Source organism: Rutilus rutilus (assembly GCF_951802725.1).
Source record: "Rutilus rutilus genome assembly, chromosome: 7".
Taxonomy (NCBI): domain Eukaryota; kingdom Metazoa; phylum Chordata; class Actinopteri; order Cypriniformes; family Leuciscidae; genus Rutilus; species Rutilus rutilus.
Genome location: NC_140221.1, coordinates 2940135 through 3864176, shown reverse-complemented (window position 1 = coordinate 3864176; position 924042 = coordinate 2940135). Strand labels below are relative to the sequence as shown.

Below are 924042 nucleotides of genomic sequence, written 5' to 3'. Positions count from 1 at the left end.
AAAAACTGTGTTGTCGATTTCTACCAATTATGTCTGAGAAAGGACACGTAACTGAAGCAAAGTTCCTTGATATTGATCTGAACTGAACATCCCCTTATATAAAAGAGCTTCATAACCACCACGTGACGTCATCAGTTCTGCACTTTTGTACCTTGAAGGAATAGTTCATCTAAAAACTCAAAAAATTACAAATTTCCTATTTTTTTATTTCTATTTCAAATAAATGCTGTTCTTTTGAACCTTCTGTTCATCTGAAAATCCTCTTTCATGGTTTTCTCAACATTGATAATGATCAGATATGTTTCTTGAGCAGCAAATCATCATTAGAATGATTTCTGAAGGATCATGTGACACTGAAGACTGGAGTAATGATGCTGAAAATTCAGCTTTGATCACAGGAATAAATTACATTTTACAATATATTCACATAGAAAATAGTCATTTTAAATTGTAATAATATTTCACTGTTTTTTACTGTAAACTGTATTTTACTGTAAATCCAGCTTTGGTGAGCACAAGAGTCGTCAGTAACACTTAAAGGGTTAGTTCACCAAAAAATGAAAATTCTGTCAGTAATCACTCACCCTCATGTTGTTCCAACCCTGTAAGACCTTCGTTCATCTTCGGAACACAAATTAAGATATTTTTGATTAAATCTGAGAGCTGGATCACTCCTCCATAGGCTTCTAAGACATTATAACTTGCTGGCCCAGAAAATGTATTAAAGACATCGTTAATATAGTCCAAGTGACTACAGTGGCTTAATCTTAAGTTTATAAAGTGACGTACAACACAGAAACGCTGCACAGTTACACTACGTGAAAAAACTCGAGGCCCAGAGAGAAGGAAATGAATAGTGGAATAAAGTCGTTCTGGGCCAGCAAGTTATAATGTCTTAGAAGCCCATGGAGGAGTGATCCAGCTCTCAGATTTAATAAAAAATATCTTAATTTGTGATCCGAAGATGAACAAAGGTCTTACGGGGTTGGAACAACATGAGGGTGAGTAATTACTGACAGAATTTTCATTTTTGGGTGAACTAACAATTTAATTTCGATGGCCCACTTTAGACATTCTACTAACTACAAGTAACTTTGCAAAATTTTATACTAAATGTACAAAAAATGGGAAAAAAATATATATTTTGCGTTTTTCGCGTACAGACGACAATGTTGTCCACGAAAACGATTAAAAATGCTGCATTCTGCTGGCCGGCCAGTAGATGGCGATGACACTTTGTAAAGAAACACTAGACTCCTATTAGACTAAACATGTAACAAACATGCTCATTTCACTAATTCACGTTTTTGTAGTTTACACGGAGACGATAACGGTATCGTTTTCAAAAGTTTGCGTTTTCAGCCCCCAAAACGCTGTTGTCGTGTAAATGAACGGCCAAAACGCTAAAAAGTTTCCAGTTTTAGTTGAAAATTGTGTCATGTAAACGGCCCCTAAGTAGACTGTCTGCTTAATATCTGCATGTATGTAATATAACTCTTTATTTTGATGCTCCCTAACAGACATTCTACTGACTATAAGTAGGCTAACTTTAATTACAACTACATGTCAACTTATTCTACTCACCCAAACAGCTACTACCTAATAGTCTACTAATACTCTAATGAGAGTTAGGTGACATGTAGTTGCAAAGTTACTCATAGAATGACTAAAGTCTTCGTTTAAAAACCTTTTTTTTTAAAATCTAAATGTTGAACGGTTGAACTAACAGTAAGTTTGGCTATCGCTCTTAAAGGAAGGTCATGACACCCCGGGTGCGTTCCAAAGTGCAATGTCATTAATTGTTATATAATCCAAACAATATATTACTGTTTAGTGGGTCAAAATACAAGTTATTAGCCTGACATAATCACCTTAGAGATTAAACATGGAAGCAATTAAAGCCTGCAGAATTTCATTCAAAACTACAATGATGAACTTCACTACATAACTTTGCACTTTAAATGTATTATTATTATTATAGTAGTAGTATTTATCATTGCGGAAATGAGAAAGAGCATTCCAGTAGGCTTTATATTTTTTATGTGAAACATAATTTTTTGATCTTGAAATATCTTGTAATTCACCCTGTGATTTGCGAATAGATGTCCTCATTCTAGACTGATTGTCAAATATTGCCTTTTTACTAGGACAGCATGACAATTCTCTCTGTATCATCTATCATTCATACATTCTCCCTCCGCAATCCACCAATTCTTATCATGTTATTCCGTTTCTGCATGTAAAGACACGAAACGGATGTTTCATCTTGCAAACTGTTGTGTCATATTAGAGCAGCAATTCTGATTCAGTTGCAATCTTAATAAATCGACAGTGACTCAGGTGTTTTATTATGACGCATAAAAAGAAAGATTTCCAAGCCAGGCTACACGTGTGTCCTTGACGCGGTCAGGATGAGACAGCAGTTTTTAGGCTCAAATCTCTGGCACAATGGCACAGCTAAACACCGCTCCTCTCAATCCAGACAAGTATTGCATCAGAAATGGGCAATGCTGGCATGCAAACGCTGTACTGTATATACAAACACTTCCGTGATTACCGTTCTCATGATCAGGCTGTTTTTCTTATCAATCTCCCTGTGAAATATCATTATATAACACCAGGGGAAGTTTTCTTTAGTTATGTTATATGAGGTAAACCCTGTTGTTCAACTCTGATGATTGACACTTTGAATTCACTCAAAGACAAGTCCTGCCTTGTGTCTTTGATAATGCGGTTTCATTCACAACCTGTTTGTACCATCTTTACTATTGTTATGCATCAGACAGTTGCAGTCCTAAACAAATAACATTATGGAAGAAAAAAAACGTATTGCATAACGTGTAATTCAGGCCACATTAAAACGTATTATTGCAGCAGTAATCTGTGTGATATGCATGTTATCCCTCTGGTGCTGTTCGTCATTTTTGATCAAATGGTTTTTTTTTTTTACTTTATCTGAATATACGAAACTTGGTAAAGGTTTTGGCACTTGCTGTGTGAACACACACACACACACACACACACACACACACACACACAAATCATGGACATGATTTGAAAAGGTTAAATGGTCCTGAAAAGAAGTCACACTTGTATAGGACCATAGACAGTAAAAGAAATGAACACAGCGACCCCATTGGATTCAACGGAGAAAAGTGAAGTCAATTAGAAGCACTCACTTCCTGATGGCTGAGCGTACTGCGCAGACTCAAACTGAGCTTGACGACGTAGATGTGACGTGAGCAACCCGTCTGTCTTCTAGTAGCTGTGCCGAGAGAAATCTGAATCATTCCCTTCCGAAACTTGCAGAGACGGAGAGTGTGAGTAGGAGGTGTCCATGAGCTAGGAGCAACTTTTGCTAAGTATTCTGATTAATTACTTTGTCATTTTGTCTCCACGTCCCCCCGATTGCTCGTGAGCTTCTCCTCCTGTCCATACGGTAATTTCTCTACTGTGCGACAGAGAGTCGCGTGGTTATGATGCAATCGTTAGCCTATTTTTACAAAAACTGCTTCTACGGGGCCATAACGTAAGATACAAGGTAATGGAGCCTTTTATACATTTTCGTGTTTCTTTAGAAATAAATAATGGACAAATGGAGTCTTTAAACGCCTCAGATGTAAAGTTATTCGCTGTCAAAGTGACGCCAAAATGAATGGGAGTCAATGGATTGCTAACAGCAGGTGAGGGTCCGCTAATCAATGGCAGCCCCCGGGGAAACTTCAGTTTTTTCTGAAACATTATCCCATTGGAAATGAATGGGAGACGCATTTTATCTAGTGGAAACGTTTGGTACTGCGCCCAAACAAATTCTTACTGAAAGCTAATTTATTGAAATATCAACCTCAAATTTGTAACACAACTTGTTTAGATTTATGGCTTTGATTTTCTCACAGTTTTAGAGTAAAACGTGTTTTGAAAAACATATATATATATTTCATATAAAACTTGAAAATTGTATTTTTGTGTATTTTTCATGAATAAATGTTTAAAAAGTTCACTTTTTACAACTTTTTTCACTTCAGAAATAATCTTCCAGGTTTCGTCTTTAACAAGAGACCAAACTTCAGTCTGTGCTCCAAAAAATTCAAGATTTAAGACAGTTTTAAGGTGGTAATTTCATTTTCAGGTCCATGCTCAAAAAGTGAATACATTAAGTATTACTACTTCATAAATGCATAAAATACCCTAAAAATACAAAATATGAAATAAAAAATATTATCGAACAAAAATATAGTGATTTTTTTTTTTTTTTTACTGACACGCTAACAGTACCAGAGGGTTAAAGAGTGGGAAATGTATAAAACTATGCACGATTGTTTGTCATTTGGCAATATATATCAAATTTATATATTCACAGTAGAGGCGAAAAGTGATGTCCGGTGGGGATATTTGTTATCATTCACCCTACAAGTTTGAATAAACCATCAAAATCTTTAACAAAGTATTTTTATACTATTTCAATAAAAGGTGAAGATGTAAAATTTCCAGAGCCGGACATCACTTTTGGCCACGACTGTATATATACATGTATGTAAAAAAAAAAAAAACATTGTGCAAACAACTAATTTATAGTAATATGGTATTTAAATGTTAATCATTCAGATATTTGACCATGACATGATACATCTTACTCCACTCTTTAAAAAAAAAAAAAAAAAAATCATATTTATATATCATGAAGGCCTATATGATTTCTTCTTTGGCCAGTTGCATAAACTGCCCAGACTAGTCTTAAAAGTTAGTCGTCTAAATATTTTCGTCATAACTTTTAAGTCAGTTACATAAGAACTAGTTTGACAAACTAGAAGTTAACAAAGGGGCAATCAGTCTCACTTTTCCAATTCAGATTATACCGATCTACCTATTTTTAAGACGAATGTAGTTCTTAACATGGTGTCTAACAAGTTCATGCAACTGTCCCCTGATTTCAGAGCCAGAGCATGATCATGCTGACACCCAAACAGCTCAATCTGAGGATTAAATGGTTTTGTCACATGTGTTGCAGAGGTGCGTGACTGAAAGGTCACAGGTTTGAATTCCTGAAGAAAGCCTCTTATCCTTAGGCTGAAGAAGGGAGACTGTACTTGCTGAACTCTTTGGGTAAAAGCTTCTTCTACGTTCCTGAATTCAGTGAACTCCAGAAGTGACTCACTGTTGGCCTGTCTGAGAAGAAAACCAGATCTTTGGTAACACCTCTATATAGTTATGCAAGCTTCTTTCTACTTGAATGTGGAACGACTAGAATTTCAAGTCAATCAAATCAGAATACATCTCTGATCTAGTTTGAGTAATTGCTAAACATATTTGAAGTTCATTGAAAACATCTCCCACTAGATAACACTCAGGAGGTTTGGAACAACATGAGGTTGTCTAAATACTTCAGCTTTTAACATTTAATAATGATCAACCTTTTGGGTGAACTTCACCACTTCAAGGCTGATGCAACACGTACGCATTTGGAATAACAATTAAAAATGCATTTTGCTTTATGAAAACGATATTTCTGAATGTTCTCTGACCTTTTCAAAACCTAAAAATGTTTTTTTTTTGGTCATGCAAACATTAAGGGAATGTTCCATTTGATCATTTTGCTAAATCTGAATGTTCTCTGAACGTTCTGAAACAGGTATTTAGTAACATTTTAAAAATGTAAAACAAACGTTCAACTAGAACATGTCAGAAAAAAACGTTCCATGAACAATGTATGAATATTATATTTGTGCTAACATTTTGAGGAGGTTATTAAAGACCAGGGCCTCATTTATAAAACGTGCGTACGCACAGCTTTGAACTGATTTGAATCCACGCCAACGTTCATATTTATAAAAACAGTCTTTGCTGTAAAAAAAGTGCTTCACGCCAGAGTCTAAGCAGACATACACACTTTTACTTGTGGCAGAGAGTCAAAGTACAGCAGGCATTTGGAAATCTAAGCCATTCTTGACACCCACAAGTAGCCTAAAGCATTTGGACATGACTGGTGCTCTTTTATGTGCTAATGACACTAATTAGGAGGCGTTGCTGAAACCATTCAGCTGAGCATAATTTCAAGATCATTTGCAATCATTTATAAATTTCACGTCTAGGAGAGAGGCGTAACTTTTGAAGCTTAGTGTTAGTTACAGATTTCCTGAATGAAATAGAAAGTAATAAAATATTCCACTTTCAAAAGGATTTATTTTCATTTTGACAGCAATGTTTGACAGTGGTCTAAGGCAAGACACCATTACACAACAACAACCAAGAACAACGGTTCACAAGCCTATAAGTCGATACATTCTGCTCAATACAAGTCCAAAAAAAGTGTTTATTTATAATCAATGTGAATATAAAGCAAACAGCAATGAGTATGTGCTTCAATGAACAATAGAGATGCAGAACTGTAAAACAAAGTTCTAAATGCATATTCTCAATATGATCATAAATCACCGTCTTTATAATGATTTAAACAAGCTGACCAGCAGAATCTGCCATGGATAAGAAAATAAATATAATCTTAAATAAAGTTTCTTCTCTGTTTTGGCACTGATTGTCATCTGTTCTACATACTGTATATATACCCATTACCCACATCTCATCTAATAATCATAATCACTGAGCTCATTTCATCCAATAACATTTCCGACATATGCTTATATGACATCTTGCAAGCTAAAAAACAAAAAAAACAAGGAAATTCTCATAAGGAACTAGAAATGAAAACACTTCATCTAAGTATCAAACACTGGCACTTGCAAAACATTGATTTGGCTTTGAAAGGAAAATGATTTTTTCCAAATACTGCATCTAGCTTTCAAAAATTGTAGGGCTAATGGAGTATAAAAATATGAGTATTGACAAACCAAATTATTTTTTTGAAGAAAATGTGATTAAGATCTGTTACCCTCGATAGGGCTTGCTATGTGAAATTCAGTAAGTCTGATCATTTAAAAAAAAAAAGTAATAGCATATCTCTGCTCAACCGTGATTGGAGGAATCATTTGGACGAGTTCTGCACAAAAGTCTAACAATTAAGTTAAAGGACTTGTTCAAAACCTTAACCCTAAATATGAGCGATTAATTAATAGTCATCATTGCCTTAGCAAGCACCACCAATAAACATGACATGAAACACACTCTGTGCTTTACATGACTTCATGACCCACCATGATAAAACACACACACAGGATCATCAGACGTGTGTGTGTTTGTGTACTAGGTCCTACAGATTTAAACACATTACAAATCTCAAGAATTTGCAGTTTTGACAAAATGCCAGGTCTTGTTAGAAACTATTAACTTATGGTATTTCTAGTAAAAAGTGTCTTGTTCCAGAATGCCTGATTGTTTTTCGATTTCCAAAGATATCCCAAACTACAAAGATTTATTTAAAAAGGTGTATAATGTAAAAGAACGGCCATTTTCGTCGTCAACCCATTTTCTATTCCATCTACAAGTGGCTCTTCCTCTGCGATATTAAAAGGTGGTGGACCGCACGACACTGTGAATATCCATGCAGAAACACATACACTGACACGCTTATACTCTCACTCAGCTAACCATGTAAACAGTGAGACAGCACGCCACGTGTCCTAAGGCTAAGTAGTCATGGTACAAAATTTCACGATCTACTAATAGATTACGATATCGGAGCACGTAGTAGAGCCCTGTAGACGACGTCAAAACCTGGAGGTCTCGATGGAGACAAGAAGACGAGATGATGAGGAAAGGGAAATACAGAGAAAGGCAAGGAGATGAGAGATTTCACCATGTCGGATAAATCCTAGAAAGCCCTAGACGACAAATATGCTAGGATTCCTACCACAAGTACAGTCATGATACAATACTTGACACGAATCAGACTAAAGATCAGATAGAAACCACGCAATTATCGTTTAAAGTCAACATGAAATCAAAAACTGATGCTTTCTTAATGCGCGCTTCTGGTCTGCACAGGCGTTCACACTGACAATCTATCATCTAATAGCACAGCAATTTCATCAAAGTTGGCATGAACGCACCTTAAAGTCACCATGAAATCAAAATGATTGCAGTATTTATTAAAAAAATATTTTTCCGTGCATATTTTTTTCAAATTCATGTATCCTCGAGAAATTAATGTACCCTTCTCTGATGACGAGGGCCTGTCACTCACATGAGATCCACCAATAGCAAACCACAACCATCCAATCAATTCCCCACGGACAAAATCAAGCCCCGCCCTCCTTTTTTTTTTTTTTTTTTTTTTTGAGAAGCCGTTTTACTCGGATATGTATAAGGGAGAATATAACGTTCACACAAAATGCATTTTTGCATTCCACTGGTTTCTTTTCCATTGTTTTTCTATGAACATGCACTAGCAAAGGGTTACACTTTATTTTAAGGTGTCCGTGTAACAGTGTAATTATACCTTTTAAGTACCGAGTAATAATAATTAGCTACATGTACTTACTTTAGGGTTAGGGTTTGGTTTAGGGTTAGTTGCATGTAATAATGCACAGTTCATGCAGGGTTTTTTTTCCATTCCTCTGCCCTGCGTCTTACGCAAAAACGCAGCCCATATAGTGGTAAGCATCATAATTTAATCTTAAATAAATTACTCTTTCTTTTTGCCACTTCCACTTGGTTCGAAAACACCCACACAATCCAATCACTTCCTGACTGATTAAATCAGGTCCTGCCCTGCGTTTCTTTCATTGACTATCCTGTTGAAAACCATTATGCAAATTTGGTTTGTGAACGGCATTTCATGTTGACTTTAAACTGGCAGGTCAAAGAGCTGGACATCACTTTTAAATTATTTTCAAGAACATTAACCACAGGAACATGACGGCACAGCAGTCACAACTGCAATAGATTTCATCATTGTCCTATAATATCGTAAAATGCTAACAGTTGGTTAAAACGGTAATCGACATGGATAATATACTGTACTTTACCAAGTGCTGTCAACCCTTTATATGCATCTGCCTTTCAAGGACCTGAGGAGAGTGTGGTAAATACATGCGATTGCAGAGCATGTGTATTGTTATTAAACACAATTTACCTATCCCTGTTAAAATAAGGTGATGACAACAGCATTTCACCTTTAGCGGGTCATTCCCAATGTCCTCTATGGCAGAAAGTCAAAGTCATGATTTCTGCTCCAAAACCTATTGAGCTGCCTCGCTCTCTACTATCTACATAGGCAGCAACCTTACAAGGCAGCATCCTATCCGAAATGCAGCTTTATTAGTAACTCTGTTAATGCACTATTTGCTATGAGAAACTTGATTAAAGGGCCGTTCATACCAATAACGATAACTATATCTGCGTCCACACCAACGAACGATAACGGTCTGTTTATTCGCTCGCGCGCTGCGGTTTCAAAGTGTGTACAACCTCATTGAACATGTTTTTGCTGTTCTTGTTGCATTTACGCGGCTTTAACCAGCAGATGTCCTCAGCATGCTATGTTTCGAGTGAAGCTAGTGTAATCGATCTCATAATCTAATTTAGCTGACGTAGTCAAAATAGTGGAATAAAGACAACACCTAGTCTTTTTCACCACAATTTCAACGGACGCAAGACAATGTTGTCGAAACGAGCGCTGGATACCTGAGGTAATACTTCTCACCGTTTATTCAGAGGGTATGAACGATTGTTTTCCATAACCCTTTTTTTTAAAGGGCCTTGACTTGTCAAACAGTGAAGGATTTTTTTCTGGACCTCAGCGATTAACTTTTCCGCAATGTCGTCTGCCATTTTAAATGCGCGAGCCCTTAAATTAGAATGGATTCTGATTGGCTGTCAGTGTTTTATCGTTCAACAGCTGGAAAAAAAATCGTTAAAAAAGTGATTCCAATAATATAATTTCTCTATATCATTATCGCTATAGCTGTGGTGTGAACTCTACTATTCTTTAATACTGAGAACGATTTTTAGAACTTTATCGTTATCTTTATCGTTATCGTCCTTGGTGTGAACAGGCCTTAATGCTTAGCCTACAACTGATTCCAAGAGTTATTCCAAGTTATACCTAATTGAAAATGTGCCGAAGTAGCACACACAAATGTTGTCTTAAATAGTCCATGAGATTGAGCTATTTATCTCCGCTGATTTCAGAATGTAATAAAATATTTTAGTTTATCAGTTTTTCTCACAGTGCATTCTGGGAATACCCTATCCTTTGCCAAAACAAGGGCTGCATTTAAGTCCACTTTTTATGTCCTTCCCTCGCCAACTTATCTTCATCTCGTTCCCTCGGGTGTACGTGATTGCTTGCAGTGCACAGTGCTCACTACTGGCGAAACCCTTGCAATGGGTTTAAATGAAACGCCCTAAGCCCTTGGAATCTGCTATGGAGCCCGCCATGCGAGTTGCTATTGTGACGTCACAGTTGTGTTGCATTCTGGTCTATGGATCTGCCTGAAGTGTATGAGTAGACTCGGTCAAAATCAAGGGGTCGAGGGCCTGTCCAAATAAGCTTCCCTCGAACACTTGACGAAGTTGAAAGCACTTTAAAATGGCGGCCCTTACGGAAGTTTGCGAGTGTATGTCTAAAGTGGAGTTAAACACAGCCAAGTTATTTCAAGAAAGCATAACATCTGGGAGTCTAAAGGGTGTCTATGATGCCTAGATAGGCAGCTCACTAGAGTTTGAAACAGAGCACTGGAAGCCATACAGAGGATCTGCTCTAATAAATCCAAGAAGAACCAGAATTTTTTTCCCCGTTGTGCATTAAACCCTGGTTAATTCTGGAAAAATCCTCCATATGGATCAATTAAAAGCATTAATATTGTGCAAGTATATCTACACTCTGAAAAATAAAGGTTCTTTAGTGGCATTGAGGGTTCCATGAAGAACCTTTAACATCCATGGATCCTTTCAAGTACACCAAAGGTTCTTTAAAGTGGAATAAAAAAAAGTTATTTTAAGAACTGTTCACAGAAAGTTTTTCTGGGGAACCCAAAACCCGGCATTGCTGCGGAAACCCCATTTAGGAACCTTTATTTGCAAGAGTGTTTGATTATTTCTTAGAGTTTCAGGTTTTTGTCTTGTGCAGTTGGAGAGACAGAAAGAGGAGGAGAAGAATATTAATAGTATGACTGCACAGAACAAGAAGACGACAAAACAGTTTAGTCTGCCCTCTTGTATTTGCTGGAGGGAGCCACACACTAAACGCTCACTGCTGCCCTGCAACATATTACACAACATCTCCAAACAAGTAAATCTACAACGACATTACAGCAGAAACCTGCAACCCCAGCCTTGAGCTGATATAATCCTCCAGAGAAGGTGGTGTGCTTAGCTAAGGTTCCTCTGGCTTGGTTGCATCTTTTCCTGAGTTAGCGCTATCATCCGCAGCGACAGGGTCACCCGAGGACTCGACTGGACCACCGGCCTGCCCGCTCGAGCTGGTGTCTTTGGAGTGCGTTTGCTTCGGGTTCACCGTTTGCTCTTCGGGGAGTCTGGAGCTCCTGCTGCTGTGCTGTTGCTCTTCAGTCTCGGGATCGGAGTCACAGGAGTCGCCCTTCTTTACCTCGTCATCAGACGTGAAGTCGGAGCTGTCAGACGGGCTTAGACCAGCGGAGGCGGAGGCTGGCAGTTGAATCTATTAAAGGAGGAGAAACATACTGACTGGAAAGCAGTCTTAACTTCTTAAAGACCCCCTGTGGTGAAAATCCAATTGTTGTTTATATGCCTATGTGGTGTTTTTAATATGCTTTAAGACAAACCGTGTGCAAATTCATAAGTCGACGCCATTGCTGAGTATTTTCTCCTTAAAACTTGCTTGAACCAAAGACAGTCTCAAAAACACGCTTTGAAATCGCTGGTGTTTCTGACGTCACAAACTACGTTGTAACCAATCAGATCAACGTACCGGCGGGCTTTAGCATATCATTAACAGCGAACTAGCAGGGGAGTCTTGAGAGAAGCCAGGTTATCACAGTATTTTTTTTGTTGATATGAAAAATCAAGTAGATTTAGCAATATAGCGGATGTATGATATTACGATGTTATGATGAACTACATGCCTTTCTCCACTGACATTCTGAGTTGTTCAAAGTGTTTCTGATGATTGTTAGAAGCCGGACTGAGATGGCGAACGGGAACATGGTTGTGTAACATTAGCAACACATTATTAGCTGTATGATAACATAGTCAAGCAAAAGGCTAATCATATTAATTACACAGCACGAATATACTTTCCCGCTGTTTGCACATACTAACCATTATCCTAAATTGCTTATTTTCTTTGTTTTAGGGTGTGTTCACACTTGACATGTTTGGTTGGATTAAAATGAACCCTGGTGCGATTGCTCTGTTAGTGTGAATGCTGCCGTCTGAACCCTGGTGCACCAAACAAGTGGACCGAGACGCTGAAAAGATGAGTCTCTGTCCGCTTCCAAACGAACTCTGGTGAAGTTCTAATGAAATATGAACACAACACGGACTAAAGACATGTAAACGAACCAAAAACAGGACGTGATGTCACAAGATGAGACACTAAAAAAGACAGAGCGCTCAAACATAACTGTTTTTTCTCATCATAGAGAATGTTTCCCATCACAGTTCAGGAATCAGAACCGTGTCTCCTAACAGCAGATCTGTGTGTGTGTGTGTGTGTGTGTGTGTGTGTGGCGGAGGGATCACTGCCGCTGTTTTGACTTCTTTACACATTTTATAAGCTCTTCACAAGTTCTCAACTGGTCTAAATACCATCATATGTAGCTACGCACACACAACGAGCGCATTTAGCCCAGCACACAGCATTGTTTGGATGTTCGGTGAGTTTCGACGTGAAATATTTGTAATAAAAGCCGACCAATCAGGTTGTGAACATATCCCTATGCCTTTAGGTTCGGTATCTTTAGGTTTGGTGTTAAAAATGCCAATGTGAACGCTAAGTGGACCAGGACTAAATGTGTTTTTTTTTGGTCCAGACCAAAAGGAACCAAGTGAACCGAACTACAAGTGTGAACACACCCTTAAAGAGTAGACTTAATATTTATCTATTTCAGATCCGAATTTAGGAAACGACGAACACATGAAGCTTTGTGCCGTGCTGCTTATATTTATCAAGCTGTAAAAACGGCCCTTCCTGCGCCCTAAACTTGGACGAGAGTCCAAAACAAGACCTGGTGGGATGTTGTCCCGCTCCACTTCACAGATGATGAGTGGAAGGAGAATTTTAGAATGACACGACAGTCATTTATGACAATTCATTCATAACAAAAACAGCTTGTTCCACACGTCATCATTACGCCATTTCTACGTCATTGAACATGCGCAGTCCTTTCGGTTTTGTTTTTCAATCCAATCAAGTGTTTACATGTCCTCCTGATCGGATTAGAAAAGGAATAAACCACCCCTTAAATTTTAATCGGATTCATTCTGATTGACGCGGTTACATGTGACTTTTTTTACTCTGGATATCGGATTATTAGGGTCCATGTGAACGCAGATACTGATTCAAGTATCTGAGAACTGTTTTATGGCGCATAGGAAGTACATGCTGGAATTAAAGTAAGAGATGATCTACCTGGAATGGCTCGGTGACGCCCACAATGGAGCTCATATTGTTGCTATAGTAACCCAGTATGAAGTCGCCAGAATCCTTTGGCAATTCTTCCTCTGTAAAAGTCACCTGGAGATTGCAAATAAAAACCTCCTAATTAAAATTCACAAGCTTCAGTGTGTAGCTTTATGAGCACAAGTGAATGCTTTTTCATGCAACTAAATGCATGTGTGATTTGTCCTTACCTGGTGCTCCTGTCTCAGGAAGTCAGACTCCTCCTGCTTGGCCCAAGTGTAAGCCACATAGTCTTTATGGTGCTTAAACCCAACCTGTGAAATTACATATTTGTAAAGTATGTTCAATCAATTGTATAGCTGCATATGAACTTAACTCAAGTGATAAAAAATATATGATTTTAACCATCGTACTCCTACATCAATAGATGCTCAGAACTGATGAAATGATTGAAATAACCTTGTAAAGCCCGATCCAGTCCCAGGAGCTTCGAGCAAAGTTGGGCACCACCTTGAATGTGGCCACTGCATCTGATATCTCTCTCCATTCATCCTCTACAATGAGTTCTACTAGAGGCATGTCCACCTTATATGGGAACTGAAAGGACATCACATGTTAAACATATTGTACAAACAAACAATGGACGCTGCACTGATGTAGACATATGTTCAAATGTTTGAATGTTTGCTTGAATGATCAAAAAACACATTCTTTTTTTTTACATTTTTGATATTGTTGCAGCCCCCCTCTTCCCAGTCTGTCAGTAACGCTCTGTTTAGTTCCTGTCTCTATGAAGCCCCTCCTTCTGAAAAGCACACTGTGCTCTGATTGGTCGGCTGGAGCAGTGTGTTGTGATTGGTCGAGGGCTTCGAGTGTGTTTGGGAAATGTCCCGCCCCTTTCCATAACCATTAGTTTCAACACACTACTAATTAACTCAACCAGGCCCCGCCCCTTTATTCTGCACATGAATTATTTAAATGAGGAATATTGTGACGTGATCGTTCCCGGAAAGAAACTCAAGACTACAATGGAGGCGTTTCAGGGAGTTTAGAAACACTGACACTGATAAAGAGATTATCTCCTGCTGGAGGGACTTTGTGACTTTGCAGAGCTTTTTCATGATCAAACAGCAACATCAACACTAAAGAAAGATGAACATGTACCTTGGCTTTAAAGCTAATTAATGCTGCTGTATGGGTGTTATTAATACAACAGCTGAGGGAGTGACGGCAAATTTGATCTTTCTCTCTTTTCCGATCACCAAAATCAATGTCTTATTTTTTTGGAAAGCATTGAAACATGATTTTTTTTGTGATTGAAACAAAAATGATTGCAGTTGTTTCCCATTCACCGCTATAGAAATTTACCCATCTATGATGACTTCTGCTTCTGAGAACCCAGGAAATGTGAAAAGGGTCCATTGACAAAAGCACCGCTTGGTCTTTTTTGCTCAAGAACATTCTCATTAGCTGAACTAACATGAAAGAATAAGTTTTAAAGGGGTGGTTGATGCTGTTTGAGCATAAACAACATCTGCAAAGTTACAACGCTCAAAGTTCAAAGCAAAGGGAGATATTAAAGAAATCATTTTTTAAGGACTACAACAAACGGCTGGTAGAGACTACACAACATTCCTCCCAGGTTAGTGACATCACCAACCCTAAAATTTACATGAACCCCGCCCCCGGGAATATAGATTATCATGACAGAATATGCTAATCAATGACTAGCAGATAACTACACATAAGCTACAGAAATTCACCAACTAACCGTTCAGAAATGTCCTGTTGCTTCTACATGTTGTCACTTCTTCTTGAGTCTAAAGAAGGCTAAAAGTTTTAGAAATTTTCAGTGCATGTCTGTGTGAGGTAAAAGGACACGAGCTCTTGAAGCTCCGCCCCCTGTGCTGGGAGCAGCAGCTCATTTGCATTTAAAGGGACAGACACAAAAACTGTGTGTTTTTGCTCACCCTCAAAAAGTGACAATTTTAACATGCTGTATAAAATTATCTGTGGGGTATTTTGAGATAAAACTTCACACACACACTCTGGGGACATCAGAGACTTATTTTACATCTTGTGAAAAGGGCATTACACCACCCCTTTAAGCCTGATGCTAAAGAACATTAGGAAGTGTTTGTGCACTGACCTGCAGAGTGAAAATGGAGGAGACAGGCTTGTGGTCGCTGACGGTGTACTCCATGTGACTGCGGTAGAAATGCTGCGACACACGGGTCCCGCTGGTCAGTCCCGTCATGGAGCTGCGCTTCGACACGCTGTTGCTGACCGGAGCCATCGGCCTCAAACGCCACAGAATACGGTCAGTCCATGCAGGCTTACGCTTCTTCCCACTGAGAAAGATCAAGATTCACTTAAACAACTGTGCAATAATAAAGAGATTCGCCAATCATAGAAGAGGTGCAAAAAATGTGAAAATGGCAGTGAAAAATTTAAATTACATGAGATTGTTGTGGTGCAAGAAATCTTGAATCAGACCAAAATAAAAAGGATATGAAAAACATTATATAACTAGTCAAGTTAATTTATTTTTCTATTTATTTCTATTCATTTATTTATTTAATCAGGGACAATACACATTAATAATACTATATAATAGTACAGAACAAAAAAATTAATAATATGTCAAATGCAACATGCTAATTTTCATCCGTAGTCCCTTTGTTTAGTACAATTTGTTAAGTAAAATTGATTCACAATACACATTGTTTAAAAGCAGCTTTACAGAATGATATTAATGTTTATAATATCTTAAGGTAACACTTTATTTTACAGTGTCCTTGTTACATATGTTACATGTACTTACTATAGTAATAGCAGTAAATTATGCAAAATTACATGCAACTAACCCTCAACCAAACCCTAATCCTACCCTAACCCTATAGTAAGTACATGTAGTTACTTAATATTACTATATACTAGAAATCAGGCAGTTGAGATTTGCTATAGAGTATATAACGTTTTACATGAGTGTACTGTATGTATTACTTATGTGTGTGTGTGTGTGTGTGTGTGTGTGTGTGTGTGTGTGTCTTATATATACTTATACATCCAACCTTAAATAATGAGCTTCATGATAACATAAGTTACATTTTGCAACGATACAGGCAATCAACATTTGATTTGCTATGTAATATATATATATATATATGTGAGTATACTGTATATATGTGGAAAAAAAGACACCTTATTACAAAAGAAGTATTTATGGACCTGAATGTATTAAATCTTCTCCATTTTACCTGGTATCATACGTGTCTGTTCCCACATCAAACTTGTACGTCGGAGGGAATTTGATTGGCCCCTCGTGGAAGCCCTCGAGCACAGACTCGCTGCCTTTAGCCATGTTCAGCTGCAAGAAGACACAGATACACAGAGTCAGTAACAATAACACGCACAGGGAAGAACGCAGCAAAGCATAGATTACACATAATTATGAAATTATGTGTTTTTTCAATGCTTTGTACAAAACAGTTGCTCCTTCTTCAATGGCATTTAATATTTTCATAATATTTACATCAAGTCATGTGTAAAAAAACGTGATTTTTGACTTTTAGAGGGAGGTTCTTCATGGCATGCACGGCTCACCTGGTCTTTTTCCCACAGTATGGACAGTTTGTTATTGTCAATAGCTGCCTTTACAACTTGCATCTCAAGGTCCTCGATTCGGAAGTTCAGGTCTCCAAACCAGAAAACCAAACTGCAAACATTTGTCCAGGAGTCATATCATACAGCTTTCAATATCAATGTCAAGGTCACACTGTCGTCATAAATTTCACCATTGATGGTGTCACTTAATGTAGCGAGTTATATAATCATAACAAATACTTTTAACCCGATCTCATGAGAAAACACTTTATTTTTATGGTCCACTTTAGACTATAAGTCACTTTGCAACTACATGTGAACTTCTACTAACCCGAACCCTAATAGTCTACTAAAACTCTAATGAGAGTTAGTCGACATGTAGTTGCAAATGAATGAGAGTTACACTGTAAAAACTAAGTGACTAAGTGACAACTTGGATATTTGAGTTGACTAAACTTAAAATTTGAAGGCGGCACAAACACTTTTTTGAGTTGAAACAAAAAGAAAATACATTGCAGTTTACATGTAGTAGCAAAGTTACTTATTGTTAGTGGAATGTCTTAAAGTGGACTATTGAAAAAAAGTGTAACCAAACACATAACACATATTGTAAATTGTTGATTTCATATAAATTTGCACAATTTTATTTATATAAAAAGAAGAATTTGTATTAAAAAAGGTCATTCGAACCCTCAGAAGAGCGTGAGCAGACAATAACATACAAATTAGAAGGTACAAATTCATATGAATTGGCAACAGTTACAAATTGTCATGAGTTGAATTCTTTTGAATTCTTTTGTCATTGATGTTGAATTCAAACTCTATGGTATTTAGTAGTAAATTCAGTAGAAACTAGACAAATTATGCATATGCCATCATGGACAGGTTGCATGACATGAAAAGCATGAGCAGAATTAGTCAAACAAATGTTTTTAAATGTTATTGTTTTTGTAAGATTAAAAGATTAATATCTGAGACTTGAAGACTGAAAAACACTTCCCTTGGGGAAACTAAAGTACAACAGCACCATCTGTTGGTGAGATACATAATTATAAATGATACTACATGTACATAGAATAATGTCTCAGTTCACGTACACATTCTTTGTATGGCCCTTATGGGAATGAAAAATGCTTGCACTCACAATAATAACATCAATATGTGTTTATACTTTGTTAATTAGTGCATGTGTGTGTGTGTGTGTGTGTGTGTGTGTGTGTGTGTGTGTGTGTGTGTGTGTGTGTGTGTGTGTGTGTGTGTGTGTGTGTGTGTGTGTGTGTGTGTGTGTGTGTGTGTGTGTGTGTGTGTGTGTGTGTGTGTGTGTGTGTGTGTGTGTGTGTGTGTGTGTGTGTGTGTGTGTGTGTGCGTGTGTGTGTGTGTGCGTGCGTGCGTGTATGTGTGTGTGAGAGTCTTACTCGTGATCCAGGACGCCCATGGCAGCTTGTCCCTCGAACTGTTGCTGCTGGAGGATGCTCTCGAAGTCCTCCATGCGCTGGTCTGTGTTCTCCATGTGTGCGGGCAGGTGACAGTTCAGGAAACAGATCGAGTGACCAAACACAGTCATACGAGCGCTGACGCCGCCTTTATTCCCCTGAGAGTGAGACAGTGAACGATACGTGCAGTTTTAGTCTTTTCTGATCACCTTAGAAACTCTTAACAGTTCTATAGCGTTTCATAAGAGCTTTTTTGTTGCTGAACCCAAGATGCTGCAAAGTCCACTGAAGAATCTTTAAGAGCACCTTTTCTACACTGATTTGTGGAGAAATACATGCAAAATCTGTAAAATAAAATATAGTAACTTATGTTAACTATTGCATGTTCTACACACTTTTTGATAACTGAAGGTCAAATCAGCCAAACTCTGGTAAACACAAGCACTGGTGGATGTGCACAATTCTATAATGTGCAAATATATAAACCTGTTCCACTCAAATCTGAGGCAGTCGACAGTTTATCATCTGTTTCATATCTCATCATATATATTTATCATTATATATATTATATACATCATATTATCAACTGATTCAAGTCAGTTGTCTTATAGCAGCTAGGAAATAAGCCACAAACACACTCCCAGTTTCCTTATTAATACAGAGCACTTATTAAACTCTAATTACAATTATTCATCAATGATTTAAAAGGAAAATATTCCTTTCCAATTAGAGACTACCAAATAAATCTGCTTACAGAAGTTTATATGCTCAATGAATTCAGATGAATGTGACTTTGAATGTGAATTCACTTTATGACTTATTAATACCCAGGGGGAAAAACTGGCTTCATGCACTTTGTTCTCCGGTTCAACACTGTTATTCTTGCTGTGAGAGGTGAGTTTATCATTATGATGGCATCATTTTATATTCATTAGGTGTTCAGCACATTATTAATATTTCAGCAGCACACTGCATGTGATATTTGACAGAACCCTGTTAACAGTCTCCCGTAACCTTTCATATCTGCAAATGAGGATTATTAAACTGTTCCACTCCTCATTGGAGAGATATTCTGCAGAACCGTGACTCTAGAACGGGAAAGCGTGAGATTGTAGATGACGTACCCAGATTCCCCCGAGCCCGGTGCGAGTGGTCTGGGTCTGGATGCCTCTCAGGAAAGGAAGGTGAAAGTACTTGGAAAAGACCAGCAGAAGCATTCCCTGCATCCTCTGAGACGTGACCTACACACACACACACACACACACACACACACACACACACACACACATTCAACACAGCTTCTGCAGCATTGGCTTTAAACAGAGAAAACTAATGTTTGGGTCAAATGTGACCCTGGACCACAAAACCAGTCACATGGGTCAATTTTTATAAATTGATATTTATTCATCATATGAAAGCTGAATAAATAAGCTTCCCATTGATGTATGGTTTGTTATGAAAGGACAATATTTGGCCGAGATACAACTATGTACTCTGAGGGTGCAAAAAAATTGAAACATTGAGAAAATCGCCTTTAAAGTTGTTCATTTATGTTGGCGATTGTGCTGCATTCACTCACACAAATAAATGTTTTATATATTTACGGTAGGAAATTTACTAAATATCTTCATGGAACATGATCTTTACTTAATATCCTCATGATTTTTGCCATAAAAGAAAAATCAATCATTTTGACCCATACAATGTATTGTTGGCTATTGCCACAAATATACCCGTGTGACATGTGACTGGTTTTGTGGTCCAGGATCACAAATATGGACTTACTCAACCGTTGATTTAAATGGTTTAATTACATTACAAAGACCAACGGTTGGGCTTGTCCATATTTGACCCAAATATGGGTTGAAACAACTCAGCATTTTTTCAGAATGTTGAAATAAAACTGAAATGAAATATACTAGATGAAAAACTTTAACTTAAAAAAAATGAAAATTTAAAATGTTGCCTAGGCAACTAACTGAATAAAAAAAATTTTTTTATAATAATAAAAAAATTATTAAAGTTAAAAAGAAATATAAAAAAAAAACGTTTAATAAAATGGCAAAAGTATGGAAGCTTATTTCCACCACAGAGTAAAAAATAAAAAGGTAATTGCGACTTTTTATCTCATAATTCTGACTTTTTTGCGAGTTAATTTCACAATTCTGAGAAAAGAAGTCAGAATCGTGAGATAAAAAGTCGCAACTACCTATTAAATTGTTTTATTCCATGGCATAAACAAGCTTCTATACAAAAGCACATAACAAAATTACTAAAACTAAAAGGGAAAAAGAAACTGTAAAGATAGAAAAAGATAGAAACAAATATATTAATAAATATGCCATATTGTCTCATACTGTATCAGGGATATTATTGCTAACTATAACTATAAAAACATTTAGATACTATAAATGTTAACTGAAATAAAATAAATATAAAAAAAAAACTTACATTTATTTTATTTTCGCTAATTGCCAAGGAAGGAACATTTTTGTTTAGTTTAACTTGAAGTTCTAAAATAACTAAGACTAAACAAACTAAAACTAAAACAAATTCAGAAAAATTATGCAGACATATTTAAAAGCTAAAAAATACAAAAACACACAACAAAATTACTAAAACTTTTAATTAAAGTAAAAAAAAAAAGAAAATATATAAATAAAATGCCTCCAATGCAATGAGCTCCACTGGCCCGTCCGTTAGCAGTGTGATTAATTAAGCAGAAGTGGCATTTTTAAGATCGCTCAGAGAGATATGCAGAATATAACACTAGCCTTCTGCTTACCCTGCAGTACTGTACATCTCAATTAGTGCAGAAACACTATCCACTGTATTCAACGATAAAGATGTTTAGTATGCCACATTGTTTTTATGTGAGATTATTTTTCCACATTGAAAATAATGGCACATAAAATGAGGGTGGAGTCTAACTGATTGAAAATAGAAACATGAGCCACATGACAGAGACAAAGACCAGCAAAGAGATTTTCAACCTCAGCCACTCACTCAGAGTTACGTAATGTGACCCCTGAGGCTCTAATGACAACTGTGTGTGTGTGTGTGTGTGTGTGTGTGTGTGTGTGTGTGTGTGTGTGTGTGTGTGTGTGTGTGTGTGTGTGTGTGCTGTTAAGAAGGAACATTACTGACCAGTACATATCCAAAGGGGCTGAGAGCGTCCATGCAGACCTCGCTCCACTGGTCAGTGAAAAGAACATCTTTCAGTCGTTTGTTAATCATTGAGTTCACTTCCTGTAAGCTGAGAGAAGAAGCGTGGAAAAAAACACAGGAGAGAAGTAAATGGCAGTCAGTAAAGCTTAAAGGGATACTTCACCGATTAGCATCAAGTAGAAACCCGGTAGTATTGTTGAATGACCGTGCTTCCCTCCCTCATGTCCCCCTGAGACGAGAGATTTCTGTATTGTGTGTCTGGAAAAAAACCTCCGATGACGCAAAAATCGTCATTTAGTGTCATCAGAGGCTTTTCTGTCCAGAGGCGAGAGACTCCAGCCAGTAGGAGGAGCTCATCCCGCATGTGTTCAACCCGCCCATAGGGGGAGCTCACGATAAAACGCCGTCTTTTCAGTTTCGAGTCGACTAGTAGCCTAGCTGTATCATTTCTCCCGATACTGCCCTCTGTAACCGGTGGGCGTGGCTTGGGAGTGGCCTAGTAGGGCAGCGAAGCAAGTGCATTCTGGGAGTTGTTGTCTTTCATCCACATGAGCCAAAAATACATTTTCTGGCTTTTCTCAGTCTAGAAGGCACCAACTTCTTAAATAATTTCACATTTCTTCTACATAAATGACCCAATTTAAATACACATTCATCTTTCCAGCGGTGAAATATCTCTTTAAATCAAAGACTGAAAAATACCGGAAGGGAGAGGTAGAAGAAGAGACCTTATGGCAGGCGGTAGATTATATCTGTACTGTCATGTACAAGATTATGATAGTCATGTTATAGCATTATATCACAATTATTTGATCAATTCTGATGAACACTTGTTTAATTATTTTCATATCTTCACCTATGCTCCAGTGTACGGGTCAGAGATCCTACTGATCTGATTAAAGGGATAATACACACAAAAATGAAAAAGTTGTTCCAAACCTGTACGAGTTTCTTTCGAAAACATTTTTTTAATGAAATTAATACTTTTATTCAGCAAGGATGCATTGAATTGATCAAAAGTGACATTAAAGACATGTATAATGTTACATAAGATTTCAAATAAATGCTGTTCTTTTGTCTTTCCATTCATCAAAGAAACATATAAATATGTAAAAAAATATAATATATACAACAACAATAATATAACTATTTGCACTATTTGTTTTTACTGTATTTTCAATCAAATAAATGGAGTACTGGCAAGACTTCTTTCAATCAGTGATTGTTGTTTTAAATAAAATATTAAAATGTGAAATTGTTAATTAAGGCCATTATTAGCCATTTGAGCCATTTGAGTTGAATGGTTACAAAAGGACACGAGTTGAAGAGGAAATGTTATGGGTTATTTATTTATTGAAATTATAATGTCTATCATTTACAATTTGGGTTATTTGCTGACTACTAATATGTAGGGCAGCCGTAAGAAAATATAATTTCTTGAAAGTTCGACAGTAGCCGTTGTAAATAAAATAAAATAGAATAAAAAATCTGGCCATTTTCTGAACACGTAACAGATTAACTGTGATTACTTTTCATATCGAGCAGCTTTCATATCGAAAAGCAGTGTGAATCTCACCCTATAATGTACATGTCTGTGTTCCCATCGCCAACATGCAAGCCCAGTAGAGCGGTGATGTCTTCAGGAGGCATGGCTGAGCCCACGTTCCAGGTGATAATGTGCACCCTGATGGCAGAAAGACACATTAGAGACCGGCAGGAGAACGGCGTGTTCACAGTCGACAGTCCCTCTGTTATAGGCAGAGTATCAGCGTGCAACTGCATTGCGAGTTGAATCATGTGAGCGTCACTGAATAGTCCTTCACGTCTATTGCAATCTCAAAATTCCGGCCAGTTGATAATACCTAGAATATCAAAATCTACTGCTGGCGGAAGATCCTTTTCCTATTTAGCACCAAAACTTTGGAACAGTCTTCCTAACATTGTCCGGGGAAGCAGACACACTCTGTCAGTTCAAAGCTAGACTAAAAACACATCTCTCTGACCTAGCATACACGTAACACATTATAGACTTCTATAATTCAATGTTAGGCTGCATAGATTAGGTCAGCCGGAACCAGGAACACTTCCCATAAATCCTGATGTACTCGTTACATCATAAGAAGAATGGCGTCTACACTAATATTAGTCTCTGTTTATCCCGAGGTTTACCGCAGTCCGCCGGATCCAGGCCGTATCCAGATCTGATGAAGGACCTGCGCCTGGACATGACGACAACGCAGTCCTGAAGTGTCACTAGTCTCTCCCCTGTGAAGGCCTCCTTCCCTTCCCTTTGCCTCAGTACAGATAAAATGTTGTCGGGATAATTCCGGTTCGCGTGGCTACGCAGACGCGACAAACATTTCTGTATTATACATTTTTAAGGCCAGACAAGTATTTTATTGAGGGTTGATTAGTAAAGAAGGACTACACGCCTGCGCACATATATATTCAAACGCGCACACCTTTGGACTGAACACGTAATGCACATGTGCGCGACGTTCTGTGTTTTCTCGGGTTTGCGTTTCTGAGGTTTGCGCAGAGATAACAGATAATCGTTCGCACCTTCTAACCTATTTCAGGGAGTGCGTTCTCGAGACACCAGGCACTGTTTTGTGCGGATGGGCGGCCGGAGCGCGCTGAGGGTTTTCCTGTTAGAAAGGTGTCATGTAACCGGCCCCTACGTTAATAACTAATGATCTTCGCAATGGAAGTGAATCAATCAGTCAAAACTAACTTTAGCTGGACAACAACTTTATCCTAGAGCTGCTGTAAAGCCTAAACAATCCGTTACGGTAATTTCCTATTATCACAGTAAAGCTGCTTAGAAACAATCCATATTGTTAAAAGCGCTATATAAATGAAGGTGACTTGACTTGACTCTGTTTGCATGTGCACCCCTTCACTCCCGTTTACATGCAGTTTACATCATTCTGATTATTTGCTAAGAATTGTGGATATTTTTACCGCCATTCTTCAAATACCCCAGTGCACATCACAGATGCTGAACTCTATATAGTAGGTGTGTTACTGGTCAAGCTCTTCCAGCGCACATGGATTTGTTTGCTCTTTGGTATCTGTCGTTTTTTCAGGGACGTGCCAAAAACGTCCCCATTTCATGTTTTCAACCATCAATATACCGCATTATATTCATGTTGTCAACATGAACACAGTTTATTTGCCACCTCAAAAACGTGATGCCTTATTAACCGCTGTTTATGAATCTGTGCATGACAACGTCATCAATGTGCACTTTGGTCGGAGTGGAATAGATGCGATTAAAGTGTTTAAATGCCTGTTTATTGTGATTAAAATCGGCATACACCATATGTTTTACTAAATATTTCAATAGTAGTCTTTTAAAAAGGCATCTGAAATAATAAACTAATTGAAATGTAGTGGTGTCAAAAATTTCGGTGTGGGGTTGCACATATTGCTCATAATTTTACTCATTCCTGCAGATTTTGTGCTCTAACTCACGCACATAAAGCCGCCTCTCAGCACTAAATTTAGTAATTTTTCTCAGCTTATTGCGCTTAAACAGTCTAATACACACAAAATAATGTCAAAATGTCAGTCTTGGCGAGTATGTTTTAAGTGAACATGAACAGTTGAGAAAGAAAACGCATGTGTAACAGTATAATGGATCCGTGCGTGAGGTCTTAAAGTGACAGCAGCCTAATATTCCTACTGCCAAATTATGAGAAAATATAAAAAATATCTATATTTTCCCCATGGTATCAATGTCTAAATTGTGGCCAATGAAAATGCTGAGTGGCTTGTAACTTTGGAAAACTGCTAACCACAGTGACTGGTGAGCAAAAAAGTGAATGTCAAGCCCTGTATATATTATGTACAAAATTCAACCCCCCCAAAGTGGCTGTTAGTATAGTGACTGTGTTACACGCCACTGCTGAAACACACCCGCATTTGGTGGATTGGCGGGTGTTAATGTCATCCTGGTTACAACAATCATGAGCTTAATCACATCAATTTGATCAAAGTATAGTGTTTACATGAGGGACAGTTTAATTGCGTTATTGCCTAAATCTCATTATAATTGTATTATCAGTGTGCATGTAAACGAGTGAGTGTTTCCGTATCTTTAGTTGGGACATTGACATAATGAAGCCGTGATGGTTTGACACTGACAGGTTTCGGGTTTGGCTTATAATTCATCAAAACAGACCTTGAAGACATGTTTGTGTCATTTTAATAAATATACAAGTGAAAGAAATGAAAAGGGAGTAAGAGCATCATCATGATAATCACACACGCTTGCGATGTAGACGACGTAGCTTTGTTGATTATGACGGGAGCAACCTAGTTTTGTCGTGTCACATCACATCACTCCATTGCAGTTAAACATGCTAATAAATCATCTCATTTAAGATCCAAACAATGAATATATAAATATTTTATATATATTTTTCCTCAATAAATCCACCAGCATCCCTTCCAGCTTTATAAGAGAATCCTCTTATTTTCTTATCTAAGTTTAATATCACGTTGAAGATTTACGTCCATAACGTCCTTTAATCTGTTTATATGCTTGAATATCTCACAAGGTTTATAAGTGTGTGTGTGTATGTGTTTGTGTGTGTGTGTGTGTGTGTGTGTGTGTGTGTGTGTGTGTGTGTGTGTGTGTGTGTGTGTGTGTGTGTGTGTGTGTGAGAGTGAGAGTGAGAGTGTGTGCGCGCGTGCGTCTGTGTGTGTGAGTGAGTGAGTGAGTCAGTGAGTGTATATGTTCTTAAAATCTTTCTCTGATCTTTGACCTCACTAAGCTCAGAGAAAATGATGTGCACTGTTACTGAATGAGCTCATTATAACTACTGGCGCTGAGCTCGCGACATACTTCCACTTTCAGATAATCCGACTCGCTAGTTTCCAATCATGCATGTTTTCCATGTGCTGCAGTCTCCTTGTTCCCTAAACGCCTTTTTCAGGAGACGGGAGAACATTAGTTCTCTGACGGGAGAACAGAGAACATTACTGTGTACAGAATAATAATTCAACCCAAGCAGATCTGATAAAGCAGGAGCTGGTAAACACAAGGTTAGATCAACACAGATCGGGCCAGCAGCTCCAATCACAGAAGGGTGAGGGAGGCTATGAGGAGTGTCCGTGCTTTAAACCACATCCATGAACAGTAATAAGATCAGAACAAACTCACATATTATATACATACTAAGTACTATTTAGCATCATTTTTCATTGAGAGTTATTTTGTTGTATGTAAATGACTTTCAGAACGATTTTACCCAGCTGAGGAACAATAAAAACATTGACAGCCAGAATCCGTTCTGTTTTAAAGAGCTCGGGATGAGCTCAGAATAAACGATATCGTCCGCTAGTGTGAACGCTAATATAGCTATCATTGTATAGTTGTTGTCTTTAGTTATCTTTCTTGGTGTGCTCAGGCCTTAAGAGCACCAACACACACACATACTCTCTCTCACACACACACACACACACATACAGTACACGAGCAAATCATGTTTATAAGTCCACTCTGTAATTCAGGTTAGTGGGGAAATGCACTGTTCAAATGTTTGGTGTCAAAAATATTTTATTTATTTATTTTTTAGAAAATTAACACTTTTATTCTGCAAGGACATAGTAAAAGTAACAGTTAAGAATTTTGTATTACTAAAAAAAAGAAGAAATCAAATCAATGCTGTTATTTTGAACTTTCTGTTTATCAAAGAATCCTGAAAGGACTGTATCATGGTTTCTAATATTTAACCATTTTCAACATTAATAATAATCAGAAATGTTATTTGAGCAGCAAATCAGCATATTAGAATGATTTCTCATGGATCATGATATAATGGCTGCGGAAATAAATTCAGCTTTGCATCACAGAAATAAAGTAAATTTTTTATTATTTTATTATTTCAGATGCCTTTTTAAAAGACTACAATTGAAAACTGTATATATAACAATTTCAATTAAATTATAAAATTCAACCCGCCAAAAGTGGCTAGTAGGAGTGACTGTGTTACTGTCACGTTTTGATTTTGTTTTTGTTTTTGTTTTTCTGTTTATGTCTTAGGGGTTGTTTACACAACACCGTTTTCAACTAAAAACTAAAAACTTTTATGCGTTTTGGCCGTTCGTTTACACGACTATGGCGTTTTGGGTCCCTTGAAAACACAAACTTTTGAAAATGGGTTTCAAAGTGCAAGGTTTTGAAAACAGTCTCCATGTAAACAACAAAAACGTGAATCTCTGAAGACGATGACGTCATGCACATGCGTATTACGTGTTCAGTCTATAGTGGTTCATCGCCATCTACTGGCCTGGCAGCAGAATACAGCGTTTTTAGTCGTTTTCGCTGATCCGTGTGAATGGGGATCGTTTGGACCATGGTGTCGTCTGTATGTGGAAAACTCAAAGGGAAAACATCTCAGTTGTAAGCATATCGTTGTTGTGTAAACGCAGCCTGAGTTTCAAGATTAGTTTTTGGCCGGTTGCATAAACCACTTAGACTAGTCTTACAAGTTAGTCATCACATTTTTTTTCTTTAAGACTGTTCACAACTTGAAAGTCAGTTACATAAAAACAAACATCGACCAAATTTGATACAGAAAAGTAATACTAACCATCCCTTGACAAACTGCTAGTGGGTAATACTAGATCTTAAGACACCGTCTTAACATAATGTTTATGCAACTGGATCCAGGTGTGTCTAGTTAATTAGCTCATTTGTTTGCTCAGTGTCTTTAAGCCCTGTGTTTGGTTCTGTATAGCTGTCTGTTACTGTTGCCTTTAAGAGGTTGTTAAAACGTTCTTTGTTAAAATAAACTAAAAACTGCTTGTGTTTAGATCCTGCATTCAACCTGATTTGCAACCTATCGAGACGGTTACTCGCCACTGCTAAAATCCACACGCATTTAACGGTGTTAATGTCACGCCATGATTACAACACATTTTAAATGTTTATTTCAACAATGAATTGGAGTAGAAACAATTATTTAATTTAAAAGTTGATATAAAAACTGCCTTTTGTGCAATTTAATTGTTTATATACAACTCAGTTTTTATTTAAGTGTTGATTATTAAATTAATTGATTTTTAAATAAAATTTATTTTCAGTTTTGGATTAAAAAAAAGAAAGAAATGTTGGTGCATCACAAAAAAAAAAAAAACACTTTCAGGGTGAGCTATATTGTTGAAATCAGGGTTTGAAATGACCTTTTTCACTCAGTTACCAGCCAATTTGGCTACTACATTTTTAAGTTGCCGGCCATTCAGTACTTCTTAGCCAAAAAAATTTTTATAAAAAAATAAACCAGATATTAACTATGTCACAGGTTTATATATATATATATTCTGTTAACCAAATGCTTTTTAATCTTCGCTATTGCTTCAATGCAAATGAACAAGCATGCCGTTATTTGTTGTGTAGTGACGTGTGTGTTCAAGTAAGCCAGATATGCGCAAACATGCTGTATTTAATATATCATGATGACTCACGAGTTGAGTACATTTTTTACATTTACATTTATGCATTTGGCAGACGCTTTTTATCCAAAGCGACTTACATTGCATTCAAGGTACACATTTTTTTTTTTTTACATTTTTGTCAGTTCTTGCTTTCCCTGGGAATCGAACCCATGATCTTGGCTGCTAGCGCCAATGCTCTACTGTTTGAGCTACAGGAAAGTATTTTTTTTATTTCCCGAGTATTTGCGCTAAATCTGCTCAGATTTGGTTTACACGAACTTCCCCAGCAAAGTGAGTAAACATAATAAGTAACACGCCAAATTGGCTAGTGATTTGACAGCAATACCCGCCACGGTTGATTTTTTCCCGCATTTGGCGGGTTGGCGGGTGTTAATTTCAAACCCTGGTTGAAGTGGTACCTGAAATCCTCCACGACCTGCGACTGAGTGTCTGCGGTGCCCGCGACAGAGAGGGCCCTCTGAGTGTGGAAGACAGGACCTGTGGCTGGAGGTTTGAATGATGGGGTCTGAGGAAGAGAGGCGGCCCTCATTGCAATGTGGCTCCGAGCCGTCGCAGCGTGTCCTGAAATCTTCTGTCCAGACAAACTTGGAGGACCATGACTGACATTAGCAACGTTGAGTTGAGATTGAGCTTCTGACGGGTTACCGGAGTTGTCGGGGCCAGTCGGTTCAGCGTGGCTGGTCGTCGGCTGTGGTTTAGGAGATTCTGGAGGTTTGTGCTCTGATACGTCGATCGATCCCTCCACTCGCGGGGTCCTCTGGGGCCGTCTGGGCCGGGCTGGAGCCGCTGCTGGTGTAGAAGTGGCAGGAGAAGATGTGGAGGACGTTTCTTCCGGTCCTTTTGCTTGTGCAGATGATGCCAGATCATTAGTTTTGCTTTGAATTTGCTGCTCTGGTTCCATTGTTATCTAGCAAAGAAAAGCACAACGGTGAATCAATCAGCATGTGCATTATTTCAGCAACTACCTACATTTTGCCTAGTCTCGGACTGAAATGCATGTTTGAGCTGTTTTAACCGAAAGAAACTTGCACTGATATATCTTAAAATATGTCAGTGCCATTATTTTATCTCAAGATTCACACCAGTAATGTTTTTTTCTATGGCATGTTCATAAAAGCGACTTAAATGCCCTAATTGAACTAATAAATCCTAATCCTGGATTAATCTAAGCCCTGTCTGTGAAACAAGGCCTAAAAGCATTAAACACAAAAGTGGCATGTCAAAATAAAGGCTGCTCATATTATACGAGTGCATTTGTTTTCGGTTTGGACATATTACACTATTCCCATTCATTTCCAAATGCAAAATGTGTCTGAATGGTTTAAATAAAAACTTAAGGAAAAGTACATACATTTAAAAAGAGCATTTATACTATGCTTTAAAAGAATACATTTAATTGCAAACTGAATGTAATGTTTATAGACACTTAATTGCAATTAAAATGTATTAATTTGCTGAATTTAGTATTTTTGACACACTTAATCTTTACAGTGAATATAAAATGTTCAAGATTTCTTCTGTTGTCTTTGAAATATGGTTAAAATGTACTGACAAGCATTTATGATCAATCAAAATGTACTTTAATGTCATTTCTGTTGAAAGATGTGTTTTCACATACACATTTGATGAAGTTGCAATTAAGTACTGTATATTTAAAATATATTAACTTTAAATGTAACATCGAATAACACACTACAGTTAGCTCAGGTAAAGGACTGGATGTTACAATCCCGGAATCCACGTATCCCAAGATGGTTATACTATAAGCTGAAAATAGGAGAGACATTGAGACAAGTGGCATTGAGAGAGACTTTTAAAAAATGTACTTAAGTGTGTTAACAAGCATAGTCATGAAAGTGTACTCTCTTTAAGTGCACTTAAGTGTCTTTTATTTCATTAATATTATAATGTCTGCAAATAAAGGTTTTGTATGAATATACAGTACTTTTAAGATTTGATGTGCACTACAAGTGCACATTTAAGGGCACTTCTTTTTCACAAAGGATTGCCTGGGCAACACAAATGTGCAAATGAGATACACACATACTGGGATGACTAAGCCATTAAGGGTCAAAGGTCAAGGATAAGGCCACTGATCCCTTTCGTTTGGCCAGGAAAGTTACTGGATACCTAGCATAGCGACTTGCATTGCCTAGCTGTATTTTAATGGGCTAAATCCCTGTAATCCTTTTGGTTAATGTTTTTCAGTTAAAAACAGAAACTCATCAAAATCACATGAGCACGGTTGGGTTGTAATAACACTGGGTTGCATAATCTTACATCTCAAAAGATTTTTAAAAGCGTCTTTAACAGAAACTCAACCATTCAGAGGTTTGGGGTTGGCAAGATTTTGTACATGTTTTTGAAAGAAGTCTCTTATTCTCACCAGCGATTTACTGTAACTGTGTCTATTCAGATATACTTTAAAATGTAATTTATTCCTGGGATCAAAGCTGAATTTTCAGCATCATTATTCCAGTCTTCAGTGTCACATGATCCTTCACAAATCATTCTTTTGCAACATTTGCATCTTTTGATCAATTTATGCATCCCTCCAGAATAAAAGTTTAATTTCTTTCAACAAAACAAAATGATTGACCCCAACACCCCAAACTTGTAAGGACAATTTTAGAATGCTATTTTTTTCCAGCATTACTTTTACAGAACAATATTGAGTATATTACACTGAAAACAGTTACCGGTAATATTTAATTGGATGACATGACAGCTTTAGGGTAAAATAAACTACAGAAGCTCTTCCAAGGTGATGGGTTTCATCTCTAGCTCAGAGGGATTCTATTCTAGTGTGAGCTCTCTAAAATGACAGCTGACGGACTGGACAAAAAACTAGACTAGACAACAGACACAGCTGTGAACGTTCCCTGCCCACAGGAAAACACTGCTTATAGTTGGGTCATTTATTTCAAAAACTCTCCTTGCTTTGTTGCAAATACCAAAAATGATGAATAGCTGTTTTCTACAGTAGACTCTAGTTATTAATAAGGAATGTGACTGCTGTGTACTAGAAGTGAAAAATACCGATTACACTGTCGATTACAATTTCAGTATGGAGTACCACAAGGCTCAGTACTAGGACCGTTGTTTTTCACCCAGTACATGCTACCCTTGGGAGATATAATTAAGAAGCATGGTGTTAGTTTTCACTGTTTGCTGATGATACTCAGCTCTATTTTTCTCTATTTGTAAAATAGCAACATGATCAAAACTTGTACCGAAAAACTTTAAAATGTGATACACCAGGCTTTTGAGCGAACGTGTATTTGTTCATCTCTCAGTCATTATTGTTATTGTATTGCATTATATGTTTTGCCCTTGTTTGATAATAAAACCAACTAAGCATTTATATATTACCTTACTAGGACAAATTATTGGGAGATGATAGTTATATGTATTTTATTTAAGTAGGCTACTATACTGTTATAAAGATATTACTGATTTACATTACAAGCTATCAGAATTTTATCTTACTTTTTGGCCATAGAAATATCAGCAACGGCACCAAATTGCATATCAGTTTGGTCCTCTGCATAAAACTGAGCTGTTTTTCCTCCTCGAGTATGAGCTCCATATTCTCATTAAATCAGACTATATGAGCCATAAAAGCCTAATATTATACAAAACCTAAAACACATTTGAAAACCTATTTTAAAAGCCTAAATTAAATTGAATCTGTTCATCATATAAAGCGATTGAATCTCTTCAGAACATTTGGACTAAACCGCTCAATTCATATGGATTAGTTTTACGATCTCTTTATGAACTCTTTGAAGCGTCAAAGTGGTAGTTGCGTAGCTGTCAATGGAGGGACAGAAAGCTCTCAGATTTCATCAAAAAGATCTTCATTTGTGTTCTGAAGATGAATGAAAGTGTTAACCCCAACGACATGATGAGGGTGAGTAATTAATGAAAGAATTTACATTTTTGGGTGAACTAACCCTTAAAGCCAGAATCAATGCAAAAATATTGATGCAAATATCCAACAACCGGATTTCAAATATTTAGACACAGTCCTGTGTCTTTGTATTTGCACAGTAGTCATGGTCTTCACCTCGCTGTGCTCTGTGTTCGCCTGCCTGACAGGCTTTCCTTGTATTGACAAGATTGTTACAGTCAAGCTAGACGTATTTGCCTATCGGTGTGGAATAACGCAAAGCATGTGACCAGCAGAAAAGGAAAAGAGACAAAAATATAGACTCCACCTAGCAATGATGACCCCAAATGCAGTGAGTCATTGTGTATGTATTTGATTATGCATATACACACACACACCCACATGAAATTCTTGCAGTGAATCATTGTGTATGCATTTGAATATGTGTGTATATAGATAGATAGATAGATAGATAGATAGATAGATAGATAGATAGATAGATAGATAGATAGATAGATAGATAGATAGATAGATAGATAGATAGATAGATAGATAGATAGATAGATAGATAGATAGATAGATAGATAGGTTTGCTGAGTGTGGAGAACTGCATAATTAGAAAAGCTTGAAAAATGAGATGTTCATGGGGGTGGATGAGATTCAATACTTCATTAAAATTGAGTGAACCATTATAAAATCTAATTAAAATAATTCCAAATTAGCTAACTACATAAGGTGCACTGTTTTTATATCAGTGATTTAATAGATAGTCTAATATATAATGTAAGGTTCTAAATATTACTGTTGAGCCATGGTTATACACATAAGGTCAGAAACTGAGAAAATGCTGAAGGTCACCTTAATGTGCATTATGACCTACTTGTGTGTTTTTCCTTAGAGGATGTACGAAGAAGCTTTTGAACCATTCAGTATCTGATAGCACTAATTACAGTGCAAGGCAGTTTGTGATCTTTCAACCTCTGAATAATGCCACAGATGCACATGCATTTCTCTCTTTCAAACACACACACACACACACACACACACACACACACACACACACACACACACACATTGATTAATATGCCACATTTATGCATTTATTTAAAAATTATAGTTTAAATTATAGTAAACACAAAATAAAACCCCGACAAAAACAACATGCAAACAATCCAGTATTAGTTAAACACAACTGAAGTAATGAGCAAGAAACAGCATCGGTTTATTCTAAGTGTATATAGATTTAATGGTAATAACATATGTTATAGCTTATTACATTACAAGTTTTTCATTACATCATATTTATGCAATCACTATGCATGTTTGCGCCTGTGACATCCCATATTACAGTTTTACGCAATTATAGTGTTGGCAATAGACTTTCTTACCCAATTTCCTCGATCAAGGCAGGCTGAAGAGAACTGATGGTATGTTGACAGGAGATCTGATGTGCACCGCTGGAAACCAGACTTACTGATAAATATATTCAAATGGCTTCGCGGACATCAAAATAGCTCATCATCATGCGACAATATCGGTTGAGCTGATGGAAGTGAAAGCACGTTCAGATCCAATGTGTCACATCAGTGCCCGTTCTTCCTGATACACTAACAGCGAAAGACCTTGAGGTTTACTGGAAGGAGAAAATGGGTCGCTAAAGGCGAGTGCATTTCATCTGCAGATGTCGCGGTGTTCTTCGACCTGAGCTCGTTTCGCGTTCAAAGAAACCCGTTCTGTCAATGACAAGACGTGAATGTTCAGTGTTGTCCTTCAGAGCTGCTGCTCGTGCTTCATGCACTTATTGCACCAGAGCTTCTGGCGTTGCTTTCGTCAGAGATTTAATCATCATCACCGCGGACGAGGCGCTCTTGTCACATGGTATTCCGCTGAAGCTCCGCTATAGATATAGATTATATTTGCATTTCCTCTTCCAAGGCAGCAAAAGTGTTAAAGGTGTAGGTTTAGTTTTGGAATAGCCTTTGTTTCGGTGTAAATAATGAAATGCCGCATGAGAACGCTTTGTTGTTGTCATGACAATAAACGCGCATGTTTTTTGTTTTTGTTTTTTTAAATCAATTAACAATGCAAATTAATGCAAGAATGAAAACCATTAGCAATTCGGTATGATAATTGTAAGTTTTAAATGGCAAATGAATATGTACAGACTTTAACGTTACATTATTAATGTAATGTTTTAATGTTGCATTGGCATGGCATGGTTCAAATATTATCTGACCCTTATTAATTTGTTGCAGTAAATGAAGAGGTGTCATATCGGTTCAGTAAGGAGTACTGCAAGGCTCAGTCAGTACTAGGACCATTGCTTTTCACCCCGTACATGCTACACCAGTTGGGAGATATTATTAAGAAGCATGGTGTTAGTTTTCACTTTTACACTGATAATACTCAGCTCTATATTTCTTCGCGCCCTGAGGAAACATACCAATTCACAAAATTAACAGAATGCATAGTTGATATAAAACAATTGCATGACTAGTAATTTCTTACAACTTAATTCTGAAAAGAAAACCAGAGGTTTTAATTATTGGACCAAAAACCTCCGCACCACCATGCTATTCTGTAGGCAGAGTGTTTTTTTCAGCATATGCTTCATTCTTCTTCCCTCGAAACATACCGCTGATCCATAGGGCAGAAAAGTTTTTTTTCCTATCACTCCATAGAACAGAATCCCAAAACTTTGGCTAACTTATATGATTTTGAGCAAATTGGAAGTGATATTTCTTGTGCTTTTGAGTCAGTAGTGGTGAATGTCTTGGAGTTCTGGCATTGAAAGTATGCGCCGTACTGTGCAAGCTGAAACCTCAGTGGCTGTTGCCAAGTCTTCCTGCAGGTCTTTTGCAGTCACTCCAGTGTTTTTCTGAACCTGTCACAGTTCATGGATTCATTGACTCATTCTCTCTCCCTGTGTGGGTGTGTCTGCTGATTGTGCTGATCATTAGCTCCAGCTGCGGCTCGTCAGTTAGCTATTTAATGTCTGTGTATTCTGTCCTGTGTTGTCAGATTGTTTGGTTCTCTTGTGGTTGTGTCCTGGTCCTGTTCGTGTTCTCTGGTTTCTCGTCTTCATTTCCTGTTTGGAGTTCTATCCCTGGATGCCTGGTCGTTCCTGTGGTGATCCACGGAGGATCGGTTTTGCCCATTGCGTCACTTCGCTGCCTTGTGCCTCTGTTACCTGCCATTTCCTCGGATTCTTACCCATTCATTCACCACTGTTGTTATTGTTCAATAAATAGTCTTTTCACTTCGCTACTGAATCCGCTTCTACTTCCTGACAGAACGATCTGACCACTGTCATGGATTCAGCGAGGGAAGACGGTCTGCAGGAATTCCCATCCCGCAGTAATTCACGCATGGATCGACAGGAGGAGCAGATGGTGGCTACGGGTCACACGGTACAGGCCTTGGTAGCGCAGGTGTTCAAGCTCACCAACCAACCCGACAACTGAGAGCTCCCACTGCGCCAGCCCCACCGTGAGTTCCCCCTGCTCCTACAAACACCGGCCGTCAGCATGAGCCGCGCCTACTCACACCCGAAGTCTACACGGGTGAGCCCAACTATTGCAAAGCATTTTTTAACTAAATGTTCTTTATTCTTTTCTCTCCAGCCACTGACATTTTCCACTGAACAGTCTAAGGTGGCTTTGGTCATGACGTTACTGTCGGGGCACGTGTCTCAATGGGGAACGGCGGTGTGGGAGAACCAGCATCCGTGCTGCTCCTCGTTCCAAGCACTCTCTGAGGAGATGAGGCGAGTCTTTGATCGCGTGGTGGCAGGTCGTGAGGCGGCCCGCGTGCTCGCCGACCTTCGTCAGGACAACAGACCCGTCTCCAACTATTCCATCAAGTTCTGGACATTGGCGGCCGAGTGCAAATGGAACGAGGAGGCGCAGTGGGACATGTTCTTGCATGGGTTGGCTGACCGCATTCAGAAGGAGATCTTCACATTGGAACTTCCAACAAGTCTCGACGGACTGATCGATTTGGCTTTGTGCGTGGACACGCGTCTACAACGTCACAACATCAGACTCAATGTCCCCAACCCTTCGAGTATTGTACTGCCAGTATCAGCAATGCGGTTAGCCCCACGCTCGATCACGAACCCATGCAGGTGGGTAGAGCTCGGCTTTCCAGGGAGGAGAGAGAATGGCGGAGGGTGAAAGGACTTTGCCTTTACTTTGGCGGAACTGGACACTTTCTGGGGAACTGCCCAGTAAAAGACCAAGCCCGGCAGTAGGACTGAGGTTACTATCGGGCGGACTAGCCGTGGAAGAATCCTCATCGATTACTCTCCTCCCGGTAAGACTGCAATGGGCAAATGTAGTTCATCATTGTCAGGCTCTTCTGGATTCAGGAGCAGAAGGTAATTTTATGGACTACACCCTGGCACAACACCTCCAGATTCCTATAATTCCACTCACCCACCCGATCTCGGTCAATGCTCTTAACGGACAAGAACCTCCTGCCATTACTTTCACCACCGGTCTGATCACTCTCATCACGTCTGGGAATCACATGGAGGAGTTGTCATTCCTGCTCACTGAATCTCCATCAGCCTCCATAGTTCTGGGCCAGTAAATTTAAGTCATTGGCTAGAGGGTTCGGGGGTACCTTTTATCGTCTGGACTGACCATAAGAATCTTGAATATATCAGATCAGCTAAACGACTCAACTCCAGACAGGCTCGTTGGGCACTTTTTTTCAGTCGGTTAGAGTTTTCCCCTTCTTATCGTCCGGGTTCTAAAAACATCAAACCCGATGCCTTATCTCGTATTTTTGACCATTCCGAACGCCTGTCCACTCCCGAGTGCATTATACCTGAGAGGCTCATTGTCCCAGTCCACACTCACATGCGAGATCGAGTCGAAGGTCCACACGGCCTTAGAAGGGGTATCGCCTCCGCCCGAGTGTCATTGCTCCAATGTGGCGTGTCACCCAGGAGTAAACCGTACCAGCTTTTTGGTCAAGCAACGATTCTGGTGGCCCTCCATGGCTCGCGACATTCAGAGTTTTGTTTTGGCATGTTCTATCTGTGCTCGTGCTAAGACTTCCAATCGACCCGTGGATGGGTTACTCCAACCGCTGTCTGTCCCTTCGAGACCCTGGCCCCACATCACGCTCGATTTTGTTACTGGAGCCAGCAACTCTCATGGGTTGAGTACACACATAACTCGTTACCAGTGTCATCCACGGGCCTCTCTCCATTTGAGTGTAGTTTAGGGTACCAGCCACCTATTTTTCCCAGTCTGGAATCCGAAGTCGCAGTCCCCTCTGCCCACACTTTCGTCCAGAGGTGCCGCCACACTTGGAGAAAAGCCTGTGAGACTCTCGTCCAGGTGGGAGCGCGCACTAAGGCTCAGGCCGATCGCCACCGGTCGAAGCGTCCCGTCTACGTTGTGGGTCAAAAAGTATGGCTTCCTTCCAAGAACATTCCTCTCCGCTCCGTCTGTAACAAATTAGCTCCCAAATTCATCAGCCCATTCATTGTCACGAAGATTCTTAGTCCGGTGACAGTCCGCCTTGAACTTCCTCCTGCGTACAGGAGAATTCATCCCGTCTTTCATGTCTCAAAATTGAAGCTAGTTTTTCATTCTAATATTAATCCGCTTGCCCCGGTTCCCGGGGGAAGTTCTGCTTCTACTTCCTGACAGAACCTGCCTTCTCAGAAATCTGGTTGCAGCCGTTGAGAGCCATATTTGACCATGACCATATTTATTTATTATTTATTTGACTTATCCATATTTATTTCTAACATTCAGACAAACATGACGCTCAATAAACCTATAGCCAGGTATTTCATGTGTTCTAGCTCAAGCACACCTGGTGCAACTAATGAAGCCCTTGATTGGTTGCAACAGGTGTGCTTGAGACAAAAACTGTTTTATTATCAGAATAACAGAGTTGCTCAATAAATGTAAAATCCAGTATCTTAGGATAAGTTTTTGCTTTGACTCTTAAACAATCTCGTAATTGCAGATAACTAAAGAATTATTTATTAATCAAATTGTATTTTTTTTTTAACTATTCAAACGACATTAAAACATCACCATAAAAACAATGCTCCAACAATGTAATTCCTTTAACTGGCCATATCTTAAAAATATTGTTTTGATGACACATTGGTAGCAATCTGTTCCCCCATGAAGGTGTTTTAGGGGAAAGAAAATTACCCTGTCCCAGCAGAGGCCGCAGTTTATACCAAGTCTGAACTGAATGAATAACAATGGGATTATTAGTTCTTGTTTTGATCAGTTTGTCATCCCATGTATATAAAATATTGGCAGGACATTCTTTTATCTCAGATTTCTCTATATTCAGCCAAGAGGGAAATGGGGGTTTTGGACACCAAAAACATCTGAGATGAGGGATTCTGTTCAGGGGGTTGAATAATTTTGAGACTGCAGAGGTCATCAGAAGTTACATTTTCAGTTGAATTTGGGGAAACCACTTGAAACATTTGTTGTGTTGAGCTATTTCAATTACTTTTGTTTGATTTGTTCATTGCAAACAGCTGAAAGTCTGTAAATTTTGCTGATAAGCCTGATTTGCAATGGGGGGTTGAATAGTTTTTGATTACAACGGTTTATGACATATTACTGTAGTGTACTTGGTACTATATAGCTGTGGAAAGTGAGCAATTTTAATGCTAATGTGAGATGTTTGTGCATTTGTAAGAGCGGTTATGTAAGCTGAAACCGCCACTGGTTAGATACAGTGTCTTCTACAGGCAGCATTTCACACTCTGGTGCACCGTAGACTTAAGCCAGCTTTTACACTAACAGAGACACTGCTGTTCACTACAGAATATGAATGTATTAAACCCAGTAAGTTTCTCAACATTTCAAAATAAGGTTCTTTATTTATTTTAACATTTAACTATGTATAGAAAAGGATGTAACACTCACTTTTACCAATCCAATGAACAACTGATGGATTTCACTCAGAGAATTTTACTCACAGTCACAATGTGATAGTAAAGTCAGTCACAACTGCATTTCATGCAGACTTTATGATCACCTGGACAATTTGTAATGTTGAGACATTCTTTGTACAATGATTGAAATGGATTAAATGAAATAAATGAACACAAGACATTAGCAACTACAGCTGTTGAATGTAATTACAGTCGATAGGATAAGAGGCTCTATATGATGCAAGGAAAGGGAAGGCTGTTTCGAAGCATCCTTGTATTTGAGAGATGTTCAGGCCTCGTGAACCCAGAATACTCCTTTAATGACACAGGCATGGGGTCTGTTCGCCTGACACTGAACTGCTATTTAAAACACCACTACAGATGTTAGTCTAAAGAAGCATCTAGTCAAAAACAAGACTTCTCCTACAGCGTTGCACGGTTACTGTGAAACGGTTTTGTTTCACATTATATGACTTTACATCTTTTTATGATTTTTTTTTAATGATGATTTGCATAATCAACTATAAATTCAGATCAGGCAGCAGAGGAATTGCAGTTTTTGCTTATTCATCAACACAATAATTTGATTTTCCATCTGAAATCACCAACTCACAGAAATGCTACTGAAACCTTAACGGCATGAAACTTAAATTGCGATAGTATTTTCTTCCCTGTTTGTGATGTATATCCAAGTGAAATGGCTTCTCGAACAAGAAAAATGTACGTCATCAGAGATGCCGCTACAGGAGGGAGAGGAAGAAATTTCGAATAAAGACTAAAAATGTAAGAAAGAAGAGCACACAAATAAAATAAAATAAATGAACATTTTATTTCACGTGTAAAATACTCCAACACACTTTAATATTTTAAATGTAGCCTATATATTTAGTGTATTATATATTTTCTAAATACGTGAAGTGTATGCATGTATGAGTATTTCTTCTGTAACTTTTCTGTATGATGATTTTAAAGAAAACCCATACAAACCAAGATGACAACCAACAATGAACCAAGAGAGGCTCTCAGCACTGCCACTAATTTCCATTGAACAGAACATACAAAGGTCTTTGGATATGGAGGACATAGTGACAGCATTTGCTGTAGATAAGGCTCATAAGCAGCGTTTTTAAGGTGACAATCCATTATAAATATGAAGATGTATGTACTCTATCTTGAGAATTATATTGTATCTTGATGAAGATTGACATTTTGTTAATTAAAACATAAGCACTTTAATGTTGTAAACAATTAACAGTTTATGTTCTGTTGTGTTTTGACTACTTTGTCTAGGTAACAAAGATATATTAACAAAAAACTCTTTTAGAAGGGCCTCATTGATTCATTTTGCCTGTTCCACTTAATGTTGGTTCGCCTCTGCAAACCAGAACAAATGATGTACTGTCACACAAACCAAAGCCAAACACTGAATTTTTATCATTTTACCACCAAATCCGTAGTCCCATTTCACCCTTATGGGGAATTTCTCTCTCTGCCTCTAGATAGCGATAGATGTTCCCTTCAAAAACAGCAGGAAAAAAGAGAAAGAGAGAAATATGAGCTCCGTGACGTGGCAGAGTCAGTGTGGAGAGTCTATGAGAGACAGACAGATCAGCTCGAGCATCATCTTCATCTTCAGCATGTGGACGGTAATCTTCACTGCCCTGCTTCCATCCTTCATCTTATCATATGAAGTGGACACCAAAAAACTCAATGGTCTTGCGAAGGCCAGAGTGGAGGTGAGCAAAGCATTTCATTCAGCTTTAATCTCTGGACGGGTGATGAATGCGTTCAGAATTCGGCTTGTAAACAGAACAACAAATGAGAATTAACCTGAAGACACTTTTTATCCTGCTTGTGTACCTAGTCATTTGTTTTAATTAACAAAGCTCCGACGTTTCAACGCAATGTTTTTCACGAACGTGTACTCCCTAGAGTAAGGGAGACATTCAGGACATATAATTTGGAAATGTCATGTCCTACTTGTGAACAATAAGAGATTCATAATGACTCATTTTATCTCAGTTTTTTACTCTTTAATAATTATGTATAAGCTGACGTGTTCGTTTCTGGGTCAGTGCACACTGTTTTACTGAACGATACTAAAATTAAATCTACAGTGTTTTGCTGCCGCATTCATTAGTTCAAATTGAATGTCAAAATATAGGTCTGTATAATATTCACGTGTCAAAATAAAAGTCAGGTTTTCACCTGAGGAAGACTTAATCGAATCCCCTTCTACAAATACCACAAATGCTTAGAAAAACTATATACAAAAATCCTGGTCTTTGAATTTGATTGGCTGAGTGCTGACATACAACATCATTGAGACTTTTCACTGTTTTGATTTTGTGTTGCAGACAGATTTTCAGTCTGTATTAGTGGTAGGGAGTTTTCAGTGACTCTTACCGCAGATTACACATTACACCAGTAGGTGGCGACAAATGATCGTCTATATGAGTCAGTGAATTATTCACTCAACTATTTGTTCAAAATCTCGGAAATCATTCGAGAATGAAACACTGTGTTATTCAGAGATGCATGATGCCTAATTCGGCTTTGACTTTCTTGATAATATTGTGTCTAAAATGTAAGTTACTCGCTATTATCTTCTTGTTTATTAAAGATTTGTACAACAGCAATATTACACTTAATTGTGCTGTTGTAATTTTTTTATTTCTTTGTAAGCCAATTAGCCTTAAAGGAGAAGTTCACTTTTAAAATGAAAATTCTGTCATCATATACTCACCCTCATGTTGTTTCAAACCTGTATGAATTTCTTTCTTCTGATGAACAGAAAGGAAGATATTTAGAAGATTATCAGTAACCAGACAGTTTTTGGGTCCCATTGACTTCCATAGTATTTTTTTTCCTACTATGGAAGTCATTGGGACCCAAAAACTGTCTGGTTACTGATAATCTTCTAAATATCTTCCTTTCTGTTCATCAGAAGAAAGAAATTCATACAGGTTTGAAACAACATGAGGGTGAGTATATGATGACAGAATTTTCATTTTAAAAGTGAACTTCTCCTTTAAGCATCAAGTTTGCATGTGTGTGAGTGGAAATCATGTTAAAATTTGCTAAAATCATTTCTTCATATCTTTTTATTTTTTTACTTTCCTCTTCAGACGTGTGGTGGATGACAGCTGAATAGGCTGAGGGAGGTAAGTACTGCGATATTGACTTAAATATTTTCTGTAGACAAAATAATAATAATGAAGAAGTATTACTAAAAACTTAACATCAACTCACCTGGTTATGCGGAATTATATTCTTCTCTCTCCTCTCAATTCATTACAGGTCAAGGCCTTTGTGACCCAGGACATTCCTCTTTAGTATCCTTCATAATCACCATATGACCACACAACAACAACTAAAAACGCTGTATTCTGCTGCCAGGCCAGTAGATGGCGATGTCACTTTAATGATGTCACTGTTTTCACTAATTCGTGTTTTTGTAGTTTTACATTGAGACCATAACGATATTGTTTAAAAAATTAGCATTTTCAGGCCCCAAAACACCGCTGTCGTGTAGGAAATGAACGGCCACAATGTTTTTTAGTAGAAAACGGTGTCGTGTAAACAGACCCTAAATCACATTACAATTTGACCATTTAAATGAACATATTTAAAAATGTTGTTTTATATATAGCCTAACAATAAAATAATGATATTTTTAGTGAACGTTTCTTCTAATTCGGGGACATTGATTTGTTGCTTCCACATATTTTAAACAGAATTGGCAAAGTAATTAATAAATGCTTTTTTATTGCAATAAAAGTTGCTTTTAAAATTATTTATGTTCTGTTTTATGATACATTTAACTACATATTAAAACATTACATAATTTAATCTATTTATGTGTCAATTTGTAAAGTGATTAAAAATATATATAATTCTTTCATACTGTATTGTGAATTGTTGTTTCTAGAAATTTACTGTAACACAAAAATAATAAAAGTGCCTCTTTTATTAAAATAAAATTTACTAAAATGTATTTTTAATCCATTTATTCATGTTTTATTTATACATTCATATACAGTATTCATAATATTGAGTCTCCACAATGTTGTACATGTAACTTATGTTTTACCTAGAAAATATATAACCTAGAAAACAACATCTTTCATACTAAAATGTAGCAATCTTTTTCCAGTCTTTTGTCTGGCACCGTTTCCACTCCCTCCTCCTCATCTTTCATTTCCCTGTGTTTACGGCAGCTCTTACCTCAGTTCTCAAGCTACAACATGCATCTCTCCAGGCCACAGAGGATCAGCTTACCATCTATTCTGCAAATCTTTTACAGAGTTACAGATTTAAAACCATTAACTTTCAGTTGTTCAGGTCATTGTCACCTGATACCCAGTGGCTGATACCCATCCCTCGCCTTTCGATCTTTTCCTTCTTCATCTGGAATGCAAAAACATGTTTTGTTTTTCTTCTGTTTGCGGAATCTAATGCTGTGACAGAGACAGGTGTAATTCACAGCACTTATTTCTGATATCTGTGAGGTAGTAGACAGCTTTAAGTGTTTAGTACATCCTTAATGTTCACCCGTTCAGCCACAACCTGGTAATGAAGCACATTCCTGGGGCCGACCCTGAACTCGTCCTTCTCAACCACTACTATGAAGAACTAGATGTAAGTAAAACTTGTCTATGCGTAATTGCGTATCAATTTGAAATGATCATTTTAAAACAGGGATTAGCTATTTCAAACATCTAGTTCTATTCCAGTGTAGAGAAACCACATGCACTTGCTTTGTTCTCTGGAGTTTGAGTGTAACCCACAAAAACGTGTCGGAAGCCTGTTCTGGGACCTGCCACTTGCATGATATGTCTGCTGCACAGTTAGAGGTTTCTTACACCTTTAGTATGATGAGGAGTAGTCATCACCTATTAGTTTTCCTAGCGTTAGAAAGCACAATTACATATTTCGACTTGTCTAGATACACAATCCACCTTATTTTTCACGCAAGAGTTTGCACAGCCCTTTCTAAACCGGAGTGTCTATTTACACTAAGTACAAATAGCCCACCTTGATGGCAGAGGCTATTTACACTAACTCCGCCCACTCAGGTCTGGCCCAAAATAACGGAAGACGCTGGATCTCTAACAGTGGTATTAGTGTAGGGTCACTGGGTCCTTGCATAGAGTCCGAAATTTTCTCATGCGTTTTTTAGTATTCGTGATTCGGTGGCTCTGAAATGTCAAAAGACCATTAAAAATGCGTGTTACTGATGCGAAAAACACAGAAAATCGAACCTGATCCGAATTTTTTTATGACAGACGAAAGTTTCGGAGGCAGTGTGTGCAAGCGTGACTGACATAAAGTGAGGTCGTATTTATTTTTTAACGTGCGAAAATTTCGGATGGGGATGTGTGCAAGGGCCTTTACGGATGCGAAAAACGCAGAAAATCGAACCCGATCCGAAATTTATTTTTATTTTTATTTTTATCACGGATGAAAGTTTAGGAGGCAGTGTGTAAACGTGATTGACAAAACGTGAGGTCATATTTTTTTTTTAACGTGCACAAATTTCGAACTCAGTGTGCAAGGATCCGAAATTTTCGTATGCGTTTTTTTTCCGTAGCCTATTCGTTGGATCTGAATTGTCTAAACACCTCTCAAAATGCTTGCTATGGATGCGGAAAAATATATATTTTTTATGATGGAGGAAAGTTTTGGAGGCAGTGTGTAAACGTGACTGAGACAACGTTTGATCTTATTTACTTTTTAACGTGCGAAAATTTCGGACGAGAATTTGACGCATAGCAGAGAATTTTGACGTTCAAATCCGTCTTTTGCTGAACTCGCGCTACCCTCTTCCATCACACATCAGATAGGAAAGGCATTTATTTTCAATAAAAAGAATAAAGGAAATAAATTGTCTTTAGAAAGTGTTTTTAATAATAAAGTGTTTATAGGGTAGGGTTAGATGTAGAGAGGGCTTTATTGTCCGAATAAGGCGGCATCCATTTAATAACTTGAATGGATATAATCATTTACACTCTGCTATTATTGCATAGGCATAGCGTTTAATGTACAATAACAAATAGCTTCTCTGCCACTATGTATAAGTGTGAATAGCATCTAACTAGGCCTACTAGAAGAAGAGACTTCTTTCTAGTTTACACGTTGCAAAGAAAATAGGCTGCTATTTTTACATAGTGTAAATAGAATATGTTGCTACTTACACTTAAATAAATATATTCTTAAATAAATGCTAAGTAGCATCTATTGAAAAATGTAAAATTTACTGTGTCGAGCCAGTCGAGGTCATTCACCCGTGCTTGTCACATCGAGCGAGAAAAACGTATCATAAATCATTAAAATCGGCAAACCAACCGTAATCACCAGTTGTGAAACAAAAGATGTCCATACCAGCAGTGTGTCGAACCATGTATCCACGCAGAGGAGATGCACATAAAACCCTCAAGACTCATGCAGTTTTATTCTTTAACCTCTAGAGGGGGCAAAAGATGCATAGATTCATCCTTCACAAATTTGACGTCTTTTAACATTTATTGTTATGAAGCACCTGTCTTCATAACCCATGCATTTCACTGATAAATGATGCTGTGTATTTCTCTTCCAGAGAATCCCATTATCTGAAATGACTCGCACTGAGATACACAAACTCTTGGCAGAACTGGGCTTTTATAAAAAAGAGAATCCCGAAGATCAAGTGCCCGAGGAGTTTCGCTTCTCTCCAGCCAAAGACAGTCCGTTTGAGGGCCAGCGGTCCACCAGTCCGCCCACTGAGACTGACACAAACCAGTCAGATGTGGATTCCCAGCACACAGATCTGTAACCCCTTACATAAGAGCCGTGGTGTGGGATGTCAACATTGTGAGACCTGGCTGATTTACAATTACCATGAGAACTAAAACCGAGCCAAAGTCTCTCTCCTTGTTAAATGTGGCCACATTATTGCTTAAAAATAGTTCACCACACATTCAGCAACTCGATTTAAGTGGCATTATTCAGTTCAGACACTGATTTAGTGATTAAATCTGCATTTAGAAGTTCAGAGTAAGTGTGAGCTTGTGTGCGAGTAGTAGTTGATGTTTGTGGCAGTGGTCCGCTCTCACTGTACTGTACATGAGCTGATCTCTGCCCAGAGGGACGATAATGATGTCCACAGCTGTAAAAGCCTGAGACTGGCTGAGGACTGATGATCTGAGTTCTCATGGGCAGAGACCAGGCCTTCACACAGACTGTGGGAGCAGAAACACACCACTGAGAAAATAAAGGCTTTAAATATCATAGAGAATGAGTGGTTTTTGATTATTATACAATAGAAATACACACACACACATATACATATATATACATAATATATATGTGTGTGTGTGTGTGTGTATATATATATATATATATATATATATACATACACATACACACATACATATATACAGACACATACATGCATATATATACATACATATACACATATATATATATTATATATATTTATATTTACACACATATACATACATACACACATATATATATATATACACACACACACACACACATACATACATATATATATATATATATATATATACACACACACACACACACACACACATATATATATATATATATATATGCATGCATATACACAGTACTGTTTAAAAGTTTGGAAACATTACCATTTTTAATGTTTTTGAAAGAAGTCTTATGTTCAAAAAGGCTGCATTTATTTGATCAAAAATACCAAAAAAAAAAAAAAAGTAATATTTTAAAATATTATTACAATTTAAAATAATGGTTTTCTTAATAATAGTTATATTCAGCAAGAATGTGTTAAATTGATTAAAAAAAAGTGATAGTAAAGATTTATATTGCTAGAAAAGGTTTCTATTTTGAATGTTGTTCTTTTAACTTTTTATTCATGAAATTTATTCATGAAATCATGAAAAAGTATCACAGGTTTCAAAAAAAATAATAAGCAGCACAACATAAATCATATTAGAAAATGATTTCTGAAGGGTCATGTGACACTGAAAACTGGAGTAATGATGCTGAACATTATATATATATATATATATATATATATATATATATAAAAATAGAAAACCATTCTTTTAAACTATAATATTATTTCACAATATTACTGTTTTTTTTCCTTGTATTTTTGATCCAATTAAATGCAGGCTTGATGAGCAGAAGAGGCTTCTTTCAAAAACATTTAAAAAAAAATAGTAGTGTTTCCAGACCGGTAAACATTGTTCTTTTGTCAATATGAAATCACATTGCGCTCATGATTATGAATATTTTAGATTTCCTATTTCCGCAAGTGCAATAAATGACAAACTCATTTTTGGGTATCATTAATGGTTTTAATGATTACTATAATAAACCATAGTGTCAGGAAATACTGAGTGAACAGTAGCTTTTGAATAAGTGTACAAACAATTACGTTCACCACTGATTGTGAATTAATGCTAATTTGATCTACTCGTGCAGCCTTCAAGTACCGAGCGCAGTCACTCTTCTGGTGCGGATGCTGCAGTAGTTCTGTCTCGGACATTACATTATGTGCAGTCATTAAAACTATTCAACTAAATCCATCTTTAGAACCAAATATATAAACATCATTGACCTTTTCAGATAAATTTACTACTAATACATTATTATTATTCTCAAATTGACTCGTGTCTCCTAGGGCTACTCATACATACACCGTTTAAATTACACTTCTTTATTGGCCGAAAGCCGTAAAGATTTACAACAACAGACCCTTAATCAGCGAGACGGCTTTATGTTTTAGAGACGGACATCTCTGCTTTCAGATGAAGTTCGGGAATATGAACAAAATATACTCATCCATAAATACACACCATCCATAAGTGCGTCTATACATGCATGCAGCTGTTTGTGTTTCATGTCACACACACATTTTATATCCGGGTCTGTGTTCAGTGTGAAACCAAACGTTCAATTAGAAAAATATCAATAATTAGCTGAGTGAAAAACACGTTTCATGAGCTGCATCTCGCACTAAAATGGCTGAAGCCATAACAAGCGGTGAGATTAATGTTCTTGCAACGGTTTTAAATAAACACAATATCGTGTACAGATGAAAATATAACCTTTTTTTTTTTAAAACCAAACTAAAACTTCAAGTAAACTTGTGAAAAAGCATGCAGGTCTGAGCTCCATTAACAGCAACAGTACCGTGGACCAGCTTTAAAAGCTTTTAAAACCACAGATATGGGCAAATCAACATACAATAATGTTTCGTTTTTAAACACGTAGTAGACATCAACACCGTACTTCATTTTTTTTACCATCAATAAAACATTTTGGTACATTTTTGGATCATTCTAGTTCGTTTAAAAGCTCTGTACAAAAAAAACCCTCTTTCATTCATAAAAAATACCCAACATCTTGTTACAGGGGGAATTGTTTGGAAAGTAAAGTAAATCATTTTAACTGTTGAAATGTAACAGGACAAGCTAAAAAACAAAAAAACCAATGTTAGCGTGCGCTGGTAAAGCTTCAGTGTTGAGTGCTCTGCTGAGCTCGGGCCAACATCATCTCATACCTGCGGAGATGGTTCACCAGCGACTGCACGTACGTGAACACACACTTGGAGTCTGGTTTCTTACCCATGATCATCATGTCCTCGACCTCCACCAGGGGCATGCAGTTAGCATAGGCCCTAATGTAGAGACACAACGACAGGAGGAAATTACACACTCGAAATGATTTCTGCTGTGCTGTATATGCAGCCTCTGCAAATGATCAGCCTGACCAACAGAGAAATGACTTTCTTATTACAGTTTAGCTATATCACAATCATGCACTCGATTACCACAGAAAATCATTCTGTGAAAGAAAAAAATAAATTAAAAAAAATCTAAATTTTGTTTACAGAAGGTTTTTTTTTATTTTTTTTATAGAAACCAAATATGCATTTTATGGAAGCTTGTTTCCGCCACTGAATAAAACATTTTAAAAGATAATTGCGACTTTTTATCTCACAATTGCGAGTTTACATCTCGCAATTCTGACTTTATTTCTCAGAATTGCGTGATATAAAGTCAGAATTCGGACTTTTTTTCTCGCAATTGCGACTTTATATCACGCAATTCTGACTTTATATCTCAGAATTCTGACTTTATATCTCAGAATTCTGACTTTATTTCATGCAATTCTGACTTTATATCACGCAATTCTGACTTTATATCTCAGAATTCTGACTTTATATCTCGCAATTGCGAGTTTATATCTCGCAATTCTGACATCTTTTCTCAGAATTGTGAGATATAAAGTCCAATTCTAAGGGGAAAAAAAAGACGGACTTTTTTTTTTTTACCTTAGAATAGTTTATATCTCACAATTCTGACTTTATAACACGCAATTGCGACTTTATATCATGCAATTCTGACTTTATATCTCCCAATTGCGTGATATAAAGTCAGAATTCTGAGAAATAAAGTCAGAATTGCGAGATGTAAACTCGCAATTGTGAGATAAAAAGTCGCAATTATCTTTTATTTTTTTTTTATTTTGTGGCGGAAACAAGCTTCCATAGCATTTAGTTTTGTGAAAAAAAAAAGGAAAAAAAAAAAAGGCTTATTTTTCCTTGTATAGTATAAATGTTATGTTAGGAACCTTCCCTAAATAAAAAATAAATATTTTCATATTTGTTTTGTATAAATGCATAAATTTGCAGTTTTTAAACCCTTCAAAATTCATAAAAAGTATTTACACATTTTGACAAAAAAAAAGGGAAAAAAGAGAGAAACCAAGTTCTCTCAATAATATCACACTTGTTTTTCCCTCCATAGTATGAACAGGTCTACATGAAAATAATGGCTAAATGTTTAATATGGATATATTTTATACAGTACGTGAATGTGCAATTTTGTATAAATGCATATTTCTGTTTTTAAACCTTTCAGAATGCACACCGCTCCATAAACTTCCATCATAAATGCATTTCTGTAAGCAGATTAGCAACATTAGCAGGATTGTCTGTGTAACCGGCAGATATTAGAGGTTCAGTTGTACTGAATTCTGCAAAATGTGCATCTTTTTAAAATTCAAGGTTCTTGTAAAAGCAAAAGAGAACTCTTGTGATAGCAAACATTTAACATGTGCAAAGAGCACGGTTTGCTTCTGTTTCGTGTCTGACGTGCTCTTTAAAGCGGTGTGTTTGATCACATGTCTCGGAGCACGACCATGTTTGGGCAGTTTTTGGTCTTCAGTGCAGTTTGTCGTTCCCCTCCCACAAACCGGGGAGCTGGCAGACGCACAATATTTAGTTATGCTAATCGTCAGAGACTGACAAACAGCACGCCGAGGAAGACCTCGTCCCGGTGCGTGTGTGAGACCGAGAGGCCTTACCTTTTAAGCCGAACGTCTAGGTGTGGTAAAGCTGAATGTTAACTTACAGTTCCCTAGGAAGTATTTTGGCACACTTGAAAATATCAAACTAAGTGAAACATGCCAACAAACGATGCTAGACCTTCTCAGGAATAATTACTGCACTGACGACGGTTTTAATCTCAATGTTTTCTCCCATAATGCATTCTGCTCCATGTGAAATAAAACAGCTTTTATTAAGCTTCCTGTCATGTGAGTGTCTATGATTTAACACATTAAGTACAATTCAAAAAATAAATGAATGGGCTGCACAATATAACGAAGTGGAATCAATATTGCGATATGGCTTCATGTGATGCATAATTAATTAGATAATTATATGTGCTGATTGAGATATTCGTTTTATATTAATATTTTTAATCTGTTTGTTTTCCTAGTGAACCTTTTTTTTTTTAAATACATTTATTTAATATAAAGTATACCACAAATCCATTGGCATATTTACTAACATATCGCTTGAGACTTACTGATATAAATATTATAATTAAACTTTATTTTGAGTACTTCTTTATTGCACAATGCACATTTGTTAAAATTAAGCCTAAAATGTGTTTTAATATCACTAATACTAAGGAAAGTCTTTAAACGCAAGAAATTTTAAGTGTAGCAAGTATATCTTTAGTTGGACCGGATAACTAAAGTGCATTAAGTACAAAATTAGTTGTTCCAATTTAACAGACTTTAAATATACAAATGTAATATACCAACTGCAGGGTATTTATATTAAGTAAAAATATGTAAATGTATTTAGCATAAAATAAATGCATTTCAAATACAATTTGGTATATTTATTTTTCACTAGGGTTTTAATTTTATATTTTTCATTTTCATGTCAGTAAGTTTTTGAAAAAAGGAAAAAAAAAATTCTGTTTTTGTTTTAGTTATTTTAGTGCATCAAGTGAAACTAAATGACAATGAGAAATGTTGCATATAAGCGTGTAAGTATTTGATCACGTGATAAAATGGTTTTAGTTTCAGTTACCTATAATAACCCTGTTCTCAGACCAAATAAAAGTGAAATATTTCAGGAAAAAAACGTTATATTTGATTATTTTGAATCCTTTTACTTTGCAAACCCAGTTTCATCCATTTTCACTAAAGATAAAAGAACGTGTTTAAAGTTTTGTTGGCTCAAATCCCGTCGGAGCTGCGTTTCTCCTCATCGTCTGAGCTGGCTCTCACCGTTTTGCTCTGAGTTTTGACCCTAGGAGGAGTTTTTGGTTTTGACCAAGCCCTTCAGCACCAATCCCCTGTAGAACTCCTGGAGGTACGTGTACACGCACTTCCAGTCCGGCTCCCGCATCCGCACCATATCCTCCACATCCAAAAGCTGCGGACAGTCGGCCAGCTTCCTACTCTCACGGAGACGAGGCCACAGAGGAAGAAAAGAGGATCGAGACAGGTCGAAGGAACAACAGGTGGAGTGGGAAACACGAGGGCCAGTGAGGGGAGAGAGATGAGACACACAAGACAAAAATCAAAAAGCCCACATTAAACTCTGACAGTGTTTTCATGCTTTACAATCACAACTAATACATGTGCAGAGACAAACAACATCTAATAGAGCAACAACAATGCATCCATTTGGGTGATCTCATTGTGCAAAATAAATGTGCCTGTGAACAAGAACATACAGTATGGGGACAATAACAGCAATGCATAGAGTGACTACTCAACATGTGACCCGGTTTGTCTGCGTGTAAAACAGCGTGTTGAGTGCCTGGAGAAGCTCAGTGACGGGCTCATGCTGGAGGAGTGCAGACTGAGGCACACATCTGTAACCGCTTGTAAAAAAATCACCACCATCCCAGATATTAGACAGACTTAAAGGTGCAGTGGGCGATTTCTGAGAAACACTGTTGATAACTGACCCTTCGCGGGGAGTTTGATTGACAGGCGATCTGACCAATCATAATCCGCCATCCGCCGAATCCGCCATTTTTGTCCGACGAAGCAGTCAGGAGAGTTAGTAGATTAACGTTGGAGGATTTGAACTTGAAAAGCGGAGTGTACTGATGTCTTTCCGCGGTTAAAACAACATTCCTTCTGATGTTCATTCCTGTTTATTTGATGCTATAAATTAACTAGAAGGAAGAGATGATCGCTTCACACATTAAAGAGCCACAAAACGGTATTTACTGTTTAAATTTTGTAAAAAAATGACCAAATTTGAAAGTTGAGACTGTTTCATATCAAAAGTAAGCTGGTCTGTCCTGTCAGTGTCTGAACTCGACACCCAAACAAACACACCTTTCGTTGCTCCGCCCACAAAAATAAGTAAGGGATAATGTACATCCAGCCGGTGGTTCTCTCGAAATAACCCCCGACAGGGTGACGAGGTTCGCGCCGGGGTCTTGATCAGCCTGAAGGGGGTTATTTCAAATCCAATCAAATCCACTTCCTTTTTGTGTCTTTTTTTCATAGCCAGTACTATGTACAAACACAATTATTTTTCCCAGCACACACACACACACAACAGATATCTAGGAAATATTCAGAAGTTTGTTTGTTTGGGTGTTGATTTGAATTTTCAACAGAGTTTCTCAGAAATCACTCACTGCACTTCTAAGGCGTTGTCAGACCTGTAGATCGTTTGCTTCGTCTTAAAACAGGGACTTAAATTGTTACTAAATCGCATTTTCACTTTGGTTCGGTTTGCTTTCACAAAGCAACACTTTAAAGTGCAACAAAAAATGCTTATGCAAGTCATATGAGAGTAAAACTATGGCTGCACGATTTGGGGGGGGGGATCGAATTGAGATTTTGACATTTTTTGCTGTTTCTTTGTAGGGCTGCTGTGATTATACATAAATATGGATATTAAATAATAATAATAATAATAATAATAACAACTATTACTACAACTATTTATATTGAAAATGACTAAATAAAAAATAAGAAATTAAAAAAGTTAAATAAAAGATATTATAATTAATGTATTTTAAATAACTGTAAAATTACAATACTAACAATCATGCATTTTCAATAAAAGTCTGTGAGGCGACACGTTGAGCTGCGTAAACAAGGCAACTACCAATGAGAATGAAGACAGCACTAATAATTTACAATAAGGTCTCAATTATTATTATTTTTTTTACATTATTTATTAACGTTAATTAATAAACATCCAACTGTTCATTATAAGTTCATGTTAGCTCAGGTCCATTGCATACTATTAACAGGCACAACTATTGATGTGAATAATGTATTAGCAAATGCTGCAATTAACATTAACTAAGAATAATAAATGCTTTATTTAATATTTTCATTGTTAGTTCATGTTAACAATCTGACTCGTGTGATTTGAGACTAAACGCTGCAGTCGTGTACAACGGCTGAATCCCCTTCAGGCCGAATAGCACTAATGACTCGCAAACTGAAGCAATTACAGATGGTGCCTTTAACGATGACGACAGCCAGGGCTAGTGAGATAAACCAGTGCTCACACTCAGGTGAAAGGTGATGACATGAGAAAGTGTCCAATGGAATTACCTGGACACAGACCAGCCAGGTCAAAGGTCAAGAAAGGGGAAGCAGGTTAAGGCCTACTCTCAGGTAACCAAACAACACTGACTTTGAGTAACGCTCCTCCGTGAGCAGACACTATCTGGACGTTTCTCGTTTAGAAAGGAGCTTAAATGCATGAATGTTATGTTACTGGGAAAAGGAAAAGGAAAGGAGCAGAGGAGAAAGGTAAAATAATCATTTAAAATGCTAGTAATTAGGGTTTAGTTATTTAAGTGGACCCGACTAAAGGAAATGACAGCTATTAAAAGATGATTAATCTCAGAGGACTGGAGATGCAGATCGGATGAACTTGTTAATAGGTTTGGTTGTATTAAAACAGGCTCAGAAACAAAACAAAACAAAACAAAAATATAGTTATATTGTTACAACACCATTCGAAAGTTTGAGGTCAGTACGATTTTTTAAATACTTTCATTCAGCAAGGATGCATTAAATTGATCAAAAGTTACAGTAAAGACATTTATAATGTTATAATCAGCATATTAGAATGATTTCTGAAGGATCATGTGACACTGAAGACTGGAGTAATGATGCTGAAAACTCAGCTTTGATCACAGCAATAAATTACTATATATTACAACAGAAATCAGCAACTTTAAAGTGCAATAATATTTCACAATAATACTGTTTTACTGTATTTTTGATCAAATAAATGCAGCCTTTTTGAGACTTCTTTCAAAAAAATAAAAAAATCTTACCAGTCTGTTTTGCCTAAGTGTGTTTTTTGGAGTTTGACAATAATAGAAACATGGGGCAATTCACTAAGAATCAATTGCACACGCTGTCTGCATAAGTTTCAAAATCTGATCCACTAAAGAAATTATGCAAATCAGGCATTGCCACAAACACGCCTACAAATTGATTGCATGGCACAATAGAGAGCATTAGCGGCCGTCTGCTTTTTCAGTGGCATTGGTTCCAGAAGTATTTTTTACATTAATTTCTCTCCAAAATCTGACAAAAATACAAAGTTTACGAGCTCTAGTGAGGGAAAGAACTACAAACAGCATAATCAAATAAAAAAACAATGGAGAAATATAAAACTACTCATTTAAAACTGTTGATTATAATCTATAGAAACAATATATTTAAAGTTTATTGCTAAATATGCATATAAATACAAATTCTGCTGTTAAACAAATTTAAAAATAAGTTGAAATAATGCAGCTGATGCCTTCAACAGAAGCAAATCCCATCGATTAACAGCCTCGTAGCTCACAGTAGGGCGGACTTTATGTTAAATTCAATTTCCCTATGGAGAACATGTATATGGTTCAGAGGGTGCAGAAGAACTTAACTGAGACTAAGACTTTACTGTGACTGCACAGCATCACTCCACCGCTGTGACATCCAGACACTTCAGCTCAAGATGCAGAATATATTGGCCTGGTTATAATGTCATTCAAACTATGTACACAAGCACTCCTTGGCCAAAATAATCTGCTCACTACCAGCTTTCCATCTGTGGTAACAGCAACACATTAATTGCATCAGGCCAGTGTTTCTGAAATGCCTTATTTGCATTGAAGGGACTGAGTGTTTTCTATTTTATGTAACTTAAATGAACAGTGCCATACGAGCACATTTAGCAAGAACACACACCTGCTAAAGTTGGACTGCGAGTGCGAATAATGTCAGAAGCTGCAATTGTTTAGTGAATTCGCCCCATTGTGCAAACATTCAGATCCCAATTTGAACTGTATTCCTGCCTGGCGTGTTACGGTTCTTAATCCTGCATGTGTTGGCTGGTGTGATATGAGCGTGTGGACTCACTCTGCTGTGCTGAAGGCGATCTCGAAGTTCTGCCTGCGGTTGCTGGGACTGAGGCTGGAGTAGTCGAAGGCCTCGGGGAAGAAGTTATGCACCAGAGCACAGAACGCCATCCCGTCACTCCAGCTGGAGGAGAAGTTCTGGATGTCCACATTCTTCATGACGTGGAGGAGAGAGAGAGAAAACATGAAGACAGAGAGCTAGTAAGAATTTACTCTACTATTGAAAAGTTTGGGGTTGGTAAGATTTTTTAATATGTTTAAGGAAGTCTCAACAAGGCTGCATTTATTTGATCAAAAATACAGTTAAAACAGTAATATTGTGAATTTCGGATAACTGTTTACTATTGAATATATTGTAAAATGTAATTTATTCCAGTGATCAAAGCTGAATTTCCAGCATCATTGATCATGATTTGATACTCAAAAAAACATTTCTGTTAATTATCATATTTTTGGAGAAACTGTGATGCATATTTTCCAGGATTCTTCAGGATTCCAGAAAATTTTTTTTTTATTTGAAACAGAAATCTTTTGTAACTTTATAAATGTCTTTACTGTCATCTTTGATCAATTGAATGCATTCTTGATGAATAAATGTATTAATTTCTTTAAAGAAAAAAAAAAAATCTTAATACAAATGCAGCACATCTTAAAGAAATAGTGTGAATGAGAAATCATAAATGAGTAAATAATGACTGTCTGTTCCTCACACAAAGCTATTGTTTTACTTCAGAAGGCTTTATATATCACACTAATGCACTATATTCCAAGTATTCCCAGTCCACATGTTTTTAGGGCAGTTTTGTGCTGCTAGGTCATCTTTGGCGCTTGATACCCCCAGACCTCATTCACTTTTTTAATGGTAAGCACACGCTAAATAATTGTGTGAAATGAAAAAGCTAATTCAAAGTGCTTTGGAACGAGTCGAGGGTGAGCAAATGATGACTGAGGTTTTCTCTTTCTCCTGTTACCTCATAGGAACGGGTCTTGGACCTGCACCAGTCCAGCAGCATCTGTTTGATGGAGTTTGCGTTGGGGACACCGAAGCTCGTGGAGCGCTGCACCTTGTTCACTTGAGTCACTGCTGAGTTGCTACAGGCAGAAAGGAGAAATGTTGCTGAATATGTGAGCTAAATGAGCCTGAGAGTGTCTGAAACCCATGCGCTCACCCTCCTGAGCCTCCAGTGTTCTCAAGCTTCTCTATCATGGCCTTTCGTGCCTGTGCGGCCGAGGTCTTGGGTAACGTCTGAGCCCTCATCAGCTCTGATCTCTCGGTCTGTCTGCGCTCAACAGCTGATGATCTACTGGAGCTACGAGACGTGTTGTCCTCGCGGTCAAAAACACTGAAGGAGGGAGAGAGAGAGAGAGAGGGAGGGAAAGAGAGAGGGAGGGAAGGAGGGAGGGAGGGAGAGAGAGAGAGAGAGAGGGAGAGAGAGAGAGAGAGAGAGAGAGAGAGAGAGAGAGAGAGAGAGAGAGAGAGAGAGAGAGAGAGAGAGAGAGAGAGAGAGAGAGAGAGAGAGAGAGAGAGAGAGAGAGAGAGAATGGATTATTTTCTTTCAGATGAGACACTTCAGATGTTCACCATGATGGTTTTGAATTGCTTGAAATATGATTGGAATTATTTCAAAAAAGGAAAAGAGCAACAGTTCAGTGCAACAAGTCTGTCATACTTGTCATATAGGCGTCATAAAATTATAATTATAATTGTGTGCTTGGGACACAGCTTTTAATGGCGAGACCTTTGTTTTTGTAATCAGGCTCACAAAAATTTTATACAATTTTGGATTTAGATTTATCGGCTTTCAAATATAAAGAATTATCGGCATCAGCCAAAATTTTCATATTGTTGCATCCCTAATTAATTTCTTTTTTAAAAACAACTCTTACTGGCCTCAAACATTTAAACGGTAGTGTACGTCGATGCAATGTGATCTTACATGAAATTACGTTAACTTCATTACTCTGTTATCTAATACCTGAATACTTATTTGATAATTAGGTAACACTTTATTTTACAGTGACCTTACATATGTTACATGTACCATAGTAATAACAGTAAATTATGCATAATTACATGCAACTAACCCTCAACCAAATCCTAATCCTAACCCTATAGTAAGTACATGTAGTTAATTTATATCACACTGTAACAGTGACACCTTAAAATAAAGTGTAACCGATAATTATTTTAAAAATGAACTAACTGCATAATCGTGCACAATAAAACCAGGCCCAAAAAAGAAAAGTAAACAAGGTAATTATTGAATTCGTGTCGACTTTAAAACACTCACCTTCCGACCTTCCTCGTGGACGTTGTGCTGGAGTAACTGTAGGATTTAGTTTGCACTGAGCCCTCTGAGAGGAGAGAGAAGAGGGTTTGATACGGGTGCTGATGGAAATTAAGACTAAATACAGAATACAAAAAGAGTTCAATAAACTCACTGTCTGTCTTCTGAACATAGCTGGACTCCATGATAGTGCTGCGGGACGTCCTGCCGGTATCATCTGCACACACAGCCAATGACAGAGGGGTTTAAAAGATCATTAGTATTCAGTAATATTAGCAATGTAACTGCACTGACACTAAAACAAAAAATTTGAACTGAATTGAGCTGGATAATGACATTAACCTTTCAACAGAGGCACAGCTATTGAAGCGGACTGAATCAACATTGAACTGAACTGAGCTGAATAATGACACTATTGTCTTCTTTACAGCTGAAATTCGATTTATTTCATAATTTACTAAATTAACAGTGTTATTTTCCTGTTTATTAACGTGAAGCTGCTTTGAAGCAATATGTTCTGTATAAAGCACTATATAAAGAAATGTGACTTGACAGTGTCACAATAAAATTAGATCCAGAACAAGAGGCTGTTATTAAAGGATCGGGCAGCATAAAAAAATTGGACCCCAAACCTGCAAGTGTTGTTACTCAATAAAATTAGATAAAGAACAAGTAAAATCTAATTTTACATGAACTCCAAAAATAAAACATGATCCAAGAATTTTTTTCCCAAACGGTCCAAATATAGTTGATTTGTTATTTCCATATCATCGTTTGTCTGTTTACAGTGTTTGTGAGTGCATAAGTGTGTGAGAGAAGAGATATGAGATAGAGACTAGCCTAAATATATTTAACAACATTATTTTGGAGACAAATCTAACCAATAGATAAAAAAGTTGCCATAACATTATGTAAAGCCTGAGTTGATACCTGGGTAAATTGACCTGGAACACAATAGATGTTACAATGTACTCTTTTAGTAAATGGTCATATCTTATAAAAAATTATGTGAAAACTTTAGGGAATAAATTGTGTATTTTGATAGTCTAAACCCATTTCCAAAGTTGTATTCCTGTGCCATACATTCCTGTGTATTTTTGTACCTATTCCGTGTCAAAACTGACCCAAATACCATTTTAAAAGGTATATATATATATATATATATACATATATATATATATATATATTATTTTTTTTATTTTTTTTTGAAAATGACAAATCGTTTCGCTAGAGAAGACTCTTATTTCTCGACTGGGATTGTGTCGAGACTTTGAAGCTGCGCTGAGACGGACATTTGAACCTTCTTTGAACATTGGTATAGTTGGTTGCCATTGAAGTCCATTCTGTGTAGAAAAATCCTGGAATGTTTTCCTCAAAAACCTTAATTTCTTTTCGACTGAAGAAAGAAAGACATGGATATCTTGGATGACATCGGGGTGAGTAAATTATCAGCAAAAATTTGTTTGAAAGTTAACTAATCCTTTAAGTGTGAAAATGAAATGAAATCGATCTGCTGGTTTTCATTTCACAACTCAGTGTTTATTAACTAATAGCTTTCTCCAGGTATTATATAGACGTATTATATGGACCTTGTTTGATTCCTAGGGTCATGCAATATTAAATTATGACTGCTTTTGGAGCAAGAATCCAAGACTTGAACCCTGAACTTTACAAGTACACTGAAGAGGAAAAATTAAATGATCAAGAGGCTGTGGTACCTGAGTGGGAAACCCGATTGGTGATCTGGCTGGTAGTGGAGCCGTCTGTGGACCGTTCAATCTTCTTCATCACCACTTCACTGGTGTCTGCACCCCCCCGACCTTTCTGAGATCTGTCCATCCGCTGCTGTCTGAGCTCCTGCAGACGCACATCTCTCTCCTTCTCTCTCTGGTCTGAGGACACGGGCAAAACCAACAGCGTCAGGATGATGTTTGAAAGGAGGAAAAATGAAGGTGAAGGCCACATCAGTACTTTCCCACTGTCAGTGCGCGAGACTATCTGACTAGGGAGTGTGTTCAGGAAACCTGCTTGAAAACATTATTTTTGCAACTTTGGTGACAGAAATCACACACTTCAGACACTATCACTATCGCTCTCATAGCACTCGTGTGAAAGTGCTAACATCTTAGATTAACACCATAGTAGGGTTGTGTGATATTTATTGTCTACTACGATATCGCAATTGTACTTTTAACATTGTGTGAGCTGACATGTTTTTCCCCAATGTCAGCACGATTGAAAATCATGATATTGATGTGATACCAAATGTGATGTTGATTTTATACAACAGTTTAATAAACTAATTTAAAGCTGCAGTCCGGAGTTTTTCCACTTTGTCGCCCTCTCTGTTAGAAATCTGCAATTGCAGTTATTCGCGGAATAATCAACTTTACGTGGGTTGTGCCTCGGCACGGCACAGCGCGGACGAATCCAATGTTTTGAGGAGAACGTGTGGCTGTCAGTCGCCGCCGGTGTGGATCCTGGCATTCGCAATCACAGATTATACTTTTTGGAAGTATGACCAACATAAGAATTTTCACCGGAAAATGTAATCTGAACAAGTAACATCCACTTTTGTTCTGACCAACTAAGGGGAAAAAAGCATTGCAGTAAATCGCGCTGATTAAATCTAACGATCGCTTATCATATCACGTCAAACCGTGCAAATTATACTTTGTTCTCAAATTGTTAATGTTAACAACATCAGCATTGCGTGACATTTAATGCCCTTCCGATATTAATCCTTGTTTTCGCACGGCCGCGTCTCTTTTTTTCTGTAGCCACTCCGAAGTCTTTTGCGTTTTACAGCGGGTGAATCTCCAGGTGTCACTGGTGATTGTCGTTTGAACCTTTCTGGATCCGCCATCAAATTGATAAGTTTAATTATATCAAGTGCTGTGAGAAAAGGCTATAAATCTCCACCTCCAGCATCCTCAGGCTCATAGCCGACTAGCTGAGACTCTTCTTTATGTGGGCAGATGTGACGTAATGACGCAAAGACATGCTCGAATTTCCCACAGAAATCCACCAGTACCACTGGAGTTAAAAACATTATTACAAGCTTACCGTTTTGAATCGAGCTAAGGCAAGCGGAGAGTTTTGAACACTGGCTGGTTATGTATTTGCTCAAAAAAAATTTTTTAACCCAACAAAGTTACGGACTGCAGCTTTAATATTGCAGAGTTACATTTTAAAAACAATAATATAAATATTTTGTTTTGCTCCATTTCATCAAAGAGTTCCAAACAAAGCCAAAGCACAACGGTTGTGCACGTCCGAGAAATAGACAGCAGGGTTTAGTTTCTGAATAAAACAGTGTTTGAACAAATCAGGTGAGCGAATTATTCAATTAACCAGTCGCTTCGTTTCCGATTAAATCAACCATTTGAATGAATGGGTTGAAAGAATGACTCCCTCACACACTCATTAAGACAGTAACTTGCTGCCATTGTTAAACATTAATCTCAAATACAATCATTTATTCAGTTGTAAACGCAGTGTAAATGCATTAATATTACCTCTGAGCTGCATTAAACACTGTGTACACACATAATGCAGCTTCTGTGAAACCAGTCACCTCACAAAATATAAAAAGCTTTGGGACTCAGATGTCCATGACAGGCCTAAACCAGTCAATGTACCAGCACAAAAACCCACAGTACTCAGCAAAGTATTGGAAAATTCCAGAAAATATAGAAGATATATATTTTTGTCAATATCACACACCCCTACAGCACAGATGAACATAGCACCATGTGTGTAAATTTGATCAAGCAAACACAAAAGCAAGCAGTACCATATGATTACGAACTACATTCACTTTCATGCAGGGTCAAACAACATTAATACACTGACAAAAATCACACGTGACACTTCAGTGAATAAAAACGACATACCGTATCTGCAACTACAAACCAAATCTATAGCCAATGAAGCTCTAAATGACCCTTCACTAAGGCCCTGGGCATTAGCAAGGGGTCACAAGGGCAAAAACACACACAATCCAGAAACCCTACCCATTTCCTCCTGTGTGCATCCCAGCTTAGCCTCTGAGAGCAAAGAGAGAGAAACAGGGCTGAACCATAGGGAAGTAAAGACGACAGAGTGTCTCTGTCTACATGTTGAAATACACCCATCAGTATATAGAGAGAAAAAAGAAAGAGGAGAACAAGAGATGAGTGCTGTGCAATTAAACAAATGTAGAGATAGTCACCTCGCTTTTTCTTTCGCAGTTCTCTCATTGCAGTTCTGATCATTTTCCTTTCTTCAAAATCTTTGCAATCATCAAGCTGTAAAATTAAACGGAGGAGAAAAAAAAAGCGACCCAAACAAATTAACAAAATATAATTATAAAGAATACTTCCATCATGATATGTGACCCTGGATCACAAAACCAGTCACATGTCGCACGGGTATATTTGTGGCAATAGCCAACAATACATTGTATGGGTCAAAATTATCGATTTTTCTTTTATGCCAAAAATCATTAGGATATTAAGTAAAGATCATGTTCCATGAAGATATTTTGTACATTTCCTACCGTAAATATATAAAACATTTATTTTTGTGAGTGAATGCAGCACAATTGTGAACATAAATGGACAACTTTAAAGGAGATTATCTCAATGTTTCGATTTTGTTGCACTCTCAGATTCCAGATTTTCAATAGTTGCATCTCGACCAAATATTGTCCTATCCTAAACCATACATCAATTGAAAGCTTATTTATTCAGCCTTCAGATGATCAATAAATCTAAATTTACGAATCAATGAATGTGAACTAATGAATCATGCACCACCAGGAAATTAAAACTTGTGTGAAAGTGTGCACTAACTTGGATGGGTTAAATAAAGGGTACAAATTCTGAGTATGGGTTGCCATGCTTGGCCTTCACATGTCATGTCACTTAAGAGATTTAAGTATTGGTCGGTTTTATTCAAAGCAATTCTCAAAATATATTAATGAAGATAAGAACGGATGTCGTGGGTGAAAAAAATCTTGATTTTTGGGCACACGTCTGGAGAAAATATTTAAGGGATTTAGATAATTAAGAGATTGTATGTACGCAAGATTGTATATCACTGGTATATAAGTGTTCAAAAGGTTAGTGGGAGAAATTAAGTACCATTTTGTCCAGGATCTCCTCGTCCTCGATGTCCTGAAGCTTCTCTGAGGTCAGCTTCTCACTTTGTTCCTCTCTTTTGATGGAGGTCATGGATGAGCCATTAGGAAGCACCGGGACTTCATGAGCCATCTCACTCACAGATTCACCCACAAGAGAAATGGGCTCCGTCTCCATCTGTGTGTGTGTGTGGAGGGATAGAAAGACGGCAACATGACACCTGTATACATTATAAGGGTACACTGTCAAAAATTCCCATAATATAAAACAAAACTGTACAAATGCTATGGTAAAAACCTGTTAATTGGTTAATGGCAAGTTCCCCTATTCTACAGTGAAAACTGAACTGGTCTAATGGGAGATTTAATGCAATGTTTACTGTAAAAAACTTTTTTAGAAGTGAAAAATCTTATAATTTACAGTGAAAAACCATTTTGTGGAAAGGGTTTCCCGATGAACTTGCAACCACAGTTGCTGTTTTTTTACCGTTAAAGTTTTCAGACTTTTTTTTTTTTTTACATTGAGAGTCAAGCTACATATTTAAACTAGTTAAACCAGAGTCAAGCTATACTTTTGACAAAGTACTGTAGTTAGTAAACAGAAGAAATGCATGAGAATTATGGTGACAACATTAAACAGCATTTGAACACCATGAAAACTACATTTACTGATAATTTACCACTGATATTACATTATATAATATGTGTATCATTATTCTAAAAGATGTTGAGGAACAAGCTAGCATAAATGGTGTAACAAGGTTATACATATAGCACAAATAACATCATTGAATATTCAAAAAGGACCCTCGAGAATACTGATATTTTTCCATGGACCTGAATGTAAAAATATAAAGTAGAAATTCACTGACTTTTGCCTCAGCACACATGGTGTTTAGCTTAAGAAAGAAGGAAGTGTTCCCTCTGTTGTTTTTATGTTGTGATAACAGCAGTTACACTATTAACATTTTAATTAGAATTTCGATTTTTTTTTTTTTTTATTAGTTCAATTTCTCCAATTCTATGTTTCAAATAAATGGCTTCCCTACTTATTTTGAAACAATTTTTACCTTTAAATTTACACAAAATAAAAAATGTATTTAAAAAAACATGTATAACACTCAAAAGTTGTCACTGCAATTGCAGAAAGATGCATGATCATCACAAAATGTATGTTGTAATGTGTTAAAATGCATTATACTGAAAAGTGTATGGAAAGAATAACTTTATAAAAGGTCAGAAAATTCTCGTCCGAAATTTTCACATGTTAAAAAATAATGTTTTGTCAATCACTGCCTCCGAAACTTTCGTCTGTCATAAATGCGTTTTTCGCATCCATAGCAAGCATTTTGAATGGTGTTTTGACAATTCAGAGCCGCCCGCATGACGAATACGAAAAAACGCAGCGTGCAAGGACCTTAATGCTGACGGACAGACAGATGCCGATTAACATCTGATACTATGACACTAAAAACACAGTGATGACATTTATAAATCTGAACAGCTAATCCCTAAAGCAGGTTATAATCGACAGCAACACAATTGACATCAGGATTTAAGAGCAGGGACAATAAATATACCCGTCCAAAAATAAACCTGGCAAAGAGAGCAGAGTGATGGAGAGATGGGCAAGAGGGAGCAGAGAGCGAGTGAAACCGTTACGGCAGAAAGAGGAGATGGAAAAAGGGGCTGGTGGAAGGGAGGGAATGCTGATCTGTGTCTACAGCTGTGTTTACACAAAAGCCGTGGAAGCTTGCTGACATTTAGACAGGAATGAGAGCTTGATGATTTCTGTGAATGTCCCTGAGAGCCTTAGCCTGCCGCTCTCATCCGTGTCACACTCGGTTCTTCACTGATCTCTCCTTCAACAGACGGCCTGGAAGCGCGGGTCGGGTCGGGCGGTTCGTAACGGAGAGGGTTTAGAGCATTGGCACTTTCAGAGAACGGTGATTTGCTGGGATCAAGTGTGGCTGTTACCCCAGAAGTTTCATATTAGAAATAAGGTTAAAGAAACATCTTTTAAACCTATGCAATCCAGCTATTTACAAAAATTAAAAAATTATATACATTTAAACTGTACTTTCTGTTATAATTATCACGAAACCACCTCGCATTTATCTTGGCATTGTACTTTGTTATACTGGTATAACGTAAGGTACAAAAATGTATTAATGAAAATATTCAGTCTTATGGGAAAATGTACTCTTTGGTTTCACGGATTATCCTGAAAAAGATTTTATTTATTTATTTATACTTTTGACCAAATCTTATATTCATAAATGTAAGTTTATTAATCAGAAACCCAATTTTATGAGTTTGTTGACTGTATATACAAGGCTGTATATAATGCTGTATATACACAGTATTAGAGACTCTCTGAATAAGAAAGTGGTAAGAACTTAAAAAGATCTGTGAGCTTTACAAAATATTTATTTGATATCTTTATACCTGAATGCACCTTTATTCTGATATTTATGCTATTATCACCTGGCACCTTTTCTTTTTCTTTTCTTTTTTTATATAGTTGCTTTTTTTGTATTGTATGCATAATTTTTAATACTTGTATTTGTACAAAATGTATGTTGCTTAAAATAAATAAATAAATAAATAAAAAGATTCACTAAAAATGATAAAAACAGAGATTTTTTCCTAATTAAAAAACGTGCAATGAAAAAAAAAAAATAAATAAATAAGAGAATGGAAAATGAGATACCCAAGGTATGGGATGCTTGAGACAACAACTTTATGATCTGCATAAAGTTACGTCAAATCAGATTAATGCATTAAGGGTGTTCAGTTTATTTAACGGCATTAGACTTATTTAATTAATCTCATAAGGTAATGTGCTAAACTTCAGCAGCCCTTTAAGAAAAAAATCATTGCGTCCACTCACAGTGATGCACATCATCCCACACCAAACACATACAAAGACCTGCACCAGACACACAGAAATAGACTCGGAGACTCACTGCAAATCTTGTGCCACGACGAGTTACCATCTTTTTACCTCTTACTAATCCCTGATTAGCAAGGCTTTGCTTCACACTAGCAAATTCAGATGTTTTCAGCCCACTTTTGACCAGCTAAAGCATATTGCAAGCCACAAACAAACCTTACCGTTTTCAAATCTAATGTTCACTTTAGCACATGCATGCAAAATTAAATTACTACCGACTCTTTCCTACCCACTGAACTAATTGTACTATACCTAAAGCGCAACTTGCCCTAAATCAAAAGATCCCTGGAAAATCTGCTCTGACTGAATCAAATCTCTTCCTGGAAGCAAACTCAAACACTAAGACTTTCAATTAATCAGACAGCAATGGGCCACATGATTCATTAGTTTTCAAATGAACTGTGCTAAGCCATAAAATCTATTTGAAGCATAACTTAATGCACACAAAATCAATTATTCATACTAGATGGGACTTTGGATGGGAAGTTTACACTCGTCTCCAATGAAGCCTCGTCTATTTTTGAATGGCACAGTGGCTTCGATGAAAGAAAATCTTAAGTATCTTAAAGTTTTAACTTGAACCCCTACATTTAGATTGTTTACTTGGCAGATTTTCCAGTCCACATTATTCACCATAAGTGCATATGGCTAATAACACACAGTGGAAAAACGATTCTTTCAAAACGAAAACCATCCAAATGATGACAGCAGAGTCATAAAGGAAGAACGATTTCCCATCATTCATAAGCATAAATATGCAAAATACTACCTTATCCAATTGTGCAAAAGTTTAAAATATGCATCTTTTGCATCTTCCTCACAGTTCACCCACAGTGCTCTTGGTGGTTGCCAGTGCATTGCTATTAGATCCCAAATCAAAAGAGCCCATCCCAAGTGCTCTCTAGATATGGCTTAGTCTGTTTTTCGCTGTTATCGCAAACCGTATGAGCAGTAGTGATTCTTTGCCTTAGCAATGTCTGGAAAATACACAAACACACTTAAGCCCTATTCGGACGGGACTAGTTTACCATTGAGAGGTGGGATAAAGTAATTATTACCAGAGCTTCTCAGTGATTTTATTCCCATCCGAATGTGCATCTCAGTAATCATCACGGACAATGTCAGTAAAGATTACGGCGACTTTTAGCTTCTGTAAAAATATCCAGAAAAATGACCTCAGGTGATACTAATCCCGTGCGAATACACCCGCTGTAAATATGTAAGTAAATATTTTGTCATTTCGTGTTTAAAAGTAGTTTCCCGCGGTTTTTCAAGTATGGAGACGCTTGAAGAAGCATCAGTTGCGTTCTAGACGCTGGGACGAGTCTGTGGCAAAACTCAAGTGTTTCACACACCATTCAGATCAGAAAGAAGATCGAAAGCACTTGTTTAGAGGCACGAAACATCTTTTAGCGTTAGATAAGTGCCTTTTACCAACACAATCCAATCTGAAGTTAATTAATACATCGTTCGACCGGACATAATTGGTTTATATATATATAAATACAGGTTATATGTGTTTGCGCACGTGATCTCAGGAAGCAACGTAATACATACATGACGACATGAGGGTGACGGCGATGCGCAAATCGAGTTACCCCTCCCACTTCTGCTGGTTTTACTGAGATCTCTTATCCCGTGCGAATTGGCCATTAATATTACAGACGTCCTGTGGTAAAATTACATTACTCCATCTACCCTTGTAAAGGTAATCCCATCCGAATAGGGCTTAATACTACCATGCTATTGCTCCGCGAGACTCTGCCGGTTGGAGACGACACAGGCGACGTGTGGCAAACAGCAGCAAAGGAAGGAGGGTGTATCTCTTGGTTTACTTCAACTTCAGATGAATTGCTATTCGCTGGATCGACGTCTTGCTCTTCGGTCAGTTTGGGTTCAGGCAGTCCAAGGGCATCACAAAGCGCCAGTACTTGCCTTGCAAGCTTCTCTTGCAAGATCCTTAAACTTGCATTCTCCTGTTGTAAGGTGGCAATGGCCTCGACTTGAGGCGTTGTTGCTTCCTCCAGACGTGCCTCGATACTTCTGCCGAAAACCTTCAAATCGCAATGTATCTCTTGCACGGCTCGTTGAAGATTGAGTTCAAGCTCATAAAAACGCTCATCACTGGCTTTCCCGTCTTCATCTTTATCTGCAACCGTCTGTAATAAAAGGTCTCCGATCACGGCCTCTAGGCCCGACTCGGCACAATCCTGAGGGAGACTGACTTCATCGCCTAGATTTGGCGTGGGGTCCAAGCTGACGCCAGGCATGGTATGGTTAGCAGCTTCTCTATGTGCCAAATAATCTATAAAACTACAACAATTAGAGTCTATAAGAACAATCAGACCGAATCGCCTTGCAATAGTTACAGACTACACAAAATACACCTCACTTAGACCCACAGTTGAGACAAATCCCAGCCCTTTATACCTCACGCCAAACCCCTATCAGCTGTCCAACACGTCAGCCAATGGCGAGCCTTGGAATTCTGTTGTCATGGCAGCTGGAGGCCCCGGAGCCCCTGCTAACTCAGGTGCCACAGTCATCTATTTATCAACAGTGGCCATTATTCCAGTAGGCAATCACCCATAAGCCCCTGGCTCTCTTTATTTAGAGCTCTTGTCCTTCACACCTTTCACTAGCTGAGAACAAAGTGCAGGGCAACGGTGAACTATGTGACCGCATGCACGTTTGCAGCAAGTCCAGGGCACAAACGGTTTATTAGTTTTTTTGTTAAGATGTCTGAAAAACCTTAAATCTTAGTAATAGATGTACAACATCATCAGGATAGGGTTGCACCAGCCGTTTGTAAGTTCTCACTTAAATTGAAATGTACAGTCCACACTAGAGGCTTACCAACTACTTATCCTCGATCCTAACTTCTACAGTAGAAATTTACATTAAAATACGAAACTACTTAATGATAAGTATTTTAATATGCTAATAAGATTCAAACTGTATTTGAAATTAATATGGATTAATATATAAAATACAGATACAAAAAAACAAGCCTTTATTTGGCATGCACAACATGGAGCGATATACACACGTAATTTATTTACATAATGTTCTCTATGATAAAACGTAAAGGACTGTGTAAATATCAACATTATCATATATAAGTACAGAATTGAGGGTCTGTCAGGTGAAACGAGTTCATTGATGCAATTCAATCAATCTGCCGTTTTATTTCAACTGTTACTCCTAGTTAGAGGCTTCCATAAATATTTATTTTATCCACATTTGTAGAGAAATACAATAGAGATCATGATTCTCCCTCGATTCTGAACAGACAACTAAACAAAATAACACGTAATTTACTAAAGGTTCTGACGAAATGTTATTTGCTGCAGTCAATTTAAAAAAAAAAAATAATAATAATAATAATAATAATTTGAATAAAAGATTTTAATGAATGATTCTATGACTCACTAATAAAGACTTCACTTGTTACATGACTGGATCCAAATGCGTTTTTGAACAATTCTCTTGAGTGAATGATTCAATGACAAATACATTTTTAACAGTCACTTGTCGCCACCTACTGGTGTAACGATGTAGTCGATATACAATCGTTATTTGAAGCACCAAGTTACTTTCTAAAGGTGATTTGCTCTATTTTGTTGTTCCTTATTGAAGACATCAGTGTTTATATCCAAAGTATGAACTTTTATTCCAGTACTTCTGTGTTAAATTGAATATTTGTAACATAGAAATAATGATAATGTGTGGTTGAAAAGACAGTTTGTGACAGATTGCGTGGGTGTCTGAATCGAGATTGCGATCTTTTAAAGATTATTCGTGCAGCTCTAATGCGATAGCCTAAATTCTCCAAAACTATTGAGAAACTCATACAATGGAGGTTTACTTACTGTTATTCTTGCTGTGTATGCAGACCCTTTCACGCAAAGTGACTCACCGGTACAATCATTTCAAACTTTACTTTTATCAGTACACACATTCTTTGGCAATCGAACCCATGACCTTGGTATTGTTAGTGTTAAGTTTCAAGTTTAATTTATTTATAAAGCACATTTAAAACAACCTCGGTTGACCAGAGTGCTGCACGAGAAATATCTGGGTCCATCCCCAAAATTAAAATAAACATTCACAAGACATTAAAAGCACAAGAGTACAAATAGGTTTTCAAAAGACTTCTAAACTCGGACACTGTGGACGCTGCTTTGATAGATGACGGCAATGTTATTCTTTACCAGTTTAGCTGCAGGTTTTAAAGTTACAATGAAACAAAAGTAGCAACAGATCTTTTTTTGTATTGTCAGTGTGACATACATCTGTGAGCAATATATATAAATAAAAAAAGTAAGGCTGTCATCGGTTGTTGGCTGGATGAAGGCAGATCTGAATGACTATTTCCAGTCGATTGTAAAAAAATAAAAAAATAAAAAATAAGGTGCATTTTCTTTTCATGCCATCTTTAAGGTTGCTTTATCATAGGACTGAAACATTATGCAACATTTATGTGTACAGTGTAGACAGACTAATTTCTTTTTGCTGGACACTTTGTCCCAACCAGGCTACAAAAACTTACAATAACATTGGGTTTTCTAAAATGACCATTATGATGAGATAATACTTACTTCCAATAATAATTGGAAGTAAGCCAGACTAAATCACTATTTAGAAACAATGCATCTGTATGATAATTTAAAGAACAGACTTAATGCTGACGTGGTAAATTTGTCACAACTGAACATTAAAGAAAAACCCATTATACAAGCAATTAGTTGAAAGCACTACTGTCCTGTTTCACGTTTCAGATTTCAGATTTCTGGCCTTGCTTTTATGTAGCGCAGCAGTTGTATAACTAAAACGTGCTTTAGCTGTCATTGGGAACCTTTGAGAGGCCAAAACCACCTCTGAACTAGTTGACCCAGATGAGAGATCGTTCAATAGCATGACTGCGTCAGCATATATTTGAGGCTCAGACAGCTATTCCAATCAGTTCAGTCTCATTCGAGCGACAATGCCTGACCCCTCAGGCGCTCTGCTGCGACTTACTGACAGCCATGCAACTAAAAATATCATGCATAGTTTAAAACAGAGCATCTAAATATACCACTGCAAGCTGTAAAACAGTGCCAACAAAACAAACCTTGTGAAGAATGTAGGCATGCACAGCCGGAAGAAATGGCCATGCACTATTTCCTGGGGAAAGTTTTTCCTTATAGACACCAACGTATGAAATTAAAAAGTTACTTCTTCCTTCTAGGAAAGGCCAGTGAAAAGTACAGGTTGGCATTGTGTGGTGGACATCCAGAAATAGTCAGTGGGGACTGTGGTTGGCAGTAAGCTGAATAGCACGAATTACACGAACAGAAAGATTTAAATATGTATGTTCACTAGCACTGAACATGGCATTGTGGTAGATTTTTCCTTTTTCGCACCTGAACTAAGTCTACCTCGACGTCCCCGAACATCTACAGTCGACGTTAGTTTCCTATAATATTTATACTCTAGCGCGTCTACACATCGACGTCGGCTGAGTGCTCTAATCCTATACTCTAACTTGTTCCCCTAACTAACTTACTGCGCAGCAATAATAAACCGACAGACTTCAGCAAATGTCCTTTAAATGCTTTAAATCACGGCCGGGAGAGTTCTTGAGCAGTTCTCAGAGAATCTCCCCCAAGAAGAAGCTTTAATCACGGCCGGAGGATCTCAGACAAATTTCAGAGAGAATCCCACCAGCAAACAGGAGTACAACAGTTTTTATAGAATCGGAGCATGGCGAAAATGACATGATACATTACATAATTTCCCTACAATTTGATTGGTTCTTCATAGACAAATCCTTCTGTTACTAGGCAGAAGCAAAATTATCACAAATCTTCAAAAAAACATAGGAAAGGGTTAAGAGTTAAGTTGATTACTCAATATTGTCATGAGACAATGAAGACAGTATATTTTTGATATTGTCATGATCAGCACTTCAGAATTTTCCATGGACACAATAGGCAAAGAACAGAACGTTTTAGTACATTTTGTTTCAAAGTGTTAGAGTGTTCAGCCTAAAATGGGAAGTACGTTTTAGATGTTAGAAACATGGTTAGTTTAAAAGATAGTTTACTATCTTATCTATTAAAAATCCATCACAGCATCAATGACATTATTTCATTCTACAAATACTAGGGTGATATATATGAATTTTATTTTGCTCTTGACTAAAAGTTACCTAATACAATGGACGACGTGTTGCATGATTCATTTAAATACTCTCCTAAAAATGCATATACCTTAAAAATAACTGTGTCCACAACTATCACTGGTGTCTTGACTAGTATATAAAAGTACATAAACTATAAAAAGTAGCTGAATAACACAAAGACTGGCTAGTCAAGCTAAATTAATGTTGAAAGGCCTAATAAAACTCATACAATTTAAAGAATAAAAATGTAAAAAATGTTGGTGTTCGCTTGATTTCTATTTCAGTCACGTCTAGCTGGATAACCCCACACACACACCATCATTGGCCCAAAATCTCCTCCACATATTGATCGGCTGTGACATTTTTGCTTTCACACTGAAAACTTCAGTCGGTTGGGACAGTTTTAGATGATTTTCCATATACCACTCCTTTTTGGTTTCACATCAAGTCTCTCCAAACCTTGCATCAGTGTTAAAAGGTTTACGTCTAGTACCACCTGTACCTCAAATCACCGTCAAGGAAATTACTTTAAAAGGAACAGAGAAGCAAACGGGAAACAATATCCATTTTACGACCACCCAAATGCATCCGTTACGATCAGTTGTTAACTTCAACAGTGCTAGACATTTGTCTGTCACCACAATCACATTCTACTCCTCAAATCAAACTCATATTTACCTCAGCACTAGATTGTCGTATAGAAGTTTGCCGTCAAATCATGATCCCTGCTGTCTGTGTTTTCCCTCAAGGCTTTCTCTTTCTTCCCTGTCGCGTTCACACAGAGACATTAATCCCTCATTTGTGTGGAAAAGCCTCGCCAACCTGCTAATGAACCGTTAGTGCTTATCCTTTAACGAGATTACCACACTGCCCCAAATGCGTTAGAGACGCGAAGGGAATTACCATCTAATTATTTACTAGTTCTTATGTACTACAAATATGTTACCTTCAGTTAAGCGCATAGGAACATCTTTTCCTCCCTTGTTAAAGTGTGCTTAATTATATTGAATGTGGACTTGTGTACTTCAAATCTTAAAAGTATATTTTAAAAAACTGTACTTGGAGATAATACAACTAATGAAATAAAAGGCCAGGTAACACTATTTCAATAGTCCACTTTAGACATTCTACTAACTATAAGTAACTTTATAATAACTTTATAATAACTATAAGTAACTAACTATAATAACTACTGTACAAATCAACTAACTCTAATTAGAGAATTAGTAAGGAGTCTGATGATGGGCCGTTGCATTATTTTTCTAATAAGTCAATTACTTAGTTTATATGAACGATGTGTTGAAGTGTGGTAACCAGTGTTTTATTTAAAGACAATTGTGAGGTTTTATGTCCTTAAAATGCTTGTATGTAGGAGTAATTTCTTACTTATCTCATCCCAAGCCTCTATTGCTTATTCCAAAACGTCATTTTAGAGCTAGTGACGGAGGCTTGAGCCACTGATATGCCGACTAATCAAGTTATTAGAGAGATTGCTTGTGTGTGTGTGTGTGTGTGTGTGTGTGTGAGAATGACCTGAGTCTGTGCGATTCTCAACTGTGTTCGGCAGCAGCGCCTCGACTAAGAGCGAAACTGTACGTTTAAAACCTCGCTACTGAGAAATGTCATGCAGCTTTTCAGTCGTGAAACTACTTTACTGCTGTAGATCTTTTAAATAACTTAAATAATTTGGCAAAGTAATAAGGAACTAATGTGAATATTCATCAACCAATCAGAATGAAGCATTAAACGGTCCTGTAGTATAATTGATTATAACTTTCACTAGTATGTTATTCAATTTTACATTTAAAGTTAATATATTTATTATATTTTTTATTATAAAGTTAATATATTTTAAATATATTAAATTGCAACTTCATCATTTACAAATGTGTAAACAAGTACATTTAAAATGCATTGCATTAAAAGTTTCAATAAAAATTATTGTTAAGTATATTTTAGTTCACCATAAATGCGTGACAGTAAATTCAGTAGTAAACTTTAACCATATTTCATAAGACAATAAGTACTATAGTAATTATGAAATTATATATAACAATGTACTTAAGTGTGTCAAAAACTCTCTTAAATTCATCTAACTGCATTTAATATCAAAATTAAACAATGATAAATTTTTACATGCAATTAAGTGTCTGAACACACAAGGGCTTTTAGCCTTAATCAGTCACAAATTTGCAGATGTCAGCCCTTTAAGTGTTTATTACACTCTGGCCTCTTAACCGGTTCTGTATTAGCTATTACTGTAACTCACAAAGGCCACACACACACACTTACTGGCACACACACATACACTCTTACTGACACACACACACACACACACACTTACTGACTGACACACATACTCACTTTACTGACACACACATACACTCTTACTGACACACACATACACACTTACTGACTGACACACAGACATACTCACTTTACTGACACACACATACACTCTTACTGACACACACATACACACTTACTGACTGACACACAGACATACACACTTACTGACACACACATACACACTTACTGACACACAAATACACTCTTACTGACACACACACACACTAAGTGACTGACACACATACACACTTACTGACACACACACTCACTTACTGACACACACATACACACTAACTAACTAGAGGTCGACCGATTCATCGGTCGGCCGATTGATCGGCCGATTTTTTGCATTTTTAACATAATCGGCATCGGCCAATATCCAAGTGTATCAAGCCGATTATTAGGCAGGCGCATCTGTGGGCAGCCTAGTGTTGTTGTTGTGGAACACGCGTTCGACGCATGCTGCGCCTGCCTAGAGTCATTCTCCAGCAGAGTGAGCAGACCTCATCCAGTGCTTAAGGAAGGAGCTAAGTTCCTTGGAGAAAACTCCTTTATATTTAATTAAAAACTTTTGATATGTTACTGCCAACTTAGAGAAAAAACATGAATAGGCGACATGACGTTCGGCTACTTTGAAATTGATAGCGTAGTTGAGGTTGCATTAGCACAGCAGAAGGGTTGCGATCATGTCACAATAAGTAAGCAAGAATTTACAGACAGTGAATCTGAGACTTTTATTTGTTCTGTTTGTGTGTCTTATATTTGAGAGGGTTGTCACTCAATGCAGAGAAATAAGTAATAAAAAAAAGTAGAGATGCACCGATTGATCGGCTGGTGACCGGAATTGGCCGATTTTCACGTGATCGGCCATGACCGGCGACCGGCCGGTCAGTCTGACAAATGCCGATTTTATGCCGGTCAAATGCACTCGGGCGCCGCATGATTAACCTTTTGAGCGGTACGGTCTCATATATGGGATTTGTATGTCTGTGCCCATGAGAGTACGGTGCGGTGCCACATTTAGATGTTCAGTGACGTCGCATAACTGCCAGATTCAAACTGTGCTTTCGCGCGTTGGCTGCCTGGCGCTGAGCCAGAGACGGACGCGTTCAGCGCTGTTATGGCACAACTAAGCAGTGTTTTCAACCTCAAAATGTTTATTTTAGGTTTCAGATATTTAAATACACATAAGCACGATTAAAACAATACATTTGGAGTTTGTAAAATACACACTGATGTCTGTGGAAGCAGCAATAACAATCTATTCAAATATAATTTGCCGACATGTGTGTTATTCATATCAGACAAACATAGGGGAAGTAACTATAAAGTTTACTCTATTCTTCTCAGTTCACCGGCCACTTTCTTGCATTTATTTCGGAGAAACTGATGAATTCACGTGCTGTAAATCCGACTGACAGGACAACATTGCGGCGCCCATCTCATTATAGATCAAGATTAAAGGTTTTTAAACGACCACTCACTTACACGTATTTGAGAATCGGAATATCAGATAGGCTAGTTGATGACATGGTAAGCAAGTTTGTGAATATTTTGAATAAAAAAGGAAAAGTGAAATAAAAGCGACACATCTGTCATACAGTTTAATTGTGGCTGCGGTGTATCGCGTGACGCGTCGCCATGGAAACATTAAAGGGAACGTTCGCGAAAAAACTCACTCGGGGGGTGGGGGTGTCAGTTAGAATATTTTAAACTTACGCGTGAAAGGGTTAAAGAAAAGATGGAAAATAAATATTTGTGTGTGCTGTAAAGTGGTTAGAAAAAAATTAAATCGGAATCGGCTAAAATCGGTATCGGCAGGTCAAACTCAGTGAAAAATCGGAAATCGGAATCGGCCTAGAAAATTGTAATCGGTGCATCTCTAAAAAAAAGAGACCAACTATATGCTAGTGAAGGACTGGCTTTGCTTTGCTAGGGTTGGGTAGCTACAGACAGACCCAGTGCTAATACGGCACTGGTGCCTTAACGACCGTTATTTACCGGACAACGCGCATTTCTGTGCTTCATATCAGTGCTACTGTTATGTCTGTGCTTCTCTTGGATGCTCTGAAAACGGACGTTAGAATAACAGAAACATCGCTTCGCTGCACTTGACACTAGTCAGCAGTTAACTTTAGCATTCCGTTAGCTAGTAGCTGGAATCTGGATTAAACACGGTTAAAATGCTGGCCAAACAGTAGTGTAATGTGTGACTGTATTTCACTGTAGACTAGGGGTGGAACGGTACATGTTTTCGTATTGAACCGAAACGGAACAGGCGTCACGGTTCGGTGTATAAATTTCCACGGAGAATACACGCTATAAAAATAAATAAAACTCGCGTGCAAAGTAATGCGGAACTACTGTTAGATACGCGGGTTCTTTAGGGACACCTAATCTGTAGCTCCGCTTTAGCTCCGGCTGCGATGTAAAGATTGCAATGCGTTGTGTGTGTGTGTGTGTGAGAGAGAGAGAGAGAGGCGCGGGCGCGATCGAAAAGTCGCGTGTGTTTAAAGTCGCAAAGTGTTTACTTATATTTGTGTGCAAACGCGCGCGCGCGTGTGTGTGTATGAGGCGCGGGCGCGATCGAACAGTGGAAACATAAAAACATACTCCGTCATTTTGTTTATCAGGACATCATTCAAACTGCAAAGTGTTTAAGTTACTATTAATTCAAATGTTAAAGAAAACAAATATATTAATCTGAAATGTAGCAAATTAATTTTCAATTCATTCAGGTACAATTACCAAACATATCTCAAGTTCTTTTTGTCTTTTGTACAAGTGCAGATTGGTAAAGTGTTCAATAAATGTTTTTGTTGAGAAATCTTGTCTATCTTAAGTAATTATTTGTGTTACATTTTATCTTTCAAATAGAGGTTAAAAACAAGCACATAATCGGCCAAATATCGGCCAAAATAAATCGGCAGCATTTATCGGCCATCGGCCGACCCGGATTTCAAAAGATCGGCATCGGCATCGGCCTGAAAAAAACCATATCGGTCGACCTCTATAACTAACACACATACACTCTTACTGACACACACATGCACACTTACTGACACACACATACACTCTTACTGGCAAACACATACTCTCTTACTGACACACACACACACACACACACACACACTCACTTTCTGACACACACACCAACATTTTGAGAGTTCTAAATGTGTGAATCATAGTCACTCCCAAAATTGCTATGATGTCAAATATAAAATCAAACGTTTTGGCATCTAGCAGCTGTGAACTACAAACACTAATGCTAATGGTTCCGCTTGTTTGGTGTCTGTGCTTTTTGACCAAAGTTATTTCAGTGATTTGAGACGTACTGTGTCAGACAATTTAAAGTAAACCACTGTTGACAGAGGTGCTGTGTTTTGTTCATGCTTTTTACAAGCGGCTTTTACAGAGCATGCTCTCTTTCAGTGTTGCCTTGTCTGCTTTTTATAAGCATAGTTTTTTATAAAGACGCTTACTTATAAGCAGATGTGTTGTTTTATGCTTTTTTTTTAAAGAATACAGTCCCGTATAAGGTCTTATTCTGGTGAGGCAAGTCTCTTGTTTTGGCCTTATTTTTCTAGGGAGATCTGGCAACACTACTTAACGCAATTAACAGAGCATATGGGTTTTTTCTGTCATCCTTTGGCTGTGCTACAGTATAAGATCATGCTATCATTCATTCAAGACTTAAATGAATTAAAAAGTGTTAAATGAACAAAGAGTTGTGAGAAAATGGGATGGGTGCATCTGATCTTAAAGTGACAGCAGCCTAATAAACCTGCTGTCTGTCATTAATGTTAATCAAAGAACAAAAGACAGAGAAAATCACTCACTGCTCTTGACTGAATAACTTTTGTAGCTTTAATAAGGATTAATCTATATTCAATTCATAATTAATGCAGAGAATGCTGTGCAGTGTAAAGCACTGTTTACAAGGTTACATGGGTCAAAAACTATGAAAACAATAACTTGCATTTTGGCAAGCAGAAAAAAACCGCAGTGTTAAACCCTGTTATATTAAAGGCACAGCTAAATGTGACATTTATTACAATGGGTGTATGTCAATATATTGTTTTAAGTTAACAAATTAAACTTTTTTTTTTTTTTTTTTTTTTAAGCCTATTAAAATGTTAAAATTGATAGCTTTCAATGATACTATAATGCTGAATGGCTATCATGGTTCAGTTTGAGGGGGAAAATCCATTTAATAGAGACATCAGTGTCAGTACTGGTCTCAGTGATACAGGCCTTCATTCACAGTGCTTAGTAAAAAGATGCCATTAAAGGAGTCATAACCTGCAATTTTCACTTTTCCACGAGAATCAATGTATGTTATGATCGACTAACGATTATACACTGGCCGGGAAGCCGATATTTAAAAGTGAAGCGTTTGTTTACCTCAGGGTAAATAAACCAGCGCGCGTGCACGCGCACTCAAATACGAGATTTTGATTTCAGCTCCCTCTTGACGTCATGAGGTAGTAGGATATACCATATATGGACACCGCAGCAGGAAGCCTTCCCCTCTCCCCCTCATATTCAGTTCAGTCGAGAAAGATGGAGAAACCGAGTGCACACCGGACTTGCTCTGTGGTTGATTGCCATAAAAAACATGTAAATGTGTTTTATCTCCCAAAATCGGACGAAACTATCAGGGACCAGTGGATGAAATTCATTTTTAATGACGCTGTCCCAACAACCCTTTCAACTGGCGTGCAGAGCCATATAGAGCGTCCACGACAGCCAAAACATCGCATTGATCTCGCGAGACAATAATGCCTTCAGAAATAAGGGTAAAAGTAGGTCTGTGTTTATTTTTTTTTCCACTTTTCTTTTTTAGAAGGGCCTGAAAGACTATAATACAGCAGTAGGTATCCAATGTAATACTAGGTTATGACTCCTTTAAACAAATATTTAGAATATATTTATGTTTTTCTATATTTTTATAATATTTCAGAGAATCAATGTGAAAGTATTACAATATAAAATATATATGAAAAACTATACAAAAATGTTTTTCAATTATTGACATTTTTTTTGATTGACATGCACGCATTTATATATATATATATATACACATACATATATTACGTGTGTGTGTGTGTGTGTGTGTATGTGTGTGTGTATGTATATATATACACATGCATATGTATGTTTGTATATATATATATATATATATATATATATATACAGTATATATACATATTACACTATATATATTGTCGATTTGAATTTATGGCAACTTAATTATGTGAAAGTTACATTCACAGTTCATTGCAGGGTTTCTTTCCCAGAGGAAACAACATCTTTGGTCCTGGAGGCACTTCCTTTCTGAAGCTTTTGTGAATTGTTTACGCTTGTCAACTGTTTCATTAGTGAGTGATGAGACGATTAAAAGTGTCAAATTTACACTGAGACAGTGTAATTCAGAGGTGAGTGTCTATCAGGGAACAAATCAGATCCTATCCACCTTATTCCTGACGAGCTCACTGTGTGTTGAATTATGGGTGGCACTTCCGGTTTGGGGAACGGCTGAAACGAATCATTTCAAATCATAAGGTTGCCCTACAAATAAAGCTGATCGTCAATTTTCCTTCAAGATTTATTTCCAGACATCATGAGAATAACGTTACACTTGTTATTTTAACGTGACATGTTATAACAAGAATATCTATGGCAAGAGGTCTTTTCAGTCGCTGCTTTCTTTTCCTCGTGATTATTTTCTTTTTTCCCTTTGCAATCCGCTGTAAAAGTAGGAAAAAGGACAACATATGCTGCACATTTGTGGTCTGTTCTCCAGAATTTAATTTACGATATATTCCATTATTCACTGGAATGCACGAAGAATCTCTCGTTATTCTCCTCAAATCCTCACGTCTCTTTCCAGGTTTGTTTTCACAGGTAAATGCAATTTATAATCAGTCAAAATGACGGAAATCACTTTGAAATAGTAACACGAATGCTGAAGTTAATGAACATTTTTGATTAAGGCAACATAAGTTACATAATACAGATATACAGTATTTTAAGTGATATTTAACCCGTCCGTTATTGCTGTGGAAAGACTCGCGCTTTTGGGGTTATTTGGTCTGTTGAAAGTACTTTTTCTGTTAGATGTCCTTTTAATGTTCGATGGTTGAAGGGTGAGTAGATTAATGTCATCTCATTGTGACACTTTTTTAACGTATTGCGTTCACAGAGCGAGCTTTTCACTGATTGTTTACAGATTAACGGAAGTTACACCCATAATTCGCGCAAAGCATCATGGGACGTAGGAATAAGGTGGATAGAAACACTACACTGAAAAATTATTTCTATGTGAGCACAGCAAAGCGCTGTTACTCATTTAATGTGCAAAGACGACGTTTACGTAAAGGCCATAAGGGCACATCAGCAAAAAAAGAGAAGATGGATAATTCATATTAAAATACTGACTAATATTAAAAGTGGACCTCAGGGCAAATGGCGAGTAGAGGTTTTCAATGTCTCATCTGCATGCAAATACAGTTTTGTTTCATGTCAAATACCTTAACAGAGGATCCAGATGAGAGACTTGAGCTGGTAACTTTGAACGGTGTCGCTCTTAAACCAAGAGTCAGCTCTGAGAGAACAAGGGAAAACAGCAAAATGAGAACAGTTACAAGATTTAGATGAGACTGAGCTTCTTAAGAACGTCTAAAGATGGTGTACGCTTTAAAAACATCATGCCACCCCAAGAAATATTTACACAGCACTGTTTGGATGTTAAATAGAGCTTCGGTCAGAGTGGAATGGAGCCTTTAGTCTGTTATGTAAGCTGCCACAATGGCACCACATAGGGCTCGTAAATTAGCATTGCCACATTACTGCTAATGTAAACACTACTCAGCGCCCTCTGCGTTCTCTATGTTCGGCATGGGATATAAGGACACTGCATTACTGCCTAACAGCTTTGTTACCTGAAATAAAACAAAAATCCTGACACTTATTTTATTTCAGCTAGTTTCAAAGGAAAAAAATATCTCTCAAAATTACAAAGACTTCAACAAAAATTCTAATGAAAACAAAAAATATAAAAACAAAAGCTAAATTCAACTATTGACCAAAATAATGGTAATGTCCAAATCATCATCTTAGAAAAGGAAATGTCTGAATTTGTATCCAATTTTGTGTGATATGGTCTTGCCAGTCAGATCCCAAGAAAGGGATGTTAAAACAATTGTGGTTGATATCACTTGAAATCGCATTGCTTTGTGGGATCCAGTCTCACTCCATGAGCTCTGGTTGCACACTGCACATTTTGACAAACATAGTAGGTCAACCTGGGTATTTCATGCATACTAAATTCCAGAGTTCCTGTCTGCCTTTTTGACCAATTTTAAATGCTTTAAAAAGCATTTTCATTTGTTTGTCTCAAACTATTGCATGGAATTAAAATCAGCATATTAGAATGTGTTTTGAAGGATCATGTGACACTGAAGACTGGAATAAAGACGCTTTGCATCAAAGCTTTGGTGAGAACAAGAGACTAGAAAAACATTTTTTAAACAATGGTATCAAACCCAAACTTCTGAATGTGTGTTTGTACAATACGCATGTTCAAAAGTCTCCAAATGTCTTGATTTTTCCACCCCAATCTAATAAAGTAAACGCTGTTGTTTTTTCATCAGAACTTGATACTGTTCATTGAAACCATCATGTTTTATCCCAAGAGATCTGGTTTTCCTCAATAAATTCCCAATAAAAACCTTTTTGGCCAAGAACACACTGCTGATGAAATCAAAGAGTGGACACTGTTCTTAAATAAAGCCGTCTGCTCGGTTTACGGTGTCGTCCATCAGTTAGCGAGAGATTACACAGCATGTCAGTTCCCTTGTGTGGTTCAGTGAGATGGTAAACACTCTTTTACTGCAGGTCTATAGCGTTATATATCCTGAGGCTTTCAAGTACATTTTCACTGCCTGCGAGACCTTTCAGAGGCAAGGATGAGCAAAGCACTTCCAAAAAAGGAAGACCTGACAGAGCTGTGGCACTATGACAAATAAGGTCTGTTGATGATACTGAGAAGAGACAGACAGAGAGAGACAGAGAGAGATATGATAAAACGAGAAGAAAAGTGATCGTGTTTATGCATCAGGCAGGCGAAAGGGGGTGAACTGCAATGTGAATTATGATTATATGACAGGGGTCCTTAGGCACACATGCCAGTAAACTAACATATAACGGTTATTTTATATCATTGTGATGGTATATATGGCATAGCTATGTATGGTATATATACACACACACGTATCAGTACATAAGATATAGCTGGATATAACTAAAAATGGTTGAAAATCCATGTGGTAATGTCCACTTTTGGATAATCCAGTGAATTAGATGCTTTACAAATGAATGAATGTACTTAATCTCTTTAGATTATTTTGCCTTTTTATTTTTTTATGCAAATTAGTTAAATAATAATTTGTTAGAAATATCATTTGTATCATATTTTGTTAAGTCTGAAAACATGACCCACTTTCAGTGCATAAAGAGATCCGCTTCAATCCATGTGAAAATAAAGACAAATGTGCAATTCATGGAAACACTTTACAATAAGGCATAATTTGTTAGCATTATTTAACTACATTAGTTAATATGAACACTGAATAAACCTTCGACAGCATTCATTAATCTTAGTTCATGTTAATCTCAACATTTAATAATACATTAATACGGTCAAACGGTGTACTGTTGTTAACATTTATACATTTTTATTAACTAACATAAGCAATGGTTAACCAATGCTGTAAAAATGTATTGCTAATTAGCTGTGTTTCCATCCAAAGCTGCAACTTTGACGACAGACTTTGGCTCAGGCATTTCAGACGCTGTGCACCAAGATCGGTCAAGCTGGTTAGTCCAGTCGCGCAAAGTCACATGACTTTTTTTGACGTTTCCATCATAGTTTATGCTCATGTATTCTTATCGGACAAAGTTACTCTATGGCTTTATAGTCGCTAGTCACCATTCACTTTCATTCATAAAGTAATAAATAGCAACCAATAAAGTGTGACCAAATGCTACGTTCCTCGGAAAAAGAAAAACAATGGTTTCAGATGATATGAGGGTGCATACTGGGTATACGATGGATTTTTTGGGGAACTATCCCTTTAACTACATTCATAAGTACACTAAAGTGACATCCGAGTGAAATCCACTCCCACTTAAAAGAACCACAAGTTTCCACAAAATAGATTCTCTTAAAGTTTATATGCAAAGCCACTAAATAGGTTTACTCATACATCACTTGAATCATGGAGGAGGAATGTATGACACTCTTTCATTTTAGGGTGAAATTTCCAACATGGCTGCCAAACTGAGAATATGCACAGCTTGCACTCCAGATCGCTCCATCAGCCCACTCGCCATTCCTCATAAAAACATCTGTGAAATGCATAGCACTGCTGCTTTCCAAATAACCTGGATCGTCTTTTAGCCATTGCTAGCTTTCCATTTTCCAGCTGTCTAGGCCTGTGATCTAGGCAAAAATCCATAATTCATAAGGAAGTCTTTTAGAATCATCATTTGAAACCAATCCTAATGTACCATAATATACATTTCCATACAGAATTCCAACACAAAACTTAAAAAGCTAGATATTTCGCAGCAAATTCAGCAGTTCACAACAGGACCATTATGATTAGCACTAAGACTAAATGTCCCATAGGAATTTAAAGGAGGAAAAAATGATTTCCTTTAACTCTCTATTAGCAATATGCTAATCAACACATTACAATAGATTATACATTAACCAATAGGGTTCAAAAACACCTATTTTGAAAAAATAGGACCTTAATTTCTTAGGACTGGCTCTGTTTTGAATATTTTACACATTCTTTTGTATGTCTGGACTAAGGAGATCAACCAATCTGTGTTAATAGGCCCAGCAGTTGGAAAACACTGATCTGAAGATGTCAAGGTATAGTGTTCGCGAGAGTGCCGAACTCGCTGGGCTTCCGCTTTAGAGATCGACAGTCTTAATGATTATAAAGCTTTCTGTATATTACCCATTCACAATCTGAATGCAAGTTTAGTTGTTCATGCTGCTCAGTACACTGCAAAGTTTCTGGATTGAACACTGTATTTAAATGCACGATTGAATTGGAAACTGTGATGATTGACAGTGGACGAGACAAAAATGGGACTTATTTTTTTAAAGTACTTCATTCAAAAGTTTTTCGCTCTGGTACCAAAACTGGTACAGAGAACCACAAAATGTTACTGGTATTGGTAGCGACTACTAAAATGTTGGTGAACCCTATAAGATTCATTATGAGAAATAAACTTCACTATTGTGTATTGCAACATTTGGCACAGCTGATTTCAGAGCCTCACTCGTATCAAATCAAAAGATAATAACTACTAAAGGAACATTTAGTCACTGCTACAAGAAAAGTAAGTGTTAAAGGGAAAGTTCACCCAAAAATGAAAATTAGCCCATGATTTACTCATCCTTAAGCCATCCTAAGTGTATATGGCATTCTTCTTTCAGACGAATACAATCGGAGAAATATAAAAAAAATGTCCTGGCTCTTCCAAGCTTTTATGATTTCTAATTTTCTAACATTACAGTAATGTAATTTATTACTGAATTTTCAGCATCATTCCTCCAGTCTTCAGTGTCACATGATCCTTCAGAAATCAGTCTAACATGATGATTTGCTGCTCAAGAAACATTTCGGATTATTATCATGTTAAAAACAGTTGTGCTGCCTCATATTTTGGAGGAAACCGTGTTACTTTTTTTATTTTTTTATTCTTTGATTAATACAAAGTAAATTCTTCAAATATCTCTTTAAAAAAAAAATCGTAGTGACTCCAAACTTTTAAACGGTAGTGTATATTTTTTAATTATATGTACATTAATTTATTTACCCATAGGGTTGGGAATCGAAAAATGTATTCCAATTCTGGAATCGGATACTCGTTATAAAGTTAAGATTTCAGTTCTGCTTATCGATTCCTGTGTGCACATTTTAATGTGCTTTTCAACCATTCAAGCACAAGATGACGTGAACTAGAACTCAATTCAGAACTCGCGCACTGTTGTCTGTTCTGGGCACATCCAGCGCGCGCACAGAAAGCAGCTTCTCATACGGTCCGAAAATACTGAACTGAGTTTTCTTTCGAGTCTTCTTGCGCTTCAACAGACAAATACACAAAAAAATTATGTCAAAATATCTTGCAAAAGAAAACGTGTGTAAAAAGAAAACTATACAGTGTTAATTTACATTTGATTTACATTTCTGAAAAAGTATTTATTTGTGCTATCGATGCTAATTTGCTTATATGTTCTTATTGTACGACTGACTGTATGCTTGTCTTTAATAATGTTTGAAATATATATTAGGTAGTCTCGTTTATAAGTTAGTTATTCTTTAGCCTGCTGATTTGTGTTCATGGTATTCAGCTGCAACAGAATGTTTTGCAAAAAGACACAGAATAAACAAGTTTGATATCTAAATGTTTGACTTTACTATATTGGAATCAAAACTGAAAATCGATAAGATTCAGAATCGATAAGCAGAATCTGAATTGCTAAATTTCAAACGATACCCAACCATATTTACACATTTGGCAAGAGTTTTTTTTTTTTTGCTAATGTACACATTTTTTGTTTGTTTATTCAAACCCATCAATTCACCCACTATTGTTTTGGACCCAAACCTCAGAATTGTGTACATCCGTGTTTGTTTTGCTTACCTGTTCTCTTTGGAGCGGCAGATGTGCTGATTCGAGGAGTCATGTTTCCAGCTGAAGAGGACGATGACAATGAAGAATGTGAAGCTGGGTTTCGTCCATCTCTGATCTCAATGCTGAGGAAGGTCTTCATGTTGGACTCGGGTTCACCCCAGGTATCGTGGGTCCCTGAAGACGCTTCTCCCTCAGGAGTCTGCACTTCTTCTGAACCGCTACACGCACGCCTGACATTTTCAGTGCGACCCTGTGAGTCGCCCACTGTGGCGTGTGATTGGTTGGAGGAAAGCTTGGGCTGGGCTAGCATATTCTCAGTGGCATTCCTCCCTTTCTCCGGGATGGAGGAAGAGCAGGACAGCGTGTCCCGGGATCTCTCTGCAGACACTGTGTTTGTAGAATGAGAAGAACTGTGGCCACTTCTAGGTATATTCGTAACAGGTTCTGCGAACTTGCGCATCCGGTCACGAACAGAGTTTGCACGAATGAAGGGACCGGAGTATGAGGCTTTGTTTTTAAAATCTGGAAAGAAATAAAAAACAATTTGGTCCCATGTTATATTAAGATCCTTTAACAACTATGATACTCTGATACAATGCACTTATTGTGTGTACATACATGTTTTTACATTGTACTTTTGTATTTAGAAAATACCTGCATGTAGTTCATTTCTGTTGACCGTTCCCTGACACCTTAACCAACCCATACCACCATATCCCTAACCGTACCCGTATCCCACCTCAACAGCAGTGCAAGTGTTTTGCAATACAACATCAACATAATCAGTACACTGAAACTAAGAATTCACTGTTTGGTCACACCTTAGATTAGGGTCCAATTCTCACTAAGGTAGCTGTTAAGTTTAGGTATTGAGTAGGTTTAAGGGATGTAAAATATGGTCATGCAGAATCACATTTCTAAATTAAAGATTTTTAAAGTTAAAAAATTTTTTTTTTTTGATTTTCAGTTTTGACAGCAAGAGCTACAACATTTAAGTGGATAACAGATCTCAGATCATTTGGATTTGATGAGAAATGTTAATTATTAAATCGTTGACATTTGATTGTAGACTTTGGCATCTTGGGAAATATGATCTGACCTCCGTGAGAACTCTTTTGAAACTCTAGAGGAGTCACATGTTACAATACGTTTTTTTGCCCTGATAGAAGCAAGGAAGTGACAGAATAAAAGGGCTAGTTCAACCAAAAATTTTAATTCTGTCATCAATTACTCACCGTCCAGCATTGCAAAGCATAAGCCTTTCATATTTCTTTGAAACACAAATTAAGTTTTTTTTAATGTAACCAGCAAGATTTCTGTCCCTCCACTCAAAGTCCATGCAATTAAAACTTGACGTTTCAAAAAGAATGTATATGTATATACAAATAAAGAAATGTATGTGTATATATATATATATATATATATATATATATATATATATATATATATATATATATGAGCGGTTTAATTGAAGTCTTCAGAAGAGACATAATCGCTTAACATGATGAACAGATTTAATTTAGGCTTTTTGTCATATAAACACTGATTAACGCACTCAAATATGCCTAACTATCCTTGATGAAATTTTCATTTTAGGTTAAACATCCCTTTAATCAGAAGTCTTCACTTGCCATCCATTTAATTTCATTGTGCCAAGAAAAAACAACTGTGATTCTAAGGTTATTAATTCCATCTCTTTTGGGGTTTTTCATCCCTTCGGGTCATGCAGGATGTTTTGGTTTCTTCAGAAGGGGGGAGGAGACAGGAAAGTCTGATTAAAGCACTACACCGGACCGGGCCCCTAAGACTGTGAATGTGGTAATGGCCCTATTAGGTCATAAGGAAGAGTAAAGATCTTGGGATACGGCCCACTGACTGTGAGAGGATGACATCTCAATACTTTAAACAAAAGCAGAAGGACATCAACTTGCTGCTGGGCAACTATACTCCCAGGTATGCAATATATGCAAGTTGGATTTGAATAGAGAAAGTGTAAATATTAACTTATTTTAGGACACAGGCTAAATCTATTACTAGGCAACCTTCAGCTGTAGTGTATGTTCATGAGGGCATGCAGAACTGCTCACCTGTATCCTTGCCGTTAGAAAGAGAAGTCAAGAGATCGTCTCTACCTGACGTAACCTGAGGAAAATTCATTCAAAATTAACTTTTCGTAGCATTACATGAAACATGGCACAACATATATATATATAAAAAATTATTAAGCAGTAGAAACCAGTGGCAGCGTTTCACAAAAACCTAGAGTATGGCATTCCCTCTGGGCATAGGCCGATATATAGAACAACGACATTACCGAACGATATACCTCACACTATACCAAAAAAAAATGCACGATGCACTATTAACTCTATTACACTATAAATTAAAACTCACAGTGAACAGCATTAAATACAAAAACACATGCCTTACCTTTTTGTTGCAGTGCAGTTTTTATTGCATAAGTGTAACGTTCTGCTGACAGCACTACAGTCCTATTTATTTTATTTATTTTTTTGCTGCTTCCATTCTCCTGATTGCTATTATTTAATTTCTTCGTTAAAAATACATCCAGGGAAGACTGAATAGGCCTGTTTCTTTTCATTTTTACTCAGTATCTGACAGCTAATCAAAAAGACGCGCGATTAAGTGATGCAATAAACTGCGGCTGCGCGCACTCACTCCACACAATTATTTTTATAAAAATACTTTTGCAATAATGTATTCATGTATGTGTTCATTTAAAATCTGCCATTGTGTTTTCGACATTGTTAAAATAATAATAAAAACACGTTTTTTTTCCTGAAGTGGGATCCAATCAGAGAAGTCGGCGTTAAGATCATAAGAGCAGCGCTCATCTTATCTTCACTTATCGCGTGTTTTTTACTTCAAATTTTATTGCACTGAAGTATGAAGTGGGTAGGAAAAGTCACAAAGTCTCATGCCGTTTGGATGAAAGGAATTTCATAAATAAATAAGCCCAGATTTTACAGTGGGAAACCGTGTTGAATTGCTACAGCATCATATTATGTAAACTGCATTTATGACAAACAAAGAACAACACAGATGCATATATATCATAACGATCTATCAATAAATGCACACACGTTGTCCTCTGCTTTTGTTCTGACGCTGACGAATTAGTGTACAGTTAAGACTTCTTTCAAAAAAAATGATAAAAAATGTTACTGACCCAAATTTTTTAACAGTAGTGTATTTATACTATATTATAAGATTTGTAACGGTATGTTGTAGCACATTGCTACAGTATATGGCTGCTAAAGTGGTTATGAGCATATTACTCTGTAGAATCTATAATCTGGCCACTAGATATGGCTCATATCAATGTAAGTATAAGAGATTTGTTTGCTTGTTTTATTATCAGCCAGGCCAGAATTGTAATAGCAACACACTCTTTAAAAAGCAACAGAATATGAGGTATTGTGTCTGTTGCACATGAACCCTAAGTGAGGAATAGTAATAGTGATGGTTAGTGATTCTCTCTCAATCACATCTGAATGTGATGAAACTGTTATGAGGAAGGTCTGCGCAATTGGTGGATGGATTACACTAATTAAAAAAATGATTCTTCAAACTTAAGGTATAAATTAAACCGATTACTGGCGTTTGTTTTATAGGAAAACACTATTTCAGTTTTTCTACTTCAAAATTTCATGTTTAATCCAATGGGTTACTTGCCATTTATTTGTACTTTTTGTAAAAACGCAAAACGGTTAAACCAATTTTCGGTTACACTTTATTTTAATGTGTCTGCGTTACAGTGTAATAATGAATCATTTAAAGTGCCCCTGTGGTGAAAATCAAGCTTTTAAATGTTGTTTATATGTCTATGTAATGTTTTTAATATGCTTTAAGACAAACCATGTGTAAATTCATAAGTCGACGCCATTGCTGAGTATTTCCTCCTTAAAACTGCAGTGAACCAAAGACAGTCTCAAAAACACGCTTTGAAATCGCTGGTGTTTCTGACGTCACAAACTGCCTTGTAACCAATCAGATCAACGTGTAATCGTCAACGAGCGATCTCTGAGCTGAGTGAGTGAGTGGAGGCGGGGCTCATTTGCATATTCATAGAACCGCGTATACTAAATGAGGCAAGAGTGTCGAGTTACATTCAAGATATTTTAAGGCATGAAGAATTTATTTTTATTTTCAAGGAAAAAACATTTAAATATGTCATTTTGGTGATCAAAGATGAGTATTAAGGGATAAAATTATTGATAATTACTATTTTAATTTATTGATAGTTACTATAGTAACAACATATAACATGTGTAACAAGGACACTAAAATAAAATAAAGTGTTACCCAGAAGATAAAACAGAACAATCTCAAACAGAGACAAATAGTACCTCCTGGTGGAACAAACAGGGCAAGCGTTCCCATCAGACACCTTTCCCTTCTACTCACCTTCTGTGCAGCGAGGTCTTCAGGTCTTTTACTGCTCATGTTCAGAGTGAATTCTTGTGAACTTGTTCTGCTCCGAAAGTGAGTCGTCTCCACGCCATTGTCAAGTTTCTTCAGCTCTTGATCCATCTGAGGATCCTCTGAATTCAGGCCAGGCAAAGGTGCACTCGCTCTCACTTCTTCCCCATCGGGTCCTGAGCGTGATCTTTGGTTCCTGGGATGATCCTCAGCAGGAGACAGGGATTCGTGACTGCGATCCGAAGCGCTGGAATTCAGTCTCATTCTCTGATGAGAGCTGTGGCTGTCACTCGACTCTCCGGAGTCGCAGCGCTCCCGGTATGAAGGAATGACTTCTGATGAGGGCGAGCCATGTTCACATTGAATCCGTTGGGTCAGAGGGCAAGAGACTTTCTCTCTGACCAAAGGATCTAGAACTAAAACCATGTCGGGGTTCGAGCCTACAGCAGAAGAGACAGATGCACAACTTTAAGTACACTATTACAGGATCTTTCAGGTTAGAATAAGGTGTTTTCACAATTGAGTCTTCTTTAAAATACCAACCTCAGAGCAGTTTAAGTGGACTAAAAAGAGAAAGTCATGTGCGCTTTGTAAACCATGGGTCAGTATTTCTGCCTATGTCACGCGTGACCTTTCAACGTGATGCGTGAAGTCGTGGAGGCACATCACAGAGCTAGTGCAAGACGAGTATTTGTGGTTAAAGGGGTGGTATAATGCCCTTTTCACAAGATGTAAAATAAGTCTCTGATGTCTCCAAAGTGTGTGTGTGACGTTTTAGCTCAAAATACCCCACAGATATTTTTATACAGCATGTTAAAATTGTCACTTTTTGAGGGTTAGCAAAAACACTGTTGTGTGTGTCCCTTTAAATGCAAATGAGCTGCTGCTCCTGGCACAGGAGGCGGAGCTTCAACAGCTTGCACTCACAGTCATGCACTGAAAATCTCAAAAACGTTTAGCCTTTTATGTTCAAACCGGAGTCAGACAATGATGGAGAGACTCAAGGAGTCACGACATGTAGACAATATTTCTGAATGGTTAGTTGATGAATTTAATGTAGCTTATGTGTAGTTATCTTCTAGTCATTGATTAACACATTCTGTCATGATAATCTATAAATCAAGTTCCCGGGGGCAGGGTTTATGTAAATTTTAGTGATGTCACTAACCCAGAAGCAATGTCTTGTAGTCCCTACCAGCCGTTTTTTGTAGTCCTTAAAAAGTTATTCTGTGTGTTAGTTTGTCTGAATGAGACTAGCAGTGAGCTAGATCAACATTAGAATAACATACTGATCATATTCTAACATTTCATCATGTTGAGCTATATAACATTGATTAGTTTTATGTACATTTGCTCACCTGTCCAATAAAGTACACACAAGAGCGGCGTCTCTGTCAAGTCGAAGTTAGTCGCGGACGCTAGCTCTCGGCATCTCGAAAACGCCACGCTGATATTGATCCTCGTTTTATTTCTCCTTTTGTCCCAAAGTCTGCTTGCCATGATCCATAATGTTTGAACGAAACAACAACAGCGTGAGCGTGCCGCTAGACGTAACGCAGTTGACGACGTCTGTCGCCATGGTTACTATAGCAGTACGAGCGGAAACCAGGGATAACGCGGATATTACGTCATTGACAGGCGACAAGTGGGACAGGGCGACACGGACGAGCCATTATTTAAAATTGGAATTTCTCTGAAATTAAAAATCTTTGGGAACTTTTGGGATATTGTAAGGAAATATATCACACTGTGCAAGTGATTTTTGGATATTTTATTACTAAATTCTTACATATTGTAGCTTTAAACGCATCTTGTTAGTTTTTAAAAATATACAGGAATGGAATCAGGAACGCAACGATCCGATTGTATTGTAGTCAAGGCATGGCTCAACCTTCACTGAAGACTCATGGGCATTACATGCATACTGAATGTATGAATACTGCACACTGAATTTCTTTCAGGAGACTTTCAGGTTTACATTAGCATGTATGGTGAAATACTAGTTCACTCCCTCTATATTCTCCACATATAAAAGCAAATATATGCAGCCAGGCACAGACAAAACGAACAGAACGAAGCCAAAGGAATGTCAGATGGTTATTGTAATGAGCTGTGCATGCTGGGTGGAGATAGGACATTTCCGTTCACATTTCCTGAGTATATGCACACTCAGGGCAAAGGCTGTTTGGGGGAACAAGGACACAGAAATCCAGACAGAGAATACATGGTGTGCACAGGAAGTGACATTAGCGTCAAACCTTCAGTCGAGAGCCCAGTATCAGCTAAATATTTGTAAAATGTGCACGTAGCAGCTCAAATTTGAAGATATAACTAAAATGGGCTACTTTATACAATCATAATGGCCTTAAATTATCCTATATTAAGTGATACAAGGTATTCCTCCTGGTTCTGGAAGCACTGGAAACTTAAATAAAAGTATGTAAATCTATGTTTGTATGATATTCTTTTCTTTCAGTTTCTTTTCCTTTGTGATATTGACCAAAGGGTCTGGAATTAAGTATTAATAATAATAATATTATTATTATAACACCTGATTTTTTTCTTTCATTAAACATGTGCAGCTGTTATCGAAAGTTTCCAAGTTTAACCCTAAAACTGGCAATGTGATCTGGGTGTAACATAGTTTTTGTCGTCTTTTTTGGGGCGTAAGAATGATTTTTTCATCAAATCCTTTCATCATTTATCACAGCCTGGTCTGTCTTGAGTATGCTAGTCACATGATTTGTTTAAAAAATGTTGTGATTAATTAGTCAGCCTGACCTAAATCCAACATGGCTGCCAGTGGTGCAGGACATTCAGATTTTGAGATAAGTAAATATATATTAAACTTACTTTTCTTTTGAAAAAATAATACTAACACTGCTAACATTAATTATGAACATTGTCTTAAGGTGCTGAAAAAGAAAATTTATAAAAATGTTGTTCATGTTGTTATTTAGCACGTTTTGAAATATATGTTACACCTGAGTCACATTGCCACTTTTGGGTATAAAAAAGGGATTAACTTTGAATTCATTTTTGTAACAATCTTTGTATTCTGAGGAATTTTTTTTTTTTTTACAAATTATAAAATGTACAGGTTAAACTGATAGAGCCTGTCTGTCTTGAGTATGCTGGTCACATGATTTGCTTCAAGTTATCTGTGATCAATTAGTCAGCCTGACCTAAATCCAAAAACATTTACCATTTTACCAAATTTATTTTACCATTTTTATGGTAACGCAATGTCCGATTTCAAAACGGTTTTCACAGGCTGAATCTTGAGTTTGTAAGCTTTCCAATGATATATAATATGTCAACATTATATGAGTTGAAGTATAGGATATAATTGGTTTAAACATGCAATGTCAGTTACATGTATAGATTTGGTCCTTCTTTTATACCCTAAACAGTAAACAGGCAATGTGATCTGGGAGTCACAACTCATAACATCCAAAATACATAACATTTTTCAAAAGTTCTTTTGGATATGATTTACTTAAGTCCAGATGATATAAAAAATGACATGAAATTATTTGTTGCTTATTTTCTACTCTTGCCTGTTTAAGGGTTAAACCAGAGACACGAGACATTTTTATAGTGCGGTAAAAGCGACATGTCAAAATGCCGATCTGACTGATAGTACTTGAGAGATTCACATTCACCCGTCGGTCACACACTCCAGCTGTAATGAGAGAGAGCTAATGCTCTTTTAAGGTAACAGCGTTTCTGAGCAGATCCCTGTAATTTGTAGGAAAGCGGTCCTGCCGACATCCTGATACTTTTCACATCTGGTCAGGAAGTATCGCTCTGTTTCCACCATTCTCAGATCTCAGAAGGAGCAGAGCAACGTCTGTTGCTTTTAAGCTGCTTAGTCTACAGTACGTCTTGTGTTATTTTCATCGCTTACAGAGTCAGGATATACTCCTTAAAAGGCCTTTTCAAAGAATGTTTTCTTATTTTAAAGATTTATGATCGTCATGAATGTTAAATGGTACATTTGCTATTCAAAAACAAATGAAATACGAAGTGCAAAAGTGATAGCTTGCAACTTCAACTATATATAGCATAAGAACAATCAGAAACTCCCTTAAATGACCCTCTCCACTAAATTAAGAGTAAGTGAATATAAATGACACATCTTAGACGTTTAACTGTGAGGTCTTTAGAATCTGGTCCAGTCAAGTGCTTAATTTGATCACCATCTTGTCTGCTTTGTTTACCACAAGTGATGTGGCAGGCAATGAAGTTAAGAGATCCAAACCCCAGACGCATTCTTCAGCTTCAGCACACAGAACGGCTCTCCACACTCTCAGACAAATGCTAGGCTATAAAATAGCGCATGTCAAACCCAACAAAGTCCCTCAATCATCTCTTTGGATAAACCGATGTGTTTCAGCTGGTATGGAAAACAGGTATTACATACGCACTGCATCTTTTGTTGAAAGAACAGCTCACCTAAAAATTAAACGAACTCCAAAAATGACAACAACAAAAAAGTACTAGTTCATCCGACACTATATTTGTAGAAGTATTAGATTAACTATATGTATATTAAGTCTTTCATCACGTTTTCATGTAAATTGTGTATACTCAACACCAAATAGGATTTGTATGGTAGCCCATTTCTGCCACACAAGATTTTTATGAAAGAAAATTATGAAATATTAAGTCGACATTTTTTATCTAAGTGTGATTAACAGTAGTATCAAATTTTTTATCTCAATTATGACGTGATTGTCATAATTTTGACTGACTTTACACTTTTGTTTTATCTCATAATTATGGCTAAATGTGTCACAATTTTGACTTTTTCATCTTTGTCATAATTATTACTCAATTTCAACTTCTCAATTATGATTAGTGTCTTAATTTTGACCTTTTTTCTCATAATTATGACTATCTCATTGACATTTTATCTCATTTTCAACTTTTCATAATTATGATTTAGTTTATCACAATTTTGACTTTTTTCTTATAATGACTTAGTACGTCATAATTTAGACTTTTTATTACATAATTTTGATTTTTTTTATAATTATGATTATCTCATAAACATCTCCTTTACCCAGGAATAAATAATTGCCTGAAAGAAATATGTGACTTATTCCTTTAACATTTAATATTAAGAAGATTATCCCAATTTAACTTACTTTTAGTTAAAAGCCTGAAATACCACAGTATTACCATCTGACACCATCACTATCCCACCGCACGGTACGATCTTCTAAGGGAAATGGCCAGACAAGAAATAATTTTTGGATAAAGCAGCAAAAACATTCAAACAAAGACAGTCTCCCTTTATCTGATCTCTAAATGTCTTCAACTCAAAATGTGTCCTCTGACCCAAATCTTCAAAACACTTGCAAGACAAAAGCCCGTCTCCTCCCCCAGTCTCTTCCCTGTCCTGTCCAAACCCCAAACTTCCTTTGTCTCCATCTGAACAACAAACAGTGGCTTCCCAAAATGTCTAATTCCTGCACTCATTAAGGCCGTCTTTGCCTGGCCCTGCTCTCACCCTGGCCAAAATTACTGGGTTGAGCAGCTGAGTAAGGACCACTAACACCACAAATGTCAGGGTCACAGGAAAGGAGTTTTACTTCAACAGACTGTGTGTCTAAATATAGGGTTGACCTGGTGGGGGGGGGGGGGGGGGGGGGGGGGGGTGAAAGTATGTTTGGCAGACATAAATGAGCTTTACATCTCTACGGGCGCTGAACAGCCGTAGTCCACCTTGGTGTGGAGCGTCTCTATTCTTTTTTGCAAGATTAAACTCTTTTGTCAGATTGTATTAAAGTGAATGTTTTGTGTGATTTAACTTGCCTTCTCTGTGGTTCTCAATTCTCTCTGATTGGCTGATGAGCTCTTCTGCCTTGATGTTATCCTGCCCGCCCTGCAAAATATAAACAAACAGATTCATTTTCTTCTGAAGCCCTATTCAATGACCAAATCATACAGACTCAGAGAGCAAGATAAATGTGGCCAACACACAAAATTGCAGTTCAATAGAAATTCAACCATCAGAACCGATTTGGGATTGATTTGGGCTCTACCAAGCAAGACAGAACAACTAATTGGTTAGAGCTGCACAATTCTGGATATAGATATAGATATATATTGGTTTGTTTATTTATATTGGTTTTATCAGCTATACAAAACAGTATATTAAAAAATATATGTAATTAATTTAAATTAATTGATTTTTAAAAACTGAATGAATGATTCACACTCCGAAAAAAAGGTACAAAAGCTGTCACTGGGATGGCAACCCCTTTAAAAAAGTTCTCATATGTACCATTTATGTACTAATTTGTACACTTTTGGTACCAATATGTACCTTTAAGGTACTGATATGCACTCTTTGAGTATAAAGGTGTAGCTTTTGAAAGGGTTCTGGACTAGTGACAGCTTTTGTACCTTTTTTTCCTGAAAGTGTTCAATGACTCGCTCATAAAGACTTCACTTGATTCATTACTGGATGACTCAGCGTTTTTGAACGAATCTCTTGAATGAATGATTCAATGACTCGCTCTCAGTCTCCACTTTGCTTAAGTACAATAATATTGCGGTTACAAGCTGTGTACAGTTTAAACTACCTAAATTACTCCACTAACAGGGGCTACTCTCTTCTGAACTCGTCCCTCACTTCATTAAAGCTCCAGAAAGGGTTGCCAGATATCATTAAAAAAAGCTAAACTCGCCTCAATATAATAAACAGACTTGGCAAAACTGTACCAGGGGAACATAATAAACTAGTATTACTAATATCCTAAAACATTTAAATGGCAGGATGTGTCATTTATTATTAATACAATAGTTCAATATGAAATATTTAGATTTAGCCTATTATAAATTGATTTAAGTAATACAATAACATGACACTGAACAAAAGAATTTATTATACAAAACTTTATTTAGAGTTTAATTACTAATATCAATCAATTGGGGGCACAGGTTTTTCCTCGTATATGAGGAGGACAATACATTAATTTAAATTAAAATCAAAATTAAGGATCAAATCTAAAATCAAATCTATGCATACATCAAACCGAAATCTGATTCAAAATTCAAAATTGAGAATTGATTTTTTTAACCGAATCGTGAGATTCCAAAAGCAGATAATTTCAATTTTAAGCAGCTGATGCTCGTTCAAGTGCAATATATATATATAAGAATATAAACAAATACAAATAACTCCCTCAAACACGTGAACCAGACTGAACCTTTAAGTCTTTGAGTTTGTCTGCAAGTTGTAAAGAAGGCTGAAGGGACTAAGATGTTTATTGTTAGCTTAACGCTGTGGACTTTAAGTCTTTCTGGCTTAACGGTGATTGTAACAGGATTAACAGTTATATGGTACAATAAAGAGCAAACCGCAGTTAATCAGCAGCCCAACACAAACAGAAATAATCAGGCCTTACATGAGGTCATGTGTCTGAGTGCGTCTTTGTTTTAGCCCAGCTGAAGTCTTGAGGGAACCATTTAAACCTAACATATGCAAATTACCATTTTGTCCCGCAGTAAAGCTGCGAGATTTTACTTGCAAACAAACAGCAAAGCATAATTTTTCTGTCGGTAGAAAACAGATATAAGACACTGCTTAGCCAGCAGTCGCATCCATCTTTCCACACTATAATTACAAGATGCTTGCCATGAAAACACATGAGAAATGGCTTTTTCTGAAGTACAGATAAAGGTTGCCGTTAAAGAGACATTTCACCCCAAAATAAAGATTCTGTGACTGAAGCGGTCTTAACTTTTAGCCTGTTCCTTACACACTCACACTTTGGTTATAGTGCCCGAGTTGCATGAGCAACCTTTATTGTACTTTTTTGTCCTGTAGGAGCTTGAAAGCCCCAGTGATAAGCTTTTTCCATGATAAAAGTAAATGGGGACTGGGGCTTTCAAGCTCCTAAAGGACAAAAAAGCACAATAAAAGTTGCTCATGCAACTCTCCCTCCACAGACGAAAGTCAGTCATGTTGTATGTTGTAAGTCACACAAGGGTGAGAAAACTTACGAGTGATTTTTATTTTTGAGTGAACACTGATTTCAAGCCTCTATGCATGTGTATGTGGTCGCTCCTTCGTGACAGGTTTAATTTTTCCTCTCACGATAAGTCATTCCAAAAATCGAGACGTATGTGTGTTATCCAATCATTAATGGTGAGGAACGACCCTTATTATACTTGTGAGAGGCACATATGAGGTGTTTCTGGGTGTTTCTCCCTCATATCTGCTTCGAGGTCTTGATTGTGGCAGTTCTTTGAGGTTTAGAATCCAGTATTCCTGTAATTCTTCTGTCTTTTATGAATTTAATAAAGAACTCTGTCTCGTATTCTGTCCAAACACACCGCGTCATCTACGTCAGGTGACCTGTAAATGCGCAAAAACTGTTTCCATTGCAGTTTTGCGAAATATTTCTTTTTCGAATTGCCTGAAAAACCTCCTCAAGCGAGCGTAAAAACGCTTTTGCGATAAATAGGAGTTTTTGCGAAATTGACGTGTTTCCATTGGGCGTATATTCAATTCGCAATTTCAATTTGCAGGGAAATGGAGACGCGGCTTGAGACTCTCACAAGATCTCTGCTTCTCTCTTCTTGCATGAAAAACATTTCTCCTCAAATGCCACATAAAGCTTTACATCTTCTAAATTGCCCAATTTTGAGGTAGCTGAGCGCACAAAGCTCATAAGATCTAGTGTGTGTGAAGCATTTTCCATGAGCGTCTGGATAAGTCTGGTGAACCACACACACCCTTAACTCATGATGAGTGAAATACAGTAGCAGGGCCCGTCATTTTGGCTCCAAAACACACACACACACATGAGATGAAGAGATCATACACCACATTCACTGAATATCCAACAAAGACTGGGAGCTTGACTGCCCATCTACAGGTCCGTTTCCCTTTGTCTCGCTCAAACAATTCGAGGGAAATTTCATTGTGCATTTTTAGATTTATTTAAATATTTTAGCTTCCTATGTTTATAATACATATACATATAATAGACACTACAGTTCGAATGTTTGAGGTCAATCTTTTTTTTCTTTTTTTTTGCAAGGATGAATTAAGTTGATCAAAAGTGACAGTAAATTATTTCTTTTTTAAATTAATGCTGTTCTTTTAAACTTTCTATTCATCCAAGAATACTGAAAAAAAAAATGATCATGGTTTCCACAAACATATTAAGCCGCACATCTATTTTCAACATTGATTATAATCATAAATGTTTCTTGAGCATCAAATCATCATATTAGACTGATTTCTGAAGGATCATGTGACACTGAAGACTGGAGTAATGATGCTGAAAATGCAGCTTTGATCACAGGAATAAATTACATTTTACAATATATTCCCATAAAAAACTGCTATTTTCAACTGTAAAAATATTTTACTATTTTACTGTGTTTTTGATCAAATAAATGATCCCTTGATTAGCAGAAATCTTACCAACCCCACGTGTGTGTGTGACACATTATATGTGTGTGACATACACACACACACACATTTAAAAGAATATATATATTATATAAATATATACATACTTAAAATGTAGTTCATAATTAAAATGTTATGAATGCTGTGAATTCATTAAAATGTATGCCATTTAATCCATATTAATAAAACAATGAAGTGGAAACTTATGGCAACAGCACAATATTTACAGTAACACATGATAAAACCCTTCATGAAAGAGCCATTTACCTTCTTCTGGAGTTCCTGTATGAAGCTCTCAGTCCACACGTGTGTACGGCACATAAAACGCAGCACTCAGTCACTGAGCTCCGGCTACCGTACACACACACACACACACACACACACATAATCACACTGGCCACTCCCCCTTCTTCCTGACCACTCCCACTATCTTCCTCTCCACATCCCACCCATCCTGGTTAACTCACGTCTCTTGCCTCTCATTATATTGCAGGTCAAAAGATAAACCACAGCCATGGACCCTCAGATTCAAACTTTGCACCTTCATGTGTCATAAAAATAAATCTAGAACTGTCAAAATAATTATTTGTATTTCAGGGAATCTATTTTTTATTACAACAACTTCATATTCAGAGCTTTATAAACAGTCTCTAGATCTAATAATAATTTAAAAGTTCATATACTGTATGTATGTGCTCATATATGTTCATATACATATACTTCATATGCTATAATATGAAATCTCCAGAGTCAAAATCAGCGTCACACTGGAGTCCCGTGATTCCCAAAGCCAATGTTTGTACACAGGAAAAGATGTCAAACTGAGATATAACAAAACGAAGCAAACAAAACATGAAAGCACAAACGCACAGACCTCATGTCACAGAAGGAAAACATGAGGGAATCACTCAGACAACACACAGGAAAAACATTCATACTCGGGAACAAAAGGAAAACATTGTATACAAAGCAGATGTAAATGTCAAGACTGAACAAGAGGCCATTCTTCTATTCAGGACGGTTTTTGAACACATTTTATCTGTCATTTGTGGCACTGTATTGCCACTGTTAAATATGAAAGATAAGGCCAATAAAAGTAATTAAATCAGTTTTTTACTGTTATCTTTATTCTCTTTCAAGTATGAAAATACAAAAAATATTAAATCAAAGCTAGCTTTATTATATTATGTTATGTTAAAACACTATTTCCTCACTTAAAGCTATTGTTTATCTACAGAAGAACTAAGAATTCACGTCGCATCTTTTGTGTTCTCAAGTTTGTTATTTTAAATGTAGACGGTCTTGCTTTGTGACGCGCTCGTTTAAAAAAAATCTCAACTTCGCAAGTGCACAGCAGGTCATGTGACAATAACCAACCAATCGGCTTCACCCTTTCCACAACAACATTAAAAGCTCAGCGTAGATGGAGGAACGGCTGAACAGGGTGATATTTGTTTCTCTTCTCTCCATAAATAAATCTAGATCTAAATCTTCCTCGTAATGAACACACGTCATGTGATCGGCCCTCTCTAGGATACAGTGCATGGACTGCTTTCTATGATGATTCTGATTGCTTTATTTCCCCCACTTTCATTATAATAAAAAGGAGCAGCGTGAACACAAGGAGAGTCAAACAGGTTTTAGGGCTGCACGATTAATTGAATAAATAATCAAGACTGTGATTGCTGCTGTGATTCATGTGATGATTACAGTAATGACAACCGGTCCCAATTAGCTCGTTTGACTCATTGTGATGCACAGACGAGTGTTTTATGTTTCACTTCAGTTTATAGTGACACGCAGAGAAACATCTGACAATATCTGCATGTACACTAACATTTTTATTTTATTTTTGCCTCATTCATTCATAAAGCTGGATATCTCCATCCAGTCTGAAAAGTGTTTTCGCCTGTAAAGTATATTCCGGCTCAGTATATTTTGTAACGTCCTAAAACAAATGGTAATGCCATGTTGGTAGATTAGCACCTGTAGAATTTCCTTTTGTTGAAAGCCCAGATAAAAGTAAAAAGCTACTAATTTGTGCAGATCCATGTCCGAGGCAGTTCGAATTCACGAACGCATTTCTTTACACAGACAGACACACACACACACACACACACACACACACACACACGAGTAATGAATTGGAAACACTCGCTCTGCGCCAGTGGATGCGCACCGTTATGAATGCCTGTGCGGCAATGTGAAACAACGGCAAGCACACACGCAACTTCTATGGAAGACTTTATTCTCGAAATGTGTCGACTTTGATCTCGAAATGTGTCGACTTTGATCTCGAAATGTGTCGACTTTGATCTCGAAATGTGTCGACTTTGATCTCGAAATGTGTTGACTTTGATCTCGAAATATGTCGACTTTGATCTTGAAATGTGTCGACTTTGATCTCGAAATGTGTCGACTTTGATCTTGAAATGTGTCGACTTTGATCTCGAAATGTGTCGACTTTGATCTCGAAATGTGTCGACTTTGATCTCGAAATGTGTCGACTTTGATCTCGAAATGTGTCGACTTTGATCTCGAAATGTGTCGACTTTGATTTCGAAATGTGTCGACTTTGATTTCGAAATGTGTCGACTTTGATCTCTAAATATGTCGACTTTGATCTTGAAATGTTTCAACTTTGATCTCGAAATGTGTCGACTTTGATCTCGAAATGTGTCGACTTTGATCTCGAAATGTGTTGACTTTGATCTCGAAATGTGTTGACTTTGATCTCGAAATGTGTCGACTTTGATCTTGAAATGTTTCAACTTTGATCTCGAAATGTGTCGACTTTGATCTCGAAATGTTTCAACTTTGATCTCGAAATGTGTCGACTTTGATCTCGTAATTTTAGCTATATATTTTTTTACGGATGTTTTATAAAAATAAAAATAAATCGCTGTGGTTCAGGGCTTCCGTAGGTTTTAGGGCTGCACAATTAATTGAATAAGTAATCAAGACTGTGATTGCTACTGCTGTGATTCATGTGATGATTACAGCTTAAGTAATGACAACCGGTCCCACTTAGCTAGTTTGACTCATTGTGATGCACAGATGCGCATTTTATTTTTCACTTCAGTTTATAGTGACACGCAGAGAAACATCTGACAATATCTGCATCTACACTAACATTTTTATTTTTAAGTGTCTTCTGTTTTCATGTAAAAACTGTAAGAACTGAGAGAACAACAGATGCAAAAATAACAGGGCCTTATACAAGAACACTGGATTAAAGGGTAATTTTGATCTGAGTAAAAAGAATCTTGTGAACGGCATATTATTTGCCATTGAACTGAGCATCAGCTGAAAGAAGATGGGTGGGAAGTTTTGCATTAAATTTCAAATGTTGATGGCAAACTCATTGTTACATATCCTGTGACATGACAATAACCTGTGCCATATTACCATAGCAGGCTTTTTTCCTCATTGAAAAGCTGCTTATGAAGATATGATACCCTATAAGTGAAGATATGATCACACTGGATCTCCTTATACAGATGTGTCTTTCTTTCCCATTGCTAAAACACGTCACATTTGGTTACTTGTTATTTTCAGTCAGCGTACAAGGCATTCAGTTGGATATGGGTAATATTACAGACAAGTATGAACTGATACACAGGTAAGCGTGCTGATGTTTACTCAAAAGTCTCGCTGAGATAATGCCTGAGAAAGAGCAATGGAAAGAGGAGTAACTTGAGGATAGAGAAATGAAATAAATATGAGGAGTGGAGAGGGACAAGGGCAGATTAAGGTGAAGGAAGCAGCACATTTTTAACATTCTCCACATTTCAGTCGGTGGAGAGATCTGTGTTGTTAACACATTAAAGTCATTGAAGGACAAAGGTATGTGTGTGTGTGTGTGTGTGTGTGTGTGTGTCATAGGAAGTTGGAATGAAAAGAAAGTGAAAGCAAAAAAAAGAAAGACAGGATAGAAGGTTGTTTACATATTCAGTACACCTATTTGCATATTAAAAAAAAAAAGATGTTTTGTAATAATGTAATTATCGTTTTTTTGAATGTTGATTATTTTCCCCATATTCTCCATTGTTGCAGCTCCTCTCTTCCCAGTCTGTCAGTAACGCTCTGTTTAGTTCCTGTCTCTATGAAGCCCCTCCTTCTGAAAAGCACACTGTGCTCTGATTGGTCGGCTGGAGCAGTGTGTTGTGATTGGTCGAGGGCTTCGAGTGTGTTTGGGAAATGTCCAGCCCTTTACCATAACCGCCAGTTTCAACACACTACTAACTAACTCAACCAGGCCCCGCCCCTTTATTCTGCATATTAATTATTTAAATGAGGAATATTGTGACGTGTTCGTTCCCGGAAGAAACTCAAGACTACAATGAATGTTTCAGGGATTTCAGAAACAGCAACACTACACACTAAAGAAAGTTAAACATGGAAAAAAGCATAACAAGTCCTCTTTAAACAAACTTATAATAAAGGTGCATTTATCTGAGCTTGAGATGTCAATAAAGAAGTGCACAGTGATATGCAATTACATTCATTAAAAACATTTCAATATATGTACTTGGATTTTTGTGATTACATGTGTAAATTATTAAATAAATAATAATAATAATAATAAATAAAAATATATATTTTTATTATAATATATATATATATATTTTTTTTTTTTTTTTTTTTATTATTATTATTATTATTATATAATAATAAATATATATATATATATATATATACACAAAAAAATCCTAACCCAATTTAGGTTCCTATTAAATCCTATTTCCCACTATAATTGAATTCATGAACTTTTGAAACGGCCAAAACAATCCCCAGTTGAGCGTCTACAGATTGATCTCTCCTCATTCCACATTAAGCCACAAACTTCAGCCTAGTTATCCCTGAGATTTACTGCTCCTGATATTCACCACGCCACATTTACTCACCTGCAGGTCAAAGCTGCTTTGAGGATTTTGTCGTCGCTCTGTTCTTTGGCCAGCGGTCTGAACCTTCTCTAATGCTCCTATGAGAATGAGAACGGGGGAATGTAAACACACACACAGACACACACATAGACACACACACACAGACAGACGTATAGAGATATTTTTCCAGCCCTTTAAGATGCAATCTCACCTCGTATCTCCTCATCTCTCAGCCGGCGAATGGCTGCCCGGATGAGTTTTCTCTCTTCATATACACTGGTGCTTTGTAACTTGAAAGAAAGAAAGAAAGAAAGAAAAATAGAGGGCAAGACACAAAAACGGTAGTTAGGTTGACGTGACTGATATTTAGACCCACACAGAATGTGCACCCACAGAATTCCACAGAAAGAAAATCTTGGTATATTTCCACAGAATTCAAACAATTCAATGCAACTGGTCTCATACAGATTGGATGAACTGATGAAGTGTAGTACTCTCAGCTGTTTAACACATTTACCAAATTTAAATAATTTCTGCATTTTTGTTACCGCAAAGAACAGGGCAGAAAAACGTACAAGAAATACTGGCATTAATGTTGTAATAAGAAAATAAACTACTGCAGATTTAATAAGGGCTGCCCCCTAATAGTCGACTAGAAGAGGTTTGGTCGATCAACATTTTATTAAAGCAACACCAAAGCACTTTTCCTCTTCAGTCCTCCTACAGGTTGGAAGTGGAATTGTCCATTACCGCTGTCGTAAATAATTTAGCCTACCGCGGCCTACTGTCGCACGCACGCTATTTGTTTATCCAGCTCCGGCTTTGGAAATAACAATGTCCACAGACAAGGTAGAGTATGTTGCATGATTTTATGAAAGTATGATGTATTGCGACATCAGAAACAAAGAAAAACTAAATAATGACATTATAACGCTTGCCGTAAATTAAGTCGTTACATGTGTAGTTTCTTATGTCTCATTCGAACTACAGATCCGCTACCCGATCTGGCAAACTTGCATAGTGCGGTTATAGCCGATAGAGGGCCGCAAAGCGAATGCAGAAGTGCCGTTCACCCTGTTACGACTTGATGAACCACTGAAACGATTTTGGAAACATTATTTTAAGGTACAAAATAATCGTTGGTGTTGCTTTAATTGCAGAAAAAAATCTCCACATGAAGTGGCGAAGTCACACAGTCCGTGACGGACAGATCTTTAACGGAAGAAAATCCAAACATTCATCGACCTCAACTATGGCTTATCACCTGAAACATGTAAGTAGTAGCAACTTTACAAGTCCGCTCGATCTAATGTTAACCTCGATAAATGTGCGCTATTATTAGGCATATATTCAAGTGTTTGTGTGGAGAGCGGGCGCTTACTGCATGACATACAGGCACCGCTGCGATCACTTGCATTTAAAATACCCCGTGATTTTTCTGTAATTTTCGGTCCCTGTAAAGGGTCTACTTTTATTTCTGTAAACTCACAATAGCAACAAAACATTGTGCTTTTGTAAAATAATGAAAACAGTCAGGATGCGCTTTCTGCCGTCTTGGTCTCAGTCACGTCACAACCGAACCGAAACTCAGTGTATACTTGCCTCACAGACATGAGAAATATACCTATAGAAAGCTTGAAATGTCTACTTTTATAAATAAACCAATTCAATTGGAAAATAAATATTCTCAGATTATGTAATCCGTATGATGACGAGATGACGAGTCAGCATTGTGACTTAATCTCTGCAGCCAAGAACACAGAAAACATTATCAACAAATTATTAAAATGTTTAGACCGTCTCCTCCTGTTTTTTCACGACACACTCATAATCATTAGGTTTGCCGGTGCACTGTGCCAAACTTTATGCATGCATTTGAGCGCTGATTAGGCCTATATGCTCATTATTATGATTTATGTCTTATTAATAAAAACGTGCGATTAGTCGACTAATCGCTTAAATGAACGACTACTAGTCGACTAGAAAAATCTTTAGTCGAGGGCAGCCCAAGTTTTAATACACAGGCGAATCGTTGTTATTTATGAATGAGATCAAGTGGGTGTTTGAATAGAAAGATCACAATCTTTTAACGATTAATCGTGCAGCTCTAATAGAGACCGGACCTCTAGGAACTTTAATCGAACACCCCAGGTATATACCATCTTACAGGCCAGCATCTAATTGGGGCATTACTGAAAGTAAGAGTACATTTACATTTCACTGAAAACACCCCATCATACAGAGAACTGTATGCAATTTGCATGTGTTATTTGACAGCGTTCACAGATTCACAGAATTTATACTTTAGTCAATTTCCATTAATTGCTTTAATCAGGAACAATATACCTTTTATACATAGAACAATAAAAGTTTAACCTAAACCAATGGGACTTCATTTGGATTGGGCTCATTGCAGCCTTTTGTTTTACACCAACAAAGAACTTAAAAGTTTTAAACTTAAACTTAAAACAACATTCCATCCAGGGCAAATACACTTATCAACCATCTCCAGAAACGCCCCTAATGTTGACAGGAACAACACAAGAGAATCATCAACAAACACTTTATCTCTTTACACATGTCCTTACCAGTCTGGTAAGTTCTTCAATGTCATGTATAGCCTGAATCTTCCCCGATAGCATGTCTAAAGAAGCTGTCAAATCAGGACTGCAAATACAAGCAAACAAGTTCAGATTCAAAATGTAATTCGCAAAACTTTTCATTGGATTTTATACAACATATTTTTGCATTTCAGATTATATTAATAAAATCTCTTCATACCAGCACTGGTTTTCTTTGTCCTCATGTCTGTGCTGATGGGCACGTCTGAAGCGCTTACTGGTTAGCGCTGCCTCCATTTCTTCAATCTCACAGCGCCGCAGCTCCCGAATCGCTGTCCGGATCAGACGCCGCTCGTCTATATCGATAGTTTTATCGAGCTGGGGAAACAGAGAGCAAGCAAGCTTAAAGTATGTAAAATATTATTTTGGGGTCAGTGGGGTAAAGCTGTGCCACTTTTTACTTACATTATCCTCTAAACACAGGGATCCGAGATAAAAACAATTATATTTAAAGATATGCATGCTACAATTTGAATGTTCAAATATATATTGAATACAATTTGAACACTCCTTGAAATAGATTTCATTAATTTGAAGACATTTGGAGTAATAATATTAACATAAATGAGCTACGTGTACAAAAAAAAAAAAAAATTTTAATGCATTCTTCTATTTTGGTCTTATTTTTGCAGCACATTACTGACATTTTCTTATATCCATTCATATTCAAGCCTGAAAAGGATTAAATAAGAAGAATATTTCAAAAAATAAAATAATTGTAATTATAAAATTGTATTATTCTTTTAATAAATAAATAAATCAATAAAAAATTATATATATATATTATTTTTAAAATTAATTACTAAATAGTTTTATGGTAATTAGCGAACATGCATGATGTATATTTTTAGATAAATTTGTTTTGACAATTTATTTCACTTGCCTTGTATAAATACTTTGCAAAAATGATTAAAAGTATCACACATTTGTAGTTTTGTCCTCTCTAAATACCTAGAATACCAAAATCGACAGCTGGCGGTAGATCACTTTCCTATTTAGCACCAAAACTTTGTCCGGGAAGCAGACACATGAATCTGTCAGTTCAAATCTAGACTAAAAACACATCTCTTTGACCTAGCATACACGTAACACATTATAGACCTCTATAATTCAATGTTAGGCTGCATAGATTAGGTCAGCCGGAACCGGGAACACTTCCACGGGAACAAATCAATCAAACAAAACTAACTTTAGCTGGACAACAACTTTATCCTAGAGCTGCTGTAAAGCCAAAACAATCTCTGCTACTGTAATTTCCTATTATCACAGTAAAGCTGCTTTGAAACAATCTATATTGTTAAAAGCGCTATATAAATGAAGGTGACTTGACTAATTGAGAACATGACCTGGAATGTCCAGATAAAGACCCAAAAGCAGGTCATCTGTACAGCAGGTGAATAATAAGGGCTCTGTATTCACTCTTGAGCAGCACCATCCAATCAGTATAATCTGTGAATGCTCTACAACAGAGGCATATTTGCAGAAAATCTGCTGTTCTCAAATTATTCCAGTGCCAGTTGGTAGTTTTCTTCAGTATGTTTAGATTCGGCACATGTAAAATAGCTTGTCATGTGCTAGATAATCTTTACCCATATTAAAGGGATACTCCACTTTTTTGGAAATAGGCTCATTTTACAACTTTTTTACAACCTGAAAATAGGCTAACTTCCGTCAACATAACCAACGTGACAACCTGCTTGCCGGCTGAAACTACACAAACTTAGTCCCGGTCACGTTGGAAGTGACCGAGCTGGGGACTATTTTCAGGCGCTGCGTCATATCATTACGCCTGCTGGACCCATGGTACGGCAGCAAAGTTTCTTGATTATTACGCAGGAATGAGAGTATAGTTCCTAGCCATATCAGCCTAGAAAATCACAATTTTACATTTTCCGTCGGTCTTAGTACACGATGTAACCACAGAAGAGTCAAGTTTTAAATAGGAAAAATATCGAAACTCTTTGGTCATTTTTTTGAGAGAGATGCTAATGGTCCTGTCCGATTCAATGATCTATGCTAAGCTATGCTAAAAGTGGTACCGCCAGACCCGGAGATCAGCTGAATGGATTCGAAAACGGTAAAGCTCAACTGTTTAACTCTGGGGGGGTTGTAAAATGAGCCTATTTCCAAAAAAAGTGGAGTATCCCTTTAAGGATGTCACAGGGAGGACATTTTCACACTGGTATTACCGCTAACATTGAGTTGGGCATCTTTTCACTTCGCTTTTAAGTTCGGTTCGGTAAGGATGCATGTACCATTGCAGCCACTTTGAAGTATTAACAATTTTAAGATTATAAGATTGATTGATCGTTAATTTGAATGAAAATCGATTATTAATATTCCTGTAAATTGACATCCCTTACTGTCTGCGTGTGGTTAGGATGTATATCCGGTTTTAAAAAAAGTCACCAGTAGAGAGCTCATGGAGTGTAAATGGCAATGGTTTATCATCAGTAGGAAACAAGTGTGTTGGGTGGATATGACTTCCTATGTCTTATCAATACGTCCATATTAAACGCCTTTTGTGAAGAATGACAATGCTTTTGAGTGACAAAAACACTTAACAATTAAATAATCTACTATTAAACTTATGTGGTCATATTAAACATTAAACTACTTTAATTTTAAGTGGTCATAGTCATTAGTTTAGACTGAGATGTGAGCTAGAATTTAATAACCTAAAAGTAATCTTAAGTATGAGTAAAAACTTAAAAGCGTAATTCCATCAATTTTTCAGTTAATGAAAATGCAAGTTGTTTTCTCTCATTGTGTTCCCTTAGTTTGAAATGACATGAGGGTGTGTATACATTCTGTCATTACGCTATTACATCCATCACAGTTAACTATGTCACAGAGTCTGAAAAATAATCTTGTTTGCATTGATGCCCAAAGTATTGTGACCATAGCACAGAAAGTCCCTGTATTAATCATCTCTGAGCTACAGTGAATCAAGTCTGAGTTTCTCTATTGGAAAATAGGCTGGTGTAGGAAGGTATACCATCGTTCTAGTCTCTCTTTTTGATTTCTTAGTTTCAATATTTTACCAAGCTGGAAGGAAAGGTGATGATGACGGCATGGAGAAACAGATGCAAAAGCAGCTGTTTGGCAGTTCAGCAGCAGCGCACAAACATTCATGACACTTGCTTTTGGTATTGCTAAAGCATACGCTGCAATACCGAGTGTTCCCTGATTATGAGAACAGATGGAAACGCAGAATATCATCCAAGGATGAGCGCATTCACATCTGGTATTAACAGTCCTCTCAGGTGGTCCCATTACAAGAGAACAGTGGCAGCTACAGGTGTAATCGCGATCCAACATGTCTTGGAGATGACCAGCATGATCCAGTCACTCAAAGAAAGGTAAACATTTGGCCAAAATGTTCATAAAAGAGAGTTGGAAAAAAGATCCAGGTCCAGGCACTCAGTAGGATGCAGAAGTTAAGAAGCCCTTATTGTTTTAGAGGGCTAAAGCATTAAAACACCAGCGCGTATCGGCCCACTGGCCTTCATCTTAGAATAGTTGAATTGTTGGTGTTTATTTGGCCAAAATGCTTGGATATCACTTATGCCGGGTTCACACTGCACGATATCAGCCTCGATTTTGGCACGATCTGTTTGACGTGGGGTGTCGTGGACGCAAGAATCAATCACAGTTTCACGCAGTTTCATCTCGTATAGCGGACGACAACCGACGCGATGTCTCCACAGAAAGACTAGCATGTTTGATGTTGTTTCGGTCCTCCACAACGAGTTCAGTGACGAGATCGGTGACGTTGACCAATAGGAGCACAGAAGCTCTTCCGTACACAGCTTTCAAACATGGCGAAACGAGAGAGAGACAATGGTATTGGTGCTGCTAGGTGGACTTATGCAATAGAGGAAAGGATCGTGGAGCTATGCCAACAATACTCCTGCCTAGGGGTATTTATCAGCTGTACACCCAGAAGAACTGCGGGAACGTCTCCAAGATGCTTGAAGAAACCTTCCTGCAAAGCTACAATAATGTGAAGAGTACTGGCACTTGTGTTCAAATGCTGTAAAGTGAGAATGCTTTCAAAAATAAAATCACAAATTGAATTTATGATTTAACTTCTGTTAACTAATTCAAATAACGACCCTTTGCGTTTAAAGCGGCTTTTGTCCAGGTACACTTGCGCATAGTTTTTCAGGTAGCTTTGCAGGAAGGTTTCTTCAAGCATCTTGGAGACGTTCCCGCAGTTCTTCTGGATTTAGTCTGTCTCAGTGTTTTCAGTTTCTTCATGTAATCACAGACGGACTCGATGATGGTGAGATCAGATCATACCGGCTGTTGTCAGACTCCTTGTGCATACACAAATCTCACTGGATTATTACAATTAATGGCAAAAAGAGGGGGGGACTTTTGCACAGTACTGTAGCTCTCAATATTTTCATTCAAATGCATCGCTGGCTCGACCACCACAACGTTGCCCAACATCAAATGACAAGCGTAATGAAAGCGGAACGAAACTGCGTTATGATTTTGTGCTTCACGGACCGTTTATCAGTTTGGACCATCAATGTCAGTGCAGCGCGAGCCGATCTTGATCAAGCGACACTGTTACTACACAGCGCTAAGAGATCCAGTAAAGAAAGCATTTGAATTCGCCACAGAAGTAATAACATCGCCGCGAGATCTAGTGAGAAACATTCACACTTCTCCGTTATTAACGGATCAAACAGCGCTGACGTGGAAACCAGGAGAAACGTTGTGCCATAGTTATAGGCTTTAAGTCCACAGATCAGCAACATTCATTCATTGGAAAGGCTATGGATTTACTGTAGTCACACTCACTGTAACCGTGGAAGTTTGGCAGGAATAGTAAAATGCTTTCAAGTACGTCACACATCTTTTTCCAGCACTTCAAAACTCAAATATTATCATATTTAAATGTTATTTTTAATGTGATGACCAAAACATTATTTGTTCATCCTTCAAATATATTACCCCCATTTATAAAACTAAACGTTTCAAGATGTAGGGAAAACTCTTTTTTTTTTTTTACTTATTTTAAAATAATTTATCTTTTAATAATCATTTTTTTTTTAAATCAAGGAAATTTCTTTGGCATTTCTTTCTTTTTGCTGTATCAAAAAATTTACCTAACCGTGACACCACAATTTTGTGAACCGTTACACCCCTACTTATTACAGATGTTGATCTACCTCAAAGTTTGCCTTGATTCTTCTACGTTTACACTTTTACATTGCACACATTGCACACAAGTTCAAGAGTTTCTTTAACGCTTACTTTTTTATCTTAATATAAGACATAAAGAAGATATGTTTGTTTACATTTTATTTTTGACTGCTAAAACTAAAATAATTTGTTGTCTGCCTTAATAATGTTGATAAATAAAACAAAAAACAGTGGTTTAAATTCTAACTTTTCTACTCGTCTTTAAAAAAAAAAAAGGTTATAAAAAAATGATATTGAACGATATGAAACATTATATCATGATCATTTTTTAGCTATATCGCACAGCCCTACTCCTGCCGTTATGATGTTTCCTTGAGGGACTACCATGACAGAGTGACAAAAGAAAAATGCTACAAAATTTATTTTGACACCACCATGTGGAAAAGAGTCCATCAATATTAACTGCTTAAGTATTTCTAAACAGTACAGTTATGAGTCAAACCTATTAATAATAATTGATAATCCAATAATTCCACAGTTTCACTTCTTTTGGAAAAACTTTGTCCCTGGGAAATGAAGGTAAGACTGATGGAAACTTTCAATTTTCCATCGATCTTGGTGATGGAAATAGATGCAAAAAGCAGTGAGAGTGAGAGTGACAGAGAGAGAGAGAGAGAGAGAGAGAGAGAGAGAGAGAGAGAGAGAGAGAGAGAGAGAGAGAGAGAGAGAGAGAGAGAGAGAGAGAGAGAGAGAGAGAGATGTGAATCAGCAGTTCATTCCAGGCTCAGAGAGAGAGATGTGAATCAGCAGTTCATTCCAGGCTCAGAGTGAGTATGCCCATATAAGGACACAGGCCTCGTAACTCCGCCTCTGGACTGTGATGCCGGCAAAATGAGAGCGGTGAAGGGCAAAGAAGGAGAGCTAGATAATGAGAGTATTAGTGACACACATTCAGGAAGATGAGCAATGACCTGAAACACTAACTATCTCAATGAGACCCTACATAAACATTTCCATTTCCTAGACGTTACTTCCTTAAAACATTCCAGAGGAAATTCAAGTTCATGTAGGTTATTCAAACAGTCCCTGATAGAGTGTTTTAGGTATTCAGGTAGTCATCAAATGTGGGATTATCTTTTCCAATGCAAAATTCTGAAAATATACTTAATGCCCCCTTTTACAATAATAGTTCAGCACTATATGAATGACCACACACGCAAGTTTCGTTGACATTTGTGGTACATTTGAGGTAAAAGAAGCTTTTCGAAGCACATTTTGGGAACAGAAGGGCTGTTTCATTAGCCCCTTTCACACAGAGATTCCGGAAAATACACGGATAAAGTGACCCGGGATTTGACCCGGGTTCATTTGATTTTGGTTCATTCACACTGCCAGTGATTTTCCGGAATCAGAGAGCGCGTTCACACACAACCCGTGTATGTCCCGGAAAGACACGTGACATCGATGTGACTTGTAATGTCTCAGCAGCGTCTTCAGTTTGCTTATGAGCTGCGATTTCTCTCTAAGTCCTCTTGAAACTTTATTTATAAACAGTTTGGATCACTTGACCTAAAATAGGGTTGAACAAAACAACTCTTTTTTTTTTTTTTTTACTGACCAGTAGTTTAAAATGTTGATGATTAGTCGACTATGTAGGTGACTAATCATAAGTATCTATTTAAAACTGATCTGATTGGTGGATGTAGGGTCAATTTCAGGGTCAGAGATCAAAGAACACAAAATCACATTTACAAAGTACTAGCTAGGCTGCAGCAATGAGAAACGCCAAGGAAAAAATGTATTGCTGGCCATCAATTTTATGCCATAATAAATACTGGTTCAAATAAACAAAGATTTGCTACTGAAAAACAACAACTACAAGAAGGGTTAGATAATATATGGTGAATGGATACATTGTTATATCTATGGATACATTGTCTATAGATTATTACAAAAATAATAAAATGATTACCTAAGCAATTCCAACGACAAAAACGATGTTTCTGTGGAGTTTTATTTTCTTTGTAGCTAAAATTGCAGAGTTCACTAGCACTGATGTTAAAGACTCAAAAATAACCGAAGTTTGGGGTGGGACTACCTGTTTGCCTGAACAATGGAAGACGGGGCACAGTGCGCTACGAAGGTTTGGGAAACTACCCGCTAAACCAAACCATTGGTCCCCATGAGCAGACTGCTCAGAAATGTGTTCATCGAACGTATCATAGAAATCACATCCTGACTTTCCTGGCCGATACTTCCCATTCTGTTCCCGCAATCTTATTCCAACTTCCTGCATGATCTCATCCAGCACCTGAGCAGTCACAGGCAGCAGATGTCAAGTCACATGACAGCATCAATCATATAAACACATGCTAAACCCGATGCTCTGCTATCCACCACAGTCAGGATGTGAAAAAGAGAGATCCTCACTGATCAGAGTGTTCTTTCCAGAGGTCTGTTCAGCCAAAGACATTTGATTTTAATAAGTGACAGTGACTGATGGCGAAGTGACGTGGGTTTTTCCCTACGGCAAAGTTTAAAAGGCTAGTTCACTCAAAAATGAAAACTCTGTCATCAATTACTCATCCTTATGTGGTTCTTCATTTAAAACCTATAAGACTTTTGTTCAACTTTAAAATAGATCTTTTGAATAAAACCTGAGATTTATCAGGGGTGCAAACACATGTATGGTCAAAAAAGAGAGAGGTAATCGAAGCCCTCGTCCCGCGGCAAATATCCAGATACTACATTGCCACCATCCCCAACCCACCCCTATAGGCACAGAGTCAAATGAAATTTAGAAAAACTATCTTGCACTTCTTCTTGCTTTACTGCTACTTCCTGAAAACAATTTCACCTGATGATTTGAATAGTTCTTTTTGTAAAGAATTTATAATTCTAGGATGATTGGGGTAATTGTGTAGGGTAGGCCTAGTGCATCTGCATAGAAACTAATAAACAAAATACAAATATAAATACAATAAAACACAAATACACGAGAAATAAAGCAGTGCTTTATGTTTTTCAGGTAAATTAACTGTATTAAGTATTAATACAGTTTATCTTTTGACAAAACGTGATTTTTCTCTTTCTCTTTTGTTGTTTGATTAACTTTGGTGACACAAACAGCTGCAGGTATATTGGGTGCTGCCTCTTTAAGACGAATGCACGTATCTAATACCGGTAATGACACGCATCCGTTTTATTTTGACTGCGTTTACGGGGAAACTCGTTGAGACGGAAACTGGCTTATTTTTTCGTGCACATGTCTGTTAAAACACAAATAGATAAGAAAGAACAGGGAATTCGGTGTTCACGAACTTCACGTGCTGTCTGCGACTGCGTGGCTCTGTGCGCCGACAGACCATCTACATTTGGATGTTAAACATAATATATATAGCCTGATACAGCAAAGACAACGTCGGCAGTATTGACGGCAAAATAGGCTACAGAATATTTCGTTCGAAAATCGATAATTAGGCCTTATTTTTAAATTACAATTATATATGCATTTGTCAAAACCGAGAGACTTTCAAGCATCAAAATGTAATTTATTAATATGTATTTGCGCCTTCTATTTTGTCTGAAAACTTCCAACACTCGTGCGTGTCGCGTGAAAAATAGGCGTCGGTTGCGGTTCTATTTCTAGCACGCGGTTTCGGCGCGGCTCGAGAAGTGTGTGTGTCACGCAGGCATTGTGCTCTAACACAGCAGCTCTAACCAGTTAACATGAGAGCCGACATAAAAACGGACACTCCACGCCACGCAGAGAGAAATGTGATGCAGTGGCAGATCCAGAGTGAGACAGAAACACTAGTGGTTCACGCTTGCGCACATACTGCTGGTTTGGCGCGCAGTGTTCTGATTCGCTTATTTCCTATTTACTTGTTGGTGGACGCAATCCAGAATTACTGTTGGTTAAATTATAATCAGACCCTCTCAAACCACCCCCCCCCCTTAAAAAAAACTCTTCGGATCTGCACGATTCACACAAGTCACCCAAACTGACGTGAAAAAAGCGGGAGGCGCCGAAAAGCGCGCTGTTTGCACCCCTGGATTTATGTCCCTATTGAAAGTATACCAAACCAAAACTTTGGCACTTCAAAAGGCTCATAAAGAGACAATAAATCTCATTCATGAGTATTGAGTGGTTTCATCCAATTCTTCTGAAGAGACATGATCGCTTTATATGATGAACAGATAAACATTGTTCAACACACAATCCACAGAGCACATAAAATATGTTAAAGTCCCCTTGTGGTGAAAATCCAGCTTTTAAATGTTGTTTATATGTCTATGTGGTGTTTTTAATATGCTTTAAGACAAACCATGTGTAAATTCATAAGTCGACAGCATTGCTGAGTATTTTCTCCTTAAAACTGCAGTGAACCAAAGACAGTCTCAAAAACACGCTTTGAAATCACTGGTGTTTCTGACGTCACAAACTACCTTGTAACCAATCAGATCAACGTGTGATCGTCAACAAGTGGATCTCTGAGCTGAGTGAGTGAGTGGAGGCGAGGCTCATTTGCATATTCATAGAACCGCGTATACTAAATGAGGCAAGGGTGTCAAGTTACATTCAGGCTATTTTAAGGCATAAAGACAACATTTACAAGAAAAAGAAAGAAAAAAAAACGTTTAAATGTGTCATTTCGGTGATCAAAGATGAGTTTTAAAGTCGGCATGAAACAGAAGTTAAGATTGTCATTTTTTCCTTGTTGTGATGTATATCCGAGTGAAACGGCTTCTGAAATTAGAAAAAAATGTAGGGCGGGGCTTGATTTCATCCTTCGGGAATTGATTGGATCGTTGGAGGTTGGGCGTTGCAAACAAAATGGAGGCAGATTTGAATGCCAGTTTACATTCAGTTGTGGAGGATTTCTCTCCACCGGACTCCCCACCATTACCCTCGCATGAAGGATTTTTTATTGAGAAGCCCGGCGACGAGAACGAGGACGAGCAGCTACATTTTCAGGCAGGAATCAACCCATATTTATATGCGAACCAAGATGAGTCAAGTCAAGTTATCAGTCAAGTTCAGTCGTTTCGAGGGGGGAGGGAAGGGTAATGTATTTGATTAAAGATTATAAGGGTACATGAATTAAAAAATAATAATAATAAAGTGCACAGATAAATCATTTATAATACAATACACTACAATATTACATATAAAAAGAAGATTTGTCAAATTTGATTTCATGCCGACTTTAAGGGATAAAATGATTGACAACAGGGGGACTTTAAACATCAGCTCAGCCAAACTTTTTGAAGCATCAGAGTTTTGGTTGTGTGTGACACAAGGGTGAGTAAATTAATAGAATAAAAAAAAAAATTGTGTGAACAAACCCTTTTAATTTACACAAATGGTCTACACCAATTCATAGCCAAAGGAAATGTGTGCCAACTGTGACATCAGGGCATCCACTACTACGGCTAACAAATATTCTTGGCGACCTCCAGCGATGAGATCGTTGTCAGTCTGCACAGGGCATGACTTACACATAACAATGACAGAAATATAGCCTAGGCCTATTTTTAGACTTTACTAATCTGATGGACTCCTACATTTTTGCATTATGGAGATTGATGTTAATTTGACTGCTTTGGTAAAAAAAAATAGCAAATGTAAAGGTCACTGAAAAAAAAGAAAGAACAAAGATTGACACTACAGTTTATCAGACTTGAATGACAATTTCGTTCGACCTCCAAGATTATCTACATAAACAGAAACCGTTTATATAATCCTCTGGGATGTTATCAGGAAATGCCTTCATCCAAGTTTAAGAGAACAACTATCAAGGCAAATAAACACATCTAATGAAAAACTAATTGAAACTTCACAATCTTGAACAAAATGCTCCTTTTATTTTCGTGTTTATTCTATACACAAATTGTGCACGTGTTTCTCTAACAACTAAAAATAAAATCCCTATAGTCAACAAGTTAGTTGGAGAAACCTCAACATTTTCCACTACCCTTGAGGGTCTGTGACACTTCTGACCTCTGAGGAATCGTGTCTCGATGACATCCAAACATTCAGAAGAGAGGAGAGTGGAAAATATTTGAAGGGGGAGATTTGGGGGTAGTGTTGAGTTATTTGAAGGACAATAGAGGCAATCTACTTTCTATAGCCCTATTCGGACAGGACTAGTTTAACATGGAGAGGTAGAATAGAATAGAATAGAATAGAATAGAATAGAATAGAATAGGGCATTTATATAGCGCTTTCATATGTACTACTGTACACCCAAAGCGCTTTACAATCATGTCAGGGAATCTCTCCTCAACCACCACCAGAGGTGGGGTACCAGAGCTGATTTTAGTCCTGTCCGAATGTGCATCTCAGTAATCATTGAGGACAATGTCAGTAAAAATTAGGGCTGGGTATTGACACAAATTATACAAAATAATATGGTGCATAATATTTAGCAAAATGCTCCTCTCTAGAGTTCATTTTTCTAGCTGACTAACGAGTTTATGGTCACTGGATATGGTTTTTCTGAGGTAAATGTGACTTACATGACATTGTTTACAAGCTGTCATCCTTATGCATCGCTTTCTGCCAGAACTTTTACGTGCTTTTCCCAAATCACTGAAGTGACGTCGACGTCCGGGTTAGCGGTAGCATGAGCCATCAGGCAAGTGTTATTTAAATAAACTCCTGATGTACTTACAAACTTTCCAATGCCTCGTTTATGAGTACAGAACCTATTTGTACTGCTGTAGAAGTTTGGTACCATTCTGGGCATTACTAGTGGGGTAATTTACGAGGTACATCATTGGATCCATTAGCGCCTGCACTAAGCCATCCGGCTGATTTCTCTAAATAAGCTCTAACTTTAATAATGTTCAACGAAGGGAAAAACGGCTTCTGGGGGGTGTTTGGCTCGAGGTCATGGTGCAAAGGACCCTAGGTTGATTTTACTCCGAACCATCCCTTTAAGAGGAGCGGTGAGTGGTTTAACATCCAACATACACGTCCTATTTACATATCCACCAACTTAAATGGATAGTCCACCCAAAAATGGAAATTCTGTCATGTGAACACCCTCAAATTGTTCCAAGCCTGTATAAGTTTCTTTCTTCCAAACATGGGTAACCAAACAGTTGAGGGTCCCCACTGACTTCCATGGTATGGAAAATTAAATTAAATGGAAGTCAATGGGGACCATCAACTGTTTGGTTACCCATGTTTGGAAGAAAGAAACTTATACAGGTTTGGAACAATTTGAGGGTGATCAGATGACAGAATTTCCATTTTTGGGTGGACTATCCATTTAAAACAGACTGACTGTTTACATTAATAACACAGTTAAGTGCACTTGGTCAAAATGCCCATTTTACTATCCACGTGTTATTAGAGCAAGAGATATTTCATATAGAATTTGTTCCCATACACTTACACGTCCTGTCAATCAGACAGCCCTAGAGCTCTACTGAATTAAATTATTGACTTGATACCAAACTACTTGCATTGACATCCCTATTGTACAAAGTTCCTATCAGGTCGAGGCTGGTCATTTTTGGATGATATTTGGCATATATGCACTAAAAGCTGGTGGTTAACCTTGTAGACCATTTTGTTACAGCTGGCAGCCCACCAAGATGGACAAGCATAAGTTAACTAGCCTAACCGCCTCATGCTGGCCTGGCATGACCTAATTTTTCAAACATAAACACCCATAGAGAAATAAGGGTGGGAAAAAACGGATAGTATTATTTTTCCCTATTGCTCTGAATGCAGGTTTTGTGCTTTGTGTTACTGTTATGAGTCCAAAACACTCAATGCATTGACGGTTTAACCCATGCCTTACAATTTAGCTTTATGAAGCTCGTGACTCGAATCACAGAAATGATTATTCAGTTCTTTAGGAATTCGTGATCTTCGGGAATTTTTTATTAGGAATAGTCCTGAAAAGTTGTCACATTGTCACACTGCAAGTAATTTAACGATTTTTGTTGTTGTTGTAGTTGTAATAGACACACATCCAAGGCAATTTGGTCTGTGAAACACCTGAAGCACTTTTCAAAGTGCTAATGAACAAACCTCTCATATAGATTTTAATCTCAGTTCAGATTTAAACTGCTTGAATGTGCAGTGGCATGTTTAGTTAACCTCTTTCTTATATTCTTGAGTCCCTTTTTGATCTACAATACCAATTTGTAGACTTGTACAAAATTTGGACAGATTGCATCATGTAAATGTCTCTCTAGTGTCGGATATTGGCGGTTGTCTAACGCTGCTCCCACATTCCCATTCCCATCTTTTCACACAACTGCTCTCCGTTCGACCCACTACTTTCATTGGAAATGATTTGTTCCCTTCCAAGAACCTCATATCTCGCCTAGGGCACCATGTTAGGCAGGACCGCCACTGAACTGACTCAACAGAAACCAGTCAGATCATGTCATTTTTTTCAAGACTCAAGTAAAACTGAACTTCGTCGGTGTTGCTGTTCACTTGGAACAGATTCAACAGATTTCATTATTTGCTTAGGGGTAAAAAGAATTTGAAATACGCAAGCTGTGGTATACTATTAGCAAACATCTCGAGTCGACGACACCCACACAACTGTGAGTGACGTTTCGATGAACATGGATTCATTCAGTTTCCTCTAAATAACAAAATAAACAACAAAAATGACATCACTGAAAACAGCAGTTAAGAAAGCATCTGTTCATAGTGACATGGATATTGTTTGCACAAGCTCTGCAAGTCAGCTCTCTAGTCGCATCACATTTATTTATATGCCACTTTATACAATAGATTTATTTTAAAGCAAGCAGCTATACAGATTTAAGCATGAAGAAACAGTGTTAGTGTCTCTTTCAATTAGAATTTCAACTTCATTTTCTAATATAAAGCCGCTATTTTTCCAGTATTTTCACGTTTTCACTCGCGTCCGAACTCGACGAACTGAACAGAAGAAATTAACCGCAGAAGATTTCCATGTCAAAGAAGGCGGAGCCTCAGAGCCACGCCCACCTATTACATCATCACCACAGACCACTGGTAGTACGAAGGGGTTTACCAGCCTGAACAAACCTTTCCAGAGCAAGCGGTCTCACACTACAGAAACAATCTCCAAACAAACTTCGTTTTGGTCTGATTTTGTTCAAAATACTACTACTAGTTCATACTGGCCCTCATTTATCAAAAGTGCGTACACCAAATTTCCAGCGTACACCTGGCGTACACCCAAAACCACGGTGACTTTGAGATTTATCAATATGGACGTTGGCGTACGGCACGCTCAAATCCTACGCCAGCTCAGGAGGTGGTGTACGCACGTTTTGAGTGCGGGAATGCGCAGAAAAACAATTCCTAACACCACAAAACGCACTGACAAACTAAAAGATATGATATATTATGACCCACTGTAAAAAAAACAACAACATAGTAATTATAAACTTCAGTGTTTATTTTTGTGCAACATGGACTTCAATGTTTAATTTGTGTGATTTTACCAAAGCATTTGATTTGTAGGCATATGTATTCCTTAAGTTGCGAGCCTGTGCGCTTTACCTGACGTTTCAAGCCTTGTTTATACTTTCGCCTGGCTCCGCAGCGCGAGTCTCCGCAGACTGCGCGCGCACCTCCCCAAACGGACGAGGCGTTTACTCGACGCGCTCGCCGTTGTACTATTCTTTGAAACGATGGTTAGGCCCGGCAGGTGTGCACGGACTGGGTTTAGTAATGAAAGGCTTTCAATGACCAAAAAAATAATTCAGACTGACAAAATAATAAAAATTACATTCTTCTTCTTTTAAATAATAATAATACAAATAATAATAATAATAATAATAACGACATTCTTCTTCTAAATAACAATAAGCGTCATTAATAATAAAAATCTAGAAATCAATTTTGTTTCTTTCCACTTCCCTGGTTTCGCTATTCGCTTTCTCTTTCTCAAAGAAGTTTCTCTTCTTTGCCGTCTTCCGTGTGTCCATGGCGTAAAATGAGGGCGTGGGGGGAGCGGAGACTTGAATATATAGGGGTGTGTTATTCTAATGACGCTCGTTTTCAGCCGCGGCATTTATCAAGGGCAGGTATTGCGTACACCTGGATTTCAAAGGTACGCACAGCTTCATAAATCAGGCGATGAGAGGAGTGTAAGCATAATCTTACGCCAATACATACGCCCATTTCTACGCAAGAATGATAAATGAGGGCCAATGTGAGCACGCTTGAAGTATATAAGGGTCTTAACGTAAATAGTGCAATTTTGTATGCGTTTAGCTGACTCTAATTCATCCCAAACAGTTAGGACTTTATCCTGACATCTATCCACCTGATTGACGTTTGTTTACTATCTCCTGCTGCTTCACACCTCATATGTTTGTTTAGTTCTTTTTCATCAGTCTCATATTGCACACACTGACTCAAGCTGTGTTATGTGCGACTACTTGTTGGACATTTCATTTTTCCACTCATACTCTGTTTAGACTGTCTGGTGGATCGCACATGTGCTGATTGTGCCATCACTCTAGACTGCGCTGCTGACTCATGCTCTGTTGTTATGTTCTGTCTGTTGTATATAAATTGTGTACGTTCAGTACAGGGTTAGCCTAGTTCACCAAAAACTTTAAATTCTGTCATCAATTACTCATCCTCATGTCATTGCAAACCCGTAAGACTCGTTCATCTTCTGAACACAAATGAAGATCTTTTTTCATTTCTGTCCCTCCATTGACAGCTACGCAACTACCACTTTGACGCTTCAAAATGATCGTAAAACTATATGAATCAAGCGGTTTAGTCCAAATTTTCTGAAGAGACACGATCACTTTATATGATGAACAGATTGAATATAGGCTTTTATTCACACATAAACATTCATCAACTAGAGGTTTGTTCTCGCGCGGCAAGCAAGTTCGGTTGAGCTTCTGTTAATGTTCGCTGATCTATTAGTGGATAAAAGCCTAAATTCAATCGGTTCATCATATAAATCGAGAAAACTTAACCGCTTAATTCATATGGATTCGTTTTACGATCTCTTTATGAAAGTTTTAAAGCGTCAAAGTGGTAGTTGCGTAGCTGTCAATGGAGGGACAGAAAGCTCTCAGATTTCATCAAAAAGATCTTCATTTGTGTTCCGAAGATGAACGAAAGTCTTACGGGTGAGTAAATGATGACAGTTTTCATTTTTGAGTGAACTAACCACAATCATCTCTATGACATGAATGGTCATAAAGTGGCCATTTACTAAAACAGCTTTTTTCTCTACACTAATGTCTCACATCTCATGTGAGTGAGCATTTTAATCATATTTCTCAAATGTGCTGTTAACATCTTTATTTCAGAATGTACCTTTTCTTTATTTATCTGTTAGAATCATGTCATGTCTGCCAACTAGAAATGCTTTTACATAAAACCTGACTGATACCGAAATCATTTGTTTTTTCTAGATTTTATAAATCTACTTTTTTGCAAGTCTGTTTTTCACTATAAATCAGCCAAGTAAATTCAAAATCTCGTGAATTCAAGTTTTTAATAATAATAAATAAATAAATAAAAACATAGAGAAGAGGGACAAAATGTATGCAATTTTAGATTTTGGAATTGAAAATAAATAAATTATTATTGGCAACAGTCAACATGCATAATCATCATCATCATGTTATTGTTAAGGTTTAACTATAAGAAACTTTTCAAATGGACCTCGTTAATTTTTAACCACTTTACAACACGGCACGTGCTAGAGTTCGAATATTGTTTACACGAGCAGTTTTATCATACGGATGTGAACACTAGATAAAGCAAATGCCATTGTTTTTAGCATTATTATTAAAGAATCCGGTCCAAAACCAAAGTGACGCTAAAGCTAATCTGTTATACCTAAAGAAAAGTGACATTTGTGGAGCTGAACTCACCAGATTGCGGAGCGAGGACTCATCCATGCTGGAGTATCTCTTCTCTGACATCTTCTCCGACGTTTTATTATCGCTTTGAATGGCTAGTTCATTCGGTACGAGTGTAAAATAATGGTTAAATAAACCGTCATATACACATAATAGAAAGGCTCGCTATGAATACATAAAAATAAAAAAAGAGTATGTCTCGGTTCGGATGCTTTGTGAGAGGCTCTCTAAAACAACCCGAACTATTGGTCTGTGCTACAGCCTAAAGAAAAAAGCCTAAAATTTATAAAATATCCTCGCTATTTAACGGCAGCCGTTTGTTTCCATACAAACTCCAACCGTTTCACGGTTCACAGACAGACAGTCAGTCAGACTACATGCCTTCGGAGTCACAAGCGGTGAGTGATTTGAGTTGAAGCCCCGCCCCTCACACACCGCCAGCCAATAACAGGCCGGCAAATTCAAAACCTCACACGCTCAAATGAGAATGTTACTCTGTGATTGGTGTAACAAATTATTACATTGTTTGTTTGTTTGTTGTTTCTCTTTCAGTAGGTGTATACTGTGTCACTCACTGCGATCTGGCAACTATGAAGACTATGTCATTCTTTCTTTTTCTCATTTCACTTAATTTCCTCCACGCCCTGTCTGCTGACTAAACGACTTGTGCAATAAAGCCAGAAGCCACTCACATGGCCTGCAGCAACATAGACAGGTAACTACAAGAAACAATTAGAAACATTATCAAAATAGTATGAAGAATATAGGTAAACGTATCATTAGTTCATTAAAGCCCAGTGGCCAGTTGCATAATCTGTCTACTCTAGACTGGTCTTACAAGTTAGTTGTCTGAAGACATTTCATCATTTTCCAAGTCACATAAAAGGTGGATTGGTCTCATTTGAATCTGAAAAGACCGACTGGTGCGGACTAGTTCTTAAAGTGATAGCTCACCCAAAAAAAATAAAAAATGTGTTACAGGAGAACAGGTCAAAAAATTGTGGTTTTCACCTGGTGGCTATTTTTGATAGTGCCTAAACAAATGGTGCGTTCAAGTCATCTCGTAAAGATCGTATTTACGACTTGAACGCACATGAACGCCACCACAATGTTGTAAATACGAGTGGGGAGCTCGGGATTATCTTTAAGTCCCGATCTTTGGGTGCGTTTCAGTGAGAAACATGGCGGAATACCACTATTTTAGCAGTGATATTGTCCGGCTTTTCTATTTACAGCGCATTAAGCTAATTGCCTGCAAAGAATTTGATGGCATTATAATATAACAATGTAATATGTAATGATAAAGCTTCATACATTAATTAAAAACATAAAAAAGCAAAGCACACCTGTGCACATTTCTTTGTCCTTAATTTTTTTACAACTAGAGTTTAAGAACCTTGCAGTATTTTTGTATAATTAATTAATAATTACATAATTAAATAATTAAAAGTACACCGCCATCTTGATCCTATGAAAGTGAATTGAACACACCTGCTGTCGTAAACACGACTTTAGTTCCCACCTCGTAAGTACGAACTTCCCAGGAGGACTTGAACGCACCAAAAATCTCATAAGAACTTCAATTATTGTGATATAAACTTCAAATTTGAAACACAACTTGGTTAGATATATGGCTTTGATTTTCTAGCAATTTTAGAGTCCAAATTATTTTGTAAAATATGTTTTGTATGAAAATGTTTTGTACAGTACATTTGCTTTACGGTAAAATTAAACTTCTATAACTTTTTTTTACCCTTCCCTTTTCACTGTCAATAATCTGCTGAGGATCTTCTTTAAAAAGAGACCAGCCTTAGGTCTGTATTCCAAAGAAAACATTTATTAATTACAACAATTTAAATTCAGATTGCATTTTCACATCAGTTCTTCTTCAATTAGTTATTACAAACAGAAATTACGAAACTTTGATTCTACATAAATATACATTTAAAATAAAACCGTTTTGTATTAATATTTTTGGGACAAATACTGCTTGACTGCATGAAAAGTATTGTATATTGTTTTATGTGTATTATAAATCCAACATTTAAAGGGTCAGTTCACCCAAAAATGAAAATTAGCCCATAATTTACTCACCCTCAAAACATCCTAGATGTACATACATGGCTTTCTTCTTTCAACCGAACACAATCAGAGTTATATAAAAAAAATATCCTGGCTCTTCCAAGCTTTATAATGACAGTGAATGGTACCTTAGATTTTGAAGCCCAAAAAAGCACATTCATCCATGATAAAAGTCATCCATACGGCTCCAGGGGGGTTAATAAAGGCCTTCTGAAGCACAGCGATGCATTTTTGTTTGAATAATATCCATATTTATAACTTTATAAAAAATAATCACTGGCTTCCAGTAACGACTGTATACCCGACGCATGACGAGTGACCTCTGATCCGACACATGACGTATCGATGAACGTGGAAGCGCAGAGGATAGAGCAAAACAAAACACTGGTCCCGCATTAGAAGTCTAAAACGAGATTTTTGAAAGAGAATGTGGGAGGAGCTTGAGTTTGTTGCCGAGGTCAGAGGTCAGTCTTCCGCCAGAACTAGACTCGCGTACAGCCGTTACCGGAAGCTAGTGATGATTATAGTTTATAAAGTTATAAATATGGATATTTTTCTTATACAAACACATTTGTGTTTGTTAACCCCTTTATTAACCCCTGGAGCCGTATGGATTTCTTTAATGATGGATGGATGCACTTTTGGGCTTCAACATCTCAGTTACTATTCACTCCCATTATAAAGCTTGGAAGATCCAGGGTATTTTTTTATATAACGGATTGTGTGTTCGGCTGAAAGAAGAAACTCATTTACACCTAGGGTGGCTTGATGGGGAGTAAATTATGGGATAATTTTTGGGTGAATTGTCCCTTTAAATCAGCTTTTTGAGTCATATGGAGTACTAAAGAATTCAGTATGGTCAATTTCAGTATCCCTGGTGAAAAATCACCAGCATAAGGAAAGTTTTGCATGCTGGGACCATCATGGGATGCTGGTTTACTGGTGGACCAGATACACCAGCTCAGTTTTGCTTGAGAACAACATGACTGTGCTTTTCCACCAGCTAAACCTGCATAAACCAGCCTGGACCAACGTGAAATTCATGATGGATTTTTCAGCAGGGATCTTTGCATTTTTAAGCAAATTTTCCATGTGATCATTTTACAGCATGATAATGGATTATAGACTAATGAGGTCCTGGACTGCGTCTTGATTAAGAGAAACCAACAATTTCAGATCGTCTGTGCACTGCTGAAATAACACCTGATTTTCACAGGTCAATGGTGGATACTCTTCAGCACAGAATGACTCGGATGTCTTCGGTGAGTCTGTGGACTGCACTGAATGTGTCTTCAGCAGATCTTTTGCCAGTTTCACAGCACACTGCACAATCACAGAAGGCATATACTTGTTGAATGTGTAGTCAGCCAGACTCAGTTCACACACTTTGCAAGCCAACCATTTCCAGTTGATCTCAACAGCTCTGCGCTCCTGCCATGCTTCTGTATCCGGTGTACCGACCATCTCGTCGATGGCTCCACCACTCTGGTATCCAGTAAGGCGACTGGTGAAATAGTCCAGAAAGAAAGCCAGAGTTGGTGCAGCCAGTCTAAAATTGAGTCTGAGAAGGACCAGGCATTCGAGATTGCACAGCTGTTCCCTGGAAAAAGAGTTGCAGCAAAGCGACAGAAGTTGTGTGATGCGAGGCGAATACACTTCAACCTGGAAAACACAAAGATCAGAATTTACTCTCTCAGATTTACACACTGTGTCCATATTTGTGCCTGAATAGTGTGTGAAGAAGAACACTTTAAGCATGCTTTTAAATAGAGTACACTTGACTACATGTTAATGCAATTAAATGAAAATGTGTTATAGTTTAAGTTCGTATTAAATGCAATTAGTTGAACTTTAGAGTGTTTTGACTCACTTCAGTAGGACTTAAAGGGATAGTTCACCCAAAAATGAAATTTCCCCCATGATTTTCTCACCCTTAAGCCATCCTAGGTGTATATGACTTTCTTCTTTCAGACGAATATAATCTGAGTTATATTAAAGAATGTCCTGGCTCTTTCATGCTCCGGCCATGTCGACAGCCATATTTGGAGTTGTTAGTCAAGATTATAATCTAAGCAGATCCCAGTCTGATGTTATTGCTTTCTGTTCACTTCTTGAGAAGTGATAAGGGGGGGTGCTTATCTGTTCTGTTTTATTCTTGGTTCTTAAATGATGTATAATGTATATTTTTCTTATTCTTTTAGTAAAAATAAACCATTGAAGAAGAAAAAAGTGTCCTGGCTCTTCCAAGCTTTATAATGACAGTGAATGGAGGATGAGATTTTGAAGCCCAAAAAAGTGCATCCATCCATGATAAAAGTAAATCCACACGGCTCCAGGGGGTTAATAAAGGCCTTCTGAAGCGCAGCGATGCATTTGTGTAGAGATAAATAGAAAAATATCCATATTTAAAACTTTATCAACTAAAATAAATCTGGCAGACGGCCGTACGCATCGCTTTACGGCGAAAGAGTGACCTCTGACCCAACGCATGACGTAATGACGAACGCTGAAGCTCAGAGGATAGAGCAAAAAAATACCAGTCACGAATTAGACGTCTCAAACGACAGTTTTAAATGTGGAATGAGAAATGTGGGAGGATTTCTATATGAGTGGAAAGGTGCTTCAGTTTGTTTGAACCGCGGTGAGGCGTCAAAGCTTACGCTACTACTACATCCTACGTCATACATCATCAAGTGTTACTCTAGTGTAAGTCGACTTTCATAGGCCGACTGCTGGAAGCTAGTTATTTTAGTTGATAAAGTTATAAATATGAATATTTTTCTTACACAAACGCATCGCTTCGCATTTACTTTTATCATGGATGGATGTGCTTTTTTGGGCTTCAAAATCTCATCCTCCATTCACTGCCATTATAAAGCGTTGAAGAGTCTGGATATTTTTTTAAATAACTCCGATTGTATTCGTCTGAAAGAAGAAAGTCATACACAACTAGGATCACTTAAGGGTGAGTAAATCATAGGATAATTTTCATGTTTGGGTGAACTATCCCTTAAAGTACATATGTCTAGGGTGACCAAACGGCCTGTTTTCCCAGGACATGTCCTGTTTTCACGTACTGTCCTGGCCGTCCTGGCTGTTTTTTATAAAGTGATGAAAATGTCCTGGTTTTCATTATTTGAAATAATGTTTCAAACTTTACGTTCACAGAATTTTAGCAGCGTGACTCGACGCTTCAGTTTACGGTCAAGTGCGAGATAAGATGTAAGTAGCTAACAGCGTAAAAAAAAAAAAAAGCCCAAATGTAAATTCACAGATGAATTACAGAGAAAATTCCCGTGTTTTTGTTTCGGTCGGGATCCGTGTAAAGCAGAATGCATGAACTGCAAAGCTGGCACGTACGTGTCAGTGTCAAATAAAGCTGCTAGCGACCTAGAAGCACACATAAAGAAAGTATAGGCTACAAGAGAACATCAGGAGGATTGAAATTGTTTTTTTAATGAAATAGTGTACTGTAGTAGATTTTTTATTTTAGTAGTAGATTTTTAACCTATGGCCATGAAAAGAAATAGTGTCATGTAGAAGGTGTTAAAAGGTGTTTTTTTTATAGTATTCTATTGTTGCGGGCCAAACTTTGAATGGAAAGGATGTATTACTTTATGTATGAAAGTACAATAACATAGTTGCAAGGTTGTGAATGCATTTGTCAAGTATTTTTTGATGCATTCACCCCCAACCACGCCCCCACCCCTTAACCACGCCTCCCCAAACCACGCCCCCGCCCCTTAACCACGCCTCCCCAAACCACGCCCCCGCCCATAAACCACGCCTCCCCAAACCACGCCCCCGTCCTCTTTTCTGAAAACTAAAATATGGTCACCCTACATATGTCATAATTCTATTGTGCTTTTGTTGGGCTTCAAAATCTAATCCTCCATTCACTCCCATTATAAAGCCTGGCAGAGTCTGGATATTTTTAATATTACTCTGATTGTATTCGGCTTAAAGAAGAAAGTCATATACAGCTATGATGGATTGAGGGTAAATAAATGATGGAACAATTTTCAATTTTGGGTGAACTACCCCTTTAATAACAATAACCAGAAACTCTGTGCTATAAGCACAATGAAACTGCTGAGGAAAAGAGAGCGCTCTACTCCACCTGTTTAGTGGCGATCAGTAAAGATGTCACTCCCAGTAACTGGAAGCAGTCTGCAGCGACTGAGGTCGTGATCAAGAAGCGGTCCATGATATTAACAGCCAAACAGCAGGACTCAAAAGACAGTTTGAGCTGTCTGTGCACAGCTATGAGCCAGCTGACCAGTTTGCTGCGAGCCTCTGCCGTAATCTAGCAGGATATAAAGAAATCAGGTAAAAATAACCAGGCAAAGCAGTAATATCATTGATAACAGTAAGAACAACAACAGTAATAGAGGAGACTGGCTAGTCGTCAGAAGTTGCCAATATTGCATTTCCCATACTAAAACAGTATGTGACCAAAAAAAAGTGTCAGTACACTCGTATATGAAGTGTATATGATGGACACTTTACTATCCCATGAGGCCACGGGAGAGGATTTGTGAATGGCAGTGAAGCGATGCAACTGACGCAGGTCACATGGTAATGACAACATGGTGAATGTAGTGCATCCGGATTACATTCATACCAGATTAAACATACTTTTTAGATGTTGTGAAGTAATTACTTTCTCAAAATAAGTAAGTAAGAGAGTATGTGATTTCGGACGCAGCCTAGGTCACAAGTACAAATGCTTGTTTTCCCTACAGTAGTGTTGATGTATGTTTCTTTAAATCTACGGCTGCACGATTAATCGCAATCTCCACGTAGTCGCACTTAAATCGAGATGGCTTATAGCGATTTTGAAATCGCAAAGGCTGCGATTATTTGTTATGCGCAGCTTGTCATTGATGTACGGCTCTGTAAACGTAGTGCAGCAGATTAATGGCATATTTCAAGAGAATCGTTCAAATTGGTATACAAGCAAGGAAATTTGGCACAGATACTCTCTAAGGGTCACTTTTTGGGGAAAATGCGTTGGCCACCCAAAAATTCAACATGGCGGCCATTTTTTCAAGATGGACGATATTTGTGTCAAATGCTCATTATGTCAATCGTTCAAACAGTGATGTAGGCATAACATTTTGTGAAAATACTCTCTTCAGAATGTTTTTTTGGAAAACGGTGCTTATCCCTCAAAAATTCAAGATGGCAACCATTTTTCAAGATGGACGCCATTTCTCTTGAATCCTTACATCTTTTTTATCTTTTTTTATCTGTAACGCTGCTCCATCTGAAAGCACTGTGAGTTTGAATCACTTATAATGTGCATTTGAAAAAGCAACACGCGTCAAACAGCTTTGCAAACACAAGAAGCATTTAATAACCTCTTGTCCAACAAAAGACATTTAATAACATGCTTTTACTCCAAACTCACTTCATAAGGACAGTTGAGCTCACCCTTCTGTTAGATGATGTGGCTTCTTACACAGAATAAGGCAGTTGTGTGTTTATTGGTCATGTTTAATCAAAGCATTTCAATCTCCTGTTTATTCAGATACAGCGATAGGGATTTCCTGGGCTGCATTCCAATCAACTTTAAGACACGCACTTGCGAACTCCCCTAAGCACTTCCCCTCGGGGGAATCCCTGCCGCCATTTTGAAGTGCGTTCCACTTTGTGAAGTGGACGAGGGAAGTTTATACGGACAGACCCTCGCTCCCTCGATTGTGACCAAGGGAGCGAGTCTACTTCATATGTACACTTCAGGCAGCTCCATATACCACAATGCAACACGATTGTGACGTCAACGCTTATTGCATTTAATTTACCCCACCACAAACAACTCTATGATATATTAATTATAAAAATTAAATAAAAAATTAAACAACTCAAACACACCTATATACATATAAAATGCTGCATTAAACAATTTCGTAAGGGAAAAAAATTAATAATAAATAAACCCGTGATCAAGGGCCTAGCACGCAAAGGTTCCGCCAGTAGTGCGCACTCATGCAACGTGAGCAATGACGCACATCCGAATGAAAGAGACGGAGGGAAGTTAGCGAGTGAAGGGCATGACAATTTTGGACCTGAAGGCAGCCCTCTTAATTTAAGATGATTTTGCTCATTTTTATCCCCCAAACTAAAATTCCAATATCGTCATATTTAGCTGTTGATTAAACAAGTGAATAGCCTACAGTAAAATATCTCTCGTGTTCACCACGTCTGCATTTATTTAAAAAAAAAAAAAAAAAAACAGAAATACTGTGAAATAGTTTTCTATGTGAACATATATTAAAATGTAATTTATTCCTGTGATCAAAGCTGAATTTTCAGGATCATAACTCCGGTCTTCTTGGTTATGACGTATGGGTTCTGCGGTTCTGCAGTTGGTTATTATTGGATTCTTCAGTGTCAGTTGTGCTGCTTTTAAAGGGATAGTTCACCCAAAAATGAAAATTCTGTCAAAAGCCTAAATTCAATATGTTCATAATATAAAAAAATAACTAAACTGCTCGATTCATATGGATTAGTTTTACGATCTCTTTATGAACTGTTTGAAGCGTCAAAGTGGTAGTTGCGTAGCTGTCAATGGAGGGACAGAAATCGGTCAGATTTCATCAAAAATATGAACGGAAGTCGTACGGGTTTGGAGCGAGATGAGGGTGAGTAAATGATGACAGGATTTTCATTGTTGGGTGAACTATCCCCTTTTAAACAGAACTCTTTTGTAATACTTTTTTTTTTTTTTTTTTTTTTTGTGATCAATTTAATGCTTCATTTCGGAATAAATGTGTTTCTTTGAATAATAACACAGAACGAACGCTATTTAAGTGTGTATGAGGTGTGGTCGTGTGACTCACCTGAGGTTGATGTGCCAGGCAGTTTTGCGCGAGGAACTGCAGCTCGTTGTGTCTCTGGATGATGAAGCAACTCTCCTCATAATCACACTCATGCCATGCCTTTACTGGGGAAATCTGAAGCTCTTCCTCAAAGCCAGAGTCACTTAATCTAGACATCTCTGATCAAACACACCGAAGGATTCTCTACTGCTGGGATGGATGCTGTACTGAAAGATTTCCCCACATGATCGGCATCCTACTGTAACATACGGTGTCTCGGTGGAAATGCAGTGTTTTCAGGTGGAAGTGTGCTTGTAAACGGGGTCTTTCCCGGGTGTTTTAGCGCGCACTATTGGGCGCTATAGTGCCCGCGCATACGCGTGACCATGACAACAGTCCCACGGGAGCGGCAGGTGTCGCCCATCACGCGCACAACTCAAGCGTCACTCGACTATAATAATAATAATAATAATAATAATAATGAAAAATATAACTATTCTTTGTTTAACATATGATATATGAATGGGTGAGGCATTTATATAGCGCTTTCATATGTACAAATGTACTCCCAAAGCGCTTTACAATCATATCAGTGCATCTCTCCTCAACCACCAATAGGTTCTTTAAAAGCTTTTCAGCAATCGTTAAAGAGTTAAACAACAATAAAACATAAAATACTGCATGAGAACAGCCAAAAAAAATTGGCTAATTTAGGACATTTTTGATTGAATTTGGTATTTGATACCAACATAGATTAAAACAACAACAACAATAAAGGTTCCAAAATGGGGTTTTCACAGCAATGCCATTTTTGTTCCCCAAAGAGACTTTCATACCTTAAAAGAACCTTTTTTTCTAGAGCGAAGAACATTTAAAAAATCTAATTGACACTATAAAGAACTTTTGAGCGATGAAAAGGTTCCATGGAAGATGAGGGTTCTTCATGGAACAATCGCCCCTAAAGAATCTTTTTTCAGACTTGTGTTGTGTTGCACTTAACTACATAAAATTTTTTGAAGGGATTCCAACCATATTTCAAGCAATTTAAAATGTTGAACAATGGGCATCTGAAGTGTCTCAGGCTCAGCTGATGGAAATAATCCATTATTTATCAGCTTTAATACATCTGCCAAATTTTTTTATTGGGCTGATAACCATACCATTGAAAAATGAACTTAGCCTATATCAGCCGATACCAATATGGTGGCCTATATATTGTGTATCCCTATCTAAAACCTCACTGAGATACATAAATTGTGGCATCTTCTCTATATTTGACAACTAGCCCCAGTCTTCCCTATATATGAACATATAATTTAATATATTGTTAAGATATAGTGTATCATATTCATATTGGTTGTGATTTTATTGTTGTAATCACTAATTCAAACAGCACTAAAGAGGATGGCCATCCTCAGCCACAGCTCCATGTTGTTTGTTTTCTAAAGTTTTATTAATGCGTATGTATTGAAGGAGACCCATTCTCATGGTCAAACACAGTTTGAAATGAGTCAACCATCTAGTTTGCTTATTTACAAATTAAGTAAATCATTCATCGAAGGGTGAAATTAAACTTGACAGATCCCCATCAAATAATGTGTCATTCGACATTTAAAGTCCCCCTGTAGTCAATCATTTTATCCCTTAAAACTCATCTTTGATCACCAAAATGAAAAATGGCTTAAAGGCACAATATGTATTTTTTTTGCTTTAAAAATATAAAAAAATCACTATATCTATGTTATATATATATTTTAAAGTTGTGTATTTACATTATCCCGACAGTTCCAATTAACTTCTAAATCCAGAGAAATTAATATTTTAATTCGAAGACACGGACCGTGTCTTTATTTCCGTTTTGTCGCCGTCAATGCCGTCATATCCGTGTTGTCTCTGGTTTCCGCTCGTGCTGCCATGGCAACCAGAGCTATGACCCAGAGCCCTCTGATAGTAACCAAACAGACACAGACAACTGTGTAGTTCGCAATGTCTATCTGCACGCTGTTGTTGTTTCGTTCAAACATTATGGACCATGGCAAGCAGACTTTGGATAAAAAAGGAGAACTAAAACGAGAATCAATATCAGCGCGGTGTTTTCGAGATGCCGAGAGCTCCCATAGACAGTATATAAACGAGAGCTCCACGTCCGAGACTTCGACAACTCCTAAACAGGTGAGCACATTTACATAAAACTAATCAATATTATATAGTTCAACAATGATAAAATGTTAGAATATGATCTGTATGTTATTCTAATGTTGATCTAGCTTACTGCTAGTCTCATACAGACAAACTAACGTTAACACATACATTTCAACACATTCAAATGCAGTTTAGTGTGATAGTGTAATGTTAGACCAAGTGAAACAGCGCTGCGTTACCGCACAAGTTTAATTTGTCTAATAAACTGACCTGTGAGTAGTAATTCTGCACGTGTAGTTCAGTAAAATGAAATGTCCATATTCCTTTTATATCCGTGGGACTCGCATCGCGTTTGGAGCTGATAGCTGTCTCTTAGCAATCCCGAACTGCTTCATATCACAGTCATGATAAAAGCATCGATGTATTCACTCATCCATAAACATTATTAGATAGGCCGGCTTGACGTTGACGACAACATCCATAATTCTTAGCATGTGTTGCGTCATCAAACTACGCCTTTGTTATTGTAAAGAGGTTAGCGACCCCTAGTGGCGAAAAATTCCATACTGTATACGTTTAAGTTAAAATATCTTGAATGTAACTCCACACCCTTGGCTCATTTAGTATACGCGGTTGGCGGTTCTATGAATATGTAAATGAGCCCCGCCTCCACTCACTCACTCAGCTCAGAGATCCACTCGCTGATGATCACACATTGATCTGATTGTTTACAAGTTAGTTTGTGACGTCAGAAACACCAGCGATTTCAAAGCGTCCTTTGGTTCACTGCAGTTTTAAGGAGGAAATACTCAGCAATGGTGTCGACTTATGAATTTACACATGGTTTGTCTTAAAGCATATTAAAAACACCACATAGACATATAAACAACATTAAAAGCTGGATTTTCACCACAGGGGGACTTTAAGAGTTTTAATGACTCTTTTACTGAGATGCTGCTTCAAATAGCCTAATGAGGACCAGTCCACAATTATTCAGATCTGTGATGATGAAGAACTTAATAACAACAAAACTCATAAGACTGAAGAAAGGGGAACATCCAGTGGAGGATGATATCTGTGTGACCCGGAAGAAAGATGACGAAGAGAGAAAAATGGAGATACAGCTGTGAAAGATACAAAAAGAGGAAACTCTATGTCTAAAAAGAAAATGAGTCACAGCTTTTCCCTTCCTTTCAGTCTGGGCCATATTCAGACATAATAGTAAGTGTCCAGCAACAACAAATAAATCTTTCATATCAGCTCCATTCACACATCATAGCATAGGCTATTCGTGGGAGTCAATAGAGAAGCAGTTTCTTTTGGCTGCTGGCCTTGTAAGTTAAAGTTGCAATTCATTCGCTGCAGTTAAGATGAAATATATAGTACAGACATCTGTGAGCCTTATCAGTAATACACCAGTCCGTTCAGTTGTTTTATGTGTCTGGTAAGGCCCGTTCATATTATTGAAGCTTAATGTCCGCCACAGAATAAAACATTTAAAAAGAGAATTGTGACTTTTAACAGTTAACATCTCGCAGTTCTGACATTATACACATTTGCGATTCTCTATCATGCAATTCTGAAATTCGCAATTGTGAGGGAAAAAAATCAGAATTGTGAGATAAGAATTTTTTTTATTTACACCAAGTACGATAACGATAAATATTGCTGTCGTAATTACCTTTCTATCCCTCCACTGACAGCTACGCAACTACCACTTTGACTCTTCAAAAAGTTCATAAAGAGATCGTAAAACTAATCCATTTGAATAGGCCTATATTTTCTGAACTGACACGATTGCTTTATATGATGAACAGATTGAATTTATAGGCTTTTATTCACATAAACACTGATCAGCGAACACATCAGTTTTGGTAAACAGGGGCCTGTTTCAATAAGGAGGTTCAACCAACTCTGTGTTAAAACTTGAACTCTGAGTTGACTTACCCTGAGATGGGAAACTCTGAGTTTTTGGTTTCAGAACAGCTGAAATGAGTTAGTTCAATCAACTCTGAGTTGACCTACTCTGAGTTAAGCGTGTGCACCACAACTATAAAAAGCCATTATCAATGGAGCGCAGATATTATGAGTCACCATGGCAACAAGGCCAGACAACAAGAGGTCTTCATAATTCTCACCAGCAGAACTGGATGTGTTTCTGCAAGCATATGGAGAGTACGAACATTATTTCGTTTATAAGTTATAAGTTTACATTTTAATTACTGTTATACAGTGATGGGTGTAATTAATTACCAAGTAATCTAAATACTGTAATTTTATTAAAGGGATTACTCTTAATTCTTCTGTAATTTAAAGTTAAATCTGATGTAATTGTATTAGACTATAGAACAATTCTGTATATGCTATTTAACATACATTTTTAAAAGATATATTTTTAATGTAATCTTCTCCCTCATACACACTTGGGTCAATTTAAGAATAATTCATGCAATTGTATATTGTTTATTTGAAAGCATTAAAAGTACTGTTTCTTGTCTCTCCTTGTGTGTTTAAGGTTGACATGGGATTTAGTAATTAGTAATAAGTAGACCAATAATTTCTAAAGATAAGTCATTATTACATTAATCTAATTACACTGTTGAAGATGTCATTTGTAGTTAGTAATACAAGTAACTTACCCAACTGTTATAATATCAGAGGTGAAACTGGAAGAACAGTATGTTATTCAACCTAATTTTAATTTTCATGTAGGTGCAATCCTGCAGGTATTAAAAGAACATGGCAGCAGCTGAAAATTAAATATAAAAACATAATTCAGTCAAGTAAGGCTTGATCATATCATGGGTGTAGGCTACCTGACTTTACAAACATTTGACATATTAAATAACTAAATAGCATTCAGTGTCTAGCAGTGCAGCAGCATTTTCAGCTGAGGGAATTCCTGGAGGGACTTCAGAGCCAGTCACTCCTGAAGATCCAAGAGCCTTCATAAAATGTAAGAGGTTTACATATGTGTTATTTTTTATATAGGCTATTTTTTATATTTCCATATATTTTACTTTGGGTTAGGATTTTTGTTGATCTCAATAGATTCTGGTGGTAATATCTGTCTTTTGGAGCCTCATGTCCCAACAGGACCCCAGGCAGTTGTAAGTCGCCTACTTAATACACCAGAAATTATGACAAATAGTGCTATAAAGTGTACTCAACCAAATGCTCATCTTCACATGACAATGAGGATAAAGAGTTTCTGCTGCCACAGAGAGGCCTACATAGGTAATGTTAATATTATGTCTGTCTACACATCAAACAATCTACACACTCACATTTTTTTCACATTTTTATGTGGAGTAGCCTATAGAATCTAAGTATAAATGGGTATTCTTATCTAAAAAAACAAAACAAAAAAACAGTAAAAATAGCAGTCTTTTATTTATAAAATATTAATTTTAGTAATGAAAAGGTACTGAAAGAATGAATGAGGTGTTTAAACACTGCTTCCTCTTTAAAAAATGGGAGGAGACCGAAAGAAACTCTGGGTTTACCGAAGAAAACCTGCTCCTGACCAGGTTTGGTTCACAGAGTAAGTTACCATGGTAACTGACTCTGAGTATAAGTTACCTCTCTTTCAGAAACGGGCTTGACTTACTCTGCTTTCTCAGGTTTAACATACCTCCCATTCTGAAACAGAAAACTCAGAGTTTCCCTCATTTCAGGGTTAACATACTCAGAGTTTTCACTTAACCACCTTTCTGAAACAGGCCCCAGGTTGCTTGAGCTTCTGTTTATGTTCGCTGGTCAATGTTTATGTGAATAAAAGCCTAAATATGTCACGTGGTCGTAGCTCTCAGAAAATTACGAGTCTAAAGTTTTACAATCACGTGAATGCTTTTTACAAGTGAGAATAGTAAAAATCGTTCTAAATATTAAACACCACAACTATAACCATTAACGATATCGTAGGAATAATCGTTATGGTTATCATTCTTGATGTATGAGTTGTGGTTATCAAAACTCTGACGTAATGTGTTGTTGCCTCATCCGCGAGTTCATCTGGATCGTTTTGCCTCGCTTAACATTCATTTGTGATCAATAATTTGGAAATCAATACAAATAAAACTATACATAGGCTAAATAAGATAACATTTAAATATTTTCTTTTAACCTAATAATACAGGTTTAACAGAGAAAACAAAAATTTATAATAAACGAAATATTTTGACATTTATCATCTGAATATTCCCAATATACAGTAAATGAACACTTATCTCAAATATCTGCATATAATCAGTGCAGTGATTTTTATTTTATTTTTTAAGGGAGGGAATTGAGAATTATTAATTATTATTTCTTTAATAACAGCGCCACGTTCAGGACACTAAAGGCATTTCACTCAAGAAACAGCACAGAAGTAAAACGTAAGGTTTATTTGTGCGTTAAAAGACAGTCGAATGGATTTACATGGTTATGTACATATTACACTAATAACACTTCAACAGAAAACAAGTTCAAGTCAATCAATTGCATTTTAAAACTTGTGTAAATGGCATCAGTTCCTGTGCTGCACATTATGGGCTGAAAGTGAAAAGCTTTATTATATAAATGAACATCCACCAGGCAGATGAATCTTTTATTATTATGTAGATTGTTACAGTTTTGAACTGCTGGTCCACAATCCACAAAACAGCCATGAGGAAGCGACTGCAGGTGTCGTGTGTTGTAGATGTAGGCCGGAGCTGTGAGGTCACGTGACGACGTTCAGCAGGTTCAGCTCATCAGGATAAGCCTCAGCACAACACAATAACTGGATTATTAAATATGAACATGTCAGTGCGACTAAACGGTACACAGCTTTCTGAGAAGAAAACAAAGCAATGGAGTGCAGTTTTAACTCTCTGAGCTGCATGACATACAGGCACATGTAAAATAAATATCAAGATGCTCAATAAACCAAGTGAAATGAGTTAATGATCCTCTAAGTGTTTTCTGAAATATGAAATACATGGGCTTGTGTTGAGGTGAATGTTGGCAGCACAGGAACTGATGGCCAAACAAGCCACTAAGCATCAGTCTCTTTCTCCAGCTCTTTACCCACAAATCTAGGATTGATCGGATGGGATGTCCTGGAAGGGTCAAGGGTCATATGTTGAAGCTTTCTCCACAGCCACACGTCCCTTTGATGTTGGGGTTGTTGAATACAAACTCGCTGGAAAGTTTCGTTTCGACGAAATCCATCTCTGTGCCGAGCAGCGTCAGCTGGGCCTTCTTCTCAATGAACACTCTCGCGCCTGGAGAAATACACCACAAATATGATTATTCATAACATACGAAACACACTTCTGTGCAAAAGTTCAGGGTCAGTCATTTATTATTTTCTTTATTAAAGAAATTAATACTTTTATTCAACAAGGATGCAATAAATTGATGAAAAGTTGTTATAAAAGTTTTCGATTACAAATAAATGCTGTTCTTTTGAACTTTCTTATAATAATAAACTGTTTCAGCATTGATAATAATCAGGAATGTTTCTTGAGCAGCAAATCAGCATATGATTATATCTGAAGGGTCATGTGACTCTGGAGTAATGATGCTGAAAATTCAGCTTTACATCACAGGAATAAATTACATTTTACAATATATTCACATAGAAAACAGCCGTTTTAAATTGTAATAATATTTCACTTTTTTTACTGATTTTTGATCAAATAAATGCAGCCTTGGTGAGCAGAAGCGAAAAACATTTAAAAAGTGTACAGAAAACATAATATTGTAATAATTTGTAGTGATCGACCGATATATCGGGCCGATATTTGCGGGTTTTACGTGTGTCGGCATCGGCCGTTAAAACGTTGTTCTATATGTGCGTGCAACTATAGCTAAGCAAGTTTGTGGGTCCAAATGGAAAACACGAATGCCGAATGCCTCTATAAAACTGCTTGTTATTGTATTTAGGGAGCTGCAAATAGCTAAGTTTGAGGCTATCCATATGCATACGGCAGCTGTTACGAACACTGGTCATAGGATTAAATAATGCCGACGTTGTTCCGTGATTCCGTGATATTTATGGGAGTTTTATTCAGCGACCACCTGGCTGAGGTTTGGACGTGTGCTCATATAAGAAGCGACGCGGTGGCGACACGCATGCGATGCAGCGCGCTCGTTTGTCCAGGCGCTCCTATGCCGTGGTGAGATGAAAACATCTAAACTTTTCAGAATGCCGCAAGCGCACGCAGGTCATGTGACAAAACACAACTGACCTTTCCATGACAACATCGAAAGCTCGGCCGAACAGCTGATCATAGCTGGACAGGGAGGGTTTTTATTTCTCATCTCCATAAATATATGTAGTCGTAAAGGGCTAGAAATAAATGAATCCTTACTTCCTCGTCATCATGGAGAGCGCAGTTCATGGTTGCATAGCAACGACAGACACCACGGGAGCGCTTGTAGAAAGGAGAAAGCGGCGCGGCCGTGCTTTTCCACACGTTTTAGACGCGATATGTGAACAGTCCCTAATTCATAATAAACTGAGAATCTATTTGGTTTAAAATCGTTTTTGTTTTGTTTAAAATGGAGGAAAAGCCATTTTCTTAGGAAAGCCATTTGCTCTACAAGAGATTAAGTTAAGTGCACTCAAATTTAGGCCTAAGCATTAAATAACTAGGTTGTAAATAGTTGGTTACTTTTAAAATTAAGTATAGTACAGTTTGCACTTTATTATGCTGCTTGCTTGTTGCTACTGTGTGCAATAGTGTAATTATTTTATTTATGTTTAAATATTTATTTTCAGAATTTATTTTCAGAATTTGAATTATGCTTAAATATTTATTTTTAGTATTTTCAGAACTGAACTTTGTTTTTTTTTTACTTGTTCTACCTCACATGTTTTTAATATTTGTCAAATATAGTTTTTTTTAAGTTCAATAAATGTTCCTTTTTTTTTAATTGAGACTTGTAACATTTGTTATCATCAATGTGTCATTTTTATGATGTAAATTGAGTGAGCAAAAGCAGTATCGGCTCCAAATATCGGCCCAAGAAAATCGGCAGCCCGTATCGGTCATCGGCTAAGGCTGATGAAAAAAAAAAAAAAATCGGTATCGGCACTAAAAAATCCATATCGGTCGATCCCTAATAATTTGTCAACTCACCATCTTGCAGCACCTCCTCGTCTGATTTGTCTTTCTCTTTAGTGTAGTCAAGAGTGTAAGTGAGGCCATTGCAACCTCTGGTTCGAACACCGACCTTCAGGCCGATCTGTTTGAAGACGGATGAAGAACTCGAAGAATGAGACGGGGGAAATGCATCAAATGCTCGTGACGACTAATAAGAGAACAAATACTCACGTATTCTGGTTTATTCTGTAAGAGCTGTTTGACTTTATTCACAGCTGAAGGCGTCTGGAAATGAAGAAAAGACAAGAGACGTCAAATCAACATCCTTTAGTTAACTATTTGCAAATAAATACACTCTTTTAGTTGCTTTTCCCCTAAAGTTTGCTATAAAGACTTTTTTTTTTTACAATATATATATATATATATATATATATATATATATATATATATATATACACACTCACCTAAAGGATTATTAGGAACACCTGTTCAATTTCTCATTAATGCAATTATCTAATCAACCAATCACATGCAGTTGCTTCAATGCATTTAGGGGTGTGGTCCTGGTCAAGACAATCTCCTGAACTCCAAACTGAATGTCAGAATGGGAAAGAAAGGTGATTTAAGCAATTTTGAGCGTGGCATGGTTGTTGGTGCCAGACGGGCCGATCTGAGTATTTCCAAAGTCCTTTTAGGCAAGTCGTGCCACTCGGCCGCCATCTTGGCAACGCCTCCGGGCAGCTATTTCGGACTAACAAGACCAGGCTCCTATCTAAATGAATGGGCAGAGAGTCAGAACTGCACTTTCACTGGTCACCGGGACATAAAAACTGCATGTATAGAAACAGCAGTAAAATATGATAAAAATCGCTGAAAAAGTTTGATGACTTTGCCCCAAAATAAGGTTTAAAATGCCTTTTCCCCCACAGGTTATACTTTACTACGCATGCGCAAGAGTTTACGACACCAACTTCATTTACGTCTCTATCCAGAATGCCGGTGTTGTGCAATAATCAATGTCAATATTGTTCTCCATTATTTAAATATAAGCAGGTTTGCACTTTATCAGTAATAACAATGTATTGTATAGATAAATTGTTTTAACTATTCATTTACATGAATCGGTTCAAAAGAGTCATTAGTTCGCGAATTGGACGTGTCATACGGTTGTGTGATTATCCCAGCAGTTAGGACATGGACATCCCACAAGGTTAGTGTCAACACAGAAAACATTACATCACTGGATAGGTTTTTTCGTTTATTTAGAGAGTAATTTTATGTCAGCTGAATGTTGAATGCATTTCAGAGAAGATAAGGCAACGTATTTAAGCACAAATCACACCCAGCAGTAATTCAGGGGAAAAAAATCTCAGAATGCTTCACATGAAACTTTGGTCTTCCGACCTTTTACCATAATGTCGTTTTATTTTGATTAATATGCGTGCGGGAGAGAGAGCAAGACAGCGCTTAATTTGGAGACGGTGAAGTCTTGTTTACACTTTTGCCTGGCTCTGAGGAGAGAGAGAGAGAGAGAGAGAGAGAGAGAGAGAGAGAGAGAGAGAGAGAGAGAGAGAGAGAGAGAGAGAGAGAGAGAGAGAGAGAGAGAGAGAGAGAGAGAGAGAGAGAGCGCGCGCGCGCGCAACCGGGGCGCTCTCTCTCTCTCCGCTGTCGCAAAACCTCAACTGTGCGCATGCGCCAGTGGAACCAGACGATAGGCTTAAATGTTTCCTGGCTTGACTTTTAAAAGCAGATGATTGGCTTACCAGCGGGAGGGGCGGGACATGTGCATACAACCGCCATCTTTGCCGTTACGGGTTTTCCTTATATAGTTGTATTGAGGATTGAGGAAGTGGCATGTCTCATAATAAATAGTCTCTGGTATTTCACAATCTGCTCAGTTACTGGGATTTTCACGCACAACCATTTCTAGGGTTTACAAAGAATGGTGTGAAAAGGGAAAAACATCCAGTATGCGGCAGTCCTGTGGGCGAAAATGCCTTGTTGATGCTAGAGGTCAGAGGAGAATGGGCCGACTGATTCAAGCTGATAGAAGAGCAACTTTGACTGAAATAACCACTTGTTACAACCGAGGTATGCAGCAAAGCATTTGTGAAGCCACAACACGCACAACCTTGAGGCGGATGGGCTACAACAGCAGAAGACCCCACCGGGTACCACTCATCTCCACTACAAATAGGAAAAAGAGGCTACAATTTGCACGAGCTCACCAAAATTGGACAGTTGAAGACTGGAAAAATGTTGCCTGGTCTGATGAGTCTCGATTTCTGTTGAGACATTCAGATATTCAGATGGTAGAGTCAGAATTTGGCGTAAACAGAATGAGAACATGGATCCATCATGCCTGGTTACCACTGTGCAGGCTGGTGGTGGTGGTGTAATGGTGTTGGGGATGTTTTCTTGGCACACTTTAGGCCCCTTAGTGCCAATTGGGCATCGTTTAAATGCCACGGCCTACCTGAGCATTGTTTCTGACCATGTCCATCCCTTTATGACCACCATGTACCCATCCTCTGATGGCTACTTCCAGCAGGATAATGCACCATGTCACAAAGCTTGAATCATTTCAAATTGGTTTCTTGAACATGACAATGAGTTCACTGTACTAAAATGGCACCCACAGTCACCAGATCTCAACCCAATAGAGCATCTTTGGGATGTGGTGGAACGGGAGCTTCGTGCCCTGGATGTGCATCCCACAAATCTCCATCAACTGCAAGATGCTATTCTATCAAAATGGGCCAATATTTCTAAAGAATGCTTTCAGCACCTTGTTGAATCAATGCCACGTAGAATTAAGGCAGTTCTGAAGGCGAAAGGGGGTCAAACACAGTATTAGTATGGTGTTCCTAATAATCCTTTAGGTGAGTGTATATAACCAGAAGAAAGAAAATATAGTTTATCTGACAACTTTCCCATTATCTGTTATTTTCCTTTTCTACTAAAGTTCAAATTTCACCACAACTTTTCAATAATTCCACTTCAGTTGCAAACAACTTCTCAAGGAATGTGGAGGTGTTGATGTCTGGTGAATTACAGGAGACTGGACAGTGGACACAATCTAATACATTAAACCATCCAGATTAAAGCACTTTGTGTGACGTCTGGACACTCACATGTGACTCCATGGTCTTGAAGATGCTATCTATCTATCTATCTATCTATAAATATCTATATATTCATATAGCAAACGTAAATACTAGGGTTTGTCAGAGTTTTCATTGACAATGGAAACCCACATGTATGGGAGTCAGAGCATGTGAGCGGAGTGGAGCGGTGAGAATCTCCGCTCATCGCTCACTGAACTGTTCACCCCTCCGCTCCCCCGCTCAAAGCTACATCAGGCCGCTCCGCTCATTTTCGCTCAGCGCTCAACCCAGTTTGCTTCGCGCTCCACTCAAATCACCCCCCGCTCGCTCCAAAAAAGGAAAAAAAATCTACATGTAGGCTATATTACTTGTAGCGGTCCCCAACCTTTTTTGCGCCACGGACCGGTTTAAAATCAGACAATATCAGACACGGACCGGCCTTCAAGGTGTGTGACGGATAAATACAACAAAAATGATTAAAATGATACGACTGGCATAAAAACTGGGGTATTTTTTTAAATATCCTATAATAATAAACGTGAATCCAATGTGTAGGCCTACTCGCAATTTTATTAACAGCGTCCTCTAACATCGCGCAGGCAAATGAGAAAGTCTGAAAACAAACAAAATGCCCCCAAAAGAAAAAAAAATCTCTATGTTTTCAGTGCTGATGCGTTCACGTAACATGTAAGGGCACCTAAAAGCTGTCACAACGAACCGGCAAAATGATTATGAATATGTAAAATATAGCAGAAGACATTTTAATTTTTTTTATGTCTGTCGGCTGGAAAGATGCTGACTCGTGATCTTCGCAGTAGTGAACGCGCCTGAGAGAAATGCACATTTCATACGGGAGAGCAGTCTGTTTTCTTTCGTTTTGAATTGTTCTGTTTAAAAGTAGACATTTCAAGCTTTATATATATGTCTCAGGTGTGTGAGGCAAGTTGGCTATACGCTGAGTTTCGGTTCATTCATGAGACAAACTCCAGGTTCACGCCGGCGCCTTCGTATCGTGGTTATCTATTTTCTAATATATTTCTAATATTTAATAATATTAAATCCAGACAATGGTTGATGAAACCTTGATTAAAATTAAGATACAATTAATACAAAACGAAATTAATTTTAAAGACAGGCTTTGTGCTTTCTGTTTGAGGTCTGAGTGAAAGTTTTAAAGCAGTCTTAGTGCCGCCTTCAGAGCGCTCACGTCCGTAACGGAGAACTGTCCCGTCCATAACATTTTTTTTTTTTTTTTTGTATAAATTTCTAAATAAATGTGACTTATAGTCCAGTGCGAGGCTAGGCCTATGTTTTTTCTTCTTCATGGCGCATTTTTTGACTGATGCGCCTTATAGGCTACTCCGGAGCGACTTATATTGATAGGCTACACCTGTATGAATTCTCATTTTACTTTTTGAACTCCATTATTGAGCCGAGTTTTGCCTGAAAATAGTCTACTGTTGATGACTGTGCAAGACAAATGGATTCAGGGTCAGGCTTGACTGAGCATGCTTCAGACTCGTGGTGTGAGCGGAGCGGAGCGAAATTGGAGCGGGAAATGCGACGCTCCGTCCTTTTGAAATTGCCGCTCTGCGCTCTGTCCAAGATCCGCCCGCTCGCGCTCCCCGCTCGCTCCCGCTCCACTCCGCTCACATGCTCTGATGGGAGTCAGTAAATATCAAGGCTGATACTAGTGATGAAGGAAGTTTGATGGTTTAAGACCTTTAAGGCAAAACTAGTGTTTATATTTTTATTTTTTTTGCCACGCATAAATCAAAAGAATACAAGCGTCAGCAAAACTTAAAATGACTCAGCGATTTACTGCAGAGCAAGTAGGCTACAGTACACAAGTCTACTGGAAATCGTTTTAGATAAAAAGCATATGCTAAATGTCTGGATCCTGATTGCAAACATTGTATCACACATAATAAAGAATGTTAAAACTGCTTTGACAGCAACTACATATGTAAATAGCGTCAAACAGTGGCGCATGCGCAGTAACATGTTGATTAAAATCACTGATTGTATAAACATTAAACAACTTTAGCACGTAAGTTACTCGATAAACATTTGTGTTACAGCAGTGGAATGCTGAAATTCGTGAGATTATCAACAAACCTAAATTATACGCGTGTTATCTGATCACAGCAACATGGATAAGATCCCGCTGTCCTAACTTTACCCAGAACAACTGCTCCTATTCACCCGGACAGGACACACAAGTAGAGTGAATGACAACAACTTTAAACAGGCACAAACGTAGGAAGGGCACGACGAGGCAGATCTAGAAGGTTCTGATGCAGGAACGTAGTAACTTAACGTTACATAAACATCATTAAGCGCTTGATACGATCTCCAAACATCTGCTAACGGCTAACCTGCCCAAACACTGACCTTCACGTCAAATTTAACTTAAATAACTCAACCACATTGCAATAACCTGCTCTTACGTTTGAATATCCATCTGACTGTCTCAGAATGGACGACGTTGTCTATTATTATACCGTTATTGATCAGATATCCGAGCTCTGGCTACGGCTAAACGCATCTGTCATGTATGCTATGTCAAGTATTTGAGAACTAAATGTTTGTTCGGTCTCGTCATGGTGTTGAAAACGGAGTCAACACTCACCAGGGTTAAAGCGGCTCTTGTTGACAGTATTTTCCGTCTGCTAACCGCCCTTACAGTCGCCCGTGCTATGGAGGCTGACATGTTGAAGTTACTTAAGCACTTCGTGTTTGGACGTAAACACCAGAGGTAATGCAAGGAACGCCCTCCCCACAGAACGCACAGGATTGGTTGGTTATTTGATTGACAGCTTATACAGCCTATGAGTAACAGTTATTCAAGACTTTAAAATCAACATGCGACGGATGAAATTACGCAACTCATTTTTACGTAAAGATAAAGAGGACGTACTGATTATATCCTCCTGGGACCCAGGAATATACTTATGTCCACTGTAGTGGACATTATGTTTTAGTGAATTTCTCTGACACCATACATGTCACATGTCACATTCTGGGTGTCCTGTAAAGAGCACATTCAGGACTTTTCAGAGATAACAAATGTTTAGAGGTTTCACCATGAAAACAACTTCTCTTTGGTCTTTAAAAATGCCTGACATTCATTTAGTGATCAAATGTAGCACTCTTATGGAAATATGATAATATATTGTAATTATAATTTAAACCGGACTACTTTTCAAATTGTATTTCATAAACCAACATCTCAGGAAACCGTTATGGGGTTTCAAATCAGAAAATGACTTTCTGCTACAGAACAGGGCATTGACTTCATAATGTCCACTGTAGAGACATCAGGACTTACATCATTTTGGGAGACACAACAAGTGAATATGGAAATAAATTATACATCAATATTCCTATGAAATATTAGATATTATTATTAAAATGTTGCTAATTATTACTCCAATTATTACACTTCTTTTTTCAATAAATGTTGCTCCAAGAACACATTAATGTGCACATTAGATGCAGTGTATAGATACACTGCATTGAATGGTAATATTAATGTATGGCCATTTTACCCACATATTGCATAAAGTAAAATGGTGTATCAGTTCATTCCGTTATATCTTTCATATCATAGTTGAGAATCATCTTTATACAAATTTTGGTTTAAAAAAATCCCGAAACCCCAAAATTTATTGGAAATCCCATTGTTTTTGCCTATACATAAAATTTCATGTCATTTTATTTTTTAAACAACTGAGTCCTGGTGTCCACTACAGAGGATATGTATTTTATTCAACATATGAATAAAATATCATTTTTCAAAAAAGAATGTAAACAATAAACCAATGTTTTCTGGGTCTCAGGAGGATATGATTATAAAGTGCTGAATGATTATAGAAAATTATTTAAAAGTTGCGTAAACGTGAGAAAAATACTTTATTGTAATAGTTGCATTTGATTCTAATAACCAGGGTCATATCGTTAAATGAAACTTAAAACCAATTCTGTTGATTGAAATAAAGCCGAAATAAAATAAAATATAAATATTAGTTGAAGAAATTTAACTAAAAGGACCTTAGAAATGTTGCCTCGGCAATAAACTGAAATAAGTTGAAGCACTAAAATGATCACACGGAAATAAATAACTAAAACTAGCAAAAGTAAACTAAGCCTAAATAACAATATTTAAACAACATAAAATAAAATGACTAAAAAAAGGAAACTAAAATTGACATGAAAACATTATAATAAAAGGAAATTCACAATATTAATAAAACTGCTAATAAACATAGACATTCTCGATGTGTTTACAGTATGTACCACATGGACTCAGAAAGGCCAGTTAAATATCCACTAAAATAATCGTTTAAATCTATAAATTCTTAGGATTCGTACCTGATATACAAGTGGAAATTCACCCCATCAATCAATATATATATATTGATTTTCAAATAACGGTCTTTTAAAGGATGGTTGCTTTGCATTTACATCAACTTGTCTGTAGATCCCTTGATCCCATCTTGCAATATGCTCTTCTTGAGTGGGATTTGGTGGGACGACCCAGCCTGAACAGATTGCCAGTAGGGTGGACTAACTTTTCCACACAAGAAGTGACCATTTTTGTTTATTCAAGCTGTACAAATCACAATACATATCATAATGCAGGTGATCTGGTAACATTGAAAATAGACCAAATCTAATACCTGTGTGTTAAACACTTTTTATGGGGTGCACTAACTTTTCTCATGAATGTTTAACAAACATTGTGGCGATACCAAATGTCTGCCATTAAAACACTGCAGAAGTAAAACACACGGGCAAATATGAAAAATGTAAAAGTCATTACAAAAACACAAAGTGCAGAGACCTCATTATGACAAAATCCATTTATTGTCAAAAAAAAAAGAAAAGAAAAAAAAAAGACAAGAGTTGAATTACTATTATGGAGGGAATTCATTTTGTTTATTGACATTGCAGCGAATGCAAGGTAGGCAATGTAGCCTTCTTCGAGAAACATATGCAATTCAGTCAGCAAAAACAAAATACTGCTATAAATTATACAATAAAGCATAACAACTAAAACCAAGCCCAGTCGAACTGAAAAGCTCAACAATTATCCTGCACTGACATTAGCATAACTGTAAATACACAGACCCCAGCCGACGTTTCTTTATGTACATTTTTATACAAAATAAAATGCTTCTTGGAACACACACACACACACACAAGACGCACGATCGTGCAAAGTTTTGTGACTAAAACTATTCAAGCAAATTCAAAAACACACAATGACGCTACAATCTAAATGACAAAGGTAATCAACTGGACTCTCAATTTAAAAAATAAAATAAAAACAGATAAAATGAGAAACATCAAGTTCATTCCACAATTAGAACGAACAGAACTAAAAATTAGACACCTGTAAAAGGCACATTGATCAAGGTGTTCTAACTGGGGTTCAGGGTAATACTGGACTCGGGCTGTCGGAGATCAGACACCCGGCGATGGCTCGTTTCACAGCTTTACTTGAAGGGGCTCCACTTCTCCACAGACGCAGTTACAGACGCGTGTCTGTTGGCAAGACTACCTACAGTATGATGGAGAAACACAGCATGGATTATGTGATAAAAGGACATTATCAATTTTACATTCACCGGCCACTTTATTAGGTACACCTGATCAACACAAATATCTAATCAGCAAATCACATGCAGCAACTCGGTGTATTTAGAGATGATCAAGACGATCTGCTGGAGTTCAGATTGAGGATCAGAATGAGGAAGAAAGTGATTTAAGTGACTGAGTGCGACATGGTTATTGGTGTCAGACGGGCTGGTCTGAGTATTTCATCTGATCTGGGATTTTCACACACAACCATCTCTAGGGTTTACAGAGAATGATCCGAACAAGAGAAAATATCCAGTGAGCGTCAGTTCTGTGGGAGAAATGCAGTGTTGAGGTCAGAGGTCAGAGGAGAATCAATGACCAGACTGGTTCAGCCGATAGAAAGGCAAGAGTAACTCAAATAAGCACTCGATACAACCGAGATCTGCAGAAGAACGTCTCTGAACACACACCAATCTCTGAACGCTCAACACGTCAAACCTTGAAGCAGAAGAGCGTCTCTGAACACACACCAATCTCTGAACGCTCAACACATCAAACCTTGAAGCAGAAGAGCGTCTCTGAACACACACCAATCTCTGAACGCTCAACACGTCCAACCTTGAAGCAGAAGAGCGTCTCTGAACACACACCAATCTCTGAACGCTCAACACGTCCAACCTTGAAGCAGAAGAGCGTCTCTGAACACACACCAATCTCTGAACGCTCAACACATCAAACCTTGAAGCAGAAGAGCGTCTCTGAACACACACCAATCTCTGAACGCTCAACACATCAAACCTTGAAGCAGAAGAGCATCTCTGAACACACACCAATCTCTGAACGCTCAACACATCAAACCTTGAAGCAGAAGAGCGTCTCTGAACACACACCAATCTCTGAACGCTCAACACATCAAACCTTGAAGCAGAAGAGCGTCTCTGAACACACACCAATCTCTGAACGCTCAACACATCAAACCTTGAAGCAGAAGAGCGTCTCTGAACACACACCAATCTCTGAACGCTCAACACATCAAACCTTGAAGCAGAAGAGCGTCTCTGAACACACACCAATCTCTGAACGCTCAACACATCAAACCTTGAAGCAGAAGAGCGTCTCTGAACACACACCAATCACTGAACGCTCGACACGTCAAACCTTGAAGCAGAAGAGCATCTCTGAACACACACCAATCTCTGAACGCTCAACACATCAAACCTTGAAGCAGAAGAGCGTCTCTGAACACACACCAATCTCTGAACGCTCAACACATCAAACCTTGAAGCAGAAGAGCGTCTCTGAACACACACCAATCTCTGAACGCTCAACACATCAAACCTTGAAGCAGAAGAGCGTCTCTGAACACACACCAATCTCTGAACGCTCAACACATCAAACCTTGAAGCAGAAGAGCGTCTCTGAACACACACCAATCTCTGAACGCTCAACACATCAAACCTTGAAGCAGAAGAGCGTCTCTGAACACACACCAATCTCTGAACGCTCAACACGTCAAACCTTGAAGCAGAAGAGCGTCTCTGAACACACACCAATCTCTGAACGCTCAACACGTCAAACCTTGAAGCAGAAGAGCGTCTCTGAACACACACCAATCTCTGAACGCTCAACACGTCAAACCTTGAAGCAGAAGAGCGTCTCTGAACACACACCAATCTCTGAACGCTCAACACATCAAACCTTGAAGCAGAAGAGCATCTCTGAACACACACCAATCTCTGAACGCTCATCACGTCCAACCTTGAAGCAGAAGAGCATCTCTGAACACACACCAATCTCTGAACACTCAACACATCAAACCTTGAAGCAGAAGAGCATCTCTGAACACACACCAATCTCTGAACACTCAACACATCAAACCTTGAAGCAGAAGAGCGTCTCTGAACACACACCAATCTCTGAACGCTCAACACATCAAACCTTGAAGCAGAAGAGCATCTCTGAACACACACCAATCTCTGAACGCTCAACACGTCAAACCTTGAAGCAGAAGAGCATCTCTGAACACACACCAATCTCTGAACGCTCATCACGTCCAACCTTGAAGCAGAAGAGCATCTCTGAACACACACCAATCTCTGAACGCTCAACACGTCAAACCTTGAAGCAGAAGAGCATCTCTGAACACACACCAATCTCTGAACGCTCAACACGTCAAACCTTGAAGCAGAAGAGCGTCTCTGAACACACACCAATCTCTGAACGCTCAACACATCAAACCTTGAAGCAGAAGAGCGTCTCTGAACACACACCAATCTCTGAACGCTCAACACATCAAACCTTGAAGCAGAAGAGCATCTCTGAACACACACCAATCTCTGAACGCTCAACACATCAAACCTTGAAGCAGAAGAGCGTCTCTGAACACACACCAATCTCTGAACGCTCAACACGTCAAACCTTGAAGCAGAAGAGCATCTCTGAACACACACCAATCTCTGAACACTCAACACGTCAAACCTTGAAGCAGAAGAGCGTCTCTGAACACACACCAATCTCTGAACACTCAACACGTCAAACCTTGAAGCAGAAGAGCTCCAGCAGCAGAAGACACACACCGGTGTCGCTCCGGTCAGATGAGAACAGCAAACTGAGGCTACAATTCACACGAGCTCACCAAAACTGGCCAACAGAAGATTGGAGAAACATCGACTGCTCCGAGTCTGGATTTCTGCAGTGACTTCTTCCAGCAGGATAACACCTGGCCACAAATCATCTCAAACTGGTTTCTTGAACATGACAGTGAGTTCACTAAACTCAAACAGCCTCCAGTCACCAGATCTGCTCCAGTAGAGTAGTTTTGGGAAGTGGAGGAAAAAGAGATTCACATCATGTCTGAAAATCTGCCGCAAATGTGTGATTCTATCGTCAATATGGAGCAAAATCTCAGAGGAATGTTTCCAGAACATTGTTGAATCTCTGCCATGAAGAACTAAGGCAGTTCTGAAGACAAAAGGGGGTCAAACTCAGTACTAGCAAGGTGTACCTAATAAAGTGGCCAGTGAGTGTACATTAAGCAATGACCTGAGCAGCTTCATGTCTGATGTGTCAGAAAAACAGCAATGGAGTGACCAATGCTCAGGATTGTGGATCAGCAGTGACTTCAGAAAAAGGGACCAAAAGCTTGTATTTCATAGTTTGGTCAGTTTTCTTTATGGAAAACAAACAACAACAAAAATCCCTTAAAAATGTGTCTGTCTTTAGACGAATGCAGTGTCATTTTATTATCATTAATATACAGACGACAATATTGTCAAACAATCTCAATTCACATGGATCCACGAAGACGCTTAAAAACGCTGTTTTCTGCAGCCAGGCCAGTAGATGGCGATGTCACTTTGTAAAGAAACACTACGCGTCTATAGACTGAACGCGTAATACACACGCACATGACGTCACCGTTTCCACAGATTCACAGTTTTGTAGAATACACAGAGACTGTATCGTTTTCAAACTTGCACTTTGAAACCCATTTTCAAAAGTTTGCATTTTCATGCTCCCAAAAAACGCTGTTGTTGTGTAAATAAACGGCCAAAACGCATCATTCTTCAGTTTTTAGTCGAAAGTGGTGTCGTGTAAACAGCCCCTTTGTTAACGATTAAAACCCTGGACGGATGTTCATGTCTGGTGTGAATAGATCCCAGTGGCGATGTCTAGAAATCAATTTCAATAGTAACGTTACATTGGGTTTAATTTGTCTTTTAATGAGATCTACTTATATAATATATTGTTAGCGGCGAGATTTTTCATGTGAATAAATGCATAGATCCGCAGATTTGACTTGTGTACCGTAAAATGGTCTGGTGGTTAGAACTTTTGCCAATTGTGTCAGAGGTTACGGGTTCTAATCCGCACTCGCGTAGTTTTTTTTTTTTCAGCAAAAACGAATATGTTCATCAGTGGTTACAGTATAATCAAGCAGGGACATGTTTGTGTGCATTTTGTTTTGTGATTTCACTGGAATGAATAGAGCCTCCGCAACGGCGTTAACTGATAGATTGAAGCACGCGTCCGTGTGAACAGAGACGGTGTGCTGTATCCGCACCACTGATCGCAGCGGCACCGAGCATGATTTATAAAACAACACATTTTAGCGCTACGTCGTCTCTTATTTAATAATGAACTAAATTAATGCTCTGCTAGTTAACTGGAAATGTTTTATTTATCTGTATTAGGTACATACGTGCTTCGTATTGTTTCAAAAAGTGGTGGGGACAATATCGACCCAGAGAAAAAGTGGTGGGGACACGTCCCACCCGCAAATTACGCCTTTGATAGATCCATAGGAATCAACTGTTTGCAAAGCTTCTGCACTGCATAGATCACCATGCACTCATGTAGTGTTACTCACCTGTTTCAGGACCCAAAATCATCCTCTTTGCTTTGCGCTTCTTTCTCCTGTCCTGTTGAGGACTGTCCTGCAGACACAACAAGAGATCCACTGAGTTCTTTAACTCCTAGGCAAAACTACAGTGTTCGTGCATAATGATAACTGTGATTGACATACTTTGTCCCTGTCTGATGCAGGACTTCTTTGGTATGTGGTTGGGGAGGATTCTGCAAAGAGAAATACATGAATGACTGCATAATTCTTGACCAAATCGCATCACTTGGTTAATCCCAGCAGAACTAAATACACTTTAAACAATGCGATGAGCGCATCTACCTAAAGACTTGGACAGCAGGCAGTCCTTCTTGATGTGAGCGTTGGAGCCGCACAGATAACAGCACTTCTCCTCCCTCTGGCGCCACCGTCCATCCCTGTAAGGGCTGTCGTCCATCATGCCTTTGGTGGCTCTGTTTACATCACGTCCAGTGAAGAATCCATCAGCATTGTCACGTCTTTGTCTTAGTATACCATTGAAACAAAAAAATAATTAATAAACAAATGAACCAAATCAAACTAAAAGCATCAAATGTCTGATTTAAAGGTGCAGTATGTGATTTCTGAGAAACGCTGTTGAAAGTGGATCGGACCAAGCAGCACAACACACTTGTAGCCAATCAGCAGTAGGGGGCGTGTCCACTCATGATTGGAGAGAGAGTGAGCCAATCAGCAGTAGGGGGCGTGTCCACTCATGATTGGGGAGGAGAGAGAGTGAGCTGATCAGCAGTAGGGGGCGTGTCCACTCATGATTGGGGAGGAGAGAGAGAGCTGATCAGCAGTAGGGGGCGTGTCCACTCATGATTGGGGAGGAGAGTGAGCCGATCAGCAGTAGGGGGCGTGTCCACTCATGATTGGAGAGAGAGTGAGCCAATCAGCAGTAGGGGGCATGTCCACTCATGATGGGGGAGGAGAGACAGTGAGCCGTTTAGCAGTAGGGGGCGTGTCCACTCATGATTGGGGAGGAGAGAGAGTGAGCTGATCAGCAGTAGGGGGCGTGTCCACTCATGATGGGGGAGGAGAGACAGTGAGCCGATCAGCAGTAGGGGGCGTGTCCACTCATGATGGGGGAGGAGAGACAGTGAGCCGATCAGCAGTAGGGGGCGTGTCCACTCATGATTGGGGAGGAGAGAGAGTGAGCTGATCAGCAGTAGGGGGGAGAAAGAATGTAGAAAGAGAAGGCTGAGAGACAGTACAAAAGCGGAAAGGTCAGAGGAATATCACTGGAAAAAGAAGGGTTATGATCAGGCAAGAGCTTTAGAACTCAGCTTTTCAGTGCTGGAAAGACCTAGGAAGGGAAGGACTGAAAACAGACACAGAGGTTGTGTTGTTTCTGCTTCATACTTGAGTAACATTGGTTTTGCTGTTTCCCAGAACCAAGATATGCAGCTGTTGCAATGTTAGCTCTGGTAAGATGAGTTTTGAGAGTCATTGTTTGTCTGCTGTTGGCGACTAACAACCAACTCTTGCTTGGATATACACTTGTGTACTGTATGTTCATTTGTCATCTTCACTTTATTTTACATGAAGCATTATTTTGCTTCCCTTCTGCTATGATAAAAAAAGACATCCACTCTTGAATTGAGTGTTCAAGCATTTTGGGGGCAGAGCAATAAAAGGAGGGGTGTGTTTGTCTGGGTTGATTTAATATCAACAGTGTTTCTCAGAAATCGCTTACTGCACCTTTAATAAGTATTTTATTCTGTTCTAATGTCCAAAGGCACATTACTGTTCAAAACATGTAAAATGTCTTTACTGTCACTTTTCATCAATTTTATACATCCTTGCAGAACAAAAGTATTAAAATTCTTTAAAAAAAAAAAATCTTACAGGCCCTAAACTTCTAAACAGTAGTTAAGATTATCTAAAGATCATTGTAGCATGAAATACAGAAAAGTTAAACATTAAGTAGTGTTCAGTATGAACAATAATTGAAGTTAGTTATTCTACAATAGTTCTTGTGTTGAATTACCTCTTCCGCATCGGACAGTCTTTCATAAAATGTCCAATCTTTCCACAAATGCGGCAGCAGCGGTCATTGGGTGCGAGCTTGCCCTCGGTCAGCACCTCTGGGTCGAAAAAGTACTCCTGCAAACAGTGAATTTGAGCACAATAACTTGACTTATAAATGTCTTACAGAATTTACATGCTCAAGGTAAAGGACACAAACCATTTTATTTGAATACTCTGGTGGAAAGACTCGGACAGGGGTGCCGAAAACTCTGCGGGCGTTGATGAAGGCCTTCATGATGAAGCTTGCCACTGTAAACATAAAACACAACCAGACACAGGGAAAAACACACATTCATTGCATTAGAAGGCAAGATATCAAACATTTATCTTTATCTTTAAAAATGTTTGAAGTAAAGGCCCGTTCAAGGACAATAACTATAAAGATATAGTTCTAAAAATCTTTCAAAGTGGCAGAGTCCACATCACAACTACAACGGCACAGAAACGATATCGTTGGAATCACTTTCAGAACCATTTTTTTTTCCAGCTGATGAACGATAAAAACATTGAGAGCCAATCAGAATCCATCCTGCTATAAAGAATTTGAGCATTTAAGCGGCAGACGACAAAACTGTAGCATGTGCCTATAATAAACAGACCGATATTGTGCGTTGTGTGGACGCTGTGTGAACGGGCCTTTAGAATGGTTGACTACCATAAACTTAGAAATATTATCCATTTACTATATTTAAGGCGGTTGGAACACAAAAAGTTGCTGATGGAGATATAAATCTGAAATAGTTTAAATAAACAAAAGCTAAATGCAGGTGTTTAAGTACAGGGTTTATACATTTAAAACTGAACTTCAATAAAGCTAGGTCATGTAATACAACAATGAAACATTTACATGCACCCTCATAATACGATTACAACAAGATTTAGGCAATATCGCGATTAAACTTTACCTCATGTAAACTCAATACTTTTATTAAACTTATGCAATTAAGCTCATAATCATAGAAACCATAATCACAGTAAAATGTGACGTATGCCGATTTTAATAGCATTAAACAGGAATGTAAATCGCATCTATTCCACGCTGACCAAAGTGTGCACGAACATGAGCGGTGCTGAAGTTTAAATTCATAAAGTTGCGTGACATGAATACACACAGTATATTGATGGTCAAAAACATTGAAATGGAGACATTTTTAGGCTGGATACCAAAGAACTGCCAAATAAATCCATACGAGTTAGAAAAGCTTGACCAATAACACACCGACTCCATGCGAGTTCATCATCTGTGCTGGGCATTGGGGTATGTGAAGAATATCAGTAAAATAACCACAATTCTTAGCGAATAATCAGAATGATGAAAACTGCATGTAAATGTGAGTGAAGGGGTTTGCTGCTCGTATCATGTAAACGTCTTGCTGTGATTAAGTCCTTACTCTGTTTACATTTGCACCAAATAATGTGATATTTCCAATTATCAGAGTCAATGAAAGGTCGGGTTTGTATGAAGGATAATACATGCAAGAGAAAAAAGAGAAAAAACATGACATACTTCTCCGTGAGAGACCAGCTCCAAGATTATGACTCAAATCAAAGGGATCTAAAAGAGGAAAGAGAAAGAAATGATCAGCTACAGTCTTGCACCACATACAGCGTTGAGGAATGTCAAAGTAAAAAATCATCATTTTCAAAATGTAAATTACGCAACTTGCAACATGTTACCACTAGGGTTGGGAATCGAAAATTCGGATACTTAAGTTATCGGACACATGTTATTAAATAAACATTTCGATTCCTCTTATTGATTCCCTTGGGTGCATTTTAATATGATTTAAACCATTCAAGCCCAAGAAGACTTGAGCACGGTTGAGCTGCACGCACATCTGAAACGAGCGCACAGAAAGCCGCCTCTCATACTGTGTACTGCGCGATACTGAAGCGAGTTCTCTTCCGCGTCTTTTTGCACTTGAACGGACAAATACACACAAAAATGTCAAAATCCTCAAAAACAGTCGGGTTTCTTAAGTGAACATAAACAGTTGACAAAGAAAACGCATGTGTATCAGTATATTGGATTTGTTCAGCTCTTAAAGTGACAGCAGCCTAATATTCCCGCGGTCGTCTCTATAACGTTAATCAAACAACAAAAGACAACGAGAAAATTGTTCTTTGTTCTTGACGCAATAACTTTTGTAACTATATTTGTAATGTATATTTTATTTATAAAGTGCAGTGTTTTTTAAATCTGATCAGTTTCTGTACCTGAATACCTTAACACTGTTTATTTCAATCGTATCTTTGTTCAGTTGTATTTATTTGTGCGATTGCTAATTTGTTTAATTGTTCTTTTTTAATTACTGAGTGTTTACTTGTCTTTAATAATGCTTGAAATTTATATTAGTTGTTCTTGCTATGGTATTTTTAAACCGTAGGCAAAAGTTCCTCAGTGTTCTTTAGCCTGTTAATTTTTGTTCATGGTATTCAGCTACAATGAAATGTTTTGCAATAAGACTTAGAATAAATGTGAATGATAGTTGTTGTTTTTTTTAAACCCGAAATAATCGAAATTAGGAACCGATTCAAACGATACCCAACACTAGTTACCGCTGCATATTCATCGGTTCTTGGCCTGATTTTTGCCACTCATCAGGAGTTTATTTCTTGGTCTTACCCTCGATGGCCAGATGTTTGGAGGTCCATTGCTTCTTGAAGGTGGTGAGAGGTTCTTTTCTGCGGATGCAGATGACAGACTCCTTGAAGTCAAACGTCTCGGTGTAAAACTGCAGCAGGCCGAGCCACAGCTGCCCGACTGACTCCCTGTTCTTCCTGTACTCCGGCCAGTGTTTATGCTGAGGAATGAACAACAGTCCCAGGCTTAACAACTATTACAAAATAAGTCTGAGACGTGCGTTTTGTGCTACACGTAAAAAAAAAAAACAATTCTGATCTAAAAATCAATCTATAACTTTTTACAATTAACAGTAAAATAAAATAAAAATAATACAACTTGCAATGTTTTTGTTTTGTTTTTTTGGAGCTCACTCACCAAGTTCTTCAAATCCTTAAAGAAATGAACATCCCAGCCATCGACAAGGACTACTGGCTTCTTCTCGCCATCATATATCTACAAAAGACAAATACAAAATTAATTCAGAGTGAATGTATGTTTTCCATCAATCTCATCCCATAATACAGTAGATTAGGATGTCCTTAATGATGACTTTTAGCAATATAGAAGAATACACACAAAAAGGGAGAGAAATAAGTCCCATTTTAACCTATATTCACATATTGTTTACGGTGAAATATCAGAATTATATTTATTGGGTTATGCACTAGGGAACATGCACTTCTAAATTACATGAAAGTAGGAATCAAATGTTTTTAATTAATTAAGAATAAACGTTTGGTGTGCACATGGTTGAAGAAATACATTTAAAAATATGAGTATAAGTGCTGTAACAGTTCATTTACACAAAATCATTTATCATAAGCAACTGTGTCATTGAAAAGGTTATAGTTGTCAAGAACGACACCTCTTGGAGAACTGGGATAACAGCCGGGCTTCTTTGTTGAAGGAAGTAAAGGACCATTAGAGTGTACGCATACGAAGAAAGACTACCACGAGATGCATCGCCAATGTCACACACCTGAAAAGACAAACATGATCAAGATCATCAATATGTTAAAGTGCCCCTATTATGCTCTTTCAGATTTTATCTTTCATGCAGTGTGTAATATAGTTGCTTGTGAAAGTAAAATGTCTGCAAAGTTGCAAAGAAGTGATTCTGAACTGAAACGAGTCGTCAGTAATTCGAGTCTTGATTCCTGAAATATGTAGGTTTGTAACACATTTGCATAATGCCAGTCTATGCTCGTCATTGGCTGCCCGTGAACAACGTCAACTTTGACCCTCAAACACTGTAGTTAGCTAAGACTGGAAGAGTTTGGTTTGAGTTGTTCATGTTGAGAAGACACTGTTTTTTTGTGCTATGAAAGCAAATCCACTTTGATGCACTTCTGAAGGATGAGACTCAGGCTGGACTTGTTACAGTAAAACTGATGCCTGTTACTGTTCGTATCACTGTGTATCAAGTGTGAAGAAGATCCGGAGCTGAAATTCAGATATGCTAATGTATGTTTCGTCCTTCATCTTGTCACCAAAAGCAACTTTCTGGATTCTTTCTCATTCAAGCTTGACCACTAATGGCTACGATCTCTATGACTGAAGCATCATCAGTTCATGAATGTGTCGAACTTACTTTGGAGAACACTTTCATGACGTAGCAGAGGATCTTCACCCGAGCGTCAATTGCAGCATAAGACGCCAGTAACTGTGTGTTGTGCAAAGCCTGAGGAAACAAGACGGAAAAATCTTGGTTGCACTTTGTGTGTGGACTTACAGTGTATTTACACGATGAAGAATTGAGGGTATCACTTTATTTTAAGGTGTTCGTGGTACAGTGTAACTTTACATTTAAATACTGAGTAATAATAATAAACTACATGTACTTACTATAGGGTTAGGGTGTGTTTTAAGGTTAGTTGCATGTAATTATGCACAATATATGGTAATTGTCTTTGTTACATGGTACATATAATTACTATTGTACTGTAAAATAAAGTGTTACTGTACTGAGTAATATAAGTGAATTACTTAGACGTAATATGGGTTTAAAAGTACAGGGTTAGTTAAATTTATATTTATATTTATATATATATATATATATATATATATATATATATATACAGTGAGGAAAATAAGTATTTGAACACCCTGCTATTTTGCAAGTTCTCCCACTTGGAAATCATGGAGGGGTCTGAAATTGTCATCGTAGGTGCATGTCCACTGTGAGAGACATAATCTAAAAAAAAAAAATCCAGAAATCAAAATATATGATTTTTTAACTATTTATTTGTATGATACAGCTGCAAATAAGTATTTGAACACCTGTCTATCAGCTATAATTCTGACCCTCAAAGACCTGTTAGTCTGCCTTTAAAATGTCCACCTCCACTCCATTTATTATCCTAAATTAGATGCACCTGTTTGAGGTCGTTAGCTGCATAAAGACACCTGTCCACCCCATACAATCAGTAAGAATCCAACTACTAACATGGCCAAGACCAAAGAGCTGTCCAAAGACACTAGAGACAAAATTGTACACCTCCACAAGGCTGGAAAGGGCTACGGGGAAATTGCCAAGCAGCTTGGTGAAAAAAGGTCCACTGTTGGAGCAATCATTAGAAAATGGAAGAAGCTAAACATGACTGTCAATCTCCCTCGGACTGGGGCTCCATGCAAGATCTCACCTCGTGGCGTCTCAATGATCCTAAGAAAGGTGAGAAATCAGCCCAGAACTACACGGGAGGAGCTGGTCAATGACCTGAAAAGAGCTGGGACCAACGTTTCCAAGGTTACTGTTGGTAATACACTAAGACGTCATGGTTTGAAATCATGCATGGCACGGAAGGTTCCCCTGCTTAAACCAGCACATGTCAAGGCCCGTCTTAAGTTTGCCAATGACCATTTGGATGATCCAGAGGAGTCATGGGAGAAAGTCATGTGGTCAGATGAGACCAAAATAGAACTTTTTGGTCATAATTCCACTAAACGTGTTTGGAGGAAGAAGAATGATGAGTATCATCCCAAGAACACCATCCCTACTGTGAAGCATGGGGGTGGTAGCATCATGCTTTGGGGGTGTTTTTCTGCACATGGGACAGGGCGACTGCACTGTATTAAGGAGAGGATGACCGGGGCCATGTATTGCGAGATTTTGGGGAACAACCTCCTTCCCTCAGTTAGAGCATTGAAGATGGGTCGAGGCTGGGTCTTCCAACATGACAATGACCTGAAGCACACAGCCAAGATAACCAAGGAGTGGCTCTGTAAGAAGCATATCAAGGTTCTGGCGTGGCCTAGCCAGTCTCCAGACCTAAACCCAATAGAGAATCTTTGGAGGGAGCTCAAACTCCGTGTTTCTCAGCGACAGCCCAGAAACCTGACTGATCTAGAGAAGATCTGTGTGGAGGAGTGGGCCAAAATCCCTCCTGCAGTGTGTGCAAACCTGGTGAAAAACTACAGGAAACGTTTGACCTCTGTAATTGCAAACAAAGGCTACTGTACCAAATATTAACATTGATTTTCTCAGGTGTTCAAATACTTATTTGCAGCTGTATCATACAAATAAATAGTTAAAAAAAATCATACACTGAGATTTCTGGATTTTTTTTTTTAGATTATGTCTCTCACAGTGGACATGCACCTACGATGACAATTTCAGACCCCTCCATGATTTCTAAGTGGGAGAACTTGCAAAATAGCAGGGTGTTCAAATACTTATTTTCCTCACTATATATATATATATTTTTTTTTTTATATATATATATAAAAGATGCATACATTAAGATAGGATTTTCCCCCCCAAACCTTTTACACAAAAATGTGTAAACAACAAAGACACTGACAGTATTTTAAATATGTGACATTTAATTATTCGTTTTATAACTTTTGTCATGAATATAAATCTATTTGAATCTTTTTATTGTATTCAGAAAGTGATTCACTCAGTGTATTTGACGGCTGTCTGTGTTTCTGGAGCTTTACTGCATTGCTTTTGACGATTGCGATTAGTTCAGAGTAGAGATGCACCGATTACAATTTTCTAGGCCGATTCCGATTTTTCATCGAGTTTGACCTGCCGATACCGATTTTAGCCGATTCCGATTAAATTTTTTTCTAACCATTTTACAGCACACACAAATATTTATTTTCTATCTTTTCTTTAACCCTTTCACGCATAAGTTTAAAATATTCTAACTGACTTGAGTTTTTTTCAAGGCGAACGTTCCCTTTAATGTTTCCATGGGGACGCGTCACGCGATACACCGCAGCCACAATAATACTGTATGACAGATGTGTCGCTTTTATTTCGCTTTTCCTTTTTTATTCAAAATATGCACAAACTTGCTTACCATGTCATCAACTAGCCTATCTGATATTCCGATGCTCAAATACGTGTAAGTGAGTGTGTTTGGTCGTTTAAAAACCTTTATAAATAATCTTGATCTATAACATGAGATGGGCGCCGCAATGTTGTCCTGTCAGTCGGATTTACAGCACGTGAATTCATCAGTTTCTCCCGAAATAAATGCAATAAGTGGCCGGTGAACTGAGAAGAATAGAGTAAACTTTAGTTACTTCCACTATGTTTGTCTGATATGAAGAATAACACACGTCGGCAAATTATATTTGAATAGATTGTTATTGCTGCTTCCACAGACATCAGTGTGTATTTTACAAACTCCAAATGTATTGTTTTACTCGTGCTTATGTGTATTTAAATATCTGAAACCTAAAATAAACATTATGAGGTTGAAAACACTGCTTAGTTGTGATATATGACAGCGCTGAACGCGTCCGACTCTGGCTCAGCGCCAGCCAACGCGCGAAAGCACAGTTTGAATCTGGCAGTTATGCGACGTCACTGAACAGCACCGTACTAGGGGCACAGAAATAAAAATCCCATATATGAGACCGTACCGCTCAAAAGGTTAATCATGCGGCGCCCGAGTGCATTTGACCGGCATAAAATCGGCATATGTCAGACTGACCGGCCGGTCGCCGGTCATGGCCGATCACGTGAAAATCGGCCAATTCCGGTCACCAGCCGATCAATCGGTGCATCTCTAGTTCAGAGTATCTGACATTTTGCATTGAGAAGATTCTGAATTGTGATTCACTATGTTTGTTTTGAGTTTTAAAGGGGTGGTTGATTATGATTTCACTTTTGTAACTTTAGTTAGTGTGTAATGTTGCTGTTTGAGCATAAACAACATCTGCAAAGTTACAACGTTCAAAGTTCAAAGCAAAGGAAGATATTTGCTTTTAAAGAAATCGCTTTTTAAGGACTACATCAAATGGAGGTAAAAGGACACAAGCTGTTGAAGCTCCGCCCCCTGTGCCGGGAGCAGCAGCTCATTTGCATTTAAAGGAACAGACACAAAATACCACCCCTTTAAAAAGTATTACAATGACATTTCACCTAGTGATGTGTTCACATTAAGTCTGCTATAATTGAATGGTCATAAGATGATTGATCTTAATGCCAACAGATTGTATCTGACCACAATTGTGTCTGAATCTGAGTGTTGCCCATGTATGTGTGCCTGACGAAGATTATTTTTATCAAAACATTGCTGTTATATTTTGCAAATGAAGGGAATAGTTAAACAGGGCAAGCATAGTGCTTGTCTTTTTCCAAAATATTTAAGTTTAAACATCAGCGATAAGGAATGAGCTACAATCCATAATGCCATAACCTTTGCAAATATGTAAAGAGGGCTTTCTTCTTATAAAATTCTTACACTATTAACAATCGCAATGGTTTGAACTTCCATTAAAAAACGTTCTGTTTAATTTCCAGATATATTTGGCAAGGGAAAAAACCCAGGATTAAATTCAAAACATTACAGCTCTCAACAGAGGAAGGAGGTATGGCATTACCCCATTTTAGGAATTATTTTTATTCTGCCCAAAGTAAGCCTTTAATTAACATATGCAATCCAAAATATCATGCTAGGTGGAAAGATATTGAAATATCAATAATAACTGACCCTCCAATTCAGGCAGTATTAACATATAAAAACTTGGGAAAATTTATAGATACAGTGCAAAATCCATTCATTAAAGCCCAGTTAAAAATTTGGAATACGATAAGAGAAGAATATAAATTGAATCACAAATTACAAATAATTCAATGGTGTGCCTATGATCCTGAATTCAAACCTAATCGAATGGATAATAGATTCAAGTCTTGGGTTTCAAAAGGGATAACAACATTTTACTCCCTTACAGAAAAAGGACACTTTAAAGATTTTGAAAGCTTAAAGAAAGAATATTGCCTTGAGAAATCAGACTTTTATAGATACCTTCAAATACGTAATCACTTTGAACATAACATTAAAAATAAAACAGACTTAGATGATCCAATATTGAGGATATTTGTGGCTACCTACCAAAACGAATTAAAAAAGGGAGTCATATCTAGATTCTATAAAGGACTCAGAATAAAAAAATATAACTCCACGGAGTATATTAAAGAAAAATGGGAAAAAGAAGGAAATTTTTCAATATCAAAGGAGGAATGGCTTGGAATGTGTAAATTCCCCTGGAAATGTACTAATTCGCATATGTGGCGGGAGTTCGGGTGGAAATGTCTTGTCCGATTTTTTATTACTCCGAAACAAAAAGCGCATATTGAAAAGGGACACTCCAAATGTTGGAGACAATGTGGGTTTCAGGAAGCCAATCACTGGCACATATTCTGGGAGTGTCCAGTGATAAAACCTTTCTGGACAGAACTCCATAAAGCATTGGAAAACATACTTAACATTACCCTTCCCTTGCATTTTTCCACAATGTTTTTAGGAAATGTGGATTTACAGGCAAGACGGCAGGATGAATATCTATTTGGCATATTAACATCTGCTGGTAAAAAAGCACTCACAAGGCGTTGGTTGCTTCCTGAACCCCCCACAATACAAGAATGGATGGACATAGTAAATGATATATTTGTTATGGAAAGAATTACTTTTTCCCTCCGTCTTCAGAAAAATGTGTTCATTAAATTTTGGTCTAAGTGGGTAGAATATGTAAGGCCGTTAAGGCCAGACTTTGTAGTGGTATAGAGCAAAAGACTCTTTCCTAGGGAATGAAGAATGTCATTGTAATCTTCCCTACAACTCTCCCCTTTTACATATTGGAAACTATATCATGCTTTCTCCTATAATCCCTTACATGTACCGAGATTTCACAATAATCACCCTCAACACATAGTCGGAACATTTGGTAAACCTTGCCTCACTCAAGTTGTAAAATATTTGTTATTATTTTATATTATTTTTTGTATGTGTAATTGTGTATCCTTTATTTTATTGTTGTATTAGCTTAAAAGAGAAAATTGAACAGCAGAAAAATGCAACTATTACGGTTCTGTAATAAATTGTGATGTACATGCTGCTATACCAAAATAAATAAATAAATAAATAAATAAAACGAAGTTTGGACGTGTAAAAATAATGCAACAGAATTATTCTCTCACCAGTGTATTGTACAAGCTTATATCTCCCTCTAGTCCAGTTTTGGCATGGTAAAACTTCACAATTGGAACTTTTGCAGTAGTAATAGGTAGGATGTTTCTCAGGCCTAAAATGAATGGATGGATAAATAGACATGGGTGTAAAACAAAAGCACTGATTTATTTGAAAAACAAGCATTTAAAGTAAACGGAGGTTGCCTGAGGCGTACAGAGATGCTCTTTGTCATTTCATTTACCAGTCAGAAGATTAGAGCTTCTGAGAGAGGACAATGTATAAATATAGTCATTCCCTTCCTAAAAATGTCAAAACTATTTAATAGTGAACAATACAAAACATGATTACTGAATGAAATGAGTGCCTAGCACAAACAACAGGCAATTTCACAATCACACCCAAAAAACAAACAAAAAAAACCTTACCATGGTGTTTCCGTAGAGCTTTGGCCAGGCTCTCAATAACAGCCATGTAGTCCAAGCCCTATCAGAGGAAGCAGATTAGGAAACTTAATGAACACAAAATACAGGGTATAAATAGTTTATGCAGTCTGTTCATCTGGCTCTGGCTTCACGTTTTTGAAAGAAGTCTCTTCTGTTCAACAAGGCTGCATTTATTTGATCAAAAATACAGCACAAACAGAAATATTATTACAGTTCAAAACAACTGTTTTCTGTGCGAATATATTTTGAAATGTAATTTGATCAAAGTTGAATTTTCTGCATCATTACTCCAGTCTTCAGTGTCACATGATCCTTCAGAAATCAATTTAATGTGATGTTTTGCTGCTCAAGAAACATTTCTGATTATCATCAATGTTGAAAACAAAGATGTCCTGCTTCATATTTTAGCATTTCTTCAGTATTCAGGATCAGAAAGTTTAAAACAAGCTTTTTAAAAAAAATTGAAATCTTATTTAACATTATGAATATCCTTAACATCACTTTTGATCAATTTAATGCATGTCTGCGACCTTGTGTAGAAAGAGTCTTGGGACATTACCGCTGCTGTGTCCTGGCCTTCTAGAGTCATACAGATGTCCAAGTCACTCTGTTTAAAGCCAAACCCATTCTTGGATGAACCAAACAAAGCCAACTTGGCTCCTGATAAATAAATAAAAATACACATCAACAAATAAGCATCTGTATGGTCCTCTCATTAAATACATATCAAACAGTCGGTTACACTTTATTTTAAGGTGTCATCGTTACAGTGTAATTATATATTTAAGTACTGAGTAATATTAAGCAACTACACGTACTTACTATTGAGTTAGGGTTTGGTTTAGGGTTAGTTGCATGTAATTATGCATATTTTACTGTTATTACTATGGTAAGTACATGTAACATATGTAACAAGGACACTGTAAAATAAAGTGTTACCAAACAATCTTTGAAAAAATAGAGTAAAAGGCTGAATTTAGCAAAAATTGAGATATCCATCTTAAAAACAAGTGGAATCTCACTGCTCTAATGAGGTGTATATTAAGCTAATTGTTCTGATTCGCCATTTTGTTTATTTGTGGACAAAGTGTCATGCAGCAATACAGAAGAAGAAATCTCTCAGCGCATTTAAATGGAAAAACACCAAACTTTACATACTTAGATTCTATACAGTTTCACCAAGTGGCATTACCTGGCACTTGATCTCTCAGGTAAGTCTCAAAGTCTTGTAAAATGTGTTCTCTGACTTTCACCTCCACATCATCTGGTGCAAAGTCACCTAAATAAATGCAACCATTTTTAATGAATCAGTGAAACTACATGCAAAAATGTAAGCACAAGTTTATGGAAGCTTGTTTGCGCCACTGAATAAATAAATAAATAAATAAATAAATTAATTAATAAAAGCGACTTTTTAGCTCACAATTCTGACTTTTTTTCTCACAATTGCGATATATTGCGATATAATTGATTCATGTCAAAATATATCCACCGCGTACTTACGGTAGCATTGCTCACAGACTTCATTGAGGATCTTCAGGAAGTCTAGAGTCATGGGTGGAAGGCGCTTTAACTCCACTCGCTTGAAGTCCTCAGGACAGTCCTGTTTTGAATGTCCGTCACTCTTGCAAAGGCCACATATCACAATGGGGGACTAACAGGAAAAAAAACGGATAATTTGTCACCATGAACCACATTCAATGGTGAATAAAGACTGGTGCTGGAATCGCAGATGCATGAATTCACAATAAAGTCAAAAGACATCATTAAAATGTCAAAAGAGTGCCCCTATTATGCTTTTTCGGATATTATCTTTCATGTCGTGTGTAATATAGTTGTTTGTGAAAGTAAAAAATGTCTACAAAGTTTCAAAGATCAAAGTGCAGATAAATGGAGTTATAGTCTCCAATCACAACAGACTGGGCCGCCTGACCAATCAGATCAGAGCAGGTTCTCAGAAAGGCGGGGTTTAGAGCTGATGCTGTAATGTATATTATGAGAAAATGAAAGTGTTTTTTGACCCTGTAAGCCTACTGTAGGAGCCTTTAAAATAGCATAATAGAGGCACTTTAATATTACATTCTCAACAATTGACCTATGGCTAAGCCACGCCCCCTCCACTCACTCGTACAAACAGTCAACATTCGGTAACAGGCGCTATGGCAGCTGTCACAGTAGGAGACATTTTTGGAGACAGAAAGATTATATATCATCTCGAAGTTACCAAAAGGGCCTAAACTATGCATTGGAGGGTTATATTAATAATTTTAGTGTTGAGAAGGTCGATGAAAAGCTTCAGCTCCAGACAAAGATTTACAGGTCACAGTGTAACCGTTATAGTTTGGTGCTATTTCGCTTTATACGCGCGTCCTATTCACTTTGGACGCGCTAATGGATTCAAAATGTTCAAGCGTCGAACTAGACGCGATACGCCCGAATTTGACGCTCTCTTCGCGTTTGGTGTGAACGCAGCATAATGAACAGGCTGCGATGTCAAGATTGCAATGCTGAAGTGTGTGTGTGTGTGTGTGTGTCAGAGAGAGAGAGGCGCGGGCGCGATCGAACAGTGGAAGCATAAAAACATAGGCCTACTCCATCATTATGTTCAGCTAGAAGCTAGGCTAACGTTACGTTAAAGATAACGTTCAAATACGTTGTTGACTTACCTTAGAACAGATGTCGACATCCTTGTTTAATTTATCCACGTTTAGTTGGTGTTGTGGTCTAAGTTACCGCATAACTTAATCCAGAGCAGACACTTATCTTGGTTGAGATGTGGCTTGGGAAAGGGTAAAAAATACACACCGTAGCCCAGCCTCTCAGGATACCTAGTGTCGGAGTTGCATGTACCCCATGCACACCGTTTGACCATTTTAAACTTAAAATGACAAGAAAAAACATATAAAAACGAATGAAAACTGACTAACTGCAATGGATTTCAATGGACGTGGAAGCAGAGAATGTCCGAGTATATTGGGTTAGCTATGCGCACTGTGATTGGCTCATCGCGTTTGGGGGCGTGGCTTAGCCATAGGTCAATTGCTTGACAAGAGCAGCTGCATATCTGGCAACAATAACAAACATTAGTACATTTTACATTTAATAACAAGTTTGGATGGTCTCACATAGACATGCAAACCATGAATATGAGAATGCATATTTACCTTGCCATCGCTGAAAACCCTCTTGGTGAAGACATAATGAACACCTTCAAGGTCCGACTGCGTTCCTGCAGGCGATTCAGATTCAGATTTGGAGCGCTCTGCTTTTGGCTTGATTTGGACAGATGCTGCTTCCTCGGGATCGCCTACGTCGGATCCCACATCGTCACTCGTCTCCCGGTCGAAGGGGAACATCTCGTCGCCAGAAGGCTCACCTCCAGATTCATCGAGCTCGATGTCATCGTCGTCGTCATCTTCCTCATCTTCTTCTTCACCCTACAAATGTGCACACTCAATTTAATTCCAACTCAGAACTAATTCTTCAGTATTTCACATTTAGCTGAAATTATACAGTAAATGTATTAATAATGATCTTTTTCTTATTTTAACTGGAAAAAATATAGATGTCCTTAACCCTCTGGCATTCTTCTGTCATTTATGACCGAAAAATTTTAAGTTAATTTCTTACTTCATTGGAATGGTACAAAACTTGGTAAAGGTTTTGGCACTTGCTATGTGAACACACACCAAAAAAAAAAAAAAAAAAATCATGGACATGATTCAAAAAAGGTTAAATGGTCTTGGAAATTAATGGGAGACTAATTTTATCTAGTGAAAACTTTTGGTACTGCACCCAAACAAAATCTTACTGAAAGCTCAAAACATATCAAGCTTAAAATTGGAACACAACTTGTTTAGATTTATGGCTTATATTTTATTGCAGCTTTAGAGTAAACGTGATTTTGAAAATATATATTTAATATAAAAATGTAAATAATATTTTTGTTAATTTTTCACAATACACATAAAATGTAGTAACTTTTTTAATTTGCACTTCAACAATAATCTGCCAAGTGTTGTCTTTGAAAGATCAAACTTAAGTCTGTGCTCTAAAGCATTCAAGATTTACGTTTTGAAATTTAATTTTCAGGTCTATGCTCAAAAAGTGAATAAAATGGATTTTATACAACATAAATATAATTTAGTATAAAAATAAAAAAAATCACCTAAAAATACAAAATATTAAATAAAAAACATTATCAACCAAAAATATAGTACATTCATTTCATTGACAAAATCTTTTTTGACCGACACATGAAGAGCACTAGAGGATAAGAAGAAAAATGTCCCTGAGAAACTCTAATGCATAAAAATTCAAGGGTATCATATGAGTATCTAATTTTCCTTGATTTCAGAGCTGCTCCTAAACTGAACTGCATGATGAAAAGAAGACTATTTCGTCTCAATCTACAGTAGTCAACATTTGAAGTGGATAAAAAAATTCATCAAAGTTATACATGAATTTTGAACTGTCTTAGGACAACTTGGATGAACTTTTTTGATCCACTTCAAACGTTGACTACTGTATTTACGCGCTTGCGCACCTCAGTCTCGGCGTCAGAGTCGGCCTCTTCCTCATCGTCCTGCTCCAGCTCGATCATATAGTCAGAGTCTTCCAGATCTTCGGTACTATGAGGACTGGATCTCGCACGGGATCTGTTCAAATCCTCAGCTGGTGCTTTCTTGCTTTTCTTCACCGCGTCGACGTGATTCACACCACTCGCGGATTTATCAGTTTGACTGTTTGAACGGACTTTCCCAGCTTTGCTTTTTGGAGAAGAAGCAAAGTACTTATAGGTTGTTTTGAGACAATGACACATATAGTCAAACATCATCTGACTACTCAACGTCCGAGCCACATTCCTCTGGACGGCGAATGGATCTGAGGAAGAAGACAGAGATAAGTATTGATATGTCTCATATCTAGGCAGACGTACACTACCAGTCAAGAGTTTTGGATCGGGAAGATGTTTTTAAAATCAGTCTCTTCTGCTCACTAAGGCTGCATTTATTTGATTAAAAATGCAAAAAAAAAAAAAACAGTAATATTGTTAAATATTATGATAATGTTTTCTATTTTAATATATTTTTCAAATGTAATTTATTTCTGTGATCAAAGCTGAATTTTCAGCATTTTCAACATTGATAAAAATCATAAATGTTTCTTGAGCATCAAATCATCATATTAGAATGATTTCTGAAGAATCATGTGACACTGAAGACTGGAGTAATGATGCTGAAAATGCAGCTTTGATCACAGGAATAAATTACACTTGTCGTTACTTTACTATATATTCACATTGAACAGCAGCTGTTTTAAATTGTAATATTTCACAATATTACTGTTTTTTTTTTTTTTTTTAATTAAATAAATGCAGCCTTGGTGAGCAGAAGAGACTTTTAAAAACATAAAAGAATCTTACAGATCCAAAACTGTTGTCTGGTAGTGTACAGGTGAAACTCGAAAAATTTGAATACCGTGCAAAAGTTATAATTTTGATGATTATGGCTTACAGCTTATGAAAACCCCAAATTCAAAATCTCAGAAAATTTGAATATTACATGAAATCAGTAAAAAAAAAGATTTTAAATACAGAAATGTCGGCCCTCTGAAAAGTATAATCATGCATATGTACATACTAAATATAGTAGTTTCACCTTTTAATTAGAATTACTAAAATACATAAACTTTTCCACAATATTCTAATTTTTCGAGTTTCACCTGTATATTAAAAAAAGAACTAGGTCACATGATGCCATGCATACCTTCTATTGCAATCCTCTTTTTGGGCCAGTCTTTCAGATCCCGCCACAAGTCACCGTTTGTGCGCACGCTTATGACTTTCTCGGGTATTTGAAATTCCAGTGAATAATATCGCAGTAACTCGACCCAAAGCTTCCCCAGCTGTACAGGAGGACTTCGGTCTTTGAAAACCAGTGGAGACTATTCAGGAAAAAACAAAACAAAATCAAAACAATGAACCAATAGGTAAAAAAAAAATGCTATGGAAGCTTGTTTCCGCCATGGAATACAAAATAAAAGTTAATTGTGACTTTTTCCATCTCGCAATAATTTTTTTCTTCAGAAATGTGAGTTTATAATCGCACAATTCTAGGATAAAAAAAAAAAAATTGTATTATATAGATATAAACTTGGTGAGTTAAAAAGTCTGAATTGCGAGATAAGCCCTGTTCGGATGGGACTGGTTTTCTAAACGATATTTGAGTCACAATTCTTATCACCTGATGTCTGTGATTTCGTGTCCTGATTTGGACGGGACTATGCTAGTGTGTTTATTAGAGGTGGGAGTGTGTGAGTGTGTGTTTTCTAGACGTGGGCATTACAGAAGGTCATCTGTGGGCTAGTGTTCAACATGCAAGATTGTTTTCGATTTCGCACGGGATTCGATTTCTCAGAGGACCATTGAATTCGATGAAAAAATGTGGGTAATTTTCCCTGGAATTTATACTGAGGTTGTGTGTGAAAAACATCAACTTGTCAGATTCGGACAGGATTAAAATCACAAAGTACACCTGTGAAACACCCGAATTTCTCTATGAAAAATAGTCTCATCCGAATAGGGCTATTTAATCACTATTCTGAGGAATAAAGTCAGAATTGCGAGATATAAACTTGCAATTCTGATCTATTTTCTCACAATTGCGAATTTTTAACCTCATATTTCTGACATTATAAATCGCAATTGTGAGATAAAATTATGCAATTACATTTTTTATTTTGTGGCAAAAACAAGCTTCCATGAAACACAGTAGTGGTTTTGTTGACTTTCTTTTGGCTTGACCTAAAAACTGTCTTCAAATGAAACCTTTTGATGCACAATACATGAATAAGTGGGAACACACTGACCTTCCCCTTCTTGATGAGTTTGTCTTTATCTTGTGAATCGTTTGAGGTTGGATCGTACACCCAAAGCACGTGTCCTTTCTCAACCCCGGTGATGGAGAAACTCTTCAGTTTACTCACAGGCAAACCCTAAAACACAACACAACATCAGTCTCTGCATCGGAAATAACACAAATTAAACTACTTCACAATGAAAACCATTTCTCACAGGAACTTCCAGAACAAACATGAACAATTTTTTTTAAATTGTCTAGTTTAAGTTTTCTTATGGCTGGGGTTTTCAGTAGTAATGCTATTCTGTTGTTCATTATAGAGGTGTGCGAAATGTCTCGTCTATGATCATTTAATTATGTGTTTTAATGATATGTGAGCTGACATTATCAAGTATGTCAAAAACTTAAAAATAAAAAAAATAAAAAAAACAGGCCTTGAGAGTGACATCACTTTCACTGCATGATGTAGTTCGAGAGTTTGTCTCAAATTTCTATGAAATATTTAAGCAATATCACGCCATTTTTTCAGAGTAAAACTTTTAAATATATATATATATATATATATACACACTTTTTGCCAAGATCACACACATCTAGTTCATTACAGGGCTCTCTGAAATACTTGATTGTGATTGGTCAGTTGCAGCATTCCCTGGTAAAATACTTGTATGTTGATCATTAAACTGTAAAACTGTGTGTGTCCAATATACAGGTAAAATACTAAAATAATTGGTAACACTAATTAAATCCTTCATTTATAATGCATTATAAAAGTATTATTATTATTATTATTATCATCATGCATGCACCTAATTATGCATTATATGATCTCATGAATAATTGTAACCTCAGTTATGGATTATACATAAATGCTTTAAGAAAAGTGTTATCAAATAATTTCAGGTTGGATTTCAAACTTTAATTTCCCATATTTATCCATGAGATGAGTATCTGTGTAATAAGCGGGATAATTATTGCATTAGGGTCTGCGTCTTGATTACAGTGTCGGTGTTTAATTATTTTTTTTGCAATAATGACCGGCTGACTGCAGATTATCTCAGGTTACCTCTCCAAACGGATCCAGATGCAATAATCAGGCATTGGTCCTATAAACTTGAATAAATGATGCATTAATGTTGAATCACACACCACGTGTTCGAGGTATGAAGGTAAGACGGGTTCCTTGCGTCGTTGCAAGAAGCTGATGACCATGAGGGTAAAGCAGTAGGATGGAAGTCCACCTTCTTCCATCTGGTCTACACAACAGATCTAATTCACACAAGCAAAATAACATCACATATTATGAGGATATATATAAATAAGCATGCAGAGTTTTACAATTCTTTATGCTGTTTCTCTGTACATTAAAAATGCTACCTTATTAAATCCATGCAGGATTATATTTAACATACCATATGTGACCCTGGACCACAAAACCAGTCACATGGGTATATTTGTGGCAATAGCTAACAATACATTGTATGGGTCAAAATTATCGATTTTTCTTTTATGCAAAAAATCATGAGGATATTAAGTAAAGATCATGTTCCATGAAGATATTTTTTAAACTTCCTACCATAAATATATAAAACATTTATTTCTGTGAGTGAATGCAGCGCAATCGTGAACATAAATGGACAACTTTAAAGACGATTTTCTCAACCTTTCGATTTTTTTGCACCCTCAGATTACAGATTTTCTAATAGTTGTATCTCGACCAAATATTGTCCTATTAAACAAACCATACATCAATGCTTTCAGGTGATGTATAAAGCTCAATTTTCAAAAAATTGACCCATATGACATGGTTTTGTGGTCCAGGGTCACATATGATTTGATGTTTCAGACAACACTGAGAACCATAGTAAACAAAACATGCAATTTTGCATTTTAAACTTGGCTGTAAAAACCTCCAGACTGTCTATTAAAACAGATAACACTGAGCACATCAGTCTCACCTTAGCCCAGAATCTGAAGCATATGATCAGCGGGATGAGCTGCGCTTCCAGACTCGCCATCTCGGTCAAATATGCTGTTGTTATGCATGCACTTTCATTGCCTGCACTGACTTTGCAGATCAGACCACTTCAAAAGATCAAAAAGAGATTAAAATCAAACAAACATATAACATAAGTTTAAAGCAGTTTTTAAAAAGACAACTATTCTTCTGTCAATGAATGTAACATGAACTACGATTACAATATGTTGGTGTCGGTACGATTTTTTTAATGTTTTTGAAAGAACTCACAAAGGCTGAATTTATTTGATCAAAAATACAGTAAAAATAGTGACACATTACTACAATTTAAAAAAGATGTTTTCTATGTGAATATATTGCAAAAAGTTATTTATTCCTGTAATCAAAGCTGAATTTTCTTCAGTGTCACATGATCTTTCAGAAATCATTATAATATGCTGATTTGATGCTCAAGAAACATTTCTGATTATTATCAATGTTGAAAACAGTTGTGCTGCTTCATATTTTTCCAGGATCCTTTGATTAATAAAGTTCAGATTGAATAAACATTTTATTTGAAATAGATTTTTCTTGTAACATTGAAGATGTCTACTGTCACTTTTGATCAATTTAATGCATGAATAATGCTGAATAAACATTAATTTGTTTTGTTTTTAAATCTTACTGACTCGAAAAACCGTACAAAAAAAATACAATAAAAAATATTTGAACAAAATTAATAAAACTATATATACACATTTAAATGCAGTTATTAGCTTCATATTTAAACGTTGTAAAAGAATAATAAGCAAGGAAACAGACCTTGATTTCTCTCTGCACACGACTACAGGCATCCTCCTATGGAAGTCTCCCTCCACATTGACAAAAAGATCTGCAAATATGAACATAAACAGTGAGAAAAATTAAAACATACCATTGTTATTCTATATTGGTGGGTGCTTTTTTGTGAATACGTTTTTGCATACATCACGCTTTTTTTTTTTTTATCTATAATGCTTTTATATTTTCAGTCATAACAAACCATAACTATTTTTTGGCCAAATTTTCATGCATCAGTGTATCTCGAAACTCAATACCCTGCTGTGTTTCTTTTAACCACGACCAAATATAACACACAATTTTGATTTGCTGTCACTGCTTTTCAACTTACCACTTTTAGAGAGATGCTCTTGAGCCACGAGCAGAATATCAGGATGCTGGAACTGATGAGAGATTTATTTTTCTTAATTACAATACAATTATTGACCAAACTTCATCAGCAAAAGTCAAAGATTATTATTGTAAAAATTCATTTTTGTAAAACGTCACCCAAATCCACGGCTAGCTGTGCATTAAAGGATTTGAATGCACTCGGGAAGTTCTTGGCCTCCATGTCATGCATTAAAATCATTAAATTACTTTTAAACTGCATATGCCATGGTTTATGTGTTAGCTATCATAGTGTGCACACACTCACACAGCAAACTTTAACACTGTGTCTAAATATCTGCGATAATTAGCTTGTATCAGGGCTTTGAGCCAATAATAGCTCCAAGTCTGATAAGAGCCTTAATAAATGATACTGCTTTGTGATGCCTGTATTAACAACTGAAGAGAGTAAAGTTCACTTCATGCTAGCTTTAATCAAGTTGTTGTGCACACAGTCTAGCAAGAATTTCTTAATACAGACACAAATGTAACTTCAAAAAAGGAAACAAGGATCAAATAAAAAATTACAATAAATATAAAGTAATTTACTTTGATCGACCGTAGAAGACAAAGCCACAAGATGTGAAAGGTCAATTGTGAGAATATTTCTAACAAGCACTTCATACTCACATGGGATGGAAACTTCACATCAATGTTCACATCAGAATCTTTGAAGCCGAACTTGGTGGAGGAAGATCCATATAACCTGAACTGGCATTCTGAAGAGGAAAAGAGAGCAAAATGCATGGAGGAGCTGCACAATTAATCGTTAAAGATCGCAATCTCATTGACAGTGATTCAGCTCTGTCTATCATAGCTTTGACGAGTAAGAAGATTCACCCAGAGAGAGCAGTTGAATCAGGTATGAATCAGCTTCACAAACACACAGTATCATTATTTCTGTCTTACGATACTTCAAATTATTACAGAAGTACTGGGATAAAAGTTTATAGTTCCGATATAAACACTGCAAACAAATAAATCACCTTCTGAAAGTAACTTGACGCTGCAAATAAATATTGTATTGATTACACTGTTACACCAGTAGGTGGCGACAAGTGACTTAAAAAATGTATTTGTCATTTAATCATCAAAAACACTGATTCATCCAGTAATGATATGTGAAGTCTTAGGGCCCTTTCACACCTACCTTGTTTGGTCCGGACTTTCTGACTTTACAGTTTGGTCCGAATCAAAGTTACGGGTGTGAAACCTCCCCTGGAACACGGTCCGGACCAAACAGACAAAATTTGGTCCGACGAAAAGAGGTAGTCTCGGTCCGGATCAAACTGAACAAAGGTTTGGTTCGTTTCTAGTGTGAAAGCACTTTCTGTATGGTTCGGACTTTCAGACTTTATGTGCAGTCCTGCCCACAGCGTTTCTTCCATCTGATTCGTTCAGATGATTTGTCCTGCCGGCGATGATAAAATGTTTGCACAACGAGGACGTTCATTTGGCGAATTTGAACTAGCCTCGAGTATAGCTGGTGCTGCAGGGAGTAATGCCATAATAATAACAGTATAGTGCCAACGATATGCGTCTGTTCATTCATTCTTGTCAAAGTTACCCGCCGAACTGGCAACACGCTGACGTCAGACGCACGTCCGTTTACAAACCTATCAATGTCAAGATGCAGCCCATATAGATGATGACGACAGGACGCAAGTACGTCATGTAAAGTTCTTTAGTGCGCTCGCATAATTGCAATGTGAAACCAAACCAAAACTAACCGAATGTATACAATGTATCAAAACATGAACTTTGGTGCGGACTTTCAGGTGTGAAAGGGCCCTAAATGAATGTCTTCTTTTTTTTTTATTATTCAAATTAAACTTTTTTTTTTTTTTAATAAGACTTGCTGCATTTTGTCACAACCTCTAGCAAATTACATGTTATTTTGTTTAATTGTTTATTCAGAATCATGTTCATCATCTCTATTTTAAACAATAAAATTGTGATTCTCAATTTCTCCAGAATCGTGCAGCTCTAAAAAGCATCAAATGAAGGATTCAATGAGCTTTACACCGTTAAATACCTGGAAGGAAAGGCTGAAGGACTTTCTGAACGAGAGCGAGAATATTTTGGCGTTGTTCTAAATCCTGATCGTTCAGTCCAAACTCATTGACCACACTTTCCAGCGCAGAGCTGATCAAATGACACTGGGCTTTTCCAGGAGGCGGTATGTTCAACAGCAGCGCCAGCTTCTGCAGTTCCTGTAGAGAGGAGACACATGGCAGACATAAATGACCAGCACAGCAGTGTGAGCCTGACAGCCTGATCATCATTTTGTAATCTGACTCCTCACCTTGGCTTTCTTCCTGTGGGATCTTTCTCTGATGTGAGCGAGCGCTGGAGAGACGTCTTCACAGAACACCTTACATTTATCACATCTGAACTTCAGGCTGATGCTTGGCTAAAAAGAAATGAAATCAGATTACATCGACAAATATGATCAATGCACAAAGTTTGTTTGTTTTGTGGAAGAAATTAACACTTTTATTCATCAAGGACGCATTACATTGATCAAAAGTGACAGTAAAGACTGGGCTGTGAAACAATTAATCGCATCCAAAATGCATGCATGTCTATATTAAGAAATATGCGTTATTTATATATATATATATATATATATATATATATATATATATATATATATATATATATACAGTGCTATGCATAAGTTTAGGCAACCATGCTAAAGTTGACTAAAAAGAGGAATAAAAAATCATATTTTGCAAATTTAACTTAATGCCTTATTTTAAAAAATTAGGAAAAATCCAACCTTTAAGGACACCAATTTTCTTTGTGAATGAATAATGTATCGTAAATAAATAAATGTTCTTCCTTAAAAAACAGGGTGCATAAGTTTGGGCACCACTATGTTAAATTCCCATAGAGGCAGGCAGATTTTTATTTTTAAGTATTTTTTTTTTTTTTTTTTTTAGGATACTATGCATCCTGATAAAGTTCCCTTGGCCTTTGGAATTAAAATAGCCCCACATCATCACATAGCCTTCACTATACCTAGAGATTGGCATGATTTTATTTCAGTTAGCCTAATAGCTAGTTTGATTTGCATTGAGAGATGATCTTATGGAAAGTACTCCATGCCAATCTCTAGGTATGGTGAAGGCTATGTGATGATGTGGGGCTATTTTAATTCCAAAGGCCAAGGGAACTTTATCAGGATGCATAGTATCCTAAAAAAAAAAAAAAAAAAATACTTAAAAATAAAAATCTGCCTGCCTCTATGGGAATTTAACATAGTGGTGCCCAAACTTATGCACCCTGTTTTTTAAGGAAGAACATTTATTTATTTACGATACATTATTCATTCACAAAGAAAATTGGTGTCCTTAAAGGTTGGATTTTTCCTAATTTTTTAAAATAAGGCATTAAGTTAAATTTGCAAAATATGATTTTTTATTCCTCTTTTTAGTCAACTTTAGCATGGTTGCCTAAACTTATGCATAGCACTGTATATATATATATATATATATATATATATATATATATATATATATATATATACACATACATACACACAGTATATACATGCAAATATTTCTAAAATATACATGCATGTGTGTTTATTTATATATACAAAATAGTTACACACATTACACACACACGCATATATTATGTTAACGCAAACTTTTATTTTGGATGTGATTAATCGTTTCACAGGCCTAATTTCAACTAAATAAATGTATATTCATCAAGGAATCCTGAAGAATAAAATGTTTCACAGGTTCCTCAAAAATCTGAAGCAGCAAAAACTGTTTTCAACACTGATAATAATAATCAGAAATGTTTCTTGAGCTGCAAATCATCATATTAGAATAATTTCTGAAGGATCATGTGACACTGAAGACTGGAGTAATGATGCTGAAAATTCAGCTTTACATCACAGGATTAAATTACATTTTACAGTTATTTAAAATTATAAAAAATTATTTCACAATTTTACTGCGAGTGAATTACAGTAAATGTGATTTTATAAACAGAGCCTGACCATAAACTTTTAAATGGAAGCATATTAAGCCACTGAATTTGGCTTAATATATGCTTTAATAGTAAAAGCACAGCTCTTATAATTGTAAACATGTAACATTGTAATACCAAGATACTACATGTAAAGATTATGGTACATAAATACGGTATTCCTGAACCACAGAATAGTTTTTTTTAAGAATATCTCTTCTCTAAATCATGACATTTTGCCCAGAACACTATTTAAATTGCCTAACCGGTGAGTCTATAACTTTCCAAACCTCTTTCTGGTCACAATCACTGCCTTCGGCTTCCAAGCACAGCTGTAAGACGTCCCGTCTGGTGAGGCAGCTTTCAATCGACACCATCCTCTTCTGCAGGCTGTCTGAGAGACAAACGAGACGTAGACAGATATCAGCTACATCTCAATCTAATTCCTTAATTACACGATAGCTTCTTATTAGGGATGCACGATATATATATCGGCCACCATATCGGTATCGGCCGATATATGTTCATTGAAAACAGAAACAGAAAGCGATGCATAAGGATGTAGTGTAACGACGCCCAGTTCCAGGAATGCACTAATATTTTGTTGGTAGTACCAGTTTGCAACAATTATTAGTTAACACTAAGTTGTCAACAATAATAATTCGTCGTTACACTACATCCTTATGCATCGCTTTCTGCCAGGACTTTTACCACTGAAGAGACGTCGACGTCCGGGTTAGCGGTAGCATGAGCCGTCAAGGCAAGTGTTATTTAAATAAACCCCTGATGTACTTACAAACTTTCCAATGCCTCGTTTTATGAGTTCAGAACCTATTTGTACCACTGTAGAAGTTTGGTACCATTCTGGGCATTATTAGTGGGGTAATTTACGAGATACAGCCTTGGATCCATTAGCGCCTGCACTAAGCCATCGGCTGATATCTCTAAATAAGCTCTAACTTTAATAATGTTCGGCCAAGGGGAAAAAGGCTTCTGGGGGGTGTTTGGCTCGAGGTCATGGTGCAAAGGACCCTAGGTTGATTTTACTCCGAACCGTCCCTTTAAGTGCAACATGCACAGCACAAGTCTGTCGTATCGGCTACATAAAATTATAATGAGAACATTATAATTGTGTGCTTGGGCCATGGCTTTTAATGGTGAGATTTTTTGTAATCAGGCTCTCAAAAATTATATAAAAATTTGGATTTAGATTTATCGGCCAATATATCGGTTATCGGCTTTCCCTATGATCGGGCATCCCTATTTCTTATACATGTTTTACCATGTCTGTCTCGTCGTTCTCTCCAGTTCCTCCGCTCCGCAGGAGAACCTCTCTGGACTCGTTCCTGGTGAGAAGGACTCTGTCCAAACACTCTTCCCTCAGACAGCGAGGCTTTGCCTCTTCTATTCCCGTCACTTTCACCGGCTCGACCGTGACCCCACTTCGCTTTCGGGCTGTAACTGCGCTCATGGCTCACGTGATCGCGTCCCAACGGGCTCCTCCAGCTCTCAGCTTCATCGGCTTCCTTCTGTCTCCTGTATCGTGGAGAGAACTTACGGTTTCCCCTATCAGCCATCGTGGATCTGGATTTATGGGTGGGAAACCAAAACAATCTGTTAATTTAATTTCCTATTATCACTGTAAAGCTGCTTTGAAACAGTCTATATTGTTAAAAGTGCTATATAAATGAAGGTGACTTGAAACAAACAAGATTAAAATGCTACCTTCACAGCTATTTTAATTATGAGGTTTCATACAACCCATAAAGTGATGATTAATAATAATCCTTAGTTTTAATTCACAAGTATTTATTAACAATCATTTAATGAATGTTGACGTGGATTCAATGTTTAGTGAGTCTATTGGAATTCAAAGAATTACGATATTTCAATTGGACTCATTTTTGACTGTGACAGTGTGGATTATTTACATAGATCAAAGATCACATAGCGTAATATTTCTGCATATATGGTGTGAAAGTATGAAATGGTGAATTAAAACACACGTAGAGTTCCTGTGTAACGTCTGCTTCTGCTGGAGGACAAAGAGCAGCTCGTGAAAACTGCCGTGTCATACATGAGTCAAACTGACAGGAAAAACACAACAGCCCGTTTAATGTGATCATGCCAAACTCACCCAATCTAACAACAGTCTTGCTTTATAAACACGAGCGCGACATCTTTGATTCCCGTGAGTTTTCTGGACACTGTAACATGCAGGTGTTCGTCTGATTCTGAACCTATGTCACTTCCGTCGACTTTTCTGTCAAATCATCAGACGTTCAACAGTTAATAAGAGCATGACCTTTTGCCATTTAACTCTTATTCAAACGTAAATAAATTATGATTTTAATAACTTGGTTTTAAGTAACAAACTTGTCTTTTGATATAGAAATTGTTAATTTCCTATACGATGTTTGCACTTTCAACTTCCGGGTTCTGTGATTCCAAAATAAAAGCTTCTTTTTCAAAATAAAAGCTTTTTCTACTCGCTATGCTGTGCTGTAATGTAGATGTCTTATTTATTTAATCAATGTTTATTTTAAATGTTTAATCTTATTTATACACTTTTTACACTCCATGGACCCCCTAGCACTCCTTTGCGGCCCCCCAGTTTGAAAACCGTTAAATTGAATCATTTGACCGGATTGCAATTCTCTAAAACATGCAGCAAACCAACAGCATCGAGTCTCCCTTGAACTAATTTGTGTTTTTAGCGGTAGAAGAACTAGTGTTGGTAGATCAGCGTATCAAAGCCAATCAAAACCAGCAGAATTACCAATTAAACTAACCTAAAAAGCGAAATTCAAATTATGCCACTCCCTTACCTATAATACATATTATCTATATTCAACACAATTCAATTTCATAAATTAGGACCAGTGTCCCTTCCACACAAAAATATCCTTATGCTTGAGTAGATAATAACAATTCTGTCAAATATAATTTATGCAGTATGTAAAAAAAAAAAAAAAAAAAAAATCAACCTGGGGCAACAATTGAAAAGTAGCCCAAATCCACAGGAAAACAGCAGACCTGGCAATCCAAGTCACAATGGACATGCAAATGGAGGTAAAACTTCAGTTCACTGGCTCTTGTTTGGATTCAACAATCCTTGAACAAACATTCAAGTTGCTACAAGAGAAAATGGTAATACAATACTCCAAAGCTGAATAAATACTCCCATGCACAAATACTTATTAATATAGCAAAAGCACAGCACTAATAATTGCAAACATGTAGGATTGTAGTGCCAAGATACTCTTCAAAGCAGCATGCAAAGTTTATGGTACATAAATACGGTATTCCTTCAGTACCATGGTACCACCACAGTACTGTTTTTTTAAAGAATATTTATTTTCTAAATCATACAGTAATATCCATAATGCAAGTTAATTTAACTTTAAAATCTCTTCTTGGTAATAAACACGGCAGTGTAGAGCATTTTAGTAGTGTTTTATTTTCTTTTAGCTTGTATCACAGTATTTAGTCACTGATAACATACATTTACATTAGTGAAACATGGAATGTTTTGGAACACAATTCAATTACAATTTTACAAGCATTAAGGCACAGTAGAATTTGAATAAAAGGGTCAGTTAAAAAAAGAACATTATGTAACAATGACAACAAAGAGAATTAGAGTGACTGTTATATTCCATTAATCTGCTACAACTTGTTGCAATAAACCCTGTTAGTATCACTTCAGTCTCAATGCGCTATAATCAAGAAACCCTTTTGAATCCAAGTTGTATAAAAAGGCCTTGAAGCTACTGGTGATTCTTGAGGAATTCTTCCATGTGGGCTGCAAGAGCCTTCACATCTTCAACAGTCACCGCATTGTACAAGGAAGCTCGGATGCCACCAACAGACCTGAGAACAGTGAAAGAGTCGTGAGACACATGAGAAACACACGCTGCCTCCTAATTCGCTTACTTATACTACGCCCTAAAAGTACTGTTTTTATGAAGGAAAAGTACGTATATTTGAGTGTGTAACAGAAGAATGTGCTGATGTAAACTGATGCCTAGTTCAATTTATAATATACTCCCAAGCACTCGGGATACTTCTCATAGGAAGGACAAATGGATTTGCAACGGTTGCTTTGTAGGGGTTGAATAGACTAGTTGACTTTAATGCTCTTGCCATGACGCTTTAAAGGCCCACTGAAGTGCATTGGAACGCGCAGCTTTGTATGATGCATTGATGTAATTTCCACTGAAACAGAAAAATGTAAAAAATAAAAATAAATAAAAAGGCTCCTCCCCCTTTTTGAATAGCCAATAGCGTTTAGTTTACCTCACAGATTGCGAGTCGTACTTGACAGCACCATGTAAGCGAATCCGAGCGCTGATGATACATTGGATTCAACAGTAGAGGTGTGAATAAATTCTAGCCATTTTATTCTAAATCAACGTACAGCTGGAAAACTAAATAAAACTCGAGCGTTTGAGCAACCGAACACACGTCTCCACCACATATTGCTCCATGACACGTCAACGGTCGCTTTTGCCAGGTGGCATTTATAGCATAGGGGGCGGAGCTTTAGATTCTAGAGAACATTTGATTGGACAGAAGATGTGATGAGAAGCTGAATCTGCGATGTCATAAAAATCCCTGATCCATTTTAGCGGAAGTGAGAAACTAAGTTTTGAACGCTTATATCTCCTAAATGCCAATTTTGTCATTGTTTTGGAACACACCAGCTTATTCATAACCTTAAGGTTAAACATAACCAAAATGTTTGTTGATAAACTAGTGTGCAATTACAATAAGATTGCATGAATTAGAAAAACAAAACGTCATATTTTCCAAATTTTCATACAACACCTGTGTCCTTTAAGAGAGATCATGCCAAGTTTAGAGGCACCGTCCAGGAACGACTTCTCGAGACTTTCATCTCCTTCCTTCTTTCCGATGCGGAAGGGAACGTTCATGCGGCTTCGACACGCCGTGTCCACAGGGCATCTGAGAGGTGGGAGAAGGGCAAGAAGTCGTTTTGACAAAAACAAATGTCTGAACAGAGATCAGTTGTCTTCCTTAGAATGTGTGTGTCTTGTTTTCCAGCACAAATATTTAAATATTCTTAAATCAAGATACATTTACTTGGGAAGCAAAGTCTTATTTTCTGACAAATGTGTCAAAATAAAGTGAGTTTGTTTAAAATAAGAAAAAATATCTGCCAAAAGGGTTAGGGGTTGTTTTAAGCAAAAATTCACTTAAAAAAAAAGAAAATGTATATATATTTTATTTATTTATTTATTTTTAAAGGTTTTATTTATTTATTTTTAAGATATATATATATATAGTCTTGTTTACTGAAAAGTTCAGTCAATTCAAGTCATTTTGCTTCTCAAGTAAATGTATCTTGATGTAAGAATGTTTAAATATTTGCACTGGAAAATAAGACAACAACACAAACCTGAGGAACAAAGTCATTTTTTTGCAGAGCATTAGTTAAATATTTTTTTATTATATCAATAACTGATTTTGATTATACTAAAATAACATTTTCCTCATTTTTATTACATTAACTTAAAGATTAACTTCACATAATGGATTAAATATTTAAAAGTTGACCGTTTCGATATTATGCATTAAGAATAACCTTCTGTACAAGAAGATTACATTTTTATCTGCAAAGTTGTGATCTAAAATGTTAGGATGTGATTGAGTCAAAATCTCTGATCACTGACGAGTAGAATCCATTGGAGTGGTTGATGATGTCATAGACGATGTCAGATTTCTGCTTGTTGAGCCGTTCCATTGCATCTGCTCCTCCGCTGCTCCTGATCCACTCCAGAACCAAACCCATGATGTAAATACTGCACACACACATTATCATCATTACTTTGATGGAACGTTGAGGAGTCTATTAGGCACACACTAAATGATGAAGGGACTCCTGCTGAACTTTAGAAAAGGAGAGAATTGTATTGTCTTGTAACATCTGATCAACTAGGATTCTTCCTGGAACAGATGATCTGTGTGGAGGCTCTGCAAACATATCTTGAAATGAGCCACGAGACTGTGGTTTGATGCAAACAAAGCCATAAATCCTTATTAAAATTGGTAAAACCACTGTAAATGTGTCTGACTGGATGGAATTTCAGCTATTGTACAAAATGTTGGATATTCACTCAGTTCTATTAACTACATTATAAATTAATGCACCAAGTTGCTATATTTCTTGACAATCATAAATAGCCTAAAGTTAGACTTATGAACTTGGAATAATTGTTCATTATAGTTATTATTGCATAATAATATATATAATGTGATTTATTCCTGTGATCAAAGCTGAATTTTCAGCATCATTACTCCAGTCTTCAGTGTCACATGATCCTTCAGAAATCATTCTGATATGATGATTTGATGCTCAAGAGACATTTATGACTATTATCAGTGTTGAAAACAGGCATTGCTGCTTAAATTTTGTTTGTGTGTGTGTGGAAATCATGAACCTAAGGAAGGTTCACATAATAAAACAATTTAAAAGATAATTGCTACTTTTTATCTCACAATTCCTACTTCATAACACGCAATTGTGAGGGGAAAAAAAAAGTCAGAATTGTGGGATAAATTACCTTTTTTACTTTTTATTCTGTGGCAGAAACAAGCTTCAATTTCATACACTACCATTCAAAGGTTTGGAGTAAGTAATATAAATTAAAAATATATATATAATACTTTTATTCAGGAGGGAAAGACATTTATAATGTTACAAAAGATTTATATTTCACATAAACGCTGTCCTTTTAAACTTTCTATTTATTAAAGAATCCAGAAAATAAATGTACCACAAAAATATTAAGCAGCAAAAATGGTTTTTCAACATTGAACCATTATAAATAATTGAGTACCAATAATAATTGATAATGACGGAGCATCAAATCAGCATATTATAATGATTTCTGAAGGATCTTTGATCATAGGATTAAATTACATTTTAAAATATATTCACATATAAAAGAGTTATTTTAAATGATAATAGCATTTCACAATATTTATGTTTTTACTGTATTTTTGATCACATAAATGCTGTCTAGGGTGAGAATAAGAAGCTTAAAAATCATACTGATCCTGAAAATCTCTACATAGTGAAAACGATCCACCAAAAGAAGTCAGTCATAAATCCACTGCTGCTCGTTTGGCAAGTTTTCACTTGACATTTGCATTAGTGATTCATGAAGACTACAGAAACACAACATGATGAACAAAGAAAAGACACACCTGAAGCATGAAGGAGTGTTGTAGACGGAGTTATTGCCGGCCTGCACCTGATAGTCCAGGATAATCGGGCACTCGTTCAAAGCCTTGCCCATCAAATCCTCTCTGACAATGACAACAGTCACACCCGCACACCCGACATTCTTCTGCGCGCCAGCAAATATCAGACCGAACTGTGGAAATGAACAGACACGCACGGCCTTAACTATCAGAGTAGAACTACAGATAATACTGCCACTTTTATGATAAAGATGGTGAACGTAGGATACCAAACGTTAGCTGAAGAATCATCACCAGTGATTCCAATGATGACCAATGATTGCTTGTCACCTGTTTTTAAAGGTGCAGTCTGTAAGAATGACTAGTGGTCGAAATAGGTACTGCAGTCCAATTCAAAATAAAGGAGATATGCAATATATGCAAACATAATATGGTATTTTTATGCTTTAGTAGAGTGAAAAAGTTACATACAGCACCTTGAAAGAAGCCATGAAAGAATAAAAGCTTTTTATATTTTTCTAAAAACAATTTACTCGAGTGCCTTGGATTGTTTTTTTCTGAGAATGATCACCGACCTTTGACACATCTACCGGCCTGGAGAGGAAGTTGGATGACATGTCACTGACGAGAACCACTCCTTTGGTGTCGGGGATGAAGTTGAACTCCACGCCGTGCACCGTCTCGTTGCAGCAATAATAGACGTACGAAGCCGAAGGATTCAGTGACCAGGTGCTGCTGTCTGGGATTTCTGAGCAAACAAACATTGATGCATCACTAGAGGTCATGTGAGGAGGGTCAAAAGTCTGCAGCCCCTCGGGAAAAAGAAGAGTGCCTAAATGTATTGCATGTGCACTTGTGGTGTACATATTTCTTTTTAAAACTTTTCCTGCAGATAATATAATATTAAAAAGGCCACTTAAGCAGATTTCTATATCTGTTCCAGTGTATCCCGATATTTTTAACCAAATCGTTTTTCATATTGATAGACAAGCTGGTATCAGCTTTTATATGGAATGGGAAAAATGCACGCATCCGTAAAAGTGTTCTGTGGCGACATCGAGAGCATGGAGGACTATCATGACCCAATTTTCAGTACTATTATTGGGCAGCCAATGCTCGTTCTATGTTATATTGGTTTAATTTGCGTGCTGGTGGTCCTAAGTGGCTGACCCTTGAAAACTTGTCATGCCATCCTGCTTCTTTACATGCATTACTCTGCTCAACATTGCCATCACCTCATCCAATATATAAATACTCTCTGAATCCAGTGGTTAAGCACTCCTTCAAAAGTTGGGGACAGTTTAGAAGACATTTTTCACTTAATGATGTATCAGTCGATGCTCCCATAGTAAGAAATCACATGTTTGCTCCTATTATAGATGACTCTTTTGGTGTCTGGTCTGTAAATGGCCTTAAGGTACTAAAGGATATGTATATTGAAGGTACTTTTGCAACCTTTCAGCAAGTGAAAACAAAATTCCAAATTCCCAACACTCACTTCTTTAAATATCTTCAACTTCGCAGTTTTGTAGCATCATCTGTTAGTCACTTCCCCTCATTACCACCTGAGACACTTCTTGAGACTGTTCTAAAAGTGAATCCATACTCTAAGGGGGCCATTGGTAAAATCTATAGTGCAATGAATACTCATAATATGGGACCTCTAGCTCACGTGAAAAGATTGTGGGAAGAGGAACTGGCTATAGGAATCTCTGAGGATGTATGGGAATTTGTATTGAAAAACATTCACTCATCTTCAATATGTCAAAGACATCGAGTGATCCAATTTAAAGTTGTTCATAGATTGCATTGGTCTAAAGTAAAACTGGCAAAATTTTAATTAGATCCTCACTGTGATAGATGTGAAGCCGAACCAGGCACTCTGTCTCACATCACATGGTTTGGCTCTGTCCAAAACTTGAAGATTTTTGGAAGTCTATATTTAAATTTATTTCTGACACATTGGGGACAGTCGTAGAACCTGATGCCATGATCTCTGTATTCGGCATTGTACCGCAGCACTTTCACTTAAATCAAAACAACAAAAGCCTCATAGCATTTACCACTCTTTTAGCTCGACGGCAGATACTGTTTAAATGGAAAGATAAGTCTCCTCCAACTTTTAAAACGTGGCTCATTGATCTTTTATACAATCTGACCATGGAAAAAATAAGGTATGCTACAGCAGGCTGTGCCAATAAATGTTTTGATATCTGGCAACCGGTTCTTGACCAAATTAGGAAGGTGGATCCCTCTCTAATCTCAATTTCAGAGGAGTAATATACTAATATAATACGAGTAATATAATATGTACTTGTGCTTTCTTCTCTAAAACATGTTAATGATTGTTTTTGTTTTGTTTTCAAATTAATATGTGTATTGGTGCAACAGGTGGGGATTGTTCTTGGGTGGGTTGGTTAACATAAAAAGAAAATGTATTGTAAAGTCTATCTTATGTTTGATAAGATGTCCAATAAAAACACTCTGAGAAAAAAAAAAAAAGGCCACTTAAGCGTACCTAAAGCACAACAAAAAATGATTAGTAAAACCTTCATTTTAATTTTACATTAGTACAAAGTGCACTTTTTAAAAGTTTTACATGTACTCTCTTTAACATCCTTCCCTTGGGTCATTTTGACCCGAAACGTTTTCTTTATTTTTCCTTTTTTTTAGAAATTGAGTGTTCATCAGAGGGGAGACCCCAGGACTTTTTTGTCACACTTGAACCACGAATACACCAAAAAGAATTGAATGGAATCGAAGGAGTTTTGTGACCCTCGCGGGTCAATTTGACCCCCATAGGAATGAATGGAATGCTTCAGTACACATAGAAAAACCTAAACATGATCAAAATTCAACCAAAAAAAAATGTGTATTACATGTGTATCTGAATGCATACTGAAGACAAACTGACTTTAGGACCCAGAGGAACCGCTCATTTGCTCCATATAGAGCTATAAGGCCATCTAGTGCCAAGAGTCATGAAATATCACGTTATATTATTATTTTTTCCAGAAGAGGCCAGCAAAGATTATTACAAATGTAAGATATTTTGAGCTGAATTAAAAGGGTTATGCATGAAATTGTGAGTTATTTTGAATTTAAGTTGAAAGAATGTGAGGAATGTGCTTATTTATAATTTATTGATAAAATCTGGTAATTTAAAAGGTGAATAAATAAATAAATAAATAAATATTTAAAAAAAATCCCCCCAAAAAAAATGCATTAAAAAAAGCAAAAAATATAAAAATGAAATGAAATAAGAATTAATGAAATAAATTATTTAAATGAAATATAAATAATATATATATATATTAGTTTACATAATTGCTTGTCGGGACATTCAGCAGACCATATTTCAGAGACAACAGAAGAAATTATGAAATTATATAATAAGATGCATTTAAAGTCTACTGAAGTGGGTCAAAAAACCCAGCTAAATGCATTTGATATAAATTTAAACTATAATACATTTTCATTTAATTTCAATTAACATGCAGTCAAGTGTCTTGAATATACTTGAATATAATGTTTTAATGTACGTTAAATACATTTTTTAAACTATTGCTAGAGTGTGTTAACAAACCATGTGTAAATTCATAAGTCGACACCATTGCTGAGTATTTTCTCCTTAAAACTGCAGTGAACCAAAGACAGTCTCAAAAACACGCTTTGAAATCGCTGGTGTTTCTGACGTCACAAACTGCCTTGTAACCAATCAGATCAACATGTGATCGTCAACCAGTGGATCTCTGAGCTGAGTGAGTGAGTGGAGGCGGGGCTCATAAAAACACGCTTTGAAATCGCTGGTGTTTCTGACGTCACAAACTGCCTTGTAACCAATCAGATCAACGTGTGATCGTCAGTGAGTGGATCTCTGAGCTGAGTGAGTGAGTGGAGGCGGGGCTCATTTGCATATTCATAGAGCCATGTATACTAAATGAGGCAAGGGTGTCGAGTTACATTCAAGATATTTTAAGGCATGAAGAATTTTTTTCCAATAAAAAAAACACTTAAATATATGAGTTTTAAGGGATAAAATTATTGACTACAGGGCGGGGGACTTTAAGTATAATGGTTTAACGTACCTTAAGTACTCTTTTTTATTAGTTTTTTAGTTTTTTTTTAACTATGCTAAAGTGTGCTTCTTTTTCACAAAGGGCAGAGCGATGCTTTTGAAAGAGTGTAAAATATGCAGGATAGCTTGAACAGATTTCACAAGACTGACACAAAAAGCACCTTTCAGCAATTAAAAACCGTTTGCTAATACTCTGATTACTCACTGGTGTAACTATCCAGTTTTGGATGGATCACGTTCACTTTCCCGTACTTCTCTGCCTCTTTGGCCGCCTTCGCAGACCACGTCCCCGTGACCAGGTAATCTGCACACCTGTCCTCTTTCAGACCAATCAGATTCAGAGGAACGCCACTGAACTGTCCCGAGCCTCCGCCTTGCAGGAACAGTATCTTATAGTTTTCAGGTACGTTCCTATTCAGTGTGCAAAAATGTACATTTGTTATGAAATATGAATGAACAAAGACATTAATCTCCAACTGAGGGATAGTTTGATGAAAGGTAAACACTCACAGAAGCTCACGGAGAAGGTTTTCAGTATTATTTAAGATCTTGGTGAAATCGGACGACCTGTGGCTCATTTCTGGAGAAGATATAAAGAGACATAAACACCTGCATTGCACATGTAAGCGTATATATTTATAACGCAGATCATTACCAAGAATGCTTATCCCGGTGCCACTGTAATCCAACAGCTCCTTCTGTGCTTGGATTAAAACCTAGGAATGAAATAAAGAATAACTTTTTATATTAAAACAGTAAAACTACAATAAATAGAGGGTATTCAGAATTGAATTTTGAATGAAAGTCTTTCTGTTTGTGACCAAAAAGCCAGATAAAAGGATGGACATGTTGGACACCACTTATAAAACCAATGTGAAACAAAATAAAGAAGTGTGAAGTCCGCACACTGAAAATTACTGCTCCAAAAGAGTTTATTTTAGCAACGTTTCGACCCTCAGGTCTTCATCAGGTTCAATGTAAAAGTAGTAATGAAGACAACTTTAATAGACACAGGTGATCACCTTAATCAGGCACACCCAAGAAATCATGTGACAAATACAAGTCATGTGGCAAATACAAGTCATGTATGTCATGTGACAAATACAGCTCATGTGACAAATCAAAGTTAAAAAAAAGGTGATCACCTGTGTCTATTTAAAGTTGTCTTCATTACTACATTTACATTGAGCCTGATGAAGACCTGAGGGTCGAAACGTTGCTAAAATAAACTCTTTTGGAGGAGTAATTTTCAGTGTGCGGACTTCACACTTCTTTATTTTGTTTATATTATTTAGTTGTCCTGCACCTGCGCCCAATCTGGGTGTTTGGGATGTGCACACCATTTTTGTATTTTTTGATTCACCAATGTGAAACAACCCATGCAATCAGTAAAAGCTATAATGATACTTATCAGATTGTGCTATCAACACTATATTTGCATAATTTTAAGGGTAGGTTTAGGATTAATTGTTTAGGGTAGGTAAGTTAGTAAAATCAAGCCTCAAACTACATCACACCACATGAATATATTGCTGGTACCGCACAATCTGCTCGATTTCAGGGATTTTCAGAGTTAACTCTGATTTACGAGTCCCAGAATCGACTCAATTTGCTCCATTTACTTCAAGTCGAAACTGGGTCGGCAATAAAAATACAAGATTGCTGTCATTATTACACACTGAATGTAGGCTGTTCTTTTTTTTTCCCCCGACACAAAGCCTAAAACTATCTTTATTAAAACAACACACTTTTAGCGTGACTGGCCAAATTATCCAATGATGACAGATTTTTCATTTTTGGGTGAATTATCACTTTAAGAGTCGAAGAATCGAGTCTTTTGGAGTCGACTCCCCATCACTAGGTTGCATTTCTCATTGTCGAGAGGGTGGGGGTGCAGTTAGGATTAGGCAATAAGTTAGCAGCCTCAAAAATGCAAAACTTGGCACACCGACACTGGAGAGGCAATTAAACCTGAATTTCTGGAGTACACAACCACTTCATTCACAGTTAGAGAGTTAGGTTAGTTATCTAATGAGAAAAGGCAAGCTACTGATTAGAAGCAAAGGATTGATTCAGTCTACAAACATATTCAGAGACATGCAGAATAACCTGTTTTACATTTTTCATAACAAATCAAGACATGTTCACTTTTTACCAAGTCCTTACAATACTTTCTTTGGCATGTATATGATCTCTGAATCGAGAGTTTGAATGTATAACTGTAATTGTTAGCATATACTGAGTTGGACAAGACTTGGCACTCTTCAGTCCACAGGCGACTCTGAATGCCAAGTTGTGGCTGATGCAACATTGCACATGCATGCATCTCTAGACCAGCAGAACTGCCAACAGCATTATTTAATGCTTACAGTGCATCCAAAGCCTGCATCCCAAATGATGCACAACGATTTTGCACACTACAGTATCATAAAACAGTTTTGCATGCGCACTACAGTATTATAAAAGTGTGCATGCACACTAGTGGTTTGTTACTGATAAAGATGATGTAATCGTATTGATATAATGTCACGCAGCACTGCTTTTACTCTACAAACGTGATGACGCGTAAACCAAACTTTAACCAAAAATATATACATAAAAAAAAAAAAAAAAACTTCCTAAATTACTGATGCACTTACCGACTGTGGAAGTTTAGCCGGTCCCGCTCCAAAATTGATGGTCTGTTTCTTCTCCATGTTTTAAATAAAGCTGCGTAGATGATCGTGGTGGGATGTATTAAATCTTTCTGAAACACCGCAACTTGACCTACTTCTCTGTTAGTGATTTCAACAGGCACTATTATTCTGTTTACACATGATTACCCCTAATGTGCAAGTTTCCTGCTTGTTTTCATTGGCTCGCGGTTTCCGGAATGTCTGCTTGCGGCTGTTTGATTGGATGCTGCGGTTGTGACGTTGCTGTGATTGACTCGTACATTTGAGCGTATTAAATATTCATGAGCTTCAGTAAGTTATCTCTTTGCAAGACTAGGAAACATTCATGACGGTTCTTTGCAAATCTGATGATGCCTTTAAATATAACTAAATCAAATACAGCAAGATCTCTCAGATCATGATCCAACGGTAACTTTGTGCCAAAAACATGGCTAAAAAGTCGTAAGTCAGCCTTTATCTTAAAGGGATCGTTCACCCAAAAATTTAAATTCTGTCATTAATTACTCGCCCTCATAGCCTTTCCTTCATCTTCAGAGCACAAATGAAGAACTTTTAAATGAAATATGAGCGATTTCTGTCCCTCCATTGACAGCTACGCAACCACTTTCAAGCCCCAGAAAGGTACTAAAGATCTTGTTAAAGAAAGACAGTGGATATTTGCATTGTATAGGCAACTAGATTCTATTCCCAGCTAACAATTTTTGGTTCCCAGAACGTAATTTTTTAGTTTCCAGAATGTTATTTTTTATGGTTTGTTTTTGGTTAACCAGTAAAGTTTTCTTAACGTTCCCATAACGTTATTTCTAACGTTCAAATAACCTCAATTCATCTTTTTTTTACTTTAATAAAATACAACGGTAAATCTATATAAATAATCAGCATACAGTCCATGTTTTTGTCGATTCATTGTTCAATTGTTGATAAAAAAAAAACAAAAAAAAAACACAATCATTGGGTATGCATCACATTCAAAACATGCGCAAAAGGTGCAAGAACATTATAAACAAACTAACTACTTAAAAGCTACTTTGAAATTTTCATTTCATTTACCACTACTTTTTAACACTAACTATTAGTTGTAGATTTTGCACATTAAAAACATTCCGTACATTCACACAAAAAGTGTAAGAATAGATAATTACTAATAGATTTACACTAAATGAGAATACCGATAGATTCTATTTACACTACGTAAAAATATAATTTTCTTTCCAATACGTGTAGTAGTTAGATGCTATTTATTCTTATAAATAGTGGCAGATAGGCCTACTATTTGCGCTTCAGCAATAATAACATAGTGTAAATGATTATATTTATTAAATTATTAAATGGATGCCACCTTATTAAATAGCCTACAATAAAGCCCTCTCTACACCTACACCTCTCAACCCTAACCGATAAACACTTTATTATTAAACACACGTTAGACATTTTATTTCCATTTTACAAATATTTTCTTCATTTGAAAATAAACGCCTTTCTGGTCTGATCTGTAATGGGAAAGGCATTTATTTTTATTATTTATAATAAAATAAAAAAATCATTACCTCGAATCTGCAACGTGCGTTCAGGAGAGCACCGCGACGCATGCGCGATGTGTTGACACGAGAGTAGACGCATGAAGGCGTGTCAGAGATTAATATTTTGTAAATAAAGTGGTAAATTATGGTATTTTTTGCGCAAACAAAGCACTTGAATCGCTTCATAAAAGTAAGGTTAATCCACTGGACGACTCACATGTATTACTTTAATGACGTCTTTACTACTTTTATGAGGCTTGAAAGTGGTAGTTGTGTAGCTGTCAATGGAGGGACAGAAAGCTCTCAGATTTCATCAAAAAGATCTTCATTTGTGTTCTGAAGATGAACGAAAGTCTTACGGGTTTGGAACGACATGAGGGCGAGTAAATTATGACATAATTAACATTTTTGGGTGAAAAACTCTTTAAGATATACTGAGGCCTTGTATAGTGCCTTCCCTTGGTTGACAACTTCTACTGGCATATATATTCCCCTCTCTTAATGGGGTTAAATATAGTTTTAGCCTCCATTGCCTATAAATGTATGGACAAACATTATTCTACAAAAGAATGTGATTTAGCCATTACATTCCAAAACTCACCACATCTCGAAACACATTTGTTCACTGTGGCCTTTCCTTGGGGATTTTATTTATTTATTTAATTATTTATTTTCCTTCCATTAGGTCTATGTATGTTTTTTTCTGTAGAGATTATTTTTAACAGGTGATAAATAAAAAACGTTGCCTAGAGAGCCGTGAAGTATAATGCAGTAGATTCAGCAGGTGGCAGCATTTTGCAGAGTTATAAATCCAGAGTTATAGAGTTATCATCAACTTATAATCGAGACAAAACTCTGTAGAAGCTGAAATCAACCATCCCAAAATATCAGCACCTAATTACATTTTATTGAAATTTTCATTCATTTTCAACAACACTTAATAGCTATGTACAAACATATTTACAATACAAAAGCACTCAGAAAATGAAACACTTAAATTGAAACTTAAGTCATTCTGTCATGGGAAAACAATTCTCCTAAGCCAATCTAAAACGGGAACAGAGGTGCAGCATGTATTTGTATGTTGTGTATTTACACAACAGGATCCCCACACATTTAAACAGTGAATTTTACATGACTTTTCCAGCTGTTTGTAATTACTGAACAAGGACTTCAAATTTGGTAGCACCTTATTTTACAATCCTGTTTCGCATGAACATACTATGTAGTTATTGTAGTAATTCATAACCCTGAACCTAACCTTAACCCCTGTAGTTACTGTACCTTACATTACTCAGTACTTTTGTGGGTAAGTACACTGTAAGTACATTAAAAGTGCATGTACTGACCTGAAATTTTATAAGACCCGTTTCTAGTCTATGAAATATTTTAGAACAGAGCATAACTGGAAAATGTTACCAACTACAGAAATTCCCATGACTTTACAGTAATTCACCCACAATCCATAAGACTTTCTTTAAATCTTCAAAACAAAAATCAACATATTTTTAATGAAACCTGAGAGATTACTGAAAGTTTGCACAACAAAAAAACGCTGACGCTAAAAAAAGTCCATGAAGAGATTGTCATAGTTATTCATAAGGTTTGTTCTTGCGTGTTTGAACTTCTGATGACCATATTTGATGTGCTCTATGTATGCGTGTTTATCAAAGTTTATATGTGAATAAAAACCTACATCAAATCTGCTTTTTTGATGTAAAGTGATCGTTTCTCTCTAGAAGACTTTGATTAAACCACATTTAACCCATTTATCAAAGGTTTGGTTGCATGGACTTTCAATGGAGGGACAGAAATCTCTCAGGTTTTATTAAAAATATCTTCATTTATGTTAAACAAAAGTCTTACTGGTTTGGAACGAAGAGTTTATTTACTTTCCCAAGCCTGGAAATCACAATTTGGAGATATTTCCCGTATATTTTCAAGGTTTCCCATTTCCATCTCAAGCAAAAAGCTTATTCCCATGGTTCAGTGCAACTATCTTGACAAGTACATGCAAAATATTTCTCATCAGCTGTGCGTATTCTTCAATAATAGCCATTGAGAAGCACTGCTCACAGCTTTTATTTTGTACATTGTTCATCAAGAGGAAATTATGTGTGTGTGTAACTGACCCCAGCATCACTAGCCAGTGTGTAGGTGGATTCAGCGCATTGTGTTTTGGATGGAAAGAAGTAGCTTTGTCCTCTCAGATCCTGTTTCAGAGCTATTTCCCATGGCTGTAATCTCCCTTCGGTCTTTCCCTTTTTTACATGTCGCTAGTCCGCCGTGATCTGAAACCTTTCAGCACGTAATATTGCAAACACTGGATGATGAAACAGTTGATTTCTCAGATGAGCTTCAGTGGCAGGTGCAGCTTCTGAAATCTCATGATCAAAAACCAAGGTAGAAAAAAAAAACAAAGTTTAGCTAGCGTTTCAGTATGTGAGTGAGTGAGCATCCATCTCTGCCATCTGGTGTCGGTAATATAACATCGAGACAAACTGCTTCAGCTGCGACATCAAAACCAAACACGTCTGTTGAACTTCACGCATGAAGGACCACACTGATGCTTAGCTGGTTTCAGTCTTCATGAGGAGAGTTTTTCTGACACAGTAGTGTGTGTGTGTGTGTGTTTGTTGTATTGACTCCAGTCTCTCATGGGTTCGACTCCACTGGTCAAATCTTGAATGCACTGCAAGTCGCTTTGATTTAAAGCATCTGCCCAGTGCATAGAAGTGTGTGTGTGTGTGTGTCAGACCAGATTAGTGAGTGACGCAGCAGAACCCAGAGAGGCGTAGTTTGGCTTCTGTGAGCGTAACAGAGGAGTCTGTGTGTTTGCGTCGCGTACGGTGCTGCTGCTCAGAGAGCGGAAGTGTTGTTGAGTCCAGCCGTAAACCAGGCAGTTCAGCAGACCTTGAGATGCAGAGGTTAAGGCCTGAGGAGAACAAGATAACTACTGGTTTACACTTGCATGTGAGGGGGTAAAGCTATTACTGCTGCGGGAGCTTTTATGTATTTTGGCGAACCTGTAGGATGTAGAGAACGACTCCCATCTTTCCCTCAATTATGTCCGGTTTCGCCATCGTCAGAATGGCCAGTAATATTGCTGAAATAAACAAGAGATCATAAAAAAACTGTGTTTAGCTGTGGATTTATTTCACTACTTGAACTCAAATGTAAGATTTTGTACTCGAATTGCACATAAAACTTCCATGCATTTGGATTATTATTATTATTATTATTTATATTTATATTATTATTACTTTGATTCAGAATAAATCTATAAATTCAATTAAAAAGTATAAACATGGTTAAAATATGGCACAATAAGTAACAGCGCAGCACTTCTGGGCTGTACGTCAGAATGCAGGCTCACTATTGGCTAACGCTGGTCATGTGTGTGATGCTGGCCAATAGTGAGCCTGCGTTCTGTTGTACAACCAGAAGCGCTGCGCTGATACACTACGTGAACTCACTCAGAGAAACACAGAAGAACATGAATAGTTGAATAAAGCCGTTATTTTTGTTTTGTTTGCGCACAAAAAGTATTCTCGTCACTTGATAAACTTGTGGTTGAGCCACTGTAGTCACTTGGACTATTTTAACGATGTCTTTACTAACTTTCAGGGCCGGCAAGTTTCAGTTACAGAGAAGCCTATGGAGGAGTGAGACAGCTCTCAGATTTAATCAAAAATATCTTAATTTGTGTTTTGAAGATGAACGGGGTTGGAACAACATGAGGGAGAGTGATTACTGACAGAATTTTCATTTTTGGGAGAACCAACCCTTTAAATCTGTCAAAATCTAAAGCTGTTAGTAAATCTGTGTTTTGTGGTATCGTGTGCTCACCCGGACCCCAGCAGAAGAAGAAAGCGGAGGGATAAAGCAGCATCCGTCGCTCCAGGAGCCGCAGAGTTGCCCAGTGATGGTCACTGAAAAACCCCTGAGACGTGACGACACGCTTGTACAGCGAGCGCGCTTTACACATCAGAATCTGAAACACACAGGTGCAATACAATGAGTCACATGCGTTTCTGAGAGCAGTAACACCGTACATGCAATAATATTGTGAAATATTATATCTATCAGAAAAATATGAAGCAGCACAACTGTTTTCAACACTGATAATAATCAGAAATGTTTCTTGAGCATCAAATCATCATATTAGAATGATTTCTGAAGGATCATGTGACACTGAAGACTGGAGTATTTCAGCTTTGATCACAGGAATAAATCACATTTTAACATATATTCACAGTTATTTAATAATATTTCACAATATTACTGTTAAATGAAATGCTTGAACAGCAGTGTACATTTGAATCATAAATTGCTCAGCTATTCAGAAATGAGATGCTGAAGCTCACCATGATGCCGATGAAGGTTAAAAGGAAGGTGAAGAGGAAAATGGCCATGCAATAGTTCTGAATGACAACACATGCTGTGACTTCTGCGGTTACATATGAGGTGAGATAAACAGCCCCTGTGTGCATCAGCAAACATCTGGAAGACAATCAGCATCATATTAAACAACTGTCTGGAACACTGGATTCTGATTGGTCAGGCACATCGTTCTGGCTACTCAACTGCACAACTGACCATTGTTCTTCTGTGGTGCTTTAATACAATTACAACTCAAATCCATATATTTTATTGTGTTTTTATTTTTTTTATTCGCTATAATGACCAGCTGATTGTTATGGAAGCTGGTTTCCGCCACAGAATAAAACATTTTAAAAGATAATTACGATTTTTATCTCACAATTGCAAGTTTACATTTCACAATTCTGACTTTATTTCTCAGAATTGCAAGATATAAAGTCGCAATTACGTGTTATAAAGTCAGAATTGCAAGATATAGACTCAAAATGTGACTTTTTCTAACAATTCTGGCTTTAAAACATGCAATTGCGACTTTATATCATGCAATTCTGACTTTATAACTCCCAATTGCATGTTATAAAGTCAGAATTGCGAGATTATTTCTCACAATTGAGTCTTTATATCTCACAATTCTGACTTTATAACACAATTGCAACATTATAAAATGCAATTCTAAGATAAAAAGTCAGAATTGCGTGATGTAAACTCGCAATTGTGAGAAAAAAAGTCAGAATTGTGAGATAAAAAGTCGCAATTACCTTTTTCATTTTTTATTCTGTGGCAAAAACAAGCTTCCAAAGATTGTTCATTAGACCCACACAAACTAGTTAGATATAACAACTGAATTGTATGTAATAAGTGTTTAATAACAATAAGCTCATTCAAATAAGACTCTGTGAAGTTATGATGATAAAGTAATGAGAAACAACCGTTTATTAATCAGATGTGAGAATATGGTGAGACTGACCTGTAGGGCTCGGTGAAGTTTGTGTAACAACGAAACACATTTCCTGCCACGAAGACGGGCGCCGTGAGTATTAAAGGCAAAAGACTGTGTGGAGAGATCAGGACAGACATTATATTCCTAAAATCTGCTAATATCACATTTTCAGTTTTATCGTGCATTTTATCGTGCATGGTTTTTGCCCTATATTTTATGCAGGATTATAAAAAAGTGTATTGTAAATATTGCTTGAATGTGTACTGTGCATACTGGCAACTAGCAGAAATTAAAAAAGTTATAAATTTTCTTATACTTTATTTCAGTTAAAAAAAATGTTTGCGGTTTTAGACGCTATGCTAGAAAGAAAAACATGTCAGCAACATGCTAATTCCTGTTAACAATATGTTAAAACATGCTAACAATGTGCTAATTCATGCTAGAAACATGTTAAATTATGTTAGCAACATGTTAGCAATGTACCAATCGTGCTAGCAACATGCTAAAACATTAGCAATGTGCTAATTCATGCTTGCAAAGTGTTAAAATGTGGAATGTGCTAATTAGCAACATGCTAAAACATTAGCAAAGTGCTAATTCATGCTAACAAAGTGTTAAAATGTGGAATGTGCTAATTGAAAGTTGAAACATTCTAGCAATACGTTATTACATGTTAGAAATGAGTTAATTCAATGTGTTAAAACATGCTAACGACATAACCCCCTAGCGATCAATCTATCCATCTATCAAAACTTCTTCAAACTTCATGGTCAGGCTTTCTCAAGACAAATTTTTTGTATTATAGTCTTAGGTCTTTTACTACTCGCACCCATAAATGATTTGGGAGTTGAGCGCACCTGTTCTCAATAATAGTCTTAGGTAAGTACTCATAAGTGCACGTACTGTAAAATAAAGTGCATTACATATTCATTCATATAAATTTCATTACATAAATTATGTTGCTCCATCTATATTTAATATCAGTTTCAGTGATATTTTTATTCCGATGATGTTCAGTGTACTCACCACGACAGTACTGGGGCCAGACATCTGCAATTTCTTGCTCTTGCTGGATTCTGAAATAAACAGGCGAATCAGTATTGCCAGCATTTACAGTAAAATAAAAGACTACATTCTTCTGCTTTATTTCCTTCATTAACATGTTGATAATGATGAACTGAATACCTCGGCTGGGAGCCCGTTCAGTCTCCTGTAATACTTTCTGCTCAGCCCGGCGTAAAGCACCCAAACATAGTGCAGCGTGTAAAAGAAGGAGGCCATATAAAGAGTCTGCGGGATGAAAGTCAAAGGCAGAAGTTAATGAAGTTTAATTAATTACACATTCTAATCTCAGAAAAGGTTGAACCATGTTGTCGCAATACTGTAACCCATGTCTCTCTTTATTTAACGACACAACAAAATAACAAAGACGCAGGAGGACTGTAAATACACAGACTCAGTGAAGGGAGAAAACAAGGAACAGGTGCGGTTAATCAATTAACAAATGAGTAACCATGGAAACAAATGGGACGACTAATGAACAGAGACAAATGAAACAAGAACTAACACAGGTAAAACAGAAACCTCAGGTGACAACATATACTTTTAAAAAGAATATTTATTATGGAAATAATATGCTTATTTGCAAATTGAATGCAATGTGTTCGGACACTTGACTGCATGTTAATTGCAATTAAATGAAAATATATTACAGATTAAATATATATATTAAATGCAGCTAGCTGAACAGCTAGCTGTGTTTTAAGTACATCATTATATGCAATTTTATAATTACATCTGTTGCATATTAAAATATACTTTAATGTAATTTCTATTAAAACGTGTGTGTTTTGTATTGAAATATATTTATAATTACACATTTATAATTATGAAGTTGCAACTTAGTGCATTTAAAGTATATTAACTTTAAAAGTAATATCAAACAACAAACTACATTTAAAATTATAATCCAGAACTTTACATGTGCTTTATAGTCCAGGCGTTTTAAGCTAAAATGGGGGTCAACTGTGAACAAATTGCAACAGAAGCAAACTCAACTGATTTTGTATCCTCAATATGTCCTGAGTAAGGAAAAAAAAGCCCCGAAGAATCCCATTAGGGGAAAGTTTCGAAAAAGACCCAAATATATCCTATTCATACGCCTATTCATTATTTTTCTCACATGAATAGGGTAAAAAATATAACCTTTAGATATCACCATGAAAATTGCTGAGTTGATTACTTATATCAAGACAAACAAAAAATGTATTACAAGTTTTTTAAAATTGTTTGTTAACATGGACAAACGGTGCATAATCTAATTACAGATGTGCTAATTTGCATAAATACCACAACAGATCTAAACACTGGGTCTAGCCAGGTGAAAATGTCTTGTTGAATCTTGTTGACACATAACAGTAAAAGACTAAATGTTAAGGTCTTAATGGAACCCATTTAGGCTACCCATGAGCATTAATACATAGAGGCAGGAAGAAGTACTTTAAACCAGCCTTTATTAATGTTTAAGAGATGGGGTTTGGGGCTGGGACCGTGGGACTGTTTCTGGGGGACGAGTCTGAGGCAAGAACAGGAGACAATTAGCCGCTTTCCGACCGGAGGAACCTTTTCACAGTTCCTAGAACTATTGGCTAAAGCCTGTTTTATACTTCTGCGTCGAACTGCCGCCGTAGCTACGTCGTAGGCTGTATGTAGCGCGCGTACCCTTCGGCGTACCCTGACGTGCACCTCTCCAAAAATGTAACAACGCGTCAATTCTACGCGGACACAAGCGCTGTGATTGGTCTGCCAGAACCCCTCCCTCGGGGTTTCATGCTCCCCAGGTGCGCGTCAACGCGGACAACGACACAGAAGTATAAATTAAAACCAACACGTTGCCTACGGCGTATAGGCTCCGGCGTATGTCCGACGCAGAAGTATAATGAGGCCTTAAAGTACCCGGATGTCGGCGTGTTCGCACCGCAGGAACTAGGAACGATTTTAGTTCTAGGAACTCCATTTGGAGGAACTAATTTAGGTCCTACTTCAGAGTAGGGTCTAAACCATAGAATGTAAACACACAGATTATAGCCTATATATTTACTCCAGAAACTAACTATACAAACATGGAAAACAGTGATAGATGGGTCTCTAAACCTTTATGCTGAAGAGAAAATCCAACGCAACTTTGAGGGGACCAAGCCAAACATGATTATGTTTATCTGCCCAGCTAGCAACACTGGACATCAACCACACGGCATAGGCTAATAACCTTTTTTTCATATACTGTCTACTTTCTATAACAGTTCTATCTAATAACATATTAAACAGTACTGTTAGACAGATCGCTAACTAACACAGAGAATGCGAGCATTGTTTGCTCTGGCGTTCTCAGCGCCGCCAAAATAAAGGTCCGTCGCGCCGTCAAAATAAAAGTCACCGTGCTTGCGTCACTCCCTTACCCCTCCTACCAGTTCCTATGGCCACTTGGCCAGTGCGAACGCAAACAGCAAAACCGAGTTTAGGGGAGAGTAGTTCATAGAACTGTTTAGAAGTGGACAGTTCCTAGAACTAAGTTCCTGTAACTACTTGGTCGGAAAGCGGCTAATGGTGAGTAGAATGCAGAAGACAAAAAGGTAGGTAAAATAAAAAGTGAATCCCCAGAAATAGTCCCATGGTCCCAGCCCCAAACCCCATCTCTGCAATAATAATTAATAAAGGCTGGTTTAAAGTACTTCTTCCTGCCTCTATGTATTAATGCTCATGGGTAGCCTAAATGGGTTCCATTCAGACCTTAACATTAAGTGTTTTACTGTTATGTGTCAACAAGATTCAACAAGACATTTTCACCTGGCTAGACCCAGTGTTTAGATCTGTTGTGATATTTATGCAAATTAGCACATCTGTAATTAGATTATGCACCGTTTGTCCATGTTAACAAACAATTTTAAAAAACTTGTAATACATTTTTTGTTTGTCTTGATATAAGTAATCAACTCAGAAATTTTCATGGTGATATCTGAAGGTTACATTTTTTACCCTATTCATGTGAGAAAAATAATGAATAGGCGTATGAATGTTCATCCCCTAATGGGATTCTTCGGGGCTTTTCCCCCCTTACTCAGGACATATTGAGGATACAAAATCAGTTGAGTTTGCTTCTGTTGCAATTTGTTCACCCTTTTTTCTTAAAACGCCTGGACTATTAGTTTGTTAATCAACACATCAAAATAAATACTTTACAGCACGACAAAACATTATTAAAACATAATGGCATAAAATGTACTGTAATGTTAAACTTTTAACTTGACATGATAACAAAGTGCACTTAAGTGTGTGAAGAAATAGTTTGCTCTCTTTAAGTACACTTAAGTGGCCTTATTAATATTATATTATCTGCAAGTAAAGCTTTTTTCTAAATATACTTCTAAGGTTTGAATTACACTATACGTGCACATTGTTTTCACACAAGGGACTCGAGGACCATTTGTCTTAAGGCACATTTGTTGACATTCATGTCATTCCAGGATTGAGCAACTTCTTTATGTTGTTAAAGATAGAATATCCTTCATCTAGAAATGCCTAACTAGTCAACATGGTTTTCCTTTCTGTTTTGCTTGGAGCACAGTTGACTTTAAGAGGATTATAGTTGTTAGTTATATTTGATCAAGGTGTGTTTTGTCTGATTTTAACAGTCACAAAACTATGTACACTATTGCACTATTACAAAATGCGTCAGCGGGCTATAGTAGAGCACTGTGTCATTTTCAGTGCAGTGTTGTATGCTCAATGACACCGAGTGAAACACTTAAAGCTCATGCAAAGGTGAATGCGAAGGGATTTTTAAGTCAGTTTAATATGATTTAAGTTAAAATGACTTGTTCAACCAACTTGATTATACTTAAAAAATTAAGAAAGCGACTAAACTTACGTTTTTTAATTAAAATATGTGGATTTTTTTTTTTTACATCGAATGCTACGATTCTAGTGGTTCCCTCAAGAAGAAGAAAACATGAACTGATTAAAGTCCAGATCATTTTAATTAGTCACTATGAGCTCTTAAAAATGTAAAATGATTCTAGTAAACTTGTCTGGTTAGATGTGACTCATCAGTGAGTGGCACATGACCTCGGGCAGGGTTTTCCAAAACTCAGGGCGTTTTCCCTGCATGGAGGATTGGCAAATAGTGTCAAATGTGGAGAGAAAAAAAACAGCATTTTCCACAAATATCAGGGTTTTTTTCTGATTAATTCTGCTTATAATTATGTGAGTAACAATGTTGAATTGTTAAGCTTGACAAATGCATCCAACACTACAATATATATATCTAAAAACTGAGAAAATGGAATTAGATTATTTACTTATGGTGTAAAATTATGGAGCCCCTAAAAAGACATGGTGATGGAAAAAATGATGGGAAGAAAAAATATATTTTAATGCTTTTGCTTTCTCTCACAAAACCTTTGCTTTCCCCAGAGAAACTGTTTGCAAAGAACTCAAAAGTGCGCACAAAACATTTGCGAGAGAACGCAAAAGCACTGACGGTTACTTTTTCCTCCCATCTCATATTTCTTCCCTTCAACATGTCCGTATTAAATGATGCTACTTTGTGTCACAATTTTATGCAATGTTACTTTTCAAGCTAGGTTAGTTTATAATAGCATAACCAATAACAAATTTGATTTACAAAAAAAGGATTTGTTCCTATAATGCCTTAAAAGTAGAGCTGCACGATACTGGATAAACCGAGAATCACAATTTTTTGGTTAAAAATAGAGATCACGATTCTCCCACGATTCTGAATAGACAGCTAAACAAAATAACATGTAATTTAGAACAGATTCTCACAAAATGTTAATTGCTGTAGTCTATTTAAAATGTTTTTTTTTTTTTTTTTTTTTTTTTTAAAGGTTGAGTGAATGATTCAATGACTCACTCATAAAGACTTCACTTGTTTCATTACTGGATGAATCAGCGTTTTTGAACAAATCTCTTTTTGACTCATTTTTTAACAGTCACCTGTCGCCACCTGATGTAATCGATTTATTTCATTAAAATAAATCGATTTAATAAAATAAAATGATTTGTGGTCATTATTTGAAGCGTCAAGTAACATTCAAAAGGTGATTTACTCTATTCTGATCACTACCACAGACATCAGTGTTTATAGCCCATCTATAAACTTTTATCCCAGTTCTTCTGTGATAATTTGAATTATTGTATAATGATACTGCGTGTTTGAAAAGACTGTTTGTGAAGCTGTTTCATACATGTACATGACATCTGCTCTCTCTGGGTCAGAACGCAGATCTGAATGTTCACTGTACTCGTTCTTGTCAAAGGTTTAATAGACAGAGCCGAATCGCTGTCATTTAGGAATAAGATCACATGGGTGTTTGAATCCCGATCGTGATATTTTAATGATTAATCGTGCAGCTCTACTTATAAGTCTAGGGAAACCAAACCACTTCCAAACAACAGACTGAACTTTGCCTCCACGCATTACTGAGCAGTGACGTCCACTCACACCCATGACAATCCACTGCTATAAACAAGTGTGAGTGTGGAGTTTAAAAGTGGGGCAGAACTCATTATATCTGGCCAAAGAATATGGACCAAATTTGCTGCTCCACTTCCTTTTCACATTCGTCCCAGTTCCCTGTTTGTTTTGTGCTTTAGAACAAACTGGTTTTAATGTCTGAGAGAAGAACAACTCATTTTTTAAGTGAAACTGTCTAGCACACATGCTTGTCTTCTCTGCGATATTTTAGCAAAATGGAAAACACACAGGCTTCAATAATGAGAGACACATGTTTGGGCCTGTAAAGCATTGGCAGAGTAGAGAAAAACTCCCTCACTGGTATTTTAAAAACTTCTTCTTTTTTTTTTTTGCATTTACACAACAATTTATTGGCTAAAGACCTCCCATTTTCGGAAAAGGGATTGTGTCAACTTGAAGTACCATACTAAATGATTACAATATGCATATATCAGGTTATTTTATGGTAGTCTAGAAATCTACAAAAGATATCATGGTCCTTCTATGGTACACGTCCAATAAACCTTGGTATTTTTGGTAACATGCTTTTGTTTCTTCTTGATGTTAAAAAAAAAACAGTCAGTTAAAAACATTCCTTGAATTAAAAGTGACAGGAGAAAACAATGAAAGAATTGTTAAAGTGCCTCTATTATGTTTTCTCTTTCATGCAGTGTGTAATAAAGCTGTTTGTGAATGAACAAGGTCTGCAAAGTTTTAAAGTGCACGACAAAATAAAGTTATTGTCTCCTAAAAGAAAGAAGCGATTCTGAACAGCCTGAAACGAGTCGTCAGTAATTCCAGTCTTAAATCTGCATAATGCCAGTCTATGCTCTTCATGAACAACGTCAACTTTGACCCTCAAACACTGTAGTTAGCTAAGACTGGAAGAGTTTGGTTTGAGTTGTTCATGTTGAGAAGACACTGTTTTTTTTTGTGCTATGAAAGCAAATCCACTTCAACTGATGCACTTCTGAAGGATGAGACTCACGCTGGAATTGTTACAGTAAAACTGATGCCTGTTACTGTTCGTATAACTCTGTGTATCAAGTGTGAGGAAGATCCGGAGCTGAAATTCAGATATGCTAATATGTGTTTGGTTTCAGATACGTGCTGTAAGCGGTCGACTAATCACAACAGACTGTGCCATCTGACCGATCAGAGCAAAGTAGACCAATCACAACAGACTGGCTCCCCATCTGACCAATCAGAGCAGAGCAGGCTTTAGGAAAGGCGGGGTTTAGAGAGAATGAATCCTTGATCGAACCCTTTCAGACACTGTGAGAAAAGAGCTAATGCTGCAATGTATATTATGAGAAAATTAAAGTGTGTTTGACCGTGGATGCATGTACACTTATTGTAAGAGACCTGCAAAACTTAAATTAGGGCTCGAAACCTTTAAAATAGCATAACAGGAGCACTTTAAACGTTTGAAAAGGATGCTCATCTTAGTAATATGATTGTTTTTTGATTCCAGATGCAGTCAATTAAATATGACTGCTCCAATGTGGCTTTATTTGTGGAAGTGGAAGTATGATGCAAAAACATTGCATGTAAAAAAAGGCATATAGAGGAAGTACTGTTCTTTCGCATATGACAAGCATTATTTTGGCATGATATTGTGTCAGTTTTGTACCTGTTCCACAATATGGAGGTTGTAGCAGATGTTGTAAGCTTTACAGTTCTGGGTGAAGAGAAGACCACCAACCAGCCAACTCAAAGCTAACAGCAGGTCTGTTAAACTTAACAAGAATAACGGCAGCACCTGGAACACAGGTTTGTTTCTGTGGTCAAAATTACATTTGCATGCATGAACATATTGTTAATAATTCAATAGCTATGGAGGCTTACCTCTGGTTTTTTTACTAGTCTGGTATAAATGGCATATCCAATTATGGAGCCTGCACCTACAATGCTGTGATGCAAATTATTAACACATATAAATAAGTATACAAGACATAATACACGTATCTATTTATTAAATGACTGCAAAACTACGATAAAATAAATAGATAGCCTACCTTAGGATGGCCATTGTCATTTGAATACATCGCACTATAGAGTATACCTTTAAAAAGATAAGAAAAACAAAAGAAGAATAGTGTATTTAATCGGTGTGTGTTTATTTTAAGCATGTAACGTTAGAGCATCAAATGCAAGATAAGTATTTTGATGAGTTTATGACAATGCATGACCTAGATATGAAGTGTTTGGAAATATACACGTAACGTGTATAAGTCAGTGATTAATTTACTTGCTAAATAAGAATCAGCTATAGTGTTTGAAATGATTATTACGTTTAAAATTCCTTTTACTATTAGTCATTTAAAAAAGATAATTTAAAGAAAAAAGCTATAGTGAAAAGGGCACGAGAACCATGCGCGCCCGAAGCATAGCCGATAGTTTAACTATGTTGTAAAATTTTGTGAAACTACTTACAAATGTCCAGTTGTCAGTCGGTGTGGTGGTGTTAATCGGTGACTCATTTTGGTCCAAAAAGTCCATATTGCAATATTAAATAGCCTATTTAGTGATCAATTAATTCCACCTTAGAGCCCTATATTCCACTCGAAATTATGTAACAGCAAAAAGCAGCTCTAACAAATGTATATTTGCTACCAGAACATGCCAGAATAATAATAATTTAACCAGACACAGAAGTTAGAAAGTAACTAAATGTGCTTTCTCAAACTCGAGTCCTGTAAATAAAAACAGCGCGCCCCGCCCACTGTATCACAAAGCGATTTCGATTGGCTAGGATCTGATTGCGTCACACATTCGTCATATTTTAATGTACATAAAGCGTAGCGTGCTGATCACCACTAGGCATGGCGAGAGACTGGCGCATTGTCTGTTTTGGCTCGCACAATCGTCTCTGTTTAAAAGGACATCCTGTTTTTTGGCCAAAATTGTTTGCCTGTTGTTCCATACGTGCAAACTGACATCGTGATGACAATCAGCGGATCTTTTAGGCATGAACAGATCAGGCAACAAAACTGAAAGTCTCAGTATCAGTAACTAACGCGTTATTTTATATTATAAGTCTATTAGTTGACTTGCTACCCTTTTTTTATTAGGCTGTACCTTGAAACTAATTTGTTTGCAATTTATTCTCAAAGGCACAGCAGTTTAAGAATAATATTTTATTAACACAGACTTGTGAAATATATACAAGATCTACATAGATCAGTGTCTAAACTGAATCCAGGTTGCTTGTGCATCTATTTTCTGTGACATGCACATTTACATTCACATAATTGCTCAGTATTTTACCTGCCCAACCGTCAAACATGTTCACTTTGTGTTTTGTCCGGTTGTTAGGGATAGTTAGATCTGTGAGTGACGGTCAAAGTTCACAGATTTCATGTCATTCTCTCGCCTGTCGGTTTGCATGAGCATCAGAGGTCTACATCCCTCACCCATGTCTGGCTTCATTAATGACAGTATGCGTGAGAACAATGGCCACAAGCACTGCCTATGAAGGCTGTCTAAGAGAATTTCTGTAATTTCTTCAAATCAGCCACTGTGAGGTATCATATCCGTAATGTTTCACAGATCCAGTGCAGATTGAGCATCACATTTCTCCCACTTTCGTCCTATCCATTAAAACACACAAACAAACCTGCTCATTTCATTTGAGCACTTTTAGCTTTGATCGTTCATGCAAACAAATGTATGGAAATATAAACCGTAAACTGCAACTCTTATGGTTATAGTTGTATGACAAGATGCACATGGTTCACTGCTCTGCACACAATAGATGGCTTTCAGTCTTTGATTTTCAATTTCATGTGCGTGCATACTGTTCAGAAGTCTGGGGTCAGCACATTGTATTTACTTTTATTCAGCAAGGATGCATTAAATTGAATAGAAGTGACATTTATACTGTTACAAAAGATTTCTATTTCAGATATATATGCTGTTCTTCTGAACTTTCTATTCGTCAAAGAATCTTGAAAAAAAAAGAAGCATTTCCACAAAAATATGAAGCAGCAGCACAACTGTTTTCAACATTGATAATAATCAGAAATGTTTCTTAAGCAGCAAATCATCATATTAGAATGATGCTGAAAATTCAGCTTTGATCACAGGAATAAATTACACAACTGCAATTCCAAAAAAGTAGAGATGTAGAGATTGTAAAATGCAATAAAATCAAGAATCTCTTGAACAGACAGAATTTTTTTTAAAATGTTTTTACTGGCCAAAATAATTGTATTTTGTAAATATAAAAAAAATTATATATTTTTTATTATTTGAATAGCTGCAACACAAATGCAAAATAAAAGTAAAAAGATTTTAGAGTATCCAAATGAAAGTGTTTTGAAACAGTCCACAATGAGCCGGTGAACTGGTAATAGGTGAGAGTATCATGAGTGTAAAAGGAGATTCTCAGTCTTTGCAAGGAAAGGTCATCACGGCTCACTACTGTGTGCCAAATATCATGAAAGAATTGTCAAACAAATCTAAAATCACATTTCTCAATGCAAGATTACAAAGTATTTAGGTCTTTCACCATCTACAATACATAACATTTTGAAAAGATTCAGGGAATCCAGAGAAATCTGAGGCTGTGTTGGGCAAGGCGTGTGCGTGACCTTTGACCCCTCAGACGGCATTGCATGAGAAACCATCATGCTACTGTATTATATACAGACACATGTGCTCAGGAGAACTTTGGAAAACACTGAACACAGTCTGCCTCTCGAATCTCTGTTACTCAAGGAGAAACTATACATCAGTTCAATGCAGAGATGCTGGAGAGTTCTCTGAGAAACACTGTGGAAATGTGTGCTGTGGTCTGATGAGTCCATGTTTCAGACAGTTTTGGGGGAAATGGACATCGAGGTCTCAGTCCCAAAGACGAAAGGGATCATCCAGACTTCATCAGCGACAGGGAAGCAAACATCTGTCATGAGTGGAGGAGCATCAGTGGAAACGGCACGAGCGACTCGCATGTGTGTGAAGGTAACATTGATGTGGAGGAGTATATCGGGATTGAACAGAGACATATCATCAAGATGACATCTTTCCTGGAAGCAAGACAAAGCCAGGCCTCATTCTTTATGTGCTGCAACAGAGTGGATAGATGCTCTAGACCTGCAGTCCAGATCACTGAAAATATAGACCCATCATGAAAACTATTACTTTTTATGCCATCATTTCAACTCATAATTCCCAGTTTTATGTAATACTTATGACTTAGCAGCTCAATGGTGTTTTTAGCCCCCAATGGCTCCTTAGAGGCAGCTAACCCTAACCTCAACCTTAAACCTACCCATCCCCTCGCTGCCTGGAAGCCGCCATTGGGGGCTAAAAACACCAAACACCTAACACTTAGCATGCCATAATTTCAGTTTCAATTTTCTATTTCTTTTTATGTCATAATTATGAGTCACCATGACTTTTTTCTTTTGAGTCATAAATGGGTTTGCAATAGTCTTTTTTTTTCTTTTTTTTTACATTAAAAAATCTCACGAGCCCAAACGGTTGAACAGTATATGTATGCAGACTCTGCTCATTCAGACCACTGACTGACTCTTTTCTTTGAGTAATGTCTTCTTTTGTGCTTGATATGGTTGATTAACTGCTACACGTCCCGGGCTCTTCCAAAGTGATCTCTGGAGTCAGTCGAGCTATAGTGTCAGAGGGATTTAATGATATTCCCCTCCAGTTTACTGAACCAAATGTATGATCAACAGGGTTCATACAGAAAACATGTTAGTGTTTGGAATATCAGACATTTGCATGTCTTCTTTGAAAATAAATAAATAATAAGGTTAAAGAGGTCACAGACATCTGCTTTATTTGGCCTCGAGCAGTGGGGCATTATTGTGAAGTTTCGAATCCAAAACAGATCTGACATTTGTATGAAATGGCAATATAAAACCCCCTTTTCTCTCTTCCCTTTTCAGTTTCCACTAAAGTGAATGTGCTGAACTCACGACACTGCTTACAAAGCAGTATATTAAACACAAAATGAAGCTTATTGGATGTTCTGAAAAACAATTGTGCTCACTATTTAAGGTAAGACTAAGATTTGCAATGAAACATATTAAATGCAAAGACCTTCTATTTTTATTTTGAGGTAAATGCACATTAGAGAAAAAAAAAAATCATATTTGGGTCAATCGTAGATAAAAAAAATCATTATGAGATAAAAGTCTTTTATGTCATCATTTAGATTTTGTAATCTCATAATTTATCTCTCTTTTTTTTTCTTTCTTGTGTGTCAGAAATGGACCTCCATATAAACATAAAATTTGATAATAAGTTATTATCTGCTAGCACTCCAAAACAATGCCAACCAGTTTCATAACTTTCACAGAATAACTTTCAGTTCTGTGTGTTTTTTTTGGTCCAGGAAACCAGACAATAGAAAAGTACTGTGAAGACTGGAGATTCATAATTCAGGAAGACGGAAAGCCCCGTACAGCCTCATGGGCCGGACCAGGAATATTTGTACAATGCCCAGGTCACATGACCATAAAACCCTTAAAAAAAAAAAAAAAAAATCAAACAAGGAAGTAATCTTCATTCCGCGTCACACCATTGCCACATATCAAATATTCACGAGTCAAGTCAAGTCATCTTCATTTATATAGCGCTTTTAACAATGTAGATTGCTTCAAAGCAGCTTTACAGAGATAAGCGTATAATTTAAGGTAACAGAGATTGTTTTGGCTTTATAGCAGAGTTAAGTTATTTCCATCTAAAGTTAGTTTTGATTGATTTGCTTCCGTCGCAACAATCATTTGTTATTAAATTAGGGGCCGCTAAGACGACACCATTCCCTCTACACAGACTTTAAACGCGAACCTGTGAGAAACGCTGATGGCGTTCACATGCGCATTTAGAATGGGTTCTATAGTTATGTGCGTTTGAATATACGCAGGTTTGGAATTCCCTCCAAGCCAAGCCTAAACAAAGTACTTGTCTTTCCTTATAAATTTTGATAAAGAATTTTATTTTATTTTGTTGCTTTGGGGTAGGAACGCGAAACGGATTTTCCCGACAACGCCTTATCTGTATAGTGGTAGTGGGATCCTCCATAGGGAGAGACTAGTTGGCACTTCAGCACTGCGTTGTCATCGGTCCAGGCGAAGGTCCTTCGTCAGATCTGGATACGGCCTGGATCCGGCAGGCTGCAGGAAAACCTCGGGATAAACACAGACACTAAAATTAGCGTAGATGCCATTCTTCTCATGATGTAACGAGTACATCAGGAGTTATGGGAAGTGTTCCCGGTTCCGGCTGACCTAATCTATGCAGCCTAACATTAAATTATAGAAGTCTATAATGTATCATGTGAAAGCTAGGTCAAAGAGATGTGTCTTTAATCTGGCTTTGAACTGACAGAGTGTGTCTGCTTCCCAGACAATGGTAGGAAGACTGTTCCAGAGTTTTGGTGCTAAATAGGAAAAAGATCTACCGCCAGCAGTCGATTTAGATATTCTAGGTATTAGTAACTGGCCGGAATTTTGAGATCGCAATAGACGTGACGGACTATAATGCGTTAAGAGCTCACTCAAGTACTGCGGAGCTAAACCATTTAGTGCTTTGTAAGTGATCAGCAATATTTTAAAATTTATGCGATGTTTAATAGGCAGCCAATGCAGTTTTGACAGAACCGGGCTAATATGGTCATACTTCCTGGTTCTGGTAAGAACTCGAGCTGCTGCGTTTTGGACCAGCTGTAGTTTGTTTATTAAGCGTGCAGGGCAACCACCCAGTAGAGCATTACAATAATCTAGCCTTGAGGTCATGAACGCATGAACTAATTGTTCCGCATTTGTCAATGAGAGCATATGGCGTAATTTAGATATATTTTTAAGATGGAAAAATGCAGTTTTACAGATACTAGACACGTGACTTTCAAATGAAAGATTGGTATCAAAGAGCACACCCAGGTTCCTAACCAACGACGAAGACTTAACAGAGCAGCCATCAAGTGTTAGACAGTATTCTAGATTATTACGTGAGGACGTTTTTTGTCCAATAATTAGAATCTCTGTTTTTTCAGAATTTAGAAGTAGGAAATTACGAGTCATCCAATTTTTTATATCCGCTATGCATTCCGTTAATTTTGTGAATTGATAAGTTTCGTTAGGTTTTGAAGAAATATACAGCTGAGTATCGTCAGCATAACAGTGAAAGCTAATTCCATGTTTCCTAATGATATCTCCTAATGGTAGCATGTACAGAGTGAACAGCAGCGGTCCTAGTACTGAGCCTTGTGGTACGCCATACTGAACTTGTGATCGATGAGACATCATTTACTGCTACGAACTGATAACGGTCAGATAAGTATGATTTAAACCATGCTAGTGCATTTCCCGTAATGCCAACATAATGTTCAAATCTATTTAAAAGAACGTTGTGGTCAATGGTGTCAAATGCAGCACTAAGATCGAGTAACACTAATAGCGAGACACAACCACGATCGGATGATAAGAGCAAATCATTTGTGACTCTAACGAGAGCTGTCTCAGTACTATGGTACGGTCTAAATCCGGACTGGAAATCCTCGCAGATATCATTTCTTTCAAGAAAGGAACACAGTTGTGAGGATACTGCCTTTTCTAGTATCTTTGACAGAAAAGGTAGATTCGAGATCGGCCTGTAATTGACTAATTCTGTAGGATCAAGTTGCGTTTTTTTAACAAGCGGTTTAATCATAGCCAGCTTAAAGTTTTTTGGTACGTATCCTAGAGACAAAGATGAATTAATGATATTAAGAAGAGGATCTAGGACCTCTGGAAGCATCTCTTTCAGTAGCTTAGTCGGTATAGGGTCTAACATACATGTTGTAGATTTAGATGATTTAACGAGTTTAGTAAATTCTTCCTCTCCTATAGCAACGAATGAATCAAATTTTTCCTCAGGGAGACTACAATGCACTGCCTGCGATACTGTAGTAGACGGTTGCATAGTTATAATTTTGTCCCTGATATTATTAATCTTAATAAGTGAAGAAATTCATAAAATCATTACTGCTGTGTTGCTTGGAAACTTCGGTGCTTGAAGCTTTCAAGCAACTTACCATCAGGGTGTGTGTGAAGAGTGCGGTCAGTATTATAAGATGAAGCGCTTGTGGCCCGAGTTCAACCAGACAAGACCAGAACATTGAAGACATGTCAGAGACTTGTAAAAGTAAATGTCTCGGTATAACAAAAATCAAATCAAACATAAAATCAAATGTATAACGTTATTAATTTTTTACAAACAATATGTATTTGTCTTGTCTGACTAAAACCAATTGTTTGATGTATAATATCGTTCAAATAAAAGTTTTGTTTAGTGTTTTTATGCTTGTTGAAAGATGAAACAGCCAACTGCATTGGATCTGACAGCATCGCATGTCATTTTATGACAGGCCTTAAAGGAGCCGCCCCTTAAAAAAAAAAGGGGGGGGGGGGGGTTATCATTTTTCCACATATATATTTGTTTTGTGTGTGCAAAAAACTTTATTAACATTACAAGTGAACCTCAAGGAAAATGATATGTATATGTATACAGAGGCAGGCTAAATACACATTAATTGCGCAGATATTAACATAAATAAATACATAATCTCTGTATTACATACATAATACATTACATACATACCGTCTCCAATGCCATCTCTCTCATGTTCGTCCATCCTCCTCGGGATGCTGCTGTTCTTCTTCCCCCCCCCCCCCCCCAACTACCAACTGAATATTACTTTCTAGCCCCTCCCATTCCGAGGGCGTTTTAACTCCTACGGTGGCCGTATTAATTCAAATCTGCCGGCAGTCGGGAGTAATCTCCCCCTCGCATTCGTCACGGTGCCACTGAGTGTAAAAACACGAAAGGCGAAGCTTGAATTTCCAGGTATGTCCCTCTTCGGCTAATGTATTTTCAAGATGGAGGCGCAACATGGCTGCCGCCATTCGAGCGACTTGCTCGTATGTATTCTAAATGGCAGATTCTACGCTTACGAGAATACTTGATTAGTTCGTTACACATTACACATTAATGAGCACATATCATTTTGAAAGAACAAAGTGTTTTTTGCTAAGAATCAATAAAAAAAATTACACAGTGTAGCTTTAAGTAACCGGGGTTAAGTAATCTTAACCAATGAAATTAGCTGCAGGGTGGGATTTCTGCTTAACTGGTTTGCGCCCAGTGGGATTTTTTTACTTTTTTTATAGAAAGATAAAAAATACAGGAGAAATACAGGAAAATATTTAAACGGGATGATAGTGGGATAGGTAAAGCAAGGTAAAATACGGGAGAATCCCAGGAAAACAGGGAGGGTTGACAGGTATGGGCCAGATTATTATTTTTTTATTTTTTCATGGGAGGAATTTGCCTTTCAGGCCTTCCAATAGAACTTTATTGTGGACGGATATTGTTAGTACAAAATATTCTTGGTAAACCACAACAATCTTACACTTAATCCACATTGCCATGTCTGAATGCCATTGCACTGACCAACACATAAACTGAACCAGATGGCATCTGCAAGCAAGTGATGCTGGAGCTTTCTCTGAACTTCATTTTGTCTGAGCCAATTTTGCATTGATTTTAATAATCTAGTCCCAAGATGATTTTTAGTGGATGTATGAAGTCAGTGCACACAGACTTCAGGTCTGTTTGTGTAACTTACAGGTCTGTTTGGCTTGAGAAGTGAGCTATTTCTCTTTAAAGTCGTCATGAAACAGAAGTTGTACTAGTCTTTTCTTCCCTTTTGTGACCTATGATTGTGACGTATATCGAGTGAAACGGCTTCTCGAACAAGGAAATGATTTTGCCTGTGGGGAATTGATTGGATGGTTGTGGTTTGCTATTGGTGGATCTCATGTGAGTGACAGCCCCGCCCTCGTCATCAGAGAAGAGATGATGTCACTGCAAGAGGGAGGGGAAGTTATTCTGATTCAAGATTATGAGGTGCATGAATAAAAAATAAATGGTGAAAATCAAGCTTTTAATGTTGTTTATGTCTATTTGGTGTTTTTAATATGCTTTAAGACAAACCATGTGCAAATTCATGAGTCGACACCATTGCTGAGTATTTTCTCCTTAAAACTGCAGTGAACCAAAGACAGTCTCAAAAACACGCTTTGAAATCGCTGGTGTTTCTGACGTCACAAACTACCTTGTAACCAATCAGATCAACATGTGATCGTCGACCAGTGGATCTCTGAGCTGAGTGAGTGAGTAGAGGCGGGGCTCATTTGCATATTTATAGAGCCGCGCATACTAAATGAGGCAAGGGTGTCGAGTTACATTCAAGATATTTTAAGGCATGAAGAATTTTTTTTAAATATGTCATTTTGGTGATCAAAGATGAGTTTTAAGGGATTAAAATGACTTTAAAATTAATGCTACAAGGTTTGTGTTTTGTTCTCTAACACAATGACTCATTTTTAAGTGTGGTTTAAGCATACAAATATTTTGTTGGGTCACTGTACCTGAATCAACATGCCAAACTAAGAATTCTTCTGCCATCTTCTGGTTGTTTATTGCATAACATCACAAACACTTAATTATAAAAAACACAAATAACAAGACACACAAACATTTCCTCTCCTAAAGTGGAATCAATCCCCTTGTTTCTCTCTCATATAAATCTGGAATGTCTCCAACAGGAGAGCTGATCATCCTGACTGTATTTTCTCCATGTATTTTGTGCTCGTACTCGATGAGCTGCCTCCAGAAGCCGGTGTTCGGTCTGATGATGGGTCTCTGAGCTTTGAGTCGTGTGTGAGCCTCTGCTAGTGTGTGATGACAGTGTTTCATGAGGAACGCCAGACACAGAGTTGCGGAGCGACTGACGCCTGCGTTACAGTGAACCAGGACTCGTCCATGTTCTTCACAAACCTGCTGTATCTTATCAGCAACTGCGTCAAAGTGCTCAGTGAGTCTGGATTCGGGATCATCGGAGACGGACACGTGCATATAATCGATAGTGGGAATGTTTGAGTTTCTGATGTCCTGAGTTGCATTAATAACACATGTGATGTTGAGAGAGCTTATGACTGAAGAGTCGTTGGCCGTTTTTCCGTTGCCGATGTACAAACCGTCCGTGACCTGAGCAAACCCTCCGAGTCCTCCTGCTCTCCCTGACATGGTCTGAACACTAGGAACAAACGTGCAAGATTAAAAGTGCAAACATCACAACTAATCAAGGATACTTTGTTATGATAAACTTTTATGTGTTGGCTTGCCTGAAAGCTTGACTGACACAGACAGACACATAGATATATAGATTGACAGACAGACAGACAGACAGACAGACAGACAGACAGATAGATAGATAGATAGATAGATAGATAGATAGATAGATAGATAGATAGATAGATAGATAGACAGACAAATAGATATTGTAGATAGACAGACAAACAGACAGACAGACAGATATATATTGTAGACAGACAGACAGACAGATAGATAGATAGTCGACAGACAGACAAATAGATAGATAGACAGACAGATAGATATTGTAGACAGACAGACAGACAGACAAATAGATAGATAGACAGACAGACAGACAGATAGACATACAGATAGATATTGTAGACAGACGGACAGACAGATAGATAGATAGATATTGTAGACAGACAGACAGACAGATAGATATTGTAGACAGACAGACAGACAGACAGACAGACAGATAGATATTGTAGACAGACAGACAGACAGACAGACAGACAGATAGATATTGTAGACAGACAGACAGACAGATAGATATTGTAGACAGACAGACAGATAGATAGATAGATAGATAGATATTGTAGACAGACAGACAGACAGATAGATATTGTAGACAGACAGACAGATAGATAGATAGATAGATAGATATTGTAGACAGACAGACAGACAGATAGATATTGTAGACAGACAGACAGATAGATATTGTAGACAGACAGACAGACAGATAGATATTGTAGACAGACAGACAGACAGATAGATATTGTAGACAGACAGACAGACAGACAGACAGACAGACAGATAGATATTGTAGACAGACAGACAGATAGATAGATATTGTAGACAGACAGACAGATAGATAGATAGATAGATAGATAGATAGATAGATATTGTAGACAGACAGACAGACAGACAGATAGATATTGTAGACAGACAGACAGACAGACAGACAGACAGACAGACAGACGGACAGACAGATAGATAGACAGATAGATATTGTAGACAGACAGACAAATAGATAGATAGACAGACAGATAGATAGACAGACAGATAGATATTGTAAACAGACAGACAGACAGATAGATAGATATTGTAGACAGACAGACAGACAGACAGACAGACAGATAGATATTGTAGACAGACAGACCAGACATACATACAGATAGATAGACAGATAGTAATTTATCTTTCTAACTCTAAAACACTTTTGCAATAAAACAAACAGGCTCATTCACGTTTGCACAATTTTTGTCAAGCCAGAATAATAAAGCTGTCTATACTGCACACAGTGCTTTATGTGACTGAAATCTATTCGACACTGGACACACTCAGAGGATTTTTTATATGCTCTTATTATATATGAATGCTTTCATACACAGTAGATAGCGGTGATGTGGAGTTTTTATCATCTAAAATCTACGACCTGTCAGTGTAGTTATCGCTGGTTTACGCTGAATTATAAAAGAGTTCTGTTTGATTGTCTGTAGCGCGTTTATAAGTGGGCTATAATAACTTTAAAAAGGGTAGTAAAATATAAGTGAGTTTATGATTCCTACTCACAACTACTGTCGTCTGAAGAGCTCTTCTTCTCCTCACTGCGGCTCGGGCACATTACACGCGCACAGCGCCACCTACCGTCGGCTTGAGACTCAACAGCAAAACAATAAACAATAAGTAATAAATGATAATTGAATCTGTCTATTTGTCTGTCTATATTGACCTTAACAAGCAGCTCGAATACACTAGCAATGATTTGTAAGCAGGAAGAAAACCAAACAAAATACCACTGTAACCATTTATTTCTATTAATGGCAGAGGTGGACAGTAGGCTACCAAAGTACATAGGCTACTGTACTTAAGTAGCCTACACTTTCTGAGTATCTGTACTTTACTTGAGTATTATTTTTTCTGGAAACTTTTTACTTTAACTTCACTACATTTTAAAGACAAATATCATATCTTTTTACTCCACTACATTTCTATCAAAGTCCTTGAGTAGAAAGTAGTAACGTTAGTCAGGATGATTTTGTTTGGAAATGAAAGTCAGATTGACGCCAGAATTAAAAAGACGTTGGATTTTGGTTGGAAATGAAAGTCGGGTTGACGCCAGAAACCGATTGATGTTGGTTTCTGACGTCAACCCGATTTTCATTTTCAACCACAATACGTCTGTCCAACCTTGGAGATTAATGTCAATCTGGTGTTGGATTCTGACATCAACCCGATTTTCATTTTCAACGTTGGGTTTGGTCTTCTAAATGCGAATTTTGTCATTGTTTTGGAGCACACTAGCTAGATAACAGTAAGGCTAACATACTAAAAGCCCAAAACCTTTAAATATGGCACTATTTGAAGGAACAGCCATTTGGGTGTCCATTGTGGACGTTATTGAGTGACTTATTCAATCTCACATTCAATCCCACTGCTGGAAATGTGTTCTAGAAATAAATTTGATATTGATATGAGGGTAGGTAGGCAGGCATAGATTCAGAGGCATAAGCTACTATAAGTATTACATAAAACAGTGTAACAATAATAAAACAATGCATTGACATTTTCTTTTCTTACTTTTGATACTTAAGTAGGCCTACTTTTAAAAACAAGTACTTCTGTACTTTTACTCAAGTAAAAATCGGTCTTTACAACATTGACTTGTAACGGAGTAATATTTGACCAGTAGTATATGTACTTTCACTCAAGTAAGGAAGTTGTGTACTTTGTCCATCTCTGATTAATGGTGATTAGCGTTAAAAACATCAATAGGCCTAGTTGATAAACATGCTCTTAAGGTTCTAGAATGAATAAATGAATGAATGTATGAAACTTTTTGTTGATGCTTTCAGATCAATCCATGATGAAACGCACTCGGTTGCTGTCAAATCAAAATAGTCAAAATGGTATTTTAACGTTTTATATCTGATTTCTATTCATTGGGATCAGTTTGTGTTATTAGTTTTTTTTTTACCATTCTCTTTCCTTGAAGACTACATGGTTATAAAAATTGTTTTCGGATTGTTTTCTATGAATATGCAAATGAGCCCCGCCTCCACTCACTCGCTCAGCTCAGAGATCCACTGGTTGACGATCACACGTTGATCTGATTGGTTACAAGGTAGTTTGTGACGTCAGAAACACCAGCGATTTCAAAGCGTGTGTTTGAGACTGTCTTTGGTTCACTGCAGTTTTAAGGAGAAAATACTCAGCAATGGCGTCGACTTATGAATTTACACATGAGTTTGTATTAAAGCATATTAAAAACACCACATAGACATATAAACAACATTAAAAGCTGGATTTTCACCACAGGAGGACTTTAACTAATACATTTTCATTTAATTGCAAGTTACACACATTGTAAAGCATTACATTCAGTTCAAACCCAAGTATATTCTTTTAAAGTGTATTATTTCTGGAATAAGTATAGCCTACTATTTCTTTTCCAAGTGTATACATTCAGTCCCATAGCGTCATAGTGTATTCAGAAATAATTGTTTTAATTTGAATTGTTTGTTCCAGTTGAATCAAAAATTATGTGCTTCTAATCACATAATTTTGGTTCTTTACCTTTTACCTTTCAGTCCCATAAAATTATGCATAACCTGTCCAAAGCATCCTTTGAGGCCGAGATGAAAGAAAGTTCATCTCCCTGTTATAGGTTATCGGCTCGGTTGTCCGTGCGCTCCTTTTGAAGATCAGAGGAAACACGCTTCTGAAGGCCTTTCTAAAGTTGGCTCCCATGAAGGCGTAGATCACGGGGTTTATGGAGGAATTGGAATAGGACATGCAGTGAGCCCAGATCTTGAGTTTGTAGAGCGTATAACTGTGGCTGACATCCTCAGAACAGAACGCTTGTAAGAGGATCAGGATCTGAATTGGACCCCAGCACACTATAAACAGCAGCACCATTACCACCACCATTCTGGAGACTCTCGTCCGCACGGCTTCCACTCGTTCTGCTGGAGTCTGCAGCTGGAAAACAAACACCAGCAGACAAATTACGGTTCATTAGGGGTTTATATACAGTCAAACCAACATTTATTCAGACACCTTCAACATTTCTCACATTATCACAGTTTATTTGCTATAGTTCATAAAATATGAGTTATCAAATCAGTTATATATTTCACTGGTTTTGTCCGTCCTTCTGTTAGACTCTCACAAATGAATCAGGTTGAATGGCTGTCAGTTGTTAAATTTAACTACACAATTAGATAATACCAATTTAGGTCAACAAATTACCAAGCAATGCTTCATTTTGTTCAGTCTGTGGTGTGAAAAGGTCGCATTAGCAAGTAAAGAAGAAACACTTCAGCAAAACATGGTCAGGTCAAAGTGTCTGGATGATTTTTGGTCCCAAATTTGTATACATTTTACTGGTAGTCACTGTATGAAGAATGTTTGGGTATACTATGTCACAGTTTACTTTATTTTGCTATCCTCACTTACGTAAATTAACTATATAGTGTCCTGCACTCACTAGTAAAAAAATGATATATATATATATATATATCTGGTGTCTGAATCAATTTTGGTTTGACTGTATATCATTTTCTTCTATACTGAAAACCCTAATAAGTTGACTGCACTCAATTGATGGAGTAATTGGGTCTCTCAAAACTTGTATATTTAAGTTCACTTAACTTGATGTTCATGTAGACTACATAAATTGCTATGTTCACTTAACTAGGTGTTCATCTAGTGTACTTAGTGTTCACCTAGTGTAGAATTAAGTTCACTTAACTTGGTGCGTCATATTGACTGAAATTGCTAAGTTTACTCTGTGTTCATAGTGTACTAAAATTGTTGAGTTCACTTAACTTGGTGTTCAGATAGCATACTTACAGAATTAATTTCACTTAACTTGTTGTTCATATAGTGTACTTACAGAATTAAGTTCATTTAGTGTTAATGTAAACTGAACTTAAATTGCTGAGTTCACTTAACTTGGTGTTCATATAGCGTACTTACAGAACTAAGTTCACTTGGTGTTCATTTAGTGTACTTCACTTAACTTGGTGTTCATGAAGACTACTTAAATTGCTAAGTTTACTCGGTGTTCATAGTGTACTAAAATTGCATAATTTTTGTATAAAATTTGTATTCATTTAGCATACTTACAGAATTAATTTCACTTAACTTGGTCTTCATTTAGCGTACTTACAGAATTAAGTTCACTTAACTTGGTGTTCATTTAGCATATTTACAGAATTAGGCTCACTTAACTTGGTGTTCATTTAGCATACTTACAGAATTAAGTTCACTTAACTTGGTGTTCATTTAGCGTACTTACAGAATTAGGTTCACTTAACTTGGTGTTCATTTAGCATACTTACAGAATTAAGTTCACTTAACTTGGTGTTCATTTAGCGTACTTACAGAATTAGGTTCACTTAACTTGGTGTTCATTTAGCATACTTACAGAATTAGGTTCACTTAACTTGGTGTTCATTTAGCATACTTACAGAATTAAGTTCACTTAACTTGGTGTTCATTTAGCGTACTTACAGAATTAGGTTCACTTAACTTGGTGTTCATTTAGCATATTTACAGAATTAGGTTCACTTAACTTGGTGTTCATTTAGCATACTTACAGAATTAAGTTCACTTAACTTGGTGTTCATTTAGCGTACTTACAGAATTAGGTTCACTTAACTTGGTGTTCATTTAGCATACTTACAGAATTAGGTTCACTTAACTTGGTGTTCATTTAGCATACTTACAGAATTAGGTTCACTTAACTTGGTGTTCATTTAGCATACTTACAGAATTAAGTTCACTTAACTTGGTGTTCATTTAGCGTACTTACAGAATTAGGTTCACTTAACTTGGTGTTCATTTAGCATATTTACAGAATTAGGTTCACTTAACTTGGTGTTCATTTAGCATACTTACAGAATTAAGTTCACTTAACTTGGTGTTCATTTAGCGTACTTACAGAATTAGGTTCACTTAACTTGGTGTTCATTTAGCATACTTACAGAATTAGGTTCACTTAACTTGGTGTTCATTTAGCATACTTACAGAATTAGGTTCACTTAACTTGGTGTTCATTTAGCGTACTTACAGAATTAGGTTCACTTAACTTGGTGTTCATTTAGCGTACTTACAGAATTAAGTTAATTTAGTGTTAATGTAAACTGAACTTAAATTGCTAAGTTCACTTAACTTTGTGATCATGTAGTTGACTTAATATGCAGAAATGTACCAGCACCAGTACCTGGTTACAGCCATGAACAGGTTCCACCGTGGCTTGACCCATGCGTTTGAGCATGAATGTGTAACACATGCAGATGGTGATCAGAGGCAGCAAGTAAACAGCCAAGAAGGAGTAAAGAATATAAGCTCTCTTATGAACGAGAGAAGGAAAGGCCTCGGTGCAGTACGTCTGCGGGCCGAACCAGAACGAAGACTCTGTGTGCTGATACAGCGCGATCGGCACCGAAAGCAGCAGAGAAACTGTGTGAAAACATATGAATATAATCATTTATTTGACCACAGCCAATAAAAACTATGAAAATAAAAGCCATTCATTCAAACCAAAATAACCCAAATGGGTGTAGCACAAAGGTTATCATGAACTCCAAGAAATTACAATACAGTACTATTCCAGCTAGTCACCTTTAGCATAGAGTCTAAGAAAATAAAGCTTCTTTATTGGAATAGAAAAAAAAAAATGGTTCATTCAAGAAATGATCACTGGGGAACCAATAATGGTTCTTTATTGTGAAAACCTCCTTTATTGGTAACACTTTACAATAAGGTTCATTAGTTAACATTAGTTAACAGTTAGCATGAACAATTTAATCAAGTGCACTTATACAGCATTTATTAATCTTTGTTAATGTTAACATTTCTTAATACTTTACTAAAACTAGTTAACATTAGTTAATGCACTGTGAACTAACACTAACAGCTGTATTTTTATTAACTAACATTAACAAAGATGAATAAATACTGTAACAAATGTAGTGCTCATGGTTAGTTAATACATTAACTAATGTTAACTAATGCACCTTATTGTAAACTGTTACCTCTTTATTTTTATAAATGTGTAACTACAATAAGATGTAAAAAAATAAATAATCAAAAGTGATTAATATGGGATTGTACTTAAACTGATTGGAATGATTTTCATACATATCCATATAGTGGTGCATACAGTCAGAGCCATCTGTGGTGTTCGGTGATGGAGAGACTGGAGCGGGTAGACGGTCACATAAAATCGATCCACACTCATTGCTGATAAAGTGATGCAGGTTGCCTGTGCCGTTACCTGAGTTCAGTCAGACACACAAAACTACATTACGCATTCAGCATTTACTGTAGGGTTTAGCCTAGAACAGTTTAGATACATGTGTAGCCATTTATCATAATCAGTTATAAATGCATTTTGCCCAGATTTCTGATCTTTATGTACAATATGGCATTTCATGCATGACATGTTTCCTCTCTCCTACATAGAAAAATGATACAGAGTAAAAATGCTCTCACCTGTTGCAGATAATTGACCAGCCGACACATGAAGTCCCCAAATATCCAGCTAGGAAGAGTGTATAAAGTGGCAGTGAAAGGAACACAACAAACCAGGAAAAGTATATCCGTGGTTGCGAGATTAACTGAAGAGAAAAAGAGTGTTTATTAAAACCACGTGATAATCCCTGTACATGATATTCTGAGAAACAAACCTTTTATACCTATGTAGAGGTTCGTAACCGTTTTCATCTGCTGGTTTTTGACCACGACATAGATGACCAAGAAGTTTCCCACCAAGCCCACACACATAATAAGGGTGAAAAACACTGGGACCAGCCAGGCGTCCATCAGCGGCACTGGGCTTTCAGATCTCATGGGATCTGACTGGTTACAATCATGAATCTTTGCTTGATTACTGCACAAGATGAGTTCTGGAGCCTCGCTGGTCCTGTTACTTTCTGCCATTAGATTTAGATGCATCACCATGCTAGTAATAACCTGAAACACAAAAACATATTCAGGTTCATTTTCTGAGTAAAAGTGTTCATGTTCATTATGCTATTTGCTCATAACGTGTTACAGGTTATCTCACAGGGTTTTGTGCTATTTACATGATGAACATGGTTTTTAGTTCAATTGCATTGAATGGCATGCATTGAAATAACATGTAGACTCTACTTAAGTTCACTTAACTTAGTGCTCATCTAGACTAAGTTCACTTAGCTTGGTGCTCATGTAGACTCTACTTAAACTGCCATGTTCACTTAACTTGGTGTCCATTTAGTGTACTTAAAGACATACAGCAAGTTCACTTAACTTGGTGTCCATTTAGTGTATATAAAGAATTAAGTTCACTTAACACGGTGTTCATATAATGTATTTAAACTGCCAAGTTCACTAAACTTCTTGTTCATATAGTGTACTTAGACATACAGCAAGTTCACTTAACTGGGTGTCCATATAGTGTACTTAAAGAATTAAGTTCACTAAACTTCTTGTTCACAGTGTACACATGTACATTTCAATAGCATGCATTAAGTCTTCCAATATCAATGTTCAGAGCAAACGTGCACAGTGAGATCATATCGTGTACAGTCTTCCATATCATCATGATAACTGAGTATAATCAAAAAGATGATATACTATCATTTACCAGATAAACAAAGATAATACAGAGCAAAAATCATATTATTAATTTATCTTTGTTTTTTTTCACTTGTTTTTAACTGGTTTATACTTACGAGTGAAACAAAAATCTGCCAGTGCAGTACGAAAAAAACCCCATTCGTATTAAAGTTACATTATATGAAAACAGGTGAAATATCTTCATATTTCAAGTAAATTCATTGTTTCAAGGATTTTTAGATATATTTATTAGATAACAATTTAAAGACTGATTAAACCTTTTTAAGTCGTCATTTTGGTAGCACTTTATTTTATTTGTGACAGTTACATGTTAATAGTATTCAAATGATGCATAATTACCAACAGCTAACCCCTAAATCAGTTTCTATGTTAAGGTGTCCTTATGACAGTGTAGTAGCTATAGTTAATTTACTGATTAATATTAGTTAACAACATGTACTTACTATAGGATTAGGGTTTGTTGATTGTAATTATGCATGATTCACTGTTATCACTAGAGTTATTACATGCAATGTAAACAAGGATACTTTAAAATAAAGTGTCACCCCAAAATGATACCCTAACCCCATAGTTAGTTGTGTTATTACACTGTAACAACGGCAACTTAAAATTTGTGCACATTAAACAGAGTCAAATGGCCAAATAGACCTAAATGCATCATACAGAAGAGTCTACAATTTCATAAACACATTGCTCCTTTCACGGTATTTCCCAAAATTTGAAGAAAAAAAATATATAAATAATATCATGCAATATTAGCTTACCTCTTTTAAAAACCTTTGCTCTTATTAGAAAGAAAAGATTCTTCGTAAAACATCCTTCAGTCCAATGTGAAGCTAAATCTGAGTCAGTGAAGATCTCCTCATGCAGTGACTCGAGCACGCGCAGGGAGGAGCAAAACACACAACACTGCAAACGCGGCTTTTCACATTCATTTCACGATTTTTTTATACAAGGGTTCAACTTTATTGTCATGCCACCAATCGTGATTTGATATTGGCACTTTTAGCTAGAGTTCAGAGACTAGTGAATATAATATTGACCTTATTAATTCATTTTTATTACTCGAATTAAATAGCTTGTAAACGTTCTTTATCACTAGAAATAAAAACTTAAATAACCTGTTAAACTTGAAAGTATTATGCAATCATTTAAGACATTTATCATAGGCTAAATTTTTTAGTATGAAGTGTTCTTGAAAATTGTGTAAGAAACCCCTCAGGTTGTGTATAGCTCTGCACATTTTTTCATCTTTAACAGACCTGATTCAGATCATTAGGAAAGAGCTCCATGATCGATGATTAAAGTCCCCTCGTGGTAAATAATTGTATCCCTTTAAACTCATCTTTTGATCACCAAAATTACATATTTAAAAAAAATGTTCCTTGAAAAAAATTCTCCATGTCTTAAAATATCTTGAATGTAACTCGACACCCTTGCCTCATTTAGTATACATGGTTCTCTGAATATGCAAATGAGCCCCGCCTCCACTCACTCAGCTCAGAGATCCACTCGCTGACGATCACACGTTGATCTGATTGGTTACAAGGTAGTTTGTGACGTCAGAAACACCAGCGATTTCAAAGCGTGTTTTTGAGACTGTCTTTGGTTCACTGCAGTTTTAAGGAGAAAATACTCAGCAATGGTGTCGACTTATGAATTTACACATGGTTTGTCTTAAAGCATTTAAAAAAAACCACAGACACATTAAAAGCTTGATTTTTCACCACAGGGGAAATTGAAGGCCTAATGAACCCTTTTTTCCTAAAGCTGTATACTTTGATAGAAGGAATAATTTAGTCTTGCTTTTATACAGCCTTAACTCAGCTGTGTAAAGATGCCTTCATTCACAAAGATCATGCTGTGGTTTCTTGCGAAGAGGTTTACCTTACCTTTATGTCGTTCCAAACCTGTAGCCTATAACTTTCTTCTGCACAACACAAATTATGAGAAATTTGAGAATTTGTTTTTGCTCATGAAATGAAAGTCAGTTGGATCTAAAACTGGACCCCACTGGCTTCCATTGTATGGACAAAAACCACTGAGACATCATGTGTGTTTGATAACCGATCGGTGAGATTTGCTGCTTGTAGTCGAGGAGGGGTTGAAAACTTTGACACTTGCTGCTTCCCGTAGTTTGCGTACTTTATCACAGATCAAAAATGTGTCAAATACACAGATGTTTTCATGAAGAAACAAACCTTTTTCATTGAATACTTCATGTATTGCTTGATCATTTCCCAGTACTTTGTGTTCAAAGCAGTTAAAACCGAATCCTGCTCGATAAATGGAAGATGTCACTGCTAACTTACTACAAGATTTGAGGAATTTGTACGGCTGTGTCCGAAATCGCCCCCTATACCCTCAAATACGACATTATTTGAGGCGACAGACATTTGTAGAGGTGTCAGAAACCATAGTGGACGTTATCGAGCGAACTCATTCAATCCCATAATGCACCACAACAACGATCGAGTGTACAACCGATGCACACTCAACGGCTAGAGAATACCCATAATGCACTGTGAGGGTTGTGCTGAATGAATTCCCGTGACTGATCAGAAGATTTGAGGCAAAGAGGTTAGAAAGTTGTGTTACTTTTGTACAAAAATATTTATCAGAGGATGCTTACAATAAAATACATTTGTCAGATCAATGATGCGATGAATACTGTAGAAGGTCAAAAAACGTTCAAAATGGCATGACAGAATTATTATCATTGTATTCAGTATGAGCCACATTTAGTCAAACATCATCAGAATTACATTTTCAATCGATTTTTTGCCATTTAATTTGGCCCCATTACGGCTCTATCTATCTATCTATCTATCTATCTATCTATCTATCTATCTATCTATCTATCTATCTATCTATCTATCTATCATTATTATATATATACGTTAAAGGTTTTTGTGATTGACACAAAAAAGTGTTTTCAGATTTACAATATACAAAATATATTTAATAACCTTATGTAACTGTTTCCCAAACTGTGCAATACATCAATTTAGCTTGTTACATTTTTAAAAATCATACTATTTTAAATCATACTATAAAATCATATTATCTTATTTGCATACTTATTAGATGACTGACAAAATGTCATCTAACATAGACAACATTATGTGCGATTCCTTCCATTTCTATATTTCCCCAGAAATGAAAACGCTGCAATGTTTTAAAACACATTTCTTTACTGCAGTCTGTAGTGAAAACAAATCATACCAACAACAACTTGGTTTCAGCTAGAGATAAACAACAGACTACAGCACGACCATGGAAAAAGGTCTGCAATTTAATACAAAAAGATGTTTTGCAATCATATGCCTAATAACAATTATAATGAACAGTACAAAAGTGAGTAAAATGTCAGCACTTGCTATTGGGAGTCTTGTAAATTTGTCTTTTCTTCAATGGCCTGTTTGACAATTTCAGCCAGCTTTAAGCGATCTACTTTGTCTGAAAAAGATCTACCTGTGAAGAAAGAAGAACAGACGACAGATTGGACCTGTGCTTGATTGATCGGTCAATTCATCCAGAAATTATGGCCTTTGAGATGAATTATGAAATTAATTGGCCAAGGATGGAAATAAAATGAAGTAAAATCATTTTACTTGACACAAATAAGCATCATAAACACTTAAAGAATGTATAAAGAAAAAATACAATTAAGATTGTGAAAGAACAGAGATCAGCTCTGATGCTGCATTGCATTGAACCAAATCCTACAACCTAAGCTTTATTTAGTAATTAAAAATAAAATGAGTAATTCAGATGAAAGCTGTTGATATGAGCACTTACCTCAAATTCACACAATTTCAGTTTACTGTAAAAAGTACTGATCTGACCAACCACAGAGTACTTCTAGTGAACACCTACCATCCCAACTTAACCCTTGCAATCCATCTCGGAGAAGCTTGCAATCCCGATTGAAGCGCCACGCTTCATGCATAACTTCATTTAGCTTCTCATCCTCATTGTCACCTGGAAAAACAACAAAAAGATATTGTAAGTACTACAATATACTTCATTGTCGGTCGTTTTTTCTTATTAAGGCAGCTTATAGAGTCACATATACACACATATATATTACACACAGGGCCTAAAACTAACTTTTTGCCACACCTGCCAATGGCCGTTGACTTAAGAAAATGTACTGGCCATAAATATTTTTTTTACCGGCCATGAAACAGTAATGACACCAACATTTTAGATACCAGTGAAAATTCACAATTCTCCATTCCAGTTTCAATACCACAGCTAAAACTACTTAGCCTGGTCCTACCAGACTCTCGTACATTTCATTTGTACAGAGAGTCTGTCCACTCTCCATTGACAAGCGTTAACTTCCTAGAAGACGGGTACTCTGTTGAACTTTTGGGTCTGCCATAACCAATCGCTAACGTTTGGTCGTGACGTAACCCTACAACTCAAACTAGCGCACGACCTCATCGTCATCGTTCTCAGCCACTCCCTCTGTTTCGCTGATTGGACCGGTAAAAATTTGGCCGGAGAAAACCCACGAATATACCGCAAACCCAGACGGAGTACTGAAGGAAAATGAAAATTGAGCGGAAGTACGTAGGAGGGCGGAGCCAGGCTAAAAACTACTAGCCTAACTAATATAAATTTCAAACATTATTAAAGACAAGTAAACAACAGTCAGTAATAAAATAAGAACAAATAATCAAATTACAAGCAAAAGCACAAATGAATACAATATAAAGATACAAATGAATTTTTTTCTTATGGTAATTTTCTTATGAAATTTTAGGTCTGATGATAGTTAGGTACAGAAAAATAATATAGTAAGCAAATGTAAAAACACTGGATAGTCTTCACCATATAAACTAAACATCCTTATTAATCCTTAAAGTTACAAAAGTTATTCAGTCATGAACGAGAGCTCTGTTTATGATTCGGTAGTGTGCGCACGCTAAACTTTCCACACAGTGTGCGAGTAATGAGTGATTGAGTGTGTGTGCTCTTTTAGGGGTCGCTCACGTCGCATCTTTTGCACGCTCAAGTTCATTATTTCATATATAAGTTCATATATAAGTAGACATGTGACAAGCGTGCTCACAATGCAGAGTGCCGTGATGAAGCGAATTTGTGTGAATGAAGCATTTATATAGTGTTTGTTAGCGTTTGTCTGCGCGGTGTGACCTGGCCTTAAGGACTGCTGAGGCAAATATCTTTTGTTATGACCAGTATTCAAGCATGTTATCTTAAAGTTCCCCTGTGGTGAAAATCAAATTTTTTATGTTGTTAAATTAAACAATTGTTGTTATTTCGGTTCAATACGAATACATGTACCGTTCCACCCCAATAGGTATCGGATCATATTTTTTTCTCCCCTCCGATCTTGCGTTCTGGGCCAGTATCGGCACGATACCGATGACGTGGATCGGATCGGGACATCCCTAGTTTTAAGGGATAAAATTATTGACTACAGGGGGACTTTAAATTTCCAGTAGCACTATTTATAAGCCGGTATGGCTTCTGGGTAGTCCTTTTTGCAGGAACTTGTTGTTCTGTGAATAAACAATAAACTTGAGTTTTTACTTGGGCAGAAATGAAAACATCCACTTGTGTATATTGCTTGTTTTCCTATTTGCAGTTTCTTTAGATCTTTATAGCTTAATCTTTGAACAATTATCTTCTGTCTCAGTCTTCTGGAAAGAATAACCTGAGGATTGTAAACACCACATACCAACAATGTCCAGCAGCAGGAGTGTGTGTATGTGTGTGTGTGTGTGTGTTCATACGTACCAGCCTGTGGTAAGATGCACTGTGCGATTACATCCCTTAGTTTTTCCAGAGCCACGTTGGTGTCCTCTGCCTCGTTCTCTGGATCATTGATGAAAAGTTCATCACAAGGTTTGGTGCTGCATGAGGCAGAAATTAAGCATGTATCTATAAGTGAATCCTGTTAAAGGGTTAATTCACCCAAAATGTTTTATTCTGTCATCATTTACTCACCCTCATGTCGTTCCAAACCCATAAGACTTTTGTTAGCCTTCGTAACACAAAGATATTTTTCATGAAATCTGAGAGATTTCTGTCCCTCCATTCGCTTTTTGAAAGTCTATTTTAATTTTAATTAATCTGATCAGCAAACAAGAACAGAAGCTCAACCATACTTCCTTAACGCAAAAGATCAAACCTCACTGGTTCTCATGCTTCAGCGTCCATGATCAAATCTGAATGCTGTAAATATTGTTCGCTGATGTGAATAAAAGGCTAAATTAAATCTGCTCATTAGATAAAGTGATGGTGTCTCTTCAGAAGACTTGAATTAAACCGATCGATTCATATGGACTTATTTTACGATCTCTTCATGAACGCTTTGAAGTGCCAGGGTTTTGGTTGCACACAAGTCTTATAGGTTTGGAACGACATGAAGGCGAGTAAATAATAACAGAATTTGCATTTTTTGGGTGAACCATCCCTTTAAGGATTCCCTTATCCAGCTGGTAAAAGAAAACCACTGTCACGACTCACGACTAGTAATTATTTTCAATTATCTGAGCAGTGAGACAGCAAAAAGAAGAAACTCACCCAAGTAGCTTTCTCTTTCTCAAAATGGGGTTGTTCACAGAGTTGAGTGGCTTTAGACTGAGATTGAGGTCTTGTATCCTCATGTTGGCCAGTTGCTCAGCATGTGCCTGTTGGATTCCAGCCACAACTGCCTGAATGAACAATAAATAACTAATATATTTATTATGCACATACAGGAAGAGCATGCATACAAGCAGTGCAGCAGTGGATTCTGATGCATTGCACTGCTTTGTTCAACAGCTCTGAATAAGTTCAGATTTTAACCTCTTCTGCATGACGAGGCACATTTTGTTGTTAAAAAATCAAGGGCAAAATAACCTTGAGAAGAGCCATTCTGGGTGCTCACCTTTGTAACACTGGAAGTTATTAAACTAAGTTGATCTAAATTGAGCTGAATAATAAGTCTTGTCAACTGTAGAGCTGCTTTATTTCTGAATTGAATTAGTTTCAGTTGATAACCCAATGCTCAAGTCAGTTAAGTGTTGATTCAGTTCAGTTCAATAACAGTGTTGCACTGTAGAGCTGAAAATACATTCGCTCCATAACTGATGAATTTTCCTGTTTATTTCTGTGAAGCTGCTTTGAAAGAATCTGTGTTGTATAAAGCGCTATATAAATAAATGTGAAATCTGAAACCCTGGCATAAAGTCAAATAGTGTGGGAATACCAGTAACGTGCGTAAACACCAGTATAGAGCAACGGTTGGGTTCCACAAGTAAAAACTCCATTCTTTTCAACTTGACGTTAACAATAACTTATAAACCTTTAAAGTCCGCCCTACTGTGAGCTACGAGGCTGTTAAACGATGGTATTTGCTGCTGTTGAAGCCGTCAGCCTGCATTATTTCAGCTTATTTATTAAAATAATCTGGTCTAACAGCAGAATTTGAGGTGAAAAACTACATTACCCATCAGCTCAGTCTATCATCATTGGGTTTTTCTGATTTTCAAATGCCTTTTTGCTTCCAATCAAAGTTTGTAATGTTATGATTCACCTCGTAGCTGGCTGGATTGGTTCATGGCTTATATAACGCTTTAACAAAGACTCTTTTGAAACTCCTATGGGAGAAATGAATGGAAAAAATACTTCCGGAACCAACGCCACTGAAAAAGTGGGTGTAATGCACTCTATTCCACTCAGAGCTGGAGTTAAAAAAATAATAAGAAGAAAGAAAAACCCCTTCAGGTCTGATTCCTGCACACAGAAAAAAAAATTTGTTGAGCAAATATCAAAGCTTCCACAAAAATCAGAAAGCGCAAATTACCAGGACAATCATATGCTTTATTGTAATGCTTTTCATCCATTACTATTCAGCACTATTTCAGTGAGACAACACTTAGAATCACTAAAGGTGGAAAGGATGGCAATGACATGGACGTCCAGTGCAACAGAATCATATGTACAAGTGCACACTGTTTTCATAGAAGTGCAAATGTTGCTGAGCTACTGCAATGTAGCCAAACAATGGCAAATCACAACCCAAGATTTAGTGTGGGTGACTGACAATGCATCTAATGCACAATACGCATGATGTACACTTCAGTCAAGTCTAGATGTAAAGTCTGAGGACAGTCAAACTTTTAACACACTGATTCGTCTGTGCATGTGCCTGAAATTGTTTGCAGTAACCGGCACATCCACTTGGTGGCAAAATCATGGACTGGTCAGACTTATATTTAGGTGTCTTTAACAGCTATGCACTTACAAAAAAAAAAACATCTTGGTTATAGTGTACTTATTGTGTTCAGAACACTTGTGCTGCTACTGAGGTGTGAGATGGGTACGGTTAGGCACAGGTTTGGTGGGAATTATAAAGATGTAATGACATGCAGGTATTTTTTTAAATATAAGTACAATATAAAAACATTTACGCACACAATAAGTGCATCGTTAAATGTACATACATGGTAGTTAAAGACACTTAATATAAAGTGGGAGCAATGGGTCATTGCTTTCACAAAGTAGTCAAAGATGTAAGAATTGCAATTGAAATATAAAGACACTTTCTTTAAGCTAATTTTCCAACCGTCATTACAACACAAGTGGCGGCAGCAGCACGTCTTTACAAGAAAATCAATGTTGTTGTTTTTTTTGTTTACCCAGAATATTGTCTTTCAGAGCGGCAGATACTTGCCAAACCTTACATAGCATAGCTTCTAAAGTTAAGGTGCTAGTTAAGTTCAACTGATTCATTCCCCCTAAAATGTTGCTATGTCTGCAATAAGTGTATTAAACAATGGCAGATAGTACTCAACTAAGAAGAAACTACATTTCTGGCTTTTAGGTTGTGTGTTCACACTTGTAGTTTGGTTCTCTCTGGACCAAAAAAAAAGAAAATGACACATTTAGTATTGGTTCACTTACCATTCTCACTGTCATTTTTCATTTGGCTTTTATGGTGTATATTTTGCGACGGACTTGCATCCAAAACAGTGCTGTGTGCTGGGCTAAATGCACTTGTTGTACAGTTGTGGTCAGAATTACTGGCACCCATGGTAAATATGATCAAAGATGGCAGTTAAAATAAATAATTGGCACCCCTAGAATTTTTTTATGAGTAAAATATCTCTGAAGTATATTCCCATTAGTATTTACATTTTTTTTAGCACACCAGGGTGACTAGGAACATGAAATTGTCTAGCTATGACTTCTTGTTTCACAGGAGTTTAAATGTGAGTTAAACCAAAGAATGTAGTTCTGGGCCCGTATTCACAAAGAATTTTAAGGCTAAAAGTAGCTCCTAACTGGCGAATTTAGGAGCAACTCCTAAAAATAATGGGCGTGTCTCTTGTAACTTTAGGACTCCTAATTTTTTTGACTAAGAGTAATTCACAAAGCATTTTAGCCCTAAAAGTAGCACCTAAGCCTGGGACAGCTTAAAAGAAGTCGAGAGGACTCCTAACTCACTAAGACCTATTCACAAACCGCTTTTTGTGGCATTTCACGTTGCGATGTTTTGAAATGCGTACGCGGCGGCTACAGGAGCTTCCAATCGCGAGGGAACAATTTTCCATTGTAGGCATAACTAGGGATGCAATAACGGCACCAACAACAACCAAAACTAGGCTACTCATTCATTGCATGTAAACTAATTGTAACGTTTGATTGTGAATCAAATTAAAATGTTCTTCTTTTTGCAAACGTAGGCAGAGGCATATAGTGACAGATTAATTCAATAATGTTGCAAAGATATTGCATCAATCCATATGTTTCATTAGGCTACTAGGCTATTTGTTTTTCCTTACTCTTTATTCATTTAGGCTATTTATTCAGTTATTCATCATCTTCCGTCCTTCGCACTACTTGTGTAGCGCACGCATTCTCAGACCTGTCACCTGTCAATCATCATCGTAGGGGAGGGGTTTGGAATCATTCCCGCGTTACAATCATCAGCCAATCAAGGTGGTCACTTCAGTCAAGCTCGTGCGTGAGTAATGACGTCATCCATAGCAACAAAGACTCACTCTTAGTTTAGGAGTTGTCATTTTTCTTTATTAAGAGTAGATCTGAAAGGCATTGTGAATAACTTTTAAGAGAAAACTCCTAGCTAAAATCTTTTATTGCGATTTAGGAGTACTCCTAGTGGTAAGATAAAATGCTTTGTGAATACGGCCCCAGATTTGCAGCAAAAGATTGTTGAGTTTCACAAAATCGAAAGTGGCTGTAGGGAAAATAACTAAAGCACTGAAAATTCCCATTTCCACCATCAGTGCAATAATTAAGAAGATCCAATCAACTAAAGATGTTACGAATCTGCCTGGGAGAGGACATGCGTTTATATCATCCTAATGCGCGGCGTGGAGGAAAGTTTGAGTGGCCAAAGAGTCTCCAAGGATCACAGATGGAGAATTGCAGAGGTTAGTTGAGTCTTGGGGTCAGAAAGCCTTTAAAAAAAAAACAAAAAAAAACCTTCAAACAACCCCTACATCACCACATGTTGTTTGGGAGGGTTTCAATCCAATAAAAATCCTCCTTGCTCATCCAAAAACAATCTCCAGCATATTCAGTTGTCAGACACGACTGGAACTTCAAACGGGACCAGATTCTGTGGTCAGATGAAACCAAAAAAAAAAAAAAAACTTTTTGCCAGCAAACACACCAGATGCGTTTGGTGCAAAACAGGGATAAAAAGTACCCCATGCCCACGATATACTGCTGGATCTTTAATATTTTTTTTGCTGGAGGTCCTGGACATCTTGTTCAGATACATGGTATCATGAGCCGCTTTCCGACCGGAGGAACCTTTTCACAGTTCCTAGAACTATTGGCTAAAGTACCCGTATGTTCCTGCGGTGCGAACACGCCGACTAGGAACGACTTTAGTTCTAGGAACTCCATTTGGAGAAACTAATTTAGCTCGTACTTCAGAGTAGGGTCTAAACCAGCACTATAGGAACTACCCGTGACGTTAGTGTACGCTGATGACCGAACGCACGCGAAACACCAGCACCCGCCATTTTTAAAACAGCTATATGTAAACACACAGAATATAGCCTATATATTTACTCCAGAAACTAGATACAAACATGGAAAACAGTGATAGATGGGTCTCTAAACCTTTATGCTGAAGAGAAAATCCAACGCAACTTTGAGGGGACCAAGCCAAACATGCTTATGTATTTCTGCTCAGCTAGCAACACTGGACATCAACCACACGGCATAGGCTAATAACCTTTTTTTCATATACTGTGTACTTTCTATAACAATTCTATCTAATAACATGTTAAACAGTACTGTTAGACAGATCGCTAACTAACGAACACGAGTATTATTTGCTCTGGCGTTCTCAGCGCCGTCAAAATAAAAGTCACCGTGCTTGCGTCACTCCCTTACCCCTCCTACCAGTTCCTATGGCCACTTGGCCAGTGCGAACGCAAACAGCAAAACTGAGTTTGGGGGAGAGTAGTTCTTAGAACTGTTTAGAAGTGGACAGTTCCTATAACTAAGTTCCTGTAACTACTTGGTCAGAAAGCGGCTATGGATTCTATCAAATAAAAAAAATCTATGGTTAGATCTTCCATCAGGACAACGATCCAAAACAAACATCGAAAGCACATAAAGCAGCTTCTCTCTTTTACTTCAATGAAATGTTAGATTTTTGCAAATGTTTTGAATGAAAGATCATAAGGATAAACAATGCAGGTTTATTTTTTACAGCCATCTTTGATCATATTTAGCAGGGGTGCCAATAATTCTGACCACAACTGTATGTGTGTGTGTGCATATGATGGTATTTCTACCAGCTGAGAACTCACAAAGAGCTTATAAAATGTGTAAAGGAGTAAAAACAGCATCAGGAATCCCTCCGTCACACACAAATGAAGATCTGCTGCGAGGAGACGCGGTTCTTGAGCATTCTGTCCTTTATAGGGTCGCATCTTGTCCGTGTTGCGTTCATATTTCAGTCAAACTTCATAACTTCAGAGATCGGACCGAGACACCGACCCGCTTGTTTGATGCTCACCAGGGTTCAGGTGGCAGTGTCACACTTATTCAAATGAACCGCACAAACAGAACAATCGCACCAGAGTTTGTTTTAATCAAACTAAACCTGCCAAGTGTGAACACACCCTAAATCTCGTCTTTCTTTGGAGCTCACCTTGTCCATCATCATTTGAGCAGAGGGAAGCACATTGTCCAGTGCCTCAGTGCAGTTGAGCCAGGGATGGGCTAATACTCCCTCTATGGTTAGTCTCTCCTCCGGCTTTACTTTAAGTAGCCTTAATGCAACACAATATGTTAGATCTTCTTGTTTCTACAAAATGTGAGAAACAAAGCATTGGCTTACACCACTAAAACTGAGTAACAATATCTCTCATTTTACACAGTTACTTTATTGCACTCTGGATCTCTTATTCCTTTTCATTCGGTCGAGGCCAGATTATTTCTCCCTCAAAACCATGACTTTAACGATCTCGACTGAGAATTAAGATGCAAGCAGCAGCATCACAATCACTTACAACTTTTAACCAATAAGTGGTGCAGTCAACTAAATTGATAAGGGTATTCTGCCAATGACAAAGTCATGACGCGTACTGTATGAAGGATTTTGTCAGTAGACTTGAACTCGATCACTGAACTCGGCGTGACAAGGAATCAAAGGGAAAAATCTATTGTTTTTACACCCTTCAATTAAAAAGTTATTTCCTACAATGTGTGTGAAAATCTGAACTGTTAGTGGCACTAGAGGATTTGAGAAACTGACATTAAAATTGGCAAAAAAAGATTTTTAAATCCACCCTGATAATAATTGTGCCAAATTTCAGATTTTTTTTTTTATTTGCTGCCATTGACTCCCAAGACAGAAAAGTAAAAGATTCAATACACGTTTTGGCACTTGAATACGGAAGTAAATACGTTTCAATAAAATAGACCGTAAATGAAAAGACACTCACTTGCGGACGATGTCCTTGGCCATTTCAGATATTTGACTCCACTCCTCCTCTGGGAAGTCAAAGCTGCCCGTCATGATTTTTTTGCGCATGTCTTTTGGGATGGTGCGGCTGTGGTGTTTGGAGTAAAACGGAGGATATCCGCAGAGCATTACGTAGACGATCACCCCCAAGGACCACAGGTCACAGCTCTACGAGAGAAAATGAAAATGAAGTAAGGAGCTAGCAAGCTAAACACCTTCAGCCAATAAAGTCTTGTGAACAAAGACTGCATGAGTAGACCATCGCAGTCCAAAAGTGTGACATTTTTAAGCATGATATTATGAGATACACATGAAACTGTGGCGACAAACAGATGTCGTAGATATTTTTCCCTAAACCTAACTACCTGGGGCGTCTGCACTCGACACCCTACTGATCTTAATATCTCTGGCGTCTTCACTCGACACCAATACCTTAAACTCTCTCTGGCGTCTGCTCTCGACACCAATACCTTAACTCTCTGGCTCTTGCGTCTTCAGTCGACAACTGGCCGAGTTTCTAACTAACTTGCTTCCCTAAACTAGCTTCCTAAACTAGCTTCCTGCGCAGGAATAAATCGACAAACAGATCTGCAATTGTCCTTTAAATGCTTTAATCACGGCCGGGAGATCTTCCCGAGCAGTTCTCAGGGAATCTCTCCCAAGAAGCAAGGCCGGAGGATCTCAGACAAATTCCATTGAGAATCCCACCGAAAAACACATATACAACAGTTTTTATAGTATCGAGGTATGACATAAATGTCAGGCTGCATTACATAATTTCCCCACTATTTGATTGGTTCTTCATATGCAAACCCCTATGTTACTAGGTAAAGCAAACTCTGATCTTGCGACGCCTTCATCTGTAATCACAAGATTCTAACAGACTGTCTAGTTTCATTTCCCAAAACTGTGTTATTTTTACATACATACGCACACGGTCAAAGACACAAGTTTTCCATTGGTTTCATACAGTACATCCTGTTCCAATGTTAGATGTTAAATAAGGTTAGATGTTAGAAACATGGTTAGTTTAATACACAGTTAAAAATTTCCACGACACAGACTTTGCATATTAATGAGAGAATATCCTTGTTTACACGTTGACTGGGGGTTGTTGAAAAATGATTATCTAAAAGATTCAAAAGGACCAAAAAAAAAAACATTTTTATTTATGAATTCAAAGGCCATTGACTGAAAACTTTATCTATATAAATTCTCTGCCTCAATAATTGTTGTAGTAGTCAAAATGTTTGTTCATAATTGTGAGTTGCTGTAGGTGATAATGACCACCACACAATAATTTAGGAGTAAGAAACACTGAAATCCAGATATTTTCAAAGGGTTAAAAAAAAAAACCTGTACAGTAAGAATAAGATATTGGGCAAGAATTTGAAGATTTGCACTGTCATTAAAAATGACCAGTGGCCATCAAGTCAGTTGTCGAATTATAAATAGTGAAATATAATAAAAAGGTAATTAAAAAGGATGAATTTTAGTACTATAGTACTTTTCGTTTTTTTGTGTGTGTGTGTATTTTTAGGGGAAGTTTATTATGAAAAATGAACTAAAATACTTTTTAATTTCTATGAAATCTATATTTTCCAAAACATTTTACTCTAAAACTGCGAAAAAATTTGTTTTCCAAATTTGAGTTTGACATCTCAAAAAATGAGCTTTCAGTAAGATTTTGTTTGGACGCAGTACCAAAAGTTTCCAGCTTTTCCAAGTTTCGTACCTTTACAGAATTCCAGAAAGCCGAAGCATTACATTTTCCATTCAAAAGCAACCGATGAGCCCCTGAGGGTTAAAGAACAAGCCACAACACCGAGAAGCATAAGGTATACCTTGTTGTACGTGTAAGGGGTGGGTGAGGTAGGTATAATTCCAGACTTTTCTTTCTGGTGCCGTCTTTGTGCCTCCAGCACCTATTAAAGAAGGTTAGATCACATTCGTCACATAATAAATATGTTTTGTGCTGTTTATTTCAAGTCTTCTGAAGAGACACACGATTAAATCTGATAATCGCTTTATATGACGATCAGATTTAAATCACATGTAAACAGTGCATGTAAAAAAGCACAAACATGGTAAAGTGAAGCAAACTTGATTGACAGGTATCGATTGCTGGGAAAATGACCACAGACGACATAAGTATTAATATTACTATAATATTCTTGTTGCTAGGACTGTTTCATATGTTTCAATAGCAGACCAATTATTCTTTAGAAGAGGCCTTAAAATAATAAATCAATATTTTATTTCTACATAACTATTAGGTAAATAGCTGACTAATAAGTAGGATAATTAATACAGCTAGTCAGTCATTAATAAACATGCACTTCTTTATAGTGATCACATTATTTTGCAATAATGACCAGCTGATTCTCTTATTTATTACTCCATCATGAATAGACACTGTTGATGTGTAAACGTGAGGAGACACATGTTGATGTTCATTCCTGTTTTTCCAGCCTATGTAGTTCAATTAAATTGGACCAGGTAGGAAGTTTTGAATTCAACTATTAAGGAAATGTGAATTGATGATACAGTATGATCCCTTTAGAAGTAAAGGGTTAAGAACGGTTTACATCTATAAGAGGTCAGTGAGGTCTTACCTGCGGTGCTACGTAGTATGGAGTGAACTGTGGGGTCATTAAATCACCTTGGTCGATTTTGGCAAAACCAAAATCACACAGTTTAACAGGGGCGTCCTGATGGGGCACAAGAAACATGACTCAAAATATAATACCGGAAAATATCCTTACCGATTATTGGAATAACTTGCTTAATTCAGAACAATCTTAAAGTTAGAAATATGATTTTTTTATTAATAATTTTATATAGGTTAGCATTGTAACAACACGTGCATTCTGGAAATGAAAAATGGATTGTGATATAACGTTATATAATTAGTCATCTATCAATATCTCTCAATTCTGACTAACAAAATAACAGTGGTAAGATGAATTATTAATGTAGATAGCAATATTAATGTAGATAGCAATATTAATGAGCAAGAAACACTCCATATTAAATCATATGCATTTAAAACATATCAATAGTTTTTTTTTTTTATAAGCAGCATTTCTATTCTGGTGTCAGGAGTGACCAAGACCATCCCTGGTGTAACAATTCAGTCACACTTTAATGAATGGATTAAAACATTATTTTGGTTTCAGGTCTTACCAGGGAATTATCCTTGAAGAGCAGGTTCTCCGGTTTCAGGTCTCGATGTGCAATGTTTAATGAATGACAGTGTTGCAATGCAAGGCTTATCTGTAAAAACGACAGAAGTTTCGTCAAACTATTTAATACAAATATGAGTCATTCGATTTAGTGCATTTTAAGTCTCCCGTGCAAGTTATGACGTTAATAATGTTCCATTTCAATAAGTAGTCAACATTTGAAGGGGATCAAAACCTTTCATCGTAGTTATACATGAATTTTGAACAATACCCGTTCTTGTCTTAAGACAACTTTGATGAACTTTTTTGTTTGTCCACTTCAAATGTTGACTACTGTATATAAGCGTCTACACCAACGCATGATACCGTTCTGTTCATTATAAGCGCATACTGCAAGTTTGTCATTAAATGCTCAAGCTCTTTAAAGCAGGATGGATTCTGATTGGCTGTCAATGTTTTTATCGTTCATCAGCTAAAAAAAAAAAAAATCAATCTGAAAGGGATTCCAACGATATTGTTTCTCTGTGTCGTTATCGTGATAGCTGTGGTGTGAACTCTGCTATTCTTTTACATTTAGAATGATGTTCAAAACTATTAGGGATGCACAATATATATCGACCACATATCGATATCGGCCGATAAATGGTAATTTCTAATGTTAACGTTATCGTTCCGATAAGAAACTTTGTCCGATATATTAAAGCCGATAGATAATGGATTATTTACTTCAGCTCCTCAGGCTCTCAAAGTATCTAAAAATTTGAATTTAGATTTATCGGCCAATATATCGGTTATCGGCTTTCAAATGTAAAGAATTATCGGTATCGGCCAAAATGTTCATATCGGTGCATCCCTAAAAACTATTCATTTACCTTTATCGTTATAGTTATCGTCCTCGTGTAAACCTGTACTGCTCTGTGTGTGCACATTTTTCTTTTAAATAATAATAAAATATAATATCTCAGAATTGAGCACTAAGGCTTGCAGTGTGAACGTAGCCTATAGGGACTTTCATTGCTGTACCTGTTTCGTGACCTGGCTGGCCATCTTCTCTGTAAAGTGCTTGTGCTGGCTGATTCTGTGGAACAACTCACCGCCTTCCATCATTTCCATGACAATCAATAACCTTGCCCTTTCAAAAAGAGGTAAAGAAAACAGATTATTTATATTTGTAGGTAGTTAGATCATTCGAAACACTGTCTTAAAACTGTACATGTTGGACTCCACTACCTTGGACTGGATTCATGAGGAAACTGTACACTGTTGGCATACACCTCAATTATTTTAACAATGTTGGTGTGAGAGGCACACATCATATGAAGCCGAACCTGCAAATAAAGATAAATACAAAAAACACAGCAGAGAATTTAAAGATGTTCTGTAAAGTCTGAAATTACTGCTAGAGACAGATGAATGCTGTTATTAAAGGGATAGTTCACTTTAAAATGAAAATTAAGTAATTTACTAGGAAAAATAAAATCATTCACTCACCCTAGTGTTCGTATGCCCTTCTCTCTTTAATGGACCACAAAAAAAAAAAAAGTCCCGTTCGCACTCCTGTGATCAAAAGGATCATTCTGATACTTTTGCCTCTTTTTTTTAAAGCTTGTTGCTGGTCAGTATTCACTGTCATATGGACTGTCATAAAAAAATCCTTTAGAGGCCCATAAAATAAACAAGGGTGTTCGACATTAGAACAACACCAGGGTGAGTAAATGATGACTTGATTTTCATTTTAGGGTGAACTATCCCTTTAACTTCTAACATGAAAAGAAAGACAAGTTCTTCAAATGAAAGACATCAAATCATGCACACAGTGCTCACTACCTCATTGCGCGCTTTGGGTCTGTCAATCAAGATCTTTAGGGCAAACCGTTCTTGTGTCGACTTCTTCACACATACCCTGAAAAAACAAACAGCAATTCATCAGTTAATGTATTAACCCTGTAAAGCCTGACATATGAAATAAATAATAGTACAAATATTTTTTTATTTTTTTATTAACACTTTGACAACAAAAGTTTGCATTTGTGTTTTTTCTTGAGTATCACATTTTATAAAATTGAGGCTCATTTAAGGTCCGATATAGTGAGAATATGAAGCTGAAACTCAAGGAGGAAAAAAAATAACTCAATATTATTAAGAGGCCCAAACTGAGCAAAAATATGCGATTTGGTGCAGCTGCTGATATTTATATGGCAAAAAGGTCAAATAAAATGTTGTACTGTAAATCACACATGACAAAATAGCAGCAACTTGCATAAAATCCGTATAAATATCAGTCGTCACTATCTGACAATAATATGTCTTAGTAAGATGATATTTAAATGCTCAGTTTTATGATCAAAGCTCTGTAGTTTTAAAACATAATGCAAAGCAATACAATGATGATTGAGAAATGAACAAATAAATCCTCAAAAGCCTGATGATCATGTCTGACACTCATGATGTTTCTAAAAACTGATAAAGACTGGCTTCAGTCAAGTTAGAGTTCATCTTGAAATATTGCTAACATACTTAGATAGATTAGGGTCCAATTCTCACTATTAACTGTGACTTTTGCCTTAATAAACTCCTTATTACTGCTTATTAATAGTAAGGTGATTATTAAGTTCAGGTATTGGGTAGGATTAAGAGATGTAGAATATGGTCATGCAGAATAAGGCATTAATATGTGCTTTATAAGTACTAATAAACAGCTAATATCATAGTAATATGCATGTTAAAGGAATATGCCGACTTTTGGGGATTTTAGCTTATTCACCGTATGAATAAGTTCTTTGCCTTCTGAGAATATAGTTCCCAGTATGTATACGGTTAGAAGATGGCTGTGTCTCATGTGACCTTGTTATTTGCACACGCTGTGACTATACAAATCACAACATGTAAATAGGAAAATGTTGGCGTTATTTTGTCACTTATTGGGCGCAGTATGCTAGCTGGAGCCATTTACCTCCAGTCTTTGTGCTAAGCTAGGCTAGCGGTGGGTGCGTCAGACAGAGTTACGGCACACACGGAGATGAGAAGGGTATGTATGGACTTGTCTAACTCTGGGGGATACAGTGAATAAGCTAAAGTCCAAAAAGTCGGCGTGTTCCTTTAATAAGCAACTAGTTAAGAGTGAGAATTGGACCCTAAACTAAAGTGTTACCAAAAGTTCTTACGTTATAAAAATTAGTAAAGATTTCACAGCAAAAACAAATGTAAACCACGAGCTGAAGGTGGACATTTTTATATTTAGCAAAACTTCTTTCTTTCTTCTCAGAGTGGTGCTAATTATGATTTCAGTCCTCCAAAACTATTTTGGCTTAACTTTGAAAACACACCCCTACATCCACAGTGGGAACGAGGCTAATAACTACATCTGCTAGTGGAGGTGTTTACAGGAAAACACATACAACTCTTTGCCTGTGTTATTTTACACAAATATGACCTTACAATATACCCTTCAAACTGGGCATAACCGCATACCTCACAGGACCACTGATCCCAGCTCCCAGCTTCTGTGTCCAGTTGATGTTATACTCTTCCAGGATGGATGTTTCCTATAACAAGAACACACAGAGCATTCAGGAACAGTTCACAATAGTACAAATAATTATTATATATTATGCATTACATATAATTGATTGTTTTCCTTAAGTAGTAATTGTTTCGTAATGGATGGTTTCTGCATTGGGAATCATGACGTAGCATCTGGACCAATCAGACACACACAATTATTCATTATATTTAATGAATAATCCAACAGACGCCTCAAGACCGCAACAAGCAAAGGTCCAAGCAGGCGCCGAGATGTCTGCTCTTCCACTGATCATTATCAGCTTTATTCCCCCTGGCTGACACCAGTCCATCAACTCGTGGACCTCAGAGACTCCAGGTGGGGGAAGGTGGCCACAAGCAAAAGCACAGGCCATAGAAAAGACACACAAGGCCCATAAAAAAAAAAAGACTGCTTTCCATTAATTCATACGCAAACCTTCAATGAATGAACATGCACATCTCCAGGACATTGTGTTTAAGATTATCACTGTCTTTTGTATTGTATACCGGTTTGTGCATGCTTTATGATAGAACCACTTGTTAATGTAGGCTCATCTATACCAAGCTTCCTATCAAAATAATCCTCATTTAATGCCCTACACATCGGTGTACATCAGTGGTTCTCAACTGGTTTGACCATATGACCCACATTTTCCCATGGGCATTAGGCTGCGACCCGTTTTTTTTTTACTAAATATATATACACAGTACTGTGCAAAAGTCTTAGGCATGTTAATATCCCCCCCCTCCCCCCCAAAAAATGGTTTTAAGTCAGTTATTTATATCTTTTGCTGTAGTGTGTCAGTAGGAAATATCAGTTTACATTTCCAAACATTATTTTTGCCATTAATTGTAATAATCCAGTGTGATTTGTGTATGCACAAGGAGTCTGACAGCAGCCGGTATGATCTGATCTCCCCATCATCGAGTCCGTCTGTGATTACATGAAGAAACAGAAAACACTGAGACAAACTAAATCCAGAAGAACTGCGGGAACGTCTCCGAGATGCTTGAAGAAACCTTCCTGCAAAGCTACAGGACTGTGAATAAGCACTTGTGTTAAAATGCTGTAAAGTGAGAATGCTTTCAAAGATAAAATCACAAATGGAATTTATTTATGATTTACCTTCTATTAACTAATTCAAATCAATATATGATGTAACGACCCTTTGCGTTTAAAACGGCTTTTGTCCAGGTTGCGCAAAGTTTTTCAGGTAGCTTTGCAGGAAGGTTTCTTCAAGCGTCTCGGAGACGTTCCCGCAGTTCTCCTGGATTTAGTCTGTCTCAGTGTCTTCAGTTTCTTCATGTGATCAGACGGACTCGATGATGGTGAGATCAGATCATACCGGCTGCTGTCAGACTCCTTGTGCATACACAAATCACACTGGATTATTACAACTACAATTAATGGCAAAAATAATGTTTGGAAATGTAAACTGATATTTCCTACTGACACACTACAGAAAAAGATATAAATAACTGACTTAAAACCATTTTTTTTGGGGGGGGGGATATTAACATGCCTAAGACTTTTGCACAGTACTGTGTATATAAATATATATATATAAAACAAGTACCGTCCCACTTAACTAAACATACTCATTAACTGTAAGCAATTAAACAGCAGTCGCAAAGTAGCTTTTTTGTTAATACAATACAGGTAAGTTTGTATGAGCCACAATAGTCATTTAAAAACATACGCAAAAAAATAAATAAAGTGGTATTTTGTCATGGTAAATACACGATACTAGCATGAACTGTTAATAAAACATACGGACACTGATCCTGATAAATAGAATGAACATCAAACCTGCTTGCAAATCCTTCACAGCTAACACGTACCAGTTGCGTAATTTATTGGTACTTTCTAATTGACAACTGCGACGTTGTACAAGTTACGAAAATTAAGTTATAATAGAATACACTGACATGCAGCCAGACAACATCTCTGAATCAGGCACTCAGGCTTTACTGCGTCTGACAGAAGAGTCAAAATACGCACATCTTTCAAAATAAAAGTCTTGATTAAAAAAACAAAACAAAACATGTTTCTTTGACCGAACCACCAGTTGAGAAACACTGGTGTACTTCACCTCCTCATAGCAAGCGTTGTATTCTTGTTATGTTAATTCGAAATTAATTTAAAGTAAATTAATTCGTCAAGTATGAAAGGACACAAATTGCCAGCCCACTCTAATATGCAAAACACCATGCTCAAAGACAAAGGGTCATAAACTTTTCCTTCGAAAGTTTAAGTTAACATTGGCTCACTGACCCCCTGGAGGAGAGACCTCCACAGAAGTTAAAGGTCACCTTCTCCTCTTCCTCCTCCTCCCGGTTGCTGTTCGTGTGAAAAGAGTGGAGACATCCAGTCCGACTGCGGGACCTTTCCCCCGGAGCGCAGCCGGAGGGGCCTCAAGTTACAACCATTGTATCTTCCTCGACCATTACAGAGTCAAACTCACACTGCAAGTTCATCATCATTGATATTAACTTCAACACCATCGACTTGCTGAGCCATCGAGACTTTCTCCTGAGATTGCATCCGGACGCCCGTTCAACGGCTAAGGCGTTGCAAGTATCGTACGATGCGATCACAGCCACATGCTAAGAAAGAGTTATTTTTCTGTGGCCACAGAATTGATAGATGATCAATACTGAGTGGTCGCTGAACAAACAGATTCATTGATTGTAGTATTAATTAAGAGACATCAAGATAATTCGATAACTGATCCAAATATTTATAATTAATTATAACAAGAAGTTGATTATTCATTCATATTTCCCCTTTTGAACTTATTTGCTGCAATGAGATCATGCTCAAAAGAACCAGTAATCTAAAAGTAGGCTAATGAAAGTTACCTAAAGGTTTGTTACTAATTACAATTTTTGTCATGCAATTTGGAATCAGTAAAACTACAATTTGTAAGAAATCTACCCAGCATTGGTCTTTTCAACCACACAGTATCATTATTCCTGTTACAAAACAAAAAACAAAAAAACAAGTAGCCTACTGGGATAAAAGTCTATAGTCTGGATATAAACACTGATGTCTACGGTAGCGATTAAAATAGAGTAAATCACCTTTTGAAAGTAACTTGACGCTTAAAATAAAGATTACATTGTTACACCAGTAGGTGGCGACAGGTGACTGTTAAAAAAATTTAGCCTATTTGTCATTGAATCATTCACTCGTTCAAAAACACTGATTCATCCAGTAATGAAACAAGTATTTATAAGTGAGCCACTGAATCATTCATTCAAACAACCGATAAAAATTGTTTTATTCAAATTAATTATGTTTTAAATAGACTGCATATAGACTTGACTACGTAGACTATTAACAAAAGGAATTAACATTTTGTCAGAACAAGTAGTAAATTACAGTACATATCATTTTGCTCAGTTGTGTATTCAGAATCGTGGGAGAATCGTGATCACTATCTATCTATCTATCTATCTATCTATCTATCTATCTATCTATCTATCTATCTATCTATCTATCTAAAAATATATAAATAAAAGTGATTCTCAATTTACCCAGAAGCTGCTCTACTCCATACTTAAAGGGGTGATATAATGCCCTTTTCACAAGATGTAAAATAAGTCTCTGATGTCCCCAGAGTGTGTATGTGAAGTTTTAGCTCAAAGTACCCCACAGATATTTTTATACAGCATGTTAAAGTTGTCATTTTTTGAGGGTGAGCAAAAACGCATCGTTTTAGTGTCTGTCCCTTTAAATGCAAATGAGCTGCTGCTCCCGGCACAGGGGGGCGGAGCTTCAACAGCTTGTGTCGTTTTACCTCACACACACATGCACTGAACATTTCAAAACTTTTAGCCTTTTATGTTCAAACCGGAGTCAGATAATGATGGAGAGACTCGAGAAGAAGTGAAAACATGTAGAAGCAACAGAATGATTAATTGATGAATTTTTGTAGCTTATGTGTCTAGTCTATTATCTTCTAGTCATTGATTAGCATATTCTGTCTTCATAATCTATACATCGTGTTCCGGGAGAGGGGTTTATGTAAATATTAGGGATTGTGATGTCACTAACCCGGGAGGAATGTCGTGTAGTCCCAACCACTCGTTTGTTGTAGTCCTTAAAAAGCAATTTCTTTAGAAGAAAATATCTCCCTTTGCTTTGAACTTTGAGTGTTGTAACTTTGCAGATGTTGTTTATGCTCAAACAGTAACATTACACACTAACTAAAGTTAAAAAAGTGAAATCATAATCAACCACCCCTTTAAAGGTAGGGTTGGCAATTTTAGAGCAGCTGACTTTGAAATCATGAGATCCCACCCTCCTCCCTTCAGAGCGTCTACAAAGCCACGTCTCCTTCAAACACATGAACGCACACATCAGAGTCTGCGGACCGAATGCAACGATTGGATGAACAGTTTTTCGGTCCTGAGACTTCCACAGATATATGTCCAAGTTTTAATATTTAGACCACTTCTATTATTGATTGCTATCAGGATGTGAAGAGCGCTTCAACTAGTAAAACAAAACAAAAAAGTATTAAACAAATTGCCTACCCAACCTTTAATTGTATGATCACACTATGAAAAGGACGCTTGTACTAATATAGCAAATTCAGGTATACATGTACTAATTCACTAACTTTAATATATGTCACTAATGACAAACCTACTCCCGGTATAATTAAAGGCGAGTGGCGCCACCGTGCGTCTCAGTGATGCACTGCAGTGAACATGACCTCAGATGACATCAACATACTGTAATATTCTGACTGCAATAGTACAACAGTGTTGGTCTTGTTACTGGGATTGTTTTGTTCATTACATTTTTTTTTTTCTTAGTGGAAAAATACACACTAATACACACAAACAATTTTAACTCAAATTGATGTCATGTCACTGTTCTGATTTATTTATTTAGGTTAGTAGCCGTGTGACATGCAAGACAATGTACAGACAGCAGTTCATTAGTGGAACTCGCCATTTAATGGAAATACTGTTATTAGAAGTTACAGAAATGGAAAGACTGAACTGTTTACTTTTTGTACATTGATTAGCCAGCTTACCTTAATGAACCTGTCCACGATGGTGTCCTCGGACATGATGTTGATCGGGATCTTCTCTTTCTGGCTTCAACAGGCTCGCACAGGAGCGATCTTTAACCAAAATCGTGATGTTGAACGAAGTCTACTAAGCGCTAAGATGCCGTCTCATGTATTATTCCCATGCTGTCCGATGAACTTTGGAACACCAGAGCTTTTCTTTGTCAGAACTGGCATTAAATGTCAAACTCCACAAGACAGTAGGAAAGGCTATGCGTGTCCAGCTATCATCTTATAACGTTACACTCACAGGCAAAAGTACCGCAGACTAGCCAACGTTGAAGCTACTGTCCCTCCAACCAGTATTAACTACACTGTTGTTGACAACTGAGCAACTAAGCCGATGAAGGACAAAAAAGAGGTAAAGGTAATGCTTATTAGAAGCAGCTAGCTATGTAGCTTGAGTTCACAGCAGATGCTAATTCTCGCACTCATCACGTCAAATGCGCGTGCTATCTCTGATAACGTCGCTGGCCCGTCCAGGGTTCAGCGCTTTACAGTGTTTTGAAAAGCACCATAGAGACCAAACACTATCTTGGGGTTGTTTGCTAATGTGCTAGTGCTACCTTTGATCCAAAGCTGAGGAAGATTGTTCTTCTTTATTACACGCCACATTCTGCAAGCAGCGATACATGCCCCCTAGCGGAGAGGAGCGCGGGCTTTCACAGACTGTGGTCCATGACGCGTTTTAACGGTCATCAGCATCGTAAATCCTGTTTTGTACATTTAAATTTGTTTTTTTTTGTTTTTAAATGTATGTACATTTATAACACTATACTTTATATTATATTACCTTTGAATCCAAAAAACAAAAAACAAACAAAAACAAAACTAGTTAAAGTCCCCATGAAATCAAAATTGAAGTTTAGCCCCGCCCCTTTTCAGCGCTGCGCTCTTTGTCTTTTGACTTCCGGTCTGTATTTTCACAGCGATCTTGCATATTTTTGAATTAACGGCTCGTTTTAAAATCTTCCCGGTCTACTGACATTTGTTAAGACATCTGCTTTAAACATTAAAATCATGATAACTTTCGTTAACTTTACATTAGGTAAATCGACTTCAAAAGCTAATTACTCCTGGTCAGCAATACCATAGAAATATACAGAGCGACCGCAAAAACGGAAGTTCAAAGACAATATTCTAAAGATGGAGGCGCCCTCGTTTCTCTGGCGCATAAGGTCTAGGCTATAGTAGTTTTGATATGTTGGTCTTACTGACTGTTATCTATAAGCTAGTGTGCTCTAAAACATTGACAAAATTCGCATTTAGAAGATATAAGCATTCAAAACTTACAGTCTCTCACTTCCGCCTATACGGATCAGTGATTTTGATGACATCACTCTGTACTTCCGCTTCTCATCAGATTTTCTGTCCAATCAAATGCGCTCTAGAATCTGAAGCTCCGCCCCCTGCATGGCTAAAATTAGTCACTTGTTCACACATCTTCTATTTTCTATATGGTTAATGGCACATAGTGCACTATATAGGGGATTTAAACCATAAAAAGCATTTTTAAACAAATAAAAAAATATCAATACAAACTATAATAGTCTCTCAGTGATACTAAAAATAACACCTTTTTATACAGCGGTCAATGTTTTGTTCAATTCAATCATTACAATGTGAGTGGTACTGTGTTTTTACCACAGTAATATACGGGGTTAGAATAGCTTCATATTTCCAGATAAATAGATTCCCATCCGGAAAAGTAGATTCACAAAAAAACAACTACGAAAAACAAAACAAATAAATAGAATGAGATTCACAAAATATATGTTAGGAATTTCACAAAAATGAATTAAATGAACAAATACAACAAACATAGGATTTGCCTGTAGTAATATCATGCCATTTAATGATTAGCATATCCATCTATTAACACAAAAACCAAGGCACTTCTAAGAATACACTAGTTTTACCATATTTACCAGAGTATGGTGTTAGTGATGAAAGAGAGAGAATACAAATGGTTAGCGTTTCTAAAATGACCAAATATAAAGTATAAATAAATAAAAGTTTAATCTGTGAATCCAAACAAAATGAGTCATTTTTTTATTTATTTTTGTTTCTTTTTCAGGTCATCAGATCATATCTAACAATAAATGCTGCAAAATCACAGAGACTGTTACTGTTTGATATTCGTTTATTTTCTTCTGCATGTTATTACAAAAAAATATAATCAGAAAAGTTAGATCAGCAAATTAAGAATAAATGAATGAAGAAAAATGAAAAAAATTAATAAAAAAAGAATTGGACCATTTATTACACAAATCAGCTTATTCATGCAAATAATTGGTGTGATTATGTTGTCTATATGATGCTTGAATTAAACAGAATAAAATCAGAACCTTTGTTTTTAGGTGGATAATCATAATAAGTTCTGTAACATCACTCTTAGAACTTAATTTTTTTATGTACTAATCATATATAGCCTATATATATATATATATATATATTTTTTTTTTTCAGTACACTTAAGACATTATTTGATTTAATGAAATAGATTTAAAGAGTAATGTTCATTTCAATAGTCTGGCCCAACTCTAATCATTAGATGACGGCTTCTCTAAATGAATTTCTCCATTTATGAATTTTTCTGAGGAACCTTAATTGTAACCTGTGGAGGAAAAGAGTTAGTAAATAAAATGAGTGCATAGTTAATGATAGCTGCAATTTACAGATCGTTGCCCAAAATACACATCTAAAACACTGCATGTACAAATAAACACATTTTTAAATATATCTTTAACCTACATGACATCTTTTAAATTGAATTTTGATCACTTTGGAATTATTTTAGATTATAATCCAGATATTTAAAGTTTACAATGAGTGAATTATGAATAATGAGAGCACTTTCGTTTTCCGGATGGTAAAACCTTACCGTTTTGACCTCGGTGTAGTTGTCCAGTCCGTACTGTCCTAACTCACGACCGATTCCCGAGGCCTTGTAGCCTCCGAAGGGAGCCTGCGCTCCGAACACGTCATAACAATTAATCCTGATCAGATCAAATCACAAGTACAAGCCAGATGTGAACACGTTTCAGCATGCAGCGAGAGGTCTGATATTCCAATATCCAAGATATCCATTTTCTTTAAGATAATAAAGCACCTCACACACTCACCACACAGTGCCAGCACGCAGGCCATTGGATATGTAATGGGCCTTTTCAATGTTTTGGGTAAAAACAGCAGCTGCAAGGCCATATTTGCTGTCGTTGGCTCTCTCAACCACTTCTTCTAGAGATTTAAACTTCAGAATCTGCATTACAGGGCCAAAGATCTAACAGCAAAGAAAGGGAAGAGCATTTTATATTTATATATATACATATATACTCATATTATAGAATCTAAATAAATAATATATTATATATATATATATATATATATATATATATATATATATATATAATATAATATTATATATATATATATATATATATATATAATATAATATTATATATATATATATATATATATATATATAACATTGTTGGTTCATGTTAGCTCTGGTCCATTAAATAATATGAACAGATAAAAAAATTTTTTTATTAATAAATGTTGCAATTAACATATATATATATTTTTTTTGCACAAACAGACATGTATTTAGTTAATACTAATTATTTCAATCGTGACAACTCTCAGAATAGTTTTAGCATGTTATTAAATATTGCAATGTTAATGTATTTGGTCTTTGTGGACTAGATCTGCTACACTGCTGCTGCTGCAGCTAATAGATACACAGACACACTATATATTTTACACTATAATAAATAGCGTAAAATATGCTGCTGATGCACAAATAGAAATACATAAATCCTGTAGCAGATCTAGGCAGGTGGAGCTGGGGAGTGGAGGGTTCAGAGGAACTCTGATATAACAAGCTTACAGCCAACCCTGAACCAGACTATTTAAACGTTGAGCAAGCAATCTCATTGGCTGCTGGATCAGCCAATTAGCTTGTGCCATGTGGTAATGATGTGATTGCTTGCAGATTGCATGCAAAGGACTGATCAGCCTGCGCCCCCTAGAGTTTCATGACTGAACTCGATATTTATGTTAATATTTATTCATTGTCGTTATTACCAATTATTTAGTTAGGACTGATTATTAAGCAGGAAATATTAAACAAGCACATCTGGAAAAAAGATGAATGGAACCCCAATAGAAATCTAAAGTAAGCTTAATGAGAGCTGGGAAGTTGATCTGGAAATGCCCTTTCCCTAGTAATGCGTTAAAAGGTTAAACACACACACCTCCTCCCGAGCAATTGTCATGTCATCCTTAACATCCCCGAAGATCGTGGGCTGGATGAAGTAACCGCGATCAGCTGCCGCCCCCCCGCCACACATGAGCTTGGCTCCCTCACGCTTCCCACTGCTGATGTAGCCAAGAATCTTCTGGAACTGCTCCTCGTCGACCTTCAGTAAAGAGAAGAAATACTAATGGATGCAATATCAGAGAACTATGATCTTGATTGAGTGATTCAGAAATTTGTTACATTTATGTTCTTTTAAAGATGCTTTCACACCAAAGGAACCCACAATACAGTGCATGATTAAATGTTAATTGTAATTAATTACCAGGACGGGGAACTGAAAGTTACTTAATGGTAAGAAGAAACCCACAACAACTGCAAATGCAATGAAATCATACCAGACAGAATGCTGCATAACATTTGCCAAATACTAATTAAATTACCAAATTATTAGCACAGTGGTCGGGAACCTACGGCACACGAGCCACATGTGGAGCCACTCGACAGGTGTCTCACCCTTCACCAAAATATGATCATTGAAAATTCAGACACATGACTAAGAGTTACAAATCCTTTGTTCTACAGCCTACCGAAGTTAAAGGAGTCATAATGTAGAAATTTCACTTTTCCACGAGAATCAATGTATGTTATGATTGCATAATGATTGTACACTGGCCGGGAAGCCGATATTTAAAAGTGAAGCGTTTGTTTACCTCAGGGTTTGTAAAATAGGCCACGTGCACGCGCACGAAAAAACGAGATTTTGATTTCTTCCCCCTCTTGACGTCAAGACGGGGGAGGATATACCAAATATGGACACCGCAAACCTATGCCGCGGGAAGCCCGCCCCTCTCCCCCTCTCCCCCTCAGATTCAGTTTAGTCGACTCGCGAAAGATGGAGAAATCGAGTGCACACCTGAGATGCTCTGTGGGTGACTGCCACAAACAACATGCAAATGTGTTTTATCTACCAAAAACAGACGAAACTATCAGGGAACAGTGGAGGAAATTCATTTTTAATGACGCTGTCCCAACAACTCTTTCAAGTGGCGTATCGTTAGGTGTGTGTGCTAAACATTTTACACCGGAATCATTTACAAATTTGGGGCAATATCAGGCGAACTTGGCCTCGAAGCTCCGTTTGGGAAAAGGTGCCATCCCAACCATCAGGGACTTGCCAGAAATTGAAAAGGTAAAACTGTTTTTATTGCTCTACTGTGGTTAACAAATAGCAGCTAACTGCTAATGCGGCTATTGTATGTAACGTTACCTTCGAGGTAAACACGGGGAATGGACTCTACGAATGCTAGCCACATCTTTCGACTTTGTTTTACACTAGCAGCTACAGTAGTGACGGTACAGGAGTCCATGCTCAGTGGCTAAAACTGTTTAAATGCAAGTATGAAAACAATATACCACTAAACATTATTAGCCAAACTCATGCAAAACATGCAGTTTGAAAATAGCTTTCAGTTAGTGGGGCTTCTGTAAGAATGTATCTGGAAATGGTGTATTTTTTCTACGACCAATCAACGCGCCCCTCATTTGCATTATTATAATGACCGTCCACGACAGCCAAAACATCGCATCAGATCTCGCAAGACAATAATGCCTTTAGAAATAAGGGTCTGAGGAGCTCTGTGTTTATTTTTTTTCCACTTTTCTTTTTTAGAAGTGCCTGAAAGACTATAATAGAGCATTGGGTATCCAAGGTAACACAACATTATGACTCCTTTAATGAAATGTCAATTTATGAAAAGTTGTCCCAACCAATTTGCATATGCAGTGCTCAAAATATGTACTCACTCACTCACTCACTCACTCACTCACTCACTCACTCACTCACTCACTCACTCACTCACTCACTCACTCACTCACTCACTCACTCACTCACTCACTCACTCACTCACTCACTCACTCACTCACTCACTCCACTGTACCTGTGGTCCCTGCTCAGTCTTCAAGTCGAACGGGTCTCCCACGACCCTCTTCTTAGCTCTCTCCACACTTCGCTCAACAAACTCATTGTAGATGCTCTCCTGTACGTATGTGCGAGAGCCTGCACAACAGCACTGGCCTTGGTTGAAGAAGAGGGCGAAATGGGACTGCTCCACTGCCTCTTCCACTGCAAATGCAAATATACATGAATTAGAAAAATGTAAAAAAAATGTGAGGAATCAAATTTTGCTTTCTATTTTTTTTTAATCGAAGACTATATGACTGTGGAACACAAAAAGTAGGTATTTTGAAAAATGTCTAGGTGTCGCTGGTGTCCAGTGTTGGTCCAAACTCGCTTTCATTTTATGGCCAAAAACAGTTGAAACCTCTTATTGAAATCTTCTCTGTACAAAACAGAAAGTCATACAGGTTTAGGACAACATGAAGGTGAATAAATGATGATATAATTAAAAGTGTGGAGAGGGTGTAAAGGTCATGTACTACTAAATAATGACTGTACTAACATTATAGGTGGACCTCAGGAAAAATAATACAATGATAGTAATAAAATGTATTATTGACCCTTTTGAGTAGCGATAGAAATATAAACCACAAGATGAAACCACGAATTTAGTGACAATGTCACAACTTTTGTCAAAAAGTGACTAGCAACAAATCTAGCAACTTTTATGGACTGCTGGTTAACATGTAGTCAGTCACTATTGTTCTGTTGTCTGATAGAAAATATGTAAATGAGAACAGCTTTATATTATATATTATATTATATTAAAATACAGTGTATGAGCAAGAAAAAGTAAGTAAAGAGCAGACTGTTTAGAGACTTTGAGCAGGCTTCAGCTACTTTCTATTGAAAATAGCTGGGAAAACTGCTGCAGGATAAACGGATGAACTCACTATTAGCATCTGATAAAATGATGTTTGGACTCTTTCCGCCCAGCTCCAGTGTGACCTTCTTCAGATTACTGGTACTCGAGGCTCTCTGGATGAGGTGACCTACCTATTCAACCATAATAAGACAAAACCAATATTATATTTGCAATTTAAATTAAAGTCTTGGGTTCCCACTATACCAAAATTCTGTCATTAATTACTCACCCTCATGTCCAAACACAAGACTTTTGTTCATTTTCAAAACACAACCGAAGATATTTTTTGAGATTTCTGTCCCTCCATTGCTAGTCTAAGACTTTAGGTAATCAAAATGTAATGCTTTTTGGGTTTAGAACAACATGAAAATGAGTAAATTATGACAGAATTGAATTTTTGGGTAAATAAATAACTCACCAAGATTGGCATTCTTACCAAAAAGTGCATACATTAAGTCTTAGACACAAAAACTGTGAACAAATTTGCTCTTTGACAATCATTTATATATATTGCTATGGTGTGTCAATTTTAAATGTCCAAACATTAAGTATTAAATATTGTAATGAGATTTATGTATGAACAAGAAATCCTACAACATATTATATGGCGCACACACTGAGAGAAAGTGTCATTTTGAACAAGGTTGTACAGTATTGTACTTCATATCCAAGAAATATCCATTATTGAAGAAAATCCTCTTACCTCGGTGGAGCCAGTGAATGCTATTTTGTCTACGTCCATGTGAGAAGCAATGGCTGCTCCGGCTGTGGGACCCATTCCTGGGATAATGTTGACAACACCAGCTGGGAAACCCACCTACCACAAACCATGGAAACACTCAAGATGGTGATTAGGTGATTAAGCAAAATAACAATGATCATGCACTTGATGGTGGGTTCAATCGTGCACTGAGTTTGGCTTCACTATTATAGCCTTCTTAACATGTTCATTATTAGGGCTGTCACAATTCCTCTATTAAATTAGAGTACTCAAGTTTTAGAAGTCCCTGGAATACCGGAAAGTGGCTGCACAATGTATTAAAACCATAGCATAGTGCTATTGTAAATTCACAAAGGTTGCGATTCAATTCAATAAATATATGCCCTGCATGTCTAATATATATGCACTTTAACTGTTTACATGCATGTAGGTTACGTGCATCTCAGAGCAGCTTTGTTCACAGTAACTGCTGCTCCTCCACATGAACTGTTATCATTTACATGCGTAAAGCGCGTCTCAAACTCTGCATGTGCTCTGAGCTTGGGTTCACCTTGGAACGCAATGTGCACCATTTCATCAGATTTGTAACGTAAATCATTTATAAACCTACTCCAACACAGGAGAATACATCAATATTTTTCTAAATATGTGAACGGTTCTTCACGATTTAAAAATAAACATCTAAACTTTGCATGTTTTGATGCCCACATGTTCTTGTCCAAGAAATTACAGTGTCTGTAACATTTATATCATAAAGAAATGGCCAAATATTAAAGATTAAGTGGACATTTGATTTAAATGTCATTTGGCCAATATTAAACAAGGATTTGATCTGCTGTAAAGTCTAACAACACCAGGCCGTTGGCGCCCTCTGTAGGCATTTGTAATAATACATAATGTACATAAGATGATTGTTTATATTATGTATATAATATAATATACATTTTAACAGTGTTGTTCTATAAAACTATATGACAACTTGCTTTTGATACTTTATTTGAATCAAATGATATTGCCTCGTTGTTATTATACATGTATTTAAGTCATTTTAAAGGGTATTATTTGCTTAGGTCTATTTTTATAAAAAAATAAATAAAATAAAAACGGATTAATCATCAAAATAATCGACCAATTGGCTTCTCTTCTGGCTCTCAACGAAGGCGGTCACATTTTCTCTCCCTCTCCTCCCCCTTACCTCCCCTGCTTTGCTCCTCTCGTCTCGTCTAGTCTACTGTCTTGTACTTTGAGAGACTCTCTCCGCACTGCTCTCCAAACCAAGAAATCATGGATTTGATCAACTGGTCTCTCAACGCAACTGACACCATCTTCTCGACGAGAAGCTTGGGTTCGGGGGAACCTGACTGCCCTGCCGGAACGTTCGCAGCTGGCTACACGATGGACGCGTGGCAGAGGTGGTGGGTCCTATTCGGAACCATGATAACAGGTCTTCTGCTGATTGGATTAGGCATTGCCCTGGTTTTTCGAGGAATTAAGAAGATGGTGACAGCTGTCCAAAGCCCCACAATGCTGCCCGTCATGATTGAAGCAGTGGGCAGAGCTGTCAGCACTCAGACTGTGACTATGAACCACTATATGGATAACATCTTGGAGAAGCTTACAGCTTTGCAAAGGCAAATGGATCGTTTCGGAGACCCGAATGGACCAGGAGCTGTGTAAATTGGAATGCAGCTACTCGCCCCAAGACCAAACAATCCCAATCTTATCTGCTTTCGGCCCCGCTCAACCAGCACTGGCCTTGGCCAAGGCCGCTGTTGGAACAACAACTCTCCCGGAAGAGCACTGCAGTGAGACGCTCTTGCGTTCCTTCCCCCACTCCCCACTGACACCTGCTGATTGTGGACTCTGTCTGGGACCTGATCAAGGTTGACTCCATGGCAACTTGCTGTGTATCGCTATGACAATCCTGCGGACTGAGGCACCTAGATTATGATGCCAGGTGTAGCGACTCTCCAGGCCTACACATACACGAACTCTCACATATATATACAGATATGCAATCACCCCCCACCCGCAATCCCTCGCCTTCGCCGCTTTGTACCCCCAGTCTGACAGGCGGGTCTGTGACCAGTGCCGAAATGGCTGCAGGACCGGATGGCTGCTTGCTTGTGCTGGGTTACCTCCACCCCCCTCCCCTGTTGCAAGTCTTGTGTGTTCATGTTGTAGAGTGTACTGATTATGTGCTAATGTTGCTGAGGTTTTTTTTTTTCCTGTTCCCACACTGTACTCCTCATAGGAGCATAGTCTGGGGGTTGCCTTTTTTCCTCCTCACCTCTCCTCATGTCATGCTGTATTTTCTCAATCCCCTGTCTACCTGTCCTGTCTACCCCCTTGTCATATTGTATGTATGTTTGTATATGTATGGACAGGTTGATGGCAAATTTCACTGGTACTTGTGACTAAGTGACAATAAAGAGCTACTACTACTACAATTACCAAAATAATCACAAGTGACAGCCCTATTAATTATACACTGTCAATAGATGCCGATGGATGACGTACTTCTGTAGGTCAAAACCTGGAAACGAGTTGCATCTTAGTACTTACGGTTCCATCGTCCTGAAGTCACTGGGTTTTTTAAATGTGTTTTTGGTTCAATTTGGTTTATTCTACAGCATAAAATACATCAGTAATACCCCTTGTAATTTTAAAAGCTTTAACAGGTTTTGAAAAAGGCTAACGAGTGTTTAAATGGCACAACAGGGGTAGTCTGGGACATTAAACAGATAAACTCATCTTCTCGCAATAGTCACTTTCACAGTTTATAATCGAACTATTCCAACCCAAACTTTCAGGGAAAGTTTGAAACTTTCGTTGAAGTGATGTGACCATGGTGTAGCTCCTTTATAGCCTACGTTTAGCTTTTTACTTCTGCCGATTGTATTTAGTCTTCAAAATAAAAACTGTGCTAATACGTGAAGATTATCACGATGAATACAACGTTTAAGCATCATAAACTTTCGTTGGTCACAGAGCTTATTTTCTGCAATAATCCAAAAGCCATTGAAAAAATAATTCTACAGGGTTTTTGTCAAGGGAACCAGGGTGATGCTAACCTCCTACAGAAACACTTAATCCCTGCAGCTCTCTATACAGGACATAAGAGTGAAATGAGTTATTTTAAGTGCAAATATACAGAGCCTGTCAGTGATATTGAACATCATCACACTGAACAGATAAACTCATCTACTCACTAATCGATTTCACAGCTTCATTGTGTCTAATTACTCTTACAAACTATTCTAACTCAAACTTTTAGGGAAAATGTTTTTTTATACAAACACAATGATGAAGTGATGATGTTGAAGTCATGTGACCGTGGTGTATTTCCTTTATAGCCCATGTTTAACTTTTTACTTCTGGTGATTGTATTTATGCTTCAAAATTCATTAAAGTTGTGTCATGATGAACAAAACATCATAAACTTGGTCACAGAGCTTATTTTCTAAAATAATCCAAATGCCAATGGAAAAATAGGGTTTTTCTCGAGGGAACTAGGGTGATGCGACTTTCAGGTTGGCCTAGAAAAATGTAATCCCTGCTGCACTACGCATAACAAACAAAAAGAGATTTAAACATTATTTTTGACCTAGGATTTTCCTCAGTGTGCAAATATACAGTAGGCATGCCAGTCACCTCCTTGATCAGGCTGGCGATGTAAAGGGCCGTGAGTGGCGTTTGCTCTGCCACCTTCATCACCACCGTGTTTCCCGTAGCCAGAGCCGGGCCGAGCTTCCAGGCCTGCATCAACAGAGGGAAGTTCCACTGGGAGAAACATAATCCAGAGAAGACGACATGTGAAAGACAGAAGTACAGTCAAACTATGGCTGGACAATAATTCAATATCAATATATATCGCGATATAATTATTATTAAAGGCAAGGGGTGGTATAATGCCCTGTTCACAAGATGTAAAATAACTCTCTGATGTCCCCAGAGTGTGTGTGTGAAGTTTTAGCTCAAAATACCCCACAGATATCTATATATAGCATGTCACCTTTTGAGGGTGAGCAAAAACACACTGTTTTTGTGTGTGTCCCTTTAAATGCAAATGAGCTGCTGCTCCCGGCACAGGGGGCGGAGCTTCAACAGCTCGTGTCCTTTTACCTCACACAGACATGCACTGAAAATGTCAAAAACTTTTAGCCTTTTATGTTCAAACCGGAGTCAGACAATGATGGAGAGACTCAAGAAGAAGTGACAACATGTAGACATTTCTGAATGGTTATTTGATGAATTTATGTAGCTTATGTGTAGTTATCTTTTAGTCATTGATTAGCATATTCTGTCTTGATAATCTATAAATCGTGTTCCCGGGGTTTATGTACATTTTAGGGTTGGTGATGTCGTGACTATCAGTATCGTGACTCGCTCTCTCCTGGTTCATACAAACGCTGCTGCTGCCATTTTGTGACTGTGGTTTTGTACACTGTTGAATTATAAGATACAAACAGGTACGATTTAAAAAAAAAAAAAAAAAAATTTTCGGAAATCAATCTCTTATCTCCATAATTATTTATGTGGTGAAATGCTGTGTATGACTGTATAACGTATCTCTTAAATGTCCGTCTAGTTTGAACTTGCCACGCTAGTAACGGCTCTCTCCGCGGAAGCTTTGAGTTGAAATATTGTATTAGGTCTTTAAACGCAGATCAATATTTTTCGTGTCTAATTATTTACTTATGTAAATAAGTAATACGTAGCTTCGCGTCGGGGTCTTCATCACCCTGTCGGGGGTTTATTTTGAGAGAACAACCGGCTGGATGTACATTATCCCTTACTCTCCTCCCTTATAGTTTAGAAAACTAGTGCAAAATCAGGTTTTGTGTGTTTTCAGTAATCATTGGTTTGGTGTGTTTGAGTGCTCATTGTTACAATTACACAGCAAAAATTCAGTGACATTTTTATTTGTGCATGGTAGAAAAAGCAAACACTGATACATAATGACATACAATACATATGGAACATTGAACTACACGATTGAGGGAGCAAGGCTACACAGTGAACTCCGAGAAAACAATATGCTTGAGCAAACAGTTTGTGAATAGGCTACTAATGATGGCGGTGAAAGAGACTGTGAACGCATTGAATAGGACATGTTTGGTGAATAGGACTAATGGTTCGAGTTCGAGAGAAAGACGTTCCAGTAATTTATAGATAGACAGAAGATGGTAATAAAACATGACAAGAACTCAGAATTATCAAATCAGTTATATATTTCACTGGTTTTGTCCATCCTTCTGTTAGACTCTCACAGATGAATTAGGTTGAATGGCTGTCAGATGTTAAATTTAACTACACAATTAGATAATGCCAATTTAGGTCAACAAATTAACAAGCAATGCTTCATTTTGTTCAGTCTGTGGTGTGAAAAGGTCGCATTAGCAATTAAAGAAGAAACACTTCAGCAAAACATGGTCAGGTCAAAGTGTCTGGATGATTTTTGGTCCCAAATTTTTATAAATCATGAAGAATGTTTGGGTATAATATTTCACCGTTTACTTTATTCAGCTATCCTCACTTACATAAATTAACTATAGTGTCCTGCACTCACTAGTAAAAAATATCAAAAATGATATCTGAGGTCTGAATAATTTTTGGTTTGACTGTATATTGTATTACTCGGCAAATACACATTGCATTCTGAAATCCCCAAAGCATCTACTTACAGGGATAATTTGGCCACACACTCCAACGGGCTCATGCCTTGTGTAGCAAAAGTAATCACCATCAATTGGAATGGTCTTCCCTTCCCATTTGTCTGCCCAGCCAGCATAATACCTAAAAACCAAACAACACACACACACACACACACACACACACACACACACACACACACACACACACACACACACACACACACACACACACACACACACACACACACACACACACACACACACACACACACACACACACACACACACACACACACACACACACGAGTTCTGAGCTTCTGATTGAATTCACCCCCTTTATCAGATTTACATGCACGCTAGTCACTATAAACAACCTTTGGAACCACTGAGATCGGATTACAGATTATAAAGCTTGATAACGCACGATATGATGCAGACCACAACATACAGTAGTATATGCCATTTCTGTTGTCTAAATATTTTTTGTTCTATTTTGAAAAGAATGAAAATAGTTCAAAAACAGAATCACCATTTAAGAGATCACATAAGTAATGCAACAAATAAATATATAACTCACACAAGAAAAAAAAAAATAGGCCTACACTGTAGGTTTCCACCGGACAAAATTGCGATTAACAACTCATGATTTCTGTTGCGCACCAATCTTGCACTTCTATCTACTCCTCAACCAGACCACCTAGAGACTTCGGGTTTTCGGCATTATGTTAAGGAAGGTCTAATCTCGGGAATGCACAAAAAAAATCCAGGAAAAGATTTTGGATTTCCTGGAAATTCCAGAAAAAAATCAGTTTTTTGCTAATTTCTCGGCAACCATAATAGCTATCGACTTGAAACAAATTGCAGTCGATAGCTTCTAAAATTTACAATAATATTAGAAAAAAAGAATTGATCAAAAATCTTTCCTTTATGCTTCAAAAATTAATTAAAACTTTATATGAAGGGAAATAAGAAAAATATTGCCTTTTCACCTATAAAACTATTGTTCCACAGAAACACGTAAGGAAGGTATTCACAAGAGTCATGAGCACAATTAATTCCACTGAATTACGGCAAGAAATCAATGAAGGTATCGATCAAGATTTGGAGGAGCAAGAATATATGAGAAAACGACAAGAGGTTGTTGCAAAATAAATGGAAGAACGTTCAGCAAAGCGACAAAAGATGGCGACATCCACACCAACGGCTTCCTCATCAGGCGTATCTGATTTCTACGATGACTCGTGGCTTTCAGAGGATGTTTTGGCAAATATCTCGAAAGCAGAAGAAGAGTTTACAAAGTCACAAGCCAATAGTCAAGCAGAAAAGAAGGAATAATCTGAAGAGGACAAAGCAGAAAAGGAAGCTGATACAGAGAAAATCGAGGATATTGAGTGAACACAAGATGTAAAAAATAATGAGCTAATAAAAAAAATGATGTTCAACTAGTCAAGTGATTGTGCCTTTTTTATTATCCATTGCTGATTTGATTTCAGAAAGTTCATTTGAATTTCAAGAGAAAGTTATATTCTCGAGCAACTTATTTTCTCTTTCATTTACTATCTCTTAGTGTTGTGATCCCATGACGTGAGAAAATTGCGCTAAACCCCTCACTGAGTTTTTATTACTTGTTTACATTACTCATTAAAACAAGTTAAGCAATTTTTCACTTTTTTTGTACGTTATACAAGATTCAACTATTTTTTTAAAGTCAGTTTAATGTAATTTAAGTTGATATGACTTAAATAGCCAAGTTGATTGTACTTAAAAAATTTAAGGCACTACATTTTGATTTATGTATTTGAATTGCATATTTAAACAAATCTGTACATTACACATACTACACATAATTAAACAAACTTAATGGGAATGGGATGCATATTTTCTGTAAAGCTGCTTTGAAACAATATGTAATGTGAAAAGCGCTATAAGAAATAATCTTAAATTGGATATTCATACATAAATTAAACTAAAAAAAATTGCATAGTTCATCAACTATTTGAAAATATTAGATTTTATTTAAATAATCATATTTAAAAAATGCACTTATTCAAATTGCTTAAAATCAGCACGAATCAGTTCGTGAAAACAATTACATTTATTCAGTTAAAACGTATGAACATGGTTAAAATATGGCTAGTTGTGGGAAACGCAATATTCAGTTGAGATTTAACCTGGATTTATTGATGACAAATTTATAAACCTGGTTTAAATATTAAAACACATCCAGTTTATTAGTTTACAAGTTTCTGATTAGTAACTTGTAAGAGACAAGACTTCAAATAATCAAGTGATAAAGGAGTTATATTAGAATAAAATCCAATGTGACGCTAATGTAATGCAATCATTATTATGTAATGCAAATATAAAACACTGTGGACAAATCACCATGAGGACAGAAAGTTCACCTCAAGCATTTGACGACCATGGGCACGTCCACGCTGTAGGACACCGCATACGGTTTCCCATTGTCAAGAGTCTCTAGTTCCTATTGAAACAAAATACAAATAATGTTAACATATGGTGGTATTATTGTAGATCAAGAGTCATTTTTTACAGATATGGATAACTGATATGTTTCAAACTGCATTTAACAATGAAAAATACGTTTTTTAAATGAGGATGACAGGACCCATGAACTAGCAGTGTGGAAATTATAGCAAGGAACCAAAAGTAATTCTGGGTTACACTTTATTTTAAGGTGTCCTTGATATTTGATCAACAACATATACTTACTATAGGATTAGGGTTTGGTTTAGGATTAGTTGCATGTAATTATGCATGATTTATAGTCATTACTATAGCAAGTTATTTAACAATTACACAACACTTTGAAGCTTAATATTGAACTAGTAAAACTTGTACTTAGTACAAAGTGTTTAGACTCTTATTGATTGTCTTTGTCTGCAACTGAATGCATCACCTTGTTTGCTTTCTCATTTATAATTTTTTCCAGTGCTCTTTAATTGTTTCCTTGTTCAAATATGTTTTAAGGATTTTGTACCTTTTCTTAGAGTTTTGAAGGTCTTCTACAATAGGTTTACATGCATCGAAGGTAAATAAAAAAACACTTTAATATTTTCATAATATACATTTTACTTTTCTCCCAGTGTCTGAAACTGTTCGATCAAGGATTCGGTCTCTCTAAACCCCGCCTTTCCGAGAGCCTGCTCTGCTCTGATTGGCCAGAAGCATACAAAAAAAAAATGCTTTCATGCATACAATAAATCAGCTCAAAGTCTATACGGCAGCACACAGGTCAAAGGTTGTCTGAGAGACTCACAGCTAGATAGGCAGAATCTCTCTCTATGCAGTCGGCCAATCGGCTCAAGAGCAGCCCGCGATCCGATGCGTCCATACGTCTCCAGGGAGAGCCGAGCTTGAAGGCATCTTTGGCAGCCTTGACCGCTTTTTCCACGTCCGCCTGGAAGCAAAACGACAAACATGGGAGAGAAACAGACTAAGATGAGCAAGAAGGTGTCTGGCCACACACTGAATTCAGTACAGACTACAGAAGTCTTCAAAACATTAGGGCTGCACGATATTGAAGAAAAATGCGATAACGCGATACGATAATGCTTAAAGTGTGTAAAATAAACTTAAATTATCTTTCAAATATATTTAAAATTATATAACCAACATGTGTTTCACATTCTTTTTGTGACGAGAAAACATCCCTAAACTTCTGACAGTGAACATCAGTGTTTTACTGTAGTATAAGAAGTGTTATTTTAACATCAGTGTAAACCACAGGGTTCAGGTTATCCTACATTAGGATTATTTAACAACAGAAACTGAATAATCAAATGTAAAAATAAAACACTGCTGTTTTCACTGTATGAATTAAATATATCCTGATTCTTATTAAAGCTACAAAAGTTATTCAGCCGAGAGCAGAGAGTGATTTTCTCTTTGTCTTTAGTTCATGACCCCAGTTATTGCAAGCCTTTGCGATATTCATATTGCGATATATACATTTGCGATATTTCTATATATTGTACAGCCCTACAAAACTTTTTTATTTTTTTATTGCATAGTGCAAAAAGTGCAAAGTGAATTAAAAACAAATGAACAAGAGCAAACGTTTCAGCACGTAGCTATCTTCTGTGCTCTGCAACAAACATTTACCCTTTTGTTGGTAAATTAGCAATTAGGGGTCATCAACTCTATCACAGGTGGAGCTCCAAGAGTCTGATGACTGGCATGCATGACAAAATATTACAAGTATTCAATTATAGCAACAACAAAAAAAACCAAAAAAAAAGTAGTATAAAAACAATGCATATAAGACAATAACCACACAGAAAAAAGAATATCTTTACAAAAAGCAGGAACGTTCTAGTTCTTCATTCATGCCATCAGGGAATAAAGAAACATAGACTGAAATTTTCATGTTTAATCATGCCAGTGCCTGCGTCTTTATGAAGTTATGCTTATTACATTATGTCTGAGAGGTGATGTCTGTTTAGTATAAGCAGGGTATCTGATATGTGTTAAATAAACATGCATAGCTATTTTTAATCCCAGCTCCTGGTTTACATCTGGTGTAGGAAAGTCCAGCAGACGCAGCGAGAGCGAGAGCGGAGGGTGTTTGTTCAAAGCATGTTCCTGTCTATTCCCATTTACAGAGAACTAGATAAGAATATAAATAAATAAAACAAAGTATGATTTTAGATTTGAATTTTTAAAAAGAGCTCTACATGTTGACTTCTTCAACTTTATCTGGTGAATACTACTGTTGTGTACAAAATCATTTGTACTTATCCCTCGTTTCCTTTTTTTTAAAACATGCAAAAACCGGATTAGAAAGTCGTTTGTATAAAATATTCCTTGACATTGACACTTTTGCCCTATATACACACACACACACACACACACACACACACACACACACACACACACACACACACACACACACACACACACACAATATATAATGTATGTTTATATATGAAGAGTTCAGATGCAAAAGTGCCATCTGAATTTTTCTTCTAGAATGATTATTTTCATCAAGCTCGTTTATTTAAATTCAGTAATTTCACGTAAATGGCAATGAAAATGACCTATTAATTGTCATTTAAGTGAAATTGAACTTAAATATACAAGCTTGATAAAAATAATCATTCTAGAAGAAAATTTCAGATGGCACTTCATATATATACACACACACATGTATATTTACACTTACCTACCTAATTATTCTGCTTTATCAACATTTTTCACATCTTATTCTGTTTGTTTAAATAATAAAATAATTAAAGATGGATTGTACTGTAACACAAGGGTCCCCAAACTTAAAAAAAAAAGAGGGTTACATTACATAAACATAAAGAATATTAAGCTAGCTTAAATGATTGACACCAACGTAGAGTCTTACAAGCAGCAGAGTTTTTAGAATTCCTCAAGGAGTTCAAATATATATCAAAATCTTTCTTAAAAATGAAAAAGGAAGGAGTTTTCTTTGAAAACTTACACTTGTGAATATAAAATTTGGCAAGAAAAAGTAATAAGTTGAGAATAAATTTAAAATGATAAGGGTCTACTTTCATAGAGTCACCAAAAAACACAATTTTTTGGCTTATACAAAAGTTTACAGACATATATCTTTTAACAAAATTTGAAAAGTCAACCCAAAATATTTTGCAATACATACATTCCCAAAATAAATGAGTAATTGTCTCATCAACCTGATGACAAAAGGTGCACAAAGGGGAGATACTATTATTAAATTTAGCAAAATTATAATTAACTGGATAGCAATTATGAATAATTTTAAAAGATACTTCAACAACTTTATTAGATAAAAATAACCTTTTTTGAAGGAGCCAGAAATCTTCCCATACTATATTATTATCAAATTTGTTGTTCCAAAAGCTTACACAAGCAGGTAAAGAAATCTGATCCTTGTTAAGAATTGAGCGAATTTTCTTGTTTGACAATCTGCTGAAAGGAGTTTGATCAACAAATAAATTAGTGTTGTCAAATATAGGTGGAGAGCATAAAGGACCTTTAGGGCCAGGATTGACTAAAGGTTTTATACAATCAGGAATTGCCCCAAAAACAATGGCATATTCTCTTGGGGGGACTGGAAAAGAGAATTCTTGCATAAAGTGTTCATAAGAGAGCAAGACACCCCTTTCATCTAAAAGTTGACTCACTAAAAGTATATTTTTATCAAACCAATTGTTTAAAAAAAGAGATTTAATTTTTTATTTCATATTTTGGTTGTTCCAAATAAAATAATTCTCAGTCCTGTTCATTGAATTGTATAGAGAGAGAAAGATCTGGATGTTCAGCCGGTTTAACCAGACACGAAGTGCTTGGGAGTTTTCCAGCCAAGACCAGTTGGTTTAAGACATTTATTATTCTTCCCATATAAAATGAATAGTTCAAACATCTACCTTATCCCCCTCTGCGACTTGGCAGATAACTTCACCAGTGGCAGGATTGACGGTCGGAAAGGTTTTCTTGTTTTCTGCGTCGTGCCACTCATTGTTAATGAAAATCTGCAGAGGAAAAAAGAGGCACATTGACACACTCCGGTGTTTAAAAATGTTAAAGTCAACTTTTACTGTTATTATTGTCACATTGCAAAATTAATCAATGAATAAAAACATAATAGAGCAAATATTTACATGATTGCACTGGCAGTAAATTATGACAGATAAAACTAAAGATGATGCATGACATTGAGGAAAAACTATATAACTATGCGATAACTATGATAATTCTATGATAAGTGTGTCAAAACTATTTCAATTAGTTGCAAGTATATTCCAGTGAAAAAGCAACATTACAATAAGTACTTTTTTTTTTTTTACTGTAGCCTTAAAACGTAAAAACACAAAATGTGAAATCTTCAAAATAAATGTGAACAAAAACATCAAAAATTATTTATGATATAATCACCAACCAGCGTAGCATCTTTGCTCAACTAGTTAAATTATTCTGTTATATTATACAGCTATATTATTCTGGAAATCAACACACTCAGTCTAATCTCTGCATCAGCATCACATTCATCTTAAAATGTGAGGTTGTAACAATACAAATGTAATATTACTCACTTCACTTTATTAATGTTTCACTTTTTACTCTGCAATGTGTGCGGTTTTGGAGAGATATATGGTATTCTTTTAGATTTATATAAATATTTTTTTAAATAGATTTTTGATGTAGAATTCACTTAAAAAAAAGATAGACAATTCTAACTTTAATTCACGAAAACAGAGCTGCACTTCTTAACCACCTGCCCTAATTATAATGAAATTTTGAAATTATTAGTCCCAACTTCAAAAAGTTGATGAATGATGTACGAGCTCAATATTTACTTGGTGAAAAAAGAGACTGCATTTCACTAGCAGCAAAGTACATCAGTTCCTGCCACAAAAATAGGGAAGAGTCGACCAAACAGTGAAGCGCGCACACACACAAACACACACACACACACACACACACACACACACACACACACACACACACACACACAACTGAAAGTACATATACTGTATTTTACTTAATTATTTTCCACACTTGTTCAATTTGTTCATGCTCTCTCTCTCTCTCTCTCTCTATATATACATATATATACGTGTGTGTGTGCGCGTATGTATGTATGTATGTATGTATGTATGTATGTATATATATATATATATATATAGAGAGAGAGAGAGAGAGAGAGAGAGAGAGAGTTTTTTAGATTTTATAACACTTTATTAAATAATTTAAAAACAATTAACAAACATAGACTTTACTCAAGACATTTAGCAAAAATTTATTCACCATCTCTAACAAAGCACAACATTTCTTTGTAAGTCCATACATTTTCAAATTCCTCTTTATTCTTCATAGTTTTATCAAATAAAAATTCTAATTTAATTCTTACTTTTATTAAAAACTTGTACTACATCCTGACCAACTTCATCATCTATTATAGATAGATAGATAGATAGATAGATAGATAGAGAGAGAGAGAGATAAGAAGATAAGATAAACAGGGAATGGCACTTTCGTGATGGAGGCGGAGTTTAAAAATCTGCCAAGTTTGTTAACCTGTTAAACTAATGTCTTCTTCTACACACACATTCATTTAAACGCAACGATTCGACGACAGAGACATTTGAGAGACATGAAAATGTTACGCGGCTATAATGATACGATTGGAAACGTTTAATAAGACGCGAGTTATGTCACTTACTAAACCTAACGTTACCTATGCGTGTGAATAAACATGCATGTGCATTCCCAGCATTTTGGCCATTACCTTGTTGTAGTGAACGTCTGGGTGAATGTTCGGTGCAGGAATCGTTGAATGCTGACATGCTGAGATACGAAAAATTCCAAAAACTTGTGGAAAAGTTCGGGAGCAAACCGTGCGCAGCATTATGAACTCGCTTGCCTTGAACTAATGAACTCGAACTTCACAAACGCGTTCGCTTCTGCCAGAGACGTTGCCAGATCTTTGACATGAGGAAACAAATGTTTAAATACCAGTCCACTGTCACGCGTTTACAGAACACTACAGTTATTCACGATCTTTGTATAATCCCTTTTTTCAGATCTATATCAGGACATCATTTTTTTTTTTTACAACAAATAACTCGGAATTACATGCAAAACAAATGTCGAAAACTAGTGGACTTGGCAACAACAAGTGTTGACGTGCGTGTAAAAGTCCTCTTGACTAATCCAATAACAATAACATAATCCAATTTTTTGAGAAAACAAACGAATCCTATAATAAAATACAGATATTTAAAAAATAATTAAATTGTATAAAATGATACTGGGGACTGGAGTAATAATATTTATATCTGCTGGCTTTTATTTTGAAAGACGAATCACGTGACATCATGAGGCCGTGAAAGTCATATGATTGTGATTTAACGAATATGGCGTCGCATTTGTTTTGTGGCAGAGTAAACCTAAATATTTTGAGAGAGGCTGCACGAAAAGACCTGCGTGAATTTTTAGATAAATGTTCGGGAAGCAAGGTAAAGCTTTTTGCTTTAATAAACATGCAGAGTAGTCATTCTTCTGCTGTCACTCTATCATTTATTCAAATCTACTTCCCTTGTAAGAATGTGAACTGCACTTTGTGTTATTGTTGTAATGAACAAGTATTATTACTGCAAATACTGTTCAGCGAAACTGTCAATGGACATGTAACGTGTGGTCATCCTTTAGTTCATGTGTTGTTGTTGTTCTTTATAAGGCCATTGTTTGGGACGAGTATCTTACTGGACCTTTCGGGTTAATTGCTCAATATTCCCTTTTGAAGGTGAGAAACTGTACACAAATTGTGCCAAAAAATACACACATACTGTGAGTACACACAGTACACACACACACACACACACACACACACACACACACACACACACACACACACACACACACACACACACACACACACACACACACACACACACACACACACATATATTTATTAATGTCTCTTATGTTCGTCAAGCCTGCATTTATTTCATCAAAAATACAGAAAAAAACTGTAATATTGTGAAATATTATTACAATTTAAAATAATGGTTTTCAGTTTTAATATACTTTAAAATATAATTTATTTCTGTGATACAAAGCTGAATTTTCAGCATCATTACTTTAGTGTCACATGATCCTTCAGAAATCATTCTAGTATGCTGATTTGATACTTAGTTATTATTAATGTTGGAGACAGTTTTGCTCCTTAATAGTTTTTGGGAACTTGTGATTTTTTTTTTTTTCTTTTCTTCAGGATTCTTAGACGAACAAAACGTTAAAAAGAACAGCATTTATTCCAAATAGAAACCTTTTCTAACAATATAAATATTTACTATCACTTTATCGATTTAATACATCATTGTTAAATAAAACTAATACTTTCTTTCTGAAAAGGAAAGAAAAAAATCACTGACCCCAAACTTTTGAATATATATATATATATGTTGAAATGTTGTGTTAATGTTGGTATACAACAGAATATGATAGCAATATAAGTTATAATACCAACTTTAATGATACAATGTTCAATAACTCCAAAAATATGCAGTTTTTTTTAATTTCCTGAAAAATAATGGTTTTGGAGATACGGGGATTACGCCTGACAGCGACTATATATATATATATATTGTATATTGTTTCAAAATATTTCTATTTTAAATAAATGCTGTTCTTTTTTTTAAACTCTTTATTCATCAAATAATCCTGAAAAAGCATCACAGGTTATTAAAAAAAAAAATCACATTGATAATAAATCATCATATTAGAATTATTTCTGAAGGATCATGTGACACCGAAGACTGGAGTAATGATGCATCACATAAATAAATTATATTTTAAAGTATATTAAAATAGAAAACCATTATTTTTTCTGTACAAATAAATTCAGGCTTGACGAGCACAAGAGACTTCTTTCAAAAACATTAAAAATAGTAATATTTCCAAACTTCTGACCGGTTCTGTGTGTGTGTGTATATATACTGTATCTATATGTATATAATTTCAAAAACACTGGTGACGTTTGCCCTTTACATTTTACTTACCAAACATGGTTTAAATATTATTCTATTCCTTGTCAAGAAGTTTGATTGTCTTAATTTAATTTATTAAAAAGGAACATGAGGTCGAGAAAATGTTCACGCTCAAAGGGGGTCGTATACCATCCGCTGCCGTCAAGAATATTGTCTTTTTTGTCCGACCGAGGTTGGAATTGATGGACATCATTGCAGAAAATGTTGCCAGGTAAGTCTCATTTCTATAGAGAACAAATGCAGTTTAATGCAGCATTAAACTGAACAAATGGCCTAGGACGATTCTGGATAAAAGCTCTAATAATAAAATCTAAACAAATGCAAAAAGATTCCATCACACTCTTAAAAATAAAAGCTCTTTATTGACTTTAATTGTTCAACGAAGAACCTTCAACATCCATGGAATCTTTCCTTTCCACAAAACGTTCTTTAGATTATTATAATGTTCTTTACACTACGATTTTTTTTTATTTTTTTAAAGAGCTGGTCACTGAAAGCTTGTGCAAAAAAAAAAAAACTTTATTTTAAAGAGTATTATGCACTTTTCATAAAATGTGCTGATTTTCAATTTGAGACAATAGGTGTTCCCACAATAACTTTCATAACAGATGTTTTTATTAGTTCTAGTGTTTGCTGGCAGTCATAGTGATTGTAATGCTGCCTTGCTGATGATACTGATGGTGATTATTTGCATTGCAGTGAGGATAAATTACAGCCCCGAGATTTCCATATTCTGTTCGTGCCTCGCCGGAGTCTCCTGTGTGAGCAGCGGCTGAAGGAGAAAGGGGTTCTTAACTCTTTCACGAACATCGACGAGTACATTCTGGACCTTATACCTTATGATGGAGACCTTCTTTCCATGGAGTCTGAGAGTTCATTTAGGGTAAGACAATGTTGAAAGGGGAAAGGGGTGGTATAATGCCCTTTTCACAAGATGTAAAATAAGTCTCTGATGTCCCCAGAGTGTGTATGTGAAGTTTTAGCTCAAAATACCCCACAGATATTTTTATACAGCATGTTAAAATTGTCACTTTTTGAGGGTGAGCAAAAACACACCGTTTAGTGTCTGTCCCTTTAAATGCAAATGAGCTGCTGCTCCCGGCACAGAGGGCGGAGCTTCAAGAGCTTGTGTTCTTTTACACATGCACTGAAAATTTCAAAAACTTTTAGCCTTTTATGTTCAAACCGGAGTCAGACAATGATGGAGAGACTCAAGAAGAAGTGACAACATGTAGAAGCAACAGGACATTTCTGAATGGTTAGTTGATGAATTTATGTAGCTGATGTGTAGTTGTCTTCTAGTCATTGATTAGCATATTCTGTCATGATAATCTATAAATCGTGTTCCCGGGGGTGGGGTTTATGTAAATTTTAGGGTTGGTGATGTCACTAACCCGGGAGGAATGTGGTGTAGTCTCTACCAGCCGTTTGTTGTAGTCCTTAAAAAGTGATTTCTTTAAAAGAAAATATCTCCCTTTGCTTTGAACTTTGAGTGTTGTAACTTTGCAGATGTTGTTTATGCTCAAACAGCAACATTACACACTAACTACAGTTAGAAAAGTGAAATCATAATCAACCACCCCTTTAATGCCACATATACTCTGGGTTTGTGTTCATATCCTGAAGGTTTTCTGATTTCTGATTCAGGGTTAGTCAGATTTTGGCTATAAACATCCATGGATGCAAATTACTGTCTCTGATGGGCATATTCAGCCATATGGGATTATATTATGAACAATTGAGTTCTTGTTGTGGATATTCTGATATGGACAATTGAATCGTCTTTTATTTATTTGTTTTTTTAAGCAGAGTTGGACTTTCTGTTATTTAGATTTTTAGACACCATATTCAAAAACATGATTTAGTAAAGCTAAGCTACCAAAATGTCTCATTCTGAAATGTGTGACTTTACAACAGCAAAGGTTTGTCATACTTTGTTCTGTTCTTTAATCATAATCATTAGAAATAAATTACGCATCAAAAAATGTTCTTGGGAGATCCAATGTAAATCTATCCCAGATGTTCTGTACTCAGGAAAAAAATTTAATTGTATGATATGATCCTGTTTTATATGCAATATAAAGTGGACATATCCATGACCGTTTATGTAACTTGTTTTTTTCTTTTGTGAAGGAGTGTTATTTAGAGAATGATCAGACAAGCCTGTATCACGCTGCCAAGGGCCTCATGACTTTGCAAGCGCTTTACGGGACGATACCGCAGATCTTTGGCAAAGGAGAGTGTGCAAGGGTGAGTAGAAAAGCATCCGTGTCAACTTCGCCATCTTGGCTGCTCTTTTCCAACATTTGATGGCATGAATCTCGCAAACGTCATTTCTAGCATCTCGTTCTTCCTCAGTGATGCATACTTATGTAAGTTTGTTTCCACAGAATAAAATAATAATGTATTTTTGACTTTATCCCACAATTCTGACTTTTTTCTCAATTGTGAGACATAAACTCACAATTCTGACTTTTTTTCTTGCAATTGTGAGTTTATATCCCACAATTCTGACTTTTTTTCTTGCAATTGTGAGTTTATATCCCACAATTCTGACTTTTTTCTTGCAATTGTGAGTTTATATCCCACAATTCTGACTTTTTTCTTGCAATTGTGAGTTTATATCCCACAATTCTGACTTTTTTTCTTGCAATTGTGAGTTTATATCCCACAATTCTGACTTTTTTCTTGCAATTGTGAGTTTATATCCCACAATTCTGACTTTTTTCTTGCAATTGTGAGTTTATATCCCACAATTCTGACTTTTTTCTTGCAATTGTGAGTTTATATCCCACAATTCTGACTTTTTTTCTTGCAATTGTGAGTTTATATCCTTCAATTCTGACTTTTTTCTCAATTGCGAGATATAAACTCAAAATGTTTTCATTATTCTGCCATTTTCTCAATTCGCAACTGCGACTTTATATCTCTCATCCTGATTTCAAAACTTGTGCATTTATATCTCACAAAAGGAAAAAAAAATCTGAATCTCGAGATGTAGACTCGTAATTCTGAGATTTCTCGCAATTACCTTTTAGTTTTTATTCTGTGGCGGAAACAAGCCTCCATACTAATTTGTAGTAGCTTGGTAAACACAATTTGGTTTTCCATTTCACTGATGTATAAAAAGATGTTATTTTATTTATTTGTTTCACTTTGATGATGCGTTCTGGCGTTGTGCTGTGTCTCTCTCAGCATGTGGCCAACATGATGCTGCGGATGAAGAGAGAGTTTGCTGGTCATGCTCAAATCCTGCCTGTTTTCGACACCCTTCTCCTGTTGGATCGTAACGTGGACTTGCTGACACCATTAGCCACTCAACTTACTTACGAGGGTCTTATCGATGAGATCTATGGCATCACCAATGGTAAATGAGTTTAAGAATGTGTGCAGACACGAAATAAAGACTTCAGAAGTACATGATTTACAGACTGTGTAAGCTCTCGTTTGCTCATACCTTGGTGGCTTTGACAGGTTATGTGAAGCTTCCCCCTGAGAAGTTTGCGCAGAAGAAACAGGGAGAAGGTGGGAAAGATCTTCCCACTGAGCCCAAAAAACTGCAGCTCAACTCAGCCGAGGAGCTTTATGCCGAAATACGCGACAAGAACTTCAATGCTGTCGGCGCGGCTCTCAGCAAGAAAGCCAAGGTCATATCAGCCGCGTTCGAGGTTTGTGCTGCTTTTGTGTAATAAATGCACTGTTGCTCAAAAGATTGTTTTAGAAAGAAGTCTATTTGATGAAGGATACTGTAAGATTGTGTTACAATTTATAATAATTGTTTTCTGTGTGAATATATGTTCAAATGTGATTTATTCCTGTGATCAAAGCTGAAATACTCCAGTCTTCAGTGTCACATGATCCTTCAGAAATCATTCTAATATGATGATTTGATGCTCAGGAAACATTTATGATTATTATCAGTGTTGAAAACAGTTGAGCTGCTTCATATTTCTGTGGAAACCGTGATGCACTACCACTTAAACATTTGGAGTAACTACAATCTTTTTTTTTTAAAAACAGAAATAAATACTTGAATTAAACAAGGAAGCATTAAATTGACATTAAAAACATTTATAATGTGCAATTTCTATTTCATATACATGCTGTTCTTTTGATCTTTATATTCATCAAAGAATCCTGCATTTTTTTTAAAACAGTTTTCACAAAAACCCTAAGCAGCAAAATCTGTTTTCAACATTGATAATAATAAGAACAGTTATTAATAATTGAGCACCGATGATAATTGAGCATCAAATCATCATATTAGACTGATTTCTGAAGGATCATGTGACACTGAAGACTGGAGTAATGATGCTGAAAATGCAGCTTTGATCACAGGAATAAATTACATTTTAAAATATCTTGATTCTATTTATATATATATATTATTTATTATAGTTATTTTACACCATAATAATGTTTCACAATATTACTGTTTTTACTGTATTTTTGAGCAAGTAAATGCACCCTTGTCATTAACTGTTGTCATTAATAAGCTGGTTTTCTTGTTTCTCTGATAGGAACGACACAATGCAAAAACTGTTGGGGAGATTAAACAGTTTGTTTCCCAGTTGCCTCACATGCAGGCGGCTCGGAGCTCACTGGCGAATCACACCTCCATCGCTGAACTCGTCAAGGACATAACGAGTGAGTCTGAGACCAGTCATTCATACGTTCAGAAATGAAAGCAATATTTTGAGGTCTGTGTCAGTTAGCATAGACAACAACTGCAACTCGTCCCTCATACGCATTTTAGCAAGAAAGCAGGCTGGAAAGATTGAACAAATCTCATTTCTGATGAATACTTTTCATCGTTAGTCTACAAATAGTCTGCAAATATTTATTTTAATGCAGGTGCAGGTCAGCTAACAGTGGGTTTACCAAACATCACCTGTGCAGGGAAAAAACTCACAAATAAGAATAATTTAGATTCTTGCCCATTATAGCAAACCATTTTAACATTTAATCATTTGCAGGATATCAATTATTATGAATAGGTTGTTGTAACAATTCCTGATATCAACAATGGAATTATTACATAAGAAAATACAGATCAGTTTTTACATGTTTTGTGGAAGATTTTTCTATTAATTAAAACGTATTGAAATGACAGACTGCAAAATTGTACAGTTCTCTCTGATCATCTCACAAATGCAGTTACAGATGTCGAATTAATAACTCCTTTCTAAAAATAAAAAATCAGTCAATAACTACGTTGTGACTAGTGCAAATGTCCTTTTCTGATATCAATAATTATAACTTAAAAAAAAAATTTATATCTGTAATTTGTTTTTCATTGGTGGTCATTTTAATTTGAGATATGTCATGTGTAATAAAGCTTATTTATTTATTTATTTTTAATTAAATGTTTTAGAAACACTAAAGTACTTTTCACTGTAATGATATCTTGAATCCATTTTTAGATGTCTGAAGTACTGAATCCAACATGTTAAAATTAATTTGCAGATCTTAAAAGCAGTTCTTCTAATACATTGACATTGTATGTTTATTTTAATACTAATTACTATTTATATCAGTAAAGAGGGGCTCTGACTAATAATGTAGAATTACCAGCTAATAACAATCAATGGCCTTACATTAAATATAGCTGTTATTACTTGTGAAAACAGAATTGCTGATTGATCTTAAATTTAATTTTAACTAGACATATTTAAAAACATGGCCTTTTTTATACATTCCTTTAGTGCAATGAACTTTAAACTGTAAACTTACAGGATTAACGCCGATTGGGTTAATCAGTCAAGTGGAATTTCTAATGCAACGAATGAATTTTATTCTTTTAGAATTTCTACTGCAAGTAATCAATCTTTTGCTGATATCAAGAATTAGCATTTAGAGAAAATGTTTCATATTCTAGGATTACATTAAATGATAATATGGTTTGCAGTGGCCAATAAATATAAAATTGATAATTAAATGTTTAGAATTCAGCTAAATTTGACCCAATATTAAATAATATGGTGAGTTGCACATTTTGAACATTCATGGTGTTGTTTTAGTCTTGCATTGAAAGTGTTTTTCCTGTAAAGGTGTTTAACAAACTGCCGGAGGAGTTGAAATCGTGGTCTGTGGTGAAGGATAATATTATGGGACCTGTTGTGAGTTCACATTATTACCAGTTCAAGACCTCAATGAACTCTTTCCTGTGTTTCAGTCTCAGAAGCCTTCTTTGAGAGTCTGACGGTTGAACAAGAGTTTATGACTGGAGTGGACACAGACAAGGTGCCTTGTTTTCTTTATGATTCCAATATAAAGGCAATGTCACTTAAAGCTGGCATAAAACGCAAGTTGTAAAGTCACCTTTATTTATACAGCGCTTTATACAATACAGATTGTTTCAAAGCAGCTTTACATTGATAACAGGAAAACCATGATTCAGTGATGCAAACAGAGTTCAATTCTGCGATTAAAGCAGCTCTAAAAAAACAATAGTAAACAATCGATATTCAGTTGAAATGCGAGTGAGACGCTTCTGGAACAAGAACAAATGTGGGCGGGGCTTGAGTTTGTCTGTGGGGAATTGATTGGATGGTTGTGGTTTGCTATTGGTGGATCTCATGTGAGTGACAGGTTGCCCCGCCCTCATCATCAGAGAAGAGATGAAGTTATTCTGATTCAAGATTTAAAACACTAATGATATGCATCAATACATTTATAATAAATACTTCAATATTCCTTAAAGAATTGTCCATTTTGATTTCATGGTGACTTGCATGAGGGAACATGCACTTTTTTTTTTTTTTTTTATAAATGAAAGCATTATTAGTATAAATATGGTAAACATCTCTGCACTTATTATTGTTCGAACAGAAAAGAATGAAGTTGAACACACAAGCCTAAATATTTTGAACTTCGAAATATGATTTACATTACATTTACATTTATGCATTTGGCAGACGCTTTTATCCAAAGCGACTTACATTGCATTTTAAGGTACACACATTTACATTCTTATCAGTTCTTATGATTCATTACAGTTTATCATTCTTATGATAAAATCATACATTTTTAACATTGTACTTTTTTTTTAAATTCTCTGGGAACAGAAGATATTTAAGGTTTGTTTCAAGTGTTTCTCGTCACTGATGTGATCATGTGTGATTTTACTCTCAGGTCAGCACGTACATAGAAGACTGTATTGCTCAGAAAGACCCACTGATTAAGATCCTGCGGCTGGTGTGCATGCAGTCCGTCTGCAACAACGGCCTCAAACAGAAAGTCCTCGACTACTATAAGAAGGAGATCCTTCAGGTACGACTCGCTTTTATTTGTGAATGCATAACGGTCAACTTGGATCACATGTGCCTTGATAACCAATCACATTAAAGGGTTAGTTCACCCTCATGTTGTTCCAACCCCGTAAAACTTTCGTTCATCTTCGGATCACAAATTAAGATATTTTTGATGAAATCTGAGAGCTGTCTCACTCCTCCATAGGCTTTCTCTGGGATTGAGATCCCAGAAAAGTTAGTAAATACATCGTTAAAATATAACCATAAGTTTATCAAGTGACGAGAATACTTTTTGTGTGCGAAAAACTTTTTATTCAACTCTTAATTTTCTTCTGTGTTCCTCTGAGTGAGTTCACGTAGTGTAACAGCGCAGCGCTTCTGGGTTGTATGTCAGAACGGAGGCTCACTATTGGCCAGCATCACACACATCACACACATGACCAGCGTCGGCCAATAGTGAGCCTACAACCCAGAAGCGCTGCGCTGTTACACTACGTGAACTCACTCAGAGGCCCACACAGAAGAACATGAAGAGTTTGTTTTTTGCGCACAAAAAGTATTCTCGTCGCTTGATAAACTTAAGATTGAGCCACTGGAGTCACTTGGACTATTTTAAACATTGTCTTTACTAACTTTTCTGGACTGGCAAGTTTTAATCCCATAGAAGCCTATGAAGGAGTGAGACAGCTGTCAGATTTAATAAAAAATATCTTAATTTGTGTTCTGAAGATGAACGAAAGTCTTTCGGCGTTGGAACAACATGAGGGTGAGTAATTACTGACAGAACTTTCATTTTTGGGTGAACTAACCCTTTAAGGCCCTTAAGACAATTTACCCCCGGTTTCACAGACAAGGCTTAAGTCTAGTCCTAGACTAAAATGTAAATCTGAGCTATTTCAACTGAAAGAAACTTGCACTGACTGATCTTAAAACATGTCAGTGCATTTGTTTTGTCTTAAGATGCACACCAGTAATGCCTTTTTCTAAGGCATGTTTATAAAAATTACTTAAACGCCTAATTGAACTATGACCTAATCCTGGCTTAATCTAAGCCCTGTCTGTGAAACCAGGCCATAATGTTTTAAAAAAACACGTTTGTGCTTTGTTGGTTTAGACGTATGGATACGAGCACATTCTGACCCTCAAGAACTTGGAAAAGGTTGGGTTACTCAAACCTCAAAGCACCATGAGAAACAACTACCCCACGATCAGGAAAACACTCAAACTGTGGATGGAGGACGCCAATGAACAGGTTTGTCCTGCTACTCATTTTCAATATGGTTCAGTGCTTTTATATAACTGAAAATAGGCCAGACCCAAACTGAATACTGAACCTAACCCTAACCTTAACTCAGAAAAGTTGAGCTAATGTTGCTATTTTCAGGCGCAAACAAACAGATGTCATTTAAACAAATGTATGAGTGTATATACGCACGCACGCACGCACACACACACACACACACACAGTGAGTTGACGGTGGCTCTTCCAAGGCCGTCTGTGTTGCTCATGCTTTTGGGAGTGTTTAATGTGAGTTCACTGTCCCTCAGAACCCGAACGACATCTCGTACGTGTACAGCGGCTACGCCCCGCTCAGTGTGCGCCTGACTCAGGTTCTGGCCCGGCCCGGCTGGAGGAGCATCGAGGAGGTGCTGAAGATCCTGCCCGGACCACACTTTGAGGAACGACAGCAGGTTCCCACGGGCCTTCACAAGAAGCGTAAGTGATCAGCATCACATTATTAAAGGTGCAGTCTGTAAGAATGACAACTAGTGGTCGAAATAGGTACTGCAGTCCAATTCAAAATACCAGAGAACGTCGTTTCTCCCGCCTCCTCAGACTCGACGCTCACTCGGGTTGCCAGTTTAAGCACACGCAACGCGAACGAGTGCAATGGACAATGAAGACTGGCAAATTGGCAACGTGCAATATCACAGACCAAAATAATAACACACATTCCAGCCTGGAAACACACATTTCAAAGTAAAATAACTGACTATAGAAGTGTCTTTCAGAGAAACGAGTATGTGAACTTAGCATGTTTCCTCAATAATTAACATTTCTCTGTAAAGCCACTTTGAAACAATGTGTATTGTGAAAGCGCTATGGAAATAAACACTTCCAAGTCTTCATGCATATGGTTGTAATATTTCTCTAGGTAATTGATGATTGGCTTCTCTTTGATTTGTAGGTCAGCCAGGAGAAAACAGAACCACCCTGGTCTTCTTCCTCGGCGGTGTGACGTATGCTGAAATCGCTGCTCTGCGCTTCTTGTCTAACATGGAGGACTCTGGGACTGAGTACATCATTGCAACCACCAAACTGATCAACGGCACCAGCTGGATAAAGTCTCTCATGGACCATCCTGAGGAAAACTTGCCTTAAAGAAGCCACTGCCATTCAGATGAACGTCCTCTCGTCTCTCCCACAAGACGCTAATGCTAATGTATACATGTAGTTCAAGTTACATAAAACTGTGTTTTTCGGATCATTTTTTAATGATTACGCGGATGGTTTAAACGTCTGTTGCCCATTACGATACTAATTTATGTACGTTTTTGAACATTTTGATCCAAACTGCAAGATTTGTCAACAGATACAGTAAGTGTATAAACATACTAATGTGGTTTATAACCTCATTTGTCAGACAGCATGTTTTCCCAGAAGCCACCATACATTATTTTAGCATCTATTGGCAATTTCTTTTTTGAAATGCATTCCAAGTCACTGTGTAAAAAAACTATTGGCTTTAGCACTTGTTGTTTATTGAAATGACTAAATTCAATGACGTAAACTAACCTGCTTATAATCATCTCTGCATATTAATAATACACGCATATAGCAAGTATTTTAACATCAAACGATCGTGCACGTCACCTTATAAATTAGGGAAGCCCCGATATGAACATTTTGGCTGATACCAATAATTCTTTACATTTGAAAGCCGATAACCGATATATCGGGCAATAAATCAAAATTTTTATATAATTTTTGAGAGCCTGATTACAAAAACAAAAGTCTCACCTGTAAAAGCCATGACCCAAGCACACAATTATAATGATGTTCTTATTATCATTTTATGTCTCTTATATGACAGACTTGTTGCACTATTTTCCTTTTTTGAAGTGATTTCAATCATATTTCAAGCAATGTAAAACCATCATGTTGAACAGTGCGCATCTGAAGTGTCTCAGCTGAAGGAAATAATAATACATTATTTATTGGCTTTAGTATATCAGCCAGATTTTCTTATCGGGCCGATGACGATACGGTGGCCGATATATTGAGCGTCCCTATTATACCATTCATATCTCTGAGAAACCTGATATTTAATATCATACAGATCCTATTTTATCCTCATTACCTCAGCATGACAGAACAAGTTTGTAATGATGTGTAAATGCATGAAGTCGTTTAAAATAAATGTAACCGTTTTATAAATACAGCATGTGAGTTTTCTAAATGAAGGGCACATGAGAATCATTTCAACCAGATAATTTAATCTTAAATCCAGGATCTTTCAGTTTTCGGTGCATCTGAAATCTTTACACTTGAGCGATGATCGAAGTGCTCTCTGAAGAGTGCTGATCACAGGTACAGTTTGATGAGCTCATCGCTGACGGCGGAGGGCGTCAGCACCCCGAGGTCAGTGAAGAGGAGCGTGATGAGGGACGGGGGGGTGTAGTCGATCAGCGGGTGCTCCTGGCTGAGATCCACTGTTTTCAGGATATCTGCTTTATACTGAAACATGCACAGAAAGAGATATTATGGACCTATTTATGTATAATAAGTGGAACTCTGTGTTTAAACTAAAATTAGCCCATGATTTACTCACCCTCAAGCCATCCTAGATGTATATGACATTCTTCTTTCAGACAAATATAATCTGAGTTATATTAAAAAATATCCAGGCTCTTCCAAGCTTTATAATGGCAGTGGATCGCAACCAACAGAGTGAAGCTCAAAAACGTGGATCTATCCGTCATAAACAAACTCCACACGGCTCCTGGGGTTAATAAAGGCCTTCTGAAGCAAAGCCATGCATTTGTGTAAGAAAAAAAATTCATATTTAACTTCATAAAACTCATATGTAAAATTCTAGCTTCCGGACAAATGGCCAAACGCGAGTCTACTTGCGTATAAAGCGCAACTTATGACGTTTGAAGTAGCGTAGTGTGACATGGCGTAGTGTAAATATCAGCGGTACGTCGCATTACATCAGTATCAGTAGAAACCCGGTAGTATTTTTGAATGACCGTGCTTCCCTCCCTCATGTCCCCCTGAGACGAGAGATTTCTGTATTGTGTGTCTGGAAAAAAAATCGTCATTTAGTGTCATCAGAGGCTTTTTAGTCCAGAGGCGAGAGACTCCAGCCAGTAGGAGGAGCTCGTCCCGCATGTGTTCAACCCGCCCATAGGGGGATCTCACGATAAAACGCCGTCTTTTCAGTTTCGAGTCGACTAGTAGCCTAGCTGTATCATTTCTCCCGATACTGCCCTCTGTAACCGGTGGGCGTGGCTTGGGAGTGGCCTCGTAGGGCAGCGAAGCAAGTGCATTCTGGGAGTTGTTGTCTTTCATCCACATGAGCCAAAAATACATTTTCTGGCTTTTCTCAGTCTAGAAGACACCAACTTCTAAAATAATTTCACATTTCTACTACATAAAATGACCCAATTTAAATAAGTTTTACTTCTCCCCACTCCATTTCAAGCATAAATGTACAAGTTATTATTATTATTATTATTATTATTATTATTGTGTATCTTTTCTGTTGTCACACTATTTGCTTGAAATAAATAAATAATAAAAAATAATAAAATACACATTCATCTTTCCAGCGGTGAAATATCCCTTTAAGTCGAATCCGTATGTTCGTTTGGCCGGAAGCTAGTTATTTTACTTTATAAAGTTTTAACTATGAATATTTTTCTTACACAAACACATGGCTTTGCTTCAGAAGGCCTTTATTAAACATTAAAAAATGTTTATGACTGATAGATGCACGTTTTTGAGCTTCAATCTGTTGGTTGTAAAGCTCGGAAGAGCCAGGACATTTTTTTATATAACTGTATTAACTCCATATTTTTTATATAAATTGTATTCGTCTGAAAGAAGAAAGTCATATACACCTAGTATGGCTTGAGCTTGAGTAAATCATGAGCTAATTTTCACTTGAAAATGAACTACTCCTTTAAGGTGTGTCGTAATTACGAGATTCCAACTTGTAAAAAGCGTTCATGTCCTCGTAGAACTCGGAATCACAGCTTGTAAACTGGGAGTTTTCTGAGAGCTCATACTTGTACCATGTGACCACTGCAGATTCATTTTAGGTGCTGATAACATAGAAAGGAATAATTCTCAGTCCGAGGACGTGAACAGCTTCAACGTCACATATTGTCATCTCGTAATTACGACATGGCGTGAACGCAGCATTACCTTGAATCTATCGGGTACGTCCTGCTGGTTAAGAGGGTAGAGTCGCACAAACTTAAAACTTTCTGCCACCACATAAAATGGTTTGTTGTGCGCCTTCGAACACACAGCCATCTGATAGGTGCCAATCTAGGACATGAATGAATGAATAATTTGATCAATCTAAGGAATGAATGGTAAGAAATAAATGCATTTTGTTTTAAGGCGGGACACTATAGGCAAAACCGTTGTTTTATTAGGCACTGGTCAATTGTAAGATTTTTTTCCTTTTGTAGCACGTCTTGTTTCAGACTAGTGAAAAGAAAACATTTATTAGACTATCTATTTGCATCTGTAGATTACATTTAAAATGCATATCCTTAAAGGCTGATTTCTCGAAATTAATGTTAACTATTAAAAATTAATAGTCAAATCTCCACTTTAGCAGTTCTTAAACACAGCAAACATTACAGCTTTATTCCTGTTGAAGGTTTTTACACAGGGGTATTGACAGTTTATGATATGTTATTGCTAAACAATGATTTGTTATTGTCTGTTGACAGTATTTTCTGATTTATGGAGTTTTGGATACGAGTCGACAAAATCAAGCGAGTAGAATTGTGAACTTGTTTTTATCCAATGTTCAGGTTTTGTGTTCTGGAAGTGTATGCAAATGAGTGCAGATTTAATTAGATGATGGCTCATTTGCATATTTACACAACTTTTCAGAAAACCATTGTCTTAGGGTACATTTACACGACAATGATGTAGTAAAAACGCGTTTGTAAATTGAACGTGTCGAGGCTTCCGGTCTAATCCTCTTCCAGTTATCTTCAGCTGTACAAAACGGCTCCATACGCTGCTAGATACATCAAACTGGTGCTTCTTACCATGTTATTTGAATGTATTGTTGTAATTATAAACTTGTAGTGCAAACAGTTTTGTTATTCTTCTAGTTGTTTTCCTGTTAGCGATTATGAAGTCTCGCACATTCACAGAAACGTCTCACTTCTGCGTTGCATAAGATGGATTTCCCAGTAGTGTCTCGCCTTAAGTACAACTGCAAACATCAAGACAACAAGTGTGTGTGTATTTCTGACCTTGTTTATAACTCCGCCACTCTCCACAACGCCCTCAGCGCCCACGATTACCAGGTCTACCTTCTCCATGATGTACCTACAATCACACACACACACAAGTAGCAGAGTCGTACAAGAATGAAATCAGTTAAGAGGTTCTATGACAGCTTTGATGTAAAGACAAAACTAAGACACTTACCCGACTGCAGCATCAAGCACGATTGTGACGGGTATATTGAGTTTGCGTAGTTTTTGAGCCATAAGTTCACTAAGACAATAGGAAAAAACATTCATAAATGATTGCATCATAAAAAACTATATAAACAATGTACAAATAATAAATTATTTTATATGGGATCTTAGTAAATCGGGGTCGTTAGGTGCGTCCCAATTCGCATACTTGTGCACTACTCTATGCCGTTTTGTAGTATAACTAGTGCGTTCACACTGAAAATTCCTAACAGAAAAAGTGCATTTTAAACCCCCGGATGATGTAATTAATGAAGACACTTCATGCACTCGACTGTCACAGCTTTAGTTACTGTACGTAGCGGAGGGGGAGGAGCATCAGAGATGGTGATTGACATTCTTACACCGTGTCCTAACCAGACGCGATGCGATAAGATTCCAGCGACAAATAATTTGTCTGTCCACACTAGACGCGACTGTGAGATGCGTCAAAATCAATCAAAACCCACAGCCAATCATAACAGCGTGTGGGCGGAGTCTCGTGGTGAGTGCACAGCACAAGTGTAATCTTGACGGCTTTATCACTTAATCACTTACATTATTAAAAATACATAGGCCACTGAGTTACTAAAACAATCTTTGTCAAAGAATACACTTGTTTGTTCACAGTTTGAACGTTCTTGTTTCCATTTGTTTAATTTCAAGATCTGAGGAGAATTATCCACTGTTGCTTTTACAGCTACAAAGCTGGAGCACTAAATGATATTCAAAGTCACATTACACGCTTTTAACATTAAATAAAGCACATAAACAGCACCTGAGATTATCATTGCCACACTTTGTGCTTGTGCCAGCACGACGTCACAGAAAAATAGAAACCGTTTCTAAAATAGAATCGTCACGTGTCGCCGTCGCGGCCGGTTAGGACAAAAACTCTGATTAACATGGAAAATAACCTTTTATCGCACGTCGCGTGTAGTTAGGACACGGTGTTACATTACACAGTTGAGAACATAGTGCATAATTACACAGTGTATAAGTGTGTAGTATGTCATTTGAGACACAACTTTTGCGTCCATATACTGTATATCACCGAGTAACAAATCTGATGGACGTGTGATATACATGACCCTTAACTAGACTAATTATTCAATACAGGGCTTCCTTAACACTCAAACAACCCACTCACTAGCCATTCTAAAATTACGTAGATTTATGCCAGCTACAGACTTCAGCAATCCTATAAGATCATTACAAATGTACGACATGGATCTATTAAACTTGGGTACGACATGTATGTAGACTGTATGATGATGACACATATTGAATCATAGGCTACGATAAGTTAGTATAGAAGTATAAAACGTCATCATGTGCTAGTAGTGAACAAATAAAGCGAGATAAATCACACTCTGGCAATTGTGGTTTTTATGTGCGCTGAAAAAAAGAGGAGAATAAGGACACAGTCATGGCTAGGGAAAAGAGGCCAATTTTGCAAATGGCACTTGAGGGAAGTAGTTTAAAATTTTAGCACCATGACACGTTGATCAATACGCCATTGAAACCTTTTCTGTTAATTTCAGTGTTTCTGCATGTTGTAGTGATGGGTCGGTCATGAACGATTCGTTCATTTTGAACGAATCTTTAATATGACTCGGGACTACCGAGTTGTCTCAGAGAGTGATTCGTTCATTTTGCGCTAACCGCACGTGCACAACATCCTGTGGGTTCTGTACTGGAAACAGAAATGATAAGTTCATCTCTCTAGTCTTTAGGTCTGATTCTTCTGAGTCTTTCGTTCTTTTGTCACGTGATGAACGAATGACAAGAACCCGAAGACTCAAAAGATGAACTAATCAATTCTGTATCCGGTACCGACTGCATAGCTCAGCCTATATGAGGCTGTCACGTGATGAACGAATAACTCGAACCCTAAGTCGATAGACTCAAAACGTGAACTAATCAGTTCTGTATCCGGTACTACAGACTGCATAGCTCAGTTTATGAGGATGTCACGGGATGAACGAACGGCTTAGATCGGGAGGTGAGGTAAACTAACAGCCTGAAGACCAAGATAAATTAATTAATCGTTTCTGCTTCTCATAATTTGGCCTTTTCCTTGCATTGCAATTTTTTCTAATTTCTATTCTAAATGCGATCAGCATTTGATGTGTTTGGGGAATTTGGCTAACATGAAACATTTTAAATACATTCTGCTGAAATGAACGAAATGACTCAAAAAAGATTCGTTCATTTTGATGAACGAGGTTCAAAGATCCGAGTCAGTGAAATGATCCGAACTTCCCACTGCTAGCATGTTGTGTCAGCCAGAGATGAAGACTCACCCTGCTGAATCCGGCTGTGATTCAGTGACGTATACTGTAAAACGTTTGTTATCAGCTGCCGCATTTTCCAGAACCTTTAACACCACTCGGGATGACGAGTGTGTGAGGATTTTCTGCAAATGGAAGGCAGATATGAGAGGGTGTCCAAAATAATGACAAATGTGACCCTGGACCACAAAACCAATTTTGAGATTTATACATCATCTGAAAGCTGAATAAATAAGCTTGTGTGGTTTGTTAGGATATGACAACATTTGGCCGAGATACAACTATTGAACATCTGGAATCTGAGGGAGCAAAAATGTTGGCGATTGTGCTGCATTCACTCACAGAAATAAATGTTCTATATATTTACGGTAGGAAATTTACTAAATATCTTCATGGAACATGATCTTTACTTAATATCCTAATGATTTTTGGCATAAAAGAAAAATGGGATAATTTTGACCCATACAATGTATTGTTGGCTATTACCACAGATATACCCGTGTGACATGTGACTGGTTTTGTGATCCAGGGTCACACATGATGTCTTTTAGGAACGACTGTACTTACGGCTCCATCTTTGATGAAGGTGTGGCACAGTTTACCCACTTTGCCTCTAGAGAGGGATATTTTCTTCAGGAAAAGTTCACCTCTCTCTATCATCACATTCTTACACTGTGAGAGATCCTGTGACACAAAGCGAACATCACAAGGTCAATCACACTGTGACAGAACAAAAAACTGAGCAAATAATAACAGCGTTTTAAGAGCATTAATAAAACAACTTTTTGACAAGCACATAATAAGCAGCATATACTGTTTAGTCGTCACTTTCAAAACGTTGAACCGTGGAGTGAAGGATAATCCCTATAGAGCCTGCTATATCATATTCAATACGCACATTTCTGAAGTCGTCTGATTGATAGTTTAGGCTTTTTCAGCAAGTTAAAGGCCTTTTAGTATATATAAACGTCCACCTTCAGCTCGTGCTTCACGTGTTTTTAAAGTGAAATCTGATTATTATAAAGTAAACATAAGAATAACCTTTATATTGTTAGTAATATTTAAACTGGACTGAAGCAGCTTCATTTCATTTATCATTTTTTTTAGAAAAAAACATGTTCAAATGTGAGTCTCAAATATAATCATCAGGCTTTTGAGGAAGTTGTTAATCTCTCAATCCTCATTGTATTGCATTGCATGTTTTAAAAATACAGAGCTTTGATCATAAAGCTCAGCATTTAAATATCATCTTACTAAGACATATTATTGTCAGATGAAGTGACGACTGATATTTATATGCATTTTACATCTGCTACAGTGTTATAAATATTTCACTGATTTACTTTACAAGCATCATAGAATTTCATCTTTCAGCCACATATTTATCAGCGGCTGAAGAAAAGTGTATATTTTTGAATAAAATTAAGGTGTTTTTTTCTCGAGTTTGAGCTTCGTATCCTCACTTTATCAGAGCCATGAAAGCCTGATGTTTCAAAGCATAAAACACACATGCAAACCTTTCTGTTTAAAGGTTCAATAAACTGTTTCATTTCATAAAAAAAATTCTTATTTCTAGTGCTGTCAAATGAATTAATCGTGATTAATAGCATCTAACATAAAAGTTTGTATATATATATATATGTGTGTGCGTGTATGTATATATATATATATATATATACAGTGCAATGCATAAGTGAATACACCCATGCTAAAGTTGACTAAAAAGAGGAATAAAAAAATCTTATTTTGGAAATTGAACTTAACGCCTTAATTTAAAAAATTAGGAAAAATCCAACCTTTAAGGACACCAATTTTCTTTGTGAATGAATAATGTATCGTAAATAAATAAATGTTCTCCCTTAAAATACATGGTGCATAAGTGAGTACACCCCTATGTTAAATTCCCATAGAGGCAGGCAGATTTTTATTTTTAAGTTTTTTTTTTTTTTTTTTTTTTAGGATACTATGCATCCTGATAAAGTTCCCTTGGCCTTTGGAATTAAAATAGCCCCACATCATCACATAGCCTTCACCATACCTAGAGATTGGCATGGAGTACTTTCCATAAGATCATCTCTCAATGCAAATCAAACTAGCTATTAGGCTAACTGAAATAAAACCATGCCAATCTCTAGGTTATGTGTGATGCTATGTGATGATGTGGGGCTATTTTAATTCCAAAGGCCAAGGGAACTTTATCAGGATGCATAGTATCCTAAAAAAAAAAAAAAAAAAAAAACTTAAAAATATAAATCTGCCTGCCTCTATGGGAATTTAACATAGGGGTGTACTCACTTATGCACCATGTATTTTAAGGGAGAACATTTATTTATTTACGATACATTATTCATTCACAAAGAAAATTGGTGTCCTTAAAGGTTGGATTTTTCCTAATTTTTTAAATTAAGGCATTAAGTTCAATTTCCAAAATATGATTTTTTATTCCTCTTTTTAGTCAACTTTAGCATGGGTGTATTCACTTATGCATTGCACTGTGTATATATATATATATATATATATATATATATATGTGTGTGTGTAGTATACATACACACATATATATTATACATTTACAAACTTTTATGTTAGATGCGATTAATCGATTTGACAGCACTGATTATTTAATGTCAGGCTTTACAGGGTTAGTTCTGCACTACTGATCCGAGCAGCTCCAGTACATGGTCTCTCTCGTCTCTGCTGAACTGACCGGATGCTCCAGTGAGGTCAGACTGATGAAGCGCAGGAACAGCTCTCCTCCCGACGACACGGCCACCGATGAGTCCGTCTCCTGGAGCTGATGGATGGCCTGCGTCATGTTCTCTCTCAGGCCCAGGATAGTCTCGCCTACAGGAGGAGGAGGACAAGCATCGGTTCATGTCCACAACTCACTCTCACACATACACACACGCAGAGCACACTCACTCTGGTCTCTCTTCAGGAACTCCAGCAGGGATCGTATCGCAGCCACCGCTGAAGCCACGTCTGGGTCTTCTCGGATCTGCGCTCGGAAATACTCCACCAGTTCTGCGAGGAAACACGTTTGTTGATTCATCTCAGTTTTGGGCTTGCAAGTAAACAACATTAAACTCCCATTCTGAAGGCATATTGAAATATAAGTAACATTCTGGGGGTTTTTCTGTCAAATTTTTACACTTTACAGTAAGGTTTTACTTTGTTAACAGTATGAACTAACAAAGACCAATTGTATTTTTGTTAATTAACATTATATTGCTCATTTTTAGTTCATAATGGCTAATGCACGAGACCTTATTGTAAAGTGTTACAACTTTTTGTGTAATTTAATGTTATTTATATTCAGAATCTAGAGCCAAATTAATTATTTAAACTATTAAATATAATTATTTAAACTATTAAAGCTATTAATAATTACAATTATTAATATTTATTAATATATCCTTTAAAAAATTGCAATAACAACTACAGTCATGTATTAAAGGTGAGTGAATAAAACAAAGGGATATCCAAACATAAATAAAGGACCTAATAAAAATGTAGCTTTCATAACACACAATCGTAGCATCAGTCCAATCATCATCATCAATAAATGTGTGATACTTGTCCTGAAATAAATAAATACAGTAATAATAATATCCGGCTGAACGAAGGGCAAATCTTCTTATTCCCATGAACGCTTTCTCTAGATGTTTTCTATATGTGTAAAATCTGTCTAAAGCCTTTTACAACATCACAGAATGAAGAGAATAACATTATACAGCTCATAACTGGAAGATGATTAGAACACAGCTGCTAACAAGATAGCATGTAGCATCATTGCATTGGTTTTCATAACTACGCTCTCAAAACTCACCTCTTTCTTCCATATTCAAGAAAAAGTGCTCAGAAATGTGTTTCAGGAGCGATTCACAGTTTAATTCTCTCTTTCTTACGACGCTTCGCTGATGCAATGTTCCCTCATGACACTCTGACACTGACCCGATGGAATATTCTGACCTAGTCAACAGAATAATGTTTATTTTACTTTTTTTAGATTAGCGACTTTGCCAACAGATTAATGTTTATTTTATATTTACTGTATTTCCTTCAAATCAGCAACGTTACAGTGAACAAGTGTGCACTTTCTTCTCCTTCTTCTTCTCTTCTTCTTCTTCTTTGTTTTTAACGGCAGTTGGCAACCAGCTTTTGGTGCATTACCGCCCCCTTCTGCTCCGGAGTGTGAATCAGACAATAGGCTTACAATCTAGTTTCCACATAAAAAAAAAAAAAAAAAAAAAAAAAACACTTTCATTCATTACCCAACACACTTACCCATATCCCTATTTTATCTTCATAACCTATTGAACAAACCAGTTTCCCTTAAGAAAGTTAACAATATCCTAACCTGTGCTCTATCACCTACGCTCAACACTCCTTTTAATGTTAAATCCTGCACCCCTATTTCCCTCAAATTATTCCTCATTGTTACTCTCTGTTCCTCATACCTCCTGCATCTTATAATTATGTGCTCCACTGACTCCTCTTCCTGACACCACTCACACAAGCCTGTCTCGTGTTTTCCTATCATTTTCAGTGATCTGTTTAAAGCACCGTGCCCCAGCCTTAACCTTGTCACTACAGTTTCCTCTCTCCTGTGCCCACCACCTAACCTATTTATTTTTACACTCTTTTGAATTTGATATAAATGCCTTCCTTTCTCCTCTCTGTCCCACCTTTCTTGCCAAATTTGGTTAGTTTTTTCCCAGATGATACTTTTGACCTCTGCTTTACTTATTTTAATTTGCATTTCTATATTTCCCTTCTTTAAAGCCCTCTTTGCCAATTCATCCACCTGCTCATTCCCTTTCACCCCTACATGTGCTGGAACCCACATAAATTGTACCTGTCCTCCTTGATTTGTTATTCTTGTTACTGACTGAAGGACTTCATATAATACATCTTGACGGCTAGAGTGAAAAGACCTTAAACTCTCAAGGACTGAGGATGAATCGGTGCATATCAGAACCTTTTTCTCCTTCTTCTTCTTCTTCCTTGGGTTTTTAAGGCAGTTGGTATCCAATATGTTACATTACTGCCATCTGCTGTCCATTATCATGTCACTTTTTTATTATATTCTTCTTTCCAGTCCAGTCCTCTTTAAAAAATAAAACAAATATTTCTTTCCTTGCTCACTCTTTCCACATCCTAATATACTTTTTAAATTGTACTGTCCTATACCAATTTCTTGTAAGCTATATTTCAACTCTTGTCTTTCTTTTATAAATTTCCTGCATGACATAAAAATGTGACTAACTGTTTCTTCCTCTTGACATTCATCGCATTGGCCTGTGGGATGTTTTCCTAACATATGAAGAGTTCCACTTAACTTACAATGCCCAATCCTAAGTCTTGTTAGTACCACTTGTTCTGTCCTTCTATTTGACATCTCTCTTATACTGCCTACTTTATTTTGAATCATGTATAGTTGTCTTCCTTTACTTTCATGATCCCATTGATGTTGCCATATTTCCATTATCTTTTTCCACACTAGACTCTTCCCTTCTGATTTTGACAATTTAATTTCAATGTCAACATGCTCTTTTTTTGTTGCCTTTTTTGCCAATTTATCAACTTTCTCATTTCCCTGTATGCCCACATGTGCTGGTATCCACATATATGTTATATTTTTCCCTTGTCTACATACCCTTGAATTTAAAAACAAGATTTCATATAATATTTCTTGATGACTACTAGCTTTTCCAGTCTTCATACTCATAAGAGCTGATACTGAGTCACTGCATACTAGAATGTTAATATCCCTGCATTGTTCAATCCATTCTAATGCAACAAGTATAGCACATAATTCAACTGCATAAACATTTATGCTGTCAGATGTTCTTTTGCTAATTCCTATCTCATATTTAGGGATGTATACCGCAGACCCTGTCGCATCTGTTTGTAGGTCCTTTGACCCATCTGTATAAATCTCCGTATTGTCCTTATACTTGTTCTTATATTTAAAATATTCATTGATTATATCTATATTTCTGTTACAACCTTTAATTACTAAAAGCTCTAGATCAACCTTCGGAATTTCCAATGTCCAAATTGGCTTAACAGGCCATAACACAGTATTAGCAAATCTTTTATTATACACTTCCATTTCTTTTGCAATTAAATCAGCTGTCCAGCCAAAACTTTCTTTCTTTCTTCTCTCCTTTTCCCAACACTTTTGTAATACCTTTTTTGTTGGATGACTATCCTCATGCCCTCGAAGATTTATCCAATAGTTTGCAGTCAGTTGTTTCCGTCGAAGCCACAATGGCATTTCACCTCCCTCCACCTGAAGTGCACATACTGGAGAAGTTTTAATTGCCCCTAAACATATTCTTAAGGCACACGCTTGCACAATATCCAATTCAGCTAATGTTGTCTTTGCTGCTGACCCATACGCAATACTCCCATAGTCTAATTTAGATCTTATTAAAGCAATGTATATATATTTTAAAGCTGAAACACTTGCACCCCACTCCAACCCAGCAAGACATCTCATCACATTTAGCACTTTCTTACATTTATTAACTGTATACTTTATATGTTCTCTCCATGTTAGTTTTGTGTCAAAGTATATTCCCAAGAAACGAAAACATTCTACTTTCTCTAACATACTTCCATACATTTTCAGCTTAATTTCCTTATTCTTCTTTTTATTTGTAAAAACCATTACTTTTGATTTTTCCACTGAAAACTTAAATCCCCATTTTAATCCCCAATTTTCAACTTGATCAATTCCTTCCTGCATCTTCTTTAAAATATACTCAATATTTCTACCTTTCTTCCATATAGCACCATCATCTGCGAATAAAGACCTCCCTATATCCCCTGGAAGATTTAAATAAATATCATTAATCATAATGGAGAATAAAGTTGGACTAACCACACTTCCCTGTGGTGTTCCATTTTCTACAACATATTGCTTTGATAAATCTACCCCAATTTTCACCTGTATATTCCTTCTATTTAAGAAATCCATAATCCAATTAAACATTTTCCCTCCAACTCCCATTAAATGTAATTTGATTAAAAGACCCTCTTTCCACAGCATATCGTATGCTTTCTCCACATCAAAGAATACTGCTACTACAGTTTCTTTATTCGTGCACTTTCTTCTTCTTCTTTTCCCTTATTTTAAGACGGATAGAGCACCACCATTGATGTGCCCCCTACAGGACTGGAGCAAAACAGCATGCATTTATTTATACGCTACTAATGCGATGTAAAACTGAATGAATGAATGAATGAATGAATGAATGAATGAATGAATGAATGAATGAATGAATGAATGAATGGAAGATAATTAGAATTAATAGATAAATAAAACAAAACAAAAAAATAATAATAATAAATAAATAATAAAACGCATGGAATATTTCCCGCTCCCGCACAGGAGTGGCGCTGTGCACCTGCTAATTTAGTTCGCATCCTAACACTGAATACACAGAAGAAGACGTCCGAACGGCACAAATGTTAACATATCGGATCAAAATATCAATGAAATACCGTTTATAGTGATGTAGAGATATAGGAATCGCAGCAATGGCATCAGGTTTGTAAATCATAAAAAAAAAAAAAACATGTTTTTGAAATGTTAACAAGAAAACAACTTTTCATAAAAATAAGTGGAAGAATCTTAATTTTGAAAACGCATGAGCTGTGATGCTCTTAATAGACATGCAAAACATGATGACTCGAGTGATATATGAAAATGATAATGTTTGCAGAAGACGAAATTAATATTCTGGTTCTGGTGCTGGATGTCAACCCAGTTTGGTGGGGTCAGCAAGCTCAACGAGAGCCGAAGGTAATGTGTGGTTTTACTTCATTGAATGCGAGTATGACCCTGATTCATAACGTTTTCAAGATTATCCTTATTGCCCATTAAAATGAACTTTTTCCTCCTTTCTTTCAGTTCACTCTTTCAACATGTTTGGACGCTTTAATGGTCCTGGCAAATGCACATTTAGTAATGTCAAGATCCAACAAACTAGCCATCATTGCAAACCTGTATCATGAAAGGTAGACAATTAACTGATCATTTATAGTTAACCTGCTCATCTCAACTATACATTATACACACACACACTAAAATATCCTAAAATATGTCAGTGCCATTGTCTCAAGATTCACATCATTAATGTTTATTAACGCTACTTAACTGCTCTAATTAAACTAAGTTCTAATCCTGGCTTAATCTAAGCCCTGTCTGTGAAACCAGGCCATAGTTTACAAACATAATCTAAAACTAAACTCTTTTTTTTGGTCATCAAGCCACTTCCTATATCCCAGTAAACAGTGGAAACCAGGGGATGAAATATCCGGAAGTACTGACGGCAAATATGAGCTTCTGTCCGCTACCAATGATCTCTTTGCAGAAGAGATTAAGAAACTCATGGACAGAAGTAAGTTACTTAAAGATTTTATTGTTATTATACAGATTGACGGAACTCAATTACTTGATTTGATTAATGTTTTTCTTGTGCTGATTGGTTTGATGCATTTAGCCTAATATGTAATGCCATGTTTGATTTGCAGTGCATTCTGGGTGATACTACTAGAGTATAACTGTGTTTATTTTCCTTCTTAACAGCAGAAGTGAGTGGGAATCAGACAGACTCGCTGCTGGCCGTCTCTCTCTCCAGAGCTCTCTGCTGTATCCTCTACTGACGATCCTTTATATTTCACTTTAGACCTAAAGAGAGTTTTGTGAATAAGATATGATGTGCACACTACACACTCCCAATTTTCATTAATTTTCAACTCTCAGACATTCATCGAATCTCGAAGGAAGTGCAAGGTAAACACACTGTCATCATCTCTTCCACAGTGCAATGAAAACCAAGCACATATGATTCATATATTAGAGCGATTAAGATTTCCTAAAGCTTTAATTAAATAGATCATTATTTTTATTGAGTGCAATTAATACTTGGACTGAATTCTCGTGTGTTTTACTTCTAGCTGGACAGGACATGAAATCAAGGATTCTGGTGAGCTCTTCTTTAGCTTTACCAGCCGCACATGCAGCGTTCAGCTTTATAACTGCAGCGTTCAGCTGTATAACGGCAGCGTTCAGCTGTATAACTGCAGCGTTCAGCTGTATAACGGCAGCGTTCAGCTGTATAACTGCAGCGTTCAGCTGTATAACGGCAGCGTTCAGCTGTATAACGGCAGCGTTCAGCTCTATAACTGCAGCGTTCAGCTGTATAACTGCATTAACGTGCTCTGACTGTGATCTCAGGTCATAAAAGCGGCCGAGGATTCTACATTACAGTACATGAACTTCATGAATGTGATCTTTGCAGCGCAGAAGAAGGTGAGAGTAACAACTGAACTAGCATCTTTACATTTGAATTATGTATTCTTCTGATACTGATATGCATATGCTTCCATTATTCCCTGTTCATAAAGAATATCCTGATTGATGCCTGTGTGTTGGACACCGACTCAGGACTATTGCAGCAGGTATTTTGTTTGATTGCAGTGTTTAAGTAGCCTGGAAATCCAGACCTAAATCTGAAAGATTAATGGTCTGGCTTCGACTAATGAAAATCGGCCAGCTCAAGGGGCGGCACCAAGCATGCATTTGAAAATCTCACTGCACGCAATTGGATAACACTACGACCAATCACAACAAGCCCCTTACGCTCAGCTACCAGCGGAGATAACTGGTAGATTAGACTCTTGCCGTATCCGGTCGGCAAAACAGCAAAAACATCCTTCTTGCAACGGAACGATTCGAGCGGCGTCTTCTGTTCCTCTTTTAGATAAAAAGCGAAGTCTAACTCGTTCATTGTAGCCGTTTCAAACAACTGGTGTTCATCCATAGCCATCTTGCAATGTTTACTAATGACTTCGACGTCACAGCACTGTCGTCATCTCGCCTCTGGCCCGCCTATATCAGATAACCCCATGTGATTGGTGCAGCTCAGATCGAGGGGCATATTTAATGAGCATCATTACTTGACGCCAGAGTAAACTCGCTGAGCAAATTCAACTTGTGCTCTCGCGAGAACTCTGGATTACCAGGTAGTGTTTAAGGCTACTTGCTTGCTTTTATTGATGTCATTTTTAAATTACACAGTAAATATCATTTATTTTATTAATAAAGTTACAGATGATGATGATGATATCAGACAATACATCAGTGTGAAGCAAAGTGATGAAGATTCGAATAATGCTGCAAATGATCGTTCAGACAGCATGAAGAAATAAACAAAATATGTATCTACACTTAAGGGATATTCCTCCCAAAAATGCAAATTCTCTCATCATTTACTCACACTCATGTATAAATATATTTATATTTTTTTATTTATATTTATATATTTATGCTCATCCCCGATGTATAAACACAAAGGAAGATTTTCTGAGTCTGTGAGTCCATATATAATGTGTTTGGATATTGGTTTGACGCTTGAAAATCTAAACACAGAAATCAAAATCATTTTTTTAAACTATATATCATTATGGTATATCATAGTAGTTAAAAATACACACCTACATAAAAATTAGGGCTGCACGATATTGAAGAAAAATACGATATGCGATAACTCATTAAAAAATGCGATATTTGATATTCGATACGATAATGCTTAAAGTGTGTGAAATAAACTTAAATTATCTTTCAAATATATTTAAAATTATATAACCAACATGTGTTTCACATTCTTTTTGTGACGAGAAAACATCACTAAACTTCTGACAGTGAACATCAGTGTTTTACTGTAGTATAAGAAGTGTTATTTTAACATCAGTGTAAACCACAGGGTTCAGGTTATCCTACATTAGGATTATTTAACAACAGAAACTGAATAATCAAATGTAAAAATAAACTCTGCTTAGTTTTCACTGTATGAATTAAATATATCCTGATTCTTATTAAAGCTACAAAAGTTATTCAGCCGAGAGCTGTGAGTGATTTTCTCTTCGTCTTTTGTCCATGACCCCAGTTATTGCAAGCCTTTGCGATATTCATATTGCGATATTTACATTTGCGATATTTCGATATATTGTGCTGCCCTATTAAAAATCTTTGTTTGTGTTTATCTGAAGAAATAGTCCTAAACCTTGGAGATGTCATGAGATCGAGTAAACAATGAGAGAATAAAATTTTTGGGGTGAAATATCCCTTTAATGGTCCAAATTTCCATCTTTCTACAAGTAATAAGCACTGACTATTTCAAGGACATGAAGCGGAAGCAATTTTGTTACCACTGTTTATTATATTGGTACTTGTTTGAACAAAATTCCTGAGTCTTGCACAGATTTGCATATGCATTAATGATTGCTCATTGAGTTTCCTGATGAAAAGCAAGCATTGCACACGCTGAAGTGCAGTCAAGCTGATTGTTTCTGAGTGTTTTCAACAGTGCGGAGTTATTTGATTTGATTGAGTGTGTTTTTCAACAGGCTTGTGACATTACCGGAGGCTTGTACCTCCGAATCCCCCAAAAGATTGCTCTGGCACAGTATTTGCTGGTGAGATATTCGCACGTTCATCATATGGTAGCAGGTTATTCAGTGTTGATGTGAACGTTCTCATGTTGTCTGGTGTGTCAGTGGGTGTTTCTGCCAGACGCAGAGCAGCGGTCTCAGCTGTTATTGCCTCCTCCGGTGCACGTGGACTACAGGGCCGCTTGCTTCTGCCACCGCAACCTTATTGAGATCGGCTACGTCTGCTCAGTGTGCCTGTCAAGTACGTTTTCATCCACACTTTATTACTTATTATCAGTTTGGAGAAACACATGTTTGAAGTCATTGGTGGGTTTAGGCTTGTTTCAGACTAGAGATGTACCGATATGAACACATTGATCACAGGAATACATTTCAAATAAAACATTGATGATAATCAGAATGATTTCTGAAGGATCATATGAATAAAGACTGGAGTAATGATGCTGAAAATTCAGGTTTGATCACAGGAATACATTTCATTTTAAATAGGAAACATTTCTTTTAAATTGTAATACTTGCTCAACACATGCACAGACACTAGAGTCTGAAATAGAGATGCACGATATATCGCCCACCATGTCAGACGATATATGTGACCCTGGACCACAAAACCAGTCACATGGGTCACAATTTTGAAATTGAGATTTATACATCACCCATAAGCTGAATACATAAGCTTTCCATTGATGTATGGTTTGTTAGGACAGGACAATATTTGGCTGAGATACAACTATTTGAACATCTGGAATCTGTTTTTTTGAGAAAATCTCCTTCAAAGTTGTTCATTTATGTTGGCGATTGTGCTGCATTCACTCACAGAAATAAATGTTTTATATATTTACTGTAGGAAATTTACAAAATATCTTCATGGAACATGATCTTTACTTAATATCCTAATGATTTTTGACAAAAGAAAAATCAATCATTTTTACCCATACAATGTATTGTTGGCTATTGCCACAAATATACCCGTGCGACATGTGACTGGTTTTGTGATCCAGGGTCACATATATGAAACATATTATGGTATTTTTATGCTTTAGTAGAGTGAAAAAGTTACATACAGCACCTTTAACTGTGCAAAGATGGTCTTTTTAGATCAGTAACCCCATCAATGTCTTGACCAAGCTATATATGGTGAATCTCGGCTGCGTGAAAAAAGTAAACTGCATTATCTCCCATCTTTATGGGACGTGAAGTCCTTTAACTTATGGAACTTTATTTAGTTCTTTATTTATGTGTTACTTATGACTGGTTTTGTGATCCAGGGTCACATATTTGAAATCCGATAACCAATATATTGGCTGATAAATCTAAATCCAAATTTTTATATCATGTTTGAGAGCCTGATTATAAAAACAAAAGTCTCATCATTAAAAGCCACGTCCCAAGCACACAATTATAATGTTCTCATTATAATATTATGTAGCCGATATGACAGACTTGCGCTGCACATGTTGCACTGAACTGTATTTTGGTGATTTCAATCATATTTCAAGCAATTCAAAACCATCATGTTGAACAGTGCGCATCTGAAGTGTCTCAGCTGAAGGAAATAATACATTATTTATCGACTTTAATGTATTGGCCAAATTTCCTTATTGAGCCGATAACATTAAAAATGAACATAATCATCTGATACCGACATGGTGGCCGATATATCGTGCATCTCTATTCCAGACTCTAGTGTCTGTGCATGTGTTGAGCAAGTATTACAATTTAAAAGAAATGTATTCCTGTGATCAAAGCTGAATTTTCAGCATCATTACTCCAGTCTTTATTCATATGATCCTTCAGAAATCATTCTGATTATCATCAATGTTTTATTTTTGTAGAAACCGTGCACTGAAATGGAAATCTTTAATTGAAGGAGATCACATTAACATTCACAGCTCATGTTTACAGTCTGAATACTGTAATCTGTTAATATGGTCTCTGATATCAAGACGTGTCACTTTATGCTGCGGACACAAGAAATAGACCTTTGGAAAATGTTTTTATTAACTTGAACTTAAAGATCCTTCATAGCAGGGTTATCTTTTAACATGCTTTGCATCTTTTCCTCCCTTTTGTTCACCAGTATTCTGTAACTTCAGTCCAATCTGCACGACATGCGAGTGAGTCTTTTCAACATCGCTCTGAAACGTGTCTAATAGAGAACATGTGGTTTCGGGCAACCTTTAACAAACGGTCTGGTGTTCTTCTGTTTGTAGGACTGCTTTTAAAATGCCACTGCCTCAGGTGGCTAAAACCAAGAAGAAGAAAGTGAAAACTGCAAACTGATCACATCCAGGTTACCTCATCAACAAATGTGTTGTATTGTGATGAATAGCATACTTTTTTAACTGTGTAATTTGAGCTTTAGGGGAAATTGTTTAAAAAAAAGAAAGATTTTGATATGTTTATTTGAACATGTTTTGGTATTGCAGCGCACACAATAAATGTTTTTTTTACACAAAAAAAAATATATAAAAGTGTCTACTTTTCACATTCATATCTTTCACGTCAGAAATGAAGTGAAATCCACTCGATTCAAACACATTTTAGGTATGTAACTTTACTGAAATAAGTTAAGAATTAAAAACAACAAACAGTATTACAAGAAATATCCTACTTATATCAGTATGGTCTTAAACTGGTTATAAAACATAACATATATAATGTCTCAGTACAGTTTTCATGACGTATTACTGCAATGACGGTAAGCCATTATTGGTCATGTGTTATTTCTGTGCCCTACCTCCGACATCAACCAACTTACTCTGTGTAAACATTGAGAAAACCACTTTAGAGACGAAGGTCTTCTGCAGCCAAGAACGTTTAGTTTCCGAGATCTTCAGTTGGACGTTTTCTGTCCTAAAGAGAAATGGTCCATGCGAAACAATCCTTGGGCTTCGGGTCCCACAAGGCCGTTTATAAAACACTGAAAAAATGTCTGATCTAGATCAGGAGAAAATATAAACTTAATACGTTGCTTCTGTGATGCGTGTCATATTGAAGCTCGTTTCCGCCACGGAATAAAACAATGTAAAAAGGTGTGTCTTTTTTTCTCTCTCAATTCCAGCTTTTTTGTTACAATAATGGAATAAAAAAGGGAATCAAGACTTTTGATACAGATATTTACAGACTTTTTTTTCCCTCACAATTGCAAGTTTATAAAGTTTATATCTCACAAGTCATTGGTTTTTCCTCTTACTTTCTTTTTTTTTTGTGAGGAAATTTGCACAATTGAATTTTGGATTTATTCTGTGGCAGAAACAAGTTTCCATAGTGTCAACATATACAGAAATCAAAAGAATATATATATATATATATATATATATATATTTAAATAAAACACATTTAAGTACATTTATATTTATTCAATAAGCAGACACTTTTATTCAAAGCAACTTAAAAATGAGGAAAATGCACTAAAAATCTAATCATGCTAAAAATCTTGTCTTTGTCCTGAGGAAGGCTTACCTTTGTTAAGAGATCGTCCTGCACTTTCAGGTCCTTCTCAAACTCCACTTCCGCATCTAGAACCAACACGGGCACGTTCGCCAGGTGCTGGAAATGAACCCTATGTGCAGAAAGAAGAGCACTAATACAATACTGTTGTCTTTTAGAGCTGATTTACAGCAGAATTGAACTCTGTTTGCATCATTGATCATTATTTTCCTGTTGTAAAGCTGCTTTGAACATCTGTATCGTATAAACCGCTATAGAAATGAACAAAGGTGGCTGTTCGGTGTACAACATATTATTTAGAATCAGCAACATTCATAAATCAGAAAAAATTCAATACACACACTAACATTCAAGTTTGGGGTTTGTAAGATTTAAAAAAAATGTAAATGGGTATTTATTTGTTTAAAAATACAGTAAAAACAGAGAAATTATTAACATTTTAAATAACCATTTTCCATTTGAATACATAGCATTTATTTAATTTATTCCTGTGATCAAAGTTGAATTTTCAGCATCATTACTCCAGTCTTCAGTGTCACATGATCCTTCAGAAATCACTCTAATATGATGATTTGCTGCTCAAGAAACATTTATGATTATTATCAGTGTTAAAAACAGTTGAGTTGCTTAAGATTTCAGTTGTTTTCAGTATTTGTTTATGATTAAAAAGTTTAAAAGAGCAGCATCTTTTTTTTAAACAGAATCTGGTAAAATTATAAATGTCTTTACTGTCACTTCTGGTCAATTTAATGCGTCCTTGCTGAATAAAATGATTAATTTCAAAACAAATCTTACTATCCCCAAGCTTTTGAACAATAGGGTCTACTGTCATACACTACACATCAGAGAAGGTACACATCACTAACATAGGTTATTCATCCAATTCAATGCATATTGTATGCATTACATTTCTTGTCAAATAAACAAAATCACTGGTAAAAAAAAAAAAACACTGTAGGATCGATTTTTGTTTGTTTTGAGTATCGATACTCGACGTCAGCATCGATATATATCAATACTTCATATCGATACGCCCCTCCCTACTCACTTTGTGGTCTTGTCGATGAGCCAGTCTTCATGTCGTGTGTGGAGTTTCTCGAGGTAGTCGAGCTGAATTCCCTGTTCCTCCACTCGACCTCTTCTGCCTAACCTCTCCATGCACATCTGCAGAACACAACCTTCACATTCAGCAACTTATAATTCATTCTAACAAGTCCATTACCTTCACATTTATTCATTCTGAAGTCACGTATATCTGAAGCAACTTACAGACCACTCAAGACATATTTATGTAATAATAAAAATAGATGTTTCTGACATGTAAACTAAGCTTAGTTTCTGGCCAACAGGCGTTTTGAATCACTGTTGAGCTGAAAAAGTATGCCTTCGCAGATTGGAAGGAAACAAGTCACATGTTTAGGATCTACATTCCTTCATCTGAATGCTTAAAAAAAAAAGGAAATGTATCCTTTGCTGACTATGATATCCCCAGGCAGGGAAGAATAAATATGGTGTCAGATAATTTATGACCCTGGATCACAAAACCAGTCACATGTCGCACGGGTATATTTGTGGCAATAGCCAACAATACATTGTATGGGTCAAAATTATAGATTTTTCTTTTATGCCAAAAATCATTAGGATATTAAGTAAAGATCATGTTCCATGAAGATATTTAGTAAATTTTCTACCGTAAATATATAAAAATATTATTTTTGTGAGTGAATGCTGCAATATCGCGAACATAAATGGACAACTTTAAAGGAGATTTTGTCAATGTTTCAATTTTTTTGCATCCTCAGATTCCAGATGTTTAAACTGTCCTATCCTAATAAACCGTACATCAATGGAAAGCTTTTTTATTCAGCTTTCATATGATGTATAAATCTCAATTTAAAAAAAAATTATTCATGTGACTGGTTTTGTGGTCCAGGGTCACATATGGTTTTAATAGAGTTAATTCTAATAACCCTGAACTCTGTGAATGTGAACTCGCGGACTGATCAGGTTTCAGACACAGCCTATATTGTACACTTTAGCACGACCTGAACATTGCATGGACCAATCAGCATCCATGACTGGAACAATCGTAAACAGCATGTTTGACCACCATCATCATCATCATCATCATCATCTGATGAAAGCAGTGCAGACCTGTGGAGATGCTCGGAGATATATGATGCCTTCCAGCTGAACTCGATGCCCAAACTGCTCCACCAGAAACGAGTGCCAGTCTTGATACACAGCCCACTCTGTTGAGTTTATACAGCCGAGCTTAAACATGTTTAAAGCAAAGATGTACCTGAGAGAGGAGGACATACACACTGAACATGGTGACATTGAACATATTTAATCATAATATACCTTTGTTCTTAACACACTTAAGTGCACTTTGCAATCATGTCAAGTTAAAAGTTTCACTTTAAAGTACAACTTAAATCATTGTTTTAACGTTTTGTCGTGCTTTAAAGTACACTTATTTTGATGTCAACTAACATACTAAAGCACATGTAAAGTATTTATTTACACATTTAAAGTTCATATATTTTAAATAGACTAAATTGCAAATATACAAATGTGTAATTAGTATTACAAATATTTTAAATAGATTGGTGTCAAAATGGTCCTTTTTAGCATTTCATAACAGGACCATATTTTATCTTATTTAAAAAGATCTGACCATAAAAGGAAGTAATGTACTTTCTGAAAAGTATCAATAAAAAAAAAAATTAATTATCAATATTGCCAGAAAATATTAATTTTTAACTGACACTAAGTTACAGTTGGCTTTCAAAATAATTTTGAAGTTAGGACACCATTGGGATTGCCCTAAAGTTAAGACAGTTTTTAGGATTTTTTTGTGGAGTTTAGGATACTTCTGTAATAAAATTAATTTTTAACTGACACTGTAGTTTCCTCACCTGTCACTGTAGACCGAGCGCTCGTACACACGCACCGGCGAGCCCGAGGACTTCCGGGATCCGGCAGAAAGCGGCTGAAGATGCGAGCGCATGCGACTCATGCAGGAGAAGGTCTGGAAAGTGTAGGACCAGCGTTTTGGATCATGATACATCATCTGTAACAGGTTACTGGTTGACGGCTGAGGGCCGTGTTCGGTCTGCTACACAGAAAACAAGACAAAGCACACGTTAAACAGTCGAACCAAAGGGTATCTGGATGATAAAGGCCTCACTTCATTAGAGAGAAGAATATCAAACCAAGCACTTATTTTAAAGACAGCACAAACACACTTTAAGGTCACCATTAAATCAAAATTGACATTTCCTTTTTATTTGATGGAATATTGCAGTATTTATTATAGATGATTTATCTGTGCACATCATTCTTTGTTTTATTCATGTGCCTCCTAATCTTGTATCAAAATATATTCCCCCCCCTCTTGCAGCGACATCTCTTCTCTTATGACATAAACAGAAGCTCAACCGAAACTGCCTGATACGTGAGAATGAACCTCATTGGTTCTTGCTGAAGCTCAAACCTGCTGCGTAACACAATAATGAACCTCATTGGTTCTCGCACGTCAAGCAAACATGCTTGAGCTTCTGTTGACCACAACTGTGTGAGTTGATGAGTGTTTATATGTGAAAAAAAGCCTAAATTAAATCTGTTCATCATATAAAGTGATCGTGTCTCTTCCGAAAATTTGGACTAAACCACTTAATTCATATGGATTAGTTTTACAATCTCTTTATGTATTATTTGAAGCATCATAGTGGTAGTTGCGTAGCTGTCAATGGAGGGACAGAAATCTCTCAGATTTTATCAAAAAGATCTTCATTTGTGGTCTGAAAATCAACGAAAGTCTTACGGGTTTGGAACGACATGTGGGAGAGTAATTAATGACAGAATTTTCATTTTTGGGGTGAACTATCACTTTAAAGGTATAGCGGAGGATTTTCTTTTTCCGGGTGGATCATCAAGACTATTGGTCCTCCTAAGTGTCAATCATTCTGGTGATATGTTTACGTAAGGCGGTCATATGTGCTCGTGCACACGATTCACACGATGGCGTGCGCTCAAAACACAGGTTGGGCTTCCCACTGATGCCTCAGTCGCGAAGTTTCTACTTGACAGGTAAAGTTTGGCATGCTATTTGGAGAAATCCATTTAAAATCACTGCTAGTAAAAGTTAATGTAAGCTATGATTAGCTCGTGCATGCTCTCTCGTGCACACGTTTAATAGGCGTTCCCTCTCGTGAGCAGGTAGAGTGTTGCGCATGTGCATTTTTTCAAAAAGTGGAGAGGGCGGTTCTTTTCTAAAATTCGGGAAAATCCTCCGCTATACCTTTAAGTTTACGTCTATGACTAGTCTATTACACTGACCTGGTTGGTTTGGTCCACATTTTGCCATTTGCTGACGGGCTCTGCGATCACTTCCCAGTCCTGTTCTGTGTTTTGTAACAGTCTGGCAAATGTTGACTTCCCGACCGCTTGAGATTCAGAAGAGACACACAAGAGGCTTTATTAGCAGAGTAAAAAAGGCTTTCCGTTACCAAAACATGATTGGTAACATTAAATTCCAGACAAATTTACACACAACTCAAGCACACTCATCAACTATTTTTTTTCTCTAAATTGCATTACCACAAGTATAGGCATTAATAATGTATAAATATAACTTATATAAACAAACAAAACGTACCAATGTTTCCTTCGATCGAGACTCTCTTTATTTGATTGCTTGTACCGTTACTCATTTGTTTGCGCGCCAAACGGTAAAGAGAAGAGCTCGAGAAAAGACGTTTTGTCTTTCTCACACTCATCATCCCTAACATATTACAGAAAAATAACATTTACATCACTCATATGCAAGACCGTTATGACCATTTTATTTGCGCCCAGCAACTTCGCAAAAGCGTACTTCCGGTTAAGGAATGTTGTAAGTTTCAAAATAAAAGTTCTTCCTTTTTAAGGAACGTTAAATGTCAAAATAAAAGTAATTTTTTATTGGCAAATCGCAAAAATAAAAAAAGTTTGAAACTTACTAAACTTACAACAACGATAAAAGAACAAAAAAATCCTTTAATACAATACTTGTTACAGTGCACTTTTTGTAAGATGTCTTAAAATACCAACAACGCAAAATTCAAAAAGATAAAAAGTTCAGCAAGTATTAATGAATAACCATTTCATAATTTAAAAAGCATTTGGGAATCTTTACCAACTTCATTGGCTAAATTCTAAATATTAACAGGTTAAAATGCTCTTCAAGAAAATCTGATCATGAACATGGTAGAAAATCATTATTGTGACAATAAAAAATAAAATAAAAATCACAAAGGAAAAATAAAATGTAGCATGAAATACTGCTGGATATAAATCCAACTCTTGTAAAAGGTATTGTAATAATCTTCACTGTTGAATATGCAAACACATAAGAAATGAAAACATAAAAAAAAAAAAAAAAACATGTCTTCAAACTTGTACAAAACAATAAAAATAAAAATAAACCTCTCTCTTTTTTCCACCGAAACATTATAAAAAGCAGGTTTTAGTTGTACTCCCATAAAAACTAAACTCTGATATGGTTTCATATCCCAGTCCATCACCAATACATGTCAAAGATAAGGGCTACAGTGTAATACTGACAACAGAAAAAACAGAGTTTTCAAGAAAGACTTAGGGAAGCACAGCTGATATTGCAAAGACTTTCACTGTGCGCTAACAGCAATTTCAGATTCCAAAAAGTGAACAGGAAAAAAGAAAGGCTCTCTGGAAAATGCATTAAGGCTGCCGAATATGGTATTAACACCAGTTTCTATCTATCCTTGCTGCCTAGTTTCTCAATAAGGTCCTGAAGGGGTGCCAGCTCTCTGCGATCGATGAGATTGAACTCCTAAAAAGAACAATCAAAAACAGAAATCAGTTAAAGAAGAGTCTTGCCCAAACTATTAAGAAATCGTCACAGGTACATATTGTGACCTCTCCCTCTGTGTATCTGTTTTACTCCACCCGTTTCTTTTTGTTTTGTTTTTAATTAGGTACATAAGGTTCTCTTGAGTATGTGTTATGTTTGATACATTTCAGGGGTTTGTTCTTCAATATCCTGCCTTTTCAAACTCTAAATAAAACTAACTATCCACCTTATTCCTGCGCCCCATGACGCCTTGCGTGAATTATGGGTGTAACTTCTGTTAATCTATAAACAATCAGTGAAAACGCTCGCTCTATGAACGCAATACGAAAAAAAAAAAGTGTCACAATGAGACGACATTACTACTCACCCTTCAACCATCGAACATTAAAAGGACATTTAAAAGTGTAAAAGCATCAAGGTACTTTCAACAGACCAAATAACCCCAAAAGTGTGAGTCTTTTGGTTAAATATCACTGTAGTAATATATATACACACTACCGTTCAAAAGTTTGGGGTCAGTAAGATTTTTAATGTTTTTAAAGAAGTATCTTCTGCTCACCAAGGCTGCATTTATTTGATTAAAAATACAAACAAAAACAGTAATATTGTGAAATATTATTCCAATTTAAAACATCTGTTTTCTGTGTGAATATACAGTAAAGTGTAATTTATTCCTGTGATCAAAGCTGAATTTTCAGCATCATTACTCCAGTCTTCAGTGTCACATGATCCTTCAGAAATCATTCTAATATGAGGATTTGATGCTCAAGAAACATTTATGATTATTATCAATGTTGAAAACTGTTTTTTACATTTTTATTTCCTGATGCTATGATGAATAGAAAGTTCAAAAGAACAGCATTTATCTGAAATCTAAAGCTTTTGTAACATTAAACACTACCGTTCAAAAGTTTGGGGTCAGTAAGAATTTAAATTTTATTTTTGGGGGAAATAAATAAAATAAATCAATACTTTTATTCATCAAGGATGAGTTAAACTGATCAAAAGTTACCGTAAAGACATTTATAATGTTAGAAAATATTCTATTTTAAATAAATGCTGTTCTTTTGAACTTTCTATTCATCAAAGAATTTGGGGGGAAAAAAATGAAACTGTTTTCAACATTGAAAATAATAATAAATGTTTCTTGAGCATCAAATCATCATATTAGAATGATTTCTGAAGGATCATGTGACACTGAAGACTGGAGTAATGATGCTGAAAATTCAGCTTTGATCACAGGAATAAATTACAGTTTAAAATATATTAAAATAGAAAACAGTCATTTTAAATTGTCATAATATTTCACAATATTACTGTTTTTTTTATTGTTTTTTTTATCAAATAAATGCAGCCTTGGTGAGCAGAAGATACTTTTAAAAACATTAAAAAATCTTACTGACCCCAAACTTTTGAACGGTACTGTGTATATATATCTGTATTATGAAACTTATGTTGCTTTAATCAAAAATGTTCATTAACTTCAGCATTACGTGATACTATTTCAAAGTGATTTCCGTCATTTTGGAAAAGAGGAAAAGAAAGCAGCGACTGAAAAGAGCTCTTATAGATATTCTTGTTACAACGTTATTCTCATGATGTCTGAAAATAAATCATGAAGGAAAATTGACGATCAGCTTTATTTGTAGGGCAACCTTATGATTTGAAATGATTCGTTTCAGCCTTTTTGAATGGAAGTTCCCCAAACCGGAAGTGCCACCCATAATTCAACACTCGTCAGGAATAAGGTGGATAGGATCTACTGGATGTGTGTTAATGCACTGACCTGTACAAAGAAGATGAAATGCTTGAAGGAGGTGTTGAGGTGAGCTTCCTCCTGAAGCTGCATGACCGAGTCGAAGTGCTGGTGGTAAATATGAGCATAAACCCTGAACAGACGCTTCAGAATAGTCTTCGCCACGGACATGAAGTTCTTGGGAAACGGAACGCCTGGAAGGAGTAAAGTTCATTTGAGTAGTTATTTGTTTGGCCGAGTCTGCGTGAAAAAGGGTTGCACTGCGAATTCATAACAAGTGGAATGGATGAAACGAACCGATCTTGGACGGGAAGAGGGTTTCGTCATCCAGCTGATCCTGAACCCAGGTCATCAAGTAGTCGATGTACTTGGGCGCAGAACACTTGATGGGTTTTTTGATGTTGGTCCCGTCAGCCCAGTGATATTCATACCTATTGATTTATCAGGCAAGACAGAGATTTTTTAATACACAATTTTTTTTGTATACCATTTATACTCTTCATTTATTTATTTAATTATTTATATATATATATATATATATATGAAAAACGTATCAAACATTAATTTATCGAACATTTGATATATATATATATATATATATATATATATATATATATATATATATATTTACATACATATAAAGTGCTGTCAAATCGATTGTGATTAATCAGATCTAACATAAAGGTTTGTGTGTGTGTGTGTGTGTGTGTATGTATGTATATATATTATATATATATATATATATATATATATATAATAAATAAAGATTAAATAAAAGATTCTAACATAAAAGTTTGTTTATATAATATATGTGTGTGTACATATGTATGTATATATACATATAGATAGATATACACATATGTACACACACATATTATATAAACACAAACTTTTATGTTAGATGTGATTAATTTTCCCTATTAGTTGACTTGACAGTGTATATATATATATATAAACAGTATTTGTGCCAAGCAACTTAAAGGTGTGCCTCTAATCAAAGATAATTTCCCTTTTTCGCCTTTTGAAACTTACCAACCTCATAACGTTAAAAAAAGTATTTTACTACAAAAATTGGTTAAAAAAAACTAACTTACTTTAAAAATATATATATAAATGTTTGTTTTAATGAACAAGGCAGCATAATTCATGAATGCTACCAGTTTTTCAGCCTACTATTAATTTGTTATTTTGTTGAAGGGAAAATACTAAAGCACTGAAGAGACGCTGTATTATCTTACCTGGGTCCTGCAGACATCACAGAGCAACTGATTTCTGTGCAGAATTCAGTGATCGTGCCATAGAGCATGTTGATCTGGTTGAAAAAGTCCACAGCTGAAATAAATGGGTACGGATTAAATGTTATAATCATGATTAAATCAATTATTTTCTCAACAATACTTCCATACACACTCACTATTGACAGCAATCCATTCATTCAGGTCTTCTCCCTCCGGTAGCATCACAGCGGCTCGAAGATTACCGCTTCCTAAGGTGGCCTCTGCATGTTTCAGAAGCTCATACTGGTGAGAGCCTTCTGGGATATTTTTCTTGGGCTTGAATGTCTTTGATGAACGGTTTCCACTACGATAATAACAAAATAAGTCACATGTTGCATCAAGTGAGAAAAATGCAGAGATGTGGTTAAAATGTATTACACAATATATATCAACGGAACTCTAGAACTGAAAAGAAGAAGATTTGCAATTCAAAAAACGCTGAGTCGAAACTTTCATGCTTTTTATAGAGAAAATATAAAATATTTGTACATGTATTAGGGGAAAATAATTTATGCCAGAAGTAAAAAACAAAACAAGAAGTTAAAGTGGCTTTTTAATATGATCTAAAGCAGTGCCATATTTGTTCATTTCTTTTATATAATGTTCACAGTTATGCTTAGCCCATTTCGTCACATGAATGTGATATTTTCCAAGTAAAATAAAAAGTTGTATGAGAAAAAAACAAACAAAAAACTTTTGGAATCAATGTTATAAAAAAAGAATATGACGTCACACAGATCAATTTGTATTAATGTTACAGCCTAGAAATGAAGTTAGAGACATATCCAACCCCAATAATCTCGAATATACACATTCAAAGAAAAGATGGATCGTAGATTGTTAAGCAAAAATACACACGAGTCTTCCATATCCAAGTTAAAGGAACTTTTCATGCTTGTGTATTGAACAGAGCATATGTTTACGCCATATTCCGAACACAGGAACAGATGTCGACCGGAAATGTTGTTAGTTTCAAAAGTTTAATGTTATCGGAAATATTATTTGGTTTATTTTTTTTGCTGGGTGCACTTCCACATTACATATTATCTGCAATATGCGATTATGAAAAAGAAAGTATGAACAGTCGCATCGGCTAAATACTTACAATAAGAAACTCATATCCGCTTCTTTTCTTCCCTCTTAAAACTTTTATAAGGCGATACGAATTTCTACTGCGATAAAGTTAATCCTCAAAGGCCTTTAAACACTATTTATAAGTAGGCCTACTCTTCGAAGTTCGATGTTTCACAGACGAAAGATATAAGTAGGCGTAGAAGACAGATTCAGGAAATGTCTACGATTGGTTCCCTTTAGTGATATGAAACCATAGACATAAACCGCCTAAGTTACGTTCTGACTAAGGGGAAAACCTCCTCATCTATACGAATCGGATATTGTTACGGTTTTGTTCGGTACTTTTAACTACAATTATTAGTACAACTGTAAGTCAAAATCCCCCCGTCTGCCAAAACCTTATAATTAAACTGCGCATGCGCGTTCTGAGAATCAAGGGGCGGTAGTTAGTTTCCCTTCGGGGATCATGTAGTGACGCTATAGCCACGCACAGGGGCATCGGGGTTAAAATCGTACTCTAGATGTTAGTCTGAACACATTTCTGCCGTATTTCCACCTGGTCTGTTTTGGGTCACAAAGCTGTTTTCAATATTTGACTCTTATTTGTTCATATTAAGCACCATGGCTACACTCCGGGCGTTGCGGAAACTATGCCGGCATTTTCATCATCAGGCATGTAGTTTTCATTTGTCATCTTCAAGGTAAGTGTCCAAGAGCTGTCCTCTCTCATTCGTTTATAGAATAATTTATAGAATAAGAATAAGGGATACGGGTGTCACTGTGTTGATCCGCGCTCGATAAACTTGTCATATAAACAGCGAAACTGTACATCTTTATTAGTTATACCTCTGTTGTAATTGTAATACATATGACATGTAAAAGCATGTCACATGAGACTCGTTCTCGATGGTTTGGTTATGTTACGTAACAAAAGCCGGTTTAATTGTTCACTTCATCTGCGCGCGCGCGCCCCCTGATCAGCGCGCGCGGCTGATGTAATGTCACAAACTGCTTGCATGCAGCCGGCGTCAAGTTTCTAATTTCTGTGCTCATGTGTGGATGATTTGTAGTGGTCGTTACGCATGATGGCTCAAATTGAGCACATACCCGTTTTAATTTATGCTCCGCGTCGTCAGTGATTTAGTGGAATTAATTTAGCTGTGCTGACAACATTATACACACGTGATACATTCGTAAGTTGAAGTCACTATGAAATCAAAATCGACCATTAGCACTATTTATCCGTGCACATTTCTTTTTAAGTCATGTGCCCTCGTAATCTTTAAAAAAAAAAAAAAAAAAAATCCCCTCTTGGAAGGACTTCTCATCTCTGATGACGTGTTTACTGGCGCGTGGGCGAAACCACAGTGATCCAAGTCCCGCCTACATTGTTTCTTGATCGTGAAGCCGTTTTACTCGTGAATAAACATAACATTAGGGAAGAAAAAACTATCATGCCAACTTTCAAAATGTTTTCTGTGTCAAATAAAGTAGTTTTAAAAAAGAAGAAGCAGTATTTATATTGCACTTAAAGGGTTAGTTCACCCAAAAATGAAAATTCTGTCAGTAATTACTCTCCCTCATGTTGTTCTAACCCCCGTAAGACCTTTGTTCATCTTCGGAACACAAATTAAGATATTTTTTATGAAATCTGAGAGCTGGCTCACTCCTCCATAGACTTCTAGGTGACCGAAACTTGCTGGCCCAGAAAAGTTATTAAAGAGATCGTTAATATAGTCCAAGTGACTACAGTGGCTCAATCTTAAGTATATCAAGCGACGAGAATACTTTTTGCACAAAAAAATCTAATGCTAAATCAAAGCATCATGTAAAACCGCAGAGCAGAGAATAGTAAGATATGTTCACACTTCACACATTTGCATTGACTGCTATATTATGCCTTATGTATACTAATTATTAAAAATATATATCTTTTTGTTGCTATTGGATCAAGGCTCCTTTATTTATAAATTTAACAATTTAGAAGTCTCTCTTTATAAATGATGCAAGAATGCTCTGACGATCTTCAATGTGGCCTGTTATCTTCAGTTATTGTCCATGTGTCTTTATTTAGACAGGAGTCTATAATCACACCAGCACAGAGCTTATCTTTAGACCACAGCTGGGACTCCCAGCGTCAGTCGCTGGTGCCATGGAGTGTTTGAGGATATTGTATGAACAGATAAATTGGTAACACTTTACAATAAGGTTCGTTAGTTAACATTAGTTAACATTAACTAACATATACAGCATTCATTAATCTTTGTTAATGTTAATTTCAACATTTACTAATACTTTATTCAAATCTTGTTAACATTAGTTAATGCACTGTGAACTAACATGAAAAAACAATGAACAGCTGTATTTTTATTAACTAACATTAACAAAGATGAACAGATGTATGGTTTGTTCATGTTAGTTAATTCATTAACTAATGAACCTTATTGTAAAGTGTTACTGATAAATTAAAAAAAAAAAAAAAAAGTGTTCAGATCAGAAGCAAAATTGTAGTTCTTTGCAGTGAAATTTTGCCCTCCAATCTTTGACCTTTTGTTTTCCAGACAAGATGCTGTGATCATCTCGGGCAGAAAACTGGCCCATCAGATCCGCAATGAGGCGCGTGCCGATGTGGAGGAGTGGGTCTCCGCTGGGAACCGAAGACCTCACCTGAGCGTAGTGTTAGTGGGAGACAATCCCGCCAGTCACTCGTACGTTCTCAATAAGACCCGTGCCGCAGCGGAAGTGGGTAAGTTACGGGTTATCTGCTCCCGTCAAACTTTAATAAACTGTAACGTTTCGAAACAAACAAGGTTGTCGTCAGGTATAATCAAATGTCAAGGGATTTTAAGGGCCGTTTTGGCCGTTCATTTAAATGACAACAGTGTTTTTGGGGCCTGAAAACACAAAAAAGTGTTTCAAAGTGCAAGTTTTTGAATTCGATACCGTTATCGTGTCCGTGTAAACTACAAAAACCCCAATTTGTGGAAACCGTGACGTCATGAGCATGCGTGTTCAGTCTATAGGTGCGTAGTGTTTCTTTACAAAGTGACATCGACATCTACTGGACTGGCAGCAGAATACAGCGGGTTTTTTTTATCTTTTTCGTAAAAATTAAAGTCCCCCTGTAGTCAATAATTGTATCCCTTAAAACTCATCTTTGATCACCAAAATGACATATTTAAATGTTTTTCCTTTGAAAAAAACAAATTGTCATGCCTTAAAATAGCTTGAATGTAACTCGACACCCTTGCCTCATTTAGTATACGCGGTTCTATGAATATGCAAATGAGCCCCGCCTCCACTCACTCACTCAGCTCAGAGATCCACTGGTTGACGATCACACGTTGATCTGATTGGTCACAAGGTAGTTTGTGACGTCAGAAACACCAGCGATTTCAAAGCGTGTTTTTGAGACTGTCTTTGGTTCACTGCAGTTTTAAGGAGGAAATACTCGAATTTAGTCGACTTATGAATTTACACATGGTTTGTATTAAAACATTTTAAAAACACCACATAGACATATAAACAACATTAAAAGCTTGATTTTCACCACAGGGGGACTTTAAATGAGGCATATACACCACCAGTTAAAAGTCTGGACACACTTTTCTTACGATTTTTCTTAACCGTTTGATATAAAGGCTAAAAGGGTTCGTTCACCCAAAAACCGCCGATCCAATCTTTGAAAGACAAATAAAGATATTTTTAATGAAACCTGAGAGTCTTCCGTCCCTCCATTGAAAGTCCACACAAACCAAAATATCATAGAAGTGGTTTTGAATCCATGGATATGAATCCAAATCTTCCAAAGAGACATAGAGCACATCAAATATGGTTTCCAAGCACATTTGAGATTCCAGTAACAATATTTGAGTGCTCTGTCCATTTGCTGATCAATATTTATATGTGAATAAAAACTTGAATTCAATCTGTTCATCATATAAAATGATCGAGTCTCTTCAGAAGACTTGAATTAAAATATATATGGATAAATATGGATTAGTTTTACGATGTCTTCGTGACACTTTTAAAGTGTCAACGCTTTGGTTGCATGGATTTTAAATCAAGGGACTAAGATCTCTCAGATTTCTTTAAAAATGTGTGGAAGATGAACGAAAGTCTCATGGGTTTGGAACGACATGAGTGCGAGTAATTAATGACTGACTTTTCATTTTCGGGTGAACTATCCCTGTAATGCTTTTTATTAATCAGAGCGGATAGTCTCTGAACAGCAGCTGTGGGTCTTGCTGAACCCGGTATTGCTGTAAATGTCTGTGTAAGCGATGAGTGTCACTTTCTGCTGTTGGTTGAATACAGTGAGCGAATCTATTTTGAGTGTACATATGACTCCTCACAGGTCCTGACGCTGGCGAGGGGCCTTTTATAATGGTTTTAATTTCCCTTGCTTTTATTTTGTGCTTATTTTCTACGCAAAGCACTTTGAATGGCCATAGTGTGATATTTTAATTCCTTTCTATGTAAAGCATTTTTAATAAGTTTTAATTTTCCTTGCTTTTATTTTGTGATTATTTTTATTCCTCTCTATGTAAAGCACTTTGAATTGCCATAGTGTATGAAATGTGCTATATAAATAAACTTGCCTTGCCTTGCCTTATATTGGTCCCGGTTGGCATTAGTACATTCACATTTTCTCATAAATGCACGTTTTCTTCAGTGCTTTTTAGTGTTATGGCTGGAATAACTTTTAAACTCTTTACAGATTTTAAAACACTAGGCATCATACACTTGCAACTTTGTGCATCATGAACTAAAGACACGCTACTTTTAAGTCATGCAGAACACAACAAGCTCATGCAGAAACATGATGCTAGGAGAAGTGCAGCAAATGAAAACAATATTGAAAAAGTATGCAATTTCGGACGTGAAATTGAACGTGTCTAAAATCAGCAACTGGATGCAATTATAGTCTAAAGCTAAAACAATCTGTGTCTGTCTTTCACTACACGTGAAATGTGCCAACTGGGACTGTCCAAAATCTGCAGGCCTTGTCTGAGTTTTGGCAACTAGAGCCGACTCGTCGAGGCATAAATGTGTAATCCAGCCTTTTGTCTTGATCTTTGCATTACATTATGTTGATTCCCTGTTCTGTTTTATTCTCTGTAGGCATTAGTAGCGAGACCATCTTGAAGCCTTCTTCTATCAGTGAGGAGGAGCTACTTGACCTTATCAAGAAACTCAACTCTGATCACAGAGTCGATGGTCTGTTGGTACAGCTTCCACTTCCTGGTAGGTTAACAGAAGATAATTGCCCATAACCAGCGTTCATTTGAGTTTTATTAATATTTTGTTTTAGCTTTTATTTTTAGGTTTTTAGTTTTCATGTCAATTTTAGTTACATTTTTTGTGCTTTAAAATAAATAAATAAAAATATTGCTATTTAGGCTTGATTTCAGTTTTAGTTTAGTTTCAATTTGATCTATTTCCAACTTAAACTTATTTCAGTTTATTGCCAAGGCAACATTTCTAATTTTCATTTAGTGTACTTTTTATTTTATTTTATTTTATTTTATTTCAGCTTTATTTCAATTTACAGAAATGTGTTTAATACTTATAGTTGTAGCTGCACGATTATGGATACATTGAGATTTAAGCTTTTTTTTTTGGTTTCAACCAAAATTCTTCCACAATTCTGAGTAGACAACTAAACAAAATAACACGTGATTTACTACAGATTCTGACCGAATATTAATTGCTGCAGTCAATTTAAAACATTAAAAATCAGGTTGAATGAATGATTCGGTCATAAAGACTTCACTTGTTTCATTACTGGATGAATCAGCGTTTTTGAACAAATCTCTTGAGTGAATGATTCAATGACTCATTTTTTAACTGTCATTTGTCGCCACCTACTGGTGTAACTATGTAATCGATACAATCATTATTTTAAGTGTCAAGTTTTGTGATTTACTCTATTATGATCACTACTGTAAACATTAGTTTAGATCCAATCTATAAACTTTTATCCCAGTACTTTTATCCCAGTACTAACCATAAACAAGAGTTGATGTGCCTCTTTAGTTGTTGGTTATTGGACCGTTTACATTATCAGGGTCTTGTAAATAATTATTATATTATTTATTTATTTTATTTTTATTTTTTAGTCCAGGTTGTGCTAGAGTTTCTAAAAAGGACATTAACGCTTTATACAGACACATTTTTAAAATTGTTCCCTCTCTTACACAGATCACATTGACGAGCGACTGGTGTGTAATGCCGTCTGCCCAGGAAAAGATGTTGATGGTTTCCATGTGGTCAATGTTGGTCGCATGTGCCTGGATCAGACAACTATGTTGCCTGCCACTCCCTGGGGAGTTTGGGAGATTATAAAACGGACAGGTGAGAAACACATTATTGATCGCACAGCATAATTTAAACCCCAGCAGCTTTTAGACATTGTAGAAAAGAAATAGCATTTTACCCCAAGTAATAACATAAAGGGGCATGATGGGAGGAAAAATAATCCTCCAAAAAAAGCACACAACTTTTGCAAGTAAACTCAAAAACATTGACAAATATTTAGACATAGTGACTCTCGTGCTAACATTTTCAGAAAAGTGTTAGTTTACACGAACCCGTGTATATATGCCGTCAAGAGCATGCCAAAGCTGTAGGTGGCAGTGTAACGAGAAGCTCAAGCCCACGTTAGCCAATCAGAATCCTGAAAATAGCAACAACAGCAACGAATCACTTCCTCTTTCTGGTCGCATTTTTAACGCAGGTGCAAGTTCTGCCGCATACTGTGACGTCGGCTGCCTAAAACTCAGTTTACATGCAAACGTGCAAACAAAGTTTTCCAAAATCCCCACTCTGGCGGAGTTTTTAGAAAGAATCGTTTTCAGAGGCGAATTCTCCGTTTGCGTGTAAACGAAGGGCCCAAATGAAGGGAAATGTCTCCGTTTTTCAAAATAACCATGTACGTGTAAACGGGGCCTAACAAGCCTGATGCAAAACACAGGCCCCTCCCCCTCATGAGTGGACACGCCCCCTTGCTGCTGATTGGCTACAAGTGAGTTTTGCTGCTCGGTCCGATCCACTTACAACAGTGTTTCTCAGAAATCGCTTACTGCACCTTTAATATTATAGAACGTGATGAAACTGACCGCAACTCCCTGTGCATTAAACAGTTTGAACGGAAATCAGAATAAAATATTCAGGCAGAACAAACATGCTATAAAATGTCAGTTGTTATTGGATGCAAATTGATCCTGGCTGTGAGTTCTTATGTTCACTGGATCTTTTTTCTCGTAGGCATACAGACGCTGGGTAAGAATGTGTTGGTGGCCGGTCGCTCCAAGAACGTTGGAATGCCCATCGCAATGCTGTTGCACACAGACGGAAAACACGAGCGCCCGGGAGGTGAGAAAATAAAGCAAAAGCACGTGCAGTCGTGCACTTCTGATGAGGTTTGGTTAGGCATTAATGTAACTGCCTGTTTTGTTTCAGGTGATGCGACAGTGACCATCTCCCACCGTTACACTCCCAGAGAACAGCTCCGTCAGCACACAAAAATCGCGGACATCATTGTTGCTGCTGCAGGTACGAATTTCAATTTGCAGATGAAATTGATCTTAATGCATGTTTGCCGCCATGTGTTTCTGTGTGGTGCTCACTGACGAACACCATTATCCCTCCAGGTATTCCTAACCTCATCACTGCTGATATGATCAAGGAGGGCGCAGCTGTTATAGATGTTGGTATCAACAGAATATTGGACCCGTTGACTGGGAAAAACAGACTTGTTGGTGACGTGGACTTTGAAGGTAAGAAGGAAACGCAACTAGTTTTTTTTTTTTTACCTTCATCTTTCTTTAGTGTGTAATGTTGCTGTTTGAGAATTAAAAAGCTCTGCAAAATTCCAGTTCTTCTCTATATCAGTGTCAGTGTTTCTGAACTCCCTGAAAAGCCTCCATTGTAGTTTTGAGTTTCTTCCGGGAACGAACACCTCACAATATTCCTCATTTAAATAATTAATATGCAGAATAAAGGGGCGGGGCCTGGTTGAGTTAGTTAGTAGTGTGTTGAAACTGTCAGTTATGAAAAGGGGCGGGACATTTCCCAAACACACTCGAAGCGCTCGACCAATCACAACACACTGCTCCAGCCGACCAATCAGAGCACAGTCTGCTTTTCAGAAGGAGGGGCTTCATAGAGACAGGAACTAAACAGAGCGTTACTGACAGACTGGAAAGAGAGGAGCTGCAACAATGGAGAATATGAGGAAGATAATCAACATTCAAGCATGAAACCTGGGGCTGGTTTAGGTGGCTAGCCAGATATGTTTCAGTTTAGTTTGCACCAACCCTGGGTTTTAGGCACCATGAAAGTGGTATGGCTTTTAGCAGTGTTCATCGCCAGAGTAACTCGCGCTCCACAGCTAACCTGGTGCGGGGCAGGTTATGTTCCGGGTTAGAGGTTGCAAACCAAACGTACCAATCAGTAGTGAGCAAAGTGACACATGTTGGATGCGATAAAGTCACACCACCTGTTTCTACTCCAAATTAAAGGACACTACATAGAAAGTGATTTTTAAAGACAAAATAGTTTCGTATTTAGTAATGCTTATTAAGAAGAATAATTTTGTATGATTTAGATATTATGTTATTATTAATCGATCACACGTGTATAATTTTAGCTTATCAATTATTATTATTACGCACAGTTTAAAGAAATAAATATATAAAAGGTAATATAAATATGCTTTAGAGTCAATAGATAAAGTTATAAAATGACTACATGTGAGCTTAAATGTTCAATTCTCTCTATACCTTTATCAGCTGTATAAACTAACTTCACAACTTTTTACTTGCACTGATATAGCACTGACATAGACAGCTATTTTCTTCTTGCTGTGTAAATTTGTTTAAATTCTTAATATTTTTCAATCTCGTAATATTCTGCAGAAGAGATAAGTGAATTACAGTTTCACTCTTTCCCAGCCTGTGATTGGCTGTTCGCTACTGATGTCACACCTAAGCTCCTTAACTCAGGATCAAAACCTGAATTGACAGAGAAAGTTGATGATCAACATCATGGTACCAACAAAGCCTGGTTGGACTGGTTTGGTTTTGTCAACTCAAAACTAATCCTGTAACCCTGAGTTTGTACAACTACCATCATGGTACAGGCCCCTGCTCTAGTAGAGACTAAAAACAACATCAAGACTTTGTAAAAGGGGATAATAGATCCTCTTTAAGGAATTGTTTGAAAATATCTTATTTACTTGCATTGATTGGAATTATGTCATTTAAATACTTGCATTCTGTATTATGCAACGTTAAATATATCGATATAGCAAATATAACCACCTTTTACTAGGCAAAACCCATGTTTTTTGGTGTGTTGATTCTTGTGAACAGGTAAAAATAAACATGACACAGAGTTTAATCATGACAATATTCTGCAGCAGAAGCTGAACTAAGACTTTTTCTGCCTTGCAATTTTTTTTATTGAATTGTTAGCATTCATCGTTTAAAAAATGTTGCAAGTTTAGTATATCCGTTCTTCTTCTAAATGTATTTTAATCAAGGCATAAGTTAAAGGGACGACATGAAGAGGGGTGTTTGTTCTCCTGATGTCTGACTGGACTGTAAATCTGCATGTCTCCACAGGTGTTCGGAAGAAGGCCAGCTTCATCACTCCAGTTCCAGGCGGTGTTGGACCAATGACTGTAGCCATGCTGATGAAAAATACCATCAAGGCAGCAAAAAATGTGATTTTAACCCCCCCTCAGCGAGTGCGGATGGTGGCGTCCTCATAACACCCTCAGTCTCGGCTCGCTTCACATTCCACACTCCCACTTTATTTTGAGGATCTCCAGGTGGAAAGGCAATCTTTAAATGCTATTTTTGTTATATATATATATATATATATATATATATATATATATATATATATATATATATATATATACAGGGGTTAAATTGGGATTTATTATGTGGGGGGGCTCTCCCTAGGGGGGTCCGGGGGTATGCCCCCCCGTGATTTTTTTTTGAAAAATAAACTATTAAATGGTATTTTCTGGAGAGTTTTGTGCAAAGAAATGGAGAAATTGAGTCTTACATGATATGTGAAAAACTGCAAGGTTAAGAGCATATTTGCATTGTTGTAGTATCAACAGGTATTAGGACATTTAGCATTTACATTACTGTTAATCAGCAGTGGTGGAATGTAACGAAGTACAAATACTTCGTTTCTGTAGGCTTTACTTAAGTAGAATCAATAGTGCATACGTTTGACTTTTACTTCGTTACATTTTGCAGCAATTATTATACTTTCTACTCCACTACATTTCTACAACGTTTCGTTACATTTTCTGATCAGTTTTCCCCCTGGCAAAACAGGGATTGAAAAAAATGTCCTGTTTTCGGTGCTGATGCGGTGGTGACGCGTTCATGTAGCCTAAGGGTGGCGCTGCCAATAAAGCACCTAAAAGCTGTCACAAAGAACCATCAAAAGTAATGATTATGAATATGTAAAATATAGCAAGGAGACATTTTAATTGTTTATTAATAAACAAGTGTTTTCTGTGTCAGTGCCCTGCATAGATGAAGTTGACGATGCAATCTTCGCAGTAGTAAACTCGCCAGAGAGAAATGCACATTTCATACGGATTAGGCTACACAAGCAGCGGTCTGTTTTCTTTCGTTTTGAAAAGAAGACCTTCCAAGCTTTCTATAGATATATTTATCAGGTCTGTCAGGCAAGTAGGCTCCCTTATACGCTGAGTTTCGGTTCATTTATGAGACGAGAGTCCAGTTCACTCGCCGGCGCGTCCGTGTCGTGATTAGGCTATCTATTGTCATACTATATTTACTTCTTATTTTTGAAATGAAACATTGATTAAAATTAAGATACAATTAATACAAAACGAAATTAATTTTAAAGAAAGGCTTTGTGCTTTCTGTTTGAGGTCTCAGTGAAAGTTTCAAACAGTCTTTTAGTGCCACATTCAGAGCGGTCCCGTCCGTGACATGGTTTTTTCCTCATAAATGCGAACATGAAAAATAAAATAAAATGAATATGTTATGTTCTGTGGAGAGCCAACCCTTCTTCATCCGGTGGGTAGTACTTTGGTTTGCAGTGTAATTCACAGAATTACAAAAAAATATTTTGCCACCTAAAAGTTAAAGATTTTTTGTGTCACGTCCACGGCATGTGTAGCCTATTTCCCTCATATTAAATATAAAACGCTTGATTACACATTGTATTACCTTGTTATGATATAGTGACCCATACAATGTGCCAAACATTTTTTCCTTACCTTGTTATTCAAGGCCAGGGCACTTTTTGTACAACCAACGTTGTGCTGAACTTGACAAAACTGATCTGTTGCTGCAGCGGCGGTCAGTAGCTCGGTTTTTTTTTTTTTTTTTTTTTAAGGCAGTAGAAGGTTCTGGAACTTTTGCGCGCTTCCACATCCCGCGCAACTACGGATCTCCCAGGAACATTCATTATTGCTGCGTACATTTATCCATGTCGGAGTTCTGAGTAGTAGCCTACCTAGATGCGCATGGCATGCGCGAGCGGTGCGCGATCATGGTCGACTGACAACGAGATTAAGCAGCTGAACAAGAGTACGGCCGTGTTCCGATTGTTCTCATCTCAGCTCCGCCGAGACAAAATAGACATGCCATTTCAAAATCTTTCATTTATAATCAGAAATATGTTTTCAAAAGCATCACTTTTATCAAATTTTATGTGACATAATTTCCTATAGGCAACTGACTGCAAACGAGCAGGCTTATGTGCCGGGGCTGAGCCCCGGAGAGCCCCGGCCCAATTTAACCACTGTATATATATATATATATATATATATATTCAAGGGTTTGAGAAAACGAATGTGCTTTTTCATTCAGATATTTTAAGCAAAATATATATTATTTAGCGTATATTCTTTTCAGTTACATCGCCAAGCTTTAGATACGTTTCAACTTTTTTTTATGCACTGTTACAGTTTTGCATTTTTTCAGCATTTTGTATGTTTAAGTATTAAAATAGGTTATTGCCAGATGTTTTGAAGCATATTTATTAATGAGAAACACATAAGAAATGTTCTAGTACAACTCCAGTCAGTGGTAAGACAGTGTTGTTGCGTTTACCTTTAGGTTCCTGCTGCACAGATGTGAATGTGTTGAAAGAGTCACATGGCCAATACTTGTCAATAGTTGTGAGTCAGCGTGAAAGATAACTGACCAAAAGACCTTTGCAATGATGGTTTACTCCTCTAGGGAATATTTGTGATTTGAATTGACTGACGCATCACGTCTTTATTTTATCCCCTATCGAGTTTGAAAGAAAAGTTTGATGAAAAATCTTGGCAAGTTGGTGCTTTTTTTTTTAGCTGTATTTTCCGATGTCTTACTGAAATCAAAACTGTTTTGCAGACTAACATGTAATGCCTTCCAGACATGAAATTAAAAGCATCATATGCAAGCTTATGTTTTATTTGAATCATATTAGCCTGTTTGTATTTGAATCCCTTAAGTGTTTTGTTCAAACGTAGGAACTATTATGATTATGGAGTTTATTTATAATATTCATGTAGTTCATGGTGCCAGCAGCACAAAGGCTGTAGGATTAATTCCTAGGACATGCATGAACTGATAAAATGTACCTTGAATGCAATATGAGTCACTATGGATAAATCCATCAGCCAAATGCATTTACAAAAGTAAATTTAAAGAATATTTTTGAATATATAATATAGTTTGTTGTGTGTCTGTGTGTATATACAAGTTTTAAAAAATGCCACAAGTTAAAAAAAATAAAAAATTAATAAAAGATTTTGTGAATCATAATTATGACAGAATTGAAATTATGACAGAAAAGTCAATCTCTTTCCCCCATAATTTCGACTTTTTAATCTCATAATATTTATTACTGACGTAATTATGACAGTATTATTTGTAGCCTACACTTCAATTAATAGTAAAATTCCATCAAATTGAATTGAATAATCCTATATATATATGTATAAAATGCGAGTATATATAAATATTAAACTTAAATGTATATTATTATTAAGAATATTTTGTAAATATATAGAAAAAATTTAAATAGTTTTTACGCCTGGAACTTTCATTTTGAAAAATCACGAAACCGGATATCCGGCATTCTGTTGTTGTTACTGCAGAGTGCACAATTACGGCTCTCTACAGGCTTCAGGTTTTAAAGATCTTATTAGAAAGCAGAAAGTAAAGGAATTCTGGACTGGTGGATGAGTAAGTATTAATGGGCGTTATTTACTGGGTCACTATAATTAAGATGAAGCATGTGCTGGCGTAATTTGATGTTAGATTAGTAGACGCCATGCAGTTCCGGGCCTGTTGCAATACACACTTTCTGCGGTTATACAGCCTTATTTATCCTCTAGACTTAAACACTAGAGGAGTTTATAACGATGTATTCTCAGTTTTGTATTGTTCCTCATAACGACAGGTGGCAGTGCAGAGGAGCTCTCGGCTAAACCGGCTTTAAGTCACATTTATGCGCTTTATACAATACAGTTTGTCTCAATGCTTGCACGCACACTTTACTGTTGTTCACACGTTTCTTGTAAGTAACCATCCTAAGTAATTCATTTGAGTACGTTAGCTCCTTAGGACATTTATCGTACTTTGCTTACACACATACTCATGGAAGCCAATTTCTGCCACAAGTTTAAAAATAATAATAATATTAAAATATTTTGTGAATCATAATTATGAGATGAAAACTCGAAATTATGACATAGAAAGTCATAATTTATTTTTCCTCATAATTGCGATAATATGTATGACTGTCGTAATTATGACAGTATTATTTGTAGCCTAAACTCAAAAAAATTAAGCCTTTTAAAAAAAAAGATTTACGCAATTTAATTAATAGTAAAATTCCATCAAATTGAATTGAATAATCCTTACATAATTTAATTGAATAATTTGAACAATCATTAATTCAATTTGATGGAATTTTACTATTAATTAAATTACGTACATTTTTGAGTGTATGAAAATGAATGTATTAGATAATGTTAACGAACTGAACCTTATTGATAAGTGTTATCAAAATTCTATACTTGATATATATTGCACTTCTTTTTTTTTTTACCTGCAGATTTATAGCAATTGCATTTATTACAAGATCATACTGCTTTAAAACAGTAACGAATCAGGACCTCTACTTTCCCGACAGCTTGCCAAGTCGATTATTACTGATGGGAGGGAGTGACACTGAAAGTAGATCTAAGAGCAGACACGAGGAAGAGAGCAAATCCCAGAGCTTGTCATCGTCAAGCGCCAGGAGACCCAGTCCAAGCCTCCAGAAGAAGCATGAACGCTCCTCTGGTGAGAGAAACTGATGCTCTCAGTAATGCATCTTAAAGGGGTGGTTGAATATGATTTCACTTTTCTAACTTTAGTTAGTATGTAATGTTGCTGTTTGAGCATAAACAACATCTGCAAAGTTACAACACTCAAAGTTAAAAGCAAAGGGAGATTTTTTTCTTTTAAATAAATTGCTTTTTAATGACTACAAAACGGCTGGTAGGGGCTATTTACATAAACCCCGCCCCCTGAACACGATTTATATATTATCAAGACAGAATATGCTAATCAATGACTAGAAGATAACTACACATCAGAAATGTCCTGTTGCTTCTACATGTTGTCACTTCTTCTAGAGTCTCCATCTTTCTTTCTCCATCCATCTTTATGTTTTGAACATAAAAGGCTAAAAGTTTTAGAGGTAATCAAAGCTGCTAACACACACGCACAAGCAAGCTGTTGAAGCTCCGCCCCCTGTGCCGGGAGCAGCAGCTCATTTGCATTTAAAGGGACACGCATATTAAAAACTGTGTGTTTTTGCTCACCCTCAAAAAGTGACAACTTTAACATGCTATATAAAAATATCTGTGGGGTATTTTGAGCTAAAACTTCACATACACACTCTGGGGACATCAGAGACTTATTTTACATCTCGTGAAAAGGGCATTATACCACCCCTTTAAACAAATGGGCTCTTATTATACCTATATAGAAAAGAAAATTCTGTCATTTGTGTGACCCTGCGAAGGCTGACATATGAAGTAATAGTCCGAAAAATCTATTTTCATCTTTAAATGGAGGAGTTTATTGAACCTTTAGACAAAATAAAAAAATATTCAAATAGTGAGAGGAAATATGGAGGGAAAAAAACACCTCAAATTTATTATAAACTGAGCACAAATATACAATTTGGTGCAGTTGCTCATATTTGTATATGAACAAAAAAGTAAGATGAAATTCTGATCGCTTGTAAGTTAATGAGATCTTTATTACAGTGTAGCAGAGTACCTATTAAAAAAGCATATAAATCATAAGTCGTCATTCTGTATCTACCTATAATATGTCTTAGTAAAATGACATTTAAAGAGTTTTATGATTTAAAGCTCTGTATTTTCAAAGCATATAATGCAATGCAATACAATGAGGATTGAGATGAACAAATAGTAATGTGTACATAAAGTATAACATGTGCCTCAAATTCTGGTCTGAAATTAGAGAAGAAGAAGATGAAGAGAAGCCGCTCCAACTCTTCATCGTCTTCAAGCTCCACTTCCTCATCCAGAGAAAAAAAGGCCAAGAAGAAAAAGAAACGGCGAGAAGAAAAGAAACTGAAGCGTGAAAAGAAGAGGGAGAAGAAGGAAAAGAAGCGGCAAAAGAAGTTAGCGCTGAAAGCTGAAAGAGAAGCAGTGCCGGCGTCTGTACCAACTCCTGTGTCTGAAGAACAACTGCAACCGTTCCTGCAGACCTGGCTGAATGAAGAAGCCAAAGAACCCGGCCCCGGTACGTGCTCACGAAATACACACCAATGCCTAAAGGAAAAAAAGATCAGAAGTTATGATAACACTTTACAACAAGGTCCCATTACTTAATGCCAGTCAATGCATTAACTAACAACGAGCAAAACATTTGTTACGGTATTAATCTTTGTTAACTAGAAGTGTTGTGCGCGCACACCTCTGAAGCACGTTTCTAGAAATCCGCTTCTCAGACGGCGCGCAAATCGTGTTTATAGGCGTTTATACTGGGGTAACCGCTATATTTCTGATGTTTCATAAGCACCACCTACTGTCAGAGACAGAAATTGTATTTTCATTCAGCGCGACCAATGCAAAAATCAACTAGAATTTTGATACAGTATAAATTAATATTTATACTTTTGAATCATCCCTTTTCTTAAAGTCCCACTGTAGTAATAATTTAACCCCTTAAAACTCATCTTTTATTTACATATTTAAGCATTTTTTCCTGAAAAATAAATCGTCATGCCTTAAAATAGCTTGAATGTAACTCGACACCCATGCCTCATTTAGTATACATGGTTCTATGAATATGCAAATGAGCCCCGCCTCCACTCACTCACTCAGCTCAGAGATCCACTGGTTGACGATCACGCGTTGATCTGATTGGTTACAAGGTAGTTTGTGTCAGAAACACCAGCAATTTCAAAGCGTGTTTTTGAGAGTTTCAAAGCGTGTTTATTTGTGTTTTATTGGTTCACTGCAGTTTTAAGGAGAAAATACTCAGCAATGGTGTCGACTTATGAACTTACACATGGTTTGACTTAAAGCATATTAAAAACACCACATAGACATATAAACAACATTTAAAAGCTTGATTTTCACCAAAGGGGGACTTTTAAAAAAATGCTGACGTGAGGTTTATAATTTTATAGAGATTGTATTTGTCAAAACTGAACTGTAAAGTTGTTTAAAAATCATAGTTAACAATGTAATGTTTCCATAGACATTGAACTACCCTGATGATATGGTATTCATTTTATTTGTGCAGGTCTTGAAAAAGGTCTTTAAAAGCCTTAAATCCAACTTTAAAAACCTTGCAGAAACCATGTTAGTTCATGTTATCTCTGGTCCATTACGTGATATTAACAGACACAACTTTTTTTCAAAGCTGAGATTAACATTAACTAAGATTATTAAATGCTTTACAAGTACTTTTCATTAGGGTTGGGTACTGAGACACATTTCACAATTCGATTTCGATTCACAAGCTTGCAATTCGTTTCGGTTTCGACTCTGATTCGATTCAATATTGATTATTTTGGATATCAGGGACAATACATTGCAAATTTTCTCAAGGAAAACAAATCTCTTCACTAATGCTGTAAACTATGGGAGTCAGTTGTAGCCTATAGGCTTCATTAGCCTACTATAATATTGAAGGTAAAAATGAACTGATTTGTATACAAACACTTAAATTATCCTTTTATTTATATTTATAATAATAAAGTTATATGAAATATAAACATTTAAATGGTGGCTGTCATAAAAACTTTCCAGATTTATTCAAAAATGCATTACATTTTGAAGAACATTAAAAATTATAATGAATATGTAATATGGTGCATATATTTAACAAAATGCTCCTCTCTAGAGTAAATTTTTCTAGCTGACTAATGAGTTTATGGTCACTGGATATGGTTGTTCTGGGGTAAATGTGACCTTACATGACATTGTTTACAAGCTGATTTACTGTCGTCTCTCCACGGTGAACACTGATTGATTCCACGTGACATGATACGGATTTCGATAAGTTGTACTCTATCATTTAACACACTTTCAGATGCTCATTCATGTTTATTTCGCGCTGTAACTGGTGTTATTAATGCGGAAGAGAAGATCATGTGCTTCTCTAGAGCTGAGCCAGAGCGATCTCACGCCACAGCGCCACAACGATATTTATGGTTTTGAATTTCGTAAGAAAATGGACGTAATTTGAAATCTAAGACTTTGTTTCATATCAGTACTAACAAAGCACAAAGATTATTGCGATTTATTGGATGGGATGCGCTACAATGTTCCATTCATTCATCAACTGAAAACAGGATGACTAATCGATTCTTGGGATTTAAGAATCGATTAAAATCGAGAAATCTATATTTTTTTTACCCAGGCCTACTTTTCAACATGAATTCATGCCAAATAATGAAGTTTTGTGCTGAACATTTTCTGGAGATAAAATTGCGTTTCTCTCGTCCTGTAGTCATGACTGACGAACAGAAGGCCAGTTTTTGCACCAAGAGACCGATGACGAAGGAAGAATACGATGCGAGGCAAAGCATCATCCGCCGTGTCCTCGACCCCGAGACCGGGCGCACCAGGTTACACTCTTAAATCCCTCTTTAGTATAAGTTTCTATCAACCTGCTACATCCACAACACAATGAAACGTTAACATGATGAATGTTTACACAGGCTCATAAGAGGCGATGGGGAAGTTTTGGAAGAAATTGTCACCAAGGAGCGACACAAAGACATCAACAAGGTGCGTGTCTTTCTGAACCATTATGTTTGTTTTTTGCAACTTTGTGAGACATGTCATTGTTGTCTTGATGTTTTTCACACAGCAAGCCACTAAGGGCGATGGTGATGCCTTCCAGAAGAGACTGGGGATCAACAGGTAGCGAAAGTGGCGAATTTAAAGGATTAGTTCACTTCAGAATTAAAACTTCCTGATCATTTACTCATCATCCAAGATGTTCATGTCTTTCATTCTTCAGTCCAAAAGAAATTAATGTTTTTGAGGAAAACATTCCAGGATGTTTCTCCATATAGTGACTTCAATGGGGTCCAGTGGTTTGAAGGTCCAAATGTGAGTTTCAGTGCAGCTTCAAAGTCTCGACACGATCCAGCCGAGGAATAAGAGTCTTATCTAGACAAACCTTCGCTCATTTTATAACAAAAACATTTATATACTTTTTAACCACAAATGCTCGTCTTGCACGTCCATGACTTCACGCATTACGTAATCAGGTTGAAAGGGAAATGTAGGGGCGGAAAACTCCATCTCATTTTCTACTCCAACTTCAAAATCATCCGACATCGTTGTTTTACCTTTTTTTTTGTAAATTATGTTTGATTTAGTCTTTGCACGTTCGCTTTGTAAACACTAGGTCGTCTCTTACGCCTATGTCACGCTTGACCTTTCAACGTCTTTTCATAATGTGTGTCGCATCACAGCTTGTGCAAGACGAGCATTTGTGTTTAAAAAGTTAATAAATGTTTATTTTTGTTATAAAATGAGCAATGGTTTGTCTAGATAAGACTCTTATTCCTCGGCTGGATCGTGTCGAGACTTTGAAGCTGCACTGAAACTCACATTTGGACCTTCCAACCGTTGGACCCCATTGAAGTCACTATATGGAGAAAAATCCTGGAATGTTTTCCTCAAAAACATTAATTTCTTTTCGACTGAAGAAAGAAAGACATGAACATCTTGGATGACGTGAGGGTGAGTAAATGATCAGGAAATTTTAATTCTGAAGTGAACTGATCCTTTATGACAAGTCCTGGCCAATCCAAAGACTTCTGCATTTCTACAAGAATTCAACAATTCCTTAGTCCTTTTGTATTTCTGTCCCTTGACTAAATGTGGTGTGCGAATGATATTTTGCTCTCAGACGTTCATTTTTCAGGTTAAATACAGACTAAGTAGGAGTTGAAAAATACTTAGTCTTGACGGGAAACTAACTAGTTAGTCTTAACTAACTAAGACGCTTTGCATATTTGATGTTCTTTCAAATCAGGAAGAGACTGTATCTCATTTATCTGTAAATTGCAAAAGACTTTTTTAATGGCTTATTTATTTGTAAATAATGTCATTTTCTGTCTGATTGTATTCTTTGCCATTAAAGCTCAGCATCAGTTTATGGTATTACCTTTAATGAGACCAGAGGACTGCTGCGACATCAATAAAATATCTTTATGCATGTTGGTTTTCTTTCTTTAAAATAGGCATCAAAACTGAATTCACTACATTTCAAACTGAATTTACAGTATGTTTAGGAATAAGTGCATTATCTTAACCTGTTTAAGTCGCACATGCAGGATTACTTTTGAGAGTTTGTCTGTAAATGAATTGTTACTGCAGACGTCTATCATGTTTATGGTCAGAAATCGTTCAGATGAGTGTTCCTACTGATGACCTAACAAAATATAGTTTGTATGTATGAAATTATGGGTAACACTTTATTTTACAGTGTCCTTGTTACATATGTAACATGTGCTTACCATAGTAATAACAGTAAATTATGCATAATTACATGCAACTAACCCTCAACCAAATCCTAATCCTACCCTATAGTAAGTACATGTAGTTCATTAATAATGAATTTATTATATACTATGCATCATCTTGATTGGAGTGACAGTATAAATGCTGGGAAATAATGTTTCATGTCCATGTGCATGAATTTATTTGTTATTTTCTGATGTTTTCTTGACCAACATCCACTTCAGCAGTTCAGACTAAACAATAATAGTTCAAGGGCTTTAGGGAAAGTGCAAATTGCTTTTGTAAAATAATGAATTGTTACTTTTATATATTGTTACATTAAATGTTAATTGAAATTAATGAAGTTATTATCTATTTGATTTGATTATAAACAGGTTAGTGCACTAATAGAGGCAGTATTATGTAGCAACATAATTACATAACCACAGTGAGTAACTATTATTATATTATAAACATTATTGTGACCCTGGATCACAAAACCAGTCACATGTCGCACGGGGACATTTGTGGAAGCCATTGTATGGGTCAAAATTATTGATTTTTCTTTTATGCCAAAAATCATTAGGCTTTTAAGTAAAGATCATGTTCCATGAAGATATTTAGGAAATATCCTACCGTAAATATATAAAACATTTATTTCTGTGAGTGAATGCACAATCGCCAACATAAATGGACAACTTTAAAGGCGATTTTGTCAATGTTTCGATTTTTTTGCACCCTCAGATTCCAGATGTTCAAATAGTTGTATCTCAGCCAAATATTGTCATATCCTAACAAACCACACATAAATGGAAAGCTTATTTATTCAGCTTTCATGTGGTGTATAAAAAAGAAAGAAAAAAAGTGACCCATGTGACTGGTTTTGTGGTCTCTGATTGTATAACAGGCCAGTAGATGGCAGTGTGCACATAAGTTAGTCTGTGAATCATCATATAATAAAAGAAGAAGTAATGTGTATAGTAGTTGTATATTTCTGTAGTTTCGTTTCAGGTTTGTTACTTGAATACTTTTAATTGCGTTTTATATGTCGAGCGAGACCTTATGTGTTTCTACAAGGGGAAACTTTGAAGGATGACTTTAGTCAGTCACCGGCTCTTCTCCATCTGGAAGTTGAAGTTGGGAATGATAAACATTGGACACATAACGTTACTTTCTCCACCGCGACACTGGAGATTAATAAGATGGCCGTTTGTTTTCGCTGCTGGTAAGAAATACCAGATTGACCTGCCAGTTTTACACGAGGAAGACCTTGAGGAACAGTTTGTTCGGGGATCTGGCCCTGGAGGACAAGCCACCAACAAAACCAGCAACTGCGTCGTGCTTAAACACGTCCCCACTGGAATCGTCGTGAAGGTGAGTTCGTTTAAGATCTTAAAGGGATAACGTTAGTTCACCTAATAAAATAAAAATGTGTCATTAATTACTCACCATCATGTCGTTTCAAACCTGTAAGATTTTCGTTCATCTTCGGAACACAAATGAAGATCTTTTTGATGAAATCTGAGAGCTTTCTGTCCCTCCATTGACAGCTACGCAACTACCACTTTGACGCTTCAAAACGTTCACAAAGAAATCGTAAAACGAATCCATATGAATTGAGCTGTTTAGTCTACATTTTCTGAAGAGACTCGATCGCTTTATATGACGAATAGATTTAATTTAGGCTTTTATTCACATATAAACATTCATCAACTTGTACAATGTGTGATCCTGACAAATGGGCTATCAATATAAAAAATGATACAATCAATGAAGAGAAGAAAGAAATAACTTTTTAGTGACTCCAGTTTTTCAAAAAGATATTTAATCAATAAAAGTGTATCTAATTGTAATTAATTTCTTGACTATCCCAAATCCCTCCGTGAACGGTGTGTAGCCTAATCTCACCAAAATATTATTATAATAAAATGATCTCATATTCTCTTGCAGTGTCACCAGACCAGATCTGTGGATTTGAACAGAAAACGAGCACGAGAGATTTTACGTGAGAAACTGGACGTCGCATACAAGGGTGAGGAAAGTGAACTGCTGAAAATAAAAAAGGAATCCATGCAAAGGAAACAGGACAAAAGGAAGAAAGTAAATGAAAACATGGAGAGAAAAAGACGATTCAAGGAGATGCTCTGCTCAGACCAAGAAGATGAGAAATGCTGAGATTTATTCAAGAAGATGAGAAATGCTGAGGTGCACATGATTTCATCCCTTTTTTATTATTAAAGGAGTCATAATGTTGTGTTACCTTGGATACCCAAATGCTCTATTATAGTATTTTAGGCACTTCTAAAAAAGAAAAGTGGAAAAAAAATCAACACAGAGCCCCTCAGACCCTTATTTCTAAAGGCATTATTGTCTCGCGAGATCTGATGCGATGTTTTGGCTGTCGTGGACGGTCATTATAATAATGCAAATGAGGGGCGCGTTGATTGGTTGCAGGAATGTATTTTACTACTTCCAAGCGGTACAAAAACATAGACAAAATACTGCAATAGCTCAATAAATGTGACGGTACTTATTGTTAGTGAAATTGTAATCACAACCAAAGAAAAAAGAAAAAATACACCATTGCCAGATACATTCTTACAGAAGCCCCACTAACTGAAAGCTATTTTCAAACTGCATGTTTTGCATGAGTTTGGCTAATAATGTTTAGTGGTATATTGTTTTCATACTTGCATTTAAACAGTTTTAGCCACTGAGCATGGACTCCAGTACCGTCACTACTGTAGCTGCTAGTGTAAAACAAAGTCGAAAGATGTGGCTAGCATTCGTAGAGTCCATTCCCCGTGTTTACCTCGAAGGTAACGTTACATACAATAGCCGCATTAGCAGTTAGCTGCTATTTGTTAACCACAGTAGAGCAATAAAAACACAGTCTTACCTTTTCAATTTCTGGCAAGTCCCTGATGGTTGGGATGGCACCTTTTCCCAAACGGAGCTTCGAGGCCAAGTTCGCCTGATACTGCCCCAAATTTGTAAAAGATTCCGGTGTAAAATGTTTAGCACACACACCTAACGATACGCCACTTGAAAGAGTTGTTGGGACAGCGTCATTAAAAATGAATTTCATCCACTGTTCCCTGATAGTTTCGTCCGTTTTTGGTAGATAAAACACATTTGCATGTTGTTTGTGGCAGTCACCCACAGAGCATCTCAGGTGTGCACTCGATTTCTCCATCTTTCTCGAGTCGACTAAACTGAATCTGAGGGGGAGAGGGGCGGGCTTCCCGCGGCATAGGTTTGCGGTGTCCATATTTGGTATATCCTCCCCCGTCTTGACGTCAAGAAGGGGAAAAAATCAAAATCTCGTTTTTTCGTGCACGTGGACTATTTTACAAACCCCGAGGTAAACAAACGCTTCACTTTTAAATATCGGCTTCCCGGCCAGTGTATAATCATTATGCAATCATAACATACATTGATTCTCGTGGAAAAGTGAAATTTCTACATTATGACTCCTTTAATTAAACACAATGGACAGAACCACTTTAACAGTGTAATCTGTAAATTAAGAAACGGGGGCTTTATTATGATTCGGAGACCTGGATACAGTGGTTGACTGTTATATCAACTAAACTGTAACTGTGTTCAGTGGAAACTTTTAAGCTTGTGAGCAAATGTATATTTTGTCCCTGTTTTGTTGAAATGAAAACTTTGAGTCAACAAAGTTTGAAGTATTAAACTGGTTAATAAACAAGAATCAAACAGCACCTAAAGGCTGATTTATACATCTGCTTTATACATCCAACATTATCCTCACAATAGGGGTGAGAAATAACTGTATTTGATGTGCTTTTTTTTATACTCAGAATGTTAAGATCAACATACATTATACAGTAATTTATTGTATTAGGAAAATACCATATACATAAAAAGAAGTGGGCTCAAAACAAACTTTTTTGAAAAAGCAATCTTTTCAAAACATGTAATGCTTTGAGAGGACTGGAAATTATGTATATATATATTATAATTTCCTGGCAGCTAATGTTAATGTGATAATGCGAGTATACCTCTTGTTCTTCTGGCACTGAATAAAAATGAATGAATGAATGAATAAATAAATAAAATAAATAAAAAATCATACCGGAAGTACGTCAGGAGGCACGGCGCGTGTAGTTTACTGCTTCCGCGTTTTTTAAACCAATCACACGCCTACTCTACAAGAGTTCGACCAATGAACGCTACGATTGATATTTAAAAACCCAGGCAGCCGGACGTCAAGTTATTTATCTCAGCATGCTGTGCTGTTTATAACCATATCTGTTTGTTGCTGGAAATCGAATCCAAGATGGGAAAAGGTAAAATAATAAGATAAAAAAAAAAAAAAATCAGCATGTGACTCACAGACGTGCTTCCGTTTAGCGAACCTGTTTGTTAGTGAAAAACGATGATTATTAGAATCGATCTGATATTTAGTGACGCTTTGACGTTGCTAATCTTGTGTCGTTATATTCGCGTTAATTTCTGCGATCAATTTTTGCAGCTCGAATCCTGACGTTAGTCGCAGTATGCATACGAATAATTTATGCTTTATTTATGTACTCATTAGGCAAAAAGTCGAGCAAACGAAGACCTGGGGACGAGAAAGCTGAACAGGCTAAAGAAAACAAACACGGAAAGCCAACGGTAGGAGAGATGCGTCTGAAATCATGAATGTATTTTACTTGTACTGATCGATCTGTGATCACCTTAAAGGGATGGATCACCCAACAATGAAAATTGTCATTATTTACTCACCCTTATGTTGTTCATCAGACAGTTGATGGCACCCATTGATTTCCATACTGTATTTTTTTTTTTCCTACTTTTTGTTAATCAATCTCCGACCATCTTTAAAATGTCGTCTTTTGTGTTCAACAACAACAACAAAAAAGAAACAAACTCATACAGGTTTGGAACAACATGATGAAGGGGAGTGATGACAATTAAATTTTTTGGTGAACTATCCCTTTAAAGAAGTTAAAAATAAATTGATTTGATCAAATGCCTATTTGTGTCTCAGACATGCCAAGTTCAGCTCACAATCCATGGTTGTCTGACTCAAAACAAGCTGCTTCGTAATAACCCACTCATCCCAATATTAGAAGACAATTCTGCAGCGGACTCGAGCAAACAAACTGAAGGTATTTGTTTATATCGTATTAAAGATGCACATTTATCATGGTCAAAGTTGTTTTACTTACTACTTTTTCTTTTTCTTTCTTTGGCTAGTCAAAGATGCTGATGAGCTCAATGCACCGAAACAAGAAAACACTGGCAAGATCCTTAATTGTGCACATAATGATCAGATTGATGCGCCTCAGAAAGATTCTGGGACGAGGAAGCAAACCAAATCTGGGCAGAGAATGAATGGTGAAAAGTCAACAGACCGGAAGTAAGTCTATTAAATTGTTTGTCTGTCGAGTTTTCTGTTACACGTCCCTTTTTTTGTTAGCAGGATCCTCTTACCATGTGTATTTGTCTTATTTTCTTCAGATTGAAAGGCAAAGAGTCTGAACTCAATCGAAAGGTCACAGATTATTACCCTATTAGGCGAAGTTGCAGGAAAAGCAAAGCTGAGTTGAAGGTTGGTAAACTCTTAGTTAAAGGGATAGTTCACTTTGAAATTAATTTTTGATATGTTTTAGCTTACCTCAAGGACATCCAAGATGTAGGTGTCTTTGTTTCCGCAGTAGTTTCAATTTTGATATTTTTAGGTCAAACCGTTCTTGTCTGTCAGTCATATAATGCAGGTCTATGGTCACTGTCTCAAAACACAAGCACAGAGTCCAAATTAAAACAATTCCCCATCATAAGTACACATTGATGGCCTAAGACACGAAACGAGCGGTTTGTGTGAGAAAACGCAAGATGTAGGTAGAAAGACACCTACATCTTGGATGCCCTTGAGGTAAGCTAAAACATATGAAAAATTAATTTCAAAGTGAACTATCCCTTTAAGTGTTTTAAAATGTAAAAAAAAACAACGCTTATTGTGAACAATTCATCCATCTATACTTTTTTTATTTATTTTTATTTATTTCTGACCTGGTATTTTTCAATCAGAATGTCATAACTCTCTCTCTCTATATATATATATATATATTATTTTTTTTTTTATTTTTTTTTTTATGCTAAATATGGGCATGTTGTTTTAAAACAGTGTGAAAAGCAGCAGCACATTGATGATCTCATCAGAAACAATGTGGAAGAGGGGCTCAAGGTAAGCCTTTAACAATGTTGTAACGTGAAACCTTTCATTCCTTGGCTTAAGCATCTGCTATTTTTAATCAGGTGAAATGTATTGAAGGAAAAGGAAGAGGGATTTTTGCAGACAGAGCGTTTAAGAAAGACCAGTTTGTAGTGGAGTACCATGGGGATCTGTTAGAGATCGCGGATGCTAAAGCAAGAGAATCTCAGTACGCTCAAGATCCCTCTACGGGCTGCTACATGTACTACTTCCGCTACCACGACAAAACCTACTGGTGAGTATTTGGATGTTTTATTTTTTATGGCCCTGTTTACAGGTATTAAAATATGTTTTGGTCGATCGGATCACAAGTAGACGAGGGAGACGCATCTCTGTTTACACCTGGTGTTTAAATCCAGGGTTCCTTGAAAGTTTGTGAATCTGAAAAAAATAATTCAAGGCCCTGGAAAGTGTTTGAAAATTAACATAATAGAGACAGGTACTTGAAAGTGCTTGAATTTATTTAGTTTTCTGGAAAAAAATTCCATATTATTCCCTCCGGTCCGCTAATGTGTTTATTTCGCCAACACTTCGTGGCCTATGCACACTAGCTTGCTTGATTTACATTAGCTACGCGCATTTACACGTTACGTTAAGTGTTTCCTGTGTGAGGTTCTTTGTGTTGTATGTTGCCGCGATGTTCACGCACGCATAAAACAACTACGATTGAACCTCAACGTCTGTTGTTCGACACTACAAATGTGTTCACATATTAAGTCCTTGAATTTGAGGGTATTGGACCTGGGAAGTCCTATAAAGGTCCTTGAATTTGAAGTTAACCAAGGTGTTGGAACCCTGTAAGTCCATCTCTTGTCTTTGAAAGTGGACTTCTCTCCTGATTTATTTGAGGGGTGGGTAGTGTTTCTTTTTTTAATTATTATAATTTTTTTAGATCTAATGGACAAAAATAAGCTGCCACGCACTGAGATGACGATGATGTGAGTGTGTGTGTGTTAGAAATCAGGAATGGTGAGAAAATGGGTACGTTTTTTTCTCTTCAAACCAAACTTGGGTTTCCAGCCAAAGTTTAAATCCCGTCTGGCTAGCGCACTTCCAATAATGTTTATGCTTTAAGCCAGTAGACGGAGAGTAGGCGTCTTTTGAGGCTGCTTGAACGCATGAGCGTTTACACTACGAAAGAAATCCAATCAAATCCCTCTGAAAGTGGACAAGCTCAAATCGTTTTAGACCCCGTTTACACCTGTATTTAATGTTGTCCATTTGTGATCATCTTATCGACCAAAACGCATCTTAATAACCAGGTGTAAACAGGGTCCTATAATTCAAACATCAGATTCTGGTGTAAAGAATCTCTGAATGGCCATTCATATGCTTTAACGCAGATTTGACGTGAACATTGCGATCCGTGGCCTTGTTTACATCTAAACATTATGGGAAGAGCTCTAGCCAGACGGGATTTAAACTTTGTCGACTGGAGACCCAAGTTTGGTTTTAAGATGAAAAACGTATCAAGCACAACGTTCTCTCAGTGTTCCTGATTTCTAACACACACTCACAGCGTTCGGCTGATCTTGCGGCTGTCAGAGCAGAAACCAAAGCTGTGTCTGTGTGTGTTCATATGTGACCCTGGACCACAAAACCAGTCAAATAGGTCAATTTTCTGATATTGAGATTTATACAAAATCTGAAAGCTAAATAAGCTTTCCATTGATGTATGGTTTGTTAGGATAGGACAATATTTGGCTGAGATACAACTATTGTAAATCTGGAATCTGAGGGTGCAAAAAAATCGAAACATTGAGAAAATCTCCTTTAAAGTTGTGCATTTATGTTGGCGATTGTGCTGCATTCACTCACACAAATAAATGTTTTATATATTTACGGTAGGAAATTTACAAAATATCTTCATGGAACATGATCTTTACTTAATATCCTCATGATTTTTGGCATAAAAGAAAAATCTATCATTTTGACCCATACAATGTATTGTTGGCTATTGCCACAAATATACCCGTGCGACATGTGACTGGTTTTGTGATCCAGGGTCACATATTGTGCAAGTTTTTGTCTGTTAGATCGAGAGATCTGAAAAAGCCCATAGACCCTCCCCTCGAAGAAATCAGGACAGAAGTGGATAAAAGAGACTGATTAAAACACCAGGTGTAAATTGGGTTGTTAGGCTTTCAGTTGCACATAATTTCTCTATATTCTAAGTATAATTGCTTGTGCACTTTTCTAGTGTTGATGCTACCAGAGAAACCAACCGTCTGGGCCGACTGATCAACCACAGTAAAAATGGCAACCTTCAGACCAAACTACATGCTATAAACGGCACACCTCACCTCATCTTCCTGGCTTCCAGAGACCTGGAGGAGGACGAGGAGCTGCTGTATGATTACGGGGACCGCAGTAAAGAAGCCCTCGCTGCTCATCCTTGGCTCAAGCTGTAGTTCACTCTTACTTGAGTTGCTGATCGTGTCTAATGGAGTAGTGTATTGTGGACATGACATGTCGGAGTTTCCAAAATAGTTGACTGTGATAGATCGTACCATAATATGAATTTGTCTTATGAAAGTTTAACTTTTAAACGAATACACCTTGGGTTAAGGCTGAATGATGTGAACCGTTTTAGCTAATCGTCTAACCGGGAAAGTTCACTCAAATTTAATTTACTCACACTTATGATGTTCCTAACTTTTAGGACTTGGTTTTCTTCAGAAGAAAACATGAAATAGTTTGAAGAATGTTTTAGCTGTTTTTGTCCAGTCAGTGGAGTCAAATTTTCAAGCTTCAAAGAATATCATAATTCATGTTTTGCACAGGAGGGGAACGGTGTAGATGTTTGGATTGACACGAGTGTGAGTAAAGGACAAAAGCTTCTTGTTTTGGGTGAGCTATTCATTTTAATGTGTAATGTTTAAGAATATCTGTCTATGACTTTAAGGATAAGAGAATATTCAAATGAGTAGTTACTGTACATTTGTATAGGCAAAATTGTTTAATTGTGAAGCAATTATACCACTTTTTTTTTAATTGTGAGTGTTGAGTCCTTTGTCTTTAACCTTAGTTGAGTTTAAGGATTTGCAGCATTACATAAGCACACGTGTGTTTATTTAAAAATGAATGGTGTTAAATGTTCAGTTGCAAATGCACTTTGTATAATGATTGTTGTTTTAGGCAGTTCAATTTAATCATGAAACTATTTAGTTTATTCTTGAAATAAAGCCCTTTGCAATCCAAATAAAAACCTATTAATAAAACCCATGTTAGGCGCTAACGTAAAGGAGCGTAACGCTGGAAATCAGCCCTGTAAACACTTATATAGGAAATAAATATTACTGGTTATTAAATAATTCAGTCATTATCCTTTTTTTTTTTTTTTTTTGTGACCAAAGATTTTTATTGCATTTCAAACATGAAAAAACATTTTTATATATGAAACATCCAATAAGCAAGCAACTGACTTCAATATCTTCATATGCCTAACAAGTACTTTCTGGACCTTAAAACAAAACCTTAAAATAAAAACAAAAGCTGCCTGAAAGCTGGATATTAAATGTGTTTGTACGTAAATGCGTAATACTTGATTTTCATTTTGCCATTTCAACAGGTTGAACATATCAGATCAAACAAGGAAAAATAATTTTACATTATTAGATTTCTTATGCAAGAGAGCTAGATACATATACTTCTCTTTTTTGTTTACATTTAATAAATTAAATCAAATCATTTTAAGCTTATGAATAATATATTAAGCGTTAAATCCAGGTTAACCCAGTAATCCATGAACAAACAACAGGGTCCAGATATTAAGAACAGCATTGTTTTTTATATCATTGCAGAAAAATAACCCTCTTTCATAATTGTCCAGAGGTCTAGTACCTTTTACATTCATATGGCCCACAATTTACGACTTCATATACCTTATTAAACATTACCTGGTAGGTGCTTTACCTAAAAATAAAAAAGTATTTTAGTTGAAGTACCTCTTAAATTTAACTCCACAATCTCTAGTTTATTGAAATTAGGAATTGAAAGTGATATGCAAAAGTCATATGGATAGTTTCAGTCCAAAAGCTTGTCAACCGTTGCAACAGATTCAGTCTGAAGGTGTTTTCTAATTCAGTAAGATCTAAGAGAGCAAATCAATGCATTTAAGATTATATGCTTACTACTGTCACCAAAATCAGCTCTAAACTGTGTCTTTGTGCTAATTATAACATGACTGATTAAAACTGATTATTGTAATATCATACAGTAATACATACTGGGGTATTGGAAGAATGGTGATGAAAATGGATGTAGTAAAAATGCAAATGTATGTTAGTTACATTCGTGTTTTTGACATCTACTCATTCATGATTGGCTTCACACTCAATTATGAACTAAGTGAGAACAGGTACGAACACCAAGATAAAAACGTACTCATTTAAAAACTAGGAGTAGAAGTTAGGCAAAGGATTTCCAGCCAGAAATGGGTCAGTATTGTAAAAAAAAAAAAAAGTCACTTCATCGCATCTCTCCTCGCTCTGTAGGAAAGGGCCTGGCTTGTTTCAGATGTGTTTGGTTTGTTGTACTAAATCCTGGTTAGGTTTTGCAGATGACTATTTTTGTCGAAATGAGAACCTGAAAAAGAGAGAGAAATGGTTTATCAGCAAGACAAACATTGAGCCAAAAATACATACTTTACACCACCAAATAAGTTAATGTTAGGTGTTAGAATTTTGTGATTATTTTGAATGCAATACCAAGAGGACAAACTCAAAATACATTTTCCCATGGTCTGTTTTGCTCGTATTTATCAAGGCTGCCAAACACATCAACTGGCCGAGATGCACAAGGACTGAATTCATACTTGCTCTATTCATTGACTATGTGACTTCTATTACTTACAGAGCTAAATATTATTGTAATTTGGACATCATTTGTTCCCACAGGATGGGGTTCTCTCAGTTTCTCTCTTCATCTTGAGGAGCTTTGTCACAGTTGTCTTTGGTTAGCTCACTTGGCACTCAAAGACATTAGAGCATATTCCTTGTGAGGCTATACTGACAAAATACAGTCTCTCTGTAAAGCTGTTTTGAAACACTATGCATCATAATGATTCAAATGAACATGACTAACTCGAGATAGATGGGCAAACTCCAGTGGGCAAGACTCCAAACCTCCCACTCACATGAGTCTTCAATAAATGTAAAAAGGTCAAGAAATTCTACAAGATTTTACAGGTACATACACACACACACACCCCCCCCCCCCCCCCCTGCTCTGCAATACTGGTATGTATATGTATGTATTTAATTCCATTTACATAGCGGTCTAAAGTTCAGAATTAAGATTTTTTAAATTTTTTAAGGAAAAAAATCTGCATATTAGAATGATTTCTGAAGGATCATGTGACACTGAAGACTAAGATTAAAACTGTCTATCATATCAACTATTTTTGGTAACACTATTTGGATAGTTAAAACGTTCTACTAACTATAAGTAAATTTGCACCGACATGTCAAATGACTCTCATTGGAGTGTTAGACTGTCTGTTATCTGCTAACACTTTATTTTGATGCTCCCCAAAAGCCGGTTCACACTGTGCGATTCTGGCCACGATTTGGCCGTCTGCGACAAATTTTGCAAATCCTAAAAGAATCCTCTGATCCTAGGCTAAAATCTGAAGTCTTTGATCGCTAGTTTGACATGTTCACCGACAGCCGATTAATGACTGTTCCAATCACATTTTTAAGGATGTAATCTCCCAGTCGATTAGTCGATTATTTGGTCGATACGTTCTGGCTCGACCAAAATTCTGATTGGTCGATTTTTTGCCGCGTTCATTTCATTAGTTTTGCCGCGTTCATTTCATCAGGTGGAAAGCACTAGTTGCTAATGGGGGTGTTTTCAGAGCACCGCTGTTTCACAGGTAACAGTCTGTCTTCAGAACACCCCCCTTGTTTTCACTTCTTTTGGATTAGCCCAACCCACTGGAGAAGAGAGACAGATTGAAGAAAGGCTACTAGAAGGTTTGCTGGATATTATTACTTGATCTGGTTTGTTTAATAAATACAATTTTTTTTATTAAAGTGGACGTGCCTTTTGTGTTTAAGAGTAAAAGCTTTAAGTTAATAGTCTATTCGTGTCTCAGCCGCGAAGCTGCTTCTATGTTCGCGATCTGCACAGAGCGGCTGAAATTATAGTGTCTGTCAGTTATTATAATACACATGACAAAAACAATTGTCTAAATTATGTTACATATTCCTCAAAAGTTCTTGTCATGATATCACTAGTTGACAACATAGTACTATTTTCGGAAATCATAGGCTCTGATATTGCGCAGGTGCACGTGACGCAACGCTGTCAGAGCCGACAGACTCGTGTGTCAGACTCATTTCAGTGCAAAATAATTACGTAAAAAATGATTTAATATACTGCAAATAGCCTACTAGATTTTTATGTTTATTTATAATTCATTTAGGCGGACAACAAGGCGCACAGTGCGCAGCTAATTAATTTAAAGTGTTTTTTTTTTTTTTACGTCATTTTTAGTCGATTTTTAGTAGAAAATTTCAGGACTTTAGTCGACCAAGAATTTCTTTGGTTGATTACAGCCCTACACATTTTACCTCCGACGAATTTCTGGCAGTTTCAGAAGATTTGACTCATGGTCCTGCAGTGTGACTTCATTTTTCAAGACATGACCAAAATTAACGCTAGAGATTTCTTTGTATCCATCAGTTCAATCGCGCGTGTAACGCAGCTCACATCACCGAACGTGTCTGATAGATGATGTAGAACTCCAGACAACTTTTCTTGCGCGCGTCCATTTTTAATGCATCTTGACAGCCGTACAGTCTGACATTAAAGGTGAACTAAGTAACTTTTTTACCTTAACCGAACAGATTCAGAGTCATTGGAATAGTTCTATGACTTTTTTCGGGTTGAATGGTGGTTGTCTCGAGGGTGGTGAGCTGAAAAACCATCCTTGCAACTTTGGGCCGGCGAGCCGCCGGCCGCAGTGTCAGGAAGTATCGCTTGATATCAGGTCTCGCGACGTAACGAATTGCTTTACGGCAAAAACATCTGCTAAAATTCTATCATTATTGCGCTCCCTCACACTGTTCGAACCCGAATGAAGAAGACGTTTTAAAGAATGTCCCATCTGCTTTGATGTCGTTGATCTACTAGCCTCTGGTATATGAGAGTCGCCAACGAGTTTTTCGACAGTGTTGTCAAATATCTATTCCGAAGCTGTAGGGGGAGCTCTAGAGGGAAACCTGCGAGCAAAAAGCGAGAATACAGCGAAGAAATCCCCGAAACTGCATAGCTCTGCTTTAATGACAACTGAGATCTTATAGTGTGACATGGCTTACAGCGAGGATCATGTTCGTACAGTCAGACAAGCAACAATCGTAAAGGACTATAATAAATCGCACAGTGTGCACCCGGCTTAAGTAAGTTTGCAACTACAACTTATTCTACTAACCCAAACCTTAACCTAACAGTCTACTAATACTGTAATGAGAGTTGGTTGACATGTAGGCTAGTTACTTGTAGTGAGTAGAATATCGAAAGTGGTCTATCAAAATAAAGCGTAACCCTATTTTTAATACCTACTTTTGGTTGAATAAACTTGATAAGTTTAATTATTTGATTATCAAAATAAGATAGACCTGGAAATGCACAGAGGTCAAGACATGGCATTGTGCAGAAATTGGCAAACACTCACAGTTTCTGAATAGTGCTCTTCTCTTTGTTCTCCTCTATAATACTGGAGGGTTTGGGTTCTGGTTCTGATTGCGGAAGCGTGTCCAGGTTTATTTCCACCATGCTTTGCTCTGACCCGAGGACCCCACTGCAAGCACATCAGATGGTACATTTACCTCAAATTTGACCTAATGTAAATCCAAATCTATATTGCATGTCTTCTGAAAAATAATTTGTATTTTGAAGAACATTGGACCTTACTGACTTCCATTTTCATATCTTTTTTCTCAGCCAACCTGACAATCAACGCCTTACCTCTTGTAGAGCTGTAGTTCCTCTTGGGCCACCATAAGCTGGGCTTTGAGTTTGTTTCTCTCCTGCAGAACCTCCTTTAACTCCTGCATGGTGAATCGTGGTCTGTTTGGGTCTTTTAAGTCCACAACTAGTTTGTTTGGCCCAACACTTTCCTATAAAAGAATAATAATAATAATAAAATAAATCATACATTGCTTTATATACAAGTAGCCTAAGTGTTTGCACAAACTGGAAATAGACCCTTTTTTAAAAAAGTCTCGTTTGTTACAAGATTAAAAGGTTGAAAAAAGAAATAGCCTATATGCATGCATGTTCACAATAAGACTAGTAACGTATATGATGTATACATATATGAGCATATGATGACAACTTTTCGAGTGCACTATCCCTTTGAGTTATATAATGAGAAACTGGAAGAAAAAAAACCTAGAGGTATTTCGCATTGCGTGGAAGGATAGTGATACTGCATACAGAACAGAGAGGCATTCAAATTGCTAGGTATGCTTACTTTGCAAACACAACCCTAGGTATTTATTTGATACAGTGGCTAAATGAAAGAGAAATAAAGCTTCAACTTGAGACATTTCTAAACAGCACAGCAGTAATTACTTTCTATACTTGCAAGATTGATATTATTAGAGAGAAAATTATAACCATGGGTTAGGGTTAGAGTCCAATAAACCGTCTACTACAGTATCATCAGACTTCGTGCTATAGACACCCTGAGGAACAAGTCCATTCATTCTTTGATATTGGAGAGCATGCATGTTAGACCCAAACTGACTAAGCTACTAAAAGAGATTCTTCTAGAAGTCATAGCTCCTCTTCTTAAAATTATTAATTCATCATTGTCATCAGGGTACGTACCAATTTATTGGCTGTTATTAAACCTCTTATTAGAAAAACTTAATTCTAGAGAACTAGTTAAAAACTGACCGATCTTGAATCTCCCTTTTTGGTAAAAAATACTAGAAAAGGCAGTATCCTCACAACTGTTCTTTTTTTAGAAAGAAATGATATCTGCGAGGATTTCAGTCAGGATTTAGACCGTACCACCGAGACACCTCTAATTAGAGTTACAAATGGTTTATTTCTATTAGTGTTACTGGATCTTAGTTCTGCATTTGATACTATCGACCACAACATTCTTTTAAATCGACTCGAAAATTACTTTGGCATTAGTGGAATTGCATTGGCATGGTTTAAATCATACTTATCTGACCGTTATCAGTTTGTAGCAGTAAACAAAGAGATGTCTTATCAATCACACGTTCAGTATGGTGTACCACAAGGCTCAGTACTAGGACCGTTGCTTTTCACTCTGTACATGCTACCCTTGGAAGATATCATTAGGAAGCATGGCATTAGTTTTCACTGTTAAGCTGATGTTACTCAGCTCTATATTTCTTTGCGCCCTAACAAAACATACCAATTCACAAAATTAACGGAATGCATAGCTGATGTAAAAAAAATTTGGATAACTAGTCATTTCCTACTAATAAATTCTGAGAAAGAAAAAACAAACATTATTAAACCAAAAACCTGGGTGTGTTAATTGATAGCAATCTTTTGTTTGAAAGTGACATTTCTAACATCTGTAAAACAGCATTTTTCCATCTTAAATTACGACACTCTCACTGATATGTATATGTTATTATATTTATATATTATGTCTGTGTGTATATAGTATACACACACATACATATATATATATATATATATATATATATATATGTAAACAAACTTTTATTTATGATGCTATTAATTAATCGCGATTAAACGATTTGACAGCACTAATATATAGTATATAATATATTTATATGTGTGTATACTAGACTTGTAGTCAAGACCGCCTAAACCGAGACCAAGACACTACCAAGACCAAAGGGTATCGAGATCAAGACAGACCAAGTCGAGACCAAGACCGAGACCAAGTCGAGACCGGAGGGAAAAAAAATAGACTAGTGTTGAAGCTAAGCAATATGAATTCAAGAACAGCAGCATACTAGGGTTCAGCCGCAGTTTACATTCAATACATATTAGATGGTATTACTTCAACTACACAGGCAGAACAATACAGAGACAGACCATGTCATGTGTGTGACTGTGAGCTCACTGTAAATGTTTTTGCAGGGTGAGATCAACTATGTGTAGCAATTGCATGACGGCTGTTACTGCACTATTAGACTCCCTTAACTTTTGTGTACTGTTGAGGACTGACATGACTGGTACTGACTGGTTCATCTGACAAAACATCAAACACCTCCAACACCATCTTGCTCCTCCAACAACTGTCTAAAGAATGAGAAATATGTAACCAATTGAAATTATACTTAATGTGTAGATGAAATCGTAACATCAAATTAAAGATACGCAATTATAAACTTGGATTAGGCCTAATGTTTAGTCAACACAACGGAGATATGCAGATGATATTTAAAAGACCATTTATTTACGTTAGTCTAACACCATCTTAAATACAATACTGTAGTCTGTAATCAAACAACACACACACACACACACACATGCACACACACGCACACACACACACACACAGAGATATCAAAGACACAAATTCATCTAAGCAAATGCCTGCCTATCTCTGCCGATTTCGGAGTCTCCAAATTAATCCATTCTGCAGCTTTTAAATACATAATAAAATGTTTAAAAACGAAATGATAGGCTTAAGTGCAGGATCCTAAAGTTGGTCGTTTTGTCGCTATGGTTACACACACACACACCGTTGGCGGTGCGCTCAAAGTCATCTGTCAGTAACTTGTGCAGTTACCCAAAATCTCCTGAATGAAGTAAAAACCCATCATGTCACTGATATGTGTTTTTTAAATCAAGTGCTCGTTGCCGCTGCGATCAGTGGCGCGGATAAAGTGTTTTCTCGTATATTGGGCGCACACGCCGCACTGTCTTCACTCGGACACGCGCTTCAATCCGTTCCGTTGCGGATAATAATGTTGCATTATCGAACGTTGTGTCGTCGTGGATATTGTAGTAGCCTATTGTATTGCTAAATTCCCGACCACTATGTCGGTCTGAGACAGCGAGACCAAGACAAGACCGAGAGGTCCGAGACCAAGACCGTCAAGGCCGTGACAAGACCGTGGTCTCGAGACCAAGACCGGTCTCGAGACATACATCACTAGTGTATACTGTATATTAACAGACATATTCATATTCAAATATATATATATATATAATATATTATAGTGTAAACACAAACTTTTGTTAGATGTGATTAATCGATTTGACAGCACTAATATATATATATATATATATATATATATATATATATATATATAGGCTACACACCTTATGAATTTTGCTCTGAACTTCAACATTACATGAACCCACTCACATTGTTAGTATTACCACTCGAACCTTCTGCTACAACTCTGTCCATCTCTCGCTTCATATTATCCATCTCCATCCTCAGCTCCTCCATCGACAGATTGTACTTGTTCACCATTGTCTCAAACATTTCCAGCACACGGACGATTTTGAACTGTAAATCCGAGAATTCCCGGCCACCTGTGTTGACTTTTAATAAATCTCTGCCGATCACGTAGGAAATGTCATAAACATCTTCAACAGTCATTTCCAACACGTCCTTGTCGAAAGCCTCCATGGGTGAACTGTCCAGTCGCCCTTCCATTCTGTCTCAAAACACAGTAACTTTCCCAAAGATATGGCGAGTCCAGCTGGTCTCACTGTCCCACTGTATTCACAAATTACCCGACAACTTCCTCTTCCAAACTGGCTCATCTACTTTACTGGAACTTCGAGCGTTTGATTGACGTGTTAACCAGCCAATGGCAGAGTCGCTCCATGAACAACACGGTTAATGAAGCATGAGTGACTGTTATTCCCGCTAACATCTCCATAACAATCCCGTGAAACAATTCTGTGAGAAATTTAATTTGAAAACGCTTACATTTTGTTAATGTCATACAATTTATAAGCTGTTCAACGGAACCAGCTGGCAATTGGCAACAAATACACACAATATAAATGCATTATTATACACAGAAGATGTTCGCTTAAAGGGACAGCTCACCCTCAAGTTGTTCCAAACCTGTATGAATTTATTTATATATTCTGCTGAACACAAAAGAAGATAAGAATGTTGGTAACCAAACTTGTTGATCGGAATACTATGGAAGTCAATATCTTGTTTTGTGTTCAGCAGAAGAGAGAAATCCATACATGTTTGGAACAACTTGAGGCTGAGTAAATGATGACAGAATTTGTATTTTCAGTACTATCCCTTTAAGAACAGTATGCGTTTGTTTACTGCTAAATTATAACATATTTCATGTACAGATGATGTGGAAACATTTGCTAATTTAGTTTTTATACAAAAATGAAAGTCGTGAAAATGTGCACAACTTTATGTGCTTTTGAATAATATATAAAATACACACTTTTATTCATATTTCTGAAAAGGTTAACTGAATTTACAAAATGACATGGTTCAGAAGTTTCCTCTTGATATGTCATGTGTGTGTTAGTCCACTTGTAACGGTGGTCGCCGCCCTAACTTAAATAATTATTTTAAAGAAAAAAACTTCGGGCGCCAGACAGGATTAAACCTGTCAAAAGTTAACTTAACCCAGGATAGCACGAAATGTAACCACCTGTTACACAACAAATAATAATAATCCAAGAAAAAAGGTCATTTCCCAAGGGATATTTATTCTTCCACATATGCTCAAAATCACAATCACTCAGAAAAAACGAAAAGGACAAAAAAAAACCAAATAAAAACAAAATGAAGTTCACACTAGCGGTCTCTGGTCTTCGAGATCCGAACCCCGTGCCGGAAACCGACCGCGTCACGCTAATCCACGTTCGCAGGTATAGAAGGCACCAATGAGTATCGCGGGTCAACAGACACCAGATAGGTGGATAAGCGTTTTTTGCCTTGTCTTCAGGACAGCTCACGACAGTTGGTCTGGAAATGCAATGCTTCAGTCACGCACCAGACATAAGTTACACGTGAAACAGCTGATTGACACGCAGCCGTCTTTCCACCGTAAACCATCACTCATACGGGCAACCCTCATGTGCAAACAAACGGATGACGCTTCTGATTCAGGTATGACACACTCCCTTTAAATACAACTTCCTTCCGTCGTTAATTGACACACTCCACCCAGAATCACGCTAAAATGAAAGTGAAAGTAAACAATGTTGTGGGACATATTTTCTTGTTTGCCACACTCTCCCCCCCTAGAAGAAAACAACCTATGGTTGTTTAGAAGAGAGAAAATGCAGATTACAATCCTAGAAAATCTTCGTCATCAGAGGATTCTTGAAATATATCCAGGAGTTTTTTCTTTTCTTGTATCTCCAATTCCTCAGCCGTTGGATAACACATTTTTATGTTACAAACGTGAGCTGTACGTACGTCTTCTCCAGTGTCTTCAAGGGCTATTTGATAGTTCAACGGACCCAGCTGCTTGATAATGCGGTAAGGACCTTTCCATTTTTGGGCTAGTTTTGCACTAAATTTACGCTGTGCATTAGACTGTGGAAAGTTACGCAACCATACTCGATCCTTGCTTTTGAATGTTACATCTCTCCTATTTTTGTTATAGTTCCTCAGTTGTCTCATTTTGGCTCTCTTGCTGTTTTCTTTGGCTTGAGTTTGCAGAAGATGAAGATGATGAACTACATCATACGAGGCAGTGTCTGGGGTTAGATTAGGCCCAGAGAGTATTTTGTCCATTGGACTTTGGAGTTTCCTACCCAGCTGGAGTTCTGCTGGGGTTAATCCAGTGGTCTCTTGAACGGCTGAATTAAGAGCGAATCTGAATTCTGGTAAGAACTGGTCCCACCTCTGATGGTTGTCGTCCACATAGGCCGCCATCATGCTCTTGAGATTTCGATTAACTCTTTCTGTCATGTTGGTTTGGGGGTGATAGGCTGTAGTTAATTTGGGAGTAACACCCCAGTTCTCACATAACTCTCTGAAAACAGATGAAACAAACTGAGCGCCTCTGTCTGAGAGAACGAAGTCTGGTACGCCCCACCGTGTCAGGATGTCTTTTCTGAAGATGGAGGCAACATTCTTTGCTGTGGCACTCCGAATGGGGAACAACTCAACCCATCGAGAATAATAATCAACAAAGACCAGCAGGTATTCATTTTGATTTGGGCTACGTGGCAACGGACCCATGAGGTCGACTCCCAGCATTTGGTTTGGGCGGCTTGTTGTGATTTGCTGTAGTTTTCCAGCAGGCTTCCGGTTATCACTTTTCAGAGTTTGACATTTTACACAGGTCCTCACATGCTGTTTCACCGCTGACCACATTCCTGGCCAAAATGCTACTTCCTGAAGTCGCTTATAGGTCTTGTAGATTCCTCCATGGCCACAGATGGGAGTGGAGTGATAGTACTGGAGAAGGGTGGATCTGAGACTGCTGGGGATGTAGATTCTGTAATGTAGTTGGTTATTTGTCAGGTATGTTTTGTGATACAATTTGTCCTCAATTATTTCGTACTGGTCAATCAGACTCGCACAATTATCTGCAACTGCTTGCAATAATTTTGTAACTTCGGGGTCTTTGTGCTGTTCGTCCCACAGGACAACATCTGATACAGGCAGTGCTGGGTCTTTTCCGCTGGTGTACAAGTTACATCCTGGGGTAACCGAAGACCTGGATAGAGCATCCGGAGCTACATTTAGCTTCCCTTTTCGGTACTCAATAACAAAATCGAATTTCTGCAATCGCAGAACCCAACGAATGAGGCGGCTGGTGGTTTTCGTGGAGTTCATGACCCATTGCAGCGCAGCATGATCGGTAACAACTGTAAAAAGCTTGTGCTCCAAGTAATGTTGCCACTTTTCCAGGGCCCAGATGACTGCAAGACATTCCTTCTCCGTTGCAGTATAATTGAGCTCGGCCCCAGTTAAGGTTCGGCTTGCATAGGCTATAACCTCCTCTCTGCCTACGTCCCTACGTTGTGCTAATATGGCACCCAGGCCGATGTCACTGGCATCGGTGTAAACAATGAATGGCCGCTGAAGATCGGGATGGCCCAGAATGGGAGGTGAGGTGAGGTGAGACTTAAGCTGGTCAAAAGCTTGCTGACACGGAATTGACCATTGAAAACTATGTCCCTTCTTTTTCAGTGCATTGAGGGGTTCAGTAATCTTGGAAAAATTCGGAACGAAACGGTGATACCACCCTGCTAACCCGAGGAACCGCTGAACTTCCTTCAAGTTCGTAGGCACAGGGTAGGCATGAATGGCTTCAGTCTTACATGGGTCTGCTGAAATGCCCTTGACACTTACAACATGTCCTAGGAAAGTGAGCTCTTGAAGACAAAATTGACTTTTCTTCAAGTTTATGGTGAGACCAGCAGTTTCTAGTCTATGGAGGACAGTCTGGAGGTCGTGGAAATGCTGGGTTATTGAAGGCGAGTACACAATGATGTCATCGATGTACACAAAGCATATTTTTCTCCTTAGTTCTCCCAGAACTGTCTCCATGAGCCTCTGAAAAGTTGCGGGAGCATTTTTGAGCCCAAACGGCATAACATTAAATTGATAGAGACCTGCAGGAGTGATGAAGGCTGTCTTGGTTTTGCTGTTGGGGTCCATGGTCACCTGCCAATATCCACTGTTTAGATCAATCGTTGAGAAGATGGCGGCCCCAGAGAGGGATTCCAGAATTTCTGTTATATTGGGAAGAGGGTAAGCGTCACTTTCTGTTACAGAATTAACTTTTCTATAATCCACACAAAATCTAAATTTGCCGTCTTTTTTGGGTACTAAGACCACCGGTGATGCCCAACCAGAGTGGGATGGTTCAACTATTCCTTGCCTCAACATCTCATCAAGTTGCTCCTCCAGGGCAAGTTGCTTGAGGGGAGACAAACGGTATGGCCGTTGTTTAATGGGGACTTGGCTGGTGGCATAGATGCTGTGTTGGAGAACCTCAGTACGTCCAGTACGGAGAGTACACACCTGAGGGCTTTCGTTCAGGATTTGGAGTAACTGTAGCTTATCATCAAAGGGTAAATGAGCAGCGTCTACAGCATTTTTTATCAATGTCTGTTCGTCAATACCATCCGGGTGTTGAATTTGCAATGGTGATGATGGAGGGGGCACAGAAGTTAATAAGGAAAGGTTTTGTGTGGCTTCATTAAGTTGACATCTCTCTTTTTGGGGACTTACATTTGGCACACTTGGATTTCCTGGTTGAAAGGGGTACTCTTTTGAAGGATCCAGCTTGAAGGAGTATTTTTGATCAATGACATTGAGTTGCAGCCCACTGAAGAAAATAAAGTCCAACCCCAAGACTACAGCATAGGCTAGAGCTTGGGATGAAAGTACAGCAGTAGGTAAGGTAAAGGCTTGGTCATGTAAATTAATTGTGGTATTCAGCCATCCTAATGGAGTCTCTGCTTTTCCATTTGCCAGATAAAGAGGACCACGGCACCACGGTTGCAGCTGGTCCGGGGATGTAAGCTGCCTCATGAGATTCTCATTGATGAGTGTGTAGCTTGCACCAGTGTCCACAATGGCTTTACCTGACCAGGCATCGATACAAAGGGGAACAACTAGTTGTTGAGGTATCGCTACACGTTCATTAGAGCTTGTAGATGAGGAGGAGGTTTTCTTGGTTGCTGATTGTGACTTATGACTTCTTGTTGCTGCAACAGAGTTGTTGGACAGATGACCACCTGACTTGGGGTGATAAGGTTGTTTGCCGCTGGTGGAATACTGTGGACCAGATGTCTGAGGTGACTGGGGAGAGGTATAGTGTGGACATTTTCCTGGTGGATGCTGTCCTCTACATCTCCAACACTGAACTGGGATTTTCTCAGTAGGTTGGTTTGAGGAGGGTCTTTGTGATGTGGCTTGATGCTTAGGGCCCATTCGACCACAATCATAACGAAGCTGTTGCTCATAATCTTTTTCCAGTTGATGTCCTAATTTTACCAGCTCTTCCACAGTATTCACTCGGCTACGCAATTGGCTGGCAAGGTACGGCTTGATATTCTTAAGTATCATCTTCACAATCTCACCCTCTGTAAAATCTGCCTTCCATCTTTTACAGAGAGCTCTGTAAGAAAACGCAAAGTCTCTAATAGATTCTGTGTCTCTTTGAATCCTAGTACGGACACGTTCAGCCAGTTCGTCCTCATAATCCTCAGAAAGGAAAGCAGATAGAAATGCAGTCTCAAACTCATTCCAAGTGGTTATGGTGGACCGTCTGACTTCCCACCAGTCACGTGCTGTTCCGTACAAGACAGTTCGGAAGGTAGCCAGGATGTCTGCATCTGTCAGGGGATGTATAGCCAAAAAATCCTGACATTTGGTTAAGTACAATAGGGGGTCTGCATCGTCTGAAGGCCTTCCAAAAGTGGGGAAAGTTAATTTAATATGGTCACTTTTAACCACAGATGTTAAAGGAGGGGTTGAAGAAGTTGAAGGAGTCACTGGAGCAGCAGGAGATGGCTGGGATAAAGTACTGGTTGTGCTGGGATCTGGTGGTGTCAATACACTTAACTTTTGTTGATCTGCATTTTTTTTGACACTTTGAAATCCTTTCTCCACTTCACTTTTCAACTCTTTGAAACCGGTGAGACATTGATCAGTTTGAGTAACACATTGTTGGAGTTGTGAAGTTATCTTATTATGGCTTGTTTGGAAAGTGTTTTGAACAGCTTTGATGTCCTGCTGAACCTCTGCTTGGAGTTGATCAACCATGAATCGTAGTTCGGACACCAAGGTAGATTCCACCTTCTGGAGTTCTTCCGTGATCATTAACTTCATCGCTTTAGTCAGGTTATCTGCTTCAGTTTCCTCTTGTTGCTTAGTGGTAGTAAACAGGGTTAAAACTTGTTTTTTGTTATCCTCCACTTTTGCAGCAAGATCAGCAATCTGGCTCTGGTGATGAGAAGAGGTATCTCTCACTTCCTGGGTAAGTTCATTCACTCTTCTTTCTTGTCTTGCCATTAAGTCAAACAAGGTATCCCAGTTCCCTTGTACCCGGGCAGTGACTTCTTGTATTTCCCTTCCAGGAGTTGGTAGAATGTTAGGCAGGTCATGTTGTGCTACTGAAGAAGGAGTTCCACCTTCAGATGAGGTGCAAAGTTGCATGTTATCCACTTGTGGTGCCCAGGTGAGAGTTTGCACTGGAGTGCTCCCAGCCAGAACAGGAGTGGACATGTGCACACGGGCTCCAGGATGAACAGGACTGAGTGGAGTGGGGGTGTGGTAGAACACAGGAGCACATGGAGGTGGTACCAGAGGCATCCACGGTCGCAGTGCAGGCGGCCATACTGGAGTTGAGATGTCTGGTGGAGGCTCAATTTCCACAAAAGTAGTTTGGGAAGGAGGGGTATGCGCCATGAGTGCTGTGATTGAGTGTAAGAATGTTGAGTGTGAAAAACAATAAATATCAGTAAATGAGATGTGTGTCAGTTTGTTTGTCCCTGAAATATTTCTACTAAACAACAAAATACAATTTTTCACAACTGTTCAATCAGTATTATCTCAAAAACACTAAGTAAATCAAAAACAATAAGTATTCAAAGTAATTCACCTTCACTTATTTCAATTCTTCAAACAATTATCAATTACTGTGACACCTTAGCGATAACAACTCTAATTGTTCAATTAGCGTTCACAGTTTATACACAAAATAATAATTCAAGCATAAACAATTTACAAGATAAATTCAGACAATTTCATTGTTTCACTAATTTTCCATCAAAAAAAAATAAAGTTTACGAATCACAATGTTTCAGAGTTTTTTTTTTTCCTCTCAAGTGTTCAATAGTTCAAGCAGGTTTCAAGTCAGGTCCCTGTTCGGGCGCCACTCTGTAACGGTGGTCGCCGCCCTAACTTAAATAATTATTTTAAAGAAAAAAACTTCGGGCGCCAGACAGGATTAAACCTGTCAAAAGTTAACTTAACCCAGGATAGCACGAAATGTAACCACCTGTTACACAACAAATAATAATAATCCAAGAAAAAAGGTCATTTCCCAAGGGATATTTATTCTTCCACATATGCTCAAAATCACAATCACTCAGAAAAAACGAAAAGGACAAAAAAAAAAAAAAAAAAAAAAAAATGAAGTTCACACTAGCGGTCTCTGGTCTTCGAGATCCGAACCCCGTGCCGGAAACCGACCGCGTCACGCTAATCCACGTTCGCAGGTATAGAAGGCACCAATGAGTATCGCGGGTCAACAGACACCAGATAGGTGGATAAGCGTTTTTTGCCTTGTCTTCAGGACAGCTCACGACAGTTGGTCTGGAAATGCAATGCTTCAGTCACGCACCAGACATAAGTTACACGTGAAACAGCTGATTGACACGCAGCCGTCTTTCCACCGTAAACCATCACTCATACGGGCAACCCTCATGTGCAAACAAACGGATGACGCTTCTGATTCAGGTATGACACACTCCCTTTAAATACAACTTCCTTCCGTCGTTAATTGACACACTCCACCCAGAATCACGCTAAAATGAAAGTGAAAGTAAACAATGTTGTGGGACATATTTTCTTGTTTGCCACACACTGTGTGGCAGTAGCTGTTCATTTTCTCTCTTGTCTCAGGTAAAGTAGTGTCAGGTGAAAGCTCTCATTGCTCTGCTCTTGGTCTTAGAGGAGAGAAAGGGAGTATAAATACTCACTGATCTTTACTGAGGCGTGTATTAGTTTTTTCCTCTGCTGGTGTGTCTGACTGCTGCCTTTTTCCATTGTGGTACAGTGTTGTTGTGAATTGATTCATGTTGCTTAAGTAGATTAGGGTCCAATTCTCACTATTAACTTACTGTTAACTACGACTTTTGCCTCAATAAACTTCTTATTACTGCTTATTAATAATTAGTAAGGTATTAAGTTTAGGTAGGATTAAGGGACGTAGAATATGGTCATGCAGAATAAGGCATTAAAGGGGTCATATGATGTTTCTAAAAAAGAACATTATTTCGTGTATTTAGTTTAATGCAATGTGTTTACGCGGTTTTAGGTTAAAAAAAAAGTCATTATTTTACACATACTGTACATCATTGTTGCTCCTCTATGCTTCACCTTTCTGAAACGAGTCGATTTTTACAAAGCTCATCAAGAATTTCTGAATAGCACGGTGTGCCCTGATTGGCCAGCGATCCAGTGCATTGTGATTGGCCCAAAAACCTTAAAGGGCTAGTTCACCCAGAAATTTAAATTCTGTCAGTAATTACTCTCCCTCATGTTGTTCCAACCCGTAAGACTTTTGTTCATCTTTGGAACACAAATTAAGATATTGTTGATTAAATCTGAGAGCTATCTCACTCCTCCATATTGGCTTCTCTGTAATTGAAACTTGCCGGCCCAGAAAGTTAGTAAAGACAATGTTTAAAATAGTCCAAGTGACTACAGTGGCTCAACCACAAGTTTATCAAGCGACGAGAATACTTTTTGCAGGGATCCCACAGGTCCTTGAAATCCTTGAAAGTTTGTGAATCTGAAAAATAAATAAATCAAGGCCCTGGAAAGTTTTGGAAAATAAACATGCAGAGATACAGGTCCTTGAAGGTGCTTGAATTTATTTTGTGCAAGAAGTTTTCTAGAAAAAAATCCATATTATTCCCTCCGGACACAGTGTTATTTTGCCAACATTTCGTGGCCTGTGCACACTAGCTTGCTTGATTTACGTTAGTTATGGGCATTTACACATCACAGTAAGTGTTTCCCATGTGAGGTACTTTGTGTTTTACATTGCCATGACGTTCACGCGCGCACAAAATACTACGATGGAATCTCAACGTTTGTTGTTTAACACAACAAATGTGTTCCCACATTAAAGGTGCAAGTCTCTGAGTTTTTGCAGAACTATGCCCCCTTCTGGCGACACGCGAAACTGCAACCAGAGTTGTGCACTCGGTTACGAGGAGTTTGCGTTGGGGTTTGGGATGAACTAGAAGCCGGTCTCTTTGAATCCATCTTCTACTTTTGCAAAAGTCGCTTGAGTTGTCTTCGCTGATGCGGATAATGGCGGCGAATACACAAACCTGCCAGACATAGCCAGGTGAGCGTGAACGCGCATGACGTCACGCCCAGTCGATTCCGACCCGAATCCCTCTTATTTATTTTACTGTACAGGATTATAGAGGCAATCGCAGTGATCATAGAAGGGCTCATTCAGCCCATCAGGCAATTGTTTAAGCATGTATGGGTTAGAAAAACAGGTATTTTTAACATGAAATGTTGCGCAATGCACCTTTAAGTCCTTGAATTTGACGGTATTTGGATCTGGAAAGTCCCTGAATTTGAAGTTAGGTGTATGCAGAGATGGACATAAATACATGGAAATGTATTTAAAATACAAATACAAAATACTGTGTGAATTTTTTTTATTTAAATACAAATACAGTATTTTGTATTTTGAAAATACAGAAAATACATGTGAAATTGGCCATCCAGTGCATGTATAGGTCACAGTGAATGAAGAAACTACATATAGGGCTACTGACTTTACATTCCTAACCTCATCTTTGCCCTCTCTGTCTTTCTTTCTTTCTTTCTTTCTTTCTGGCAATTACAAATAAACTTATGCAAAATAGCAGCCATTTATATACTTATTTCTGGTTACAATGTAGTCTATTACTTGTGGTGAACACTATTAAAAAAATCATACTGTATGTAAAACTGTGGGAACCTTTTCTGCTATCTAGCAAAGAATATGGATGGGCGATATCACCAAAATATCAATTTTACTTCACAGTAACAATATCATGGTTTCACAATTCTCAATATCATATTGAGGTTTTTTTTTTAAATGCTTTTTAAGTAATTTTATGTTTATTTTATGTAAAGTTTATTTGTTTCTATAAGTTTATTAAAATTAGAAAGTCTATCTAAAATTTAAAAGTAGAATTAGAATTAATTTACATTCCTTTGACACTATTTACCTCTTTTCGATTATTATTTTTTAATATACAATAAAACTAAAAGCTGAAGATTTCTGTGGTGTATCATTCATCAGTGCTTCTTTTTCCACTCCAAATAGTATTTTGTATTTCAAATATGTATTTTAAATACATGTATCTGAAATACTGCCCATCCCTGGGTGTATGTAGGTGTAACCAAGGTGTGGGAACCCTTACAGACAAATTTGCAAAAAGATCTGACAAGTTTATAATGATTCATATTTAAAAATTATTCTTCACCTGAGAAATATCAGACGCTTTAATATTGCTTTCTGTAGCAGGGAATCTTGAGTGCTGGAATGCCTCCCGATGGCCAAGAGCAACGACTGTCACACGCGCCTCAGAGTACATCTCTAGTTGGGTGATGAAAAGGTGGAATATTTGAGGGAGGTTGAATGCTCTCTCTCTCTCTCTCTCACACACACACACACACACACACACACACACTCTCTCTCTCTCTCTCTCTCTCTCTCTCTCTCTCTCTCTCTCTCTCACACACACACACACACACACACACACACTCACTCTCTCTCTCTCTCTCTCTCTCTCTCACACACACACACTCACTCACTCACTCTCTCTCTCTCTCTCTCTCTCTCTCTCTCACACACACACACACACACACACTCACTCTCTCTCTCTCTCACACACACACACACACACACACACACACACACACACACACACACACACACACACACACACACACACACACACACACACACACACACACACTCTCTCTCTCTCTCTCTCTCTCTCTCTCTCTCTCTCTCTCTCAATTCAAATGAGCTTTATTAGCATGACTGTGTAACACAATGTTGCCAAAGCATGAACATATTATATATAAATAATAAAACAAACAAAAAAAACATATACAAACTAACAAAACATATATGTATAGATCATGTCATATGTAGCATAGTCAATATAAATAAATAGATAAATAAACACAATCTATCCTAATAAATGAATAAATACAGTGGGTCTCTCTAGAGAATTAGCTGACTCTGGCGTTGTGAATAGCTAACACATATTTAGCCGCTAGTGCAGCTGTAATATCATCTTCTCCCAGTAAGAAGAACATTTTCTCAGCGTCACTCAGTTCAGAGAACGATGGAATCAAGATTTCAAATCTGGGCAGAAAGGTTTCTCTTATACTGGAGTATCTGGAGCAGAAGAGCAGAAAGTGTTCCTCATCCTCGATGTGCTGTAGGTCACAGTGTCTACAGATCCTCTGCTCTCTCTCTGTCCATGTTTGTCTATGTCTTCCTCTCTCTATCTCTAGATCATGGTCACTTAATCTGTATTTGGAGAGGATTTGTCTTTCTTTAAAATGTTTAATAAATAGATAACTGGCCAATTTAGTGGTTCTATTGAGGGTCGAGTAACATTGGAGTTTATTCTGGAGGGCAAAATGTGCTTTTAGTGCTTCATCATGAGTGTCTTTTAGATGTTTGTGGATTTGGTTAATGATAGGTTTGGGGTTGATGGGGAGTATAGTCTGATGGACGAGTTGGAGAGCGAGTGTGTTCAGAGGATGAGGTTCTGCTGAGGTTTCATTGGCGAGGAGGGCTTTATATTGCACTGACTCTGGATCAGACTGATGGAGATGATGCCAGAACTGAACACATCTCTTCTGGATCTCGATGTTCAGCGGGTACAGGCCTAGCTCAGCCCTACAGGCGGCAGTGGACGTGTTTCTGTGAACCCCGAGAATATTTTTGGCAATTTCCAATTGTAATTTTTCTACTAATGTTTTATCCCAATTTTTAAAATTTAGTACTGGTCCCCAAATTTCACACCCATATAAAAGAATTGGTTTTATTATTGAATTATATAATTTTATCCAGGTTTTAATGGGTAATTTTAAGTGTCCACATCGTGACTTTATAGCATAGAAAGCCCTCCGAGCCTTTTCACCGAGTGTTTTCACAGCCAGACCGAAGCGTCCCGAAGCGCTGATGTCGATGCCCAGATAGCTGTAGCTAGAGCTGTGCTGCAGAACATGGCCTTTATACAGGAACTGGTGTTTGTGTCCCTGAGATCGGGCTTTCTTCTGGAACACCATGACTCTGGTTTTGTCCAGATTGACGGTCAGGGCCCAGTCGTGACAGTATTGTTCCAGCAGGGACAGGCTCTGCTGAAGGCCCTCAGGTGTGCGGGACAGCAGGACCAGGTCATCCGCGTACAGCAGACATCTGACCTCTGACCCCTGTAGAGTGAGGCCGGGCGCAGTAGAGCTCTCCAGCGCTGATGCCAGATCATTGATGTAGATGTTGAATAGAGTCGGGCTCAGACTGCAGCCCTGCCTCACTCCACGGCCCTGCTGGAAGAAGGCGGTTCTGTGGTTACCGATCTTCACCGCACTTCTGCTGTTGGTGTACAGAGATTTTATAATGTCAAACGTTTTTCCGCCGATGCCAATTTGTAGGATTTTGTACAGTAGACCATCATGCCAAATTGAATCAAATGCTTTTTTAAAGTCTACAAAACATGCGAATATTTTCCTTTGTTTGTCACTGATGTTCTTGTTGATGAGAGTGTGGAGGGAATAGATGTGGTCGGATGTGCGATGTTTCGGTAAAAAGCCAATCTGAGCTTTATTTAAGATGTCGTGTGCTGAGATGTGTGAGACGATGCGTCTGTTGATGATACTGCAGAACAGTTTTCCCAACACACTGCCCACACTGATGCCGCGGTAGTTATTGGGGTCGAGTCGATCACCGCTCTTAAATATGGGGGTGATGAGTCCTTCAGACCAGATCTCAGGGAAGTGTCCGGACCAGAACACCAGATTAAATAATTTGGCTAGAGTTTGAATCATGCTGGGACTGCTGAGTTTAAGCATCTCGTTATTAATGTGATCTTGTCCACATGCTTTCTTTAATTTAAGATTTTTAATATGTTCTAATATTTCAGATATCGTTATTGATTTATCTAATGGATTTTGATATTTCTTAATAGTTTTTTCCATGTCTTCTAAAGTTTTCTTTACTTTACTCTGAGGCTGGTTGAGGTCGGCCGGCTCAGTTTTTTGATACAGATTTTCAAAGTAAGATTTCCAGATTGTGCCATTCTGGAGTGATATCTCTAATTTGGGTTTTTCGAGTTTTTTATATAGGTTCCAGAAAGTGTTTTGATCCACTGAATCGTCAATTTCTTCAATTTTAGTGTGAAAATATTTGTCTCTTTTGTTCCACAGAAGTGTTTTGTACTTTTGCAGACAGTCTGAGTAGGAAAGCCGTAATGTCTGGCTGGACGGATCTTTGTGCTTTTTGTTGGAAAGTCTCCTGAGTTCTTTTCTGAGACCGGCACATTCATCATCAAACCAGACATCCTTTCTCTTTCTCTGTTGATTGGTTCTATGTTTGGTTTGCTGTTTAATATTAGATAGAGTTATCAATGTTATGAATATGTAATTTAAGTTTTTTGTTGCTAAATTTATTCCATTAATATCTAAGGTGAATTCAGTGGACATAAATTCATCTAGCATTTTTAATATGGTAGGATTGTTCATATTTTCTTTGAATTGTTCCGAGTTGGATTGATTCCACTTGAGTTTCTGTTTCAGAGGAATCAGTTTTTCAGATTCAGGTGGAGCAGGTTTGGTTATTTGACATGGGGCTTTCAGATAAAGCACAGTTTGGCAGTGATCGGACATCGGGAGCTGAGGTCTGACTGTGAAGGCGTTAATAAAGTTTTGATCAATATCTGTTATTGAATAATCAACCACACTGGTTCCTAATCTGGAGCAGTAAGTGAATCTACCTAATGTGTCTCCACGAGTTCTGCCGTTAATAATGTGTAATCCTAAACCTTTACAGAGTTTCAACATTTGTTTTCCACTAATGTTCACTGAGGTATCATAGCTGTTTCTTGGTGTGATATTCGATGAGGGATGAAACGTGGTGTCATTGGGGATGTGCTCATTATCTACAATATTTACATAATCAATTTCTCGCCCTGTTCTGGCGTTTAAGTCTCCGCAGATGAGGATGTTTCCTCTGGACTGAAAGTGTAAGATGTCAGTCTGTAATGTTGGGAAGCTTTGCTCTTCGTAATAGGGAGAGTCATGAGGGGGAATATAGACTGCACAGAGGTAAAGATTAGACTGATATATGACGGATTTCACTTCAAGCCAAATGGATGATTTTCCAGTTTTAGCAACTTTAATTGAATTTTTTAGATCGTCTTTGTGCCATATGAGTATTCCACCTGAGTCTCGGCCACATTTAATTTTAGAATTTTTTGATGAAGGAACCATAATTTCCTTGTATCCTATTGGACAATGTAAGGTCTCATTACTACGACACCACGTCTCCTGAAAAATACAGATGTCCATGTCTGTTACACTGCTGAGTAAGTCTTGGTCTGCAGTCTTATTACCAAAAGTAGAAGAGTGCAGACCTTGTATATTCCAACAACTGATTTTAAATGATTTCATGAATAGGTGTGTGTGTGTGTGTGTGTGATGCAGCTTATGTCCTCAGCCTGGAGCAGATGATGTTCAGCAGATGTCGTATCTGGTTGAGTTCAGCGGCTGCAGGGTTCTGTGGTTGTTGAGCGGCCGCTGCGTAGCTCTTGTGTTGGGATGGAGGTCCGGCTGGTCTGGGCTCTGCTGGAGGACGGGGACTTCTCTGTGTTGTGTAGCTCTTGTGTTGGGATGGAGGTCTGGTGGTCCGTCTGGGCTCTGCTGGAGGACGAGGGCTTCTCCTGTTTTCGAAGTTTCTGTTGTTTCTTGCTGTGTTTCCAAGGGCTGTGCTTTTCAACACTCTGGCGAAGACTTTCACTCCTTGCTTATTGAGATGTATGTGGTCATACATATGATGAGGCTGTATGTCTTTGTGATGGGCGAGATGAACATTGGGAATGAGTGCGCAGCTTCTGGACAGTTCCACATTATTCCCGTGGATCACGTGGAATGGCACATCGGTGCGTGGTAGCAGTGTGGACAGGGTTACTCTAGCCTCTGGGAAGCGTTGTGTGGCTCTGATCGCCACCTCTCTCATCATAGGAGCCACACGGCCCTTCATGGCCCTTAAATCATTCGTCCCTGTGTGGATTACGATGTGCTGGTAGTTTTCATGCTTACTCTCAGACAGGATCTGAAAAGCACTTCTTGTGTTTGGGCACCAGATTTTCTTGGCTTTCATGTTTGGTAGTAGAAGTCTCTCATTGACATATTTCCCATTAGAGTCAGTCAGGATAAGAGCATGTGTTTCTCCCGGGTCCTGTGCAGAGGAGCTGTGGATCTGGGGTGCTGGATCAGTCGAGCAGTGAGGCTCTTCTTCCACTGGCAGCTGTTCAGGTTGAGGGTTTTCCATGGGCATCTCTGGACGAGTCAAGGGTTTGGCAGAAGACTCTTTAGGTGCTGAAACAGAATCGAGTCTTTCTTTCAGATCTGTGATGAGTTCATCTTTGGTGTGGAGTACTGACTTCAAGGCCAATAACTCCTCCTGCATTTCTATTCTAACTTCCGTTAGTTGTCTTCCTAAAGTTGATTTAACTTCCCTTAGTTCATCTTTAGTTTTCTGAAGTTCTTCTGTCATTTCTTCTCTGTGTCTCTGCAGAGATTCAACTTCTTGTTTTAAGTTATTTATGTCAATTGTCACTTGTTCCATGTTGTTGTCTTTCAGGTGGGATAGTATTAATTCTTTTATCTCCACGACCTCTACTTCCAGAAGTGAAAAGTTGTCTTTCATTCTTGACATTGGAGATGGAATGGTAGTTGCTGAAGTCACTGTCGTCTTTAGAACTGATTTTTCAGGAGAGGGAACAATGTTCATATTCTTGTCCACTTCATCAGACAGTGCCAGCTTTTTTATTAATTCAAAATCTTCAATGAAGACCTTGAGAGCAGACTCTGATCCCTGGACCATGACAGTGCCATTTTGATACAAGTTCAGGGTCAAAAATCGTGTTTCATCATTTTTTTCAGCATCTTCAAATGCTAAGATCTGTCTGCCTTTACAGATGCCTCTTTTCTTGGTAAAGGTGAGATGTTGACAGAAGGCAGTGTGCCATAAAGGGCTGTGTTCGGTGTAAAAGAGCAGGTTGTTCATGGCACTGTGGTCCTGTAGATCTGCAAACAGTGTGTCAGGCCTCTCCTTCATCTGCTTGTGTCTGAGCATCAGCCTGGAGGTCTCAGAGCTCTTCTGAGGGTAGATGAAGGGGCGGGGCCAAGATGATGCGTTGGCCATCATTGATTTGAAATGTAAACAATCAACTGAAATAACTGCCACTGTTCTGAATTGTTTTTGTTTATAATCTCCCAGTGGAGATATAAAACTGGTAAAAATGAGTAAATAAGCCAAAAATGGGGAAAATATGACTTTCACTGATTTCTATAAAATTCCAGTTGTGTCCAAAATGTCCAAGAATGTTTTTCTGTGCTGTTCTTTCACACAGGGATCAAGCAAAAGTCCAAAGAGAGATAAATAGCACTGTCCATTCAAAATGTTTTTACCTTTCTTTTCCTCCAAGTTTTCTTATAGTGGCTGTTGTTGTTGTTTTGCTTGATGTTATCCTTTCCAACATGAGTATCCTCTTCTGCAGAGGTTATCCTGTGATCAGCTTCTCTTGAACTTTTCCTCAAATTCAGGTGTGACAGTGTAAAAAAAAAAAAAAAAAAAAAAAAAAAAAAAAACCTGTCCAGATTCAACAAAATCTTTGTTTAGATGTTGTCTAGATGTTGTTGTATGTTGAATCCTCTCTTTTCATTAGCTTGTTAGCAAATTAATCTTATTTTCTTGCAATTTATCTGGAGCTCAACTCAAGTGTGACTTGTCTCCTCAGAATCACACTCTCTCTCTCTCTCTCTCTCTCTCTCTCTCTCTCTCTCTCTCTCTCTCTCTCTCTCTCTCTCTCTCTCTCTCTCTCTCTCTCTCTCTCTCTCTCTCTCTCTCTCTCTCTCTCTCTCTCTCTCTCTCTCTCTCTCTCTCTCTCACACACACACACACACACACACACACACACACACACACACACACACACACACACACACACACACACACACACTCTCTCTCTCTCTCTCTCTCACACACACACACACACACACACACACACACTCACTCTCTCTCTCTCTCTCACACACACACACTCTCACACACATTCTCACACAGACACTCTCTCTCACACACTCACTCACACACTCACTCACTCACTCACTCACTCACTCACTCACTCACTCACTCACTCACTCACTCACTCTCTCTCTCTCTCTCTCTCTCTCTCACACACACACACACACACACACACACTCACTCACTCTCACACACAGACACACACTCACTCACACTCTCTCTCTCTCTCTCTCTCTCTCTCTCTCTCTCTCTCTCTCTCTCTCTCTCTCTCTCTCTCTCTCACACACACTCGATGAATATAGTATCAAAATGATTATAAATGAATATATAGTATCATAATGCCATTAACGTGAAACGTCACGCGTCGCGTTCATATAGGCTCTTGTCTGTAGGCTATAGCCTATAGCTTTCATCCCATAGAGCATATTATAAAGAAAAAGCTTAATGTCAATGCAGTAAGGCGTGATATTTAATCTCAGTAGCCAATACACCTTATTGAACTGTGACGGGGCGCTTAGCTACCGTCACGGCAGCGATGCGCTACCTATTACAGTTCACAAAGACTGAGTGCATATGTTGCTTGTATTTGTTTGTCAAGCGTGTTAATGTGTTTTGTTAATCCTTATATTGTTTCAAATCAGCGGTAACCTAGCCTTTTATCAAAACTCCCACAGTAATCCCGTAGTTTCGTGTGCACACTTATAATATCTATGACTACGGTGATTTATATGCTATAGCTACTATCATCAATACATATCTTGCTGTTTAAAACCTTGTTATTTATTTCACAATCATGATCAGTTTCAATAACCACGTAACATATGTTTTCATTAATTATGTATCTGTTTATTTAGTTTAAAAGGAACATAGCTTTGACATACCATCTTTGTGTCTTACTGGCGTCTCCGGTTTGTTTGTGTAAAGGAAATTTTGCCGCAATTGGGGGGGGTTTAAATAACGCTATGACTTCCGGGTCAATTGCAAGTGAACCGGAGTTTGAGTTATTAATTGTTTGACTGTTAGTATGACTTGTGGCTTTGCCAAATGTTAGCGGGAATCATAGAAATTATATTTTGTAATTTTCTAGTGTTATAGATGTAGCATTTCGGCTGTTTTTAAGCATTTATGGACTATTCACCTGAGCCACCCCTGCATTGTAATATTGTGTTGGTATGTGCCAATTTCAGGGGTACCTTTAGTCCTATAAAGATGAGTAGCTTTATTCTCTTGGGGGGGCATGAGATGAGAAGACTTAAGTCTGTGTGATGCTCTATGTATAGTGGCTTGTGCAAAGGCTGCAAAATTGTGATTGTTTTTTTTTTTTTTTTTTTTTTTTTGACTCTTATGTCAATTTATTTTCTTTACTAAACAGTTTTTTTTTCTTTTTTTTTTTTCTTTCTTGTAAATTTGTAATGCCTTTCTTTGGCCTTAATTGGGGTAAATAAAAATATCCCATCTGTTCAAACTCATCCAACTTCTCCTGAGTGTTTACATCTGCTCACGACGACTCAGCCACATTTACCCTCAACATGAACATGCAACTCGCTATTGCACGTTTAGCGTTTTAAAATGGTTTTCTATGGGTGTTGTTCATATTCTGATGCAATAGCAGGTTTTCTCAGACAACTGTGTATGGATTGTGCAAGGCTAAACCGGCGAAATGAAAGTCTCAAAATCCAAATGAATCAAATAGGATTGACTCAGAAACGAGTCAATGAATGCACGCGTGTCACCTGATCCACAAATACACATCTTACTTGTTGCATGAACAAATTCTGGCCTACATTAATACAAAATCGAGGTTTTGTATCAACAACTATGTCTCTATTTGTACAAAATGCTGCACATTCATGTGATTTTGGATTTTGCACACACAAGTTGTATTAGTTTTTGTAGTGACGCACATTTGTGAATTTGTCAAATAGATGGGTAGTTGTGCACACATTAATAATTAGCACCAGGCCTATTAATTTGTAGTTGTTTGTGTGTGGGTTGTGAAATGCTTAAAAACTGCGAAAAGAAAGTCTCAAAATCCAAATGAATCAAATGAGATTGACTCAGAAAAGACGTCAATGAATGCACGCGTGTCACCTGATCCACAAACGCACATCTTCTTTGTTGCATGCGCAAATTATGATACACTAATACAAAGGAAAACATTTGTATTCACAAAAATGTCTCTATTTGTACAAATTGCTTCACATTCATTCAATTTTGAATTTTGCACACGCAAGTTGAAAGGCATTGATAAAACATTTCTGCAACATGCATCAAGTTCATTGATAAGTGTGTTTGCACGTGTTAATAATTTTGATACTATATTCATCCCATATTAAACTACATTTCGTGACACAATAACAGTAGTAGCCTATTTTTAAATTACGCTTGCTGGTAAATGCATTCAGGGATCCTAGCTGTCTCAAGTCCACTCCGCACCTCACCTCTCGATGCATCCGCGGTAAAAGGGGCGGATCACGAACACATCCGGGAAAATGAACTTGACTTGGCTAGTGAACTTTGAACAGTAGGCCTACTTGGGCCGCGACAGATGACGTTTCTCAAGAACAAAGTAGGCCTACAGATAAAATTGCATATTGAGAAACGGCCTACGTCTCTCTCTCTCTCTCGTCACACAGCCATTTTAAGCAAAAACAGAGCATCAAAGTGTTTATCAACCATTATAAAGGAATTTACGTGTAGTTTTATGATTTTAAAGCTGGAGGATTTGAGAACCTGTATCTTGTAAAAGTTTGATCAAGGTGAGTGTTCATGTGTGACTTTCTCATATTAATATGAATCTCTGGAGGACATTTTACGTGATTGTTTTATTTATGAAACCTTTAATAAAGGGTTTCTTTCTCTTCAGTGTTTCCTTTGTGTTTCGTGATGTTTGTTTCTTCAGAAGTTTATCTTATGTGTAAACATACATAGGCCAATTCACACAAACGCCAACAAACAGTTTTCTTTTCTTTTTTTTATCGGATCAGTGTCTGTCGATGTGGGTCGGGGTTTGATTTCTTTTTCACCTGAACTTGTTCAATCAGTGTTTCTCGGTGTCAGTTATTTTTCATAAAATTCTAAGTCCAACGGTCTTGAGTTAATGCAGTCACATGTCATGATCCTTTTCTCCCACACTCCAGATATGTTCAGCTAAATAATGAAGATTGTTTAATTTAATTTAGTGTCTGAATGTTTTTCATTAAGAGTCAGTGGAGGAGATCAAACTCATCAGATTCTCCAGCAGCTTCATCATGGCTGATTCGCAAGGATCCAGAGATGGAGATTTTTCTCCAGGATGCAGGTACTTTCAACAAACTGTTGTGTTCACGTAATACATACAGTATACATATATACAGTTCTAGTTCTGCTATTCAGGATGCTTGTTTTACGTTGCACATTCTGACACTGTGAGGCCACCGTAGGTGTGTGTTTTTGTTTTATGTTCCGGGAAATAAACGAGTGAGTTGATGCATTGAAAGTGAAAATAGTCGTTATTTTTTAGCAACATAACATTGGTGACGAGGATGGCTGATGCCCCGTTTTTTTCTCTGCCACCTCCGGACTATTTTTTGCCCCTCCCTGGCGAACCTGTCGTTCCTTTGAATCAGTGGAGAACGTCTTTTGGACTGTACCTTTTAGCTATTGGATTGGATAATGCCACTAGCGCGAGGAAGCGCGCTATCCTACTGCACTTGCTAGGAGCGGAGGGGAACAGGATTTTCAACACGCTCGATGGTACTCTGGACACTTACAATGCTGTAATTACGGCATTAATCCACCCGTCATGCCACAAGGGCTCAGGACTGCCCTGCTAGGGGCCAAACATACAGACGCTGTCAGAAACCTAACCACTTCGCTAAATGGTGCCGGTCTGCTCCAGCTGACTACTCTGAACAGTCACATGACCCGGTGGTGCCAGTGCGCACCATAGGCCCCCACCCAAGGACCTTCTCCAGGTGCCCCGTATACCTGGATGGCCGCTGTGTCCCTCTTCTCCTCGACACTGGGGCCAAGGTGTCACTGCTGAATGTTGACACCTGTAACCTACTCTTCCCAAACAGACAGCTGCAGCCCCCATCCACTGCTCAAAATCAACGTTGTTGGCCTTAGTGTTGTCACGATACCAAAATGATTGTTTCGATACCGATACCAAGTCAAGAATTGCGATTTCGATACTTTTCCTGAAAAGGGAGAAACACTCTCAAATATCATTGCTGTGCTTTATTTTAAAACCGGGACAACATTCTAATCATATAACACACTAATAAATGAACATATGAACAGCAGATATATTAAACATTTGAACAAAATATGAAATATAAAAATATAAAAAATAAATTAGAGCAATGACATTCAAGATAAAAAAAAATAATAAATTTAGCAGCATTATCTCAGTTATCATAAGAAACATAAGAGTTACCGGTAATAACTTTATCTTTATTCTGAACTTTGAATAAAAATATGAACAGCGATTATATTAAACAATGTTTAATATTGGTAACATATGATAAGCCTCATTGGTGATATATTTGACATATGGGGAGAGAGTTGTGGAAGGCCTATACTTCATGTTAAACATAAATATATAGCTGCAAAGACAACGTCGGCAGTGTTGACGGCAAAATAGGCTACAGAATATTTCGTTCTGTATTGACAGGTGCAGTATTTGAAAATCGATAATATTTTTTTAAATTACATTTATATCTGCATTTATGTCAAAACCTAGAGACTTTCAAACATCAAAATGTCATTTATTAATATGTATTCGTGTCAAAGTGACATAGAACCATCTTTTCCTATTCTATTTTGCCTGGAAACGCTTTCAACACGCTTGCGTGAAAAATAGGCGTTGGTTTTATTTCTAGCATGCGCGCGTGTCACGCAGGCAGTGTGCTAGCTCTAACCTGTTAACAAGGGAGCCGAAATAAAAACGGACACGCCACGCATCCAGTGTGTTGCCGGGCTTACAAATCTTGAACGCGGTCATTCTTAGAAGTATCGATACTAATAAATTTAAGAATCGTGACATTTTTAATTACCGAGAATCGCGATACTTTTGAAGTATCGGTGCACCGTGCAACACTAGTTGGCCTACTTTACCTCCCAGTTCGCTACACCTCTACAACTGTGGACCGCTTCCCATTCCACATTCTACGCCACGGTGAGAACATCATGGGCCTTGACCTCTTTCTCAGCCTTGGTTTTACCCTACAGGACAACAACGGAACACGAATACTACAAGTGGGTTCCCCTTGGCAACAAAGGCGGCCTGAACTGTTCAATGGCCTTGGGTGTCTCACCTCATTCACACACAAACCACTCCTGGACCACAGCGTGCTCCCGTGGTCCAGCCCCTTCGGCGTGTTCCCCTGGCTCTGCGGGACGGCGTTACACAGGAGCTCCAACGCCTCCAGGCTGATGGCATCATAGAACCCATTGATGCCTCTCCGTGGGTGTCCAACCTCATCATTGCCAGGAAGAAGTCAGGTGGACTGAGAGTCTGCGTCGACCTTCGCCAGGTCAACAAGGCAGTCGTGCCTGACAAGTACCCTCTTCCGATGACAGAAGAACTCGCAACCCACTTCTACGGCTCCCGGGTCTTTTCTAAGTTGGACTTACGTCAGGGCTACTTACAAATCCCTCTGCAGCCGGAGAGTCGGAACCTGACGGCTTTTATCACCCATACTGGCCTGTACCGCTATACGAGGATGCCTTTTGGGCTCAGTTCAGCGCCAAGCTGTTTCCAGAAGATCATGTCCACAATCCTCGCCAGCTGCCCCGGGTACCGTGGCCTATTTGGACGATATTGTGGTACACGGGCCTGATGTTAAAACACACAACGCCCGCCTGGAACAGGTCTTTGACTCCCTCAGCCGCCACCATGTCACCTTGAACACTGAGAAGTGTACGTTCTCGACACCGGCCATTGATTTTGTCGGGTTCCGTGTGTCGGCAGATGGTATCTCCCCTCTCCAGTTGAATGTGGCAGCCATCAGCGCAGTCCCCAACCCCACGACAGCCTCGCAGCTGGCTTCATTCTTGGGGTTGACAGCCTACTACATGCGTTTCCAGGCAGGATGCTCCCTGGACCTGGACTTCTGAATGCCAAGTAGGGTTTGACGAACTGAAGCGTCTCCTCACCACGTCTCCGATCCTGGCACACTTCCAGCTGGACTGCCCCACATTCGTGACCTGTGATGTGTCTGCTGTGGCTCTGGGCGCCGTTCTGTCACAGCTCCATGACGGCGTGGAGAGGCCCGTGAGGAGAGGAGCCTTCGCCTCCCGAGCGCTCAGCCCCACCGAGCAGAAATACTCAGTGGGTGAGAGGGAGGCCCTCGCCTGCATTTGGGCGTGTGAGAGGTGGCATTTGTACCTGTATGGGCGGTCTTTTACCCTACGGACGGACCACCAGGCCCTGACAGCCCTGATGTCCACTTCGGGCAGAGGACACAGGCCCCTTCGCCTCTACAGATGGTCAGACCGCCTGCAGCAGTATGACTTTCAGTTACAATTCACGCCTGGCAAGACTAATGTTGTAGCAGATTTTCTATCCCGCCCTGCCGCCACCCAGTGCTCTGCTGTCTCTCCAGAAGATGAGGAGGAGGTAGTACATCTTGTCCACTCACCACTGAAGGACACAGTCTCCCTCCGTGACCTGGAGTCCGCCTCAGCAGCCGAGCCAGTCTTCAGCATGCTTCGTGACTATATCAGACATGGTTGCCCACGGCCATGCCCAGCAGCAGTAAAGGCTCACGTCAAGAGACAACAGAGTTCCATGAAGCAGAGGTTCGATGAGAAGCACAAGGCTAAGTGGCCTGCTATCAGAGTGTCAGACTGGGTCAGAGCCCGCCGGCCCCACAGAGCTAACAAGCTGTCATCATTCTGGTCGGCTCCGTACAAGGTCAGTCGGCAGCTCGGCCCAGCTTCATTTCAGCTGACTGATGGTTCCCGTTGGCAAGCTAGCTGCCTGTGCAGAGTGTCCTCCCCTTTTCACCACCCTCACCTGGCATGGGTGGAGCAGAGCAACCCAGCAACTGAGCCGGCCCCTCATGTGCCGGATCCCATTGCGGCACCTCTCGCCCCAGCTGTTCCGGCCGCTCAGGGCACCGCTCCTGCTTCAGCCCCGCTGCCGGGCCCCCTTGTTCCTGAGCCCCACCCTGTCAGGGTTTGTACGCGCCCTGGGCACTTCGAAGACTTTGTTGCTACCTTTCACGTTTGAACATTCGGAGGGGGGGGGAAATGTTGTGTTCACGTAATACATACAGTATACATATATACAGTTCTAGTTCTGCTATTCAGGATGCTTGTTTTACGTTGCACATTCTGACACTGTGAGGCCACCGTAGGTGTGCGTTTTTGTTTTGTGTTCCGGGAAGTAAACGAGTGAGTTGATGCGTTGAAAGTGAAACTAGTCATTATTTTTCTTTTTGATGCTAGATGGATGTAATCACAGTAATCTAAAGGATTAAACTGAATCTGTTCTCTGTTCCAGTTCAGTCCAGCAGAAGAGCTCAAACCCAGAGTTCAGCTGTGTGTCTATGAAGAGTAACCGCTCTATGGATCCGCCACTAAACTTTAAGAGTGGAGACAAACGGCCAGATCTCAGGTATATCATTTCAATAAAAGATGTGCTTATAGTATGACACTTTTGAATTAGAGTCATAATTTTTGTCAGTCAGTCTAATACTAGCAATGACATCAAGTAAGTGTAAGCTGAGATTTTTTCCACCTTTATATAATGGAGTAGTTGGGCGTTACAAGAGTAAGAGTAGATAAGGTGGTTTATCTTTAAAGATCAGCAAAACATTGGTCTCTTTAGTCGGTTGAGCCTGCGTCCTCCATTGTGCCTTTGAAAAGAGTCATGTGATCGTGGTTGATGTTCACCTGAGTTGAATCATTCTATAATTCTATAGTTGATTTCAATTGGATTGTTTTGAATTCCAAATTCCTAATATTACCGGTTTTCTCAGTCGCTTTGGTATAATTGTTGATTCATGCTTAATATTTGCAAACCAGTGAGTTAATTGATCAAAATAATTGTAATCAAAGTTTGAAACACAGTGCAAAACAGTTACAGACATTAAAGCAAAAGTCTTTTATAGGTCTGTATTCTTTATATTTTACTTAGTTTTGAAACCAGTTCAGTCCAGCAGAAGAGCTCAAAACCAGAGTCCAGCTGTGTGTCTATGAAGAGTAACCGCTCTATGGATCCGCCACTAAACTTTAAGAGTGGAGACAAACAGTCTGATCTCAGGTATATCATTTCTATAAAAGATGTGCTTCTTGTATTTGATTTTTATGAAATTGTTATTAATATACAGCAGTTTAATGAGTTACAATCTTGCTAGTTTCAGTCACTATTAATGATTATCATTGTGCTCTTGTGTAAAGCTCTATGTATTGTATTGTTAATACATTCACTCACTGTAAAAGCTTTTGTTACTCAGTTAATGACACAATTACATCAGTATCAGTGTGTCTGATTTTTGACCCTCTTCATTCTGATTTAAGGTCAAACCTTCTATCCAGACCAGTTAAAAACAAAACTGTGTACAAGCCTGTGATTCAGCCACAAGACTTTAATGAAAGCATGTATCCTGGTTTCAGGTAAAATGCAGGACTTTTTTGTTGTCGTTTAATTTTAGGTGCTGCAATTCACATCACAAATCACTCAAACACATGATTAATGATTAACACGTTTCAGAAACCTAATGATGTTCTGTGTCCCATAAATAGTTTTGTAAATTATGGCTATTTACTTCTCTAACTTATGTGATAATGTGGTATTTTAATCTTACAGCAATGACTCTAAACCTGCTGAAGTCCTCAACACATTGAGATCAAATCTGAGACAGAAGTTTGAGTGTTTGTATGAGGGAATATCAAAGCAGGGAAACCCAACACTCCTGAATGAGATCTACACAGAGCTCTACATCACAGAGAGTGAAAGTGGAGAGATCAGTAATGAGCATGAGGTGAGACAGATTGAGACACAGTCCAGGAGAGCAGAAACTGAGGACACACCGATCAAATGCAGTGACATCTTTAGACCTTTACCTGGACAAGACAAACCCATCAGAACTGTGCTGACAAAGGGAGTCGCTGGCATTGGAAAAACAGTCTCTGTGCAGAAGTTCATCCTGGACTGGGCTGAAGGGAAAGAGAATCAGGACGTCCAGTTCATATTTCCACTCGCTTTCAGAGAGCTCAACTTGATGAAGGACAAAACACTCAGTCTTTCAGATCTTCTTCATGTCTTTTTTCCTGAAACAAAAGAAATGGAAATATCCAGTGATGAATATAAAGTGTTGTTCATCTTTGATGGTCTGGATGAGTGTCGTCTGTCTCTGAACTTTAAGAGCGAAGTGAAACTGTGTAATATATCTGAATCAGCCTCAGTGGACGAGCTGCTGACGAACCTCATTGTGGGGAATCTGCTTCCCTCTGCTCTCATCTGGATCACCTCCAGACCAGCAGCAGCGGATCTCGTCCCCTCTGAGTGTGTCCATCGAGTGACAGAGGTACGAGGCTTCAGTGACTCACAGAAGGAGGAATACTTCAGGAAGAGAATCAGTGATCAGAGTCTGGCTGACAGGATCATCTCACACCTGAAGTCATCAAGGAGCCTCTTTATTATGTGCCACATCCCAGTGTTCTGCTGGATCTCAGCCACTGTTCTAGAGAAGATGTTGAGTGAAGCAGAGAGAGGAGAGATTCCCAAGACTCTCACTCAAATGTACACACACTTCCTGCTCATTCAGACCAACATCAAACATGAGAAGAACTATGAGAAGAAAGTGAAAGATGAAGAAATGATTGTCAAACTGGGGAAACTGGCTTATCAGCAGCTTGTGAAAGGCCACCTGATCTTCTATGAGGAAGACCTGAGCGAGTGTGGCATTGATGTGGCAGAAGCATCAGTTTACTCAGGATTGTGCACTCAGATCTTCAGAGAGGAGTTGGGCTTGTATCAGGAGAAAGTCTTCTGCTTTGTTCATCTGAGCATTCAGGAACATCTAGCAGCTCTATATGTGCATCTCTCCTTTATCAACAATAACATCAATGTGTTTGACCAGATTACCAAACCAACTAATGGAGTTTCACTATCTGATCTCCATCAGAGAGCTGTGGATGAGGCTTTAGACAGTAAAAATGGGCATCTGGACCTTTTCCTTCGTTTCCTTTTGGGTCTCTCAGTGAAGTCTAATCAGAGTCTCTTACAAGGACTAAAGACACAGACAGCAAACAGCTCTCACAACAATGAGAGAACAGTTGACTATATTAAAGAAAAAATCAGAGAGAATCCCTCTCCAGATAAATACATCAATCTGTTTCACTGTCTGAATGAACTGGGTGATCTTTCTCTAGTGAACGAAGCTCAACCTCATATGAGGTCTGGAGGATTACGTGATGTGAAACTCTCCTCGTCTCAGTGGTCAGCTTTAGTGTTTATGTTGTTGTCCTCAGAGAAGACACTGCAGATGTTTGAACTGAAGAGATTAATTGGAGACAGAAATGATCAGTAAGTAACACTGAGTACAATCATTATAGTCTAACTCTAAAACATGAACAAAGAGAAACTAAGAGATCAGAGGTGTTTAAATCACAGGACAATGTCACTCGACCTGCCACCGCTATATGCGCCTGTCACTCGACCTGCCACCGCTATATGCGCCTGTCACTCGACCTGCCACCGCTATATGCGCCTGTCACTCGACCTGTCATCGCTATGTGCGCCTGTCACTCGACCTGCCACCGCTATATGCACCTGTCACTCGACTTGCCACCGCTATGTGCGCCTGTCACTCGACCTGTCATCGCTATATGCGCCTGTCACTCGACCTGCCACTGCTATACGCGCCTGTCCCGCGACCTGCCACCGCTATATGCGCCTGTCACTCGACCTGCTACCGCTATATGCGCCTGTCACTCGACCTGCCACCGCTATTTGCGCCTGTTACTCGAACTGCCACCGCTATACGCGCCTGTCCCACGACCTGCCACCGCTATATGCGCCTGTCCCTCGACCTGCCACCGCTATATGCACCTGTCACTCGACCTGCCAACGCTATATGCGCCTGTCACTCGACCTGTCACCGCTATATGCGTCTATCACTCGACCTGCCACCGCTATATGCGCCTGTCACTCGACCTGTCACTGCTATATGCGCCTCGACTTCGACCTGTCACTCGACCTGTCACCGCTATATGCGCCTGTCACTCGACCTGTCACCGCTATATGCGCCGGTCACTTGACCTGCCACCGCTATATGCGCCTGTCACTCGACCTGTCACCGCTATATGCGCCTGTCACTCGACCTGTCACCGCTATATGCGCCTGTCACTCGACCTGCCACCGCTATATGTGACTGTCCCGCGACCCGTCACGGATATGCGGCTGTCCCGCGTCCTGTCACGGGTATTTGCGGCTGTCCCGCGACCTGTCACGGCTCGACCCATCACGGCCAGCGGCGGCGCCAGAGAATTATTAACGCATGTGCTGAGGTCAAATGAGCAAAACTTGCCCACTAAATATTTAATATTCAATTATTTTAATGACCACAATTAAAGTTTTAATTTTATTAAATTGAAAAAGCGCAACATTCAGCATTCAATCAAATAGAAAAGATGTATTATGAATAAAAATGTTACTGTATTTCAACATAATATCTCGTTATTCCGACATAATATGTGTGCGTGCAACAAGCAAGATGTGTATTTGTAAATCCGGTGACGCGTGCATTGATTTTTATTAATAAACTAGTGTTTTCTGACAGTGTCGGCTGCAAATATGAAGTTGACGATTGCCATATTCGTAGTGAACGCGCCAATAGAGAGAAATGCACATAATGGATTACATAATTAGAGAGTAGCCTTTTTCTTTTCGTTTTGAATTATTTCATTTAAAGACATTTCAAGCTTTGTGTATTTGATGTATTTCTCATGTCTATGTGAGGTTAAGTTAGGATGAGATGCGCTCCAGTTAACGTGCAATGCAAGTGACGGCTCGGGCGCCTCCATGATTATATTGTCTGTTATATTTGCTTCTTATTTATTAAATCCAGGCAATCGGTTGATGAAAAATTTATCAAAATTAAGATACAATTTATACAAAACGAAATTCACTTTAAAGAAAGGCTTTCTACAAAACAAAACTTAATGAAGTGGTCAAAATCATGTCTGACCCACTCCATGTCTCTCGATATATTGCACATCCTCTTACTTGTGCTGTTCACTTTTCATAAATCAACATAAATGGAAAAAAATAATACTATAGTATTTTAACAAATATGAAACTAAATGCGCTTATTTAATGGCTACAACAGTATAGTAGGCCTACAGACTCTCTATTTGTACAAATTGCTGCACATTAATTTAATTCTGAATTTTGCACACACAAGTTGAAAGGCATTTGTTCAAATCAAGTTCATGTATAATTGTGTGTGCATTTATGAATTATTATGATACTAAAATCATAACAAAGTAGGCTATGCTATGTACAAAAAATCAGATGAGCCCAGAATATGAACGGAACGTTTAATTACACGTTAAGCATTTTCCTCCCATAGAAAACCATTATAAGAACACTTAATGTGGCTTAATGCAGATTAGAATGTCCCTTTATTATGTCGAAATAACGAGATATTATGTTGAAATAACGACTTAATATCTCGAAATAACAAGATAAGTTTTCTTTTTTTTCCTCAAAATGCGGTTCAGGGCTTCCATAGAATACAGCCTGAATATAATTGCTTCCAGAAATTATTTTTGGGGGTGCTATCGGGGTGCTTTGGTCTTTCTTGGGGGTTCTGAAGCACCTGCTAGCCCCTCCCTAGCGCCACCCATGGTCACGGGTATATGTGGCTGTCCCGCGACCCGTCACGGCTATACTCGCCTGTCACTCGACCTGTCACAACTATACTCACCTGTCACGGCTATATGCGCCTGTTACTCATGGTTAAATAAAGATGTCATGGGCTAGTTGTAATTCTACATGTAGCCTAGCCTACACAATATAGTAGTAGACTAGGCTTAGCCTAATAATAATAATGATAATAATACCAATAATAATATTGATAATGATGATAATAATAATAATAATAAATATAGTAATAATAATCATTATAGGCTATATCAAGCCAACCTTACTGCATGCTATCTTAAGGTAAACTTGCACTAGCTACTGTTGGACTACTGAGACGTTAGTCACGGCCAAGCTATTTCACTGTAGCCTATTTTGTAATTCAAAGGATATTCAAAATATTTCAAGACAGTGCCACCTTCTGGTCAAAAGTTATCAATTTTTTCAAAATTTTTTGATAACTTTTGAATAAATCTGCCTATTGTAATGCCACTGGTAAGGTTTGTCATTGTCACCTCACTCTGACCACATCACATAGATTTCGTAACTGCGCCACCTATTGGTCGAAAGTGATATACCATTTAACCATCTTGTAAGTTAGGCTACTGTATGATTTTTCAGCCATTTGCCCCAAATCCTCTAAGTGTTTAATTGCTGGTTGCAGTTGGTCTGACACTCCCAGCCATGTTGGCATGTCTTGTCGTCTGCTTTTCAAATCTAGCCTAAACAGTGTTAGATTTTAATGACAAAAACAAACAAAAAACAACACCATTCAGAATCGGGATGCGTTTTCCAGGTCATCTTTGTTTTTTTAACAGTAACTTCGGGTCACGAGACTGGCACAAACAGTGGTTCGACTTAAGCCTTGTTTATACTTTCGCCCGGCTCCGCAGCGCGAGTCTCCGCCGACTGCGCGCGCACCTCCCCAAACGGACGAGGCGTTTATACTCGACGCGCTCGCCGTTGTACTATTCTTTGAAACGATAGGGGGCGACTCCAGTAATTATCCTCTAACCATCAGGAATCAGCGATGAGAAGAAGAAAGCTATACACACGTGACAATGTTTATTTTAGTACACGGCCACCAATACCACACTACAAAAAGAATCCTGTAAAACCCAGTAAACCCTGAGATTATTGCTTGTGACAATAAAACAAAATATATGGATATGAGAATGTGTATACAACATAACTAAATTAACGATCTCTTACATATTTTCTAATTTCACTAAACATTTCATTAAGTTTCGTGAACATTTTTATTAAACATGGACCTTTATGTTCTTTAAAAATACTTTTTATGCTATTGTATGCTCATTTTTAAAATGTAAGCAACTCATTTAGACGTGCAAACTGGGTGCCTGTGTGGTGAGAAGTTCGAGCTCGGCCAGATTCGGTTCGAAGTCGTTCATCTTCGGATGCGGCGCCGCGCGCGTTGTTACAAAATCTGCCGTGCACACCGCCAGGCGAAATGGGCCCTTGCGCACCCAACGCGCGCGACCGTCCACTCCGCGATGACGTCATTTTTGCCGCGCGCACCTTCGCGCTCGTGCGGACGCGTCGAGTATAAACCAGGCTTTAAGGCCTATTTATACTTCTGCGTCGAACTGCCGCCGTAGCTACGTCGTAGGCTGTGTGTAGCGCGCGTACCCTGACGTGCACCTCTCCAAAAATGTAACAACGCGTCAATTCTACGCGGACACAAGCGCTGTGATTGGTCTGCCAGAACCCCTCCCTCAGGGTTTCACATGCTCCCTAGGTGCGCGTCAACGCGGACAACGACACAGAAGTATAAATTAAAACCACGTGCCTACGGCGTATAGGCTCCGGCGTAGGTCCGACGCAGAAGTAGCCTATAATGAGGTAGAGTGAGAGGCGCATTTAACGCTCATGGGACGCAAGGCAGATGCATACAGCTGTGACGGATCGAGTGGTAAGCGCATATAGCCGTGACGGGACACGGGACAGCCGCGTATAGCCGTGACGGGTCACTCACGGGACAGCCGCATAGCCGTGACGGGTCGAGTGACAGGCGCATTTAGCGGTGGCAGGTCGAGTGACAGGCGCCGGTGGCAGCTGCCCCTGCCACGGAAAGATTTTACTCCCTCTCATTGCATTAATAAAAAAGCCAGTTAAAGATATTTAATAGGAAGTGTTTTTCATAGATTAATTTTTAATAGTATTTTTGTGCCATGACCGTGGAGCGGGAACATGTGTGATGTAGCCATGCACACTTACTAGAGCGTCTCATTCTAGTGTTTAATACTAAGGACTCGAGTCTACAAGCCTCAGAAGGACCCGTGTAACTTCATTTTCCAGTTGAGTGTGTGAGCCTTTCAAAGTAAACTCACTTGACTGTTGTCTGCGCGATCACAAAAATTGGGCTGCAAGCGGATCCTCCTGATGATGAAAATTACGTCACGCGGACGGCCAAAGTAAACTTGATAAAACAGTTAATTGCCTTGATGCCGTTCCTGGTGGCCGTTCAGTGGCGTAGCGGACGGGCATGCAGGGCATATTAAATTATTGTTGTTATTATTATTATTATTATTATTAGGCTACTTTTATCATTAATATTACAGTTCATTTGCCCTGCAATAATTTTATAGCGCATCACCGCATAACTGATGCGCTGTGAGGATAAAAGATTAGATTAGCTTACTTCTCATTTCAAAGACAACTTGTTGAACACAAAACACTAATTGATTCATGAAAATATGCAGTTTTTCACTAGGGGCCACAAGAGAAGTATTAAGAAAATAAATTAGATTAATAATGTCTCATCATCATTTTTCTTTATCACCAGTTGCGGGCAAAATGATGGACAATGATTCACATTTTGTGTGCATCATTTCCTGTGACAATAAAACTAAGTAAATTATTAAATAAACAAGTAGGTAAATAAACAAGTAACAAGCAAACAAACTCGTGCTTATTTTTTTATGAATAATTTGCTGATGCAGGTACAAAAAGACTTTTTCTTTAAAAAAAAGTTAAATGTCGCCATGGTGATAACCACAGCAACAGACAGGACAAAAAAATCTGATATGTGAAAATAGTGTTGTGCTGTAAATGCAGACTAATAGACCTGCCACAGCAACACTGACAAGAAAAAGAAAAAAACGAATCTGTGACGGCTGAATACGAGGCTTCTACAGTTATAGATACTAATACAACTTTTTCACATGTCCTTTATAAAGCAGTGTTTAATTAAAAAAATATTTGATGGTATTTAGGAAGGTATAATGTATTATTTACTTATGATATGAATTATTATTATTATTATTGTTAGCATAAATAATTAACTTATTTATTTTTTATTTTCAATTAGTGTCACACAGAACACTGGAGATGAAGTTCTTCAGAAGCTGATGCCTGTGGTTACAGCAACTAGATCAGCTCGGTAAGTCACACTGAGAACAAGCATCACTGTTAAAACATAACAGTTCTTACTTAAACATTATAAATTAATGGTTTAACAAAAAATATGAGTCACACTTCAGCTTTTAAACCCTCCAGCTATCTGACCTGATTTGTAATCTACTTAACCATTTTTATGATATATGTGTGAGAAATTTATTTTAAAATATATGCATTTATAATGTATGTATATAAACATTTATATGTAGACTTTTTTTATATTAATTTAAATTTAATTTATATGTTAATACATTTATATTTAGTGAAAAAACAGATGTTTTCAATGTATTTAATTTGATCAGTTTTATATAATATTTCTCCCTCACATAGAGACATAATCTCTTAGAATAACAGTTAAACTTACTGATATATTGAATTCATTGTTTAAAAAATAGATAATGCACAAATTATAAACAAAGATTTCTGTTTTGATCTGAGAGTGAAGAGTGTGTCATTGTTCATGTGTTTGATCTGTAAATGATGAACGCATGAGCTGCTCCTCATTAAGGTGATTCTGCAGTGCTGATAGTCACACTGAAAAACACACTTTGCAGAGATGGCAAAAGTACTCACTTCCCGTACTCAAGTAGAAGTACAGATTCTTGTGTTAAAAAAATACTCTGGTAAAAGTAGAAGTACTGATTTAATTTCTTTACTCTAGTAACAAAGTACAGGCTTGTAAATTTACTTAAAGTATAAAAGTAAAAGTAGCCTTGACAACCATTTTTTATGCAAAGCTACCTGGACCACAAAAATTGTTACTAGAGTGCAATCTGAGAAACTTAAGTGGATATGGAAAAAAGGTTCTTTATATGCCATTGCCTTCATTTTAAACAGATGTCTGCATCTAAAACATTACTTCATTGTTTATTGTTTATTATTATATACATTATTGATTATTGTGACAGAGACTGGGACTCCAGGTTAATAAGATTCTGACTGAGTAGCAAGATATTAATTCAATTGTGACAAGATGAATTAGATCACAAGAATTCACAAATCCAGTCTCTCTTTTTTAATCTTCCCCTTAACATTTAAAGGAATCTACATGTATGTGTGTGCTCAAATATGGCTTCTGGAATGGACAAAATATGATTGACTAAACCGACATTAACTGAGATGTTTTGACATGCCCTGACATTTGTGCTTTTTTTCAGTTGTTTATAATTAAACATATTAATGACAAAGGTGTCATTACACTCACATAATATGTGAGCTACATGTATGTACATGTTTGTATTTTCGAGAGAATAATGTTTATGCATGGTTATTGAAAAAACAAAAAAATCTGTGGGCGTGAATAATCATGAATAATGATGTGGTTCACACATGAGAAGACAATGACCCGCATGATAAGCTGCATAATGAGCTGCATAATGAGCCTTTCATTCAGGTGTGTCACTGAGAGAGTACCACAAGTAAAGAATGTGTTTCTTTAACTTGATGTGTTTTATCCAGCTGATGTGCGCGTTGACACGTTTGCATGGATTGCCTCAGATCATTTGCGTTTGAATAGCGCTTGCTCTCCATGGGCGTGTTCACATTAGCAGATAATGAGCTATAATGAGAACGACTGACATCTCTCTTTTCATACAGATTACATAAACTGTTTTTTATATAAATTACTTCATTTAAAATAAGAGAATTCAAGCTTTATGCTTGTGTGCCTGTATGCCTGTGTGACTTGAGTATTCGCTGAGTTACAGTTCATTTTCAGACACGTTTCAGAATGGACTTCACTGACAGAGAGAAAGCAGAACTCGCATCATGTTTATTTTTCTTTATTTTGGCAAAAAGCACAACATTTTGTTTTTATTGTGAGTATACACAAAAAAAAAAGACACTTAACAGGATCGAATGATGTATAACACTTATATGTAAGATCCAAATCAACAGAGTATTATACACTGATAAGAAAAAAAGCGAGCTGGTCATGAAGCGATCGCCGAACCCAGGGCCAGGACCAATTAAGGCCATGTCCACACTAATACATTTTCGTTTGAAAACGTATATTTTTCTCTCCGTTTTGGCCTTCCGTCCACACTGAGACGGCGTTTTTATTCATGAAAACGAAGCTTTTTTGAAAACGCACTCTAAAGTGGATACATTTGAATTTTGAAAACGCCCTCTTCACATTGTAGTGTGGACTGTGAAACCGGTGGAATTTAAAAACGATGACGTAAATTTACGCATGTGACACATATTGTACCAATAGATATTCATGTTTATACCAGTATTGTGCCTGTTATGTGCTATTCACTTTTGCACTGTTGCTAAAAATATTCTACATTGCACACTCTTCATATCACAGTCCTGAAAAGATGACAGAATTTACTCACATTTGCTGTCCTGCGGCAATACATGAGAGCAGTTGCGTTTAAGACCAAACATATGGTGACTGCGTGCGACCTGGACCGCATCAGTGAGTGGTGAGATATTTCACTAAATAAAATTATCCTGTCAGAAGAATTGCGCGATAACTTAATTTATTTTTCCATCTGAATCATGTCAGTGATCTTTTGTGGGGTTTTACGCATGCGCAGTAAAGGTGAATTGAGCATTTTTCAAAAGTTTCTCATCCACACTGAAACGTCCAAAAACGCTAGTGTGGATGGAGAGCGTTTGTAAATGAAAACGCCATTTTCAGATTAATGTAGACGTAGCCTAAGAAGTTCCCCATACTTTTAGAGTTACAACTAACAACCACTAGATGGCAGTATCGTATAAGAAATGAACTGGCAGCTCAAATAAAAGTTCAATGTGCATTGTATTAAAATAATCTTTATTGATATGCAAATAGACAATAGACATCCAGCAAAAGAAAAATGGCAAGTGATGTATGCCCTCAAATCTGTAGATGTGCATGGATTTGTCCTGGATCCATTCAAGAACTTGGGAGCAACTAGGGTATACAGACCTTCTGTAATGCGTAACGTGTCATAACGTAAATGTGTGTAGTATAGTGAGTGAGTAAAAAAACGTGTGTGTGTGTGTCTGGGATGGACAGGGAGAGAGAGACCATAAGTGATCAAATGTATACCTCAAAGGATGATTGGGAATGTCTTGCTGCTTGTCTGCCGAATCTCTGGGATCTCCGTTTTCTTCATTTTCAATAATGTCGCCGTCCATACTACTATGTGCTAACATTACCGCCATCAAGCCGCAATGATTTGCCGCGAATGAATGCCGCCGAATCTGTCGAGTTGTCTTGTAGTGGAAAGTACCGATATTCGTGTTAAAAATAAAAAGTAAAAGTATTTGTACTTCGTTACTTCCTATCTCTGACACTTTGACATTGTGATATACATTTAACACCCTTTACTTTAAACACACTCAATCTCAGCACAGTCAGGATTAACACAGTCCATTCATTTTAATTTTGGGGGGAAACTGGAAACTGTAGAGATTTTTCTCCAGGTTTAAAGTCTACCTCATGTCAATGTCACAGATTATGACATGGAGAAACACTATAGTACATCGATGACACGTCAATATCTGTATTATTAATGAGACTGCGTGTTCTTATCCTATGAGAAGACATTTCTGTTTTTCATGACAGCACATGGTGTTTTTCTATGACAGACACTTCAAACTGCAAAATCAGGCAGTAGTTCAGAGAGGCGTTCATGGGTCGCAAGTGTGTGTGTCCATGGTGCAAGAGTTGAGGGTGTTGCAGGCTTCCCCCATGATGCTCTCAGGCCGAGACTCGCTGCGGGCGTTTGGTTGGCCAGACACAATCAAACTGTGTGTGTGTGTGTGTGTGTGTGTGTGTAACAAGCGTTTTTCTGTGGAGAGCTACGAGAATATCTATCTTCTCTGTCACTATCTGTCCTGAAGGTATGTAGATTTGTGATCTACGCAACCGGTTTTTATGACATTTGTATGAGAAAATTATTATTATTATATAGATGCATTTATAGTGAATGTATATAAACATCTATACTGTTAAAGAGAAATTACAGATTGTGTTCAATGATTTGGTAGGAATTTAACTGTCCGCTGTAAAATCCTCCAGTTTCTCCCTGATATGTAGTGAGAGCCGACATCGGCCGCTGACAGATGACTGTTGCTCGTCCCTCTCTCTCTCCTGTCTTGCTCTGCCCCACACACTCCCTCTCTTCTTCTCACAGCCACACACACACATTTATGTCATCTCGTTACACACATCTTGTTATTACGAGAAAAGATGTTAAAATGACAACATCTCGTTATTAAGACACAGAGGTGTAAAAAGTACTCAAAAATGTTACTCAAGTGAAAGTACAAGTACTGAGGGAAAATTTTACTCAATTAAAAGTAAAAGTATCTGGCCAGAATCGTACTCGAGTAAAAGTAAAAAAGTACCACATTAAAATTGTACTTGAGTATTAAAGAAGTAAAAGTAACAGCAATAATGTAAACTAGAGATTCTTGTTTAAGCTTTTAATCTCTAAAATCATGAAGTGAATGAACCACATACAAGGTTTTATCCTGCTTTAGAACTGTTTGTATTTAATTGTATTTATTTATCAAACTATAAGACTACTATCTAATGCCAGTATGCAACATTTTTTAAACAATCCACTAAACATGCTTTTACCACTAAAAGAAAAGAATTCGCTAAGGTACGGCCACGGGTGCTCTTGATCCTGTGGCTGATTTTGGACTGTGTTCGCAGCTGAATCACGTTCTTCCTCCATTTTCTTCCACTGATTGACCATAGACAGTATAAGAAATGGACACAGCGACCCCATAGATTTCAACAGAGAAAAGTGAAGCAAATTAGAAGCACTCACTTCCTGATGGCTGAGCGTACTGCGCAGACTCAAACTGAGCTTGATGGCGTAGATGTGACGTGAGCAACCCGTCTGTCTTCTAGTAGCTGTGCCGAGAGAAATCTGAATCACTCCCTTCCGAAACTCGCAGAGACGGAGAGTGTGAGTAGGAGCTGTCCATGAGCTAGGAGCAGGAGAAACTTTTGCTAAGTATTCTGATTAATTATTTTGTCATTTTGCCTCCACGTCCCCCCGATTGCGCGTGAGCTTCTCCTCCTGTCCATACGGTAATCTCTCTACTGTGCGACAGAGAGTCGCGTGGTTATGACGCAATCGTTAGCCTATTTTTACAAAAACTGCTTCTACGGGGCCATAACATAAGATACAAGGTAATGGAGCCTTTTATACATTTTCTTGTTTCTTTAGAAATAAATAGTGGACAAATGGAGTCTTTAAACGCCTCAGATGTAAAGTTATTCGCTGTCAAAGTGACGCCAAAATGAATGGGAGTCAATGGGATGCTAACAGCAGGTGATGGTCTGCTAATCAATGGTGGCGTCCGGGGAGGCTTCAATAAAATATGAAACAGTGCCCCCCTGGATTGACCCCCTGTGATTGACTGTTATAATTTCTCTCATTTCCAGGTCAAGGTGCTGTGCGTTGTGGTAATAGATGCGACATGATGTCACTTCCAAATGACCAATGAACATGTCTGACCAATTTGGTGAAATGTGAAACCGAATCTCATTGGCAGAATAAATGACATTTAAATTAAACAGCATCAGCACAATTCAATTGGTTTGGTAATAGCAAGGGAAAATAGAATGAAGTGATCTCCAAAAAATAAGTACTTTTTGACTATAAATAGAATTGTAAGGAGTAAAAAGTACTTTTTTTTCTTAAAAAATGTAATTAAGTAAAAGTAAAAGTAAAAGTACTGATTTTTAATTGTACTCAAGTAAAGTAAAAATCCCCAAAAATAATACTTAAGTACAGTAATCAAGTAAAATTACTCAAGTATTTTACACCTCTGTTAAGACATAATTGAGTGGAAAAAATATGTATATGGCAGCAATGCACCACCGTACAAACTGCCTTGAGATCAGGCTGAACTATTAGGCCGAGACTTCTGAAAATATAATAGAGATACGCGGATGGGCTATTATTTCATCCGCAACCGCATCACAAAACTCATCATCCGTCCGCCATCCATCCGCACTAACGTTTTTGACCAATTTTCAAAACCGCACCCGCCCGCCATCCACTGATTGGGCATGCAAGGCGCTGCTGATGACAGCCGTGAGACTAGAAAGCTCTTACCTCAGAATATCAGCAGTGAACTCCATCTCCGATCGGCGCACAGGGACAAAAATAAATAAATAGCCTAAATTAAACGCACTTCGGCAAACCTGACCTTATGTGATAGACTACTGTACAATATTTTCATTGTAGCCTAATAGAAAACGCATTTTGGCACATCATTTCAACATGCTGCTATTTAGCCCACTACTAATGAATGCCTATTTCACTTTATTTTTTGGCATCCTAATATATAATACAAATAGATAAATAGGCATAATAACGTACTCGGATACCTAATGTAACCTCGGTTCTCTCTAGAAGAGGGAACGAGTGTTGCTTACGCTACGGGAAAGTCATCTTTTCTCGAGATATGAAGCCAGAAAATTGTCCTTAATTTTTGTATTTATTGTCAACGCAGTGCAGCAGCTAACAGACCTAGAGCGGCTGTCTAGCGCGCTCATTGGCTGCCGCGCGGCAACTGCAGCAGCCAACCACTGAATCCCGCGTGACGTTACGCCCAATTGAGGGCGCGCGCGCCCTTACACATCAGAGCGCGCCAGAATGGGCGTGGCTTTAGTGTATATAAGGACGGGCTCGGGTGCTGCTTCCCTGGTTTTCATTCGACTGAGCGAAATCAGCTCGAGGCGCGAGCACGGCAGGTTACGCAATACTTGTTCCCTCTTCTAGAGAGAACCGAGGTTACATTAGGTAACCGAGTACATTATGCACCCTCGCTACCGGATGCTGGCAGAGCCGATAGGGAGATAACCTGCGCTCTGAAGGGAGTGCCAATCACCTTGGGGACATAGCCATGTCTTGGTCTGAGGAGGACTTTAGAGTCATTCGGTCCAAACTCGAGACATGCGGCGCTGACAGACAGCGCGTGTAAATCCCCCACGCGTTTTACTGATGACAGAGCTATCAGAAACACGGTTTTGAGCGACAGATATTTCAGATCCACGGAGTCTAATGGTTCAAAGGGATGCGTCTTCAGGGCCTCTAGGACCAAAGAAAGATCCCAAATAGGAACCGATGGGGCACGGGGGATTCATCCTCCTGGCTCCTCTGAGGAAGCAGATGATGAGCTCGTTCCTTCCTATTGACTGGCCGCGCGTTGGCATAGCGAACGCTGCAATAGCCGCCACATACACTTTGAGCGTGGAGGGGGACCTGCCCTTGTCCAACAGCTCCTGAAGGAAGCAGAGCCCCCACGAAACCCCACACATACGTGGGTCTAGATTCTTGTCGGTGCACCATAAGGAGAACACAGACCATTTAGACGCATATAGCCTTCTCGTAGAAGGAGCTCTAGACTGCGTGATGGTGTTCATGACCCCTTCTGGCAAAACAACGGGTATTCGTTGATTATCCATGCATGCAGAGACAGCGCTCTGGGTGGGGATGCCAGATTGAGCCGCCGGCCTGAGAGAGCAGATCTCTTCTCGCCGGGATCGGCCATGGGGCTGCCTGTGAAAGCCGCATCAGCTCTGGGAACCAAGTCTGATTCTCCCATCGTGGGGTTATGAGGAGTACAGAGTGGCGCGCTTCCCTGATTCTCTTGATTACCTGTGGTAACAGCGAGATCGGAGGGAAAGCATACAGTGGGAGGCTGGGCCAGGTTTGGGCCAGCGCGTCCTCGTTCTTTGAAAAGAACTTTGGGCAGTGAGTGTTGTCTTTTGACGCAAAAAGGTCGCCCTCTGCCCTGCCGAATAGGCGCCATAGTAGCTGGACTGTCTGAGGATGCAGGGACCATTCTCCCGGGGGAATGTTGTCCCTGGACAGTCTGTCTGGGCCATCGTTCAGGTGGCCCGGCACATGCGCGGCTCTCAGGGAGCATAGCGAGTGCTGAGCCCACACGAGGAGGCGTTTTGTTAGATCGCAGAGATTCCTGGATCTGACACCGCCCTGGCGGTTCACGTAGGACACCACAGACATGTTGTCCGATCGGACTAGAACGTGGTGGCCCCGTATGTATGGGAGGAAGCGCTTCAGCGCATTCTCCACCGCTATCATCTCCAGACAGTTTATATGAAGGCGTTTCTCTCGGTCTGACCACAGGCCAAAGTCCGGTCTGCCCTCGAAGAGAGCGCCCCAACCTAAGTTGGAGGCGTCCGTCGAGATGACCTTTCGGTACGAGACAGCTCCCATCACCACTCCTCGTTGGTACCAGTCGGCCGCTAACCAGGGCTCTAGTGCTGAAACGCAGCTCTGAGTCACTCTGATTCGTCTGCCGCCGGAAGCCCAAGCTCGGTGAGGCACTCGAGCATTCAGCCAGTGTTGCAGCGGGCGCATATGCAATAAGCCCAGCTGAAGCGCTGCTGCCGCTGACGCCATACAGCCCAGCATTCTCTGAAATTTCTTCAGAGGAGCGGTGCTGCCCTTCTGGAAAGACGCGGCCAGGCGTTGAACACGGCGCGTGCGCTGTGTTGACAAACGGGCCGTCATTGCCACAGAGTCCAGTTCTCTTCCCAGAAAAGAAACTGACTGACTGGGCAGTAATCCAGTTGACCGTGTCCAGTCCAGTTGATCCAGTCCAGTTGACCGTGAGGCACAGGCTTTCCAGATGGCTGAGAAGCACTGTCCTGTGAGATATAAGTTCCATCTCTGACTGTGCCAAAATCAGCCAATCGTCCAGATAGTTCAGAATTCGCAAACCCCGATTTCTCAGGGGAGCGAGAGCCGCGTCCATGCACTTCGTGAATGTACGGGGTGCTAAAGACAGGCCGAACGGAAGGATGGTGTATTGATAACTTTGACCCTCAAAGGCGAATCTCAAGAATGGCCTGTGACGGGGTGTTATCTGTATCTGAAAGTACGCGTCTTTCAGATCGAGAGAAATAAACCAGTCCCTCGGGCGAATTTGCGCGAGTATCTAACGGTCTTCTCATAAGAGCTTTGTTCAAATATCTCAGGTCTAAGATAGGTCTTAGAGCTCCGTCCTTCTTGGGTACGAGGAAGTAACGGCTGTAAAAGCCTGCCTCGCTCAGAGAAGGAGGTACAGGTTCTATGGCCCCTTTGCACAGTAGCTTCATTATTTCTGCACGAAGTAGGTGTGCTACTTCCGAATTCACTGTCGTCTCGGTCCGTGCTTGAAAGCGCGGGGGACGGCGAGCAAACTGCTGCGAATAGCCCTGTTTTACTCTGCTCAGCACCCATGCTGACACACCTGGAATAGCTTCCCATGCTTCTGCATGTACAGCCAAGGGCAGAATGACCTCCGGGTTTCGATTGCCGCACTTCGTGGGCTCGATAACCTGACTCAGAGGTATGAGCGCGGCGCGCGCGCTCTCGGTGCTTGGATACGGCGGCTCGCTGACAGCGATGGCTGGTTGTTTTACACACGATGTCCCGGTTTTCTTAAACTGGGACGCGCGAGCAGCGCCGGGGGGTAAAGTGTTTGTCAGTAAGTGTGAGCGCTCGTGAGCGGGCACAGGACTTACATTTATAACATGACCGGTAAGAGGTAATTTTGGCCGTGTGACAGAGCGGGCAGTGAGTAGGTGTGGCCACGGGCTCGTAGACACATCTTCTACTTTTAGTACTCGAGCGGCATTTGCCAGCTTTATGAGAGTGGGCTCTGTGAGAGACACGGGGGTTATCGTGCTTGTGTGTAGTGGTGAACACTGAGATGTGGGCACATTTTCTACACTTAAAATGCCAGCGGCTTGAGCCGGATAACCAGATATTACACTCTTTTTGAGATTTTTCTGGGTGGCCGTGAAAACGCCATTTGTGTGCAGGTGAGCGGGTAATTTTACCGGCTCGTTGGCTGCCAAATACACTTCAGTAGCCTTGCTTAAGGGGACTGACAAAGCGGGGTGTTTTGACGGTGGTCCGGCAGCAGCGGGACTTAACCGCCTCTTCCTCCCTGCAGCAGCTAGGAGGACTTCGTGGCGCTCGGGCTTCAGCGCGATCTTGGGCCGGGGTCCCCGCGGGGGAGGCGGTCTGTGACGGCTGGCTGAGTGCGATCTAGGGCGGCCGCCCTGTCTACGCTGCGAAGACGGAGGCTGTACTGGATGCTGGTTAGAGCTTTGCGCAGGAGGCTGATCTCGAGAACGGCCTGCAGCAGAGCTAGAGCGTCGAGGCAGAAAAAGGTTCATTGCCTGCGTGGTCTTTTGCACCTCAACGATCCCGTTTACCGCTGGGCCGAAGAGGCCGGTGGGGGAGAGCGGCGCGTTGAGAAATGTGGCGCGCTGCTCAGATTCCCTCATGTCGGCGAGCGTCAACCAGAGGTGCCTCTCTGTGACGGTGAGCGACGACATGCACCTTCCAATCGCCTGGGCCGCAGACTTAGTAGCGCGGAGGGAGAGATCCGTCGCGTTTCTCAAATCTGTGATGGCAGTCGGGTCCAGGCCCTTTTTGTCTATCTCGCGGAGAAGATCGGCCTGGAGGATCTGCAGGACTGCCATTGAGTGTAGTGCGGACGCAGGCTGTCCGACGGCAGAGAAAGCGCGGCCGACAAGAGCTGACGTCGTTCTACATGCCTTAGGCGGGAGGGCAGCCTTTGAACGCCATCCCGCAGAGGGCGAACAAAGGTGCGCTGCTACCGCCTCCTCCACTGGGGGGATAGTGTTGTACCCCGTCTCGGCGGCGCCGTCAACCTGTGAGAGCGCCGAGGAAACGTGAGAGTGGAGTCTCGCGGAGAATGGTGCATTCCACGATTTAGAGAGCTCCGCGTGGAGCTCCGGCAGGAAGGGTGCAGATCTGGATGCGGGCGCTTGGCGGCGGCGGTGAAGAAAACAGTCGTCGAGTCTGTTAGGCGCGGGCTCCTTAGGCGGTGACCACTCGAGACCGAGCTGTTCCACGGCCTTGGAAAGGAGGCGCATAAGTTCCGCATCCACGCCGGAGCGCGTCCGGCTGGATTCCTGGACAAAGGAGGCAGAATGGTGCGAACCGGACCATTCCTCGCTGTCTGAGGCCAGGATAGAGCGGCGATTGACAGCTTCGGTGTCAAACACTTCAAGTCGAGCCCGCAGGGTCGACATTGAAAGTTCTTCACAGTGGACGCAGCCTCCCGAAGAGAGAGCGAGAGCTGCGTGATCTCGACCCAGGCAGAGAGCGCAGATCACATGGCGGTCTCCAGCGCTGAGCGGGGCTCGGCACGAGCCACAGGAACTGCAAGGCATTTTTACAAAAACGCTCGCGCTCTTTTAGACAAAGGAGTGTGTGTCGCGGCGGCGAACACACACAGCAGTGAAAGGATATTGTCGCCGGATAGCGTGGCAGGCACGGATGGCTGAAGGCAGCGAAGACGACCGGCTTCTTAAGACGCTTTCCTCTGCTTGCTAGTCGCTTGTTTCCATGGTGGTAACTTCTTCTCAGGATTCAGGATGTGTAGAGCTTCGCTGAAAGAGAATGAAAATCAGGGAAGCAGCACCCAAGCCCGTCCTTATATACACTAAAGCCACGCCCATTCTGGCGGGCTCTGACGTGTAAGGCGTGACGTCACGCGGGGCTCAGTGGTTGGCTGCTGCAGTTGCCGTGCGGCAGCCAATGAGCGCGCTAGACAGCTGCTCTAGGTCTGCTAGCTGCTGCACTGCGTTGACAATAAATACAAAAATTAAGGATAATTTTCTGGCTTCATATCTCGAGAAAAGATGACTTTCCCGTAGCGTAAGAAACTTACGCAATACCAGAGAACCTCTCGTAAGAGAACATAAAGTTATTCCAGTTGTGGTTAAGAATCAGGGTGGACACACTGGAATGTAGAAGCTAAAAACTGCAGTGTAATGCCACAAAAGACACACTGCAGTGTAAATGTATGACCACTTTCAAAAAATAAAAGCTTTGACATGACCATTTTGTCGTATTTTTGTGTAATTGAATTAGACTAAAACCTTTTTATTTCTATTTATTTTGATGTTTTGTTGGGAAAAATAAATATTAGACAGATTCTTCTAAAAAAGGCTGAAATAAATTTCACTTAAATATTACAGATTAAAAAACGAAAGAAAACATGCTGAGTTTCAGCGATTTTATTCACGCTGCTAGGCAGCCTGGACACCATGGACCAGATTTTCCCCTCAAAAAGGGAACCAATCACAGAACGGGGAGGGAGCAGCAAGATGATGACGACGTCTATGCGACACACCGAAGCAGTTTGTTTATATCTATGGATCCAACATGGCATAAGACACGAAGTTACCTTTCGATGCAGCCTTAGATAGTGTTCTAAGTAGTTTAGACGGCAAAATTCGCTGAACGCCATCGTGTACACATAAATCTTTGACCCATCGTCTTCTTCCTCATCGAATTTCTGTCGCTCTACATACGTCATCCGGTATAATTGAAATGATTGGCTATGAGCTACGTACAAGCACATTTGATAGACATTCGTAGCGCCCAATAAACGGCTCTGGGCATTCGTAAACCACGCCTCAAATACGAGAAAATTAACATGTGGTTCCCAGACCACGTCTCAATGAGACGAGGTCTGACGTTAGCCAGGCTAGTTCATTGTGGCGCGCTCCCAAAATCTATAAAGAAAACAGAGACATTCCGTTTGTTTTCGTTATTTTACAAAATCTGAATATCTTTTGTAAATTTATAAATTATGTCTTGCTTTTATCTGTATGACCATAAATTACGGAGTAACAGTTTACTCTCTTGGAAGGAAAAAACCAGTGGTCGCGCCGCCGCCTCACACACACACACAAAAATCTTGATATCACAGCCTTTTCATTATTAAAATAAAATAGTCAACCAAACATATAAAATGTGACCACCGCCTCACTGTGCTGTTATATGGGAAAGATGATATTTTACTTATCACTTCTCCACTCTATATAAACTGACTCTGAACTCTTACTCATTGCGAAGTCTTGTTCTGCCCCGGCTAACATTTCTGAGCATTTATTCTACATTGTTTGATTCCCTGTTTATTGATTCTCGTGTATTTGTCTGCCGCCTGCCCCGACCTCTGCCTGGTATTGTTTATGATTCTGGATTGCCTCTGACATTCTTGACGCTGTTACTGTTTATTGCCTGTCTGACTATTCTCTATTAAAATACTGCAAATGGATCCGAACGTCTCTGACTCTGCATCACAGTAGTATTATAGCCTAAATATTATAATTATTTTATTATAAACTAGGCTACAAAAAAGTAAAACAAAATAACGTTATTAATCTGTATTTTTAGGAACAGAATCGTTAAAATAGGCGACTGATTCTGCTCGGAGTGAACCGGTGGATTATTATTATTCTTTTTAATCCCTGGAAAAAATCTAATACAGATTGTACTTTTAAGTGGCCAATGAACGAACAATATTATTCAAATATCAGAATTATTTGGCGGAGGATTCTGCTACTTAAACTGTATAAAATAAATTAGTGAGTGATTTAGAATAAAAAGCATAACAGGTCATGTCTGTGGCAAAGAAAGACATTAAAATGCAATATAATTTTATGTTAGACTTACATAAGTCACATTTTCATCATTGTGTCCTTGCAAAAGATCTTTTATAGGTTATTTAAATGTCAAATAAATGCGTTAAATTCACAGTGTGAATAATTCCACAGTGTGGGAATTAGGGTTGCTAAAATGGGATGGGATATTTGCACTTATAAGTTCACTAAAAAGTTATTGTAACACTCTTTTATGCCACAAACTCCTATGGCAATATTTTATTTCTGTTTGAGCTGTTCATAAACATTATAGTCTACTTAAAAATTTGGTGGCAGTGGTTCAGTGTTTCATGTAGGTTGTCTACATACCGGAAGGTTGGTGGTTCAATCCCTGGTTCCACCTGACAAAGTGTCGAGGTGTCCATGAGCAAGACACCTAACCCCAGCTGCTCCCGACGAGCTGGATGGCGCCTTGGCTGACACCGCCGTCGGTGTTTGAACGAGTGAGTGAATGTGAGGCTATATATATAAAGCGCTTTGGTGGCAATAGGTCTTTGAAAGCGCTATATAAATGCAGTCCATTTACCATTACACGTTTATGAGCTCGGTCGCTTGCTGTCAGTACGCACCAGAGAGAGGTTAACATCCCGGGATCCATTAGCCTGTGGATGATATCCGGAGGTTAAACTGACGCCGGTTTCACACTGCATGCATTAGCAGAGCGTAAGCAGCGCAGGAGCAGTGCATATGTTGAGCAGGAGCAGGACACGCGCGTTTTGCTTTCACACTGGCAGTGTTTGTCACGCGTGCCTGAACTGCGGGTTTTGTACAGACAGAGTAGGCAGCTATAATGGATAAGTTGGCATTGCTTTATTTCGTTTTCAAATACATTTAAGAGAAAATACTTGTCAAGAAGCTTATTTTATTAATAATTTCATTTATATAACTTTTGGTTCATCTTTGTTTTTATTGTTCGGGCAACAAGTTTGTTTTTGGACATTTGTTTTATTTTTAAATAGTTTTTGGTCATTTGATTGACTGTTTAAAACACAATAGATATCATCAATGCGCTTTTTGGGTAAAACTGCGGTGTATTTTGGCCATGATCAATGCATTGTCACTTTAATTCAGCGTAAGCGGCGCGTTAAAAATAGACTGGACGCCGAAACTATCGCGGCACTGCTGTTCCTGCTCTGCTCCTGCTACGCGTTGCCGCGCCGCTTCTGCGTGCGGTGTGAATGCACTCATTGAATAACATGGACGCCGAAAAAAATACGCTCTGCTCACGTGCCGCTGACGCTTGCGGTGTAAAACCGGCGTGACATTGATGTTGAGTTGCTCACATAACGCCTGCCAAATCCGGGAGGTGAATTGAGGTCCCCTATCCGAGACTATATCCTCAGGGAGCCCATACAGTCGAAAGACCTGCTGAATCAGAGCCTCAGCTGTTTGAAAAGCTGTGGGTAGTTTGGCCAAGGGAATGAATCTGCAGGCCTTAGAGAATCGATCAACCACTGTAAAAATGGTCGTGTAGTTCTGGGAGCGAGGTAGATCAGTGACGAAGTCAACATCCCGTTGCATATTATTGGCTTCTGTACACACTAAACTGAGAAAGAAACAGGACTGCCCCCTACTGGTCATGTGAACTTCACTATGGGCCGAATCCCTTTCCCTGTGATGCACATTCTTAATGGCCACATCTGTACAACTTTTGATTTAAAAAATGCATTAAGATTAATAAATGTTATAGAAGAATCTTTCATGGTTCGTTCATGTTAACTAATGTAGTTAACTAGTGTGTAACAAATGAAACCTTATTGTAGTGTTAGCACATAATCCAGCTCTGTGAGTCCATGTAATGCAAGTGGATTCAAAAACCACACAAAGTGAACACGACAGTAATCCATAAACCCCAGCTGATGAATCAATGTTTCTGAAGTGAAACAATAGGTGTAAGAAATACAAATATTTAAAACTTTTTACAATATAAACCTTTGCTTTCGGCCAACATACACACATTCTTGAGTTCACGTTTATGGCAGGCGATCGGGGTCAAAAGTCTTTAAACGAAACGCGTGATTTTTTGACCGCGTCAACACGCACCGTTTGTCCTTGTTAACGCGACAACACATACAGCAGCCAATGAAATTGTTGTATTTGAGACTACATTTGCATGTGACGTGATGGTACTTTGGTATATATATGTATACAATCATCAGACGTCATGTTTATTCATGAAGGATGTCATAATGGTATTCTGGTATGCACGTATGCAAACATCAGACGTTATTTTTTTCATGAGGGATAATGCATTGGTACGTTGTGAGTGATGTCAGTCTTTTGTCATGATTTGTCATGCCCGTATAAGTTGTTTGTTTAACGTTCTTTCTCAAGGTAGAAAAGTCAACAGCTTAAAGCATGGCTCTTAAAATGGCTCTTTTATTTTAGCAAACTGCCAAAAAACCTTTTCAGACTGTGTGCAGCTGAACCACGAAAGGCATAAGATTGCATGGAGCTGATAAGCATGAATGGCAGAAGAAAAAGACTGCAATTAAAAAACAAAACAATAGAAAATTTTAATGCAAGCAATAAAAAACTGCACACATCAGCTGTGGAATAAAAGAAAAGAAATGCACGATTAACTAGATTAAGGCATACTCCTGTCTTAATGTAAACCCTGTCCACCACCCCCAAAGGTTTCACAAAGTTATTCTTGCCACTGTAACTTATGGCTTCCTAAAGACAGGTTTATGGATAAATAAATGAATAATGAATAATAATAATAAAAATATACTAGGGCTCAACATTAAGCCCTTTTCATTTGATTGGTCGGTCATTCACTTGTCCGAGTAAAAACATTTGTTTGTCCAGGAATTTTTTTTTTTTCTGTGTGTGTGTTGTAAATATAATTTACTCAGAATCAGTATTCTCATCACTGTTCAGTCAGCTTTAACATAAATAAATCGTCATATTTATGATATTTTAACCTTTATAAAGGGTATTTATCCCTAATCATTTTAAATATATGCTTCATCTTTCATTTAAAATTCTTAAATTTGATCAATAAATTAAAATAGAATAATAAGATGCTAAAGGGCTGTTACCAATCAAATTAAACTGCATTAAATAATGTAATGAGATTATTTTAAATATGTTTTGAATATACAATTAAGAAATATTATTTGTATATAGAAATAATATTTATAAACTGTCAGTAGGAGGCGGCAGGCGACTGTCCTAATGAGTGAGTCATTGAGTCATTTATTCAAACGATTCATTCAAACGGCTGATTCATTCAGGGATAAGGCGGTTGTAAATGAATAGGAATTCATTGAATCTTTGACTCAACTGATTCGTTCAAAACACTGAATCATTCGGTAATGAAACAAGGTTGAGTTTTCCTTTGAGATGTGCTGTGGAACTATTTTCGCTGCTGAAATAGAACAAAAAATGCCAATATTGTGTCTAAAATTCTAAAATGACTTAATATTAATTACTTGTTTGTTGACCTGTAATATGAAATCAGTGTCACATTTTCAATCGTGATGGTATTCAACGCTCTTATTTTACGCGCTTTTGAGTATGTGATGTTGCTTAACTTTATCATCTGTTATAAATATAAAAACTCCACATTTTGAATGTTTCATTTGTTTCCAAAGTAGGCGCGCACAACCTTGTTATCGTCAGTAGCCTACATTATATTAGGCTATTGTAAACACACTTTACTATATATTCACAAAGAAAAGAGCTGTTTTACATTGGAATAATATTTCACAATATCAATGTTATATTTTATTTTTAATCAAATAAATTGCAGCAGAAGAGACTTCTTTTAAAACCTTAAAGATATTACCGATCCAAAACATTTGACTGGTAGTGTATATGCATGTATTGCTTTGGAATCATCATTCGTCTCCACAACTGCATAATTACACCAGCAGTTGTCTGTAATATGATGGTGCAGATAAAAACAACTCAGACTTAATACATGAATCCATGAAGTACAGCAGATACCAATCTAACTGGCCATAAGAAATACTTAACATCTTAATATGCAAGATTGTAAGCACTTACCATTGTCATGTGACTCGATTACATAATTTTGGAACTGTTGTGTAAAGTCATTCAAAAAATGAGCACGCGCACAAGAAGCAAGATGGGTGTTTTTTTACGTAATTTTGTGTGTATTTGTCCATTAAAATGCCACGAAGCAGAACACACTGTCAGGCGGCACAAGAAGCCATTGTGTGAGTGCCGATTTGAGTTCTCGTGTTTTTAAATCATCAGGCACGTCCCTTCCTTATTGTTCATTTATCCATGCTTCTTAATCACTCTAAAGTTTCAATAACTTTAAGCAATTCGCTCAAATTTTTTACAAATACATTAAGCTCACACATGTACAGACAAAAATTGCTAAATGTTGAATTTGTTGACATTACCAGTCTGTTAAACTCATTTGACAAGTATAAGAAATAAATACACAAAGGATTGTGCATTTTCCCCTTACTTCTATGTTTTATTATGAATTATAAATAATTATTATAAATAATTTTATTATTTATTATGTTTTATATGAATTGGAACCGGACCCGGAAAATTCCCAACCCTACTTTTATCCCAGTACTATTTAAGCTGTTTCATGATGACTCTCTCTGGGTCAGTGGCAGCGGCAACACAGATTTAAAATGTTGCGATATGATTTTGTGAAAGGTTTAAAAGACAGACGAAATGGAAGAAGATTGTGTGGGTGTTTGAATGGAGATCACAGTATTTTAAAGATGAATCGTGCAGCTCTACTGTCTTATCTCTCTCTCAGCATATGAGCAGCGCGAGGGCTTTTCAGTGCTTTCAGTCTCATGTCTCTTCCACACGTCCACTTGAAACGGTGGTAACAAATCCTCTGTTGTAACAAAAGTGGCTAACTTTTGTCAAACTCACTACAACAACACTAATGCCTCGTTTCCACTGAGCAGTACGGTACGGTACGGTACGGAACGGTACGCATTTATTTGCGTTTCTACTATCAAAAGTTGTGAATGGTACCAAAATGCCGAACCGTACCGTACCACTTTTTAGGTACCCTTCCATTGGGGTACCTAGCACAGTGGAACGGTACTAAAAGGTGGAGCTAGACTCACTGCAGGACGTTGATTGGTTGACAGAGAATCGTCACTTGCGCGTGCTACAAGGGGAATGACAACATAAGAAGCGCCATTTTTTAATATACAGTTTAATATAATACTACTGTTACTGTATCACGAAATGTAATTTTAAGAGTTTTTCAGGCGAGAATGTAGTTGTTTAAAGCTCAAATCTGTGGTTTATTTATAAAGATGATTTTTTTCCCCGGTTGTGAGATCCATGCGGTCAGCGGGCGCTCGGCGCTCATGTTTTCCCGGCTGGATGAGCCTTTCCTCGGCGTTCGTCGCGGACTCCGACGGTAGTGGTTAAACATAAGATATAATTCGTCTTGTGTAGACCTAACGGGCGATCTTTGGTCTCGTGAATATATAATGAGTTCCCTGTCAATCTTTTTGTCTGAGGGCTGTTTAGTTTCATATTAACGTTATTTGTGGGTAACGCTTTAGATTACAGCCCGGAAAGTACTGCGTAATTAAAATGAAAGTACAGTGTAACTTTCGGTAATTACAGTGTACCTATAAAGTACGTACGTGTAAGTATAGGGGAATAATATGTAAAGTTTTGGGAATAAAGGGGTAACAACCAGGAAAATAACAAATTATTTAGGCAAATTATTTAGACTGTAAGTATTCCCTGTAGTTACAGGGTAAGCATGACATTGCGGGCTGTAAATTAAAGTGGTGCTTCTTACCCTCTCGTTTCATGTAGTAACAGGGTAAGTACAATAAAAACACATGTATTATTTAGGCAAATTATTTAGACTGTAAGTATTCCCTGTAGTTACAGGGTAAGTATGACATTACGGGCTGTAAATTAAAGTGGTGCTTCTTACCCTCTTGTTTCATGTAGTTACAGGGTAAGTACAATAAAAACACATGTATTATTTAGGCAAATTATTTAGACTGTAAGTATTCCATGTACTGTAGTTACAGGGTAAGTATGACATTGCGGGCTGTAAATTAAAGTGGTGCTTCTTACCCTCTCGTTTCATGTAGTTACAGGGTAAGTACAATAAAAACACATGTATTATTTAGGCAAATTATTTAGACTGTAAGTATTCCATGTAGTTACAGGGTAAGTATGACATTGCGGGCTGTAAATTAAAGTGGTGCTTCTTACCATCTTGTTTCATGTAGTTACAGGGTAAGTACAATAAAAACACGTACACACACAATCTGACATCACTTGGAAAACCTTTATTTGAAAAACAACTTTTCAAAACAGATTGACAACATATTACACATATTATTTTATTTATTTATTTTTAAATCAACTTTTCATTTCAAATACTAAAGTCCTGACAGAAAGTAGCATGTTTTGTCCTTTTTTGTTTCTCTTGCATGGCTTGCATTCTCTTGGTCCTCCTCTTCTTTTTCTATCGTTCCACTGATTAGCCTAATCTTAAGAATGAGTCTTTTTCTATTCTGTGTTATGTATTAAAATAAAATACAGTACACCCAGAAATGTTCTCATAATTTACTCATCTTTTCGCTACCGACCAACTATCACCAGCGAGTGCATGAGAGTCGGCTTCATAGGGTCGGATTGAATGGCTTCGAGTTTGATGAAGCTTTAAGCGTTCATTGCATTGCAGGGTAAAAGATGAGTAAATGGTGAGGACATTTCTGTACTGTATTTTCTTTTAACACAAAATACAGAATAGCAAGAGACATGTCATGGGATTCCTTCTTAAGATTCATCAGTGGAAAGAAAGAAAAAGAAGAAGAAGAAGAGGAACAAGAGGAGGAGGAAACCAAGCAAGAGAAACAAAGTGCTGTAAATCCGTTTTGAAATAAGTTGTTTTTCAAATAAAGTTTTCCGAGTGATATCAGATTGTGTGTGTGTACATGTGTTTTTATTGTACTTACCCTGTAACTACATTAAAACAAGAAGGTAAGAAGCACCACTTTAATTTACAGCCCGCAATGTCATACTTACCCTGTAACTACATGGAACAAGAGTATATTTTCCCAGCATTTAAAAAAAAAAAAAAGTTGCAATAGTTTTACTTGCCTTGAAACTTAATCAGTGCACCTTTGCAATAATAACAAATTAGCCTACTTTATAAATGCACTGATATGTACCCCATAATTTAAAAAAAGCCTTTATGTATTTTTATACATTATTATTACAAAAAGGTGCAGTGTATGTACTCACTAAATTGCTCCCAAAAGTAAGATTCTAAAATACTTAGCCTAAATAATTTTCCTAAATAATTTGTTATTTTCCTGGTTGTTACCCCTTTATTCCCAAAACTTTACATATTATTCCCCTATACTTACACGTACGTACTTTATAGGTACACTGTAATTACCGAAAGTTACACTGTTATTTTGTTTTAATTACACAGTATTTTCCTGGTTGTTACACCTTTATTCCCAAGACTTTACATATTGTTCCCCTATACTTACACGTCAGTACTTTATAGGTAAACTGTAATTACCGAAAGTTATACTGTACTTTCATTTTAATTACGCAGTACTTTCCGGGCTGTAATCTAAAGCGTTACCTATTTGGGTTTAACTTTACTTGTAAGAGCGCTGCATTTGGATATTTGACTAAATTGTTTGCTTTATTTCTTATTGTATAGCTTAAGCTACCCTTTACTTAAACTTTTATATAGGCTATTATTGATAAAAGTAAAACTGAAATTTTACAAAAAGAAATACGGTTTCTTGTCATTTTTTATTACAAGATTATCACTGATGTTTATTGCAACATTTGTACAAATGCATATATTACTTGGAATATGTTTGTTTTTTTTTAACGAAAAGAGGTAACGTTAGGGTTGTGTTTTAAATTTCGTTTTGTTATAAATAGAATAGTAACGTGCAGTGAATAATCAATATGCGTTGCGCATGAACCACATTTGTGTCCCTATGTTTAATTTATTTAAATGAAAACGAAAAGAGGCAGAGTGGGCCGGATGTTTTCTAACATATTTCGTTTATATTGTTGCTTAAAATGTACATACAGAGTAAGTTAACAGAGATAACCGGAGTAGCAGAGCAAGCTGAGTGACGCTAACGCGCTGTACCATTTGCATGTAGGAGTCGCACATGGCAAGTACAAACTTTGCGTACTTGATATTGAGAAAAGCCTAATGTCGGCGCTTGTCTTCTTGTGACAAACATGTCGAGGAGCAAGAACAAGATGCTGTATGTCATCCATTGTAGTTTACTATGTTCTTCTTCGCGTGAAAATGACGTCGATCGAAACACCACGCCTATCAAGTAAGGGTACTGTTGGCAGTGGAAACGCTAGCCAGATCATGGTTAACAGACCCGAACCGTACCGTACTGTCCCGTACCGTACCGTACTGCTCAGTGGAAACGAGGCATAAAGCAATATTGATTTTAGAATATAAATTAAAAAAACCCTTTTAAAATTGTTAAATATTTCAAAAATTGCAATAGTTTGGTGAGTCGATTTTTTTTCTCCCTGTCCTAACACACACAAGTTCCATAAAATGTTTACAAATACATTAATTACACACACACACACACACACACACACACACACACAAGTTCCATAAAATGTTTACAAATACATTAATTACACACACACACACACACACACACACACACAATAACACACACACGTTGGGTTTTCATGTTTTATGGGGATTTTCCATAGAAATAATGATTTTTATACTGTACAAACTGTATATTGAATCCCCTAATCCTAACTGATGTAATTTAACAACTTGTTTCTAATGAATATTTGTATTTCATATTGACAGCATTATATATATTTTTTTTTAAGTGTCATGTTTATCTCTGGATATAGGCTTAATGTGTGTCATTGTTCTCTACAGGTTGATGGAGTGTGGTGTCACAGATGAAGGTTGTCCTGCTCTGGCTTCAGCTCTGAGATCAAACCCCTCACACCTGAGAGAACTGAGTCTGTCTGGGAATAAAATAGGAGACTCAGGAGTGAAGCTGCTCTCTGCTGTACTGGCGAATCCTCACTGTAAACTGGAGAAACTGTGGTAAGATCATCTCTACCATAAAGACTTGGAGTGAATAAGGATTAATATGTACAGTAGATAGTTTATACAGTATATCTTTGGTGTAAGCCCCATCCGGTGGTTCAGCGACAGATTCCAGCTTGAGCCGTCAGATCCTGCCGGCGGTCGAAGGCAGCGGTGAGGAGTCTCCCTGAAGAGGAACATTTACATCTTACTATATTATTAAAACTAACAGTTAAATAAACCGGACGAACTACAAACCAGACAACAGATGCAGGATACAGTGAAGAGGGTTTTTTAAATTACAAATGTTTGCTGTAAATCAACTTGTCTTGTAATGCTTGTACAAACAGACCCTTGTAAAAGCTTGAGCATTGCCTCAAAATGTGTGTGTGCAGCTGTAAAGAGGGAAGTGGTGTGTGTTTCACCTGAACCAGGGCTGTCACCATATCAGATTTATCAGTACATGATTATCATGGCCAAAATAACACACAATAACAATATATCACCATATCTATGGAAATCTTGAAAATAATAATAATAATGCTATCAGTCAAATTCATCTTTACTTTGTTTATTTTGTGTTATTTTTGAAAAAGAAGAATCACTCCATCACATACAAAAGGAACAATTACACTTAATGCGACCGGTTTGAAATAATGGCAACACTTTATCACAAGTATACAGTAACACAGCGCTTATAAATCATTTTAAACTATTAGTTTATAGTTAACCCTCTGGGGACCAAAAACGCGCCCGCGCGTTTTGCTAGTTTTTTTTTTTTAGCAATGAAAATAAACACTAAATGCTCTGTTAATTTTGATCTTTCATTTTCGTGTAATACATCAATCGATCCTGTTCAGTTTCTATTTTTTTTCTGTATACAATAAAAATAAAGTGTTTTGCTTTTTGACAAATAAAGAAAAAATAAGATGATGCGATTTCTGCCTTCTCTCTGTCAGTAAACTCCCGTTTGAAACGCGTTCGAAAATGATCTATAACTCCGCGAAAATTCAGTCAAACAGGCAAACAGACCCACGGGCATAAAGCTTGAGATCGCAGCTTTTAATTGAAGTCATTTATATAAAAAACTAATATTCTTAGTTTCTGTAATCTGTATACAAAGAGAGCGACTCCAGTCGACCTCATTACGAGATGATTCACAGTAATTTGACCACTCCCCGGAGAGCGCGCGCTATTCAAATGCAAATTCTGAGAACCATTTCAGTCTGTGAAACGCCCACATCAGCTGTAAACAAAGCGCGGCGCGAGCATGGTCACGAGTGAGACATTATAGCCTTTATGGAGAAAAGTTTCCACAGTGCTGATGAGGCGAAATATCTCCTGATATGAGCAGCAGATCGCGCTGAGGAGTGAGGTAGGCTGTTTTCTTTTCTCAAGTGTGGAATAACGTTATGGAATAACGTTAGTGTAGGCCTGTAAACCGCAAAAAGATGAATCGCATTTCTATAATATGACTCGCGTTTCTGTGAGATGAATGAAGGGTACATATTTGTAAAGAGTGTTTAGCCTAAATATGAATCGCGTGTCTGTGTGTGAAAGAATAAACTGCTTTGCCATAGCCTACTGAGATGAGTAAAAATCGACTGGAATATGTTGAAATAAAATGTATTTGTATAAGCAACGTAAATTAACATTTATATGCCCTGATATTTCAATAAAACAACGTTAGTCAGGCGTTAGTCACACTATTTTTGTCAAAAATAAAGTCATAGACTAAGATGTTAGATGTTCCAATGTTGGCTATATTCAAACTAATGAATACATATGATAAAATGTAGGCCTATAATCTTTTTTTTCTTTCTTTTTTTTTTTACAAAGAAAGAGTACACTTGAAATATTGTTGAAATTGTAATTATTGTTGTAATTGTAACATTTTTAATAAAATAGCTAAACATATTTACAAGATAGATGTAAGCGAAATCTTAAATGGTCAATATAAGTATTCTTCTATATAGGCATTGTCCTTGCATTGTGGCTCAGTCAGTGTCACACCTGAATGAATGGCTAATTATGCAGAGTCATTATGCAGAGTGGGTGGGACAACCCAGGTGTAAACTACTCCTTCACGCCCCCCTCGCATATTGGCTTTCCAAGCAAAACCTGTTTTACACCATTTAAATCAATGTATTTTTTTTTGTGAACGATAAAGCAAGACTATTTTCACATAATTTTGAAGCCAGTACTCAAAGGTACAACATCAATTAGACAAAAGTCTTGTGGACACATATTTAATATGTGTTTTGTGGTCTTAATTCAGCCACTTTCATTTTTATTTTTTCCAATAACCACGCATAAACATTATTCTCTTAAAAATACAAACATCTACATACACGTTGCCCGCATATTTTGGTAGCCCTGTTTGTGCTATATAGAGTGATTTTACACCTTTGCCATTAACATGTTTATAAATAACTGAAAAAAGCACAAATTTCAAGGCATGTCAGAACATCTCAAGGGCTCCAAAAACACCTTGGTCCCCAGAGGGTTAATGAATAATATATAATAGTAAGCTGTAGTTAATATATTAAGAGACTATATACAAATAGCAAATTCTTGGTTCACTGTCACTGTAATTAACCAAGTTTTATTGTTTAATTAGCTCTTATGTAAAGAGTTAGATAATGCTTTAACCACGTATTAACCATAAATAATTCTCACTCTAGATTAGGTCACGGAGAATCAGAAAATGTCATTAAGTGCTTTAATACAGCCTTTATTGGACATTAATTACATTAATATTAAGAGTTCCTTAAAATGTTTACAAATACATTAAGCACACACATGTACAGACACACACACACACACACACACACACACTAGGGCTGGGATGATGCACCTATCTCCTGATTCAATATTATCACGATACTTGGGTGCCGATACAATATGTATTGTGATTTTTTAAGAATTGCGATTTGCGATTGTTTCTATCAAAGGCTGATTTACTCTATTTTGATCGCTATCGTAGACATCAGTGTTTATATGTGTACTTTAAACTTTTATCCCAGTACTTCTATGATAATTTGAACTATTGTATCACAGAAATAATGATGCTATTATGAGGTTTTAAAGATCTTTTGTGAAGCTTTTTCATGACAACTCTCTCTGGGTCAGCGGCAGCGCCAACACAGATTTGAATGTTGCGATATGATTTTGTCAAAGGTTTAATAGACAGATGAAATGGATGAAGATCGTGTGGGTGTTTGAATGGAGATCACAGTATTTTAAAGATGAATCGTGCAGCTCTACTGTCTTATCTCTCTCTCAGCATATGAGTAGCGCGAGGGCTTTTCAGTGCTTTCAGTCTCACGTCACATCCACGCGTCCACTTGAAATGGTGGAAACAAATCCTCTGTTGGAACAAAAGTGGCTAACTTCTGTCAACCTCGTCAATAAGCAAGGACAACACTAAAGCAATTTAATTTGAATCAATATTGATTCTGGAATAATAAATCGTGAACCAAAAATTTGCGATAATTTGGGGAGTCGATTTTTTCCTCCCAGTCCTAACACACACAAGTTCCTTAAAATGTTTACAAATACATTAATTACACACACACACACACACACACACACACACACACTCACTCAACCACACACACACACGTTGGGTTTCCATGTTTTATGGGGATTTTCCATAGAAATTATGATTTTATAATGTACAAACTGTATATTGAATCCCCTAATCCTAACTGATGTAATTGAACAACTTGTTTCTAATGAATATTTGTATATATTTCATATTGACAGCATTATGTTATTTATTTTTTAAGTGTCATGTTTATCTCTGGATATAGGCTTAATGTGTGTCACTGTTCTCTACAGGTTGAGGAAGTGTGGTGTCACAGATGAAGGTTGTGCTGCTCTGGCTTCAGCTCTGAGATCAAACCCCTCACACCTGAGAGAACTGAGTCTGTCTAAGAATAAACTAGGAGACTCAGGAGTGAAGCTGTTCTCTGCTGTACTGGCGAATCCTCACTGTAAACTGGAGATACTGTGGTAAGATCATCTCTGCCATAAAGACTCTGAGTGAATAAGGGTTAATATGTACAGTAGATAGTGTATACAATATATCTTTGGTGTAAGCCCCATCCGGTGGTTCAGCGACAGTTTCCAGCTTGAGCCGTCAGATCCTGCCGGCGGTCGAAGGCAGCGGTGAGGAGTCTCCCTGAAGAGGAACATTTACATCTTACTATATTATTAAAACTAACAGTTAAATAAACCAGACAAACTACAAACCAGACAACAGATGCAGGATACAGTGAAGAGGTTTTTTTAAATTACAAATGTTTGCTGTAAATCAACTTGTCTTGTAATGCTTGTACAAACAGACCCTTGTAAAAGCTTGAGCATTGCCTCAAAATGTGTGTGTGCAGCTGAAAAGAGGGAAGTGGTGTGTGTTTCACCTGAACCAGGGCTGTCACCATATCAGATTTATCACTACATGATTATCATGGCCAAAATAACACACAATAACAATATATCACCATATCTATGGAAATCTTGAAATAATAATAATAATGCTATCAGTCAAATTCATCTTTACTTTGTTTATTTTGTGTTATTTTTGAAAAAGAAGAATCACTTCATCACATACAAAAGGAACAATTACACTTAATGCGACCGGTTTGAAATAATGGCAAAACTTTATCACAAGTGTACAGTAACACAGCGCTTATAAATCATTTTCAAACTATTAGTTTATAGTTAATGAATAGTATATAATAGTATATAAGCTGTAGTTAATATATTAAGAGACTATATACAAATAGCAAATTCTTGGTTCACTGTCACTGTAATTAATCAAGTATTATTGTTTAATTAGCTCTTATGTAAAGAGTTAGATAATGCTTTGATAACAACGTATTAACCATAAATAGTTCTCACTCTAGATTAGGTCACGGAGAATCAGAAAATGTCATTAAGTGCTTTATTGGACTTTAATTACATTAATATTAAGAGTTCCTTAAAATGTTTATAAATACATTAAGCACACACTCACACACAAACACACACAAACACACACACACACACACACACACACACACACACACACACACACACACACACACACACACACACACACATTCTCTCTCACACTAAGACACACACACAAGGACTGGATATGATATGATACGATATGTACTGCAATTTTTAAGAATTGCGTTTCTACAATATTGCGATTCGATATTGCGATGTATTTCTTTTTTTCTTTTTACACTAGACTAAGGGTAAAAGTTAAATCATACACTTATACAGACTGTACATGATGTATAAGATGAGTCATATTTACAAATTCAATTAATCACATCTTTCTAAGTTTTATTTCAGAAGCATCATACAGTACTACATTCTCTTGATTAAATAATTCAATTACAAATACATTTTTTAACAGTCAGTTGTCGCCACCTAGTGGCGGAATAATGTAATCGATAAATGCGTTATTTTAAGTGCCAAGTTTCTATCAAAGGTTGATTTACTCTATTTTGATCGCTATCGTAGACATCAGTGTTTATATTTGAACTTTAAACTTTGAACTATTGTATCACAGAAATGATGATACTATTATGAGGTTTTAAAGACCCTTTGTGAAGCTGTTTCATGACAACTCTCTCTGGGTCAGCGGCAGCGCCAACACAGATTTAAAATGTTGCGATATGATTTTGTCAAAGGTTTAATAGACAAATTGAAAGATTGTGTGGGTGTTTGAATAGAGATCACAGTATTTTAAAGATGAATCGTGCAGCTCTACTGTCTTATCTCTCTCTCAGCATATGAGTAGCGCGAAGGCTTTTCAGTGCTTTCAGTCTCACGTCTCTTCCACGCGTCCACTTGAAAGGGATATTACGTCACTCAACACTCATATGGTGCTTCATGTCATCACGTAAAGATTGTATTTACGAGTTGAACGCACATGAACGCCTCCACAATAATCGCTTTTCCTCCGTCGGGCCGAACGGTTCTTATAATGGTAATGAATCCTCAGCCGAACCGTGCTGGTAAAATCCGTGAAGTAAAGTTGCCAGGATTGGTCACTTGTCTGTTGCCTGGCTGCCAGTTTCTCTGTAGCTGGTTAAGCGCTCTTTGAGTGAAGTAAACAAAGCAATAATAAAATTAAAAGCAATAGCTGATCATTCTCCATAACACGATCGCTATTTACATCTCATCATCATAGGGCTGCACAATACTGGGAAAATATGCGATATTGTTGTTGAGTATCGCGATAACGATATTTCTTGCGATATAATAGTTCCCTAGAGAAATGCTATTTTTATTAAGTTTTTCAAATAATTTATATATGTAATGATCATACTAAAATAAACATGTAAGCTAATAGATTTTCTTCTGATCTTCAGAAGAATATCTCAGTTTTTTCATAAGGAGTTAAAAGTTACACATGCAACACTTTGATTAATGGTTGTCTGTGAGACTCTGTTATTGTCTTCATACAGCTCCCTGAGGTTGCGTTCCAGATGACTGTGGAGATTAGTTTCCTCTCGACGTGGCCAAAATTTTTCAGCACGACTTAGTGACACCGTCACTTATGTTCACATTTCGCGTTTTTTGCGCGTGCAAATTCGTTATTTCAAATGCAGGCGCGCTCAAAATGGAAGCACATTTTTCCAGGCTTGCCTATGCCACGACGAGATGAGAACGTCTAAACTTTTCAGAATTCCACAAGCTCGCGTAGGTCATGGTCATTAGACGTGATATGTGAACGGCCCTTTACACAGTACCTGCATTTATGACACGTCTCCTCTATTGAAGCCAAAATATTGGCATATTTCTGACGTACAGTTCTCTTTAAAGGGATAGTTCACTTTGAAATTAAATTTTGGTATGTTTTAGCTTACCTCAAGGGCATCCAAGATGTAGGTGTCTTTTTTTCCGCAGTAGTTTCAATTTTGATATTTTTAGGTCAAACCGTTCTTGTCTGTCAGTCATATAATGCAGGTCTATGGTCACTATCTCAAAGAGCATGCACAGAGAAGTCCAAATTAAGGCGAGACACGGCAGGCAAAAACATAGTTTTTTTTACTGGTCAATTTTGAGATTTTTGGATATTTGTCTTCAATAACATGTCTTCTTTCAGACTTGTGTTGAAAAAAAGTCCGAAATACACATTTAGATCTTTATTTTACTACACTTTGTCTGTTTGCGTCTGTAGATTTCTCATAAATTCAACAAAAGTTCGCGTTCTAAATCAACATGCTGCTCCGCGATCGCTGTCTGCACCCTGTCATCACATGCACCATTAGGAAGCTCTCTCTCTTGTGTACAATCCTGTCGGATCCAAATATGGTCATTTCCTTTTTATCAGCAACCAATCGTGAAAGTAAAAGGGCTGAATGCGCAATCTCATTGGCTGATGAAAAATCTTTAAAGCCCGTTTTCTCAACATGACTTTTCTCTCATACTCCAAGTCCGAAATCTCCACTTCAGAAGCACCTATATACACCAAACTGTCCAGTCTTGTACCTAGTTATATTATGAAGACATTTACAGAGGGATTTGTAAATATATTATTCCTAGCCTGATTTATATAACATTTTATTCCCAAAAACATGGCGAAAATAATTTTTTTAAGGCTATTGACAGTATTTTCTGATTTACAGGATAACAAAAGTAGATATCTGGGAAAGTTTCATGGTGATATCTGCTAGTTAAAAAATTTACCCTATTCACCTGTAGTGTCTCGCCTTAAACAATTCCCCATCGTAAGTACACATTGATGGCCAAAGACACGAAACGAGCGGTTTGTGTGAGAAAACGAACAGTATTTATATCGTTTTTACCTCTACACAACCACGTCCAAGTGATCTGAGGGCGCTTCCTGATGTGTGACGTGTGCGCGCGTTCTGGCTTAGTCTGCGCAAGCGCCGGAAAGCGCCGGACGTGATCTCGGATGTGTACAAGAGGTAAAAACGATATAAATACTGTTCGTTTTCTCACACAAACCGCTCGTTTCGTGTCTTAGGCCATCAATGTGTACTTACGATGGGGAATTGTTTAATTTGGACTTCTCTGTGCATGCTCTTTGAGATAGTGACCATAGACCTGCATTATGTGACTGACAGACAAGAACGGTTTGACCTAAAAATATCAAAATTGAAACTACTGCGGAAAAAAAAGACACCTACATCTTGGATGCCCTTGAGGTAAGCTAAAACATACCAAAATTTAATTTCAAAGTGAACTATCCCTTTAAGCACAGGTTCTTCGCTGTTGTCATTTTCCTCGCTTGTCTCTACTCCCGCCATTAGTTTTTATTTTCCACTCTCTGCTCTGAGCCACTAGGTTCCCCTTTGGGCCCGATCTAGCCAATAGCATAATAGCACCTACTGGGGAGGCGGGTATAAAGATAGTAAGGCCCCATTTGATTGGTCGAATTTGGATAAACAACCTATGCATGCATGCCTCACACAAATGCTTGGCACATAAAATAAATGCAATTTATCGCACCTCTCTGCGATACGGATATCGCATATACTATTATTATAACGATAATTTTTCGATATATTGTGCAGCCCTAATTATCAGTAAACCGCCGCGTTACCAAGGCAACGACTGATCGTTTGTGTTACATTCCAAAGAGCAGCTGCTGTCAAACCCACAGTGGAAAATGAAACCGTAACCGTACCAGTTGACCCGGATTGGCACAGAATGGAACGGTAACGCAATGAGAACGCCGTTCGGCCCGACGATGCAAAAGCGGCTAATGTCGTAAATATGAATGGGAAGCTCTGGATTTTCAAGCTAATGTTTTTGTTTCATCTGACCATAGAACATTTGAAAAGTAACTGACACTACTGGAACTTCAAACGGAATGAGTTCTATGGTCAGATGAAACAAAAACATTAGCTTTTTTGGCAGCAAACACTTAAGATGGGTTTGGTGCACACAGGGATAAAAAAGTACATGTGTAAAATAAAATACTCTATCTTTAATGCTGTGGGCCTAATTTTCTGCCAGAGGTCCTGGACATCTTGTTCAGATACATGGCATCACGGATTCGATCAAATACCAACAGATAAAAAATCTAAACCTGACAGCCTGTGCTAGATATCTTATAACGGAGAACAGGATGGAGAGATTCTGTATGGAGGAATGGTCTCTGATCTCTTGTCAGGTGTTCTCCAAACCAGTGTTGTGCCTGAACGCGTTCATTGAACGATAGTTCATGAACTCGTTCATATTTTGGGCGAACGTGAACTGAACGTACCGCATTACTGCCTGATGAACGTTACTGTGAACTCGTTCATTCTGGTGTCTGTGAACGCCACGCTCTCTCAGTTTAACTTCGTTCAGTAGGATGCCAGATTTCTATAAAGCCTTCCAGGCGAAAACCCACCTAAAACCCACCGTCAACCGCCCTTAATATGTAGCGGAAAAAACACCCAATCTGGCAACACCAGCCACCCGTGTTCGACCTTGTTCGATCTCGTTCATCAAAATGAACAAATCTTTTTTCGAGTCATTTCGTTCATTTAAGGGGCTTTAAATGTTACTATTAACTGGCAAATTCCCCGAACACATCCACCTACACAATCTTGATCATATTCTGAATTAAGAAATCATTATAATGCAGTCAAAAATCGTTTACAGGGAACATAAATAATTACTTCACCTCGAGTCTTTCATGAACGACTCTTCACTTACGTTACAAATCAAAACAAAAAGCAGCAAGGAGGCGTCGTATGATCATTTAAACGAGTTTTATGATAAGGTCGGTGAAGATGGGAAAAAATCTGACGCATCAGTGTTAAAACTGATAAAATAATTGTCTGTGGGGGCTGTGGTAATCATTTTGAAAAATAATATCTCGCAACAACATGGAAAAAAAGAACTATGAACTAGTTCATTTTTGGAACTGTGAACTTAGTTCAAAATTTTGAGTATATGAACTATGAACTGAACTAGTTCATTTTAAAATTTGTGAACTGAACTTTGAACTAGTTCATGTAGAAAGTGAACTTTCCCAACACTGCTCCAAACTCATCAGGCATTATAGGAGAAAACTCAGAGCTGTTATCTTGGAAAAAAGAGGTTGCAAAAAGTATTTATAAAAGGGGGCAAACAATTGTTCCCAACGTGTTTTGGAGAAAAACATTTATTTCATAATGTGATTTTCCCCTCACTTTCAATTATTTTACTTCAATGAAAGGTTAGATTTTTTTATATATTTTTTTTATATATATTTTATTGGATACAGCGTTCAAACAATATTTGCAACATTGTGTTTTCAGAATGAACAACTCTTCAAAACAAATGTCTTTTTGTAGTTTCATCCCATATCCATCCCCCCAACCCCGGTAGACAGTTAGACACACACACAAATTAATTCAATTACCAGACAAATATATATATGCATATATACATACATACGCATATGTACACATGCACATACATACATACATACATAAGGCTCTCAGAGAGCGAAATCAGGAAACAAAACAACAAATAACAAATAAAACAAATGAGTAAGTTAGGAGGACTGAGTGAACTGTAGAGAAAAGTTAATAGTTGCCGACATTCAAGGTGCGGTGCCAGGCTGCTAGGATTCATAGATCAGCAGGAATCATGAGGGCTATGGCTCAATTACCCCTATAAAGAGGCTTATGGTGTGGCGGGTAGGCAGTGAGGTATAGCGAGGTAGGAACCTATGCAGACAAATACTAAATATGCCACTACAGTGACATTTCCCTAACAGAAAGCTGACTCACATAATTAATCAGTGGTTTCCAATGAGAATAAAATTTATCAGTAGAACCTCTGAGAGTAAACTTTATCTTCTCAAGTTTTAAGAAAAACATTGTGTCACATTGCCAGGCTTTAAACGACGGTGGTATGGGTGACTTCCATAGAGTCCGAATTTTCCGACGAGCAATTAGAGAGGTAAAAGCAATAACATTAACTTGAGTTGTTGTGAATTTGAGTCCGTCCGGAGGTCTACCAAAGATCGCTATATGGGGGAGTAGGGATGGGTATCGTTAAGGTTTTAACGGTATTACTACTCTTACCGATACTCCTTATCGATCCGGTACTTTAACGGTATTCTTATCGGTTATTTTTGTTATATAAAAAAAAAGGGATTTTTTTTAATTTAGAATATAATTAATATTGCTTTATATTTTGAAATGTAAAATAAATATCTATAGCAAAAGAAAAAGCAATGCTTTAACAAAACAAATTAAACATGTATGTTATGCAGAAGGGTGCAGGCTTTTGTGTTTATACAGAAGACATAGGACACCAAAAACTAAGTACAAACACATGGTCAAACAAAAAAAGTATACAATAAAACAAATATACAAATTATATACCCAGTGCTTTAATTTCAGTAATGTCTACTGACATTACTGTTCAGGAGTAGCCTAATATGGGCTAAAAAGACATCCAATAAAGTCAGATGTAAAATAACACTGCATAGTTTATCATAGATAGATTAAAGCTTATAAAAGCCAAAATTATTCATTCAAGAGCTGTGACTGATTTTCTCTTTGCCTTTTGTTGTTTGATTCACATGAACCCTCTGGGGTCTAAGGTGTTTTTGGGGCCCTTGGGATGTTCTGACATTTGTGCTTTTTTCAGTTCCCTTTCAAGGGAACTCGAGCTGCGTCGAGACGCGGTGGAAACGCCCTGCGTGATTGCGTCGTGAAGCACGTGTATAATCAGTCCAATGGAAAGACGAGATGTCATAGGCGGGTGACGTGATCGACCAGGAAGCTATAAAGCACGCCTGAGACAGACCGCAACAGCTTCTGTGCCTTCAGCAAGCGATCTGTGTATTCTGTCCTTGTCATATTTATTGTTGTCTGTCAAGTTGCAATATATATATATTATGGCAAAAGAGAGCAAGCAAGCGTTGTGTTATTCCCTGCCCACGTTATATCACGGGTGGGGACACACACTTCAGCTTTGTGTTGCTTGTTTGGGAGTGGAGCATGCCAACAGTCAGTTCTCGAGGGGGCTGACTGTGAGCATTGCGAGAAGCTGTTCGTGAGCCGCCGGCCGTTCTTCGAGGAGGACGGTTCGGTGCGCGAGCCCCGAGGCGCGGGTCCCGCTGCTGCCGAGGCACGGCGTCGACGCGCATCTTGGGGATCGCAAATGGTTCTAACAAACACCTGTTAGATCCAGTGCCTTATCTCGGGGAGAAGCACGCTCTGCGGTTTCTCCTCCCCGGGATGAGGCACTCATGCTGCGATTTCCAGTTCCGAGGAATTGGTATCGTTAGTGTTTGTTTAAAAAATAAATAAATAAAAGAAAAAATATCAAAATAAGGCAGATGTTTATGAGTTTTCAATAAATAAATAAATAAATAAATAAGTCAGCTCATAACTCTGTTGAATAAAGAGGATCTTATAAAAGGAGGTTTTATCTAGTGCTGTTGCTAAGTTAAATATTACTGGCCAGCCGAACATATATGAGAGTGAAAGGGTGTTGAGATCGTGGAATAAACCGGTTTCTGTTTATGTGTTTTATCCCTAAACTTCTACTATAGTAATGTTATGGGTATTAAGTATCATGGTATGACAGTGCCTCGGGTTAAAGAGACGCTTGCGAGCTATCTCTCTCCCGTGTTGGCGTCATCATAACCCCGATGTTACCCACCAGCCATCATAAATAATAGATACATATTATTAGGCAGCACTGGTGGGTAAAGTATATAAGGACATGGATGAATGTGAGGATGTAACAGCACTGACGCTATTCGAGTGACGGAGTGATATATATATATATATATATATGTATATATATATATATATATATATATATATATATATATATATAGTTTTTCTGATGTAAAGAAAAATTAAGATAAAATATGTATGTTCTTCTGGACGATCCGCTTTCAAAAAAACAAAGAAATAAATTCTTCAGCGGCGTTCCAGAGGTTTCTTCCTTACCGATCTAATGTTCCTGAGACTGCTGGGCGGGAGCAGTCTCAGCATACTTAAGCTCCTCGCAGCATAGAGTGCGGCAAAACAGAGATTCGCCATTCGGGCTCATCCACAATCGAGGGGGACCTGGGTGGCGGTCGCAGTCTAGCCAGTTAGAGATATGCAAGATCTGAGGACTGTTTTATCTCTAAAATAGCTTTCCGAGGCTGCAGGCTTCTGAGGGTGGTCCCCTCCGGGGCAGGGACGGTTTTGAGAAATCGTTTCTCCTCGGCGCCCTCTGGGGTGCGACTCTCTGAGGAGGGTCGCAACGCTGCCAGTTCGGTTTTCCTGCCGGTTCGCCGTTTCAGGACACCAAGGTGTCAGTGTCCCCAAACGATCCTCCGAGGAGGGACGTAGAGCAGTCAGTTCGGTTTCCCTGCCGGTTCGCCGTTTCAGGGCGCTGAGGTGCCTGCTTTTTCCAACGATCCTCCGAGGAGGGTCGTAGGAACAAAGCTAGTTAGAGGTAGGCAAGATCTGAGGACTGTCGTTATCTCTAATAAAACTTAGACAAGAAGTCCTGACGCTGAGGCTATCAGGCTTCTGAAGGTTCCTCCGGGGCAGGGACGGTTTTGAGAAATCATTTCTCCTCTCGACAGCTTCTGAAAGCCGAAGCAAGTCGATCACAGGCATGCAGGGAGTATGGCAAGGCGACGCAACGTCTCGTTCCCTCTCAGGGAACCAGGGTTACATACGTAACCTGAGACGTTATTTATAAACATGTTAATGGCAAAGGTGTAAATTCACTCTATATAGCACAAACAGGGCTACCATAATATGTGAGCAACATGTATGTACATGTTTGTATTTTTAAGAGAATAATGTTTATGCGTGGTTATTGAAAAAAATAAAAATGAAAGTTGTGAAATAAGACCACAAAACACATACTAAATATGTGTCCACAAGACTTTTGACTAATGGATGTTGTCGCTTCGAGTTCTGGCTTCAAAATTATGTGAAAATAGTCTTGCTTTATCGTTCACATAAAACAATAAATTGATTTAAATTGTGTAAGACAGGTTTTGCTTGGAAAGCCAATATGTGAGGGGGCCGTAAAGGGGGTAGTAGTTTACACCTGAGAATACAATGTCCCACCCATTATGCGTAATGACTTGCATGAGCCATTCATTCAGGTGTGACACTGACTGAGCCACAAGAATAAATGCAAGGACAAAAGATATATTTAGAAGAAGACTTATATTGACCATTTAAGATTTTGCTTACATCTACCTTGTAAATATGTTTTGCTATTTTATTAAAAAGGTTACAATTACAACAATAATGACAATTTCAACAATATTTCAAGTGTACTCTTTCTTTGTAAAAAAATTATTATAGGCCTACATTTTATCATATGTATTTATTAGTTTGAATATAGCTATATATATATTTATATATATATATAGAACATATGAGCAGAAATTGCTAAACAAAAGCTTATTTGATGTGGCAGTATATTCTACAGTAAAAACTGTACCCAAATCTAGTCAACAAAATGTTGTCTTTCATATTTCGCCTGACTGTAACGTTGTTTTTATGAAATATTAGGGCATATAAATGTTAATGTGCAGTTTAATACGTTGCTTATACAAAGACATTTTATTTCAACATATTTCAGTCGGTTTTTACTCATCTCATTATAGCAAAGCATTTTAGTTGATTAAAGCGGTTTATTCTTTCACACACAGACACGTGATTCATATTTAGGCTAAACAGTCTTTACAAATATGTACCCTTCATTCATCTCTTTCATATTATACCCACCATTCATATTATAGAAACACGATTCATCTTTTTGCGGTTTACATAGGCCTACACTAACGTTATTCCATAACGTTATTCCACATTAACACTTGAGAAAGGATAACTTAGCCTACCTCACTCCTCAGCGGGATCTATTGCTCCTCATATCAGCACTGTTCTGAGGAAACTTTTCTCCAGGATTATTAGGTAGGCTATATTATGCCTCACTCGCGGCGCGCTGTGTTTACAGCTGATGTGGGCGTTTCACAGACTGAAATGGTTTTCAGAATTTGCGTTTGAATAGCGCGCGCTCTCCGGGGCGTGGTCACATTACATTTGAATGAGCTCTAATGAGCTCGACTGGAATCGCTCTCTTTTAATACAGATTTCACAAGCTGAGAATATTTGTTTTTTATATAAATTACTTCATTTAAAAGAAGATAATTCAAGCTTCATGCCTGTGTGTCTGTATGCCTGTTTGACTGAGTATTCGCTGAGTTATGGTTCATTTTCGGACGCGTTTCAGAATGGACTTAACTGACAGAGAGAAGGCAGAACTCGCATTACGTTTATTTTTCTTTATTTGGCAAAAAGCACAACACTTTGTTTTTATTGTGAGTATACACAAAAATAATACACACTTAACAGGATCGATTGATGTATGAAACTTGTTTGTAATATCAAAGTCAACAGAGCAAAATGAATTTCTTTTGAACTGATAAGAAAAAAAGCGAGCTGGTATCGCCGGCGATACCGCCGACCCCAGGGGGTTAAGGGTTGTTTTAAGGACATGTTTGTGCATGGCCATAGACTCCCATTCTAAAGCGGCCATGGGCCATTCTAAAATAGTCAAAAAGTCGAGACAGGAACCATTGTAAAAATGTCTTTGTCCACCACTCTTGTTCATCCAAAACAAACTACAAAATAGACTCAAAGTGTTAAATACCGGAATTGTCCTTTTACAACATAAAGTGTCCGAGTGCACTACAGACTCAGTTTACTGTGTCTCTGGTCCAGCATCTTCAATGTTTCGGCCCTCAAAAGTTATGAAGTGTCATCCACTGGGCCACAGACCTTTAGCCTGTAAATTAGCTGCCATTTAGCTCAAAAACTAGCTGGGGGCTCACCTGCTGTACATTGTCTCAGTTCAGTCCGGACTCAGGGTCCATAACCCGCAGTAAAGCAAAGTAGATCTGCTCCAGGGAAAGGCTAGTCAACACAGCTAGTGCAGCCAGCCGTCAGCCCAGCTGAAGTCAGTTTATCAGTCAGCCTCCATGTCTGGTCTCTGCTGGTAGTTATCCGCAAAGGTCGCGGCCTCCTCGGGCGGAGCTAGCTTCTTCTTAGCTCTGCTGCGGCTTTCGAAATCTGATGTCTTCACCCTTAGCCTAGCGTTACTCTCGGCTAATGCTGCACACCTGTCCTCCAGAGCCTGAATCTGCTGGTCCTGCAGCTCAACTCCGGACTCCAAAGAGTCAATCCGTTGACCGTGCTCCGTCACCACAGTCTGTGTGCAGTCTAATTTCGCTTCTAAAGCCGCGAAAGTGGTTTTGAAATCGGTGGAGATGCTAGCTCTGTGGTCTTCCAGTAAGCTAGCGATGCTAGCTACGCAGGTATTATTGCATGCGGCTGAGGCTTCTCCTTCGGTGCTCTTTTGAACATTTTTCCCGGATTTCGACCTCTTGCTAGCTTATATTAAGTTAATGAAGTACACTATGTTGTTTCAGACTATTGGGGTTAATGAAAAAGTAAACTTTCTAAATAAAGTTGTGGGAACGCGAGACCACCCTGCCGTTCACATGTTCACCTAACCGGAAGTCAAGGTTAGATTTTTTAAAATAAAATATCAAAAGGATTAAAAATGCAGATTTATTTCTTACAGCCTGATTTGATCATATTTACCAAGGGGGCAAACACTTTTTCACACCACTGTACATTTATAACTATACAAATAATGACATACTGCATTCAGTACAACACCATTCTTTGATCAGATCTTTGAAAATAAGCTGTCGTGCTAAATCGTGTTTAATAGACAGCATGACCAGACCATTTAGTCTTTCCTGAGACAGTGTTCACTAAAACATTGACAGGATCATTGAATCAGTGATTTGAACTCGGTGAACCAAATCAGTTCTATTCATGAATGAATCATCTAGACTGGTTTATTAACGGGTTTCTCCTATTCACTGCAATGAACCGACTCAAATGATTCATTAACGAATCGGACATCATTACTAATGTATACGTATGACTAGAATGAAATCGTAAATTTTGATCGATTCCTCACAGAAATTGGCTTCAGAAATTGGCTTCAGAAAGGCTAAATATATACATCTATACATCTATACATCTATATACATATACAGAAAGGCTAAATATATACATCACTGGACTAGTTTTAGTGTCGCTTGGTGATTTTCCGTTTCCGCACTGTGTCGTTTCTGAATAACCCGCGAACGAACACACACACTTGGCACACACTATAATGAATACCCGGTCTTTATAGCGTGCTTCCTAAAAGATTATTTTATGAAGTAAATACCAAAATCATCCAGGAAATCATGGAGTTCTGCTGGACCCTTAGAATCGTCCCAATCCTACCCTGCTAACACACACACACACACACACACACACACACACACACACACACACACACACACACACACACACACACACACGCACACACGCTCCTTAAAATATTTACAAATGTCATGTTTATCTCAGGATATAGGCTTAATGTGTGTCATTGTTCTCTACAGGTTGATGGATTGTGGTGTCACAGATGAAGGTTGTGCTGCTCTGGCTTCAGCTCTGATATCAAACCCCTCACACCTGAGAGAACTGGGTCTGTCTGAGAATAAACTAGGAGGCTCAGGAGTGAAGCTGTTGAAGGATCTGGAGGATGATCCACATTATAAACTGGAGACACTATGGTAAGAATAGTTTTTAACGATTTTCATCATCATATTTTCATTTAAAGTTCAAATGGCTGATTTACTCACTAGAAATAAGTAAATTGTACCAGGTTCAGTAACACCACGTGTGTGTGTGTGTGTGTGTGTGTGTGTGTGTGTGTGTGTGTGTGTGTGTGTGTGTGTGTGTGAATATTTTGTCTGAGATCATCAGAATCTTAAAGGTATAGTGGAGGATTTTATTTTTCCGGGTGGATCATCAAGACTATTGGTCCTCCTAGTTGTCAATCATTCTGGTGATATGTTTACGTAAGGCCATCGTACGTGCTCGTCCCTAGGTAGTTTTTAGTTTTCTGCGCATGCGCACTTTCAGGTGTATATGTGTGGTGAGCTACGGTTTCAGCCATTCATTGAAGCTCCCCGTTCTCACCGGGTTTTTTCAAAATGTCTGAGGGTTGCAACTGAAAAAGTGTCTACGAATTGTATGACATAGGAACTAGGCTCGTGCATGCTCTCTCGTGCACACGTTTAATAGGCGTTCCCTCTCGGGAGCAGGTAGAGTGTTGCGCATGTGCATTTTTTCAAAAAGTGGATATTCGGGGAAAATCCTCCACTATACCTTTAAATTCAGCTTAATAATAAGAATACGAATAAGAATAATAAACTTTATTTTATATGGCGCCTTTAAAAGTTGCATCTCAAAGCGCTTTACAAAGATGTGCAGAAAAGATACATCAAGATAAAAAGAAAAGATAAAAAATACTGCATTTTAATCAACGACAACGCATATATTCACGGCGAAGTATAGCTTGCAGTCTTTAAATACAATTTATATGAAAGCATTAAGATATAGGGGTGTATAATCATTGTAAAACAAATCTTACCTTGAAGTTGTCTTGCCGAGATACACCGGTCTCTCCAGGTTGGGTTGTAGACTCATGGCTTCAGAATGACGCCGGTTCAACGAATAACGTGATTGGCCAAATCAATTCAACAAGGTAACAACACAAGCTTTGATTGGATCTCACTCCGGCCAACGTTTGTGATCAGCTAGCGAAATTAAATCTATTTTTATACTTTAATGTGCAACAATTGCCGTTGGAAACAGTCTGTAATCTTTTTGTGAATTATTCATACAGCCAAATTTAAAAAATGAGCCAGACAGCTGCTGGGTAACTATCAACTACGACTACGAGATAGACGGATTCGGCCCACCATCTACTAGTATCAGAGATGACTGATATTGTTTTGGTTCGGTGTAAATGAACGTGACCTTGTGCCGCTCCAAACTACGTCGTTGTCATGACAACCAAACGCAACCTACAACTTCATTTTCTAATGTGACTAATGCAGCCTCGCGTGCACTGTTTAGTTTTTCATTTCATTTGTCTGCAATATATTTCACTCATGGCTGGCGCGAATCTAAATGACCCCATTGCTTAGAATGTACAGAATGTGTAAAGAAAATGCTGCTGTACACCGGTTACTGATATATGTGTGTTTTATTCTTGAATAATAAACTATTGCGTGAACTATTTAGGCTTTTTAGACATGTAGTGATGAATCAAAATGTTGTATTTTAATAGATGATAAAGCTAAAGGGAAGGGTGGCCGGTATAATACTGATGTATTCAAAATACATTTTGATGATAGCAAAAATAAGTACACCAAGTTGCTTAATTGAAACATATTGTACACCCCTGAGGTCTGAGTGCATCAGCTACTCTGGGAACTGTGTTACCTGGAGCATTTCCTCCTGGTAGGGGCTCCCTAGTCAAATGCTTTCTTTATCAGGTTTGAGCAACATGTCATTGTGATTCTGCAGAGTGGTGATTAGAGAAGACATTTGCTTTTATGATTGTGCCTGATGAGGTTGTGAACATTGAAAAGAGTAGGGGACCCAGTACTGAACCTTGATGCACGTCAAAGATTAGCTGATGAAACTCAGACACTGTGGGTTTGTGGTGTAGGGTGCTGACTGCTGATGGTCACCACTTTTATCAGTGGAAAAGGTGACAGTCATCTGGTTTAAGCCACAGAAGAGGGGACACCCTTATGCCACCCATCTGGATGTATAAAAACACATTTTTAAGTGCTGATGCCTCAAAAATATGTTCACGATGTGCTATTTTAAATAGTTGTTTTTTCCCACTGTTAATCCATTTTACAATCAAACAAGAGAACAAAGGATCCGCGCCACTGATCGCAGCGGCAACGAGCACTTTGATCACTTGATTTCAAAAACATCACATTTCAGCGCTAGATCGCCTCTTATTTAACAAACAAACTAAATGAATGCTCTGCTAGTTAACTGGAGATGTTTTATTTATTTGTATTGGTACATTCGTGCCGCGAGATGTTTCAAAAGTGGTGGGGACAATATCGACCTTAGCAAAAAGTGGTGGGGACATGTCCTACCTGTCCCACCTGGCGCAAATTACGCCTATGCTAATGGTAACAAAATACACTGATGAAATAGCGCTGCTTTTAAATAAACATTTCTTTAAACAAAATTGATTTTACAGAATTTCATTTTCTTAATGGCATAAACAGGCTTTACTCTTAAAACTTTACCTTGAAACTTAAACTGGAATCTCACAATTTCTGGCACTGTGACTTCCCGAACTATGGGGTGAGATTTCGGTCAGAATTCTGCGCGCGCAAGATCACATTTTGAGCGTGCAAAAGGGCATTTCGCACGCGCGTGAACTGAGTTTTGCGGAGAAATGTTCGTCTCGCAGATAAGAAAATATTGCGAGCGAACGAAAATCAATTTTGCATTTAAAAAAAGTATTTGGATGTGCGCGGACGTTCTCTTTCGCGTGTGCAAGTTTCACTTTCTTGCTCCTTTCATACCAGCCGTGAGCGCTCTCTAAGCGCAGACGGCTCGCTTGCTCGACACAACCCAGCGTTACAATATGCCATAATTCCAGCCAATCAGAGATGAGACTGCTAAATTCTGATTGGCTGGCTTGAAAACCAATCACAAGACTCCCTGCATCTCGACTGCGGAAGAGAACCAGTGTAGTTGAATGAAGTTGGCAGTAAATTCACAGATTCTAACTTCCCGGGTCAATAACTCGTGAGCTAAACGTTGTTACTGCACAAATAACACCTCTTTTTAATCGTAGTAATGTAGACAAGCAGCTACAACCTAATTTTCCTCCAAACGAGCTTTCCCTCGCAGTGGACAAAATACATTGATCTATATGCGCAGGCGGCAGCGAGACAGATCCGAAGGGACCGTTTGAAAAGTGCAAAACCCGAAAAGCGTTACTACGAAAACAGTCAATAACTTCACTGTCACACACTATAGTGTCATCAAATTCAGGTCACACATCACTGCTGTCCTGATGGTTATACAACAACGCTTATTTTGGGAAAAATATCGATTTTAAATTGTATATACTATTGTAAATGTAGAAGTTTTATGATTTTTATGAAAAATATTCAATAACTTTACTGTAATTCACTGTATTGTTGCCAAATTCAGTTCACACATCACTGATGTCCTGATGGTTATACTACAACACTTATTTTGGAAAATTATTATTTAATTTTTTTAAGTTGTATATACAATTGTAAATTTATGATTTTTTTTTTAATGATTTTTATGAAAATATTCAATAACTTCACTGTAATTCACTGTATTGTTGCCTAATTTAGTTCACATATCACTGCTGTCCTGAAGGTTATACTACAACACTTATTTTGGGAAAATATATATTTTAAATTTTATACAATTGTAAATGTATAAATTTGATGATTTTATTCCCTTGAGGAGCGTCTGGAAGCGAGGGGTTCTGTCATGATTCTGCCATCTAGTCCTTGTCATTCTTTAATTCTTGAGGCAGGATCATGACAGACCCATGTTTTGTGTACAAGCACATGGCCATTTGTTTGGGCCATGTGCTTGTGTTGTCTCGTTCTCTTGCCCCGCCCCCTTGTTATCCTCGTGTCACCTGTTATCATTAGTCTCCCTATTTAATCCCCTTGTGTTTGCTGTCTTGTGCCGGTTCATTGTTACTTGTTACATGCTATCATTCATTGTGAGACTTTGTTCATCTCTGTGAGTACCCTGTCAAGAGTGTTGTCAAGAGAAAGATCTGTTTCTGTATTAGCTTTTTGTTTGTAGTCAAGTTATGTCAAGTCATAGTCCAGTTTAGTCTCTTGTTGTCCTGTCTTGTTTTGCCCCCTTGTGGGCTTTGTTTTCCCTATTATTTGCATATAATAAACCGTGTGCTGTGACTACTGTCTGCGATTGGGTTCATTCCCTTCATTATCCTTCCTACACCATAACACTCTTCTGACTCCATTGTGACTGGTCACGCAAACCGCGCATTTTTTTTCGTTTTCATATTGGGGCTTCTGGGAAATGCATGGAGTTGCTTTAATTTATTTAGAGAGTGAATAAATTTGTGACACAGAGAAGTATCGTCATGTAATCCATTGATTTCAACGATGTAACTGTATTCTAAATACCAACTATTTAAATTGTAACTGTAACAGAATGCAGTTACTCATAATCTGTATTCTGAATACGTAACGCCGGTACATGTATTCCGTTACTCCCCAACACTAAGTATAAGTCTTGTTGCTGTTGTGAATGTTGTTTAAGTTTTCTATTTAGTCATTTAATTGTTGTGCTGCTGTGACATGTACATTTCCCCCTGGGGATTAATAAAGTTTATCAAAGGAACTGGTCAGGGACCCAGAGTCTCATGCAGGGGGAGATGTTGTATGAGAGATATTGTCTATGATGAAGTCAGCTTAGCTAACATCTCCTCGATGGTGTCCAGAGGACAATCCAGGATAGAGCTGGCCCTCTTTACCAGTTTATTAAGTCTCTTTCTCTCCCTCTCAGTGCTTCCGGCTCCCCAACAAAAGAGCATAAAAGAGCGCAGAAGCCACCACAGTGTCATGGAAAGACTTCAGCAATGATCTGCACACACCAAAGGACCTCAGTCTCCTCAACAAGTGAAGGCGACTTTGGCCCTTCTTGTACAGAACCTCTGTATTGTTAGACCTGTGCAGTTTATTGTTGAGGTGAACACCCAGGAATTTGTATGTTGTCACCATCTCAATGTCCAAACCCTGGATTTTCACCAAAGTAATCTGGGGTGCCTTCCTACGAAAGTCTATCACCATCTCCTCTGTCTTGCTGGCATTAATACAAAGGTGGTTTAACGCACAGCAGTTGACAAAGTTAGCAACGACCTTCCAGTATTCCTGATCATTCCCTTCCGATACATGTGCAATGATGGCAGCATCATCAGAGAACTTCTGAAGGTGACCGCTGTTTGTATTGTATCTGAAGTACGATGTGTACAGGGTGAAAAGAAAAGGAGTGTAGCAGTGTTGTCTCTGCGTTGTGTTGTGTTTAACTCATGATGGACACCAATTCATGCTTTTTGATGGATTTTTATTCTGTTGAGAACATAGAACAGTGGTGATCAGATTCAGGAATCACCCTCGTGCATATTCTATAATGGAAGTGAACAATACAATGATATTACAATACATATAACAGTGGCACAAACCCAAATCATATAACATACTTCTAAACACAAGTATAACTCAGTATTAACCCATAAAATGGTTATGCTATTCCTATAACCTATAGCCTTGTCGTCAGGTCGGAAACGATGAACAAAGCCTGTTGCCTTTCCACAGTCCAACTTGTGTCTGGAAAAGAAAGAATGATACTGAGAGATAAGCTGCACCAGTTTTGCTTTGCAATCTGCAGACACATCACAAGACTCCACATCCAAGTCAGCTAAGCCCAAGTGGTGTAAGACTGCCGTGTCATCAGCAGAACAAGAGTTGTTGGGTCCAGATTTGACTGGTAAACTCAAAACATCTGTTACACCCATCTCATCCTGTCAGTTAAAACATCAGCTGTTCTCTGAACTTTTTGCTCTAAATCAAATGAGGAACCATCAGAAAAAGGCCATGCAAGGAAAAGCCTCAGGAAGTGTAGAATTCCTTTTCTAAGTCACTACTTTCTCTGAAGGGTTTATCACTTTAAGCGGAACCCATCCATCTTCACGTATCAAAGCTACTGTTTTTCCAACCAGCACTGTCCTTGGCCTTGATTTTACTCTACTGGGCTCCAAAATGACAGCGCTGCCAGCTGAGATGTATTGAGTGCTTTGCAGTTTGCCCCAAACTAAGTTTTCAGTCATGGGCTCGAGTGACACTGCCTTTTTGATCTTTACTGTTCCCTAAGTCAGGGACAGTACCATTTTTCCACTTCTCCACATTGGCTAGTAGATCAAGTACCTTGTTTTGCTCATTGATTTCACACTCACATTCAGACGCAGCTATTAGTAACTCTGAAGAACTTCTCAGCTGAAGAATCAAATGTTTAAAGAGGATCCTGCCAGGAATTAGATCATCACCCTGGCCTTTGCCTTTGACTTCCAAAGTTGGGACAGTGACATGACGGCCGTACACATTCATATCTAGCTCGCACACTCCTAATGGGTTCATTCTGGTGCCTCCACATCCAACCAGAACAACATCTGTTGGGGCAAGTGAAAGGTTTGACAACACACCAGTACTCAGCAATTGAGGTAAGATCTTGGAGCTTGACCCAGTGTCAAGCATTGCTTTTGCCTCTACTTTTCCACCAATAATCACTGAAGTGTAGAAGAGATCATCATATGGCTGAAGTTTCTGAGTATTTTGCAAGACAACTGTACATTGAGAACTAAATTCTTCACATACACTTTTATATACAGATTCCAGATCGTAATCCAACAATGATGGGGGGATCATCATTTGACCTTGCACTCAGATGCAGGCCTAGTCATTTACCAAATGTGGAACAGCATCTGTCTCAGGCATCACATTAGCAGTGCAGGCTTTGGCTCTAGGCAGAGTGGTAGAGAAAACAGAGTGGCGACACTCCCATAGGACTCCGTTGTAAAGCTTTTTGCCACCTACTTCCAGGGTATACAGCCTCGTAAAGTTCCCGGAAGTTCGAAACAATGAATTCAACGCGTGGACATTTCTATTGCTGGCCGTGGAGTAGCCTAACTTCTGAGGTAAGTTTATTAAATAGCTAACAATTTAGAATGGTTTACTGTCTCTGTCTATTTTTTATCAGAGGCCCTTTATGATGCATATACTTATCTTTATTTGTATATGCAAAGCTTAATTCTATATATTTTTTATCTTACTAGACGACTGATTGTCTGCTAGTTTGTTAGCTTGACTTTGCCAGCTGTGATGCTATCTCCATTTTTTACGCAAGTTTCTGAGACGTCTATCCTATCAACATGATCAATACTTTACCTAAAATCCTGTTGTATATTACCTGATACATGTATTCTGTCATCTAGTGTATTATCATTCTACTGCAGTGCAGGCGGTAGAAAAGCTTTTTTTGGCCTTTAATATGGTTTAATTCATTCTCTATATTACAGTTTAATCAAGCAAAAAAATGTGTGTATCAAATTTGATACTGCAGGTTTATGGGTGCTTTATCCCTGAACTTTCATGTAACATTTCTGTAATGAAATCTACATATTTCCCACCACAATACAACCACACACTATTTTGATGATTTAATTAATGCCTGAAATGCCATCTTAAAATACATTTTGGGTATTTTTTCAATAACAATTCGCCTGAAATCAGTCCAACACCACCCCATAAAAGGCCAAGCTGCAGTGTGATTTTTGATGTAAGATGGGGTGGCATTGATCATTTTCCAACATGGGAGACCTGACAGATGCAAGCACTGCACCCACAATTACTTCTCACATGTCTACTGTGAAAAGTGTAAGGTGCATCTTTGCCTGAACAAAGCCAGAAACTTTTCACAAAGTGAAATAAAAAGGCTGTAAAATATTTTATTTAAAAAAAAAAAGAGAAACTGCCTGAAATCTTCTATAGGATCATTAAGGTTGAATAAAATGTTTATTAAACAGTGTGACTAATTTCTTCTATGAAATGAGAGGAGACTGGAGGCTGTGGACGGTGTGCCGGAAATGGAGAGGCCAAATACATCCATGGCAACCAGTAAGGTGTTTTGCAGAGGCCTAGATGTTATGACCTTTGCTGAGGAAATCTGCTGTGTTGAAATGGCCTTCTTAGTCTGACTCTTGCTGCCAAGGTACCCCTTATTACGGTTGTTTACCTTCCTCTCAGCCCTGATGCACTTTGATTGAATCCTTAACCTCAGCCTGATATATGTCGACAGGATTTTTTTCTTCAGCTCATGGCATGAGGGAAGGTTGCTGTCCAGACTCATGGCCTCTCTTTCCAGCTGTGCCACTACATTGGAGGATTCCATGAGGGAATCAGTCGTCTGCAAATGGAACAGCTGCTCCACGTTCCGCAGGAGAGTGAACACTTCATCGGATGGCCGGTATAATGCACCCCTTTTAACCCTCTGGGGTCTAAGGTGTTTTTGGGACCCTTGGGATGTTCTGACATGCCCTGACATTTGTGCTTTTTTCAGTTGCTTATAAATATGTTAATGGCAAAGGTGTAAATTCACTCTATATAGCACAAACAGGGCTACCATAATATGTAAGCATCATGTATGTAGATGTTTGTATTTTTAAGAGAATAATGTTTATGCGTGGTTATTGAAAAAAATAAAAATGAAAGTTGCTGAAATAAGACCACAAAACTCATACTAAATATGTGTCCACAAGACTTTTGACTAATGGATGTTGTCGCTTCGAGTTCTGGCTTCAAAATTATGTGAAAATAGTCTTGCTTTATCGTTCACATAAAACAATACATTGATTTAAATTGGCTAAGACAGGTTTTGCTTGGAAAGCCAATATGCAAGGGGGGCGTGAACGAGGAGTGGTTTACACCTGAGAATACAATGTCCCACCCATTATGCGTAATTGCTTGCATAATGAGCCATTCATTCAGGTGTGACACTGACTGAGCCAGTGCAAGGACAAAAGATATATTTAGAAGAAGACTTATATTGACCATTTAAGATTTTGCTTACATCTATCTTATAAATATGTTTTGCTATTTTATTAAAAAGGTTACAATTACAACAATAATTACAAATTCAACAATATTTCAAGTGTACTCTTTCTTTGTAAAAAAATTATTATAGGCCTACATTTTATCATATGTATTCATTAGTTTGAATATAGCCAACATTGGAACATCTAACATCTTAGTTGATGACTTTATTTTTGGAAAAAATAGTATTTATATATATATATATATATATATATATATATATATATATATATATATATATATATATATAAATACATTTTATCATACGTATTTCAAAGTTAAGGATTCATTAGTTTGATTATCGCCTACATTGGAACAAACATCTTAGTTGATTATTTTTGACTAAACATATATATATATATATATATTTAACACGAGCAGAAATTGGCAACATTATAAGCTTATTTGATGTGGCAGTATTTTACAGTAAAAACTTCATAATCTATCCGATTTTTGTAGTCGATTTTTACTCATCTTAGTAGGCTATAGCAATAGAGTTTGCTAAAAGCTGTTCATTCATTCACACACAGAAACGCGATTCATTTTGAAACAGTATTTGTGCCAGCTGTAGTAGCTACACAACAGCGTGCATCTGTGCATTCATTCATTCACGCACAGAAACGCGAATCATATTTAAACAGTCTTTTTGTGTGTACAGACACTTGCGATTAGAACAAAGCATATAACTGACCTATTCCCAGCTGGATCTTTTGCTCCTCGAAATGAAACTTCCAGAACTTCTGAGGTAAGTTTTCCAGGATTATTATCAAGATAATTTTATTTCTCACAGCGTCGTAAAGTACATGAGACTGAAAGTGAACTCGCGGTGTGTGTTATCCAGCTGATGTGGGTGTTTCACAGGTTTGCGTCCTCAGATTATTTGCGTTTGAACAGTGCGTGCTCTCCGTGGGCGGAGTCACATTAAAAATAATTAGCTGAGATGAGAACGACTGACATCTCTCTCTTTACATACATATTACATAAACTGAGAATATTTGTTTTTTTTATAACAATTACTTCATTTAAAAGAAGAGAATTCAAGCTTCATGCCTGTGTGCCTGTGTGACTGATTGCCTGAGTATTCGCTGAGTTATGGTTCATTTTCGGGCGCATTTCAGAATGGACTACACTGACAGAGAGAAAGCAGAACTCGCTTCGTGTTTATTTTTCTTCATTTGGCAAAAAGCACAACACTTTGTTTTTATTGTGAGTATACACAAAAATAATACACACTTAACAGGATCGAATGATGTATGAAACTCCTATGGAAAATCTAAATCAACAGAGTATTTATGAGTCTCTTTTACACTGATAAAAAAAAAATGAGCTGGTATCGCCGGCGATACCGCCGACCCCAGGGGGTTAAATTCATTTAACTCCAGTAAAAGAGCTCTCTCACTTGTGGTGTTGGTAACTTTTTCAACAAGTGCACACTGGCATTCCCCACAGAGTGAGAAACCGATGACCCTCTCCGCTATGTATCCTGCCAGGTGGTAGAGGACACAGGACTCGGTCTTTGTCATGTCAGGTGGTGATGGGTCTAACAGCTGCTCCACTCTCACAACCTCAGAAGCACTGCAGCTGCTGTTCTGGATGTCCAGGAAGTCTGCCAAGTTGTCTGAGGCATCATCCAGGTAACTGCCAGTATGTGTTGTCGAGAGGAACTGCCCCACAGTGACAGCCCTTAGTGCATAGTGGAACTCCACAGGGGTCGGGACAGAGTTCCTCTGACGTATGCAAGAAAAAGTATTTTCTAGGCAGTCCTGAGTGAACCAGCTTGTAAGAACAAATTTGTGCCCTTCTCTCAACAGATCTTGCTGGACCTCCAGTATTGTTGTTGTGGCCATCACCAGTCCTGTCTGGACAGGTTTCCAGCTGCCCTGGGTACCGATTTTCAGGCTCTGAAAAAGATGGATCGAGTCGCGGAGGAAGCTGATGGCCTTTTAATACTCTTCCATCTTGAAATGACTGAGGGCAGTAACAACATTGCGGGACGACATGAGGTCAAACCAGTGGTCCATCTTCTCTAAAAACCATGATGTTGTAAGGTAGGACTCTGGTCTGCGCTCCTCCTCCACCATGTACCTCAGGGCGCCACTTGTTGATTTGCTGAATACGTGCATTGCTGAACTCACCTTCATCTTCTCGAAATGGCTAGGCTCCAGGACACCTCTGGACAGATTGGGTGCCAGCTTAAGTGCCATGCCCTCTTGAAAGGACACCAGATCCTTTAAGGGGGCAACAGAGACCTCATTGGAGGCCAGCTGCTCCTTTTCCACCACATCCTGTGGTATGGTGATGATGTGACCACGGATAATGGCACTCTTCAAGTTCTTGATGAGGTGAGGAACGTCAGGCATGAAATGGAGGTGTTGGTTTGGCTCAACAGGATGCTGGATCCATGGCTTGTCACAGGTCACCCCAAAGGACTTCCACATTGCTCTATTGGGGCTCCCCATGTCTGTGGTGATGTTGAGCACATGAAGCCCTACAGACGTTGCTGCTTCAACAATGCTGACTATGATGGGCCGGTAAACTGCGCCTTTGGTGGAATTGCCGCTATAGTGGTAAGCCACAACTTGTTTCCACCGTGTTGTAACTCCAGCCAGCATAAACACCAGTGCATGCGTTGCTTGTCCTTCGTGGTCAGGCAGCGTGATATTGCCAAATAGTTTCCCAGTTCCCATATGGAGCTCCACGCCTGGAGTAATGGACATCTCATCTAAGGAGAGCACACACTCTCTCTCTCCATTTCACTCATGCCACCTGCCTTCAGCCTCAGCATCTCAAACACTTCCCCCAAAATTCCTGGCTCCAGTTTTACATGCTGCATCCTCTTTTGCAGCGTGCAGATGTTAGGCAGTGGAATCTGCATTTGCTGGAGGGTTTTATAACCAGTGGAGCCAGCGGTGAATTTTATTTGTATTGCCTTTTTAATTGTCTCCTTTCCCCACCGTATTCCTTTCTTCTTTTCCTGTCCAAGGGCTTTAATTTGGTCTCTGTTAAACATTTGTGTGAACTTCTGGTTAACTAATTTGTTCATCTTTCTTAGCGCCAAATTAATAATTTTTTGTTGTGCAAGAGCCCTCTCTGCTCTCCTTCTCATTAATTTCTCCAATTTAAGTTGCCTTATTAGGTCCTCCACAGTGAACCACATGACCACCCCGCTAGTGAGTTCAACGAGTGTCGCAACTCTTCTCTCTCTATGGCTCTTGTTCTAGGGTACTCTACACATGCATGACCTGCTTTGTAACAAAGAAAACACTTTCTTTGATGATTTGCTCTGCAGTGAAAATGGGTGATGTGGCCAACATCTCCACACACCTCACAAGGCAGGGTAGGCCTCACTCTGTTTCTCTGTGACTTGTAAAATTAGCTAATGGCAAGCTAGAAAAAGCTGTGTCACTGAAATGTTTTTTCAACAAATCAAAAATAGCACTCGGGCCTTTGCACAAATCAATAGAAAGGTTACTATGCAAGCATATCCTCACCACTTCACGAGCCCACCTCAAAAGCCTACTAATGACTTCATCAGCTTGTTCTTCCCTATTTTGCGCAAAAATTATAGCACTATGGCTTCCCACTCATGTATAGTGTACGGCTCAGCCCGATCACCCCTAAAACAAACAGGTTCCTTGATTTCAGATTTTAGAACTCTGCTCAAAACGGATGAGTCTGCACTACTTGAACTGCACATTTTAGAGTCTAAACAGGAAGCAATGCTCTCCCCATTCGTGTCCCATTCGTTCTACCACCCCCACTATTGATTCCATCGACTCATCCCCTCTTAATCTAGGTTGTTTCAGTCCACTTTCACTGAACTGGGGTGGTGGAGGACTTGAATAGTCATTTACATCTTGTACAGCCTCTAAGGCAGACATTGGAGTAGATGTGACAGGAGAATGATCAAGTCTGCCTCTCCCATCTGATGGCATAGGAGAAAACATGAATAGACCTCTACCTCTTCCAAAACTGTTTCATATCCTATATTGACAGTAGCAACGATGAACAGAAAAAAAGATATATTACTAAAAAAAAAATTCAAGCACTTTTTTTATGTAATTTTGTTGCTTCAAAACTTCAGAAAAGCACTTTCAGAAAAAGAGAGAAAAGTCAAAATGATTTTTTATTAAAGTTCACAAAAAAAATCCTTCAAAAAAAAAAGTCCAATCTTCAACGGCTATTATTGTAAAATAAGCCAATGTTGCTTTCAAATGGTTACCACAATTTCACACAAAAAAATATGTATTTCACTCCTCTCAGCAGTGAAACGTGTTCCTTTACTCCTCCTTGTGGACAAAAAGGGTATTGCACCAAACAAGATGACTTGACTTGACTTGACTTAACTTGACTTGACTTGACAAACAGCTCAGGCACGAAAACTCTCGTCACCCACGGCACGAACTCCTCCGGAAATCTCCAATCAGTCGATTCACCACGTTGCTTCCAGAGTCACGGTCAAGGCCATAGATATACATAATAAAGGCTAAATGTCTTACGGCGGAGTCTCTAACGTCATCACCGGCGGCGGCCATCTTGTCACAGGCAAGCTTTCTGCCGGGCTCTGTGGTACCTGATGTAAGGTGAGTGATCAGCACGAACACAAATACTCTTATCTCGCTGAAATCTTGATGGACTTACAAACGGTTTGGTTTCTATGGGATGAATAGTTTCAAAATGATTAACACATGCAAGCAGTATGAACTTGATAAAGGTTGCATATATGTTTTACTACATATCTACAACCAAATGCCTTTCAACTTGCGTGTGCAAAATTCAAAATTGAATGAATGTGTAGCAATTTGTGTTCTGTTCTCTAGACAGACAGACGAACACGAGCCCCTGCTCCATCACATAACTTTTATTTAACTGACTTCAGTAACAAAACATACACACGTGACTCTGGATGTCATTATATCAGATGACCACTAGATGTCCTCATAACCTCATATATGTATAACATATATAATATGTTACATCCCCCCTTCTTAAGTATATTCCTTTATACTAATACATAGAACTTCTGCACAAACTTTTACACACAACATTTGAGTTTCATTTACCAAACTTTCAGCATAACTACAAAATTATTCAACACATTTTCACAAATGCATTTATACTCATAAACTATTGCATTTCAACTTATTACACATCCAACAATGCACATCCATTGTATTAACTCTCAGTATTTGTATTTTTCAGGTATTTTTACAATTCTTCCAGACCTTGTACGGTAAGCTTGCTCTTTTTCTACGCTTTCATTACCATTTCTTTCATTTGAAATGTCCTTACTGTCAAGTGCATTGCTCTGTGATGCATCAACCGACTGCTGACTATCAGTATCCATGTCAACGCTTTTCTCAAATGTTGAAGAGTCTGTTTCTCTTGTTTTTCTTAAATGTCTGCGATTTCGTCTGAACAGCTTTCCATCAGGAGTCTTTACTATAAAAGAACGTGGCTGTTCATGCTTTTCCAGAACAACAGCTGGCTTCCATGAATCTTCCTTGTGCATCCTTATTCCTTCTCCAGGTTGCAGATCAGGTAAGTATTTAGCCATCCTGTCGTAGTACTACTTCTGTTTCTCCTGTCTCAGCTTAAGTTGTGCAGGTGATAATCCTGTCCCTTCCATTGGCGTGTTACGGTACTCCAGTAGTGCTATGTACGGATCACATTGACTACTCTGCGCTTTCTTTAAGAGATTTTTCACTGTCTGCACTGCTCTCTCGGCTTGTCCATCAGACTGTGCATAACCAGGACTTGAAGTCACATGCTTGAATCCCCCTTCCTCTGCAAAACTTGAAAATTCAGCACTTGCATAATGCATACTGAGGTCCATTGTCAGATACTACTATATCTGCAATTCCATGTCTTGCAAAGATGGACTTCATTTCCCTGATGACTCCACAGCTTGTCGTGTCCCTGAGTAGTTTTACCTCAATGTACTTTGAAAAGTAGTCCAAACATAACAGAAATGCTGACCCACTGTGGTAAAAAATGTTTGTACCTATTTTTTCCCAAGGTCGCCCTGACACAATGAAGCCTGATGTTGGAACAATGGCTCTTTTTGATTGTTGTTCCTGTTTTCATTGCAGGTAGCACATCTGGATACTGCATCCTCAATTTGTGTCGACATACCTGGCCAGTACAAAATGTCTCTGCCTCTTGCCTTACATTTGACAATTCCCAGGTGTGACTCGTGTATTTTGTTGATCATTTCCTGTCTTAGCTGATTTGGAACAATGAGCTTATTTGCTTTAAATAACAGACCATCTTCATAACAGATTTCCTCTCGAAATGTCCAGTATTGCTGTATTGATCTTGGCATCATAGATCGTTCTTTCGCCCATCCATTCAGCACTGCCTTTTTTAACATTTGCATCTCTGCATCCTCTGCTGTTGCTTTTTTGAAAGCATCCAGTTTCTGTTCTGAAATAGGAAGTTGTGACGTAATCCAGTTCACTGCTAGATCCTCTTCCAGCAGATTTTCTTTCTGTTCGTGTAGATATGCACGACTTAGAGCATCTGCTATGTATAGTTCCTTACCAGGTTTGTACATCACCTTCAGACTGTATCTCTGTAGTCGTAGAAGCATTCTTTGTAATCTCATAGGATCCTGATGCAGCGGCTTCTTAAATATACTCTCTAATGGCTTGTGATCACTTTCAACCGTGCTTTGCTTTCCGTACACATACTGGTGAAATTTCTCACATCCATAAACTATGGCTAACAACTCCTTTTCAATTTGTGCGTATCTACGCTGACAGTCGTTCAGAGCTCTCAAACCATAAGCCACTGGCCTTCCTTCTTGCAGAATCACAGCTCCTATTCCTTCTGAACTGGAATCTACCGACAATGTGACCGGTTTGCTCACATCAAAGAATTTCAAAGTAGGACTTTGAGTAACCAAATATTTCAGTTTTTCAAAACTTTGCTGTTGAGCATCCTCCCAGTGCCACTCTGTCTCTCTCTCCAGCAATTTCCTCAAAGGTGCACTTATGTCAGACATATTGGGAATGAACTTTGCCAGATATTGCACTACTCCAAGAAATCTTTGCAGTTCTTGCTTGCTTTGTGGTGGTGGACTTTCAGTCACTGCCCTTTCCTTTTCTTCATCTGGCTTAACTCCTTGAGCACTCAGTATGTGTCCTATGTATTTGATCTCAGTCATTCTTATTTTGCACTTGTTCTTGTTGAGCTTTAAATTGTTTTTTTCTTGCACATTCCAGCAGCTTTATTAGCCTTTCATCATGCTCTTGAATGGAGTCTCCCCACACCAGCAAGTCATCGATGATATTTACCACTCCTTCCAGTCCTTCTATCATCTGTGCAATGGATCTCTGAAAGACTTCTGACGCTGAGGATATACCGAAAGGTAACCTAAGAAAACGGTATCGCCCAATTGGCGTGTTCATTTTTTCAAAGCTTTGAACTTTCATGATCCAGCTTTATCTGCCAAAACCCTTGATTCGCATCTAGCACAGAAAAGTACTTTGCATTCGGCATTCTTGAGACCACATCTTCTACTGTCAGCATTGGATAATGCTCTCTTTTTATTGCCAGATTGAGATCTTTAGGATCCATACAAATGCGCATTTTCTTCGATGTAACTACAGTTACCATGCTGTTGACCCATTCAGTTGGCTCAGTTTGCATGTAGATCGTCCTAGAATGACAGGTGCATCACGCTTCATTATTTAGACACATACCTTTGGTGTGAGAGACCCGGGTTCGAATCCACTGTGAGACACCAATGTGTCCCTGAGCAAGACACTTAACCCCAAGTTGCTCCAGAGGCGTGCGACCTCTGACATATATAGTAATTGTAAGTCGCTTTGGATAAAAGCGTCAGCTAAATGAATAAATGTAAAAATGTAAATATACTTGAGTTGATGGACATTACATTTCTTTCTTTTTCCACTGTTACTGTACCAATAAACATGTTACCATCTTGTTCAATCACGTGCATTCTTTTACTCTGACTCTGCAGGTCTTTGGTATTACACATCTTTGCAAAATGATTTTTCTTCTGACAAGACTTACATGTTTTCCCGTAGGCTGGGCATTTTCTGTACTCGTGCTTGTTGCCGCATCTGCTGCATTCCTTTCTCATCATTGACGTCTGCTCTGATTTGGTGTCTCTTTTTTTTGGCTTTATGGCTTCAACTTTGTGTACATTTACTTCATCATTGAGTGCTTTCATCTGACTCGACGTGATCTCGCTGGCCCTGCAAATGTCTATGGCCTTTTCCAATGTGAGATCCGTTTCTCTTAGAAGTCTGCCTTTTAGTTGATCCTCTCTTATGCCACATACAATCCTATCACAAATGAATGAATCGTGCAGATCACCAAACTCACAGTCTTTTGCTTTGCTTTTCAGATCAGTGACGTACGTGTCAATTGTTTCTGCAGGCCCTTGCGATCTCGTGAAAAACACATGTCTGATGTACGGTAGGTTTTTTCGAGGCTCACAGTAATTTTTAAACTTGTCTTTTAGTGCTTGTATTTTATTTCTCTCCTCTTCTGAGAACTCAAATGTATTACATACTTTTATGGCCTCTTCCCCCGCCACGTGCAGGAATGTAGCACACTGCACCGTCTCAGACGTCTCTGCTACTCCGCTAGTTAGCGAGAAAAGTTCGAACCTCTGTATCCAGTTCTTCCAATTTTCCGAGAGATTTCCTTGCAGAATCAATGGCGGTGGTGGCTGTAACTGTGCCATCCTCTTTTCCTGCATTTATATCAGTTTTATTCTGACACCATGTTCTGTTCTCTAGACAGACAGACGAACACGAGCTCCTGCTCCATCACATAACTTTTATTTAACTGACTTCAGTAACAAAACATACACACGTGACTCTCTGGATGTCATTATATCAGATGACCACTAGATGTCCTCATAACCTCATATATGTAGAACATATAATATGTTACAATTTGTACAAATAGAGACATTTTTGTGAATACAAATGTTTTCTTTTGTATTAGTGTAGCATAATTTGCGCATGCAACAAAGAAGATGTGCGTTTGTGGATCAGGTGACACGCGTGCATTCATTGACGTCATTGACTGATCACAGTCAATCTCATTTGACAACCCACACACAAACAACTACAAATTAATAGGCCTGGTGCTAATTATTAATGTGTGCACATCTACCCATTTATTTGACAAATTCACAAATGTGCGTCACTACATTTAAACTAATACAATACAACTTGTATGTGCAAATTCCAGAAATCCATGAATGTGCAGCATTTTGTACAAATAGAGACATAGTTGTTGATACAAAACCTCGATTTTGTATTAATGTAGGTCAGAATATGTACATGCAACAAGTAAGATGTGCATTTGTGGATCAGCTGACACGCGTGTATTCATTGATTCGTTTCTGAGTCAATCCTATTTGATTAACCCATCACAGAAAACTTTCTGCATTTTTACATTTCCTCATTCTGTATGATTTATAAGCTTATGTACCCATGTGGACCTCAATTTAGGTCCCCACTGTGACACGGGTCCCCATGAGTCTGTGTGCATTCAGGCTGAAGTCCCCACCAGGATAGAAAAACAGGTACTCTCTCTCACACACACACACACACACTGTTGTGAATTTGGCCCTTTTCTTTAATTTTATTTCTTTCTTTATTTTTTCTTTATATACTGTGTACTACATATCCCACAATCCCAAGTAAATTACACTACTAAATTGAGTACACTACATTACCCATACACCCCCTGGTTAAGGTCTATAAGTAGGCCTCACTTCCTTCCTTTGTTCTTTTGCATTGGTGAGGTGTGGGTGTTTGAATGGAGACCCAACCATGTCCTTTGAGTCCTTTCCTTAACCCCCAATTTCCACCAGATGCGTAACGGCTGCGGAACGGCTCCGCTGCGTGACAGCTCCGTGTTCCGTCGTCCGTCAATACCCACCAGGTCCGTATTTGTTGCGGAACGGCTGCGTCCATGACTGACAGCTGAAGTCACAAGGACCCACGAGATCTCGCTAATTCACGTATGATCGCGCGATATATAGTTTCTATAAACAGAACGTTATGAGGAATGGCATATTATGACGTTTTCAAGGTGTAGTGTAGGGAAATATGATCCGCCATGATCACGGTGTATTTTATTTAGAAAATTAACCGGATCTTTTATTTTGTTTTGGTTTGTTCTGTTTTTTTGCTCGACTTCCTGTCCTGCGCATTCTGCCCTGTAGTGCTGCGTAGCTCTCCGGCATCCGGCAAAAATAGAAGCTCTGCGTATCTGCTCCGGAGGGCTGCGGATCGCCGGAGTCGGAACGCAGCTGTACCGCATTCAGTGGAAATACACTCATTGACTTTAATGGAAACCTATTGACTCCGCTGCCGTGCCGGAGCCGTAACGCAGCCGTAACGCAGCCGGTGGAAATTGGGGGTAAGATGCGTTAAGTAAGTTTGTTTTTGCCAATTGTATTGTTTGAATTTATTTATTTCAATTGTTTGGTTTGATTATATATATGTTATGTTTGATGAATTATATGAGTTTGATTTCCTTTATTAATAATAATAATAATAATAATAATAATACATTTTATTTCAAAGCGCCTTATCAGGACACCCAAGGACACTGTACAAAGCAGATAAAAACATTAAAAAAGTCAAATAAGTTTAAACCGCGGCAAGACAACAATGAGCTGATATGGGTCAGGTGGAATATGACTGTCTGAACAGAAGAGTTTTGAGTTTGGATTTGAAGAGGTAAATGAGTCCATAGTACGGAGGTCAGGAGGGAGGGAATTCCAGAGATGGGGAGCAGAGCGACTAAACGCCCTGCTCCCCATTGTGACAAGACGGGCAGGGGGAACGGAAAGCTGGCAGGTATGGGAGGATCGGAGTGAACGGGTCGGGATGTTTAAATGGAGGAGATCTGAGATGTATGGAGGAGCCATGTTATGAACTGCTTTGAAAGTGATGAGAATTATTTTAAAAATGATCCTCTGTTTGATGGGAAGCCAGTGAAGTTGTTGCAGGATGGGAGTGATGTGATGAGAGACGGGGGTCAGAGTAATCAGGCGTGCAGCAGAGTTCTGGAGGAGCTGCAGCTTCTGGAGCGACTTATTGGGGAGACCAAACAGGAGTGAGTTGCAGTAATCTATCCGAGATGTGACGAGACTGTGAACCAGAATGGCGGTGGTTTGGGGAGTGAGAGAGGGACGGAGACGAGAGATGTTGCGTAGGTGGAAGTAGGCAGACCGGGTGATGCTATTAATGTGAGACTGGAAAGATAGTGTGCTATCGAGGACGACACCCAGACTCTTAACCTGAGGGGAGGGAAGGACAATTGAGTTATCAATGCCAATGGAAACTTTATTAGTTTTGGAGAGGGTATGAGGTGTGCCTACCAGGAGGACTTCGGTTTTGGAACTGTTCAGTTTGAGAAAGTTGGATGAGAACCAAGAGTGAATTTCTTGGAGACAGAGGGTGAGGGAGGTTGGTGGGAGTGAGGAGGAAGGTTTAGTAGAGAGGTAGAGCTGGGTGTCGTCCGCGTAGCAATGGAATTTAATGTTGTGTTTACGGAGCATGTGACCAAGAGGGAGGATGTAGATGATAAAAAGGAGAGGCCCCAATACAGAGCCTTGGGGCACTCCAGCAGAGACGGGGAAGGTAACGGATTTCTGGGATTTGAATTGTATGAACTGTGTGCGATCAGAAATGTATGAAGTAAACCAGGCTAAGGGAATGTGGGTGATACCAATGGATGATAGTCGACTGAGGAGGGTAGGATGAGAAATGGTATCAAAAGCTGCTGTGAGGTCCAGAAGAATGAGAATTGAAAGTAGTCCAGAATCAGAAGCCATGAGAAGGTCATCAGTAATTTTGAGAAGTGCGGTTTCGGTGCTATGAAGTGGACGGAAACCAGATTGGAACTGCTCGTAGATACTGTTGGACATGAGGTGATTATGGAGTTGAAAAGCGACAGATTTTTCCAAAATTTTGGATATGAAGGGTAAGTTGGATATGGGACGAAGATTATTGAAATTGGTGGGGTCCAGGCCAGGTTTTTTCAGAATGGGTGTGACCGAGGCAGTTTTGAGTGAAGGGGGAACTGAACCGGATAATCTCAGTGATGAGAGGGGCAAGTGAAGAGCAGCATGATTTAACCAGGGTGGAGGGAAGTGGGTCGAGCTGACATGTGGAGGGTTTAGATTTATGAATAATATCTGAAATGGCTTGAACGGAGGGAAGGTCGAAACTGGAAAAAGTAGTTATTGAAGATGGATAAGGGGTGTTGAGGTTGCCTCCAGAAACTGCAACTCCAGATGAAGTCAGGTGTTTATGAATATCTGTGATTTTAGAGACAAAGAAGGACATAAGTTTATTGCAGAAGTCCTGGGATTGCATATGGTAGGGAAGAGAGTCAGGAGGTTTTGAAATGGAGGTGAGAAGGGAAAAGAGGGTTTTAGAATTGTGATGATTAGAGTGGATTAAATGGGAGTAATAGGCAGATTTAGCTGAGGAGAGGGAGTCCTTATACAGATTAACATGGTCCTTGTACATATTGTTGTGAATGGTGAGTCCAGTTCTATTGGCAAGGCGTTCCAGCTGACGGCCCTGAGATTTCAGAAGGCGTAGGGCGGGAGTGAACCAGGGTGCTGAACGGGTGAAGGAAACTGATCTGGATCTCATAGGAGCATGGGTGTCCAAGAGAGTGTGAAGATTTTTGTTGTAGTAAGAAACTACTTCATCAGGTGAACAACAGGCAGATATACTGGGAAAATGATTGATATCAGATGCAAAGGTGGCAATGTTAATGTCCTTGATATTCCGGAAGTAGATGGTGCGAGGGAGGGTCATTTTAGATAGCGGGAGGGTGATGTTAAAAGTAATGAGCATGTGGTCGGAAAAAGCAACGGAGTGAGTTTTACAGCCAGAGGGGGTGACGCCAGAACAACAGACTAAATCCAGTATGTGCCCTTTACAATGAGTTGAAGAGTCAATATATTGATGCAGACCAAAGCTTTCCAGGCAAGATGAAAAATCTCTGGAGAGCAAAGAACTGATATTGTCCATATGAATGTTGAAGTCACCCAGGATGATTAAGTTATGGGAGAGGGTTGAAAGATGGGTGAGAAGCTGAGAGAAATCATTCAGAAAATCCTTGTTATATTTTGGGGGACGGTAAACAGTGACCACAACTGTGGGAGAGGGTCCAGGCAACAATGAAGCAGAATACTCAAAGGATGAAAATAGAGGAGAAGCAGGAATCGGCACTACTTTCCAGGTCTCGCGATGAAACAGTGCAAGACCTCCGCCACGTCCGGAAGCACGGGGCTGGCAATTGTAAACAAACCCCGGCGGGGCAGACTCGTTAAGAGGAATAAAATCGTTAGTCAGCTGCCAGGTCTCTGTCAGACATAAAAAATCAAGATTATAAAGTGAAAATGTTAGAACGCAGTCGGGATCACAGAAGAGCGATACTCCAACAGTTACTGGTCATAAGCAGCAACCAATGTTGTACAGACGATGTAATGATTCAATTTAGTCAGATTGAAACACTGTCTGTCTGAAAATTCGATGGTATTGTCAAAGTTTATGCCAAAGTTCTACCGGTGAGTAGCGGCGACAGTCACGCTCAGCATTCACTCACTCGATCCCTTATTGTCTTATTGTATCGTTTGTAGTGACTTAAAACCATCTTGTACATCCAATCCATCCTGTCCATCTGTCGGCATCTGTCTATTTACAACGTGTGAATCTGCAATCCATGATCTTTATGCCATGTGAATTACCCAAGACTTAATCATCTTGAACTGAAAATAAAAGAGAGCAAAGGACTGGTATATGTCCCGTGTTTTAATCAGACACGCCATCAAGTTTCTACAACTCTGATGAACTTTGGATATTTAACATCTGATATCCAACAAATGGTCCTTCGAGCCGGAGGTAGACATTTGGTGGAATGGATTACCATGCAAGACCTGCAATCCGGCGCAGCCTAAGAAGGAGAAGACCTCCTGCCCGTTTTGCTGACTGTATGGTGAGAGAACGTGCTCCTTCTCCCCCTCCCTCACCAACACTATTTGTAAGTGATCATCACCAAACCCAGTATGGAAATCCATCTTCTCTAAGATCTGCACCATGCTCATCTGCTCATCGTGAACAGTCTCAACATGATTTACTCGATATGGATATTAAACAAGAAATACTTGGACTTAAGGGTATGCTTGGTGAGATGATGTCTAGAATGTCACAGTTAGTTGTTTCTTCTAAACATTCTGAATTTTCTGAGTCTTTTGATGATGCTTCTGATGATGATGAAAATGCCTTTGCTAATGCATCTATTGTTCAAGAATTGTGTGCATGTATTAAGAAAGCTGAACAGAAATCAACCTGTGAGAAATGTAATTCCTCAACTGTTCCTTCATCGCTTCCATTGAGTAGGCCTAGTTCTTTGCCTCTTCCTCCTTCTTCACTGTTACGTAGTCCACCCCAACATATGCACACACATGATATAACATCGCAACCACAATCAAGTAGTACGTTACAACCTTCTTTTATTCCATTGGTTCCTGAGCCTTCTAATAGTCATTCCCCTCAAGTGCAAACACCACCAGTGTTGGTACAACCACCTGGTACACCACAGCCTGGATTACCATGTAGTCCTTTTCCCCCTTACATGGCTCATAGTCAGTTATCCTCACAAGTAACATCAGCACAATTACCACCAGCACAATTACCACCTCAGCCTCAGTATGCTGTTTCCCAGTATTCATGGCCATTAGGACCAGCTTCTAGCTTGGCGATTCCTTATGTATCCTCAGCTAATGTAGGTCCTCATATTCAATCACAGTCTGTAGGTCAGATAGGGAATCCTGTTGTACAACATCCTGCCCCGTACATTCAACCAATTGTTCCCACTACTCAAACATCCGCAATTCCATTTCCTCATCCTTATCCATATCCCCAGCCATATTATGCTTCATATTCTGTTCCTTCCTATCCTACTTCTCGTGTTCAGGGACCTTCCTTTCCTTTCTTGGTGAATGACGACCCCCAAGAATTTGCAATGTTGCAGTTAGCCTTGACAAATTTGTTGTCACCCCATGAGCCAGAACATTACAAATTCCATATCTTGCTGGATCATTTAAAATTTTCTCCAGCTTGTGATCTAGCTCTAGCTTATGCTAATGATCCTAGGCCTTACAGTATGGCTCTTTTGCTACAGCAGAAATATGGGCAACCTCATCAACTAGTTTTGAGAGAAATTAAAGCCATTCTAGCTCTCCCCAGGGTGAGACCAGGTGACAGCAGAGCATTTAGTAGCTTCGCACTAAAGGTTCGAGCTTTGGTTGGCATGCTTCAATCTTTGGACCAAGACCAAGTTAAATCCGAATTATCCTGCGCTTCTCATGTACAGCAACTACTCAGTAAACTGCCCACAGAGCATGTGACCAACTTTGCCCGTTATGTCCGTACGATCCTAAAGGGTCAAAGCTACAACCTGATTAACTTTTCTGCCTGGCTCCAAGAAGAGGCTGAGTGCCAAGCAATGGCTGACCAGGTTAGTGACTTTCCAAAACCACTCTTGAGTAAACCTCAATCAAAGTCCTACGTTAACACTCGAACAGTCTTGTACGGAGTCAACGGTAATTCTGATGTGCCAAGACCCGCAAATAAGAAACCCCAGAATTTGAGAGATGGAGAATTGAGTTCCAAGTATTCATGCGCATATTGTTCCAGTAGAGATCATTTCATTGGCCTGTGCCCCTCTTTTAGATCTCTAGAAGATGCCAGGAAGGATGTATGGATTAGAGAGAACAAAAGATACTGGAGATGTGGGCTTAACCATCTAGCTGTCAACTGTGACTTGAAAAAACCCTGTCCACAGTGCAAAGGCAGACATGTTGGTATCCTTCATGGAGTTAATTGTCGTGATCAGGATAACGGTACATTCTATCTTAGTCGCCTTGGAGGTTCTGGCAAGGTACTGCTTAAAGTTGTTGAAGTACTTCTCCATTATAAAGGCAGATCCTTGCAAACCTATGCCATCCTGGATGATGGATCAGAACGTACCATGTTGCTACCTCAAGCATCTGATTATTTGGGCCTCAACGGAGTAACTGAGTCCCTAATTGTTAGAACTGTACGTCAAGATACTCTTGCACTTGAAGGCTTTTCTGTAACCTTTGAAATATCCTCCATGGCCAATCCAGAAAAGAAGTATTCCATTTCCAATGCCTTTTCTGCTGCCAGATTGGGACTGGCAGAACAGACTTATCCTGTTGAGATCTTGCAGAGACGTTTCAGACATCTTCGAGACTTACCCCTTCCAGCCTTTGCTAATGTCCAACCACTTATTCTTATTGGTGCAGACTACCCACACCTGATAAATCCAATTGATCAGGTGTATTTCGGGCCTCCTAAATCCCCAGCTGCAATTCAGACCAGGTTAGGCTCGGTACTTCAAGGCCCAATACCGATTCCTAACACTGATGAGATGCAGTGTCTTTTTACCATCGCTAATCCACTAGAAGAACTTCGCCATGATGTAGAGAAATTATGGAAAGTAGACATCCTTCCTTTCAGAAATGAGAAAGTCATTACCAGGTCCAAGCAGGACCAAGAAGCTATGGACTTGTTGGCCTCCAAGTCTAAAAGAGTTGATGTGGATGGTGTGCAAAGATATGCCACTCCATTATTGCGTGCTGCCTCCGCCATGAGGTTACGAGCCTCACCAAATGCAGTTATGTCTTCCCTCAGATGTATCGAGCGACGCCTCCAAAGAGATCCTAAAACTGCTGCTGTGTATGACCAAGAAATTGCTAAGTTGGAGGAGTCCGGTTATGTTTCCAAAGTGGAACTTTCTCATGACTCATCCAATGAATCATGGTATATTCCTCATCATATTGTGGAGCATAATGGAAAAAAAATAATAGTCTTCAATTGCTCCTATCAATATAAAGGTGTGTCACTTAACAGTCAACTTCTTCCTGGTCCACAACTGGGCCCTTCCTTACTTGGTGTCTTACTCCGGTTTCGTCAGTGCCCAGTGGCAATTAGTGGGGACATAAAATCCATGTTCCATCAAGTAAGGTTACTCCCAGAAGACCGTTCTCTTGTACGCTTCCTGTGGCGCAATATGCAGAGGTCAAATCCACCTGACATCTACGAATGGCAAGTTTTGCCCTTTGGCACAGTATGTAGTCCATGTTGCGCAATATATGCTCTACAAAGGCATGTCCATGATCACCAAGAAGGATATGAAGATATCGTGAATTCTGTACTTCAGTCATTCTATGTTGACAACTGTTTAGAGAGTTTTCCAAATGTGCAAACTGCTAAGAACTTCCTAGACAGAATGCGTTCTTTATTGATGAGTGGAGGATTTGAAATCAGACAGTGGGCAAGTAACCAGCCTGATGTTGTCAGACATCTTCCTCCTGAAGCCAGGTCTGAGAGTGCTGAACTGTGGATCAATCAAGATCGTTTGGATCCTAAAGAAGGAGCTCTTGGTCTGAGTTGGCACTGTCCCTCTGATTCATTAGGGTATCGATCCCGAACTGTGGAGTATAAAACCACAACCCTGCGCAATATATATAAAGTCCTCGCCAGTCAGTATGATCCCTTAGGTTACATAACCCCCTTTACAACTCGAGCTAAAGTCATCATACAACAATGCTGGATGAAGTCCCGGGGCTGGGATGATCCCCTTATGCCAGATCCTATTCAACAGGCCTGGAAGGCTTGGGAAACTGAGCTCCCTGACCTGTCATTGATACAGCTTCCTCGTTGTTATTTAATTTTACCTTCCAACCAAATTACATCCAGAGAGTTGCATATTTTTTGCGACGCTTCAGAGAGCGCATACGGGTCAGTAGCCTATTTGCGAATGGAAACTGACAAGGGTGTGGTACATACTTCCTTCATCATGGCAAGATCTCGAGTTGCACCTAAAAGGCAAATATCCATCCCTCGTCTTGAACTTTGCGCTGCTCTAACAGGTGCACAGCTTTGTAAACTCCTGCAGAATGAATTGACTCATCCTTTGACAAATATTGTCCTATGGTCCGATTCGACAACTGTCTTGTCTTGGCTGCACTCCCTCTCCTGTCGTTACAAAGTTTTTGTAGCTAACAGAGTCACCGAAATCCTGGAACTCACTGATCCCTCTTCTTGGAGGTATATTCCTTCTGCACAGAATCCAGCAGATGACATTACAAGAGGTAAAACTGTTGTTGAGCTAGCCAAACCTGATCATAGATGGCGACAAGGTCCAATGTTTCTGAAATTTCCTCAAAATGAATGGCCCAAAAATCTAGTATCCAGATCTGCTAGTCCTGATCCTGAGCTCCGCAAACCACTCTTTTGTGGCTTAACACAATTGGATGATTTTGTACTCCCAGATCCTTCCTGTTTCAAATCATGGTCAGAGCTACAGTTTGCAACAAATGAGTTACTGCGACGACATAGGGAGGACCCCTGTGATGCCTCTTCAGTTCAAAACCTTCTTTTGAGACAAGCCCAGCAACAAAGCTTTCCCTCTGAGTACCAGTGTTTGAAGGAAGGAAAGCCCATTGAACCTCAGAGTTGTCTCCTTACACTTTCTCCTGAATTCAATGAAGAAACAGGACTTATTGTAGTGGGTGGTAAGCTCAGACGTGTAGAGGATATGGAACCTGGAATGGTTCACCCAATCGTCCTCGACCCCAAACATCCATTATCCCATTTAATTATCAAGGACTGCGACGAGAAACTTTTCCACCCTGGTCCAGAGAGAGTTTTCTCAGAACTTCGGCGCAATTACTGGATAATTAGAGGGAGACAAGCCGTAAGAAAACATCAGTGGTCTTGTTTACAATGTAGGAAGTGGAGAGCTAAACCATCTATTCCTCAAATGTCTGATCTTCCACTCTCCAAGCTCCGGTTGTTTAAACCTCCCTTTTGGTCCACAGGAATGGACTGTTTTGGTCCCCTCCATGTCAATATTGGCCGTAGAACGGAGAAGAGATGGGGCATTCTGTTTAAGTGCCAGACCACTCGATGTCTGCATCTTGATTTGTTGAGCAGTTTAGATGTGGACAGCTTTCTAATGGCCCTACGCCGCTTTATATCCAGGAGAGGTAAGCCATATGAGATTCTTTGTGATCAAGGAAGTAATTTCCGTGGAGCTGCAAGAGAATTAAAAGAAGCTTTCCAGAACCTTACCACTGAGTTACAAGTCAAGTTGGAAAATCAGCAGATTAAATTCAAGTTTAATCCACCACAAGCCCCTCATTTTGGGGGGTCATGGGAAAGAGAGGTCCGTTCAGTTAAAACAGCTTTGCGGGTGGTACTTGGCAGTCAAACCGTATCAGAGGAAGTCCTACGGACCGTTTTGACAGAAGTTGAAGGAGTGTTAAACTCGAAGCCACTTGGTTACGCCTCTTCAAACATTTTAGACCTTGACCCCATCACTCCAAATCTCCTCCTCATGAGGCGGCGAGATTCTTCTCTACCTCAGGTGATTTATGCCAACACTAAGCTCCTTGGCCGCAGATCTTGGCGCTACAGCCAGGTCCTCGTTGACCAGTTTTGGACCTCCTTTATCCGAAATTATTTACCAAGTCAGCAGCTCCGTCAAAAATGGAATCGAGAACAGCCTAATCTAACTGACTCTGCTGTCGTGTTAGTAGTTGATTCTCAACTTCCAAGAGCATCATGGCCCATTGGCAGGGTAGTACGTCTCCTACCTAGTCAGGATGGGCGTAGCAGAGTAGCTGAGATTGTTATTAATGGAAAAACGTATGTACGTCCAGTTGCTAAGTTGATTCCATTACCTGAAATAGATGAGTAATAGCAAATACATCACTGTATTTGGGGGCGGCTGTTGTGAATTTGGCCCTTTTCTTTAATTTTATTTCTTTCTTTATTTTTCCTTTATATACTGTGTACTACATATCCCACAATCCCAAGTAAATTACACTACTAAATTGAGTACACTACATTACCCATACACCCCCTGGTTAAGGTCTATAAGTAGACCTCACTTCCTTCCTTTGTTCTTTTGCATTGGTGAGGTGTGGGTGTTTGAATGGAGACCCAACCATGTCCTTTGAGTCCTTTCCTTAAGATGCGTTAAGTAAGTTTGTTTTTGCCAATTGTATTGTTTGAATTTATTTATTTCAATTGTTTGGTTTGATTATATATATGTTATGTTTGATGAATTATGAGTTTGATTTCCTTTATTGTATCGTTTGTAGTGACTTAAAACCATCTTGTACATCCAATCCATCCTGTCCATCTGTCGGCATCTGTCTATTTACAACGTGTGAATCTGCAATCCATGATCTTTATGCCATGTGAATTACCCAAGACTTAATCATCTTGAACTGAAAATAAAAGAGAGCAAAGGACTGGTATATGTCCCGTGTTTTAATCAGACACGCCATCAAGTTTCTACAACTCTGATGAACTTTGGATATTTAACATCTGATATCCAACACACACACACAGTGGCAGTATGTGCTAAAACTGACAACGGCACCGTAATCGTTCTTTTCTCATATAATACGCTTAATGTGGCTTAAAGGACAAGTTCGGTATTTTACACTTAAAGCCCTGTTTACAGATCGTTTCTGATGAAATAGAACGGTTAAGATTAAAATTTGGACACATGCTGCTGTCCCGAGAATTTTAGGTTTCTTTCCCCAAAGATGGAGAATTGCAGAGATTAGTTGAGTCTTGGGGTCAGAAAGCCTATAAAAAAAAAAATCAAACAACCCCTACATCCCCACATGTTGTTTGGGAGGGTTTCAAGAAAAATCCTCCTCGCTCCTCCAAAAACAAACTCCAGCATATTCAGTGGTCAGACACGACTGGAACTTCAAACAACACAGGCTTCTGTGGTCAGATGAAACTAAAAAAAGAGCTTTTTGGCAGCAAACACACTAGATGGGTTTGGTGCACACAAGGATAAAAAGTACCCCATGTGTACAATATTTTCACCACTGGATCTTTAATGTTGTGGGCATATTTTTCTGCTGGAGGTCCTGGACTTCTTATTCAGATACATGGCATCGTGGATTCTATCAAATATCAACGGATAAAAAAATCCAAACCGGGCGGCCTCTGCTAGAAATCTTATAATGGGCCGTGGTTGGATCTTCCATCAGGACAACGATCCAAAACAAACATCAAAATCAACACAAAAATGTGTTAGGGAGCACAAAATGAAGCTTCTGCCATGAGCGTCCCAGTTCCCTGACCTGATGAGTGGAGTGAACTGAAGAGAAGAAGCACCAACATGGATCTGGGAATCTGAAGGATCTGGAGAGATTCTGTATGAAGGAATGATCGCTGATCTCTTGTCAGATGTTCTCCAAACTCATCAGGCATTATAGAAGAAGACTCAGAGCTGTTATCTTGGCAAAAGGAGATTGCAAAAAGGTATTTACTAAAAGGGTATGAATAATTGTGGCCAACGTGTTTTGGAGAAAAACATTTATTTCATAATGTGATTTTTCCCCCCAATTTGAATTCTTTTACTGCAATTAAAGGTAAGAATTTTGCCAATTTTTTGAAAGAAAGATCAAATTTTTTGAATGAAAGATTGATTTTTTACAGCCATTTTTGATCATATTTACCGGGGGTATGAATACTTTCCGTACCCACTGTGTATATATATATATATATATATATATATACAAATTTAACATATATATTGTATATTACAAATATCTATTATGTGTATCAGGCAGCTGAAACTATTTAAATACTCTCAGGTGCCTGATTTTTTATTTCATTGCAAAATGTTATAACATTTTTGCCCAGCTCTTTATATAAGGTTGGATATTTAAGCATGTCCAACTTTATTCGCATTCATACAGTATCAGCATAATGTATATAGCAGATCTCAACTGCTTGATTGCTTGTATTGTTGCAAAATGTAAACTATATTATCGCCCAGCTCTAATCTGATAAATGTGACTATCAGAGGCATGCAGAAATTCATTATAAACATTAACGTGATTTTCTGTAAAGCTGCTTTGAAACAATGTGTATTTGAAAAGCACTAAATTTGACTTGACTAGCACTGCAATGTGGACCAGACTTTATGCCGAACCTCTACACGAGACTACTTCTCAACTGAATCACACAACAGTAAGTTTCTCATACATCACCTCCAAAGTGATCTCCATCACACAGCTCCATTTTGAAAGCCTCGTTCTTCACCAGCACCCGTCCACAGTCAATGAAGAACATACTGTCAGGTTGAGCATTCTGATGAATGATGATGTCACTAGCATTGAAGAACTCCTTGTCCAACTTCATCAAGATGGCTTCGGTGAATTCTTTGTTAAGCGACAAAACCATGCCTTTGTTCAACAGGCTGGAGCATATTTCTGCCACGATATCCTTTGAAACAGAAAACATAGCACTATTAAAAATTATTTATATAAAAAGATACTGTTTGAGCCAAATGATTGTTTGAACAGCAGAAAAAAGTTTATATTTATAAATCAATTAGAAACCATTCTGAGCTGTTTTGACACGATGTCAAGGATGTTCTTCTTATCCCGGTGCCACTTGTACTGGGCAGTGGTACGTTGGTGCAACTCTGGGCAGCTTTTGAAACATTGTGGAGGATTGTAGCTGGTTTATCAGAAATATTAATATATCATGGCATAATATCATCAGAGCCGCATTGTTTTTATTTGTTGAATAAACAAACTTAACAAATACAAACAATAAACAAACACCTTTACCTTGTATGCATTGCCAGTTGCAGACTTGCTCCCAAATGCTGTGATCACCCAAGAAATAAATGCAGTCGAGCCACGAACGCCGTGCTAAGTTAGATTTCACAAACGTAATTCCTATCGACCAGCTCACTTAGCACGGCGTTTGTGACTCGATTAGTCAAGACTGTTTTCCAAGATGACGAATGCCTCTAAACGCGTAATGTACTGTCTTTATAAAGTATCTTCTTATTAAACTGTCTGTACACTTACAAAGTTCTCAATGCTTCGGTTTGCATGTAGGGACCCTCATTATGCTACCGTGTTAGTGTGAGGCTATTTTGAGCCTTGTTAGTGGTATTAACTAGCGATTTACTTTTACTTACTCTGTGCCACATATACTAGCGTTATAAGCTAATCTGTTTTTAGAGATAAAACTCTTTACATTCATGAAAACGCATCCCAGGGAACGATCGACTTGGTAACCATGTGTTAATTACCCCAGGTTCATTTTTCACCGGAATTGTCCTTTAATGCTGCGGCTAAACAAAGTCAGCAACGCACAAAGCTAACTTTTATGCACAGGCTATGTTTGATACTTTTTCTCTATGTCTAAATGTTCAATCCTCGCGTGCCTAACTTACGTTTTACAACGCAGGGACTGGAACTACAGATATGCTAGTTTTAAATACAGTAATTATTACTTTATTTAGGCAGAATAAGTTCGTTGTGATTTCCAAGCTCATTGATGTTAGCAGTCTTCCTTGTAGAGTGCCCTCTGGTGGACAAACTATGCAGCGCCAACACTCATAACATGGTTGCAGGGTGTTTCGGACGCTTTTTTTTTTTTATATTAATTTATCGGCCATTATAAATGCCGATACGATAGTTTGGAAAATGCCGATATATCGGTCGGGCTCTACAGTATGGGTATACAAAATACAATCAAAAATGTCCTGTTGCTTGCTGGTTTATCGTGTTATGACAGAGGAGGAAAAATGTGAGAAAATACTACAAAAATGAAATAAAAAATCCTTTCATCTTATTTTTACTTTTTTTTAAATGTTATTATTAAATACTATTTAGGCTGTTTGGGGTTCTTGAGTTGCTTGGAAGGTTCTTGGAACTTCCGTTTAAAGTTTCATAACAAATTGTGCCTTATTAATTTCCCCCCGTGAGCAAGCCAAAGGTGACTGTGGCAAGGAAAGTTCTCTTCTGGCTGTACAGTGTGAACATATTGAAAATTTCTTGCATAAACATGACGGTGAGTTGTGCTGAAACGTACACTTTCCAATTCAAACCAGGATCTCAGAAGCTTTGGCACACGGAGTAAACGGATCATACTGAGAATCCTCACAAACATAAGTATCTGCACCAACTCCGAAGTCATCAGTGAAGTAGTGTCAGTGTGATCAAAATGCTCCTGTGATGAACTGGTTGTACTGTAAGAAGTATCTCTACAATTTGATCAGTGTGAGTGATATTAACTGATGAATACAATTACCACATTAATAATGATATTGTCGAGCAGAAATGCAGCCATCACATCAGGAACAAACCAAGACCTGAAATCCTTTCTTCTTAATTTCGGATCAAGGATGACCTAGACAGAAACAGGAATGCATTGTACCCATTTTTTAACCGTAATTTAGAAAGGTAAAGCCATAATAAATAATTAATATTACAGTATAGACAGACAAGACAATGAAGGCATGTTCATACCTGACCGTCTTCACTGAAAATGCCTATTCGAAAATTAAGGACAACATCAACACAAAACAGGAGGTCTGAGAATACATTGAAAGTCACCCAGTATTTGTGGGCACTACCATGCATATCATCAGAAAATGCGAAGTCCAGAGGAATTGTTAAAAGGTTCACAAATGTTAAGACCACCATATAGGCTACACAAGATAGTAGTGCCTAAAAGACAGAAAAAGGCTAATTTTAACATTTCTTTTTAGATCACTGTGATGGCATTAATGGCACATTGACAGACACAAGACATTACATCCTCATGACAACATAATGTATTTATTTAAATAAATAAATAGTGATAATGCCAAAGAAGACTTTATACCTTGAATTACCATGCAATAACATTGTACATATCACATAGTATCATTAGTAGCACACGTTCTGTATTAGTTTCAATTGCAAGTGTAACATTTTTAATTTTATCGTTACATTTTATATTACTTATATTTATTTAAATTTAATCGCGTGTATTAAAAATGTGAATGTGAAATATGTGTTTAAATTGTGTTTGATTTTATTAAGATATTTCAAAAAATATTTGTTCAGTGTAATCAGTTCTCGTCTGTCATTCATGTTCACTCTTAATAACCGTCCCAGAGATAAAATAAGACGTCATAATATAGCCTAAATAAATATATATTTTTACGTTACAACGATCACACTTATAATTAAGTTACCATATGCTGAATAATTAGAAACTGAATTACGTTAGCTTGGTTAATATGAAATATGGTGAGCGTTAGTTTCCAGGCTAGTGAGTCTGTGTTAACGTTAGCCAACCTGAAGTGACTCCGTGGGTTCAAGACCCAGCGGTGGGTTTCACCTTCAGCTTCTTTTTTCTCTTCATTTTCGTTCCCTTCAACAACACTGATCGTCTTCCTTTTACGAGATCTTTAAGTTCCGACCAGCTTGTTTTTCCCTGACCACTTGAGCTATTTTCATTAATCATCGCGACTGAGAAACTGCCTGGTAAAAAACAGAAGTAACGGTTTTGGTTATTTGTTTCTGTTTGAATTTTAGAACGACGCGATTGCGAACCGGCGCGTGACAGTCTAGCTGTGAGACCGTGTGCGTCTGCGGCTGATTATGGATTGCTCGTCAACTGAGTCTTCCTCGGTCAGAAGGAATAGGCAAATCCAATGGTGCAGTTTTGAGAATTTATTAAGGAGGAGTCAGGTACATGGAGATAATGATGGTTTACAGGTAACAAATAGGTGTGTTTGTGTGTGTGTGTGTGTGTGTGTGTGTGTGTGTGTGTGGTTATCTGAAACAGAAAATACAATAAAATGTATATTAATAAACATGTATGCTATGGTTACATACAGATTCATAAAGAAATCACCCGCAGTACAACCAAAAATCCACTAGTGGGAGCTCTAACACTATAAATAAACTTGCATAAATGCCATACATCTCCAAATAGTGAAAAAGTGCCAAAAACAGGCGAACTATAAATTAAATATAATATTTGTAGTTATTTACAAGGCAATAACTAAAGTATATACAGTAGATGGCTACTTTAGAAGCGCATGTAGAGCACTGTAGCGGGCCGCAGCAGTATAACAGTACTAGGGAATAACACGAGTATAACAACTTCGCCACCTGAGCTAATAACTCTGCAATAAACGCGTCAATTATGCAAAAAAACATACTTACATCTTAAGGACGCACACAGCACTCGTACACACAAGATTAGCGCAGGATTAACAAAGGATGGCAATTTTCTGCACTGTTAATGATGCTCTCATGTCACTGGATCACACCAAAGTGAAAGCGCCTAGCGCAACCGCGATCGATCAAAACTACAAACGAACACATGCATCATGGGTAACGTAGTCCATGTCAGGGCACGGATTTTTAACACTAGCAGTGATGGCCAATTACACTTTTTTAAAACTTTGTTTGTAAAGGACCATTAAATCTCCCTATCTCTGAAGTGGGCCGTCTCCTTTATCTCCAGCCATAGAGGGCGGTGTGGTCATGGAATACCTTACTAAAAGGGACTCTTACTAAACCTGAGCCAAATGTTAAACCTGAGCTAAAAAAAAACAAAACAAAAAAAAATCTTTATTTGTTTGTTTTGGTTTATTAATGTTTTTCGCTGAATGCTTATTGTGACATTGTATTTTTATTGTTGTCTTACAAGAGCGTCAGTTACTTACCTCACATGCTCTTATTTTGAAGTCCGTGAAAGGAAGTTCAGCGGGCGCGCGCGCTGTGTGTATGTTGGCGCACTTTCTATGTGACGCGTCATTCTGATTAAAGCTACCAGGGAAGTGAGATGAGAGTTCTCCAATCACCGAAAAGATAGCTTCAAAAAGGTTCCCTTTCAAGGCGGTCACTTCGACATTACGTCACTGACGTATATGGGAACTCCTTCCTTCTCCATTTTCACTGAAATCTTATAGGCTAACGCCAGCTGGAGACAGCTGGCCAATTGACGCGAACATGCAAATGCTGACCGGTCCGCGGGCAGTATAAATAGCATGGGCGCGACAATACGTCAGAATCTCTTTCTTCACGCTAGAAGTCTTATCTGAAGTCATCGTGGAAGTTGCAATAGAGGTTACTCACCATGTTTCCTCCCCGCATCCGATGGCTGCTAACCTATATGCCAGATATGTGCGGGTCCTATTGACTCGCTCTACCCTAACAAGGATCAACCGAGGCCGCACTCACGGACGACAAAGGCTGTGCCGGACAGTGTGCGTCCTCAGGGGAATAAACTCGGGCATCAGCGGGGATGAGGCCCACTGCCGCCAGCAGGCCGCTGGTGGGCCCTCTCCCGCCCTAGTTGACGCTGCCCGTCGCCACTCCGATCCTCTTCGCGGGCTCGCTAGAAGGACTCGACGCGATAGGCTCTGTTGATAATACTTCAAGAAAGACTCCGTCTTCCACGACGTCCTTGGTAAACTCAGTCGTGCGCAAGACGCGCGTCTAGATAGACGAGGCAAAGGCCATGGCTCCGTGTCTAAATGAGAAAGTGCGGATGCTATGAGTCTCTAGACGCCCCGCTCTGACAATGGAAAAGTGCACAGCCGCAATCCGGTGAGTGTTTACCCCCCTTCTAGTCAGTTTTGACTACGGGGTTGCGCAGTCGTTACCGCTTATGCTGTTGACGCTGGGCCTACATAACATTACATATTGATGTGCTTACAGCTTATGTTGTCAGGCTGCCCTGTATCCTTCAGTGCAACTGGCCATGCTGATTTAACTAACGTTACGTATTCACAGTTGTTGTCGCTACGCCACTGACGCTGTGTTTATGTACACACTGCACACTATTATGTGCTATGATTTGTGCCGTTATATATTGCCCTGTATCCTTCAGTGCAACTGGCCATTCTGATTAACTTCGTATTCACAGTTGTTGTCGCTACGCCACTGACGCTGTGTTTATGTACACACTGCACACTATTATGTGCTATGATTTGTGCCGTTATATATTGCCCTGTATCCTTCAGTGCAACTGGCCATTCTGATTAACTTCGTATTCACAGTTGTTGTCGCTACGCCACTGACGCTGTGTTTATGTACACACTGCACACTATTATGTGCTATGATTTGTGCCGTTATATATTGCCCTGTATCCTTCAGTGCAACTGGCCATTCTGATTAACTTCGTATTCACAGTTGTTGTCGCTACGCCACTGACGCTGTGTTTATGTACACACTGCACACTATTATGTGCTATGATTTGTGCCGTTATATATTGCCCTGTATCCTTCAGTGCAACCGGCCATTCTGATTTAACCACAGTTGTTGTGCAGCGCAAATGACGCTGTGTTTACGTACACACTGCACTCTGTTATGTGTTCGTGATTTATGCCGCTATAAATTGCCCTGTATCCTTCAGTGCAACTGGCTATTCTGATTCAACTATGTATTTACAGTTGCTGTGCGATGCCACTGACGCTGTGTTTATGTACACTGATATGTGTGTGTTATGCTTATGCCACGATATTGCCCTGTATCCTTCAGTGCGACTGGCTATTCTGATTACTACGTAGTCACAGTTGTTGTGTGATGCAACTACGCTGTGTTACGTACACACTACACACTTATGTGTTAGGATTTATGCCACTATATATTGCCCTGTATTTTTCAGTGCAAATGGCTATTCTGATTACTGCGCAGTACGTATTCACAGTTGTTGCGAACTGACACTGTGTTACGTACACAATACACACTGATGTGTTATGAATTTTGCCATTGCCCTGTATCCTTCAGTGCAAATGGCTATTCTGACTACTACGTATTCACAGTTGTTGCGCGATGCAAGTGATGCTGTTACGTACACAATACACACTGATATGTGTTATGAATTTTGCCGTTGTATATTGCCCTGTATCCTTCAGTGCAAATGGCTATTCTGACTACTACGTATTCACAGTTGTTGCGCGATGCAACTGACGCTGTTACGTACACAATACACACTGATATGTGTTATGAATTTTGCCGTTGTATATTGCCCTGTATCCTTCAGTGCAAATGGCTATTCTGACTACTACGTATTCACAGTTGTTGCGCGATGCAACTGACGCTGTTACGTACACAATACACACTGATATGTGTTATGAATTTTGCCGTTGTATATTGCCCTGTATCCTTCAGTGCAATGGCTATTCTGATTACTACGCAGTGCGTATTCACAGTTGTTACGTGGTGCAACTGACGCTTTGTTTACGTACACACTGCACACTGATATGTGTTATGAATTTTGCCGTTGTATATTGCCCTGTATCCTTCAGTGCAAATGGCTATTCTGACTACTACGTATTCTACGCAGTGCGTATTCACAGTTGTCGTGCGATGCAACTGACGCTGTTTATGTACACACTACACACTGATATGTGTTATGATTTTTGCCGTTATATATTGCCCTGTATCCTTCAGTGCAAATGGCTATTCTGGATTACTATGTATTCACAGTTGTTGTGCGATGCAACTGACGCTGTGTACACACTACGCACTGATATGTGTTACGATTACGCCGCTATATATTGCCCTGTTTCCTCAGTGCAACTGGCTACTCTGATTACTGTGTATTCACAGTTGTTGTGCGATGCCACTGACGCTGTGTTATGTACATTGATATGTGTCTATGATTTATGCCGTTATATATTGCCCTGTATCCTCAGTGCAACCGGCTATTCTGATTAACTACGTATTCACAGTCGATGTCACTATGCCTCTGACGCTGTGTTTTGTACACATTAATGTAACTATGCTATCACATTGCCCTGTTTCCTTCAGTGCAACTAGCTATCCTATCTAACTGTGCATAGTCACAGTTGTCGCTATGGCGACTTGCGCTGCATCTGTGTACACACTAAAGCGTTATGCTGTTATGTTGCCCTTCAACAACTGACTATTATGTTTGAACTGCGCATATTCATGCAGTTTCGGTCGCTTCGACGACTTGCGCTGCATTATACACACATGTTTTAAATGTGCGCACTGATGTGTTATGCTGTTATGTTGCCCTCTATCCTTCAGTGCAACAACCAGCTGTCCTATCTAACTGTGCATATTCACAGTTCTGTCGCTACGGCGACTACACTGCACTTATGTACGTACAAGGACGTGTTTTTGCTATTTTGTTGCCCTGTTTCCTTCAGTGCAAAACTAGCTATCCTAATCTAACCGTGCATATTCACAGTTTCTGGATGTATGTACGTACACGGATGTGTTATGCTGTAATGCTGCCCCGTTTCCTTCAGTGCAGCTAGCCATCCTGATCTAACTGTGCATCTCAGTTTCTGTCTCTACACAGTTTCTGTCGCTATGGCGACTTACGCTGCATTTTATGTACATACATGGATGCGCTATTCTTACGCACTTGTGTTATGCTGTCATGTTGCCCTGTATATTAGTGCAACTAGCTATCCCAGTCGAACTGTGCATATTCACAGTGTCCGTCGATACGGCAACCTGCGCTGCTTTTATTTGCACATGGATGTGTTCATGCTGCGGTGTTGCCCCGTATCCTTCAGTGCCTATACTGAGCTACTGCGTATATTAAGTTGGCGCTACAGCGACCGATGCTGTTACGTACATGTGCTACGCTGTTATGTTGCCCCGTTTCCTTCAGTGCAACTGGCTATTCTGTACTAACTCGTATACTCATAGTTCTAGCTACGGCTACGACTGTGTTTGTGTACTTACTGAGGTGCTATGCTGTTATGGGGCTATTATCTAACTGCGTATATTCACAGTTGTTGTCGCTACGGCCACTAGCACTGTGTTTATGTACATTCAGTTATGTGTTAATTTGCACTTCTGTACGTCGGCTACAGAACATCGGCTATGTTCTACAAGGGAGTGTCAGTTTCCTCGTGACCCCCTTACTGGCCTATCATCCCCGGTTCATGGACCTGAGAGAGTTATGGGGCCCCCCATGACAATCCCCCTCAGGAAGGTCCTGCTTCTACAGGCGATCGGCACGATTGGCACCCCAGCCCCAAGCTGTGGAACCTTCTTGTGTGTCCGCTGCTGGGTCCATAGTTGAGCAAGACACTTCACACTAATAAGTGCTGAGAGCTCTCCTTGAGATGGCCTTTCCACCTGCTCTAGCCCCAGCGAAGCACTTTGGAGACCTACGCTCATTCTAAGTGAAAGATTTTGCATTGTCTCGGACCTGGTGACTGCAGTGTCACTCTCAGTCCGATACCAAGCTGCGTTCCGAAGTCGCTTACACCGTTCAGAGCACAGATTGATCCCTGCCCGCCTTCTGCTGAGCTGTCAGCCTCACGTGATGCTGATGCTCAGAGTGCTGTTGGCCCTGTAAGGGCTTTGCAGATGTGCGTGGATCACAAGGCAGCAGTCTGACTAGCTGTTTGTGTGCTTGGTGGATGGTACTAGGGACGTGCTGTTTTATACTGAGACTTTCTCACTGAATTCGACGCTTGCAATGCTGGCTTAATGCCTACGGGATTTAGGTATGCTGGCTGTCTTCTCAGAACACGTTCGCCAGGGTTTCAAGTTTGATGCACTGCCTATAGCGTCGTGGGTTCGGTGAGTTTTATTCATGTACTCATGAACTGTTAACCACCAGCTGTGCAGTAGTCTGCATTATGCAGAGTTACCATTACTGCTAACTCTGTGTTATGACTGTTACATAGCTGTTCCGCATTACGCAGTAGTTTTCTATGTCTGTTAACTCTGTGTATGGCTATAAGGTTATGCAGCTGTCACCGCTATTGCCGTCGACACTGTGTTAACTCGTGCTTGAGTGCTTATGGTATTGTGCTGCCCTGTCCAGTGCAGCCTTCGCTTCATTGCATTGGATATGCAACTTGGTAAGGTCGGAACAGACGTTTCTTGGTCTAGTTTTGCCTATCAGTTCGAGTGCTCCTAGCGGCGCTGCTGGCTTAGAACTGTTGTCTCGTGGGAGTGTAGCTTGACCCCGTTCAGGGCTTATCTTCACTGCGCTCACGGCGGGATTCTATACAGTTCCCATATACGTCAGTGACGTAATGTCGAAGTGACCGCCTTGAAAGGGAACGTCTCCGGTTACTATCGTAACCTCGGTTCCCTGAGAGGCGGGAACGAGACATTACGTCAGCCGCCGTGCTCGCCGTTTGATCAGCTGTGCTAGCGTTCAGTCTTGATTCTGACGTATTGTCGCGCCCATGCTATTTATACTGCCCGCGGACCGGTCAGCATTTGCATGTTCGCGTCAATTGGCCAGCTGTCTCCAGCTGGCGTTAGCCTATAAGATTTCAGTGAAAATGGAGAAGGAAGGAGTTCCCATATACGTCAGTGACGTAATGTCTCGTTCCCGCCTCTCAGGGAACCGAGGTTACGATAGTAACCGGAGACGGTTTCTTTCTACTTCGTTCTTAGCTCCTGGCTGATGAAGGGCACAAGGTATTGTTTTAATTTTATGTTGTTTGCTAAATTTTGAGAGACTAAAGTGTTTGTTTCGTTTTCGTTGAAGATGTCAGTGGGTCATTAGCATGTGTAAATCAGTGATATGATATGTAGAGTGTGTGTGTTTGATTGTTACTGTCACAAGCAGATCACAGTGTAATATTGCTTCGTTTCTCTTGATTTGAACGTCTGATAGATTGTTTACAGGAAATTAGGCCTTTATTTGGTCATTTCATATATTTTAGGTTTTCACACTATTTAGGCTACCAAAGCCTATTAGATTGTAAATGTGTATTCTCATGTGTTTATGGACATGTATCATTTGCAGTGAGATGTCTAATGTCTGTTTGTTTGTTTACTTTCATTTAGCTCTTACGGTGTTTTGGAAGGTGTTTTTTTTGGGAATAAAATTCTTCTTTAACATCAGTTCTTGAGAGTGAATTGCATCTGTTCAGCCGGGAATGCTACATTGTTCGTTCACTGGATTGTTTTCATTGGACTGATTGATTTGTTGCAATATATTAAGATGAAATTGAAATTGTAAGACATTTTCGTGGACAAATTTAAGTACACTCCAATAACAGCCATTAAACCACACGCGCGGGCACACACATTATGGGTGTTGTTCATAATCTGTTTGCCTTTAAAAAGTATGCTTTATTAATAAGGTAGGCCTATATTGTGTACTAAATTTGGTGCTTCAATATCACTTTCTTAAGCCACATTTAGCGTATTAAATGAGAAAAGAACCCTTGATTACGGTGCTGTTGTCTGTTTTAGCACATACTGCCATCTAGTGGTAGCAGGTTTTCTCAGACAGCTGTGTGTGGATTGTGCAAGGCTAAACCGGCGAAATGAAAGTCTCAAAATCCAAATGAATCAAATAGGATTGACTCTGAAATGAGTCAATGAATACACGCGTGTCACCTGATCCACAAATGCACATCTTACTTGTTGCATGCAAATATTCTGACCTACATTAATACAAAATCGAGGTTTTGTATTAACAATTATGTCTCTATTTGTACAAAATGCTGCACATTCATGCATTTCTGGATTTTGCACACACAAGTTGAATTGTATTAGTTTAAATGTAGTGACGCACATTTGTGAATTTGTCAAATAAATGGGTAGTTGTGCACACATTAATAATTAGCACCAGGCCTATAAATTTGTAGTTGTTTGTGTGTGGGTTGTGAAATGCTTAAAAACGCGAAAAGAAAGTCTCAAAATCCAAATTAATCAAATGAGATTGACTCAGAAAAGACGTCAATGAATGCACGCGTGTCACCTGATCCACAAACGCACATCTTCTTTGTTGCATGCGCAAATTATGATTATGATATAATTATTACACTAATACAAAAGACATTTGTATTCACAAAAATGTCTCTATTTGTACAAATTGCTATACATTCATTCAATTTTGAATTTTGCACATGCAAGTTGAAAGGCATTTGGTTGTAGATAGTAAAACATATATGCAACCTTTATCAAGTTCATGGACTATAGAGCTTGCACGTGTTAATCATTTTGATACTATATCCCATACATGGATTTCTCTGCGACGTCATCACTGCTTGCGCACGCAACCAGGAGGCAAAAGACCCGCGGTCTTCGTACCGGAGTAAAGGGTTTAGGCTAGTAGCATAGTGGTGGTGTTGTCGCTAAGTCAAAATGCCAAGGAGTTGTTGCGTGGTCAATTGTACCAACCGAGCCAGTGCTGGGTGCCTGATGTTCAACATTCCTAGGGGGAAGCATGGTTTTGCCAAAAAAAATGCCTTAAAATCATAAGGCTTGGCTTTAATGCATTGCCTTTGACTAGGGAGCACATCCTCAACACGCAAAAATCCGGTGCAGCATCAAAGTATTTGGCGAGCTGCACATGACCACATAGCACGTAGTTGAATGCATCAAGGGATTTGTACGCTCTAATCATTTCTCTTGTATACACACTTGGTGTCTGAATAAGATAATTATATATATCAGGCCATACAATTGCTGGCCACTTCTTGTCATCCACAATCCAAAGATCGTCATGTATTGCATAGGGATCCGGCAAGATCTCACCATTGCTGAGAGTAAGTTTTTTTATATAATCGCCACGGTCGGAGGTACTAAGGCTTCCCACATAATCCATCGTCAAATCTTTGATTTACAGTAAAGTAACATTATATGTGTGCAGTCATGAAATGTTGCAGGTCGTAACGTAATGTAAACAAGGTTAACTTATATAAAAGCAAATTCGGGCTCTATAGATGCTGCACTGCTAACATTGGCTATTACATTACTACATTACTATAGTCTAACATGATAATTCTGGTGCTCTTTTCCGGATTTTGATTCATAAACAGTTGGACGTTTTACATAATGTTATATTAATATGAAACACAAACAAACAGATCCAACTCTGAAATTGCAGTTTATTATTGAGTCAACAAGAAATTACAAACAATGCGAAATCTACGTTAATTACAATGTTCTTTTACAGAACTCGCCATAATAGATAGCGTTTTTTTGCCTCCTGGATGTGCGCTCATCAGGTATTGTTTGTATACAAGAAACCCGTGTATAGGTTTCTTACAAACGTTATTAACATGGAATTCTGGATGCTTGAACATGTTGAAATTGCAGCTTTTCTTTTCGAAAAACGGCTCCAAAAACTTCTAGCTGCAGTGTAGCCTATATCCCTTAGCAATAAGTAGATGCAGCATATTGGGTCTTGAAATATTCACAGGAATCTATAGAAATTAAATATTCATGTTGTTTTATCCAATATTAGTTGTGCAGATGTATAGTCCATCTTATACACACCCATTGAACCAACAAAGAAAATGCAAAAATAGAGACTTTTCCATATTTTGTGTAGTCATTCTATATCAGAACCCCTGACATACAATCCAAATAGTCTACAAGGAACTTCAGAGTGTTACCTTTCATTTGAGACCAGGATTATGCTTCTACAGCAAGATGTTGCCACACAGTAAGCCTTTTATTGTCAGTATGCATTTTGGGTAACCAAAAGTCCTATGTGGAGTTTCCTAGGGCATTTTACAAAACGCATGAGCATACCGTGGCAAATAATGGTCTAAAGTACTCATATTTCATTCTATATTGATCTGCTTTTGCATACAGCTTCACAAGACCTGGTGCTAGGGCTCAGTTGTGTTTGTAAAGTGATATCAAGTGAGAGGGCTGAAATGTGGTCAGTTCAGAAATGCTTGTTGTCCGGCAGAAAGAAAAAACAATATTCTAGCCTCTATAACTCTGTGCCAGTACTTCACACAATTATTCTGATTGTTTCCTAAGAAACTACAGGGTCTCAGCTTTCTAAAGAGGTCAGGCATTTGATGGTAGGCCAAAATAGGTGGGAACAGTGATCTCTGAAGTAGGCACAGTGCAATGCTGGGGGAAAAGCTTAGAAATGGCCCGACCAAATTTTAACTGAAAAAGTTAAAATAAACATGTGATAATTCAAATTATTTTATTGTAATAGTAATATTCATATTATAAAAGTGTATATATATATATATATATATATATATATATATATATATATTTATCATGTTGCTGTTCTGTACACTGAGTTTTAGTAGCCTATATATTGATTTAACATAAATAACATAAATACCTTGTGCGTGTGTATATTCATTGCACCTATCTGTTCTGTTCAATGTTATTTTCATATGGAAGTCCATGGTTATAATTATTCATAAGTATGCAGTGTCATAACTACATCTCTGACGTTTATAACAAACCAAACCGTTTGAAAATCGGTAGAAAATTGAGCCATTTTTGTTTATTTAAAAAGTAGCCTACATGCACCATTAAAACACAAAGTTACGAGTGAGCGAGCTGACTGTGGCAAGATGGCCGCCAGGTGTGGACGTCGACCTCCATTGGCCAGCAGTGCAGACGAGACATCTGGCCTTTATTATTTATATCTATGGTCACGGGGCCATACATGAAAATAAATGTAGCAAGTGGAAGCAGATATTTGACCCGTTACACGATCACTGAGCCCTGTGGGACCCCAGTGCTGCAAACCAACACATCACATACACAGGTCTATAGCCTCACACACTGTGGTCTGTCAGTGAGAGAGTTGATGGTCATGCAGCAGATGGCAGTCGACTCCGACTCCGGCTCCTAATAACTGAGCACTAAGCAGTGACGGCTGTATTGAAAAAAAAAAAAAATCTGTATTATGAATTTTTAAGGCCAAACAATCTCTGCTACTGTAATTTCCTGTAATCTCTGTAAAGCTGCTTTGAAACAATCTATGTTGATAAAAGCGCTATATAAATGTGAAAGTGTTGAAAGTGCTGGAGAAATCACTGCTTCACTGCGTGATTCTATAAGGCTTCAGTAATCAGAGGAAACAGGAGTTTTCCCATTGCTTCTAGTGACGCAGTACGAGTGAACCGTATCGATAGGGAACAGAAGAGATCACTTTACAACATCAGGAGTTATTCATTATTTAATATTTCTATTTCTTAATGACTTTTGACCATTTCAGTTATTAAATTAAAAGTGGTCCAAAGTGCAATAAAGTTATCAGTGCAGGAACAATAAATTAAACCAACCATTAAACTGTTAAAAAGTTTACAATACAGTATTTTTTACAGTATGGTTTTAATTTATCTGCTTCTTTCAGGTTTATGTCACATTGCATTGTTCCACATTTGCAGATCGCTTTGAAAAAATCATCTGCTAAATTACTAAATGTAATTATAAACATGATTGGATGATGACAAACTTATTTCAGATGTGATCAAACAAAGTCCTCTTTATGATTTATTATCAGGAACTGCAGAAAGATAAATGAAAGACAAAACTGAACAAATGAAGGCAAGGATGAACAAATAAAAATAATGACAGACAAGAGTGAAAGACAACAAAATAATAAACAAAACAAATAATAAAGAAAAACTGATGAACAAACAAAAACTAGTTAAAGAAAGTATAAATTAACAAACTAAATAGAAGAGAGAGAGAAAAATCAATTGAATATAAAAAATAATAATAAAGTAACACAGATAAAAACAAACTGAAAAGATGCGGGTGCTTTGTTTGCGAAAGAAAAAAAACATAATTTACAACTTAAATATTAATCTCCAACGCGCGTTCAACAACGTCTGCTCTCACGCGCGTGTGTCGTGGTGCTCTCGTGAACGCGCGGTCTCTATTTACGTCTCTCTCTCTCTCTCTCTTTCTCTCTCTCGTCACACACAGAAAGTGAATGCAGAGCCCGTCTACGGTGAAAGTAAGTTTTCTTGGCGCCATTTTTTTAAGCAGGACAAAATGCGAAATACTACGCTGAAAAAACAGAGCAACAATGTGTTTATCAACCATTATAAAGGAATTTACGTGTAGTTTTATGATTTTAAAGCTGGAGGATTTGAGAACCTGTATCTTGTAAAAGTTTGATCAAGGTGAGTGTTCATGTGTGACTTTCTCATATTAATATGAATCTCTGGAGGACATTTTACTTGATTGTTTGATTTATGAAACCTTTAATAAAGGGTTTCTTTCACTTCAATGTTTCCTTTGTGTTTCGTGATTCTTCAGAAGTTTAGCTTATGTGTAAACATACATAGGCCAATTCACACAAACGCCAACAAACAGTTTTTTTTTATCGGATCAGTGTCTGTCGATGTGGGTCGGGGTTTGATTTCTTTTTCACCTGAACTTGTTCAATCAGTGTTTCTCGGTGTCAGTTATTTTTCATAAAATTCTAAATCCAATGGTCGACTTGTTTGTGTGTGTAAAGACCCAATGAGCTTGAGTTAACGCAGTCACATGTCATGATCCTTTTTCTCCCACACTCCAGATATGTTCAGCTAAATTATATGAAGGTTGTTTAATTTAATCATTTAATTTAGTGTCTGAATGTTTTTCATTCAGAGTCAGTGGAGGAGATCAAACTCATCAGATTCTCCTGCAGCTTCATTATGGGTAATTCACAAGGATCCAGAGATGGAGATTGTTCTCCAGGATGCAGGTACTTTCACCAAACATTACATTACTACCCACGCTCAGTAGTTCTAAACAGTGTATATTAAAACTTTTTAAGAAATGTACAATAAAGACAGAGGTGAGACCAGTGTTTTTATTTTATTAAAGAAGACTTATGTACATTCATTACGTATTAAATGTTAAAACAACAGTGAAATAAGTTAAAATTGCATTTTCTCTAAAAAGAGTTATTAAAAAATGAGTTAGAGTTATTTTAAGATGTTAAAACATTAAAAATACAATGTTCAGTCATATACAGAAAAGTAAAACCAACTTAAGAGAGTTTTTTCATTTACAAAAAAAAGATCTAACTTTCAGACAGTATTTGTAAAACTTTTACATAAAACACAAACTAGTTTAAAAAGCCTTACATTTTTACATACCCTATTGTTAAAGACTCGGAGTTTAAAAGATATATAGCCTAAGTGTTTCCTTGTGCTGGAGCAGTGTAAAAGAATGTCCACTCACTCCAGAGATTTGTCAGGATTGACACTCTGTGAGGCCTGCACAGAGACCCATGCAAACCCCGCCCCTACCCCCTCCCTACCCCCTCCCACAACAGGTGTTCTGTGGGAAAACCCCACACCCCCTTTGAGCTCAGCTTCAGCTCCCAAATAGAAAAAGCGACCGGTCACTTCGCTGTCCGAACTTAAATGACCACTGAAACAGTGTGTAATGGGTCAAAGAGACCACACCCCCTAACACACCCCTCTCAAAGCTGAGAGGTTAATTTCGATTTAAGGGTGTCCCTAAAAATGACATCACTCACGGGGGAATCCCCCTCCCTACCTTCCTACCTCCCACAGTGACAGCTAGTGTTTAAAAAGGAGCACAAACTTAGGGTGAAAAACTACTTGTGATTTTTTTTTGTAAATCAGATTATCTGCGATGGCTATGTCAGAACCCAAAACACCTGAAAGAAACATTGATGAAGCTATGGAGGATTTGACTTTAGCTCAACAAAAAAAAGGAGAAACGCATGGGCCATGCTTAACGCGATTTCTTCACGAGCCGTCAGATTCTGTGAAATATACTTTCCACTTGTCTGGAGGACGTGCGTGTACGTATGTTTATGACAAAATCAACAGGGAAGTCAGATTGATTAACGTCGATAATAATGAGAGATTCACCACGAATTCAACGGACGACCCCGACTTGATATTCGTGGAAAGAGATTGTATTTTATTTTATTTGAACATCTGGCCAGATTTGAAAGACGGTATGGACATGCCACTTTTTATTGCAGAGTGGTCTGCGATAACTATGGGGACAAGATACCGAATCCTCGCGGATCAGATAAATAAACACCCCGAAGATTACGTCTATATCCTGCAGGGTTTCCCATACATTCATTAATTTGTGGCGGCCCACCACAATCAACGCTGACCGCCACGGATTGATTCAGATTTTGTAACTATTTAATATGGGTAAAATTGTATTTTATTGTAGAGCTGCGCGCTGCTTGCTCCCTCTCTCTCTCACAAACTGACAACGGAGGCACGACTAGCCCCTCCTCTTCGAGCGCGATCTGAATCAAAACATGAGCATGCGTTAGTTAGAGGACGGATTGTTGCTGGTGCTTAATGCTAATTCCCCCAGCGAAGATTCCAGAATCAATCCGGAGTTGAATGGTTAGTAATGAACACTGTTGCTCAACATAACTCTGAGAAGTTAGTCTATGTTAAGCGCTGTCGCGTTTCCATTACAGATTCGCGCAAAACGTTTGCGTTTTTTTTTGCTTCTAAATATCGATAAACAACTATTGCGAAATGACGGCGTTTCCATTAACCGATGTTATGCGACTAAAACGTAATTTTTTTTCCTCTCGCGATCAGTCATTCCAAAAATCATGGCAACAGACGTTGATAGGTTTATATATATCACAGCCACCAGACTAGACATTATATTATTATTATCTCCAGGTTCAGGTTGGTGTGTGTTGGTTTTTGTCCACCTCAATCTCCAGGTTTGTTTGTGTGTGTGTGTGTGTGTGTGTGTGTGTGTGTGTCTGAGTCTTAGGGCTGGGCGATATGGACAAAAAGTCATATCCCGATATATTTAGGCTGAATATCGATATATAATATATATCGCAATATTTTTTCCGCAAAGTGAGAGCAAATGTTCAGTCAAAGTCAAAGCCAAATATGACGTCACAAGTAGTTTTATTACTTACAGCCATTGCAGTGAACAGTTGCAAAATCAAATGAATAAATAATAAACAGGTTTCTTCACCTGGTTCATAATTAAATGCTCAGCTGTACAAATAACAATAAAATGTAAACAAAAATACTGTATAACAACAGGACAGGAGTACCTTTTTTGAAATCAAAGCTCCATAAGGTGGACATTTAAATAAAAAAAAATATCTTAAATAAAAATAGCCTATAAAATAAAATAGGCCAATCTTTTTCTAAAATAAATATATTTATGAGAAAATTACAATATCAAAAAATTGTAGTTTGACAACTATAAATGGCTTATTAAAATCAAATAACAGATTTTCTTCTCCTTTCTAACAAATCAAATAACAATATAACAATAATATGCAAATAACAAACATTACAAAAGAATATGACAAACCTGAGTAAAGGCAGCATTTACATATAAAGAACAAAATAAAGTGCTCAGTTTAAGAACTTTTTTTTTTAAACATCAGCTTGAGATTACCTTTTCCTTTTTGTTAACTCAATTTCTTATCTGAACAGTCTCAACAAGTTGCACAAGAAACAGATTATCAACTCAATAAACATTTTCCCCCTCTTTTTTTTACTTTGATAAATAGTAATGCTGTCTTGAGGTAGACATTACAAGACAGACAAGCGTATCCTCCTTCGTTTAAAGATTTTGTGCGAGAAACACCAGCCTGTCAACGGCATCCGGCTTCAGAGATGCTCTGTGGCAGGTCACGATATTGCCACTGCAGCTGAAAACCCTTTCGGGGGGTGAACTGGTAGCTGGTACCAAGAGGTACTTTTTTGCCAGGTGGCTCAGAGATGGAAAGAAAACTTCATGATCCTTCCACCACTTGAGGGGATCAGTGTCACTCTCCACAATTGCGGACTGCAAGTAACTTGACAGTTCATTTTCAATAGCCCCCCTCTTGGTTGGTGCACTGGTGGTGGCGGTGCGCTTCTTGAAGAAGCTTGCCAGTCTCTTAGCTTTTGGTGCTACTGCTGCTTCTCCATCTGCAGGCTCAGGCTCAGGCACAGTGGGCACACATAGGTAAGGCGGTTGACAGCTGCTCTGATCAGCCAGTAGCGTCTCCACCTCCAAGACAGCTCTGTGCTTCAATGCGTCGACTTTTTCAATTGGGATGTAGGTGGCCCTGAACCGAGGATCCACAAATGAAGCCATCTCCAAAAGGTCAGTAGTGGCTGGGTCAGAATACTTGCTGTTGAGGTACTCAACAATGCTGGTCTTGATCGATTTACAAAGCTCGCTATCACCCTCTTCACATGCCAGGAGACTTTCGTTAAAAAGGTGCAGCACTGGTTTCACATATGATAGAGTGACGTACTCCTCACCTGATAAAGCATCAGTAAAGTCCTGGAGAGGTTTCAGGACCTTTTGGACTGCTTCTAGGACCTCTATGTCCTGCCAGGTAAGGACAAGGTGCCTGGTCTTTTTGTCATTAGACAGGACTTTGGTCAGTGCTCCTTCCTGCTCCAGGACTCTCTCTATCATCTGCTGCCTGGATCCCCAGCGTGTGGCAGACTCGGTTATGAGTTGGTGACTTGGCAGACCCAGCTGAATCTGGACCTCAGCAAGATGTCTCCTTTTCTTCCAGCTGTACGAAAAACAGCTTACAATTCTTTTGCACAAAGAAATGGCCCGGGTGACACGCTTGTCATTCATGCCGTGTCCTGTCAGAATCATAAAAAACTATTAAACAAATCGTGCTTATGCGAGAAATTTGACTCTGGTTTCACTTTAACACATTCATACAACTAATCCAAAATCAAGCTTTAGAAATATTCTACATTAATATTATTTTCTCGTTTCATAGTTTATTTTTTTAATCAACACAAGTACTAATCATAAATATCAAATATTATATTAATTTTTTTCCCTGAATTTTAATCATGTAAGCGATTTTTATGTATTATTATTTTTGTATAATTTATAAATTGACTATACTGTATGTACATTTACTTGTGTTCCGTTCTTGTTGTTCTTAGTATTTAATATTTATGCTATTTTTTTAATGCTACTTCATATTTCTACTCCACAATTTAAAAAACTATAGTCTATCATAATAGCTAAAAATATGTTACCTTGATGATGTCAACAGGCTAACCAGCATTTTAAAGTCATAATTACCTCACCTTTACCAGCTGTAACATTAAAGTGGTAAATACATCAATGCATCACTAATTCTTATCCAATAATGGAAACCTAATAAATATGGTTCTGAAATCTACCATTCTGTATTGTAAGTGATTTTACATTTAGCACTTTAAGTTTTGTGTTTTATTAATCTATTTAACCTATATTTAACAATACATATTTCAACGGACACTTGGCCAAAACAGCAGCATAAAACACAAAGTTGCAGACAGACACACAAAGGAAAATAAGGAAAAACTAACATTTTAATATGTTTTTGTTTAAAGTAAAATAACAGAATATTCCTTAAAACACTGCACTCACCAATAGCCAAGTGCAGTCTGTGACCGAAGCACTGCATCCTCAGCCACTCGTTCAGCTCAACCGCTTTGACGATGTTGCTCCCGTTGTCGGTTGTTATAGCAACCAGATACTTTTCTTGGAGTTTCCAGCTTGCAATTGTGTCCTGCAGGGCCTCAGCTATGTGCTCACCGGTGTGATCCTGGGGAAAATATTTTGTTTGCAGACACGCTGTTTTCATTTCCCAGTCTTGAATGAAGTGAACTGTTACGCTCATGTAAGGCTCACACGTCCTGCTCGACCACATATCGCTGGTCAACGCAAAATGGGTCACGTTAGCGAGCCAGTCAGCAAGGCTCTGTCTGACTTCAGTGTACATTTGTGGCAGTGCTTCTCGTGCAAAGTAATTGCGACTGGGAAGCTCATATCTCGGGTCCATAGTTTTCAGTAGCTTTTTGAATCCGACTTGTTCCACAATTGCAACGGGGACCATATCTTTAGCAATGTGATAGGACACCGCTTTAGTTATAGTACACCACTTGTCACTTTTCTTTATAAAAGGCACATTGCGGGAAAATGAAGTTTGCAGTGAGCTTTGTTTCAGGGCTGGAGCTTTTTCGGGTTGTCTATGGCTTGCGGCTGGGGCTTCTGCAGCGCGCAGTTTCAAAGACTCTTCGTACTGCAGTTTGTGCCACTGTTTTAGGTGGTGAAAAAGATTTGTAGTGCTTCCACCCCTGGCTGTAACTTGTTTATTGCACTCCCTACAAATAACATGATGTTGTTCCTCATCTGATACTTTGAATCCGAACCATCTCCAAATTACTGAGCTGCTTTTTCTTTTACTAACCAATTCCTCCGCGCGCTCCGCAGACGTAGTTGCTTCCACCATGTTTTTTGAAGAGTGGCTCTGTGCCTGCCCCTCCCCCCTCGAAGAGGAGGGGCGGTGGCGCGGGGCGCGGGGAGCAGCGCAAATTTGAACTATATCGATATATTTTTTATATCGATATATCGCCCAGCCCTACTGAGTCTGTGTGTGTCCACCTCCAGGTCCAGTTTGGTGTGTGTGTGAGTCTGTGTGTGTCTGAGTCTGTGTTTCAGTGTGTGTGTCTGAGTGTGACTCTGTGTTTGAATCTGTGTGTGTGAGTCTTTTTGAATGTGTGAGTGTGTGTGAGCCTGTGTTTGAGTGTGTGAGCCTGTGTTTGAGTGTGTCAGTAAGTTTGTGAGTTTGAGTGTGTGTGTGTGTCCATCTCCAGGTCCAGGTTGGTGTGAGTGTGTCCATCGCCAGGTTTGTGTGTGTGTGTGTGTGAGCAAAATTTGCAACAAGAAGTCTGTGGAGCAGTCATAGCATAGAAAGTGTAGCAATGGCATAGCAATGTAGCAATAGCAATGTCTTTAAGTTATCTGACACTAAGTGTTGGCAATGGAAATGTGTACTTGTCACTAAAAATATATGATATATTTTATATATATATATATATTAGGGCTGTTGGAACGAATTCCGAAATTCGAATATAATTCGAATATTAAAAAAATCAATACTATTCGAATGCTTAAGTTCCTATTCGAATATTGCTTTTTTAATGTATATTTAATTTTTTTTTTTTTTGCAATCTTGCCTTTCTCGCCGCCTTGGTTTACACGCATGTGAAAATTAAATGCTTTTGTTTCTTTTGATGAATAAAGTTTTTGAATCGTAACACAATTGTGCACGTTATCCACGCTGTATCATCATAACATTACTGTAAAAAATCGCGGAGAGCAATGTCTCCACCACAGAAACGGAGATCACCACTCCTGACAATTTGATTCACAGTCGGACAGTCCACACTACAACGCGAAAACGGCGTTTTCAAATGTATCCACTTTGGAGTGCGTTTTCATTAATTAAAACGCCAAACCGGAGAGAAAAATATACGTTATTTTTTATGACAACGCTACACCCTGACTGACAAGCTAGACGATCTCTCCGAGGAACCGCCGCTAAAACAGGCAAGAATTACTTATTTTCTGCCTCTCTCCTCGTCACGGGGCTTACCAGCTGTTCGCCAAAAGGCAATAACAGACAAACTGACACGATGAAGATATGAGACCGATCAACATCACGCATTGGCATTGGCGATCCATAAGACTGTAATGTCGTAAATATTAATAATAGGGTGAATTTGAGCATTTAATATTCGAATATTATTCGAATATTAAATAAAATAAGGAATGGAATTCGAATAGTATTATAGAGGAAGATTGACAGCCCTAATATATATATATATATATATATATATATATATATATATATATTTAACTTAACCCCCCCCCCCTGCCGCAGTCGCCGGGACCCCAGACACAACCAACGATGAGACCGACGGATGCCTCGGGGATACAGGTCACCGGATTATCAAAACTATTTTGACTGTCATTTTGATCGACAAACAGATGAAAAATTAATGCGATGGGTGCAGTGTGGATCATCCTTCACAAACAAGACACAGCTGTTTGTTTGAACCTTCAGCATATTATTTCTACGGATGTTTTGAAGTTTTGAAACATCCAGACAGATGTTTTGAAGTCTGAAACTCCTCACACCCGAGTTGAAAAACATATTAGCTCAGGCCTTGAGTCAGTACGGAGGCATCCCGCATCTACAGAGGATCCAGGGAGCTGTTGAGGCAATTTTATTTGACCTCAGAGATGAGATGTACATAGTCGAACAATTATCTTTAATCCGTGAAAAATTGATCGACGAATCATGCGAGGAAATAATTTACACGGCTGTGGATAAATGGAAACTCGCCGTGGCTGAAGATCCAGAGATCACTCGCGTTTGAAAATGGGAAACTTCTGCTCTACCTCTTGGATTACAAAATATTTCTTTAAATCACGTGTTAAATGTGGAATATCTAACCTGCTCCACAAGATTATCCGGAATAATTGGACTAGAAATACCAACATAACTCCGGATGAAAAACGACTAATGGAATTAATGAACGGTGATAAACATGTCTGTGAGAGCAGACCCTCTGCGGTTATCAAAAACATACTCGATCTAATGTCTGACGACCAGAACTCTCTTAGAATAGGAAATATATTGTGTATTTGTACGTAATGTATAGGGCTGCAACTAACGATTATTTTGATAATCGATTAATCGGACGATTATTTTTTCGATTAATCGATTAATCGGATAAAAGTTTTTTTTTTTTAAATCAATTTGATTTTTTTGTTTATTATAACTAAAAACCCTAAATCAGGGTATTTATGTGTAAAAGTGTACTACTAAAAAATGCAAAAGCCACACATTGAGTTTTACTAATATAATCTTTAATTTTTACATTTTAAACCTTAAAACACAAAAGTTTGTCCAGTTTTTAAACAGTAAAACCTCTTTAAATATCCAAAATATAAATAAACAAAACAAAATATTGAGTTGTGCTGCTCAAATAAACTTCCCATTATGAAATTAGGACACAAACATGTTTGTAATAAGATATTAAGCAGCAGATTTTGAATTCTAATGTAGAGTGTGTTGTTTCTTGATAACAGACCGCTGCTAAGTATAACACACCGTTGCCATGAAAAACAGAGCGTTGCTATGGACGCAGGATTCTAACCGTAGAGACGGAACGGACTATTTTCTTTAGCGGAAGCAATACAATCATTTTTTAAATCAATAAACTCCTTTTTAAATCAATATTTTGTCAAATTATTGATTTATTTGGTGGGTAGCCATATTAAAAGCGGGATTATCCCTTACATAGTAGACAAATGCTATAAAAAGAAAGCGGAATGGAGGTACGCAGCTAAAAGGCTTGATTAAAAGTACAGGAAAAATGATGCATTAGTGCACAAGCATTCGTTGAAAACCACTGACTACAGTGACTAAAAAACAATCGTTTATTGCTGTTATTAACTGCCATTATATGTAGTGCTTCACTTTGTAAACAGTAAACACCATTTAATTTAACTTATTTCTGCTGTAACGTTAGCGCTATTTTAAGCCATCATTTATGTTGCGAGCGAACTGATTGCGCAACCTGATGCTCGATACAAAATAGATCTAGTGTGACTGTCCCGAAGTTATAAACAAAGCTGTTTACACAGTAGCATTGAATTAAACTAGACTATACAATTTTCACATCTTCATATGATGAGGATATACAGTTTTTTCTTGCCGTGCTGATGTTTCAACTTCATCCGTGACACCAACGTGTTTCCTCTTCGTGCATCACTGTGGTACTTCCATGCCACACAAGCTCAGCTTTGCATAACTTGCAGATTACAGTCTTATTTGCTGCATTTAATGTAAAATACTCCCATGCCTTAGATAATTTGGGGCGCACACTTTATTTCTGCCGCCGATTGATCTGTCATTTCTCTCCGATTACTCTGCCATTTCGCGTGTGGGACTACACAGCGATGTCATGAAAGTGACGTCATCAGTAACGCTCCCCGTGACGTGAGCAGACCAACTAATCGACAATGACATTCGTTGACAACGATTTTCATAATCGATTATTATCGATTTTATCGATTAGTTGTTGCAGCCCTAGTAATGTAACTGATGTCTGCAGTTTGTTAAGTAACGAAAACCCGGATGTATGTAATATTATTGATTTTTTTTTTTAGTCGAATACATTTTGGAGAAGAATTTTGAAATGTCTGAAATGTTATTTTTTTGTTTGTGTGATATAATTCACATTATACATGTTTCTAACTTTCTACTTCTTACATTCTAATACAAGAAAAATAATTTTTTGTTGTTTGGAAATGTTTTTGTAACTTTTATATTGTAAAATAAAAATGTTTTGTAACTTTTATGTTGTGAAAAAAATAAATAAAATGCTTGTGATTTTATATTGTGAAATAAAAAATAAATACTGAAAAATTTGCAACTCGATTCATTATGACTGAAATTTCATAGTGTTGACATGGCAGAACTAATGAAAAAAATCTATTATGACCCAGCGAATTCTGGTGCTTTGGGGGGTAAAGACAGATTAAAACAAGCTGTATTAGAACAGCACGGTGTAAGATTATCTGATAATGAAGTGTCCAAATGGCTCGCTAGCCAGGACACATACACTCTCCATCGAACTGCACCAATAAATTATAAGCGGAACCGTGTAGTGGTGTATGGGAAAGACCAGCAATTTCAGCCTGATTTAGTCGATATGTCCGCCTACGCACAAGAGAACGACAATATTAAATATATTTTAACTATTATTGATATTTTCTCAAAATACGCTTGGACAAGGGTGCTGCAAAATAAATCCGCTACCGAAGTAACTAAAGCTTTTTTGTCAGTTTTGAGAGGACGTGTACCCGTGAAGCTACAGACAGATAAGGGTACAGAGTTTTTTAATAAGCCTTTCCAACAGATGATGAAAAAATATAATATAACACATTTTTCAACAGCTTCTGAATTAAAAGCGAGTGTAGTCGAAAGGTTTAATAAAACTTTAAAAGGACGAATGTGGAGGTATTTAACAGCGATAAATTCCAGACGGTACTGTGATATCTTGCAAGATTTGACAGAGGGTTATAACTCCAGTTATCACAAGTCCATAAAAATGCGTCCGTTAGACGTAAATAAAGAAAATGAATCCGTGGTGTTCAACAATTTATACGGGAAAATGCGTAAAGAGACACCCGTCTTTAAATTCTCAGTGGGTGACGTGGTCAGAGTATCTAAAGTCCGGAATATATTTGCCAAAGGCTATGAGCAGAACTATACCGAAGAATACTTTACTATAGCTTATTGTATACACAGGGAAGTACCGATGTACACATTGCAGGACTATGATGGAGAGATAATACAGGGGTTTTTTTTACGAAAAAGAACTCAAAATTATTGTGAGTGATGATAAATCAGTTAAGGTCGAAAAAATTTGCGATAAAAAGCGACGCCGAAAAGCCATGTACGTTTTGGTGAAATGGTTTGGGTGCAGGGACGTGCACAGACATTTTGAGGGGCAGGGGCTCAAGTAAAATAAAGGGCATTTCTCATAATTACGTTTCTTTTTTTCTTTTTTTAAACAAAAAAGTATATATATTAACGCAACACTGACTTCCTTTTTAAAAAATTAATTAAAAAAGTTAATTAATTTTATCTTCCTCAAACTCACGCAATTGTTTCATTTTCAAAAGATTTCTACAAAATAATCAGTTCACACAGAAACCATGGTCTCCTTAGTATTCACTAGGTTTATAGAGCAGCAAAGGAAACCATTCCACAATGTTTTGAAAACATTTTCTATGCTACTACTTTCAAGTATATATTTATTAATTGTTTAAATACTTTTTGTTTCACAAGCAAAATAACTTTTTAGCTTCACACAACCAAGCATCAGAGTATGATACTGCATACTGAATTGCCTTAATGTTTTAATCAAATACATTAATATTATTATTGCTATGCATGTACACACACACACACACACACACACACACACACACACACACACACACACACACACACACACACAATAACTGATGGTGACTGACATGGACTTAGTTTCACATTTGAGGGAGGACTGTATCATCATCATCAAATAAAACCTTCAAAATCCACATTTAGATGGAGTTTGTTTTAAACCTACTACACTCTTAAAAATATTCTGTGGCTTAGTAAATATTACAGAAATATTTAACTTTATTAACTTAATAAAATCTCTGAAAATCTTACTTGATTGTTTGAATTAAACTTACCAAAATAATTGAGTAAAAATTCAATAAAAGCCAATGTCATGTATGTATTTGTGGTTGTATGGAATACTATTTTATAAAGGTTTAGAGGAGATAAAAAAAAAGTTAAATTACTCATAAATAAAAAGTTAATTTATAAATATTGTTATTTATTTTATTTATTTTTAAACTCTTTATTTATACAATTTTCAAAAAATAACAAACGTGACAAAACAAAACAACAGAACAGCAGGGTGATATGTTACAAAGATTCCCTTTCACACTTGGAACTTATAGATTGTCCATTTCTTCCATCTCAGCTCAAATTTAGCTGATTTCAGCCTTATAAAGTGAGTGATTTTTTCCATCGTGTAGAGTTCTTCCATTATCTCTTTCCATTGTGACAATGTTAAAGTGAGACTTTTCATCCAGTTCCTTGTAATAGTTTTTTTGCTGGCCATCAACATAACTTTGTAGAGATACATATCCTCAGTTCGTATAACTGAATTGGAAAGTAAACCAAGGTACATAGATTGAAAGTCTGTGGGAAACGCGTAGCCCAAGACAACCCTTATTACAGTCGCAATGATTTCCCAGAAGGGTCTGACTTTGGGACAAGTCCAAAATACATGAGAATGACTGGCATTCATACTGCCACAGAGTCTCCAGCAATGCTGGGGGGTCTTGAGTTGCTTACTTTTGATACGAGGTGTAATAAAAAATCTAATAATGTTCTTCCAACCAAATTCCCTCCATTGTCTTGAACTGGGGGAAGTGTGTTGAAATAGACAAATAGAATGCCAATCATCCTCTGACACCTTGATTTGTAGTTCAGATTCCCACTTTTGTTTGTATATACAGTGAATCAGTACCATTACAGTTTTGCAGACATTTATACAGTCTAGATACAATTTTTGAGGGTAATTTCTGGTATGCTCCCGACACCAAATCTACCAGTTCACAGCCCTCCTGTGAGAGGTAAGGCCTTATCTCTATATCATAAAAGTGCCGTAACTGGAGGTACCTAAACAGGTCGGAGTTGTTCAGGCCAAATTCCCTCTTTACTTCCTCAAATGATTTAAACACCGAACCTTTGGTTAGCAAACACAATGCAGTGATACCCTTATCAATCCACTTTCTAAATGTACTGTCAAATTGACCACTTCTAAAATTGGGAGAGAAAGAAGGCCATATCAAGGATTTTACAATCACCTTCGAATTTGAATTTTTTTACAGTGTCCCACCAAAGCTTAATGGTTGTTTCGACTATGGGACTCCCCTCTTTTAACTGTGTACTAGTTTTATCACCCAGTCTTGATTGAGGTAGGGACGAAGGGATATAGTTAACTTCAATTTGTTTCCATTTGGAATAATACTTTTCAGCACCAATGAGCACCAATAGACAATATACCTCAATTGGGCAGCTAAGAAATATTCTTTAAAGTTTGGAAGGGCGAACCCCCCTTTCAATTTCGCCAACTTAAGCGTTTTAAATCTAATCCTTGGTTTTGCCCCTTTCCATACAAATCTACTCACTTGCTTATCCCATTTAGCAAACTGAGAGTCCGGTATTACAACTGGTAGAGATATAAATAAGTACAACAATCGGGGTAGCAGGTTCATCTGTATCACCCTCTATCCTGGAATTAAAATCTAAAACTAGGTTTGTCCATTTTGTCAGATCCCTCTGTATTACCTCATTTATTTTACTATAATTGGCCTCGTATAATGTACTGAGTTCTCGCGTCAAATAAATCCCTAAATATTTAATGTGTTCTGAGTCCCATTTAAGTTTGTATTTTCCCCTAAATTGATCAGCTGGACTGTAATTAATACAGAGGACTTGAGTCTTGGTGATATTTAATTTGTAGCCTGATTTTTCTCCAAAATCTTTTAAGATGTTTAAAAGTTTGTGGAATGTTTAATCAGGATTTTGTAGATATACTATTATGTCATCTGCAAAGAGACTTATTCTTTGTTCTTCATTGGACACCATTACTCCTTTGAGCTCTGATGTTTGTCGCATACATTGGGCCAGAGGCTCAATAAACAGGGCAAAGAGGGAGGGGCTTAAACAGCAGCCCTGCCTGCTTCCTCTGAAGAGCTCAATGTTGTCAGGCAAATCGCCGTTTAATTTAATTCTTGCCAACGGCTTATGATATAAGGCTTGTGTACACTTAATATTAGAATCATTGAATCCCAGTCTTTTTAAAACAGCAAAAAGATAGTTCCAACTTACTCTATCAAAGGCCTTTTCGGCATCAAGGCTTACTAAGACTGTTGGAATATTTTGTTTTTTAACTTCATTAATTATGTGTAAGGAACGTCGTATGTTGTCTTGGGCTTGGCGCCCCTTAATGAATCCCGTCTGATCCTCGTCTATTAAATCGGGAAGAAAAGACTCTAATCTTTTGGCTATAATGGAGGTAAATATTTTATAATCAACATTTAGGATGGAAATTGGTTGATATGATTCACAATATTCACAATTTTTCCCCTCTTTTAATATGACTGAGATAATAGCTTCCCTCCATGAAGGGGGACACTTTGCATATTTTAGAGTATAATTAAATGAGTCCAACAGTAAAGGAGTCAAGTCGTCATTAAATACCTTATACCATTCATTGGGAAAACCATCACTCCCTGGACTTTTATTGCTTTTCAATCTACTTATTGCCTTATCAAGTTCTACTTTAGTAATAGGTCTAGATAACATCTCGTTCTGGGAAGTTCCTATGGAGGGTAGATCTAAATTTGACAAAAAAATCTTCCATTTCGTTTTCGTCTATTTGGTCCGATTGGTCATACAAGATTTTATAATAGGATTGAAAGGTATCTTTAATTTTTCCTGGGTCATAATTTAACTCTCCAGTTGAATGATCTCTAATTTTATTAATTGAATTTCTCATTTGTTGTGATCTTAGATGTCTTGCCAATATTTTTGTCGCCTTCGGGCCTGATTCATAAAAGGTTTGTTTTATAAATCTCATTTTCTTTTCAATCTCTTCTTTTGCTAGTTCTGACAATTGATTTCTCAAATCTTTTATACTTTCAGCCAGCAGTACACTTTTATCTGAATGCTTCTTTATTTCTTGTTCTCTCAATTGTTCTTCTAATTTGGCCTGAGTTGGTCTTTTCATTTTATGCATATGTGCCGTTCTTGATATCAATTTGCCTCGCATAACAGCTTTTACAGTATCCCATAAAATTATTGATTCTATTTGATCATCCTTGTTATCAGAAATACAGTCTTGAATTTCTTTTCTCATTTCTTTCACCACCTTTTCATTATTGATGATGCTGACATTCATTCTCCATGTTGTTTTTCTAATTAGATTACTTAAATGAATGGTTAAATGGATAGCATTGTGATCTGAAATATCTGCTATTCCTACACTACAGTCTCTGACACAATGTCGATCAATAGTATTCATCAGGAAAAAATCAATCCGAGAGTGGACCTTATGAGCTGCTGAATAGTGTGTAACACTTCCCTTTTCACTTAGGCTGTGTTAACTAAAACGCACAAAAGGGGTTCTTTAGAAAGACTTGACCAGATTAGCAATAACAAACTATAACATTAACAAACAGTATTCGGTCTACCAGCATCAAAGGAAAACACACACCAAACAATAAACCCAGTATTTGCTCACAGTGCAGCGCTTTATATTTTCACACACCAAATGACCCACACAACCCCAAATCTCGTCAATGTCCTTTTCTTTCTTTTTAGTCCCGGAAACACCCTAAAAGTCCAAACTAAACGAATCCTGTCCTTTATCAGGACGCCTGCGAAAGTTCGTATAATAATCCAAGGCCGATGCCAGTAAATTGTCCCATGACGTAGCAAACAAATAGTCCGCCCATAAAAGAAAAGAATGCGATCATCAGTTTGCTGTTATATCACGCACACAGGAGAAGGAACAAAACCAATCGATCTCACCAACTCCGTTGAATAAGTCCAGCCAGCCGTCTGCGAAGACTGTTGACGCATCCTCAGTTGGGTAACGCGCTCGCTTCCCCCACACTACATGCGGCGTTTTCTTATGCCTCACCAACTCCGTTTGAATAAGTCCAGCCAGCCGTCTGTGAAGACTATGTTGACGCGTCCTCAGTTGGGTAACGCGCTCGCTTTCCACATACTACATGCGGCGTTTAACTTATACAGTCCGTTTTTTTAGCAGTGATGCTTTCTTTTTCTTTACCACCCCAGAGAAACAGTTTACAAAAAAACTAGTAGCTGCAGCAACTGAGTACTAGCGCCCTTCCTGCCCTCACACACCTGTTTCCTATATCCGTTTAGGTGCACTGTGATAGGCGGACCACAGCGTATCAGCCAGCATTGTCCTTATAAAAAACACCCATATCTATACCATCACACACACAGGGAAGTAAACATGATAAATACATATAAATGAGTACATACACATATCACTCAGATATTATATGAAACCTACAAACATATATGCAATCATCTTCTACTTAAACCCCTTTGATGATCCTTTTTAAGGAATGATACCTAAACTAATGTGGCAGTGTCACAGTCCCCCCCCCCCCAGCCAGAGGTACCAGATTCTGAACTCCCAAAAAAGGGCTTAACGTTAACCACATTAACGGTATCAATCTTTCTATTTTGATCATTCCACTGTATTTGGTAGTTGACAGGGCCTAATTTTCTCACCACTGACGCTGGACCCGACCATTTAGGCGCAAGCTTGGATGAGAAATTCTCGGATGCTTTTGAGAGTGGGTGAGTACGGACCCAGACCAATTCTCCCGGTAGGAGTTGTGCACCTCTCCTTCGGGCATTATAATACTTGGCTTGTCTGGCCTGACATCCCCCAACTCTCCTCTTGACTTCCTCAAACATTAATTTTTGTCTTTCCAGGATCATGTACGGAGGTTGATGAGGATAAGGTGCTGTCCCAATCAATCTCTCTAGTGGTCCTTTCAAAGATCTTCCGAGTGCCAACTCTGCCGGTGTTCGGCCTGTGGTCTCGTGATAGGCGGCATTAATGGCAAAGCGGAACTCCCTGACCCACTGATCCCAATTCTTGTGTTGGTTCCCTACATATGAGGCGATCATAGTTTTGATGGTCCGGTTGGAACGTTCAGTGAGGTTGGCTTGGGGGTGATAGCTGGTGGTAAACTTCTGTGTCACTCCCCAGATTTTACAGAGGTTAGCCATCTCATGACCAGTGAACTGTGGCCCCCTATCTGAGACCAATTCATGCGGAACCCCAAACCGAGTGAATATCTCTTCTTTTAAGATGGTCACAATGCGGTGGGCCTTACTGTCTTTTAAGGGGAACATCTCAACCCACTTTGTAAAGTAATCCACGATCACAAGAAGAAAGGTATTACCCTTTTTGCTGCGGGGAAATGGCCCCATAAGATCCATTCCCAACTTTTCCCAGGCATCTTCGACGGGGGTTGGCTGCATGAATCCTGCAGGCTGACGATTTTCAGGTTTGTAGGCCTGGCAGATGTTGCAAATCTTAACATGATTCCATACATCCTTTCGGACAGATGGCCACCAGGCCACCTCAAGGACCTTCAGGAGGGTTTTTAATCTGCCCAAGTGCCCACTCAAAGGATGGTCATGAAAGTAAGCAAGGAAAACAGGCACAAGTCTCTTGGGTACCACCAGTTGGAACTTGTCTCCCCCCTCTCTCATTGGTGAGTGACGGTACAAGAGACCTTGCACCATTGTAAACCCTACCCTATCCGGCCTACTATTGGTGGTAGACTCTTTGGCCAGGTCACTGACCTCTGTATCCTGTTCCTGAGCCTCCCTTATTGCAGACAACGAAGTAGGCAGATCTGTGGAACCAGGAGAAGTATTCACGGAAACACAAGCTGCTGCTGAAGGTGGAGGAGTCACGGCTCTAGACAGCGCATCTGGAACGATGTTATGCAGGCCTTTTCTGTACTGGACTTTAAACTGGAATTGTTGCAGCCGCAGGATCCAGCGTGTGAGCCGAGATGAAGTCTTTGGACAATTGAAGGCCCAAGTCAAGGCAGCATGGTCTGTATACACGATGAACTCAGGACCTTCAAGGAAGTGCCTCCATTTTTCAATTGCCCACACCACCGCAAGACACTCTTTCTCGGATGTAGAGTAGTTGCACTCTGCTCCACGCAACCCCCTGGAAGCATAGGCTATCACCTTCTCCCCCTCACCAGTCCTCTGGACCAACACTGCTCCCAACCCTACATCGCTTGCATCCGTGTGAACCTCAAACGACAGAGCGTGATCAGGCTGTATCAGGATGGGAGCATTCACCAATGCCTTTTTCAGCTGGTCGAAGCTCTGCTGACAGTCCTCTGACCAGATCCACTGCACATCTTTTCTTTTCAGTTGATTAAGTGGGGCTGCCAGGTCTGCAAAGTGATCTATGAATTTGTGGTACCACCCCACTAGGCCTAGGAAACGCTGCAAAGATTTAATATTGGTGGGAATCGGATAAGAAGTCACCGCCAAGGTCTTTTCTGGATCAACCTGAACACCCTTCTCGGATACCACATGACCCAAAAATTTCAACTCACGTCGGAAAAAGAGACATTTTTTTAGGTTGAGGGTCAACTTGGCCTCATGGAGCTTTTTAAGGACAGCTTCCACATCCTTGAGATGTTGTTCGGGGTTGGCCGAAAACACGATTACATCATCAATGTAAACACAGCATATTTTCCCCCTCAGCTCTCCCAGGACCTTCTCCATCAACCTTTGAAACGTGGCTCCAGCATTTTTTAGTCCGAAAGGCATACACTTGAATTGATAGAGACCCACTGGAGTTATGACGGCCGTCTTGGCTTTACTTTCCTCTGACACTGCAACCTGCCAATAGCCTGATTTCAAATCTAAAGTGCTGAAGAAAGCTGCCCCATGCATAGACTCAAGAAGGTCATGTATGAGAGGCATGGGGTAGGCGTCTGGATGGGTCTTAGCATTAAGGCGTCGAAAATCAACACAAAACCTTATCGACCCATCAGGCTTGGTAACCAAAACCACTGGAGCCCCCCAGGCAGACTGAGAAGGCTCAATAATGCCATCCTTGAGCATCTGTTCTATCTGGTCTACAATGATCTGATGCTTAAAAGGGGATACACGATAAGCTTTGCAACGGACAGGAATCTCATCTACTGCAAAGATCTTGTGTTCTTCCACTGCGGTCTTCCCCAGTTTCCCTGAGCACACCTCAGGCCAGGCCTGCAGCAGTTGTTGAATCTCTGGAGGTTGGTCAGGAAAAGACAGAGCTACCACTCCAGGAGAAGAAAAAGGAATCAAAGCACTTCCTGAAGGAATAGCTACATAAAGACTGGCATTAGAATGAGCGTCATTGCCTTGACCCCCTGTACTCTCATGAAGCGGTGCCAGGAATGAATGAAACGCATAACCCCTGGGCCCCTTCACCCCATACGTTTGGTCCCCCATATGGATGATGGTAGAGGTCTTGCAGAGAAAATCCAACCCAAGAATAATGGGAAATGCCAGATTGTCATCAGCCAAGATGTACGTCTCCAGAGCCCACATCATTTCATGCCAGCAATAGAGAAGATGTGCCTTTCCTATGGCACCGTACGTCTTCCCATTAGCAAGGGCAAAGCTTTGGTTCCCACATGCCTTCAGTTGTTCACCCTGTCGAGCCACCTCCATCCACATACTTTGACGCATGAGAGAAAAAGTGCATCCCGTGTCCAATACAGCAGGACAATTCTTTCCCCTCACTGCAATTGGAACATGTAGAAGAGCCAATGGAGATTTTTTCCCATACTGAACTACCGTCACCATATCTGCAGGTTTTTTATAGCTACCCTTCTCCTGGATCTTTTTTGAGGTCTTTTCTTTCGCCTTTTGTTGGTCCACTTTGCCCCAATACTCCTTTGAAGAGGTGCAGTCTTTTTCTACCAGGGTGCCCACTTGAACGAGCTGGTCAACAGTAGTAATGGTGCCTCTAAGACAGCCAGCGATTCTGGGATTACAGTTGTTTAATATTTTCCTTACCAGGTCTGCCTCAGTAATCTCAGGCTTCCACCGGATACAAAGGGCACGATAATCATAGGCGAAATCCCTCAAACACTGTTCGGGCAGCTGCACCATGTCTCGCAGTTTTTCTTCTACCTCAGAGAGGTAATCAGGAGGCAGGAAAGCAGCCTGGAAAGCCTCCTTGAACTCTGGCCAGTTGCGAACTTTGTTTTTTGCCACAGACCACCAGCTATGTGCGGGTCCTTTAAGAACACCTGAAAGAGCACCTAAAAGTTCTGTAACTGTTAAAGGCCGAACAGCAAGATAGGTTTCACATTGCTCCACAAAGTTAAGAATGTCAGACACTTCTCTGGATCCACTAAAAGAAGGGAAATCCATGTGAACGGCAGGCTTAGAATAAACCACAGGCACAGTGGCTGTGACCTGGCTATCAAGGCCAGTCAAAGGAGTAGGTAGGCTTGTGCTGGTGATGAACTGCGGTGTTTGTTGCTGAAAACTAGACCCCGCGAATGATGTCTTGAACTGGGCCATAGCAGTGATAGGAGCTGGTTGACCTTGATGGTGCTGTCCAGTAAGAGAAACAGAGGGCTGAGCCTCATTAGCAGAATGAGCATCATTCGCAGAAGCAGACAGCATATTAGAGGAGGTAATGGAAGTAAAATGAGATGGAAAGGTGCTTTCTGTAGGCCCCCCAACATGGGTACCTACAGTAAGAGGAAAATGACTTTGAGAGACGTCACCAGTGGAGGCTTGAGCTCTAGACAGACCATGAGAAGCTTGAACTGCAGTGGAGCGACTATATGGAAGATGACTAGTAGTTCCAGAGGTTCTTACAGGCTTGGAGACAGACAAAAGACTGGCACGCTTCAGCTGTTGAATTTCTGCCTTCCATTTTTCATCCCTCCGATGTAAACAGTCCACTAACGTTTCTTCAAACTTCTTAAGTGTCGATATCATACTTTGTTCAAGAGCCTCAAGACTTCTGTCAACATAGCCTCTAATGTTCTCTTCTCTGTTAAAAGTACTAGCGACAGAATCTCTGAAATTTGTTTCAAGATTATCTAATCTCTCCGTGACTGAACCTAAGTCAGTAGTAATGGACGTGAGAGCAGGCAGTGTGAGGTAAGATGTATTATCCTCATCTCCAGTGCTATGTTTATTCTCTTCTGCCTGGGATATATAAAGAGAACTAATCAGTAATGTAATTTCCCCCACAGGATTTCTTGTAGTGACCCATGCATCTCCTTTAAGTTTATTGAGCTGCTCACTAACCTCATGAACAGAGGTAGGAGTAGAGGCCATGGTACTAAGCTCATTTCTATCTACATCTTCCTCTAGGGATTCATCCAGATCTATAAGTGGGGTCACCCTCATTTCATCCATGCCTATTCAGTAATATTTTCAAAGTGAATAAAACTTCATTGAAAAACAATGCTAGGTGTATAAAGGATAACTGGCTAGACACAGTAATGAACTGAAATCAGAATACAACGAATTACAAATGCTGCCAATATTAACACCAATCTTATTAGCAAAAAAACAAAACAAAAAACAAACAAAAAAATCCAATAGCCAAAATTATCTTTCACTCCCCGTACGGGCCACCATCTGTAACACTTCCCTTTTCACTTAGGCTGTGTTAACTAAAACGCACAAAAGGGGTTCTTTAGAAAGACTTGACCAGATTAGCAATAACAAACTATAACATTAACAAACAGTATTCGGTCTACCAGCATCAAAGGAAAACACACACCAAACAATAAACCCAGTATTTGCTCACAGTGCAGCGCTTTATATTTTCACACACCAAATGACCCACACAACCCCAAATCTCGTCAATGTCCTTTTCTTTCTTTTTAGTCCCGGAAACACCCTAAAAGTCCAAACTAAACGAATCCTGTCCTTTATCAGGACGCCTGCGAAAGTTCGTATAATAATCCAAGGCCGATGCCAGTAAATTGTCCCATGACGTAGCAAACAAATAGTCCGCCCATAAAAGAAAAGAATGCGATCATCAGTTTGCTGTTATATCACGCACACAGGAGAAGGAACAAAACCAATCGATCTCACCAACTCCGTTGAATAAGTCCAGCCAGCCGTCTGCGAAGACTGTTGACGCATCCTCAGTTGGGTAACGCGCTCGCTTCCCCCACACTACATGCGGCGTTTTCTTATGCCTCACCAACTCCGTTTGAATAAGTCCAGCCAGCCGTCTGTGAAGACTATGTTGACGCGTCCTCAGTTGGGTAACGCGCTCGCTTTCCACATACTACATGCGGCGTTTAACTTATACAGTCCGTTTTTTTAGCAGTGATGCTTTCTTTTTCTTTACCACCCCAGAGAAACAGTTTACAAAAAAACTAGTAGCTGCAGCAACTGAGTACTAGCGCCCTTCCTGCCCTCACACACCTGTTTCCTATATCCGTTTAGGTGCAAGGTGATAGGCGGACCACAGCGTATCAGCCAGCATTGTCCTTATAAAAAACACCCATATCTATACCATCACACACACAGGGAAGTAAACATGATAAATACATATAAATGAGTACATACACATATCACTCAGATATTATATGAAACCTACAAACATATATGCAATCATCTTCTACTTAAACCCCTTTGATGATCCTTTTTAAGGAATGATACCTAAACTAATGTGGCAGTGTCACAAGTGAGTATAGTCTCTTTCTAGTGGGTGGAAAGCTCTCCACACATCGAACAGATCCCCCTCCTTTATTAGTTTTTTGAGATCTTTTGATTTATTACTAATATATCTTTTTTTGCTGGTTGAATCCTTAGTCTGGTTTAAAACAGAGTTCCAATCCCCTCCACAAATCAAAACTCCCTCACTGATGGAAGAAATCTTATCAAATAATAATTGAAAAAACTTCCGGTCACCTTCTGGAGGTGCGTATACATTCACTAGAAAAACGATTGAATTGTCAATCCTGCCTTTAACAATCACAAATCTACCGTCCTTATCACAGTCTTCCTCAATCAAATCAAAGTTAACAGAATTAGATACAAGGGTGATAACTCCTCTCCTTCTGCTATTTTTATAAGCACTAGAGAAAGAATTTCTGTAGCCAAACTTTTGAAATTTATCATGTTCTTCTTTTGGCAAGTGAGTTTCTTGGAGGAAAATCACCTGTGCTTTATACCTTTTTAGTTTAGTTAGTAACCTGCTTCTTTTAATTGGATTGCCAAGGCCATTTACAGTTATTGAGACAATTTTAAGTTCACCCAAGCCACTCATGTTTAATGAACATAATGAAAGTAAACCCCGCAAACAAACATGAACTAAGAACAGTAACTTCAAAAACAATACAAACTGAACGATACCTGTGACTTCCATTCAGTGGGTAAATTGTCTGACCCACCATGACGGGTTGAATCGTTGGAAGGTCTAGGGCTAGATCTTCAAAAAAGGGAGGACCCTATGCAAGGGTTGAGAGGCGTAGGAATCACCTCCATCCTTAATGTCCAACGTTATAACGCCATCTACAGGTGCCACTCTACCTAGACAGTGAATGAGCGAAGTCTGAGAAGTTGAATTGTGATTATGAAAATGTCCATATCCTAGAAATCAGATTCCGCCTCTTTGAAACTCCTTCAGCCTCACTTTTGCCCTTTGCGCTGTTGTAGATACATACTCCTTGGATGATTGGCCCACCTGCTGCCATCCGTCTAACTTTTGGAGCCAGATTTCCGCTTCTTCTTCCGTTGCAGCCGGCAACTCCACCTTGAGTCCTCATCTCTGTAGCTCTAGCCCAGCTTCGCGTGCGGTGCAGTATACTTTAGCGCCGTCCTCCCAGTGAATACACATATTTGTGTACGCCGTTTGAAAGCGAATGCCTTTCTCCTTCAGCACCTTTTTAATCTTTTGATTCTCCTTCCTCTTTTGGACAACTTCTGATGCATAGTCGTGGTCAAAAAAGATGTTCCTGCCATTTAATTGAATTGCTCCCTTTTTCCACGCTTCCTTTAGTATCATCTCTTTAACTGCGAATTCCTGGAAATTGACTATGATAGGTCTAGGAGAGGCACTGGGCTGCCTGGAAAGGGCTCTGTGGGCTCGCTGTATTTTAAGATCCAAATCAGCTGGTAATGCTAGCTGACGCTGGAGTAGATCTGCAACAAATTTCGCCATAGACGTCGGCTTTTCTCCTTCGTCAACTCCAAAGATCCTGATGTTATTTCTGCGGGATCTTGATTCCAGATTGGTCAATTTGTCTCGAAGGCCCTTTTGTCGCTTCATACTCTCTGCCAGCGCTACGGCCAAATCCAGAGTAACGTCCTCAACACGCCCCACCTGGGACTCCGCCTCTTCCACTCGGTCTGTTAAACCTCTCAAGTCCTCCGCCATCGTATCAAGTTTGCCGCTTAGTTCCTGCTGTAATAAAGTGATATCCTGTCTCACTCTGGTGTTGTCTTGTTTCAGATCGGTTTTAAGTGACTCGATAGCTTGTAGCAAGACGGTCGCTGTTGCACCATCTGCAGCTGGGTTAGCCCGAGTTTTCGACATTTTCGTTGAATTACCATCTTCTTCCTTTCTCGATCCACCTAATACATGATTAATCACCAAAATGAAAGTTCCAGTCTCGAGTTTATGGTGGAAAAGACTATCGAAATTGGTGAGCGATCACCAAGCACGTCTTGTCTCTACGCCATTACACCGGAAGCCCCAAAATATTGTTATTTTTAATGTTTAATGTTAACTTATTTCTACTCAGTTTTATTTATTAAAGGGACACTAGGTAACTTTTTAACTTTAACTGAACAGCTTCGGAGTCAGTGGAATGGTTATATTACTTATTTCGGGTTGAATGGTGGTGGTTTGGTGCCCGAGAGTGGAAAAAACTCACTTGCAACTTTGGGCCGGCGGGTCGGCGTCAGGAAGTATCGCGTGATATCAGGTCTCGCGATGTAACGAATTGCTTGACGGCACTGCACACGTACACGCCCCCATTCCAGCACCGGGTCGGCTAGCTATAAGCAAAGGGCAACGATAGATTGAGTTATGGCTGAGCCTGTAAAAAAGAAGCAGAAAGCTAGGAAATCTTTGTCGGAGGACCGATGGAAGAGGAAACGGGAGACTGACTGAGCAAGAAGTCAGACTCGAGTCAATATTGGACCGGCTTTTTCAGAATGGGGAGAACTGAGAGAAACAGAAGCCTGCAAAACGAATGCTGATCCTGCTGTTGAACTTGTAAGTGTCTTTGGAATAAACTGTTTAATATTTAAATTTCAAGTAATTGTGACCTCAGGATGTTTGCTATTGTCTGTAAAGGTTTTTATTATGATCGCTGTCTGTTACGGGCTTACTAGTACGCTAGATACTATAACTTTGATGTTAGCATTGTCATTAGCAAACACGTTTGATTTCTGTAGTTGTTTGGCCGTTCCTCTGTCGGTTTTATTTGTGTAACTTACACTTTTATTTTATGTCACTAAGTCAACGCGTCTGATATTAGGCAATAAACATGTTGCACATATCATGATCGAGCTAGAAAAAACGTTCTGATGTTTTCTTAGACAAGCAATGGTAAACCATCATTCTACCAGATGAACTTATAGACCTTGCTAATATAACTTTAGACAAATATTAGCCTCCGATATATATATTTTTTTATGCTCATGCCCATTCTCCCAAAAACAAACAAACATGAAAGCAGTAGTTCGCCTCGTTCATATCGTTCGTTTCCGGTAAAAATACTAGTATGCATGACAACACAATAAATAAAAAATCGCCATCAGTTGGAAAGAAAATATTGCTTTACTTGCCTCGGTAGACCTAAATGGTTTTGAAATAGCCGGTTCCTCTGCTCAGCTGGGTTGACAGCTGATCAGCTGGGTTGCTCATGGCAAGGGGGGAGGGACAACAGTTTGTTTTTACGACAGAGTGTTTGAAAGCATTTATTACCAGACACTAGGGGGAGCTTCGTAGAGAAAAAACACTCAGACTTGCCTGGTGTCCCTTTAATGTACCAGATGCAGTTACTTAGATTTACTACATTTTTTAGAGTGTATCCTCCATCTGTTTGCATCTGTAGATTTCTTCTAAATTCACCAATTTAGATTTCTAAATTTCAGGGGGAAAGACTCTTGATGTAAGTCATTAACTGGGGACGTTCTGCATGCAAATTAGGCGTCAACTAGTTAAAATGCGCACATTTGCATCTAATTGACAGGGCAATGCAGGTAAATAGGATAAACAAAATAACTAAAGCATTTCACCTGGTGGTGATATATGCTTATTTTATTACTAACTTATTTTATTACATGGCTTGGTTGAATTCCAATGTAGAATGCGGTCTGTTATTTCTTGATAACAGACCGCTGTGCGGAGTATAACAGACCGCAGACCGCTGTGCAGAGTATACAGACCGCTGTGCAGAGTATAACAGACCGCTGTGCGGAGTATAACAGACCGCAGACCGCTGTGCAGAGTATAACAGACCGCTGTGCGGAGTATAACAGACCGCAGACCGCTGTGCGGAGTATAACAGACCGCAGACCGCTGTGCAGAGTATAACAGACCGCTGTGCGGAGTATAACAGACCGCAGACCGCTGTGCAGAGTATAACAGACCGCAGACCGCTGTGCAGAGTATAACAGACCGCAGACCGCTGTGCAGAGTATAACAGACCGCAGACCGCTGTGCAGAGTATAACAGACCGCAGACCGCTGTGCAGAGTATAACAGACCGCTGTGCAGAGTATAACAGACCGCTGTGCGGAGTATAACAGACCGCAGACCACTGTGCGGAGTATAACAGACCGCAGACCGCTGTGCAGAGTATAACAGACCGCTGTGCAGAGTATAACAGACCGCTGTGCGGAGTATAACAGACCGCAGACCACTGTGCGGAGTATAACAGACCGCAGACCGCTGTGCGGAGTATAACAGACCGCAGACCGCTGTGCGGAGTATAACAGACCGCAGACCGCTGTGCAGAGTATAACAGACCGCTGTGCAGAGTATAACAGACCGCTGTGCGGAGTATAACAGACCGCAGACCACTGTGCGGAGTATAACAGACCGCAGACCGCTGTGCAGAGTATAACAGACCGCTGTGCGGAGTAAAACAGACCGCAGACCGCTGTGCAGAGTATAACAGACCGCAGACCGCTGTGCAGAGTATAACAGACCGCAGACCGCTGTGCAGAGTATAACAGACCGCAGAACGCTGTGCAGAGTATAACAGACCGCAGACCGCTGTGCAGAGTATAACAGACCGCTGTGCAGAGTATAACAGACCGCAGACCGCTGTGCAGAGTATAACAGACCGCTGTGCGGAGTATAACAGACCGCAGACCGCTGTGCGGAGTATAACAGGCTGCAGACCGCTGTGCAGAGTATAACAGACCGCTGTGCAGAGTATAACAGACCGCAGACCGCTGTGCAGAGTATAACAGACTGCTGTGCGGAGTATAACAGACCGCAGACCGCTGTGCAGAGTATAACAGACCGCTGTGCGGAGTATAACAGACCGCAGACCGCTGTGCGGAGTATAACAGACCGCAGACCGCTGTGCAGAGTATAACAGACCGCTGTGCGGAGTAAAACAGACCGCAGACCGCTGTGCAGAGTATAACAGACCGCAGACCGCTGTGCAGAGTATAACAGACCGCTGTGCGGAGTATAACAGACCGCAGACCGCTGTGCAGAGTATAACAGACCGCTGTGCGGAGTATAACAGACCGCAGACCGCTGTGCGGAGTATAACAGACCGCAGACCGCTGTGCAGAGTATAACAGACCGCTGTGCGGAGTATAACAGACCGCAGACCGCTGTGCAGAGTATAACAGACCGCTGTGCGGAGTATAACAGACCGCAGACCGCTGTGCAGAGTATAACAAACCGCTGTGCGGAGTATAACAGACCGCAGACCGCTGTGCGGAGTATAACAGACCGCAGACCGCTGTGCAGAGTATAACAGACCGCTGTGCGGAGTATAACAGACCGCAGACCGCTGTGCAGAGTATAACAGACCGCTGTGCGGAGTATAACAGACCGCAGACCGCTGTGCAGAGTATAACAGACCGCTGTGCGGAGTATAACAGACCGCAGACCGCTGTGCGGAGTATAACAGACCGCAGACCGCTGTGCAGAGTATAACAGACCGCTGTGCGGAGTATAACAGACCGCAGACCGCTGTGCAGAGTATAACAGACCGCTGTGCGGAGTATAACAGACCGCAGACCGCTGTGCAGAGTATAACAAACCGCTGTGCGGAGTATAACAGACCGCAGACCGCTGTGCGGAGTATAACAGACCGCAGACCGCTGTGCAGAGTATAACAGACCGCTGTGCGGAGTATAACAGACCGCAGACCGCTGTGCAGAGTATAACAGACCGCTGTGCGGAGTATAACAGACCGCAGACCGCTGTGCAGAGTATAACAGACCGCAGACCGCTGTGCAGAGTATAACAGACCGCAGACCGCTGTGCAGAGTATAACAGACCGCAGACCGCTGTGCAGAGTATAACAGACCGCAGACCGCTGTGCAGAGTATAACAGACCGCAGACCGCTGTGCAGAGTATAACAGACCGCAGACCGCTGTGCAGAGTATAACAGACCGCAGACCGCTGTGCAGAGTATAACAGACCGCAGACCGCTGTGCAGAGTATAACAGACCGCAGACCGCTGTGCGGAGTATAACAGACCGCAGACCGCTGTGCGGAGTATAACAGACCGCAGACCGCTGTGCAGAGTATAACAGACCGCTGTGCAGAGTATAACAGACCGCTGTGCGGAGTATAACAGACCGCAGACCGCTGTGCGGAGTATAACAGACCGCAGACCGCTGTGCAGAGTATAACAGACCGCTGTGCGGAGTAAAACAGACCGCAGACCGCTGTGCAGAGTATAACAGACCGCAGACCGCTGTGCAGAGTATAACAGACCGCAGACTAGGGCTGGGACGGTATGGATTTTTTCTTACCGCGGTTGAAAAGCAAGAAATTCCCGCGGTATTGCGGTAAACCGCTTTAAACCTCAACCCCCCTCCCCACCCTCCCCCAGTTTTTTTTCTGTGACGTCTCGGCTGGAACAACAAACAAAGTGTGGCGATGATGATCTCAGGTACTGTTTATGTGCTTTATTTAATGTTAAAAGCATGCAATGTGACTTTGAATATCGTTTAGTGCTCCAGCTTTGTAGCTGTAAAAGCAACAATGGATAATTCACCTCAGATCTTGAAATTAAACAAATGGAAACAAGAACGTTCAAACTGTGAACATACAAGTGTATTCTTTGGCAAATATTGTTTTAGTAACTCAGTAGCCTATGTATTTTTAATAATGTTTAAATGGTGTAATATTTGTGAATTTAATTATGTAGCCTACTTGATTCCTCTCTGGTGCTGTGAGTGTGCACTTGCCGCGACTCCGCGAGGGTTAACAAATGCGGTCTTCACGTGAGAGAACTGTGTTAAATAAGCACGTGCAATTAAAAGTTGAGGTCCTGCTTTTACTTTATTTTTTATTTACGGTGCGGCTTGGACGTGACGTCCGTCGAAAATAGACTAGGCGCCTATCTTTAGCGAAGCGGCGCGGAGAGAGCTTCTGAAACGCGCCGCGTCGTGGCTGTTGTAAACACAAGCATTGACTAGTGGGCGCGATCAGCTCCGGGAGCCGCATCGCAGCCGGAATGCGCCACAGGGGTTAGTCAATAGCCTACAAATGGAATGTTATTATGTGTCATGGAACAACTTGCGAACGGTCAGATTTGCTCCATCTTTTGATGATGTTTTGTTTAGAAAACCTTGAATCCATGTAAGACACAATGTTATTAGACACAATCCATGTCATTAGAATCAATGAATCTATGTCATTAGACACAACGTGAACACGTGAAGGCCAGTGTTTTTTTTGCGGTGATGGCGGTGATGACGGTGACAAGCTCAGACCCGCGGTAGGCGTCACGTGGCCGCGGTATTGCGGTAATGCGGTAACCGTCCCAGCCCTACCGCAGAACGCTGTGCAGAGTATAACAGACCGCAGACCGCTGTGCAGAGTATAACAGACCGCAGACCGCTGTGCAGAGTATAACAGACCGCTGTGCGGAGTATAACAGACCGCAGACCGCTGTGCAGAGTATAACAGACCGCTGTGCAGAGTATAACAGACCGCTGTGCGGAGTATAACAGACCGCAGACCGCTGTGCAGAGTATAACAGACCGCTGTGCAGAGTATAACAGACCGCTGTGCGGAGTATAACAGACCGCAGACCGCTGTGCGGAGTATAACAGACCGCTGTGCAGAGTATAACAGACCGCTGTGCAGAGTATAACAGACCGCAGACCGCTGTGCAGAGTATAACAGACCGCTGTGCGGAGTATAACAGACCGCAGAGCGCTGTGCAGAGTATAAGTCAAGTCAAGTCAAGTCATCTTCATTTATATAGCGCTTTTAACAATGTAGATTGTCTCAAAGCAGCTTTACAGAGATAAGCGTATAATTTAAGGCAACAGAGATTGTTTCGGCTTTACAGCAGAGTTAAGTTATTTCCATCTAAAGTTAGTTTTAATTGATTTGCTTCCGTCGCAATGATCATTTGTTATTAAATTAGGGGCCGCTAAGACGACACCATTCTCTCTACACAGACTTTAAACGCGAACCTGTGAGAAACACTTATGGCGTTCACATGCGCATTTAGAATTGGTTCTATAGTTATGTGCGTTTGAATATACGCAGGTTTGGAATTCCCTACAAGCCAAGCCTAAACAAAATACTTGTCTTTCCTTATAAATTTTGATAAGGAATTTTATTTTATTTGTTGCTTTGGGGTAGGACCGCGAGACGAATTTTCCCGACAACGCCTTATCTGTAGAGTGGTAGTGGGATCCTCCATAGGGAGAGACTAGTTGGCACTTCAGCACTGCGTTGTCATCGGTCCAGGCGAAGGTCCTTCGTCAGATCTGGATACGGCCTGGATCCGGCAGGCTGCAGGAAAACCTCGGGATAAACACAGACACTAAAATTAGCGTAGATGCCATTCTTCTCATGATGTAACGAGTACATCAGGATTTTTGGGAAGTGTTCCCGGTTCCGGCTGACCTACTATATGCAGCCTAACATTAAATTATAGAAGTCTATAATGTATTATGTGAAAGCTAGGTCAAAGAGATGTGTCTTTAATCTGGCTTTGAACTGACAGAGTGTGTCTGCTTCCCGGACAATGGTAGGAAGACTGTTCCAGAGTTTTGGTGCTAAATAGGAAAAGGATCTACCGCCAGCAGTCGATTTTGATATTCTAGGTATTATCAACTGGCCGGAATTTTGAGATCGTAATAGACGTGACGGACTATAATGCGTTAAGAGCTCGCTCAAGTACTGCAGAGCTAAACCATTCAGTGCTTTGTAAGTAATCAGCAATATTTTAAAATTGATGCGATGTTTAATAGGGAGCCAATGCAGTTTTGACAGAACTGGGCTAATATGGTCATACTTCCTGGTTCTGGTAAGAACTCGAGCTGCTGCGTTTTGAACCAGCTGTAGTTTGTTTATTAAGCGTGCAGGGCAACCACCCAGTAGAGCATTACAATAATCTAGCCTTGAGGTCATGAACGCATGAACCAATTGTTCCGCATTTGTCAATGAGAGCATATGGCGTAATTTAGATATATTTTTAAGATGGAAAAATGCAGTTTTACAGATACTAGACACGTGACTTTCAAATGAAAGATTGGTATCAAAGAGCACACCCAGGTTCCTAACCGACGACGAAGACTTAACAGAGCAGCCATCAAGTGTTAGACAGTATTCTAGATTATTACGTGAGGAAGTTTTTTGTCCAATAATTAGAAACTCTGTTTTTTCAGAATTCAGAAGTAGGAAATTACAAGTCATCCAATTTTTTATATCAGCTATGCATTCCGTTAATTTTGTGAATTGATAAGTTTCGTTAGGTTTTGAAGAAATATAGAGCTGAGTATCATCGGCATAACAGTGAAAGCTAATGCCATGTTTCCTAATGATATCTCCTAAGGGTAGCATGTACAGAGTGAACAGCAGCGGTCCTAGTACTGAGCCTTGTGGTACGCCATACTGAACTTGTGATCGATGAGACATCTCATCATTTACTGCTACAAATTGATAACGGTCAGATAAGTATGACTTAAACCATGCTAGTGCATTTCCCGTAATGCCAACATAATGTTCTAATCTATTTAAAAGAACGTTGTGGTCGATGGTGTCAAATGCAGCACTAAGATCGAGTAACACTAATAGCGAGATACAACCACGATCGGATGATAAGAGCAAATCATTTGTGACTCTAACGAGAGCTGTTTCGGTACTATGGTACGGTCTAAATCCTGACTGGAAATCCTCGCAGATATCATTTCTTTCAAGAAAGGAACACAGTTGTGAGGATACTGCCTTTTCTAATATCTTTGACAGAAAAGGTAGATTCGAGATCGGCCTGTAATTGACTAATTCTGAATTATCAAGTTGCGTTTTTTTAACAAGCGGTTTAATCATAGCCAGCTTAAAGTTTTTTGGTACGTATCCTAAAGACAAAGACGAATTAATGATATTAAGAAGAGGATCTATGACCTCTGGAAGTATTTCTTTCAGTAGCTTAGTCGGTATAGGGTCTAACATACATGTTGTAGATTTAGATGATTTAATGAGTTTAGTAAATTCTTCCTCTCCTATAGCAACGAATGAATCAAATTTTTCCTCAGGGAGACTACAATGCACTGCCTGATGTGATACTGTAGTAGACGGTTGCATAGTTATAATTTTGTCCCTGATATTATCAATCTTATAAGTGAAGAAGTTCATAAAGTCATTACTGCTGTGTTGCTTGGAAACTTCAGTGCTTGAAGCTTTATTTTTCGTTAGTTTAGCCACCGTTTCAAATAAATACCTAGGATTATGTTTATTTTCTTCTAATAGGGTTGAAAAATAAGCAGATCTAGCAGCTTTTAAAGCCTCTCTGTAAGCAATCGAGCTCTCTTTCCATGAAATGCGAAATACCTCTAGTTTTGTTTTCTTCCAGTTGCGCTCCATTTTTCTGGCTGCTCTCTTAAGGGCCCGAGTGTGCTCGTTGTACCACGGCGTTGGACTATTTTCTTTAATCTTCTTTAAGCGCAACGGAGCAACTGTGTCTAAAGTGCTGGAAAAGAGAGAGTTAAACGTTTCTGTTGTAATATCTAGTTCTTCTAAGCTATCTGAGATGCTGAGATGCTGAAACTGATTAGGAAGATTATTAATAAAGCAATCTTTAGTAGCAGAAGTGATAGGTCTCACATATTTGTAACACGGAGTCGGCTTTGCAGCCTTGGCTAAATGGAAATTACACGAGACTAGGTAATGATCTGAGATGTCATCGCTCTGCTGCAGAATTTCAACGGCATCCACATTTATTCCGTGTGATAATATTAGATCTAGAGTATGATTACGACGATGAGTAGGTCCTGACACGTGTTGTCTAACTCCAATTGAATTTACAATGTCTTTAAATGCCAATCCCAATGCATCTTTTTCATTATCGATGTGTATATTAAAATCACCAACAATTAGTACTTTATCTGCAGTCAATATTAATTCTGATAGAAAGTCCGCAAATTCTTTGATAAAGTCTGTATGGTGCCCTGGTGGCCTGTATACAGTAGCCAACACAAATCTCAAACATGATTTATCGTTTACACTATATATTTTTACATTAAGCACCAATGCTTCAAAAGAATTATATTTAAAACTTGATTTCTTAGTGGTTTTGAAACTATTACTATAAATTACAGCAACACCACCCCCTTTGCGTTTCAGACGAGGCTCATGTTTATAACAGTAATCTTGCGGGGTTGATTCATTTAAAGTAATGTAATCGTTTGGTTTTAGCCAGGTTTCTGTCAAACACAGCACATCTAGGTTATTATCTGAAATCATATCGTTAACAACGAGTGCTTTTGAAGTAAGCGATCGAATATTCAGCAACCCAAGCTTTAGCATTTGCTCATCTGTATTATAGCTGTTTTTTATTTGTTGAACATCAATAAAATTTTTAACCTTAGTTGGGTTTAAACGTTTTTTGGATTTCCAAATTCGGGGAACAGACACAGTCTCTATATGATGATAGCTAGGTGAAAGAGGCTCTATGTGATAGGATTTATCTGACCTTGGTGACGCGAGGCCGCTAGCAGACAGTCGGTTAAGCCAGTCTGTCTGCTTCCTGACCTGAGCCCCAGATTGTCATGTTTGAGCTCTAAGACAATGTGCCATATTACTAGAGAGAAGAGCAGCACCATCCCAGGAGGGATGAATACCATCTCTTTTCAACAGGTCAGGTTTGCCCCAAAAACTTTTCCAATTGTCTATGAATTCTATATTATTAAGCGGACACCACCGAGACAGCCAACCGTTAAGCGAACACAATCTACTGACTATAGTATAACAGACCGCTGTGCGGAGTATAACAGACCGCAGACCGCTGTGCGGAGTATAACAGACCGCAGACCGCTGTGCAGAGTATAACAGACCGCTGTGCGGAGTAAAACAGACCGCAGACCGCTGTGCAGAGTATAACAGACCGCAGACCGCTGTGCAGAGTATAACAGACCGCTGTGCGGAGTATAACAGACCGCAGACCGCCGTGCAGAGTATAACAGACCGCTGTGCGGAGTATAACAGACCGCAGACCGCTGTGCGGAGTATAACAGACCGCAGACCGCTGTGCAGAGTATAACAGACCGCTGTGCGGAGTATAACAGACCGCAGACCGCTGTGCAGAGTATAACAGACTGCTGTGCGGAGTATAACAGACCGCAGACCGCTGTGCAGAGTATAACAGCAGACCGCTGTGCGGAGTATAACAGCAGACCGCTGTGCGGAGTATAACAGACCGCAGACCGCTGTGCAGAGTATAACAGACCGCTGTGCGGAGTATAACAGACCGCAGACCGCTGTGCAGAGTATAACAGACTGCTGTGCAGAGTATAACAGACCGCAGACCGCTGTGCAGAGTATAACAGCAGACCGCTGTGCGGAGTATAACAGCAGACCGCTGTGCGGAGTATAACAGACCGTTGCCATGAAAAACAGAGCGTTGCTATGGACTCACAGGATTCTAACCGTAGAGACGGAGCGTACTATTTTCTTTAGCTGAAGCAATACAATCGGGTTTAAATCAATAAACTCCTTTTTAAATCAATATTTTGTGTCAAATTAATTATTTTATTTGGTAGGTAGCCATGTAATAAGCGGGATAATGTATAGCGATTATCCCTTACACATTAGCTAGTCTAGTAGCTCATGAGGCATGCATGTTAGCAAAACACAGGTTAACTATATTTGTCTTTGGCTAATCAGCAGTAAATTCGAGCCTCGACCAGTGTTTCTAGTGAATTTCAAGGCACTCAACTCAGCACAAGCCAAGAAAAACACTGCTGGGACTCGGGGCTGCTGCTGCCTGCAGGTGTGTGTGTGTGTGTATGATGTGTGCCGATGTGCGCAGAGACGCAGGGGGGGAGAGAGAAAGAGTGCGCTTCAGAACTCCTGACCTGATATTTAGATATACTATTCTTCAATAAATATATTTGTTTGACAGGGAAGCTGTGCGCAAACAGGAATATATATTATTTTTCAAAAATAAAATAAAAAGCACCCCAGAAAAAAGGGCACTTTTTCACCAGGAATAAAAAGGGCAGGTGCTCAAGCCCCCATTTGATGTCTATGTGTGCACGTGCCTGTTTGGGTGGCCATCAAAATTCAATAGTTGGATTCGTGAAAAGCAGGTGATTGACCTACACTCCCCTTTAAAACCCTAGGAGAGTCGCTCACGTTCTCATTTATACAAAAAACATGTCTGAGGAGGACGGGTTCTACGTCACACTCCCGTGCAATGCATCTGCCCATGTTTATCCCGAGAATCGGATATCTAATTACAGAACTAGACTGGCAAGAGCAATACATTTTAAAGGATTATGGGAAGTGGCGCTGGTCGAGTTTCACTATCCAAAAACTTGGCATACTTTCAATGAGGAAGACGCTGCTTTTATTATTGAATGCGAACAATGTTTGAATGACGATGAACGTAGCAAAGTGCGAGGGGATCTTAATATTCAAACTTTCCTGAAAGCCCTAAAAATATCTACGAATCATAATAATATAAAATACGGCTATTTTGAGGATATTTCATAATTACTCAAAGAAATAAACGCAACTCTTCCACCGCGGGTGCAGCTCAGGTACGATAATATAAAGAATAAGATATTTCTGAAAACAAATCAGAGAGCATCGCTAACGTTTTACGGAAAGCTAGCCATTATTCTAGGATTAAAACCCGGTGTTCCTATAGAAAATGTCAACAGTTCGGATGAACATGAAGACGTGCGCACATACGCACCACACCAGGCTGATATTACTGGAGGATTTTACACTCTATTTGTATACATACTTACATAGATATAATAGAATATCAAGCAGTAGGTGACGCATATGTTCCCTTATTAGAGACTGTGCACATTGAAAGCAGTCAGTGTCAGGTACAACAAGTCTCATTACGTCCGTCTTAATCAAAACATCATATCAGACATTGGAATCGAAATTAAAGATGATCAGAATAAAGACGTACGATTCACCTACGGCAAAGTTGTGACGAAGCTGCACTTTAGAAAGTGAAAACATTTGTTTTAAAAATGGCTTATCTCAACCCGTACCAGGATGATCCCCACCATTATATATCATATTATCAGGCTCAAACAGGACACGGAATGCCGGGGTATGCCGGAACCGGAGTTATAGTGCAGGGCCATTTGTAGCAAAATAAAGTGTTTGGAACATTTCATATAGATTTTTGCAAATTATGTTTTTTGACTTCTTCAGACCCTATAGATACAGCAAAACTACCTGTTTCCGATTTTTTCCCGGGCTGCACAGGCCCAAAATCCAAGATGGCGGATATATCACCAAAAATTGCAAATAATCACCTTTTTAAACATTTCAAAAGGATATATGTTAGGTATATCATTATATACATACATTTTCTAATTAACTGATTGACTTGGGTAATAAATATGACCATGGGTAACATGAATTATCATGATTATCAACCAATGATGGGTGTAACCACCATTATGCTATTTATTGGCATACCCGGAAAAACGCATTGACTGATTAAAAGTTTCCTTCATATAACCTAATAATCATTTTAATTAAAATAATGTTCTGCGCTCACCACAATAATTCTGTTAACAATCAGATGACATGGAAAATTATTGGGGAGAATGGATTACATGAAGCCAATGGGAAAGATGGGAAAGATAGCCAGCCTTTGCTACTAGGAAACGATAAACAGAATGAAACTTTTGAGCTTTTGCAGGAAGAGGGAAATTATTTTTCCAGCCTGGGCAACTGGTGTTTTTTTACTTGCTAGGACCCCACTGAATACAAAACAACCTGTTTCCAATTTTTTTCTTCATTTTTAGTGCCAAAATTTAAGATGGCAGACAATATGCAGACAAATCACATAAAATAAAATATATAATCTTTTCACTTCTATAAAGGCTTAAAAATAGTAAACATTTTGATGAATGTATTCCTAATTAGGCAGACAAGTGAGACAGACTATTTTCAAAATATTTATTGGATTATTTGCCAAAAAATTGGGTAAAAAAAAAAAACATTTTGTTTCATTATTGAAGAGTTCAACAAAACAGTCAGCCATTGTCACTCAAGTATTTATCCTCATCACTCTCACTGTCACTGTCACTGTCTGACTTTTCAATATTGGTGCATGTCTCCTCAGAGCCCTCACACCTGCAAAGTTGCGTGCATGGTAAGTTGTTGCTCTTGCAAGAACACCTTCTACTGCATTGGCTGGCAAGACAAGAGCACTTCACAAGCTCCACAACAGCCTCTGGTTCTGGTGGAAGTCCATTGCCCATCATTAATTTGCCTCCATCCCAGTGATAGTTCGTCAAGAATCTTTGGAGCAGGCACTGTATCTTGTGCCCAAACATTTGCTTGCCAGTGTGCTCTCAGAATGTGCTCTGTAACTGCTCCTGAAGTGGGACATATAGTTTTCCCACTCCCTGGTTGGGTTTTAGAGTTTTAAACATGTTCCACCGAAGGGCTTTAGCTGTTTCATAACCAGGTTTGAAGAGCTGATATGGCGGATATGGCCTGTGGTATCGCAACCTGTGAGTGCATGGAACCCTGGTAATGCTGCTGCACGCTCTGGGCCAAGAGCCACGTAAATAGGTTGGAGTTGTATCTTTCGTCTACGATCTCCAGTGCCCATGATAATGAGACTGTCTTTGTTGAGGTCTGGTACCCTGCGTAGGGCAAGCACCAAGACATCTGTGTCACATGTGTAGATATGTGGGGTTTTGCCAAAATGACTTACTGCTACTGCATACATGATCAGTAGAGTGTCCGCCTCTTCTTGTGAGCTCCTCATGCAGAAAAAAGCATGGCAGAAAAAAGCCAACCTCGTTCTCTACCTTGCTCATAAAGCTGTTGAACTATGTAAACTGTCAATTACAGTTCACACACACAAAGGTGTTATGGCCTCAAAAGTTAACATGGTGAGCATGAGGAGCTCACAAGAAGAGGCGGACACTCTACTGATCATGTACGCAGCAGCATTACCAGGGTCCCATGCACTCACAGGTTGCGATACCACAGGCCATATCCGTGGGAAAGGAAAGGTTTCTTGTTTCAAGTCATTCATGGAGAAAGATGATGATGTCATTAATGCACTTTGTAGGCTTGGTGTAGGTCCTCATCCATCTCCAGACGTGTTAGCTGGATGTGAGAAATTCATGTGTCAGCTCTTCAAACCTGGTTATGAAACAGCTTGTGAAGTGCTCTTGTCTTGCCAGTCAATGCAGTAGAAGTTGTTCTTGCTAGAGCAACAACTTACCATGCACGCAACTGAGGTATGGCAAGCCGTTTGAACTTTTATTCATTTCCAGGATATGAATCCTTGATATCCAGGGCTGGACTGGTAATCTGGCATACCGGGCAAATGCCCGGTGGGCCGACGTGCTTTTTTGGCCGATACATCTCATACTTTTTTTCTTTTCTTTTTTTTTTACAGCCCATAAAACTCGTACATCGGCGGCCCATTCGTTTTGTTTTGTTTAATTGACGGCGCTGGGTTAGTGCCGGTGTAAAGCATTGGTCAAAAAAAAGTAAGCGTTAGTTTTTTTTCCCACTGACAGACCGGCCCATGAAACCCGTAGATCAGCGACCCATTGGTTGTTTTCTTGATTGACACTGGGCTGGCCCAATCACATCTTTAAACACCTCCCCCCTCTGGGCTCTGAGCGAGCGTGCAGTGTCAAGTGTGTATCTGTCAAAATAGTCTGAGAGATGGCGAAGAAACGCAATGTGCAGAGAAATAGCGTGAAAAATAGATACAGGCCCTTCAAGCAGACGCTGTAAAATGTGTCAAGATATATATGTTTTCTGCAGCAGCAGGACTAGGGCTGGGTATCGTTCAAAAAATTTCGATACCAATACCGATACCGATACCTTGATTTCGATATCGGTTCCTGATCGATACTTTTTTCGATACCAATTTTATGAAATCCATTTTAACAAGATTACATAACACATTACCTCAGAAAAACTTTGGTTTTATTTTTTCAGTTTGACTCATGCTCCTTAGTCAGTGCACAAAGGAACAAAAAAAGCACAAAGGAACAAAATATTCCTTATACATATACATAAGGTACAAAATATATTTTTTATAAAGAGCTCATGCTCACCAAAGCCGAATTTATTTCATCAAAAATACAGTAAAACTTGTAATATTGTGGAATAGTATTACAATTTAAAATCTTATTTGAATATATTTCAAAATGTAATTTATTCCTGTGTTGTCAAAGCTGAAATATGAAAACAGTTTTTGGAAGGTCATTTTTGATCACTTTAATGCATGCTTACTGGAAAAAAAATTCTGACCAACACGTTTTTGAACGGCAGTGTACATTCAGTAGGTCATTATTGCAATATAAACACAGTCAGAGTGATCAACAAGGTATCTCTTCATTTACCAGTCGAAGACGCAGCAACTTTCTGCTCTTATGTTTACTCCGTGCACTGTCAAGGGCTTCATCATATCTGTCGCGGTACCGTCTTTGCAGCCATTATTTTACCACAAATACTGCATCGCGCGCTGTTGGCATCGAGCCTAGAGAAATGTAGCCACACTTTTGATCGACTTTTCCACATCTTTAGGGTATTGTGAGTGTGTGTGCTTGCGTGTCATTGAGTATGTGCGCGAGTTTGTGTGTGTGTGCTCGCGTCCATAGGCTCGCGTCTCATGAGAATGTGCGTGGACAGTTTGTGTGCGCGCGCGCGCGTCTCATAACCCCTCATTTACACCGCACACGTCTGCGGCGCATTACGGCTGCGACACGGCTACCGGAGCTGATCGCGCCCATTCTAGTCAATGCTTGTGTTTACACCGGCCGCGACGCGGCGCGTTTCAGAAGCTTCCCAGAAGCGGCTCTCCGCGCCGCTTCGCTAAATATAGGCGCCTAGTCTATTTTTGACGGACGCGTGTCCAAGTCGCACCGGAAATACAAAATAAAAGTAAAAAAAACATAGTCAAATTCAAAATAAACACCCTGTGCAAACTCCCAAACGTATTACACACCAATATCCTTGGTAGAAACCATAGACTGTATGGTAGAAACCCAAAAATCAAGAAAAACCACGTCGGACAGGCAAATCACGTGGTTTCGCGCATCCAGTCGCTCCGCTTCTGAAATGCTCCTGGTGTGAGTTGGCACCGCATGGAGGACGGAATAAAACCTTGTCGCAGAGGTAATGCACCGCACATGTGTGCAGTGTAAATGAGGGGTAACGGCCCATTCACACCGGACGCCGAAGCGACGCCGAAGCGGCGCGGAACGGAGGCCGCTTCCTTTCGGCGGCCATGTTAACCTATGGTGTCGTTCACACCAGACACGGAGCGCCGCGGCCGGCCCGCGCCGTGAAGCGCCAGTTTCGGCGTCTGGTCTATTTTTTGCGCGAGCCGCGAGTGATTCGCGTCCATTCCGGCAGGAAGTCACACCAAGAAACACGAGACATCCGGTCAATTGTCAAAATATAAGCAATTTTCAAATTAAAATACCGCGAGTATTAACAAAAAGTATTAATACAAGAAGTGTACAAACTTCTTGGTTACAGAAACATGGTGTATTCATTTTATGAGGTTATTTACTTACCCATGATGTAAAAAAATAGCTCTGAATAAACAACAACTGAGCAGAAGCGCTTGTCGACCGCTGCGGAGAATACGCCTCTAGTGTGAACAGGCAGGCGCCGGACCGCGCGTGATTTTCCGTTCCGCGACGCTTCCGCATCCGGTGTGAACCAGGCGTAAGAGTATGTGCGGAGAGTTCCGCGCGTCTCGTGTGTGTAGAGTTTGCGTGTATGTGCGTGAGCGAATTTAGGCGTGTCGTTGTGCATTTCATATGTATTTGTTTGAGCACTGACGTTGACGAGTTAACCCCTTAGGTATCGAAATCTGGTACCGAAAAACAAGTCATTTTTCGATACTCGATAGTATCGAGGCAATTCGGTCGGTACCTAAAAAGTATCGAACTCGGTACCCAGCCCTAAGCAGGACCTTCATCAGCTCCAGTGGCTGATGATGAGGATAGTGAGGAGGATCAGGAGAGAGATGAGTGAGTGTAGAGTCCGCGGTAAGCAGAACTACTTTCAAAACACTTTGGCTATGAGTGTAGGAACCCATAACCCAGTTACAGATTATTTCCACATCTGCATTGTTGACGATTACAGAAATTTACTAGAAGTTTAATGAGACGCGTTTTTATCCATGTTTTCCGCCAAAATAAAAGCTTGATGCAGTTTCCGTCAAAATAAAAGATCATGTGCTTATCTCTTTCAAGTATAGAAATTAGTACAAAACTAATTATGAAAGTTTTCTTTATTTTTCAGTGCATCTGTTTGGCAATATATGGCTATTAGGCTACTGTCATGAGATTAATATTATAACTATTATTATGTAGTAGTGTAATATAGACAGACACTGTTACTAAAAGCGGTTTGATTTTTTCTTTGTTATATTTGCACACTGAATATGGGTTGGAGCTTTTAATTTTGAACTCTCAAACTGCACCAGATTGATGAATTTAACATTAAAATGCACAAAATTTTCTTAGGGGGACCATGCCCCCAAACCCCCCTAGAGGGACTGAGGTCCACCCACCACAGGTTTACCAAGCTCCTGTGGGAAACACTGGTATTGCTATGCCAATGCAGCTTATAGCTTGTTTTTTGGATGCATCACTGTGTAGTATAGTTCAGTTGTATTAATAAATTACAATTTTGTACTTATTTCATCTGTTAACTCTCACTCGTTCCTACTCACTCATTACATGGCATTAGTGGTTTTAATGAATAGGAGTTGAACAAAAACATATTCAAGGGCGTGCAAAGATTGGTGGTGTTTATGGTCATATGTAGTGGGCCAGTCTTGGCCAAAATGCCAGGGCCGATTTTCTGTCCCAGTCCAGCCCTGTTGAAATCAACAATTAAATTTTCACTAGTTAAAATGATCATTTTTGATATCAGGAATTACATTTCAACTAGTAAAAATGTTCATTCTTCAATTCAACAATTGAATTTCAACTAGTAAAAACTATCATTCTTGATATTAACAATTGAATTTTAACTAGTAAAAACTATCATTCTTGATATTAACAATTGAATTTTATCTAGTAAAAACTATAATTCTTGATATTAACAATTGAATTTCAACTAGTAAAAACTATAATTCTTGATATTAACAATTTTTATCCTGGGAATGGCAATAGGCAAGCCATTTTGACTTTTAATCATTCGCAGGATATGAATTCTTGATATCAACAACTAAATTTTCACTAGTTAAAATGATAGTTATTGATATCAGGAATTAGATTTCTACTAGTAACAATGGCAATTTTTGATATCAGGAATTACATTTTCACTAGTTAACCCTCTGGGGACCAAAAACGCGCCCGCTGTTTTGCTTTTTGACAAATAAAGAAACTTTAACATGATGCGATTTCTGCCTTCTCTCTGTCAGTAAACTCCCGTTTGAAACGCGTTCGAAAATGATCTATAACTCCGCGAAAATTCAGTCAAACAGGCAAACAGACCCACGGGCATAAAGCTTGAGATCGCAGCTTTTAAATGAAGTAATTTATATAAAAAACAAATATTATCAGCTTCTGTAATCTGTATAAAAAGAGAGCGATTCCAGTCGAGCTCATTACGAGCTTATTGACTTTAATTCGTTCACGCCTACTCACGGAGCGCGCTATTCATAAGATAATGTGTTAAGCCGTCTATGCAAAACAGGTAAACGCCCCCAAGCAAATGCATTAAAAGCTTCAAGTTTCATCATTCAGTCACCTGCGCGTTGGGAAGATGACACGGTACACCGGTGCGGAAGCCTTTCAGTTCGTCCTGGATACTAGCGACGAAGAGTCCAGATTTTCATCAGAAGAGGAGCGCGACTACTCTGATGACGACCGTTTTTATTTTGAAGAGCAATTGATCCAGCCGTGGATAGAATTTCGGATGAGTAAGTATTTATTCTTACTTGCATTAGTTGACAAGCTATTCAAAACATGAGCTTACATATTATACTGGGTGGACTTCCAGAGTATTGACATTTGATATCTACCTATATTCAACACGATCTAATGAAAGTGCATATCTATACCATGAATTTAATATCTCGTACCATTTCAACGTCAAAAATGTTTTTTTTTTTTTTTTTTTTGTACATATGCTACACCCCTTGGTTAGGAAATTTGTATTTGTATGTGTAGCCTAAAGCCTGGTTTATACTCGACGCGTCCGCACGAGCGCGAAGGTGCGCGCGGCAAAAATGACGTCATTGCGGTGTGGGCGGTCGTGCGCGTTGGGTTCGCAAGACCCAATTTCGGCTGGCGGTGTGCGCGACATTTTTTGTAACAACGCGCGCGGCGCCGCATCCGAAGATGAACGACTTCGAGCCGAATCTGGCCGAGCTCGAACTTCTCACCACACCAGCACCCAGTTTGCAGTATAAATGAGTTGCTTACATTTAAAAAATGAGTATACAATAGCATTAAAAGTATTTTTAATGAACATAAAGGTCCATGTTTAATAAAAATGTTCACGAAACTTAATGAAATGTTTAGTGAAATTAGAAAATATGAAGGAGATCGTTGATTTAGTTATGTTTTTTACACATTCTAATATCCATATATTTTGTTTTATTGTCACGAGTAATAATATCAGGGTTTACTGGGTTTTACACGATTCTTTTTGTAGTGTGGTATTGGTGGTGGTGTACTAAAATAAACACTGTCACGTGTGTATAGCTTTCTTCTTCTCACTGCTGATTCCTGGTGGTTTAGAGGACAATTACTCGAGTCGCCCCCTATCGTTTCAAAGAATAGTACAACGGCGAGCGCGTCAAGTATAAACGCCTCGTCCGTTTCGGGAGGTGTGCGCGCAGTCTGCGGAGACTCGCGCTGCGGAGCCAGGCGAAAGTATAAACAAGGCTTAAATGATATGTTTAGATCATTATGTATGAAAGATAGAATTTAGAAAGTAGGCCTAGTAGGTGTTTAGATTATATTTTGACTATATAAATGCTGCCTCATTATCATTAACGATGCATGCTCGCAAATATCAGTTGTAAATGTGTGTAAATGTGCTGAAATGTGTAAATATACCCAGTTAATGAAGTGCACAAATGTGTTAGGCTAATGTTTGCGGTGTGCCTCTCCGGTAATGGCCCATTGACACGCATATAGGCTTATTGCACGCGTCTAAAATTATTTACATCAGTTATTCATTATAGACTAATTCTACTATAGTTATATTTATGTAATAATATTCTTCAACTTTTTTAAAAGGAATGTAGCGTCATCACTACGTCCGCCTGCAACTCGGAGTGCGCTTAGCAACACAGTCAGAAATCAGAAAGAGTAAGTACATATTTACCCACTATTTTACAGATGTTAGTTACATTTTGTTTATACTTAGTGTTAATAATATGAGCCTGTATGACTTTATTATTTATTTTTGGAGATTGGTTGATGTTACATATGTTTTATGTTATCAGCATTGCTAAATGTCCATCAGTTATGCATGTGCTGGAATGGTACTCTGTAAAATATATGATAATAACAGTTTTTAACTTTTTTTAAAAGGAATGTAGCTTGTTCACTCTCGCCTTCCACTGCAACTCGCAGGACACGCAGCAACGGAAATCAAAAAGAGTAAGTACATATTTATCTACTATTTTACAGATGTTAGTTACATTTTTGTTTATATACTTAGTGATGATACAAATGTAGCCTATATGTGCCTGTGTGGCTTTGCAAAAAATGTGGTGTTATGCATGCACAATATAACAATTATTGATTGGTAATGTTAATATAAAAGAGCTTATATTGTGTTGCTTTATCAGCATTGCTAAATGTCCATCAGTTATGCATGTGCTGGAATGGTACTCTGTAAAATATATGATAATAACAGTTTTTAACTTTTTTTAAAAGGAATGTAGCTTGTTCACTCTCGCCTTCCACTGCAACTCGCAGGACACGCAGCAACAGAAATCAAAAAGAGTAAGTACATATTTATCTACTATTTTTTTACCTACTACTGTGGCTTTGCAAAAAATGTGTTATGCATGCACAATATTACAATTATTGATTGGTAATGTTAATATAAATGAGCTTATATATTTTTTGTTTTATCAACATGCTGATTGCCCTGCCCTGACATGCTGATAGTACTTTGATCTCAGACTTTGATCTCAGTACTTTGAGCTGACAGTACTCAGACGAGCAACAAGGAGTCCACTCTGTCATGGAAAACAGAGACTGACATTGATATGGTTCCACAGACTCTGAGATTCCTGCCTGCCCGGGAACTTGGACCACAGCTGAGTTCTGCTGACACACACACTCCCCAGACTCTCTTCAAAATGCATCAATGGAGCATAAGCATTTACTGTGAGATACCTTTTGTTTTTACAAAATTACAATAAAACAGATTGAAAAACAAAACATTTGAATCTCCTCATTCTTTAAGGCTGCCTCACTTGATGGCCCATTAGCACTTGGGGGAGCGTCTATGTCACACCCCTGGTCTGAATCTCATTAATATTGATGACCCATTACCACTCCCACGCATAAACCTCTTCTGACAAAAAAACTGTTTTACAATGTTTAAATCAATGTTGTGTTTTATGTGAAAGATTAGGCAGGATGATTTTCAGATCATTTTGAAGCTAGAACTCAAAGGGACAACATCAATTAATCAAAAGTCTTGTGGACAGATATTTAATATGTGTTTTGTGGTCTTCCAAAAACCACGCATAAACATTATTCTCTTAAAAATACAAACATCTACATACACGTTGCTCGCATATTATGGTAGGCCTGTTTGTGCTATATAGAGTGAATTTACACCTTTGCCATTAACATGTTTATAAATAACTGAAAAAAGCACAAATGTCAGAGCATGTCAGAACATCTCAACGACCCCAAAAACAGCTTGGTCCCCAGAGGGTTAAAATGATAATTCTTGATATCAACTATTGAATTTCAACTAGTAAAAACTATAATTCTTGATATCTGTAATTGTATTTTCACTAGTGAAATGTCACCATAGGCTGCCATTCAAAATCCATTGTTGATATCAAGAATAGACATTTCAACTAGTGACAATTGAATTATTGATATCAGTAATTGCCATTTTTACTAGTAACAATGCAATTATTGATATCAAAAATTATATTTCTACTAGTAAGAAATCTATTTGAATGGCAGCCTATGGTGACATTTCACTAGTGAAAATATAATTACAGATAAACAATTACATTTTTGATATCAAGAATTCATATCCTACATGTGTTTTAAATGTTAAAAGAGCGACAAAACTATTACAGATATCAAAAATTGATTTCTTACTAGTTAAAATTCTGAATATACATATCAGCTTTGTATTTCTTACTAGTAGAAATATAATTTTTGATATCATTAATTACATTGTTATTAGTAAAAATGCAAATTCCTGATATCAAGAATTACGTGGTTACTAGTAAAAATGTCTATTCTTGATATCAACAATTAAATTGCTACTAGTAAAATTTTTCATTTTTGATATCTGAAAATGTATTTCTTACTAGTAACAATCACATTCATGATATCAGAAATTAACATTGTCACTAGTGAAAATGGAATTCTGATGAACATTGTTACTAGTAGCAATTCAAATGTTGATTTCATATCCTGGAAATGAATAAAAGTTAAAACGGCTTGCCATACCGAGGAGACATGCACCAATATTGAAAAGTCAGACAGTGACAGTGAGAGTGATGAGGATAAATACTTGAGTGACAATGACTGACTGTTTTGTTGAACTCTTCAATAATGAAACAAAATGCAAAATGCAAAAAAAAAAATCTGATTTTTTTTTTTTGCCCAATTTTTTGGCAAATGATCCAATAAATATTTTTAAAATAGTCTGTGTCTTACTTGTCTTCCTTATTAGGAATACATTCATCAAAAAGTTTACCATTTTAAAGCCTTCATAGAAGTGAAAAGATTATATATTTTATTTTCTGTGATTTTTCTGCATATATTGTCTGCCATCTTGAATTTTGGCACTAAAAATGAAGAAAAAAATTGGAAACAGGTTGTTTTGTATTCAGTGGGGTCCTAGCAAGTAAAAAAACACCAGTTGCAAAAATCTATATGAACCATTCCTAAAATAACACAATTCCCCACACTATTATGTACGGTTCCGGTTTTGCATCAGGGATCGGAGGTCTATTTCGTGGATTATATCGTATGGCAATCCCGTTTCTAAGAAGGAGTTTCAGTATAGCAAAGCCACACATAAAAGCTGCGGCAAAAAATATAGTAAGTGATGTAGTTACCAGTGCCTTGTCAAAGTCATTTAATAATAATGATAACACCGAGGGACAGAGCGGGCACGGTCTTATGGTCATGCGTAGAGGGTTAAAGCCACCTGGGACCCGTATGAGGAGGGGGCGTGGTCACGGTATAAAGAAGACTTGACGCGTCACTAAGAAACGCCCAGTTGCAAAAAGCAGACGAAGAAGTCACACGAAACGTCTCAAAAGATCTACAAGTTTGAAAAGACGAAGCAACACTATCTTCTAAAACCATGTCGTTGATTCATGCAATGTCAGACGAATGTATCAAATCCGAACTGGGTATTTTTACCCTTCCTTTAACTCAAACAGCTATTGAGAAAAACACTTATGTGGAAATACCTCCCGTGTCAGCGATTAATGATGCTTCCCCGATTGAATTCTTCATCGCAGGGACTGGTGAAGATTACACAGATCTGAATAACACATTGTTATATACATGGGTTAAAATAACTCTGCCAGACGGAAGTGACGCGCCGCAAGGAGCTCCGGTGTCTTTGATTAACTATCCTGGAGCCTGCATTTTCTCGCAAGTCGATGTTTCCCTAGGAGATCGGCTAGTGTCACACTCATCCAGCACGTATCCTTACAGGTGTATTTTAGAGATGCTCATTAATTATGGAAAAGATACCCTAGAGAATAACTTTTCAGCCGGACTGTTTTACAAAGATACAGCCGGACGTATGGATGCTACAGACCCGGCTGGTGCAAATACAGGTTTAACAAAAAGAGCTGCGTTTACAGATGGCAGCAATGTTGTCGAGCTACTGGCTCCAATACACAGCGATATATTTTTTTCAGCCGAAATTACTTTTGAACGGCGTAGATATTCGTATTCGTTTAACTAGAGCAAAAGACGCATTCTGTCTTATGCGCGGGAACGCGATCGATTATAAACTAAAAATAATCTCCGCGTCTCTCTTTATCAAAAGGGTGTCTGTTTCCCCCTCCCTCCGCTTGGGGCACGCTCAGGCTCTACTGTCGGCCACGGCCAAGTATCCTTTTGACAGGGTATGCGTGAAAAACCTTTCTATACCGGCAGGGGCGCGCATCTCAAACCATGAAAATCTCTTCCTCGGGACTTTACCAAAATCCATCATTATAGCAATGACGGATAATGATGCTTTTACCGGCACTTACGATAAAAACCCGTTCGCGTTTAAACATTTTAATCTAGAATATTTAAATCTCACCTCTGACGGGGCACACATCCCAACGCGTCCGTTTCAGCCGCAATTTAATTTAGGAAATGCAGTAAGAGAGTTTTATCAACTGGTTACCGCCACTGGGAGACATCTGAAGAACCAGTCTCTCACTATAGACAGGGAGGATTTTCTCAACGGTTACACACTGTTTGCCTATAACCTTACTCCGGATGAAGAGTGCTCGCAGCATGTGTCGCTGATTAAATCAGGGAATATTAGGTTAGAAGCACGGTTTAGAGAGCCTCTAAAAAACACAGTAAACATTTTAATTTACTCTACTTACGATTGTCTTCTTGAGATATCAAATCGGAGGCAGGTGTTGGCAGAACACTACTGAAGGGATTGAAATGAACACTGTGTAATGTAAATTTTTTAGGAGTACTCGCTAGCGATCATCTTCCCAAAGAACCGTTGATAGATCTTCCGGCTCTATTAATTTGTAATACGGATCGATCAGACGAACCGGGACGTTTTTTTTTCGTTTTTTTGACAGCTACAGGAATCCTCTGGATTCAGATTTTTTTCCTCCATCCATTCTCGAGTTTCTAAAAAACAATTCTACACAAGTTCATCATTCTACCAGACAAGTCCAAGATTTTACATCAGTCACGTGTGGACAGCATTGTGCCTTTTTTCTGTGTCATATTTCACAGGGTGTTGAGTATGAAGATATAATGAAATTTTACCATAACGATAATCTATTAACCCTCTGGGGACCAAAAACGCGCCCGCGCGTTTTGCTCGGTTTTTTTTTTAGCAATGAAAAATAAACACAAAATGCTCTGTTAATTTTGATCTTTCATTTTCGTGTAATACATCAATCGATCCTGTTCAGTTTCTATTTTTTTTCTGTATACTCACAATAAAAATAAAGTGTTTTGCTTTTTGACAAATAAAGAAAAACTAACATGATGCTATTTCTGCCTTCTCTCTGTCAGTAAACTCCCATTTGAAACGCGTTCGAAAATGATCTATAACTCCGCGAAAATTCAGTCAAACAGGGAAACAGACCCACGGGCATAAAGCGTGAGATCGCAGCTTTTAAATGAAGTAATTTATATAAAAAACAAATATTATCAGCTTCTGTAATCTGTATAAAAAGAGAGCGACTCCAGTCGAGCTCATTACGAGATGATTCACAGTAATTTGACCACGCCCCGGAGAGCGCGTGCTATTCAAACGCAAATTCTGAGAACCATTTCAGTCTGTGAAACGCCCACATCAACTGTAAACAAAGAGGCATAATATAGCCTACCTTATGGAGAAAATTTTCCGTGCTGATATGAGGAGCAGATCCCGCTGAGGAGTGAGGTAGGCTAAGTTATCCTTTCTCAAGTGTTAATGTGGAATAACGTTATGGAATAACGTTAGTGTAGGCCTATGTAAACAAAAAGATGAATCGCGTTTCTATAATATGAATCGCGTTTCTGTGAGATGAATGAAGGGTACATATTTGTAAAGACTGTTTAGCCTAAATATGAATCGCGTTTCTGTGAGATGAATGAAGGGTACATATTTGTAAAACTGTTTACCCTAAATATGAATCGCGTTTCTGTGAGATGAATGAAGGGTACATATTTGTAAAGACTGTTTACCCTAAATATGAATCGCGTTTCTGCGAGATCAATGAAGGGTACATATTTGTAAAGACTGTTTAGCCTAAATATGAATCGCGTTTCTGTGAGATGAATGAAGGGTACATATTTGTAAAGACTGTTTAGCCTAAATATGAATCGCGTTTCTGTGAGATGAATGAAGGGTACATATTTGTAAAGACTGTTTAGCCTAAATATGAATCGCGCGTCTGTGTGTGAATAAACTGCTTTGCTAGAGCCTACTGAGATGAGTAAAAATCGACTGAAATATGTTGAAATAAAATGTATTTGTATAAGCAACGTATTAAACTGCAAATTAACATTTATAGGCTATGCCCTAATATTTCATAAAAACAACGTTACAGTCAGGCGAAGTATGAAAGACAATATTTTGTTGACTAGATTTGGGTACAGTTTTTACTGTAGAATATACTGTCACATCAAATAAGCTTTTCTGCTCATATATATAAAATACTATTTTGTCAAAAATAAAGTCATAGACTAAGATGTTCCAATGTTGGCTATATTCAAACTAATGAATACATATGATAAAATGTAGGCCTATAATCTTTTTTTTTTTTTTACAAAGAAAGAGTACTTTTTTTGCAGAAATATTGCTGAAATTGTAATTATTGTTGTAATTGTAACCTTTTTAAGTCAAGTCAAGTCAAGTATATTTGTATAGCGCTTTTCACAATACAGATTGTATCAAAGCAGCTTCACAGTATTAAATTAAAATAATACAACAAGGTTTGTTTCTAGTGGAATTTATTGATAAAATCAAATTAGATATCCCCAGAATATCCCCAACTGAGCAAGCCAAAGGCAACAGTGGCAAGGAACCGAAAAACTCCATCAAGTGACCTAATAGTGTCCTAAAACTCCATCAGGTGACCCAATGGAGAAAAAAAAACCTTGGGAGAACCCAGGCTCAGTCGGGGGCCAGTTCTCCTCTGGCGTTTATTAACTAGAGGCCGGATTGTAATTTGAACTGTAAGATTAAAAATATTATATGAATGCCTGGCTGAAGAGATGCGACTTTAATCTAGTTTTAAACTGGGAGAGCGAGTCTGAGCAACGAACAGTATCAGGAAGGCTATTCCAGAGTTTTGGAGCTAAATGTGAAAATGCTCTCCCTCCTTTGGTGGTTCTGGATATCCTAGGTATGACCAAAAGCCTTGAATTTAGTGATCTTAAAGAGCGCGATGGATTATAGGGCGATAGAAGATCCGTTAAATATACTGGAGCTAAGCCGTTTAGGGCTTTATAAGTCAGTAGCAATACCTTGTAATTAATACGGAACTTTATAGGTAACCAATGCAGTGATGATAAAATCGGTGTTATATGATCATATTTTCTTGATCTAGTAAGAACTCTAGCGGCGGCATTTTGGACTAACTGTAGCTTGTTAATTGAGGATGCAGGACAACCGGCTAATAAAGCATTACAGTAATCTAGTCTCGAGGTCATGAATGCATGAACTAACTTTTCTGCATCAGAAACTGATAGCATATTACGTAGCTTAGCAATGTTTCTAAGGTGGAAAAAGGCGGTTTTTGTAACATATGAAATATGATTTTTGAAAGACAGGTTGCAATCGAGTATAACACCCAGGTCTTTTACTGTAGAGGATAAAGTAACAGGACATCCTACTATATTAAAGTTGTATTGCGAGAGGTTTTGTGGGCGGTTTTTTGAACCGATAAGTAGTACCTCTGTTTTGTCTGGATTTAATAAAAGAAAATTACGCATCATCCAATCTTTTATATCTTTAACACACTCTGTCAATTTGGATAATTTAGCGTTTTCATCTGGCCGTGATGAAATATATATTTGAGTGTCATCAGCATAACAATGGAAACTAATTCCATGTTTCCTTATAATATTTCCAAGTGGCATCATATATACTGAGAATAATAGAGGGCCTAACACAGATCCCTGCGGCACTCCATAGTTTACTGGAGTTATGATCGATTTTTCCCCATTTAAATAGACAAAATGGTAGCGGTCAGATAAGTATGATCTAAACCAGCTTAATGCTTGTCCTTGAACACCAGTATAATTTTGTAGTCGATCTAAGAGTATTGTGTGATCTATAGTATCGAACGCAGCACTAAGATCAAGTAAAACTAGTATTGAGATACAGCCTTGGTCAGAAGCTAAAAGTAAATCATTTGTGATTTTAACGAGCGCAGTTTCAGTGCTATGGTGCGGCCTGAAACCAGACTGAAACTTCTCATAGATATCATTTTCTTGCAAGAAAGAACACAATTGAGCGGACACCACTTTTTCTAATATTTTAGACATAAATGGAAGATTTGAAATGGGTCTATAATTTGCTAGGTTATTATGATCTAATTGTGGTTTCTTAATGAGAGGTTTTATAACTGCCAGTTTAAATGTTCTTGGAACATGACCTAAAGATAAAGACGAGTTAATAATATTAAGGAGAGGCTCTTCCACTACAGGTAACACTTCTTTCAGTAGTTTAGTTGGTATCGGATCTAATAAACATGTTGTTGTTTTAGAGGAAGTGATAAGTTTATTTAACTCTATTTGTTCTATAGTTGTAAAGCACTGTAATTGTTCTTGCGGGGTGATAATTAAGGCTGAATTATAAGGCGCAACTGAAGATTGAACGTTTACAATTGTGGTTCTGATGCTTTCTATTTTCTCAGTGAAGAACTTCATAAAATCATTACTACTAAACTGTAACGGGATATTTTGTTCGGGTGATGTCTGTTTATTTGTTAGTCTAGCCACGGTGTTAAATAAAAACCTTGGATTATTTTGGTTATTTTTTATTAGTTTGCGGAGGTGCTCAGCCCTGGCTGCTTTTAGGGCCTTTTTATAACGTGACATACTGTCTTTCCACGCGATTCTAAAGACCTCTAAATTAGTTTGTTTCCATTTACGCTCTAAAATACGGGTTTCTCTCTTTAGAACATGCGTAGTATTGTTGTACCACGGTGCTTTAATTTTCTCTCTGACCTTTTTTAATCTAATAGGTGCAACAACATCCAATGTTCTAGAGAGAATAGTGCTCATAGTGCTAGTTAGTTCTTCTAGTTCATCTGTTTGTTTGGGTTCAGGCAGCAGCTGAGACAGATCAGATAAGCAATTTGAGAAATTATCTATGGTGGATGGAAGGATTGTTCTGCCTGGTTGATAACGCGGCGCCGCATGACATATTACAGCAGTACGTAATATGCAAGTTACCATGTAATGGTCAGTGACTTCATCACTTTGCGGTATAATATCTATATCGGTTGGATCGGTTCCATGTGATATAATTAAATCGAGTGTATGATTAAGACGATGAGTTGGTCCGGTGACGTTTTGCTTGACCCCAAATGAATTTAATAAATCTGTAAACGCAGCCCCTAACGCATCATTTGGATTATCTACGTGTATGTTAAAATCTCCAACAGATTTTAATAAAATAGCAAAACATATTTACAAGATAGATGTAAGCAAAATCTTAAATGGTCAATATAAGTCTTCTTCTAAATATATAGGCTATTTTGTCCTTGCATTGTGGCTCAGTCAGTGTCACACCTGAATGAATGGCTAATTATGCAGAGTCATTATGCAGAGTGGGTGGGACTGGGTAATCTAAGGTGTAAACTACTCCTCCCCCTCGCATATTGGCTTTCCAAGCAAAACCTGTTTTACACCATTTAAATCAATGTATTTTTTTTTGTGAACGATAAAGCAAGACTATTTTCACATAATTTTGAAGCTAGAACTCGAAGAGAAAACATCCTTTAGTCAAAAGTCTTGTGGGCACATATTTTGTATGAGTTTTGTGGTCTTATTTCAGCAACTTTCATTTTTATTTTTTAAAATAACCACGCATAAACATTATTCTCTTAAAAATACAAACATCTACATACATGTTGCTCGCATATTATGGTAGGCCTGTTTGTGCTATATAGAGTGAATTTACACCTTTGCCATTAACATGTTTATAAATAACTGAAAAAAGCACAAATGTCAGAGCATGTCAGAACATCTCAAGGGCCCCAAAAACAGCTTGGTCCCCAGAGGGTTAAGAAATTATGCTATGGTGTCTCTTTTTGTGAAAAAATGGAAACCCATGGTCTGTGTTAGTAAAAGATTTAAATGTATCCAGTGTGTACAGTCTGGTAAAATGTTCCAGTCTTATTAATTCCTGTGTAACGAATAAATAAAGAATATGTAATGAATAAACGACTCGTAAACAGGTGAATAATTTCGTTTTCTTTCTTTTATTTGACATCAAAAACAATAACACAATATGTTGTACAATAACATACATAGTTTAAAAAAAATAAAACACAAATACAAAACCCCCCACATGATAATATTTTGTAAAAAAACAAACAAAAACACATAGCTATGCCATTACATATAATTGTTAAAAATCCATCCATTGTTTTGCATCTACACTGGGTGAGTTAAATACGTTTTCATCAGAGTCGTGTGCGTGTGTGTGTGTGTGGCGTTTTTTCAAAGACTTAGTAGGTACAGTACCAAAGTCATCCGCGTGTGTTTTTCTTTTAAACGATTCAATCATCTGTCTTACAATATGATTGGTTACAGTCGAATAAGGAATCTTTAATCCCGCAAATGCATCCAGAAACTCATACCAGCCTACAGGACGTCCGTTGTCTTGCATCATCTGCGGTGAAGTTACACTCTTTACCAGATCAAATATATGGGACCCTGGAATGATTCTCCCTTTATAAACAAATTCTCCATCAACTGTCCATGAAGACACGTGTTTGGCTTTGGACATTTTATCCATAATATATTTAAAAAATTGTAAGCTTCTCTGAGGAATATTGTTTAAAACTTCTGAGACGATTGGGTCATCACTGACGTCATCATTCCTAACATCGGGGGTGTGGGAGGGGGGAGGTGTCTCGTGTTCCGGTAATGTAAGAGTTAGAGTGTTACTTTCCATATCACCGTGTTTTACCACGCTTAAGAATCGTTGTAAAACATTAGTGTAGAGCTTGGATTTTTCGTAAGTTTTCAAATCATGCCTCTGCAGTATATCTCTAATAGATGAATCCAAGTTTTCCTCCACGGACGTATGGATATTTTCACGAGGCGGTGCAGTTCTTAGTCTATCCATCTGGTGTTTTGGCACAAGATATAATTTCATATATATAATATAATATAATAAGTGTTGCATTTTTTCTCTTCAGATTCAGTTTCTAGTTATTAGACTGGATATGAAAGGAAGTGCTACGATGAGTAGGGGAAGCAGAAAACCCCCTTTTTGATTGATCATACGTCTCTTCCTGCTGATATTGATTTTTTTATCTGCAACGTACTTTAACTCTTTTTTCCTTCTTTTTAAAGTCCCGTGCTGTTTCGCAGTTAGAGGGATTTTGCCGTGGATAATATTGAGAGCCACTTCACATAGAGCTAATATTAACTCATCGGGGGCTGAATGCAGAATAACACGTCGCTGCTTGGGTGAGCTCTTGTATAATAACTTTAAGAGGTAGAGATTCTGAGCCGGAATCTATCGGGGGTCTGTGGTTTATAATCTATTAACAAGTAGCTGTAAGGGCGTTCGGTTGCATCCTGGTACGCTTCGATAAAAAACTTTGTATTACCTGGAAACATTTGATGACCCAAAATGCCTATCTGTTGCTTATCGCGAGGGTTTTTAAATATCATTAAATAATTTGTATTAAGGTCGATTGTTCTGGTAGATTTACCCTGGAAAAACAGATTCTGTATTAATAGCAAACAACTAATCTTATTGTGATGTATGTATTGTGTAAAAATCTTCTCGACTTCAGAATTGGACGAAGCTTGAATCATAACGTCGTCCAAGATAAGGAGCGATCGTTTACCAGGAGGGAATAATGAATCGTCATCCAATTTCTTTGGTATGCCTTTAATGAATTTAATATCAAAAGCATGTAACATTTGATCATACATTGGTTGCTAGGATGTATACACATAGACAAAAATTTTCACACTTTACAGAACACATTTTCTCTGAATTATACATTAGAGTCTTCACAAAAAAAGTCTTCCCACTATTACTTGGACCGGCGACGACAGCCGAGAATGGGTGGTGCATTCTGCAGTCAAAAACATCTGTTTCACACATTTTTTTAAATATTGCTAGAATCCGTAAGGCAGAGTTGTATAATCTGGTTGGAGTATCCTCTTGTCATACACAAGTCTGAAACTTTTCACGATTGATCTATTGTGCAATGTGAATCCCCTCTTGTTTCGTGTGATGATGTCTGTTTTTGCTGACCGGTGTAATTTGACACCTGTTTCGACATAGCCTCGCACAAGACCGATCAGGCTCTGCAATGTGACTATTTGTGCATTCTCTGCATTGAGTGTAATACCCTTCGCTTTGAGACACGTATAGCCATTAGATGTTTTAAATGCATAAGATTTAGGTCCTGAGGAACAGAACTCCAATATGCTGTCATTAGGATCTAGCTCGCTCGTCAGCTGTCCGAGATAAGATCCTGTCTCAGGAATTCAATCACCTTTTTTTGATACAAAAATTGCACTATCCGTGTCTGAATAAATCGCACGCCTGTCTAACTTGTCCAAAAGATTATATAGCTCGAGTCGAGCGTAACAGGTTGTGAAGGCACCCACGAAAATATTCACGTTGTGCGTGGGAGCAGGATCTTGCGTTGAGCTAGAGCATTGAATCATGGCCACCGTGTCAGATACAAAAGAGAAATGACGTATTACGTGGGCGTGGCTAAAGAGACGCTGTGTGAACTCTTCAGGATCTGTTAGGAGCTCTGTGGTTGGCAGATGCGTGCACAGAGAGAAGAGACCCCACAATGTATTCAGAATCAATTTGCTTATGGATCTTTTTGCTGGATTTTTTATTATTTTAGAGACGTCTAGCTGAACGCCCTCTTTCTCGAGATATTCATCCACGTAAGATTGTTTGTCTGCCTCTGTCACAACATGAGAAGGGAATCCTGAGGGTTCCTGTTTGAATTTTAGAAATGTCTTGACATAACCGGTGAATCAGGTGTCAGATGTGTGTGGAAAATGCCAGACCTCTTGTATTTTTATTATACGGTAGCCGTGTTGAACAGCCTTCTGGAGCTCCACGCTTACCCATGTGCCTGTAATACATCTCTCAGCCTCTGTGTGACAGCATTGTGTGTCCTGAATCTGATTTTCGGCTCACGTTCTACAGAGAGGAAACATTAATTTGCCCGCACATCTGTAAGGTAGAACAGGGTGATACAGTCCACGTGGCGGTAGAACTATGGCTTTTATGAGTCCAAAATAATTCTCCACCGGTTCAAAATCCTTAAAAATGATTTTAGGATGACCGATAGGATACGTTTTACTCGATTGTACATACGGATACAATGATGTAAAGTCGAAGTAGTCGATTCTCTCATCATCAGCTGTAAATAGCATCACGAGGCCTTAGTCTCTCTGGCGCGTCGTAAGACTCCATAAACTGTATGATGTCAGGATCTGTTTGTTTTAACCCCTACCACTCACAATCCCAAATAGAAATGACACGCATGCCATACACTTTACGGAGTGATTCTAGTTTTGCATCCGTTTGCCTCCTAAGTGTACCAAAAGACACTTTTGATAAAGGATTAATTTCATCCGGTTTAAAACAGCAGTCATGCCCGTGGAAAAAGCAACCCAAGTATTCATATCCAGTTTTTACCCCGCAATTAGATTCATGAAATCCATCGAGGTGGAACGGTCCAATGGCACGCTCTCCGTGATTTAAGGCAGTGGTTCTCAACTCCAGTCCTCAGGACCCGCTGCTCTGCACATTTTGTATGTCTCTCTTATCTGACACACTCAGTTAAGTTCATGGAGTCTCTCCTAATGAGCTGATGATCTGATTCAGGTGTGTTAAATAAGGGAGACATACAAAATGTGCAGAGCAGTGGGTCCCGAGGCCTGGAGTTGAGAACACCTGATTTAAGGCATGTTCTATATTAATGCTTTGACTCGTTTTAATATACTCCAACCACTGTATGGACACGTTTGAGAAAGTTTCATACAGATTTATGTAGGCGTGGCTGTGTATTAGAGCCAGCGTGTCGCGAGGAAGAAAATTGGTTTTGAACGTTTTCATGCATGTTCCTGCCAGCGTTATTGATTTAAAAGTTTTCAATTAATTATGCGTGTGCAATTAAAGAGTGCACGCTACGAGCACAGTATAACGATGACAGGACATGAGATTTCGTTTTTCTGAGGTGAGAGACTTTATTTCGTTACAAGTTATGAAAATAATGATAGAATAATGACACGGACATATAGCCTGAGAACATAATCTGACCGCAAATACTGAATCTGTACAACACGTTTTTTTTAGAGATGCACCGATTACAATTTTCTAGGCCGATTCCGATTTCCGATTTTTCATTGAGTGTGACCTGCCGATACCGATTTTAGCCGATTCCGATTTAATTTTTTTCTAACCATTTTACAGCACACACAAATATTTATTTTCGATCTTTTCTTTAACCATTTCACGCGTAAGTTTAAAATATTCTAACTGACTTGAGTTTTTTCAAGGCGAACGTTCCCTTTAATGTTTCCATGGCAACGCGTCACGCGATACACCGCAGCCACAATAATACTGTATGACAGATGTGTCGCTTTTATTTCGCTTTTCTTTTTTTATTCAAAATATTCACAAACTTGCTTACCATGTCATCAACTAGCCTATCTGATATTCCGATTCTCAAATACGTGTAAGTGAGTGTGTTTGGTCGTTTAAAAACCTTTATAAATAATCTTGATCTATAACATGAGATGGGCGCCGCAATGTTGTCCTGTCACTCGGATTTACAGCACGTGAATTCATCAGTTTCTCCCGAAATAAATGCAAAAAAGTGGCCGGTGAACTGAGAAGAATAGAGTAAACTTTATAGTTACTTCCACTATGTTTGTCTGATATGAATAACACACGTCGGCAAATTATATTTGAATAGATTGTTATTGCTGCTTCCACAGACATCAGTGTGTATTTTACAAACTCCAAATGTATTGTTTTACTCGTGCTTATGTGTATTTAAATATCTGAAACCTAAAATAAACATTATAAGGTTGAAAACACTGCTTAGTTGTGATATATGACAGCGCTGAACGCGTCCGACTCTGGCTCAGCGCCAGCCAACGCGCGAAAGCACAGTTTGAATCTGGCAGTTATGCGACGTCACTGAACATCATAAATGTGGCATCGTAACGTTACTCTCAGGGGCACAGAGATAAAAATCCCATATATGAGACCGTACCGCTCAAAAGGTTAATCATGCGGCGCCCGAGTGCATTTGACCGGCATAAAATCGGCATATGTCAGACTGACCGGCCGGTCGCCGGTCATGGCCGATCACGTGAAAATCGGCCAATTCCGGTCACCAGCCGATCAATCGGTGCATCTCTAGTTTTTTTCTAATTTAAAGCGTAATGACGTTGCATGCTTGTAGTTTATTTTGTGCTTTATATATAGGCTAGTGAAACGATATAAGCCTGCAGCGCGCACCGCTGCATTTGTGCTTGCAATTGAAGAGTGCGCGCTACTGCAGTATAGCGGCTGAGAGGACAGGAAAGTCAGTTTTTCTGAGGTGAGAGACTTTGCGCTGCTTGTTGTCTTCGCGCTGCTGCTGGCGCGTCACGCATGGCGATCATGTCACAGATAGGCAGACTGAATCGAGTAACGTTTAACGCCTTTATCATTAAAAGTGCTAAGAAAAAAACATCCTTATAAAGTCTGATGTGCTTAAATCCAATGCGTTTTTTCATAGTATCGATACAATCGATTCATTACCTTTTAAAACGATGTTAGATCGATATATGTCTAGATTGATATAACTTGCCGAGCACAGATCGATGTAGTTGGATCATTAAGAATATAAATCGATACATCGATGTAGTTGATGAATCGTTACACCCCTAAATTGTGTGTTCTCCTATCTCTATATCCTTTAAAACAGTATGGACAGACGTAAGGAGCTCCAAGAAAACCCTTCAAATTTTTTATTTGATGGAAATGTCCTTCGTGATTAAATAGATGTACGGTCTTTGGGTGAATTTCGTCTGTGTTTTTGTACACCTGCAGTTTCCCTGAACAGTCTCTGTGAAAAACTACAATTTTTACTCCTAATTCTCTTTCGAAAATGTTTAGATCATGAAATCCTATTTTATCATAAGTTGTAAAGCCACATTGTGTGTGGATCTGCGTCGCTGGCATTTGTAGCTCCTGATCGGTGAATTTTGGATTGAGAAAATGTGCCAGACAGTAGCTCAAACACATTTCATTACCGATGTTTACTGGACTAAATAGGTGCATTTTATTCCGACTAATACTCTCACTGATTGCTATGTCTGTGATTTTCCTACGCGCTCCGGCTGTTTTATCTCTCACAATTGAGATTTGTAATGTCAAAGTCGAATCAGTCGATACGTCACGGTAGGCTTGGGCGGTATTCGAATTTTGAAACCGTCAAACCGCCTCCCTATTTTACCGGGGTATACGGTATTACCGTGACTAATTAAAAATTATGACATAATGGGCTCAGACGGCGTCACCAAACTGTTGGCTTGTGCCTACACCGTTCAGAAACTGAATGCCAGATCGGGCAAAAAAACAACAACAAAAAAATCAAGCCCAACCCCTGCACGTTGTGTCTGAGTCAGGCCAACGGCATTAACTGTTATTATGAGCCGGAGCCCACCATTATTCAACGTAATATCTGTGTGCGTGCAACAAGCAAGAAGTGCCTTTGTAATCCGGTGACGCGTGTCCATTGATTTTTATTAATAAAACTTTTCTGGAAAGATGGAAGTTGACGATCGCCATCTCTGTAGTGAACGCGCCTATTGAGAGAAATGCACATCATTACCCAATCAGAGAGTGGCCTTTTTCTTTTCGTTTTGAATTGTTTCGTTTAAAGAAATTTACGATCGGCATCTCCGTAGTGAACGCTATAGAGAGAAATGCACATCATGGATTACAGAGTATAGGCTAGTCTATTTATTTTCGTTTTGAATGGTTTCGTTTACTGAAATTGACGATCGCATCTCCGTATGAACGCGCCTAGAGAGAAATGCACATCGTGGATTACTTAGCCTAATCAGTGAGTAGCCTATTTCTTTCGTTTTGAATTGTTGCATTTAAAGAAATTGACGATCGCCATCTCCGTATGAACGCGCCTCGAGAGAAATGCACACCATTGATTAATCAGACTATATTTCTTTTCGTTTTGAATGGTTTCGTTTACTGAAATTGACGATCGCATCTCTGTATGAACGCGCCTAGAGAGAAATGCACATCGTGGATTACTTAGCCTAATCAGTGAGTAGCCTATTTCTTTCGTTTTGAATTGTTTCGTTTAAAGAAATTGACGATCGCCATCTCAATAGTGAACGCTATAGAGAGAAATGCACACCATTGATTAATCAGACTATATTTCTTTTCGTTTTGAATTGTTTCGTTTAATGAAATTGACGATCGCATCTCTGTATGAACGAGAGAAATGCACATCATGGATTACTTAGCCTAATCAGTGAGTTGCCTATTTCTTTCGTTTTTAATTGTTTCGTTTAAAGAAATTTCAAGCTTCATTTATTTGTCATGTCAGTGAGGCATAGCCTTTTTTATGAGATTTCAATGCAAGTGACAGCGGCATATGCCCATCATGTCATGATTATATTAAATCCATGCAATATTGGTTGATGAAAATTTTATAAAAATTTAGATACAATTTATACAAAACGAAATTCGTTTTAAAGAGGCCTTTTACAAAACTAAATTTATTGAAGTGGTCAAATCGTCTGACTCCCGATGCATCCCATCTTATTTGTGCTGTTCACTTTTCATAATCAACAAAGATGGAAAAAATAACATTATAATATTTTAACAAATACGAAACTTAATGCGCTTTTGTATCCTGGCAGCAGTGAGTGGGCGGTTTTTTCCGAGATGCGACGTTAGAGGTGTTTACATCTCTCGCGGTCACCTTTTTATTGCACAATTTACAAATTGCCTCGTCAGTATTTACCGCCTCTCCCTTCTCATTCGGTTGGAACCAGAAATATTGCCAAACTGCAACCACACATAAGCATTTTTTAGGCAATAAATAAATTATATATAGGCTATTATAGGCTATATAAGTGCCGGTAATGACGGTATTGAAACTGATACCGGTGCTATTTTAAGATCCCGCGGTATCCGATATTACCGTAATACCGCCCAACCCTACGTCACGGTTACTTTGTTCTATCTGGCTTATGAAAACTGAAGGATCCATGATTATTATCCGGTGTTAAAACAGCATTTACAGAAGTTGCTAGCGAATCTCCAGCTAAAGATACGTTCATATATCCTGTTCGCCCTGCCAACTGTTGAGAAAAATCCACAACCTCATTCAAGATATTATGCAAACACATATTGTACTCTGCAAAATCACTAGGGCTGTAATCATTTGGTCGATACGTTCTGGCTCGACCAAAATTCTGATTGGTCGATTTTTTGCCGCGTTCATTTCATTAGTTTTGCCGCGTTCATTTCATCAGTTTTGCCGCGTTCATTTCATCAGGTGGAAAGCACTAGTTGCTATTGGGGGTGTTTTCAGAGCACCCCTGTTTCACAGGTAACAGTCTGTCTTCAGAACACCCCCCTTGTTTTCACTTCTTTTGGATTAGCCCAACCCACTGGAGAAGAGAGACAGATTGAAGAAAGTAGGCTACTAGAAGGTTTGCTGAATATTATTACTTAATCTGGTTTGTTTAATAAATAGAATTTTTTTATTAAAGTGGACGTGCCTTTTGTGTTTAAGAGTAAAAGCTTTAAGTTAATAGTCTATTCGTGTCTGAGCCGCAAAGCTGCTTCTATGTTCGCGAGCTGCACAGAGCGGCTGAAATTATAGTGTCTGTCAGTTATAATAATACATATGACAAAAACAATTGTCTAAATTATGTTACATATTCCTCAGAAGTTCTTGTCATGATATCACTAGTTGACAACATAGTACTATTTTCGGAAATCATAGGCTCTGATATTGCGCAGGTGCACGTGATGCAACACTGTCAGAGCCGACAGACTCGCGTGTCAGACTCATTCAGTGAAAAATAATTACGTCAAAAACGATTTAATACTGCAAATAGCCTACTAGATTTTTATGTTTATTTATAATTCATTTAGGCGGACAACAAGACGCACAGTGCGCAGCTAATAAAATTTTTTTTTTTTTTTTTTTTCTAACGTCATTTTTAGTCGAAAATTTCAGGACTTTAGTCGACCAAGAATTTCTTTGGTTGATTACAGCCCTAAAAATCACAAGCCTCTATTCCACGGAGATCTAACGGTCTGTGTAACTGCACACCACTGAAACGGGGTCGCAGTGTTATTGTAAAATCAGCCACGCGTCGTCCTTCGGTCATTAATCTGTCTATTTCCTCCTGTCTTAGTTCCGTATACGTCCCATATTCGTTTGAGCTGATCCATCACCACCTGTCTGTATGGTCTCATCTCCATCATCCATGAACGGATCTAACCAGGCTCGCTGTTCAACTAAGATATTATTTAATCTCTCTCTATCGGAGAGGTCTGTAGTATTTAGCGCATGTAGTTGTTCGCGTATTAAAAAGTTGAGTCTGTCGTTCTTTTCAGTAGTCGTACGTCTTGCTCTTGTGTGAGTTACATTTTCATTTTCAGAATCGGGATGTGCTCTTTTTGAAAGCATTTTGATGTTTTTTTATTTAAAAAATTGTGTGAAACAGAAGCGTACCATCAAATATAGAACACGATGTTGCTAATATGTATACATTATAAAAGTAGGCTACCAGTAAAACAAAATCACACGCACGTAGCCTATAAAAGTATCACTCAAATGAATTAAATGAATAAAAAATAACAATAACAGTCCCAAATGAAAAAAAAAAAAAAAAACGACAGAGAAAATCATTTAAAACTAAACACAGATACATATAATGAAATATAAAATCTCACACATGATAATATTTGTAAAAACTATCTTCTTGAATTTTGTGAATTGATCCAATTTCTTTGAATAATGTTCAATCTTTCAGAAATCAATGATAGTACAGTTGTACGTAATGAATCATCATTCCTCACCTCCGCAAGCTCTTGTTGGAGTGATAACAACTTGTTGCGTAATTGTCTGATTTCGTCCGATGTTTGATCGTGACATCTCCCAAAAAACTCCACAGCGTTTCTTAATTCATTCGTATGGTGAGTTTGCTGATCTGAGATTCTGTGGAGTAGCGCTATAACTTCTCTTTGTGACTCGGAAATGATCTGCTCCGTTTGATGATATGACAGAGGCGATGTAGCTATTTCCAAGACACGTTGGAAGTTTCTGTTGGCTAAAGTGGCATAACTCAGACCTCGAAGGTCTCCCGCGTTGAATACTGGTGTGAAGGCTCGTTCATCACCTTCATCATCACTGTTATCTGACGTTTCCCGTTCAGAATTGATGGTGTTCAGAACGGCATCTTGAGATTCAAAAAACACCTGCGCCCCTCTTTCGTCTGAGATTTCTTCTAGAGCAAAAAAACAACACAAAAAAAACCCATAAAAATATATTATATGACTTATTTAAAATAGATCAAATATAATGAAACAAGAAATATATCTTACCGTCTTCCGAAGAAATCGGACTCTCATGAGAATATTTCTCAAATCGTTTTTTGCCTCCAGTTGTTGATGAAACAGATTCAGTGTTTTCTTCTAAAAAACAACATTATATTATTTTAAAAAATCAACGAATAAAAATATTATGATTAGACAAAAAATAGTTTTTCCCTTACCGTTGTCCGGATATATTAATTCTTCTCCATAAACATCCCTAAGACGTTTTACCCCTCGTGAACCACCAATGATGTTAGCAGCTCCTCTGTTGATCAAACGGGTAGGAGAATTCTCTTCGGCTGCTGGTGAAACTTGGCGTTCGATGCTCTCTGCCTCTCCGGAGGCTTGAGGTCGAGGTGTAGAGTGCGGAGTGACGTCTTCGTACATCTGATTGGACGGACTTGAAACAACAACCAATGGGCGTGTTGGTGGCTCCACCGGATGGGCGGTGCTATGAGTCGGCACGTCCCCTGTGATTTCTGTTGAAATAATGAGTTGTTTTTTTCTTTAAAAAATATAATAATTAGAAAATATTAAAAAGACATAACAAAATATATTCCGTACCTTGTAAAAAATCATCTGGCGATACCCCTTCTGGAAATGATGCATCATCTGCGAATAAAAGCATTTATTGAAATATCTTTTCAATTTTGTGGGCTATAATGTATAATTTATGATGAAAATAAAACCTTACATATCTCGTTCAAAATTTTCGCTAATTTAGTATCAAAATATTGGTCAGGTAAAGCTGCTTCTTCTGTTCCATGATGATTTGCAGACATAATGTAGACTAGGATTCGCGATTCGACGTTCTGACTCCTTCAATGGTTTGGTGCGCGAATGAATGAATTAGTTTGCTTCCTTTTAAAGATTGTAGGAGAGATTTAAAAAACACATCTTTCCCGCTTTTAAAAAAAAAAAGAAAAACACAATATCACGACGTGTGTGTTTTGTTGACATAGGCGGGTAATCTTTCCAAGATACAACCTGTAATAAAACAACATGATGTCCGCACAACTGCAGACCTGATGGAGCCAACCGTTTGTGTGTGCTGTATAACCTTAAAAACTCTATGGCCTAAACTTTAAAATATAGGATAACTTTGTGACATTTAGACATTGGAAAAAGCATGACTTTTTAACATTTCATATGGATGTTCAAAGTGCTTTACAAAAAGATGTAAAAAAAAAAAATCACAAGTAGTATTTCACCCTAAGTTTGTGCTCCTTTTCAAACACTAGCACTGTGGGAGGTAGGAAGGTAGGGAGGGGGATTCCCCCCGTGAGTGATGTCATTCTTAGGGACACCCTTAACCCTCTGGGGACCAAGCTGTTTTTGGGGTCCTTGAGATGTTCTGACATGCCTTGACATTTGTGCTTTTTTCAGTTATTTATAAACATGTTAATGGCAAAGGTGTAAATTCACTCTATATAGCACAAACAGGGCTACCATAATATGCGAGCAACGTGTATGTAGATGTTTGTATTTTTAAGAGAATAATGTTTATGCGTGGTTATTGGAAAAATTTTTAATGAAAGTTGCTGAATTAAGACCACAAAACACATATTAAATATGTGTCCACAAGACTTTTGACTAATGGATGTTGTCCCTTTGAGTTCTAGCTTCAAAATGATGTGAAAATAGTCTTGCTTTATCATTCACAAAAAAAAAAATACATTGATTTAAATGGTGTAAAACAGGTTTTGCTTGGAAAGCCAATATGCGAGGAGGAGGAGTAGTTTACACCTTAGATTACAATGTCCCACCCACTCTGCATAATGACTCTGCATAATTAGCCATTCATTCAGGTGTGACACTGACTGAGCCACAATGCAAGGACAAAAGATGTATTTAGAAGAAGACTTATATTGACCATTTAAGATTTCGCTTACATCTCTCTTGTAAATATGTTTTGTTATTTTATTAAAAATGTTACAATTACAACAATAATGACAATTTCAACAATATTTCAAGTGTACTCTTTCTTTGTAAAAAAGAAAAAAGATTATAGGCCTACATTTTATCACATGTATTCATTAGTTTGAATATAGCCAACATTGTAACATCTAACATCTTACTCTGACTTTATTTTTGACAAAAATAGTATTTTATATATATATATATAGCCTAAAAACTGTACCCAAATCTAGTCAACAAGTGACTGACTGTAACGTTGTTTTTATGAAATATTAGGGCATATAAATGCTAATTTGCAGTTTAATACGTTGCTTATACAAATACATTTTATTTCAACATATTCCAGTCGATTTTTACTCATCTCAGTAGGCTATAGCAAAGCAGTTTATTATTTCACACACAGATGCGCGATTCATATTTAGGCTAAACAGTCTTTACAAATATGTACCCTTCATTCATCTCACAGAAACGCGAGTCATATTATAGAAATGCGATTCATCTTTTTGCGGTTTGCATAGGCCTACACTAACGTTATTCCATAACATTATTCCACACTTGAGAAAAGAAAACAGCCTACCTCACTCCTCAGCGGGATCTGCTCCTCATATCAGGAGATATTGCTCCTCATATCAGCACTGTTCCGAGGAATCTTTTCTCCATAAGGTAGGCTATATTATGCCTCACTCGATCGCGGCGCACTTTGTTTACAGCTGATGTGGGCGTTCTCAGATCTGAAATAGTTCTCAGAATTTGCATTTGAATAGCACGCGCTCCCCGGGGAGTGGTCACATTACTTGTGAATTAGCTCGTAATGAGCTCGACTGGAGTCGCTCTCTTTTTATACAGATTACAGAAGCTGAGAATATTTGTTTTTTATATAAATTACTTCATTTAAAAGATGCGATCTCAAGCTTAATGCCCGTGGGTCTGTTTGCCTGTTTGACTGAATTTTCGCGGAGTTATAGATCAATTTCGAACGCGTTTCAAATGGGAATTTACTGACAGAGAGAAGGCAGAAATCGCATCATGTTAATTTTTCTTTATTTGTCAAAAAGCAAAACACTTTATTTTTATTGTGAGTATACAGAAAAAAAATAGGAACTGAACAGGATCGATTGATGTATTACACGAAAATGAAAGATCAAAATTAACAGAGCATTTAGTGTTTATTTTCATTGCTAAAAAAAAAAAAACGAGCAAAACGCGCGGGCGCGTTTTTGGTCCCCAGAGGGTTAAATCGGGTGTGTTAGGGGTGTGGTCTCTTTGACCCATTACACACTGTTTCAGTGGTCATTTAAGTTCGGACAGCGAAGTGACCGGTCGCTTTTTCTATTTGGGAGCTGAAGCTGAGCTCGAAGGGGGTGTGGGGTTTTCCCACGGAACACCTGTTGTGGGAGGGGCTAGGGGCGGGGTTTGCGTGGGTCTCTGTGCAGGCCTCACAGAGTGTCAATCCTGACAAATCTCTGGAGTGAGTGGACATTCTTTTACACTGCTCCAGCACAAGGAAACACTTATATATCTTTTAAACTCCGAGTCTAACAATTGGGTATGTAAAAATGTAAGGCTTTTTAAACTAGTTTGGGTTTTATGTAAAAGTTTTACAAATACTGTCTGAAAGTTAGATCTTTTTTTGTAAATGAAAAAACTCTCTTAAGTTGGTTTTACTTTTCTGTATATGACTGAACATTGTATTTTTAATGTTTTAACATCTTAAAATAACTCTAACTCATTTTTTAATAACTCTTTTTAGAGAAAATGCAATTTTAACTTATTTCACCTGTTGTTTTAACGTTTAATATGTAATGAATGTACATATGTCTTCTTTAATAAATAAAAACACTGGTCTCACCTCTGTCTTTATTGTACATTTCTTAAAAAGTTTTAATATATTTAATGTGTTTAATTTTAGGTGCTGCAATTCACATCACAAATCACTCAAACACACGATTAATGATTAACACATTTCAGAAACCTAATGATGTTCTGTGTCCCATAAATAGTTTTGTAAATTATGGCTATTTACTTCTCTAACTTGTGTAATAATGTGGTATTTTAATCTTACAGCAATGACTCTAAACCTGCTGAAGTCCTCAACACATTGAGATCAAATCTGAGACAGAAGTTTGAGTGTTTGTATGAGGGAATATCAAAGCAGGGAAACCCAACACTCCTGAATGAGATCTACACAGAGCTCTACATCACAGAGAGTGAAAGTGGAGAGATCAATAAAGAGCATGAGGTGAGACAGATTGAGACACAGTCCAGGAGAGAAGAAACAGAGGACACACCGATCAAATGCAATGACATCTTTAGACCTTTACCTGGACAAGACAAACCCATCAGAACTGTGCTGACAAAGGGAGTCGCTGGCATTGGGAAAACAGTCTCTGTGCAGAAGTTCATCCTGGACTGGGCTGAAGGGAAAGAGAATCAGGACGTCCAGTTCATTTTTCCACTCTCTTTCAGAGAGCTAAACTTGTTGAAGGACAAAACACTCAGTCTTTCTGATCTTCTTCATGTCTTTTTCCCTGAAACAAAAGAAATGGAAATATCCAGTGATAAATATAAAGTGTTGTTCATCTTTGATGGTCTGGATGAGTGTCGTCTGACTCTGAACTTTAAGAGCGAAGTGAAACTGTGTAATAAATCTGAATCAGCCTCAGTGGACGAGCTGCTGACGAACCTCATTGTGGGGAATCTGCTTCCCTCTGCTCTCATCTGGATCACCTCCAGACCAGCAGCAGCGGATCTCGTCCCCTCTGAGTGTGTCCATCAAGTGACAGAGGTACGAGGCTTCAGTGACACACAGAAGGAGGAATACTTCAGCAAGAGAATCAGTGATCAGAGTCTGGCTGACAGGATCATCTCACACCTGAAGTCATCAAGGAGCCTCTTTATTATGTGCCACATCCCAGTGTTCTGCTGGATCTCAGCCACTGTTCTAGAGAAGATGTTGAGTGAAGCAGAGAGAGGAGAGATTCCCAAGACTCTCACTCAGATGTACACACGCTTCCTGCTCATTCAGACCAACATCAAACATGAGAAGGACTATGAGAAGAAAGTGAAAGATGAAGACATGATTTTCAAACTGGGGAAACTGGCTTTCCAGCAGCTTGTGAAAGGCCACCTGATCTTCTATGAGGAAGACCTGAGAGAGTGTGGCATTGATGTGACAGAAGCATCAGTTTACTCAGGATTGTGCACTCAGATCTTCAGAGAGGAGTTGGGCTTGTGTCAGGGGAAAGTCTTCTGCTTTGTTCATCTGAGCATTCAGGAACATCTAGCAGCTCTATATGTGCATCTCTCCTTTATCAACCATAACATCAATGTGTTTGACCAGATTACCAAACCAACTAATGGAGACAAAGTTTCCCTATCTGATCTCCATCAGAGAGCTGTGGATGAGGCTTTAGACAGTAAAAATGGGCATCTGGACCTTTTCCTTCGTTTCCTTCTGGGTCTGTCAGTGAAGTCTAATCAGAGTCTCTTACAAGGACTAAAGACACAGACAGCAAACAGCTCTCACAACAATGAGAGAACAGTTGACTATATTAAAGAAAAGATCAGTGAGAATCCCTCTCCAGATAAATACATCAATCTGTTTCACTGTCTGAATGAACTGGGTGATCTTTCTCTAGTGAAGGAAGCTGAGCCTCATACGTGTGGAGGATTACGTGATGTGAAACTCTCCTCGTCTCAGTGGTCAGCTTTAGTGTTTGTGTTGTTGTCCTCAGAGGGGACACTGCAGATGTTTGACCTGAGGAGATTAATTGGAGGCAGAAATGATCAGTAAGTAACACTGAGTACAATCATTACAGTCTAAAACATTATGAACTAAGAGAAACTAAGAGATCAGAGGTGTTTAAATCACGGGACACAGATTGATTTCTGGGATATTGTACATAATTTGCGGGTGTTTCTCAAACCATGGCTGTGTCCTAGTAAGTCTGCATATCTCGACTGCCACGCCATCAAGCGCCTCTGAAGGCCGTCTCAGTTTGAAGGATGTTTTGAAGATAGACTTCATTTTGTGTCTTTAATTCAGCTCATTTTGAAGGATGCATCAAGTATATCCTTTGTGTTCTTCAATCTCCCACAATCCTTTGCACACATTCTAATTCATGTAAAAGAACTGATGGAAAATGAGTCGGCACTGAGTTTATCTGAGTTCATTATGAAATTTAAGACACAGATAATGTATTCGGAGATGAAGGCATACATGTTATCTTTTGTTTCTGTGTAAATTAATCACTGAACACTAAACTGACAATAATGTAAGACACTGGGAGACACAGATGGCGGTCATTCACTGTATTGCATTAATAATAAAGCCAGTTAATATAAAGATATTTAATAGGAAGTATTTTTTCCTAAATTAAGTTTTAATAGTATTTTTGTGCCGTGACCGTGGGGCAGAGTCCTGCACCCGCCCGTACCCGCAGTGCTTATAACCGCATCCGACCCGTTTTCCGACAGCAGCACTAATTAAAATCCGCACCCGACCCGACCCGCTTAAAATAGAACCGACCCGCACCCGAAATAAAATCAGTTTAGACTATCACATTATAGACACACTTACAAAAATGTTTATTGCCAGGTCATACAGAAGTTATTACACGACAACTTCAGCCGAAGCTGTCAAAAGGTCGGTACATGAAGAACATGGCTAACGTTACCACAAAACTGAGTATCCTTATAACATTTTACCAATCGAACAGACGCGGCTACAACACTATATCTGCCACCCAATTTCGGCTAGCCTACATCTGACAATTTTGGGTTCAAACACGCCCTGTACACCACACATACTAAACAGTGTTAAATTTGAAGAATACTGTTCGACAGAACTGCTTGGTTTGTTACCACAGTTATCTGCGTGCTTCCTCAGCGATGAAGTTCCACATTTGCTGCTATCCAACACGAAAATGCAGCAAAGCCTTTCACAATATTTTCTTCAGATAACTCCAAATTTCTCCCTCACACTGGACTTGATTTTTGATGACGTATTGTCGACAACTTTACCATCTCCACTAGCTATTCTTTTCTTCAACTCCTCAGCATCTCGACGACTGCAAGCAGATCGCGCGCACACGGTTATGATGAATTTTTAAAAGTGAAAGTAGCCTAGGTAACGTTATAGATCCTGGGAGGGCGTGGCGCGTGGGCACAAATAAACTGATGTGGATTTTAAATTATTTTATCAACTTGAAATACAGGCATATTTTTGTAGATGTGTTCCTAAAAATATATATTTTTACGTTTGCATGTGATTGTTTTACATCCGTGTTTAGACCTGTGTTTCCCCCGTGTCCGACCCGACCCGACCCGCACCCGTATCCGACACAGTTGGATATTTTTCACCCGTTTGAGCAAAATTTGCAGGTCACCCGTCAACCCGTGCAGGACTCTGCCGTGGGGCGGGAACATGTGTGACGTTGCCATGCACACTTACTAGAGCGTCTCATTCTAGTGTTTAATGCTGAGGACTCGAGTCTACAAGCCTCAGAAGGACCCGTGTAACTTCATGTTCCAGTTGAGTGCACAAGCCTTTCAAAGTAAACTCATTTGAGCGTTGTGTGCGCACCGTCTGCACGATCACAGAAATTGGGCTGCAAGCGGATCCTCCTGATGATGAAAATTAGGTCACGCGGATGCCAAAGTAAACTTGATAAAACAGTTAATCGCCTTGATGCCGTTCCTGGTGGCGTTTCACAGTGGCGTAGCGGACGGGCACGCAGGGCATATTACATTACTGTTATTATTATTATTAGGCTACTTTTATATCATTACAGTTTTTCTCGATTGTTTACACACATTTTCTGAAAGCATGCCTCATATTCTCAGAACTCTACACACAAATCCAAAAAAACACACACAATGGGCAAAACCCCTCAATTCTCCTGCAAAATGAAACTTTACATTCAAAACAATGTTATTTCTTCTCAAAATGGTATTTTGTTTTCAAATGACACACACAAACCATCATATGAATAGACATTTATAAGAACCAGTTGAACACAGATGTGCTCAATGTAAAACACTATGATGAATGGAAAACACTTCTTCTCCATTCATCATAATGACTTAGGCCTTTTTTTGTTCAGTGTTACACTTACTACAGACAGTACATACATAAGTGTGTTGTAAAATATTTGAGAATATTGTTTTTATACTCAGAACACACAAATACATGGTAACAAATATATTTTATTTTTCCCACAAAAACAATGTACACAGTGTACATCCCAACCAACACAAAGTTGTACATACAGTGGTCTACATACAAAACAACAGAAGAATTTACTGTATACAGTTACAGTAAAAAAAAAATCCAATGTTGGCATCCATTGCTCCATTGAAGAGCTCACCTGTGGCCCTTTTATGCTAAAGCTCTGATTGCTAATTGTAAAACTGTGTGACGGGTGTTTGCCCATGTGATGAGTCAGTGTGCATATTTGAATGGCAGTGTGTTCCTTGTGAAAACAAGAGATTTTCTGCATGAAAATTGTGTGTTTTAGAAGTACAATTTGAGTGTAAAGCAGGAATTGTGCTTGTAGTTTAGCAGAATTGGTTCAGGGGGTTGGTGAATGAGTTACATGTTGTGGTCATTGTGTCTCAAGTACCAGAAAATGTGTGTAAACAATTGAGAAAAACTGTAATATTACAGTTCATTTGCCCCGCAATAATTTCATAGCGCATCACCGCATAACTGACGCGCTGTGAGGATAAGATTAGATTAGCTTACTTCTCATTTCAAAGACAACTTGTTGAACACAAAATACTTCTTGATTCATGCAAATATGCAGTTTTTCACTAGGGGCCACAAGAGAAGTATTAAGAAAATAAATTAGATTAATGTCTCAAAATCATTTTTCTTTATCACCAGTTGCTTGCAAAATGATGGACAATGATTCACATTTTGTGCGCATCATTTCCTGTGACAATAAAACTAAGTAAATTATTAAATAAACAAGTAACAAGCAAACAAACTCGTGCTTAATTTTTTAGGAATAATTTGCTGATGCAGGTACAAAAAGACTTTTTCTTTAAAAAAAGTTAAATGTCTCCATGGTGATAACCACAGCAATGGACAGGACAAAAAAATCTGATATGTGAAAATAGTTTTGTGGTGTAAATGCAGACTAATAGACCTGCCACAGCAACACTGACAAGAAAAAGAAAAAAACGAATCTGTGACGGCTGAATACGAGGCTTCTTGAGTTATAGATACTAAAACAACTTTTTCACATGTCCTTTATAAAGCAGTGTTCAATTAAAAAACATATTTGAGGGTATTTAGGAAGGTATAATGTATTATTTACTTATGATATGAATTATTATGATTATTATTATTATTGTTGGCATGAATAATTAACTTGTTTATTTTTTATTTTCGATTAGTGTCACACAAAACACAGCAGATGAAGTTCTTCAGAAGCTGCTGCCTGTGGTTACAGCAACTAGATCAGTTGTGTAAGTCACACTGAGAACAAGCATCACTGTTAAAACATAACAGTTCTTACTTAAACATTATAAATTAATGGTTTAACAAAAAATATGAGTCACACTTCAGCTTTTAAACCCTCCAGCTGTCTGACCTGATTTGATCTACTTAACCATTTTTTATGATATATGTGTGAGAAATTTATTTTAAAATATATGCATTTATAATGTATGTATATAAACATTTATATGTAGACTTTTTATATTAATATAAATGTAATTTAAATGTTAATACGTTTATATTTAGTGAAAAAACTGATGTTTTCAATGTATTTCATTTTATCAGTTTTATATAATCTTTCTCCCTCACATAGAGACATAATCTCTTAGAATAACAGTTAAACTTACTGATATATTGAATTCATTGTTTAAAAAAATAGATATTGCACAAATTATAAACACAATTAAGAAAAACAAAGATTTCTGTTTTGATCTGAGAGTGAAGAGTGTGTCATTGTTCTCTACAGGTTGTGGGATTGTGGTGTCACAGATGAAGGTTGTGCTGCTCTGGCTTCAGCTCTGAGATCAAACCCCTCACACCTGAGAAAACTGGCTCTGTATAAGAATAAACTAGGAGACTCAGGAGTGAAGCTGTTCTCTGCTGTACTGGCGAATCCTCACTGTAAACTGGAGAGACTGTGGTAAGATCATACGTGACTCTCACATGAAACTGTCACTGTGAATTCATAAAGTATAATCAAAATGGAATAAAATGCAGGGAAATAACTATTATTTCATTAAAAGTGCCCTAGAATGTGAAATTGAATTTATCTTGGCATAGTTAAATAACAAGAGTTCAGTACATGGACATGACATACAGTGAGTCTCAAACACCATAGTTTTCTCCTTATTTAAATCTCGTTTTTGAAAAACACCCCTGAAAAACAGGCGAATCTCCACATAACACCGACTGTGACGCAACAGTCTGGATCATTAATATGTACGCCTCTAAAAATGTGCATATGCCAGCCCATGCTCAGTGCCAGGCGAAACTGCACAGCCGAATCATCAGAAGTTCTGCAGGTGAAGAAACAAGCAGGAGGAGGATCATAGGGAAAATGGCAGATCTATCTATAATCTATAATCGGATACCGCTACAGTTTAATTCGAAGTTGTTAGTTTGCTCTGCCCATTTCACCACGGACTGTTTTTCTAACCTGGAACAATATCAAGCAGCCAGGCTTCTCTCGGCGTCTCAAACGGACGAAGGGGGCAATTTCAACTAACGTTATATTCCCGCAAGCGGTAAGTAGTGATTTTATTAACGATAATTTACACTGTGTTATCTAGATCCAGCGCGATATTGTTTTTTCGTCGAGAGACATCGTGGCTTGCAAACAAGCGAGCGAAGCATGGCAGTCGCTCAGTGTTTGGATGTACAAATGAACACAAAAATATTTTTTTAGCTCCTTCATCCGAGCCTCTGGAGAACCAGTGGGTTATGTGAATTTCTGATGTGTAATTGTTCAAGTTCAGACAGATAATCTTTCTCTCAAAGTCGTTCAACACTGTTTATGCATCAGTAAATCGCGTTGCAGTGATAAGATCTTCATTCACGCGATCAGCGATCGACAGGCTGTCATCTGCTCAATGCTCATCACTGCAACCTTTTATGTGATGGGAATAGATCTAAATACTTAAACTTCTCATGATTCGTTAATCCCGATAGCTGTAATAGTAAAAACGTATAAAAGCTGTAATAGTAAAAGTTTTCCAGATAGCTCTACATGTAATGCCAGATATTTCATATGCAAGCATGTCAGCCAATCACAGCAGAGGTCGTTTACACTGAAGTCTCTCAGCAGACACGCCCCTTCAAACAGAGCGTTCAAATCAGGGGATGAAATCAGGCTAGGAAATATGCCTTTTATTTCTAAATTATAACAAATTTTGATCTAAAAAACATACTAACATTATAAGGGCACCCCAGGAAACATTATAAAATAATTAAATAATCCATTCTACGGCACCTTTAATTACAAGCAAAGCTATTAAAACAACATGATCAAATTCATCAAATTATTTTTACATCTGTTCATATGATGTAAGAGAATGAATATTTTTAAAGCGTTTGCACTATTTCTCCTTCTGCTGTGAGTTCATGTGTTTGATCTGTAAATGATGAACACATGAGCTGCTCCTCATTAAGGTGATTCTGCAGTGCTGATAGTCACTAGCCTGGCTAACGTCAGACCTCTTTCTCTTTGAGACGTGGTCTGGGAACCACATGTGCATTTTCTCGTATTTGAGGCGTGGTTTACGAATGCCCAGAGCCGTTTATTGGGCGCTACAAATGCGCCTGTACGTAGCTCATAGCCAATCGTTTCAATTATACCAGATGACGTATACAAAGTGACAGATATTCAACGAAGAAGACGACGATGGGTCAGAGATTTATGTGTACACCAGAGTAAATCCGCACCCGCCCGTACCCGACCCGTTTTCCGACAGCAGCACTAATTAAAATCTGCACCCGACCCGCTTAAAATAGAACCGACACCGACACCCGACCCGCACCCGAAATAAAATCAGTTTAGACTATCACATTATAGACACACTTACAAAAATGTTTATTGCCAGGTCATACAGAAGATATTACACGACAATTAACACAAGGACAACTTCAGCCGAAGCTGTCAAAAGGCCGGTACATGAAGAACATGGCTAACGTTACCACAAAACTGAGTATCCTTATAACATTTTACCAATCGAACAGACGCGGCTACAACACTATATCTGCCACCCAATTTCGGCTAGCCTACATCTGACAATTTTGGGTTCAAACACGCCCTGTACACCACACATACTAAACAGTGTTAAATTTGAAGAATACTGTTCGACAGAACTGCTTGGTTTGTTACCACAGTTATCTGCGTGCTTCCTCAGCGATGAAGTTCCACATTTGCTGCTATCCAACACGAAAATGCAGCAAAGCCTTTCACAATATTTTCTTCAGATAACTCCAAATTTCTCCCTCACACTGGACTTGATTTTTGATGACGTATTGTCGACAACTTTACCATCTCCACTAACTATTCTTTTCTTCAACTCCTCAGCATCTCGACGACTGCAAGCAGATCGCGCGCACGCGGTTATGAAGAATTTTTAAAAATTAAAGTAGCCTAGGTAAAGTTATAGATCCTGGGAGGGCGTGGCGCGTGGGCACAAATAAACTGACGTGGATTTTAAATTATTTTATCAACTTGAAAAACAAATACTTGATCCATAGATATAAACAAACTGCTTCGGTGTGTCGCATAGATGTCGTCATCGTCTTGCTGCTCCCTCCTCGTTCTGTGATTGGTTCCCTAGCTGAGGCGAAAATCTTGTCCATGGTATCCAGGCTGCCTAGCAGGGTGAATAAAATCGCGTTGCGCTCAAGGCAGCATGGGGAAACCCAGGCTAGATAGTCACACTGAAAAACACACTTTGCAGAGATGGCAAAAGTACTCACTTCCCGTACTCAAGTAGAAGTACTAGGGATGCTCATTTCGATTAATTTTCCCGACCGACAACCGGCACTCGTTAATCGATTATTAACCGTTAACTGATAAGATTACAAATAAAATTGACGCGTATCTGTGACCCTTTAAAAAACCCTGTGAACCTTTTTTTTTTTTTCAAAGGGTATATTTTAACGTGCAAAGTGCAAACAGCAGCATACAGACCAGATCAACAACAGAACCTGGATTCAGTTTAAATTTTCACGCAGCTGCAGCATTTCTGACAGTGAGAGAAAAACAGAATAAAATAATACAAATAAAAAAACTAAATAGGCCTACACTAAATATATTTTTTAAACTTAAATAATTAACAAATTAAGATGACAAAAAGAAAACACTGAATCCGTTTGAACAAAGCTTTCAAAAACCGGAATATTTTTTCCTTTAGAAAAAATAAGATTTTTCGTTAAATAAAAATAGCAGCCCTACCTCAACACCTTGTCTAATTTTTATTTTAAAAAAGCAACATATCAACCACGTGATGTGGGGTCAGTCTGGAGCGCAGCCATGTTGACAGTCAAACGCGAAGTGTATATTCGCATCGCGTTATTTACTCGCTCTAGATTACTCGCGGGATGTTTTTCTTGTTTTTCGCGTCACTCGCGAATAAAAATATACCGCGAAAAGGAGTGTGTCATCATCATCAACAACAACACAATTTCTTTCTGCCATAATTTTTCCGTCATGTCTGAAATAAATGATATTGCTGCTCTGTACTTGTTGTGGAAGTCCCAAATACGGAGGAAAGCCAAACGCCATTCGCGTCTTTGCATTGACTTTGTATGTAATCTAATCGCGCAAATAATTAAATTTGCGTTTGGTGTGAACACGCCATTAGACCCGCGGCAGAAAACACCCTCTCCTATGGGACGGATCGATGTCCCGGGAATACACAGGTAACGTCTCGCTAGAGACCTGTGTGGTTGCGCGTGTCTACGCGCTCCGTGAGTTAATAAATATAAGCTATATAAGTTAGTATTTTATTTTTAAACCATGCAACAAAAAAAAAAAAAAAAAAAGAAGCTTAAAAAAAAAACCGTTTTAACCGTTTAACTAATCGGTCAAAATTTTCACTTTAGGTTACCGGTTAAACGGTCAATATGAGCATCCCTAAGAAGTACAGATACTTGTGTTAAAAATACTCTGGCAAAAGTAGAAGTACTGATTTAACTTCTTTACTCTAGTAAAAGTAACAAAGTACAGGCTTGTAAATTTACTTAAAAGTATAAAAGTAAAAGTAGCCTTGTGAATGACAACCATTTTACCTGGACCACACAAATGTTACTAGAGTGCAATCTGAGAAACTTAAGTGGATATGGAAAAAAGGTTCTTTATATGCCATTTCCTTCATTTTAAACAGATGTCTGCCAATAGGCCTAAACCATTACATATATGATTATTGTGACAGAGACTGGGACTCCAGGTTAATAAGATTCTGACTGAGTAGCAAGATATTAATTCAATTGTGATTCTGTGAGAATTCACAGATCCAGTTTCTCTTTTTTAATCTTCTCCTTTACATTTAAAGGAATCTACATGTATGTGTGTGTGCTCAAATATGGCTTCTGGAACAGATAAAATATGATTTATTAAACAGACAATAATTAAGAAGTTCCCCGTACTTTTAGAGTTACATCTAACAACCACTAGATGGCAGCAGCGTATAAGAAATGAACTGACAGCTAGTAAATCTTTGAGCATAGAGTGCTAATAAAATAAATGTAATATGTCAGGCTCACAATTTTTACAATTGAAGTGCTATAAAAGTTCAATGTGCATTGTATTAAAAAAATCTTTATTGATATGCAAATAGACAATAGACATCCAGCAAAAGAAAAATGGCAAGTGATGTATGCTCTCAAATCTGTAGATGTGCATGGATTTGTCCTGAATCCCTTCAAGAACTTGGGAGCAACGAGGATATACAGACCTTCTGTAATGCGTAACGTGTCATAACGTAATTGTGTGTAGTGCAGTGAGTGAGTGAAAACACGTGTGTGTGTGTGTGTGTGTGTGTCTGGGACGGACAGGGAGAGAGAGACCGCAAGTGATCAAATGTAAACCTCAAAGGATGATTGGGAATGTCTTGCTGCTTGTCTGCCGAATCTCTGGGATCTCCGTTTTCTTCATTTTCAATGATGTCGCCGTCCATACTACTATGTGCTAACGTTACCGCCATCAAGCCGCAATGATTTGCCGTGAATGAATGCCGCCGAATCTGTCGAGTCGTCTTGTAGTGGAAAGTACCGATATTCGTGTTAAAAATGTAAGGAGTAAAAGTAAAATGTCGGCACAAAAATAAATAGTAAAGTAAAAATATCTGAAAAATGTACTTGAGTACAGTAACAAAGTATTTGTACTTCGTTACTTCCCATCTCTGACACTTTGACATTGTGATATACATTTAACACCCTTTACTTTAAACACACTCAGTCTCAGCACAGTCAGGATTAACACAGTCCATTCATTTTAATTTTAGGGGGAAACTGGAAACTGTAGAGATTTACTCCAGGTTTTAAGTCTACCTCATGTCAATGTCACAGATTATGACATGGAGAAGCACTATAGTACATCGATGACACGTCAGTGTGTGTATTATTAATGAGGCTGGAGGTTCTTATCCTATGAGAAGACATTTCTCTTTTTCATGACAGCACATGGTGTTTTTCTGTAACAGACGCTTCAAACTGCAAAATCACGCAGTAGTTTAGAGAGGCGTTCATGGGTCGCAAGTGTGTGTGTCCATGGTGCAAGAGTTGAGTATGTTACAGGCTTCCCCTGTGATGCTGTCAGGCCGAGACTCGCTGCGGGCGTTTGGTTGGCCAGAAACTGCAGACACAATCAAACTGTGTGTGTGTGTGTGTGTGTGTGTGTGTGTGTGTGTGTGTGTGTGTGTGTGTGTGTGTAACAAGCGTTTTTCTGTGGAGAGCTACGAGAATATCTATCTTCTCTGTCACTATCTGTCCTGAAGGCAGGGGAGACCGGGGACAGTTGCAACACTTTTTGCATTTCTCTCAGTTACTCAGAGACTATTTGGACTAGACCAACCAAATGTGTATATATTAAACTTGCATCTGTCTGCTAATTACCCATACCATTTAAAGATGATTATATATGACTATGTTTTTTACATGATTGAATCACAAATTATCACCATGTTTTTGATTAACAAAAAATCCAAATAACTACAAACAATGTTGTCACACTGTGGTTTCCTCAGGAACAGACTGAAGACTCAGATTATAGGTACAAACTCAAGCTTTAATAATAGCACTCTGGAAGAAGCTGACAGGGAAAACACACATAAACACAACAGAGATCAGACAAAGACTGAAAGAAAGGGTGCATCTTATATAGCAAACAGAAACGAGATAATTAATCATGCACAGCTGGGAAAAATGAACTCCATGATAGTAATCATAGAAACAAAGGAGTGGCGGAAAAAGAAAAGGAAAACAGGAACAAATCAAAACAGAAACTGAAAGTCCAAACATGAACGGACACGTTAACTACACGTGACAGTACCCCGTCCTCCCGAAGACGCTTAACGTGTAATTAAACGCACTGCGCTCGTATTCTGGGCTCATCTGCTATTCTGTAGGCTACTTATGCTTTATTAATAAGGTGTACAGAATTTGATCTTTTAACATGACTGTCTTATAGTACATTATAGTATAATGTGTATTGGGGGCTGCTTCTTTGCTTCAGCTTTTCAAACGTAGAAGTATGATAAAGACATGATTGGCTATATATATTTTATGTAGATGAAGGCATATTTTGTACATGACTACACATGTCCTTAAAAGGCGTAGAAAATATATCGGTTTAACGACATAATATAGCATCTCATTATTATGAGAAAAGATGTCGTTAAAATGACATAACATCTCGTTATTGCGACATAATTGAGTGGAAAAAATAATCTGTATATGGCAGCAATGCACCACCGTACAAACTGCCTTGAGATCAGGCTGAACTATTAGGCCGAGACTTCTGAATATATAATACAAATAGGTCACGTGACCTCTCCCAGCGATGCAGACCTAGTTTCTCGAGCTCTTCCTCAAAACCCTCTTAAACTATATATTTCAACTAAGACCGCGACGATTTCGCTACAATTTGAGTATCAAATGTCGTCCGATAGAGTTGTACGCAAACGGGAGTTCATAAACTCGCCAGAAAAGAAAAAATCGAAGGAGACTGTGATGGCTTCGACAGACCTTGATAGTGCTATACTGAAAGCTGTTCGGTTAGCATTAGCAGAACAACAAGAAAAGTTTGATGCTTCCATCTTGGCAGCTGTAAAAGCAGCGATGGATAGTGTGGTAGTACCTCAACTGGCTGATCTACAAGTTCAAATTAAACAAGCAAATGAAGCTGTGCATAACGTGATTGTGGACATAGAACGTCTGGGCAAAATCGTACACTCAGACCAGTCTCGACTCGACTCTCTCCAAGCAACAGTGCGGGCTAACAAACGAGACATACATGGTCATGATGAGCAAATCATATCTCTCACCAATAAACTCACCGAAATGGAGGATAGGAGTCGGAGAAACAACCTGAGGCTGGTGGGCTTAGCAGAATCCCTGGAAGGCTCAGATGCCATAGGCTTTATAAAAACGTACTTGCCTCGATGGATCCCCTCCCTGGCTGGACGTGAAATAAAAATCGAGAGAGCACATCGGCTGTACAACAACAATGAGAAAGAGAGGAATCGTCCGCGCACACTTATCTTCAAACTGCTGGACTATGCCGACCGTCAAGCCATCTTGAAGGGGGCCAGAGAGGCCTTTCCCATCACTCACGACCAGCAAACTTTATCCTTTTTCCCTGATTACAGCGCTGCCACGGTCAAGAAACGTATGGGGTTCAACGATGTGAAAAAGAAAATGACCTCCATAGGCTTGAATCCATTTCTTATATACCCAGCGGAACTCAAAGTGACCTTCCGACGCAAAAACTACAACTTCAAGTCTCCAGAAGAAGCAGAACGCTTCCTCAGCACCATCCAAACATCCATGGCATCTCCATCGGCGTCTTCACTCCCGGCTTCCCCAACTAATGCAGCGACCACTGACCCTGGCACCCATCGGAACCCTGGATCAGAGATGGATACATCCCAACCCCAGGACTGAGAATTCATCATGCCAACGTCGGACAACGGACTTTTTGAACTTCTATTACAAGGATGTTGACAGGTTACATAACGGTTCTGACACAGTGGTAAGAATACTGTAGAATAGGTCTGATAATTTAAATCACAGAGTTGGGTTTGGGGGCGGGTTTGCACGCTGTTTCAAGAGTCACGACTCATAGAAAGTTTATTTTTCTTCTAGCCTTGGGGCTTAGGCAGTGCCTTACGTCCTGGCGGCTTGACTCTTTTTTGTACATAGTTGTTATGGTTTTTGCCGTCATCTCGTTTTTCAACAGTTTATTTTCGGACCTGTTTTGCCGAGGGAACCTTGTTTATACTGCTTTAAACCTAATCAATAGAAATGCTGGCTGTATAGCGTTACGAATTATTTTAATTTACACTTATTTACTTTATGGGCGACATTAACATCATTAGCTGGAATGTGAGAGGCCTCAATTCTCCGATTAAACGTACCAGGGTTTTAGAATTTTTACAACGCCACCGAGCGTCGATCGCCTTAATCCAAGAGACGCACCTCAGACTTGAAGATGTGCATCGCTTCCAGAATAGGCGATATAAAGTGATTGCGCACTCATGCGCAAATACTAAAACAAAGGGTGTCTTGATTTTGGCCGATAGACACTTACAAATGACAGTAGACTATGCAGAACACGAAGGTGGTAGATATGTTCTAGTGGTTGGCACTGTTAATAACACGCGGTTAATGCTGGCTTCCATCTATGCCCCTAATGATTTTGACCCGAGGTTTCTGTTATCAATTCAAAGTAGCTTACTAAAATTTCCTGACACTGAACTTATAGTAGGTGGTGATTTCAACTCAGTAATAAATCCTGCTTTAGATCGTTCAACAGGGAATATCTCTGGTCTAGCTTCTTCGAACGCATTAAATACTTTCATTAAAGACTTAAACCTAGCAGACATCTGGCGGATTAATAATGACGGGGCCAAAGAATTTTCTTTCTACTCAGCACGCCATCAGACTTATTCCAGGATTGACTACATATTTGTTTCTCCGTCATTGATCAGTAATATTCCATTAATTAAAATGCTTCCCATCCTTTTATCTGACCACTCTCCTATAATTTGCAATTTTCTTCCGTCCTGCCCAATGCCAAAACTAAACAGATGGCGTTTTAACACTACTCTCTTAACAAATTCAGATTTTCTGGGAAAATTAAAACAACACCTTAATGATTTTCTGGAGCATAATAATGAATGTGACAATCCACAAGTATTATGGGAGGCATGTAAATGTGTCATAAGAGGGTTCTGTATATCTTTTTAATCATTTCAGAAGAGAATAAAGAGTAAAAGATTTAATGAACTTGAACATGAGATAGAATTATTGGAGAGACAACAGAAAGATTTTTTCACAGAAGATAGGGCAAATGCGCTCTCTGCACTTAAGGGAGAATATAGTGCTTTATCTCTCCAGAAATCTGAATTTATTCTGCATAGGACTAAACAGAAATATTATTTCCATGGAAATAGGCCTAGCCAGCTTCTTGCCTGGAAGCTGAAGCAGGATGAAGGGGTGGGCAAACTTTTCGGCTCAAGGGCCACACTGGGTTTTAAAATTTGACAGAGGGCCGGCCCAGTAGCAGATTATGAAACACGATTTCATCATTTTTTTGCGTGCATATGCTGCACACTGTAAACCCCTTAGTTAGGATTAGGGGTGCGGAGTGCGTGCCTATTTCACGCCATTAAAGGGATAGTTCGTCCAAAAATGAAAATTCGGTCATCATTTACTCACCCTCAGGTTGTCAAACCTGTATGAATTTCTTTTTTCTGCTGAACACAAAAGAAAATATTTTGAAAAATGTCGGTAACCAAACAGTTGATGGACCCCATTGACTTCCATAGTAGGAAAAAAAAAATACTATGGAAGTCAATGGGGTCCATCAACTGTTTGGTTACCGACATTTTTCAAAATATCTTCTTTTGTGTTCAGCAGAAAAAAGAAATTCATACAGGTTTGAAACAACTTGAGGGTGAGTAAATGATGACCGAATTTTCATTTTTGGGCGAACTATCCCTTTAAGTGTGTATCATTTCATAAGAACTACAAATAGCCTACAATTCGTGGTATTCGCACTTTCATGACACATTTACGTTGTGGCAACGTCTGCGCGAAATTCAACAACTGAGAGATGACATTCTGACAATACATTTTTTATGCTAGATATCCCCCGCATGTTATGTTTTGAGGTTAATTTTTAATTAGTCAGATGTTCGATAATTATAGCCTACTTTTTAAATATTGTTTATCCTTATTATTATTTAATGGGCCTAACCATAAATTAGAAACAAAACACCTAAGTGTACACATAGAAGTGTACACTTAGAAGAGTAAAAATGACAGAAGGTTACGTTAATTCAACTTTATTAAAACTGCATGGCAATCAATTTGCACTTCCAAAAGTCATACATTTGTGAAAAGAAAAACGAAATAAACGAATATACAAATTTATTTTAAGTATAATAAAATAATACATAAAAAGCAAAGGCAGATCAGAACATTTAATGAACAAAACCGGGTTCAGTACATGGCAGACAGGGGAGCGTAGTCGAAAGCCGGGCGATAAAGGTCGGTAAACGGATTAACGGAATCAGTCAGGAGGATCCATCCACAAATCCAGAGTAGGCAAACTAAATAGCAGACAAATCAAAGGAAAAACTAAACGTGTGCAAGTGGTTACCAAACTTTTTTTATCTGTGAGTTTTCAAAAAAAGGAAAAAAACATTAACGTGCACCAAGTCTATGCGCTTAAGTCGCGGTCTGTTTGGTTTCCATGGTGACGCGTCTAGCTTGTTACGTGACACACCGCAGCCACAACAGCGCTGAATGAATGATGATCTGCTTTTATGTCATTTTTCCTTTTTTACATTTGTTAGCTATGGCATGAAATATCTGATATTCCTATTGTCAAATATATGCAACGCAATATATATAAAGCAAAGTATTGCAAGAAAAAGGCAAAATGAATGCGATCTTAAGACATTTTTTTAAATAACGTTACTCGACGGGCCGGATTAAACAGCCTAACGGGCCGTATGTGGCCCGCGGGCCGTAGTTTGCCCACCCCAGATCGTCAATAAATGTCATTCGAGATAAACATGGTAGAGTGATAACAGATCCTGAGGGGGTGAATGAGGTATTCAGTTCTTTTTATAAAGATCTTTACTCATCAGATATAACTTTTAATCAACAGAAGTGCATAAAGTTCCTCAACGCTATTTCTTTACCCAAACTGGAGCCTCATGACTCGGATTTTCTAGAGAGGCCTGTCACTTTGGACGAGTTGAAAAGAGCTGCAGAATCTCTCCAAAAAGACAAATCTCCTGGATCTGACGGGTTACCACCAGAATTATACCTAGCTTTATGGGATACAGTAGGACAGTTGGCTCTAGAGTCAATACAATTTGCAATAAAAAATAACACATTTCATAGAGATCAGAAGACCGCTATAATTACGCTTTTGCTAAAAAGTGGGAAAGATCCACTTGAATGTTCAAGTTATAGACCCATTTCATTAATTTGTGGTGATGTTAAAATGTATGCCAAAGTGTTAGCTAGACGGGTTGATGAAGTAATTAATAAGTTAATTAATTTCGACCAAACTGGCTTCATGAGGGGAAGGATTGCTGCTGACAACATTCGCAGGCTCTTGCACATTGTTGATATAGCACAAACCCTTCCAGTTGACTGTGCAGCTCTGTCATTAGACGCGGAGAAGGCCTTCGACAGGGTGCAATGGCCATTCTTGTGGGCGGTTCTTAGACAGTTTGGATTTGGGCCTAAATTCATTTCCATGATTCAAACACTCTATAACACTCCTTTAGCATCTGTAATCACGGGTAGTCTTCAATCCGCACCTTTTACCTTGCATAGAGGGACAAGACAAGGTTGCCCTCTTTCCCCACTTTTATTTGCACTTTCAGTGGAACCTCTTGCTCAAACAGTTAGAGAACATAGACACATCTCCCCCATCACCGTACTTGGCTCAAAACACTTCATCTCTCTCTATGCGGACGACATTTTGCTCTTTCTTTCAGATATTGAAACCTCACTCCCCTCTGTGCTATCCTTGTTTGAGGAATTTAAGAACTTAGCTGGCTATAAAATAAATTGGTCAAAATCTAGGTTGCTTCCAATGAACTCTGCAGCTCAAAATATTACACTTCCTTCAGGTATTCCCATTAACAACAGCATGCGATACCTTGGTGTGGACATATACACAACTCTCTCCCAAACTGTGAATAATAACTATACAAATATGCTCCAGAAGGTTAAAGGGGATATGCAGCGATGGAGTATTCTACCTGTTTCGTTACAAGGGAGGATCTCCATTGTTAAAATGAATATATTGCCCCGGTTTAACTTTTTATTCTTCATGATCCCAGCCTCTCCCCCTTCAAAATTTTTGGATCAAGCCCAATCCATGATTTCAAAGTTTCTGTGGAATGGCAAAAGGGCCAGAACTAAATCGAGCACATTACAACGCCCTAAGTTAGAAGGTGGATTGGCACTCCCAAACGTAAAATTTTATCATTGGGCTTTTCAAGTTCGAGCATTACGTAATTGGGCGGATGAGAACTCCATGGTGCCCTGGAGGGTAATAGAGGAAGCACTAGCAGTACCCCACAGATTGCAGGATCTTTTATATATTAAACATAAACATCGGAAATTAAATGAAAGATTTGGAAACATAATATCATATTCCCTTTTAGTTTGGAGTAAAGTAGAGAAACTTCTTGGTGATGTGCCACAATATCATACATTATCTCCGCTTTGGAACAACCCACTCATTTTAACTGCAGGAAAACCCTTTATATTTATTCCTTGGGCTTCAAGGGGGATTAACACTTTAGGGAATATATATGATAATAATGGCCTTCTCGCCTTCCAGCAATTACAGCAGAGGTTTGACGTCCCAAGTTCTTCATTTTTCCTTTATTTAAGATTACGTTCATCATTGATGGCTTGTGGTGTTAAGTGTGATGCTCAAATAGACTCTCATTTTCTATCAGATTGGTTTAACAACAGCCAGTGCGCTCGGGGATGGGTTACCAAGATATACAATGCACTCATAAATTCACATAGTAAAATATTACCCATTGAGGGGATTTGGGACAGGGAGCTCAATAAAACAGGTTCTCAACCAGACTGGCACAGGATTTGGTCAAATATAAATAACACATCTCGAAATTTAAGTCATCAATTGATCAACTTTAAAGTAATTCATAGATCGTATGCCACTCCTTACAAACGTTATAGAATGGGTTTATTATCAACTCCCAATTGTACTTTATGTCCGAGTTCTTCTGTTGGGACAGTTTTGCATATGTTTTGGGAATGTGCGAAAGTGAACACGTTATGGACTCATGTATGTGACATTATGGGTAAAATACTCTGGACTACCATTGTTAAATGATGACACCATTTTGAATTTTAAAGTAACATATAGGAGAATGCTTTTTTGTGGCTTTACAGCAGCGAAAAAAACAATTCTAGAATATTGGTTTAATTCAGAGATAAATTTACTGAAACACTGGTTGTTGAATGTGCAATCAATGGCTAATTTAGAATACTCAACAGCCAGATTTAACCGGGCAAAGCCCCAAACTGTGTCGGACTGGGGATATTTGGTTGTTGAACTGAATATGCTCCTTAAAGGACTATAACATGTGTTTATTTGTTTTCTTTTTAATTTTATGGGCCCATCTTCTCTTTTGTCTTTTATGTTACTGGTATTAAGTGTGTACATATGTTTCCCTTGGTTTTGACTTGTTTTTTTTTTTTTGTTTTTTTTTACTGTGGTGACGGTTAGTGTTTGAGTGCTGTTTTGTCTATGTTTATGTTAACTTTCAATAAAAAGTTAATCACAAAAAAAATATATAATACAAATACATAAATAGGCATAATAACATAAAGCTCTTCCAGTTGTGGTTAAGAATCAGGCTGGACACACTGGAATGTAGAAGCTAAAAACTGCAGTGTAATGCCACAAAAGACGAGATGGGTCTGTCTGCGGACTGCAAGACTGGGGGCATAACTTGAAAGGGGCGTAACTTGAAGGAGGCGTAACTTGAAGTTGTCCAAATCACAACCGAATCACACGAGATGTCAGTAGAACGAGATTTTGTTGGCAAGATGGCAGCTCGTTCAGAGACCACGGTAAGAATATTTTCCACAGATAACTGTTTCAATTGAACTGTATAAGAAATGTTCATACAGTAACACATTTTTGTACTGTTTCTGGAGTTGATAATCTATTAAAAGTTTTTATTTATTTAAAACTAATCCGTCATCGCTTGGCGTTGTTAAGTATTTTACTGGCTGGCGTGGTAATAATAATGCTGCCTTGCTCTCGGAATTGGCGTAAAACGACTTTCCTTGGTATAAAATGTACATTAACACCCCCCAATTTTGAACTTGAATGCAATTATTGCAATGCAATTATGGTCACTTGCCATTATTAAAATGTAAATGCATGTTGTACATAGATGTTTCCTAATTTATTATTTTCTGTATAAGTTTATGACTGTTTCCTCTGTGATTTGTGTGCAGCTGTTGTGCTTTTTAGTGACGATTCTACATTTGTGTGGGCCACAGTTATGATTCAAGTCAAGGTTCTAGTGCTAAAATGATTTTAATCATCATAATATAACATTCACTTCTACATTAGACTAATGCTTTTTGTTTTAGGCAATAAGTGTTTCTTTTCATTTCTGAATTGTCTTGTTGTGGGGTGGCACACCACTACTAAAATTAATATTGAGGAAAAAGTTCATATTAAAAACAAGAAAGAAATGCAAACATGTTTTACACTTAAACCTTTATTTTCTTTTGTCAACAGGTGTGGTAAACTGTAACTCCTTTTCAGAGGAGTATAAAAGGACCTACCGCATTCCCTATCTGAGGCCTGTTTCAGAAAGGAGGTTAAGTGAAAACTCTGAGTATGTTAACCCTGAAATGAGGGAAACTCTGAGTTTTCTGTTTCAGAATGGGAGGTATGTCAAACCTGAGAAAGCAGAGTAAGTCAAGCCCGTTTCTGAAAGAGAGGTAACTTATACACAGAGTCAGTTACCATGGCAACTTACTCTGTGAACCTAACCTGGTCGGGAGCAGGTTTTCTTCTGTAAACCCAGAGTTTCTTTTGGTCTCCTCCCCTTTTTTAAAGAGGAAGTGGTGTTTAAACACCTCATTCATTCTTTCAGTACATTTTTATTAATAAAATTAATCTTTTATTAATAAATAAAATGTTGCTATTTTTACTGCAGTTTTAAAAAAATAAATAAGATGAAGTCTATATAACTCCTTAACTGGCAACTGAAAATACAGTAGTAGATTATTTACATTCTAAACAAATAAGAATACCTGTTTATACTTAGATTTAAACTTTGATTGTATCGGCTACTCCACATAAAAATGTGAAATAATCAGAATGTGTAGATTGTTTGATGTGTAGACACATAATATTATATATTGATATAGACTTGTATTTGTCACATGATTTCTTGGGTGTGCCTGTTTAAGGTGATCACCTGTATCTATTTAAAGTTGACTTCACTATTACATTAACATTGAGCCTGATGAAGACCTGAGGGTCGAAACGTTGCTTGAGCTTGAATAAACTCTTTTGGAGCAGTAATTTTCAGTGTGCGGACTTCACACTTCTTTATTTTGTTTATATCATTTAGTTGTCCTGCACCTGCGCCCAATTTGGGTCTTTGGGATGTGCACACCATCTTTGTATTTTACATTAAAAATATACCTTTTAAAAATGTGTGTTAAATATACAGAATTGTTCTATAGTCTAATGCAATTACATCAGATTTTACTTTAAATTACAGAATAATTAAGAGTAATCCCTTTCATTAAATTACAGTATTAATGTTCTAATACTGTAAAATTACAGTAATAATGTTTGTACTGGTGAGAAATATGAAGACCTCTTTTTGTCTGGCGCTGTTGCCATGGTGACTCATAATATCTGCGCTCCATTGATAATGGCTTTTTATAGTTGTGGTGCACGCGCTTAACTCAGAGTAGGTCAACTCAGAGTAGATTGAACTAACTAATTTCAGCTGTTCTGTAACCGAAAACTCAGAGTTTCTCATCTCAGGGTAAGTCAACTCAGAGTTTAAGTTTTGACTCAGAGTTGGTTGAACCTCCTTTCTGAAACAGGCCCCTGATCTCCCGTTGCATTCAATGCGATGATTTGTACAAAGACTGTGAAGGATACTGGGCAAGTGGACAAAGAGGAAAACTTCAAGGGTTCTACTCTGAAAATGATTTTGCTGGATACTGCTGCATGGACTGTTTTTATGTGGCTGGAGGCACAATATGATTTTCTATGACAATATTAGTGCCAGAAATTGTGGATTGCCACAATTGTGTTGCTTTTCAATAAAAAAAATTGTCTCAAAGTATCATAAGATATTTGACAATAGTGCATTTAGCGGTTTATTAGTGTTGTCAAAAATTCATTTGTCAGCACATCAGGCAATATGACATGAACAGATGTTTAAAATTATTTATTTAAAACATGAAAAGATGTTTAACAATATTTATTTAAAAAAATGTTTTAGACAAAGCACAATTTCAAAAGAATAGCTATATTAGTACTCAGTGTTTCCCCTATAAATTTTTCCAGCAGCGGTGCTGTTACGTTACCAAGCCGCTCGCGGGGGGTCCGGGGGCTTGCACCCCCGGAAGATTTATTTTTATATATAACCCCTTAAAACATGACTTCTGGCAAGTTTTGTGGATAGAAATTGACATTTTGAGACATACAAATTTGACATACCATCAACAGAAGGCATGATTATTGCAGCACGTACCTTGAACTGGTCACAAACAGGATTAGGACAGGATTATTCATGTTTTTCATTATTGTTAATTTTTAGCTGTAAGGTAGAAACTGATAGTGGAAAAATGAAACTCTTTCCTCCCTCAACTGCACTACTGATCTTTTTTCCTGTAACACACTTTAGCACTTAGATACATCATCATGTAACCAGTACTTTCATATATTTTATCCTGAAGACATTTTGAACATTAAAATCCAAATGAAACTTTTCATTAGTTTAAAAGGTGACTAGCTTGCATAGCCTATTTTACTTCACTTTAATATTACGGCTGGGAATCGATTAAAAACATTAACTAATTAATCGCACAATTTGCTGTGATTAATCGCAATTAATCGCATTTCCCCCAAACTTGTAATAATCAATATTTAAAAGTAGAATCACTAATTTAATTAAACGCGCAAAAAAGGGGAAAAAAGAAAAATGTCCACACAAATTGGACAGAAAATAGCCCTATATTAAAATATAAAACATCAATATATTATTCTTCATTCAGTTCTATGCAACATACTCAGATTTAACAGATTTATTTTTTGACTAATTATCAAAATAAAATATAGTCATACAAAGGTATTATTACCAGAGCATGTGATCAGAGCAGGTCACCATTGTTGGCTACCAGCTCAGCAAACAGAAGTCTACTACTGAGAAATTTCACGTTATTTGAGCGGACTTTGCTTTTCCAGTGCGTGATCGGTAGCCTACATGATTGGAGCGTTTTGGCCGTTAACCACAGAGCAGAACGCGCAGCGCAAACAAAGAGCGTGGTGCGCCGACACACACACACGGAACGGGGAGCGCGGCGCAAACACGGAGCGGAAAAGACCCGCACGTGAAGTTACTATACAAGCTGCGCGAGAATAAAACCTGATCGCCGAACACGGAGGGGCAGGACGGCGCTTGCTTGCTCTCCCGTGGCATCTGTCGTTACTATGCAACCATGACCAGAGGCGCGCCTGAGAAAACGAGCGCGCCGCGTCGCTTCTATTATGAGCGCGCTGGCCGCGCGCCCACATTTGAAATATTTGCATTGATATCACTGATCATGTGAAGATTTTGCAGCGGCGCTGAAAATCCAGCGGCGGCGCTGCGCCGCTGCTTAATACATTGTAGGGGAAACACTGAGTACTTGCTCCACAGTAGTTGAGGTGGGACAATTAGAAAAAAACAATACATTGCAATAGGTTTTCTAGCAATACATTATCAATACCTTGGCATTAATGCATATTGAAACTTGCTTTACTGAATACAGACAAAAACAGGCATTTTGAAGATGTCATCTCAAAGGTTTATGTTCATGAACAGGTAAGAGTCAGTTTAGTTTATTTGAATATGTTCAGTTAAACTTGTGCGAGATCGATTAAAAAGCATACGGAACTAATCGCATACTTTAATCAATCTCGCGGTCATTTGATGTCATCTCGTCATATCGCGGAAGTGGGCGTAACTTGAAGTGACGTGACGTAACTTGAAGGGGCGTGACTTGTGGCGTGACGTAACTTGAAGTGACGTAACTTGAAGGGGCGTAACTTGAAGTGGGCGTAACTTGAAGTCTTGCGGGGTGCAGACAGATACTATTGCAAAAGACACACACAAAAATCTGTTGTGTAAATGTATGACCTCTTTCAAATAATAAGAGCTTTGACACGTGACCATTTTGTCGTATTTTTGTGTTAATTGAATTAAACCAAAACCTTATTATTTCTATTCATTTAATGTTTTATTGGGAAAAATAAATATTGGACAGATATATAAAAAATATGTGTCACTTAAAGGTGCTGTATGTAACTTTTCTACTAAAATGAATCCTTTTTTTATTGCCTGTGTGTGAAGGGGTTGTAATCTCACATTAAAATGATCCACTTTGCGGGTTTTGCTATTAACTCGGAAAGCAAGTATTCTTATTTTTATGTGAAGGTGCCGGGTCGGATTTACCGCGAAATCCAGTGACGTGACCTGCATGCGCGCTCCCGAGCCTCTCGCCTCGTCTACTGACTTTGCACTCAACAGCGACGACACTGCAAATTATGACATGGACTTATGACTTATGCAACTTATGACATGTCTGATAACACTAAGAAACGACCTGCTCCCAGCACAACACAGACTCCAACACAAACTCCACATATTGATTAAAAAAATTAAAATAATTCTGCTGAAGCTCGTAAGGCCAGACGTGAATCGCATGAACTTCGGGTGAAAAAACACGGCTCAACATCGGCAGGACATTTGAATCATGGAGAAATCTTACCTACAAACCTAGAATGTACATTTCCTGAAGAAAATGTGAAGTGGTGCTTGCAGTGGCAAAATTCGGCACGGTTGCTAGGGTTCCATACTTATCATGGTACGAGCATGGAGCATTAGTTCAACGTCAAGCTGATAAAAGTAGCCTATTATTGTAACGTTGCAGTGGGAGTTCACCTTAGTTTCCAGCATGTTGTGTGATGCTTTCTCCGGTGTGTTGCGTCTCAGTCTAAAGGTACCCACAGTGCTCGCTCATAAATTCAAGCACGCGCAAGATCACGCGCTTGTAAACTTATTGGTTGCAATCTGAAACATCACCGCTAGAGGTCGCTGAAAACTACATACAGCACCTTTAAATATTACAGATTAAAAAACAAAAGAAAACGTGCTGAGTTTCAGTTCATTGTGGCGCGCTCCAAAAATCTATAAAGGAAACAAAGTCCCAAAGTTGGCAACCCTGTAGAGCCCTGCACGGGGCAAAACATCCAGCCCTAACCGAGCCCTGGCCCGTGGTGTTCAAGCCCTAATCCGGCCCCAGCCCGAACCCGACCCGACCGACCCGAACATCAATATCACTTAAAGCCCTCTCTGACGCGCGCTGTCTCTGCTAGACGCACACACATACACACACACGCTACTTGGTAGAATATTATTATAGGCAGGGCTCCAGACTAACTTTTCCAATGGTTGCACTGGTGCTACCAACTTTCTCAGTTGGTCGCACCAGCACATGATTTGGTCGCACCAAATAGTTTTTTTTACAACATGGAATTAATCAATGCATGCTGATGAATAGTTGTCCTAATCTGCGTACCCTAGTTTTGCACTGATGTAAAAAGACTGACAGTGACACAAGACCTCATATTGGCAAAAATGTTTTAATGTTTTAAATGAAAATCAAATTTTTAACTATAAAAAAAAACACCACGTATGTTTTTTAATGTTTGATTGTATTTTATTTAGTACTGTCAATCGATTAAAACAATTAACTAACCTATTCGCGATTAATCACACTTTACATTAAAGTTTTTAATATTTTTATATTGTAATAATTTCACATTTAATCTCCAAATTAATGTAGAAACAACATAAAGTATAGTTTAAATATTTGATCTGTTAGGTAGGAAATATACATAAATTGAATAAAGTTATCAAACACCTCTCAGTCTTCACTGTAATTTTCTCTGACTTTTTTCTTTGATTTGATTTTTTTTACATTAATGCATCACAGAAGCGGGTTTATTAGGCTGCTGTCGCTTTAAGATCTGATGCATACAATGCGGATCTGGATCTGACAAGCATCCGATGTTGTCACAACTCTTAGCGTTCATTTAACACTTTTTAACTAATTTAATACTGTGCTTACGAGGATACTCGACAAAGTTAACATTTTGGCATACTTTTGTGTGTTTTTGTCCATTCAAGCGTGAAAGAGAACTCAATGCGGCTGCGCGCTGAAGTGGCATTCTGTACGCGACTGTGTGTGTGTGTGTGTGTGTGTTGAGTGTATCACACAGAGAAGAGATTTACAGACAGCGCGCCGCCAGTACAGATTTAAGTTCTTATTTTTGCGTTTTATCGCGCTTGAATTGTTTATTAGCACTTGAATGAATGATAGCGTGCTAAAATATAGAGCAGCCAATGGATGAAAGAAAAAAATCTGATGCTGCATTAATTGCGTTAAATATTTTTTACGCGTTTAACTGAAAAAATGAATCGCATGCGTTAACGTGTTCATTTTGACAGCCCTAATTTTTGTATAATCAAACATAAACATAATATGTATTTGTTATATTCCTTTGCTCACTTGGTTCCTCCCTGTCCGCACCTGTGCTCTCGTCATCAGTTGTGTCTGAGGCTCTATGCTGGCTCGTTGGCTTGTCGCGTTTTACCATTAGTGTGTAATGCGTGTGACGTGTACGTTCATTAATAAACTGCAAGTGTCTTGCGGAAGAACATTGTAGCCGGAGCTACTTCTCTCCGTTAATGTCTATGGCGAGTCACGCAGGCACTGGGCAACTCCGCAGCTGAGCCGACCCCGGGATAAAATAGTCAGAATATAAACACTTATTATAGGCGTACCGTAGTGATTCAGGATAAGTCAAAAACACAGTTTGGAAAATGGATTCATGATGTACATGAATACATGTACTGTACAATGGCGTTCTGTTGCGCATGCGTGAATTTAACTGAGTAGTACATGACCATGCACTCGCACAAATGCGACCACATAAAACTTCATAAAAAAGTCCGACCAAAGCCCAATCTGTAAAAAAAAAAAAAAAAACTGCTTGACTCCTCCCAATAAGTGACAAAATAACGGCAACATTTTCCTATTTACATGTTGTGATTTGTATAGTCACAGCGTGTACAAATAACATGGTCACATATTCTCAGAAGGGAAGCACTGCTACTTGGGCGGAGTGATTTGCTCGCAGCGCCTGAGAAGCCCCGTGGTGAGGAGGAGAGAGTTCGCTCAGAATTGAAGTAAATCACTCCGCAGAAGTAGCAGTGCTTCATCTTCTGAGAATATAGTTCCCAGTATGTATACGGTTAGAAGATGGTTGTGTCTCATGTGACCTTGTTATTCGTACACGCTGTGACTATACAAATCACAACATGTAAATAGGAAAATGCTGGCGTTATTTTGTCACTTATTGGGAGCAGTATGCTAGCTGGAGCCGTTTACCTCCAGTCTTTGTGCTAAGCTAGGCTAGCAGTGGGTGCGTCAGACAGACTTACAGCACACACGGAGATGAGAAGGGTATGTATGGACTTGTCTAACTCTGGGGGATACGCTGAATAAGCTAAAGTCCCAAAAAGTCGGCGTGTTCCTTTAAACACACCCGGGTCTGTCACACAACCTGCTTTCTGGAATAACCCCCTGGTTTTCTCGTTCTTGTCTTGCCCTCTGGATTTGTTTGTTTGTTTGGACTGATTTTCTGAGCTCTGACCTTCTGCCTGTTTTAATGGACTATGACTTTGGATTGTGCTCTCAATAAACTGTGTTTGTTTCGTCAATCGTTGTGCTCAGTGCTGTCCACAACCAAATCACAACACACACACTGCCGTTCAAAAGTTTTGGATCGGTAAGATTTTTTATGTTTTTAAAAGAAGTCTCTTCTGCTCACCAAGGCTGTATTTATTTGATTGGTACAACACAGAAGCGCTGCGCAGTTATACTACGTGAACTAACTCGAGGCCCAGAGAGAAGGAAATGAATAGTGGAATAAAGTCGTTATTTTTTGTTGCTTTTTTTGCGCACAAAAAGTATTCTCGTTGCTTTATAAACTTAAGGTTGAGCCACTGTAGTCTCTTGGACTATATTAACGATGTGTTTAAAGGTCCCGTTCTATGCCCCTTTTCACACGATGTAAAATAAGTCTCTGATGTCCCCAGAGTGTGTATGTGAAGTTTGAGCTCAAAATACCCAACAGATCATTTTTTACAGCATGTTTAAATTGACATTTTTTGGGGCTCAGAAAAACGAGCTGTTTCAGTGTGTGCCCTTTAAATGCAAATGAGCTGCTGCTGGACGACCCAGGGGGCGGAGCTTCATGAGCTCGCGCTCAGTCTGTCAGGACAAATTCATCTCACGGAATGATGATGATATCAGAAACTCTCAGTAACGGCGTTCATTTCGAGTCGGACAATAATGCCTACAGAGTCAGAGTGCTGTATAGAGATGAAACAGGTATGGTTTAGTAGTTTAATTACGGTTATTATAACGTATTTGTCATCTGCTTGTATGTATCCATTATTTATTAACAGCCTACAAGTCTGCTGTTTTGGACCAGGTCCGAATGATGATCAAACATGTACTGATGAGTTTAATAAAGTTTATTGTACATCACACAAAAGATGAAGCGTCAGTTTTACTTCAGAAAATCACCGTAAGAGCTGAGTAAACACAGTAGCCTAAGTTATAAGAAGTGAGCAAGTAGCCAGTAGAGTTGAGGGAGCGTTCCTGTGGGCGGAGGTTAGTCCAAAAACGGTTCTGGTGACATCATGAATGCAGGAAGTAGAGGGGTGTAGTCCAAACGAGTCGTTCGTTGTAGGCTTTGAAAGGCAACTTCTGTTAAATAAAATATCTCGCTTGGCATTGAACTTTGAGCGTTATAATTTTACAGATATTATTTATACTCTAACAACAACATTACACACTAACTAAACTTTGAAACATGGAATCGCATAGAACGGGACCTTTAATACATTTTCTGGGCCAGCGAGTTCCAATCCCTTAGAAGCCTGTGGAGGAGTGATCCAGCTCTCAGATTTAATCAAAAATATCTTAATTTGTGATCCGAAGATGAACGAAGGTCTTACGGGGTTGGAACAACATGAGGGTGAGTAATTACTGACAGAATTGAAATTTTTGGGTGAACTAACCCTTTAAATACCTATGCTAATCCGTTTGTGGGCCAGGATTATCTATAACTGTGTCTATTAATGCAGTGTATCACTGAGAAACGTCCTGCTTGAGTCGTCCTTGTGATGGAGGTTTGGGTTGAATAACTAGTTCTTCCAGAGTTTCATTATTGGACTCGCGTTCGGATTGATATGGTAAAATCGATGTCATTGTTCGTTACTGTGTTTAGTTTATGGTGTAGGAAGCCTCAGGACAGCTGATGTTGTTATGGCAATGGGTGATTTTGTTTAAGACATGCGCGCTGTACGCAGTAAACCGATCACAACAGACTGAGCTGTCTGGCCAGTAGCATGTGGAAAGGAGCAGTGCTCGAATTGAGGGGGGGCTGGGGGGATCCGGGACCCCCCATAAGGTATTAGGGACCCCCCATAAGAAGTAAAACATAGAATTAGGGGGGTCCCTCGGATATTTTTATTTTAGTAAAAATAATAATGACAAATCAAAATAAATGCATGCAAAGGATACAGTAAATATCATGAATTGATTATTTACAATAATTTATTTTAAGTGTGTTTATAGGCTAGTTGTCATGTCTCTTTAAAATGTAAACGCCCCGCCTAAAGAGCGCTGTGCGCGCGCATGACATCGTCGACTGACAGGACTGTTTGTTTGGCGCCGCTCCGGTGAAGCTAATTTTAGCTTTTAAAATATGGAGAAAAACAAACCTCCACTCGCAGTCGGGAAGAGAAAGCTTCTTACTGACTTTTTTTAGGGGTAATTGTCTCTCGCTATATATCTTTCTACTTTATATCTAACAGTTATCCACTCCATGTCGGGGCTTTTATATTCCTAGCATATATTGGAAACATTTGGCTTACGTTAAGTTACTATTTTTTTCATAATTAACAGTCCTGGTTCTACAGGAGTGCTAGTGCTAGAGATCTCGATGAAGATGGATAACAGATATTTAGTAATTATAAAGGGAGCGCTCGTTGTGCGCTTTCTAATATCCATTCAGAATTTGTATTTATTTGTATATGACTTGTTTTTCATGCTGCTAGGACCAAAGGCTGTATAAACACGGCAAAGTTTTGGGAATTACATACGCATTTATGCGGGATTCACTCTTGAAATAGCAATGATTTATTTTGATTGCCATAGTATTGTTTAATTATGAATAAAGCAGCCTTTTTCACTGAAATGGTTGAATAGTCTGCTGACTCACTCACTCATGACAGTGCTTTGCCGCCACCTACTGGACGTAACTATTTAAAAATCGTATGTGCTGAAATAGTTGAAAAATCCCAACCAACACACAGGCTGACAGCCTGTTTTGCCACAATTTATAATAAACAAGTTTCATGCATTTAATCAAGTCTTTTGGAACAAACATAATCACAGTGTCACATCAATCATCCAGTTGTTTTTAGGGTAAATACTACATTGGTAAATAAAGCTAGAATCATTCTGTTGGATGTACACTATTCAAAAATTCAAGAGTCTCTTCTGTTCACCAAGCCTGCATTGATTTGATCCAAAATACAGTAAAAACAGTAATATTATGAAATATTATTACAATGTAAAATAATAATACAATAAAATATAATTTATTTCTGTGATCAAAGCTGAATTTTCACCATCGTTACTCCAAGTGTTCATCACATGATCCTTCAGAAATCCTAATATGATGATTTGATGCTCAACAAACATTTATGATTAATATCAATGTTGAAAACCGTTATTTACAGTATTTAAAAAAAAATTAGTTTGATGAATAGAAAGTTTATCTGAAATATAAACTTTTGTAGTATTATACACTACCATTCAAAAGCTTGCGGTTAGAATTTATAAAAAAATGTTGGGAAAGAAATTAATACTTTTATTCAGTACGGTTGCATTTAATTGATCAAAAGTGACAGTAAAGACATGTATAATGTAACAGAAGATTCTGTTTCAAATAAATGCTGTTCTTTTGAACTTTCTATTCATCAAAAAATCCTGAAAATAAAATGTATGACGGTTTTGGCTTGCTCAGTTGGGAATATTTTGGGGATATTTAATTTTATTCAATCAATAAATTCCACTAGAAACAAACCTTGATGTATTATTTTTATTTTAATTAAATACTGTAAAGCTGCTTTGATACAATCTGTATTGTGAAAAGCGCTATACAAATATACTTGATTTGATTTCCACACAAATATGAACTGTTTCCAACATTAATAATCATAACTGTTTGTTGATCATCAAATCCTCATATTAGAGTGATTTCTGAAGGATCATGTGACACTGAAGACTGGAGTAATGATGCTGAAAATTCAGCTTTGATCACAAGATATAAATTACACTTTACTGTATATTCACATAGAAAACAGTCACAATATTTCACAATATTACTTTTTATCAAATAAATGCAGCTTTGAGCAGAAGAGACTTCTTTTTAAAACATTTTAAAAATCTTATCGATTTCAACTTCTGAACGGTAGTGTATATTTCATTTCATTATGTGTATTTATTTAAAAAAAATATTGAAACCAAAACATGGCATTAGTGTGCAGGTAAAGAGGACCTCCACTAAGGCAAGCACAGTCCATTCCAGTTCAGCAGAGGCCAGTGGCAGGAGCTCAGCACAGGTTAGCTGCGACAAAATCTCAGAAGAGGGCAAATGCAGTGATAACAGCAGCTCAGCACAGATCAACGAAAGCGAAGAGCAGGTCAGCAACAGCTCAGAACAGCTAACTCCCACCAACAGCTCTGAACGGCTCAACAAAAACAAAAACTCAGAGCAATTCAGCAGCTTCTCCAAGGAAGTTGATACCTGGAGAAATCAGTTAGAAATATGGAGGAAACAATACTCCCCATGGCTGTACATAAATGAAAACAAAATTGGATGTATTGCATGTAGAGATGTTAAACGAATGTGTTCAAACAAAAAAGGTGTTCAAGTGGCAGAAGAGTGGGCTTTAGGGAGGGTCCAAGCAATGAATGTACGTGCCATGAGGAAAAAAATATACAAACACCGGGACAGTCAGGCTCATCAGAGGGCTCTAGAAATTGAAGCTCAGAAAGAAAAAGAGATCCTCCCCACACTGACAGAGAAGCTTAACGATGAGCTTGTCAGAGAAACAGCCAACAGTATAAGAACAGCCTACTTTGTGGCAAAAGAGAGATTAGCATTCAGTAAAATGAGCAGACTGATAATGCTACAAGAGGTCAGTGGAGGAAAAATGGGCCCTTCACACCGATCGGATCATACGTGTATCGCTATGATTGAACACATTGCCACTAAAATGAAAAAGTCAATGATATCCGCATTGAAGTCCAATGATTCTTTTGTGAGTTTGACAGTTGATGAAAGCAGTAACTTTGGCAAAAGCTATTTAATAATTTACTTGAGAGCAGATGTGACAGGCAGAGATGACATTGAAAACATTTTCCTTGATCTTGTAGAGCTAGATAAGGGAACAACAGCCGAAGCATTGTATCAAGCTCTTAAGAATACCCTTTTGACAGCAGGCTTGGATGATGAATATTTAAAATCACACCTGATCAGCATTGCCACAGATGGAGCATCAGTCATGACAGGAAGAGAGAGTGGACTGATTGCAAAGTTGAGAAAAGACTTCCCTTCATTGAAGAGCATTCATTGTCTTGCACACAAGCTAGAGTTGGCAGTGCATGATGCATGCAAGTCTGTAACTGGATGTAACCACTTTGAAATCTTTATTTCAAAGTTGTATACGTTTTACCACCAATCTCCAAAAAATGCCAGACTGCTCTATGATGCTGCCACTCATGTTAACATCTCACTGCTGAGGATTGGGCAGATTTTCACAATTCGCTGGGTTGCCAGCAGTTTCAGCACTGTCAGAGCTGTTTGGCGGGACTTTCCTGCACTTGCCACACAAATGCAGAAAGCTTCTGTGGATGTTTCCCGCAATGATTTGGATCGACGAAAATGCAGTGGACTATTGAGGAAACTCAGCAGCACAGGTTTTGTTAAAGACCTTGCACTGATGAAAGATGTGCTGCGCGAGTTACAAAGCCTCTCTCTGAAACTGCAGAATCGAAACACATCTCTCACTGATGCCAGTCGGTGGACTCTTTTGACTATGGAGGTCCTGGAGGCCATGAAAACAACACCAGGAAAGTCACTTGCAAAGGCAGAAGGGAGGATAACAGCATGCATGTTCAAAGGCATCACACTACAAGCCTCCAAAGAGAACATCAACAAGGGGCAGTTCCTACAGGCTGTCATTGATAATCTCTCTGTACGTCTCCCTGACTCAGAGCTTACTGAGCTTTTGACTCCACTCGAACCATCCTGTTGGCCCAAAGATCGTAATTCTCTTGTCCTGTATGGTGAAAAGGAAATTCATGACCTTGCTAAGCATCTAGGAGTAACCACCAGAGCTGCTGTTGAAGAGTATAGGTTGTGGAAACTTGAAGGCGACAGTCCTGGGAAGACGATCAAGAGGCTGATAACAGCTAGCAAAACCTACCTGGCCACCTCAGCTGAATGTGAACGTGGATTTTCAGCCATGAGTGATACCGCTAACAAGAGGAGAAATTCCCTGAGGGCCAAAAGCCTTTCTTCTAGACGTCAATGGCCCTCCAGTGGAGCAGTTTGACCCAAAATCATTTGTGCTCTCTTGGTTGAAAGACGGCCATCGGCTGTCAACTGCAACCAAGACAGGAAGGCAAGCACAGACAAAACCAGACAGACCACTGTGGTCTGTTCTAGGTGGAAAAGTTATAGATTAACTTTTATTCTTTCACCGACATTGCCTGTCACATGTGAACTCAGGACTTTGCTCTGACATCTACCTTGTTTGCTTGCTTGCGCTTCCCAGAGCATTAAAGAGCCACTCCTGATGCTTGTTAGTAAAGCATTCGGTGTACTGGTAAAAAATACTGCAGTGGCAATCAGTCTTTGTCTGGCTTGAATGTTGTAAATACTTACTCTCTGTGCACTCATGGAAGGACTCTTCGTCTTGTGTTTTCCTGGATGTTATTTGTGTCTCAGATGACTTCACCCAGATAGCAAGATTGTTTCAGCTCAGATCCGGCCCAGATCTGGCAAACAGGAGCGGTCCACCCAAGTGTCAGATGTGGGCCAGATCTGGGCTAAAAACAATGTTGCAATCTGAGCAGATACGTTTTCTACATTTCTATGTAACACATTATATATATAGTTATGTTCAGTTCTCCATTTCAGTTGTGGGAAAAGAGACTGAGTTTATATATATATATATATATATATATATATATATATATATATATATACATATATATTTGTTTGAGAGGTCATTTCTCATTTGAGATTTTCGTTATCCCTGTTTCTGAAGAAATTTGTCTTTGAAAAAAGTTTATGTCTTCACCCACTGGTTCCTGAAATTATTTTGATGTCTGTTATGGATGAATGCTGAGTTGACTTTTGAGAATCTCCTGGACATCCCTATGTTAAACTTATAAACTATTCCAAAGACTGTATCCTGTTTGCCCAGTTGCCCTGCACTCTTTGAGTAAAACTCCCGCACCTGGGTTCATACTACATCATTACAGCCTGATAGTATTTTTCCATTCTTTTGCTACTGTTTAAGTAATAAAAAAGTTGTGAAGATAGATATCCTTTTGACGTTACTGACTGCTCTCTTTTCACTGCTTTCGGAGACATTATGAAATAATTATCCCTGTGCCACTGTTGAATCTGACAGTGATACCATCCAGTGAGTCTGGAAGTTATCTGATTATTTTCTACTGTTTTTGAGACATTTCAATGTATTTTGAAGTCACTTGCTTTTACGGGTGTTCAAGTGCCTTATATGTAGTGCCCTGGTATATTTGCCATAGCTGCCCTTTTGGGTCTGCTGCTTTGTCACCCTCTAAATCCATATTACTCAAGTAAGTAATTTAAAAGAAGATATATATATATATATATATATATATATGTATGTGAATTCAAGCGTTTTTAATAAATAGTATATATTTATGCATATTCAAATATATTGTATATTTTGTATAAAGTGTATATTGCGAGACTAACCAACCCCCCGCCCAAAAAAACTTGGGGACCCCCCATAAGACTTGACTTAATTCGAGCACTGGAAAGGAGGGATTTAGAGAGATTGATTCATCTGACGAGCCGTTTAAGAATCTTTGAAAAATGTGGTGATGTGCAAATGTATATTATGAGAAAATTCAACAGTTTTTTTTTACCTTTGATGCACGTAAACCTGTTGTAGGTAAGTGTTGTAGTAAATAGCATAATAGGGGCACTTTAAAAGTTATAAAAACAATAAAAAAAATGTACAGTACAGTTATAAAATGAATTAAGAGTAAAAAGATAATACATAGATAAAACTTCTCATCTGGCAATACACCGGTGTATCATATTTTTCATAACTCCCAGTTTTACTCTGAGATTTTCCCATGGTGATTACACTGTGTCTGTGGTGTTCTTGCGGCACGCCGAAGAAATCAACGTATCCAAAAAAACTGATTTTTCCCTAAAATCGTACATGAGAAGCTCTAGGACTGACTCACGGGGTAACCTCGGGTTCACTGCCCCATCAGTCCGCACCCCAAAAGATTTGTCCGGAAGCTCTAGGAATGGAATCGATCCAGTCTGCACCCCACAGTAGGGTTGGGCGGTATTACGGTAATATCGGATATCGCGGGATCTTAAAATAGCACCGGTATCAGTTTCAATACCGTCATTACCGGCACTTATATAGCCTATAATATATATTATTTATTTATTGCCTAAAAAATGCTTATGTGTGGTTGCAGTTTGGCAATATTTCTGGTTCCAACCGAATGAGAAGGGAGAGGCGGTAAATACTGACGAGGCAATTTGTAAATTGTGCAATAAAAAGGTGACCGCGAGAGATGGAAACACCTCTAACCTAATGTCGCATCTCCGAAACAACCCCCACTCACTGCTGCCAGGATCTCGAGTTCATTAAATAAGCGCATTAAGTTTCGTATTTGTTAAACTGTCACTTTAAGTCAATTTAATGCATCCTTGCCAAATTAAAGTATTAATTTCATTCAACAACCAAAAAAATAAATAAATCCTGACTGAACAGTAGTGCTTTCTCTTTCAGATAAATGCTGTTCTCTTTCTATTCAAAGAATCCTGAAAAAAAAAGTGTACAACTGAAAATAATCAGAAATGTTTCTTGATTCACACAAGTGCTCCTAAAAAAAGTTATGCTGCAAGTTATGCATTACAATATGTTAATCACATAATGCATCTGATAGATCAAAACATACTTACAAAGCCAAAGATGCTCAGTGCTGAGGCTCTTGAAAGAGCTGTAGTTAGCTCCTGTTGACACAGGGGAAAGAGAGAAATAGAAGAAACATTATTTTTCAGCAATGATTATTGGCAAATGACTAGCCTATGTGTTATGAACATGATAAATGACAGATCTAGGATGACTGCTAGATTGATCAATTACACAATCAGATGACAGTTTTACCAATAATTGGCATAGAATTTAAAAATATATATTTTGCATTATTTTTCAATTAGTCTGCCTTTACATTGCTTTAAATGCCTTACTATTTTAACATGTCATATTTCGGTCCTGTGCAGAGTGAATCCAGCATTTATACGTAGCTGCCTGTCACATCTCTTACATCGTGTCTACATTAATGAGAGCTTTCAAGAGCCTGCACAATTCGGCACTGAATGAAAACTCCTGCGTTCTCCAGAGCGCGAAAACAAATAAGCACAAATATGCACTGGAGCGTTTGGTTTGGCAAATCTGTTTCGCCAATATATTATAACAGTATCAAGTAACAGTATCAAAGTAGCAATCTCTTGTTTGCGTTTGAGGGTGCATAGCACCCCCATAGAGCCGGGCCTGGGCCAGAGAGAGCGCGAGAGAGTGCCTTTGAGGAAACGCGCTAGGCCTAACTTACTTTAAAACGCCACACATTTAACTGACGAGTAAAATATGCCATAACTGGTCGTAAAAAGGACAGGAAACCTTTGTTTGTGTAAATATTAGATTGGGTCCATCTACTGGAAAAGGCCGTCAGTCAATTCTATGGCATTTAATGGGATATTAAAGCAGCAGTTTCGAGGAAAATTAGACTGTCCTGTGAGCTGTTATTAAAAGCCTATTAGATTTTATTATTTACTTTCTTCATAAATGTAGCTATATTTAATTGATATTGGTAATGGTTTACTTTGTAAAAGTAACTTATAAAATAAATTTGTTCAGTAAAAAGTACTTACCTCAGAAAAAACCCCAGCTGGCGTCTAGCGATCCACTCTCAGCAGGGACGTCCGTTACTGTACGTTCACACCGCCGCCGACTTGAGCTGCAAAGAAGATCTGGCCGCCCTGTCAAGGACGCTCGTCAAAAAGTACGGGGAAGCTTGTTGACGCTTTGGCCGCTCTGACGTAGCAGCACTCTATGTTCGATCATGGGAGAAGAGAAGTGTCACACCATGAAATGTAAACAGAAAAAAAAAAGCAATATATTGACACTAGAAACCTTTTATAATGACAGCATTTTTATAACCGTTTTGGTCACATTTGGTCGTGAAAAAAAGAAAAATTAGCTATTATTATTATTATTAATAGTGAGTGCGCGCGCGCGGCTGGGTCTCTCTCTCTCTCTCTCTGCTCGTTCTTATGCCCTGTCAAGCGCGCCCTGTTAAACTGACAGGACTTAAAAACACATACAAATGCTAAACTTTCACTCTATGATGGTTAAACTGTGCAATTAATCCGATAATGATAGGAAACCCAGCAACGGTGATGATCCATAGACAGTAAAAGAAATGGACACAGCGACCCCATTGGATTCAACGGAGACAAAGTGAAGCCCATTAGAAACTTTTACTTCCTGGGGGTCCAGCGTACTGCGCAGACTCAAACTGAGCTCGACGACGTAGATGTGACGTGAGCAAACCGTCTGTCTTCTAGTGGCTGTGCCAAGATCAATCTGAATCATTACCTTCCGAAACTCGCAGAGACGGAGAGCGTGAGTAGGAGCTGTCCATGATCTTGAAGCAGGAGAAACTTTTTGTAGGTGTTCTGATTAATTACTTTGTCATTTTGCCTCGACGTCCTCCCGATTGCCCGCGAGCTTCTCTTCCTGTCCATACGGTAATTTCCTACTGTGCGACAGAGAGTCGCGTGGCTGTGACGCAATCGTTAGCCTACTTTTACAAAAACTGCTTCTACAGGGCCATAACGTAAGCTACAAGGTAATGGAGCCTTTTATACATTTTCGTGTTTCTTTAGAAATAAATAATGGACAAATGGAGTCTTTAAACGCCTCAGATGTGAAGTTATTCGCTGTCAAAGTGACGCCAAAATGAATGGGAGTCAATGGGATGCTAACTGCAGGTGGGGTTCCGTTAGCCAATGGCGGCGTCCGGGGGTGCTTCAAAATAATACAAATCGCTGCACCCTTGCGATGATCAGCTTCTCCTCCATTTTCTCGGAACTAATGTTTTGGTAGGAACGAAAGTTTACATCGTATGTTTCTCCGGAATCAGCCAGCGCGAAGGACGTCTTCTTCTTCTTCTTCTTCTTCTTCTGTTTATTTGGCGGTTGGCAAACAACGAATGGTGTGCATTACCGCCACCTTCTGAAAAGGAGTGTGGATCTGGACTACTTACTCTCTATAAAAAAAATAAATTAAAAAAAACAATTATATTCTCCTTAGTAGACCCGTTTCTCTTAAGAAAAGGAACAGATAGCTGTAGCATGTTTCTTCAGACTGTCTCTGTAATAACCCTCTAATCCTTAAGGGTATATGTTCAGCTTCAAGACACCTAAGTAACTTCTGCCTCTCATACTGGTACTTACTACAGGATTCTATCACATGCTCTATAGTTTCTTGAGTATTGCAATCACTACACGTGCCATCAGCATGTTTTTTCATTAAAAACAAGGTGCTGTTCAAACCTGTATGGCCTAGCCTCATCCTAGAGATCACATCTTCTTCCTGAGTATTCCTATGTACGTTTCTGCACCCTCCCACATTCTTTTGAATATTGTAAAAGTGTCTACCAGTTGGTTCACTGTCCCACAACTTCTGCCACTTTCCTCTCAGTTTATCCTTAACAATACTCTTAATTTCAGCCTTACTGTATTTAATTTCCATATCAATACTAGATCGCTCTGTAGCTTTCTTAGCATACTGATCTGCCAACTCATTCCCTGTAACTCCAATGTGAGCTGGTACCCACAAAAATGTGACACTGATTCCTGACTTCTGCAGATTATTTATTAATTGAGCTATGTCTAATACACTCTAAAAAGTGCATATGGCTTGTCATTAGTTTAAAGAACTTTTTATACTTGATCTGACTCAATACATTCACTTTTCTGGCTTGTCGTTGGTCTAATGTAATTGAGTTTATTTGTTTTGAAGTAAAACAATTTGTTTGGGTGTAATTTAAAATAATTGCTTTAAATCAAATTACAATTTTAAGTCCACGTCCAAACCACGTGACTACTGACGTCATCAAGCTTCGGTCGAGAATTTTCTGTTCGGCCGCCATCTTGTTTTGCTGTATGAAGACCGTTGCGGATCCACAGTATTGGTGAGTAATCCTAAAAATAAGTTTTCATTAAGTTTTATCGCCGTTGATATACATTTGTATAATATTAAAGTAGAATTCAATTGCATTCATGCATGTGTTTGGTTGAATAAGTTTGTTTTATTTTGGTCAGAGTCATCTGATATTTCAAGTGTAGGCTACAGTTAATGTTAGCTAAGTTAACTTATAACTGTTAGTAACGATGGATAGCCATTAATAGATACTTAAGTAACGTTAGTAACGTTAGATAATGTGTGGACTTTTAATTACATTATTTATTTGGGTTTTTCCTGCATTGAGAATTACAAGGCGACCGCCTCCGTCAAATGGCGTGCCCTATCCGGCTGTCCTCAAAACTCAGACAGGCCTGTCGCGATAAATAATCAGAAATATTGTTACTCAATCATTCACAAATTCTAATATAACGATTTAAGTGGTGTAAAGCCATTTCATATCTTGTTGTGAGGGACAGAAGAAATTTTACATCGTTAAATTAAAGTTTGCGCAAACTCGTCTTCCCTCCGCTGCAGCTGTCAATCATTTGATCCATTCAGCATTCAAACAGCGCGTCGCGGTAAAACTCCTCGTCTAACAAATTGAACAATCGTGACAGCCCAAGTTCAGATACCTATTTTCCAAGCAGGATTTTACCACCTTCAACTCATTTTGATCCAGGAAAACCCCTAAAATAGTATATAATTGTTACTATCGGTAGAGATTGTAACGTTATATAATAATACATTGCATATCTACATTTCGTTTTATTGAGTGGATTGCATAAGTTTCTGACATTTGATTGATGTAGAAACATTGGTGAATGAGAAAAATAAAGTAGCAAGAGTGGTTAATACTTTAAAATGAGTCAAGCAACAGTTAAGTTGGTGTGATTAGCCTATGCTTCAAATCAAATGACAAGTTTGCATTCTGTTTAAGCCACGTGAAGTGACCACGCACGGACAAAATTCTTCTCGACCATCATCTTCTTTTGCTGCAGGATAACCTCATGGTGGACACAAAATTACATATGGTGAGTAATCTTACAAATTAAGTTAAGTTTGTTTCTATCATACATTTATAATCACATGAGGATCAGTTAACTGATTAATGCAAACGTGTTTTATCAAATAATTCAAAGTTTGAATTCAAAGTGGACATCAGAGAATTTACACTTTATCAATATATTGCACAGCACTGAATTGAGTTATTTTTAGTGTCATATGGCGTTTGAATGGTCATAGATATTTTATTTTAATTGAAAATGTCTACCTAGTCAAGTATTCACTTTAACACATTTGGTTGTGTTTCAAACATTTGCCAAAAAATCGAGTTTGTCTTTGTTGGTATGTGTGTTAATTCTTAAAGTTACAGTAGCTTCATATATACATACTACTGTATAACCTTAAAAGAATAAATATATGGTAAATACTTGATTGATCAATTACGTTGTTGACGTTTTAACACACTGCAGTAGGTTCCGATTACGTCATAAAAGTTTAAACATGCATACACACACGCAATGACCTATTACATAATACGTTACACAAAATACATTATTTTATGAAATCTGTATGACATGACATCTTTGCAACTTTGAAAATAATTATTGATAAACGTTCAAATTACACCAACTTATTTAATGTATTATTTATAAATATCTAAACTTGCAAAATTTTTGGCTCTTAGGTGCAAAAGCATATCCATGAATTTTAATATTCTTTATGAAAGTTGGTGATTGCTGTGTTTGTCTTTTTTAAGATACAGATGTTGAAAGACAACAGTTTGGAGTCATTGTAGTCCAGTCAGAAGATAACGGTAAGTAATTGGTCTCTATTTGGTAAGAGCAGTTGAATTTATGAATTAGCTCTCTGAGTAAGAATTGTTTCCTTTTTTTTTTTTTTTTGCTTGTGTGTCTTTCAGATTGGCCAGAAAGATGAAGCACAGAGAGAACTTGGACAGTTTTTGTGCTCTGTGAAAGTGATGGTCTAAGCACTCCCCTGGACATCAGCATTGTCATTGATGGTATTGAGGTTTTACATGAGTTGTCCTCAGTTGCATCTGCTTGTGCCATGATGTTTGGAATCACGTACTGAGAACTTGAGGTATCCTGAAGTACTTAAATATACCTTTGAGGCCTTTCAAAAAATTGTCATGGACATAGCGAAGATGCAAATGGATTTTAAAGGGTTAATTAATCCAAAAATGAAAATTATGTCAGTATTTACTCACCCTCAAGTTGTTCCATCCCTGTAAGACTTTCGTTCATCTTCTTGACGTGTTCACAAAAGCAACACAACGCATGCGCAAGAACTGAGAAGATGCCGCAGATGGGTCTCGATGTAGTGTTTAAAATGGTTCTAAAGTGTGCATTTACTGGATGTCCGAATCGTGAAAAACCAACGAGAAAACGTATAAGTTCCTTGCCAATGCTGCTAAATGAATGGCTTACCTTTCAGCCTTTCCCATCAAATGATCGTGAGCGTCATCTTCTCAGTTCTCGCGCATATGTCGTGGCGCTCTCGTGAACTCACTCAAGACCCAAACTCAAGAAAATGAATGGAATAAAGTCGAAAGTTTTGTTTGTTTTTTGTACACAAAAAGTATTCTCGTCGCTTGATAAACTTAAGGTTGATCCACTGTAGTCACTTGGACTATTTTAACAATGTCTTTACTAACTTGTCTTGGCCGGCAGAATGAAATTACATAGCAACCTATGAAGGAGTGAGACAGCTCTCAGATCTCATTGAAAATATTTTAATTTGGTGAACTAACCCTTTAAATGTTCCTGCATGTCATGTCTTTTAAGGAGCTTTCAATGTTGATTTGTTTCAATGTTTTTTTTTTTTTTTTTTTTCAATGAATTGATGTTACATTGGATGATTTATCAATGCCATATTAAGGGCTTTTCAATGTTTTCTGTTACATTCCTAAATTTAATGCAAGATAATCTGAAATGTCAAGTGACAATTTTACTATAGCAAATGGAATTGATGTATACATTTATTGATGGATGTTTTTTTTGTTGTTGTACAAAATTACATTGTTGACGGTTTTATTATTGAATGTATTTTTTTATTTTTTTATTAAGTCATGCACTAAAACGGTTTCAGTATTGACTTTTGTAAATCAAATGAATTCTGCATCACATGTTTTAACAAGTGGAAATTCTGGTTTCTGTGAGTTTGTTGGAAGATTGCACTAAATAAACAGTTAAATGTTTGATTCCAGAGTGTAAAAGGCTTATTTTTTCAGACAAAAATTTGGTGATATTTCATGTTTGTAATTTTGTTTTGTATTTATTTTGATATTTAATATATAAAAGTTTTAAAAATTAAGTTAATCCAAATAATAATTTTTAATTTAATGCTAATTAAACAAATCTCTTTAGTTGAAAGAGTATTTTTACTTTAAGTTGACTATGGAAATGTGATTTGAGTAAAAAAAATTTTTTAAGTTGAGATAAAGTAAACCGATTACTTGTAACAAGTTGAAGTAATTTTTTTACTTTGATCCAATGACTCATTTTTTTCAGTGTACAATATCCTGCCTTGTCTGAGACTGTACACAATGCTGAAGTTGAATCTGAGACTATAACTATATTTCTTGGACTAAGCCTATTACTCTCGCTCCATACGAGAGCCAGAAAAATAGCAGTCAGTTCTGCTGTAAAAACAGCTAAATTGTTATTTAGCCTTTTCATTACACCTATTTTTAGTTTTGGGATAACAAATGCTGCCCCCATTAGCTTGTCTTCTCTTTTTGATGCGTCTGTAAATATAATAGATCTATCCCCATATGTCTCCTGTAAATACCTTTCAACATAAGATTTATTAAATTCTTCTATTTTCTCCTTTGCCTCCAAGAGGCCAAAATCAACTGAAGGCACCTCAAGGATCCACAAAGGAACTGCAGGGTAGGAAACTGTAGGACACACAACTAGTTGATCTACCTCAACTTCCCTCGCCTTTTCTTTTATGATCCATCCAAAACTTTTAATTTTAATGTTTCCTCTTTCTTGACAGTTTGTTAAAGAATTCAGTCCTATGTGACCCTCCTGATGCCCTTTAAGATTAGCCCAGTAGACCAGAGATAGCTGATTCCGAAGGACGTCTATAGCTGCGTCCTAATGTAAAGGCTGCATCCTTCGAAGGCCGCGGACTTCAAATGATGCAGCCATGCGTTCTCCGAACGACGCACCATGTAGCCTCCATAGGATTTCCTAATTGTGCAGCCAGGTGTTCCCGATTACCGCTCCAGGCGCCAAGCAACGGGGCGAGAGTATGCTGCTATCCTGATAATTCATTTTATATAATTGAGTAAACAGCTATGGAGCCAGAATTGGCTATTGTCATTTTTATGTTTTATATTTTACTGGAGGACATATGGTACGGATGTTTCAGGCCATGTACTTTCGGCTTAGCCGAAGATTCAAATGTTCATTTATATCTTATTTTGATGTGATTTTGTAGGCTAGTGTATTTTTATTATGCACATAAACCATGGTAAATATATTTACACAGGTTTTCAACCCTATTTGAATATAAACCCCAGTTGAATATAAAAAGTCCAGTGCGAATGTTACTCCCGCTCTTCATCGGCAGCTGTCAGTCACTGTTGCTAGGCGACAAGAGCAATCCTCCGTAGGCTAGACCGGTCCGAGCGCTTCAGATGCGCCCTTTGAAATGGGACGGAGCTGAAGTTAGCAACAATTTGTTAATATTGTGACAATAGGCCTACATTTTGTTACTTTAATTTTCAAAATAACCAGTGGTGATATGTAAGTTACTACATACTTCGTTAAGGCTACTCGAAGTAATTTTCCCACACGGGACAGCAACACTACAAAATTGTTATTTTACAATATGATGCATTGTTTTACATTAAACTACACAAAAGTATATAGTTTAAATGTATCAACCTTGAAAATATTCAAAGTAAAATGCAACATATGCAGTAATATAAAAGCAGAACCATCATAAAAACCCTGACAAGTTTTTTTTCCTGCAGAATTCCTTTACTTTTACTCTTGATGCCTTAAGTACATTAGAGTATGCAAGATAGTTTTGCTTAACTAAGGTTTGAAATATATGACTAGTAGTTTTTCCCCAATGTGGTATTAGTGGTTATTAAAAGTACTTTAGTGTAATAAAGTATCTCAATATTTATTCCATGAGTCAGCCCTGCAAACCTGTTGGTAGACAACTTAGTGGATAGTGAAAATATGTAGTCAAACACTCTGGAGAGCATCCCAGATGATGTCCCACCAGCAGGAGGCCTTGCCAGAGTCTCTATTGTGGAGCCCATCCCGGTCCAGCAGCACACCAGGGTCTCCCACTCAGCTGAATAAAAGTCTACATCATTTTTTCTTATTTTATGTACTGTAAATTTAAATGTTTATGTTGATTTTGAGATGTTTAACGTATGTTGTAAATAGTTGGGGGGAAAAAGGTATAGAAGAATTTGTTTCATGCAGAAATTATGACTGTTATTACAAAAATAAACAATGTCCAGAGCAATGAATTCTCTTTTATTTACACATTTAAAGTTGCATAAAAATAAATAAATGTACAGAATTTTTTTTTCCTTTTAAAAAATATAAGTGAAAAAAAGTTAAACAAGAATATATACTGTATATATATATTTCTCAATCATTCTTTCAAGAAGAGAAAACAGCCTGTCCATTCTCTCCCTACTCTCCTGGTGATGATGCTGGTGCTGATGCTGGTGCTGGTGCTGGTGCTGGTGCTGGTGCTGGTGCTGGTGCTGGTGCTGCCCCTGGCTCTTCCTCTTCTTGGTCACACACTGCTGAACTCGGCCCTGGTCTGTCCTCAGGGATTGAGGGATTGATGCAATGAGGACAGGGGGTTGGTGTAATGCCTCTGTCCCAACACCTCATCCATGAGGACAAACCAGGGCCTAGTTTCAGCAGTAGGTTCCCACTCACACCCTCACCTGTCCCAGGACACGTACAATCCTAAGGCAGAGCAAATTAACCATGGCTTGTTAACAACAACAGCACAATACATTTCAGCAAAGATGTGATCTCAACTTTCTTACTTTGTATTTTTAAAATCATATTCATATTCAGAAATAATTTATGAATACTCAAATTTGGTTAAAACCTTTGTAGACATAGCTTGCATGACAGCACAACAAAAACACATAAAAGTGAAACCCCATTGCCTTATCTACTGCTTTTATTAGGTTTGTGGGCTTTATAGGGTGATATTTCTTATTTACACAAGTTAGACAGACTAGTGCAAATATTACAATACATTTTAATTTAATTTATTTAGTTTATTTATTTTTTTAATTGCAATTTAATAAATTGGGCTGTCTGCTCCTTGCTCCCTGAAACAATTATTAAACTAACATTAGCACAAGTTTTGCCTCAGACCACCTGACAAATGAAGCCACGCAATGGTGACGAAGGAGTTAAGATGAAGTTTATAAGAAAGAAAAACTTGTGGCTTTTAACTCAGGTTTCACTAGCTATTTGAATAAATGAAAAAGTAATACTTACATTTAAATGTGAATTTGCCGTCCGCCACCGAACTCTCGGCCGTCATTTAAAAAAATAAATAAAATGCTGTCGTCACCGGCGTGCGATGACTTATGGGGTAGAATAGTCCGCTAAGTGTCCATTTATGTATCCTTCCTTTCACGGGGAAACGAAGGGTGCATTTGGCGTCGCTTTAGCCTTCGTCGCGCAGCGATGACGCAACCGGCCTTCGAATACGGACTTCGGAGGATGCAGAATTGAATTGGGACAGCCTTCATCGAGCCGCGGTGACGCAATCGGCCTTCAAATGCGACCTCCGAAGTGTGCAGCCTTTGAATTGGGACGTCCTTCGTCGTGCCGCTGTGACGTTTAGTCGCGTCGCTGTGACGCAATCGGCCTTCAAATACGGACTTCGGAGGATGCAGCCTTCACATTGGGACACAGCTAAAATTCCGATTGGTTACTATGGAAGGCCATAGGGGCCAAAACGTGTGAAACTGTCGTTTAAACACGTAATTACGCGTTAACGCGCGATTTACGTGTTAACGCGCGATTTACGTGTTAACACGTCATTACGTGTTAACACGTAAATTGCGTGTTAACACGTAAAATATTGGACATTAGCACCACCTACTGGTTTGGTGCTCTTGCTCAAACACACAGAACCTAATTAGATTAAGCTTGGAAAAAGCAGTTTTTAATGTGAAAATACATGTTGAACAATGTCTTTTCAGAATATAGGCTATACAACTACATTTTAAATGGGCATATTTAGACAGTTAACTATAACTAATTAAGCCCTGAAAGTCATGACCGTTTTCACAATCACAATAGAAATTGTGTAAGGATAATAACACATTTCTCCAAACAGTATTTTCATGTACACTTATACTGTAGCATATTTCTAAAGCATCTTTTTATAATTTAACCTCTATGCATTATTTGTTAAAGAGCCCCTTCTGATAACACCATTAAGCCTTATGAATCTGAGATAGTGCATTGTTTTGCAGTGTTTTTCGAAGTGAATATATATATATATATATATATATATATATATATATATATATATATATTACAAAGTTATTTATATTACAACACACACACTACACTTTACACATTATATTACATTACACACACACAAACATATATCACAAAGTTATTTATATTAGAACACGCACACTACACTTTACACATTATACTACATTACACACCACACACACACACACACACACACACACACACACACACACATTCGTATGTCATAATAATAATCTAAAACAAGAGTGGCTTGAATTATTAATAATTGAAATGAGACAGAACTCCTGCCGTAAAATGGCATTTTACAATGCATATTCAAATGTGAAATCAGTGAATATAAGACCAACAATTATTAAAATATATTGTAAGAATACTACACAGAACAAGAGATTATGCTATATTCTCGCCAATATGTTGGATAGATTTGGAGATTACACTCGAGTTTCCTGCAAGTAACCCTTCCGTCACTGTCGTTGGCTTATGATGGCTGATGAGGTATGCTCAGCGTAGTGCTTGCGTCACTCTATCATGAATAATTCAAATAAAATAAAGGTGTTGTGTCACATTGACACTGCCTGTCGTAACGGTTTGTAATCATTCTCATGACTATTTATGTGGTGATGTAGCCTACACCTTCGTTGTATTGTATTTATTCATGAGATTGTAAACGAGCGCTTACCTAATGGATACGATGAGCCTACGTCACCTGGCATCTTCAGTTGGGTGCGCGCCCGTGATGCGCAGACGTGAAAACAAACAGCACAAAGCTACTTTCGGTTTTAATAAACACTGTTAAACTTATCACGGTGGGTTGTATATGTTGAAAATAGTTATTTTTTACTTTATTTAAGTTTGTCATGAGTTTGTTGCTTCGCGATTAGCGCGAAAGCCTGCCATTATATGCAATAAATCAAAATACCGTTGCAGTTGGAATGTTGTTTCAGAGTTATGAATTATCTTCGACTTCGAATTATCCCCCCATGTCTATTAACAGAGAGTTATAGCTATGTTACATTTGGCTAAGTAAATGTCGTGTCTTAACCCATTTCTCTTTTTTTTTTCTTTTCTTTTTTTCAGAGATGACATTTGGTATTTACAAGATAATTAAATAATCGATATCAATTAAAAAAATAAAATAAAATAAAGTCCTTAAAAGAAAATATGAGGATGGCACAACTAAGCAAATAAAATGATAATGACAAAATGACAAAAATTAGAAATTGGATGCAGTTATTATAAACGTCATTATAAACTGAATAACACAATAAATAAGTAAAGATAGATGACAGACAGACCCTTACGAATATAGGCTAACCCATAGTTTTACTATAGTAAAATAATAATAAACTGGTCTTCTGTGGTGGCCGACAGTGCGGTGAGGGTGAGAGTGCGCGCGCGCGACCGGGGCGGGCTCTCTCTCAAGGTGTGGATAATATTGTCAAGGCTGGATCTGGATTTTCCCTTTACCTGCAGAGATTAGGCCTATATTGTCTGTGATGTGGACAAAGTCCTCCGGCTGGACCTGACATGAAGACTTGATACTGAAGCAGAAACAATCTCTCTCTCACTGACCTGATTCTGAAGTTGCGCAACTCTTCTGAGTGACTGTAACATACTGAACAAAAACAATTTCAATTGTTCTTTTTTACTGTAGGCTATATGTCCAAATAACGAAACAAAATCATTCTGCAGCCAATTTAATGAAAACAACTGATTAATGAAAACAACTGATTTACTTTTTTTTTTACATTTATTTTATTTTTTTATAAAAATGACTATTAGAGACTAAATATAGGACACCTCGGCTTTCAGCTGATATTGCAATTAGTTGTGTTTGGAATAATTATTAATGATATAGTTATTATTTAAATTCATTGTAAATTTTCTGCTACTATTTTATATGTTATATTTGTGTTAGCATGTAACATGTGCCGATCCGCCGTGCAGGAAATCGTGTAGCATCTGTTCAGGGTATTAGGTGGCTGATGATCTAGCCTGGCTGCAGTAGCCTACTTAAATGTTACGACGAAATATCCTTCTTTTATTATTATTATTATCATCAATATTATTATTATGCTGGTATAATGCTAGCTAATACACATAGGCTAATTTATTTTGACAAGATTGATATTTCACGAAATAAAACAAACTAATTAGGCTATAATCTTTGGGCGACAGTGCAAAACCCTGAATCATCAATTAGTTAATTTTTCACATTTATTAGAAATTCAATTTCGTACATATCCTAACATAACAGATCCATTTATGAATGGACTTTGATTCCGGTGGTGGCTGCATTGTTTCCGATTTGTGTGATTCAAACAGTTCCAATAACTCTAGCGTTATTAAGTCCAAAACTCAAACTGTATTGAAAAAATATTAATGTAATATTTTACAAAATTCACAACATGTTTTTATCTACCGACATATTCTGCTTCAATCCATATTTGTTTTTATACATATAATATATATAATATAATTTATTACATCCAGATAATTGGTCGATGAAACATTGATTAAAATTAAGATACAATTAATACAAAACGAAATTAAATTTAAAGACAGGCTTTCTGCTTTCTGCTTGAGGTCTCTGTGAAAGTTTTAAAGCAGTCTTTTAGTGCCGCTTTCAGAGCGCTCACGTCCATGACGGAGAACTGTCCCATCCGTAACATTGATTTTTTTTGTGTGTGTGAAATAAATTTCTAAATAAATGCGACTCATAGTCCAGTGCGACTTATATAAATATATATATTTTTTTTCTCTTCATGACACATTTTTTTGACTGATGCGACTTATACTCCGAAGCGACTTATAGTCCGGAAAATACGGGTATATTTTATGATAGACAAAATTCCAGATGTAAATTAGTGGTGTGATCAGTTAAGTTCAGAAATTGCAGTATACAAAAGTAAATTTTTGCTGCATGTTTGTGTTGGATGTTATTCTTTGGGGTAGAGGGGTTAAACTTATAACAAAAACCCTTAATTGAAAAACTTTATGAAAAACATGTATTCGAGCATATGGGACGCTCAAGGGTTCAGGATTAATGCAGTTGAGATGGTGGTGTGTGTTTCCGGTAAGAGAAACACGAGAGGGAATCCCAGTTGAACTTATTTATTCAAAGGAGTTTGTATATGTTAATTCACAAATGTGTGGTCTGCAATAAACAGAATATAAACAAAGAAAACAGTTGTATAAGTATATCAGTAAATTATACAAACATGCAGTTAAGCATATCAGTAAATGATACAAACATTCAGTTATTAAGTAATAGGCCTATATAAATTAACATACTTGGGTAAACCGCGTGCGGCGTGATTATATTATTAACATAATAAAGTAAACAATGACATGCAGATTGCACGATCGCAACGTTGTATATGCTCAATATTACAGTAGCAAACATAAAATGTCATTAAATTCAACATTTTCAAACAATATTGAACACACCGGTTGATCTGAAACTAGGTAGAGAATATAATATAATATAATTACAATCATTTTCGAGCTCAAAGTCTGATATGACAACGGTTTGGTTTCACTTTGTGACGCAGTTTAAAATGCGTTAATTTTACGAGCAAATCTCAACATTCAGAACAATATCAATAACAAAGGCGAAATACGAAAACTCACCCCTATTCATTACGCACTGAGAAAAAAACATATACGTGGTTGGATAACAGACCACGTCGGTCTGATTTGTAACTTAGCTGCCGATTTTGCATGTCCACACCTGGCTGATCGCTGTATAATACCAAACACTCAGTCTGGCAGTACTGAGTGTAGTCCGGCAGTACTGTGTAGTCCGGCAGTACTGAGTCCGGCAGTACTAACCAACAGTAGGGCTTTCTCACAACATGCATTTTCATTAATACAAGGAATGCAAAAAGTGCTGCACGGGGTGTTACCTCTTTGTGCTCTTTGGGTGTAGGGATGGTTCCATTTAGAAAAACAATATGAACTATTAATTATTAAAAATATAAAAACATGTATTTCATAAGTGTATTTGTGTGTCTATAGCTGAATATGTTATAAAATCAAAGAGAATAGCTCTGATGATATACATTTAGGCTACTTTTAATAAATGCATTAATAGACTGCAGTGCTTCATTGTGCAGTGAATACTGAACTGTTTCATCAACAGAAGGGTGTTTTTTGTATGTTGTGTTAATTGATTTTAAAGCAACTATTCATTTAAAGAAGTTTGATTGAGGAAAAACTAAATATCAGTAAGTGGTGTATTAACCCCCCTCCCACTTTCTGATTCACACAGTTGCATGCTTTTTATTGTGTTAGGATATGTATTGTTTTAAATGTTGTGTGTTGTTCATTTTTAAAGACATTGTTCAAAATTTATTTTAGATTTAATCCTGCAATTTACAGGATTTGTTTGTTATTTGTGCTTAGATAGCCATACCAGCCAGTAAAGTTCCATGGTTTCCAATGTGCCAGCATGCAATTTACGCGTTAACACGCAATTTACGCGTTAACACGCAATTTACGTGTTAACACGTCATTTACGTGTTAACACGTAATGACGTGTTAACACGTAAATTGCGCGTTAACGCGTAATTACGTGTTTACACGACAGTTTCACACGTTTTGGCCCTTTTGGCCTTCCATAGGTTGCTGGCGTTTGCCGCTGCTTGCCGCTGAACCGCGTCATAGCTCATTACCATAAAGTTGAGCTTCTTTCAGCTTTCTGATTGACGCTCAAAACGCCCAAAACGCGACGCCGATGGATTTGACGCTCTTTGCAGCCTTTTATATACTGTCTATGCTTGCAGCTGAGAGAAGCCAGCTTCCATTGAAAATGAATGACTTCCGGTAACTTTGGAAGCTCAAGTCGGCGGCGGTGTGAACGTACATTTATGAGCGCGCACTCGACACGTGATGTCACACAAACCTCAGTTTACATTCTGCCAGGTTGTTGCGCGGGCTTTGCAACAATTTAAATTTTGTGAGATGTAAGCGAAGTTTATATATATAAAGTTTATATTAATTTAAAATTATCATTTATATTGCCTGTATGGGAACCAGTTGTGAATTTTTATATACAGTGGGTACGGAAAGTATTCATACCCCCGGTAAATATGATCAAAAATGGCTGTAAAAAATAAATCTTTCATTCAAAAAATTTGATCTTTCGTTCAAAAAATTGGCAAAATTCTAACCTTTCATTGAAGTAAAAGAATTCAAATTGGGGGGGAAATCACATTATGAAATAAATTTTTTTCTCCAAAACACATTGGCCACAATTATTCATACCCTTTTAGTAAATACCTTTTTGCAATCTCCTTTTGCCAAGATAACAGCTCTGAGTCTTCTTCTGTAATGCCTGATGAGTTTAGAGAACATCTGACAAGAGATCAGCGATCATTCCTTCATACGGAATCTCTCCAGATCCTTCAGATTCCCAGATCCATGTTGGTGCTTCTTCTCTTCAGTTCACTCCACTCATCAGGTCAGGGAACTGGGACGGTCATGGCAGAAGCTTAATTTTGTGCTCCCTAACACATTTTTGTGTTGATTTTGATGTTTGTTTTGGATCGTTGTCCTGATGGAAGATACAACCACGGCCCATTATACGATTTCTAGCAGAAGCCGCCCGGTTTGGATTTTTTTTATCCGTTGATATTTGATAGAATCCACGATGCCATGTATCTGAATAAGAAGTCCAGGACCCCCAGCAGAAAAATATGCCCACAACATTAAAGATCCAATGGTATATTAAATTGTACACATGGGGTACTTTTTATCCTTGTGTGCACCAAACACATCTAGCGTGTTTGCTGCCAAAAAGCTCTTTTTTTTTGTTTCATCTGACCACAGAACCCTGTGCCGTCTGAAGATCCAGTCGTGTCTGACCACTGAATATGCTGGAGTTTGTTTCTGGAGGAGCGAGGAGCATTTTTCTTGAAACCCTCCCAAACAACATGTGGGGATGTAGGGGTTGTTTGATTTTTTTTTTTTATAGGCTTTCTGACCCCAAGACTCAACTAATCTCTGCAATTCTCCATCTTTGATCCTTGAAGAGTCTTTGGCCACTCAAACTTTCCTCCTCACCGTGCATTAAAGGGCACCTATTATGCAAAATTCACTTTTACATGGTGTTTGAACATGGCAGTGTGTGAACAAAACCACCCTAGAATGATAAAAATCCACCCAGTGTTTTTTTTACAATCTCAATAAATCATAAGCACTGTCTCAGAATGAGCTGTTCTCAGATTCAGTGCAATGTGACGTAGAATTGAGTAGGCCCCTCCCACGACTGTTGAGTGACACTTCAGTTTGAGCCTAGACCCGCCCTGAGTGAGCTGGACACAGAGTCCGCCATAGTTCGACGCTGGAGCAGCTGTAGACAAGAATGTCTCCTAAGCGATTGAGGTGTGTTGTTGATGGATGTAAGAATGAACATAGCAGTCTTCATTTACTCCCGTTGTTACTCGAGGATGGATCTGTACTGTTTGTGATCCAGCTTACAGTCTCCAGAGCGACAGGACTAACGTTACTGACCACGGCAGAAATGAAAGTGAGAGCGCGCTCTTTATGACAGCTCTTCGAGTCATTTTACGGATATAAGGTTTACCAGTTTATTTAGCACCCACTGAAAAGGTGTGTATATATTTGTTTACTGTTAGTTGTAACGAGTGTTTTGTGTACTTCGCTGTGTATGTTGTTGATAATGAAAGGGAGAGAGAGCGAGAGTTTATGGATAAGACTTTAATGCGCACTTCTTATACTATGTTTATTCAGCTCTTATAGAGATTCTCTGGAGTAAAACTAATGCTCATCTCTTGTGTGATGTACAATAAACTTCACTGAACTCGTCAGTATATTTTGGTCATCATTCGGAAGGGTTTTGCTACAGCAGGCTTGTAGTAGTGGATAAAAGCAGATGACAAATAAGTTATAACCATAATTAAACTAAACTATACCTGTTCTATGTCCATACAGCATATATTCTCTGGCTCTGTGGGCATTATTGTCCGACTATTGTTGAAATGAACACCGCAAATGAGAGTTTCTGTTGAGATTGTCCTGAGCGCGAGCTCGTGAGGCTCCGCCCCCTGTGCCGTGCAGCAGCAGTTAATTTGCATTTAAAGGGCACACACTAAAACAGCGCGTTTATCTGAGCCCCAAAAAATTACAATTTAAACATGCTGTAAAAAATGATCTGTTGGGTATTTTGAGCTAAAACTTCACATACATACTCTGGGGACATCAGAGACTTATTTTACATCCTGTGAAAAGAGTCATCATAGGTGCCCTTTAAGATAATATAGACACACGTCCTCTTCCTGGCAGATTTGTAACATTTCTACTTGATTATAACTTCTTAATTATTGCCCTGATGGTCAAAATGGGTATTTTCAATTATTTAGCTATTTTCTTACAGCCACTTTCTATTTTGTGACGCTCAACAATCTTTTGCTGCAAATCAGAACTGTATTATTTGGTTTTACACATTGTGATGGATGATTAAGGGAATTTGGCCTTTGTGTTTCCTCATATTTAAAATCCTGTGAAACAAGAAGTCATGGCTGGACAATTTCATGTTCCTAGTCCCCCTGGTGTGCTGAAAAAGGTAAATATTAATGGGAATATACTTCAGAGATATTTTATTCATAAAACATTCTAGGGGTATGAATAATTGTGGCCAACGTGTTTTGGAGAAAAACATTTATTTCATAATGTGATTTCCCCTCCAATTTGAATTCTTTTACTTCAATGAAAGGTTAGATTGTAGCCAATTTTTTGAATGAAAGATTTATTTTTTACAGCCATTTTTGATCATATTTACCGGGGGTATGAATACTTTCCGTACCCACTGTATGTATATATATATATATATATATATATATATATATATATTTTTATTGGAGAAAATGCTAATATAAAAATTACTCTGGTCTCTCACTAAGAACTCATTTTAAATCCTTCCATCCACGTGTTTTAATTAATTTATTTTATTTAACTTTTAAACACCCAGTGTTTGCATAGCTTAAAAATGAGAATGCAGATTCATGATTTTCATCTGCAGAACAAGATGGGGGAAAAAATATAAAACATTATCATATGATATTTTAATATGCCTAAAACATAAATACAATATGCATATACAAACTTCAAAAAATCGGTCTTCTTCATTTACAGTAGCACTACTGCTTTTGCGTAAACAGTAAAGTACTGTAAATTCCATATACAGTAAGTTACTGTAAATTTCATAAAAAATACCCATAATGCAGTGCATATTACAGTAGTTAACCGTAAATAATATAAGTGGTATTTTACTGGGCTTTTTTGCGGTAAGTAACTGTAAAACTGTGTTGTCTGTTGCCTGGCTGCCAGTTTCTCTGTAGCTGGTTAAGTGCTCTTTGAGTGAAGTAAACAAAGCAATAATAAAATTAAAAGCAATAGCTGATCATTCTCCATAACGCGATCGCTATTCACATCTCATATCATCAGTAAACCGCCGCGTTACCAAGGCAACGACTGACACGTTTGTATTACATTCCAAAGAGCGGCTGCTGTCAAACCCACAGTGGAGAATGAAGCCGTAACCGCACCAGCTGACCCGGATCGGCACGGAATGGAACGGTTACGCAATGAGAACCGTTCGGCCCGACAGTGCAAAAGCGGCTAATGTCGTAAATACGAGTGGGAAGGTCTGGATTTTCTATAAACCCTTATCTTATCTTTTTGCCACATATAACAACAATAATTATCTATAAGGATAGCAATTATTATTCAACAAGAGACAATAAAGAACTAAATGAAAGTTTGAAAGTTTATTAAATTAACTAAAATTATACATTTATAACTATAGAAATAATTACATACTGCATTCAGTGCAACACCATTATTTGATCAGATCTTTGAAAATAAGCCGTCGTGCTAAATCGTGTTTAACCCTCTGAGGTCTGAGCTGTTTTCTGGGCCCTGGAGGTGTTCTGACATGCTCTGACATTTGTGGTTATTTCTGTTACTTGTGACATTTTCATGGCTAAAGTCTGATTACACTTTATTCAGCACAAACTCTGCTACAATAATATATCAGCAGCATGTGTGTAAAAGTTTGTAGTTTTGAGATAATGACATTTATGCGTGGTTTGTGAAAATACAAAAAAAAATTCTCACTGAAATAAGGTCATGAAACCCATACTGATTATTTCTTCACAAGACTTTTGAAAATTGTATGGCGTAGCCTAGAATATTTGCTCCAAAACTATGTGAAAATCACCCTGACTGCTCATTCAGAGAAGACAATATATTGATTTGAAATTTTTACGACGTGTTTTGTGTGAAAAAGCAATATGCGAAGGGGCGGATCATCTCATTAATATGTAAGGCTTTTTACACCTGAGAAAGACAAAGACACACCCTAATGGCCCTATTAGGAGCTTATCAGGGCCCATCATTCTGACCAACCTTCCACAAAGAATGAGGAGATTTAAAAAAGAATGGCTTTTAGATTGTTTGGATTTATTTACAACACAACATGATCCAAAGAAAGAGACCTTTGTGCCATTCCTAAAAACATTGTACATACCTTTCATTTCCAAGGTGTTTGATTTTCACTTTACCATGTTCATGTACAGAGACATGTACTGTGAATGTTGAAGTCAGCAGGACTCAGTGGCATCTGGGTCCTGAAAAAAAAAAAAAGTGAACACACTGATATCAAGAGAAAGGCCTGCACGATTTTGGGAATACATTTTAGATTTTTCTGGTTAAAATTGCTTTTTAAAATTCACAGAATACACACACACACACAAATGTTTCCAACAATATATTATATAATGAACACCACGTTTGTTGTGCCTTGTAGGCATAGGCTATGCGCAGTGCTGCATAAAATAATAACAATATAGCAGCCTATATAAATCTTCCAAAAGATTTCAGTAACTAAGCTAGAGAAAAATATATTGATTATCATGTTACTTCAAATGTTTCCATTCGTTATGATGATATGAAATGAGATAATAGTAAAAACATGAAGCCGTTTGGAGCGTTTTGCTTTTCCAAAATATGATACATTCAAACGCGATCGCGATCCAAAATATGATACATTCAAACGCGATCGCGATCCAAAATGTGATACATTCAAACGCGATCGTGCTCAAATATAAAACATTATGGTTACCATACATATCTACGTTTGACCAGATATCCACAGACACAGTAACAGTAAACACGGATCTAAATATGATAATAGTCACCATATATCTAGCAACAGTTCAACTGCAATGTGAAATTTATGCAACAATAACAAACTAATATGTAAGAATTTCTTACCTTACATCTTTCTTGTCTTCAAATCGCGTTCTTCTTCTTCTGAGGTAAATCCAATGTAAGCTCACGGCGCGTCTTTCAAACTCGACGAAAAGCAGAGACTTGTGAAGTGTTTTGGTGTTTTGTTTTTGAGGTAATGAGCGCGTTTGCGTTCCATGTGGAGATTTGCATGTGAATCTCTTTTGCGCGTGTGGGCGTGGTCAAATTAAAAAATAATTAGGAAGCGTTTGAGAAGCTGGACATCTTGTTGGTTTTATACAAATTACTTAAACAGAGAATATTTGTTTTCAGTTTGAATCCGATCATTTAAAAGTACACACTTAAATGTTTATAAAGGTATATGGCTCATAAATGTGTGACAAGTATTCGCTGAGTTTTGTTTCAGTTTATAGACGTGCTCAAGAAAAAAAAGTTCACCGCGACGGAGAGGCAGAACGCACACCCTGTTTATTTTCTTTATTTTTCAAAAGCACAATGTTTTGATTTGATTGTAAGTGGACACATACAAAAGTAGAAATATCACAGATTCTTTTTTTATATTTCTTTTTTTCTGTATGACCATAAATGACGGAGTAATTTAAGTTTAAAGTGCTACAATGTGAAGAAAATCCAACAAAACGCGGGGGCGCGTTTGCCGACCTCAGAGGGTTAATAGACAGCATGACCAGACCATTTAGTCTTTCCTGAGACAGTGTTCACTAAAACATTGACAGGATCACTGAATCAGTGATTTGAACTCGGTAAACCAAATCAGTTCTGAATGAATCATCTAGACTGGTTTATTAACGGGTTTCTCCTATTCACTGCAATGAACCGACTCAAATGATTCATTCACGAATCGCACATCATTACAAATGTACACCTATGACTAGAACGAAATCGTGAATTTTGATCGATTCCTCACAGAAATTGGCTCAGAGGCTTCAGAAGCCTAAATATATACATCACTGGACTAGTTTTATTGTCGCTTGGTGATTTTCCGTTTCCGCACTGTGTCGTTTCTGAATAACCCGTGAACGAACACACACACTTGGCACACACTATAATGAATACCCGTTCTTTATAGTGTGATTCCTAAAAGATTATTTTACGAAGTAAATGCCAAAATCATCCAGGAAATTATGGAGTTCTGCTGGACCCTTACAATCGTCCCAATCCTCCCCTGCTAACACACACACACACACACACACACATAATGTTCCTTAAAATGCTTACAAATACATTAAGCACATACACACACACACACGCTCCTTAAAATGTTTACAAATACATTAAGCACACACACACACACACACACACACACACACATAATGTTCCTTAAAATGCTTACAAATACATTAAGCACACACACACACACACACACACACACACATTCACACGTTCCTTAAAATGTTTACAAATACATTAAGCATTAAAGCACATTCACACTCACACACACGTTGGGTTTCCATGTTTTATGGGGATTTTCTGTAGAAATAATGATTTTTATACTGTACAAACTGTATATTGAATCCCCTAATCCTAACTGTTTTAATTTAACAACTTGTTTCTAATGAATACTTGTATATATTTCATATTGACAGCGTTATGTTATTTATTTTTTAAGTGTCATGTTTATCTCTGGATATAGGCTTAATGTGTGTCATTGTTCTCTACAGGTTGATGGAGTGTGGTGTCACAGATGAAGGTTGTCCTGCTCTGGCTTCAGCTCTGAGATCAAACCCCTCACACCTGAGAACATTGGGTCTGTCTGAGAATAAACTAGGAGACTCAGGAGTGAAGCTGTTCTCTGCTGTACTGGCGAATCCTCACTGTAAACTGGAGAGACTGTGGTAAGATCATCTCTACCATAAAGACTCGGAGTGAATAAGGATTAATATGTACAGTAGATAGTGTTTACAATATATCTTTGGTGTAAGCCCCATCCGGTGGTTCAGAGACAGACTCCAGCTTGAGCCGTCAGATCCTGCCGGCGGTCGAAGGCAGCGGTGAGGAGTCTCCCTGAAGAGGAACATTTACATCTTACTATATTATTAAAACTAACAGTTAAATAAACCGGACGAACTACAAACCAGACAGCAGATGCAGGATACAGTGAAGAGGGTTTTTTAAATTACAAATGTTTGCTGTAAATCAACTTGCCTTGTAATGCTTGTGCAAACAGACCCTTGTAAAAGCTTGAGCATTGCCTCAAAATGTGTGTGTGCAGCTGAAAAGAGGGAAGTGGTGTGTGTTTCACCTGAACCAGGGCTGTCACCATATCAGATTTATCACTACATGATTATCATGGCCAAAATAACACACAATAACAATATATCACCATATCTATGGAAATCTTGAAATAATAATAATGCTATCAGTCAAATTCATCTTTACTTTGTTTATTTTGTGTTATTTTTGAAAAAGAAGAATCACTTCATCACATACAAAAGGAACAATTACACTTAATGCGACCGGTTTGAAATAATGGCAACACTTTATCACAAGTATACAGTAACACAGCGCTTATAAATCATGTTCAAACTATTAGTTTATAGTTAATGAATAGTATATAATAGTATATAAGCTGTAGTTAATATATTAAGAGACTATATAGAAATAGCAAATTCTTGATTCACTGTCACTGTAATTAACCAAGTGTTATTGTTTAATTAGCTCTTATGTAAAGAGTTAGATAATGCTTTGTTAACAACATATTAACCATAAATAGTTCTCACTCTAGATTAGGTCACGGAGAATCAGAACATGTCATTAAGTGCTTTAATATAGCCTTTATTGGACATTAATTACATTAATATTAAGAGTTCCTTAAAATGTTTACAAATACATTAAGCACACTCACACACACACACACACACACACACACACAAACTCTCTCTCACAGTCACACACACACACACACACACACTAGGGCTGGATACGATATGTACTGCAATTTTTAAGAATTGCGTTTCTACAATATTGCGATTCGATATTGCAATGGATTTCTTCTTTTTTTTTTACACCAGACTATGGGTAAAAGTTAAATCATACTCTTATACAGACTGTACATGATGTATAAGATGAGTCATATTTACAAATTCAATACATCACATCTTTCTGAGTTTTATTTCAGTAGCATCATACAGTTCTACATTCTCTTGATTAAATAATTCAATTACAAATACATGTTTTAACAGTCAGTTGTCGCCACTTAGTGGCGGAATAATGTAATCGATAAATGCGTTATTTTAGCCGCCAAGTTTTTATCAAAGGCTGATTTACTCTATTTTGATCGCTATCGTAGACATCAATGTTTATATTTGAACTTTAAACTTTTATCCCAGTACTTCTATGATAATTTGAACTATTGTATCACAGAAATGATGATACTATTATGAGGTTTTAAAGACCTTCTGTGAAGCTTTTTCATGACAACTCTCTCTGGGTCAGCGGCAGCACCAACACTGATTTGAATGTTGCGATATGATTTTGTCAAAGGTTTAATAGACAAATTGAAAGATTGTGTGGGTGTTTGAATGGAGATCACAGTATTTTAAAGATGAATCGTGCAGCTCTACTGTCTTATCTCTCTCTCAGCATATGAGCAGCACGAGGGCTTTTCAGTGCTTTTGTGACTTTTGCTTTTTATTCGACCCGGTTTGTCCCACCCTTCATTAGCACACACACTCGAAATGTGGATGACAGCCGACTTTATTTTCCTGCACACAGAGCAGTGAAAGAGAGAAGATGGTAAATCGTAAAGTTGTATAAAGCTCCACCCACAGCAGTTCTCTTTAGCTCTGCTGCTCTCAATATCACAGTAAACATTACTCAATTCACATTATAGTGTACTTAACAAAACAGTAAACAAAAATAAAATAAATCTGAAGTGTAATAATCTCTCCAGGAAAAATACAGACTTTGTAAACAATTCAATACTGTCTTTTCATTCTTAAACTTTGGTTTGTGATCGTATAAAACTGATTACACAGCTTACATCATCCATTTTATGTTACTCTTAAATGTATGAAATTAAAGGAAATAACATCTAGTATTTTTAGTAAAACCATGAATTAAGTACTTTATAAAACACAGTTCGTACCAAATATTTCTTAACAATACAGAAAATACAACTACATGAACAGAGTAAATTCTTAAACACTATATGATAAAAACATTTACCTGCACACAGAGCAGTGAAAGAGAGAAGATGGTAAATCGTAAAGTTGTATAAAGCTCCACCTATTCAAAATACATTTCACCTCGTTAGAAAGCACACGGAAAATGACGCAGTTAGAAAGATCGTTGAGTGCATCCAAACGGATATAAAACGATCAAAATACTCATAAATATAAACAGAAAACACTCTCTACAAAGCAATCAGTGTCTATTGTGAGCAATCCTTTTATAAAGTGTCAAACATTTGAGATGAAATTACATATTTTTAACTTTTAGTGTGGAGCTACCACAGAGACGACTCACCCACAGCAGTTCTCTTTAGCTCTGCTGCAGATCGTTCAAACACAGTGGGCTACAGCGCCACCAGCGCAGCCAATAGTAAGCACAATCCCATTATTGCAGGATTTACTTAAAGAACCCACAACCTATAATATTTATCTCGTTACACTTTCAGTCTCACGTCTCTTCCACGCATCCACTTGAAAGGGATATTACGTCACTCAACACTCATATGGTGCGTTCATGTCATCTCGTAAAGATTGTATTTACGAGTTGAACGCACATGAACGCCTCCACAATAGTCGCTTTTCCTCCGTCGGGCCGAACGGTTCTTATAATGGTAATGAATCCTCAGCCGAACCGTGCTGGTAGAATCCGTGAAGTAAAGTCGCCAGGATTGGTCACTTGTCTGTTGCCTGGCTGCCAGTTTCTCTGTAGCTGGTTAAGCGCTCTTTGAGTGAAGTAAACAAAGCAATAATAAAATTAAAAGCAATAGCTGATCATTCTCCATAACGCGATCGCTATTCACATCTCATATCATCAGTAAACCGCCGCGTTACCAAGGCTACGACTGACGCGTTTGCATTACATTCCAAAGAGCGGCTGCTGTCAAACCCACAGTGGAGAATGAAGCCGTAACCGCACCAGCTGACCCGGATCGGCACGGAATGGAACGGTTACGCAATGAGAACCGTTCGGCCCGACAGTGCAAAAGCGGCTAAATGTCGTAAATACGAGTGGGAAGCTTTTGCCACATATAACAACAATCGTTATCTATAAGGATAGCAATTATTATTCAATAAGAGACAATAAAGAACTAAATGAAAGTTTATTAAATTAACTAAAATTATACATTTATAACTATACAAATAATTACATACTGCATTCAGTACAACACCATTATTTGATCAGATCTTTGAAAATAAGCTGTCGTGCTAAATCGTGTTTAATAGACAGCATGACCAGACCATTTAGTCTTTCCTGAGACAGTGTTCACTAAAACATTAGGCTTGTTTGAGATGAGCAAAATCTGCGCAGAACCGATCACCGGTGATCAGCGCGAGATGCATGACGGTTAGAAATGTGTCCGAGTGTGGTCCGCCTTGCTCTGATGTCATGCTGACGTATGTCAAAAATCTCTCGCGAGCGCTAGGCGGAGGTGTCGGATTCTGCAGTCGAGCGCAGTTGCTCTCCACCGACTGCGCTGATCAAAAGCATGATGGGAAACGACTTGCTGACGACACAGCTTAATGCTCATTGGTTTAAACAACTGTGATGTATTGTTCTCTTTTAAAATGTTTGATTTTAAAACTCTAATATCATGTTTTATGTGTATATTGTAATGACCTGGCAGTCAGCGCTAGCAGCTGGGTGCATTATGGGTACTTGTTTGTTGGGGGTTGATTTATGCGTTATTTAAGCAAGATGGTTGTGTTTTTGTGTTAGTAAAGTTATGTGTGTTTATGTTTGAGTTAGTTTGAGTGTTCTTGGTTCATTTACTGCTTTATGTAAAAATGTGGTTCTCACCGTCGTGGTAAGAGATGTGTAAGATGGGGTTTTGCCTGTGCAGTTCTTATTCTGTTGTTCTGAATAATAGAGAGAGTAAGATAACAGTACTGCCTTCTGCTGGTTTGTGCTACTGATGCTCCACTTGCTGAGACACTCATGGTCGAGCGGTATATGGGACATGAGTGCTCTAGCTCGCGCTAGTAATTAGCCTAATAAAAGTTAATAGCGTAGTTTAAGCTACAGTCAGCTCCCACGCTTAATAACTGCAGTTATTACAATATGTTATGTGTGAATATTCCCAAACTATCTGACAGTGCGATCTCTTTGGGTTATGCAATTTAATTTTTATAAAAAAAAAAACAAAAAAAAAAACACATATGTCTGTATTAAAGAAAAAATTATTGATAAACATGTATTTGGAATGGAATTAAATAACAAGTACTTTGGGTGTCTTGTTCATTTTATTTATTTTCATATAAAAGCAACAGAACTCGAATTACATCCAGTTTATTAGCAGCACTGTGCACGAGCGTGAATCCCGCGATATCCATCTTTGATCTCACAGGTGTCTGATCCACTGCGAGAAGAGATAACTGTCTGGCTTGCCTGCGCTTTTTTCACTCCTCCCCTCACTGCAGCCGCCTACTCTCGGCTACATTTCAGGCGAGGCAAGGCGCATCTCAAACAAGCCTATTGACAGGATCATTGAATCAGTGATTTGAACTCGGTAAACCAAATCAGTTCTGTTCATGAATGAATCATCTAGACTGGTTTATTAACGGGTTTCTCCTATACACTGCAATGAACCGACTCAAATGATTCATTCACGAATCGCACATCATTACAAATGTATACCTATGACTAGAACGAAATCGTGAATTTTGATCGATTCCTCACAGAAATTGGCTCAGAGGCTTCAGAAGCCTAAATATATACATCACTGGACTAGTTTTATTGTCGCTTGGTGATTTTCCGTTTCCGCACTGTGTCGTTTCTGAATAACCCGTGAACGAACACACACACTTGGCACACACTATAATGAATACCCGTTCTTTATAGTGTGCTTCCTAAAAGATTATTTTACTAAGTAAATACCAAAATCATCCAGGAAATCATGGAGTTCTGCTGGACCCTTACAATCGTCCCAATCCTCCCCTGCTAACACACACACACACACACACACACACACACACACACACACACACACACACACACACACAAATGTTCCTCAAAATGCTTACAAATACATTAAGCACACACACACACACACACACACACACACACACACACACACACACACACACACACACACACACGTTCCTTAAAATGTTTACAAATACATTAAGCATTAAAGCACATTCACACTCACACACACCGTTGGGTTTCCATGTTTTATGGGGATTTTCCGTAGAAATAATGATTTTTATACTGTACAAACTGTATATTGAATCCCCTAATCCTAACGGTTTTAATTTAACAACTTGTTTCTAATGAATACTTGTATATATTTCATATTGACAGCATTATGTTATTTATTTTTTTAAGTGTCATGTTTATCTCTGGATATAGGCTTAATGTGTGTCACTGTTCTCTACAGGTTGAGGGATTGTGGTGTCACAGATGAAGGTTGTCCTGCTCTGGCTTCAGCTCTGAGATCAAACCCCTCACACCTGAGAACATTGGGTCTGTCTGAGAATAAACTAGGAGACTCAGGAGTGAAGCTGTTCTCTGCTGTACTGGCGAATCCTCACTGTAAACTGGAGAGACTGTGGTAAGATCATCTCTACCATAAAGACTCAGAGTGAATAAGGATTAATATGTACAGTAGATAGTGTATACAATATATCTTTGGTGTAAGCCCCATCCAGTGGTTCAGCGACAGATTCCAGCTTGAGCCGTCAGATCCTGCCGGCGGTCGAAGGCAGCGGTGAGGAGTCTCCCTGAAGAGGAACATTTACATCTTACTATATTATTAAAACTAACAGTTAAATAAACCGGACGAACTACAAACCAGACAGCAGATGCAGGATACAGTGAAGAGGGTTTTTAAATTACAAATGTTTGCTGTAAATCAACTTACCTTGTAATGCTTGTGCAAACAGACCCTTGTAAAAGCTTGAGCATTGCCTCAAAATGTGTGTGTGCAGCTGAAAAGAGGGAAGTGGTGTGTGTTTCACCTGAACCAGGGCTGTCACCATATCAGATTTATCACTACATGATTATCATGGCCAAAATAACACACAATAACAATATATCACCATATCTATGGAAATCTTGAAATAATAATAATGCTATCAGTCAAATTCATCTTTACTTTGTTTATTTTGTGTTATTTTTGAAAAAGAAGAATCACTTCATCACATACAAAAGGAACAATTACACTTAATGCGACCGGTTTGAAATAATGGCAACACTTTATCACAAGTATACAGTAACACAGCGCTTATAAATCATGTTCAAACTATTAGTTTATAGTTAATGAATAGTATATAATAGTATATAAGCTGTAGTTAATATATTAAGAGACTATATAGAAATAGCAAATTCTTGATTCACTGTCTCTGTAATTAACCAAGTGTTATTGTTTAATTAGCTCTTATGTAAAGAGTTAGATAATGCTTTGTTAACAACGTATTAACCATAAATAGTTCTCACTCTAGATTAGGTCACGGAGAATCAGAACATGTCATTAGGTGCTTTAATACAGCCTTTATTGGACATTAATTACATTAATATTAAGAGTTCCTTAAAATGTTTACAAATACATTAAGCACACACACACACACACACACACACACACACACAAACTCTCTCTCACAGTCACACACACACACACACTAGGGCTGGATACGATATGTACTGCAATTTTTAAGAATTGCGTTTCTACAATATTGCGATTCGATATTGCAATGTATTTCTTCTTTTTTACACTAGACTATGGGTAAAAGTTAAATCATAAACTTATACAGACTGTACATGATGTATAAGATGAGTCATATTTACAAATTCAATTCATCACAATTCGTTTTAACAGTCAGTTGTCGCCTCCTAGTGGCGGAATAATGTAATCAATAAATGCGTTATTTTAAGGCCACATTTCTGTCAAAGGCTGATTTACTCTATTTTGATCGCTATCGTAGACATCAATGTTTATATTCGAACTTTAAACTTTTATCCCAGTACTTCTATGATAATTTGAACTATTGTATCACAGAAATAATGATACTATTATGAGGTTTTAAAGATCTTTTGTGAAGCTGTTTCATGACGACTCTCTCTGGGTCAGCGGCAGCGCCAACACTGATTTGAATGTTGCGATATGATTTTGTCAAAGGTTTAATAGACAAATTGAAAGATCGTGTGGGTGTTTGAATGGAGATCACAGTATTTTAAAGATGAATCGTGCAGCTCTACTGTCTTATCTCTTGAAAGGGATATTACGTCACTCAACACTCATATGGTGCGTTCATGTCATCTTGTAAAGGTTGTATTTACGAGTTGAACGCACATGAACGCCTCCACAATAGTCGCTTTTCCTCCGTCGGGCCGAACGGTTCTTATAATGGTAATGAATCCTCAGCCGAACCGTGCTGGTAGAATCCGTGAAGTAAAGTCGCCAGGATTGGTCACTTGTCTGTTGCCTGGCTGCCAGTTTCTCTGTAGCTGGTTAAGCGCTCTTTGAGTGAAGTAAACAAAGCAAAAAATAAAATTAAAAGCAATAGCTGATCATTCTCCATAACGCGATCGCTATTCACATCTCATATCATCAGTAAACCGCCGCGTTACCAAGGCAACGACTGACACGTTTGCATTACATTCCAAAGAGCGGCTGCAGTCAAACCCACAGTGGAGAATGAAGCCGTAACCGCACCAGCTGACCCGGATCGGCACGGAATGGAACGAAATCGTGAACTTTGATCGATTCCTCACAGAAATTGGCTCAGAGGCTTCAGAAGCCTAAATATATACATCACTGGACTAGTTTTATTGTCGCTTGGTAATTTTCCGTTTCCGCACTGTGTCGTTTCTGAATAACCCGCGAACGAACACACACACTTGGCACACACTATAATGAATACCCGTTCTTTATAGTGTGATTCCTAAAAGGTTATTTTACGAAGTAAATACCAAAATCATCCAGGAAATTATGGAGTTCTGCTGGACCCTTACAATCGTCCCAATCCTCCGCTGCTAACACACACACACACACACACACACACACACACACACACACACTCACACAAATGTTCCTCAAAATGCTTACAAATACATTAATCACACACACACACACACACATGCTCCTTAATGTTTACAATAATGTTCCTTAAAATTCTTACAGATACATTAAGCACACACACACATTCACACGTTCCTTAAAATGTTTACAAATACATTAAGCATTAAAGCACATTCACACTCACACACACGTTGGGTTTCCATGTTTTATGGGGATTTTCCGTAGAAATAATGATTTTTATACTGTACAAACTGTATATTGAATCCCCTAATCCTAACTGTTTTAATTTAACAACTTGTTTCTAATGAATACTTGTATATATTTCATATTGACAGCATTATGTTATTTATTTTTTAAGTGTCATGTTTATCTCTGGATATAGGCTTAATGTGTGTCATTGTTCTCTACAGGTTGGAGGATTGTGGTGTCACAGATGAAGGTTGTGCTGCTCTGGCTTCAGCTCTGAGATCAAACCCCTCACACCTGAGAAAACTGAGTCTGTCTGAGAATAAACTAGGAGACTCAGGAGTGAAGCTGTTCTCTGCTGTACTGGCGAATCCTCACTGTAAACTGGAGGAACTGTGGTAAGATCATCTCAACCATAAAGACTCAGAGTGAATAAGGATTAATATGTACAGTAGATAGTGTATACAATATATCTTTGGTGTAAGCCCCATCCGGTGGTTCAGCGACAGACTCCAGCTTGAGCCGTCAGATCCTGCCGGCGGTCGAAGGCAGCGGTGAAGAGTCTCCCTGAAGAGGAACATTTACATCTTACTATATTATTAAAACTAACAGTTAAATAAACCAGACGAACTACAAACCAGACAACAGATGCAGGATACAGTGAAGAGGTTTTTTAAATTACAAAGGTTTGCTGTAAATCAACTTGCCTTGTAATGCTTGTGCCAACAGACCCTTGTAAAAGCTTGAGCATTGCCTCAAAATGTGTGTGTGCAGCTGAAAAGAGGGAAGTGGTGTGTGTTTCACCTGAACCAGGGCTGTCACCATATCAGATTTATCACTACATGATTATCATGGCCAAAATAACACACAATAACAATATATCACCATATCTATGGAAATCTTGAAATAATAATAATAATGCTATCAGTCAAATTTATCTTTACTTTGTTTATTTTGTGTTATTTTTGAAAAAGAAGAATCACTTCATCACATACAAAAGGAACAATTACACTTAATGCGACCGGTTTGAAATAATGGCAACACTTTATCACAAGTATACAGTAACACAGCGCTTATAAATCATTTACAAACTATTAGTTTATAGTTAATGAATAGTATATAAGCTGTAGTTAATATATTAAGAGACTATATACAAATAGCAAATTCTTGGTTCACTGTCTCTGTAATTAACCAAGTGTTATTGTTTAATTAGCTCTTATGTAAAGAGTTAGATAATGCTTTGTTAACAACGTATTAACCATAAATAGTTCTCACTCTAGATTAGGTCACGGAGAATCAGAACATGTCATTAAGTGCTTTAATACAGCCTTTATTGGACATTAATTACATTAATATTAAGAGTTCCTTAAAATGTTTACAAATACATTAAGCACACACACACACAAACTCTCTCTCTCTCTCACACTCACACACACACACACTCTCTCTCTCTCACACACACACAAACTCTATCTCACACTCACACTCTCTCTCTCTCACACACACACACACTCTCTCTCTCTCTCTCTCTCTCTCTCTCTCTCACACACACACACACACACACACACACTCTCTCTCTCTCTCTCTCTCTCTCTCTCTCTCACACACACACACACACACACACAAACACACTCTCTCTCTCTCTCTCTTTCACACACACACTCACACACACTAGGGCTGGATACGATATGTACTGCAATTTTTAAGAATTGCGTTTCTACAATAATGCGTTTCGATATTGCAATGGATTTCTTTTTTTTTTTTACACTAGACTATGGGTAAAAGTTAAATCATACTCTTATACAGACTTTACATGATGTATAAGATGAGTCACTTTTACAAATTCAATTCATCACATCTTTCTGAGTTTTATTTCAGTAGCATCATACAGTACTGCATTCTCTTGATTAAATAATTCAATTACAAATACATGTTTTAACAGTCAGTTGTCGCCTAGTGGCGGAATAATGTAATGATAAATGCGCTATTTTAAGGCCACGTTTCTATCAAAGGCTGATTTACTCTATTTTGATCGCTATCGTAGACATCAGTGTTTATATTTGAACTTTAACCTTTTATCCCAGTACTTCTATGATAATTTGAACTATTGTATCACAGAAATGATGATGCTATTATGAGGTTTTAAAGTCCCTTTGTGAAGCTGTTTCATGACAACTCTCTCTGGGTCAGCGGCAGCGCCACCACATATTTTAATGTTGCGAAATGATTTTGTCAAAGGTTTAATAGACAAATTGAAAGATTGTGGGGGTGTTTGAATGGAGATCACAGTATTTTAAAGATGAATCGTGCAGCTCTACGGTCTTATCTCTCTCTCAGCATGTGAGTAGCGCGAGGGCTTTTCAGTGCTTTTGTGACCTTTGCTTTTTATTCGACCTGGTTTGTCCCACCCTTCATTAGCACACACACTCGAAATGTGGATGACAGCCGACTTTATTTTCCTGCACACAGAGCAGTGAAAGAGAGAAGATGGTAAATCGTAAAGTTGTATAAAGCTCCACCCACAGCAGTTCTCTTTAGCTCTGCTGCTCTCAATATCACAGTAAACATTACTCATTCACATTATAGTGTACTTAACAAAACAGTAAACAAAAATAAAATAAATCTTAAGTGTAATAATCTCTCCAGGAAAATTAGACTTTGTAAACAATTCAATTACTGTCTTTTCATTCTTAAACTTTGGTTTGTGATCGTATAAAACTGATTACACAGCTTACATCATCCATTTTATGTTACTCTTAAATGTATGAAATTAAAGGAAATAACATCTAGTATTTTTAGTAAAACCATGAATTAAGTACTTTATAAAACACAGTTCGTACCAAATATTTCTTAACAATACAGAAAATACAACAACATGAACAGAGTAAATTCTTAAACACTATATGATAAAACATTTACCTGCACACAGAGCAGTGAAAGAGAGAAGATGGTAAATCGTAAAGTTGTATAAAGCTCCACCTATTCAAAATACATTTCACCTCGTTAGAAAGCGCATGGAAAATGACGCAGTTAGAAAGATCGTTGAGTGCATCCAAACGGATATAAAACGATCAAAATACTTATAAATATAAACAGAAAACACTCTCTACAAAGCAATCAGTGTCTATTGTGAGCAATCCTTTTATAAAGTGTCAAACATTTGAGATGAAATTACATATTTTTAACTTTTAGTGTGGAGCTACCACAGAGACGACTCACCCACAGCAGTTCTCTTTAGCTCTGCTGCAGATCGTTCAAACACAGTGGGCTACAGCAGCACAATCCCATTATTGCAGGACAGTGGCGGTTCTACATTGAATTACACCCTGGGCGAGACCCCCTTCGAGCGTCAATTTTAAGTGTTTCACTCAATTTTAAGATATTAAGTCTTGTTTTCTGGGGAAATAAATAAAAAAATTATTTCCCCAGAAAACAAGACTTAATATCTTATGTCATTTTACCACTTTGTTAGCGTTATGCATCTTTATTTAAGAAATGTTTGATATTTGGACTGGAAACAAGACAAAAATACTAATTAAGAAAAGCATTTTTTGCAGTGTAATAACTGAACTTGTCACAGTTTTGTTGCAAAGCACAATATTATGGTGAAATTAGATCTCGTGTTTAAGTTAAAACCGAATTATTGTTAAGCATAGCAAGAATCATAGCAAAAAGGATAACAAATAAGAGTTATACCCACCAATTAATATTGCCCCTTCATTCATGACATGGATACCGTAATCATACAGAGAAAACATAGTTGCATACCTTTATCTTTCGCTCGTTTCTAAATTGGACACCTGATGGCTTTGACCTTTCTTGTCCATCTCTTATTTGGCACTCGACATCGACAATCAACAGATTTCCCCTGATCCCCCTTATACCAACTGTCACTCACTCACGACTCACGAGTCACGACCTGCACGACCAGAAGTCAAGACTAAACCAATTCACCTTGGTGGTGGTGACCAAGTAATCGTTTTTTATTACCTATTTTTATTCAGACCATTCAGAAAAACAAAAATGTGCAGGAAATATAGAGGCCTGTATTTATAATATTATGAATGAAATGTGCGTTATTTGGAAGAAAGTCGAGGTGTGACTGACTTAGATAACTATATGGATCCCCCCCCCCTGTCCGTTCCATTTGGGAGAGACCCAGAGGTGAACTGTCATCCGCGCCCACGCCTCCGCGCCCCCTCCCCTTTCCCCTTCTCAAACAAACAGCTTCTGTGCGCGGCATCTTCTCAGCAAGCAGGGGCGCCTGCAGCTGAGAGGGGGCGCAAATTTGCCAATTCCCCACACAGTGAAATGATAGATAATAGAAAACCGCTTCGCGGCGCAGAATTATTATTATTTTTTATTTTTTTTGTGCCGGCTGCGCCGCCCCCCCAAAAATGCCGCCCCGGGCGATTGCCCGGTTCGCCCGTGCCTAAAACCGCTACTGTTGCAGGATTTACTTAAAGAACCCACAACCTATAATATTTATCTCGTTACACTTTCAGTCTCACGTCTCTTCCACGCATCCACTTGAAAGGGATATTACGTCACTCAACACTCATATGGTGCGTTCATGTCATCTCGTAAAGATTGTATTTACGAGTTGAACGCACATGAACGCCTCCACAATAGTCGCTTTTCCTCCGTCGGGCCGAACGGTTCTTATAATGGTAATGAATCCTCAGCCGAACCGTGCTGGTAGAATCCGTGAAGTAAAGTCGCCAGGATTGGTCACTTGTCTGTTGCCTGGCTGCCAGTTTCTCTGTAGCTGGTTAAGCGCTCTTTGAGTGAAGTAAACAAAGCAATAATAAAATTAAAAGCAATAGCTGATCATTCTCCATAACGCGATCGCTATTCACATCTCATATCATCAGTAAACCGCCGCGTTACCAAGGCAACGACTGACACGTTTGCATTACATTCCAAAGAGCGGCTGCTGTCAAACCCACAGTGGAGAATGAAGCCGTAACCGCACCAGCTGACCCGGATCGGCACGGAATGGAACGGTTACACAATGAGAACCGTTCGGCCCGACAGTGCAAAAGCGGCTAATGTCGTAAATACGAGTGGGAAGCTTTTGCCGCATATAACAACAATCGTTATCTATAAGGATAGCAATTATTATTCAATAAGAGACAATAAAGAACTAAATGAAAGTTTATTAAATTAACTAAAATTATACATTTATAACTATACAAATAATTACATACTGCATTCAGTACAACACCAACACGGTTAGAAATGTGTCCGAGTGTGGTCCGCCTTGCTCTGATGTCATGCTGACGTATGTCAAAAATCTCTCGCGAGCGCTAGGCGGAGGTGTCGGATTCTGCAGTCGAGCGCAGTTGCTCTCCACCGACTGCGCTGATCAAAAGCATGATGGGAAACGACTTGCTGACGACACAGCTTAATGCTCATTGGTTTAAACAACTGTGATGTATTGTTCTCTTTTAAAATGTTTGATTTTAAAACTCTAATATCATGTTTTATGTGTATATTGTAATGACCTGGCAGTCAGCGCTAGCAGCTGGGTGCATTATGGGTACTTGTTTGTCGGGGGTTGATTTATGCGTTATTTAAGCAAGATGGTTGTGTTTTTGTGTTAGTAAAGTTATGTGTGTTTATGTTTGAGTTAGTTTGAGTGTTCTTGGTTCATTTACAGATAAAAGAGAGAGTAAGATAACAGTACTGCCTCCCGCTGGTTTGTGCTACTGATGCTCCACTTGCTGAGACACTCATGGTCGAGCGGTATATGGGACATGAGTGCCCTAGCTCGCGCTAGTAATTAGCCTAATAAAAGTTAATAGCGTAGTTTAAGCTACAGTCAGCTCCCACGCTTAATAACTGCAGTTATTACAATATGTTATGTGTGAATATTCCCAAACTATCTGACAGTGCGATCTCTTTGGGTTATGCAATTTAATTTTTATAAAAAAAACAAATAAAAAAAAACACATATGTCTGTATTAAAGAAAAAATTATTGATAAACATGTATTTGGAATGGAATTAAATAACAAGTACTTTGGGTGTCTTGTTCATTTTATTTATTTTCATATAAAAGCAACAGAACTCGAATTACATCCAGTTTATTAGCAGCACTGTGCACGAGCGTGAATCCCGCGATATCCATCTTTGATCTCACAGGTGTCTGATCCACTGCGAGAAGAGATAACTGTCTGGCTTGCCTGCGCTTTTTTCACTCCTCCCCTCACTGCAGCCGCCTACTCTCGGCTACATTTCAGGCGAGGCAAGGCGCATCTCAAACAAGCCTATTGACAGGATCATTGAATCAGTGATTTGAACTCGGTAAACCAAATCAGTTCTGTTCATGAATGAATCATCTAGACTGGTTTATTAACGGGTTTCTCCTATACACTGCAATGAACCGACTCAAATGATTCATTCACGAATCGCACATCATTACAAATGTATACCTATGACTAGAACGAAATCGTGAATTTTGATCGATTCCTCACAGAAATTGGCTCAGAGGCTTCAGAAGCCTAAATATATACATCACTGGACTAGTTTTATTGTCGCTTGGTGATTTTCCGTTTCCGCACTGTGTCGTTTCTGAATAACCCGTGAACGAACACACACACTTGGCACACACTATAATGAATACCCGTTCTTTATAGTGTGCTTCCTAAAAGATTATTTTACTAAGTAAATACCAAAATCATCCAGGAAATCATGGAGTTCTGCTGGACCCTTACAATCGTCCCAATCCTCCCCTGCTAACACACACTCACACTCACTCACACACACACACACACACACACACACACACACACACACACACACACACACACACACACACACACACACACACACACACACACACACACACACACACACAAATGTTCCTCAAAATGCTTACAAATACATTAAGCATTAAAGCACATTCACACTCACACACACCGTTGGGTTTCCATGTTTTATGGGGATTTTCCATAGAAATAATGATTTTTATACTGTACAAACTGTATATTGAATCCCCTAATCCTAACTGTTTTAATTTAACAACTTGTTTCTAATGAATACTTGTATATATTTCATATTGACAGCATTATGTTATTTATTTTTTAAGTGTCATGTTTATCTCTGGATATAGGCTTAATGTGAGTCATTGTTCTCTACAGGTTGGAGGATTGTGGTGTCACAGATGAAGGTTGTGCTGCTCTGGCTTCAGCTCTGAGATCAAACCCCTCACACCTGAGAGAACTGGGTCTGTCTGGGAATAATCTAGGAGACGCAGGAGTGAAGCTGTTAAAGGATCTGGAGGATGATCCACATTATAAACTGGAGAGACTATGGTAAGAATAGTTTTTAACGATTTCCATCATCATATTTTCATTTAAAGTTCAAATGACTGATTTACTCGCTAGAAATATAAGTAAATTGCACCAGGTTCATTAACACCACGTGTGTGTGTGTGTGTGTGTGTGTGTGTGTGTGTGTGTGTGTGTGTGTGTGTGTGTGTGTGTGTGTGTGTGTGTGTGTGTGTGTGTGTGTGTGTGTGTGTGTGTGTGTGTGTGTGTGTGTGTGTGAATATTGTGTCTGAGATCATCAGTCTTAAATTCAGCTTCAGTTTCTGTATGTCTCTGAACTTTAAACTGTGTTTAATATGAGTTTAATTCTGCTCACTGATTGTGAAATTTTCAGCTTTTCCCCTTTAACTGTCTCTATAGGCATCTTTACACAGCCGAGTTAAGGCTGCTTTAAAGCGGCTCTGTATCTGCTCAAAGTTCTGTGTAAAGACACAATGCTGCATAAAAGCAAACTTAAAGTATGATACAGCCCCTAGTATCAAAGATGACTCTGATATTGTTTTGGTTCAGTGTAAATGAACGCGAACTTGTGCCGCTCTAAACTACGTCTATGGCGTTTATTTAGTCTCAAAACTCGCGCACATAAAATCTAGGCGCATGCACAGTATACGAGGGCAAAGAACAGCATCCTCGCGCGGGCGCGTGTCTGCACCGCGAGCGCTCAGAAAGTATCCGCGTGCGTTTCTGAGCCCTCGCGCGGGCGCATGTCTGCACCACGAGCGCTCAGAAAGCAACCGCGCGCGTTTCTGCTCCGCGCGCACAAATACTGTCTCGCGAGCACGGGGCTGTGACGGAGGCTAACCCCTCATTTACACCGAACACGTCTGCGGCGCATTACGGCTGCGACACGGCTACCGGAGCTGATCGCGCCCATTCTAGTCAATGCTTGTGTTTACACCGGCCGCGACGCGGCGCGTTTCAGAAGCTTCCCAGAAGCGGCTCTCCGCGCCGCTTCGCTAAATATAGGCGCCTAGTCTATTTTTGACGGACGCGCGTCCAAGTCGCACCGGGAATACAAAATAAAAGTCAAAAAAATCCTGTCAATTTCAAAATAAACACCCTGTGCAACAACCCAAACGTATTACACACCAATATCCTTGGTAGAAACCATAGACTGTATGGTAGAAACTAGGGATGGGCATTTTTCAAAAATATTGCATTCGAATATTCGGGCTCATAAAATTCGAATATTCGAATATTCGTTTATTTAAATGACGTTTAACGAAAAATACGTTATTTTTTAAGTTTTTTTTTTTCGCCATTTCTGAAGAAGCTTACGATTAGGCAATATACACAACAAGCTTACAACATGTTAAAGTTTTCTTTTAGTTGAAAACATTAAACAGTAGGCTAGGCCTATGTGTAAAAAAAATATAAAAACAAAAGGATATAAGCTCAAGCAGCGCGAACGGAAAAAAACGCCTAATAAAGCAGAGTAGCAGATTGCGCCAGTTATCGTACAGAACGTACACATACACTCGAGTCAGCATATGATTATCGTGTTTATATTATTTCACGTTTATGTTGAGAAAAACAATAATATCCACATGGAGGGACGCCGCGAGCAATTTATGCTCGAGTGAGAAAACGCGCTGCGCTGACAGACGTTTCAGAGAAACAAAGATAACGGTGTTCTAGTTCTAAGTTTCTAACAGCACCTTGCGTTTTCTGTTTTTAAACCTCTCTCTCAAAGAAAACTTAAAGGAAGAATATACCTCAAAATCATTTTACTATTAGATAAGTTATCATCTCGGATCACTCGCACTACAGCTGCGCTTACCTGCAGTCGTGATGCAGTGATGGACAGCTGTCTGTCCTCAGTCGACTGCTGCTGTTTGGATTTCATGTGATTTCTCATTGTGGTGATGATATTATAACTCCAGATTAATTAATTAATTTGATCAAAAGTAATTCCATTTTGTAAAATCATTTAGTAACCTCATTTTCGACTAGTAATTCCAAACTTCGCGAGGCAGACGACGACATTATGATAAAATACAAACAACTTGTTAAACATGCGCCACAGTGCCACCCAGTGCATTTAATTATAACTGCGAGTTAGTGCTTTGGATTTATCAGGGATTCACTGCATTTACGACCCGCAAAGTATTTACGGCTTCATAAATTCGATAAAATTCGAATAGTATTTTATTTTTCGAATAATAATTACAGATCGAATATTCGAAAATTCGAATATTCGTGCACATCCCTAGTAGAAACCCAAAAATCAAGAAAAAACACGTTGGACAGGCAAATCACGTGGTCTCGCGCATCCAGTCGCTCTGCTTCTGAAATGCTCCTGGTGTGAGTTGGCACCGCGTGGAGGACGGAATAAAACCTTGTCGCAGACGTAATGCACCGCACATGTGTGCAGTGTAAATGAGGGGTAAGGAATTAAGTAATAATTTGTTTACAGATGGCAGATGTAACAATTCTTATAAGTAGTGTAAGCATTGTTTCCAACGTTGATGTGTGCAAATTTGATGAAGATATCTATGGCGTTTATTTAGTTTTAAAACTCGCGCACATAAAATCTAGGCGCGTGCACAGGATACGAGGGCAAGGAACAGCATCCGCGCGCAAAATGCATCCTCGCGCGGGCGCGTGTCTGCACCGCGAGCGCTCAGAAAGTAATCCTCTGCCTCTCCGGAGGCTTGAGGTCGAGGTGTAGAGTGCGGAGTGACGTCTTCGTACATCTGATTGGACGGACTTGAAACAACAACCAATGGGCGTGTTGGTGGCAGTGTTAATTTCATTAACGAAAACTATGACGAAAAATGTTCGTTGACGACCTTTTTTCCCCTGACTAAGACAAGACGATGAGAGACGACACCCACGTCATTAAACGATAACTGTGACTATATCAACACATGCAATATCGTTGACGAAAAAAGACGAGACTGAAATGTGTTTTTAACTTAACCAAAACCACTTGTTTGTGTCAAATAAAGGAGACGACAACACATTGACTGTTTTTTACGAGCGTTCATGCTTACGGTTGCCAGATTTTAATAATTAACCCCCCAGTCAGAGCTTTTCTGTTAAAAGAACACGTTTTCTACCCGGTCTTTTCAATAGTATCTGGCAACCATGCGCGCCGCTCTTTCTACACTGCTGAAGAACCGCGGATGATCTGAAAACACAGACGAGTAAGCTGGAGTTTAGCGATCTTCATTTGAGATTTTCTACTTAAATTAAAGTGTCGTTCAGTCAGTCTGTGTTCTGCCACGAGCCGTTTTCGCTATCTGTGCTTCTAAATCTGCGATCAAAATATAGGCTGATATCCAGCAGTGTTTTTAATGTTGATCATACTATACGAGCAAGAATGCAATGTTTCCTGAATATCCACACGATTTCAAATGTGACATTGATTTTATACAACAGTTCAACAAACAGAAGGGTAACATTAAATAATGTACTACATTTAAAACAGTATTGTCAGTAGGCTTATTGCTCTATTTTGCAACGAAAGCCACAGCAGAACTGCAGCACACAGCGGTGATTCGTGAACGAATCTGTGGCTTTGAACGAATCGTGAGATTCAATGAACCGTTCATAAAAATAGCAGCTTGCTTCCTTACTGAATGAATGAATGAATGACTCCATGACTCACTCATAAAGACAGTGACTTACTACTGGCTTTAATTTAATATTTTAAAAGTACCGGTATCACTTCGTTTTTACCATCATTGCATATTTATTGAACATTGTTTAATTTATAAAAATAGTTAAAAAATATTGTCCCTTAATGGAAAAAGTGTGACTGCAGTCTAAATGGAAGAGAGGGGGTACCAGAGGGTAGGGCACTCTAAAAACCACTGAACTAAGGAAAAGGGGTATGTAGAATTGCACAAGAGCTACTGCTAAAGAGTGCAATGTCAATACAGCCTGTTACCTTAATTTATATTTCTCATAAGCTTAACTGAATTGGCCTAGAGATAAAAAATTTAGGACATTTTTTGTCTAAAGACTACATATAAATAGCTACCAAAATTAATGTCGGTAACTGCAGTTTGACTAAAAGTTGACAAAAAATGCAATGACTTTTCGTCAACTAAAACTAGACTAAAACTATGAAAGACAAAATGACTAAAATGTGACTAAGACCAATAAGTATTTTCGTCTCAAGATGAAAACTAAGACTAAATCAAAAATGGCTGCCAAAATTAACACTGGTTGGTGGCTCCGCCGGATGGGCGGTGCTATGAGTCGGCACGTCCCCTGTGATTTCTGTTGAAATAATGAGTTGTTTTTTTCTTTCAAAAATATAATAATTAGAAAATATTAAAAAGACATAACAAAATATATTCCGTACCTTGTAAAAAATCATCTGGCGATACCCCTTCTGGAAATGATGCATCATCTGCGAATAAAAGCATTTATTGAAATATCTTTTCAATTTTGTGGGCTATAATGTATAATTTATGATGAAAAAAAAACCTTACATATCTCGTTCAAAATTTCCACTAATTCAGCATCAAAATATTGGTCAGGTAAAGCTGCTTCTTCTGTTCCATGATGATTTGCAGACATAATGTAGACTAGGATTCGCGATTCGACGTTCTGACTCCTTCAATGGTTTGGTGCGCGAATGAATGAATTAGTTTGCTTCCTTTTAAAGATTGTACGAGAGATTTAAAAAACACATCTTTCCCGCTTATTTTTTGAAAAAGAAAAACACAATATCACGACGTGAAATCAGTGTCGTGGTTTCTACAACTAGAAAAAAAAAACATGTGTGTTTTGTTGACATAGCCGGGTAATCTTTCCAAGATACAACCTGTAATAAAACAACATGATGTCCGCACAACTGCAGACCTGATGGAGCCAACCGTTTGTGTGAGCTGTATAACCTTAAAAACTCTATGGTCTAAACTTTAAAATATAGGATAACTTTGTGACATTTAGACATTGGAAAAAGCATGACTTTTTAACACATTTCATATGGATGTTCAAAGTGCTTTACAAAAAGATGTAAAAAAAAAAAAGTAGTATTTCACCCTAAGTTTGTGCTCCTTTTCAAACACTAGCTGTCACTGTGGGTCTCTGTGCAGGCCTCACAGAGTGTCAATCCTGACAAATCTCTGGAGTGAGTGGACATTCTTTTACACTGCTCCAGCACAAGGAAACACTTATATATCTTTTGAACTCCGAGTCTTTAACAATTGGGTATGTAAAAACATAAGGCTTTTTAAACTAGTTTGTGTTTTATGTAAAAGTTTTACAAATACTGTCTGAAAGTTAGATCTTTTTTTTTGTAAATGAAAAAACTCTCTTAAGTTGGTTTTACTTTTCTGTATATGACTGAACATTGTATTTTTAATGTTTTAACATCTTAAAATAACTCTAACTCATTTTTTAATAACTCTTTTTAAGAAAATGCAATTTTAACTTATTTCACTGTTGTTTTAACGTTTAATATGTAATGAATGTACATATGTCTTCTCTAATAAATAAAAACACTGGTCTCACCTCTGTCTTTATTGTACATTTCTTAAAAAGTTTTAATATACACCGTTTAGAACTACTGAGCGTGGGAAATTTTCTACGCTTCAGATGTTCAACCCATGAGGAGGCGTGGCACAAGTCCGATTTTCCCACGGTGTACGTACAGCCCATAAGTGAGAGGAGCTAGCGTGGGAATATTCCCATGGTCAAAAAGGGGGCGGGGCTTAGAGGGCCATAAATCACTCAAAAGTGACATATGGTATCCCTCTATACTCTCTCTGACAAACACACACAGATCAAAGAAAGTTTACTGAAAAAATACTGTCTATTTTGTCTATTTTTGTTTTGAAACTAACATGAAATATTAAATAAAAAGATAATTGTTTCCTCAAAGTTCTTTTTGATGCTGGATGAATGTAATCACAGTAATCTAAAGGATTAAACTGAATCTGTTCTCTGTTCCAGTTCAGTCCAGCAGAAGAGCTCAAATCCAGAGTCCAGCTGTGTGTCTATGAAGAGTAACTTCTCTATGGATCCGCCACTACACTTTAAGAGTGGAGACAAACGGCCTGATCTCAGGTATATCATTTCAATAAAAGATGTGCTTATAGTATGACACTTTTGAATTAGAGTCATCATTTTTGTTAGTCAGTCTAATACTAGCAAAGACATCAAGTGTAAGTGTAAGCTGAGATTTTTTCCACCTTTATATAATGGAGTAGGTGGGCGTTACAAGAGTACAGGTTTATCTTTAAAGATCAGCAAAACATTGGTCTCTTTAGTCGGTTGAGCCGTCGTCCTCCATTTTGCCTTTGAGAAAAGAGTCATGTGATCATGGTTGATGTTCACCTGAGTTGAATCATTCTATAATTCTATAGTTGATTTCAATTGGATTGTTTTGAATTCCCAATTCCTAATATTACCGGTTTTCTCAGTCGCTTTGGTACAATTGTTGAATCATGCTTAACATTTGCAAACCAGTGAGTTAATTTATCAAAATAATTGTAATCAAAGTTTGAAACACAGAGCAAAACAGTTACAGACATTAAAGCAAAAGTACACAACATTTATGTGGTCTTTTATAAGTCTGTATTCTTTATATTTTATTTAGTTTTGAAACCAGTTCAGTCCAGCAGAAGAGCTCAAACCCAGAGTCCAGCTGTGTGTCTATGAAGAGTAACCTCTCTATGGATCCGCCACTAAACTTTTTTATGATTATTTATTTATTGATTAATTGCAAGATTGAACAAGGTCCACATGAGACCACCATTAACTATATACAAGACCAGGGTTTGCTAAGAGAGAAAAAATAAATAAATAAAAAATATAACAGTGAAAATAGATGAATAAGTTAGGGGGTTAATTAATGTTAGCACAGCTCTAGGATTTCCACTGCTCCTTATCAACACTCCGAAAAATTCAATACATCTGAGCTAACGAGTTATTATATGAGATATTTTTGTAACAAATTCAGTCCAGGCCTTAAGTGTCTTTGGTTTAGCTTTGTTGATTCTCGCTGTAGTGAGCTCTAGTAGTGCAATATATTTAATTTCTATAAGCCATAGTTTGGCTGCTGGGACCGTAGGCTCATGCCAGATCTTAAAAATTATCTTTTTGGCTGCAGTTAGAGCAGTGTGTAGAATCCTGCGCTGGCTAACCGTCAGATCGAGATCCTCATCAATATTCAGCAAACATAGACCGGGGTGCTTGATGATAACCTTATCACATAGTTCTGATACACTTAAAAACACTTCATCCCAGAAGTTACTGATAAGCTGGCACTCATAAAACATATGCATATAGGTACCCACAGAATTGGAATTACAAAGTGAACAGAAGGGGGTAGGTAACCGTTTCATTTTGTGCAAAACATATGGAGTAGCATATGCCTTATGAAGCAATTTAAAGTGTATCAGTTGGTGGGCAAGATTTTTAGACATTGTTGGAATAGTGTCCCATATCAAGTCCCAATTTAGTTTGCGGGGAGCGAATTCCTTTTCCCATATCGTGGTAATAGAGAGCCTACCACAGCCATGCTTGAGTAGACTGTTGTAAATGAAAGACACTGCTCCTCGTGCCTGTGAATAATTCACACAGTCCATCAGAGGGTGAGAGTCCAATTTACAGTTCCACGGCACTCCGTAAGCACGCATAGCACTTCTCAACCTTAAATATAAAAAATAGGAATGTCCAGGAAGATTGTAACACTCTTTCAGATCTTGAAAGGACCTCAAGCCCTGATTATTGAATATATCACCCAGGGTATGTACACCTTGATCCGACCATGACTTAAAAACAAAAGGTCTGTTATCTGATTGTAAATTATTATTATGCCAGATCGGAGATTCAGACGTGAACTTAAATGAACACCCCATGAATTTGCATACCTCATGCCAGATTTTCAGAGAATTACACACAATTGTGTTCCCAACCTTCACATCTTTCTTTAATACACCTGTGAATAAAATATCCTGGAGCCGAAGCGGGAGCACAGCGGACGCTTCCACATCCCTCCAGGCGATCTGGGAATCATCCTTTAACCAAACCCTAAGAGATCGCAGCTGACATGCCCAAAAGTACAAATGGAAGTTTGGAAGTGACAAACCACCTTTATTGGATCTTCTCTGTAGTGTTGAAAGTTTAATTCTTGGTCGCTTCTTGTTCCATATGAATTTGATAATCAAGGAATCTAATTCTTTGAAGAAGGTTCTATGGGGAGATAAAGGGATCATGGAGAACAGAAATAAAAGTCGAGGGAGGATATTCATTTTGATGATAGAAATTCTGCCTTGCAGTGAGGTTAAAATAACATCCCATCTCTGTAAATCTTGCCTGATAGAAGTAAATAAAGAACTATAATTTTCTTTAGAGATAGTCTGCAGTGAAGAAAAAATCTGAATTCCCAGATATTTGAATGTCTTGCTGATTGGGATCGAGCTAATTGGGATTGAGGAGGACGCTAATGCAGCATTAGTCGACGCTGACAAGGGCATTAATACGGATTTTCCCCAATTAATTTTGTAACCACTTATAATGCTAAAATCATTAAATATTTTAAGACATTGAGGAAGAGAAGAAGAAACATTAGACATATAGAGCAGGATGTCGTCTGCAAAAAGAGAGATAAAATGCTTAGAGTCACCTACAGTAATCGGGGAAATAATGTGGTCTTGTCGAATTGCCTGCGCTAAGGGTTCTAATGAGATTGCGAATAGTAAAGGGGATAACGGACAACCCTGTCTAGTTCCCCGGTTCAATGGGATTGCCTCCGAACAGCACAAACCCGTTGAGACCCGCGCAGACGAGTTAACATAAAGGGTCTGAATCATATGTATAAAACGCGGGCCAAAACCAAAACGGGTTAAGACAGACCATAAATATGTCCACTCGACCCGGTCAAAGGCTTTCTCAGCATCTAGCGAGAGGATAGCACGTTGTTCGTTAACCGGGTCGGGTGAGTCAATAATGTTCAAAAGACGTCGCAAGTTATCCGCAGCATACCGTTCCTTAAGGAAACCTGTCTGATCGTGGGCAATTAAAAAACTGGCAACCGTTCCCAAACGGTGGGCTAGAACTTTGGCATATAACTTGACATCCGTACCAATTAGTGAAATCGGCCTGTAACTAGAGCAGCATAGGGGTTCCTTTCCCTTTTTCAGCAGCAGGGAGATAAGAGCAGTATTCTGGTCCCTATGGAAACAACCAGTATCTATAGCGAAATTTATGGAGTCGAGGAGGAGTGGTCCAATCATATCCCATATTGCCAGATACAGCTCCGGAGGTAACCCATCCAAACCCGGGGTCTTACCTTTATTCATAGCCACTAAAGCCTCCTTCAACTCTTTTAAATCTAATGGAGAATCGAGAAAAGCACATTGCTCCTCAGTTAAGTGAGGGAGATCTAAGTTTATCAGGAATTCACTAACAGCTTGTTCATTCGCTCCCACCTCAGATCTGTAAAGCAGCTCATAGAAGTCCTTAAATATTCTGTTTACATCCCCTGGAGCCGTGTGAAGAACATCTGCATTATCCTTAATGGCTGTTATTGAGGCCAGGGCCTCATTACGTTTCAACCTTAAAGCCATAAGTTTTCCTGGCCGCTCACCATTAAGATAGTAATTTTGTTTGGTACGGTGTATCAAAAATTCTGCCCTTTTTAATAGAATAGCCTTGTGGTCAGTTTTTAAATTGCCCAAGAGTCTGCTTTTATTTTCCGTAAAGGTTTTTTTAAGATCCTTCTCTACATGTTTAATCTGGGCCTCCAGTTGGGTTAATTTTTTCCCTCTGGATTTATTTACATGGGAGGCAAAAGAAATGCAGTTTCCTCTCAAGAAGCATTTAGTTGTCTCCCATAGGATTTGAGGATTAATAGATGAACTTAAGTTTTCTTGAAGAAAGAGAGATAATTTAGAACGTAACTGGGACAAAAAATCTTCATTTTGCAAGAAAGTTGTATTCATACGCCACCTTTTGGAGCTTAAGGGAATTATCGGAGGAGATAGATTACAAATCACAGCGGAGTGATCTGAAATCAGGATAGGTAGGATATCAATGTGATTTACTCCTTGGATAAGAGATTTAGAAATCAAGATGTAATCTAATCTCGAAAAAGATTTGTGGCGCGCCGAGTAAAAAGTATAATCTCTAGAGTTCCCATTTTTCACTCTCCAAATATCACATAAGTTGTTATCAACAATGAGCTCGTTTAATGACTGCGAAGCCGGATCACCATGGACAGCGACAAGAGATCTATCAATTAAGGGGTTACAAACTGCATTAGCATCCATACCTACAACCAGTTTGTAGTCTACAAAGTTAAGAAATAGTTTAGTAAGAGATGGGAAAAAGTCTACATCGTAAATATTAGGGGAATATACTGAGAAGAGAACTATTTTTAAATTGTTCCATGAGCCAGAAGCATAAGTAAACCGCCCGTTTTCGTCCCCTCCTATTTTCTCTATTAGAAACGGGAATTTCCTGTTCTGGAGTATAATAACTCCTCTTGAGGCACTATTATGCGAAGAGAAAGCTATCATTTTAAAATGTCTATTCTGAAAGCGAGTAACATCAGAAGCCTTGAGATGAGATTCTTGTATTAATGCAATGTCAGCTCGTTTACGGTGCAAATAATCTAGGCATTTAGATCTCTTTATGGGAGAATTTAGACCATTTACATTCCACGATATCACATTACAATCCCTCATTCTGTCACAATATAATTACCCATAAGACAACGGTAGGTTAGCCATATAACATAACGCATCATTAATAATTTCACCCCCATGAACCAGTAAAATAACAAAAACAGCAAACCCTGGTAGTTCTAACATAATATTAGTTAACAACAATAACACAAAGAACAATTTACTATCGGCAGCTTGCAGAGGGGAAAACCGCACCCTCTTATCTGCCTGGAAAATAAATCTACTCGAGGCCATGCACTCGGACTATAAGGGTAACAGTTACTCAAACATCAGCATCTCTCACCTGAGTGTCCATCACAGCGCAATCAAAACTATATCCCTACTTAGGATGTTAAAACACAAAAGCAAAAAGGCCGAATTTAATCCTCAGGCAGCGGCATATCTAATAGCGCGGTGGTATCCATCTCCGTGGTGGCAGCGCTCAGAGACGAGATGTACCGCTCCAGGTCCGCAGGGGTCTTGAAAAACAGTTGCTCCTGGCCGTGACGTACTTTAACCGACGCGGGGTAGAGCAGGAATGACTCGATCCCTAGTAGTTGGAGACGTTTCCGACCTTCAGCCATAGCTTTCCTTTTTTGGGACGTTCCCTTGCTGAAGTCAGGAAAGAACCGTAAGATACCCCCTTCGAAACTCAGAGGTGAAGCACTCCTGGCTCCCTGTAGGATCGCCTGCCGATCATTGTAACGAAGAAGCTTGAAAATTAAAGTGCGCGCTCTATTCCTAGAGGAATCCTCATTCGCGTACAGACGGTGCGCGCGTTCGATCTCTATCGTCTTCCCTTTAAGAGCCGGAATCCACTTGGTAATATGGGTCTGCAAAAACTGAATAGCATTCCCGCCTTCAGCTCCTTCCCTTAGGCCCACCAACCTTAGGTTATTTTGTCTGGATTTATCCTCGTAAAGAAGTAATTTCTCCTGGAGCTCCTCCAGACAGGCCTTGTTAGCAATCGAGTCTCTCTTAACATCCCGGACCGTTGCCTGCATCTTGTCACATCTACTGCCGAACGATTTGACATCTTTTTCCAGCGAGTCGAGTCGTGCTGTAATCGTCGATATTTCCTCGCGAACAATCATCGTCATGCTTTGCTTTATGGCGCTCAGTTGATTATCGAGCATTTCGGCAATGGCGTCATGAAGGCGATCGTCATCTTTCTGCTTTTTCTTCGCCGGGGACTGGATTATATCTCTTTTAGATGCCATCTAGAATAGCACTAGATCCAGATATTTACATGAAATGCGGCCAAAAACTTAGTAGGGATTGAAAAAGGGCGAAAAATAGGCACTGAGGTGGAGCGTCGATATTAAGCAGCCATCACCGTCCGCTGCGCATGCGCATCCCTCGATCCGCCACTAAACTTTAAGAGTGGAGACAAACAGTCTGATCTCAGGTATATCATTTCTATAAAAGATGTGCTTATTGTATGTGATTTTTATGAAATTTTTATTAATATACAGCAGTTTAATGAGTTACAATCTTGCTAGTTTCAGTCACTATTAATGATTATCATTGTGCTCTTGTGTAAAGCTCTATGTATTGTATTGTTAATACATTCACACACTGTAAAAGCTGTTGGTCTGTTACTCAGTTAATGACACAATTACATCAATATCAGTGTGTCTGATTTTTAACCCTCTTCATTCTGATTTAAGGTCAAACCTTCTATCCAGACCAGTTAAAAACAAAGCTGTGTACAAGCCTGTGATTCAGCCACAAGACTTTAATGAAAGCATGAATCCTGGTTTCAGGTAAAATGCAGGACTTTTTTGTTGTCGTTGTTTAATTTTAGGTGCTGCAATTCACATCACAAATCACTCAAACACATGATTAATGATTAACACATTTCAGAAACCTAATGATGTTCTGTGTCCCATAAATAGTTTTGTAAATTGTGGCTATTTACTTCTCTAACTTGTGTAATAATATGGTATTTTAATCTTACAGCAATGACTCTAAACCTGCTGAAGTCCTCAACACATTGAGATCAAATCTGAGACAGAAGTTTGAGTGTTTGTATGAGGGAATATCAAAGCAGGGAAACCCAACACTCCTGAATGAGATCTACACAGAGCTCTACATCACAGAGAGTGAAAGTGGAGAGATCAATAATGAGCATGAGGTGAGACAGATTGAGACACAGTCAAGGAGAGCAGAAACAGAGGACACACCGATCAAATGCAATGACATCTTTAGACCTGGACAAGACAAACCCATCAGAACTGTGCTGACAAAGGGAGTCGCTGGCATTGGAAAAACAGTCTCTGTGCAGAAGTTCATCCTGGACTGGGCTGAAGGGAAAGAGAATCAGGACATCCAGCTCATATTTCCTCTTGCTTTCAGAGAGCTAAACTTGATGAAGGACAAAACACACAGTCTTTCAGATCTTCTTCATGTCTTTTTCCCTGAAACAAAAGAAATGGAAATATCCAGTGATGAATATAAAGTGTTGTTCATCTTTGATGGTCTGGATGAGTGTCGTCTGACTCTGAACTTTAAGAGCGAAGTGAAACTGTGTAATAAATCTGAATCAGCCTCAGTGGACGAGCTGCTGACGAACCTCATTGTGGGGAATCTGCTTCCCTCTGCTCTCATCTGGATCACCTCCAGACCAGCAGCAGCGGATCTCGTCCCCTCTGAGTGTGTCCATCGAGTGACAGAGGTACGAGGCTTCAGTGACACACAGAAGGAGGAATACTTCAGGAAGAGAATCAATGATCAGAGTCTGGCCCGCAGGATCATCTCACACCTGAAGTCATCAAGGAGCCTCTTTATTATGTGCCACATCCCAGTGTTCTGCTGGATCTCAGCCACTGTTCTAGAGAAGATGTTGAGTGAAGCAGAGAGAGGAGAGATTCCCAAGACTCTCACTCAAATGTACACACACTTCCTGCTCATTCAGACCAACATCAAACATGAGAAGGACTATGAGAAGAAAGTGAAAGATGAAGACATGATTGTCAAACTGGGGAAACTGGCTTTCCAGCAGCTTGTGAAAGGCCACCTGATCTTCTATGAGGAAGACCTGAGAGAGTGTGGCATTGATGTGACAGAAGCATCAGTTTACTCAGGATTGTGCACTCAGATCTTCAGAGAGGAGTTGGGCTTGTATCAGGGGAAAGTCTTCTGCTTTGTTCATCTGAGCATTCAGGAACATCTAGCAGCTCTATATGTGCATCTCTCCTTTATCAACAATAACATCAATGTGTTTGACCAGATTACCAAACCAACTAATGGAGACAAAGTTTCCCTATCTGATCTCCATCAGAGAGCTGTGGATGAGGCTTTAGACAGTAAAAATGGGCATCTGGACCTTTTCCTTCGTTTCCTTCTGGGTCTGTCAGTGAAGTCTAATCAGAGTCTCTTACAAGGACTAAAGACACAGACAGCAAACAGCTCTCACAACAATGACAAAACAAAAGTCAAAACAGTTGACTATATTAAAGAAAAGATCAGTGAGAATCCCTCTCCAGATAAATACATCAATCTGTTTCACTGTCTGAATGAACTGGGTGATCTTTCTCTAGTGAACGAAGCTCAACCTCATATGAGGTCTGGAGGATTAGGTGCTGTGAAACTCTCCTCGTCTCAGTGGTCAGCTTTAGTGTTTGTGTTGTTGTCCTCAGAGAAGACACTGCAGAGGTTTGACCTGAAGAGCTTAATTGGAGGCAGAAATGATCAGTAAGTAACACTGAGTACAATCATTACAGTCTAAAACATTATGAACAAAGAGAAACTAATAGATCAGAGGTGTTTAAATCACAGGACACAGATTGATTTCTGGGATATTGTACATAAAATAATTTGCAGGTGTTTCTCAAACCATGGCTGTGTCCTGGTAAGTCTGCATATCTCGACTGCCACGCCATCAAGCGCCTCTGAAGGCCGTCTCAGTTTGAAGGATGTTTTCATTTTGTGTCTTTAATTCAGCTCATTTTGAAGGATGCATCAAGTATATCCTTTGTGTTCTTCAATCTCCCACAATCCTTTGCACACATTCTAATTCATGTAAAAGAACTGATGGAAAACGAGTCGGCACTGAGTTTATCTGAGTTCATTATGAAATTTAAGACACAGATAATGTATTCGGAGATGAAGGCATACATGTTATCTTTTGTTTATTAATTAATCACTGAACACTAAACTGACAATAATGTAAGACACTGGGAGACACAGACGGCGGTCATTCACTGTATTGCATTAATAAAAAAGCCAGTTAATATAAAGATATTTAATAGGAAGTATTTTTCCTAAATTAAGTTTTAATAGTATTTTTGTGCCGTGACCGTGGGGCAGAGTCCTGCACGGGTCCGATTTTGTAAGTCCTCACCCGCCCGTACCCGCAGTGCTTACAACTGCATCCGACCCGTTTTCCGACAACAGCACTAATTAAAATCCGCACCCGACCCGACCCGCTTAAAATAGAACCAACACCCGACATAAAATCAGTTTAGACTACAGGGGTGCAAACAGCGCGCTTTTCGGCGCCTCCCGCTTTTTTCACGTCAGTTTGGGTGACTTGTGTGAATCGTGCAGATCCGAAGAGTTTTTTTTTAAGGAGGGGGGAGGGGGGTGGTTTGAGAGGGTCTGATTATAATTTAACCAACAGTAATTCTGGATTGCGTCCACCAACAAGTAAATAGGAAATAAGCGAATCAGAACACTGCGCGCCAAACCAGCAGTATGTGCGCAAGCGTGAACCACTAGTGTTTCTGTCTCACTCTGGATCTGCCACTGCATCACATTTCTCTCTGCGTGGCGTGGAGTGTCCGTTTTTATGTCGGCTCTCATGTTAACTGGTTAGAGCTGGTGTTAGAGCACAATGCCTGCGTGACACACACACTTCTCGAGCCGCGCCGAAACCGCGTGCTAGAAATAGAACCGCAACCGACGCTTATTTTTCACGCGACACGCACAAGTGTTGGAAGTTTTCAGACAAAATAGAAGGCGCAAATACATATTAATAAATTACATTTTGATGCTTGAAAGTGTCTCGGTTTTGACAAATGCATATATAATTGTAATTTAAAAAATAGGCCTAATTATCGATTTTCAAATATTGCCCCTGTCAATAGGCCTACAGAACGAAATATTCTGTAGCCTATTTTGCCGTCAATACTGCCGACGTTGTCTTTGCTGTATCAGGCTATATGTTTAACATCCAAATGTAGATGGTCTGTCGGCGCACAGACCCACGCAGTCGCAGACAGCACGTGAAGTTCGTGAACACCGAATTCCCTTTTCTTTCTTTTCTATTTGTGTTTGAACAGACATGTGCACGAAAAAATAAGCCAGTGTCCGTCTCAACGAGTTTCCCCGTAAACGCAGTCAAAATAAAACGGATGCGTGTCATTACCGGTATACGTGCATTCGTCTTAAAGGGACAGCACCCAATATACCTGCAGCTGTTTGTGTCACCAAAGTTAATCAAACAACAAAAGAGAAAGAGAAAAATCACGTTTTGTCAAAAGATAAACTGTATTAATACTTAATACAGTTAATTTACCTGAAAAACATAAAGCACTGCTTTATTTCTCGTGTATTTGTGTTTTATTGTATTTATATTTGTATTTTGTTTATTAGTTTCTATGCAGATGCACTAGGCCTACCCTACACAATTACCCCAATCATCCTAGAATTATTAATTCTTTACAAAAAGAGCTATTCAAATCATCAGGTGAAATTGTTTTCAGGAAGTAGCAGTAAAGCAAGAAGAAGAAGTGCAAGATAGTTTTTCTAAATTTCATTTGACTCTATGTGCCTATAGGGGTGGGTTGGGGATGGTGGCAATGTAGTAGGGTAGAGTGGGGGAAAACGCCCCCCTGGGGTAAAACGCCCCCACCTGTTTTTCCCAAAATAACCACTAAAAGTAGTCAAGATACATTTTTACTGTTGCTATGCACTACGTTGATAACGGGGATATACAAATCTCTATGGAGAAGCTGACACCAGCGACACATTTGAAGAGAAAAGGATTACATGGTAAATGCTATAATTTTCAGATATTAGTAAATAAGTGTTTAAGAGAATATTGTTCTGCAGGATATCGCAGTGATGTATGATAGATGAATAGTGAAGTCTGTAGTTTGAGATCATATATTATTTATAAGGAATATAATTATATTTAAAAAATTAAACATTTTTTAAAAAACTCATAGCTTGTGGGGTAAAACGCCCCCTACGCTGAGGGGTAAAACGCCCCCCCCCCCCCTGGGGGCATAGTTTCTCTATCATAATTACTATAATAAAATATTTCTATCAAATCCTTTGTTTTACACTTAATGCAGTATAACTAGGTGGTAAAATAAAAATATTTGAACAAAACATGAAAAAATTATCTCAAGTGAGCATTAACTAGCTAGCTTGCTAGCACAGTAAGCTCACTGAGGGAAGGTAGTTAATTTTGCCTATTTTGAACATTGCTGAAATAAATATTAATATATATACATGTTGATACATTACTTGCCTTTTACCTTTAGAGATTAAAAACTATTGTCTGTTAATTTTGCTGTTGATCTATGAAGCAAACTGGTTGGTAAGAAAGGGGGCATTTTACCCCACCTTGGGGGGCGTTTTACCCCACCGCTGGGGCAAAACGCCCCCTTTGTACAAAAATATTTTCAGTGAAAATACTAATTAATTATGAAGGCTGAGCAATTTTAATATTTGGTGAATAACTCCTGCCATAGTCACTCAAAACCGGGATGGCAATTCTAGTCACATTTATGTTTTGTTTCACTGTAATGTCACATTTTCCTTAAGGGGGGCGTTTTCCCCCACTCTACCCTATCTGGATATTTGCCGTGGGACGAGGGCTTCGATTACCTCTCTTTTTTGACCATACATGTGTTTGCACCCCTGAGACTATCACATTATAGACACACTTACAAAAATGTTTATTGCCAGGTCATACAGAAGTTATTACACGACATCAGCCGAAGCTGTCAAAAGGCCGGTACATGAAGAACATGGCTAACGTTACCACAAAACTGAGTAGCCTTATAACATTTTACCAATCGAACAGACGCGGCTACAACACTATATCTGCCACCCAATTTCGGCTAGCCTACATCTGACAATTTTGGGTTCAAACACGCCCTGTACACCACACATACTTAACAGTGTTAAATTTGAAAAATACTGTTTGACAGAACTGCTTGGTTTGTTACCACAGTTATCTGCGTGCTTCCTCAGCGATGAAGGTCCACATTTGCTGCTATCCAACACGAAAATGCAGCAAAGCCTTTCACAATATTTTCTTCAGATAACTCCAAATTTCTCCCACACACTGGACTTGATTTTTGATGACGTATTGTCGACAACTTTACAATCTCCACTAGCTATGCATTTTTAAAAGTGAAAGTAGCCTATAGGTAACGTTATAGATCCTGAGAGGGCGTGGCGCGTGGGCACAAATAAACTGATGTGGATTTTAAATGATTTTTTTAATTTTTGTAGATGTGTTCCTAAAAATATGGGAGACCGGGGACAGTTGCAACATGGGGATGGTTGCAACATGTCATTTTTCTCCAATCAGAAACAAGCTAGAGTGATGACACTCATACTGTACATGCACAGTTAGACCCTCTCCCCACTAAGAAGACATTAGACATATTCAACATTTGCTGCTGCATTTATTGAACAAAACTTGTTTTTTCATGAGATATATTTTCATGAGATATATTTTTTGTCATACTGTCCAGAAATTTTGTATGAATTAATCAAAACTTACTTTGAATTATTGTTTTGTTGACTTCTAAGTGACATGGTTAGCATGTGTCAAAGTCAGCGTGTCTAGCAGGCACATGATGTTCTGTCATGGCTGATAGGGTTTGGGACAGTTGCAACAAGTTATAAATTGCATGTTTAATAAAGGTTTGTTGCTTTGCAAATTGTTCAATTCTTCCTGTCTGACACTGAAATATGGAGAGATTGAATAGCATCTGTAACGCCTGCACACTGGATCTATGTAGGCCTATGTTCTACACATAAACAAACAAAACTCAATAACTGTTATTTGATAAATATGACTAAATAAATAAATTATAGGCTACAATAATATTATTGAAATAAATAATATTATAATATTATAGTAGGCCTAAAACAGTTAATATTTTCAGAATTTTATGCTCATTGAGACAAAAAGCTAAAATTAATTTGAGAAATTTAAGGTATTTTTAACGTGTTGCAACCGTCCCTGGGTCGGGGTCAGTTGCAACATCTGACTTCTTCCATTCAAATAAATTGTTAGAAATAAAGTTGTTCCAACACGAAGTGCCTTTTCTTTCCGTCCTTTATTTGGGTAGTGAATGAATAAAACAGAAGAAGAAACCAGCGCTGGGAAGCTCAGAAAAATAGCTCAGCTCCCAATATTCTGAACAAAGAATATATACTGAAAATGTATAGGGAGTATCACAATCTCAACCAATAAGATTATAAATGACATCATATCATATCAGATATACTTATATAACAATCCTATAAATGGTAAATATCCGGTAAAGTTTTCCTTCTGAGCCTTGTGGTCCGAAGGCTTTTCTGTATCATACATGGAAGAAAACGAGACCCTCTCTCCCTCTAACTCTGAGGGTCCTTCTTAATGTGAAACAGATGTGAGATTACATACATACAAAAGAATTTGCAAACAAGGCCTTTTCACTGTAAAGCACAGGGCCTTTTCTGTGGACACAACTTATGCTCTGGACAAAACTATTTTATGGATAAAGCTATTGCATGGACAAAGCTGAGATAAAGAAAATACATTTCTAACAATGGCCCCTTTGATAAGATAATTATCATATAACAGAATTATCATATCACATCATTCTCAGCATGTCCATTATGTGTAAGATAATACATTGGAACATTTAAACATTACGGATTTACAGTCCTGTTCATCAAAGCATATTGAGAAGATACAAAAGTATTCATAGCACGATAAATCAACATCCTAATAAATGGAATAATACAGCAAACAATAAATGCAAGGATTAACAGTATAGTTCCTATTGGAATTAATGCCGAGACAAGCATTTGCCTCCAGCTCGTTATCCAATCACCGAAGCCGCTTCTGTCACTCACTTCTCTTCTCTGCAATTCATCAGCAATTTTTGTCATATTATTTATTCCTTCAGCGATAACGTGTCCATCTTCGTCATTTGCCGGGATAAAAGTACAACAGGAGATACCAACGATGACACACACCCCTCCTCTGGCCGCGGTTAATTGGTCTAAAACGAGGCGATTCTGCAGCGAAAGTAAACGAATAGCGCGAAGTTCTTCTTGGACACCAGCTAAAGTGTCTCTTGTAGTTTTAATAAAGGAGATCAATTCATATCTTGTAACTTCTACTTCAAGTTGAAGATTGCCAATTCCTATTGATGGAAAGATACTTTCGAAGAATTTTTCCATACCAGTCCATAGTCGATGTTCTTTTGGTACTGGATTGTCTCTTCCCAAACTACTAACTGAACTGCGGTCAGAGAGGGAGCGTGTGCTTCTTTGGTTCATCACATCATTTTTGTGTGGTCTAATAATCATGGAATATTCCTCTAAAGTTACCAGGGCACATCGTCCACTCCAATTAAAAGGTAACGAGGTGTAAACCATGTGCCCGCATAACCAGAACCAATCTCTTAAAGCTCTTGTTCCTCTTACAGATGAAACATACCTATTACAATTTTTTCCCGAGTAAAGTCCACAATACTCATCACACAACTCTTGAATCTCAGGAGTTGCTACTCCATAAGCACTCAAAGTAGATATAGGGCTTGTGTATAAATGAGCATGGTTATCAGCACGAACAGGTGTAATAGCAACTTAGCAGACATGGCTTAGTGGATTCAATGAGAATTATTGCTAATCTCAATCAGCAATCTCGTTCTTCATCTACTTCTCTTCCTCGCTCTTCCTTCGATCAGTGCTGGAGGTCCACTTCCGCATAGGCTTATGCGTTCCCCTGGGATGGAGCTGCCTTCACTCTGCTGGCGTGGATCCACTGCGGCTGGAGGTCAGTCAGAACACCGGTCCTCGTCACAGCGATCACCGTGGCAGGCCCCAAATAGTTTGGTTCCCCAAGTTTCGTGGCCTTCAGACACTTTATCAGCACCTGTTGTCCTGGAACGAAAGGATGAGTTGGCTTTTCTGAGGGAAGAGGGAGAGACAGAGAAACATCACCATTTATGCCATTCAAAGTTCTAACAAGGGAATCCACATAATCCGCGATGATCACCTCCGTGTCACCTGTGGAAAGATTGCCAGCGCGACCTCTGACCCAAGGGGTCGGGAAAGGTCTACCCATGAGAATTTCGAATGGAGACATTTTTGTGGTGGCTGATGGAGACATTCTCATTTCTGTCAATATGGCGGGCAACAAATCAACCCAATTTCTGCCCGTATCTAGACACGCTTTATTAAGACGTTCTTTTATCGTTTTGTTCAAACGTTCCACGTTCGCTGAGCTCTGCGGATGATAAGGAATGTGAAAATGCCAATTAATATTAAGCTCTTTGGCTAATAATTGTGTCACTTTAGAAGCAAACGGAGTTCCATTGTCACTTGCTATAACGGTTGGAATGCCGAAGCGCGGTATAATTTCTTTTGCAAGAACCTTTACTACCGTCTTTGCATTTTCTTTGCCACACGGAAAAGCTTCTGGCCACTTAGAAAATCGATCAATAATCACTAGCAAATATTTATTATTTCCACATGGAGGCATGTGTGTGAAGTCGATTTGTAAATATTGAAAGGGAAGTTCAGGATGCGGTAAAGCCTCATGGGCGATTGCCTTGTGCCGATTTGTTCGCGCACACACCAAGCAAGCATCCAATATCAACAAAGTATTCCTTCGAACGTTTGCTATGCAATATGATTGATTCAAATTTTGTATCACTTTCTCTTTTGATACATGCGATACACCATGATAATGCCTGCACAACATTACAATGGTGGATGCAGGTAGTGCGATTCTACCTTGTTTATCTCTCAAAATACCAGCTTGGTCTGGTTTTACTTCATTGGCTGCCCAATGATTCAAATCATCTTGAGTAGGATTCGCTTGTAGTATCTTTATGTCCAAATCATTAGTCAATGATGAATTCATCATTGGCACTTCAGTGCTTTGGTCATTTACATGTGGGCTACGTATCGCCTCTTTTGCTGCCCATTTCGCTACTTCATCTGCAAATCTGTTTCCTTTGGCTTCATCAGATTCACCTGTCTTATGACCAGCTACCTTAATAACAGCAAGCTTTAATGGCTGCTGTGCTGCACTAATCAGCTCGGCCACAATATTATGGTGCGAAATTGGTTTTCCATCGGAGGTTTTGAAATTTCTTTCCTCCCACAATTTAGCGAAATCATGAACTACACCATACGCATATTTGGAGTCAGTGTATATGTTAATGCACTGACCTTTTGCCAATTGGCAAGCTCTTGTTAAAGCAATTAGTTCTGCAACTTGTGCTGATTTATATGGCAGCGAATATGCTTCAACTACATTGTCGGGCAATTCAACAATAGCATAACCACACAAATATGTACTGTCGTTTGCACTGTAAAAAATCCAACTTGCAAATTGTTAACTCAGTTTAAAATTTTAAGTTGAGTGGGCAAATTTTTTACTGCAATGTTGAGTTTACTTATAAAAACTATTTAACTGCAAGTGCACTACTATTTTGTCCAATGAACACAAACAATTAAGTTGAGAAAACTTAATATTTTGATTTCATAGTTCGAACGTTTAACTTCCCGTCATCGCGCATGCGCAGTCTGTCTCGATGTACGTTACTTGGGGTTTCCTCCTCCAACCACGCTATCGAAGGGACTGGATTTCATCTGATTGCGGTAAGTTTTCTTTAAGCTTTATGAATGAAAATAGGCTATAAATTGCACACATATGTTGATAAAATATAGTATTATGTTAAAAGATATATTTCGTGGTGACGATAAGTTTTTATTGTTAGAGATTATCCACGTAGCACATTGCTACTTAACAAGCTAATGTTACCCAGACTAACGTTAGAGTGAGGAAACATGCTTGAAAAAGAAGGACAAGGACGTGCATGGTGTTTAAAAGATGTTAAAAATGTTAAGCTCAGTAAGTCGTGAATAAAGACTTAAATGCGGTGCTTGCGCTGATTGAGAGACAGAAAGCCGCTTCTCTCGGACTCGGACAGAATCTGAGTGCAAATTCAGCTATCTTTCGTGGCGTATTGCGATTTAATAATGACATACACATACAATTATGTCAATAATAAAAAACAAAACAAAAAAAGTATTCAAGTAAACACAGTCGGCAATGTCTTAAGTGAACATAACCAATTTGGTGAAACCTAGATGTTTCAGTATTAGATCCATGAGCTCTTAAAGTGACCGCAGTCCGTTCAATTTAATTTCAAGTTTATTTGTCACGTATACAAATTTCAGTTACAATTTGTACATGCTTAGGTTGAGGCTCAGTCATTCTACAGTAGTGCAATATAATTAAATACAATACAATTTAGAGGAAACATTTAATAATAGAAGCCTATGCAAACCTAATGTGTTATGTTAAAAATATGTATGTTAGCTTTGCATATCAAATAATAGAATGGGTAGTATGTGTGCGGTATGTTTTAAAGTGAATAGGATAAAAATATTGTGTATCCTTAAATATTAGGCTAAATCCTTAATGTTAATCAATTAACAAAAGACAAAATCGCTGTAAATACAGTGAAAACTATGCATTGATTCTTTTTCACATTTGATTATTCATTTTCTGTATTATTTTGCTACATGTTAAATTAACCTACTGTAACTGATTTTTTTGTTGTTGTTTTGTTTAATAAAATTATGTATCTTTGTTCTGTTGCATTTGTCCTTTTTAGACTAAAGAACATCAGTACAGTGACAAGATCCTTGGATGTGCTAAAACAGTGGCCTTTATTTTTTAAAAGATCAGGTGAGTTGAACTGAATTTACTTACTGTTTCTTACTGTTTCAACAATGTTTTTTTTTTTTTTTTTTTCAGGGTCTCTGCTGAGTATTACAGTATCACACAAACTGATCCGAAGAGCACCTTTTTCTCTTAGTTAAATGAATACACATCTAGTTGTACAGAGCAAGTGGTGGAGATGAAGATCCTCACTTGATCATCAAGTAATTATTTTGCATGTGATCATATCTCTCTGGTTAAAGGCTGAATGGTGCCATCTCTTTTTCAAGGTAATTCCCATGCTTCACTTTGTATATAACTTGTTCCGTATTTGTTTTTCTGTCTTTCAGACACAGAAACTCCAATGTGCTTCCTCAAAGAAAGTCTACAACTCTTAAAGGTCTGCCTTTGTTTATGAGGGAAAAGTCTGGAAACATCCTGAAGACTTGCCTGGTAAGAAGATCATCAGCATATACACTCACACCTGATATATTTCACCTATTTACCAGATGCTGTTAAGAGATAGGTTTTGTGTGATATACAAAACTTATCATCAACAGACAAAGTCATGGTAAAAATTACTTTATTAAATAATTGTAGTTGAAACTTTCTCAGTGATCAGTTTGACTTCATCTGATAGCACAAATTCAACAAGCTGTTATTTTACCAAAGCAAAGACAGTGGAAAATTACTGCTTCACAACACTGTCCGGAGACATTCCCTCTGATATCTAACCTGTTAAAACAATACAGTGCACAATCATAAGGTTAAACAGTAATGTAGCAATAGCAGAGTAAATAAAATTAATATAATATGAAAGAATATGAATATAGGAGATATAAACAAGAAAAGGCAGCATGAAAGTAATCCATGTGACTCTAGTGATTTAAACCAATCTTCACTGATGCAATATGACCAGTTTTGGGTGATGAACAGAATGTGTGCCTTAATACATGTACGATTTTGGGTGACCTAAAATAACTAAACTAAAACTAAAAAAAGCATTAAATCAGAATGGCCGTGGATTCTACTGTGGACGAATGCCACAGGCAATCACATCAATGCTGATATGGCATTGTTTGGAGTTGGGAAAATGTTTTCCGTTTATCAGTTTTAGCTCTATGGCTGAATTTGAACATGCTTAAAAACATGACCACCTTTACTTTTCAAGTGAAGTTACATGAGCAGACCTTTAGGAACACTCTGTGGTCTAACATAATTCAATACAATAAAAAAATGACCCTAAATTTATGCTGATTTATTTTCTACTGCAGGACACAGAGCCAGAAGACATTCACAAGGGGAGAAGATGAGGACCTTAACTATCGTTGAAGATGATGTTGCCACTGTCCACTCAAACCCAAATATAAGGTGCCTCTCTGTAGTACTATAAGAGCAGTTTGGGCCAGATAATGTGCAAGACCTTTGCCACAGTTGTTACTCTCCTCTTTGGCTTGATTTATGGCCCCAATGTTAACTATTCTAAAGCATTAAAATACACCAGTAGTAACTGGTTAAGAAAAAAATTGTTTAGTTTGTTTAGAAAAAAAACGTTTATTTATCTTGACCCAAAGTGCTCTGCAAGGCTGATTTTTTTTTTTTTTGCATAGTCCTTCAAAAGATTGTCCAAGTAGCTGCAATCCATATGGATAATTGTAAGGTTGAGCATTTATTTATTCCAGTTTGTACTCTAATTTTGTGCATAGTGTTTTTTTTTAATTTATATATAAATCTTGAAGAGTGGAATAGAACTTCATCACCTTAAAATATGTGTACCTAATGCAAATAGAAAATGTGTTGTTTTGCAGAATATTTGTCAATAAATAAGTTCTGTAATGATAGCAATGTCTTTTGTATTGTGTTGTATTTACAGTATGGTTTACTCCCTGCATTTGAATTCTTAATGTGAAGGCTGTACAAGTATCTGGGTGAGATATTTGAAAAAGTTGAATCAACTTAAAAAGTAAAAAAGTTGAATCAACTTAAAAAAGTTAAAAATTGAATCAACTTAAAAAAGTGAAGCAACCAGCTGCAAAGCTTTTTTGAGTTTACTGAACTTCAGGACCTCCGTAGTTGTGCTTACTCGTTTCTTTGAGTTGGACTGGTAGTTGGATGAACTTCGACCACTGAAGTTGAGTAAACTCAAAAATGCTTTGCAGCTGGTTGCTTCACTTTAAGTTTACTCAACTTTTTATTTTTTACAGTGTGGCTTAAAGCAGGATCCATCGATATACCAATTCCGTCCCTCCTCTAGGACAGATGCAGACACATCTGGCCTACAGGCAGTCGACGTCTGGATCCTGGTCAGGCAGTCGTGGTCGTCACTCTGAAATTCACCCTGTGTCAGTAACCTGTGCAAATGTACAGTGGGACCGTGAACAACAGAGGTTACTTTCAAAGTTAAATTAGCAGTAGCTAACAATATAGCCTCATAGCCTGAACGGCGTTGAGCAGTCATATGCTGTGTAGAAATATTATGCATAATAGCTCCGACCTGATGAGAAGTGTGTACCGTTAATGGATGAGATAAAACAACCCTTTCAGCATCCTGTACCATGATCGCTGTAGCAGCCACTGCACGCAAACAGGCAGGGAGACCCCTAGCCACTGAATCAAGGGTTTTAGACAAATAAGCGATTGGACGAAAAGTACCGCCATGATCTTGGGCCAGGATTCCCGCAGCAGTTCCTCCACTTTCGTGAATATACAGATGAAATTCGCGAGAGTAACAAGGGAGGCCGAGGGCGGGAGGCCTTAGGAGAGAGGATTTCAAATGTTTGAATGCTTGATCCATTTCAGCACTCCATGTAATGTCCTCTTTATCACCCAGCGTAGCTTCTCGCAGAATTTTGTCATACATGGAGCAGTTAGGGACCCATAGCCTGCAGTAATTGACCAATCCCAGAAAGCTTTGCATTTGCTTCCGTGTTGATGGAGGCTTGAATGCAGCGATGGCTGTGACCCTGTCATCCGACAGACGGACTTGGCCTTGTGACAGTTCATGGCCCAAGTAGGTGACTTTTCTCTGCACCCACTGGAGTTTATCTTTGGATGCCATGAATCCAGCCTCAGCTAGAATATTGCAGACAATTGTGGAGGCAGCAGCACACATCTCTGCAGAGGCGCCAGTAACTAGGATGTCATCCGCATACTGGAGCAGACAAGTCTCTGGGGGGAGTTTGGCATCCTTCAGTGTAGCGTGCACTACGGCGGAGAAAACGGCTGGAGAATCTCGAAGGCCCTGGGGTAACCTTGTCCATTGGAATTGACAATTTCGATAACAAAACGCAAACAGTGGCTGAGTTTCAGGATCCACAGGAATGCTGAAAAAGGCAGAGCTTAAATCAATAACAGAAAAAAATGCATGTTCTGAAGGAATAGAATTAAATATAGTCTGTACATCTGGCACAATTGGTGCAAGAGGTTTTATCAAATCATTAATTTTTCTCAGGTCTTGTGTTAAACGCCAAGAACCATTTGCTTTTTTGATAGGATTAATTGGTGTGTTATAAGGTGAATGAGTGCGAACCAGGATGCCTTGAGCCAATAGCTGTTCTATGAGGGGGGCAATTCCCTCCTCTTTTTCCTTTGAAAGCGGGTATTGCTTTTGAAACACAGGCCTATTGGTTATCAAATTTGCCCTGTAGGGCCGGACATCAATTAGCCCTACGTCATCCTTGTGTGCCGCCCACAATTGAGGGTTGACGCCCAAAATTTCCTGTGGCAGCACAGTTGCAGGCAAATCATCGACAAGAGCACTTCCTGTGTCGGTTGTGATGGAAAAAGCTGCAGGAAACATAAGTGTCAGAGAGTCAGCGTCAAAATCCAATTTCATACCAAGTTTATGCATTAAATCTCTACCCAACAGGCAGAATGGTGAATTCGGTATGATTGCAAAGTCATGCATTTTAAACAATGATGGTACATCCTTAGAAGTAACCGGTAAGGGTGGCGTCATTTCACATTTCACGGGAACGTTGTCAATCCCGACAGAGTTAATTTTCTTTCCCGTGATGAGGCCAGAGTACACGATTGACGATAAGGAAGAGAGGGAAGCTCCGCTGTCAATTAGAAAGACATTTGGTTTATAATCAACATTTAATTCAATGAACGGCAAGACATTTGATTTATTTGGATAACTTATCGACATCAGTGAAAACTCAGACCCTTGACTCTGTGGGCAGCTTCATTGTTTCCTCCATTCAGTTGGATACGGTCTCCCTTGTTCGGAAGAGCGCAAGGAGGGGGCTCTGGGCCCGCAGCCATCAGAGTGCCTAAACATCTGGTTTCCATTAGTCTGCTGCTGTTCAGCTCTCCTTCTGCAAAACTTGGCAATATGCCCAGGACGGCCACAGCAGAAGCAAGTGAGAGGCTTTTTAGAGTTATTGAACGGACGGGTCGGAGCCTTAACCTGCTCAGAATTAACTTGCAACATTAATGGAACTTTTCCTTTAGAGTCGAAAGCACCGGCACATGAAAGTTCACGTAAACGCTTGCCAAGGTCATCAACTGACATCGTGAAAAGATTATTTGTCGTAAGTCGAATTAATTGTGCAGTCTCGTTATGCATGTTGTTCAGAAACGTGTTCACAAACAACAGACAATTGTCATCATCGATCGGAAGTGCTGATTCCTCGATCCACGCACTCTTAAATCTATTAAAAAATGCCATTGGCGTCTCGCCAGATCTTTGCTTCGTATTTGCGGCATGCGAGATATCTTGTTTAGCAGATGACAACTTCAGCAAAAATGCAGTCAATTGTTTGAAAAAAAGTTTAAGTTTGTCAGGGTTGGCCCATAGCCAACCTTTTTCAGATTCATTTTCCTCATCATCTTCTCTAAATCTCAAACCACGAAAGGATTTAGAGAGATCAATCGGTTCAGGCTCTGTTTTCACAAGACGGCGTGCCGGTGGTACGTCATTAACAGGATTCAAAAGATCAACTGCTTCAATCAATTCTTCCTCCGTAATGTCAGCAGGAAGAGTTTTAGTCAGTATAAAGCGATAATCACGACCAGTCAGCTGGCTGTAGGCGGTCAAACGCTTCAAAACAGAAACATAATGATGCGGGGTTTTTGACGGATCTGGCAGTTCTTTACAGATAGCCATTACTTCAGAGATATTTAGCAGATGAACTTTAAATCCATCTGAAGTTTCAACAAAAGGAAAAGCAAGTGCTTGTTTTAAATCTGGATATAATCTATTTCTAGCAGGTGCTTCAGCGTGAGCTTGAATGCTCTCATATTTGGGAGGGAGGGGTTGCGGAGTCTCTCCCTGCTGCACGGACTTTTTTTCCTCCTCTAGAAAAGTTTTTTCCGTGTCTGGCTGAGAGACAGAGACAGCAGAAACTGCACTGTTCCTCACAGCCAAGTCAGGGTATGGAAAACGTACTCGGTTACTAACGTAACCTCGGTTCTCTCTAGAAGAGGGAACGAGTACTGCGTTTTTGTAAAAACGCTGCGGGAAAAGTCTCTTTTCACGAAATACTGAAGCAAAAAATTATCCTTAATTTTCATAAATGTAAAACGCGTTGCGGCAGTGCTTAGCTATGGCGAGACGGCTTGCTCGCTCATTGGCTGCTCTGCAGCAACTGCATAAGCCTATCGAGCGAGGCCTGAGGTGACGTCAGGCCAATGAGGACGCTTCGCGCCCTCCTAGCCATTTCCCGCCGAGACGGGTGTGGCTAACCTCTATATAAGGAGCTCGAGAAGGCTGATTCACTTGATTTTCATCGCCGAAGCGAACCAGAGTGAACCGTACGCACGGCAGAGAACGCAGTACTCGTTCCCTCTTCTAGAGAGAACCGAGGTTACGTTAGTAACCGAGTACGTTCTCTTACGAGAGTCCTCTCGTACTGCGTTTTTGTAAAAACGCTACGGGAACCCCTTGTAAAACGCCGTGCGTGCTGGGATAAAGACACCGATCACTGGAAGCTAACCAGGTGTACAGTGCATAATCACCAGATAGACTCAAAGAGCCTGGGATTAAGGGAGGGGAACCTTAATTCCCTATATTGTAACGTCCGCAGACGTAAAACATGACCTCACAGAGAGAGTCTAGAGACAAGAGGGGATTCCTCTGTCCTTATATGGTTGCGTCAGCAGACGCGAATATGACATCACATAGACAGGGTGGGGGAAACCTGAACTAAATGTGGGAAATGTGGGTCTTACACAGTTCTGCCCATAAGACAGTCGGCAGCGCGTTGCGCATGCGATTTCAGTGTTCTAGTTAGACAGCTGAATCGGCTATACCGATAGTAGCTTAGCCTGTAAGGCGGGAACCTCTAGGTTGTAAAACCTGATAAATGTAGACGGCGAGGCCCAGCCCGCCGCCGTACATATATCCTGTAAGGAAATCCCGCTGGACCAAGCCCACGAGGAGGCAACGCCCCTCGTGGAGTGCGCTCTAACTCCCAACGGGCACTGGAGGCCCTTGGCAGTATAAGCCAGCGCTATGGCGTCAACTATCCATCTGGATAAGCTCTGTTTCGACACAGCCATTCCCTTGGAACGTCCACTGAACGAGACAAAGAGCTGCTCAGTCTGTCTGAAGACAGCAGAGCGGGACACGTAAGCTCTTAGAGCCCGAATGGGGCAAAGAAAACTTGAGTCCCCTTCCTCACTTGATCCCGGCAGGGCAGACAGGGAGATAACCTGAGCCCGAAATGGTGTGTTGAGGGACTTTGGCACATAGCCATGCTTAGGTTTGAGTATGACTTTAGAGTCGTTAGGTCCAAACTCCAAGCACGCTGGGCTCACAGAGAGCGCGTGCAGGTCGCCTATGCGCTTCACCGAAGCGAGAGCCATCAAGAACACTGTTTTGAAAGACAAATGTTTGAGGCTAATAGATTGGATAGGCTCGAAAGGGGCACCTTTCATGGCCGCCAAAACCGTAGAAAGGTCCCACATAGGGACTGAAGGAGGCCTGGGAGGATTTAGCCTCCTAGCTCCCCTGAGGAAGCGGATGACTAAATCGTTCCTTCCTAGAGACTGCCCCAGCGTTGTTCCAGAAAACGCTGTAATAGCCGCCACATAAACTTTGAGCGTGGAAGGGGATCTGCCCTTATCCAACAGCTCCTGTAGGAAGGAGAGAACCTCCGTCACCTCACAATCGAGAGGTGATAGGCTCCGAGCTGTACACCAGCCGGAGAAAACCGACCACTTCGAGGCATAAAGCCGCCGAGTTGACGGCGCCCTGGCCTGAGTGATGGTATTTATCACTCCCTCTGCGAGGTCAACGGATAACCGTTGAGCGCCCACACGTGAAGGGACCACAGCTCCGGGTGTGGGTGCCAAATTGAGCCCCTGGCCTGCGAGAGGAGATCTCTCCTCAATGGCACTGGCCATGGAGCGATGTCTGCTAGCTGCATCAGGACTGGGAACCATGCTTGGTTCTTCCAGAGCGGTGCTACAAGCAGCACTGAGCATTTCGTTTCCTTGACCCGCTCTAACACCTGTGGCAGGAGGGAGACGGGGGGAAAGGCATAAAGCGGGCAGCGCGGCCACACGTGGGACAGCGCGCTGTCGTTTCTGGAAAAGAACACGGGGCAATGAGCGTTTTCGCGGGACGCGAATAGGTCCACTTCCGCTCTGCCGAATCTTTCCCACAACAGCAGGACTGTTTGCGGGTGTAGAGACCATTCGCCCAGGGGAATGTTGTTCCTGGACAGCCTGTCTGGGCCCACATTCTGGAGCCCAGGCACATGCACTGCTCTCAGCGAGCGCAAATTGTGCTGAGCCCATATTAGGAGGCGTTTCGCCAGCCTGTATAGGGCTGTGGATCTCAGACCGCCCTGGCGATTTATATAGGACACCACGGCCGTGTTGTCCGAACGGACTACGACGTGTTGGTCCTTGATTTGGGGACAAAAACGCGTCAGCGCATTGTGCACTGCCAGCATCTCCAGGCAGTTGATGTGTTGGAGCTTTTCTCGTTTCGACCACAGGCCGAAGAACGGTCTGCCCTCGAGCAGCGCTCCCCATCCCGAGGTGGATGCGTCTGTCGACACCATCCTCACTCCCGAGGAAGTCCCCAGGCTTACACCTGATCGGTACCAGTCGCCCGCCAACCAAGGTATTAGGGCTGCCACACAGCTCTGATTGACCTTGAGACGTAACCGGCCGGACACTCGCGCTTTCAACCAGAACTGCAGAGGGCGCATGCGGAGCAAGCCCAGCTGAAGAACCGGTGATGCTGAGGCCATGAGACCTAGCATCCTCTGAAACGTCCTGAGCGGGGTAGTCGCGCCGCAGCGGAAAGATCTCGCTGCGCGCTGAATGTGCAGCACGCGCTGTGGCGACAGCCGCGCTGTCATAGACTGTGAGTCCAGAATGGTACCCAGAAACGAAATCGTTTGACTGGGGTTCAGTGAACTCTTCGTCCAATTGACTGTGATACCAAGATTCTCGAGGTGATCGAGTAAAATGGTTCTGTGCTCCACGAGCTGTGATCGTGATTGAGCTAGGATCAGCCAGTCGTCCAAATAGTTCAGCACTCGCATGCCTCTGAGTCTGAGAGGAGCGAGCGCTGCGTCCATGCACTTCGTAAATGTACGAGGTGCCAGGGACAAGCCGAACGGCAGGACTGTATACTGGTATGTCTGACCCTCGAAGGCGAATCTCAAGTATTGCCTGTGATGTGACGCTATTTGTATTTGAAAATACGCGTCCTTCAGATCTATCGACATGAACCAGTCTCCTCGGCGAACATGCGCGAGGATTTTCCTGGTCGTGAGCATTTTGAAACTGCGTTTCACTAATGCTTTGTTCAGCCGTCTTAGATCCAGTATGGGTCTGATACCACCGTCCTTTTTGGGGACTAGAAAGTATCTGCTGTATAGCCCCCCTTTGCTTTGAGCTAGGGGTACATGCGCTATCGCCCCTTTGCTTATCAGTTTTGATATTTCGGCGCGAAGTAGGTGTGCTACTTCTAAATTCACCGAAGTTTCGACGCGCGCTGTGAAGCGGGGGGGGCGTCGACAAAACTGTAGCGAGAAGCCTCTCTTTATAATGCCTAGCACCCAGTCCGAAACCCCTGGGAGCGCTGCCCATGCTACTGCATGGCTGGCTAAGGGCTGGATGCGAAGCACGCTCTGTTCGTGTGACAGAGGTGCTTCGGGGTGCGATAACATAGGCGTTATGCCTGTGGCATTCGAGGCGGGGGGCGCGCTTATTACAGCGGGCAGAGCGCTCGTCCTCGACCTTACTACAGTGCTTAACTGAGTGAGGGAGGGCTGAGCGAGTTTCGCGGGACTCATGTCTGCGGGTGAATGTGGGCGGGACGCGGGCACATTCACTGCTTTGGACGCGCTGTCTGCCTGAGCAGAGCGAGCGCACACAGGTCTCGTTTTTACAGAGAGCCTGTGGTCTGTGAGACATAGTGTATGTGGGCACTGGGAAGTGGGCACTTTCACTACATTTGAAGCGCAATCGATCTGAGTCGATTTTATGTGCGCGAGCCCTAAGTGTAGGGCTGTGCTTATGTGTAGGGATGGGCACTGAGGAGTGGGCATCGACACTACATTTATAGCACCATCGGCCGTGGCCGGGACACCAGAAAACGGGAGAGCGGGCACAGTTACTGCAATGAGTGCACTGTCTGTCTGAGCAGAGTGAATGCACACAGGTTTCGTCTTTACAGAAACCACAAGGCATGCAGAACATAGTGTTTGTGGGCACTAGGCAGTGGGCACGTTCACTATGTTGCGTGCGTGATCGACCCGAGTCGAATATATGAGCGCGGGCCCTGTGTGAAGGGCTGTGCTAGTGTGTAGGGATGGGCACTAGCAGTGGGCATCTTCTCTACACATATAGCATCATCGGCCGTGCTCGTGGGCAGCAAAAAACACGTCTGCAGTTGCCTCTCGGGGAACAAACAGAGTGATTTGCATTCGGCGGCATAAATATTTTCTGCCGGCCGGCCTGGGGTTCAAACCTCCGATCGCCCGCGCGCAAGTCTAAGAATCTACCACTGGACCACAGTGAAGATACATTGACAAAGTCAGCGCGAGTATTATCCGCACTGGCGTTTGCTTGTCAGGCATGTACCACGTGCTTGTGGGCAGCAAAAAAAACACATCTGCAGTTGCCTCTCGGGGAACAAACAGAGTGATTTGCATTCGGCGGCATATATTTTCTGCCGGCCGGCCTGGGGTTCGAACCTCCAATCGCCCGCGTGCAAGTCTAAGAATCTACCACTGGACCACAGTGAAGATACATAGACGGCATGTACCACGTGCTCGTGGCCAGCAAAAAACACGTCTGCAGTTGCCTCTCGGGGAACAAACAGAGTGATTTGCATTCGGCGGCATAAATATTTTCTGCCGGCCGGCCTGGGGTTCGAACCTCCGATCGCCCGCGCGCAAGTCTAACAATCTACCACTGGACCACAGTGAAGATACATAGACAAAGTCAGCGCGAGTATTATCCACACTGGCGTTTGCTTGCAGGCCTGTACCACGTACTCGTGGGCAGCAAAAAACACGTCTGCAGTTGCCTCTCGGGGAACAGACAGAGTGATTTGCATTTTCAGAACGCCTGCAAATGTGAGAAGAGTGGAAATCGCCCAGATTCAGCGGGGCTGAAAACACTCCATTCTCTTTCGCCAGTGACGCGCGGGAACCGTAGAAACGGTGTTCGGTTGCAGGCAAGCGGGTACTACGCGCTCGCTGGCTGCAAAATGCATCTCTGCAGTCGCCTTCAGGGGACTTACAGAGCAAAGCATTGGCGGCATAAATATATATGCCGCTAGACCGGGATCTGAACCCCGGTCTCCCGCATGGAGACACTATGATTCCACCACTGAGCCACAGGGGGATACAGGCTTTGAAAGCGACATGTATTCTTCGGCGTTTGCTGGCAGGCAAGCGTGTAACAGACTCACTTTCTGCAATAATATTTCCAGTCGCCGAACAGGGAACTGAGAAATGTGAGAGAAAAGAGTTCAGACCGACCAACGGTGGGACTAAGAACACTCTTTTCTCCTTCGCCGGTGAATGACGCGTGCAGAGGCAGGGTAGCTTTTCTTGTAACGTAAAGAAAAACTAATCCCGCCGTCCGCTTCCAGGAAGGGCAGCCTCGGAAAGGATGCCTGGCGAGTCCTCAGAGTCACCGTAGGCAATTGGCTCGGAGCGAGCGCGAGCGCTGCCTGAGAAGGCGTCTTGAAAAAGACGCAGCTCTTTTAGGGGTGAGTGTTGCAGCGAACACACACACACACACACAGAAAACAGAGCAATAACAATAAAGGATATAGGCGTCGGAAAGCGCAGCAGGTACGGCTGCCTGTAGAAGGCGGCGTTGGCCAGCGGCTTCGAGGGCTCGTCCCGCTGAAGTGCTTGCTTCGAACGACGCTTGCTTCCGTGATCCAGCGATGCGTGCGCTTCGCTGAAGAGATTAAAATCAAGTGAATCAGCCTTCTCGAGCTCCTTATATAGAGGTTAGCCACACCCGTCTCGGCGGGAAATGGCTAGGAGGGCGCGAAGCGTCCTCATTGGCCTGACGTCACCTCAGGCCTCGCTCGATAGGCTTATGCAGTTGCTGCAGAGCAGCCAATGAGCGAGCAAGCCGTCTCGCCATAGCTAAGCACTGCCGCAACGCGTTTTACATTTATGAAAATTAAGGATAATTTTTTGCTTCAGTATTTCGTGAAAAGAGACTTTTCCCGTAGCGTTTTTACAAAAACGCAGTACGAGAGGACTCTCGTAAGAGAACTATTATTTTCAGTATTCTTAACTCTTACTGGACCTTGATCCCAGTATTTTTTCATGCTTTGCCAAGTTTTAAAGGATTTCTCCATATACGGAAAATCCCATTTCGGGTCGCCCCAGCCGTTAAAAATCATATTTTTAGCACTTTGCATGTCCGCATCTTTAAATGAGCCCTCGCGAGGAAATGGGTCTAATTGTGTTTTTCCCGTACTCCAGCCGGCCAGGTTCGACATATAAGGCTCAGTATAAAAAGCTTGGTCGTTTCGATTCATAAAATCTTTTGGAGATTCATCAATTAACGGAGGAGATATTTTATTGCCCATTTTAAGCCACACAAAAATTTCTTCTCAATTCAGAGTAAATAAATTTCGAAACAGTCAATTAGAGAACGAAAGAAAACAATTCTGCAGTTACAATTGTTAGTACATTTGGCCAAAGAAACAAAGAGATAAAAAGGATAGAAGAGGAAGAAATCAAAATAAAGTAATGTGCTGTATCATTCACTCACAACCACAAAAAAGGAACGGAGCACTTTGAAATATCTCGCGACAATATTTCCTTCTTACAAAAGTAAGGTAAAACCAAAAAACGCAGAAAAAGTGATCAATTTTTTCTCACGCTCTTCTTGCATTAATTAAAACACAAGGAACACCCAAAAAGTAACGATAAAAGATCACTTTCTTTTGTCGTTCTTCCCGTCTTAATTAAAAGCACGCTTTAATTAAACACGAGGTAAACCATGACGATAGAAAGACTGATCAGATCTTTTCTGTCGTCCCTCCTGCTATTGCAAGGATAACCAATTATGTACAACTCACGGCACGTTTCAAAATTCATCTATCTCAGCAGATAGTAAGAAACTGTTCTTATTTAAAGAAGAAATTTTCTTACCATCTGGAGTAGATCGGACGAGCCCACATAACTGTTAGAAATAAAGTTGTTCCAACACGAAGTGCCTTTTCTTTCCGTCCTTTATTTGGGTAGTGAATGAATAAAACAGAAGAAAGACCAGCCTGGGAAGCTAGGAAAAATAGCTCAGCTCCCAATATTCTGAACAAAGAATATATACTGAAAATGTATAGGGAGTATCACAATCTCAACCAATAAGATTATAAATGACATCATATCATATCAGATATACTTATATAACAATCCTATAAATGGTAAATATCCGGTAAAGTTTTCCTTCTGAGCCTTGTGGTCCGAAGGCTTTTCTGTATCATACATGGAAGAAAACGAGACCCTCTCTCCCTCTAACTCTGAGGGTCCTTCTTAATGTGAAACAGATGTGAGATTACATACATACAAAAGAATTTGCAAACAAGGCCTTTTCACTGTAAAGCACAGGGCCTTTTCTGTGGACACAACTTATGCTCTGGACAAAACTATTTTATGGATAAAGCTATTGCATGGACAAAGCTGAGATAAAGAAAATACATTTCTAACATAAATACTGTGAACGATATGTCATATATAATCATCTTTAAATGGTATGGGTAATTAGCAGACAGATGCAAGTTTAATATATACAAATTTGGTTGGTCTAGTCCAAATAGTCTCTGAGTAACTGAGAGAAATGCAAAAAGTGTTGCAACTGTCCCCGGTCTCCCCTATATTTTTACGTTTGCATGTGATTGTTTTAAACCCGTGTTTAGACCCGTGTTTCCCTGTGTCCGACCCGACCCGCACCCGTATCCGACAAAGTTGGATATTTTTCATCCCTTTGAGCAAAATTTGCAGGTCACCCGTCAACCCGTGCAGTCACAGTGGCGTAGCGGACGGGCACGCAGGGCATATTACATTACTGTTATTATTATTATTAGGCTACTTTTATCATTAATATTACAGTTCATTTGCCCCGCAATAATTTCATAGCGCATCACCGCATAACTGACGCGCTGTGAGGATAAAGATTAGATTAGCTTACTTCTCATTTCAAAGACAATTCAATAAACAAGTAAATTATTAACAAGTAAACAAGTAAATTATTAAATAAACAAGTAGGTAAATAAACAAGTAACAAGAAAACAAACTTGTGTGCTTAATTTTTTACGAATAATTTGCTGATGCAGGTACAAAAAGACTTTTTCTTTAAAAAAAGTTAAATGTCGCCATGGTGATAACCACAGCAACAGACAGGACAAAATAATCTGATATGTGAAAATAGTGTTGTGGTGTAAATGCAGACTAATAGACCTGCCACAGCAGCACTGACAAGAAAAAGAAAAAACGAATCTGTGATGGCTGAATACGAGGCTTCTACAGTTATAGATACTAAAACAACTTTTTCACATGTGCAGTGTATAAAGCAGTGTTTAATTTAAAAACATATTTGAGGGTATTTAGGAAGGTATAATGTATTATTTACTTATGATATGAATTATTATGATTATTATTATTGTTGGCATGAATAATTAACTTGTTTATTTTTTATTTTCAATTAGTGTCACACAGAACACTGGAGATGAAGTTCTTCAGAAGCTGCTGCCTGTGGTTACAGCAACTAGATCAGCTGTGTAAGTCACACTGAGAACAAGCATCACTGTTAAAACATAACAGTTCTTACTTAAACATTATAAATGAATGGTTTAACAAAAAATATGAGTCACACTTCAGCTTTTAAACCCTCCAGCTGTCTGACCTGATTTGATCTACTTAACCATTTTTTATGATATATGTGTGAGAAATTTATTTTAAAATATATGCATTTATAATGTATGTATATAAACATTTATATGTAGACTTTTTATAGTAATTTAAATGTCATTTAAATGTTAATACATTTATATTTATTGAAAAAACTGATGTTTTTAATGTATTTCATTTAATCAGTTTTATATAATCTTTCTCCCTCACATAGAGACATAATCTCTTAGAATAACAGTTAAACTTACTGATATATTTAATTCATTGTTTAAAAAAATAGATATTGCACAAATTATAAACACAATTAAGAAAAACAAAGATTTCTGTTTTGATCTGAGAATGAAGAGTGTGTCATTGTTCTCTACAGGTTGTGGGAGTGTGGTGTCACAGATGAAGGTTGTGCTGCTCTGGCTTCAGCTCTGAGATCAAACCCCTCACACCTGAGAACACTGGAGCTGTATAAGAATAAACTAGGAGACTCAGGAGTGAAGCTATTCTCTGCTGGACTGGCGAATCCTCACTGTAAACTGGAGAAACTGGGGTAAGATCATACGTAACTCACATGAAACTCACTGTGAATTCATAAAGTATAATCAAAATGGAATATAATGCAGGGAAATAACTATTATTTCATTAATTACAAGCAAAGCTATTAAAACAACATGATTAAATTCATCAAATTATTTTTACATCCGTTCATATTATGTAAGAGAATTAATATTTTTAAAGCGTTTGCACTATTTCTCCTGCTGCTGTGAGATGTTTGATCTGTAAATGATGAACACATGAGCTGCTCCTCATTAAGGTGATTCTGCAGTGCTGATAGTCACACTGAAAAACACACTTTGCAGAGATGGCAAAAGTACTCACTTCCCGTACTCAAGTAGAAGTACAGATACTTGTGTTAAAAAATACTCTGGTAAAAGTAGAAGTACTGAATTAACTTCTTTACTCTAGTAAAAGGAACAAAGTACAGGTTTATAAATGTACTTAAAGTATAAAAGTAAAAGTAGCCTTGTGAATGACAACCATTTTACCTGGACCACACAAATGTTACTAGAGTGCAATCTGAGAAACTTAAGTGGATAATATGGAAAAAAGGTTCTTTATATGCCATTTCCTTCATTTTAAACAGATGTCTGCCAATAGGCCTAAACCATTACATATATGATTATTGTGACAGAGACTGGGACTCCAGGTTAATAAGATTCTGACTGAGTAGCAAGATATTAATTCAATTGTGATTCTGTGAGAATTCACAGATCCAGTTTCTCTTTTTTAATCTTCCCCTTCACATTTAAAGGAATCTACATGTATGTGTGTGTGCTTAAATATGGCTTCTGGAACGGAGAAAATATGATTTATTAAACAGACTAATGTCTGTTAGTTAATTAAGTAGTTCCCCGTACTTTTAGAGTTACATCTAACAACCACTAGATGGCAGCAGCGTATAAGAAATGAACTGACAGCTAGTAAATCTTTGAGCATAGAGTGCTAATAAAAATAAATGTAATATGTCTGGCTCACAATTTTTACAATTGAAGTGCTATAAAAGTTCAATGTGCATTGTATTAAAAAAATCTTTACTGATATGCAAATAGACAATAGACATCCAGCAAAAGAAAAATGGGCAAGTGATGTATGCCCTCAAATCTGCAGATGTGCATGGATTTGTCCTGGATCCCTTAAAGAACTTGGGAGCAACGAGGGTATACAGACCTTCTGTAATGCGTAACGTGTCGTAATTGTGTGTAGTGCAGTGAGTGAGTGAAAACACGTGTGTGTGTGTGTGTGTGTGTGTCTGGGACGGACAGGGAGAGAGAGACCGCAAGTGATCAAATGTAAACCTCAAAGGATGATTGGGAATGTCTTGCTGCTTGTCTGCCGAATCTCTGGGATCTCCGTTTTCTTCATTTTCAATAATGTCGCCGTCCATACTACTATGTGCTAACGTTACCACCATCAAGCCGCAATGATTTGCCGTGAATGAATGCCGCCGAATCTGTCGAGTCGTCTTGTAGTGGAAAGTACAGATATTCGTGTTAAAAATGTAAGGAGTAAAAGTAAAATGTCGGCACAAAAATAAATAGTAAAGTAAAAATATCTGAAAAATCTACTTGAGTACAGTAACAAAGTATTTGTAGGCTACTTCGTTACTTCCCATCTCTGACACTTTGACATTGTGATATACATTTAACACCCTTTACTTTAAACACACTCAGTCTCAGCACAGTCAGGATTAACACAGTCCATTCATTTTAATTTTAGGGGGAAACTGGAGACTGTAGAGATTTACTCCAGGTTTAAAGTCTACCTCATGTCAATGTCACATATTATGACATGGAGAAGCACTATAGTACATCGATGACACGTCAGTGTCTGTATTATTAATGAGGCTGGAGGTTCTTATCCTATGAGAAGACATTTCTCTTTTTCATGACAGACGCTTCAAACTGCAAAATCATGCAGTAGTTTAGAGAGGCGTTCATGGGTCGCAAGTGTGTTTGTGTCCATGGTGCAAGAGTTGAGTGTGTTGCAGGCTTCCCCTGTGATGCTGTCAGGCCGAGACTCGCTGCAGGCGTTTGGTTGGCCAGAAACTACAGACACAATCAAACTGTGTGTGTGTGTGTGTGTGTGTGTGTGTGTGTTTGTGTGTGTGTGTGTGTGTGTGTAGCAAGCGTTTTTCTGTGGAGAGCTACGAGAATATCTATCTTCTCTGTCACTATCTGTCCTGAAGGGGACAGGAGCAGGGGAAACCGGGGACAGTTGCAACACTTTTTGCATTTCTCTCAGTTACTCAGAGACTATTTGGACTAGACCAACCAAATGTGTATATATTAAACTTGCATCTGTCTTCTAATTACCCATACCATTTAAAGATGATTATATATGACATATCGTTCACAGTATATATTTGAATGGAAGAAGTCAGATGTTGCAACTGACCCCGACCCAGGGACGGTTGCAACACGTTAAAAATACCTCATTTTTTTATTTTAGCTTTTTGTCTCAATGAGCATATAATTCTGAAAATATTAACTGGTTTAGGCCTACTATAATAATATAGTATTATTTATTTCAATAATATTATTGTAGCCTATAATTGATTTATTTAGTCATATTTATCAAATAACAGTTATTGAGTTTTGTTTGTTTATGTGTAGAACATCGGCCTACATAGATCCAGTGTGCAGGCGTTACAGATGCTGTTCAATCTCTCCATATTTCAGTGTCAGACAGGAACAATTTGCGAAGCAACAAACCTTTATTAAACATGCAATTTATAACTTGTTGCAACTGTCCCAAACCCTATCAGCCATGACAGAACATCATGTGCCTGCTAGACACGCTGACTCTGACACACGCTAACCATGTCACTTAGAAGTCAACAAAACAATAATTCAAACTAAGTAAGTTTTGATTAATTCATACAAAATGTCTGGACAGTATGACAAAAAATATATCTCATGAAAAAATTTACTTTCAAACCTCCAAAACAAGTTTTGTTCAATAAATGCAGCAGCAAATGTTGAATATGTCTAATGTCTTCTTAGTGGGGAGAGGGTCTAACTGTGCATGTGCAGTATGAGTGTCATCACTCTAGCTCGTTTCTGATTGGAGAAAAATGACATGTTGCAACTGTCCCCGGTCTCCCCTACGTAGATTTGTGATCTACACAACCGGTTTTTATGACATTTGTATGAGAAAATTATTATCATATAGATGCATTTATAGTGAATGTATATAAACATCTATACTGTTAAAGGGAAAATACAGATTGTGTTCAATGATTTGGTAGGAATTTAACTGTCCGCTGTAAAATCCTCCAGGTTCCCCCTGATATGTAGTGAGAGCCGGTGTCGTGCCGAAAAGTGATGGTCTGCCGAAAATTGATTGCATTATTAATTGTAATAAGTAGAGGCTTCAATCATTTTGTTGTAAGTAGAATACTGCATTTTATGGGTTGTTTTTGACATTTAAAGGTATTTTAACAGGTAAAAAGGGCTGGATTGGTTGGTACACAGCAGGTAAAATAATGCAGAGTCATTTTTGCAAAAGAGATCATGTCTTTATTTTATATAGGCTACAGCTCAGCAGTAAGTCATGTTATTATAGGCTACAGTCTGTTTTCCAAATAGCCCACAAACACGTATTCCATCGGCAACAACAGGCTTCTATTATTTCCTATAATCATGTAAATGTCATACCTGATTAAGCTATAAACTGCAAACACTTATTTGGCCACAATTGTTATTATTATGTTAAAAGAAACGTTAAAGTATCTCACAGACATAGGCCTACCTCTGCTATTACCACGGACATAAACTGATGGTTATTTGCACGTTATATCTGTTTGATCCAGCTAGACGTAAAGAGACTGGGCGCAATCAGTTTTTGGCGGACCATCACTTTTCGGCACGACACCGGCATGGGCCGCTGACAGATGACTGTTGCTCGTCCCTCTCTCTCTCCTGTCTTGCTCTGCCACACACACTCTCTCTCTTCTTCTCACAGCCGCACACACACATTTAAGAGGATTTTACAGAATGATTGTGAGGTAGACTTGAGCTGAAAGAGGGGGGTTTCATGACTCTTTATTGTTCATTACATTAACCTCTTTTTTTACTATCTTTCTATATTTTTATGTGATGTATAGTTTTAATTTGTTTTATCAGCTTTTATGTAATCACTGAAAAAAATGTGTCGGATCAAAGTAAAAGAATTACTTCAACTTATTACAAGTAATCAATTTACTTTTTCTCAAGTGAGTTTGAACAAATCAAATTTCTATGGTCAGTTGAAACTATGTTTTTTACACGATTGAATCACAAATTATCACAATGTTTTTGATTAACAAAAAATCCAAATAACTACAAACAATGTTGTCACACTGTGGTTTCCTCAGGAACAGACTGAAGACTCCGATTATAGGTACAAACTCAAACTTTAATAATAGCACTCTGGAATAAGCTGACAGGGAAAACACACATAAACACAACGGAGATCAGACAAAGACTGAAAGAAAGGGTGCATCTTATATAGCAAACAGAAACGAGATAATTAATCATGCACAGCTGGGACAAATGAACTCCATGATAGTAATCATAGAAACAAAGGAGTGGCGGAAAAAGAAAAGGAAAACAGGAACAAATCAAAAAAGAAACTGAAAGTCCAAACATGAACGGACACGTTATCTACAACTACACGTGACAGTCCCCCGTCCTCCCGAAGACGCTTAACGTGTAATTAAACGCAATGCGCTCGTATTCTGGACTCATCTGCTATTCTGTAGGCTACTTATGCTTTATTAATAAGGTGTACAGAATTTGATCTTTTAACATGACTGTCTTATAGTACATTATAGTATAATGTGTATTGGGGGCTGCTTCTTTGCTTCAGCTTTTCAAATGTAGAAGTATGATAAAGACATGATAGGCTATATATATTTTATGTAGATGAAAGCATATTTTGTACATGACTACACGTCCTTAAAAGGCGTAGAAAATATATCGTTTTAACGACATAATATAGCATCTCATTATTACGAGAAAAGATGTCGTTAAAATGACATAACATCTCGTTATTGCGACATAATTGAGTGGAAAAAATAATCTGTATATGGCAGCAATGCACCACCGTACAAACTGCCTTGAGATCAGGCTGAACTATTAGGCCGAGACTTCTGAATATATAATACAAATACATAAATAGGCATAATAACATAAAGTTATTCCAGTTGTGGTTAAGGATCAGGCTGGACACACTGGAATGTAGAAGCTAAAAACTGCAGGCAGTGTAATGCCACAAAAGACACACACAAAAATCTGTTGTGTAAATGTATGACCACTTTAAAAAAATAAGAGCTTTGACGCGTGACCATTTTGTCGTATTTTTGTGTTTATTGAATTAAACCAAAACCTTATTATTTCTATTCTATTAGTTTTATTAGGAAAAATAAATATTAGACAGATATATTAAAAATATGTGTCACTTAAATATTACAGATTAAAAAACAAAAGAAACCGTGCTGAGTTTCAGGTCATTGTGGCGCGCTCCAAACATCTATAAAGGAAACAGAGACATTCCGTTTGTTTTCATTATTTTACAAAATCTGAATATCTTTTGTAAATTTATCAATTATGTCTTGCTTTTATATGTATGACCATAAATTACGGAGTAAGAGTTTACTCTCTTGGAAGGAAAAAATCCAGTGGTCGCGCCGCCGCCACACACACACACACACACACACACACACACACACACACACACACACACACACACACACACACACACACACACTCTAAAACCTAACAGTAATATTAACTAAATACAATTGAGTTCACAGCACTCAAATATTACCGAAACTTGAATGACTGAAACAGAACTCAAACTGAATGAGTTATAGAACATTTCTAGATCCCAGAATGATAATTGTATAATTAAGTGATTAATTAAGTGATGATTGAGCATTAGTGATGAGCACCTGCTGTTAACAAGCAGAATCACTGAAGGAAAGAGAAACACAAGAACTACAATTGACTTCCAGCCACAGCAAAATCAACTGGAGATAAAAGACGACATTAAATATCTCAAGATCTCAGCAGAGGAGGATTAAACAACTCCACAAACAACATTACAAGCTTCACTTATTACTAAACAGTTTGACTTTATTATTGCCATTCGTCTACAGAAGTTCTTATTAGAATTAACAAAGGTTTAGAAGTTGATGATTTGAGTTTCATTTAAGGTCACCATGATGGAGATCAGCGTTTGCTTTAGTTGAGCTCTTGGCCCTTGACTTTTGCACTTAAGATTTTCTTTGGCTGCTATAATTGAGTGTTTATAAAACATATTTGTTATGGCACAAAAGGCAAGGAAAAGTCTGATCGGGTGTTGATGGTGAAGGACTGATGATGACAATCATCATTTAGTGACTTGATTCACTGATTTCATTCAGAGTCTGATCTCTGATTAAAAGGGCAACATATTAGTTTCACTCAAAACTGTGATTCTACAGCATAAGAGCTAGCCATGTTGTGGCCATCAGATAATATGAAGGATTTTACAAATAGTTGTGCACAAAAAGGTTCACAGAAAAGGTATTGCATTACTAAGACTCACACAGACATCAAGAATCAGCATATGAATCTCAACAATGGTGACCATTAAAAAATGATGCATGCTGGGCACTAGCATAATACAAAACTTATTCATGGCTCCCAGCATGCATTGCGGCATAAATCATTTTTTAATGGTCACCATTGTTGAGATTCATATGCTGATTCTTGATTACTGTGTAAGTCAGCATGATACCATAGAGGTTTTTAAAATCTGATTGTCACAACAATGGGCCTTACAGCAGAATCAGTTCTATTATAATGAATAATACAAGTAATACATCACCTGTCTAATCAGAGATTAGGCTCTGGAAAAGATCAGAGAATCAAGTCACTAAATTATGGTTTTTATTATCTTAACACAACCACATGCTCATATTTTCTTTTGGCGTATGTGCCATAACAAATGTGTTTTATAAACACTCAGTTACAGCAGATCTTTTATCTTGAGTTGATTTCATCTAAGGCTGTGGTTGGAAGTCAGTTGTAGTTCTTGTGTTTCTCTTTCCTTCATTGATACTGCTCGTTAACAGCAGGTGTTAATCACTAATGCTCAATAATCACTTAATTAATCACTTAATTTATTGACTGCAATGTATATCTACTTTTAGTAAACTTTTAGTAAACTCAACTGAAATAAGTTCAGAGTACTCATAACTATTGTTTTTATAAATCGGCAATCGGTTTCCTCAAATGTAATAAGTTAGCTTAACTTGTTTGGTTTTACAGTGAATTAAGGCAGTCGGTGTCCTCAAATGTAATAAGTTACACAACCGATGTATTGTCCGTGCGGACTGGAACATGGTGACCGTGGAGGAATGGGAGGAAGTGTTGGAGCGCTTTCTCGACCGCGAGCATCTCTAGACAGTTTATGTGTAGGAGATTCTCCTGGTCTGACCAGCGGCCATAGACCGGTCTGCCTTCGAAGAGCGCTCCCCAACCTAGGTTGGAAGCGTCTGTCGAGACAACTTTCCAGTGTGAGATCACCCCCATAATCACTTCTGTGTGATACCATTCGGCTGCCAGCCAGGGCTGCAGGGCTGAAATGCAGCCCTGATTCACTCTGACTCGCGAGCCGCCGGCAGCCCAGGCTCGATGGGGCATGCGCGCTTTCAGCCAGCGTTGAAGCGGGCGCATGCGCAGTAAGCCCAGCTGGAGCACTGCCGCAGCTGAGGCCATATGCCCCAGGATACGCTGGAATGCTTTCAGCGGAACCCGGCTGCCTATTTGGAAGGATGCGGCGAGGAGACGGATGCGGCGCACGCGCTGCTCCGACAATCTGGCCGTCATAGCCACCGAGTCCAGTTCTATTCCAAGAAAGGAAATTGACTGACGGGGCGAAAGCGAGCTCTTGGTCCAATTGACCGAGAGGCCCAGACCTTCCAGATGGCTGAGAAGCGCTGTTCTGTGAGACACAAGTTCCGTCTCTGACTGCGCTAGAATAAGCCAATCGTCCAGATAGTTCAGTATTCGCATTCCCTGTCTTCTCAGGGGAGCGAGAGCCGTGTCCATGCATTTCGTAAATGTACGGGGTGCTAAAGACAGGCCGAACGGCAGGACTGTGTATTGATATACTCGACCGTCGAAGGCGAATCTCAAGAATGGCCTGGACGGGGAGTTATCTGGATCTGAAAGTACGCGTCCTTTAGATCGAGAGAGATAAACCAGTCTCCTGGGCGGATCTGCGCGAGGATTTGTCTGGTTGTAATCATCTTGAACGGCCGTCTCATGAGGGCTTTGTTCAGATGTGTCAGATCTAAAATAGGTCTTAACGCTCAGAGGGGCTCCGGCGAGCGCTCAGCTGTCATAACCGGCTCGGGAGGCCTTTGAGAGCGCGTTTCCTCTTACGCGGCCCGGAAGAGGCAGCCGGCGAAGCCCAGGCAGAAAGCGCAGATCACATGGCGGGCCACAGGATGGCCACGAGCCACAGGATGAGCGAGGCTTTGTTAACCAAATATTTTGATCTCGTTTGAATTGTGCCCTGATTTACACATATGATGTTTGTCAATTTTAAAAGATACATTTTAAAGTCAAGAAAGTCGCAGCTTGATGTAAAACTGTTGAGGTATAAGACTGTGAAAATACGTAATTACAAAGACTACAAACCCAGGGGGCGCACATGCGACGTCATACCTTTTCTCTCAATGAATGAAGCTAACTTTACTGAAGCTAACATCTGTCATTTTTTCTATAGTCTTACATTATAATCGTAGCGTAACGCCGTCATGCCTGAGTGTTTTGAGCCAGAATACACACATACGAGCAACGGATCTTGTGACATACATAGTGCGAGACGAGAGATGTAGTTCATTGAGCGATTTTCACATAAAACTAAACGTTACTCTTCTGTTTTATGACAAACTGCGACTTTCTTGACTTTCATAATTACCTTTTAAATTGACAAACATAATATGTGTGGTTCAGGGCACAGTTCAGACGGAATAAAAAGATAAGTTATCTCTCGCCATTGACTTCCATGCATATTTTTTCCGAAATTAGGCTCTCTATACTTCACACTGGAAACACTGCAGAGCAAGACAGCAAAATGCAATGTTTGCAAAGCCATAATTCAGAGCTCGTTGAAGCTCCCTCGCGTCGTACAACACAACGAACGCAATCAAACATTTAAAAAAGCACCACGTTACTGTGCGTTCACACCAAACGTGAATAGTGCGTCAAATTAGCGTCTGTTTGTTTGCAAGATGCTGATATTGATCGAGCATTCATTGAGAGAGTTACTGCAACGGAGCGAGGATCACCCTTCAGATAGTGTGTGTGTAAGATGTTTACACTTGCACTTTTCTTATATTTCAAGACTCAAGTATTTGACATTTTGGGAATGTAATAAATATTGACATGACAATCAATTTGAAACCCTTACAGTTGCATATTTGTTTTCAGAATGGGATTTTTCCTGTTAACAGGATTTCCTGTTTTTCTGACTTCCTTTTCTGACCTTATACTTACCTCAAGTTGCCTTTTGGGACATACATGCATACATACATACATATACTTGCCTGTTGAGAGAAGTTTATTTCAGCATCATATAAAATAAACAATAATGATAATAATAATATGAAAGCAAATTGGCTCTGGTATCGGAATAGTATCGGTATCGGCCGATATCCAAATTCAGGTATTGGGATCGGGATCGGATCGGAAGTGAAAAAATGTGGATCGGTGCATCCCTAAAAAGATGTATTAATAAATGTTGAAATGAACATCTAAGATTAATAAATGTTATAGAAGAATCTTTCATGGTTCGTTCATGTTAACTAATGTAGTTAACTAGTGTGTAAAAAATGAAACCTTATTGTAGTGTTAGCACATAATCCATCTCTGTGAGTCCATGTAATGCAAGTGGATTCAAAAACCACACAAAGTGAACACGACGGTAATCCATAAACCCCAGCTGATGAATCAGTGTTTCTGAAGTGAAACAATAGGTGTAAGAAATACAAATATTTAAAACTTTTTACAATATAAACCTTTGCTTATGGCCAACATACACGCATTCATGAGTTCATGTTTGACTTAAACGTCAGCACGTTCTGAAGCGTGATATAAGCGAATTGTGAAACTCACACAAATGTCGCTCATCTGTGCGATATCATTAACCTGTGTACGACCATTGGCTGGAAGTGAGTGTTAGGCTCTGGAAGTGAGTGATGTTATAATAAAATGAACATTACTGTACCTTGTTTTAACAGCGCTTTATATAGATATAACTGTCAGTCCCACGAAGCCTCATCATTAGGGCACGCATGCGCTGAACACCTCTGAGGAAAACTGACCCTGGAACAGAACCTGCTATGGCTACTGACATACCCTGAAAGTTACCTCTGTTTGTGGAACCGAAAGATGAGGCCCGAGCCCGCCCGCCCCAGCCCGCCCCAGCCCGCCCCAGCCCGAACCCGACCCGAGACCAACATCAATATCACTTAAAGCTCTCTCTGATGCGCGCTGTCTCTGCTAGACGCACACACATACACACACACGCTACTAGGTAGAATATTATTATAGGCCTCAAACATAACTACCACCACCGACAATTATGCCCACAAATATTAATACAGACTGTCCATTACAGAGAAGCACTGAGAAGGGAACTTTTAGTAACTCCTAAAGCCTGGTTTATACTCGACGCGTCTGCACGAGCGCGAAGGTGCGCGCAGCAAAAATGACGTCATCGCGGTGTGGGCGGGCGCGCGCGTTGGGTGCGCAAGGGCCCATTTCGCCTGGCGGTGTGCACGGCAGATTTTGTAACAACGCGCGTGGCGCCGCATCCGAAGATGAACGACTTTGAGCCGAATCTGGCCGAGCTCGAACTTCTCACCACACCAGCACCCAGTTTGCACGTCTAAATTAGTTGCTTACATTTAAAATATGAGCATTCAATAGCATAAAAAGTATTTTTAATGAACATAAAGGTCCATGTTTAATAAAAATGTTCACGAAACTTAATGTTTAGTGAAATTAGAAAATATGTTAGAGATTGTTAATTTAGATATATTGTATAGCCTACACATTCTCATATCCATATATTTTGTTTTATTGTCACGAGTAATAATCTCAGGGTTTACTGGGTTTTACTAGATTCTTTTTGTAGTGTGGTATTGGTTGTGGTGTACTAAAATAAACATTGTCACGTGTGTAGCTTTCTTCTTCTCACCGCTGATTCCTGATGGTTTAGAGGACAATTACTTGAGTCGCCCCCTATCGTTTCACAGAATAGTACAACGGCGAGCGCGTCAAGTATAAACGCCTCGTCCGTTTGCGGAGGTGCGCGCGCAGTCTGCGGAGACTCGCGCTGCGGAGCCAGGCGAAAGTATAACCAAGGCTTTACGCTCCAACTTCTCCCTGATGCTCTGCATGGTCAACGGTCACCTAATGCATTGCACTCGCGTCGCGTTACTCGCGTGATCGCATATTGCGTTGCATATTTATAATATTATCAATATAACAATATTTCATAGAGTAGCCTGCGCTCTGCGCGTATATTATGGGCACGATGAAAGGAGAAAAGCTCAATGAGCCCGAGTCCGACCAAAGCCCAATCTGTAAAAAAAAAAAAAAAAAAAAACTGCTCGACTGCTCCCAATAAGTGACAAAATAACGGCAACATTTTCCTATTTACATGTTGTGATTTGTATAGTCACAGCGTGTACAAATAACATGGTCACATATTCTCAGAAGGGAAGCACTGCTACTTGGGCGGAGTGATTTGCTCGCAGCTCCAGAGAAGCCCCGTGGTGAGGAGGAGAGAGTTCGCTCAGAATTGGAGTAAATCACTCCGCAGAAGTAGCAGTGCTTCGTCTTCTGAGAATATAGTTCCCAGTATGTATACGGTTAGAAGATGGTTGTGTCTCATGTGACCTTGTTATTCGTACACACTGTGACTATACAAATCACAACATGTAAATAGGAAAATGTTGCCGTTATTTTGTCACTTATTGGGAGCAGTCGAGCAGTTTTTTTTTTTTTTTTTTTTACAGATTGGGCTTTGGTCGGACTCGGGCTCATTGAGCTTTTCTCCTTTCATCGTGCCCATAATATACGCGCAGAGCGCAGGCTACTCTATGAAATATTGTTATATTGATAATATTATAAATATGCAACGCAATATGCGATCACGCGAGTCGTATTATTAATATTATTATTTTTTTTTTGCGCACAAAAAGTATTCTCGTTGCTTTATAAACTTAAGGTTGAGCCGCTGGAGTCACTTGGACTATATTAACGATGTGTTTAATACATTTTCTGGGCCAGCAAGTTCCAATCCCTTAGAAGCCTATGGAGGAGTGAGACAGCTCTCAGATTTAATCAAAAATATCTTAATTTGTGATCCGAAGATGAACGAAGGTCTTACGGGGTTGGAACAACATGAGGGCGAGTAATTACTGACAGAATTAAAAATTTTGGGTGAACTAACCCTTTAAATACCTATGCTAATCCGTTTGTGGGCCACGATTATCTATAACTGTGTCTATTAATGCAGTGTATCACTGAGAAACGTCCTGCTAGAGTCGTCCTTGTGATGGAGGTTTGGGTTGAATAACTAGTTCTTCCAGAGTTTCATTATTGGACTTGCGTTCGGATTGATATGGTAAAATCGATGTCATTGTTCGTTACTGTGTTTAGTTTACGGTGTAGGAAGCCTCAGGACAGCTGATGTTGTTATGGCAATGGGTGATTTTGTTTAAGACATGCGCACTGTACGCAGTAAACCGATCACAACAGACTGAGCTGTCTGGCCAGTAGCATGTGGAAAGGAGGGATTTAGAGAGATTGATTCATCTGACGAGCCGGTTAAGAATCTTTGAAAAATGTGGTGATGTGCAAATGTATATTATGAGAAAATTCAACAGTTTTTTTTACCTTTGATGCACGTAAACCTGTTGTAGGTAAGTGTTGTAGTAAATAGCATAATAGGGGCACTTTAAAAACAATTCTTTATTATATCTTTACTTATAAAAACAATAAAAAAATGTACAGTACAGTTATAAAATGAATTAAAAGAGTAAAAAGATAATACATAGATAAAACTTCTCATCTGGCAATACACCGGTGTATCATATTTTTCATAACTCCCAGTTTTACTCTGAGATTTTCCCATGGTGATTACACTGTGTCTGTGGTGTTCTTGCGGCACGCCTAAGAAATCGACGTATCCAAAAAAAATGATTTTTCCCTAAAATCGTACATGAGAAGCTCTAGGACTGACTCACGGGGTAACCTCGGGTTCACTGCCCCATCAGTCCGCACCCCAAAAGATTTGTCCGGAAGCTCTAGGAATGGAATAGATCCAGTCCGCACCCCACAGAACCTCGAGTTTAATTACACGTCAGACTCACTACTTCACCACAGACAGAGGTCATCAGCATGGTTTTATCTCTCAATTTCCCCAATTAAGTCATTTATGTTTGTCTCTTACCCAATTCGCAGTGCCATTTGAGTTCAGTTTAGAACCAAAAGGAGGATGTAAAAAGAGAACTGAATTCATAACAAATCAAAGCAGGGATCATGACAATACACAAAAAAAGCATCCCAGTTGGTCTTGACTGTCCTCCATACCGGTAAACCACTGATGGCTGATCTGAAAGAAAAAAAAAAAAAGAGAGAAAATGTGTGAGAAATGGTTGAGTTTGGAGTCGTGGAGTTTATTTAATCTAAATTTGTTCATGGACAGACGAGGAATGAACTTGTGCAACAGCAGTTATTACCAGTCGAGTTAGTTTAAATAGTATAGCTTTATTGCACATCCCTTGTTAGGGAACTCTATTAATTGCCTGAATGTACAATTACGTTAAAGGTACACTGAGTAACTTTATGGCCCTTCAAACTTAAATCTGAAATAGAAAGCTTTTGTAACATTACAAATATGTTTGAATTATGAAATATGAATTGACACTTTAAGTCAATTTAATGCATCCTTGCCAAATTAAAGTATTAATTTCATTCAACAACCAAAAAATAAAATAAAATAAAATAATAAATCCTGACTGAACAGTAGTGCTTTCTCTTTCAGATAAATGCTGTTCTTTTGAACTTTCTATTCAAAGAATCCTGAAAAAAAAAAAGTGTACAACTGAAAATAATCAGAAATGTTTCTTGATTCACACAAGTGCTCCTAAAAAAGTTATGCTGCAAGTTATGCATTACAATATGTTAATCACATAATGCATCTGATAGTTAGTCAAAACATACTTACAAAGCCAAAGATGCTCAGTGCTGAGGCTCTTAAAAGAGCTGTAGTTAGCTCCTGTTGACACAGGGGAAAGAGAGAAATAGAAGAAACATTATTTTTCAGCAATGATTATTGGCAAATGACTAGCCTATATGTTATGAACATGATAAATGACAGATCTAGGATGACTGCTAGATTGATCAATTACACAATCAGATGACAGTTTTACCAATAACTGGCATAGAATTAAAAAAATATATTTTGCAATGAATATTTTTCAATTAGTCTGCCGTTACATTGTTTTAAATGCCTTACTATTTTAACATGTCATATTTCGGTCCTGTGCAGAGTGAATCCAGCATTTATACGTAGCTGTCACATCTCTTACATCGTGTCTACACTTTGTTAATGAGAGTTTTCGCGATCCTGCATAATTCGGCACTGAATAAAAACTCCTGCGTTCTCCAGAGCGCGAAAACAAATAGGCACAAATATGCACTGGAGCGTTTGGTTTGGCAAATCTGTTTCGCCAATATACTATAACAGTATCAAGTAACAGTATCAAAGTAGCAATCTCTTGTTTGCGTTTGAGGGTGCATAGCACCCCCATAGAGCCGGGCCTGGGCCAGAGAGAGCGAGAGAGAGTGCCTTTGAGGAAACGCGCTAGGCCTAACTTACTTTAAAACGCCACACATTTAACTGACGAGTAAAATATGCCATAACTGGTCGTAAAAAGGACAGGAAACCTTTGTTTGTGTAAATATTAGATTGGGTCCATCTACTGGAAAAGGCAGTCAGTCAATTCTATGGCATTTAATGGGATATTAAAGCAGCAGTTTCTAGGAAAATTAGACTGTCCTGTGAGCTGTTATTAAAAGCCTATTCGATTTTAATAATAATAATAAGTTTTATTTATATAGCGCCTTTCCAGAGCTCAAGGACGCTTTACAATAAACAAACAACAATAAAGGCAGTTGACAAAGACAGCAGACAGGACAACAGTAGGCAGTTGAGTACAGTAAGTGAAAAATTTGGTAGATGGGGCGGCAACCAGCAGGATACAAACAGATATAACTGAGAAAAAAAAAAAAAAAAAAAAAAAAAATTATTGGAAAATTAAGAATTATAACATTCAGAAAATAGGTGAGTTTTGAGCATGGATTTGAATTCAGAGATAGTGTTAACAGAACAGAGTGATCGGGGGAGAGAGTTCCACATTTTGGGCGCAACAACACTGAATGATCTGCCCCCCATTGAAGCAAGGCGATGCCGAGGGACGACGAGAAGGCTAGAATCAGCGGATCGTAAAGAGCGAGTCGGGGTGTAGGGGAGAAGCAGGTTACAGAGATAGGGGGGCGCCAGGCCGTGCAGAGACTTAAAAGTGAGAAGGAGAATTTTGAATTTGATACGGTAAGCCACAGGAAGCCAGTGAAGATCATGCAGAATTGGGGAAATATGTGCAGAACGCTTGGTGTGGGTGAGTAGTCTGGCAGCAGAGTTTTGAATGTATTGTAATTTGGAAATGGAGCTAGCTGATAGGCCAATGAAAAGTGCATTGCAGTAATCAAGACGTGAGGTGACAAATGCATGGATGACAGTTTCAGCATCTGAGATACTGATAAAGGGACGGAGCTGAGCGATACGACGTAGATGAAAGAATGCCAATTTAGTGATAGAATTAATGTGAGAGTGAAAAGATAGAGAGGAATCAAAAATTACACCAAGATTTTTAATAGTACTAGATGGTTTGATAAGAGAGCCAGCGATCTCACAGGTGAAGTTGGTGGGAATTTTATTATTGAGTGACGGAGGTCCAGTGAAAATAATCTCAGTTTTGTCCATGTTAAGTTTTAGAAAATTTGAATGAAGCCAATCTTTTATTTCATGTACACAAGCAGAGATTTTGTCAGTTGTGAGAGATAAAGTCGATGTACAGGCAGTATATAATTGAATGTCGTCAGCGTAAAAATGATAATTAAAACCATGACGGCGGAGGATCTGACCAAGAGGTATTATATAGATTATGAATAATAATGGCCCAAGAACGGATCCCTGAGGGACACCTTGCTTCAGGGGGACAGTAGGTGAGCGAAAATTCTGAAGTGAAATGTAGAATAGTCTGTCAGAGAGATAGGAGGAAAACCAGGAAAGAGCAGCACCAGAAATACCCACATCCGAAAGGCGCGAAATGAGTAGTTGATGGGAGACGGTATCGAAGGCAGAGCTGAGGTCAAGCAGCAGGAGCATAGACAGAGAACCAGAGTCACCAGAGAGAAGCAGATCATTCAGTACCTTAACTAGTGCAGTTTCAGTACTATGCAAAGGGCGAAAACCAGACTGAAAAGGATCAAAAAGATTATTTTCAACTAGAAAAGACTGAAGCTGGGAGGCAACAGTACTTTCTAGTAATTTAGCTATGAAGGGGAGATTTGAAATGGGACGATAATTAGATAAAACTGAGGGATCAAGGTTGGGTTTCTTGAGAACAGGGGTAACAGCTGCAGTTTTGAGTGACAGAGGAAATGAAGCAGAGGTAAGAGATGCATTGATGAAGTGAGAGATAGGTGCAGAAATAACTGAATGGCAACGTTTCAGAAGAGTAGTAGGAGCAGGGTCAAGATGACAAGATGAAGGGTTGGATTTCAAGATTAACTCAGAGACAGAAGAAGGAGTAGACAGAGAAAAGAAAGACAGGGATTGACCAGGTTGATTCGGCACATAACTAATGTTAGTAGCATCATTAAAGAGGCACTGGTTTACGGCATCTGTCTTTTCTAGCAAATAGGTCAAGAATGAAGTGCAAAGTTCATCAGAAGCTAGAGCAACATGAGATGGAGGTCTGGTAAGTTTATTTATTGTGTTAAATAATGCTTTTGGCCTGTTGCTTGATTTGTTAATTGTAGCAGATACAAAACTGGAACGAGCCAGGTTCAGGGCCGATTTGTACTTTTTGATATGTTCAGTAAATGCCAAATGGTGAACAGTCAGGCCAGTTCTCCTGTAGTAACGCTCAAGCCGTCTACCAGTGGCCTTTAAGATACGGAGCTCAGGAGTGTACCAAGGAGACGAATGTGTGGAAGGGACACTTCTGGTCTTGACAGGAGCATGCTTATCTAAGATATCCGAGATTATGGAGTTATAGTTAGATAGTATCAGTGAGGGTGAAGAGATATCAAAGACATCAGAGAGATTAGAAGAGGAAACGGAGGTACAAAATAATGCAGTATCAACAGCTTTCAGATTGCGGTAAGATATGACAGTTGTAGAACAATTCTTAAGCATAGGCAGGCTGAGGCTAAAATCAAGGAATTTATGATCAGAAATACCAGTGTCAGTAGAAGTGATGCAAGAGATATTGGCCCTTGATGTACAAATCAAATCAAGGGTATGACCACGCGTATGAGTTGGAAAATTAACATGCTGAATTAGATTAAAACATTCAAAGATAGAAAGTAACTGGTTGGTGTTAGAGCAAACAGCATCAACATGAATATTAAAGTCACCAAGCAGTAGAATGGGAAATGACAATGAGCAGGCAAGGGTCAACAGTTCACTGAGTTCAGAAAAGAAGTTAGACAGGACCTTAGGAGGTCGATAGAGCAAAATAATTATGAGAGAGTCAGCCTTCAAAACCATGTACTCAAATGTATTGGTGTCATGAAAGTCAAGTTGCTTGATTCGGAGGTTATCACGATGGATGATAGCGAGACCACCCCCTTTACCATGGGGTCGCGGTCTGGACAGATAATTATATCCATCTGGCGTAAGTAGATTTAACTGTAGAAAATCTTCAGGAACTTGCCAAGTTTCAGTGAGAAGAAAAATGTCAAGGTTATTGTCAGTGATCATTTCATTGAGATAAGGGGCCTTGTCCGAAATTGATCGACAGTTCAAAAGTGCAAAGTGATGATGTGAGGGATTCAAATTAGGTGTATGTTGCTGATCGCTATCAGTGAGATAGATCAGAGAACGCTGAATGGTGGGACCGGCAGGCAGTTGTCTAGGCATGGAAGATAGTCTATTGTTGGTCCAGATGCAAGGAGGAGCGTCAGGCTTTGAACAAAAGGAACTCAAGAGTGTGCGCCGCGAACGGTGTATGTATCTTGGGCGACGGAGAATCCCTAGTGTCTGACAGTATTCATACGTCACCGAATCAAGACGCGGGCGGCAGTTAAAGGCCCTCAGTTGTGATGTAGAATATTCAATATCCATCACAGATGTAAGACAAAAAAGAATGCAGAGGAAAAAAGAAAAAAATGTTTTTGCACAAGGCATGTTGATGCTGAGAAAGTGAAAGCCCAATCACAAGCAAAACCACGTTAGCCAAACCTGAACGTCACTTCACCAAAACAGCTGACTAAATAGGAGGCAACGCACCCAGATAGTAAGCAGTAAACAAACAGCGCAACCGACAGAGAGAGCAGTAACTCATCCGAGGAGCCGAGTGTGGTAGGGATGTAACAGGGAAGAAAGCTCGCAGCAGCCCGATGGCAGACTTATCAACAGTTCAGTTCAGAGTTAAACAGTGAAAAAATTGAGTAATCCAACCAGGCGCGAAACAGCTGCACAGACACGCACAGTATTCTCAACGTCTTGCAGACAGCAGAGGTGGTCAGTGCAGTGACAACAGTCCAAGCCAGGGAGCAATAGTGAGAAACGGAGTAATCAACACAGAGTTCCGATGAAAAAAAAATAGATATATATCCGAACCAGACAAACAGTACAAACAATCCAGGATTCGAAGCGGCAGCACAAACGCGCACAGCGTACTCGACCCGGAAACCGGAAGTCCGGAAGGAAACACGGGGAATGGACCAATAATGATTTTATTATTTACTTTCTTCATAAATGTAGCTATATTTAATTGATATTGGTAATGGTTTACTTTGTAAAAGTAACTTATAAAATAAATTTGTTCAGTAAAAAGTACTTCAGAAAAAAACCCAGCTGGCGTCTAGCGATCCACTCTCACGCCCGTTTCACACATACTCCGTTTGCAGTGCGTATGCGGTGCGTATTTTTTTCCGTACCCATGTTAACAGGTTAGAGCTTCCACACTGCACGCGGTTGCAGTCCGTCGATCCGTTCCAGTTGCGGTGCGTATACAGCAGTGCAGAGATCGTTTCCGCACCGAGTCTATTTTTGCTGTGCTGCAAACGCTGAATTAAAGTGACAGCGCATGTTTCATGGTCAAAATGAACACAGATTGACCTAAAAATGTAATAATTTCACCATAAATGCGATTAATTAAATAAAATGTAGTAATCTTAACATAAATGTATTTAATTAAATACTATTTTCACTTTAAGACCGGCGTAAAGCAAGGAAAACTTAATATAAGTAGAAGTAATGCATTGAATAATAGCCTACGTTGTTTAAATTGTGTTTAAATGTGCATACGTTAGAGTGTATGTGTACAAAGAGAATCGCAATGCTGAGACGTTAAGACCAGGGTAAATCAAGGGAAAATACATATTTCAACAACGCAACATAATGAACAACACTCGTCTCATTCGTGGAGGTGGAAAAACAAGTTCTTTGTGACATGCAAGATTTATTGTATAAAGATTTAAATTATGCAAAAGAAAGAGTAGCCTATATGAGTCTGCTGTTTTTGTCAATTTTAAGTTTTAATTTAAAATGTAGTCTATGCGATTTTAATATAAGTACATGGTTAAATATTTTGCCACTTGCTTGAGCAACTTAATATATAATTATATAGAAGTAATGCAATGAAGTTTGTTTAAACGTGAATACGTCTATTAAAGAGTATATGTGTACAAAGAGAATCGCAATGCTGACAAAAAACATTTTTTTTAAATAAAATTTGCTGATAACTTATGGATTTGAAATACAATTTGTTTGTGGTACAGCCGGATCAGTTATGCACTGCAAACGCAGCTTATGTGAAAGCACTTTAGCACGTGCTGCTCCTGCACCGCATACGCACTGCAACACGCACCGCACACGCACTGCACACGGAGTATGTGTGAAACGGACGCCCGTTTCACACATACTCCGTGTGCAGTGCGTGTGCGGTGCGTATTTTTTTCGTACCCATGTTAACAGGTTAGAGCTTTCACACTGCACACGAATGCAGTCCGTCCATCCGTTCCAGTTGCGGTGCGTATACAGCAGTGCAGAGATCGTTTCCGTACCGAGTCTATTTTTTGCTGTGCTGCAACGCTGAATTAAAGTGACAACGCATGGTTCGTGTTTAAAATGCACACAGATTGACATGAAAATGTAATAATTTTACCATAAATGCATTTAATTAAATAAAATGTAGGTTAGTAATCTTACCATGAATGCATTTAATTAAATAAAACCATTTTTCAGTCATCTTTTTATTTTAAGACTAGGTAAAGCAAGGAAAACTACAATTTACTTCAACAAGGCAACAAAACGACACTCGTGGAAAAACAAGTTGGTTGTGACGTGCAAGACTTTGTATAACGATTTAAATAGAAAAGGTATGAATCTGCTGTTTTTGTAAATTAAGTTTTAATTTAAAATGTATGCAATTTTAATATAAGTAGGCTACATGGTTCAATATTTTACCACTGCGTGAGCAACTTAATATATAATCTATATAGAAGTAATGTATTGAACGTTGTGTTACGACCTCTCATAAAAAATATCAACTCTGAGAGAAGAGACTACCTAAACAAGAACAAGTAAACGGCGGAATCAATGCAATTATTTATTTATTTACTCACCCACAACAGACGCCACAAAGACTCACAAAGACTCACAATAATAACGAACATTCCATCCAGTGAACGAAATATAAAAGCACGGACAACAACTAGCCTAACAAAGAAAACAAAAATACAATTCTAAAGACAATTGTTTAATCTGTCGACGCTTCTATTATTATTATTAGTCAGCTCCTTCAATCAAATCACGAACAGGTGCGTCGGAGAGAGCGCACGTACTACACGCTCAAAAAGATAGAGCGACGCCAAGACAGACAAGGGAGGATGTGTACAAAGAGAATATCCTAAAACTTTTTTTAAATAAAAGTTGCTGATAGCTTATGGATTTGAAATAAAATGAGTAGGTCTATATGTGTTTGTTGTAGCTACAGCCGCGGATCAGTTACGCACTGCAAACGCAGCATATGTGAAAGCACTATAGGGCGTGCTGCTCCTGCACCGCATACGCACCGCAACACGGACCGCACACGCACTGCACACGGAGTATGTGTGAAACGGGCGTCAGCAGGGACGTCCGTTACTGTACGTTCACACCGCCGCCGACTTGAGCTGCAAAGAAGCTCTGGCCGCCCTGTCAAGTAGTCAGGTCCGAATCTTCAAGATTGTGTAACCCTGTAGGCATTTTTGAGGAAAAGTTGTTATACCACATTTTTAGAAAGTTCAATGTCTCCTGAATAAGGATCCACCGTATAACATTGAAATAAGGGTCCCATTTTCTTGTAATTGTTATTGAAACAATAGGTGCATTATTCACAGCCGAAACACTACAGGTGGATAGGGTAAAAATTTTAAGTTATAGATATCACCATAAAACCTTTCCAGTTTTTCACTTACATAGAGACAGACATTTTTTGTATTACAAGTTTTCTGAAATGTCATGTTTACATATGCAAATAAGGCATACGAGTATATATATATATTAGGGCCGGGACTCGATTTAAAAAAATTAATCTAATTAATTAGAGGCTTTGTAATTAATTAATCGAAATTAATCGCATTTTAATTGCATATAAATTAGGGCTGTCAATCAATTAAAAATAATTGTGTTGAACATGTTATTGAAATAATGTTCAAATGTTCAAAGGGTGAGCATTGAAATAATTGTGCCTAGCAAATAATCAATACAATACAATTGAACATTATTAAATTATTAAACATTAAATTATAAACATTTATATAATGAAATAAAAAATAAATAATAAATAAATAAATAATATTTTATATAATAAAAAATGCTTTACAGGTTTTTAACATTACTTCGAAAATGCTGCAATTTAAAGTTTGAGATGTTTTTCATCTGTTTTAGAAAGTATTTTTAGACTTTTGTTTTTTCAGAATGTTTTACAATCTTGAGCATGTGTTATATTTTTATTAAATGTGTTTAATTAAGCCATTGCTGCAAGTAATTTGACAGTTAACAATATTTTAGTGTACAGTTAATCACAAATTCAGTCAGCATTGTCATGACTCATTTTCCCATGATGAAAGGTAAGACGGTGAAACAACGTCACGATATCAACGTTGATTCAATTTGCAAAACCGAAGCATAATTCAACATTGGTTCAACGTCGACATACAATCTTTATTCACCCATATTGAAAGAAGAGACGGTGAAACAACGTCACGAAATCAACAATGCAACGTTGATTCGTTTTGAACAATCGAAACATAATCCAACATTGATTCGACCTTGGTCCCTTACGTTCACCGGTGAATCAACGTTGAAATGCTGGCTGTTTTTTTATAAGTAAATGTTCCAATCAATGATCCAGGCAGCGCCAGCGCGTTCTTGTCTCCCTCCTTCATTTTACAGTCGAATGGTGGCTAGAACGGCTCCAGGTTCAAAGGTCAATACGGTATGGATTAATCTGCGTTATTTTTTTTAATGCGTTATTTTTTCTCAGATTAATTAATCGAAATTAACGCGTTAATGTCACAGCCCTAATATATATATATATATATATATATATATATATATATATATAATTCGAGGGGCAGGCATACCAGTACGCGGTTCTCCCTTTCGGGCTAGCCCTGTCTCCTCGCGTCTTCACGAAGGTTGTCGAGGCAGCCCTTGTTCCTCTCGACGACTGGCTGATCCTAGCTCACTCTCGAGACAAGGTTTGCGAACACAGGGACCTAGTGCTCCGGCACCTAGCTTGTCTGGACCTTCGGGTCAACTGGGAGAAGAGCAAACTCTGCTCCGTGCAGAGGATCTCTTTTCTCGGTATGGAAATCGACTCGGTCGCCATGTGCGCGCAGCTTACGAGCGAGCGCGCGCAGTCACTGCTAACTTGCCTTCATCAGTTCGAGGGCAAGAGTGCGGTTCCACTGAAACTATTTCAGAGGCTCCTGGGGCATATGGCATCCGCAGCCGCAGTAAGGTCGCTCGGTTTGCTTCATATGAGACCAAGTCCCGAGGTGGGCATGGCAACACGGCACGCTCCGAGTCCCAGTGACTTCGACCTGCCGTCAGACCTTCACCCCGTGGACGAACCTCAGTTTTCTATGGGCTGGAGTGCCCATAGAACGAGTTTCCTGGCATGTTGTTATATCAACAGATGCCTCCACAATGGGCTGGGGCGCCATGTGTAATGGACATGCTGCCGCGGGCTCCTGGACAAGACCCCAGCGCCTTTGGCATGTCAATTGCCTCGAGTTGCAGGCTGTACGTCTCGCCCTGCACCGCTTCTGTGCGTTGCTCAGGGGTCAGCACGTATTAGTCCGATCAGACAATACCGCCACAGTAGCGTACATCAACCGACAAGGTGGTCTGCGCTCCCGTCGTATGTCGCAACTCGCCCGCCACCTTCTCATATGGAGTCAGAAGCATCTGAGGTCGCATCGAGCCATTTATATCCCGGGAGACCTGAACCGTGCAGCCGATCTGTCTCGGTTTCGGCCTCTCGCTGGAGAATGGAGACTCCATCCCCAGTCGGTTCAGCTGATTTGGGATCAGTTCGGGGACGCACAGGTAGATCTGTTTGCCTCCCACGACTCGTCCCACTGCGACCTGTTTTATTCTCTGACCGAGGGCACGCTCGGCACGGATGCACTGGCGCACAGCTGGCCGCGGGGCCTCTGCAAGTATGCGTTTCCCCCAGTGAGCCTTCTTGCGCAGACTTTGCGCAAGATCAGGGAGGACGAGGAGCAGGTCATTTTGGTTGCCCTGTATTGGCACAACCGCACCTGGTTCCAAGAACTAGTACTCCTCGCGACAGCACCTCCCTGGCCAATTCCTCTGAGAAAGAACCTGCTTTCTCAGGGACGGGGCACCCTATGGCACCCTCGTCCCGATCTTTGAAATCTCCATGTGTGGTTCCTGGACGGGACGAGGCAGGTTTGAATACCCTACCACCAGCTGCGGTGTTCTTCTAAACTTCAAGAACCCACGAAAGGCCCGATCAGTGTCGTGCTTTCCTTCCTGCAAGAAGGGTTGGAGCGAAGGCTGTCTCCCTCCACCCTGAAAGTGTATGGTGCCGCCATTGCCACACATCATGATGCAGTTGATGGTAAGTCCATTGGAAAGCACGACCTGATCATCAGTTTCCTGAGAGGAGCGAGGAGACTGAATCCTCCTCGCCCTCCTCTCGTTCCCTCTTGGGACCTCTCAGTGGTTTTAACTGCTCTGCAGAGTGCTCCCTTTGAGCCTCTGCAATCAGTGGAGCTTAAATTCCTGTCAATGAAGACAGTGCTCCTGGTTGCATTGGCCTCCATCAAGAGGGTAGGGGACCTGCAGGCATTTTCGGTTGACGAAGCGTGCCTGGAATTTGGACTGGCTAACTCTTACGTGATCCTGAGACCCCGGCCTGGATATGTGCCCAAGGTTCCCACCACACCCTTTCGAGACCAGGTGGTGAACCTGCAAGCGCTGCCCTCGGAGGAGGCAGACCCAGCCTTGGCACTGCTCTGTCCAGTACGCACCCTCCATGCTTACGTAGACAGAACGCAGTGTTTCAGGACTTCAGACCAGCTCTTTGTCTTTCATGGTGGGAAGCTGAAGGGAAAGGCTCTCTCCAAGCAAAGGTTGTCTCACTGGATAGTGGACGCCATTGCTTTGGCTTACCAGCAGCAAGGTCGACCATGCCCCCTTGGTGTGACGGCTCACTCCACCCGGAGTGTGGCATCCTCTTGGGCTCTAGCGCATGGCGCCTCGCTAACAGACATCTGTAGAGCTGCAGGCTGGGCGACACCTAACACGGCCTTTGGGCGACCCCCACGTGTGTAGTCCACTGTAAGCCTCTCTGAGCATGTGTCTTTCCCTCGGCAAGCCACCTTGCCACCCCTGGGTTTGAAATATTCCACCTGCGGCTGGACACCCCAGTGATTCTCAATATGCAGCCCCCTGGGGTCATGTGTATTCCAAGTTCCCCCCTTCGGGCTGGGCATAATTGCATATTTCCACTGATATATGCTTCCCAGTGTACCTTGGTACCTTGGCATAATTCCAGCAGCCATTAAAAACTGTCCCTTTCATGTTAATGTTGGTTTTTCATTGTTTACATGTTTAAATATTCTGAGAATGCATAGTTTAGTTATAATGTTTAATGTTTAAACTGCAATAAATGCATTAAAACATTTTTTTTTTTGGCAGCCATTTTGTTTTTATTGTTTATGCCAAAACAGTGATGTTTACAACTTGTTATACGGCAGAAATGGATTCAGCACCTAAAAATCATATAGAAACAACACTTGAAGTACTTTTCCCTTAAAAAATGCCTACTGCATCTTATCCAGGGCTATTTATCTATTTTGGGACTCGACTAAAGGACGCTCGTCAAAAAGTACGGGGAAGCTTGTTGACGCTTTGGCCGCTCTGACGTAGCAGCATTCTATGTTCGATCATGGGAGAAGAGAAGTGTCACACCATGAAATGTAAACAGAAAAAACAAGCAATATATTGACACTAGAAACCTTTTATAATGACAGCATTTTTATAACCGTTTTGGTCGCGAAAAAAAGAAAAATTAGCTATTATTATTATTAATAGTGAGTGCGCGCGCGCGGCCGGGGCTCTCTCTCTCTCTCTGCTTGTTCTTATGCCCTGTCAAGCGCGCCCTGTTAAACTGACAGGACTTAAAAACACATACAAATGCTAAACTTTCACTCTATGATGGTTAAACTGTGCAATTAATCCGATAATGATAGGAAACCCAGCAACGGCGATGATCAGCTTCTCCTCCATTTTCTCGGAACTAATGTTTTGGTAGGAACGAAAGTTTACATCGTATGTTTCTCTGGAATCAGCCAGCACGAAGGACGTCTATATTCCGATTGGTTGCTGGCGTTTTTTTTTTTTTTTTTTTATGCTTAAAACAATACACAAGTAATAACAGATAACAACAGAATACAAAAAAAAAACAATGGGTGAAATAATACAAATTAAACATTAACAAATTATGAGAATTACATGACACTGAAAAAAGGAAAAGAGTTACAAACAGATAATGTTTTTAAGGCTTTTTTGTTCTCAGACAACTTAATTGAGAAGTATTTTTCAAGTTCTTTCACAAATATAAGAAAGAGAGGTTTAGTATTAAGATATTTAGATTTATGAATATGGAATTTTGCTAGCAACAAGATCAGATTAATCACATAAAAATGACATTTTTTAGATTGGTCAAAATCAACAAAAAGCCTAGGACCACATTCTTTCAATACAACACACATTCATTATAGATTTCAGACCTAATAAATCCTAAAACATCTTGCCAAAACATTTTCGTAAATGGACAATACCAAAAAAGATTAACTACAGAAACAGAAAAGGCAACTGGAGGAAATATCCTTTTTAAACTTTTTCATGTATTGATTTGCAGGGTAGCATTTATGAATTATTTTAAAAGAGATCTCTTTTACTTTATTGGTTAAAAAAAAGAGATGTGGAAGCATCCACACTTTTTTCCAACAGATATTATCAACTACATTATTCCAGTAAGCGGTCACAGGCGGTAAAGTAACAATGTCTTGCTGAAATAGTGAACGGACTGATCTATTATTGTTTTTATAAGGAAAAGCAAAGCACAATTTGCCAACAGAAGTATTGACCAAACTCAAAGAGACTGGAAGTAGAGATTGAGTTCCTCTCAGTAAAGCAAGAGCACCTGATGGGATTGAACCCATAACTATTGAAAATTCTTTGGGAGAAACAGGAAATTGAAAATGATCTAGAAATTCCTTATATGAAAACAACAATCCTTGAGAATTAATTAATTGACTAACTAACAAGATATTTTTTATCAAACCAATTCTGAAAAAATATAGATTTATTCTTGTACAAAATATTACAGTTATTCCAAATAAAATATCTATGAGGTGAAAAGTTGTGCTTAAATATCAAAGACCAAGCCAAAAGAGACTGCCTATGAAAAGCAGATAAAATTGCTGGTAATTTTTCAATTTTGTAGTTACATAACAGAAGAAAATCCAGACCACCAAACGGAGAAAAAATATAATTAGGAATAAAGTTCCACAAAGACCCTGGGTTCTTCCTAAACTGTTTCAACCAATTAACTTTAAAGGTAGTTTAAAGTACTAAAATCCAAAATATTAAGACCACCCTTTTCACTAATATTCATTACAACCGATTTTCTAATATAATGAATTGAGTTTTTCCACAAAAACTTAAAGAGTATCTGGTCAATATTTTTACCGAGCTTTGACTCCAAATGAACAGATTGAGCAGCGTAAATAAGCCTTGAGAGAAGCCTTCAGCCTTCGTAAGAAGTACCCTGCCTCTCAAAGAGAGATCTCTTTGTAGCCACTGGTTAAATCTCTTCTGAATTTTATCCGTAAGGGGTTGAAAATTAAAAATGCATCTTTCTTTTTGGTCCTTCACTATATAAACTCCTAAATAACAAACCTTTTCTTTCACAGGAATACCGTGAATAAATGAGTCATTGCAGTTTTTTATGGCCAAAAGCTCACATTTCTGAACATTTGGGATGGGGGACTGTGAATGTGATTTATGTTGTTAAAAAACAATAAAAACAAACTTTGAACCAAGAAAAAGGTAAGGTGAAATGGGGCAGCCCTGCCTAATTCCCCTTGAAATGTCAAAACGGTGGGTTGCACCATGATTTAGAATAACAGAACTACTGCCATTTGTGTATAAAGTTCTTATGGCACTACAGAAGAAATCTCCAAATCCAAATTTCTCAAGACACTGAAAAATAAAGCTATGCTCTAGAGTGTCGAAAGCTTTATAAAAGACCAAAAGAAGAACAAAACTATCATCAGAAACTAGACTAGAATAATCTAAGATATCTAAAACTTATTTGATATGTGTCTATTATTAATGAAACCAGATTGAGCCTCATCTATTATAGAATCGAGCACATATTTTATTCTTTTGGAAAGTATGTGAGCCAAAATCTTATAATCATTATTTAATAAACTTATTGGGCACCAATTGTCAATAAAAAGCAAATCTTTGTTCTGTTTAGGAATGAGGGAAATTACTCCTTGAGTCATACTGGGAGGAAGTTTGTGGTTTTTAATACTTTCAATAAATACTTCCAAAAGAAAAAGGGAAAGAATATCTGAGAATAGTTGGTAGAATTCTGCTGTAATGCCATCATTGCCAGGTGACTTGTTACATTTGAGATGTTTTATGGCACCAGCTACCTCTTCTAATAATATATCCTGATCACAAACATCTTTTTCTATAGCACTAATTGAATTTACACTTTCTAAAGAGTCTAAGAAGGAAGTGGCAGTATCAGTACAATAGCTGGATTTGTAAAGATTGGCAAAAAAGTCATGACAGAAGTGAGAAATAGTTTGACAATCATCAGTAACATGACCATTGACGCTCAAGTGGTGAATTGTGTTACGCTTACCCCGCTGTCTCTCAAGATTGAAAAAATATGATGAGTTTTGTTCACCTTTTTCTAACCACTTAACTCTCGACCTGACAAAGGCCCCTTCTACTTTGCGTTCATAGATCTCATCTAATTTATATTGTAGACTAGTCAATCGCAATCTCTCATCAGGTGAGATCCTATCAGGCGACACCATAGAAAGAGGTGATTTCAGACACAATTTTCTCCTCTGAAATTCTGTTTAGTTTGAAAAGCAAAGCACCATAGGACCTTAGATATTTACCAACTTCATATTTTAAAAGTTCCCAATATCTACCAAAGGCTCTTTCCTTTTGTGCCAAATCCCAATGTACAGAAATAATTATTTTAAGTTCTAATTTAACTGAATCATGCCTTAAGTGAGAAATGTTCATTTTCCAAAAGGAACTACAATGTGGCGCTACAAAAGAGGAAAATCTAATATTTATAAAAATTGCCTTGTGGTCTGTTAGGGGAGTAACAAGAATATTAACTAAAACATTCTCCTTTGGTATGTTACTCGTGACTAACCAAAAATTTATGCGAGACTGCCTTGTACCATTCTTATTACTCCAGGTATAAGTATTTTGATTTGGGTGCATCTCCCTCCAAACATCAACCAAATTGTGTTTTTGCATAAAGGTTTTCAAAGCATTACTAGAAGATCCCGACTGCTTAGGAGGCCATCTGTCGACCAAGTCATTTAAAGTAATATTAAAATCACCACCCACCAGTAAGAACGCCTGTGGATACTTCTGAAACCAGAATAAAAAATTATCATCTAAAGACTCAAAAAGTTTGTCATTTTCTGTATTAAGGTTGTATCCATAAATATTAACCAATATAAAAAATAAATTGTTCCAAGAAATAAGTAAACATAAAAAATGACCAAAAGGGTCTGGAAATGTGTTCTTTAGTGTTCTTTAACGATGTTACCCCTAGAGGCCAGCCGCGGGACCCGACCAGATATTTTGCGCCGCGGGATTAAATTTCCGACTAAAAAACGGTAGCGGTCGGTAACTCTGGTGTAATTTGAACGGGAGCGGTCGGTCATTCAATATCACGTTCCCGACGCCGACGTTCTTTCAGAACAGCATATCTTCGCTTTACCTAATCTTAATCTTATCGACCACCCGGTATAGGCTACAGCCTGCCCTGCACTCAGGACCGTTATGCACGCGCTGCACGCACGGACCAGTAACGGTTCTTTCTGTCATGCATTGATTGTATTTGCTGGATCTGTGCACGCGCGCAGCATGTGCATAAAGGCCTCATTATACTTCTGCGTCGGACCTACGCCGGAGCCTATACGCCGTAGGCAACGTGTTGGTTTTAATTTATACTTCTGTGTCGTTGTCCGCGTTGACGCGCACCTAGGGAGCGTGTGAAACCCCGAGGGAGGGGTTCTGGCAGACCAATCACAGCGCTTGTGTCCGCGTAGAATTGACGCGTTGTTACATTTTTGGAGAGGTGCACGTCAGGGTACGCCGTAGGGTACGCGCGCTACACACAGCCTACGACGTAGCTACGGCGGCAGTTCGACGCAGAAGTATAAAACAGGCTTAACGGTCAGACTCCTCAGGGCAGACTGTAGGCTATGTGATAAACGGCCCTCAAAAGAAAAAAATGGCAGAACAAAGTGTGGAGCAAAGTGTGGATGCGCTGTCCTTGAAGGACGTTCAACTTGGACTGGACAATGGTCAGTTTACTGCTAAAAAACCCACGTCAGGCAAGTCTAATGTATGGGAGTCTTTTTCATGCATCATAGACGCAGATGGGAAAAAAATACCCTTTGCGCAATGTGATAAATGCCTTAAAGTGTTTCCGTTCAGCAGTCACAAGACTGGAACCTCGGGTTTAAGGCGGCACTCATGCATCAGCACAAAGGGTCAAACTAAACTGGCATTTACAAAGTCTAGGCCGGTGCCAGAGCAGTTTAAAAAAGAGACCACAGAAAAATGTGTTGACTTTGTTTGCCAAGACATTCGACCGTATGATACTGTGTCCGGAAAAGGTTTTAATCAGCTGGCCCAACATTTGGTCGACACAGCAGCAAAAATTGGAAAGTTTAATGTCAGTGAGATACTTCCACATCCAACAACAGTGTCAAGAAATGTTGAAAATAGGGCTCAGAGTCTGCGTAGACATGTTGTTGACGCAATCACTGCAGTAATACAAAAATTCGGATGTGCAATTACAACAGACATATGGACAGAAACTTATCGCAAAACGTCATTTTTGTCGGCAACCATCCATTATGTTAATGAGCAATCTGAGCTACATTCTAGAGTGCTTTTTGCTGTCCCCTTTGACCCAAGCACCTCAAAGACGGGTGAAAATATTCGAATCCACCTGCTGCAGAATCTCAGAATATTTGGCATTGATGCGACAGAAATGCGCAGAAAGATAGTTTTTGTGACAGATCGTGGAGCTAACATGATCAGTGCCTTACGAGGATACACGAGACTAAACTGCACAGCGCACATACTAAACGTGACTCTGTCCAGTGCGTTTGGTCCTGCCGTAATGGAAATGTCTCCAGAGATCGCTGGGCTTCTAACTGATGTTAAAAAATTGGTCACATTTTTCAAACACTCAGGACAGCAGGCCAAGCTAAAAATGTCACTGAAACAATCCGTAGAGACACGGTGGAACTCAAATTTTGACATGCTGAATTCCGTTTTGGAACAGTACGAAGACATCGCATCTGTGCTGACTGAGAGCAAAAATCATGACAAGATCTTACGCATCAACGCCAGCACGCTCAAGTTACTAGTATCATTCCTAAAACCCTTTAAAGAGGCAACTGACGACTTGGAAACCGACAACACAACTCCAAGTGCCTCACTAGTTCTTCCGTGGTCTGTGCGATTAATTGAGCACTGTACATCAGCCACAAAAGACCCTCTGCTCTCTGAAATCGCAACAGTCTGTGTGAAACGGCTGAAAGAACTACTGTCAACAGACACCACTTTGCCAAATTCAGTTCACATGCTTTATAGAATAGCAACCTTTCTTACGCCAAATCTGCGAAGTTTGAAAATGTTGGATGAAAGAGGGCGTCAGGAGGTGATACAGGGTGTCAAGGAGATAATAGAAGATTTAAAGTTTGATACCCATGGTGAGGAGGATGTTGAGCCAACACCTGCCAAAAGGCCTACTGTTCTCTCAAAATTTTCTGATTGGGAGGACAATGAAGAATCAGTTGGATCGAAATCACTAGATATTCAGATTCAGGAGTACATGACCATGAGACTTGAATTATCAAGTCAACAAAAAGTTTTGCAGTGGTGGGATTCACATCAGTCCCAGTTTCCTGCTCTGAGCAACCTTGCGAGATATGTCCTCTGCATCCCGGCCACGAGTGCACCTTCCGAGAGAGCATTCAGCCTTTGCGGTCGGATTTTGGAAGAAAGACGTTCGGTATTGAAACCGTCATCAGTCAATGACATTCTTTTCTTGCATGGATATTTAAAATAGTCTGGAAAAAGCTGATTTTTCCAAGTAAGTAAACGGCTTTCGTTCATTTCATATTATTGCCTACAATTTTGAGATGTTAATTTATTATTAGTTATTGTTGAATTTAATTTATGTTTTGTTTGTAGGAGAGACGTTGAAACCGATGTCGGCACATTCCCAGGGATGTTAAATTGTTTAAAAGTGTTTAATTTCGCGATGGAAGGCCTACAATTTTGAGTTGTTAATTTATTATTAGTTATTGTTGAATTTATTTCGTTTGTAGGGGAGACGTTGAAATCGATGTCGGCATATTCTTTTCTTAAATTGTTTGGTTAAAAAGTGATTTAATTTCACGATGGAAGGCCTACATATTTTTCCTACAATTTTGAGTTGTTAATTTTTTTTTTTGTTATTGTTGAATTTATATATTTTGTTGGAGAGACGTACGTCAGCACATTCTTCTCAGGGATGAGAAGGTTAAGGCCTACATATTGTTCGGTTAAGGCCTACATATTTTGCTTAATGACATGTCATATTTTCTTTCTTTCTGACACTTTTCCTGTGTTGACAGCAAAATGTTACGAATTTTGATAATACGAATAAAAATAATAGCCTACACTTCTTTTTTTTTTCGCTGCGACATTTTTTCCCCTACTGTCTGCAGCAAAATGTTAAATTTTGTACATTGACAAGGCGAATAAAATAATAATAAAACAATTTTTGTGCAGACTACATTTTTATTTTCTCTGTGAAAATGTACGTGAAATTCTGGGTGATCTATATTAAGCGGGATGGTCGGGTCGGGAAGAAAATTATTCTAAGAAGACAGCGGGTGAACAAATAGTGTATATATAGCGGGAACGGGTGGGTGCGGGATATAACCCCAGCGGGAGCGGGACTTAAAAAACAGTCCCGCGCAGACCTCTACCTCAGATCTCTCAGAACCATGAGCAAACCACAAATCATTATTCCACTGTGATCTCCAGAATTGTGTGTCATTAGCAACAGAATGTGACTCTTGAAAAAAAAACGCAATCAGTTTTAAGTTGTTTTGTGAATAAAAATAAAGCCTTCCTTTTAACAATGTCTCTCAACCCCCTAGTATTAAGATAAACGAGTGATAAAGACATAAAAGAAGAACAAAACAAATAGTACAGAAGAACAAATTATCATCCAGTAACTAGAAGAAAGTATATCACTTGTCCGAGCACATCACTTGTAACGATAACTAAAAAAAGCCTTTGAAAAGTCCGTAACAGACTGTGCGCTGCAACCAGCAACTTCAAGTAAACAGCAACTTAAAACATTACTGGACAGTCTTTCTGTTTAAAGGGAAAAAACTCGAGAACCATCACTTGACTGAAAAAAAGGATGTTAAAAACAAACAGATTCATATCTTAATTTCTCAAAGCCGTTTTCCCCGCATCCCGAGCCTGTTTCACCAATGGCCACAGCTTCGAGCGCCTCTCACGATCACCTTTTGAGAAATCTTCCTTGAAGAGAAGTCCATTAGCTTGAAGAAAGGTAGAAGTCTTAGCCTGTTTCCAGATTTCATTTCTTATCATTCGCGATGTAAACTGAAGAATAATGGGTCGGGGACGGGAGTCTGCTGCGCTCTTCTTGCCCAATCGATGTGCAATGTCAATCGTTTCCGAGAGCCGCCCTGAATTTTCAGGTAAAACAGCTTTGCAGATCTTGATGGCCTGCAGACGCACATTCTCATCCTTACCTTCTGAAACACCATATAGCCTTAGATTCCATCGTCTGGAGTAAGACTCCATCTCATCCATTCGCTGTTCAAGCATTTTGACTGGCTTTTCCAAGGCAAGCATGCGACCCTCCATCTTGCACATCTTATTCTCCATCTCTTTAATTTCAGCAAAAGCAGTGTCAACTTTCTTACTCAGCTCATCAATTCTTTCAGTGTTGCCACTCACCAACTTTTCAATGCAATCGGACCTTTCCTTGATAAGTTGGGACAGTGTGCCGATGACATCAGCATTGGAGGAAACAGTCTTAACGGACTTCATTGTTTTCTTCTTCGCAGCAGGTGATTCGCTCGGGGTCACCGGTAACTTCGGAAATTCCTTCTCATCCATGATCATCTCTTCTAGCACTTTCCCTTCAGTACTTTCAGCACTTTCCCTGTAGTCGTGATCACAGCCAAGCTGCATGCTGTCGCTAGTGCTGTCTTTTGAAGAATAATTAAAATGTCGGTTTCTTTTCTCCCCACCCATCCAAAGTGACGTTAAAATTCACTTAAGATGGAAAGCTAGCAAGACGATACTATAAATCAGAAAGTGTAGTCTCTAAAACCAAATTAGGCTAACATATAACTTTTGTGATGAAGAGCTTGACAAAAATCGTCAGTTCAGGTGGCCATCTTGGTCACGCCCCCCTCATCCCCCCCCCCCCCCCCCCCCCCCCTCCTCCCAGTTGCTGGCGTTTGCGTCATAGCTCATTACCATAAAGTTGAGCTACTTTCAACTTTCTGATTGACGCTCAAAATGCGACGCCGATGGATTTGACGCTCCTTGCAGCTGAGAGAAGCCAGCTTCCATTGAAAATGAATGACTTCCGGTAACTTTGGAAGCTGAAGTCGGCGGCGGTGTGAACGTACAGTTATGAGCGCGCACTCGACACGTGACGTCACACAAACCTCAGTTTACATTCTGCCAGGTTGTTGAGCGGGCTTTGCAACAATTTAAATTTTGTGAGATGTAAGCGAAGTTTATATATATAAAGTTTATATTAATTTAAAATAAAATAAAAATACATTTATATCATTTATATTGCCTGTATGGGAACCAGTTGTGAATTTTTGTATGTATATACAGTGGGTACGGAAAGTATTCATACCCCGGGTAAATATGATCAAAAATGGCTGTAAAAAATAAACTTTTCATTCAATTTTTTTTATCTTTCGTTCAAAAAATTGGCAAAATTCTAACCTTTCATTGAAGTAAAAGAATTCAAATTGGGGGGGAAATCACATTATGAAATAAATGTTTTTCTCCAAAACACATTGGCCACAATTATTCATACCCTTTTAGTAAATACCTTTTTGCAATCTCCTTTTGCCAAGATAACAGCTCTGAGTCTTCTTCTATAATGCCTGATGAGTTTAGAGAACATCTGACAAGAGATCAGCGATCATTCCTTCATACAGAATCTCTCCAGATCCTTCAGATTCACAAGTTCATGTTGGTGCTTCTTTTCTTCAGTTCACTCCACTCATCAGGTCAGGGAACTGGGACGGTCATGGCAGAAGCTTAATTTTGTGCTCCCTAACACATTTTTGTGTTGATTTTGATGTTTGTTTTGGATCGTTGTCCTAATGGAAGATCCAGCCACGGCCCATTATAAGATTTCTAGCAGAAGCCGCCCGGTTTGGATTTTTTTATCCGTTGATATTTGCTAGAATCCACGATGCCATGTATCTGAAGAAGAAGTCCAGGACCTCTAGCAGAAAAATATGCCCACAACATTAAAGATCCAATGGTATATTAAATTGTACACATGGGGTACTTTTTATCCTTGTGTGCACCAAACCCATCTAGCGTGTTTGCTGCCAAAAAGCTATTTTTTTAGTTTCATCTGACCACAGAACCCTGTGCCGTCTGAAGGTCCAGTCGTGTCTGACCACTGAATATGCTGGAGTTTGTTTCTGGAGGAGCGAGGAGCATTTTTCTTGAAACCCTCCCAAACAACATGTGGGGATGTAGGGGTTGTTTGATTTTTTGATTTTATAGGCTTTCTGACCCCAAGACTCAACTAATCTCTGCAATTCTCCATCTTTGATCCTTGAAGAGTCTTTGGCCACTCAAACTTTCCTCCTCACCGTGCATTAAGATAATATAGACACATGTCCTCTTCCTGGCAGATTTGTAACATTTATACTTGATTATAACTTCTTAATTATTGCCCTGATGGTCAAAATGGGTATTTTCAATTATTTAGCTATTTTCTTACAGCCACTTTCTATTTTGTGACGCTCAACAATCTTTTGCTGCAAATCAGAACTGTATTATTTGGTTTTACACATTGTGATGGATGATTAAGGGAATTTGGCCTTTGTGTTTCCTCATATTTAAAATCCTGTGAAACAAGAAGTCATGGCTGGACAATTTCATCTTCCTAGTCCCCCTGGTGTGCTGAAAAAGGTAAATATTAATGGGAATATACTTCAGAGATATTTTATTCATAAAACATTCTAGGGGTATGAATAATTGTGGCCAACGTGTTTTGGAGAAAAACATTTATTTCATAATGTGATTTCCCCCCCAATTTGAATTCTTTTACTTCAATGAAAGGTTAGATTTGTGCCAATTTTTTGATTGAAAGATTTATTTTTTACAGTCATTTTTCATCATATTTACTGGGGGTATGAATACTTTCCGTACCCACTGTATATAAATATATATATATATATATATATATATATATATATATTGTTATTGGAGAACATGCTAATATAAAAATTACTCTGGTCTCCTACTAAGAACTCATTTTAAATCCTTCCATCCACGTGTTTTTATTTATTTATTTTATTTAACTTTTAAACACCCAGTGTTTGCATAGCTTAAAAATGAGAATGCAGATTCATGATTTTCATCTGCAGAACAAAAAAATATATAACATTATCATATGATATTTTAATATGCCTAAAACATAAATACAATATGCATATACAAACTTAAAAAAATCTGTCTTCTTCATTTACGGTAGCACTACTGCTTTTGCGTAAACAGTAAAGTCCATATACAGTAAGTTACTGTATTCCATATTCCACTGTATTTCATAAAAAATACCCATAATGCAGTGCATATTACAGTAGTTAACCGTAAATAATATAAGTGGTATTTTACTGGGCTTTTTTGCGGTAAGTAACTGTAAAATTACGGCAAAGTCTAACAGTGTTGAGTATGCATATGACATATGAGTAGCGCGAGGGCTTTTCAGTGCTTTCAGTCTCACGTCTGTTCCACGCGTCCACTTGAAAGGGATATTACGTCACTCAACACTCATATGATGCGTTCATGTCATCTCGTAAAGATTGTATTTACGAGTTGAACGCACATGAACGCCTCCACAATAGTCGCTTTTCCTCCGTCGGGCCGAACGTTCATGGTAATGAATCCTCAGCCGAACCGTGCTGGTAGAATCCGTGAAGTAAAGTCGCCAGGATTGGTCACTTGTCTGTTGCCTGGCTGCCAGTTTCTCTGTAGCTGGTTAAGCGCTCTTTGAGTGAAGTAAACAAAGCAATAATAAAATTAAAAACAATAGCTGATCATTCTCCATAACGCGATCGCTATTCACATCTCATATCATCAGTAAACCGCCGCGTTACCAAGGCAACGACTGACGCGTTTGCATTACATTCCAAAGAGCGGCTGCTGTCAAACCCACAGTGGAGAATGAAGCCGTAACCGTACCAGCTGACCCGGATCGGCACGGAATGGAACGGTTACGCAATGAGAACCGTTCGGCCCGACAGTGCAAAAGCGGCTAATGTCGTAAATACGAGTGGGAAGCTCTGGATTTTCTATAAACCCTTATCTTATCTTTTTGCCACATATAACAACAATCGTTATCAATAAGGATAGCAATTATTATTCAACAAGAGACAATAAAGAACTAAATGAAAGTTTGAAAGTTTATTAAATTAACTAAAATTATACATTTATAACTATAGAAATAATTACATACTGCATTCAGTGCAACACCATTCTTTGATCAGATCTTTGAAAATAAGCCGTTGTGCTAAATCGTGTTTAATAGACAGCATGACCAGACCATTTAGTCTTTCCTGAGACAGTGTTCACTAAAACATTGACAGGATCATTGAATCAGTGATTTGAACTCGGTAAACCAAATCAGTTTTGTTCATGAATGAATCATCTAGACTGGTTTATTAACGAGTTTCTCCTATTCACTGCAATGAACCGACTCAAATGATTCATTCACGAATCGGACATCATTACAAATGTATACCTATGACTAGAACGAAATCGTAAATTTTGATCGATTCCTCACAGAAATTGGCTCAGAGGCTTCAGAAGCCTAAATATATACATCACTGGACTAGTTTTAGTGTCGCTTGGTGATTTTCCGTTTTCGCACTGTGTCGTTTCTTAATAACCCGCGAACGAACACATACACTTGGCACACACTATAATGAATACCCGTTCTTTATAGCGTGCTTCGTAAAAGATTATTTTACGAAGTAAATACCAAAATCATCCAGGAAATTATGGAGTTCTGCTGGACCCTTACAATCGTCCCAATCCTCCCCTGCTAACACACACACACACACACACACACACACACACACACATTCACACTTTCCTTAAAATGTTTACAAATACATTAAGCATTAAAGCACATTCACACTCACACACACGTTGGGTTTCCATGTTTTATGGGGATTTTCCATAGAAATAATGATTTTTATACTGTACAAACGGTATATTGAATCCCCTAATCCTAACTGATGTAATTTAACAACTTGTTTCTAATGAATACTTGTATATATTTCATATTGACAGCATTATGTTATTTATTTTTTTAAGTGTCATGTTTATCTCTGGATATAGGCTTAATGTGTGTCATTGTTCTCTACAGGTTGGGTGAGTGTGGTGTCACAGATGAAGGTTGTGCTGCTCTGGCTTCAGCTCTGAGATCAAACCCCTCACACCTGAGAACATTGGGTCTGTCTGAGAATAAACTAGGAGACTCAGGAGTGAAGCTGTTTTCTGCTGGACTGGCGAATCCTCACTGTAAACTGGAGAAACTGTGGTAAGATCATCTCTACCATAAAGACTTGGAGTGAATAAGGATTAATATGTACAGTAGATAGTGTATACAATATATCTTTGGTGTAAGCCCCATCCGGTGGCTCAGAGACAGACTCCAGCTTGAGCCGTCAGATCCTGCCGGCGGTCGAAGGCAGCGGTGAGGAGTCTCCCTGAAGAGGAACATTTACATCTTACTATATTATTAAAACTAACAGTTAAATAAACCGGACGAACTACAAACCAGACAACAGATGCAGGATACAGTGAAGAGGTTTTTTAAATTACAAATGTTTTCTGTAAATCAACTTGTCTTGTAATGCTTGTGCAAACAGACCCTTGTAAAAGCTTGAGCATTGCCTCAAAATGTGTGTGTGCAGCTGAAAAGAGGGAAGTGGTGTGTGTTTCACCTGAACCAGGGCTGTCACCATATCAGATTTATCACTACATGATTATCATGGCCAAAATAACACACAATAACAATATATCACCATATCTATGGAAATCTTGAAAATAATAATAATAATGCTATCAGTCAAATTCATCTTTACTTTGTTTATTTTGTGTTATTTTTGAAAAAGAAGAATCACTTCATCACATACAAAAGAAACAATTACACTTAATGCGACCGGTTTGAAATAATGGCAACACTTTATCACAAGTATACAGTAACACAGCGCTTATAAATCATTTTCAAACTATTAGTTTATTATTATAGTTAATGAATAGTATATAATAGTATATAAGCTGTAGTTAATATATTAAGAGACTATATACAAATAGCAAATTCTTGGTTCACTGTCACTGTAATTAACCAAGTATTACTGTTTAATTAGCTCTTATGTAAAGAGTTAAATAATGATTTGTTCAGGGTTCCCATGGGTCCTTGAAATCCTTGAAAGTTTGTGAATCTGAATTTTTTTTTTCAAGGCCCTGGAAAGTTTTTGAAAATAAACATACATAGAGACAGGTGCTTGAAAGTGCTTGAATTTATTTTGTGCAATAAGTTTTCTGGAAAAAATTCCATATTCACTCCGGTCCCCTAATGTGTTATTTCGCCAACAGTTCATGGCCTATGCATACTAGCTTGCTTGATTTACACTAGTTAAGCGCATTTACGCGTTACGTTACCAGGGTTTTTCCTGCATAGAGAATTATGAGGCGGCCGCCTCCGTCAAATTTCGTGCCGCCTCCGGCTCTTGACAATAAAAAATAACTAGGGAATCACCTAAAACGTGAGGATGATTCTGTTTTATTTCATTTAATGTAAGTGGTGATTGATAGCCTATAGTTGATAATAATATAGGCCTACCTAACGGTAGCAATGTTGCGCTGTGAGGCTTGCGCAGTTACATGACCTGAGAGCTGTTTTCCTGAATGCCATCAAGATTGAAACCGAAACTGATTTCATAACAGTTCAATAAACAAATAGTTAAAGTTAAGTCACTTACATTTTAGATGCAATGACTGTTTTTGTTCTGTTTCAGCAGCGAAAATAGTTCCAAACAAAGATCACAGAACCATAGCGCATCTCACAGCAACACTTGTTTCATTACTGAATGATTTGCGTTTTGAACGAATCGGTTGAGTCAAAGATTCAATTACCCATTCATAAAAGGCCTCATTCTGAATAAATCAGCTGTTTGAGCGAATCGTTTGAATGAATGACTCAATGACTCGCTCATTAAGATGGTCGCCTGCTGCCTCCTACTGGCGATTTAGTTTCATAAAGTATCATTCTTTTCAACATTCCTTATTTGTATATTCAAAAATATTTTAAATAATCTAATTTAAATACAGTTATCATTTTTCAATGTAAATGATTTAATTAGTTTTGTAACAGCCTAGTGTCTTATTATTTTAATTGAATATATTGATCAAATGTAAGAATTTGAAATGAAAGATGGAGCATACATTTAATAAAATTAGGGGAAAAATGCCCTTTATAAAAGGTACAACATTTGTTGTGTTTTCAAACAGTGATGTAATGAAACATTGACAACTTAAGTTTGAAGGGAGTAAAGCCTCTGTTTAGGCTATTAAGGAAATGTAATTTTGCCAAAAGAAGAACTTTTATTTTAAATAAATGTTCATTTTAAATCAGCCTACTTCAGTGTGATATGTTACCATATTATCATGCTTAACACTCATTTGAATAATTGTAATGTGATGATCAGATGCAGATATCTAAATCAAAGAATATGGGCGGTTTTGCGGGTGGATTATTTCTTTTTAACAGTGGATTCGGGTGACTCAAAGTGCACCAGATTAATGAATTTATCTTTAAAATGTACAAAATTGTCTTCCGGGGAGGCATGCCCCCGTACCCCCCTAGAGGTACCAAGCGCCACCCACAAAAACAATGTGGGAAACACATTAGGCTATATGATGATCTACAAAAAATACTAATTTAATTATCTTATTATTAAAATACATTATTAGGATTTTACCACGTCCGCCTCGTTTTAAGCCAGGGAAAACCCTGGTTACGTTAAGTGTTTCCCGCATGAGGTACTTTGTGTTGTACGCGCGCATGAAACTACCATGGTACCTCATCGTTTGTTGTTGTACACAACAAATGTGTCCCCACATTAAGTCCTTGAATTTGAGGGTATTGGACCTGGAAAGTCCTTGAAAGGTCCTTGAATTTGAAGTTAACCAAGGTGTGGGAACCCTGTTTGTTAACAACGTATTAACCATAAATAGTTCTCACGCTAGATTAGGTCACGGAGAATAAAAACATGTCATTAAGTGCTTTAATACAGCCTTTATTGTACATTAATTACATTAATAACAGTCAGTTGTCGCCTAGTGGCGGAATAATGTAATCGATAAATGCGCTATTTTAAGCGGCAAGTTTCTATCAAAGGCTGATTTACTCTATTTTGATCGCTATCGTAGACATCAGTGTTTATATTTGAACTTTAAACTTTTATCCCAGTACTTCTATGATAATTTGAACTATTGTATCACAGAAATGATGATGCTATTATGAGGTTTTAAAGATCTTTTGTGAAGCTGTTTGATGACAACTCTCTCTGGGTCAGCGGCAGCGCCAACACAGATTTGAATGTTGCGATATGATTTTGTCAAAGGTTTAATAGACAAATTGAAAGATTGTGTGGGTGTTTGAATGGAGATCACAGTATTTTAAAGATGAATCGTGCAGCTCTACTGTCTTATCTCTCTCTCTGCATAGGTAGCGCGAGGGCTTTTCAGTGCTTTCAGTCTCACGTCACATCCACGCGTCCAAAGGGATATTACGTCACTCAACACTCATATGATGCGTTCATGTCATCTCGTAAAGATTGTATTTACGAGTTGAACGCACATGAACGCCTCCACAATAGTCGCTTTTCCTCTGTTGGGCCGAACGGTTCTTATAATGGTAATGAATCCTCAGCCGAACCGTGCTGGTAGAATCCGTGAAGTAAAGTCGCCAGGATTGGTCACTTGTCATATCATCAGTAAACCGCCGCGTTACCAAGGCAACGACTGACGCGTTTGTATTACATTCCAAAGAGCGGCTGCTGTCAAACCCACAGTGGAGAATGAAACCGTAACCGCACCAGCTGACCCGGATCGGCACGGAATGGAACGGTTACGCAATGAGAACCGTTCGGCCCGACAGTGCAAAAGCGGCTAATGTCGTAAATACGAGTGGGAAGCTCTGGATTTTCTATAAACCCTTATCTTATCTTTTTGCCACATATAACAACAATAATTATCTATAAGCATAGCAATTATTATTCAACAAGAGACAATAAAGAACTAAATGAAAGTTTGAAAGTTTATTAAATTAACTAAAATTATACATTTAATAACTATACAAATAATTACATACTGCATTCAGTACAACACCATTCTTTGATCAGATCTTTGAAAATAAGCTGTCGTGCTAAATCATGTTTAATAGACAGCATGACCAGACCATTTAGTCTTTCCTGAGACAGTGTTCACTAAAACATTGACAGGATCATTGAATCAGTGATTTGAACTCGGTAAACCAAATCAGTTCTGTTCATGACTGAATCATCTAGACTGGTTTATTAATGGGTTTCTCCTATTCACTGCAATGAACCGACTCAAATGATTCATTAACGAATCGGACATCATTACAAATGTACACATATGACTAGAACGAAATCGAAATCATAAATTTTGATCGATTCCTCACAGAAATTGGCTCAGAGGCTTCAGAAGCCTAAATATATACATCACTGGACTAGTTTTATTGTCGCTTGGTGATTTTCCGTTTCCGCACTGTGTCGTTTCTGAATAACCCGTGAACGAACACACACACTTGGCACACACTATAATGAATACCCGTTCTTTATAGCATGCTTCCTAAAAGATTATTTTACGAAGTAAATGCCAAAATCATCCAGGAAATTATGGAGTTCTGCTGGACCCTTACAATCGTCCCAATCCTCCCCTGCTAACACACACACACACACACACACACACATGCTCCTTAAAATGCTTACAAATACATGAATCACACACACACACACACACACATGCTCCTTGAAATGTTTACAAATACATTAAGCACACACACACACACACACACACACACACACACACACACACACAATGTTCCTTAAAATGTTTACAAATACATTAAGCACACTCACTCTCTCTCACACACACACACATGCTCCTTGAAATGTTTACAAATACATTAAGCACACACACACACACACACACACACACACACACACACACACACAATGTTCCTTAAAATGTTTACAAATACATTAAGCACACTCACTCACTCTCTCTCACACACACACACACACACACACACACACATTCCTTAAATGTCATAAATCACGTATTTTCCCGAGTGTCCTCATTTGCAGGTGTGTTATCATAAAAATGTCCTCAGTTGTCATGAAAACAAGTACACACACACACACACACACACACACACACACACACACACACACACACACACACATTCCTTAAATGTTTACAAATACATTAATCACACACACACACGTTCCTTAAAATGTTTACAAATACATTAATCACACACACACACGTTCCTTAAAATGTTTACAAATACATTAAGCATTAAAACACATTCACACTCACACACACGTTGGGTTTCCATGTTTTATGGGGATTTTCCGTAGAAATAATGATTTTTATACTGTACAAACTGTATATTGAATCCCCTAATCCTAACTGATGTAATTTAACAACTTGTTTCTAATGAATATTTGTATATATTTCATATTGACAGCATTATGTTATTTATTTTTTAAGTGTCATGTTTATCTCTGGATATAGGCTTAATGTGTGTCATTGTTCTCTACAGGTTGAGGGATTGTGGTGTCACAGATGAAGGTTGTGCTGCTCTGGCTTCAGCTCTGAGATCAAACCCCTCACACCTGAGAGAACTGTATCTGTTTAAGAATAATCTAGGAGACGCAGGAGTGAAGCTGTTAAAGGATCTGAAGGATGATCCACATTATAAACTGGAGACACTATTGTAAGAATAGTTTTTAACAATTTTCATCATCATATTTTCATTTAAAGTTCAAATGGCTGATTTACTCACTAGAAATATAAGTAAATTGGACCAGGTTCAGTAACACCGTGTGTGTGTGTGTGTGTGTGTGTGTGTGTGTGTGTGTGTGTGTGTGTGTGTGTGTGTGTGTGTGTGTGTGTGTGTGTGTGTGAATATTGTGTCTGAGATCATCAGAGTCTTAAATTCAGCTTCAGTTTCTGTACGTCTCTGAACTCTAAACTGTTTAATATGAGTTTAATTCTGCTCACTGATTGTGAAAATAATATTAATGTTATTTTCAGCTTTTCCCCTTTAACTGTCTCTATAGGCATCTTTACACAGCCGAGTTAAGGCTGCTCTAAAGCAGCTCTGTGTCTGCTCAAAGTTCTGTGTAAAGACACAATGCTGCATAAAAGCAAACTTAAAGTATGACGGGTCTGACCCACCTCAGCCCCTAGTATCAAAGATGACTCTGATATTGTTTTGGTTCAGTGTAAATGAACGTGACCTTGTGCCGCTCTAAACTACGTCATTGTCATGACAACCAAACGCGCGGCGCGAGAATCAAGAAGCGGAAGACTAAACATATCAGCCTGGCTCCATATTGTTTTAGCCAAATTAAAAAATGTCAGCCAACAAGGGACAATAAAGTAAAAGTGTCCTGTACTCACATCGTGAAGCAAACCACCAAAATAACAGTCGTCGATGTGTGTAATCAAGTGGCTTTCGCCGTGTGTAATCTTCCTTTGAAGAGACTGGCAGATCAACGCGCCGCTACATTTCTCTCAGATACGGTAAATGCTTATTCGCCGTCACTGTGTTATATTATATTCCAAAAATCATCTTCTTGAGGACGATATTTCACCCACACACGACCTGCCTGAAACGCTAATGATAGCATAATTGTTCTTTCTGGCTCTTTGAAAAAAAAAAAAAATGAAATAAATCCTGTGGTGGTGATCGACCCGGTGTAATAATTCATAATTTCTTTGTAGCATTTGTTCCATCTGGAACAATTTTATTAAGAAATAGAAAATAGCTATCAGTACCACAGAATTATGACAAACATCAGAGCGTGAGATAGCTAACGTTATATCACACAGAGGAAATTTTAAATTCTGTATTTTTATTTATCTTCAGTTTTATTTCTTTGTTTACGATTTAATTACTTTTAAATTCATTTTATAACACTTTGTTAAAACTGTAGTTTTAAAATAGTAATGTTCAAAGTATTATTTCCCACGATTTTAATTCCTGTGTAAATGCATTTATGTTCTCGGCGTCAGAGAAGCAATAAACATTCTGTGTAAATGCACATTTTGTGATTTTATTTTTTTTGTAATGATCATTTCTGCTGGTTCTGTATCGGCTGTCCGTTGTGTGAAAGTGATCTTTCATGTGCTTTTGATTTTGTAAAGTGACTTTGAGCATCAGATAGAAGCTATATGATCATGCTTGAGAATTAATTAATATAGATTATCTAGTTAGTTTTCTTATGAAAAGATGTGACAGACGTAATATCTCATACTGCATATGTGACTGTTTGTGTGTTTTATTTTAGGTTATAGATGACAGTCTGATCTTCTGATGATCATCTGATGGTGAATAAAGATCCACTACAGAGACTCACAGTCAACAGAATCAACAGAGACTGAAGATACAGTGACTTCACTGTTATAAATTAAGACTTCATTCAGATTTCAACAATCCTCTGACAGACCTGATGAGGCGGCAGTGAAACACCTTTTATCTCACAGCAGCAAATTACAGTTTCTCATTCGTAGACCATTTTATTTGTATAAACGCACAGTAACTCAAAAAGCTCTGAGTTTTGTTACAGAGTTAAATAAAGAGCCTGAATATCTTTGTGTTGTACCAGCAGAGGGAGACAAAGACTAATTAAAATGACATTTTCATAATTATGAGAAGAAAAGTTCAAGCTCACTTTTAGAAAACAATGGAAGCTTGAGTTTATACATCTTGTTTCTAATAATAGTTGCATTACATTTGTATTAATGTATTAAAGGGGTCATATGATGCGGTTTCATGGTTTCCTTTTTCTTTAGTGTGGTATGTAGATGTTTTTGCATGTATAGGATCTACAAACTTACAAAGCTCAAAGTCTCCTACAAAAAGATCTTGGGTGCTCGAGCCCCTGCCCCTTTTTCAAAATTAATCAAAAGTGCCCCTCTCAAACAAATATCAATGATAATATTGGGGTCAATAAAATAAAATGCATTCGATTATAATTAACATGACAATGTGAACAAACCTGTGGCCTTTTTTTACGAATCTGTCGGTCTGAGGTGTCGTTGCCATTAGGGTTGCTATGGGTTGCGTCACTTGCGTGTGTCTTGGTTTGGGCTTGACTGACGTGACCATAGACATAATAAATACTTATCAGAGGTGGGTAGAGTATCCAAAAACTGTACTCAAGTAAAAGTACTAATCTAAGTAAGAGTAAAAAAGTATCCAATGAAAAAACTACTCAAGTAGCGAGTTACTAGTTACTTCGGATCATATAGGCCTATATATATATATGAAGACTTCATGATGCAAAAGCCTCTGAGTGCCATCTGAAATTTTCTTCTAAAACAAGCATTTTTATCAAGCTCGTATATTTAAGTTCAATCATTTCTCTTTAATGACAATTAATAGGAACTGTTCGTTGCCATTTAAGTGAAATAACTGAACATAAACATACAAGCTTAATAAAAATGCTCTTTTAGAAGAAAATGTCAGATGGTAGGCTACTTAGAGGCTTTTGCATCTTAAGTCGTCATATATATTATTTAGATATTTTTTTTTATTTAAAGGGGTCATGAACTGGATTGTTTTATTATTTTATAATGTTGCCTGGGGTGCCCTTATAATGTTAGTATGATTTTTACATCAAAAATTGTCATAATTTATAAATAAAAGCCATTTTTCCAAGCCTGATTTCAGCCTCAGATTTGAACGCTCCGTTTTAAGGGGCGTGTCTGCTGTGAGACTGCAGTGCAATCGCCCACTGCTGTGATTGGCTGACATGCTTGCATATGAAATAGCTAGTATTACATGAACTCTCTCGAAAACTGTTACTACGTTTTTACTATTACAGCTATCGAGATTAACAAATCGTGAAAAGTATCGTTTAAAGCATTATATTTAAATCTATTCCATCACATGAAAGGTTGCAGCATGATGAGCTTTGACTGAGCAGATGACAGACAGTCTGTTGATCGCGTGAATAAAGATCTTATCATTGCAATGCAATTTTTGCACTCTCACAAATGCTTACACCAAATCACAATGCAAACACGATGTGAATACACAGTAAGAGCTTCGTTGTGTAGTGTAACAGTGTCATTATTTCATCACGAGTTTGGTAAGTGTCCAGATAAGCTCTCGCGGCTCGCGCTGTGCTGTTTGATTGACAGCTTGGGCGATTGGAAAGGGATCGTTCTTTGATCGCTTTCTGTATATAATTTAATAACAGTTTAAAAAAGATTATTTTCATAATACTACGAGAAATTATGTGAAGTTGATCGTTTAGTCACTGATGCATAAACTGTATTGAACGATTTTAAGAGAAAGATATCTGAACTTGAATAATTACACATCAGAAATCACTGATCGCAGATCAGGCATTAGAATACACATGGTTACTTACATGTTGCTGGCAGATCCGTGTCGGGAAATTGTGATTGACTGATTTAATAAAGTTTAACCATGCTGGAATCCGAAGGAAGCTTATGCAGACTGTCTTCTTCCACAAACAGGCGCTGCACAATATTTAGTAAACAGCATGTTTATTGCTTGGAAGTAGCTCGATCCGGTTTAGCAATTATCATGTCCTATGTTATTTAGCATGTTTGGGCGAATCGGTGGGCGGGGCTAAACAGGCCGTGTTGAAGTAGGCGTTGATCTTCTTTTGTGGAGGCGGGGTTTTATCCTCTTTGACGTCATAGTTCCCCACTTTGAAAAACGAGTCGTTTGCTGAGCCTGATGTCTATAAAAGCTTTTATTGGACCAACAAGGTAGTTTTCAGTTCTGAAACTTACAGGATATTATTATAGTATGATGATCTCTTATATGTCAAAAGCTCAAGGAAAATTTGATTTCTCAGTTCATCACCCCTTTAAATGACTATTATTATCATAAGTAGATAGGCTATCTTTGCAACAAAAACAGAAGAGACTGCATTATTTCTGCCATCTGTATAGCCTGAAAATCATTGTCTGTCCTTTGGTTTGTATAATAGTAACTTATACAACTACATTTTGATTATTAGACAATGTCGAAATAAAGTGCATCTGCAGAGTGTTGCATTCAAAGGCATGTAATTGACACAGAGAAGAAAGAGTTAAAACTCTTCACGTGTGCTCGCATGACTGCTACTGAACATCTGAACAAAGTACATCGACGGATCTTCTTCTGTCTGTTCTCCAAAATATAATCAAATGTATATTTCTGCAAGCATGTTTAAACTGGTTAACTGTGTCTACGGCAGGCAAAGGCATTCGTTTTCAAGTCGAGTTCGCACGCCACTGCGCAACACACACACACTACCGCGGGATGGCGGGTGTTCATAAACTGTGAACAATGGTATAGCTTATTTAATGTATAAATTAATGTATATGTCCAAAAAATGGGTAATCTCATACTTTCTAGTAGTGCTATCGTGGTGTAATAATCTGTTTGGTTGTAAAATCTATTACATGAGTGAAATGAAATCGAATATATCGTCCTGGACTCATTCATTCACAGACAGCTTACGAAGATGTTCAACTAATAAAGATCTTCATCGCTGGCAAAAAATATGATGCATTTGAAGATTTGCTCTCACTTGACTGTACTGTAGGTCCATGGCCACTTCATCTTACGCTCTTGATGTTCTTAAATCTTCCTGTTACGACTCCGAGTCGAGTGTGAAATTCTGTGAAATGAAATCGCTTCAGACGATTCAGTGCGTGCAGAAACTGAACAGATCATTCAAACTGATTCGCGAACCGATTTAGACAGATCTGCCAACTTGTTTGATGAAGTCTTTGAACAGAATCGACTCAAAAGAGTGATTCATTTGTGAATTGAGCATCGCTCAAGCCCAGCAAAAAGATACAGCGCGCTTGGAATAAACTACGCATTTAACAACACATATTGCATTAAAATAAAGTAACGAGAGGAACGTCGCCCAACGTAACGAAGTAAAAGTACAGTTTTTTCATTAGAAATGTAGGCCTACTCGAGTTAAAGTAAAAGTAACCACATTAAAATCTACTCTTAAAAGTACAATTTTTCCCCAAAAAATACTCAAGTAAATGTACTTCGTTACTACCCACCTCTGATACTTATATTATTTATGTCTATGGAGGTGACGGGGTCAGTCTGCGTGATCCCCCCACATAAAAAAATGTCATAAAACTATGTAAATAAAAAGAGATGCTTTTTTTTCCTTGTGCAGTTGCTAGTGTTAACTAGTGTACAAAATAAATATAATTTTAAACGCATGCGCGCTCACACACACACACACAAACCAAAAAGGAGCTTAACAATGAGAAAACTACACGCATTACTGTATGGAACAAATCTACAAATAAAAGGTTTGTCAAAAACTAAAAAAAAATTTGGATTCTTCATTGTTTAATATAGTTTTGCAAACAATATGAATTCATAACCTGCAGTCCTCCTACATAGCATAAAATGTATTATTAATTTATATTTTTAAAAGTATTTGTTTGCATAAAGTTAATGATTACCAATGATCACAGAGCTGATTGGCCACACAAGGCTGAAAGATTCTGACAATTTGTGGCATACCCTGACAACCCTTTTCCTGAATGTCTACTGTAGTCATGCTCTAAACCAGAAGTACTTTTTCTGGGGCGTCCAGCTGTCAAATGCCGCCTCGAACCAGTCTTGGTTGATCTTCGGGCCACTGCTGGCTGACAGCCAATAATGGGACCTGGTCTCTAGCAGCTCGTCTTAACATCTTAACATCCCTTTACCAAAACAGTAAAATGCAGAGACCAGTTGTGTTGGGTTGTGCTGCATCTTTTCAAGCTGCTTGGCCATTGTAGTCCTGGCATCACTGTAGTTGGAGTTTTCAGCCAGTTCACTAAGTAGTCCAAGCATCCTCCTCACATAGATTGAGGTAGAGATGCTGTTTAACAAGAAAACAATAAAAACAATTCAATTGCAACAACCAATAAAAATAAAATAGCAACAAACACTTGAACCAGGAAAGATTTGCAATACCCATTTTAGATTTGCGTCGGGCGCAAGAGTCATTTATCCCGCCGGTATAATAGCAACAGCGCCCGAGATCCGCCCACAAAGTTACTTGCGTTTCACCTTTGATACTTGCGTTTCAGATCGTTAAAATAGGGCCCTTTGACTCAAAACTTGCAAAACCTCATCGCTTCACCTCAGAATGCCTTTATTAACCCACTAGAGTCGTATGGATAACTTTTATGAAGGATAGATGCACTTTTTGAGCTTCAAAAATTTGGACACTATTCAATGCCATTACAAAGCTCGGAAGAGTCACTCTGATTGTGTTTGGCTGAAAGAAGACAGACAGATACATCTAGGATGGCTTGAGGAGAAGTAAATTATGGGATAGTTCTGGATTGTACGTCAGAACGTAGGCTCACTATTGGCCGACGCTGGTCATGTGTGTGATGCGTGTGATGCTGGCCAGTAGTGAGCTTTGTAGACATTCTGAATGAAGGGTGGGATCTTGTGCTTTCAAAGCTAGCTTGCTATTGCTAGCCTCTCCAAAATTGCCTACCCTACCTTTAAGTTTAAAAGGCTTTTTTGGAAGTCATGCATACATCTAATTCATTCTTTCCAGCTTGGTGTTATACTACTATCCAATGTTAAAAATCATGACCTGTGCCAAGTGACCAGTCTGCATCTCTTCATTCAGATGGGCACTACAAACTTCCCTGTTCAATCATGGAAGGACCTCCTCCATGAGGAGCTTCTCCCTAAACACAGTTCAATCAATATAGCAACAAATCTACTTAATCTACTGACATTATATTTTAACTGTAAAGCCACAATAGATCTGTGCCGTGCCCTGGTCTGTAACCCGACCGTCACTCAACCGTGCAATCCCTCCGAGCCCACACTTTTGGTGATGACGTCATGCCGCACACACTGCGCATGCGCAGTATTACTCCTCCTTGTTCCAAAGGGAATCATCGGGCGCCTTCATTGCTGCCGACATTCTCACTGTTCATGAACTGAATTCAGTTATTTTGGGGACCTCGTAATGGACTCTCAGAAAGTAAGTGGCACATATTTAAAGTGTTAGGAAACCAGTTGCTAACTGAAATGTCTCCGCGGTCCATCTGTGATCGAATACTAATGTGTTTATTACACTATCATCGCTCATATGCGCAGCACCGTTAATAATCGTACGACTCTGTAAAATAGACACTTTTCATTCAACACCAATGAATTGTAAAACGAATACCGTGTGTCTATTCACTGTACATGTTATCTGGGGTTGTGGCCTTTATGACACTGAAGTTAGATGGCGTTTTAGAAATAGTGTTTGACTTGTAGCTGTAAAGAAAACTGGAAGATTGATGTTAGAATAAGGGCGAAACTGGCTCCCATGTGTTTTGTTGTAGAAATGTTACCTTAATGTCTTGTGTTACCTTGTATTTGACTGATCCTTGTTGCATAATGCCAATATATTCTGTGCTATATATAAATGCTGTAATGTGTTATATAAACGATATACATTATATAATGAGGGAGTAGATTTAAAATGATATTTAACCCGCATTACTGGAGCAACAGGTTGCATAAGATTAGTAAATATTGTATTTCATAGGTTTGTAATTGCAAAGCACCTGCGCTCCCAAGTTTACTTAGTAGAAGTAGATAAAGAGAGGGGAAGTGACATCAGGAATGAAGAGTCTGCGCACACTAACATTTACAGATCAGATTCTGCTCACTGTATTGTTCTTCCACACTTTATATGAATGATAACATCCCTGTGCACACTAACATTTATAACATAACATTATTACAACATAATGCTACCTTATCTTTGTCTTGAGCAGTGTTGGGGAATGTTACTTTTAAAAGTAGTGCGTTACATTGTTGCGTTACTCCCTAAAAAGTAACTAATTGCGTTATTTTTATGGAAAGTAATGCATTACGTAACTTTTGCATTACTTTTTTTCCTTACCTGGGCTGGGTTTGTTTGTTTGTTTTGATAACAAAAAATGGTTACACTTTATTTTAAGGTGTCATTGTTACAGTGTAATTATATATTTAAGTACTGAGTAATATTAAGCAACTACATGTACTTACTATGGGTAGGATTAGGATTTGGTTGAGGGTTAGTTATTACTATGGTAAGTATATGTAACATATGTAACAAGGACACTGTAAAATAAAGTGTTACCCAAAAAAGTTATATTTTTGGCAAATGTAAAGGCCCTTTCACTCCAAAAGTGAAATGAATAAGCCTCATGTTGAAGTTAATGCAAATTCACACAAACCTTTCAGCTGTGCTGCCATTCTGGATTGCAGAAGGCAACAACAAATATGATGTTTAACTAGTCATTTTTGTTTATTTGTATGGTTGAATTTGGTATTTGAAGGTCAGCAGCACCAAAGACATTGATTAATAATGTGAGATTAAATACATAAAGTATATTTGTGTTAACATGGCTAATTCTGGAGTTTTGCATAATATTCTGACTTTGCATTTCACTGTTTATATTCATTTTGAGGAAACTGAATCTGTTTTTGTGCATGTGAGATGAGTAAATGCAATGCTCACATTTAGTCTAGAACTATAATAATCATCATGTTCACACACAACGCCTCTGAACTTACTCACGATTCCTCTCAACATGAGGACAGGAGAGCTGTCAGCCAATACATGGGAAAACAAAGTAACTTGCGTTACTTATTTGAAAAAGTAACTGATATTTTGTTGTAAATTTAAAAGTAATGCATTACTTTAGTGGCTTGAGAAAAGTAATCTGATTACGTAACTCACGTTACTTGTAATGCATTACCTCCAACACTGGTCTTGAGTGCATGCATAGGTTGGAAATCATTTTAGCATTTTTTTAAGAAGGACTAATTATAATGCAGTAACTCTTATGCAGCTTTTGTATTTGTCATGTTTTGATTATTGAATTGAGTTGGAGAAGATCATTTGAATATGATAGATAACATTAGAAATACACATGTCTGCAAGTTTCCTGAATCAGGGCTGGGAGGCAGGGAATATACCGGCACACAATCCGACTGTATTGTCACGAAGTGGGTCATGCCGTTGTGGGTTTTGTGAAGGAGTCCGATTCCACGGGGTATGAATGATGTAACGGTTGGACTTTTCAACAGGCGGGCCGTGACATTCACTTGGCTGCGACTTAAAATTCATCTAATCTGGAGTCTAGCAGTCAGAAGAAACGCGAGGGGATCAGATTTCAGCCCTGGAAAGTTAGATCAGGTTTACTGGCCTCCATAAACCCCTCAGTGATACGCGTGTGTGCATGCAAATCTGTTACAAAGGTGGACCATGTTGTTGATGTATCTTTCTAATTCTGCAGGTTAGGGTGTGGATCTGTGGTGGTCAAAGAGCAAATTACAGATAGTAGTTAGAATTGAATCTGACTTCTACTGTCTGAAGTAGGTCAGTCAGCTCGTCCCTCTCATGTTTCCCGTTGACTGTCAATAGTTCTGTGTTGACCAAGCTCAGAGTTGAGGAAAGAGACTGTAAGCCGAATGTAACAGACAGAAAGTGTCTGGATATTTAGATCAGCTGAATGGCAAACGTCCAGATCGAGACAAATGTCAGTCCCGCTGTTTCTTCTAAACGGCCTCCTCATGTGATATTGATTTAGCTATTTCTTTGTTTTTCTTCACACATCACATGTCTTGTTGTCTCATATTTCATCTCAAGCATGTTCCTCATTGACAGTGTTGTCTCCTTGGTAAACAAATAGACTAACTTCAGAATTATTAAATGTATGATTATTCATTGTGCTGTGAATGATGTGGGATTTAAAAAAATATATTGTTTTTAAACTGCAATGAGATATGAAGTCAGCATGAAATTCACTCTATTTTCTAAATGCGTGTTATATACCTTATATTGAACAGTTAATTAAACTTTTTTTATTTATTTTTTCTTCTGGTGAAAACAACATATGCAGAACTTCATTTCACCTGCTTAATCCCGCTCATGCAATCGTGTTCATCTGCCACTTTCACATCTCAACATCCAATCAACAGTCAATGCATAAACATGTCCCATCCTACAGTTCTTTTATGATGATCCGTTACAATATGGAAGAAAAATTCAAATCAACAGAATCTTTCACGATTTTGTGATTTATTTATTTTGTGTGTGTGAGTGATTTCCCCCCAAAAATGATATCTTGATGTATTAATTAAACCCTGATAAGCGTTTAGATTAGAATATTTTCAGTTATGTGCAGACCTAGCTGTGGTAATGAAAATTACACAATTGATTGCTATAGTGGAAATGCAAGCTGGGAAAAACCCAGTTAATGTAAAGATTCTGTATATTTGACTCTAGCATATAGAGTCAGTATCTCTCTGGATTAGGCCCAGAAGTCTTTATCCTTAACTAGCATTGTCTCCTGGATTTGAAGGATTTAAGGGGCCGTCTGACACTGACCAGAATAGTTTGCTCTACGTCATTCTGTCTTCACCCTATTGTGGACTTTGTGTTTGTGTCTGCTTGCTGTGTAATCTCAGGAGAGAGATGGTCATCATCTCTGTGATGAGAGGAATTAATTAGCATCAGTGCATGCTTATCTTTTTGTGTTTCATGTTTTATATCTGTCATCGTTTACTCACCTGCATAGTGTTCTATATGATTTTGGTGTTGCTTGACAGAAAATAGACAACAAACAGTAGAAACAGAAGCTCATCCTCCATGAGGTTTACACAGCATCAACTTTTAACATTATTGCATTAATAAGGAAATAGCCTACCTCCTTTAAGTGACGAAAGGGTCATTTTATGTCACTTGTTAAACTAGGGGCCCTATTTTAACGATCTGAAACGCAAGTATCAAATGTGAAACGCAAGTAACTTTGTGGGCGGATCTCGGGCGCTGTTGCTATTATACCGGCGGGATAAATTACTCTTGCGCCCGACGCAAATCTAAAATGGGTTGGTCTGAAGTAGCTTCATTATTCATAGGTGTGGTTTGGGCGTAATGTGAAATAAACCAATCAGAGCGACATCTCACATTCCCTTTAAGAGCAGGCGCGCTTGTTCCATGGCGGATTACTATTATAACCAAGCGGCAACCTCCCCGTCTCTCTCTTGAAACCAACACGGAAGTGAGTTAAACTGCAATTCGTTGACTGCCCGCTTGAGGCTGTTGTCAAAAGTGAGTCAAATCTGTATCTCCCCCATGTTAAAATGCCAAATTTCACAGCAGAAAAAAACATGTTTACAGCCTGGTGTCTGTATGTGGCTTTGGTCTATACAGCTAATTTTGCCCTTCATGACAACTGTGAGGGGGGTGAATTTTTTTATAACTCATCCGTTTAGTTGATTAATATTTAAAGTTCTACATGGGTGTGGCCACTTGAGTGACAGGTGGATTCCCGCTGATGTCAATGCTAGCCGTTTGTCTGCTGTTACTAGCCGTCACTTCACCTCAGCAAATGTTAGCTGCTGAACTTGCCATCTCTGCAGTGTTTTGTGCTTTTTTTCTGGATTATTTCATACAATTTAATACACCCATTACTTCGCCCACGGCTTAGGATTCCGTCGTTGTCGTCGAGTATCGTTCGAGAGAACAACCAGCGCTGTATTTCAGTTGTTTTCCTCTGTGAACATGCACTAATGGATGTCTGACAATTTCGTTGCTTTTTGGAGTTTTCAGATTAAAAACGTCAATAAAGGCTCGTTCGTTCTGCTCTCACGGAACAGATAGATTATAATATGCTTATGTACCAGATGAAATCCTGCAGGTGTCGGTGCTTTCTCCGTCCATAACTTAAATGCACATCCTTGAATGAGCGCAGATTTTCTAGCACATTTACTTGAACTTCATAGGCAATAACGTTATATATCTTGTTCAATATATTTTAAATGTTTAACCCATTTGAGAGGCGGCCAAAATCAGAATTAAAAATGGACTGAATAAGCTCTCTACGAACTTGACGAGCGATGCCGCGCTGACGGACCATAGACTATAAAAAAAAGTGACTGACATGTATGCACATAAATCACTGTCACACACTCACTCTCAGACTAATATTAAGTTACTGCATAATACATTTTCAACCAGCAGAATAGTACAGAATCACGATACACAGTCTCACTTGTAGCCATGTCTTTTAACTATTATAATATTTCGAAGGGCAAAAATAGGAACTTTTAATTGGCTTTACATCATCAACTGTCACTTTAGCGCGAGGCCCTGTGCAGTATATAGCATTACCTCCCCAGCCTGAGCTAACTCGATCACGTCAGATAGCCAGGCTTCTCAGCTCCACTCACGCCCCGCCTCTTTGCCCATTTTCTGTATTCCGGGAGTGACGCCAGGCCAAGATGGCGACGGCCGGCTCCGCCCACTTTAGGCTTCAAAAATGCTATTCAGAAACCTACAGGTGACGTCACGGACACTACGTCCATATTTTTTTACAGTCTATGATTATAACGGCAGATTTGCCAGGAGCGGTTCACAGCCGAGGAGACCGACGTTCTCGTCAGGGCCGTAAAACACAGAGAAGTGACATTGTATGGGGATGGAGAAACCCACCCAAATTAGCTTCGGTTAAACAGGCGTATAATAATTTGGGTAAATGAGTAAGCTAGATTTATGCCTATTTTTTCACATCTTCATAGACACAATGATTTCCCTTGTGTGGTAATATTTTTCCTTGAAATAATGTAGCCTATGATTTGCAAATATGAAAAGTGCTGCGTCTGTGTAGATGATGAGTTTTCTGAAACTGCAAAATAGCACCAGGGAACGTTTGCGCCGGAACACGCCTCCTCTTTTCGCTGAACCGCTCCCGGAAGCGCAAGTTCATTCCCTAATTTACCGACGTGCTTCTATGGAGGGAAAAGTCTGCTGTGCGTCGGGTGCAAAATAGGAATGATACATGCGTCGGTGTACAAAGTCAATTGCGCTGGGTGCAAGATAGGGCCCTAAATGTTAAATGTGAAGTTTAATGTTAAACCAACAAAAAAATGTTGGCCTTCCTGCCAACCAGGGATGGAAATTAACTTTTTTGTCCACCGGCCACTGTGGCTGGTGGATTTCAAAATCTACCAGCCACTCAATGTTTTTACCAGCTACTTTCTTTTTTTTAACCGACAATGTGTAACTGCATGTGAAAATTAATACTACAAGATCTACAATACTTAAGCAGTTTATTTAATCTCAAGTCTCAATGAAATACTGACATTTTCTCTTTCTCTCTTATATATATTTCTCTTTTTTTCCTGGATGTGGCATTTGAATGATTCGTGGTCTTTTATGGCTTCCAGTTTTCGCTTTTTAGTCCCAACAATGAAACTAGGGCTGGGCGATATGGACCAAAAGTCATATCCCGATTATTTAGGCTGAATATCGATATACGATATATATCCCAATATTTTTTTCCGCAAAGTGAGAGCAAATGTTCAGTCAAAGTCAAAGCCAAATATGACATGTCACAAGTAGTTTTATTGAAACCGGCTATTTCCACACACACAAGTACTGTCCCCCTTTACTTAACATAAATTGTAAGAATATGACTAATAGTAAAGACTAGTACTAATAAATAAACATTAGGCCTATGCGAAAGCTATTAAATAGCAGTCCCAAACTAGTTTTTGTTAATACAATGTTGGTATGAGCCACTAGAGTCATTTAAAAATATAAAAAATAACACAAAGAAAAATAAAGTGGCATTTTGGGGTTAATATGGAAACGACAGTTACCATGGTGAATACACAATATTAACAATAACTGTTAATGAACCATGGAAACTGCTCTTGGTGAATAGTATGAAAATCATCCCTGCATTACTTTTATTTTGTGTAATTTACAACGTAACGGCGTTGCATGCTCGTAGTTTATTTTGCACTTTAAATACAGTGAGGCGATACACAGCGCGCGCCGCCGCATTTGCGCGTGCAATTGAAGAGTGTTCGCTACGAGAACAGGATAACGGCTGACGTGACAGGACAAGAAAGTCCGTTTTTCTGAGGTGAAAGACTTTATTTCAGCGTACACTTATGTCCTCTAAAAGTGTCCGCCGTCTGTGTGAAACAGTATATTTTTATTTACCCGCCACGGTGGCCGGTAGGTGAAGCGAGTTTACCCGCCACAACACAAAATCACCCGCATTTGGCTGGTGGCGGGTGCTAATTTCCATCCCTGCTGCCAACGTCTGCATATAAACATAACAAAATCAACAGTTAAATATCCCAGGCCCATACCATGTTGCCGGGTTTAGGTGGATAGCTAGGCATGTTTTAGTTTAGTTTAGTTTGTACCAATTGTGAGTTTTATGCACATAAAAATAATCGTGACAGCCCTAATATACAGATGTAATATAAATAAGATTTGGAGTCAATAGATAAAGCTTTAAAAATGTGAGCTTACATATTCGAGTCTCTGTATTATACCAAGGATATATATATATATATATATATATATATATATATATATATATATATATATATATATATATATATATATATATATATATATTGCTATATTATGCTGTTTGCATAACTCTGAGCCCGAATTGAGTTCTCTTTCTTGTCTTTGTGTGCTCAAATTATTATTATTTTTTGTCTGACAGGACCTAAAACCCATGCAAATGATAAACTTTCACTCTATGATGGTTAAACACGTGCATTTCGATGTGGTGCCTTGTCCGTACGGATCACGTATCACAAAATTAATCCCGTAACCCTGAGTTTGTTCATGGTAGAGGCCCTTGGCCCTCTCTCGCCTTCCACTGTCATCACTCACTGTCTCTCATAAAACTTGGTTCCGCCGGCCTCACTCCGTTCCCAAGGCTCTCGGCCTCGCCCTGTTTGCCACATTGGGCAGTCATGTGTTTTTCCCTGCACTGATCTGTGCAACGTTACAAATTCAGTGATAGTTCAGAGAGATGTCAGAAAGTTTATCATTAAGCATCACCTTATGTCAATGAAAATACTTGAAATTGTTTTCTAGCTATGTTAAATCCAGTAATGATGTTGAGTAACTATTTTTAGCTCTGATTAGCAGGGGAGGTTCTAGGATGTTATCATTATGTGGCTTAGCTGATTGGCCTCTGCTGATTCTGCAGCCAATGAGCTTACTTGCTCAACATTTAAATAGTTCAGTTCAGTCTAGTTCATTGTTCGCTGTAAGCTAGTTATATCGTGGAATCAGAGTTCCTCTGGGACCCTCCACCTCCCCCAGCTCCACCTGTCTAGATCTACTATGGGATTATATGAATGCCTATTAATGCAGCAGCAGCATATTTTATGCACACAGCAGTTTGTCTGTGTATCTATTGGCAGTAGCAAGTCTCCATACTTGCTCTTCAGCAGCAGCACTCAAAGCAGATCTAGTCTGCCAGCAGTGCCAAGACCAAATATTAACATTGTACATTATATACATTAACATGCTAAAACTATTCAGAGAGCAGTCATAATTGAAATGACAATAATGTAGTGGGCTAATTTAAATATATTTTTATTTGAAATGTATTTGCATTTATGGAAGAAACAGACACAAAACACAAACTTGCAAACAATCTTAAACAGTAAATTGCAAACAGCAGGGCAAGATGCTCTGAATCACAACCACTAACCTCGCTTGCTGATCCACAAAGTGACTGGATCACAAACTTCTCCTTTCGCTGTGTTTTCCTCCTTTGACCGGAGAATTGTCCTTCCACTGAAATTTGATTAGCTTTGCATGTGGCCATGTCATGGAAAGCTGCAGAGTTGGCATCACTGCGTTTCTCCTTAAGTGAGTCACATACTGCATGTTTGTGTACCACTGCCCTGGCCGTGTCAATGATTTTCTTCTGCAGATATTGGTGAAAGCCTGCTGTTAAATATAGTAGAACGCAATCTATTTGCTGCTTTGATTCAACTTCTCGTAAAACCACACAGTTTTACCAGAAGCATGGAGTCTAAACCATGTGTTTAGCTTGCTCTTAAATCTTAAATGGTTCTGATTATTGGTGTTTAACCAGTAACACATTTTATGACAATTGATCTTCCTAAACCAGTGGTACCTTTAAAATGGAATGGTGTTGAATGACCTATACATGTAATATACATACTTGCAAGCCGGGCCTAAATATAACCCTCGCCAAGCGCCAAATGTGAGTAATAATCGGTGTTGGCGTTGTCAATCACCAGCTGGCCTGTCATATTTTTAGGAATTCTAGCAATCCAATGTTGTGAGAACATGAACGTGAACAAACATGAACGATGAACGATGTTCAAACTCTTTCACGTCTTCTTGCGCTTGAAAATGCCCATATTGGCGAGTAACCTTGCAAACAGTCAGTTATGTAAACAGTTGAGAAAGAAAACGCATGTGTATCATTATATTGGATCTGTGCATTCACTCTTAAAGTGATATAAAGTGATAAAGTCTTATATTCCTGCTGCCATTGGTGTCCTTAATGTTAATCAAACAACAAAAGACAAAGAAAAATCACTCACTGCTCTTGACTTAATAAGTTTTGTAACTTTAATAAGGAATAATCCATTTTTAATTTAGGCTACATAGTGAAGACTATTTTGCGTTATTTTACATTTGATTACTTTATTAAATATACCGGTAAAAATTATTTATGGCCGGTACATTTTCTTAAGTCACCGGCCATTGCCAGGCGTGGCAAAAAGTTTGCTTTTTTCATATGCCATGATAACACTCACTGTTTTTTATCTCTGTTTGGTGGTATTAGTTTTTAAAAACGTGATTTTTCTGGATTGCAAAACAAATGAAGACCAATTTTATTCCTCAAGCAGAGCATCAGAGAGGTTTCCGCATGAGTTGCTATATAGGACACCTAACAAGCCTCAGAGGACAGATATGGCTGTATATTAAATTAGGTCAGATGTTTTGTGCTTCATATAGGAACCAAAGCCGCATGTAAATGGTGCTTTGATTTTAAAATAGATTTACTGACTAAAGGACCACACAATATGGAAGGAAAATGTGATGAGTGCTGATATGGGATGCGATTAACCTAAGATTGATGTGTCATCAAATAAATGTGAACAAGTGAAGGATACTTTGGGCTTTAGACTTGATGAATGCCATGTTAAATATCACATTTTTAATAAATCATCCTGCTGAAGCCTTCTGGTCTTCTCTGCAAGTTTACATAGATTGTTTAAATGTATACCAGTGAAATCTCTCAATTCCCAGTGCCAATTTTAGTATCACATGAATAATGAAAGTAAAAAGTTCTCAAGGAATTATTGAAAGCAAGTAAACCGTCAGCAATAAAATAAGAGAAAATAAAGCAAGCAATAGCACAAATAAATGCAATAAAACAAACATACATATTCTAAATGTTCTTTTCTTTTGCAGGATGCCTTACAGAGGATTATTACCACATTAGCAAACAAAAATGAAGAGCTCAATCATTTCATTGAAGTGCTGAATCACACTTTGGGTCGAGTTCAGGTGAGTCTTTGAAGAATTTACTGTACAAAGTCAAACTTAGCAACTCCATTACTGTAAATCCCATTTACACCACATGTACTGGTGGGTGCTCGGAGATATTCCTAGTTATGTTTGCCTAATAACGGGTATGAACGTCATTACAAAATATGGTTTATGTCAATAAAAATATGAAAATTCTGGAGGGAAGAATCTGTGTGTACACAGAGGCTATTTGTGTCTAAACACATAAAATTAATTGTCGTATATATGCAACATAAGATCTCAGATCTCACATAATTTTAAAATGTTAAAAAACTCAGCTCTGCTTAGGGTCACAATTATGGAAGCCAATTTCCACCACATAATAAAACATATTACTTTGGTAAATCATAATTCTGACATATCTGACATAAAAAGTTGGAATTATGAGATATTAAGTAATAATTATGGCCTAAAAAGTCTCATAATTTCGACTTTGTCATTTTTTTTTACTTTTCCTGTAATAATTGTGACTCATAATATACTTTTTATGTCATAATTTATCTCATAAATGTAACTGTTATAATTATTTAAATTTTTATTTTGACTTATCTGATCATTTCTATTTTTTATTTTATTTCATAAATTCAACTTATGTCATAATAATGTTTTTTGTCATAATTTTTGATTGCTTATCTGATCATTTCTACTATTTTTTCTCTAATTTTTTTTAAATTCTTTTTATTTTATCTTTACTTTTCATGTTATAATTATGAATTTTATGTCAAAATAATTATTTACTAAAACATGATTTATATTGCTGATATTGATATTGCTTAAAGTTAAATGTTAGAGACTGCATCCTGTCACTAAGTCGCTGGAAGTTGCCAGGTTGCTTTGTCTCTGCAAGTCCCTGGTGGTGTGAGTAGGGCTTAAACGATGGCAATACATATCTAAAAACTGTTTTAATTACTGTAATGATGCTTATACAGTTAGCCACAGTAAACTGTGTATCCAGTCAGTCATTTGTTCTCTGGTTTAAAGTGATGTTTCTCCCTACATTTTGAAATTTTGTCTGGTTTCAGGTCAACTCCACACAGGTGGTGTCGGATTTAGAGGAGGAATTCGACACGCTGTACGCCATACTGGAAGAGATGAAAGAGAGTATGACGAGTACCATCAAACAAGAAACAGTGCGGAAATCACATGAGCTTCAGGTCAGAGTCTAAACCCAAACCACCTCAAAGCACTCTGGGAGTGGCTCATGTGAATGCTTTGTGTGTTTAGACATATTGAATCCCCAAACCAATGTAGAACACACACAAGATGTCATTTAGATTATATGTGTTTAATGGCATCTTTATACCAAGACCAGTTCCACCAAAGTCGATGACAATCCTGATATCGATGCCTCTGAAATCAACAATTTAGTCATCAAAAATCTGGATTTTTAAACAAATTTAATAGACATAAACTGCATAATGTCAGAATGGTTACACTTTATTTTAAGGTGCCTTGTTGCAGTGTAATTACTGTAAGTACTGCATAATATTATTTAACTACATGTACTTACTAAGGTTAGGAATAGGGGTTGGTTTAGGGTTAGTTGCATGTAATTAGGAATATTTTACTACAGTAAGTACATGTAACATATTTACATTTACATTTATTAATTTAGTAGATGCTTTTATTTACTTACAAATGAGAACAATAGAAGCAGTGAAACTAACAATAGGACAACAATATGCAAGTGCTTTTTTGTTATTTTTTATAAATAGATATTGAATAGAAGAGAAAGTGTTAGTATTAATGGATCAAGTGTTAGTACATATGTAACAAGAACACTGTAAAATAGTGTCACCAAATACATTAACAATCAAGTAGACTCATTATAATATCTTCATTATGATTTGTTTGTTTGTTGAGAGCTCTCTGTTTCAGTGAACGTATTAGCAATTTAAAGCTTGTTTAACGCAATAATTTTCATTCTAAATACGCAATGCGAGTTAAAACAGTGTGTTTATGTGAGAATTGACATCAGTATGAAGATGATCAACACTTCATCGATCTGTCAGATTTAATGAGCTTCATCAGATTTATTATACCAGCAGCATTTGCACCTGCACAGCCTGAACTTTGAGACAAGCACATATTACTGACACGACCAGACAGTAGTCAGACGTAGACCGTAAAGCAATGTGCAACCGATCATAAGGCGCATACGGGCCATTATCAACTGGACACTCTCTGGAAAGATGTACTTTGTAATTTTTCTAAAGACATAAGGAGCCCATATTATTCACAGAAATCAACACATGGTTATAAAGTCACACCAGCACTGCTCATATCTGACCCTGGATCACAAAACCAGTCACATGTCACACGGGTATATTGTGGCAATAGCCAACAACACATCATATGGGTCAAAATGGTCAATTTTTCTTTTATGCCAAAAATCATTAGGATATTAGGTAAAGATCATGTTCCATGAAGATATTTAGTAAATTTCCTACCGTAAATATATAATACATTTATTTCTGTGAGTGAATGCAGCACAATCGCCAACATAAATGGAGAACTTTACAGGAGATTTTCTCAATGTTTTGATTTTTTTACACCCTCCGATTCCAGATGTTCAAATAGTTGTATCTCAGCCAAATATTGTCCTATCCTAAAAAATGTTACCCACGTGACTGGGTTTGTGGTCCAGAGTCACATATTTCAATCAGGATTACAGGCTCTGTTATCAGAGAATTTTTATTGCATGTTTATGCCGTCAGGTTTTTATTTAATTTTTAGTTTCTGTTAATTCTGTGTGTGTGTGTGCGTGTATGTGTGCGTGCGTGCGTATGTATGAGTGTGTGTGTGTGTGTGTGTGTGTGTGAGTGAGTGTGTATGTGTGTGTGGGTGTGTGTGTGTGTGTGTGTGCGTGTGTACTTGTACAACTATCTTTGTGAGGACCGGTTTGAGTTTTAGACCATTGGAGTGAGGACAAAGAGAGTAAAGTGAGGACATGTTGACCGGTCCTCACTTTCTGAGAGCCTATAAAGGCCTGTTTGAGGGTCAAGACTTGGTTTTAGGGATAAGATTATAATGAGGTTAAGGGTCAGGGGTCAGGTTAGGCATTTAGTTGTGATGGGTAAGGTTAGTGTAAGCAGCTAGAGATTGCATTGTGTCAATGAATGTCCTCATAAAGATAGATGTACAAGAATGTGTGTGTGTGTGTGTGGTTGGCTTTGGTCGGGCTGGTGATGTCATGGTGCTGTAATGGCAGTATTGAGCCCAGCCCTCTAAGTCCACTGAACAGGAACAATACCAGAGAGAGAAATGAGCTCAAATAAGTGATTAACCATCAGCTCCCTTCCCATCCTTAACCACATCACAGTACGTAAACACACCGGCTACAGGAACCTTTCTATAGGGGTCTTTTTAAGGTTATCTGAAGCTTCTGTATGTCTTTCATGTTTCTCTAGTTCTTTAATGTTTTATCACTGTATTTTGTTCACATGAATCAGTCTTATACACCAATATCTAAACATTTGTCATCGACAGTTTGACACTTTCTAAACTCATCTCATCTGACCATCCTGGTTATTATTGTAATAATATTTTACTTGAAAGTCCCTCTGTAGTTTTAATAACAATAATTTTATCCCTTAAAACTCATCTTTGATTACCAAAAGTACATATTTAAAAGTTTTTTCCTTGAAAAAATTCTCCATGTCTTAAAATATCTTGAATGTAACTCGACACCCTTGCCTCATTTAGTATATGCGGTTCTATGAATATGCAAATGAGCCCTGCCTCCACTCACTCACACAGCTCAGAGATCCACTGGTTGACGATCACACGTTGATCTGATTGGTTACAAGGTAGTTTGTAACGTCAGCGATTTCAAAGCGTGTTTTTGAGACTGTCTTTGGTTCACTGCAGTTTTAAGGAGAAAATACTCAGCAATGGTGTCGACTTATGAATTTACACATGCTTTGTCTTAAAGCATATTAAAAACACCACATAGACATATAATCAATGTTTAAACCTTGATTTTCACCACAGGGGGACTTTAAGATGTTTTATATTTTTAACCTATTTCAAAGGCAATTGAATATTGAGCATTAAATATCAGTGGTGCACTAACAGTGTTTTTAACTGTTATACAAATTCTGGCTGACGAAGAGAATTATTAAGCCTTGTTTATACTTTCGCCTGGTTCCGCAGCGCGAGTCTCCGCAGACTGCGCGCGCACCTCCCCAAACGGACGAGGCGTTTATACTTGACGCGCTCGCCGTTGTACTATTCTTTGAAACGACAGGGGGCGACTCGAGTAATTGTCCTCTAAACCATCAGGAATCAGCAGTGAGAAGAAGAAAGCTATATACACGTGACAGTGTTTATTTTAGTACACCGCCACCAACACCACAAAAATAATCGTGTAAAACCCAGTAAACCCTGAGATTATTACTCGTGACAACAAAACAAAATATATGGATATGAGAATGTGTATAAAACATAACTAAATTAACTATCTCTTACATATTTTCTAATTTCACTAAACATTTCATTTAGTTTCGTGAACATTTTTATTAAACATGGACCTTTATGTTCATTAAAAATACTTTGTATGCTATTGTATGCTCATTTTTTAAATGTAAGCAACTCATTTAGACGTGCAAACTGGGTGCCGGTGTGGTGAGAAGTTCGAGCTCGGCCAGATTCGGCTCGAAGTCGTTCATCTTCGGATGCGGCGCCGCGCGCGTTGTTACAAAAAATGTCGCGCACACCGCCAGGCGAAATTGGGTCTTGCGAACCCAACGCGCGCGACCGCCCACACCGCATTGACGTCATTTTTGCCGCGCGCACCTTCGCGCTCGTGCGGACGCGTCGAGTATAAACCAGGCTTTATTCATGTTATGGCTGATAACCAGCCTGATGGCTGATATTATGCACTATTTGTGTTTACCAGATAAATTAATTACATAAATTATTATTATTAGCAGAATTACTATTAATGCCGGCTTAAAGTATCAGAGACAGCTCTCAGATTTCATCAAAAATATTAATTTGTGTTCCGAAGATGAACGAAAGTCTTACGGGGTTGGAACAACATGAGGGCGAGTAATTACTGACAGAATTTTCATTTTTGGGTGAACTAACCCTTTAATAGTCAGTAATATTATTGATTTGACTGTACCGACAAAATCAGCTGAGATCTGAACTGAGCTGGATGATGACATCACTGTTTCCTGCAGAGCTGAAACAGATCTGAACCGTTCTGTGGTGTATGAGCAGATTTCTTCCAGTTCAGTGGACATGTAGGGTAAAGCTGTTTTTTCTTTTCTTTTCAGTGTCAGGTCATGTTTCTTTAGCTCTCATTTTTAGGTGGAAATTAAAAGTGTAGTGTAATGTAAAACAAGAATCTGTGGATCAGAACCTCACTCCTGAAGGATCTTAGGCATTTACACCTGATCTTTTCACAATCGGATAGCTATCCCATCATAGTGTAATATATTGTTTTGTTTTTCTTATGGGGTTAAGAAATATTACGCTCCCAATTGTGATGTTGGTCTGAATGTCAACACAGCTCTGATTTCTGTTAATGGCTGAATCATAATGAAAAGTAATGTTGAAATTAGGAAAAACAATTGCTTGTGTGATTTTTGCTTAAAGCTGCAGTCCGTTTCTTTTTGGGGTTAAATTTTTTTATTAAACAAACTAAATAGCCCTTAAGTAGTATGTTATTTATCTTATTTCCACGATGGCATGTCTTTTCTGTCTGTGTTTGCGCGTTTACAATTATCCCAATGAGTGCTGCACACTTTGTGGATAAATTACATAAAAATAAATGTTCCAATGTTTAGTTTAATGTACAGTTCAAATAATTCTTCAGGTAATATATTCACTGCTGCCATTAAAAGAAACAAATGAACACCATGACTCCTTTAAGTGTTTGTGTCTGTGTCAGTTTTCCCCAACCAACCAGAAAAAATGAGACTGCCACCGGCCCATGCGAAAACAAGGATAAATATCAGAAGGGCATTCAATTTAGTCACGCAATGCTGATGTTGTTAACATTAACAATTTGAGAACAAAGTATAATTGGTCAGAACATTAGTGGATGTTACTTACTTGTTCAGACGACATTTTCTGGTGAAAACTTTCAATTTTTTTGTTGAAAAATATGTTGGTCAGACTTCCAAAAAGTAGAATATGTGATAGCGAATGCCAGTATCCACACCGGCGGCGACTGACAGCTGCACATTCTCCTCAAAACATTGGATTCATCCGCGCTGTGCCGTGCCGAGGCACAACCCACGTAAAGCTGATAATTCCACGAATAACTGCAATTGCAGATGTCAAACAAAGATGGCGACAAAGAGGAAAAACTACGGACCGCAGCTTTAAGTGTGAAATTTTTTTGCAAGCCTTGAATAGAAAAAAAGATTATACTGTTCAATTTAGAAAAAAACGAGCCTGGATGTTATCAGCTAACACAGATCATTTCAAAGTCATTAATAATGATTTATCTTTCTCTGTCCTCCAGAACCAGCTGACCCAGAGCACCAGTGCATTAGAGAGCGCAGAGGAGCTTCTGGAGTTTGCTAACAATGCGCTGCACATTACAGACGACGCCGAGTTCACTAAGGTAGGCGCATACTGATGTGTTTGATAAAGGATAGTTGCAACTTCGGTCATCTGTTATGTAATTTATTAAAATGCTGGTTTTGTTGTCTCTTAAAATCCCCGTTTACTTTACTGTGGCTTGTTTAAAGTGCCCCTATTATGCTTTTTCGGATATGACCTTTCATGCAGTGTGTGATAGAGCTGTTTGTGAATGTAAAAGGTCTGCAAAGTTTCAGAGATCAAAGATAAAAAGAAAGAACTGCCTGAAATGAGTCGCCAGTCTTACTCACTGCTTGAACCTACATGAGTTTCTGCATAATGGTCTTCATCGGCTGCTCACGAACAATGTCTACTTTGACTGTAGTTGTAGCTGAGACTGGAAGAGTTTGGTTTGTGTTGTCGACATGTCGCTGCCAAAGCTCATGCTGGATTTGATAGGGTAAAACTTGTATGAATCAAGTGTTTTGAAAGCCTCTAGAGATGAAATTCAAATATGCTAATGTGCGTTTGGTTTCACTGAGAGAATTGAGCTGATGCTATATTATGAGAAAATTACACTTTTTTTTTTTTACCCTTGGATGCATGTACACCTATTGAAGGAGACCTGAAAAACAAAATTAGCAACTTTTAAAATAGCAAAATAGGGGCACTTTAAAACTGCAGGCAGAGAGAACCAAGAACAAAACAGGAGTTATACATAATAATTCTGCTTGATTTTTCACATAAAGGATTAGTTCACTTCAGAATTAAATTGACTCACCCCGATGTCATGCAAGATGTTCATGTCTTTCTTTCTTCAGTCGAAAAAAAAAAGAAGTTTTTTGAGGGAAACATTCCAGGATTTTTCTCCATATAGTGACTTCAATGGGGTCCAACGGGTCGAAGGTCCAAATGTGAGTCTCAGTGCAGCTTCAAAGTCTCGACACGATCCAGCCGAGGAATAAGAGTCTTATCTAGACAAACCATCGCTCATTTTATAACAAAAATAAATATATATATATATACACACTTTATAACCACAAATGCTTGTAATTTTAATTCTGAAGTGAACGAATCCTTTAAATAATGCTAATGGATAACAAAAGTCTGTGATTCTATGATCTGTTAATTAAAAGTGAATCTATGAAAATCTAATGTATGTACAAAAAAACAACAACAATCTATTAAACTGCTCATTAACCTGTGCTTTTTATGTTTAGGATCCTACTTTACCCTGTGTTTGTGTGTGTATATCCAGTCCAGCACTGAGCCGAATTGCATGCTTTCACTTCACCCGCATGGCGATACTAACGACCTGCTCTTTTTTACTCTCTTCCTCTTTTTCTTCACCTCAATCACTGTTCCAAGGCTGCCAAACAGATCAAAGATAGGTACAGTATATGTTCCACTCTCTGTGTGCGGTTGTGTGTCCACTGCATGACACATACATTCACATTTTTTTGTTTTGCACTCCTAACACCGTGTCCTAACCAGACGCGATGCGATAAGATTCCAGCGACAATTAATTTGTCTGTCCACACTAGACGCGACGCGACTGCGAGATGCGTCAAAATCAATCAAAACCCACAGCCAATCATAACAGCGTGTGGGCGGAGTCTCGCGGCGAGTGCACAGCACAAGAGAGTAATCTTGACAGCATTCGCAAGAAAATGGATAAGGCTACATAATCAAATGCACAAATATTACACCATTTAAACATTATTAAAAATACATAGGCTACAGTTTGAACGTTCTTGTTTCCATTTGTTTAAAGGGATACTTCACCGATTAGCATCAAGCTTTGTATCAGTAGAAACCCGGTAGTATTTTCGAATGACTATGCTTCCCTCCCTCATGTCCCCCTGAGACCAGAGATTTCTGTATTGTGTGTCTGGAAAAAACCCTCTGATGACACAAAAATCGTCATTTAGCTCATCAGAGGCTTTTGTGTCCAGAGGCGAGAGACTCCAGCCAGTAGGAGGAGCTCGTCCCGCATGTGTTCAACCCGCCCATAGGGGGATCTCACGATAAAACGCAGTATTTTCAGTTTCGTAGCCTATTAGTCGTAACTAGTAGCCTAGCTGTATCATTTCTCCTGATCCTGCCCTCTGTAACCGGTGGGCGTGGCTTGGGAGTGGTCTCGTAGGGCAGCATAGGGCAGATTTATTTTCTGGCTTTTCTCAGTCTAGAAGGCACCAACTTCTAAAATAATTTCATAAATGACCCAATTTAAACACACATTCATCTTTCCAGCTGTGAAATATCCCTTTAATTTCAAGATCTGAGGTGAATTATCCATTGTTGCTTTTACAGCTACAAAGCCGGAGCACTAAATGATATTCAAAGTCACATTACACGCTTTTAACATTAAATAAAGCACATAAACAGTACCTGAGATTATCATCGCCACACTTTGTGTTTGTTGTTCCAGTGCGACGTCGCAGAAAAATAGAAACCGTTTCTAAAATTGAATCGTTGCGTGTCGCCGTCGCGGCTGGTTAGGACAAACACTCTGATTAACATGGAAACGACGCACGTCGCGTGTAGTTAGGACACGGTGTAAGCCCTATACTGACGGTAATTGTTTCTCATGGGGTGGTAGTGTGATTTTATTGCCGTCCAAATCCACAATGTCAGTGTTTTTCTCCAAGGCTTCAATCTCTTGCTTAATTAGTTACTGTTTTTTGACAAACACCAACGCCGTGTGGTGATTTAATTGCCGTCCAAATCCACATCACTGAGTTTACAAAAAGAGATAAATAAAAAATTCACTGTTTAAATCCTTTTTGAGCACTGCAGGGCACCGTACGTTAACGATTGCGCTTCGTTGTTATTTGGATGCATTTTAAAGATCTTGCCTATACTTTTATTACTGAAATGCTGGAAAGTATTCACAAGAACAATATTTCATCACCACTCAAAGGAGAAAGAGAAGAAATGCACATAAACATTTGAAATGACAGCAATTATATACATTAAAAATATAAACCAAGCAGCTTAATGTTTACCTCATGTAAATGCCAGGATGTATTAACTTATTTATACTAATTTCCACATTTTTAAAATGACATCCATCATTTTGAGATAACATACGGAAGATAGACAGAAAACCATCATTTTAACAATGATGTGTCTATCTTCCTATTTTTAAACAGATTTAAATAAATATTAAGTAGGTATTATTATATTATTTTCCTGTTATTAAATTAAATGTGAACTTATTATCATTATTCCAAGCATATGGCATTTTATTTACAGCAGAAAAATCATGCGCACAAAACTCGATCCTCCACCATGAATAAATCGGCATCCGAATGCATGAGTTTTATCACTGAGGTGCTGTTAAAATGTATTTTTTCAGATGTTCACATACGAAACTATTACCGTCCGAATAGAGCTTTAATCAAAGCAATTTTGTGCTGTGTTTGTTGAATGTTTGTTTTGAATTTGAATAAGGAAAATTCAAATTCATGTCTCAATTACAGGTTTAGCACGCATGATGAAAAGTTTGTGGGACAAAAATGATTTATTATTACTATTATTAAATTATGGGACACAGTTGTGTTTGCAATATGGGGAAATCTGAAATCTGTTCATCCCAATTGTCCTCACAATTCAAAAGCTAAAAAAGCATAGTAGTCCTGATAATGTCAATAATATAAAAATAGCAAAAAGGTTCAATAATGGCAAGGTTTAGGGCTGGGCTCGATGGGTCTCGGTCCGCTTCCAAACAAACTCTGGTGCGGTTCGACTGAAATATGAATGCAACACAGAACAAAGACATTCATTCCAAACACTAAATATATGTCATTAAAGCCTTTTTTAATCTTTAGGTTCGGTCTTAAAAATGACAGTGTGAATGCTAAGTGAACCAGGACTAAATGCACCATTTTCTTTTTTGAATCAAGGGCACTATAAGCATGAACACACCCTTAATGATATTAATGCCAACGTGTGTGTGTGTGTGTGTGTGTGTGTGTACGTGTGTACAGGAGTCAGATCTCAGTCAACTGTTGTCTGTGTGCCATTATGTTGGTCGTTCAGACACTTTAGTCATGTGCTGCGTCTGAAATCGAATACTTCCCTATGATATATTATGTGAAAAATACTATGCCAAAAGATTAGTATGTCCAAATACATAGTATGAATGACAACATAACGCAACTGGCGCCGCATTAATCTTACACACTTACACTATATAGAACATACTTAAAACAGTCACAAAGTAGATTTCAAGCCAAATGTTGTATCTGCTGTACCGTATGCGATTTCGGACACAACGCAACTGTGTTAATTTGTGCTGCATGTTAACAAGGATTTTCACTGTTTGCATTAGGATGTGTGCTGAAACTATATTTGCTTTTAATTTGCATTTGCAATTGATTCTCAGACACTTAGTAGCAATAATACAGTAAGCTCAATTTTACCTGCTAGTGAAGGGATAACATTGCGTAACATTAAATACATAAGCCACCAAAATAAGATCTACACCTCTGCCATACCACTTGTGTATGTCGTCTGTGTGTAATAGAGCTGCACGATTCATCGCTAAAAAAGATTGCGGTCTCAATTCAAACACCCACGCGATCTTATTCCTAAATCACAATGATTCGCCTGTGTCTATAAAACACGACAAGTACGAGCAAATAACGATTTTATCAATTACATAGCTACACCAGTAGGTGGCGACGAGATACTAAAAATTTTTTTTGTTATTTAATCATTCATTCAAGAGATTCGTTCAAAAACGCTGATTCATCCAGTAATGATACATTTATAAATTCAAATGTATTACATTTTTTAAAATAGACTGTAGCATTTAATGTTTTGTCATAACCTCTAGTAAATTACATGTTATTTTATTTAGTTGTCTGTTCAGAATCATAATCTCTATTTTAAACAAAAAAAAATGTGATTCTCAATTTATCCAGAATCGTGCAGCTCTGTGTGTTATCAGCCTCAACGCTTTGTAACCCGAGATTCTCCTTATATATATGTAAGCCTATCTGCGGTAGCTTTGCATTCATTAGAAATGAAAAGCTTCTAATGAAGGCGGTGAGACTGATTACACAGTTCTAAAGCATAAATTAATTCCACATGTGTGTACAATGGGAGTGTTATCCTTAAAATTGGATGATTACTGAAATAAGATCTGATAACAGACTATATTTTACTGCAATCCAGCACACTAACTCCTGTTTTACACACTGTGGGAACTCGTTGTGTTATTTATGGGATACTGTGCCAAATATTGTCTTTGATATAAAAAATATAGAAAATTAATTATAAAAGTACAAACTTGGGTTAAACTTTATTTTAAGGTGTCATTGTTACAGTGTAATTATATATTTAAGCACTGAGTAATATTAAGCAACTACATGTACTTACTATAGGGTTAGGGTAGGATTAGGATTTGGTTGAGGGTTAGTTGCATGTAATTATGCATAATTTATAGTTTACTATGGTAAGTACATGTAACATATGTAACAAGGACACAACAAGGACAAAATTAAATGTTTCCCGTAATTTTAAGGTGTCCTTGTTACAGTCTAATTATACATTTAAGTACTAAGTAATATTAATTAACAACATGTACTTACTATAGGGTAAGGTTAGGATTTTTTTGCATGTAATTATGCATCATTTACTGTCTGTAAAGTTTGATAAGAACCCATATGCAGTTTATTTACAAAAACATGAACAAATACAAAAATAAATCAAGATGTGGCTTGACGATAAACATGAACAAACTCACACAAGGTAACAGGGAACAAAGCTAGACAACAGACAATGGTAACATAAGGGCTTATATACACACACACACACAAGACACACCTTAAAGCAATGAACCAATGACCAAACAGAACAGAAAACCACATGACAAAACCAGGAAACAAAGGAACCATGACTACAAAATAAAAGACATGAACATGAAACAAAACCCAAAACAGACATAAAGATTACACCTGTATTTAGCGTCATCCACTTGTGATCCGATTGACCAAAACGCATCTTAATACCAGGTGTAAACAGGGCCAAATACACTGTAAAATAAAGTGTAACTCAGACTTGATCCTCATGAAATCATATGTGGAGGATGAAGACCAAGTTTACATCACATTGGTAAATAATTTACATAGACTTGTTAAATGTTGTGAAGGGCTGTGAAATGAAAACGCAATGCTTAACACAGTAAATGCCAAAATTCACAGAATCGTAGTTACATAAAATATGTTTTATGGAATATGGTGACTCAGAACACATGCGTGAAGATTTTAACTCATGAATTTATGAAACTTTAAACTCAATGAAACAAACTCGACATCCGGATCATGCAAATAAAATATATATTTTTTAACTGATTTAATTGATTGATTTCTATTTTTTTAATACACTGCAAGAACCGTTATGTAACCATGTAAATGGCTACTCAGATGTCTGAAGCACAAGTATAAATTAGCCTTAAATTATATTCATATAAACATATTCAGTGTTATCCAAAAATCTGAGAGCACTTAAATAAAAATATTTTTTTTTAAACTCAGATTAAACTGAAATATTTCTTCCACACTGTTAATATGGAAATAAACAAACTGAACACTAGAAGAGGTCACAGGAGTTCTGAATAACGGAACGACTCAGCTGTATCTATGTGTAAGCAATAAGGTACTCGAGGCTGTGCTGAATCGTCACTGAAGGGCGTTGTTAGGCGCGGCGCGAAGCGACTTATTCACGATACAGCACAGCCTCGAGTACCTAATTGCTTTTATAAAACGGTTACCACACAATACAAATATTAAAGCCAAAAAAATAATAATAATGTTTCAATGCAACTTTCATGACGTAAAATCACTAAAAGCCTTCCTTCCGCTGGAAAAAATAGTCCCTGATACATTATTTCACCTTTAGATGGCGGCAAAGACTGTCTTTATGAGTGAGTCAGTCAGTAGAGAAGACTTTTATATTGAAAGGACTAAAGCTAAACCCCATAACTGTTAAAGACAAGATATCGAACCGGACATTCAAAAGGATTTTATTAAGAATATAGGACTGACCTGAAGGAAGATGCTATATCTACTGTAAATGCTGGTACACGCACTTACTCAAACTCTCATAATACTCTACTCTAGCTTCAATGAACAATATTAATGAGAATGCTAAGAGTCGTTGCTACTTGCTAGCGGTGTTGTGTAGTGATACATAGAACCATTGGGTGAAGCCGTCTTAGCCGTGTTTTATCGTGAATAAAACACAGCTACTGACCGATCAGAATCAAGGATTGGAACTAACCGTTTTATAAAGTTATATATATCAAATAACCATATCCTTATTATTTTGCTCTTGTAGGGTCACAATGGCTCCTGCCTTCCGCTTGACTATGAAGCCCAAAGCCACAGATAACATGACGCACCTGATGGTGGACTTCAGTCAGGAGAGACAGATGCTGCAGGGCCTCAAGTTCCTCCCCGGTGAGTTCATTAATTACTAACTGGTTATTTCGCTGCTTGTATTACCGCATCAACCTCTCTTGAGTTTGAACCTGCAACCTTTCAGCTACCAACTCAGCGTCCACCATCTGCATCTTAGTTACTAAACCTGTGATAGAAGAATTTAACACAGGGGTGCAAAACAGGGCCAAAGTCCTAGAATTTAGATTTAACTCTAATTAAACACAGCTAATCAAGCTAATCAAGTATTTCAGGCTTATTTGAAAACTACAGGTATGTATGTGATCCTTTTCCCAGGTATTCATGCAATAGGCCCGCTATAGAACCTATATTGCATTAAAGTGCCCCTATTATGGATTTTTGAAAATGACCTTTCATGTAGTGTGTAGCATAGCTGTAAGTGAATGAAAACATCCTGCAAAGTTTTAAATCTGAAAGTTCACGTATATAAAGTTATTGTCTTTCAAAAGTAAGAGTCGACTCTGAGTCAATGAAATTAATCGTCTTTCAAACGAGTCATAATCCGTTTTGTTGTGACGTCGAGACGAAACATTAGCGTATTGCGCATGCAGACACCAGGTAAAACTTGAACCTCAAACCTGCAGCTGACTCCTGTGGATACTGGATAGCATCATGTCGAGAAGACCCCGTGCTCTACAACACTGCCGAGCAAGGACGAGCATGTGAAGAATCAGTGGTTAAAATTCATCTTTACCACGATATCACAGCAGTATAATCCTAAACTTTTGCTGTGTTCCCTTTATTTCACTGACGACTGCTTCTCAAATCTCGGAGTTCACTGCAGGATTCACAAACCGCTTGCTCTTAAAAGATGGTGTTCAAAATACTTAGTTTTGAGTTTTATATTGTGTAGGTCTCCTGCTAACTGGCTAACTCACGTTATTACTGTCTTACTGAAATACTTCTGCTGATCAGCTGTGGGCCACTATTACCTATAACTGTGTCTATTAATGCAGATCGTCTGTCATTCTCACTAATTTGAGGAAAGATTAAGCATGGAGCAAGATTTGTTTTACCAAAGTTTATGTTACAGTCATTCACGCTAGAGCTCGGCTAATGTATGCACTGTTATTGATACAGTTCATCGCAATAAATTAGAAACATACTCTGTAAATAATAAGTATAAGTAAAATAATTGGTTTGTTGATGGACATGCACTTGATAATGCTGATGGTGAGGAATTACAGTTGCAACATCCCATAATACCTCAAACGTCCGGCTAGAGTCTTCCTTGCGATGGAGGTTCGGGTTGAATGAACAGTTCTTCCAATGTTTCATCATCAGACTCGTGTTCACCTTGATATGGTAAAATTGACGTCATTGTTCATTACTGTGTTTAGTTTATGGGGTAGAAAGCCTCAGGACAAGCAGAGCTGACGTTCTTATGGCAATGGGCATGTAGACCAATCACAACAGACTGAGCTGTCTGGCCAATCAGAGCAGAGAAGCTCGCGGAAAGGAAGGATTTAGAGAGATTGATTCATCTGACGAGTCGTTTAAGAATCATTGAAAATGTGGTGATGTGCAAATGTAGGCCTATATTATGAGAAAATTTAACTTTTTTTACCTTTGATGGATGTAAACCTGTTGTAGGAGCCTCTGAAACAACATTAGGAAACTTTAAAATATCATAATAGGGGCACTTTAAATGATAAACATTATCAGAGTTCTTAATTAAAGATGCATTGCTGGCAAATTATCTAAAAAAAGCATTTGTTTCGTGATTTTGAGTTTAAGGGCCAGATTTACAGATAATGTGCGAATTAAAGAACAGATGCAGTAGCTCATTCATTCATTCATTCATTCATTATAACCAACACAATCTATGAAGAGCAGCTCATATCAGCATAGGGTCGAGGATATTCAGGTGCAGGTTATCTGCTAACAATACATGTGAAGTACATAAAAAATCACGTGGCTTGGCAAACGATATGTTCGGATAACGTCTTACTCTGGCATATTAAATAAATGAAGACGAGTGGAGAAAATTCCCTCCCTTCTACCACATAATAATGCCACAAATACCAGTAAATTGACTAGCGCATACTTTAGTAAATCACGCTGCATGATTCATTTAAATACTGTCAATACAATTTTATGTCTGAAAGGCAAACACCTACAAATGCATATGCAATAAGGTCAGCCGCAAAAATAACCCTGTCCATGCATTTTCAGCACTAATGTTTCCCTGCATTCCTTCAGTAGTTCTGGCCCGAAGTCTTAAAATTGCACAATCAAAAGAATCAATTATTTGCATGTGTTATGATGAGCTCTGCTGAGTTGTGGTTCATCATATAGGGTGAGCGCACTGACTTCTTGCTCATCTGCTCTTGTGGTCTGGATGTGTCATGATGACTCTGCTCTTTTGTGAGTCACTCTGGCTCACAGGTCTACAAATGCACCAAATTTCGTCAGCATTTTAAAAATATCACTGTAAAATAACCCCCCTCTCAGCTCTGATATTACAGTTCAGGAAGAGGATTCGGGTAGTGCATTTCTGATTGGCTTTCTAAACGCTTCAGTAGATATCAACATTTCTGCTTAGTCTTTCTGCCTCATCACTCATGAGCCACCTTTACATTTGACGACCCCTGATATAAGTCTCTGCGTTTAAGTATCTCTCTGCTTCTGTGTCCTTATGACTCCAAATGACACATTTCATGAATATTCATTTTCTTAAACTGACATTCCCAGGTAATCTTCCCAGACTGTGCCAGTTTAATATTTGCACAGATATTGTTCCATTGCCTGGTATGCATTAAAAAATAATTTGGAGTACGATTTAGTCAATCAGAAACAAAGGCACTTTACAATACTTGTTCTTTTATTATTTATTATTTTTTTATTTATTCTCCCTTTCCATGGTTTAATTTTTGGGAGAAAATAGGGTGGGTAATGTAATGTAATGTAAAATGAGAAGACATCTTTGTAATGTTTTATAAATGTGATTTGAATTCAGTTTTGTCTTTCTCTTCAAAAAGCAAAAAAAAAAATATATATATATATATATATATATATATATAAATTATTTTTTTGGATCTAATCTATTTTTTTTAAGCTAATTTCTGTGATGTCAAAACTCGATATGGTTAGATCAGATAAAAATATTCAACATAATTTTAACAGTTAAAATTCTCAGTGCATTGATTGGATATTTCTTACATAATTGTAAGTTTGATCATCCTAAAATCCCTGAGATTTGTGCAAAGTTGCTCGAATGACATGCTTAAATGAATGTGACACATTATTTGCAAACTTACAAAAATACTAAATACCGAATCTATGTCAACGTCAAATGTGTGGAGATTAACACCACACATTTTCTGATTTCCTGACCTTTCAACATTGTCTGGCTCATTCTGACATCTGCAGAATTTCCCTTATGAAATAGCATCAGCTGCTAAAAATACAGTGAATATAGCCAATGACAGATCTGTGCTTTTAATACAAGCAGAGTGTATCAGAGTGACCGTACAGCGTAACTGCAATAGAGCAAGTGAAGAGTGGCGTTATTTACGACTGGATGTTATCTTTGGACGGGGGGTCTTTAACAGGTTATTTAGGATTCGAGATGATCTCACACACACAACATGATTTTAGAACATATTTCAATATATATAAATAGAATAACTCTCTATTAATGTGACCACCTGGTTATTACTCTGTCCCGCAAAATCATATCTACGTCCTACAACAATGCGGGACACGTGTGAGAGAGATGCATTTACTACTATTATACTATGTAAATATTGATTTGCATAAGTTGGAAAGCATATTTTCCATCACATTGGATAATAACTATTTAAATTGCCAATAAGCTTTGTTAATTGTGAACGGCTCTGTGACTGTCGATCAATTTATCCAGGTTTGAGAGATACAATATCATTTACTCTACTGGACCTATTCAGTCTGCTAAATATGATGAGGCTAGTTCACATTTTATACTAAAATCAATTTCCTTAATTAGCAACTAGTTTATTTTTCTTCCTTCACAAACAGTATTTTCAATCACACAGTATTAATATTTCTATGTTACAAATATTCAAATTATCACAGAAGTACTGGTATAAAAGTTTATAGAGGGTATATGAACACCGATGTCTGCGATCAACATTGAGTAAATCATCTTTTAAAAGTAAATTGACTATATGCACAGAACATTCAGAAGAACTTCTGCAAAAATATAAAAGCCAGCTGGAAAACTTCCAGTAAAATGTTGCTTGTTGGTGTGGTGGCATCTTCAATGTTGTAACATCAATAGTGTAATGCTTAGTTTATAATCAGAATATAGTCACTTAAATAGTCAGACCTAGCATTAGTTTAGTTATTTAAACGTAAGATGACATAAAAAAGACACGTCCCTCAGTGTTCCTACTCAGCAAAATTCAATTCAACCATCAGTTTTCACACTTTGGTGTGAAAAAAGAATCAACCCTGTAAATTGAAGATTTATTGTGCACTTTATTTAGATTCATTGAACAAAATGGGAGTTTTCACTAGTGTGCCGAAATCATTGAGCTTGCGCTGCACTGACTGAAGGCTTCTGTGATTATAGAGGTGCTTGCTTCCAGTGTAATTCATTCACACTTTTGTGAGTACTTCATACTTCACCTTGACAAAATTAATTTTTAAACCTAGTGATTTTATAATGTTTAATATTTATTCAAAAGCGAAACTAAGTGAAAAATTATTACAGGAAATGGCTAATATGAGCCAATAAATGCTCCTCTGCCGCCATCTACAGGTTGTAGTGGTAATTAATGTCTTTTTTATTTTTATAAAAGTGTTTCCTATCAAATGTTGGATTTCCTACATCTTGAAACGTTCAGTTTTGCAAATAGGGACAATCTCAGAAGGATGAAAAAATTATGTTTTTGGTCATCACATTAAAAACAACAATTTAAGTGCTGGTGTGTGTGTGTCCAATTACAGACACTGTATTTCTTATTTAAACGTTCCCATTAGCTTCAAGTCAATAAAACTGGTTTAATGGTAAATTAGGTATGTGTGATTACTGCATGAAAATATAAATACAACATTAAAAAGTCAACCATTGATGGTTTAGTGTAGATGTACAGAAGGACAGCTAAGAGTTCACCGCAAACGCCCAAACTGGCTTATCGAAAACCAGGAAGTAACTGCGCATATGGTCAATTAATGCTTCAGATATAAAGATTGTATCAATTCCATCATTACGCCATTAAGTGGCGACAAGTGACTGTTAAAAATATATATTTGTCATTGAATCATTCATTCAAGAGATGCGTTAAAAAAGCTGATTCATCCAGTAATAAAACTAGTGAAGTCTTTATGAGTGAGTCATTGAATCATTCACTCAACCCGATTTTTTAAAAGCATTTTAAAAAGACTGCAGCAATTAGCATTTTGCCAGAACCTCTAATAAATGACATGTTATTTTGTGTAGTTGTCTGCTCAGAATCGTAGGAAACTCATGATCTCTATTTATCCAGAATGGTGCAGTTCAAGGTGATACAGTGAGTATGCATGAAAACGCTCAGTGCACTGTTGTGATCTTCCCCACTTAGTGCCAAGAGCCCCAGAGATCGTGCTCGGGGACTGTCTGGTGATGGATAATGAGGTGACCGTAAGCTGGAGAATGCCGATGGAGGACAGCAAGATCGACCATTACATCTTAGAGTACAGAAAGACCAGCCACGAGGGTCTGCCGCGTGTGAAGGACGAGCAGTGCTGGGAGGTGCTGGACGACATCAGGACCACTGAACACACACTACAAGGTGCTGATGGCGTTGTGCAGCTGCAGAGTTGCTTTAGCACCGTTGATGTAAGGAATAATTGATGACGGGATGCGTGGTGCATCATGGCCGTTACAGCTCGGGTGTGCATTATTTTCAATAATTCAACGGCCCAATCTTATAATTCAGCAGTCAATTATTCTGCTCATACTACGGTTACCACAACTCAAGACATTGTTCAGATGTTGTATTTCGAAACATTTGTCAGGTTTTTGTCCTTAAAACACTCTTGCATGTAGGAGCGATTTCTTACGCATCTCATCCCATGCCTCCGTTGCTTATTCCAAAGCGTCATTTAAGAGCTAGTAATGGAGGCTTGAGCCACTGATAGCAGACTAATGCAGTTATTAATGCAGTTATAGAGAGAGAGAGATTGATTAAGCGTGTGTGAATTACCTGAGTCTGTGTGTCTCTACTAATAGTGAAACTGTATGTTTATCTGCTTCAAGAACAGCGCCGTTATTACCTCACTAGTGAGAAATGTCACGTAGCTTTTAAGTTGCTAAACTATTTTACTGATAAAATCGTCAGAGCAGCGCTGATGACACGTTTCTGTGCGAGTGTGTGTCTGTACTGTGTGTGTGTGTGTGTGTGTGTGTGTTTGTTTGAGCGGGAGAAAGAGAGTATGTGTTTTCCGTTCATAATAAAATGTCATTTTGTGGCAAAAAACATGGAAATAATTTGACGTTTTTATCCTATTGTTTACTAAATTGTTTTTGCTCGATCAGTGTCATTGGGTTTTGGTTCTTGGAACTACTTTAGCTGTGCGTCTCCCTGAAAATAATATAATATTTTGTGTTTTGTTCATATTCTGAATTAGATTTTATTGTTTATTTTAATTTGAGTTGATTTAGTCATTTTTATTAGTTTTTTTTATATATCTGTATAGTTTTTATGTTTTATTTTATTTAGTTTTAGTTATTTTACTACTTCAACTAAAATTAAACAAAAATTAAGCAACTAGCTGAAATAAAAATAAGTTTGTTTTCTGTTTTATTTTAGCTAATGTTTGTTTTATTTCAAGTAAAATTTTTTAAGTTTTAGTTAACGATAATAAAACTAGCAGTTATGTGCTGTTTTTCATGACCTTGTTTAAAATATTCTACATTTCCCACTTTTATGCACAAGCATAAAATATTCTATTCATTCGGCAGGGTTAAGATTTGACTCCAAATTCATGAACTTCCGGGTACGAGCATGTAACAAAGCAGCCGCGGGTGATTATTCGGACCCGGTCACCTTGGAAACTAGAGGTAGGGTTGTGTATTAAACTATATAAAATCATTATATATATATATGCATATGTGTTTGTGTGTTTTTTCAAAGGTATGGGGTCAGATTTTATTTTAAACGTGACAGTAGAGACATTTATAATGCTGTTCTTTTGAACTCTATATTCATCAAAGAATCCCGAAAAAATGTGTCCTGCTCAGTTTCCTCAAAAATATTAATGTTTTTCAACATTGATAACAATCATAAAAGTTTCTTGAGCAGCAAATCAGCATATCAGAATGATCTCTGAAGGACCATGTGACACTGAAGACTGGAGTAATGATGCTGAAAATTCAGCTTTGATCACAGGAATAAATTACATTTTACAGTATTTTCAAACAGACATTCAAACATTTTAAAGTTATAGCTATAATATTTCACAACCTTATAGACCCCAAACTTTTGACAGTAGTTTTATTTGTAAAAAGGAATGTTACTGAATTGTCCTATTAGTACTTCTGTGATATTGATGGTTGTGTCTCTCTGTGTTAGCATTTAACTTCAGCTTTGACTCCACGTCATCTCATCTGAATCTGAAGGTGGAGGACCGGGGCGTCGAATGGGATCCGCAGGGAGGAAAAGGCCTAGACAGCAAAGTCAAAGGGAAGGAGAACAAGGGCAGGTAAGAAGTTTCAAATATAGCATCGTTGTTTCATTGAATCAGCCGTGGATGAGATTAAACAAACATGTTTTTGCACTCTCAATTTCTGAGTCAGAAGACAGAGACCTGAATGTTGCCGCTGTCGGGCGAAAACCTCGGATCTCCATATTTCGTCATTTTTATTCATAAATCATTACTATTGGTCACCCTTTACGTCTGTCTGTGGGTTTTGCAAATATCTAAGCAATGAAAAATATTAAAAAGTGCTTGACTAAAACCTCATAACTCAATTGGATACTCAAACTGTCAGTCAAACCTCATAACTCCGCCCACGTCTCGTGAATGAAGTGCTGCACACAGTTCGTCACTGCTTGTTTGCAATGCAATGATACATAAAGACCTGGTTGTTTGAAAAAGTACTGTATTTTCACCCACATAGCTACAATAAACTTCATAACCTGTACGTTTTTGAAAACGTAATGCGATGCCTTTTCTGCCTCAGATACAGCGGTTCTAATGATGGACGACACACGTACGTCCCAAATTACCTGAAATTTGGTAGTCAAAAACCTCGTAACTCCATTTGAGCTTGATTTTGCTTCAATGTTAATAATATAATGACACATTCAACTGTCTGACCATACATGATGCCACAATATCAGCTTTGACAATGTGATGTTTAATTATTTAAAAAAGTAAAAGTGTTTTTTTCCATTTCCTGAAAAGTAGCGTTTTTTGGAGACACGAGGTTTCCGCCCGACAGTGACGATATGTGATGTGGTGTGTGTTAGTAGATTTATTAGTAAAAGATAGTGACATCAGTTAGTGTAAAGCCCTATCTGGAGTATAATGTACTACAGCGCTGTTAATGTTACCTAATTCGCTTTGGTAATTGAAATAAAGATGAAATAAAATAAAATATAATTATTAGATGAAAAAATCTTCAATTTAAATGAAAATTTGAAATTAAACTGAAATTACTGAAATAAGTGTATGTTGAAGTACTAAAATTACTACAACTAATATTTAAGCCAATTAAGAATATACTATATATACTATACTATAGTATATAAATAATACTATAATAATACACTGATATGATCATGTGAATAATTACTAACCTTCTCTGTCATTTTAATCCCATCCAAATGGCCCATTATGAACTTTTTCCAGACTGCAGCCTTCTTTACCCTTTATAAAACCTAAAAAGAAAAGCAGTAGATGCTCATCTCTGTGATTTTTACACTTATCCTGTGCAAATCGCCGATATACTTTACAGACGTCCGTCTTTGCTGTTATGTAATGCTCACTTATAATAAATCTCCACAGAACACTGGTACTTTAATTACGCTGTTGAAATGAGTCTTTAGCAAATCTCAAAATAAATATATCTATTTTTATTACTATACATTATTTTGGTCAACTTCGGTTGTTTTTAAATTGTGCTTTATAAATAAACATTTTATCGTATTTCAAAAATAGTGTAGAATTTTAAAATCTGCCATTTGTGACCCTGGACCACAAAACCAGTCACATGGGTCAATTTTTTTACATTGAGATTTATGCATCACATGAAAGCTGAATAAATAAGATTTCCGTTGATGTATGGTTTGTTAGGATAGGACAATATTTGGCCGAGATACTATTAGAAAATCTGGAATCTGAAGGTGCAAAAAAATTGAACCATTGAGAAAATCTCCTTTAAAGTTGTGCATTTATGTTGGCGATTGTGCTGCATTCACTCACACAAATACATGTTTTATATATTTACGGTAGTAAATTTACAAAATATCTTCATGGAACATCATCTTTACTTAATGTCCTAATGATTTTTGGCATAAAAGAAAAATCGATAATTTTGACCCATACAATGTATTGTTGGCTATTGCCACAAATATACCCGTGCGACATGTGACTGATTTTGTGATCCAGGGTCACATTTATCAGTTATTGGCAATAACTTAAAAAGCATTATCGGCTTATCAGTCCTAGATGTCGATGCATCCCTGATAACTCCCTGCTCTTGTTCTTTCCTTTCTACCAATCAGCAGTGCACATTTCACCAATCTGAAGAATATGTCCAGGTGACCGTGTGTCTGTTAGCGCTGGCCTTTAGCTCTCTCTCTGAGCGCACTGAACCGACCGCTGGCTTACCTAGAGCTCCTCTACGGGCTGTGTGTTCACTGACACTGATCTGAGCAAAGCACTGCATGAAAAAGGATCACAGATCACAGCTTTAATACAGTATCTTCACACATTACCTACTTAATTATTGCTGAATTAAAAGAATTCTCTAAATAATTTATGTGTGATCCTTATTTATGGAGTGTCTGTTCTTCTAAAGGGGTTTTCTGTGTTTCTAATCTGAGTGCTCTTGTATTGATTACGGATTTTGCATGTGCCACTTGTGTTACTGAAAGTAGAATATATAAAAAGATCTATCATATGATATATTTTTGTATTATTATTATTATGATGATTCTGACCAAAAATTCAACCTGTACTTAACACCTTTTCTATCACTTCCCTCTTTCAAACTTTGCCATTTCTTGAAATGCTTTCAAATGATGACCTAAATTTTGGTTGTGCAACTTTTAATTCAACTTAATACTAAATATAAAGTTGCTTTTCCATGCTCACATCCTTATGACTGTGGTGAGTAAGCGTTCGCCGGAAATCACCGCTTTTATGCTTTTCTCATCAGTCATTTCATTACGGCAAACAAAGTGCACTGACCTACATCAATTTTGCATGCAATTACACCTGTCATGCTTTGAAACTAAAGCATCTGGTATGTTGCTAAGTATCTTGAGATAATGCTCAGTCTTTTAGGACGTTTTTAAATGCCTTTTGTTTGGGTCGTCTTTCACCGGCCAGCTGTTCTTTTGGTAACGTGTGGAATCTTACAGATGGCTAATGGAGGAAGGGAAAGGAATTAATCATTCCTTAATCATGCTTCAATAAAAATACACTTATTTGTGCACTTTGTTGAATTCTATATCAAGTACACTACAAAATACACAATCAATTGCCTGTAGTGTTGCGTAATTGCTCTATAATAGCCATTCATAGTCTGCACAGCCATTATTGTTCAAATTATTAAGAGACATAGAAGCCTTTTTTGGTGTTTTTTGTTTTTGTTGCATTAAACTATTTGAGTAGCATTGCATCATTTGTGCTACTGTGGCTAACATGTTACGCATTGCTTTTTTTCATGAATCTCTCCAGATTTTCCATAGTTTGTTCCCACCACCATCACGAACAATAGGGTTGGGTTGAAAATATAAATTTCCCGATTATAATCAGTTCTCATTTTGATTAACTGATATAGATTCTTAAATATTTTGTGCTGCGCTGTTTTCAGTTGATGTGTAAACCAAACTTGACCGAACATTGTCCGCCATCCAATAAATTGCAGTAAGTTGAGTGCTTTGTTGCTTTATGAAACAAAGTCTTGGATTTCAAATTATGTAAATTTTATTACAAAATTCAAACGTTTGTTGCTCTATAGTGTGGCGTAACTGATCGCTGTGGGAAGTGAACCGATCATCTCTTCCACTTTACTACTAGTTATAGCACAAAATAAAGATAAATGAACATTAGAAGGTATGTTGAAAGATACTTACTCAATTGTACCATGTCATTTTAAATGTTTGTATACACAATTAGTGATTAATTTTGTCTTTAATATTAATATACTGACTGACAGGTTGCTGTATAGTTTACAGCAATTTGACACTGTACCTGACATATATCCAAATTAATCGGTATTAAATCTTATCGGGATCTGATCTGAATCACAAGCATGTGAATTGAAAACTAATCGAATTGTGAAATTTGTGTCAATACCCAGCCCTAACAAACAGGGACGTGCTGTGTTTGATAACTAAATGAAAGTGTTCTCTTCTCTTCTCTTCTCTTCTCTTCTCTTCTCTTCTCTTCTCTTCTCTTCTCTTCTCTTCTCTTCTCTTCTCTTCTCTTCTCTTCTCTTCTCTTCTCTTCTCTTCTCTTCTTGTCTCTTCTCTTCTCTTCTTGTCTCTTCTCGTCTCGTCTCTTCTCGTCTCTTCTCGTCTCTCCTTGTCTCTTCTCGTCTCTTCTCTTGTCTCTTCTCTTCTTTTCTCTTCTCTTGTCTCTTCTCATCTCGTCTCTTATCTTCTCTTCTTGTCTCTTCTCGTCTCGTCTCTCCTTGTCTCTTCTCGTCTTTTCTCTTCTCGTCTCTTCTCATCTCGTCTCCTCTCTTCTTTGTCTCTTCTTGTCTCTTCTCGTCTCGTCTCTTCTCGTCTTGTCTCTTCTAGTCTCTTCTCGTCTCTTCTCTTCTCGTCTCATCTCGTCTCATCTCGTCTCATCTCGTCTCTTCTCTCTGTGTGCTGTGGTATTAGGAGTGTGTGTTTAGTGTTTTGATGATTTATCTCTGCACTCAAACCATCTGATGTGTGTGCATTGTGTGTGTGTACAGTATGTGTAGTGACGGTTTGTGTGTCTGTGATGATTTCAGAAGTGGAACTCCGTCTCCTAAACGAACATCAGTGAGCCGCTCACCGGCCACCAGAGGAGCCAGGGACCGCTTCACCGGAGAGTCCTACACAGTTCTGGGTACCAAAATAGCCTTAGAAATGTTAAGATGTTTCAGTCTACACTGCCATCCAAAAGTCTGGAATCGGTGTGGAAGAAGTTTTTTCAAGTGATCAATTCCTTTTCATGTCTTTTAAAGAGGACCTATTATGCCCTTTTACAATGTCTTGTTTTTTGGCTCTACTAGAACAGGTTTTTATGCTTGAATGTTCAAAAACACATTATTTTCCCCATATTCTCCTTTGTTGCAGCTCGTCTCTTCCCAGTCTGTCAGTAACGCTCTGTTTAGTTCCTGTCTCTATGAAGCCCCTCCTTCTGAAAAGCACACTGTGCTCTGATTGGTCGGCTGGAGTAGTGTGTTTTGATTGTTCGAGCGCTTCGAGTGTGTTTGGGAAATGTCCCGCCCCTTTCCATAACCACCAGTTTCAACACACTACTAACTAACTCAACCAGGCCCCGCCCCTTTATTCTGCGTATGAATTATTTAAATGAGGAATATTGTGACGTGTTCGTTCCCGGAAGAAACTCAAGACTACAATAGAGGTGTTTCAGGGAGTTCAGAAACACTGACACTGATATATAGAGAATAACTCCCGCTGGAGGGACATTTTTCATGCTCAGACAGCAACATTACACACTAAAGAAACATGACCATGTAAAAAAAGCATAATTAGTCCTCTTTAAACATTTGGGTTTAAAAGACAATTCATATTCAGTAATATTATCGATTTAACAGCACTAAACCAATTGGATGAAAACAACACTTAAAATGAATTGAGCTGAATAATGACACTATTGTCTTCTGTAGAGCTGAAATTCAATGTGTTTCATAATTGATTAACTTTCCAATATTGACAGTTATTGAACTGAATTGAATTAAGCTGAATAATGACACTTGTAGAGCTGCTTTACAACTGAAATTAAATGTATAATTGATTCATTTTGCACCATTAACACTATTATTTTCTTGTTTATTAATGTGAAGCTTTTAAACAATCTGTTTTACGCGCTATACAAATGAATGTGACATGACTTGAAAACAACACTTACTACACATCTCTACACAAATGTGTTTGCTGGAATAACGTCACTTTATTGACATTCTAATAATACGAAGACACTGTTGTAATTAAACTCGTATGTTTGTCTGCATGTTTAGGTGACACGAGTATAGAGTCTGGGCAGCATTACTGGGAAGTGAAGCCTCAGAAAGACTGCAAGTCCTACAGTGTTGGTTTGGCCTACAGAAACCTTGGGAAATTCGACCAGTTGGGGAAGACCAACACCACCTGGTGTATCCACGTCAACAACTGGCTGCAGACCTCATTTGCGGCCAAACACAACAACAAGGCAAAGAATTTGGATGTGCCGGTACCTGACAGCGTAGGAGTCTACTGTGACTTTGATCGGGGTAATGTACAAAATCTGATCTGAAATGGCAAAAATCTGTGTAGCAGTTCTTTTATGCTTGATTACCCCTAAGGCCGTGTGTCCACCAAAGCATTTTTTCACACGGCTGGCGTATTTTTCCAATTGTTTTCAATGGGAGCGCCGCGTTTTTTAAATGCCATGAGCGTAACAAGGCGCTGAGCGTTTTTTTCACGCTGAAGCGCTGAACGCCGAGAGTTGAAGAATGTTCAGCAGCGCTCATCACTGTCACTTTTTGCTCAGCAGTCCAATCACAGTGAAGGAGGGGCGTGATTAATACCACACCGACCAACCGCCACATTCTGCTTGTACAACGTCAACAGATGACAACAACAAGCATAATAACAGAACAAAATAATTTATAACAAGAGCCAGAGAAAATACGTTACATTGTATCAACATTTTAATATAGAATCAACACAGAAACAAAATATGTGTGAAATGAGATACTAGTAACACTTTTGCGGATATTCCGGAATTTCCGTATCATAACAAGCAAAGCATTAGCCTAGAAATCTAGATGCACCCCCACTGGCCAGGGTCGTCTAGCAACTCTCCGTTGGCTTGCGAGCTGGAAAAACCAAACCTTAGTCAGGCCAATCACATCGTGTATAGAGTCGGTGGGCGAGCTTAACATAATGACGGCAGAGTTGCGACGGTTCCGTGTGAATTCCCTGCTACTTGAAAGCAAAGAAGAGCTGCTGCTGCTGGTGAACAGCGGTCTTTCAAATCGGCTTTGGCCGCGACTCTGGAGGACTTGGACTTAAGCTTTTCTTTGAGAAAAGAACAAAGAACGGCACTGAAGTCATTCTTAAAAAAGGAAGATGTTTTCGGAGTTTTGCCGACCGGATACGGCAAAAGTTTAATCTCTCTGACTACGTCACCTTCTGCGTTGCTCTGGTTGGTTGTAGCGCTATCCTATTGCGTGCAGAGGCAATTTGAAAGACAACCGTTTATCCCGCCCCTCGGATTGAGCCCTGCCAATGGTGTGTTCCCAGACCCAACATCTTGATGTGGGTCTGGCTTGCCAGGCTAGCAATGCGTCTCAACTGAAAAAAATGCTGCGCTGCCAAAACGCTCTCAAGCGACCATGGCTAGGTGTTTTCAGCTGGCTAAAAACACTTTGGTGGACACCCGGCCTAAAGCCTACTGTATCACGTTTGATACGCCTCTAAATGATCAAAACTTTGATTAAAAAACCTGTTGCACACAATCTACTACATGTCGTCTGATTGATAGTTTAGACTTTTTCAGCAAGTAACAGGCCTTTTAGTTTAATTGTAAAAACGTTCACCTTCAGCTCGTGCTTCACGTGTCTGAAATCTACTGATTTTGAAGTAAACATGAGAATAACTGTTATATTGTTAGTAATATTTCAAGTTGAACACTTACTAGACTGAAGCAACTCAGTTTACTTGATTATCCATACATCATTTTTTTGAAAAATCATGTTATGTGAGTCTCAAATATGATCATGATTCAGGCTTTTGAGGAAGGATCTCTCAATCATCATTGTATTACATTGCAATATATGTTTTAAAACTACAGAGTTTTGATTATTAAAATTAGTTTTAAGGAGAAAAGACTCAGCAATGGTGTTGACTTATGAATTTACACATGGTTTGTCTTAAAGCATATTAAACACATAGATGTATAAACAACATTAAAAGCTGTATTTGCACCACAGGGGGGACTTTAAGAAAAATACGATTTTTCAGGTTATTCTTTCATATGTCCGGCTTGCCTTTATGCACTCACTGTGATGTTGAGGCTTCTGTGTTGTTATGGGTGGTTTATTTGAGTGTTGTACGTTCATGTCATGCTTCATTCCTCCGAGGAAACATTATAGCCCACCCTCAGGTTTCTCACTCGTGCAATTAGATCCCTCCAGATTGAGTTTCAGCCATGTCCATTCATGCTTTCTGTGAGCTATCATGCGTCACCTGAAGAACTGCAGCATGTTAATGTGACCTCGGATATTTATTAAAGGCTTTGTGTGTGTGTGTTTTTTTTCAGGCCAACTTGCTTTCTATAATGCTGAAAACAAACAATTACTCCATACTTTTAAGATGAAGTTCACCCAACCTGTTGTTCCAGCTTTCATGGTGAGTTTGGAGTACAAACAACATGCAAATATGGGTTATTTTATTGCAAACCATGCACAAGCATTTCCATGAAATATGTTTAAAAAGATGATGTTTTTAATCAAATCAGGCGACTCGAAAGAATTGATTGTTTACTAATAATACAAGCTTTTAATAGTATTATCACTGAAACACCATTTCATCTTTGAGGTAATGATATTTAAAAATAAACATGAAGCATTCAGAATTATGCTAAATGCATTTATGAGCAGCAGTGGTTACACTTTATTTTAAGGTGTCCTTGTCAATGTGTAATTATACACTAAAGTACTGAATAATGACAACTAATGCACTTACTTTAGGGTGCAAGAGTTAGCTGATTGTAACTTTGCATAATTTACTATAGTAAGTACTTTTAACATTTAGGGCCCTATCTTGCACCCAGCGCAATTGACTTTGTACACCAACGCATATATGATTCCTATTTTTGTACCCAACGCACAGCGGACTTTTCCCTCCACAGACGCCCGTCGGTAAATTAGGAAATGAACTTGCGCTCCCGGGGACGGTTCAGCGAAAAGAGGAGGCGTGTTCCGGCGCAAACGTTCCCTGGTGCTATTTAGGAAAAACCGTGTCTAAAGTCAGTGGCGCGTTATTCAGATGCTATTTTAAGGGCGCATGCTTGGCCATAATGTAGCGTGTGCACAACGCGCATACACTTTGGTTCTCTCATCTACACAGACGCAGCAGTTACATAATACTAATAATGTAATACATAATTACAAGGAAAAATATTACCACATGAGGGAAATCATTGTGGTGTCCATGAAGACGTGAAAAAATAGGCATAAATCTAGCTTACACATTTACCCAAATTATTATACGCCTGTTTAACCGAAGCTAATTTGGGCGGGTTTCTCCCATCCCCATACAGTGTTACTTCTCTGTGTTTTACGGCCCTGACGAGAACGTCGGTCTCCTCGGCTGTGAACCGCTCCTGGCGTGCGCCTGGCAAATCCGCCGTTATAATAGCAATCCGCCATGGAACAAGCGCGCCTGCTCTTAAAGGGAATGTGAGATGACGCTCTGATTGGTTTATTCACGTTATGCCCAAACCACACCTATGAGTAATGAAGCTACTTCAGACCAACCCATTTTAGATTTGCGCCGAGATCCGCCCACAAAGTTACTTGCGTTTCGCGTTTGATACTTGCGTTTCAGATCGTTAAAATAGGCCCGTACAGCATAACAAGGACACTAAAATAAAGTGTTACTACAGCATCTTTATGACCACAAACAAAACATCTCTTCGTCATAATACATTTTTTGTTGTTGCTAATGTTTCTTTGGTAAAAGATAAAAAAATTGTCATTTTATGTCTTCTTCACTGCTGAAATAAACATGAACACAAACTGAACCGTAACTTAAGAGATGTGCTTGTCATGCCCAAAATGCCATCGTTACTTGAAATGCCAGTCATTGAATCATTCGCTCAACAGAATCAATTCATTAATTGACACAACTGATTAAATGTTATAAATAAGTGACAAGCAACAACAAAAACAAATCCTTCAGCTGTTTGTATAATTTATTCAAAATTAGAATAACAGTTTTGTTTTTCATGCTGTTAAGAAGGCTGATGTGAAGTTAACCAGTTATTCTTGAGTATTGTAAGTAAATATGGAAAATGTAATTAAATGTATTATTTTTCTATTGTTCGTCTTCTCTTCTTTTCTGCATTAGCTTGTGTACCAGTTTAGTTCATACTTTAAACTTGGCATTGTGAATTATTGGCTCTTGTGACAATTTGCTTGTAATATTCCTCATTTGTAAGTTGTTTTGGATAAATGCATCTGCTAAATGAATACGTGTAAAATTAATAGACGTCCCATTGCACTTGCAGTCTGTGTGCATTTCATCACGCATCCACGTCTCGAAACACATATCACCATCAACCAGTGTGTATGTAAAGCCATATATACTATATAGCAAATCTCTACTGTTTGATTTTGTTTTTACGTCACAAAATGTAACTATTATCGCCCTTTAAAATAAAGGTAATTTTTATCTCACAATTCTGACTTTTTTACTCACATATAAACTCGCAATTCTGACTTTTTTCTCGCAATTGTGAGTTTATATCTCGGAATTCTGACTATATACAGACATATTATTTCATTGACATGTAGTCTTATATAGTCACAAATTCACAATTGCGAGAAAAAAAGTAATTCTGACTTTATTTTTCACAAAAAAATGCATTGTGAGATAAAAAGTTGCAATTATCTTTAAAATTGTTTTATTCTGTGGCGGAAACGAGCTCTTTATATAAAGGTCCAACTTTATCTGCTTACATGTAATATTAACATAAAATCTCAACTGCTTATATCTTCGCAAAATGTTAACTACATTATTGCCCAGATCTTATCTTCTAAATGTGACTATATGACAAGCGAAAAGCGCCATATAAATAAATTGACTTGACTTTACATTAAATATGATTACACCTGGATAATTTCATGTGCAGTTTTTTTCCCCACGTCAAAGTTATCTTATGTTGTGAAGTTGCAGGTTCTGTTCATATGTTCAGATTATACTATCATCTGGATTTGTTGTGTTTTTCTAATCTACGTAGAAACAAGCTGTGATTTCAAACCAAGCATATTAGAGTCGTGTGGCTTTGTGGTTAAAGATCTCGGCTTATTTCCGTGGCTTGTTCAAACTTATGAGGTTTCTAAAGTGGAAATATTTTGTATTTCAGGTGTGGTGTGGCGGTCTGACTCTGACTACAGGCCTGCAGGTTCCCAGTGCTGTAAGAAGCTTCCAGAAAACAGAAAACGGTCTGGGAGGATCGAACAGCAGTATCTCTCAGCAGGATCCTTCAGTGGCCTGTGATATCTGCTTCTACGATAAACTGCCTTCAGTGGACGCTTCCCTCCTGCCGTGAACACTCCCGAAACCATCAGGACAACCTGAGAACTGGACACACCTGCGATGGCCGAGGCATGTAGACTTCCAGGACGAGGACAGCTTTGACCAGCAGAAAAACACGGAGAGACGTTTCCCTTCACGTTCTCTTTGACAGACACTTGCTTTCATCAGGAGATGTTTGCAGCGGAAAAGCTAGTCGCTTTATCAGGGAATAGTTGAGTGCACTTTCTTTTACTGATTTAGGTTGAATGAAGACATGCTTTTTTGAGTTGTTTGTCTTTCACTACTTGATTCTCATATTATGTTAGTTTTGTTCTGTGTAGTGTGAGTGTTTTATCTTTTTTTCTGTAAATGTCCTGAGATCCGAAACTCTGTAGATCATCCTTCAGTTGGTGAATTCGACTCTGGAAAGGTTTGCACAAGTGTAAAAATGATAAAAGCTGCTTTTAATGTCCTCTGATGGTCATATACTGTTATTATATCTGGATAATAATTTTGGATGTGGACTGTGCGTTTTTGTTGTATACATGTGTCATCCCGAGTTTAAGTTGATTTTTAAAAGTCATTTAGGTCTTATTTTTTTGAATGAAGCAAGATTTTGTCAAACATTTGTGCAGAAACTAATAATCAAGCCTCTGTTTGTTTCTGTGTAACACTCCTAATGAGCTTAATTCCAAACATTAAAGCTCACCAAAGACTTCCATTCGTCTCAGTGTTGACTTTGGTCGCGCCATCTGGTGTTGGTATCACGAAACTGCAAGAAATTGAATGACCCTTTAAACTGCTACAAATTAAAGGGTTAAATCACCCAAAAAAGAAAATTCAACCAACCTTACAAAATGGTATGGCTCTTCCAAAGCCACTAGAAGGCAAGCCTGCTAGGTTAGTAAAAAAAAAAAGATTTATGATTAAGAGAAGTCACGGATAATTGCACGACAGGCATCATTTTAGTTTTTCATTTATTTCTATGATATCCACAAACCGTTATTTACTGCAGCACAACTCTAAACGAAATTCAATGACGTCAATACTAATGTGATTGGTTATCAAGGCACACGTGATCTAAGTTGAGCCATGAACACACTTATCTCCCTTTTTTCTTTTTTGCAGAACTTATACATACAAACAAGATCAGAGAAATGCATGGTTGTATCTCTTACAAATTACAATGAATAGCCTAATCATAACGAAAAAAAAACAGGAAACATAAATATCATGGATTTGCGTACATCAAAATATGGAATTATATAAACAGAAAAAAGGAAAAGCACAATAAGGTTAAATCATATCTTTGAATAAATCGTCAAAATGCATCAACAATTTTGCACGTTTTTGTTATTTTTAAGTCTAAGGGATGAAATAAGAGTTAAATTCAGCAAGAAAAAGAGGAAGAGGCATTGCTTGTGAATTGTACATGCAAGATAAAGAAATCAACCACAAATGCAAGAGACAACATCTTTGGGATTTCATAATAAAAAACCTCTTTGAGAAAGAAGGTGTGGGTCACATTTGTAGGGTTAAAAACATAAGAACTTAAGTCAACCCAAAATGTATTGGTTATAGCCTACTACTCGTATCTATCTTCCAATAATTATAAGACCATCTCTGGCTAATGGTTGCATACTAATCACATTACTGCCTGTACACCATTGACTCGCTTTCTGAGTTTTACAAATGGCATAAATTGAATAAAACTGTAAACTGCTTTCTGTCTCTTTGTCAGTGTAGCGCCGCGTTACGGTTCGCTTTACAGAGGCTCTGGCACAGCTCGCCCGTCCAGACTATTTTTGCAACGCGTTTTCACAGAGCGCATGTCCCTACTGGCGCACGGTCGCAGGCAGTGTGCTGTGAATCTGATGTGAAAACACAGGCAGAATAAATAATACATTCATAAATGATTGTGATAAAGCAGCGTTTCACCGTTTTCTTGTTCCGGGTAAGTTAAAAGAAGCGATTAATTAAATGCTGCTCGTTTTACTTTGAATTATAAGCATGCATAATTTAGTTGTTTCGTCTAATAATATCCAATAGATGTCCTGATCCTGTGTGTTTTCCTCTGACTTCAGGTGTGTGTGTATGAGCACAGATATGATCCTCCTGTGTGTGTCGGATGTCAGCATCAGCTCTAATGGCTAGAATAAACAGGACATTAGTGTTGACTCTCCTCATCGCTGCCAGCTCCATATTTCTGCTCTTCCAGATCTACAACTACAGACTGTACTCGACAAAGGTGAGAGACAAACCTGCGATTATAATGACAAAGAGAACAACTCAAACATGATACTCTTCTGGCCTAAATAACATTGAAACATCCTACAAATATAAAATATATACATTTGGAATAGACTTTAGTCCACTTTAGTGAATTTCTCTGACATCATACATGTCACATGTCGTACCTGGGTGTCCTGTAAAGAGCACATTCAGGACTTTTCAGAGACACCAAATCTTTGGAGGTTTCACCATGAAAACAACTTCTCTTTGGTCTTTAAAAATGACTGACATTCATTTAGTGACCAAATGTAGCACTCTTATGGAAATATGATAATATATTGTAATCATAATTTAAATCGGACTACTTTTCAAATTACATTTCATAAACCAACATCTCAGGAAAACGTTATGGGGTTTCAAATCAAAAAATGACTTTCTGTTACAGAACAGGGCATTGATTTCATAATGTCCACTGTAGAGACATCAGGACTTACATCATGTTTATCAAGCATTTTGGTAGACACAACAAGTGAACATGGAAATAAATTATACATCAATATTCTAATGAAATATTAGATATTATTATTAAAATGTTGCTAATTATTACTCCAATTATTACACCTCTTTTTTCATTAAATGTTTCTCCAAGAACACATTAATGTGCAAATTACATTGCATTGAATGGGAATATTAATTTATGGCCATTTTACCCACGTATTGCATAAAGTAAAATGGTGTATCAATTCATTCCGTTATATCTTTCATAACATAGTTGAGAATCATCTTTATACAAATTTTAGTTAAAATAAATCCTGAAACCCTAAAATTTATTGGTGATTGAAAAAAAAAATCCCATTTTGCACACTCAAATCTCAATCACTCCACTACAGAGGACCTAGCATAACATATGAATAAAATATCATTTTTCAAAAATGTTTTTTACCATGTTTCTTATGCTCTAAACAGTGTGATGACATGAAAAACAAACTACATTAAAAAAAAAAATGTTTTCTGTCTCAGATAATAATATGTATGTTTGTATGGTCATAAATATTTTTTACCGGCCATGAAATAGTAATGACATTTTAGATACCAGTGAAAATTCACAATTCTCCATTCCAGTTTCAATACCACAACTAAAACTACTAGCCCAACTAATATAAATTTAAAACATTATTAAAGACAAGTAAACAGCCAGTAATAAAACAAGAACAAATAATCAAATTACAAGCAAAAGCACATGTAAATACAATATAACATATACAAATGAAATAAACAGTGCTTTTCACGTTTTCAGGTCTGACGGTTTTTTTCAGGTACAGAAATTTAATAAAGTAAGCAAATGTAAAATAACACTGCATAGTATTCATTGTATAAATTAAACATCCATATTAATTAATCCTTATTAAAGTTACAAAAGTCAATTAAATAGACTGTCATTAAAATATGTTCATTTTAAAAATACAGAAAGCATTTTATTTTAAAAAGTAAAGATTCTGGAAGCATTGAATGAAATCTCATAATAATTTAGTAGTAGTAACACATTCATATTTTTTATTATTTTAGATAATTAATATGTTTGTTTTGTTTTTTTAATATGATGGTTTCATTATAAATATGGTGATTATCTCTAAGGTTGACACCCAACTTAATATATGATATTTACCATCTGAATCTAACTATGTCAACAAACGGAAAAGTCAGCCGGCTGTTTATTGTCATGTTAATTATTGTGCCTTTTACCCCAAATACCATACTTTTACATATTCTTCCGTTTTTGAAAAACTGTTGCTTTATTTACCTTGAACGAAACTGAAAATCATTAACAAGACGTTTGTCCTAAAATATAGACATTAAATATCTTGAATGTAACTCGACACCCTTGCCTCATTTAGTATATGCGGTTCTATGAATATGCAAATGAGCCCCGCCTCCACTCACTCACTCAGCTCAGAGATCCACTGGTTGACGATCACAGGTTGATCTGATTGGTTACAAGGTAGTTTGTGACGTCAGAAACACCAGCGATTTCAAAGCGTGTTTTTGAGACTGTCTTTGGTTCACTGCAGTTTTAAGGAGGAAATACTCAGCAATGCTGTCGACTTATGAATTTACACATGCTTTGTCTTAAAGCATATTAAAAACACCACATAGACATATTAACAACATTAAAAGCTTGATTGTCACCACAGGGGGACTTTAAGAAGAGTTCAGATGCAAAAGCCTCTAAGTGCCATCTGAAATTTTCTTCTAGAATGATCATTTTTATCAAGTTCGTATATTTAAGTTCAGTAATTTCACTTAAATGGGAATGAAAATGACCTATTAATTGTCATTTAAGTGAAATTACTGAACTTAAATATACAAGCTTGATAAAAAATGATGGCACTTAGAGGCTTTTGCATCTGAACTCTTCATATATGTGTGTGTCTGTGTAATACTGTATATTAATGTAAGTTATAAATGAACGGCTCATGAACCCATGTTTGTTGATTGATATCCTGATATAATGACATTATTTCTTTCACTGCAGAACGGGCTTGATGTTTTTAACAGTAAAAGATATCTGTCGGGGAAAGAGGCACATTTGGTGAGTCTGATTTAATGCTAAGACTTGCATATGAATGCCTTTACTCCTCCTCGGCTCATTTTGTGTCTTGTGTGTTTTTTTCTAATCCAGCATTTGCTGAAGAAGTTCCTGGGTCTGGTCCACAAGTTTAAATTGCCTGTGTTTCTGGTTGACACCGCCTCTCTGACCCTCCTGTCCCAGGATGCCGTTCTGTATCGGGACAGTCGTCTGAACGAGCCTCACTGCAGTTTCTTCTGCACACACAGAGACTTCACCACATTCGCACTGTATGGAAACCTCTGGAAATATGATGTGAGGAAATCAATACAATCATGTTGGAAGTCATTACTTTCATCCAGCCAAGACTTGTATCACCACGAAGTTACCAAATACATTATGACGGGGACATGAAATGTTGATTTGAGAATAAATAAAAAAAATCGCATACATTTTATTATCTAATAATAATTCTAGTATCAAGACAAACATGTCAATAATATTATTGTAGTCCTACTATTAAAAGTGCAACAGTCGTGTTCTGGAAGTAAAAGTCATTATTTGCGTTGTTAACCGATACTTTTTGCTGCTTGAAGACGTCAGCACACATTATTGCAACTTAGTTTTAGTCAAAACAAGCGAAATGCACTAAAGTCCAAAATTGCTCTTTAGCTCTGGCCATTCCCACAAAGCACTGAAAATGACGTAATCAAGTTGTCTCCCTACTAAATATATATACAGTGCTATGCATAAGTTTAGACACCCATACTAAAGTTGACTAAAAAAAGGAATAAAAAATCTGATTTTGGAAAGTGAACTTAATGCCTTAATTAAAAAAATTAGGAAAAATCCAACCTTTAAGGACACCAATTTTCTTTGTGAATGAATAATGCATCGTAAATAAATAAATGTTCTTCCTTAAAATACAGGGTGCATAAGTTTGGACACCCCTATGTTGAATTCCCATAGAGGCAGGCAGATTTTTATTTTTAAAGGCCAGTTACTTCATGGATCCAGGATACTATGCATCCTGATAAAGTTCCCTTGGCCTTTGGAATTAAAATAGCCCCACATCATCACATAGCCTTCACCATACCTAGAGACTGGCATGGTTTTATTTCAGTTAGCCTAATAGCTAGTTTGATTTGCATTGAGAGATGATCTTATGGAAAGTACCCCATGCCAATCTCTAGGTATGGTGAAGGCTATGTGATGATGTGGGGCTATTTTAATTCCAAAGGCCAAGGGAACTTTATCAGGATGCATAGTATCCTAAACTTTTTTTTTTTTTAAATACTTAAAATTAAAATCTGCCTGCCTCTATGGGAATTTAACATAGGGGTGTCCAAACTTATGCACCCTGTATTTTAAGGAAGAACATTTATTTATTTACGATGCATTATTCATTCACAAAGAAAATTGGTGTCCTTAAAGGTTGGATTTTTCCTAATTTTTTTAATTAAGGCATTAAGTTCAATTTCCAAAAGATGATTTTTTATTCCTCTTTTTAGTCAACTTTAGCATGGGTGTCTAAACTTATGCATAGCACTGTATATATACACATATATACATATGCATATTTGCAATGTAATTATTACTGTAAAATTTTAATTAGGGCTGCACGATTTGGTGGAAAAATCTAATTGCGATATTGTTTTATTTTTTTTTATTGTGATTTAAAATGCAATATTTTTTTTAAACATATTAAATATATATACATATGCTGTGCTTGTTTGTTTATAGGGCTGCACAATTTGGCCCAACATTTTGTTCTTATATATGAATATGTCTAATAATAATAATAATAATAATAATAATTATTATTATTATTATTATTATTATTATTTCTAAATAAAAATATTAAACAAAAAAAAGAAATATTAATATTGTAATAATAGTCACTTTCATTATCAAACATAAGATTAGAGTATTTAAAAATGAATATAACAATAAATAAGAATATAATGATAATAATAATAATATTTTTATTTTACGAAAAAAACTACAGGGTTATTTGCAGGCAGCCCATGAGTATAAATCATTAGAAAGGTCTAAGGTCTAATTGCACTAAGCCATATCGCGATTTCAGTAATAAATTCGATTAATTGTGCAGCACTCATTTTTATATATTTTTTCAACATTTTTAAATGAGTAGTCTTATATTTTCTCCATCGTTTTTAAATTCAATTATGCTGTTTGCAATGGTTCATGGATTTGTAGTTCTTGTACTTCTTGTATTGTTCTTGTGGACAGAAATGGCTCATTCTAAGGTAATAAAAACATAACGGTTCATTAAGCCAGGTCTTTATACACCACTGAAAACATAGTTATGTATATGATATTGCATTTCTGTCAACAGATCCTCCTAAATATTACACAATGCACCTTTAACATCAGTTTAACTGAAGCATAGATGAAAGATCTTCTGTGTGTGTGCAGGCCGCGCTGTTGGAGGCGTCAGCTGAGCGAGGTCTGGAGCTGATGGAGATTCGTGGGAAAGATCCCAGACTGATCAGCATGGACGATCTGACGGCCAAAGAAATCCCACTGCACTTCTTGTTCCGCTTTAACAGTCGTGTGGTTCATGTGGTGGTTCTGTACGAGCGCAGTGGGAAGTACCTGTGGCACGGGCCTCTCCGGCTGGGAGACGGCATGGACCGGACCTTCGCCGCATTCGGGAAACTGGACTTTGGCCGTTATTCCGGGGCTTATGACAGGTGACGCCATGATCACTGCATGCACACACACATGACGAGTACTTAAAGGTTCAGTCTGTAATGCCTGGTTCAGATTACACGATTGGTTTGTCTGTTACGATAGTCACTGTGTCAGATTACACGATTTTGACTCCTTAAATCTTGTCGTGTCATGGACAAGAAACATGTCAGAAACATGCGGTCTCACACACAATTGACACAGTCACTCGCACAACATACATACAATATTGCACATACTCACTCAAACTCACTCACACACACGCTCACTCACTCACTCTCGCTCACTCACTCTCGCTCACTCACTCACTCACACACACACACACACACACACACAGTCACACACACACACACACACTCACTCACTCACTCACTCACTCACTCACTCTCGCTCACTCAATCACACACACACTCTCGCTCACTCACTCACACACACTCACTCTCGCTCACTCACTTACTGACACAAACGCACTCACTCACGCTCACTCACTCACTCACTTAATCAGTCACACACACACACTCACTCTTGCTCACACATTCATTCACTCACTCACTCACTCTCGCTCGCTCACTCACACAAACGCACTCTCTCATTCACTCACTCACTCACTCACTCACACAAACATACTCACACACACACACACTCACTCTGGCTCACTCACACACACACTCACTCTCGCTCACTCACTCAATCACTCTCGCTCACTAACTCACTCACACACACACTCTCTCGCTCACTCACTCAATCACGCTCACTCGCTCACTCACTCACTCACACACACTCACTCTCGCTCGCTCACTCACTCACAGAAACTCACTCACTTACTCACTGACTCACGCTCACTTACTCACTCACTCACTCACACAAACACGCTCACTCACTCACATAAACGCACTCACTCGCTCACACAAACACACACACTCACTCTCGCTCGCTCACTCACTCACAGAAACTCACTCACTTACTCACTCACTCACGCTCACTCACACGCACACATACATACACACGCACTCACTCGCGTCATCCACATCGACACACTATACAAGATGAAAAGATCGAATTTTGCATCCCGACGCACGTTGTCGTTTACGAATCCCCACGACACCCTATGTCAAAGGGATCGTGCCAAAATCGTGTAATCTGAACCAGGCATAAGAATGACTAGTGGTTGAAATAGGTACTGCAGTCCAATCTAAAATACCGGCAAATTGGCAACATGCAGTATCACAGACCAAAACAATAACACACATTCCAGCCTGGAAACGCACATTTCAAAGTAAAATAACTGTCTGTAGAAGCATGTTATGAAACTTAGCATGTTTCCTCAATATATGCAAACATATTATGGTATTTTTATGCTTTAGTAGAGTGCAAAGTAAACTTACATACAGCACTTTTAAATGTAAATGTTCTTGGAGATCAGAAGCATGTTTTCCATCCGTGTTCCTGTTTCCAGAAAGCTATTAGTGAATTTGCCCTTTTCAAAAAGGACAAAATCAAACAGTAAAAATAAACCCTAATACAGGCACATATACACACTACTGTTCAAAGGTTTGTTTAAAAAAAAAAAAATTACTACTTTTATTCATCAAGGATGCATTAAATTAATAAAAAGTGACATTTAAAGACATTTATAATGCTACAAAAGATTCTATTTAAAATAAATTATTTTCTTTTAACTTTCTGTTCATCAAAGAACCCTAAAATAAAATTTATCATAATTTCCACAAAAATATGAAGACGCAGCACAACTGTTTTCAACATTGATAATAATAATCATAAATGTTTCTTGAGCATCAAATAATCAGACTGATTTGTGAAGGATCATGTGACACTGAAGACTGGAGTAATGATGCAGAAAATTCAGCTTTGATCACAGGAATAAATTACATTTGACTATATATTCATGATCAAATAAATGCAGCCTTGATGAGCAGAAGAGACTTCTTTCAAAAACAAAAAAAATCTTACCAACAGCAAACTTTTGAACGGTAGTGTGAGTGTGATATTATCTTAAGGGTAATTTTATTATATAAGGGAAAGAAACTTAAGATTGTTTACATTGACTTTTCCAGGCCCGAGCTCATTCTCACCACTCTTGATGGTCTTGATATAAGAATCCCCAAAAACTTCTCTGGTTTCCTCCGAGAGTTTTCCAGCAGTCGCTTTCTGGAGTGTCGCAGTAGAGAAGCCAAGGCCTTCTACCAGGTACTGATGTTTCATGGGAAATATAAATATAAATGCTTGAATATCTTACTTGGACTTAGAGCTGCACGATTGATCGTTAAAAGATCACAATCTGGATTTAAACACTCGTGTCATCTTATTCATAAATGACAGCGATTCGGTTTTGTCTATTAAACCTTTGGCAAGTCCGATCACAGTGAACACTCAGATCTGCGTTCTGACCCAGAGAGAGCAGATGTCGTGTTTAGATGTGAAACCACTTCACAAACAGTCTTTTCAAACACACAGTATCATTATACAATAATTCTAATTATCACAGAAGCACTGGGATAAAAGTTTAAAGATCGGATATAAACACTGATGTCTACGGTAGTGATCAAAATAGAGTAAATCACCTTTTGAAAGTAACTTGACACTTCAAATAGCGGTTTTATCGATTACATCGTTACACCAGTAGGTGGCGACAAGTGACTGTTAAAAAATGTATTTGTCATTTAATCATGAGATTTGTTCAAAAACGCTGATTCATCCAGTAATTAAACAAGTATTTATGAGTGAGTGACTGAATCATTCATTCAAACCGATTATAAAAATCAATTAAACATTTTATTAAATAGACTGCAGCATTTAAAATTTTGTCAGAACCTCTAGTAAATTAGGCTACATGTCATTTTGTTTAATTTTCTATTCATAATCATGGGAGAATCGGGATCTCTATTTGAAAAAAATTAATTAAAAAAATGTGATTTTCAATTTATCCTGAATCGTGCAGCTCTACGCCTGTTTTGTCTGATTTAAGCAGTGCATTGGGCTCAGTGTCTAAATAATGTTGTGCAGCTGTACCCAGAAGACACCTCTGCAGAGGCTGTGGACTTTAAGATGAGGGCTAAAAGTCTGCTTCATCTTGCTTCAAAAGTCCTCTCTGCGCTCGGAGTGCCGTTCTGGCTCAGCAGTGGAACCTGTCTCGGTAAGAAGCTCTGAAACTTATATTCATACATGCTTTAAACTCCTTTTAAATACAATGAATCACAGCCTATACACTACCGGTCAAAAGTTTGGAATACTTATGATTTTTCTATGATTTTGAAAGTCTCACCAACACATTTATTTGATCTAAAATACAGTACAAAGAGTATTATTGTGAAATATTATTACAATTAAAATAACTTTTCTATGTGAATATACACACACATATATATATATATATATATATATATATAGTAAAATGTAATTTATTCCTGTGATCAAAGCTGATACATTTTCAGAATCATTACTCCAGTCTTCAGTCACATTATTCTTATATGCTGAACTTACAGCGTCATGTGACCATGCACACCAATGACAAAAAAGTTTAACAGAAAATTGCAGTCCAAACTGTTTAAAATCCATGAGCAAAATATCTTTTTATAAAACTGCTGTCTCCTTTTGGCAGATAGATGGCACTGTTGCCCACATGAATGGTTAGGTGTCAAAAACCTTTTGATCATTTTTGTCCAGCATGTTCTAAATCAGACATGAGACAAATTTGGGGAAGATCCAATGAATTTTGAAGGAAGAGTTCAAAAAACGGGTCCTTTCTGTGAAATAAAAATGACACTTGCAGAAGGGTGGACTATGGAAAATATGGAATCTTTGTACTCGGACCAAGAACAATAGAGCAAATTAATCAGAAGTAGTAAGCAAGGCATGGAGCCACTAGCCGCAATTCCACTGTCGGGCCAGTGCGAGCCAGGGCTTCAAACGGGCCGGGCGGGGCTAATAGCCTCGGGCCTGGAGCAACAAGCCCAAAATCTGCTGCGTTTCCACTGTCGGGCCAGAAGCTCCACAGCGCTTCACTAAACCTGCCCGTAACACGCCTCTCTGGAACAACGGCACACTAACACATCATTTCACCAACACATGGAAGTTTTATCAGAAAACCAATCAAAGATATCACTGGAAACAGCGTGATCGCAAAACAAACATGATATAAGCGACCGTTTGCTGGCATTTTTGTTGTTTACTTGAATATATAAAACACAAGAATCAATGTTTTACCACAGGTTTACAATAAAAAGTGATACATTGATCATAATGAATTAATTTGAGTAAAAACTGCACATTAGTCACACAGAAATAAAGTGGTTTACCGTTAGGTCTATTTCACAAAAGAAAGAGCACACACTTATTCAGACGAGGCTGTTTCTGTTTATTTATTAGTACATCACATTTAGAAAGAATGATAATTTCTACAAATATGCCACCATAAATACGACCTGAGGAGCTTTATAGCACTCTCTCCCAGTTGGCTAGTTATATTTTCAGTCAGAGAAACAGAGGAAGCTCCCGAAAAAAAAGTTGCTTTATTTTACGGTAGTCCGGTATAAAGAGACGAGACGTAGGCTACTGACAGATAAAATACAAACATGATTGTGATATCCTTTATGATTTGTCTGATTCTTCAAGTGTTCATATTTACCATGTTTACTATGGTAATGGTTAGCGTGCAGTCTTTTGCATCGCATATAAATATTTCTACCTTATATAGTGATAAGAAACCACACCGGATCACAAACAGAAGGCATTCAAACATGAAAGTGAGTTTTGAGGTAAATTATTTTAAAAGTCTGATGTTAGCTAGTATATAGAATCATCCAGCGCTGCCGTATCCAGTCTCGGGTAAACTCCTCTGTTCATAACCACTCCTCAAGCCAATTGGCCCGCTTTGGACCAAGGTATTCGGCGGGCCAGAAAACCCTGGCCGTTGGCCGAGAGGAAGCCCCGACGAGGCCCGATCATGCCCTGGAAGTGACAGTGGAAGTGTGACTGGCCCTTGCACGCACTAGCACGCCCGCTTTTGGCCCGACGGTGGAAACGTGGTTCACATACCAAGTTTCATAAAATAGTACACCAATGCATTTGTAAAATACAGCATTTTACTCAAAATGGCTGACATCCAGTATGGCCGACACAAAAACACTAGCGTGACCAAACTTAAAAAGATCAGTCTCATCATTTTAGGCCAAACTATTATAGAGTTACAAACAAAAATAACTATTTTCATATTTATTGACCAGTAGGTGGAGCCTTGCCAGAATGGCTCAAATTCCCTCAGGGAATGATAGATGGCTGTTTTACCTAGTTTTGTTTAAAGACAGTGTTTTCTGAGATCAACAGCCTTCAGTTCTGTTTAACCTGCTTGCTGTCAGATTCATTGAAGCGTTATAGAAAAATGCTTGGGTCTATCAAAAATCTTCTGATATCTTGTTGCCAACATGATCTAACATTGATCTGATCCAAATTTGGTGAAGATCTGGTGAATAGTCCAGGTTTTACAGAAAATTATGGAGAATCTAGTGTTGTAGAAATTGAGTTGCATTTTACTCTGTATGAGCCAAGAAATCAGCAATCAATGAAATGGGCAATCAATTTGTTTTTAGGCCTTAATATAAGCTTTGGTGCAAATTTGAGATGTTGGTACAGCGTTTGAGATAGAGACTCCAAATATGCCATGGTTGATGTTCATACTGTCTTCCATCTTTGTGCCAAATTTCATAACTATCCTATGTTTGGTTCTATTGTTAAGAAGAAGAACGTTAACAGATGCACCCTCAAGGCCTTGGCCTCTAATTAGATTGAATAACTCTCTTCCTCTTCTCTCCCCTTTCCCACAGGTTGGTACAGGCAGTGTAATATCATTCCCTACAGTAAAGATGTTGATCTGGGCATTTGGATCAAAGATTATAGGGATGACATCACTCAGGCGTTTCAGAAGGCTGGTCTCCCACTGAAACACAAGTTCGGAAAGGTGAGGAGATTTTGAGAGTTCAGGATCCCATCATTCAAGTAGATAGGACTTGGGGCCCTATTTTAACGATCTAAGCACATGGTCTAAAGCGCATGGCACCAGTCCACCTAGGTCGTGTCCGAATCCACTTTTGCTAGTTTAACGACGGGAAAAATAGTCGGTGCACCTAGTGCATGGTCTAAAAGGGTTGTCTCTATTCTCGTAATGAGTAATGGGTGTGTTTTGTCTCTATTCTCGTAATGAGTAATGGGTGTGTTTTGTCTCTATTCTCGTAATGAGTAATGGGTGTGTTTTGGGTGTAACGTGAAATAAACCAATCAGAGTCTCATCTCCCATTCCCTTTAAAAGCCGGTTGCGCTCGTGCCATTCGTTATTCACATGGCGGAATTTGCAAGCGGAAAAACTGAACGCTTCTCTAGCGAGTAAACGGATCTGCTCGTGCGCGAGATTAAAGTGCAAGCAGACCCTCTACAGGACAAAGTGTACGTGTGTTGTGGACCCGCCTATAGGTGCACACTACTAACACGCTCTTTAAATAACCAAAAAAAACTGTCATTGACTTTAGAGCAGGTTTCAGTCGGTCAATGGCTCAGTCTATTTCAGTTCCTCAAAATAGCAACACGCCAACAATGCGCCGAACACACCTCGTTTTCAGACCAGCAGCCCATGGGCGCACAAATGCATTTGCTATTTAAACAACGTGAAAACTGATAACTGCAGGACGTGAAAATGGTAACTGCATCGGGCTGAAACTAGCAATAGCGAATGATAGGGCCCCTAATCTCGGATGGGAAGTTTTCTTGAAATGGACTTTGTTCTTTTTCTCAAGTTTCTCAACCGTTATTGCACCTCAGAAGAGCAAGAGGACGCAGTGTTCTAAATATAAAAACACTGACAAACTCTACGAACGTGTTGTACCAATTAAGATACATATTAAACAGCTTGTTTTGGTCCTGGTTTTAATTTTTGATTTTACCATAAACCTAGATCAGCCTTAACCCTGCTGATCTGTTACTTCAAACGCAATTAATATTTTAGTTAGGAATTACCCAAAAATGACTGTCATCTTTTACTCACCCTTAAAGGAGAACTCCGGTCAATTTTAACATTGAGCTCATTTTTTTGTACATTTGGAGTGCTGTCAGTACAGAGAACAACGACAAAAATCGGGGTTGCCTACACCGAGTTATTCTATTTTTAAAATTTGCACCCTGTTGACTTCAATGGGGCAAGTTTTAAACCTGCTTTTAGCCTCTTGACATCCTTGATGTGTCATTACAAGTGCACAGAAAATGTGAGTGATTCCTTCAGAGTGAACATGGTGAATCTGACTGCAGTAGATGTGAAAGATATTAATAAAAATTAAGTTAATTCAGCCAGCGCTCATACCTGTATTTACTTCCTGTTTTCGGTCAAAGTCCATAGTAGTCGATTGTCGAGTTCACGCGCGTGATCATAGGTAACTAAGCAACAGTGAAGACTCAGACTGTCAGCCCAGCCGATGACGGTGCTGTGTGGTGTTCTGAGAATATCAGATCTGATTGATGGATTTTGTAGTTAGTTTAGAGGAATATGAGAAAATGGTTCGAGTTACCTATGATCACGCACGTGAACTCGACAATCGACTACTATGGACTTTGACCGAAAACAGGAAGTAAATACAGGTATGAGCGCTGGCTGAATTAACTTAATTTTTATTAATATCTTTCACATCTACTGCAGTCAGATTCACCGTGTTCACTCTGAAGGAATCACTCACATGACCTGTGCACTTGTAATGACACATCAAGGATATTAAGAGGCTAAAAGCAGGTTTAAACATTGCCCCATTGAAGTCAACAGGGTGCACATTTAAAAAATAGAATAACACGGTGTAGGCAACCCCGATTTTTGTCGTTGTTCTCTGTACTGACAGCACTCCAAATGTACAAAAAAATGAGCTCAATGTTAAAATTGACCGGAGTTCTCCTTTAAGTTATTCTAAACCTTTATGAGTTTCTTTCTTCTGTTGAACACAAAAGAAGATATTGGCAGCAGTTGTGTGTAGCCTTTCAATTCTTAAAAAAAACATGTAGGAAGAACAACATGGCCATATTCCAGGATGATAATGTCAAGATTCATCAGGCTCAGATTGTGAGGAACATGAAGACTCATTTTCACACATGAATCTGCTCCTCTGAGTCCAGATCTTAAACTCATTGAAAGTGTTTGGGATGTGCTGGAGGTAGTGATGTGACATTTGAACCGAGGCATCGGAGCTTGTGGCGAGAAAAAATGGGCGTGCCAGATGAAGCCGCGATTCGAGGCTTGTGTTGTTAACGTGAAAATCACGTGACTAATGACAAACGAGGCCTCGGTTTGTGTGGATACGTCATCGGTTCGGTCTGAGTGTCGCTTCCGGATAAAGGGGGTTCGAAACTGGCATCACCTTGTGGATGTTGCCAGGAGTATTAGAAGCAGTTGTACTAGTGTCAGAGTCAGAGAGTTAGATAACTATCATAACTATCGTTATTGTGTCATATATGTGTTAGGGCTGTATATTATTACATTATATCAGGTTAGAATAGTTATGCTATTATTAATTATAGTAGGCCTAGCTATATTATAGTCTTGTTATATTAATTAGATAAGATTATTTGGATTGCTTTGGATTTTTGGATCTGGACTGGACTGCTTTTTGATTTGGATTGCCCTTTTTGTGACCTCTTCCTTTTTCCTGGTAATGGAGTCAGCAAGAAAGAGGAAATCCTCCCCTGGCTGGAGAGGTTTTGTCCAAGAAGAGGAATCGTCTAAACCCCAACACACTTAAAAAAAAAAAAAAAACCCAGTCCAATAAGCACAACACTGCACTAAAACTAGTAACAGTTCACTGCACAATAACAATTTGTAACTTTTCCCACCCCAGACTATTCTGTTGCTGTTTACTTTATTACACTCCCTCCACCATAAGCACTGCACTCAACACAGTGTCACTTTTGCTGTTCATACTGTCACTATCCAAACAATTTATGAATAATTAATTAATTAGAGAAAGATACATATTTTATTGTATACCCAGGCAATGGGCAAATGTCTGCTCAGGTCATTGGTTCAAAATTAATTAATTTGTCTGCTAGTTCTTTGCACAGTAGCTAGGTGTCACTAGTGAGCAATGCTGAATGAAGCTTCGAGTGATGAACCTTTGGCTGAAGCAATGGGCTGCGAGGTCTCAGTGGTTCAGGAAGCCTCATTTTGCCATCACTAGCTGGAGGAGACTTTACAGAGTGCTGGACTCTTGCATTGACAAGATCTTGAACAAAAATGTATGCATCTCTTCATGGAAATAACATTTATTTACATCAAGAGGTGTGATGTGTCTTCCTACATGGTTGTTTAAGAAATGGAAAGCTACATCAGACACGTTTTCACCCTTCATTTATTTAAATTTCAGGTGGAGGACAGTTTGGAGCTCTCCTTTCAGGGAAACGATGTGAAACTGGACATTTTCTTTTTTTATGATGAAGGTGACATTGTCTGGAACGGAGGCACGCAGGCAAAGAGTGGCAAAAAATTCAAGTGAGTATTAGAGCGTTTTCCATTATCAATTAAACATTGCTTTTAATATCAGTCACATGCTTCCAATCATGGATGTTGCCAGACCCCATTAATGCCTGGTATGTGAATACAGTGCCATTAGCCAATCTTTGAAACAACAAAGTGAGGTAGTCAGAAATGAATTTACCTGTCATTTATTTATTTATTAATTATTTGATTTGTTTGCACTTAAACACACAATAACAGTGTATGAATGTGAAGCAAGATAACTCAGAATTCCAATTACCCAGGGTTAAAGGGATACTCCACTTTTTTTGGAAATAGGCTCATTTTACAACTCCCCCAGAGTTAAACAGTTGAGTTTTACCGTTTTCGAATCCATTCAGCCGAACTCCGGGTCTGGCGGTACCACTTTTAGCATAGCTTAGCATAGATCATTGAATCGGACAAGACCATTAGCATCTCTCTCAAAAAAATGACCAAAGAGTTTCGATATTTTTCCTATTTAAAACTTGACTCTTCTGTAGTTACATCGTGTACTAAGACCGACGGAAAATGAAAAGTTGCGATTTTCTAGGCTGATATGGCTAGGAACTATACTCTCATTCCTGCGTAATAATCAAGAAACTTTGCTGCCGTACCATGAGTGCAGCAGGCGTAATGATATGATGCAGCGCCTGAAAATAGTCCCCAGCTCAGTAACTTCCAGCGTGACCGGGACTAAGTTTGTCTAACCTATTAGACCTATTTTCAGGCGCTGCGTCATATCATTACGCCTGCTGGACTCATGGTACGGCAGCGCAGTTTCTTGATTATTACGCAAGAATAAAAATCTGTTTTTGTTTTTTCTTTCATGAAATGTCTTCTTATATTTACATTGTTTCCTGACAGATACGTGTTCCCACGATTCAGTCTGTGTTGGGCCGAGCTGATGGAGCTGAAGGTCCAGGTTCCCTGCGAGACTAGGGACTATGTGATGGCCAACTATGGACCCAACTGGAATGTTCCTGTAAAAACCTGGGACTGGAAGAGCTCCCCGTCCAACGTCCAGGAGAATGGCGTCTGGCCTGTGCGGGAATGGGATGATGTCATTCAGGTTTACTGAAGCATCATGGGAGTTATTTGGTATACTCCCGTTGATATGGGTGACATTGCAGTTACAGTGATCCAAACCGCTCTAAGCTACTACAAACATGAAAGCAAGTTTTAGAGTTCCCTGAAAGTCTGTGGACCTTGAGTGTCTTTGTAACACTAAGAGAACATAAAATAAAATAAAAAACCCTCAAGAAATAGTCATGCTTAGAATCGTAGACTGTAAAAAAAGATGGACGACGCCCCTTCATTCTCTTCCATTAGTGAAAACTGAAGCCGCCAAAGTCCTAATATGGCGCTGACATCTTATTTGGGACCTGCTTCTGCGCAATCGTGAGCGCGAGACCCGAGTCTGCGCAGTAGTGAGCAGGAAGTAAAGCCGTGGTGTCAAGGACCCGCCCTCACTCTCACAGAAACTGTTTAGTAGAGTTTACTGCAGAACAACTCATTATGTCAGTGTGAAATAAACAGTTATGGACATGTAGAAATTAAAGCTGAAGCTCCTCCTGAAAATCCCCCAAAAAGTCCGTTGGTGGTGCCTAATTGACTATCACTATCAATCATGACATCACATTCCCGTTTTTATAGCATCAAATAACTAAAGGCCAATTTATACTTCTGCGTCGAGTGTACGCTGTAGTGTACGTCGTAGGCTACGCACGTAGGCGACGCCGTCGTGAGCATTTATACTTCTGCGCTATGTCTGTGTTGCTCTGCAGTTACACCGCCGAAACGCTAGTTTGCGGGGGCGGTTTTTAATGTTCCACTGTTTAGATTCCTCGCGGCTGTTTTGAGTTTAGGCTACTAAACGACTGAAAGAGAGCGGATCATGTTGGAGTTGGAGCTTATCGAGGTGGAAAAACAGTTAATTTGAGTGAAATTATTCAAACTAAAAGGCAGAAACGAGAGAAGGCGTCGGAGGAGATGGTACGTGCGTCTATGCGTATGCTACGCCGTACCTACTGCGCGCATCTGATGCAGAAGTATAAATTGGCCTTAAGACCAAACTTATTTTAAAAACGAACACTTAAATTTACATCAGCGTGAAAAAAACTACCTAAAATGACAGAAAACATCTTTGGAAAAAAATCATTTGAAGTGTAATTTGATTGTTTAGTTTCCATCGCGTTCATTAGGCTTCATGGGGTGGTGGGCTTTATGACCTATACTGGGACCAGCCACCAGGGGAGGGCGAGCGAGACACTTTGGCTTGGCTTCACTTTTCAGGACTTGAGCGGCACGCTTGCTTAGAATGTACAGAATGTGTAAAGAAAATGCTGCTGTGCACCGGCTGCTGATATATGTGTTTTATTCTTGAATAATAAACTATTGTGTGAACTATTTAGGCTTTTTAGACATACAGTGATGACTCAAAATGTTGTATTTTAATAGATGATAAAGCTAAAGGGAAGGGTAAACATAATACTGATGTATTCAAAATACATTTTGATGATAGAAAAAAGATGTACACCAAGTTGCTTAATTGAAACATATTGTACACCCCTGAGATTTTGAGTGCATCAGCTACTCTGGGAACTGTGTTACCTGGAGCATTTCCTCCTGGTAGGGGCTCCCTAGTCAAATGCTTTCTTTATCAGGTTTGAGCAACATGTCATGTGATTCTGCAGAGTGGTGATTAGAGAAGACATTTGCTTTTATGATTGTGCCTGATGAGGTTGTGAACATTGAAAAGAGTAGGGGACCCAGTACTGAACCTTGATGCACGCCAAAGATTAGCTGATGAAACTCAAGACACTGTGGGTTGGTGGTGTAGGGTGCTGACTGCTGATGGACACCACTTTTATCAGTGGAAAAGGTGACAGTCATCTCGTTTAAGCCAGAGAAGAGGGGACACCCTTATGCCACCCATCTGGATGCATAAAAACACATTTTTAATTGCTGATGCCTCAAAAATATGTTCACGATGTGCTATTTTAAAATAGTTGCTTTTCCCCACTGTTAGTTAGGCCTAATCCATTTTCATTTTACAAGTCATATTGGACTTGTCCAAAAACAAATATTTACAACATTAAAAGGCAACATATTTCACCCCTTAACTTTTTAGAAAAATGGATCTCAGAATCTCTGATCAGAATGGTGAAAAAACCACTTTAATGATGCATTTATTGTATATAATTCACTATACAAGTATTATATTAAGCTTAGTGTGAAGGAAGTTTTTTTTTTTATACTCAGTGAATGCTATATTCATATAAACGTAAAACACCAGCAATTCACTTTCTTTTATTTTTTTTTGTACAAAAAGTATCCATATAGTATCCAACAGATACAGAACAAATGGCTTAAGTCATTTTACAAACCTTCATGACATTTATCCTTTGACTTAGAGGAAGCAAGTGTAGGAATATTTACCCACTTCCCAATCAAAACACTAGAAAACAGGCCTGGCTTCAGACAAAGCTAAAGCTAAAGCAACATACTTGATACAACCGTCATATTGAGCAGTGCTTTGGAATACTGGCACCGATGACCTTATTTAAATGTACAACAGAAATCACAAAGACAGGCGCAGTGTTAGCGAACACCTAAAAACTGCAATAGCCACGTAAAGAACAGACAGTCTGCTCACAATCCAAAAGCAAGGGGGGAAAAAGAAACAAAAATAACATTAAAGGGGAAAGCAGCTCCATCTCAACTATGTTGATCCAGCTACAGAACCAATTATAAAAAAAAAAGAAAAGGGTAAAAATGCTTTTTGGTTTCACAGTTAAAGTTTAATGCACTGCATGCATGATGCTAACAATGGCATGGGACTGAAAGAACATTAAAAAAAATGCCCAGAAAGATTCAGTTCAGCTTTCTGATGAACATTAACTATTTAAAAAAAAAAGAATAATCAAAAGCTAAATCTAACACACTATCTACAAAATGAAAGAAAACAAAAACAGGTTTAAAAGCACTTCTCCCTATCTCCGGTATCGGCCCCTCTCTTTTTCCCTCTCACGATCTCGAATTCGCTCTCGTTCGCGATCACGTTCTCTGCCGCGCTCTCGCTCTCGGTCGCGACGCCCGTCCCGGGGTCGGTCTCGCTCTCTCTGCCGGTCACGCTCGCGCGGGCGACTCCTGCGTCCACTCACCACGGCCTGTGTTCGTCTCAGGAAATCGTCCACACGCATATCGTAGTCATGCTGCCAAACAAAAGTTTGAAAGTACGAGTAAGCAAAAAACGTAACATTAAAAAACACACACACCGGCTCAGTTCCAAAACCTAGTGAGCTAGTCTAGCCAGTCGACCCAACACTCACAGACTGGCGACATGTAGTGTTGGGTTGCTAGTAGGAGTTCCCACTACTTTGGTACACGGCTGGGCGATATCGATGGTTTATATCTAGATATTAGTCAAAAATGTGATATTTAATATTATGGGTGGCTAAACTCAGAAAGATATGAACTGTTTTTGTAAATATTACTCAATATATACAGTCCGTTTAAGTGTATGATTCAAACTTTTCCCATGGTCTAGTGTTAAAAAAAGAAAACTCCTTTCTTTTTTTTTACAAAATACATTGATTTGGCACACAAGTATTGTGATAGTATCGATTTGGCATTATGCGCCACTGACCAATTTACATGCTTCTGATTGGTCATTGCATTCAGCACTCAACAGAAATGTCTGTGATTGGCTATAATGCTCAACGCTGCTAAACGCGTTGTTAATAGAAATATCTGATGCTTTTCACAGAGTGTGAAGCGTTTGAAAGCAGCTGCCATACGAAAAATGTTATCCATATAAATACATTATTGTGATAAACACAATATTCCCTAAATGCTATATCGTCAGCAAAAAAATATCACAATCATATCGCTAATATTCGATGTATCGCCCAGCCCTAGGTAGCTTTCGAGCCGCTTTAAGTGGCTAAACTTTACCAAACTGGAGGCGAAAGAGCGAACAACCCTCTTTTCCCTGAAGCGGGCATCATGGGGCATGGGATGGTGTCCGGAGTAAGGAGGGTGGGCCTGCGGTGGAGGAGGATGATGATGATGCTGGTAGTACGGGTGCTGGGGGGGGTGCTCCATACCAGGGTATGGGGCCTTCAGGAAAGAGAGAGAAAGAAGAAAAAAGTCAGAATTTAAACAAATGGATGACCAGAACAACAGATTCAGAAACCCCAGGGAATACAGTCAATCTCACCATTCCCTGCCATGGTGGTGGAGGCCCGATGTTGTGGTGGAATTCTCTCATGTAGTCGTTGTAGGACTAGAAATAAGAAAATAAGGGTTAATAATGTTTATATGTTCATTCATGACTTGATGAAAGTTAATTAGCAACTACAATAAAACAAGCTGGGAATTCAAGTCAACCAAAGTTGAGCCTATTGGCTTTTGAATGAGCGTTCCTGGTGTCACTGTGCATATAGTGCATGTTATTACCCCTCCAGCCAAATAAAAAAAAAAAAAAAATTGTCTTCATAATCTAACAAAAATATAGTCCCTTGAAACTAATTTACTTTGGCTTGAATCCCACTTATTTTTCAACTCCACAGCTTCATTCTGGTACGTAATGCCGACTTCTTCCAATTCAATGATATTCCAATGGATAAAATAAAGTCTCTAACACACATTTTCTTCTGATCATCAAAATTTAGCTCTACAGGAGATTTTAATCAATAAAACGGGTTGTGAATGGCATTTCACGTTGACTTAAAAGTCAAGAAAACAAACTTACTCCGTTGAGAAACACATCTCTCCTAACACCGGTGAAGCGCCTGTGAAGAGACATTACGTGACGTTATAACACATGTACCATTTAGAAATGCAGGATGATGAGGGAAAGACGAGACCAACCTGTCCACAGGCTGATTGCGAGGGTCCTGCATAAAACCTAAACGGACAGCGAAAATGAGACAGATTTCACCAACGACAGAAAAACAGCACCAACAATAAAACCAAGTCACAAATCGACAATTTGATTTAAAAACACAAAAGCTACAACAATCTTGGCCCAAAAAAAAAAGAAAAGAAAAGAGCAAACGTTCAGGGTGCAGTTCAGATGCCATAGTTTGACCTACGGTACAACCCTTAAAACACAAGTCACTCGAGCCGTAACACGGGTAGAAGAAACACTTCTCGTTCTTTCAGAAACCATGGAACAGAGGAAATATGAGCGCTACACATTGCAGATATTGACCTGGTCTCTGGGGGAATTCTGGAGTGTAATCAATCCTGGGCCGCTTCCGGTTGTGCATGTCATATTCTTCAGGACGACGCCTACGTAAATCAGGTACATTAATGTGAAAGATGGCACTGATTTAAGAAAACAGACAGACATGAAGCATACAGTCAACAACACTTTTCTTTCAGTTAACAGTGTGTGTGTGTGTGTGTACAGGAATACATATTTTAGCGGATTTCTTTTTCACTGTACAATCTCATTTTAGTTCATGATAAAATACTCGGTGAGCAACTAAATTAATTCTTAAACTGCATGACACGTCAAGTAAAACACATCTGTAAGAAAGTGCTGTACATTCACACAAACCTAGGACACAATATTTTTTTTGCATATTAACATAAAACAATAGTCTGGGTTCAAAACAATCTACTCTCAGCATTTGTGGAAAAATGTTGATTAGGGCTAGTGGGCTAGTTTCTATTTAAATGGTTTAATTTTTGATATTTGAAGCAGCTGTGCTTTTATTGGCATAAGTCTGACTCTTAAGTCTTTCAATTCATCTACTGTACAGCCGTCACCACAGCCATCGTGTTTACAGCATTGTTGTGTTTTTACGAAGTGGCATCTCAAGACCCCTGCATTGTTCCATTCCTGACTGATTTTTAAGTTATTCTTCTTACAAACACCCCAAAAAATGATGTCTGATTGGGGTCAGGTGACAGTTAGAGCTCATTTTAAAAAGAAATGGCTACAGTAAGATGTTTAGATAAACATCAATAAACATTAAAATGCAGTTTCGAGAGTAAAGCCACAAGAGTGTGATGGAAATGCTTCAATTTCAGCATCATGTGCATGTAACGCAGAAACAAGGATACCAAAAGAGGTAAATCAACACAATGCCACAAATGCTGTTGCTAGAGCTGAACCCAGAACAGTCCTTTAGTACTAAGGCCACATTGATGTGTGTTTTTTTCACTGCTCAATCCTCAGCAGAGCTCTACGTTGTGAGTATTTCACCACCTTCAAATGTAAAATCTTTGTTGCACACCCATGCAAGTGAAATCAGACACCTAAATCAACTCAAATAACACCATCAGAATAAACCTCCCAATGCATCTCACCCAATTGGAAAATTGTTTTATGGAGCATTTGATGACTTTGGCTGTCTTCCATTCAAGTCAACAGAGAAACGACAGAACATCGGGACGTTCGCAGAGCATTCTGGATACTGTGCTTTGGCCAGGGTCTGGTAGGATGAGTTTCACATTACATTGTCCTGTCAAGTTCCCCAACCCGGTTCTGTTGTGCTCCATCTACCTGTTTTTGAAAGCTAAAACATTCTGTGTGCAGTGTCATTTTAGTATTATTTATATAATTTAATAATTTGAATAAGCTTTTCATTTAAATTTTACTTACATTTTTTGTCATTTGTATTAGTTTTCACCATTTAGGCTTTATTTTTATTTCAGCTTTAGTTTTGATTTTATCTCCAGGTAGTAACTTACGTGATTCAACTTTACACGGAAATAAGAAATGCTGACATGACAACTAACTGAAATAAGTATAATCTCTATATTAGAGATATGTCAGCTTATTGTCAGCTTAATTTCAATGAACAAAAAACCAAAGCGCACTTCTCTGTTGACTTGGAAGTAAAACAACAAAAACCAGCCAATGACATCCAAATAGCAATGAATGTCAATAAAGTGTGATTAATATATTTGAGTGCTTAATTATTAAATGACTAATTTAAGTTATGTTACCAATATATTTTTGGATACCAGCTGTTGATCGGTCAAAGCCGCTACTATTTCGTACTGCCTATCACTTGACAAAGATATCAGATAGTTTGCTTATAAGCGTATAAAACCATCTAAGTACCAAGTATACATGTATAGAAGTTAGCATTAATGTTATAGTCCTGGACTTTAACAGTGTAACAGTAGAGCCCTGCTCAGAATTGTATAAAGACTTAGTCTAGCTTTCGCTGTGTGTCCTGAAGCCAAAAAAAACCCCCACATGCCTTCAAACTGTGCCATGAGGGATTGTTAAAACACTTTTTGATGAGTCTTTCTAGAAAGACTGTTCCTAAACTCTACTCGAACACATACTCAATATAAATAGGTGCCCTTAGTGAAAATGTCATTCTAACAAATGGTGAGAAACCCAATGTCAAAAACAACAGTATCTACAGTGGAGAACAATAAAAATCTGGTTGAGAGTGTGACATACCGCATTCTTGTAGTTTTGTGACTGCTAACGTTGGCAAATACTTTTAAAGAGTAAAAGTTCATATAAAAGTCCATCTTATGCTTTAACACATTTTTTTAAATGGGAGGGCCTGGTAAAGCAGAAGAAGGGGGGAGTGATAAGGAGTGGTGCAGTCCATTGCAAAGCAAACCAAAAAGACCAAGAGAAGATCCAGACATCTGGAAATAACCCTTCTCTTGGGGATACTCAGTCCATGGAGGGCTCAGAGAAACACAGAAGAAGGGAAGGGTGGAGGCATCATCATTTTACACCATCTTTAGTCCAAACCGCCTACCTACCACCAGCTGGAACATCCCATCGATTGAGAGGAAGGGGCTTTTTGTAACAAAGAGGGTGGGGAAAGGGGAGGGACGTGTACACATGTAATGCATCCAAACTGGAGTCCATCAGTTGGGGCTTTGGCCAGACAACGTGTAAATTGACAAACTTCCTCAAAACGTTTGTCTGGAGAAAGTAAGGATGCGTTTAAGTCCTTTTTGGGGCCTTTCTTTGAGCACTGTGGTATGGAACAGAGTTCATGTAAAGCAGTGCTCTATAGGGACAGTCCCTGGTGCGATTCGAGTCCATATGCACTGCAAACGGGACGACTACTCACTCCAGGAGCTTTTTTTGCCCTCCCTCCCTGTCTCTCCCTCTCTGTTTTCATGCTTTCCTTCACCGTTTTGACGCTACACCCCCGCACACTTCAACTATCTATATTCTCAAGCACACACCGGAGCTTTTTCTGGACAGGAAAACCATCAAAGAAGTCCCAAAATACGCTCCTCTTGACAGCTTTTTTTAAACAACGACTGCTTTCTGCCCCCTCAAATCGACGTGCCATCTTCTCTTTAATTATTAAGGCTCCTTTTAAAAGAGTCCCAAATTTGACTGGCTCTATCCCCCATGGACACTCCTGCAAGAAAAGGCTTTGGGAACAAATTTAAACACAGTCTCATCTACAGAAAGAAACAGACCTCAGTGCTACAACTAAAAAGTTAACTAGACCTTAAGTTGTTAACAGTTAACAGGCATATCAGGTCAATCGTTACACCATTTCAGCTCCCATTAACCATCAAAATTAACAATAGCACGCAGGATTTATGCTGTGACTTTCCCACAAAAGCCGCAGCCGGTCCGGTCTGCTCTGGTCAGCTTGGTTCGTTGCTCTTCTCTGACCCTCGCTCAAGTGACGATGAAGACGAAGGTGGAAAAATAACAAAAACGCACTTGTTCCCTTCGCATCAGGTGACAGGGACACAAGTGCGCACTATCAGTCCAAAGAACATTTCTAACCTTCCCACGTCCCGAGGGACGGGCTCTCTGTGGGGTAGTCGGCCCCGAGATCGAGGCTCTGAGTGCATCCTCCTCTTGTGGCGCATTTTGTGAATGACCTGATACAAGTCAATGCTCTCGTCAGGTGGGAAGAGCATGCACAGCTGTGTCCCGCAGTCTGGTTCGATCTCCTGCGGTCGGCCGTTTGCAGAGGTCCAAGTGATCATGCGGGACAGTGAAAAGAAAGAACGTTAACGTTTGTCTTTATGAACAGCATATTCCTTGGCGTCTATGGGACTAAAGAGTAGGGGTGTAAAAATATATCACAATACAAAAATGCAACAATATGTATCGTGGATAGTGACAATACATATTGTGTATTGTTCACCCAAAATTTAAATTACGGTGTGTGAAAAAATTCAAGTTTTCAGAGTTTTAGTGTCAGTACTACATTAAACTACTATATAATGTATAATAATGCAATGGGGGAATATTTGTAGGTTCTGATAATGCCAAATGTCTGATGTTACCAGTAAAAAGTTGCCTATATTATTTTAAATATATCTCGTGAGTGACAGAGCTTTTTCGTCTAAAATAATTCTGTATTTTCAGCTTCAGAATTATGAATATTGTTATTCTGGTGTCTCTACTGTCCTGTGCTTGGGGTTTCCAGCACCAAGTCCAATCCTGTTCATTTACACACACAATGTAACACCAAATTTAGCATTTTAATCAACAGTTCATTTTTTGTTAACCTTTTGCCATATGTCTTGGAGTATCGCAATAATATTGTATCGAATCGTGACATGAGAGTATCGTTACACCCCTACTAAAGAGCCAATGGAATGAGAGGCTAGTGAGAAATCAACAGGAAATCAATATTGCGGTCTTAGTGCATGTTAGTGTTTGGTCTCATCAATAAGGTTGGCACATATATAGCGTTAATTACACCTTTGATTTCCCTCGATGTTTGTTCAGAGTCTGTAGTGCTTGTAACATTTTTAAAAAAAGAGAAAAGACATACTTTATATCTTTAAAATGTACTCCCTCAGTTTTCATAAGTACAGACCAATAGCTTCATGTCATTACTTCCAGCAAAACTGTGTGTGAATGTAAAGCTGTCAGGGTTAGGTTATAGATGTGAAATTTCCAGCCATAAAAATCTAATGTGTGTGTGTGTCTTTTTTTCTGGAAACTTACTTTAATATTTTTCTGCAAAAAAAAAAAAAAAAGCTGCGAAAAATGGATCCCTTCTGGTATAACATCCTCTTCTTACAATCCAATCAATGGATACAAATGGATAAAACCAAGTAAAAGGAGTTAAAAAAGAAATTTCGTGATAATACGGCTAACCTGTCCATCACGTCCAATCTTCACAGGCTTGTGCTCGTTCCACGGGTTGGAGAGGTGAGCAGTTTTTGTGAAAGGTAATTCCCGCCTTTAAACAAGGAAAACAAACCTCAATAGCTCGATTGTAAACGAACAACAAACAAGCCAGACGGGGATATTGTTTTCTCATGGCTTTATACCTGCAAATCCAGTCAATTTTGAAGACTCCTCCAAGCATCTTGGCATTCATGCCTGCGGGCAGAACCCAGTGAATGGGAGAACCTCCATGATGAGACTCAGACGAGAGTCGAGCAAAACCTGAAACACAAACACACATCCTTAAGTGAACCTGCATTGAGCCACTTCGTATGAGTTTCCATTCACTCAGGTAAAGGGAAAATGATGTGGATTTAATGAATATGGTTGTGCCTTGAGCATGTAACCAGAAATTATGGGCAACAGACTAAAATTATGGCATTTTACAAGACAATGATATTATTAAGGCCATGACACACCAAGCCGATGGTTGACCCAGTTTTTGCAGCGTGTTTCCGAACTGTCGGCACTAATTGGACATCGTCTGGGGTATTTTGAGCGATTGAGCATGTTGAATCAGGATCCGTTGGCGTCGGTGAGAGAGAGCTCACTCTGATTGGCTGTTCAGCTAAGCGAACGAGTTAGTGCACAAAGTGATGAAAGCGAACAAAGAAGTCAAGACAGCACCGACAGAATTTTATGTCATCTTTCCAGAGCATGCCAATGCACAAATATTTTCATAACAACATGAGCCTCGTCTGGAAGGAAGAAAGTCATCAGCATGACTGATATTCAAAATTGTAAGCAAGCGCTGCTTTGTTTATGGTTTGTTTATCTGCAGTCCTAGGCTACGTTCACACTGCGAGCCTCAGTGCTCAATTCAGATTTATTGCTCAGATCCAATTCTTTTGTAGCGGTTCACATTGTTGTTTTAAATGTGGCCAATATCAGATTCCAGTGTCAACAGATCATGGTCCTGAACTTTCCTGCACGTCATCAATTCACCTTTATTTATATAGCGCTTTTTACAATACAGATTCTTTCAAAGCAGCTTTACAGAGATAACAGGAAAATAATTCAACAAAGTTTGGCTGTACAGCTGAAAATAGCATCATAGTACAGCTTAAGTAAGTTCAGTGTTGGTTAATTTTTGTTGTAAAAAAAGTTATTAAAGGGGTAATGAACTGGCTTTTTAAAGTTTTTTTATATTGTTGTCTGAGGTCAACTTATGACGTTCGCTTGGTTTTTACATTCAAAAACATAAAAATGAATAAGTAATAGGCTATTTTCTACCCTGGTTTTGAGCCTAGCTCCTGAAACGCTCGGTTTTTATGGGCGTGCCGCATTGAAGACTTGGAAGTAAACGCCCACGGCTATGATTGGATAACAGTGTTGCATAATATAATGAGTTTCATGTAATGCGTGAATCGGTTGGCGGGGCTAAACAGGCAGTGTTGAAGCAGGTGTTGATCATCCTCTGCGGAGGCGGTGTTTGATACCCTTTGACGTCAGATTCCCACTTTGAAAAACCTGTCGTTCGCTGTGCCTGGTGTCAATACAAGCTTTTATTGGACTAACAAGGAAGTTTTCAGGTCTGAAACTTACTAATTATTTTAGTATAATGACCTCTTATATGTCAAAAGCACAAGAAAAATTTGATTTCTCAATTCATCACCCCTTTAATTTAGTTCATTTATCTAAACAGCCGCTCTGGAGAAAACAGTGATGTCATCGTCCAGCTGAGTTCAGTTCTCATATAATGGTGTCAATGCAGGCAGATCAATAATATTGTTAAATATTAACATGCATAACCCGCATGCACAAAAGAATGATAAAAAGACATCACGCAGCACGCTGTCGTACGGAAGTAAACACAGAGAACCTTAACGTAAGCATTTATTGATGGTGTGATCTGCCGCGGGCGCCAGCGAATTTATGCACGGGCAATATAAAAAACGAAGACAAGAATATATATTAAAAAAAAAGTTTTTAGCATTATGATATGGGCCCTCATGTTTGCTTGTATATAGAGCTGTCACTGTCATACTCTGAGCTCTGACACATCACGGTCCTTCACCACATTTCACAACTGTCTTGATAACAAGTGGCTCGCATGAGCGTTGAATGTTGCTGTTGAATGAGGTAAAATTCACATGAATCCTGATATGACTGTCGCATTGCGAAACATCTGACCTGTATCAGATTTAACACCACATAAGTCAGAATTGAAAAGATCAGATTCCACGTGGTTTGAGCCATTCACACTGTCATGACAAAAATAGTCACATTAAACTTTTTTTTTTTTGATTTGTGCCACATTTACCTTAGGCCTGAACATAGCACTAGTTTGGTTTCCCTTTTAAAACGACGAATATAGACTGCTAATACAGACAGTTATTTCCTTAAACGCAGGCACAGAACACACATGCTAGTTGACATTCGCCTGTAGTCCTCTTGGCGTATTCAAGCACAACATTTTGGCCGAGACGCAGTCGACACGAGGCAACAAAAGTCAGCTTTTGTCGGCTTGGTGTGTCACCGCTTTTATGTGTCAAGCATCAATGCTGTTGTTCTTAATCAAAACGTTTATGGCGGTCCACAGAACTGTGCAGGAACTAAAACATACAAGTGTTATTGGCACTCTTGAGGTTACAAGTCCCTCTTAAATCATAGCAAATCACATGCTCTAATTCCTTGAATTGTTTCTTATGGGTTTATTGTCCATTTATGTTTGGTTTTCCTTATGGAAGTTTTTCTTTTTAAGACATACCTTGAAACTTTCCACTCTCCCTAACTGAAAAGATTAGCACAACACTTCGAGCAGCGCGAAAAGCAGCGTTGAGTTTTTTCTCGTTGACGGGCAGAGTGGACCACACACCCTGTGAAGAGAGAACGCACGCCATGTTAACTGGGTTAAGCTTCCATTAAACTCTTAAATCTCTTAAATCAAACTATAAACAGGGCTGTGAGTGGCACACCTTTGCTTTAGCCAGGGAAACATTCTCATGATTGTTGCTCTTAATTAGAAAAAACCTGGCCTCTCTCAGGATATACTTCAGCTTGCTGGTTTGATCTTTAAATAAAAAAGACGAAAGGGGAGAAAAGCATATTATGAAACTGGTCACAAAATGGAGTAACACTAGTCAGTACACGGATGCAGCAACACCAATATTGAAAATAGACAACGAATTTTAATAGCAGTTAGTCAACTCTTTGCATAGAGAACATGTGTCAAGAGGCATCACATTTCAGTAGTAAAGCAACAAAATAACGATTTATGTTATGACAAATAAATTTGCTAAAGGCAAGTTGCCTGAAGCTAATTTTAGATTGGTCAGTTTAGTTTTGTGTAAACAAAATGCTAAATGTGAAAGAACGGATGCTGTTGCTAATGTTCAGCTAGAGGTACACGTCAACACGTAGTTCAGAAGTTTAGAGGCTCTGCAAACTGATTACATTTGTCTCCACATTTTCCCCCAAGTTTTAACATTGCACATATAAGACATAGGGGGCACATATAAAATACACTGAACAAAATGATAAACGCAACACTTTTGTTTTTGAGCTGAACTCAAAGATCTGAGACTTTTTCTATGTACACAAAAGGCCTATTTCTCTCAAATATTGTCCACAAATCTGTCTAAATCTGTGTTAGTGAGCACTTCTCCTTTGCCGAGATAATCCATGCACCTCACAGGTGTGGCATATCAAGATGCTGATTAGACCGCATGATTATTGCACAGGTGTGCCTTAGGCTGGCCACAATAAAAGGCCACTCTAAAATGTGCAGTAATTTCATAATTTTGTTCAGTATATGTTACTCCATATCTGCTAAACCACGGTTCTTCTACCAGGGAGTCTGCAGGGGATCCTCCAATTAATGTTTGATCACAAATAATTTTTTGTTAAATTAAAACATGGGTAAAAAATTACAATGTCACATGCTAAGCACCCTCAAATGAATGCAAGAGCACCCTCAGGTGATACTGTACTAATATCATATTGGCAAACGCAAGCGGTCCAACGGATCACCAAACTCATGGTTCAGATCATATTATGGTTTTTGATTAACTTAATTTTACCAGCCAGCGGTGTGAATAATTAATGTCTTCAACATGCGAGTTGGATTAAGATCAGGCCACATTTGATAAGAAATCAATTTAACAATCTAGGTACTTTTAAAGGGCTCACAAACTCTGAAACTCTCAACAAAAAACACAGGATTCACTGCGTAAAAAAAAAAAAAATATTACTGCTAGAGATTACAGACATGACAATACAATTAAATACGCAGACATTATCTGAATGTGTGTGAGATGTTCTTACCCTTCCTCACAGCTCTGACAGAAGAGGACAGTTTTTCATGTTTCTTTTCAGACCCTAAAAGTCAAGAGAGACACCAGGCTTTAACATTCAGCTCAAAATGCAGACAGAAACTGCTGGCAGTCCATGATTTTGACTGGTCCTACACAGATCATGAAACACGCCAATGCTGCACAACTGGATTTAACAAAGATCATTCAGATTCATTCCCACAAGCTTTACATCATGGTATATGATTAGCGAGACAAAATCTAGTTGTTAGAAATTCACACTATTTCAGGTTGCCATCAGGTGTGTAAAAATATAATCAGAAGGATTCAGCTATCTGTAATCTGACCTGCCTCACCAAAGATTTAGTCAATTTATACTTAAGCCAATCAACAATTAAGGCCCTGATACACTTCAAGCTAAAATTAAATAACGAACTGGTATGACAATTTCGAACAAAATCAAAAAAAAAAGCTTGTTTTTGGTTCACTCCGACTGGTAAACACCTTCGTCTACCATTGGTCCATGGTGATGATGTAATAGGTGGGCGTGGCTCTGAGGCTCCGCCTCCTTTGACATGGAAATCTTCTCCGGTTAATTTCTTCTGTTCAGTCTGTCAGATGCGAGTGAAAACGTGAACACAGTGGAGAGCTGCTTTATAGTAGAAGCAATTCTAATCGTTTTTTCATGTTTAATATGGCAAAACTGTTGGGTGTCAAACTCAGTTCCTGGAGGGCCAATGTCCAGCAGAGTTTAACTCCAACCCTAATTAAGCACACCTGCGTTCATGGTTACCAGAAACTTCCAGGCAGATGTTTTGGAGCTAAACTCTGCATGACAGTGGCCCTCAAGGAAATCGATTGTATAAAGTGAGATATAAATAAACATGACGTGACTTGAGCTTGTGCTAACACATCCACATCACTATGATCGGATGCTTTCTTGACTACAGTTTCATGGTTGTTATTTTTTGTTTCATTTATGGTTTCATTTGTTGTCATTTTTGTTGTGTTTGTTTTTGTTATTGAGAGGAAAGCATGCAGCACACATTCATCTAAACACTGCTCTGAGAAGCCTGGGCAGCGTCGGGATGTTCACTAATAGTATATTTCTCAGGTTTTTCAAACAACTTTTTACCCCTAAGCAAAGAACGGAAAAGAACTTCGCTGTGAGTATATTGGGGCCTTCACAATCCAATTTTAGCCTAAATCTTACCATTACAACAACGGTTAAGTATTTATTACTGCTCTAAGGAACAGATTATTACTTTTAAAATGGCTCTCTGAAAATGTTAAACATTTAAGCTGTCCCAGTTGATCAATTGGGGTTTCTTGCATAATTTATACTCAATTCACGTAGCCACGTAAAAAGTAGGGGTGTTGAAAATAATAGTTTCTATGATAGATTGTGATGCGGACGTGGGCGATTCTGCATTGATGTAACAGACTATAATCGATTATAGCCTACTGGCATTTCCCTGACATCATTCGGCACATGTGTGCATCTCGCGCTAGCATAAAATGGCGGAGGGAGGCGAAACACAAAAGCGAGTTTTAAAAAAATGCACCCACTGTTTTAACATTTACTGCGTGCGTGTGCGAGCATTATTGTAACTTTAGTACACTACTTGACAGTTTCATGCGCTTTTAGTATTTACTAGTGTTTATTAGTTCTAAATGCTCCGGTTGTCTGCTGTGTGTAGAGTTAAGTTTTGTTTGATGTTTGCTACATTCAGGAAGAGTGCTTTCTCCGAGCAGATAAAAGTAAAATTGAGAAATTCAACGCATCGTGATTTAGAATTGAATCGTTGACATAATAACCGTAATCGAATTGAATCGTGAGACCAGTGACGATTCACACCGCTAGTAAAAAGCGTGACGACATACAGACAAGTTGGTCCTTATCACAAAATAAATCCCTTGAGGGTGACCACCCTGTCGTGGCTTATTTTGCAATAATGACGAGCTGACTGTACATTATCCATTAGATAATTTTATACTTAATTTTGCTTTTTCTTTGAAAGCCGCCAGAGCAGAGGCAAGTCAGGTTACACTGCTGCTGAACGAACTCCAATAGCGACTAAATCCTAATCTGAAATCTGTGACTTTGAACAGTTTTATTAGTATTATTACTGCCATAACTATTAATGTTGTTATTGAGCGGTTAAGGGATTATTTAATACCTGTATAGGATTCAGAAGCTGAACTTCCACTTCTATCAAAAACGATTGGTGATATCCCTCTAGCGTGCTTCTTGGCTTTGCTTTCCTCATCTGAACAGTAAATGGGAGAACATGGTCCCTTATGTTAGAATATCAAGGATTATTTGAGATCTCTTGCGCTCCGATTTCTAGTCAGATAGTTTTTCTGTCCTTTGATGAACACAGCCAGGTAGCGACCCGAAGTGAAAACTTCTAACAACATGAGATTGACCAGTCACAGGTAAGAAAACAAGTGGGGCAAGGCAAGCAGGAAATGTAATATTTTTGTGGGACCTCTTTAATGAACAGGTCTGCTCCAAAACCCAGAGAACTGCCAACCTAGGCAAAGCGGTGGCCATCATAAAGGCACTCGTGATTTGAAGGCGACTGCAAAAGAGCTGCAAAATTATGTTGCCTAATTTTGGCCAAACTATTTGGTAGCACTGCATGAATGCTTCACAGACAAAGAAACAGCAACAGTCGGGTTACGGAAGTAAAATAGATTTTTAACGATAACTTTAAATACAGACCTACTGTGAGCAACGATGTTGTTAATCGAGGTAAAATAGATCAGTATTTTGTTTTTGCCCATTTCTGTGCCACCCTTATAGTCCAGTCATTTTCAGCCAAAATGGGGGTCAACCTTGAACAAATTGCAACAGAAGCAAACTCAACTGATTTTGTATCCTCAATATGTCCTGAGTAAGAAAAAAAAAAGCCCAGAAGAATCCCATTAGGGGAAAGTTTCGAAAAAGACCCAAAGAAAACCCTAAAAAGACCCTATTCATTAGGGGTGTAATGATATTCTCTTCCTCAGTTACAGAATAAACATGAATGGACACCTGAAGGTATGTTGAAAGATACAGTATACTTACTGAAAGGCATCATAACTCATGTAATCACTCAATCAGTGTTTCAACAGCGGAAATACGTCAACGTTCACATAGCTTTATTTACCTCAGGCAAGTCATTCAGTGCCCACAGCTTGTTGGTTTGCTAAGGAAATGAACTCTTTCACTAAATAAATGCACTATATTAGCCTATATATTATATTTGACTTAACCTGTTAATGACATCTTGATTATTTAATGTATGTTTAAAATATCTGTCATGAAAATGACAGCAACTGTGTAAATGATTATATTTCAATAATAAATTAGAGTAAAAATGTTAATGTAAAAAACTGCCTTATGTGCAGTTTACATGTTTTCATACAATTTGTTACTTGAGTGTTTATTATTATTATTATTATTATTATATCTAAAAATAAATAGCAACTGAATTTAGGCTAAAAGTCTAGGCTCTGTTGTTAAGCTTTAATGTTATAGTAATGTGCAAGTAAGGGCTCCTATATAGTTTACAGCATTAGCAGATACATTTTTTTATCCTTGCGAAACGTTTACTTGTAATTGAATTAATTTAAAGACAAGGACACAATTTGTTAATTAAAGCACTGTTTAAAAAAAAGAAGAAAAAAAAAAAAGAAGCAATTTTAGCTTTCTGAACCCCCCACTCCACCTAAATGAACCGAACAGAGACGTCAAAACCGTGGGACGTACCGAACCGTCAGTTTTGTGTATCGTTACACCCCTACTATTCATACGCCTATTCATTCTTTTTCTTACATGAATAGGGTAAAAATTTTAACCTTTAGATATCACCGTGAAAATTACTGAGTTGATTACTTACATCAAGACAAACAAAAAATGTATTACAAGTTTTTTTTAATTGTTTGTTAACATGGACAAACGGTGCATGATCTAATTACGTATATGCTAATTTGCATAAATACCACAACAGATCTAAACATTGGGTCTAGCCAGGTGAAAATGTCTTGTTGAATCTTGTTGACATATAACAGTAAAATACTTGATGTTAAGGTCTGAATGGAACCCATTTAGGTTACCCATGAGCATTAATACATAGAGGCAGGAAGAAGTACTTTAGAAACCATCAACTCAGTCATTTTCATGGTGATATCTAAAGGTTAAAATTTTTACCCTATTCACGTGAGAAAAAGAATAGGCGTATGAATAGGGTATATTTGGGTCTTTTTCGAAACTTTCCCCTAATGGGATTCTTCGGGGTTTTTTTTTTTTCTTACTCAGGACATATTGAGGATACAAAATCAGGTGAGTTTGCTTCTGTTGCAATTTGTTCAACCTTTTCTTCATAAAATGACTGGACTATTAAGTGTTTGAATGGCCAACCCCATGAAAAAAAAATACTACGTCAAGCCAACATTGGGATTTAAACGGATCACTTTTATGATTCTTTTATGGCATTTTCCATTTCTGAGCTTGAAAGCAGGTGGTCATATTGAACCAGAAATATTCCCTTAAAGGGGATCTATTATGACCCTTTTCACAAGATGTAATATAAGTCTCTGGTGTCCCCAGAATCTGTCCGTGAAGTTTTAGCACAATTTTGTTTGTCCCTGTGTGAGCAAAAACACAGTTTTCGTGTGTGTCCCTTTAAATGCAAATGAGCTGCTGTTCCCGGCCACCTTTCCAGAAGGCTCATGCTTTGGATACTCTGGCAACAACAAAACTGGAGAATGTCAAGCAGCCAAAATGTTAGAAATTGTCAGTAGTGATGTGTTCAGCCTTACATGTTCGAACCGGAGTCGGAAACTGATAGAGAGACTCAGGAAGAAGATACAACTTTTAGAAAGCAACTGGCTCACTCAGGGCGGGATCTACTGGTGCGTTCAAGTCCTCCTGGGAAGTCGTGTTTACGACGGCAGGTGTGTTCAAGTCACTTTCGTCGGAGTAAGATGGCAGTGTACTTTCTCTTAATCAATTACACAAAAATACTGCAAGGTTCTTAAACTCTAGTTCTAGAAAATGAAGAACAAATATTTGCTTTTTTATGTTTTTAGTTCATTTATGAAGCCAACTTTATCGTTACATATTACATTGTTATTTTATAATGCTATCATATTCAGTGCAGGCAATTAGCTTACTGCGCTGTAAATAGAAAAGCCTGACAATATCACTGCTAAATACCTTGAAGTATTGTGGTATTCCGCCTTGTTTCTCACTGACACACACACCTAACTCGTAAAGATCGGGGCTTAAAGAAAATCCAGAGCTTCCCACTCGTATTTTACGACATTGTGGAGGCGTTCATGTGCGTTCAACTCGTAAATACGATCTATACGAGATGACTTGAACGCACCAAAAGCTAATAGGGCACTTCATCACCAAGTGATGGGCGTGGCTTACGTAAGAGTAGGGGGAAATCTGAAACTCTTTGTTTTGGAGAGACTGTTTATGAATTATGTGGATTTTTACCATTATAGGCTGGCTGTTTTACACACACACTCTGGACACGTGTTCAAACACCTTCTTAAATCCAACATTTCCCTTTAACATTGCAAACCAGTCAGATTTATGTAGACTGAGGCGGCTGACTAGTGTTTGGAACAGAGGATTTTGCAACTTACCAGAGAACATCAACAACATGAGCATGGGGATTACGATCGGCACATCTCAAATTGTGAGAATTGTACACAAAAGACGTTTTTTTTCCCAAATAATCTAATCTAACCAGCCTGCAAACTTCAGTAGCTCATACCTGACGCTTCTGAGCCCGAGGCTGAATGAACAGACTCTCCCTCCGAGAAGGACACAGACTCAGACTGGGAGTCACTGGCCTCACTGCGAGTGTCGTAGTCATTCTGTTCGTTTCCCTCCTGTGGGTCCTCTTCCTCCAGTTCATACTCTTCCTCTTCCTCCTCCTCTTCTTCATCCCCTTCCTCCTCCTCCACTTCCTTCTCTTCCCCTTCCTCCTGCATGGCTCCTTCTTCGACGTCAGAGCAGTTTCCTTCAGAGGAAGCCACGGAGCTGCCAGTCACGTATTCTTCTGAATGAGGCTCTTCCTCTCTGGAGGAGCGACTGGTTCTGCCTGTACTGTCCTCACTGGTCCTTCGCATCTTCTGAAAACAAGTGCAATGTATTACACACCCTGCTTGCTATGCAACATATATGACGAATGATTAGTTTTAAAAATATAACTTAAATGTTTTTTAACTGAGTAACTGTGGTAACTATGGTACAGTTATGCCTGGTTCAGATTACACCATTTTTTTGTCTGTTACGATAGCCATTGTGTCAGATTATGCGATAGTGACTCCTAAAATCTTGTGTCGTGGACAAGAAACATGCCAGACTACCGACTAGTCATTGCGTGCCGTCTCACACACGCAGACATACGCACGCTCGCTCGCTCACTCACAAAAAATTAAACAATGTCTTTTTAATCATGGTGTTGGTTGTCGTCCACTACGACACATTACAATTGAATCTTGCGTCCCGGCGGCCGTTGTCATTTACGAATCCCCACGACACCCTACGTTGAACGGATCGTGCCAAAATCGGGCTAAAATCACGTAATCTGAACCAGGCATTAGACACTGAAATTATGGTAAAAATGAAGTAAAAGAACCATCAAGAAGATGCAAATACAAATCTGAGTATGTCTGATGTAACGTGTCTGCGATCAGATGGTGTGCGTAGCAAGTTTGAGCACACGTAGCATGTACGTGTAATTCTCAAACATGAGCAATCTTAGTCCAGGGAACTACACTGCGACCAAAATGGTCGCATATGCGACCTTTTGAAATGCCATTGCGACCAAAATTTTTAATGGGTCGCAAATGTATCACTGATTATTTTTGTACCTATGTTTTAGGCAATATGCTATGAATTACTATGAGCATTTATTAAAACAGAAATGTGTATTTTAAGAATACGTTTTATAACGTGCTCTGAGCATTCAATACATCAGTTGGCTTCAGCCCCGCGACCGTTACTTAGATTAAAACATACCATTGTATCTGCGCGACTCGCGAGCTCTCTCTCTCTCACAAATACGGACGCGCGCGCGCACACAGAGAGAGAAGATAATTGTAAAATGAAAATTGACGGGCTATAGTTTAAATTTTGTTCTTGCTTGTTTTTTTTTTTTCTGTCAAAATGTCGGAAAGCATATTGTATTATCCATCCATGTTTTTAAAATTCGTTAAATGACGGACGTTTTACAACACAGCCCTCGTTATATGTCGGATTCGTCAAACTTAGCCTACTTGATATTATTTTTAGAATACGTGATTCGTTACGCTATTATTGGACTCCTGTCTATTCATTGTCAACTGTTTTCTGTAAATATGTTTGTTTACTAACATTTATGCAGCTAATGCCTGTCCTGTTTAAAATGCGCAATGTTCAAATGCAAAGACAGCACGTCACAAATAGAAGCTCTTTTCCCTGTGCTATTTAGTATCATATTTGGTTATTGGAATAATAAATTAAGTAGCCTATCTTTATTGTACACCTGTTTTTTTTTTTATTTGTTTTTTTTACTGTTTTCTAGGGGTTTCTTAATTTTAGACAAGTTGACCAGCACACATTATATACAATTCAATGCTATATAATGCATGTGTGTCCTATGTGTGACATATTTTGCACACAGGTAAAGGTGCCCAACATAAGTCATTTCTAAAGTAAAAAAATAAATAAAATAAAAATAATGTTTCAATAATAATTGAAATATTATAATAAAAAATAATTTCCAAATGTTTTGGAAAATATCTCTTTATTTGATTATAAGTAAATTTGTTTTCTATACAGAGATATCGATATCGGCCATAACAGCAATATTAATATCGGTTATTATCGATATCGGCCACAATTTTCACATCGGTGCATCACTACTTAAGAGTTCAGGAGTCTGCCCATCTGTGCCAACCATAGCATGTTGAAATCCATTTTTGGCACTTTATTGTGTACTGTATTTTCTATTGCAGTAAATCTATCCCAACTAATGTTAAAGAAAACAAAAACAAGAAGGCATGTGGTTTAAAAGATGGCAAGTAAAAAAGCACATCTGTATGCAATACAGTTTCATTATTGTTCATTATTATCCAGAGCGGCTTACTATAAACAATTTGTGCGACCAAATCATGTTTTGCGCCAGTAACTGAAAAAGTTAGTAGCGCAAGTGCCACCAGTGGAAAAGGTTAGTGTAGTTCCCTGTAGTCTCATCAATCACTTAACGCAGTACTAGTCTCGGTCAAACTTAGGGTTGGGAACTGAGAATCTGTTCTTATCCAGAATCAGTGTTTTCTGAAAAACACCGGAACCATGCGAGATTCCGGTTCCGAAAACTGTTCGACTGGTCCGATGTGTGGGCAAAGCAATGGGAGCGTATCCTTTAATAGCGACGTCTCACCTCATGAATATTAATGTAGTAAAGTAACTCATTTAACTCGCTTTGCGTCAGATATCAATGCAGAGAGAGACAGAGTAGAGCTGCATGATTAATCTTTAAAAGTTCTCTCTCATTTCAAACACCCACGTGATCTTATTCCTAAATGACAACGATTCTCATTTGTCTGTTTAACCCTTTGACAAAATCACACCGGTCCATTCAGATCTTTGTTTGCGCTGTCGCTGATCCAGAGAGAGCAGATGTCACGTATAAGTATGAAACAGCTTCACAAACAGTCTTTTCAACCACACAGTATCATTAGTAATGTTCAAAGGATCACAGAAGTACTAAAAGTGTAGCCTGGAAATCCAGACCTAAATCTGAAAGATTAATGGTCTGGCGTCGACTAATGAAAATCGGCCAGCTCGAGGGGCGGCACCAAGCGTGCATTTGAAAATCTCACTGCACGCAATTGGATAACACTATGACCAATCACAACAATAAACCCCATACGCTTAGCTACCAGCGGAGCTGACTGGTAGATTAGACTCTTGCCGTATCCGGTCGGCAAAACGTCCTTCTTGCAAAGGAAGGATTCGAGCGGCGTCTTCTGTTCCTGTTTTAGATAAAAAGCCAAGTCTAACTCGTTCATTGTAGCGGCCAAAGCCGTTTCAAACAACTGGTATTCATTAGTGCTGTAGCGGTGCGTCGTAGCGGTTATTTATTATTTATTTATTTTTTGCACCATTCCCGGAGGTACAGCTCGCCACACACACACCGCCCGCCGTGTTATTCTGCCATGTTTTCTCCCTTTCTTTCCAAACCGCGACAAACGCCAGTCTCCTTTCTCTGCAGAATGCCATAAATCCGCTCAACCAATCACAGAGCACCATTCCACGCATTGTAAACAGTAACGGTGGCGCTCTGACACCCGGCATCCTAGTTTTTCTTATCTACTTTGCACTTTTTGATCAACAAACAAACCAAAAAATTAATACATTTGACGGCATTGATGAACCTGTGGTGGATTCTGCCGTAGGGAAGAAACGTAAGCCATCGAAATCTAATCATTTACGTGAGGAGATTAAGAAGATGAGGCACGCGGGAGGAAGAGAAATGCCGACTGTTGCTTGTTCTCACACGACAGCGTCAAACTTCTGTCGAATGCTGACACGTTAACCCCAGGGGATCTTTTAAACAACTTTCAATTCTTGTACTCAAAGTCAACGAAAACCGAGCAGGACCTAAGCCATTTTACAGCTGATCGCCGTCAAAAAAGAAGGTCGCCGTCGTTCAGAAGGTATTTCTTAGCGATGGCTGATTGAATGTAGCCTATGTTTAGTCCAGATTAGACCGAGTTCAGAGGCTGTCATATGTGGATCAACTTACTTTGTTGTGTATTTTCAACAGTTTCAATGTGAAAAATAACTTTTATATTGATTCAATGGATTAATTGCATAAAAAAAAAGGATTTATCACATTTATACTATATTATTAAGAAGTAAACATTGTAGCTGACAAGTGTGTTTATGTCAGAATGTTTATTTTTAAACCACAACCTTCTAAGTGCTTCTTTTACCTATATATTTAACATATCTTTTGCATTTCTCATCCAAACAACGTCAAACTTGGCACTGCACTTACTCGTGCCCAGACAGCTGTCGAGTTTGAACTCCATCGGAGTAACGGTTCGACAGAGATATGCGAATAACAGACAGGATAAATAATTCCAATTAGTCGTTAGATTAGTCGACTAATCGATAAAATAATCGCCCGACTAATCGTTTAATTAATAATCGTTTACCCCAGCCCTAGTATTCATCCATAGCCATCTTGCAATGTTTACTAATGACTTCGACGTCACAGCGCTGTCGTCATCTCGCCTATATCAGATAACCCGATGTGATTGGTGCAGCTCAGATCGAGGGGCATATTTATCATTATTACTCGACACCAGAGTAACTCGCTGAGCAAATTCAACTTGTGCTCTCGCAAGAACTCTGGATTACCAGGGTACTAAAAGTGTATAGTTTGGATATAAACACTGATGTCTACGGTATCGACCAAAATAGAGTAAATCACCTTTTGAAAGTTGTTTCAAATAACGATTGTATCGATTACATCGTTATGCCACTAGGTGGCGACGAGTGACTATTAAAATAATGAGTCATTGAATCATTCATTCAAGAGGTTTGTTCAAAAACGCTGAATCATCCAGTAATGAGTCTTTATGAATCAATCATTCAAACCGATTTAAAAACAAATATTCTGCTTCACCTGTCTGGATCTTACATGTGTGTTCAAGCATCGTCTAGCCCTTCTGAGAGGGTTTTCTCCACTGCTGGAGATACAGAGAGGTCCCGAAATCTCCCAGAGAAAGCAGAAATGTTGATTTTCCTTCAGAAAAATTGTTAATTACTTTTGCAAAAGCGGCTAAATAATATGTTGACATTAACAGTCTATTAAACTCCTTTGACAAGTGTAAGGAATAAACACAAAAAGGATTGTTTGAGTTGAGTATTGTGCATTTTTTTCCTTACTATTTTTTATTAGTTGTTTCAATCATTTTTATGGAACCGAATCGTAAGGCGGAACCGGAAAATTTCATACGATTCCCAATGTTTCCCAACCCTAGCCAAACTACATTTAAAAGCTCACCAGAGACCGGTGTCATGCCGCTCTGAGCCGCTTTGCACTAACAGAAACTTCTTGGTCCAACATTGGGCTGATTTCACGGAGTTTGTTCATTTAGATCCCATTCTGTTTGCCATTTGTTCTTAATATAGGAATGGATAATTGGTTTTAGATCCATCTTAATACAAAAACCATCCTCTCTCACCTCTGTCAGCTCAGGCAGCAGGGGTTTGATCCGTCTCTGGGAGTCTCTGCTGCGGGACAGGCCTTTTTCACTATATCCTTTAGGCAGATCAGCCCGGGATCCTCTTCCAGTATGGTTCTTTCTGTCATCATAGATGTCTTCTGGTGCGTGTCTTCCTCTGGGATTGCTCGTCTTTTTGCTGTTTGATCCAGAAGAAGTGGCAGCTCTCTTTAGTTGCTGTCTGGTAGTGTGTCCTGAGGCTCTGAGCCGCTTTGCATCCTGGCTGTCTCCTCGTTCGTGCTTCCTTTTAGACCCTGAGGCATAGAGTAAACGAGCAGTTAATGTGGTAACAGAGCCAGACATATAAATTTAGCATGAAATGGAAATTGCAGTAGTGTTTTGTTCCATATTGTGGTGAGTGAGATAGCTTCACGAACAAGAAAAAATGTGGGGCAGGACTTAATATTGTCCATAGGGAATCGATTGGATTGATGGTGTTTTCTATTGGTTGATTTCATGTGAGTGACAGGTTGGCCCGCCCTCGCGCCAGTAAACATCAGATATGCTGTTGCATTAGTTAGTTATTTTAATTAAAGATTACAGGGAGGATGATTTTAAAAACAATAATGATGTGCACAGATAAAACACTGCAATATTACATTAAAAAAAACAGGAAGGGTCCATTTTTTACTTGAACATGACAGTCCAGCTCAGTGTGAATATTTTTGATTGATACTACTGTACCTAAACAAACAAAACCTGAACACTTGCAAAATGACTTAGCTTACAAGTATGAATAGTTTGTCAAAATTTGATGCAGTGAGGATAAAATCTGATCCGGTCAATGCTTTAAAATGGTACCTTTTTTCTCATTAACATCATGTTCACTCTCAGGGTTGTAGAGCTCATCATCCTGGTCAGGAGCATCAGTCAAAATGTCTTCCAGCACATTCAGTTCCCCATCTGGAAATAAAAGCACACAAATGTTGCATTTTAGTTTTAAGTATATTGGCATGCTATAGGTCACTCGCACCAACGTGAAACATTACAATATAGTTTTAAATACAATAGACTCGTCACTATATAATACAGATACAAAACAATAATAATAATATCAATTCAAATTAAATCAGCAAAAAAGCCAAAGTGATGTTTAATATTAAACTGTTCCCTTGAACGTGTAAGTGCAAACACTGTAGGCTAACTCATCCATTGTGAGACATCAGATATTGAAGTTACATAATGTGTTTAACAAAATGCATAACGTAACCGCAAATATGTCATTTACGTCAAATAAATAAAAATAGATGTTTCTGTCTAAAACTATACTCATATAAACAAAATCCTCCATGATACGTTAGCATCATGCTAAGCTAATGATCGCTGTTATGATTCCTCAACAAATGCATATCAATGTCTAGGAAGAATGTGGGTGATTTTAAAACTAAAAACTTAATTAATACCCAACAGCTAATAGTTTATATAATTAGAAATAAAACACGTGTGACGGTTTTGTTATACAAATCTGTGGCTAGGCTAACGTTACAGGTAAAAAAAAAAGAGAAAAGCTTTACCTTTCTCATCTCTCCTGTCGACAGACATTTTCAGCCCCCGTGGATTAAACACGCTTTAATGGGCCCCCCTTCTCTCTCTCTCTCTAGATTTGTTCTTAATTAATATGTTAATTCGTCGATATTTTAGAAAATGTGACACACCATTAAATGTTTTGTGCTTTGAGCGTGTTTGTCTGCTTTAAAATGGCGGATGTCTTCCTCCCGCATCGCAGTGCAAATGAGGGTTGCCAAATATTCAGGCTATCACGCCTTTGTTGTGCATCACTACTGTCTCAGGATATGGCTAGCAGTATTCAATAATTCCCAGGATATGAATTCTTGACATCAACAATTTAATTGTTACTAGTAAAAATGTCCCCGGTTTTGACATAATTTTACCCTAATAAAGTTTGATGACAAGTGTATGAGTAGGCTAGCTACCAAAAGTACAGCACTGATATTAAAACTAGCTTAAAAAGCTTAGTTGCCCAAGTCAAAATTACTGCCCCTTTCTCTCCAACCAGATTTTTTGAGAGGATTTTCTGTTTAGTAGTAAAGCCTGGTTTAGCCAGTCATGAACCACGTTATAAAACCATGAGCTGAAAGCGTGCCCTATTCCCTACATTCCCTGCTGGGATATCGGCCATTACTGGCATGGCTTTGTTTAGTTCTACTCAAAGGCCTAAGAAAGCTGTTTGAGCCATACACATTAACCAACATCAGAGAATTGTGAACATGCAAATGTGTTGTTCAATTATTAAAATATTGACTTAAAATCTCAGGGGTATTTCAAGTAAATCTTTTGGGTTATAGCGGTTCGGATGATAAAACTTTTAGGAATCCCTGCATTACATGAAAAAACATTAATAAAAATGAAAACAGCAATAATAATACTTAGCCAGAATCTTCCAAGTTTTAAATATTTTTGTCCGTAATCAATTAAAGGTCACTGGATATGATGAAGATATAATTTGTTTAGAAACACATCATTGTTTATCATCTTGCATAATTATTCTTTGTCTCATAGATGGTCTAATTTATTGAGAGGTGCTTTGGTCAACAAACTCAGAAGCATGGATTGCTAATTTATTAATTTATTTGCATGACATTTACATGCCCATTCTATATTGTGAAAACATTCAAGGCTAATTTTTTTTTTAGAAAGGAAAATTTCAAAGCAAAAAGAATAATTACATAGAATCAATAAATTATGAATAATTTACTGCCATTGTGTGAATAATATGTAATCATGCAATTCATAAAGAAATAACTGTACTCTGATCATGAGCATTTTAAAATGTAATTTAATGTAATAACAACAATTTATTTTCTACATTCAATTCAATTCAAATTTATTTGTATAGCGCTTTTCACAATACATATTGTTTCAAAGCAGCTTTACAGAAAGTGCATTTCAGAAATGTACATAGAAAAATACAGTTAGTTAATCATGTACATCTGTTTACGTAATCCAGATTACATCTAATCAATTACTTCCCGGAACTGCTGGTTACTCTTCTTACATAGGACTAGCGGCATGGAAAATCAAGTAATATGTTTATTTTACACGAACATTCACATGTATTTGTTTCATTAAAGGTGCTTTATGTAATTTTTTGACAGTAGAAAGCCATAAAAATGCCAAATGTTTGCAGAGATTTAGGAAACATGCAACTAGTTTCTCAGAAAAACAAAACCGCCAGTTATTCTACTTTGAAATGTGCTTTCTGGGTCAGAATATCTGTTTTTGTTTTGGTCTGTGGTCCCGCCCACTGCCAATTTACCCAATAGTATTTCGACACCCCAGGTTGCCAGTTGGTGGAAAACACAGCATATAGTGTCAGCTAAATCTGGCAACCCGTGTGAGGGTTGAGTCTGAGGAGGAAAGGACGGGGAAACAACCCTCTCTAATAATTTGACTTTAGAGTCTGCAGCACCCAATTCAACCGCTAGCTTACAATATTACATACTGTAGTCTGCACCTTTAAGTAGATTTGCAATATACACAAAATGCACACTGGCCGTCGCACACACGTTAGGACACACATGCCGCATCTCTGTAGAGAAGTATTGAGGGCAAGGCTATTATGCATTCACTCTTTTTTATTCTTTTGTGCTTTGCCTTTAGGACGAGTCTTTCTGAAACATTTACGGAGAAAGAAACTGCATGTTTTAATAAAGAGGAATGTGATCAGTGCAACAATTGAGAGTAAAAAGGCCACAACGTCCAGGCAGTGGTACTGATACCAGCTCAGTTCATGTGCCTGAACTCGTAGATGTTTAGCTCCTTTGTGCCGCATCACAAATTCGATCCAGTAAACTGCCTGGTCCAAAGGCTTCATCGGCTGATCATGGTGGATTCTGGACAGTCTCATGATGCTTTCTTTGTACCTGATTAGAGAAGAAAAAGAAGCACTGCTTAAAGGTGCTCTAAGCGATGTCACACGTTTTTTAGGCCCCGAAACATTTTTTGTCACATACAGCAAACATCTCCTCACTATCCGCTAGCTGCCTGTCCCCTGAACACACTGTAAAGAAACACGGTCTCTGTAGACAGCCCAGGCTCCAAAAAACGGCAAGAAAAACAGACTGGCCCAGCCTGGACCATGAAACATAACAAACTGTGTTCCAGCCAATAACCGACAAGAATGATTTGGCGGTGGGGGTTGGGGGGTTAGTGCGCGTGCACATGAAGGGGGGTGTGGGGGGTGGAGGAGAGAGAAGCATGAAGAGGGAAGTTAGCTAGAGGAGAGATGTCCTAGACAACGACTAACGTTAGAATTATATTCTCTTGAATTTTGATATGGCGACACACGACCAAAGAGACGACGTTCTGATGAACAAATAGCAAAGAAGAGGGAAAAATGAGAAGGAACGCGCAAAGTCCCAAAATTACATCGGAAAAGCACGGAAGGGAGAGGGAGGGGACGGGATGAGGAGGAGGGAGGGTCGAGCTAACCTCCTTTCTGTTTGACAATACTTCGAATGCCAACGAGAAGTGACGTCACCCATCGCTTAGAGCACTTTTAACACAAGACAAGCTCTACAAAAGTACAAAAGTTTCTAAATATATTGAAAAGCTTTGCTTTGAACTACAGTGTTTTTCTATGACATCAGGCAGCCGTGGTAATCCAATGACCAAAAAGAAAACTCATATGTACATTTATGATCTATTTTCCCTGAGGTTCTTTTATAATTTTAGTGAAGTTTAGTGTAGTTGTTAAAAAAACAATATACAAAACCATTTTCCACTCTCTAGTCCTCTAATGGAAAAAAAACATTTTAGGGTTGTTTCTAACCTTCTGAAAATAACTGGTAGAGGCCTTTGGAAATGGATTATTTCAAATTAAAGACTTAACTCACGAGGGATTATTTAAAACAGTCTTGAGAGCTTCTGCCAGGTCTTTGGACTCCATTGTATTGATATCAAGGACAACAGCAGCTCCTTTGGTCTTCATGTGCATCAGGTTGTCAGACTGGTCACCAAACAGTGGCAAGCCCACTATTGGGACGCCATGATAAATAGCCTCATACAGTCCATTTGTCCCGCCATGGGTAATGAAGGCCTTGGTTTTTGGATGTCCTATCAGATAAAATGAAGTCAGTATCTATCTGACACCAGTTATTGTACTTTGTGTATAATGAGCACACATGACAACACTTTCCTTACCAACCAAATCATTCTGTGGGATCCAGTCAAAGAGTTTTGTATTGGGGGCGAGAGTTTCTGGTGTTTTTCCACTGTAACGCCAAACAACCTGTGCAATTACACATATGGAGAACGTACTAAGCATGAACACCTAAGCAACAGATAGTTTATTGAAAAGTTGGGTTTTATTAAAATTGCATTTATTTTTCCTACTGAGAAATGTATTTTTGATGATAACGTATACCGTTAAACCTTTTTACCACATCTACAAACCTTTTAGGTTGTTAATAGTACACGATTACATTCTGTGATGAACACATTTAGTTTGGACTTTTATTCACATATAGACATTGATCGATGCACACACGGATCACATCAAATATGGCAAACTGAGAAGCTTAAATGTGCTTGCTTGACACAAGGTTTGTTCTCACGTGTCACATAAGTACGGCTGAGCTGCCATTAACCATGTTTGATGTGCTCCATGTATGTGTGTTGATCAATGTTTGGATTACTTTTCTTTATGAACATTTTGAAGCTTGAAAGTTTTGGTGGACTTTGAATAGAGGGACAGAAATATCTTTGGGCTTGGCTGACACACCTTTTGTGGGATCTGACCAAGACCAGAAGCAATAATGTTTGCTCTTTCCATTGTCAGGTTGTTGATCATGGAACCCAATGAGAAAACAACAATGCCATGATCTCCTGAGGTCTGAACAAACTTCTCCAGTTCCTAAAAGACGCACAAATGACCACATACTTTAACAAAAAAACAGAAAACAAGACTTGAATCACCATTTACACCATGTAAACTACTTACAATGTTATTTGATCTATTCAGGTAAGAATTCCTTAAAGATGCATTGTGTAATATTTAGGAGGATCTGTTGACATAAATGCAATATCATATACATACAGTAACTATGTTTTCAGTGGTGCATAAAGACCTGGCTTAATGAACCGTTATGTTTTATTACCTTAGAATGAGCCATTTCTATCTACATACACCGCGACCACGGGTCCCCTTACAATCAAATAGGCATTTTGCGCGACATGTTTCTACAGTGGCCCTAAACGGACAAACTACTTCAGAGCGCGTTTCGTCACTATGTTGTTCTTCGTGCAAAGAAGCTAGCTAAAGTCAGCGAATAAAACACTGACACAATGATGAACAAGTAACAATAATATTCGCAATAACATATCGTTTTACTGAATAATTAAGTAAACATAATTTCTTAATTTATCTTTGTAAAGAAACCTCATTGCTTATCTGGCTATTATCTGGTGTCTCAGACGACGATATCTTTTCCTGTAAGCCACCGTAACTTCTGTTGGTTGCAATTCGCAACCTCACCACTAGATGCAGCTAAAATTTACACACTGCACCTTTAATTTACTAATGATGCATGTTTTAATGCAAAATAAAATAAAATGTAAAGGCATCAAGACAAATCAGAAGACCAGATATTTCAAAATAATATGGTAAAACAAAGTCATTACCTTTGACAGAGGTTTGGCGGGTTTGCAGTGCAGTCCTCCAACAAATTTAAAATTAGGCACAAGTGGGCGTGGATACTCAAAATCCCAGTAAGTTCTAATCAACCAGATGTCAGCTTTCCCTGCGGTCTCACACATTGTTGTAGGTTTGCCTGTGATGTACAGAGAATTTTACTCAGCTGATGCACAGAAGGTTAAAGGTGCAGTAAGCGATTTCTGAGAAACGCTATTGATTAGGTCTGCATGATTAATCGAAATGAAACCTCATGCGATTTGGCAAAGGCTGCGATTTTTTTCTGCGCAGCTTGTCAGTGAAGCACGGCTCTGTGATCAGTAGTAAATGCTCTCGCGCAGAAACTCCTGCAGTGTTCTCGTGCAGTGTGTTGAAACTCTGACTAAACACCAAGTTAAACCGTGCAAATGAAGACAGAGTCGTAGTAAGTTTGATGCATTACTGTCACGCTTCCTCATTTACATGTAGTGATGAAAACTGTAATAAAATATGCCTCAATGCACATCGTACCAGGAAATCCCTATGAGCATATCGCCGTAGCTGAATAAACAGAACATTGAAACGGGTTGATTGAACATGACTAATAAACACACAACTATGACAATATATGATTTATCTGAGTTCTTCAAGCCTTCTCGGGTATTTTCATGATAATGAAGTATATTTATACTTCAATGCTAATCGACATTGCCTTTTTTTTACTGTATAGAATACTATGAAATTGTATGTTGTGTGCCTTATTCTGTGTGAGAAGCCACATCATCTCACAGACAGATGTTTTCACATACGCAACTGACGTCATGAAGCAAGTTTGGAGTAAAAACAAGTTATTAAATGTTGTCTTTTATTGGACAAGAGGTTCATAAATGATTCTCATGTTTGGAAACTTAAGATGTTTGACACGTTGCTTTTCAGATGCCCGTTATCAACCGATAATCAGCATTTTCAACTGATCACAGAGCCTTGCTTCACAGACAAGCTGCGAATAAAAAAATAATTTGCAAATAACAGATCAATTGCACAGCCCTACTGTTGATATTTGAAATCACCAAAACAAACACACCCCTACCCAAAAGGATCACACACCTACATTGATAGCTCCGCCCCCAAAATCACAAAAACGCTATGCAGCAAAGGCCCCTCCCCCTCATGAGTGGACACGCCCCTTACTGCTGATTGGCTACAAGTGTGTTTTGGTGCTCAGTCCAAGGCTGCGTCCGAAATCGCGTACTATGTGAGTAGGTACTACATTTAAATTAGAACGTACTTCACGACCGTTAAAAAAGTATGTTCTATATAGTATGAATACAGGTAGTATGAATGGATCTCCGGACGTAAGTATTGTCACGTAACATGCGCGGTCACATCAGCACGAAAATTTAAAAAACCCATTCCACTGATTGCACAAACTGAGCAATGTTTTTAGTTCTTCTTTCCGCTTTCGTCTGCGTTTTTACGTCGTTCGTTCTCACAATTCAGAGTCGTCAGTCAGTTGCTCGCGCACACACACACACACACACACACACACACACACACACACACACAAACCTGTGAACAATGACACTGATGTTGATTTTTGGTAAGGGTCAAAGTCATTTATTTGCTTGTGATATTACCATCAATGAATAAACATGAATTAATCAATATTATGCGTGCGTTTATCTCTGTTGATTCATTCATGGATGGCAATATCACAGTGTGTGTGTGTGTGTGTGTGTATACAGTGAGGAAAATAAGTATTTGAACACCCTGCTATTTTGCAAGTTCTCCCACTTGGAAATCATGGAGGGGTCTGAAATTGTCATCGTAGGTGCATGTCCACTGTGAGAGACATAATCTAAAAAAAAAAATCCAGAAATCACAATATATGATTTTTTAACTATTTATTTGTATGATACAGCTGCAAATAAGTATTTGAACACCTGTCTATCAGCTAGAATTCTGACCCTCAAAGACCTGTTAGTCTGCCTTTAAAATGTCCACCTCCACTCCATTTATTATCCTAAATTAGATGCACCTGTTTGAGGTCGTTAGCTGCATAAAGACACCTGTCCACCCCATACAATCAGTAAGAATCCAACTACTAACATGGCCAAGACCAAAGAGCTGTCCAAAGACACTAGAGACAAAATTGTACACCTCCACAAGGCTGGAAAGGGCTACGGGGAAATTGCCAAGCAGCTTGGTGAAAAAAAGGTCCACTGTTGGAGCAATCATTCGAAAATGGAAGAAGCTAAACATGACTGTCAATCTCCCTCGGACTGGGGCTCCATGCAAGATCTCACCTCGTGGGGTCTCAATGATCCTAAGAAAGGTGAGAAATCAGCCCAGAACTACACGGGAGGAGCTGGTCAATGACCTGAAAAGAGCTGGGACCACCGTTTCCAAGGTTACTGTTGGTAATACACTAAGACGTCATGGTTTGAAATCACGCATGGCACGGAAGGTTTCCCTGCTTAAACCAGCACATGTCAAGGCCCGTCTTAAGTTTGCCAATGACCATTTGGATGATCCAGAGGAGTCATGGGAGAAAGTAATGTGGTCAGATGAGACCAAAATAGAACTTTTTGGTCATAATTCCACTAAACGTGTTTGGAGGAAGAAGAATGATGAGTACCATCCCAAGAACACCATCCCTACTGTGAAGCATGGGGGTGGTAGCATCATGCTTTGGGGGTGTTTTTCTGCACATGGGACAGAGCGACTGCACTGTATTAAGGAGAGGATGACCGGGGCCATGTATTGCGAGATTTTGGGGAACAACCTCCTTCCCTCAGTTAGAGCATTGAAGATGGGTCGAGGCTGGGTCTTCCAACATGACAATGACCCGAAGCACACAGCCAGGATAACCAAGGAGTGGCTCTGTAAGAAGCATATCAAGGTTCTGGCGTGGCCTAGCCAGTCTCCAGACCTAAACCCAATAGAGAATCTTTGGAGGGAGCTCAAACTCCGTGTTTCTCAGCGACAGCCCAGAAACCTGACTGATCTAGAGAAGATCTGTGTGGAGGAGTGGGCCAAAATCCCTCCTGCAGTGTGTGCAAACCTGGTGAAAAACTACAGGAAACATTTGACCTCTGTAATTGCAAACAAAGGCTACTGTACCAAATATTAACATTGATTTTCTCAGGTGTTCAAATACTTGTTTGCAGCTGTATCATACAAATAAATAGTTAAAAAATCATACATTGTGATTTCTGGATTTTTTTTATTTAGATTATGTCTCTCACAGTGGACATGCACCTACGATGACAATTTCAGACCCCTCCATGATTTCTAAGTGGGAGAACTTGCAAAATAGCAGGGTGTTCAAATACTTATTTTCCTCACTGTATATATATATTGTAATGGCAATTTTCAAAGGTTAATCAAACAGCATCAAAAGGCATAAGAAAACTTTCAGAGGCAAATTGTAATAAAGAGAAAAAAATTATTCTCTGAGAGAATTCTGTTCACAGTTACCGCAGCTACCCGGTATCAGGAAGACAGAACCTAACAGACTCAACAAAAACAGACATTTTATAGTGTCTTCTCTGACACCATACTCCTCCTCCCCAGTTTCTGTAACTTTCCTTAAGGCGGGCATACACTGTGCGATGTCTGTGCGATTTTAGCAAGGAACCTACTCACACTGAACGAGTAGATCGCATGCGATGTAAAGCCAAAGCTCAGGATTTATGTGCTCACACTGTACGGTCCGAACGTCGAGCTGCGACTTGACTGCTCACACTATAGGTGTGAAATATGCGCGAATCAGCGCAATAAATCCTCGTGCCGGGTTGCGCCTATGGACGATATCATGTAGCCTATCCAGAGATATTGTCAAAACAAGCATCAGCTATCAATATCAAGAAGATTTAGCATTTCCAATTTATATATTAAATTATTAGTAGGCTAGTATTATTGTATTATTATTATTATTATTAGGGAAGGCTCCTTTTATTATTAAAGTGATAGGCTATTATAATTAAATTGCCACGCAACAATTTCATAGCGCATCACCGCATAACCAACGCGCTGTGAGGAAAATATTACATAGAAGCTTACTTCTCCTCATTAAAAAATTGTCTAAAACATTTAGGTCGATTACAATGAATTATATACATATAATGAATTATTAACAGTATATAATATTTCCGAACACTGCAATAATTCATCAATGAAAATTAAAAACAGCTTTATTTCAAAAACATTTTTTAACAATAAAAGATGCAAAGTGTAGCCTACATCGCAGGTGGCTTGGAAGAAGTGGGTAATGGTTAATCCATTTTGCAACACGAACAGGAGGTAGGCTATAAGCAACAGTAATTTGTAGCTTTTTTTTTTTTTTTGCTGCTGATGAAACTGTTTTCGCGCAGGCGCAGTGAGGGAAAAAACATTGCGTTTAGGGCAATCGGTTCGTAGCTCTGCTTCAACTGTGCGATATAGTCACGAGGAGCGACCAAAATTTCTAACATGCCAGAAATTCATCCGACCATCCGATTGCAGGTCATGAGAGGTTAATCGCCTCTCGTTTCCCCCTGTACACTGCACGAACACTGCACGACAAACGACGCACGACAAAGCTGAAAATCGGCCCGACCCGAAAAAGAGTCGCACGAGTCAGAATTCGGCTCAAAATCGGACGAAAATCGCACAGTGTATGCCCGCCTTTACTGATATCCCCATATCTTAACCGGTTTGGACTGGCTTCTACCTCCCTGGGCAGGTCAAATTGTTCTTTGTTCCCGAGAAGCCAAAAGGCTTCCATTTATGACTTAAATAATCTTCTGTTCCCCTCCTGAGAGGGCATTGGGCTTCACTTTAATACTGAACGACCCCTGTATTCTCCTGACTGAACCATTTCTCGAGCCCAGGTCTTACAATCTCCCTGGCCCATCCGTTTTATTGCGTCTGTTCCTTCCTGTCCTCCGTCAGCTGCTAAGATACTCACAGAAATACATGATTCAATGAGATTAACAATGGTTTAAAACAAATGCATATAAGAAATACTGAACTTTTCCACAACAATATATATATACACACACACATATAAGAAATGGATCATATATACATATAATACATACATAGATACATATTTATAAAAAAGCCAACACAGAAAACAAGTGTCTTGTCGATTCAAATTGTATTCTAAAATAAACTATAAACACGTTTACAGATTGTGAGCCCTACAACCTACTGCGCCAATTCTTCATCTATATTTTAAAGATGGAGCTGACCTCCACCCCAACCTCCGACTTTCACGGTAGTCCATCCAGTCACTGATTGCGACCATGGGTGGGGAAAAAAGGACATCGAGGTGCTGGTGTTCTAGCTACATATCACATATTTGAGCTTAATTTTTTTACTTTACAATTGGGTAGGAAAAATTCAAGTGGAAATCCAAAAATGACCCAAGGTGTAAAGTTCTCATCTTGTACACATGCTTTTAAAGAAACAGATTTTGAATTATTTTAAAGTGATGCCCTACAAATGAGATTGAAAGTGCCTTTAGATCTTTTAGAAACCTGTGAAGGTTACCTTACTGAAGCTGCTGAAGTTCATTTTCTTCCCTCAAGATGACACTTTAATAAAAAAAGTTTTGGTGGTGCTTTAAGCTCTATTATACTACTTTGTGCCAAAGTTTTGTGATTTTTTTTTAAGCTTTGCATTCTCTATCCATTTAAAAGTTAAATAATATACACAAGTCAAGCAAATACATTTTAAAGGTGTATGGAGTGTGTGGGTATTTCTCTATAGTGCGGCACTCATATTTTTCAGATATACCTGCAATTTGCTTGTTTCAAAAACCATCTGGAATCTGCCACACAATAAGTGCACACACAACACCCTTTAAAAATATTAATTACTCAATGCCACATATTAAACACTTTACGACTGACAATCTAACTACTGTAAATACCTTGGAATTAAGTGTTTCGTAATAAAACTAGCTAAAACAGCATTACAAAATGAACTTACTAACAAATAAATGGAAAGAGAGTGTGTAACATTTGTTTTCTTTATTTTTTTTGTGTGCAATTATTTCTAAAAGCTGAAGGAATCTTTCCTCTCTCTCGTCGCTCTTTCTTTTCTTTCCTCCCTTTCATTAGCCACTCTCCACTCTATAAGAACACAGGTGTGGTCATCAGCCCCCTGCAAAATCAACACAGAATTTAACATTAGTGATGAACCATTACCAATCTATATTATTATATTAATATTAATGTTACATGGACAAGTTGAGGTACACTTCATTTTGCAGCCAATTCACAAACTTGTACCCTCGATTTACATTATTTGAACTTTTAACAAGTCAATCGTTTACTTATATGATGTTAAACAAATACACTTTAACCACAAATAAACAAAAAGTGTTTTGTAAAGTACTTACACTTGAAAACAGCCGCGTCTCCGTTTCCGCCATTTTCAAATATAACGACGACAACTCCTCTCCCGTGGCATCATGGGATAGTAAAGTGTCCATTTTATGCGCACTTCAGAATCTCGCCGGAAGTAGTAGGTCATCCGGGTACTTTTCGCCTACTGTTTTTCGAATTCTATGATTTCGGACATACTACTCTGCTCGCGTACTGTTTTTCGCATACTATATAGTAGGGAAGTACGTAGCCCAATACACCAATACAGCTTTTCTCAGAAATCGCTTACTGCACCTTTAAGTCACAAGGTTAAAATAAACTAGAAAGAGACCTAACTACTGAACAATTAAAGCACATGCGTAAAAGTTGGCACAGATAAACAAAAATAATAATAATTAGCCTACCTAATATTTCAGTGTAAAACGGATCCATAAACCACGGAATAAATAGAGTTACAGTCGAATACATGATGTAGTTGAGCATGTTTTCCACTCTCTCTGTGAAGCTCATATGGTCAGTGAGGTGACCCAGCACAGCGACAGCAGGAACATAGGATGGTGGTGTGGGCATCTGACCGCAAAACCGCTCGCCAACATACGCAAACGTTGCGCGCATTGAGAGGACGTGCGGGATTTTCAGCGTCTCTGCCAGCAAGTCAGAGAATGGCATCATCGGATCAGATAAAAGAACATCATAATGAGATTCCCGAAGCGCGTGCATAAGATCCTCATTGTGGAACATGCCCTTGAAAAATTCATCAAGGTGCAACTTAAACTTGGACATCAGTCGCCAGGTCTTGAGGACTTTCTCGTATGTGGTGCCTTGGTAATTTACCCAGGGATGAATCGCATCATGCAGTATAGCACCGACCTCTTCTTTCTTCATGTTGACTTTAAACACAGTGAAGTTGAACCGCTCCTTCCGTGTGTACTGTACAGTAGGAGATGAAGAACTGACCAGGGGGCCTCATTTATAAAACTGTGCGTAGGAACCTTACTAAAAGTGTACGTACGCACAAAAGCCAAAAATGGCGTACGCAAAAAAATATTCAGACTTATAAAACCGTGCGTACGCCTGTACCTGCGCAGAATTCACTTTATAAATCCCAGTCAGCGGAAGATTGTGCGTACATGCGTCTCCACCCGAAATAACCATATATGGAGCTTACAACGCCTAGTTTTACTATGCAGATCCTCATCTACATATCATTTGCATATGATTATTCATCCACGTGATAACGTTTATCATATGCAAATGATATAAACGGTACAAGAAACATTACATTAATACAAATCTAGTAGTTATCCTTGCCTTGTTTTTGAATAGCCTATAAATCAAATAGTGTAAAATACATTTCAGAGAAAGTTTTTCTCAATCTTTTCCACTTGCCGAATTGTATTTTTAATTGATTTATATTTTTAATGGAAACAGATAGGCCTTGGGCATTATTTGCACGAAACTATTTTCTCAGACAATCTGGTATTATCATGATAAGCAATTATCTCTGTGGTTAAAACATTAAAACACAGCACGCCACAGGAAAAGTGTTCAAAAACAATCGCATCCACAACAAATATTTCTATTGATTGAATTGAATATAAAAAAATGTTGTAACTTTTCAGTATGATTTCATGTTTAAGTGTTTAACTCCATAATTTGAATGGCATATTTAATCTAAATGTTTATATCAGAAGTAAAACCATTTTTACCATCAACCAAGTTTAAATCATTATTTTATTTATTTAAACTGCGTCAGTTTCACTAAACGGGCCAACGCGCTCGCTGGCGCGGACATAAGAAGGAATGGATATTTGCTTCAAGTGACAGGCTTGGTGAGTGAAATTATATTTTGTATTATCTTTCTGTATCATGTTTAATTTTAATTCTAAATTCTAAAAGTGACCAAAAAGACATTTAACTCCAGCTCACCATCGGTGTCGCCAAACTGCTCCGTCTCCAAAATGTGCGTACGCATGGGTCAGAGTTTGCGTGTAGGTGCGCAAATTTTCACGTCAAGTTTTTCTTTATAAATCCCACCTTTTGCGCAGGAACTGGCGTACGCATGTTTTCAGCCCCGTTTTGTGCGTACGCAAGCTTTATAAATGAGGCCCCAGAACCGTCACGCTGTGGTTCTTTTCAACTAACGCTTCTACGATTGAACGCATGTTGTGCCAGTGGCTGAACTCGCCTGGCAACACCAAAACTCTGCCAGCCTCTACTCCACACAGCAGTGCGAACACAAATATAGTCCCAGAAATCATGGTCAAGTGTTTGTGCCTTTGGATAAGAGCAGTGCGATCTGGGGAACGATGATCCAAACACAGTATAGAAGAGCTCTCGAGTGAACGGAGTTGCGAAATTCAGATTGAACGCTATCTTCACGTGATTCATACACTTCAGTTTCAGGAAGTTAGCGTTATCGAGATTATAGCCAATAAACCCATCGATTTAGAATATAACCAGTGTTGGGTAAGTTTCTATAAAACAAATAACAGAAGTCGAGGGTGGGGTGCGGACTAGATTGATTCCATAGAGCTTCCGGACAAATGGGATAGAATTTTTTACAGTCTATGGATAGAACCCAAGAGGTCAGTCCTAGAGCTCCTCCTGTCTGATTTTAGGGGAAAATCGGGTCCATCGACGTCCAATAGATTTCTTAGACGCGCCGAAAGAACACCAGAGACACCGTGTAATCACGAGAAAATCTCAGAGTAAAACTGAGAGTTGTGAAAAATATGATAAAAACCGGTGTTTTTGCCAGATGAGAAGTTTATCTATGTATCATCTTTTAACTCTTTTAATTATTTTTATAACTATCATATATCTCTTTTAATTTCTTTTATAACTGTTTTCATTTTCCTTGCTTTTATTTTGTGATTATTTTTATTCCTTTCTGTAAAGCACTTTGAATCGCCATAGTGTCTGAAATGTGCTATATAAATAAACTTGCCTTGCCTAATAAATTACTAATTTAAAATTCAATAGAGTAATTAGATTACTGAACTAATTACTCTTTCTAAAAGCTATTTACTTTGTAAATCCCACATCAGGCTCAACCAGTTGAACAAAACAAAGATGAAACTGCTCTTTTTAATTCTTTCAAATAACTAATAGGCCTACAAAATTGCGTAAATTATACTTGAACTGGCAAAAGTATTTAAAGGGAGAGAGGGTTATATTAAAAACATAAATTTTAACATAGACGTTAAATTTTAATGTTAATTCCACTATTGTATAGAATTGCTCTATACTGTATTTAAAGCAGTAACTGGAATTAAAGCTGCAGTCAGTTTTTGTGTTAAAAATGTACAAAATGTAATCGAGTAACGTTACATCATGAATCCAATTTCCAAACCATGTTTTTGTCTTATCCTGAATCACTACCTATAACAAGTGTTTATATTGGGACTATTTTATACCGGTTCGGGTCGTACCGCTGCGGAGTAACCGAGTTATGACTTGTCATAGACATAAACATAGATATATTTAAACACTAGATACCTCGTACGCGCTGTTGGCCAATGGAGGTCGACGTCCGCACACGGCGGCCATCTTGCGACAGGGTGCTCGCTCACTCGTTTAATGGTGCATGTACTTTAAAATAACCATAACTTGCTCAATTTTCTACCGATTTTCAAACGGTTTGGTTTGTTATAAACGTCAGATATGTAGTTACGACACTGCATACATAAACTGCATACATATGAAAAATTATAACATGCATGTTCAAGCATTCGGAATTATAGCCATGTTAATAACGTTTGTAAGAAACCAAACCGTTTGTAAATCCGTCGAGATTTCATCGAGATATGAGGATTTGTGTACGTGCTGATCATTCACCTTAATGCACAGAGCACTGCTGTAAGATGGCCGAACGGTGATGCCGGAAGTGACTGCGCCATAAGACATCTAGCGTTTATATATGATATCTATGGACATAAACAGAGAGAAGTAGCTCCGGCTACAATGTTCTTCCGCAAGACGCATGCAGTTGTGTGTATTAACCGCTAGAGCGACAAAAGTTACGGACTGCAGCTCTAAATTACAGAAAAATTAAGATTAATCCCATACTTTACTATTTCAAGGGAAAAGTAATTAGATTACAGTAATTAATTACTTAGTAATGAGTTACACCCAACACTGTATAACACACAGACATATATAGTTACATCAATGTTTTTAAAATGTAAAATTTCTGCCAATATTTGAGGATATTGGTCCGTAGGCATTCGATCTCAACCACCACACTGTGACACTTGGTTCTTCTGTATAGCTTTACATTTGAAATTCTTTCTGGCCAGAACCTATTTTCCTCAGGCAAGAGTTTTGGAAGACATCCAGTTTCAATTAGTGTGGTCAACTAGTCTACACTGATACATATTTCAGGCTAATGTTAAATCGGTTAAAGACTGTGTTGCTGTAGTTCGTTTCTTTTTTATGTTCTTAATCTTGTATGTTAGTCAAGGGCAATGGCTTAATGTTTACCACGGTTTCACTAATCCCATGGCAACTTAGGGCCTCAATCATTTTTAATGATTTTTATCTTTATTAATTTCAGATAGGACAGAGACTGAAAGAGGATTGTCAGCTCAATGCAATGGACTAGCAGTCTAAGCAAATAACTGAATTCATGTCATGTCATGTTTTGTTTGAGTTGTAATTTTGTGTTCACTGGCCATGTGCTCTTGTTTTTTGTCATGTTTGGTGTGAGGACGGATGTTATGTTTGTTTCTTTGTGCCATGTGCTCTCCCTTCTTATGATTATTGGTTCATTCGCACCCGCCTGCACCCTATTTATTCTCCTTGTGTTTTCATTTCTGTGCCAGATCATCGTCTAATGTTACTGTGTGCCTTGCTTGAGTGAACAGAGTTAATGCAAGGCTTTACTCAATGGCTCTGTTTTGACCTAACTTGTTTAACATAGATTTGCATTGGATTATTGTGTACCATGTTGCTATAAAAAATAGAAAGAAAATATATTCGATTCTTTGTTATCAACATCATGACATGCATTACACCAAGGTTTCCCAAACTGGAGTTTTTACTGTAATTTTTTTTACAGCATTAGTTTTTTGTTTGTTTTTTTAGAAAAACATACATGCATTACCTGATATATTCAAATGAATGAATTGAATCGTTAAATTTGTGTCAATAAATAACCAAAATCACAGTACAAGTCATTGTATAGCATGTAACGGTCACGGGTGGTTGCAGGAAGACAGAACAAGATGAAGGTATCTTTTCAACACAAAGGTTTGATGATGATCAAAATACAAGACACACTATTTACAACAGAGATCTGACGAAGACTGACTGAACAGATGGAACTTAAATGCAAACACAGATGACAATGATTAACGAAACACAAGTGATAAAGATAACGATGATTGACTAAAGACAGGTGATAAAGCTGAACTGATAATGACAGTGAGTGAAGATGACACGTGATGTGATGACAGGCTGACAACACAAACTAAACCAAACACCACTGTAACAGTAAAATGTTGTCACAGTAAACCAAATAAAACTTTGTTCAGTAATCACATTTTTGACAATATACTTCTTGTGAAGCAGGACAGCCCTGACTTAAAATCTCATGAGTACTTCAAGTAAATATTTTAGGTTATAGCGCTTCGGCTTACAAAAATGTTTGGATTCCCTGAATTACATGAGCTAACGTTAATAAACATGAAAACAGCAATGAATATTATATGGTTACAGTCTTCCAAGTTTTACATATTTTTGTCCAGACTTCCAGAATCAATTAGTGCAGGTTACTACTGGATATGATGCAGACATAATATTTAACATAATTTGTTTAGTAATACATTATCACATAGTTGTTTAGTAACTTAAAATTATATATAGTCTCATATATATATATATATATATATATAGTCTAGTTGATTGAGAGGTGCTTTTGTCCCAAAAGTCAGAAGCATGGATTGCATTTATGACATTTAAATAGTCATTCCATATTGTGAAAATATTCAAAGCTAAATGGTATGGACACACAGTAGGATTTTTTAAGAAGGAAAAAAAAGAAGAAGAAGTATTAGTGAGACTCAATAAATTGACTGCCATTGTGTGAATAATATGTAATCCATTAAAAAGTAACTAATCTGATTATGAGGATTTTAAAAAATAGTTTAATGTAATTACAGGTACTCTATGTTTGAAATCAGATGTCATAAATAATAATAGTAAAACAAATATTGTAGTACATATTACTTGATTTTCCATGGCGATTTTCCTATGTATATATTTTTTACTTTCCATGAACAATCACATGTATTTGTTTCATTAAGTGCATTTGCAATATACACAAAATGCACACTGGCCGTCACACACACGTTAGGACACACATACCGCATCTCTGTAGAGAAGTATTGAAGGTCCCGTTCTTCGTGATCCCATGTTTCAAACTTTAGTTAGTGTGTAATGTTGTTGTTAGAGTATAAATAATATCTGTAAAATTATAAAGCTCAAAGTTCAATGCCAAGCGAGATATTTTATTTAACAGAAGTCGACTACATCGAACGCCCAGTTTGGACTAACGTTACATCCAGGGCCGGTTCTAGACATTAGGAGGCCCTAGGCAAAATTCATGTTGGAGGCCCCCCACCCCCAATAAAAAACACTTGAAACAAATATGATTCCTAACCTTTATATTTATACAACATTTCATTTTAAATTTAGTATATTTTTACTTATACAGTACATAAGTTTGGACAAATTACTATTTTTAATGTTTTTGAAAGCTTTTATGCTCTTATGCTCATCAAGCCTGGATTTATTTGATCAAAAATACAGAAAAATAATATAGTGAAATATTATTAAATAATGGTTTTCTATTTTACTATACTTTAAAATATATTTCTGTGATGCAAGGCTGAATTTAGTGTCACGTGATCCTTCAGAAAACTTTAATATTCTGATTTATTATCAAATGTTAGAAATTGTGCAAAATATTTATTTTATAACCTGTGATACTTTTTTTTCAGGATTTTTTTATTTTTAAAAAGTTGTTTTAAAAAAAGTCTTCACTATCACTTTTTATATATTTACACATCTTTGCTGAATATTCCTGTTTTTGTTTTTGTTTTTCTGTATTTTTGATCAAATAAATGCAGGCTTGTAGAGCATAATATGAAACTTTAAACATTAAAAATAGTAATGGGTCCAGACTTTTTACCGGTACTGTATGTAGGCCTACATATTAATCAAACTTTATCTAAGGTAATCTCTTTTTTGTTTAATGAAGATGTTATTGTTGTTGTTGTTATTTTGCTGTTTTATTAAATTTATTCACAGTTCCAGAATACCACTTCAGTAGATGAACATAAGTGCTTGTAGCCTATAATTTTTTTCATAGCTGCGGTATGGGCAGGATTTTTCCCTCCCATTTAATCAATATTGACTGCAGATATGATGATATTATGTATTGCATTGTTATCTTAAATATGCTATAGCCTACACAAATCAAGTGGAAGAGAACGACACAATCGCTACCTAGCAAAAAAAAAAAAAAGTAAACTCATCAGCAGAATTTAGAGGATAGACCCATAGATATGAGATCCTTCATTTGAAACATTTAAAAATGCTGTAGTGTGTTGGCTTTTTAGCTTTGAATACAAACGTCTTGTCTTTTACTTTTGTAGCTTTTTTACTAGTCAGCTCCCGACGCGATGTTATTCCTTGTACGCGCAAATTCAAAGCGTCGCGTCTGGGCACGTTAATGACGCTCGCGCTCTTTTAAACTCGTAATAAAGCGGTGAATGATTTTTCCAGAAATAACGCTGATCTACAGTACAAGTTTATATTTAGAATACATTGCAATCACTACAAAATAGATGATGACAACTCACACACCTGCATTACGAGCTGTGCTTCTTTGAGTGCCTATTTAGGCTTTTGCTTCGCAGCACCTGATGGATGCGTTCGTTACACAAACTTTCAGAAGCCGGCACCCGCTTTGAAACGGAAACATTAATTGGTTTAACTGCAGATGAGTGACAATTCAACAATATCCAATGAACAATGAGGCTCGTATTTCTGTCCGTCTTGACTGGTGGACTATAGGCTATATATAGGGGATGTTACGGTTATGGCGGCCCCTCCTCAAAGCCCGAGGCCCTAGGCAATCGCCTGCTCTGCCTATAACTAGCGCCGGCCCTTTACATCCCTCTACTTCCTTCTTTAATGACGTAACTAGAACCGTGTTTTGACTAACCTCCGCCCACAGGAATACAGGCGAAATGTCAACAGGCGTGGTTGATGTTTATCTATAATCGGATACCGCAAAAGTTTAATTCGAAGTTGTTAGTTTGCTATGTACATTTCATAACGGACTGTTTTTCTAACCTGGGATAATATCAAGCAGGCTTCTCTCAGCGTTTCATACTGACGAAGGGGGCAATTTCAACTATATTCCAGCAAGCGGTAAGTAGTGATTTACTATGGAAGTAGCGATCAACTTCACATCGTTTCTCTTAGTAGGATGAAAATAATCTTACTTAAACTGTGATTAATATACAGAAAGCGATCAAAGAACAATCCCTTTCCAATCTGGACACTTGCCAAAACTCGTTATGAAATCAATGACGCTGTTAAGCTGCACAACGAAGCTCTTACTGTATTTATATACCTCATGTTTGCATTGGTGAAATCATTAGTGAGAGTGCAGACACTGCGTTGCAATAATAAGATCTTCATTCACGCGATCAACAGGCTGTCATCTGCTCAGTGCTCATCACTGCAACCTTTTATGTGATGGGAATAGATCTAAATACTTAAAAAACTTATCACAATTTGTTAATCCCGATAGCTGTAATAGTAAAAACGTATAATAGCTGTAATAGTAAAAGTTTTCCGGATAGTTCAACATGTAATGCCACATATTTCAGATGCAAGCATGTCAGCCAATCACAGCAGAGGGCGTTTACGCTGAAGTCTCTCAGCAGACACGCCCCTTCAAACAGAGTGTTCAAATCAGGGGATGAAATCAGGCTAGGAAAAATGCCTTTTATTTCTAAATTATTAAAATTTTTGATTGTAAAAAAACATACTAACATTATAAGGGCACCCCAGGAAACATTCTAAAATAATAAAATTATCCATGCAATGGGACCTTTGAGGGCAAGGCTATTATGCATTCACTCTTTTTTATTCTTTTGTGCTTTGCCTTTAGGACGAGTCTTTCTGAAACATTTACGGAAAAAGAAACTGCATGTTTTAATAAAGAGGAATGTGATCAGTGCAACAATTGAGAGTAAAAAGGCCACTACGTCCAGGCAGTGGTACTGATACCAGCTCAGTTCATGTGCCTGAACTCGTAGATGTTTAGCTCCTTTGTTCCGCATCACAAATTCGATCCAGTAAACTGCCTGGTCCAGAGGCTTCATCGGCTGATCATGGTGGATTCTGGACAGTCTCATGATGCTTTCTTTGTATCTGATTAGAGAAGAAAAAGAAGCGCTGCTTAACACAAGACAAGCTACACAAAAGTACAAAAGTTTCTAAATATATTGACAAGCTTTGAACTACAGTGTTTTTCTATGACATCGGGTTTAAAGTGAATAGTGAAGCGGCCATTTTATTTCATTTCAAATTTATGAAATACTTAACTCACGAGGGATTATTTAAAACAGTCTTGAGAGCTTCTGCCAGGTCTTTGGACTCCATTGCATTGATATCAAGGACAACAGCAGCTCCTTTGGTTTTCATGTGCATCAGGTTGTCAGGCTGGTCAGCAAACAGTGGCAAGCCCACCATTGGGACGCCATGATAAATAGCCTCATACAGTCCATTTGTCCCGCCATGGGTAATGAAGGCCTTGGTTTTTGGATGTCCTATCAGATAAAATGAAGTCAGTATCTATCTGACACCAGTTATTGTTCTTTGTGTATAATGAGCACACATGACAACACTTTCCTTACCAAGCAAATCATTCTGTGGGATCCACTCGTAGAGTTTTGTATTGGGAGCGAGAGTTTCTGGTGTTTTTCCACTGTAACGCCAAATAACCTGTGCAAATACACATATGGAGAAAGTACTCTGTTACTAACGTAACCTCTGTACACTGAGATAACTGGAACGAGTACTGGATCGCTAGATGCAATGTGGAAAACTCCTTTTCCTCCGATTACTGAAGATTATAGAATAACGCAGCGGACCTGCACGAACCTATGGGGAGAAAGCACGGCAGAGCCCGCCAAAATGGGCGGGGCTCTCCCTCTATATTAGCGGGCAATCTGCCATAGGGAATCATTTTAATTCGACTGAAGCGACGAACGCCGAGTCATGCAGGGTGAAAAAGCACGGCCGGTGACGCGGTACTCAGGGAACCAAGGTTATGTTAGTAACCAAGTAAGTTCCCTTCCGATACGGTTCACTCGTACTGCGTCACTAGACTCAATGGGAACCCAGTGCAATCTTGCCATGCTTAGAACTGCGGAACGACAATCGTTCTGGGGCCCTGGCCCAGAGCGCAAGAATAAGGGCCCAAGGGTGGCAAGTTTAATATAGGGCGATATAAAGCCCAAAAACAAGGGACTCAGACTACATGTTGGAGTCGCATGGAGGGTTCTAGCGGGTTGAGCTCACGTAGAGGTCAATGCCCAGCTTACACAGACAGGACCTGTGCTTATAGTACAGGGACATCCAGGTTAGAGAATCTAGTGAATGTGGATGGCGAGGACCAGCCGGCCCCTCCACAAATGTCGCCAATGGACACTCTGTTGGACCATGCCCAGGATGAGGCCATGCCTCTGGTGGAGTGTGCTTTAACTTCGATGGGGCACTGTAGACCCATTGAAGCATAGGCCTGTGCAATCGCGCACAGTGGAACAGTCTTTGCTTCGTGACCGGATGCCCTTTACTGTGGCCACCGAAGCATACAAATAGCTGCTCTGACTGCCTGAACGGGGCAGAGCGCTCGATATATACTCTTAAGGCCCGAACAGGGCAGAGTAAATAAGACTCCTGCTCACTCTCAGATGGGGGAAAAGCAAAGAGAGTGATAACCTGTGAGTCGAGAGGACCTTCAGCACATAGCCGTGTCTTTGTTTGAGGATGACCTTACAGTTGTTAGGCCCAAACTCGAGGCAAGAAGCACTCACAGAGAGTGCTTGTAAGTCAGCCACTCGCTTGACCGATGCTAAGGCTAGCAGGAGAGCGGTCTTTAGCGAAAGGGGCCGTAATTCGGCCAGCTGGAGTGGCTCAAAGGGAGGGCCTTTGAGGGCCCTGAGGACCATAGACAGGTCCCATGTAGGAACTGTGAGGGGGCGGGGTGGGTTTAGCCTCCTAGACCCCTTCACAAATCGTTGTTCTTGCCTACGGACTGTCCAGCAACAGGAGCCTGGAAAGCTGCTATTGCCGCCACATAGACTTTGAGCGTGGAAGGTGAGAACCCAACCTGAAAGATGCCATGAGCTGCTGAATCTGCTCCCAGAAACGAGATTTGTTGACAGGAAGACAGTGAGCTCTTGGCAGTACTGATCCTGATTCCCAAGCTTTCCCAATGGCCGAGGAGCACGGATCTGTGAGTGTCTAGATCTGGGCTAGAATGAGCCAGTCGTCGAGGTAATGCAGGTTGCACACTCCCTTCTGTCTTAGAGGGGAGAGGGCCTTGCACTTCGTGAAAGTGCGTGGAGCAAGAGACAGTCTGAATGGAAGGATTGCATGCTGATAAGCCACCCCCTCAAATGCGAATCTCAAGAACGGTCTGTGATGGGGGATATCTGGATATGAAAGTATGTGTCTTTCAGATCCACTGAGAAAAACCAATCCCCTGAGCACACTTGCGAGAGGATTTGTTTCAATGTTTTCAAACATACTGAATGGCCGTTTCATAAGGGCGCAGTTCAGATGTCTGAGGTTGAGGATGGGCCTGAGGCCGCCATCCTTCTTTGGAACGAGGAAGGAGCGGCTGTAAAAGCCTGACCCGCTGTAGGTCGGAGGAACTGTTTCTACAGCTCCTTCCGTTAGCAAATTCATCACTTCGGTGCGGAGGACATGGGCCACGTTGCTCCCTACCAAGGTGGTGACGACACCCCTGAAATGGAGAGGCCTGCAACCAAATTGCAGCGAGTAACCTCGTTTTACTGTGTTCAATACCTATCTTGACACTCCAGGGATGGCTCTCCAAGCCTCGGCCCGGGTGGCAAGGGGAACAGGCCGCAGCAAGACTTAGCCTGCTCCTCTTCCTTCCTGAAGGATCAGGACGGCTTCTGAGGCGCAGGACCCAGCGTTATCATAGGCCGGGGACCTAGGGGTAGCTCAATGAGAGCAGTTCATCTCAGTGAGCCTGGCTTCTGCGTTGGATTAACTTTATTATTGCTATAAAGAGACAAAAAAAAGTTACACACCTTTTGTGGGATCTGACCAAGAGCAGAAGCAATAATGTTTGCTCTTTCCATTGTCAGGTTGTTGATCATGGAACCCAATGAGAAAACAACAATGCCATGATCTCCTGAGCTCTGAACAAACTTCTCCAGTTCCTAAAAGACACACAAATGATCACATACTTTAACTCAAAAACAGAAAACAAGACTTGAACCACCATATACACCATGTAAACTACTTAACACTAAACATATTTACATAGAAAATAGCAATCACAGGGAAAAGAACCCACAAAAAACATAATACACTCTAACGCACTCTAAAAACTTGATATTTCTACCAAGGGTCAAGGTTCGGATGGTTTGCATGACCCAGTTTGTCCCTGATGGTAGATGATATAATTGCACCAACTGGGTCCAAAAAGCATTTCCCCCCCGACTGTCATTCTAAAGTTGCCGTGTATTCCTGCAAGCATCAATATTGTATTGTACTGTAAAATATGTCATTACTTATATTCTTCCTCATCTGTTATATTTCATGCACTGCAAAGAATATTTTTGAAGTTTGGAACCATGCAAATTCTTTTGGTGCCATCAGTCAGACCACAGGGCCAAAATAATTAACCGAACAGTATTGACAGATCAGGTGTTTGGCTCAAAAAATATTTTTGTGGCGAGTTGTGGCCCTGATATGCAATTTCTCCTTTTACCCAGCTTTTAATTAGTGACCTAAACGGAAGATATTTTCCATCAGAAATGTCATGTCAAAGTGTTCCATATGCAGTTTACAAAATGGGATTACATTGCAAATCCATAGTTTCTTTTAAGGTCAACAGAGCCAAATCCCTCTCCAAAGTTACAATGTTACTTGATCTATTCAAGTGAGGATTCCTTAATTTACAATTATGCTTGTTTTAATACAAATTAAATTAAAATGTAAAGGCATCAAAAATATTTCAGAAGAGCAGATATTTCAAAATAATATATGGCAAAGTCATTACCTTTGACAGAGGTTTGGCGGGTTTGCAGTGCAGTCCTCCAACAAATTTAAAATTAGGCAGGAGTGGGCGTGGATACTCAAAATCCCAGTAAGTTCTAATCAACCAGATGTCAGCTTTCCCCATGGTCTCACACATTGTTGTAGGTTTGCCTGCAACATAAGAAATATTTCTACTCAGTTGATGTCAAGTCACAAGTTTAAACAGTATCCGGAAGACTAGCTTACTGCACAATTAAAGCATAAAAGTCAGCCCAGATCAAACAAAAAATAGTTACCCCTTATTTCAGTGTAAAGCCGGTCAAAAGTAAACCTCATGTTCAATTGAAATATGGTTGTATACATGATGTAGAGGAGCATGTTTTCCACTCTCTCTGGGAAGCTCATATGGTCAGTGAGGTGACCCTGCACAGCGACCGCAGGAACATAGGATGGTGGTGTGGGCATCTGACCGCAAAAATGCTCGAAATTATATGCGAACGTTGAGCGTAGTGAGAGGACGTGCGGGATTTTCAGCGTCTCTGCCATCAAGTCAGCGCATGACATCATTGGATCAGATAAAAGCACATCATAATGAGATTCCCGAAGCGTGTGCATAAGATCCTCATTGTGGAACATGCCCTTGCATGTATCAGTAGCAAGCGCCATGAAGTTTGACATCACTCGTCTGATCATGGAGAGTTTCTCGTATGTGGTGGTTGTGTCGGTCATCCAGAGATGAATAAAGTCCATCCATACGGCATTGGCGTCTTCTTTCTTCATGTTGACTTTAAACACATTGAAGTTGAACCGCTCCTTCCGTGTGTACTGTACAGTAGGAGATGAAGAACTGACCAGAACCGTCACGCTGTGGTTCTTATCCACTAACGCGTCTACGATTGAACGCATGTTGTGCCAGTGGCTGAACTCGCCTGGCAACACCAAAACCCTGCCAGCCTCTACTCCACACAGCAGTGCGAACACAAGCAAAGTCCCAGAAACCATGGTCTGCGTGACCATGTCTGAAGTGTTTGTGCCTTTGGAAAAGTGCAGTGTAATCTATGGAACAATGACCCAAATGCAAGATTTGCACAACAGGATTTGGACAAAGGTCGTGTTGCCTTATGGAGGGTATAGGTGCACTTTGTCATTTTGCCAAAAGATAATATCTTGCACTTTCACTCAATTCCCATTCTAAATGGTTTATTTTGCAATACTGCAAGGATTATGCAAATGTTGTGAACAACACAGTTATAACAGCTTTATTTTGTTTTGTTTCAGCTTTATTTTCGCGTTTCAGACATGCTTGAACACTGAATTGAATCCTCTTTCGCGTTTACTTGCGCTTGAACGGACACACACACAATTATGTAAAAATTCCGTCTCGGCAGTATTCTCTCAGTTATGTCATTAGTGAACAGTTGAGAAAGAACCGGGTGTGTGTCAGTGTATTCTGTCTTAAAGTGACAGCAGCCTAATATTCCTGTTGTTGTCTGTGTCATTAATGTTAATAATAATAACAACAAAACATCATTATCATTATCCACCATGTTCAAAAGAAAAGAAGATAGTAAAAAGTTATGTGCACCCCTGTGCTATAAATGTAGCCTACATATTTTTTTTTTAACAATGAAAATATAACTTTGCTAGATGTACGATGTTAACAAAAACGTGTCTCACAGTCTGCGACAATTGTGCTGCATTAAAGCGAGAATGTCATGCATCAGTTCGGCCGGCAGCTGAATTGTTTTGGACAAAATCTGAATGTCACTATCAATAATTCCCTTCAGAGAGATGGGTTGCACAGATTGTGGCAAGCCATTTTGACTTTTATTCATTTTATTCAATTCAGTTTCCACTAGAATACTTTTTTTTATTTTTTATTCTTGATATCAACAATGACAGCATCACTCGCAGAAATACAAATTCTTGATATCAAGAATTTAATTTCAACTAGTAAAAACTATATATCTGTAATTTTTCACTATAGTTAAATATCACCATATAGGCTGCCATTCAAATTCAATTGTTGATATATAGAATTGAATTCTTACCAGTTGAAATTCCAAATTCTCATATCAGAAATACAATTATTTCTGATATAGATAATTACATGGTTACTACCACGTATTACAACGTAATAATTGATATGAAAAATTATATTTAAGAAATGCATAGCTGATATGTTTCAACTAAGAAACAAATTATTGATATCAAACAACTGAATTTGAATGGCAGCCTAGAGTGAAAAATACAATTTCTGATATCAAGAATTAGTATTTGAAACAGTGAAAATGTAATTCTTGATATCGATAATTCATATCCTGGGAATGTAAATGTCAAAACGCTTCCCACTAAACATTAGACGTCTATTGGACAGGCAGATCATGTCTATATTGCGTCAGTCGGTCCAAGACCAATTTTTGACCTTTAGGCAACGTGCAATCTAGGTCTGCTATTTGGACATCTAACCATGACCCCACCTGGACGTCAATATAATGTTCAATATTTGAACGCCGGAATAGGTCATTTTCTGGATGTTATGTGGACGTCTAAGACAGGTGCAGGAAACTGACATGATCTAGGTTTGCAAAGTTACCTCCAAATGAGGTCTTTTCTACGTCATGTTTGGAAGTCATGGTGCAGGAAATTGACATGAATATTTTTTATTTTATTTACAAATATCAACATTGTTATTATCAACATGATTATATGAATACAGATTATTTATATTTATTTAAGATCAATTTCCAAAAACTCTATTTGATCGTCTCAGCATCAGGTGATAACTGGAGACGCGTACAAACCTGTGATACTGTAGCTCAAACAGTAGAGTGTTGGCGCTTGTAACGCTAAGATCACGAGTTCAAATCTTAGGAAAAGCAAGAATAAGGTGTGTGTGTGTGTGTGTGTGTGTGTGTGTGTGTGTGTGTGTGCTCTCATGAGAAAAAGCCGCTGTTTTGTTTGAGCGCGATTATTGTTTGGAAAAGACGCACAGTATCTAATAAAACACACGATCCACAGCAAGCCGACCCGTCTCCTTCCTTCTTCCCACAAACGAACTTTTGTGGACGGACGTCAACATTAGACGTGCGGAAGACGTCGGAAAAAGACGTCATCTGGCGTCACAGTCTGCACCTTCAAGGGGAGCAAAATTGGACGTGCAAAAACGACGCAGAAAATACGTCGTTTCGACGTGTCTATGCGCAGTGGGTTGCAATAACACAGAATTCCAGTGATAATGCTGGAAATGTTGAAATTCCCTCACGAGTTTCCATCTCACTAAAAGTCCGAAGTGCGAGAAAAAGTCAGAATAGTGAGATTTGTTTCAGTGGCGTAAGCTTCCATATTAAGCTTATTCTAGCTCAACTACACTTTCGACAATAGCCTATATATGTTCATGAGAAGAAAAAAAACATTCGTGAATCCTTTGCGTGCGTCCTTACCTAATATTTCACTGTAGTAATTATCCGAACTCATCGAGGCCATCCGAAACCCGACGGAATAAACCACATAAATAATAATATTTTTCACTCTTTCCATGAAGCACATGTGATCTGTCATCGCCGACGGCGGAACCGGTACATACGAGGGCGGTGAGGGCATCTGTCCACACATCCTCTCCATGGAAAACCCGAGTGAAAACCGCAGAGAAAGGACGAGTGGCAGGTCCAGAATCTCTGCCAGCAAGTCACTGCATATGAACATGGGATCATAAAAGAGAACATCAAACTTTAAATCCCTCAAGCGCGCGATCAGCGCGTCATTACGCAGCATGGAGTCGCACACGGTGCGCTGAAATACGTTCATTTTCCCAATCAGGTCCACGATCTGGAGACCAATTGTGACCATGCTTGGTGTGGGGTACTGCATCCAGATGTTGATCAGCTGTTCGCTCATACTGTGCACGTCGTGCGCCTTCAGAGGCACGTCAAACACCAGGAACGAAAACCTCTCCTGCGCTGTGAAGTTCACGGTCGGCGAGGCGGAGTTCACCAGAACTGTCACGCTGTGATTGCGGTTCAGAAGCTCTTCCAGAATGTTGCGCATGTTCTGCCAGTGGCTGTATTCTCCCGGCAGCACGAGCACATTGCCTCCGTGCGTAAAGCTCACGTCCGTCAGTAGGACGATTACGAAAAGTGTGCATGACTTTCCCAAACAGTGCATGGCAGAAACACTCGTGAAGACGCTGAACCACCGTTTCCGCTTTGCATCTGGACTGAGAAGGTAGGCGTATCCAGGAAAGAAGTTTTAGGGCAAAGGGCGGGACAGCAGGACTTTGGAGGAAAGTGGCGTCACGTAGGAGTCAGGACAACCATCCCTACATTCTCTTGTGAAAAAGAAGTGCGCTTAATTGTATTGAATGTGAACTTGTAGGCCTGCATTTAAACGTATTAATAGAATAAAAGGTTAAGTGTAGGCTACTACATAAAGAGAGAATGTACACTTTCACGACTCGTTGATATTTTTTAAAAAGTGCATTTTGTAATGTCAAAAAGTTTTACTTTAAAGTACATTTTAAATCATATTTTCATGCTTTCAAGTAGCCTACACTTATTTTGATGTGTCGACTAAAGTACTTGATTATCATTTTAACTGTATAGTGTGTTATTCAATATTACATTTAAAGTTAATATATTTTAAATGTATAATTGCAACTCATCATTATAGAAATCTGTAAATACAAATAAATTTGAATATGTTATAAGTTTCAATAGAAATGACTAAAGTATATTTCAGTTTACCACAAATGCTTGTTGGTACACTTTAACCATTTTACAAAGACAATAGAAGTAATTCGCCTATGAAATTATATGTAATGATATACTTAAGTCCTACTTAAGTTTGTTAAAAAGCACTCTTAAGTTCAGCTATAAGTGCGTTAAATATAATTTTACACTATAATACATTTACATTTAATTGCAAGTAACATGCAGGACTCTCAGAAATCATTACAGTCAGTTTGCACTTTAAGTACATTTCCATTATAAATACTAATTTTAAAAGTATGATAGCGTGTACTTTTTCATAAAAATTATTAAATTAATAAACAAAATAACCATAAATAAGAAAATAATAAGGATATAACCTGGAGGGACCTGAGCAGTTTGAGGATAGCGCCACCTACAGGTCATGAAAAAAAAGAAGCTATTTTTTGCCTATAATTTGGGAAAGTCCTAGTCGAGACAACGAAGGTGTGTGTGTGGTGCAGGCTTTTGTAGTGTGGAGCAGATGAGGGTGATTGCTGGCGGGTGTGGGTGATTATGGAGTGTGTGCAGGTGAGAGTCAGAGAGGATGATGGGAACTGTAGTGTGACAGGTGAATCGTGACAGCATCTTGATGACACATGGTGAAAATTAATGCTCTTGATAACTTTGAAAAAGAAAGAAGGCATCAAATGGTAGGAACGGCCCATATAATCCTCTGATAATGTATTGTAGTTTGCCGGATGTACTACTCCAGTGCACTTGAGGTTGAAATCACAGCATGGCAAAGTGCACATTATCAGTGGTTTTATGTTTCTTGTATTGTGTGTAAAGGTTGAGGCTATTCAGAATGACATTGAAGTTTTATAAAGAATAAGGGAAGCTATGCAAAGGGGGTTGGGACTCTACAACCTTCTAACTCATGTTGTTCAGTTGCTTATTGGTCAGATAGGACTTGGACAAGTCTGTAGATTATACACTAAAAAATACTGGGTTGTTTTAACCCAATTTTGGGTACAATATGGACAAAATCAAATGTTGGGTTCAAAATGTAATTTAAAAATTTAACCCAACGGCTGGGTTTGTCCATATTTGACCCCAAGTCGGATTGAAACAACCCAGCATTTTTTTATTAGAGTGATAAAATACTGTTGAAAGTTCTTGTCATAATATGTTAAATTGTTCATGTTTGTTTAGTGTTTAAGACCATTTGTAAACACTTTGTGTAATCTGGTTATATGCGCAAGTGTAACATGACACTGAATCAGAACACAGGAATTAAGAGGCGTGGCTCAAAAAAGACTTTTTATATGGAAAATTGTGTCACAATAACTGATTACGTAACGATTACAAAATATCATATGTTTTTTCTTTTTATAAATAACCTTGGTTGATTAAAGTTTTGAACAGAAATGAAGAATTGTGACACAGTTTTAGTTCTTTGAGCTCATTTTAATTCCCGGTTTTATATCCTTAATAACTAGCCTATGTAAATATGAACTTTTTCCTCAGCTAGAATAAGGGAAGTCTTTCATCCATATTGTGTGACTTATGTTTTTTCTTCTTCTTTTTAACAAGAAGACATGTAACAAGAAGACTTGATGTTGTCCAACTTCTTTTTAACAAGAAGACTTGATGTTGTCCATCGGGAATTGATTGGATCGTATTTGTTTGTTTGTGACAGGTTGGCCCATGGTGATTTTAACATATCTTGGTATTTAGACATTTCATGGAATATATAGTTGCCTCAACCTACACTGAACCGATGTAGGGCCTGTAAACAGCAATAAATGAGTGGCCTGAGCTTTTGTTTAACCAGTCAGAGAACACTTTCTGCCTGTCAATCATTTAGCATGTCGGTGAAGTGCAAGGATCACGAGTGTGTTTTCCTTCATGACACCACTGCCTCTCCACAGGGGCAAGCGCTCACAAAATCCATCAACATGTCCATCAATGCAATGAATTTTACCTGAGGTGGAAGTGTTCAATGGCTTTTTGTCTAATTCAAACTAAACTATACACAAAACAATATCGTGGCACAAATTTAAGAGTTATGTACTTGAAATGCATTTACATCTTTCACCCATTTGGATTACATGTTTTTAACGTAAACTAAACTTAATGTGACACGTTTGTCAGATTATTACTAACTATTTGCATCAATTTTATTTTATTAAAAAAATTCAAATTGTTTAGAATCAGCATTGTGAAAACAATTAAATCTAGCCATTTAAAAAGAATGAACATGGTTAAAATATGGCTATAGCTGAGAAACAAGCAATATTCAGTTAAAATGAATGAGATTGAAACAAGTTAAATGTATTGATAAATATATAAACCCGGTGATTGAGTTTGTTTATTGGTACAATTACAGAAATCTTACCTGTTTCTTGTTTCATTTATTTATTTTACTGGCACAGAAATCTAACAAAAATTAAATAATGCTCATTCAAAAAAGCATCACTTTACTAACGCAATAATATAAGAAAAGAGGAATCACTCGCAGAGCATTAAAAAGGAAGCACAGACTTATTACGTTGTTTTGTTTCGGTATCTGATTAGGTTTCAGTTTTAAAAGCAATACATAAAAGCTATTTGGTTCCTAAATTTGCTTTTGTGAATATTCTCAATTATTCATCACATTCAGTTATATGTAAAAACTGTAATCCAAATGGATGGAAATTTTACATGCAATTCAAATACATGAATCTTACACTAAGGCCTGTTATCTGATGCACATCAAACATTTATGAAGAGGTAACTTATTGTATTTAGAAAAATAAAGCAATGAAGTCCTGCCACAGAAATGAAATGCACACGTACTTACCCAGGATTTCTGAACATATGTGATCCCACTTTGATTTAGTGACTAGATAAAACAAAAAATCCTGTCCACCATAGAACAGAAAATTTTTCAGTCTCTGCATGAAATCCATTTCATCTGTGTACTCAGAGCCGATGGCAGGGACGTAGGATGGCGGAGCCGGCAGTTGTGCGCAGAGTCTCTCAAACGTGTTACCAAAGGAAAACCTGAGACTGAGAACCAAAGGTAAGTTCAGCTTCTGTGCCAGCAGCTCCCCACACATGAAGAGAGGGTCTGCCAGCAATGCGTCAAACTTCTCTTCTCTCCACTTCTCGAGGAGGTCTTCTCTGGCAAAGACGTGAGTGCACACGGCCTGATTCTGCTCTGTGCCAAAGTCAATCATCTCCTTGATCTTCAGTGAAGCCTTGATGAAGTTGTCGTTCGGTAGATCATGAGTCCAGTATTTCAGCATCCTTTCCATGTTCTCCAGGACGTCCTGCTTTGTGTGAGGAACCTGTACAATCTCCACATTGTAGCCCTCGGATGGAGTGGTTTTGACAGACGGTGTGGCCGTGTGAGTGACCACTGTGATACTGTGTCCTCTTTCGATCAATGCGTCTATGATGACTTTTACATTGAGCCAGTGGCTGAATTCGGCAGGCCAGACGAGGATCTTCCCTCCTGACACACACAGCAGGTTCAGGTTCAGGAGAACAAGCAAAAGGAAAAGACCGGTGCTCCTTCTGGGACTCATGACAGCGGTGAACAAACTCCTGCGCACAGAAAGCAGGAACAAGCATGTGGAGGAGGAGCTACTGACTGGCAGCATGGAAACATGAAGAGACAAAGTTATGCAGTCAGATAAAGGGGACGGTCTTAACCGATCTTTAGTTTTAAAGAAATAGTAAGTATTGATAGACTGATAGATTATGTCCCTCTGTTGGCATCTATATTCTCAATGCCTTCATAACATCAGCTTGCTTGTATATCTGCTGATAAGTTCATTTTTCTTTCACTTTTTATATATATATATTTTATTTTACTGGCAGTGAAATCTAGCAAAAATTAAGTAATGCTCATTAAAAAACATCACTTTCACAATTATATAAGAAAAGGGAATCACTATCAGAGCATTAAAAAAGAAAAGCACAGGCTTTTTAGAATTGTTTTGGTACACTGATTTGGTTTTATTTTTAAAAGCACTATAGACATTTGGTTGCTTTTGTGAATATGAATTCAGCTTGTGTGTAAGCGTATTGTATCTATCTTAAGTTAGAATAGTCTTTCGAGCTATTGAATTCAAGTTATTTAAAAAAAAGAAGGTATTTTCTGTGAAAATAACTAAGAATGTAAAATTCTGCAAGGAATAAGTAATAAAGTAATTATAAACTTAATATGAAAAGGGTTTAAGGGGTAAAAAAAAAAAAAAAAACGCTAATACAGAAGTTTAGAGATTAATTCCTTTTTATAAAATTTGAAAAGTCAATCCAAAACTCTTGTGCAATAAACACAATCTCAAAATAAGTGAGTAATTGTTTCTTCATAGATGACAAAAGGAAGCAAATGGGTGAAATACTGTCATTAAACTGAAAGATCATAGTAAAGTTCCAGTTATAAAAAACAAACAAAAAACAGAAGATTTCTTTTTAGTCGAAGAAGCCAGAAGTCTTTCCATTCTTGGTCACTGACTTTATTATGCAAAGAGGTCTGAGTTTAATAAAGGATTGATCTAAAAAAATTACTTGAAAAGCTAGATTAGAGTAGTCAAAATAGGCAAGGGACCATGAAGACAGACTTGACTAGTAATTTGACACGCGATTGTAAAAGATTTTTGCACAGTGTTCAACACGTGTAGGTTGCGTCATCAGAGAGCGACCGCAGCATCAGAATGCTGACATGGCCGCGTCCGTGGAGCTGAGACTCACTTTATGGATCTGTTTTGTCTTAATTTTGGGTTTTTCTTCGGTCGCCGCACTCATCGAGGGACTGTATTGCGGGACCCAGAGTTGCTATGAAGTGCTTGGGGTTTCGCGTGAGTCCAGTAAAGCGGAGATCGGTCGCGCGTACCGTCAGCTGGCCCGAAAATACCACCCGGACCGGTACCAGCCCGGAGAGACCGGAGACACCCGCGACACCGCGCATCAAAAGTTCCTGCTCGTCGCTACCGCTTACGAGACACTCAAGGTGACGTTAACCCCGAAAACTAGCGCCCGTTTGCATGCAGCCCTATCTAACATCTGCATTCCGATTGCGCGTAAAGTTGAGTTGAGGTGGATATTCTAGAGTTTCATAATGGTCAGAATGCGCATTAAAGGGATAGTTCACCCAAAAAATTGTATTCTGTCATTGTCACTCACCCTGATGTCGTTCCAAACCCATAAGACTTTCGTTCATTTTCGGAACACAAATGAAGATCTTTTTAATGAAATCTGAGTGATTTCTGTCCCTCCATTGACAGCTACGCAACTACCACTTTGACGCTTCAAAAAGTTCATAAAGAGATCGTAAAACTAATCAACAAGGTATTTCAACAGATCAAATAACCTCAAAAGCGCGAGTGTTTGGTGAAATATCACTGTAGTAATATATATCTGTATTATGTAAGTTAACTTATGTTGCCTTAATCAAAAATGTTCATTAACTTCAGCATTACGTGATACTATTTCAAAGTGATTTCCGTCATTTTGACAGATTATAAATTGCATTTACCTGTGAAAACAAACCTGGAAAGAGACGTGAGTATTTGAGGAGAATAACGAGAGATTCTTCGTGCATTCCAGTGAATTATTAATGGAATATATCGTAAAATAAATTCGGGAGAACAGACCACAAATGTGCAGCATATGTTGTCCTTTTTCATACTTGTACAGCGGATTGCAAAGGGAAAAAAGAAAATAATCACGAGGAAAAGAAAGCAGCGACTGAAAAGAGCTCTTGCCATAGATATTCTTTGTTATAACATGTCACGTTAAAATAACAAGTGTAACGTTATTCTCATGATGTCTGAAAATAAATCATGAAGGAAAAGCTTTATTTGTAGGGCACCCTTATGATTTGAAATGATTCGTTTCAGTCTTTTTGAATGGAAGTTCCCCAAATCGGAAGTGCCACCCATAATTCAACACACAGTGAGCTCGTCAGGAATAAGGTGGATAGTAATAAGTAATACAATCTCTAATTTTGTGATTTTCAGGATGAAGAGTTACGTAAGGACTATGACTACATGCTGGACCACCCAGAGGAATATTACAGCCACTACTACACCTACTACAGGAGAAGACTTGCTCCCAAAGTAGACGTTAGGATAGTGATTCTCGTGACTATTTGTGCAATCTCACTGTTTCAGGTAAGCGGATCACTTCCTCACTTCATTCATTGCCATTGGCTTGAAAAAGCCAACATACTGATGAGTTTCTTCATCATCTTCCTTATTTTTCTGCTCTAAATGAGTTTAGATTCTGTGAATCTCAGAGACTCCAATTTTCTGTGTATCATTTACAGACCCTCATGACGAAAAGACAAAATAATTTTGGTTCGTCAGATCAGTTTGCAGATAGGAGCCAATGCAATCGTCAACCATCTTGACTATGTTGAATGGCGTCTTCTGAACATCCTTCAGTTCTGACAGAACTACACACTAGGGCTGTAATCAACCAAAGAAAATCTTGGTCGACTGAAGTCCTGAAATTTTAGACTAAAAATGACGTTAGGAAAAAAAAACAACCCGTTAAATTAATTAGCTGCGCTCTGTGCGCAGTACTTGGTAGCCTTGTTGTCCGCCTAAATGAATTATAAATAAACATAAAAACTAGTAGGCTATTTGCAGTATATTAAATGGTTTTTGACGTAATTATTTTGCACTGAAATGAGTCTGACTCACGAGTCTGTCGGCTCTGACAGCGTTGCATCACGTGTACCTGCGCAATATCAGAGCCTATGATTTCCAAAAATAGTACTATGTTGTCAACTAGTGATATCATCACAAGAACTTTTGAGCAACATAATTTAGACAATTGTTTTTGTCATATGTATTATAATAACTGACAGACACTATCATTTCAGCCGGCTGAACATAGGAGCTCAGCTTCGTGGCTGAGACACGAATAGACTATTATCGTAAAGCTTTTACTCTTAAACACAAAAGGCAAGTCCACTTTAATAAAAAAAAGAATATTTATTAAACAAACCAGATCAAGTAATAATATCCAGCAAACCTTCTAGTAGTCTACTTTCTTCAATCTGTCTCTCTTCTCCAGTGGGTTGGGCTAATCCAAAAGAAGTGAAAACGGGGGGGGGGGGGTGGGGTGGGGGGGTGGGGGGGGGGGGGGCTCTGAAAACACCCCCATTAGCAATTAGTGCTTTCCACCTGATGAAATGAACACGGCAAAAAATCGACCAATCAGAATTTTGGTCGAGCCAGAACGTATCGACCAATAATCGACTAATCGGCTGGGAGATTACAGCCCTACTACACACAGGCACAGTGACTTTTTGAAGATGCACACCAAATTTTAAATCCCATCAATTGGGTGCACAGCAACAAGTGCAGTACAAATTAGATTAGATTAGATTAGATTCAACTTTATTGTCATTACACAAGTACAGGTACAAGGCAACGAAATGCAGTTTAGGTCTAACCAGAAGTGCAATAGCAGCAAGTGCAGGATATACAGTGGTTCCATAAGTGCAGAACATGGATATGTACTGAATAAATATAGAGTTGAATACTATTATAAACAAAAATTTACAGATAGATTGTCCTATGAATATAATATACAGATAACTATTACTGTGAACAGAGTTTACAGCTAGATAAGTACTGAATATAATAATATACAGATGGCTATTACTATAAACAGAATGTTTACAGATAGATATGTACTGAATATAATATACAGATGGCTGTTACTATAAACAGAATTTTACAGATAGATATGTACTATGAATATATATACAGATGGCTGTTACTATAAACAGAATGTGAGCATAATATACAGATGGCTATTACTATAAACAGAATTTAACAAATAGATATATGTATAAGTTAGGCTAATGAGCAGTATAACAATGGATTTAAAGTAGTGCAAATAAAGTTTGGACAGAAGCTATCCGAGTGAAAGTGCAGTGGAAAGTAATTGCATATTACAGTTAAGGTACGATATTGCAATGTATATATAAACAGTCGGTACTGTAAATAAACAGTCGGCAGTGCAAATTGAGCATATTCCAGTCAAGGTAGTAGTGCAAGATGCATATGTAAACAGTTGTTACTGTAATAACAGTCAGCAGTGCAAATGAACATTATAGTTCGTAAATTATAGATTACATTATAGTTTCATAAATACGGTTCTTTGCTAAAATTGTTGTGTATCCCAAACTGTAAGGCTTATAGAGAGACCTGGGGCCTGTACCATGAAGCCGGTTTAGGTGGCTAGCCAGGTGTGTTTCAATTTAGTTTGCGCCAACCCTGGGTTTTAGGCACTATGAAAGTGGTTTGGCTTTTAGCATTGTTCATCGCCATAGTAACTCACGCTGCACGGCTAACCTGGTGCGGGGCAGGTGATGTTCCAGGTAAGAGGTTGCAAACCGAACTTGGACCAATCAGCTGTGAGCAAAGGATAAAGTCACTCCACCTGTTTCTACTCCAAATTAAAGGTCACTACATAGCAAATGCTTTTTAAAGACAGAATCGTCTGGCTATCGTAATGCTTATTTAGAATAATAATTTTGTATGATTTAGATATTATTTATGTAATTATTATACCCCTTAATCGATCACACATACAATTGTAGCTCATCAATTATTATTACGCAGTTTAAATGAATAAATATATAAAGGTAATATAAATACGCTTTAGAATCAATAAAGCTATAAAATGACTACATGTGAGCTTAAATGTTCAATTCTCTCTATACCTTTATCAACTGTATAAACTAACTTCACAACTTTTACTTGCACTGATATACAGTAGCGAGACTTTTTCTTTTAGTTGTACTCTTTCATAGACAGCCATTTTCTTCTTGCTGTGTAAATTTAAATTCTTCATATTTTAATACTTTTATTTAATAAGTGAATCGTGCTGCTTCTCTCGCGAGAAATTAATCTCAGTTTCACTCTTTCTCAGCATGTGATTGGCTGTTCGCTACTGATGTCACACCTAAACTCAGGATCTCAGAAAGTTGATGATCAGCATCATGGTACGAACAAAGCCTGGTTGGATTGGTTTGGGTTTGTCAACTCGAAACTAATCCTGCAACCCTGAGTTTGTTCAACTACCATCATGGTACAGGCCCCTGGTGGGATTGGAGTATTATTACCCACTACTTGGTTGCATAGACGCTCTTTGAACAGCCAAAGGGGGGGGGGTTACAAAGCAAAATCATTGTGGGCTATAACCTTTGAACCGTACGTCACAGACTTAAAGATCCAGTGTCATTGTATACTTGGTTCAAGGTAGAGATGCAAGAGTCTAGATAAATTGAGAATCAAATTTTTTTTTTTATTGGTTTAAAATATAGAGATCATGATTCTCTCATTATTCTGAATAGACAACTAAACAAAAATAACATGTAATTTCCTAGAGATTCTGACAAAATGTTAATTGCTGCAGTCGATTTGAAAAAATCTAAAAGTAATTTGAATGTAGTTGTTTTGAATGAATGATTCAATGACTCACTCATAAAGACCTAACTTGTTTTATTACTAGATGAATCGGCGTTTTTGAACGAATCTCCTGAATGAATGATTGATTCAATGACTCTCTCATAAAGACTTGAAGGAATGTTTCAATGAGAAATACATTTTTTATCAGTCACTTGTCGCCACCTACTGGTGTAATGGTGTAATCAAAACAGTCTTTATTTGAAGCGTCACCTTACTCAAAGACCTTGTCTGATGTAACAAAACCACTGCAGAAAGATTCTCTACTGTCCCACTAACAGCAATTACCAGAAACATTTAAAACTTTGGGTTGAGTGTGGCAGCAATGTAATGTTATGGCAAAACATGTTTTGTCATTTTGAACTTTTGTAAAGGGATAGTTCATCCAAAAATGTACATAGTCATACTTTTACTTACTCTAATGTGATTACTTGTGTGCTAGTGGAGGAAGAGCCAATGAGTTACGTTTAATAATTTACTAAGAACTATATTTGATCCACCGCAGGTCATGGCTCTTCAGCTCCGGTCCTGAAGGACATCTGTCTTCCAGGGTTTATCTCTAATCACACAAACCTGAACTCTCTGTTTGACTAATGTTAGAACCAAACACTGTAGGACAGCAGCCCCTCCAGGTCTGGGGTTTAACCCTTTTCCTTCCCTCAGGTCATTTTGACCCGAAATAATTTTTCATTTTTATTTTTTTAAAAAGGGGTCCAAGAGCCTAGGACTTTTGTCGCACTTGAACCACGAATACACCAAAAAAATGGTCAATTTTGTGGTCAATTTGACCCCCTTAGGAATGAGAGGAATGCTTTAGTACACATAGAAAAATGCTTAAAAACACTAAAACTTTACCAAAAAAATATCTTATAATGTCTACATGTGTATCTGAATGCATACTAAAGCGAACTGACTTTAGGATCCAGCGGTCCGCTCATTTGCTCCATATAGAGCTATAAGGCCATCTAGTGGCTAGAGTTATGAAATATCATGTTATATTATTTATTTCCACAAGAGGTCGCCAAAGACTCCCGATGTAAGATATTTTGAGCTGACTTAAAAGGGTTATGCATGAAATTGAGTTATTTTCAATTTAAGTTGAATGAATGTGGGGAATGTGCTTAAATTACTATTTATTTATTATTTATTGATCAAATCTAGTAATTTTAAGGCAAATAAAATAAGAAAATAACTAAAAATCTCCCAAAAAATTGCATTGAAAAAAATCTAAATGAAATAAAATGACCTTTTTTGGACCAAAAAAAAAAAGTATAATTTTAGAGCTTCGGGTCATTTTGACCCGCGAGGGAAAGATGTGTTACAAAGTGCGAGGGAATGATTAAGGGAGGGTTAAGAGCCCTGCCGTAGATTGATGACAAGTCAGCACATTAATATTTAGTATATGGATCATACAGACAGCTGTTAGAGCAAGAGCTGTCCGTTTAACAACCAGATGTTTTTGTTTGCAGTATTACAGCTGGTGGAGTAGCTACACAGAAGCCATCAACTACCTGATGACCGTCCCCAAATATCGCATCCAGGCTGCCGAACTGGCCAAGCAGCAAGGTCTTCTCAACAGAACCAAAGAGAAGGGAAAGAACCGGCGATCCAAAGAGGAGATCCGTGAGGAAGAGGAGCAGATTATCAGAGACATCATCAAGAACAAGATCGACATCAAAGGTGGCTATCAGAAGCCCAACGTATCTGACATTCTGCTGTGTAAAATCATCCTGTTCCCGTACCATCTGTGCACCTTCGTGGCGTGGCACTGCTCGTGGTTTTACCGTTTCACCGTCCGTGGGGAGGAGTATGGGGAGGAGGAGAGACTTTACATCATCCGCAAGAACATGAAGATGTCCCAGGCTCAGTTTGACAGTCTGGACAGCGGCCTGATAGAAACGTTCCTGAAGCAGCAGCTCTGGATCAAAGAGAATTATGAGGTTTGGAGAAGATTTCTTTCATTTCGGCCAACATATACGAAATGCTATACGCGGTTTAAAACTGATAAATATTTGCGACTATTTTCTAGCTCTTTGAAAGTTAAAGGGGTGGTTGAATATGATTTCACTTTTATAACTTTAGTTAGTGTGTAATGTTGCTGTTTGAGCATAAACAACATCGGTAACACTTTATAATAACTGCATGCTATTAATCATTAGTTAAGCATTAATAAACAGTTAATTCATCATTTATAAAGCATTAATAGACATTAAAGGTCCCATTCCATGGATTATTTTTATTATTTTATAATGTTTCCAGGGGTGCCCTTATAATGTTAGTATGTTTTTTAGATCAAAAAATGTTATAATTTAGAAATAAAAGGCATATTTCCTAGCCTGATTTCATCCCCTGATTTGAACGCTCTGTTTGAATGGGCGTGTCTGCTGAGAGACTTCAGTGTAAACGCCCTCTGCTGTGATTGGCTGACATGCTTGCATATGAAATATCTGGCATAGTGGCATTACATGTGTAACTATCAGGAAAACTTTTACTATTACAGCTATTATACGTTTTTACTATTACAGCTATCTGGATTAACGAATCATGAGAAGTTTAAGTATTTAGATCTATTCCCATCACATAAAAGGTTGCAGTGACGAGCACTGAGCAGATGACTGTCTGTTGATCGCGTGAAAGATCTTATCATTGCAACGCAGTGTCTGCACTATCACTAATGATTTCACCAATGCAAACATGAGGCATATAAATACAGTAAGAGCTTCGTTGTGCAGTGTAACAGCGTCATTGATTTCATAACAAGTTTTGGCAACTGTCCAGATAAACTCGCGCTGTGTGATTGACAGATTGGGCGATTGGAAAGGGATTGTTCTTTGATCGCTTTCTGTATATTAATCACAGTTTAAGTAAGATTATTTTCATCCTACTAAGAGAAACGATGTGAAGTTGATCGCTACTTCCATATTAAATCACTACTTACCGCTTGCTGGAATATAGTTGAAATAGTCCCCTTCGTCAGTATGAAACGCTGAGAGAAGCCTGCTTGATATTATTCCAGGTTAGAAAAACAGTCCGTGGTGAAATGGACAGAGCAAACTAACAACTTCGAATTAAACTTTTGCGGTATCCGATTATAGATAAACATCAACCACGCCTGTTGACATTTCGCCATCAATACGCCTGTGTTCCTGTGGGCGGAGGTTACGGTTCTAGTGACATCATTAAAGCAGGATGTAGAGGGGTGTAGTCCAATCCAGCCGTTTTTTGTAGTCAACTTCTGTTAAATAAAATATCTCGCTTGGCATTGAACTTTGAGCTTTATAATTTTACAGATATTATTTATACTCTAACAACAACATTACACACTAACTAAAGTTTGAAACATGGGATCACATAGAACGGGACCTTTAATAAGCAGTTTATTAATACAGCTGTAAATGCTTTATTCTTGATTTATAAGCATATCTATAATGTGTTTAATAATTGTATTTTCATACTTTATTAATGATCAATTTATAATTTCTAAATGAAGTATAGCATTATTTACAAACCAGTTACATTATTTACCATTATTTACAAACTAGGTGTTGTCATTGATTAATAAGATCACTTAGAAAGTGTAAGTAAATGTAGTAGATTCAGGTAGTTATAAAGCAGTTAGTAGTGGTCAGTTCACTATTTTGTGAGCTCATCTAAAGTGAGGACTAGTTATGCCTTGTAAAGCATTTATAAAGGAGATTTAAAGGCTCACTGGTCTTCTAAACAGAAAAGGAAACAAACACACACAGTGATACAGAACATAAAAATATTTAACAGCCTTTAAATCTCCTTTATAAATGCTTTACAAGGCATAACTAGTCCTCACTTTAGATGAGCTCACAAACATATTTAACTGACCACTACTAAATGCTTTATAACTACCTGAATTAACCATGAATTACAGTAGAAATACATGTTGATAAAGCATTTATTAACACACTAAGTAACTATTACTATATGTCTGAATAATAATATGTATTTAAACAATCATTTACTTACACTTTCTAAGTGATCTTATGAACCACTGACAGCTCCTAAATAACCGGTTTGTAAATAATGCAATACTTCATTTAGAAATGATAAATTGATCATTAATAAAGAATGAAAATACAATTATTAAACACATTATAGATATGCTTATAAATCAAGAACAAAGCATTTATAACTGTATTTATAAACTGCTTATTAATGTCTATTAATGCTTTATAAATGACTAATTAACTGTTTACTAATGCTTAACTAATGATTAATAGCGTGCAGTTATTATAAAGTGTTACCACAACATCTGCAAAGTTACGACGCTCAAAGTTCAAAGCAAAGGGAGATATTTTCTTTTAAAGAAATCGCTTTTTAAGGACTACAACAAACGGCTGGTAGAGACTACACATTCCTCCTGGGTTAATGACATCACCAACCCTAAAATTTACATAAACCCCGCCCCCGGGAACGCAATTTATAGATTATCAAGACAGAATATGCTAATCAATGACTAGAAGATAACTACACATCAGCTTCATAAATTCATCAACTAACCATTCAGAAATGTCCTGTTGCTTCTACATGCTGTCACTTTTTCTTGAGTCTCTCCATCATTGTCTGACTCCGGTTTGAACATAAAAGGCTAAAAGTTTTTGACATTTTCAGTGCATGTGTGTTGAGCTCTTGAAGCTCCGCCCACTGTGCCGGGAGCAGCAGCTCATTTGCATTTAAAGGGACACACACAAAACGGTGTGTTTTTGCTCACCCTCAAAAAGTGACAACTTTAACATGATATATAAAAATATCTGCGGGGTATTTTGAGCTAAAACTTCACATACACTCTGGGGACAACAGAGACTTGTTTTACATCTTGTAAAAAGGAGCATTATACCACCCCTTTAACAAGTGCATTTTAAATATGTTTAAAACCCTTATTTAAAAATCATAATGCATTTCTTCAGTTCTACATTATAATGGCAATTCTGTTGTCAATTTTATATAATCAATTTATAAATCAAACTTATATTGATGTTTAATTAAATTTTTAGCAGTTTTTCTATGGTTTGATTTAATTATTGAATCACATGAGCGACACATCATTATAGAGTGTGAGGACATGGGTTTTATTATTTAATTATTTTCATTGAGTTCCATGTTCGCATTTACAGTGTATTTTAATGTAGTCAGAGAACGCTGCATACACTCTAAAAAGAAAAAAAAATGCAAAAAGTTTTCATCAATCTTTGAGTTATGAAACTGTTAAACCAACAAACTACTTTGAGTTAGAGGAACTAACTCATTTTGTAGCATAAACAAAAAAAACAATTTTCAACCATGCATTTAATGTAATTAAGACAGTATAGACACATGTCAAACATCTTTTGCTGCACATCAGAACTGTAGTCTCTGGTTTTATTCAATGTGATGATTTAGGGAATTTGGCTTTTGTGTTTCCTCATATTTATTCTCCCGTGAAATAAGAAGACTTGGCTGGATAATTTCACGTTCCTAGTCGCCCTAATGTTAATGTAAATATGACTGGGAATATACTTCAGAGAGATTTTACTCATAAGACTTTCTAGGGTTGCCAATAAGTGTGACCAACAATTAATTAGAGAAAAACATGTGATTTTCACCACACTTTAATTTGATTTACTTCAATGAAAGGTTCGATTTTTGTGATTTATAAAAAAAAAGATCAAAAGGATAAACAATGCAGATTTATTTCTACAGCCATCTTTGTTCATATTTACCAAGGGTGCCAATAATTCTGACCAGGACTAACTATATATATATATACATATACACATTCATTCATACACATATACATATACATATACATGCATATGTGTGTGTGTGTGTATATGTATGTGTATGTATATATGTGTGCATGCATACACATGTGTGTGCCTTAGAAAACCACAGTGAACTTTAAAAGCTTTAAGTTCACATGTTTTTCTGCAAATAATTTTAAATGATTAAAAATCAGATCCCGCAGCCCTATTAAATATTCGGAATAGAAACGTTCATAATTACGTCATTAATCAGTGACGAACCTGTTTTTCATCATGTTAATGTGGAGTGTGTGGTGTTGTTAGTATGTGTGTGTTTAGGCGTACAGACAGACTGATGATACTGTGTGTTTGTGAAAGGCCTACCGAGAGGAGCAGGAGGAGGAGATGAAGATGAAGATGGCCACAGACTCGCGATGGAAACGCTACAGGCGCTGGATGAGGAGCGAGGGTCCCGGACGCATCACTTTCGCTGACGATTGACCACACACACACACACACACACACACACAGTGCCGTCCCAGATGTGTGTAATAACACTCGTTTACAATGGACTGACGATGTGCACCTGATTTATAAGGCTGCCTTTTCTCATATGATAGAAGACTATAAAGGAGATTTGATTGTACCTATGGAGGATCATGTGACTTCTGTTTGCATAAGAGGATCAATTGAGACCATCTCAAAACCATCTCAAAACGTGTGTTGTTTTACCAGGATGAATTTGATCACAGGCTAGAGAAACCGAGTGTTAGAGTTTGAAAAATGCCTCATTTCATTCACTGAAGGATTCTGTCCCTCTGTTTGTTCTTCTACATGTCTGCTATAAATGTTATGTCTGATCCTATGCTGTATCTCAAAGCCTTTTATTTGCATATATATGAAGTCATATCTAATTGTTCTGTTACATGGTGCTTCAATAAAGTTTTATAGTTTAAGGTTTGGTTAGGAAGACTTTGTTGATGTCACCATAAAAAAAAGGTTGTCATGCCGTAGATTAAAGGGGTGGTTGATTATGATTTCACTTTTCTAACTTTAGTTAGTGTGTAATGTTGCTGTTTGAGCATAAACAGCATCTGCAAAGTTACAACGCTCAAAGTTCAAAGAAAAGGGAGATATTTGCTTTTAAAGAAATCGCTTTTTAAGAACTACAACAAACTACATTCCTCCAGGGGTAGTGACATCCTCCAAACCTAAAATTTACATAAACCCCGCCCCCGAGAACACGATTTATAGATTATCATGACAGAATATGCTAATCAATGACTAGAAGATAACTACACATAATTCATCAACTAAACATTCAGAAATGTCCTGTTGCTTCTACATGTTGTCACTTCTTCTTGAGTCTCTCCATCATTGTCTGACTCCGGTTTGAACATAAAAGGCTAAAAGTTTTTGAACTTTCCAGTGCATGTCTGTGTGAGTGAAAGCTGTTGAAGCTCCGCCCCTGTGCTGGGAGCAGCAGCTCATTTGCATTTAAAGGGACAGACACAAAACGGTGTGTTTTTGCTCACCCTCAAAAATGTACACCTTTAACATGCTATATAAAAATATCTGTGGGGTATTTTGAGCTTAAACTTCACACACACACTCTGGGGACATCAGAGACTTATTTTACATATTGTGAAAAGGGCATTATATCACCCCTTTAATATGTCATCAGTAATTTATTATATTGTTCTCACTGCATAACCACAGATGCACATAAAGTGATCTCACACCTAAAGTCTTGTTATATATGCCTTCTATGAACACTTGTAGTTTCTTCAATTCAAATTCAGTTCCTTTTAATGTTTTTCCATATAGGATTCATTCTCTAGAAGGGACAATAATACTATTAAAAATATATTTTAGAAAGATGCACAGAAAGAGAACTTTTGAAGTACATCCTGGTTGGTCTTTCCCCATGCAGTTTGAGTATTTCATGCAGTTTGGAATAAAAATAAGAGCTAAACTGAAATAAATATCATTTGTATGTCGCATTGGATAAAATAGTTATGCTAATAAATTACTATTTATTTATTATGTATTGATCAAATCTAGTAATTTTAAGGCAAAAAAAAAAAAAAAAAATTGCATTAAAAAACATCAAAATGAAATAAAATTAACTTTTTTGGACCAAAAAAGAGCTTTAGAGCAAAATTTCAAGTTATGAAAGTTTGCAGTTTGTTGTGGCTTGCATTTTACCTCTTGTTACAATAGTTTTTTGGACTGCCTTACCAACATAGTGCATTACTGTAACCATGTGTCTGCATTACTTTCCATGGTGAACGCAGCACACAGATGCTGGTGATACACCTTTGAAATTGAAACACAACCTTTTACTTATAAATTGTAGTAATAGACAGTTGTACCCAGAATATGAGTGTGGGATGGTGTTGGGATATGCTGTGCACTCAGATCACCACTTGAGGTCACTATTGCAATTATCAGAAATTCGTTTTGAATGAAGGAAAGACTGAAACCATAATGTCTGGAGTCAAAACCTCAGTGGCCACTATATGTATCTCAACACATATTTCACAGAATTCACACAGAAAAATGAAACTACTAATGCTTGTGAAACAGATTCAAAAATTCTGTTGATGAGGTTTGGTAGAATTCATGATAAACCCCAAAAGTCTTGCTTTTCACTATGCATGTGTTGGTTAATCATAAATCAATCTCATGAATCCCAGAATTCAGATGTTCATTGATTAGGGCACGTTTACACGACAACGATGTACTAAAAGTGGAAATGTTTTTCCTTTGCATTTTTCACGAACAGATGACAACATTGTCAAAACAATTAGCCTACCGTTCACATGGATCCATAGCCTGGGTGCCAGCCCGAACCCCGCCCACAACATTTTTTGGTCGGGAAGTTCGGTCTGGACTCGCTCCGTTGAGGAGCTATTATGCCCGAACAAAAATTGTTCGGACCAATCAAATTGTCAGGGCGGGCTTTATACGATGATGGACAGATGAGCAACGGTAACGTAATCATCCACGTCACCAAAGAGCGCTTGATTTGAATTAGTTTACAACAAAGATGACTGCCGCTGGAGAATTGAGATTTCACGAGTTCACATTTACAAATAAGTCAGATAGAATACATGCGTATATAAGATTTCACACAAATAAGTCGATAGAATAAATGCGTATATGACGTGCTGTCCGAGGAGAGGGCTGTGGGCTCGGTAGCCATACTCCCCCGTATTCCTGGTTGTGAGAGAACAAGACAAGAGTGAGGATTCGGGGTGGTGGAGGGATGCTGAAACTGTCAAGGAGTGTTAGGTAAGTTGACAGAGTGATTAAGCTTCCTCATGCTGATAGATAGGGTAACGTTAGACATGGTATTGTTTGATGACAAGTTGATATTGGATTGATTATTTGTACGTGCTCCTCCCGAACTTTGTTTATGAAACATCATGTGTAGATTCCGCCATCGCGTCTGTTATAGAAGATCCACAGCGCATTCATTTTAAAAGAGGAACAGAGAGCCGCGACATTTTGTTGGTTGAAAATATGAATGAAGAACATGCGTCATTTACTCCGTTGCTCTGATTGGTTGTAGGTCTATCCAATTGAGTGCAGAGGTTTTTTTTTTCCTGGTTCGGTTGAGACACACCCCATAATCAAATCTCTATGGAGCAGTATCAGACTCACATTCTGACTAGAATCTGAGTATGACGACGTCAGGCTAATGGATCCACGAAAACGGCTAAAAATCATGCTGTATTCTGCAGTCAGGCCAGTAGATGGCGATGTCAAAACACTAGGCGCCTATAGACTGAACACGTAAAACACATGCACTGCACATGATGTCACCATTTTCACAGATTTGCATTTTTGTAGTTTACACAGACACAGTAATGGTATCGTTTTCAAAAATGTGCACTTTGGGCCAGTTTACACGACACCGTTTTCAACTAAGAACAGAAAACTTTTTATGCGTTTTGGCCTTTCATTTACAGACACGACAGTGGCGTTTTGGGAGCCTGAAAACACAAACTTTTAAAAATGCGCATGCATTTTACGTGTTCTGTCTATAGGCACGTAACGTTAGTGTTTTTTTTTACAAAGTGACATCGCCAACTACTGGCCTGACAGCAGAATACAGCGTTTTCAGTATTTTTCTTGGATCCGAACGGGGATCGTTTTGACAAAGTTGTCGTCTGTATGCAAAAAAAAAAAAAAAAAAAAAACAGGCTATCGTTGTCCTGTAAACTTACCCTGAGACATCAGACATATGTCTATCTGTTTCACTTTGTGTTTGAGACTCAGTAGAGTTTCATAATTATACTACTGCAAACTGCAAAGCCTTAAAGACTTATTTTAAGTTTATTGTGAAACCTAAAAAATAATATGCATGTGATGCTGATATTATCAGAAATTATCAGAAAAGACACAAACATATTCTGTGCTATATTTAGGCTTATATGTGCCAAACCTGTTTTTGTCTCAAAATCATATTTAATTTTTAAGCTCAGGATAATGAAACTCACCCGTTTTTTTTTGTGTTTTTTTGTGCATGCTGTTATTAAAGTAGGCTATGTGTCCGTCAGATGTAAGATCTGAGATTATTGTTGGTTTGGTGTTTTCCAGCTTGTTGGGGGGATTGAATGATGGAGTGTGTGTGTAATCAGGATTAAAGTCTCTCTCTCTTCTACTGTAATTCAGGTCATTGGCAGGTCAGTATACCAGCACAAACACATCAATCTGCTGAAAACAACATACAAAATCTGTTTGTTTTAATAAGCACTGAACATGGTTGAGCATGACAAATGTAATTTAGCATATAAACAAAAAATAACAGGCAAGCTTTTGATGTTACGACACCTGACATTTAAAATAGTTTTGTAACAAATAAAATATATGGTGGGTCACAAGTCTGTTCTCATAGGATGCAAAAGGGGAAACATATGCTAAATCCAAAATAAACATGCAACTGTTTGTAAAGATAAGTTAACTTTGAAATCATCATCTACTACTTAATACGTCCTTGAAAATGAGCATGTTTTGGTGGATAGCTTAGGTTTTGAACTGAACAAAATCTCCAGATCCCTCTTCTCTCTGGTCCTGTCAGTGGACAGAGATTTGACCATATGTCCAAATACATACGCTTGCTTCATTAAAACAGCTTAAGCCTTAAGTTACTTAAAAGAAATGAGGGAAGGTCTTTCAATGTGGATAATCGCATAGACATGTTCAGTATGGGTTGCCATCCGTCATTGATAAGAATTGTTCTTTATTGTACATTATTGTACCTAAGTTGAAAGTATGTTGAAGATTTGTCCTGTAGTCTATGTTTATGGGTCTTTCTAAACTCCGGGTATATGTGCTTATAATTTACCTCGGGTAAACAATTTGTATGCGTTTTGACTGTTCATTTACACGACAACGGCATTTTGGGGGCCTCAAAAATAACTTTTGAAAATGGGTTTCAAAGTGCAAGGTTTTGAAAATGATGCTTTTACTGTCTCTTGTGTAAACAATAAAAACGTAAATTTGTGAAACCGGTGACGTCATGCGCGTGTGGATTGCTAAGCATCTATCAATATTTTAATACCGCTTCGTTTCACACTGCACACGTTTGGCACCACAACAGCGGCTCTAATCCTGCTCTAGAACAGGGTTTCATAACCCAGGGTCAACAGCGGGGTTTATAATGACGATAACCCAGGGTTAAGCAGAGTGTGAAAAGCCCTATTGTCCAATAATAGCCCTATTGTGTGGGGGGTTCTTATCTTTATTGTACCAGATATGTAAACATTTGTGTGGCGATTTCTACGTACAAGTTCGACATTGGCATTTAAATAATACTTATTTACAGTGTTTGATTTGACAGCATTTGAAATTCATGACAAGGCTGTAATGAAGCATGTCTCAGAACAGGCGAGTTCAGTGTTTTCCCCTGAAGTGACCCACTTTATCTTCAGATGCAGTGACAGTAAACGTGGCGCTTGCTGTGATGAAATGGTGAGTCGTGGTTTGTGGCTCCAAGGGGTTTCGTGTTGCAAGAACTCCAGCAATTTCTCCTTGATTCACACCTGTGATCTCTATCTCAGCAACGACTTGATTGATCATTAATGAGATGCCATTATGGGATTATTGCAAGATGACTGTTAATAAGTCATCATGTGAAGTCATTATGAAGTTAAATGCTGGGGAATCATCTGATGAAGACACTTGAATGACAGCAAACATTTTTAGCTACAGCAGAAATTTGATTGATTTTATTACATGTTGCATATGGACTAATGCATTAATGAATAAAAATAGTTCACAAGAACATTGACTTTAAGCTTTTAAATTTCAGCTCTCCCTGCAATGTCATGTTATTAATTTAGTTTTTCCACTTCATTATCTCTGGTTCATAAATTTCATCTGAGAGATTAAATCAAAACCCATTTCCTTTCTTAATTCTTCCTCAAAATTGGAAATCTTGCTCCATCTACTGCAGCCTTTCATGTCAACTTAAATGATTAAAGTCCCCCTGTGATCAATAATTTTATCCCTTAAAACTCATGTTTGATCTAAAAGTTTTTTCCTTAAAAAAAATTCTTCATGCCTTAAAATATCTTGAATGTAACTCGACACCCTTGCCTCATTTAGTATAAGCGGTTCTATGAATATGCAAATGAGCCCTGCCTCCACTCACTCACTCAGCTCAGAGATCCACTGGTTGACTAGCCTGGTTCTACCAGACTCTCGTACATTTCATTGAGCGGAAGTACGCAGGAGGGCGGAGCCAGGCTACTGGTTGACGATCACACGTTGATCTGATTGGTTACAAGGTAGTTTGTGACGTCAGAAACACCAGCGATTTCAAAGCGTGTTTTTGAGACTGTCTTTGGTTCACTGCAGTTTTAAGGAGAAAATACTCAGCAATGGTGTCGACTTATGAATTTACACATGGTTTGTCTTAAAGCATATTAAAAACACCACATAGACACATAAACAACATTAAAAGCTGGATTTTCACCACAGGGGGATGCCCAATCTGAGATTTTAGAGAGATCCTGCACAGGAAATCTAATTATTTTTTATTTTTTTTCACAGCTGAGCTAATTATCTTCAGATACATTATCATAGGGCATGTTGTTTCTTTCAAATGCAAATGCCGATTATTTAATTTAATAAGACCACCTTCCAGCAACGCCCACTCTCCCACCTCTTTGTAAAGTCTGTTAAAAAATTGAGTAGCCCCAGTAAGGTGCCCACAGTTATTAGGGAAGCAATTAGGAACCTCTATCTTGAAAAACAATCAATCATTAATGCTGGTATCAGTTAGAGTTCACAGGCTTCAAAGGACCTTCTCATCAATGATGTAATATTGATTTGCTGTGCCTGTTTAGTATGACAGAGATGTAGACAGATGCTTTACCTTATTCAGATCAGACTGAAGCTCTGCTGAAATGATCCCACACAATACTTTTGGGGCATATACTTACTGTACATTACAAGCCAAAAAAACACCCAAGAATCAAAATGCCTGATGTTAGTTGCATGTAAATTGTACTTAACCTCTATGCACGTTTCCCAAAGGCATGATTCCCCACAACAGACAAGACAACACATGTGCAACCTATACACCACCTCATTTCAGTTGGACCAAAGCTTATGCATAATATTCTGAAAGTACAAATTCTAGAGAGCCAATGGCCTTGATACAGAGGGGTACAGATAATATATTATTATAAATATTAAAAAATATTATTTTAATTATTTTGTAATCCTAAAGATCAGAATTTTACGTTGTTTAGGTGTGTTCGATTAGGACTGAAGCTGTAGTACAGTGAACCTCTTGGGCTGAGAAACCCTGCTCTTAAATGAGGCTGTTTTCCTCAATTTTGAATAAACCAATGAGATGACCATATCAATTAAAAATTAAAAGTAATGGTTCTATTAATTAAATTGCATACTTCCCTACTATATAGTAGGCAAAAAACAATATCCGACAAGAGTAGTATGTCTGAATCCACAGTACTCATAAAAGAGTAGGCAAAAAGTACCCGGATGACCTACTTCTTCTGGCGAGATTCTGAAGTGCATACAATGGACACTTTACTATCCCATGAGGCAACGGGAGAGGATTTATGAATGATAGTGAAGCGACACTGACACTGGTCACGTGAAAATTACAACATGGCGAATGTAGTTGGAGTGCCCTTGAAAGCCACCAGAGGGCACTCCACACAGTGGCGTAACTTTGTTAAAAAAAAAAGGGTGGGACAGGTGGGGTGGGGGTTGCTAATAAAATGCTAAATCAGATATATGTACAATAACATTACGATGTCCAGCAATCGATTTAAATAGTAGGCTACATTGGGTTTAATTTGTCGTTTTATGTCGTTTAATGAGATGTAGATAAATACATAGATCTGCCCTTTTGAATAACGTGTATCATAATGGTCCAGTGGTAGAACTTTTGCCAACCGTGTCAGAGGTTCTGGGTTCTAATCCGCACTCGTATAGGTTTTTTTTTTCTCATCAAAACCGATTATGTTCATCAGTGGTTGCATATCAAGCAGGGACGCGTTTGTGTGCATTATGTTTTGTGATTTCACCAGAACGAATAGAGAGTATCCGCAACGGATTGAAGCGCGCGTCCGAGTGAAGACAGTGCGGCGTGTGTGCGAGCCACACGAGAAAACACTGTATCCGCGCCACTGATCGCAGCAGCAACGAGCACTTTGATCACTTGATTTAAAAAAACACATTTCAGCGCTAGATCAGCGCTAGAACGAAATGTTAACTGGAGATGTTTTATTTATTTGTAGAATTGGTACATTCAAATATGTTTTGATATGCAAATATGAATGCGAGATGTTTTAAAAAGTGGTGGGGACAATATCGACCCTGGCAAAAAAGTGGTGGAGACATGTCCCACCCGTCCCACCCGCAAATTACGCCTACGACTCCACATCAGACTATTGTCATTCCCTCACAAACTACATCTCCCATAACTCTCTGCCTGGACTCTTTAGCACTCATTGTTTTCACCTGTGTCTCATCTTCTTGTTTGCTCACCCTATATAAGTCTGTTTCTTTCTGTCATTCCCTGCGAAGTCTTGTTTAGTGTCACACTGCACTTCCAAGCATTCTCCTGGTTTTCGCTCTTCTGTCCGGTTTTCTTAGTTTCCTCTGTTTTTGCCTGTGCCCCTTTGCCCGTTATTGTTTGGACTGATTACCCAGTGTTTATGACTTTTGCCTGTTTTCGACTACGATTGTGGATTACCCTTTCAATAAAACTGCATTTGGATCCTCACCCTTTGTGTCTCAGAGCAGTTCGTGACAGTCCCGAAGTGATTACTTAATCAAATAAGTACCTACTCAAGAGAGTATGCGATTTCGGACGCAGTCCTTAAGTCTGACTCTTTCTGCTTCCCGTAGTGATCCTCGTGTGACGTTTGTGTACTTTAGCACTGATGAATTACATGCAATCTTTGTCAAATACACTGAGACTGCGTCCGAAATCTCATACTTTATTGAACTTATTTTGAATAAATAATTACTTCATGACCGTGTATAGTGTGAATGTGTGTTGTGTAAATATAAGGACGTACTACATTCACCATGTTGTCATTATCATGTGACCTACAGCGTCAATTCCATTCATAAATCCTCTCCCGTTGCCTCATGGGATAGTAAAGTGTCCATCGTATGAACTTCAGAATCTCGCCAGAGGAAGTGGGTCATCCGGGGACTTTTTGCCTACTCTTTTAGGCACTGTGGATTCAGACATACTTCTTTTGTCACATACTGTTTTTCGCCAGTAGGGAAGTGTGCTATTTCGGGTGCAGCCATCCAATTCGGTTTTCATAAAGCAGCAGAAACACTTTTCATTCAGTACTTTATGTACTGCTTAATACAGTGCCTGTCTGTACAAAAATAAAAATAAAATTTAAATACCAATAAAGTGGGGTCTACATTTTTTTAAATCAGTTTTATTTTGATATACATGACACAATATAACATTAAGATTACATGAAAAGAGTTTTTACTGTTTTCAAAACATGAATTTGTGAGCATCAGCTGAGCTGAAGGTGTCAGAATAAACATGAAACATGCATCATCATTGTCAGGTGAATCTGGCCAATCGTGGCACAGCTGTGTCATCATCATACCTTAGTCTCTCTGGAGAAACTGCACAGAATGAGCCAGTCAACTGCTCTCGTGGGACTTTGGTGGCATACGTGAGAGTGACGGGATGTATGGAAACTTGTTTCCACCACAGAATAAAACATTTGAAAAGATAATTGCGACTTTTTATCTCACAATTGCAAGTTTACATCTCGCAATTCTGACTTTATTTCTCAGAATTGCATGTTATAAACTCACAATTGCGAGTTTATATCATGCAATTCTGACATCTTTTCTCAGAAATGTGAGATATAAAGTCAGGATTGAGAGATATAAACAGGCAATTCTGAGAAAATTTTTTATAAAAAGTTGCAATTACCTTTTTTATTTTTTATTCTGTGGCGGATTCTGCACCGTCAGATAAAATTTCGAACTGGCATCTACTGCTTCGCTTCAAGTCGAACACACCTTACACCTAAACAGTGTTTCCCAACCCTGTTCATGGAGGCACACCAACAGTACACATTTTGAACAGTTTCTAATCAAAGACACCTCTAATCATTCAACTCATCAGCCCATTAATAGAGACTTCAATACCAGAAATATTTTGGTCAGAAAAACGAGACATCAATGCTTTATCATCCCACATCCACGTCTGCATGAAACCTGTCAATTCGTGACACTTAAACCACGGCATGTTTTTAAAAACCATTACACATTGACTTTCCCCTTCAAACCAGAAGCCTGGCTCCTCTCATTCAGGAAGGTATTCATTTGGCTTTCTAATTAATCTATGCTTTTGTTGTGTGTTTAATGAAGAACTATCAGTGTTCTTGTTAATCTTATGTTCTGTTGAGGAGACATGAGCCAACAGTACATGTCCGATACTTCATCTCTGCTGGTTTCATTGCTCTTGTTTGCCATGGAAATCTGGGAATACCATTATCTCTCCCTCAGCCAATGAACAGGAGCCTGACATCATAATGCCTCAGAGAGCAGCCACCTCTTCTGAACTGTGTGTGTGCATGTGACACACAGATTAAAATCAGATTCATCTGGTGTGTGTATAATGTGTGTGTGTGAGGTTACACAAGAAAATCCTGCAGGGTTTTCCCCCTCACCTCCCCAAATGCGCCACATTTACTGCGCTCTAATTCCGCAGCTGGCACAGACTTTTTTTGTCTTAAATCTTGCATTTCATGTAATACATATTTATTCAGAAAAGTACTATGCAGTTTTTTGCATGAATAATATTGCATTGCATTATATACACAATATAATCATACACACACAATGTAAAACATATCCATCCCCTACCAAGTGGAGTAATACAACATTTCTTTTTTTTTTCTTTTTTTTTAAGGCAAGACATAACCTTCCTTCTGGGTGCACCGACCCATTAACATTCGTGAAGAGGCATATTTTACCCATAATATGACATGCACTTGGTACTGTATGTAAAGAATACCCAAGTCAAATTTGTACAAAGCTCACTGCATCTCTGATATGACCATAAAACCCTGAAATAGCTAACAGAACAAAAAGCAAATGTCTCTGTCCCATGGATATCCAATGGTCTATGAATCGCTTATAAGATTTTTCAGGTCAGCGCTGTTGCCATATTGTTCCAGTTTGGTGCTTTTAATAAAATAAACAGTAAAAATTAATAATACATTGGGTTGTGAATTTAAGGGGCGAAACTATTCCACAGAGAATATCAAAACTGAACACACAAAAAGAACAGAATACCAATTCCCTAAAGAAGAAACAAAAAGGAGCAGAAAAACCCCCATCTTGGTCTGTCAAGGGGAAAAGTCTTATGATCCTCCTTGGCATCCCTAGTGAAAAACAAGTATATTTTATCGTATTTGAAATGTATTCCCTTCTTCAATAGTACATTGCAAATATAGTATCAAAAACTGTACTATCTTTAAATATATTAAAAGTATATTAGCATCATGCTTTTACCTTTTTTCACAATACAACTTTTTACACACTTTAAAATAATTGTGCTTTAGTTTATTTTCTAAAAATATATTTTCTAAAAATATACTTGAGGTGAAAATTCAGTTTATTTTTTTTAAAGTGTATTTATTTGCACTTTGTTAATTTTAACTGTGTGCTGGAAATGAACATCGTAACAATGCAAAGTATACTTTCAAAATACATTATAGTATACAATAGTATGTTGTACAAAATATAGCTAAGTATTATTTGTCTATTAATGTGCATTGTTATTTAAGACAAAGTGTGCCATTTTGGACCTTTCCCAATCTCGTCCCCCCTCTCTCTCTCCCACCTCACTTCCTGTCTAGCTACTGTCCTATCCTACTAAACGGCAAAAATAAATCTTTGAAAAAAATAAATATATATATATATATAAACATACTTATGGGGCCCTATTTTGCACTCAGTGCACAGCGGACTTTTCCCTCCACAGACGCACGTCGGTAAATTAGGGAATGAACTTGCGCTCCCGGGAGCGGTTCAGCGAAAAGAGGAGGCGTGTTCCGGCGCAAACGTTCCCTGGTGCTATTTTGCAGTTTCAGAAAACAATTCCAGCACTGACCAGGAAAAACCTAGTCTAAAGTCAGTGGCGCGTTATTCAGATGCTATTTTAAGGGCGCATGCTTGCCCATAATGTAGCGTGTGCACAACACACATACACTTTGCTTCTCTCATCTACACAGACGCAGCAGTTGACAATTTTGCAAACCATACATAATTACAAGGAAAAATATTCCACACGAGGGAAATCATTGTGGTGTCCATGAAGATGTGAAAAAATAGGCATAAATCTAGCTTACACATTTACCCAAATTTACCCAAAATATTATACGCCTGTTTAACCGAAACTAATTTGGGTGGGTTTCTCCATCCCCATACAATGTCACTTCTCTGTCTTTTACGGCCCTGACGAGAACGTCGGTCTCCTCGGCTGTGAACCGCTCCTGGCGAGCGCCTGGCAAATCCGCCATTATAATAACAATCCGCGGTTATAATAGCAACCCGCCATGGAACAAGCACGCCTGCTTTTAAAGAGAATGTGAGATGTCGCTCTGATTGGTTTATTTCACGTTACGCCCAAACCACACCTATGAGTATTGTTGCTACTTCAGACCAACCCATTTTAGATTTGCGTCTGCCCGTTGAGATCCGCCCACAAAGTTACTTGCGTTTCATGTTTGATACTTGCATCTCAGATCGTTAAAATAGGGCCCATGGTATTTTGCTTGTATGTTTCGAAGACACTCATAATGAATTTGTAATGTACTTGTAACACAAATAAAGTACACTTTAATATCACTAATAAAGCATGTAATTAGTCCCTACACAGGCATATACTTAAAGTATAAGTATACTTGCAGTAGTTCCAATTTAGTACACAAAAGTACACTTAATACACTTAAAGTTATGCTTTACTACAATTTAATTACAACTAAAATATACTTAGTATAAAATTAGATGTTTCAAAATAGCACACTTCAAGTTAACTAATCATTAACACACTTGAAGTATACTAAATTAGTCTGGCTGCAAGTATACTTAGCTTTTTTTTTTTTTTTCATCAGGGATTGGTTTTGTTTTGAAATATTCCCCTTTAAGCATCAAAAATGTTTTTATATAAAGATGAATAAACTTCTTAAACTTCCAGTACTTTTCCAAATGGTTTAATGTTATTATTGCATATCAGATTTATGACTTTGAGGATTAAGGGCTGAAAACTGAATAATTCTTGAACGTCCTTGGTTTTGTACAGTTATTCCATTCCACCAGAATACAATATAAAGTACAGTAACTCACATCTGTGGAATGATACAAGATGGAAGAGACTTTTCTGCTCTTGCCTAAAGCCAGAGATGAAAGAATATTCTGAATAATGATGGGTGATGTTCTGATGTGAATTTCTGTGGATGGATATACTATGTGTCTGGATAACAATGAGAAACTTTAAGACGCCAGTCTGACAGTCTCACACAGATAACATAAATGTAGGAGTATAAAAAGCACAGAGAATTTTTGCTTGAGGTGAAGTATTAATAATATAATACTTAATAATAATAATAGCAGAACGACCTCATGGACAACAACCAGTTTGGTTTCAAAGGCGGCCTGCTCTCAGTTATTTTGACACATTGAACCACCAGATCCTCCTGTCAATCCTAAAGACGAAGGGGATCTCAGGAACCGCACTCCAATGCTTCAAGTCTTACCTCTCAGGTACGTCCTTTAGGGTGTTGTGGAGAGGTGAGGTGTCTAAGTCGCAACATCTAACTACTGGAGTGCCTCAGGGCTCAGTGCTTGGACCACTTCTCTTCTCCATCTACATGTCATCACTAGGATCTGTCATTCAGAAACATGTTTTTTCCTATCACTGTTATGCTGACGACCCACAACTCTACCTCTGGTTCGGCTCGCTCGCATCTCAGCCTGCCTGACAGACATTTCTTGCTGGATGAAGGACCACCACCTTCAACTCAACCTGGAAAAGACAGAATTGCTTGTGGTTTCAGTCAACCCAACACTGCACCACAACTTCTCCATTCAGCTGTAGGTTCATCATCCATAACTCCATCCAGGACAGCCAGGAACCCTGGAGTTGTGATTGATGATCAGTTAAACTTCACAGGCCACACTTGCTCGATCCTGCAGATTTGCCTTCTACAACATTAGGAGGATCAGGGTCTTCCTATCGGAGCTACACAACTCTTTGTCCAAGCTCTTGTTCTATCCAGACTGGACTATTATAATGAGATCCTTCCAGCATCACTGTCAAACCTCAGCAACTGATCCAGATGCTGCAGCGTGTCTTTAACGAGTCGAAGAGACACACGTCTCACATCTCTCCTCATAAACCTGCACTGGTTACCAATTGCAACTCGCATCAAATTCAATGCGCTGATGTTTTCAGAACAACACTGGCTCTGCTCCTCCACACCTAAACTCACTACTTCAGGCCGATGTGTCTCCAGAAGCTTGAGTTCTGCTAGTGAACGGTGTCTTGTGGTGCCATCATCCCAAAGAGGCACAAAATCACTTTCACGAACCTTTATCTGGACTGTTCCTGCTGGTGGAATGACCCGACGAACTCAACCTGAGCTGATGAGTCTTTAACCATGTCAAGAAACGGCTGAAGACGCATATTTTTCTTCAACACTTGATCCATTAATACTAACACTTACTACTCTATATTAGGGGTTGAACGACTTCAGATTTATTAAAGTTGACATTTATGTGATGAAGTCGGGTCGACGTCGACTAGTCGCTGATGATGTCATTGATGAACAAATAAGCCTGAACCTCAAGCCGAGATTCAAACTAAAACTCAAGCGATCTTCATGTGATATACCCACTGCTGTGTGTTTGTGTGTGTGAGCGTAATGCATCAGCAGTTAAGAACGACGATTAACCACTATAATAAGCTGTGTAAAACGTGCGTTCACTCGATCAATTTTGAGCATCCAGATTGTATAATCAAACATATCTTGTGGAGCGCTCTTTGAGAATGCATTTATTTGTCATTTTAAATGAAACGGAGCGTAAAAGTGGCCTTTCTTATCATGTTGCGCCCTCTATAGGCCATGAATGATCAGCGACTTACATATTGTTGCCCTATTGTTGGTTTGATCGCTTCTATTATTTGTAGAATTTGTAAGTCGCTTTGAATAAAAGCGTCTGCTAAATGATTAAATGTTGCCCCGCCTCTTTTAAGCACTGCGCTCCTTGTGTTCTGACTTCCGGTTTGTATTTTTACAACATAAAGGTAAGTAAGGTCTTACAGATTTGTTCAGTGTTATATTCTTCTGTGAATGGATGGGTTGAGTTGAGCGATTATGTTGGAGCTTGCGTCTGGCTGAATGAATATTTAATTGCCTTAATTTACTAATTAGCAGATTATATGAGGGATCACAGAGAGACTCCAACAGTTACCCATTCGACCTCCTGCATCTTCCTCTCTTCTATTATCTTCTGTTTTCTCTCAGCCTGACATCTGTCAGTCCACATCCTCTCTCTCTCTCTCTCTCTCTCTCTCTCTCTCTCTCTCTCTCTCTCTCTCTCTCTCTCTCTCTCTCTCTCTCTCTCTCTCTCTCTCTCTCTCTCTCTCCCTCCCTCTCTCTCTCTCTCTCTCTCTCTCTCTCTCTCTCTCTCTCTTTCTCTCCCTCTCTCTCTCCCTCTCCCTCTCCCTCTCTCTCCCCCTCTCCCTCTCCCTCTCTCTCCCTCTCCCTCTCTCTCTCTCTCTCTCTCTCTCTCTCTCTCTCTCTCTCTCCCCCCCCCCCCCCGCCTGCCTCCCTCCCTCCGTCCCCCTCGCCTGCAGATATATCTGTCCGCTCTGTTAAGATGCTTTTACAGACGATTATTGTCCCTGTCCATGGGATCAAATCTGTTTGGCACAAAAGAGCTCTGATCAGGAGGTTTATTGCTGTGGCATATTTTAGAGATATAAATAAAGTTGGGGTTAGTGAATAAGAATTAGAAATGTCCACAAAAATTAAATCATCGTTTTTTTCCTTCTATTTATTTGACACAACGTGAGTTGTCATTAAATCGTTGCACACTGATGATTCATGATTCATTCTTCCTGACCCACTGATGTGCATAAAATGAATACATCATCATATCTTCAGTCCCAGGATTCGGCTGGTCAGTGGATTCGTCACATAGATCAACAACTGATTTTTAAAAAGGTTTTATTTATGTTTGGCCTTAATGCTTTTTTGCTTTTTTATATTTCCCAGTTCTAATCTGCCTACATATAACTTATTTTAATAAAACAAAATTGCAGATGTAATTCTGTGGAGGCATATAGAGGTGGGTTACATTTGTTAGCAGTTTGTTATTTGACTTGCAGCTGCAGAATAAATTAGATTGAGGAATGCATCTGTACGCAAGAGAAATTCCTGCCTTCGGCAACAAAGCAAAACATTAAAAATAACAAAATCCAGTGCTGGATCGCCACTCATTATAACACACGAAAAAAAGAAGAAAACTCTGTCCAACTGTTCTGATAACACCAGGGTTATTAACGCTATTAAAACATTTCTGTTCATTGAAATAAAACTGAAATAAAAAAAATATATATAAATATTAGTTGAACAAATGTAAACTAAATAAAATGTATGTATTGCCTAAACTGCAATAAGTTGAAGCACTAAAAATTATTAACTGGTAATAAATAAAAACTAAAGCTGAAACAAAAATAAATTAAACCTAAATAACAATAAAAATAAATAAATAAAATAAACTAGTAAAATGACAAAAGCACATAACAAAAATGTACATGAAAACTAAAAATATAAAAGAATCTGATTCAAAATATTAGTATAACTATAATTAAACTAAAATAAAAGAGTAAAATAACACTGGATCATATACAGAACAGAATGAAACATACACAATACATGTCAAATTAGGAAAATGAACTGCAATACAAAATAACAGTATTGAACATATTTAAATAGTCAAATGTAATGTGTTAACTTGGCAGCCCTAAAAAAATACTAAAACTTAAAAAATAAATATGATGGAAAATATAAACTTGGGGGGGGGGGGGGGGGGGTGTCACTGAGTGATAGGATGAAAATTAATAGGACATACATTTGGTGTGTTTAAAACATATATTTTTCATTGTAAAAAACAAAATTTCAACTTAAAAACTCAAGTTCAGTTGCTGTCTTAAATTTTTAAATAAATATTTAACTTGGTTGTACAAGTCATTTAAACTTTGCTTACATTAAACCGTGTTAAAAAATCGAGTTGAATCTCCTTTAACTTGTAAAAAAAAAAAAGTTGAAATAAGTCAATTATTTTGATGAGTTAAAGTAATGTAAGAATATAAATTGCCATGACTTAGGCCAACCAATCATATAATTATTTGGAGAGGATGTAGGAAGGACTAAACGCCAGAGAGAGAGAGAGAGAGAGAGAGAGAGAGAGAGAGAGAGAGAGAGAGAGAGAGAGAGAGAGAGAGAGAGAGAGAGAGAGTGGAGGATTAACATGTGCCAGAGAAACAAGCGCACAGCCATCTTTAGATTATTGTGTTTAAAACTTCTGTTTTTGCGGTAGCTCTATTGTAGAGTTAACGAAAGTTATCATGTGCATTGTAATGTTTGAAGCGGATGTATTCATGAGAGCGGTTCATTCATAAATCTGTAAGATCTTACCTTCATGCTGTGGAAATACAAACCGGAAGACAGAACACAAGTGCAGCGCTGAAAAGGGGCGGGGCTATACTCTATGAGGAGAGAGAAAAAAGAAAGAAAGAGAGAGAGAAAAAAAAAAAAAAAAAGAGAGAGAGAGAGAGAGAGAGAGAGAGAGAGAATGGAGGGAGGGAGTCAGACAAGCCAAACATCAAGAATCACACGCACACACACATACACACACACGCTGTAGCGTTCGCCGAGAGAATCAGCAGCAACATCATTTCTGCTCATGTTTCTGCTGAAACTGAGTTTGAGGGAATAACTTCCACACGCTCAACATCTGTCTGAACATCAGTGATCAGGTGAGCTCTGTCTGCGTCTCTGTGTGTGTTTCTCTTCCTTAGGGGTCTAGATTAACGTCACATTTATTCTGCTGAGGTGGAAGCTTGTTATCTTTGTATTATTTTTTCCCTTGGGTGAATTAATTGAAACAAAATGTATTTATTTATTACATTTTCTCTGTGGCTGGGTTGTATGCCAGTATGTCAGTGACTTCTGTCTGAGTAGATTAACATTAATGCATTAATAACCATCTGTCTCGGTTCGTCTGCTCTCTTTCACTCTGTCAAATTTTCAGGTTATCTAAGCATTTTTAAATTGTTGATACCCTTCTAAGCAGAAGTGGGCCATGCTACTCTTTAATGCATGTTTTAGTGTGGGTAGATTGCATAATGGTTGCACACAGGGAGTGAATGTGTGGGTCAGGTTTTGCATGTGTAGCCTTCAGGATATTAAAACCTAAGTTATCTACATTGTGAGAACCAGCCAACGTTATTAAGATATCTTAAATATCTTATTAAAAGTAAATTAAATAATCAAAAATGGTTTTGTGTGAGAGTAAAGGCCTGTTCACATCAAGACGTCATCACGATAATGCAGTGTGACAATAACCATTTTGAGTCGACAACTGTTGAAGTGTCAGTTCAGATCAACATGAATGGGACGAAGAAAACTGGCCAACCAATAAGATTTGAGCTTTTGGTCCAACAGTGCCTGGAGCTGATGAAGTTACATAACAATTACGACTTGGTGGTGCTCACAGACAGATTATTTTGCCAAGTGACAATAAGAAATCAAGTCAAGTCACATTTATTTATACAGCGCTTTATATAATGTATGTTAAGAAAAATTCTATTTTGCAAACATTACAGGAACGTTACTTTTGAATGTTCTCTGAACGCTCTGAAACAAGAAGTAACATTTAAAGTCCCCCTGTGGTGAAAATCCAGCTTTTAATGTTGTTTATATGTCTATGTGGTGTTTTTAATACGCTTTAAGACAAAGCATGTGTAAGTTCATAAGTCGACACCATTGCTGAGTATTTCCTCCTTAAAACTGCAGTGAACCAAAGACAGTCTCAAAAACACGCTTTGAAATCGCTGGTGTTTCTGACGTCACAAACTACCTTGTAACCAATCAGATCAACCTGTGATCGTCAACGAGTGGATCTCTGAGCTGAGTGAGTGAGTGGAGGCGGGGCTCATTTGCATATTCATAGAACCGTGTATACTAAATGAGGCAAGGGTGTCGAGTTACATTCAAGATATTTTAAAGCATGAAGAATTTTTTTTCACAAAAACATTTTTAATACGTAATTTTGGTGATCAAAGATGAGTTTTAAGGGATAAAATTATTGACTACAGGGGGACTTATGTTAAAAAATGTTAGATGAACGCTTGTTCTTAACTTCAGAGTTAGCGGAGTCAGAATGTTCCCCGTTAGCTGCGTTTACAGGAATGAACAGGAGAATAATGATCAATTATGCAAACAAAATTCAATTCTATGGTAAAGCAGCTCTAAATCAAAAAATAATCTGTAACTGGCAGTGGAGATTTTGTGGTTTGATGCTCTCCGAGCAATACAAAAATCTGAATAGGATTGACTAAATAGGTTGAATGGCTGTAAATAAATCATGTTTGGCCTCTTTTAATTTTCTCCATGACAAGCATTTTTGTCACAATGTGTCAAAACCATTGCTGAATTTTGTGTACCAAAGAAACCCGAGTATTTCTGCTTCTCTGTAAGCAAATTGTGCATTTTCATTTAGCAATTTTTTCCACATTTATCTGACCAAACAGATGACACTGGACAGAAGGGATCGTGTTGCACGGTTCAGTATCTCAGTTCACAAGCCTCAAAATAATAGGCGGCACAACAGTTCTCTCCAGTTTATATTCTACTGTAATGCTATTGTAAATGAACTCCTGCAATGTCCCAAATTTTGTGTCTCCAAATGAAAAGCTAACGTGTTGCTTCAATTCCATTGTATGTCAAATATGTCAAGTACAAATGCCTCGAGCTACATGGACAGTCTGTGGATAGTGTAAACCAGGTTTAAAGTCGACATGATTGACAGGTTTGCGGATCTCATGTGATTGACAGGTTGTCATCAGAAATGTCGTTGCAGGAGAGTGGGAAAGATATTTTGATTAAAGATTACAAGGAACATGGATAATAAAAATAATGATGTGCATGGATAAATCATTTGTAATAAATACTGTCATAATATTCCATACAAAAAAATAAGAACTGTCAATTTTGATTTCATAGTGACTAAATGAACGTTAGAAATAAACTGCACTGTGAGCACCTCTGATGATGCCTCTGATTTTAAGCGAAAACTCACCAAGCTGGGCATTTTGACATATTTTTAAACTGTTTTTAACCATTTAGGCGCAAACCTGATGCACAAGGGGCAGTCGTGGCCTAATGGTTAGAGAGTCAGACTGGTAACCCAAAGGTTTCAGGTTCGATTCTCAAAACCAGACTGAAGTGCCCTTGACCAAAGCAACTAAACCCCAATCGCTCCCTGGGCGCCACAGCAAAAATGGCTGCCTACTGCTCTGGATGTGTGTGTGTGTGTGATTACTACTCACCACTCCTAATGTGTGTGTGCACTACCGTGGATGGGTTAAATACAGAGTGTGGGTTACCATATAGCCTACACATCATGTAAAAATTCACTTTGCTTGTCTGTGTTTCACTGTGCACACAGAAAGCCGCTAAGGAAACAGTATCACTCTCACGGCTTAATGCAGTTTTAATAACTCCTTTTATTATCGAGCACATCCTATTGTTTAGCAACAGTAGACTGTATTTTACGATAATCTCTGATCTAGCTGATTTGGACGTTGGGTTTGGGCTTTTAGGGAGGAAAGAAAGCGCACTGCTGTGAAGGAAAGAAATGCACTAAAATCGGACACAGCCCTAGTTTCTAGCTGTCGTTGCGATGTCTCCGTTCTCCTGTGATGGATTTTTAAATTAATCATAACTAACATTTATTTTTCTTGCAGGAACAACATTCATATGTGACTTTGAGTGTGTGAGTGTAAAAATAACAAATATGGGAAATGAAACTAGACAGATGTCTAGGTTTGAAAACTTGTGATTAACAATGAAGTAATCAATTAACAATGAAGTAACTTGTGATTAACAATGAAGAGTTTGCTTCTACCTAGTAACAGAAGGGTTTGCCTAACCAATCAAACTGTAGGGAGATTATGTAATGTATCATGTCACTTTTGCTATGCTCCTATTCTATAAAAACTGTTGTATTCCTTTTGCTGGTGGGATTCTCTCTGAAATGTGTCTGAGATCCTCTGGCTGTGATTAAAGTATATTCTAAGGCATTGTCTGAAGTCTGTCTAGTTAATGCTGCGCAGCAAGTTAGGGTAATTTTATAAAAATTATATTTTTTAGGTATAAAAAATAATATCTACATTTGAACATAGTAGGCTAGTATACCGCAAGTGCAGAAATAATATATAAATAGTAAACTATAAGTATAATGTTATGTTCACTTAAAGAAAACTTACAAGTATACTTGCAGTATAAACTACTAAACTAGTAGTTTACCGAGAGTACAAGTTCACTTGCATTACAAATGAGCAACCTAGTTGTGTACTTAGTTTACTACTCTTACACTTATAGTACACTTAAACGTATACTTGTTTTATATACTAAAATTGGTCCAATTTAGTCCCAAGCAGTATTGAAATAGTACACTTACAAGTTTACTACAAGTACACATTGATATTAGTATACTTACTACATGAAGTATACTTAAAAATATACTTGAACATTACTTAAGCATACTTCATAAAATGAACTTCAAGTATACTTCTTTTTCGTAAGGGTAGGAGCAAACAATATTTACAGTACAAAATGGCAATTTTAAGTAAAGTGATTAGACAGGGTGAATCTTTTGGAAAGTGGCTAAAATAAGTGTTTAAATAATAATTTAGTCATAACAACAATCATTTGAATGATTAAAAGGGCATTATTGGGCAGGGCAAGTTGCTGCATCCACATAAAATTGATAAAATTAGAAAAGGAGGTACATTTTTTTTTTTTTTTTTGGAGAGAAACGTACGAACAAGAACACAGGATTAAAAACTTTCAAGGAGAACTGTGAGGAACTTGGAAAAACTTTCCCCACACAGCTTTGTTAGTTTTCTGTAGCAAATGTGTGTGTGTGTGTGTGTGTGTGTGTGTGAGAGAGAGACAGCCCACGACTCCTTTGTTTTTATCTCCTCAGAAGCTGCTACAGCAAACCATGCTGCTGTCTCCAACTCAGCAAACCCTGAGAATATGCAATGCTTAACGGTGAGTGCCAGCTTTCCCCTTTTCTGTTGTGTGTGGCTTATGGTCTGAGATTGACCCTAGAATGTTGAGTAAGGTGCACTGTTAAAAATGTACTGTTTTCCAAATATTTTGTTGAACAAATACTCTGCAGCTGCCTTGATGAATGTATTGGCTAAATTAAGCATTGTTCAGGTAGTAAATAAACAAGTTGAAACAACAAAAGATGCATGGACCTTCAACCACATGTAAACCCACTGATCGGTTTTTACATTGCAAAAAAGAAAAAAGGACCTCTGTGAGAATTCAAGTTCTCTCAGTCTCAACTATTGTCTTCATTATTGGCACATGACTCAGTTGAGTAAAAACCTGTCACTCATTTACTCACCCTCATGCTTTTCCAAACAAATTTTCTTTTTTGGAACAAAAATGAAGCTATTCACTGTTTTTTTCAGACAATGAAACTTACAGTACAGTGATCAGTGGCAGTCAAGCTTCAAAAAGGACAAAAAAGCACCACAAAGGAAACCCATATGACTCATACGTTGCACAGTGGCTTTATGTGAGGAACAGGCCAACGTTTTTGTTAACATTATCTGTTAACCCTGGCCTCTATTAGCTCTCAAATCTCACTTGCACAACCGTACTGTATATTCAAATATTGTATGGCATACATACATGCAGACTGCATTTGCAAACATGTGTGCAAACAATGGCCTCGTTTACACTGCAGGTCTTGATGCCCAATTCTGATTTGTTGCCTATATCCGATTTTTTTGAGCGTCCGTTTCCACATTCATCTCCTACGACGACACAACGTTTAGTCGGGCCATCCGTCCCTTTGCAGATCCGATTTATATCTGATTTATTTCCACATATGAATGAGGCCTGAAACCGATCTCGAAATATCCGAATGCATGAGTTTTTTTCCTGTTTACACTGTCATAGAACACATCCGATCTGTGTCACATATGAGCAAAAAATCGGAATTGGGTCACATTTCACTGACAGTGTAAACGAGGCCAATGGGTGGTTCTGAAGAGCTAATTGAATTCAAGTATGATTGTGATAGGATGCTGCCTTTGCAATGTCACTTCACGGTCACCTGTAAAAAGTGTCAGCTTCGAAGCAGAAGACCATGTAGACTCACAGGGTGAACCGGTCACTGTGTGCTGAGGCATATGGTGTGTAAAATACGCCAACGCTCTGCTGATTCCACAGCTGAAGAGCTCCAAACTTCCACTGGCATTAATATCAGCAGGAATACTGTGCGGCGGGAGCTTCGTGGAATGGGTTTCCATGGCCGAGCAGCTTCATGCAAGTCTCACACAATGGCTATGTTTACATGCACACCTTTTGTTTCAATCAGAATGAATTCATTCTGACTGATGAATCCAATGTTAGTGTTTACATGAACACCAAATAAAGTGATCGATTTGATGCGTGCGTTTATATGACACAAGCTTCTAATAAGACATGTGCACACTGAACAAATATACAAACCCAGTGTTTGCACATACTATTCTCCTACATTAGTTCTTTTCCTTGTTTTGAAGAGCAGACTTAATATTTATCTATTTCGGGTCCTGAGTAGGAGACGACGAGCACATGCTTATATTTATCAATCAGTAAAAACACCCCTTCCCGCGCCCAAAATAAAGTGTAGCTAAGTAGTTCTGCTCCACTTCACAGACGATGAGTGGTAGGAGAATTATGACATTTAATTTAACAACAACTGCAGCTCGCGCGTCATACGTCATTACACATGCGCAGTCCTTTCCAGTTTCAGTTTTCAATCCAATCAGGTGTTTACATGTCCTCTTGATTGGATTAGAAAAGGAATGAATTACCCCTTTCAATTCAACCCGATCAAAATTTCATTCAGATCGAGCTCAATCAGATCGATAATGGTGTTTACATGAAGGCTTTTCAGTCTGATTGAACCGTCAATCCGATTACCAACAGATTATTTGGTTGCATATAAACGTAGCCAATGATAAGCGTCGGATGGAGTGATGTAAAGCACACAGCATGACTATATATATATGAACTTTTAATACTGTGTGGTTTTAAAAAAAACTTTTTAAAAACCTTAAAAAGGGTAGGTTGGTTGGGTTAGGGTAGACATGTAAGATAAGCTGCTTCTGGATCTGTCTAATTGTTTAATATATTTAAGTTAAGACAACTCTCAAAGTAGATTTAAAGAGGATTTACTGAGATAATGACTGTGGAGGAGGAGCTTCTGCTCTTGTTTCACGTAAGAGACGTAAGAGACATACTGCAGCAACAGCACAACTAGAAAACTAGAAAACCTCCATCATGAGGCAGATCTGTGCTAGAGGATAGACATTATATAACACTGCAGGGGTGAGTACCAGTTTTCAGTGTTTTGACAAAAGGATATGAGATTGTGTTGCATAGAGGTGTGTGCTGCACTAACTGAAAATGAACTTAATATTTTCAAAATAACTTATGACAATTATGCAGATAATAACCAAATATTATTTAGTCCCCATGGGCAAGTGTCAATCCCGAAGTATAAAAATGTATAATTATTAATAATTAAGAAGGTTTCATTTTTCACAGTTTGACCAATTTATTTGCAGTGTTATTATTGATTGTTTTCGAGTTTAACTTGCTGTTGTAGGAAGTCTGGAGTTCTACTCACTCAGACTCAGAAATGATCCATTGATCGTTATGTACCAAGTATTGTGGCATGTGTGTGCAACTTGGTCTCTTGTCTTCAAAATATATAAATAATAGTCTATATACAACTATATAGTTTTGTCTCACAGACTGTCTCACCAGGCCTGTGCCAGAAAACCCATTTTATGGAGGCTGCTGGTTCAGATAGACATTAGCCGTGTTTCCATTACAGATTTGCGCAAAACTAAAAAATGCGAAATGACAGCGTTTCCATTAACCGATGTTATGTGACTAAAATGTCATTTTTTCCTGCATGATAAGTGATTCCAAAAATCATGGCAACGGATGCTGGTAAGTTTATGTATATCCCAGCCATCGCACTAGCCATTATTTTTAACGGAAGGAGACGTAGGCGTGTAATCCAACATTAATGGCAAGGAAAGCCACTTATACTTGGGAACGGCACATAATTGTGACCCTGGACCACAAAACCAGTCACATGGGTCAATTTTTTTTAAATTGAGATTTAAACATCATATGAAAGCTGAATAAATAAGCTTTCCATTGATGTGTGGTTTGTTAGGATAGGACAATATTTGGCCGAGATACTATTTGAAAATCTGGAATCTGAAGGTGCAAAAAAATGGAAACATTGAGAAAATCTCCTTTAAAGTTGTTCATTTATGTTGGCGATTGTGCTGCATTCACTCACAAAAATAAACTTTTTATATATTTACGGTAGGAAATTTACTAAATATCTTCATGGAACATGATCTTTACTTAATATCCTAATGATTTTTGGCATAAAAGAAAAATCGATAATTTTGACCCATACAATGTATTGTTGGCTATTGCCACAAATATACCCGTGCGACATGTGCCTGATTTTGTGATCCAGGGTCACATATGATTGGACGACAGCAACGAGAGGTCTTTCTTCAGCTCTGATTCTCTGGCTGCTCAAACATAAATCCCTGTAGGCTCTCTTTGCTTTTGTGCCGGCATCTTCATGGTTTTTGTGCATACATTGAATGACAGCATTGAACACTTCTGAGCGTTCTCGTCCCGCTGGATGATAACTGACTCTGACTGACTCTGACTTCAGTCGGCAGTTGTCCTGTTGAACTCTGAATCACATGTGCAGCTGCACATCAAAACCAGACTTTGTTGACAAGAGCCTCAGGTGTATTTGGTTCAGTGCCCGAGAGAGCTTGGTTTTCTGAAAGTCTACCTCTGTTAACACCAGGTCGAAGGATGTTTTTTCACTACTCCAATGAAAACGCTTTCAACAGGATCTTTCAACAGACACCCAGCAATTGCTTGTGATCAACTATTGATTAATTACGACTCTGTTTACTTTGTGGTGTTTTTTACTGTAATATCTTTTAGATGGTTTAAAGAGTGCATATTTGATCTCTTTCATCTGTTTTAAAGAGCCGCTGGAAGTAGTGAAGACATTTCAAAGTAAGATTCCTGGTGTATTTCGGCTTCTTTATAATTAAAGGTCCTGCATTATGCAGAACATTTTTTTTTTTTCTAGTCAATAACTACAGCTTTAAACAGAAATATTTATTCGCATTCAAATAAATTAAATCATTTTGGTTTTAAATGTCTCGTATCCTTTTATGAAAGCTGCAGTCCGTAACTTTTTTTGAGTTAAAAATTATCCAAATTAAATTTGAGCAAGTACATAACCAGCCAGTGTTCAAAACTCTCTGCTTGCCGTAGCTCGATTCAAAGCGGTAAGCTTGTAATAATGTTTTTAATTCCAGTAGTACTGGTGGATTTCCGTGGGAAATTCAAGCCTGTCCACATAAAGAAGAGTCTCGGCTAGTCGGCTATGAGTGTGAGGATGTTGGAGATTTACAGCCTTTTCTCACAGCACTTGATATAATTAAACTTATCAATTTGAAGCCGGATCCAGAAATGTTCAAACGACAATCACCAGTGACAACTGGAGATTCACCCGTTGTAAAACGCAAAAGACTTCGGACTTCGGAGCGGCTACAGAAAAAAAAACACTGCAACCGGGCCATGCGAGAACAAGGAGAATTTCGGAAAGGCATTAAATGTTACGCAATGCTGATGTTGTTGGCATTAACAATTTGAGAGCAAAGTATAATTTGCACGGTTTTACGTGATATGATAAGCGATCGTTAGATTTAATCGGCGCGATTTACTGCAATGCTTTTTTCCTCTTAGTTGGTCAGAACAAAAGTGGATGTTACTTGTTCAGACGACATTTTCCGGTGAAAATTCTTATGTTGGTCATACTTCCAAAAAGTAGAATCTGTGATTGCGAATGCCAGGATCCACACCGGCGGCGACTGACAGCCGCACATTCTCCTCAAAACATTGGATTCGTCCACGCTGTGCCGTGCCGAGGCACAACCCACGTAAAGCTGATAATACCACGAATAACTGCAATTGCAGATTTCGAACAGAGATGGCGACAAAGAGGAATGCACTCCTGAAGTACTTTATGCGCTTCTAAACTTTTTCAATTAGAAGTATGAGCTTCTTGGGGGAAAAAAGTAAGCATCAAGCCCTGGAAATGTGTACATTATAGCTGATAATATGCTTCAGTTATTCACTATGCTTCAGCTCTTTCATCTGTGATCTTGGGCAAAGAAAAACGTGACAAGTCACCCACATTTAAATGATGTGATAGTCACGCGATGACACAATGATGACCCACTGCTTAATATGTGCAGCTGCAAAGGTCAGTAGCGGTCTTTGATCAGTCATCAGATTGAACTGTCTGCCCCAAAGATACTGATGGCATTTTTTACTGCATCAGACTCAATGCTTCTGTCTTGAATTGTGAATACATTTTCTCTGCTGGAGACGGAGTACTGCATGTGATTTATATGAAACTGGATGATCTTCACCATTTGGTTTTTATATTCTGAAGGACTTTGCCAGTTCCATAAGCTAAATCATCAAATGCTAGATTTTAGATTTAGAGACAAATGACGATCACAATGAACTAATACTTTTGTCACTGGTCAACAGTTCTTTGAATGCACTTTGCTCTTCTTTATTTCAACTCTAGGCAACTTGCTCTTTTAGAAATGTGTAACTGGTGCCAAGATGCACTTAGGTGTGGTGTGAAGCGTCCACCCAAATATTTTTTATTCATATATTCACATTCACGCACAATTTTAACTTCTCAAATGTCCCTCTATAGCATGGGTGGCCAATTAATTTCCCCAAGAGGCCACATGAGAAAATTTGTAGTTGTAGTTGGGCGGTTGTAGAGGGCCGGACCAATACACTTAACTCAGTTCTTCCCAATATATTTCTCTTTATAAAAAACAGGAAATGAATGAAATGAAAATATGGAGCACACAATTATCAGTATTTATTGAACATTCACAAAAACAGTTTTGAAAATGTGAATTTTTTTTTGTGCTGTGTTTCAAAAACTAGCATCACAACTTTATACAAAAAAGCAAGTATTTCAAAAACCAGCATCACATTTAACTATATACAAAAAGCAATAAATACCTCCAGTGTTGGCATTTATGTAGAAAAATCAGTTGCCTTGACTTTTAAAGCAGCAGTCCATAACTGTTGGCACTCTAGCGGTTAATAAACAGAACTGCATGTGTCTTGCTGAAGAACATTGCAGCCGGAGCTCATGTCTATGACGAGTCACGCAGGCACTGCAGCGGTTAACCGACCGGCCTAAAATAGTCCGAATATAAACACTGATTATAGGTGTACCATAGTTATTCACGATAAGACAAAAACACGGTTTGGAAAATGTATTCATGATGCACTTGCTCAATATATAATTTTTGTAAATTTTGAACAAACAAAAAAAGTTATGGACTCCAGCTCTAATTTACCAAATACTTCACGCGGGCCGGTCAAGGATAGCCAGAGGGCCTGATGTGGCCCGGGGGCCGTACAATGCCCAGGTCTGCTCTATAGGGACAAAACTGGATGTAGAGACATTCTGGTGAACTTTGAAACTTTGTATGTACTGCAGATGGCCAGGGGTGAACTACTTTCAAACTATTAAAACTAATAATTTAAACTAATATATACATTCCATTGGTAACTACTTAAATTACATACACATTGGGAAATCTAATGGCCAAATAAAATTGTTTGTATTTTTATGACATTCAAATTTCATCAGGCCGTTCCCTACAACACCTTTGTCTATGGTTTACCCTGAGAAGCAAGGCCGTTCCCGATCACTCTTTCTGCCGACTGTTTCCAAAGTTGTAAGTGCTTCTTCATGCATGGCTAACAGGAGGCAAACCTCCTCCTCTAATCCCACTTTTTAAATGAAGAAAGGAGAGAAAAACAGCTTCTGAATTCCCAATGGAAGTGACGGATTGAATGGACTTCACTGCCCGATGGATCCCCTTGTGAGATCAGTGTTCATGTGGTTTTTAAGGTCTTGCCTCTCCTTGGATTTCTGTTGCGCAGCTTTAAAAAGAAATGTGCCCAAAAGGGCTATGAACTCATCAGGGTCGCCAGGGTTACCAATGCATGTAGAAGTTTTGTCTTCCCGTTTTTTTTATTTTATTTAAATCAACCTCTCACTTTGGTTGTAAAAAGTCCTGTGCAATAGAGTCTTTGAACAGGTTGGCACAGAGTAAGAGGGTGGTGTCAGAATCTTAAAGCAGAAAAATGTTGGTTTTATCCTAGTAGTGATTTGGCAAATATCTCTGATGCGCATTCGTCTTTGAGCATATATGCCCTTACAAAAATAGTATACTATCAAGTTCATTTTATTAAAGGTATAGTTCATCCAAAAAATTTATAATTATGTCATCATTCACTCACCCTCAAGTATTTTTTTTGTTGTTGTCCATACTACAGAAGTCATTGGTGCTCCATTACTGTTTGGTTATAAACATTCTTCAAAATATCTTACTTTGTGTTCAGAAAAGAAATTCATACAGGTTTGGAAAAACTTGAGGGTGAGTAAATGAAGACAGATTTTTCATTTTTGGGTGAACTATCCCTTTAAGGATATATTTTTATTTTTAAGGATAAGTATATTTTTAAGTATACTTTATGTATTAAGTATACTAATATAAATGTACTAATAGTATACTTGTAAGTGTACTATTTCAGTACTGCTTGGGACTAAAGTGGCCCACTTTTTAGTAAACTTTTAAGTATAATTTAAGTGTAACAGTAGTAAACTTTGAGTACACAACTAGTTTTCAACTACACTTTTTGTTTGTACTGCAACTCGTGAACTTGTAGGTACACTGATACAGTCAAATAATTGTAGCACTTTTTTTTAGTTTATGAAAGTACACTTTGAAGTATACTCTGTTAACTCCTAGTTTAGTAGTTTTATATTGCAAGTATACTTGTAAGTTTTCTATAATGCCCTTTGGTATAATGCCCTTTTCACAAGATGTAAAATAAGTCTCTGATGTCCCCAGAGTGTGTGTGTGAAGTTTTAGCTCAAAATACCCCACAGATATTTTTATATAGCATGTTAAAATTTTCACTTTTTGAGGGTGAGCAAAAACGCACCGTTTTTGTGTCTGTCCCTTTAAAAGCAAATGAGCTGCTGCTCCCGGCACAGGGGGCGGAGCTACAACAGCTTGTGTCCTTTTACCTAGCAGACATGCACTGAAAATGTCAAAAACTTTTAGCCTTTTATGTTCAAACCGGAGTCAGACAATGATGGAGAGACTCGAGAAGAAGTGACAACATGTAGAAGCAACAGGACATTTCTGAATGGTTAGTTGATGAATTTATGTAGCTTATGTGTAGTTATCTTCTAGTCATTGATTAGCATATTCTGTCATGATAATCTATAAATCGTGTTCAGGGGCGGGGTTTATGTAAATTTTAGGGTTGGTGATGTCACTAACCCGGGAGGAATGTTGTGTAGTCTCTACCAGCCGTTTGTTGTAGTCCTTAAAAATATCTCCCTTTGCTTTGAACTTTGAGCGTCGTAACTTTGCAGATGTTGTTTATGCTCAAACAGCAACATTACACACTCACTAAAGTTAGAAAAGTGAAATCATAATCAACCACCTCTTTAAGTGAACTTAACATCATCCTTAAAGTTTAAAAGTAATGTATTAAAAGTAAACTATAAGTATACTGCTATGTTCCTATTTAGTTTTTCATTTTTATATTTATATACCTTTAACTGTACTTTAACTCTTTTCCCTCCTGCACACAAAAAAAGTTGCCCTTCAGCGGCAGCATTTTAGATTATTTTAAGCAAAAAGCTGAACAAATTGATTTTTTGTCAAATACTTTGCCCGGATTGGATTCAAACGATGATTGTGTGCATAATGTGTGCATGAGCAATGCTTCTATGGCTCATTCTGCTTATTGAGAAAATGCTTAATAGCGCCCCCTATATATTCACTGTATAACAGTGAAGACATGTATTGCCGGAAAATTCCATCAGAAAGCAATGGTGAGGAAAGAGTTAAAGGGATAGTTAAAAAAATTAACTATACATTTTTTAAACTATAAATCTATAAACACCCTAAAATTCAAATTCATCATTTACTCACACTGGTGTTGTAGGGTTTAGTAAAAACAAACGAAATTTAATGGATTATTTAATGAAATTCTTGACTTAATGCATGATCTGATGAAGAGAAAGCAAATGCAAAGCATAAGGGACAAGTGTTCTTGTCAACTTTTATTCTCTCATATCCTGTAATTTTCTCCTCTTTACTCCTCTCATTCTATCATCTCCTATTCACCTCTCTATCCCCCCTTTCTCTCTTTTCCCTCTCTCGGTTTAATCCAGATTTCTGCTGTAATCCCTTCATTTCATGTAAGGATCAGCCATCACTCATGGGCTTAAACACCCTCTGCAGATGTAGTGGATCTGCTGTCTGTAGACTTCTCACACCCAACGCCGGTCCTCATATTTTGGGGGCCCTAAGCAGATTTTTAAAACCTATGCTTTCACCTTATAACCCCCATCCACCAACATACACATCCTACACCGAAACCATATTGCAAAGTTTGACCAAATTGTCGACCTTCACTGATGAACTTGATTTAGTGCAACATCTTTAGCCCCTTTCACACAGAGATTCTGGAAAATACACGGATAATGTGTCCCGGGATCATTTGATTTTGGTTCATTCACACTGCCAGTGATTTTCCGGAGTCTGTGAGTGCGTTCACTTCACACACATCCCGTAAAGATCCTGTAAAGACACGTGCCGTCAGGATGTGTTGTAGAAAGGCCAGTCTAATCTTCCTCTACCGCTCTTTCCATTGTAGTCGTGCACTTGGTGGATGTTTTTATGCAGCGTCTTAAGTTTACTAATGATCTGCGCTTTCGATCTCGAGAAACCATGCTCGAGCATTTTTTTCCCAGATTCGGTCGTACATTAACCGTTCCACAAAGCTGGCGAGCGATCTCAGCTTCAGCGCGGATAGTAAGGAGCTCCTGGTCTCGGCTTCATTCTAGTTTGCAAACTTTTTTTTTTTCATGACGAACACAAACTTTCTTCTAAGAGCAACAAAATACCCCTTACGGCATTGGGCCTGGCTTGGTCGGGACTGATCCTGGCAATGTTACTAGGTGTCCATCCCGGCATCGATCCCGGCATCAATCCCGGGACGTGTTTGCGTTCACACAGAAGGCACTCTAGCAATTTTACGGCAATTTCCCGGGATCAACGCGCTGTGTGAAAGGGGCTGTCCTGGAACAACGTTTCAGTCAACCAATCAGATTTGAGGGACAAGTTTACAGTTTATGTCAAGTTTAGGCTTACAATCAGGTTTGGTGCTTCTACTTCAGTGTTATTCAACTATCATTTCCCTCTGATATTTGGGATAACTTATGGGTAGGGATTAGGTTTAAGAGTAGGACTACATTTTTTGACAGGAATGTTGTTCAATATATGTCTTACTTGGCCAAATCACGGTGTCCCTTACTCAGTATATGTTTCAAGAAATAAATCTGTTTAAAGGTGAACTAAGTAACTTTTTTTTATCTTAACCGAACAGCTTCGGAGTCATTGGAATGGTTATATGACTGTTTTCGGGTTGAATGGTGGTCTTCTCGCACCCCTCGAGCGCCTGTGAGACGAAAAACCACCCTTGCAACTTTGGGCCGGCGGGCAGCATCAGGAAGTATCGCGTGATATCAGGTCTCGCGATGTAACAAACTGCTTTACGGCACTGCACACATAAGCCGTTTCTCAATATGCGTTCTTGTCTGTACTTGTGTTCTTGTGGACTTGTGAAACGTCATCAGTCGCTGCCCAAGTACTGTTCCAATTCAAAGTTCACATCTAGCCAAGTCCAGTTCAAATCCCCGGATGTGTTCTTGATCCGCCCCTTTTACCGAGGATGCATCGAGAGGTGACTTGTGCGAACTTGAGACAGCCAGGTATCCCAGAATGCATCTCACACCAACCAGCAAGCCTCAATAGCAGAGGAGAAACCCCACGTAATTTAAAAATACTGCTGTAATTGTGTCACGAAATGTAGTTTTAAGAGTATTTCAGGCGAGAATGTAGTTGTTTAAAGATCAAATCTTCGGTTTATTTAAAGATAGCGCCTATTTGAAAATTTGATCAGACGTTTTCGGAGTTGTGAGAACCAGGCAATCGGACGCTCAGCGCTCGTACCCCGCCGAGAACAGCCTTTCCTCGGCTAGTGCTGCTGACTTGCCGCTGGCTTGGATGTCTCTAGTGGTTTAACATGAGATATAAATCGTCTTGTGTATATCTAACGGGCGATTTATTTATTTTATTTGTCTCATTAATCTATAATTTGTTCCCTGGCAAAACGTTAAGCTGAGAGCTATGTCATTTTATTTTATATATTTAAAACATAGGCTATAACGTTAAAATATTTTATTATAGCCTATACATGTTGCCTACATTCTCTTCACTGTATGTACATATATAATAAAATGACACAACCAGCTGTCTCTTTTTGCTAAATGTTAGTTTTAATGATCAATATTATAATGTTTTTTTATTCATCATTCATCAAGAGTCAGGGTTGTGCTTTATATTTCGTGTTGTTATAAATATGCAGTGAAGATAATCAATTGCGTTGCCTGAACCACAGCCTAGATATACATAAAGAGATAACCGGATAACCGCATAATGCAGCTTTAAGCAGTTTAATACTTATTAAGCAAACTTTTACCATTTTAAAAGAGTTTGCTCTCTGAGAAATGTATCAAAGTTTAGTGAGAATAAAAAAAGCAAAACACCTGCCAATATGAAAATTAAAATAGAGAATAATATTGCCACGGATAGTGACCAGTGCACGTTGAGCAAACAATCCTTGGCACAGGTAAACTCAGGGAACGGGTATTACAGCCATTATGTTAATTAATTATGTTTTAATCATCCGAAAGCACCACATTTAGTTTTTTTTTTTTTGTAAAGATAAAAAAGATACTCTACTGACACAGACCTTGCGAGTACTACATTACAACAACAAAAGCACTTGAACACAACACACTGGTAAATACCAGTTCACAAGTGGAAAATATCATCTTTTCCATAGCAGGTGAAGGCTCCAAAAGAACTGACTGAAACTGAGGGCTTAAAGTACAAGGGCAAACAAAGGAGCTAACGAGTTAATGAATGAATGGGATGAATCAATGAAACAGGAGAACTTGGTCAAAGGAAAACAGCAACTTTGACACTTCAAAAAGTTCATAAAGAGTTTGTAAAACTAATCCATGTGAATTGAGAGGTTTAGTGCAAATTTTCTGACGAGACTCGATCGCTTTATATGATGAACAGACTGAATTTAGGCTTTTAGTCACATAAACAGGTCCTAAAACTAACTTTCTGCCACACCTGCCAGTGGCCTGTGACTCAAGAAAATTTACCGGCCAAATGTTTTTTTCTTTCAGCGGCATTACATTGGTTGTAATTTTTATATTAAATGTGCAAAAGTTCTGATGCGATTTATCTTAAATTTTTTCATTACAAAGCCCAGCGTCTTTAAGAGGGGTTTGTATACTTTTTATATCAGTCCATTATATCCTGCAATAATATTAGACTGTACAATTCTGTTATTAACAAATCAGAATATAAATAGGCCTTCAACTAATCTAGAATCTAAAAACTGCTGAAATATGCAATTTGAGGATCGGCTACGCTATTCAGCAAGCAACAGTGCAGCACCCATATTGGATAATAATTATGTATATATATATACAGTTTATATTAGTGCATGAATTTTCTTAATAAAATAATGTAAAGTAAGTTTTTTCTTTTAATATTTTTATTCACAGTATTCTTAAATGCAATGCCACACTCACTCCTCTGTGAGTCGAACCTTATATCGCATTTAGTTATTTTTACAATATAGCACAACCTTTTGTACTTTGCTGCTTAAGTAAATCTCTGTAACACTGAAACAAAAAAATGTGAAAGTTTAATTGTGTGTTGGTGCTCCTATGATGGGCAGCTGCAGTGTCGTGTCTGTTCCAGCAGGTGGCAGTGTGTTGTACTCATGAGTGTGTGTGTGTGTGTGTGTGTGTGTGTGCTTTAGGTGACCATTCTACGAGGAAAGGACGGCTTTGGATTCACCATCTGCTCTGACTCGCCTGTTCGTATACAAGCAGTCGATCCAGGCAAGAACTGCTGTGTCTGGTGTATGTGTGTGTGTGTGTGTGTGTGTGTGCGCGCTGTGCCAGAGGTGCTGCTGAACTAAAGGCTGGGAATGTGTGTTATTTCTGTGTCATAGATTATTAAGCATCACAGTCAAACATTGGTCAATGTGAGTGTGAGTTGTAGGCTACATGAGTCAGAGCTGAGTAACACTCACTGTTGTCTTTATAAATGTTGTGTGTGTGTGTGTGTGTGTGTGTGTGTGTGTGTGTGTGTGTGTCCTCAAAGATGGCAAAATCTGAAATCCTTGTCCTTGTGGGGACATTTTTGGTTTTTTGAAAATGTAAAAATGCTCATTGTTTTCTATGAAGGGTTTGAGTATAGAAAATACAGTTTGTACTGTACAGTATAAAATAATTATGTCTATGGAAAGTCCCCATGAAACATGGAAACCCAACATGTGTGTGTTTGTTCTCTCAGGTGGTCCAGCGCATCAGGCTGGTCTGCAGCAGTTGGACACTGTTTTGCAGTTAAACGGTGAACCTGTCAAACATTGGAAGTGTGTAGATCTTGCACATGCTATTAGGTACATATAACACTATAGTTGTGAAGATCAAATTATTCATAATACATTTACTCAGGCACACTCTACGCATAAGCTACTGTACAAAAAGAAACACTGTTTATGACCTTTACCTGACTAAAGGCCCTTGTGAAAAAGTACATACTTAAAAAAAACACTTATTACAGAAATACTATACTTTAGTGCAAATTGAATGTTATGTTTTTTTGAAAACATTTAATTGCTATTAAATGAAAATGTAGTATAGGTTTATTTTTTTTATTAAATTAAGTAGGTCATAAGTACTTCTTATGTATTTCATAATTAGCTACTTCTTAAAGTGTGCTGATAAGCATTTATGGTAAACAAATAAATACTTTAAAGTAGTTTCTTTTGAAATCTGTATATCATGTATTTTAAATATATTAGTAATTACACATTTGCAATGATGCAGTTGTAATTTAGTACATTTAAAATATATTATCTTTAAATGCCATATCGAATAACACACTACAGTTAAAATTATAATCAAGTACTTTATAAGTTAGAACACATCAAAATAAGTGCAAGCACACGACACTTTAAAGCCCGACAAAAGATTAAAACGATTATTTAAAATGTACTTTTAAGTCAAAATTTTAACATGATTACAAAGTGTACCTTTTAAAAGTGCGAGAAACATAGTCATGAAAGTGCACTCTCTTGAGGCCTTTCATTTCATTAATATTTTCTGCAAATAAATTGTTTTCAAAAATATACTTTTAAGATTTGAAGTACACTACAAGTGCACATTTAATTAAATTCAGCTTGTGTCTTTTTAACAAGGTGAAACCTGTTAAAGGTGTTGGCACAATCTTACGTTTGATTATTATTACTAAACTAAATCTTTGCTCATAAACGCACTCAATAACTGTAAATCAACTCTTCTTTGTGTGCTTCTCTTCCTACGTTTGTTCTGTTATCTCTCACTCTCTCCAGAAATAGTCTAAGTGAAATCACAGTGGTAGTTTGGCGAACGGGACCCTCTGTGAAGTCCAACTTTGAGCGACTGATCCATCATCCTACTTACAAGTCCTCTAACTATGACACTCCAGTTTCCCCGGCTAAAAGCAAGAGGGGGGACCAACCGCCCCCGCTCCTGCCCCTGCCCCCCCACCAGCGCAGCGGCCACAGGGTGTTAGTGAACGGGTCCGACGGGCGGGTCGGTGCAGGGAGAGGATCGGGAATCCTGTGGGGAGAACGCAGGAGTGCAGTGGACGGCAAGCCCGGCACTCAGACGCTTCGAGGGACGCGTGTGAAAGCATCAAACGGGGACGATTACATCATCCTGTCTCCTGTTAATCCTGGAAGCCAGGTAGAGCCAAGCTTTGTCCATCATTATGGTGTCTCACAGCTGCTTAAAGGGTTAGTTCACCCAAAAATGAAAATTCTGTCAGTAATCACTCTCCCTCATGTTGTTCCAACCCCGTAAGACTTTCGTTCATCTTCGGATCACAAATTAAGATATTTTTGATTAAATCTGAGAGCTGGCTCACTCCTCCATAGGCTTCTCTGTAATTGAAACTTGCCGGCCCAGAAAGTTAGTAAAGACATCGTTAAAATAGTCCAAGTGACTACAGTGGCTCAACCACAAGTTTATCAAGCGACGAGAATACAAAATGAAATACAAAATGAAAGTAAAAGACAGCAGCCCCTACCGGACGACTGCTGTCACATATAGCACAACATAAGTCCAGGCCTGTTCCTCTCTTGATCTTCACTGTCGTCGCTCCTCCTTTTATGCTTCCGCTCCTCCGTGAGAGATACGAGACCGGTGCGTCTCACAGGTGTCGCTCATTATCAATCACGCCACCGGCCCTCAAGCCTAGTCCTGCTCGCCACAATAGACACACAAACAATATTTAAACCTTGATTTTCACCACAGGGGGACTTAAAATATCATTGTAGACAGATGCTGTACCTACTGTAAAGGCACCCAAAAGTTTAAAAACCTTATATATAGATATAAACAGCAAGATTCTCAATTCCAAGTGTTCTCAAGAAATGCCAAGCAATGCCAATTGTGTCATCATCAAAATTGAATCACAAGAAAACCTTTATATTTAAATGTTTACAGAGTTTTGTGTATGTGGTGTTTCAGTAGGTTCTAAATTTGATCTTAAATGTAGAATCAATTTTAGTGTGAATTTATTGGTGAATCAAGGTTTGGATGCAGATCTTAGTGAATGAGACCCATTGTTTCCATTGAAAAATATCTTTATAACCAACCGTGTATCAGTAACTTATTAGGCTACTATTACAGGAAACCTGTGCTTTCATTTAAATCCGTACTTAACACAATACACGTCAAATAAGTATATTTCCGTTTGTTATAATCAAGCCTACAGAAGTGGCCATAAGGTCTTTTACACACTGCACATGTAAGCAACACCAAACCGCTGTCACAGGGAAACTTAAAGGGATACTCCACTTTTTTCGGAAATATGCTCATTTTACATCTCCCCCAGAGTTAAACAGTTGAGTTTTACCGTTTTAGAATCCATTCAGCCGAACTCCGGGTCTGACGGTACCACTTTTAGCATAGCTTAGCACAGATCATTGATTCTGATGAGTCCAGTAGCATTTCTTTCAAAATGACCAAAGAGTTTCAATATTTTTCCTATTTAAAACTTGACTCTTCTGTAGTTAAACCGTGTACTAAGATCGACGGAAAATGAAAAGTTGCGATTTTCTAAGCCTATATGACTAGGAACTACTCTCATTCCGGCGTAATAATCGAGGAACTGTGCGGCTGTACCATGGGTGCAGCAGGCGTAGTGATATGACGCAGCGCCTGAAAATAGGTCTAATAGGTTAGACAAACTTAGTCCCGGTCACGTTGGAAGAAGTTACCGAGCTGGGGACTATTTTCAGGCGCTGCGTCATATCATTACGCCTGCTGCACTCATGGTACAGACACACAGTTCCTTGATTATTACGCTGGAATGAGAGTAGTTCCTAGTCATATAGGCTTAGAAAATCGCAACTTTTCATTTTCCGTCGATCTTAGTACACGGTTTAACTACAGAAGAGTCAAGTTTTAAATAGGAAAAATATTGAAACTCTTTGGTCATTTTGAAAGAAATGCTACTGGACTCATCAGAATCAATGATCTGTGCTAAACTATGCTAAAAGTGGTACCGTCAGACCCGGAGTTCGGCTGAATGGATTCTAAAATGGTAAAACTCATCTGTTTAACTCTGGGGGAGATGTAAAATGAGCATATTTCCGAAAAAAGTGGAGTATCCCTTTAAAGGAATAGTTCACTTCAAAATGAAAATTCTGTCATCATTTGATCACCCTTAAGTTGTTTCAGACCTGTATGAATTTCTTTCTACTGCTTAAAAAACAAAAGAATATATTTTGAAGAATGTCGGTAACCAAACCCCATTGATTTCTACTGTGGAAGTCAATGGGGTCCATCAACTGTTTGGTTACCCACATTCTTCAAAATATATTCCTTTGTTTTTTAAGCAGTAGAAAGAAATTCATACAGGTTTGAAACAACTTAAGGCTGAGTAAATTATGACAGACTTTTCATTTTTGAAGTGAACTATTCCTTTGACTATTTTTCAGGGTGGTAACGTCAAATTAATTTGTACAAATGAAGCCGAAGGTCCAACCAGCCTAAATACAGAGTGAACAGGCACACAAACAGTGTTTTCTAGATTGAGATAGTCCATATTATTTAACAGTTAATGGCTAAAGCTTGGGGTTTGGGTTCCACACTATGTAGATTGATGATCATTTGGATTTAAATGAGATCCACCTCCTCATGTAAATTGCAGTTCACAACAATCTGGTTTTATTGCGAACTCCCGACACTATATTAATCACTATATTTTATGTATGAATGAAAATGCTTCCAGTGTGAAAGCACAACTTGCATGTTGCTTGTGTGTATTGTGTGAAAAAGGCCTAACATTGTAATCATTGATTCATTAAAGTACCGTAGTGAGAAAAATCCACAGAATATCTTAACATGTACTTTGTCTCAGTGTCTTCACTTATTGACTCTTCAATATTTCCAGGGATTGGGCTCTGCCTATGGAGACAACCACAGGACATTAAGTAAGTTCCTCTTTACTTGTGCATTTTCTATTCGTGATGTGGTGCAGAGGTTAAGGCTCAGGGTTTGGAAAGTTACTAGCTTGAGCCCTACAAAAAGTGAGCCCTACATGGTGTCCTTGAGGAAGAGTCTTAAGCAGGGCAACGTAGGGTAATACACTTTACATAATGGCACTTTGTTTTGAAGTAATTGCTCCCGTTTGATGCGGCTCATTATTGTTTGTTTTAAGTGTTTTTGTTTAGTTCTTTAACTGAGATTCACCTGACAGAATTTCGTTGTACTATGTATAATGACAATAAAGTCCAAGTTCAAGTCCAAGTCCAAAGTCAAGTCAAGTCATTAGACTGCACAGTCATTATACTGTGAATTTGTCAATTTCATATGCGAATGCCCTTGTTCATGTTTTGTTTGATCCAGTGCACACATTATGGCTTCATTTCAATTAACTCATTACATTCATTTCTATCCATGCCTCTACTTCTTATTAGTAGTGGATACTGACATTGGAGACACAGACAATGGCGATGATGTTTTCTCCCATATGGCACAACCTACTGCAGAAATACTGACCAGAAAACATGGGATTTTCATCAAGGACCTGCTTACAGGGTCTAGGCCGGGTTGTCGTATTGGCTCTTCTATACTTTTTTTTTTTTTTTGCAGGAATACATACAGACATTTTACAAAATACACATATAAAAAAAACAAAAGAAACAAAACAAAAGCTGCATTGCACCGGGCCCTATCTTACACCCGGTGTAATGCAGTGCCAAGCACGACGCAAGTGTGTTTTGCTAGTTTCAGCCCGACGCAGTTATCATTTTCACGTCCTGCGCCGCGTTGTTTAAATAGCAAATGCATTTGCGCCCATTTGTTCGCCCATGAGCTGCTGGTCTGAGAACCAGGTGTGTGTTCGGGCGCATTGTTGGCGCGTTACTATTTTGAGGAACTGAAATAGACTGAGCCACTGACCGACTGAAACCTGCTCTAAAGTCAATAGTGCAATATTTATTTTGTTATTTAATGAGCGCGTTAGTAATGTGCGCCTATAGGCAGGTCCACAACAGAGGTGTCAAGTAACGAAGTACAAATACTTCGTTACCTTACTTAAGTAGAAATTTGGGGTATCTATACTTTACTGGAGTAATTATTTTTCAGACGACTTTTTACTTCTACTCCTTACATTTTCACGCAATTATCTGTACTTTCTACTCCTTACATTTTAAAAATAGCCTCGTTACTCCTATTTAATTTCGGCTTGTTTTCATTCCGGCTTGTCGTCGTTAAAAAAAAAATTGGCCAATTACACAAACGGTTTAGATCTGAGTCCCGCCTCCTGAATACACATCGCTAAATTGATTGGCGTTGTGGTGTCTTTCTAACTTGTGAGAGGCTGTAGTCACATTTGGTTGTGCGAAGCGCCAAAACCCCTCCGAAGGAAACCTAGATGCGGTAAGCGAGGGAGAAATCGGGGCAAATCGCGTCAAATGATTCACAGAGAGAGAGAGAGAGAGAGAGAGAGAGAGAGAATTAATTGCATTTTTTTTCCTTACATTACTTTTACTTTTATACTTTAAGTAGTTTTGAAACAAGTACTTTTATACTTTAACTTGAGTAAAAAGCTTGAGTTGATACTTCAACTTCTACAGAAGTCTTTTTAAACCCTAGTATCTATACTTCTACCTGAGTAATGAATGTGAATACTTTTGACACCTCTGGTCCACAACGCACGTACACTGCTTATTAAACACACAGGGACGCGCAGCAGCACACAAACATGCCAAATATTTAAAATAAAAGGATTACAATGTAAAATAATATTATTGTGTACATAAAGATATGGTGGAATCCGGCTTGTCCCGTAGATGATCTGCTTGCGCACTTTTACCTCGCGCATGAGCAGTTTGCGCTCTGGAGACTCGTTTGATCTTTCCACTATCAAATTCCGTCATGTAAATAGCGAATCTGCCATGGCACGAGCGCACCTGGCATTTAAAGGGAATGGGAGATGAGACTCTGATTGGTTTAACGCACGTAAATCCCAAAACACACCCATTACTCATTAAGAGACCGACCATTTTTCCCGTCGTTAAACTAGCAAAAGTGGATTCGGACACGCCATAAGTGCACTTGCGCCCTGTGCTTTAGACCATGCGCTTAGATCGTTAAAATAGGGCCCTTTATGATTAATATGGCTATCTGTGCACATCCCCGGGCGAAGATGGCGCGCCCCCCACAGGGCCAGCACGACCCAGACTCTTCTATACTTCTAAACCACAGAAAATGTCTTTTCATTTATCCATCTGTTGTCTGACTGAAATCTCACCTACGATCTTTACTTTCTACCAGCTGGCCAGATGTTCCCCACACCTCAGACGCCTGTTCCACCTCCTCCGGCCACTGGTTCCCAGTCAGCACCTGGACTGGCCAGCAGAACCTGCTTTCTGCGCCGCTCTGGCAACAGCCAATCCAAAACACAGCAAAGTGAACATTACCAACAGCCAACGACCACCTCAAACTTTGCCAACTACCAGAACTGCACCATTGTGAGGTCACACATGCCTCACGCCAGCTATGGTACCTACGTTAAAGTGACACCTAAAATCCTCATCTTCCCCATCTTTGTGCAGGTAAATCTTCCATATCTTCAAAATAAGCACAAACATTAAATAAAAAGATTTACTGAGCTCTAGTAGTGATCTCTTTAGAACATAACATAGATAATACTGTAAAAAGCAAGTTGTCAACAGGGTTTGCTAATAGGAAACGTTCTCAGAACTGTTCTGGCAAGCTTCTCTCAAAATTATGAACATATGTTCTTCCAGTAATGCTAGTAGAACGTTTGTTCAAAGTTATATGGTCTTTAATAATGTTCTCAAAACTTTAGCACAGAAACATTATTTTTTACATTGTTCATACCATTTTAGTTGGATGATCATCTAATGTTTTTTTTTCAAGTTACTACTTGTTCAGAGAACATTCAAAAGTAACGTTTCCATAATGTTTGCAGAATTCTAAAATGGAATGTTCCTTTAAAGGGATGGTTCGGAGTAAAATCAACCTAGGGTCCTTTGCACCATGACCTCGAGGCAAACACCCCCCCAGAAGCCTTTTTCCCCTTGGTCGAACATTATTAAAGTTAGAGCTTATTTAGAGAGATCAGACGGATGGCTTAGTGCAGGCGCTAATGGATCCAAGGTTGTATCTCGTAAATTACCCCACTAATAATGCCCAGAATGGTACCAAACTTCTACAGTAGTACAAATAGGTTCTGTACTCATAAAACGAGGCATTGGAAAGTTTGTAAGTACATCAGGAGTTTATTTAAATAACACTTGCCTGATGACTCATGCTACCGCTAACCCGCACATCGAGGTCACTTCAGTGGTTTGGGAAAAGCCTGTTAAAGTCCTGGCAGAAAGCGATGCATAAGGATGTAGTGTAACGACGCTCATTTAGATTTCCAGGAATGCACTAATATTTTGTTGGTAGTACCAGTTTGCAACAATTATTAGTTAACACTAAGCGTTCAACACTTCGGAAAAATAATAATAAACATTTTTATATACTGGCTTTCTGCCAGCACTTTTACGTGCTTTTCCCTAATCACTGAAGTGACCCCGACGTGTGGGTTAGCGGTAGCATTAGCCATCAGGCAAGTGTTATTTAAATAAACTCCTGATGTACTTACAAACTTTCCAATGCCTCATTTTATGAGTACAGAACCTATTTGTACTACTGTAGAAGTTTGGTACCATTCTGGACATTATTAGTGCGGTAATTTACGAGATACAGCCTTGGATCCATTAGCGCCTGCACTAAGCCATCCGGCTGATATCTCTAAATAAGCTCTAACTTTAATAATGTTCGACCAAGGGGAAAAAAGGCTTCTGGGGGGTGCTTGGCTCGAGGTCATGGTGCAAAGGACCCTAGGTTGATTTTACTCCGAACCATCCCTTTAACGACTGCATAACCAAGAATGTTTTTAAAACATTTAAAAAAACTGGACGTTTGAACAATCAGGGAACATTCAGAAATAACGTTAACCGGGAACATTAGCAAAACGTTCTTAGAACATAATATTTTTTAGCTGGGATAGATTTTTCATTGGACATGAAGTGATAGTCCAACACAGCACTGAACTGGTTTATCGTCCAGTGCACAAGTAAAAAAAAAGTCCTTAAAGGGTAAGTTCACCCAAAAATGAAAATTCTGTCAGTAATTGCTCACCCTCATGTTGTTCCAACCCCGTAAGACTTTCGTTCATCTTCGGAACACAAATTAAGATATTTTTGATGAAATCTGAGTGCTGGATCACTCCTCCACAGGCTTATGGACACTATAACTTGCTGGCTCAGAAAATGTATTAAAGACATTGTTAATATAGTCCAAGTGACTCCAGTGGCTCAATCTTAAGTTTATAAAGCGACGAGAATACTTTTTGTGCGCAAAAACAAACAAAATAACACAAACCATATTTATTGTTGTTGCAAGTGAATCAGTATTTAATGTAATATTTTTGTAGTTTTTTTTCATGGTTTTTGTTGATAGACAGCATGTCACACAACCTGTCCGAGGTTGTCTTTTGCATACTTAAATACAAACACAATTGTCGCATGTTACAGTGTACTATTGAGTACTCTACAAAACGCAGTACTTCTAGTTCAGCACTTTCTTCAATCAAACCAGTGAATATTATACGAGTTATTAAGCTCATAATTAAGTTGGAGTCAGAGTCTGTTTCTCTCTTTTCTGAAGCCTATAGATCTGTGTAGCCCAACAAGAGCACTGGTGATCTCTGAAGAAATGATTCTACATGAGAGCAGGCACTTCTCTATCAAGGTAAGAGATACTCTACATACTGTAGTATGCATATGTATTTAGGCCATTTCACACTTGAAATTGTTCTAAAAGTAGTACAGTTTTATAACTTCATTAATGTGGGGTCAAGTGCTTTTTACTGGAATAAAATGAACTCATTAATAATTTAAGATTTATCTCTCTTTTCCCTCCTCAACAATGTCTGGTGTAAACTTCTGGAACTCTCTATTGTCCCTACTTGAATGGGAGAGTGCTGGGTCTCTCTTATGCAGTCAATAAAGCTTTAAAGGGGTGGTATGATATGTAAAACAAGATGTAAAATAAGTCTCTGATGTCCCCAGAGTGTGTATGTGAAGTTTTAGCTCAAAATACCCCACAGATATTTTTATATAGCATGTTAAAATGCTTTTTGAGGGTGAGCAAAAACGCACCGTTTTGTGTATGTTCCTTTAAATGCAAATGAACTGCTGCTCCCGGCACAGGGGGCGGAGCTACAACAGCTTGTGTCCTTTTACCGCACACACATGCACTGATTATTTCAAAAACTTTTAGCCTTTTATGTTCAAACCGGAGTCAGACAATGATGGAGAGACTCGAGAAGAAGTGACAACATGTAGAAGCAACAGGACATTTCTGAATGGTTAGTTGATGAATTATGTAGCTGATGTGTAGTTATCTTCTAGTCATTGAATAGCATATTCTGTCTTGATAATCTAAAAATCATGTCCCGGGGGCGTGGCTTATGTAAATTTTAGGGTTAGTGATGTCACTAACCCTGGAGGAATGTTGTGTAGTCTCTACCAGCCGTTTGTTGTAGTCCTTAAAAAGTGATTTCTTTAAAAGAAAATATCTTCCTTTGCTTTGAACTTTGAGCGTCGTAACTTTGCAGATGTTGTTTATGCTCAAACAGCAACATTACACACTAACTAAAGTTAGAAAAGTCAAATCATAATCAACCACCCCTTTAACTGTTTGACACTGCATTTAAAACAATGCATATTCAGCACTTATAGTACCAAGATTAACATTAGAGTCCAATTACAAATATAAAATGGAAAATGAACAAGGTACTAAAAACTAAAATTTGAATAAAGTTTATGAACATTTATGAAAAAGTCATGTTAAAACAATAGAAACATTGATAATGAAAATTAAATGTAACTTGTATTTAAATGTGGTAGTGTTGTAACTGATTAAGTGATTAACTGTAATTCACTTATGTTTCTTACTGAAGTTGCAGTCTACACACACTTTTGGCGCGTTATTACACTGTTGCTTCTTCAATATTGGTTCTAGTCTCTTTGGGTAGGTTAAGGGGTTTAGTGTTGGTATATTTTAAAACGCGATAAGCATTAACATTTAGCGACACTCCCTGGACATTTCAATTCAGAACTGCGATCATATGTACAACAACCAACATAATAAAACGTTGCCAGATTCACTTTATCTGTTTCAGAGAAAACTGAACACTCTTTTAGTGCCACTCACTGGACATTTCATGTTGAAACTGTCGCGAAAAGTGCAAAACGCGATGTAATGTCATTGTGCAGAAAGGTCGCCGCAGGCATGTTTTTCTAATGAGCCTGGGTTGGTGAAAAGATATCCATCTTGGGATAAATTTGGACCAAATCAGACCCAACTATTTTAGGGCTAAATAAAGACGGGCTGTGACGGGCCGACCTGATTTATTCTTGCACACTGGAATCATGTTTTAATAACGCTGTTATTTTCTTACTTTCCAGTTCGAGCACTGGCCGCACGTATCAGACTGTTCTTCTGAAACATCTGCATTTGATCCATTTCTGCTGAACTCTCTCACTTTCGCTCTCTCTTTTTAGGTAACAATCTTTATATACTCCGATCTGATGTTGGTGACCAGAGAGGATGAACCGGGACGATGTAATGTCCTGCAAAACCCACTGTACCTCAGACATCTGCAGCTGCGGGATGGTGGGTGACAACTACTTACACATTCACACACAAAAATCAGTGTTTGAGTTTCTGTGTCACACAAGTTTTCTTCAATAGATCATGAGTCTTCGACACAAACGCGATTCATCCACATTGTGGGCCCTATCTTACACCCGGTGTTTTTTGCTAGTTTCAGCCCGACGCAGTTATCATTTTCACGTTCTGCGTCACGTTGTTTAAATAGCAAATGCATTTTTTGCATAAAATACAAGATTATTATTGTGTACATAAAGATATGGTGGAATCCGGCTTGTCCCGTAGATGGTCTGCTTGTGCACTTTTACCTCGCGCACGAGCAGATCCGTTTGCGTTTTGGAGACGCGTTCGGTCTTTCCACTATCAAATTCCGCCATGTAAATAGCGAATCTGCCATGGAGCATTTAAAGGGAATGGCAGATGAGACTCTGATTGGTTTAACGCACGTAAATCCCAAAACACACCCATTACTCATTAAGAGAATAGAGACAACCCTTTTAGACCATTTTTTCCCGTCGTTAAACTAGCAAAAGTGGATTCGGACACGCCCTAAGTGAACTTGCGCCCTGTGCTTTAGACCATGCGCTTAGATCGTTAAAATAGGGCCCTGTGAATGTAACCGATCTTCCCTGTACTTTAACTTTAACAGCTTATAGAGATGCTTTAAACTCAATGAGAGCGAAATAAAACCAGGGCCAGTGCAAACCCTCTTTTGCCTTTAAAAACTACTGTCAGGATTTACTAAAGACACGCAGTGAAAAATTTGCGCTTAAAAAAGGCGTGGACAGTTATTTTTGCAGCTGACCTTATTGCATATGAATTTGTAGGAGTTTCCTTTTCAGACGCAAAATTTATGGGAGGAGAGACTTTAAATAAATCATGGTGATTTACTAAGGTTTGTGCCATTATTTAACACCCCCAAAAAGCATACACACGCACACACACACACACACACACTCACTCACTCACTCACTCACTCACTCACTCACTCACTCACTCACTCACTCACTCACTCACTCACTCACTCACTCACTCACTCACTCACTCACTCACTCACTCACTCACTCACTCACTCACTCACTCACTCACTCACTCACTCACTCACTCACTCACTCACTCACTCACTCACTCACTCTTGACAGAACCCGTCGCGGAGGACCGAAAAAAAAATTAAACATGCTAGTCTTTTTATCGTGATGTCGTGAAGCATCGCAGACGCGATGTAGGTTGTCGCCCACTATGACCCACTAAATCTTGCATCCCGACGCCCGTTGTCGTTTACGAATCCCCACGACACCCTACGTCAAACGGATCGTGCCAAAATCGGCCTAAAATCGTGTAATCTGAACCAGGCATTAAACCAGACCCTAATTTACACTGTTCTTGGTAGTTGTGTTGGTCATGATGGAAATGATCCGGCTGTGTCTGTGTTCTTTAATTTGCGTGTCGACAGTAGATCACGCGCAAAACTCTCAGTTTTATTGGTTTTGCGCTCTCACGCTAATTGGCCCTCTTTAGTAAATCTGGCCCTATGTGTTTTATTAGACAGGTGAGCAACTGTTTGCATACCTTTCTTGACAGAGAAGTGATCAAACGCCACTGTAACAAAGTTCAGGAAAGAAGAATGTGGATGTTAAACGTAACTTTAATATAAACATAAACAACTGAACGAAAGGAGCGGCAGCGGCATATAAGTATTTTAAAAACTGCAACGTAAAATGTCCTAGTCTGTCCCCAGGTTCAAACCACGGTAACGTTAATAAAACTTTAATACAGTGGGAAAATTCATAAACCAAGACAACTTGCAATAATATTTACACAATAAGAAAAGAACAAAAAGATACCCGGGAACTGGGCGGCAATCAAATAAAAGACATTATCAAAACATAACCCTATAACTCATAAACCAGCACTAAACTAACTAAAAAATAGAAAATCTTGAGTATCTGAAGATACCCTAATATAAACCACACTCACTCAATCCAAACAAAAATAAAACAAATAGTTTCACCATGACTGGAGGTGGAATTGAGTCGTTGGGTAGCACACAAGACACACGTGAACATACAACACAAAATCTTAACCCACAATACACCGATTAACGGCGTCTCTTAATCGCAATCCCCCACAGAATAGCAACAGACAACGAACAAAGCATTTCTCTCGATCCGTGTCAGCATCTTCCTTTTATGGATCCTGGTGTCCACCAATTGGAAGACAGCGGAGGCAATGTCATCGGCTCCAATGATGATTGACAGGGAGCAGCACCAATGGCGCAGAGCTAAGAAAGTGAATGTAAAAGCAAACAGAAAGGGGGGGGACAAACAAACAGCACAAAACGGCACCAGCCGTATCTCATCACTGAACATGATTTCTGTCCCGTCGACTGCTTTTCATTGGCAGTGGAGGTGAAGACAACCACTCCCATGATTCCACCCTCATTCACAGCGTCATAAAGCTACGCCTTCGCTGCTGTTTTGCATAAGCGACCTCTAGCCGTGAAACTTTAATACTGTGCCTTTTAAAGGCTTAGAAGGAAAAAAAACAAGTATAAAGATACAGCTCATTTAACTCACGACATGCTCTGTTTTATATGCTTTTCAGCAATATCAGTAGGATCATACATGAAATGGAAAAGATCATACCATTATCAAATCACTGATATTATTGCAATTAATCAATTCAATAATAGATTGGATTAATTGAGAAATAAATGAAAGAAAAGGACAATTGTCTGGGATGATTGTTTGCTCAGATTGTCTTTTCTCAGGAGATTTAGCAGAGATATAAAATGAATGTTTGCTTAGATGTCCTGAATAATTTAGCGAGATCTACGCGTGTATGAGCATGTGACAGGATAACCGTCTCAGCGTAGCTAAAGATCCGGCAGGTGTCTGCACTGTACAGGACTGTACAACTGTCTCCTCTGATAACTGGTCAAATAATGGCATTAGAGAATATGAAATATTTGATCAGCCATGTTAGATTGGTTTCTCACTTCCCTTATGGGTGAATATGGCAGGGATCCGCAGTTTTGCTCCAAACCTGTTATGTTGCAAACTCTGTTGAGATTTGTGTTGCCTTTCTCAAAGCATTTTATGACCTTACATGCTTGTTTCCTCAGATCACAGTGAAGATCTGCAATTCTACTTGATCCACATGACAGAGGTGAGTTACAAAAAGGTGGTGTGCCCTCATGGAACAAAGATATATGGGATTATACTGCAAAATATAATGCAATATATTACATAATACATTTCCATACATGGGAAACTAGTGTTTTAAATAACAATAAGTGTATTACTGAATATAAAATTACATACATTATATGATATACAGGGGAAACTCGAAAAATTTGAATATCGTGCAAAAGTTCATTTATTTCAGTAATTCAACTTAAAAGGTGAAACTAATATATTATATAGAAAATTACATGCAAAGTGAGATATTCCAAGCCTTTATTTGTTATCATTTTGATGATTATGGCTTACAGCTTATGAAAATGTTCAAAATTTCTGAGATTTTGAATTGAGGGTTTGCATAAGCTGTAAGCCATAATCATCAATATTATAACAAATAAAGGCTTGAAATATCTCACTTTCGTGTAATGAGTCTATATAATATATTACTTTCACCTTTTAAGTTGAATTACTGAAATAAATAAACTTTTGCACAATATTCTAATTTTTCGAGTTTCACCTGTATTATTGTTATAATAATTATATATTATTGTCACATAATTTTTCAATATATGAGAATCATAAATTCCTTATGTATTATCCAATATATTGTAATATATTAACACAATATATAGGGAAATATATTTTCTTTTCATAAGGGTGGTGTTAAAAATATACAGCTAATTAATTTATTTTCTTTGTTTACATGTTTATAGGTGATAAACAAACTTTTTTTTGTCCCCTAATATGATTTTCACAACCCAGGCTCATTGGAAATGTACTAGACTCTGGCTACATTTCTGCAAAACTGCCAAACACACAAATACATACAAATCAGTTTCTACCTGAAATTAACACTAGTGGCACTAACTTTATTTTTATTTTTTATACACAAATTATGATACATGGGTAGATACTACTGTATGCTATGACCTGAAAATACTTTTACCATAGCGCATGATTTATAAACTAATGCATTTTAATGTTTGTATCACACAATCTGTTCCATTTGTATGACTTTTCTGATGTTGTAAACTTGCTTGACAGCTCACCTGGTGTTTGCTCAGAGCATTGTGAAACTGTAGACGCGTTTCCATTACAGATTTGCGCTAAACTTTTGCGATTATTATTATTTTTTTCGAAATGTCGTCAAAAAACGATTGCGTAATTACGGCGTTTCCATTAACCGATGTTATGCGACTAAAACTTAATTTTCTCCTCTCGCGATCAGTAAAATCATTCCAAAAATCATGGCAATGGACGTTGGTAGGTTTATGTATATCCCAGCCACTGCACTGGCCATTATTATTACTCGAAGTGTGTTTTCCAAGCATTAATGGTAAGGAACGACCCTTATTATACTTGTGAGCGGCACATATGAGGTGTTTCTGGGTGTTTCTCCCTCATATCTGCTTCGAGGTCTTGATTGTGGCATTTATTTGAGGTTAAGAATCCATTATTCCTGTAATTATTTTGTCTTATATGAATTTAATAAAGAACTCTGTCTCGTATTCTGTCCAAACACACCGCGTCGTCTACGTCAGGTGACCTGTAAATGCGCAAAAAAACTGTTTCCATTGCAGTTTTGCGAAATATTTCTTTTTCGAACTGCCTGAAAAACCTCCTCATGCGAGCGTAAAAACTTCTTTGCGATAAATGGGAGTTTTTGCGAAAATGACGTGTTTCCATTGGGCGTATTTACAATTCGCAATTTCAATTTGCGTAATTTGAAGGGTAATGGAAACGCGGCTAGTGAAACACGAGTCATGATAAAAGATCTCAAAGACTTGCTTGGCATGGTTACTTCAGCAAATGTGTTTTTGTCGCACATTTGCTTTTGTTGGCACTATTGGTTTGATTTAGTGTAGAGTTTAGTGTAGGTGTTTTTTAAAAATGTGACAAAGCATTAACCTTTTAGCGCCACTCACTGTACATTTCAATTCTGAACTGCAGCGATTGGTACTACAACTAACAGAAAAAACCTTGCCAGATTCACATTCATCTGTTTTTAATGAAACTGAAAGCACTTTTTGTCCACTTGACATTTTACTTTCACAGTGTCATGAATCCTGCAAGAAGCAAAAGAGGCCTAATATAGTTTTGCAGAAATGGCATGTTTTTCCAGTGAGCCTGGGTTGCAGATGTTTTGGTGCAACTTTTTGAAAAAAAAATTGTGTTAAATTGTGTTAAATTACATGGCATAAATTTTACTTCTCTATGAATCTCTGCAAAACTTTAATAAGAAAATAGTGTCTAAAATATTTTATCATATTACAAACGTAAAAATTTTTTATGTGCCAGAGCCACACTTTTCACACAAATAACTACAAACACTAATGACGTCACATTGGAAATGCAAAGTGTGACCTCATATTTATGGTGTGTAGTGCAAATGTTTAAACATTGTAGCTCAGGATTGCTCAAATATACTAAATCACAGCTTTAATACAATTGCAAACAGAGAATCAGTGTTTTCTTTTGAGTATGTCAGACCTCTAATTACACAGCTTAAAAAAATAATAGCATCCCTTGAGACTTCACCATGATTGTTAATGATTGCGAGTGATGTAATTACTAGCTCATTGCTGATCACAAATTTCAGGGATAGGGTTGAGAACCGCTGATCTATTAGATCAACCAGGGATGTGTTTCACGAAGTCAACTACGGTCGCAAGTTTCGTCGTTACCAACACAGTTCAACAGGACTTGGCTAACGATGCTTTTGGGAAACGCACCTCAGGGCATCTGTTGTGATGTGATGGATATTTATCAGGCTCCATCCCTGAGTAATATAATGCAGGACCGTAATTAGATTCTTCTCTCTCCCGTGTCTCAGTGGACACTCGTAATGGTAGCTGTCACTGACCAGAGAGAGAGAGAAACCCGCCCAACTTAGAGAAAAACAATCTCATTAGAGGAATAGCTCACGTGTCTGCATGTTTTTCACTCACTCTCGGCTTCCTTGTGCAATCTGTGTCCAGGTATATGGCATCTCTCTTTCTTTTGACAGGTATGATGACATTGTGGCTGTGCAGTGACTAGCAGATTCATACGTAGGAACAGGGAAAGAAATGAATGTCAGTTTTTTTAAGGACACGTTCTTTTTTTGGTTGGTATGAAAGTGGATTTCCAAACTCTGGTGTGCAGAGTTAAATGACTTTGCTTGAACTCTTGTGCCATCCGCAACTAAACTATTTGTCCTAACACGCAAAAGTACAGGCTGACCCCCTGGTTATTACTCTGTTGTGGGATGTAGATGTGATTTTTGCGGCACAATGCAGGATACATGTGAGAGAGATAAATTTACTACTATTATACCATGCAACTATTGATTTACATCAGTTGGAAAGCCTACTTGCCATCACGATGGATGATGACATGTTTTAAATCACCTATAAGCTTTGTTAATTGTGACCGGCTCTGTGACCGGCACTCAATTTGCCCCGGTTTGAGTGCTTTTTCTGTGACAGCAGCGGCTGCGGGCACATGATCTAAAGCTCAAATGTAATTGGTCGGTCCATTTCATCGCAGGGTGATGGGGGAAAAAAATCGCCCTGATTGATTGTGATCGGTGTTGATGGCTCTATAGGGATCTATTCAAGGATGCGCTAAGTGTGAAAGGCCCTTATCTGAAAATGTTTGCTTTTGTCTGATGCTGCATTCACTCTTCTAGGTCTCAGTATATGATAAGTCTAAGTTACTTTTCTGTCAGGACCACTATCGTCAAATACGATTGACAATTAGCATACAGTTTGGATTGGCGGTATGGTTTTAGTTTTTTTTTAGTTTTTTTATTGAAAGGATCCCCATTAGCTACAGCCATGCTGCAGCTATTCTTCCTGGGGTCCTGAAAAATATGTACATAAACAAAAGAAAAAAGTCATTAAAAATACAACAAATAATTGGAAAAGGTAAATACACATACACATATACACATGTATATACACATATCAACGTACATATGTACCCTCATACAGGCATGAAATATACACACATATAAAAACACATTCATACACATATGCCCACATTCATACACACGGTTCTGGGCAGCCTAGCATGGATAAGAGCAGGAGAGCAGCAATAACCCCCCCTTGGGGTAAACAGAACAGAACCAACATGAATATATGCAAATATATTTAATTCAAGATTTTAAAGTACAACATAATTAGAGAATTTATTCTGATTCAAGGGGAATCATAATGCCAAATCCTGACTGACGAGAGGTGGAGCTGGGGAGGGAGGAGGGTGATTCGCTCCTGAGAAACGCGATAGCTGCTGATAATACGGAAAGAGCTTATATATGTATACGGTGATAGGCGTCGTATTCCTATAGGTAGACGTGGATCAGCTGATGCGAGCTTGACTAACGTGACCTGCCGGAACTGACGCTACGCTTGATTATTGTCATTGGACACAATTCAACGAAATTCAGTGTGGCAATTCTCAAAAAAACAACAAAGAACACTTAAACATTGCATGTAAAGGTCACTTGACATGGATTATTTTATTTTTTTAAAATGTTTCCTGGGGTGCCCTTATAATGTTAGTATGTTTTTAAGATCACATTTTTTTATAATTTAGAAATAAAAGGCATATTTCCTAGCCTGATTTAGCCTCTGATTTGAACGCTCTGTTTGAAGGGGCGTGTCTGTGTGAGACTTCAGTGTAAACGCCCTCTGCTGTGATTGGCTGACATGCTTGCATATGAAATAGCTAGCATTACATGTGGAACTCTCTCAAATACTTTTACTATTTCAGCTATCGAGAGAAGTTTTTTAAGTATTAAGATCTATTCCCATCACATAAAAGGTTGCAGTGATGAGCATTGAGCAGATGACAGCCTGTTGATCACGTGAATGAAGATCTTATCATTGCAACAGTTTCTGCACTCTCACTAATGATTTCACCAATGCAAACATGAGGTAAATACAGTAAGAGCTTCGTTGTGCAGCGTAACAGCTGGCAGTTTTGGCAAGTGTCCAGGTAAACTTGCGCTGTGTGATTGACAGCTTGGGGATTGGAAAGGGATTGTTCTTTGATCACTTTCTGTATATATATTAATCACAGTTTAAGTAAGATTATTTTCATCCTACTAAGAGAAACGATGTGAAGTTGATCGTTTAGTCACTGGCTTGACTTACTGATGCATAAACAGTATTGAACGACTTTGAGAGAAAGATTATCTGTCTGAACTTCAAGTACACAATTACACATCAGAAATTCACGTAACCCACTGGTTCTTCAGAGGCTCGGATGAAGGAGCTAGAATTTGTACATACAAACACTGAGCAACTGCCATGCTTCGCTCGTTTGCAAGCCATGATGTCTCTCGAGGAAATCTTATCTCATTTTCTCATGGGCGGGCCAAATTCTCTTTGTCGGCAAAGAAGAGAAAGGGGAGGTGACCTTTCCCCTTATGACGACATAGGGAAGATTCCAGATTCGCCCGTCTGAGCTTTCATTTTCTCAAAAACACCCGGGGCATCAAAATGTCTAGCCACTGGGGGACCATAGCCAGGCTAGGGGAACTCATATTAATGTTAAACCTCATAAAGTGAAATTTTCATGTCATGGGACCTTTAAAGTAAATAATATAAAAAGTGTTAATGTCATGAAACCCCCGTTTCATCACTGGTCGTTCACAGCTCAGATTTGAAAAAGACTCAAGAAATGGGCGTGTAAAGATTGGGAAAAGTGGGAGTGTAGAGGATGGGAAGAGGGGAGAAAAATATGAACATAGAAAAAACATACAAATAAACAAACAAACAACAGAGTTAGGGAAACCTTGATGTATTTTAAAAATATAATGACAATAAACTCTAAAAAAAATGTATCTTTAGAGACTACTACCAACTATCATAAACAACTACGACATGCATGCCTATCTGAAGGACAACAACGCAAAGCTGAGCGAACAGCGCTGAAATGGTCTTTTGTGACTTTTGAATTCTCCACTGTGATTGGATTAAAAAGAATAATGCAGAGAAAAGCTCAGAAATGCATGACGTAGACGTATACTATTCTGCCACGGCAGCCAAAATAACATATCTCACTTTTCATGACGATGTTTTTAACTTTGCTTTTGCATTTTAAACCGGATGAATGAAATGGCTCAGAAAAAACATCAGAGAAACAAAAAAACATAAAGATTTCCCTCAATAATAAACATAGCGAGTGCTCTAGTTGTTTCCATTGACGTGCAATCTTTACATATCTAAAAAAAACACACTTTAATAACAGTAAGAGATAGATGACATGACATGATAGACCCCTGACGGTATATTGATGCACATTGATAATAAAATCACAGAGTGCTTTTTTCCTCACTTTGAGGCGCAAGAGAGGATTTGAGGATACTCGACTGTTTTGGTCTTCAAAGTGAGCAGAAAAAAGGTTCATCAGGGAGAAAAGGGTCATTACTAATTAGTGGGGGGAAATCCTAATGGTCATTAAAGGCTTTTATCACTTTCCACATGTTAGAGGAGTTTCAATGTGGCCTTCAATATGCCTTTTATACTTCTGCTTTATCCCTCTGATGCCTGATCTAAAGGCTGGATCCCGTTCTTTGAGCAGAAACTGTACTTTCCCTTCATGGCTTCTGCTTAGGGAACACTTTGATGCTTTTTGTTGTTAAAAATCTTCATTATTTGTTCATTTCACCCTACTTTTTTACAATGGCAGCCTGGCAGGAGAGAGACATCCTCCTGCACACACTAACCAAACACACACTACATTCAAAGACACACTACGGAAGCCCTGAACCGCAACATAAAAAAAAAAAAAAAATCTAGCATTTCGAGATTAAAGTCGAAATATTTTGAGAATAAAGTCGAAATATTTCGAGAATAAAGTCTTCCGTATAAATTGCGTGTGTGCTTGCCTTTATTTCACATTGCCGCACAGGCATTCATGCGTGTGCGTGCATGTGTGTGTGTGTGTAAACTGGATCTACAAAAAATAATAGCTTTTTACTTTTATCTTGGCTTTCAACTAAAGGAAAATCTACAGGTCTACCAACATGGCATTAGGCTATAGGACGTTATAAAATATACTGCGCCGGAATAGACTTTAGCCTACAGGCGAAAACTCTTTTCAGACTGGATCAAGATATCCAGCTTTATGAATGAATGAATGAATGAATGAATGAGGCTTTCATATGTCTACTGTAGGCCTACACTTAAAATCGCTTTACAATCATTTCAGGGAATCTCTCCTCAACCACCACCAGTGGTTATTATATTTGAGGAAATCACGGGATCCGGCCAAATGATTGGATACAGAATGATGCACTTAAAATGTATCAAGAACGTATGGTGAAGAGGGAGACAGTGCGGTTACTGTTAAGTGTTCTTGACCCAGATAGTGTTGCCTATTATTGACGAGCACGAAAACACGTCAAAACACTGCCACATAAAGTTTCGACCAGATTGTGAACCTACTCCGGCGGAGTCTGTGCTCGTCTATAGGCAAAGCCATGGTAATGCATGTTGGTAGATTGGCACCTGTCGAATTTTCTTTTTGTTGAAAGTCCAGATAAAAGTAAAAAGCTACTATTTTGCGTAGATCCATGTCCGAGGCAGTTCGACTTCACAAGCGCATTTCTTTACACACACACACAAAAAATCAGAATTGAAAACACGCCCTCTGCGCCAGTTGACGCGCGTTGTTATGAATGCACACACGCAGCTTTTACGGAAGACTGTATTCTCGTAATGTTTCGACTTTATTCTCGAAATGTTGCGACTTTAATCTCGAAATGTTTCGACTTTCATCTCGTAATGTTTCGCCTTTATTCTCGAAATGTTTCGACTTTAATCTCGTAATGTTTCGCCTTTATTCTCGAAATGTTGCGACTTTCATCTCGAAATGTTGCGACTTTAATCTCGTAATGTTTCGCCTTTATTCTCGAAATGTTTCGACTTTAATCTCGTAATGTTTCGCCTTTATTCTCGAAATGTTGCGACTTTCATCTCGAAATGTTGCGACTTTAATCTCGTAATGTTTCGACTTTATTCTCGAAATGTTTCGACTTTAATCTCGTAATGTTTCGCCTTTATTCTCGAAATGTTGCGACTTTCATCTCGAAATGTTGCGACTTTAATCTCGTAATGTTTCGACTTTATTCTCGAAATGTTGCGACTTTAATCTCAAAATGTTTCGACTTTAATCTCGAAATGTTTCGACTTTCATCTCGAAATGTTTCGACTTTAATCTCGTAATGTTTCGACTTTATTCTTGAAATGTTGCGACTTTAATCTCGTAATGTTTCGACTTTATTCTCGAAATGTTGCGACTTTAATCTCGAAATGTTTCGACTTTAATCTCGAAATGTTTCGACTTTCATCTCGAAATGTTGCGACTTTAATCTCGAAATGTTTCGACTTTCATCTCGAAATGTTGCGACTTTCATCTCGAAATGTTGCGACTTTCATCTCGAAATGTTTCGACTTTCATCTCAAAATGTTGCGACTTTCATCTCGAAATGTTGCGACTTTAATCTCGTAATGTTTCGACTTTATTCTCGAAATGTTGCGACTTTCATCTCGAAATGTTTCGACTTTCATCTCGAAATGTTGCGACTTTCATCTCGAAATGTTGCGACTTTCATCTCGAAATGTTGCGACTTTAATCTCGTAATGTTTCGACTTTATTCTTGAAATGTTGCGACTTTAATCTCGTAATGTTTCGACTTTATTCTCGAAATGTTGCGACTTTAATCTCGAAATGTTTCGACTTTAATCTCGAAATGTTGCGACTTTCATCTCGAAATGTTGCGACTTTAATCTCGTAATGTTTCGACTTTATTCTTGAAATGTTGCGACTTTAATCTCGTAATGTTTCGACTTTATTCTCGAAATGTTGCGACTTTAATCTCGAAATGTTTCGACTTTAATCTCGAAATGTTGCGACTTTCATCTCGAAATGTTGCGACTTTAATCTCGAAATGTTGCGACTTTCATCTCGAAATGTTTCGACTTTCATCTCGAAATGTTTCGACTTTCATCTCAAAATGTTGCGACTTTCATCTCGAAATGTTGCGACTTTAATCTCGTAATGTTTCGACTTTATTCTCGAAATGTTGCGACTTTCATCTCGAAATGTTTCGACTTTCATCTCGAAATGTTGCGACTTTCATCTCGAAATGTTGCGACTTTAATCTCGTAATGTTTCGACTTTATTCTCGAAATGTTGCGACTTTCATCTCGAAATGTTTCGACTTTCATCTCGAAATGTTTCGACTTTCATCTCGAAATGTTTCGACTTTCATCTCGGAATGTTTCGACTTTATTCTTCAGGGCTTCCGTAACACGCAAATAAAATATTGAAAAAATATTGAAGAAATAAAGAGCTTTCTTTTCAAGAATTATTTAAAGTACTCATTACCAGTATCATAGAGAAAGAAACAAAAGATAGATGTGTCAGTTATTTCTAAAAACCATAAGCATTTCTTTCCTCTGGGGACATTAAGGAAAATACATTTAGATGGTCTATGTTACAGGTTGATATTGCAAAGCTTATTTAAGATAAGCTCCTGTTAATCCTAACAAAGATATGTAAATAAATATATTTCTGAAATGACCACTCTCGAAGTGTGTGGCATGGTAATTTATATGACAGTGGTATGTTTGTCTTGACGAAATAGATCTGCTGCTGCTGTTGTTAAATACACACACGCTGCTGTGAGCAAGAAAGACGTTCTGCTGCTGAACAAACAAACAGAGCAGACATGAATTAGCCGCAGCAGATCTGTACAGGTGGAGCTGGGGAACGGGGAGGGTTTCTGAGAGCACTTGCAGTGCTACAGATAATGCTAACCAAGTATTTGAAGGTTGAGCAGCGAGCTCATTGGCTACTGATACAGCAGGAACCAGTCAGCTGTGCCCTATAGACCTTATGTAGCCCTGCCCCTTTTCAGCGCTGTGCTTGTCTTTTGTGTTCCGGTTTGTATTTCCACAGCGATCTTACGAATTTATGAATGAACTGCCCGTTTTAAAATCTTCCCGGTCTACTGACTGTCACGTTACGCTAAATAGAACCCAAGCGCAGACAGTAACTTTCACAAAACACGGTTTATTTACAACCGGAAACAAAAACCCACGATGGGGCAAACAAACACTAACTAGACTTGACAATAAAACAGAACTGGAACATTCACAGACAGACCACAATACTCACAGAACCAAATGTTAACAAGACGAACCAGCACTGAGGAACAAACACCGGGAGCTTACATAGAACACATAATTACAAAGGTACAGGTGACACTGATGAACATTAATACTAACGAGGGAACAAGGGACGTGGTAAGGACACATGATCACAATCACAGGTGACGCTAATACAACATTAACAACATGGAAACGAGGCAAAACACAAGACAATGCAAACACATAGTCAAAACAACTGGCCATGTGTTTGCACACAAAACAAGAGACAAATACATGACACTGACATATGCTAAGACATCTCATTTAAACATTACAATGCTCGTGATAACTTTCGTTAACTCTACAATAAGTAAATCCACTTGACCAGCTAATTACTCTTCCACAGCGATGCCATAGAAATATACAGAGCTAACGCTAAAACGGAAGTTCAAAGACAATAGTCTAAAGATGTCTGCGCACATGTTTCTCTGGCGCATGAGGTCTATAGAGAATGATCACAAGCAGATTGAGTGAAGGGCCTATCAGCCAGCGCTATCTTAAGTTTTATGACAGAATTTGCATTTCAATGAACTTCACGCCTGGTTTGTAGTAAAGGCCATTTAACAGCCACGATGAGTTTAATATGGGACATCAGCGCTTGACATTACCACCCGCCAACCTGCCAAATGTGTGTGTATTTCAGCAATGTGTAACGCAGTCACTCCTACTAGCTTGATGGGTTGAATTTTATATATAATATATACATTTTTCAATTGTAGTCTTTTAAAAGAGCACCTGAAATAATAAACTAAGTGCAATGTAGTGTTTTCAAAAAAATATTGACACTGAAATATCTGAAACGCTTGCAATAGTCATTTTCCGCAGAATAGATACTCTCTCTCATCTCTCCGACAGCGAGTGAGGAGAGGCGGGTTTGTGTGTAACTCGTTTAATTCGCTCTGGATGAATATTGTTGGTGTTTCAGGGCTTGAATTTCGGCGTTATTTATTGCAATATACACAGTAAGTTATGTTTTTAGTGAGACAGAAAACGCATGTGTAACAGTATAATAGATCCGTGCGTCAGGTCTTAAAGTGACAGCAGCCTAATATACATGATGCCAAATTATGAGATAATTTTAAAAACATCTATATGGCAGTTTTTCATGATATAAAAAATCTAAATGTTCAGGGCAGCTTTGAGTACTTTTTTCAATTAACAGCAAAATCGTAGTTTGTACAATATGCTTTTTTTTTTTTTTTTACTGACATTGTTAGAGCAGTACTTTTACTTTTACCTGTAAATTTGTAAAATCCTTCTTTACAGCCCTAAAATAAACCCTGGCTATGATGTATCAAAAGAGTTTGTCATGGGTTGGATTAAAATGGATTACACAATCCAAAAGATCATCAGATCAAAATGTGCTCTGACATGGACTGCAGAAGTCTGAATGGGAACACATTTCCTCGGCTGGGCTATAGTCGTTTGCCTCTGAAGGCCTGGGGAACGTGTGTATGTGCGTATCTCGTCTCCACCCCCTGACTCTCAGATGCTGCGGTGTAAAGCCTGCGCTGATCCCTCACTCCAGGCTGACCGATGAGGATCTGCAGACGGGAGGTAAGAGGCATCTGTTGGTTTTCACGTGTTGACGAGGACGTGTTTTCCCTGGAAAAATGTGCACTGCTGTCCGGGGGCAGACTGTGTGGAGGTTGATTGGGTTTACAGCTCAGAAATGGGAGACATTTTTGTGTGAAAACCGATAATATTTGTGAGTATTTTCACAATTCTCAAGTTCTCCTCAGCTTTTGGCGTTTGATTAGGTCTGATTATTGTGGGTGAGATGTAGTGTGATGGATTATGTTTGTAAGCACTGTTAGAGTTTTATGTTGTGTTATGTATAACATTTTGGTCCGTTTTTATGGTTTTGAAGGTGCTTTGTAAATAAATTTGGAGTTTTTATGCATTTGTAAAATCTTGGCTTGATAAATGTTTGGGTAAAAAAAAAAGTATGTTAGTGAAAAGACCCAGAAGTGTTGCACTGCCAAAAATGATTTTCTTACTTATAGTATTTTTGTCTTGTTTTCTGTCTAAATATCAAATAAATCAAGATTCATTTTCTATACAAGTAAAATTACGTTGATATTATGTCTCATTTTCTTAAAAAAATAAATAATAATTCTAAATGTAGTTTTTGCTTAAAACAAGCTAAAATATCTGCCAATGGGGTAAGAAAAATAATCTCAATTCAAACAGAAACAAGATCATTTAAGATTATTTTTCTTACCCCATTGGCAAATAATTTAACTTGTTTTAAGCAAAAACTCACTTAATTTAGATTTTTCTCACCCAGAAACCAAGACATAATATCTTATGCCATTTTACTTGTAAATTCATCTTGATTTAGGAATTTTTTCATATTTGGACTGGAAACAAGACCACACCACTACTATAGAATCACTTTCAGAACGATTTTTTCCCAGCTGGTTAACAATGACAGCCAATCAGAACCCACCAAACTTTAAAGAGCTGGAGCATTTAAAGCAGCGGACGACAATACGTAGTATAAACAGAAATTCTGTCCGCTGGTGTGAACGCTAATATAGTTATCTTTCATTCTTGGTGTGAATGGGCTTTGTGCTACAAGTAACCTCAAGTTGTGTGGTTTGTTGTTTCTACTGAGCTTTTTTGCTTGGCAAACCCATAAACTGACATTGATGGATGGACTTTAGCTGTATCTAGAGACCAAAATATCTAGAGACATGGGCGTTTAGATAGGCAAGCATCTAACACCATTTAATCGAGGCACAGGGAAGCACCACTCGCATTTTCTTCAGTCAATCTAGTTTACCTAAAAAGGAGCTGGCACCAAATGAAGAACAAAAACTAATTAATCATTATGCTCACTAGAACTTTTTCTGTAAAATGTCTAACAAAATCAGATTTTGTTCAAAATCAAAATCAAAATCAAATCAGAGCAGATTTCTGTTTTGTTTTTTACCTCTAGGTTAGTAGTTTTCTCACAGCATGCTGCAGAAAAAAGATGATGCCAGTGTTTTATATCAAATTACTTGTCTAGAGTATTTTCCTTTTTTTTTCTTCTAGAAAATGCTCACTCACTCACCGTTCCTCCAATGTCTGTAATATCCAAGATTCAAAAACAATTTAAAGTCAGCATGAAACAGAAGTTGCGATCGTCTTTTCTTCTCTGTTGTGACGTATATCGAGTGAAACGGCTTCTGGAACAAGAACAAATGTAGGGCGGGGCTTGATCATTTTAATGGGGAATTGATTGGATGGTTGTGGTTTGCTATTGGTTGATCTCATGTGAGTGACAGGTTGCCCCGCCCTCATCATCAGAGATAGTGCCGCAAGAGGAAAGGGAAGTTATTTTTATTCAAGATTATGAGGTGCATGAAGAATAATAAAAAAAATGATGTACATGATAAACCATTTATAATAAATACTGCAATATTCCATGGAAATGTTGACTTCACAGTGACCTCAAGGGTTAAAAATGTTCCAGTGCTCTTTTGCTGTTATCTCTGCTTTTCTCAGAAGCATTAGTCTAATAAATGGATCTGATGGGCGTCTCTTATCTCAGGCCACAATCGCTCGGCACCCCACATGTATGCTGGCAAGCAGTCAGGTTATTTTAGCATCAGGAACAGGAGTCAACCTAGATTTAAACAAGACAGAGTTGGAGCGCAGGAGGAGTGAGAGTGCAGATTTGTTTTACATTTTGCTCTGTGTCACTAACTAAATTACATCATTAAATTACAGGACGTTCAGTAGTGTGACAGCAGCTCAGCTCTCTTCATAATGTAGAGGTCTAGAAGCACTAAAGGCTACTTTGCTGTTTTATGTATGTAGCTTTAGGCAACATTTATTTGAGCTAACCGGTTGGTTCGTCCTGGGTGATTGATGAGGCTTCGGCAGTTAACCCTGCTGGTAGGTGTAATAACTAATCCGTCCTTCGGATGAGACGTTAAACCGAGGTCCTGACTCTCTGTGGTCATTCAAAATCCCAGGATGTCCTTCGGAAAAAGAGTAGGGGTGTAACCCCGGCATCCTGGCCAAATTTGCTCCTTGGCCTCTATCCATCATGACCCCCTAATCATCCCCATATACTGATTGGCTTCATCAGTGTCTCCTCTCCACCAGTAAGCTGGTGTGTGGTGGGCGTTCTGGCGCAATATGGCTGCCGTCGCATTGGTCTGTCTGCACATTGGTGGTGGGTGAGGAGACTCCCCCTTCCATATGTAAAAGCGCTTTGAGTACCTAGAAAAGCGCTATATACAGTACTGTGCAAAAGTCTTAGGCATGTTAATGCCTTCCTGCAAAGCTACCTGAAAAACTATGCGCAAGTGTACCTGGACAAAAGCCGTTTTAAACGCAAAGGGTCGTTACACCATATATTGATTTGAATAAGTTAATAGAAGTTAAATCATTAACATGCCTAAGACTTTTGCACAGTACTGTAAATGTAACGAATTATTATTATAACTAATATGCAGAAAATAAATAAATAAATAATAGCTTGGCCTTCATTGATGCACTCTCAACCTTCACTTTCAACATTCATTCTCAACATGAAGCACTTTGTGACTGAAAGTAACAGATTATGAGGCGCTGATTGCTTAGTGGTAAAAGGCAACAACCCGCAGCTCGGCAGTGTCAGTTAATGGGTGGTCATAAATGTAATCTTGGTAAGATGAGTGTTTGACAGCATCAATTATTCATTGTGTTCTGAGACTGTAATCTACCCATAACATCTAAGCATAGTTAGTTCGATAAACAGCTCTATTCTCCTGGGCATCTTTTTGCAGTTCAGTCAGCCTTTAGTGCACTGATATATTACAGATGCCTCTGTTTTTTTTTTGCTTAGTTGTGTTTTCAGGGAAGTGTGTGGTTATTAGATTCTATGGCCCTTGTCAGCAAATTTGCCAGGTTGATGGTTGCCATCTGTAGTGCTTTGGCAGTGGAATGTTCTGAGATCTCTTTTGCCCCTGTTTGATCCCATAGGATTTGTTACCAAACTAGCAAGCCGATATTCTAATAAGCATAAAAAACAGCACATAACGGACGTTTAGGTAAAACGAGAGAGTCTGAGATTGCCATATGAAAGATAGATTCATTGATGCCTTATATGTTGTGCAAAACAAGACACAGTGACTATAAAAAGTCTACACACCCCTATAAAAACAGCTGATTTAATGTAAGAATGAATCCAAGATAATTTTTTTTATATTTTAATAAAAACAAAATCAGGTTGTACCAATGTGAACACGCCTCAACTAATACTTGGTAGAAGCACCTTATGCTTTTATTTCAGCAGCCAGTCTTTTAACAGGAATCTATAAACAAAGTCCTGTAGTCAATCATTTTATCCCTTCAAACTTCCTTGAAATAAAATTGTCATGCCTTTAAAATAGCTTGAATTTAACTCGACACCCTTGCCTCATTTGGTATACGTGGTTCTCTGAATATGCAAATGAGCCCTGCCTCCACTCACTCTCTCAGCTCAGAGATCCACTCGTTGACGATCACACGTTGATCTGATTGGTTACAAGGTAGTTTGTGACGTCAACGATTTCAAAGCGTGTTTTTGAGACTGTCTTTGGTTCACTGCAGTTTTAAGGAGAAAACACTCAGCAATGGTGTCGACTTATGAATTTACACATGGTTTGTCTTAAAGCAGATTAAAAACACCACATAGACATATAAACAATATTAAAAGCTGGATTTTCACCACAGGGGGACTTTAACATCTCGATTTGTCAAGCTGTCAAGAAGGCTCCTGCATCTGTGCAACCATACATAGGACAAGCAGTTTGGAAAATGGATGGATGTATTTGTCAATTGTTTCCCACTCTTCCTTAAAAGAGCTTCAGATCGATCAAAATATCCTGTCTACAGCCTGTCTACACGTTTTTTTCGAATGGATTTACATCTGGGATCTTACTCAGCCATTCTTCTTCTGAAGCAATGAACTAGATATGTGTTATGAAGCTGAAAGATGAAATTCATATTCATCATCCACTTTGAAATGGAGGCTGGCAGAATTTGTGGCAAAATGGTCCGGTATTTGGCTTTGCCCATGATCTCTTCTATCTTGACTTCTGCTCCAGTTTCAGCTGAAGAGTAGCAGTGATTCTTGTCCCAGAATGCTTCATCATGAGGGTTTGCACCAGATGTTTTGGCCAAAAAGTTTGGCTTGGTTTCGTCAGACCATTGGTTTTCCCAAAATTTAGGTGGGCTTAGATGATGCTGTTGTCTTGCCATCCTACCCTATTTCCCAGACAAAGAATACAGGTTATTGTTAACACACACAGCAAGTGACCATACTTTCCTCTGCTGCTTTAATGTTGCTGGAAGTCTTTTGGCAGCCTCACTGATAACTTTAAATACTGCAGTGCAGATCTTCTGGCCAACCTTTCAGTAAGCAGGAACTGCACCATCTTTCCTCAATACACTCCCACAAGCGTTTGCTTCTTCTCGCCGGGTTTTGATTACTGAATGAACATAACCTGGATGTTCCTTCACAAAGAAACTTCACACGTTGTTCCTCTTTAATGAAATGAGCTGCTAACCTCCACCTGATCTGCTGAAATCATCACAAATGTCTGAAGACACGCCTCTTCCACAAGCACTTAAGTAATCCAACAAACATAAACAAAGACACTTACTATAACTCATAGTTTATATCCAACAATTATAATAGTAATACAAATATTCTCTCTCTGCATTTTACCTACACTCTAGATTGTGTACAAATTTAGCTTAAACTTTAACTTAGCATAACTTACTGTATGTTGATTTGGATAAAACCATCTGAATGTGATAATCATAGTACAATTGTCTATATCAACATACCGATCCCACTTTATATTAGGTGTCTTTAACTACTGTGTTCTAACATTTGAAATTAATCATTTGATACAATGCACTTATTTTTACGTTGTACTTATATAAACAAATGCCTGCATGTAATTACATCTGTAATTAGTTTCTGTAATTACATCTATAATTACACTGTTGAGCCTTCCCTTACTCCTTAACCAACCCTTAAAGGGCTGGTGTAATGCCCTTTTCATAAGATGTAAAATAAGTCTCTGATGTCCCCAGAATGTGTATGTGAAGTTTTAGCTCAAAATACCCCACAGATATGTTTATATAGCATGTTAAAATTGTCACTTTTTGAGGGCGAGCAAAAACGCACCGTTTTTGTGTCTGTCCCTTTAAATGCAAATGAGCTGCTGCTCCCGGCACAGGGGGCGGAGCTACAACAGCTTGCACTCATACTGAAAATTCCTAAAACTTTTAACCTTTTATGTTCAAACCGGAGTCAGACAATGATGGAGAGACTCTAGAAGAAGTGACAACATGTAGAAGCAACAAGACATTTCTGAATGGTTAGTTGATGGATTTAAGTAGCTCATATGAGTTATCTTCTAGTCATTGATTAGCATATTCTGTCTTGATAATCTATAAATCGTGTTCTCGGGGGCGGGTTTATGTAAATTTTAGGGTTGGTGATGTCACTAACCCGGGAGGAATGTTGTGTAGTCTCTACCAGCTGTTTGTTGTAGTCCTTAAAAAGCGATTTCTTTAAAAGAAAATATCTCCCTTTGCTTTGAACTTTGAGCGTTGTAACTTTGCAGATGTTGTTTATGCTCAAACAGCAACATTACACACGAACTAAAGTTAGAAAAGTGAAATCATAATCAACCACCCCTTTAAACCAACCCATACCACCAAACCTGTGCCTAATCGTACCCGTATCCCACCTCAAAAGCAGCACAAGTGTTTTGCAATATAATATGAACACAATTATGCTTATTTTTTTGATGCAAGTACATAGTAGTTAAGGACACCTAATATAAAGTATGACCAAAATACCATTGAAAACTATTACCACCTGATACTATCACTGTACCATGGTACAACCACAGTACTAATTTGTAAGTAAAAAGTTGATGCTGATTTTAAAAGTGGTTCAACTCCAGCAGAGGTGACTTTCAAATATACTTGTATGATGTTCAAGCATTAGCTTGGCCTTGTTTCTAAAAGAGTAGCTACCTTGGAGACCAACAGCTTTAGCTTTCTGGTGAAATAGCCCACCACAAGAGAACAAAGTTCGTTTGTTTCATATCAAATCCTGTAGATGGACCACAGTGGGTTTTTTGATGGCCACTGCTACAAAATAATTACAAAACAAGGTACCAATGATTAGCTATATTTCATATCGATTTCCTTAAAGGGATGGTTCGGAGTAAAATCAACCTAGGGTCCTTTGCACCATGACCTCGAGCCAAGCACCCCCCAGAAACCTTTTTTCCCTTGGTCGAACATTATTAAAGTTAGAGCTTATTTAGAGATATCAGCCGGATGGCTTAGTGCAGGCGCTAATGGATCCAAGGCTGTATCTCGTAAATTACCCCACTAATAATGTCCAGAATGGCACCAAACTTCTACAGTAGTACAAATAGGTTCTGTACTCATAAAACGAGGCATTGGAAAGTTTGTAAGAACATCAGGAGTTTATTTAAATAACACTTGCCTGATGACTCATGTTACCGCTAACCCGGACGTCGACGTCACTTCAGTGGTTTGGGAAAAGCACATATTTACGTAATTTACGAGATACATCATAGGATCCATTAGCGCCTGCACTAAGCCATCCGGCTGATCTCTCTAAATAAGCTCTAACTTTAATAATGTTCGACCAAGGGGAAAAAGGCTTCTGGGGGGTGTTTGGCTCGACGTCATGGTGCAAAGGACCCTAGGTTGAACCGTCCCTTTAAAGGGGTAGTTCACACAAAAATAAAAATTCTGTCATTAACCACTTCGGCTTTGCAACATATTTTGGATTTTTTAGAGAATTAGGCATATCTGAATTTAAAAGAGTGTCCTACCCACATACATTGGAGTAAATGGATAAAAATGGTCTAATTTTACAGAAAACACTCAGAATTTTAACACAGTTGTGGAATATTGCATGTTATTGTATTTTTTCACAATTGTATGATAAACACATATAAAAACATATTACTCACCCTCATGTCGTTCCAAAGCCGTAAGACTTTCGTTCATCTTCAGAACACAAATGAAGATCTTTTTGATTAAATCTGAGAGATTTCTGTCCCTGCATTGACAGCTACGCAACTACCACTTTGACGCTTCGAGAAGTTCATAAAGAGATCATAACTAATCCATATGAATCGAGTGGTTTAGTCCAAATTTTCTGTAGAGACTCGATCGCTTTATACGATGAACAGATTTAATTTAGACTTTTTATTCACATAGAAACATTGATCAGCGAACACAAACAGAAGCTCAACCGAACCTGCTTGACGCACGAGAACAAACCTCATTGGTTCTTGCAGAAGCTCAAACATGCTTCGTAACACGAGAATGAATCTCATTGGTTCTCACACGTCAAGCGAACATGCTTAGGCTTCCGTTGGTCTGATGTGTGAGCTGATGAATGTTTATAAGTGAATAAAAGCCTAAATTCAATCATACCTGTTTCTGCATCACACGGATGCTCTTGAGTTGTGATTTAACAGTTATGCTAATGTGCCACAGCCGGTGTTCCCGGTCCAAGACTCTGGATGAAGAGACCGGCAGCAGCTGGGAAATGTTGAACAGAAGTCTCTCGGTCCCCGAGGCTGCCAGATGCAGTTTATATCTGAGCTGTGGATCTGGCTGATGGTTGTTCAGGAACACATTTCTGGGATAGGACGTCCCCAGTTACTCTGTTTTGGGACGGAGGCTGTGTGAATTTGCTAATCTTTTGTCATCTCAGTGGAATAGTTGGATGTTGGATGACTTCTTAGAGTCCTGTTTCATAAACCCCATTTAATGTAAAAGCATGTGATCATTTTATTAAAGTGTCAGTCAAAGCATCGCAACATGAGTTCAGATTTTTCCCATGTGATTATGGACGGTTATGGTGCTTTAAAGAAGAGAATCATCCAAAAAATGTCATCTATACATCACTATCCACTTTCAGTGTATGCAAAGGAGACATTCTTCCTAACATTTCCCTTTGTGAAAATGAAAGAAATGACACAGGGATGAAATAACATTTTTGTTGGTGAGTAAATGATTGTGTTTTGCGAAACTGTTCCTTGATTCTCTCAAAGATGACATCATCTGCACTGGGTATAAGGAGCTTTATAGGGACTGATGGTCTCCGACCGCTTTATTAAGTTGAAATGATGGATTGAGGAGAATGACTTGTATTGATTTTGGTGTTGTGCTGAGAAGCCACTGCGTTTCATCTCTCTGCAGACAATAACAGATCGGCTTCCTCTAGCATCTGTGCTTTTCTATCTGACAGCGGGGGAATATACAGTAAATATATCAAAACTTCATCCGTGACGCATGACGTGGTGTTAAGATCTAGATCGGATGATCTGTATACAACTGCTCAGGGGAGACACTGCAGTGTTTACACCTGGCACACTGAAAAGAAAAAAACGTAAAAAATATGGTTGCAACATTTTAAGTTTTTCAGATTTACCTCACAGTTTACAGTAAAAAAACAAAAACGATATTTCATTAACTAAAATAGTGTTAACCCTTTCATGCATGAATTATGATAACCTCAGTCAGGATTTTTTTCCCTATGTGTTTTTATTGCTCTTAGGGCATGAAAAACAAGATTTGATTTTTTTTTTTTTTTTTTACACATTTTTCAAAGAGATTTTCAGATGTCCACTTGAGTGGACAGCATGCGTTTATGGTTTAAACTGAAGAGATATTGTATTAAATATAATACAATAATCAAAACAGATAAAGTATGTGTATTTAACAAACTAATCAATAAAATTATATCAAATCATCTGAAAACTATAAAATATATACACTCTAAAAACTACTGGGGTCAAATATGGACTAACCCAACGTTGGGTTAAAAAATGCAATTTAAAAATGGACAAATTGCATTTTGGACAAAATCAAAAATGGACAAAAATGCAATTTAAAAATGGACAAATTGCATTGGTTACATAAAAAATGTAAACCAACGGCTGGGTTTGTCCATTTTTAAATTGAATTTTTGTCCATTTTTGATTTTGTCCAAAATGCAATTTGTCCATTTTTAAATTGCATTTTTTAACCCAACGTTGGGTTAGTCCATATTTGACCCCAGTAGTTTTTAGAGTGTATATATTTAACACAACCCAGCATTTTTTAGAGTGTACAAAAAATATAAATGCGAAATATTGCAAAGGCACTTGAACTTCATACAAGTTCATGCAACTTGTAAAATTTAACTGTGATGTGACTCATTAGATATTGCTTGATGCTGCAATATTTCTTTTACCTACAAGAGTCTCCTAGGATAGAAGGAATGAGTGGATATTCCGGAGCAACTTGGCATTTCTGACTGACCATTGGCCATCTTGGTTTGGAGGGGGAAAAAATCGACACACAACGGCTTGCCACTTGGTGGCAATGTATAGGATGATGCACAAGAGTCCACTGTAGAGGTTGATGTGCAACTTTGCCATACAAATCCATGCATTTGCAAAAAAAATGCTTTTTGAATAGCTGTCCACTGTACTGACCACTATGCGTGAAAGGGTTAATATACCAAATTTGCTAAAATCAGTTTGTCAACCACCTAATCAAGGTGGTAAAGAGAAAATCACACAATGAATCAAAGTTTATCACAAGTATTTCCACAAGCTTAATTGCTACAAATATAAATATTAAAGTGCACACAAATACAAAACACATTTAACAATATAAGAAGCAACATAAAACCCTAATGTACTGTATATAACTGATAAGAAAAACTTTTTTTTCCCTCGTAAATTATATAAAGAAATTATGTTTAACAGTATTTTTCTGTAAATTTACTTTTAAATGTCTTATTAGATCAATTACAGTGTCTGACCATTTGAGGTAACTTAACAGGTTTTTACTGTTGCATTTTGACAGTCACTTACCATTAAAGTTGCGATCTGACTTGTAATCAGATTTCAAGGAGTCGGTCTCTGATTTCTTGACTTTGTTCAGAAAGTAAGTCACTGTTACTGCAGATTGATAAAGCACAAAAAAAAGAAAGAAAACTGTTCGGTGAATCATTTCTAATTATCGAAATCAATTCCAAATATAGCCGAATTTAAATGCAAGCACAAAGTCAGTGTTTTGAGCATAATTAATATGTGTGCTTTAAATGATCTGCGTCTGCCTGTCGTTCCTGCCAAACCAAATACTGCAAGCTGCCCTTCCAGCCAGCACAACTAAGCCTCTGCAGATGATCCAGGATATGGCAGCGAATCTGATCTCCAATAAACCAAAGAGAGACATGTCTCACCTCTCCTGTGTCCCAATTCACCTACCTATACTATGCCCTAAAAATATGTACTCTTTTTGTGAATAAAAAGTAGATACTTTTGAGTGTGTATAGCAGAAGAATAGGCAAGCTTTGGGACCATGTCATAAAATTGCGTTTTTACCATTGAAACTTGTTGTGTGCATTACATGTGCCTTCTGTCACCATAAAGCACCTGTCAATCATGGTCATCGGGATTTTGCCAAGTAAGACATGTTACTGGATCAACATATTTAGTTGATCCTGGAATAACATTCCTGTCCCAAAATGTAGTCCTTATACCCTATCCCTACCCCTAAACCTAACCCTACCCATAACTTTTCCCTAAAATCAGAGGGAAATGATAGGTGAATAACATAATAATTTTTGGAACTTTTAGTTTTAGTCTAGTTTTAGTCGACTAAATATCATAATAATAACAACAGTAGTATTCAGGTACTAGCAACAGAAATTGAATAAAGTAATCAAATGTAAAATAACATTGCATAGTCTTCCTTGTAAAAACCCTTATTAAAGTTTCTAAAGTTATTCAGTCAAGAGCAGTGAGCGAATTTCTCTTTATCTTTTGTTGTTTGAATGAACATTAAAGACCTAGACAGCAGCAGATTTAGGCTACTGTCACTTTAAGAACTAATGCACACGTCCAAATATGTTTGTTCCCAACTGTTTATTTTCACTCCAGACAGAACCGACTAAGCGAATTCTCGGCAAAATGTGCAGTTTGATATATAGTTTGTACAATACATAAATCATTAGAATGTCCTCATAAAATATGGAAACCCATTATGTGTGTGTGTGTCTGTGTATAGACATCAGTTAGCATTGTTATGACATCATCTTTCTGTGACAAGTGTATAAGTGCACAGTTGGGGTCTTAAGATGGCTTTCATTAAAACAATGGATGATACCCATATCTCTAATCAGTTCTGGCAGGGCTTGAAAACAGTTGATGAGACAAATAAACAAATGAAATCTTTTATTTTTCTCTCTGCTTCTTTGCACTACACTAGGATTATTTTTCTTCGCCTCACCAAACCCCATACACATTTGCATACTACAATATTAATCTCTGCCTCTCTCTGTCTCTGTCTCAGCAGAAATGTGATTGTCTTCTGAGTCTGAAAGCAAATTCTCTGGAGCAGAAAGCAAGAGTGTGTCAGTGTTTGAGCGAGAACATCAATAAACAGCTTCATCTGCACGGAAGACACACTTTCTGCCCATCTCAGCAGGTACAGTACATGCTTCATGTTTCTCTGGACATTATCAGGGCTTTAGGCCATTTGCTCCATCATTCCTATGTTCTTACCATATCTTACATTTGTTGATCATGTACGGTGCGGGATATGGAGCCAGATCAGCCTCAAAAATAATACATTTACAAAAGACAAAAATCATAAATGCACAGCACAATTCACATTCACAAAATCCGATTCGTAAAGTCAAAACACGATTCATAAATGCACAAGTAAAAGCGTAACTATTTCCTTCAAATGCTCACACAAATGCATCTTACCTAAATAAATTTTATAAATAAAAAACAAGGTTTTGAATTAATTTCCATCACACATTTATGATTGATGTTACATTTATTTATGGATCGTTGAATCTGCATTTGCCAATCGTCACACGTGCGTGGACTGCTTTGAATTTGCGTGCTGTATTTTTGAGAGCTTCCTGACAGGTTAAAGGAACACTTCGACTTTTTGGGACTTTAGCTTATTCACCGTATCCCCCAGAGTGAGATCAGTCCATACATACATTTTTCATCTCCGTGCATGCTTTAAGTCTGTTTGACGCACCCACCGCTAGCCTAGCTTAGCACAAAGACTGGATGTAAATGGCTACAGCTAGCATACTAATCCCAATAAGTGACAAAATAACGGCAACATTTTCCTATTTACATGTTGTGATTTGTCACAGTGTGTACAAATAACAAGGTCATATGAGACACAGACATTTTTTAAACGGTTAAATACTGGGAACTTTTTTCTCAGAAGGCGAAGCACTGCTACTTGGGCGGAGTGATTTTTTTGGAGGATGTTCTCTTTAGCCAATCGCGGTGAGCTTTTAATCCACCAATCAAAATGCTCCTAACTGAACAGACTCAAGAAGCTCAAGGAGGGAAGGAAGATCTCAAAAATACCGCACACAAATTCAAAGCATATAATCCATATAATCCAAAGCAAGATCCATAAATGCATGTAACATCATTCATAAATGTGTGATGGAAATTAATTCAAGAACTTGATATACAGTGCGTGCAGAATTATTAGGCACGTTGATTTTTTGATTTTCACGTTGATTTTTCCAGGCACATTTTACCAATTCCAAAACACATTAATCTTAATAATTACTATTCATTTTGTATTTAATCATTTATAAGCAATATATAATTGTTCATGAAGGCTAGAAATGAAAAATGCCTTATATTCATGTGTGCAGAATTATTAGGCACATTTTCTTTTACAGATAAAATAAGCCAAAAAAGAGATTTAACTAAGACGGAAGA

General features: G+C 38.2%; 31 protein-coding genes and 5 long non-coding RNA genes across 63 annotated transcripts in view; 18 read left to right on the top strand and 18 right to left on the bottom strand.

Moving 5' to 3' along the window:
• Positions 1 to 9470: 9470 nt before the first annotated feature.
• Positions 9471 to 34919, bottom strand: inpp5jb (inositol polyphosphate-5-phosphatase Jb). Its single transcript, XM_084413190.1, has 13 exons — positions 34453 to 34919; positions 29571 to 30079; positions 23282 to 23389; positions 21685 to 21793; positions 19662 to 19778; positions 18520 to 18695; positions 17105 to 17216; positions 16759 to 16868; positions 15648 to 15849; positions 13958 to 14095; positions 13729 to 13812; positions 13508 to 13612; positions 9471 to 11575 (listed from the first exon to the last, which is right to left on the bottom strand). The coding sequence occupies exons 2-13, from the start codon at positions 30071 to 30073 to the stop codon at positions 11273 to 11275; spliced, it is 2067 nt and encodes a 688-aa protein (XP_084269316.1). The 5' UTR covers positions 30074 to 30079; positions 34453 to 34919; the 3' UTR covers positions 9471 to 11272.
• An 812-nt stretch (positions 34920 to 35731) lies between these two features.
• Positions 35732 to 41143, top strand: LOC311293889 (uncharacterized protein). The gene is made up of 3 exons (XM_084414425.1): positions 35732 to 36553; positions 36688 to 40775; positions 40965 to 41143. The coding sequence occupies exon 2, from the start codon at positions 36730 to 36732 to the stop codon at positions 37237 to 37239; it is 510 nt and encodes a 169-aa protein (XP_084270551.1). The 5' UTR covers positions 35732 to 36553; positions 36688 to 36729; the 3' UTR covers positions 37240 to 40775; positions 40965 to 41143.
• A 348-nt stretch (positions 41144 to 41491) lies between these two features.
• selenom (selenoprotein M) lies at positions 41492 to 47266 on the top strand. Its single transcript, XM_084414424.1, has 5 exons — positions 41492 to 41728; positions 43121 to 43156; positions 43293 to 43327; positions 44555 to 44633; positions 46591 to 47266. The coding sequence occupies exons 1-5, from the start codon at positions 41546 to 41548 to the stop codon at positions 46804 to 46806; spliced, it is 549 nt and encodes a 182-aa protein (XP_084270550.1). The 5' UTR covers positions 41492 to 41545; the 3' UTR covers positions 46807 to 47266.
• Positions 47267 to 48321: 1055 nt separating this feature from the next.
• Positions 48322 to 126597, bottom strand: smtnb (smoothelin b). Of its 8 annotated transcripts, XM_084413679.1 has the most exons (21): positions 125733 to 126097; positions 108853 to 109010; positions 108660 to 108738; positions 106283 to 106361; positions 106093 to 106169; positions 97570 to 97639; positions 91732 to 92186; positions 89391 to 89445; positions 87313 to 87825; positions 82116 to 82189; positions 64113 to 64286; positions 63200 to 63275; positions 63003 to 63035; positions 60705 to 60878; positions 59141 to 59203; positions 58990 to 59053; positions 57868 to 58041; positions 57670 to 57790; positions 56700 to 56851; positions 52581 to 52750; positions 48322 to 49668 (listed from the first exon to the last, which is right to left on the bottom strand). In XM_084413679.1, the coding sequence occupies exons 1-20, from the start codon at positions 125781 to 125783 to the stop codon at positions 52603 to 52605; spliced, it is 2790 nt and encodes a 929-aa protein (XP_084269805.1). In that variant the 5' UTR covers positions 125784 to 126097; the 3' UTR covers positions 48322 to 49668; positions 52581 to 52602. The 8 variants fall into 8 exon arrangements, with proteins under 8 accessions (XP_084269805.1, XP_084269807.1, XP_084269804.1 ...); XM_084413681.1 differs by lacking the exon at positions 63003 to 63035 and having other exon boundaries at positions 125733 to 126597; XM_084413678.1 differs by lacking the exon at positions 52581 to 52750.
• Positions 126598 to 128921: 2324 nt separating this feature from the next.
• Positions 128922 to 134858, bottom strand: ccno (cyclin O; the record flags this gene model as incomplete). The annotated part of the gene is made up of 3 exons (XM_084413686.1): positions 134648 to 134858; positions 131923 to 132108; positions 128922 to 129464 (listed from the first exon to the last, which is right to left on the bottom strand). Exons 1-3 carry the CDS (start codon positions 134801 to 134803, stop codon positions 128922 to 128924), a joined length of 885 nt encoding a protein of 294 aa, XP_084269812.1. The 5' UTR covers positions 134804 to 134858.
• Positions 134859 to 141141: 6283 nt separating this feature from the next.
• On the bottom strand, positions 141142 to 149775 carry isca1 (iron-sulfur cluster assembly 1). Its single transcript, XM_084415186.1, has 4 exons — positions 149584 to 149775; positions 144076 to 144129; positions 143881 to 143986; positions 141142 to 142017 (listed from the first exon to the last, which is right to left on the bottom strand). Exons 1-4 carry the CDS (start codon positions 149662 to 149664, stop codon positions 141869 to 141871), a joined length of 390 nt encoding a protein of 129 aa, XP_084271312.1. The 5' UTR covers positions 149665 to 149775; the 3' UTR covers positions 141142 to 141868.
• A 2102-nt stretch (positions 149776 to 151877) lies between these two features.
• tut7 (terminal uridylyl transferase 7) lies at positions 151878 to 185907 on the bottom strand. Its single transcript, XM_084414630.1, has 30 exons — positions 185596 to 185907; positions 184741 to 185042; positions 183749 to 183852; positions 181780 to 181887; positions 181510 to 181687; positions 180105 to 180193; positions 179437 to 179488; positions 179088 to 179157; positions 178267 to 178393; positions 177458 to 177577; positions 176319 to 176444; positions 175217 to 175394; positions 173995 to 174332; positions 172613 to 172885; positions 170952 to 171102; positions 170641 to 170727; positions 170008 to 170108; positions 169431 to 169488; positions 169014 to 169117; positions 163170 to 163259; positions 162444 to 162557; positions 161954 to 162031; positions 161579 to 161756; positions 160460 to 160507; positions 159110 to 159201; positions 158912 to 159027; positions 157222 to 157403; positions 157063 to 157112; positions 156907 to 156973; positions 151878 to 152517 (listed from the first exon to the last, which is right to left on the bottom strand). The coding sequence occupies exons 2-30, from the start codon at positions 185033 to 185035 to the stop codon at positions 152453 to 152455; spliced, it is 3639 nt and encodes a 1212-aa protein (XP_084270756.1). The 5' UTR covers positions 185036 to 185042; positions 185596 to 185907; the 3' UTR covers positions 151878 to 152452.
• Positions 185908 to 186897: 990 nt separating this feature from the next.
• On the bottom strand, positions 186898 to 197635 carry psat1 (phosphoserine aminotransferase 1). Its single transcript, XM_084415185.1, has 9 exons — positions 197406 to 197635; positions 195422 to 195482; positions 195277 to 195346; positions 194972 to 195177; positions 191264 to 191436; positions 190692 to 190861; positions 189155 to 189283; positions 188289 to 188426; positions 186898 to 187331 (listed from the first exon to the last, which is right to left on the bottom strand). The coding sequence occupies exons 1-9, from the start codon at positions 197460 to 197462 to the stop codon at positions 187229 to 187231; spliced, it is 1107 nt and encodes a 368-aa protein (XP_084271311.1). The 5' UTR covers positions 197463 to 197635; the 3' UTR covers positions 186898 to 187228.
• A 2211-nt stretch (positions 197636 to 199846) lies between these two features.
• tmem116 (transmembrane protein 116) lies at positions 199847 to 213517 on the bottom strand. Its single transcript, XM_084414109.1, has 11 exons — positions 213256 to 213517; positions 212838 to 212884; positions 212668 to 212731; positions 212453 to 212581; positions 205470 to 205574; positions 205311 to 205360; positions 204312 to 204395; positions 203329 to 203464; positions 202811 to 202955; positions 201988 to 202067; positions 199847 to 201896 (listed from the first exon to the last, which is right to left on the bottom strand). The coding sequence occupies exons 1-11, from the start codon at positions 213319 to 213321 to the stop codon at positions 201714 to 201716; spliced, it is 1089 nt and encodes a 362-aa protein (XP_084270235.1). The 5' UTR covers positions 213322 to 213517; the 3' UTR covers positions 199847 to 201713.
• Positions 212459 to 218000, top strand: LOC311293672. The gene is made up of 3 exons (XR_014627954.1): positions 212459 to 212592; positions 216732 to 216843; positions 217181 to 218000. It is a non-coding gene; the product is annotated as an uncharacterized lncRNA (long non-coding RNA).
• A 4282-nt stretch (positions 218001 to 222282) lies between these two features.
• LOC311294176 (dual specificity protein phosphatase 14) lies at positions 222283 to 224637 on the bottom strand. Its single transcript, XM_084414895.1, has 2 exons — positions 224557 to 224637; positions 222283 to 222925 (listed from the first exon to the last, which is right to left on the bottom strand). Exon 2 carries the CDS (start codon positions 222913 to 222915, stop codon positions 222376 to 222378), a length of 540 nt encoding a protein of 179 aa, XP_084271021.1. The 5' UTR covers positions 222916 to 222925; positions 224557 to 224637; the 3' UTR covers positions 222283 to 222375.
• Positions 224638 to 226458: 1821 nt separating this feature from the next.
• kiss1rb (KISS1 receptor b) lies at positions 226459 to 230954 on the bottom strand. The gene is made up of 5 exons (XM_084415509.1): positions 230691 to 230954; positions 230488 to 230612; positions 230134 to 230269; positions 229214 to 229452; positions 226459 to 226965 (listed from the first exon to the last, which is right to left on the bottom strand). The coding sequence occupies exons 1-5, from the start codon at positions 230947 to 230949 to the stop codon at positions 226585 to 226587; spliced, it is 1140 nt and encodes a 379-aa protein (XP_084271635.1). The 5' UTR covers positions 230950 to 230954; the 3' UTR covers positions 226459 to 226584.
• Positions 230955 to 234894: 3940 nt separating this feature from the next.
• Positions 234895 to 257040, bottom strand: mapkapk5 (MAPK activated protein kinase 5). The gene is made up of 14 exons (XM_084414916.1): positions 256371 to 257040; positions 251248 to 251321; positions 249604 to 249679; positions 249007 to 249104; positions 248800 to 248908; positions 247778 to 247867; positions 247207 to 247302; positions 246436 to 246516; positions 244572 to 244759; positions 243776 to 243896; positions 238177 to 238307; positions 237388 to 237503; positions 235495 to 235599; positions 234895 to 235089 (listed from the first exon to the last, which is right to left on the bottom strand). Exons 1-14 carry the CDS (start codon positions 256404 to 256406, stop codon positions 234995 to 234997), a joined length of 1416 nt encoding a protein of 471 aa, XP_084271042.1. The 5' UTR covers positions 256407 to 257040; the 3' UTR covers positions 234895 to 234994.
• Positions 257041 to 258531: 1491 nt separating this feature from the next.
• On the bottom strand, positions 258532 to 278552 carry aldh2.2 (aldehyde dehydrogenase 2 family member, tandem duplicate 2). Its single transcript, XM_084414015.1, has 13 exons — positions 278131 to 278552; positions 276269 to 276373; positions 273151 to 273291; positions 272276 to 272355; positions 269901 to 270012; positions 267868 to 267996; positions 264196 to 264309; positions 263521 to 263623; positions 262608 to 262792; positions 260666 to 260830; positions 259532 to 259689; positions 259291 to 259405; positions 258532 to 259023 (listed from the first exon to the last, which is right to left on the bottom strand). The coding sequence occupies exons 1-13, from the start codon at positions 278248 to 278250 to the stop codon at positions 258991 to 258993; spliced, it is 1560 nt and encodes a 519-aa protein (XP_084270141.1). The 5' UTR covers positions 278251 to 278552; the 3' UTR covers positions 258532 to 258990.
• A 147-nt stretch (positions 278553 to 278699) lies between these two features.
• On the top strand, positions 278700 to 290336 carry vps33a (VPS33A core subunit of CORVET and HOPS complexes). Its single transcript, XM_084413665.1, has 13 exons — positions 278700 to 278860; positions 279082 to 279147; positions 280477 to 280604; positions 281093 to 281276; positions 282527 to 282643; positions 283589 to 283760; positions 283868 to 284061; positions 284914 to 285040; positions 286569 to 286636; positions 287528 to 287665; positions 288761 to 288898; positions 289195 to 289363; positions 289836 to 290336. Exons 1-13 carry the CDS (start codon positions 278759 to 278761, stop codon positions 290027 to 290029), a joined length of 1797 nt encoding a protein of 598 aa, XP_084269791.1. The 5' UTR covers positions 278700 to 278758; the 3' UTR covers positions 290030 to 290336.
• A 788-nt stretch (positions 290337 to 291124) lies between these two features.
• eif2b1 (eukaryotic translation initiation factor 2B, subunit 1 alpha) lies at positions 291125 to 301657 on the bottom strand. 2 transcript variants are annotated; one of them, XM_084413669.1, is made up of 11 exons: positions 301516 to 301657; positions 300738 to 300876; positions 300487 to 300629; positions 299580 to 299681; positions 299365 to 299501; positions 297225 to 297341; positions 296670 to 296782; positions 294335 to 294403; positions 294157 to 294232; positions 293081 to 293206; positions 291125 to 291385 (listed from the first exon to the last, which is right to left on the bottom strand). In XM_084413669.1, the coding sequence occupies exons 3-11, from the start codon at positions 300497 to 300499 to the stop codon at positions 291233 to 291235; spliced, it is 906 nt and encodes a 301-aa protein (XP_084269795.1). In that variant the 5' UTR covers positions 300500 to 300629; positions 300738 to 300876; positions 301516 to 301657; the 3' UTR covers positions 291125 to 291232. The 2 variants fall into 2 exon arrangements, with proteins under 2 accessions (XP_084269795.1, XP_084269794.1); XM_084413668.1 differs by having other exon boundaries at positions 300710 to 300876; positions 301516 to 301654.
• Positions 301658 to 304055: 2398 nt separating this feature from the next.
• gtf2h3 (general transcription factor IIH, polypeptide 3) lies at positions 304056 to 310480 on the top strand (the record flags this gene model as incomplete). 3 transcript variants are annotated; one of them, XM_084413672.1, is made up of 13 exons in its annotated part: positions 304056 to 304218; positions 304394 to 304473; positions 304582 to 304688; positions 304941 to 305071; positions 305260 to 305322; positions 305437 to 305466; positions 305631 to 305659; positions 305911 to 305985; positions 306081 to 306134; positions 308082 to 308150; positions 308232 to 308367; positions 310207 to 310243; positions 310340 to 310480. In XM_084413672.1, the coding sequence occupies 13 exons, from the start codon at positions 304209 to 304211 to the stop codon at positions 310407 to 310409; spliced, it is 891 nt and encodes a 296-aa protein (XP_084269798.1). In that variant the 3' UTR covers positions 310410 to 310480. The 3 variants fall into 3 exon arrangements, with proteins under 3 accessions (XP_084269798.1, XP_084269797.1, XP_084269796.1); XM_084413671.1 differs by lacking the exon at positions 304056 to 304218 and having other exon boundaries at positions 304378 to 304473; positions 305263 to 305322; XM_084413670.1 differs by lacking the exon at positions 304056 to 304218 and having other exon boundaries at positions 304378 to 304473.
• Positions 310481 to 310569: 89 nt separating this feature from the next.
• dguok (deoxyguanosine kinase) lies at positions 310570 to 316393 on the bottom strand (the record flags this gene model as incomplete). Of its 2 annotated transcripts, none has more annotated exons than XM_084413673.1 (7): positions 310570 to 311066; positions 311592 to 311691; positions 312628 to 312743; positions 313734 to 313881; positions 314501 to 314700; positions 315924 to 316030; positions 316243 to 316393. In XM_084413673.1, the coding sequence occupies 7 exons, from the start codon at positions 316391 to 316393 to the stop codon at positions 311040 to 311042; spliced, it is 849 nt and encodes a 282-aa protein (XP_084269799.1). In that variant the 3' UTR covers positions 310570 to 311039. The 2 variants fall into 2 exon arrangements, with proteins under 2 accessions (XP_084269799.1, XP_084269800.1); XM_084413674.1 differs by having other exon boundaries at positions 314501 to 314697.
• Positions 316394 to 316525: 132 nt separating this feature from the next.
• On the bottom strand, positions 316526 to 321991 carry mob1a (MOB kinase activator 1A). The gene is made up of 6 exons (XM_084413677.1): positions 321596 to 321991; positions 320628 to 320794; positions 320452 to 320545; positions 319511 to 319644; positions 319244 to 319407; positions 316526 to 317436 (listed from the first exon to the last, which is right to left on the bottom strand). Exons 1-6 carry the CDS (start codon positions 321607 to 321609, stop codon positions 317359 to 317361), a joined length of 651 nt encoding a protein of 216 aa, XP_084269803.1. The 5' UTR covers positions 321610 to 321991; the 3' UTR covers positions 316526 to 317358.
• Positions 321992 to 321993: 2 nt separating this feature from the next.
• Positions 321994 to 331429, top strand: mthfd2 (methylenetetrahydrofolate dehydrogenase (NADP+ dependent) 2, methenyltetrahydrofolate cyclohydrolase). 2 transcript variants are annotated; one of them, XM_084413667.1, is made up of 9 exons: positions 322069 to 322087; positions 322182 to 322265; positions 324126 to 324310; positions 326689 to 326811; positions 327769 to 327921; positions 328834 to 328941; positions 329029 to 329121; positions 329220 to 329345; positions 331194 to 331429. In XM_084413667.1, the coding sequence occupies exons 2-9, from the start codon at positions 322186 to 322188 to the stop codon at positions 331340 to 331342; spliced, it is 1017 nt and encodes a 338-aa protein (XP_084269793.1). In that variant the 5' UTR covers positions 322069 to 322087; positions 322182 to 322185; the 3' UTR covers positions 331343 to 331429. The 2 variants fall into 2 exon arrangements, with proteins under 2 accessions (XP_084269792.1, XP_084269793.1); XM_084413666.1 differs by having other exon boundaries at positions 321994 to 322265.
• Positions 331430 to 334649: 3220 nt separating this feature from the next.
• Positions 334650 to 341333, top strand: arl6ip4 (ADP-ribosylation factor-like 6 interacting protein 4). 2 transcript variants are annotated; one of them, XM_084413664.1, is made up of 6 exons: positions 334650 to 334805; positions 335680 to 335909; positions 337104 to 337388; positions 339609 to 339726; positions 339820 to 339889; positions 339972 to 341333. In XM_084413664.1, the coding sequence occupies exons 2-6, from the start codon at positions 335780 to 335782 to the stop codon at positions 340026 to 340028; spliced, it is 660 nt and encodes a 219-aa protein (XP_084269790.1). In that variant the 5' UTR covers positions 334650 to 334805; positions 335680 to 335779; the 3' UTR covers positions 340029 to 341333. The 2 variants fall into 2 exon arrangements, with proteins under 2 accessions (XP_084269790.1, XP_084269789.1); XM_084413663.1 differs by having other exon boundaries at positions 334690 to 334805; positions 335758 to 335909.
• A 1376-nt stretch (positions 341334 to 342709) lies between these two features.
• On the top strand, positions 342710 to 343792 carry mtrfr (mitochondrial translation release factor in rescue; the record flags this gene model as incomplete). The annotated part of the gene is made up of 2 exons (XM_084412772.1): positions 342710 to 342991; positions 343568 to 343792. The coding sequence occupies 2 exons, from the start codon at positions 342710 to 342712 to the stop codon at positions 343790 to 343792; spliced, it is 507 nt and encodes a 168-aa protein (XP_084268898.1).
• Positions 343793 to 345818: 2026 nt separating this feature from the next.
• On the top strand, positions 345819 to 350858 carry kmt5ab (lysine methyltransferase 5Ab). The gene is made up of 8 exons (XM_084413661.1): positions 345819 to 345933; positions 346185 to 346261; positions 346638 to 346758; positions 346847 to 347009; positions 347111 to 347201; positions 347778 to 347837; positions 347909 to 348099; positions 350065 to 350858. Exons 1-8 carry the CDS (start codon positions 345924 to 345926, stop codon positions 350273 to 350275), a joined length of 924 nt encoding a protein of 307 aa, XP_084269787.1. The 5' UTR covers positions 345819 to 345923; the 3' UTR covers positions 350276 to 350858.
• Positions 350859 to 351210: 352 nt separating this feature from the next.
• On the bottom strand, positions 351211 to 359635 carry rilpl2 (Rab interacting lysosomal protein-like 2). The gene is made up of 4 exons (XM_084413662.1): positions 359209 to 359635; positions 355839 to 355990; positions 355546 to 355671; positions 351211 to 352451 (listed from the first exon to the last, which is right to left on the bottom strand). Exons 1-4 carry the CDS (start codon positions 359503 to 359505, stop codon positions 352430 to 352432), a joined length of 597 nt encoding a protein of 198 aa, XP_084269788.1. The 5' UTR covers positions 359506 to 359635; the 3' UTR covers positions 351211 to 352429.
• A 4938-nt stretch (positions 359636 to 364573) lies between these two features.
• Positions 364574 to 365177, top strand: LOC311294010. Its single transcript, XR_014628004.1, has 3 exons — positions 364574 to 364687; positions 364786 to 364848; positions 364980 to 365177. It is a non-coding gene; the product is annotated as an uncharacterized lncRNA (long non-coding RNA).
• Positions 365178 to 365277: 100 nt separating this feature from the next.
• On the top strand, positions 365278 to 365789 carry LOC311292976. Its single transcript, XR_014627863.1, has 3 exons — positions 365278 to 365446; positions 365520 to 365596; positions 365736 to 365789. It is a non-coding gene; the product is annotated as an uncharacterized lncRNA (long non-coding RNA).
• A 13696-nt stretch (positions 365790 to 379485) lies between these two features.
• LOC311293410 (uncharacterized protein) lies at positions 379486 to 710608 on the top strand. Its single transcript, XM_084413660.1, has 21 exons — positions 379486 to 379635; positions 380083 to 380177; positions 384369 to 384482; positions 385005 to 385130; positions 385388 to 385483; positions 385677 to 387398; positions 393070 to 393141; positions 415520 to 415693; positions 419519 to 419692; positions 608938 to 609111; positions 614826 to 614999; positions 617876 to 618049; positions 624795 to 624968; positions 630897 to 631010; positions 637285 to 637380; positions 637577 to 639310; positions 662695 to 662766; positions 663264 to 663437; positions 702345 to 702518; positions 707841 to 708014; positions 709594 to 710608. Exons 2-21 carry the CDS (start codon positions 380128 to 380130, stop codon positions 709598 to 709600), a joined length of 5769 nt encoding a protein of 1922 aa, XP_084269786.1. The 5' UTR covers positions 379486 to 379635; positions 380083 to 380127; the 3' UTR covers positions 709601 to 710608.
• Positions 590193 to 592835, top strand: LOC311293412. Its single transcript, XR_014627930.1, has 3 exons — positions 590193 to 590473; positions 591202 to 591258; positions 591364 to 592835. It is a non-coding gene; the product is annotated as an uncharacterized lncRNA (long non-coding RNA).
• LOC311293411 lies at positions 643912 to 651340 on the top strand. Of its 3 annotated transcripts, XR_014627928.1 has the most exons (5): positions 647191 to 647473; positions 648496 to 648569; positions 648639 to 648766; positions 648893 to 648995; positions 649817 to 651338. It is a non-coding gene; the product is annotated as an uncharacterized lncRNA (long non-coding RNA). The 3 variants fall into 3 exon arrangements; XR_014627929.1 differs by having other exon boundaries at positions 643912 to 648569; positions 649817 to 651337; XR_014627927.1 differs by lacking the exon at positions 648639 to 648766 and having other exon boundaries at positions 649817 to 651340.
• Positions 710609 to 715193: 4585 nt separating the features above from the next.
• Positions 715194 to 760079, top strand: fsd1l (fibronectin type III and SPRY domain containing 1-like). Of its 3 annotated transcripts, XM_084413657.1 has the most exons (14): positions 715194 to 715305; positions 725590 to 725685; positions 726729 to 726860; positions 732185 to 732286; positions 733612 to 733634; positions 739591 to 739712; positions 745259 to 745468; positions 746641 to 746739; positions 747251 to 747380; positions 749408 to 749443; positions 751855 to 751952; positions 753091 to 753342; positions 755376 to 755464; positions 758205 to 759071. In XM_084413657.1, the coding sequence occupies exons 1-14, from the start codon at positions 715291 to 715293 to the stop codon at positions 758388 to 758390; spliced, it is 1590 nt and encodes a 529-aa protein (XP_084269783.1). In that variant the 5' UTR covers positions 715194 to 715290; the 3' UTR covers positions 758391 to 759071. The 3 variants fall into 3 exon arrangements, with proteins under 3 accessions (XP_084269783.1, XP_084269784.1, XP_084269785.1); XM_084413658.1 differs by lacking the exon at positions 749408 to 749443 and having other exon boundaries at positions 715204 to 715305; positions 758205 to 760079; XM_084413659.1 differs by lacking the exon at positions 749408 to 749443 and having other exon boundaries at positions 715204 to 715305; positions 751858 to 751952.
• A 108-nt stretch (positions 760080 to 760187) lies between these two features.
• On the top strand, positions 760188 to 777821 carry fktn (fukutin). Its single transcript, XM_084415184.1, has 10 exons — positions 760188 to 760310; positions 760441 to 760604; positions 763122 to 763178; positions 763269 to 763469; positions 765594 to 765871; positions 767945 to 768077; positions 768894 to 769023; positions 771710 to 771843; positions 775274 to 775398; positions 776269 to 777821. Exons 2-10 carry the CDS (start codon positions 760485 to 760487, stop codon positions 776480 to 776482), a joined length of 1392 nt encoding a protein of 463 aa, XP_084271310.1. The 5' UTR covers positions 760188 to 760310; positions 760441 to 760484; the 3' UTR covers positions 776483 to 777821.
• An 876-nt stretch (positions 777822 to 778697) lies between these two features.
• Positions 778698 to 803827, bottom strand: ythdc1 (YTH N6-methyladenosine RNA binding protein C1). 3 transcript variants are annotated; one of them, XM_084414280.1, is made up of 16 exons: positions 803613 to 803827; positions 802900 to 803001; positions 802060 to 802352; positions 796587 to 796947; positions 790823 to 790876; positions 789475 to 789569; positions 789267 to 789375; positions 786661 to 786778; positions 786485 to 786569; positions 785153 to 785322; positions 781622 to 781701; positions 781279 to 781315; positions 781160 to 781199; positions 780626 to 780691; positions 780361 to 780525; positions 778698 to 779618 (listed from the first exon to the last, which is right to left on the bottom strand). In XM_084414280.1, exons 1-16 carry the CDS (start codon positions 803638 to 803640, stop codon positions 779397 to 779399), a joined length of 2025 nt encoding a protein of 674 aa, XP_084270406.1. In that variant the 5' UTR covers positions 803641 to 803827; the 3' UTR covers positions 778698 to 779396. The 3 variants fall into 3 exon arrangements, with proteins under 3 accessions (XP_084270406.1, XP_084270408.1, XP_084270407.1); XM_084414282.1 differs by having other exon boundaries at positions 780388 to 780525; XM_084414281.1 differs by having other exon boundaries at positions 796587 to 796944; positions 803613 to 803797.
• A 1050-nt stretch (positions 803828 to 804877) lies between these two features.
• On the bottom strand, positions 804878 to 817646 carry LOC311293798 (UDP-glucuronosyltransferase 2A1-like). The gene is made up of 7 exons (XM_084414286.1): positions 817216 to 817646; positions 815511 to 816058; positions 808741 to 808889; positions 807842 to 807973; positions 807262 to 807349; positions 806955 to 807174; positions 804878 to 805982 (listed from the first exon to the last, which is right to left on the bottom strand). Exons 1-7 carry the CDS (start codon positions 817365 to 817367, stop codon positions 805685 to 805687), a joined length of 1587 nt encoding a protein of 528 aa, XP_084270412.1. The 5' UTR covers positions 817368 to 817646; the 3' UTR covers positions 804878 to 805684.
• A 6470-nt stretch (positions 817647 to 824116) lies between these two features.
• LOC311293797 (UDP-glucuronosyltransferase 2C1-like) lies at positions 824117 to 836753 on the bottom strand. Of its 3 annotated transcripts, none has more exons than XM_084414283.1 (6): positions 835960 to 836753; positions 828452 to 828600; positions 827475 to 827606; positions 825045 to 825132; positions 824738 to 824957; positions 824117 to 824559 (listed from the first exon to the last, which is right to left on the bottom strand). In XM_084414283.1, exons 1-6 carry the CDS (start codon positions 836687 to 836689, stop codon positions 824262 to 824264), a joined length of 1617 nt encoding a protein of 538 aa, XP_084270409.1. In that variant the 5' UTR covers positions 836690 to 836753; the 3' UTR covers positions 824117 to 824261. The 3 variants fall into 3 exon arrangements, with proteins under 3 accessions (XP_084270409.1, XP_084270411.1, XP_084270410.1); XM_084414285.1 differs by lacking the exon at positions 835960 to 836753 and adding an exon at positions 831873 to 832641; XM_084414284.1 differs by lacking the exon at positions 835960 to 836753 and adding an exon at positions 828726 to 829472.
• Positions 836754 to 837614: 861 nt separating this feature from the next.
• dnajc25 (DnaJ (Hsp40) homolog, subfamily C, member 25) lies at positions 837615 to 850093 on the top strand. 2 transcript variants are annotated; one of them, XM_084414013.1, is made up of 4 exons: positions 837615 to 838119; positions 839129 to 839281; positions 844066 to 844536; positions 848725 to 850093. In XM_084414013.1, exons 1-4 carry the CDS (start codon positions 837832 to 837834, stop codon positions 848845 to 848847), a joined length of 1035 nt encoding a protein of 344 aa, XP_084270139.1. In that variant the 5' UTR covers positions 837615 to 837831; the 3' UTR covers positions 848848 to 850093. The 2 variants fall into 2 exon arrangements, with proteins under 2 accessions (XP_084270139.1, XP_084270140.1); XM_084414014.1 differs by having other exon boundaries at positions 837786 to 838119; positions 848671 to 849302.
• A 16285-nt stretch (positions 850094 to 866378) lies between these two features.
• rgs3a (regulator of G protein signaling 3a) overlaps positions 866379 to 924042 on the top strand; it is a 171491-nt gene continuing 113827 nt past the window's right edge. Inside the window, exons 1-11 of one of the 6 annotated variants that reach the window (XM_084413648.1) lie at positions 866379 to 866938; positions 871174 to 871241; positions 884361 to 884442; positions 884900 to 885005; positions 885960 to 886335; positions 889052 to 889091; positions 891439 to 891719; positions 893848 to 893931; positions 895749 to 895860; positions 898982 to 899025; positions 922631 to 922762. In XM_084413648.1, the coding sequence (XP_084269774.1) occupies positions 871227 to 871241; positions 884361 to 884442; positions 884900 to 885005; positions 885960 to 886335; positions 889052 to 889091; positions 891439 to 891719; positions 893848 to 893931; positions 895749 to 895860; positions 898982 to 899025; positions 922631 to 922762 (1272 nt within the window). In that variant the 5' untranslated portion in view covers positions 866379 to 866938; positions 871174 to 871226. Of the gene's footprint in view, positions 866939 to 871085; positions 871242 to 873492; positions 873585 to 884360; positions 884443 to 884899; positions 885006 to 885959; positions 886336 to 889051; positions 889092 to 891438; positions 891720 to 893847; positions 893932 to 895748; positions 895861 to 898981; positions 899026 to 910594; positions 910802 to 922627; positions 922763 to 924042 lie in introns of those variants that run through there. The other 5 variants (XM_084413647.1, XM_084413646.1, XM_084413645.1 and 2 more) reach the window with 5 other exon arrangements.

Coding starts and splice junctions, on each gene's coding strand:
- inpp5jb (XM_084413190.1), bottom strand. CDS start 30,073: ATGGAACCAGAGCAGCAAATTCAAAGCAAAACTAATGATCTGGCATCA. Junction 17,217..18,519: donor ATGGGCGTCCTGGATCACGA/GTAAGACTCTCA, acceptor AAATGTTTGCAG/TTTGGTTTTCTGGTTTGGAG. Junction 14,096..15,647: donor CCTCCATTTTCACTCTGCAG/GTCAGTGCACAA, acceptor ATGTCCTTTCAG/TTCCCATATAAGGTGGACAT.
- LOC311293889 (XM_084414425.1), top strand. CDS start 36,730: ATGACGTTACTGTCGGGGCACGTGTCTCAATGGGGAACGGCGGTGTGG.
- smtnb (XM_084413678.1), bottom strand. CDS start 125,783: ATGTCAGAGAAGAGATACTCCAGCATGGATGAGTCCTCGCTCCGCAAT. Junction 108,739..108,852: donor GACAAAGAAAACCAGTGCTG/GTATGAAGAGAT, acceptor TTGTATTTGCAG/TCCTGATTTGACAGCTTCTT. Junction 89,446..91,731: donor AAGACCTCGCTGCACAGAAG/GTGAGTAGAAGG, acceptor AATTTTCCTCAG/GTTACGTCAGGTAGAGACGA.
- isca1 (XM_084415186.1), bottom strand. CDS start 149,664: ATGTCAGCCTCCATAGCACGGGCGACTGTAAGGGCGGTTAGCAGACGG. Junction 144,130..149,583: donor CAAGAGCCGCTTTAACCCTG/GTGAGTGTTGAC, acceptor CTTCATTTCCAG/ACGCCTTCAGCTGTGAATAA. Junction 143,987..144,075: donor TACAGAATAAACCAGAATAC/GTGAGTATTTGT, acceptor GTCTTCAAACAG/ATCGGCCTGAAGGTCGGTGT.
- tut7 (XM_084414630.1), bottom strand. CDS start 185,035: ATGGCTGATAGGGGAAACCGTAAGTTCTCTCCACGATACAGGAGACAG. Junction 180,194..181,509: donor CCTTCAGCCTTTCCTTCCAG/GTATTTAACGGT, acceptor TTTCCTCTTCAG/AATGCCAGTTCAGGTTATAT. Junction 171,103..172,612: donor GGGTTTTCAGCGATGGCAAG/GTAAATATGCAT, acceptor TTTTCCTGTTAG/TCCCCCATTGTGATATGTGG.
- psat1 (XM_084415185.1), bottom strand. CDS start 197,462: ATGGAGAAGAAACAGACCATCAATTTTGGAGCGGGACCGGCTAAACTT. Junction 195,178..195,276: donor AACCTTCTCCGTGAGCTTCT/GTGAGTGTTTAC, acceptor CACACTGAATAG/GAACGTACCTGAAAACTATA. Junction 188,427..189,154: donor CACTCCAATGGATTCTACTC/GTCAGTGATCAG, acceptor CCCACCTCTCAG/ATGCCCTGTGGACACGGCGT.
- tmem116 (XM_084414109.1), bottom strand. CDS start 213,321: ATGGACTTTTTGGACCAAAATGAGTCACCGATTAACACCACCACACCG. Junction 212,732..212,837: donor ATGACAATGGCCATCCTAAG/GTAGGCTATCTA, acceptor TTTGCATCACAG/CATTGTAGGTGCAGGCTCCA. Junction 202,068..202,810: donor CTTCTTCTGCTGGGGTCCGG/GTGAGCACACGA, acceptor TGTTTATTTCAG/CAATATTACTGGCCATTCTG.
- LOC311294176 (XM_084414895.1), bottom strand. CDS start 222,915: ATGTCAGGGAGAGCAGGAGGACTCGGAGGGTTTGCTCAGGTCACGGAC.
- kiss1rb (XM_084415509.1), bottom strand. CDS start 230,949: ATGCATCTAAATCTAATGGCAGAAAGTAACAGGACCAGCGAGGCTCCA. Junction 230,613..230,690: donor GGTTACGAACCTCTACATAG/GTATAAAAGGTT, acceptor TTTTCTCTTCAG/TTAATCTCGCAACCACGGAT. Junction 229,453..230,133: donor ATGCACCACTATATGGATAT/GTATGAAAATCA, acceptor GTTTTCACACAG/TTTCTCTGCTGCTTTCGGTG.
- mapkapk5 (XM_084414916.1), bottom strand. CDS start 256,406: ATGTCCGAGGACACCATCGTGGACAGGTTCATTAAG. Junction 249,105..249,603: donor GACCCAAAGCGCGCAATGAG/GTAGTGAGCACT, acceptor CTTTATTTGCAG/GTTCGGCTTCATATGATGTG. Junction 235,090..235,494: donor GCAAGGGTTAAGTTGGGATG/GTAGGTGTTCAC, acceptor CTTTCTTCACAG/GTAGATCTTTTTCAGACAAA.
- aldh2.2 (XM_084414015.1), bottom strand. CDS start 278,250: ATGCTGCGCACGGTTTGCTCCCGAACTTTTCCACAAGTTTTTGGAATT. Junction 273,292..276,268: donor AAGTCGCAGAGGGGGATAAG/GTAGATGTTTGA, acceptor TTTTGCTTCCAG/GCGGACGTGGAAAAAGCGGT. Junction 259,024..259,290: donor ACTACACCGAGGTCAAAACG/GTAAGGTTTTAC, acceptor TTTCCTCCACAG/GTTACAATTAAGGTTCCTCA.
- vps33a (XM_084413665.1), top strand. CDS start 278,759: ATGGCGTCGCATTTGTTTTGTGGCAGAGTAAACCTAAATATTTTGAGA. Junction 282,644..283,588: donor GCAAAGGAGAGTGTGCAAGG/GTGAGTAGAAAA, acceptor TGTCTCTCTCAG/CATGTGGCCAACATGATGCT. Junction 287,666..288,760: donor ATAAGAAGGAGATCCTTCAG/GTACGACTCGCT, acceptor TTGTTGGTTTAG/ACGTATGGATACGAGCACAT.
- eif2b1 (XM_084413669.1), bottom strand. Junction 294,404..296,669: donor TCACAGCCGGATTCAGCAGG/GTGAGTCTTCAT, acceptor CTATTGTCTTAG/TGAACTTATGGCTCAAAAAC. Junction 294,233..294,334: donor GTGCTTGATGCTGCAGTCGG/GTAAGTGTCTTA, acceptor GTGTGATTGTAG/GTACATCATGGAGAAGGTAG.
- mob1a (XM_084413677.1), bottom strand. Junction 319,645..320,451: donor GTGATGTCTGCAGGACCCAG/GTAAGATAATAC, acceptor ATAAATCAATAG/GTATGAATATCACTGGGCTG. Junction 319,408..319,510: donor CCTCTTCCCGTCCAAGATCG/GTTCGTTTCATC, acceptor TACTCCTTCCAG/GCGTTCCGTTTCCCAAGAAC.
- mthfd2 (XM_084413666.1), top strand. CDS start 322,186: ATGGCTACACTCCGGGCGTTGCGGAAACTATGCCGGCATTTTCATCAT. Junction 324,311..326,688: donor CCGTGCCGCAGCGGAAGTGG/GTAAGTTACGGG, acceptor TATTCTCTGTAG/GCATTAGTAGCGAGACCATC. Junction 326,812..327,768: donor GGTACAGCTTCCACTTCCTG/GTAGGTTAACAG, acceptor TCTCTTACACAG/ATCACATTGACGAGCGACTG.
- arl6ip4 (XM_084413664.1), top strand. CDS start 335,780: ATGGGAGGGAGTGACACTGAAAGTAGATCTAAGAGCAGACACGAGGAA. Junction 339,727..339,819: donor CCCGAGACCGGGCGCACCAG/GTTACACTCTTA, acceptor ATGTTTACACAG/GCTCATAAGAGGCGATGGGG. Junction 339,890..339,971: donor GACACAAAGACATCAACAAG/GTGCGTGTCTTT, acceptor TTTTTCACACAG/CAAGCCACTAAGGGCGATGG.
- kmt5ab (XM_084413661.1), top strand. Junction 346,759..346,846: donor CTCGAGCAAACAAACTGAAG/GTATTTGTTTAT, acceptor TTCTTTGGCTAG/TCAAAGATGCTGATGAGCTC. Junction 347,202..347,777: donor AAAGCAAAGCTGAGTTGAAG/GTTGGTAAACTC, acceptor GTTTTAAAACAG/TGTGAAAAGCAGCAGCACAT.
- rilpl2 (XM_084413662.1), bottom strand. CDS start 359,505: ATGGAAGGGCGACTGGACAGTTCACCCATGGAGGCTTTCGACAAGGAC. Junction 355,672..355,838: donor GAACTACAGCTCTACAAGAG/GTAAGGCGTTGA, acceptor ATGTGCTTGCAG/TGGGGTCCTCGGGTCAGAGC. Junction 352,452..355,545: donor AAGAGCACTATTCAGAAACT/GTGAGTGTTTGC, acceptor TCTCTTTTTCAG/GTTCTCATTTCGACAAAAAT.
- LOC311293410 (XM_084413660.1), top strand. CDS start 380,128: ATGGCTGATTCGCAAGGATCCAGAGATGGAGATTTTTCTCCAGGATGC. Junction 618,050..624,794: donor TGTAAACTGGAGGAACTGTG/GTAAGATCATCT, acceptor TGTTCTCTACAG/GTTGGAGGATTGTGGTGTCA. Junction 702,519..707,840: donor TGTAAACTGGAGAAACTGTG/GTAAGATCATCT, acceptor TGTTCTCTACAG/GTTGAGGGATTGTGGTGTCA.
- fsd1l (XM_084413657.1), top strand. Junction 725,686..726,728: donor ACACTTTGGGTCGAGTTCAG/GTGAGTCTTTGA, acceptor GTCTGGTTTCAG/GTCAACTCCACACAGGTGGT. Junction 749,444..751,854: donor AATCTGAAGAATATGTCCAG/GTGACCGTGTGT, acceptor TGATGATTTCAG/AAGTGGAACTCCGTCTCCTA.
- fktn (XM_084415184.1), top strand. CDS start 760,485: ATGTCAGCATCAGCTCTAATGGCTAGAATAAACAGGACATTAGTGTTG. Junction 760,605..763,121: donor ACAGACTGTACTCGACAAAG/GTGAGAGACAAA, acceptor CTTTCACTGCAG/AACGGGCTTGATGTTTTTAA. Junction 775,399..776,268: donor AAGAGTGGCAAAAAATTCAA/GTGAGTATTAGA, acceptor GTTTCCTGACAG/ATACGTGTTCCCACGATTCA.
- ythdc1 (XM_084414280.1), bottom strand. CDS start 803,640: ATGTCTGTCGACAGGAGAGATGAGAAAG. Junction 785,323..786,484: donor AGATTGGACGTGATGGACAG/GTTAGCCGTATT, acceptor GGCCGACCGCAG/GAGATCGAACCAGACTGCGG. Junction 780,526..780,625: donor CACCACCATGGCAGGGAATG/GTGAGATTGACT, acceptor TCTTTCCTGAAG/GCCCCATACCCTGGTATGGA.
- LOC311293798 (XM_084414286.1), bottom strand. CDS start 817,367: ATGATTTCTGGGACTATATTTGTGTTCGCACTGCTGTGTGGAGTAGAG. Junction 816,059..817,215: donor CACAGCGTGACGGTTCTGGG/GCCTCATTTATA, acceptor CCCCCTGGTCAG/TTCTTCATCTCCTACTGTAC. Junction 807,350..807,841: donor TTGGTCAGATCCCACAAAAG/GTGTGTCAGCCA, acceptor GTAATTGCACAG/GTTGTTTGGCGTTACAGTGG.
- LOC311293797 (XM_084414283.1), bottom strand. CDS start 836,689: ATGAGTCCCAGAAGGAGCACCGGTCTTTTCCTTTTGCTTGTTCTCCTG. Junction 825,133..827,474: donor TTGGTCAGATCCCACAAAAG/GTGTGTAACTTT, acceptor GTATTTGCACAG/GTTATTTGGCGTTACAGTGG. Junction 824,560..824,737: donor ACTGTTTTAAATAATCCCTC/GTGAGTTAAGTA, acceptor TTCTCTAATCAG/ATACAAAGAAAGCATCATGA.
- dnajc25 (XM_084414013.1), top strand. CDS start 837,832: ATGGCCGCGTCCGTGGAGCTGAGACTCACTTTATGGATCTGTTTTGTC. Junction 838,120..839,128: donor CCGCTTACGAGACACTCAAG/GTGACGTTAACC, acceptor TGTGATTTTCAG/GATGAAGAGTTACGTAAGGA. Junction 844,537..848,724: donor GGATCAAAGAGAATTATGAG/GTTTGGAGAAGA, acceptor TGTTTGTGAAAG/GCCTACCGAGAGGAGCAGGA.